Source organism: Dermacentor variabilis, chromosome 4, assembly GCF_050947875.1.
Source record: "Dermacentor variabilis isolate Ectoservices chromosome 4, ASM5094787v1, whole genome shotgun sequence".
In the NCBI taxonomy this organism is placed as follows: Eukaryota; Metazoa; Arthropoda; class Arachnida; order Ixodida; family Ixodidae; genus Dermacentor; species Dermacentor variabilis.
This window is the reverse complement of record NC_134571.1, coordinates 112,831,029-113,947,082: the sequence shown is the minus strand read 5'-3', so window position 1 is coordinate 113,947,082 and position 1,116,054 is coordinate 112,831,029. Positions and strand designations below refer to the sequence as shown.

The 1,116,054-nt window shown below is 46.7% G+C and overlaps 18 protein-coding genes and 1 long non-coding RNA gene across 25 annotated transcripts; 7 read left to right on the top strand and 12 right to left on the bottom strand.

Annotated features, from left to right (window-relative positions):
* The first annotated feature begins 7,319 nt into the window (after window positions 1–7,319).
* Window positions 7,320–45,435, top strand: LOC142579637 (sialin-like). The gene is made up of 10 exons (XM_075690034.1): window positions 7,320–7,618; window positions 7,754–7,956; window positions 11,493–11,726; window positions 13,585–13,768; window positions 19,560–19,693; window positions 22,624–22,767; window positions 30,360–30,492; window positions 32,921–33,076; window positions 34,064–34,149; window positions 35,713–45,435. Exons 1-10 carry the CDS (start codon window positions 7,567–7,569, stop codon window positions 35,932–35,934), a joined length of 1,548 nt encoding a protein of 515 aa, XP_075546149.1. The 5' UTR covers window positions 7,320–7,566; the 3' UTR covers window positions 35,935–45,435.
* Window positions 45,436–48,535: 3,100 nt separating this feature from the next.
* LOC142579636 (uncharacterized) lies at window positions 48,536–54,428 on the top strand. The gene is made up of 2 exons (XM_075690033.1): window positions 48,536–48,694; window positions 49,461–54,428. The coding sequence occupies exon 2, from the start codon at window positions 49,484–49,486 to the stop codon at window positions 54,161–54,163; it is 4,680 nt and encodes a 1,559-aa protein (XP_075546148.1). The 5' UTR covers window positions 48,536–48,694; window positions 49,461–49,483; the 3' UTR covers window positions 54,164–54,428.
* Window positions 54,429–105,460: 51,032 nt separating this feature from the next.
* On the bottom strand, window positions 105,461–145,449 carry LOC142577886 (acid-sensing ion channel 2-like). Its single transcript, XM_075687315.1, has 12 exons — window positions 145,050–145,449; window positions 143,083–143,237; window positions 133,531–133,634; window positions 130,014–130,107; window positions 128,350–128,416; window positions 126,857–126,964; window positions 124,091–124,205; window positions 114,216–114,297; window positions 110,700–110,745; window positions 109,880–109,908; window positions 108,679–108,751; window positions 105,461–106,304 (listed from the first exon to the last, which is right to left on the bottom strand). The coding sequence occupies exons 1-12, from the start codon at window positions 145,446–145,448 to the stop codon at window positions 106,095–106,097; spliced, it is 1,482 nt and encodes a 493-aa protein (XP_075543430.1). The 5' UTR covers window position 145,449; the 3' UTR covers window positions 105,461–106,094.
* A 6,978-nt stretch (window positions 145,450–152,427) lies between these two features.
* On the bottom strand, window positions 152,428–198,924 carry LOC142579635 (ubiquitin-like modifier-activating enzyme 1). Its single transcript, XM_075690032.1, has 26 exons — window positions 198,758–198,924; window positions 194,243–194,316; window positions 191,267–191,435; window positions 190,929–191,063; window positions 190,330–190,436; window positions 190,140–190,230; window positions 188,022–188,154; window positions 187,793–187,890; window positions 187,251–187,397; window positions 184,549–184,719; window positions 184,164–184,268; window positions 182,875–182,955; window positions 180,215–180,367; window positions 179,217–179,382; window positions 177,947–178,143; window positions 176,187–176,251; window positions 174,424–174,475; window positions 172,239–172,385; window positions 172,087–172,161; window positions 169,813–170,011; window positions 166,274–166,542; window positions 162,752–162,856; window positions 161,117–161,200; window positions 157,629–157,723; window positions 155,920–156,083; window positions 152,428–153,690 (listed from the first exon to the last, which is right to left on the bottom strand). Exons 1-25 carry the CDS (start codon window positions 198,854–198,856, stop codon window positions 155,945–155,947), a joined length of 3,156 nt encoding a protein of 1,051 aa, XP_075546147.1. The 5' UTR covers window positions 198,857–198,924; the 3' UTR covers window positions 152,428–153,690; window positions 155,920–155,944.
* Window positions 198,925–213,614: 14,690 nt separating this feature from the next.
* On the bottom strand, window positions 213,615–265,889 carry LOC142579631 (ubiquitin-like modifier-activating enzyme 1). Of its 3 annotated transcripts, none has more exons than XM_075690025.1 (27): window positions 265,634–265,888; window positions 258,452–258,860; window positions 256,377–256,450; window positions 255,409–255,577; window positions 252,407–252,541; window positions 248,919–249,025; window positions 248,720–248,810; window positions 247,569–247,701; window positions 247,355–247,452; window positions 247,016–247,162; window positions 245,116–245,286; window positions 243,471–243,575; window positions 243,241–243,321; window positions 241,379–241,531; window positions 238,981–239,146; window positions 238,212–238,408; window positions 235,192–235,256; window positions 233,752–233,803; window positions 231,155–231,301; window positions 230,519–230,593; window positions 230,081–230,291; window positions 225,983–226,251; window positions 223,918–224,022; window positions 222,297–222,380; window positions 220,804–220,898; window positions 215,917–216,088; window positions 213,615–213,810 (listed from the first exon to the last, which is right to left on the bottom strand). In XM_075690025.1, exons 2-26 carry the CDS (start codon window positions 258,563–258,565, stop codon window positions 215,920–215,922), a joined length of 3,213 nt encoding a protein of 1,070 aa, XP_075546140.1. In that variant the 5' UTR covers window positions 258,566–258,860; window positions 265,634–265,888; the 3' UTR covers window positions 213,615–213,810; window positions 215,917–215,919. The 3 variants fall into 3 exon arrangements, 2 of the variants coding, with proteins under 2 accessions (XP_075546140.1, XP_075546141.1); XM_075690026.1 differs by having other exon boundaries at window positions 258,452–258,813; XR_012827430.1 differs by lacking the exons at window positions 213,615–213,810; window positions 215,917–216,088 and adding an exon at window positions 222,046–222,171 and having other exon boundaries at window positions 220,811–220,898; window positions 265,634–265,889.
* Window positions 265,890–274,225: 8,336 nt separating this feature from the next.
* On the bottom strand, window positions 274,226–294,210 carry LOC142579634 (O-methyltransferase MdmC-like). The gene is made up of 6 exons (XM_075690031.1): window positions 293,967–294,210; window positions 285,218–285,323; window positions 280,160–280,278; window positions 279,106–279,160; window positions 275,343–275,476; window positions 274,226–274,599 (listed from the first exon to the last, which is right to left on the bottom strand). Exons 1-6 carry the CDS (start codon window positions 294,144–294,146, stop codon window positions 274,447–274,449), a joined length of 747 nt encoding a protein of 248 aa, XP_075546146.1. The 5' UTR covers window positions 294,147–294,210; the 3' UTR covers window positions 274,226–274,446.
* A 26,892-nt stretch (window positions 294,211–321,102) lies between these two features.
* LOC142579633 (O-methyltransferase MdmC-like) lies at window positions 321,103–369,956 on the bottom strand. 2 transcript variants are annotated; one of them, XM_075690030.1, is made up of 6 exons: window positions 369,008–369,956; window positions 332,800–332,905; window positions 326,165–326,283; window positions 325,150–325,204; window positions 322,472–322,605; window positions 321,103–321,733 (listed from the first exon to the last, which is right to left on the bottom strand). In XM_075690030.1, exons 2-6 carry the CDS (start codon window positions 332,873–332,875, stop codon window positions 321,581–321,583), a joined length of 537 nt encoding a protein of 178 aa, XP_075546145.1. In that variant the 5' UTR covers window positions 332,876–332,905; window positions 369,008–369,956; the 3' UTR covers window positions 321,103–321,580. The 2 variants fall into 2 exon arrangements, with proteins under 2 accessions (XP_075546145.1, XP_075546144.1); XM_075690029.1 differs by lacking the exon at window positions 369,008–369,956 and adding an exon at window positions 339,880–340,106.
* Window positions 369,957–370,061: 105 nt separating this feature from the next.
* LOC142579632 (O-methyltransferase MdmC-like) lies at window positions 370,062–391,764 on the bottom strand. Its single transcript, XM_075690027.1, has 6 exons — window positions 391,462–391,764; window positions 383,429–383,534; window positions 375,663–375,781; window positions 374,624–374,678; window positions 371,440–371,573; window positions 370,062–370,694 (listed from the first exon to the last, which is right to left on the bottom strand). Exons 1-6 carry the CDS (start codon window positions 391,639–391,641, stop codon window positions 370,542–370,544), a joined length of 747 nt encoding a protein of 248 aa, XP_075546142.1. The 5' UTR covers window positions 391,642–391,764; the 3' UTR covers window positions 370,062–370,541.
* Window positions 391,765–405,185: 13,421 nt separating this feature from the next.
* On the bottom strand, window positions 405,186–432,330 carry LOC142579629 (uncharacterized). The gene is made up of 7 exons (XM_075690023.1): window positions 432,010–432,330; window positions 431,823–431,916; window positions 431,456–431,664; window positions 431,134–431,265; window positions 425,586–425,726; window positions 422,548–422,819; window positions 405,186–416,918 (listed from the first exon to the last, which is right to left on the bottom strand). The coding sequence occupies exons 1-7, from the start codon at window positions 432,089–432,091 to the stop codon at window positions 416,139–416,141; spliced, it is 1,710 nt and encodes a 569-aa protein (XP_075546138.1). The 5' UTR covers window positions 432,092–432,330; the 3' UTR covers window positions 405,186–416,138.
* A 201-nt stretch (window positions 432,331–432,531) lies between these two features.
* Window positions 432,532–461,908, top strand: Irbp (Inverted repeat-binding protein). The gene is made up of 16 exons (XM_075690022.1): window positions 432,532–432,676; window positions 433,086–433,185; window positions 433,267–433,368; window positions 435,628–435,702; window positions 437,066–437,168; window positions 438,417–438,507; window positions 440,450–440,633; window positions 442,078–442,154; window positions 443,354–443,534; window positions 445,444–445,558; window positions 450,497–450,714; window positions 453,086–453,287; window positions 455,990–456,067; window positions 458,615–458,727; window positions 459,539–459,628; window positions 461,771–461,908. The coding sequence occupies exons 2-16, from the start codon at window positions 433,126–433,128 to the stop codon at window positions 461,882–461,884; spliced, it is 1,803 nt and encodes a 600-aa protein (XP_075546137.1). The 5' UTR covers window positions 432,532–432,676; window positions 433,086–433,125; the 3' UTR covers window positions 461,885–461,908.
* LOC142579630 (peroxisomal trans-2-enoyl-CoA reductase-like) lies at window positions 460,617–476,271 on the bottom strand. Its single transcript, XM_075690024.1, has 8 exons — window positions 476,045–476,271; window positions 475,688–475,824; window positions 471,129–471,294; window positions 469,988–470,069; window positions 469,810–469,906; window positions 466,040–466,141; window positions 465,177–465,291; window positions 460,617–462,030 (listed from the first exon to the last, which is right to left on the bottom strand). The coding sequence occupies exons 1-8, from the start codon at window positions 476,172–476,174 to the stop codon at window positions 461,963–461,965; spliced, it is 897 nt and encodes a 298-aa protein (XP_075546139.1). The 5' UTR covers window positions 476,175–476,271; the 3' UTR covers window positions 460,617–461,962.
* Window positions 476,272–490,936: 14,665 nt separating this feature from the next.
* toy (paired box 6 protein twin of eyeless) lies at window positions 490,937–557,846 on the top strand. 2 transcript variants are annotated; one of them, XM_075690021.1, is made up of 9 exons: window positions 490,937–491,252; window positions 525,074–525,343; window positions 526,636–526,816; window positions 530,247–530,604; window positions 548,558–548,704; window positions 550,593–550,675; window positions 553,920–554,086; window positions 554,868–555,070; window positions 556,088–557,846. In XM_075690021.1, the coding sequence occupies exons 2-9, from the start codon at window positions 525,165–525,167 to the stop codon at window positions 556,180–556,182; spliced, it is 1,413 nt and encodes a 470-aa protein (XP_075546136.1). In that variant the 5' UTR covers window positions 490,937–491,252; window positions 525,074–525,164; the 3' UTR covers window positions 556,183–557,846. The 2 variants fall into 2 exon arrangements, with proteins under 2 accessions (XP_075546136.1, XP_075546134.1); XM_075690019.1 differs by having other exon boundaries at window positions 553,893–554,086.
* Window positions 557,640–586,880, bottom strand: LOC142579626 (transmembrane 7 superfamily member 3-like). Its single transcript, XM_075690018.1, has 10 exons — window positions 586,674–586,880; window positions 585,037–585,384; window positions 567,786–568,063; window positions 566,540–566,726; window positions 562,484–562,570; window positions 562,320–562,400; window positions 561,187–561,339; window positions 561,005–561,102; window positions 560,127–560,289; window positions 557,640–558,919 (listed from the first exon to the last, which is right to left on the bottom strand). Exons 1-10 carry the CDS (start codon window positions 586,732–586,734, stop codon window positions 558,678–558,680), a joined length of 1,698 nt encoding a protein of 565 aa, XP_075546133.1. The 5' UTR covers window positions 586,735–586,880; the 3' UTR covers window positions 557,640–558,677.
* A 177-nt stretch (window positions 586,881–587,057) lies between these two features.
* Window positions 587,058–698,504, top strand: LOC142579624 (uncharacterized). Of its 3 annotated transcripts, XM_075690015.1 has the most exons (17): window positions 587,058–587,290; window positions 620,213–620,504; window positions 621,629–621,950; window positions 639,053–639,154; window positions 643,049–643,253; window positions 650,707–650,980; window positions 655,371–655,640; window positions 661,378–661,650; window positions 665,416–665,662; window positions 675,209–675,345; window positions 676,146–676,353; window positions 676,753–676,871; window positions 677,339–677,701; window positions 680,322–680,519; window positions 683,943–684,101; window positions 684,200–684,337; window positions 694,181–698,504. In XM_075690015.1, exons 1-17 carry the CDS (start codon window positions 587,187–587,189, stop codon window positions 694,334–694,336), a joined length of 3,567 nt encoding a protein of 1,188 aa, XP_075546130.1. In that variant the 5' UTR covers window positions 587,058–587,186; the 3' UTR covers window positions 694,337–698,504. The 3 variants fall into 3 exon arrangements, with proteins under 3 accessions (XP_075546130.1, XP_075546131.1, XP_075546132.1); XM_075690016.1 differs by lacking the exon at window positions 639,053–639,154; XM_075690017.1 differs by lacking the exon at window positions 661,378–661,650.
* Window positions 698,505–906,298: 207,794 nt separating this feature from the next.
* Window positions 906,299–1,002,273, bottom strand: LOC142579622 (paired box protein Pax-6-like). Its single transcript, XM_075690013.1, has 8 exons — window positions 1,002,063–1,002,273; window positions 945,164–945,329; window positions 944,095–944,275; window positions 926,736–927,006; window positions 916,854–916,979; window positions 914,857–914,939; window positions 909,066–909,576; window positions 906,299–907,106 (listed from the first exon to the last, which is right to left on the bottom strand). Exons 1-8 carry the CDS (start codon window positions 1,002,088–1,002,090, stop codon window positions 907,012–907,014), a joined length of 1,461 nt encoding a protein of 486 aa, XP_075546128.1. The 5' UTR covers window positions 1,002,091–1,002,273; the 3' UTR covers window positions 906,299–907,011.
* Window positions 1,002,274–1,033,725: 31,452 nt separating this feature from the next.
* Window positions 1,033,726–1,073,877, top strand: Tfb1 (transcription factor B1). The gene is made up of 12 exons (XM_075690012.1): window positions 1,033,726–1,034,309; window positions 1,036,217–1,036,424; window positions 1,043,433–1,043,529; window positions 1,045,112–1,045,271; window positions 1,053,691–1,053,840; window positions 1,054,498–1,054,577; window positions 1,056,702–1,056,866; window positions 1,063,501–1,063,701; window positions 1,066,883–1,066,973; window positions 1,067,996–1,068,111; window positions 1,071,020–1,071,112; window positions 1,073,720–1,073,877. The coding sequence occupies exons 1-12, from the start codon at window positions 1,034,156–1,034,158 to the stop codon at window positions 1,073,807–1,073,809; spliced, it is 1,605 nt and encodes a 534-aa protein (XP_075546127.1). The 5' UTR covers window positions 1,033,726–1,034,155; the 3' UTR covers window positions 1,073,810–1,073,877.
* PMP34 (Peroxisomal Membrane Protein 34) lies at window positions 1,073,635–1,075,057 on the bottom strand. Its single transcript, XM_075690014.1, has one exon. The coding sequence runs from the start codon at window positions 1,074,843–1,074,845 to the stop codon at window positions 1,073,904–1,073,906; it is 942 nt and encodes a 313-aa protein (XP_075546129.1). The 5' UTR covers window positions 1,074,846–1,075,057; the 3' UTR covers window positions 1,073,635–1,073,903.
* Window positions 1,075,058–1,095,020: 19,963 nt separating this feature from the next.
* On the top strand, window positions 1,095,021–1,099,622 carry LOC142577883 (uncharacterized). Its single transcript, XM_075687314.1, has 4 exons — window positions 1,095,021–1,095,125; window positions 1,097,661–1,097,771; window positions 1,098,208–1,098,378; window positions 1,099,411–1,099,622. Exons 2-4 carry the CDS (start codon window positions 1,097,670–1,097,672, stop codon window positions 1,099,528–1,099,530), a joined length of 393 nt encoding a protein of 130 aa, XP_075543429.1. The 5' UTR covers window positions 1,095,021–1,095,125; window positions 1,097,661–1,097,669; the 3' UTR covers window positions 1,099,531–1,099,622.
* Window positions 1,099,623–1,101,472: 1,850 nt separating this feature from the next.
* On the bottom strand, window positions 1,101,473–1,103,443 carry LOC142577882 (uncharacterized). The gene is made up of 3 exons (XR_012827091.1): window positions 1,103,412–1,103,443; window positions 1,102,859–1,102,931; window positions 1,101,473–1,102,037 (listed from the first exon to the last, which is right to left on the bottom strand). It is a non-coding gene; the product is annotated as an uncharacterized LOC142577882 (long non-coding RNA).
* Between the last annotated feature and the right edge of the window lie 12,611 nt (window positions 1,103,444–1,116,054).

The following is a 1,116,054-nucleotide window of genomic DNA, read 5'->3' as shown; positions in this document are numbered from 1 at the left end:
AAGAACTTTGATAGTTATTACGAAAATTACTTCATTAGGCATTCTTTGATTATTCCTTCTGTGCAATAAATATATCTGAAAAATAAAACATTACATACACTTACATATGTGCAAGGAGATCTCTAGCCTCTTCTGCTCAATTAAGTTATAAGTATATTAAAAGCATTATCATTGTAACATGGGTTGCATTATGTCCGGTCTAGATATTAATCAGCAATGTTTAATGCAGAATGCTTATAGAAACATCTTAATGTGTTGGACGTTATTGTATACTTAAAAGGAAGAGGTCCGGACACCGACCAAAATGGCTTAAAATAGTTATTTACATTTACATGACATTATTGACATTACGTTTATGACATTATTGTGTTCAATATCAACCTCTGTTAATTCAAAATTGGCTATTGTTTTTATTTCTTGTCTTTAGTTTCATTGGGTTCAAAAGTTGCTGCAGTGCTTGCTGCAGTTACTTCAGTCTAAAGTGGGTCACATGTGGGTCACAGGTGGGTCACAGGTGGGTCAGGGTGGTTATTTCCCTGGTGCAGCTGTGCAGAGGCTTTCTTGCGGTGTAAGCTTTATAAATTTGCTCAGAAGTTATAATGTACTGAAGAGTTATATGTGTTGCCCGCCATCGAAACGTTGCACCTCTTGTTACCTCCAGGACTTCAAGAAGCACTACCACAGTGAAAGCATTAATCACTTTTGTTTAATTTAAACATTAAACAATTTGTACCAGTTTTGATTGTCCTGCTAGACAATTGGTGGGTTATATAATTGTATTTATCTAAGTGCATATATATATATATATATATATATATATATATATATATATATGCACTTAGATAAGTACAATTATATAACCCACCAATTGTCTAGCAGGACAATCAAAACTGGTACAAATTGTTTAATGTTTAAATGAATGGTAAGAAAGCTTCATAATATTACATGATTAATAATTAATCATTATATCAATTAAGAAAGTGGCGCAAGCTTGTGCAGTATAAAGAGTACACAGACTTTGGAGATGTCACAAAAATATTTGCATATTATATGTATTAAACAGAAGTTCCTTTAAGCTTTATACAGTTTCTGTTGGAGCTCTCCTTGTTTATGTCAATATGTTTTTTTATAAGCTCATCCAAGGCACTATGCTTGGGAAAGCATATGTCAAACAAAAGGAAGAATATAGAAGCTAATTATATAATGGGCCAATGATCGAGGCCATGTTTATTTTGGCATGTTTGGTCAAACAGCGGTGAAGTCCATTCTTTAACTCGACTGTATACACATATATAGTTACGGTTACCTGTGGCACATGGCTATGCCAGAGGAAAGTAAGGGTGTATACCAAACAACAAAGAAGGCTGAATCAAATACTGTGGTACAAGAGCAACATATACAAGATAAAAAAGAGGGAAATAAATAGTCTCAGTTGTGCAAGTACATATGACCTATTTCACCTGCTTTTGATTATTATGGTTTAAGGTGCTTCTGCCAATATGTCTCCTTAATTGTGTGATTGTTCATTTATTGATCACAAAATTAATCAATTGATAATGAAAATGCACGCACTTTTCACCAAGGTGTATTAGTGAAGTTTAGTTGATCAGTGTCTTTTCTATCCATTCATTTCTGGAAAATGCACGCCAAAGCATAATAACTGCTAGATTTTGTGCAAATTATGTTCTGGAGAGCTGCGCATTCAGCACCTATATTTTGATTGTCAAGCAGAAGAAACAACCAAACTTAGTGTTGATGTTCAGAGCAACACATCTGCGCGCTTTACAGTTAGAATTCAGGATGATTCCTCGCTAACATACAAAACTTGCCAAACTATGATTATGCATCATTACTCGATCGGTGCATAAGATGCATGGCACAGAAGCATTTCATTTCGCTAAACGTTCATTCGCCTGACAGTAACACACGCACTAAACATCACATGCAAACATATCAAATATGAGTATTTGGGCTATTTTAGCTTCTGTTCGCTTACAAAAAGGGTTCTACTCAAATTGAGGACGACACAACGAGCTATGGAAAGAAGAATGATAGGTGTAACGTTAAGGGATAAGAAAAGAGCAGATTGGGTGAGGGAACAAACGCGAGTTAATGACATCTTAGTTGAAATCAAGAAAAATAAATGGGCATGGGCAGGACATGTAATGAGGAGGGAAGATAACCGATGGTCATTAAGGGTTACGGACTGGATCCCAAGGGAAGGGAAGCGTAGCAGGGGGCGGCAGAAAGTTAGGTGGGCGGATGAGATTAAGAAGTTTGCAGGGACGGCATGGCCACAATTAGTACATGATCGGGGTTGTTGGAGAAGTATGGGAGAGGCCTTTGCCCTGCAGTGGGCGTAACCAGGCTGATGATGATGATGATGATGAGCTTCTGTTCTGCTCTAAATCCAATGGTAGTAAGGAAAAGGCATGATCGCTGTCTTTTGCGGAGGCATTGTGGGTCCTCAGCAGCAGATGTAATCGGTTCCTAACAGTCACTTGTGTGGTCTAATGACGAATACTTGTATATGCACTCTACAACAAGACAGTACAGTAATCAGCGACTCCAAGACAGCCATTAGGGACATCACAAAGGGCTGGGTTTCCACCGAGGCAGCCAAAATTCTGAACCGCAGAGCAGAAGACTTCAAGAACGGCAAAATCACACCAAAATACCTTATAAATATGAGTTAAAATACACTCATTTATTTACAGGGATGCATCTTGACCACTTCTTTCTCTTCTTCCCCCTCCTGTTCTTGTCTCTTCAGTCTTCTTAGCCAGAACATCACATTCTGCCGGACTTCGGTTTTCATCCCTCCTGGGATTATAGGGTATGACATTTCCCACTGTTGCTATTTCAGTTTTTTCTTCCGGTCCCAAATAGTGTAGCAATTTCAATGTTCCTTGTTGCTTGATGGTCTTTATCATTGTGTAGCGCCCAGAAAATCTTGACTTCGGTCCATCTAAACTCCTTTGGACTAAAACGGTATCTCCAGGCTCTATTACAGGCATCTTCAAACTGTGTCGCAGATCGTAGTGTCTCTTCATGGTTGATCTGTAGCGTGCAAGCTCCTCTTCTGTCTTGTGCTTTTCCTGCAGATCTACTTTTCCAACGATTCCAAGGTCGTAGTCTGCCAGTAGCCAAGCTGCTTCGCCTGATGCAGCTAAGTTAGGCGTGCATCCTAATCCCACGGTATGAGAATGGTTGTGGTGCTTGACTGCTGCTTCCAAGGCACACTTCCATCCTCCATGAAAATCATGGTAAATTGCGATGAATGTTTAAAACTCAAGTCCCAAATGAGCCTCTCAGCTAGGCCGTTTCCTTCTGGATGGTAGGGTGCAGCAAATCTCAGGGCAATTCCTCTATCACGGGCCAAGTCTTGAAGCTTCTTACTGTGGAAAGCTGGCTCGTTGTCGGACACCACCTCCTTGGTGTTCTTGAACATATTCTGCTCCAGTAACATCAAAACAGAATTGGAGTCCTCCTTTCCTGGCTTTGGAGCTGCCATGCGTGTGCATTCATCTATTGCGACAAGGAATGCTTGAGTCTTATTAACTCCCTCGCCTCATTTTTTTATTTCTGCAAAATCTAGATGAATTGCTTCAAATGGTACTTGGGAATGATTAGTGATGACCGTTTGATTCCCTCTTGGACGATACTTGGCCTTGTTAATCTGGCACTGGTGACATAGAAAGTGAACTGTTGTGTTTCCCTGATACGATGCGCCACCCTGCCCTTAGGCTGGATTAATCCCAAGAGGTAGGTTAATGATGCTCGGTTGTCAGTGAAAAGCCGGAAATGACGACCCTCTATGTAGCTTATGAAGTACCGGAGTGCCATCACAACAGCCAGAGCCTCTTTTTCTGTGGTCGTATAATGTTCTTGAGCTTCTGAGAATGTAGAAGAATAATAGCCAATCACTTTGAGTTGCCATCCTTGCTGTTCCTTTGTGTGTCGTTGATATAGAACAGCCCCTGTACCATATTGTGAAGCGTCCGTGCACAGCTCGAAAGGCTTGTTGGAGTTAGGTAGCATAAGCACAGGATCCGACGATATAGCTTCAACAAGGTACTCGTAAGCTTTCTCGCACTCTTTACTCCACATAAATGGCACATCCTTTTGCATCAGCTTGGTGAGGCATCATGTCTTTGCAGCGTAATCCTTAATGAACGCACGGAAATGACTGGCAAGTCCAAAGAAAACACGGACTGAGTGTAGGTCATATGGCTTGACGAGCTTCTTCGTCCTTTGTACAGACTCCTCTTTTGTTGTTTTATGCTTTAGTTTTGCCGTCAAAAACTCTTCCTAGAAAGACAACACTCGTCTGAAAAAATTCACTCTTGTTCTTGTTAATCTTTAACTTTGACTTGCTGAGGGCTTCTAACATACACGAAAGGTGGTTTTCATGTTCTTCTCTTGTACGTGAGTATATGATGATGTCATCAACATATACGTTACAAAACTTTCCAGGAACTCATCAAGAATGCCATTCATCATTTTCTGAAACCAAGTTCCAGAATTCTTCCAGCCAAATGGTAAGCAGTTGTACTTGTACACATCGAAAGGTGTTACTAAAGCAGTGTACTGCTTGTAATCTTCTTGTAGTGGCACCTGCCAGTATCCTTTACAGAGGTCGATCCAAGAGAAAAAATTTGATCCACCAGTTTCATTGATGATCTTGTCTATTTGGGACATGGGAAAAGGAAACAAATCAGTCTGGCTGCTTATCTGCCGGTAATCTGTGCAGAGGCGAAATGAGCCATCGTCTTTTGGTACTATGGTGACTGGTGATGTGAAAGTGGATGTTGAAGGCCTTATAATACCGGTATTTAGCATTTGCTGCAGGTTGGCCTTTAGCCAGATTTTTTTCTTGTGGGAGAGACTGTACGGCTTTTTGCGCATTACTGTGACGTCACGAAGCTTAAAAGGTACCTCAAGGACATCTGCTGCTGGCAGGTACATCTCAATACAAATAAGTTCAGGAAAATTTGTCAGTATTTCATCAGCATTTCTAACTGTTCTATGGGAATTTTCAATTCCATACAAATTAGGTTTAAGTGATCCGTCAATGGTCACTTCGTCTCTCCAAGAAATATTCATCTTCAATCGCTTCATATCAGGTCTAGATAAAATAAACACAAAGTCAACACCCTGCATGACAAGGGCATCTACTTTCAGGTGATGTCCACCAAATCTAACCTCTACTTCTGTCCAGTGTTGCAACCTTCTAGTTTTTTCCATCATAGCTTTGCGCACTAACTATTCTTCCTTCATACACCTTGCTCGGTTGGACAAGTTCCTAATTTACTAGGCTTACGGAGGCTCCAGTATCAACCAGGGAGCCTACACTTTTTCCATTTACCAACATTTTAGCAAATAAAAGATTTGATTTCAAAAGGTATACATTTTCCATCGTTTCACAATGGTTGGACTCGGTATCAAAATATTCTACCGTTTCGCCATGTGCGTCAATGCTCAGTCGTAGAGTACTATGCCTTTTGATGGGACCACCAATTAGAAAATCACTGGACACATACTTAAGGCAAGCAAGTAAGTCATCCGTGGAGGTTTGACAGTGTACACAAACTTCGCTTTGCAATTTGTTAGTCATGCCTTGAATTACCAGCGGAAGGATTGCAGAGTCCGGTAGATTAAAGTCGGCATGTGTAGAGTAAACGCTTCTTTTCGAAAAAAATAATCCATGACTGTCCCTTCTCTGTGTCTGAAAGCTATTGTGTTGTCCCATCTGTCAACCGGATTTCACTCAAAAGCGGAAAGAAAACTATCTTTCCATTTATGTCATGAATCATGGCATTGACTTGCGATTCGCATGTCGCACCATTTTCTGGCACTGCCAGACAAAAAACGGCGCATGTTACACACTTTGTCGTCCAATGACGTCCAGCACGTGGTTTTGCGCACATGCGCATTCATAAAACTGAGCCACAAGTTTGCGGCATTGGATGCCCCGTCGAAACTATCAGGCTTAATCGCTTGTTGATGTGGTTTCATGCGCTATTAGCGAGTCGCAAACTGCTCCGAGAATCAGTCGCTGTTGCTCATACTGCGTGCTCTGCTGCTGCAACAGCGCTTGCAACAAGGCGTTATTCGTGTCTCAAATTCAGACATGGAAGCATCGATTCGTACCGCGCCTTTCTCAACGAGGGCCGCTTCGTTCACTTGACTCTTCTCAGTGACGATGCGAAGCAGTTCCGATGAAGTTGCCGATTCCTGCAAGAAACACTGGGTGATCACCATCAAGCTAGTAGGCCTTCACGGTCGCCTGCCCCTCTGTTCTTATCTTATCAGCGTACACTACTTCAAGCAACGTGGTCGGCTGCGCCAAAAATAAAGTACGAGTTAAAATACACTCGTTTATTACAGGGATCCATCTTGACCACTTCTTTCTCTTCTTCCCCCCCTCCAGTTCTTGTCTCAATTCAGTCTTCTTCTTCGCCGGAACATCACATACCTCAAATGGATCCGGGCACATATGGGAGACCACGAATACCCCTCCCAACCTCAACGATCGAGAAGGCTCACCGAACCGCGCGAGAACTATAGCCCACCGCGGCTCGGACAGCGACGGCCCAACACCCCACAACCCCCAGGGAAGGGGGGAAGACTGCAGCGGAGGCGATGGAGAACACGGAGGAGGTGTTGCCGACGACGAAGTAGCGATATCAGACGACAGGGACAGACTGGTCACGTTACGTACGACATACTGACACACTATACGAAACAAAGAGAAGCATACCCACAACTCCACGAAAAACTCGACATGTTTCAAGAAACAGATTGGAGAAGGTTGCAAACCAGAACGTTCCGAAACCCAGCACATTTAAACAGAGTAAATTCAAGACAATACCCAGACGCGAGCTGCAAGCTCTGCAAGCGCGAACACGCAGACATGGCACACATCCTATGGAAATACACAGAGAACAGGTCAATATATGAAGTGGACAACATAGAACCGGACCTTCTCGAGGAGCGATGGCTAAGCCATAGAATAAAGAACCGCTAAGCGCTCTGACTAGCTCGGAACTACACGACCAAGTATGGGCAATCCAGTGGGTCCGGGCAGCGGTGGAAACATAGAGTTATAGTGAGAAACTAAATGGGTGGAAAGGCTATGCCTCACCGCACACAATGCCTGGATGGCCTGAGCCCGGGCTGGCAACGTCGCAGGTCCTTTTCTCATTAAAGTTTTTTCTATCCGCCCGCCCTCTACAAGCTTTATTTTATCACTATTTGAAATTGGCGCTTCAGCCCTTCAGTACTTTAGCGCTGCCAGCGCCATCAACGCATGCGAGAAACACAACATACGATCACGTGAACTGGAGCGCTTGAACGTCTGCTTTGGTCTGCTGTCCGTCCGCGCATCTGTTTGTATGAGATTCTGGCACTTTGAATTCCTGCGCTAGAGCTAGGCGTATTCCAGGAATTCAAGACAGCCGTCCAAGGCCTCGTAAATGCGCGACTGTTTCGGCAAGCACAATTGAACTGTCGCAAGATACCACAGCATCGTCCCTGCGTTCTCGGTCATCACTGCAGCGAATCATGGAATCCCCCGACGACTTTCCAAACGTGTCGATCATGATACAACGAAGACGTGAGCACTTTTAATTAAATTATCTGGCTATACGACTGATATGCATTAGCCATGCTGCTCAGCTCTCTCAGTCCTTGTGTTTTGTTTTCGCCAGCTGATGATGCCTGAATGAGTTGCGTAACTTCATTGTTACAGGTTTTCAAGTCCGTCATCTCATGCTCCTCATGATCTCTTTGGGCGTTTTCTTGGTTTACTCCATGAGGGTAAATCTCAGTGTGACCATCATTGCCATGATCAACAGCACAGCCACGCGGGGGAATGAGAGCAAAGTGTTGACTTCTGAATGTCCCGTCTCTCCTGACAATGACTCTTCGCTCTCCAATCAAAGTGACATTCCTGTAAATTCTCTTCTTTATTTTTTCTATCCGTCTATTTCTTTCTGCTAGCGTGGCATTCTCGTGCTCTTGTCATACGTCTGCATGCGTTTATGTGCGGTAAAAAAAAAATAAAGTAAGAAAAAACTGTGGCTTTCGTAAACTTCCGCGTATACGATAACCTCTCTTCCTGGCTTAGTAGGGTGCGGGGAACGCTGACGACTAGATTGGGCAATGGATTTCGTGCGACTTGTGTGAAGTTAATCGGGGCGAATGGATTAAATCCGGGGCTCCTGATTTCCCTCACTGTTTCTGCATGCTTTAGTGTTCGTCTGGTTTTGTGCAGGTGATTTCATAATTTCATAAAAGGCGAGAAATATTTTATAATATTTTTCTGAATCCTCCGCGAGAGTATAATCACAACTGCGAATGCAAATCAAGCTGAACGACGTACTACGTGGGACCTAAAGTTTACTGTTGCGCGTTATCCCAGAAGTTTCATGTGAAAAAGCGCATCAGTTGCGACAGGAAAAAAAGAAAATTTGCAAGAGGACGAAATTTGTACTAAACAACATTTCTGTGGAATCTAGTATGGAGTCAGCTTCATCTCCAAGCTGGTAGTCATTAACTCCAGAGTGCCAAATGTTATGAATTAAATATTGTTATAACCACGTTTGCCCAGCTGGTATGGGATGTAGACAAACAAAATGTCGCAGATACTCATAATCTTGCATTCTTATTGTTTTATTTTTATCACTGCAGGATGCTGTTATAGTTATTTGCAGCATAAAGGTGCTAGCTGATATCAACCATAAAGGCATGATTGAACAAAATGTGTCGTCTCTCTGAAGAAGTAGCTTGAAAGAAGAAACAAATAACGCTTATAACAGAGGGGGTTATTAGGTTTACTCAATGGAGCTAAGTTTCTCTGAACCTTCTGCGCCTATTAACGGAGCACTGCACCTTTCTGTTTGTGGTGCCGTGCACCTTTTCTGAATAAATCTGTTATAACAGTCAGGGCAGTCTTTTGTTCCGGCTGCATTCTTGATGATGCCCATTGTTGTGATATATTGTTGCATGCACTGCTGCTTTGTCATAAAGCACATATGTGGCATATATATTTTTAAAAGGCAGTGTGTCAGTGAATTCAAGAAATCAAGAAATGCCTATGCATTGCAGCAGACATTAAGTTGACTCACCAATGACAAAAAGTTTACTGAGTGCAGATGGGGAAATAAAAAAAAGTAGTTATCGCCAAAAAGTGTTAACACTGACGTGATTCCTTATGAATGTGGATTTCAGGGGTTGCAGAAACTGCCTGTGGTAAATAGCTTGGGTGGGTGATCTTATCCCAGGCGATTCCTGATTGCGGGCATTTCCCAAGAATGTTGAAGCATAGTGGCTACTTCAAATGAGGGTGGCACTGTCTTTGACTCTCATGATAAGCAGAGGAACATTTTAAGAATTTGGGGTCCAGAGTGGATTGGTCCTTGCCTTGTCTGCCAACCATTTGTGTGTACCTCTGTGTGTGTACAACTTGAACTTTTGTGACAGCCATTTGTTATGTGGCTATAGTGCATTTCTAATTGATCGACCGCCTGTTTTGATGGAACTAAGGAATAAGGATCGCGTGTCTCTCTCTCTCATCAGCGTGCTGTATTTGCGGTCATGTGATGTCTGTGTTGAGTATGCCATGCAGGATCGTCCAACATTGGGCATTTCACTTTCTTGCGGCTTGCAATCTTAAAAAAATTATGAGGTTTCACGTACCAAAAACCACTTTCTGATTATGAGGCACGCCGTAGTGGGAGACTCCGGAAATTTCGACCACCCGGGGTTCGTTAACATACACCTAAATCTAAGTACACAGGTTTTTTCGCATTTCACCCCCATCAAAATGTGGCCGCCGTGGCTGGGATTCGATCCCATGACCTCGTGCTTAGCAGCCCAACACCATAGCCACTAAGCAACCACGGCAGGTTGGCTTGCAATCTTCAGTGCATTAAGAAAAGTGTTAATTGTCCTAACTGTAAGAGCAAATGAGAAAAAAACAGTCACTGGTGGACAGTAACTATGCCTTTGATGATGCCTTTGGAGATGTAGCATTTTATTCACTAAAGTGTATAGAATATCAGTAATAAAGTAAAGGTCAGAAAATGAAGAAAAAAAATTATCATAAATTTTTAAAATTTGAAATTCGACTATAATGCATGTTCTTTTGTAGAAGTTTGCCAAAGGTGTTCTTTTTTGTAGAATATGGTTTTAGCAAATTCATACTGATTTTACCATGTATAGAAAAGCAAGATAAGTGATATTGTAGAGCTACAATACCTGTTCACTACATGAATTATCTTCAGCTTGCTGTGTTATCACTCTTTCTCTATACCCTCTTTAATCTTGTTATTTTTTATTATTCTTATTATTTTCATTGTTGTGGGATGAGAGATCCTTTGGTGTCTGTAATTAAGCAATTGTGCAGTGCTGCTGTATGCTATTGTGAACTGGTATTATAGTTTCTTTGAGTTGCAAACCTAAACGCAAGGAGTATGCACCAGCAGTCAGTTCCTGTTTAGGATTGTTGTTGTTGATATAGGTAATATTCTGTTATGCCAGAAATGAACCAAAGGCCCTAAATTTAGTACCTATAGTGCAATTTAGTACAGTTCCTACAGTGTAAGTTCACTTAGCCAGCTGATCACAATGGCAAAAATTACAAGGACCCCTCACAAGGTGCCATTGTAAATTTGGGTTATGTGCTGAAGCTGCAGGGTGTGCACCATCTAGGGAACATGCTACAGCAATAATTCTTCAACTTGCTTCATTATCAGAGGAGATAGGGGGAACTGAACTGCTGCATTGCCGTGCTGCCAGAAGGCAGGCTTCACTACCAACATAGGCACTCTCTCCTGCGTCGGCTAGCCGTCCGCAAGTGACATTTGTTCCCTGCATCTTCTCATACCAGAGCTGGGGAATCGCATCACGTTTACATTATGAGCCCCACCTTTTCTTCTCTTCTTTTTGCAGCGTGGTACACCTCCAGGGGTGGTGTTACATGTTATGCATTGGGCAATTTACTGAACTCTCGTGGTATAATCACTGATGCTGTGGGTTACTGTGTCTTATGTAGAGCAATGTGTGTGTGTTTTACCTTCACTCTGGCTGAAAGCAGGGCTCCCTCGAGAGGAGGAATGGCGTGTGGGCTTTAGTTTGAAATTTTAGCTGTTTTCGCATTGTCCAGCTGTTTGATACATTGCAGACACAATTGCCATGCCACGCTTGTCTGTTAGCAATGGCCAAACCTGGTGAGGGGCCCTTTAAGAGATAAAGATATGAGAACGCAAGAATAGAGACAATAGAAAGTGCTGTGAACACAGTGCTGTGAATTTAGCTTCCTATCTCCAAAAAAAAAAAGAAAAAAGACTTATCATACTTTTGCTCATTTTCTTTGAAAACTAGCATTTAGGCACAGTTTGCCATGCACACATGATCTCATTAGCCCTGGCATTGCTGGTACTGATGAACCTTTTTTTTTTCTTGCATGTTTTTTCTCATTCACATAGAGTGGAGAGTTCCTCTGGGACCAAGAAACACAAAGCTATGTGCTCAACGCCTTCTTTTATGGTTACATTGTGACACAAATCCCTGGAGGCTGGCTCTCTGAAGTTGTAGATCCAGGATGGGTCTTTGTCGGTGGAATCGGTATCACTTCTCTTCTTACACTCGCTACAGCTGTTGTCGCAAGAGCTAGCTTTGCTGCATTCCTGGTTCTTCGGGTTCTGGAAGGAATTGCTGAGGTAACTAAGAACTGCTATGCCGCTATAGTTTGTGTGTGTGTGTTTGTTTCTTTCTCCAGCGGCAGCTACTTACTGAAGGTATACAGCTTTTGTGAAAAGTATCCAGTTTACTGTGTATGCGGGACAAGCTTTCTTCAGGTTATTTAATGGGGTCCCTTGGCATTCGTCGCTCTAAAAAGTTAAAAAAGTTATGAATAAAGAATAATTTTAAAGTTCTTCTCAATGTTCAGTAGCCTAGAGCACCTGAAATGAATAGAAATTTCACTAAACAACCCGGGATGTGCTCCGCCCACACGCAACATTGCCTGTGTGCAATAATCTTTGACATGGGAAAAGATGATGGGGGTTTGATGATGATGGTTAATATTAATTAATAATATAGTTAATAATATAGATGATGGGTTAATATATGGTACAATAAGAGCATGGCAGTAATCTTTGTAAATTTGCTATCATGAAAAAAAAAGCTAATTTTATTGCAATACAGCACTACAGATGCTACTAGTGCAATGCAAATGTACTTAACTCATAACATAAAGTGTGGTTAAAGATAGAGGGATAAATGAGTACCCTTTCTAGCTGCAAGTTGTGTGCATTTAATTTGAGAGCTTCTAGGGTATGTATCTTTGTGCTGCAGTGTACGTCTGCACTCCCATGTTTTCCTTATCTGTGCTATTTTATTTAGCACTTACGCTTAAAGGTGCATTTGTACAGATTGCTTACTCACAGGTGACACCGTAATGCTTCTTCACGTCAAGTAAAACTGTTTCCTACGTGAATGCCTATTCATTCCCAATAGAAGAAACAAAACAGCTCCAGTGTGACTGCCCATCATACGAACATGAGAGACTTGCCTTGTGGACAGCTTTAGAGCACCTAGATGACTGGCATTTTTCAAAAAAGCAGATCCTGGACCGTGGCTTTGTGCATCTGTGATGCACAAAGCCACAAAAGTGCTGCTCCGTTTCTTGAAATGCACCAGCCTGTATGACCGCATGCGATGAACTGAATGATAAGCGCTTCATTGGGTGTGTATGTGTGAACACCTCTCCTCCTTCCCATATTTCACTTCCCTTTCTCCAGTGCAAGGTAGCCAACCAGGCCCAGCCTGGTTGACCTCGCCCTCATCCTTTAATTCTCTCTCTTGTACAGTGTAGTAGAAAGCACACTGAGTACATGGTGGCTTGGTGGCTGGCGCATTCAGCTGTTGAGCAGTTTCATAGCTCTAGATTCTAGCCTCAGGCATGTGCATTATTTAGGGGCAGAATGCGAAATGCATGTGCATAGAGGTTTCGGTGAACATTAAAGAACTCCAACTTGTCAAATTCGATTCCCTACTATGGCGTACCATGCAGTCCATATGCAATTTGGGGATAAAAACTAACTAGTCAATAAAAATTAAAAGAAAAACTGATGCGGATGTTAACTGTGTTAAAGAAATTGCGCATTTATTTTGGACCTCTATATAGCCTTTGTCCTGCTGTGGATCTTGATGATGATTTCGATTACAACCTAAAGATACAACCTAAAGGGCCTCCATCCTTAACTGCCATAAACAGGCTTAATTATGGCTATCCGGGGTGCAATATTTTAAATGCTTGTTCACTTTTACACGGGGAAGAATATTTGTTGTGAATTAAAAAACTGTTCCAGCTGTGCAAGTACTGTGCTTTCAAACTACGATGAGCTTGTGCAGTTGTATTGACCTGCCACATTGCTTTGCTCCATCAACAAGTGTTGTTACTGGCAACCATAAAACTTTAATTCTTGTGCATTTTTCTTCTGGAGTTTCAGCTGCAGGTATGGTACATATTGCGTTTCAGTGTGTTGACTATGTGGTGGTGTGACCGCTGTGCAGGGGGTAACGTACCCATCCATGTATGCCCTACTTGCCCGGTGGTCTCCCGTCAACGAGCGAAGTATGATGGCTGGCATCAGCAATATTGGAAGCCTCTTGGGTACTGTGGTCACACTACCACTGTCGGCAATGCTCTGCAAGCATGGCTTCGCAGGGGGCTGGCCGTCTGTCTTTTACCTCACAGGTACTTGCAGCTCGTTCTTCCCTAGTGGCCCGACTACATGTGCACACCAGCGTTAGCTTGCACCTCTGGTTGTAGAAGAAGCGACTATAATTTCTGGTTAAAAGGCTTCTGAGAACCAACACAACTCTCTCTCCTCCCCTGCTGGCGTAGCTTAGTGGCTTTGGTGTTGCACTGTTAAACTCGAGGCCGCAGGCTTGAACCTGGCTGCAGCAGCCACATTTCAATGGGAACAGAGTGCAAAAGCGCTCATGTACCTAAAGTTAGGTGCACGTTAAAGAAATTTTTTCAAACAAGTGGCTAAAATATGCAGAAAGATACCATGTGTGTATTTTAGTCACTTGTTTGAAAAAATAGACCAGTTGTTAGTCTGCGCTCATATCATGTACTTCCTTTTGTCTTTCGTACGGGTTGCGCTGCCCACCCCTAGGAACATGTTCAATCACCAACTCGCCCAGCTTGCCGTGTTAATTCAGGGTAATATAACTTTTACACTGTGTCTGGGCACAGTCTTTTTGCACTTTTGGTTGTGCATGTGATGTTACCGTTGCTTCACTCTTTCTGCCATCCCTCTAATTGTTTTGTCATACAACAAGAGCAAGCGGAGCACCAATAATTATGTGTGAACAATATTTTAGATTTGTGGGTTTGATTAAGCGAGTTCAATGACGCGTAGCCCTTGTGCAATTTGTGTGCACGCTGAAATACAGCAGATATTAAACTAGTTGCTGTCAGTAAGAAATGTGTCCAAACATTTTCTGTTGCATCTTCTTTCCTTGCTGAAGAACTGAAGTCCTAGCTGTCAAATGAATGTTCAATATTGTGACTGAGAACACCCTTAATCCCTTCGTCTCACTAATAAGCCTATATCAACTAACTAGCTCAGGTTCCTTGCGTGTTTGTTCCACGGCATTTTAGCAACAATTATACTTCTTTCATTCAGTCTTGACATCTTTGGCAGATATATTGTGGGCGCAAAAGTTGCAGCCTTGCTTAATACAAAATCCATTCACAATTTGCTCATTAAATATTATATTGAATGGTATTGCAGTTCATAAAGTACCCATTTTATTTAAGGACGTCCTTAAATTTAAACTTTGGATAATTCAAATCAATTTAGCATGACCCAGTAAAGTAATGGGGGTTGAGTGTAGTGTGGACTTGGCCAAACAGGTTTCACATTTACATGCACACATACACGCATGTGCACACACGTGTACATCCGCAAACGCATTTAGTCATGTATGTGTGTACTGTAATATTTTTCTGATGAAAGTGAATTATATTTGTATGGTGCTTAATATTTTTGTGGAAATGGTTTTTAGTAATATACACATGTGTTTTAATACCGGTGCCTCATACACCTGCATCACAGCACTTTGTTCACAGACCTTTCCTGTAGTAACAACATGTTTCATTTCATTTCATTTTATTACCTTAAAGACCCCATTCGGGGTATTACATAAGGGGTGGTTAACATGTGAACATAGGAAAAGGCAGGTGTTACATTGAAATACAAGTTTCAACAGTTTCTAGAAATTGTGAATGACATGTGATGGCAGCGACATTAATGGGTAGGTCGTTCCAGTCCTTGGCAGCTCGAGGAAAAAATGATGATTGAAAAGTGACAGTTCGTGTTCGAGGACGAGAAACTTGGAGTTGATGGCTGGTGCGCTGTGACATGCGTGAAGATGATGGTGTGACGTAAGGCGGGCGGCTTAGTGAGCTGTAAAAAAATTTGTGATAAAGAGAGAGCGTGGCGATGCGACGACGAAAAGCAAGAGATGCCAAGCTAGATTGTGCCTTTAAGTGTGAAACGCTGATGTTATATGACTATGAAGAATGAATGAATCTAGTCGCACGATTCTGAACCGACTCGAGTGCATTGATGATATATGTTTGATGAGGGTTCCAGATGGTGGCGGCATATTCCAGTTGTGGCCTGACAAATGATTTGTATGCGAGTAGTTTGACGTGCTGTGGAGCATGACGAAGATGACGCCTCATGAACCCAAGGGACTTGTTTGCTGACGAGATTACGTTAGTAGCATGCGCATTCCAGGAAAGGTCGTGGGACAGGGTTACGCCTAAGTACTTATAGGTTAGAACTGATTCTAGTGGGACGTTTGCAATTGTGTAAGTAGACAGATAAGGATTACGACGGCGGGAAATTGAAATAAATTTGCACTTGTTAGGGTTCAAGGCCATTTGCCAACGGTTGCACCATTTTTGCACGTTATTAAGGTCATTCTGGAGAGATGCTTGGTCAGAGATGTTAGTCACAGTACGATAAATCACACAGTCGTCAGCGAACATACGAATAGGACAAGATACATGCAGCGGAAGATCGTTAATGTATATTAGGAAAAGAAGCGGTGCTAAGACTGAGCCTTGAGGGACACCTGAAGTGACAGGGAGGGGTTCGGAGGAGACGTTATTGACAAAGACGAACTGGGAACGATTAGTAAGGAATTCTTTTATCCATTGTACTACAAGAGGATCCAAGTTCAATCTAGATAATTTTATTAGCAAGCGGTTATGAGGCACTGTGTCAAAAGCTTTAGAGTAGTCTAGAAAGATTGCATCGGTTTGAACGTTGTTATCAAGATTAACGTGGAGATCATTAAGGAAGATAGCTAGTTGTGTTTCACATGAAAGCCCTTTACGAAAACCATGTTGTGAAGGATGAAAGAAGTTTTCCGAGTCTAAAAAGTTCATGATATGCGAGTATATGACATGTTCCATGATTTTGCAAGGAACACTAGTTAATGAAATGGGGCGGTAGTTTAAGGGGGAGTCTTTGTTACCTGCTTTGAATACTGGAACGACCTTTCCCACTTTCCAATCATCCGGTAAAGTACCTGTAGACAATGATTGCGTGAACAACAGAGTGAAACATGCCGCGGATATATGCTTAGTATTCATTACGATCTTTGAGTTAATTTCGTCTACACCAGAAGAAGTACATAATTTGTTTTTTTCAATGATTGATAGTATACCATCTACCGAAAATACAATGGGTGGCATATGTGATGTTATGTTAGTAGGTAGTGGAGAGTCTGGAGTGGTAGTTCCTTTTGTAAACACAGAAAAAAATGCTGTGTTGAATATATCGGCGCACTCGGCGTCCGTGGCGGTGTCGCCTGCTGCATTCGTCACGCTGATGGTACGAGCTTCTTTGGGATTTAAAATGCGCCAGAACTGCCGAGGATTTTGAGTAAGTAGCTTGGGCAGGTTGACGTTATAAAAAGATTTTTTAGCAGTGCGAAGGGCACTCAGGTAGGCGTTCTCTGCCGTGTAGTATCTTGACCAAGCCTCGGTGCTTCCAAGACGCGTGGCTAGCCGGAAGCGACGTTTCTTTTGGTTTTCAAGCTTCTTTAAATCTCTGGTGAACCATGGCTTATTTTGATTAGTGTGCATAGTTATTCTTGGTATATGTTTGTTTACGAGTTCATTAATATTATTTTTAAATAGTGTCCAGTTTTCTTGAGGCGAGCGCATATGGAATAATGTCTCAAAAGTAGAAAAGAAGTCACGTAACTCGTAATTAATAGCTTCGTAGTTCCCTTTATCATACAGGCATATAGTTTTGTTAGATTTTGGTTGTCGAATGGGTTGAAAGTTGAAGGTGGCATGGATTACTTTATGATCACTTACCTCACGGAGGTAAGTTATGGATGATAGACTGTCAGGATGGCTGCTTAGTATAAGGTTTAGTATAAGGTTTAGTATAAGGTTAGTATAATGTTTGCTGTTAGAGTCGCATTCAAGTTTTGTTTAGCAGAGATCAGATCTTATTTCTTGCATGTTTCTTGTATTTTCATTTGTCAGCTTGTTCTTGTGAGCTCTTTTGCAAGCAGCCCTATGTTCGTCCAGTTGCACAATTTTTTGGAGCACACACACACGAAAAATTCTATCGCAGTCAATATGCCCTCCCTGTTTATTTTTAAAAATTTTTTATATAAGCCATACTGCAGACCTTGTGCAGGTCCGAGCAGGATGTGCACAAAAGAACTTGAATAGACACAAAAGTACACATGTCGATCAATGGTAGATACAGTTGGGAATGGCATCGAGTTCCAGTCATTAATACTTCATGGAAAAAAGGAATACTTGAACACTTCAATATGTACGAAATATTGGGTTAAAGTGTTGGATTGGTGGTGCCGGGTGTGTTTAGTCATTAACAGTCTAATATATATTGATGGCTCAATAATTAATTTATTACTAATAAGTGCCGAAAGAAAGCCAAGGCGAAATTTTTTTCTTTGTAAAGCTAGTAACCCTATACCATTTGTTGCTATAAGTTCCATGAGGGAATCGTACTGCGAGAATTTAGAAAAAATAAATAGAACTGCTTTTCTCCGTATTCTCTCGAGCTTTTTAATGTCAACTTCAATATAGGAATCACAGACTGTACATGCATACTCAAGTGTAGGCCGAATAAAAAATGTGTTGCAGATAAGTTTTATACTAGCCAGCGTGTTTCTTAATTTGTGTCAGAGTAAGAGTTTACAAAGTCTGATGCACACACATTGTCAATATGAATGTTCCAGGATGGATAGTGAGTAATAGTGACTCCCAATTATTCATAGTTAGTAAGCTCTTGTAAGTCTGACGAACCTAGCTTATAAATGTGTCTTAGTAGGTTTTTTCTCTATGTGTTTCATAAAATAAAGCTATTTTTCATATTGTTTAAGTTGTTTTTAAGTTTAAGTTGATTGTTATGGGAAGTTATATCTCTGTACAAAACACAATCATCAGCAAATAGTCTGATAGCAATGTTTCTGTAAACTGCATTCACAAAACATTAAGGTACAAAAAGACAAGTGACAGTCCGAGTACACTACCTTACATTACTCCCGATGTCACTGGTAGACAGTCTGGTTGTTGCCCATTGATCACAACCTACTGTTTATGATTGTTCAAGGTATCGGTAATCCACTGCATAATATTAGGTGGAAACATCGCACTTAAAAATTTTTTTCTGGCTGAATCATGAGGTACATGATCAAATGCTTTGCTAAAATCTAAAAGAATCATGTCCGATTGTCTGTTAGTGTCAAGAGAAGAGGCTAGTGAGGGAATCACCGTAATTAGCTGGCTTACCATTGAGCATCCTTTTCTGAAACCATGCTGGTGAGGTGCTAAAGTGGGAGTTTTTCTTGGGGAATTGGTTAATTTGTTTAGCAATGATATGTTCAATTAATTTACAACAAGATGATATTAAAGAAAAAGGACGATAATTATGTACAACAAGATGATCTCCTTTCTTAAATTAAGATAATTAAGGTTACTTTCAATTGGAACATGCAGTAGCTATATCTCCGCATGACCACCCCATCGCTTACTTACATTCCAGATTATGCAGTGAAGTCACAATGAAATTAAACTTCTTGCAGATTTTGTGCTCAACAATTTTTTGTAACACATGTGAATTTTTTTCTTTCTTTTTTTTTTTGAGATGTTCTGGAAGGCAGTGCAGTCTTGTTAAATACTTATTCTGGAATGTTGGGACAAAATGTACCAAGATACTGCACCTTCCATTGATCAACTTTGCGTGCTGCAAGTTTAATGCGTAATGTTGGTATATCTTATTTTGTTTGGTTTCAAGTAAACTGTTCTGTTCCAAACTAATTTTATGCTGGTTTTGATTTTTTCTGACTGGGGATAAACAAGCCACCTTACTAATAATAACATTGTCTCAGGTTTAGGCAAACAAGTGTACCCTGGTTTTGCGACATTGAAGTTTCCGTTCACACCTGCCTGCCTTTCCTTATTTCTGTTTCTCCAGGACTCCTGGGTGTCGTATGGTCCATATTTTGGATACTTCTAGCTTCTGGCAGTCCTGAAAGACACAAGTTCATCTCAATGGAGGAACGCATCTATATAGTTCATTCTCGGGACGCCAACTTCTCAGAGCACAAGGTGACTAAAGTACTACTGTTCGTGACACTCATATGCCCACATAATGAAGCAAAGCCTGCGTAAGCTTTATGCATTTTTCTCCTGAAAATGTGGTGGTGATGATGACTTTTATTCCTTCTAATGATTGGCACTCCCATTTAACGAAAGGCAACATTATTTGATGCCAGGAGCAGGATGCAAGTGTTAAAATGTGGTTGCAAGATAGATGCGTACATGTTTCTGCATCATTCCTATTGATGAGTGTTTCTTCTGCTGCTATTATATCTGAAAAGTTTGCAAGGAACTGCACAGGCTGTTTTAACAAAAGAGAGTTTTGCATTAGGGGAACGCAAGCGTTGTGGCCCCCTAGCACTTGCACATACCGCACATGCACATACCCTTACATAGAGGTCTACGCATGCGCAAGTACCGTGACCCCAAGCGCTAGCGGACTCCGACGCTTGCGTCCCCCTAATCTAAACTCCCTGAAGTCTTGCTTCTTTTAAGGGGTCTAGCGTTGTTGAGAGCACATCAACAACATTTGCATGTGTAGTATCGTGCTCAATATGAGCTACAGTGTGCAAGCGCATGGCAAAGCACTCTACCAAGATGGATAAGGGCACGGGTCGGTGCTGTTTTCTTGATATAAAGGGAGAGGGTTCTGGTGCTCTTGTTTCGAAGTTGGCCCCTTGCCTTATTTAGCCCTCACTCCCAGTTTAGTGCACAAAATCTTTATCTCACGAAAATGATAAGGACAGATAGTGGTCACATATTGTGCGACCTATGCGTTATTCATTGTTATACGCACTTCAACCGGTAAATATTATAGATAAGAGACAGTGAGTTTGCAGCAAGGTTTGTATTGTGTGTATTGCTATTGTACACAGGAACAGAGAGAGAGAGAAAGCAACTGTTGGCACTGAGTGGTAAAGCAGAAACCACTGTGACAACGCATCCATGGTGCAAATCGGTGCTGCTATCCAACCTGGGAGAGCGTTTTGCCACATGCTCATGCATTGCAGCTCATACTGAACGAGAGAGTGCTTGTTGGGAGGCATTATAGCATGCAAACCACAAACAACAAATTTCCAACACATCTTTGGCACGGGTATTGACTGGTGGAAATGTGTGACAGTTTTGTTGTCGTCTCTTGACCGGAACATATGCTCTGCTTCTGCATATATTAAGTTTGCTATCACATCGTCTGACCTTGTCATCTCAACATTTTAATTTCGACTTTTGGGTTTTATGTAAGTTTGATGCAAGGTCAACACTAATTTTCTCTTTATAAGCGCTTCTTGTAGTTTTTCAAGTTTAGCAAACTGCTTGGTCTTTGTCTGCACATGGTCCACGAGATCATACGTTTTGTGATCTGTGCGTTCCGGCATCCCAGAGACCAGGGTCACTGCTTTTGCTTTCCTGCTGCCTTGTGAGCTGCTTTCAGCATTGGCTAGCTCTGGTACAGTTACACTTTGATATACCGAACTTCAATATAATGAAATTCTCAATATAATGAAGTATTCAACTTTTGATAACTTGTGGATAGAACACCATGTATTTTGAACCTCAATATAACCAAGTGTGTTTTTGCACATTTTCAGTATAAGGAAATGTCACTGCTGCTGTGCGGAAATATCGAGGCAATAAGCGGAAACTTTGGCAGGTGCAGATGGTAAATTAGTTGAAGCAGAAGTGGCTGCTTGCAAATGCACATCTCAAATTGTGCGCTGCACGAATAAGAGCAACCACTGAAGCAAAGTAATGTCGTGCTCCATATTAAGCCCAAGTGCTATAACATTCTATCACTTCCCGTACACTGCATACTTTCGATGTGAGTGAAAGCATGCGAGGGTGAGCCGAGAAGGATGGTGGTTTGGTGAGCACCGTCTTCCCATGCGAGCAAGGGGAAAGGGGGGAGAGGAGAAAGCTTGCGGTAACGCAATAAAAAACATGCGAGAGGGGCGGAGGGGTCAGGTTGGTGAGCGTCTCCTTTTCTAGCTCGACCGTAGCTGCGCATGGCTGTTGGTGTGACTGAGCGCACACATAGCCCATGCGCCCTGTTTTAGAGGTAATCTGCTGTGTGTGCAAAGATGGGGTGAGATGAGATCGCATGGCATTATGTGCGCTGTCCTCCTGCATGTTTAGTGCCGGAGGTTGCGTGCTCTCAGGTTTCAGAGACACGTTGAAGCTAAAGGTAATCAAAGCATTCGCTCCCTGCACTTTTAATGATAATGTTGTCATGCTGCGGGTGACACTATGAGCCGCTAAGGTGGAATGGACATGAAAGGCTGACTGGCCAATGTGAAGGTATCATCAACATGGCATAAGACCGTATCTTTCGTCGCCAACTCTCAAATTCAACAGAAAGATTTTTTTTCTAAACCAAGTTTGTTTTTTGCCAATTGGCTGATAATTCAGAAACTCTTGCAGCCCCTTCCACGTAAAAAAATCCATCAGCATCTCTCTTATTTGCATAAAAGGTCGAATTTCAATATTGCAAAATTTTTTTATAACAAAGCAAATTTGCCGATTTTGCCGACTTCATTATATTGAGTTTGAACTGTACTTTGTACGGGCGGCTTTTTGCATCGATCTAACATGACCTGGCATCGTAATGCCCTTGACACCACTGTGAAGGCGCTGGTCCATGCCCACGGTGAAAGTGCATAGGAAATTTGTTTCTTGCGATTCAGGCATGACTCACATAAGGCTTCTTTTGTAAAGTTCTGCTATTTTGCTAGTATGTCCGCAGCATTGTCGCACCAGAAGAGCATATGAATTTTACTGGTGGTAGACAATACTTCATGTTCAAGGAACGTAAACTGTGAGTGTCAGGTCATGCACATCTGTATTATCAAGTGCACCAGTGCACTTTGTGCCGTATGTGTGCACGGCCAATGTCAGTTGTTTTTCTGTTGAGCTAATGAATTATTATTTTTTTTAAATTACAGCCAGTGCCTTGGCTCAGCATACTGACATCAAGGGGTGTGTGGCTTTGTGCTCTAGTTAAGTTTTGTGCAAGCTGGAGCTTTTATACCTTGCTCACGGAGCTTCCAAGCTACTTGTCCAATGTGCTGCACTTCGATATTCAAAAGGTATGTGCCACTAACAATCTGTCTTTCAAATTGTTGCATGCACTATGCAGTAAAATGACATTTATTGCTGCATGTCATCATCAAGAGCATTGCCACCACACCACCATTAACCAAATAGATTAGCATTCCTACTGCAATTAGATTTCTGTGTGCCAATTCCCCATCCCCATTCGCTATTTGCAGATTTGGTTTCACTACTGTTGAAAAGTTGGCTTTTCCACCAAGCTCTCTGAATTACTGTGATGGACAAAATTAAATAAAGAAATGAAAGTAATAAAACAGATACATCTGGGGCACGACTGAAAATAACACAGGTGCTTTATCAGGCTAATAACATTTCCAAATATAAAATAAATAAGTTGGGTGGAGGGCTGAATAGTTACGTTTATGCAAATGCTGTATATTTTTCTTATATGTGACTTTACTCTAACAGATTGTAGGTTATCCATTCCACATATTACACGGCTTGCCTAAATGCATTCATGCCTCCTAATCCCATAAAAGTCATATGCGCACATGCCCAATTTACCCTGTTGTCGTCCTGTTGATGTTATGTATAGTATTGTATAGTTTTCCTTTACTCCCCAAATTTTTTAGCATTCAGTGGAAATACCAGGAAAAGTAGAAGACATTCACCAAATGTCTTCTACTTGCTGCCGAACTTAATCATTTCAGGACACTAAGTATTCATCAACGAAATTTTTATGAGTCGCAAATGAAGAAAGCTCTACCACTCTACTACTCTACCAATTCTACCAACACTCTTAGGTGCAATAAAACAATATTTATTGCACTTCACTTGCCATTGCGAACCTCATCATCCGATGCATTGTAAAAAAATTAAGCTACTTCAGCTGGCAGCATCGGTGGGTAACTGTGATTGGCCTCTGAATAACTTTTATGCAACATTGTAGGCACATTGCTGGCATTGCCTCTGTGCCGTGGCGCGCTCGAGACGAACGGCTGACGCAGCCTAACACATGCATACAAAAAATGCAACCAAAAGCAGGGAGCACTATGACTTCTCGTGTGAGAAAGTAATGATGATGATAACCAAGTGGTGATTTTTGTAACGGGCGCAGTTAATGACCGAAAAATTAGGCAGTCTGAAAAAACAAATGCATCCCTTTAACTGCCCTCAAAGGCTCAAATTGCCACAGCCATGTCTGAAATGGCGTTAAAATCCTGCCAGTAGAATTATCAGTAGTGTTGTGTGAAGAATCGAAATCGAATGTTCAATTCAAATTGGTTAGTATTCGATTCGATTCAAAAGACACTTTTACTATTCAAAATATTCAAACCCCTGAAAATTTCTGTTTTTTTAAGTTAGCTTCGCCGCCTTACAGATGCGCCGTGCGGCGAAGCATACAAACTTTATTGCGGTGATCATCATTAGCCTATTTATGTCCACTGGCAAGATGGAGGCCTCTCTCAGTGATCTTTGATTGCCCCTGTCTTGCATACCAGGTGACTCTATGTTATGCTGGTCAATTTTCTAATTCATCACACCATGTAGTTCTCTGCCATCTCCAACTACACTTCCCTTCTCTTGGCGACCATTCTGTAACTCTGATAGACTACTACTACTACCGGTTATCTGCCTTACGTTTTACATGACCACTTCTTCCTCTCAATGCCAACTGGAATATTGTCTGTCCCCATTTGTTCTCCAATCTGCTGTCTTCCTGTCTCTTAATGTTAGACCTATAATTTCTTGATAAATCACTCACTGTGCAATCTTTAACTTTTTCTCAAGTTTCTTTGTTAACCTCCAGTTACAGAATTTAATTATTGGTCACTGATGCACAACTATAGAAGTGAACATGTAGGAAACACTACTACGGAAAATCAGCTGCAAGAAAGCATTAGTTCAACTTCATGTGAAATCAAACTGAAAGAAATGGGTGAAGGGTGCTTTAGTGCAAAGTTTTGTTGAAAATTTAGAATGTATTTCATAGAGGTGCTTCAGTTGCTCATTTTGTGGTGACTTTGTGAGCTGAAACAAATGTCATTGATGATTTGATGACTTTAATGAAGGCAAAGCCTCAGTCAATATTCAAGCCGTGCCTTGATGACAATTAGGGGCGCGTGAATACTTGAATATTGCTGAATAAAATCGAATAATGAATGTTCAAATAATTCAACTTGCAAATCGAATATTTACTGTTAGATTTTTTTAATATTCAGTATTATTCAGTGTAGCGACCCATCCATGGCTGCATGTCACGTCTGCACCGCGATGTCTCTCTTGCTTGGTGCTGCCCAAGCAAGCGTTTAACTTCATTTTCTGCGGAAAAGGATCATCCCGCCTGACATAATAGCAGACTTTGGGCACTGCGAATGCTCTTCGATGTTGGTCCGATGCAGGGATCACACACACAGCACCAAAACGCTGTGATTCACAGAATGGAGCTGTGTCGGCCGAGGCACATCTGTGAATCTGTTGATGCTAGGTCTGTCTTGGTTGACAGGACCGATCAGAATGGTGACGTGACTTGGACAGAGAGACACGTGACAAAAGACAGCGTGTGCGAAGATTAGGCTGATTGGCCACTAGTAGGCACGCAGATCGTGTTGGCTAGGCAGCGATGGACTTCATGCCGCTTCAACAGCTGTCAATCTAACCCGCACGTGTGATCTTGGGACCTATCACTGATCAGCCACCCGTACAAACATACAGCGTACAAACATTCCGCAATGATTTGCGGCCTGTTGTCACATCAGCCAACAGCAGAGTTTCATCACAGCCGCACTGCCTAGGCCATTAGGCCTAATCGTCGCTGCTTCATCAGGCGCCTGCGGCTAAAGTTGCGGTTTGGTGCCGAATCAAATCAGATCTATACGCAGCAACTGTGTAGCACTCGGGAATCCAACTTATTGCCTCGTGAATGCCTGATATGGCAACAGAGTTGTTCACGGTCGCCATCTTTTTGACACACTATATGGCAGCCTCTAGTTCCCAATGCCGTTCGTAAAGACACATATCAGTCTCTTTTTGTAGCTTCGGGCCAACTGTCACAAGACTAGCTTTGTATCTATATGGTGGGCATGGAAGTGTCATGACCTGGTTGCTTGCATTTGCTCGGACACAGGATGAACAAAAAATGGGGGCTGCTCTGGCCATCCATATTTCAGAATTGGTGGTTAACGATTCATGTGGTTTGTGGTCCTTTCCTCTGCCGTGCAAACTGGCCTTATGATAACCTCCCAGCTGTAAAGTTGGGATAGCCCTTCTGTATTTTGGAGAAAAACTAGAAAGCAAACCTTTCTATGTAATAAATAAAAGATTGCCGTAAAACACAAGTCCACTATTAAACTGAGAACCTCATTGGTATTCAGTACAACAGAACGTCAATTATTCATTAGCTTCAGAGAAAAAAAGGCACTTTATTCTATACAACAGAAATTCTATTAATAAAAAATATTTTCAAGACCTTTGTATACTAGAACTGAGCTGTAATCAGCACTGGCATACTAATTTGGTGTCCTCTTTAATAAGAGACCTTACTGTATATCTTGATTTCTGTGCACTTGAGCTACCGATAACTTGCTCCTTTCTTGTTATGCAATGGTAGGAGACCTCATAGCATCTGCAGCATCACATTTTCTTGCTAAAAATTTGTAAGCTTTAAATTTTGTGAGAAGTATTCTGATATTCGATTTGATATTCGGCTTTTTTTTTTTTCTTGACTCGATTCAATATGCTATCAGAAACCTACTATTCGGTATTCACACACCCTTAACGACAACCATGTTAAAGGTGTTTGTGCTGTGATTTTTTCAAACTGTAGCCTGAACATCTGGATGAATGGAAGTTAGCGTTGCATCTGCTGTGCAGTTATACCTGGGAAATTGGGGGATTTCCTGCCAATGCAAAATTTGGATCCAGTGAGTTGAGTTAAGTCAGAGGCACTGCTTTCCAGTGAAAATGGAGTGAAAAACTTTATGCAGAAGAATATGACAGAAAACGAGAGGTGACCTTGTTTAATCTGTAAATTTTGCAGTTTTCCCAGATTTAAAATAACCTTCAATAGCTGTTGATCTCGTAGTGTAAAGGGCATAAAGGAGAATTTTATGAGAGAACTGTGTTGTATCTGAGAAACTGAGTTCTAAGACACTTTCTTAGAATAAAAGACTTGCTTTGAATCATCATCATCATCATCATCATCATCATCATCCTAGTTACGCCCACTGCAGGGCAAAGGCCTCTCCCATATTTCTCCAACAACCCCGGTCATGTACTAATTGTGGCCATGCCGTCCCTGCAAACTTCTTAATCTCATCCGCCCACCTAACTTTCTGCCGCCCCCTGCTACGCTTCCCTTCCCTTGGAATCCAGTCCGTAACCCTTAATGACCATCGGTTATCTTCCCTCCTCATTACATGTCCTGCCCATGCCCATTTCTTTTTCTTGATTTCAACTAAGATGTCGTTTACCCGCGTTTGTTGCCTCACCCAATCTGCTCTTTTCTTATCCCTTAACGTTACACCCATCATTCTTCTTTCCATAGCTCGTTGCGTCGTCCTCAATTTCAGCAGAACCCTTTTCGTAAGCCTCCAGGTTTCTGCCCCATATGTTAGTACTGGTAACACACAGCTGTTATACACTTTCCTTTTGAGGGATAGTGGCAAGCTGCTGTTCACGATTTGAGAATGCTTGCCAAACGCACCCCAGCCCATTCTTATTCTTCTGGTTATTTCAGTCTCATGATCCGGATCCGTGGTCACTACCTGCCCTAAGTAGATGTATTCCCTTACCACTTCCAGTGCCTCGCTACCTATCGTAAACAGCTGTTCTCTTCCGAGACTGTTAAACATTACTTTAGTTTTCTGCAGATTTATTTTCAGACCCACCCTTCTGCTTTGCCTCTCCAGGTCAGTGAGCATACATTGCAATTGGTCTCCTGAGTTACTAAGCAAGGCAATATCATCAGCGAAGCGCAAGTTACTAAGGTATTCTCCATTTACTCTTATCCCCAGTTCTTCCCACTCCAGGTCTCGGAATACCTCCTGTAAACATGCTGTGAATAGCATTGGAGAGATTGTATCTCCCTGTCTGACGCCTTTCTTTATTGGGATTTTGTTGCTTTCTTTGTGGAGGACTACGGTGGCTGTGGAGCCGCTATAGATATCTTCCAGTATTTTTACATATGGCTCATCTACACCCGGATTCCATAATGCCTCCATGACTGCTGAGGTTTCGACTGAATCAAACGCTTTCTCGTAATCAATGAAAGCTATATATAAGGGTTGGTTATATTCTGCACATTTCTCTATCACTTGATTGATAGTGTGAATATGGTCTATTGTTGAGTAGCCTTTACGGAATCCTGCCTGGTCCTTTGGTTGACAGAAGTCTAAGGTGTTCCTGATTCTATTTGCGATTACCTTAGTGAATACTTTGTAGGCAACGGACAGTAAGCTGATCGGTCTATAATTTTTCAAGTCTTTGGCGTCCCCTTTCTTATGGATTAGGATTATGTTAGCGTTCTTCCAAGATTCAGGTACGCTCGAGGTTATGAGGCATTGCGTATACAGGGTGGCCAGTTTCTCTAGAACAATCTGACCACCATCCTTCAACAGATCTGCTGTTACCTGATCCTCCCCAGCTGCCTTCCCCCTTTGCATAGCTCCTAAGGCTTTCTTTACTTCTTCTGGCGTTACCTGTGGGATTTCGAATTCCTCTAGGCTGTTCTCTCTTCCACTATCGTCGTGGGTGCCACTGGTACTGTATAAATCTCTATAGAACTCCTCAGCCACTTGAACTATCTCATCCATATTAGTAACGATATTGCCGGCTTTGTCTCTTAACGCACACATCTGATTCTTGCCTATTCCTAGTTTCTTCTTCACTGTTTTTAGGCTCCCTCCCTTCCTGAGAGCCTGTTCAATTCTATCCATATTATAGTTCCTGATGTCCGCTGTCTTGCGCTTGTTGATTAACTTCGAAAGTTCTGCCAGTTCTATTCTAGCTGTAGGGTTAGAGGCTTTCATACATTGGCGTTTCTTGATCAGATCTTTCGTCTCCCGCGATAGCTTACTGGTTTCCTGTCTAACGGCATTACCACCGACTTCTATTGCGCACTCCTTAATGATGCCCATGAGATTGTTGTTCATTGCTTCAACACTAAGGTCCTCTGCCTGAGTTAAAGCCGAATACCTGTTCTGCAGCTTGATCCGGAATTCCTCTAGTTTCCCTCTTACCGCTAACTCATTGATTGGCTTCTTGTGTACCAGTTTCTTCCGTTCCCTCCTCAAGTCTAGGCTAATTCGAGTTCTTACCATCCTATGGTCACTGTAGCGTACCTTGCCGAGCACGTCTACATCTTGTATGATGCCAGGGTTCGCGCAGAGTATGAAGTCTATTTCATTTCTAGTCTCACCATTCGGGCTCCTCCACGTCCACTTTCGACTAACCCGCTTGCGGAAAAAGGTATTCATTATCCGCATATTATTCTGTTCTGCAAACTCTACTAATAACTCTCCTCTGCTATTCCTAGAGCCTATGCCATATTCCCCCACTGACTTGTCTCCAGCCTGCTTCTTGCCTACCCTGGCATTGAAGTTGCCCATCAGTATAGTGTATTTTGTTTTGACTTTACCCACCGCCGATTCCACGTCTTCATAAAAGCTTTCGACTTCCTGGTCATCATGACTGCATGTAGGGGCATAGACTTGTACCACCTTCAATTTGTACCTCTTATTAAGTTTCACAACAAGACCTGCCACCCTCTCGTTAATGCTATAGAATTCCTGTATGTTACCAGCTATTTCTTTATTAATCAGGAATCCGACTCCTAGTTCTCGTCTCTCCGCTAAGCCCCGGTAGCACAGTACGTGCCCGCTTTTTAGCACTGTATATGCTTCTTTTGTCCTCCTAACCTCACTGAACCCTATTATATCCCATTTACTACCCTCTAATTCCTCCAATAACACTGCTAGACTCGCCTCACTAGATAACGTTCTAACGTTAAACGTTGCAAGGTTCAGATTCCAATGGCGGCCTGTTAGAGAAGCTATTAGAGAAGAACTGCTTAAAAAGGGACGGTTTATAGACTTTTGCGAAATTCACAGTGCAAATTTTATGCAAAACATTCACTGTTTTTCCTTAGACAGCTTCGTACATTTCCGATGCATCCATATAGAAAAAAACACTCATAAGGAAATAATTAATAGTCTGGCTTAAAGGTACACTAAAGAAAAATATCTAATTGAGCTAGATTCAAAGATTAGGCTTCTATAATAATGAATTCATCATTTGTAATGGAGCAAAGCTTTTGTAAAAGCAAAAATTGTGAAAAATGGGAAATTTCCATGGCGCCACTCATGATATTACGGGGCTACCTCTTGTGATGTCAGCACTGGCTGGTGCACAGAGAGCATCAGAAAGGGAGGTCATGTGGAGATTACATAATCTCATTTCTTTTGGCACAGGTAATTCATATTGAGGGGCAGCAGCCCAGTGACAATTTTAACTGCAACAAGGTCATTATGTCGGCTTTTAGACAAATAACCTATCGATATAACTCAGCTTGATATTTTCCTTTAGTGTCCACCTAAAGTGTGTTACATATTAGAACTTCATCTTTCAGGATGGTTTCATGAATGCCAGCATATACTTGGGCCAAGCACTTGTTGGAATCCTTTGCGGCTTCATGGCTGACAAGCTTCACAAAAAGCAAGTCCTTGGTGTAACCGCCATAAGAAAGACTTTCGAGTGTGCGGGTATGTTGACGAGCATTGTTGTGCACTTGGTTTCATAATTGTTGCTGTTACATTACATTGGAGCCTTGTTATACTAAACCAGTCAGGTAGAGCTAAATCTTTTATTGCATCAAAAGCATGCAACAATCTATCATATAATAGTCAGGACTATTCTTTAGTCTTTCTTAGCCCATAATAACTTTTGGTACTGTATTGGGAGCTTCTTTGGTACAAGTTCACTTCAAACTTTTCTTTATCAAAATGTAGAACCTTGTCCGTACGTTTTGGAAAAACCGTAAGAAAAGACATACTAACCAGGAAAACATATGATCTGAAGTAACGGAAAACATTCGACAGACTCAACTATTGTTGACATCTACTTAATGCGAAATGTCGCGCGAATCGTTCCGGCACGAAACACTGATGCACGTCGAGCTGGTGATGCTCCGGCGGCCCGAGACGCATTTTGTTGTTTTCCTATTGTGTTGGGTTGTAAGAGGGCGACAGGAAACTGTCGAAATTGAGCTGGTGGGCGTCGCCAGATGCCGCCGAAATGAACCGCCACGCCCACATCGCGCTGCCTGCAGCAGGGATATGCGACGTGTTTGGATTGTCGCCTACTAAAGGCGTGCACTACACTACCAATCGCACAACGCACCACGCGCTGTAAAACAGATAGGTAAAGATGCCTATCACAGTAGGTTTGGTGGTGATAGCTGTAAATGCGGCGTGTGATGACCCAGGAGGCCAATTGCTTGTGCCGGAATAATAAACTGTGTGAGCCATCATTTTCACATGTGGCGGGTAGCTATATATAGTTCTTGATCGGGTCTGCCTCACGCCTTTTCTTGTTGACATGGGATCTAGAGGCTGGAAAATGTATACGATCACAGTCTGCAGCAGGGACCCAGATTGCCACAGACATCCAATAGATGTACCGGATTTATCCATACATCCAGCAAAAAAATGGGATTTCCTATGGACATCCTTTACATGCACATAAATCTAAGGTATGTACAATGGCATCAAAGTTTTGGATGTCCTTTGAACATCCATTTAGTTCATTCATCAGACGTGCAGCAGATAAAATTTTGGATGTCCATAGAATGCCTCAAAGAACAGTACTTCAGACGTACATTGCATGAAGTTTTAGATGCCCATGGAACCTCCATAAAGTTTGTTCTTTAGACGTGCATTGTAGGCCGCCCAAAACTTTTGCATTGTATGTGCCCTTGTATGATTTGGACGTGGACGATGCTACGCAGTTGGTACGACTATCTCGTGCTGTATCATCAGTTCACAGGTAATGGATGTCCATAAGACATCCCATTCTTCTGTTGGACATCGATCGATCGTTGCTACTTCATAAAATGGTTGTTTGCACATGAAATGTAAATTCTTTCAATACAACGAAATGCACAAGCAGTGCGCGAAGTGAAAGAACGTACCTGTACCCAAACCTTCTGTGTTGCAGATTCTGAGTTTTGTAGACTACTTTGTTTCCAACTTAGAAAAGTAATTGAAAAACAAGGTACAGTATATTCAGCAATTAACTGATGTATAGCAGAAAAAAGTGCAGGGAAATTATGTGAAGGGACTCTACTTTTGTTAAGCCCCACCAAACGTTTTAAAAAGTCGACAAATCTGGCGTGTGCAAGTTATTGCCTGGCCTCCAATACTTGACACTCAGTCTCGGAGGCCATGTGCATCGAACGCACGGAGCCGGTAGCACGGCATAAATGTCGCACTAAATTAAAGATGACATTTAAAGACGTTAGAAAAGTTAAATGATTTTAAACAGATTTTACGTAGCATTATTGTCCAATTATCAATTAGTCTTATCAAATCACTGATTTCTTCAAATAAAGCAGCTTTGAAGTGAGTGAAACATTTTTATTTGAGAATATGCTTGTCTGCACATGTGTCTACTGCCAAGGTACGCCATTTTCATTTGTAGTTTTGTCCACTGGCTTATAACCTCAAGTTTCTCATTACAACAATATTTCAAGATAACGAACGATTTTCAGCGGTCCCGTGTGATTCATTATATCGAGGCTTGACTGTAGTAAAGTCTGTGCAATACAAATGGCAAGGACACTTTACATGGACCACCAATGAAGAAAAAAAAATAATGAGGGAAAAATGCTGTGCAATTACAACAAATGACGTAACATTGAATGTAGAGCAACATAAACCAATTTGTCTCTTTTTAAAATTTAGCTATGATAGGGTGGATATAGTTGACTGAGCTTGTTAATACTTATTTTATCGTCACTGACACTGATGACGCACAAAATTATTTGTGTGTGTGACTGCCTGCCTGTGCAATCGTCAACGTAGAGTGCAGCCTCCCTAACCAGAGGTTATCTGCTTGCTCTTGGAATCATTGGCAGAGCCAATGGAAACGCCTATTGTATTAGTGTATTCTGAACCTTCTTTACCCTTGCAGGACTTGCTGCAGTAAGTGCCGGACTGGTTGGAGTGACGTTTGCCCGGTGCAATTGGGTGGCTGCCTATGTGGCGCTTCTGCTCTCCAACACGTGTGCTGGCATCCTCTATGGTGGTGATGCTGTCCTGCCTATTGACCTTGCACCTGATTTTGCTGGCAAGTGAAGTATTTTCTTTTTTTTGACAGCCAATGTTGCTTAGTTGCGTGGCAGAAGAATCTCACAGTTTGCTGTCTTACAAAAAACTATTTTCATGCTGGAGTGCCTTAGTGCAGTTGTTTTCAAACAGATGTTTCTTCAGTAGGGGCCCTGCAACATTTCATATGAAAGGTGTAGAATGTGGCTAGTATTAATGGGCATCCCCTTATGAATCTCTTGCAACAAAAAGTTCCGTAATATACCCTGTTTGGAAGGAGTTATCAGCAATCAGATGTTTCTGTTGCCACAACGTAATGGCCTTCCCCTTGCTCCTTTTTTTTTCATTCAGACTGCACTCAAAGCTTTGCCACCAGGCCCAGGTCATGCCATGTTCCGCATATCTTCATGCACAAACCCAAGATTGTGTGGCACAGCTGTTGCATTGCCTGATCCAAATCCTCCTTGCCTGATAGATACAGCACAGTGGTATCATTCTTTGCCACCTGATGGCACCACCACACTATCAGTGATGAAACTTTTTCAGTTTCTCCTTTGGCCATGGATAGTGTTTAGTTATAATATCTGGGAAAATCTGACCAATGGCTGTCATGTGAAATGTGCACTGGAATATGCATGAAGTGGGGGATTTCAGGAAGTTGAAGGGAGAGCAGGTGGCCTTTCCAACGAAACTGCGTGCTGGCTCCCAGCTGTGAGTACAGCAACAGTATGAGGTGGAGTTGCTCATAGTGGTATTATCTAGTGACTAAGCAGGTGAGTTTGCTATGTTTAAAGAGTGGTGCAGAACTCCTTTAATGCTGCATACATATAGTGCTGATTTTAGTGAATTAATAGACTAATTCGCATTTTGTGCTTACATTCCACTTCTGGCTGGGTCGTAAACGCATTATTATGTTGATATCAGAGTCAATGAAGCTTAACATAATTAGTAAGCACATTCAGGGAATAAAAAGAGTTCAGTTGTCATAACATTTTCTTTCTATATTTAGGTGCTGTCATGGGACTCACAAACTGCATTTCCAATACTGCTGGAATTTTCGCACCTCTTGTGGTTGGCTACCTGACAGAAAGCAATGTGAGTAAGCATGCATATCTAGTAATGTTTCAGCCAATCAAACTGAATGACACCACATTATGACTCTGTGTTCGTGCACGAAGGTATCTAGCTGTGCCTATCTTTGTTGACCTGGAAGACTGTTGGCGAGTGTGTCCTGAAGTTTTAAAATGTAGAGTTTTTACTGAAATTATGACTATTGTGATGAAGAAGACCTCGAGCATTGCTCCTGCAGCTTGTCCGCTGAAGAGGAAGAGGACGGACGCCTTGGCGCTGCGGCTCGCGCTCGCGTTTGGCTGGGTCTGCTCGGCTGCTCTGCGCTCAACCCAACGTGACTGTGGCTACGGCTTCCCGCTAACTGCCGATAAAACCCGTAGCACTACAATTATTGGGACGGCAATGGTCCTACACATGTTAGCAGACTTTATATGTGCTGTCCACTTTGTAATGGTGCCTCATGATTGTCAGAATTTCTTTAGCCTTGATCTTGAGGCATTCGCTGCGTGAGCGATACTGATATCTGGGCTTGTTCTAATATCCAATGTTTTCGAATATTTGATCAAATAGTATGATATTTGATATTCACTCTGTCTTGAATTTAAGTATTCAAAGTACTTGAAATACTTGAAACAAACTAAATATATGCATTTTTTTTGTATAAGCTGCACCTCCAATTATAACACCCCCCAAAAAAATGTAAATAAAAATTTGCACGTATATTCCTTTTAAATAACTGCATACAATGCCCATATTTGTAGAAAGTCTCCATTTGCAGATGCATGAATTATCCACGGCATATCTTTAGCAAAGCAGCTCTGTTTCCCATCTTTCGGTGATGCTGATAATGGAGATCTTTGGCCTAAAGGTGGTTTCATGGCAGTGCAAGTCCCGCACTGCCATGAAAATATCTGAGTAACGGCTTTTTGAAAATAAACTTACTCCAGAAATGAACTTGTTTCCTTTTTCTCATGTAGAGAACCAAGTTTTCTTAGATTTGTCAAGATATGGCTCTTTGTTAAGGTTATATACAAATCTCACAATTATTGGAACTATTCACTTCAAAATTATTTGACACTAATTACTATTTGCTTCAACTTAGCTTCAAATGAAAAAATATATTTTTTTCACTTGTTTTTCTTTTTTTAATTTCAGGATACTTGCTTAATTATATCCTTAAGTGACACGATGTTCTGTTATGCCATCCAAAATTAGCTCCGTGGTTCTCCTTATCTTTCTCGCCAATATTCTGTTTTGTATTTTTTTTTAAGAGAATGTCCATGTGGTCACCAAGTGATAGTAAGAAATTAGAAGTAGAGATAAGGGATGGTGAAGATCATAACTTTATTGCTGTACCATTAAGCTTTCACAGTGGAGTAGACCTGCTAGCTCTTCCATTGTATCGGATCAGTGTCCCGTGCGTCTAGTCTTCATTGAAGTTTAAAAGCACTGCATTCTGTGGCAACATGGTAGATCCTTGCATATCAGCTTCATGCGCACATTATGCTTTATTGAAGATGTGACATAGATTGCAACCACAGCGATTTCATTTCTTTTCTCTTTTTTTTCTTTTTGTACAAACCACAGGAGACCATTGCACGGTGGAATGCCGTATTTTACATTGCTGCTGCGGTGTGCACCTTTGGAGCCGTGGTATTCTTGGCATTCGGCACGGCAGAAGTGCAACCGTGGGCACATCAGCTGGCCACTCCTCTTGGGGGCTCAGCGGCTGTGCTTGTTCCTAGTGATGAACTTCTTGATGATGATCCACTAGAGGGCTCAAAGGATACAAGGCCTTACTGCCACTGACAGCATTTAACGGTGTGCCTTACAGCGTCAGTTAACACAGTGAACTGCTTTGTTGGTGCTGACTGACCTTTTTTTTCCCTCTATTCCTTGGAGGTGCAAGAGTAGTGTTCCTGCTGATAGGCTGTGATACCAACAACCATCTTTTATGTGGCATTTAATTCGCCAGGCTCCCGCTAAGGAAAGCTTTCAAAGCTTTCCTGCTAAGTGCACAAGAGCCCAGTTGGTTTTTAGAGCATCAAGTAGTATGCTTACTATGTCCGTTTAGTCTCTTCCTCTACAGAAGCATTCTTTGGTTTTGTGATTTCGTGCATTCTTTATTTTCCTCAAAGATTCACTTGAAGACTGCTTGCTTGTCGTGATGCCCACTGTGGTGATGCAAGCACTTTTGTGCCCTGCATTTATGCTTAATGCATTTTATTTTTTTCTCATCAGTTTATGTGCTTAAAGAATGGATTTTAGATGATTGTCAGAATAGCCATTAAGACGTAGCACGTGCGACTCAATGAAACAAGTGTATGCATAGTACAGCGGACTTTTTCTGCCATTGACATGGCCTTTCAGTCCTATAGTTTTTGTGCCATTGAAATGCTTCATGCTATTGCATTTTTAAAATCTTGGGTAGTATATACTTTATTATTATTTAACAGGAGTTTAAAAATGCTGTCTATTCGTATAAGGTAAATTTCATTGGTTGACCATCAGTCTATGCTTTGCATCAGTGTAAAAGCGCTAGTTGCACTGCTAAACTGGCATGGAAAACACAGTGTATGCCCCCATGCCATGGTTGGCGGATTCAAGTTGCTGTTATAACAAATATGTGCTATGGGAACTTGCACGATTCACTCACTTTGAAACTGTTGCCCACATCCAAAATGCTTAGACTGGTGCCTGGGCAATTTTGTCATTGAAAATTAGTTCAGTGGCTACAGAAAAGAGTGCGCAAGGCATGAAAACACACATGGTTGCGTGCTTTGTAATATAGTAAAAGAGAAGGCCAACATAACTGTGCATTGTGACAGCAGTTACATCCCACTATGTGGAATCTCAAATCTGGCATCTCAATAGGACCGAGAAGTGATTTGTTCGTGGAAGCTGCTCCAAGTGAGCTGTTGCAGTGTGCACTTATGCACTGAGTTAGTCATAGAGAATGCAATCTCTCCTACGGAACAACAAAAGTACATTCTAATGGTACGCTGGAGTTCACCATTAATTTTTCCCTATTCCTCTGATTGAAGTAGCATTTAGTTTACGTACATATAAATCTAATGGCACATGTCCAAATACTGCTATACGTGGTTTTATTTTTATGTGATGTGCTGAGACTGTCCATGACGGATGCTTGCTAGCACGGTAATGTTTTGGTTTAGTGCGTGTGCGCTCGCTCCATCATGAAAGCAAATTTTACATACAATACATTGGAAATCTTGGCAAGTGCCCAAAATGACCACAAGAAGCTCTTTAGCTGTAGGGGCGCTTCATTGTCCATCTCCCATGCAAAGCATTCTTTCTCCCAAGTACCATAAGCAAGTCAACAGAAATGCTGCCATTTTAGCAAATATTCTGCCATATCAAGCAGATTTCTGGCTTTTTTGGTGCGGATATTGGAAATTAAGTGCATAGCAGGCTTTTTAAAGCAAATTTTGAATTAAGCTTTTCCAGCAATCTTTGAAGCATTCAAAGCAACATTTAATCATTTTAGCAGATCCTCTCTTTATTTTGCTGAATTGTTTCCTAGAAATGATTTTCAGCGCTTATTTTTTTATGATATAGACATTACAATGAAATGTCTGTCCATTCACTTGGCCCATTTGATTTCTTTAACATAATGACTTACGAAAAGTATTTGATAATGCCCTTGTTGCCTGCAAATGTGACATTGCAAACATACACATAGATATTTACATGCCTTGTATGCTTTTTTATAGTATCCACCACATTCTCTTAACAATTATAAATTATAATTAATTATAATTGATACTTCTACTACTCTAATATTGCTGTTTGTCATGGTTCATCATCATGAGCCTGGTCACGCCCACTGCAGGGCAAAGGCCTCTCCCATACTTCTCCAACTACCCCCATCATGTACTAATTGTGGCCATGTTGTCCCTGCAAAATTGTCAATCTCATCCGCCCATCTAACTTTCTGCCGCCCCCTACTACGCTTCCCTACCCTTGGAATCCAGTCCGTAACCCTTAATGACCATCGGTTATCTTCCCTCCTCATTACATGTCCTGCCCATGCCCATTTATTTTTCTTGATTTCAACTAAGATGTCATTAACTCACGTTTGTTCCTTCACCAAATCTGCTCTTTTCTTATCCCTTAATGTTGCACCCATCATTCTCCTTTCCATAGCTCGTTGCGTCGTCCTTAATTTAAGTAGAACCCTTTTCGTAAGCCTCCAGGTTTCTGCCCCGTACGTGAGTACTGGTAAGACACAGCTGTTATACACTTTTCTCTTGAGGGATAATGGCAACCTGGCTTTCATTAATTTTCCTACCTAGTTGCCCAGCCTGGTTTTATATAATTGCAAGCATGCAACATGTTATGCTTGCTAGGCTTGCTTTGTCTCCTCGCCTGCCTGTGCTTTCTTTCGCAGTGCTCTGCTTATTTGTGAAATTAATGTGAATCCAGCTGATTCCAATTTTTACTGGTTTAATTAAGTTAAACCACAACATTATGCTAAGTTCAGTGAAAATGAGGAATGGAACAGAAAATGATAGGCATGAAGTTAATAGATAGGAAGATGGCAGTCTAGACTTATAGAGCAAAGGGCTGGTAGCTGAAATATTCATTAAGTTTAGGCGGAAGAATTTGCAGCTGATGTAATGTACGGAACAGATTACAAGTGGACTATTAGACTAGCAGCAAGAGTGCCAAGGTAAGGGAAAACAAATTGAAGCCAGCAGAGGATTAGATACAGTGATCAGGCTAAAATATTTGCATGTGTAGGACGGAATTGGCTGGTGCAGTACAGCAGCAATTGGAGATTACTGGGAGGGAGGCCTTTGTCTTACAGTGGACATGAAATAAGATGGTGATAACATAACCCTTTCATTAACGAATTACGATTGACTTGTCGATAAATGGGTGAAAGTTAATATAATTTTATGCCAGGGTGCTGGAGACTACAAAGCAAGCAAGTCAAGGTGTGATGAGAACGACTGCATTTTATAGAGACCCATCATAATTACAAAGTAATTAGATATTCATTTAATGTGGAGTCAGTCATGCTACGTCTCTTCATTAAAAATATTAAGTCACCCGCTCAAGTTGCATGCACAGGTTAATTGTTGGGTGCAAGCATACCAACAAAGTAAAGAAAATCTTTCGCAATGGCTACTTAAACGCCCCACATCAAATTTCCTATCAAACACAGTAGTGTCTTCACCAATGCGGTCGTCTGAAGCGACACCATACTCTCAGAAGTGAAATGGGTGTACTTTAGGAAAGCAGAATGTTCAATTTACTCAATGTTCGTTGTCTATTCCTTGCAACCACTGCGCAGTAATGGCGTAATGGCAAAAAAAAGTTGCGTCCTCAAAAGTGCACGCTGAGCCTAAAGGGGCTAAAGTTCTGACAAATTTTGGCATCGATTTCATATGGAGTGTATCCACCCTCATGAGTCGGGTTTTCATTTTCGGCAGGTTTAACAAGTTAAGCCACTTTATTTACTGTGTTCAAAAGAGTGTGGTAGGGCATTTAAAGTGTCAGTATAGGAAAACGTAAAGCTAGATTAGCAGATGACATTCGTGAAATAACAAAAGTAGAGAAGTGGTTTTGTACGCCAGAAAATTATGTAATTGTGAATGGTGGTGTACCAATGCTACCTTGAAGCTGTGACACCAGCTTCCCACGGTGTTTTAAGATTGGAGCACTGTCTATCAGACGCTCGACCACTGCTTCTTGAGAAAGATCTGAATGTCAACACCTGTAAAACAAAACATGGTTGTCGTGACACTATTTTTTTTTTCGTTGTAAGGATCACCTCACTGTAAACACAAAGCATGCACTAACAGCATCCCATGTAAAAAAGAATGAGAATTCTGAATTGCTATGATGGTCATTTAATGTAGACGCACTCACTGTAGATGCGTCCAGCTATACATTTTTCCTGTTGTTCGAATAGGGCCAAAACTAGCAGCAATGCAGAGCAGTCCATGAAAGCACGCTATGATGTCATCAGTGCTTTTATTTGGGCATGCAATTTAGAGAAAGATGTTCGGCCCTCTCGTCTTTTATTTATTTATTATCTTTTCTTGTTGATAAGCAATGCATTTATGCTGAACAAGCAGGAGTTTTAGAAGAATATTCTGTTGGCGTTACATGAGTGTTTCCTGTTTCTGCTGTTTCTAATGGTAATGAAAAGGCCAAATGTGAGGGTTGCGCTTTTCAATTGATGATGGCTTTCTTGCATCAATTATCCTTTGCTATGCTTAAAGTCTTATTCAAATCTGTGCAAATGCAGACGAAGAATGTGTCGAGGACAGTGCGACAGCTTATACAGGTTTCTTATAGCGAAAAGCCTGGATGCAGAAAATTCACTGAAGGAGAGCCCGTAGTTTGCTGGCCTGCATACAGCCTGTTTTGTGGCCAGCTGGCAAGCTGTGGTTGTTGACAAGCTTGTGCAACATTGCTTGCAACATTGATTGAACATGTGGCCATGAATATTTGCAGCAGTGAAAATGTTTGACACCCACTAAAGTTATCACTGCATTGTGTGTAGGTGTCGCAAGGCAGGGGCTTTTTTTTATCTCTGACACATCTTTTCATGTAGCTGTAACCAAGTTTTACTACCTGTCATCAAGTGCATACACTTCACGTGTTCATTTGTGAATGTTTGCAGAAGTGCATAGGACCTGAGGGCAAGGATGAAATGTGTTTCTTTTTAGGGAAAATAGTGTTCAGAAATTGTGACATTGTGGAACAAATTTTGATATGTTGCCAGCATTAAAGTTTTTGTTACGCTTGTGTGAGATTTTGGAAATAAGCTTAGCTATGTCAATGACTTTTACAATGGCTCCTTAAAGCTACTTCTTGCTCCTTAAAGAGAATAAATTACTGTTAGCATGAGATAGCACTGGGCTTTACTGTACTTTGTAATGTATTACTGTTCACTCTGTTTGAGATCAGGGTAATTATGAAGATCTGTACACATAGCATTTATTTCTGCAGAGCCAATGTTTTATGTAGCTTTTCTGCGATGCTCTGTAAAAAAAAGATCTGAAGAACTGCTTTACTATATGAAATGCTGATAAGGTATGCTTTTACTTGCTTATATTTGAGTTTGCTTGTTGTACAGTCTGTAATTGATCGACAGAGCAAAATAATTTTTCATGGCTGTTTGTTCATTCATGCATGCACTGTTTTTTTATGTGATACCTTCTGAAACTCATTTGCACTGGGATGATGGACGCATCTTTGAACGCATGACTTGCACTGTTGGCAGCAGGAGTTTGTGGGCGGGCAAGCATAGACGTAATCACAGTGCTGCACCATGTAATCCACCAGTTGTGGCTCATTGGCTATGATGTTTTGCTGCTGAGCACAAGTTCATAGGTTCGATTTCTTGCTGTGGTGTTTCGGTGGGGGAAGAGTACGAGTTTTAAACGCTCATGTATGTTTAGATTTAAAAGTGCACTGATATCCCGTGCATTTTTTTTTTAACCATTGAACCACAATTTCATTTGATTTGCTGTGCCATGTGGCCTTGTGACCTGCTGTTACAGTCCACAATTATGTTGAGTAGACATGCTTCACTTTCTGGCAGATATGCCTGTGTTCTTAATTCCGTTGGACGTACACCATTTGTCTGGTACAGGTGTGAATTGCAGCTTCATCATGTGAAATGCACCCAGATCAGAAGAAACTGATTGTTGAAGCAGCATTAGCTCGTGATAGAGCTAATGTATGATACAGCTAATGTGTTATGGAGCTAATGCTCATGGCTTTGTCGCCGTCCGTCAATTCAGAACTCGTGTTATTGTAGTTGTTAAAATCAGTGTCTTGTCAGCAGTCCCAGATGATCATTGGTACAACAGTAGAGGTACAAACAAGTGCATCTGCAAGAAAGAAAAAAAAGTGTACATAACACAGCAATTCATATGTTATTTGTGGACTGTTCTGTCTTGGTGAATGCGTGCCTAGTGTCCACAAAGCCCTTGCGCATTACTGGAGTTGTGTGTAATATATAGCATAATAAAACCGTGTGCGTCCACTCTCCTTCAACTTGGAATTGAGAGATAGCTTTTCTGTGCCACAGTACATATGAAGTGCATTTCTTCAAAAGCTCTTCATGGTAGTGAATTAGTAAGCATTGACAAATTAGTGAAGTTGTGTAACGCAGTGCCAGATCCTTTAGTGTATGCTAGCATGCACAGCTGATTAAAACTCGCTTCTAGTTATGTTTGGCATAGTACTTTTGTTAAGGCATCCGTTTCTGGGAACTTTTATTTGAAGCTTGCATTTGGAAATGCCGCAATAGGCAGTGAATTGAAGGAAGCATGAATAAGAATGAAGAAAATAATATTAAAAAAAGATGGTGTCCAAAGTGGCTCCACTAAATCTAGCTTCTGGTGCCCCTCCAGTTTGGCAATGCACAAAAGTAACTATCAGAGAAAGCAGCCAAGTAATGCTCCAGTAGCTGGCGCATTCTCTCATAGTCCAGAGAATTTACTTTTCAAAGGACTATTCCAAAGTAGCACTCCCTATCCTCGTGTAATCCTGTGATGATAATACGAGAGCTGCTATGATCATAAAGCTCACTTTACAGAAGTGCTACATTTGGGACCACTTGTGTCTACAGGATCCAGCGTCAGTACTTTCAAAGAGTGGCACTCTCTCTATTGAAAGAAACATAGGTTATGTTACCTTCTGTCCCGGGCTCCACCGTTACAGCTGAGTGGAAGGTGTGCCAGAATAATCATGTTTGGCAATTGCGAATATATGAACCATCACTCTCAACTACAGCTTTATGATGGTAGTGTAGAAATGTAATTTGTTTGGGGCTTACATGCTGTACAAACTCTTACTGCCTACAGGGGACAATATGGAAGAAAGAAAAAGAGCTTGTAGTGACAGTGTGTAAGAATAAGCAGGCTATACTGGGTTTTTGTAAGTGTATGGCCTTGTGTACAGACATGCAACTGTGTTTGTACATAGTGGGTACAATTAAAACATTTGTATTTCATGGCTGTAATATATTTTGACAATATTTATGGTGGGTTATAGCTTACAAGTTTTGTGGATAGTATTTGTAAAATAAATTATTGGTGTGTGGATGCAGGCCTTTTTACGTGACTGTCTTGTTTGAATATTTTCCACATTCTCTTCCAATCCGAGCAAGTACTGACTTGCATTTTTTTGTCACATACTGTTTATAGTTTAGCTTACTTCTGGCTCTCCATTGCCAGGTTCAGCCAGTTTCCATCTAAGACAAAGGCATTGATGGTTGCATTTGAGTAGGAATAAAAAGCAATTACCACATGTTCTTTGTGACTTTGACATACATTAAACAGGATTTTCAAGCAACTGTTTTAGTGTCCATGCCTCGCTGCTTTTATCCCAGCTGCTTAAAACTTTTTAAAGATACACTAAAAAGAACTGTGAAATTAAGCTGTATATTCGTGAAGTGTGTTTCTGGAATAGTGAAATGACCACAGTTACCGTGAAAGAAGGTTTATTAAGCCAGAAAAAATGCAAATATAAGAAATGAGTGGCAGCACCATCCTGAGCTTTCCACGATGGCACCCTGTGACAACATGGATTCTGACAGCTTCTGTTCGGGTCTGGTTATTCATTTTCTGGTAAACAAAGATCTAAAAGACTTAACCTCGCAAGCTTATAAAACTCCTTCTGCAGCGACATCACCAAAATGCGAGAAAATACTTCGAAATTCATGTTGCTGCGCAGATGTGCTAGTGCTGAAGTGGCAGCATAAAGTTCAAGAAAATTTTTACCTTCGTTTTCTTTGGTATTACTCACCCGCCTTCTATAAAATGAATCAGAAATAGTTTTAAAATTACATTTAACCTCTCTAAACTGTTTTAAGGTTCTCTTTAGTGTCTTCTTAAAGTGCTCCAAGTAACTACCAATACTCTTGTTGCTTTATTAAAATGTTTTCTTGGATTTTCACATTCTTGAGCATCCTGATTTGAATAATCTATGTAGTACTGGGTGTCGGAAAAGTGTCTGTGTATAGTGGGAATGACAGTGTTAAAATACGAAGTTTTATTTATGGCAGTGCATTGATCACTACAGGAAATGCTTAAATTGTCCACCACTGGCTGGAAGACATGCTGTGTATGAGGATAGCTCTTGTACACCTGTCCTTTGAGTGCACCCCACAGACATATCAGACCAACTACAGGTCTTGCACAGGAATATCGCACATGAAACTGCCATCTCACTCACAGTTGTCATCATATTATTGTTTATTTTCTCACTGCACAGTTACTCTTCAGAATACATTGGATCTTTTGACTCATTCACTCTGGAGAACATCTTCTTCTTATCAATATTTATTGGAGACATTCACAGAGCATAGTGCAGCATTAGACATTCTGGGCTAATGGGCGATGTCGTAATGCAAGTGTTCCACCTGGGCCTTTTGACGCATCTGGTGAGCTGGAGAACGACGCAAAAAGTGACAGTTTGATTGGATTTGTGATAACAAAGTCCAACGCTGATATGAAAGATGAATAAGAGAATGTATGAAAGCGTTTGTCCTTCATTTTAGTGCTGAGTTTGGTTTGTTACCATGGATGTTTTGTTTTTGACAGTCCCTCTGTCTTCATCCCTTTATTAAATCTGGGTGTGTGGGGGGGCGTTGCCCTTGTCCTTGGACCTTGTCCAAATAGACATGTCCATTTTATCTGTTGCTAAAGTGCTGATTGGCAGGGGCACTTGTCTCTTTCCCATGTGTTCCCCAGCCCAGAGAACCAGAACTTTAGCAGCAGACGATAATGGACATGTCCACTAGGCGGACACTTGCAGAGTGCACCTCCCCCCATGCCCTTCTTGCTTCGCAGAGTGCTCTTCGCAAGTATTCTAGAAAGCCTCTTCATGCTGTATATAGTTGCCCAATAAAAATTAGATTTGTTACTGGTTATATGATTTGCTCCAGTATGTGATTAATTATGCTGTATGTGCAGACGGGTATATGTTCGTTGTGATGAGTTGTAGCAGTCTGAACCTTCAGCAACCGTAACAGCAATGGAGCTGCAAAAGTCCCGGAATAGAGCAGGAACATTCTTGTTACACGAATCTATTCTTGCAAGAGAAACTGCGTGATACCTTTCGTCACTTATTTATAGGGGCATTTGCCTCTGGGCTATGTTTGCAGCAGTTGCTCTTTTATTTTGTTCGAATTGTTCATGCATTATTTTATGTGCGTTCTTATACTGGATGCAGTTTAGCTTATTATACCAAATAGATTTATTTTGCCACTTGTTGCGCAACTTCAATATCGAAAGAATAAAAAGGTGGGCCAAATATCAATTTCTGAGTGGTGATTTTTATCGCTTTCTGACTGCTCACATGGTATTTTAGGCAAAAAAAAGAAATTGAGCAAAAACCATCAATGATGATTGCAGGTCATACCAGTACCACACGGCTACTTTCAATTATAATTGAGCCCGATTCGGACTGAAATTCTCAACTGCGATTGGCTCCCTTACGCAGATTGAGCCAAGACGCCAATTGTGACCGAGAAATTCAATCTCGATCGTAATCAAGTGTGCAGCGTGACATTCGTGTCAGTGTAAGTGAAGCAAGGAAGTTATATACTAAAACACCTGGAGTGGAGGTGGCTCAACAAAAGCTGGTCGTCGCCATCTTGCTCGGGGCAAAAAGCCAACGCCAACATAGCAGAGCATGGAGTGTGCTGCCGCACTGCTCTTGTAATGGCAGTTGATATTTGTGGCATGCTTTTCTAGAGCATTGCAGTACCTCAGTCGGCCATGCTGAAATTGCGTGTTGCTTTCGGCTGTACATTCGTCTTAAGAAGAAGCCGGGAATAACATTTTACCTCTAAGTACACATTTCTTTTTATTTGCTTACGGCCGCCTGTATGGTGTGCATTTTCTTCAGTTGGGAAGCGTTGGGCATGTGCACATGCATGATGTGTTACTTTACACAAGTCTCGATGTTAAATTTACACCTTAAATCTTCATCGGTGCATTGCTGCGTGTGGTTGGGCTGGGATTTCACTGCTAGCTTCAGCACGCTCAAGTTCTACTCAAGTACGCGTCTGATCTGATCGTACATACCGCAATGTGTCTGCTTGTAATAGGACTTAAGCAAAAGGGCGCTTATGTACCCAGCATTAGGTACTAGTGGGTACTAGTAAGCAGCTCTGGATGAGCTTTAAATTGTGAGTTCGTTAATGCGTAAGCATTCTTTGGCAAGTACCTCAGGCTTGTCACGCAAGAACTGTAATGCCTTGTATCTGCACAAAAATGCGTGATTTGTGAAGTTAAAGACATTTAATTGTTATAGTAGCATAAACGTAGATGAATGGTAGCTTTATAAGTGATTACAAACAATTTAAACCAATAAAAATTTGATCAGTGAGAATACAAATAGGGATATGTAGGGCTCCATAGAAAAAGCATGGGGAAGTTTATAGTAGCGGTAGGCCAACTGAAATTCAGCTTTGGCCAACTTCAAATTTTGGGGTGGGGTTATTGAAATTTTGGGGTGGGACCAACCTGAATTTCGGGGGTGGGCCACTACCAAATTTTAAGTTAGGCCACCTGCAAATTTAAAGGGTCAGACAACCGCTCAGAACATGAATCGGGATAACCCTGCTGATGGAATGGTTCCCTATCGTAGTGGCTAAAACAAGCCATGTTTTTCTCATTAAACATGGATTTATATTTTTTATTCATCACTAAAATTCACGAAAAATGTCCTTTGGCACCCCATATGGCAAAAACATAAAGCTGCATAAGAGGTCCCACTACGTGACTTTCTACTAGCATATGCGGTTGCTGGTTTTTTATTAGTATTAAAATGCTGTATACTTTTTATTATAAGTTTTTCCTGGATTACAATGTGCAGATAAGCCATCGTTTGTGGTGAGCAGAAAAGTGATGCTGCCTTCGCCTTCCTTTTCAATGAGTTGGCTTGGCTCGTCAATCGACAGAACAACGATGACAGGGGCAAGCCAGTCATGGGTAGGCGTGTACATGGGGGAAAACGCGGTACAAATATAAGAAATGTCTGTAGAACAACACGAACTTATTGCACGAGCCTTTTATTTTGAAAAGTGGTTGAAAAGGTGAAAATGTAGGTGGTTAACCACAGTCACACACACTCCTGTGAAAGCAGAACGATGGGCGGCTTTCACAATTTGCAAGGCAGGCTATCGACATCACTTTCACTTCACAGCATTGCTGGAGGACGGGCTCTTACTTTTTTAAAGGCTGCTCAGATAAAAAAATTCTGCTTCTTAAATATCCACGCACTTTTGGAAGTAGCCACTGCAGATGTAAACACTACCGAGGGTAAGCTTTGCGTTGTGCCATGAAAAACTAGGTCCTTAAAAATCGGTTGTCAGCCCCTTTATGTTCGCCCACCCCCAAATTTCAAGCTTACCACCCCTAAAATTTAAGTAGGGTCCACCCCCAAAATCCAGGTCGGCCCACCCCTAAATTTCAGGTTGGCCCACCCCCAAATGTCAAGTTGGCCAAACCACAAATTTCACTTAGCCCACTCCCAAATATATGTTGGCCCATCCCTACTACAAGCTTCCCCATCTATGGAGCCCTATTGTGGGTATTCTCCCTGGTAATTTTTTTGTTGGTCTAATCGCTTATAAAGCTACTAATTATCTACATTTACACTGTTATAACGATTAAGTTTCTTCGACATTACGCATTGCTGAGCAGGTACAAGGCATTGCACTTTTCCCGTGACGGAGCTGCAGGTATTCGCCTATGGGATGCTTACGCATTAAACGAAGCTAATCATTAAAACGATTTTATGCTCACAAAAATTAAATGTAGTGTCATATTACTGCAACTAAATGGCCTTATCATTAGTAAAATAGTTATGTAAGGTAAACAAACATTTTTTGTGCACTTTTTGATCGGGGAACCAAAAACGCACTCAAGTGCCGCGCTTATTCTGCGGCTTGGTCCGCCCTCTTTGTCCCCGGCTATATAGCCGCCGGTGGCTTCGCCACAGAACACCTATATAAACACTTATACGTATATAAAACTCTCAAACTCTATATAAACGTCTCGCATAAGACAGTCATTTGAGGGATCGTCCGACCTCTGCGCGCAAGCGCGAGTAGAGCGGGCGCGAGAGAAAATTTGGGGACCGTCTCGTCTGTCACTCGCCGCGGCTGAAGCGAACGAACGAACGAGTGAGCGTGCGAATGAACGAACGTTTATCTTAACCGAGTACGACCATCGGCCAACCACGAAAGCGACCAAAAGACCCAGAGAAAGCTATTTTCTCCCCCTCCCCCAAAAGCAAATTTTGTTGTTGTTTTGTGACTATGCTTCAGCTCCAGTTTCTGAAAAATGTTACGTATCGCTTCCGCCCGCAGCGCTCATTATTATCGGGCGGCGTTTACAGAAAGTTACAGCAGCGCTTGGCATTCCTTTTTGAAACTCGACAAACCCAACATGTGGTGGTGCGACGTTCGCGCGTTCGTCCCTTGAACGTGTTATGCTGGCGTCGTGGAATTGAGCTGTGTGCGGAGCCTTCAAAGTTTCGGAATTTCACGCTACATCAAGTTCGCGATGTAAGTTGTTGATCTCTGTCCAATCCAGCACATTTCGCTGTGGAGTGTTTGCTAGGAGAAAGTCGCGACGCGACGAATGCTTTCGAACGTTTCACAGTTCTGCTGCGTTCCTCAATTACGGTTTTAAACACTACGTTTGGAGATGAGTCTGGTCGCCATCGTGTGCGAAAAAATAGGTGTATAAGAATGCATGTATTTGTGAGGTTTTTTTCGTCTGATAAGCGTAGTGTTCCGAAGAAACGAAACCACTGTTCTCTGCTGTTCCATTGGGAAGCTTTTTTCTGACACGAGAGTGGGGCATTGCCACTGGCAGCTGATGAAGTGTCACGTAATCGTCGTGTATTGGATAGGCTGGGAATATTGTGATTACATAACGACTCCACGTCACCTTGAATGAATGACGCTGTGTCGTCTTCCGCTGCAGGTTTAAAAAACATGCAGAATTTCCTCCGCTTTCCCGCAGCACACTTTCGCTTTCCTGTGGAGAAGCTTCGGTTGTGCTAGAATTTCTGGCAGTTTCATTGTTCAGTACATACGTACTCGTATATTTTGCTGCTGCTTACGCCACATGTAAAGAGTTTACTTGCGGCCTTGTCAGTACATCGCCATGGCGTAAAGCGCCCGAATAGACGAGGACGAAGAGCGAGCACTTGAATTTAATGCCGTGGTTGACAGCTCGCATATTCTTGTACAACGATATTCATTTGAATGCTACCGGTTGTGGTTAGCTGCTGACTTCTATCCCCCTTCCCTTTTTCTTTTTAAGGTGGTGATCAAGAGCCGTTCATCATGTCCAACGTCGAAAAGCAATGCCTTGGTTACTTCACTAATGTCATCCAAAGTGAAAAGCAAACTGAACTGTCACCCGTCAGCATTGCCGATCTGGGCAGTTATTTGATAAGTGCACAGGTGAATCTTCGGAGACATATCAAGAGTGTCTACAGTGGTGACTTGGTTGAATTCTTCAAGCGTTTCCCAGAAATATTTCAGCTGGAAGGCACTGCACATGTCTACTTGACTTCCGACATCTTGAAGAAGTATGGCATCGACGAGCTTGAGAAGATGGCTGTTGATTTCTTTAAAAACAAGCTCAAGACCATGAATGCATTCCATTTCTCAGCTGTTCCCTTGATGGCCCTTAGGAAATGCATTGGAGAAGCCCCACTTGGTGTTCAAGCCTTGATGGCCAAGAACTATCCAGCAAAGGAGATGAGGCGACTGTTACAGGCCCACCCTGATGTATTTGGCGTTTCTAACTCTGGGAATGTATACCTTGTAGGGGAGGTGCCAAGGCCTTTGGAAGATTGCAATTTCCAGAATTACTGGTCATCTGATGCCAGCTGCATGGATGCTGAGATATCACAGGATGAAGCTGACGCTGTGCAGTTCTTTCGCCGGGTTCTCAACAGTCCTGGAATTGAGCTTGGGAGTTGCAGTGTGGACTCTTTGTTTGCTCAAGTTTGTGAGGCTCCTGACAATGTTCAGCATTTCATCAAAAGTAACTACACAGAGCTCAACTTTCTGGACTTCTTCAGGGCGCACAAGTCGGCATTTTCAGTGACCACAAGTGGCAGCAGTCCCGCAGACATGTTTGACGGAAGCGACCAGCAAGAGTCTGACGAGGAGGAGTTTCCGGCATTGCCTACTACAGAAAATGACTATTCAGAGAAACATTCTGATGATCCCTGGGAGCCTTCGCGTGGCAGGAGTGGCGTTATCGATGCGGAGGTGGCTGCGATCAAGTACTTTGAAGATGTGATAAAATCTCGCATGCAGCGGAATGAGATGACGCATGTTGACCAGTTGCGGCAAGGCCTAGCTGATGCACCTCTAATTGTCTTTTCCTACTTCAGCGATGAGTACCCTTATGGTAAATTTGACAAGTTTTTCTTGGACCATGCTGAAAATTTCAGCATTGAGAGCACGGGGGTAGTTGAGCTTGCTACAACTGCCAGAGGCCAGGCATCCAATGCAGGAAATTGTGAACTGGCCCATCATAGTTCTTCCAGCAGCACTTCGGAAGGAAGGGTCTCTGGCTGCGAGGATAATGTAGGTGCATGGCACGCAAGAAATGTTCAAGTGGAAAAGCAGCTTGAGAAATATTTTGCTGATCTTTTCCACTTAGCCTACTGCTATGGTGTGCGTGTTGTAAAACCAGAAACTGCCCTAGAGATTTCATCGTGTCTTAATCGTAGGCTTACAGGCTACCTCTCAGAAAACTATGGGAAGAATGTGGTGGAATTCTTTCAGCACTACCAGAGCCGTTTCAGGGTGAGCAAAAATGGCAATATTTGTCTTGCCGTTGAAAAGGACATAGGCTCAGACACAACAGCAAAAAAGCAACCAAATGTATTGGCTGTTGATTTTTATATTGCTTTGATGCAACTATTGGAGGCCCATCAAGTCAAAGCCATTTCCCCAGAAGTTCTTTGGAGTTTCTTGCCCCTGACTCCACCTAAAGTGCAAGGTTATTTGATCAAAGTCTACACTAAAGACAACTTCAAGTCATTTTTTCTCAAGTCGCCAACCAAGTTTGCGATGTCCAAGAACAAGAATGTGTACCTTTCGGCTGGCAGTGGGTCCTCAAAGAGGGATTCCAGTGATATAGATGAATATGACTTTGAAAGTGCCTCAGAAAATACACATGAAGCTTCAGCACTAGAGTATTTTGTTGATCTCATCAAGTCTCTTCGTGTGAACACGTATCCAGTGCCCATCAGCATGTTGCAAGAAAACCTTCCCAAAGCTTCTTCATTCGTGAAGGAGTACTTTGAAGAGGTCTACCCACAGGAGAAATTTGTCAAGTTTTTCTTGAAGTACGATGATTTTTTTTATGTGCTTCGGCCAATCAATGTTGTCTGGCTTACAAAAATTGATGGAGAAGTTGCTGAAACTGATGATGAAGTTTGCCCACTTGACACCATGCCCAGTTCATTTAGGTTGGTAGTTGGCGTAGTGGCAGCTGCATTACTCGTGAAAAGCCCCAAGCCATTCTCAACAATCCTTGGGCATCTGAACATAGTTAAAGACCAGTACAGCCAAGAGCTTAACAAACAGCCAGGAAAAAGTAAGACTGAAAAGCTTTGCTCTCTAGTTAGCAATTGTTTTGACATGTTTAAGATTGTGAAGGACAATACCATTTTGTCATGGCCTCTCAGATATGCCAGCTCTCTGCTATCTGCCCTGGAAGATGCATTGGCTGAAGTTTGTGTGAAGCTTGCTGCTGAAGACATTGTTGAAATCTCAGTCTTCCATACAACATTACGGCCTAGCACTGAAAGACTGTTCCAGTGTCTTGTTCCTGACATCAAAGCAATGCTGGAGTTCCTGCACCGCAGAGAGGAATTCTTTGTTGTAAATAAGGAGCACTTTGTTGTTGTTCCTAAGTCAGCAATGCCTGATGATGTTGAAGAAATCACACAAATGCTGGAGAAAGAGTTGTTGAAGTGTACCGATGGCAAAGCACCACTTTTGTCTGTCCTCGAAAACTTGAAAGACGAAGGATTTAATAATCATTTCAGCAGCAGCACTGTTTTGAAGGTAGTGCTCACGTGCAAGGACAGGTTTGAAATTTGTGATGATTTGTTGCAGCTCAAGGAAGAGCAGAAACACAGCCCTGGGAAACCCGATTCTGGTCACCATGTGGATGTGGGTTCAAGTACAAAACCAGAGACAAAATGCATGCCAGTCAATGGCATGGGCTGGATTATTAGTTTAGATGGAGAGAGCGGACTACTTGCAGCTACCTTTGGTAGCTCCGATGACTACGCTGAAGTTGTTTTCAAGAAAGATGCCCTCAGTGCCACATCGACTAATTACAACGAACTAATAGTTGGCCAAGAGGTGGAATTCATTGCTGTCAAGGACAGCAATGAATCTGAGTGGGTCATTGTGGAACTTCAAAGTGCTGGCAGTACACCTTGTGGTGAAGATGAAGAGGAAGGTAGTGAGCAGGGAGAACGAGCTCACGCTTGCAATGGTGCGAAGCATCAGTCAGACATGTCTGAGGCTGCAAGTGATGACAACACATCCACTAATGGTGATGACTGCATATTTTACTCCAGCGCCTCAGACTCTGAATTAGCACAGTCGGGAGCTCCACCATCAGTTGACCATCATACAGAAAATGTTCATTCTCCAAGCTTCACAAATGTGCCCGTTGAGGAAGTAGTAAAGAAAGGTGAAGTAGTTGTGCAGGAAAGCACTCAGGATGACAGTGCTGATGTTACAATTGTTGATGATGGTTATGATGACTTTGACTGGGATACACCATATGATCGAAGAATTATGAACTTGCCCCACATCTCGGCGATGGATACGTCTGAGCCATGTGAAAAAGTAATCGGGAGTGTTGCCTCTGAAGAGCAGAGTTCACAAAGTGCGCTTGATCTGGGTAGACTTTCATCAATGACACATAATGCACCAGAGAATGTGCTGGATGCAACCTTGCCTATTAATAATAATCACGTGCAGTGTGCAACATTACCAGTGATTTCTGCACCTGTGGCTGTTCAGGGTAATGCCACAAGTTGTGAAGCACCAAAGGAAAGCCTTACTGCCTGGGCTGGAGCGGGAATTTGGGACATTGAACCACTTCCAGCAGCTTCCACAGGGCAACTGCAAGGGTCTCGGCCTCCACTTGCCAATCAAAGCATTGACCCTGAAAACAAAACATCAGAAAAAGATTTCAATACACTGGAGGTTCAAGAAATGAATGTGATGCATGCCACATCTACGTCACCACCTGTATTGTCGATAGCCTCAGGTCTTCGCAGCAGCCTAATGTCAGACTCTAGTAGGCACGGACTTCCACATAGTGGCAGCAGGTTGTATCACAAAAGACATGCAGTGGAAGCAGCCTCTAGTGATGAAAGCAGCACTAGCAGTAGCCGAGTTGCTCCCTGCGATATTGATCCAGATTTGTCAGCGGATGATGAGTCTGAGCAAGACACTGACGAAGAAATCTCTGCCCTTCTGAGAAATCAGACCCCAAAGTCTAACAGTGACCACCTTGCAGCAGGTGATAATGGGCTTGTGCCACATAGTGAAAGGCAAGTGGATAGATGTTCTACCAGCAGCACTCCAAGCAGGGACAATCAGTGGTACCTTGATGAAGTCCTTCCTTTTGCCAGTGCCACGTGTGACAGGCCTGAGGTGGTGTACTCAATACCTGCCACTGTTGTTCTCATCACGCCTACAGTTTCAGTACTCAAATCCATTGTCCGAGGTGTTTCCGTCAGGCTTATTGCAAACTCTGATTCTATTGCTAGTCATGACTGGTCAGAGCTTCACGTTGGGAAAAGAGTTGCAGCACGTGCTTTGGGCAACATTGAAGATTCAACATTCCTTCTGGTTGTCAAGCTGCAGCCACTATGGCGCAGAGCAGTTCAGCAGGCAACATTACCGGAAGCTGCAACGCAGACAATTTCTACGGGACCTGTGCTGTCTGCTTCACTTATAGTGGAGTGAGCAGCACACTGGGTGCGCATGTGTGTGCATTGTGCAAGATATATTTAATACTCTTCATCAGGATGTGCCTCCCGAAGTCTGCCTTGGTGCCAGTGATGTGACTTTGGAGTGTGTATGTTCACCATTTTCTATCGTGTTTTTATTCTGTCTTGGGCACAAAATGAAGTGCAGGAATGAAGGGTGATAGAGATCTGTCTATTGTGGTTTTGTATATTGTTTGAGTGACTGTAGTTTTTAATAAATGTACCTGCGTGTCAGTCTGTGATCCCAAACTAGCACTTGTCTGCCTTTTAAAAAGCTAGTTGCAGTCTGTTCTAAATGCTTCAGTACACTAGTGTGGCATGTCACTTACTGCTTGTTGGCTGTGTGAAGCATGTGTTGGTGCCGCAGAATCTGCATACTAAAAAAATGAAAAAGCAAAAAAAGGCAACTTTGCATGCTTTTGCTGCTAAGCCCCTTTTCGAAATGCAAAAGCCGGCTCCAGCATTTGCATATAGAATCGATGCATGATTATGCAGTAGCAAGCTGTTACTCAGTGTCATTCTGACCTGCAAATTGACAGCAGTGTTACGAGCATGATCAGCACTATTTTAAATGCGTTCTTTCTTTCATAGCGTCACTCCCATGAATCTGGCTCGCTACCAGAACTTGAAACTGTTCTAATGGGAGAGCGCAGCTGCTTGATGGGAACTACAGTACACACCCAAAAAATGGAAATAGCTGTGGTAACCATAGGTGTTTGGTTTCACCATAGGGATATTGGATGGATGGCTGGATATTATGACCACTCCCTTTGAAACAAAGCTATTCATAGTTTCCTTTCTCCTGTTCTTATTGTTAGCCCTTCATGTTAACAAACCATTGAGGCCGATAAAAATTTGTCACCCTGAAATCTAGCAGCGATACCTGGCACCTTCCATGGTACTCGCCTCTAGTGCGAAGTAGGCTCATTCATCAAGCAAGGGCACCATGTGTCTTGCAGTTGTGAATGCAGTGATAGGTTGCCTTCATATGCACACGACGCGGGCCTCCGTACATGGAGGTCAGAATATGAAGGCACCCTCCATAAGCAGTCGCCAAGTTCACCGCATTTGCTGAACTGAATGCTATTGGATTTGAAGTCGGGCTTGTAGGACGATCGGAGGAACTTGGGGCGACAGGACTAGGCGAGCAGGGTTTATTTACATTATTTACTGTTTAAACAAGACATACATCGACAGTCTAGCGTGGCTCCCAGTGGAGCCCGCAAGACGAATCATAAAGCATACGAGCACGAAGCTCCACACACACTGACAAGAACGGAGCATGACGACGAGCACACACCAGCAGCCGACAACAGCCGCTTATAGCTACTCCGTCCGACGTCATCGTTCGACGTCATCGTAGGAAGTCCTCATGGTCGCCTTTGTGAGAAGAGGGTAGGGGTTTTACACACACACACACGCCGCACAGGTTTCGGTGCTCTCTTCGAGGGCCGACGACCTTTGCAGCACAGTCGTCGTCGTATCCATTGTCTGGCGTCCCCGTAGTCAGGTGGTCACGCCCGACCCCCGCCAGCGCCTCTAAATTCCAGAGCTGCCTTTTTCCTCTAGTCGCCACGTGTGTCGGCAGACTGTGACAAAGCCTGGGGCCGCCGTACTGCAAGGCACACTTTTGCCAGGGCGGCTCCCCTTCCGCAGAGAGACTATGGCGACCCGGCAAATTAACCAACAATGCACGGGGTGCCAAATGTGGCCAACCCTGCTGTCGTCACCGATCCTCCAAACGCGGCGCATGGTCAGTTAGCATTGTCGTTCTTGCTCGTTCTCTGAAGGGCGCCGCCACCGCGGGTCGGTCGAAGCACGTGCAGCGGGCTGAAATAGCTGGCACGTTGCTACCCCGGCCAGCCATTCCTAACAATGCTCACTAGTTCTTGTAGCAGTAGTTTCAACATGCTCCAAACAGGTAGCAGGCTTCTGCGGCAGAAGAGAGAAAAAATGAATGCTACAACTTGCTCGCACAGAACGTTGTTAGCCGTCCTGAGAAATGCTAGATGGGCATGCACCCGATGGAAGCTGCATCTGTGTGTGCGTGATTAGTGTTCAGACTTGTATTTGTTACAGTAAAAATTTGTTGCCGGTTAAAATTACAATTCTTTAAAAATGCTATTGATTATAGTTACCTATTACAGCCCCACAGAAGTAAATGAGCAATTATTAAAATGTAGTTGGCGAGTTTAATGTTACTTTCCACCCTACTTTTATTACAGTCGCACAACTATAATGAATAGATTGACCAGGACTGGCGCTTTCAATGAAACCTCTGCAGCCCTGCGCATGTTTATCTTCACTAAGAATTGGGTTTCAAAAATTTTCTTTGGTAATATTCTCATGCTTTCTTGTGAAGACATCTGCAGTGACAATGGACACTCGCTCATTGTACGCATTTGGGAGAGGAGCTGTGTTGCAACATATGAACACCTTTTTCACTACATAGGATCTTCTAATATGCCAGTATTGTTATTTAAGAGTGGGTGTATATATTCCTTGAACTATACACTGCATGTGAAGAGTCTGGAGACATGAAACACTTTCTGTGTTTGATAGGCTTCATCCCCCCTCTGCACTCATGCTGGTGGCCAGGGCAGGCTCCTGTTACTTAGCATCCAGTGAAGGTATGCGCCTAGGAGGCGCTATTCGCATAGAGTGGTGGTGTCTGGCTGACTGGACCCATTTACTCTGATATTCAACTTGAGACGAGTTACTTCCATTCATATTTTCCAATTATGTTTGATAGCGTGATCTATGTCACCGACTTGCGATAGTGCTGCTATGCACAATAATAATAATAATGCTCCAGAAGGCTACCATGAGGTGGCCTGTATTACAAAAATTTACATTTGTGTCTACCTTAAAGGGACACTAAAGGTTACTATTAAGTCAACGTGGACTGTTGAAATACCATCACAGAAACCTCGAAACGCTTGTTTCGTGCCAAGGAGAGACTTATTTTAAGAGAAAATGCGTTCTGAAGCGTCCGCGTACCTCTAGCGCAGTTCAAATCGCCCGCCCTCTGATCGAGGAGTACTGACATCATGGTCTCATAGTGACGTTGCACCATCGGTGAGTAGAACGGCGTCCGCAGACGGCGCTACGGCTTTTCTGCGCAAAACGCGAACGCGCGGCCAGAAACAGAGCCGAGAGCAGAGCGAAAGCGGGAGTATGGTGGCTAGCGGAAGGAGAAACGAATTACGTGCCACATTACGTCCCACGGCACACGGAGAGTCCGTTTTCGTAAAACTATAGGCTGCGGCGAGCTCGCAGCGTGGTCGGCGTGGTCTATGAGAAGCGACGAGCCTTTTCGCACTCGCAACAGGGCATAAAAATGTGCGAATCGACGCAAAACTCGGCCTAGAAACGTGCTTCGCCACAGCCAGGGCTCAATACGACCCAAGCTGGCACGACCCACATGTCGTTTCCCGCACCGCCACCAGGCGCCGCTACTATACCTCAAACTCCAGCGCAAGACGCCCATAAGCTGGTACTTCATTCTATGACGCTAACTTCGACGCTCGTCGCAATGGACCCTGACACCGACAGATTGGCTCGCGATGGTGGGCTCAACTTCAGCGATTTGAGCACCGACGAGCGCGACCTGCTGCTGAGGGCTCGCACTGCCGGCGTCGTTGCGTACTACGACGGCGGCCTCGACACCGGCTCTCCGGAGCGGGAAAGCAACGAGGGCTTCCCACGACATCACATGGACGTGGCATTCTCGCTGCTTGTTCCAAATGAAAGTTTCGCGAGCCAGCAGAACCCTCACAGCACGACGCGATAACGAAGCTACTGAAACTCCAAAGCGTGCGCGGCGCAGAGTCGAGCGCGCAGAGTCGAGCGAAAACGAAACCTTTCGAACACCCATATTACTGAAGGGCAACGTCAAAATGTTATTTTTTCTTAGAATCGAATAGACGTAGACAAGTAGCATTTTTTTCCGTCTTATAATCGAATGAAATGATATTTTTAATACGAGTAGTTGAGTATTAGTAACACAAATTATGAGGAGTCCTTTCGTCATCGGGCTAGTACCGGAATGTCGCTGGGGGGTCTCAAATCGTGTCATGCATTTACCTCAATTTCTCGGTTACTAAAGCTCTGTTCGCGATTATATTGACGCCTTAGACGTTCTAGAACATTGCTCTACCACTTTAACTTGAGTTTCTGGTAACCTTTAGTGTCCCTTTAACGCGCCCTAAATCTTAGTTTTCCATTTTGCTGTCTTCAAAGTGTGGGTGCATTAGCAGTGATCCAGCAAAATGCATTGACATTTAAGTGGCGTGAATATAATGGGCACACTTAATGATTACCTCTGCTAATCACTTTGAGCACGATAAAGTAAGCGAAAATTGAGGGCTCGCAAGAGTGTCAAAGTCGTACTACGAAAGAGTGAGCGACTCCAATAGCGAGTCGAACCGTGCTCGCAGGCTCTGTTGAATTGCTATGTCAAAGCACAACTTCATGTACAGCATGGCGACATCAGAGAAAAACAATTTTTTGTGCGTTTCCATTGCTTCAAATGCTGCTACTCCAGCACACACACACAAAAAAAGCATTCATTCTCTCCAAAAATGTGCCCATTGGCGTACATTTGTTGTAGGTGAAAGCGAATAATTTTGCTATTGGCTTGAAGTAGCAAAACAAGATCTGTGCCATTTCTGTAGCTCTAAGCAAGAGTGCGCATGCAGTTTCGATGCTCTCACAATGTGGGCAGATTGGTCCCTCCATGCCAGTGTTGCCTGGACTTGCTGCGTGAGGCGTTGATCTGACATGCAGCCTGGGCAGTGTCAAGAGCCTGTAGCCCACACCAAAAGCTTCAAGTCTTCTTGCATTCCTTAGAGAGACTGGTTTGATGGGCATGTAGTGATATACCGCAGTAAAATTGTAAGATATGTTAGGCGGAGCATTCGCTGGTCTTGATTGCCAGGCTGAGCCTTCTGCTGCTACAAGTCACAGCCAGCGCTACTACATGAGAAGTGGAGCATTTGATTTCTGTTGGGATTAGGGGAAGGTGCTCCCGATAGGGCCAGGGAAAAAATGAAAAATCGTCTATGGGGGATTCCATAATATCAACATTCGAAGTAGCTGTTGCTGTCTAGCCACTGAAGCACTGTTTCAATTTGTCGGCCAAAATCTGGCGGACCTCCACCCGGCGTCTTTCACTAATTAGTCATTTTTTACTTGAACGACTAATCGTAATGGGTGCCAAAAATTGTTTGCGTTCCTTGAAGAGGCGGCTAAATAATGTAATATTGAAACAAAACTACATGGTATTCAGTCTTAAACATACTCTTACTGTTTTACAATTGCAAAAATAGATGTGCATAAGCTACATATCAGACAGAAACATACGTCTAACAGACAAGAACTTCTGCCTACATCAAAAAAATTTTAGGCTGCTGTAAGTGAAGAAGCTCTTAACGTCTGTGAAGGTAGCTTAGAAGTGTTGCAGAGAGAAGGAGAGAGAGAAATTATTACAGTAAAAAAGCTCAAAGGTTGGGCTTCCAAGAAGTGTGCGGATCTACGAACCTGCCATGTTGAGGTCATTGAGGTGTAGCTGCAGAATGTTGATTGTGGAAATGATCAATGTGCATAAATGAAAACATGAATGCGCATGTTTTCAGCCCATCTATAACTTGATCATCATCATCATCAGCCTATTTTTATGTCCACTGCAGGACGAATAGAATAGATGGATGAAAGCGCAATCAATACATGCACCGAATCTTCAACACTGACAACATAACATGACCGCGATATTGTAGCGATCATAAAGCGATGCCTTTTCCGGTGCCACCCCTTGTGCTTCGTCAGTGGTAAGAGCGGTGCTCCGCCTGCGTAATCATTGATATCAACGCGGTCGCGAACGGTGAATGATAAGGGCGGCATGTGAAAGAATCGAGCGGAATGCATTGCTATAAACTTGCGGCCCAGAACTGGACCGCGCTATCATAGCCGAATGACCGCATATTTTTTTAGCAACAGCCAATGTCCTCGTCGGCGCAGACATCGATTGTGGAGTCGGCGTCGCTTAACTATTTCGTTGCCACGCCTATTCAAATCGATCACCGGTGACCGATGCTTTAGATCGCCAATTTCCACATGTTGGAGCCGTTTCTTATCCATTTTAGGCCATCCAGTAGTTAGTACAGGCGCTGAACTTTCAGAATCAGTTTAAATTTTCGCGCTCCAGCGATGTGATTTTTGACGGACTTTTTTCGGCGTATGTTGTAGCAAAAAGAGGAATGTCAGTCACCTGCGACGCTCGAGAAATAATCATGCCGCTCACGATTACGCTGCACTAGCATCAAAATTTTGTAATCAAATGGCTCCCAGCAAGTCAAGAAATAAGTTATATCTAATGAATACATTGTTGCGCCAAAAGAAAAATAAGGACTTCGGAGGGGGAGTAAGAAACGACAGGTCGCGCGCTGAACTTCAACTGGTTTTACTGTTGCAGCAGAGCAGGGAGAATCAACAAATGCGCATGCGTACATCAGTGTTGTCTAGGGCGATTACAGTGACGTTATTTAGCAGCTGCATCTCGTTGCCAAACAGAAAAAAACAGACGTCTCACTAATACAACTCGTGCCTCTCTCATGTGATATGGCTCTAAAAGTTCTCTTACTAACGTATCACCACTCCTGCCAAGTATCTTAGTCTTCCTCAGTAGTGGCTGGCATCTGCCTTCCAAGCAAACCATGCAATGTGCAGGTAAATGCGCATTACCTTTTTTGATTATAGGTAATTTATGCTCCCGGGCCCGGTCATTGACACATCTCCCCGTTTGTCCCGTGTGGACTTCCCACATTTCAGCGGTATCTCGTATATTGGGGGCGAGCTCCACCACTGGAAAATCCGGCGCCACCGTCGGCGTGACATGGCATGAGGGATCACGTGGACACAGCGGCCGCGTCGGCTGCTTCGGAAGCGCCGAAGCGAGCTGAAAACGAAAGTTTAAAAGTCCCAGCTGCGTTGCGTTTCTGATTAAGTAGTCAGGCTTTACCGCATTGGTTGTCTGCTTGACAACATTTGAAAGTACTGTAATAGGCAGTGGCTGCGTTTGGAGGCGCGCAGCATGGTAGGCTAGTGCTCGGTGCCGCAGTGACGTACATACGTACGTACGCAATGGAGCCCGGTGTGAGCCTTATTCACACGTGGCCCAGGACAAGGAGCTGCGTGAAGCTTGGTTCGCGAAACTGACAGCCATCGGCTACAACTCGGGTATGCAGCAAACACAGGCGCGAGGAAGATATCTTCTACGGCGCCGGGACTGCGATGTTCGGTAAGTAACAGAAAACGCGCACTCAGACCCTCGCCCGCGCCCGCTGCCCGGCTCATGTCATGACGGCTTGGTCTACGAACTTGTTGATGCTAGATACTGGCAAGCTCACTGGAACGTAAAGGGAGCGGTAAGACGCACATTAAAAAAAGGCATGGCATATGGTCATGCCTGTGTTCTGAATTAATGCACTGGATTACGAAGACGAAGCAGAAGGAAATCGCACGCTGTGAAGGCCGATAAACATACAGTGCGACGTAACTTGAGAAATAATATTAAAATGTCCAAGAATTTAGAAGACAAGAAAGATTGAATCGTCGCGCCGGCACATCACAGTCGCCGTAGCTAGGCGTCGAAGCCTCTATAACGAAATTATTTTTGAACAGTTCTCATAGCGTCCACGCAACAATGGTTGCTAGTGTGCTGTCAAATGCTCATATGCTGCGGCCTATAAAGCTCACGGCACGATGCAAAAATGCGTGCACAGCGAAAGTAAAACAATGTGCGCGGACATACATGCAGACGCGCAGTCGGTCGCTGCATTGAGGCTTCATTCTGTTATGCTCCATTTGCTTATACAGACAATCCACTATGAGAACATATTTCACATAGTTTACTTTCAACGTTTGCCTACCTTTCACGCAAGAAGCCGGTTCGGGAGACTCCATCGCGGCGATGGCGCGCAGTGGCGTTCACTGTACGTATTCAGTAAAGAGATAGCGCCTGTAAACAATTCTGTGCTTTCATTTTGGCCAATATTATTATATCGACAGTCAAAAACTTCCCTCGTTTTGGGAGTACTTACATAAATGTCCAGGAGGGCTGCCGCGTGGTGTTTTCATTGAGCGCCGTAAGCGAAACCTATGAGAAGCGCGCCACGTGATCCCTCATACTACGCAAGGTGGGCGCTTCCGACAGATGGCGACTCTGTAAGTACTCGCCCCCAATAACGCCCGTCGTACATTTCACGTACGGTCTAGTGTCGTTTTTACAGCGAAGCTGCATGCCTCTACCGTCCAAGGAAATTTTCGTGTCGTCGGCGTGGTAAGCAAACGCACTCCCCATATGTGGGCCGATCCCGGAGGCGTATTTCTAATTGCAAGTAGGTACAGCGGGGCGTGGCACTTGCGGAGACGACGGACGTTTGCGCGCATGCGCGAGTAAGAGCGGGTGCGAGAGAGGAAATGTGGGGACTTTTGCTCCTTGAATATACGACTCTGCCTAGGTACTACAGATTAGTTTCTTAGCGCGTGTTCTATGCGCTTGTCCCTAGGCGTGCCGGCAGAAGTAGCGGGTCGCGGTAGTGCTGAACATCGCAAGTTAGCGGCTCGACGCAATTATATTTATTCAATCGTGTTTTTTACTAATGAAAACGTGGAGGCAGGCCCATAAGCCGCGTTGACAGAAAGTCAGGATGCCAGAAAAACCGCACTAGACCGTACAAGAAATGTGCGACGGGCGTTATATACGAGATACCGCTGAAATGTGGTGACTCCTACGTGGGACAAACGGGAAGATGTGTCGATGACCGGGCCCGGGAGCATGAATTGTCTATAATCAACAAAGGTAATGCGCATTTACCTGCGCATTGAATGCTTTGCTTGGCAGGCGGATGCCAGCCATTACTGCGTGAGATTCAGATATTTGGGAGTAGTCGTGATACGTTAGCAAGATAACTTTTGGAGGCATATCACATAAAAGAGAGAGGCACGAGTTGTATTTGTGATACGTCTGTTTTCCTGTTTGACAACGAGATGCAGCTGTTAAAAAAACGGCACTGTAGTCGCTTTAGACTACACTGATGTACGCTCGCGCATTTGCTGATTTTCCCTGCTCGTCTGTAAGAATAAAATCTGTTGAAGTTCAGCGTTCGACCTGTCGTTTCTTACTCTGCCTCGTAAGTGTTTATTGTCCTTTTGGCGCAACAATGTATCCATTAGATCTCAACCAACTCGCTCAGCAACGAGTTCTACACAACTACATTTCTAGTACAGTGGTTCTTTACCATGTCCGCTTCAAGCTACATCAATCATTTGTGTCATATTGTGCAGTCAGTGTGTCGGTCAAGGTTCGTCGCTTTCTGCTTACGAAAAGGACTTGTGCCAGCCGAGGTCAGTTTCCTTTCTGTTCCTTTCACGGGGTCAACAGGTCACGTTAAACGCATTTGCAAGATTCTTCGCCCGGAGTTGTGGGCTCAAGTTAGACATAGCTGGGCCGTCTTGCGTGCCCTTTGCTATGCTTTGTACCCTACCTGGATTGCTGAACACCGTTTCAGGATTCTCAAGCGCCAGGCGTTCCAAGCTACCGAATTCTTGTGTTTGGATTGCTATCATGTCCCGAAAGACATGAAGGCAGCACGAAAAGAGGGTCTGTTGGTGCCTGAAGACCATATCGCAATCCCGGAAAGCATCACCTGTCTCCTAGACGAAGGGCTGAAGTATAGCCACGAACCACGTATACCAGCCCATGAACTTACGGCCTTAAATAGACGGATATAAAAGAAAGTCGCAAGTGAAGACCAGGAGAGATGCCTTGTGGAAGGTGTTGATGCCCGTGGTAGTGCTCCCAACAAGGTGGGGGTCCGACAAGTCCGGAGACCCTACAAGGACCGTCGTAACTTTTTTAAAAGAAAATGACCTCCATCTTCTTCAGTCTTACAAGGAAGGACGTCTCGTGGTTTTCTCAGGAGGTTTGTTTAAGGACAAGGCACAACAAGCTGTAGAATATAACTTTGTCCTAGTAAAACAAAAGGCAACAAAACTCGAGAAACAAGCTATAGCACTGTGCGCGGAACTTAACCTTTCAAAGTTAGTCAAGGCATTAAGTGAACGTAAAGGCGTTTCCTTAACACTGGTTTTCACAACAAAATCGCACAAGGAAGGAATTCCGTTCCGTGTCATCGTAGACGAGAATTGTTCTTGGCAGCAGTTAGTTAGCCAGTTTTTTTTAAAGAACTTGAACTCGTTGCAGGTGGCTGATCCTTTCACGACTAAAAGCTTCAGAGATGGAATTTAATTCCTGAAAGGAAACGCCTCTATCGCACATGCTTTTCCTGTAGACGTAGTTGATTCGTTTTACTCAGTGCTTCAATTGGAAATGTGTGCCTTTGTTAGGGGTTGCATTGACCGCAACGGCCCGGTAGATTTTCAGAATCTAGTTGGCATGTTCATTGACAATTGTATGGTTTTATTGGAATTTTATTTAAAGTCTACTTTTATTTCTTTTAACGACGAATTGTATGTACAATGGCAAGGAATATGCATTGGTTCCTGCATCGCTCTTGCGCTGTGTGACATTTCCTTGTCGTCATTTGACCGCGACCTGCAAAGTTCCTTTGACGATAGGTTCTACCTGAAGGCTTTTGCATACGTCGACGATTTCTTAGTTCTTTAAAAAGATAACCATAATTTTACCGTTGACCAGTGCATTAGCGAGGTCTTAGATGTTTTTAGGCTACACGGGAAGGACATGCCATTAACACATGAAACCACTTCCCATGGCACTCTTCAGTTTTTAGATATGTTTTTAGTTTTTGACAAAAACCACGTCTGTTGGCACTATAGCCCACGTGCGCAGAAGGAATTGCTACCGTACGATTCGGCACACTCGAAGTTAGTTAAAACAGCAATAGTCACTCTTTGCCTTGAATCTGTTCTCATGAAGTCGTGCCCTCACGCGACGCAGGCTAGCTTTGATAAGCAATTGGCGAGGCTACACACAGTCGGCTACCCGAGCTCGGCCGTAGGGGCGTTGTCAAAAACAATGCTCCAGGAGGTGAAGGAAAAAAGGCATGTGCCTAGGCCTGACCAAAAAGGATGCAAACCCGCGGTGGTGCCGTACGTCCACAAACTTTCCCACAACTTGAAGAAAGTCGCTGTTAGGTTTGGTGTGCCAGTTGTTTTCTCAGCGGCAGGCAAGTTGACTGGACCGTGTCCGTGCATAAGCCGCGTTGACAAAAAGTCAGGATGCTAGAAAAAACCACACTAGACCGTACGTGAAATGTGCGACGGGCGTTATATACGAGATACTGCTAAAATGTGGGAAGTCCTCCTTGGGACAAATGGGGAGATGTGTCAGTGACCGGGTCCGGGAGCATGAATTATCTATAATCAACAAAGGTAATGCCCATTTACCTGCGCATGGCATGGTTTGCTTGACAGGCAGATGCCAGCCACTACTGCGTGAGGTGAAGATGCTTGGTAGGAGTGGTGATACTTTAGCAAGAAAACTTTTGGAGGCATATTAAATAAAATAGAGGGAGGTGTTGTATTCGTGGTACGTCCGTTTTTCTGTTTGACAACGAAATGCAGCAGTTAAAAAACGTCGCTGTGATCGCTCTAGACCACTGATGTGCGCATGTGGATTTGTTGATTCTCCCTGCTATGCTGTAAGAATAAAATCAGCTGAAGTTCAGCTGAAGAATTGCCTTGCTCTGAGCATTTGAGTCTGGCTAGGTGTTTCTGATGCTAGCTCAAGCCTTGCTGAAAACATGGCTAAGCTGGCAGCTGTCTGAAAAATTCATAACATCTAGAAGTCAACTTCTGAGCAGCTTCACTCAATTTGAAATAAACTAATTCACGCTGTGTAAGCAAGTTTGTTCTCTTCATTTAAATTAAAGGGATGCTCAAATTTAAGTTTCTCTCTTTTTTGTATTCAGAGGTGGAGAAGCGTTGTCTTACAGCAAAGCAAACACTCTCTGGCATAATGCTCATCAATTTTAAGTGTTCGAAATAGTCTTGGACGTGTCCAGCAGTGGTCATTAATTTGCTCTAAAGTGCCCTGAAATCTGTATTTGGATGCTCCGAGCTGCTATGAAACTAACCTTTTTGCTGCTCCAAAAAAGTGTTCCAAATCTCAGTTTGTCAATGGCACCACCGCCGTCGTCACGCTACCATATCTATCAAAACATGTCCATCATTTGTGCCGCCATCATCGGAGACTGTTGTCGACGCCAGAAGTATACACTGAATTGTTTTAAAATGCAGTTCCTCGACCGTTCCTGCGGTGAGTGTCGGCGTTGTCACTCGTAACCGAGCGAAGGATGAAAGCGAACGCGGAGCGCAGCGGCAGATGAAAGACGGCGATAGCGAAGAGAACGCGAGGAGGGAAGCGGAGGAGGAGGATCGTGCAGTGGAACCATGAGGCGGAAGGCGGGGGCGGGTATAGCCAACACCTCCTACAAGCATGCTTCATTATATGTTATATTGACGTACCGCTTCCGAAGCGTTATGGCGTGGCTTTGCACTTATACCCATTTTGCGACATTATAGACTACAGCCAGGAAGCAGCAACCTTTCCTACCACAAGTAAGTTTGTATTCTCAAAGTCCTGAAACACGCATTTCAATGAGTACATAAACGAGCAATGCATAATGAAGCCCTCAATAAAGTTTGATTGTCAAGCCACTGGAAGTACAACTGTCTATGTCTTGTATTAGTAGTACCATTCTTTTTCGTATTCTGAAGTTTCATAAAGCATGTAACGCTACAGCGCCAACCTAACACAGATAACAAACCAAGGTCCAAACGGTCAAACATGTTCTTTCAACGTTTACGATGCCGTCGCCTTCTCGTCAGGGCTTCGACACCACACCGCGACACAAACATCATCCCATCCGCTGGCCCAGCGCGCTATCGCCGCTTCTAGCAACAGAACAAAGGCAGAGAGCTTTGCGTTGCATTGTCCCACTGCAGGTAATTGCGCTTGGAGCGAAACCAAAACTGCCAAAAAATACTTCTAGACTAGTTCGCCAGTCAACAGAATGCCAATCCCATCATTCCCATGATGGTTGAACGATCGCAGCGCCAGATTTCCATCTAGTTATACTAATATGAAACTCTATGTTAAGCACTATACCTCAGCATAGCAGTGTTCACATGCATAGAGTGCATCCATTCCGACAGCAGAGATGAAATACAGTCTATATACATTTAAAATATGAGGGCACCCGACTGCACACAATAAGACCAGCTTTTAGTTGCCGTCAATAGTACACAATACAGACAACACAAGCAATCAAGTAAGAAAAAAGCAATAAGTACATCAAATTCACAATGATTCTTACTCAACAGCTAAGATATATGAAATATGCAATTTAGCCTTGCAAGACAGTGCATTATCAATATTCATTTCTCAGTAAAGATACGAGCTTTCATTTTTTTGTGCTCTCTATTTTTGAAACATGTGCAAGGTCAATCCTCTGCTTGCAAAGGATGCTTAAAAGTACCTTAGCCGCATAGTTGGATATCAAAATGGCTAACAGCTACACCAAGACCTACACAGATAACTACACAAAGCCTACACAGGCTAACTGCTACACGATACCTGCACAGGTAACATTCTGCGTTTCATAAAAAAAAAAAAACATTCGCTTGCATACAAAAGAGAACAGCGATAATAAAAATAGCGATGTCACGAATGCGATAAGATCGCAACGATTTGCATCATTTGATTATTGAACAACACGAATTGCATTCACCTACGAACAAAAATGCGCGCATAGGAAAAATATCAGCATAAATGCAATTGATATAAATGTTTTGCCTTAGTATAAGCAGTTGATGTGAAATACTTTCGGGGGGATGGCACGCATCCAACCCGTTCGCGTGTCCTCATCTTTGGGGGAAGAAAAGACTTGCATCTTTTTCCCAGTATCGAAATTACCGTTGCATACCAGCGCACAACACTTGTTCGGCCTTGTGTGTGCCGTCAAACATGACGATGCGAACAAGTATCCACGGTAGACGATACAAACGCAGCACAACTCACAAGGAAAACACCAGGTTTTCAGAGGGCAGCAACGAACCTTAGCAACCAAGCGAAGTGAAAATATATCAATGGTAGATGCTCGGAAGCAGCACGGACGCAGAACAACACACTGAAATGCCAACACAACAATGAATAACACACTGCCGCTGAAATGTGAAACATCACATTTTCAGCGGCAGCAACGAACCCAAGTGACCGCGTTGAAAGCAAGCAGAGTGATGTCGTTGCTGCTGAGGCGGCGCTGTCGGACGGCGGGTTGTGACGTCAGAATTTTGGGTACAGGCCTGAAAAGCTGTATAGAGGAGGTGTTGGTATGGCGAAAGCGTGAGAAGCGTAGTGTCGCGCAAGAAAGGCTTGCAGCGACGAGGACCACGATGTGGCGCCAGGGTAGCGCGCGTCGTTTGTATCGAAACAAAGCGCTGCATGAGCGGATGTCTGTCTGCGGCGGCTGCTGTGCATCGCGCCCGCGCATCACCCACGCGCCGCCTCTCGTGATCTCCCGATTGGCGAGGCAGTCGCGCCAGACATCGCTCCATTTGCGACGTGTCGCACGAGACAGATTGTCCGCGCCAGCCATTATATCGCGAAATGGAAACATGTACACAGCTCCGCTCCAATTTCGCATTACTGTAATCGTCGGTGAATCTTTTTAGTGTGTCCATTTGATTTAAGCAGCCGGCAAGCACTTCGACAATCATCTTGAATTATTTCTACAAAAAAAATTGACATATAGCAGTGCCGTTTGTGGCGCGATTTCTAGATTTTCTGTCTCGCCAAAAAAGACAGAATACTTCATAACGAAACATTACGTATTCGCAGCGTAGCTGTTTGTCTTGAGCAAGACTCCTAATTTAAAACGTTGTCCGCACATGACACACTCATTTGAAACTTTGTCCACTTAGAGCTGTCGAGCACTTGTTTAAGGAATTTTCCAGCTAAGGCCGTACTTCAGGAGAGGTTCTTTACAGTAGTGTCCAGAAGGGCCAGTTGCGCACAACTATGAACATAAACTTCCGTGAAACCTCCAAATTGATTGTTACAATAAAATAATTCTTGCAGAGCCTATCTCTCGATAAATGTTGACGTCAATGCGCCTAACATTAAAGCAATGCAGCAACACAACGCGTATTGCCATCGCCGAAGCGCGTCATCTGCGAGGCGTGTACTGCAGCTAGGCTCCTCTCTCACGCTTCTCTCTGGCCGCGCTTCGCCATCTAGCGGCGCGCAGCGAAGTCCGCCCGTGGCGTCTGATATGCTGTGGCGCCGGTATATGTGAACGCTGCGAAACGTGTCATGCATGACTCAGGGCTAACACCGTGCTCGGTGAAAAAAAAAAAAACTGCAAGTAAAAACGGTCTCTTTTGAAAAACTGGCTTGAAATCAATTTTTTTTTTATTTTTCAAGCCTGCAGCAAAGTTGGAATTAGAGTTGACTAAAAATAAAAGTGGCCAGTAAGACAGGAACCGAGCGGTGTGGATCAGAGAGCAAACGGGGATAGCCCATATTCTAGTTGACATTAACAGACAAAAAATTGAGCTGGGCAGGCCATGTAAAGAGGAGTATATAACCGGGGGACCATTAGAATTATGGAACGGGTGCCGGGAAGAGAAATGCAGTGGAGGACGGCAGAAAACTAGGTGGGGTGATGAAATTAGAGAAATTAGAAAATTTGCAGGCGCAAGTTGGAATAAGCGAGGTAATTGGAGATTGCAGCGAGGGGACTTCGTTCTGCAGTGGACATAAAAAAAATAGACTGCTGCTGATGATGATGAAATGCAAGGGAAATCTCTACACTATAGTATTGTGGTCCTTCAGCTGAGGACGCAGCTCTTTAGAGAAAAAGATCTGCGGATCCGACGCACTGTGGGAGTCTATGTAAGCGAAGCTTTGTATGCTGTTTGTTTTGATTGACCATGATTAGCGATAATGTTGGCGGCGAATGTGTAATTTCTTGCTAGTATATTGCCCAATGCCCTACCTATGTTTAAAAAGGAAAAAAAGAAAAGGAAATAAGAAACCCATGATGAATTCCCTTAACAAAAGTTTCTGAACCCCTATTGTGAACTTAATTTTCCTTTTTACACCTCCGTTGTTTGTCGCTTCCATACTTTTTTCCGCCAACCTTCCAATCGCCTCTTACTAATCTCTATTGCGGACATGTTTACTTTTCCCCTGCTCTCGCTGAACCCAAGAGCTAATTTCCTTTCCCTTTGTCCTCTGGTAGCTTCAACGCTAGTCAAGGAGGAAAGGTGTTGAAGGTCCGAAGTCGGCGCCCCACGATGATTCGAGCGCACGGTGGCACGAGTGCACGTGGAGGCGAGCGCCATCTGGTGGTGTTGCAAGAAACCCAGCGGCGCGCGCTAGCAAGACCACAGCAGCAGCAGCGTCCGGAAAATCGGGAGAAGAGGCAAAGAAAACTTCGCTTAAAAAGAACAAACAAGAAAATAGAGGGAGGTGCCTTCGTCCTGCACTGCAAATTATACATCTATAAGGCAAGCGATGATGATTATATTATGAGTGCCCCATCAGTACTAGCTGAGAAGCATTGAATGACTCTGGTACTAGATATGGCGTCCTGTCCTATATATAAGACACTAGGGCTTAGTATAGTTGCAAAAATGGTGTAAACACGACGACGGCAGCCTTCCTGCTGCCGGCTAGTTGTGCGAGGTAGTACGGGCGTCTCCTCGTGGATGGGGCCTTGCGAGCTCCACCAGGAGGCGCTGGCGTGCGTCCCAGTGCAGCGTCCTCCTGAGCCGCAGTGCCCCGACGACAAGAATGTCGAGCACTTGGAAGAGAACGAAAAAGGACAGGCCCAGGTACATGCCGCTGATTCCACCCAGGTTGCTAAGAACCCGGGTCTCCTGCGCACGGGGGATGGTTTTAGTTATATAAAGGTTTGTAGGACAGCCTCAGTTTGTGCGCTCTGCACTACACTGTAAAAAGAGTTGCACCCTTAAGGATGTTTTCCCTGTATAATTCACACCCTTGCGGCCGTAAGGCGCATGAGTTATAGATTGATTTGCACCCTTATTTAGCCTTAAGTTTTTAGATCGGTTTACAGTGTGGTGCTATTCACTGGGGAAGGGGAAAATGGGGGAACGGAAGAAGGACGGATGATTATGTCGATAAGAATACTTGTGCGACGAATGATGGATGCTAACACAGCAACAGTATTATACTGTTCGTCCAGCACATTGGGGGTGGGGTCAAGGACGCAAAATCGTGTTCTGAGAAGAATGTGACGTCGATAGTCGCCAGTGAAGCGGCGCAAGCCTGTCGCTTGTCTCTGTACGCTTGACAGACGCAAGCTATGCGCTCTAGTGTCTCTGACACGTGGTAGCGGTTGCGGTCTGGTCTGCTCTCACGACCCATGAGGTACGCGTAGCCTCGTGTGTATGCCTAACTCGTATCACGTGAACCAAACTCCTGTCGAAGCGTTTGAGATTAGGTAGCATTCGAAGCGTATGCGTCGCTTGTTCGTATACAACTACGGCGCGTCGGCGCAAAATACCGGAAAAGGCACAAACACGAAGCGTACTAGGACGAGTGCAGGAGACTATACTCACCTACAATACGCTACACTTAAAGCGCATGCGCGCACAGCCACGTCCTCGCCTAGTTGCGCTCAAAGGTTGAGAATTGGGCGAGTTGCTATAGACGTTTCACGTTGAAACATAGGCAGAGTGAAAGTACGCTCTTTCACTCTGCCTGTTCCTTTTCCTAAGTATGTGTGTGCTGTGAACACGTTCAAGTAGTTGTGTAATGAGGACCGCGACATTAGCAATGATGACATCGGGTGGCGGGCGTTGTCCTGTTATAAAGAGCGATTAGTAGCGCTCGCCGTTGTCTGTTCTGCGTTTGTTTCAGTAGTTTGCGCTATACCATGCTCTAATTTGAATGCAAGACCAACTATGGCTCAGCAGTCAGTGCTTATTTCGCGTACTCAAGTTATCAGATCTTTACAAATCCACGGGACCGGCGAAAAAGGCGCAACTTCACCTCAATCCACCACGCAGCCAGTATAGCTTAAATACAATATGTAAGCCGAGCTAAATTGATAAGTTAGTGCTTTAAAGTAAGTTCTGTAAAACAGATCCCGTAAGCGAGACATTCACATAGGAAAAGTCGTACCGTCTATTTTGGAAATGCGGAACAATGCTATTCTTGAAGTAAAACACCTTAGAAACGACGTTCCAAGAGCTGTCAATCACTGCCCCCCCCCCCCCAAAGAAAAGAAGGAAGTGACACTGCGCTTGATGACGGAAGAGAATTACGTTTTGGTTATATTCATTTAACTTTTTGATAGAATTAATTGTAAGCGCTAAAGCCCATATACACATCGCCTATACCGTGGTACGTGGATTTAGTTGGGGCTATAGTTGACGAGTGAGGTGCCTTTTTTCCGCCACTCTCCGACTCGCCGAGGGAGGTATACCATCTGGCGAGGCGTGACTTTCGAAATCGCTGGTGCAGACATGATTACCTAGGCTATCATTGGAGATTCAGATTGAAAAAAAGAGACGCGGCTGGACATTGACTGGGACGGCTATTGACTTTGCCAGCGACTAAGCCATTTATTCGCTCAGAACAGCAAACGACGAGAGGTTAGCACATGGTGTAGTTTGCCATTGTAGCTGCACAAATCAAGTTTACAGTAATCTAGACGAGCAGGCAGATCACTGCTTCATGAATATATTTTTTTTCAGGCAAAAAAGAAAGAAGAAAAAGAAATCAGCTTGCGGAGGAAGTGAAGGCCAAAATATTGTTTGAGTGTACCCGTCTGCTCCCGTTTCCATGGCTACACGTCACCGCCATTGTCAGATCATTCTACGTGACGTGTTTCTCTTCTGGCAACCCTTCTGGCAACCCTTCTGTACTAGCCGCGCAATATCTAACTCCGCCGTGATGCGGCGTGAAAACACTATAGACGGCGCAAAAGAAAAAAAAAAATGGAGTTTTACGTGCCAAAACCACTTTCTGATTATGGGGAACGCCGTAGTGGGGGACTCCAGAAATTTGGACCACCCGAAGTTCTTTAACGTGCACCTAAATCTAAGTACACGGGTGTTTTCGCCCCCATCGAAATGAGGCCGCCGTGGCCGGGATTTGATTCCGTGACCTCGCGCTTGGCAGCCCAACACCATAGCCACTAAGCAACCACGACGGGTGTAGACGGCGCACTTGCGAAGACAGGGAACACGTGGTATACTCACGTCGTACTTGGGCACCGATCGAATGTGCTCGTAGGTAAGCGAGTCGAAGTACAGGACCAGCCGAGCCGGTGGCCTGCAGAGGGAACAGCGACAGGAAATTACGGGAAGCACAAAGCCTGTATAGGTGCAGACCGAACGCGCTTCGCAAACAAATACGCGCGGCTCTGAGCGTTAGCAGATTTTAGCGGTATTTAATGACAGACTATATCTATTTATTATGAATCGGCTGAACAGTAAAGTTTGTCATTATTATTATCATTTTTTTTTGCAGTGGCGTTGACAGCGTCTCTTGGTACACAACAGAGCATAAGTGATGCAGTGTGACAGCAAATCCTTGCCGTGCACAGCGCTTAATATATTTATAGCCTCCTCGCGTTCGCGAGGGAGACAGGCGGCTTCTATACCATGTGCAGCCCTGAGGAGAAGTCGGCACCACTGAGAAACTATACCCAATCTACTGCTTCCCAATAATTAGGCCGGAGTGGCATAATGTTTCATTAAACGATCAATAAAGAATGTACTGAACGTTTAAGCCACTAATTACCAAATTATTACATAATCAATCGAATAATTACTTCAATATTACGCAATTTATTTATTTATTACTTCGAGCATGTGCCAAGGTGTACGCATTGCTGACTTGATTGCGTTCTTCACTGACAGTACTTGCACGTTGCGTTTGTTACCGAAAAAAGAAGGAATGTTTCATTTGTATCGGGCAGAAACGTTCCCTTTCTGATTCTGTACTTTAACTGTATTGTTTCTTTACTCGGCTTTATTATCACGGGCCTGTAGTTCACTTCGCGCTACTGGGCGAACGATCTTTTGAACTCATTTTCACGTATGCGTGTGTGGCTTTTCTTCGTTATTTGATCGTCAGTAGTTTTTACTGCGACAGCAACTTCACGGAGCGGCACTCCCGGCGTGAGCGTCTTGTTCCGGCTACCCGCGACCCACTCCAGACGGCGAAATATAACCGCATTAAGTGTCCTTTCGCACACAACGTTGACTCCGTCGAATGCTACGTTGGTTCACTGCGACACGTGAACACATATTATAGGGGCGCGAAATGCGTCCGCTATAGCCAGACGCGCGCAGAGAGAGGAGAACGAACTTTGAGAGCAACCGGCGAGCAGCCGAGCGGCGGTGAAACTGAGCCTTTATTGTACGTGCTTTCCACGCCGAGGAGGCCGGCGCCGCAAACATAAACATCCGGTCGTTGTGCAGACGCTCACGGCGGCGGAATCGGATCATCTACAGGGCTCCCCCCTCCCCCCCCCCCCCCCCCCCCCCGTGAATACAAAGGTCGCTGTTGTCGCGCTGGCTGATACCCAGGACACGTGTTTACTTATGGGGCAGGGTACGGATGGGGGAGAATCGGGCGGGGAACGAGTGGGAAGCGCAAGAGAAACACACAAGTTTGCCATGTACGCGAGTTTCACACGGTCGATTGCAATCACGTTTTCACGGCTGTTCACAGAAACAGCAAAAGTCTTTTCTCCGCGCTGTAGCACTTCGAACGGGCCGTCGTACGGTGCAGTGAGGGCGTGCCGGATGCCTTCGCGGCGCACGAAAACGTGAGTTGAGGCAGCTAGGTCTTTGCTTACGAAAACGCCGTAAGTGGAGGGCTGTCGAGCTGATGTTGGTCGCAAGCGCTCAAAGAGCGACGGGAGTTGCTCAACGTAGGCAGGAGGCGAGAGGTTGGGGACTGCAGGTGGTGCGAAGAATTCACCAGGTAGATGTAGTGTCGTCCCGTAGACAATTTCGGCAGCAGTACACCTGAGGTCCTCTTTTATCGCCGACCGAATACTTAGTAGAACTAGCGGCAGGTCGTTGACCCATGAAGTTCGAGCATCGTGAGCGACGAGGGCGGCTTTGAACTGGCGGTGAAGCCTTTCCACCATTCCATTTGCTGACGGATGGTATGCAGTTGTGTGGGTGTGGCGGATACCGAGAATGCTTGTTAACGCTCCGAAGAGCTCACTTTCAAACTGTCGTCCGCGGTCGGTTGTTACCACGCTGGGGCAGCCGAAACGAGATATCCAACCGGCTACGAAAACGGACGCCACGGTGGACACCGTAATATCGTGTACGGGAAACGCTTCAGGCCAGCGCGTGTAGCGGTCAACGCAGGTGAGGATGTATCGTTTGCCACGCGATGAAGGTAGCGGACCGACAATGTCGATGTGAACGTGGTCAAAGCGAGAGTCAGGCGGACGGAAGGGTTGAAGTGGTGACTTGGTGTGGCGGGTCGTTTTTGCGCGTTGGCAGCGCTGACATTCCCGAGCCCAGCTGCGGACAGCGCTGGGCTCGATGGGCGTTGATGCCAGGCCACACACACATAACTGGAGATGATGAGGCGCTGAGTGGCGCGAACACCAGGATGGCTGGAGTTGTGTAGCTTGCCAAAAACTTGACGACGGTGCGATGAAGGCACAAATGTACGGGCACAGCCTGTTGACATGTCGCAGACGATCGTACCGGAGGAGAACGGCAGTGGCACCTCAGCAAACGAGAGAGATGTGGACCCTGCACGCAGGTCACGCAGCTTGTTGTGAGAATGTTGTGGCTCTGCGATGATCTCGAAATCCACAGCAGCAGTGGAAAACGCGTCGACACGTGACAGGACATCGGCAGCAGCATTAACGGGTCCTTGGATGTACCGTACGTAGGTCGACCGTGAATTCGGAGGTAAAATGCAGGTGCCGAATATGCCGGGACGTGTGTGTGCTGTGGTTTCCACGGAAAGCGAATGTCAGTGGCTTATCATCTCTCAGTACGTGGAACACGGTACCTTCGAGAAGGTGGCGAAAGTGGCGAATGCCATGGTAGACAGCCAGGAGTTCGCGGTCGAAAGTGCTGTATCGAGTTTCTGCCAGCTTCATCTTCTGCGAAAAGAACCCGAGTGGACACCACAAATTCTGCTGGAATTGTTGCAGAACTGCACCAACGGCACTGGAGGAGGCGTCGGTGATGAGCCGCATGGGCGCGTCAGTTAGGTGATGCACCAGGAGGGTGGCTTGTGCCAGGGCATTCTTGGCTTCTTGGAAGGCGGCGTCTGCTTCGGATGTCCACTCCAAGATCGCAGATGGTGCCTTTGGAGCCTTCAGCATGTCGGTCAGAGGTAGAATGACGCGCGCTATATTAGGCAGGAACCGACGATGGAAGCTCAGAAGCCCGAGAAATTCGCGGAGCTTGCGAAGCGACGTTGGGCGTGGAAAATCCCGCAGAGCTTGAACCTTCTTGTCCAATGACTTGATTCCTTTAGGTGTGACAAGGTGTCCAAGAAATTCGACGTTGTCAACACTAAAGACATATTTGGCTGTGTTGATAGTCAAGCCATGTTCCTGGAGTCGCGAAAACAGCAACCGCAGATGGCCAGCGCGCGTGCTGCTCTGGTGAAGAACTTGCCACCAGCAGATCATCAAGATAGGCGATGACGAATTGCAGACCACGTATGACTTCATTGATGAAGCGTTGAAAAGTTTGGTCTGCATTCCGTAACCCGAAAGGCATGCGGACGTACTCGAATAGCCCGAAATGTCTTCGGTATGTCCGCTGGTTCAACAGGAATCTGATTATATGCCTTGACTAGGTCAATCTTGCTAAATATGGTTGTTACAGCAAGTGTGGTAGCAAAGTCGTGAATGTGCGGGAGCGGGTACCGGTCGGGGGCGGTGCGGGCATTCAATGCACGATAGTCTCCACAAGGGCGCTAATCTCCGGGGTCACGCTTGGGCACCATGTGCAGGGCAGATGACCAGCTGCTTGACGATGGGCGGATTATGCCTAACTGCAGAATGTGGTCAAATTCTCTGCGAGCTGTGGCGAGGCGGTCTCCAGCAAGACGTCGTGGCTTGCAGGACGCTGGAGGTCCCGTGGTGACGATGTGGTGCGTCAGTGTGTCGCACCGGAAGTTCCAGGTTGCTAGGTTTGGTAAGTTCAGGAAATTCACTGAGCATAGAGGCAAATTCTGATGATGGCGAATTCAGAGCTGCTTGCGTAGAGGCGGACAGCGGTACGAGGATATCTTGCACGGAGAGGCTGGTCGTACAGTCCACAAGTTGACGGGAGCGGAGACTCACGTTCAAACCGAAATGGGTCAGAAAGTTCGCACCTAGTATTGCGAAGCGCACGTCGGCGAGGATGAAAATCCACCAAAATATGCGACGCAGGCCCAGGTCAGTGGGGAGGGAGCGTTGGCCATATGTTGCGATTGTGGATGTATTCACAGCTTGCAAAGGCGCAGTCCTCGAGCAACGGTGTCGGTCGTGGCGGGAGGCAGGAATGACGCTTACCTCTGCACCAGTGTCCACAAGAAAGCGATGGCCTGTACTTCATCCAAGAGCGGACACCGCGGAACGCTTCCTGGCAGTATCTGCCGCAGCGCGTTGCGCGAGCCCTCACGAATTTCATTTTTTCACGCCTTGCACTCTCACCCATTTGCTTCGTCCTTTCCTTCTCCCTATTCGAACAGTGCGCATGCGCATGGCTTCGTAAACGGAATCTCCCCGTTTTTTGCTTAGTGCAGGCAGAGTGCCGTAATTCTTAAAGGAAAATAAGTGCGCCGGAACAACGCGCGCTTATTACAGTGCACAAGTGCAAGGAAAACGAGTAAACCAGCTTGTATCTCGTGTCCTCGCATGGCGAGGCTGTACGTATAGATTAGCAGCCGAGTGTGCTCCGACATGTGTGTATGCGGTCACAGCAACCACGCATCTGATAGCGTTAATCAGTAGGGCTAACTAATGAGTGTCCCGGCAGCACACATATGCAGATATGCACCAAGAATATGTCGCATGAATCATTCTCCGATGCTTTCTGCTCAATGTTTGCTGTAAGCATGCAGTCTACCGATAAGACCCAACGCTCCACTGACCACCACCACCACCACCACCACCACCACCACCACCACCACCACCACCATCTAGTCGTGTTTATGACGCAGAGCAGACATGCAGTACTTAGTTTATTGATGCTTCCTGCCTCCAGTTGCATGAAAATGCCCCTGAAGGAAGGCCTCTACGACTTCCTGTCAGGCAGGATGTGCTATCTTTGTGGCCAGCGTGCGAGTCGAAGCGCGGATAGGGCTGTCTTGAGTCACAGTTGCGCCAATCAAGACGGAAGCAACGTTGCTACATCGGTGTAGGGAGCGCAGAACGAACTGAATCGTTTTTTTTTTTTTGCACCTACGAGAAGTTTTTTGTTGACCTTTGTCGCTACATGTCTCTGTATGGAATCGAACAGATGTCCACAGAGCTTGCTTCAAGGCTAAAAATTATGCATACTGCATAGACTTCCCGAATTAATCTGAACTTTGTCTAATGGAGAACGTAGGGAGTAAATGTTAGCGTTAATTGCAAGCATTCCCTGTTAACATTATTTGAGACTGCTTTTGTATTTGTCATTTGGCGCGCTTTTATTCTATATGGTGTAGCCTAAGCGGATATTTGCGTAAACACGAAGTCATGTGGAGTAATAGTAAACAGCAGTAACAAGAGGCATGGTTGCAGGCGACTATAGGTTAAATGAGTTCTTACTGGAAATGTTGAAATAAATATGCCTCCGGTTACTCGATTTCAGTTATACTGGAAATAAATGTTTTGTCCAGAATATCAATAAACAAAAGTCACCGCTCAAGCAGTCTGTACAGATGGTTAACCAGCGAAGCTGAAACGCGCGGCCCTGGTGTTCACCACTGGGTTAATTCCGACGGTTCATTAAACGACGGCTTGGTAGGCTGCCGAATCCTCGGTACGCAGTCAGTGCTTGCGCTCGGCTGCACGAGCCTGTTATTGTGCCTGGGCTGCACCATCGGCACCGGGTAGACGAGCTCGTTCCCGGTTCTGCTCGGGGCGTTGCTGATAGAAAGCTGCTGCTCCTCAGGAGTACATATGGCGCGTGGCCTACCCGTTTCGGAGATGGAGATAAACTGCTGTGCGCGCTCTCGACTGCACGGATAGCAACAACGTCACTACAGGCCCAGCCAATCGCGCGCCTCTCTTTCCTTTCTTTTTCTCGTGCATGCTCATGGAGTTGCGCCGGAGTTTTCGGCGTGCAGGTGACAGACGGACGGACGGACGAATCGGCTAGCCATATATGGCTTCGCTGTAAGAAAGTATTACAGAATGTGCACTTCAGCACGCACAAACGCTATGCATACAAGAAATGTCAACATCGAAGAAGAGTCGCTGTGTAAAATCGTCCTTATAGTATTTCGGACGCATGTCCGTGCTAATAGAACGGTATATTTTGTTGCATGGAAAGCACACTTTTCTAGGACACTAACTAGCCATGGTCCTATCGTATCGTTTCAGCTGACAATAAGTGAGTGCCCAGAGCCCAAAGGAAGTAGCGCTGCTGTTGCCTTTTCTCGGCATAAAGGGGGCAGTCCAGCAACGCGTTGGTTATGTCCTCGTCCGCCACACACGGTACTCGGAGCTTGCACGATGCTTACACCTTCAAGCGACGCTTCGTATAGAAGCAAAATCGAGTGTGTACACGAGTAAGGAATGTACTCGCGTATAATGAGCTCTGTCAAATTCTTTACCACTTGTGCGTTCGCTCAGAAGCAGACGTGCGGAGACTGCCGGCTATAACTGTAAATGGGTTGGGTTACGTAGCCACGCAGGAAGATATTTTGTAACGAGTTCTGTATTTGTTGGTAAGACATAGCGTCCGAAAGTCGCACAGCGGCTGTGAGAGGCGCCGTCGTGGACGGCTCTTGATTTTGACCTGTCGGCTTTGTTAAGGTGCCCCCAATTATTTCCCAAACATTTTTTTATCCGCACCAGCGAGCTTCCGCAGCGTCTGCAAATTGAAAATAGATGTGCTTAAATATTAAGATAGACACATGAACAAGTTGGTTTTGCACATTGAGGCATAAGGCGCGACACAAGAATAGCGAAAACTGTCTCCGTGTGGACGCCCATTAGCACGCCATGGCCGAAGCTTCTCACAATAGTACGTCACATTTAGTGGCCACCGGGCCAAGCACACCTTTGGGTATGATATATATATATATATATATATATGTTACTTTCAGTTAGTTTTCAAACTACTGTCATGTCGTTGTTATTTATGTCCTTGAAGGCGGGTCACTATTTCAGATGATTTTACCGTAAAACATGCAGGATTTACGTGTTCTCCATATTGTCTGCCATGCTGTCGCGCTGCCTTTATAATATAGCCGCAATGTATACTAGCAGATAGCAAAAGCCCAGAAAGGCTGCCCACATACTCAAAGGCATCGCACACAACTGCTGCCTACCGGGCTCACATGGTAGTCTGCAGTCGAATGGGTAGCGTATCGGGCTGCTGTGCTGAGGTAACAAGGCTTGAAACCAACCATCGGACCAACTTGGACCGCTGATTATGTGGCAATGTGTACATGCGTGCCACTCTTCAACGAACCTCTTTCACGTATTGTAAGCATTTTAAGTCATGCAATTATGTAAGTACTGGAACTTGCAAAAGGCACATGACATACCCGTCTTCCTTGGTGGTTTCGGTGACACCCTGCAATAAAAGTGAACGGTGAAGTTTGTAAGCTATGCCCATCGATCGCGGTGTTGGCACTGGACGCTTCAATTCAGCATCAGTTATCTTTTTTTGAGCATTGCCAACAAATAAAAATATACACGCCACATTCCGTGTTTTTTTCTCTGTTGCTCATGGTTTTTTTTTTAGCCCAAAGACGTTCTTTGGTCCCCTACTTACTTTCGCAATTTTCTATCATCATAATAATATTGCAATCATTAATCCGATGGCATTCCAAAGTTCGCTTACTTACTTATTTCACAATGCTGTGAGCACTGATGTTTTAATACAGACTTCATGTAATTCATGTCGAAACACTGTGTCGGGTCTGCGCGTTTTCTTTCTTTTAAATCTTTCTTTTTTTCTCTTTGGTAGGAGCCTGTGTTTCTGTTCATCTAACGACCATTTCCGGCGAAAGGAGCTTAATTTATGTTGTGTCTGCGGTAGCAGCAATAAAAGGCGTTCGGAACGTGGAACGGAGTTTGTTTGAGAGGGACTTGCGCGCAGCGCGCTTCGAAGTCATCTCCTGTTGCTCTCTGTCTGGCGCTTGCTTACTGTCTCTCTCTGTCTCTCGGGAGTCGCCGACGGGGAGTGGGTGAGGAGAGGGGGGAGCGGGTGCGTCGCTGGCGGTTGGTGCGAGCGGAAGAAGGGGACCTCGTAGACATATCAGTCTAGCAGACACAGCAATTTGTCGGAATGGTTATGTGCCACTGAGTATGCGTCCGAATAGACAAGTAGGTCGAGAGAGCAAGAAGCTACGAAGTCGGCAACGAGAAAATTCAAGAAGCCGGCTACAGAAAAAGCCGAGTGCGGAGAAAGGAGTGAACAAAATTGGCCCACACTGTGTATTGAGTGCGAAAGAGAAGGAGGAGGACCGGAAGAAGCGTAGTGCGAGACGAGAACGTTTTCGTTGCGCTTGCGGAGCGCGGTGCAGAAACATGAGAATTTGCATGGTTCGTTGAACGCGAGGTGGAGCAGCGACGCTTGGTGTCTGTGTGAGCCAGCGACTGACGACGCAGGACGTCTATAAGCCGTGTATTTCTATCCGTGGAGTTTTGCGCAGTGCAAAGAACAGACGCGTATGTCGTAGTAAATAAAGTTAATGCGCATTCGCGTCTCGTTGATACGGACGCCGCCCCTCGTCGAAACATATGCACCATTGTGTTACATTTGCATAAACATCGCGCTACGATTGCGTCATCAGTGTCACACTTGCGCAAAAAAAAATATGTATTGTATTTGCGTCATTGGCTTTACTTTTGCGTAACGTTTGCTTCAACATTTTCGTAAAAATCAGAGACAGCTTCGCTAATTATCACCGATTTCTACACATGCGTGGGATCCTCCGATTGTTTACTGTGGTCAATGTGTCTGTTTTTATTCGTATCACATCTTTGAAAACGTATGGCGAACTTCTTATCTTGCGCTCGACGCATTTGAAGGCCTTGTGTGAAGCAGTCTGGCGCCGTCTCCTCAGCTGGCCGATATCAACGTTGCCTGAAAAGCTTACTTAATGATTTTACACACGAACAAATGCAGCGCAGTCCCGCATTCACAGGCAGTGGGGCTTGCCAGCAAACTCTCTGAACATACTGATTATCGCGCTTAGACGGGCACGAGAAAATGTAGGTATTAGTTAATACTTTGATGCTATACGCTGTCAATGTTCTTGCTTTTTGTTGTTTGACAAAATATGTTTTTTTTTTCGTGGGTGTGTTTTTTGTACACTCAGTTCGCTTGAAGTCGAAAACTTACCTCTCTCAGTCGTGTTACTGTCACATCGCGCTTGTATGTGATGTCTCTGAAACGAAGATATTTGTTTTTACGAACATTCGTTGAAGTCGCATATTATACAGATGCAATATTGATTTGCTTGAACTTTCACGGGATAAAAATGTTTACATTTTGCCATGTGTAAACATTTCACAGACGTAACTGGGCGCGGCAGTGGTTGTCAGTGTTTCGTTCTGTGATTTGCTTAGAGGCCTCGGCTTTGTCATCGGACATTGTAAAGTGGTACAAGAGACATGTATGGAGTGTCGCAATGATTACATTAGAATCACTCGAAAATGGCTGGATGGTGGCAGCATGGCATCATCTCCTGTTAGCTCATATAGCTGTGCGTTTGGTATCAGGGACTTCCAGAGCAATGAATTCTGCGAAAGTACGAAACTGGGCTAGTCGGTTTGTTAATGCCATGACAAATAGAGCAGACGACGGGACAAGAGAGACGGAACGCATGCGCTGACTAGCAATGGATGGTTTTACTCGTTATAGTGCAGCTGTACAATGTTGTGCAGCTCCCGTATAGTGACATTGCCTGTAAAGCTACGTTGCGCGTTTCCATCATTGATTGCATCCATGTGCTGTTTGTTTTCTTATACTATGATCGTACCTAAACACTGAATAAAACAAATTCTGGGATTTTACGTGCCAAAACCACGATCTATGAGGCCCGCCATAGTCTGGGACTCCGGAATAGATTGGACCACCTGGGGTTCTTTAACGTGCACCTAAATCTAAGTACACAGGTGTTTTTGCCCCCATCGAAATGGGGCTGCCGTGGTTGAGATGCGATCCCGCGACCTCGCGCATAGCAGCCACACCAGTCCGATGACATCCTTCAGCTAATAGCACATGTGTTCTGTATTTCTTGTCCCGTCGTCTGCACTGTTCATCACATAATACCGCAGTAAACAGACATGGATGACCATTTTTACGCGCGTTTTATTTTATGGCACACGCGAGTACTACGTGTAAGACCTTTTATTTTGTTTACCAAACGCTTTCGAGACCGTTTAGAGGCTTATGTAAAACTCTGAAAAAAAAAAGATGTCTTTCCAAGCCTCCGTAAAGGCATCTTTTTTTTGATGCTACAAATGTACACTGAGGCTCTATCGGAGAAGCCGTGATGAGTGGTTCCGTATTAATTTCCACCGCATACGTGTTCTTCCATGCGCACCCAGATACGCGTCTGAGAATTTTATGCGTTATAAAATCGCGGAAACAGACAAGCAAAACATGACGCGACACTCACAGGCAAGCACTTTGGCATTGGCACCGTTTCTCGAGCTCCATGTTCGTCTCGTCAGCGGACACTTGGGCCACGCACTCGGACTCTGAAAGAAGAGAGGCGTGCTACTTACTGCAGCGGCGTTGCAAGCGTTGTGCAAGCGTTGTTCACATTTCCCTCGTTGTCCTGCACACTTTCTCCCAAAGCAGCGCTGTGTATAGTTCCCACATCGCACACCTCCCGCAGCGGCCGACTTCCTCAGAATAACGATAACCAGACTCGAAAGTCATAAATTTTCCGCACTGAGGATGGTCGAAAGGACCGGCGGTGTCATGGCTGCGATTCTGTGGACACCACCTCGAGCTATACAAATCGGTGCGCATCTGGCAAAAAGCTTCGGGTAGTCATCGTTGCTTTATGTCTTCTTGATTGATTGAGCTCATCTGCCAGTGAAGACGTTAGTTCCCATTACAGGTTTTCACGTGCAGGAAACTCAGACACACACACACAAAGAAAAAAATCTGTGCTGGAACCTTGCGAATAGCTGAAGGCGAACGCAAGCGGGGGGGGGGGGGGGGGGGAACGTTCACGTCTTCGTCGCTCTTCGAACTCCTCTTGGGTGAGGATGCGTCTGGGGGGCACTTTACACCACTTACCATCAGTGAATTTCAATACCTCACACTCTTTTTTATAGACGTACATAAGCGATAAAGAGCTGACGAAGTGGACGGAAGGGGACGGCAAAGCGAACGGCAAAGCGAACGGCGAAGCTTTTCGAAAGCACGGGAAGACTGTGCTATAACTTGGGCCGGTCGATACTTTATTTATCCGAAGAAACGGCGGTTTCGAACGTGGCAAGAGGAGGCGAAAGCCACGACAGCGTTGTGTCTGTCGTCTTCTCTTGTCCTGCTCAAAAGCCTTCTTTATTCACACCTTTATAACGTCACTCGCTTCGTTAAAGCAATGAAGCGCTTGATGACGCATATCTGTTGCACTGTAGATATTTAAATTGCCTTTGTCGTTTCATTACGTCATTCTACAGAGCACGGAGTCGGTTACAGGCACATCCGTAGCTGTATATACGCGTATATATGCCGACTTGTTATAAAGAGATTCTAAAGAAGGAAATTGAAATATAGGTGTGTTGTCTCCAGTGGCGCGAGCGGTGGCTGGGAGAGGGGAAAGCGACTGCCCTCGTCCTCTTCCACCGCCGGAGCCCTCTCTCACAGCCACCCGAGTTAAAGTGGTGAAGTTAGAACAGGCATAGAAATGTTTTGTCAACAGAAATACCAAGTTGTATGGTAGGGGTTGAATGATATTACGGATGCCCTGTTTTACAGCTATTTTACCTCAAAAAACGAAAAACGAAAATGAGCCGAAACATTTTCTTACATCAGTAGCCAACGCTGCAACCTCGCGAAATGACGGTACAGCTAAAAGATACTGATCCTTGGTTTGTACTGCTAAATCGTAGTCTATTATACACGACATGGCAAACATCCTTAGTAAGTACATTAACACGACTAAACCGTCTCGCAGAGACCGGAAATTGTGTTTTGTTAACTTGTAAACAAATGTATACGTGTATAAGGGACAGTCATTTTTTGACATTCTTTTATTTCCGACATGTTGCTCTTTTGCCAGTATGCAGTTGTTACGTCATTACGCCTCCGCGAAACGTAACCGTGTGTCAGGTGCCTTGACACAGTGTGCGCACTGCGAAAGTGCGTAGAAATCTCCCTTGCTATGTTTACTTTCTGTTAATATGCTTTCAATTGCATTACTTTTTAGAATTCCTCCTTGTGTGCCCTTCAAGAGCACGATCTATTCTCACGCTGCCATGTATATATACAACGCCTCATGGGACCAGTCCAACTGTTTACGACAGCTTTTAGCCACGGAGAACATTTCTAGTGTGTACACTAGAAAACTAAAGTTCAACCTGAAGTTGAATCAACTGGTGCAAAGTTCTGGATGTCGTTGGACGCACGCATTCGTCTTGCAGTGTGTCTAAGGTAGGCAGACGACGACGTCGACGAGCGATGGTCGTAGTACAAGCACCTTTACGAAGGGGTACACACGTGAGCGCGCGGCCAGTGCCGTCGTCGTCAACATGTCGCGCGGCGCGAATGGCGAGACTTGAAAAAGAAGAGAGTGAGTGCCGTTCTTTCTGCTGCCTGCACCTCTGCTTGCGCGTTTCCTCCTTTCGGCGTCGATATATGGCGTGCGATGCGGAGAAGAATGGAAGCATCTGATGGAACAATCACGCTATATAGCTGGCATGCTCACTGTTTCCGGAGCGGCGATAAGTACAGTATACGCGTCCATATCAGAGTCAAACGAAATACTTCATGCTTGCGGGCTTGTCGCGAGAAGGATTAAGATAGGTGTGACATTCAGTGCAGGGTCGCACGAGAATGCGGAACGCGCTGTTCTTCTTTTGCTTTCGCATCGCAACGTGCGGCCGACGGTGGCTCCTTGCCGCGCTCGCTGGTGTGCTGCCTTAAATAGCGATGAGGATTGCGCACCCTCGCCCAGTGGGGTGGGGTACACCTCGTCTCTGTGTTCGAACCGAGATTACTGTAAACGTGCTAGTCTGAACCTCGCTCACTGCTATTTGTTACGTTGTTGAAGAATCATGCTCGTTAGACTTTTAAGGCGCAAGCCTTTAGTGGCCCATGAGTGTCCGTGCACAGTCCGTGGTGGACGCAGGAAAGCCCTCATCACCAGCGAGGGGAGCAAGGAGAGGAGGCGCCATGCTAGTAGCGCTGCGCGAGTGGACGCGTGGGAGAGCGCGGACATGCGTGTGGGGGTGCGCGCACATCGGCGACAAACCTTGCAGCCATATGGCTGTGACTGCGTCCCATGCTCGCGGCCAGGGCGGCGTCCGTTCGCAGAACAGTTCAGACAACAGCAACAGAGGCAGTCATAGATAGGCTTTCGCCTATCGCAGTTTAGCTCAGCAAAGTGTCCGTAGAGGTTTTGTCATTGCAAGCACACACACAAGGTAAAATTACTGGCTTTCAACACAAATCTGGTGCTCCATTTCATATTGTCCGAGGGGTGCACGTCGCGTCTGAAGAGATTACGCTCAAGGCACAGTGGGGAACGGAACTGACCGAACTTGTGCAGCGAGTGGCTTTACCGTGCTCCCCGCAGGCGCCGTACTTCTTGGCCAGCTTGTGCAGCTGCGGCAGCTGCGCGGTGAGGCATCCGCACCTCTCCACGACGATGTGCTGCAGGCACAGGTTCAGACAGTCCTGCACGCAAGCCGGAGCGAGAGACGAGCTATATGGCAGGGTGTTTCGCGTAACTTGAGCCAAACATTAGAAATATGCAAATGGCACGTAGCTGGACCGAAGCAATGCTGTTTGCCGTCTCTTGGAGATACTCAGATTATGTTTGTTTGCATTCCGCCTAATTATACAAATAGGTCAAATTAATTAATTAATTAATTCACTTCTCGAACAATAAAATTATGTGAAAGGTGTCAATGAGAAAATTGTAGAGCAACATGAAAAACTCCCGATACAGCTTTCTGTTGTTCAACACGTGCTACACAAAAGTGTTTTCCGGAGCGTGAGAGAAGCTCGCAAATACACGCAAAGTGCCTCGAGCGGTCATTCCCGCGGCAGTTTTGCGTGTACTCACGGGCTTCCTTCGCGCCCAGAAAAAAACACAGAAAAGCGTAGTCGCACGTATCAGTCTTCCGAATGCTTCATAGTTAGGAACTGTCATGCAGTCATTTCGTGCAATGTGCATTCTACGCCAGTTCATGAGTCCAGCCGGAGACGGGTGCATCTTGTTATGTCTGTCTCGTCCTGTCTTGTTTGCAAAGTACGCAGATGAGATGAAAAAGAAAGGTTGATAGTAATAAAAGCGAGTTATTACATGTTTAAAATTAAAATGAACACAAATTTTATTGTGACAATAATGATTGAATCCACGGCACGGGACAGTACTTCAAAGGTCGTTTACCAGCTAGGCTTAGGCATCGTAGAAGAGATCATAAATTACAAAGTGATGATCGTATGCGTAAGTACTATATGTCTATGTAAGCCAGCGAAAAAGCTGAAGATTCAGTCGAAATTATTTCTGTCTGTCAGTTTGTTTCTCGACAAAAGTGTCGCTGAGCAGAAAAGAATGCTTGTCTACACCACGAGAAGTCAAGCAGGCTTGCTGCACAGGCTACAGCTAGGATTTGTGGTCACCAGGCGCTACCTATACCTTACCGCCGGCCATGCAGCGTTTCTGGTAATAAATCCTCCATTTTTCTCTTCTTTTCAGGCAGTCTGGAATAGCGAGGAGTGCGTTATATCTGATGCTATAGAACACGTGTTGTGCAGATGTCCGTGATACGGTGTGGAACGAAGATCTCTGACAAAGCATTTGTCCAATCCCAACAATCGACTATCGTCAGACAAAACTCTCTTGGGACTCTGTCCGAACCCCGTCGCCGGACAGATGTTCTAAAAACCGTCAACAAATTTCTGCACGAAAGTGGTCTTGATTGGCGGCTTTCGGTATTTATTTTTATTCGAACCAGTATTTTCGTCCTCCTCTTCTACACTTTTCTATCTTTCTCTTTTCAATTCCATTCTTCTCCCTCAATGCCGAGTACCTGCTCACAACTTTGATTCAAGCCAATCTCTCTTCTATCCCAATATAAATCTATCTCTGTACGCTTTAAGAAGAAACGGCGTGCTAACGGCTGATATTTCCACTGGGGAACGGTTACGTGTTTTAGCTCTGTACTTCTGGCAGTTCTCGTATACCACCTCGACGGTTTACGTTGAGGCGGTACACAAGTAAAACGAAAGCCAGGCGAAATAAACGCAATTCATCGTGGAGCAAACGAGAAATGCCGACAGGGAGAGCTAAAACGGGAGCGGGCAGAGCAGTTGCTTCGGCGCAAAGTAGTCGCCATCGCTCTATCGCTTTTGAAGTACACTAGTCGCGGTGTATTTGGTTTACCTCTCGCGTGTACGCTCCGTAGGGCTCGTCCAGGAGTTGAAGCAAGCACTTGGGCCACGTTCTGCGGCATGGATTGGCATACGGAGCCGGCAGGCCCGTCTGCGCAAGCTGCGTGGGTGAGAGAGAGAGAGAGAGAGAGAGAGAGAGAGAGAGAGAGAGAGAGAGAGAGAGAGAGAGAGAGAGAGAGAGAGAGAGAGAGAGAGAGAGAGAGAGAGAGAGAGAGAGAGAGAAACAAGTTTGATGGAAAGGGACGCTAACGTGAAATATTTAATTAGTCTAGAATGACAAAGTATTCTTTCAAAAAGCTATTTTACTAAATTTCGCTGCGATATCTTGATGATCAGAAGATAAAATGAAGTTCAAAGCTGCATTAAAAAAAAATTCACGCCAGGACTTCAGTGCTTGAACGCAATTGTGACGTCACATATTTCAAAGTAATTTCTCGTATATGAGCCGCTGTGGCTCAGTGAACGTTCTCGATACTTGCGGAATTTAGTCTTCGGTTCTTTTAAACTACAATGTAGTCCATCTATACGCCTAAATAAAATAATAATTGTTTTCGAGCAGACGCGGTTAAATTTCATGACGTCATGGAAAGCTGGCATGGGAACGTCAAGCCAGCGTCTCTGCTTGTCTTTTTAGTTTTCGTGCTTTTTCTGGTTCACCAGAAAGGTACTGCAGTAAAACACATTGTGGGGCTAGTTGGTGCATAGCTTTCAATAGGTGAAGCGCCAATAGTGACGGCACCCAAGAAGAAATACAGACAGGACAAGGCGCTTCCTGTCTGTGTTTCTTCTTGTGTGCCGTCACTATTGGTGCTTCACCAGAAAGCCTCTTGCGATAAGTGTGGCTTCTTTAGTACTTTGGAAAATAGAGGCGGACGAATAGCGATTTCGGAGGGCGAATCGAGCACGAATCGAATAGTGCCAGAGGTGAATCGAATTGAATATCGAATAGCTTTCGAAAAGTTTTCGAATAATGAAAAGCCATTATCACAGCTAACATAAAACGATGTTCAGATACTGGTATTCTTAAGGTTAGCAAGTTTCTGTCATTACGTAGTACGTTATAAAGCGTTGCTTATTAAACGCACAAATAAAGAATTAGGAGCAAACAAGTAGTTTCTTCTCATGCATACGACCCTTCAGAAAGTGCGAATGATCGCCGTATAGCCTGTGCAGTATGGCTACCTCAGCGATGTAGCCTCCTTCACTACGGAAGTTCTCACGTTTGTGTCGATGCACTCTATGCCCGCGGGAGTGAAACATTGCCGTACTTTCGCTCAAATATTATGTTGAATTGGCCGCAGTGGACGTTCTGGTATATTCGGAAGCTGTTCGAAAAATATTCGCATTTACAAACGGGGTCTATTCCATTCGTTATTCGAAAGTATCGAATTTTCGTCCAACCCTAGCAGAAAGCTAACTCGCTAATACATTCGAATCTGTTTTTTTAACTTTATTTCATGAAAGCCCAAGATGGGCCATCAACTGTCGGCAGGATTTACGTGTTACTCGGTGTGAATTTAAGTAGGGTGAAAAACGAGGCTGCGCACTGCCGGGGATGATGCACACACAACGTGACGAAAACATGCGGACGCGCCAGACGAGCGTCTCACAGAGTGAGACTGACGGCCTCCATCACGCCTTGCATGCAGACGATAACACCCTGTGGGTCGACAAGGGCAGTGACGGTCAGGTAGAACGCCCCCTTACAAGCAGCGGTCTCTGCAGTAGAAACCTACATCCAAGACACGGGTCTCCGACTATCTCCACTCAAATCGGCGCTGCTTCTCCACCGCCCGCGCCGCCGGCCCAAGCCTACCGGCGAATCGCGCCATTGTGAGGAAATACTCCTGTATGCGCAAGACTGCTCCTGCATTCCCCGAGTCCCGAAGATACGCATCCTTGGCATGCAACGGGACAAACGCAGATGCTATCCGCATGATCGAAGGCAAGATTACAGTGGCTACCCGCATGATCAAAAGCATTGCAAGCAAGCACACGGGCATGAAGCAAGACAGCGTCATGCGCCTCGTACACTCTTTCACAATCAGCCACATTACTTATGTGGCTGCCTTCCACGACTGAAATGTCACCGAAAGGGAGAAACTCAACCCCCTTATATGCAAGACTTACAGGATCGCCATTGGCCTACCGGAGTCCACGAGCACTGCTCGTCTGCTACAGCTGGGGGTATACAACACGCTTGAGGAAATCGTGGATGCGCAAAGAGCCTCGCAGTTCGAACGCATGCCTCTAACAGCCACGGGTGGGTACATCCTACAGAAACTCGGCTTCAATTACCACGTCCAACACGGTCAGAAACAGGTCATTCCACATGATCTCAGCGACGCGATGATTGTCGCCCCTACCACTCGAAACATGCACCCCGAATATAATCGCGGCCAACGCCAGGCCCGTGCCAAGGCACTGCTGCGCTCTTTGGGCGGGAAAAGGACTACGTGCTTCGTAGACGCGGCAGAATTAATACACACCAGAACACCGGTTCCTGGTGGAAGTCGTATAAATGACCTCCCGGTTTACGCACGCCTGTCATGTCAGCACCGAATACCCAGAAAGAGCGGAAGAGGTTGCCATTGCGATTGCGCTTAGCGACCCCTCAGCGAGGTATTTCTCAGCGACTCACATTCCGGAGTTCGTAACTACGCGCGGGAGCGCATTTCCTCCGAAGCTGATCCTTAGGAAAGCTGGCCGACAGCACTTCGATATCACCTCGATCACGTGGTTCCCAGCGCAGGTCCCCAAACCCACCGACGAGGGCCCCCCTAACTTGAACGAGGTAACACACCGCTCCGCGCGAGAACTCACCCGCCGCGCAGAATCGGAGACCACCTCTTCGAGTTAGGACCTCCTGGTGGGAAACACGCGAGAACGCTTAGTCAGATACAACTACATCACCAAGCACTACCAGTTGAGCCGGCGGATATTGCCCCCAACTCACCCGAAACTGAAACGTCGCCAGGCAGTCATCTGCAGCGACAAGTGTAGACACGCCTTCCCCGGTCCGTTGAGATTGCGCACATTTTCCCCGCGCAATACCCAAGTGCTCTTTGGAAGTTACGTCAGGCAACTAGAGCGACGCTCTCGCACGTGTTATGGGAGTGTGTTGTTACATCAGCTAAAATGGCAGCAGCTCCGGAGGCTCTCGCGCCGAGGTGGGCCGCCGCTCTGCGCAGCTCCAACCTCAAGAGTAGCCCTGGACACGGGGCCGGAATGAAATAAACGTTTCTCTCTCTCTCCAACCTCAAGACGCACGAGTGGGCAGGCTGCAGCGGGCCCGAGAGGCGACGACGAGGCCTCGAAGTCGCCTCATGGTAGACCTGAGCTCGGTTCGTTAAACTTTGCCGGATTTTCAATAATGTTGTTTCCATCCATCCATCCATCCATCCATCCTCGAGTGCTGCGACTTTTAAGAAGGACAACGAATCCAAAATGTTTCTGTATGTAATTATTAGAGCTTTAATGATAATAAATTTGGAGATTATGGTGTGCCTTGGAAACAGTGTTCACCTTTACAAGTTCGATCACCCGAGAGGTTGAAATCTGCCGCAGGCCTTTCTTTGAATATGTCTTCAAAGTTAAAAAAATGACAAAAAAGAAAAAGAAAACGTGCGGCCTTTTTTTGCAAGAGGTAATTAGGCTTTCTTAAAGTCGCCTGCAACTGATGGCCGTATGGAATTTTTGTCGAGCATAACGTGCAGGCTTGTCCGCGGTATAAGCGCTTTATTAAGTGCAGTTTACAGAATCGTGAAATTATACTTTTTCTGACGAAATTTTAAACTGACGTATTAAGCAAGTAAGCCGTTAACTTTAATGTCTTGAAATGTTGCTATTTCTGCTCTTTCTTTATTGAAGAATTGAAGGACCTAAATCAAGGTTCCGCAACCACCAGCACTACAATCTTTCTTTTTCGGTGAAATGGAACGATTTGAAATTCAGATCGTGCTCAGTAGTTGCCTAACGAGACAACTTCTTCGTCTCACATTTATCAGGAGTGAAAATCTGAGTCGAGTTCCGTTTGGTGCTTTCCTTTTAGGGTCTGCTGTTTTATACAGTTTCAGCCCACGCCGAGCTATGCTTTACGGAGTCCCTAGAAACCTTCATTTGAGCGCTTTAGGTTAATAGTTCGTCTCATAAAGCCAAAAAAAGAAAGCGAGTAATTTGCAGCTATAGCACCGCATTCTGGGGGAACATGATACGCCCAAAAATTGTGGCTTACCACGCTAAGTCCAACATACGTAGTGTAACCTGGTGTGAGGTACACGCCGTCGCTGCACACTGAATGCCTGCGTAAGTAGAAAGAGACAGAAATATAATGATAATGTAGTCACCGTCCAAATTCAGGACTTCATTCGAATCACTTCATTCCAAGCATTTTTTTACAAGAAAGTTATCTTGTACAAGAGAGAGAGAGAGAAATGAGATACGAAGGCAGGGAGGTTAGCCGGAAGAAAGACATCCAGTCTGTTACCCTGCAATGAGGAAGGGGCACGAGAAGACAGAAAGATAAAGAAAAATGCACATACATAGAAAGAAAAGAAAAAATACACATACATAGAAAGAGAGGGATATTACAGAAAAAGAAGAAACAAACACACATACACACACGAAAGAACTCGGGAGTGTCGCAGTCGTTCAAACAGGTCGCTTGACCGGAGGACCTTCAGTAGTGGCTTCATCACCTTCTGGTGTGAAGATCGCATCAGCCGGCACTCAAAGATTGTCTGCTCAAAAAGCGGCCGGTTGTCGAGGCGTGCCAACTCCGTCACGAGCGACTGTCTCTGTAAGTTGTAGCGGAGCCATAAGATGTGTGCAATTGTTTCCTCGCTGCCGCAACTATCACAGGCACCGCTATCAGCCATTTCTGACGCAGCAAGCAAATATATTCGTAAAGGACACTTCAAGCCACAGTCGGCAGAAAACAGTTCTCTCAATTCGGAAAAGTTCAGATGGAATGCGTAGTCGGAGGGATTGGTCCAGGCGGTGCTGTCGAGTATTCCAAAAACCTGGCGCGTTTCACTTGAATCGAATGGCATCACGCCCTAGTATGCGAAGCTTGGTTGCTACATCGGTTCTTGATAGCGGGATGGGTCACTTCCGAGCATTTTCGTGAGCCCTCCTAGCATCTTCATCGCCATGTTCGTTGCTCATGATGCCGCAGTGGCCTGGGAGCCACTGAGAAGTGATGTAATGTCATTTTTCTGCTAGTCGGTGACATAGCTGCCTTATTTCTAGTACAAGTTGGTCTTGTGGTCCACGACGTAGAGCGGATAGCAGAAAATGTAGGGCTGCCTTCGAATCGGTAAATATGTTCATCTTCGTGACTTCTTGACTTCGTGGTGTATATTCACGAATCATGTGAAGTGCGCTGCGAAGCGCAGCAAGCTCCGCAGCAGTCGACGTTGTCCGGTGAGAAGTTTTAAACTGTATGGCCACGGCTTTTTCAGGCGAGATCACAGCTCCTATAGATCCGTCAACAGTTGTCGAGCCATCGGGGTAAATGTGAAGGAGATCCTTGAATGTCTCGTGCAGCACGAGTAGAGATAGGTGCTTGAGAACTGTCGACGAGAGTCCTGGGGCGGCTTGCACGAACATTTAATAACGATAATAATAACAAATTTAAGAACGCGTTCCTAAATGTCCCTTGAGAACTCCTAGTCCGCGCTAGAACGCGTTCTTAAATTCGTTATTATTTTCGGTATGAAATGTTCGTGCAAGCCGACCCTGCTTTCGTTCGAATCCCTGGTACGGACAGTCGAGCTTGTGGGCGAGCCAAACACCAAGGAGGTGAAAGCAGCCTCTCGGCAGGTGTATTATCTCGAGGGAGGCAGTCACTGTACGCCGATATCTCCTGGCAAAAGGAGGCACTGGGCTGGTCTTTCGGCAGTGCGGCAAGGTGTTGGAAAGAGGCGCAGGCAATGTGCCTGATGTGTACTCTGAGCACTTCCAATGTGATATGAGTTGTGACCATGGGTCCTTGAGAAAGAGCGTACTTATATTAGCAATCGTCGCGATTTAAAGTTCATAGTTGGTCTTTGTCGGGCGTTTTATCTGTTTTTGTCGTTTCCGCTAATACTAGCCACGAGAGATTCTTCATTGCCTGAGACCGACTCACTCACTCACTCACTCACTCACTCACTCACTCACTCACTCACTCACTCACTCACTCACTCACTCACTCACTCACTCACTCACTCACTCACTCACTCACTCACTCACTCACTCACTCACTCACTCACTCACTCACTCACTCACTCACTCACTCACTCAAATAACGAATTAATTAATTAGTTAATTAATACAACTCGCCTCATCTTATACTCTATGAACAATCCGATTCCACAACCAGCGAGTGTGTGGCTCGTTGAAACTTCACTCTCTACAAGTCATTTTTTTTCTTCCTTTTTCTCGCTGCTCGTCCCTACTCGTTTCTACTCGCGCGTTGCGTCGCTGTGGCAGGTACTCAGACGCTCACCTTGTGCCGTGCGCATGTATCATGACAAGGAATCCGGCCTGGTAGGACGTGGGCAGGTACTCGTGCAATTCCGGATTCAGCGTCATCACCAGACCTGCGACATCGGGAAGACACAGTCACAGCAATTTACGCAGAACTCGGTTACATTCGCGCACGCCCGCGAGCAGCATCCACAGTGGAAGACGCGGGGAAACGCGATTCGGCGCTCGCAGTTGTACGCATCACACGTGGATGATCATCATAAGCATGTGACCAGCTTCAGTACCGCGTGCGCAAAGCCGAGGTCGTATGTGCCGCGCATGCGCCTTATCGCACAAAATGGCCAGAAAATAGTAATTAGGCCATAGCCAACAACGACCTCTGATAGTTACTTTCTTTAATAGTTGGGTTTACAACGTAAATGGTTTCTAGCCAGCTCTTATTCTATAGTGATGCCAATGATTTCTCTGCGTTTGTAGCTGTGACAGACGCTTACCCTTCTCAGATTTTCTTTCGTGAAGGAATTTTTATATTGGGATAAGGAAAAAAAAAAGAACAGGTCTACTTAATTGAAGAAAATCTACCTTCGTCAATAAGAGCATCATTTCGAATTTCTTATCGCTATCCTTTGTCTATTTTCAGTAACGTGTGCATCGTCATGTGCGAGAGCAGTGTCAAGAACAATGAGGCATGGAGCTGAAATACCAACTTCTAGCCATTTATCTTACATTGCAAAAATTGGAGACCGAAAGCAGTTCAGCAGAAACGAGGTTCAACTCAAGCGGAGCAATTGGTGGGCCATGCGACGCAACCATTATTTACCGTCGAAAGGCGATGCCAAAGAGTTGTACTCGAAGAGCCGATCGGTTTTCTCGCAGTGGATGCAGAAGCAGTTGCCGTACCAGGGGTTTGTGTGGTTAAGGAAGAACCTGTGAACGGTGGAAATCAAGAGCGGCGATTGGTTTGCTACGCCCGTTGACTGTTATCAGTCATGCGCGTCAAGTCAGACAGTGTGGAGTTCATATCGCGTGTCAATGAAGTTAGCAGTGTGCGTGCTCTCATTCACTCGCTGCCGCGAACATTAGCTTCCTTGAATCGTCGTTCCCTCCTCATGTACCGATAAAGTCATTTGAACGATTCGAGTTTACATACTTTGGGTGGCGAACGCACGCTTGCCTGCACATCTTCATTGACCTTTGCATTTGCTTGCTCATTCTCTCTCTCTTTTTTTTATTGCTCATATTTTGCTACATAAAATGTATACGCGTGTAACTTAAGTAGGGCTGCAGTCAAGACTGAAGGAAACGGTGCACATTTACCAAGCTTTTAAGCGAACCGAACAGCGCACTTAGCTGTTCCTTGAAACAAACTGGAGGCCTCGCAGAATGACGCAATGAGAACCCTGAACGCGACGTAGTTGTGTTAGCAGAGTGAAGCACTAGATGATTACTTTCGCGTCGTTAATTTACCAAAATCACATCCCTCGTTAAGTGCCTTCAGAGTTTCACTGCATCCGCCGGTGTCTTGACAGATAAATGACGGACACAGTCACACTCCACCCGACACTTAAGAGTCAAGAACCGTCCAGAATATATCATATTCTTTTGGGTTCTATCAATTACCAGTACACTGACTTGAAGTCTCTTACTAATGTCTAACGGCACCCAAGATATTATATCCCCTTCACAGCGCAGCTGTGTTATACACATATCTTGACCACGTCGCCAGTTTCGAGTGACAAAATCTACTCAGTCTTGCTTGATTCATATTTTTCTGTCCTTCACACAAATGTTTCCCGTAGAGAAAGCAGTCTGTATTATGGAAAGCTTAGAATATGGTGCTTATGCTAAATATTAAACTTAAGACAAAACTGCAAGGGCTCGCATTACTAAAACGTAAATAGAAGACTGTATTGCAAGTCGCAAGACACGGAAGAAAATGCAGGTCTCACTAGGTGTGACGTTCCCAACCCTATTTCCCTGACAGATAAGTCAAATTTGACGAATTGGTCTTACCGTTACTCGATATTTTCTGTCGTGAATTTGTTTGCTCTGTCTGGTATCCTTGAAATGAACTCACATGCTCCAATTCCCCGACTTCAGTCACTGAAGTGGCGCAAACCCTTACCCAACTGCACTGTTTCAGACGCAGTGCTAGACTCGCCTGGCATGCTTGCAGTCTCTTTCGTGGTAGGTGCAGTCGATGATGACGTCGGTAAACTGGTGGCCCACCGCTTCGAGCTGCTTTTCGTCGCGCACCGCCCTCTGGGCCATCCAATCCGACAATCGGTGCTGTAGTTTGAGGTCGTCCGTGTTGGCCTGCGTCGAGCAAAGATCAACGTGTGTGTCAGAGTAAGTGCTGCACTTTAAGCTTTTGCTTAGAAAACAGATTCTTATGCTGCTTGCTCGCGCCGTGTCCCTACGGCGACCAGCAGTTACTTTGCGAAATCAAAAGTAACCTGGAAATCCGTTGTCCGTTCTTGTGAGACAGTGTACAAAGCTGTGTTCTGTGAAGCGCAGCGCGAACGCGCTTGTCATAGAAATAAAGCTCGATCACTTTACTTATATTCTTTCCTTATCTGACGTGCTGAATATGTATGCAGAGTGTGCCTGCTAATATGCATCAAGCTTTCTTTTTTAGCAATACGATGGATATTTTTTTTAGAACAACACTAAGTGCGCATTGTTCACAGTCGTGGTACGAAGCCACCAGCAAATGTTAAGTTTATGACACTGAATCAGGTAATCGAACAGGGTTGTTTTAAGCCAGCTGAAAACAGAAGGCAAGCTGGAAAAGAAAGCCATTAAATAAAAATGAAAATTTCGCCCAGCAGCTCTATAGTCTACAAGCGTGTGCAGAAAAAATAAAGGAACTTCTTAACGTAACAAATTTTGCTTAACGATCGACCAGCAACGTCAGCCGCATCGTCGGCGTAATTACCGCGAAGCTGCACTTGACGCGTTTTTTGAAACGCGCGTCAAGCCGATCCTGCCATCCCACGAACGCTACGTGTCCTTCCCATCGGACGCTGTCCTTATACTTCGCGTCATTCACGTTCTCCGGATTTCTACCATTTCACCGCTACACACGCGTCTTCGAACGAACTTTCCTGAAGCGCGCACTTCTTTGAACTTCTGGCCCTTGCCGCAGAGGCGCTCCTCCAGCTCCGAATCCATGGCGCGCTCCGATGCCTCCAGGGCGCACAGCTTAGAACGGCGCAGCGGGTTCACGTTGCACACGGTGACGTCGGGCAGTTCGAACGACTCGTTCGTGTTGTACTCGAAGGCGACGGCCACGCTGTACGTGAAGTACTCGCGCAGGATGGCGCCGGTCTCGCTGGCGCTGTAGTACACCAGGGTGAGCAGCGCCGCGGTCCACAGCAGGCGGCGAACGCGTCCTCCCTCCACGACGACATCGGCGCCCGGGAGGCCGGAGTCCCGAGCCAACTGGCCGTAGACGTGACCGCATGCGCGCCACACGCTGTTGCTTCGGGTGTCGCTGTCGTCGCCACGCTCTGCTCCGCCGTCCGTTCCCTCCATGGCGGCTCTTGTTGCGTGCAAGACAACCAGATGATCTGTGAGGCTCTGCGCAATGCTGCGTCACTTTTGACCGTTCATTGCTGAGAACATATCCGTCATCGATCGCCCTCAAGATGCCCTGTTGAAGCTATCCGTGCGGAGTTACACAGTGACCAATCAACCATGTTTATAAAGAAAAAATTGTAGACCCATTCAAAGTCCAATGCAGGATATTCTGGAACAAAGGGACAGTCCCTGCAGACAACGCCTGTAAGATTGTGACGACATTCTGGCGCTTTTAAAGAAAAGTCTTATGCCCTGTAACTGGTCCTGCGCTGAGGACGTCTCAAACGCCCTTTAGACAAATGACGTATGGAAGGATCCTTGTCGCGAAGTTGTACTATGCATTTGATGCAACCTCGACATCACTGGTACGTAGTGGCAGCTAACCAGATCCTTGATTCTGCGTCGTGTGGGGAGTTGCAGATAGTCCGATAGGCTTCATTATGCAAAAAAAGGAGGTGAGGCGTGAAGACAGGACACAAGAGTAGAGAAGTTCGTGTTCGGCGTTCGTGTTGTCCACTTCTCTTCTCCTGTGTCCTGTCTACACGCCTCATCTCTTTTTTTGCATAATGAATCCTTCAAAACTAGCTCAACTTTCGGTCGTTCTAAGTCCGATAGGCCTCTGGCCGCAAGACACGTTTCGGTAAATCTACGCAGTACCAAACCAATCATCGTCATCACCACCATCACGACCACCACCGCGGCAATCATCATCATCATCATCATCATCATCATCATCATCATCATCATCTCATGAGCTGTTAAATGCGCACTTGTCACACAATGCCAAATTCGGCCCAAATCACGGTACGTAACATTAAAAATTGCAAATTATCACATTCTGCTAGGAATCTTCGCTCTTTACCTAAAATGATGATATCTGCGCTAGTTGATATGTTTTCATTATTTTTTTGTGGCCAGGCGTTAAGTTGGCATCAATAAGAGTAAAATTTACAGGAGCGAACTGTAGGCAACAGCGCCACGAGGAGTCATGTTACAGTATCTACATTAGCGTGACGCTTTGCGCGGAAGTTTTGCTCTGTTAAGTTTTCATAACATCGCTGCTACCTCGAGAGCTAATAAGGAATAACCGAAAATATCTAAGCCCATGCACTTGTTTCGATTAATTAATGAAAAAAGTGAACCGTCCTCTATATTGGAGAAAATTTGCAGCTATATATATATTACTGAGTTTAGAGTACGTTATCAAAGTTTCGCAGCGCATCAGAACAAGGACGACAGGGAAGGATGCTTACAGCGCTTAATGTCCTTGTTGTCGTTTTACGATGTACAGCGAAACTTTGCTAAACCGGGACCAACCAGCGCAACTTAGGCAGATTGCATACTAAAGATGGCGTAAGTCTGATTTCAGCAAATCCTCAAGCAGAACGAATTTCTTTCATTATAGCTTGGATTATCTGCATTACCTTTGGCCCTGTATATCTTTGGCCCAGCATGATTATCTTTGGCCCTGCATTCTGCTAGTATGCAGGACCAAAGGCGCACTAGTGAGTGAAATGGGCTAGCTTTGCAACAGGTTAACATTCCGCGGAGTCTTCAAGCGGCTTTACCCTGCAAAAGTCCTGGGAGCCGGGCCTTACAGTTAATCAGCCCAGGAAGTCCCCACACGAGCTCTTCTATACTGTACCTTAAGGCGACAGGCTCAAGTCGCGACTGTAGAAACGCTGGGAATTGTCCATTGCACGCGCCTAATTGGAAAAATTGTCTTCTATATGCCTCTCTTTCACTCCCCCTCCACTTAACTTCTTTGCCTTTCCTTTCTTCCCACTCTTCCTCTATCTCTTCATATGTCAAACAAATAAGTGAATCCAGGAGTTCAGTGGACCGCCAACTGCACGTGGTATCTATCACCTGTTAATGGGCGGCTATCCTCTTGCTTCTGACCCGCATGCGAAGGGGTACACGCGCAAAACGGCGGCCGAAAACGTTAACAAAAGAACCTTTTACTTGGAAAATAGAAGGAACTATACCGAACTTACTACGGACTTGCAAGTGTGTAATACCTTTCCCACCCTGCACTGTACTTAGGGAAAGTTACACCCAGGTCCATATTGCCAACTTCTCGAAAAGATCGTTGATGGATCACGAATCGGTGTTGACAGCTCGGGCCGCCTGTGGCCATTGTGTTGTGGCGACCGAGTTTGTGGAGGCACGTTTTGCTAATGCATAAACGCGGCCGAATCCGCAGCGCGGACATCGCACGCGATTTGCGACGCGTGTGCGTACGCATATCCAGAGCGACTCGGAAAAGGACCCTTTTGTGTCGCACGAACTCTCGTGCCAAACCGGACGTCGTTTTCGGCCGGGATCACTATCGGAACCGAGAGAAAGCCGAGTGTCTTTTTGTTCACATCTAACGTGATCGCTCACAACTGCGCAGGGAACAAGCGGGCGCTACTTCTCAAGTTCGAAACGCGACCTCCGTCTTCCTTTGGCAAGGGGAGTGTGCAGCATCGACCACAAACTTGGGCGTTCGACATCGATTGCTAGCTTCTTCAATGAGACCGCCATGCGAGCTTCATAGAAAGCGAAGGGAAGTCCTTTGATTGATGGGTGATTTCCATGGTGAGCAACTCGAAGTTAGCGTGCCCTAGTTTTTTCCCCGGGATGCTAAGTAACACGCTCGAGTGGGTCATATTTTTGGACGATATATATGCTTTGTAGTGCGACGTTCTCGATGCAGACCTGCCAGTGTTTAGCGTATTCGAGTCTCGCCAACCTGTTAGGATCACAGTGCTAGGTGTGCGTGCATGAGAGAGAGAGAGAGAGAGAGAGAGAGAGAGAGATGAACAGAGCTCTAAGCTCCCCCATTCCAACGATCCTTTATCGCACATGCTCAGACGCAGTGAAGCAAGAATACAATAACTAGATGCGAAGTAGAATTTTTTCTTTGTCAGGTTTACACTTCACTGAAAAGTTTCGCTACCCCTGGATGAAAGCGATGTGCTCACATAAACGCACTTTGAACGCTACAGTCAAATCGAGTGAGATCTTATTAGTTCATTTAACGGTACAGCTTTCATATAGAAATATCTTATTTTGACTTCCTTCGCTTGACTAGCCAAGGCTTCGATATATCGGAAACAAAATGTGAACTTAGAACATTCCGCCTACCGATGACTTCGTTCATTTTCTTAGCAATTGACAGTCTGCACATAATTTCGGGGAACAATAGTACGATATGATTCCTTCTAGAAATCTAGGACTTCACCTAAGGTTTCGAGCCTCATGGCGCATAGGTAGAGAGATTCGAGCTTTGTGACTGCACAGCGAACTGTCGCCGAAATAGTGCTCTTTTGAGGAACTTGCAAATAGTGTTCTTGCAGAACGGTACTGGGTCTGTAACAGCGAATTTTTATGGGGAAAAGGCGTCCATGGTAAAGCGCGCGCAATGTACGTAACGGGGCTTGCAGATAGTTGAAAGCGCAATTCACAGTATTGAAGTCTTCACATTAAGAAAGTCTATTCGTACCGGATTCACAACCGTTCACTTACGGAAGCCAGCATTCTTGGACCCTGCTCCCAGCCGACGTCGGCCCGAACTGGTTTGAAAGCGCTAGTGTGCTTTTTAAAGGAAACATGGCTCATTGAAGAACTATAGAATGTGCGAACTGCTGCGTTCCTTTCTTTTTAAATCCTCTCTTGTTTTCTTATCTTTTCTGCGGCTTACCATCTCCCTGTGCAGAGCAGCCAACGGGACCATCTGGTCGGGTCAACCTCGCGGGTTTTCACCTCTTGTTCCTATAAAAGAATATAAAAGAAGGTTCCTATAAAAGATACCTTCTCTCTTTTTTATTTTATTATGGCCGGATATCTAGTCCTCTTTAATATATGACTAATTTCCCTTCTTATTCCCCCCCTCCGACGCACTTCTCCCCCCGCAAAAGAACAAAGACAAGTTGAAGCTGGCTCTCCCGCAATAAGAATACGTATGGGGAGAAGCTCGCTTTAAAGACTGTAGCCGGTATGAAGGTCTCGGTCAGGTGAGCGTTACGTTAATGTACCCTCCAAGCTGCCGTTAGCATATACAGCAGCTCTAGGCCAGGCGGCATGGTAGCACCAGTCACATGACCTACTTGCCCGCCGGGCACAATTGTATGTGTTCCACTGCGCTGTGACTCTCAGGAGAAGGCATGCGCACATATTCTGATCGCGCCACACCACGTGCTCGTGTAACGATACACCACCTTGGAAAATACCCGGCACAGAAAGCCTACTGCGTTAGTACCGTATCTTGAAGATCGCGGCGCCACCGCCTATTTGAGGGCTATAATCCTACCACCTTGCATAATCGATCAAATCAGCGTACACGTGTACCATCCTCGAAGCCCATACTCAGTGTAAGTAGTTTCGTTAGATAAGTAGATGGCTGTCCTAGATGCCAGATATTTGTATCCTATATTCTTGTAGCTTCGTACTATTTCGGTAAATGACATTTTTGTTCTCCACCCGTGAGCTTCTTTCCCATTTCGCGTACGTCCGCTTAACAATAGCAATGTTTCTCTCATCTGATTTCTGGCAGCCATTTCTGGCAGTCTTTTATGACAGCCTATGCTACTTTTGTATGTGAAGAAGGTTGGGTATTTTTCTGACTCAATAGTGGAAAAATTCGAGCGCCACATTACACGACAACTGCGTGTAAGACATGGTAGAGGAACGCCTGCCCGTTTACGTATCAAGATGTAGGTGACGTCGTCTACGACGTGGATGTTGTTTTGTTTCGGAAAGAGAGAGATGTCGTATCCGCCCCTCCCCCCTTTTTTTTTAGTGTTGCAAACTGATGCGAAGTGTCTACATCTCCTGGTCTAGTCTCTACCTAAACAGTTCCGAGCAAAAATTGCCACATAAACAATTTGTTATTTTTTCTTTGTTGTTGTCATCAGGCATGTCGTGTGAAATTGTCCGGTCAGCAACATTTGCGTGTTCACTAAATACAATGCATTGACACATATGCACGTTGCACGACTGCGCAACAAGAAATTATTTTTACTGTTTTTCTTTTACTGATGCCATGGTCTTGAAAACATTTGCCACCGAGTATATGTGTAGTGAATGTTAACTGGTCTTCCAGCTAAATAAAGCAAAAAAAAAAAAAAAAAAGAAAGAAAGGAAGGAAGAGATAGGCGCACTATAAGGGAACGCGAATAAGAGAGTGTAGGCCCCACTATGGAGCAAGTTGCACTATTTCTCGTATTCTGTCTAAGTACATAACTTATTTATTGCGACAAATGTTTAGGGTTATTCAGTGTGTTTATCGCTATCACCAAACGCCATGACTGTTTCGGTAGCGCAAGTAAGACAAATCTCCACTGTGAACTTCGCAGCGAACGCCTGCACCGATAATTTATCACTTTCTCTGTAGCAGTGCACTATGTTAAAAGCGTTGTTTTCTTTTTTCATCTCATTTAAATATTTATATTTGGTGGACTCGCCGCAAGACATACGCGCAAAAAAGAAAAGAAACAAAAGGCGTCACACAAATGCATGCAGCCCCGTTTGATGCAGCCTAGTTCATGCGGGACACGAGAACATGACGTTCGCTACGTGGACTGTCACGTGAGTTATTAAAACGACACTTTCTTTGCCTACTTTCTTTCGCTGCATATAACCTCCGATTTGTATCAACAAGCACAACTGAAATGTTTTTCGGTTTATATTTACACTCGTTGCGCCATTTGCGCTAAGGAAAATGCTCTTTCTTGCTACAGACATCGCGACGATGCCTTGCTAAATTTAGAGCTTCAGGCAAGCAGGGGCACGTCCGAACCCGGTGCAACGATAAGCCACGTAGGAAAGAAATAACTAGGTGGGAGCACTGCGTAGCAACACTGAAGCCTAGAAGAGTCGGTCTGACACGTGGTCATGTCACGGTAAGTTTCAGTGTCTTCCACAGCCGCGCTCAGCGCGCGCTCTCTCCCGAAAGGAAAGCGAGTGCGACCGCAAACTATGTGGCTCCCGAAATTGTACGCTGCGACGATAAATGTGTGCTCATACGTCGCAGTAAACGACTGAAGTTGCACAAGCATGTCGGAAGGCGAAAGTTCGCGTCGATTATTATATGTTGGGAACTAAGCACACTGGGCCGAATCGGCCAAGTGCTGGGTCACGTGTTCGACCGGCGTTTTGAGAGAGAAAGGGCGAAGGGGGAATGGCTTCACGGAGAGTTGGCTCGCGAAGGCTGGTGGCGTGACGCGTGATGCTGCCTACCAGTTTATTTCCTTATTGCGCGTGTCCAGCGAAAACTTTGCCAATGCAACAGTAGCTGAGAAACATGCTGTACAAACCGGCTCCAGGAATTCGGGAAGTCCAGCGTAGAACACCAAGAGTCAGGCCGTCGCGGGAAGCACGCGACGGCCCTTTCGCACGGAGCACTAGATCAGAAACGGGAAACGAGGTGATCGAGAGATTGATGGCACGAAGGTTTATTCATAAAAATGTGGCCCGCGGCCTGGTTGGGCCAGGGAGAGGTGGGTAGGTGTAGGGAAAGGAATCGGAGACGTCGACCTCTATTTCTAAATCTAGGAGGACCTCATATTTGGCTCTTCCACGACGTTCCGAGGTGACGTGCAGTTTTGTTTGACGGTGGTTATGTGGCCTTGTCATGTAGTGTTGTGTAGTCTTGTGCTGTATATGGCGCACCACAAGAAAGGCTTAGCCATGTCGCCGTTACCCTTGCGGCAAATATTTCCGTCCGGCAAAACGCGGCAGTTACAAGACAGAGGATTACGGTTCAGAAGGAAACGGGTGCAGTTAGCAGGAACAGGTGGATAAAGACGTTAGAGTCTAATAGGGCCCTTCACGGCGCATTCGGCACGTACGGCACGGGAGGCGCCCGAGAATGTGAGGCGTAGTACCGGACAATGCTATAACAGCGCCAATAGCGGCTGCGTGCAAACTGAACGACGACGCAGAAAAGTAGGCGCGATTATAGTTAAAGGCAGAACAAGATGAATTGCACCAAACAGCTCTGCCCCGCGGAGGTGGCGAAGAGAGCGTGAACGCGGCGGCGCCACTCGAGGCGACACTCAGTAAGTGTGCAATGAGGTCCGAGCTTGGCCCCGAGCAGGTGGCGGTGCAAGCGCCACCAGGTGGCGCTCGCGTGCATCTCGGTGGAACATCGTCCTGAGCCGCAGCGTGCCGACGACCAGGATGTCGAGGACTTGGAAGAGAACGAAGAAGGACAGGCCCAGGTACATGCCGATGATGCCGCCCAGATTGCCCAGCACGTGGGTTTCCTGCACGCGTACCACTTTTTCACGGGAAGCTCGAGCGCCGGCATCGAGATGGACACCGAAGCTTGACGCACCCGTAAAACTGGAGCGGGCATGCACTGGGAAACTCAGTAGCACTAAAGAGAACAAGGATGGACGTGAAACACGACGACACGACTTGTAGTTGAGCTAGCCCAACTGTGTCGCGCATACTCTGCCGCCAACAGTATAATAAAGGTGTTTGCAATCCCTCACCCAGCGACCTGCCCATAGTCATCACTTCACATCATCAGCCATCATGGAAGGCGCTGTGTTATGTCCGTCCTTGCCTTTCTAAAGCGCTATTCCATTTTTCAGTATGATAGACCAACTAAAACGAAACTCTGCGTGCGTTGACCACTGACATCTTCCTGGTTCTCAGGATTCTGTATGGGTCACCAGTGTACGGTTGGGGCCCGCATCTTGCTCATAATTTTTGGAAGAATTGTAAGAACACTACAGCACAGCACATGCGGTATATGGTGCTCAATGGCTCAACAAGCGCTTCTGAACAGACCGTAATGCGAAGGCATTACAAATATTACAGCGCGGTTTAGTGTGGCGACAGCTATGCGCTCTCACAGCTATTTTATAAGAACACGGAACTTCTAACGTGTCTGTTCCAAAAGGACGGGTCTCTTGAGTCGCGTCCGAGCAGACAACGCGCTTACATGAACTCGACAAAAACGAGTGGAGGTTGTTTGTCGGGCTGAAGTATATCTTTTAGGCTGAGCGAAATCTTAGCAGGTCATGTGCTTATGTGTGCTTTGCAGCCCGTGTGCGTATCTTCAAGGAGAGTATGGTAGCGCGATTCAAAGACGGGACAAGAGAGGACACAAAGGGACACACACAGCCCTGTGTGTGTCCCTGTGTGCGCTGTGTGTGTCCCTTTGTGTCTTCTCTTGTCCCGTCTTTGAATCGCGCTACCATACTCCCCTTGAAGATGCATTACCAACACGCCCACATTGCAACCCTCGCGAATCTTTACCTGTTTTTATTTATAAATGGGTGTTTTAATATATGGGCGTGCTTGAACAAAAGTTTGAGTTCTGAGTGGAGCACTGCCCTGTTCATTTTCGCTTTTTGCCCTCTCATGTGTGTCTCAACTGTCGCGATTCGAGAATATTTCAAGGTGCATGAACATCGAGCAAGAAGTCCACCACGACATTTTTTATTTCTAGTTGCAGTGCCTTACTGATTCCGCAGAGAGAGCATCGAGCAGGGTGAGCTGCAGGAACATAAATGTGCGAAACCAAGAACACAGTGCATCAACCCTTAATCAAACGAAACTATACATCACTGGTAATTGCAGCAAAGACAGAGCATGAGTACACAGAGAACCAAGAAATACGCAATTATTATTGCAGCAGATAGCTTAACAAACGTTAAGACAACTTACGCGTACAACAAAATTAGCACTCAACATAACTATAACTTTTTAGAAAACATATGCAGCTGCAGCTTTTAGCTAAGTACCGCTGGATCGGGTACCGAAACGATATCACCGGGATTGATGTACCAAAGGCGGACACCACGAAGCAGCGCAGAGGAAATTAATCAAATTCTGGGGTTTTACGTGCCAAACCTGCGATATGATTATGAGGCACGCGTAGTGAGGGACTCCGGGCTAATTTCCACCGCTTGCGGTTCTTTAACGTGCACCCTATGCACAGTAAGCCGGTGATTTTGCGTCTCGACCTCACTGAAATGCCGCCACCGCGGCCGTGATTTGATCCCTCGCCCTCGGGCTTAGCAGCGCAACACGCAAGCCGCTATGCCTCCGCGGCGGGTAGCGCAGAGGAATTAGAATACATCGGGAGACCCGACATGCGACTACAGCTGAAGTGACTGTGAAACCTGCTAGACATACGCGATGGAGCTTTAAGCGGGAGACGAAATGACCGTGAGTTAGATATTTGCGTGAAAAAGACACAAGAGAGCGACAGAGTGACTTGAGGGTAATGTCACGCTTCTTATCACATCTGGGCATTTCGACATACATAAGCATGCAGTTTGTCATGCCTGCGCTATTTAGAAGACGCATTTAAATATGACCGCATCGTGTTGGCAGCTGAGCAACTAGAAATCAGAAGCTCTGTTCGCACGCTGCGTCGCAGTGCCTGGAAGCAGTGTGCCTTGGTAATTCTGGCACGCCTTATGCGAGTTCAGAAATAGCAAAAAGCGACCGAGTACGACTTCTAGCTCAGACATGTTGAGTCAAGCTCATGTAGCTGAAGCCATCCGTGTACATCTGCTGTTCGAACAAATTGCGTGGCATCCTACATATGTTAAGAATTTTTAACGTGCAATAATAGCACTAGGCCTACCTGCTGTGTTCAGTATAGCCTGTGGTACTTACATCGTATTTGGGCACCGATAGAATGTGCTCGTAGGTGAGCGAGTTGAAGTACAGTACCAGACGAGCGGGTGGCCTACGGCAGGAATTAAAAAAAAGAAATGATGTAAATGCCATTCGGTTGGAGAAGTGCTGATTAATTTGGAAGACGCTGTACGCCCTCTGCATTGTCCCTTGCCTGGAATTGCGCGTTAGAGCCTGCCGCGGTGAGACATATTCGAAAGAACTGCCGCACAGATGTTCTTGTTAAGGAATGAACGGTGAGAATGAACTTTATGGGAAAGCTCTCATTGTTGCAAAGTCTTGGTTGTTGTGAAGCCTTGTGAAACGCAATAGCACAATTTCGTGTCCTCAACGTTAATGTTCTACGTGTCTTTCATGCTGATAAAAATATGGTCACGAGACAATGCAGGGATAGTGAGAGTTAGCAAATAAAATTATTCTTTCTGGTAATCAAGTGCTACTTCCTGTTGGAATACTCCATTGGCGCTGGCGTCTTAGTTGGATATCAGTTCGGAAACAATTACTGCAGCGAGGCACATGAAAGTGTGGGACATATTTTTTTGATCGGCCTCTATTCATACTATGATGTAACGTTCAACCGTCCACACTAGTTCTCCTGTAGTACAGATTGAGTAGCAAGAAAGAAAATAATATCGCTGCCCTTGTTACAATACAATATGTAAATCTGACATACGAAAATACAAGACACCTTGTGTTCTGTATTTTGCAGAAACGTTTCCAGTATACATTGCAGGAAGAAACGCGTGTTATACTGTTGGCGTACTATCATACTGTTCATGTTATATTGTTCGTTCCTATTCTGCTTGTTCACTCGCTTGTGCTTTGGCTACTTAGTATATCATTACCGTATGCACCCAATTGTTTTGTTAGATATTAGCAACTTACCCAATCATTATTATTTATATTGCTCACATGTCCGCACTTCTTATTACTGCGCTTTCTCTTTGTATAATTATCCTGTTTCTCTAATCACAGGAAGACCTTATGTCAGTTATTTTTAAAGATCTAAGACCTCCTGTTGTAATATTTCTTTACCATGTAACGCCAACATGACTTTTGAAATAAAGCTGATGGCGGCAAGCAGCGCACGATGTTGCAAAAGCTATGGACGCTTCCGCTGTTCCGCGACCTTCGGTGAGCTGCTTGATGAACACCGCCGTGCGCCAATCGCGCTACATACCCGTTTTCCTTGGTCACTCCCACAACGTCCTGCACCGAGAAGGCAGAATAGGTGAGTGACAATATGTGTAGCTTACGGTGCAGAACGCAGTGCTGAAAGAAGACATGCTGCATGCACAATTCACCGATGTTGAATGATGTTTCTCCGGACATCAAGCTACACACTAAGAACTAGAGGGAGTAACCACCGATTAAACATAAATGCCGTGTTTACTTTCTGGGCCTAGGGGACTAGGGGAACCTATGCAAAGCTACCGTGACGCACTGTCAAGAGCTTCGTGGAGGCACTAGTATCGCTAGCACTGCGTTCTTTGCAGACTGGTCGCCCGTGTTCGGCCCCGAGACCACGCTGCTATTGAAAATCGTGCTGAATGTGAGATAAATAGTACTTTGCATCTGAAGCGGCAGCAGAAAGTCGGTGTCACTAGGTAAACATTGACAAAAGTGGGCTGGCGGGATTTTGTCGAAGGCTGATGACTGACACCCCACGAGCTGTCTGAGCTCTCACTAGACGCTCAACGTGTCATGCTTGAACTTGTCAAGACACTTTATACCTAGACACGGAGTGACTTCCTTCTCTATGGCCCAATATGCTACTTCATGGACCGGGACGGGTGTCTTAACTTAAATAAACTTGTTCTCTCTCTCTCTCTCTCTCTATCTTGACACAGGTGCGATTTGTCCACTCCGACACTTTCCTCGGAGAGAACCTCGGTCTTGTCCGCGCGTCGCGTCGAATTGAAAGCAGGCTTTCCACGTAATATATATAACACGTAAGAATGTCAAATGAATTGGAATCCTTTATTTGTAAACACGCTCACCTCTGTCAGCTTCGTCATTGTTACATCCCGTGTGTAACCGATGTCCCTGCAATGAATGATAATAGCTCGTGTCAGTTACGTCCGGCCGTATCCGCTTTCCTAGGGTAAATATGCTCCCTGTACTGTAATCGCGGTAGAAAAAAGCTGATTTTGATATATGTATTGGTTTATGTTGCTTTTCAAATTTACCAGATGTAAGATTTATGTGAGTGATTTTTACGATGCAAGGTGCACGAAGAAAGTGTGTAACAAAATGTGCGTACAATGCATGTAAACATACCTCTATGGATTGCGAAATGTACAGGTGCGTTCAATATGACTTGCAGCAACCTTGTTCGCGGTTGACGAGGCTCCAGTGCTGCGCGGCGGCTCTGGTATGTGAAATAGCGGTCGAATAAATACCACTAGTCGAAGCTGCGTTTAGGTCTGGAACTTACCCTGTGTCTGCGCAGCCGTACAGTCTTGGAGCCCCTTCGACCACGGGCAACGGCGTTGCAGGTCATATTGCACGTGGCAGTACCTGTATGCTGAACGTCAACAGGAGCAAGAGTCTCTGTCAGGCCACGTGGCCTTTAGCTCTTACTACTCTTTCTTGTATAAGAAATAAATAAACTAAACTAAATTGAATTGAATATTTATGTGACCAATGAGTTGTCTCTCAGGTGAGTGAAAAGATATCTCTCTTTTTTTTCTTCGTCTGCGAAGCTTTCTTTCTGAGAAACACGTATGAGTTGCCCCTGCAGTTTCGCGCTGCAGTCCGCGTGGTTGCCCATTTTCTCCTTTCATGATTAACGGACACGAAGGTTACGTGGCATACGAGAGTTTTTGACAGGGCTGTCCCGGAAGTCAGTGCGCAGCGCCAGACATTTCAGTTCGTCTGCGACTAAAGCGCGCATACACTAATTCGTGCTGCCCCCTTATCTTTTTCACTCTATTGTCTCACTCTTTTGCCCTACCCCAGTGTAAGTTGACGAACCGAGATCATACGGGCTAAGAGATATCTTTGTCCTTCTTTTTCCTTTCTCTCGTTTTCCGTTCAGATTTGTTGGTCTTGGGAAAAGGGTCACCTTCCTGCTGACCAAACAGCGCAGAGGAGTCACAAGAAAGTGGAGACTTGAAAGGGTCAACAGTGGGCGAGACAGGGATGTTTCATGCTGAAGCCCTTCCCGACAACAGAGCCAACGCTTGTGCCGCAGACATGGAGACTGGTCATAGCGCCCTTACTATGACAAGCTTCCCGGTTGGAACGCAGGCTGAGGCTTGCTTTGTTCACCTGCAGCTGGTCGAATTTGCTCACCGTCAAACGAGAGTGTTCTTATAATGCTATTAGCATTCTTAGGGAACTTGCCCCAGTTTGCGGTATGTCGGTATGTATCCATGTATGTATGTCCGTGCCCAACACCTTTCCCGTCAACTTGGGTCGCTGGATGGTCTATAGCCAAACAGGTAGAGCGTCGGGCTGCCTGTGCTGAGGAAGCCGGGTTCAGAAATAACCGTTGGACCAACCTAAGGCACCAGGTGTTTGCCAATGGGTATATGCCGCTCTTCGATAAACCTCTTTGTTGCCAACACGGGTCGCTGGCTATGTGCCACCTTTCATAATACTCATTACATAAAACATATTATCTTTAATTATGTGCTAACCGTCAGTTTTATTGCTAACGGATTTAAAGTTGCCAATAATCTATAAAGGATAGATGCACCGCCAATTTTATCTTTGCTCGCGAAGCAGAAGTTCGATTTTTTTTTTTCATTTGATGGAGCTGTAGCCGAGCATACAGAACCCTTGTAGATGCTGTCCCGGTACAAGCATATCAGGAGTGATGTGATCTGGAGTCACTACTTTTCCACGAGGCTTATTCCGTTCTAACCCGCGAGAACTTGTTTTTTTGATAAGCAAATGCTGCTCAAGAGAGGTAGGCTATCAGTTCTGCTTAGGCGTCCTCGACGAGCCCCTCGAAAGCTTTTCTAAGCCGACAACCATTGGCAAGAGCTGAGCAAGACTTTGGCAGATAAATTTTACCATAGGCAAGCTCATGAGCGAAACTCAACTTTCTAGGAGTAACATTGTGTCTGGATAAGTCACAGGGATGAAAGCTGTTCATGTCGGAGGCTATATTTGTAGTCATGCTCGAGCAGTCGCCTAGAAGTTGCAGCTTGAGCAGCGAGTATAAATTTTCTATTGGTTGTTTGTCACATTTAGAGACAAAAAAACAGGCACTTACAGACGGATAAGGCTCCTGTAAAAGACGGGCAAAAAATTTTGAGCAATGTTATCAACATATACATTAACAGGTTGTCACGATCGTCTTCGGAGTTTTTGAGAGAATCGCCTGCAAACATTCTTTCTTTCGGCTCGTCGACACAGTGGTTGGTACGCAGTCCACTTGCCACGCACTGGAACTGAATCTCAATCTGCAGCAAGGTGCGCCAGATAGTTCGTAATATTGATCCACCTGCTCGAACAAACCACCATGTGTTCTAATACTTGCCAGGCTGCTTGCATCGTCAAGAATTGCGTTTGCGGCTTCTATTCGCACCACTGGTCGGTCTCTGCATCGTTCCGCAGTGCCTGCGCCCTCTCGTTTTGTTCCTTTTAGATGTTTAGACGCGTTTCGCTGGCGCTGTGCTTACTCTGTTGCTGTTTATCAAGTGTTTCGGAAGGCTTTCGCGGTGTGCAAGCAGTTGTGCCGTCGTGCCACTGAGAACGAGGCCGCTGGCTCGACTCCCGGTCGCGGTGTCCGTATTTTGATGAGAGTGCATGCAAGGTTAAAAAAAAAGACAAACCAAATCGAAAACGGCAGTGTAATAAGATTTAGGCGCACGCTAATACGTATAGTCAAAATTATTTCACTAGCGCCTATCACAGCGTTCCGGATATACAAATTTGGGATATGAAAACATTTCACTTAGACAGGTTTGCTGGTGAGCCCTTATGCACACTGCGGCGACAAATTGAAAATGAGTAGGGCGAAAACGAAAAAAAAAACATCAAACAAAAATCATGCGCAGCGATTTCTTCAAAACTTGTTTCAAATGCATGCATTGGAATAAGCCATTTCAAAGAATAAACAGAGGGGGGAGGAGGTGACTGAGAAGTTTAAAGAAAACGTCAAGGAAACAAGCCTTGAAAAAGACAAGTCCACTTGTCGAAACGTTGGTTCCCGTTTTTACCTTGTTCTCGTTTTGCTCAAGGAAACAATAAGAAAGAGAAAATGGAAGTGTTCAGTAAGATAAACAAAAAGAAAGTGTTAGAACGTAAGCGAACGCCTACAGTGAAAGCCTCCTCCTTACTGTCGTTCTAGCTTTGGATGGCTGTTGATCTTTTCACTGCCTGTTATTTTCACGGGCAAATAAACTCCGGGCGAAGTATACGTGCAACCTTTCAACGCAATCGAACTATTTGGTAGTGTTCGTTATAGGAATGTCTCCGGTTTCCTTTCTCCAATCGGAAACGGTTTGCATATGAAAACGTAAATTGTCATAGCTTGTAACATATTAAGACTACGGACTTACTTGCAGGCACGGAGGCAGTTGCACTCCTTCTCGAGTATCATGCTGGTATGGGTTGTAGCGACGTGTTTCACACATTCTTGCACTGCAAGGGAACACATGTAGACGTGATGGCGCAACGCCACCGTTGAGGTTGTTGCAACTATACGAAATTCATATCATTTAAAAACGCACGATGCTGCCGCACTTTACACGGAAGCGATGAATAACGAAATTGTGGGGGGGAGAGATTAAGAAGAAAGGCAGGGAGGTTGATCAGATATCAGTCTCCGGTTTGCTACCCTACACTGGAGATCGGAGACAGGGGTTAGAAAGATGACACAGAGTAAAACGCAAAAAAAAAAACCAAGAAAAGAACACGCACACACGGAGATACACACACGCAAAAGGCGTTCCAGTTAAAGAAGTTCATAAAGGCCGGTAGATCGCAAAAAGCGCAATAGCGCTTGCACGGCCTTGTTCTGTGACGCTAGGTCCTTTCGATGGTGTAGAATTCTTTTTTCCGATAGCGGTTGGTCGTCCAGCTGGTCAAATTCGTGGCGAAGGCATTCCCTCTGTGGACTGTACTGCGGGCAGGCGCACAAAATATGGTCAATAGATTCTTCATGGCCGCAGCAGTCACAGGTTGCGGTGTCAGTCGTCCCTATGCGGAACGCATAGGCTTTGGTAAAGGCAACGCCCAACCACAGTCGATGCAAAAGCGTGGCGTCTCCACGGCGAAGCTGTGATGGCGCTCGAAGACTTAATGTGGGATCAAGGGAGCACACTCGAGAATTTCTTGTAAGGGGGTCATTGCATTGCGATATGGTGCACTTCCGAGCAAGCAGGAGAAGCGTCCGTGCTACGTCAGTCCTAGAAAACGAAGATGGAAGCGCTTCTATGGTATCGAGGGTGCGCCTATGTGTCGTTAACTCAGCTCACGAGAAACTGCCTCGTGCACACTTGTGGTTAAGATGAAGGACCGTCTGTTAGGCTAGTTGGTCTAGTTGGTGGTTAATATAACAGCCGTTTTCAATGAGATGAGACTTCTACAAACTTCCATATATATAGCATCGCACATCATTGTCTACAGGCGTGCAATGCTGTACGTCATGCTGGCACATGAATGGGATGTCAACACGGATGGCCAAGTTCGTCACGCAAAGCGCTGAAAAAGCTATGTGCTTCTTCAGTTACGTTTACATGGACAGCATAGCTGTAGCAGGGAGATTACGACGCAGTCTGCTATGCAGTGTTACGTTTTCCACAGGCTAGTCACCTACGAGAGTTTGAGCTTAAACCCGAAGACCCCGAAGCATCCCAAGTATCCCGAGGTTTGACGACATCGCTCAGCCAATTTCTCGGACAGCCTCTGACTGTGAATAGCGTTCAAGCTCACACTCTCTTATCTTAGGTGACTAGTCTGTGGCAAACGTAACATTGCGTACAAGGCTGTGTGGTAATCCTCCTGCTACAGCTATGCCGTCCATGTAAATGTAACTGAAGAAGCCTATAGCTTCTTATAGTGACACCCGCTACGAGGTCATACCTGATGGCCGTTTTTTTTTTGCCCGAAGGATGACCACCAGCTTCCTGAAGTTGTGAAATGCAGCGCGCATGAAGTCGTCTATTTGCGAGAGACTGCTCTCTTATTTTTTAACTTTTTTTCATTTTGGGGGGACGATTTGCCGCAAGGCAAATGGAGGATAAAAGAAAAGTCAGATAAAAAGCTTCCAAATCTGCATCGTGCGGGAACTGTAGTTGTTTCTCTGGAAACTTACTGTCCATCAGCCAACCGTTGTGGTGTTCTAGTAGGTCTGACTTCAGTTCAGCCTTTCTTTACACCTTAAGCCTGACCGCCCGCGTTCCAGGGCACTTGTAAAACAGGTTTTGCTCTTGCTTTATGGCCGCTTTTCACGGGCTCACTTTAGGCTCAAGTTCGTGCAATCCTGATCTTTTAATACAGGAACACGAATACCACGGCTGCAATACAATGATGGTAAAGTCGACAGCGGGAGCAATAAGAAAAACCCATGCTTTAGCTCCTGCGCGGTCATCGTCCACAAACGTATATGGTTCGTTACCTTAATTAACATTGCTTAACAATACGTAAATTCGTGTCGCGGACTTCTGCTTTTGCTGAATTAAGACAATATGCACAAAAAAAAAAACAATGCCCTTGCGCATTCCTTCTTCAAATGCACGGACACATGCACACAACGTAGTGACTTGAGTGACTGTTTCATTACATTTTATATTATTTTGTTACTTGAAGGGCCACTACGGTGTTAGAGAGAGGAATGGGTTAACACTACTCTTAGGGCCACTAAGGTGTTACAGATAGGAGTGGGTTAACATAAAAGTGACAGTTTAGAAACGCAGTTCTTACAAAATATAATCACTTAAAGCCGACTTTAAGGTTGGAGGATCGGTGATGGAGATGATGACAGCAAGCAGGTGGTTCTAGTCATGGTTTGTTCTAGGCGCAAAGGATGCGTAGCACTGACGGATCCTGAAATGTGTTGCTCAAACTTTTATATGGTGATCTGTATGTGAGGACACAGGAGCCGGGGCTGCAAACAGGGCATGTTTTAAGCTATCGTTGGTTTAAAATGTGCAATGAAAGGGGCACAAAAGGACGATGCGGCGTCGACCGGAGAGATCTGGAACGTTCAGCTTCTTTTTTTATGAGGGAAACATTGTCTAGGCGGGAGTAGGTAAAAAAAGTATGAAGCGCGCGAAGCAGTTCCGAACCGATTCGAGCGTTAGTGCAAGAGACTCGTTGTTAGTGTCTCAAACGCAAGAGGTGTGGCTTCATGTGAGACGTTACCATGGGCCGTATAACGTAAAACTATTCCAATGTGTTTTTATTCCAATCTCGTGACGTCAAATTTGCGTAAGCACCGACGCACGCATCGGACGGTCACGGGCAGGGTTGTCTGAACAAACCAATCGAATGCTCCCGTCATTCATAGGAGGTCACTTTGGTTTGCTTGAAAAACAAATAACATTGCCTGCACTGAGCGGCTTGTCTTGTCTAATTGACTCATAAGAGGCTAGGAGCATGCTCAAGTGGAGAGGGGTTCGATGGGGCCGAGACACTGCACTGAATATCGATAACCGGATGAAGAGGGTGGTGCTGGCGTCTGCGATTGCTCCGCTTTCTCTTAATTAGCTTGCGGTGGCTCGTCGACAATCGCGGCGGCATACAACGGAAGCTTAAGAATCATGCTAAAACGGATCCTCAGCAAAGAAGAGTTGGCAGAATGAGGTCGTAAATGTGCCGAAAGTTATCGAAAACGTTACACGGCTACGCAAAAAGTTTTATTACACGCAAATAAACCCATGCTCTCCGGCAGGGGCGAGTAGCTAGTGCCGGAGCGATCAGCGGCAGCCATCTTTTATTCCTTTCGGAACGGGGCAGCCTGCGGCTATTCAGAAGAAAATTCAGTTTTGTTCGGCATATTAATGCATATTTAACGCGTACGCGTCACTTTGACGTGGCAAGTTTTTGCGGTCTTGTGACGTCGTGTTAGAGGCAGGTGAAGTGGGTGCAGCCCGAAAACTTTTGACCAATAGTCGAGGGCTAATGGCAAAGAGGCGTCGAATCAGAAATAACTATTTTTGTTTTGTTCGGTCAAATTATGCATAATCAGCGTGTACACGTCATATCAGGTGGGGAGCTATCGCGGTTTTCGTGACGTCGCATGGCAGACAGGTGAAGTGGGGGTGGTCCAAAAAGTTTTTGAGCAATTGCTGTGGGCTGATTGCAGAATTGGAATAGAAAAGTTTGGAATAGTTTTACGTTATAGCTCCCCATGTTACGAAATTTGTTAATATATATATATATATATATATATATATATATATATATATATATATATATATATATATATACGAAAAAGAAGGTGTACCAGTTCAGATCCTTGCTGTACACCAGACGTTACTGGGCAGGGATGTGAGTCGTGGTGTCTGTATACTTACGAGTTACGTACCAGGAGCGGTTGCTCTGGAAGCATTCTATCCAATTGCCTCCGAATTCTATCCAAATGCTACTGCCTCCGAACCCAATAATAAGAGGGACCCCAGGGATGTGGCATTGGAAGAAATGCAGCGCGAAAACGCACAATTACGTACGGTCGTGCTACAATTAACCCAAGAAATTCGAGAGATTAAACAGTCGATGGCGCAGACATCTATACCTAAACCTGCTTTAGTCCCGACTCCCGTCACGAACGGTAACGACAATGCGGCGCCGCCCACAAAGAAACGCGCGGCGGCCAGTTCCGAGTCTCAACAGCTCGAGAACCTCGAATCAGCAGTAAGTGATTGGCGCAAAGCACATGTCACGATAAATGACTGGCGGAAAGAACAAGAAGAAATGAGGAAGCTGCTTTCAGAAATTCAAACCGGGATCCGCAACATCGGCGTTGCGGTCAATAACCTCACTGCTCGAACAGACAGGGTTGAAATCCATATAGACAAAATCGAGACTCACATAGGCCTTCGCCCAGGCATGGAAATGATGCCCACCATGGGCCCTACAGTCATTCACCCTAGTCCTATTTCAGGTAACGCACAAGTACAGCACCACGATGGCCAGCCCCACTAACGAGCTCGTGGTGTGGCAGTGGAACTGTCGGGGCTTCACTAAGAAGCAACCACTGCTGCAACAGTACGTCCGACACGCGCAACCCAAACCCGACATCATAATGATACAAGAAACAGTAGGTACCGTACCAAAACTTCCAGGTTACACTGCGAATGCCTCGCCGATTCCCGTTGATCGCGGACTTGCAATTTTAATTCGGAAAGGAATAGTGGTGCAAGAACACAGCGTAGCGGCACACATGCGGAAAACATGCTTGTAGAGCTCCTTCCCAATAGAACACGCAACCACAGTTTATTTCTCCTCAACGTATATAGTAATCCGGCTCACTCACGGGCTCGTTTCCTCTCTCTGTTCCGAGGGGCGCTTGCCTTGGCGGGCGCAAACCCGTTTCTGGTGGGGGGAGATTTTAACGCCCCGAACGAGGCCTGGGGCTATGGCTACACTACCGCCAAAGGTCGACGCCTGTGGCAGGACCTACATGATGCCGAATTAACTCTTATTACCGATCCCACGGCGCCAACCCGCACGGGCACCTCTACGGCACGGGACACGACACCAGACCTAACGGCGGTCCGTAACATCCCTCAAGCAATGTGGCGCAATACCTTTGAAGATCTCGGTGGTGACCACATGATCATAGAAACACGAATTCCTCAGGCGGGTACACCCCCTTTTCCTAAGCTATTCAAATGGACGGACTGGGACAAATTCCGAAAGCAGCGAGCTGAACAGAGAGGTGAGGAGAACATCGATGACATCGAGGCATGGATGGAGACGCTCAACGACGACATGAACAAGGCGACGCAGACGCTCGCACCCGAATTCCAGGTTGACAAGATCGACAGCCGACTAGCCCACCTCTGGGAAGCCAAGACGTCACTAAACGCAAGATGGAAGCAGCAAAGGCACAACCGAAAGCTTCGTAAGAAGATCGCACATATCAATCGCCAGCTGGAAGACCATTGCCGGACCTTAAGCCGCCAACAGTGGTATGACATCTGCAACGCAGTCGATGGGCAGCTCCACAATGGCAGCACGTGGCGTCTCCTTCGTCACCTCTTGGGGGAAACGCAGAGCAAGTCTGCTCAGCAAGCAAACCTGCAACGCCTTTTGCACAAGGAACAGGCTACCACGAGTGATCACCAGCTCGTGACACGCCTGCTAGCCAAGTACTTCCCTCGACGGCCCGATGTTCAACACGGGGATTACACTGGAGAGACAAATGTGACACTCGATGAAGAATTTCACGAGTCAGAGATCCGCGCAGCTCTCCACGACCTTAATGGCAAATCAGCACCTGGTCCCGACAAGGTTACGAACAAGACTCTAAGAAACCTCGATGATGCCTCGATAACCGCTCTTACGGCATACATCAACAAATGCTGGCGAGCAGGTTGCATCCCAGAGGCGTGGAAACGCTCTAAAGCAGTCCTGATACCGAAGCCAGGCAAGCCGTCCAGCCTCGATCACTTGCGGCCCATTTCCCTCACATCCTGCGTTGGCAAGGTGATGGAGCACGCGTTCCTCTCCCGCATCAACCACCACCTCGAGGACACTGGAGCCTACCCACCCACTATGGTGGGCTTCCGGTCACACCTCTCCACTCAAGACGTCATGCTCCAGCTCTACCACGAGATTATCAATGACCCAACTAGCGGCAACCGGGCCATCCTCGGCCTGGACTTGGAAAAGGCATTTGACAATGTAGCACATGCAGCAATCCTGAGCCGCATAAACAAGCTCAACTTGGGTGCGCGAAGCTACAACTACGTCAGAGACTTCCTGTCGCGCCGCACAGTCACCCTCGCGGTCGGCAGCATGACATCCGACGAACATACACTAGGAAGCACCGGCACTCCTCAAGGATCGGTCATATCCCCGCTCCTTTTCAACCTCGTGATGCTGGGTCTCCCGGCCTACCTCGACGAGATCGATGGCCTCCATCACGCCTTGTACGCAGATGACATCACCCTGTGGGTCAACAAGGGCAGTGACGGTCAGATAGAATGCACCTTACAAGCAGCGGTCTCTGCAGTCGAAACCTACCTACAAGACACAGGTCTCCGACTATCTCCACTGAAATCGGAGCTGCTCGTCTACCGCTCGCGCCGCCGGCCCAAGCCTACAGCCGAATGGCGCCAATGTGACGACATAATCCTCTATACGCAAGACGGCTCCTGCATTCCCCGAGTCCCGAAGATACGCATCCTAGGCATGCATATAACAGCCAACGGGTCAAACATAGAAGCTATTCGCAAAATCGAAGGCAAGGTTACAGCGGCTACCCGCCTGATCAAACGCATTACAAACAAGCACACGGGCATGAAGGAGGACAGTGTCATGCGCCTCATACACTCTTTCGCAATCAGTCACATCACTTATGTGGCTGCCTTCCACAACTGGAATGTCACTGAAAGGGAGAAAATCAACACCCTTATACGCAAGACTTACAAGATCGCCCTTGGCCTACCGGAGTCCACAAGCACTGCTCGTCTGCTACAGCTGGGGGAAATCGTGGATGCGCAAAGAACCTCTCAACTCGAACGCATGTCTCTGACAGCCACGGGCCGGTACATCCTGCGGAAACTCGGCTTCAACTACCACGTCCAACACGGTCAGAAACAGGTCATTCCACCTGACCTCAGCGACACACTGATTGTCGCCCCTATACCTCGAAACATGCACCCCGAATTTAATCGGGGCCGACGCCAGGCCCGTGCCAAGGCACTGCTGCGCTCCTTGGGTGGAAAGAGGACTACGCGCTTTGTAGACGCCGCAGAATACACGCGAGAACGCCGGTTCACGGCGGTAGTCGTAGACGTTAGCTCCAGGCTTACGCACGCGTGTAGTGTCGCAACGGAATACCCCGAAACAGCAGAAGAGGTAGCGATTGCGCTTGCGCTTACCGACCCCCTCTGCGAGGTAGTGTTTAGCGACTCACAATCCGCAGTTCGCAACTACGCGCGGGGGCGCATTTCCTCCGAAGCTCTCCAGATTCTAAGGAAAGCTGGTCGACAGCACTTCGATAACACCGCCATCATATGGTTTCCAGCGCACGTCGCCACCCCCACCGATGAGGGCCTCATTAACTTGAACGAAGTAGCACACCGCTCTGCGCGAGAACTGACCCGCCGCGCAGAATCGGGGACCGCCTCTTCGAGTTCGGAACTGCTGGCTCAAAGCACGCGAGAACGCCTGGTCAGGTATAATGACATCACCAAGCACTACCAGCTAGGCAGGCGGTTGCTGCCCCCACCTCACCCCATGCTGAAACGTCGCCAGGCAGTCATCTGGCGACAATTGCAAACACAAACATTCCCCAGTCCGGTGCGATTGCAGCACATTTTCCCCGCGCAATACCCGAATGCTCTTTGCAAATTATGTCAGGACACTAGAGCGACGCTGTCACACATGTTGTGGGAGTGTCGGGTTACATCAGCTACAATGGCAGTAGCTCCGGAGGCTCTTGCGTCGAAGTGGGCCGCCGCTCTGCGCAGCTCCAACCTCAAGACACAAGAGTGGGCTGTCCAGCAAGCCCGAGAGGCGGCGACGAGGCAAGGCCTCGAAGTCCCCTCATGGGAGACCTGAGCCCGGGTCATCAAATTTGCCGGATTCAGAATAAAGTTGTTTCCATCCATCCATTCTATCCAATTTATCACATTATTGTCGTTGTCAAGATTATTGAGTTTCAAAAGTAAAAGTGCTTGCGAGACAGTGTCAAAAGTTTCTGGAAAACCGATAAAGATGTAGCCAACGGTCGAGGAGCGATCTAATAGAGAAAGCGTGTAATTAGTAAACGTTATTAATTGGGTTTCGTACGAGTAGTTTTCCCGAAAGCTGTGTTGGCAGTGTGTGTAAAACATGTTAGACTCCAACTGGTTAAGAAGGTTGGTATATTTCCTGCACTCAAGTAATCTACAAGAATGGAAGTTAATGAAATGGGATGGTAATTCAAAGGATTGAATACCGTCACCGGGCTTATGCACTGGAACCACCTTGACCACCTTCCACTCGTCAGTGAGCGCGTCACACTTTAATGACTGCTTGAAAATACAAGTCACCATGATGGTTGAGTAAGCGTTGGTACTTTTCAAGAACTTATAATTAATTCCATCAACGCCTGTGCAGGAAGAAATTTTAATAATTTGGATAAACTTGAGTATATCATCGAAATGAACGAAAATTTCTTCGCACGGGGGAAAAGAAATGGTCGCTGATGGCAGGAAATATGCATGCAGTATAATTACTGAAATAGTCTCGCAAATAATTCTTTAAGGACGACGCGTGGAAGCAGCACGTCTTCCGCTCCCTTCAATCTTATGTCACTCGATCGGCGTCTCTTAATCACGTTCCACAATTCACGAGGGTTAGACGCAAGGTACGCGCAGGAAGCGTCTTACATAAAAAAAATAATACAGAGTTTTAGTTCAAGGGACGCAAGCGGCTGGCGTACGCAAGCCGCTTGCGTTTTCTAATAAAAATCTAAAACTCTCTATCGCTTGTTAGCTCGAAGTACGCCCGCGTACACTGGCGCAGCAGAAATCTAATTCAGCCACCTGTTAATATTGTTAGAATGCCTGCGGCACGGCGACATACTATACGCTTTTTTTTATTGAAGTGAATATTAGGAGAGGTTGGCGCCTTTATGGCGGCACCGGCTACTCCTTGTCACTTGGCAAAGGAAACAAATTTGCGTAAAAAGGAAGAATAGCGACACGAAATATGGCACTCAGTAGAACACTGGATGAATAAAAAATATGCAGTCCACTATACGCTTCTTTTTGTTAAGCATGCGTTTTAAAGTTACATTAACCAAGCAAGAATCGCGGCGTGAGCAGAATACGAGGCGAATCGAAATAGATCTGTCTACGAGCGAGGCGACTTTTTTTTTTTTTACGGAAGAGTGACCAGTTTTCTTACAAGGTTTTCCCACAAGGAGGCAGGTGGGACACGGCAAAAAGTGCTAGTTCAGAGGCAGTTTCGTAAAACTCGGCCTTACTGTAGTCGCGAATTAATATATATCAATTAGATGGGCTCGCTGTGCGGAACGGCATAGCGAAAAGATAATGATCGAGCGGTCGCTTAATCCTGATATACAGGTGTGTTAGCTCATGGTCTCCTCATACGCGCAAACATGTGCACACAACGTCGCCTTCGCTGACTTGACTGACTATTCGTGTCTTCGGTGCTATATTTAACTAACTTAGGTCCCTAATCTTCACTTTCTCCGAAGTAGATATCAGTGAAGCATTTGGAACCCAAAGACACCTATTGCACTGTTACTCACTCTTGTCTACGCAGGTTCCGTGCCGTTTTGCCAGCGTGATGATCTGTGGCAGATTCGCCGACAAGCAATGACAGGTCTCCACGATTTTCACCTGCAGGCACATGTTCAGGCAGTCCTGCGCATAAGACCAGTAAGGAAGACGTATGCGGGAAAAAATAAAAATAAAAAACAAAACAAAGTGGTCGCCATTCCTTTCTCATGATTGCAAGCATAGATGCCGACTGAACTCCGTATTCACCAATGCTTTGTAAGTTATCTTACCAAAAAGGAAAAAAAAACAACAACAAAAAAAGAAATATAAAGGAAAAGAGGTCTATTTGTGTTTTGAACCAAACTAGGTGACCGCGGTAGCTCAGGTCAGAGCGCTGCGGGCAATGATGGCAATAATCAAGAGCGGCGCAAGTACCACGTGAGGGGCAAATTTTACTCGCTTCTTGGCAATACGTAATAGTGAAGCGCGGTTGCAGGTTTCCTTGCCCGCTTTGAATGCCCTGCGCTTGAACGTTTTCTTTGCCCGTGCTGCCAAACTGGGTCCGCCAAACTCCTCGCGCTCTATCACGACGAATATCCGCGCCCACGCGTTCTGTCACAAAGCGGACAAAACAGAAGTTCGCGGACGGAGAGACTTTGAGCGATGAGAGTGGTCGAACAAGGAACGTCGCTTTAATAGAGGCTAGTTCTAGCCTGTATAACGTCGCTGCAGGAGCCAACGTTTCGACAAGGAGGCTCCGGTCGGATCCTCCGCTGCTTGTTGCAGCACTGTCCCCGACGTTTGGCGAGAGGTAAGCGTGCCAAACAGAGAGAGAGAGAGAGAGAGAGAGAGAGAGAGAGAGAGAGAGAGAGAGAGAGAGAGAGAGAGGGCAGATTGTATATAAAAGAAGACGCACTACTCTGCACAGCACACGTCAAAGCCATACATGTAAAGGAGAGGCCGACGTTTACAACCCACCTGGAAGAACAAAGTTCTGTAATTTGACAGGTTCAAAAACGGGAATGCAGGGAGATGGATGTGAAAGAAGTATCACGCGTCCAGACGCGGGTAGTCAAGCTTGTGAGTACTGGGGTGGAAACTCCACACGCTTTGCTCCACTGTCTCCCTTAACGGTTAAACGTGCGACACACATGGGGCCGTATAACGTAAATCTATTCCAATATGTTTTCATTCCAATCTCCTGACGTTAAATTTGCGCAACCGCCGACGCTAGCATCGGGCGGTCACCCGCAGGGTTGTCTGAACAAACCAATCAAATGCTCCCCTCGTTCATAAAAGGTCACTTTCGTTCGCTTGAAAAACCAATAACATTGCCTGCACTGAGCGGCTTGCCTTATCTAATTGGCTCACAAGAGGCGAGGAGCATGCTCAAGTGGAGAGGAATTCGATGGGGCCGAGCCACAGCACTGAATATCGGTAACCGGATGAAGAGGGTGGTGCAGCTGTCTGCGATTGGTACGCTTTCTCTTAGGTTGCGGTGGATCATCGACAATCGCGGCGGCATGCAACGGAAGCTTAAGAGTGACGCTAAAACGGATCCTCAGCAAAGAAAAGTTGGCGGAACGAGGTCGTAAACGTGCCGAAAGTTCTTGAAAACGTTACACGGCCACGCAAAAAGATTTATTACACGCAAATAAACCGAAGCTCTCCGGCAGGGGCGAGTAGCCAGTGCCGGAGCGATCCGCGGTAGCCATCTTTTATTCCTTTCGGAACGGGGCAGCCTGCGGCTATTCACAAGAAAATTCAGTTTTGTTCGGCATATTAATGCATACTTAACACGTACGCGTCACTTTGACGCGGTAAGTTTTTGCGGTTTTGTGACGTCGCGTGAGAGGCAGGTGAAGTGAGTGCAGCCCGAAAACGTTTGACCAAGAGCCGAGGGCTAATGGCAAAAAGCAATCGAATTAGAAATAACTATTTATGTTTGGTTCGGTCAAATTATGTAGAATCAGTGGTTGCACGTCGTATCAGATGGGGAGCTATCGCGGCTTTCGTGATGCCGCGTGACATACAGGTGAAGGGGGGGGGGGTCGTCCAAAAAAGTTTTTGACCAATCGCGGTGGGCTGATTGCAGAATTGGAATGGAAAGGTTTGTAATAGTTTCACGTTATAGCGCCCATGATTTGCCTGCGTCACACGTTATACGCCGCAGGACTAACTTTAGAACTAAAACACACAAAAAAAAAAACAAGTAGGGGCGCATGGGCAACCATGACTTTGCGCCTCTGGCACGTAAACCTCGTATCGTAGCCACCTCTCTGCTTCCCTGCGTTTGGCCCTATTTAATTTTGTTCTCTTTGGTGGTAATGGTGGCAATAATGAAAACGTTTCGATAGAACAAAATGAAACGTCGTGGATTTCAATTCTCAAGGCTAAAACAAGCGTACAGGGATAACTACAGTCCGCGTTAGTTTGCCTCGCTCACCGAAACGAGAGCAGCCTGTAGAAATGTACTATCGGCCATCGATATCTTTTCGCTCCACGATTTTCTAGTGAGAAGTAAAGGAAATATAAAACTCGGGCGTCAGGAGCCCCATACTTGTAAAATCTGCTGAACTCGTCGCTTGCTCAAGTTGAGTGAAACTGCACGAATGTGAGCTAACTCTGCCCTGCAGTCAGTCAGTCAGAGACCTGCGATGTCAAGCATGAGGGGGTTGAGATGACCGGGCATTGTTAAACACGACGAAGCCGACGATAGAGTGAATGAAGCTATAAGTTCGAAAAGGGCGTATTTTTAATCAGGAGGTGCGGGATCACTACGTCCACGTGCTTACCTCTCGGGTGTAGGCGCCGTACATGCTGTCCATGTGCACCAACAGGGGGTGAGGCCAAGAAGAGCGACAGGGGTTGGCGTACGGTTCCGGTAGCCCCGTTTGCGCCAGCTGCGACCGCGCGGGCCTCACTTGAGAAACATTTCTTTATGCAGCTTTTGCACCTGAAGTTTCCCTAGACAGGTACTGACCAATAAAGCAGTGGCAAACAAGCGTTTAGTGGACGTCCCTCCGATATCTGAGGACGATGTCTGAACGATGTCTGAGGACGCCCCCCAGACATCGTTCTTTTATTTCGTTCCGATATTTTTGTCACCAAACTCACCTCCGCTAACTTACTGCTTTAGTTTGGGTCGGAGTAACTTGCAAAACTGAAAATTTGGATATGGTGATTAAAAAAAAACAATAAAAAAAAGATCTGACGGCCACGGTGCGCGACACCCACCAGCATACGATCACTCTTGCATGTGTGCTTACAACTCTCCGCGAGGCGCGCATTCACTGCAACGACAGAAGAGTGGGACATGCATACGCGTGCAAGGCACGCCGTAGTTAAACGGGGAAATGGATCTCGGGGGCAGGGAAGGTGGCGTTTAATTTGACGCCGACTCCGCTAGCGCAATACGCTTCCACAGAAAAAACAAATCCTACGGAAAAGAAATTGGCGCAAAAATATTAGCAAAAAATATTACTTACGGCGTTGTTGAAAGGAAGATGTTCTCCGGGCCTCCTAAATAAATGATGTGGCTTTGGATCTCCTCCCCTTCAGACGTGTCTTTAATTTGCTGGCAGCATAACAGCCAGGATGTATTCCTACGGTTGCTGCCCATGTGACACCTTTCTCACGGCGCTAAGACTGTCAGACCGCCAAACACGCTCTTGCGAGAGTACCTTTCAATAATGTCATAACTCTGCTGGTTCATAAATTGGAAGGCATTGATCAAGCGTGCCCGTACGTATCCACTGCAACGTCGATTATTTCTCCTCAGCGTTCACGGGCGTAATACCTTAAGTATCAGAAAAGTACCCTTCATATTACACCGAGAGAAGTATTGTATGCCGTTTGCAAAGGAGTAAGAACATTACTTTTCTGGTAGCATCTAGCTTCAGCATCGTGCGTTAACACTGTAGGCGCGTTTCGGCCGCTTAACGCGTCGGCTGTGTCTTTTTTTCACCCGTCCTGTGCTGTGGCCGTCGGAGTTGAGGCGTCGTAACAAGAAGGCGACAGAACACATCACATCGATCTACGGCTTCGCTCCGCGTTCCACTCATGAATTAAGCGCTGCTTTCAGATACATAGATTTGACGGAGCTCCAAGCTCCGGGTTGTAATTTTGTGTGCAGTAACTTACGTGGTACGCGCGAGATGTCAAGCTTTTTCTGCTCTTAGTGCCCGTGGTGGGTGCTTCGGGCTTGTGGAACCAAGCAAGAATACTTTCCGCGACTTACAAGCTAAGCGTAAAAGGAAACAAATGCGAGTTGTGGAGGCGACGTTACCAAATTGAGGCCGACGTACGTAGTGTAGCCCGGAGAAAGGTAGACGCCATCACTGCACACTGAGAACCTGCATCAAGAGTGTTAAGTGCAGTGCATGCATCTGCGTCGACGCTCACTGGCCTCCAAGCAAACTAAACTTATATGTTTAAAATTTGCACACAATAAGCCGCATGTACGAAGTGAAAAATGTATCCAAAAAGATTTATTGTTCTGCACTCTTCCCGTGGTCTAAATTATCGCGTTCAGTATATGGTTCGGTACTATATAACCTTCGTGCCGTCACCACATTTCTTTAGACCGAAATGCAACATCTTTCAGTTTAATTTACTGCGCAAAAATAATATACGTTGTTTTGGAAAACAAAGTATGTTACGATTCTGTGTTTTATAACAAGAATAGAATAAGTTTAGGTCCTATTACCGCAGAGCGGAAAGCATTAGGCCTGACATATTGCATATGCGTTGTGTCGCTTCACCTCAGAGCGCGTGTTACTAGTGTGGAATATAGGAGACGTCACAAAAAAAAAAAAGAAAGAAAGAAAGAACGCACCGCTGATAATAATCGGTGTTTAGGGATGTAGTAGGCGATGTGGACAGATTAATACCAAAAGTATAGAAAGACAACCATGACATATCGTTATCCCAACACTTCATGATAAAGTATGCGGTCTGTTTCTAGTTCCTGGACGTTGTAGCTATTCTGATTGGCTAGCCGACGAAGATCGTGTTTATTTTTTTTATTATTACGATTATTTACATCAGTGCTTTCTCGCATACACGCCGTTCTGGCACCGAAAAAGCTCTCGAAATTTACAAGGCTGAGTATTTGGTTCCTCTTACAATGCAAAGTTGCCGTTATCTACCGATAAGTGATTAGCTAGGCCCGAGGAAGCACAATCAAAATCCGCGACTTTATAAAGAGCTGGGACGAGGAGTCGAAGCTGCTGACGCCATCCCTTTTTGGTAATGGTGGTGGTAGCAACCTTATTGAAGATCCGGCAAACTCTTGGCCTGGGCCTCGGCCGCCCCCGAGGAGGTCCGGAGATCCTGTCTCCTCGCCGCCTCACGGGCTTGCTGGATGTCTTGTATTTGATGTTGCAGGTTTGAGCTGCGCAGTGCGGCCGTCCACCACACCGCATGCTTCATCTGGGGAGACTGCATTTTCTCTGCATGTAACCTCACATTCCCAGAGAATGTGCCTAAGAGATGCATGAGCCCTGCCAAATAGTTTGCAGTTATCGTCTGAATAGTTGTCTGGATATATCCTCCTGAGATGGACGGGGTTGGGGAAGGTCTTGGTTTGTAACTGCCTTCAGTCTACCACGTGGGTCCTGCCGAGTTTGGGGTTAGGGGGTGGATAAACACGCCTGTAGTTTTGATGAAAATTTGCAATGTCACAGCACTTGGTCACTCTGTCCCCCTCTGTCCATGCCTCCGTTGGATTTCCAAACCCAAGAGAGGATCCTTCTACACGGGCGCGGAATGTGAGACCTCGCGCTACGCGGTGGACCTCCTCGTTGAGGTAATAGTGTTCTTTTTTTTTTGCTTAACAAATTTTCTCTCGCTATCTATTACACAGGCGCAATTTACTAATAGTTCCCATTTAAACTATGCGTAATCGGTGCTCCCACACTGACTCTTTCGAGGTCGCCCCATCACGCTCACCTGGTACTGTGTGCGTGGACCATGACGATGTAGCCCGCCTGGTAGGAAGTGGGCAGGTACTCATCCAGTTCCGGATTAAGCGTGAGCACTAACCCTGCGTGACACCGGAAAGTGGCACGATAAAAAAAAAATGGGTACGTGGAACTTCCTCGCGGTAGTACGCCCCGTTAGCGCTGTAGCGACGAAAACGATTACATAATGGGCGAGATTTGAGACCGGGCTAGTCGGTGAATAAAGTGGACTGCCAAGCCATTTGCTGTACACATGTTGGCAACGTGCTCACAGTCTGGTCAATTCACTTCGGGACAGCCTTCCTCCTCCTAGGTGAATGATTCCAAAGGGCAACGTTAAAACGATATCACCGCTCACCTACGTTTAAAAGAACAGACTGGTTACCTGATTGGTACTGCATACCTTGAGGTAGAGCACCAAAGGGGCTCGCAGGACTACGGAGGAGACGGAGACACCGAACTGATTTGTAGATGCTCACTACATATATATACCATCGTACAACAGGAACAAAACGAGGTTACCAAACCGCGCTCGCAACATGGATTACTTTTTTTCGGCGTCGTCATTCATCACAAACTAGATTTCTTTTTTCGACAGTGAAATTGACGGGCAGAATACAGAATTATTGCTTCAATTCATTTCGAACGCCTCGACAATCTCCCCAGTCACTTGATCCGTGTTTCTGAATATCCCTTTCACACCATCAAATAAGCGCACACAGTGTTCGGCTAAATGACCAATCGTTGCCAGTTTGCTAACATTGTTAGAATGTTTCCGCAAGCGATGACTGAGGCATCTGCCCCGTCTGTCCAATATACTCTTTCCCGCATGAAAAAGGAATAAATTAAACCGATCCTTCCATGCATGGCACAAGCTGTTCGTGGTGTTTTTCTTTTTTTAAATTGCAGCCATGACGCTCCTGTGCGTGCAGCACTGTTTACTTTCGCGCACGAACCAGGAAGTTTCAAAGGGCCGGAGGAAACTACATCAACGCCAACTCATTTCGCCGTTTTCTCTGGATTACGGCTTGCTTGGTGCAAATACGATAAGACACTCACTTTTTTGCCTCTGCATGGTTGGGCAGCGGAATCTGGACAAACATTGTCCCGTTTTCTTAGCATGCTGTTAGCCGCAGCCGTCCGCAGCTGAAAGGGGTAGCCATTTGTGCTGAGGTGCCAGACGTGGCTTTCGTAGCTTCTGTGCACAAAATAATGACAGTATTTGTTGTGTTATCATCGCCGCTATAGCGATAGCGGCGGCGCGACTATCGCGACAGCTTGATATATTAATCCAGTCATGTGGCCACCGAGCTGCAATCCACTACAAGCCGTCATGTATTAAATCACGTTTGGTTTTGCTTACGCCTTCTTTCTTCGTCTGCTGTTCTCGCCCGCTCCCCCCCGCGAAAACACTACAGTATTTAACGAGAGTGTTATTAAAACAAAGGTTAATTATGCCTCACTTAGCTAGTTTAGAATGGGCTGATGCGAACGGTAGGCTGGACTTCTTTTCTTGGCAATCGTCGCACCAACACAGATGACTCTTTAAGAAATGAAGTGTGAGATAAAAAAAAAAAAACCTAATGAATTTGTTAACAGGCTCTTCGTTTATCAAAATAAGCGGTTGGAGGCACCCTCGGAAAAAAAGAATGAAGAAACTGCAGACGTGTCAGAAGCCAAGAATTCATCGTCACATTGTTAAGCCCCCAAGTAATCATGAACATACATACTTAAATAAATTCGTGACCACTGAATCCTTCCAAGCTAGTGCCTATCATAATGAGCGAGAGAGAGGTCGCTTACAAAAGGTACATGGCATGAAGCTGTGTCTTCGTCTCCTCAGTCGTCCTGCATGCGCTTTTGCTCTATAACTCAAGTTAAACCTTGTTTAGTAATTTATTGATTTGTCCATACATGTGCACCCTTGGCGGACTGTTAGAAGGCGGGGAATATAATCTCATAAGTAAATCAAGACTTGCGCATGAATAATTATTCATAAGTACAAACACTTGTTAAGCAATTATTATAAGACGTATATTTACCGTAAAAAAAAAAAACTACGCTTGCAATTTTCTTTCATAAGAATCAACAAGATCAGTAATTGCAAGCACCTCCGAATTAGGCTTGCTGCAATCGACAATTGTTTTTAAGAAGAAAGAAAATGTTTAAAGGCATAAGCTGTGGAGGAATAAGGCATAGAAGCATAGAAGCACAATTATTATCTATCCGGAGAGATACCTTGCCGGGTCAAGTCAACGGCAGGACAGATTTTTCTCTCAGCGATCTTGCGTTGACAGACTTCATTCAGGCGCTTCGCTATAGAATAACATCTCAATTGATGTATCACTTTCTCTCCTTCCTATACGTGAATTGCCTCAGTATTATTCAACTACCTAATCCGCTGCCCCGCTGAACAGCATTTGCCTTCCCTTGGCATAGAATTCTGCGTGTATAATGAAATTAGCTATCTTTAAAAATTCTTATTGGTTACAATTAGTGACAGAATTCGTTTCTTTATTGCCAGCAACACATATACAATGTTGTTTGCCAGCCCTAGCAATCTTTAGCGTCCCATAGACTTGCTTGACACTATATGACTTGGCCAACGTCATTTATATAGAATAAAATGAAATATTAGCTGCATCTGTTTGTTCACTGAAATGTGCTTCCATTCTCATGTCTCTTACATGCTTAGTTGTTTAGGAAGTTTCTTTTTTTTGTTCTTGGAAGTTCATCGGGCTAGTAAACCATTAAGTACTGGCACAATGCTCCTCTTGTGCATCGTCAGTGTGTACGCGCGTGTTCGATCGAAAATGTGGGCTCGATTACAAAAGAAACTGCGACTGTACAGATAGGCTTGCCTCGGATGTACACAATGACGTCATCGCTTCACATGGTCGGCATTACCTGATTATGGAATGAGGTTGTTTTTCAGGAGGGCAGTGCTTGAACGATTCATCTGTTTCTATTTCGTTTTTTTCTTTTTTTTTATTAATGACGTAAAATTTGTGGTTTACTGCCGCCAACCTACTTAAAGTGGGCTTTATCAGCCCCTGCAGTTTATGATATCCCAAGATGTATTCTCGTTTTCTCAGCCACCGTCGTTTAGGATATCCCAAGCGGTGTTCTAGTGCACCTCGTGCTCTGGAGCATCCGCAGCTCCTCTTCACAGTAAAATTGATCCGTACGCTGTTTTTTAGGAGCGTAGTATACCGGACAAACCTGACTTGACGTGGTCCTATGTTATTCCTTTGATACGATTACCTTTAGCCGACAAGCGGAACTAAGGCTCTTAAATATATGTCGCACAATTTAATTTTGTCTAAACTTGCAACAAGTGTAACCGTAGCTTAGGCGCCATTTGTGCGCCGAAACAGATATCGCACCTGGAGTAAGTGCGAAACAGTGCGAGAGAGAGTAAGTGGAGTAACTGGAGAGAGTAAGTGGAGTAAGTGCGAAACAGTGCGACAGTTGCCGGCTCTCTCTCGACGAGCCCGTTTCATTACCGTCATAAGGTGACGAGAGGGCGTTGTACTCTAACCGCTCAGCGTGGCCACAACGGAAGCAGAAGCAGTTGCCGTACCAGACGTTGCTGATGTTGCGGAACAGCCTGCGAAACCCAAGCATCAGACACCACACGCCTTGATTTAGGTCCACGTGCGCGCAAGATATACAATGTGTGTTCTTTTGACTTCTGAACACACACTCAGAATAGAGCCTGCAAAGGTTACTCGAGTTATGTCAGGGATGGATAATCTGTCGGGGCACACATCATATGCAAAGAAAAAGAAAGGCAGTCTATTTACTAATTGGACTAATTGCATTCATTAGCTTCCTATTTGCCAACTGACTTTACGGCATATGTTTATGAAGGGAATCATCATGAAAGTCCAGCTCTCTGTTTTTGCATTTCAATATGACCATGCAGATCGAAATAATTGGCATCCAATGACTCGTTCAATGCAACTGTTTATGCAAGCGGCAGCGCCGGGGCACTGCTCCTTATACAACCCCTGTGCGTCACAAAAGCATTGCGTCGCAAAAGTCGTGCGTCGCAGTTGCCTCTTCCCACGATCTTATCCGACTGGGGCTGTGTGCAACTCCCGATCGGATGCACTGCAACTTCAGCAGCAGGGCCGAGACGAACCGCCTTATTGCGCAGTATTGGGGGCGAGCTCCACCACTGGAAAAGCTGGCGCCGCCGTGGGCGTGATGTTGCATGAGGGATCACGTGGACACAGCGACCGCGTCAGCTGCTTCGGAAGCGCCGAAGCGAGATGAAAACGAAAGTTTAAAGTCCCACCTGCGCCGCGATTCTGATTAAGCGGTGAGGCTTTACCCCCTTGGTTGTCTGCTTGACGACATTTGAAATTACTATAATAGGTAGTGGCTGCCTTTGGAGGCGTGCAGCATGGTAGGCTACTGCTCGGTGCCGCAGTTCCGGGCGTACGCAACGGAGTCCGGTGTCAGCCTTATTCACACGTAGCCGCAGGGCAAGGAGCTGCGTAAAGATTGGCTGGCGAAATTTAAAACTGGCGGACAGCCATCGGCTACAACTCCGGTATGCAGCAAGCACAGACGCGAGGAAGATTTCTGCTACGGCGTTCTGCGCAATTCTGCGTGATGTTCGGTGAGTAGCAGAAAACGCGCACTGAGACGTTCGCCCGCGCCCGCTGCCCGGCTAATGTCATGACGGTTTGGTCTATGAACTTGTTGATGCTATAGATACTGGCAAGTTCACTGAAACGGAAAGGCAGCGGTAAGACGCACATTAAAAAAAGGCACGGCATATGGTGATGTTTGTGTCATGATTTAATTCACTGGATTGCGACAAAAGAAGCAGAGGGAAATCGCACGCTGAGAAGACCGATAGACATACAGTGCGACGCATCTTGAGAAATAATATTTATATGTCCAAGAATTTAGAAGTCAGAAAAAGATTGAATCGTCGTGATGGCACATCACACGTCGCCGTAGGCGTTGAAGTCTCTATAACGAAATTATTTTTGAGCAGTTTTGATAGCGTCCACACAGCAATCAATGGTCGCAGGTGTACTGTCAAATGCTCGCATTCGGTAAAGAGATAGCGTCTGTAAACGATTCTGTGCTTTCAGTTTGCACAAGATTATTATATCGACAGTCAAAAACTTCCCTCGTTTTGAGAGTACCTACATAAATGTCCAGGAGGGCTGCCACACGGTGCTTTTATTGAGCGCCGTAAGCGAAACCTATGAGGAGCGCGCCGCGTGATCCCTCATACAACGGAATAGAGGCGCTTCCGACAAATGGCGACTCCGTAACTCCTCGCCCCCAATAGCCAAGCTTCACTTTACGCCATGGTACTACGTCACAGAAGGGTAATACTACGAATCCCGCTTCGCGTGGTTGCGTGCGTAACCAAGTAAATTGGACGCATAATTCTAGGACAGTTATTTTGGTTTGCGTGTAAATTTCGGAATGCAAAAAACAAGTAACCAGGGACCCTATAACGTAAAGCTATTCCAATATGTTTCTATTCCAATCGCCTCACGTCAGATTTGCTTAACTGTTGGACGCAAGCATCGGGAGATGATCCGCAGCGCTGCGTGAACAGCCCAATCAAACGCTCTCCTCGTTTATAGGAGGTAACTTTTGTTTGCTTTCAAAGCTAATAGCACTTGTTACCTTGACTGTTTTTTTTTTTCTTATCTGTTTGACAAACCATCTTGGAACAGGCGAAGTGGGTTGGCTCGAAACATGTTTGTTCAATCGCGGAGAACTGATTGCAGAAATGGAACAGAAACAATTACGAATAGATTTACGTTATAGCGCCTCAGATTGCTATGGCGATTTTCTTCCTCCAACTTCCCATTATACATGTGTTCTGTAGGGTGTGTTGCGAAAAAGTTAATTTATTCAATTAGTATAATAATTGAATCAACTGAATTGTTCTTTATTTGGCAAATGATGTCCACCTAAGCATATAATTAATCTTTGGTGAAGTAATTCCAGTAGTTTTTGTGGACTTTTCTTTTTTAATTATCGAAGTAAAGAAAGCATTGTATACATGCAGTTAGACTTCATTATTTTCACTCATATGCTTTGCGTCCCCCCCCGCCCCAAGAAAAAAACAAAAAAAAATTAGAAAGAAATTTATGAAGCCACGATCTGTGAATGCACACATTTTATCCAGACGGACTGTGTCGTTCAATGCCACAGGCTTATAAAAGGTACCTCAAACACAAAAGTGTATAATGTTTATAGTGCGCGTAACATTTTCTACCTCCTGGACATTTTCAGGATTCATTGTTCTGTATTCGGCTCGATATTGCTCTTCCCGCGTATAGTTGTGTTAACGCCGTTCTAGTCCTACAAGTAGAATTGACCTCTACTTTGAGAAGTATTCCGCCTCTGCTCCTGCATCCAATAATAACATGAACACTCTTTGAAAAACAAAGCCATAAAAAATGCCAAGCACCCAAGAACGAGTTCCCGTGAATGCTTCACAAGTCGTGACAGAAAAACTACAAGTTCACAATTCAAGTTCGCAAGAGGAGGAGGAGGAGACAAAAGGGAGGAAAGACAGGGAGGTTAGCCAGTGTAAGTACCGGCTGGCTACCCTGTGCTGGGGAAAGGAGTAAAGGGAATAAAAGGTTCGCAAGCTATAGCTCAAGCCCAGTAGAGACCAGGTGAGCAGGAAAGCAAAAAAAAAAAAAAAAGCACGGACACCACTACAATATGCCGTACGCCATAATATAAGAATATACAATGAACAATTACGTATAGTGTCGCGTCTTTGGAATATATGTCACCACAAGTATAGCATACGCCAATGCGCATGTCTCAATAAGTGTACGTAAGAGTCATCAAACGTCCTACATCTTTCAAACAATTTTAAAATCTCCGCGCAGTAGTCTGTCCCTTTCTCACGTCCTGTTAATTTTAGCAAGGAATATCTCTAACAATTTTCCGTGATTCTCGTTTCCTCAATGAACTCTTCAAATGCACGCACTGCGCGTGCTTGAGGTGCTTCAAGTTGGCTATGCGCCCAAGTATTTTTACAATGACAGTGGTCTTCTAGCAAGAATCTGCAGTTTTATTGACCGATTTTACGACAGCCTTAGTATTTGCTGCAGCGTAACGTCCTATATATTAATCGGATCCTTCACGGGAACAAATTGAGATATTAGCCTTTCCCAAACTACATAAGAAGTACTTCATGTAGCCTGTGCCAGGTCGTATTTTATGTAATATTGATTCTATAGCGCGGCGGAATTTGTGCGGTACAAGGAACATCATAGGGGGATCTTTGCTGAAAAACCTTGAACATTGAGCTCCATTGCTAAACTATGTCTCTCTTCTAATTCGGGCGCGAATGTTGTTAACAGCGCAAGCAGCGTTCCTTTTTCACACAGAAAAAAAAAAGCGAAATCTAATCTTTTTTACGCGCGCTGCATGCTAGGCATCTACAGCATAATAATTCCACTAGGACTTAGTGCCCACTGGTGTATTATATTATGCTGTTTCCCTTTTGCAATCGTGTATGCTATTTGTTGAATTAGCAATGAGAAAGGTGGAAACTCAGTATACTGACCTCATGGGCGACTTCAATGCGAAAGTAGATGAAAAGCAGGCTGGGGAGCAAGCATTCGACAAATACGGCATCGTTTCTAGAGATAGCATAGGGGAGATGTTGGTAGAATTTGCGGAAAAGAATAAACTCCGAATAGTGAATGACTTCTTTGCAGAACGCAGTAACAGGAAGTGGACGTGGAAGAAAACCTAATGGAGAAACAAGAACTGGAATAAATTTCACACTCTGCCATTCCGAGCATAGTGAAAGATGTAGAAGTGTTAGGTAGGAAAAAGTGCAGGTACTATCGGATAGTGAGGTCTAGCATTTATCTCAATCTGAAGAGGGTAAGAGCAAAATTGGTCGAGAAGAAACAGGCCAACCTAGACGCAGTAAAGGTGAATGCAGACCGATTGAGGCTGGCACTGGCAAACAAATATGCAGCTTTAGAACAGTAAGATGAAGATAACACAGATGTAATTATTGAAACCGTAACTAGGCTGATTTCAGAAGCAGCGATTGAAGTGGGAGGTAACGCACCGAGGCAACCAGTAGGTAAGCTCCCCCAGGTAACAAAGCACCTAATAAACGACAATGCATGAAAGAGTCTAACTCAAGAGGTCAGATAGAATTCGCTGAAGTGTCAAAGTGTCAAAATGGAATAACAGTCGATTTACTCAAACATGGAGGAGATATCATGCTTGAAAAACTTGGAGCCCTTTATAAGCAATACCGCACGACTCCAAATGTACCAGAGAGTTGGAAGAACGCCAACATTATACTAATTCATAAGAAGGAGACATTAATGAATTGAAGAATAATATGCCCATTATCTTGCTTTCAGTATTGTACAAAATATTCACCAAGAAAATTTCCAATGAAATCAGGGAAACACTGAATCAACCAATAGAAAAAAACTGGTTTCAGGAAGGGATATTGACTCGTGGACTTGTTTATCCTTTTCTGGTGAGCGATTTTCACCGTCTAACAAAAGTTATCGCTCAGCATGGGACGCGCCAGCATGTATCGGAAGTTTCTCGAATGTTATTGATGGTCCTGTTGTCACCAAAGCTTGTGTAATCTGATTGCATGTGCGACGCGAATTGTGCAGAATTTTCTGGAAGACACCTGGAAGACACGTGGGCACCATCGATTGCTCTGGAACCTTCGATGACTCGTGTATAAAAACCTACGCGCTTGACCGGCAGATCATATTTTCGACGATCGCCGACTGTGTTCACCACTTTCGCCGTTCTTTGAGTGTAACCTGTTTTTGAGGGCACAAGTTCGCCCCAGAAAACGCTAGTTTTGTCATTCCCTCTTTTGCTGCTTTCTTCAGCGTCACTACTATGTGGCAATATTCTACAATGGACCACATCCATGTCATCAATCAGGTAATCGAGCAATCTGCCGAGTACAAACTCTTTATATGACTTTCATAGATTATGAAGAGACATTTAATAGAGTAGAGCAACCAGAAGTCACAGAGGTATTGCGTAATCAAGGAGTACGGGAGGCACACATGAATATCTCCGGAAATGGCTAAAAAGATACCACAGCTACCTTGGTTCTCCACAAGAAAAGTAGAAAATTACTTACCAAGAAAGGGGTCAGGCAAGGAGACGCAGTCTCTCCAATGCTAGTCACTGCATGCTTAGAGGAAGTATTCAAGCTGATAGACTGGGAATGTTTAGGAGTGAGGATCAACGGCGAAAATCTCAACAACCTTCGGTTTGCAGATGACATTGTCCTGTTCGGCAACAGTGGGAACGAATTACAACAAACGAGTGAGAACCTTAAGTTAGAAAGTGTAAGTCTGGGGTTGACGATCGATATGGAGAAGATAAAGATAACGTTCAATAGCCTGGCAAGTGAACAAGAATTCATGATCGCCCGTCAGCCTCCACAGTCGGTGCAGGAGTACGTTTATATAGGTCAATTAATCACAGGAGACACTGGCCACAAAAAGGAAATTTAGATAATAAAAATTGGTTAGAGTGAATACGGCAGGCATTACCAAATCCTGACTGGGATCTTATGACTTTCGTTGAAAAGAAAAGTGTACAGTCATCGCATTCTACCTGTGCTAAAATATGGGGCAGATACGTAGGGGCTAACAAAAAAAGCTCGAGAATAAGTTAAGGACCGCGCAAAGAGCGATGGAACAAAATTGCTAAGCCTAACGTTAAGAGACAGGAAGACAGCGGCGTGGATCAGAGAGCAAACGGGGATAGGCCGACATTATAGCTGACCTTAAAGAAAAAAAATGAAGCTGGGCGGGCCATTTAATGTGTATAGGGCACAAAACCGATGGACAATTAGAGTTGCGAAATTTATGCCAGGGGAAGAGCAGCGCAGTCGAGCACAGCACAAAATTAAGTGGGGTGAGGAAATGAGGAAATTTGCAGGCGGAAGTCGGAATTGGCTAGCGCAACACAGGGATAATTTCAGATCTCTGGAAATGACTTTCGTCTATAAGTGCGCATAAAAATAGGCTGATGATGATGATGATGCCTTTTATATTTCATGTACCGAAACATAATTAGCTGCACAAAAGCGGATGTCGCTTGAGAAGAGTAATGATGCTTGAAAACCAGCCAAATCTACTCATTGGCGGCGTTGTCCTGTGAACCCACAAGTTTTATTGCAAAGATAATTGCGTAAAGTTCTGCCGTGGTTCATGGAATACTGCGAAACAATTTGTACGTATGCTACTGTTCGCCGTAAAGTGGAATGAAATACGCTGTGGCAGATTTTTGATCAATACATTGTCTGTCTGTATATGCCGAAAGGCAGTCTTGGTGCTCAGTGCAAACATGTGACAGTGTTAGATATCTCCGTTGTATTACCGGCAGCTTGAATTTAAACGCAATTCCTGGTAATGAAGAGAAAACATTCTGAACTTAGAGAACCCAAGGAGTACGGCAGAGGTCTACCTGCCGTTGCTGCTGTGCGGGAATAAGGTTTCTACAATCAGCTATAATTTCGTGCATCTTCGCCTCACCTTGGTTGTTAAGCGCATCGTAATGGGGATTGGTTGGTGTGTTGAGTGGTTATTTTACGAAAATATCGAAGGTACATCCGCGCAGACTCAGTGTCTGAAAAGAAGGCTAGCGAAACTCAGCAACAACCGCAGGACTGACGGATTTTGTAACGCGTAATCCAAATCCGTAATTGACGGATTTTGTAATTCGCAATGTAATCAAGCATTTTTTTGATAACTTAATCTTATTGCACGACTCGTTTAGTCAGCTAGTCCCTTAAATTGACCCTGTAACTAACCTAAACGAAGCCTTTGTAAAAACTTTTTTAGGGAGCTTTTAATCAGCTACTTCCTAAGTTACATAACTGAGATTATCCAGTTATATTTCCTGTGATAGTCGATTTATCTTAGGCTACTAAACTTGTCGGCAAACTTGATTGCCATGCTTCGCCTGGCTTCGACTCAATTAACACTGACTTCTTGAAAAAGTCTTCACCCGACAATTGTATTACACAGGCCCAATTTTTCAACAGTCATTTACTGATGTTCTGTACAACCAATGGAAGGTTGGAAAGGTGGTAACCCTTCGCAAATTTTGTATAACAAAAGTTTAGCATCTAAGTACTGCCCCGTTTCGCTTCCAAGCACATGTTGCAAACTGTTAGAACACATTATATCCCAAAGCCTTGTATATTTTCTTGAAGATAACTCTTTTTTCCACTTGCACAACATGGCTTCAGGGAATCATACTCATGTGGCATTGAACACTTATCCATTACTGATAACTTGCATCGCGCTCTTGATATTTCATCATACAATGACTGTATTTTTTTTAGGTTTCTTAAAAGCATTCCATAAAGTGTGTCACATACTTTCAATTCACAAACTAAGCCAGTCTGATATTGACATCAACCTTTAAATTGAATCGGATATTTCCGGAATGATAACTCGCAATACGTTACTGTCAACGGCTACAGTACCCCGATGTGCACTGTGGACTCATGTGTGCCCCAAGGGTCAGTTCTCGGTGCTCTGTGCCCTTATGAGCGACCTTCTCTCACAAGTACCTTGTGTCAACATTAATCTATCTGCTGATGATTGTGTTATCCTTAGAGAAATTACTAGCCACTTTTGCACTAGCTGTTTTCAACCTAGCCTAGATATGATATTTAAGTGGTGCAGCCTATGGATAATGGAATTAAATATTAAAAAAAATGTAAAGTTATATGCGTATCTAGGACATCTAGCACCGCCCACGTGTACCATATCTAAACAACATTTCCCTTCAAACAGGTTAACTTGTGCACGTACTTAGGAATTCATATCACAATCAGCGTTACCCGGGCAACCCACACTAACAATATAGTGAGTAATGCTAACCGCGCTCTTGGTCAAATAAGGCAAAACATTTTAATGCCCCAGACTCTTTAAAGGTCTTGCTCTATAAAACATTAGTACGCCCGAAATTAGAAAATACTACGTCATGGCTCTGCTCGTTTTGTTCTCACAAGTTATGACAGAACTGCTAGCGTAACAGCTACGAAGCTGTTACGCTTTCTCTTCCATCCCTTGCCACTCGTCATAAAGTGACCCGTTTTAGCATTATTTCGTATACTTTTTCACCATGCTGCATTGCATGATGCGTATTAGCTGCGAAAGACGACAGCAGACGACACAATCGTAGTGTCGCTTGTGTCGCGTGCTGTCTATAGTGTCGCTTTGCGCTTGTGTCGTCTGTTGTTTCGTAGTCCCTGTTTTAGTTGCGCGGCTAATATGAATCGATACCAACTCGACCAGCTGTCAGTAATACTGCGTGATGTAATTTTTTTAGTCCACGCTACGTATCCCGACGCAGCGATCACCCTTATAATGCTCATGTCCCTTCTCCCAGCAAAAATACACTTTACCAGCCAGTCATACCTCGGACGTCACTAGAGTGGGACCACCTTCCCGCAAACTTTGTTTCCAACAGCGATAATTACTCTTTTTGTATTTTTGTGATGCCTTAGCCATCATTATTTACCTGAAAGCGGTTTCATGCATTGGTATATCTCATATTTTACTAGTACTTTCTTTTGTTCTTCTACCCATCGCGTTTCAACCAAATTATTATGTATATCAACAGGCAGCCCTTATTTTGTATGTTTTTTGTAATTTCTGTGATCTGCTCTGTAACCCACTCCCCACTGTAGTATATTTAAAGAACCTGACGGTATGATATATCAAATAAATAAATAAATAAATAAATAAATAAATAAATAAATAAATAAATAAATAACTCCGTAAGAGACGTAAACCTAAAGCTCGAGGAACAGAAGGGCCTCCTGGATCAAGTTCGGCAGGTCGCGGTGGCCACTGGAGTCTCGGAATAGGGACTCACCCTGCACCGCTCTCTTCGGCCATTTTTTCCCTCATCAATAATATGTTCATTCCTCCTCCTCCTCGTAAAGCTATCGACGATGCAAAATGCATGCTATTGCAGTATTGTGGAATAGAAAGCCAGTCTTTCCATGCTAGGCTCACGTCTCGTCTCTGCAGTCCTGGTCGTGGTAGGTGCAATCCATGAAGATGTCGCCAAACTGGTGACCGAGGGTCCTTAGCCACTCGCGGTTTGACGCCTTGCGCTGCGCAATCCAGTCCGATATGTATTGCTGCAGCCTCAGGTCCTCTGCATTGGCCTGCACAGAGACGAAGGAAACATTGGTACGGTTCGCCTTTGCGATGCCCGTTCGAGCCGCCCGGCCGAAAACGGTGCCCAGTTGTTCAAGCTGTCGCTAGGATAACGATGACATTTGGGCCATCAGAGACGCCGAGAAGCCCAGCCAACGTAAAAGGTGAAACAGCGTGGCCTTTCGCATCGTCTCCGTTTGTGCCCCCGTGCGACACCATCTCCCCATCTTTCGGGCTCACGCTGACGGCGCTATATGGGCGACGCGCCTGACAAAGTCTACCAATCACTGACACTATATTCCTTCCCCAAGAGTTTTTTTCTTTTTTTTCAGGGCCCCTCGCTAGGAGGCTGGAGCCTTCGCTCTTCGTTACGAGCAGCTTGTCGAGCTGAAGGCTCCATTACGTACAGCGACGTAATTAAACGCCTTGTTGTTTGTTACACCGATTCATCTCTGCCTGTGCCCTCTCCGCTGTTCGACGTGGTCAAGCTCCCGATAGTTGAACCAGCGATACCCTTAGTGATTCGAGGTTCCGTTTGCAACAACATGCTACCCCGTAACTTACTTCTGGTTCGTGGCATGATGCTATCGTTCGGCAGCTTACCTCTTCCGAAGCGACATGCAGCCAAACCAGGATTTAACGAAGCCAGTCGGAGCCGTAAGTTATTTAGTTAAATAGAAAGTCAATACCTAAACTTAAAACATTTACGCGAATAGCGTTCTGTTTATTCAAGAGCGAGAAAATAAAAGTTATTATTGCCTGCGTACGCACTTATCGTACACAGCGAGCGCCCGTTCAGCGCGTCTTCTCGCAACAAACCTTCTTAGCTGGTCAATAGGGTCCCCCAGAAGAGATGAAACTCAGCATACATACATATATATATATATATATATATATATATATATATATTCCTCCCAGAACTTAGTTCGGGTGATACGTTGAGTTCACTTCGTTGCCTCCTCGAGGTTTTCAATGCACCAGACTTGATCAATATGTGTTAAGGAAAAGCAATTCGAGAAATCTGGCTTTTAGAATAAAAATTTGACTGTATGCGTGACTTCCACTTTAAATACAAACTAGTGCCTCATCGCTACCCTCTGGTGGTCTTCTGATTTTGCTACATTGAAAATATTGGGTTTAGTTGGTTGGCTGTCTCAAAGTGATGTGGCGCAACCGACCTATCGACCAATGTTAGGGATGGCCGGACGCCAAGGGCGATACGTCATCCCCTTCCCCTCTCATGGTCGTGGCACCGTGGGTGCTACGTCATCCCCTTCCCTTCTCATGGTCGTGGCACCGTGGGTGATACGTCATACCCTTACCCTCTCTTGGCCGGACCCCACGGCGCTGGAGAGGTCATTCACCCGACCTTCTCCCCGGATTCGTCGAAAAGAGGATCGACTTCTCCTACCGGTGCTCGGTATTGCAGGAGGAGGGGCCCTCTCTCGGTGCCTGTCACGTGTCATCGACGGAAGCAAGATCCCGCCCACACTTGTAGAGAGCCTATTTAAGGGGCTCCGAAATGTACTTTTGAGATACTTCATACTTGATACTTGATACTTCATGCTCTTCTTATTTTCTTTCAACTACCTTTGAATAAACAGTGCAAGTTTCGCACTAGCAAATCGTCTCGCCCTTGCTTGGTCGCCATGATCTACCGGATGCCTGCAGCCCGCCGACAACGCCACGCTACCCAATAAGTAATGTCGGTCGAGCTTCGATAGGCAGGCGTCGCTACTTCTAGGCAGCAGTACGGTACGATCGAGCAAGCAACGGTCCAAATAGTCAATCAACTAATTAGTTTGGTTTCTCATGCCTACTTCTTGAAAACTCTGTGTTTTGCCGCAGAGCCGCTCCTCCAGCTCCGAGTTCATCCCTCGCTCCGAGGCATCGAGGGCGCACAGCTTGGACCTTCGGAGCGGGTTGACGTTGCACACGGTGACGTCGGGCATCTCGAAGGACTCGTTGGTGTTGTACTCGAAGGCGATGGCCACGCTGTACGTGAAGTACTCGCGCAGGATGGCGGACGTCTCGGTGGTGCTGTAGTACACCAGCGTCAGGAGCGCGACAGCCCAGAGCAGGCGGCGCGCGCCTCCTCCCTCCACGAGCGCTTGTGAGCCGGGCAGGCCGGAGTCCAGCGCCAGCTGACCGTAGACTTGCCCGCACGTGCTCCACACGCTGTTGCGGCTGGCATCACCATCGCGTGCAAGTGAGGTCATTTCGCCTGCAGTCAAGTGCAAAAGGCGCCGTGGCAAGTGACAGACGCACGCCTACTGGCTCGTTATTCTCGAACTGCCTCCGAATGAGGGACTAGGGGGGGAGTGACTGCTGTGGCAAAGACCCAAGTACGTTCCGGCATAGAACAGTGTGTTCAGCGCCTTAAACAATAAACCGACCGGGACGAAGAAACAACGAAGGCAACACGATGCCAACGTTTTCATTACTATCGTGGGGGTGCAGCTCTCTTGTTTTCCCGTAGATTCATACCAGAGCTTTTACAGGGTATCTATCTAGCAACAGGGAAAACCGGAAATTCTCAGGGATATTGAATAGTCTGGGAAATGCTCAGGGAAAACTCAGGAAATTTGTGCTTGTATCAGGAAAAATTAGCTGTAATTTTATTGAAAGGGAACGAAAGTCGCGCTAGTGCTGGCTCGGGTAACGGAGATGAGTCGTAGCCAATCGTATTTGACGCCGTGTCGTTGGCTGGAGGAGTTGCCAGTGTACAGTCAACGACCTGTTTTCCGGACGCCGAATTTTTGGGACATGCCCGATAATTCGGACGGCTTCGCGGCACCACCACGTGCCCCATAGAGTCAATATATAAGAACGTTTGAAATTTCGGACGCAAGAACCCATTTCTATACGAGTTTCCGGAATTGTTACTATGACCGCAGGTCCGAAACGGCATTAAGCCACCACGGCCGTTATTTTGGTTATTTCGTGGCCTCGAAACGGCGCTCTCGCACGCTGATCCGCTGGCAGCTGTAGCCACCACCGCTGCAATGCTAGGCCTAGCTGCTTAAGCTTGTTGCCGTTCGGTGCCGTGTTTTTCATTGAAAGAATGCGCCGCTGTCAGCAATGGCACCCACTCTGCCTTTGTAATCCTCGCGATTGGCTTCGAGGCTCGGAAAGCACGGCGCGTTGCTTAATGCCTGTTTTCAACAGTCAGCTTCACCTCAATACGCAATGTATCGCGGTGAAGCTTAGCAAATGCGGCAAGGGGCGATTGTCACGGGAACCAGTATGCATTCCTTAAATGTACAAGCGTGCACCCGCCCTCTCCTGTTACAGTACGAGCACCGATATGCCTAATAAGTGTAGTTGCAAACCTACAGCGGGTTTTTTGGACGTGCCTGTGGCAAGTTGAGCCCTTAATAGCAGTAAAAGACATAAATTCTTTGTTTTCGGACTATCAGGTTTTTTGGACGTTTTCGCGGCCCCTAGGAAGTCCGAAAAATTGGACGTTGACTGTACAACTGACCAAGAGGATGCTTCAAATGATCCGTGGGGCGAACGCGCGACGGAAGGAAGACGAGAACAGAAAGGACCGACGCATTGAGTAATGAACGGGAAAGGAAATGTGCCACCGCTTGTTTGAAGGAGCTTAAGCTCAAAATACAAAGTGCTGGCTGATGCCGAGATGCCGGTGTCTCTCATTCAAACCAAAATAAACTACTGGAAGTAGTGAAACGCAACACTGAGGCGTTGTGCGCCGGCTGAGATTATGTCAGGACTAGTTGAGGTTGACTTTACAGCTGCTGAGAGAGAATCTCACTCGTGACAAAGTTCGGGCGCCATGCCAATGCGCTTGCTATAAGTTGATAGAAATAGCTCATATTTGAAAACATTTGCTTCTGTAGTCATCTCTTTTTATTGGTAGGTTAAAACGTTCGACTCGATTTGCAATAGGCTTTACCATTTTTTCCGAAGATATTCGCGGTCTATTTAACTAACCCTCTCCCTTCTGCATTATTTTTGAACAAAATAAACGCTACTCGATCCTCACTATTTAAACTGGATTAAGTCGTCTTTTTATTTTCAACATGCTTACTAGAGAGTGACGGCATCGGGCGACATGGTGTCAGCCCGTGTCGACATAAAACAAAGTGCTGTGTCTTTTAGGGAATTTTGCAAAGACACTCAGGGAAAGCCTGCTAAACTCAGAGAATTTGAAAATGTCAACTTGGTAGACACTCTGTATTAACCCAAGCTTGTCCGAGAGCTGTAATTTGTAAGGTGTCTCGTGCTCGAATTCTATTGCGCCGAACAGCCCTTCACGGCTAACCAAGGTGGGTGATGGGGAGATGACGACGGTACTTTGACGTATGTTGACGAACACAGCAAAAGTTAAACGGGTACAATTCCATGAAACTCCCTGTCCATTTAAATCCCGGCGCGGTAACCACAAAAGCACAGCAATGTTGCGCTGTGGGAATCAAAAGTACGTGGACTAATTAAATATAAGTACATGCACGGATCAATGTTTCCCAATTGCAGGTTATCTTACTGCGTGTTCAGTGAAGGGGCACCTACAGGCGTTTGAAAACGGAATTCAATCGTCGCTCGAGACACAATTTGCATTGCGCCGATATAACATGACTCTAGAGAACGTAACAGACAAGAAAGAAATGAATATACACACCAAGTCCTTGCTGGTGCTGGGCAATACAGACAGATGTTTGCAGTTGGGTACAAGCTCACGCTTTGTGCGCAACCACGGCCGAAACAAGCCTGCCAAAGCGTTAAAAGTGACCCTAGTCACCAGAACGCTGCCCGATACCGCGTAAAACAGCCCGTATAGAGAATAACTGCATCGCATACGAAAAAAATAAGCTGGCCTCAAAGCGTGCTAACACCTGTTTTTCGAAGTCTTTCGCATGCTTTCTTATTCTCTCGATAGCTATCACCGTGACGTCAAATATATCGACCTGTTCAAAGAGGCTTCGATTAACTGGATGGTTTCTGCAAACTTTTGTTCCCCGAGCAATCGACGACTCGCTTTGGTCTCAGATTTCACTGAAAATAACAAAAAGCGAGCAATATTGACCACGCGCACTCTTTCCTGTCCGTGTCGGCGGCTTCGCAGCTGAATGCAGGAAGTGGCCCAATTTACTACCGGAACTTGTGAACGGATTCGAGGCCATGCAGTCCCTTCTATAAGCTGTCCTGGTCACGACCTCCTGCACTAGATATTAACGAGGGCTTTATAAATTGTTTTATTCTTTCTTTTTTTTTTTGACGCGCTGTTTGCCGGCAACATTTGCCGTGCCAAGCTGCAGAACGGTCTTTATGCACGGTGAACGCCCAGTATTGACCGCGAAACAATATGTAGCCCGGATTTGAGCGGGAAGTCATTCAGCGAGGCACCAAGGGCGAGCGATATTGTTCCGGTGACCACTTCGTGACTGCCTAGAAGCATTTATGCCCACCACTAGCGTATACAGCGCGCTGTGCTCTTTAGGAGCCATCTAACGGCCCTGGCGACAGTAATTTCTTGCCTATCTTGCGTTTTAATTCTTTATGTTCTTTTCTTTAGGAGAATGCGGGAATAAAAACCGTAAGAACGGCTTGGCATAAGGCCACATTCCCTTCGTTTCGGCGTACACAACAGGTGACATCGAGCTTTGAAAGCAGCATGCAAGTCCTTGCTCTTTTTTTTTTAGATTAAAAAAATATATTTAAGAGAACATCGCGCATCGAAGTGTTCAGATAGCTTACTTGAAGAGGAGGGTATTACTTGAACGGGAAATCGCAGTGTTCAGGCAGCTAATTAAAGATAGAATCAATAATGACGATTTCGCATTTTCACGTCTCTCACACTTTGTACACGTCTTGTTATTGCGAAGTTGAAGTCACGCAGTGGAGAAGAAGTCATGTCTGCTGAACTAAAGTTCGACTAGCACCACTTTCGACATATCCATCCCCACAGCCTGCTAGAATATGCATCGGCGTTCCAGTTAAGATAGCTTGGAAGCTATGAATTGTTAAACCGATACACATCGTAGCACATTTTAAGGACGCGTACCTAAACACCGTTTGTGGTCGTTTAAGATTCCTGCTAAGGTGGCACGAGTTCTAAGCGGACACGACGCTTGAATTTCGCATGCAGCATTCCAAGGCAACTTTAAAAATACTCGGCGAATATGCATATTGATACTAGAGCGGCGCATCATTAATTTCCAGCAGTGGATTGTTTGTCGTAGATACAGTGCGTGTGGGCCATAAATAAATAAATAAATAAATAAATAAATAAATAAATAAATAAATAAAATAAAAACAAGACAAAGAAAGAACGCCTAGTTAAATTTTGTTGCAGTTCTTCGGGGCTAAGTTTACGAAGTTTTCGTTCGTAAGTGTGCTTTGCCACAGAACAGCCCTTTTGATAATATTTCCAGTCATGATAGGATGGTATTTCTCCTTAAAGGACCCCTCACCAGGCCACATAGAAAATTTTGGTTACGCGCTGGAAGTTGTTACGTGCCCTCTAAAGAGCGTTCTACCGCAACATTTTTTCTGGTTTGTTCATTATTAGCAGAGATAAAAGATAAAAGTATTTGAAGTGGCGCGAACCCATGATTTCATGAGGCGAGCGTTACCGCCAACATGGACACTCTCTCCACTTGCCCCGTCTAGCCTCCGCAAGCGAAATTCTTTCCCTGCGTTCTCCCACACCGGAGCCGGAGGATCGCACGAACAATGCGTCACGGGTCCCGCCTTCTTCTTCCTCTCTCTCTCTCTCTCTCTCGCGCGCGCGCGTTTTTGCTGAGTAGCGCATTTCCGGTGACGGATCTCGCGCGCGAGCTGTTGCGCTTTTTCTCGTTTCGCACAGCGGACGATTTCGCGCGCTCTGCAAGAGAACACCTGATCACTGCCACAATCTCGAGCAACGAGGCAGGTGGGAGAGGATGAAATAGCATGATCGCGGCCGCCACAACACGACGGAAAATGACATAGTTTCGTTTTCTGTGCGCGCGACTGTACGATGTGGGCACAAGCAGGCGAAACGGAAGTGCATCTCTCTCACTACGGTCCGAAGTATAACACGCGGACATTCAGTTCGTATGTTTTATTATTTCTTCTAAACTTTACTTCGTCTATTGAAGCCACAAATTAAACAAATAACTGTTATTTGTCTCACGTGTCACTCATCGTCACGTGTCACTATGAGCGACGTCACAGCAATGCCATGTATGTAGGCGCACTTGCTCGGTATACGTTGGCTCTCCGGCTTGGAGCGCGGCGTCCGCGAGGAGAGGAGCAAGTGGCGTCTGGTTTGACATTTAAGCTCTTTTCGCGGCGAGTAGGGATGCAGTATTTAGCAGACACGATCGTTAGCGCGCATTGTATGCGCTGCGCTTGTCATCTCGGCCAGACCTGGTGAGGGGCTCTTTACGGACGTTTCTATGGCAAGTTCTTTTTAGGGATATATATGGACCCCGTTCGTTTTTGTGGTTTGACGCAGTAGTAGTACGAATCTCATTTTGCACCGCGGATATGCGTCGTATCCGCCTTGCGCACCACGACCGGAGCCGTATCACGTTTACACACTAGAACCACCAATGTTTAGGCCTAAGTCGCAACTACGAGGACGACAGGAGGCTCGCCTTAAAATAAAATGTACTGATTCACTTGACACTAGTATTTCGAACTACGAGAATCCAACAGTTTTCGCTTGCTATCGCTTCCGCCATTCATAGCCGTTTAGAGAAGGGTCGTACAACTTAAAATTAGCAAGAAACAACCGACCGAACGAGCGAGCGAGCATGCAAACATTCAATCACGAACGGTTTGGTTTCTCTGTGGAACATTACATGGTGTTGTGCCACGCTGCGTGCCTACATCGAGGCAACGGGCCCTTCTCCCTCTCCACCTCGTTCTTCTGAAGTGGTTGCCCTTGGTGACAACCTGCAAAGTTCCAGGAAAGTTCCGAACCCTTTTCGCGGCTCGAAATGAGTACTCCGGGGACACAAAGCACCATGACGAGTCCACTGGCAGCCTTCAGAATTCCACAGAACTGCTGGCCCCTGCCGCGGAGAACGGTTTTACGCAGCTTATTTTTTTGGCACGCTAGAAATGAGTTCACTCCCGATGGTTGTGAGAACTGGCTCACGCACAGTGGAGCATCAGGTGAATACGTCTGTGTCCCGTTGACGAGTGCCGTATGGGCAAGGCTGAGGTGAAAACGATTAGGTCACAATGTTTGATGGTTGGCGCAGGGCCAACAGACCTGTACCCCTGTTCCTACGCTGTACTGCAACGGTGAACTAGCAAGTTCTAGCTTATTGTGTATAGCACTGGCAAATGAAGCACATTAATGAGTACGTTAATTTTCATGCCAGACCGGCCGCATGTGGGTACACGATTGTGACCATCTGAGCGACACGCAACCGAAAGCGCCTGCTACGTCTTCGGAAAGTAGAAACAAACACGAAAATAACCTGGTCGAGGAAGTGCGCTGGACGCACACATGAAGTGCACGGTCATCGCATTCTGTGCTCGATTCTACGGTCAGAATATGCACCTACTCACGACAGCGCTAAGACAACCCACGAAAACTCACAATAACAAACACGAAGATCGCATTACGTCCCTCGAAAGTTTCGTTTCGATCTTATAACACGTCGTTAGAATACCAAAAAAACGCCGCGGCTGCATATTGTCACGCGTCGTTTTTTTACCGGCATTTGTTTTCAACGAATTGGGCCTATTATTGTCGCTCAACGAATTGGGCCTATTATTGTCGCTCGGCGCAAGATGCGGTTACACTATACCGAATTTATAGAACAATGTCGCGAATTGTTAGAAAAGAAGGCGTGTCTGATCAGAGTGTGCGCGCGTCGCGAATAGTTCTACTATGTACGCGAGCACCAACAATCATTTAGAAATGATAGACGAGTCACGTATAGATGTCCTGCTGTATGTATAGAGTATGTATATATGTATAGAGTCACGTATAGATGTCCTGCTCGATCTGGAAATGCAGATTCGAAGACCCACGACTGCTTATGCTCGCCGCTATCGTTCTAATTAGATTGTTGCTTGTTTTTCTGGACATAAGTTGGTGCAAAAAACAGTTAGGTTCTTAACTTAGTGTCTTGATTCCATCATCGTCACTGTATAACAAGAAAAATACGTGCCCTTTGGCTCCATTATGTTTCACAGAACATAAAAAAATAATGTCTTTATTTCGCCGGGTCCACTTGCAGTCATGAGTGGCAGAAGCCGAAGCAAGCAGAGTTTTGCAGAATAAGAACTAAGCACAAACAGTAAGCGGGGCACCAAACAACCTGCAGCGAAGAGATTCGGGTGTGAAAGGAAGAGAAAGCGCACCATTATCAAAAACCACCCGCTGTTGGATCGTGATCGTCTGGCTTTGGCAAATACAGGAAGTATTCAAGCTGCGGCGCGAATGATAAGACATGGCCTAAGAGCTTCGAAAGGTAAAAGGCAGCTTCTGATGGCACAAAACACCAATACGAGATCGTTGCCGTCGTATCGGTAGCTGATAGGCCTATGTTTTGTGATATCAAAGACACTGAGCTAGTCTGGTGTTTGCTGGTAGTTTATTATGGAATGAAACACAAAGAAAATATCATACGCAGCTGTATGCTTGTAGATTAAACAATTGGAACGATTTGACAGCCACTCGAGCGGAGGTATCGTTAAAAGGTTCTAGTTTGTCAATTTCGCTCCCGAAATGCGGACACAAAATATATTCTACAGCACTTTCTTGCTTTTCTCTGGCCACTCTTTTTTATTGGTCTTTTCCCCTGGTCTGACACACAACTATGATGGATCGAAAGCTTTGAAAGCTGGTAGCAGAGTATCTAATTGATACCGAAATCATACTAAAGGTTTGGGCACGCCTTGCGAAGCGAGCAGCAGACAGCCAGCGGATACAATAATCGTGCGCAGATTCGTAATTTTTACCCCTGACTGTTTTATCAGCACCACTCACGGCGACCGGAGTGAACATGCAACACCCTCCGAGTTTACTCTGGACCCGAACTGTGTGGTTTTAAGCAGAGGAAACTGACTAGTACTGCGTTTCATGTACTATTTTTGTTTCTCATTCTACCGTGCACCGTGTCTGTCCGGATGTACCCATGACGTAACTATTGCTGGTTGATGGCTATCGCTGTACAACATGGCTGAGTTTATTCTCCCTCAACGTACCCGAACTCGCATAAAATACAGCGTCCCACCATGAACTTCGTGGAACAACATGAACACACGCATAAATATAGCTGGCATCACTTGTTGAATAGTGATTCAATAAGCCTTAAGGTTTCACTGGTTTAAGTCGCATCAATTTAAACGAGAAGTTCCGAATCAAGAGGGAAACTTCTGGGCGCAGGCGTGAGATCACAGGGGGCGTTGTCGCTGGCGCTGGCTACTACGCAGGCAGCGACACCCGCTGCGCAGTGATGGGATGGAAGCAGCCCGGCCTGCGGTATTCTGAAAAACAAGGGGCGGACGCTTACAGCTTTAGTTGACACAAAGCAGCAGCAAGACACGTGTGCGACATTTCAAAATGTTACCCTAACTGACCCACTTCAGTTTAGAAAACGGCGAGGTAACTTATAAAGCGTCATTCACTTTGGAAGCGACTTTCGATCCTCGATGCTCATTCCTTACACGAAAGCAACCAAGTGCTGTGAGTAACGCACTTCTCCATCAGAGTTTTCAAGGGGAGCTTATTGTTTTCTTTTCATAATTCGAGTTGTTTCACTGAAGCCTATTTGTAGTTTATTTGCTCACGCATAGGGAGCATGGTCTGGGCCATCCACCGATAATTACTGGTGCTGCTTATGACGCAAGACAGGGCTTACAACCTTGAGGCTATCGGAGGGTATGATTGAGATAGGCAGAAAGAGAAGGCTGCATTTCCCGAGACCTGTGTTTGCAATGCGGCACCTTTAGGAACTATGGGTCACGAGCAAAATTACGCAAAACAAGACTCTAAGGTTCTGACCGATGTTTTCTTTTTACGAAAAACGCTGGACCTTTGCTCCGGGCGAAGTGTCTGTAGCGCTTACCAAGCTCGGCCACCTTAGCGATAGTTACGGAGGCAAGCTATCGCTGTTAACTTCTAGCCTGAATTGCCCTGATGCTTCCGATATTTCTGGGAGGCCTCCGATACGCTATACAGGGCGCATGTACAGTCAACAGCAAAAGTTTGCGGGATGCGCGAGCGCGTGGCAAAGCGACCCCCCTTCTAGCGGTGAACCCCTCGTGTCGAGACCGACGCCTGCACGCATGCGCGTCCCTCCGAGACTGCAAACGTGCATGTTTCCACGCCTCCTCTTTACGTGCCGGCGATATCCGAATGTAGCCGCGAGGTAGCCCTCCTGCGATATGCGCCGTGGCGGCTTCGACGGGCAGAACTTCGTTTATACAACGGAAATCAATTGTCCATTTTCGTCTTGCCGGTCTCCTTCTATAGAGCGCGTCTTCTGCCACGTTCTTCTGCGGTAGAACGCACCGTTCGTAAAATGAAAGAAACAACGAAGATAGGCTAGGAGAAGGTGCAGCCCAGAAAAAAAAAATGACATGTTGCGTTCGCCACCGCGCCAGACTTATGCGTCAGCGCTCGTGACTAGATAAAAAGCGGCCGCAGCGGCACCCGCAAGTTCACGCTTCTAAGCACGTTTCACACAGTTTCGCCCGTCGAAGCCGCCACAGCGCATATCGCAAGAGGGCTACCTCGCGGCTACATTCGGATATCGCCGGCGCGCAAGGAGGAAGCGCGGAAACATGCACGCTTGCAGTCTCGGAGGGACGCGCATGCGTGCAGGCGTCGGTCTCGACACCAGGGTTTCACCGCTAGAAGGGGAGGAGGGTCGCTTTGCCACGCGCTCGCGCATCCCTCAAACTTTTGCTGTTGACTGTACGCTAGCGCTCACGCCTCGTCTGCGCATGCTCAGTGGCGTATCTTCCGTGCCGGTTACTTTCCCGGTGCGGGAAACAACCGGTCTGCTATAACTCCCCGTTACCTAATTCAGGGACGTATATGTTGCCTTTGGGCGGCGACGACGCTGCTGCTGGCATGTATTTCATGTACCTCCTTGCACGATGCCAAAAATGAGCGCAAGCTTTGGACGCGTGCCTTTTGAGTTAAGGCTATTTCTCATCGCCTCAAACATGATATTCCGAATCACATTGTCACTTTCGTTTTATTATGTGAACGAAGTCTTAGTGGCCTTAACAGCGAAAGAAGTGTCAGAGCGGCGATGAAAACAAGCTGTTTCTTTGAAAAAAGAAGAAATGCACAAAGAGAAAGAAGCAAATATGTGCTCATCGATTGACCCGCCGTGACAGCTTAGCGGCTATGGTGTTACGCTGCTGCGAACGAGGTCGCGGCGGTCGCATTTCGATGGGGACGATATCGCGAAATGCAGAAACGCCTGTGTCCCGTGCATTCGGGGCACGTTAAGGATACCCTGCATGGTGGTCAAACTTAATCCCCCAACTAGGGCGTGCCTCAGATAATCAAAGCGTGGTTCTGGCACGTAAAACCACAGAATTCAATTATATTCAATATCCATTGATTGTTCTTTTTTCAAAGCAGTAGTAATTTATTCGCTTTACTTGCTCACTTACATTTTCATAGTATATGTACCCTTTCTGCAATTTTATGCAAGACATTGATGGAATATATCACGCTTGCTTAAAATAGAAACATACCTTTCCGTACAGACGGCGGGGGCGGTCATCTGGGCAGCATGTATCGCACTCGTGGAAGCTCTACGTCCTGACCATTCATGTTCTTGCACGTAAGCTCAAAAATCAGGGCGCGCTTGTCCGGGTCAATCTTTTGCTTGGACACCTCCTCAACCACTTCACTCATGCTGCGGATAGAAAACGGCAAGGGCTCAAAACAGTACGGATCACATTTAAGGTAACTAGTATAACTGGTAACTCGGCAAGGCAGGTCAGTTCAACGTACTATTACAAAGCCAGCCGTCATGGATACTTGCAGCATGGAGGGCTAGCCGGGTCATTATTACGGATCACGGATAGTTTTTCTTTTTTTCGGCCACAAACCAGACACACGCGAGGAAGTCGGACGAAACCGGAGCACACTCGAGGAAAGTATCCCGACTTAATAAAAATAAATCTTGTTCTCTCTTCCTGATGGCTAACTTTATCTTTGATGAAAAGAAGAAGACAAGGTGCAAAGGGCGGGACAAGCGCAACCATCTTCATTCGCATCAAATCAAACTTATGGCATGTCGATCTTATATGTATTACCATACCAATTTTGGCTTTCGAGGTACTTGATCTTCGAGGACAATAGTCATGCGGGTGAGTGATTGAAGCATAAAGCGAGGGATCAAGAGAAGGAAATGTTTGTACGTTGGCGGTATATCGGTCTGCCTTACGCATCTCGGATGAAGTCTCTGAACAGTCTCTGAAGTCTCAGACGGCTTTGATTTGACTAATCCGCTGCTACGTTAGGTGCTTTGCAGCTGGTCTCGTCACAGAATTCGCGCGTGCGTGCGTGCATGCGTGCGTGGTGTGTACGTGCGTGTGCGCGTGTGTGTACATCTTTGTGGTTTCTACAAAGACTACAGTGTCCACAAAAATTTGGGCAGTACTCATATACGATATGACTACCCAAGTAGGCGAATAGCCGAAGAGCGTCATGTCTGAGGCATGTACAGCAGTCGGATTCATCTCTCACGCTTCCGTCCGGACATGCTGCGCCCTCTGGCGCCGCCGCCATGAAGTCCGCGCAATACCCCAGTGGTGCGCAACCAGTAACCCACGTTGGCGTCAAAGAGGTTCACTGAAGAGCGACCCGCCGTGGTTGCTCAGTGGCTATGGTGTTGGGCTGCTAAGTACGAGGTCGCGGGAACGAATCGCGGCCACGGCGGCCGCATTTCGATGGGGGCGAAATGCGAAAGCACCCGTGTGCTTAGATTTAAGTGCACGTTAAAGAGCCCCAGATGGTCGAAATTTTCGGAGTCCTCTACTACGGCGTGCCTCATAATCAGAAAGTGGTTTTGGCACGTAAAACCTCATAATTTAATTTCACTGAACATAGGCACATTCCTAGTGGCGCATGCTCAGGGGCACATGGCCACGTGAACGGCCCACGTACAATTCAGACTGCACTTAGGTTCGGGATCGGCCCACATTTCTGGCGGGATGGCAAGACAGCTGGATAGAAAATGGGTTCGACAATGCCACGAATGCTGTTCAAATTAAAAACCAATCTTGTCAGCCAAATAAACTGTCTAAACTTTGCCCAATCGCGCTTTATTTCAACAAAAATGCGTCGAGCCGCATGTAGCGGCTTCTTTATTACACACGCATTGCGCAATTGAAAAAGAAACAGCTCTCAACCCGCATCTGTGTATCACTTGGTGAGTAAAGGTCACTGTACTCACGATAGCTCGAGACGACTCTTGGAGGACGGCTGGAAGGTGGCGTACAGCACTCGCTCCCCTTCAGATACTGCGATGATTTTGACGTTGTGCTCGTTCTGTGTGAATTAAGGTGGTAGGCGAACGTTAGGCACTCTGTGCGGAACGACGAAATTTATCGCAAGAGCGTACACAAGAAAAGAAATATGATAACAGACTTTCTTATTTTAAGGATGGCTTTGGCTCTGGAACCCTTCAAAGGTATACTGCAATTTGTTCCAACTGTCACTGGAAATTTATATATGAAGTATACCGCAATCAGCGGAGGTTGTTGCCTCCGGCTGTCATAAAACCACCAAGCCGCAGCGCATGTACCATTGGTATCAGTTTGGACTAGAATGTGTACGTGAACAGTTAGAGCGATAATAATTGAATGGTTTTAAACAAAGCTTGCAGAAGATTCGCGAAAGCTGTTCTCTCTCTCTCTCTCTTTTTTTTTTTTGCCGCAAGTGACTATTTGTGCACTCTAGAACGTATATACATTCTACACGTCAGAATATGAGGAATGTGATATATAATATCGATTTTCCATTTATATATTTAAAAAAAAATCCATTTGAAAGCCTCCCGTTTGGCAGCGAACAGCATATAGGGTGTTCTTTCTTTTTTTTAGCTGCACCAAAATTTTAAATAAAGCCTGCAGCAGTTATCGACTCGAAACGAATTCTCAGGATGGTACCGGTTTCGCGATATACGCCGTCAAACTTGCGGTAAAAATTGACTATTGTTCTACCTATTTTTTTAAAGAAAACGCTATATTATGCATTGCAGCACTAAAGTAACTGGAACGCCAGTGCATTTAGTTATCTCAGAACTCGTGTAGTCCCGACTATTCGTTCCAAGCGGATATCCCTTGCGAACTCACCAGCTACAACTGGTAAATTTAAATACGCGCCCTGAAGTATTTCACTAAACAGTTAATTACGCAATTACTTGAACTATTCAAGACGATGAGCAAAACGAGAACAAGGTAAAAGCAGCCTGTTCACCTTGTTCTCGTTTTGCTCAACGTCTTGAATTTCCATCTCCCGCCTTCCCCGTGTTTTCCCTGGATATATCTATTCAACTAAGCATCTTGATTTCTCGTAGAACTAATTGTCGCCGTATCGATTAATTTAGCTCACTGGTTAAAAATGTGACATCTACCATAGTCAATTTAAAAAAAAAATATGGTGCAGATAAAAAAAAAGGACTGGTATAGCTGAAATGTTTTACTTCATTCATTTAACAGTTTAAAGTTCTAGGGAAACCGGCGACATAGTAGGATTGTATAGAACGTTTCCAACGTTTAATAAATGAATAAATAAATAAATAAATAAATAAATAAATAAATAAATAAATAAATAAATAAATAAATAAATAAATCAGAAGGCTTACTGACAATTCGATTACGTTTTCGTCATCCTAACACGCAAATTGACGAGATGATGTGAACCGAAACAGCTGCATTACCGGCAAGTCTGCTGAAGCGAAAGCAATGTTGACGAAACATCCCTTTTAAAATAGCATATTAAATTCTGGGGTTTCACGTAATTGCTTCCGCTTTCTACTTCTTGGTTTTCAGGAATTTCGCCAAAGTCGTGCTCACGTGGAGGGTCTCTGAAGTCTACGATTCTGAGCTTTGGTGTGCGGTAATCACTGATTTCTAATTAATTATAATTATTCCAGACACTTCAGTAACTCAACTTGCAACTAAACTTATGTTCTTATATTATATCTATAATGAAACCCATGAATTTTGTGCTGCACAATCTTTTTCTATATTTTTCTTATTTATTTTGAATTTCCTCCCCCTGTCGCCTCGGGAAATGAATCGGAAGTGCTGCGCAAAAAGACAAGAGTGTCACTCAGTGCTCGTGCCACTAAAAATCTTAATATTCCCCCGAATCACACGGCCTGAATAAAAAAAAATGCCAAACCACTATCACACCATAACAAACTATAGTCTCGAAGAGATAAAGTCGGTGGCCGTTTTTTTTAATAGTAATAAAAAAGTACCCTAAATGAACGAGTAGTTTCGCATATGAGAGGCACGAACCGCCAAGCTCGTGGCGAGGTAATATAATTTCTGACATCTGATTTCACACACACTGAAATTTAATCCGTTCTTAAGATCTTAATATCTCCTCTCAGCTCTGCAGAATAGCATCAGGTAAACCTCGTACATTCGTTTACTGCCGAAATGCCCGAATACGTATACTCTGGGTTGCGCGGGACAAACCCGGGCGAGAAGAGAATGCACGGACGACGCAGCGCTGTCACCTCTCGCACGCGTGTTTCGCGATACCGACGGTATAGGAACCAGTACCGACTCGGCCATCTTTAAGCTCGAACGGTGGCATGTTGCAACACGCTCTGTAATCGTGCTCGCGTGAGCTCCGGACGTAAAGAATTAATTCTAATATTTGCGCTAAGTGAGGCAACAAAAAAAAAAACTCTTCCTTCACACAAGGTTAGGCAGCAATAGAGGTATGCGTAGAGCTGACGCATTGCTGCAATCGACCGTTTTTTTTTTCAACGATAAAACACATCCGCGATGATCCAGATAATAGCTGAATATGCATTTAGATATTCTTTGACAAAGCAGAAACCCACCAGAGGCTGCGGTGTTGCACTGATGAGCCCGTGGTCGTGGGTTCGATCGCCAGCCCGGCGGCTGCAATCGTTACGGGAATACGAAGGGGGCCGAACGAAGAAAAAGACGCTCGTGTCGCGCGCTTTAGGTGCACGTTAGGGAACCCTAGGGAGTCAAAATTAATCCGAATTTTCCCCACTACGGCGTGCCTCGCAATTAGATTGTGGTTTTGGCATGTAAAACTGCAGAATTTAATATCATTTTTTTTAAACAAAGCAGATGCTATAGATGACATACCACTCCACCGTGCGGTATATCTCTCCCAGTCGATCCTACAGATGTGATAAACGACAAGTTCACAGCTGAAGCTCTGTTCGTGTATTCTGTTGAGCAAGAAGCATAGACCGAATCGAAATACTTCTAATACGAAAGCATTTATTTTCGAGGCGGAGGCCCCACGTGATAAGGCGCCAGCGAACGGGCGGTCCGTCCGGAACTGCGGCGTGGGGAAAACGAATGCGGTACGGTGAAAAATGTTCTAGTGATTATAGTCTCTCCGCCTCTCAGGCTTTGTTCGGTCCTCAGTCAGTTTAAATGCTTCTGTATGCGCTCTCGTGCTAGAAGAAAGCACCGTAAGCTATCCCGTGCTTTTGACAGGGACTATTCCTCTCCCTCCATGGGTTCTCTGCACTGGTTTCACGAATAGGATGCCGATCCCGTGTTGATTACTAATAATTTGTGCTCGAACGATAAAAAAAAATTATACGCCGCAGTCCGATGGTCATAGCACAACGCAACACACATTCTATAGCGTAGACGTATATACAAAGGAATATTGGGCAGACGTATCCGGTGACATCAAAAGCACACCACCTACCTCGATATGTTCGAGAAACTGCGAGAGCGTGATCTTCCCTTCAACTTCGAGGCAGTCCCAAAGTGTGAACTCCTGGTCGTTAAACTGATGAGAAGGGGAACACACCGCGTGTGATGAAGATACACCAGAATGAGGCCTAAGTTACGCGTGTCGCAGTCAAGGCCCTCTTGCAGTATAAGAACGTTCGTGACTATGCGCAGCTGCCAGAACTCTTTTGCGCCACCGGGGGGCGCTGGGAACACCGATCTTATTCATTTTCTTTTCTATCACATGAAAGCGGGTGCCTTTGTGATGATGGATTGTGACTGCATTCGGGCCACTCAGCTATCATCCAGCGCTGACCGGTGGTGCAAAAAAAAGGGCCAGTCACCACGCGGTACGATTATCGCCTTTCAACTGCTGAGCACTCCACCTCGCCTGTAAAAAGTGCAGTGGTGGCCCGTCGCGCGAGTCCCACCATGTACTGCGGTTTACTGGCGCTAGAATGCTCTAGATCGACATTAACCGTTTCACTGTATTACCTTAAACACGGAGTATTAGGTAAGGAGTAAATCTCGGACAGTGAGTCACCAGTAATGCGTTAGCGGCGGCTGTTCGTGTACTTTTTCTGCGTAACTTCTAAGCGTGACAGGTTACTTTTTATTCCGTGTTACTGACCACATGAAGCAGTACCAACACAATCTGAGCGTAAATGTCAAGTCCCCAGCTCGGGTGAGAAGGGTTGCCGTCCATCGTTGTGCAACCAGGGATGTCAGAAAACTTGGGAATAAGAACGTTACTTCTTTTACAGAGAAGGTACTTGCACACTAGCAGGAAAAAAAACGCGCACGTCATGCCGCAAGGGGCGGAAAGCGCGCCACAAAAACAGGCCAGCGGCAACATTTCCCATCGCCCATAGTCTCGCAGTCGGGTCTCATAGCTATATTTTTGTGGCATGCCACTCGCCACCGATTAACGAGGCCAACGAGGAGCCGCCGACTCATTCAGCTGGGCAAACGGCGGGAAACACTATACTCCCCTCTCTCAGCATCCCTGATCACAGCTGCAGTGTTTCCAGCTGAACGCTAGTCTATCACGCGATAGCCGCGGTGGCAGCGACGCCTGCAAGTGCGACCATGCCAATGTTAATGAACACTAATCAACAGCGGTCGAATAAGTGGTCGAAGCAGTTGCTGACGAATACAAGTACCCTTGTCGAAACGTTATTGACTCCAGCGACGTTTCTCGTTTGGCTGCCGCTCATTTCCTGAAGCATCCATCTTTTTGTGAGCCATCTGGGCTTGAATCGTTTATTCGTTGTTCTTTCTTTTGTCTTCTCAGCCTCTTGTATTCTTTTCCGTTTCATGTCATCTCGAACACCTCATCTGAAGTAGCAAGCTCTGCTTATAGCAGGCCTGACACATTCGGTTTTCATTAAACTCTCCCTTTCTCTTTCTCAAGCACCCATCTTCATGTGAACCTCTTTCTCGTTAGGGTTAGCGTGACATTGTTACTAGTGTTGGTGTAACTGACAGACTAACTAAAATGACAAGGTACAAACCGGCAAAATAGAAAACACATTGGAATAAAAGAGAGCTAGCCCACTTATGAGACTGGAGTTTTCCGACCCTTAAAGAAGAAGGAAAAAAGGCCTACCTTTTTCTTTCTGGGAGCAATGGGTTCCGCAAAGCAGAAGAAAGGCAATGCTAAGTTCACAAACCCGTTCTTGAACAGCTTAAGATCGTCATGCCTTTGAGCCAGCTGCAAATATACAAAAATGTAATTTGAAAAGAGCCACCGCATTCATCTCCATGAACACAGACACACAACAGTCGTGTAATTCACATGAAAAGCTAATGGTGTAGACAACAAATCAAGTAAAAAACGTACATGAAAGAACACCATGATCGAGCCCCCCGCCATAGCAACAGCAACGTTAAAATTCGCCTAGCACATTTCCAGCAGGACCCTATAGGATTGTACTTGAATGAACTACGAGGTGAAAAGCAGCGCGTCATGTGGACAAGTATTTTTATTTGTTCTGACACCTCAGTTTCCTTTACTCTTATGAAATGACCTCGAAGCCCACGAGTGACGAGTGCATGGGTGGACATTAACAACGGACAGTCCAAACAAGTCCTACTGATGTAAATAAGGAACGTGCACTATCACGGTCGTCATGTCAGCAGGATCGCACCGACCTTGAATGGTGGGGTTGGCTTCATGGGCGGCATGACGACGTCTAAACTTTTTTGCAACCATATATTTCCACGGTAGGTGTGATGAGAGTAAGAGATCAGCGTCTTCAATAGGCACTTATTCGTACTTGCCGAAACAAGTTTACTTAGCCTTTGCACTGCTTCGCGAAGACTATTGTTTGAAGCCTCTTGTGTATAACATGTGCTTCTGAGATCTGCAATCACTCAAAATTTTAACTGCAATATCAAGATACACATTGGTGTTTGCAATAATTCCGTGTCATCTTGAATGTAGGCTCCTGTGAGCCGTACATTTATTTGCGCAGCGGAAACGGACGCAAAAGTGTGCGCAGGAGAGGTATTCTGTAAGAGTCCACCTAGTGGACTGTCCATTTCGGCTGTTCCCGATTGGCTGGCGCCGCTCGTCTCCTCTTCGCTCGTACAGCTGCATCCATTCAGCAGCGTCCGAAATGGACAGTCCGCGAGGTGGACTCTTATAGAATACCTCCCCCCCCCCCAGATGTCTCGGAGAAAACAGCAGTAATTTGTTCAATTGTGCTATAGATGGCGCCATAACACTGTGCCGCAGCAAGCCCAGACGCTTTACTAAAGCGCGTAATAGATACTTGCGATTGATATCGCAAGTGACTCGGCAACGCACTGGCGGATCCAAGGAGGAGGACTTCCCCATTCCCGCGAGAAATGCCGACACTGACAGTACTGAGCATGCCGCCGCAAAACTGACCAAGGGTGTATACACTGTTATTGCCGTTTCTCATTGTTAGCTAAAACACTCGTAAAACTTTTTTTGTGCATTTGTGCTTGCGCGTTACCTTGTTACAACGTGTAGGTGAACATTAGTGGGGCCTCTCAGAAATAGTTTATGTTTTAATATAAGCGGAGCGTAGGAGTACGACATCGTTAGTGAGCCTTGTAGTATAGAGGACAGAAACAAAGCAACTGGACAGACACAATCGCTTTGTTCAACATATATGCATACATTCGTTAAACAGATGTGTGGAAGTGCTGATTCCCGGCTTTTCTACATGTTTTTTATTCGTTCCTCAGTCAAAGCCTTAAAGCAACTATTCAGCGCTTTTAACAGTGGTGTTACGCTCAGTTTTTTTTAAGTATGTAATTTGAATTCGCCACACGGAACAGCTAGATGTCGCGAAAATTACAAAACTATTGTACTGATGGACATGTAATGTCCTCACTTAGTGCTACACTACCCGAAAAACGCCCCCCCCCCCCCCCCCAGAAAATTGCTCAGAACCTCACTCATTTCAGCGTTTAAAGTTTTGAATTGCAGCATTTCAATGGAACAAAGAAGGTGCGATCAAACACTCCGTCAAAGGAACAAAGACACAAAGAGAGAGAGAGAGAGAGAGAGAGAGAGAGAGAGAGAGAGAGAGAGAGAGAGAGAGAGAGAGAGAGAAAAGAAAGATGTGATATTTTAATTTTTCGCGCTGAAATTAAAAAAGAAATTTAGCGCATAACATGTTACAAAATTGCCTGTTTTAGATCTAACTTACCTAAATATTGCACTTTTCTGCCACCAGAGACATGTGAGGGCGTAGCGCTCATCTTTCGGTTAGATTTCCCTTTTCTTCCTATGAAGGAAGCTTTGTATCGCATTATTAGCTGTTTTTTTTCTTGACTATTACTAGTCCGACTAGTAGGTGACTCGGTGATTACTAAGTATTTCTTATTTTATACTGCAATATTTTGCAGATATAGGTATTTCTGCGTATTTTGTTCAGAACGGGCAGAGTGAAAGAAGAAATTTAGCAAAGTCAGTTCAAATGCGAAATGAACGCGGCTCGCAGTCCGGCAACACACATCACGAGCTTCTGCGGCAGTTCTACATGGCGCAGTTGACGATTTCAGTGCTTTTGAAGAGGATCAGGGTCATGGTAAGGGGGGGGGGGCGGAGTTTTCACGCGATCTTTACCTAGACGACCAAGATCGACATTTGCTGCGGCTAACAGGACTGTTAAATTTCACCTACGATTCGCTGGGTTAAATGCCAGGAAGCTAGCAAAAAAGAAGGACCCGCACATCAGTAAAAAGAACCGGGACGCGAGAGTAAGGTGGGCAAAATAGGAATTCAACTGTATACGTGGGAAGGAGAACGGGTGATCTGGTTGGACGAATGCAAGTTCTTGTTGTTCTGGTCCGATGGCGTTCAATATGCACCAATAACAGATTATTCCTGCTGCAACGCAGGAAAGAGGAAACGTCATGGCACGGTGCTGCATTTCCGCTCGTGCCATCGGTCCGCTGCACAGAACTCAAGGTTCCATGACAAAAGAGGTGAACGAGAAAACCGTTGAGAGCGTGGTGTTTCCACATTCACGCAGAAACTTTGTCGTGGATATGCCTTCCAACAGGACGACGGGTCGAAACACTCCTCGAATCTGGTCAAGAATTCGCCTAAAAGGACAAGCGTGAGTGTCATGGAGTGGCCGAGCCAGAGACCCGACCTGAATCCCATGGAACATCTGTGGGAAGTGTTGGGGCATCAGCTGATGCCATGAAGGCCAGCAGCGCCGAAGAGAAGTCTAAGCAGCTGCTGCATTGAGTGGACGAACATTGAGTAGACGACCATTTATAACTTGCCGGACTCAACACATCGTCTTGACCGAGCTGTGATTGATTCGCTGTGGGTTTCCAACGGAGTATCGACTTCATTTTTGCAGTGTATAGAGGCACACTCATATTGCGCGCCTTACTTTTGACAGAAGACACTTTATTTCCAACATACTGACGAACCGCTTAACTTTAATTAATGTGCATCTAAAAAAAGAACAACCTGCGACTTTGTGTTCACATAAATATTGGCCGGTACTTTATAACATAGTTTGCTAATTTTTACTAGAAATAATTTACAAATGCTTAAGTGTGGTAAAACAATTTAAGGACGAAAGACTAAAATGCCCCATCTTTTCGTTCGCTAGTGTAAGTAAAGTGGCGCCACCTTGTAGAGCTCGAGGGATGCGAGGCCCGCGACGAGGGACGCGGTGGTGGCGACTGCCGGGATGATCTTGCCCGCGATGAGCTTGCTCTTGAGCCTGTCGGCCGGCTCAATACCGTAGTTGGCGGCGCGTAGGTTCGAGGCCGCCACGATGAAGTCCACGTGGAAGTTGGTGTCGTCATCTGTTTCGAACTCCAGCGTCTTGAGCGACACGTAATCAAGATCATCCGGATCGGGCAGCTGCTCCAGCAGTTTTGCCAGCAGTTCCTCGTCTGAGAAAACGCGCAAAAAACGGAGCGGGAATAAATTTTATCGAAAATGATGGCACAATGGCCTCACCCTCACCTCTAAGCAGGGGTGAGGGTGAATGGTAGGGATCATAAAATAAATAAACATAAAAAATATAGAAGAAACTGCACGTTCATAACCTGTTGGTCAAGCCAGCCTCGCGCACAAGCTCACACAAGCACTCTTTAGTACAGCGGGAATCGGCCAAAAGAAAAAAAAAACAATAAAGGTGCTGGTGAAGATGCGTCTTCATTTCGACAATTATATGTGTTTTTATAGTTGCGTGCACTATAAATGAGCGGCCAATTTGAGTCAAGGGGCGCTATAACGTAAAACTATTCCAAACTTTTCTATTGCAATTCTGCTATCAGCCCCCCACGATTGGTCAAAAACTTTTTTCGACCACCCCCACTTCACCTGTCTGTCACGCGACGTCACGAAAACCGCGATAGCTCCCCATCTGATATGATGCGTACACACTGATTATGCATGATTTGACAGAAAAAGAAAACAGTTATTTCTGATTCGACCCCTTTTCACCATTAGCCCTCGACAATTGGTAAAAAGTTTTCGGGCTCCACTCACTTCACCTACCTGTCACGCGACGTCACAAAACCGCACAAACTCACCGCGTCAGAGTGACGTGAACGCGTTAAAGATGCATTAATATGCCGAACAAAACCGAATTTTCTTCGGAATAGCCGCAGGCTGCCCCATTCCGAAAGGAATAAAAGATCGCTACCGCCGATCGCTGAGACGCTGGCTACTCGCACCTGCCGGAGAGCATGGATGTATTTGCGTATAATAAAGCTTCTTGTGTGGCCGTGTAACGTTTTCGAGCACTTTCTGCACGTTTACCACCTCGTTCTGCCAACTCTTCTTTGCTGAGGGTCAGTTTTAGCGTCATTCTTAAGCTTCCGTTGCATGCCGCCGCGATTTTCGACCAGCCACCACAAGCTAAGTAAGGGAAAGCCGACCAATCGCAGACACCGGCACCACCCTCTCTATCCGGTTATCGATTTTCAGTGCACTGGCTCTGCCCCAGCGGATCCCTCTCCACTTGAGCGTTCTCCTCGGCTCTTGTCAGCCAATTAGATACGACAAGCCGCTCAGTGGAGGCAATGTTATTCGTTTTTCAAGCAAACAAAAGTGACCTCCTATGAACGAGGATAGTGTTTGATTGGTCTGTACAGACAGCCCTATGGGTGACCGCCCGGTGCTTGCGTCGGTGGTTACGCAAATTTGACGTCAGGAGATTGGAATAGAAACATATTGGAATAGTTTTACGTTATAGGGCCCAAGTTCGAAGACCAAAGCCTCCCTCAGTGCTGCTCAGTGGTCTCCCTAACAAGAGAGATATATGAACTTTAGCTATGTACTGGAGATCTTAGTATCGCTGATTGCCTGGCACGTTACTTCAGGTGTTTGATAATAATCACGATCTACAAGGTGACTAACTAAACACACACACAGCACGTACAGTCATTGACACAGGCGTACACAACAAAAATATTGTCAAAGCTTCGTTAAGGCCCGTGGACCTCAAGAAACACCAGCAGCGCTTTCGTGGCGTGGAGCGTAACGCGCAGGTGGTGGTTTTTTTTCCTTTTCCTTGTTTTTTTTTTTGCACGGGCCGAGAGTGAGTCGCAGCTCCCAGCTCGAGTCGTGCTGTAAGTGTAGTGCCACCTTCAACGACGCTCTCCTCTCAAATAGCGGCGGCAGTCACACAGAAGATGTTGCCAGTCCTGAGGAGAGTCACGCTTCTTGGAAGTGAACAACAAAAGTGCCTACATCCGGAGATGACTGGATACTTAGAGCGGGAGTACTGCTCCGCGAGCCTAAATCTTATTTAGACTTTGTCAGCCCAGTAGTGCTGACGGTTTTAGGATTGCATTCCTGTATTGTGTGCGGATTTATTGTATGGGCACCGGGCGCTGGCCAGATGGCTTCGCAGGTGTTTCAGCTTCCTAAGGTCTGTTGACGCCAGCCGCTTGAGTTACAAATGGTTGCGACGGAAACGAGACGACTTTCTGAACAGCAACGGACGCGAGACTGTTTAGTGCCTTGCTTGAACTCTATGGTAGCTCAAATGCGATAAGCGAAGCATTGCCCGATCCACGTGAGAGTTCCAACGTATACAACCACGGCCGTTCTGGAGCACGTAACTGCCTAGACGCCAGACGCGAGTTCCAGATTGGCCATGACGTGGCATGCACAGTTTGAACGAAACGCTTGCACAGAGATAAACGCTGGCTATAGGGCGTCGTGAACGCGCAACGTTTCCTACAAGACGTAATTATCCCGCTCACTAGGCTGTGAGATCTGTTGTCAGTATAGAGAATTAAAGCTCGTGCGTCCGGTGCTTTGGTACCGCCTGCATGACAGGCAATATGAAAGAAAAATTCGATTGTGGTTTAATAGTTAGAGCTTATACGGATGATGCGTTGGGATAACAAACTTCGATCCTAACCTCAGACACCTGAAATTTTGTTGTTGGTGAACAGGCCTCGATACGAGACGGGAACCGACCTAACGCAATGTGCCTGGGCTTCACCAAGGAACGCCTCGTATTAAAAGCATAATTGACATTGTTGTGAGTAAGTTCAATCTGTGTGTCACTTAGTGAGCAAATGCAGTTGCAAACGCAACATGTGATCACCGTGGCCACCGCACTAGCATAAAGCGAAATATTTAAAGCGAAGCTCTCTCGCATTATTAGTGGTAGGTCGGTTCACGACAGATTAACAATAACTGTCATATACATTATCACGGCATTGTCACGTGGCTGTAACGGCGCGCAGGCAGGCCGAGACGGAATACACTACAAACAGTTTACTGGGTGAATGTGTGCCCTCTCAACAAAGATAGAACTCGGTGGCGCGATAGCCACAAGCGTGGTCGATGGTTCACGAGTTGAACGACGGCCGCTTGCGTCTCGTTTCTTGCCTACACATATGTTTAGTCTGTCTTGCACTGTAAGCACATTTAGGTGGAAGTGGTAGTTGAGAGAGTCGAGGTGAAATAGATGTTCTGCACTATTTGCACTATTTTGGTGTGCTGCAGCAGTACCGTAAGAGATATACACCGCGACCGAAACCACCGCTGCTATTCGCCCTACATTCTCGAGCTACATTCGCGTGCAGCTGAATTATCTTCGGACGTCATCTGCTTTAAATTGCTCTTATGCCGCTTGTAATTTATGAAACCCTAATTTATGCGCGCCAGCTGTAGATGCGTTTGAGGTAAATGTATACCATCGGTTTGTGGGACGTCGGGCTGCGGTGGGTTCGCTTCGTTTGCGGCAACTTGCACGTCTTCTTGTTGAGTATCACGTGCCGGTACGTCGACTTCTTCCAGCATATCAGCGATCTCTTCGCGGTCGGTACAGTGCGGAATGCCGAACATTGTTGCCCGAAGGTTCGCCGCAGCCACGATGTAGTCCATGTGCAGCGTCTACGACGGGATGGAAAAGCATGGGCTCAGGCATGCGACACGAATCAATCAATCAATCAATCAATCAATCAATCAATCAATCAATCAATCAATCAATCAATCAATCAATCAATTAATCAATCAATCAATCAATCAATCAATCAATCAATCATTCAATCAATCAATCAATCAATCAGATGGTGGAGAATACAAGAGGTATCATAGCTCAAGGCTGCAAGCGGATCTCCAATATCGGCGGCACTAGACAAAATTTGAACGAAGCATGATTTACGCTACTTAAACGCAGCTATGAACACATATATGAACACACGGCATGCGACGAAAAAAAAATGAAGTTGAAGCTTACTTGACTAATGGTACATTTGAGTGGTCACTTCCGAGTACTCTTTTTGGTACACCTTTACATTCAGACTGTAGAAATCCGGATCAGGCTTTCAAACCGAACCCGAATCGACAACCATATCAAAACCTATATCAGAAACCAGAACACGAACCAAACTTGAATCGAAAAAAAAAATATTAACGGTCACTGGTTCGGCACGAAACGGTATAAACATTCAATATCATATATGGGTGATTAATAGATGAGCGACCCTTTCATATATTTACTTCTTCAGTCGACACACGCTCCTAGCAGATTGTTACGACTCGCGAGTTGCGTCGTGTGCGAGAATTCGGAGAGACCTAGGTACAGAGGCTTACACTTCTGAACTCGGCCATGCCAATTGTGTCCTATGGCCGAAACTTTGTTTCAGGGGCTCCGCAGAATCACCGTTTCCTATTGAAGCTCCAAATTCAGCCGTTATAGGTTAGTATTCTACTATTACTGTATAGCTAAACCGTAAGACACCCACGCATGCACACGCGGATAGCAAGAATGACGGGGTTCTCGAGAAGGGAAAATAGGAAATCCAACGAGTTCAACAGGACGGCTTCTTGTATACAACAACACTATATGGACGCTGATATGAATGTCGTCACTGTATCAGAGTGTAGAAACTGTTTGTTTGCTCCTCATGCTCCATTAGTGCTTTTGGTAAACATCGTTTCATCACATATTATGTAATGACAGAAAGCCTGCCAACTTTAAGAGTACTGGTATGTGAACATCGTTTTATAATACTTGTGATAACGGCTATTAATTATTCGATAACTATTAGAAATGTATTCGACATATTATTCGATTCTATTCGCGTCTGGCAATGTTCGATTCGTATTCGATTAGGCCTCAAAAATGATTATTCGTACACCCATAAAAAAGACTGATGCAAATAGAGACGTGTTTTAATAATTCTGGTTTGCAGGACCGCAGTTGTTGCGCAGCCGATCGAGTTCCTAAGCAAACACACGGAGCAGGTCACTCACGCACAACAGCTACCAGGCCATCGAGTAAGCATGTTTCGTCTTAGGCAGCCTACGAATTCGCTGTTTGGATATGGACAAAGCAATTTGTAATTTGGGCCCGATTTTTCGGCCCGTGTCTTTCTCACCGCACATTCTGTTCGCGAGACAAGCTGACGTTGGAGCATGGTGTGTAAGCTTGAAAGTTGTGTTTAGGATCTATGAATATTTGTGTCAGCCAGCAACAGACACAGTCAAATAATTACGGCGCGGGTCTTCATCGTCTTCTTCAACGCACCACGGAAAAAAAAAACACAGGAGCGCGTCTGCTTTACTGAAACAGTTACAGAAGTTTCGTAGGCTTTGTTCTGACGCGCCTCGGCAGCATACACTCCCGGCGGCTCGCAGCAATGCAAGTTGAAAGCTCGCGGCTACCTGCTCCGGCGAGCTGATTGGAGGGGCAAAGGTAAATGGCCCACCAGCATGGCTACATTTCCGGCTTCAAAAACGTAACGTCAAGGCCTCTCCTATTTTGTTTCTTTCCTCCATGTATAACGCCTACTGCGGCCATTAGATGAATGAATGATCAACGTGAGGCTCACTAGCGTTTAACCTGACTTCATTGTCATGATCAACGTTCGGTGGTGCCGGTGATTTCGTGTTACTTCGTCAGCCTAGGCGAAGGACCGAGGGCCACCAGCAAGACACCTCCACACATTGCTTTCCGTGCTCACCTCTCTGGAGTCGAATTCGATGGGGCGAGGACAGTGCCTGTGGCGAGACCAGAATGGGGCGCCCGAAGCTGTGACCTGCGAGTAGGCAAGTATAGTGCCATGCTCTCGTCTGAACGGTTTCGCCACCATTAACGCTAAAATCGAAGTCTCACGTGATTCTCGGGATAGACGCGGAGAAGCTGTCGTATCTGGTCGCTGTACTGCTCCTGGAAGCGTAGCCTGGCGAAAGCGACGCAGTCTTCGAAATAAATCGCCTGCTCGTCCACCAGAATCTTCTTGATTTCCTTCAGCAGGGCCACCTGTAATTGGAGCGCCGCGGTGGCGGCGGAGCTTCACGTGTACATCTACTGGGAGGGCATTGCGTGTTTACGGCGCACAATGCTTGGTTTCTAAGCGTGAAGATACATTTTAATCGGAAGCTTTCATGGCAACTGCGAATATCAAAACATTCCCTGCTTTCGAAGTTAGTACCTTCTGAAAGCGAATCAGCTTCAAAGAGAGCCATGTGACTCGTGGGAGCAATTTCAAGCGACGGCTTAGGCGAAGTGCAGCCACAACACATTGCGCACGTCTGTCTGATGCGCACACAAATCTGACGGTAAGAACAACGGGCATGTAGCAAGATCTTCATTTAAATTTTTCTGTTGCGGAGAGCAAATATAAAGAAAGCAGGAAACCAAGACGGGTAGTGCATCTTACAGATGAGCTGGTTCAGCATTTTAAATTATCCAATTAAACTACAAAAACTGTAATGACCAAGAAAACTGCCAAATGGGTTATTTACAGATGACAGGCCGCAGTATTTCACCATAATATGCCCCTCATCTGCTACTAGTTACAGAGTGCGGGTAGTGATCATGCAGGATGTTCAACGACTCCTCCTTAATTTTTAAAAATATGCCAATAGCATAGATCGTTTTCTTAATCGCGAAAGTGCTCGGATACCGTCCATGCAGCGTGAAACACATCGCATAAACACTCAAATCCATTCGGAAGAACTAAGTACCAGCCGCGTTTGCTGTAATTTGCCTAAATTAACCGCACATTATTGCACACTAGCTGAGCCTAGTCATGCTACAGCATCCATCACCGACATTAATATATAATTTCCCTACACGACTTCTTGAGGTGAACGCATGCTATAGGGACCCAGTTGCGTGTACATTCCGATTGAACGGAGACTTCGACAAATTGTCACCGAGTTCAAACTCGTTCAATACTAAACACCGAGAAAATTATGTCTAAACTTCACATGAACATCTTCGACGCCACTGGACTAATGCTCAGCCGCAAAGAATACATGAAAGGATGGCAGAACAATAATAAATAAAGCGCTACACGACAACACCAGGGTACAAGGGTCAGCGACACTTGCATTATACGAGCATAAAGTTTCTACTTATTGGACTACGCGACGTATAAACGAACTTCAGAGAAAGAGAGAGAGAGAGAGAGAGAGAGAGAGAGAGAGAGAGAGAGAGAGAGAGAACGAAAAACCTTTTCACAGAACAGCACGCGAGCGAATCGAGCGTGGGTAGCTCCTGCGCTATGCAGTGGGTGGTCCCCTGAGTCCAAGAGCCCAGCGGCCTTAGCTGCTCTTTTGGCTCGTTTGATCACTTCGAGCTGTTCCGTCGAATCGGAGCTGGACAGCGCTGCCTCGTATTGCCGTGTGGTGGGTCGTGTTATAGCTGTGAGCTCTGGTGTGCGTATACACGTGTCTATATATACCATGTGCTTTAGACGCGTTATTCCTTGAGTGCGGCTGAAGTCTGTTCGGAAGCACACACATGCACAAAAATTGATGGTTTACCGATAACACGCAATCACATAAACTATTATTTGCATTACTATTGTAAACAAAAGAACCTATGAAAGGACGGCTCATATTATTGCTATGGGTTCCGTTAGAACATTTCTGAAGCATGCTGCGGCAATCACATACGTACCGTGTGTCGCCGTCTATACATAATATTCTTTCTATCTTTTTTTTCTTATTTGTGAAATATACGATACAAGACCAGGAGCGTCACAGAAAACAAATCTGCGCTAGCTGTCCTGAACAAGCAGACATTCAAGTTTTCTCTCTTTCTTCTTTCTTTTTTTTTTGGTTTTGGCGTGTTGCTCACTAACTGAAAATTGCGACAATTCGTGCCTTACAGATGGTGATGCAGACCCTTGGGATATGCAGGCACGTACCCATTGATAGTCCCCATTGCTGCTGCGTCAATAAAGCTATTTTCATCATCCGCTGTGGCATGATTGTTTCGCTACATGCGCTTGAAAAGAACCCGCTGAGAAACGTAGAGTAAGGCAGAACACTTAATCACCAAAATTTACCTTTTGAGTAAATTGTAGAGTTTCCAGTGTCTTCGGCAGAAAATCAGGATCTCTGCAGCGATTAGCGAACGAAGGTGTCAGCGCCCACATGCTTGTATTTCCAGGAACAGCTAGCATGAAGACACAAAATTTCGAGAGCTCGAAAAGAACTGCACCAAAATTCACTGATTATATCACTAAAATACGAGGATCAAACGACCAAAAAGTGTCAATATAGCAATAGCAACAGCAAAGCGTCGGACAACTACGCGAAGTAATGTTCGTAGTTTTTATCGGCCTTATAAATTGCAGTAAACATTCGCTTACGGCATAAATCAACAAGCATGGTGTCACGCGCCCGCACAGGAAAACATGAACAGATCTCACTCGATGAGTGCGAACACTCATTGTCACAATGCTGGCGCGATGAACTGATCGCAAACAGAGTAGAGGGAACCTTTTTGCTGCTTCTTGCTTCAACGCGTCTCCGAAACTGGAGATTAGGCAGCCTCCAGGCACTACAGGCGCGTGCGAAGACAGTGCACATGCAGTCACCAGCCATCTCGGCACGCCCCAACTTTGCACCCTCCGGAGATTACCTCCAAGATAGGGCGCAGGTGGTGGGTGCGCTCAGCTGCATGCGTGGACAGCCGTGCGCCCCTGCGGCCATGCTAGCGGAGCAGACGCCCACTCACTTGCTCCTCTCCCCTGCCCTGCGTGCGCTTTATCACGAGCCCTCCAACATTAGGAACAAATCAGAAACAATCCACCATCCTTCTTGGCTCACCTTCGTATGCTTTCCCTCGCACACACACCATGCAGTTCGCGGAGCGTGATAGGATCTTATCGCACCTGGTCATTATGCGGAACCTCTCGGCGAAGGCGACGACGATGACTAAAATTCGCCTGGAGGGTCCATATAGTTACTATCGCAATAAAAAAGGACTGTTTTCGAAGGCAGCTCGCCGCGGTATTTCGCCCATGACACAAAGCAGCCTGTATGTTTACTTTGAATGGAATTGCGCAAAATTACGATCAGATGCAGAGCAAAGTTGCTGGTAGGTAAGCAATTGTGTATCAGCGTACTACTGGCGGCTCCTACTGCCTTTCTCTCCGGCTTAGTCCAGGGAGTTATCTAAATAGCCGAGAATGGAGTATTCCCGAGGCCTGTTTATAAAGAGTGAGAAACGCTCTATATTGAAAACAAGGTTCCACGAATACGCTGCCAGTATCATTGTAAGCAAGCATTTCGGAAGGTTTACTAGCGTAAACAACGGCTTATGTCACAGTTAAAGTATGAAAGCCAGCATTTGCTAAAAAAAAGCCAGCACCAATTATGAAAGCCAGCACCTTGCTAAAAAAACAAACGGGAGAAGGTACCGTAATGAAACTCTTGAACACTCTGATGAAAGGGGAAAAGATCGCTATTTGATATTTATCCCTATAATATTTGAACAGGTGTAACAGCTCGCTCGAGCTTTTGTTTCTTGGTCACAGCGAAAGCAGAGCACAATACGTAGACGAGACAAGGAATAATCACTGCATTTCTGGCTCGGTGCCTCATCGCCGTAATGAATGCCTGCTTTTTTTCCAAAACCCTTAAACAGTCTCCGAGTTGTTAGTCCATCACAGGCGAGAAGACGCTCCTACCAGGAGCAAGGTGTCCGTGCATGCGTTCTGTGTTAGTGCAGGAATACATGCAGCTGTATTTACTTTCCTCTGAGTTCTGTTTCGCGAGGGTAAGAGACGGGCTCGGATCGCAGGCACCACGGCGTCGTACTCACGTTAAATACTGGACAGCATTCGCGGCACTCTGCTTGAACAAGCCTTCGAATTCTTCGCGTGCCCACTGTAAAAAAATAATACAGAGTATTAGCGTGTCTGGTATTCCGGTGAACGCAAGCACACTGGGCGTTTTGCCGGACGAGTGGAGGTGCAAACGCGAATGGCCGACACGGTGCAGCTACCTGGTGGCGCAGAGCTCAAAGAGACAAACACAGCTAATACTGCAGTAACCAAGTGTATTTTGCTTTGCTGCTGGTGTATATTCTCGTCAGAAACACAAATACGTCGCGGCCAAAAAAATGCAACGAATTTTGAGCATGGTCATAATCATCATCAGCCTATTTTATGTCCACAGCAGGACGAGGGCCTCTCCCTGCGATCTACAATTACCGCTGTCCTGCGCCAACCGATTGGAACTACCGCCCGAGAATTTCCTAATTTTATCGCCCCATCTAGTATTCTGCCGTCCTCGACTGCGCTTCCCTACTCTTGACACCCATTCCGTAACCCTAATGGTCCACCGGTTATCTAACCTACTCATTACATGACCTGCCCAGCTCCATTTTCTTTCTCTTATTGTCAAACCAAGAATGATGTCGGTTTCCATATATCCGCTGAGAAACTTGTGGCAACAATTTCACTTGTTCCACTTACTTTTTGTTAATAACCACCGTTTTACGCATTGAAACACAAGAAAACTCGAAACTACTGTCATTCTGAGAAATCGTTACAAGTGAACAGGGCATGCAAACCCACCGGCTACAATTCGTAAATTGCAATGTTTGCCGTAAAGTATTTACTTAGAAACCTAATTAGCGAAATACTGTTCTTTATTCGATTATGCTTTTCGATTCTCGTGCATGTAATACTCGCCTCTTCGAGTTATCCAGCTCATGGGCTATAACTATTCAGTCGGTCACTGCAAATATTTTTTAAAAATTATGTACTATCTAAAAGTTGCGAACACTCGGTATATTTTAATTTTCCTCTTCATGGAAGCGACATGTAATAATATCTATCATTAAACAATCCTGCAAAAAGAAAAAAAAATGTCGGTTTCACCCGAAACGCGAAGCATCAATTTCGATAGAAAATTAGCGGACATGTATACTAAGTAAGAATAGTAGCTTTATAGACAGTATAAGCTTGTAAACATAGGCATACGAACTAAATTAACAACCATGGTGCCACGCGCGCACAAGCTATCGTGAACACATCTCACTCGATGACCGCGAAAACTCGCTGCCAAACGCTGCTGTGAGGAAGCGAGGCAGCAGCAGCAAGCGAATTGACCTTCGTGCTGCCTCTCGCGTCCAACGCGAACTAAGTCGCGAAAACACAGCGCAAGGCGGGCTCTGTCCTTGCCACAAATGGCTTTCAAGATACAGCAGCCCGGGTGGGCGCGCGCTGCTGTCCAGGGCGCCCGGAATAGAACGCCTCCGCCTCCCTACTCTCCCGCCAGAACCTTGCGCGCGACGGAAGACGGCGCGCTTCCTCCCCGCTTTCCTCCGTTGCGTGCCCGACATTGAGCCATGATCGCCGGATCACCCTCATACGCTTTCACTCGCACATAAGCATATGGTGCGTGGCGACGATTTTATCGCCCTTGGACTTTATACTGAAGCTCACGACGACGGCAGAAATGCGCTGGAGTATCCATATAATTGCTATCGCAATAAAATCTACGGCGCATGTAGCAGCGAAATAACGGCATGCGTAGAGGAATGGATACGAGACAAATGCAAACAATGAGACAGACCTGCAGGATGTGCTCGATGTTGTTGGGAAAGTGCCTGATAGTGTAAATGGGCGTCGGCTTCTCGGGCGGGTCCGGGGAGGACGAGTAGGACTCGGTCATGTGCGGCACCACCACCTGCACACTTCCTCTGGTACCCCTGGTGCCGGACTCGAGCAGCGGCTTCCCGTAGAGCACGCAGCGCCCGTCCACGTAGCGACCTGCACGTTACACGGTCCCCAGACGAGAGCATTGGCGCGGGATACCTGATGCTCATCGGAGTCAAAACAGCGCGAAATAACGGGACAAAGCAAGAACACAAGCAGCGCTTTGTCGTTTCTCTTTTTGCACTGTCCCGTTCTTTCACTATGTTTCTCAGACAAGCTCCCACAACCAACTTATTAACAACATGGTGCTGCTTAACGTTGCATCGATACCTACCGAGAAGTGCAGCAGGCTCCCGATTTGGGCCAACTCCGTCGCAAGGTTTTTAAAGTTCCACTGCAATTTATTTGTGCTCGATGAGACTAGAGCCTTAGAGTCGCTTTGTAACCTTACGGAATATAGGTAATTTCCACTCTGTCCTAATGTTAACGTACTAGGTGACATCTGTGGCTCAAAAAATGTACCACATCCGCTGACCTGGCCGCTAGTGGCGCTGGGTAACATTCCAAAGGCCAGATCTAGTACACGTACACAAATACTAAAAGAAGTGTAAGGGAGAACGAGCGCCATGGTAGCTGAATTGGCAGAACAGCACACGCGCAAATGCGAAAGTTGTGGGTTCGCCTGCGGCAAGTTGTCTTATCGCCTGCTATAAGTTTCGCTTTCTCTTGACTACATTTCAATGAAAAAGTACGCTTGACTTCTATGCTCACCCTGCCTCCATTGTAAGCTAGTGTTTTAGTAGTTGCAACTCACACATACTAAGGAATTTTCGGACATTGCCCCTGCGGTCATCTGTTGAACTTCACCGCAATGCACCAGCGTAACTCAATGGGCAGCATATTTTAAAGTGTTACATTAAAAGGCGGCGCGAATTGCAACAGCTCTCAGCAACGTGAAGAGTGTAGTGTGTTTGTCTAATAACATGCCTTTTTATGGCACTTATTCGTAAGTTTCCTCCTGCCCTATAGCAGTGTTTTAGCAATACTGACCAAAACACACTTATAGGCATTGCTACTTGAAAGTTGCTGAACTTCGGGAGTTCTTCTAATATATATATATATATATATATATATATGCAAAATTCCTCGACATGCTGCGTCTGAACGACTAGGAGGCGGACACTTACGCGTGTCGACGTTGTCCACCGCAGTGACCACGCCGTCCAAAGATTCGAAGAAATCGTCGTTGTATATGTGCTCCGTGTTCGGACCCACTCTATCCACCCGGACGTGGATGTTGATTTCGGGGTTCATTTCGACCAGGCTTTGCGCAGCCATGATGGACTTCATGGCCTTCGCGTGTAAGGTCGAAAGAAGAGAGAAAATGTCAGAAACAAACTAGAGACCATCTGTTGCACAACGTAGGGCTCAGAATCGACAGCGGCGTCATGTCGAGTATAAGCCGTTACTAGATGGAATGCGGTGTTGGAAAACCAAGTCACCTTATCATCCTTGAAATCACACAAGTACCGTCCCCCTCGAACCCCCTCCCCCCTCCCCCCGCACACATACACACGCTCGTTTTATGGAGTCCAGCTTGAGTATGTCCATGTTAACGGTCTTAAATCCAGTAAGTTAACCACGATAGTTCATCAACAGGGCCGCCTCGCCAACGCACCTACCATCAGCAAGCGTTGCGTATTCCACAATGCTTGAAAGACGTGACAGCAGCTTGTATGTGTCTGTAAGGCGAACAGGTGCGCATTCACCAATTTTCTCGCGTCAATTTATGAAAATTGGTCGACACATCTCTATACATGTGCCACATTTACACCCGTATTCCACATAACCTCCATGTCCAATATTCTCGTATGAGTATACACTCCTCTTCCATCGTCGTTCTTTTTTCCTCCTACATGCTCCTCCTCCCCGGGTTTTTTTTATAGGGATTTACAGGCTCCTATAAATCAAATGCGATTATTGTGTATGGTAGCAATCGGGCTTATGTGGTTTTAAAACGGGGATATGTTTAAAAAACAGTAGGTGAAAGAAAAAAGAATAAGTCTCTGAAATTTTCACACACACACACAAAGAAATTTATAAGAAAATAGGACAACCTTTTTCCACAACTAGAGCGCTCTACTAAACGCAATCAATCGACAGAAAACATTCAGGGAACACTCACGCCCACGTCGTGGGACCGCAAGAGGAAGTGCCTGTTGAGGTTGGACCGCTCTATGACGTCCATGTCTGTGACGTGTATGCAGCCATTGTCCACTCCAATGCCCATCATGGCGAAGTTCTTCAGAAGTTCGCCGCCTACGGCTCCAGCTCCTACCTATGCGCGGGGAAACAAACGCAGCATTGCTCGGATAAGTGCTTTTAAATCACGCTTAAAGGGCTCCCCCCATTCGAACGAGGCAAATCGACAAATTCCCCCTGTCATGCCAGTAACCTAACCAACACGCAAGGTGCAAATGGCGGAAAAGAATGTGCTGAATTCTCAATATATATATCGACAGTTGTGTTTTAGTCCACTTCCACTTTTATTTATTTATAATTTCTTCATTGCTATTATATAAACAACTAATTTCTTCTATACTTTTCTTGCTTAAGACGTACTGGTGGGCTACTTGGTTAGTCATGGTGGAATATGGCAGTGCACTTCGAAACAACGACGTCACTCAATATGACCAAGCACGAGATCTATGTGTCGCCTTGGTGTCATTGTTTGTTGGCGTCTTGTGGTACGACTAATAAAATTCGTACCCCTCGATTTGCAACAGCGCTCGTGTTTGTTCGTTCTGTGTTACGTCGTTGTTTCGAAGGGCGCTGTCACATTCGATCATACTTTCCTTGTTGTCATTGTCTGGTGGCTTTATGTTTACGTATACCGGCGCCATCTGTTCCGCTTTCCTCTCGTTAATTACATAGCGAGGGTCTTGTCTCCGACAGTTTTGACGCCTTCAGCTAGCATACGAGGCTTTATTGGCCAGTTGTCTTGCCCGAAGTTCACGTGCCTAGTGACGCATTGAGGCGTACAGGATGTTCGACATCCGCCGCCAAGTCCTGGAGTGATGGCGCTGGTTAACACTCCCAGGCCTAACGCTACAACACATATTTATATAAATACCCAGGAAAGTGGCCGGGAAAATGGGGCCGCGGTAGCTCACTTGGTAAGAGCATCGCACGTGTAATGTGAAGACTTGGGCGCCTATCTCACCTGTGGCCAGTAGTTCATTCATCCGCTTTCTTTTCAGTTATTTATAATTTGTACATTTTAATAAATAAACTAGTAATTCCCTTATACATGGACGTTTACTGTGGTTCTTATGTGGTTGTTGTATATATATATATATATATATATATATATATATATATATATATTGTGACGCTCTTACGTGCATAGTGGTTAGACGCCTCAACAAACAGAATGGGGGGGGGGGGGGCACGGAAGAGTGGTGAGCGAAGAATACGACGTGTGTCTGGCTAGCTGAATCTCGACAGGCGCTCAGCTGATCAAGGCCATCGCATCTAACTCTACCCGGCTTATAAGGAAATTGCAGACATCTTCTGCAATTCCTTTGAGGAGATGTCCGACTCGGTCTTCCTCAGACATCTGCGAATTCACGATTTTGCACAGCTTGAGGATTTCCTCTACGTATATAGTGCATGTTTCTCCAGGAGTTTGAGCTCTTTGGGCTAGTGTTCTCTCGGCGCGTTTCTGTTTGGCGTAGGAGTCACCAAAACACTTCTTAATTTCCTCAACGAAGCGCTCCTACGTTGTTAGGGAGCCTTCGTGGTTTTCGTACCACATCAGCGCTGTCTCGCTCAGAAAGAGTACGACATATTCAAGCTGAGTGACAGAATCCCAACGGTTGTAGCGGCTCAGCCTTGCGTAGTGCGTCAGCCACTCGTCGATGTCTTCGCCCACTTTTCCCGCGAAAGAGCGTGGTTCCATGTAGTGCTGCAAAGGTCCAACTGGCGATGACCTTTGAGCAGGTGGAACTAGAGCTGGCATTTGTCCACCTCCGTCCTGAGCCATAGGGAAGGTCGTTGGCAAGAGACCGGCAAGACGACGGCTCCGGCGAAGTTCTAGATGTTGCGACTCCGTGGTACGTTGTGTCGTACCCCGCACCTCCACCACTCTGTTACGCCCACAAAAGGCGTTTATTTTGAAGCCGGGTAGAGTTAGATGCGATGGCCTTGATCAGCTGAGCACCTGTCGAGATTCAGCTAGCCAGCCACTCGTCGTCTTCTTCGTTCACCACTCTTCCGTGCCCCGCTATACTGTTTAATGAGGCGTGAAACCACTATGCACGTAAGAGCGTCACAATATATATATATATATATATATATATATATATATATATATATATATATATATATATATATATATATATATATATATATATATATATATATGCAGCAAGCAACCCTTCACCTGTCCTTTTGCCCCTACTGAGAAACAGAAAGCTATATCGAGAGCTTTTCACTGTTGCTCTACAATTTTCTCATTGACACTTTCCCTCTAACCATAATATCTGAGAAGTAGCTTATTTAACACTAATTATGTAATTAGGAGGAACGCAAAAAATAATCTCAATATCCTCAAGCGACGGCAAGCATTACATTGGCTCTGTCCAGCTACGTGGCATTTGCATAATTTTATTTGCACCTCTCTATCTCTGATGTTCATTTGGATATAACCGCATGGGAATACAAAGATGTCAAAGGTCGGGGACTGAAAGTCACTGAAATGCCTTGACGGGGTCCACATTTGCCCTCAAAACATATACTAGCAATGTGTTTTCAAGAATCAATCCTGCATCAAGCAGCGCTCACCACAAAGTATCTCTGAGTCATCAGCAGGCGCTGCACGTTAGCGCCGAAGACGCGGGCTTGCCCTGCGTACCGTGAGTGCTCCTGCAAAATCACACACTTGGCGTCAGTGTAATGAAAGAATGCACGCACTCAAACCAGTTTCTCTGTCTTTTCGGATGCAGAGCAGGAAGCAAGGTGGGACTTTATTTTGTTTGCAAGAGCAAAATGAACGCAAACGCACGTCATCGAAGCATACAAGACATGCGCGGCCTGTATGTCTGTCCTCTTCATATATATATATATATATATATATATATATATATATATATATATATATATACAAAGCTAAGAAAAAAGGTATAGGCCACTTCAGGGCCGGTTATCCCGAAGTTCCTAACGCTACGCAGTTAAGTAGAACAAGGCAAAAACAAGAATAAAATAATAAACGCGGCACACGCTGTAGCACAAGTCACTAGTACAACATTACTGTCACCACGGGCATCAGCGCTGGAAGTACGGTCTAGTTGTTTGGTGCAGTCAGCACGCCACATTGAAAGATTTCCACGCAAGTCTAATTAAATGTGACATAAACACTTGCTCTTTAACTTGATAAACGCGCCTGTCCTGTATGATCTTATCTCGTGTGCTTCAGGTCACCCATTACTGGGCTACAAGCACAGTCAATGTCATCAAACTCGCCAAGGTGTCCACCTGGCTGAAGGTAAGTCTGGCCATAGTATGCTCAATTTTTTCGATACCAGCCCAATGATGCCCAAACCGGCTGTTACTGAGAGGGCGCCACTTTCCAAGTAATTGGTCACAGTTCATGGGACATGGTTAGGGTCACGCGAACTATTCTTCGGTATGCGCATTAAAATTAAATTATGGGGTTTTACGTGCCAAAATCACGATCTGATTTTGAGGCACGCATTAGTGGAGGACCACCTGGGGTTCTTTAACTTGTACGTAAATCTAAGTACGCGGGTGTTTTTTGCACTTCGCCTCCATCGAAATCCGGCCGCCGTGGCCGGAATTTGATCCCGCGACCTCGTGCTTAGCAGCCCAACACCGTAACCACAAAGCAACTGCGGCGGGTCATGCGTCATGCGATGCCAAGGTGCCGATCCATGTCCTCTCGAAGTTGTCCATGCTCTAACAACCGTTGACATAAGATTACTGCAAATGCGGTGCCGCCGTACTGGACCACCGGCTTCCATCCATTACAGAGCCACCGAGCAAACATTGAAACGACAGGAGGCTATTGTCTGGCTTATGCGCATCATTAAAATATGTGGTTAAAAAGGGCTCACCATGGCGTTGGCGTCTGGTTCGGTAACGTCGCTTTCCTGTGGGAGGCACTCGAAAGCGTCAAAGTAGAACCACTGTTGGATAGGTCTGAACTTTCCGCTGCATGCCTGTCAAAGGGCAACAGGGCAGCGAAGCATAAAAAGACAGATTTGAAAAAGCACTACACACGTTGATAACAGTGCTGGAAAAGAGAATGTTGCTAAATCGAACATTTCGACAATAGTACTTGTCTTAGCCAGAGCAGGAACTGCTGTGCAGTTGCTGCCTGGTGCACTTGAGTATCGGAGGCTACCAATTCCGAAAAAAAAAAGAACTGAACTGAACAGAAGTAAAAAAAAAATAAACTCAGACAGAAAATAAAAGCCAAACGGCATGCCAAAAGCCTACCTTTATAACTTCTTGCGCTGCGACGCTTCCGATAACCGCCTGCACGGGACACAAGGAGCCGGCCGATACGCAGGATAGCACCATGATTAGTTCCTGGTCCACTTTGTCCAGCGGTGAGGCCAGCGCCTTGTTCTTTTCCATTGCCAGTTGGACCACCACTGCGGCGTCCTCCTGCGACGGCCAGTGCTTTCAAAATTTTGCGCTCACGTACATCTGTGATTTCGCACATGAGGTCGAGAATCTGAAAAAAATTCTCGTGTGGTCAGGAAGAAAACATGACAGACGCTTACCGAAATAACGAAATAATTGACAACTTGAGACGTCGGCCCCAAGCACGGGAGGATCGTTCACTATGAGGGGGAAACAGGTTATATATGGCTATACGAGGTTATATTCGGTTATATGCGAGGTTATGTGCAGTTGAGCCCAAACATAGGGTGCTTGCGCAGATTGGCTTAAGGCTTTCCTCTTTCGCACCCACTTCAGACACTGGGCACACATATGTGTACGCTACGTGCTTTTACCATTCCTGTGCGGTGGTGGAGTGTCCAGTGAATGAATAAGCCACGGACATTGAGCTTAGAGAAAACTGAACAGTCTGCTCGCCTTAACTTTCTCTATTTAATTTCTGAGCGAAATGTATCGCTACAGAGGATTGTGTCGCTCAAGCCACTATACCACATTTGACGGGACGTTTGATGCGCCGCGTTCCGTCAGCAACTACGAGAGAGTATTCCTTCCTGTCTCGCAAGGCCTGCTACCAGCTAATATCTTTTGTATGGATTTTGAGCTGTGGATTTAATTCTTTTTGGGAAGAAACGCAACGTATATATATATATATATATATATATATATATATATATATATATATATATATATATATATATATATATATATATATAAACGAGAAGAAAGCGGGTTAATCGAGGGGCCCATTTTTATTATTCATATCATAAGAAGCCAACAAACAAATAAAACAAATAAAAAGCAAATAAAAATTAAAAAAGACAAATAAAGAAATCGGGCCCCTCGGTTAACCCCCTTTCTTCTCGTTTAATACATAACGAGGGTCTCGAATCCGGCAACATTGATGCCTTCAGGTAGCATATGTGGGCTTATTGACCAGTTGCCTTTACCATAAAAGATCACGTTCTCGTGACGCCTGCGGCAAAAAGGACGTTCCACGTCCGCCGCCAAGGTCTGTGAGTGGTGGCGCTGGCTAACACTCCCATAGTTCTACTAGGACACATAAATACCCAAGAAAGTGGATGGGAAAACGGCGCCGCGGTAGCTCAATTGGTAGAGCATCGCACGCGAAATGCGAACGTTGTGGGTTCGGTTCCCACCTGCGGCAAGTTGTTTTTTCATCCACTTTAATTTCCTTTAATTTATCGTTTCTTTATTTCATTTATTAAGCATGCACAAGCAACTTCCTCTATGTTGTCCTTGGTGTCAGAGTTTGTTGGCTTCTTATGATATGACTATATATATATATATATATATATATATATATATGTAATTACTCTTTAACTGTGATGACTTACTCGAAAGTGCGTAAGGCATCATCCTATCCATCTTTACATGCTCCCAATTGTGTCTCCAGCACCTCGGCATGAAATTATCTATAATTCACACATTCGTCCGCAGTTCATCATAATTCATGACTGAATTGGCTCTTCAAAGCTCATGCAGTTGTCTGGACATGCAATGACTCGAGCTAAATGCGCTTATTCAAAGATTATTAAGAAAGAAGGCTCCATGTGGGAGCTGCAACGTCAAGTTTTTAATAATTGTTTCACCTTGGTCGGCGTTTGTCTTAATTTCTTCGTGATTACGTACATGTAATTTATAGATTCATTTAAAGAAATCGTTAATTTTTTTTTTCAAATAGAGAATATATGACAATAAGTATATTTAGCCGGGATTGCTTTTTTTTTTCACAGCGGCTTACATCATAAAACCAGCCGATCGAGGTAGTAATGAGACAAACAACTGTGCTAATGAAAACAATTAACAATATACGCGCAAGAGCCAAGGCTGTGGTATTGGGCTGACCGTAATGCAGAACTTGAAGCCCGTCATCCGGAGAGTTCATAACAGTTTCCAGACACACAAAAGTTGACGCCGCTCATTTCTGCAGCGTGGTGATTTCCGTCCAAATTCAGTGAGAAAACCGGGACTGAAGTGCCCAAGGAGCAACTGTTACGCGTTTAGCTGGTAAACATCAGTGACGTGACTGGTGCACGCCTCCATCGTATGCATAGTCTGTAATTACCCGGCGTGGTTGCTTAGTGGCTTTGGTGTTGCGCTGCAGGTCGAGGGATCAAGTCCTGGCCACGGCCGCCTCATTTCGATGAGGGCGAAATGCAAAAAAAAAAACACCCCTGCGCTTAGATTTATGTGCATGTTAAAGAACCCCAGGTGGTCAAAATTAATCCTGAGTCCCCCCCTCCCCCTCCCCCCACTACGTCGCGCATAATAATGAGATGTAGGTTTTGGCACGTAAAATCACATTATTAAAAAATTTAATAGTCTGTAATTTTCTATAGTCCAAATCAACCAGCCAGTATAGGTCAATAACGTTACTGTATTATGACAAGGGTTTGCTGTTAGCGTTCACCTGTCGTGGACGTGCCAGACGCAATGGCACTTAAAGTTTTAGTGTACAGTGCGTTTCTAGGCTTTAATGCTTGCACACGTACCTTGTTCCAAGGCCGTGGAAGGCGTGAGTGTAACTCTTCGAAAGCATGAAGAGCTTGAAAACCCAAGTGAAGATGCGCAGGGCGATTCATCTTGGCGAAGTCTGACACGACGAAGTCCGGGTTCACCAAGGACTCCTTGAAAGATTTCTGCAAGTGTGAAACGTAGACGCACGCGGCGATTTCGTGGCGCCGTCTGTTGAACACTTATGCGGGGCGAATCACCTCGTCGGCGACAGCAACCCATGCCAAGCAGGAATCCTGCTACCCGCCGTGGTTGCTTAGCGGCTGTGGTGTTGGGCTGCTAAGCACGAGGTCGCGGTATTGAATCCCGGCCACGGCGGCCGCATTTCGATGGGGACTAAATGTGAAAACACCCGTGTATTTAGATTTAGGTGCACGTTAAAGAACCCCCAGGTAGTCCAAATTATTTCGGAGTCCCCCACTACGGCGTGTCTCATAATCAGATCGTCGTTTTGGCACGTAAAACCCCACAATTTAATTTTTTTTTAAATCTGCTGACTGCGACAGTAAAAGCTACTCACGAACTTTACGTCCGTCGGCACTTTCACTTGCGTTGCAACGCCACCTAAGGTGTAATCACCGAACTGCGTTGTGTCACCCACGGAGAACGTGCTCGGACCTCGATGAATGCGAAGCAAACCAGAAAAGGCAAAACCCTCGGTGATGTAAAAGTAACTAAAGCACATGCTAAGCGATGCTGCTGACGCTGCAAGCAACAGTGCTTTTGAAACATGAGACGGCACCACTCACTTAGAACCTTGACTTTCATCGGTGGGCAGTTGTTGATCTCGGTCATGCCTTCGACTTCGGAGAAGGTGACGTAATCGTTATCTTCGAAACCATGCCGCATTTCGTCCAGGCAAGTCACCACGCCTTCGTTTGCCTATAGGGACACACGGAGCAAAGTAGGTGTACGATGAGCGCAAGCGCAAGAAACTAGCACACTGAGCCGCTGTGCCCAGGACAAGTTTGGTACCTAACCACACGAGCAACTGAGCGGCGTTGAGTGATTTTATAGCCAACGTCTCTGATCTTATAGTTAAACGCAAAGACAGAGAGGCTGGTACAATTTCATGGGTGGCGGCAATGGAAAAGAAACGGCTATGATTAACTATCAAGGAGGTAAAAACAAAATCAGAAAAAAAACAAGTTACGATAACTCAAACGGAAGCTCTTAACGTTTCGATGCGAGATCAGGATGCCTTAGAACGCATAGGTATAAAGCGAGGCACGCCAAGGAAGAAGAAGCATGTGCTTGCTGAGGTAAAGCTAGAGAAACGATGGAACAGGTTTCTTTCTTTAACGTGAATATATCTACCCAGATGTCGGTTTAGGTTTCGCTGGCCTTCTTGAAGCCCTTGGACTCAAGGCTAGCAGGGGGAAACTAAACATGTGCGCAACATAAACTAGTAAAAGGTGATTGGAAGTTTGGTGGTAGAAAACCAGGAAAACCACAGAAAACGGAGGCGCACGAAAACAAGGTTCACAGTAACGGTTGGAAATGCTTGATGGCGGGAATGTTTTGTCAGTAAAAAGAAGGAAAGAAAGAAAGAAAGAAAGAAAGAAAGAGAGAAAGAAAGAAAGAAAAGTAAACCATTAGGCAAAATGAGAAAAAGAGCTTGGTGGAGCAACGCACCGCCCTGTTTCAAAGGGGACGTGCATAACACACATCCAACATATTCAGTGCGAATAGGACAGACATAAGCTTTGCCTCCTATATTCTGAACTCTCCTTTTACCACTACCACCACCACCACTGCAACAACTTTTTACCCTAAGAGTATTGCCCTGTAAAGGTAATACGTGCGAAATCAGTTGACTAATCTTGACTAATTAGGCAATCAGGTGGAATAGAAATAGTGTGATTTTCTTCATTCAGTAGCCAATAACATGCATTTGATCGAGTCCTCCTAGAGAACTTCGGCATATTTTTCAAGCTTGGGCGAATTCAGCCAGAACTCCTTTATTTATGCATCAAATGCCTATCGTGGATCCTCCCTTCCTCCATGAAGGTTACTATCCCACGTGATTTGCCTTGCTTCCGGCACCCTGCTGCCTGCATTTAGGGACCCTCTTTTCTGCACTGAAAATTTAAGAAATTTCTGCATTTAAAATAAAAGTAGCAAGAACATTCTAGTAATATTCAAAGTGTGCCGCGAGCTGCTAAAATGTTCAGCTTTGCGTAATGTCCAACATGTCTTTCTGTCAAGTACACTGCTAAATGAGGCACGAAGAAAACCACAAATATCTCTATACCCTATATCTCTATACGTTTTGCGAAAGGCACTGAAACATCAGTGAATGCACCTTCTGGCCTTCTGGCCACGAGAACCACCTCAGCATTCAGTTGCGGCATGAGCCTCGACACTGCATTGACTTCCCTCTATGTAGCAGCATTTAATATTCGTAGAGAGTCACAAATCAACCACAGGTCCTATATAAGTAAGATGTTGCGAAAACCCCCAGTTCGAGAATCGAATTTGACACAATGCGACAGAATTCCTGTGTCAGGAAATGCAAGTAGCACTCGCGCTGTGAAAAAGCAGAGTGAATGCGAAAGAGCGATTCCATCAAGAATATTAGCTTTTGGGCGCATGGGTGACCAAAGCAATACGTGATTGGAAATCAAAAAGAAAAACACTATTTTGAAAGCCTCCCATTGGAAAGCCGCTACACAACGTTGAGTTTGTCCAACAACAATCAGACGTAGACGAACATCGAATGTTCAATAATTTAACGCGAACAAATATGAATAACATAACAGTCATCAACGAATCACCTACTAAGGATAGCTCAAACCGCAACTCATCAACCGTATCTAAGGAAAGTGGATTTGAGAGTAGTCCGCGAATTCGGCCCACTAGAATACCTTGGTGATGGAGCCAATCAGCACAGAAATCGGCTGCTCTCCGTTCGCGTCGGTCACGTGGAAGTTGTCACCGAAGTCGCAGAAGATCTGCCTGCGAGATGGCAAAGGCGCATGCACATCCTTCGCATAATGTACGCTTTCAGAGGCAGCGTTTTGCCGTGCGATAAACAACCCGGCTGCGGTTACGCACCCAGCGAGTCCTCGGGTGTCGGCCACGATGAGAGCGATGTTCCTGTCGCGGGTGACGTCAGAGATGTATTCCTGCTCATCCAGCGGCGTCTCTGTCAACACCACCACCTGGGAGGCAGCGGGCGCATATTTAAGAGGACACAAGAAACAGCAAAGGTAAATTATATATGCACATTTTGAAAACTCTCCCTGGGATTCTTTTTTTCGTGAAACTTGAGTTGTACACGCGCATCAGTATCTACAGGAAAATGTACATCTGGGCGAATTGGTCAACGTCCATTTTCCGCGCACTTGTATGCTCCTACCCGTGTCTTTCATCTCTTTTGCGCCGTTTCGAAAATGACGAAGTTCAGGATCACTGGAAGCTCTTAAAGGGTCGTACCAAGCTCAAGCACTCGCTTTTAAACGCGTGACATGGCAAAGCTTTCGGCATGACTTCGCTTACTATACGCAACAGAAGTAGAAAAATGAGAGAGCTTTAGATAAGAGGAAGCGAGCGGTTTGCGTAGGCAAGAACTAGGGACCACGGTACCGCGCAAGCGCAGACCGAGATGTCTGGGTCTGCGCTCTAAAACTCTTCATTAAATCAAGATCACTCACGTCGAATCGCTTCAAGAATTCTTCCGTCAGTGGCTTAGTGTGGGTCGTGACCCGCACGTACTTGTTGAGTCGTGCCAGAGGGGCCTCGCAAGCCTCGGCTCGATTCTGGCCCAAGGTGTCCTTGTTCAAGTAGTACTGGAAGAAGACACAGACCAAGATGAGCATGGGTCGAAGCCACCCGCAACGGAGTATAGCAGGAGCGTTGAAAATAAACAGTTTCGTGCGCGAAACAGACGGCGACGAAAGTAATGCACGTGTAAAGGGGACACTGTCTGTTTGGTGTTTGGACACATTTGGAACGAATGAGTTAGAACGTGCTAATTCGCGAACGTCCTTACCTGCGAGGAGAGATCGTCTCGTGTGCACGCCATCTCATCGTGGAGAGTGACTGACCCGACGCCAGCTAGAACGATGTTCTTGGCCACCTCCACTCCTAGGCCGCCCAGGCCCGAAACGAGCACGTCCGATTGGGCCATCCGCACCATGGCGTCGCGCCCGAGCACGTAGCTGCAAAGAAAAGTGAGTTTCACCTCAGTTAAAAATTTGAGTGCCTTAGTGTAGACAGAAACATGGTAATTCATGAGCACAAAAGTTATTTTACAGAGTCGCGCAATTTTTGTGCCAAGGTTATTTTCTTAATCATGTTTGCTAGTCTATGCGTGTATGAGTGGTAATGCTTGCTATATGCTTTTGTATAACTTGTTCATTTTCGTTTCCTATGTTCATTCTTTCGCCCCACCCCCGCTTGGTATATCTGACTGCAGTAGGTAGTAAACAAAAAATTAAAAAAATTATTTGTCAGTGCTATGACGCTGTCAGATGCCGTTTTCAGAAAAGAATACCTTGTTGACAACGGGCATGGATGTAGAAGCCACTTGAATCGGAAACCTTCATGATGGCATGAGGATACTTCGGTGTTATGCTGTAATTTATGGCGGTGCTTCTATTTTGTGTGAGTGTGTGCGTGCGTGGGTGCGTGTGTGTGTGTTCGCTGCTCTGACTGCTCATAACGCTGCGTCTTAGTAGAAGTCTCCACCTTCGTGGCTATAAAATTTAGCGCGGCTGCCCTTGCAGCCAGCTGTGATGTCCCGTGAACTAAGTGACAATTATATTCTTACGCGAATTAAGAAGATGGTCGCACTAAAGCGCATGTAGTTTTCTTTCGAGAGAAATTTTATGTTGACCAACATTAAACCAACGTTTTACTCTGGTTGCATATTAGGTTCTTTCTCAATAAGATTCGCACCTGTGTTCAGATATTAGAACAAAATCTGTGACACAAATACGTATGTCGAAAAATATATGGCATCTGTGAATCGAAACTCCATCGAAGCGTCAGGAGAATTCTACATGCTGCTATAAAAGCTACGGCTTTCGACGGGGGACGTTTCCAAGACGGCGTCCGTTCGGCTTCACTTTCGGTACACCTCTGTAGCTCTTTTGCAGCTATATTGCTGTAAAAAGGAATTTTTCAGCTGCGTCAGCGGTGTCACCGTCGCCATACGTTATTGCCATATAGTGTATCTCTGGTGATTATCACCCCCACATAGACGTGCCGACGATAAAATATGATACGCATATAAAACAATAGAAAACGAAAGCATCGTCAGCGATTTCGAACCCCGGGGCGTTACCCAACAAATTTAGACCCCAAGATGCGAACTAAGTACGAACGCTAGAGGCGTCTGAACCCTACGAGGTAGCCGTCGCTGTGCGGAGTAAACATAAGCCAGCAGCGGGGTGAAATAAATTCTGGAAGGAGCGTCGGAACGCATTGAAGGAAAGAACAGGAAGGAGGAAGAAGCAGCGATACCCGTGGTTTTCCACAGGTGCACGGAACAGCTTTGGAGCACAGGTGCTTTGTGAGGGACTGGAGCAAAGGTACGGTACTACTGAGAACAGCACGCGACGGGTTGTATCTTTGCGTTGTTCTGTGCATTGCATAAACTAGCATGAGTTCGGCCTAAACAAAAAGTCCTTCCCTCGCCCTACACGCGAATTAAGGGTTATCAAATTGTCATCTTTTTTTCTTTTTTGTGGGCACCACTGTGTGCACTGGCAAACTACATAATAAAGCCTCACTTTAAACGGACAGTGCATGCCGTACAAATCTTTTTCCATTGCTGTTTTACCTGTATCACCAAGGAATCGTTCAAAATTATGACACACTTATGTGTACTTATCGCTGAGTAACTGTGTGCGAATATTTGAAATTTTTAGTTTGAGACGACAGCTTTTTTTTTTCGAATCGAAGTATTCTATTCAAGAATATAAAAATCGCTTTCTTGAAATGTTTGATTAGGACCGAATATACGGGCTCACTACAAATGTTGGAGTTTGCCTGTCATGAAAAACGGTCGATGAATATCGTTAACCGGCACACCTGAGTGCCAGTGCCCGTTGTATGTCAACGCGAAATCCTGGCGAATTTTCTAGCTTACAAGCTTTCCAGTTTAACGGACTTACGCATAGCGATACTTGTATCGAAGAGAAACAATCAGATTATTTTCACCTTTGCCCTCCATGAACTTTTCTCCATTCTGAGAAAGCCAGAAAATATTCTGTAGTCCTTTCAATAAAGAAGCCCCCCCCCCCTCCCCCTTTTAAAATTTAAATCTGATGTGCTTCGAAGCTTTCACTATCCGAACACCGTCGTACCTTTAACGCGTTTTACCCCGCTCTCCTTGTTCCCAAGTAATGCGTAGCACACCTGCACGCTCTGCCCGATAAAAGCGGCGTGCTGTCAGGATTCAGTACTGCGGGATCCAACTTAACGGTCGCCCGCACTGTACAGCCCTTAAACTTACAGTTAGGCACTGTGGAAAAAATACACCCGAGCAGCTGTAATACGTTCTACGATGTGATGAGTGTTTGTCGACATTTGATTTATTAGGGCCACCTCCATGCACAACCACGTGGCGGAAAGCATTGCGCAATCCACTCCTCCTGTGACCCCCACGTGCCTATGTTCGTCACACCGCTCAGCTGCTTACTTACCCGCTCTCGTGCTTTCACACCGCCAAGTTGCTCTTCCCGACGAGGACGTACTTCCTCTACGATGCAGAAGATCAGGTTTTACATCTATAACGCTGTCCCGTTAAAGGCTTGGTGAGTAGGCTGGTAGTCAGCTTGGAATATATCAGCATCGGTCTACGCAGGCCTTTGATCCCACAGCCGCAAAGGTCGGCTCGTTTCACTCTATCCGTCGGCACGTGCTGTCGCATATTGTAGATTGCTTCAAAGACTCATTCGGACTAATTAGCATCACAGACGCATGGGCTGTACGTATATGTAGTGGCGGCGAGTTGACTCACAGTTGTCTGGAATAAAGGCTCTCGTCGATAACGGGCGGGTTCTGTCTTGAGGAGCACGACTTGTCTCCATGTTCCTATACGGAAGAAAAGCACCGAGGTTAGCCAGATTCGACATTATAGAAGAAAATCAACATTGTGAAGACAGCAAAAGATAGTGGAGACAATTAATTGTGATCCAATAAACTACAGACTAAGTTTCAACTCGGGGAAATTTTCACACTGTGGTAAAGGCAGGTGCACTCATGCAAGTGATAAGGTTTGTCTGTTTCAGCTTCATCGAGTTTCTGCTTTTTATATCGCCCTTTTCCTTTGAAAATGATTTTTACGGGAATTCTGTTGTTTCTGTATATTTCTGTTGTGTTTCTGTGACAGTATATTTTGTATTGAGATAAAATTGAATATCATGTATCAATCTTGCAAAGGTTCTTTCGAATTTGTTTTTTTTAATTAGGGCCAGGTGCTACGTACAATTTACACGTCTTGTAGAAAAAAAGGAAGGCTGGAGGTGATGTGAGCTCGAATGACATCTGATTATGCTTTGACTACAACCATTGTACGCTCAGTACTACAGCCTTCTGTAATCTTTGAGCGCCCGCTCGATGGTGTCGCGGAGGCCTTACGTCACCTTCTCCTCGACTCACGCCTCGGCTCTCCGCGTGGGGGCTCGCACCTGGTACCCGAGCGCATTCTCGGCGAAGTAGACTGTGGTGAAAGCTTCCGTAAAGGAACCACGAATGAAGCTTGCGCCGGCCAACTCGCTTCGTTGCTTCGTCCTCAAGACCTCCCACTTTCCTTCAAAATACCCGTGGGCTATTGTTTCGTGAGAAATTGCACTCGCCGCGAACTGCGCACGCTCGTGCCACACGCCGTGATGGAAGGCAGACATTGCATTTTTCGTCGTGCGCACGCTATCGCCGACAACCGCAACATCAGTGTCCTGGCGTTCCTACATCTATGCAACGAAAGCCTCAGGCACTGCATAGAACACCCTGAATAACTTATAGTGGAGGCGTTTTTCTAGCAATCGATTAGTGTCGCTTGGAAAAAAAATAGGTCTGGTAATCAGTGTCGACGCGAAATAAGACAAGGTTGATGTACATGGTGTATGTATTTATAAATACTCAAATTGAGCCATTGCAGGCTGTGCAATTTTGCATAATTACATGTTTTCGGATTATTTTCTTCGCCCCACTGCGCAGACCATACTTTCCCTTTTTCGCGAAGAGGCTAGGTGCGCCGATTCTAGAGACAGTGCGGTGTATTTTCGACTATACTGGCGATAATTACGCACGTACCGTTATGTTTACCTACTCTGCGACTAATTCCCGCTTCTCGTCTAATTGACATATCCATTTTGATACTGTTTACGACTTGCAATAAGAGCCCCGCTATAGATACGTACGTAGATCCCAGGTGCACTGAATCTATGCGAAGACGCAAAGGAAGACCTTGTCTTGAAAAATGTCTTGGCATCGCAATTTTTTCAGGGCAACGTTTTTCAAGACAAGTTTCTTGTCGCGCGACAAACGGAAAGGGCAGCATAATAACTTCAAATCATTAGAAAACTAAATACTCCAATTACACACACACACACACACCCACACGCACACGCGCGCGCACGCACACACACACACACACACACACACACACACACACACACACACACACACACACACACACACACACACACACACACACACACACACACACACACACACACACACACACACACACACACACACACACGCACACGCACACACACACACACACATTGAATACAGAAAGCGTCATTAAAGTTTTTGTCTGCTGCCATGACAGCTGCACTGAAGCTCCTACAAGAACAAGCGGGCCACATGTGCGACGCAAGCATCGCGGGCGTCGCACCGACGGTTGAATTTATCAACACCGGCCACACGTACACCGCGCTGGTTCGTGCTGAGTACTCGGAGCAGCAAAGTACTCCGCGAGCGCAAAGCTTTGATGCTCTTGACGCAAGGAAATTACGATAACTTGTTGCAGCTGTTCTTGACACAGTTGCTTTCTCGCGATAGGAAGGATGGGTGGGCTACTTGGTATAGCATCCTCTAAACAAAGAAGAAGAAAACAAAGGAGTGCTTATGTTTCGCGTCACCGTCTTCGCCTCTCGTCGTTCATGCGCTCTAGGTATTTTAAGAGGAGTTTTCTTTGCCAATATTTACAAACATTGCAATGAGGACGACATACATACATGTATTGCCAAAGTGTTTGAAATAAAACCGTGATCAGGAAAGCTCGTGATGTCAGCTTGACATCTTAGTTTGGCGCCTTAGAGTGAAGACCCTGCTTGTTCGCATCTTGTAGTGTGTTGCTTACATCCCTTAGTCATCGCATACAAACGTCAATTTAAATTCCTAACTTAATTAATAGTTCAAGATTCAATACGAATGTCAGGTATCATAACGAGCGTGCGCACAGGCAGCATCGTCGTGTCGTCTGCTCCGGTATTGATGATGATGATGATGATGATGATGATGATGATGCTTACCGGTATACCCTCTTTGAAATGTAGTGGGGACGAATAGACCCCGGGGAGCGTGGGCTCTGAGAACATAGCGAAGCAACAGTGGTCTGCACTCGCGGAGGCCATATGCTCTGGACAATTGCGCCCAGGGCACGCAGGTTTCATATTGTGATCGCAAAATGCAAGTTCTTTTTTTTGTGTTTGTTTTCCTTGTTTATGAAGCCAAATCGATTGAGTCTTAACACTGCGGATGCTGTATTTTCAATAAGTAGGCCCAATTGATGGACGTTCGCAAGCGTATCAGTAAATTAAGTGAACAAATCTTGCTGCAATAAATTTGATGGCGAGGTTTAGAACACAACAGATGAATAATAGGACCGATAAGCTTTACAAACACGTAGATATCGCAGCGGCTGGGCCCGTTCACGCAAATATGAATGCACCATTTCCGTTGCTTACGGCTTTCGGACAAATCAATACTATATGAAGCTTTCAGGTAGATAAAGGCCTGGGCCGGAAAGGCACTACTTGACCCGCATAAAGTTCGCATAATTGTCATTGCCGTGTTAACGACATGACCAAGATCGTGTCTCATAATTTAGTTCTCCTCCCGTGCGCCGCAAACTATAGAAAGTTTGCAGGCCTAACGTGGACGAGGTGCGCCTTTGTAATATGACCATCAGGTGACTCGTGTTCCTTGGAACCACGCTGGATTTGTAATCATAAATTCTGAAGATAAACGCAGGATTCCAGCTGTGATTATGCACTACTATTTTAATACGTTCGTAAAGTAAAAGTCCGTTACAATCTGCTGGAGAAGTGCCTGTGTATTCCTCCCCTGCACGTACACTTGACACATTTTACGCGCTTCAGTACATTTCTTACTCCATGCTAGGGAAAATTACTGTGTTCCAAAAATGCCTATATTGTAGTATAAAGTTCACTGAACAACGTTAGCGACAATTTTAGCGACTTTGAAGCAAATATTTGTGAAAATTTAGCGACTTATCTGACTCGGTTTAGCGACACACTCAAAAATAGAAAAAGAAAAAAGAAGTTGGAAACACTGGAGCCATACTCTCTCAGAAATTAGCGCCCCTTCCTCTCCACAATCCCTCACTCCTTCCTTCTTGCCTTCTTTCCACTCTCCCGGTAGCTGAGGGGTTTTCGCCGAGAACATCATTGCAGCAATCCCGTCGTGCTCCTCTCCTCCGCCTTCCTGAATAACTTGTTCGCGTTTAAACTCTGCCTGCAGGTTCGCTTCCCTGCCTCCCTAAAAGCGCACAGTCACACGTAAGTGACGATATTTCCGATAATAATGTGCGGGTACCAGCGACCATACACTACCATGGATCGGCGTGACCCTCTAGCGAAGATGCCGCGGAGTTCTGCCCCGAACGTACCAGCCTAGATGCTCACCTTAAAGTATAAACCCCATGCAAGAGATCTTGCGCTCGACATCGACAAGCGACACCATGGAGATGGCTGTCGCGTTCGCTCGTCGCCTACAAGTCGCACCTCATGCGAGCGATGACTTCGAGCGACGTCTTCCCAGTGTTGCCGATATGAGGGCAGCAATATAGGCGCCGAAACTAGCGTGACGCGAGCTTTATTAACTTAAGTTGATGTGTTTTACTGTAAAATCCAGCATAAGATATATCTGAAAGTCTTGCAGTTGGTTCTTATCCCTGCACGTATAAAAATTCCATCGTTTGCTCGTTCCGTGCGACAATCGGAAGTACTTGAGTTATGTACATCCAGTTCCGGCTTCGCGCTATAGGCTAGTCGCGCATAGCACTTCCGGGCGACGAGCGACGAATTCTAGATTTGCAGAACCGAGCTATCGCGCGACAAGACCAGGCGATCTGTTCACGCGACGGCCCGATCCGTCGCTCGTCGCTGTCGCGCACAAAATCTCGCTCATGGGGTTTTGCCTTAATGCTTCGCACAGGTTTACCGAGCCCGAAGAGTTGTGCCCGAGCTACGCCTAGTGAAGACAAATGGCGCGCACTCACATTGGCCTTTTCAGAGTCGTCGATGCGAGAATGATCGTCGCTCCTGTGCCGTTTTGTGGGAGGGGTGGGGTCCTCTTCCTCGTCAATTGCAGCCGCCATAAAACTCGGCCTGGCGACTTGTACACTCGCCCGTGCTGCTTACTGCCTCCTCTGGACCTGTGCCCGCTTACTCCACGCCAGGATCCACGCCTGCGAACTTGTTTGGTTGTTTCTTTGCCTCCAAGAGTGGCTTGTACCCACTTTGGGGGATTGGCCAAGAACCGAGTGACCCAATAAAACTGATTAAACGAATCTAAAAAGTATCACTGTTGAAAAGTGTTGAATAGCTGATAGAATGAAGCCAGATGAAATTTGAGAATTTAGCAAGGGAATCGTCCTGATTCAATTATGTATCTCACAACAGCTGAACCAACATCCATATGATAGCGTCCCAGAGAAGAGGCTCCGAAAGGTAGAATATGAGGAATCGTTGTGTTCAATCCAGCACATCGAAATTGTATATCTAAGGTATGCTTTCTGAATGATGAAATAATGTGACATGGCAGTAAGAAGTGTTCCGTTCTCTTATGCTCACCACGGTAACAGCACAAGGAGGAGAGCGCCAGGCCAGATCGATGCATTTAATAGTTTAATGTAGGTATTCGACATCTAAACTTTGTAAAGAGGACTTCAATTTTTCTATCACGGCAGAAGTTTCTGCTCCAAGGAAATAGGAGGTGTCGGTAATCAGCGAAATTTGTTAATGATAGGTTCAAAGGGTCTTGCATGGCTGCACGTCTCCTGTATGAAAGCTGATACAGGAAGGATCGGAATAAGTGGACCACTGTAAGAGGGCCGATCTCGCCCAGGTGTCTGCTAATTCATTAATAACTAATTTTTTGTGACCAAGCACCGATACCAGTCTAATTAGTTTTAAGTGAGAGTCTATTAGTCAATGAAATGTACGTGGTGTGCCACGATGTGCAGTGACACCTGGACATAAAGATAAAGAATATGTTACAACTACAACTTCCGAGATTGAGGTGTTCACTTTTCGTAAAGCCAATGCAACCGCCAGAAACTTAACTAAAAACACCGGTATTCAGTTAGGAAGTCCTAAAGAGAACGGCCAGTCTAAAAAGAAAGAGGCAATTCCAATTCCCGATATTTCTTCTGACTGCGATGCGTCTGTCACTATGACGGCATTTATTTTTAGCTCCAATAAGTGATTTTGTAACAGCCCCTTTAATATATCGTAAGAAAGGTGTCTCGCGCCGTTTGGATATATGTCGTCAAATATAATCTGGAGATTCTTTCTCTGTCACTGCCAAGAGGAGGAACCTCACATAATCGTACATCTAAGGGGCCAAAAATTGCCTGTACGAAGGCTACCTGAGGAGCGTGGAACCGAGGCCAGGAACTTGTTGTTACCTTTTACGTATGGCACTTACCCACTAGGGGAGATTGGCCAAGCTGACAATGGGAAAAATATGTAATATCATTTATACCACAAACTTATTGTCATGTAGTAACAATAATTTAAAAATTCGGAAAAATTATTGAAAAGTGAACATGCCGATTTTCGATGGAAGAGTCCGAGAGAGAGAGAGAGAAAAGTTTAATGATACGAGATGCAGAGAGGTCGGCCTGAGGTATATTCCTCTAGCCAGCTACTCGGCATTGGGGGAAGGGAAAGAGGGAAAGAAAGAGGGAAGAAAGAGACGCATGATGAGTGACGATGACGAGAGAAGGAGGATGTAAAACATATGGCAAGCGATTTGGCATGCTCAAAGCCTACAGTCCAGGCCCGTACTTTTTAATAAGTATGGGCCGTCCGATATTTTAAAGATTCACCGATGATTACGATACTTCCTAATGCGAAATTTGAGCGCAGCTGTACACGTGTTTTCATTTCGGGACATATTGGCAGGCGCGGACAATCTGTCTCGTGCGGCATGTTGCAAACGGAGCGAAGTATGACGCGAGTGCCTCGCCAATCTGGGGATCGCCTGGGCGCGATTCACAGCAGCCGCCACGGACCGATCTCCCAGACGACGCGCGCTACTCTGGCGCCATCTCGTAGCCATCGTCGCCGCACTACACTTTTCTTCTCGCGCTTTCGCCATACCCTCCTCTTCCGCTTTCTTTATCGCGTCTTTAAACCCTGCTGCGCTCCGCGTTCGCTCTTTCATCTTTCGCTGTGCTCGTTCGCTCGGTTACGCCTACACCGACGCTCGCCGCAGGAATGGGCGCCTTAGAGCTGCACTCTAAAAAATACAAATAAAATGTACGTGAATAATACGGTAATATGTGCTTAACATGGTAGCTTTAATGCAGCTTTGATAAAGCACAGCTTTAACAAAACACCACTTTTGCTGACAAAAGGAACATTTTCCCTGCAACCGCTGTGCTTTCCAAATAACCTTTTGTGACGTGTTCCTTAATGCTTGTCACACCTACTGTCACCTACTGAAGGAAATGTGTTGCCACCAGAACTTCGTTCTTTATTAACAGGTATGCATAAGAAAATGGCTTAAAATGTGAGTATTCGGCACGTAAACTTTTTTTTACTGCCTAATGGTCAAAGCTACTATAATTACCTTTGTCCACATCAAAGCCCAATTCATATAATACCATTAGAAAAGTTTGGATGTTGTTGCCAACATAAAAATTTTCATACAGGTACTTTGAAGAAACAAAAAGAACATTGAATTATATTCCTTACTTTTGTACCAAATTTACCACACTATTAAATTCATTTATTACAAACATTCTGAAAATTTTCAGCGGTACTGCTTAAACATAGGCAAGGTTACAGGCAGTTGTAGCTGAATACCGAGGTGCGCTTAGTGTATATACTTAATCGAGAATTCAAGGAGGGTGACATACAAAACGCAGATAAGGTATAGTTGATGCCAACAGATCGCAAATACTCGCGTTCAATAAACAAGTCGCAACACAGCTGCCACAACAAATCACAATTCAGTTCAGCCTTGTTCAACCATATTCTCAGCACATCAAATGACCACACTGGGGTCATTTCTGATGAGTCATATCTAAATATTTTTTCTATGCAGATGTCAACCTAAACTATGTAGTCTGGCAAGCCTTGCGCATTCGCAGCTGCTGAAGTAGATTCCGCCGATGACTTTCATCTGTTCAGGGCGCTCTGTACGACGCAAAAAAAAAAAAAAAGGAAGAGGTTACTGTGATTCAACGTTGGACTTGGTATAGCGTCTGTGCTTGGGCACTCACACAGGAATCTGTGCTTCGCCTTAGAAAAATTTATTATTGAATCAAACCGATTTCATTGATGACCGTATTATTCTATTTATTCCTCCTCTATTGCCGCATTGATATAGATATTTTTTTCCCTCTACGTAGCATGACAGTCTACTGAACCGTTTCGATTTTCTCTCGCCTAAATTCATGTAACAAAATGTTAGGTTGTTACCTCCATTTTCTGAACACTTAAGCAAAGTCTGCCCGACTCTTGGCCAATCCCCGGGAGTGGGTAAGCGCCAAACTCATCAAGGACATCATCATCATCATCAGATCATACTGAAGACTTAGCTTAGCTTAGCTTAGCTTAGACATACTTAGCTGCACCAGACACAGGACAAAAAGAGCAATACGCACGCACACCAAACGCACTGCTACGACCAATGGTACATGAAGTAAAAATGCACCCGTCTCAGCAACGATTGCTTCAAGCTTCGGTCTATTTAGCGTAGTCAGCGCTCCATTCGCGCAACAATATGCACCCAGAAGTGACTTCGGCGCTTTCAGAGGCTGCGCTACCAAGGTTTGACGCGGCGAGGGCACCGGAGAAAATATGCACGTATGCAGCCCACGAGCACAGGGGTTTGCACATTTGCGTTTCAGCACCTTGTTTCGATTCTTGTTGAGCGCAAGTTAAGCTGATACAAGTACTGCGATCTATAGGCACGGTCGCTGTTTTTGTTTTTGTTTTTTTGTTGTTCAGCGACCAATCTTCCGGAAACGCCCAGAACGACGACGATCGCCAACTTGCCCTTGTCGGCGCCGTCATCACGAAAGCCTGCCAAGTAGCGGCTACATCTGCTATAGGTCGGTTGGTCTTGGCAGAGCGGGGTAAATTTTAGTTTGCCAGCGACACTTTTGTAATACCGATGACTCGGCAGGCTAATCGTTCGTGTACAGGCGCTGCGTCGTGCTCGCGCCGCGTGAGTGGCTGTCACGCAAGACAAACGTGACCCCGCTTCGCACCTCGCTGCTGGGGAGACACGACAACACTGCTGTTGTTGTTGTTGTAGCCTGTCACATGTGTGGCTCCTACCACGATGGGGGATTGGCCAAGAAATGGGTGGATTATTCCGAATTAATTTGGAGCATAAATTTCCTAATATCCATGGAATTAGCATTGAATAGCGTAGAATTACCTGTTAAAATAAAATCAGGAAGGTCATATGTAATGAGTAATAATAAATTTAAAAGTAAAAATAAGAATTCAGCAGGACATTCGTTTAGATTCTGGAAGGAATAATTGGACAGCCAAGCAATCATCCCTGTGGCTGAATCCCAAAGTGGACGCCCCGAACGAAAGAATAGCAGGTTCTGTCAAGTCCAGGCCAATTCTCCGAAAAGGTATTTCCAACAATCTTTTCCTTGCCGCAGTAAAGCGGCGACGAGATAGAAGAAAAATCTGTATCGTCCCCTCTTCATTACAAATTGTGAATACCGTTCACGTGCAGTGTCAGCACGTTCTCGACGCCGTACACTGCATGTCAGCACGCTAGTAACTGCCGAGTTAAGGAGCTTCAAATTGACAATTTTAATATTTTTCTGGATTATAATTAGAGCTGCTTTTAAACTTAAACTACGGGACTTTGTAGGTGAACGAGCTCCTATCCTCTGTCCATTGTAATGTAAAACTACGTGCATGTCGGTCGATCACATCACGGCCACCAGAAGCAAGGCGGGGCGGCATCGCGATAAAACTCAGCAACTTCCTCCACGCGCTATAGACGGCAACAAAATGAAAAAGACGTCTTCCTAATTTGCTTCGGCGTACGGAGCGCTGTATTCTTTAATTGACGATTTTACATTCTCAAATAAAAAAAAAGTAGATCATGTGTACTCAAGTGTACTATATATAATTTGCCGTGCAAACTGCGGAAAACGTATTTGTCAAATTGTGATCAGCTGTGGAAGACAAGTGCTAAAAGATCTGCGGAATTGAATTTTGGCACGCTATTACAGCTTGCCATTGTCTTCTCTCCCCGCTAAATTTAGCTAGTTTCTTTAGCATTTAGCAAATTTAGCAATACCGAAAGCCTTTCCAGGGCAGCGAAATTCAGCCTGGATCGCTCAGCGGCCAACTAGGGTGACAAGAACTGTCTACCTGCACTGTCCCAAAAGAACTCTACGTCGCACTGGGTCAACACTTTTTGAATATGAAGAGGGGAGAAGGGACGTTAGGCGTAATGTGTCGCAAACGCCTGCTCTAATTAAGAGTTTTGCAAGTAACCCTACCAAGTTTCCTTTTATGTGTTTTATTGTTTTCCTAAATTAACAGAGGTGATAAAGCGCGACTTTCAAGATGCCAAGTGAAAATGTATTGCTTAGTGCCTTTTTTCTACACCGGGCGCTGATTCCCTTTATATTCCGGAAACATTCGCACCACGACCTTGATTTCGTGGCCCAATTTTCAACCCAAGGTATCCAACCTATCCTCATCTCAAAGGGACATTCTAAAAGATATGAATTCAACATGCGGATAGCTTGGGCAGTATACTTGGAAGATAACGTTGTCAGTTGTTCACAAGTGTCCCCTAACTATGAAATGCAGTTGATGAGCTGGTAAATCCCGAACTATAATGAATCACCACCCTCTAATACTCACCATAATGAAACAATCGTCTTCCTGCTTTTTGGAAGCAGCCGAGATCCTCCTTTCACAACTGCTCTTAGGTTAGCTTTGTTGTTACAGCTGATCTAAATAAATCAAATTCGCATTGGTGTCCTTGCAATGTTCTTTTTTTTTCGCCGATTTATTCGTTGCGGTATCTGCATTGAATTTTTGTCCTTCCGTCGTAAACAAAAACATAAGTTAGCCACGTTTTGTGGAACCTAATGTTTTATACACATTTATGTCTTTCTTGCGATAGTGTAATAGTGTATCACTGCTGCTCCATACATGCTGCAGGTCTGCAGGCAGTGGGTCTTGTAGCGTAGCCCTGTAGCCTTGTAGCGTAGGTCTTGTAGCCGTTCGTGGCACTCGCATGGTCACACTGGTTGCTCCGAGAGACGTAGCTGTGTTGTAGTCCCTTCGAGGAAGTACTTCGTCAAGGCTACTTTGCCGCGGTGCTTCGCAAAAAAAGTTTACTGTTCGAAGTCATTTTGATTCCTGCCATCGCCAGCATCGAGTTTTCCCTCTTAGATAAATTTTACTAGCTGCAGGTTTCGTGGTTGTCTAACGAGTATTTGTGCGTTTCACGTGTATTGGAATAGGGAAACCGGAGCTGGAGCTTCATCTGGTCGTTCACTTCATAAACGTTGCCTTAGAGTGCGTGCATTTGAATAGAAGGATCAGAATTGGCCGCGTTGGACTTCATCTTGGCACTTGCATAACCTTGGAAACGTCGAATTGCAGTGCTATAATGCGTCGTAAAACATTTGGAGGAACGCGATAGCGTTCACGGACCCCTTACTGCTTTTCATGCTTCCCGGCAACTGCAGCTTATGTAACCATAACATTTACCGGGAAACGTTGGCTGCGAACGCTATGCACAAAGGCGAGCTTTCTGGTAGAAACGCGGGCCTCTGGCGTGGGTCAATCTCCTGCTATTGTTTCGCACCATGCGTTGTCGGCGCTTCTGTCCATTACATTTGTTTGTGGGCTGCCGTTCTGAAAATTCTGAGGGATAACTTTGTAATAGGTGAAAGACTAGGCATGAGCAACTCTGGTGGTCCAGAACTGGTTGGGTATGCGTGGTTCGTAATTTGGGTCGAAAGTATGTTTTGCTGAGGCGACGTCCGACGCCGAATTTTCTGCGACACGGGCTCCTTAACGCTGTCGCGTTAAAATGCGAGCCTCAATGGCGGGCGATGCCACGCCCGCCATTGGAGGCAGCCTTACCTTTCCCCTTTTGCAATAACACCCCTCCCCTTTCTACCGCAGCGTCTTCGGCGCATTTTAATGTGGAATAATCGTGGTTTCATTCGTAAATTCTACACCCACTGATGATGATGATGATGATTATGATTATGATGATGATGATGATGATGATGATGATGATGATGATGATGATGATGATGATGATGATGATGATGATCGAAGTTTATTGGCGCAAGGGCATCTAAGGCCAAAGAGCGCCAGGACATGTGTTTTGGTTTAGTAAAAGTGAGACTTTAGGAATGACTTAAAATGACTCCCACTGGCGGCGATATTTCGACAGCACTAGATTAGTAGCACAGTTGTTTATTCAGACATTTACAAACATGCCCAGGGGCACGGAGACTGAAGGCACACAGCATTGTCTGATGACGGTATCTTTATGCTGCAAGCGACGCCTATTGAACTTGCAGTTCGGTTCGGTTTATTTTACGTTCGATAGACATATCGTAAGCGCCAAGTGTTTGGATCGGACTGCTGGTACGATCTGTTGGGAACTCGGCGCTGACGCCCGTGGTTGTACCTGGGTCGCAAGCCCCAAGGGTAGCGTTGGCCTGGCGGCCTGGGGTACAACTGGAAGCATCCGAAGGTCCCGGCAAAGCATGAGTCGACTGGTAACAACGAAACAACTTGTTTATTTTAACATCGCAAAGAGTTGGCGGTCAGGTTGACCGAAGTAGAGAGACGGGAGAGCACTTCACTCAACAGAAGAAATCGGAGCCCTCCTTTTGGCGTCCGGGGGCAGCTGTTTTTATACTCTCGCAGTTGAGGGCAAGAAGGAACCCCTCAAAAGACGAGCACGTGAATGTACAATGGGCTAATGGTGACGCACACTGTCGTAGCGATGCCGTAGCACCATGTCGAGCACGATCTCGTAGCACCCTGTCGTGGCGCTGCCGGTCGGACACAATGACTGTAATGAGAAGATGGTCCCTGCTTTGGCATCGCCTGTTTCGGGCATAATGACTGGAACGAGATCCCTGCTTTGGCATCGCCTGTTTCGGGCCCAATAACTGGAATGAGATCCCTGCTTTGGCATCGCCTGTTTCGGGCACAATGACTGGAACGAGATCCCTGCTTTGGCATCGCCTGTTTCGGGCCCAATAACTGGAATGAGATCCCTGCTTTGGCATCGCCTGTTTCGGGCACAATGACTGGAATGCGAGGATGATCCCTAGGCGGTCGCATCGCCGCAGTCGCGCCTGGAAACACCTGGCGATGAGTGTTGTGGCGACGACGATCGGGCCAAAAATGTCTGCCGCCCCGCCGCAGTCGCGCCGGCAAAACCACGTGTCGCAGGCGAATCGCAACAGACCGCCCCGCCGGGGGAAGGAGATCCCGATGGACAGGGGACTGCATCCGCTGTCCGGAGGGATGTCGCTCGATGATGCTCATAACCGAAGTCGGGCGTCCCTCGACGTTTCTTGAGCGCAGCGCACAGAGAAGGCCTCGTTCTCTTGTTCAGGTTCGCACGGGACACTGCAAAGTGACTTCGGGAGAGTTCACATTTTTGTTCTCGTTCCCGGCAAGCGTTAGAACTACGCTGAAACTCAACCGCTCAGTCAGCAAGCACGGCACAACCCTCACTAAGCCCTGCCAGGCTCTTTCCCCTTTTTATACCACTGCCTAGTTCCTTACAGTAGTCTAGCATCACTCAGAACGCGTCCACAAATTGAAAAATTGCACTAGAAAGCATATCATCACTTTGAAACACTAAACAAAAGCAATATGTTAAAAAAAAATCCTGCCTCAGGAAGAAAAACATCAGTAACAAACAATTTTGAGGCTGATTCCTACGTTAGGGGCTTCGACTTAAGCCATCGGCGTTACCGTTGAGACTCCCCTTTTTGTAACGCACCTCAAAGGAATATTGTTGTAAAGCGAGGCTCCAGCGCAGGAGGCGGCCATTTTTGGGAGAGATGGTCTGCAGCCATTGGAGAGGGCAGTGATCCGTCTCAATGATAAACCTCGAGCCGGCTAGATAGCATGACAATTTCTGAACGGCCCACACGAGACATGCACACTCTTTCTCGGTGGCGCTATACGCCTGCTCACGACTGGTCAGCTTACGACTAGCATACAGGACGGGGTGTTCTACTTCTCCATTTTCCCGTTGGCACAGTACAACGCCCATGCCTCGCTCACTAGCATCGCACTGAACAATGAACCCTTTTGTATAGTCTGGCGATCGTAGCACAGGCTGGCTTGTTAGGGCACTCTTTAGGGCGCTAAAAGCTCTTTCCTTTGTCTCGTCCCAGACGACTGTTTGAGGCTCTGTCTTTCTTAGAGCATCCGTCAGGGGAGCCGCGATATCAGAGTACCTAGGGATGTACCTCTGATAGTAGCCGGCGACACCCAAGAACGACCGAATATCGGTCTTTGTGCGCGGTTGCGGAAAGTCTCGCACAGCGGCCACTTTTATTTCAGAGGGGCGGCGACGACCCTGACCAATCACGTGACCGAGGTAGACAACCTCGGCCTGTGCTAACTGGCACTTAGGAGCCTTGACTGTCAAGCCCGCTTCGCGCAGGCGGGTTAGCACTGCCCGCAAGTGTGTCATATGCTCAGACCAGGATGCGGAGAATATCGCTACGTCGTCTAGATACGGTAAAGCGAATTCTTGCTGTCCCCGCAACACTTTATCCATGAGACTTGAAAAACAGTATGGCGCGTTCTTCAAACCAAAACTCAACACTTTAGGACGGAATGTTCCCATTGGTGAAATGAACGCCGCATACCTACTAGCCTCTTCTGTAAGTGGAACCTGCCAATAACCCCTGACAAGATCTAGGGTGGAAATAAACTGAGCGCTACTAACTTTCTCAAGGCGCTCCTCGATGTTAGGGATCGGATAAATTTGATCCTTAGTGATGGAATTAAGCCTGCGGTAGTCGACGCAAGGACGAGGTTCCTTGCCCGGTACCTCAACTAAAATCAAAGGGGAGGTATAATCACTCTCACCTGCCTCAATAACACCGAGCTGTAGCATTTTCTTTACCTCAGCCTCCATAATATCGCTCTGGCGGGGTGACACCCGATACGCCTTGGATCGTACTGGCTCTGTGGAGGTAAGGTCTATATCATGAGTAAGTACAGAAGTCCTACCAGGCCTCTCAGAGAACAGACCTTGAAACTTTTGTAATAGCTGGTGTAGTTCGGTTTTCTGCTCGGGCGACAGCGGTGCTTTACTGATAAGGTCACTAATGACTTGACCGGTGTCTTCCCCGTTCGTCACTGAGCCTAGTCCCGGAAGCTCGACCGGAAGCTCTTCAGGAACGTTTACCATCATGCACACCACTGCTTCCCTTTGTCTATAAGGTTTGAGCAGATTACAGTGGTAAACTTGCTGTGCTTTCCGCTTTCCTGGCAGACTTACCACGTAGTTAACGTCCGACAGTTTCTGAACAATTCGCGCTGGGCCCTCCCACTGCACGTCTAGTTTGTTGTTTAGCGATGTGCGCAATATCATGACCTCATCGCCCACCTCAAAACGACGGGCCCTGGCTGTCCGATCATAATAAACCTTGGCCCTCTGCTGGGCCTTTGTCATTGCTTCACCTGACAACTCCTGTGCCCTTCTTAAGCGTTCGAGGAGCTTAAGCACGTACTCCACCACGACTGGGTCGTCGCCCCTACCTTCCCATGATTCTCGAAGCATGCGAAGCGGAGATCGAAGCGAGCGACCGTACACCAGTTCAGCTGGCGAAAACCCCGTAGCCGCATGCGGCGCGGTCCTTAAAGCAAACATCACCCCAGGCAAACACAGCTCCCAGTCAGTTTGATGTTCAAAACACAAGGCTCTCAACACGCGCTTCATGACGGAGTGGAGCTTCTCAACGGAATTCGACTGTGGGTGGTACACTGAGCTGTGTAACAGCTTTACCCCACACCTTTCGAGAAAAGTTGTCGTCAAAGCGCTAGTAAACACTGTGCCCTGATCTGATTGAATTTCTGCAGGAAAACCAACTCGCGCAAATATGGACAGTAGTGCATTAACTATCTCAACTGAGCTGAGTTCTTTAAGCGGCACTGCTTCAGGGAACTTTGTCGCTGGGCAGATCACAGTCAAAATGTGTCTGTACCCCGTGGCTGTTACCGGCAGAGGTCCCACAGTATCAATAACGAGCCGTCTAAAAGGCTCCGTTATGATAGGTACCAATTTCAACGGCGCCCTCGATTTGTCCCCTGGTTTGCCCACCCGCTGACAAGTGTCACATGACCTTACGAAATGGTCTGCGTCCCGAAAACACCCTGGCCAATAGTACTCTTGCAAGAGACGGTCCTTAGTTTTCTTAACTCCTAGGTGTCCGGACCACGAACCCCCATGTGACAAGCGCAACAGATCCTGACGATAGCATTGAGGCACGACCAGCTGATCGAACTCCACTCCTCGGCGGTCTAGATACTTCCGGTACAGGACTCCACCTCTTTCCACAAAACGCGCAGTTTTCCTGGCGATACCTTCTTTGACATTGCAGCGCACGTTTTCCAGGCTGCCATCCTTTTTTTGCTCGGCTATCAAAGCCGACCGGCTGACTTTTAGCAACCTATCAAGTCCGTCTGACGTAGGCGCGATGAGCAAATCAGTAGATAGCTCTTCCAACTTTCCCGTGTCGGGCGTTTCCTCTCCAGTATCTGGCGCCTTTAACGTTACAGACTCAAGTTTATTCAGTTCGGGCGTGCTCGGAATATCAGCTTGCTGCGCCTCTGACCCTTTTTCGTTGTTTGATAACGTCGGCCCCGCAACTACCGCCTTTGCAGCGAGCTCCCGAACCTTCGATCTGGTTAAGGCCTGAACACTAGCTTCACCAAACAAAAGCCCCTTCTCGCGCAGGAGGTGATCGGACCTGTTTGAAAATAGGTATGGGTACTGGGGTGGCAGCATAGATGACACTGCCGCCTCCGTCTCAAGCGCTCCGAAAGGTCCTTCGATAAGCACCTTTGCTACCGGCAGACACACGCTATGAGCTTCCACGGCTTGCTTGATCCATGCGCACTCGCCCGTGAACATATGGGGTTCTACGTAAGACGGGTGAACTACATCCATCGTAGCTGCGGAATCGCGAAGCACTCGGCACTCTTTCCCGTTTACGAGGAGGTCTCGCATGTAAGGCTCGAGAAGCTTCATGTTCTCGTCAGTGCTGCCTATTGAAAAGAACACAACTTTTGGTGTTGTTTCCGGACACTGCGCCGAAAAGTGACCCGGCTTCTGGCACGTATAACAAACGCCCGCTCGCCTCATCTCGAGCCGCTTTCTGCGTTCGGCTTCGGCTGCCGCCGTCTCTTTACGTTTGGTCGGACTGCTTTCACTTGCATCCTCACTACGCGTGTTCCCCTTTGCTCTCATGGGTGTGAACTTCGGCCTCTCAAACTTCGAGCCAAATTCACCCTTTTGACCGTCCTTAGCTCCGCGAGCTCGACGCGTCACAAACTCCTCGGCTAGCTCAGCGGCTCTAGCCACCGTACTCACGTCTGGCCTATCCAAGACCCAGTATCGCACGTTCTCAGGTAACCGACTATAAAACTGTTCTAGCCCGAAGCACTGCAGAACTTTATCGTGGTCACCAAACGCTTTCTCTTCTTTGAGCCACTCCTGCATGTTCGACATAAGCCTATACGCAAACTCTGTATATGACTCACTTCTGCCTTTCTCATTTTCCCGAAACTTCCGACGGAACGCCTCCGCAGACAGCCGGTACTTTTTTAGCAGACTCGATTTTACTTTGTCGAAATCCTCTGCTTCCTCTCTATCCAAGCGAGCGACTACGTCGGCCGCCTCGCCGGGTAACAAAGTGAGCAAGCGCTGTGGCCACGTTTCCCGAGAGAACCCCTGCTTCTCGCACGTTCGCTCAAAGTTAACCAGGAACAAACCAATGTCCTCTCCAAGCTTAAACGGCCGCATTAGGTCAGTCATTTTGAACAATACGCGTTCTCCTGCACCGTGTGCCTGACTTCCATTACGAGCGCGTTCCATCTCTATCTCGAGACGCTTCATTTCCAAAGCGTGTTGATGGTCACGCTCTTCTTTTTCTTTCTCTTTTTGTTCTTTAAGTTCGCGCTCCTGTCTTTTTGCAGTCTCCCTCTCTTCAATAGTCTCAAGGCATTCCGACAGCTCGTCATCCTCAGCCTCTAACTCAAGAATGGCCTTTAGCAGTTCAGGTTTTCTTAGTTTGTCTGAGACATCCAGACCCAACTCTCTTGCAAGCTCCAACAATTTCGGTTTGCGCAACGACTTCAAATCCATGGCTGCTCTGAATGCTGCTTTCTCTACTGCTTACTATTGTCTTGCCGCAAACTAACCCGGCAGCAACGACAACCACAATTACCAGCTCTGTTTCTGACACTAACAAAAAGCCTGGCAAAGCTCAGAAGAAGAAAGTCCCGCACTCACCAAACCTCGCAGGCAGGAATTCCGCGCAGTCGTTCCGCTGCAGGCAACCAGTCGTCACACAGGGCTCGTTGCACTGCTCCCGGATCGTCGTTGAGCTGCACAGCATACAGTCAACTGCATCTCTTCGCTGCTGGCCTCCGTTGTAGCGATCTCACCGCTGGCAGACAGTTGTTTGAAGTCGGAGGCGATCTCACCGCTGCCAACCAGATGTTTGGGATCTGACTGCTGGTGAGATCGGTTGTTGGGAACTCGGCGCTGACGCCCGTGGTTGTACCTGGGTCGCAAGCCCCAAGGGTAGCGTTGGCCTGGCGGCCTGGGGTACAACTGGAAGCATCCGAAGGTCCCGGCAAAGCATGAGTCGACTGGTAACAACGAAACAACTTGTTTATTTTAACATCGCAAAGAGTTGGCGGTCAGGTTGACCGAAGTAGAGAGACGGGAGAGCACTTCACTCAACAGAAGAAATCGGAGCCCTCCTTTTGGCGTCCGGGGGCAGCTGTTTTTATACTCTCGCAGTTGAGGGCAAGAAGGAACCCCTCAAAAGACGAGCACGTGAATGTACAATGGGCTAATGGTGACGCACACTGTCGTAGCGATGCCGTAGCACCATGTCGAGCACGATCTCGTAGCACCCTGTCGTGGCGCTGCCGGTCGGACACAATGACTGTAATGAGAAGATGGTCCCTGCTTTGGCATCGCCTGTTTCGGGCATAATGACTGGAACGAGATCCCTGCTTTGGCATCGCCTGTTTCGGGCCCAATAACTGGAATGAGATCCCTGCTTTGGCATCGCCTGTTTCGGGCACAATGACTGGAACGAGATCCCTGCTTTGGCATCGCCTGTTTCGGGCCCAATAACTGGAATGAGATCCCTGCTTTGGCATCGCCTGTTTCGGGCACAATGACTGGAATGCGAGGATGATCCCTAGGCGGTCGCATCGCCGCAGTCGCGCCTGGAAACACCTGGCGATGAGTGTTGTGGCGACGACGATCGGGCCAAAAATGTCTGCCGCCCCGCCGCAGTCGCGCCGGCAAAACCACGTGTCGCAGGCGAATCGCAACACAAGGCAATGAAGGCCATGTTTGACGGTACATTTCACAAGTGAAAAGCGCTTCAGCAGAATTTCGAGTTTTTACTTTAAATGCCGAAGGCTAGAGAGGATTCGTCGGGCGGCATTCGTGTATGCGCCAGCTGACAATTTCTATAAGCGCTGTTTTGGGGGCTTTCTCGGCTCCCGCTTTATCAGCGTCAGTAGCGGCAGCAAATAAAAAAAGTAATTAATTGTGCACGCGTTAATAGAACCAGACGCACAACAAAGCGAACCACATGCTCGGATTTCACTGCTGTAATTTGTGTCAATTTAAATATGAAGGGGCGGGGCCTTAGTGGAGAACATCCAATTCCAGGTGACGTGGACGTCGATGAGATGAAAAGGGCTTGTCGCTCGCTTCGGCTTTCAAGAAGGCATCGACGCGGGCTGTGAAGTGGCGTGGTAGAAATGGCGTCGACAGTGGCTTTTTTTTTGCCTGGAACGAGATGTTTAAAATTGCAAAAGAACGAACAAAAGGCTTGCCAAGTATCCGTTGTGGCGGAATGAATATTGTCACTTTTTGCATTCTAAAATGTTTCTCTGCCCCAAACTTCCCGTCGACTCAACACAGGGAATGGCAGCTGCTGTATTGGCTGTGGTTACACTGTATAGCATCACTGGGCTTCAATGACGCACCATGGCAATCATTGATCAAGAACTTCGTGCCGGATGATTGTGACCATAGCACTAATTCACCGTGTCAAAGGTGCGTTTCTCAAATAATTCCTTGTGTAGCGATTGCAAAGCATTGTTTTTGTGCTGAAGTATCTCCTTAAGCCGAGAGACAGCTTTGTACTCCATTCAGCGAACAGTGCGGGCGTCGTTAAAGGCATAGGTAGCTTTACAGAACTACACTGCGGTATACATGTAAGACCGCGTTAGGTCACGCAGACAAACTGACTGTTTGTCACCAAACCATATCAGTGGAGATGCCATCAAAAAACATCACCGTCATCATCAAGAGATCAAGGAAGAACTTTTAGTAGTGACTTCTTTATAAACACGGGTCTTTTTTACGTAATAATGAGAAACTTGAACAGTGGCCTTTACCCCTGATCCTTACCTTTACACGAACGCAGATTCATCAACATAATTTATGTGCCCCGCAGGATGAATGCCTCTGGAACTATCTACAATTAACCCTTCCCTTGCGATTGCATCCTCTGTCTGCACAATGCCTTAATGTTATCGCAACACCTAATGCTCACAACCACATGAAGCCAAGAAGCTATGAATTCAAGATAAGCATAGGGGAAATCTATTGTTTCACTTAAGGCTTAGAAATAATAAAATAAAGGGAATTCCCAGCGGACGCAAAGAATAAAACTACTTGCCGCAAGTGGGAATAGAACACACATTTTTTCGCATTATGGGTGTGATGGTCAACCAACTTAATCCCACCCGTCCACTGTCTTGGGTATTTGTGTATACGTGGACATTACACACACACACAAATACCCAAAAGAAGTGCTAACGGGGGGGGTCTCGTAATGCAGTCCCTCAGAACCATGCCTCCCAAGCAAATCGTGGAGTTATAATTTTTCATGGGGCAGCGCGAAAATGCCCGACCAGTGTACTATATACCTAGCTCAGTATATATACCCAGCTTCATAAACCGAAAAAGCTGTATCTTGCTTCCTATTTCAACCACTGGAGCTAAGTTTCATGAAGTTCAGTGGTACCCAGGGCAGCTCACAAACTGCTGCAGAAAGTTTTCATGCAGTTTCATGGACTAGTCAAAAACGCAGAGTCAAGTCACGAGAAAAAGTTTGTGGTGAACCAGGTTGCATCGGGATAACTCTCGGACATCCTGCTAAGATTTACTGCAGGACAAAAGTTGTTCGAGTATTCCCAAATTGCGGCTTCTCCGCGTCACCCCGACAGCCTTCATGCAGACAGCAGAATTTCGAACAGCGTGACAAAGGACACAGAGTCACGGATACAACCCTCTGTCCTTTGTCTCTTTTCTATGTCCTGTTGTCGCTCTGCTCTGATTTACTAACTGTTCAGATGTACTAACTAATCACGAGTGAACACGTTGTTTGCATTTATGCAGATATCACTGCACACAACTCTCAGTTAAACTCCCTATGTCCTAACTCTTTTTCACCGTTTCTGTGTCCACCCGTCTCTTTGTCATCATTCTGTGGGCTCTGCATATTCAGTTCCTTGCCCAATTGCGTACTCCTTTTCAACAGGAAAGCTCTAGTATTATCCTTGCTGATTTGTTCTCTTATGTTCGTTGCTATTTTGCATCTCTGCGTGCGTAGCGTTTCTTTGTACAGTTACGCTGAACCTGTTTTAAGGACCACCATAATTAGGCGACGAATTTTTCGGTTTTATGGACAGGTTTTAGATGCAGATTTTTATATGTTCGAGTGTCTTTTTCATTGTTTAATGATCAGTACCAATTATAGATTATTTTTATCACTTCCGCCTTTTTTCCGAAATATTAAATTTCTCCCGGACGCAAAACGTCTCGTACCCTATAACGTAATAGTTCCCGGCAAGGCATGCAAGAATTTGCATTAGGCGAACATACCGTTCAGACTGGAGGGTCGACAGTTTCTTGCTCTTGCGAGGGCAGCAAGTAGCGAACCATGGGCGCCTCTATTTCATTACCGTCAGAATCGGCGCACATCACTTGAAGCATCAGGGCGCGCTTGCCTGGGTCGATCTTTTTCTTGGACACTTCCTCCACCACTTCGCTCAGGCTGGGAAAAAAAAAAGGCAATGAGTTGAAAATGCAGGGTACGGTGGCAACATGTCAAGACAGTGGTCCGAAATGCAGTTTATTTATTTTGATTTATTTATACCATACTGCGCACTCATGGTCCAAGCAGGGTGGTCGATGCAAATACAAAAGAAATACAAAAGCAACAGCAACGAAAAAAAGCAACAATAATACAGGCTCAGAAAGGTTATTTCACAGTTTTATCACTTGCTTTGATAAGGCAGTTCTATTCACTAACGGTTCTCGGGAAATAAGAAAACTTAAATAGGTTTGTGCGAGCAGAATATGGGGTTAGGGCGTTTTCATTGTGGTGTCGGGTGGGCCTGCTAGTTAAGGGTGACAAATATGTTGATGCATCTAGCGCTAGTTTGTTTTCCTAGGGTTGGGAAAGAAATTCTAATCTAACTTTTTGCCTTCGTACCTGTAATACGGGAATGCCATTTGCTTGCATTAAATCGGAAGGCGAGTGTAATGCTGAAAATTTATTAAAAATAAACCTTACGGCCTTTCTCTGAATACGTTCAAGACAATTAATGTTGAGCTTAGTATGAGGATCCCATATAATGCACGCACATTCCAGTCTTGGCCGCACAAGAGCAGTATAGAAGAGCAGCTTAACATTAGTAGGAGCAGTTTTAAGTTTATGTTTAAGGGCACAAAACTTCCGGAAGGCGGATGAACAAACATTATCAATATGAGGATTCCAAGACAGGTTTGAAGTGAGTGTTACACCGAGATATTTATAGCATCTTGCTTCTTGTAATGGTGAAGACTGTAATATGTAGGTATACAACAGCGGATTTTTTTGGCGAGTTACTGGAAGGGAGACATTTGCTCGTGTTAAGGGTCATTCCCCATTTTACGCACCATTATGTATATAGCTTAGACTAGTGGTGAGATTGTTGTAATCGTTAATGGAATTAATTTCTTTAAACAAAACACAATTATCAGCAAATAATCCTATTTCTACACCAGGGTGAACAACGTCAACAATATCATTAATATACAATATAAAGAGCAAAGGGCCTAACACACTGCCCTGAGGTACACCGGATGTGACCGGAAGACAGCACGAGTGTTGACCCGCTACGTCAACGTATTGTTTGTGATTACTCAAGTAGGCTGAAATCCAGACTAGTATTTGTGGAATGCCTATCGTTTCAAGTTTGAAAATGAGCTTACTATGGGGAACATTATCGAAGGTTTTGCAAAAATCTAAGAAAAGCATATCTATAAAACCGTGTCGATCGTGGGTCAATGCCAGAGAATGAAATAATGTGACAAGTTGAGTTACGGTTGATAATCCTTTCCGAAATCCATGCTGATATTTGGTCAATATGCCGCGTTCCTCGAGGAAGTTTGATATACTAGTAGCTATGGTACGTTCAATAATTTTACAGCATTGCGAAGTTAGTGAAATAGGACGGTAATGCCCTAGTGTCAGGCGGCCTCCCTTTTTGAAGATGGGTACAATTCGGGCTGTCCTCCAATCACGGGGTAGTTGTGAGGGCAGCAAAGAAGTGCGAAAAAATAATAACAAAAAATTTAGCAAGAGGTAAAGCATGTCGTCGTCGGAACAGCTAGCACAGTGGTATTCCGCAGGGCCCGAATGGGACCTTTTAATTCCCAAAGTGTGTTCTTTATTGGCGTGGCAGTCTATAACATTCGGAAGCTTTACAAAGAGCGCACAGATAGTTAGCAAACGCTGCCAATCCTGCACACAAAAGAATATAGACTCCTTGCTGGTGCAACGCCATCGACATAATGTTACGAGCGACGCACCACCGTCCCTGTATCGTACGCAAACGCTTAGATTTTCCATTCCTAAAAGCTCTTCTCGCTCACTATCGCGACAGATCCGCCCTTGTTCTTACTGACTTTTTCAGGAGAAGTACTTCTTTACGAATACGGGCTTCGAATTTTTTAGTGGGTACGCTCAGTGAAACGAAACTTCAACTTCATTGTAATATACAAAGGGCATGCAATGGCGATTTATAGAGATCTCTAGACTGGCTGATGATGCATCATTTTGACTTGAGTTACGCTGCTAGATGTTCGGACGTATAAGTATGAGTTTTCAAAGCGCGTATATATAGACTCTGTGGCCAATTTATTATTATATGCTTGGCTTTGAAAAAGATGCACATGCTTTGAACGTATTTATATAAGATATCTCCATCATGGTATTATGTCTATATAAACTCCATACTGACTCCTGTCGTAGATTGTATGTAGATTATTTACAAACGCTTCAGGTTATTTGCTTTTATTCGCAGTCTACAGACCTCCACACATTGCACTTTGTGACTCAGCACATTACATGGACTAGTCAAATCAAGAAACTATTGGTCCGTATGTGTGGCCTTGTACTTTATTGAGTCATTGATTGTGGGCCTACTCACTGTGCCGGAGAATGCCAGCTTTTTGGACCCTCGCAGTCGCGTGTTGAATCCTCGTACCGGCTTTACCTGCAGCTCACTTCAATAACATCCAGCGGGTGCTTAACACGCTAGTCCTAAGCATGGCGGCAACCCAATGAAATTTTTCTGAAGAGGTCTATTTGACTCCAGTAAAGTACCCGCAAGGTTCTGTAGACTACGCTTATACATTTACGGCCGTGCGCATTTTTTTTAGACTGTGCACAATTTATGACATTTCATTGACTATGGTCTATTGGGTCACAAGTTGTACAGCCTAGCACTTTCAATCATTCACAGGGTATCATACAGCGTCTGCAGATTATAAAAAAGATAGACGGATGGGCGCCGGGAAGCCCGTATTATGCCTGCGCCGTCTTTACACATGTCCTATTCTATTTGAATGGTCGGATCTTTAATACAGGCAGTCGTAGCGGTGCTACTGAAGGTCTTTCCGCTGTTCTGACGCTTCAGCCTTGCGACGTTCATACTAACCGTCCATATATTTCTCTGTACCTTTGGTGTTCTCTAGCTGCAACAAGAGCACCAACAATACGCTGCACGATGTCGAATCTGTATGTACGGAATGAACCTAGGTACGGGACGAAATGCGCTAGCGCAGCGCTAGTAATCAACAGTATGCAATTGTCCTATAAAGGCGTGCGATTTGTATACACGCCATTAAACTTTGTAAATTCAGTTCTCCGTGCATGTGAATACTGAAAGGCAGCAAGCACATACACGAGGCACGGATTCTAGTGTTTTGTTGAGCCTTCAGAAAGCAAGTGTTCAAGCGCGCCCTTTTAAGTGAGAAATATAGAAAAGAGTTATCGTATGGGAGATGGAAGTAAGGACTTGTACTCGCTAGAGTGTGTTGCTATACTTTTAGATTCATACAGTGCCTGTTAGCACTTCTAACACAAAAAAATTGCTTAAATCGGGAGATTTAAGCATGAAATGGCAACCGCCAAAGCAGATTGGTTGGAGATGATACTAGCCACAATCTTAAAATGAGTGTAGTGCAAGTTAGCAACGTACAGCACACCACATTACGTCATACTGTGCACTGCTACTTATGGACGCTGCCAAGCGAGAAGAAGAAGAAAACCGGCTGAAGGCGGCACGACAGGCAACGAAAGACGCCACAGAGACGGGGAGCTATGCCCAGCTAGAAGAAGAAAGTGCCTGAAAGAGGCGTGACCAAACGTCTCAGCAAATCTCGATTCTTGCTCCGTGATCTCGACGCAAGAGGTCACGTGTTGTGGCGCCAAGGCTAGCTGCGTGACGTAATGCTCTCTCCTAACTTTTTCCTTCCTCCATGAAGGCAAAGCAGTCGATCAGACGCTTCCGGCGCCACGCCATGCCGCAGCTCGTCGAGAGCAGTCGATCCGCAGCAAATTACATTTCCCAGAATTGAAGTGTATGGTGCTACGTATCTGCCTTTTGAACGTCCGCTACTGGAAATGACAAATAAAGTTTCAGCGTAATAAAAGTTACAGCTTGAGTGATATTGTGAACGAACATTAGGAAGAACTTGGAAGCAATATTTTTTTGTAACTCTTTGGGAGTAACTAGCGTAGAAATGCTGTCCTGTATATAGGAAGGGTGGGGAGATCTCGTTTTGTTCTCGCTTGAGTATGCTCCAATAATGGCTCTGGCTTATGGCTCAACGTCACTTGAAGGTAGCTGACAACGGGAGCTAAAAGCATTTCATGCTTAAGACATTAGGAACCACCCTATACGCTCTCAGTTTGTCATAGCTGGCACCTACAATTGGAGCCTCACGAGTACCTTCTATGGAAAACCAAAGCCGACATGAATCACCAGAAGTTCAAGCAAGCAAACATCAAACAAGTCCTCATTATGCAGCAAGAAATAGGATTTGTTGCAAGTTTCCTTATGTCTCTAAGGGACTTTAAGAGACAAAACAAGACAGCAATAAATCATCACTGTAAGGGAAAAAGCAGAGCATATATGGCTAATTAAATTAAGCTTGTGCTCTGGCACCAACTTTATTCTTTTGGCACATTGCGGTTCATTCCCGTCAGAGCCATGGCAAGCACGGTTTATCGAGGCGCTAACTCTTGTTGAAGCAACTGAAGCAACTGTCTACATAGCAGACATAAGCAAGCTGTTAGCATAGTTATAAAAAAAAAAAGCCAAAATAACGCGACGTCGTCTCTATGATGGAACGCCACTTGACTTTCCGAAAGCAGCGTCGCCAATCTCGCCTGGAGAAGTTACATTGATAAAAAATATTAAAAAACGCTTTACTTACGTCATCTTAAGACGTCTCGCCGACGGGGGCATGAAGCTGGCATACAGCATAAGGACTCCCTCAGCCAGTATGATGATTTCAACTTTATACTCGTTCTGGGAAGAATGAAATAGAAACGCGTTCATTGTACCACTGTTCGCTGGCCAAAAGCACGCAGGAAAGCTGTGACAAATAGAAAACAAAGTTATAGACCCTGGAACATCTCTCAGTGGTGCTGCTGCCACGATGCCTCCTCTCTCCCCAAATGAAGGCGTACAAGTGTAAAAAAGTAACTGTAATCTACATAGGTAGAACTGACACTGAATAAATTAATTTCTAGTACAGAGGCATATACTGCACGTACAACAAAAATTTAAAGCACGCTAACCAGATCCCTATTGCTGCGCAATTGACGGTAGAAGCAGTGATAGGACAATGAGGGAGGGAAGTCATAAGGCAGAGGTAGTACGAAGACACAGCATTTGCTACGATATCTGCTTGATTCTTCTAACCGATCGAGAGTTGGTATGTATAAACGTAAGCGTCCGTGAATGTAATTACATGAGCGAGAATGTGGTTCTTTCCAATGGTTAATTTTGCCTCCAATAATGTAACACTCGCACTATGCATTTTTTTTTCACCAAGAGAAAGAAATCGGCGCTGTGCACTTAACCTGAGCCCCCTCCCCCTCCCCCTCTTTTTGAAGAGTCCATTTTCTTGCCTAACATTCATAACTTTAATCAGCGAACTCGCCATAACTTACAGCCTGATCGAAATCCACCGGAGACAGAATGCAAAACAACCCGAGATGTTTTGCGTACAGGTTGTTTTGCGTACACCGAGAGCCCTTGCACTTCGAATGTTCGAAATAGATCTGGATTACTACAGGATCCCACAGTGCACTGGTGTAGCAGTGGACTGATAGCTCTTATCCATCCTTTCCTATGCTGCTATCACACTGAAAGTCTGCAACATTTATTGGCACTTGCCTAGTGGTTATAGCGCGCTGTCGTCAGGACGATTGTACGTAAGCGCTAATAATTTTGGACACCAAAAACTATTTTGGGTGTCTTCGTATAAGCTACGGCAAACAGCAGCTTTAAAGGGCCCGCGTCGAAAAAGCTATGCGTTGGCATTGCTTCGTCGTACAGACGTTGTTCTTTGCCTTCTCATTATTCATACCTTTCTTCGTCGCCTATTCTCTGCGCTTAAGATCCGTGGTTCTTGCTAACGAACTATCGTGCCTCAAAAGTACTCTCATACCTTAGAAAGTTATGCTCCTCTTATGTGCTCCTGTCCCTTCACGCCACCTCTCTTCCAGGTGTATCTGATAGGTCTTCAAAGCGGAATGATTGCCGTTTTGTTTACTATCCTTCAAACATGTAGATTCTGGAATGGTAATCGTGCTTTTATTATCTACCATAAAGAAATTTCCGGTCTCAGTCGCAGAATCAATCAATCAATCAATCAATCAATCAATCAATCAATCAATCAATCAATCAATCCGCACGTACCTGGAAATTATCGATGAAGTTTTGAAGGGTGAGCTCGCCTTGAATGTCAAGCGTTGTCCATAGGGAGAACTCAAGGTCTCGAAACTGTTAGTAGAATCGAAAAGGACAGTGCGTGAGGCTAAGCTCAGCGCATTGAATTCACTCGACTCTTCAATTACGCAGGCATGCTATGCATCAACACGAAACTAAAAAGGTATTTGAAAAAAATTTGGGTTGTGTTTTGCTTGCCGAAATCACGATGTGATTAAGAAGCACACTGCGATGGGGGGCGTCCGGAATAATTTTGACCACCTGGGGGGCTCTTTAACGTGCACCTAAATGTAAATACACGAGCTTTTTCGCATTTGGCCCGCATTGAAATGCGGCTGCCGCGGTCGGGATTGAACCCCCGACCTCGAACTCAGCTGCGGCGCCATCGCAACTGGGCATCCGCGACAGGCCTAATATAGCCTCTTGGCCAAACGTAATACGCACCCCACTTGTGACATGGGAGAGCTTTGCGCAATCATTGCACGAAATCCTTTGCAGTGTGAGCGATTTAGCAATCTTGTTTCTAGATTTAACGACATTCCTGAACGCTCAGCAAAAATATTTTCCAATAAGCGACCGGCGACTTCTTTTAGCGACTTGAAAGAACAATTGGATTCATTTCGGCGACATTTCATGTGCCCTTTCAAGTGACAATCAAGTGCCGTTTTCAAACTAGGAGAATCGTGTTACCTGTGTTCTTTTGAATCCTGCCACACTTGTAAACTAAATTTGAAGATAAACGCAGAATTTCAGCTCTCAATATAGGTTGTCATATTAGTAAACTGTAAGCTCCCTATACCTTTCCTGGTAAATTCACGGTTTCTTTCTCGCCCGCATGGAACGAAGACAAACCTGAGACATTTCGGTACATTATTAACGCCACTTAAGTTGTTACTTTTAGTGTTCCAAAACGTCTACGGCACCTAAAATTCATTCAAAATATTTACCGACAATTATACTGACTTTGCAGCAATATATAGCGGAAATTTAGTGACCTCTTTGTCTCACTTCGGCGACAGGCTTGAATTTGTTTTTTTTTTTGAAATGCTGCTTAGGCGTTTGCAGTAAAGGAACAAACCATCCATTAAACTAACTGCACTTAGCGGTACTTTGATTCTGGTACAGTCTCCCTTTCTACAAAGATTGCGCCTACAGTACCTTCATGTTTATCTATATGGAATAGCGCATTCTGGTTTCTGGAAGCATTAAAGAGGGGCATAGGGACGTTCCACCAAGGGGCAGAATGCACGAACCTTTCGTGCGTGATCGCCGTTTACCATTGGCAGGCCATCTTCAGTAACATGTCCCACATCGCAATTGGCTGGCACAAACACTTACTAACAGTTATAACATAAGAACTTCTATCGGGAAAAAAAAGGCCCATATGTATAACTGTATCCTGCACAACTACAACGACGAGTTGCGTGGAGCACACAAAGCGATTCCATATCAGAGAAGAAGTGTCACGCTGGTATCCTGATAAAACTCGGCGACTAGCGGCAACTCAGCAACAGATATGAGCACCCAAAAAAATTACTTTTGTTCTTCAGCCTGAATTTTTATTAACGACGCAAGAAAGTAAACCACTCACCTTTTTCTTCACGGGAGTGATCGGTTCCGAGAAGCCGAAGAAAGGCAACGCCAGGTTGACGAAACCGTTCTTGTACAACTCCAGCTCGTTGTGATCCTGAGCCAGCTGCTCAGTAAACAAGATTGAAAAAAAAACAACAACAATGCACAAGGCTCCACCAGTGCTATTGTAAGCCGGTCACTTTATTCGGAACAAGTGCAGCCACGGAAACAAAGAAAAAAGAAATCTACCACATCCGCTATTCGTTCACAATAGTTAGGTTATTAAAAAGGCATGAAAGAGCAGCGCCAAATCATAGAGCGGTAAAGTATTCTTTCAGAGCTACTTGCATTCATTCTCGGGGGAAGATGGTTCATAGGGGGGTAAGACGAAGACCAAAGATTTTCCTATTGAATTGTCTGCCCAATTGAATGCAGCACCGATACGTCAGTGTGACCTCACGGATTTCAATGTAGATTTGCTTGTTAAGAGCGTTTTTGTGCACAAAAAATTATAAACTTGTTATGTTGTTCTTCTGCTTCTTGTAAAATGCGATGTTCTCCTAGAACACGAAGCGGAAAGAGGCCTCTTTCCTGCTCCATCTTCTATAGGCTTCTTGTCGCACCGTTTTAGTTCTCCTTTGGCCAAAATATTCCCATTACTATCCCCTTTTCATTGTGTGCGCTCGTTTGCGTGCCCACAAAGCATGGAGCAGTACGATACGGTGTGTGCGCATACCTTCGGAGATGTGCAGCAAGAGGGCACTTTACGTATTTCGCAGTAGGCACATATTTGCACGTGATGTATTACTGCAGCGGCTAGCTTTGGCCAGTAGTGCTTTCTACTCACCTGCTACACCTGCGATCAGATAAGCCGTAGTTGACAAATGTGCAATAATTGTGACCACCTGGTGCGCACCGACAGTTCGACCGTGATAAACACTGAAGTTTTTTTTTTCGCGTCGTCCGTTTACTGTTTCATGCAATTTTTGTGACATCCTGTTTACTTGTCACAAAAGGTCGCTCAAGGACCGTGGCGATGCTCCCGTTTTGAAGTTCCCGCACCATCCCGCCATGACGTCACATTTTGGTAGCGTATAACGAGTCTAGTTAATTTTTTATCGGTTGAAATAGGTAACGCTGTTTTATAGGAGAGCTAAAGACTGAACTTGGTAAGCTCTAAAATCAGAAAGCATTTCCTGAGTCGCAGCTAGGCAAAACTGAAAAAAAGAATACATTGAAATCCGTGACGTGACGCTCATGTACCGGCAATGGAGTTTCAGCGCAAAATTCAAAATTGGACCTTTGACCTTTATTTATCTCTCTCTCTCTCTCTCTCTCTCTCTATATATATATATATATATATATATATATATATATATATATATATATATATATATATATATATGTATATATCTATATATATATATCTATATATATATCTATATATATATATCTAAATATATATCTATATATATATACGTTGGTGAGGTTCGGAAAGCTGGTCGAGCCCCAGACCCCTCCTCTCTGGAGGGGTGGCAACTTTCCGCCTATGAAAGAAATTGTCCGATCATGCTTCGTTCTTTGCGCTCTACTTCCAACGGGGCAGAACGTGACGTAAAAGGTATCCGACCTGTGATCGAACCGGAGATTTTGCGCCTTGAAGCCTAGCATTACACTACCGTGATACGTCCACGTTTTTTTATTGCCTGGAGTGTGCTAAAAAAAAATTCTTTTTTTCAAGCGCCCAACATTCCAAAGCACAACAGAATTAATGATCCACAAGCACCGCTCAACTCGAGACCACTTAACTAGAGAAAAAAAAAAGCTGATTTAGTGTTTCTCTTTGGTGCGCCTTTAACTTTCGCAATATACCCTATACAGTTTTCACTAGGCGTGCACCCTCGAACACTTGCAACACGTGCTGGTGCGAATGGTTCCCTCGTGCAGATGCTCCTCGCTTTCAAACGTGCGCTTCCTTGGCCATCTGGGACTGGCCACGGTCGACGGTCACGTGGCCCGAGCCCCTGACTGAAACCTTAAGATGCCTAGGCGTCAAGTATAGGCCTCGAAACGGGTGGCCTCACCTTGTACAGCTCGAGGCAGGCGAGACCCGCCACGAGAGAAGTGGTGGTGGCGATGGCCGGGATGATCTTGCCCGCGATGAGCTTGCTCTGGAGTCGATCGGCCGGCTCGATGTCGTAGTTGGCGGCACGCAGGTTCGAGGCTGCGACGATGAAGTCCATGTGGAAGTTGGTGTCGTCGTCCTTCTCGAACTCCAGTGTCGTCAGTGTCACATCCTGGAGTTGCTCCGGAACGGGCAACTCTTCCAGCAGTTGCACCAAACGATCCTCGTCTAAAGCAGGCAGGATATATATATAAAAAAAAAAGATGTTGCAGGACGTCATGGTCCACGCAAGGCATCACGTTAAGCTCGAAAAAAAGAAATTGGGGCAGAAGAAAAAACATTCCGATCATTAGCCTGTCTTATAAAGCGCATTTTTCAAGGCAAATTGAAGTCACATGAAGCATAAAAAAGGTTTGATAATTTTTTCTTGAAAAACTTATTTAGCAAAAACTAACAAGATGCGCGAAATCTTGAAAGCGTAATGATACAATAACAAAAAAAAGGAATGTGCGGTCCTTATAGGTATGCCTTGCTATAAAATTCAGCCGTGTCAAAACTTCTCGTACAATTCCATGTCTTTAGATTCATTGCACAGACATCTACATAAGAAAGCCGCGTGGAAAGTACCGTTAAAGATCTATTAGAAAAATAGTTATCCTTGTTGGCATGTGGGTTGAGAAAATCAAAAAAGAAGTGAAACATCTGTAGCGCCCAAACAAAACAAAAATTCAGGGCAGTCAAAATTACCCGAATTCGTAGTTTTCCTGTTCCTGTTTCTTTTTTATATTTATTTTATTTTGCCCACGGGGCACCTCACGTTTATATTTCTGACTTGTTTTGAAGCATCAGCGCTACAGCGGAGGCCTTCACATGGACTGGCCGGTGAATTGCACGACAAGTTTATACTACCTAAAGGCCGTGTTCTATTTGAAATATCAAGTGTGCATCTCTTGACACTGCTGAAATGACTGAGAGCGTCAGTTACAGCAAACTTGAAACTCTGAAGGTTCACATAGATGTCCCTGGTTATTTTTTGCCACATCGAAGCGTTCATTCGAGGCAAGACAACGTTTTACAGGGTGCACAAATCTATACTGGTTTTCTCACAGTGTACAGCTTTATTCAAGAATATTGCAACCACCCTTCACATTAATTACCAAGTTTCAACGCACTTCTAGAAACAGATTCTCGACAAACTTTCCTTTACCTTGCCTTCGCACTCTGATCTTCGCCGTACTGCAGCCACTAATCTAAATGAGCAAACTGGCGTGTATAAGCGCAACGAAGAAGGGCAATTTGCTATTTATTTAACGCACAAACATCTAGGATAGCTTAAAAAACGCATTTTAGACGCAATGCGACCCCTTATGAGGGTTTGTGTTTATACGAATAGAAACATTCTGTCAATGTTTTACAGTGGAGCTGTATATGGTAAGGGTACCTAAGAATTTTCGTGGACGCACACAAAAATATCATTATCAATGGCTCATACCCCTGTAAGCACTAGTACCCCCTTAAGCAAGCAAGAAATACAATGGCTCATAAGCCCGTAAGGCAGAGGCTACAGGCACTCAAAGTAAAGGGAATGGTGCTTACATCCTTTCAAATCACGCATACAACATACAGAACAGCATGTCGAAAAGTGTCACCATCAATGGCTCATACACCCGTAAGCAAAGGCTCATACCCCCGTATGCACGCAAAAATGCAATGGCTCATAGCCCCGTAAGGTTCACAGCTACATCACTTTGCGTGGGTTAGTTGCGATGACACTATCCCTGTGGTCGTTGTCGGTGATTTCAACGTGGACGTACGAGGACCAAAAAGGGAGTGGCTTACGAGTCTCTTGTTGCAGACATATCTCTTGTTACGCCACACCGATCCGACCCAACCAGCCACCCAGCGGCGTACGTGCATCGATTTGACGTTATCACAGAATGTGTTTGAAGTTGCGAGTATGCCGAATGTCTTAGCGACCACAAAGCCAATGTGACCATCGTTACTATGTGACAATGAGTGATGCCAATAAAGTCTTTGCCGCAAGTTCTCTTAACACGATGCTTACAGCTCCGTTGGTCATACACCTCCGCAGGGCGGAATGACCTCGTTTTTTTTTTTAACCTATATCACTTTACTGAACATAATAGTAAAGTTAAAGAGAATTATTCGAGCATTTTTATGTTGCAAATGAAACCGGTTCCACCAGTTTTGGCTTCACAGACACTTGGTCGGGTTACAAATCTCGCTACATATTTTGAAAGAGAGCGCATGAACACACTTTTTGCTGCTAATTGTTCTCCAATGAACCACACACATACTAGGCTAAAAAAACTGAGTTTTCTCAGAAGTCTTCAACTTGACTTCATCATTAAACTACAATCTAATGTGCTAGCATTGACCCTTCCCTATCATTAGACAAGAAGACATCCATCAAATGATCGCCACTATCGGTGAATATCCGCCAATCTCTACATGTAACTCCGCCTTTTCTATCGGGACAACGAAAAAAATAATAATATTGCTCTTTTTTCTTTCTGCACCACAGCGACGTCATAAACAGCTCTGAATGGCTGTCAATGCAGTTATTAGGGGTCTCGTCGCTCGTACTGCGACCGGATGTTCCACATGCATAATCAGCAAACACGTGCTATGTCCAGTAGCAGTGGCCCCGTTCCACTCTTAATATTCTTCACCGCATGAAATAGCTGTACAGTGGCAAATATGACTTGACGAAACCTCCCATTATACATCGCAAATTAAACCTTTGCCTCACGCGCACTGAACGCATGCCTCAATCAGAAGCGAACTGACTTAGGCTCACGCTGCCTACACTCATGATTTGGATTTAAATCCAAATTCGGCTAGCTACCTAGCTCAATATGACAATTACGATGTTACTGTGCTGCATATGATTCGTTTGCTTGCTTTGTTACTTGTCTTTGTTGGTTGTTTGGTTTGTTTGCTTGCTTTTGGCAGTGGGGTCGCAGCAGTTTTTCGGCATAATTATAACCGTGTCCGTACGTCCTGGAGGGCTGGTCAGAATTTCGGCGTCCCTGAACAAATCGGGAGAACTCGCAGGTACCTATTCCTTTTCATGCTTTTCACGCTTCGTCAGAGCGGCCCTCCGCCAGCGTTATCAGTGTGATCAGCCGGCCTTGAACGGGGAATGATAAGAGTGGCATACAGTCGCGTGAAAGACATCGCTGCGAAATTGCGGCGCGGGTAGCCGAAATATTTTTATTGCGATAACAATTATAAGGACACTCCAGGCGCATTTCCAACGTCGTCGCCGCCGTCTGCGTCACCGTGATAAGTGCGATAACATCGTGGCCGGGCGCCGTATGCTGTGTGCGGGTGAAAGCGTGCGAGGGTGAACCGACGATGGTGGCTCGGTCTCGCGCGCGTAAAGGAGGAAGGTCGGGAAAAAGCGCGCCGTCTTCCATCGCGGGCAAGACACCGGGCAGCGTTCTACTCCGGCGGCGGCTGAGTATGGCGCGGCGGAGCGAGGGTCCCATCTTGAAAGCGATCTGCGACGGGGACAGAGTGCGCCAAGTGCTGATAGCTTTGTGTGCGCCGTGTTCTCCCCACTTTGTTCGCGTTGAAACGAGAGGCAACACGAAGGTCAATTCGCTCGCTGGTGCTGCCGCGCTTCCTCACGCCAGCGTTTTGTCAGCGAGCGTCCGCGGTCATCGAGTGAGATGTGTTCATGTTTGTTTCTGCGCGCGTGACAACAAGCTTGTTAAATAAGTTAGTAAGCGAATGCTTACAACTTTATACGGCCGGTAAAACTACTATCTTCACTTCATATAGCTGTCTACCAATTTGCTATTGCAATGGATGCTTCGAGTTTCGGACGAAACTGCGATTTTTTTCCCACCATTTTCATTTCCATTTCTTCCTATACTACTTCTGCATTTCAATTGAAACCACTGTTAATGTTCCCTATCCTTTCCTTGCCTTCGATCCCAGTGTAGGTCATATGCTTGCGGTATATCATTGCAATATAAACATTCGAAGGCAAAAGAGAAGGCGATTTAACAACTCACTAAGCACGCACCGTTCAGTGGTGATTCGACCTGCTGCGCTACAGGCTGTGCGTTTGCATCGTTGACGTTCACGGCTGTGCTCGCGTTTGGTTGTGGATCGAATGCTGGGACTTCAACCTCCTTGAGCATGGCGGCGATCGTCTGACGGTCCGTGATGCACGGAATGCCAAACATAGTTGCCCGCAGGTTTGCTGCAGCCACGACGTAGTCCATGTGTAGCGTCTGCGACACGACGGAAATAAAAAGCGCGAGTCAAAGTGGCGACACGATCGTTGCATTGTAATAGAAGCAACAGCCGTAACTGCAGTATAAACCTGAATATTTCGGACGCACCTTACATATGGCTTACACCTTACACATATGGCACCTTACAGATATACGCTTATAAGCACAGAAGCATGCATGCAAACAGTAAAACACACAAACGCACAAGCAGCATGTACTCTTACGTTGTCGGGGTCAAATTCGATGGGATGAGGACATCGTTTGTGGCCAGACCAGAAAAGAGTACCAGAGGTTGTAGTCTGTGAGAAAAAAAACACACAGTTTCGCAAGTTATACCCACCAGTTTAGTTCATCACTTGCTAAAGTCAGTGTTAGATGAACAGAAAATGTACAATGTCATGGTGATGACCAAATGTGTTTTATTCGAAAAATTCCTGCCAATCTGTGCTACTCCCCAACGTCTTTTCTGTTCCTCCGAAACCAATGCAACTGAGGCACCAACAACGTCATTGTGGTGCCATTTACTTCACAGCGTTTTATTTCATTTCGGTCGTTTGTGTCCCAGTAGTTGCCGGGTTGACTCATTCCTTAGCTTTGAATGCAGTTGAACCCTCACATATTCGTATAACGAGCGCCGAGCAGACGATTCCAGAATTATTGTGTCGTCGCCATGTGTGTTCCCTATTCGCCTTCTTGCTTACCAACCATCAGCTAACGGCGAGACCTCTATGATCGCCATTAAAAAAGTTTTATACATCATTCTCGGCTAAATTGTATAGTCTTCCTTCAAGCTAGTAGTATATGGTAGCACCCTTCCCACGTCTACTTCGCCAGCAAAGCCTGAGAAGGCGAACTCGTACGTGGTTCTCGGGAAAGTTTCGGAGCAGCTGTCGTATCTGGTTGCTGTACTGCTCCTGGAACCGCAGCCTGGCGAAGGCGACGCAGTCGTCGAAAACAATCGCTCGCTCGTCGACCAGAATCTTCTTCATTTCTTCCATTAGCACCACCTGTAATGGGAACGCGGCGATGCACCCATTCCTACATTGCGCCGAATACATACGTTGTTTCCGAAGTATTTGTTTGTTTATTTGTTTACGTCGGGAAGATGCGGGATTGCCCAGGCAAAAAGCGAAAAATTCACTTGAAAAAAATCTGACACCCTCTTGTACATGGCATACAGCAAACGCTCAAATATGCCTGTACATAGAACAATGAATGCGGAACTAAGCATACAAAAGAAGTTGTACAAAAAAAAATGAAGTATCGTTTGCACGCGCTACGAAGCCTTTTAGCTGAAAGAAAATGGACACTCGGACGGTTTCCTCAGCTAATGTTCTACAGGTCAACAAAATGTATCTGCTCGGAATGATATGATTCGGTCTACTGAATGATATACCTGCTTGTTCGTTTTTCTTTTTGCTGTTTGAATTTCTAGCATAGTTTCACTGGTTCCATCATGTCAGGTTTTCTTCTGGATTCTCACGAGACAAAAGAAACCTCTGGATGATTCCGTACACGGAACAACAAAATGGCGCACTCTCAAGTGAATATTCTATAAACCATTCCTTTGAACAAAGCTCATTTTAGTATTGTTTCGCCAGAGCTTTGGAGGGCGCAGCAAGCACTCGCCTACACGCTATGCTTATGCGTCTTTACAAATGCTGTCTTATAGAAATCATGCACTATTTTGCCGTCATAGGGATCATTCACATCGCTGATTTTTTTGTGCTTTTTTATAGAAGTACCACGGACATCATATGAAGAAAACTCATATTGAAAAGTATTTATGAAGATTCAGAAACACTCTATATAGCGTGCGGACTGTTCGTTGATTGGACGAACAAGCTTTCGTAATGCCGGTGAGCTAACTATGCCGTGGGGGACGCAGAGCACAGCCTCAAGTTAACAGTAACTGCAGCTGTGAGTACACTCCTCGCATTATAAAACTGTCGAGCGCAAACTTTTACCTTCTCTGGAGAGATGAAAAACACCTTGTTGCTACACCAGATTGAAGAAATGCCGTGGATGTTGTTGATCTCTCTCAGGTGATCAAGTAAGATCTAAGGTATACTTAATATTCATCTGCATATATTGCTTTAGCTGCGCGGTGCTATCTTCGCCACGTCACCGTGGCAAATTATTCTTACTTGCTCCACACCTCACCAAACATGCCTTCAACATTCCTCTACAAAGTTTTCTTATACGAATCCCGCTAGAGAATCCTCAGTTCTGTTTATTTACGGTTCACACTCTTGTCGGTAGAAAAAATAGGCGAAGCGCAACATAATGCAGCGTAGTGTGTTCATTAACGATGAAACATACGAGGACTTGCGCGTAGGCGCCTGTAGGGTCCGTCCTGCAAAATGTGAATGGCGATAGAAGACGGACAACCTTCATACAAGAAAACTGCAGTTACGACGAAAGATCCTTCAGGGTTCCAACAAGAGTTCACCAGTAAAATCGTTTCTTCGAATCTCTTGCTTGCCTCGTGATGAAATACTGAAATACGATGGTAATCACGATATAATGTTTAATCAGCTCAAAACATGTATTGCGAAAACAAATCCACGACGAAAAGTTGACCTTACGGACAGCGCACAATCTGTTTTCGTACTAGCTTTTCGGTTCTCTTTAGTCAAACAGGAATGAAACCAAACTTTTGAAGGAGTCATTATGCAAAAAAGAGGTGAGGCGTGCAGACAGGACACAAGAGTAGAGGAGTGGACAACACGAACGCCGTCTTTTTTGCATAATGAATCCTTACCAACTAGCTCAGCTTTCTGTCGTTCTTTTGAAGGAGTCTGCTGAGTTCCCATGCACCGCTTACATTACATTACTACACACGGAGCCAGTCGTTTTTGTATACGCTACGTTGCATGTATTACCGTACGGTTGTTCCACTGTAACCATAAAGACCGTCCTTCAAACGTGAACTGGGTGCATCTTGGAGTACACTTCGCCGTGTCTGTCATAGTGATTGCGCGCATAAAGGTGCCATGCATTGCTGCGTGCGAAGCATTCTGCTGAATGGAAAGCCGATATTGCTGATTGAACCTTATTGTAATCTAATGCCCCCGAAGCAACTACAACTGATAGCTAGCCGCAACCGTCGGACACACAAAACGAGACGACAATCACAATGAGGACTGGCATCAACTCATGCGGGAATTTGTAGACAGTTATTTTTTCTATAACCAGCAGCACTTTTCTTTTTCCTATACCAAATGCTATCTTGGTAGTCATTTGAAAGCACAGCCAAATTTTCCTCTTTCTACAGTCAGTATAACCATGGTTCCTTTACAGTGTCTCAAAAAGCAAAGTTGGCTTGTAAAAGGAGCTCGCCAGCTGGAAGGGCTTCAAAGAAAAAAACATTACAGGGGACACAGGACGCGGCAGCAATATCAGAATTTTTAAAACATTCGGAGACTGCTATAAAAACGAAGAAAAAGATGCTTACTTTCTGGTTCAGTGGCAGCGTTTCTAGGACCTTCAGCCGAAAATGAGGGTCACTGTAAAGATCAGTGAATGAAAAAAAAAAGCATCAGCGACTTTGTTGTGTTTGACACACCAAGATCACAGCACCAAGATGGCCCCCTCTCCCACTGCAAGGCTTAGATAAAACCAAAATCTAAATGTTGCATCTTCATATCGCTTCTAATAACTTTACCAGAGACTGGCGGGCCGACTTCCTGACACACTGCTAGCCCGCGTGATAATATAGAAATTCGAATGCAGTCATAGCCACTTCTTATCCATTCTAACGTCGAAAGACACAACGTTTTTGTCCATCACACTCTTGAAAATTGGAACTGTGATGACGTTTTTCATTCTTCATTATTCCTAGTATAGTATGACACTTTTAAATTCAAAAATAGATTGCTCATGCAAATGGAGTAGCGAGCGCAACACTGAATCTTCTTCAGAACATTTTTACATTTACAGCGTCGTAAAAAAGTCATTCGCAGGTAAAAAAAAAAATACAGCTACCGTCTGTTCCGCCACTATTTCTCTCTGATGCTGGAAGAGTGACTCTGCAGTGCAGCTGAAGCTCTTCGACCTGCACTGAAGCTACGACGGGAGCAGGCGTCTCCTTGGTCTTGCTAGAACCTCGATGGCGAACAAATATGAAAACGTGCATAACAAACGCCGCGAAGCCAATTTCTGTGAGCAATAACGCTGTTTTTATGAGCGAGAACGAGAACAGCCTTCTCTCTTCGATGACCACCATGGCATCACGAGACGTTCTCAAAGCTGCAAATAGTGCGATCAAATCAAGCAGATTGCATTTACGCAAGCAAAACATGCAACATTTCTCCCTAAGGCTTAGCCCGTTTTGCCTTCCCAAGAAGTTGTACGTGGCCTTTGCTGTTTTTTTTTTAATTGTGCAGCCCTGATTTAAGGATTTTTATGACGTGTCGGGAATCGTTTCGCAGGTCGCGCCACCTCATCAATGTTCCTCAATCTCGAGATGTTTCAAGCAAAGGTCGTACGCCGACTAAAAACGTATTTTCTCCAGGAAAGCACACGTAAGAAAGCGAGAGCTTTACGTGATTAATAAACGACCATCAGCTTCCTGCATTATAGGACAAATCTGAAGGCAAACACGATGGGGAAATGCGCGCTTTTGATTCAAACGGACGGCTCACTTTATTTCCAGAGTGCAGGGACCAGAATAAAGGTGGTAGAAATGTAAGAGGAGTGTAAATGTTTAACAAGGGCTATATTTCTTAGGTAATTTTTCCAAAACGGGTAACAAAATAAGGCATGGAGTTCGTTTGTTTTGTTTACGCGCATATTAATTTCTATTTTCTTAACATAATCAAACTGATTGTCTACAAGAGAAGTCATATCGTAGAAATCAGCGTACATCCGCTTTTGCAGTGCACTGTATACTCACCTTAAGTACTGCACAGCACTTGCTGCAGACTGCTTGAACAGACCTTCGAATTCATCTCGCGCCCACTGGAAAGACAAAATGTTCCGTCCTTTTTTTCAGCACAGCGTCATTTCGACGTCATCACACACACCAGTAGTGGAACCGAGCTGTACATAAGCAAGACACATTCCTTGGGTCGAAAAAAAAATGAGCGGACTCTCGATTTTGCTCAGGTAGAAGCTTGGCCAGAATTCACAAAGCTTTTGGATTGTAAAAGCTGCTTGCAATTCACCAGCCGGCTTCGGTAATATATTTGTCTAACATCACTATTAGCCAATACTGCGAACACAAGCTGTCTTGATTGCCTCTTTCACTAAAAGTGCTGCCACGCGTCGCAAAGAAGGGCCACCGCATACGTTTGACTAGATGCACAGCTATACCTCCGACTGGAGACGCGTACTTCCGACTAGACCTGCCACCAGACAAACAAGCCTCAGCCCAGTAAGTACATTTACGATCAAGTCTCAAGCTACACGAGATAATGAGAGGCAGAATGAAAGTCTGACGGCACATACATGACGCCGGTTGGACGACCGGCCAAACTAAAATCAATAAAGTTGATATATGAGTGCTCCTGGGGAGGGAGGGGGGTGCGATCGATCGGAGATCTTTGTTCGAAACGCGTTCTGTTCGGTTGCTGCAACGCCACAAAGTGGCACTGTTTGCAAAAACTTGTGAGAACGGGGCGGAGAGTGCAGCCAATCGGCGAGCGGTGAACTCCCCGAAAGTTTACTTCCCTGGTTTGTCGTCTGCTTGGAGACAGTATACTACAAAAGGAAATGTTTCTCGTCTTCCAATGAGTGAAATGTTTATCTAAAGAATGAATTTTTTTTCTCAAGCTTAAACACGTTTTCAAATAGTAATACGTGTGACTACTACAATTTATAACTACTAGTTTCTCAGCGTCGTCCCTAGGTGGTGTCGCGCAAAGTGAGAAAAGAAAAAAAAAAAGAAACGACGGGAACAGTGGCGCACTTTTCAAGAGGTAACAACAACATTCCAGTAGGGCTCGCTGACACCCGATGATGGGGTCGAGTTCGCCGCACAACCAGCGCATCATTTGTTTCGAGAAACGAAAGCGACGCTGGAATTCGCATACTGAAAGTTCCTCAAACGCGTTTCGCATCTCCACTGCTCTCGTTCCTCCTCAAGCAACGCCAATGCAACAAAAGAAGTTCCCATCGTAAGCGTCATTTTCTATAATTAAACTATGGATTGGATCGGAACGTGCCATTCCGCGACCGAAGCAGCCGTTTGGATCCAATCCAATCCACCAGACGCGCCATGCGAAACGGGTATCGTACGAGCGTATGATCGCTCCAAACTTCCCAGCTTCTGTCGCGTTCGGCGCCTAGCAGACGACGTGCTCGGTTGCAAGATGATTGACAGGAGCGTGTCGTCATTTTGACGTCACCAAAAACGTGGCCGCGCTCCGCGGCTGGTGATATCGACGCGGAGTAGGCCAATTGCGCGCGCCGGTAACCGTACGAACGCGCCGAGCATCGATCTCCGATCGCAGCCCTGTTGCCTAAGACCCATACTGTTCATAACAAACTGGCCGTAAAAGATTCTAGGGTTGTAAAGATTGCAGTTGCAAAGTTTCAACAACAAAAAAAAAAATTCGGGCAGAACGCGTCCCACAATGAATATTGACGTTATTGCGATTAGCATTGCAGCAATTGCAGCGATACCTTATTGTCAACGCCGAAACATCTAATGCAGCTGGGTTCCTCGCGCTCCACTCCGCACACGCTGCGCCATGTAGCGGCGCCGCCGCTACATGGCGCGGGTGCGATTCCGCTGAGCACTGGAGAAAATTCTGAAGAATGTTTTTTTTAACATCTTTTTTTTTGTCGTTCAAGAGCGGCACATGCGCATTCGTACATGCCCACTTACCCAAGTGGGCGTCAAATAGGCTTGCTGAAAAGCGGAACATGCCTATGTGGCATGTTCCGTAGTGATCCGATGTTGGCATCAAGTTCATTGAAAAGCCGCACAGGCAAGGTGACACATTTCAAGTGATCCAGGTTGGCATCAAAGAAGTTCACTGAACAGGAGCACAAGCCCTGTGCCACATACCGAGTGACTCAAGTTGGTTTGACAGGTGGTTTCGAGCCCTGTTCCCTCAGCCCAGCATCGCGATGAGCTACCCATCAGACCATGGATTACCCACTCCTATAGTGACGCAATTTACAAGGGAAACAGAGTTGCTCCGAGGTCAACTAGCACTCCGAGCAACGTACAGCTTCAGCAGTGATTTAAAATTCTAATAGCTCGACGACAGCGGTGAAACTTGCATGTCTATGCTTTTTCAACGTAGCCATTACAGCACAACGCCTCCATCCGCAGGAAATTATGCGGGGTATTACAAAACCAATAAGGTGTATTGTGTAAGAAAGACCGCTTGAAGAACCAACTCACATATTCGAATCAATGTGAAAAGATTTAGTGAAGCGGTTAACTAAACACCACACTGCTGTTCATATTCTCCAACGTGTTTTGCCGCAGAGCTAACACGTGCCTTCCCGCACACCGAGAATTACACAGTCTTGGGGATCGTCCTGATTTGCTAGGACATTGACTCCCGATCGGCCCATTTTACTTGTCCAGAATCGGCCTACTTTACAACAAGACGAAAAACTGACCAAGAGACGTGCTAAACATTGGGAAAGAAGGCACAGAACGCCTCGCTATAATAACAGAATGAACCCCTTTGAAGGCATACACTCGTCGCGGTACCGTCTTTTGTTTCATTGTGTAATTCCGTGGAGAGCAGAACCAGTCCCTGGCACGTCTGTAGCCAGAAAGGGGCTACATATAAGCCGCTTTCTTTTACGAGTGTTGTCTGTCCTGCACACGAGCTATTCGACCAGACACAAGCAGCAGCAGCCCACGATCACCAAAAGTCCGCGATGGTTCGCTAAAGCTCTTCGCTTAAAAAAAAAAAAAAGCGCTCGGGATAGGAAAGGCACAATACAGACCTGCAGGGTGTGCTCGATGTTATTTGGAAAATGCTTGATTGTGCAGACGGGTACCGACTTTTCGGGCGGGTCGTGGGAGGACGAGTAGGATTCGGTCAAATCCGGCTTCACCACCTGGACATTTCCTTTAGTGCCCATGGTGCCGGACTCGAGCAGCGGCTTGCGGTAGTACACGCAGCGCTTATCCATGTACTGGCCTGCAGGACGTTAGGGAATGTGATAATAGCTTTATTTATTGTGCGTGACAAAAAAAAGTAAAAATTCGCGATGCCCCCATGTATAGGAGGCGCAATCAAAGCTTTAGCGAAGGCCTTCGGGAGGGAACGGTTATAGTCACACTAGGAGCTAGGGGAGCACTTCATAATAAACACGAAGAAAAAGTGTACCCTACACACACACAAATAAAAGGAACGTTCATTACCACTAACAAGGCTCAAGGCACTGACTTTCAATATCTTGCTGTGTTCTGAGATCTTAAGGTGACACGCAATGGTACCCACCTCAATACTGCGAAAGCGGTTGACCTAGTCGCTTGACATAGGCTATATCCAGTATTCTGTTAACGGACACGCACGCACGCAAGGCCGCACTGCGAATTATGTAGTCCAAAAACTCCAGCAAGCATTTACGCCTTCGTAAAGAGGAAGGTACGACGATAATACAGCTCCTTTCTCCGCCCCCCCCCCCCTACCACCACAACCACTACCCTCGCAATGCGTTCCCGAGCTGTGACGGCAACCCAGAATTTCCAAGATGGCTGCACACTCACGCGCGTCCACGTTGTCCAGTGCATTGGCCACGCCGTGGAGGGAATCGAAGAAGTCGTCGTTGTATACGTTCTCCGTTTCTGGACCCACTCTGTCCTCGTGGACTGCGATGTTCACGTCGGGGTTCATTTCAACGACAGCTTTCGCGGCTGTGGCCGACTTCATGCGCTGCGCGCGGCGTCAAACCATAAGAACACGCTTGAAAAAAAGCGCAATCGCCGTAACATAGGTCGAAGGAGGTGAACCTTATGCAAAATAATTTTGAGTCTACCATGTGCCAAATGCGCAATTATGCAGTACTACATAGGGTTCGCTTACAGGAACTGGGGCCGAATCCACGAAGGCCCGCACTGACGAAAAGCTCGCCAGAAGTGTTCCTAAGAGCAAATTCCAGACAATCCTTTTGCGCAGGACATATCAGGGTAGGCCTTTAGCCAATGGCAAAGTAATTAAGAACGAAAATCCTGAATTCGGCCCAAAGTTTTTCGTTGATAAGTGCTTTATGTCATTTACTGTCACTTTCCTAATATTTCCAGCGTCGGAAGTGGCTTGAATTTTCTCTTAAAAGCAATTCTAGTGCAAGATCTTTTTTGTAAATACGGGCTCTGGGGCCGAATTTACAAAGCTTTTCATTCTTAAGTGATCGTTTCCATTGGCCGGCCGCTTTGGTTAATAATTATTAGAGGTGGGTGAATATAATTTTTTTCGAATACAGATCGAACACGAATCGTAAGCTTCGAATAGCGAATCGACTACGGAATAGTTCAACGCAGACGCATACATTTATAGAAGGAATATGATTTCGGTATAATTAGGCAGTATGCTTGTACTCACAAGTGAAAAATAGGAAGACAGCCAACTATTATGGACAATTAGGATCGGTTTTCAACACAGCTTCACTAATTGCCACTTCAGAAATTGCACAAATGGCCTCAGATCTTTAGGGCCTGGTTCCAAACAAGCTTTATAAGAATGGATAGCTGCTGTATGACTAACTTTCAACAAAATGCTACATAAATGGTCGCCAGAAAAGAAAAATCAGGAGGCGAGGAAAAAGAAAACAAGCCGCTGCTGAAAGTCTTGTGAACCGTAAACACATGTAGAAAGGGGATGAAATCACTGGTTGTAAAACTGCTACATGACTGGACTACAAAAAACATTTACTGACAGAATACAAGCAAAAATCACGCGTTGTCACGTAGGCTTCCGCCACGACACCAAAAAACAAAACTTACATTGCCCATTTTGCGACTGAATTGCTTCGAAAACTTTTGTCCTTCCCCGCTTTTGATAGTTTGCGATCCGTCGTTTGGCATATGAAGCACAAGACTAACAGTCGGTTGTTGCACAATATTTGAATTATTCTAAAGTACCGGAGAGGCAACTCTCGAATACGAATAAGAATAGGGTGTAATGTTCGAGCCGTATTCGAAACTTCGATTATTCTCCTACCCCAAATAATATTATGTCCAGCATCGGGATTGGGTTGACTTTGCTTTCACTAAAACTTCCGGCGTAATGTTTTGTGCGTGTGTGTGTGTATGTGTGTGTGTGTGAATACGGGACTTGAATACGACTCGCATACGACCTAGTCTACTCAGAAGCCGAAGCCCAACCTAACCACATTCACATAAACTTGTTTCTAGTACAAGTCGAAGTGTAGCCGTCACCTACAGCGTCGAGGCAAGGCAACCGGCAGCGAGTGGAATGGCGGTTGCCTGCTGTTGGCTGTTTATTTTCCGCCCGCATTACGCTTCTCACATGCAACAGGCCCCAACTGGTCAGGTTGAATCAATGTAGCGCGCAAAGGTCTTGCTAACTAATGCGTCCCAATCCCAGTGGTGGCGCGTTAATACTTATTTTTCTTCGTTGCAGAAAAAGGGCGAAGCCGTGGCCTCGTACGGCGAAGGCATATAGTCATCGGCGTAGCTAAGGAACAGACGGACACCGCGAGCCGATCTTATCGCCAGGTTGCAGCGTGGTCTTGCAGACCAGTTTGCTTGTATCCGAGACGGGGCGTGCACTATAATTGGGCCTGATCGAGCGCTCATGCAACGACCGAAAGGGAGACGATGAGGGCACGGGTCTATTTCGCACAAGCACCCGGGAGAACATGGTGTCGTAGACCAGCGTTCGCTCAAAGCACAGAGCCGTGACGCTTTAGTATACCCCCTATCCTGAAAACGGGGAAGTAAGTCATACGCTCCTACCCACTAGCGAGAATAACTGGAAGTGTTCTGATCCAAGAGCTACAACCGCAGAAGGAGAAAACGACTATACTCTGCTGTTTTTTTGCGCCCAACCAGATACAGACATTAAAGTGCACATTACGCTTCCCGAAACGTTTTTACAGGCAAGAAACGCGCACCGCAAAACGGATGACGCTAATAAATAACTCACGCCGACGTCTTCGGGTCGGAACAGGAACTGCCTGTTGAGATTGGACCGTTCGATGACGTCCATGTCTGTCACGTGAATGAGGCCGTCACTTGCCCCAATGCCCATCATGGCGAAGTTCTTGAGAAGCTCGCAGCCAATAGCTCCAGCGCCAACCTTCGCGTGGGGTATATAATACGCAACCATTGCTCCAATTAGGGCATCAAAAGCACAAGGAACGGTTACATGTTAGCAAAATAAGAAAGTCAATTTTGGTTGCCCGCTTCCGTTTGAACCCATTAATGCCCGAACACAGTTCCACGTCAAGAGAAATTGGAAAAATACTTTATAATTTGGATATGCAGAGTACATTTGTACAATAATATTAAATGTATAGTAATTAATTTTTTAGTAACTGGTTAGCTAACTGTCCATAACTGAACAAACGCTCCAGCACATAAAAAAAAGCTAATAAAGGGAGAGAAGTAGAATTTACTCAATATCTAGTGTGCAGCAATGCATTTTAGAAACTACACAAAAGAGGAAGTTCAGATGTGAAATCGCTGTAATGGGACCTCTCATATTTTCAGCATAAAGGGGGAGGGGGTGCGATAATGCGTAAGCATTAAACTAAGTAAAAACAAGCTAAAGCCATAGTAAATCAATGCTGATACAAGACGAACGAATAATTGGCAATCATCGGTAGTCCAAAACATATTTTAGTAAAAAGAAGAAACTGCTAACAATCAGATCGCATGCTGATTATAAACGCGTAACCAAAACATCACTACACCGATTATTTAGATTACAGTATGGAACGTAAGTACAAACTAAAGTCCTAAAACGATGTGAGGTATGTGATGCTAACTATAACTTAACTGCTGAGAAAAAAATGCACGACCTCAGAGTTCGTTAAAATTATTAAAGCGATGATTTAGCCCTAACCTTACAAGGTAAAATATTCGGTAGTTTATTTACTGAAAACCAGTCGCTTGAGTGCCGTAATGAAATTGAACGTTTTGCAGAAGTAGGTCATTTCGTAATGAAAATCTTGTTAAATCTCCTTCCTACGAATGCACTTAAGAATAATGTGGTTGCTAATGATGCGATAGGCAAATATTGACGCATTGTAATGAACTATAAGTGATCAATCCTAAATGTATTGAAATAATGAAAACGTGGAGAGACATCAGAATCGCGAGGACTAAAAGGTAATCGCACGGATAGCTTGATATTGAATTCGTTGAAGCGGAACCAAACTGGCTGCGTAAGCTAGTCCCCGAGAAGTAATAAGAGCGTTAAGAACGTTATTTTCAACGCCCCTAAATCAGTATCCCGAGGAATTAAGACAGCATCGAATATAGACCTTTTTTTGTCCACGCTGTGGCAGCAGTGCATTCATGACCCCAGAAAACTTCCGGTCATGCATTTGTGACAGTCAAGTTAGCCAAGAAAACGGAAGTATTTTGCGCATCGTTTGCTGTAGGCACATATTCTTGATGTGTTCAGATATAAAGAAACTGCGGCATGTGTCAATCTCATGCATGGGCTTTCTTTTTTGTTGCATTTAACAAGAAAATTCACTTGTAGAACATTCCAACTTCACAGCAAAACTGATGCCAGCTGGAGGGTTCTGTAAACTTATAGGCTATTGTAACTTGTGTTGTTACAGAGGGTTTAACCGGAAGTCTTCTGGAAAGCGTGTTTGTAAGCGTGAAAAAGAGTCGATGCATGTGATACGTTGGGCATTACAGGGCTAATCACAACATACGAAATTCCTAATAGCTCAAAAAAAACCTAAAGACAGCCGACCGCGCAAAATTCGCCCAAGAAAGCAATTGCAAACAAAAAAGTAGGTAACGATAGCGTAAGATTAAATTCCTCACCACAAAGTAGTTTTGAGCCATCAGCTGGTCCTGCACATCGACTCCGAAAACCCGGGTCTGTGCAGCGTAACGGGTACGCTCCTGCACAGTGAAGACAAGAGGATGAAGAAAGCCGCACACTTCTGAACAAAGAAATCTGCAGCGACGGCGAAAATTCTGGCGAATTCCTGGCCAACGCAACGAATCATTCCGAAACTATACTGACAGTCTTTACTCTGTAGAAAGCTCACCATTGCGTTGGCAGCCGCTTCCGGAACGTCTCCGCCCTTTGGGAGGCACTCGAAAGCGTCGAAATAGAGCCATTGCTGGATCGGCATGAACTTTCCACTGCACGCCTGTGAGGTAATAAATAAACCGAACAGCGTGAAAGTGATCGAGGGAGTGAAATACGTGCAAACAGCAAATATTGCGTTATGCGGCTGCCTATAAGCAAAAGCAATTGCCAATTCTATCAGTCAATTCGCGGTTTGTGAAGGCAGCTTATGTTCCCTACTAAACAGGACACACAAAATTCATTCGAGGACCACGAATGGTATTATATATAGTCTCACATTGCGTGCGTGAGAATCTTAAAAAGCTAATGCCTGCTTTTCTGTCACATTTGACTGTTCTACAAGGCATTTACACCTACCAATAAGCGAATGGGCGAACTCGTTTTGGTTTTGTCCAAAACTACGGTCGAGAGACTTAGAAATCAAAATACAAAGAGTAACAAAGTTGTCGCAATGCCATCGTTCGCGGTTATAGTGACGGAACGTCGCCTTCGTGCTCGTTTTTCTTTTTTCTCTATCTTTTTGTGTGTGTGGGGGGGGGGGAGTTGTTTGGAGGGGGGTGATTCGCTGCTTAGCTTCAACGGCTAAGCTGTGTCCGGCAACTCAAGGTTTTTCATCACTATGTGGTCCTTTCGAAACGCTTCCGCATGGAGTTCAATAAGTTTGTTGATTTTCTACACAGTTCTAAAGAAAATGCTTGCGCGGCCTATAATAACATTCTCCATCACAGCGTGTTCATATTGATTTGACATCATGTTCATATCAGTAGCAAGGAAAGCATGCACGATTTGTAAACCTTATTCTAAGCACCCTTTTATATTCAAGAAGGCAGCGGCAGCAAGTATTTTGGCTCTACTAAGTGTCTGCTTAAGTACGCAGCCCATGTAAGAACGAAGTATCTACTAAGTACGTAGCCCATTTCACGGCACTCATAGAAAGCTTACAAAGCTGAGCTTTAGAAGCTGACTCTGCGCAGCACAGCCACCTGGATGTACACCCTTAAAGGGCCCCTCGCCACATTCGGCCATTTTTTAACAGACGATCGCCGCGTATACCTGATGCGGAGACAATCATGTCTGCGAAACATTACGGCGCTGTGCGCCGCGAGATCAGCTGAAATTTCTAAGCAAACGCCGCACTCCCTCGCTCTCGTTTACAGCGCCCTGCCAGCCGCAGAGCCACGGTCATACGCACGCACATTCCTCATTGGCGTGCGCGTTTCGTCACTGACCATGACCAATCAACCAGTTATGACCATGACCAATCAAAGCGGGAGGCGCAACTCTGCAAGAAAGGAGGCGGGGCTTACGCCGCGGTACATTGCTCGACTACGGTATGGGAGAAAGCAGGGGAAAAAAGCACCGCTTGGAAACGCTACAAGATGCAGAGGGTGAGAGCGTCTCCGTTGGCAGTAACTCTCGCCTCCTGGCGGCATGACAGCAGGGTAGTTACTTTCTTCAATTTCTTCCTATACTTATCCTATTAGAAACATTGTTTTCGTAACACGCTTATTAGACGGTGCTTTACGTTTCCAGTGTATAACCGAAATTTGCAATGGGGCCTCGTGAGCTCAGGCCAAACGGGCAACGAGCGAGGAACCCACCTTCATCACTTCCTGGGCAGCGATGCTTCCGATCACCGCCTGCATGGGACACAGGGAGCCCGCCGATACGCATGACAGAGTCGTGATCAGCTTCTCGTCTACGCTTTCCAGTGGTGTGGGCATAGCAGCGTTCTTTTTCTTGGCTAGTTGGACAACCTCCGCTGCATCGTCCTGCAATGGCCACGGTCGCTTAGCGGACGGATCTCATGGACAAGATGACGAAGCAAGATGTCAACGTCATGTATCAAGTCAGCTAATGTCTATGCGAAGACATTCCGCTTCGGGCAGCATACCTTAGGTCCCGAAGCGTACCATGTACAAGTTTCACTTTTGAAATTCGCTATTTATAAACGAAACTACGAACTACGCCTTGGGTTATATGGAAAGCGCTACTTCATATAATTTTAATCGATTTGTGCGCCCACTATGAAAACGTAGGTGTGGACTTTCCTCTCAAATATATTTAATTTTTATTTAGTATCAGTATATGGAACGATAATTGAAAAGAGGTTGAAAGCGTTCCGTTTCAAACACCAGAAGTTTCACACTTGTTGGTTCGAAAGTGGTATTCGTAGATTAAAGGTTTTGCAAATATGTTTTATTGCCGTAGCAGTTATATAGATAAGGCGCATTTCTACCGCTGCCGGCGTCGGCGTTGCCGTGATGTTTTGTATAACGTCCAAGTGCGATAACATCGTGGCCGCGCGCCGTATGCTGTAGGGGCGAATGAAATCTTGCGTGGGTGAGCCGAGGACGGTGGCTCGATCTCGCACGCGTAAGGCAGGAAGGCGGAGAGAAAGTGCAGCGTCTTTCATCGATCGCAAGGCAAAGGAGGGGAGGGGTGGCTGAGCGCGGCCGCGTGGACCCTATCTTGAAAGCGATCGGCGATGCGTACACAGTCGAGACGCGCCGAGAGCTCACAACTTCGTGTGCGCGCTGTGTTCTTGCCGCTTCGGTCACGTTGAAGCAAAAGGCCGCACGAAGGTCGATTCGCTCGCTGCTGCTGCTGCTCTTCCTCCCGCCAGCGTTGAGATGTGTTCATGTTTGTGTGTGTGCGCTTGACACCAGGATTCTTAATTTAGTTAGAGGACGTTTGCAAGTTTTTACGGCCTATAAATCTATATTTCTTACTTCGTACAACTGTCTAATAATTTGCTATCGCAATCGTTGCTTTGCCTTTCGGGTGAAATTGCGAATTTCTTTTAGTGGAAGGACATACCAAAGTGTACACGGTCGCTTTTGCTTCTTCTAAGCAATGAAGCTCGTATTAGTGAAAATGATCTATTAGTTATCGTATGAGGGCGTTATTTGACAAGCATCGTTATGATAGCGAGACAATCACCGCTACGATAGCCAATAACAGACTACACTTAGGCAGGAATGTTGCGGATACACGTCCTAATTTAGAATGAAGGTAAACCACCAAAATATTGAAAGCAACTGAACCACACTTGCAATCGAGTGACCACTTTTTATTCTTGCCAACAAATGAGCGAAAATCGGCTCACATTCCGTAAAACTTTATTGCCGCGTGGCAATAAATACGGTCGCGCTCACTGTAATCCTAGGAAGTATGTGGTCACGTGGTGAGAGCAATTAGAAAAGATCTGTCAACACAAAAGACGTGGAAAGAAAACGTTGCGATGCCAGCACTAGAAATAAAAAACACAGATTGACCAATATCTTGCGTTGCAAATTTCCAGTGCAAAAGGCATGGATGTAGCGTTTTATGCTGCTCAGCCATGCGTCTTATCGCCTGCTCAATATTTATAAATAGATACTCTACTACTGAATTTTGTCGTCGCGCTCATTTCTACAACACATTCCAATTACATGTAGACATCTTGGCCGACGTTGCACTATACAGGTAGTGATCTAGCCCACTGTGATGATGACGTACCTTGTTCCATGGCCGAGGAAGGCGTAAGTGCAACTCGTGAAATTCGTGAAGAGCCTGGAAACCCAGGTGAAGCTGAGGTGCACGGTTCACTTTGGCGAAGTCCGAAATGACGAAGTCCGGCTCAGCCATGGACTCTCTTAAAGATTTCTGCATATGCACAGAACAGGCAGACCATCAGCGGCTCGCTTCCTGTGAAGAAATAACCACAAAAAGGCAAGGCCGCACATACGATAGAAGCGCACAGGGATTTCAATCAGCTTGAATACCCTATACTTGATAACCTAAAAGCAACTGACAAACAGTACCCTACACTCGATAAAATAACGTAAGAGAACTCACAAACTTGATGTCCTTTGGCATCTTTACTTGGGTTGCGACGCCACCTAGAGTGTATTCACCGAACTGCGTTGTGTCGCCGATGGAGAAGGTGTAGGGACCTGGATGAGCGTAAAACACACCAGGAAAATGCAAGGACTCTACAGCATCGCACTAAGGCGAAGACTTTACACTCTAAGCGATGCTTCCGCTGCCACTAGAAGAACAGCTCACTCACCGAGCACCTTGATTTTCATCGGTGGGCAGTTGTTTATCTCGGTCATGCCCTTGACTTCAGAGAAGGTGACGTAGTCTCCGTCTTCGAAGCCGTGCCGCATTCTGTCCAGGCAGGTCACCACGCCCTCCTCGTCCTGCCCAGGTGCGCAGAGTAGAGAGATATCACGTAACCACGGTGTAAGATAGAGTTTATCTTATTCCGTGACCATAACGAACGAGAGCGAAAAATCCACGCCTGTTTTCGCACTGATACTGTCCACCATACAAGGTGCTTTTCAATCACGTTTCGGTCCACTTTTCTAAAACGCTCGGGGGATAAAGTCAAGGTTCCGCTTTCATCAATATATGTGTTTTAACCTTTCATTTTATGAGCGGAGAATGTGCCTGTTCCGCGATTTCTTCGCCACATTATGCGTTAATAATGTGTACGGACGATAAAACAAGAAGTGGCCCAGGCCACCGGTTAGGTAGAGTATTGTCGAATAGGTGGGCTGGACAGAACGTAAGACTAAATGAGAAACAGGCAGTTCTCGCTTAATATCGCAAAATTATCGCAACTTCTCGCAATTCATTCTCTTTTCGTTCAAAACCACTTGATGAAGCTAACAACGGAATAAAGACCTATACAACGGTAGACGTGCTCGAACAAAACACAAATACCATGTAGCGCGAGTGAAGCAAATAATGCAAAATATTTTTTTTTACAAAGCCTCAACATTTCAGCAACCCGCGATGGACAAGCGCGCCCTAACTTGTCGTATCTATATTCGTTCATTATTCAGTACGTTTTCCGGCACAAATTTCAAGGCACGTGAGCTCTCGACTGCCAATCAGAGAGTCAACATGGCGGATAATGGCGTCCGTGCAGTCGCCATGAGTGTCGAGAATAGAGCCTCTATTTGGATCTATCTTGCACCGACTGTGCACAGTGGCTGGGCCAGTTTAAATTGCTGTTATGTCTAAGGTACACCAAGTTAACAATGCGCGAGACCAGACAAAACGATACGGGTAAAAGTGGCTTCCTGAATAAAAAAAGACATCTATTTTTTTTTTTGTTTTCCCCGCTAAGCCCTGCAAGAATGCGTTCTCAAATTTATAGACGAGCTCCCCCCCCCCCCCCCCCCCCCCCCCCCCACGTGCTTTCTTACATACCTTGGTGATGGAATCGATCAATATAGACAGCGGCTGCTCTCCGTTCGTGTCCAGCACTCGGAAGTTTTCGCCGAAGTCGCAGAATATCTGCCTGCGGTTCGAGAAGGCGAGAACGCGTTGACACAAACTCCGGTTTTACGGAGCGTTTTGAGAAACGGCGTTTCGCTACGTGAAAACGGCGCTCGGCTGCGGGACCCACCCAGCAAGGCCCCGGGTATCGGCCACAATTAGAGAAATGTTGTGTCCGCGGGTGAAGTCCGAAACGAGCTGCTGCTGTTCCAGCGGAGTCTCGGTCAGTACCACCACCTAGAAGGACACAATCTGGTTGTGAGAGAAGCTTGGGCTTGGTGGCGTATATGCTGAACAGTAAGGGAACAGCGTTACTAAGATATTCCGTGTTTTTTTTTTTTTGATTTAGCTGCCAACTCTGTAGTTACAACAAGGCGCCTCAATTTGTAGAGAGTGCGACGTGTAGTTAGTCACATGACATTTCAATACAGGCCGTTGAAAACGCGCGTCGGCCTTAGCTAAATTACGCGTCCAGCGTCAAGATTGGACGAAATTTTAATTTACGAACAGTTCTAGGGTAAGAGCTTTTTGCGATTACGGGCCTGGGGTGCTATGCAAGGAAGGCCTGAGTTTGGCAAAGTTCAGGATCTCCGCGAGCTCTGCCGACGCCCTTAGACGAATGGGCTAACTGTATCAAGGCATAAAATGCAACCCTCGACACGGCTGCAATTTCATAGGTTTATCCAGATTCACTCTTGGGTTATCATTGGGGCGCTACCTCACGGGTGGCTGAACAAAAAAAAAAAAAAAAGAGGAGTAACGTGGTCAGACCGTCCGTTCCATCTCTTATTGTTCCACCCAGTACATCACCTCTGTAAATAAGTTATTACAAAAATTGCCTTTTAACGCATTCGAAAGAAATGAAAGGGTTGGCGAGGGAGTCCGCCAAGTCTGTATTCTTCGCATGCTTGCGACGGTGGATAGGCAGAAAATGTCCGCAAGAGGAGACGCGCCCGTGACACTCACGGTATCGCGATATTGCGCTGATAACAATAAGCGCCGCTTGCGCGTAACATGGCCCACTCGTCTGCCTAATTGAAACGAGGAAGTGGCGGACACAGGGGCGCTCGTGTTTTCATAGGTGGCTTCATCTCGACATTTTGTCGTCTGCTGCTTTCGCGCGCTCCACGCCATCTTTGTTCCCTGTCTGTCGTCAAGCAAACTCAGGCGAGCGAGAAACTCGGGGCACCCTGCATAGCGCCCCTGGAGCCGAAAGCGCAAAACATTTAGTTCGTAAGTGCTGCGCCTCATTGGCCAGCCGCCTTTGGTAATGATATGTCCGTTGTCCCGATTGGCTGCTTCGTGCTCTTGCGAACAGTTCTAGCGTAAGTGAACTTTTTTTTTAATGTCGCCCCTATTAAATTGCTATTGGCCTCGTGGACATACCGTGGCGCCACCTGCTGCAATCTCTCCGTGACGTGGAAGGCGACATCACGTGACACAGGTGCCAAGTATTCGGCATCGCCAACGGTTCAGTCATTGTTAATTCCGAGTGTTTGTAAGTTTTATGCGTCCTATGTGTCGCATCTTGGCTGCAAAACAACCTAGTTCGTACTACATCCCGGTCTAGTGCGTAGGGCAGCAAAGGGTTGTGGCGAGTGAGCAACCTAATGCTTTCACATTGGTTATTCAGCTCGCGTGATCTTTCATAAAAGTAGATGTACGAACTGTTGCCGCAATAAGAGTACTGTTCAGAGCATTTGTCGTAGAGAGTGTAGCTTGTCACTTTCGCCAAAATTATCGCGGGACGTTGATTTATCGCCGGTATATTATAATACGTGGAACTTCAACAGCTTTTATTTTTGTCACCTCAATCCAATGCTTCCCCTATGTGCGCGCACGCAAGAGACATACACTCGGACGATCGATTTCGGCGATATCACTTTCAGTGCGCGCTTATTGGCTGGTTGAGCGAAACCGGATGATCTGATTGGCTGGTTGAGCACTGCCTCATGCGAAGGTGATACTACTATCGCCGAAAGTGATCGTCCGAGAATACGTCGCCAGGTCGCATGCGTCTCCGCACCGGGTATTTCGACTGATGTCATATCAAGTGATCAGGCTACAAGACCTGTGTGCATCGCTTGCTCGACTCTTTGGCAGACCACATTTTTTTTTTCGTTTTCAGTGACATTTATCAGCCAAGCATCTCGCTTCCGCTTCATTTTTGGGGGGCTTTTTTTTTTCGAATTCGTCCGGCACTGCGGCACCGAGCAGTAAACCACGCTGTAAAAGGGGCCTTCTAAATTGCCAAGTTGGCAATGGAACACGTTATCTACAACCCTATAATAAAGGCTCCAGTCGCCCAGCCAGCGAGCTGCGTTGGCTACGGCAGAGGCGTGAACGCGAGTCCCGTGATGTCACTTTCTACGTCATAGCTATAGCAGCGCCGTGGCCCTCGAGGCCAGCACATGTTTGTCTCGGCGCTTTCCACGGACTGCTCCGCGTGTGCTTGCAACGAAAGTTTACGATTGTGACTTTCCGTAGCCTTGCTAAAGCGGCCATTGTTAATACGCGGCAGCAGCCGCAGCGTGGACTGTGGAATGAAGGCATCGAACAGCACGTGGAAAGGGCTGTCTTGAGTGGAGCACGAAAGTGAGAAAACAGCCTGCAAATGGGTGTCGAAATCCGCGCCTTTAAGTGCCCAGCTTGATGCCGCATGCAAGTGGGAACACGAAGCCAAGTGTCGGAGAGCGACACAGTCTAGGTTCTAAAGCCAGCAATGAAGGCAGCAACGCAAGACTAAACAAAGTAGCAGCTTATTGCTAACAAGCTTATAGAAAAACAGCCGCTACGTGCCGGCACTTATAATAGTGACAATTCACAGTTTCTTTTCGTTTATTGAATATAGACGTTAGTTCACGATCATGCCTCGCAAACATAACTTTCATGCTTTCGAACTACTGAATCTGATTTCATTGGAAAAAATTGGCGCTATTCTTCCTTTCTTCCTTTCTGAATTACGAAGAAACTTTGACAAAGCCCAGAGACCTAAGCATGTGCCTAACGGACCTTATGGAAATGAACGCCCCGGTCACTACATACATGTGAGGCTGAATTCACAAATATATTGGTGCGTAAAGCTTGTCTGAATCATTGGTAGGCCCCACTGGCTAAACTATGTTCATCACACGATTGCCCGGCTCATATTACTGATAACAACTATCGAATTGATGTGCGAACTGGACCCCTTGAGCCTAACTACCCACAATAACTTTCGTTCACAAAAAGTTATTACGCTCTAATTGTTCGTAAGAGTACTTTTCAACCAAATCTGTCGGTGGACATATATTTATCATAGGCGGACAGCCAATGGCAAAGAGCACTCACAAGCGGAAAGCTTTTGCGAATTCGGCCCTGTGCATCCCGCCCTCCGCTTTGTCATCGTTTGGTTTCCGCTTTTGCTGATGTCACCTCTTCCGACCAATCCGAGTATAACATTTAGAGAATGCAGATTAATGACGGGTAATTCTCAAGCCCGAAAATAAGCTTTGCACACTCTCACCGCGGTCTGCAGGTGATTTTCGGAATTCCAGTGACGCTAGCTACGATGTCATAGGAACCAATGCAAGCTACATAATCTCACTCGTGCGTTAGCTCCAGAACATTGCCACTTACACTGAACTTCTCCACAAAGTCAGGGGACAGTGGCTTCGTATAGGTCTTCACACACACGTATTGGTTAAGTTGCGTCAGCCATGGCTCGGAAGCGGAGGCTCTGTTCTCGCCCAGGTTCTCCTCGCTTAGGTAGTACTGGAAAACATACAAGCATCACAGTGTAGGCGGCGGCAAGCACTGTTCGTGGTGCAATACGTCATCCTATCAGGACATGCAGCAATATTCCCAAACACGTATCAATTGCTGAGGCCCCTTTCAGTATAAAGAGCCAAATCTTCGGCTTCACTCTGACTACATTTGAGCCTCTAGGTTGAACGCGCCATTTCTTTTCATTGAGAAATTGAACCGTGCTGATACTAAAGCTTAAGCAAATATAGTCTTGACCCCGCCCCAATCATTGTAAAATATATTCTGCTGTATCGCCTAGCGAGGAAGCTACTGCCGCAAGGCAATAGACGTGAAACAATATCGTCAGATTTTGAATCAACTTTATAATATCTAAAGTGCGTCCAAAGAAAATATGTATTGTAGTGCAGCGCGAGCGTTCCTACAAAAAAAAAAAACAACTAGCATTTGTAGGTTATTCAGACCTTGAGGCGTTATCGAGTTTTGATATCGTTCCTTGGAAAGGGAGGCCATATATTTTTCCGCTTTGTGGCAACAAACACTATTTGACCGAAGCGAAGCTGTCTTCGTAGTATAGTCGCTGAGTTCACAGCCTACAGGTAAATAAACGTCCTCTGTGGCGTCGGTCACAGAGGACGTTTCTGTGGCGTCGGTATGCTGCACGCTTACAGAATTGTTCTTTTAAATCACGGTGACCTAAAAGTATATTTGTACACAAGCTCGCATCAGCTGAGCAAACTACAGCGCCGCGTGTGTAACCCATGCTCTTGGACAATCGATACATTAATCTTCGCATTGCTCTTTTATTTTCCTTTTATTTGGTCATCAGAAAAGGTCAAAGAGCAGTATGTGGCTAAAGGCAGGGATTTGCATGACTTGGCCAGACCCCCTTTACACAATGCAAATGAAGTCGAAACAAATTGTTTTTCAGTTCACGTAGCTGTGGACGGACCGGTACACCCCGTTCGGAACAAAAATTCAAAAAGAAAAACGTGAAGTATCGCAGGTAATGCACGCCACTTTACAAGTACAAAATATCACTTGTAATAAGAAAGTCATAAATGTCTAAGGTACTACTCAAATTTAAGATATATATACACATAACTACCATAACGAGGTGATATTTCTCCCGAAAAGCAACCGCGGCGCAATAAAGAGAACGTATAGTGTGACGACCAGAAAAAAGAAATGCTATTTGAGCTGCAAGAAAAAGCAGAAGAAAGTTGTATACGCAAAAAGCGTTTACTGAATCTATTATTTTATGAAAAGAACACACTGTGATGCCTAGTGCTGCTGCTGTCATGGAAAACGACATGCCAATGGTAATCAGAAACTGCTTGCATTTATTCTTGAAAGTATAAGCTTTTTCTCGAAATCAATTTAATTTTCTACAATGTTAAGCAACTTTGTCACCTGATACTGCAATGTTTACCTCCCATAGTTTGTGTTAAAAAATTATGGGGGTTAACGTGCCAAAACCACTTTCTGATTATGAGGCACGCCGTAGTGGAGGACTCCGGAAATTTCGACCACCTGCGGTTCGTTAACGTGCACCTAAATCTAAGCACACGGGTGTTTTCGCCCCCATCGAAATACGGCCGCCGCGACGAGGATTCGATCCCGCGACCTCGTGCTCAGCAGCCCAACATCATAGCCACTAAGCAACCACGGCAGGTATACTTTGTGCTGCCGGCGTTCGTCTACGCTGTCGGATCGGGTGCGTGGCTGAACTGCAATTGGATTTGTTGTACAGGGAATGTTCGTAAATCCACTGTAATAACTTAATAACCGTTAAGCCGGTTAATAACCGTTAATTAGCGAATGCTTGTAAGTCTATACTGACGATAAAACCACCAGCCTTACTTTGTATAGCTATCGCTATCGATGCTTCACCTTTCGGGCAAAACAGCGACTATTTTTGTCTAAGAATAAACCAACCGTCACTAATTTTCTTTCATTGTTCCTGCTATCTTATGTTTAATGGGCATTCGTGCCTGTCCTAGGGACCTGCTTTTCTGGAAACCGTACTGCGATTCTCTTGCGACTTAGGGGGCCGTGAACCTGTTAGTCTGTCGTGAAAACACGCTAAAGCATTTTGAAATGAAGGAGGAGGACTGAAATTGTCTTGCAACTGTTCAGATCACTAGCATCATCTCGCTTATGAACCGTAGTAATTTTGGTTATATTAAATTCATTCAGACAGTCAACAATCATTTTATTAATTACGCCTGCAAACAATGGACCAATTTTGTCCGGAACATGCTTGTATCATCATTTTCAGCCACATCATTGTTTGATGTAACTACTCCTCGTACACCAGCCTCGTCGTGAACCTGCCCCACCTGGATGGGTGTAGTCGGATTGAGCATTATGGAGCTTCGCACCAATTTCTGTTCATGTGTTTACTCGTCTAAACTATTCAATTAAAGCACCTATCCCATTTCGCACTTATGATTGCGCAGTGGCAGTTGTGCGCTCAAGTAATCCGCCCATCTAAATCACTCGAATACCAAGAGCTGCTTGTTTCACCACGATAACACGATGCAACAATTAAAACCGCAAGCGCAAAGTAGCAGTAGACAAAGGCAAGAAGAGACACTTATCTCCCCGGTTTACCGACAACGTCGTCTAAACTGCAGTTACAAGAAAAGGCAGAAGAGGCAAGCTGGCAGTCAATGAAAACAACTAATACGAAATGTGCAACCTACTATTAGCTACTGTACGTGAAGTGCTCAAAAATCCAATCATATTAACAACTATTTCATCAAACGCTGGAGATTGACGCGGTTTAAACACTATTTGGTGCCCGCTCCTATGACGACACCTGAGGGAATACGGCACGAATGAAAAAAGAAAAAAAAAAGAAACGTCCTCACCTGCGATGAAAGATCGTCTCGTGTGCAAACGGCCGTGTCGTGAATGGTGACCGACTTGACGCCCCCCAGAACGACGTTCTTGGCGATCTCCACGCCCAGTCCCCCCATACCGGATATCAGCACGTCCGATTGTGCCATGCGTAACATGGCGTCGCGCCCGAGCACGTAGCTGTGAAAAAGGAGCCACGTGTGTTTTTTTTTTTTGCTCATCTTTCTTGCGAACGCCTACGCATTGCAAGTGACCGCCTCCCCCGCTGTTACTCCACTGCCTAACGGGTAACGGCCGGCATTCGCAAGTATAAAAACAAAAACTGAGAAAAGCACGATACGTTACAAAAGCACTAACGAGGCAACCAAGCAGTTGTATAATAATATTTGGTCTCAGAACCAAAGTACGTGACCTGCGAGGATACAGGTTCTCCGTGAACGTTCCGTTTCCAGGTCACCCTGTGTGCTAATTAAGTCAATTGTCAGCCTAAACTAATATTACGCGTCAAATGTGCGCCAGTCATCAAACAAGTCTTATTTCTGCAGGAAGTTAGTGAAACAACACGAGAGAAACAAAACCAAAAATAGAAAGAGCTTCTCGTTTAGGCATATAAACTGGGGAAAGAGTCCTGCCATAAAAAAAAGATGAACAAAAATTAAAGTAAGGCATGTTTTAGAGTGATGGTGGAAATAAAGAAACACGAACCCCGGCGAGCGAGTGGCAATACGGAATTTCGCTTAGCTGCAAGATTGCAGACAAGGTATTTTAGCATGCTACTGAGAGTGAGGCCGATATAGAACTTCTCTCGTCCACGAAAATAAAAACAGGCCAGTGCAGGCCCAAGTTGACCAGAAGTTGATGCGAAATTCGGGAAAAAAATCGCTTGCGCGTTGAAATGAAAAAAAAAAAAGACGCGATGCAATAGGTTTCACGCTTACTTCGGTAAGCACCCCAGGCATCACGTGACAGGTCAACTTACAGTTGTCTGGAGTAGAGGCTCTCGTCAATCTCTGGCGGGTTCTGTGCTGACGAGTTAGCCGGGGCCTGTAGTCCCTGCGCGTGCAAATGCAGACGGCACGGTCAGTGTAAGAGAGAAAGTAACTGCCCAACCAATCCGAGACAAAAACCTATACTAAGTCACTGAAACAGAGAAGATGCAAACTCTCACAATTGTTGCAAATGGGTCGCAAGCCCCAAGGGTAGCGTTGGCCTGGCGGCCTGGGGCACAGCTGGAAGCATCCGAAGGTCCTGGCAAAGCATGAGTCGACTGCTAACAGAACAACTTGTTTATTCTAGCATCGCAAAAGAGCGGCCGGTCAGGTTGACCGAAGTGGAGAGACGGGAGAGCACGTTACTCGACGGAAGAATTCGAAGCCTCTCTCTTGGCGTCCGGGGGCAGCTGCTTTTATACTCTCGGAGTCGAGGGCAAGAAGGAACGGCTCGGGATGAGGCGCACGTGACGGCGGCGCACGGACACGTTGAGACGAGAAGTAACGCATCCGCCGGGCCGGCGCCGGTCAGACCTCCTCGCTTCACAGTTGGGGAGCTCCTCTCCCCGGCTGCCGCGCTTTGACAAGCGTGGGCACCAACATGCACACACATACACACGCACACACGAAGACACGTGGCATTGAAACGTGCCTCGACGCGCTTGGCGGGAAGCGTTGCGGCAGCGCTGAACGGGCCAAAATGTCCGCCGCTGTGAACGAAGCACCGGCGTCCGTTGCATCCGCGCCGCCTATACCGCGCGTCGTAGGCGAAACGTAACACAATCAAAGAAACAGACGCTCAAATTTCAAGTCACGGGTAGTCTTTGCGTTTGAAATCCGGCAATTTATCCCCAAGCACGGCAGTGATCGGCTTGCATTATATATATATATATATATATATATATATATATATATATATATATATATATATATATATATATGCACCTGTATACTTTTCATTTCCCTGGGCTTCCCGCTTTGCGTAACCCTCGCTAACGACTTTCCTTCGCAGTCTTAACTTTTCAGTACCAGTTCAACGGCATCTGTGAAACCTTTTGAAAGAAGCAGAGCCTTGGTTCGAGCTAGTCGATGTGTCATACTCCAAGAAATCGACGGCGCATCATAGACGCGGACAGAGAACACACATCGACCAGACGGGCTCCCCTCCTATCGTGTGTGCTTTCTGTCTGCGCCTATTTCGCGCCGTGGATTTCCTGGATTATTACATTTGAAATAAATATGTACCGCTTACACTATACAGCCGCGCTGTAGGCACCACGCGTGACGCAGACGTCAGTGTGGCACCTTTATCACGCCTGCGTCGCTATAGCGAAAACAAGGCGTTAGGGCTGCGAAGTTAACGTTAATACGTTAACAGTACTGGTGAGAAAAAAAAACAATACAGAAATGAGATAGCTAGAGCCGGGTCGTTATAGGCATATGCAACTGTACAATAAACATACAGGGTGTCCTACGTAACTTGTGCCACAGTATAAATATATGCGAGTGCCACGGGGCAGAAGCGAACCATGGCAATGTCTGCCCTCACTTGAAGCAAGTCAGACATGTTTTTTTTTTCGCCTAACATTGTCAATCAGAATACTGTAGGCCACTACGAAAAATTCCCGATCCATCTTTCTGTTTCTCTGTACATGCTGCATGAAAGTTTTTTTCTTTTTCTAAGCCTTACTGAAAGCCCGCCACATACAAAAAAGGGCCGCGAGACTGGACGCGCGGCACTGTTCACGTGCTTTTAAGGGCTTGCAACAGTACCCTGATTTGGGCGAGTTGGTTTATTTTGACAGTTTTCATAAAAAAGCGCTAAAGACGAAGACGAAGTCGAAGGAACACATACGACGAAACTGGCGCCAGTCCTGTCGTATACGACAGGACTGGCGCCAGTCCTGCCGTATGTGTTCCTTCTACTTCGTCTTCAGCGCTTTTTTACGAAAACTGCTTACGGGTTTCATCAGGCTTAGGGCGAAAAAACTGTTTTAGCAACGGAACGGTGGATCGGGAAGGAGGAAGCGTGTACTTAAGCCTACAAGGCAATGCGTGCACTCACATTCGCCTTGTCTGACGCGTCGTTGCCGGAACTGTCGTCGGTCCTTCGTTTTTTTGCCGGAGGGGTGACGTCCTCCTCCTCCTCCTCGGTAAAGGGGGGCAACATCCTGGACATGTCGGCGGATCGGAGGACCGCGCGTGGCCCAGCTGCAGCTTCTCTCGTCGTGCGTGCCTCGTCCGCGTGCTCCCCGCCGACAGTCCTGCGGGTCTGCCGACCGCCACGACACCGGGAGCTGCGACGGCGGCGCACGGCAGGGCCCTGGGCGCGGCTAGCGGCGAACACCGACTTCAGCGTCCCCCGTTCGCTTCTTCGCGTGCTGGGCGCGGCGCGCGTGCCCCTTGGTCACGTTGACGTTTTCTTCACTGCCAAATGTCCCGTCCTTTACGTCATTTCATTTTTTGCTTCGAATCTGAAAATATTGATGATTTCTTGTTATTCTGCTGTTCATTTTCCATAACGAGAAAAGGACGTCTCGAAGCTTCCTCTTTGAAAGCGTAGACTTTCCTGAACTCACCAATCTTTGTTTTTATTTTGTATGCCTCAAGGGGCCCCCTGGTGGGGCATTACATGATGGGCGGGAGTTGAAATCGGCGTTGCACAGTACGGGCGTTAAGGAAGATCAAACAGGGATGGAGACTTTGAACGGAGAGTGGTCCGTCGCTCCAGGGCAATGTGGGCAATGCGGGCCGGGAGATTGTTCTAGTATTTGTCCATGCACAGAACAACAAGAACAACAACTGAAATGTGTTTCGTGTGAGTTCCTGGGGGATAAACGGCGTTCGGGCGTCAGTGGCGGCAAAAACTGAACGGATTTGGTTGGTGTATGCTGGAGAGCCATAAAGAACGTACGGTAAAGACAGTCATGCGATCTTACGGAGGGAGGCGAGTGTAGGAAGTTGACGGGGTGCTTGTTCGCCGAGATGGCTGTGTTTTATTCGTTAAGAATGTGAACGCAGTCTCGTGGTTTTGTAGGAACTCTAGAGAGATTAGCTTCGCATGGATAAAATGCAGCGCTGGCATATTATATTTCAGGAAGTGTGAAAGTTTTGTAAGCAAGCAGTTTAACCACTAATACTTTCTCTCGGGGCCCTTACTGTGGGCTTTAGCCACAGGTGCACATTTGCCTTGCCTTGTGCGATTTATTTTCCAATATTGAAAATGCCGCAGGACCCCCCCCCCCCCCCCACGATGAATGTCGACGTCAACGTGATTAGCGTTGAAGCAATTAGGTGGCGACACACCATACTGCCGCCACCAAAACGCGTCATATATGAGGCGTGCATGCAGCTGGGCTCCTCTCTCGCACTTCGCAGTGTTCGTGCTGTGCCATCTATCGGCGCCGCCATGAGGTACGCGCGTGGTGCGTGCTTAAAAGAAGTCGTAAGGGTGAAGGAACGCATCGCTTGTAATTTCGTTCGGATTCAACTGACCCAGGTATCTAGCCAAACATGATCCATATTCGACCCAGGTCGGCAGGAAAAGTTAGATGCAAACATACATAGATACATAGACACGCAGCTCCCTGAAAGTGTATGAAGTACCCTAAAAATGCTAAATACATTAAAGGTTATGGCGAGTCAGTTTACCAAAACTGACAAAGCTGCGCCACCTATTCTAATGTGCTAGCATTCTTAGGGTACTTTACGCACTTAGCTATCTATGATGGCTGTTTGGGTTTGTCGGTAGGACATGAATGCAGCTTTTTGCGCACAAGACGAGGACAAAGAAGAGGCCGAGACACTGCGCTCGCGTGTCTTGTGCACAAAAAGGTGTGTGTGTGTGTGTGCGCGCGCGCGCGCGCGTGTGTGTGTGTGTGTGTGTGTGTGTGTGTTTGTGCGTGTGCGTGTGCGTGCGTGCGTGTCGAACCATTTCCCGCCTACCTGAGCCACTGGGTGACTCATGGTAGAATGAATAGCGCATCGGGCTGCTTTTATGAGGTAACCGGGTTCGAAGCCAACAATCGGACCAACTTGGGTCACTGAATGTGTGGTGGCATCGTGCACATACGTGCCCCTCTTCCAGGAACCTCTTCCACGCCGACATGGGTCACTGCAACATGCGGGACTGGATAGGTACCGCTGTTCGAAAAAACACTTTAACGCAAACTTGAAGCAATGTGTACGTGCCACTGAGTCTGTGCTGGCTTTTAAGGAACCTGTTTCATGCCAACTTCGGTCGCGAAAAAGATCCCTTAAATTTCTTTGATGGTGAGTGGAATCGAGCCCACATCACAAGGGTCCCTCAAAGACAGCAACCTGACACGTTAGCGAGCTCCGCCGTGAATGCACTGGGTATATGCCGCTCTTCAATGAACCTTTCGTCAACTTGGGTTACTGAGTACGTGCCAGTGAGTACAAGGTAAGTATACCTGGTAGTGAAGCTTCCATAAGAGCCCATACGTTCAAAACATGGCGGTTTATCGGCGGTTCATGGGGCTTAGCGCCATCTGTATGTGGAGGGAACACTTCCGGCAGAAGAAAAAAATAATGTGGCGCCATATCCGTTAAAAACAGAAGTGGCGTCATTTTGTTTTCGAAGGCGCGAAATTTGTTTTGTTGGCCTGCCTTTAAAGCTATATATTCAAATGCCCAGCTATTCCACTTGATGGGCGTTTCGAGCTTTCAGCGCGGACAGCGATGCAGGAGAAAAGCCAGCCGGACGGTTGTCGAAATCGCACCCTTGCGCAGGACATACTTTCTTTGGAGGCCAACGATAGCTTTAGGTGTAGAGTGCTGATCCTATCGTCGTATGCCAAGCCCGTCGGCCAGCGCAGTCGCACGAAAACAACTACACTGGCGGTCGTAACTCGCTACATCTGACTGAACAGGTTAAGAAGCGATGAAGCTACCCGCGTCACCAAATTCAAACTTTGACAAGCCAAAAAGCACAACGTGTGAGGTGGACGTATTTCAACAGGTGAACTTCACTAGCGCGCCTTTCTGCGCATTTCAAGAGGTGCATTGGATTGCGAGTGATAGCGGTGTCAACGCCCCCTGTAACGATGAGCGCTGAAAGGAAATTTATTAATAATATTAAAATTAAATAAACTTGTATTTTCTTAACTCGTCGCGAATACATAAATTTGACCATGAATTTTATTTTCGTTCAATCAATCTTACTGCGTCTCGCTTGAATTGAAAAACAATTTTTTCTTTCCCAATGTTTGTACCCTCCAAACGTAGTCGCGCTTCAATCGCTGCTCCCATAAACCCCCTTGCTGGTGTCGGTGACAATTTGTACTGAACCGCTTTTCGCCCGAAGCTTCGCGACCTAATTGGATCGACCTTGCTGAGTGTGCGGCAGAGGAGGGAACCATTCTCAGCGTTCGCAGGCACCGGCGCGCTACGCTATTCGTCTCGGATGCCACGCGCGGACTGCTTGGCGGTGCCACCAGATGGCGCAACGTGTCCAGAAAGAAGAGCGAGAGAGGAGCCCGCATGACGCGTTTCTCAGCTCACCGGCGCGCCACGTATTTTTTTTAGCGGCGCTAGATGACACCCAGTGTTCTTAGGGAAGCGCGAAAGAGGAGTCCCGCTGCAGTACACGTCTCATGCATAACTAGTTTCGACCGTGGCAATTCGATGTGTCGCTATATTGATTCAATGCCGACGCATTATGCAGGCCCCAGTCATCATGATATGGCTGACCGAGATATGTCTTCAATATCAAGACCGTGGCGCTGCAGCCAGCAATAACGTCGGAGCCTTATTCACTAGTAATAATTGAAAATATCATCATTAATTCGAGTGAATCAAGTGGATTCGTAGGATGCTTAAGGTGCCTTCTGCATGAGGCGGATATACGTGACAGCGCTTTGTGGACTAACGAAGCAAATCGTTGTCAGTTCCTATACTTAAACCACGGAGGTTCGTGACATTGTGCTGCACAATATATTTTAGTTTTCCTTTTCAAAGCAGCATAAGCTGCACCGTACTGCTTCCATTACACTGTAGGTGTGGTTTCAGTACGAAATCGTTGCGAATGGGTTGGTTTCGCAAGCGATACGTACCTCGCTATAACGAAAGTCGATTGGTGCTGTTGCGGGAGGGGTGTGGCATACCGTTGAATGAAGGCTCCTGCCAGGCCACTATATAAGACATCCCATTGCTTTTAATATTTTGACTTCCGTCCTTAATCAGATGACTGTTGTTCAGGCATGCGTGAAGTTTACTAAATGTGACGCCACCGCCGTCCTAATAATCACGCACAGGCTTTTTCTGAGTGCCTGTTCCGGATAACGCGAAAGCAGTAGCAAATTAATTCATACAAAATACACGCCTATTTCTTCTTCTGACACATTATCACAGTGCCAGCATTTGATTCGACCAACTCACCAGTGCACACAAAAAAATAATAAGGCTTAATGGTGACACCTAGCACCCGAATTGTTGCTCGGTATAAAATGCAATGTCTGCCATGAATAATCAAAAAGAATCTGTGTTTTGAGTGAAACATCACACAAAATTTTAGAGGCTGAATTTCCAGACTTTTCTTTCGACGAAATTTACGGACGGATACGGCGCACCTCTGCATCGCAAGACCAGCAAACCCGCTCAACTCTACATGACTTGCTATATCCAAGCCGCCAATTTTCGCGAGTCACAAAGATTAGAAAAACTTGGATAACGCTTAAGCTTCTCCTTTAAGAATGGAACGCGATATCATTCAAAGATCCATGACTGCTTTTCACGCTTCCCAGCAACTGCAGCTTATGTAACCGTAATGTTTACCGGGAAACGCTGGCGGCTAACGCTATGCATGAAGGCGGGCTTTCTGGTAGAAACGCGGCCTGTTGCATGGGCCGATCTCCTGTTATTAGACAGTTTTAGTGCTGCGTACGTTGCGTATGCAACGGTGTTGCGCACGTAAGGTCGCTACGTTCTGCAAAGTGCGCATGTGCAGAACGCAACACGAACGGTACGTGATGTGTACGCGGCCGCTGCGTACGCGCGCATCCGATTCACGCGTGCGTACGTGAGGAGCCTTGCATGCTGCTCTCGTGGCTCTCGTTTGTTCGGGAGAGCGCGAGACAAAGGAGTTTCGCAAAATGCCAGCGTCAAAGGCGACCAGCGGAGGGCTGTACTTTTCAATGGCCTACGATTTGGCTTTGCTGCGAGAAGTGAACGCGAAGAAGCCATTCCCAGATCCTGCACGGTGGGAATGCGCAGCAAAAAACAGGAACTTTGTTTTTGATAAAGTGTTCAATGTGCGCTGTTTGCGCGAAAGACTAGACCTCCTGTTCGCGCAGTTCGTCGAAGATGACCGTGCCGGCCCCAGAAAGCGAGTACTCGGTTTTTATTTTTCTCGATATGATTCGTGTATTGCATCCGCATTAAAAGCAGAGTCTTTTAAAGGCACGTAGCGCGAACGCGCCCACACGTTACGTCACGTTGGCGGGAACAACGGAGTCGATAGTTTCACCGATGGTTCGACGTACGGGCGGACGCGGCCAACGCGTTCCGACATGCCCGGCGTCTAGCAACGCCCGCCCGCTTACGTATGTACGTATGCATATTTCGCAGTACTAAAGGCCCTGACGTGACACGCGCTCCGATGTTCCGCAAAGCGCTTGCGTGCTGTGTATGTGTCATCGTGGCTCAGTACTGAAAGTGTCTATTAACGCGACATTAACGCGAAAGCGTTAAGGGCCCCGTGTCGCAGAAAATCGGGCGTCCCGCGTCGACCATCTTCTCGCGAAAAATCATTCCTAACCACGCATATTATATACTGCACCAAAGTTGCTCAGACCTTGTCTTACGTTCTTTACAAAATTTGTCTTCGGAATTTTCAGAATGGCAGCTCACAAATAAACGTCATGAAACAAAACACCGACGGCGCATGCCTTTTATATGTTAAATCTTCTAGACGGAAATCACAAAAGTGCAACATCAAAATATCTTCAGGAAGCACGGCAGCCAGGACATCACGTAGCCAATGAGCATGCGTGGCAGCCGACGTTGAGTGAAAGAGGTTCAGGGAAAGATGGTCGCGAAAAGTATATGCAGATACCACCCAGGACCAGAACATATCCAGATACACATACTCAGTGGCACATACCCATATACGCAAATTGGCATTATAAAGATGTTCATTGAAATGCGGCACATTACCTAGTTTCACATATGCCCAGTGATGTCCAAGTTCGTTTGCACGAGGTTCATTGAAGAGCGGCACATAAGCAATGGCAGATACCATATAGCACAAGTTGGCGCGAAACGGGTTAATTGATGAGCGACACATACGCAATGCCACGTGCCCGTGGCCCAAATAGGCCCGACGATTGGTTTCGAGCTCGGTTTCCTCGTCACAGTCAGCGCGATGCTCTGAACACTAGATGATGGACTACCCAGTCACCCAAATTAGCGGGAATACGGTCAGAGACACAGCCAGCCAGCCAGCCAGCTCTCCGGGAGTGCGCGAAGTACCGTAAAAATTGCAATCACATTGAAAAGCTGCCACTTGAAACTTGCTCCTAAAGGCGATAACATCTAGTCAAGTTCAGAATTTTGTTTCCTGTAGGAAGAGTGCGTCGGCATGATTGCCGAGTGCTAAGTCGACTGCTGCCTGTTGCTTTTCAGAGTTCCGCGGAAGCCTCTAACATTGAATGGCATAAAATTTAGTTGATTCATTTTACACAATAACAAAAATGAACGTGCGCGCATATAGGGTGCAAATGAAAGGAATCATACAGAATGGCGCAGCGATTGTTGCCTTTCTACTATGGCTAGAACTGGTTAGAACTAACTTAAAGCCAGCCGAAACGCAACTCTATGGTGTCTATGTGGGCCTATATCAGGTTGGCCCCAATCGATAGTGGTAAAATTTTACCATGACACTTCGCATTGGCATTCATGCACACTGATCATAAACAATAGCGCTATGTCGCATTAGATGTAATTCGCCCACACTACGGCATGCTTGAAAAACAAGTACACGGCACTGAAAAACACTAATACCATATGCTAATACCACAATGAAAAAAATGGGGCAACACGCACGAGCGTTCGTTCAGTTCTGGCTTAACAGCCTGTCATCTCTGAGAGATGATAGTGTGTGATGGTGAAGAGGAAGAGGGCGGCACCTAGAGTTTGTTTGCACAGGAAAGAAGGTCATTGCAGAAGGTAGAAGGGAATATCTTGCAAGTGAAAAGAGATGTGGCTAAACGGTGCCTTCGTCACTCACGTGTTTGGCATCGGGCGGAAGACGATCTTTACAGAGCGGGCCACCTGAGCGCGCTCTGTGTATGCCCTGGCCAGACGCAAATATGAACTTCAGTATATATAACCTACAAATTGATATCTTACACTAAAACGAGTTCGCAGTATCAACGTGTCATTATTCATTAGTCGGCGGCCTCTAAAGCGATATCTAACTTGCTGCAGCCAGCAGGAACTGGGGCTTCGACGCTGACGAGACGCTTGTGAGACGCCGGCGCGACGCGCTTTTTCGCGTCTCCTCACGATCACTGAAAGACGCCACCAAACAACAACTACGCTCTAACTTGCAGCACCGCCGAAGGTACCAGGTGCACACAGGCGCAGTGGTATATAGTTCCGGGCGCAACTGTTTGATTATTGGCGGAATTAGATTAGTTTTGATTGGTAGATGATACATTACAGAGATGCGTCACATATTAGTCACTTTGCGCACGTGAGTCCTATATATACCGCGAATTACTGACGGTAAGAAATGATAAAATGCGTGATTGCTTAGTCTCATCTCACGCCGAAGGCAAATCATCAGGTACGCATGTTTTGTCATTATTATTGAGATCAGCTGTTTGTTTTTACGCTGCAAAGGGCTACACACTCTTAAATGTACACCCCTTTGGGTCATATCTTGCCACACAACGATAATCGTCGTCTGTCTTGCTTGAGTTTCCTTTCATGAAAACGCTGCGCTCGCTACTTTCCTGTCGATAATGCTCTGTCATGCTTATAACGCGCATGCCATTCGTGAATTGGAAGTACCGGGCTCGCAGCGTTAAAGGAAAGCCATGCGGACAAGGCAGATTACGATTATTGCTGTGTGGCAAGATACGAAACAACGGGCGTAATTTTGCTTAAGAGTGCAGAGGCGGCGCCGAGTTGTAAAAGTTGTTTGATTTCCTGTTATAAAAGCCGTCACAGCATTATCACTGCTAATGCGTTGACGATGCGGAACGCTGTAAAGGCCTATTTGTTCACTGAATCGCTAATTTACTACCCCGACTCAGTATATATGGTATGTACGTGATGACGGTGGCGAGCAAACGTCAGAGGCCTAGCAGACAACGACGCACCGGTGAACATTTATAACGGCTTTCGCCCGTACACTTTTGGCCAAGGAAGCTGCAATGAACTGTTGATGATGATGATGACAAAATGTATTTATTAAAGGATGGCGCGAAGGCCTATAATGGGGAATAGGAAGAGGAGGGGGGTGGCGTATTCAGAGCCGTCCTAGGAGCTGCGCGTCCTTGGCGAAAGCCAAGAGCGAGTCCAGAATGGCCCTGTCAGAATCCATCCATCCAGTTGCCGGTCTAATCCACTCCTCGTAGGACGACACTCGCACCGCCCTCAGGTGGTGGTCCCGCTGTTGAGCGTGTCGCTGGCACTCCCAAAACAGATGGGCTGCGGATGGCCGCGTAGCCATGTCGCAGTCAGGGCACCTGTGTGGAGTATGGAGCGCTTCTTGGTCCGCGGAGGCTGTGGGAAAGCCGGGTTCCTGCGATGGAAGGGAGTTGGGAGACGGAGATGGAGGGCGTCTTTCCCGGCGTGGCCGGTACTGTCGCCACCGTTCCAGCACATCCGGTGTGAGGACGAAGCCGGAACGGAGCCTATGCAACAGCACCTGCCCCGACCTGGGAAGACCCGCTGGAAGTGGGTCTGGGTCTGAGGGCACACTCGCACGGAGTTCCCTCTTGCGTCGGTTGGCTGCTGCTCTCAGAGCTCTGTCGGGGTCATACGGGGCTCCATTTGTCGTGTTGCCTGTGCTGGTTGTGAGGGCTTCTGAAGGATACCGGGAGACGACGCGGTTGGAAAGAAGGGCGCGCGCCGCCTCGTGGGCTCTCTCATTTTCCTCGATGCCCTGGTGACCAGGGATCCAATGAAGTGTTGCAGTGACCCCGTGGACTTCCGCGCGCCTGAAGGCCTGCTTGACGAGGAGTACTTCCGATGATGATGTGTGGCGCGACTTGCAGGCATGCAGCGCATACTGAGAGTCGGTGTATATATCGATGTGTTTTGCTTGCGTGGTGCTTGAAACTCTATCTAATGCCCAGGCTATTCCGCGGAGTTCAAGTTCCGTTGGGTCGTCAGCATCAGCAGTTGTAAAGGTAGAATGTGTCTCACAAGAACCCACTACGTGGTAGGCGACTGCTCCCTCGTTGGTGCGTGGGTCGAAAGCTGCGTCAGTGTACACTTGTTCATGGCTTGGCGGTGTTGATAAATTGTATATATGAAGCGAAGCCCCGTTGTCGCGTTCATGCGAACGCAGTTTATGGTTAGAACGTGTGGGGATGCGTGACTCTCACGCCTCCCCTGAGATCTAGTTTTCCCGCATGGCTCGTCTCCTGCAGGGCGGCTTCGCCCGCCGCGTGGCCTGGCGCCCGCGGCGGTCGGGTGGTACAAGCGCGGTGCGAGAGATGGCGCGAGCGTCGCGCCGCTGCGGGGTTACTCGGGCGCCGGGAGACAAGGCGCTCTGTCGTTGTTGGGTTCGAGACAGGAAGCGGGACGGTCGTGCCGCACGTGCAGCGACCCTCTTGCCCGGTCGGCGCGCGGCGGGGACGTCTCCCGCGTGCGCGCCGACCCATGCTTCTGCGAGACCGCCTCGCGTGGCCGCCCTCGAACGCGCCACGATTCGCGTGACCATACACGCGAACGACCAGGCCTTGGGATCCAGCATGGGGCGAACATATTCGCTCGCTTCCGGTCGCGGTGAGTCAGACTTCTAGATTTGTCGCGCGCCCATCGGCATGTTTTGTGGATAGCAACTCGGCTAGCAGGCACTGATCTATGAAAGGTGCAATAAATGCCCTTGTGATTGTTTGCACTACTGTGTTGTCGTTCCTTTGTCCCAAGAGTACAGGTGTGAGAGGGACCCCACATCTGGCTGCCCAACGTGGACCTCTTGGGGCATCGGACGATAGTTTTAACAGTTCTGCTTCGTTCGAGACCTTTGTTTGAACCGAAGCGTAGGCCTAGCGTGAATTTTGATCGCTAGCGTCGGCGGCGTGCTTTCTTGAGCGAGGTGATGGTGGCTGTAGTGTGTTTGAACATGTCAACATGCTAAGCCTTTCCGCAAGTGTTTTTTTTAATGAAATTCGTCAGTACGAGAGCCACGTGGTCTGCATCCTGGGAGAGCGAGGCTGAGCGCCCGCAGAGCAGTGGCAAGCCTGAAGCGAGTGAGTACGGAAGCCTCGTGGGTGGTCCGAATTTCTCATGTAAATAGCTTCTCTTATCTCTTTGACTCTGATGAAGTCGCGGCTCTGGGAGCCGGGTGGCCGCGGGCCACGGGTGCCACTACGGGCTGACTGGTATTGCGGCCTGGCACCGGGCGCTCCGACACCGTCTGGGACGGTGGGCGCCGTCAACTCGGATGCTTTGTGCACCGAGCGGAGTAGGACCACCTCACAGAGCTGACGTCTCCTCGCGGCTGCCTGTTTTGCGCTCATTTTGGGTGTTGTTTTTGGATGCCGGTTGTTGTCAGGGTAGCGACGATTTAGGCCTAAGGCTTTACGAAGCTGCCTGTCGCACGTGGAGGGACACAACCTGATGGACCGTGGCGTTGAGGTGTTGCAATTCGCTTCCCTTATTCTAGTTAGCCTCGCACGAATTGAAATTACTCGTTCGACTCAAGAAAGCGAGCTTCGTTCACGTGAACTTAGCATCTGAGTAGCTGCCCGATCTTTGCTAGCCGAGTTGAACATCGTACCACGTGGGCGATGCGCATGCATAATTCCTCTCCCTTGCACTACTTTAGTGTTTGCCGAGTGTGTTGAGTTTACGCAGCGTGATTGGAGTCACCCCTGGTTTGCTGTCACCTGCACATCGTCTGCGCTGCTGCCCCGGACTACGACCGAGTCACCCCGGGCGATGGTGATGCTGTGGCCAGTTCGGCGCAGCGACTTCGGCGGCCTCCTGCATCCAGCTCACAACCCTCGGCGGCGGACAAAAGGGCCGGCGGTCACCGACAGCTACGGCGGCTCTTCCCAGCAGGGCGCGTCGGCGCGAGCGACGCTTGTTCGTACCGACTACTGTGTCGTCGTCTCCGGAGTCCTGGCCTGGCATCGTGCCGTCGAGTCTGCAAAGCTGCCGCTGTGACCGGCGGACGCCCGCGGTGCACCCAAGGACAATGTCGGCTCGCATGTTAGTGACAGCGTGCGGACATTTCTTCGGCGCGACCACTGTTTAATGTTCTACCTTGTTTGCGAAGCACAGTTCGATGTTAGACCGTGTCACATGTCTCGCCGGAATATGTAGTGATTTAAGGTTGGGGGGATGTGGGGATGCGTGACTCTCACGCCTCCCCTGAGATCTAGTTTTCCCGCATGGCTCGTCTCCTGCAGGGCGGCTTCGCCCGCCGCGTGGCCTGGCGCCCGCGGCGGTCGGGTGGTACAAGCGCGGTGCGAGAGATGGCGCGAGCGTCGCGCCGCTGCGGGGTTACTCGGGCGCCGGGAGACAAGGCGCTCTGTCGTTGTTGGGTTCGAGACAGGAAGCGGGACGGTCGTGCCGCACGTGCAGCGACCCTCTTGCCCGGTCGGCGCGCGGCGGGGACGTCTCCCGCGTGCGCGCCGACCCATGCTTCTGCGAGACCGCCTCGCGTGGCCGCCCTCGAACGCGCCACGATTCGCGTGACCATACACGCGAACGACCAGGCCTTGGGATCCAGCATGGGGCGAACATATTCGCTCGCTTCCGGTCGCGGTGAGTCAGACTTCTAGATTTGTCGCGCGCCCATCGGCATGTTTTGTGGATAGCAACTCGGCTAGCAGGCACTGATCTATGAAAGGTGCAATAAATGCCCTTGTGATTGTTTGCACTACTGTGTTGTCGTTCCTTTGTCCCAAGAGTACGGGTGTGAGAGACCCCACAAACGCCAAAACGTTTGTTGCTTCAATCCACCAACTGTGGAACATGTATCGACAAGATAAGCTAGCAGACGCTGAACAGATGACGTGGTGCGGATGAACAAATATCGAAGGGCATTCTGCCTTCCTATTGCTTAAAGAGCGCTGCAGGTTCCACAGTGCTGCAGCGAACTACTGAGATGGAGTATAGGTGCTGTGGCGTTCTTGCACCTGAAACGCCTCGCCCGTAAAGACCGACTGAGTTGGAGCTGCTAGACGGCTGGACGCTTCCAAGCACTACCATCTTTACTGCCTTTAAATGTATCCAGGCTGCCAGCCATATTTTATACAGAATTACTGTGATAAAACCAATTATACCCAAGTGTCCTAAATGCAGCAACTATGCGTCGTCAAGAGCACAGTTTATTTAATAAAGCAAACATTTTTAACCATTCTATGCCTACTCTTCCAAGATTTAGGATAGGCCATCTCTCGGACTTGCGTGATGATGGTCGCGTGACGTGGGTACATGAGATTTTTGCTGGAATTCGGCATAAAACACTTTCGTGTTAAAAAGCTCACTATTTTTGCATCGTGGAGGGCACACTAAAGAAAATTGGATGTGGTTTAGCTCAGCCAGCCCTGGATGTGCAAAGCGAAAGCTTGCTTTAGCCTGGTTAAGTCTTGGTTTCACATTGTTAACCTTTGATTTAGCTGCAATTATTATACTTGAGTATACAATCATCGTTAAGCCAGACATGACGGCTGTGCCTAGGTGCCTAGACGTGACTCTGCGTCTAGACGTGGTTAGACGCTTGGTTAGACACGCATCGTTCGACGGTGTGAGGCCTGTTGTGCCACAGGGAAGCGCAAGTGCTAGACGTGCAAAGAGAGGCCACAAACAGAAGCACAAACGGACAGGGCGCGAACTCGGTCGCTACATTAAACTCGACGGTGCGACGACTGCTGCATTCCGGACCCTCTCCAGTGAAGCAGCTCGCCGTGCGATATCCACGGGGTGGTGAGACGACGCTTGGCGACGACGGCTCAAAGCCTCCCGCTCCCGCACAACACTCAAAGACGGCCCGGCCTCGCTCTCATCTATGGCCAAGCTCGCACTGACTAGGCTTAGCAAGGCGCGCGGCAAGTCACATGGTCAGGCGGCGACCCAGCTGCGGAGAGAGCGCCAAGCCGGCGGCGGAGTTCCGCGCGGCAAGTCACGTGATGCGTTGCCAATGCCGCGGCGCAGCTGTGGTCAAATGAAGGTCAAATTGCTGGCGACGGTGAAACTCGGCTCGACGCGGTTAGCAAAGCTTTCGCTTTAAAAATGGGGGTCGCTGGCGGTATTAGTGTCAACAGCTTCGAATGCGCGATAGGTTGCCGTACTAACAAGTTAAAGTTCGCAATTGCATTAAAAAAATCATTTCAGAGATGTCTCGCCAATCAGCTCGACTAATACTTTACTGAGTAATAATTTGATGCGCGAAGGACATACCCAGGTGAACCACACGCGGCTGAACTGAACTTGGTTGTGGTGCGGCATGCAGTCGTGCTGCAACTCGTTTAGTGAACGCGAGGTTTTGTCAACTAGTTGCATGAACTGTGCCTCAACGGTGTTTTCTATGATGCCCTCGCTGTATTCTTAATTTAGTGTCTGCATTTTTTTCCTTGCACATAGGTAGCCAAGGAGAAGCCGAGGCCGATATGAGAGGCGCCAATAATTTCTTTCATATTAACTCAGTCGGGAAAATACGGTGTCCTTTCGCTCGTCTCTAATTAAGTCGAGGCACGCGACCATCCACCTTCTGCCGCAATACAGGAGCTACATATGCATAGTACGACAAAAAAAGATACAACAGAGAAAAGCAGCAAACGGAATGTTATTTAATACCGAACGTAATACTTCGCGTTCTTTCATAGTGGCGGTGCCGTTCACTGTTTGCACGATAAACGGCCCCTCTGTTCTTGTACTATTGTACAAAGTTCATGGTAGCCGCTACATCGCAGCGGTGACAAAGTGTTTCTGTGCGCAGTTGGTCATTCAGTGCATATGCAACCGTAGACAGTGGCCGTCCTTCGTCCAAGGTCGATCACCGGTCGAACACCGTCGCGAGGCCTTGAGCTTGGACAGATATTTTACCTCAGACGTGCGTACTTACGATCGTGATCGTGCTCGATCGGAATCAAATTATCAATCGCAATTGGCTTCCTCCTGCGGTTTCTGCAGAGGGGGCTAACTGAGAAATTCGATCCCTGTCAGGCTATAGACCGTTTCATCGGGCGAGGAGGATAGGGCGCGCGGAGAGCCTTTCCTCCTCTCTGGCTTGGGCGATCCGGCGCGGCGCTGCTTGAAAGTATTGCTGTTGCGTGCTGCGGAGCGATCTTGAGATGTTTTAGAGGGTATTTTGTGAAATTTACGCCGTGTCCGTTCATATAAGGTCGTCAGGGAAGCCTTTCGGTGCATCGGTGACTACAGTAGGCGGAAATATCTTTTGGGAGCGCAGAAATGTGACGCGTTTTATAAGCCGCGGTGTACGCACATTATCAGTCGCGGTGTGTGTATGTGTTGTAAACTATTTTACTTATATCGGTTTTAATTCAACAAAGAAACCCGGTGTCTCTGTATTAGCAGCATGAAATGGTAAATCTGCTCAACATCTGATCGCTTGGCGTAGGGAGCAAAGCATAAACATAAGAGCGCGTGCTCGTGCACGGCCAACCTAAGGCAACCACGAAACATCTAAGCGGCAGGCGCAATCAAATATTTGCGATGCACCGGCATCGTTCTTGCGCATTTCAAGTCTAGTAGGCTTCAAATTACCATATGTCTACGCTATCCTTCCTGCCTGAGGCCGATGGCGCTGCTCAACACAGCAATCACTGCGGTTTGTGAACCAGCACGGTACATATGTAAGCTGTGCGCTTCGGCATTGCCTTTTTTGCCTGCATACAGCCATAATATATGAAGGATCGCATAAAAAGAATGCGATGCCTATTTCTGAGGACAAAATTTCAGTAATGCGTGTGAGTGCGTCATAGTGAACGGAACAAACGCAACCGAAAAAGAAATTCGGTTATAATCCTCTTTCTCGAAAAAGCAAGAGAAAACGGGCTAACGCCGCAATAGGGCCTCGCATAGTCACGCCGCACAACGTTTATAAATATATAACCGCTGATGCGGTATGCTTGGACCATGCGGTATATAGAACAAAGATATGTGTAATCCAGCACTTACCACTGCTTAGGACGCTCGCGCAGTTCGTAAACAGTCCCTTTGCTGGACAAGCGTAATTCAGACTGTAAGGTATGCTGCTATCACTTGCTAAAACTATTTTATTCAGGTGCTGAAACCTCACCCATCGAACCAAGTAGTCACGCAATGTAACCTGCAGCGAACAGTTTGAACGCTTGCCAAAGTATAACATCACAGCTCCTATCGTAGCAGAACGGCACCCACGATCACGCTGTTATGATCGTCGCGTATGTTTCCGCAGCTTGGAAATAGAGGATAATACTGCACTAAGGTCACATTAGTGACTGGAACATTCAGAAATACACAATTCATCTCCGAGGCTGATTGCAGACTCGAATATGCGCGCACACATCGCGTTGCGTGTTCTGTCCACCTCAACGCCAGCAGAAATTCCGGCCATGATGCCTTAAACCACTTCAGCACGTCTCACAGAACCGTTTACTACGCAGAAGACGCACGTCATTAAACAGACCGCACAACCGCGAAAACAAACGCCAGAAACTGCCGCCAAGCGTATACCTGCCATGCAAAAGACCGCTTTCACCCAAGCCAGTATGGCGCTGCTCATAGGCGGCGCCACTGCGTTCGCAATATGGCGGCGCCTACGAAAAAACGGTCTATAGATCGTGACCGAGAGTGCTACACGTGTGAGTGAGGCATTAAGAGCGACGCTGGCGTTGTCCGCGGCTGCGTTCACTTCTTGAGGGCCAACGTGACGCCGTCGCCCACGGTGACGAAGCTGATCTCGACGCGCTCGTCGGTCGCCAGCTTGCGGTTCAGCCGCCGGATGGCCTCCGTCTCGGGGTCGTCGATGTCTTGGTCGAACACTCTCGCGTGCCACAGGACCTGCGCAGTCGTGCCGCCGCGAGTGCGCGCACATTAACTTAAGTTATTCCTTCCGCGCCATTGCTGCTGATGACGATGATGATAATGATAATGAGGATGACCTTAAAGTCTTTGGCACATGCCCACTCACGGGGATTGGCCAAAAGTCGGGCATATTTCACGTGTGTGCTAAGCGAATGAATTTATATATCCATAATACTAATGAATAAATTAAAGCTAGTAAAATCCAAGGCGACTCAGTAAAAAGTCAGCCTAACAGAACATGGAAAAATAAATAAAATAATGTATGGACTTGTTCTATATCGAGGGATTTTATGTATACGGAAGGGCGGGACCTTTATTGCAAGAAACGTTCTTCAATGCACATTTTTGAAGGCGACGGCTTGACAGAGCAACACAATGTCAGGAGTTATAGGGCATTCCAAACTTTGGAAGTTTGTATGAAGAAGGAGCTGAGAACTCCATCGACAAGTGTAATGAAACCGTAACTATCGGAATACGCCGCGTGTTTCATCCGTGCCACCCGCACTCATGTCACGTGAAAGCGACTATATATAGGAGCAGCGTGTTGAATCGGACCGGTTAGTACGTCTCAGAAATTGAAGGTGACAGCGCAAAGAGAACCAAGACGAGGGTATACAGATACACTCGCTCTTGATTAGACTAGAACGAGAGTTCGTCTGCTCTCGCCTTGGTCTTGTTTACGGCGCCGTTAATTGACTTCCCAATTACGCGCAACTCACATTGTCGACAGCGATGATGCCGTTGCGTCTGACGAGCTGCAGACTCCTTTCGTAGTAATCATCCACGCAGTTCTTGTCGGCGTCGATGAAAATGAAGTCGAAGAAGTTTGTTTTGCCTTGAGCGATCAGATCATCTGCGAGATGAAAGCGGACACGAGAGGATGGCAAAAGGCCGTTGCACTCAACCGCTAGAACGTGTACTAAAACAGCTGACCCCTGACTAACTACGTCACTCGCGTGCGTGCGTGCGTGCGTCGAGCGCTAGGACGCACTGTTCGTGGAGTTGGTTTCGCCAGTGTCGGTCGCTCGTGCTTTGATACCTGCCTCCTCTGTAATATTTTCAGTATTGCATTATTAATTTATAAGGCGCACGTCTGGACGCACGAGAATGGTTGGATGGAAACAACTTTATTTTAAATGCGGCAGAGTTTGACAACCCGGCCTCAGGTCTCCCATGAGGGGACTTCGAGGCCTTGCCTCGTCGCCGCCTCTCGGGCCTGCTGGACAGCCCACTCTTGCGTCTTGAGGTTGAAGCTGCGCAGAGCGGCGGCCCACTTCGACGCAAGAGACTCCGGAGCTACTGCCATTGTACCTGATGCAACACGACACTCCCACAACATGTGCGACAGCGTCCGCTCTAGTTTCCTGACATAATTTGCAAAGATCACTCGGATATTGCGCGGGGACAATGTGCCGCAATCGCATGCCACGAGACGTCTGTGTGTGTAATTCCCTGTGTGCCCTGAAAGGTTTTTCGCTGTTAAATGCTGCTGGTTTGATTATTATCATCAGTTTTCTTGTTCTGAATTGACAAGCAGTTGCCATTGGTGAATACCTTCAGTTAACTATTTACAAGTTACACAGAAGAAGAGATACCACACGTGCATTTATTCTCCTTTTGGAAGTGAAGCACCGGAAGCCTTATCAAATTGTTTAACGTGTTTTCCACGCAGATGAGAAATCGCATGCGACACCCAACACATGCAAGCCATGCTATGCGAACTGTGTGGCAGGCCCGATGATTAATTGCGTGATTTCTCGCGTCTACGGCCGCATTATATTTTATCTGTTCTATACTCTTGTCTGTGTATCTCATTAATCCGCTATTCCAGAATACGGCATAGCAAATCGCTCTTGAAATTGGCTAACATCACTGCATATCTCTCCCATTTCTTCCTTTTTCTCTCTTTCTTGCTAATCGGACTTAGTAACCGAGGTAATCGTTGGCACACAGGCTTACTATCAGATGAATTTGCATCTGGCTCTGGAAAGAACTATTCATCATGGTAAGTAACTCGATGTGCAAGCATTCCATTATCGTAATAGAAAATTTTGCTGTTGTATTTCATAAACAAATAACTGAAATTTTAATCTCCCGTTTTGCACAACCAACGAAAATCACGCAGCCAGATTGCTTCAAACACAGTGATTTTGTCTCAGACGCTACGAAAACACATGTATATTTTGTATTAATTATTTTCTTATTTATTTTAACTCCACGAAGACTCCCTGACAAGTTGCTCAAGGATGGAGACAAGTTCTAAGGTGCCACTGAGGTGCTTCAGTTGTAGATTTTATGTAGGTTTGTTAGTCAATTTAATATTATAAAGGTAAGCTTAAACTGTGAGTGAATATGAAAAAAATTGTTTTTGAAGAATAGTCTGAAGACTCACCATCACTGTATGTTTGTCATTTTTTTATTTGCCGAGCATGGCTTTCATATTTAAACACAGATTATAAATGTATCCTATAAGGCACATGTTTTTAGGGGAATTGAAAAGTTAAGTAACGTGTAAAAAGTGCTGAATTGTTTTTATTTAACTATTGTTAATAAATCTCGGTGTCGCGCCTGTACATTTAACCTAAATTTACTTCGCTATAGCAAAGTAATTTTTCGCAATCGGATAGAAAAAGAATTGGTGTGTGTAATGAACCAAATATAACTGTATCTGAAAAATTCTGACAGCGCAATGATGAAATAACGAAAAATGCATTTTTTTAATGATATGCGTTGCTTTAAAATGAAGCCTTATCTAAAGTTATCGTACGATTTTATTTTTCATGGTTTATTGCATAGGCAACAACGATGTAAGAAATAAATGTACACGGTATCACAGAAAAATATTTATTGTAAAGACAGTTACTCTTGTTGGCGTATCAAAGTTTTGCGAAGCAATGGGTTCTGAAAAAATCTACAAAAAGGACTTGGAACAGCTGCATTATTCTTCCCCACCCCCCACCTCCTAAAAAAAAAAAAGAGTCAGGAGAGCTTAAATTTTCCGAATTTGCGACATGTCTCCCCCTGAATCTTGTGTTTGTCTATTTTTTTTTATATTTCTTTTTCTAACTTATTTGGAAGCATAAGTACTGTAAAAGGGAAGCATTCACGTTGAGCGGCCGGTTGATGATTAGACAAGTATTTCACTGCGTAAATACTAAGTTATGTTCTAGCCGATTTCAGCATATCAAGTATCTCTCTCTTGCGATTGCTGGAATGACCCAGAGCGTCATATACAGCAAACTAGAGAGTCAGAAGGCTCACGTACTTTGGTTGACCTTTGCCCGTTCGAAACATTGAAGCAGTCATCCGGGACTAAACAACGTGTGGCATAATGCCAAAAAAGTATATTATTGATTCTTCCAGTGTAGAGATTGATTCCAGAGTGCCGCAGCCATCCTCCACATCAATTACGGAGTTTGAGCGCACTTATTGAAGCAATTTTGTCACCGAGTCGTCCGGGCACTGTGATTTTCGTGTATTGATTCTCGACAAACTTTCGTTTCCTTCGTCTTTGCACTTCAATTCTTACCATACTGTAGCTACTAGTACGAATGAGAGATCCACATTGTGTAAACACATCAAAGAAAGACAATTTGCTATACATTTACCGCGAAAAAAATATAGTAACTGAAGAGTAGACACGACGTGTTTGAAACGTAGCCCGTGCTCCAAGTGAGAGCTTATGTGTATCGCAGACGGTAACATGCTGAAAATGCTTTTGATCCGTTATTGATTCCTTGAACCTAGTGTGAACTTTAAAAAAACAAGTAAAATGCTAGGCAATTGTACTTTTCTGTTACACATGAAACCAGTGCCTTCAATTTCGGTTTCGCAGACATTGGGCTGGGTAACAGGTTTGCCTAGATCTTTTTCTATGAGGCCACGGAGGAACGTAGTTATTGCGGGAAAATGGTCTCCAATTAATCGTGCATCTAATTAGACAAAAACAAAGAAAGAACATCTAGGTGCTTTTTTCATTGTTTTTTACTTGCCGTTATATCTGCTTCTATTTTTCAAGTTTGCTCTACACAAGTATTACAATAATTTGAGCCAAGAAAGAAAGAGCACAGAGCACTAACTTCCAACAAATATATTTAGTCATAATCTGGGCTTTCCACCACAATAACGAGCGTTCGGGAACAGGCTCACGTCGCGACCTGTCAGTTTTGGCTGCCTTTTTTTCGTCGGTGTATTTTTGTATTTCTTCTGTCTGCCAAGCATGGTTTTCTATTGAATAGGGAACATTCAGGTGTGATGCTACGGAAAATGTGCAAGTCTTTTCTGTTATGTTGCTAAGCCAAAGTAAGTAGTCAGCGTTGTCGTTCGCTTAGTGTTTCCCACTTCTTACTATATTGCTGCTTCACAACTTGACACGCAATGCGAGCGTGAAACCAATATGCACTGTCACCACAAATAAACACACAACCACAGCAAAAAAAAGAAAGAAGAAAGGCACCGGGAATCGACTATATCCCAACTTGCCTAGGGACTTCTTTGCGTCGCCAATAATGATGTCAATCTTGCCGTCGACGCCAGCCTACAAATAAAAAGTTTTGATAAGATTGTGCGCCATTGCACGAGCTGTGTGCGTGCAGTTCAGGCATACTGCGCATTTATAAACTGGACACACAGGGATTGCCACTGCCATATCATTACTGTGGAATTTAATAGTAAAAAAATACAACGCGGTTGCAGTGAAAACACGTGGCATTTGTTCCGAGAACACAGGACATACTGCAGTAAAGTGCACTAAGTAATGAGAAGGTCGCCGTAGAATAGCAAAACGAACCCCACGTATTTATGGGAATTGAGGCTTTCTTTTCCCTTTCCATTGCAAGTAATCTACTCGTCGATGTTCTTATCGCTCGTAGTGTAGCAACTATGCACTTCACAGAACGCGTCATATACCGATATAAAATTTTGCGCACTACGAGCAGGACTATTTCTACAGATTCATGGCGTCGGTGGCTGGGACTAACGAGTAGTATATTTGAGCCTAGCCCAAGTGCGCGTGAAAAAGAATAGTGGAAGAAACAACGGCTGACACTTACAATTAACTTTGAGGCAATTTCATGAACGAGAAGTTTATGCTGTGCGGTGTGGCGCAGCTCAACCATTTCCCAGAAAAAAATTACAATCTCGCAAACAAGGACCGTTCTTGGCAATCGTTTTTCTACACCTTTCCTTCTTTATGGCGCAGTAACTTTCGCCACAATTTCCTGTTCATGCTGACACTTGGAATTAACTGAGAAATGGATTCAATAATTTTCGATCACGGAGAACATGCGGTGCTGAAGCACAAGTATACTAATGCATCACCACATGACCGAGTCTTCAGTTAATGTGCATACATACATTGTTCCTACAGTAAAAAAAAAAAAAAAAAAACACGCTGTAGTTCCTCGAGGAGAGGAACCAAAGGGGCATTTCCAGACAGAACGATCATTGTGTACGTTTGTTAATAGTAGATGTGCGAATTAAACAGAGAAAGCAATCACGCGCATCGAATGGCAAAGTCTGTAGAAGAGATTTGTACCTCTTTCCAAAATGGCCTCCCGACGTTCACTGTTTCCGCGTTGATCTCCAGTCCGGTGACTCGGCCGTCTGGTGGAAGTGCCAGGGCAGCCGCTAGTGCACTTACACCGGTGAATACACCTATATAAAAGACGTTATAAATGAAACACTACAGCTGTGCAGTACACAGTGACGTATGAGCAAGTCGGTATCGCTTAATATACAAATTTGTATCATAAATACGTCCCGTCACCAGTGCCGCGATCAATATTGTTAGCTTGCGTGTATATGTGCTTTATAAAGCTTTATATATTGCTTTATTCGTGCGTGTTGAAAAATTACGACCAGTTCCACTCTGTTAAAACTGTTGGAACAGCGGAGCTGGTCCTCGCGTTTTCAAGGAGTGAAACACCGGCCGTAGCTTTTTTTCAAGTGTGAGTTGTACCTCATTATTTATCGGGGCGTTCCGATTACGTTGCTTGATCTTGCCTCGCCATGGCAGCTTGTGTTTCTGGGTGCTGCGTGGGTTCCTGACGCCGTTATCGCCGCTTACACCTCACGCGCACAGCTTTGTGATCGCTGTGGTATTACGTATTCAGGGGCTAGACGCCGAGGGCGACAGGACGATAGGCCCAAGGAACGGACGACCCACGCAGCGCCAGGAAGACAATCGCCTTTATTCCTTCAGCGACGCGCTTTTTGTGTGCTAAGTAGCCAATCAGGGGGTGGCAAACTAAAAAGAAAGGATATCGCGGAAAGCGGGGTAATCTTATCTACAGGCCCCAACGTAGAATGTAACCAAAACCGCGAATGCTATAGTATATATACAGCGAGCAACGCACCTATCGGCTGCATGTCAATCACGTTCGCGAAGACCAAGTAAACGCAGGTACCCATAATCGCAGTTGACTGCTCGCCCCACGCATTGCTAAAACAATCCAAATTTCGCACGCATGTACTGTACAATCCAATTCTCCCGTAAAATGATGTTGAAACCCCCGTCAACTACAACGGGAACGCTTCCGTAGCATGCGACGGCGGGCCCGTTCCCGCTCAAGCTCTCGCTGACCTTCACGTCGGGCCTGATCATTCGTGGGAGTATATGCAGCCTTCGCCATTCTCGAAGAACGAATGTGGAGCAAGAACTGACTTCTTTTGTTTATACCCCACCGAGCCTCTCACCGACCTACTTTTCGCAAGCGCTCATTGGCTGTCTGCCCCACTCTCCCCTTCTCAGCGTGGCGCAGCTGGCTGTCTCACTCTCGCCCCTCTCGCTCCCAGGTCACGTGACCAAAGTGACGCCAAGCAGCACGACGGCACAGGGTCGACCAAGAACAACTCCGCTGTTAAAACTCCATGCGCGCACTGTGCGAAACTAAAAGCGTGATTCTACGTGTCATCTGTTCTGCTCGCCTGAGTCATTTCTCGATAGGCTACAGGAACTTCTCACGATACGCCTTTCTACACACACTTCCTCCTCTCGATATACCGTGTCTTCCCGTCTATGTTCCATGCATGGCCAATGATTCTTGTGATTGACGGACTGCGCTTTCTGCAACGAGACATGTGACCATGTATCTTTTCCAGCGCCACTTCGGACTTGTCAGTTCGTTCGGAGGGGATGAATCTCACCCTACTGTGGTCAATTTCACCCAAATATTCCGCCTTCTGAGTTTGTACACACCGATAAAAACTGCTTTGCGTGGGAGTGTGCAAGGTGTGCCAGGGAATGTGCTTGTCAGCGTACAGGACACACTGAGGAGGACGAGAGAGTTTTACCGCGCCAAACATGCATCCTTGCGCGAACGCATAGAAGAAAAGCTACTGGAGATGACGTCAGAAACAGCCAGGAACCATGGAGAGCAGGACGACAATCACTCCTACTTCAAAGGGGAAGTGGACGATGCTATTGTCTACTACTTGAGTGGATATGTTGTGCACAAATTTGAAAAGCACACATCATGCCTTCTGTGCTTAGAAGACATAAGCAGTCCAGTGCCCGTTGTTTGCCGTGATGCATATCTGACGGCTTATAGAAGTTTCAAGGAAGTCTGCATGAAACATCCTACAGCTAAGTCGTTGAGTGTGATGAAACTCGTCAATGATGTAGTTTCTGTCACATTAGATGAGGCTGGTGCTTGCGAAAACATCTTCTGGAAGGTGCTAGAACAGCTCGATAAGTGCAGCCTTGCTAGCTTGGGCTGTACAGATCACATGCCAGCATTCACATGCCAGATATTGAACTTTGTCACATGTGACAAGGATGCACTTTTTCTCCAGAGATTTTAACCATCGGTTACAAAGCAAGGAAAAGGTGGCTATAGCAAACAAAAAAGCGCGTCTCTTGTAACTCAGGCGCTTGGAAAATGGCTCCCAGTTGATTTTTATTGCGTTGATTCAATAAATTGTTTTCAATTTGGCTTTTGTTCTCGTCATTTTTCGCGTTTTATAGCCTTAAGAACGGCGAGCTTTCACTGAAGTAGTTGAGTATCTTGCATTTAATAAACGCGTATCCTAGCATTAAGTGTTCTGGAACAAAGGGTGGTTCTAAGCTTTAGGTTTCAGTATTTTCGGCGGCATCAGATACCTATTTTACGTGGCTCACCGCTAACATGTGATTTTATGCAAAACTGAATTAAAAAGAACAGGAAACCGATGAATCCTCGCAGCTCAATAGACGAGTCCCGCGCAGCAGTAGCTAGGTTCAGGCATCTCAGTAGCACCTCTGTCGGGTGGCATCGTTCTAATGGCTCAAACGATATTCTAGTAGCGAAGCGGAAATAACGTTTGCTCACTATCTCGAAAATAACTCCCATTACACATGACTAACTGCGTAAATTGCGTTGAACGAAGCGCGCAGGCTCCGTAACAATGATGCGACCGGGCCAATGGTGTCAGAAGCGCCATCTCGCGAGCGGGAACTGAAGGGGGCCACATTTACCGCCGCGTCCCAGCGGAGTTTGCAAACTGAAAGAAGTAATCTAGTAACGGTGAGCGGTGAGGCATGTACCCGAGGGGGGGGGGGGGGGGGGGAGAGGCGCCCACCCTCCCCGAATTTAGGCGGCATACCCCCCATCGTCCCCATGGCCACGCCACTGCTCCTAAAGCGCCGCCAAATCATTCTTGAGACTTGACAGCTATTTGGCGGAAAACAGCGGACTGCTGTTACAGTATTATTATGGCAAAGGTATAGGAGTGATCGCTGATCGGGTCAACGTAAAGGACACTGAACTGAGGGCGTGAAACAGATTGATATTCTCCCAGCTAAAAGATGGCGGCATGTTTTCGCCTTTCTCATTATTTCGATGTTTCTTTCGAAATCTGAAGGTGCTGCCGCTAAAAAAAAAGACCCACTGATATCTTTTCAAGGATCTGCGTTTCATAATCATCCCTAAAAATTTCGATATTTCAATCAAACCCTGCAAAACCCATTAAGCCTATAAGCAATGACTCTCACCCGTCACATTGTCTGGTTTTTTTCTAATTGTACAGCACTTTTCGTGCAAAATTGGCAACTGGAAACTAGAGTCGCAAGGAGTTGAGAAATTAAGCAATCTTCAAAGGGAAAGAGCCAAGGCAACAGCCAAACAGGAAGGAAACACGAAAATTAACAAATTTAACCGTTTTTTAATGAAAATATTTATTAATCAACAACTGTGTATTTAAAAAGGACGCAGAGAAAACGCCTCCGGAAGTGGAGAACAATTCCTAGTGTTTTGAATCACACTTCTACAGCTATCGGTCGAGCCGCCTGATGTAACCACATCTATGATGCGCTTATTTGGGTCTTTTTCTAACCTTCCGCAGTGAGTGCAGTGCGTCTAGAACCGTAGCGTCCTGCGCTCTACGCGGTTGTACGGGACTGGCGGCCACGCATCGTTATGTAACTGCCCAAATAACAATACGACTGGGTTTCGGCATTTGGTAGAGCAGTGAACGAGGGATCCAAAAGAACTATGATTGTTCCGCGAATATATCTTTCATTATAATTCATCCAGAACTCACCAGAAGAACACTAATAGAAACCTTCATTTTAGCTTTCGCTTGTTTACTTGTTCTTTCGGTGTCCTTCCTGCGCCTCTTTCCGGCGCGAGTCAATTTGATGTGGTTCCTGGTTCGCCAAGTAAAGTAGAGGTGTATATATCACAGGCCTACTTGTCAGATATACCTTATTTCATTTTCGTTTTGCGGGTTTACACACCATTATAGGGAGCGTTGGGAATTATTAACGTTTGTAGTAGTAAAAGTAGACTCGACCCTGATTTCCATAGGAAAGTTACCTTGGGGGTTGCCCGGCCCCCTCCCGAAAAAAAGAAATCCTGGGTACGTGCCTTCGACCGGTGCTAACATATGGGGCAGAAACTTCGAGGTTAACAATAATAATATTTGGGGTTTTACGTGCCAAAACCACTTTCTGATTATGAGGCACGCCGTAGTGGAGGACTCCGGAAATTTTGACCATCTGGGGTTCTTTAACGTGCACCTAAATCTAAGCACACGGGTGTTTTCGCCCCCATCGAAATGCGGCCGCCGTGGCCGGGATTCGATCCCGCGACCTCGTGCTCAGCAGACCAACACCATAGCCACTGAGCAACCACGGCGGGTTCGAGGTTAACAAGCTCGACAAGTTAAGAAAGAGCGGTGGAACGAAAAATGTTAGGCGTAACGTTAACAGACAGGAAGAGAGCAGTGTAGATCAGATATCAAACGGGGATAGCTGATATTCTAGAAAGTTGATATTAAGAGCAAAAAAGAAAAATGGTTCTGTGCAGGCCATGTAGTGCGTAGGGTAGATAACTGGTGGACCATTAGAGCTACAGAAGGGTAACAAAGGAAGGGAAGTAGAGGACGGCAGAAAACGAGGTGGTGTGATGAAATTAGGAACTTTGCAGGCGCAAGCTGGAATCAGCTACAGCGCAAGACAGGGGTAAATGAAGATCGCAGCAAGAGGGCTTCGTCCTACAGTGGATGGTGACAATTATGGTGATTATTATTATTATTATTATTATTATTATTATTATTATTATTATTATTATTATTATTATTATTATTATTATTATTATAATTCCGAGTAACTCACCAATTTCCAGGTAATTTCTGGCTCCACTGGTCTTGAGGAAGATGTCGAAGAGTTGAAGCTCTGCAGTGTCACTCATCATTGCAAGAAAGCGCTGCTTCTGAGTCTCCTTTTATGACGAACACATAAGGAAAGTATAGGCGGTAAGAATTAAAAAAGGGTGGGGGAACAGCGATTCCGCGTCACTTTATCTTTTGTATAAAAGGAGCCACACATCTCTTTCGTTATATACTTATTAGAAAACATCGACTTCGCTTCGTGCTACTTCTCTACTCGTGTACCTGCGCATGGTACACATTTTCTCAATCACAAGCGGCAAATGTTCACACTTACTCAAAAAGATAAGAGCAATAATCTACTCTCGCGGGTGTGTTCAAATAAAGACAGACTAAGGGGAGTCCCGAGTATTTTTAGTTTTCAGCTTAATTTTTATACGTGGTGGGAAAATGTCTTTGCCAACCTGCGTTTTGCAAAACTCGGCATGGATTTCTTGAAAAAAAAAAAGCCTTATTTCACTAAAGGTGGAAAACCGCGCTTTAAGAACTTGCAGATTTTACAAATTCTAAGGTCTATCGCTCTAAAATCAGCGTATTCTACCTAGCCAAAATATTTTCTATAAATCTAGACCACTGGTACTATTGGCCCACGGGAAGTTAAATTTATGTCACCCAGAGTATGTATTTGAAAAAAATGCCAAACTACGCGAATTGAGCAACTGCGCCTTACCACAAAAGCAGAGTCTTTTCGGGTCATTTTAGCTCAGATTATGAAGCTGAAGAATATTTCTGACAAAACTTCATAAGGTTTCTCGCAAACTAAAAGAAAAAGAAGTATGCATTTAGACCACGCATTTATTGCGTCATAATATCCCAGGTACGCCAATATAGCAAGAAATTGCGAAAATAGGCATATTTAAAGGTGTTTTAAAAATACAATCATCGCCAATTTTTATGAAAATATAGAAATCTAAAATTGCAAGAACACGCTGCATTATTTTATTTTGAGTGAGAGACGAGCCTATTTTAAGACTCATGTATGGTCACCACAACGATGTATCTCGTTCCAATAATGAAATAAAATTACGCTCATATTCAATTCTGAACTCATCCTTTATGTTGTAGTGAAGAAGAGTGACTCAAATTGTGTCTTTTATGCTTCTGTTTAGCCATGAAATGAGCTGACCTTGAGTGTTCAACGGTCCAACACATAGCAAGCCGGCGAGAGCACATACAGCAAGCTTTTTAAGACTATTCGGGAAAACGTATTTCTGGCATTGATCTGTACTTACATATGCTCACTGAAATGCTCCACGTGTCATATAGACGAAGCACTAGCCCATTGGGAACAGCACCAGCACGCAACAGCAGCGGATGAGCCAGCTGGGTATGTTCACATGAGGACAGTCACAAAGCAGGTGCCGAATGCATTTCTCATTCTCACTTCATTTTTTTCTATTAGAAATAAAAATCTTTCCACACCCAGGAACTGCGACTTTTCTTTCAACAAACTTTTTTTTCACGCACGGGAAATCGCAACTGGAACAAGGTGCAAAAAAATCTTGTTATCGAGTCACAAAACAATGCACACATTAGAAGCACGTGGTATATAGAAATTTTCTACACATTAACGTTTTTACTCCACAGCTATACCATTCATCACGCGGAATTAAGCCAAATTGAATTTCATTTCGCCTGAGCGCAGTGCGGACAAAACCAGCGAATGACTTTTTTTAAGGACAAGGCGGAAATTGGGGAGATTTAACACGAATTTGGATGACAGTTTATAAGAAAGATGCAACTCGGGTATTTTACGTGTTTGAATGGAACGCGTCTCACGCTACGACTTCTTTGGGTAGGACTGCAATATTAAGGAACATTGCCTTCGATATTCCTGAATAGCCTTCAGTAGTCCTGAATGGCCTTCTATAGTCCTGAATGGCCTTCGATAGTCCTGAATAGCCTTCGATAGTCTTGAATAGCCTTCGATAGTCTTGAATAGCCTTCGATAGTCCTGAATAGCCTTCGATAGTCCTTAATAGCCTTAGATAGTCCTTAATAGCCTTAGATAGTCCTTAATAGCCTTCGGTAGTCCTTAATAGCCTTCGGTAGTCCTTAATAGCCTTCGGTAGTCCTTAATAGCCTTCGGTAGCCCTGAATAGCCTTCGGTAGTCCTTAATAGCCTTCGGTAGTCCTTAATAGCCTTCGGTAGTCCTGAATAGTCTTCGGTAGTCCTGAATAGTCTTCGGTAGTCCTGAATTACGTTCAATAGTCCTGAATAGCGTTCAATAGTCCTGAATAGCGTTCAATAGTCCTGAATAGCGTTCAATAGTCCTGAATAGTCTTCGGTAGTCCTGAATAGCCTTTGGTGCAGCCACCGAAGTCATTCAATGCGCAAGTGATCTTGTGAACATTGTAGCTGGTAAAGTTAAAAACGTTTTTCTTTTACTGCACATGAAGAAGAATGAAGGGCAAGATTTTAGAGAACAGAAAAAAGAAGAATGGAAAGGTGTCGGGTAGGTACAAGGAATTCAGACAACCCCCATGTGGAAAAATGAAAAACCTGACCGAGGAAATTCGTTGCACGTAGCGCAGTGCGGAAACACGGAACGGAAGAAGCTGTGAACTTGCAGTTTGCAAAACTTTCTTGCCCAACTCATTACTACTGGTTGTCAGTAACGCGAATAAAATCTTTCAGAAATCCTAAACCTGCAGCTGCCGTTCTTGCACTTTGATATCACTTCCTCACACCCTCCCTTTCAAGCCTCGTTGGGAATGATAAATTATTCAACCTTTAGTAGCCTCGTGATAGCTTCTAAATACCCTCGTATTACAATAACGCTCGGGATAACTGTTCATTATTGCAACCTAGTCCAGCCACCGTGAAGTTCGTTGCTTTATAAACAAAATCAGGATAAGTACTCCGTTAACCATGATAATTACCTACGCCGTTGGACAGCTAAGCGGATCAAAAATCCTAGTCCACGTCAAATAGTTTCATAATTAATATAGTGTAGCAACACATATTTTGCAGCAAGGTTATCAAGAGATGGTTCTCAAGTAATTTAACAGAGGTTGTAAGTTTCTTTTGTTTAAAGAAAAAAATAGGCGCCAGCCTTACTTCTCATGCCCTTTCTTTCTAGTTTACCATTCAGTTTCATGCAAACGCAAGAAACTGGTGAACACAGTACTTTGCAAATTGTTTAACACTTAACGAACAACATAGAAAGAAAAAAGTTGAAGCTGAAGCCTTAAGTAATCCAAGGGGCCATAAAAACGTCCCAAAGAAGCCTCTTTTTCACGTATTGTCGGTTGACTTCACTTTGATTTGATTCCGCGTGCCAGGTGGTATAGATGTGGAGTAAAAGGGTTATCCTCTAGCACACTGTGTTCTTTATACCACGCGCTTTCAAAGTTTGCAACGTTTTATGACTCGACAACGAGATTTCTTGCGCTTTGTGTTCATTGGGATTTGGGAAATGGGAAAAGAATAATGTGTCTTAGAAAAGTAGTCGCAGTTCCGCCGTGTGAAAGTATTTTTATGCCTACTATAAAAATTTAAGTGCAGATAAACAAATTTTCGGGACCCGTTTTACGATTGTCCTCATCAGCTAGCTCATCCACTGCAGTGTCGCCATCGCGCTTTCCCACTAGGCTGCTGTATCGTCTATGTACAAGGGGAGCATTTCAATTAGTAGGTGTAAGCAGAGATGAACGCCAGAAACAGGTTCCCCCATCTAGGCTTAAAAAACTGCTGTGCGCGCTTTCGCGTGCTTGCTACCTCAACGTACCGTAGTAGGAACACGGATGCAGGAGCCCTGAAAACTGAAGCTCTACTCATTTCATGGCTAAAGAGAGGCGATAAAGGCACAGTCTGACTCGCTCTTCTTTACTACAGCAAAAAGGAGTGAGTTCAGAATTCAATATGAGCAGGATCTTTATTTTATTGTTAGAACGAGACACATCGTTGGGATGACCATGCACGTGTCTTATATAGGCTTTCTTTTCTCATTTAAAATATAATGGAAATGCTTTTGCAGCACTAGATTTAACAGTACTGGTTGCGTATTTTATAAAACTTTCATAGGAATCGGACATGATCATTAAAAAAAAAGTCCCTAAAGTGTTCAAATTTTCGCTATTCTTGCAATGTTTGCATTTTTTGGACTTTAGAGCGAAATAAGTACGCTGTGTACTTGCATATTTCTATCTTTTGTTTGGGAGTAAGTTTGAAAGTAATATTTGTCAAAAGTATTTTTCAGCTTCATCGCCTTCCTAAATTGGCCCGAAAAAAACTCAGATTTCGGGGTCAAACAGAGGCAGCTGCTCAAAAACACAAATTTTTCAAAAACATACTCTGAGTGACAGAAACGTAACTTCCCGTAGGCCAATAGTACAATAGTGTTTCAGATTTGCCGAAAAATATGGTGGTGCAGAATGCCTTGTTATTTTAGTGGTAGGCCTTCGAATTTACAAGATCGGCAAGTTGACAAAACACCTTTTCCACCTTTAGTCAAATAAAAATGTTTTTCAAGGAATCCGCGCTAAATTTTGCAAGACGAAAATTGATTCCTTTCTACAGATACATTTTCCCAGCTCATATAGATATGGTGCTGAAAACTTAAAATAGTCGGGAACATCTCTTACTCTAGGTATCCGAACACACCCTCTTACAGAAAATACGAGTACAGCCGGTGTGTACGTAAAGCCCAAAGAGATTTTACAAAAAGCCCCGCTTGTTGATGCGGTTTATTTCACAGTGCTGTATAATAACTTCAATTCTGTCCGCTTTAGTTGGCTCAATAAGTGTAGTTTTCATATTTGTGACATCGTTTGTTTTATTACATTTATAAACTTGATACTTTCCCTTTATTCGCCTTAAAGACTCCCTGGTTGGGCGGGGGGGGTTACATAAGGGGTGGGTTAATATATTCAACAAATAAATGCAAGTCACTGCCTTATAATATAAGCGGTTACAGCATTTGTGTAGGACAATGGGCACGTAATGGCAACTAGGTCGGCGGGGAGGGCGTTCCAGTCCAGAACAATGCAGGGAAAAAACCTAAAAGAGCCGTAGCTCGAGAAAGAGGTCGGGCAATCTGAGATATGCGGGTCGGGTGAGTAATGTAGGCTGTTTGATTTAGAGTGCTATTATAAAACTTGAAATAAACAGAGACTGGCGATGCGGCTCAATGAAACTCAATGAAACCTGAGTTTCATTAGAAAGTTTCTCGCAATATTCAAGAATATATTGAAAACGGCAGGGGCCAAATAATATGCCAATTCGATACAGTGCACAAACTGCATCAAAGCTAGTGCAGTTGTTGGGAAAAATTATTTATCCGTACCCATGCAAATGAATAGGAGCTCTTGAGATGAAGCTAACTTTCGCGCCAGCTGGAGCTTAGCAGTTAACGCGAACAAAAAGTAGACCGGCCCAAGCCACATCTGGCGTGCTTCTGGGCCATTCCCATTATGCGTACTGCATGTGCAGATGCACCTCTACCCGCACAATTGCCAGCTGTGTTTACTGCACGCTGCCACAGATAACCTCCCAACCAATGGCTTTTGCTTGCGTCGTCAGTATGCGATCCCTAGCTGTTTGTGGTATTGCTGAGAGAGATCGAGGACACTATTCTGGGCACCTGCCAAATTCCGCCATATTGTCAAATTCTGCCTCTTGCCAGCTCTGGTTGGCCCCAGAGGGATGCTACGGCGTCTCTGATTTGCTCCGAATGTCGGCGTTACAGAATATGACAACGTGGCGGAATTTGAAAATGTCCAGAAGAGTACCACATGTTCGCCAAGCTGGGACCAGTTGGCAAAGCTCTGCAGCGTGATCTCACGGCGACGAAGCGATTTTCACGACCTTCACGACAGCTTTTCTCATCCGCCGTGGTGGAATAGTGGCGCTGGCGTTGCGCTGCTAGTCCGAGATCAAATCCCGGCCACGGTGACATAATCTCGGCGGGGGCGAAATGCAAAAACTCATGTGTACCGTGCATTCGTTGCACGTTAAAGAAACCCAGTTGGTCAAAATTATTCCGGATTCCCTCGCCACGACGTACCTCCTAATCATATCCTGCTTTCGGCATCTAAAACCCCAGAATCTGATTCAACGACTGCTCCTTCAATTGAATAGGCCAACCAAAATATGCCTACGTGAGAAAAACCCAAGCCGACTACGTGTACGAAGGAGAGCCTGCACGGTGCGTTTAAAAAAACATTCCGCAAAACACGCAAGTTGTTTGTTTGCTTTCTTTTGTTGTTGTTTTTCTTTAAGCTGTGCGGGGAGATTTTGCTGCGCCAGCACAGCAAGCACGTGTGTGCGAGATGTGCGCCGTGCTGAGACGGAGGATGACTGCGCATTCACTTTCGCGCTTGAGCGGTTGCTTGAACCTTCTTTCCGGGTGTATCTTATTTTGAAGTTTATTAAATACCTTTCCGTTGTGACCAGGTCTTTTTATTTCCGGTGCTTGCGGCAGGAGAAATACTGCTGCGGGGAACTCGAACGGAAGCGAGGACACTTCATCTGGCCACCAGAAGAGTGCCGGTCTATATACGTATTAACGGTTTAGAAAAACAGTTTGGGTCAATAAAAGGCACGCCTATAGCTCCCATTTATCGTTGTATATATATGACATGTGTCTGATATTTAATTCTATTTTCTTTCTAGTTTCTTTTTTTTTTTCTAGCTACACACAAACTTCCCCGGTTATATCTTCCCTATGTGAAATTTTACCAGTGCAACGGACCCGCCGTGGTTGCTTAGCGACTATTGGTGTCCCACTGCTAAGCACGAGGCGGCCGCATTTCGATAAGGGGAGAGGCGAGGGGAATGGCAGACAGGATCGTGTATACCGCGCATTGCTTGCAGGTTGAAGAACCCCAGGTGACCCAAAGTGATCCCGCGATGTCCCTCACTACGGCGTGCCTCGTAATCATATTGTGGTTTTGGCACGTATACGTGCCATATACGTTTTACGTATGCATAAACCCCCGGAATTTAATTTACCAAGCGCAATAGACAGACAGGAGAATGTCAGCGCTCGTCTCATCTGTTTTGCGTCCCATGGCAGCCAGTTCTTCGCGCTGCATGCATAATACTCCAGTGAATTCCTGCTAAACGACGAGCACTTAAAGAGAAACTGGCGGATAAACAGAACGTGGACACGAACTTTAAGTAGGCCATCCATATAAAGAGCATGTGCATTCTTGTATACATTCTTGTATTCAATGATATCCCCGGTGGCCTTTCTCTTCTTTCTTTAATCTTTCCGTCCCCGTTTCCCTTTCCCCAGTGTAGGGTAGCCAACCGGGCTCAGTCCTGTTTAACCTCCCTACCTTTCATTTATCATTTGCTCTCTCTCTCTCTTGTATACATTCATCGATTACACGGAACCCTTATGTCTCTGAAGTTCGGATAAACGAAACCTGTGCCGAAACTGCAGCGGCCGCTATATATACCGACTGTTGCTATGCCCATACAACAGCACCGCTTCGGACGACGGTGCGGGAAATATATCGGCTGAGAGGTGTATAATCTATCCAATCGTACGCTTGCATTCCTGCAACGTCAAAAGTGAAAAAAAAATATATTAGTGATTAATCTATGTACAGGTTAACGCTCAAAAGCAACATATGTGACGCCGTATATAGTGGAAGGCTGCGGATAAATTTTGGCCGCCAGGGATTCTTTAATGGGCACATTATGCTCGATCGATTAAGCACTCCGACCCCTTGAAGTTCGGCAGTCGAGGCCGGAAAAAAGAACCCGCGACCTTATGTCCTGCAACATGACGTCATAGCAACTATGCCATCGCGGTAGATTGGCAACTGCCTCACTGTCGTGAAAGCGGTCTTTTGCGGCGTTTCACTATGCTCAGCTTCTTATGGCGTGCGCTTTCTTTTGAGCATCGCTGTAGGAACAAATAGCTGTATCGCACCAAATGCCCTTATTCTCGCTATGATAGATGTCGTGGAAGTGATTAATCTGGTCCAAGCGACAGCAAATTGACATTGAGAAACAAGAATATCTTGTCAATGAGCCTAGGACTATTACGAGTATGCAGTCGTCGCGATCCAGTGTGCGCGACAATATCCCGACAAACGGCGAAGGAAAAGGTGAAATCGAGATTCTGCAGTGAAATTCCGAACACGACGACTGCGCATAACTTCAACGGTGCCTTTCGTACAAGCGTGGTTAAAATTAGGCTGCAAAATCAAAACAGAACCATTAAACCCCCTTTTTTTTGAGCCACAATAATATCAGCAACTATAGATGATTCTTAAGCAAAAGTTTCTGTTAAGATCTTTTGTGTCCTTCGCTTAAAATGAACAGTTGATATAGAACTTTTTGCTTCCTGTTTGAGTTACGCTTATGTGTTGTTTGTTGACTTAAGTTTTTTTTCAGGTGCTTCAAAGGGATTTGAAGATAAAAAAGGAAAAATATGCCGAGTTCCCTGCAAACCGTAGCGAGAGAATAAACCACAGCAGAGCCGTCAAGCCTTATAACACACGTGTTGTTTTTCGTTATTCTTTTTTCCCGGATGTAATTGAAATGTGGAATGTCTTACCTGATGTTGTTGTAGATCAGACGGATGTGCACAAATCTGAATGATTGATTGATATTTTCTATCGTGAGCACCCAACCTGATGCTATGAAATGTCAAATTTGCTTGTGTTCTACGATTTTCCCTCCCTGTAACAACACTCAAGCGAGGGTTAACAGTATTAATAAAGAAAGAAAGACTTACCTGGCACAGCTTTCCGAGTACAGGGTGAAGCGGACCGCTGTGGTTGGCCACATAGTCGGCGGCGCCTGATGCCAGGTTGCCCTCCTTGACGAAATGACCGCGCCCGCTGGTCGCGCACCTCGCGATGCTGGCGTCCAGCGGTGCCGAACGAGCGCCTGGACGGTCGAGAGGAGCGTTCATATTTAAAGGAGGAGCGGGCGCGGGCGCGCACCGGTACCGACGGCTGAGCAGGTAATAATGAAGCGCACGCCGGCGTAGGCGCAGGTAAGCAGCAAAGGAACCCGCATCGACAGCGTAATCGCGGCGAACTACCCCGACGAGGCTACGACCACCTGAACGTCGCCCCGAGGGCTCTGTGGTCGCTGCGCATGCGCTAGCTGAGAGAAGGTGAGAAAGGAGCACAAGTTTGCTTTACCGGATGTGGTGTCACATTGTTCTTGTTTTTTTTTTTATGAAATAATTACTCTCGCACTCAGACGGCATCGCTCGCGTCTCGTTCGCGCGCGTACCGTATGCATGATGTGGCTCGATTTTTGTTTTTGGCGATTGCTTAGAAGCTTTAGGTTGTGGACACTGCGGTGGGCCAGGGCTTGATGACATTTGTTGCCCAGCTGCCGGTGCTACCGCGACGCACTTGGAGCAACGGTAAGTGTCGTGCGATTACCCGTCACGTAAAAAACCGGTTGCGCATTCGAGCTGTGGCAGACGTCATCTCGAAATTCGAAGGAACACGAAACGGTTGTCGCAGGTTCCATAGCCATCGCATGATAATTGATTCGTTGGCACCTTCAACAATTACTACTGCAGTTCCCACGCGTTGCACCGATGTAAAAAAAAAAAAAAAAAAACCGGCGACAGCTCATTCCGCGCGCCAGCAATGTATGCACTCAACTAGCGTAGATATTGTCCTGTGATATTTATCGCATTCTTAAGTTTATTTTTCTCCATCTGACTACGCTATGCGCCTCTTATTTGCCTATGCAGCGCATGGCTGCATTTAATTACCTTTATCACTGCAGTGAGAAAGGTATCAAGAGCCGCTATCAAGAGGCCCGATGCCGGGGCGCAACTATGGACTGTCCAGAGGTCCCACGATGCGGCGGTCGGCCATGGCCTCACTGTCCCAACGTGGGAGCGGCCCGCAGCGCGCTGAGTCGCGTACCTCAGCACCTTCGTTAAAGTTTTGCATCCGTCCATCCATCACTGCACTGACCGCGGCAAGGGCGTCAGAGGCTTCCATTCGTTGCAGTGAGATAACGAAAGCGTATTGCCTTCACTTAAAGCTTCTTGTAGCTCCTTTGTGAGTCTTGGAGTTAAATCATACAATGCGTACGTTGTGAGCGAGCTGGTAAACGAACCCACTTTACTGCTGCTGCTTTCGCTTTTACGGGAACTTTCAAGACTAAACATATATGAGTATTAATCGGCTCACCAAGCTTTATATGCACGTCCGTTGCTTTCGTTCATAGATCATGTGCGTAGCTTTGCAACCGTGACCGACATTGTAAAAACAGCAAGAATGGAGATGACCCAAGTAGTGTGTCTGCTTTAATTGTTGTCTGTGCTGTTTTAGGAATAACAACTAACTCCATTTACTCGTGCTGTTTACAGCTAAAACGTGTTTTTTTTCTTGTTGCCTGAGGAGCACTTGTTTCTAATTGTGGCAGTAACGTTGTGAATTGTCCTCGGCCCAGATCGCTGACTGTGTGTTAATTTGTCTAATTTGTATCTCTTTGCCGCTGTCTTTACAGCTTCTGCTTATTTCCTCTGCGTGCACCTTATATTTTTTGTGTTTATCGAGACCTGGCCTGTCTCTGCCTCGTTGAAGACAAATGGACACAAGTACTGGTCGCTGTTGGTTTGTTTGGTTTGCGCAGTGTGAGCGTGGTATGTATATCCATTTGCTAAAACGGTGTGCTGCTGCGTCTAATGCAGGTACTGTTTTTCTAAAGGTAGATTTACTTAGTAGTGGTTTGATTGATGTATGACACCTGAGAGTTATTGTTCTAGAAAAATGAAAAAGCTGGTCCATAAATTTAAGGTATGGAGATGCTTAACAATTTAAGTGTTCTAAGTTGCCATGAAGTATTACACACATTTAAAATTTCAGTTGCAAAAGACATAGTAGAAGAAGAATCCAGAAGATTTGCTGCCAGATGTCTTGAGACAATAAATTGTAGGGAAAGCGTTATTAGCGTGAGCTGCCAATGGTAGTCGTCAGCTCTAACCCATTTTTCTATATAGTCACTGTTGCTTCATTGTCTGTTGCCATCACATGCTTGTTATAAAAAAAATTTAGCGGCGTGATTCCCCTGATTTTTCTCGCTCATAATATACAAATGTCTTGATTTTGGCTGCCTTGGTGCCTCATTGTAGAAAATGAGTGTTTATTAACCAATTGCCAGCTTCTAAGATCATGTGCTTTGTATGTGGGTCTTTTAAAGGATACTTCAGGTCTGCCATCATGACTGCGAGTGCTGCTGCCTAGCACTGCCAGGGCTATGCTTAATACACATGCGCAGCTATCCAAGAAAATGGACATTGAGACAACAGCCGTTGAAGCTCACTTGGTAGAGCATTCAAGCATAAGGCAGAAAACGTGGGTTCAGCTTCGTTTTCTCTTGTTCAAAGCATTATCATGACCTGTCTCCGGGCTTCTTCGTACGTCCGGTCAGGTAGGCTCAATAATAGTTAGTAACATGCCTGATGGTGGGTCATTAATCTGGGTCCTCAGTGCAGTAGCCCAATTCTTTATCCGTTAGGCCACAGATGCATGCATAGCGAGCCAGATTAATCTCACTGGTTCTCTCGTAGCAGCTAATTCCCTCAGATGGTATGTGACACGGTGTTTGGGATTCACCCGTTTCAGCTCAGATGCAACATAAAGCAGATGTTGTATCTATTTCGGTGAGAAGTTGTGTGTGCAGTTGTTTTGGTTTCTCTCTGTTGACGTATTGTGCTTTGTACTTCATGTGGTGTTAGGCATTACGTCAATTGCAGCTTCAATGCTGTTGCCATAAAAACAGTTGTAGGTAGGTGCTCAGGAGTAACGGGAAGCTCATTCTTCCTCATTCTCTCTTGCATTCAGCAGGTCGTGTGTCCAGTTCAATGCCATGCACCTGTGTGGGGCATTTCCTTGGTCTTATTCTGCTGATGTGCTGTACATAGGGGGAAAGTCAATTCTCTACATCATGGTTGTCAGTGCCGCTGAATACAGTGCAGTCTCAGTCTCGCTGCCTTGAAATGTCATAAGAGGTGACATTTGGGGGTAAAGTAGCATCTTGCCGTCCCTTGTCATCGGGCGGAGCCAAGGTTGTGGTTGTGCTACCCAAGGATCCTGGAACTTTCTGCAGGACCAATGGCACCGATGTTGAAAAGTGGGTGGCTATGTACAAACGCCTGAATGGAATCAACAGATGGGACCATACGCTCATGCTAGTTAACCTGTTTTACCTAAGAGGCACGGCCAAGGTGTGGTACGAAAACCACGAAGAGGAGATAACCAGCTGGGACCAATGCAATGAGAACTTGACAGAGCTGTTTGGCAAACCAGCCGGCCGTAAAATTTGCGCAAAACAAGAACTGGCCTCCTGTGCCCAATCCCCCACGGAGTCCTATGTCTTGTACATCCAGGACGTGCTGGCACTTTGTCGTAAAGCAAAGCCGATCACGACATGACAGAAGCTGAGAAGGTCGGGTATGGGCTTAAGGGCATTGCTGACGACGCCTTTAATCTGCTCATGTGCAAAAGCTTCTCTGCAGCTGATGCTATTTTTAAAGAGTGCCGGCAATTCGAGCAAGCCAAAAGCCGATGCGTCTTGCAACCATTCGCCAGACTTCCCAATACTGCTGCGACGTCGACGTGTGAAGATCAACCCACACAGCAGCATGCGTCGCCGTCGGAGGACGTGGTGCGAATCGTTCGACGCGAACTGGATGCGATGGCGCCTACATTTCTGTTCGCGTATCCCTGATGCTACAACGTTTTCAGTCCCCCTCTTACAAGCCATCATTCACCAGGAACTTGGAAACATTGGTTTAGGTTCTGTCTGTGCTGTTGCCAATGCCGGAGCTAACAAACGCCCTTCTACTATTTTTGCTACATCCCGACGCTTCTCTTCGTGTTATCGCAACCCGACTGAGTGGAGAACTGCAGGCGACCAGCCGATATGTTTCACCTGCCGCCGCATTGGTCATGTCGCCTGATACTGTCGCGACTCGTGGCCCTCAACACTTCGCATGCCGACCAACCTGAGCCGTTCTGATGAAAATGCCCGCAATGTTTCGCCCACCGCCGAATCTAACAGCCACAACTCTACTAGGAAAATGTGGTACAGTCGCTCACCATAGCCGCGCGGACACCAGTCTCGTTCACCGCAAACACGTTGCCCATCTTCCCGCTCGCCACAGCCACGTCGCCTTTAGTCCCCTGTGGCGTTTGGCCGCACCCGTTCGTAAAACTAAGAAATGCGACCCTTGAAGGTGGTGATGCATTGCCTAATACTGCAGCAAATCCTCTGTCTATACCCACAAGGAGAAGTGTAATTGACGTTAAAATAGACAGCGTACCTGTCCAAGCACTCGTCGACACTGGAGCCTACATATCTGTGATGAGCGAAGAAGTGTAATTGACGTTAAAATAGACAGCGTACCTGTCCAAGCACTCGTCGACACTGGAGCCCACATATCTGTGACGAGTGCTAGCCTGCGTAGACGTTTAAAGAAGGTCCTCAGCCCAGCAGCTGGCCGAGTGCTTCATATGACTGACGGTGGCATGCTGGTTGTTGGAATGTGTACTGCAAGTATAGCTGGCCGCCCTACTTCTGTTCTCTTTGCTGTGATCAACATCTGCCCTCACGACGTTATTCTTGGATTGGACTTTTTATCCACTCGTTCTGCTCTCATTGACTGCACGACCGGTGTTCTTCAGTTAGAACTGCCTCAACTCGCCGATGCTCTGAGCACAGCGCCACCACACTTGCGCTCATTTCACGATGTGCGTCTGTCACCCGAGGCAGTTACTTACGGCACTTTGACGTCGTTTTACCGCTTCTGAATTTCAGCCTGTGCCCTCAAGTGTTTCCGGCCAGCATGTTCTTCGACAGCGTTTCTAGTGGTTCCGAATTTGATATTGAGAGTCTGAATTCTGAGAGTGGTTTATTAGTGCTAATTGCAGCTCTCAGCTTTGGTTCTTGAACGGATGACTTTGCGAAAATGATTGCACTTGACCTCACCTCTGCACAGGCCAGGGACATACGTCTCCTGCTTGAATCGTACAGTGGCATCTTTGATTCCGGCGACAGACCCTTAGGCCGAACATCTGTTGTTCACTACCGTATAAACACTGGAGGCACAAATCCTATTTGTCGGTGCCCCTATCGTGTATAGCATGCTGAACGTCGAGTCAACCAATGAGAAGTGGTCAAAATGCTCCGCAAAGGGGTCATCGAGCCATCAGCCAGCCTTTGGGCTTTGCCTGTCGTCCATGTGAAAAAAAAAAGATGGTGCCTGGCATTCTTGTGTCGACTATCGCCACTTAAACAAGATCACGCGAAAAGACGTCTACCCACTACCACGCATTGATGACGCCTTAGACTGCTTGCACAGAGCTAAATACTTCTCGTCCATCGATCTTCGATCCGGCTACTGGCAGATTTCAGTTGGTGAAACAAACCGCGAGAAGACGGCCTTCGTCCCGCCGGATCGCTTATATCAGTTCAAAGTCATGCCCTTTGGCCTATGCAATGCTTCTGCGACATTTGAACGTGTGATGGACTCTCTTCTGCGAGGCTACAAATGGACCACCTGTCTTTGTTACCTTGACGAAGGTGTTTTTTCTCCCATGTTCGGCAGCCGCCTTACCCGACTCGCCGCCATTATTGCGGTCTTCTGAAAAGCCGGCCTTCAACTGAACTCCACAAAGTGTCAATTCGGGCGCCGTCAGGTTACCGTGTTGGGACACCTCATTGACGCATCCGGTGCCCAACCAGATTCGGAAAAAGTTTGTGCCGTACGCAGTTTCCCTGTGCCACATTCTGCTTCTGACGTGCGCTGCTTCGTCGGCCTGTGTTCTTACTTTCGCCATTTCGTCAAAAACTTTGCCAACATTGCTCGGCCTTTTACAGACCTTCTAAAGAAAAACACGCCGTTCTCATGGGACCCGGAGCAGGCTCACGCGTTTGCCGCTTTCATCGGGTTTCTGACCACCCCTCCCATACTTGCCCACTTTGATACATCTGCACCGACCGAAGTCCACACTGGCGCATGCGGCCATGGCACCGGCGCTGTTTTCGATCAACAACAGAACGGTACCGAGTTCGTGATAGCTTACGCCAGCCGCCTGGTGTCACCTGCCGAGAGAAATTACCCCATCACCGAGTCGGAGTGCTTCGCTTTAGTTTGGGCTGTTGCCAAGTCCCGGCCATATTTTTACGGCCGTACGTTTTCGGTCGTTACAGACCACCACGCACTCTGCCGGCTGTCTTCCCTCCGGGACCCGACAGGACGGCTTGGTCGCTGGGCTTTGCGTCTCCAGGAATTTTCATTTATTGTCATTTACAAGACTGGATACCTCCACAAGGAAGCTGACTGCCTCTCACGTCACCCCGTGGATCCACCTGATCCCTCTGCGCATGATCCGGTGACCTGCATGATGGCTTTCACTGACATGACTGACATGCGCGCCGAACAGCAACGCGACAAATCCTTACAGTTCATCATTGCCGGAGTGCAATCACTCCGGCAGCACTGACGGCACATTCCGCATGTTTGTGCTGCACAACGGCATCCTCTACCACCGCAATATCAACGCTGATGGCCCTGAGTTGCTCCTTGTCCTTCCTCGTCATCTGCAATCCGTTGCTCTCGAACAACTTCATGATGTACTGACGGCGGTACACCTTGGAGTTTTGCATACATACGATCACGTACGACGCCGGTTCTTCTGGCCGGATCTCTACTGCTTTGTGCGCTGTTATGTCGCAACTTGCGAATTGTATCAGCGCCGGAAGAAACCTCCCCTACCACCTGTCGCACGACTCCATCCAATTGAAGTTCCCTCTGAAACGCTCTTTCGCTTAGGCCTTGACCTGCCTGGCACTTTCCCGACGACGACTTGAGTTAACCAGTCGATTGCCGTCGCTACTGATTACACGACACGCTACGCGATAACAAAGGCGTTGCCGACTAGTTGTGCTACAGCCGTCGCCGATTTTCTCCTCCACGACGTCGTTCTCCACCACGGTGCACCTCGACAGTTGCAGACCGCGGCCGCTCATTCTTGTCTCGAATTGTCGACGACCTCCTCCGCTCTTGTGACACTGAGCACAACCTATCCAACGCCTACCGCCCACAAACAACCTGTCTTATGGAATGTCTCAACCGAACAATCACATAAATGCTGTTGATGTAGGTCTCCAACGATCACCGCTACTGGGACGCCACGCTGGCCTACGTGACGTTCACGTATAACTCGTTCCGACGTGACACCGCAGGATATTCACCCTTTTATATTTTGTATGGTCGCGACCCCACTTTGCCCTTTGACACCATCCTCCCTTCTGTGCCACATGTTGCAACTGAGTATGCTCATGAAGTCATCGATCGTGCTCACATGGCACGTCAAGTCATCTGATCTCGTTTATTAGCCTCGCAGCATTTAGAAAAAATGTTACAACCGATGCCATCGCCATGTTAAGTTCGCGCCAGGTGCTTGGGTGCTCCTTTGGTCACCATGTCGTCGGGTTGGCCTCTCCCAGAAGCTTTTCTCTCGCTACACAGGGCCTTACGAAGTCCTAAGTCAAGTCAACGACGTAAATTACGAGATTTCGCCGCTTCAGTTTGATGCATCCTCACGTTCGACGCCTGTTGACGTCGTGCATGTTTCGCGGCTGAAGCCATACTCCGCTCGCAATTCTTTGCCTACCATGAGCCGAGGCGGCGCTTCACCACCCAGAGGTCCTGTTATGGAGGGATGAAAGAAGAGAGAGGAAGAAGACCGCAGGACGCTGGCTGCTGCATGTTGTTGGTGGTCAGCCATCTTAACTAGTCTGACTCATCTTGTGTATATATTGTAAATACAGTCTTTCTATACTCCCAACATCCCCGTAACAATATGCTTCGCCTCTGGCATGTTCATGATCACCGATGGTAATAAAACAGTGATGCAGACTAAGCTTCACAAAGAATTAATGTCCCCTCTCTTCCTTACAGGCTGCTGTGTTTCAACTAAATCTGCTTTTCCTGTGCCCAGTGGCCTTGTGGCTCAATTAGTGCTTGCCTATTTCTGTTACACTGCAACCCACTAATGTTAAAACGTGATACTTCTCCTCTCTTCCCTTGGCCCTCCTGTCCTTTGATTCTGCTGCAAACTTTTGGATTTCAATGCTCGAATGATTAATACAAAGATTGATGCTACCATATTATGTGATGGCTGTCATGACGGCAATAATTTAGGTGGACCTTAAACTAAACTTAAAAAAAACTAAAAACAAAGCATGCATGTGCGAGTAGAAATAACTGTTCCTTGTGACCAAACTGGCTCTATGCTAAACTTGAGGTCTTTGCCTCAAGGAAATTGGTCTTAAAAGTATCAAACCCTTCTTGTGCTCTCGTGACTGCCTATTAGAAAGTCACGGAAGTTGTACAAAAATGAGTGCCTTTCTGTTAAGGAACTGTTTTTATCACAAGTATGCTATACAACGCCAGTTGTGCTATGAGCAGGCACAACTGCACATACAAACTATAGCCTGAAATTTAAAATGATTTCGTACCTATTTGTGAACTTCCCAAGCCGCTTCACAACTGCAAGCTGAATTTGATGCACGCTGTCTCAGGGTCAGGACCTATATATTGGGGAAGACTAAGATTGCAGCCTGTGACTGAAGTTTGAGCATTTTGAGCCCACCATTTCGAAATACTTTCTTTGTGCACTCAGTAGGAGACAGTTCTTCAAGCTTCTTGGCATGACTTTCAGTGATACTAGAAGCAACACTTCTTTAGTTGAGTTATTGAGGTGAACTATACTAAGTTCTCATATTTTCTCTAATATACTTTGGTCACGATAATATCACACTGTTTAAAAGGCATTGAGAATAAAAAGCTTCTTATTTGCCCTAGTATAATGTAGAAATGGGCATTCTGTAGTCTGAAAAGTGAAAACAAAAACATTATCGTTGCGACATTCACAACCACTTTAGCTGCTCATCAAATCACTGAAGTGCATGTAAACAGCCTCTATGTTGTGTCTGTTAAAATTGTGCTTCATCATGCTGTAGCATTATGCAAATTAGCTTTATGTGGAAGCCACAGCTGTTGCAATGTGCTGCGCCGCAATGCCCCTTGGCTATGTGGAAAAGCTACCATGGTTGCTACGCTATTTACTGTTATACACGTCAACCTTGTGACAAAGCCACTGCAGTTGCACTGTGCTGCACCTCAAAACATTTCAGGTATGTGGGAATGCACACTTGCATGTGCTAGATTTGGGCATTTTTAATGCAAAGAATTCTTTCTTCATACCAAGCATTTTGCAGTAGGCAATTTTTCGGCCCGGCTCGTTTCGGTCTTCTGCAGTGAAAACAAAAATATGTTACAGAGAGCCCGAGCCTGTCTCCCAGCATAACCTGGCGCTCTAACCATTTGACCACTGTCGTGCACATACTTATTGCTCGCCAATGCATAGCTGTGTGTATGGGATAGTGACACGTGTATTACAGTGCATAATGCGTGTCAGAGCATGTGTGCATCTACAAGTTGCTTATCAAACAAAGAGCATGTCAGTCTCTCCCATTCTTCCTTTGGGGCTGGACTTCGAGGTGCTTTGTTAGAATGCACAGCCTCTGGGATTCGCTCACATTTCTAAGTCACCCTCACTGTAGCAGCTAGCACAACATGGACACTGTGCAACATAGTACTACCTTTATGTTGTAATGTTGCTTCTCTGGAGTACAAAAAGGAATCGTGTAGATCCAACGTACATGTTAAAATCTATGTAAAGTGGTTAATCAGAATCTATGAAACATTCATATTCAATGCATTGTTGCAATCCAAATGATGAAAAGCGTATTTGCTTTCGCAAGCTAGCAGTAGCAGATGTCACAAGCATGTTATGCAAGGAAGCCACCTTATCACCTGTAGCTGTTCTTTGTGCAGTGAGGATGAAGGTGACATGTGCTTGTTTAGTGAAGAACGTTGACAAGAGGTGTATGCACAGAGACGTATGGCACTTATCTTAATACTACATGTAAAGCTTGTATACTTGTGTCGCAGCGACACATACCCGTTCTACGAGATGGGCCTAGAATAGGCACATGCCCATTTGCGCATACTGCATAAGCCAAGTTTTCCACTCGTCAAAACAGCAGCCACCACAAAGTGTTAGGAAAGAGGCAAAGAAACCATGCCTTGCATTCGTACTCTCCTTACAAAGTTTGTGTCATATATGCAATCACTCGCCATGCACAAACACACTGGTCAACATTGCAATGTTTGGCAGAATCCGAACCAACTCTACGTAGTCATTTACCTGCAAAATGCTTCCTGTAACATAAATCCCCACTGTGTTTGGAATCTACATATTTTTTTTATTTCTCAGTCGTTTGGTGGTAGAGGCCAGTGCATTAGACAGAAATCCTGCTAGACTGCAGGAATGTTCAGAATGTAGAATGAGGTACTCTGTCTGGCTGGAACTTGAAGATAGAAATTATATTAGTAGTTAAAATATAGTAGCCAAGGCCCAGTATTGAAACTACACAGGCACTCAAGGCTGAGCCGCATCATGAGAACACGGAAGAGCAGACACACGGTGGTCACTTGAGCTGGCATTGTGTAGCTTTACCAACAAGCCCAGCTGTACACTGAAGTAAGGCATGTTGTTGGGCTAGTCAGCTCGTAGCTTCAGCAAAATTGTAAACTGTGCGAGGAAGACAGGACATGAACAGAAACGTAGATGCATGCACAAAGTGTAGACTTCCGACTGGCTTTATTTGGTGAAGGCAGAAAGTTGATAAGGTTCTTCAAAATGGCAAAACAAAGAACATTCGCAAAGAAATTGTGCACGAGGCAGCGACGAAAAATAGCAAGGCCAACTGTGCATTAAGAGCGCAGTAGAGTCCCAATGTGCCCATCTAAGAATTCTATTTCTTTCCTTGATAGGGATAAAGAAGGTGAGCTAACTTAGTTGTTTCATCTTTTAGCGATGTAGAATGCCTTGATGACTTCTCTTTCTGTTTTTGCCTTCGAAAGGAATTTATTCTGTTCCAGATAAGGCAGGCAGCTTTTGCTGTCGCAGCTCCTGCACTGCAAGAGAAGATTCTCAAGGAAAGAATTAGTCTTAGATGGGCACATTAAGACTTTCCTGCACTCTTAATACATACATGGCCTTGATATTTTTCATCACTCCCTCGTGCACGAATTATTTGCAATTGCTCCTTGTTTTGCTATGTTGAAGTACCTTATATATTCTCTGCTTTCACGAAATAAAACCAGTTGGAAGCCTGTGCTTTGTGTGCGTCTATGTTTCAGTTCACGCCCTGTCTTCCTCGCGGAGTTGTGAATACGATTAGTAACTAATATTATGACGACTGCAGCACAGCAATGGTCTAGTGGCATAGTGTCGACAGAGTAAAGAGATGGTACTAAGTTAACAATCAGGAAATGCTATAAATTGTGCAAGCAACCCTTATCCCTCGGTTTCCTACAGCTGCAGAGCACTTGACCACTCCAGCAGTCAGGCATGCTGTATATTGGGGAGTGTGAGGAATTACGAGATCGATACAGGCTGCCACTAGAAGTTCCTTGGGCCAGGTGATAACTCAAATGCATCCAAATATTTCTATATTTCATTATATAAACCTTTGTAGAATAAGGAACTTTTCAAGGGTGAAGTTGTTACACACAAAAGAAAGTTATTACTAAGTAGTGACCAGTTTCTTTTGTTTTGTAAGCCAAATTGCATTATTTGACATTGCTTACTGACTCTTACTTATTCTTGCTGTTTGATACAAGCATATGCACTCACATATGCTTTCAAATAAAACTATTGTGTGAAGCTATGTTTGTGGTGGAATAAAATTGGTCCCAATACAGAGTAGTGTGGCACACGGGACCTTACTAGCGATCGTGGAGAAGAAAGTTCATTAGTAGTTACAAATTGGTACCGGTTGGTTAAAAATTTACTAATCCAATTCGTAGTCCTGTCAATTCGATGTTTACTGTCGTCTGTGTGTCGGACGAAGCCGATGTCCCCTGACTTGGGTGGGCCCTGGCGCTTCACCTAGTGGTGGCCTTTGGAAATAACAGTGTGGCACCAGTGGTTGCATCAGGATCTAGGCTCATGAAGATAGACAGCAACGCACTTCGTATATATATATATATATATATATATATATATATACACCGTATTCTAGCGATTCTAAGCACCCCCCTCTGTTTTCGCGAAAAAGTTAGGAAAAAAGGTTGCATGCGAATCTAAGCACCCCTCTATTTCTTAGGGAGAGTGCGTAGCCAAGGCCGCCAAACGCGCTAGCTCACTCTGGAATCATTGCTCGGCGGACCTGCAGGCACCCTGTCGATGCTTCTGTTGGACGTGTTTCGCGGCCATCTGACCCCGGAGGTAAAGACAAAGCTTCGGAACATCAATAGCGACGAGATTGTGATACCGGGTGGCATGACGCCAGTGCTGCAGCCCCTCGACATTCTAGTCAACAAGCCCTTCAAAGCCAATCTCCGACAGGAGTACGAAGAGTGGGTGGGAAACCCTGACCGGAAGAAGACGTCGACGGGAAAGCTGCAGAAAGCGTCCCCATCAACCATCGCAAAGTGGGTTTCGGACGCGTGGAAGAGAGTCCACGTGGACGTTATGGTCAAATCATTTAAGAAGTGCTCGATCACAAACAACTTCGACGGAAAGGAAGACGACCTGCTGTGGGATACCGAGAGGAGCGGTTCAAGCGGTGCGACGAACTCGAGTGGCAGTGATAGTGACTGAGCATCCTACACAAGTGGTGGGTTCACTGTCTGCACCGATTTTCAGCGCTTTTCAGCGCCGATTTTCAGAGCTTTCAGCGCGGTGTTGCGTACTCCAGGGTAGCGTACCGTACTGCTGCCGAGAAGTAGCGGCGCCTGCCTATCGAAGCTCGACCGACATTACTTATTGGGTAGCGTGGCGTTGTCGGCGGGCTGCAGGCATCCGGTAGATCATGGCGACCAAGCAGGGGCGAGGCGATTTGCTAGTTCGAAACTTGCACGGTTTATTCAAAGGTAGTTGAAAGAAACTAAGAAAAGCATGAAGTATGAAGTATATCACAAGTACATTTCGGAGCCCCTTAAATAGGCTCTCTACAAGTGAGGGCGGGATCTTGCTTCCGTCGATGACACGTGACAGGCAGAGAGAGAGGGCCCCTACTCCTGCATTACCGCGCACAGGAAGGAGAAGTCGATCCTCTTTTCGACGAATCCGGGGAGAAGGTCGGGTGAATGACCTCTTCGGCACCGTGGGGTCCGGCCAAATAGAAGGTAGGGGGATGACGTATCGCCCGTGGTGTCCGACCAAGTAGAGGGTAGGGGATGACGTATCGCCCTTGGCTTCCGGCCATACCTAACAGCGGACAGCGATGCAGGAAAAAGCCAGCCGTACGGTTGTCGAAATCGCAGCCCTGCACACAACATACTTTCTTTGGAGGCCGACGATAGCTTTAGGTGTAGAGTGCTGAACCTATCGTCGGACGCCAAGCCCGTCGGCCAGCGCAGTCGCACGAAAACAACTAAACCGTTATCTGGCGGTCTTAACTCACTACTTTTGACTGAACAGGTTAAGAAGCGATGAAGCTACCCGCGTCACCCATTTCAGACAAACTTCGACAAGCCAAAAAGCACAATGTGTGAGGTGAACGTATTTCAACAGGTGAACTTCACTAGCGCGCTTCCTGCATATTTCAAGAAGTGCATTGGATTGCGAGTGATAGCGGCGTCAACGCCTCCTGTAACGATTGGCGCTGAAATGAAATGTATTCATTAATAATAATAAAATGAAATAACTTTGTATTTTTTAACTCGTCACGAATTTATAATATTGACGAGCAATTTTATTTTCGTTCAATCAATCTTACTGTGTCTCGCTTGAATTGAAAAACGCATTTTTCTTTCCCAATGTTTGTTCCCTCCAAACGTAGCCGCGCTTCGATCACTGCTCCCATAACCACCGTTGCTGATGTCGGTGACAATTTGTACTGAATCGCTTTTTCGCCCGAAGCTTCGCGATCTATTCGGATCGACCTTGCCGAGTGTGCGGCAAAGGAGGGAACCATTCTCAGCGTTCGCAGGCACCGGCGGGCCACGCTACTCGTATCGGATGCCACGCGTGGACTGCTTGGCGGTGCCACCAGGTAGCGCAAGGTGTCCAGAAAGAAGAGTGAGAGAGGAGCCCGCATGACGCGTTTCTCAGCGTACCGGCGCGCCATGTATTTCGCAGGCTTCACGGTGACGGCGCTAGAGAACACCCAGTGTTCTTAGGGAAGCGCGAAAGAGGAGTCCCGCTGCAGTACACGTCTCATGCATAACTCCTTTCGACCGTGGCGATGCGATGTGTCGCTATATTGATTCAATGCTGACGCATTATACAGTCCCAAGTCATCATGATATGGCTGACCGAGATATGTCTTCAATATCAAGACCGTGGGGCTGCAGCCAGCAATAACGTCGGAGCCTTATTCACTAGTAATAATTGAAAATATTGTAAGGAAAATAACGAACATGAGTGCAGAGTCAGCAGCATCGGCAGCATAAAGCGCGCAGCAGAGGCTCGAGCTAGGGGAGTGTGCTCGGTGCATCCTGGAACCCGCGGTCGCTACGAACCTCAATAAATCTCCTTTGAATGTGGTGGAGCCGTGCGGGGTAACGTTCCATTCTACCATACTGGAACTCCGTTCTCGGACGCTACCCTCTGCCATGCCGGACGCCGACCAGCAAACTCTTCCATCGCCACCCGTCCCTTGCGCTGGCACCGTTCGCCAGCGGGAGAGAGAGAGAATAAACATTTATTTCGTAAAGCGAGTAGAAAATTTCCTCGATGAGTGGGGCCCTCAGTCCAGGGCTCCATTGCCATGAGCGACTTCGCGAGCCCGCTGGATCAGCCATTGCTGTTCCTGCTGGCTTGTGCTGAGCAGCGCAGACTCCCAAGAGGAAAGGGTAGGGTTGGATATAGGAGGAACACCTGAAGGGTTAGGGCATTCCCATATGGAGTGATACACCGTGGGTTTGGCCCCACAGTGGGGACAATAGGAAGGGTACAGGGTGGGATGGAAGATATGTAGCATGTGGAGACAAGGAAATGAATTGGTCTGCAGTTGCCGCCAGACAGCGGCATCTGCGCTATTAAGCGAAGGATGAGGAGGGGGATAGTTATGGCGACTTTGTCGGTAGTACTCGAGTGTCTCAGTGTACTGTAGGGGCTCTGGCGGTGCGTCGTCTGGGTTGGACAGCTCTTCCGATGGTGCCCGGCCAGTCAGACCTCGGGCTACCGCATTAACGCGTTCATTACCATGGAGAGAGGCGTGTCCAGGAGTCCAGACGATACGCACCCTGTGTAACGTGGGAGGAGGGACAGAGGAGAGAATTCGATGTGTGTGTGCAGTCACGAGTCCTTGCGCGAAGGCCCGGCAGGCAGCCTGCGAGTCTGTCACTATGGTGATGGGGGTGTCTTGTGCGGAGAAGGTCGAGGCATGGACAATGGCCAGGGCTATTGCGCCTTCCTCTGCTGAGCAGCTGTGCGTTGAAGAGTGGCTGTCGTCCTACGAACGGGTAAGCGTTCACAACAAATGGAATCACTCGGACAAGCTGGCTTACGTATCATTCTACCTCGCTGGCGTGGCCATTCTCTGGTTCAGAATTCATGAGAGGAATATCCGAACGTGGTCGGCGTTCAAGACGTCGATTACAGAAGCAATTGACCGACCCGCCGTCAGGAAACTCCGAGCCGAGCAGCGTTTGCGTACACGCGCACAGGACAGGGGTGAGACATTCACTACCTATATAGAAGACGTTCTCGATTTGTGCAGGCGCGTGAACGCTGCCATGGCGGAAGCGGAAAAGATCAAGCACGTCATGAAGGGAATCGATTATGACGCGTTCCAGATGCTTCTGGCCAATGTCCCGCGCACTGTTGGCGACATTATCAGCTTGTGCCAGAGCTATGATGAATTATGTAAGCAGCGAGCTCTGACAAGGCGACATCCCACACAAAATGCGGCGTCACTCTGCAGCCAGACCACCGTGCCCGAGCAAGCCTCCCTGACCCAAATCAAGGATTTCGACCGCGAAGAAGTCGCACGACAGCTATCTCTGGTGTCCGTCACTCAGGAGTCTGCCAGCACTTTGCCGTCTCATCTCCGTAACGTGATCCACAAGAGGTCGCGGAAGTGCTGCCGGCTGTTCACCAGCAGGATGTCGTGACTACACCAGTTACTTATGCTACGGTTGCTGCAATGGTCCCTCGCAGTGTGCATGCCCGTGCGTCGCTTCCAGCAGCCTGTGCACCACCCTCCCCAGCCCGTCGCCTAGACCACCGCTGCCGTCGCTAACCCGTGGCGCACGCTGAACAATCGCCCTACATGCTTCGCATGTAGGTATCCCGGTCATGTCGCAAGGTTCTGCCGCTGCCGATCGCAGGCGTTCGGTGACGATCGACGAGCGCCTTATGTGCCGCCTGATCCAAATGCCCCCTCGACTCATCACCAGCTCGCTCCCAGACTGATAGCCGTCCTCGCTTAGAACGTCTCCGGTCACCCTCCCCACGTCGCCGATCGCTTTCCCCCATGCGTCGACGACCCGTCTCTAACGAAGAGGGAAGCTAGACATCGCCATTCCCGAGGCAAGAACTGAGCAAGTGTCGGCATGCCGAAGTCCTCCTCCTTTACCTGCCAATGTCATTGACGTGTTTATCGAAAATGTAGCTACAGTCGCCCTCGTCGATACCGGTGCCGCTATTTCAGTTATGGATGCCAGGTTTTGCCGTTCGCTTCGTAAAGTGACGACGTCTCTGTCTGGATTGTCGCTTCGAACGGCGAGTGCTCAACCAATTCGCCCTACCGCTGCTTGTATTGCCCGTGTGACCATACAGGGCGTTTTATACACGATTGAGCTGATAGTTCTTTCATAATTCATTCGAGTGAATGAATCTGCACGAGGCGGGTACACGTGACAGTGCTTTGTGGACTAACGAAGCAACTAGTTGTCAGTTCGTATACTTAAACCACGGAGGTTCGGGACATCGTGCTGCACAAGATACTTTAGTTTTCCTTTTCAGGGCAGCGTAAGCTGCACTCTACTGCTTCGAGTACACTGTAGGTGTGGTTTCAGTTCGAAATCGTTGCGAATGGGTTGGTTTCGCAAGCGATACGTACCTCGCCATAACGGAAGTCGATTGGTGCTGTCGCCGGAGGGGTGTGACATATCGTTGAATGAAGGCTGCGGCCAGGCCACTATATAAAGCATCCCGTTGCTTTTAATATTCTGACTTTGGTCCTTAATCAGATGATTGTTGTTCAGGCATGCGGGAAATTTACTAAATGTGACGCCGCAGTCGTCTTAATAATCACGAACAGGCTTTTTCTGAGTGCCTGTTCCGGATAACGCGAAAGCAGTAGCAAATTAAGTCATACAAAATACACGCCTATTTCTCCTTCTGACACATTATCACAGTGCCAGCATTTGACTAGAGCAACTCACCAGTGCACACAAAAAATAATAAGACTTAATGGTGACACCTAGCACCCGAATTGTTGCTCGGTATAAAATGCAGTGTCTGCCATGAATAATCAAAAAGAATGTTTATCCGCATGGCCCTGGACACCGCTGAGCTCCAAGGAGCATCAGCCAGCTCAAAAGGGAGGAGCAAGCTGAAGAGACAGGAAGACTCTCGACTCCTCGGGGCTCTTTTTGCGGGTGCAAATAAACGTTATTTCTTTCTCTCTCTCTCTCTCTTTCTCTCTCTCTCTCTCTCTCTCTCGTGTTTTGAGCGAAACATCATACAGAATGTTAAAGGCTGAATTCCCAGACTTTTCTTTCGGCGAAATTTGTGGACGGACACGGCGCACCTCTTCATCGCAAGACCAGCAAACCCTCTTAACTCTACATGACTTGCTATATCCAAGCCGCCAATTTTCACGAGTCACGAAGATAACAAAAACTTGGATGACGCTTAAGCTATACCTTTAAGAATGGAACGCGATAGCATTCAAAGATCCCTGACTGCTTTTCACGCTTCCCGGAAACTGCAGCTTATGTAACCGTAATGTTTACCGGGAATCCCTGGCGACTAACGCTATGCACGGAGGCGAGTTTTCTGGCAGAAACGGGGCCTCTTGCATGGGTCGTTGCGTACGCAACGGCGTTGCGCACGAAAGGTCGCTATGCTCTGCAAAGTGCGCATGTGAACACGAGCGGTACGTGATGCGTACGCGGCCGCTGCGTACGCGCGCATCCGATTCTTGCGTGCGTGCGCGAGGAGCCTTGCATGCTGCTCTCGTGGCTCTCGTTTGTTCGGGAGAGCGCGAGACAAAATATTTGAGCAAAATGGCAGCGTCAAAGGCGACCAGCTGAGGGCTGTACTTTTCAATGACCTACGATTTGGCTTTGCTGCGAGAAGTGAACGCGCAGAAGCCATTCCCAGATCCTGCACGGTAGGAATGCATAGCAAAAAACAGGAACTTTGTTTTTGAGAAAGTGTTCAGTGTGCGCTGTTTTCGCGAAAGGCTCGACCTCCTGTTGGCGCAGTTCGTCGCAGATGACCGTGCAGGCCCCCAGAAAGCGAGTACTCGTCATGGCTCAATACTGAAACTGTCTATTAACGCGATATTAACGCGAAAGCGTTAAGGGCCCTAGTTGTCGCAGAACATCGGGCCTCCCGCGTCGACCATCTTTTCGCGAAAAATCATTCCGAACCACGCATATTATTTACTGCACTAAAGTTGCTCATACCTTGTCTTGCGTTCTTTACAAAATTATTCTTCGGAATTTTCAGAATGGCAGCCCACAAACAAACGTCATGAAAGAAAACGCTGATGGCGCATGCCTTTCATATGTTAAATCTTCTCAGACGGAAATATCAATAGTGCAACATCAAGATATCTTCAGGAAGCACGGCAGCCACTATTAACATAGAGAAAGAAAAATCAATTAGAGAGAGAGAAAAACATTTATTGAATCATAAAATGGAATTCTCGCGGATCGAGGTCTTCTCTTCTTCACGCTGTCTTCTCGTCGAAGGGAAGCCTCTTCAGCACGGGTGGTCCCCCTCAGTCCAGGGCTCCACTGAGTTTGGCCGCGTCCCTAGCGTGCTCCACCATCCTTCCTTGGACGGCGAGCTCGCAGCTGACGAGCCGGCTCTCCCAATGCTCCACACTCGGGGGTTTATGATCGCGGAATGCGTCGTTTCGTTCGCACTCCCAAGTTGTGTGATAGAGTGTGGGTGTAGCCCCGCACCAGGGGCAGGTGTCCCTATACTGCGTTGGGAACATCTTGTTGAATATGAAAAGGTTGGGGAAGGTGTTTGTCTAGAGCCTACGCCAGCCCGTTGCTTCCTCCTTCGTCAGCGCTTTATGGGGCAACCCAGCCGACCAAATACGGCTGGTGGACTGGGCTCTGAGGGTCGCCGAGGGCCACAAACTCCCGGACACCCTACGCGCTCCTGAGCCCCCTCACAAGTAATGTTGTAAAAAGGCTCAAGCAATAAATGTTTACCACCACCACCACCTGGAGCGGTGGGTACTTGAATCTAGTCCCCCTGTAATGTTGCAGTAATTCCGAATAACTGTCACTGAGGATCCCGGCGTAACTAGCGCGGTACTCCTGCTGCTGCCCAGCCCTGAATCTATTAGCTCGAGCTAGACCGTCCGCCGCGTCGTTACCCCTTATGCCTTCGTGTCCAGGTATCCAGATCAGATTGTGTTTGATTTTCGCCTCCTCCGAGGGGTTACCCCCTCTGAGGATCCTAAGGGCAGTTTTGCATATTCTGCCACTCATTAAGTTGCGACAGGTCTCTTTCGAGTCTGTGAGAATATTTAGCGATTTATTCTCCCTATATCCTTGCATCGCCGCCAGCGCCACGGCGATTTCCTCGGCTTCAGCTACGCTCCATATCTCGGCCGAGACGCACGAGACAAGCTTTTCCTCCTTGTTCATTACTACCGCGATGGCCTTTGCCTCGCTTCCTATTCTTCCTATTCCTTCTATGTATTCGGCCCTAGCTTTCCTTCTGCCTTCGTGGAGCCTGGGATCTATGTTCTTCGGAATAGGCTTTACGTTAAAGGTTTTCCTGATTCCCGCCGGTACGTCCTCGTACCGGTCGACGTCTCCTATTTCGAAGCCCAGCCTACCGATCAGATTTCGCCCCGTGTAGGTCCCCGTTAGTCTTTTCATTTGCGCTTTCCGCTGTGCTTCCGCCATTTCGACGAAGGTGTTGCTCACCCCTAGTTGCATCAGCTTTTCGTTGGAGGTGTTTCTCGGCAGGTGCAGCGCCGTCTTGTAGGCTTTCCTCAGGACGACTTCAATCTCTTCGTTGGTCGTTTTAGTCCTCACTTGGTAGGGTAGCGAGTACATGACTCTGCTGACGATCAGGCTGTTGACGAGCTTGAGAGTGTCTTCTTCTCTCATGCCGTGCCTCTTCTGGGAGACCCTGCCTATCATTCTGCTCACGTTCTCGGTCGACTTCTTGAGGAGGCCGATGGTGTGGTTGCACTTTCTGCTGCCTTGCAGCCACATGCCGAGGACGCGTATCATGTTGCGTTCGGGGATGAGTTGTCCTTCGAGGCTGACCTCCAGTTTCGCCTTGGTGGGATGTCTGCCGACTCTTAGCAGTTCGGACTTTTCGGTGGAGCACCTGAGGCCCCTCTCCTTCATGTAGTCTTCGACGCACTTGGCCGCATCTTGCAGCGCCGCTCGCTTTTCTTCCAAGGTACGGCAGGTGGTCCAGACCGTGTTGTCGTCCGCATACATCGCGTGCCGGATTCCCTGGATCTTTTCGAGTCTCTTCGCTAGGCCCAGCATCGCCACGTTAAACAGTACGGGCGAGATTACCGAGCCTTGGGGCGTACCTCTGCGAGGCGTTGCAAAGATACGCTCCTCAGCTCGCCTAGGCCGACCGTCGCCATTCTGCCCGAGAGGAAGTCCCTGACATAGTCGTGGGTCTTCCTGCCGCAGTTTATATTAACGCGATAGCGTTAAGGAGCTCGTGTCGCAGAAAAGCCGGTGTCGTCGGCGTCGGTGTCGGCGTCCGCGGCGTTGGCCGTGAGCGATAAATCACGGCAGGCGCTTCATAAATAAAAAGCAACTTCCAAGATGGGCTGGGTGGGAATCGAACCAGGGTCTCCGGAGTGTGAGACGGAGACGTTACCACTGAGCCACGAGTTCGATGCTTCAAAGCGGTACAAAAGCGCCTCTAGTGAACGCGGTGTTGCCTTAGAAACAAGCCGTTTCTAAGGCTCAGGCGTGCGTCGCTTGCTCAGGCGCACATTTCGTTGTCGCGCCGAACGCTGCGTTGCTCGACGCTCACCGCGTCCGATGCGGGGCGCGTAGTCGCTGCGCCGTAGCCCATTGTCTTATACCCGTGTCACACGGGCGTTTGGAAGGCCTTCCAACCGATAGTCAGTTGACTCAAAGGTCAAGTTCGAGCTGCTACACGGGCAGTTTCGACGGCCGCCGAGTCAATAGTCTATTGAGTCAACGGAGCACCTTACAACTCTATCGAAATCTCGATGGCCTTTGAGCAACGGAAACGGAAACAGCGCGAACATGCCCTCTCGTTCACAGTGTGCTCCAACTCACGGTTAGAAAGAACAAATCAAACCAAAATGCTCTAAAAATACTATATATGAGTGTTATCAATTATTCAATAAAGTATTTTTGCCACTTGATATGCGCGAACTACACACACTCTCGACAACAGCGACGCGCAGCGACGCAAACGTTGCCGCAGTTTCGCTACTCAACAACTTAAAAACTAAACATATATGTAAGGCAATGTATAAACAATTGTTTTAATGTATAAACAAACATAAAAGAAATTATAGTGCTTTTAAGTGGTTTTAACGTTGTTTAACTTTTTGTGACAAGAAAACGAAAATAAAGATACGCAACGCCACACAATTTGGCGATAAACGCCGGAACCACTCACCGGCCTTTCAAAAGTGCCGTGTAGCAGCGCGACAACTCCTTTGAGTCGACAGAGTTCTGGCGTTTCGAAGGCCGTCGACCGGAAGGCCTTCCAAATGTGCCCGTGTGACACGGGTATTACACCCTTTGGCGGGTCGACGGGAACGCTGTCGCGTTCCACTCTTGAAGGCGAAGCTTAAGCGTCCTCCAATTTTTTGTTGAGGCCCTCCATGATGGCCTCGTGGCTGACGTTGTCAAAGGCCCCTTTGACGTCGAGGGCCATGACGACGTTTTCGCCCTTTCTCGGCATTGTAGTCAGTACTTCCTTCTCGAGCTGCAGCAGAACGTCTTGCGTCGAGAGGTTGGCCCTGAACCCAAACATCGAGTTTGGATAGTATCTTCCGTTTTCTAGGTGCCGCTGGATGCGCTGGGTGACGATTTTCTCGTAGAGTTTTCCTAGGCACGACGTCAGCGAGATGGGCCTCAGGTTCTCAATCTGGATTTTCTTTCCGGGCTTGGGGATCATTACGACGACGGCGTGCTTCCACTCCGCCGGAACTTTCCCTTCTTGCCACAGCGTGTTTAGGTACTTGACGAGCTGGTCTATCGCTCCGTCACTCAGGTTGCGTATGAGGGAGTTCCGGACTCTGTCCGCTCCCGCCGCCGTGTTCTTGGTGGCCGATCTGATGACCTCGACGACCTCCTCCCTCGAGATGGGTCGGTCCATGTCCTGGTTGTCTTCGCCTCGGTACTCGCCGCGGTATCCCTCCGGCTCTCCCATTCCGTAGCATTTCTTGCGGACCTCCTCGAGCAGCTGCTCGTCGGTGCCTTGGTAGTGGTGGATCAGCCTCTGGATCGAGTTGCTGCTCTCTCGCTTGCTCCTGCTGGGGTACAGTAGGCCTCGGACTATCTGCCACGTCCTGGCCGTGCTGAGGGTGCCGTTTAGCGAGTCGGTGAATTGCTGGTAGGGTAGCGAGTACATGACTCTGCTGACGATCAGGCTGTTGACGAGCTTGAGAGTGTCTTCTTCTCTCATGCCGTGCCTCTTCTGGGAGACCCTGCTTATCATTCTGCTCACGTTCTCGGTCGACTTCTTGAGGAGGCCGATGGTGTGGTTGCACTTTATGCAACATGATAATGCATCACAGCATTATCACTGCTGATGCGTTGACGATGCGGAACGCTGTAAAGGCCTAATTGTTCACTGAATCGCTAATTTACTACCCCGACTCAGTATGGTACGTGATGACGGTGGCGAGAAAACGTCAAATAGAGGCCTAGCAGACGACGCGGCACCGGTGAACATTTATAACGGCTTTCGCCCGCATACTTTTGGCTAAGCAAGCTGCAAGGAACTGCTGATTAATTACATATATGAAGCGTAGCCCCGCTGTCGCATTCATGTGAACGCAGTTTATGGTTAGAACGCCAAAACATTTGTTGCCTCAATCCAGCAACCGTGGAACATGTATCGCCTATCAGGAAGGAAGGAAGGAAAGAAACTTTATTTTTCAGAAAGAAAAATATGCGAGCGTGGTTGGGCCCTTAGTCCAGGGCTCCCTCCACTGGCGAGAGCGGCTCGCTGGGCTTGGTCCAGGAGAGCCACTTGGCTCTCCTTTCCCTCGTCCGCAAGCCATGCCTCCCACTGCCTATTTAACATAAGTGGATGTGCAGTTATATATGGGATAGTAATATGTGAAGGCCGTTCCAGGCACTCCCATGTGATATGTTGTAGTGTGCGTTTGTTAGAACACCATGGACAGACGTCCGGAAATCTAGTTGGGTTTATTTTACTGAGTTGATGCAGGTTGGGGAAGCTGTTTGTTTGAATGCGTCGCCAGTCCCTACTGTGCTGTCTGTTAAGGGCCTTGTGTGGATGACCGTACTCTCTGCGTTCCTCCCGCTGTTGTAGAAGAATGTCACGAGTGCTTGGAAGAAGTCCCGCGCTCGGCTCGGCCGCAGCTCGGTTGTTGAATCCTCGAGCAATACGGTCCGCCGCAACGTTACCCTCCAAGCCCTCGTGAGCCGGACACCAAATAATGTCGTGATGTTCTGTCAGGGCTTGTCCCAGAATTCTACGTATCATTTGGGTACCTCCCTTTGAGAAACAGGCGACACGCTGTCTGCGAGTCGGAGAGTATGACTGCCGATTCGTTTCTGTGTTCCGCGTCTGCAATGGTCACGGCTATTGCAGCCGCTTCGGCCGCACACGTGGACCGAGTTACGACTGTGGCCGTGATGACACATTGTTTTTGAGGGACTGCTAGCGTGTGAGCCGTTACTACCTGCCCTAAGTAGATGTATTCCCTTACCGCTTCCAGTGCCTCGCTACCTATTGTAAATTGCTGTTCTCTTCCGAGGCTTTTAAACATTACTTTAGTTTTCTGCAGATTAATTTTTAGACCCACTCTTCTGCTTTGCCTCTCCAGGTCCGTGAGCATGCATTGCAATTGGTCACCTGAGTTACTAAGCAAGGCAATATCATCAGCGAATCGCAAGTTACTAAGGTATTCTCCATTAACTTTTATCCCCAATTCTTCCCAATCCAGGTCTCTGAATACCTCCTGTAAACACGCTGTGAATAGCATTGGAGAGATAGTATCTCCCTGCCTGACGCCTTTGTTTGTTGGGATTTTGTTGCTTTGCTTATGGAGGACTATGGTGGCTGTGGAGCCGCTATACATATCTTTCAGTATATTCACATACGGCTCGTCTACACCCTGATTCCGTAATGCCTCCATGACTGCTGAAGTTTCGGCGGAATCAAACGCTTTCTCCAAGGTTATAGGAGCGTCTAAATCGCGTTGCTCTATTTCTTTGTATTCCGTGTGTAGCAGCTCTGTAGTAAGGTTGTGCCCGACATATATCTCCTTGGTCGTGTTTATTAACTTGATGTCGTCCCCTTTAAACTCGTTCTCAAGGGTTTTGAGTGTCCTGTTTGCCACTGTTTTTGTACCTCAGAGATCCATCATGCTTCGCAAAACGTGCCATGGCCGCTTAGTACTCAGTGTGCCTTTGAGCGAGTCAGTAAGCTGTCTCCAATTGGTGTCACTCAAACGTTGCGCATGCTCATTAGCTTGCTGTGCTAGCTGGGCTATATGTATTTTCAGCTTTCGGTTAAGTATCGGCTAGCAGACGCTGAGCAGATGACGTGGCGTGAATGAACAAATATCGAAGGGCATTCCGCCTTCCTATTGCTTAAAGAGCGCTGCAGGTTCCACAGTGCTGCAAGGAACCACTCAGATAGAGCATAGGTGCTGTGGCGGGGTTCTTGCACCTGGAACGCCGTCACGCCGTAAAGACCGACCGAGTTGGAGCTGCTAGACGGCTGGACGCTTCCAAGCACTACCATCTTTACTGCCTTTAGAAGTGTCCAGGCTGCCGGCCATATTTTATACAGAATTACTGTGATAAAACGAATTATAATAAAGTGCCCTAAATACAGCAAGTATACGTTATCAACAGCACAGTTTATTTAATAAAGCAAACATTTCTAACCATTCTATGCCTACTCTTCTAAGCTTTAGGATAGGCCATCTCTAGAATTTGCGTGATGGCCGCTGACGTGCGTACATGGGACAGATTTTTGCTGGAATCCGGCATAAAACACTTGCGAGTTAAAAAGAGCACTATTTTTGCATCGTGGAGGGCACACAAAAAGAAATTGGCTGCGGTTTAGCTCGGCGAACTCTGGATGTGCAAAGCGAAAGCTTGGTGAAGTCTTAGTTTCACTTTGTTAACCTTTGATTTAGCTGTACTTATTATACTTAAGTATACAATCATCGTTAAGCCAGGTATGACGGCTGTGCCTAGGTGGCTAGACATTACTGTGAATAGGCTTGCTTAGACACTCATCGTTCGACGGTGCGAGGCCTGTTGTGCCACAGGGAAAGCGCAAGTGCTAGACATGCAAAAAGACGCCACGAACATTCTCAGCGTCGAAACGCAAACGGACAGGGCGCGAACGCGGTCGCTACATTGACCTCGACGGTGCGACGCCTGTTGCATTCCGGACCCTCTCCTGTGAAGCAGCTCGCCGGGCGACATCATTTCTAGGTGGCTTTGGCGACATCCGCGGGGTGGTGAGACGCCGCTTGGCGACGACGGCTCAAACAAAGCCTCCCGCTCCCGCACAACACTCACCCCCGTATTCAGAAATGCATCTTAAGTTGAAACCCATGCTTGACTTGATTTAAATGACGCCTGTCGTGAATGCACCAAACGAAACGCAACGAGCGTCTTGGGCGCGTTCGCACCAGGCGTCATTTATGTCAAGCATGAGCTTCAGTTAAGATGCATTTCTGAATACGGGTGTGAGAGAGAAGGCAAGCCGGCGGCGTGTCGCGTGATGCATTGCCAAGGCTACAGCGCAGCTGCGGTCAAATGAAGGTCAAATTGCTGGCGACGGCGAAACTTGGCTCGACGCGGTTAGTAAAGCCTTCGCTTTAAAACTAGGGGTCGCTGGCGGTATTAGTGTCAACAGCTTCGAATGCGCGATAGGTTGCCGTACTAACAAGTTAAAGTTCGCAATTGCATTAAAAAAATAATTTCAGAGATGTCTCGCCAATCAGATCGACTCATACTTTACTGAGCAATAATTTGATGCGCGAAAACATGCCCAGGTGAACCACACGCGGCTGAGCTTAACTTGGTTGTGGTGCGGCATGCAGTCGTGCTGCAACTCGTTTAGTGAACGCGAGGTTTTGTCAACTAGTTGCATGAACTGTGCCTCAACTGTGTTTTGTATAATGCCCTCGCTGTATTCTTAATTTAGTGTCTGCATTTTTTTTTTGTCCTTGCACATAGGTAGCCGAGGAGAAGCCGAGGCCGATATGAGAGGCGCCAATATTTTCTTTCATATTAACTCAGTCGGAAAAATACGGTGTCCTTTCGCTTGTCTCTAATTAAGTCGAGGCACGCGACCATCCATCTTCTGCCGCAATACAGGGGCTACATATGCATAGTACGACAAAAAAAGATACAACAGAGAAAAGCAGCAAACGGAATGTTCTTTAATACCGAACGTAACATTTCGCGTTCTTTCATTGTAGCGGCGCCGTTCATTGAATGCACGATAAGCGGCGCCTCTGTTCTTGTTTTATTGTACAAAAGTTATGGTAGCCGCTACATCGCAGCGGTGACAAAGTGTTTCTGTGCGCAGTTGATCATTCAGTGCATAGGCAACCGCAGACAGTAGCCGTCCTTCGTCCAAGGTCGATCACCGGTCGATCACCGTCGCGATGCCTTGAGCTTGGACAGATATTTTACCCCAGACGTGCGTACTTTCGATCGTGATCGTGCTCGATCGGAATCAAATTAACGATCGCGATTGGCTTCCTCCTGCGGTTTCTGCAGAGGGGGACTAAATGAGAAATTCGGTCCCCGTCAGGCTGTATAGATCGTGACCGAGAGTGCTACACGTGTGAGTGAGGCATTAAGAGCGACGCTGGCGTTTTCCGCGGCTGCGTTCACTTCTTGAGGGCGAACGTTACCCCGTCGCCCACGGTGACGAAGCTGATCTCGACGCGTTCGTCGGTCGCCAGCTTCCGGTTCAGCCGCCGGATGGCCTCCGTCTCGGGGTCGTCGATGGTCGGGTCGAACACTCTCGCGTGCCACAGGACCTGCGCAGACGGGCCGCCGCGAGTGCGCGCACATTAACGCAAGCGATTCCTTCTGCGCCATTGCTGATTATAATGATGATGATGATGACCATCATCATCATCATCTTAACATCTTTGGCACATACCAGCTCACGGGGGTTGGTCAAAAGTCGGGCATATTTCACATGTGTGCTAAGCGAATAAATTTATAAATCCATAATACTAATGAATAAATTAAAGCTAGTAAAATCCAAGGCGATTCAGTAAAAAGTCAGTCTAATAGAACAAGGAAAAATAAATAAAATAATGTATGGACTTTTTCTATATCGAGCGATTTTATGTATACGGAAGGGCGGGACCTTTATTGCAAGAAACGTTCTTCAATGCACATTTTTGAAGGCGACGGCTTGACAGAGCAACACAATGTCAGGAGTTATAGGGCATTCCAAACTTTGGAAGTTTGTATGAAGAAGGAGCTGAGAACTTCATCGACAAGTGTAATGAAACCGACACTCTCGGAATACGCCGCGTGATTCATCCGTGCCACCCGCACTCAGGTCACGTGAAAGCGACCATATATAGGAGCAGCGTGTTGAATAGGGCCGGTTAGCACGTCTCAGAAATTGAAGGTGACAGCGCTACAAAGAGGACCATGACGAGGGTATACAAATACACTCGCTCTTGACTAGACTAGAACGAGGGTCACCTTGATCTTGTTTACGGCGCTGTTAATTAACTTCAAAATTTCGCGCAACTCACGTTGTCGACAGTGATGATGCCGTTGCGTCTGACGAGCTGCAGACTCTTTTCGTAGTAATCATCCACACAGTTCTTGTCAGCGTCGATAAAAATGAAGTCGAAGAAGTTTGTTTTGCCTTGAGCGATCAGATCATCTGCGAGATGAAAGCGGACACGAGACGATGGCAAGCTGTACGTCTGTGCAAAAGGCAATTGCACTCAACCGCCAGATCGAACGTGTACTAAATCAGCTGACCCCTGACTAACTACGTCACTCACTCGCGTGCGTGCGTGCGTGCGTGCGTGCGTGCGTGCGTGCGTGCGTGCGTGCGTGCGTGCGTGCGTGCGTGCGTGCGTGCGTGCGTGCGTGCGTCGAGCGCTAGGACGCACTGTTCGTGAAGTTGGTTCCACCAGTGACTGTCGCTCGTGCTTTGATATCTGCCTCCTCTGTAATATTTTCAGTATCGCATTATTAATTTATTAGGCGCATGTCTGGATGCACGAGAATGCCACGAGACCTCTGCGTCCCATGAAAGGTTTTTTGCTGTTAAATGCAGCTGGTTTGATCATTACAATCAGTTTTATTGTTCTGAATTGGCAAGCAGTTGCCATTGGTGAACACCTTCAGTTAACTATTTACAAATTACACAAAATAACAGATACCACACGTGCATTCATTCTCCATTTGGAAGTGAAACACCGGGAGCCTTACAAGATTGGTTAACGTGTTTTCCACGCAGAAGAAAAATTGCATGTGACACCCAAAACATGCAAGCCAAGCTATGCGAACTGTGTGGCCGGCTATATGATTAATTGCGTGCTTTCTCGCGTCTACGGCTGCATTCTATTTTATTTTATCTGTTCTATACTCTTGTCCGTCTGCCTCTTTGCTCCGCTATTCCCGAATACGGTATAGCAAATCGGTCTTGAAATTGGCTAACATCCCTGCCTATCTCTCCCATTTTTTCATCTTTCTCTCTCTCTCTCTCTCTCTTGCTAATCGGATTTAATAACCGTGGTAATCGTTGGCACACAGAATTACTACCAGATGCCTTTGCATCTGACTTTGAAAAGAACAGTTCATCATGACATGTGATTCGACATGCATGCATTCCACCATCGTAATAGAAAATATAGCTGTAGTATTTCATAAACAAATAACTGAAATTTGAATGTCCCGTTTTGCACAGCCAACAAAAGGCCCACAGCCAGATAGCTTTCAATCACAGCGATTTTGTCAGGCGCCACAAAAACATAAAAAACGTAAGTATTTATTTGCTTTATTTATTTGGAACTCTACGAAGACTCCATGACAAGTTGCTGGAGGATAGAGACACAAGTTTGAAGGTGCCACTGAGGTGCTTCAGTTGTACATATTATGAAGATTTGCTAGTCAATTGAAAACTATAAAATTAAGCTTAAACTGTGAGCGAAGTTCGAAAAAAAAATGTTTTTGAAGAATAGTCAGAAGAGTCACCATCACTGTACTTCTGTCTTTTATTATTTGCCGCGCATGGTTTTCACATTTATATACAGATTATAAATGTATCCTATGAGGCACATGTTTTTAGGCAAATCGAAGTTTAAGTAACCTGCAAAAAATGCTGATTTTTTTTCATTCTACTATTAATAAATATCGGTGTCGCGCCTCTGTACATGTAACCTAAATTTAGTTCGCTATAGCAAATTTCGCAATCAGATACAGAAGGCATTGATGTGTGAAATGAACCAAATATAAATGTATCTGGAAAATCCTGAGAGCATATTGATGAAATAACGAAAAATGCATTTTTTAAATAATATGCCTTGCTATAAAATGAAGCCTTATCCAAAGTTGTCGTACGATTTTCATTTTCATAGGTTACTGCATAGGCAACAACGATGTAAGAAATAAATGTACATGGTATCACAGAAAAATATTTGTTACAGAGACAGTTACTCTTGTTGGTGTATCAAAGAAGTGCGAAGCAATGGGTTCTGAAAAGATCTACAAAAGGACTTAGAACAGCTGCATCAGTGCCTTCAATTTCAGCTGCCCCAGTGCCTTCAATTTCAGTTTTACAGGCATTTGGTTGGGTTACAAGTTCCCCTAGATCTTTTTCAATGAGACCGTGGTGGAATGTAATTATTGCAGGAAAATGGTCTCCAATTAATCTTGCATTTAATTAGACAAAAAACATCTAAGTGTTTTTTAAAAATTTGTTTTTAACTTGCCGTTATATCTGCTTCTATTTTCAAGTTTGCTCTGCACAAGTATTAAAATAAATTGAGCCAAGAAAGAAAGATCAGATAGCACTAACTTCCACCAAATATCTTTAGTCATAATCTGGGCTTTCCACCATAATAATGAGCGTTCGGGAATAGGCTCAAGTCGCGACTTGTCTGTTTTGGTTGTCTTTCGTCGCTGTATTTTTGTGTTTTCTCTATCTGCCAAGCATGGTTTTCTATTGAACCGGGAGAATTCAGGTGTGATGCTACGGAAAATGTGCAAGTCTTTTCTGTAATGGTGCTAAGCCAAGGTAAGCAGTGAGCGTTGTCATTGACTTAGCGTTACCAATTCTTACTATATTGCTGCTTCACATGACACGCAATGCGAGCGTGAAACAATAAAGCTAGAGCACTGCCACCAGAAATAAACGCACAACCGTGGCACAAAAGAAAGAAGAAAGGCACCGGGAATCGACTATATCCCCACTTGCCTAGGGACTTCTTTGCGTCGCCAATAATGATGTCAATCTTGCCGTCGACGCCAGCCTACAAATAAAAAGTTTCGATAAGATTGTTTGCCATTGCACGAACTATGTGCGTGCAGTTCAGATAAACTGGACACACAGAGGTCGTCACTGTCATGTCATTACTGTGGAATCTAATAGTAAAAGTAGTAAGAACACGTGGCATTTGTTTGAAAACACACGACGCACTGCAGTGAAGCGCACTAAGCAATGAGAAGGTCGCCGTAGAATAGCAAAATGAACCCCACGTATTTATTGGCATTGAGGCTTTCTTTTCCCTTTTCATTGCAAGTAATCTACTCGTCGATGTTCTTATCGCTCGTACTGTAGCAACTATGCACTTCACAGAAAGCGTCATATACCGAGATAAAATTTTGCGCACTACGAGCAGGACTACTTCTACAGATTCATGGCGTGGGTGGCTGGGACCGAGGCGCATGTAGTATATTTGAGCCTCAGCCCAAGTGCGTGTGAAAAAAAAATAGTAAAAGAACAAACGGCTGACACTTACCATTAACGTTGAGAAAATTTCATGAACGAGAAGTTTATGCTGCGCGATGTGGCACAGCTCAACCATTTCCCAGAAAAATTGCAATCCCGCAAACAAGGACCATTCTTGGCCATCGTTTTTCTATACCTTTCCGTCTTTATGGGGAAGTAACTTTCGCCACCATTTCCAGTTGATGCTGACAATTGGGATCAACTGAGGAATGTCTTCTGTAATTTGCGATCGCGGAGAACATTCGGTGCTGAAGCACAAGTATACTAATGCATCACCCCACGAACGAGTATTCAGTTAATGTACATGTACATTGTTCCTAGAGTAAAAAAAACCCCGCTGCAATGCCTCAATGCGAGGCACCAAACGGGCATTTCCAGACAGAGCGATCAATGTGTACGTTTGTTAATAGTAGATGTGCGAATTAAACAGAGAAAACAATCATGCGCATCAAATGGCGAAGTCTGTAGAAGAGATTTGTACCTCTTTCCAAAATGGCCTCCCGACGTTCACGGTTTCCGCGTCGATCTCCAGTCCGGTGACTCGGCCGTCTGGCGGAAGCGCCAGGGCAGCCGCTAGTGCACTTACACCGGTGAACACACCTATATAAAAGAAGTTATAAATGAAACACTACAGCTGTGTAGTACACAGTGACGTATGAACAAGATGGTATCACTTCAGATACACATTTGTATCATAAATACGTCCCTTAACCAGTGCCGCGATCAATATTGTTAGCTTTTTTGCGTACATATATGCTTTATAAAGCTTTACATAGAGCTTTATTCGTACGTGTTGAAAAATTACGGCCAGTTCCACTCTGTGAGAACTGTTGGAACAGCGGAGCTAGTCTGAGTCTTCACGGAGTGGAACACTGGCCGTAGCTTTTCTTTAAGTGTGCGTTGTGCCTCATTCGTTGTCGGGGCGTTCCGTTTGCTTTGCTTGGACTTGCCTCGCCATTACAGCTTGTGTTGCCGGGTGTTGCGTGGGTTCCTGAGGCCATTATCGCCACTTACACCTCGTGAGCACGGCTTTGTGATCACTGTGGTATACAGCGAGCGGCGCACCTATCGGCTGCACGTCATTCACGTTCGCCAAGACCAAGTAAACGCAGGTGCCCCTAATCTTAGCTGACTGCTTGCCCCACGCATTGCTAAAGCATCTTAATCCAAACTGCGCACGCATGTGCTGTACAATCCAATTCTCCCCTAAAATGTTGAAACACCCGAGCTACAACGGTAGCTATTCCGTAGCGTGCGACGGTGGGCCCGTTCCCGCGCGAGCTCTCGCTGGCGCTCGTACAACGAATGCGGAGCAAGAACTGACTTCTTTTGTTTATACCCAACCCAGCCTCTCACTGACCTACTTTTCTCAAACGCTCATTGGCTGCCTGACTACCTCGCCCCCTCCTCGGCGCAGCGCAGCTCTCTGCCTCCCTCTCGTCCCTCTCGCTCCCAGATCACGTGACCAGTGTGACGCCAAGCAGCACGACGGCACAGGGTCGACCAAGAACAACTCCGCTATTAAAGCTCCATGCACGCACCGGGCGAAACTAAAAGCGTGATTCTACGTGTCATCTATTCTGCTCGTCTGAGTCCTTTCTCGATATGCTACAGGAACTTCTCACCATACGCCTCTCTACACACAGTTCCTGCTCTCGGTGTGCCTTCCCGTCTATGTTCCATGCATGGCCAATGATTCTTGTGATCGACGGACTGGGCTCTTTCTGCAACGAGACGTGTGACTGTATTCCGAGCTACTGCCCCTACACACGCGCTGCCTTTGTTCTATTTCTTTTTTCGCTGCCATTGTCTCTCGCACGACACTGAAGCGGAGTATCCACAATCCTGCGCGTTTAACGAAACACATGGTATTGTGACGAAAAGAAAAAACGTAATCTAAGTGACAGACAGAAGAGAAAGAAAGACGGCGCTACACTCATAACTGTTCATTAGGCACAAAGCTTCTACGTATATACCGCGCACACTCTCGACATTAGGGGGCAGCAAAAAGCAAGCGACAGGTCATCTTGTTTGTGTTGAACCTAACAATTTAATTTCCGCATCATATAACGAAACAGACAGGCCGTTGTGTGAACGACCGGATGGGGGAACGCGCAAACAATTTAAAACAGGACATCAGCGCCCATCTCGCTGCGCATTACAGATCGTGCTGCTGTAAGCCACGTTTTTCTGAGGTAAGAATCCGAGATAGGAGTAGAGATAAATCCGCACGGGAGCTGCTCGAGGCATATCGCATTCATATCAGTGGTCAAGCATGTGTTATAGTCAAACATCTGTTTCGTTATATGATGCGGAAATGAAATTGTTAGGCTTCACGCAAACAAGGTGACCTGTCGCTTGCTCTTTGCGCTGATGTCGAGAGTGCGCTGTATATATGTAGCAAGCTTTGTGCTTAATAAACCGTTGTGAGCGTAGCACCGCCTTTCTTTCCCTTCTGCTTGCCACTTATAATCTTTCTTTTCCGGTCCTTTTTTGCGCTACAACACCGTGTCGTTCCGCAGACACCAACTCACCCAATAAAAAGCTATTGTCCTGCGCGTTTAGTCGGCAGAACTGAGTGGGCCTGATCCAGAGGAAACGCACTCTAAGGAGTGACCGTGGGGCCAATCATTGTCCTCCGGTGCACGTGATCCGCGTGACGCGGTCGACGCTGAAAGCTGACTGGCTCTCACCAGGAATGGACACGTGTCTATGGCCCTGCGATTCAAGCCCGGTTCGGCTGGGATATTGGACGCTCGTGCGTCATCCTGGAACTTGTAAACTTGTTCTTCGCTGATACGTGCGCTCTTGTATGTTATATCCAGGAAGCGGAAAGTCGAGCCGTGCACGCCGGTGAATTCACCGACTGGTTAACAATGGGCTTAAGAAAAGAAAAACTGACTGCACTTTAGCGACGACGACTAAGTGGCAGAAAGGAGAACTGCAGCGCCGAAGTGAAAACAATCATGGTTTAATAAATGATTTAGCGACCATCAAAGATGATCGTCCAAGTAAGGGAATAGCTTTCTAAATCCGCTAAATTATCTGTGAAATTTGTTGGCGCCATGAGTTTTCTCGTTCCCCTGCGGTCACGGCGACCTCCTGTTGACGCCAAGCCATGCGCTGCTTTTCAAACTTCTGTTACTTTTCTATCGCAGTCGTCGGACCGCCACGTTGGGCCGCCGCTTCACCGGCGCAGAAGGTTCACCGACGTCTCGCGTGACGTCAGCGCCTCTCCGACCAACCAGCGAGGCCGGGGTGTACGGAGACGCCGGTGCCTATCCCTCGCCCCTTGAGACCTCCTGTCTGTTCGCTGGCTTCGTATCCATGGCAGCCCTCTCCACTACCCTACGGCACTATGCCCTCTGCCGATTTTATTAGGGGAGAAAGTCAGCCACCGACAATGAGAATGGAGGAAACATTGAAATAAATGTATTTGCTGTAAAAAAATTAAAACTGCGGGACCATTGTTTCTAATAAAGCTTATTATTATTATTACTCTTGCTATAGGGGTGAAAAAGAAAGTTGGGTGGGCGCACTTTGCCTTTTATACGTCAAGTGACTTTGCGGAGTCAAGAGACTGATTTTTCATTTGCGTGCGTGTGCATGCTGTCTTACACTGCGAGGCTTATAGCGCACGAAACGACGAGGACACTGAAAGACATGGTACACATAGGCGCTGCTCGAGCTTGACACGAAAGCTGCCAGCTTGCATTTACTCCTGCAAATTGTAAACGAGTCCTCACTGGTATTGAAAGGTCTAACGCTGTTTCTTTTGCAGCAAAATAAAGCCGGCCCAGTGTAATCTTGAAGTACAGACAACTGCCTAGACAACGTGAACGAGTCATTAGCACCGTCAGGAAACAAATTAAGAACAAATAAAGTCCGCATGGAATTTTTTTTTGTCTAACGAGAAAGAAACCAGCACGGCGCTATTTGAATGTGTTGCCTTCGCGTGCTGGGGAACGATACTGAGAAGTTTTAGCTCTTTAGTTTTATTGTTTTAGTTGGCATACAAGATAAGGCATTCGCCCAAGCCAGCAAAGCGGCAAAAGCGGACAGCTCATAGATGGCTTTGCTCCCCACGCAATACTCACAATACGGCGGCGCCCATTAAATAAAAGTTAAATAAATCATACGGTTTTTACGTGCCAAAACCACTTTCTGATTATGAGGCACGCCGTAGTGGAGGACGCCGGAAATTTCGACCACCTGGGGTTCTTTAACGCACGTGCACCCAAATCTGAGCACACGGCTGCTTTCGCATTTCGTCTCCATCGAAAAGCGGCCGCCGTGGCCGGGATTCGATCCCGCGACCTCGCGCTCAGCAGCCCAACACCATAGCCACTGAGCAACCATGGCGAGTGCAAGAAAAAAGAAACTTAGTAAGTTAGAATGTGAAATCTGCGCTACTTATTGGGTTTGCTAATATTGATGTCCCAGTATGTGACTCTAGGCTGACTGGCGATCCTGAATACTTGTTCCCTTCAATAGCCTCGCAAGGGAACAAGAATTCAGGATCGCCAGTCAACCTCTAGAGTCTGCGCAGGAGTACTTTTATCTATAGTCGGGTACAACTTAATCCTGCAGTGAAGCCTCGCCCACGCCCTCATAACCGCCAGCAACGGTTCCTCTGCGAGGCTGCAAATAGTTCGTGCTTCAAACTTTCCCTGTTACCTTAATAAGGCGGTAACCACAAAAATTACAAACACGTAATTTTAGGCGTTTTCAGTCGTCTATTATAGTGGAACGGTGAAAGCCAAATTCTTTACTGAACTGAAATAAAATGCTTGCTTCACTGCAACTATTTGCTGTCAAGTTTCACTTCAGTTGGCGTTGAAGTTTCATGAGTAAAACGGGCTCAGCAGTGAAATGATCTGTGCCGCGGACTTTTGAAGAGTGAAATGCTCAGACTCCGTACACTTTGTCCATGCCTGTTGCACATCTCATCGCTTCCGCCGAGGAAAAGACTCTTCGAAAACAGCAGAAGCTCCGGAGGCATCAAATACGACGCCATTTTGAAAACCTCGCATGACGACGACTTTGTTTGCTTCTGTGATTGTCTAGCGGAGTAACACAACGCCGCGCGGTCCGTGTGCCTACTATAGGTGAATTATTCACAGGGGCCCTGATCATGAGAAGGAAATTTACCGAAGGATAAGAATGGGCTGAAGCGCACACTATATGGCATTCCCAAATCATGACTGGGAGCTCACCACTGTCGTTTAAAAGAAAAGTGTACAGTCATTGCATGCTACCAGTCAGGCACGTACCCAGGACGAGGGGGGGGAGCCGCCCCCCCCTCCATTTAAGCCGCATAACCCCCCCCCCCCCATTCTCTCCCCGGCCACGCCACCACTCCTAAAGCACCGCCAAAAAAAATCAATCTTGGGACTTGACAGCTATTCGGCGGCCAACAGCTAGTGGGCTGCTGCTACAGTATTATTATGGCTGAGGCATAGAAGCGATCGCTGATCGGGTCAAGGGGAAGGACACTGAACTGAGGGCGTCAAATAGATTGATATTCACGCAGCTAAAAGATGGTGGAATGTTTTCGCCTTTTTCATTATTTCGATGTTTGTTTCGAAATCTGAAGGTGCTGCTGCTAGAAAGGCCCCACTTTATTTCTTCAACGAGCTGCGTTTCATAATCATCCCTAAAAATTTCAAAATTTCAATCAAACCCTGCCATAACCGTTAAGCCCATAAGCAATATGACGCTCACCCGTCACCTCGTCTGGTTTTTTCCTAATTGTACAGCACTTTTCGTGCAAAATTGGCAACTGGAAACAAGAGTCGCAAGAAGTTGAGAAATTAAGCAATCTTCAAAGGGAAAGAGCCAAGGCAACAGCCAAACGGGAAGGAAAAGCGAAAATTATCAAATTTAACCGTTGTTTATGAAAATATTGAATAATCAACATTTTTATTTAAAAAGAAGCACGGAAAACGCCACCGGAAGTGGAGAACAATTCCTAGTGTTTTGAATCACACTTCTACAGCTATCGGTCGAGCCGCCTGATGTAGCCACTTCTGTGATGTACTTATTTGGGTGTTTTTCTAACCTTCCGCAGTGGGCGCAGTGCGTCTAGAACCGCAGCGTCCTGGGCTCTGCGCGTTTGTACGGGACTGGCGGCCACGCATCGTTACGCAACTTCCCAAATAACAATACGAGCTGGTTTCGGCACTTGGTAGAGCAGTGAACGAGGGATCCATAAGAACTATGATTGTTCTGCGAATATATCTTTCATTGTAATTCACCTAGAACTTACCAGAAAAACGCTACTAGAAACCTTTATTTCACGCTTCCACTTGTTTCCTTGTTCTTGGCTGTGTCCTTCCTGCGCCTCTTTCAGGCGCGAGTAAATTTGATGTATTTCCAGGTTTGCCAATTAAAGGAGATGTGCATGTATCACAGGCCTACTTGTCAGCTACACCTTATTTCATTTTCGTTTTGCGGGTTTACACACCTTTATAGCGAGCGTTGGGAATTATTAACGTTTGTACCAGTAAAAGTATACCCGCCCCTGATTTCCATAGGAAAGTTACCTTGGAGGTTGACCCCCCCTCCCGAAAAAAAATCCTGGGTATGCGCCTGCTACCGGTGCTAACATATGGGGCAGAAACTTCGAGGTTAACAAGCTCGACAACTTAAGAAAGAGCGGTGGAACGAAAAATGTTAGGCGTAACGTTAACAGACAGGAAGAGAGCGGTGTAGGTCAGATATCAAACGGGGATAGCCGACGTTCTAGCTGATATTAAGAGCAAAAAAAATGGTTCTGTGCAGGCCACGTAGTGCGTAGGGTAGATAACTGGTGGACCATTAGAGTTACAGAAAGGGTAAGAAAGGAAGGGAAGTAGAGGACGACAGAAAACGAGGTGGGGTGATGAAAGTAGGAATTTTGCATGCGCAAGCTGGAATCAGCTATAGCGCAAGACAGGGGTAAATGAAGATCGCAGGAAGAGGTCTTCGTCCTACAGTGGATGATGACGATGATGGTGAATGGGATTATTATTATTATTATTATTATTATTATTATTATTATTATTATTATTATTATTATTATTATTATTATTATTATTATTATTATTATTATTATTATTATTCCGAGTAACTCACCAATTTCCAGGTAATTTCTGGCTCCACTGGCCTTGAGGAAGATGTCGAAGAGTTGAAGCTCTGCTGTGTCGCTCATCCTTACAGAAAAGCGGTGCTTCTGGGTCTCCTTTGATGACGAACACATAAGGAAAGGATATGCAGTAGGGATTAAAAAAGGGTGGGGGAATAGCAATTCCGCGTCACTTTATCTTTTGTATAAAAGGAGCCACACATCTCTTTCGTTATATACTTACTAGCAAACATTGACTTCGCTTCGTGCTACTTATCTACTCGTGTAGCTGCGCATGATACACAATTTTTTTAATCACAAGCGGCAGATGTGCACACTTACTCAAAAAGATAACAGCAATAATCTACTCTCGTGGGTGTGTTTAAATAAAGACAGACTAAGGGGAGTCCAGAGTATTTTTAGTTTTCAGCTTAACTTTTATGCGAGGCGGAAAAATGTCTCTGCCAACCTGCGTTTTGCAAAACTCAGCTTGGATTTGTTGAAAAAAAGTCTTATTTCACTAAAGGTGGAAGAGCGCGCTTTAACAACTTGCAAATTTTACAAATTCTAAGGTCTATCGCTCTAAAATCAGTGCATTCTACCTAGCCAAAATGTTTTCTATAAATCGAGAAACTGGTACTATCGACCCACGGGAATTTAAATTTATGTCACCCAGAGTATGTTTTTGAAAAAATTGCCAAACTTTGGTTTTTGAGCAACTGCGTCTTACTTACCACGACTTTTCGGGTAATTTTAACTCAGACGATGAAGCTGAAAAATATTTCTGACAAAACTTCAAAACGTTTCTCGCAAACTAAAAGAAAAAGAATTATGCAATTACACCACGCATTTATTGCGTCTTAATATCCCAGGTATGCCAAAATAGCAAAAAATTGCGAAAATAGACATAATTAAAGGTGTTATAAAAATATAATCATCGCCAATTTTTATGAAAATATCATAGAATACCCACCCAGGACTGACAAATCTAAAATTGCAAAAACACGCTGCATTATATTAAGTGAGAGACGAGCCTATTTTAAAATCCATGTATGGTCACCACAACGATGTATCTCATTTTAATAATCGATGGATGGATGCAAAACTTTAATGAAGGTCCTGAGGTACGCGACTCAGCGCGCTGCGGGCCGCTCCCACGTTGGGACAGTCAGGCCATGCCCGACCGCCGCATCGTGGGCCCTCTGGACAGCCCAAAGTTGCGCCCCGGCATCGGGCCTCTTGATAGCGGAGAGCCACTTGTCCTCATTGATTTGTTCTGTGCCTCGTAACGAGGGGCAACGCCAGAGCATGTGGTCTAGGCTAGCGATGTCATTGCAGTGCCTGCAAGAACTAGTGGCATAGGTGTCGGGATAAAGCTTGTGGAATAAAGCCGGGCTGGAATACGAGCATGTTTGCAATAATCTGAGGGGGGTCAGTGTCTGCGCCCTATTTAACTTCTTGTGTGGAAGGGGAAAGTCTCTCTTGCCGAGATAAAGTGCTGCGCAGTTTCATTGTATGTGGTCGGTTGATCTCTGTTCTCCACCACTGCGGACCGGCGTTGGAGTTCTCCATGGTCGCGGAAAGCGAGACCTCGCTCCTTGGAGTGGACCAGCTCGTTTAACTTTGTGGGGCCTCCCACGATGGATCCCATGTGAGCGGGGAACCACGTTAGAGTGTGGGTGGCGATGCTTTTGCCGTCGAGGATGCGACAGGCTTCCTTACACATAGCGCCAACGCTGAAGGCGCGGATGGCTGCCCTGGAGTCGCTGAAGATATGGGCACGTTTGTCGTCCAAGAGGGCCAAGGCCACTTGCTCGGCCGCACGCGACGACGTGCTTCGTACCGAAGCGGCATTAACGGTCGAACCACTGTGGTTGATCGACACTACCGTGAAATTGCTGCTGTTGCCATACTGGGCCGCGTCAACGAAGCAGCTGCCGCCAGGGAGCTCTGTACAGTAATGAAATGCAAATTACGCTCATATTCAATTCTGAACCCATTATCTTTGTTCTAGGGAAGAAGAGTGACTCAAATTGTGTCTTTTTTGCTTCTTTTTGGCCATGAAATGAGCTGAGCTTGAATGTTCAACGGTCCTGCACACGTATTTCTATTATTGAGCTAGCAAGCCGGCGATTGCACATACAACAAGCTTTTAAAGACTATTCGAGAAAACCTATTTCTGGCATTGATCTGCACTCGCGTATGCTCACTGAAATGCTCCCCGTGTACATAGACGAAGCACTGGCCTACTGGGAAAACGCGATGACGCAACTGCAGTGGATGGCCCAGCTGGGTATGTTCAGATGAGGACAGTCGCAAAGCAGGTGCCGAATCTATTTTTCATTTTCACTTAATTTTTTTAATATTAGGCATAGAAATCCTTTTTCACACCCAGGAACTGCGACTTCTTTTTCAACGCCCCCCCCTTTTTTTTTACGCACGATAAATCGTAACTGGAACAATGTGCAAAAAAGTACTGTAATTGAGTCGCAAAACGATGCACACATTAGAAGCGCGTGGTATATAGAACAGTTTTCTACACGTTAACCTATACAGCTCCACAGCTATACCACCCATCATGCGGAATTAAGGAAAATTGAATTTAATTTAGTCTGAGCACGGTGCGGAAAAAGCCAGCGAATGACTTTCTTTAAGGACAAGACGGAAATTGGGAGTTTTAACAGGAATTTCGATGGTAGTTTAAGAAAAAAAATGCAACTCAGGTATTTTACGTGCTTTAATGGAACGCGTCTCATACTACGACTTCTTTGGACAGAACTGCAATATTCAGGAATATAGGCTTCAGTGGTTCGGAATAGCCTTCGGTGGTTCTGAATAGACTTCAGTGTTCCTCAATGGCCTTCGATAGCCCTGAATAGCCTTCGACAGCCCTGAATAGCCTTCGATAGCCCTGAATAGCCTTCGATAGCTCTGAATAGCCTTCGATAGCCCTGAATAGCCTTCGATAGCTCTGAATAGCCTTCGATAGACCTGAATAGCCTTCGATAGCGCTGAATAGCCTTCGATAGCGCTGAATAGCCTTCGCTAGTCCTGAATAGCCTTCGGTAGTCCTGAATAGCCTTCGGTGGTCCTGAATAGGCTTTGGTGCAGCCACCGAGGTCATTCAATGCGCAAGTGATTTTGTGAACATTGTCGCTGGTAAACTTAAAAACTTTTTTCTTTTACTGCACATATGGAGAAGGATGAAGGACAAGATTTTGGAAAACAGAAAAAAAGAAGAATGGAAAGGTATCCGGTAAGTACAAGGAATTCAGACAACCCACATGTGGAAAAACGAAAAATCTGACCGAGGAAATTTCTTGTACGTAGCGCGGTGCGCAAACACGGAACGGTACAAGCTGTCAATGTGCAGTTTACAAAACTTCATTGCCCAACTCATTACTACTGGTTGTGGGTAACGCGAATAAAATCTATCAGAAATCCTAAACCTGCAGCTGCCTTTCTTGCACTTTCATACCACTTCCTCACACGCTCCCTTTCAACCCACGTTGCGAATGATAAGTTATTCAACGTTTAGTAGCCTCGTGATGGCTTCTAAATAACCTCGTATTACAATAACGCTCGGGCAACCTGTTCATTATTGCAACCTAGTCCAGCCACCGTGAAGTTCGTTGCTTTATAAACAAAATCAGGATAAGTACTCCGTTAACCATGATAATTACCTACGCCGTTGGACAATTAAGCGGATCCAAATTCCTAGTCTACGTCGAATAGTTTCATTATCAATAGATTATAGCAACACATATTTTGCAGGAAGGTTATCAAAAGATGCTTCTCAAGTAATTTCAGAGGTTGCAAATTTGTTTCATTTAAAGAAAAAGATATGCGCCAACCTTACTTTTCATGCCCACTTTTTCTAATTTGCCATTCAGTTTCACGCAACAGCAAGAAATTGGTGAACACAGTATTTTGCAAATTGTGTAGCACTTAACGAACAACGGAGCAAGAGAAAATTGAAGCTGAACCCTTAATTAATCCAAGGGGCCATAAGAAACATCCAAAGAAGCCTCTTTTTCTCATTGTCGGTTAACTTCACTTTTATTTGATTCCGCGTACCAGGTGGTATAGATGCAGATTAAACGGGTTATAACCTCTAGAAAACTTCTTTATACCAAGCGATTTCAAGGTTTCCAACGTTTTGTGACCCGATAACGAGATTTCTTGCACCTTGTTGTAGTTAAGATTCCTTGTGCGTGAAAAAATAATGTGTCTTAGGAAAGTAGTCGCAGTTCCGCCATGTGAAAGGATTCCTATGGCTAGCATAAAAATTTAAGCGAAAATGAAAAATCTTTCCGGGCCCGTTTTACGATTGTCCTCTCATCAGTTGGCTCATCCACTGCAGAGGCGCCATAGCGCTTTCCCACCAGGCTGATGCATAGTCCATGTACAAGTCTATGCATTTCAATTAGCAACTGTAAGTTGAGATGAATTCCAGAAACAGGGTCCCCCGACTAGTCTCAAAAAAAAACTGCTGTGCGCACTCTAACGTGCTTGCTACCTCAACGTACCATAGTAGGAACACGGATGCAGGAACCCTAAAAACTGAAGCTCTAGTCATTTCATGGCTAAAGAGAGGCATTAAAGGCACAATCTGAGTCACTCTTCTTTACTACAACAAAAGGAGTGAGTTCAGAATTCAGTATGAGCGGGATTGTAATTTTATTGTTAGAACGAGATACATCGTTGGGATGACCATGCACGTGCCTTAAAATAAGCTTCGTTTTCTCATTTAATATAAAATAATGCAAATGCTTTTGCAGCACTAGATTTAACGGTCCTGGTTGCGTATTATATAAAACATTCATAGAAATCGGACATGATCATTTAAAAAAACGTCTCTAAAGTATTCCAATTTTCGCTATTCTTGCAATGTTTGCATTTTTTGGATTTTAGAGCGAAATAAGTACGCCGTGTACTTGCATATTTCTACTTTTAGTTTGGGAGTAAGTTTGAGAGTAAGATTTGTCAGAAATATTTTTCAGCTTCATCGCCTTCCTAAATTGGCCCAAAAGAACTGATTTCGGGGTGAGACAGAGGCAGCTGCTCAAAAACACAAATTTTTCAAGAACATACTCTGGGTAACATAAACGTAACTTCCCGTAGGCCAATAGTACTATAGTGTTTTAGGTTTACGGAAAAAAATTTGGTGCTGCACAACGCCCTAATTTCAAAGTGGTAGGCCTTCGAATTTACAAAATCAGCAAGTCAATAAAACGCCCTTTTCCACCTTTATTCAAACAAAAAAATTTTTCGAGAAGTCCGCGCTATGTTTCGCAAGACGAAGATTGATTCCTTTCTACAGATACATTTTCCCATATCATAGCAATATTGCATTGAAAACTGAAAATAGTCGGGAGCATCCGGCCCTTACTCTATTTATTAATGGAGAAAACACGAGTACGGCCGGTGTTTACGTAAAGCTCACAAAGATATTACTAGATGCCACGCTTGTTGATGTGGTTTATTTCAGAGTGCTGTATAATAACTTCCATTCTCACCGCTTTAGTTGGCTCAATAAGTGTAGTTTTCAGATTTGTGACATCGTTTGTTTTATTACATTTATAAACTTGATACTTTCACTTTCACGTTATTCACCTTAAAGACTCCCTGGGGGGTATTACAAAGGGGTGGGTTAATATATTCAACAAATAAATACAAGTCACCGCCTTATAATATAAGCGGTTACAGCATTTGTGTATGACAATGGGCACGTAATGGCGACTAGGTCGGCGGGGAGGGCATTCCAGTCCGCAACAGTGAGGGGAAAGAAAGGAACCTCAAAAAGTCGTAGTTCGAGAAAGAGGCCGGGCAATCCGAGACGGACGAGCAATGCGGTGAGATATGCGGGTGCTGTAATGTACGGTGTTTGATTTAGACTGCTATGGTAAAACTTGTGGATTAAACAGGGACTGGCGATGCGGCTCAATGAAACTCAATGAAACCTGAGTTTCATTATAACGCTTTTCGCAATATTGAAAAATATTTTAAAAACGTTGGGGGCCAAATAATATACCGACTTGATACAGTGCACAAACCGCATCAAAGCTGGTGTAGTTGAGAAAAATTATTTCTCCTTACCCATGTAAATTAATGGGAGCTCCTGAGATGAAGCTATAAATTTTGCGCAGCTGGAGCTTAGCAGTTAACGCGAACAAAGAATAGATCGGCCCAAGCCAGATCTGGCGTGCTTCTGGGGCATTCCCATTATGCGTACTGCATGTGCAGATGCACCTCTGCCCGCACAATTGCCAGCTGTGTTTACTGCACGCTGCCACAGATGACCTCCCAATCAATGGCTTTTGCTTGCGTCGTCAGTATGCGATCCCTAGCTGTTTGTGGAATTGCTGAGAGAGATCAAGGACACTATTTCGGGCGTCTGCCAAATTTCACCATATTGTCAATATCTCCACAAAAGCGTCCTTTAAGATCTTTTGTGTCCTTCGCATAAGCGGAACTATTGATAAAAAGAACTTTTTTTCTTCCCGTTTGAGTTCCGCTTATGTGTAGTCAACCCCCCCCCCCCCTCAACCCCCCCCCCCCTGGCACTTGTCAAGAAACTATATGTCCCAGCTTTCTGCGCTAGCTTTTATATTGCCGTAGCGGGGTGGGGGGTAAGATGCGGGAGGGAGGCAGGACCTCCCCTCTGGATACTCCACTGTCCGAACGTCTAATTAAAGCGACAAGGGGCGGGGCCATGCATCAAACACTCACTGTTAGCGACCTATGGGTGAAAAGTTAACGTACCCGCTATCTGTAAATAAGTGTATGTATAGTTGTTTCCTACCACACTATCGTTATTGCTATTCTTTCTTCCTATAATTTACTTTTATGTTGCCTCGATACCACGCTTCTTCGGAGCGGCGCTGGCATCCACTCCCGTCGCCACGCCTCCTTCGTTGGCCGCTGCTCAGGTGTCAGGAGCCCAAGGTAGATATAGCTACAGTGCGCGCAGCAGCTATTTCCTTTGTGAAATTAAAATAAACGACCAACTGCTAATACCGCGTCACTTTCACGCTGTAATGCCAGAAACGCGCTTCGACTTGCTTATTTTGCGCTCGGGACCGACTAACCTGACACAGCTTCGCGAGCATGGGGTGAAGCGGACCGCTGTGGTTGGCCACATAGTCGGCGGCGCCTGATGCCAGGTTGTCCGTCTTGACGAAATGACCGCGCCCGCTGGTCGCCCACATCGCAATGGCGCGGTCCAGCGGTGCCGAACGAGCGCCTGGACGGACGAGAGGAGCGTTCATATTTAAAGGAGGAGCGGGCGCGGGCGTGCACAGGTACCGACGGCCGAGCAGGTAATGAAGCGGAGGCCGGCGTGGGCGCAGATAAGCAGCGAAGGAACCCGCATCGACAGCGTGATCGCGGCCAACTTCCCTGGCGAGGCAACGACCGGCCAACGAGCTCGAAACGAGACGGCGGTGGTAAACATTGCGACATAAATAGCGACTCTCGACGCTTTTGCCAAGTTCGCAGCGTGGCGGCGTTGCTTCCGCGCGCGGAGGCGTACGCCGAAGCCATGGCCGCTATCGCAGATGGCTGTGTGCAGTGGTTTCCACGGTAACCTGGCGGCGGCAGCTGCATTTTGTCGTTTACGATAGTGGCGCAAGCTCGCTGTCCCTTTGATCTGACCCGGAACAAGTGCCTCGAGTGACACATATGTGGCTTGGCGGTTGATCCGGTTTAGATTGTCGCTAGAAGCCACAGGCACAAATATAATTGTGAGGTCTGATGGCTTTCGCGTCGGGATCAACGCCCGTAAGAACATCCTCGCTATAGATGTCACAGACCTCAGCGCGCTAGGCATTCTGAGCAACATCATGGTTCTGGACAGCATCAACGTGCGCTGCTATAAACAAGACGATCATGACTCTACGTCCGGCGTTGTGTATGACATCGATAATTCCATAAGTGATGCTGACCTGCATGTACTCATCAAGCCGGCGACAGAGAGAATTGCCATATTGCAAGCCTGTCGCCTGGGAAACTCGCAGTGTGTGAAGTTAACTTTCAAAGGAGACAGCCTACGTGTCAGGATTGGGGGCTCAATCCCATCGCTCGTGATCCCTTGTCAAGATTGGAGTCAGGCATGAATTCGAAGGTAGCTGGCCCATGCCGTCGTCCAACTTGTCCACGCTGAGGACATTGATGAAGGGAAGGACTGCTTCTCATCGAGAACGAGGAATATGGGTTTATTTACAGTATTTATATCAGTCTAACATGACTGTTTGAGAAAGTACATCAGTCTAACATGACTGCTTGAGAGAGAGTCTCAGTCTAACATGACTGCTTAAGAAAGTGTGTCGAGCATCCGCACAACAGCAGTTTTTAAACACTCGGTCCTCCCGCGATACAAGGTGACGCGAACGTTCGTTTAGTCATCGCAAACTAGCCGCCTCTCCGCAGGAAGGTTTACACACACACATGCACACACACACGTGTTCACGGTCCGAAACTGACACCAAAGGAATTTCGTAGAACTCGGAGCCATTCCGGGTAGCGCGTTGTCTTGCGTCTTGGTCGGTGCGTGGGAAGGAGCCTCCGTCGGCGTTTCGCGGCAGCCCCCCGCCCGTAGGAGATTAGGTCCGCGTTGTCGAGTTGCGCACAAAGCCTGCTTCGTCGAACTCATTCAGTCACAACGCATCCTAGCTCAAACGAAGGAGAGTGGAGGATGCGCGTATTGACACCGACACAAAGTCGACTTAGCCACGCCGTGGCTAGAGGTTGGCGGCGGCATTCCAAGATGAGGTTGCCACCGCTGGCGTAACTGGCTGGCAAACTTGCACTGCAGCTGGCCGTTCTTAACAACCGTCACACGTCAAGGTCGGTCACTTCCGACACATAGTACGGCCTTTTGTGCCAAAGCCGCTTCAGTGCAGGAAATGTCAAAGGCTAGGGCACGTTAGTGCGGTTTGCACAAATGCTGCCGTGCGCTCACGATGCTCTGGGTCGCACAGCTCCGACGCCTGTCGTGTAGAAAACCAAAAGTGCGTCAATTGTCAAGGCTGTCACGACGCAACTTCAAAGAAATGTCCACATGTGAAAAATGAGGCGAAAGTGTTGAGGCAAATGGTCAGGGATGGTTCCTCGCACAGGGAGGCTGCCACTAAGGTGCGACGTCGACGTTCACGTCGCCGGAGATCTAGGAAACCCACTGCTACTGCTAAGGATGCATCGCGTCCACTGACAGTCCACAAACTTCCACATACAACTAGCAATAGTAGCAATGAGGATCCTAAGCAGAAAGTCTCCAATAGCATCGCCTCATGCGAGGAGTGGCCGCCGTTGCCACGGCTAGATCCCCCAGCGGAACGACAAGATGTAGCACGCTCGCCGAATCATGCTTCACCTTCTGGCAGCAGCCAAGACGACGACAAACATGTTGTCGCCATGATAAGGGCCCTATGGACACGCTACGAGTACCACTGACCGCCATACACACTCCGGGGGCTCAAGGCGCACTTCAGATACTGGATGCCCTGAATCGGGTACTGTCCAGTCTTGAGAAGCACCATGGCTGCTCCTCTACACTCGTTCCTTAAAGAGGTCAAGGAAGCGTCTGTCTTTCAATGGAATGTCAGAGGCATTAAATCCCGCATTTCGGACTTTCGTCCGTTTGTTTTTAAGAATAAATTTCCAATAATCGTCATTTGTGAACTAAACATTGAGAGCGCCATCCGCCTATCAGGATATGAAGCTTTCATGTCTGCCACCTGTAGCGATCGCAGCAAAGTCATCGTTTATATCAGATGCGATTTCACGCATGTTTTACACCCAGTGGCACCTGATGACGACAATCAATACGTATGTGTGTTTATAAAATGCAAGAATGTCGCACTCACGCTCGTAGGTGCCTACATTTCACCTTCGAGTCGATTTGACAACGCAAGACTAAGTGCAATTTTAACAACGACACCTGGACCATGGATTATTACCGGCGACTTCAATGCGCATCATCCGCTATGGGGAAGCTTAAAGATGGATTGTCGAGGAAGACGTGTACTATCCTTCGCGTCGGACCATGAGCTCTGCTGCCTAAATGATGGCAGTCCCACTTTTCAGCGGGGATTGACATGCAGCAGCTACCTGGACTTATTTTTTGTTTCAAAATGCCTCAGTGCCAGTGTGAAATGGTTTACGAACAACGAAACGCATGGTAGTGACCACATTCCAACATATGTTAAAATCGACGGCATACGCAAGTCACACTCTACAAGAGTTCCTCATCACATTGACTGGCCTAAATACACCTTGCTCATGGAGAAGAATTGCCAAGAGATACAGGACTGTCAACCTGGCAACATCGAGAAGCTAATTAACGCCGCTGCTCAAGAAGCCGCAAGAGCTTTTAGGCCTATTCCTAAGTTTTCTGAATTTGAAGCAGAATTGGAGCGGCTTCGAGCAATCCGCCGTCGCGCGGAACGAAGGTACAGGCGCACCAAGTCCATCTACGACCTAAGAGAAGCGAGACGCATACAGAACAAGATCCAGCGTCGGATCAACTCCCTGCAGTCTCTAAGATGGAAAACCTTCTGTGATTCCCTTGATCCGCTTAAACCCCTGTCACATATATGGAGAACGGTGCGTGGTCTTCGAACATCACCGCAACAGCGCCACTCCTTCAACTGCCTGGCTCTCTACCAAGGTCGCAGAGAGATTGACGTAGCGGAGGACTTCTGTTTCAAGGTTGCTGGTCTACCGCCATCGTTGGCTACACTTGATCCCCGTGATGTTCCAATCTCGCGGGATTCTCGTATGGACAATCTGTTTTCCATCGAGAAGTTGCAGGCGGCGTTGGCAGCGTGCAGACCACGACCTACCTTATACAGTAGGTCGTGGTGCAGACGTTCCTCATCGCCTGGGCCTGACGGGGTGACATATGCAGCTCTTGGAACCCTCGGTAAAACAGCCCGACTTGCTCTTCTGGAAGTGTACAATAATTCATGGCGTGAAGGAGTGGTTCCTGCTGCATGGAAGTCCAGCCGCCTTGTGCCTCTACTCAAACCAGGTAAATCACCCCTAGACGTGGCGTCTTATCGAGCCATTGCTTTGGCCAGTTGTCTAGGAAAGGTGATGGAGAGGATGGTGCTGACGCGTCTAGAATGGTATCTAGAACACTACAAGTTATACCCTGACGCTATGGCAGGCTTTCGACGTGGACGCTCTTCTGTAGATAACGTCATAGATCTCGTCTCGTCTGTACAGCACGAAGAAAAGCCTAAGGAGGCTGTCAGCGGCGATGTTCCTGGATGTTAAAGGCGCTTATGACAACGTAACCCATCGAGCCATCCTGGACGCCTTGGGCGATGTCGGCCTAGGCGGCCTTGTTTTTCGACGGATAGTCAGCTCCTTGAAGGACAGGTCATTCTTTGTGCAAACAGAGGACGGCGCGTCATCACAACACAACACCTACCGTGGCGTACCACAAGGCGGAGTCTTGAGCTCCACTCTATTTAACCTCGTGCTCATCGACCTGGTTCATACCCTACCGCAATCCATCCATGTGTCGATCTATGCAGACGATATATGCATTTGGTCATCAGGAGCGACGCGTCCCCAAGTGCGCGCCAGACTTCAAAAAGTGGCCACACTAATCTCAGGTTATGGTCGCTTTCACGCGCAAAGCAATGAAACCGTACGTTGTAAGAATTAATGGACAGCCCATTGCCTACGAGAAGACGCACCGCTTTCTAGGAGTGATAATAAATCGAGACCTCTCCTGGATTCCTCATATCTCCTACCTAAATAGAAAATTAGTCATGATAACCCACGTGCTCAGATTTCTTGCGGGAAAGTCATGGGGTGCGTCTGTGAGTGCGATGCTCCAACTCTATAACGCACTGTTCCTCGGTCTCCTGCGCTATAGCTTACCTGTACTGGGTGGGACCGGCAAGATCAACCTCCGTGCCCTCCAGTCTGTACAAGCTCAAGCTCTGAGAATTTGCCTTGGTCTTCCACGATGTGCATCGACGGCAGCAACAACAGCCATCGCGAATGACCGCCCCATCGATAAGTATATTCAAGTCGACGCTTTAAGGATGCATATCAGGCACTTCGCCCGACTTCCATCTCATCATCTCGCCTCCCTTCCTGCCGCTCGACCTCGTTCAGCGTTTAGCAAGATTATTGCCGCCAATCATGGAACTTTACCGTCGAGCTTCACGCCTGCAGCACGACCATCTCTACCACTGTGGTGCCTCCATCCACTCCAGGCTCTTCTTGTTATTCCCGGTATCAAAAAGAAAACGGAGATGTCATCTTTCGCCCTCAAACAAACCGTGCTTTCATTCCTACATGACAAGCACAAAGAACGCATCCACGTTTACACGGATGGTTCTGGTCGTCTAACAGTTCAGCTGGAGCAGTGGTAATTCCCGCAGAGTCTGTCACCCTCAAGTTCAAAACGTCTCACATTACATCTTCGACAGCTGCAGCACTCGCAGCTATTCGTGCTGTTCTGGAGTTTATTGGTCACAAATCATCACATTCATGGTCCATCTTATGTGACTCGAAGGCAGGTCTCCAGTCTCTGATGTCCATTTTCAATCAGGGACCAAATGAGCAACTAGTCGCAGACATCCGACTACTTCGCCATCACGCAATAAACAACGGGCACAACATCATCTACCAGTGGATACCAGGTCACTGCGGAATTTCGGGAAACGACAGTGTGGATGACGCGGCCCGGTCGGCCCATGGTGGTGCCCAGATTATACCCATACCACTGTCAAGAACAGATGCTGCCACAAGTCTTCGCTCCCTCGCACGCGAGCTTACGCTAACTCAGTGGAACACAAGTGAATGCACGAACACACGTCTTCACATATTGGATCCAAGTTTGCAACTCCGTCTTCCACCAGGGTTGCCACGAGCGGAAGCAACACTTTTGTGCCGCCTGTGGCTCGGCGTGGCATTCACGAACTCCTATTCATTCCGCATGGGAATGGCCGACAGCCCTACATGCGATACCTGCGGCTGCGAGGAGACGATTGTGCACCTATTTTGTGACTGTCCCTGTTACAAAGTGCCAAGGACAGTGCTCGTGACCGCGCTCGAAAAACTGGACAATCGTCCCTTTACAGAGGAAAAAGCTCTAGGACACTGGTCCAGACGGACTTCGGCACTCAAGGCCTTAAGGGCTTTGCTGAAGTTTTTAAGGACATACGAATTGTGCGAACGTCTTGGAGTGTTGTAGCGCGTAGTATCGCGTTCCTGTGTGAATTTCCCGATTTCGTTTTTTTCCTCTTCTTCTTCTTTCTCCTTTTATTCCCATTGCCCCTTTCCCCGGCACAGGGTAGCCAGCCGGTACTTACACTGGCTAACCTCCCTGTTTTTCCTCCCCTTTGTCTCCTCCTCCCTCCCTCGCTGTCCCTTCGCTCCGCCTGACGAAGCAACAATACCGCTCCATCAACACAATCTGCAAGCGATCGCCGACGATAAGCATCGTTTGAGGCAGGCCGCCCTCTGGTTCCAATTCTGGAGGACCAGGCGCTGTTCCTCGCAATTTGAACTACGCTGCAACAACAGGCCCCATGTTCCTACCCTACTCCAGTCCTCTGGATGTGCCGTCCGCACATCCAGAGGAATGGAGGGTGTTTCAGCGAACAGGGTGTTTCAGCGAACACTTTAGAAAATTCTTAGAGGTTGCCTGTGGCAGGCGGCACAATTCTAGTTCATGAGCTGGTCTATACTCGGAAGAGGCAGACATTACTCGCACAAAAAATTCAAATGTATAATCGACTAGTTAACAAAAATTCACTATTTATATTTTTAACTACCTACCTTATGGCCGATATTGCAATGACCGAATTCTAGCCGCGGAGTTCGCAAGGCTGATCCACTTGGAATGAGTTCTCGGGATGACGCCAGTTTCGAGATATAAACTCCCCAACTTTGCGGAGAAATGCATTGGCGTTCCAGTTACTTTCTTACCAAAACGTCGCTTCATGCATTGAAGCACAAAAAGTTCGGGAATTAATATCTCGAAACTGGTGTCATCCTGAAAATTCGTTCCAAGTGGATCCACTTTGCGAACTCAACGGCTAGAATTTGTAAATTGTAATACGGGCCTTAAGATAATTAGTTAGAACATTATTATTGATTTTTTATTAATTAGACGATTATGCATTTAAATTTTTTGCGCAAGCAATGTCCGCCTTTTCGAGTAGACCAGCTCATGAACTAGAATTTTTCTATCTGCTACAGGCAACCTTTAAAAAAACTTGAAAGTGTTCGCTGAAACGTCCGGTATATGAACATCGAAGAATATTGCATCTTTATTTATTTATTTATTTATTTATTTATTTATTTATTTATTTATTTACTTATTTATTTATGCAATAGTGTCAATCCCGTTAGGGATCGTAACAGAAAGGGCATTCAAAAAAGTACAGTGACATAGAAACATGACAATGATAACGGTTTAGAAATACACATTATTACACAGAATAAACTTATACATCAGCAGGAGTAAAACATATGTAATCAGGTTCACGCTGCAAGATTTGGGTTGGACAGAAAATTATGTTAAAAGGCAAAACAAAGGTAGTAAAAAAGTGATACTGACAGTAAACAAAAATAATTACTGAGATGCAAGTAGATCGTTTTCAACAAACGCCATAAAAGTAGTTAGTGATGAACTATTAACAGAGCCCACGTTCAAAGCATTCCAATCGCGTATAGTCTGTGGAAAGAATGAATACCTGAAAATGTCAGTATGGAATGAATACTCGTTTAGTGTGTGTGGGGGGTTATGGCACGTTTTCCTCGTTTGAGATTTCGTTATGTATCGTGAGGTATCCAGATTTAATTGATTATTTATGAGTTGGTAAATGGTTTTAAGGCGCGCTAGTTTTGCTCTGTTTTGGAGGGTTAGCATCCCGGCTTGTTTGAGTAGTTCTGTCGGTGAGTCTGCTAGCCTGTGTTTGTTAAAAATGTATCTGAGCGCCTTTCGCTGAACCCCTTCAAGTTTTTTAATCAGCTTGTTAGTGAAAGGAAACCAAACTACATTTGCATACTCTAGTACGGGTCTGACAAATGTTTTATATGCTAGTAACTTTATATTAGATGGTGCTAGTCTGAGGTGTCTATTAAGGAAAAATAACTGTTTTAGTGCGGTTTCCGTGACTTTGTAAACGTGAGCATCCCATCTGAGGTCAGAGGTTAGTAATATTCCTAAGTATTTGTATTCACAGACCGAAGCAAGAGGAATGCTGTTTAATGTGTACTGAAAGAGTGATGTGTGTTTCTTCCTAGTTACAGATAATACAACCGATTTGTTAACGTTAATAGTCATCTGCCAATCTTCACACTATTTGGTTACTGCTGCTATGGCGTTATTTAAAGCTGTATGGTCGACGACAGAGTTAATTTCCTGATATAGCATGCAGTCATCGGCAGAAAGTCTAATGTTGTTAAAGATGCTAGCAGGAAGGTCGTTTATAAAAATTCGGAATAACACTGGGGCTAAGACGCTTCCTTGTGGTACACCTGATGTGACATCAGCTGTTACGGATTTCTCGTTGTTAATTTCGACAAACTGAGTACGGTTAGTGAGGTAATCAGTAATCCAGTCTAAAATTGGGCCAGTTCCTAAAGTTGGTTCAAGCTTCCTAATAAGTTTTGGGTGTGGCACACCGTCGAAGGCTTTCAAAAAGTCTAGGAAAATAAGGTCAATTTGTTTCTGCTGATCAATAGAGGTGGTTACGTCATGCACGAGTTCAATTAGTTGGGTAACGGTAGAAAGTCCCTTTCGAAAGCCATGCTGGAAAGGTGTTAGAATTTGGTTATCTTCTAGATAGGTTGTTATGTGCTTTAAGATGATGTGCTGAAGTAGCTTGCATATTGTGCTGGTTAGTGAGATTGGTCTGAAGTTTGAAGGATCTGATTTGCTTCCTGATTTATGTATTGGTGTTATTTTAGCTGTTTTCCATTCTTTAGGAAGGGTGCAGGATGACAGGGATTTGTTAAAGAGTATTACTAAAAACTTCGCAATCCACTCGGCATATCTGCGCAGGAATGTGTTAGAAATGTTATCAGGCCCCGATCCTTTTTTAGTGTCTAAATTTAGTAGTAGGTTTAAGACTCCAGCTTCAGTCACAGTAAGGGGCCCAAGTTGCTTGCCGGTGCAGGGGCTATTGCGTGGTGCATTCCTTTCGTCTGTAGTGAAAATGAAACAAAAGTAATTATTAAGTGTGGTTGCAGTATTTCGATTTTCCTCCGAGGACGGATGGCTTTCATTATGTACTTTAGAATTTAAGCAACGCCAGAACTTTTGGGGCGAATCTTTTAGGAAGTTTGTTAGCGTATTTGAAAAATAGAAACTTTTAGCTATTTTGATTTTAGATGTTAAATCGTTAGTGGCTAATGTTAATTTTTCGGCTGTTCCTTCTGATGGATGGCGTCATTGCGTTTTTTTTTTCAGTCGTCGGACCTTCCGTTTGGCATGAATTACAGTTCGAGTAATCCAAGGATTATTTTTTCGCGTTATTTTAGTCTTAGTAGGAACGAAATTAGTAATGCAATATGATAGAATATTTTTAAACTTACGCCATAGGATTTTCATATCGGTATTAGCGTCATCTGAGAGTTGACGGAACAATGATAGCTCTTCAGATAATGTGCCAAGTATGCTAGTGTCGTCAGCTCGGCTGTAGTCAGGATATGTTAATTGTTGATCGGGAAGAGGGCGTAGTGTAATGAAACGGGACAGAACACATTATTAGTTTGTGGTCAGACAGACCTTCAAGTACTTCTACATTCGCGTCATGATAAGGGAAATGATTGCTCAGGAAGACTAAATCTAAAATGTTAGAGCTAGTTCCTTTTACACGTTTAGGTTCTGTTACGATCTGTGTGAGGTTGAAAGTAAGCATCATATCGAAAATAACTTCCGCGCAAGGTGAATGATGTTGCAGTGTACTCCAGTCGATGTCAGGAAGATTGAAGTCCCCCAGAAGTATTAGTCTGGTGCTCTTAACATGACGTTGTATATAAGTACATAATGATTGAAATATGTCTGAATCAGAACAAGGACTGAGATAAACGCATCCAATAATGATATCGCTACTAGAAAAACAGAGCTTGCAAAAAATTGCTTCCAGCCCTTCAACTTCAGGCATTGTAAGGAAAGTGACTTAATCTTTTATTAACAAAGCCACGCCTCCACTACGTGTAGGTCGGTCCTTACGAATTATAGCGTAGTTTGGGGGAGTTATTTCAAAATTGTTAATGTCTTTTGTTAGCCAGGTTTCTGTAATGGCTAGGAAGTCCAGCTCGAATACCACTAGTAATTATTCCAGGTGACCGAGCTTGTTGACAATGCTACGCGCATTTATATTCATGAAAGTTATTTGGGACGTTGCTGGCGGCGTGGGCGAAGGGTTCGTGCTTCTGTGTCCTGGTTTTTTGTTTTGTTTGAAGCACGTGTAACAACGCACACGTCTTTTTTTACATCGTCCCAAAAATATAGCTCCCCGTTTATCTTTAGTTTGTCGTAAACCAGAGAGACTTTATCGCCGGAATTTTTTTCTTTTTTTTGGTTTGCCGTATTTTCATAAGTTTCTTCTAATGTCGCGAACGCGGGGTGAAAAATCTTCATTGATGGCAAACGCAGTTCCCTTTAGTTTGTGACAATTTCACAAAATTTTCGCTTTGTCCCTGAGATCTAGAATCTTCAGTATTATTGGCCTTGTTTTGTTTTCTTCCGGTCTACCTAATCTGTGAATCCGTTCGATCGCGACTCCATCCAATTTCAAGGAATATTTGACAACCTTTTTATTCACAGTGCGCTCCAGCGACTCGTTATTTTCATCTTCTTCTTCTGACATACCATAGACTATGAGATTCGACCTTCTGGAGCGATTCTCGAGGTCGTCTAGCCTTAGTTCCAAGGATGACACCACCTGCTGTAAATTGCTTACCTGTTCCGTACATGAGGAAAGCTTGTCTTCTAGGAAAGTTAAGTGCTCCATTTTTTTATCGATTGCTGTTAGCCGTTCTTCTTTAATTACTTTTATGTCCTCTGCAATCTGTTGCAGCTGTCGTGAAAGTTCCGCCATATCGGGTCCAGGGTTAGTTTGCAACACGCGGCTTCATGCTCGATTATAACAAATACAGCTGGCCTAAAGCACTCGACTGAATGAGTACGCCGCACAATTGCTTCAAGAACTCTTGTTGGGCCAAATTGAATCGTTAGTTTCCTGCATACGTAAAAGCTAAAGCAACGCGGCTATCCTCGAACAAGCCCAGAGCCAAACAACGTACGTTTGCGCGTGGCGATTTTGTCCTAGGTGTAGATGTAGATTCTTATGATCTACCAGCACGTACACACTCTGGGGGACCGGCCAAGAATCGGGTATGTTATGGTAAAGTGCAGAATAAGTCAATATTTTATAACAGGTAAGCTATAATCGAAAGATAAAGATTGTAGCGCCCGCACGATTTTATGAGTGAGAATTCTAGCGTAACCATAAAGTAAAAACAATTCAAGTCCAATTTTGGTGAAAGAAAAGGAGTGCTCTCGACACTTACCCGACAGAAAGAAGAAGCAGAACGCAATGGAGATTATTCCGCAGGTAGATTCTTTAATATATCTGGGAATGATTTACACCGAAAAGCTTAATTGGCCGACACACATAGAATACATCGCATCTAAAGGAGCACGCGCTGTTGGTTTATTACGAAGAGTCTGCAGCAGTCGTTTTGGAATGCGCAGGGAGACCTTGCTGATGATTTATTGTATGTATGTCCGCCCCATTCTAGAGTTTGGATGCGTGTTATTTTCAGGAGGCCCTACGTATAAGTTACGTCCTCTGGTTCTTTTAGAACGCGAATCACTACGTCTGTGTCTCGGCCTTCCAAAATTTGTAGCCAATAATATTTTATAACATGAAACTCACCTGCCTTCTCTTCAAACTCGATTTCGTATACTGACAGTCCAAACATTTCTAAACACCTATGCTTCTCCCCAGAGACGCCCCTGCTATATTTTTATTCGAGAACCAACTGCATTCTTTGAGAATCAATGGCCCAGACTGCATTGTCCCCAGGTAGTTTTTGTGTAGAAGCTATTAGAGCCATTACAAATATCAATCCGTGATGTGGCTTTTCAAAATTTACATACTTCGACAGTAAGTGTTGAATTTGGCGATATCATCATCATCATCATCATCAGCCTAGTTACGCCCACTGCAGGGCAAAGGCCTCTCCCATACTTCTCCAACTACCCCTGTCATGTACTAATTGTGGCCATGTTGTCCCTGCAAACATCTTAATTTCATCCGCCCACCTAACTTTCTGCCGCCCCCTGCTACGCTTCCCTTCCCTTGGAATCCAGTCCGTAACCCTTAATGACTATCGGTTATCTTCCCTCCTCATTACATGTCCTGCCCATGCCCATTTCTTTTTCTTGATTTCAACTAAGATGTCGTTTACCCGCGTTTGTTACCTCACCCAATCTGCTCTTTTCTTATCCCTTAACGTTACACCCATCATTCTTCTTTCCATAGCTCGTTGCGTCGTCCTCAATTTCAGCAGAACCCTTTTCGTAAGCCTCCAGGTTTCTGCCCCATATGTGAGTACTGGTAACACACAGCTGTTATACACTTTCCTTTTGAGGGATAGTGGCAACCTGCTGTTCATGATTTGAGAATGCCTGCCAAACGCACCCCAGCCCATTCTTATTCTTCTGGTTATTTCAGTCTCATGATCCGGATCCGTGGTCACTACCTGCCCTAAGTAGATGTATTCCCTTACCACTTCCAGTGCTTCGCTACCTATCGTAAACTGCTGTTCTCTTCCGAGACTGTTAAACAATACTTTAGTTTTCTGCAAATTAATTTTCAGACCCACCCTTCTGCTTTGCCTCTCCAGGTCAGTGAGCATGCATTGCAATTGGTCTCCTGAGTTACTAAGCAAGGCAATATCATCAGCGAATCGCAAGTTGCTAAGGTATTCTCCATCAACTTTTATCCCCAATTCTTCCCACTCCAGGCCTCTGAATACCTCCTGTAAACATGCTGTGAATAGCATTGGAGATATCGTATCTCCCTGTCTGACGCCTTTCTTTATAGGGATTTTGTTACTTTCTTTGTGGAGGACTACGGTGGCTGTGGAGCCGCTATAGATATCTTCCAGTATTTTTACATATGGCTCATCTACACCCTGATTCCGTAATGCCTCCATGACTGCTGAGGTTTCGACTGAATCAAACGCTTTCTCGAAATCAATGAAAGCTATGTATAAGGGTTGGTTATATTCTGCACATTTCTCTATCACTTGATTGATAGTGTGAATATGGTCTATTGTTGAGTAGCCTTTACGGAATCCTGCCTGGTCCTTTGGTTGACAGAAGTCTAAGGTGTTCCTGATTCTATTTGCGATTACCTTAGTAAATACTTTGTAGGCAACGGACAGTAAGCTGATCGGTCTATAATTTTTCAAGTCTTTGGCGTCCCCTTTCTTATGGATTAGGATTATGTTAGCGTTCTTCCAAGATTCCGGTACGCTCGAGGTTATGAGGCATTGCGTATACAGGGTGGCCAGTTTCTCTAGAACAATCTGACCACCATCCTTCAACAAATCTGCTGTTACCTGATCCTCCCCAGCTGCCTTCCCCCTTTGCATAGCTCCTAAGGCTTTCTTTACTTCTTCTGGCGTTACCTGTGGGATTTCGAATTCCTCTAGGCTATTCTCTCTTCCACTATCGTCGTGGGTACCACTGGTACTGTATAAATCTCTATAGAACTCCTCAGCCACTTGAACTATCTCATCCATATTGGTAACGATATTGCCGGCTTTGTCTCTTAACGCACACGTTTGATTCTTGCCTATTCCTAGTTTCTTCTTCACTGTTTTTAGGCTTCCTCCGTTCCTAAGAGCCTGTTCAATTCTATCCATATTATAGTTTCTGATGTCCGCTGTCTTACGCTTGTTGATTAACTTAGAAAGTTCTGCCAGTTCTATTCTAGCTGTAGGGTTAGAGGCTTTCATACATTGGCGTTTCTTGATCAGATCTTTCGTCTCCTGCGATAGCTTACTGGTTTCCTGTATAACGGCGTTACCACCGACTTCTATTGCACACTCCTTAATGGTTCCCATGAGATAGTCGTTCATTGCTTCAACACTAAGGTCCTCTTCCTGAGTTAAAGCCGAATACCTAATCTGTAGCTTGATCCGGAATTCCTCTAGTTTCCCTCTTACCGCTAACTCATTGATTGGCTTCTTGTGTACCAGTTTCTTCCGTTCCCTCCTCAAGTCTAGGCTAATTCGAGTTCTTACCATCCTATGGTCACTGCAGCGTACCTTGCCGAGTACGTCTACATCTTGTATGATGCCAGGGTTCGCGCAGAGTATGAAGTCGATTTCATTTCTAGTCTCACCATTCGGGCTCCTCCACGTCCACTTTCGACTAACTCGCTTGCGGAAAAAGGTGTTCATTATCCGCATATTATTCTGTTCTGCAAACTCTACTAATAATTCTCCTCTGCTATTCCTAGAGCCTATGCCATATTCCCCCACTGACTTGTCTCCAGCCTGCTTCTTGCCTACCCTGGCATTGAAGTCGCCCATCAGTATAGTGTATTTTGTTTTGACTTTACCCATCGCCGATTCCACGTCTTCATAAAAGCTTTCGACTTCCTGGTCATCATGACTGCATGTAGGGGCATAGACTTGTACCACCTTCAATTTGTACCTCTTATTAAGCTTCACAACAAGACCTGCCACCCTCTCGTTAATGCTATAGAATTCCTGTATGTTACCAGCTATTTCCTTATTAATCAGGAATCCGACTCCTAGTTCTCGTCTCTCTGCTAAGCCCCGGTAACACAGTACATGCCCGCTTTTTAGCACTGTATATGCTTCTTTTGTCCTCCTAACCTCACTGAGCCCTATTATATCCCATTTACTACCCTCTAATTCCTCCAATAGCACTGCTAGACTCGCCTCGCTAGATAGCGTTCTAACGTTAAACGTTGCCAGGTTCAGATTCCAATGGCGGCCTGTCCGGAGCCAGGTATTCTTAGCACCCTCTGCAGCGTCACAGATCTGACCGCCGCCGTGGTCAGTTGCTTCGCGGCTGCTGGGGACTGAGGGCCTACCTATTCGATACCTATTCCTACCTATTCGATACCTAAAAGGTTTATTAGATGACCACCTTGAAAACCTCCAAATAAATGCAGTAATAGCCACAGATGCTTCTGTCAGTGAAGAGAAGGCCGGAGTGGGCATTTTTTCGACATCATTAAATTGGTCTTTCTCTCTTCGACTAACCGACTTTACGCCAATATTTCAAGCAGAGTTATTGGCGATCATCCTAGCTCTACGGAAACTTCCGACGTCCATTTCTTCAGCCGTAATCTTAACCGACTCCTTGTCTGTTTGCTCCGCTTTATCTGTGCCCAATTCAAGTATCATTCTCCGAGAATTTCATTCACTGGTTCCCCAACATTTACTCCTCATCCACCTGGTATGGGTGCCAGGGCACGTGGGGATCACTTTAAGCGAGTCAGCAGACGCACTAGCAGCGGCATCTCTTAAAGCACCGGTACTGAGGATCCTAAAACCTTCGGCATAAGTCACTTCTGCAAGATTTTAAAAAATTTCCATTCAAGAAGAACATGCCAAACCATGTGTATTAGATAACGCCGATTTTCAGCACCTTAAAATTTCCTTGGCACAGCGGATGGTGTGCAACAAGAAAATTTGAAGTTTCATTTACGCGTTTGCGTTGCCGAATACCACAGCTTAATTTCTATTCCCATAGGTCTGGTTTGGCACCTTCTCCTAAATGTTTTTACTGCAATGAACCCGAAACTATGGATCATTTCTTTATAGAGTGTCGTAGGTTCAACCTGCATAGAAAACGACTTCTAGAAGGTCCCTTCCGCCAACTTGGATTAGCCGTTACGCTACCTGTCATTCTGTCTCTGGGGGCGTCGGCACTAGGAGACTGTAATAGGAAGGTATGTGATGCCATATATAATTTTATAATGGAAACAAGGAGACTTCCGTGCTAATTTTACTGTTTTATTTTGCAAAACAAGAAACCAAAAACATTAACTTCTAAATTTAAAAAAACTATAGCATGAAAATTATTATTAACGATTAGAATTCATTTAATATCGCCTTTTCACTAAAAAAAATCCTATTTAGGTATTTATTCCTTTCAACCCACTGCCGCCCGATTCATGGCCAATCCCCCGTAGTGGGTTGTGCTATAACTACAGGCTCCAAACCAAACCAAACCAAACCAGACCGAGCGCATCGACGACGTCGAGCCCCCCGTGTCCTTCGGCTACGAGCTCGACCCAAGGTACGTCGCTGGAACACAGATCGCTCGCCTTCGAGCCAGTCACAAAAAGACTAGAGTTCGTCTCACGGCCCGTCGGGGAATCTTCTTGCCAGTGAGGCAGACGGTGACGCCTCGTAGGTCGCACGTGGGCTGTCAATTGTTTGGACGTGTGGCGGGATCTTCCCGTGCACCGTTAGAGCACAACTGCTATAGCCAAGCTGAACGGTACTGCAGCAGGTGACACTGCGGAGGCAGCAGACACCACTTGTCTCCACACGGAGCCAGCATGAGATCTCGGGTGGTCTTGATCATCACATGGGAAGGTACGCGGTATAAATAAAGCTGAAACTGTAGGAGCATGCTTACCCGTCTGCGCCTATGCGCACAACCAACAAGAGCATGATTATGAAAGCAAGAAACATAATAATAAGAAGAAATGATAAGATATATCGCGCCTTCAACAAGTGACGAGGTGCTAACTCTTACTCTATTCAATGTACAACCTCGAGAATCTTCCTTGCACATAGATCACAATATCACCGGCAAAGCGGGCACGAGCGCGAATTGCGTATCGCAGCCACGCTTGCTACAATGGACTGCAAAAATGCGCCCCGTTCTCAAGCGCAGCTTGTTATAGGTACTAACGCAGTCGGCCGCGAACACAGCTGTATCTCTACAGCGAAGAAAAAATATAGTCACATCAAGAGAACATGACCTCGTCAACATCAACAGTCTTGCAGGAATTAAGCTGTATCACTTGGTAACCAGGGTAGCATTACACCTCTCCATATCGTATGTCATGTTAATTCCTGCTCTGTTTGCCAAGCAACACTTACAATTTAGCTCGTGTCGGCAGATCACCTTACATTAGTTGTCTTCCAAGGTCACATGCACTCCCGTTTTGAGAAAAAAAAACATACAGCTCTATATTTACGGACTAGTAGAAACCTAAACGCAGAGTGAATGGGAAAGAGAGTTTAATGAATACACTCAACATATCAGCCTTCCTACGTACAGGCTGCAAGGCATGACGACCAACAAGACGTTCACCTCGGTCGCCTGCGCCATCGTGATCGTATGCATATTCTCTTGCGTCGTCCTTTAAATGGTCCTCTACCCAATCCTGGGAAAGATAAAGAACTGTAATTCGCTTTCCTCCTTATGTCTTGTTTGCCTACGTGGTTGATAAAAGAGGTCAATTGCCACCGCAGGTAACAAAATAACGCAAACTTGGCATGGATCTCTGCCGGCGTCAAAAATGACGGAGAAACGGCGTCGCTGCAATCAGAGCTTTTATTGCGCGTGTTACCTCCAGAAACATTGCAGAACGGATGAGGAGATAAAGAAGTAGTTAATGTAATTAGGTTAACCAGACAGGCTTCCTGTTTGCTATAGCTTGTGATATGGGGATTGGGATAAAGGGACGAAAAGAGAAAGAAGGGGAGTGAAATAGCACTTGCGGCGCGCGCCCGTGAGGGCTCCCACCGAGCAGCGAACTGACCGACTTGTGAAGTTGCAACAACGTTCTTGTTGCTTTCTTGGCCCGCAACGCATATGCAGTCTAACGATATTCTCTTATGAAGATGGCCTTGAGTCTAGCTGATTTAATGAGACAAAGATCAACACAAGAGGAGGTACAGATACAATAGACTTATATGACCAAAGAAAAGCAACCCAGGATAACAGTCGATATTATCTGTACAGGTGTAATCGAACATTGCATTGTTAGTAGCAGCCAGTCGACGCTCTTTATTGTCTACCTATATCATCACGTGTCGCTTTAGTGCTATTTTTACTGCATTGATATATAGCGAGTTGCCCAACGATCCGTTCTGGCGAACATTATACAATACGGGGCCAGCAACCGAGTTGTCAGCCGAAGGAAATAAGGTGTCAGTGTTACGGAGTTCCCGGCCACAGAGCGTTCGTGCCGAAGGTATTCCGAACCTAAGACAACAGAGGATACTTCTGTTGCCAAACAACTTAGAAATCGTGTTCCTCTGGACGCCTCGACGTTGAGTGTCCACCAGATCGAAGTTATTCGTCAATACTCCAGCAAAATGCCGCGCAAAGAGCGATGTAACTAAAAGAAATGTCGCAGTTTCGCCCGAAAGGCGAAGCATAGATTGCGATTGCAAATTATTAAGCAGCTATACTAAGTAAAGATAGTAATTTTATCGGCCGTATGAACTTATAAACATTTCCTTACTTACTAAATTAACATGCATAGACCCCTATGCTTGTTAATTCGCTTGATCATCGCAGACACTCGCTATCAGAAAGCTGACGTGAGGGAGAGAGTCAGCAGCAGCGAGCGAATTGACCTTCGTGTTTTCTGTCGTTTCAACGCGAACTAAGCGGCGAGAACACAGAGCACACAAAGCTAACAGCTCTTTATGCGCCCATAGGCGCATCAGGGGCTGTTAGCTTCGCACATCGCTTTCAAGATAAGGCCCACGTGACCGTGCTCCGCCGCGGCATACACAGCCGCCGCCGAAGTAGCACGCCCGCTCGACCTCCGCTGCCTTGCACGTGATGGAACACGGCACGCTTCCTCCCCGCCTTCCTACCTTGCTCGCGCGAGATCGGGCCACCATCCTCGGCTCACCCTCGCACGCTTTCTGTGGCACCCACGATGCGATGCCGATGATAACGATGTTATCGCACTTGTAGTTTATACGGTACATCATGGCGACTCCAACGCCGACGGTGGAATTGCGCCTGAAGTGTCCATAAAATTGTTATCGCAATAAAATGTTACGCGTAACGTTCAGAGACAGGAACAGAGCGGTGTGGATCAGAGAGCAAACGGGATAGCCAATATTCTATTTGACACTAAAGGGCCTCTCACCAGGTCTGGCCATTTTGAGCTGAAAAGCGCAGTGCATACAATGGGCTCTAAGGATCATGTCTGCAAAGTATTGCACCACTACGCGCAGTGAAAACAGCTGAAATTCAAATCAAACGCCGTGCGTCCTTCTCATCGCGGGCGCCGAGCTCCCATCCGGAATAGCCGGAGAGACGATCTCATGCGATGTCAGTCGCACAAGTGCGCCTACGTAAATGGTAGTTCTGTGACGTCACGCAGAGTGACACATATCTTCGAGAATTATTCAAGGCAACATCAGTTATTTGTTAGATCTGTTGTTTCAGCAGACGAACTAAAGTTCAGAAAAATAATAAAACATAGAAACCGAATGCCTGAGTGTACTTATTTTAATTCGTACCCTTAGCGAGAGAGACGTCCTTCCGTTTCGTCTGCTCGTTCCCACGTCGCGCAGTTGCGCGTGCAGAGAACGAAAATATGTAATTTTCTACCATGCTCCAGCACTCGATCCCGCTCTATCATCCGCTCGCGTCTACCTCAGTGTTCATGTAGCACTGATTTATCATACCGCTAGTTAGAGGCATCGTCCCTGACGGCGGTTCCATCGGTACAACGACGCGGTGTATCGCGGTAAGGATTCATGAGCCGGGCCAGCCTCTCCAAACGTGTGCGCACTGAGGGATCCATTTCGCAGCAGCAGCCAGACAACAAAGCAGGTCGTTTTGTGCACAGCTCACGAGATCGTGCACAGATCTAAACGAAACAAACGCAAGTTTGCGGACTCGGGCGCGATACGCACACTGAAAGAGCGCAACGCAACAAAAACGCGAGAAGAGAGAGAGAATCCGGGTACCGTTACACCTACGTGACGCGCTCCTCCGGCTCCGTTATGGGAGAACGCAAGGAAGGAATTTCGCTGGCGGAGGCAAGACGGGGCAAGTGGCGAGAGCGTCGATGTTGGCAGTGAAGCTCGCCTCCTGAAATCATGGGTTCGCCACAATTAAATATTTCTATCTCAGCTAGTAATGAACCAACTTGAAAAATTATTGTGGTAGTACACTCCCTAGAGGGCGCGTAACAACTTCTAGGGTATAACGAAAATTTGATGTGTGGCTTGGTGAGAGGCCCTTTAAGAGGTAAAAATGGAGCTGGCAGGCCATCTAATGCGACAACCTATTGACTATTAAAGTTGCAGAAAGGGTGCCAAAGGAAGGGAAGGGCAGTCGAGTACGGCAAAAAATTAGGTGGGGTGAGAAAATTGGGAAGTTTGTAGACGCAAGTTGTAATCAGCTAGCACAAGACAGTGGTAATTGGAGGTCGCTAGGAGAGGCTTTCGTCTTGCACTGGACACAAATATAGGCTGCTGCTGCTGCTGATTATTATTATTATTATTATTTTCAAAAAAAGCTCGAACTTGGATCCCCCGCGTAGGAGGCCAGCATTCTGCATCTCGTTACCTCGACTTCGCGATCGATTACGTTGTGCATTGCTACACACCGCGCATATCAAAGGCCGATGCCAACACTTGTGATCTGCGCAGCGATCGCGATATGTCACCCCGATGCTACACACGTCTTACAAACGTCTCAGACAGCCGAACGCAAAAGCGCTGAAGTCGCTCTTTGCTGTTGCCCCCGCGATATTACAGTAACAACTTTTAGAACTTAGGGGATAGAAAAGTTTTCTCGAATTAACGAAAATTTTTCGCCGTCATTTCAGCGCTTCAGTACTATTACCAGAACAGATGAGGAGAACTGATCATCGTAAAAACATAACTTTATCTTTTTTTTACGGAAACGAGCATACGCCTAAATTGCATAGCGATGGCTTGCCGTCTGTAAGCTATATAGGAGTAAATGAGGTTAGGTGAAAAGGAGGATATTCGGCTCTCTGGCCAACTCCAGAAGGTTTGTAATCTTGGTTTTGGCGGTTGCGGATCTCGAGTCAATTAAGCGGCTATGACGAAATTAGTAGAGTGCCGCAAGGTTGGGTACGGAGCTCTGTCGTGGCCGGGCACGTCCCAATGAGTTACGGACATATGGCATCGCCGTACTTGCAATTCTGGCAAATGACCGGAGTGCTGTGCCACTTACTGATTATGCTTTGCGTAAATGCTGCCCCTGCAGTTCTGGCCTTGCGAACCTCAAGTTATGCTGTTCAAGGGACATCGGAGGGCATCTTGCATTTTAGTCCCGTCTTTAATTCATGATCAGTGTTGCAAACATTCCTGCGAATGAATTCTACGCATGCAATACTCCACATCAATAACCCCGTTCCCGGTTCCCTCGCGATAGAAGCTATTGCTTTGAAAGGCATTTAGCAGCAGCACAGAGTATGCATTATGTGTTTCTAGGCGCATTAATTCAAGTGCTCCATTGATGCCAGTCATCACAGTTGCAGTAATGACAGGTGCAGCATGAAATCAAACTATATAGCGTATCTGATCTGAGCTTGTAGGGTTGCGAAGAGACTGGAGCGCGATTTGGAGCTGGTGAGCCTCTAGGATCATCTGAAACGGCAATCAAACTTTGACGTCACAAAACCTGCGAGATGTGCATTGCTAGACTTGTGCAATTTTTCTCGGTAAAGGGCAGAAAAAATGTAATAACGCGTTTTTCTTGTTATTTCTTGCAGAGAACCTCGGAAACATTTGACGACAAAACTACCAAGAAGAAGTTCGCATCTGCAGACATTTCAGAATTTCTTTATTGTATACGTAAAAAATAATTTCTGATTATACCTGAACGGACAACAATTTCAGCTTAATGCTTATCGTCACTCTTCGCACGCCATCACTTAACACATTGCTTCACTGCACTATTACTCACACTGTCACTATGCTCGTGAGCGCAGTATTATCAATAACATGATAAGTCAGCAATAAACGGTACAGGCTACACTGTCTAAGTGCACTATTTACTGTGAATCATGTTGCACAAGACAGACTGCTATTGCGCCGATTGGTACGATGGTATTTAAAACGAAAACAGCTCAAAGAACAGGCCTCTCCCCCGATTTGCGATGTTTCCCGTTCTAAATAATATATTACACCCTAACTATTATTTTGAGAAAAAAAAGAAATTTTTTTCTTTGCAAGGTAAACCACGATGGCTCAGCGACGAATTCGTCATTAACATGTGTAGTTTTTAATCTGTTTAAGTTCTAATTCACAAAAAGGGAGACGTTAAAGAATTTAACAATTATAAGCCGATTAGGCTACTTCCAGTATTGTATAAAATATTCCCCAAGATAATTCCAATAGAATAATGGCAACCCTGTAATTTAATCAGCCAAGAAAAAAGGTTAGCTTCAGGAAGGGATACACTACAATGGACCAGATCCATGTCATCATTCAGGTGATCGAGAAATCTGCACAGTACAATCAGCCTCTCTATATATACTAACTAGGCCGACTCGCAGTTATGTTTCTATATATAGATTTCATAGATTACGAAAAGGTATTTGATTCAGTGAAGATACCAGCAGTCATAGAGGCATTACGTAATCAAGGAGTAGAGGACGCTTACGTACCGCTTACGAGTACGGACGCTTACGCTTCGGTGAGCTCTGGCAGTACAGAATCTGCGTTGTGTGACCCGTGCTTCCTTGAAAACCCGGAACATTGCTCATGTGATTGTGCTTGCGTTGCTTGTGTGTTGGTTGTAGGTTCTGTGTTAGTTGGCTGAAAGCCGTGATCAGTGGTGGTGCGGCAGTGCGGCTTTGGCCTCGGTGAGCTCTGGTAGTACAGAATCTGCGTTGTGTGACCTGTTCTTCCTTGAGAACCCGGCGGTGGTGACAGTTGAAATGTCGAAGTGGCCTAGCGCCTCGGCATCGAAGTTCTGCGAACCGCGATGTGGCCTCGCCGTGTCCTACTTTCCTTAACGGACATCGATGGATGTGCTACTAGCTACAAGTCATGTAAATGCGACTGCGTCGACCGCCCACTGTTCAGCGCTGAATGTGTGTTCGGTGTGCTGTGCTTGAAACGAGTGGTGCAGCCGTGCAGCGGGGGTGGTGGAGGTACAGAGTGGCTTAGGTGCTCCATTGGCGCTTTCACAGACATGTGCTCCCGTTTTGGTCTCATTAGCGGCTGTCGCGCGATTGTGGTGTGCTCCTTGCCTAGTATGAAGTTTACAATGCTAACACACAGCATGTTAACGTTTTTCCGTGCTATATGTCATTTGCATGACGAGCGGGTTGAAAACGAGGCATATGTCTGTTCTTTGCGTTTGTGCTGTAAATTACTTTCTATTGTGGAATTGCTGGCAATCTTATTACGCAAGGAGTACGAACGTAAACAGATAAACATATTTATGTCTGCATGAAATTTTGAATTACTCATAATACCCTTTACGGATGATAAGTGGGCTAAACAGCCCGTGTGGATCAGCTACCTTTTGTTGCGACGTTCTTCCGTGTGGGAGACTGATGCATGGTGCGCGTTTATTTCTGTACTGTTGTAAAAACCATTTGTTTATTTATTGCTTCTTTGCCGCAGTACATTTTAGTTACGCCGTGAAGCAGACTAAAAGTGGGAGGGGGCCACTATCACCCAGCATAGTATGTCTACTTAGGCGACCTGAGAGGTGGCGGGTGCGCGAGTGTATAATTAAAGAACTCTTATTATGTCCAGTGACAATGGCCCCTTTCCACTTTTAGTATGCTTCACCGCAGTACATTGCTTAGGCTTCACCGCGAAATATTGGTGTATTGCGAGAAAGGTAATCTTAAAAAGCCCAATTATGCAACGTTTATTTTGTGGCTTGCTACACCACAATACAGAGGTGCAAATAAGCATCGTGCAGTAAAGCATACTAAGAGTGGAAGTTGACATCGGTTTACACAGTGCTCATTATTTTCAATTGTGATATAATTTGCAATTGCATCTTCGCTCGTGGTAAGCTTCATTGACATTTCTTTGTGCATTACAAATTCATTGCATGGAAGCTTACTAAAACACATTCACCATTATGTAACGCATTATTCTCCTTCAATGCAGGAGCACAATGCGGATTCATGCCCATGCTTTTGGCTGGACTGCACATACTCTGAGAATTGATTCGTTGTTCATAAGTGCACTGTTATTTTAGTCTAAACTGGAGGGCTGATGTTGATATGGAAGCACAATTTTTATTAAGGTGACAAGATGTTGCCAAGGCAGTTGCAGCATAGAATTTTTTTTTCTTCCAGGCACCTTTTCTGCTACAAACTTTCATTAAAGTGTTTCGGGCTTCTTTGAGCCAGCACATAGAGTATATGAATATCAGACACTGATTGAGCTTGGGAACATCACCTATGCTCTCTGAAGTGAGCTGTGCACAGGAGAAGTTCATGCCTATCTATAGTAAAATAAAATATAGCACGACAGACAAAATAAGAAAGGGGTGGGCTGCAGCAATACTAAGTGTTAAATGGTGCTTTATCATTTCCCTTGAGTTTTTTGTTTTTGTGATTTTTATTATGGATCCTCCTCAGTAACCACGTGAGTGCTAAACTTGAGCTTGTTGGTTTTGAGGTCTCATGGTTGTTACTAACAGAACAATGTGATAAACGAACAAGGGCTTGGAAGCATCCAGTCACCTTGCTTGTCTCGTGGTGGGCTCCATGAGCACCGTTAGCCTCCAGGCCAACTAGGAAGAGGTTTGTTGCAATTGCCACCATGCCAACAGGGCTCTCCATGACAACTTTTGGAGAGTAGAATGCTCGCACCCAGCAAAGCCTAATAAGGAAGCATTCAGGATGTGTGAAGTGGGCCTTTTGAAGCTGGCAGCATTGCTGAAGGGGCTTTTCCTGTCTGCCCTCTTTATGGATGCACAACGATGATTTCCTCTGTCAGAGGGATTGTTTCAGAGGTTATTACATGGCAACAGTGTTGGGTGTTTGTAGCAGAGAAGCTTGTCTTTGCCCACTGTCAATCATCTGTTCCTTCTCCAGTGCCCCTGTGACGGGCCTACTGTTTGGACACAAGTCCTGTCCATGCATGCATGTATTTTTAGCTTGTAAAGACGTCTATTACCACTTGCCTCAAGCTGGTCCTTGCTGGTGTCACCAAAGAAAGCATTGGGGAGTATGGCGGTGCACACTTACAAAACACTGCTGATACCAGTGAAACCAGATTAATGAAACTGCTGTTTTTGTTTTTTGCCCACTCCATCCTCGTCAGTTGCAATGAGCATTTCTTTGTCCGAACAGAAGACATATGTAGTTGGTCGAGCATAGCCTACAGGCTGATTTGACGTGTTGACAGAGACCTGCCTGAGAACTTTTGCACAGTGTATATATGTAAAAACCTTCTGATGTGTTGATGACTTCCCTCTCTTGTTTCACACTTTGCTTGATGAAGCTAGCAACAGGGTCAACCAGATGTTCAAGAGGCTTCCCACTAGTTTTCCCAGCCTCTCCTTTACCAGGATGCTGCTCATAGATATCTGTTTCTTGACCATGCGCTGCACTTCAACCATGGCCACACCTGCTGAACCTATAGTATGCGATCAGAAAAGTGCTATACATCATGTTGCTCCAAACTCATGACGTGACAGGTTTTTTCTGCGTCCGAAAATTCAGACGTTCTTATGCATTGACTCTATGGGGTACATAGCGGTGCTGATACACTAACGGAAGCCACTACCCCGTCACTAACAGAAGTAATCGATGATGCGCACCTGCAAACACCTTCACACAAATTTCCGCCAGGATTTCTTTTTATTTGCGCACGGCGTTGAGGAGTCTCTCCTAAGCTCTTCCTCTATGGCTCTATGGCAGGGTCAGAGGAATGCCGGTCGGAGGCACCGCTGCATGATTCGGCGCGCTGCTGAGGGCATTGTCGGAGCGCAGTACGTTCAAATTAACCATCACAAATGCTTGCGCATTCGAATTACTGGACATTTTCGCCCATTTGAATACACATAACTTTGACAAAACCACAGCGTCAGTTCGAATAAACCGAAAGTCCTCATTAAACGGTGTTCGAATTAACCAGATTCGACTGTAGTTTAACTTTCGTGAGATTTTGCAAACTTGTCGAAGTACATGACCGACAAAGCTTGGCACAGCACCAGACACACTGTCAACCATATAGGCAGACGTGTTCGGCACGTGAAAGTGAAACTATCTGATCTGCCGCTTTCTTGTGGCCTCACTCGTCCCACGGCACCGCATTGAAAGTGCGGCCGCTTGGCTTAGCTTGGACGGCTCGTGGCTTCCAAGATCGCATTCACACAATCTCAGAGGTGCAATCTCACTGCACCGCCGCGAGAGAGGGAATTGGAGGCACTGGTTTTTCGCACGCCATACGCAAGCAGCATTATCTATAGGGTGATCATTTTTAAGTCTTTTGAAATTTTTAAATATCGCCTGTTGCAGATAACGTAATCCTTGTCCTTAAGCTGAATTATACCAAGAGGCAGACATTACTAGCGCAAGAAATCAAAGCACATATTCGACCAATTAACATTAACTCACTAATTAACTTCTTAATAACTCTATGGCATGTACAGTCGCCAACCGTTTATTCGGACCTCATGGGGACTGCGGAAGTGTCCGAATAAACAGGTGTCCGAAAAAGCAGATTAAGAAAAAAAAGAAATCCTTTATTTCCACGCACTTATTCGGGCTCGGCAGTAAGCTTGAAGAAATCGTGAATGTGCCGTTGCACGCTGTTTGGTTTCACTTGGTTAACCTCTGATTTAACTGTAATTATTATACTTATGTATACAATCATCGTTAAGCCAAGTATAACGGATGTTCCTAGGTCGGCAGCTAGACATGACTGTGATTAGGCTTGGGTAGACACGTATCGTTCGACGGTGCGATGCCTCTTGTGCCACAGGGAAATCGCAAGTGCTAGACATGCAAAAAGACGCCGCGAACATGCGCAGCGTCGAAGCACAAACGGACAGGGTGCGAACGCGGTCGCTACATCGATCTCGACGGTGCGACACCTGTTGCATTACGGACCCTCTCCAGTGAAGCAGTTATTTTTTATTCTCTTTTTCAATGTTATATACAGCATCCAAACATACATCGCCACGTCAGGAGGGAGGCTAAAGGCCGTATATGCCTGACGAGGCCTATCCTCCTCGTGGTGACAAACAGTGCATTTGAGACAACAAGCTTTCTTCTAAAGTAGCATTAAAATCGCACAAGAAAAGAACGTCCACAATTCTGTACAGTATAGAAATGTTTCGAGATAGTACTTTTTGAAATTGCAGCTGTAAAAAGAAACAGAAAAGAGAGCACAAAAAAATCAATAAATAAGTAAACCGCCGTTATCTAGCAATGTTGTAAATAATCTGCCACGTTAAGACTACAGTAGGTATAAGTTGTGTGTTATGACCTAAGTAACAGATCTATAACTCTTCTTTTGTAATGTATTTTACTTGGGAACTCGTGTATTAGCGTTTCGATATCTTTGTTGTCATTCAAGAAAGTTATAATGGTATGTTCAAAGGTCTGAAGCCCATAGTTAGTTCTAACCTCAGGAGTTTTGCGAGAGACATATCCGAGTTCATAAACAGCATCAGGCCGTGCAACTGAACAAAGGCTAAGGTTAGGTTTGCTGTGGATCAATCAATGAGCCTTGTCGAAGTGTTATTAACTTATATATGTTAAGAAGGCCCAGTGGTTGCCAGTATTCTCGTGTACTCGAAGTGTAGGGAAGATAAATAAGGAGTTTATGTTTGTAGACGTTGTTCTACCCCATACAAATGAGCAGTAGTGGAGAAGTGACTGGATAAGGGTAAAATATAGTTGTGTTTTTAGCCAGGTTGGTAGAAGAAGCCTTAATTTATGCATTAGTCCGACTGAGCGTGACATCTTGGAACGCAAGTAATTAATATGCTCAGTCCAGGTTAACTGCTCACTGAAGGCCACACCAAGAAAACGTGTAGACCTCACACGTTCAATGTTTTTCCTCTCTGAAACTGAGAACAGGCTCGAAAGTTATAATTTTATTTTTAGGTTTAAACACAATACAATTTTTTTAACATTTAGCTGAAGCTCATTGGCATGTATCCATAATGATAGTTCATACAAATATTTGTTTGCATTTGCTAAAGTGTTCAAGAAGTCATTACCGGAGAAAAATATGTTAGTGTCATCTGCATACAGAACTATATAAGCTGAACCAGGTACATTAATAATATCATTAATTAACTATATTAATGTGAATTAATGAAGGTAAATTAATAATTAATGTTATATTATTATTAATCAACGCAATTAATTATAATATCATTAATTATCATCATTAACAGCCTGTCGTAGTATATTATCCCGTTTTCTTTATATCATTTGGCTGGCATTGCACTTCATTCGATAGTGTACCCTTTCCATTTCTGTCTTTCAATTTTGCACCGCATTTCACTGAAGACCGTTTTGCCGTCGAGATGACTCATCGATGTTACGTATTTTGTTACTTTTGTCACCTGTGCTTAGCTGTATCAAGTATTTGTCACATCTTCATTTTTCTTCAATTTGTCCCCCCCTGCAATAATGCCCTTGTGGCGCTACAGGTACTTGTATATATAAAAAAATGTAAAGTAGAAAAGTTAAGGGCCCTGAGATGGAGCCCTGTGGAACACCCGTACATATTGTGCGAAAAGCAGATGGAACACCGTTTTCAACTGTGCACTGTATTTTTGACGATAAATAGCTATTAATGAGTTCCAGACCAATACCTCTTATTCCATAAAACGGTAATTTAAGTAATAATATTTCATGATTAACAGAATCGAACGCTTTTTTGAAGTCTAGGAATAACCAAAGCGTATTAAGCTTATTTTCAATATTACTAATAATTTTGTCTTTTATTTTGACAAGTGCCATTTCAGTGCATTTTCCTTTCTGGAAACCATACTGATCAATTATTATTGCTGATGTGTTAGTGAGGTAAGATGTTAATCCGCTCTTGATACCATTTTCTGCAATTTTGGAAAAAAAGCAGATAGAACTGAGATTGGGCGATATCCGGTAGCCGGGCGATAGCGATATCCGATAGCCTGGCGATATCCGCGGGCTGGTCAGACGCCGTTTGGCGACGACGGCTCAAAGCCTGCGGCTCACGCACAACACTCACCCCTGTCTGTTTCTAGTCTGTGTCCGTACCACTTCGCGCTACAATCAAAGATCACTCACCCCCGAATTCAGAAATGCATCCATAACTTGAAGCCCATGCTTGACTTGATTTAAATGACGCCTGTCGTGAATGCACCACAAGAAACGCAATGGGCGTCTTGGGCGCGTTCGAACCAGGCGTCATTTATGTCAAGTCAAGCATGAGCTTCCAGTTATGATGCATTTCTGAATTCGGGGGTCAGGTAAGAGGACCCGGCCTCGCTCTCATCTATGCCCAAGCTTGCACTGACTAGGTGAGCGCGGCACTCCTCTAGCCAGGCGCGCGGCAAGTCACATGGTCAGGCGGCGACCCAGCTGCGGAGAGAGCGCCAAGCCGGCGGCGGAGTTCCGCGCGGCAAGTCACGTGACGCGTTGCCAATGCCGCGGCGCAGCTGTGGTCAAAGGAAGGTCAAATTCCTGGCGACGGCGAGACTCGGCTCGACGCGGTTAGTAAAGCTTTCGCTTTAAAAATGGGGGTCGCTGGCGGTATTAGTGTCAACAGCTTCGAATGCGCGATAGGTTGCCGTACTAACAAGTTAAAGTTCGCAATTGCATTAAGAAAATCATTTCAGAGATGTCTAACCAATCAGATCGACTCATACTTTACTGAGCAATAATTTGATGCGCGAAGAACATGCACAGGTGAACCACACGCGGCTGAAGTGAACTTGGTTGTGGTGCGGCATGCAGTCGTGCTGCAACTCGTTTAGTGAACGCGAGGTTTCGTCAACTAGTTGCATGAACTGTGCCTCAACTGTGTTTTGTATGATGCCCTCGCTGTATTCTTAATTTAGTGTCTGCATTTTTTTTTTTGTCCTTGCACATAGGTAGCCGAGGAGAAGCCGAGGCTGATATGAGAGGCGCCAATATTTTCTTTCATATTAACAACCCAGTCGGGAAAATACGGTGTCCTTTCGCTTGTCTCTAATTAAATCGAGGCGCCGCGACCATCCATCTTCTGCCGCAATACAGGAGCTACATATGCATAGTACGACAAAAAAAAGATACAACAGAGAAAAGCAGCAAACGGAATGTTATTTAATAGCGAACGTAACATTTCGCGTTCTTTCATTGTAGCGGCGCCGTTCATTGTATGCACGATAAGCGGCGCCTCTGTTCTTGTTCTATTGTACAAAGGTTATGGTAGCCGCTACATCGCAGCGGTGACAAAGTGTTTCTGCGCGCAGTTGATCATTCAGTGCATAGGCAACCGTAGACAGTAGCCGTCCTTCGTCCAAGGTCGATCACCGGTCGATCACCGTCGCGAGGCCTTGAGCTTGGACGGATATTTTACCCCAGACGTGCGTATACTTTCGATCGTGATCGTGCTCGATCGGAATCAAATTATCGATCGCAACTGGCTTCCTCGTGCAGTTTCTGCAGAGAGGGACTAACTGAGAAATTCGATCCCGGTCAGGCTGTATAGATCGTGACCGAGAGTGCTACACGTGTGAGTGAGGCATTAAGAGCGACGCTGGCGTTGTCCGCGGCTGCGTTCACTTCTTGAGGGCGAACGTGACCCCGTCGCCCACGGTGACGAAGCTGACCTCGACGCGCTCGTCGGTCGCCAGCTTCCGGTTCAGCCGCCGGATGGCCTCCGTCTCGGGGTCGTCGATGGTCGGGTCGAACACTCTCGCGTGCCACAGGACCTGCGCAGACGCGCCGCCGCGAGTGCGCGCACATTAACGCAAGCGATTCCTTCCGCGCCATTGCTGCTGATGACGATGATTATGATAATGAGGATGACCTTAAAGTCTTTGGCACATGCCCACTCACGGGGATTGGCCAAAAGTCGGGCATATTTCACGTGTGTGCTAAGCGAATGAATTTATATATCCATAATACTAATTAATAAATTAAAGCTAGTAAAATCCAAGGCGACTCGGTAAAAAGTCAGTCTAATAGAACATGGAAAAATAAATAAAATAATGTATGGACTTTTTGTATATCGAGGGATTTTATGTATACGGAGGGATGGGACCTTTACTACAAGAAAAGTTCTTCAATGCACTTTTTTTGAAGGTGGCCGCTTGGCAGTGCAATACAATGTCAGGAGTTATAGGGCATTCCAAACATTGGAAGTTTGTATGAAGAAGCAGCTGAGAACTTCATCTACAAGTGTAATGAAACCGAAACTATCGGAATACGCCGCGTGTTTCATCCGTGCCACCCGCACTCAGGTCACGTGAAAGCGACCATATATAGGAGCAGCGTGTTGAATCGGACCGGTTAGTACGTCTCAGAAATTGAAGGTGACAGCGCTAAAAAAGAGGACCAAGACGAGGGTATACAGATACACTCGCTCTTGATTAGACTAGAACGAGAGTTCGTCTGCTCTCGCCTTGGTCTTGTTTACGGCGCCGTTAATTGACTTCCCAATTACGCGCAACTCACATTGTCGACAGCGATGATGCCGTTGCGTCTGACGAGCTGCAGACTCTTTTCGTAGTAATCGTCCACACAGTTCTTGTCAGCGTCGATGAAAATGAAGTCGAAGAAGTTTGTTTTGCCTTGAGCGATCAGATCATCTGCGAGATGAAAGCGGACACGAGAGGATGGCAAGCTGTACGTGTCTGCAAAAGGCCATTGTACTCAACCCCTAGAACGTGTACTAAAACAGCTGACCCCTGACTAACTACGTCACTCGCGTGCGTGCGTGCGTGACGAGAGAGAAGAGAAGAAGAGATACCACACGTGCATTTATTCTCCTTTCGGAAGTGAAGCACCGGAAGCCTTATCAAATTGTTTAACGTGTTTTCCACGCAGATGAAAAATCGTATGCGACACCCAACACATGCAAGCCATGCTATGCGAACTGTGTGGCAGGCCCGATGATTAATTGCGTGATTTCTCGCGTCTACGGCCGCATTCTATTTTATCTGTTCTATACTCTTGTCTGTCTATCGCATTACTCCGCTATTCCAGAATACGGCATAGCAAATCGGTCTTGAAATTGGCTAACATCACTGCCTATCTCTCCCATTTCTTCCTTTTTCTCTCTTTCTTGCTAATCGGACTTAATAACCGAGGTAATCGTTGGCACACAGGCTTGCTATCAGATGAATTTGCATCTGGCTCTGGAAAGAACGGTTCATCATGGCACGTGACTCGATGTACATACATTCCAGTATCGTAATAGAAAATGTTGCTGTAGTATTTCATAAACAAATAACTTAAATTTTGATGGCCCGCTTTGCACAACCAACGAAAATCACGCAGCCAGATCGCTTCAATCACAGCGATTTTGTCTCAGATGCTACGAAAACACATGTATATTTTGTTTTAATTATTTACATATTTATTTTAGCTCCACGAAGACTCCCTGACAAGTTGCTGGAGGATGAAGACAAGTTCTAAGGTGCCACTGAGGTGGTTCAGTTGTAGATTTTATGTAGGTTTGTTAGTCAATTTAATATCATAAAAGTAAGCTTAAATTGTGAGCGAATATGAAAAAAATTGCTCTTGAAGAATAGTCGGAAGACTCACCATCAGTGTATGTTTGTCATTTTTTTTATTTGCCGAGCATGGCTTTCATATTTAAATACAGATTATAAGTGTATGCTATAAGGCACATGTTTTTAGGGGAATTGAAGAGTTAAGTAACGTGTAAAAATTGCTGAATTGTTTTTATTTAACTATTGTTAATAAATCTCGGTGTCGCGCCTGTACATTTAACCTAAATTTACTTCGTTATAGCAAAGTATTTTTCGCAATCAGATAGAATAGGCATCCATGTGTGCAATGAACCAAATATAAGTGTGTCAGGAAAATCCTGAGAGCGTAATGATGAAATAAAAACAGAATTTTTTTTATGATGTGCGTTGCTATAAAAATGAAGCCTTATCTAAAGTTATCGTACGATTTTCTTTTTCATGGTTTATTACATAGGCAACAACGATGTAAGAAATAAATGTACACGGTATCACAGAAAAATATTTAGTGTAAAGACAGTTACTCTTGTTGGCGTATCAAAGTTTTGCGAAGCAATGGGTTCTGAAAAAATCTACAAAGAGGACTTGGAACAGCTGCATTATTCTCCCCTACCCACCACCTCCTAAAAAAAAGAATCAGGAGAGCTTAAATTTTCCGAATTTGCAACTTGTCTCCCCCTGAATCTTGTGCTTGTCTATTTTTTTTTTCAATATTTCTTTTTCTAACTTATTTGGAAGCATAAGTACTGTAGAAAGGAAGCATTCACGTTGAGCGGCCGGTTGATGATTAGACAAGTATTTCACTGCGTAAATACTAAGTTATGTTCTAGCCGATTTCAGCATATCAAGTATCTCTCTCTTGCGATTGCTGAAATGACCCAGGGCGTCATATACAGCAAACTAGAGAGTCAGAAGGTTCACGTACTATGGTTGGCCTTTGCCCGTTTGAAACATTGAAGCAGTCATCCGGGACTAAACAACGTGTGACATAATGCCAAAAAAATATATTATTGATTCTTCCAGCGTAGAGATTGATTCCAGAGCGCCGCAGCCATCGTCCACATCAATTACGGAGTTTCAGCGCACTTATTGGAGCAATTTTGTCACCGAGTCGTCCGGGCACTGTGATTTTCGTGTATTGATTCTCGACAAACTTTCGTTTCCTTCTTCTTTGCGCTTCAATCTTTGCAATACTGCAGCTACTAGTAGGCCACATTATGTAAACACAACAAAGAAAGACAATTTGCTATACATTTACCGCCAAAAAAATAGTAACTGTAGAGCGGAAACGACGTGTTTGAAACGTAGCCCGCCCTCCAAGTGAGAGCTTATGTATATCGCAGATGGGAACATGTTGAAAATACTTTTAAGCCCTTATTGATTTTTTGAACCTAATGTCAACGTTATAAAAAAAACAGGAAAAATAGTAGACAATCCGAGTACTTTTGTGTTACAGCTAGATGAAACCAGCGCCTTAAATTTCAGTTTTACAGGCATTAGGTTGGGTTACAAGTTCCCCTAGATCTTTTTCAATGAGACCACGGAGGAACGTAATTATTGCGGGAAAATGGTCTCCAATTAATCGTGCATCTAATTAGACAAAAACAAAGAAAAAAGCATCTGGGTGTTCTTAAAAAATTGTTTTTTACTTGCTGTTATATCTGCTTCTATTTTTCAAGCTTGCTCTGCACAAGTATTACAATAAATTGAGACAAGAAAGAAAGAGCACAGAGCACTAACTTTCACCAAATATCTTTAGTCATAATCTGGGCTTTCCACCATAATAACGAGCGTTCGGGAACAGGCTCACGTCGCGACTTGTCTGTTTTTGCTGCCTTTTTTTCGTCGCTGTATTTTTGTATTTTTTCTGTCCGCCAAGCATGGTTTTCTATTGAATCGGGAACATTCAGGTGTGATGCTACGGAAAATGTGCAAGTCTTTTCTGTTATGTTGCTAAGCCAAAGTAAGTAGTCAGCGTTGTCATTGACTTAGCGTTACCAATTCTTACTATATTGCTGCTTCACAACTTGACACGCAATGCGAGCGTGAAACAATAAAGCTAGAGCACTGCCACCACAAATAAACACACAACCGCGGCAAAAAAAAAGAAAGAAGAAAGGCACCGGGAATCGACTATCCCAACTTGCCTAGGGACTTCTTTGCGTCGCCAATAATGATGTCAATCTTGCCGTCGACGCCAGCCTACAAAGAAAAAGTTTCTTTAAGATTGTTTGCCATTGCACGAGCTATGTGCGTGCAGTTCAGGTACTGCGCATTTAGAAACTGGACACACAAAGATTGCCACTGCCATATCATTACTGTGGAATCTGATAGTAAAAGATACAACGCCGTTGCAGTGAAAGCACGTGGAATTTGTTCCGAAAACACAGGACGCAGTGCAGTGAAGCGCGCTAAGTAATGAGACGGTCGCCGTAGAATAGCAAAACGAACCCCGCGTATTTATGGGCGTTGAGGCTTTCTTTTCCCTTTTCATTGCAAGTAATCTACTAGTCGATGTTCTTATCGCTCGTACTGTAGCAACTATGCACTTCAGAGAACGCGTCATATGCTGAGGTAAATTTTCGCGTACAACGAGCTGGACTATTTCTACAGATTCATGGCGTGGGTGGCTGGGAGTAAGGGGTAGTATATTTGAGCCTAGCCCAAGTGCGCGTGAAAAAAAATAGCGGAAGAAACGACGGCTGACACTTACAATTAACTTTGAGGCAATTTCATGAACGAGAAGTTTATGCTGTGCGGTGTGGCGCAGCTCAACCACTTCCCAGAAGAAATTGCAATCCCGCAAACAAGTGCCGTTCTTGGTAATCGTTTTTCTACACCTTTCCTTCTTTATGGTGCAGTAACTTTCGCCACAATTTCCGGTTGATGCTGACACTTGGAATTAACTGAGAAATGGCTTCAATAATTTGCGATCGCGGAGAACATTCGGTGCTGAAGCATAAGTATACTAATGCATCACTCCACGAACGAGTATTCAGTTAATGTACATATATACATTGTTCCTAGAGTAAAAAAAACCCGCTGCAATGCCTCAAAGAGAGGCACCAAACGGGCATTCCCAGACAGAGCGATCATTGTGTACGTTTGTTAATAGTATATGTGCGAATTAAACAGAGAAAGCAATCACGCGCATCGAATGGCAAAGTCTGTAGAAGAGATTTGTACCTCTTTCCAAAATGGCCTCCCAACGTTCACGGTTTCAGCGTCGATCTCCAGTCCGATGACTCGGCCGTCTGGTGGAAGCGCCAGGGCAGCCGCTAGTGCACTTACACCGGTGAATACACCTATATAAAAGAAGTTACAAATGAAACACTACAGCTGTGTAGTACAGAGTGACGCATGAAAATGCTGCTATCACTTCAGATACACATTTGTATCATAAATACGTCCCTCAACCAGCGCCGCGATCAATATTGTTAGCTTGCGTGCATATATGCCGGATCACGAGACGGAAATATTCAGAAGAATAATGGGCTGGGGTGCGTTTGGCAGGCATTCTCAGATCATGAACAGCAGGTTGCCATTATCTCTCAAGATAAAAGTGTACAACAGCTGTGTATTACCAGTGCTCAATAATATTTGGGGTTTTACGTGCCAAAACCACTTTCTGATTATGAGGCACGCCGTAGTGGAGGACTCCGGAAATTTTGACCACCTGGGGTTCTTTAACGTGCACCTAAATCTAAGTACACGGGTGTTTTCGCATTTCGCCCCCATCGAAATGCGGCCGCCGTGGCCGGGATTCGATCCCGCGACCTCGTGCTCAGCAGCCCAACACCATAGCCACTGAGCAACCACGGCGGGTTACCAGTGCTCACGTACGGGGCAGAAACCTGGAGGCTTACGAAAAGGGTTCTACTTAAATTGAGGACGACGCAACGAGCTATGGAAAGAAGAATGATGGGTGTAACGTTAAGGGATAAAAAAAAGAGGAGATTGGGTGAGGGAACAAACGTGAGTTAATGACATCTTAGTTGAAATCAAGAAAAAGAAATGGGGGCATGGGCAGGACATGTAATGAGGAGGGAAGATAACCGATGGTCTTTAAGGGTTACGGACTGGATTCCAAGGGAAGGAAAGCGTAGCAGGGGGCGGCAGAAAGTTAGGTGGGCGGATGAGATTAAGAAGTTTGCAGGGACGACATGGCCACAATTAGTACATGACCGGGGTAGTTGGAGAAGTATGGGAGAGGCCTTTGCCCTGCAGTGAGCGTAAACAGGCTCATGATGATGATGATGATATCTGATTTATAAAGCTTTACATATAGTTTTATTCGTGCGTTTTGAAAAACTACGGCCAGTTCCACTCTGTGAAAACTGTTCGAACAGCGGAGCTAGTCATTGCGTTTTCACGGAGTGGAACACTGGCCGTAGCTTTTTTTTGTGTGGGCGTTGTGCCTCATTCGTTGTCGGGGCGTTCCGTTTGCTTTGCTTGGTCTTGCCTCGCCATTACAGGTTGTGTTGCCGGGTGTTGCGTGGGTTCCTGACGCCATTATCGCCACTTACACCTCATGAGCACGGCTTTGTGATCACTGTGGTATACAGCGAGCGGCGCACCTATCGGCTGCACGCCATTCACGTTCGCGAAGACCAAGTAAACGCAGGTGCCCCTAATCTTAAATAACTGCTTGCCCCACGCATTGCTAGAGCATCTTAATCCAAACTTTGCGCGCATGTGCTCTAAAATCCAGTTCCCCCTTAAAATGTTGAAATCCCCGACAACTACAACGGGAACTCTTCCGTAGCATGCGACGGCGGGCCCGTTCCCGCGCAGCTCTCGCTGGCGCTCACGTCGGGCGGCTTCTTCCTCGGGTTTATAAGCAATCTTCGCATTTGTCGAAGAACGAATGCGGAGCAAGATCTGATTTCCTAGGTATACCTTGTGGCGCAATTGGCGCTTCGCTGTCTTCCTTTCTTCTGTCCCTTTTCAAGAAATGTAGTTTGCACCTCAAAGTATACCTAGGAAATCTAAGCAGCAACTTGCCCAAGAAGTCCTTTTGGAAGAACTGACTTCTTTTGCTTATACCCAACCGAGCCTCTCACTGACCTACTTTTCGCAAACGCTCATTGGCTGCCTGACTCACTCGCCCCCTCCTCGGCGCGGCGCAGCTCTCTGCCTCCCTCTCGTTCCTAGATCACGTGACCAGCGTAACGCCAAGCAGCACGACGGCACAGGGTCGACGAAGAACAACTCCGCTATTAAAGCTCCATGCACGCAGTGTGCCAAACTAAAATCGTGATTCTACGTGTCATCTATTCTGCTCGCCTGAGTCATTTCTCGATAGGCTACAGGAACTTCTCACGTTACGCCTTTCTACACACACTTCTTGCTCTCGATACACAGTGTCTTCCCGTCTATGTTCCATGCATGGCCAATGATTCTTGTGATTGACGGACTGGGCTCTTTCTGCAACGAGACTTGTGACTGTATTCCCTGCCACTTCCCCTACACACGCGCTGCCTTTTTTTCTTCCTTTTTCTGTTTTCGCTGCCATTGTCTCTCGCACGACACTGAAGTGGGGCATTCATAATCTTGCGAGTTTAACGAAGGACATAAAATTGTAGCACGAAAAACCGGAATCTAAGTGACAGACAGAAGAGAAAGACGGCGCTACACTCACAACTGTTTATTAGGCGCAAAGCTTGCTACATATATACCGCGCACGCTCTCAACATCAGGGAGCAGCAAAGAGCAAGCGACAGTTCATGTTTGCGTCAAACCTAACATTTTGTTATTCCGCATCATATAACGAAACAGACCGGCCGTTGTGTGAATGACCGAGTGGGTGAACACGCAAACAATTCAAGTCAGGATCTGAGCGCTCATCTTATTGCGCATTGCAGATCGTGCTGCTGTAAGCCACGTTTTTCTGAGGTGAGAATCCGAGATAGGAGTAGACATAAAACCGCGCGGGAACTGCTAGAGGCATATCACATTTACACATGCTATAGTGACTAAAGTAAAACATCTGTTTCGTTATATGATGCGGAAATGAAATTGTTAGGCTTGACGCAAACGAGGTGACCTGTCGCTTGCTCTCTGCTGCCCTCTGATGTCGAGAGTGTGCGCGGTATATATGTAGCAAGCTTTGTGCCTAATAAAGCGTTGTGATTGTAGCGCCGCCTTTCTCTCTTCTGTCTGTCACTTAGAATCTTTCTTTTCCGGTTTATTACGCTACAATACCATGTCGTCATGCAAACACCAACTCACCCAAGAAAACGCTACTGCCCTGCGCGTTTAGTCGGCAGAAGTGAGTGGGCCTTATCCAGAGGAAATGCACTCTAAGGAGTGACCGTGGGGCCAATCATTGTCCTCCGGTGCACGTGATCCTCATGACACGGTCGACGCGGAAAGTTAACTGGCTGCCACCAGGAATGGACACTTGACTATGGCCCTGCGATTCAAGCCCGGTTCGACTGGGATATTGGACGCTCGTGCGTCATCCTGGAACTTGTAAACTTGTTCTTCGCAGATACGTGCGCTCTTGTACGTTATATCCAGCAAGCGGAAAGTCGAGCCGTGCACGCCGGTGAATTCACCGACTGGTTAACAAAGGGCTAAAGAAAAGAAAAACCGACTACACTTTAGCAACGACGACTAAGGGGCAGAAAGGGACACTACAGCGTCGAAGTGAAAACAATCATGGTTTAATAAATTATTTAGCGACCATCAAATACGATTGTCCAAGTAAGAGAATATCTTTCTGCATCCGCTCAATTATCTGTGAAATTTGTTGGCGCGATGCGTTTTCTCATTCCCCTGCGGTCATGGCGACCTCCGGTTGAGGCCAAGCCATGCGCTGCTTTTCAAACTTCTGTTTCTTTTCTATTGTAGTCGTCGGAGTGCCACGCTGGGCCGCAGCTTCAGCGGCGCAGAAGGTTCACCAGCGTCTGGCGTGACATCAGCGCCTCTCCGACCAACCAGCGAAGCCCGGGTGTACGGAGACACCGGTGCCTATTCCTCTTTCCTCGTGACATGCTATCTGTTCACGGGCTCAATATCCGTGGCAGCCCTCTCCACTTCCCTACGGCGCTATAGAAAGTCAGCCACTGATCATGAAAACGAAGGAAACAGTCAAATAAATATATTTCCTGTAAAAAAAATGAAATGAAGTGTTGCGACAGCGGTGAAAGGGAAGTGGGGTGGGGGTCCATAGTAAAAAAAATTTTGCCAACCTTACCAACTCACCCAACTATCAGTTCTGCCGGGGTGGGGGTACTTGGCCTTTTATACGTCAAGTGGCTTTGCGGATCATTCATATTTAAAACAGCGCCAAAAAAACACGGACAAGAGAAGACACAGGACGAGCGCTGACTTCCAACAACACCTTTATTGGAGCCTGCGCAAATATATACAATTTGCAACGGGCATAAAGAGAGTGAAAGAAGAAGGGAAAGGCGAGTCATCCTCGGTCAACTCCTGCTGCGCATGCGTCAATGACATTAAACATGCGCAGCAGGAGTTGACCGACGATGATTCGCCTTTCACTTCTTTCACGCTCTTTATGCCCGTTGCAAATTGTATATATTTGCGCAGGCTCCAATAAAGGTGTTGTTGGCAGTCAGCGCTCGCCCTGTGTCCTCCCTTGTCCGTGTTTTTTTGGCGCTGTTTTAAATATAAATTATCCGTACCAACTAGCTCGCACCCAAACCCTTCTGAGGCTTTGCGGAGTCAAGGGACAACTTTTTCGTTTGCGTGCGTGTGCGTGCTGTCTTGCATTCTGAGGCTTATAGCGCACGAAAAGACGAGGACACTGAAAGACGTGGTACACACAGGCGCTGCACGAGCTCGACACGAAAGCTGCCAGCTTTCATTTACTCCTGCAAATTGTAAACGAGTCCTCACTGGTATTGAAAGGTCTAACGCTGTTTCTGTTGCAGCGAAATAAAGCCAGCCTAGTGTAATCTTGAAGTCCAGGCAACTGCTTAGACAACGTGAACGAGTCATTAGCACCGTCAGGAAACAAATTAAGAACAAAGAAAGTCCGCATAGACTTTTTTTTTTTGTCTAACGAGAAACAAACCAGCACGGCGCTGTTTGAATGTGTTGCCTTCGCGTGGTCGGGAACGATATTGAGATGTTTTAGCTCTTTAGTTTTATTGTTTCAGTTGACATACAACATAGGGCATTCACCCAAGCCAGCAAAGCAGCAAAAGCAGACAGCTCATAGATGGCTCCGCTGCCCACGCAATACTCACAATACGGCGGCGCCCATTTAAAAAAAAAAGTTTATAAGTAAGTTACAACAGCGGGAAGTCTGCGCTACTTATTGGGTTTGCTAATATTGATGTCCCAGTATGTGACTCTACAAGCTGTCTAGCGATCTTGAATTCTTGTTCCCTTCAATAGCCTGGCAAGGGAACAAGAATTCAGGATCGCCAGTCAGTCTCTATAGAGTCTGCACAGGAGTACATTTATCTATAGTCGGGTACAACGTAAGCCTGCAGTGAAGCCTCGCCCACGCCCTCGTAACCGGCAGTCACGGTTCCTCCGCGAGGCTGCAAATAGTTCGTGCTTCAAACTTTCCCTGTTACCTTAATAAGGCGGGAACCACAAAAATAAATTACAAGCACGTAATTTTAGACGTTTTCAGTCGTCTATTATAGCGGAACGGTGAAAGCCGAATTATCTACTGAATTGAAATAAAATGCTCAAATATTTGCTGTCAAGTTTCACTTCAGTTGGCGTTGAAGTTTCATGAGTAAAACGAGCTCAGCAGTGAAATGAACTGTACCGCGGACTTTTGAGGAGTTAAATCCTCAAACTCCGTACACTTTGTCCATGTCTGTTGCACACCTCATCGCTTCCGCCAAGGAAAAGACTCTTCAAGAACAGCATACGCTCCGGAGGTATGAAGTACGACGCCATTTTGAATATGTCGCACGACGACGACTTTGTTTGCTTCTATGTTTGGCTAGCGGAGTAACACAACGCCGCGCGGTCCGTGTGCCTCGGTTGCCAACTGCTGTTTTTTCTTCTTTTTTTTTTGAGTTGTGTCCTAGCATAGGTCAATTATTCACAGGGGCCCTGATCATTAGAAGGAAATTTACAGAAGAATAAAAATGGATTGAAGTGCATACTGCAGGCATTCCCAAATCATGACTGGGAGCTTACCACTGTCGTTTAAAATGAAAGTGTAGAGTCATTGCATGCTACCGGTCAGGCACGTACCCGGGGGTGGGGGGGGGAGGCGAGGGCGTCCCCCCATGCCCCGAAATTATGCGGCATACCCCATCCCCCCCCCATCCCCCCGGCCACACCACCACTCCTAAAGCGCCGCCAAATCAATCTTGAGACTCGACAGCTATTTCGCGGCCAACAGTGGGCTGCTGTTACAGTATTATTATGGCAGAGGCATAGAAGTGATTGCTGATCGGGTCTCAAGGGAAAGGACACTGAACTGAGGGCGTGAAACAGATTGATATTCTCCCGGCTAAAAGATGGCGGAATGTTTTCGCCTTTCTCATTATTTCGTTGTTTGTTTCGAAATCTGAAGGTGCTGCCGCTAGAAAGGCACCACTGATATCTTTTCAACGATCTGCGTCTCATAATCATCCCTAAAAATTCCAAAATTTCAATCAAACCCTGCAAAACCGTTAAGCCCATAAGCAATGACTCTCACCCGTCACCTCGTCTGGTTTTTTCCTAATTGTACAGCACTTTTCGTGCAAAATTGGCAACTGGAAACAAGAGTCGCAAGGAGACGAGAAATTAAGCAATCTTCAAAGGGAGAGAGCCAAGGTAACAGCCAAACAGGAAGGAAAAGCTAAAATTAACAAATTTAACCGTTGTTTATGAAAATATTTATTAATCAACATCTTTCTATTTAAAAAGCAAGCAGAGAAAACGCCACCGGAAGTGGAGAACAATTCCTAGTGTTTTGAATGACACTTCTACAGCTATCGATGGAGACGCCTGAGATAGCCACTTCTGTGATGCGCTTATTTGGGTGTTTTTCTAACCTTCCGCAGTGAGTGCAGTGCGTCTAAAACCGCAGCTTCCTGCGCTCTACGCGGTTGTACGGGACTGGCGGCCACGCATCGTTACGTGACTGCCCAAATAACAATACGACTGGGTTTCGGCATTTGGTAGAGCAGTGAACGAGGGATCCAAAAGAACTATGATTGTTCCGCGAATATATCTTTCATTATAATTCATCCAGAACTCACCAGAAGAACACTAATAGAAACCTTCATTTTAGCTTTCGCTTGTTTATTTGTTCTTGTCTCTGTCCTTCCTGCGCCTCTTTCCGGCGCGAGTCAATTTGATGTGGTTCCTGGTTTGCCAAGTAAAGCAGAGGTGTATATATCACAGGCCTACTTTTCAGATACACCTCATTTCATTTCCGTTTGGCTGGTTTACGCGCCTTTATAGCGAGCATTGTAAAAGTAGACTCGCCCCTAAAATTTCCATAGGAAAGTTACTTTGGGGGTTGCCCTCCCCCCCCCTTTCCCGAAAAAGAAATCCTGGGTACGTGCCTTCTACCGGTGCTAACATATGGGGCAGAAACTTCGAGGTTAACAAGCTCGACAAGTTAAGAAAGAGCGGTGGAACGAAAAATGTTAGGCGTAACGTTAACAGACAGGAAGAGAGCAGTGTAGATCAGATATCAAACGGGGATAACCGATATTCTACTTGATATTAAGAGCAAAAAAAGTGGTTCTGGGCAGGCCACGTAGTGCGTAGGGTAGATAACTGGTGGACCATTAGAGTTACAGAAAGGGTAAGAAAGGAAGGGAAGTAGAGGATGGCAGAAAACGAGGTGGGGTGATGAAATTAGTAACTTTGCATGCGCAAGCTGCAATCAGCTATAGCGCAAGACAGGGGTAAATGAAGATCGCAGGAAGAGGTCTTCGTCCTACAGTGGATGATGACGATGATGGTGATTATTATTATTATTATTATTATTATTATTATTATTATTAACTCACCAATTTCCAGGTAATTTTTGGCTCCACTGGCCTTGAGGAAGATGTTGAAGAGTTGAAGCTCCGCTGTGTCGCTCATCATTACAGGAAAGCGCTGCTTCTGGGTCTCCTTTGATGACGAACACATAAGGAAACGATAGGGGGTAAGAATTAAAAAAGGGCGGGGGAGCAGCAATTCTGCGTTACTTTATGTTTTGTATAAAAGGAGCCACACATCTCTTTCGTTATGTACTTATCTTATTAGAAAACATTGACTTGGCTTCGTGCTACTTATCTACTCGTGTACCTGCGCATGGTACACGTTTTTTCAATCACAAGCGGCAAATGTGCACACTTACTCAAAAAGATAAGAGCAATAATCTACTCTCGTGGGTTTGTTCAAATAAAGACAGACTAAGGGGAGTCCCGAGTATTTTTAGTTTTCAGCTTAATTTTTATACGTGGTGGGAAAATGTCTTTGCCAACCTGCGTTTTGCAAAACTCGGCATGGATTTCTTGAAAAAAAAAAAGCCTTATTTCACTACAGGTGGAAAACCGCGCTTTAAGAACTTGCAGATTTTACAAATTCTAAGGTCTATCGCTCTAAAATCAGCGTATTCTACCTAGCCAAAATATTTTCTATAAATCTAGACCACTGGTACTATTGGCCCACGGGAAGTTAAATTTATGTCACCCAGAGTATGTATTTGAAAAAAATGCCAAACTTCGCGTATTGAGCAACTGCGCCTTACCACAAAAGCAGAGTCTTTTCGGGTCATTTTAGCTCAGATTATGAAACTGAAGAATATTTCTGACAAAACTTCATAAGGTTTCTCGCAAACTAAAAGAAAAAGAAGTGCGCAATTAGACCACGCATTTATTGCGTTATAATATCCAAGGTACGCCAATATAGCAAAAAATTGCGAAAATAGGCATATTTAAAGGTGTTTTAAAAATACAATCATCGCCAATTTTTATGAAAATATAAAAATCTAAAATTGCAAAAACACGCTGCATTATTTTAAGTGAGAGACGAGCCTATTTTAAGACTCATGTATGGTCACCACAACGATGTATCTCGTTCCAATAATGAAATAAAAATTACGCTCATATTCAATTCTGAACTCATTCTTTATGTTGTAGTGAAGGAGAGTGACTCAAATTGTGTCTTTTTTGCTTCTTTTTAGCCATGAAATGAGCTGAGCTTGAGTGTTCAACGGTCCAACACACGCATTTCTACTATTGAGATAGCAAGCCGGCGAGAGCACATACAGCAAGCTTTTTAAGACTATTGGGAAAACCTATTTCTGGCATTGATCTGTACTTACATATGCTCACTGAAATGCTCCACGTGTCATATAGACGAAGCACTAGCCTATTAGGAACAGCAGCTGAACGCAACAGCAGTGGATGAGCCAGCTGGGCATCTTCAGATGAGGACAGTCGCAAAGCAGGTGCCGAATGCATTTTTCATTTTCACTTTATTTTTTATATTAGGCATAAAAATCTTTCCACACCCAGGAACTGCGACTTCTTTTTCAACACACTTTTTTTTCACGCACGGGAAAACGCGACAGGAACAAGGTGCAAAAAGATCTTGTTATCGAGTCGCAAAACGATTTACACATTAGAAGCGCGTGATATATAGAAGTTTTCTACACATTACAGTTTTTACTCCACAGCTATACCATCCATCACGCGGAATTAAGCCAAATTGAATTTCATTTAGCCTGAGCGCGGTGCGGACAAAACCAGCGAATGACTTTTTTTTTTTAAGGTCAAGGCGGAAATTGGGGGGGGGGGGAGTTTTAACACGAATTTCGATGGCAGTTTAAAAAAAAGATGCAACTCGGGTATGTTACGTGTTTGAATGGAACGCGTCTCACACTACGACTTCTTTGGGCAGGACTGCAATATTCAGGAACATTGCCTTCGATAGTCCTGAATAGCCTTTGATAGTCTTGAATAGCCTTCGGTAGTCCTGAATAGCCTTCGGTAGTCCTGAATAGCCTTCGGTAGTCCTGAATAGCGTTCAATAGTCCTGAATAGCATTCAATAGTCCTGAATAGCGTTCAATAGTCCTGAATAGCCTTCGCTAGTCCAGAATAGCCTTCGGTAGTCCAGAATAGCCTTCGGTAGTCCAGAATAGCCTTCGGTAGTCCAGAATAGCCTTCGGTAGTCCAGAATAGCCTTTGGTGCAGCCACCGAAGTCATTCAATGCGCAAGTGATTTCGTGAACGTTGTAGCTGTTAAACTAAAGAACGTTTTTCTTTTACTGCACATGAAGAAGAATGAAGGGCGAGATTTCTTGCACTTTGTCTTAATTGAGACTTCCTGTGGTTGAAAAAAATAATGTCTTAAAAGAGTAGTCGCAGTTCCGTCGCGCGAAAGTATATTTATGCCTACTATAAAAATTTAAGTGAGAATAAAAAATTTTTCGGGACCCGTTTTACGATTGTCCTCATTAGCTAGCTTATCCACTGCAGTGGCGCCATCGCGCTTTCCCACTAGGCTGCTGTATCGTCTATGTATAAGGGAAACATTTCAATTAGTAGGTGTAAGCAGAGATGAATGCCAGAAACAGGTTCCCCCGCCTAGGCTTAAAAAACTGCTGTGCGCGCTCTCGCGTGCTTGCTACCTCAACGTACCGAATTAGGAACACGGATGCAGGAGCCCTGAAAACTGAAGCTCTAATCATTTCATGGCTAAAGAAAGGCGTTAAAGGCACAGTCTAAGTCACTCTTCTTTACTACAGCAAAAAGGAGTGAGTTCAGGATTCAATATGAGCAGGATCTTTATTTTATTGTTAGAATGAGACACATCGTTGGGATTATCATGCACGTGTCTTAATATATGCTTTGTTTTCTCTTTTAACATATAGTAATGCAAATGCTTTTGCAGCACTAGATTTAACAGTCCTGGTTGCGTATTTTATAAAACTTTCATAGGAATCGGACATGATCATTTAAAAAAAAGTCCCTAAAATGTTCCAATTTTCGCTATTCTTGCAATGTTTGCATTCTTTCGGTTTTAGAGCGAAATAAGTACGCCGTGTATTTGCATATTTCTATTTTTATTTTGGGAGAAAGCTTGGGTAATTTTGAGAGTAAGATTTGTCAGAAGTATTTTTCAGCTTCATCGCCTTCCTAAATTGGCCCAAGAAACTGATTTCGGGGTCAGACAGAGGCAGCTGCTCAAAAACACAATTTTTTTAAAAAACATACTCTGGGTGACATAAACCTAACTTCTCGTACGCCAATAGTACTATAGTGTTTTAGGTTTACCGAAAGAAATCTGGTGGTGCGCAATGCCTTACTTTCAGAGTGGTAGGCCTAGGAATTTACAAAATCTGCAAGTCGACAAAACGCCCTTTCCCACCTTTAGTCAAATAAAAATATTTTTCAAGATGTCCGCGCTAAGTTTCGCAAGACGAAGATTGATTCCTTTCTACAGATACATTTTCCCATCTTATATAAATATTGTGCTGAAAATTGAAAATAGCCGGAGCATCCCTTACTCTACTTATCCGAACACACCCTCTTACAAAAAACACGAGTACGGCCGGAGTTTAAGTAAAGCCCACAGAGATTTTACAATATCCCCGGTTGTTGATGCGGTTTGTTTCAGAGTGCTGTATAATAACTTCAATTCTGTCCGCTTTAGTTGGCTCAATAAATGATATTGCGCAACAAAAAACGACGCGGACGTAAGAGAAGACGAAACACCAAGCGCTTGGTGTGTCGTCTTCTCTTACGTCCGTGTCGTTTTTTTGTTGCGCAATATCACTTGAGTAATGGATTACCAACTTGCCCGGAATGCTGCTCTCAATAAGTGTAGTTTTCATATTTGTCACATCGTTTGTTTTATTACATTTATAAACTTGATACTTTTACTTTCACTTTATTCACCTTAAAGACTCCCGGGGGTTATTACATAAGGGGTGGGTTAATATATTCAACAAATAAATACAAGTCAGCGCCTTATAATATAAGCGGTTACAGCATTTGTATATGACAATGGGCACGTAATGGCGACTAGGTCGGCAGGGAGAGCGTTCCAGTCCACAACAGTGCGGGGAAAAAAGGAACCTGAAAAAGTTGTATGTTCGAGAAAGAGGCCGGGCAATCCGAGACGGACGTGCAATGCGGTGAGATATGCAGGTGCTGTAATGTACGGTGTTTGATTTAGAGTGCTATGGTAAAAATTGTGGAGTAAACAAAGGCTGGCGATGCGGCTCAATGAAACTCAATGAAACGTGAGTTTCATTAGAAAGTTTTTCGCGATATTCAAGAATATTTTGAAAACGTCAGGGGCCAAATAATATACCAACTTGATACAGTGCACAAACCGCATCAAAGCTGGTGTAGTTGAGAAAAATTATTTCTCCGTACCCATGTAAATTAATAGGAGCTCCTGAGATGAAGCTATAAATTTTGCGCAGCTGGAGCTTAGCACTTAACGCGGACAAAGAATAGATCGGCCCAAGCCACATCTGGCGTGCTTCTGGGCCATTCCCATTATGGGTACTGCTTGTGCAGATGCACCTCTGCCCGCACAATTGCCAGCTGTGTTTACTGCGCGCTGCCACAGATGACCTCCCAATCAATGGCTTTTGCTTGAGTCGTCAGTATGCGATCCCTAGCTGTTTGTGGTATTGCTGAGAGAGATCGAAGACACTATTCAGGGCGTCTGCCAAATCCCGCCATATTGTCAAGTTATCCATCTTTCCAGATCTGGTTGGCCCCGGAGGGCTGCTACGGCGTCTCTGATTGGCTCCGAATGCCGCCGTTACAGAATATGACAATGTGGCGGAATTTGAAAATTTCCAGAATAGCACTACATGTTCACCAAGCTGGGACAAGTTGGCAAATCTCTGCAGCGTGATATAGCGACGATGAAGTGGTTTCCATGACCTTCACGACAGCTCTTTCTTCTGCCGTGGTGGAGTAATGGCGTTGCGCTGCTAGTCCGATATCAAATCCCGGCCACGGTGACGTCATCTCGACGGGGGCGAAATGCAAAAACACCAGTGTACCGTGCATTGGTAGCACGTTAAAGAACCCCAGTTGGTCAAAATTTTTACGGATTCCCTCACCACGGCGTACCTCCTAATCATATCCTGCTTTTTTCATTTTCATTTCATATTATTATACCCTCAGGGCGAAGGGCATTACAGAGGGGGAGTGGTAAATACAAAAGAATGAAGAAGACAAATACAGTTGGTTACATGCATGATTACTGCATGAGTGTTTAAATGGCACTTGTATATTAAAGACTATAGCTAAGGCTTCACGCAGCTGTTCATAATTAGTAAGGCCGACAACTTCAGCGGGAAGATGGTTCCAGTCACGTGAGATTCGCGGCAGGAATGATTGTGAGACAAATGCAATAAATGCAAATGCAATTGGGCATGTAAAACCCCAGAACTTGATTCGGCGACTGCTCCTTCGAACAGGCCAACTAAAATATGCCTATATGAGAAAGGACCAAGACGACTACGTGTGGGAAGGAGAGCCTGCACGGCGCGTTTAACTGGTTTAACTCAACATTCCGCAAAACACGCAAGTTGTTTGTTTGTTTTCTTTTGTTGTTGTTTTTCTTTAAGCTGTGCGGGGAGATTTTGCTGGGCCAGCACAGCAAGCACGTGTGTGCGAGATGTGCGCCGTGCTGAGACGGAGGATGACTGCGCATTCACTTTCGCGCTGGAGCGGTTGCTTGAACCTTCCTTCCGGGTGTATCTTATTTTGAAGTTTATTAAATACCTTTCCGTTGTGACCAGGTCTTTTTATTTCCGGTGCCTGCGGCAGGAGAAATACTGCTGCGGGAACTCGAACGGAAGCGAGGACACTTCATCTGGCCACCAGAAGGGTGCCGGTCTATATTCGTATTAACGGTTTAGAAAAACAGTTTGGGTGAATAAAAGGCACGCCTATAGCTCCCATTTATCTTTGTATATATATGACATGTGTTTGATATTTAATTTTATTTTCTTTCTAGTTTCTTTTTTTTTTTTCTAGCTACACACAAACTTCCCCGGTTATATCTTCCCTATGTGAAATTTTACCAGCGCAACGGACCCGCCGTAGTTGCTTAGCGACTATCGGTGTCCCACTGCTAAGCACGAGGCGGCCGCATTTCGATAAGGGGAGAGGCGAGGGGAATGGCAGACAGGATCGTGTAGACCGCGCATTGCTTGCAGGTTGAAGAACCCCAGGTGACCCAAATTGATCTCGCGATGTCCCTCACTACGGCGTGCGTCGTAATCATATTGTGGTTTTGGCACGTATGCGTGCCATATAGGTTTTACGTATACGTAAACCCCGGAATTTAATTTACCAAGCGCAATGGACAGACAGGAGAATGTCAGCGCTCGTCTCATCTATTTTGCGTCGCAAGGCAGCCAGTTTTTCTCGCTTCATGCATAATACTCCATTGAATTCCCGTTAAACGACGAGCACTTAAAGTGAAACTGGCGGATAAACAGAACGTGGACACGAACTTCAAGTAGGCCACCTATATAAGGCACATGCGCATTCTTATTTACATTCATCGATGACACGGAACACCTATTTCTCTTAAGTTCGGCTAAACGGAACCTGTGCCGAAACTGCAACGGCCGTTATATACCGGCTGTTGCAATATGCCCATACAACAGCACCGCTTCGGACGACGCTGCGGGAAATATGTCGGCTGAGAAATGTTAATCTATCCAATCAGACGCTTGCATTTCTGCAACGTCAAAAGTGAAACAAAAAAATCTTAGTGATTAATGTATGTAGAGGTTAACGTACAAAAGCAACATATGTGACGCCGTATATATAGTGGAAGGCTGCGGATAAATTTTGGCGCCAGGGATTCTTTATTGTGCACGTCATGCTCGATCGATTATGCACTCCGATCCCTTAAAATTCGGCAGTCGAGGCCGGAAAAAAGAACCCGCGACCTTATGTCCTGCAACATGACGTCATAACAACTATGCCATCGCGATACATTGGCAACTTCTTCACTGTCGTGAAAGCAGTCCTCTGCAGCGTTTCACTATGTTCAGCTTCTTATCGCGTGCGCCTTCCGTTGAGCATCGCTGTAAGAACAAAGAAATAGCTGCATCGCACCAAATGCACTTATTCTCGCTATGATAGTAGACGGCGTGGAAATGATTAATCGCGTCCAAGCGACAACAAATTGACACTGAGAAAAACAAGAACATCGTGTCGATAAGCCTGTGGCTAAGTACGAGCCTGCAGTCGTCGCGATCGAGTGTGCGCGACAATATCAGGACAAACGAAAGGGCTGAAATCGAAATTCTGCAGTGAAATTCCGAACACAACGACTGCGCATGCATGGTAAAAATCAGGCTGCAAAATTGAAGCAGAATCATTACATCCTTTTTTTCGAGCCGCAATAATACCAGCAATTAACAACAGATGCTTCTTAACTAAAAGCGTCTTTTAAGATCTTTTGCGTCCTTCGCTTAAGCGAAACAATTGATAAAAAGAACTTTTTTCTTTCTCTTTGAGTTCCGCTTATGTGGAGTCTACCCCCCTCCCCTTTGTCACTTGTCAAGAAACTGAATGTCCCAGCTTTCTGCGCTAGCTTGTATATTGCCGTGGCGGGGGGGGATGCGGGGAGGGGGGAGGCAGGATCTCCCCTCTGGATACTCCACTGTCTGAACGTCTAATTACAGCGACAAGGTGCGGGGCCATGCATCAAACACTCACTGTTAGCGACCTGTGGGTAAATAAGACTGTGTATGTGTAGCTGTTTCCTACCACACTATCATTATTACTATTCTTTCTTCCTATAATTTACTTTTATGGTGCCTCGATACCACGCTTCTTCGGAGCGGCGCTGGCATCCACTCCAGTCGCCACGCCCCCTTCGTTGGCCGCTGTTCAGGCGTCAGCAGCCGAAGGTAGATCTATAGCTGCAGTGCGCGCAGCAGCTATTTCCTTTGTGAAATTAAAATAAACGACCAACTGCTAATACCGCGTCACTTTCACGCTGTAATGCTAGAAACACGCTTCGCCTCGCTTACTTTGCGCTCCGGACCGACTAACCTGACACAGCTTCCCGAGCACGGGGTGAAGCGGACCGCTGTGGTTGGCCACATAGTCGGCGGCGCCTGATGCCAGGTTGTCCACCTTGACGAAATGACCGCGCCCGCTGGTCGCCCACAACGCAATGGCGCGGTCCAGCGGTGCCGAACGAGCGCCCGGACGGACGAGAGGAGCGTTCATATTTAAAGGAGGAGCAGGCGTGCGCCTGTACCGACGGCGGAGCAGGTAATGATGAAGCGCAGGCCGGCGTAGGCGCAGACAAGCAGCGAAGGAACCCGCATCGACAGCGTGATCGCGGCGAACTACCCGGGCGAGGCCACGACCGGCCAAACGGGCTCGAAACGAGACGGCGGTGGTAAACATTACGACATAAATAGCGACTCTCGACGCTGTTGCCAAGTTCGCAGCGTGGCGGCGTTGCTTCCGCGCGCGGCGTTTCCGACCTCGACGGCGGAGGCGTGCGCCGAAGCCCTGGCCGCTATCGCAGAAGGCTGTGTGCAACGGTTTCCACTGTAACCTGGCGGCGGCAGCTGCGTTTTGTCGTTGATGATAGTGGCGAAAGCTCGCTGTCCCTTCGCTCCGCTTGACGAAGCGGCAATACCGCTCCATCAACACAATCTGCAAGCCATCGCCGACGATAAGCATCGTTTGCGGCAGGCCGCCCTCTGGTTCCAATTCTGGAGGACCACGCGCTGTTCCTCGGAATTTGAACTACGCTGTACCGACAGGCCCATGCTCCTACCCTACTCCAGTCCTCTGGATGTGCGGACAGCACATACAGAGGAATGGAGAAGGGTAGGGTAGAGGAATGGAGTAGGGTGCTGTGCCGGCACGTACCCGTTCTGGGGGATCGGCCAAGAATCGGGTAGATTATGGTAAAGTGTAAAATAAGTCAAAATTTTTATAACAGGTAAGCTACAATCGAAAGATAGAGATTGTAGAGCCGGCACGATTTTATGAAAGTGAGAATTCTAGCGTGACCATAAAGTAAAAACAATTCAAGTCCAATTTTGGTGAAAGAAAAGGAGTGCTCTCGACACTTACCCGACAGAAAGAAGAAGCAGAACGCCATGGAGCAAAGTCGTGAGTCGACCGAGCGCATCGACGACGTCGAGCCCCCCGTGTCTTTCGGCTATGAGCTCGACCCAAGGTACGTCGCTGGAGCACAGATCGCTCGCCTTCATGCCAGTCACAAAAAGACAGAGTTCGTCTCACGGCTCGTCGGGGAATTTTCTTGCCAGTGAGGCAGATGGTGACGCCTCGAAGGTCGCACGTGGGCTGTCAATTGTTTGGTCGTGTGGCGGGATCTTCTCGTGCACCGTTAGAGCACAACTGCTATAGCCAAGCTGAACGGTACTGCAGCAGGTGACACTGCGGAGGCAGCAGACACTGCTTGTCTCCGCACGGAGCCAGCATGAGATCTCGGGTGGTCTTGCTGATCACATGGGAAGGTACGCGGTATAAACAAAGCTGAAACTGTAGGAGCGTGCTTACCCGTCTGCGCCTATACGCTCGACCAACAAGAGCGTGATTATGAAAGCAAGAAACATAATAATAAGAAGAAATGATAAGCTATATCGTGCCTTCAACAAGTGACGAGGTGCTAACTCTTACTCTATTCAATGTACAACCTCGAGAATCTTCCTTGCACATCGATCACAATAACACTGGCAACGCGGGCACGAGCGCGAATTGCGTATCGCAGCCACGCTTGCTACAATGGACTGCAAAAATGCGACCCGTTCTCAAGCGCAGCTTGTTATAGGTACTAACGCCGTCGGCCGCGAACACAGCTGTATCCCTACGACGAAGAAAAAATATAATCACATCAAGAGAACAGGACCTCGTCAACATCAACAGTCTTGCAGGAATTAAGCTGTATCACTTGGTAACCAGGGTAGCGTTATACCCCTCCATATCGCACGTTTGTCTTGCTCTGTCTGCCAAGCGACACCTACAACTTAGTTCGTGTCGGCAGATCAGCCCCTCCGAACATTAGTTGTCTTCCAAGGCCACGCGCACTCCCGTTTCGAGAAAAAAAAGCATACAGCTCTACATTTCCGGACTGTTAGAAACCTAAACGCAGAGTGAATTGGAAAGAGAGTTTAATGAATACACTCAACATATCAGCCTTCCTACGTACAGGCTGCGAGGCATGGCGGCCAACAAGACGTTCACGTCGGTCGCCTGCGCCATCGTGATCGTATGCATATTCTCTTGCGTCGTCCTTTCCATGGTCCTCTACCCAATCCTGGGAAAGATAAAGAACGGTAATTCGCTTTCCTCCTTATGTCTTGCTTGCCTACGTGGTTGATGAAAGATGTCCGTCGCCACCGTAGGTAACAGTAAGAATAACACAAAATTGACATGCATCACTGCCGACGTCAAGAATGACGGAGAAACGGCATCGCTGCAATCAGAGCTTTTATTGAGCGTGTTACCTCTAGAAACATTGTAGAACCGTTGAGGAGGTATAAAAGTATGTAAAGGCAATTAGGTTAATCAGATTGGCTTCCTGCTTGCTATACCGTGTGATATGGTGATTGGGATAAAAGGACGAAAAGAGAAAGAAGAGGAGTGAAATAACACTTGCGGCGCGCGCCCGCGTGAGGGCTCGTATCGAGCAGCGAACTGACCGACTTGTGAAGTTGCAACAACGTTCTTGTTGCCTTTTAGGCCCGCAACGCACGGGGTTATGCAGCCTAACGATATTTTCTTCTGAAGACGACCTTGAGTCTAGCTGATTTAATGAGACGAAGAGCAACACAAGCAGAGGTACAGATACAATAGACTTAGACGACAAAAAAAGCAACCCCAGATAACAGTCGATATTATCCGTACAGGTGTAATCAAACATTGCATTTTTAGTAGCAGCCAGTCGACGTCCTTTATTGTCGACCTATATCGTTATGTGTCACTTTAGTACTATTTTTACAGCAATGCTATATAGCGAGTTGCCCACCAGTCCGTTCTGCTGAACCTTATACAATAAGGGGCCAGCAACCGAGTTGTCAGCCGAAGGAGATAAGGTGTCAGTTTTACTGAGTTCCCGGCCGCAGCGCGTTCATGCCGAAGGTATTCCGAACTTAAGACACCAGATTTGTAAGCTGCCAAACAACTTAGAAATCGTGTTCTCTGGACGCCTTGGCGTTGAGTGTGTCCACCAGATCGAAGTTATTCGTCAATACTCCAGCAAAATACCGCGCAAAGAGCGATGGAACGAAAAAAAAAATGTCGCAGTTTCGCCCGAAAGGCGAAGCATCGATTGCGATAGCAAATTATTAGGCAGCTATACTAAGTAAAGATAGTAATTTTATCGGCCGTATGAACTTATAAACATTCGCTTGCTAACTAAATTAACAAGCATGGAACACCCATGCTTGTTAATCCACTTCATCATCGCGGACACTCGCTATCAGAACGCTGACGTGAAGCACAGAGGCAGCAGCAGCGAGCGAATTGACCTTCGTGTTTTCTGTCGTTTCAACGTGAACTCAGTGGCGAGAACACAGAGCACACAAAGCTAACAGCTCTTTATGCGCCTATAGGCGCATCAAGGGCTGTTAGCTTCGCCCATCGCACATCGCTTTCAAGACGTGACCGCGCTCCGCCGCGGCATACGCAGCCGCCGCCGGAGTAGAACGCCCCCACGACCTCCGGTGCCTTGCACGTGATGGAACACGGCACGCTTCCTCCCCACTTTCTTCCCTTGCGCGCGTGAGATCGAGCCACCATCCTCGGCTCACCCTCGCACGCTTTCTGTGGCACCCACGATGCGATGCCGATTATAACGATGTTATCGCACTTGTAGTTTATACGGTACATCATGGCGACGCCAACGCCGACGGTGGAATTGCGCCTGAAATGTCCATAAGATTGTTATCGCAATAAAATGTTACGCGTAACGTTCAGAGACAGGAAGAGAGCGGTGTGGATCAGAGAGCAAACGGGATAGCCAATATTCTATTTGACACTAAAGGGCCTCTCACCAGGTCTGGCCATTTTGAGCTGGCAAGCGCAGTGCATACAATGCGCGCTAAGGATCATGTCTGCAAAGTATTGCACCACTGCGCGCAGTGAAAACAGCTGATATTTCGAATCAAACGCCGTGCGTCCTTCTCATCGCGGGCGCCGTGCTCCCATCCGGAAAGACGATGTCACGCGATGTCAGTCACACAAGTGCGCCTGCGTAAATGGTAGTTCTGTGACGTCACGCACAGTGACACGTGTCTTCGAGAATTATTCAAGACAACATCAGTTATTTGTTAGCTTTGTTGTTTCAGCAGACGAATTAAAGTTTAGAGAAATAATAAAACATAGAAACCGAATGTCTGAGTGTAGTTATTTTAATTCGTAGCGAGAGAGACGTACTTCCGTTTCGTCTGCTTGTTCCCACGTCACGCAGTCGCGCGTGCAGAGAACGAAAATATGTAATTTTCTGCCGTGCTCCAGCGCTCGATGCCGCTCTATCATCCGCCCGCGTCTACCTCAGTGTTCACGTAGCACTGATTTATCATACCGCTAGTTATAGGCATCGTCCCTGACGGCGGTTCCATCGGTACAACGACGCCGTGTATCGCGGTAAGGATTCATGAGCCGGGCCAGCCTCTTCAAACGTGTGCGTACTGAGGGATCCATTTCGCACAAGAAGCCAGACAACAAGGCAGGTTTTTTTCGTGCACAGCTCACGAGATCGGGCACAGATCGAAAAGAAACAAACGCAACAGTTTGCGGACTCGGGCGCGATACCCACTCCAAAAGTGCGCAACGCAACAAAAACACGAGAAAAACTAAAGAACAATATATATATATATATATATATATATATATATATATATATATATATATATATAGAGAGAGAGAGAGAGAGAGAGAGAGAGAGGGGGGGGGGGAAGGAGGGAGGGAGGGAGGGAGGGTGAGAGAGAGAGGATCGCTCCTGCTCCGGCTCCGTTATGGGAGAACGCAAGGAAGGAATTCCGCTTGCAGAGGCTAGACGGGGCAAGTGGCGAGAGCGCCGATGTTGGCAGTGAAGCTCGCCTCCTGAAATTCTGGGTTCGCGACACTTAAATATTTGTATCTCTGCTAATAATGAACCAACCTGAAAAATTATTATGGTTGTACACTCCCAAGAGGGCACGTAAAAACTTCCACGGTGTAACCAAAATTTGATGTCTGGCTTGGTGAGGGGCCCTTTAAGAGGTAAAAATGGAGCTGGGCAGACCATCTAGTACGATAACCGATGGACTATTAGAGTTACAGAAAGTGTGCCAAGGGAAGTGAAGCGCAGTCGAGTACGGCATAAAATTGGGCGGGGTGATGAAATTAGGAAATTTGTAGGCACATCGTTGGAATCAGCTTGGAAGACAGTGGTAATTGGAGATCGCTAGGAAAGACTTTCGTCTTGCAATGGACATAAAAATGGGCTGCTGATTATTATTATTATTATTATTATTATTATTATTATTATTATTATTATTATTATTATTATTATTATTATTATTATTATTATTATTATTATTATTATTATTATTATAACTGAAGAAACTCGAACTTGGATCCACCGCGTAGGAGGCTAGCATTCTGCATCTCGTTACGTCGCCTTCGCAATCGCTTACGTTGTGCATTACTACGCACCGCACATATATCAAAGGCCGATGCTTACGATTGTGATCCGCGCAGTGATCGCGAGATGTCACCCTGATGCTACACACGTCTTACAAACATGTCAGACAGCCGAATAGAAAAGCGCTGAAGTCGCACTTTGTCCGCCGCGATATTACAGTAACAACTTCTAGAACTTAGGGGATAGAAAAGTTTTCTCGAATGACCGAGAAATTTTCGCCGTTATTTCTGCACTTCAGTAACATTACCAGAACAGATGAGGACAGCTGATCATCATAAAAACATAACTCCATCTTTTTTGCGGAAACGAGCATACGCCTAAATTTCATAACGACGGCTTGCCGTCTATAAGCTGTAGGAGAAAATGAGGCTATGATGAAATCAGTAGAGTGCCGCAAGGTTGGGTACGGAGCCCTGTCGTGGCCAGGCACGTCCCAATGAGTTACGGACATATGGCATCGCCGTACTTGCAATTCTGGCAAATGACTGGAGTGTTGTGCCATTTACTGATTATGCATTGCGTAAATGCTGCCCCTGCAGTTCTGGCCCTGCGAACCTCAAGTTATGCTGTGCAAGGGATATCGGAGGGCATCTTGCATTTTAGTCCCGTCTTTTCTTCTTCATCATGCAGTGCTGGAAACATTCCTGCGAATGAATTAAACGCAAGCAATACTCCATATCAATAACCCCGTTCCCGGTTCCCTCGCGATAGAAGCTATTGTTTTGAAAGGCATTTAGCAGCAGCACAGAGTATGCATTATGTGTTTCCAGACGCACTCATTCAAGTGCTCTGTTGATGCCAGTCATCACAGTTGCTGTAATGACAGGTGCAGCATGAAATCAAACTATATAGCGTATCTGATCTGAGCTTGTAGAGTTGAGAAGAGACTGGTGTGCGATCTGGAGCTGGTGAGCCTCTAGGATCATCTGAAACGGCGATCAAACTTTGATGTCACAAAACCTGCGAGATGTGCAGCACTAGACTTGTGCAATTTTTCTCGGTATCCATATAAAGGAGAAAAAAAATGTAATAATGCGCTTTTCTTGTTCTCTCTTGCAGAGAACCTCGGAAACATTTGACGACGAAACTCTCAAGAAGAAGTTCGCATCTGCAGACATTTCCGAATTTCCTTATTATATACGTAAAAAATAATTTCTGATTATACCTGAACGGACAACAATTTCAGCTTTTATCGTCACTCTTTGGACGCCATCACTTAACACATTACTTCACTGCACTATTACTCACACTGTCACTATGCTCATGAGCGCAGTATTATCAATAACATGATAAGTCAGCAATAAACGGTACAGGCTACACTGTCTAAGTGCACTATTTACTGTGAATCATGTTGCACAAGACAGATTGCTATTGCGCCGATTGGTACGATGGTATTTAGAACGAAAACAGCTCAAAGAGCAGGCGCCTCCCCTGATTTGCGATGTTTCCCGTTCTAAATAATATGTTACACCTTAACCATTATTTTGAAAGAAAAAAAAACTTTTCTTTGCCTGGTAAACCACGATGGCTGAGCGACGAATTCGTCATTAAAATGTGTAGTTTTTAATCTGTTTAAGTTCTAATTCACAAAAAGGGAGGCGTTAAAGAATTGAACAACTATAGGCCGATTAGGTTACTTCCAGTATTGTATAAAATATTCAAGATAATTCAAATAGAATAAGGGCAACCCCGGAATTCAATCACCCAAGAGGCTGGCTTGGGGAAGGGATACCTACACTGTATCAGATCCACGTCATCAATCAGGTAATCGAGAAATCCACAGGGTACAATCAGCCTCTCTATATGGCTGTCATAGTCTACAAAAAGGCATTTGATTCAGTAGAGATAGCAGCAGTCATAGATGCATTAGGTAATCAAAGAGTACAGGTCACTTACATAGATATCTTGGAAAGTATCTACAGAGACTCCACAGCTATAGCTTAATTCTCCACAAGTAGGAAGATACATATAAAGAAATGGGTCAGACAAGGAGACACAATCTCTCCAATGCTATTCACTGCATGCTTGGAAGAAGTAGTTAAGCTCTTAAACTGGAAAGACTTAGGAGTAAATATCAACGGCGAATATCTCAGCAACTTTCTATTTGCAGATGACATTGTCCTGTTCAGCAATCCTGAGGACGATTTACAACAAATGATTGATGAACTTAACAGGGAGAGTACAAGGTAGGGTTGAAGATTAATATGCAGAAGACGAAGATAATGATCAATAGCCGCGCAAGGAAACAAGAGTTCGAGGTCGCCAGTCAGCCTCTCGAGTCTGTGAAGGAGTATGTTTACCTAGGTCAATTACTCACAGTGGACCCTGATCATGAGAAGGAAATATACAGAAGAATTAAAATGGGTTGGAACGCATTCGGTTGACATTATCATATCCTGACTGGAAGCTTACCATTATCATTAAAGAGATAGGTGTACAATCAATGCATTCTAACGGTACTGACATATGGGGCAGGAATTTGGAGAGTGACAAAGAAGCTCGAAAACAAGGACCATGCAAAGAGCGATGGAGCGAGGATTGTTAGGCGTAACGTTAAGATACAGGAAGAGAGCGATGTGGATCAGAGAGCAAACAGGGATAGCGGATATTCTAATTGACTTTAAGAGAAAGAAATGGAGCAAGGCAGGTCATGTAATGCGTAGGTTAGATAACCGGTGGACCATTAGGGTTACAGAATGGATGCCAAGAGAAGGGAAGCGCAGTCGACGACGGCAGAAGACTATGGTGGGGTGATGAAATTAAGAAATTCGCAGGCGCTAGTTGGAATCGGTTGGCGCAGGACAAGGGTAATTGAATTCTTCAGGGAGAGGCCTTCGTCCTGCACTGGACATAACATGAGGTGATGATTATTATGATTATGACTTATTCAAGCGTTCCAGAAAGTTGCGCTTTCGTTATCCGGCATGATTTCCAGGTTCATAAAACAACGTCAAAAGATACCAACTTGAAATTCAGCGAAAATATGGGGAATGTGAAGTCTGTGACGAAAATGTAGAGTTCTTGGCTTGAATAGAAGCATTGGAAATCATTTTTTAACCCTCGTTTCTTTTTTTCTTTTTCCATGCGTGATACGAGAAATGAACTTTGTTAATCGGTGTACTCAATGAACTATATGGGGAATGTGTTAGGTAATGTGTACGTAAAATTTATTGTTTGTGGTTTAATTGCGGCTTTTGCAATAAATTACGCATGCAAGTGCCGGAGCTTTATGAGTATGTTTTACGAGAAGCTAGCGCAAAACTCTGTTAACTGTTCTGCTGTAACTGTACAAAGCCAGCAAAATCAAGTTCAGCGAAATATAAGGGAGTATATATACTGTCGCGAATCTGTGTACCAACTTAAGCATGGGCATCAATTATACTACCTTGGTGAAAAATTTATTTAGCAAGTGCTTCACGGTGCCCCACACCACTCGTTTACCTATATCCCAAGAAAACTCTGTGCGTTAGAAAAAACAACGCATTTTGTAGAAATGCAGAGCATATTTTCTGCAATTTTCGCCCAAGTATTCATGTTGCTGGAATATTAGCGTTAAAAATAATTATTGTACTCTCGTTTTATGGGGGTTTTTTTTTTTCATGCGTGATAGGGCAGCCACTTGCTGTCTTCGGCGAAATAAACTGGGTACTTTTCTCATTTTCGGCGACAGTAAGCACCATGCTAGGTAACGGGTGGTGCGTAGGCGAGGTTGAACGCGAGTGGTTTAAATAGGGCCTTGGCAATAAATGAGATATGCAAGCACTCTCGAGCGTTATAAACGAGTCTAACGAGAGGCGCATAACTTAATTAGCCTGTCGATTTGGCAGTAAAAATTCCACCGAGATCAAATTCAGCAAACGTCGCTAGAAGGACAGACAAACTTCAATGAAAAGTTAAATGCCTGTAGATCGAAAAAAAAAAAAGAAAGCAATCTTCTTTAGGTCTTATAAAGTGTCGTACAGCCGCTATCATCTATATGGTTCCAAACGTCCCCAACGTAACTGTACGTTACAGCATATTTCTATTTCGCAGGAAGGGTAGCCATGCTAACTTCAATTCGTGACAAAATTTTCACGTTCATCGCCTAATTAGAAGTGTCTTTATCTACGGCGGTGCATCCATTCTTTACGGTCGCATTGTGAAATGTGATTAAGGTGAGTGGAGACATTGGTCCAAAATATAGATTTTCTGACTTCGCATTCTTTTGATAGCACATTTAGCTTTAAAAGTATATATATATATATATATATATATATATATATATATATATATATATATATATATATATATATATATATATATATATATATATATATATATATATATATTGTTACACACGAGGTGTTTAATGCAAAACCGGATGAAGCTGGTTGATAGGCGCGGTTGTTGAAGAGCGGTCTCGCGGCAGGCGTGGTTTATGACAGCTTGTGACAATATATATATATATATATATATATATATATATATATATATATATATATTATACATGGATATGCGCGACTTTGAAAAAACTTTATTTTAGTTGTCACGTCGGCCGGCGTTTGGGCATGCCCCGTTGTTAAGTCACAATTTCGTGTGAAGCTTTCATCACACAAAACAACATCCGTCTGTCAACAGTTTGGGTTATGATATCGCGTCTTTCTTTTCATGCAGTGCATTATATATGTAGGAAGCTCTCAGGGAGGTCACGCAAGGTGACTTTCAACATTTATGTTCACTTTAAAGGAAAAGGGAATTAGTTCCCTGCTTACAAATTTATCCAATAAAATATTGTTACAGTCTTAAAACTAGACCTAATAATGTCTATAATATTCAATATCGCAAGGGTATATGCAGCATTTGATTATTAAAATTTAAAATAAAGCTATTTTTTGTGAGCAGTGTAAAGTGACAGGCTAACTTCGCCGTTTCAATATAGCCAATCTGTGTTAGCTATGTAGTAAGGGTTCATTCAAGGTGAGTCACGTGACCATACGGTAATTTGGGGGTACTGGGACCTCTGGGCGCGAAGGCCGAAATCACCCGTAACAAAAGTCCCAACCTTCATGCGCTAGAGGCGGTGGCGAGCTCTCATTGGCGCAATTAATACACACCGCTCGCCGCTGCTCCCACTCTCGCGAGGGCCGCAAAGATGCCTCGACCAATGAAGGCGAGCGTTGCTTCTACGTCATGTGCCGGGAGAGCCAGGGATACCCCACGATAATTTCGCGCCGGGTTAGATTTTACCTCTTTGTGCACAGTGTCTCTTAGAGTCGTTAGGGATCTATGTAGCCCTCGCACGCAGCTCTTTTATGTGTTTCTGGTGACACGTGCTCTTTGTAGATGTGACGCACCCGGCATGGTGCCGTTTTCGGTGTTGCTGATGGGGAGAACTCAAATACGGACACGGAAACGAGTTTTCGTGGCAACCGCTTCAGTGAGGGCGCGCTAAAGCTCCTAGGAATCGCCCCTGGACAATTGTGTGTTTTCATGCGCGCGCTATCGATTGACTCACGGCGGGTAAAAAAAAAAAAGAGAGAGAGAGAGAAAAAAAGAAGCGACTTCAAATTGAAATCCGAAGCAAAACAGCAACCAATTCAAGAACCGCAGAAAGAGAAAGACCACATTAATGTTTATCACGAGCAAGACTAATCCTGGGATGTCTTGATAACTGAAGCATGCAGTTTGCCGCCACTTCATTTGCGTTTTTGTTCCAGTATGGGCGGTTGTTAAGAACGGCCAGCTGCAGTGAAAGTTTGCCAGCCATTTACGCCAGCGGTGGCAACCTCATCTTGGAACGCCGCCGCCAACCTCTAGCCACGGCGTGACTAAATCGACTTTGTGTCGGGAACAATGCGCGTCGCTTCAGCTAGGATGCGTTTGACGAAGCAGGCTTTGTGCTGAAACCACCACCGTTACGCTCTAGCCTCGTCGCCGTTGTGACTGAAGCAGTTCAACGAAGCAGGCTTTGTGCGCAACACGACAACGCGGACCTGATGTGCTACGGGTGGGAGAGTTGCCGCGGGAAAACCGACGAAGGCGCCTTCCCACGCGCCGACCAAGACGCAAGACAATGTGCTACCCGGACGCGCTACCCGGAACCGCTCCGAGTTCTACGAAATTCGTGTGGTGTCGATTTCGGACCGTGAACATGTGTGTGTGTGCGTGTGTTTGAGCCCTCATCCTCCTCCAAGTTGAGAGCCCGCCTCCTCCAAAAGGGCGGGTCATCTACAATGACGCCGAACTATGACGCCGAGCGAAGTGCTTATAAGCAGCAAGTGTCGGCTGCTAGAGGGTGCTCGTTGTCGTGCTCGAAATGTACTCGTGAGCTGTGCGCTCGTAAGCTGTTTGCTGAATGCTCGTCTTGCGGGTTCCATTTGGGAGTCACGCTAGACGGTCGATGTTTCTTATGTTCAACTGTAAATAACATGTAAATAAATCCTGCTCTCCTAAGTCCCGACGAAGAGTCAAGCTCCTTCCTACACCTACGACTGCCAAATCTTACATCTGAGTGGCAGCGGCGAGATCGTCCCAACGAATCTTACACGGTGCAGAAGCTAGCTTGCTATATCGCAGATTCAAGGTTCACTATAGAGACTGACCACTGTTCCCTCACCTGGCTGCAGTCATGTCTACGAAAAATGGCCGTCTTTTGCGCTGGAGTTTGGCTCTTCAACAATACACCTTCGATATTCGCTACAAGAAGGGTAATGCCGACGTTGAACGGTTTGAGCGAGCTAACATGTATACCAGGCGTTTCAGCAAACATTTTCAAACATTTTTAAAAGTTGCAAGTGGCAGATAGCACAATTCTAATTCATGAGCTGGTCTACTTGAAGAGGCGGAAATACTTGCAAAAAATTGAAATGCTAAATCGACTAGTTACCAAAAAATCAAGTTTTAACTAATTACCTTATGGCCCATATTGCAATATACAAATTCTAGCCATGGAGTTTACAAGGAGAATTCACTTAGAACTAATTCTCAGGATGACACCAGTTTTGAGATGTGAACTCCCAAACGTCGCCAAGAAATGCATTGGCGTTCGTTATTTTTGTGCTTCAATGCATGAAGTGACGTTTTGTTAAGAAAGTAACTGGAATGCCAATACATTTCTCCGCAAACTTCGGGAATTTATAAATATGGTAAAGTTTTGTTAATCAGTTGATTGTGCATCTGAATTTTTTGTGCAAGTACTGTCTGCGTCTTTCAAGTATAGACCAGCTCATGAACTAGAATCGTGGTGTCCGACACTGGCAACCATAAAAATTTTTTTTCAGTGTTCACTGAAACACTATAATATCTCGAAGCTATCACATACAGGGTGTTTCATGTAACTCACGCCAAAGATTAAAGTGGTTATCTGCAGCTGAATTAAACTAATGGCATATGCTTTGCCGTCATGTGGCACTCCTTAGAGTATATTTTTACATTCCGCTTAAGAAAGGGGGAGGCTTGCATACATATATATATATATATATATATATATATATATATATATATATATATATATATATATATATATATATATATATATAAAGTAACTCCAAGCCAGTAAAGGTTGGTTTGGTGTTCCCGTGCCATAGATTCCCAGGATTAGTTACGGATGACTAGAAATTCTATTTTAAAAGAAACCACACATTTATCTGCGCTTTAACTTTTGCTTAGCTAGAATTAATGGCCAAAACATGCAAAAACACCAAAATGCATGACGTCATATTGTACCAGCACTGCGGTCAACACATAATTCAAAAGGAAAAAACTGTCTTTCATTCTTTTTGCAGAAGATTACCCACCGAAAAGCACAAAAGCTTTTGAATAAAAAAACTTTGCCAGATGAAGCAAACTATTTCCCTTTAAAACCTCTCAAGGCCTACAACTGCAAATCATCTTTAAATAAAGAAGAAAAAGAAAGCATTCCACAATTCTTCATTCCTGTTATTGGTGTAGTCTCCATTATTGGCCCACTTCTTCCTTCGTAAGCATAGATCTAGCTGCTCCCACAGAGATGGCGAGATGTACGTTAACTATCCACGGCAATAGCGAATGCCACAACAAATCTAAAGAATGCTGCCCTGCCAAAACCATCTCGGGCATAGAGAAAAGACAAGACACAGTGACATTTCAGCATTGATATAGATATATATAGTTTATTAGTTGTCGTTGCAGCAGATGTTCCATGTATATATAATGTATGCGAGGCTCAGCAGCGATCGAGCCCACCAAGGCGTGCGAGACGCATAGATAGACAGAAACAAACAATGTTTACGGACACGAGACAACACAACGGGAATGGATGGAGTCCTCGACCAGCCGACGATGCTAGTCTTTTGCCTCGCGCCAAGCGGAGCTAAAAGCTCTGGAACACATTTCTTGCTTAGGACGGCACCGCCCAGAAAGAAAGGCGAATATGTTTTTTACACCCAGAACGGTTGGGCTGAACCAAGTGATAGTAGCGCCACCTCATCGCCGAATGCGTACCAATCATGCTGGAGCAAAGTCTCGTTTACCCATGCGGCGAACAACGTGAACTGCTTTGAAATGCATACGTTACCACACCATTCCCTCGTGCAATCTATTAGAAATGCTTATATACCTTTTCACTCATGAAGGCTCCGCCCTCAAATTTCCCATAAATATTTTAGACTATGTGACGCAACAATCATGGCATGCACAAGGCGCCACAAATCATTCTGGGTGATAATCCGCTGAAAGTACACCACAGCAGATCAATGACAATGCACAACGCACATACAATATGCAAGACAAAAAGAAAAAGGGCCTCAGGTGAGAGTACAGCATGTGCACCATACATGGATATGTTGCAGCGAGGTAACCAATTGCACTTAAGTATTCACACTTGAATAACCGCTGCTTTGAAACGCTAACGCAAAGTTCGTTGACAACAGTGACAAGAACGAAGAGCAACAGGCTCATGAGAGGTACAGCACACCTTTCAATGTTACGTCTGGATGACTCGTACGGTCGGGAAAGCACAAAAAACTAAATTTAACACAAATGTGCATTAGTATTTGCAAACAGTTGTGCGTACTCTTCTAACCAGCTGGTCATGTGTTGTGTCGTGCCACTGATGTAACTGTACGGCCACTATGTCGAAGTACCAATGGCACAGCAGTACTGTATGCCTTTTTTTTAATCTACCTCCCCTTTCCAGATGAGCCTTAGAAGATATGGAAGTTGCTTCAGTGGGACAACCATGCCGTCAATCTATGCTGCTATAAGCACAGTATTCGAGTAGGACACTTATTTGCACTAATCTAGTGTTTCCATTGCACATTTCTTGGCAGAATAATATTAATTCTAAAAGGCCTCAGCGACTGGCTCGCGCACAGCCAATAAGGTACACAGCCTAACAGCACGTTAAAACTTCACTGTACAGTGCATGATCAAAGAGGTGAAGTTGATTCACTGGGTGCAAAAGGTTTACAAAGGCGCACATTTACCACAAAGAAACCATGTGACTGAAGGGGCCATACGCGCAACTGGCTACATTGTGTAGACGCAGCGAAGTGGTGCACATAAATACTTTGATTTTACCAGCGAACGCATAATTTTGCGACTGGCAGAAGTTACTGAGCTTGAAGTACATGGCATTGACGCATTCAAAATTCTACCAGTGTTGCCGCAGATCATAGTGCAAGCAAGGTTTGTGTCCTTCCTTGTGGTTGTGCTCCACTTGCAGAACTTTCTGGACGCTATTTGTTGACAATGCTACTGACGTCGTCACATAGTGATTGTTACGACAGCGTGACAATTTTGATTGTTATGGTGGAAGGTGGTTGTTGCTTTGTTTTGCCATTTACTTAATAAAATTACATATACAAATTGTGTCAGCTGTAGCACTTTGGAAAACAGATCACACCAGCAAAGTTTTGCAAGCCAGCTTTTTTGCAAGGCAGGACACCACCTTGCAGTTCCCATGAAATTCCTAATATAAACGGCTCCACGTGTTGCAACAGCACAAACACTTATCCTTTCCGTATCTTACCGTACAGATCAACAAGTGAGAGAGAGAGCCGCTACGGCAGGTATTATGCACAAACCTACACTTGGCGACAACCCAAGAAACCAGTAGAAGCTCCGTCCATAAAAACATGCCACACCTATGCTATGTGCTTCCGCTCTGTAAAACAGTCACCAGATGTTGCCAATGAATTAAGTTCATCTCCACTGTGATGTCACAGAAGTGAGTGGAAGTAATGAGCTGGTACATCTATACAAATTCCTTTCGAGTTGAACAACGGTGTTTTTGCCATTTTGTTCTTAGGTTGTCACCGACTGCAGACAGCTGGGATGTGCATCGCTAGCCACAAGATGTTGCTACAAAAGTCTGTACCATGAGCATTCATGCGACGGAGTGCTCTTGCCACAGAAAGTATGCCTATAACAGCGAGAAACAGAGTGCGAAATCCTTCATAACATTTCTTCCAGGAGTATGCCTGAAGGGCACAAAAAACAAGAAGGTATCGCATGACAAGTTTCCCAAGCAGGCACAAATCGCAACACACACACTCACACGCACAACACAGGGGGAGCAGTGCTCGAGGCAGCAGGTCTAACAGGTGCCATGTCACACGGTTTACCAACATTACTTATATGAGAAACAGCGAGAAGCTCTATGATGCTATGTTGCGTATGTTAGGGCAGATTGCAAGCCCCACGTTTAAACATCGCCAAACAATGCAAAATGAGCTGTCAGCAGAAAACGCTGCATTGTTTAAAAAAAAAAAGTTCAGGTCACTCAAAAGGAACCGTGGCGTAACGCCATGTCTGGAAGCTTACAGAGAAGTTCCAGACGACAGCGGGTGTTGACGGGAGTAACAAGTGGCTGACATACAAACAAGTTGGACAATGCAGCCGTCATACTCACTCATGAAGAATACACACATTGGTGCTTGCAAAGGAAGCATCATAGGTGACCCGATTGGCAAGGGCTTCAAGAAAAGGCAACATCGAAAGGACATTTGCTGATAATATCTAAATTAACTGCGTTTGGCAACACCTAGTGACATGCCTCAGAAAGAGCTTCTACTCTTCTCGCAGCCTGCACAGTACACATTGCTAAACTGATTAGCCTTCTGACGCAACTGTGTAGAAAGTGTATCGAGCTCTGCTTTAGCATAGGTGTTATAATAGAAAATAAACTTTTGACCATGCTTAATTAGCAAACGAATGCTGGCCAACACTAGGCCATCCAGAAGCCCAGTACATTTAGTGAATAAAGATAATTTAACAATGGAGAGGTAGTTCTTCAGATGACATGACGACTGCACTAGGACACTGCACAAACAAATGGTGGGGAGGACAACTGACAACGGTTTTGAGCACTTGGACATTAGGATGGCTCGATCGCTGCAAAGTGGCTGCACCGGCTGGTGCTTGGCTCTGAGGCACTAGAAGGAACTATAAACTCTTCGCTGTGAACTGCCCCAGTGCAAAGGGCAAGATGAAAAATAACTCTGGAGCATCCTAGATCAAGCAGCCAATACGGTCAAGGACACTGTGTACCGATAGTAAAACTGAGCCTTCCACACTTAAAGCCATTGCAGCTGCTCCGCAGTAAGCTGCAAGGGCATTTTAGTGTGTCTAACGGCTTACAGGTACAAATGAAATACTCTAGCGTGATCATGAACTGAATGCTAAATATTCCGCACCCACAGAGGAAGATGATATTCTTGCCATTGCTTTCTTAGCGCTAAAAGTACAATGCTGTCAATGTACAATTCATTACCAACAGTCTACTTGGTCGTACAATTTTGTACTTTTGTTCCTATGGCTGTATATGTGCATGACCGCCATATTACCTTGTGAATGCTTATTGGGAGATGAAAACATCAAGCACTTGCATACTTTGCTTTCAATCTTCTGTTCCCATATAGATATGAACACTATTATTAACATGCCCTAGATATTTAATAAATGCACAAATGGTATTGCATTTCCCTGCTCACAGTGACAAAGCACATTTCATCTGAACTATTATTTCCAAATTCATCAGAACTGCAATGCCATTTAGCAAATGACGCTACTTTGTTCACTTTAACAAGGAGCAACCCGGTTTAAACATTGTGCTTTCATTGGGAACATAGCTCATTAAATGAGACTGCCAGTGATGATGCCAACTTAAATAAAGGAAATTAAATAGGAACAAGAACTTCATTAGATCCACCGTGGGTGCGGCTACAAATAGCAACGATCTTCAGGTGTCATTTTATATTCAAAGAGCAACAACCTTTGTGATGAGCAGTCAATGCTGTTGCCTGGTTAGAAAACTCAGCAGCAAGCAGCATGCTTGAGTGGCAAATGCCAAGAGCAACACTATGCTAACCTACAGTGAGTAAGAGCTAATGTGAAACTCCAAGAACAGCTAGAACGAGGGTTAAACACTTTGGCACTGAAGGGGGGGGGGGGGAGGGCTCAGAAAAGTCTGGCACAACTACAAGTCGCCACACCGTTACACAAATGACCTTGGCCGCAGCCAGAACAACAACACTATAGTGAAAATACGATATTGGCAATTGAGAAAACGTACATCATGTGGGTGCATGTACATTGCATAATTGTGTGGCAGCCCGCGTCACAAGGATCTGTGCTCAAATGCTAGGCTTGGAGGCTGCGCTATTTGCAAGAAGAAAAAAAAAAGTGCTTGCAACAGCAGCAAGGCACTAAGAAGAAGCAACGCTGCAGTGTAATCTGACCAGAGCTGCAGTTCAGGTGCACTGGGCTCATAGCTCTTGGAGCACAATTGGCAGCTTTGCCTACATGACGACATAATGAGTACTTTGTGGGTGTTCTGCTACCAAATTCCTGGCTGCACTGGTACTTCTCAAAACGAATTCGCATCTGACATGAGAATACCTCCAATATGCGTTATATTTGATATCTGTTATAAGCATATGTTCACTACACGCTACTATCGGAGGGCATTTTAGATTTACATCATTAGGTCCACTGTTGTATAAAAGTTTAAAAAGAGGGATAAAGTGCCTCAGAAAAGCCGGCCAATGTTTTGACAGGAGGACGTATTTTCATCAAAGGCCTCCTATCGAAAGACTCGCCAGCCTTTCTGAGGCACTTTATCCCTTTTTTTAACTTTTATACCACAGTGTGCTATTCCATGTGTCAGAAAGAGGGGTACTGCGCTTAATACAAAGGAACAACAGAAGTAGAAGTGGACAGGACGCGTGCTTCTACTTGTGTTGTCTATGTGATATCCATGATAGTTATTAGTCTAACCTCAATATAGTGAACAGAGCCATAACAAATTACCTGATGTAACAAAGTTAACCTAAACTTTTCTTGGAGATATTCATGTATAACAAATATATGCTTATAACAAACATCATATATAACAAATATATCTTCGAGTCATATGCGATTTGTTATAACAAGGTTCAATTGTCTTTTTGGTTATTGTATTTTTTTTCCTGTTACACCTGAAGTTGGTGCCACTTATCACAGAAGCACTGAATGAATACTGAAAGCACGCAACAGGTGTGCGATTGGGGATCGTTGTTCGGGGCGTGCATTCAGTTACGCCATGAGCTCCGAACAACAATCCCCAATCGTGTCCCTGGTTAAAGCAAACATTGTTTTGCTTTTGTTTGGCAGAAGTTGTCATGGCGGTTTATTGTGGCTTGGTGTCGGCCAAAAAACAATAAGCCGTTATCATCAAACTACAAACCACTATCTGGCAGCACAGGCAGAGAAAATTGCCCTTATATATTGACAAGTCTTTCCTCGTGATAATCATGACTTCATGATAATCATGAAAAAAGCAAAGAAAACCACAATCGGTGACCTTTCTTCTTTTTTTTTACATGAATTTACTACCCCACCAGACAAGTTGTCAAACTATTGATTTCGTGACTTTCTTATAATTCTTGCATTCCTGGATTAAAGATCGCTGTCTTATGGCTACTTCTGGAATCTCTTTGACCGATCTTCAAAGTGTGACACCTGGAAAACCTGGCTTCCAGTAGACCTGTAAGAATCTGCTAAAATGCAGAAGTGTTGAATGTCCCCAACGTTCAAATAATCTTTCTTCCCAGAGAGCAACCACCTGCCACACTCCCTGCAGCACAGCAATGCCTCAGCTTTGGCCATGCTCTCCAAGAAAGGACACAAAGTGGTAAATAGAACGAGTGACAACATGCAATCGGCAAAAGTTTGAACAATGAAAGTGCCCAATCACATTTTCCAAAATTCCTTTGAGGGACCATAAAGCAACATGCACCAGGCCATTTGCCAAAAGCCAAAAGAGGATTTAAGCAAGACCGAGGTTCGCAGAGAGATGTAAATTTGAAGCGATCAACCGTGGCCAATCAAGGGATGTTGCTCGACCACCATTGATCAAGAAAGAATTTAGTCTCTTATGCAAGCTGCACAGGTAGTGCCTCCATAACGTCACAATCATGGTCTTTCATTGCTTATGACATGTCACTCACAGGTACACTCCGAGGAAACACTGCCCTACAAGATAAACCAATGAGGATATTTTGGGGGCAAGCATTCATTAAAGCAAGTTTGCGTCCAAGATGCAAAAGCTGTAGCGAAGCACATTAGCACTCTTGTGTGGTGTGAGTGCACCTGTTTAATCAACCTCGTAATTTCGCAAATATTCTGACCATTGAAGACACTGTGGAACAGCTTGCGTCACCAGAGCCAAATTTTCATGCAGTGCTTTAAAGAATGAGCTAAGCCTCTTAACATTAAACACACTTCTGCTCTGAAATCACCTCGCACGTTAATACCATCAGAGTGTCTTTAAAGAACTTAAATCACTCTAGCCCTCCTTCCTTAACTTTTTGTTTTTTTTTCTTTGCACCACGATCCTTAGCAGCAAATACACAAATGCTGGCAGAACTACAGCAGCTCAAGTCATGCTCACAGCATCAACACTCATTTCAACTGAAACTTGTAGATGAAAAAAAAAAAAAGAAATGGGGAAAGAAATGGTGGATGACGTAGTGCAAGTACATTACATAATGCAACAAATAGCTGCGACAACAAGTACTTACAGACGTACCCCAGCAATTGACGGGTAAACTCTGTGTTGGAAGAGTGTTGCAATGTTGCTCTGTGGACCTCTCTGGACTTATGAACGAAAGCACTTTGCAGACGCCACCACTCCCAAGCAGAGCAGAAAGCACAAGCCCCAGTAAAAGCAAGCTGTATGGCAGGAATTCAGTCTGAGCTTTTGCCAGTGATAACATAGACACACACATGCACACACACAGAAGGCGATCCTTGATATGCTGGTTCAAAGGGATATGCCTGCTCGAATATTACACACAAATGCACCAAGCAGCATGACAAATGTGCCATCTGCTCACACGCACAAACATCTACACCCTTTTGAGTGAAGCAGCAAGTTACCAGCAGTAGTATATATTTGACCAGGAAACAAGGACACAACCATGGCTCCATCTGCATGTGCTCTGACATAAAAAATAACAGTGCGTTGTAGCTCTTCCTCTTTCTTTTTTTCCCTCCATAAAGGGAATGGAGGTGGTAGCACATGAGCCATGTGCTGCCACCATTCAAAGGTTATGAACTGTTGTTCACTTTGAACTTATTTTGAAGCACAACCAGAAAAAGTGGGGAGGCTACAGCCTGAGAAGGCTCTCCTCTAGAGTTCAGTTTTGCAAAATGGCCTTGTCTACATGGTACTACCAATGCTGCTTGCGGGGCACGCTATCAAACGGCGCTGATCAGAAGTATGTTGCAGTAATTGTGCTCAGCTGGCATGTATATTAACAGACACCTGATGGTGCACGTAGATACAGTACAATCTGTGCGAGCAGTCCCATTCCTCCTGAGCAAGCCGTCTTGTCCTTACAACTGTGAAATTTCCCAGTTTTGCAGTGCTGACCATAACTCAGAAACATCACATTACCAGAAGTATGCAACCTCACAGTTTGTTCACAGTAACAATTTGAGTGCCTCTTTCTTTCAGAACCACTTCAGAGGAGCTTTGCACACGTGTTGGCATGTGCTAACAGAGCTTGGAAAAAGGTCCAAGCTTCGAAAGAGGAGAGCCTCCTACAAGATCTGCTACGTGCAGCACTCAATCCCCAACAGCACAGCACGCATTCTGTGCCGGCGTCCCAAAAACACACTTTCAGATGCAATGGACGGGCAGAGTACAGAAAAAGAAGCGGCGCTCTCACAACATATTTGGCACAAAGCGTTTCTTTCCTCCACGGCAGAAGCATATTGCTGCTTTTAGGCTACCTGGTGAAAAACGTGTGAGCAAGAGAAAGTGTGGGGTTGGCTGTGGGATGTTACATGAACACCTCTGCCCTGTGTGTCGACGACACCACTTTGACGTTGCCTCGCATATCTTTTCCTCCCTCATTGATAAGGCTGTTAACTCTCAATCAATCACTGTAAGAATCACTCTTGTTTTTTCATTCAGCGCAATGCCTCAATGCCAAGAGGGGCACCCGTTATTGCCTCAACATTTCCGCAGTTATTCCAACAATGCACCTCTCTGTGGTGTGTGTGATAGCAGAGCTAATGGGAAGTGCACCTGTTTACCAATTTCCTTCATTACGTTCACACCCATCAACTAGTCAACAGGGACACATTGCAAATGACTTCCTTGAATGTGATCTACGGAGAGCACAGCCATATGGTTTTTCCATTCTGTCCCTCTCTCCAAAACTAGCCACTTCCTGCGAGTTTTGTACGCTAGCTGATATGTGGCGGCACAACGAGCCCACTTTGACGGGAAAATGGAGACACGTCACACACAAAGAGTTCCTCCCGCAACTGCATTGAGAACAGGCAAACGAAATGCTACGCCTAGCAGTGGAAAACGGCCTGCGCTTTGTCATAGGCAAGATATTGGGGCGCTGCTGTAGGGAGATTTCTGGCATCCGAGCTCATTTTACTAGTGCTACTCACGAAAGGCTACCAAGAAACTGGCTTTGCCACATCCGTTAGTGCTTAAAACCAGTTGCTACCACAGTCATAGGAAAAGTACAAGAGTATCTCTAATGCCAAGCTTTAAAAGCAGCTTGCTCTTTTTGTCAACAATTTTGGTGTGGTAGTCATGTACCATCAGGCTAGAAATCTATCTAGAAACAAATTCACTGCTAACAAGTTTTCCAACTTATGTTGTAAGCACATAATGCATAACCGCAGTCTCAAACTCTTGTTGGGTAAGTAAGAAAGTCTGCGGATTTAAGTATATTACTTTGCCAGTTGGTGGAGCATATCATAGCTAAGTAAAATTTCAGATACATCGTTGTATTACATATCCTTTAGAACAGCACCTCAAAGATGTTGGCACTGTTATGTAGAGCGTTTTTCAAGCTGAAAACCAACATATTACTTTCTGCCTTGTTCACAGGTCAATCTTGAACCCTAAAAGGTCAAGCCTACAAGCTCTGCGATGCTATTCTGATTTCCTTCACATGCTATCTCTTCCATGCTTCAGATTACATGTATTGCAAAGATGACGCCAATAGCCCTTGCGTGTTCTAAATACACAAGCACAACAGTATTCCTTTTCGTTGAATGTGCTGTTTAAGTGACAAAATGTTTTTGTTGTATTAAGAGCTAAGCAGTTAACATGTAAAGTTGCCGAAAGCCGAGTCGCTTGCTTAAATGCACGTCTCAAGTGACAGTTAATATCTTACACAAGAAGAATATGTTTCACATACACTTCAAAACTGGCCATAAAAACGGATTTCTTCAGTATAATAATTAGCAAGTCACATAACCGAACAAAGGTCCATGAAAAAAATCGTACATACACAAGTGCAAATCACAAACAGCAGTTAAGAAACAGAATGTTTACCTGAATTCTACATTAGAGACATTTGGAATGTCCAAATTGGCACAGTAACGCAGGATAAAAAGTGATAATAGACAGCTTGATATAGTTGCACTGAACACAGCTAAAAGAAACACTATAACAGGTTATGCTTAAAGCAAAGAAAAAGAGCAACTTGAAAGGAAACATAGTCAATTCTATAGACTGCTCAGGTAACAATAGAGAAAAACTTCCATTTCAGTGGTGCGTTCGACTTTTCTTGCTGCCAGTAGGCTTCAATACCGAAAACAAGAGCCTTCATGTGGCAACCCCGCAAACTTATCGACTCTTAAAATACTAAAAGTTTTCAGTTCAAGCAACAGTAACTATTCTAAAGTAAAAGCCCTCCATATTATTTCAAAGAATTCCTGTACTACATACAACTTATGCACATGTTACCCAACTGCAAATTAATCTGGTGAACATAACTAGAGGTACAAGGGTCTAATGTGCCTATGGCTTACTGAGAATGCTCAGGATCCATTTTAATGCAACCTACCTGGTGCTTAGCATGCTTAGGAGATAACCATACTGATATACAGCATGAAACTGTTGCACACTTTGGATTCTACTTTTTGCCACTCTCAGTATACCAGGCAATTCATGTGCATATATAATAAACAATGGAACTCAAGAAACCTTTCAAAACAATCACAGCACACCATGGTGCAGTACCATATCTAGCTTAAAAGTGAATATATTTTGCAATCTCACTCTTCAGGCAAAGTTTGCATACAGCCTCAATGCCAACAGATGCATCAGAGCTGTACAGAGCCACATGTCACACCTTGTGTCCACCAAATTAAGCCTCACCCTGTCCCAGTTTGCATCCTTCTGCAGAACTTAAGCCACTAATAGCTTTCTAAAACCTCTGACACTGCATTGATTTGCAGCTGTGAATCAGCACTATTTACAGGTCCTCCACAAGCACAGCACTATCGTTTCTGGTACAACAAGGTCTGGTTCAACATGTACTCTGTTAAAGACCAAAGCACCGTCAAGTGTTGATGCATCTCTGATGCACATAAACATTCAAGTTTGCTCGATGTTCACAGCAAACTGCCTGCACAAGGCACAGAACGTGCAATTTCTGGGCATTGGCAAAAACTAGCAAAACGGGACCTCCCAAGAAAACAAGACTCCTATAGGCTCATACAGGCTGCTGTACCAGCATTACTATGCCTTCTCAGTTAGCTCCAATCATCATTTTTCCTTTCTCAAACCTCAACATCAAGTGGATGCCCTCCGCTCAACATTCACAGATTCTTGACATGCATTACCACTACCTGTGCCGCCGAAAGAGGCCGCCTGGCAATCGGAAGCTGCCAAACTTTCCAATCTACTGACAAATGCTGGCACACTATAAAATGTTTCATCATGCAAGTGTGTACCCATGGTGGGACTGTTGGATGTTTCCGGAAGCCTGCTGCTGCTCCTGCCGCCAGCGGCTAGAGTGCAGCCAGAGGAGGAACCTGACAGAGGCTCCACCTGTTCGCCGGCAAATGCAGGGTCGTCACGGAAAGGTGCTCTGTGGAAACCAGCAACATCTGGATCATAGCGGTCGCTGGATGCCACAGCTTCCTCAAACGCTGGCAGCAGACACTGGGCTTCGCACTCGCTCAAGTCCTGCAGGGAGGAGAAGCATGGTGGCGGCGACTCGTCCCTCGGCCACAAGTGGCACGGCCACGGGTGGGTGGCAGATGAGCCACGCGTTGTGACGCCCGAAGTGTTGGCCACGGACGCTGCCTGTGTCCCGGTGGAAGACTCCTTGCTGCCAGCAGTGGGGAGCTGCTCAGTGCTCTGGTAGGGTGGTGGTGGGCCCTGCGTGAGTGGCGAGTACTCTGGAGGCTTGGGAAGCTGCTGGAGGAAGTGCAGCTTGGGCCGGCCGCCTGGTGTACCACTACTGCTGTATGTGGCGACCACGTAGCTGCCATGGGCGCATGTCACCGTCCGAAGGTCAGCTCCCGCAAGGTGAGTGCATGATGCGGGGGTCCCTTCACCAAAGCTCATCTGTGCATGAAAGGTGGGAGAAAAAAACAAAAATAAAATAAATGTAGAGAGCCTCTCATGCCCTCACACTGGTCACAGCAATACCCAATTAGACAGAAAGAGGTACAGTCAAACTCACTTATAGAATTACTTGTTTTAACAATACTCGGATGTAACGATGAGCAGCTACCACACCACGAACATTTGTATGTGTTCTATGGTAAAATAAACCGGCTACTGCAGTGTTCCCATGCCACATTATTGGCTATAACAATTAAATCTAGCTACTGGGTATATGTGCGAAAAGGAAAGGAACACGAAACTTAGGAAAGGAAAAAAAAATTAATGCTTCATTTTGAGAACAATTTATTTCTCATCTCATCAATTCACACAAAAAAAGAAGACAGGCTGCAGTGTCCAGACTGTGGAGCGCATGGTGTGGTTGAGCCATTTCACATGCATTGTAGTAGCCTCCAGACATGGGCTCGGAGTTGAACATGCCTTGTATCACAATCATCATTTGTGCTGCAGGTTTAACAGTGGTCGTCGCTTGTCACGAAAGATGAAATTAACACATCAGTTTACTTAATGATCATTGTTTTGTGTGAAAAACCACCAAGCCAATGTTTGTGTTATCAGTGGTGGCAGCAGTGGTGCGCGTGGGCCGGCTGGCTGGCATGACGGTGGATTGGGCACAACAGGAAAACACTCCTGTTGTACGGGGCAACGTTAAGTGTACCTGCTGTAGTGCTGGCTGTAGTGTAAACAGCCAGTGTCCAGAAAACGGTGAACACCAAGGAGTCATGCCTCTAAGTGTGGTTTTACGATTGCTATGTAAATTCATTTATCTAATTATTAGACCTAAACTCGTTATAACAGAGTTGAAGAAGCCAAAATCACTTTGTTATATTCATTAATTCGTTATATCAATTATTGTCCTTTACAGCAGTACATGGCTAATGGTGTGCACAATTAAACATGCTAAGATAAGAAGGCAACTGCTCCGCAGCCCACTGAACCGCTATGTGGCCGCATATGGAATGATATTTTCACAAAATAACAGCAAAAGAACCTGCAGCATGTTACACATGCAACTTTTTAGCATATGATGCAACAGCCTTTAGGAATGCTTCCTTCTGTTCCAATGTGATGGTCTTTCGCTTCCGCTTTCCACTTGGTTCACTCACGGCTCCAGTCACGAATTACGATCGACTGTCGATGAATGTGGGGAACTTACATAAATCTTTGCCAAGGTGCTGGAGACTCCATAGAAAGCAAGTCAAGGTGGGATGAGAATGACTGTGCATGTTGTAGAAACCCATCATAGTTACTGAGTAATTAAATATTCATTTAGTGTACCGTCAGTCATACTATGTTTCTTCATTAAAAATAATGAATCACCCGTTCGAATTACATGCACGGGTTAATTATTGCGTGTAAGCATTACAACACTGAAAAAAAAATGTTTCGCAATAGCTACCGAAACGCCCCATTTCAAATGTCCCATCAAACACGGTAATGCCGTCACTAAAGCGGTTGTCTCAAGGGATGCATTTCATTCAGAAGTGAAATAGGTCAATTTGATAAAGGCTTAATGTTAATTGTCTATTCCTTGCAACCCAATGCACAATTACGGCAAAAAAAAAGTTGCGTCCACAAACAAGCACGCCCTGACTGAAACAGATGTTGTGAAACCAGCGAAACGAAAATGTGGTCAAAGGGAACAGCCAATTAAGCCTATTATTTTCTAGCTCCATGTGGCACACAACACGATGCGGCAACTATGCAGCTGGGGTGGTATTCTCGGGCTAACTCGATGACCTTCAGAAATACAGTCGAATCTCTATTATTCGAACTCGATGGGGCCTGATAATTTTTTCGAATCAAAAGAAGTTCGAACTAAAGGAAGCTAACTGAATGGAGGACTTACCTGCAGTGTAACATGTGCACTGAGCTAACATGTAAGCGGAAAGTTTGACAAGATTTATTCACACGTATTTACAAATTACAGTAAGTTATTAGGCGTATCAGTGCTCATACTGTGATAGGAAGGAGGCAGCAGGTGCACGTGCGTTTAATAAAATGAAACATATTATGCCCCGTGACAACTGCCCCTTCGAACTTTTGGTATGCTTCAGCACGCAAGCCTGCTGCTGTATTGGGGGGAAGTTGACTTTCGGGAACCAACATTATGCAACGCGTCATGCTTTCCACACTCCGCAGCCGTTGGCAAGGATTACAAAGGCAAAGTCAACGCCATTGCTAACAGCAGCGAATTTTTGCAATGAAAAATGCAAGACTCTTGGTAACGAATGTCGAAGTAGCTAGGCTAGCATTGCCGTGGTGTGGCTACGGCTGCCAGCGGATCTACGTGCGAGAGCGCCAGCTCGAGGCGGCGCGATAATGAAAATGCCGGATGTGCCAGCTTTGAGTAATGTCGTTTCAGACCTGTGGTCATGGCAAGAAGTCTGGAAAGTCGGATGGAGAAGGTTCTTTTTTTTTTCCGAAATTTCAGACGTTCCTATACATTGACTCTACAGGGTACATAGCGGTGCGGCGACACTAACGGAAGTCACCACCCAGTTACTAACAGAAGTAATTGATGATGCGCACCTGCAAACACCTGCACACATATTTCCGCCAGGGTTTCTTTTTATTTGCGCGCGGCTTTGAGGAGTCTCTCCTAAGCTCTTCCTCTATGGCAGTGTCAGAGGAATGCCGGTCGGAGGCACTGCTGCGTGATTTGGCGCGCTGCTGAGGGCATTGTCGGAGCGCAGTACATTCAAATTAACCGTCGCAAATGCTTGCACGTTCGAATTACTGGACATTTTCGCCCATTTGAATACACATAACTTTGACAGGACCACAACGTCAGTTCGAATAAACCGAAAGTCCTCATTAAACGGGTTCGAATTAACCAGATTCGACTGTAGTTTAACTTTCGCGAGATTTTGCAAACTTGTCGAAGTACATGACCGACAAAGCTTGTCACAGCACCAGACGCACTGTCAACCATATAAGCGGACGCGTTCAGCACGTGAAAGTGAAACTATCTGATCTGCCTGATCTGATCTATCTGATCTGATCTTTCTTGTGGCCTCACTCGTCCCACAGCCCTGCAGTGAAAGTGCGGCCGCTTGGCTTAGCTTGGACGGCTCGTGGCTTCTAAGGACGCACTGACACAATCTCAGAGGTGCAATCTCACTGCATCGCAGCGAGAGAGGGAATTGGAGGCACTGGTTTTTCGCACACCGTACACAAGCAGCATTATCTACAGGGTGATAATTTCTAAGTCTTACGAAATTTTTAGACATCGCCTGCTGCAGATAACATAATCTTTGTCCTTGAGCTGAATTATTCAGAGACGCACACATTACTAGCACAAGAAATCAAAACACATATTCAACTAATTAGCAGTAACTCACTAATTAACTTTTTAATTACTTTATGGTATGTATTGCAATTTACACATTGTCGCCAGTGAGCTTGTGAGATGTATCCGCTTAAGGTGAATTTCCTGAAATTTCCTGACCTGGAGAGGCAAAGCAGAAGAGTGGGTCTAAAAATTAATCTGGCACTGGAAGAGGTAAGGGAATACATTTACTTAGGGCAGGTAGTGACGGCGGATCCGGATCATGAGACTGAAATAATCAGAAGAATAAGAATGGCCTGGGGTGCGTTTGGCAGGCATTCTCTGATCATGAACAGCAGGTTGCCATTATTCCTCAAGAGAAAAGTGTATAACAGCTGTGTATTACCAGTACTCACCTACGGGGCAGAAACCTGGAGGCTTACGAAAAGGGTTCTACTTAAATTGAGGACGACGCAATGAGCTATGGAAAGAAGAATGATGCGTGTAACGTTAAGGGATAAAAAAAAAGAGCAGATTGGGTGAGGGAACAAACGCGAGTTAATGACATCTCAGTTGAAATCAAGAAAAAGAAATGGGCATGGGCAGGACATGTAATGAGGAGGGAAGATAACCGATGGTCATTAAGGGTTACGGACTGGATTCCAAGGGAAGGGAAGCGTAGCAGGGGGCGGCAGAAAGTTAGGTGGGCGGATGAGATTAAGAAGTTTGCAGGGACGACATAGCCACAATTAGTACATGACCGGGGTTGTTGGAGAAGTATGGGAGAGGCCTTTGCCCTGCAGTGGGCGTAACCAGGCTGATGATGATGATGATGAATTTCCAGGACAACACCAGTTTCAGAGATATTATTTCGCAAAGTGTGGCATGAAATACATGGGCATTCCAGTTACGTTTGCGCTTCAGTGCCCAAAAGAGTGTTTTCTTAAAAAAGTAAGTGGAACAACAGTGCACTTTTATGGCAACTTTGACGGCGCATACAGTATCTCCAAACTGGCATCATTCTGAATATTCTTTGTAAACTGGTACGCTTTGCAAACTTACCAGCTACAATTAATAAATTGCTACATGCGCTATGACGTAACTAACTAAGAAGATAATTAGTGTATTTTTGTTAATTAGTTGAGTGTGTGTTTCACTCTTTTGTGCAAGTAATGTCCGTCTCTCTGAATAATCCAGCTCAAGGACCAGAATCATGTTATCAGCAACAAGCGATTTTTTTTAAAGTTCTGTAAAAGATTGCAATCGGGGAGGAGCACGCCTGTGCACCTAGCTTCGCCAGTTATGCGCCACAGCGAGGAAGAGGTATGATAAGAGACAGGTGCTGCTTGACCACGGCCACCATGCATGCGGCTACCCACTCAAGGGCATATTCAACACGGTAATCCTTAACTGCCGCGCTGAACCCGGCAAAAAGCAATAGGCTCGGTGTGCAACTGCCAGTGTTTTTCAGTTTCCGGGACAAATCTAGTTCATTATATCAATTGGCTGGACAATTTCCCTTTGTTAAAACAAGGTATCTTTATTTTTGATACATGGTTCTCCATGGAGATCTCAAGGGGAGTTTCATTTGCTTTGTTGCATTCATTGTTTTGTTATATGCCATTTTGTTACAATGAGGTCGAGTATATTTTTGTTAGATCTTTTCAGCATTTTTGTGATAGCCTCCGGGTTCCAATAATCAAACTCTTGACAGCAGTACATGCAAAGTTCAGCCATTTCACAACACATCGCGGCCCTAACTTTATATAGAATGAACATAATATAGAACGGACCATTCTGACTGGATTATAATATTTTATTGAAATGAAGCATGGCCAACTAAATTTTACATTTACTTATTTATGTATACTCAATAATTCATTACATCCGTGTTCACAATAACAAAGTTCAACTGTACACTCCTGGTTTATTTTGCGGTATATATTCATACTATTATAATGTAGCCTCAAATGAGCCTCCTGTATTTGGGACACATTATAAAAACATGCTCAACCATATTTCTGACTTTAGTGCAGAAGTGCTGAATATCATCTACACAGAATTTTGCGTGCACTAGATCCTACCCTTTCAAGACTTCACACTGCAAGGATGTGTGAGGTTGCATACTCTGTATGCAGCCTAACAGCTAAAACAAGTTTCATAGACTACCATCATTCTCTAAACTTGTGCCCATTCAATCACTTCCTTTTGCTAATTGCCGTGTCGACAGCTTCCTACCAATCTTGTTCATTAGTCATGTTTTTCTGTAACCATGTCTAAGTACGACAGTCAACTCACCCCTGTCGTGGTGACCGGGTGATGCAGCGGCCGACACCAGGGAAGACAACGGTGGTCAGCGTGGCCGCTGACAAAAGGGAAGGGACTCGCCATGACAGCACGGCGCATGTGTATGCGGCAGATGGCCGCCACCATGACAGTGGCAACCAGGATGAAGACCACCGCGCAACTGACCACAGTGTACACCGACGACTGCAAGTATTCCACACTGGCACCCGACCGCTGGTGTGGGGGGCGTGCCAGCACCCCTACCAGCGATGTTGTAGTGTTGGCTGCAATTACCAAGTCAGTTAGAACAAGAGTGAGCGAGAGAGGCACTGTACGATCACAATGGCCAGCAAGAAGAGTTCATATAGATGTCATGTGCACAATAACGACAAAACCAAAAAACAGTGTTCACCATCATGTGTTATTCTCATCAGCTTGTTCGCCTGCATAGAAGGACTGCAGAATTTGAAATCATGAAGATAACACAGGTCTAGACATCAAATTGTGGCGTCTCGCATCATATAAAATGCATTCACATCATCTCAACTTTTTTGCACTTGCGCACACATATGCAAGAAAAGGCATTGAGAACTCCTAGGAGACCCAAGAAGGTACGAACAACCATTAGTAATCATACGAGGGTCGTTCAAGTCATTCCGGGACTTTTTTTAAAAACAAATAGAACAACAAATTTCAAAGTGTGGAAAGTGGATTTATTTTTCCACATAACCTTCAGGTACAGTTATACACACATCCCAGCGTTTAACAAACACCTGAAATGCTTCGGCATAGAAAGATTTATTATTACGATGGAACCATTGTAGGACACCATTTGTGACTTCATCATCAGTGTTGAAATGTTTTCCTCCAAGGAATTCCTTCAGAGGCCCAAGCAGGTGGAAATGACTTGGTGCTAAGTCAGGACTATAGGGAGGTGTGTGGTAATATCTGCCAGCCAAGTTCCTGGATTGTTTGGAATGTGCATTGAGTGGTATGCGGTCGTGCATTGTCTTGCAAAACGACCACAACCTTTGTGACCAAACCAGGACGTTTCTTCCGTAAACTCTTGTGCGCATCACGCAGAACATGGCAGTAATAATCACTGTTGAAAGTGACACCCTGAGGTAAAGTGTCAACGTAAATGATTCTCTGTTTATCCCAAATACACTTCCCATCACTTTACCAGCAGACGCAGCTGTTCAAAATTTCTTGGGAGGCGGTGATTCCGTATGCTTCCACTGCATCGATGCTCTTTTGGATTCTGGGGCGAAATGGTGAACCAATCTTTCATCACATGTCATGATGCGATTCAGAAAATCCTGGGCTTCCCTTTCATAGCATTCCTTCAGTTCTCTACAGACTTCAACTCTTCTCTGTCTGTCAAAAGCAGACAGCTGCTTTGGGACCCAGCCTGAACTCATTTTTCGGAACAACAAATGATCATGGATTATTGTGTTCACTGTTCCTAACAACAGATTACACACCCTTGCAATTTCACGACAGGTTATGCGACGATTGTCCACAATCAGCTGCTCCACGCGCAGAATGTTTTCAGGAATGACTATTGTGGGCTGTGATCCACCACGATCACGATCGTCAGTAATAGAGATACAGCCATCTTTGAAACGCTTACATCATTCAAATGTCTTACTGCCACTGAGTGTCACATCAACATACTGAGCGTGAAGTCTTCTGTAAATTTCCGCAGGTTTTACGGCCTCGTTCACTAAAAACTTCATCACAATACGCTGTTCCACAAAGACGTTCACACTGTTGTCTGCCATCTTGAATAACAGTCTATCCAGAAGCGCTGGAAATGAGCGCCGTCTACCAGTAACAGGACACAGGTGCCAGTTTCTACTGCATACAAAACCTCCAGCCTAGGCATCCATTTAAAATGGGAAAAAAAGTCCCGGATTGAGCTGAACGACCTTCGTATATCAAAGACAGCAACAGCCGTTAAATGGCACTCCTGCACAATGTCCCTCCACTAATAGAAAGATCCAGCAAGCTCCAGCACCACATGCGCACCAAGACATTGGCATTTTGCTCTTCACATCTAAGCTTCTGTGTTGCAGGCATGGTGAACAAAGAGGGCCCATCATGAGTACACCTCATTCTATGTCCGAGAACGACACCATGCATCGTGCCACTCTTCACATAACTACACAAAAGCCTTTGTGCACCACACATGAAATCAGCTTCACTCCACCTCAGCTCCTTTGCTGCCACGAGTGCTGATGCGATACCTTTGTATACTCAAGCCTTTGTAAAATGTTTCCCTATTGCCCAAGTGATATATTGAGATCATCATGATCATCCAGAGGGACTACCTCAACACTGTGAAAAGTTTCAAACCGTTACACCTTTCCATCTTTCCCCAGCAACCAATCACAAATTTTTGAAGCGTTGTGTAACTGCCTGAAGAGCACCCTCACAAATGTTCTTCTATATTTAGCAACTCTTCACAACCTTTACATTTCAAACAGGCAATGTTTATAAATTTTACCAGCTTCTAAACCTGCTTTTTCCAAAATACAGAAATTCAAACTTTCTGAGGATGGCATGACCCGATGTCTAAATTGTCAGTTAAGTTAGGTACTGAAGTTTTGCGTGCCAGAACCATGATCTAATAATGAGGCAGGCCATAGTGGAGTACTCCAGATTAATTTTGACCAACTGGTGTTTTTTAACGTGCACCTAAATGTAAGAGCACAAGCTTTTTTTTTTTTTTAAATTTAACTCTCATAGACATGCGGCCACCACCCCCTCAGGATCAGCAGGGCAACACCAAGGTTGCTATACTACAGCAGCATGTGACCTCAATCCTGTCAATTCACATGCATACAGGAGAGACCAAAAAAGAAAAATGAAATTAAACCACAACAATTAACGCTGTGTAAAAAGAAAGCAAGGAAGCAAAAGGAGTTGAGGAGCAAAGAATAACAGTAATGCCTTTTACTACTACAGGGAACCAGGTCACACCAATATCACTGAATAATTTTTATCTCGTGTGGAAGGTGTCTAACCCACCGGGTCTGGTGCCTTACCTATGCTGGCCAGGTACTTTTTGCAGCAAGGGAGCACATAGGTGACTCGGCAGTCCGGTTGTGTAGCAGGGTCGCAGCATAGAGAGCGCGGCAGACAGCGGCCATCTTCACAGAGCACCTTGTCCTCGCAGGGGTCCGGCCCTGAACGACATGGTTCGTGCCACACTCTGACTTCCCAATGTGCAATAACCAATCACCTACTCGTCAAGCCTTAAGATTTATGGCTTGAAGCAAGGGCCTCACATGTGAAACATGAAGAGAAGGACACACCAGACAGGAGTGAACACAGTACTTTATCAAGGCCCAAGCACTACACAGCTCAAAATGTTATAGGGGCCTTTTATGTTTAAAACTAAGGAGTGCACGTGCAAGTCCAACATTTGTCACTTTCGAAAAAGAGTTGAATTCTGGGGTTTTACTTGCCAAAACCACGATTTGTTTATGAGGCATGTCATCGTGGGGGACTCCATATGAACTTTTTGATAGAGAGTCAGCCTACCTGTTGTTAAAGCATGATCACTCAAATTTATATTTTTCGTGTATTCTTTATAGTTTGTTTTTGTGTTGTTCAATGTGAGTTCCTCTGATGAAACAATGATGACTATAAGTAGACTGTTTCTTCTGAATACAAACTTTCATTTGAGGGTCCTTCCTTGTATGATATTGCTTTGCATTGTAAAAATGCTGTCGTACCAAGTTGCCAAGCTGCCGACCAAGATTTACAGGGTTTCTCCATAAAATAATGAGATTGGGTCTAGTAAAAAGAATTTATTGATCCAATCAGTACATATTATTAAAATTCTTCAAAATAGTCTCCTTGGGTGTCAATACAGTGCTTCCAATCCAATTTCCACGCTGCAAAGGCTCCCTGGAAGTCATCGGGCATAACCACTTTTAGAGACTCCGTTGGATGGTGGGAACATCATTGAAATGGTGACCTATCAGGCTTCTCTTGAGCTTTGGGAACAGGAAAAAGTCTGGTGGGCTCACATCGGGACTGTACAGTGGCTGCAGCAAGGTTGCAACCCCTATGCGGGCTGGGTAGCCGGTCACAATGAAGGCGGTGTGGGCTGGGTTGTTGTCGTGGTGGAGCTTTCAGCAATTGGCAATCTCCAGTCGTTTCCGCTTGACGGTTCTGTGAAGACGCTCAAGGACTTTGTAGAACACGGCGCTGATGGTTCATCCCAAAGGTAGAAATTCTTAGTGGACCACTCCACACTTGTCAAAAAAGAGAATGAACATTGTCTTTACCTTGGACTTCGACATTCTCACTTTCTTGAACCACAGGGAGTTTGCAGTGTGCCACTCCGAATATTAGCGCTTGGTCTCGGGGTCGTACTGCAACACCCATGATTCGTCGCCTGTTATTACGCCATCTAAAAAATCCCGTTCACTTTCTAACTGCACCAACATCTCACGGGAAACGTCTTGTTATTTTTGTTCATCACTCAGCACTTTTGGTACCAATTTCAAACAAACCTTCCGCATGTTCAAAATTTCAGAAATAATATTGTTAACCATCGTTTCGCATATGTACAGGCCTTTGGTGAATAATGTGGCACTCAAACGATGGTCGGAGTCCAGGACATTGTACAACCCACTCGTTGAAGGGTATTCAGACTGCTCCATGTCTTGAACGGTCTCCCATCCATTCTTGAACTCGCTGAACCACTGGAAAACCTGGGCCCTTGCCCTTGACAGGGCGTCGTCCTTGTAAGCCTCTTTAACCAAGGCAAGTGTTAATTAATTAATGAATTAATTATGGGGTTTTACGTGCCAAAACCACTTTCTGATTATGAGGCACGCCGTAGTGGAGGACTCTCGAAATTTCGACCACCTGGGGTTCTTTAACGTGCACCTAAATATAAGTACACGGGTGTTTTCGCATTTCGCCCCCATCGAAATGCGGCCGCCGTGGCCGGGATTCGATCCCGCGACTTCGTGCTCAGCAGCCCAACACCATAGCCACAGAGGCAAGTGTCTCGGAAGTGGTTTTGCCCAGGTGAAAGCAAAAGTTAATCGCATACCACCACTGCTCCAGCGAACGCTCCTTTTGTGACATTGTCTACCATGACAAAAACTCAAAAGCAGCTCTTGCGCCACTTCAGATCTTCACTGCATCAGAGCTCAGACGCGACTGCCAGAGGGTGCATTGCTTAGCTTAAAACCCCCACCACAAATCCCACACCTGGGGAATTCGCTACTGGCGGCTGCAGGGCCAGTCTCAGGCAGTCTCATTACTTTGCGGACGAACACTGCATGCTTTGGTTTTTCGTGCTTCGAATGACATAAGCACCACTGCTTGAAACTGGCAATTAAATAGGCCTCCGATGCACAGAAAAGCATTTTTATTACCAAGCTTTCAATACCGAGTAATTTGGCCTCGGGATGATATCAAAAATGCTGTACAGCACATGTGAGATTGCAGTAGCTGCTATGACACACTTTTCCGGAGCAAGCCATGTTGTCACATATTCCCGTCTATTGTCTAAGCCTCAACAGGCACTTTTTTTTTTCATCGCATGAGCACAACACACCAGCTTTTGATCACCTTGCGACACTTGTGTCCCTTCACTGAGACACCATGCTGCACTGGACTAGGCTAGTTTTGAAAGCTTGTCGCTACAAAACTACCAAAAGTTTTCAAAACTGTTGAATAAATGCAAAGCAGGAGGAGATTAAAGCTACAAAATTTTGCACCAGACTCAACTCCCCACTCTTAGATGTTGCTTTTCCCCTAGCACACACCTTGCTCCAACATGTCCTCAGGAAAAGTGAGAGCACTGGAGGGCAGTAACGTTAAAATTACATTTTAAAGCAAAGCTTTCTTTGACGCTTCAGTTTTTGTGGACAGCTGTGGGTCAACTAAAGTGGGCCAATTCTGGAAACTGCAATCAAAGGTGGCAACTTGGTAGGCCAATCCTGACAGCAGAGTGCAATGTGCACCCTCACAAAGGATAATAATGTGTTTTTAAAACAAAGCTTTTTTTTTTTGCCTCTTTTCCACTGCTTCTGCTGCTGCTGTAACTGTCTTGCACGCCACATCCAGAGGAGGTTCAGAGAGTGCATATACATGGCAGGAGCATGGCAGAGAGGATAGGCGATGCAAGAAACTCATTTGGACCTTTGCAACACATCATACGAGTACAATGCCCTCTGGGGTCTCTGGGCGTCACCACAGTACCCACTTGACGGCTTTAATTATCTGTGACCTCCCACAAAAGCATTGCAGAAACTGCAGCCCTTACCTTAGTACTAACGTGCAACGTCCACAGGGGTCGTATATAGAATGGTAGAGAGAAGGTAGGGAGTGCAGGCAGAGAATGGGTAGAACCAACGCAGCAATCGAGACGAGTGAATAACAGTCTTGGCACTCTTCACTCGCAAGTCGCATACATGGAGGTGAGGGTGGGAGTGGAAAAAGGTGATGTGAAAAGTCGAGGAAACGCTAGTGCTAAACACAACAGTGGTTGCAGACAAACTGGATAAATTTAAGTTCAAGGTACAGTACGGTGTGTTTCTGCTATTCTTGAAAAATAAGCACCATGTAAATTTGTCAAGCAGACAACTGACACATGCTTGAAGACTCAAAGCTACATTAATGGGCACCTAACTCTTAAGTGCACAAGTGTTCTTATATTTAGCCCTCATCGAAATGTGGCTGCTGTGGTCAGGACTGAACCCGTGACCTCGAGCAATGCCATAGCCGTGAAGCTACCACAATAGGCACAGAAATGGTGAGTTGATGTGCGACACCTAGATGCCATGGTGCTTTAAAGAAGACAAGAGGGCCAAAATTAATCTGTAGTCTGCCACTATGGCATGCCTCATAATCCGATTGTGGTTTGGACATGTACAGCCCCATAATTCAATTAAATTTTAACACTTCTGCCACGATGCAATGCATCATGTGAGGCAATTACAATACTAACCTTCTCAGAGGTTATGAACAATGGTGCACAACAACGCCTCAAGCAAACACATGTTGTCTCACTGCGTTTTCTGTGTACTACGCAGACGAACAGCAATGGTGCATGCAAGGTGATATTTGCCATCAACTTGCCACTCTCATATTGCATTAAATGCCGAAGAAATTACACATTTTCTGTCAACGTCACTGCTAATTAAGGTCCGTCAAAGAGCACAGAAAGCTTTGCTTACGTCAATTCCGTGGTCCATGGGATTCACATAATTTTTATGGCACGGCAACGTTGGAGGCACTGCAACGTCACGGCACCCACATGCCTTGGAGTATTAACCAATGAAGAACTACAGCAGTTTGAGTGTGCAACCAAAATGTGCCGACACAATCCGGTAGGGCTGCCACTACGATGACAGGTCACATTTGACTATAATGGACATGCGCCTGTATCAATGTTGGCTTTTGCCCGATGTATGCTTCGACCAAGCTAGCTGTCCATGGCCATAAACGCTTTGAAAAACGCGGGTGGCGTTTTACCAGTGCCAGATCAGTACACCAGTGCCAGATCGGCTGCACACGTATGCTTCAAGGTCAGCAGTGGATTTGCTGACGCAACATCGTAGCATGTACTACGGTAAATTGTTTCCACCTCCCACGAAGTTGCATGTTATGGCGCTGCTGTTCGTACAAAAATTTTAGTGCTGGTTGCGCGTCGAGCTAACTGATAAGTGTCCCCAGCAGCATATCTCAACAGGTCTATCGGGAAGCTACTGCTTGACTTTGAGAATCATCCTCCAATGGTTTCTGCATACCTTATTTTTTTGCCTTCTTGCATTGTGGCTAATCTGTTCTGCCAGCCAGACCAGTTTCACATTTTGACAACAAGTAAATGGAGGTGGGAGGGGAACTTAACTGGCTCGCCAAATAGTTCCTTTGTTCCCCAATTTCTGTCATTACATTGCAGATTATGAAGTGTTGTTCATTTAATCACCATATAGAGCATTACAGAAAAATAAGCGGCTTGCTCATCCATACAGGCCTCTTCACAGTATGTGAATTATCACGGTTTAGCCAGTAAAACATGATTCCCTGTGTGACGTAGCCTGCTCCACTACGTAACTTTTCAAATTTTATATCTACTTTGCTGCAAGGATGAAATTTATTGCATGTTGACATCAATTTTGTTTGATCGAGCACATGTGACCATCTGAAGTGTTTGGAAATTTGTATTTAGGAACAGTTACTATTTAATTTTAAGACCCAATCGAAGAGGGTATTATTCGATTCACTATTCAAATGTTTCAAATACTCACACACCCTTAACTGACACATGTGAACTCTACTGTTTCTAGCACAGAGAGAGCTTTCACCCCCCACTGCCAATCATGCGTGATGGGAAAGCTCTGCCGTTACCCTGCTCTAAATATCATGACCCTTGCACTACGTAAGTGGCATCTGCATAGACGACGGCAGTCTTTTCGTGATTCAGTAAGCACAGCATGCAGCATGTACAAGAGAGTATGGCTTTGTAATGCAATTATGCAGCAACTGTTAAACAGGCACAAAATTTTTCACGAAGCATTTTTACTGCCAAAGCAAATGTTCACAATTTACTTCAAAACCTACCGCAGTGCTTGGGTGCTTCATCAGAACTGTCATGGCAGTCGACATGACCGTCACAGGCATATCGTTTCGGAATGCAGTACCCATTGCCACACACAAAGGACTGGTTGTAGCAAGGACGCCTGCCAGATGATGCTAAAAAATGAAAAAAGCAGTGGTAATTAGCACTGTCAACGTAGTGGCAGGATTTCTGCAACAAGGAAGGCGCAGGACTAAACTTCAAAAAACAAGTGCCAAGTATCTCGCCATGAACGTTCTGGGTTCCAGCAACGTTAAGCAATTGCTCCAAAGAGAAAACATTCCGCATAAGCCATGCAGAGCTCACCGTAAGTTGACACGGACACATAGACTGTTCTGTTGAACACTCGGTTAACATTGGAATCGTGGTGGCGAGCGACGCATGTGTACCACCCGGTGTCGGATTCCTCCAGATGATAGATGGTCACTGTCTTTTCGTTGAAATGTTCAGACTCTATCTTGATTCGATGCGCCTGGCGCATCTTGTCCTGGAGAGTAACCCATGTTATGTGGAACCTGAAGAAAAAAAAAAAGCAACGAAAGAAAAGGAAATGAACCTAACGCAACCATTCCGAGGTTAAGCGCTTGGCACCCGTGCATGAGGTGGAGTCAATGCAATGTTACACGTTTGGAAACACCCGAGCTGTGACGGTGAGCATACGAAAGGCGCTTACCTTTCATCGGAGGCGACTTTGCAGGTAAGGTTCAGGTCATCATCAACTCGCCGCGCTACCTTGCCAGACGGGACGGTTATTACGAGCTCTTTACCTGGAACGATACCGTCTTCACGTTGCTCATGACTCGCACAACAGAATATCGGCGAAGCTTTCACACACAATGATCCGGCGATCGGGTACTTACCTTCCGACTCGGAGGACCCACGTATTGCACCAAAAAGAACCACAACTGCAAACAATTCGCGAAAACTAGGGAGGACATCCATCTATACAAACGCATCAAGGCAGCATTAGCAGAAACGCTAGGATGGACGACTGCTCTGAATCCAAGCGACTTTTCCTAGAATAGAAACCTTCGCTTCTCTTCCTGGCATTCGGCAAAACGACGTAAAGATCTTAATCTTCTACGCAATAAGGTAGGAATAAACTTAACAGCGTTATACACTACTACAACAAAACACACACAACCCTCAAAGCATAAACATTATTCGTGTTGCCAACAGCTTCGCCTCTCTATTCTGCCAAAACAGGAATGCAAGGAAAGCAATTTCTTGTTTAAAAAAGAAAAGATTAGAAACCTACTTTGAACAGTGCGTAATACTGGTCAGATTTATTTTGTTAAATTGAAATGCTGAATTCATTAAAAGTGTTTAAAAGAAAATTGGACCGCATCAGGAAGTGTTGTCGACTTTGTCACGTGATCCAACGCATGCGTGAAAAGCGGCTGTTTCGGCTGTTTGGGTGTTCAAGCAGTTCAAGTTCGCGGGTTTCCGCTGTTTGGCGTTTCTCGGTGAAACTGTTGTGGTTCGCTGTAGACTATAGAGTTTAATAGTTTTGCGTCGTCCGCAGAAGTAAGTCCAGATTCCTAGGATCAGAGTTCACCTAATAAATAGAACGAGCCGTTGGAGCGTGCTATGACTAAAGTTTGTTGCCGCTTTGCACTGTAGGAGAGCGTGCAGCACTTCTGACAACCGAAACACCTGTTAACTCATCGAAATATCCTGCAACCTTTGCCATTAGGCGGTAACACCACAAGATACCTCCCAACTTGTCATAATATTTTGTGATGACATCGCTGAATTCCTAGCTGATCGTGGTGAACAGAATTAACTACCGCTAGCCGGGTTTTGCGAGTTGTGTCAGAGCATCGTTGTCCTTAACTTATAGCGTCGGAAATATGGCCTAACGTTGAGATATTTCGCATATACTGTCTACAGTTCGTTTGTTTTGCTTAATAATGAACTTTTGTTTTCGTTTTAGCAAAATCTCAGTGCACTGCGCGGGTGTGAGTGCAGTTAGCATGGATCAAACGTGGATGCGCCAGGATGATGACGAAAGCGAAGATGAAAGTAGCACCGTGGTACCGTTTCTGTCTTTATCACGCGCGAGCATTTCCATATTCGCATTGTTCTAACCAGCGAAAAATGGCACTTTTTGACAGGACTATGGGCAGGCAGTGGACGGTATCCTGTTCCTTATCGATGCTACAGAAAGCATGTTTGAAGACATCGATAGTGACACTGCCTTCATGCAGTGCATTAAGGTGAAAAAGTTTCATTTTTAACTTTTTGTCTCGCGAAAAGTGTAAAAACATCAAGTGTATCTAACACTTTAAGTATACGTAACATGCAGTCTTCAGAATATGCTGCCTTCGAGGTTTATGCTGAGAAAGTGCTTCTTCACCTTGCGTGCTAAAAATGTCGAGAGCCCGACCTCACTCCTCCACATATAGAACACATAACGAAAATATACTTTAACGACTTTGAGAGCCAAAATCGGAAGGGCAAATGCCGATACTTCTCCATCCTGCTTCTCCATCCATCATAACTGCAATAGAGACAGAATAATTGAAACTATTACCATTCAAAATTTCGAGTAATTCATACAAAACTCAAAATTTCAGTTGGCCCCTGTATTTTCAATGCATGTTGAAGCTGTTTTATTGAAAAGGGGCTTTTAGTTCATTCGGACCCAATGATTTCCCAGGACAGAGTACCCTGTCCAAAAACAACTGATGTGAGGATATTCATAAGCTCTCACCTTTACAAACAGTGTGAAACAGACAAGGACAGTCTGCACAGGACAGTGCCGCTTTCAGCTGAAGGCTTCATTTTGTACAAAGGAAAATGTAGAAACGAACAAATGCACCAAGTTATCGCAAACTGATTAATTATTCAATGAAAACCTAATTTATTTGTGAAGTGTTCATTATGAAAGGTGGAAAGCAAGGCAGAACTTGTTTTGAACTTTGTGCCCAAACCAATGTGCCAATGAGGTCAGTGTGGCATCATGGATTTTAGGCGTATTGATATATCTTTGTCATGCTGATGTGCTGACGTATGGAGCAGAGACTTGGAGACTGACAAAAAAGCTTGAGAACAAGTTAAGGACCGTGCAAAGAGTAATGGAACGAAGAATGCTAGGCATAACGTTAAGAGACAGAAAGAGAGCGGTTAGGATCAGAGAGCAAACGGGTATAGCCGATATTCTAATCGACATTAAGAGAAAAAAAATGGAGCTGGACAGGTCATGTAATGCGCCAGTTAGATAACTGTTGGACCATTAGGGCTACAGAATGGGTACCAAAAGAAAGGAAGCGCAGTCGAGGACAGCAGAAGACTAGGTGGGGCGATGAAGTTGGGAAATTCGTGGGTGCTAGTTGGAATCAGTTGGCTCAGGACAAGGATCATTAGAGATCGCAGGGAGAGGCCTTCGTCTTGCAGTGGACATAAAATAGGCTTATGATGGTGATGACGTATTTTGTTCATTTTGGTGCAGGAAAATAAAATCCACCAGGTTGAATCTTTGCACACTTTAAAGAATTCCATAATGCTTTCTTATTTGTAAAAAGTTAGCTAGCATTGACCATTTGCTGCCAAAATATTATTACATTGTAGGAAGCTACCATAGCTATAATTATCACCTGAATTTTCTTTTTGTATCCTTTTGTGGCGAACACATCCTTCACTTGTGATAATACAGACATATTTGCCAATTTGCCATTTAAAATTAACATATCATAACTTATCAATCATATTAACATATCAATCTCATTGAACTATAACATTTCCCTTTAATTTTCTTGTAAAGAGAAGCAGATTCATAATATGATTTAACATGTTGTCATAGGTTCCCTTACCAAAAAAAGAAAAACTCACAAATTTTGTGGATCTGATACTCGTGATCCAATCACTGCTAACAGAAGTTATACGCTCCTGATTCTTCGGTACATTTAGACTCGTCTAAAAACAGCATGTAAAATAAGGGACCTAACACAGAAGAGGCGTGTATGTCTCTTCTACATTACATTCCTCATATAGCATGCTTTTATTAGGTGATTGTAAGTAATCAAATAGCCTGAGTTTCTGCACTAGTGAAGTGCATGATACTGATATCTCCCTATCACTCCTAAGAAACCTTTAGATAGCTCCAGCGGCCACCTGAAAAACCCGTGAAAGCTCTGGATAATGCCAAGAGGCTCTCCTGCAGTCTGAACATGTGTACTGCTGGCAAGAAAGGGAGCAGTCCTCCCTTCTTTGTATCAGCATTGAAAATGGAAATAAAATGTGTTCGATAAATTAAAAAAAAAGTGAGCCAGTTGTAAGTGGCAGCATGAAGTAATTGAAGGACTCCATATTATTTGTAAAATGTTGTTTTCTTATTTTCTTATCATTAGCCCACAAGAATTTACATTTGTCTCCTGAAGCACCTGCATTAGTATGCCAGTAGTACTTTTTTGTGGAATTTGGGCTTTGTTTTACACGTTGCACGAGTGTTTGAAAGGTTGTTTTTGTTGACTTAGGCTGCGAAGTGCACGATGCTGAACAAGATCACAAGCAGTCCAAAAGACCTTGTGGGGATAGTACTTTTTGGCACGGTGAGTAATGGTCAGTTTCATAGCTCTTTGGAATGATTTAATCTTGATTGTAATGGACTGTAAAGGAAGATGAAAGCATGCTGATGACATTTCAATTACCTACCATGCTTTGGAGATTTAATTGTCCTTCCAAACATCAAGAACAGTGGTCCAGCAAATTCTGTATTTCTTGGCGTCTTGTGATATCATCTTTCGTGACAGATTTAAACCTTTGCTCAAGGTCTCATTCGTGAGGCACCAAAATTTTAAGCTATGTGCGTATGAAGTATTTAATTAACTATAGGTGCTTTCACCATTGGGCACAGGTGTGAATATTGGTTGAGCGACCTAATCACAACACGAATGTAAATTTTAATTGACTATAATTTTATTTATTTATTTATTTGTTTATTTCTTTATTTATTTATTTAGTGATACTGCAATCCCAGGAAGGGATTTTGGCAGGGTGGGCGTACAAATACAAGCACTGGTAAATATTTACAAAAGAAGCCAGGAAAGAAACAAAGGCTGCAAATTATTAGCGAACAAACAAAAAGGATCAGCATTTGAGAGAACAAAGTTCAATGATGACAGTGCAGTATAGGAGTAGACATAGCAGCACTGTAAGGTTTATGGCATATCGTAATTATTCAGGAACATATAAAATATTGAGTAATAGAGTAATACAAAATGTAAGGGGCATAAAGTTGATAACAATAAGAAATTGGTAACTATATGGGCAGCAGGGAATGAATACAACAGAAAATAGGGGTGCGATCTTGTATGCATTCCAAAATCGAATTGAAGTGGTCCGTTCTTTACATCACGAAATAGGCGATCCGTTCCGTTGCATTCGTCCGATAGCAGATGACACGGAATGATTGACAGCAGATAACACGTCACAATTGATGTCATGGCATTCGTCACGGTTCAAATTGACCAATCATGTGCAGTGCGGTGGAACGGACTGCCTCCGTTCTATTTTGGAATGCGTGCAAGATCGCACCTTAGATGTTAATGGACACTTAGGCTTCTAGTGAATGACGTCCGTATGCCTAACGTGTTGCCGCCAAATCGTTTCTTTTTTTCTTTTAAGGACATCCCTTTATTTGGAACATTATTTATTTTATTATATATTTTAACTTTATTTTGGAACATTTGTGCACTAATTTCATTCGTGTATTTGCAAAAAAATTTAAGTTCATGGATTCCCAAAGAAGTCAATGCCATCTGAAGCTGACTTTCTCAATTTCCTGTTTCACTGCTCTTCATATCTTTTGAAGTCATACTAAGGACATGCCTGAACCAGTTTCTTTTCACCAGCCTGCAGCAGTGTCTAATATCTTTCACCTGCGGCTTTGCTTTCACCTTTGGCATTAACAAGGACAAAGACAGCAATCCCAATCGCTTCAAGAATGTGTTTGTGCTGCAAGACCTTGAATGTCCAGGTGCGGAAACTGTTCTGAAGCTGGAGAAGCTGATTGCAGGTATGGTAAATGTGACAGGCCTCTCGTGCTTTTGTCCTTGTTGGTGTATCCAGTGTCCATTTGCACTGTTTCTCTTGTCCACTCCTTTCTTAGTGTGTGTGTTTTGTGCAGTCTCTTTCTAGTGCAAGGCACTGAAATGGGCTAGCTTTTAGTGTTGTGTCGTCGTTTCCTGTACTGACAATAACTTTTTATCGTGTGGGTTGTTTCACATTATTTATGTGAAACAGCTTACACATAATGTGAAACAGCTTACACATGCATGCTTGGAAGAAGTATTCAAGCTATTAAAATGGAAAGGCTTAGGAGTGAGGATCAACGGTGAATACCTCAGCAACCTTCTGTTTGCAGATGACATTGTCCTGTTCAGCAGCACTGGGGACAAGTTACAACAAACAATTGAGGACCTTAACAGAGAGAGTGTTAGAGTGCGGTTGAAGATTAATATGCAGAAGACAAAGATAATGATCAATAGCCTGGCAAGGGAATAAGAGTTCAGGATCACCAGTCAGCCTTTAGAGTCTGTGAAGGAGTATGTTTATTAGGTCAATTACTCACAGTGGACCTTGATCATGAGAATGAAATTACAGAATAATAAAAATGGTTTGGAAAGCATACGGCAGACATTGTCAGATCCTGACTGAAAGCTTACCACTATCATTGAAAAGAAAGGTGTGCAATTAATGCATTGTACCTGTGCTACAATATGGGGCACAAACTTGGGAGATTGATAAAGAAACTCAAGAACAAGTTAAGGACTGCGCAAAGAGCGATGGAATGAAGAATATTAGCCATGATGTTAAGAGCCAAGAAGAGAGCAGCGTGGATCAGAGAGCAAACCGGGATAGCTGATATTATAGTTGACAGTAAGAGAAAAAAATGGAGCTGGGCAGGCCATGTAATGCGTAGGCTAGATAACCAATGGACCTTTAGGTTCCAGAATGGGTACCAAGGGAAGGGAAGTGCAGTCGAGGACGGCAGAAGACTAGGTGGGATGATGAAATTAGGAAATTCACAGGCGCAAGGGCTGGAATCGGTTGGCGCAGAACATGGGTAATTGTAGTTCTCAGGGAGAGGGCTTCATCCTGCAGTGGACATAAAATAGGCTGATGATGATGAGTCTATGAGTGTGATTTACCAAGTTCTTGATATTCATCATTTGTTTTGTTTGTTTAATGCATTCACTTGATAGTGGATTCAACGTTTTTCATGTTGGTGGTGTCTATCTGTGTACTTAAATCCTTTGCCTAGATGGCCCCAAGAAGTTCAAGCAAGAGTATGGCCATGGCAATGTCAACATGGCTGATGTCCTATGGACCTGCGCTCTTATGTTCTCCAAATCGTGAGTGGATGCCTGCCAACTACCTCAAGCTTGTTCTACAGTTTTACAAATGTTATCTCAGTATTTATGAAAATTTTGTTCGCGAAAAAGCTTTTCTGTTAGTATTACATCTCCGAACATTCATTCCATCAGGAGCCATCTGATGGTGAAAGGACACAAGCAAGGTACTTGCTTCAAGAAAATCTTTACAGACACGCTTCTGAAGCAGGTGATATCAGCTACAGCAACGTCGCTGAAAAAGTCACTGTGATATAAAAACAATGTGCTGCTTATCAGTCTGCTGTTTCAAGTTTTCTGCTGTTGGTGTGCAAGTATGTCTAGAGCTAAATCATGCTATTCCCGCCCTCTTCACCAACCCCTCCTTGTTGGGAGGTTCAAAGGATATTACAAATGTTAAAATTCACTGTTTAGCAGGTGTGCGAGCGCCCTCATCTTCACATAGAATGGCTGGCTAAAGAGGCCTTGTAGTCTTTTAGGGCTGCTTGTAGAGTGCCCTTACAACCTCTTTGGGCAGCGCTCGGCACATTAGGACTGCACGTACTTGAGCAAATGTTCATGTTTGTGAGCTCGACGTTGTTCATGTTTGGTTAAGAGGTTGCCACATGCAGAAAACATACAGCTTGCGCCTGCATGAGAATGTCAAAACTTAATATAATGCATTCTTAATCACCCTTGATTGTCAGTTACCAATTAGCCCAGCTTTCAGCAATGTAGTAACTGCCGGTACTGTTGTAAATAATGAATTTAGGTGCATTTTAGTGGGGGGTGATGAAGTTACATGCTCAGAATTCAGCGCAGCCAGCCTTGAGTTTAATACACGCAGCATTTTTTGCATTCACATTTATAGAGCTTCAGTGTTTTGATATGTACAGCATAATTGGTTGTATATCTGAGTTTGTTATAACCAGATTTCACTGTATCTTGGTATTGCCTTGTCCTCAGAAGCAAAAGTTTTGTAATATATATTTGTAAATGGAGTTGGCCAATCACGAAATAAAGTTTATATCAGTGAACCAGATTAACAAGTTTATTTGATACAGTAGAACCTTATTGATATGATCCTGTTTCGTACGATTTCCTGGCACGAACATTCACTATCGAGGACACAAAAGATTAACCAATACAGTTATGCTTCTTTTTTACAGGTTATTATGTTCCTGGTAAACGCTACCTTTCAGCACTAATGTTCAGTACATCAAACTGCGATCATATTGTACGTTTTCCTTCCCGCACTGCTTGCCCGCCTGTGTAAGGTGAACATACTGGCATGCGCTCAGTCCCATCTTCCATGACCATCAAATGTCATCGCAAGTCGTTGCACATCACATTGACAGCTATTGCCACTGACCCTGTTGCGTTAACCATCTTAACCTATCTATTTCACAGTAGCATAATGCCATTGGAAGCATACTGTACCCTTTTAATAGGCGATAACCCGAACACGCCACTATTCCTAGCAGTTCTCTGCTGCAGGCACCATGTGTCGCTTTGATAACATCGTATTCCAGTGTCGCCTACCAACTTGATTTCGTTTCGGTTTCCTGTTGCCGTACGCAATAGCAAAACGACAAAGCACGTCTCTGGACACTTGGATCCCATCTTGCGCACACTAGCAAGGTCCCGAATTACCACCAAAACTCGGCCAACGGGGCAGCCAGCCTCCGTGGGCGGGATGACAGCCGAGCAACAGTGTTTTATAACCTGCCAACATCCCATCCAGGCAAGGAGGCGAGGAACATGAAGTTCAAGAAATGCAACGGCGCTGTGCAACAATTGTGAATGCTTGAAACGCCACACATTTGATACATAGCTTTACCATGCAAGATTAAAGGAAGGCTCAAGTTTGCTGTAGAGCCTGTGTGCTTTAGCAGGTTGATGATTGCTGGGTTATATTATGTGTTGCATGCAATGAAAACAAAAAACAAATGAAAACACTCCACAGCCGTGCGGGGCAGCGGCGAGTGCTGGTGCTGACAAACCAGGATGATCCTCACAAGGGCTCAGCTGACCTTGACGACAAGGCAGTGGTCAAGGCCAAGGACCTTGCCCAGTCGGGCATCGAACTTGACCTGGTTCACTTGAAGCCATCTGGAGACAAGAAGTTCCGGCCCCAGATCCTCTACCAGGTATGCCTTGCAAGTGGTTCGTTGGGAAGATCACGTGGTTGTATGTGGGCCGCCACAGTGTTACAAGACTAGCTACTTAAAGAGACTGAAAATTTTGTACAAATGTACTGAGTCGTTAGGATAGGTCCTTCTGATCATTAAGTGACACATCTAAGTACTCTGCATAAAGCATGTAACTTACTATAAGGTTTTAAAAATGGGAATCGCTACTGATCGCAGCGGTGCCACGCCTTTGAGTTTTCAGCCGCCCTGTCATCATCTACATAGCGGAAACGCATGACGTCAGTTGGGCGAGCTATTCGATTCACTGCCCACGTTGCGTCATCAATAATTTTTTCCAAGATTATAGTGAACAAATCTTGTTCGTAATAGCTGGAATGTTGGTTAGCTTGTTTCTATTAAAAAGAAGCCATGGCAAGAGAATACACAACAATTTGTCACTACAGTCAAACCTTAATCTAACGAACTTCGATGTAACAAAATTTGTGATGTAACAAACTGTTTTCATTTCCAGATCTTACTTGCATTGAAAACCATGTATTTTCTTTCGAAATTTAATGATGTAATTTTGTGACGCAGTTTCGATTCAACGAAGTTTTCGGCCATCTCAAGCATGAACTTGGAGCATGTATGGCTAATTAATCTAGCAAAAAAACTATAAAAATGTCGGCCGAGGCAAAAGTTATCTCAAATGTCCTTCTGCATGAAAAGTTTCAGCAGCAAAACTGTTCTCAAAGCACACATGCTGCATTGGTAAACAACTTGCACAGGCAGCAGGGCACGCGGCAGCTAGCTGTGCTCAGAGAAATGCGAGAGCCGACTATGGGGGCCTTTTGCACAGGAGGGATGGGGAGGGAGTGAATGCATGCATGATAACGTGATCAGGCACTAAAGCACGTGATGAGGGGAGGGGCACGCATGTTGTGTTTCCAAGACACGGTGTGAAGCATTCGCGTTGTGACTGCAAGTTCGCGGTCATAAAGAGAGATCTGTAATGTTTGCCTTAATGTGTGTGACGCTGATAAAACTACAAGAGGCTGTAAGCTTGCCGAAGTCATAAAAACAATACATGTCTTGGATCCCTTAGGCCCTACAAGCTCGGCACACGTTGGCGTTTCATGCTGCAATGATTTGCACAATGCTTCGCATTACATAGATATAAACTATGTTTGAGTCGGCCAAATTTTTTAATAACTTCTGGTCATGCGTTTTGCCAGTTGATATGTTCTTTCTCACATTTTTTTTCCAATACATATGAATGACGTTCTGTTGAACTCTTTCCTGCATGCAATTTTTCACTTTGGTTTGTCAAGTTGCATATTCAGGTATGCCTTTTGTGCATGTATGCATATTTTATGAGGTAAATCAGTATAAAAAATTTTGATGGTAGTTCTTGTTTGAGTTAGCACATTACTTTTGCCTACATCACTTTTTTCTTCAACAGAACCTGGTGACCAACAAAGAGAACTATGAGGATGCTTTCCCTGAAGCTTCTGAAAAACTGGAGGAACTTTTACTGAGGTATGCAGCACATTTGCCATCCTGCAGTCAAGCAATTCTTGGCTTTTGTGATAGCTTAACTTGGGTATGTAAAACTCATTGGGCAAGGGGAAGATATTCAATGTATTGAAAATTCATTGTACCAAAATAATGTTAGACTAAGCTGGTAACTGAAACCTCCATGCATCTTTAAATGTTAATGGGAATCATGACAAATAAAAAACTAATAGCTGGCAGATCCAGTACATCTAGGTTGGAAAGCATTATGAGCGAACAGACTTCATACCATACCACAGCAGCTGCATAGCATAAGCCCACTTTTGTTAAGTAAAGTTTAGAATATTGTTTTATTCTCGTTCTTGATACTGTACTTGTCATTATCACTACATGCAGAAGAAGAAAGCTCATGTAAGTTGCATGACATCGGTCATTATTGTGGCCTGTCATGCCGCGTCAAAGGCATGAAGAAAGAGTTGTCCTTGTCTTCTGGGCACAATGCCATTAGGCAAGTGAGCCTGTCACCAACAAGGTGAAGAGGTGCTTCACTGCATCGCACAAAAGCTTAACGTAGCTAAGGAAACAGATGATAGCTGTTGCAGGGCAACTAACAGCAACTTTTAGGCTCACACAATGATCCAGTTTGTTGCACGGCCAATAAGAAACAAAAGTTTCCAGCTTGACGTGTGCAGCTGGCTAATAAAAGTCCTGAAATGCACTCCACCACTTTTCTGTAAAAAACCTTGCGCCATAACATCTAACCACTACTGCTAGACTTCACTCATATGAGCTCGCCGAAACACGATCCAAAATAAAAGTACATCTGGGTCTCCACAAGCACTCTGCATTTCTGAAGACTGTGCAACATGTTCATTGTTGTAGATGCTACATTCACAGGACTGGTCGTCTTTCATTTTATTGTGATGAAAAATAAATCGCACAATGTTTGAGCTGCAAGATTTGGAGTACACAGAATCGATATCAAGGGAAATTAAATATAGTTGATGCGGCAGAAGATGGAATGTAGCATCAAGAGAAGAAAATTTGCAGGCATAAGAGGGGTAACATTAGTGGTGCAAGATGAGCTGCAGAGAACATTACCAGGCACTTCTGTCATACACAGAACTCGAGTAGGCTGCTGTTGCTAATCTCCCACACTGAGGGCTGCTGCTGTTGAGTGGATTGTTACTTTGTGAACTGTAGCTTGTCTCTGTTGTCACTAGGGTGCGGCTGAAGGACCACAAGAAGCGGCGCCTCATGTCATTGGCCTTTTGGTTGGGGCCCGAGCTGAAGCTGTCTGTCTCCCTCTACAACCTGGTGCGGCCGACGGGAAAGCCCGCCACCACACGCCTGGCCAGGGACACCAACGAGGAGCTGCTCTCCCGTCGAATCACCTATGCCATGGTATGGCGGATTTTCAGCTACTCCCTGTAGTCCCACACAGCCTTATCATCTAAGCAAGAGAGTACCTGCTGTGGCATTTCGTGCTGTTCTGTTAAAACCAAAATGGGCAAGGGAAAGATGTCGTGATGAGCTGAAAAAGAAAGGACCCACCAAAAGAGCAAGTCCAGGCTTGCTACTGGATGAGGATAAAGAAAGGAAAAGATAGGTGGCAGTACTGTAATACATTGTACACATTGCCCACTGCATGGTATGCATGCTATACATTCTGGAAGCACGTCCACACTAAATTTGCTCCATCAAATGCATTTCACACATTCTCACATGCACACAAACATACAGATATTGTGTGTTTGCTTTAAAACGAACTTTCTCACACATGTGCTAGAACCAAGAGGTCCAAACTCGTCTGGCACAAAGACTTGGTGTTTTATGGCACATCAGGTGTGCCTGACATCTATGTTTTTACATCCTTGTCAGATAAAGAGCGGAAGCCCAGGTAGCTACCGTATTTATTTGAATCTAGGCTGATAGTTTCTTTCAAATAATCATATACCAAACTCTAGGGTCGGTTTAGATTCGAGGATTTTAAAAAAGCGTGCTAGTTTGTAATTGAAAATGATAAATATGGTACATAGCTAGCGCCATCTAGAAAAGGCAGTATCGCAGCCGCTACTAGCCACGCCAGTAGCCAACTGAAGTACACGAGCAATGTCGCCATTATTACCTGTGTTGCATCCATGGAGGGGACATACCGCAACGCGATTGAAGCCGAAATCTGCTGGGCCAGTGGTGGCCCAACATGTGATTGCACATCAAAGTGCATGATTGGTCTTAGTGTTCCTGTTTCGCAGGCAGAGCCACGGCAGGGCAGCTAAACAAGCACGCATTGAATAAAAACTACTGGCATAGCTACTGGGAACAAAACGTCCCAGGAAATCTCAATTTTTGCTCCGTGATCTCAACACAAAAGGTCATTTCTTGGGCCACCACTGTGGCTTCACGGAGCATTCGCTTGCCATGGCTGACTGCGTGACGTAATGCTCCCTCGTATATTTTCCTTCTTCCGTGGTCGTATTGGCATACGGCGAGCCTCCTAGCGTGGCATTATCATAATGGCACCAAACAGGCGATGCCACTATAGGGCCACTTTCAAACGAAAAGCTGTGCTAGCCGCAAAGGCATCATCAAACATTCAAGCTGGGCGGGACTTCAGCACCGATGAGAAAAACTTCTGTCGTTGAAGTATCTCGGTCAACAGCTGTTCACCAAAGCTGTTCACCAAGATTGCGCCGTGTTTCGACGCGTGTGAGCCGTGCCGCGCTGTCTGCGCATGCATGGGCACACAGACACGAGCTTGCGCGTGTCTGCAAGCGTACCTGTGGTCTGGGCTATACCGACAACACTAGCAGCGATGATGGCATAGAGTCAGCTTGGCATGTTCATTTTAAATAAGTGCTATTTTCATTTCGTGAATGCTTTCCTCACTTTTTTGTTCAGCCTACATTCGAGGTAAGTTTTCTTTATTTTTTCTTGCTTCGAACATTCGGGGGTCAGCTTAGAATCGGGGCCGGCCTAGATTCGTGGAAACACAGTGATTCATGCACTGTGTCATTTTTCATAGCCCAGGAGCTGCCTTGGGATGTTCAACCCCTTAAATCAATCAGTCAATGGACATCTGGACCCTGCATTATTGGTCAGACTTCGTGTTATTGCTTTATCATCTCTCTTCTCCCTCTTTATCCATTTTGACTGAAAATGTTCCTGTGGCCTTTATTTTCCAAGTTGATGCAGCCTTCTAATATTGTTCAAGTCCACAAAGACCTTAAAACTTGCACAGTTTTTCAGAACTGGTTGCAGCGATGGCTCAATCGTGTTCCTTTGGTGTTTCCTCTCACCTTCCTCTTTTCAGGACACTGCAGAAGCACTCATGCCAGGTGACATTGCCAAGACCCAGGAGTATGGTGGCAGAAAGGTGCACTTTGACATTTGCGAAGTGAAGCAGATCAAGGCAATGGCACCTCCAGGTCAGGGACTCGCTTTTTAGAAACCTGAACGCCTTTTCACAGCATTGAAGCTTGTCGCACTACCAACGAAAATGGGTTTCTCTCAAAATTTTTCATCCTGTTCCGGGAATCAAAGTCTGAGTTTGAAAGGATTACTGTATTTGCAGACACAGTTGCATTTCCTTAGTTGGTCAGAACTGTGTTTCCAACAGACACATTTGTCAGTTATTATATACGTACACTCACGTTCCATCTGAGCTGCAACAGACCAGCAGCGCGTGATTGAAGGGACTGCATGGCAGTGCCAACAAAGCAGACTTCAGTCATTCCTGTGGCTCTGAACTCATTCAATACGACAGCAGCATTCTCCCACAGTGAAGATCAGTGTCTTGTTTGTTTGTTTTGGTTACCTGCTTTTTAATGAAATAATTGCGTCCACCCACTATGCGGAACTGGAACAGACCTCAGCAGTTAAGAGGAAGCTTTAGCTCGGGCCCAACTCCGACGCGGCCTATTCAAATATATGTAAAACGCAAAAACGTTTTTATGAGATAACCCCTGGACCGATTTTGATGAAATTTGTTGCATTTGAAAGAGAAAGTTAAATTCTAGTGACTGTTGGAAGCGGAATTTATATTTAGGGCTTGAATTTTCTTAAAACGATTTTCAAATATTTGACCGTTTGAAAAAAATAGAAGCACGAAGTTTACAAATTGATAGCTATGCATCAAGAACTGATATCGCGGTTCTGTAAACGGCATCCATTAGATCATTCAAAGCGGACAAATTCAATATGTCATCTTACATCTTACATGAATTTGTTACGTTGGTTACAACGGTTTTACAAAAGTTGTATTTCCCTATGATTAAATTTTTTTGTATTCATGTGTAACATATCAATTTTGTCCGCTATGGATGTACTTTTAGATGCAATTCACAGAATTGTATTATCATTCTTAGTGGTTGAGTTACAGAGTTGTAAACTTGATAGTTTCCTTTTTTGAAAATTTTTGATTTTCGCCAATTTTTAATAAAAGATTGACGACCTAACTCAAAAATTCGAAACCAACAGTCACTAGACTTTAAGTTTTTCTTTTAAATGTAACAAACCTCGTCAAATTTGGTGCAGTGGTTGCCGAGAAAAACGAATTCTCCTTTTACATGTATTTAGATAGGAGCACTCGAGCTAAAGCTTCCTCTTAAGATATTCCTTTAGAGGAAAAGGGTGCAGTTGTGTAAAAACCTATAATTTTAAGTAACAGTAAAAATAACTTATATATATGATAACTTTTGAAAGATAATTAGAATTTGTGATAGTACAGAAAGGGTAGTGTGGGTAAGTTCTGACCTTTTCTTCTTTGTAATGTATGCAACCTCCTCTCTGTACGACATTGTAATGCATGTCAAGAAAATCCAAATACAGTAAAAGCTCAATAATTCGGATATAATGGGACTGAAAGAAGTGTCCAAATTAACAGAATGTCGAATTATCGAGGGTATCAAGAAAACAATAAACAAATGCTTACTATGTCATCACGCTTTTGCTTACTGAATGAATGAGCCAATCATGTTTCTATACTGCACAAAAGCACTGCAGAAGGTGCAGTTCTTGTCATATTGTGGCTGATTAGCACTCGTAGCAGCGAAGGCCGCGCTACTTCCTTCACAGCACGGCTGCGGCGCGCATCATCTGGGACAGGCTTTTTACTACCACACGCACATCCCGATTAGGTAATTTTTCGCCAGCGAGCCAGTTGCTGTTCATCACGATGTAGCCGGTGCTCTTCATCCTCGAAAGCTTGTCAAAACGAAACTACTGCTTGCCGCAACCACTGCCGACGAAGCCGCAGCCGCTGTCAACGCGACCTTGCGGTGCTGCAGGGACGCGGCTGACACACGCACTAAGTCAGAACTAAGCTACTGTTTGATTCAATTGCGAACAAAACCGCAGTTGCTATCGACGCGATCATAGATGACAACTACACAGTCATGAAGGCACGCAGCCAATGCGGTGCTTTGTGCAGCGGTAAACGCAAGAATAAAGCTTTAAAGGCAAAAACAGGCACAAAGCGTTCTGGCGTTGCTGTCATTCACGTGCGATTTCCAGTGATCACTGCGGCGATGCGGACTAGCAATGCACTAACGCCATTTCTTCTCTTTTGCATTGCACATTTTCAACGCTTCAGCGCTCGCCAAGCACCAAGAGTTGTTCAAATTAGCTGATGTGCTGCCAAATGTGTTTAAATTAACGAGAGTTTCATTGCATTAGATAATGCGTACTCCTGCTGGGACCAAAGGACAAGGGTCGAATTATAGAGGTTTTACTATACGTACATAGACAGGGTTTAGGATCCTGAGAATTCCCTTGTCTAAGTAGGCTACATTTATTTAGGTAGAATACACAGTGTTATAAGACCTTTTACTCACCACTGTTTGGCCAAATATTTATGCTACCGTATTTGCACGATTCTAACACACTCCTGAATCTATCATGCAGCCAATTTTTGCTGGCTTAAAATAAGAAAATAAAGTGCACCTGAATGTAACATGCACTCAATTTATAAAAGAAAAACAAGCATGTGTTCACGTGCACGAATAAAAAAAATTCTACATGTAGAATTTTACTTTTTACAAAAGAGAAACTGCTTTCTTTCTTTTAATGAGCTTTCGTAATGAAAGTGGTGCATCGTCGTCACCATTTGCGCTTGATTGGCCGCAGTTACCGAGCACACAAGGTGGTATTCTCAAGCAATCACTTTTAGAGCTACAGTCTACGCTCGTTACAACAGACCCGCATACAACAGACTTTCGGATATAACGGACCATATATCAACCTTAGTTTGGGCTGCCTATTGTATTAATGCAATGAAGTTCGCTTTTAACGGACCACGCTACAGTGGACTATCAGCTACAGCAGACGAAATTAGCGACAATTTTCGTCAAAATTGGGCATATAAAACGGACTTTTGCCGTGTCGACACAGGCAGGCAACTGACTTGCGAGAGTCAGCTGACGATCACGGCTCAATATCTTGCGCGTGAGGGAGGGAGGACAGAGGGGAGGAAGTGTGCCGTCTTTCGCGCACGAGGCATGGGTGGGAGGCGAAGGCTAAAGGGGGAGGGTGCTACTCCAGTGGTTGCTGTTAATGGCGCGGCCGCGCAGGCGCCCGTATCTTGAAAGCAATCTGCAATGTGGACATGTGCGCGCCCGCATGGGCACCGTATCTTCAAAGTGATCTGCAATGTGTACAAAGTGCACCCAGTGCCGGTAGCTTTGTTTGTGCTGCGCTTTCGATGTTTAGCTCACGTTGAAGCGAGAGACAGCACGAAGGTCAATTTGCTCGCTGCTGCTGCCATGCTTATCTTACTTAATTTGCTTTCTTAATCGATGCTTTGCCTTTCGGGTGAAACTGCGACTTTCTTTATTGTAATTTTTTTTTAATACTTAGAATGTTCGTCACTCACTCTTTGCAATAAAGTTGTTAGACATCACGACGAAAGTTTCAGAAGTGAGGCGTCTTGGATATTACAGACTTCAGATATTAAGATGTATTTGGTCGGATTATCAGGGTCCATTTTAACGAGAGTCAACTGTACTACTATCACAAGGTTTTACGTGACTGCATCATCTTTGTCAAAACATGCAGCCGAGAACGTTCCTAGCACTCTATGCAGATAGCGAACTTGGCACTGTGCCAGAAACGCTGGTGGCCGTACATGCTGACGCATCCGGTGCCGAGTAGCGTGAAATCTTGCAAAAGCGATAGTACTGTCGAACCTGGATACATCTAACTCAAGAGGGATTGTGTAATAGTTTGGTATGTCAAATATACATGTATAAAGTAAACATGCTATACAAATGTTTTCAAGGGGATATTACAGCTGCTTGTTATACACAATAATTCATTATATCTGGGTTCGTCTGTATCTCTGAGAGTAATTGTAATTGAGCACAAAATTAACCCAATGGAACCGTCAAGTATTTAGAACACTCTACTTCAAAAAACATGCTCTACCACCATCTGGTGATGATGACATGATGACACTGCATCTGACATCTCTGACGGTAGGCTGTTGCCAATGCAGTTTTATATCTACTTCTAATGTGCAGGCAATTTACAGACCCATTTTTCAGGAAAAAGGTGCACATTAGATTCGTGTAAATGCAGTAATCTTTTTTGTTTGCGATGATTGAAAATTTTACAATTTAAATATATTTGATTTGGGTAATCTTGGTGCACCTTGTTTATTTTATGTGAAGCAGTCACATTTATTTGTTTCCATCGTACAGTGGCACAACGTCCAGGCACCTATATGGTTGACGTGTTTGTAGCTTGGTATTTCAGATTACCTTCAAATTTGAAGCCTTCTTACACCACTTTTGTATTCAGTTTTGTGTAAACCAATATTTATGCCGCAAGTAAAAAGGCAGTTTCTTTTTTGAAGGCTTCATTCTTCTGTTGAAGACTTGAAAATTCTCCATTGCATGTTGTTAATGACGGCAGCATTCGCAGTCAGTGCAAGAGAATGGACAAACCGGATGGACGGATAAGGCAAACACAATTTCAAGCTCTTAAGTTCTCTCACAGCAAATTTGGTTTAATAAATATCATTAATGGAAACAGTTAGAAGAGCTATAAATTAGGCTAATTGGTCTGTATTAATTTTTCTTGCCACAAGTACTGCAAGACGCAACGGGGACGAAATGGACACTGGATATAAAGCAGACACGAAGTGACAAAGGCAAGCACTCTGAAATGAATGGGAACAGTGTTTACTAAACACTCTTTAGTTCTACAGTTTTATGTATGTCAGCGCAGCCATGCAGTCTTAGGGTCTTTTCGATCACAGGCACCGTGTTGAAGCTCATATTGAACACAACTGTACATCTGCGCACTCTTCCTGTCTTTGTCTTCGTTGACTTACGTTGGTTCAACAAAATGCCGCTGACTTCTTGCAGGCTTGCAGCTGCTCGGCTTCAAGCCACTCAGCTACCTGGAGAAGCAGCCACACGTGCGGCCATGCCACTTTGTGTACCCAGATGAGGGCTCTGTTCGAGGAAGCACACGCCTCTTTGCTGCCCTGCTACAGAGCTGCCTGCGCCATCGTGTGGCCCCCGTGTGCTACTGGATATCGCGCGCTGCCCAGGCTCCCAAGCTGGTCTACCTTTTGGCACAGGTGTGGAAGTGTTGTTGAAATGCTTACTTAAATTAGGCAATTTTTGCTCCTCATGAAACCACACTTCCATTTCACTGTCAGTGTTGATCAAGCTGCTGACCGTTATGATGCAATGAAGTCCACCCACACCGTAGTTGCACCAACATGCCCCACTGTCCATCAAAGGATTAATAATAAGGATAGCTGAGAGAGAGAATTTATTTGAAGGAAGGCAGAGAGGTCGGCCTGAGCTAGCACGCTCCCTGCTACTCTGCTCAGGGGGAGGAGGAGTGGGGACATAGAGGCTGGATGATAGGTGATTATGACACGGTAGAGGGATGTACAATGATAAAGACAAGTTCAGCATTCTTATGGTTATCAACGAAGTCCTAAAGTAATTCAATAGTGTTATCTGCCTTCCACAGCATGGCTGGAGTTATAAATCCAATTGAAACTTCACAAAAACGCGCAACGAAGAAGCTTGTGTGTGGATTTCTCCTGTGTGTGCAGCACAGCTGCCAAGAAAGGTTTCTACATTATGTAGAGAGCAGCAATAAGCGGATCTAACACAGCAAGGACATCCACGGTGCTTTTAGTTGCCTCAGTCTGGAGACCACAGAGAATCAGGCACATTGATTCTAGCAGGTGCTCCAGCATTTTCTCAAAGCTTTCCTTTTCATTCTGTTTGGCTCCTTGCTTGCCTATGGGGTCATAAGTTTTACTAGCCCTAACATCCACTCCTTGATGTAGAGAAACACTATGGCACAGTCTCATGCCCGTGGGTCTATAGGGCAGCAAAGGCCACTCCATGTCTGTGCCAGCCAGGGGTGACAAATGTTATCCCTGCGCTCCCAGTGAACCTGAATTTGCAGTAGGTGTGGTCACCCTCTTCAATGCTGACACAGGCAGAGGTAGTTATGGCACTTGCAGCCCGCAGTGCAGTTCTTCTGAAGTCGCCAAGTGGTGCTTCTTGTGTCAGCATTGTTTGTCTCGGCGAACAGATCGAGCAGCCTTTCTGTGGGAAGGTTTGTCTCTTGCCATTTTACGGGGAATACGAACTTCCTGTTGCATCTTAGGGCAATCCTTCGACGTTGCTTCATGAGAAGCAGGACAGTTGGAACATTTCAATGAAGGTGCATCATAGTCGGTGGTAACATGCTGTCCACCATAATGCTGGTAAGTCATTTGATTTCCGATTTCTACACACAGTACTTATGTGGTGTATCTTCAGACGCAATGGATCACGTACGCCATTTTGACAGGTGCTGGCAAAGTCGACGAAGCAAATACTAACTTGGTGGACTGAGAGTTCCCAAGCGGTGAACTTCAAGTATCTGCACCCATGAATTCAGCAGATTCTTGAGGTCCACATACTTGATTTCAAGGTCAGCATTGGAAATAACACCAGTCATTGACTCCTTCTCATAAGTACTAATAAAAGAACAAACAGGAATTGCACCTAATGTCGGAATAGTCTTCTCCAGTATACCTGGTTGAATTTTTTGCATCTACTACTAGGATGTTCTTTCAGTGAATTTCATTGATTTGCCCATGTGCCGCACTTCCAAATTATTCTGTTAAAGATTGCTTGCTTGGAGTGTTCAGGTTCTGTGACGCCAAAATTGGCACACAAGAGACCATGAAAAATTGCTGCTCACTCTGGTAAGATGAAGTCTACTCACTCGACATCTGACATGCCTTCTTGATACAGCAACCCATGGCTACGGTGTACTCATTGGCAGAGTCTATGGCTTCCAGCATTGAGCTAGCTCTCCCAGGAATGTAGCTATTCCGAGCTACCAAAAGCACATTGTCCAAATATGAGTGACGAAGTAGACGGCTAACCTTGTTCAGGTGGTCATGCGAGCGTTTTCTCGCTCACCCTTGACGAAAGTGCATTCACGAAACTGGCAAAACCATGAAATACTGCATCACAGCGAGAGGCCCAGAGCACCGGTGAGGCCTAGGCACCTCTTTCTCTTCTTCCAGAGTTTATAGTAGGCTGGGCACCAGCATGAAGGGATGACGTATGCCATGCCTGCCAAAAGGTCACAAGTTCGAACCCCGCCTTGGGGCAAGCATTTTTTCTCTCCGCAGCATTTTGTGACGACATACTGGATGACTGAAGGAAGTCATCAAACAAAGATTCATTTGTGCTCCATGGAATGGGGCGATCGCTATTAAATAGAGCCAAAGCATGCAGAATGCACTTTAGAGATGTATTGCGATATGTTACCCAGGCAAGGAAACTTGAAAAAGGGAAGATTGCTTTGTGGCTGTAATTCTCGTTACTAATGTGCGTAATCATCGGTTTTTTCTGAGTAAATATATGCTAGGATTTTCACAAGGGTAATGTGCCAGTCTAGCATGATTTTCTCACATTTGCGTGCAGGAGGAGGAACGTGACACACACGGTCTGCAGATGGTTCCACCAGGATTTCATGTGGTACAGCTGCCTTTCAGCGATGACCGCCGTAGGCTACAAGCACTCGAGGAGGGCACAACCAAGGCTTCCCCTGCACTGGTTGCCTTGGCCAAAGAGATGGCAGAAAAGCTGCGTTTCGCCTATCACCCAGACAAGTTCGAAAATCCAGGTGCGGCACACAATGCTTTCTTGGTACTCTTTAAATTATAATATGAATGCTGAAGGCCAGTGAATTTGTGCAGCTGAGGCCACATATCCAGATGTTGTGGTCGTAGATCTGGCCATTGCACTATTTCAAGCAGTTACCTCCCTTCCCCTGCCTCTCACATTTCCCTGGACCTGCAGAACCTTCCATGTGAGCGTGTTTTTCCATGGACATTGAGAGCTTGTCCTTGCCCACAGTTGCCTCCTTATTAGGCTTGCTACATTTGGTAGTGCAAAACTGGACGGAAAATAATCTTGGGTTATATTTGAAACACTATTGCAAGTACAGTCGCCGACCAATAATTCGGATGCGATGGGAACCGCCAGAAAGTCAGAATAATTGGAAGTCTAGAATATCAGATTTGCGAGAAAATAAGTGACTTTATTCCACAAGTGCTCAGAAAAGCTTGTCACCGTGTTACTGCACGCACACATATCCACTTGCCTGTATTTCAACCATTACAATGCTGTCACTACAAATAAACGAAGGTACAATCAGCTTTGAAAGCACAAATGAAAGTACACTCTCTGGTAACATAACAGAAGTCGACCGTACTGCGATAGCCGAATGGTCGCACATTTCTTCACAGTGATCATTGTCGGGCTCGTCCTTTGCTTAATCACCGCCCTTGTCGGTGCAGAAATTTAGGGTGTATTTCTTGCCACTTGAAGCTGCTTGATGATAGTGACTGACTAAAATTCATAATAGCTACCAAAGAAGTAGTCCAGGACCGTGTCACTATTTCAAACATAAATAAGCAAACCCTAGACGCACTGATTTCACACGACAAACCACCCCAAATGCAGCCTTTAGGACTTAGTAACTTGCCTTGACTTGTCCCGTGCTCTGGGCACGGGCGGTCACTACTGAATTGACTAGTCTTCTCTTGTTTTGGTTTTGTAGAAGGCGCTGGCAATACGGCTGACGACCATGGCAACAACGTATTGAAACAAAAATATCACTCCTTCTGCCCAACTTGGTTGCGAAATTAGCACGTGGTCGTGCAGGCAAAGTCTGAACAATGAAACAGCGCACTGTAAGACGTCCGAAATTTCGGTTGGGGAGCTGTCCAAGTACTAATTGAGCGTGTCGAAAGTATCGGTATAAGTATCAGCTGTATAATCTATGTTCCATTCTTCTTCTTCTTTTCTTCATCTTCTTTTATTTAATGCATTAGCATTAGAGCACTCATGCGAATGAACACCCATTTATTGTGTCTTGTTGTGTGGGACAAAAGAGGTGACCTGCCGCAGTGACTTAGCGGTTGTGGTGTTGCGCCGCTAAGCACGAAGTCGTGGGATCAAATCACAGCCACTGCAGCTAGTACATTTCGGTGAGGGCGAAATGCATAAACGCCCATGTTACCGTGTATTGGGGCCACGGTAAGGATCCCCTGCCGGTCAAAATTAATTTGGAGTTCCTGTTACGGCATGCCTCATAATCAAATCATGGTTGTGACGCGAAAAACCCCAGGCGCGCAGGCGCGCAGCAGGTAGAACGCAGCCTCGCACAGTTGGCGCTCGGCCATCAACAGGTGCACTTCGCTCCCGGGAAAGTCCAGACGCATGTCACACATTCCGATAGTGGAATTAATGGCTGCATTTGTGTTCTTTGCATTGTATAGTTAAGAGTAACGATGGACATTGTGCCCACTACGAGTGGCACAAGCGACCCTGTACAAGAGCATCGACGGAGGAATGCCGAGGCTACGCGACAAAAACGTGCAGCCGAAATGGACGAGCAAAGGCAGTGCAATTTGTCAGCGGTAGCAGAGACAAGGCATCGGCAGCCCGCAGTCGGAATTGACGAGGAGTGGCGGGAGCATTTGGAAAGAAGCTGAAGCGAGGTGCCAGAAGCGTACTGCGGAGTCTCGGGAAGAATGACATCACTGTTTGCCCATTGATGCCTTTAATCAGTGTTTGTCTTATCATTTCGCGTAAAACAGGAACGCTCAAAAGCAGCAGAACAATGGAAAACTAATGCTAACACAGTTCTGTCGCGTGAATCCCATTATTCACCCTAATTTTATTTTTAAGTCTTACAGCATTGCATTTCTGCATATGTGGCAAAAGCAATTAAATTTCACCATGCCCCTGGAGTTTGTGGCTTCAGTAAGTCAGCCTGTTCAATTGCTCCTTCACCTAACAGGCCCATTCTGTGATTCCTTTTGCAATTAATCTGATATTCCAGATGTGCTAAACTAAGGTCTGAATCCAACTACGGGTTGGTAAGGCAACATCTTTGAACAAAACAGCGCGAAAGATGGAATGTTGGTTTGCCACTCACCGCGTTTCATCCCTTGCACTGTTTCGCTCAAAGATGTGCCATAGATGTTTCTTATCCATGCTTACAGCATTGGTTAGTTTTTATTTTGTTGTAACCAATTTTGTGTTTCAATACATGTGTTCCTAATTTATGCGTTGTTGCCCCTAATATTGTCTACTCCTTAGCACTTTGTTTTAGCCTATATTCTCTTTATTTCAGATATCACTCCAAGACTTGTTCCGAACAGATCTGGGACCTTTTTTTTTTGTAGTAGTTATTGTTTGTCTTGAAAGCAGTTTCAAACTTTGTTCTGCTATATTAGTAGGCTGTGTTTATCCAAGTGAAATTTCATGCAACATTTTGAGCCTAACATTGCACGTGTGTATGCTTGCCTCTGCTAGAACTGCAAAGCTTTTGGAGCTGTTTGGAAGCCCTGGCTCTCGATCGGGATGATGCGGAACGCCCTGAGGACTACACACGTGAGTCTTACTGCTGTTGCAACTTTAACAATTCCGTGGCAACCAGTAGTGTAGCGCGCATTCTATGACAAGCATTGTTCTAGCACCAAACCCTACACTACCAAAACTATTTTGGGCATTATTTGTTACATACCGTCAGTAGGTAAATCTCCAGTAAGTGTTACAGGATACAGTAAAACCTTGTTCATTCAACCCAACCCTTGTTAATTCGGATAATTTCGATTCACCCTCTAGACCTGGCAAGCATTTCTAACATCAAACTTGTTCATTTGGGTGCCTTTGGCTGCATATTGGTTAACTTAAACGACCCTTGGAACGCGACGAGCATGAAGCGCTGCAAATATGCAATGCAAAAGAGCGAAAGCGGCATTAGTGTTCAACACAGACTAACCGGCAAAGTCTTCGTCACCGTAGTCATGAGTAGGAACTGTATGAGAACATGACACAAGCACGACCACTCAATAAAAACACTTCATCGAGCAGCCATGGCACAGAAGTGACAGGAACTTTGGAACACTGCTGCCTTTATATTGCATTTACTGCATGCCTTCGTAAATGTGTGGTCACCATCCATGATCGTGCCGATAGTGACCATGTATTGGTCTGCAGCAATCATGGCAAGCAGTGGTTTTCTTTTGATACAGTGCAAGCCGCCGAGGATGAAGCACAATTTTACCGCGGCCTGCCCGCTGACACTAAACCTGCATAGCGATGGGCGAACTATCTGTTGCCAACCAGCTCACTGGCAAAAAAAATAATCGGGATGTGCAAGCGATAGTGAAAAGCACATCTTCTCGGATGAAGACACAGGTCTCGTGCCGCGGCCACATTGCAAGGGAAGTTGCGAGGCCCTTGCCACTGGGAGCGCTTGTCAGTCGCAAAATGACAGTAATTGCAGCTTCTGCACCAATTTCGTGTGAAGTTAAAGTGGGAGTTTCAGCTTTATTCACTAAATAAGAACGTGTTTGATGTAGTAAGCATTTGTTTGTTTTCTTAGTACATGTGATAATTTGAAATTCAGTTACTTCAGACATCTTTACCACTACTATGACATCCGAATGAACAAAGTCTGGATAATATTTTACATGGAAAAAATATCACGAGTCCTAAATGTCATATAAAATCCTGAATGTCCTCCTTCCGTGCCTTGAATGAGCAAGGTTCATTCACGCATTTCTGGTAAAAAATGGCCAAGGACAAGCTCACCTCGTGAGCGGTGCTTTGCATTTTCTAGCAATTCCATGGACGCACCTAGTTTTCTCTTGCAGCTTATTCGTTCTTTTTGGTAGAAGGCAGCGCACAAGCCACAGGACCAGCATAAGCTGAAGTGAACTTATTCTATCTGAGGAGGTAAAATGTGTTGGGAACTGGGGTCTTTATGAATAATTTGGCCATTTTTGGTCAGAATTCGGGACGATATACGAACATCATTATAATGAAATGGGACTTAATGAAGTAAATTCCCCTTGAAATCCCCATAGATATCTGTGTATTTATATGTATTTAAAACCTCGTTTTAACAAAGTGAGATTGTTCTACCAATGGATTTAATAAACTAAATTCAGCTCCAAAACCAAAAAACACCTGACTGTTGCGTGCGAATGCATCGCTTTCGGCAGGGTTTGGAACTTGTTTGCCGCAGCATTTCGAAACTCTCGCGTCCCCACGTCAAATATGTCGTCAAAAAACATTGGTCTTTCTCACCACTGCGCATAGCTGCACACCTGCGCACACACTGCAGTTCACTATTGCACATCTCCACTGACCTCTCCCTCTTACACATGCCTGGCCACGAAAGCCACGCCAAGTCGCACGACAGTGCGAAAGATTAGTGTATTCCCTCCTGCGTGGCCCGCCGCGCCAGCGTGCAGCTCGGTGTGGCTTCCGAGATCTCCCTGGCGCAATCAAGGGGGTCACGTGCAAGCCAGCGTGAGTCACGCCATACTGCGCGGCTACATGCAGCGGTGTGAAAGATTAGTGCATTAACTTCTTTCTCTACGGCGCACCGCACAAGCAGCTAAACCTGGCCTCGGAGACCTGCTGGTGAAATCTTGTGCATCACAACCAGGTCGTGCAGGCTGGCAATTGGGCATGGCCTCTGCAATCTTATTGGCCGGGCGAGGCAAGCCGGCACGGCAAAGATCGTTTGCCTCCTCAATCACACAGAGGAGCGCTGTGTCGTGTTCCACATGCTGCTCGACTGTGACGAGACAAGTGGAAAGCAGACGCAAAATACCATCACAATGGAACAGCAGGCAGCTCTCTCAAGGTTGTAGTATAAGGTGCTAAGTCGAGCGTTGCGCACGCTGAAGGTTCTTTTGTTGTTTCATTCAAATTTCATTGCATGTGTAGCCATGCGGTGTTTCCGCGGGCTGCAAGCTGTCTTGTTATTTCCATGTTTACAATTCGGATCTCGGCTCCACCTTCGATTTTGGTATAACGAGGTTCGAGTGCAGTGCAAATTTTTCCTTTGACAGTAACATGTTACGTTAACCCTTTCATTTAGCCCGTTTGGTATATCTACAATAACGCATACTTTGCTACAAGGTCCCAACCATGAGAAGATGAAAGTCAAAGCAGGAGAGGAGATGGAAGCCTTTTTGGAAGCTGCTTTTCCAGATGGCTGCAATGCCACCACTGCAGGATCCAGGAAGCGGGCTGTAAGTGTTTCACATAGTTTATTCTGAGAAACTGAAGGCCACAACCATGGCTTCTTTGCGCGGGCATGTACTACAATTTCTATGACCAACACACACTGTTAGCCCAATTTCTAGGCACCACTTTGGTTTCACCGATGCATTCAGTATGTCGCAGGTGCATTTGTTTGACACTGCCTTGTGCAACCATGAAAAACATGGCAGCACTCTTAAGACACCTGAAATCGCCTGTATAAGTCCACTGAACTGCGCTGTGCCGATGTCCCTCTTTGGTGAAGTGCTTGCTCCGACTCGTGGGTGCGTAATTCATGAAGTTGTAAAGGAGTGTAGCATGAGGCATCTAGAATATTACCACTCGACCATTTATTGAAGTATTGTTGAATGAAATGTGTACTTTTAGCAAATACAGATGAAAGAAGAAAAAGATATGGTCATAGACTTGGGCGCTCACTCAACACTTATTTCACTGAGAAATGATGGCTACCCTTTTGATTTCATTTCCGAGTGAGAGTTGCACACTGTCCAGGTCACCTTGAAATGCGACTGTGCTGAAAAAGCCATAAAAGCAAGAGTGTGTGTTGAGTCCCCCCCCCCCCCTATATTTAAAAAAAAATATTATAAATGCCAACAAGCCTGAAATATTTTAAGTTACCGCAAAATTTTGCTAGCTGCTCGTCAAGAACAATGAGCTAAACCAGTTACTCTGGTAGGCATGGTCAGTGCAGACTTTATAGCTTCGAACATTACAAAGTCCGACTCTTGAAATCTCCTTGTGTTGTTTTAATGTCGACTGTTTCAATCCCTCATCTTGTAGCAAGCTGGAGATGGGAGCGGGGCAAAGAAAGCTCGTACTGAAAATCAAGGCAGCACTGTGGACGTCCGTGAGGAGGCCAAGCGTGGCAAGGTAATGTTGCTGCTCCCTTGATATTTCTGAGCACATGCAGAAAGCTAAGTGGTCTACTCACGTGGAATGTTCAGTAGGGCAAAAATGTTAGTCTGTGCATCAATTTATTTTCCACGCCTTCTGCCGTCTTCAGTGCCCAATGATAACTCGAAACTTTACTACCTTTGTATCACGCAATACAAAGTAGCTTTGCTGCCGCAAAGAAAACAGATTCCCTTACTTTGCACAAATCATGTCCTTGTCAGGCAGCAGCTGGGACGCAGCAATGAAAGAAAGTCGAGATAACCAGGCAGATCATGGAATGTCTGCCTCGGAACATGCGAAGTGCGCAGATTGCTGCTGCTAAAATGTGCGTGAAACATGCACGCCAGTGATTCAGATTCGCGTTGAGGCAGTTTTGTGGCGTGCTCGTATTGGTTAACAAATCACGACGCTAGTTTTCACGCTTACTGTTGTTACTTTCATTTCTGCATGGAGAAATGCAGCGCTGTGGCTATCTATCTCCAATCTCTCGCGTTATGACGATACTAAGATGGTGACACTGCGTCAATGGGAAGCTGTGCTCGCACGATCGGCGGTGCAATAGCATCTCCCAGAGTGCAATTTTCTCAAATTCTGCAGCGAATTTCATTCAGATATTTTGCCATGAAATAAAGGAAGGTCTTAGGATTGCGGGGGGGAAATGTTAGAATAGGAAATTTTGAGAAGAATAATATTCCCATGTTCCGTAATTTCACTATTTTTTTTTACGTCTTTTAGGGCGATATGAATTCTTGCACCTTCCTGAGAAATTTCGATTATAGAGATTCTACTACATATGGAGTAACCTAAGTCAACAATGCTCTGGCATGACAGTAGCACAGCTGTTGTTGCCAACTAATGATCACTGAAAGCAAGTACTGGTTTGTTGGTGGCTTGTAACCAGATATGGAAAACTTGAGTACCAAAAGAAACTTGTGCAGCATGTATAGAATGCAAACTCTGAAAACACACACAACAGCACATTCTTTATTGTAATTTTTTGTACCTAATTTGCAATGAGGTTTATGTTATATACAGTGAACGCACGATAATTCAGATGCAAAAAGAATCTTTGCCAACCGATTTTCCGGACTTTTTGCCATGACCGCAGGTCCAAAACGGCATTAATCGAAGCTGCCACCACTGTCATTTTTATTATCTCGTCACCTAGAACCGGCGCTGTCGCACACAGATACGCTGGCAGCCGTAGCCACCTAGGCCTAAGCAGTAAAAGGCATGCATTCATTTTTTCGGACGTTTTCGCAGCCTCTAGGAAGTCCCAAAAATCAGACGTCAACTGTACCTACAGCAAGTAAGCTGTGCCTGTTCTAGCTTGGTGTGCACAAAAAAAAAGTTTAATGAGCAATAAGGCACCTGTGCAAAATTTACATGTACCAATAGCGAAAAGAATAGCAACCTTCCAGACACGAGAAGGTGTGATGAACACCTCTCCCCAAGCCATTCAAGATTCAGGTAGCTTACCTAGTCATGCATCAGTGGTGATGCAGTCTTTATTCTCTTGCTGCTACTCTTACCAAAACATAGCCAACATCATCTTAGTGTGAAGTGTATAACTGCTGACAAAGATGATGACACATGCTTACATCTTGTCCTGGGTTGTATTATGCAATAGTTTTTCACCAACTATGTACTTCAAAAGAGAATGCCTATTCGTATTGCTAAGATCCCTTTAGTTCACCTACTGGAGCACTCGCAAAGTCACTGTGGATTCAAGATATATTGAACAGCAAAACAGACTGATGGGCTAGTTGGTATTGCATGTGAATAGTTTTTAGCACCAAGAAACACACGACACGAGAGAAGGCACACAGGACATAGTGCTTTGTGCCTTCCCTCATGTCGTGCATTTCTTTGTGCTAAAAACTATTAACATATTGAACAGTCGTAATATCCTGTGCACAAGTATAGCACTGAAGTAGGTGTGTGTTGAATGCCGTGGCTTTGGAGGAAGAAATTGGTGAGTTCCCGCTTTTCACGATCTCTGAAAACTGTCCAGGGCATGCAGAGTTATCAATTGAGCTTCAGATAACTATTTTGCGGTCTTGTTGGAGTTCTGTATGTCCAGGGTCAGCTGTATATGTCAGTGCACTCATTTCGCAGTTGGCCAGCCTCACAGTCAGTGTTCTGAGGGACTTCTGCAAGCAAGAAAGCATCCGCTGCCCATCTAAGAAGGCGGAAATCGTTGATTGCATCAGGAAGCACCTCAATCTCTAGTCCACCACAACCATGCATTTCTGACCCTTAATGTGGATCGAGGGTGATGAGCCACTATTCCAGTGGCCGGAACGATTGCTACTGCTCTGGTGGCACTTTTGTCTCATCCCCGGAACAGCTGTCATGCCTGGGCCATCGGTCATGCTCTGAAAAGAAAATGGACTGCTTCTCTAACACTTTTCGTGCCGTCTCGCAGCAAGGAAAAGAATAAAATATGTAACTAAAGCACATATTGCCTTTCTTTTGAGCCAGTTTTGCGTAATTATCAACAGTGCACTGTTCTTTGCAAGTTAAAGTCAAACCAACATGGCTTATACGACATCCTTCTGTAACCATATTTTCATGCCAGATGTTTTACCAGAGTCTGTTTCCTTTCATCAGTAATCGGAGCTGAAAGAGCATGTGCCAGTCTGACCAAGGAGACACATTAATAGGCATGTACGAGAATATATATCTGAAATGAAGACATATTTAGAAAAAGGGACAATGGCACTTAAAGGGGCCCTGAACCACTTTTCATCAAAGGAGAAATGCATATGAAGTTAAAATAGGCTATTTCAGAAATACTTTGCCACAAAAAGTACTTCAATTCGTCCAACAGAAGTGGAGTTATTGGCAATCAGTGTTCTTGACCGTCACTACCACGTGACAATATGCTAGTCTGACTATGCTACGTGGTAATTCATTGTACGTGGCTTTGTCCTTCACCAGCTTGACCGATGGATAGTAGCCACACCCAACTTGCGCATTTTTGAAGTGCTATCAATTAGTCTGCCAAGGCATCTAACCAGGAGCAGCCAGCAGTGATCGCGCGCTGGCAAGCATGCTTGTGCTCTAACCTTAAGTTTCGTGTGGTTCGAGGCTAGTTGAGCATTAAAAACTAGTTTAAATTAGCGAGACCTGCCAACTACGACACTAAAAAGCAGGGTGGCCAAAGTTTTAATTTCTACACGGGCGGCCGCAGCCAGACGTACGTGAGCAGACGATATCTGAGTTCTTCCGGAAGTAAGTAATTATTATTGAAATTCAAAAGCACATTTTCGTTTACTTCACTCTGTTTATTTAACTTCGTCAATAAATATACACAGTAACAGTACGAAGAAGCGCACTGATCCAAACACTCTTCTTGATTGACGTCAGCTATTGGTCAATAGCAGCCGCATATGGCAATTCGCTTTATTACGAAATAAAGCATCCAGAAGAGAATGAGGAGTAGGCTTCTGTTGAAAAGAGAGCACCTGAGAGAAAAATGACTTCGCGCTCCACTTGCGAGCTTTACATGCCGTTGTTGTGATCGGCCGTTCACCCCGGCTATAACTTCCGGTCACGGCTAGCGCGATTGTGGGGAATGGGCCAACGGCCTCATCAAAATGGTTCCCAAAACGGATGATTTATGGCCAGCACGGGAGTGCCTCGATCAGGAGAGGTTTCGGCAAATGGTGCAAGGATACAGTCCATCACTTGCCATCCGCCCAAATTGGCACATCCACGCCGAGGACAGAGTCAGTGTACGATCCCCCTTCCCCTGTTTGTGCCCAGTGATGTGTGTGTGTTTCCAACAATGCTTCCTTCTGAGGGAAAGGGCAACAGACCTCCGAATTGGTGGGACCTGATGTCATCGGTCTCCTGATGCTGGATTGAGGGAAGTGACTGAACAATGACCACGCAGGGCATAAAAAGAGCAACGGACAGCAGGAGTGATAGGTTGCTACAACTTCTTCGTTCACTTTTTCTGTACTACTTTGAATTTTCTTATACATATGTAAATATAAACGTCTTTGTAAAACATCCTGGATATCGAGCCCAGCCCCACGTTCCCTTACTCCTCCACAAGCTAAGTACATTCCATGTCTTCAAACCCAAAGTCGCAACACCATATACAACAGCAAAACTCGGCTGAGATGTTCACAGCAGTGTGTGCTATCTGCAGACTGTTTTTCACCAAGCTTGAGGAGTGGTTCAGGACCCCTTTAAAGGAATGCTAGACAAATTTTCGCTAGGAAGGGTCCTAGAGTAAATAAGGAACCAGTTCTGTAGAATTACTCTGCGGATATATATGCAGACATTCAATGCAGACAGGAGCTTTGCCAAAGAGTAGGCTGTTTCTACAAGGCCTCTAGAACTTGGCAATAGATATTTCACATTAACTGTGCATTTGGAGATGACATTCCTGTACCATGGGTGCAACGAAAGAGTTGCATTCCTTCTACAACCAGCACACACAGCTTGAAATCAAATGAAGTTCAGTTGAGGTTGTGTGCTTGAAACTATGCTGCCACTTGTCGCATGTTCGGAAGCAACAGCAGTAAGTGTGGTTGTAACTTAGCAGTCTGCACAGTTAAGCGTTGCTCCAAGCTGGAGATTTACTTGTGCTCTGCAATCTTTGGAAATTATGGCTGCATAGCTCAGTTTCAAGTTGCATGGCTAAGCCACAAGGAAGTTATGTTTTCCAGTGGCAACCATGGTATGATGATGTTAATCCTTGGCTAATAAATGGCAGTCCGCTCATGACTTGCAGAGTGAAATTGAGGGAAACACAGGGAAGGCAGGAGATGGAAATTCAACACGATGAGCGAAACGAGAACAAGGTAAAAGCTGGAGCCAATGTTTCGACATTTTTGAAGGTGACATATGCTTTCCTCAGCACAGTATATATATATAGAGGTAGGGTTCTTCTAAAGGGGAGAGGGGGTAAGGTGGGTGGGTGGGTGAGGAAACTACCAAGGTTGTGTTAGCAGCGAGGGTATAGAATGGAAAGAAAGGTGTGCTATTCAACGTCGGCAGAAAAATGTGAGGTAGCGCCGTGTGTCAGCCAGTTGATATGTCACTGTAGGTTCCTTTTTTGGTGGAAGGGGCCTGGATGATGAGGAGATTATCCGCCCTGCTGGAGGGCAGTATCTGCTCCGCTGACCTCCAGTGGAGCAGATAATCTACCCCCTTCGTCCAGGCCCCTTCTACGAAAAGAAGGAACCTACAGTGACACGTCAACCGGCTGACACACGGCGCGACCTCACATTTTTCTGCCGACATTGAATAGCATACCTTTCTTTTTAATTCTGTACCCCTGCCGCGAACACACCCTCGGTCGTTGCCTCGTCCAACCCCTTACCCCTCTCCCCTTTAGAACAACCCTACCTATATGCAATGTGCCGAGAAAAACATATGTCGCCTTGAAAAAGACAAGTCCACTTGTCGAAACATGGGATCCTGCTTTTACCTTATTCTCATTTTTCTCAGAGTGAAATTGGTAGTGACACGCAATGCAAAAGCTCTACTTAGGAGTACTTCTGACCTGGTATTTCTAGTGTGACAGCCGGATAAAACTGGCCAGCTGCGTCCACATTTAGTGTAGCTCCAGACACGTAGCTTGCTCCTGGCGACAGCAGAAAGCAAACTGCTGACGACACCTTTCCCGGAAAAAAAGAGACAATAATAGATTGCATGAGATGATAGAATTGTTGCGGCAGAATGTGTTGCGCACTGGCCGACTTCTACATAAAGTGTACAGTGCACACTGGCAATGGTTCATTTTTTTTTTAATTTAAAATTTGGGTATCAAAGTTGCTACCGTGTAATACCATTTGATACCGCCAAGGCAGTACCGAATGAAAGTAATCTAAGTTTGCAACACTTCCCAAATAACTGAGCAATGCACAGCATATTTTTGGAATGAGGTAGTTACACGCAGCAAAATAAAAAATCTGCATGTCGCCATGTGAACAGCAAATGGCAATCAGACAGTGCCGTTATTAGTAAGTAGTATTTTTCATTCAGACAGCAACATGCAGCGAAACTGTGCTGTGCATCACTGTCTGAATGGCAAATAGCAAAGTGACATGCACCTAAGCCACGTGTCAATTCGCTCTTTGCTGCTTGCTTGGTTATTGCAGACTGTTAACGCAGCACCTGGCAGCCCAATTAGAAACCTCATTAGTGGTGCCAGGTTGTGAGGCCAAGTGCTCCTGTTGGAATTTGCACAGAGAAGTGCACCACCTACAGCATACAATGCTTATGCAACCCACTATTCCTGAAAAATCGGCTTTGCTACCGTAGAAAATCAACTGACTGACATTTATTTTTGTTTCCTTCTTCTCTAAGCATCCTCGGAATTGTGATGAGGAACAAAGCCACCCGATTCGGGTGTTTGGCAGAGACCTCTTGAGTGGTACCAGTTCGTTTGGCAGGAAGTCTTGGCCTTATTAGTTCGAACAAGTCGCCCTGGTAGTTCTTTGCAGCAGACTCTGAATAAATAGTACCCTGTTGTGGGAAAGAAATGACAATAATAAAAATTATGCACATTCCATACGCTGTGGGAATTGGTATAAGCAAAGCATATGGATTCACTCTGCCACTACAGCCAACTAAGCACTAGCACAATGGCGCCCTCAGTATGTCCTTGTTTTTTCGTTATTATGCATACTATGCCCAAACAAATACACAAGGATTGTTTGCACCCATAGCCAGAAGGCTAGGTAGTGTTGGGTCTAATACACGGGTAAGCAGTGTTGGGTAATACACAGGTAATACATGGGTAAGCAGACAAAACAGAAACGGTTGACAAGACTATATATGATAGGAACAAGACAGCAAAGGTTCACACTGGTTTGTGGCCCGGCAAGAATGTCTTAAACGAAAGTGCAAAATTGTTTTTGATTTCTTATATTTCATTCCATATTTGAGCACCATTAAATTCGTTCAGTCCAACCATAAGTATTATGACATGGTGGGTGGTTAAAATTGCGGTGAGTGGCAGCTCTTGTGGTTCTGGTGGGCAGTCTGAAGAGGCCTAAGGGAAATGGGTCATTAGACGCTACAATACTATGTACCACTGCCGCAGTTTTTTTAGTATTTATAGTTTAAAAGTAGCAATCTCAGCTATTTGAATAAAGGCTCTGTTGAGTCAGTGCACTTCACAAAGGTAACATTCCTAATTGCTCATTTTTGTATGCGGACACTGGATCTAGATACATCCTGTAAGCGATACCCCAAGATTCTATTCAGTAGCCAAGCTGGCTGTGAACAAAAGCAAAATAAAGAATACGCAGGACATGGAGACCAATGCACTCACAAGCCTTTCACAATAAGTGACAAGCATAAACAAGTTTTGAACATACACCGTGTGTTTGTCTTTTCCAATTCAAATCTGTTTCAAAGATGATGCCCAGATAATTGAAGCATGACAAGTGTTCCAATCTCGCACTATCTAAACGTATGTTTAACTGGCCATAATTTATTTATTTTCGACTAGAATGAAACACGGTATACTTTTTTTTTTTAATGTTTAGGGTAAGCTGATTCGTGGTAAACCATGTCGATACTTTTGATATTTCCTCCTGTATTTCTATTTCAATTCTTCTGTTGTATCACCAGTAAAGATAAGGGCAGTATGATCAGTTATTAAATGGTATTTTTCATTCATACAGCAACACGCAGCAAAACTGTGCTGTGTGTCACTGTCTGAATGGCAAACAGCAAAATGACAGGCAGCTGAGCATGTATTGAAGGCTCGGAATGATTTAACATTTCAGGAAAGTCATTTCAATGCAAAGAAAGAAAGATTGGTCCAAGGACTGACCCCTGTGAAACACCTAAGTACTGATTGAAAAACAGTTGTACATTTCCTCTAAAACCATAATTATCTAGTTTAATGAATAGAATTAGATGACTGTGTCAAAAGCTTTACATACATCAAGATAAACTACAATGGCAACCGTGTTATTATGGAAAGCTGTATTAAGAAGCTGAGTAAGATTAAGAGTCGCAGTAGATGTAGACCTTTCTGGTCAAAAGCTGTGGTGGTGAGAATTGGTAAAGTATTTCAAAAGGGAGCTTTTAATGTGATTGCCTGCAATTTTCTCAACAATCATATTAAATACGCTTAAAACTGGTATGGGATGGTAGCTTGATAATTCTGACTGATCCCCACCCTTGTAGATTGGAATCACTTTTGCAATCTTAAGTTTACTAGGACAAGTTGCTGTATCTAATGGTTGGGGTTACACAGATGTAGTAAGTGCTAATATATCTATATTGTTTTTTATCAGTTTGACAGTTATTGTGTCAGGCCCAGCTGCTTTGCTTACTTCCAGTTTTTGCACTACTCAGCGGATTTCAGATAAATGGATGTTGTCCATTACAAAACTGTTCGGCACCAGGTTCAGGGACTGTTGACTACCAGAGCTTGTGGTAGCTATGCCACGAGGCACGGACCAATGTTTATGAAATAATTATTGAAATTGCTCACTGTTTTCTGGTCCACTACTTCAAGCAATACAAATGCACTTTAGAGTGAAGCTCAATTGCATCGTGCACAATGTCCCAGATTCTTTTTGTGCTACCTTCTGCCTTTTGTGTTGCCTTCTGTTACATTCAGAACTCCCCCTGCTGTCTACACTCTGGCACCATGGTCCCTGATGATGTTGAACCGTTGCGCTGACCTATCAGTAGCACACCATGCCTTCTCGTCGTCGTGTGACATTGTCGCTCGCACCAACCAATTAACCCACTTCACTATCTGTTTTTCCATCTTATCTTCCTCCTCTTGGTACCTGCCGTGTAGGCTTAGTGGTCACGGCATTGCACTGCTGAAGAGCATGGGGTTGCACGTTCCGATTCCTAACTGTCACGGCCACATTTCAATCGGGGTGAAGTAGAAAAACACTGTGTATACTTAGAGCTAGGTGCATGTTAAGGAAAACCGGGTTGGTCAAAATTAATCCAGAGCACTTCACAAAAGGGTCTCTCATAGCCCCAGTGTTGATTTTGAACGTTAACTGCAGTGAATCAAGTCAATCAAATCAAATCCCTCCTCTTTACCCCGCCCCTCCTCCCGTTCTTACCGCCTGCACCCTCATCTCCACAATCCAATTGGTAACCAATGGTGACACCCCAAATTTGAATAGCATTAAAAATTTGCGGGCCACTACCGAATTAGAGGTAATGTGCAGCTGAACATGACATGAATTTGCACTGAATGCACTTAGCAAGAAACATCCAAATATGATGCCATTAGAACTATCAATGACATTTTCACTTTCCGCTTTTTAAGAATACTCCAATGACTAACAAGGTGGAGGTACACAGGAAAATGGAGAATTGAAGCAATCATCAAGTGGTTGAATAAGCAATGTCTCCGGCTGGAGCCAATGTTTCTACAAGGAGACCTGTCTTTCTCAGTGCCACTGCTGATCACTGATCCCTCCAATCACTAACGGCTACACAAATTTAATGTTTCTGCAACATAAATGGGCAAATAAAAGAGCAAAGTTTAAAGGAGTACTGACATCACATTTTCCACTTTCAATTTTTTTCATGTTTGCGAGTTTTAAATGAAGATCCTGGACTTCAGAACCCCAGAAAACGTACTTGCAAGCCTCCCTAAACAACTGACAGCAAGTGCTTTTCTACAAATCAGTTTTGGTTTCATTTCCCAGGAACGTCATGGGCATACATGCCTTTTGCATATGTCATAACGACATCACACAAAGGGTGGCCGTGGAAAAGCAAGACAACATGACATTTTGGCACTTACTAAAGCTCCACTTGCTTACAGTGGACTGCACAATCAGTGGCAGCATAGCAGGTGACTGAGCAAGCCCCATGAGTGCCAAAACGTTGCAGTGTCCTGCTCCCATGTGGCCATTTTCTGCATCATGACGAATGCACCTCCAGGGAAACAAAACCAAAACTGGTTAATGAAATGGCAATTACAGCAAATTATTCAGGGTGCCCTGAGGCTTGCCAGTACATTTCTGAGAATTTAGAGGTCCAGGAACTTTATTTAATGCAAGAAATTAAAATTAAAAAAGAAAGTCATGTCAGTACTGCTTTAAAACATCGATTAAAGCCACTATTTAACTCTGTATTCACAGCACTAGTGTATTATTCCATGTGGTTTCTAAAAAACAGCATGTCTGCATGCTCACCGGCATAAGTGCATTCACTCTGATTCCATTTGCAGCCCATTCAATTGACAATGAACGGGTTAGGTTCTCCACACCAGCTCTGGCTGCTCCCGAGTGCCTGTCAAAAAGCACACATTTTGCGAACAGAGGTACAATGCATCCCTCAAACTGCCCTAAAGGTCACAAAAGAATGCCTTACGCTGCCATCGGAAATCCGCGAGAGTTTTCCATTACTATGTTCACAATGGCTCCACCGTGCTCCTCCATCCAGTGCTGGTAAGCTGGAAAGCATTGCAGTAAGCTAAAATAAGTGTGCTGGAAATGCAGCGCTGGGAGAAGTCTGCCACTACTGCTGAAGAAGGTATGCACCCCGCTGTTTTATGAAATTCGGGAAAAATTTTCGAAGGATAAAACAAGAAAATCGATGCATCCAGTTTCATGGTTGAACCTTTTGAAGTATTGCGTGCACACACGTACATACCTATGTGTGTGCACATGCGTGACAGAGCGAGATACATGTCTGGCAGCACAGATAAAAACTTCTATATTAGTAGTCCAAAGGTGTGACCACAGGTTTTCATATAGATGCAATTAAAATTTGAAATTGTGAGCAGAAGTCTACCGTATACAGCATGCAATTCTTTTTCTTCCGATGGGTGCAAGAAAGGACAAACATTTGTGAATTCACTTTTCCTGAAAAAGTTAGGTTTGTCACCTTAAAAAGTGTGCTGTGACAAAATTCCTTCTTTTGTTCCTCTCTATGCATCCTTGGAAGGATAAAGGGAACAAAGCAGCCTAATTTGCAAGTGTACCTGTGTACATGTTCTCCAAGCAGCATTAACAATGTGAATATTGAAAGTCACTCTTCCCCCCCCCCCCCCCCCGCGGTTCTTTCTTTTGCACTGGCTTGCATGATTGATTGATTGGGTTTACATCCTGAAGCAATACTGGGGCTTTGAGATAGTGAAGGGCTCTGAATAAATTTTACAATCTAGATTTCTTTACTATGCACATGAATAAGTGTTTTTTGCATTTGAGCATATTGCTTCCATATAAAATGTATAAAATGCGGCCAGCAACCTCGCGCTCGATCCAAATGGCCTTGGCTGGCACAAGCAGCCACAGTTTATGTAAGCTACATGTGCCAAGTTTTTTTTTTTTTTTTTCCCTACAGTCAGCATTTGACTTTATGCCGTTTCCGCTTTCCAGACAAAGTGACAAGGTGAATACACTGGTTCTACCTTATTTTTCACTAACGCGTGCGAGCACAAGCTGCCACAGTTGCTTACGTGAACCTTGTCAGTTCTGACATTGGAGAGACACTTGCAGCTGCTACTTACCCTCCCTGCACATGAGAAATGTTCCAGTTAGGTTAGTCTCGACAACTGCATTCCAGCCCTTGAGTGAAATACTGTCTGCTGTCGACAAGAACTGGCCTCCACTGTTGTTGACAAGAAAGTCAAGGCGGCCATGTTTATCCAGCGTGTGCCGAAAAAGCGCTTTCACCTACCGGGAGAGAGAGAGGTGGCAGACACATCCTCATCATTGGTTCCTCAGCAACTTACACATTACAACTGTTATCCCAGCTTCATCTGAGAGCTAATTTTTAACCGTTGCAACTATGCTAAAGCTAAATGCTACATACAGTACACTGGCAGACTGTTTCTTCTTAACTCTATTTTCATTTCTTTCACAGAAAGAAATGTTAGAATTGGAGAAAATTAAGGCTGAAGTTAGTTTTAAATTTCGAACTGAATGGTAACTCCAATTGCATTAGGGTGACAATGCATATTATACAATATTTTCACATGTACAATACAACCTCGTTATAATAAAGTAGCATCTGACATTAAGGAATCTTCATTATAGCCTATATTTGTTAGAGGCATATTTTTTACATGCTGATATTTTATGCTTAGTTCATTATATCTGAGTTTGTTTATTCGACTGCACTGACACTTCCAAATTGTTAATAGCTTTCAATGTGGAGCTTACCTTCTAATGCAGTGTAATCACCCTTTATCATTAAACATTTAACTAGCTCAGAGCAAACACCGTCTAGAACTATAATGAGGAGCTAGTGTGGAATATTCAAGGTAGTACCACACCCATATTGTTTTTGTGTCCTATCCACCTAGTATGTTGAGTAAGTGTACGTAGAGTAATACCTAAGCTCAAGGTAATGCCACCTTTTATATATATATATATATATATATATATATATATATATATATATATATATATATATATATATATATATATATACACACCCATATTTTGATGAAGTAATATAGTATATATCTGCCTTTAGCATTCAGAGCAAACATGACAATGCTATTCCAAATCTCATTTTATTTTCATGCATACAATAGCATCAGTGTTGTAATTTAGTGACATCCTTGGTAGCTCAGGATAAGGGTTCAGCATTGTGAGTTTTTATTTTTCATAACTTCTGCATACTCTTTTCAGTGCTTACTGGCAAAGTAAATTTTTTAGTGATCTTTAGTTACTTTTTTGTGCAGCTACAAACTAGTTGTATGGGTTTTTTTTTTTTTCCAGCAATTCCACATGACATGGCAAAAGTTTGTAGCCTCAAATAAGTTTAAGCATTGCAGCCTTTCTGATTTTTTAAATTCTTTTAAGCAGTGCAAAACTGCTCTATTTGCAACCAATAAGAACGATAGCGGCAGGGTGGTGCCATTACGAGGAATGTGCAAACACCAACAATCAAGTTTCTAAGTCAAACAAACAAGCAGCGTTCCAATAAGGGACGACAAGCATTGATGTAGCCTCAGCACAAGGATGCCATCATTAGGCATGTACACATCGAAAGTGAGGATCAAGGTCTAAGCACAGAGAACAAGCTGTCATTGACCATTCACAAAAAAAAAATATTAATGCCGAAATTTTGCCTTAATTGCTGTAGCAGTCAATTTAGTACTGTGATATGCACTAATTAAAAGTTCTTTTTAAGTTCTTTCATCAATATTGGCTTAGCAATTTTAAGCTAACTGTGCAAAATATGTCCTTGTTTTATTTATTATATACTGCAGGCCCTAGGCTGGACCAAGCAGGGTAGACAAAGAAAAAAAAAACATAGACAATATCTCGGACAGGTTGCACAATGTGAATATCTGGTGTACTTTTTTAATCTGTTACATTCTGTTATTGTTCTAACAAACAAATTATATATACTTAAACGCATTCAGTCCTTGTGAAGTATGGTGATGGGGAATGCGACCTAGCCTGTCGTGTGTATCTCGTTACTAGAGCTGGCTTGTACTGGTTGAGGTTGACAGCAAGTTTGCTGGGCAGGAGTAGAGATAGAAATTGAATCTGCTGAGATTTTCTGCATAATTAGAGTGGCTCAATAGTGTTCACTCTCATTATATAACATCTAGAAACTAAGGGCCAAGGGAACAGCGGATGAGGATGAGGGGGACAGTAGGAAGAAGGTTGTGATTAACGGCGACATTCTGGAGGACAGCAGCCTGCCTCCTTCCATTATTGCAATGGCGCAGTCGGCAGAATATTAACTGTGTTGTTGTAATAACAAAAAGAGACAGGCCGCCATCCTCGAGAGCTTTGCCGTTAATCTCGCCTTGGGACTTCTCAGTGAAGCTCAGAATTAGTAAAAAATATATCCGACTAGTGGTGTTTTGTGGATTCAACCAAGAACACAGAACCCTGTTTATAGCATACCTTACAAAAGCTATGTGCGGCTAATTTTTTTTGTTAGCAACACGCTACAGAGATGATAAGACCTACCACCAGCATGCTTATAAGCAGCACGCTATGCAATATATGCAGCCGTTTAGAATGAATGTTGCTTATAGTGTATGCTTGTTGTAAACTTGACTACATATTGGCAAAAATAAAATGGACACATTATTTTTTTGAGTTTCCATAACAGCATGCCAAACTTTGAGTTCAAGTGTATCCACCTGCTTTCGTAAATTGCTCATTTCTTCTGCCAGTCTATACTGTAGAAGGACTGAACCATATTTTTGAATGTGTGTGTAATTATGTGCTGCCAATATATCAAAGTCTTAATGCTAATGTATTCCCCAGTGAAGTCAGTTGCAACACATGCTTTGGAAACATTTGGCAAAATGTGAGCACGAGGTGCCAGAAAGCTTTGCTAAAAATGCTGTGGATGGTGGACCACTTAAATTAGTGACAGTGGCAATGCAATAGCTAAAGGCAAAGATGTCACAAAATGTTTTGCAGTGACGTTTGCCGATTTTGATGCACTACCTTGGCATGCACAATTGTGCAGAAAGTGCCTGAAGGGGTAAACCGTATATGACAAAAGAAGAGCAAAATCTGAAAGTTTCCAGTAATCGATCAAAACCTGGGGGCTTCAGCTTTCTTCAAGTTACTTATCACAAGATGTACCATGGTACGGCAATGCCCAATGGCTGGGAAACTTGGCATGTTTTAACCAGCTCCAGCTGTTGGCAAGTTAACAATGCACCAAGTGTAATGTCACGATCTGTGTCTCATAAACACGAACAAATGTTACTAGATAGCTTCATTTTTATTTAATAATTATATTAATAATTTATTGCATGCATTCAGTGAAACAGGTACAAGAATCAGGCCTGCCAAAGCTGCATTGGGCTTGAGTAGCAGTGCCTGGCAGGCTGCAACAAACTGCTTTAGATACAAATCAACAGGACAGGCAAACGAATTGAAACGATTATATAAAATGCTAACAGATGAGAAGGCAAAGAAAGCACAAATTGTAGCAGCTACTATCATAAATTTAAGAAAAACAACTGCAAGAGAAAAAAGGAAGTGCTGATGGAACCTGCATAACAAATGAGGAGTTTCAAAAATAGACAGAAATAAAGAAGAGAAAATTGATAAGACACATATTCGATTTCAATTACTCTTGGTACATTTTGCAAGGCATGAACAAAACTGACAACCCTCTAAACGAAAGAATCTGCAGGGCTAAGGAATAGGTGGTACAAGTACATACAAAACAACACAAACTACCAATAAGAGACAGTCAACATTTCAGTCATTCTTCAAGTACTTTGCTTAGTACGATATCTCGTACTAAGCACAATCTAAAACAGTTAATAATGTCTGTCTATTTTAGTAATTTGGTTCTTTTTACTCGCACCCGCTAAAATGCATGAATAATTGAATTTGTAACCATATCCCATTTTCTTTTTTTCTGTTTATTTGCTTTGCTTAAATTTGAACTTCTTGCACTACCATTTCGTTGTGCTCTGCAGATTCATTCACTGTTAAAGTTGTCCCCGTATGCTTGTTGGTAGAATGTTCAGAGGGAGCGAGGACAGCGCTTACAATGTACCCAGTACACATCTCTTTCCTTTATAGCTTGCGCTTTCTAAGGATACCTGTACACTTTTTTCTAGTTCCGGGTTTCATTGTAGTTCAAGCATGCAGTGTTAACAAATGGTAGCGGACTATTTCCTAAGCCAAAGGCAAGACACGTGAAATATTTTGGGAAGTTGCATATATACAAATTTTGAGTCAGACATTTTAAACTGATCCTTGCAAGTTAAGCTGAACAAGGAAGGCTGCTTCTGGTTCCTGAAGCTCGAGCGTCCCTTAAAACTCTACATTCCGCTGCTTAAATGGTTATTGTTCTTATACTAATATCCGAATTCATTTATGAACAGGCAGTGTTAGTTTAGGAGCCCTTTTTCAAAGTGATATTTTCTGCAACCTTTCATAGCAAAAGTCCGTTAAGATTCAATACTTCTACGCCACTTCGTTGCCGAAAGTGCTTTCAACAACTGATAGTTTTAAGTTAGTTTCCCAGTACAGCTAAAACAAATCTTCCCTTGCTGTTTCGGGTGACCACTGCTAGGCCCTTTGCTATATTCGGGAAACACCGGTAAACTAAAATGTGACTTGCTTGGTCCTCCTTGCGGATATTGCAGGGCACAAACGTTGCACGATCTTTTTCTTGCTCCGGTAGTATCCTTCCTTGAAAATCGGTGACTGCGTTCTTCAGGTTATCTTCGTTTCTCGACGCAATCATCACTGAACATCCTGAAATCGACAGTGAAACGGTCACAGTTCCATCAAGTTTCGTCACTGCAAATTTAACGTGAACTTTGCTGAATCTGCCGAATCAACAAATTTCATGACTGCTGCATTTTCCTCTTCTGTGAAGGCGAGACAATACAACGCATAAAATCAGACAACTTTCTTTCTGGCGTAAGACAGCGTGCCGCAAATCTTACAAAAGGATACAAGTTTTAAAACGAACCTAAGTAAAGAAGCTCCTCTGCAACAGCTTTTCCTATTCCCGTTGCTCCGCCAGTGACGATAGCCACTTTGCCTCTGAAAAGATTCGGCCTGAAAATGCTCCTAACTCTAAGGACACCGTTAGTTGCCATTGCAAAGCTCTCAATCTCTCGCGCACAACTCTTGCCGGACTGACCTGCTGTAAGTTGACAGGCTCGTGCGGCAGTCGAAAACAGCTGATTACAATTTTTTTTTTTCGCTTTAGAACAATGTTGCCATCCGACGGGCAGAAATTCGCTGATCCTAGCGCATTATTGCAAAAACTGCCGTAAGAGAAGTTTTCCGGTTCTCGAAATCGCTTCCGCCGCATTCAATCAGCAAATGCATAACCTCTTTAAGACCCCCATTTTAAATCCAGAGGGAACCGCTCCAAGAGTCATGAATGAACACAACCTATTAGGGCTTTTTTTTTTTTTTTTTAATCTACACTGGCTATACGAGCGTAGGTAGTGTGTCTCCATTTCTTTTACTTGGTTTAGAAAAGTGTGGCTCCGCCCACCTACACGAAGCCATTTTTTATAGTGTTCATGTTGCTCTACAATTGTTTTACTGACGCGGTCCCCCAGTTATAATAACTAATAAGTTGAATAATTAATTAAGACCAATTGTCTAATTAGGCGGAATGCAAAAATAATCTGAGTATCTCCAAGCGACGGCAAACTACATTACCGTGGTTCGATACCGTGGTTCGAGCTACATGGCATTTGCATATTTTTAAAGTTTGGCTCGAGTTACGTGGGACACCCTGTATATTACGGAGCCTCCATTGAACTATAGAGCCTAGAATATATTCTAGGCACTATAAATAATTGAACCCTTTTCTCGGCGCCTCGTGGGCGCCGCCATCTTTGATCACGTGGTGAGGCGTTCATTGCCCAACGTTACTAGATTATTTTCTAGTAGCGATGTTCATTGCCTACCTCAGCTGCGTCCGTGTTTACAATGGATGGGCACGACGCCCGGTGCGGCTCAGCAAACCTCTGTTTCGGCTGATGTCGTAGACGAGGCTAGGTGTACGACACCAAGCTCTGGTTCCAGCTTCAGAAGGCATGTAAGCAATTTCGAGGCTCATTACGCCTTGTCCAAACAGCGTGAGCAGCGTATACGGTGTTTACTAAAAGAGGGGCTAGAAATATATTCCAAGCTCTCCCAACTTTGCGCTTAATAATTAAATCAGGGCACGCCGTGGTTGCTTAGTCGCTATATGTTGGGCTGCTAAGCACGAGGCCGCGGGATCGAATCCCGGTCACGGCGGCCGCATTTCGATGGGTGCGGAATGCGAAAACACAAATGTACGTAGAATTAGGTGCGCGTTAAAGAAGCCCAGGCGGTCCAAATTACCGGAGTCTCGCACTATGACGTGCCTCATAATCAGATCGTGGTTTTGGCACGCAAAACCATACAATTCGATAATTAAATCAATATCGGTGTGTTGGGCTGTTCTTTCTTTATTTGGCAATCACTTTAAATGAATGGGCTGTCATGTTTCTGACTCCGCAAAGTTCTTTGGTGCGGTCACTATATGACTGTTTATTTTCTGTTTATTCACACGCGGCTGTGCTCAGTTACGATAGGTTTGTTCTTGCTGCGCACAAGGCCTGGAATGTAGATTATTTGTGCTTTATAATAGCTTTTACAAAATACGTACTATTGACGTCACTCGTTCACTCAGTGGACTGTCACGAAACGTTCAGCGTCGAACGTTCGTGTGTGACCACCGGCCACACACACACACACTATACACACACACGTGTATAGTCGCCGTCACCCATGTTTAGGCGCATTGATTAAGAGCGAGCCTGTAGCGGCGCGACTATCGTCTCCAAAGCCAGCGCAGAGGGCTCGCGTGCGGTTAGCGCGAGAATGGAACACGCTAGCGCGCTCGACCTCAGCGGGCGCGGTGTCTGCCGCTCCCAAGATCCCGCTGCACCATGGCTGGCTGGCCTAAATAAACCGTGGCTGCGGCGGCTACCTCGTCGCGCCTCCTCCCAAAAAATGGTGACCCGGACGAATGGGCCCAACCATGCCAGCGTCGGCGCACCGACTCTACCAAGCCGAGCGACGTGGCCTCACGCAGTCCGGCAGACGTACCGCGGTTGTAGGGTTTCCGGGAATTCCACATCGACATCCCGGACATCTGATTGATCCAGCCGGACATTCACTTCCTTCTCAACAAGGTTCCAGGCTTCGGCTGCGTTACAGGCTCCGATTCCCCCCCCCCCCCCCCCCGCTCCGACTTATACGATGACTTCCGGGCACCCGTCCTTGCTTATGTCACCGTCGAGCGCTCAGTCACAACCGCTCCCGCTATTTGAACGGTCGCGTCATTCCACGTCTTGCCGTCCCACATGCCCCGCGTGCACCCATGCCGTTCGTCAGCACGCGCCGGCTCCAGCACCGAACCCCTACTCGGTGCGCTAGCCTTTTCGTCATCTCAAAGGCAGCTGCGCGACGACTCTTTCCAAGGAATTCGCTGGGCCAAACGCAAGCGCTTTCAGCTATTCTACGCCCTCGCCGCCCCCCCCCCCCCCCCACCACCACCATCACTTCGCTTTCGTTCCCAGAGATCGCGAATGCAGCGGATATATACACGCTATTTTATTTTCTGCATCAAATAACACAGGGTGCTGCGCTGATAACTTGTGATAGGCGCATTTGCAATCTGCTGTCAGACTGTAACGTTTGGCGGCTAATACAGTTGCGGCATCATGGAAAATACGGGTCGCAAGTAAAAAAACAACTATTTTAATAAAGTTTTAATTAGTGATTCTAGAGGCAATATTGCATTTACAAAATTGAAGCCCGACAGTCATATACGTTGCCCCACAACAACTTCACAAAAATCGTCGTAGGTACTACGGCGTGCAGTATTTTACTTGTGGACTGCCCTGAATCCAAACGAAAATTAAATGGCGTGTCAGTGACGCTGACATCTCCCCACCCTATTAGAAAACGCCACCTGCTTCCTTGCTGCGCGGGCGCCGATGCTATGACAATTACGAGTTCTCTTCGTTATGATCCATACAGCCTTTCTTTATTTGCTGCTATTGACAAACGTGATTATCCGAGCTGCGGTACTGCCACAAGGTTAAGGCTGTGAACGGAATAGGACACGCTCCGTGTCGATTCCTGGCGTCACCACGCAAAAAAAAAATAATAATAATAATAATAAAGACGCCATCCAAACTCGTGCTGCAGCTAAAGCTTGCGCTACTGCTGGTCTGCACTCACAATGGATAGGATATAGGGATCGAGGTCACCGGTGCACTATTTCATATTTCTTTCAGCACTGCCATACCATACTGGGCCGCCCGCATTTCCAATGTACTGCAGGCTCCACAGCAGCCAAGACGATATATTGTTTAGAGAAGCTTTTGTTGAGTTACTACGACCTTTGGTCCTCAATTCTCGAATTGCGAAGTTTCCTCTATAGTTCCTAATTAAACGGTTGTTTAATACATCCTGTTTTAAGATAGCGCGGGCTGAACGGAAGAGGGACTCAAGAGCCACGACGCTGGACCGTATGTTTAGCGGCGCATGAACATGAGTGCACCGCACATGAAACCTTCCGCTGTAGTTTAGCGAGCACTTAGCGAATTGTATTTTTTAGCCCCCACATTCGTTCAATTTTTACGTAAAATGTTGATTAAGCTGCACCCGACAATTCTGCGGCATTGCACATCTGGTACATCGGGTACGCGAGCTCGGGCTGCTGGTTACCGGAGCACTCTACCCCCAGTCAAGCTGGCATAAAGAGGGGTCTTCAACATATATGACGCGCTTATGCCCCTACCCCAACTGGCACCTGGCACCCCCCCCCACCCTCATTCTCATTTATTTACATTTATGTTCTCTTTCTCTTTTTCTAGCATCGCGGCTTGCCACCATGGCATAATATAGTTTATCAAATATATGCAGTCCTTCTTCGCGAAGAAGCTGCACAAATAACCCATGGGTGGTATTGACCATATAATTAACCATTTGCAGTACTGCGGGCTGGTCTGCCTCGATCCCGGCACCTTCAAGCAAAGTGCAGATCACTTTGAGCACTTCACAGGATGTTCAGGTGTAGGCCCAGGTCGCGGGAGGGGTAAGGAGAGCCCCCCAGCCCGAAGACTCCGGAGTGAGACTTCCTCCACCGGAGTCGTTGTATGGTTCATTCGTGCCTCATTCGTCCATTCTCAATGAGATACTGTGTATGTTGAGAGCAAAAAATTAGAGACAGCCCCAATTTCTTCCTGGCATATAGTATGCTTTCATCTGCACGAGAAAAATCGATCTATAGTATGGTTGGCTGGCTCGAATTTGCATGTCGGACATATGAAGAAGCTGTAGCAAGTCGGGCTGCAGCTTTGTCGAGTCAGGTTGAGTTGACATCCTCGAAAAAACTATGGGGGCTCCTTCCTCCTGACGCTTTGTTGTCTCGCCTCGGCCCGTGGTCCATCAGGTTGCCAAGATTTTTTTTTTTTTCATGAATGTTCCGCAATGCAGTAAGTGATGAGGCGTCCGGCTATACCCTCGTTCTATATGCGCCCGCCCATGTATATAGTTAAATAAACGGAGGAAAAGCATCGGAAAAGCCACGGCGCTCCGGCACAGATTATCACTAACGTCACTTGTCTTCGCTGACGTGTGATGTGCACATATAGGGAGGACATCTCTGATATTTTATCGAGGGAAGCAGTTTTTAACAGCAGTGAATTAAAGCACGTTTTAGGGATGAGGTGTGCGTAGCACCTCTACATTAGCGAAAATCTTGTACTACAATTCAAGCACGAGATTTACAGAAACGGTAATGCCGTATAGGTAACCCATCGCAGTGGTTATGGAGTAGCGCTGCGCTGCTGAGATCGAGGTTGCGGGTTTGATTCCGGCCACGGTGGCTGCATTTCGATGGGGACGAAATGCAAAAAAAAAAAAGAAGAACAAGAACAACAACGCTCTATATAGTGTGCCTAAATTTAGGGGCATGTAAATGAGGCCAAGGTGGTCAAAATTAATCCGGAGTACCCCCCCTCCCCCCCACCCCGCCCCGCCCTTTACGGCGTGCATCATAATTAGTTAGATGGTGCTTTTTGGCACATAAAACCCCAGAATTTAATTTATTAGTGAGATAAAAAAAGAAGGGAACGCTGACATTATATACGATTTGCCAAGGGTGCACAGGTTACGTCGAATAGGCGTTTTGAGTATGCAACTACGAAAAAAAAAAAAAAAGAAAGCCTGCGCCTTGTAAAAGTGGCAACGTGCCAATATACGCCACGAAAATGTCTCTTGCTATAATGCACGGAGTCTGTCCGCGTATAATTTTTTCTAGTCTCGTGGTGGGCGATGGCTCTTGTATAAAGGCCGGACGAACAGCCGCAGACTGCCGTCTGTCACCGCCTTTATGCTGCGGGCACGAATTCCCGTTATATACGGTTTGCTAAATTAAAGCTCTTCGTCTTTGTCTGCCGGCATGGTCGCCTCGTACGTCGTTGTAGCATGACACTATGAGAGAAAAAAAGCATGTTCCCTGGCGTTTCCCCTGCTTCTGCATGTGACAGACTCTTTAGTGCATCCACAACTCTTTAGTGCTCTTTAGTGCTGTTGGAATCGCACCGCTGGCACGAGTTGTTGGGAACTCGGCGCTGACGCCCGTTGTTGCACCTGGGACGCAAGCCCCAAGGGTAGCGTTGGCCTGGCGGCCTGGGGCACAACTGGAAGCATCCGAAGGTCCCGGCAAAGCATGAGTCGACAGGTAACAACAAAACAACTTGTTTATTCTAACATCGCAAAGAGTTGGCGGTCAGGTCGACCGAAGTAGAGAGACGGGAGTGCACGTTACTCAACAGAAGAAATCGGAGCCCTCCTTGGCGTCCGGGGGCAGCTGCTTTTATACTCTCGCAGTTGAGGGCAAGAAGGAACCCCTCTATAGACGAGCACGTGACTGTGCCGCTCGGGCACAATGGGATGAGAAGGTGGCGCATACGTCGTGTCGGCGCCGGTCAGACCCCCTCGCTTCACAGTTGGGGGAGCTCCTCTCCCCGGCTGCCGCGCTTCGACAAGCGTGGGCACCAACATGCACATACACACACGCACGCACATGAAGACACGTGGCATTAGAACAGGCCTGGACGCGCTTGGCGGGGAGGCGTAGCGGCGGCGCCGAACGGGCCAAAATGTCTGCCGCTTTGAACGAAGCCCCGGCGTCCGTTGCAGCCGCGCCGGCTAAACCGCGCGTCGTAGGCGAAACGTAACAGTGCTCTTTAGTGCTTTCCACTCTTTAGTGCTTTCCACAAGAGAGAGATATAGAGATTTATTTACTGAAAGGCAGAGAGGTCGGCCTGAGCTATAACTTGCTCTGGCCTACTACTCTACACTTGGGGAGAGGGATGGGGAGGGAAAGGGCTGATTAATGATGATGATGATGATGATTATGATGATGATGATGATGCGAGGAAGAGATGCGCATATGCAAATTTACAGCGTTGTGGCATCTCTAAAGCCGTGCGTCCAGGCCAGTGGCATGGAGAAAGGCTATAGCGGCACTTGTTATCAGGGCTGCGGTGTTTGCATTAGGCCAAGGACCTGGAAGAAACTCGTTTGATAGCGGCCTCTTATGGACGTTTGCAATGGAAGAGGCCAGTTGCTGTCGTTCTTGCGCGTAGGCGGGACATACACATAATATACGATCAAGTGTTCCATGCCTGAGAGCAGAGAGAGAGAAAGAGAACCTTTAATGAAAGGCAGAGATTTTAGCCGGCGTATAAACATCGCTGACATGCTACTCTGCGTGGGTAAAGGAATTGGGAAAATAAAGAGAGAAGGAGAGAGGCGCAAAAAAAAAGAGAACAAGTAAAAAAAAAGTGGCTACTGAGTTCCCTGACTCATGGGCAACGGCGTTCTATGGCAAAGTCCTTCCATGTGTGCACCGTCCTTCAATGAGGTGACAGAATTCGCTGCGTGGGCGGTACATGAGGCTGGCAGCTAGAATAGAACTACAGTATTCACACTTTGGGCTAGTACCACTACTACTTATCAGATGTCTATAAGGGTTGGTGAAAGTGACACCAAGGCGAATCCGGTGCGCCATGCTTGTTTGGCTTCTTTTGAGCTTGTGAGGCATACGAAATTTCATTTCTTGGCCCCATTTGTTTACTCGCTTGTGTCGTCTGTCTGGTTGGGTCCAGTGTTCCAACGTACGGTTGCGTATTACGCGATATTACGCGACGAAGTAGGGCGTTTGTACCTGTTCGTGAGAACGGAATGCGTACTTCAGAACCATTATTTAACGCAGTTTTCGCTTCAGCGTCTGCCTGTTCGTTCCCTATCAAACCACAGTGTGAATGTATCCACTGAAAGGTGACATTGTGGTAATTTCTATTTGAGTGGTCGAGATGCTTTGTAATTTCTATAGCCATTGAATAATTCGGGCCCCGTCTGAGGACACATTCAATCGTTTGAAGAGCTGGCTTGGAATCGCAGAATACCGTCCATGAGTGTGGAGACTCCTCGGAGAGAAATCGAAATGCCTCCCGGATAGCAACAAGTTCTGCGGCAGTTGATGTTGACATATATGGTCTAGTTTGAACCGCCGAGCGATGATCATATGTGGGATGACGAAGGCTTCAGTGGAGGCGTATACGGTGTGACAGAGCCATCGGTATATACGTGTACAGTATCTCCGTAGTCTGCAGAAATGTGAAACAGGGTATGTTGCTTGAGGCCAATATAGATGCAATGGATGACTTTTTTGTAATTCCAGGGATCTGCAATGTAACGTAAGCTTTAGGCAGAACCATGGGGGTATTCTCGGAATACAGTCGGGAGAAAATGTTGACGACAGAATACTCCGATGAAGCGATAGAATCCTTGAAAAGCTGGAACCTGAGTGGGTGGCAGGGAGCGATGACAGAGGATGGTGCCTATGTCGGGTCAACACGGGAAGGTACATTCAAAGAGGCTCGCAGAGCAAGTACACACCATTAGGACAAGCACGAGCTTCCGCTATTGTTCCATTGGTTGAACGTGCATCGTGGGAGGGCCAAACATGTGCGCAATGCTTGAGCTTGAATACTCTCCAGCGTGCGCACACAGCTAAGTCCCATGCTTGAGAGCAGAGAGAGAGAAAGAGAACCTTTAATGACAGGCAGATATTTTAGCCGGCGTATAGACATCGCTGACATGCTACTCTGCGTGGGGGAAGGGAATTGGGAAAATAAAGAGAGAAGGAGAGAGGCGCAAAAGAAAAAAGAGAATAAGTAAAAAAAAGTGGCCACTGAGTTTCCTGACTGATGGGAAACGGCGTCCTATGGTAAAGTCCTTCATTGTGTGCACAGTCCTACAATGGGGTGACATAATTCGCTGCGGGGGCGGTACATGAGGCTGACAGCTATAGAGCAGAACTACAGTTTGTCGAATTGATCAATGTTTTCTAAGTATTTGAATAAAAAGTTCATCGCACCGGCATGCTGTACCGTATGTATACCAATGCTTGGTACAGTTGGAGTAATGACGACTCCGAGGGTCCCATGCATCTTCTTCCTGCAACGACGCGAAGGACGTGAACAAAACTCCTCAGTTTTGACTTCAGTGCGGCGACTTGTCTTGGCTTGACCAGGATAATCCCCGGTCTATGACTAATCCAAGAAATGTGTATTACTGCAGGTATCGCCACTCCGTTAACGATTATCGGATACATGGACATTCATTTCCGCGCGAATGCAACCACGGAACATTTTTTTTCTGTTGAGAGCTGGAGGCCTTGACGCCACAAATACTCAGCTGTGATTGTCACTGCACGTTGAAGCCTAGCACGCATTCGGGGATGGATGGCTCCAGATGTCCATATGCATATGTCGCCCGCATATGTGCTAATCTTCACCGTGTTAGGAAGTTCAAATGCAAGGCCTCTCAGTGTAACATTGAAGAGAATTGGACTGAGAACTTCCCCTTGTGGAACACCTCGATGGATATTGTACTGGCTGGCGTCGCCATCACTTGTCGACATATACACGGTTTGGCCACTGGGTTAGCTAACAATCCATTGCGTATAGCCACCCACTGACGTCTAAATCTTCCGTTGTACCACATGAGGCATGCAATATAGGACGTTGGGTGACAGGGTGCGAGAAACGTTGGCAAATATGGCAAAACTGTCCTTGAAGGGGTGTGTCCTTGAATAGTCCTTAAAGCGAAGCATCCGGGACGTTACCTTGTTCTGTTATCAGTGCGAGGGCGCCTGCTGGAAGGTTTGGATCACACGAAGGATTGCTATCCCATGTGGCTCGGCAGAGAGTCATCATGCGGAGCGCGAAATCACTGTGAGGGTCACTTGAAAAGGGGACGAAGGCCGTATTACATAGAGTAAGTCACGCGGTGTGGGTAGCAGAGCCAGGTTGCATAACTTGTGCCCATGACGAATTAAGAGATACATTCCTGGTAACCGAAGCTCGCGGGCCGCCTCTCTCTCTCTCTCTCTCCATATATATATATAGTCATATCATAAGAAGCCAAGAAACACTGACATCAAGGACAACATAGGGGAAATTACTTGTGTTTGTAATAAATGAAATAAAGAAATGATAAATTAATGGAAATTAAAGTGGATGAAAAAAACAACACACACACATATATATATATATATATATATATATATATATATATATATATATATATATATATATATATATATATATATATATATATATATATATATATATATATATATATATATATATATATATGTGTGTGTGTGTGTGTGTGTGTGTGTGTGTGTCAGTGATGTAGACGCCATCGACAAATATTGACAATCGGCATGGAATTGCTTCGGGATATATATATTCCATCGATGGGGCAGACCGATGAGACCGGCGTGGACAGGGAAAAGCATGCATGTGGTCCGCAACGATGGACGTAATCTACACCGAGAGGGGAATTTGTCGTCCGCCCGGACAGTATCACGAAACTGAATATAAAGCTCGCACGGAATTCTTAGAAATTTAGCTTCGCAATATGGCGTTGATGGACTGGTGGACGACGCACATTAAATTATCTTTCCTGAATCCTTCTCCACCTTGCGGATTTTTACAGAACTATATATATATATAGGGCCGAATTCACAAAGCTTTTTCATTCCTATTCTCTTTGCAATTGGCTGGCCGCTTTCGCTAATATGTCTGGCACTATATATATAGGATTGGCTGGAATTTGGTCTCGTGAACAATTCTAGCGTAATAACTTCTTTGTTTTGTTAATAAGGACTCCGATTTGCCACGCGTAATCACCTGCATGTTCCTACAGTTTACGTCAGCATGCTTCGCCGGGAAATTAACCACCCGGAAGTTACGGAATGGCGCCTCTTTCCTATGACACATTCATGAATTCCCCCGAAAGGTATATATGCTGGTGTCGGGTCAGGATAACCTTTATCGCGTAAAGATCGCGCGTGCTGCATCAACGGAGCTGTGCGGATTCTTTACACGAACAAATGGAGGAAAACGAACAAAAAAAAATCGCTGCAGTGTTACATGCATGTGCACATCTGACCACGGGCCCGCGGTGGTCCTTGCGCCCAACCTGTACAAAGCTCTGTGAGTGACCTCAGTACGCCTACAAATATATTAGATGGGAGAAAGCCTCGATGTATAAGCAGATTCGTATAAGCACTTCAGTCTGGCTTCGGGTGTCGGGCTCAAACCATAACAAAATGTACTGCTAGCTGTTTATCTTCCTATACGAGCGCTGATCCGAGCATGAAGGGGCCCGAAAACTAAGTTAGAGGGATATAAATTCATACCTGCCAATCCGGGGACCTCGAAATTCGGAAAGTTCGGCAAAAGTGGAACGACAACGAAAAAGAAATAATAATAATAATGCTCTTCTTTTTTTCGGGCCTTAGCCACCTCAGAAACAGCTCTAAATGGCTGCCATCACAGTCGTTAGATGTCTCGATGCTCGTGCTGGGATCGAACACGGCTCATGCGCGCGTGTATAGTTCAGGAAAGTACTACGTCCCATGAGTCACCACGTTTTCATTCTTATAATATGCCTCCTCGCATAACAAAGATATATAATACCGAAGCTGACTTAAGAATAGCCGGCCAATATGAAACGCATGTCTCGATGCGAAGCTCACTGTTAGGCCTACGCTTACAGCACACAAAAGGCTTGGATTTAAATCTGACTTAGGCTATAGCTACCTCGCGCATATTGACAATTATACGATGACGGCTGCACTGCAAGACGTGTTTCCTTCTTTCTTTCTTTTTATCTTTTTTTTGCCATTGTTCTTTCTTTAGGGTTGGGACACATATTCGGGAGATTTCTGGCCGTGTAAATAAAAATCTAGAGGATTGGTTGTAATTCTGAAGTCTCCCGCATGAATAAGGAGAGTTGACAGGTATGCAAATTAATCATTAAGGTCACGCCTTTCGACACTTCGTGCAACTGGACATCTCGATGGCGGGAATTTTAGCTTCCGATGACGTCCTGTATTAGACTAGATCAGAAAAAAAAAATTGGGCAGAAATAATTAGAGGATAAATGTCAAAGTCATGCGATAGCTTCCCGGTATAGACCTGCTGCGGTATGCTTCTCTGCGCACTCGCTGGTTATCTCTGTATAGTGGTTATTGCTATGAGGACGTGTTGGTCCTATGACGTTGCGCTGCCTCCAGCTAGGATTTACCGGCGTTACGAACGACGGAGTTTCATACAATAATTACTAGAGGGAACTTTGGCGCTATTCCCTATGGGGGCTGCAAAGGGGGCTGTTCAGCCAGCATGGTCTGTAAATAGAAGGTTAGATTTAAAAATTGCGAGAATACTAATAGGGTCTGCTGACGCGATACAGGGTTATGTATCTGGAGGGGGCCTTCGTCCTGAAGAAAAGTCATAAACTAGGCTGATGATGAAGATTCTGCGTATCAGCTCTGCTTGCCGTAGCCCGGTGAAAGGCTCCCTAGAGATGGAAACACTTGCGCGAAAAAAATAAGAAATGGCCGCTATACACTGTCCACAACGCACAGATGACGTCAACACTGTCGTCGCGTTGTGATCGATTGTCGCGCGCTCACTGTACGCGACATCGACACTCTAAAGCGCACTACACGCGTAGCGGGTAAGGTGTGCGGACAAGGCCACTCGGATAATATCGTGGAACAAGGGTCATAGAGTGCAATTTGCACTCTATGCTATGCACTGCATAGAGGCGATTCGAAATGCCTCATCGTTCGTTGTCCTCCGAATGTTGCCCACAGAAGGCGCAGTATCAAGTTTAAAATGCCTTTGGAAAACCCGGGGAAAAAATCACTTTCCCTTTTTATACGCAGACAGTGTGGCGTTCTTTCTGTGCAAGCCGTGGCATATAGAGGCGTTAAGGCGGAACAAATGCCGGCCTCGATCGCCAGGCTAAACACGCCCGCAGCTATAACACATCATGGACCACCACCTCCACGTGCATACTACATTGCTTAGGTGCGCGTAGCTCCTCCTTCCCCTCCTCCCTGCCGTACGCCCGCCAACATTTTTTTCTTTAGAATATTAATATATAATCAGCTTTGAGAGGGAGAAAAAAATACATCCTGCCTCATGGACCACTTTCCCGTACACACCGTCCAAGTTTCCTGACTCCACCAAGAGCGGAAACATTATATTGATTTCCTTTTACCTCTAAAGCGTGCTTCACTGCATATGAACCCTTCACGCGGTGAAGACCTCTTTAACGTATTTTTTACTTTTGTTGCTGTTGTCTAATCAATTTCCGGACTTGGACTGCGTAATGCTGCAAAATACGTATGGCACTTACGATATACGACTTATAGAGGGTAACTGAGAGGAGGTGCTCAAGAATTACGAATACGGGAGAGCCGTACGTTTTCTATACGAATCGAAGTCACTACTTATACACCAGTATCACTGGCACAAAAAAAGAAATTAATTCTAAAGTGAATCATCCTTTTCCTTAAAAACATTTAAACGCAACCATAAAAAAATACTCCACCGCAGTTTGTTTAATCTTGCCGCGAAGCCGACGACGTTTGCATAGGGGCTTCTCGATTTAGTTGAGGAGCTTCGTAGCTTTCGCACGGTCTTTTCCGAGCCATAGACTTGCCTTAAGCGTTTGCTGCTGAGTCTTACCGCGGCGAAATGTTTGAAGGGAACCTTGCCGTTTAATTAAATTACACAGGCTGCGCACTGCGAACAGGCTAGCCGGTGTTGTTTAGGCGCTTAACCTAAACTCTGTACATGGTTTCCCAGATATGACGGGGTCAGCTGACGCAAGACAGGCATAATTGGTGATCACTGGGAGAGACCTTCGTACTACAGTGAACATCAACTATGAGACTATGAGCTGACATTGATGATGACTGGTTGCCCCAGCATGACCGAATCATACATCACTAAGCGGCGTGTTTGCTTTCAATTTACTTTCTTCCGCGAAAAATATGTAGTGGACTCCGTCGTTCCTAGATGTTTTTTATTATTATTATTAATTCCGCTGCTTGATAAAGAGAGATGATTGGGCACCGCATGTGTGCTAATATAACTTGCCCAGAGAGTATACAACTGCCGTGAAGAATTCACTGCGAGTAACCATCCATCTCGCGAATATGGTCGTCGGTTGTGGAGCGGTACTCGTTCGTGTCGCGTGCTTCGTTAAGTTGTCCAGCGGCTGAATTTCGATAACTCGACGCGCTGTTCCGATACCATGCAATTGAAAATTTGCTAACTTCGTTTGTTCGCTGTAAGCCATAGTTTTGTGTGGTTTTGTGAGGAGCAGGGTTAACCAAGTCAATATGTGTAATTGGCAGCCTGCTAAAAGACGCTCCATGACTTTCGGCGAGGATTAAAACTTTATCTTACCTGAAGTTAGGTTACTTAACACTTTTAGGGGATTATAGGCGACGTACGCAAATCTCACAATCTTATGACCTGAAAACCAACAAAAAGCAACAAATAAAAGGAAAATCGCGGGAAGCTACTCGATATACAGTTTTAAGCAATAAAGGAGGTGCGGACTTGGCTTTTCAGGAGCCTTATACTCAGTGTATATAGTAACCGGCTAAAGAAACAAAGAGCAGAAAAAAAAAAAACATCTGTAACAAGAACCTGTCAACGCAACCTATACGCCACCACGTTGTCCTGCATAAAGGCCATTTAGTGCTGCATGCTGCCCCCCGCATCAAACGCACAAAGACGTAGATTGCAGTGTCCAATACGCCCATAGGTCGGAGTCCAAACGTGGCAGAAGTCGGTTCCTACGCCGGTCGTTGACTTCGCCCTGACAGCAATGGTCACTTCGCCGACGGTCGCCAACTCCGAACATGGTCTCGCGCAGGTTGCGATGGTGCCAAAAGACCGCAGGGCACACGCTCACGAGCCATACACGCACACACCCTCGCACACACACGGGCTCAACGCAGAAGCCCTCCGGAAAACACGGCGTTTATCCACGCTGCGGGAGGCAAGTGGCCAGCTGCGGAAGCGAGCGCGTTTTTGCCCCCGCAGCCCTCGACGACTCCGGTCCGCCACGGAACCCCCCGCCGGCGGCGACGCACAGTCAACCGCCGAGGTCCCAAGGGTGAGGACGAGGGAAGGAGGGTTCGCGTAGACCCCCACTACAGGAGAGGGGACCGAACCCCCCCTCGCCTTCCCTTCAAGGCACTTCAGCCCCCTTTGGAAACAGTAGCAGACCCCCCACCGCAACGAAGAGGCGGTTTCTCGAAGGCGTACCTCGCGGCGGACCCGACGCCTCTCCCATTGGCCCGCAGCGTTAATGAGATGCGCCGTTCGCGGGGCGTGTCCGCGGACCCCCGGGGAGAGGGTGAGGGCTGACGTCACGCCCGCACGCAGCGCTCCATTGGTCCGAGGCGGCGATTATCTGAGCCGACAGCGTCGGCGGCCGAGCGCGACAGAGCGGGGCGACCGGCGAGTTCGGGTCGGCGAGTTCGGGCGTGAAAGCCGTTGGGCGCGGGGCCGTCGTCTCTGGCCAAGCGTGCGACACCGCTCTTCCCACGGCCCCGGAAAATTCGCGGCCGCCGACCGGAAGAGGGGGTCCGAAGCGCGACGCCGGCCAGCCAAGCCGACCATGGGCGCGCCTTGAAGTGAGGGGTCCCCGGCTGTTGCGGTGGCGGCTCGCCTCCTGTCGTCGTCGTCGTCTGCTACGCCCCCACTGCTGTACGCCAGGTGAGCAGACGACACGCGGCCCTTCTTCTTTGTGCGCGGTGGCGTGACCCTGCCGCCGATGGCGTGACCCCTTCCTTTTGTACACGCGGAGTCGAAACCGCTTACCCGTTTTGTGTTTTCTTTTCGAACCTCGAATTTTTTCTGGTATCGATAGGGCTTTCTATATTATTTCTTTTTTTGACAAATTTGCACCTGGCCGTGCATCACTTCCTTTTAACTCGATATCCCGTTACACACGTTGAGTACAATTGTCTCCTATTAACACGTCACGTCTTTATACCAACTTGTCATTTAGGTCACACGAGGAAACGCCACCTGTATTATTACCTCATCTCCGAGACACCGCGTAGAAAACATAAGACAACGCTTCTGCACGCATGTCCCCCCCCCCCCTCCCACCTGCATATATACTCCAGACCAAGACATCTTATACAAGATAGGTGGACGCTCGATGATATGATAAATGTCTCCGTTCAGCTTACTTAGCCTGCGGCAAGCCTTCAGAGCCTTGACTCGCCGCACGCATCAATGTAAAGGAACGTTCACGCGAAACGCTTAATGAACGAGTTAAGTGTCGCGAGGGTGACTGGTCGCGCATCTAAATAGAGACACGCGTGTTTCCAGGCAGCGTGAAGCCGCTATTATAATTCCCTCATTCCAGTAAAAGGGTGCCATGCATGCCCGAGCGCTAAGCTTCGCTTCTTTTTCCTCTCTCACTCTTTCTCTCTCGCTGGGAAACGCAGTGGATGCTATAGGACTGCGTTCCATTTGCTAATGGGCGCGCGGACAGAAATTGTTTCCTCTTGGAGAGCACTCGATCCATCAAAACCGGGAACTGAGCTGTCTACGCCGCAAGTTCCAGCTCTGTGTATACGTCTGTGTGCGTGTGTGTCTGTGTGTTGGTGCAGTTGTAAGACAAAGTGCGTGCGGCCCGGCTATAAGGACTTCATATTTTCTTCCCTTTTGCGGACAGCTTCATCTGTCGACGCAAGCCCCTATAGTGAACAGAAATACACTGTTAGCAAAAATGATCCGAGATGGGAGTAAATGACTTGTCCTCTGTCGCATTCCCCGATGGGAGGTTAATATACTCCGGGTAAGCGGAGTAAAAGATTTACTCCGCTGCTGAACGGAGGTTGTGGATGTACTTATGGGAGTATATGTTTACTTCCATCGCGGAGCTTTTGCGGGGGACTATGGGAGTATATGTTTACCTCCATCGCGGAGCTTTTGCAGGGAACTATGGGAGTTTATGTTTACCTCCATCGCGGAGCTTTTGCGGGGAACTATGGGAGCATATGTTTACCTCCATCGCGGAGCTCTTGCGGGGCACAATGGGAGTATATGTTTACCTCCATCGCGGAGCTTTTGCAGGGAACTATGGGAGCATACATTTACCTCCATCGGAGAGCTCTTGCAGGAAGCTATGGGAGTATACGTTTACCTCCATCAAAGAGCTTTTGCAGGGAACTATGGGAGCATATGTTTACCTCCATCGCGGAGCGTTTCTGAAATAAACATTTCAAAAACGCCCAATGCAGAAATTTGAAAGACATCCCACGTACACGCGATACTCAAGAAGCAACGGTGCCAGTATATATAGCCACGATACTGTGTGCCTCGAAACCGCCTAGGGAATAGCTGTGCTGTTTTCAGAATTACGACTCACATGCTCGTTCATACGAAATGTGCCTCTCTGATATTAACAGAACACCTTAATCAACACAAAACTGTTAATTCAGAATAGTGTGAGAAAAAAGTTAATGGCGTAAATTTTCACAATTAGCATGCCATTCTATGAGTGCTGGAGCGACTTCGCACACTGCCGGCGTTCGCGGCCAAAAAGTAGTGCGTTACAGACAGTAAGCAAGAAAAATGTAAGTGCGTCTGCTTCATAGCAAAATTAAATTTTTGCGATATAGTGGTAGCGTAGCAACAAATTATTACGTGTGAGCATGACCCGCAGCAGCCGACGTAACACCGAAAAATGCGCAGTCATACATATTATACACCGCACTACTTGCTCCGCGTCCAAGCAATATCTCTCGGTTGTGAAAAGGAGCTACATAGCTGATTTGTCAAGTGAATCCTTAAACTCAGAGCCAGCAGGCATGCGTCTAAATCAGTGTCTCGGATAGAGCGTAATGTTAATGCAATATCGAAAGCCACAGCGTGACCAAAACCTATATGCGCGATAACAATTCGATGCAAATCGCTCAATAAGAAGCTTTATTTACAGTACGCATACTTATGTCCTACCGTTTTTCTTCGGGTGAAAATATCCGTTCGCAGATACATAAAAACAGTTGCTTGCACTCCGATCTTTTTCACTGGCAACACAGCACCGCAACGAACTTGGGGTACGCCATTCATGTGCGACTATAGCACGGACGTCGTCGCTCGAACAGTGGCTGCTGTTGCCATTGCTACGCGGTCCTTTCAAACGTTACACCGGACGTTGTCAGCATGTACCCAAAAGGACATAAAAGTCGTATTTCACGTAGTGAAGAACACAAACCACGGTCACACAGCACGAAAACACAGTCAGAACCTGAGCCGACATCACGAGCCAGTGAGCAGCTTTGAGGTACACCTAAGCCTTTTTCCGCACTTGAAAACGTCGCTCTTGCATTCATCGTTGTCAGCAAAGTGATAAGAGCTAACGTACTTGAAGCTGAGAAACAGCGAGCTTCAGGCATGCCTATAACACTTTCTGGAAGGAAATACGGGAAACAAATTGACGAAACGACGTCACGGAACGACACTTCACAAATGTAAACAAACCGTCAGCCATGAGCACTGCTAACTCCGCCGAATGCGCCCGGTCGCTGGCGAGGCGCACAGCCTCATGGGAAGCGCCACGTGACCAACCTCTTTCGGCGGAGGGGAGTTTATTAAAACTCCCTGTCGGAGTATCACGGGAGAACAAGATTTTTAAGCGGAGTAAAATCGCGTCATGTCGCCCTAATACTCCCGCAGCTAACCAGCGGAGTGAAATGAGGGAATGTCGCTGTTTTGCTCCCATACATCGGAGTAAATATTTGAGGAGGGGAGGTTTTAGGGCACATCACCTGTTAAAAACTCCCAGGTGGGTTTATTTTCGTTTACAGTGTAGGACGGGGGGGGGGGGGGGGGGGGGGGGGGGGGGGGGCTAAAGACGCGAAAAGCGATGACGCTTTCAAAAGCTCGTTCGTTTAAACGTTGCCTGACTTTAAACTCCGTGCGCACGTCATATTTGCAAGCTCCTAAGTACACACACACAAAGAGCGTTGAATGAATGAGCCGCGGTTGTGAATTGAAGACCCCGCTTACTTTATGCTAGGCATATATATACGCTTACCAGTACACCTGTTCGTCTTGCTGCCTCCTTTTACGTCTGTCATGCGCCTGCCATGGCCGCGGGGTGTCGTTGTGGTTTAGGAATCGCGCGCGGTGCTCTGTGCACAAAAGAGAGAGAGAAAAAAATAAAGCAGTTATGCATACAGAGACGACGTTGATGAGCGTCTGCGCGTTGTAAAGACTTGAGATCTTCGTCTGTTGATGCTGGATCCCCTGCGACGCGTGCGTAGTGACACGGTTGTGTAATTGCGTTTACAATGGGCCCGTATAGAATCGTACATGATCCGTCTTCATTGTGTGCCCTAAGCACGACGCATCGTGCAACCTCCATCTGCGTGCGACTCGCATCCGAAGCTTAATTACACTGCGTGCAACTATAGTTTTTGATGGAGTAATTGACGTAACGCTTTGCCCGTATGTATATGTATATGCCACTCTCTTTGTTCTCTCTCGTTATCACGTGCACTATTCGTATATTCTTTTCTTGTTGGGGAAAGGGTGCCACAGTCATAAAGTGTTACTTTATTCACGCGTTTCGTTTTCAATCGTTAGAAACTTATAAAGTTTCCGTCCCTGCAGTTGCAAATATACTCACATGCAGGCTGGATTTCCTGTCAGTACCACGCTATCATTTTCTTCTTTCTTTATTTCTTTTTTTTTTTATAGTAACCAAATCGCTTTTGCAATGCCAGCAGCGAGCACGACCGCATCCATGTTGCGGCTTTGATTATAAGGTAATATGCATCAGCAACACATTTTTTTTTTTAAATCGATATGCTATGTTAGTTCCTCGGATAACCCGTATATACGTAAACTGGTTAACTCGATTCTTTTGTTTCGCTTACATATTTGGAATTTCAGGGACAGGACGTTTAATTGTTACGTGCGCCATGGGCCTGTGTAAGCCCTCCAGTATAATCGATGATGTACACGCATTGTTAATGTCGCATGATATATAGCCAGCACATAGGCATTTATTATTGGTACACGTAGAGGCTGATGAGCTGGTTTAAATTCCGCTGTGGTAACGATGCAAAGTTTTCTTTTTTTCTCTCTCTCCATCTATCGTACTGGACTTGGCACAACGCGATAAACGCCGGTCCGTTCCCTACTTAAATATAAGAGAACAGAGCGTTGTACTATGTATATATTGCACAAACTTGTCAGAATACGCAAATGGGAGCTATATACACCGCGCCGGTAACAACATCCTATATACTGTATACGCGTTCTATACTTGCATTGGCAGCATTCTTGCGCTTCCTTATACTCTCCTCTATACGAAACAAGAGAGTTAAAAGCAGTGTTGACGAACCGATCCCGACTTAATTGTTCACGTCAACAGAGGCGTGGAACAACCGCGTTGATTGTAATTATACGCGTTGCTTGAATGCGAAATGCCGCCGCTATCGTTTTTGCTCTTATATATATATATATATATCATCCGTTTATACGCTTTTCTTCTGTGCAATATAGATGTAACGAATCTTGCATTCTAATTTTATTGAGGTTCTTTATCCTCGCGGACGCGTTGTAGAAAACTGACGTTGAATTTATCTGGAGTTATTCTATGTTTATAGAGCTCAAGCTGCACTGGTTTATTTTAACCTATAGATGTACTGCATGTGGCTTAGCCCCGTAATGGTTGCGCATGCGAAGTTGCGACCTCGCCGAAGCTCGTGACTTTAGCTGGCTTACATATTATATATATATAGTTTCAACTTGTTCACACCACGATTTCGAAAACAGCTTGTCTTTCTCACGACGCAAACATTATATCATACCATCTTCTAGCGAATATATTAATAAGAATGCATAGGAGTGTTTCTATGCCACATTGAAGAAGTTAATTGTGAAGATGGCTTGACCTTTCAAGATCTTTTTTTAGGATAGACTGACTGCCAAAACAACAATTTTGTTTTCTTCTTATCCCTCTAATCTTAAGCAAGTATCTATGTAAATGCAAATGATAATATTATCATTGATTTCTAACTTTTATAATTTTCGTTATTACCATTATTATTATTACTATATTATTAGAACTGCATGTAATGGCGTCGGACGTAGAATGGGTGCTACAACTTCTGACGTGTTTAAGTCAAAGAATACGTTTAAAAATATTTAGATGATTCTACGCTTTTGTGTAGTACATGACGCCTATCGATGGACACGTCCATATTCGTCGACCAGAGGAAATTAACTACATATATTTACTCTGAATGGAAAGTCAGCAAGATGCAACGGCGGTACACCAACACCTTGTAGCACGTTCTTCTGTCACTACGCGTTAGAGACGCTTTTGCGTTGTATCGCCGTTCTAGCAGAATGGAACGAAAAGAACAATAATCGACAATAGGCTCTAATGATTGTTGCTGTGGCGCGAACATGGTTCGCGCGCAAATGTAGTTCTGTGTGCTCTAGCCAGTTAACGTCAGCGTCACCAGATGGCTCCATTGTGCACCTCCATGTCCCCGGTACATTCCCTAAACTGTTACAATGTTCGTACATCCTTTACGGAATGTCGGCTTACCAGAGGCATAAATTTAACGTGAAGAGCAAGTCTGAAGGCGCAGAGTTTAACCAAAGACACATAGCTATTATTGCAGCTGACTAACTATTTCTTAAGATGCCAAAGCGTCGGCGGCAGTGTATGCTTGTGAACATGTGGTGTTGCTTTTCCTTTTCACGAGAGCAGCCCATGGAACACAGAAATGTTTCTAATGCATTGTTGCCGGACGACAAGGGGTCACAGGACGTCGCTACCCGCGTTGTTACTGTTAACCACGCGTCTCCCTTGACCTGGTGTACCATCAAGGGTAATACGTGGACAATCTAAACCTCTCTGGCTGTCGATACGATATGTAGAACCCTCTGTTGACTCTGATGCTCAATAAATAGTGGCATCAGGCTGCACGAGCGACGTCGTCAGGTTGAGCGGAGAAGTAGCGACGCCGTGCGCGGATATAAAGGGAGACAAGGAAAACTGCCCTCCCCCTCCCCCTTCTATTCCCCTTTCACCGCCGCGACGCGGCCGCAATTGATACCGCGACCGGGCCACTCTATGGAATATATGGATTTGCGGCGCGTGCGCGGGTGATACGCCCGCTCTACAGGCATCGCCGAAAAGCGACAGATTAATAGCGGCGTGAAGGGAGTCTTGGGAAACTCGACAGTCGTCACTCGAGCATGCACTGTGGAAAAAAAAGGGGGGGAGGGGGATGGGGAGGGGGGTGTCTGTTGCTTGCTATACAGCTGGCCGCTGTTTCTCGCGGGATCCGTTCCCGCAACCTCCGAAAACTATCGGTTGTCATCGGTGCATGCATGCGGCCGAGCCGATCATGCACGCACGCACTCACTCACACGTGTGCATATCCTGCAACAGAAGCGCGCAAGCTCGCGAGAAACGGTGTATGCAGCACGGACAGGGGGATCCGAGATGAGAGGGGCTGCCGAGGGGTTGAGCGCGACGCGGGGCGATTGTGTGGCCTCCCCATATTTCAAAGAACCGAAGGAGGGGAAGCTCCCCAATTCACACCCGCATAGAAGGGATGTGAGAAAGGAAGAGAGGGATAATGGGAGGAGGGGGGATCAGTGGGTTGCTGTGTGTTCTAAGCGCGTTTTCCTTGGTGTTTTAGCACTGATTTCATTATCATCATCAGCAGCAGCCTATATTTACTGCTGTTCACTGTATTTACTGTTCACTGCCCCCCAGGACTCTCCCTGTGGTCCCCAATTACCCCTGTCTTGCTGATTCCAACTTGCGCCTACAAATTTCTTATAATTTCGTCATCGCATTCATTTTTCTGCCGTCCTCGACTGCGCTTCCCTTCCAGCATCCATTCTGTCTCTCTAATGGTCCACAGGTTATATCTACCCTACGCATTACACGACCGGCCCAGCTCCATTTTTAACGCGATAGCGTTAATGGCCGCCATGTCGCAGAAAGTCCGGCGCCGACAGTCTTGTGAGCGAAAAATCATTCTGAATCACGCATATCCAACCACGCAGGCCCTCCGTGTAACACAGAGGCGTTACTGATCTAATTGAATTTCTCAAAGTAAAGTGCGCCTGAAATGTAGTAAAGAACGACTTACACATCCTGTAGACATGATATCATCGGATTGTAATTTGAACATACGAGAAGACATAATTCTGTTACATAATTCATAACTCAAGCATGACCCCTTTTCAAGCGTTTCTACCACTCATAGAGAGGCGCGCCCCGCTCGGTTCCTTGCTACAACACCATCCAGATGGCGCTCGCATCCGCGGCCCACGCAAGAGGCCGCGTTTCTACCAGAAAGCGCGTCTTCGTGCATAGCGTTCGCCGCTAGCGTTTCCCGGTTAATAGCTTGAATACGTCTAAGCATGCAGTGAATAGCAATGGAGAGATTGTTTCCTTGCCTGGCCCCTTTTTTGATATGTAACTTTCTGCTTTTCTTGTGGAGAACCAAGGTATCTGTGGAATCTTTGTAGATATTTCCCAAGGTATTCACGTGTGCCTCCTTCAGTGTACTCATTGATCACACAATGCCTCTATGACTGCTGGTATCTCTACTGAATCAAATGCCCTTTCGTAATCTATGAAAACCATATATAGAGAGGTTGATCGTACACCACATATTTCTCGGTTAGCTTATTGTGTCATGGATTTGATTCATTGTAGAATGTCCCTACCTGAAGCCAGCCTGTTCTCTTGGTTGGTTGAAGTCAAGCGTTGCCCTGATTCATTGGAAATGATTTTGGTAAATATATTATACAATACTGAAAGTAAGCTAATGGGCCTATATTTATTCAATTCTTTAACGCCTCCCTTCTTATGAGTTAGTATAATGTTGGCATTTTTCCAGCTCTCTGGTGTACTTGAAGTCGTGAGGCATTGCGTATACATATAAAGGGCCGCAAGCTTTTCAAGCATGATTCAATATGATTCGACTGTTATTCCAACTTCGTCGGCCGATTTCCTCCTGGTCATGTCTTGCAAGGCCCTTCTCACTTCATCGTATAGTTAGTTATATAAGGAGCCGCAGTATCCGGTTCATCACTATACTTCGAATGAAGGTAACGTGGCTGCCCTGGTCAGTATATATTACATAATAGGTATAGGTCAGTATATATTTATTATGCTGCTTTTACTATATCATAGAAATTGCTGGTGACATTATCCTGCTTGTCTTTCAGCGCATACATCTTGCCTTGTCCTATCCCAACTTTTCTTCTCACGGATTTCATGCTGCGATCATATTTTGCTGCTTCCTCAATATTTCACATGTACGTTATAATTTCGAATATCCCTTACTTTTTCTTGTTTACTTGGTTTGTCAATTCAGAGAATTCTATCTGATCGCTCGAGTTAGACACTTTCATGCTTTGTGGTTCATTAGCAGGTCCTTTGCTACTTGGGAGAGGTTACCTACTGGTTGCCTTGGTACCTTCCCCCCACTTCAGTTGCTGCTTCTGAAATTAACCTACGGTTTCATTCATTGCCACTATATGATCATCATCTTTCTGTTCTAACGCTGCATATTTGTTTGCAAGCACCAGTCTGAATTCGTCTGTTTTTACCCTTACTTCCCCTAGGTTATAGCCTGTTCATCTTAACCAATTTGAATTCTTCTTCTCTACAAATTGAGAGAAATCCTAGACCTCACCAACATATATGGTCATTGCCTTTTAAATATATACCTAACACTTCTAAATCTTGCACTATGCTGGGATCGGCAAAGAGTATGAAATTTATTTCATTTATTGTTTCTCCATTAAGGATTTTTCGGGTCCGCTTTCTGTTACGGCACTTCCTGAAGAAGGTATTCATTATTCGGAGTTCACTCCTTTCCGCGAATTAGAATAACTGGGCATTCTGTGGCCTGTTTTTCTAGGATATTTTCTTTAATTCAAGAACAAACAAAAATAGTTGGTCTAACCGGCGTTTGCGTAGACTATACAAGAATACTCTCTTTCTCTTTTTATCCCCCTTAACCCTTCCCCCCGTGCAGGGTAGCCCACCGGAACTACATCTACCATTAATTCTACCAACCTTTATCCTCTATAGTATTCCTAGAATCTATGCTGTAGTTGTCAATTACTTGTTCCCCAGCCTGCTTTTCCCCAACTTTTGCATTCAAGTCGCCCATGAGTATTGCAGTTATATAATGAGTTTGCACCTTTATCGTCACTAAGTCAACATCTTCATAAAACTATTCTATTTCTTCATCATCATGACTGGCGGTAGGAGCGTAGGATTGTATACTACCTTTATAATACACCTCCTACAACTGTGTACGACGACTGCTACCCGCTCATTAATGCCGTAGAGTTCGTCAACGTTGCCCACTATATGTCCTTATGTATGAGGAATCCTATTCCGTATTCTCTCTTATCTCTGTAGCAGACCTCTGTAGCAGAGGACATGGCCATTAGTCAGGACTGTATAAGCCTCACCAGTTCTTTTAGCCACATTGAGGTCAATAATATACCAGGCAATCCCTGATAATTCTCCAAGGAGCCCTGCTAAGCTAGCCTCACTCGAGAAGGATCGCGTGTTGAACGTTGTCAGGTTTAGTTTCCAGTGGCGGCCTGTCCGGATCCAGAGATTCTTAGCACCCTCTACCGCGTCGCAGGTCTGACCGCCGCCTTGGTCAGGTGGTCCGCAGCGGCTGGGGACTGAGGGCCATGGGTTAAGTGTAAGGGTCATGAAGGAGGTAGTGGCGGAATACTGCACCCCGTAGGCCAATTCCTGTTCTTGTGATGGAGTGTCTTTATTAAAGCGTAGTTTGCCTTCCTAATTTGGTTGTGACTGGTCTAGTTTAGCCCCACTGGTTATCGACCATATTTTCTTTTTACTTATGGCCGGTGTCAGGCGCCGCATCATGCCTGACAATGTAGTGAACTGGAGGAGTATTCGAAGTGAAGACCTTCAGGTTAGAAGCCCAGCGTTCTAGCCCTGCTCCGCGCCACAACTTGATTATATAAACGCTCGTACCTATATCGTGAAGCACGTTTGCAGTATTGTGTCGTGCGCAAGCCGGACACTTTACACTGTATACCTGTGGAGTACGCTCTTTCAGAAACTTGAGCGCAGTGGCGGCATAACGCTCTCATGCGTATAAACTATCATGTGTACTCGCAAGCATTTGTGTGTGTACGCTTGTATGCCATTTAATGGGAATATTTAGTTCATACACAGAGTCTTGCAACGTTCACACACACACACACACACACACACACACACACACACACACACACACACACACACACACACACACAGACACACACACACACACACACACACACACACACACACACACACACACACACACACATATATATATATATATATATATATATATATATATATATATATATATATATATATATATATATATATATATATATATGCAAGGAAAGGCTACATTCCTTCCTTCCTAAAAGAACAAAGCCTGGGACTCAACCTAGCAAGTTCTGAGAAGCTGTAATGCTCCAAAACGGGCCAGCAGGTACGGGAAGATACTAATCCTTGACGTCACACTGACGTATATATACTGGTGCCGTGGCTCGGACGCGGAATTCAAGAAATAGGAGTTTGGCCTTCATTCTCTCCAGTAATGACCGAACTATTCAAGGCGGACTCAATAAAAAATGGTGTTTTGTAGGGACCTTTTACCAGCCTTATGAGCTTATTTCTTGTTGCTCATTAGTGTCCATTTTAACTTTTTCGTTGTCGAAAACGCTCTGCTTACTACGCGTGCATCAAACTCACTCTTGCATCCTGCCTTCTACTTATTTTCTCTTCTCCCCCTCCCCCCCGAACACGGCTACAACAAGCTTTCTGCAACTCGCGACATAATGCCACTGTGCTCGTTGCGCTGTCGCGATCATACAGCTTTCGCAAAGTCTATCGTTTCAAAAGTCATTTACCAAGAAGGAGCGATGCTTCGAAGAAAGAGCGAACAATGATCTCCACGCTAAGCCGCCGCTCTTTGCGAGTCGCGGCGCAGTTCGCCCTTGGACTTCCTACGATCAGAGGAATCTTGGAGGTCACTCGAAGTCTTCTTTTCTTTCGCTTTTTTTATTATTATTGCCTCGGCTCTTTGCGACAACTTGTCAGGTGTAGGCGAACGTTTTTCTCGCTGACGCAGAGTGCGCGAAGAGAGAACACACGTCGGCGATGGGCCGGAGGCGACAGTTGGTCAGTCGCAAAATCGCTCCTCTTTTATCGCCGGCTGCATCGCGAAGCGCTCCCGCTGCACGGGAAGGGGGAGGGGGGGATGCCGCGCGCTTCGTCTCGGCTGTTCATTGTGCAGTCGGGTGCAGTGCGCAGAGAGGCTGCGTCGTGTAACCATTTTGCAACTATTTTTTCTTGTCTGCGGCAACAAAATCGCGCACTCGGGTAGTTGTTCTGCGCACGCGATGTTCCCCGGACGCAAGCTTCGATAGAACGATTGTCACGGGAACAGGGCGCGAGCCCCTCGAAAGAAATACCTCGTCGTGCCTCGTTCTGTTCACTAGCTTTCCGGTTGTCCGTGTTTCTTCAGAAGAGGAGGGCAAGGAATGTGTAGCGTTTGAAATTGACTGACAAACTACAGTATAAAAAATACGGCGTATATTTGGCGCTGCAAGGTTGTCACTTGGCTGAGTTGATACAAATTCATTTGAAATGGCCTCCTGGAGTTTGATTTACTAATTCTGAGAGGGTCTTGTCATTCAGGATCGCGTATACTTTAACGTGCATACTACACATGTAGCATACGCGTTACGAACGTGGCTTTCCGAGTACGTCGATGGTCGCTGTCCACGACATTGAACAGCGAACGTCGAAGACTACGACCATGTCTTCGCCCTGTATACTGTATACATTGGGGCCGCGGCAGCGCGTGCGGCAAGCTTGTGCCGTCGTCCGGCAACCGAATGCTGCGTACACGGCTCACCAAGCCGCGGTCGGCTTCGTCCTCGTGCACACAACTGCCGACACTGAAGGCTCTACAAAGCCAATGCGTGGCCGCGGCCTTCGCTGTGGTGCACGTAACTATCCAGGTTACATTCGTGAGACGAGCATTCGCGAAAGCGCCTCTTGCCGTGGCACCGCGCTGCGGCAAGCTTGTGCCGTCGGCCGGCAAGCGGCCCGCGCCGACAACCGGGGCGCTTCCCACTGGTTCACGTGAATGGGAAAAGGAGGGGGAGGAGGGGGGCTGCTGAGCTGTGCAGGGAAGGTGGCTGTCACCGGGTGACATGCGCTAATTGCGTCGTGAGCTGCCCGCAGCGTGGGCTCGTGTGGGTGTGTCTGTCGGCTCGCTTATCGCGCACTCCCCGGCCGGTCGGCGGGTCGCCCTGCAGGGATGTCGCGTGACTCCTCCCGTACGACTGCCTACGTTCGTTGCTCGATGTTGCATCGCGACATCCGCGCGTCATTTAATTGCAAAGCGCTTGCACATATACTATATATACGCAAAGAAAAGGAGAGGAAAAAGCGGGGCTGTCGACTTTTTATTTCATATAGCATGTTCCATCAAACACGTATAGCGAAGATACGCGAACAGAGACAACTAAGACGAATGTGTTGGTGAAACCTGGGGTGGCTTGCACGAACATTTAATAACAATACCGAATTTAAGAACGCGTTCTTGTGCGGACTAGGCGTTGTCTATGGAACATTTAAGAACGCGTTTTTAAATTCCTTATTATTTTCGCTATTAAATGTTTGTGCAAGCCGTGCCTGGCTACTTCGGGGATATACTCGCCCTCCCCTCCCCCACCTTCCCCTGCCCTCATAGCAACGCACCTCCATCGTGTACAAAGGAGCAATATGGCGCCATTTCCTGCGCTCCGCTTCCTTTAATTTCTTTTATTATCATGCATTGGAAGGCCTTCGCAACAGGTACAATATGTTGGGGTATCAATAATAATGACATAACTCTTGCCCGGTTGCTTGTAGAGCATAACGGAGGTAGCCAACTCAAGATGTGTCAGGAGGGCTTTCATCAAGAGATTTGAAATCAAGGACAAAAGCAAAAATTGGGCAGTTTCGCCTGAAGGGCGAAGTAACAGCAAGCTTTACCGTTGCGCTTGAACTTGCCTGACGCTGTTGTAACTATACGCGGGCGCGTCAAAATTTCTGGTAGCTTTAAAAGCTTCAACACGCCGTTTAGGGCCTGTAATGACATAGCACGGGTGCCGCTACGCTGCCCGTGAAAAGCCACGCCAGTAAGATTACGCCACTTTCAGGTTTGATCACTGATATCGTTTTGCACTTTTAATATTTCATAGTCCTAGTAGATTAACGATAGAAGCCATGCGCGGCGAATGTCATGTTTCATGACATTTGTTCGTGGGCGGCCATTCTCGAAATTCCGAGGAATACTTTAGTCAAGAACGTAAGACCTGCTGTGAACAACTTTAGCAATTGAATAATGAAGCACTATGATTCTCATATACTCATGGATAAGCATATCGTATACATATACCTGAATAAATGCGCAGCCTCACGGCGACGCCGACGACGGCAGCGAAAATTCGCTTGGATTGTCCACATCGCAACAAAAAAGAACGCAGACTAAGCGCGGAGCCTCCTTTTGCTCAATATTTGTTCATTTGCTTTACTCTTTATGGAAGAGACGGTTGGATAATTCTGACAGTTTTTCTTTGGTTTTCTTCTTTTTCTTTTGTTATGGCGTATGGACGTTCACAACAAAATACGAAGGATGTTATAACAGCGACTGTAAATATGTGAAAGAAAAAGCAATAAACAAAAGTGTTACGTCCAACAGTTTTCCATAGTATGCGGTGCATATACAGGAATACAGATTAGCACCGATCTGCCATGGTTGCGCCTTAACTACAATGGATTACCTATACCGTAGCTTTGTAATTCCAGTTTTTATTATTGTTGCTGTTACCGAAATTATCTCAAGCTGTTTGGTTGTAACCCGCCGTAATTGCTCAGTGGCTATGGTGTTAGGCTGCTGAGCACGAGGTCGCGGGATCGAATCCCGGCCACGGTGGCCGCATTTCGATGGGGGCGAAAACACCCGTGTACTTATATTTAGATGCACGTTAAAGAACCCCAGGTGGTCCAAATTTCCGGAGTCCTCCACTAGGGCGTGCCTCATAATCAGAAAGTGGTTTTGGCACCAAAACCCCATAATTTTTTTTTTTTGGGGGGGGGGGGGGTTGTACTAGAAAAGTAACAACTCCGGCTAATCACTAAAGCGTTAATTTATCTCCCTCTCTTACTCTGCACCGCTGATTCGGTCGAAGCGTTTACCATGCCGCTATTTCTCTGGCCACCTGCAGCAGCTTGGCACGAGCTAAACCACGCCGCCTTGCACTTGGCGCGCGCCCGTATACCTATACAGCGCGCGCCAAGCTGACAGGTTGCGGAGACGGCATAACTGTGGCGTTGTTTTGGGGCCTAAAGCTTCTTTATTTTATGTTCTCTCGTTTACAGAGGGTGGCCACGTCACTGCTTCCGTCGCATTCTTCGCGAAGTTTGCGTACTACGCACCGCCGCTCTGTGGCTACCGTGAATATACTTTTTTGTTTTTTTGTTTTCCTATTTTCCTCGTATACCCGCCTCGTTTTTAGCAGGGAATAGGCGGCGTGCGCCGGAATGCGTCGCCGATCATCTCTTGACAGACGGGCGATAACCACGGCGAGCCCGCGGGTCCCGCTTATTCTTCCGCGCCGCTGCAGCGTGCTTCTATACCGAACCGCGGGTGCTTTTAGCGTGCTTGCCGGCGTTCCTTTGTGTGGCCCCCTGTGCCCCCGCAGTCCTGGCGGTGGCATGCCGTATTCTTGCGAGGGGCCCCCTGCGCGAGTCGGGGTGGTCCCCCCCCCCCCCCCCCCGAAAATTCGAGGACAGTTGTCACATGGCGCCGTCTGTCCCGTACCCGGCTTAAAGAGGAAGCGAGCGCGCGGCGACGCGTTGTCTGGCAAGCGGTCAGTGTGCGTCGTGAGTATACGCGCGTGAGCGGCAGGCAGGGTAATTAAGTGCACGGGCAACAACAACAAGATTAAAAAATGCAGCCTATCCAACGGGTTCGAATCTATATATACAGCGAAGCCTGGTGTGAGTGCATGAGAAGTCGAAACACGAGTACGCGCACGCACAAGCGCGGGCGCACACAAATTATACCGAGTCTTTATTTGTTAAGGGGAGTTGCAAACTGCTAGCGCGTGCGACGGACGCCTCGAACGCATCATGGTTTCAGAGGCAGAATGTGCATACGTGCGTATAGCGTAGCTCAATTCGAATCCATTCTATCCGCAAGAAGTGTTTGCTTCGTCATTACCACGCAGCCGCGGATGCAAACTCCCTTTTTTTTTGTTGTTGTTGTTGTTCTGTTCCTCGCACGGCCGGCGCCGCAGATGCGCGGAGCCCAGAGCCATCTGGTGGTGGTGCCAGGAACCCAGCGTCGGTGATCGACGCGCGCCTCCTCCGCAGTGATTGGTTGGCCTATTTTGGCCACAGAACAGCCACGCAGGTCCCGTGGTCACGAAAACCCGGCTATATTCGCAGAGAAAAGCGTCGCTTTTAATAATAATAATAATTATGTAAAGTTTTCACTCTAACGAACCCTGCTCTATCGTAAATCACAGGCTGTCAGGGACGTACTATAATAGAGGGCTGCCGTTTTTATTATTGTTGTTCTTATTATTCTTTCCCGAGTAGCGTATTTGGGATTGTAGCGCCTGTCCTAAAGAGGTCTACCTCCCCATTCTTCTACATTTCAAATAAAAGGAAGAAACATTTATCAAATATCAGCCACGCGGGATTAATCACATGCTCCGAAATTTAGTAACGCAAGTGTCTCACATTGTGTCAGCAACATTGCGTCATCATTCTCACGTAGTGCGAAGAACGAACGACACCTAGATTTCCGTTCCCATGTGCAGCACACGTGGCATGAACGCTCAGCACATGACCTCCTACATTGGGGACACTAAAGAGGAACAACATAAATACGTTTCCGGGTGGCAAAGTACGCTTTCCAAAGACTATTCCGATCATTTGTCAGTAAACTGTCGATTCCTTCTGGGGGGAAAAAATTAAAAGCTTAACTTCCATTTTTTTTAATTTCGCGCTGAAACCTCAGCACCATGCAGCGTCTCTTTGTCAGCAACATGTTCGCGCCGCCCGATCTTGGAGGTCACGCACGAATTTCAAGAGCAACCGAAGATCTCAGTTTTTTTTTTTTTTTCGTGTATAGTGATACAGTCACACGAAGCCATCAGACAATGAAGTTAGGAAAAGCGTATATTGAAAGTGTTGACCCTGGGAGTGTTAGCCAGTGCCATTAACTGCCACGGCGTTGGATTTACTTATCTTCATGGCCTCCGAGATCTCGGAAGTCATGATACGGGAACTCCTGTCCTGATACGTGAACTCCATTCTGATACGTGAACTTAGGAGCGGGCTATGTGGCCAGGAGACGCTCATTTTGTCGCAGGAAACGTTCTTGAAACTTGCTTGGTCGAGTTCCTGTAGCTCTTGCATGAGTGCAATGTATACGGTGTATTTTATCCGATAAACAATTAATGAGCTATGAACCTGAGTAGACGCTTTTAAAGTTCGTGTAGTCATAGTGAACTAGTGCAGGAACTTTAGGGTGACGTCGCCAGCCGTCTTTTGTTTATGCGTTCCTTTTTTTTAAGGTGCACTATACGTCACCTCTCACGGTGAGAGAAGCCGTTCTGCTATCGCAGAGACGTATACAATGTACTACTATGGCCCAGCATAATATTCCTGTTTTGTGTCCCATTAAGGAATCATATCGATTGATGCCTGATTGCGCACGATTTCTTCTGCGCTTCCAATCGCTATCTTACTGTGAGTGCTATCCTTCCTTTGGAGAACCATATATATACCTATCTTTGATTCGATATTTTTTATTGTTATGTGAAGAAAACTGGAACGGTTGTTTGGTTGTCTTAACGTCGAGGACACTTCTCTGGAAATAAAATAAGAAGGAGAAAATATTTTTGCGCGTTTGTTTCTTATGTATGCTGTTCTGCTCAGTCTCTGTATAATTTTTTGTTCGTTTGTTATCTTTTTTAGCCGCTCGGATTTATGACTGATAACCTTTTGTACACCCAGCTCCTCGATGTCCTATTTTCGCCGTGGTTTGCGTCACTTAATGACCAACAACCTGTCCAGAAATGAAGTAAATACGGCCCCGTGTTTATGATGGTGCGCTAACACTTAAGCCTTCCTTTAAAACATTTTTATCGTATACTTCAATGCCTCAATTAATTCTGCGATCTCGTCTTTAGAGCACACAGACCGGGCGCGTCCAGGCCGAACACGACACATTAATCGCTAAATATACGACGACGACGATGGAGGGGAAGGAATGGGCTGCAGCAGTGCATGTGCTGGAAATGAACACACACGCACACACCCTGCGAGGGCGAACCGGCGCCGCCAGTGGACTCCGAACCAGTTATACCGCCCGTCGGTGAGCAAGTCGGTTCAGCGAAGATGTCAGCGGGCACTGCCCATCGGTCATCGAGAGCTCTCGGGAAGCAGAACGGGAAAGGGCGAGGGGGAGAGAGGGGGGAATCAGGGTGCTCCAGCGCCCGTCGTCGTCCGCCTCGCTTGGCGACGGAGAAAATTCCGCCGCGCATACGCGGATGGCTCACTTTAGTAATTCCTGTCCGTTTAAACTTGCCACGCGACTCCGCGCTGACTCTGTCTCTTTCTCGGTAACGCGCGACGCGTGAATTTGTGGTATGTTCAGACAGTTCACTCTTTTTTGATACAATTTGTGTTGCTTATAAAGAAAACTGCGTTGTGAAATCTGGTCGTACGCATGTTGCAAGGTTCTTGGTATTATACTCCATAGTCGTTTGCAGCACTTGCGAAGCTGCAAAATTCCTTAGCCAACAGAAAGGCCGAATGCCCGTCGGGATGCGTCATCCGCGCCGCGTCGTCTGCTCAGCCGCTGCTGAATTCTCGGTATAAAACGTGCATGCGCAAATGTCCTAGATTCTCGCGTATCACTGTACTGTATCATGTACATAGCTACCAAGCAGACACAAAACTATCTCATCCGACTCAGACAGTTACATGCCGAGCTGTATTCCGCTGAGCAAAAATATTGCCTTGGTATGCCTCGTACTTTAGGAAGTGCTGCAGACGACTTGCAACATGTATGGAGTATAGAAACAGTTGAGCTATAGAGATAATTTATTGAGAGCTTCAGAGGCTAGCTGAGCCGTACCTTGCTGATACATATGCGCCACTTTATTGAAGGGCGAAAGACAGAAGTTTGAAACAGCTTATAACTGCCAAGGAAGTCACATTCTTATTAATTCAGGACAAGATTTTATTGGGACCTTTTTCTGCACTCTGAGTCGTAAATCGGGAAAAGTGCAGCGAATGTTGTCGTTAGTCAACGTAACTATCACAATTATTTCGAAAAGGAACTCACTGCGAGGAGCTAGATGCGTGTCCTGCGAAGTGTATACGTGCACACTTCATCGTCGCAGAGTCCCAGCGCTTATACGCACTCCATACAGCACCTCACGAATGCATAACTCGCCTGTGAGGAAAACAGCAGAGCGCTATAAGGGAGATAAACATATAGTAATAAGTAAGGAAGGAAGGACAAGTAAAGATCTGAAAACTCCAATTGCTCGTAAACTGCCGCGAAGGCTGTTTCGAGGCCGCACTCGGGAACAACTATATATATATATATATATATATATATATATATATAGTTGTTTTCGTCTATATATATTTATATATATATTTTCGCCTATATGCAAGCCTTATATATATATATATATATATATATATATATATATATATATATATATATAATCATCTTTACGCAAGGCTTGCATATAGGCGAAAAAAAGTTTCGCTTTAGGACCATACTTTGCTTGTGCTGTCACTTGGCCTTTTCACCGGTAGCAGGGCTTTTCCATGGAGCCGTTGGCCTGCCAGTGTGGTTGCAGGACAAAATACTTGCAGTCTGACGTGTGTGCATAAGATGCACGCCTTCGTAGAAAAAAAAAAGAAAGAAAAAAGAAACGCCGTTCTGTTGCCCGTTTCTCCGTGCACCGCGCACAGACATTCGACGAGCAGCGGTGTAGACGCGTGCATGTGGTGCCGCACCCTCCGCATAATCCGCGACCCGTCCGGCGACGTCCATGCTGGGCGGAGATGTCGGGTCGACCGCGCGCGGCTTACGCAAAGCGTGACGCACGCTCGTGTACACGTGCCCAGCACGCGACGAGAAGCGTGCGCGGACGAGAAGCGTGCGCGGACGACATGCGTGGCCGAGACAAAGCGCTCGACTGCCAGAGAATGAGAGAGTCGGTACGGAACGTCGATGAATTCCTTGCCGGAGGTTGACAGTCCGCACGTGAACTACCTTGCAAGGAGATTACGCGTAGACAGACGGACAGGCACGAGCAGCAAAACGAAATAGATAGATAGATAGATAGATAGATAGATAGATAGATAGATAGATAGATAGATAGATAGATAGATAGATAGATAGATAGATAGATAGATAGATAGATAGATAGATAGATAGATAGATGTAAATAAAGATAGGGAACTCAAGAATAAAAGATAGCGAATAGGGGAAGAAAAAGAGAAAGGAAAGAAAAGCGAAAAATGAAAGGATGAAAGGATTTTAGAAAAAATTTACATCGTCATGCAAACATTTTCTGTGAATTTGCCCAGGAATGGAGGCGAGAAAAGAAAAAAAAGAAGAAAATGGAACAGTAAGGAAATAATTTTGTTTTAAAACGAACAAACACCTTTATTTTGCAAGAAGAATACAACATTTCCATGCAGGAGGCAAGGACTAAAGGCGAAAAAGCCTGACGAGGTCTTGGCACCCCGATCAATAATACAGTCTGCAACAGTTAACACGATGTAATATACATTCCATCAGGTACATAGCATATTCTTCTTGTTTTCATCTGATCGCATGCGTATTTTTTGTACATGTGCATTTAACATGCTCCACATGAATTATACATCGAAAAACATACATTGGAGTGGAATCAAGAGAATTTTGAGAGAGTTTGAGAATACTTCCCGCCAAAAATTTAACCAGAAAAGAAAATTCAACTAAAAGTATACAAACATAATTTGACAGAGATAGATAGATAGATAGATAGATAGATAGATAGATAGATAGATAGATAGATAGATAGATAGATAGATAGATAGATAGATAGAGAGAGAGAGAGAGAGAGAGAGATGAAGAGGAAAGGCAGGGGAGGTTAACCAGATATCAGTCTCCGGTTTGCTACCCTACACTGGGGATGGGAGATAGGGGTTAGAAAAAGGACATAGAGGAAAACGTTAAAAAAATGAACACGCACACATACACAAGAAGCGTTCCAGTTAAAGACGTTCACAAAATAGTTGGACACTTATGGATCGACTATGGGGTTAGTAGCGAGAAGGAAAGATTGATAGTGGCGTTTGAGTTGCTAGGTCTGTAATGTAAGGTCAATATTCGGTTCATGGAGGTTTAATAATTGCACTAGTTTATATTCAATGGCCTGCTCGCCATAGCTAGTGCGTTTTCTGTCTTTTCTTTAGTTTCCCGGCTTGAACTTCTAAGCCATATTTTGTGGATACAGTGCCTGGAAAGGCATCCTGTAATTTCTTTTTATGTATGTGTTCACGCTCATATTGTATTGACATTTGCTTAAGCGGGTGTACTGAGGTAAACATGTGCTGTCTTCTTTTTGATGAAGTCCGGAAAAAGTCATGTCAGGCGAGATAAAGAAGAAGGGAAAAAAAAGAAAAAAAAATAGAAAGTGGAAGCTGAAAAAAGATTGTCGTTTTTACACGCCTAAACCATGATCGGATTATGAGACACGCCGTATAGTGGGGGACTCCCGATTAATTTGGACCGCCCGGGGTTATTTAACGTGCAACCAATGCACAGTACACGGGCGTGATTTTTTTTTTTTTCGTTTCACCCCCATCGAAATGCGGCCGCGGCTTGGCGCGACCGGGATTCGATCCCGCGCTTCCGGGCTAATCATCATCATCATCATCATCATCATCATCATCATCATCATCATCATCATCATCAGCCTAGTTACGCCCACTGCAGGGCAAAGGCCTCTCCCATACTTCTCCAACTACCCCGGTCTCTCCAACTACTAGCAGCGCAAAGCCAAAGCCACTACGACACCACGGCGGTTGTAGGTCAGTGGCAGATCCGGCAATCTTTTTACATCAAATGGCTTTCTTTGCATCTTTGGCGCGTTTTCGTGTTTGCTCGGTGGTTGGACTCAGCAAGGAAAGCGCTCGCTCGCTCTTCTGTTCTCTATATAGTTCGGGCCATTCGCTTGCATTCAAAATCATCGTCGATGGCTTCTATACACCATGTTTCCAACCGTTTTGGAGTTGGAACTGTGTTTCACAAGGTCATATTGCCATTGCATTTTTGTCCTCTCTGCTTGCGTTGAAAACAATGTTGCGGCAAAACGCCAGAAGCCAGAAATGCACGCAGGAAGCCAGAAGGCACTTTTTTAATATCTGCTCACTTCTGTAAACTTTACTTCCGTATATAGTCCCAGCGATCTTCCTTATTATTTATGCCTTCCTTCAACACAAGAGACGAGCACCGAAGTTTGTTTAGGAATATAACATGGGTATAGAAATCGTAAACACAGGTAATAGTTAACGACCCGCAGGTGTGTGTTTCGCACAGGAAATTCTTACGACACCTTTTTTGTATATAACATTATACGTGTAACCCAGGTACAAAGCTACATTAGCAAGATGTATATTCGCAGCGTTAGTTCAGGTACGACCAAGATGACGATCGCACGCAGCGATCGGCACCACTTTATCTTGTAATATACTGCACCATGAACTACAGAGATAAGTGTGTGTGCGTGACTGTTTGTGCTGTTAAGTGCTTATCGCAGCATATTTCATAATCATTACCCAGAACCTGGAGGAGCGAACAGCCAGGCTAACATCTCCAGCATATCATTAAAGCCTCTCTCTCTCTCTCTCCTTCTCTCTCTCCCTCTCTCTCTCTCTCTCTCTCTCTCTCTCTTTCTCTTTCTCTGCACCATGCACTGCACCCATGCTGAAGCGACCTTCTCATGATGCCATTACGTATGTCAATATGCAGGGCCCTGTGTGCGTTTTTTTCTTCTTCTTTGCATTGGTTTCATTGCTTAGGCCTCTGTTAAATCCTGGCTGCGAAGTTTCACGAACAGTGGCTCGTATTTTGGCTGAACAACTGTCCACGTTTGCGTTACTGTAGCGCGGTTATATTTATGCCAGCAACCACTTTTAAACAAAGCCTGTTCAATGCCTTTCGTGTACGAAAGGCAAACATCTCTATTGGTTTGCGGCGTACACATCTGTAGTCGAGACTATACGAGACTCACGACGGTGCGCACATTTGTGTTTTGAAGTTCTTTGCGTTTCACTATACTGATCGGTCGTTTCTTTTTTTCTCGCAGCCAGACTTTTACAACACACTTCACCATTGTTGGAGCTTTCGGTTGGCAACTAAGCGGAACAATAACAGAGCATTCACGATAGCTCGCTTATACTTGCGTGCATATATATATATATATATATATATATATATATATATATATATATATATATATATATATATATATATATATATATATATATATATATATATATATATATACTCTTTGTGAGACGTTTACGCACGGCTAGAGAAGAAACTATATGCCACGTATACTGCGTCCACTCGAGTATAAGGGCCGCACTCTGACCGGCTTACAGCGCGATAACTACGCAAGATATACGCGTATATATACGGTATACTATACATAAAATGGGTGCTTTACGTCAGAAGTCCGTGCCGTGCGGCTTCATAGAAATTTCCAGCGGCCCGTTTGGTGACCGAGAACACGTTACGCATTCGCAATGAATGAGCAAAACGAGCGCGCAGGAACATGCACGACGCTGTTCGATTGCCAACGGACTCTCAAGTAATGGCGTTTATCCGCTATATATACGGGCGATTGGCCAAGTATAGTATAAGAAAGACGTGAGGGTCGGAGGTAGAGCTAAAAGTTTAAAAGATAAAGTAGAATATGAGGGATAAGATGGGAAATCGTACAAATTATTTAACGTACAAGTTACAAACGCACAAACGTACAAATTACGAAGAATTATGATGCTGATGGAGGAAAATGGATGGCTCGTATATACAAATGAAAGGCAAATTTCGAGAATGATAAAATTTTAATTTAGTGAAATTAACGCAGCAATCTTCCTTTGCCGCTGGGATTGTAGGCAATAGGCGCAGTGACTCCGTCGCCTCAATTGCCTATATATGCTTTACTCGCCAATATTACAGGCTGCCAAAGCTTGGGTAGCGGCCCTTATCCGAGTGCATATACGATACGCTCCGCGGACACCCGCGCGTGCTCGCTTTTGTGTATAATACCGAAGGACTGTGCCGGTATTATACACAAAAGCAGAGTCCATACCGGTGACAACGCTTGGCTCGCGCCGATTTCAAAAGCAAAAAGGACTGAGCCCGATACGTGCTTTCCCGCGTGTATCTGCACACGCCACAGCGCGCGTATACACGCAAAGCCCTGCCTAATCCGTCAAAGCGGCCGAGGGCCGACGCCGGCCTGTGCACGGCGGGTGACCTGCATGCATGCATAGTGGTGCTGTGCGACCAGCCACGCCGGCGCCGCAACCGTGTTTCGTGCACTAAGTCCACTCTTTACACCGTTTACCGTATTTACTCGATTGTAAGGCGCCCTGCGTGCCCCCCTCGATTTTCATACTTCGGCAAATGCAACATGCAGTACCCTCGGTCGTTCACTCACAAAGATTTTTCACGGTGAGGAAGAGAAATGGCGAGTTGTTCTCACACGCGAAAAAAGAAATGAAATTTATTGGGTCAGACACACAGTGGTGCGGACATCACTTGTCGGCGATCGCGCTGCAGTCGTATGATCGACCCTTATTATCAGCGAAGTCTTGATTGAATCGGATTTATAGCGGCCATGGTGAAATTTAAATCGGCATTGGGACACCACCTATTGTAATTTTAGTTTCGTGTACTCCATTCTAGAGTGCCTTACTTTTTGTGTGTGTGTGTGTCAATCCTTCCGGGAACAAAGTGCACGTTACAATCGAGTAAGAACGGCGCCTAACGTTGCCTCTCCCTTGTACTCTCTCCAGGGGGCCAACGTTATTGTGTGTCCCCCCCACCCTATTCCTCACTTCCCCACATGTCTGCGGGCTGCACGAGAGCCCTCCCCCACCCACACGTTGTGCCTTAAACGACTCTCCCCCTCCCTCTCCCCCCACTACTCGTTTTTTGATTGAGCGCTCGGAAGTCCTGCGGGCTGCTTAGCTGTCTGGTCCTCGTGTTTGCCTTTCCGAGGTCGCCAAGGCTCGCTGTGACTGCGAGAATCGTTCTGAAGTGCCGCTCTCCCGAGTCGAGTCGCTGCTCACACCGCGCCCACCCGTTCTCGTTTCCCCGAGGGAAACGAGCACTCCTGCATGCTGTATACTCACCGTTATGTCCTCGCAATGTGCACCTGTCGCTTTTGTCTTTTGAAGGAGAGTCCTGGCGGAGAATTCAGTGAGCCCTTTGCGTGGCGTATATGCATATATGCGTTTCCCTTACGGGTGTCGTGCTGCTTGAAATGTAACGTGTTCACAACGCTTAATTTTCTCGATGAGCCTTTTCACGCGATATCCCGTTCGGGCGCTGCCTGCACGATTGTGTACGCCAAGAATAGCGCATCAATATCAATAGCACCGATGAAAACGATTATATTTAAAACGTGTCGCATGCATGTTAGAACTCTCCTGGGGAGGTATTCTATAAGAGTCCACCTAGTGGACATGTCCATTTCGCCTGCTCTTGAAGTTGTAATTGGCTGGGCTGGGCTGCGCGTCCGCAGCCGCGACGCACCGCAGCCAATCAGCATTTCAGCAGCAGGCAAAATGGACAAGTCCATATAATAGGTGGAATTTTACAGAATACGTCCCCTGGGGCGCTATAACGTAAAGCAATTCCAAAATTTTCTATTCTAATACTGCAATCAGCCCTCCACGATTGGTCAAAAAAGGTTTTCGAGCCCCTACACACAGCGCCTGCCTGCCACGCGACCTCACGAAAATCGCGAAAACGACCCATCTGATATGATATATGTGCACACTGATTATGCAGGATTAGGCCGAACGAAAGAAAAATAAGAATTTCTGATTCGACGCCTTTTTCGCCATGAGCGAAAAGGCGTCGTTTGACCAATTGCAACTGGTCAAAATTTTTTGGGATGCGCCCACTCTACGTGTCTGTCATGCGACGTCACAAAACCGAAAAAACTCACCGCGTCAAAGAGATTTGTACGCGTTAATTACGTATTCATATGCCGAACAAAACCGAAAAATTTTCTGAATAGCTGGAGACTGCCCCTTTCCGAAAGGAATAGAAGACGGCTGCCCGTCGATCGCTGTGGCACTGGCTATACTCGAAGCTGCCGGGGAGCATGGATTTATTTGGGCATAGTAAAAGATTTTGCGTAGCAGTATAATGTTATCAAGAACTTTCGGCACGTATACGACATTGCTCTTCCCACTCTACTCTGCTGAGGATCCGTTTTAGCGGCATTTTTAACCTTCCGTTGCACGCCGCCGCGATTTTCGACCAGCCACCGCAAGCTGCAAGGGGAGGCGGACCAATTGCAGACGCCGGCACCACCCTCCTCATCCGGTTATCTACTTTCGCTGCGTTCGCTCGGCCTTAACGAAACTCTATCCATTTGAGCGTACCCCTCGCCTCTTCTCAGCCTGAGAAGAGGCGAGGGGTACGCTCAAAACAAGAAAAACTGCTCAATGTAGGCAATGCTATTCGCTTTGAAAGCAAATGAAAATGACATCCCATAAACGAGAAGGGCGTTTGATTGGGCTTTTCAAACAACTTCGAGTTGTTGAAAAATTCGACTTCGCCTTGCCATCTGTCTGCTAGCCACCTGGTTAGCTCAGATGGTAGAGTGGCGGTTCCGGAAAGGTGGTGGTTCCGGGCTCGAATCCCGGACCAGGACGAATTTTTCTTCAACTTCGAGGCTTTTCTTTCGAGGCAACCGTATATGGATTTCCTTTGTAGCAATTGCTACGATTGGGTGAATGTGTCATTTTCCTTTAATAATCATGAAATATGCATATGCTACTAATAGAAAAGCAACGTCCAACATAAAGCACAATGTCCCGCATAAAAAATATATATTACAAGGATTCGGTCTCGGAAACTTCGACCGCCGCCATTGTTATTCCATCTCGATCGGTCGTCATCAAGTTTAAGACTTCACACATCACGACATCTACTGGTTCTGAACTCGCCGCTCTTCGCGCTGCTGTAGAATACATTGAAAAAGAACCGCCTAGCGAATGGGCAATACTTTGTGCTTCGAAAGCAGCCCTCCATATCTTGCGAGGTTTACGACGTTGTGATTACGATCAGCCGAGGTCCCAAATCAACAAAATTTGCCATTGCGCCTCTGAACGAGGACATGCATATAGTATTTCAGTGGCTGCCGGGCCATTGTGACATCGCTGGTGGTCACCTCGCTGATGACGCTGCCCGACGTGCCCAGACTGGAGCACCGACACTCCTTATACCTTTATCGAGATTACACGCTGCAAGAGAGCGTCACAACCTCGCGCGTACCATCACATTGAGTTACTGACACACACTGCAGAACTGTAACCGTCGATTATACAGCCTCTAACTATCACTGACACTGAAATTGCCAGCTAACCTTTCACGACGTTTCGCAATACAGATGTGTCAGCTGTGGGTATATAGAGTAGCGCATTCGCTAACTCCTACAACTATCGCATTGGAATGGCGGACTTGATCACCGATGTGCGCCAAGTGCAAGTGTTTAGAGACCATCAGACATCTCCTGTGCCGCTGTTCTCGCTTCGATAATCAACGTCAGACTCTCTATCCAGTGTGCCTTGAAAATAGCGGACGACAGGCCATCTACAGAAACAAAGGTCTTGGAGCCTGGCCTCACAGTTCGTCAGCCCAATAAAGCCATTCGAGCGTTTCTTCAGTACCTGAAGACGACATACTTTAGCGCCCGGCTGTAGACATGTTGCACCTTGCTTAGAGCATGTGAAAGTGTGATATAGACTCATGGCTCTCTCTCTCTCTTTCTCTCTCTCTCTCTCTCTTACACTCCCCCATCCCGCTCACCGCATGTAGGGCCGGTAGCAAAGTGGACTCAGTATGGTTAGGCTCCCTAACTTTCGTTCTCTCTCTCTCTCTCTCTCTCTCTTTCACAAGGTGCTAAACACTTTACACATTATGAATTGTATACATACAGTATTAGGAAACCAAAGCGTCATAAATTTAAAGAGAAAAAACAAACATTTTAGGAAATCTCCCGCGTGAACACAACGCCACGAGCACTTTAATTAAAGTCTATATTGGACAAGTATATAGACATACAAGTCACCGTGCTCTGAAAGATGAAAGCTCGCGTCAAGTACGAAAAAAAAAACGAGGACACACCCACTAGTGCTTAAACAAAACCTGCGAGTAAATAAGAATTCGTATTGCACGCCAATTCATTCTCACCATGAAATAAAACTGTAAAAAGCACGACCCGTTCACGGAGGGAAGGTACACCCGCGCATTAAAGATCACTTGTAACAATTAACCGCGATGCGCGAAGACTCCACAACGGTCTCACTTGCAATGCGCTGGATTGACGGATGGCTCGTGCAGAGCCCAATCTGCGCCTCCGCGCCAACTTATAACGCGCGTGGAGCTCGCGCGTGCTGATTGGCTGCCGCCTGCAGCTGGCGGCAGACATGCGCGAAAGTTTCGATTTTCCGGGGTTTCTTTTCTTTTTTTTTTTCTATTAAACGCTCCGCCGGAGGCGCGATCATACGGGCTCCTGCTTATGCGCTTCCCTGCGCGAACGTTAATCTTCTCGCGACCGATAAGTAATGATGATATTAACAAACGAACGCCGACACAAAAACGGAAGATGAAAAGAAGAAACGCGATGTAGATAATAACAAGGGATGGGGGGGATGGGGGGGGGATGGAAGGGCTGCGAATTAAAGAAAAGAGAATGCAGAAAGCACACGAAAGACAGAAAGGAGGTTAAAAAAAGCGGAAAGTTGGACTTGTAGACCCTTGAAAAGCAGCCAAAAAAACAGACTAAAAACAAGATGGGTGTTTGCGACGAACTACTTGACGCGAGGAGCATTTTCCGCCTCATTAGTTTGGGCGCCGCGTGATGATGTGAGCCCGTTGTTAACGCGAACTTCCTGCAAGGGAGACGGCCGACGCTGCGTGCTGTATATTTATATACGTATATGAATGGTGGCGAGCGTGTTTGCCGTGTAGTGGCTTGATTGCACGCTTTTGTTCATTTCCCCCATACCGCCTTTTCTTTTCGCTTGCTGTCTTTAGTTTGTGCTTTGATTCTCAGGGCCCAGTGCAGCTGTATATAAAGTGAGCCGCCAATTGCATTGTTTCAAGTATACAGCGCGTATATGCACGAATGTGAAGACATCTTTGAAATGCATCGTTACCTGATACTCATCACTGGTGGTATAAAAGTGAAATGAGGGTTTGCAAGCGATATTCACAACGGGGACGTCTCGCAGGGATAATGGGCGGGGTCATCTATGACGTCGTTCCCGGTGAGCCTCATCTCTTTCCCCGGCGAGCACCAAGAACGTGCAAGGCACGGTTTGAGCAACCTTGGCGGTCTAGTATAGTATATCTACCTTGCATATATCACGGCATATATATATATATATATATATATATATATATATATATATCCGCATACATATATGTGGAACCTCACGGCAACGCCGACGGCGAAAATTTTGCATGGAATGTCCGTATAATTGCTATCGGAATAACATTTATTGTATACAAGTCTATTCAATCGGTCGCGAAAGCTGGAAGGAAAAGTGGTCCCAAAACCTGTTATCGGAGTTATGAGGTGGAGCCCGATTTATGCGCGGCTATATAGGTGTATAGGGTACATGCACAATAATAATAATAATAATAATAATAATAATAATAATAATAATAATAATAATAATAATAATAATAATAAAAAAGCTGTGGCTAAAGGTACGTCCGACGTCTCCCTCCAAGTTTTTTTTACAGGTATACGTTAGACGAACACGGCAGCGTTTTTACTGAAGTATACACTCGACATTCTTCGTTGGTTTCTCCCTCTTTCACGTTAGGATCTTCGGGCATGATCACACTGGAGAGCTAAACACACGCTTCCCTCGCCTCAGCGCTTACTCTGCGCGTGTTGTGGTACAGCGTGCCTGTTTCGGTGGAGCTGCAGGGCAGATCGGCGTGCCCGTCATTTCCGAAACAACGTGCCACATCTGCTTCCATATCGTCGATGCGCACTTTCAGAGCAAGAAAACTGCTATCTATTATATTCGGTGCCCCTCGATGCTGACAACGTGTGCTCGTCGCAAATATATAATGCTGCGATTACGTTTCACCATACCGATTCACTAAGTGAGTGGTGGGAATCCGTTCGTGCGTTGCAGCATTTCACAGTTGCGAAGTTGTCGAATTCGAAACCGCAATCGACTAATTAACGGAACCGTTAACTAACGACAGCAGAGAAGCACAACTCTTATCCGTGTACTTAATTGGCTGCGCGCGGACTCCTCGTGAAGTCTCGTTCAGTTTTCGTTCGCGAGCAGGTGCGAATGACCGCTCTTGTCGTACACCCTTTGATTTCATCGTTCAAAGCAGTTCTCTCTGTATCAGGTGTGGCCATCACGCAAGCGGCCTGATGATGAGCCAACTCCCCTTTTCATCTTCCCTTTCCTTCGCTTACACCAGCAGCTATAAATTGAAGCGCAACGAACGGCCGGGGGTCTTTCTTGGACTATAGGTCTTGTGTGGTCTGCTTCTCTGATCAAAAAAAAAAAAAGGAAACCCACAAAAATGTTAATATGCCACTATACACCATCTCACAAGCAGGCTGCAGCACTGCGAGACCTATTGATGCGTCGTGCCGTTGCACGAAGCAAGCGATACACACACTTGACGGTTCTTCGGGAGGCTGCTTTAATCATACTGCAAGTCGGACCACTAATAAAAAACTTAAAGACTGTTAGCGGGAGTCACGGCGTAGCATGAGACGTCGTGGTTGTGATGGGTGCACGTTTAAAAGCCTTCCGTGTCACTAGGATATGCGCACTTATGCTTTGGTGTTGCTTCGTCTGCTTAATATAGTGAACGATGTATAGATGGGGTTCTGCGGGGAGAGAGCAAACGCGATCGAGAATGCCCGTACAGTAACTAACTTCGACGGTATATAATCGGTTCCAAAGCGGCTGAGAGCTCGCTTTTCTAACGAAACGAACAGACGCTGTTATATATTGCTCAAGACGTTATAAGCAACGTACGTAAAGCACACAATAATTGGTTTTTAGAAACGTCCAAATGAGCAGATATCAAGTTTGCAGGCGGTTGTTAACACTATACAAATGCAGAAACTCTCTCAAGTCGGTCGTTCTGTTAGCGTCGACGTCAATAATTTTTCCTGTTCTTTTTCGTTCTTTTCTTTGTCTGTGACAATTTGCTTGGCGTTAAATTAAATTAATTAATTAAATTATGCGGTTTTACGTACGAAAACCATGATCTGAGTATGAGACGCGCCGTATCGGGGACTCCAAAAATTTGGACTACCTTGGGTTCTCTTTAACGTGCGCCTAAATCTAAGTATACACGGGTGTTTTCGCATTTCGCCCCCATCGAAATGCGGTCGCCGTGTCCGGGATTCGATCCGGCGACCTCGTGCTTAGCAGCCCAACACCATAGCCACTAAGCAAACACGGTGGGTTAATGCAGTATGTTGTCGGTAATTAGTAAGTAATTACTGTATTTAGTAAGTAATTCAGGAACGCAGGCGCAGTGGGGTTTGTGAAACATCTTGCGCGTGCTGCAGACGGTGCGCTTGCATTTATAGGAGGGGTCACATGCTCAATCTATATATATGCTATAGACAGATATATAGTGGGCGTCTTCCGGTCTAATTTTGCAGTTGTTCTCGCTCCCTATTTGTGCACGAATAGGAAGCTACCTATATATAGGGAGTTTGATTTGCAGATGTTGTTTGGGCACGACAGGGCGAAGAAATGACCCCTCTATACTGATGGCATACGCCTCGGAAATTAATCTACATATATGCCACTGGGGCATATATATTGACACACATTGACACACATATCTACACATTGACTGGGACTGCTGCGCTTGCGCTCCCTGTGACCGAGACTGACACTTTCCGCCGTGTTCTTGTTGCTCGAGTCTCTTGCACGCCGTTCTGAAGACCGTGCACGTGTCGAACGCGGAGAGGACGTATTGTCGAACGAGCGTGAAATTCCTGCAATAAATCGATCATGTTGCGGGACATTTAATTCCTGATGAGCACAAGTGTGAGTTTGATAAGTTATACCCGCTATATTGCACAGTGAGCTCCATATCAAACGCGGCCATTCCTGCTCGGGTGGACAAACGTATACTATACTGAGCTATATGCATGTGAACGCCGCGCGTAAGCCTAATTGCGTCATGCATGCGCGGCGCGACAACGGCACCACCTGCGCACGCGACGCATGTATATACGATCGAATGATGGCCCGTGTCCTCTACGCAATCGAGAAGGTTTTGCTTGAATGGTGGTATGGTATGAAGAACTTTATTTAGGTCATGAGGGATAAGTCTGGGACTTATGCGGGCCGCTCCCACGTCGGGACAGAGAGGCCGAGACGCTCTGCCGTGTCCAAAAGAGAAAGTCGGATCGCGGCCATCTTATACCATAGGCACGAAAAAAAGAAAAGCTTTAGCGAATAGCGTAAAATATACGAAGCGCTTTCTTCCCATTACGCGGAAGCTCGGGAAAGGTAATTTTGTCGCAGAGTTGTTGTTCGACGTCTTTCTTTCTGTCACAGCATGGCTTGAGAAAGAATCCTGGACGCCTTGTCAAATTTTATGTCGCATAGCGACATCAGTATGCGCAGTCAGTGACAGTTTTTTAGCCAGGAACAGCAAGCTTTTTATTTTTCAGATGAGCCTTACATTATGGAGTTTTACGTGCCAAAACCACTTTCTGATTACGAGGCACGCCGTATAGTGGAGGACTCCGGAAATTTAGACCACCTGGGCTTCTTTAACGTGCACCTAAATCTAAGCACACGGGTGTTTTCGCATTTGGCCCCCATCGAAATGCGACCGCCGTAGCCGGGATTCGAACCCGCGACCTCGTGCGCAGCAGCCCAACACCATAGCCACTGAGCAACCACGGCGGGTTTCAAATGAGCCTTTATAATTTAAAATACCCGACAACAACAATCAATTTAGCTGTGAACCAAATTGAGCTGTCGTGGCCCAGTTTTAGAGATGAAGAATGGGAAAGCCATGGCTTCATCATCTCTGCTAATTGGAAACTGCACGGGCTACCACTCTAGCAATTTCTAACGCGATAACGCTAAGGGCTCCGCGTCGCAGAAAATCCGATGTCGGTGTCAGCGTCGGCGGATTTGTCCGTAAGCGAACACTTCCGTATACGTTTAGCTATGTCACGCCTTGCTATGTGATATGCGGTATTTTGTCACGTGACCGCGTTTAGATATATATGCGGGTTACGTTGCCGCACGATTATATCACTAAAGTTGCTCACACCTTGTCTTACATTCTTGACAAAGTCATGCCTCGGAATATTGAGAATGACAGCCCACAAACAAATGTCATGAAACAAAACTCCGACCGACAGTGCATGTCTTTTATGTTACATCTTCGCAGCCTTAAATATTAAATGTGCGAAACAATAACAGAAACCTGAAAATGATGCAATTTTTGGCGCGGCTGTGCACTACCTCCGGGATCGGCCCACGCAAGAGGCCGCGTAAGCTCACCTTCGTGCATAGCATTCGCCGCCAGCGTTTCCCGGTAAACATTACGGCTACATAAGTTGCAGTTACCGGGAAGCGTGAGAAGCAGTCGGCGATCTTTGAATGCTATCGCACTCTTAAAGCCGAAGCTTAAGCGTCCCCCAAGCTTCGATATCCAACGATGCCAACGATGCATCTATTCACGCATAAGTAAACTTACATGCTCAGCTTATAATACAGCTGACTGATGATACATGGCATGACTGATAAAAGGGAGAACGCGAACCCCTCTAAATAAAACGGAAATAGATGTCTGTGCAGTCACACCATAATTCGTTAGAGAAAATGAACCACAAGTCTGCAGCGCGCCAGTGGCACAAAACTGACTGCAGTGGTAGGGCGGCCGCGCTCAGTGAAGCTTCTTTTGTGGCACGGTGTGTGGGTGTGGCGAGGGAGTAGCGCGACAACTCTTACAGATATTTCGGCAACTAGGCAACGTCAATTTATGTTGTGCTCACGTGCCTATTCAGCAAAATTCATTCATTCATTCGTCGCGCTATCGCAGGGTGACGCGGGCCTTGAGCCCGCCGGTGCGGCTGTCCACCGTGGAGCTGCAGCCGCTGGTTCGGGGAGCGCTGTCCGCCGCTGGGGACCACATGCCCCACAAGGGACACAGCGGCGTCAACCAGCTCGGGGGCGTGTATGTCAACGGGCGGCCTCTGCCGGACTCGACGCGGCAGAAGATCGTCGAGCTGGCGCACTCCGGCGCCCGGCCGTGCGACATCTCGCGCATCCTGCAGGTCTCCAACGGATGCGTCTCCAAGATACTCGGAAGGTGATGACCACCGACGTCTTTTTCGACCGCTAGGTGTCTCGTTAATCGCACATGACGCATATCACATCGTTAATACATTCCCGTTTGTCACGTCCTCCCGGTTCTTACGACCTGAAACGGTAAAGTCCCGTTTAGATCCCATATAGGTTTATGTGTATTGGCTTCCGGTTTGTTACATTTACCTTGCCGGTTGTTACGTTAAAGAAACTGCGACAGAGAACCGTCGACGCGGCATCGTCCGACCGCGGTGCTTATTTTGACTGCCACGTGCGACGTTCGTTAACTTGCACCGTTAGAGCTATATACATGACTGCGCGGAAACTGAAAAATAACTTCAAGTGCTCGAAGAGAGGCTGTTATCGAACGTTCGACACATGCTCCAGATGTAAATGCCAAACTTCATTAAGTGTGATTCACAGCTACGACCACTTCAAAAAAGTAATTATGATGGTCAATCTATGTAATTGCCAAGCAGCGATAGCGAGCTTTATTTAGCGCGGGGTTTCAATAGATGTTTGTTGGCTTTCTATTCAACGTCAAATGATGTTTTGTGCGAATGTAGCTTCCTTGTCGTCTGTATAGCTGCGCCGTAAGGGTTATCGGGTGTTACGTTTTCTCCGGATGATACGTTTTTTGTGTGGTTCTACCTAGATTCTATTGTGTATATATAGTCTAAACGTAGTCTTGAATACGAGCGCGCCTTTTCCCGATATTGTTTCTGCAAGCGAGGCTTAGACAGCCACTATATTGACCGTGAGATGAGGCGTCGCATAAGCAATAAAAGATGCGAGCACGGAAGGACGGGTGCCGACGCTGCTTTTAAGTTCTGGCATCAGTTCGCCATGAGTCCATGGATTTTGACAGCTTCTGTACTCGGTTCCATTCAATCGTTTTCCGGTAAATTGGACAGCATCACGGCCCAGAAATATGCGGATGACCTTGAAAACCGGGGTGTCACACTGACATGATGGCGCTAAAATTTAGGCGCCAAAGTGAAAAACCAATAAAAAGAGAGAAAAAGATTGTCCATTTGTTCAGTAATAATTGACCTGCTTTCCCTGCCAAATCAATGAAAATAAAAATGGTTTTTTTTAAAATGCTTCATCACTCTAAACCTAATTGTGTTGTTCTATATATATATATATATATATATATATATATATATATATGCTGTGTGTGTGTGTGTGTGTGTGTGTGTGTGTGTGTGTGTGTGTACATTACGTAAAGAAACCAGTTAGGCCAGAGACCAAGTGCATTGCGTCACGACCCCCCGCTGCTGCAACAACGCGCAGGTACTACGAGACGGGCTCGATCCGTCCCCGGGCCATCGGGGGCAGCAAGCCTCGCGTGGCCACTCCTCCGGTCGTGGGCAAGATCGCCGAGTACAAGCGCGAGTGTCCCTCCATCTTCGCCTGGGAGATACGAGACCGGCTCCTCTCCGAAGGGGTCTGCAACAACGACAACATACCCAGCGTGAGTCTCTACTCGTGCATGGTCCGGTCTCTGTGCGTGCACTATACACACGCGCCGGAATTTGCGGCGGGGCTTCTGAGTGAGCGAACAACCGAGATACAATGCCCTAATATACTTATATTTTACTTACAGAAGTGATGAAAGACATACATACGCGCGTGTTCTGGGCGTATACGAGTGCACGTTGGCAATTTCACCGGAATTAGTAACAGAGTGGAACTGACTAACACCCAGCAGACACTCACGTTGAGTAACCGGCCCTAATACTTGTTCCTTGTTCTGCCTGCACTGCTCTAATGTTTTACATATTCCTTTCTGCTATTACTTTCTTTCTTAGTGCACGTAATATGCACTAAATAAATAAATAAATAAATAAATAAATAAATAAATAAATAAATAAAGCAATCGATGAATTAATAATCCTGGTAACCGCGCCCAGACACGCAGGTGAAAATCATCGACGCTTGTTCGTGTGAAGAAGAAAGAAAAAAAAAAGGAATAAGAACTATACTGCGTTTTTTTTTCTTCTATATATTTCGAGCAGATTTTAAAGAAATCGTCTGTGGCAGCGTTTTTCCGCCTTTTCAGTTAAGCTTCCGAAAAAAGGCGGAAATTACCTGAACATCAAAGAGAAACTGCTGTTCGTAGTGACAAATGTAGCTCTGCTGCGTTATTACCGTTATTACGACCAACGCGTTCCGTGACGAAAGACGCCTGCCTGGTATTTGTTTATTCGCGTCCTTGTTTTATTCGCGCTGTTAAATCTCAGTTATAGATATGAACCAACTAGCCATGATCAAGATCTTATTGACACCATATTCTTCCACCGTGACGAAAACACACAAGAAGATGTGGAGACGCGCGCTGCCGTGGTCTGCATCCTTGTCAGCCGCTTGCGTGTGTTCGTCTTGCGTCACACGCTGGGTCGTAATAACGCAGAAGCAACTCGCGTCCACAAGACTTGTACCGAATATATACTGCTTCCGATTGGACTGTGTGTTATATCGCGCTGTTCTCGTCGGAAGTTACTACACATGCTCCTTAAAGCGCAATGTTTTCAGCACTATATAACGCCTCGTGAAGAGAGACAAGTGACGCAGCCAATGAAGTAGCCTTCAAGAAGACAAGTCCACTTGTCCAAATGTTGGCTCCTGCATTCACCTCGTTCACGTTTTGCTCTCAGCCAACTTAGGTGACGTCTATACGGATGCATGTCCGCTCATTACATTCAGTCGTACAGCACATGCGACCACGCATTAAACGTGGTTGCGGAACGAGATACGTGCTGAGGAAGTACACAGAGAGAAATTCGATCGCTGTGTCGCTTGAAACGCAAGCAACGGCTGCGGGCAGTCGCCCGAAAACTCTCTAAAGCCCGATCGACGGCCACGGAGATGGACGAAAAGACCTTGGTCTCGCGTGCCCGTTTCGAGCGTGACGAGACACGCGAGTGACGAAACAGGCTGTTTCATGATCGCGGATGTCAGACAACGATCAATATATTTCGTTTAGTCACACCACGCGAAGGCGAAAAGAAAAAAAGCGTAGTATGTGTACTCGCAAATGACAGCGGCGCGACAAAAGTCGTGAGCTTCGCAACGAACTCCCGACCGTCGTCATCTCTGTCTTTTCGCCACGACACCCACAAAAGAGAAAGATGCAGAGGGAGCAGGCACAACCAGCAGGCGAGCACGCGCAAGAGCCCGTTCCGAACGTTAATCAGGCATTCGGGGTGTGGCTTGCGCTGTCGCGCCCGATTCGGGGCATGCTCGACAGCAGAGCGCGCCGCCGGGCTGACTCACATGCATCGTTGAGCAAGCCCTATATATATATGCACGCTGAAGCCGGTCACCAGCGTGACAAAGGTCCTATAGCGCCAACTCTCGAGCTTGGACGTACGACGCTTAAATGACCGCTTAATTAAAGAGCAAGGCTATCGGGAACGCTTCACTGTCATGCCGTGCGCTTTGTAATGTCGCTTGCCATGCTTGTTTTGCTCCATGGGAACGCGGCCGCCGATGTCCTTATGCCGTGGAGGAACACGGCGAACTTGCGCGTTCGTCATCCTTACTGGATGAGGAGACGGAGCACACGCCTAGTCGTTGCGCTTTGTTGCAATTATAACGCCATCTTTTGCTGAAATCGATTAATTTGCAAAGTCGCAAAGCCGTTTGAAGCCAGTAGGATAAAATTCGTACAGGTAGAATTCATTTACTTCTCCTGATTCCTATACGAAGGCAGAACCGCCATACTTGCAGATCCCGTAGACACCGTGGACATGTACTATATACAAAGCACACTATATACTGTAGTATATGTATAATGCCGGAGTTCCCGCTATTAGGGGACCTATAGCGATAGAGGTGGAAAGTATGAACTCGGAAGGAGCGGGTTTTCCCCGACCGGTTTACCCATACCCCCCCCCCCCCCCAATACTCTCGTGGTAGATAAATCCAACCATTTGCAACAGTATGTCTAGCAACTTCTTTAGGATACAACATACCGCACGAACTGTAAGCCGCGCGACGTCGTCGGCAGCGCATGTGGGCTCGCTGCCCGGCTTCGATCGAAGTAAGCGAGAAGCTACGCTGGAGCTGTGCTCCTTTCTTTCTGGCTCGGCGGTGACCGCACACGGAATGCCGTGCGTTTTCTGCCTGAAAGTGTTGCTACGCGTGCGCGTATAGTTGGGAAATGCCACAACCACGCGCGCCGCGTCGGAGGAGCGGAGCTCTGTCGACTCCGCTGCGTCCGACTTCGCTGCGACTCAAGCGGCTTCGGGGCGGTGCGTAAACGGTTTCTCGCAAAACAATGGCCCGGAGCATTTACTCTTTCCGTTGCAAGTGGTATTGTGAGGCGGTGGCCTCGCCGCATTGACGGCGGAGCAGCCGGTGAACCCCCACCGGAGCTTTTGGACGTGGGTCCTTCGAGAAGTTGGCATGTGTGCATCGTGAGCACGCGAGTGAGAGATGATTAAAAAAAGGAAAGGGTGATATATATATATATATATAGTGGATATGCATCCACTTGTATTTCAAGTTTAAATTTTTGTGCGCAGAGGCCGCTAAATATTACCTACACACCTATCCGAAAGTTGGCTTTTCATGCTGTCCAAAATTTCGTTGCACTTGACCGTTAATGCATGGACTTGTCGATGCTTGAATAAATGCGTCGATGTACGTTTTCCTTTCTCTCTCTCTCTCTCTACGTTTCCTCACTTTTGTTTTCGGCCTCGCCTGCCTTTTTCTTCCTACAGCTTTCGCCCCCCTTCTCCGCGTTAACGCGCGCTATTCTGCTTCGTGCCGTTCCTTCCTTTGTACACACGCCTTCCGTGTCCCCCGCGGCCTCGAGTCGTCCGTGTATATACAGCAGTGTATATATAGCACGCGCCTAACCGACGCGCGCGCCTGAGCTAAGCCGACCTCCGCCGCAGGTGTCCTCCATCAACCGGGTCCTGCGAAACCTCGCCGCCCAGAAGGAGCAGCAGCAGCACCACCAGCACCAGCAGCAGACGCAGCACCACCACCACCAGGCTGCCGCGGCGGCGGCAGCGGCGGCCGCCGCGGCCGCGGCCGTGCACGGGGGCGGATGCCCGGAGTCCGTGTACGACAAGCTGCGCATGCTCAACGGCCAGCCCTGGCCCTGGTACCCGGCGAGCGCCGCGCCGCCGCCGCCCCTGTCCGCGGCCGCGGGGGGTCCGGCGCTGGCGCCGCCGAGTCCCCTGGCGGGGGCGCTCACGCCGTCGGCGCTCGCCGCAGCCGCCAGCCCCACGGCGCACGACGCCAAGAAGGGTGAGCGAGAAGCGTCCGACGGGGGGGGGGGGGGGGGTAGCGAAGAGCGACGGCAGTGCACCTCCGGTGACGTTTGCCGCAGAGTGTTGGTTTATTGTATAGGCGACGCATTTAGCGTAGAGAGAGAGAGAGAGACAGAAGAAAGGGGAAAGGCAGGGAGGTAAACCAGAGGGGAAGGTCCGATTTGCTACCCTACGCTGGGGAGGGGAGGTAAAGTGATAACAAAGTAGAGATAAAGAAAGATAGACATACAATCACCGTCGCTCACTGTCGCCATATATATATATATATATATATATAGTGTTAACAAAGAAGCTCTCTCTGCGCAAAGAGCAATGAGCGATGGAAAATAAAATGTTAGCGCAACGCTAAGAGACGGGAAGAGAGCGGTGGGAATCAGAGAGCAAGTGGGGGATGGCCAATATTCTACTTGTAGAATGTAGCTGGTCAGGCCATGTAATGCGTAGGGCAGGTAACCGGTGGACCATTAGAGTTACAGAATGGGTGCGAAGAAAAGAGAAGCGCAGTCGAGTATGGCAGAAAATTAGGTGGGGTGATGGAAGTCGGAAGTGTACAGGTGCAAGTTGTAATTAGCTAGCGCAGCACAGGGACAAATGGAGATTACTGAGAGAGGCCTACATCCTGGCGCAGTGCACATAAAAAGGAGATGATGATGATGATGATGATGATGATGATGATGTAGTGTTACAGCACCCCCATATGTATGCAGAAAGAAAATCAAGAAGGAATAGGATAGAGTGTTGCAAGGGACAGGACTGAAAGATGCTCAGTCCTGTGGCCCCTGTAATGCCAAATGTATCATACACGCTACGCTGTTTTGATGCCTCAAAATTAAGATTTAAGCACGGGGATGTAACGCATAGTCTATAGTAGCGTTTTCGATACACTGTATGCGAGAGATATCATTTGTTCAACGTTCAGAGAACGAATTACTAATAAATTATTAAACAATTAAATAATTTACTAATTCATGATCTATAAAGCAAATAAGATTTTTTTACGAATGTACTTTCTACATATGGTCATAAACAAAGCTAAATAATCGCGTCGTTCCAGTTTTTCTTGATGGGGAACTGTGTTTAACCATTGCAGGGTTAAATTCCTTGAGCAGCTCTCTTGGAACGCCATGCAAGGCGTTCTGCATGGCAAACTGGAGCGTCCTAAGCCGCTAGACATATACATATACGAGTTGAGTGTATACATATATGAAGTCGTTGGCAACCTTCTTGAAATGAATTTACGCTCTCTAGCCGCCACAATGGATCATTGGCTATACATGGCGTTTTGCTGCATGAGCACGAGGCCGAGGGCTCGATTCCGGCCGCGGCGGTGGCGGCACTTCTATGGGGGGGGGTCAAATGCAAAAACGCTCAAGTGCATACTTATATACTTATATGTACGCCACAGAACCTCAAAATTCATACGCAGCCCTTCACACGGCGTGGTGTACCATAGCTCATAATCCGCTGTGGCACTCTCTCTCGCGACGTTGTGCCCCGCGATTTAATTTAATTTTCTAAACTTCCCCCGCTCCCCACATAGCCGAGCGGCAATCAATCGAGCGGGATCGCGCGGCGCACCGTCCAGGTGACCGGAGCATGCAGCCGCGCGATCGAAGCGACCATGTTCGGTCCGGTTCGCGGAATTTCGGGCCGCGGCTCGCGTTGCTATAGCGCAGCGCATCTGTGTGCTCGACGTGCCACTAGAGCGCCGTGTGTGTCTGTGTGTGTGCGAGCGCGTCGCGTATATGTGTGTTTTGCCGGTGCGCAGCCAAGCCTAATTGGGCGCCGCCGAAGCGTGCGCCAATTAGGTGAACGCTCGAACGCCTGCTTGAACGGCTTGCAGATGGCTGCAGCCTCAGTGCTTTCTTTCTTCGCTCTCTCTCGCTATCGTTCGTTTATTCTTATTTTTTTCTTTCTTGCTGGCAAAGTGCCGCCTCTTAGACCTGTTCAGAAAATAGCACCGCAGCGTTCGGGATATAACGGCAGCGCGCTTGCGGTTGCTGCGCTTTATTGCAACTGGAGCGTATATGTATACAGAGAGGGAAGACAAAGAGAAGGTGAACTAAATGCACAGATATAGGTGGGACCGGGGCGCACGCAACAGCCCAGTTGACTGCGCGTGTAACGAGTAAACGGATATAATAGTAATACGTATTTCTGCGGAAACCCGCAAGGTGGAGATAAGTAATCAATAAAGGGAAAATCAGACATCCACCCGTTCGTGGTAATTGCTACAAAGACGGGTTTCTCGAAAGAAAAGCCCCGCAGTTGAAGAAAAATTCGTCCCGGTCCGGGACTCGAACCCGGGATCACCGCCTTTTCGGGGCAGCCGCATTACCATCTGAGCTAACCAGGCGGCTAGCAGATGGCAGGCGAAGTCGAATTTATCAACAATTCAGAAGCAAAGGCTAGAGTTTGACGTAATATATATATATATATATATATATATATATATATATATATATATATATATATATATATATATATATATATATATATATATATATATATATATATATTATTCCCACAACACATGCATGCGTTGCTTTGCGTGTGGCTTATTGAGGGTGACTCGAAAGAAAACATCTGAGAGGGGTGGAAAGGGTGGGCTGGGCGCACGTGGTTCGGGAGAATCGGTATATATATAACCGAAGAAGAAAGAAATACTTTTTTTTCAACAAAAGCAAGTCACAAGATTTTTAAAAACTCAAAATACCATGCACAACACAAATAAGAAATATAACCCGTGTAAATAATTGGCATTATTATTATTATTATTATTATTATTATTATTATTATTATTATTATTATTATTATTATTATTATTATTATTATTTGTTTTGAACACATATACACAATCAACAGGAAAGGGGGGGGGAGGGGGCACATGTCTGGGGAAGGGGCCGGGGTATAGGCGGGTGTTGTCCACATCGTTTCATGCCACGTGTCCCTGATTCGGGAAGGGGGGGGGGAGGCGGTCACATCTATCTATCTATCTATCTATCTATCTATCTATCTATCTATCTATCTATCTATCTATCTATCTATGCGCGCCAACGGTCACGACGAGCACGCGCCGAGAGACTCGCTCGCTCGTCTTTCGATCGGCTTTCCCCGCTTCCTCCTCGACCTCTCCGTGGACTTCCGTACGCAGCCCGAACTCGCTCGCTCGCTCGCTCGGGTTGCATACTGTGGAGATCGCGCAACACCTGCCGGCACGCGCGTTCTCGCTATCCTATGTGCGTACATGTGCATATACGCATGCGGGTCGCGTCATGGCTCTCTCTCTTCCACGGTGCCGCGCATCTTTTGAAAACGCCGTTCGTGTTCAAAGGCTCAATAATAATGGCGGCACACGCATGGCCGGCTCCGACCTGCCCAGCGAGCTGCGCGCGGCGCTCCAGTGTGCCGCGCAAGGTCCTCGGCCCGGAAAATGCGCGCTCGCTCGCGCACTTCTGTGAAAATATGCAAAGGACGTGCATACATTTATGCGTGCGGCGATGCCTATGCGAGCTGCTTCCGTGCGGAGGCGGGCGGTGCGCGCTGTATTGTGCGCTGCGACGTCATGCATAGATAGAGGCGTCGTCGGATCAGTACTCGTTCCTCTCCCTCCCTCCTATATCCTCTTCAGCAAATTCGCCCTTATACGGATCGTCGATGCGAGGCATCCACTTCGAGACGATCGATTTCCGGAGCGGGTATAAGCGTTCCTTCTCTCCGCCGCATTCTATATACCTTCTCTTTCTTTCTCTCTCTCACGCAAGCTCTCTCTTTCTCTCTTTCTTTCTACTCCGTTGGAGCCGCGAAAGCGATGAGTGCCGTGCATGCAGTCTCTGCCGTATACGCACGTTTCGCGCATAAGACAAAAGATATGCTTGCGTTGTTATATACTGAGACGTAATATACTCAAACACGCTTGTTGTATACGCTACAGACATGAGGTTCACAGGAAGATGGAGGCTTGAAGTGATCGACGGCGGTGGAACAGAGAATGTGGCATGGAGCCAAACTTCCACAAGTGGACTTGCCTTCGCCAGGCTGAGCAGCAGCTTTCCTTGGAAGTGTTTTATGCACGCGTAGATAAACCTTCCTTAGCGTATGCGCCTCGGAGTAAAGCAGCTGCTGCCCCGATAAGTACAGCTCTATGCTCTTCCATCGAGCGGCCGTGGTTGTATACCGTGGATTTGTTGTGAACCGAAGTCTCCCATAACGTCCGGAGGTACCAGCAGTGTACTAAATACCACGTGTATAGTTTTTTGTGTGAATTCATAGAATATATAGCTAATGCAGACATCAGCTATGTTATTATAGTCGAAGCATTTTTCAGTGGAGGCGCACCTCTGGCATATATACACATAACTTGCAATAACCGCGCTGTAATAGCGGCCGAAATGCTTCATTTATTTTTATTTTTTTATCGGCACCGATCACGTTTCTCCGTACTATAGACTTGTTTCGAACACGATACGTATTGCGTGTGGTGAATTAGACTCGCGGAACGCGATCCGTTGCCACTGCAGACTTGGCGAGAAGAGATTTTGTGGCGGCTTTCGATTTTCTGGTTCAGAAACGGTATATAATGTACACATCGCGTTTGAGTTCGAAGCGAAACGGGATATCTGTCACCCGCCACTTCTTAACCTTTAAGGAATTAATTTTCACGTTAAAAGAAGAAAAAAAAAGTCCCTCACTCGAAGTGGCTCAGTGCTGAGAATCAGCTCGTAATTGAAACATTGGGGCATTGGAACAGAGAATGTGGCATGGAGCCAAACTTCCACAAGTGGACTTGCCTTCGCCAGGCTGAGCAGCAGCTTTCCTTGGAAGTGTTTTATGCACGCGTAGATAAACTTTCCTTAGCCTATGCGCCTCAGAGTAAAGCAGTTGCTGCCCCGATAAGTACAGTTGCAGGTTTTCGGTTCTGGAAATGAGTAAGGAAAAGAAGGGTAAGAAATCAACGAAGACTGTCAAACTGTCACGGTACAGGCAGTCAAAACGTATAATGTTTGACGGTCTCGAAACCACCTCAAGCCACTCGAAAGCGAGCACCACGTCTTAAATCGTGCGAAAGCGATGACTTTAACTGCAACATTCAGTTGGTTGGCGCGACTGTGTTCCTGTAGTATATATAGTAGTACTTGTTGTACTTGTTGTACTGTAGTACTTGTTGGAGCGCCGGCGCCGTGGCTTATTTTTCACGCAGTTTACGGAACTGTATGCTGTAATCATAAGTCGCAAATAGCTCAAGATGGTAAATATAGTAAATATGGCCGCGTATATACGCACGTGCTATAAAGGCGACGTACACACGAAGACAAGCAAGAGCAACCCAGCTGCGCAATATCGGAGAGGGCGTTGCGGAGGTAAGAAGATGCGGCAACATTCGAGCGACTCGGGATTAAAGACGGGAACGCCGAGAGTGACACGATATATAATCCGCCACTCGAGTCTTCCTGCATGGTTGAGTTGTTTCCTTTTCGCTTATTTCGTTACGTCTTCTCTTTCTCTTCTTCTTCTTTTTTTGGGATAGCGACTATATAGGAACGCGCGGAGGCAGTGATCGAACACGGAGGAAAAAGAAAGAAACGGGGTTGAGAGAGCGCGCGCAAAGCCGCTCGTGCTCCGCCAAGCGGAAACAACGCCGGGGTTTGTGTTGGGCGCTGCAGAAGCGCACGCAGTTCGTCGCGAGACACGAACGCGTCGCCGTGTCGCGCCTTGCAAGGCATGCGCGCGCTGGATGGCCTCCGCTCCACCCCCCCCCCCCCCCACCCCCCCACTTCTTTCTTTTTCGTGATCATGGCGCGTAGCTTTCTGGGAGGTTGCATCGGAAGGCTTAACGCGAATGAACGCGCGCGCCGCATGTTTGAGAATGACGTTTGCGTTTTACTTCGTACGCGAATTTATCTTTTTTCTGGCATCTTTCGGCTTTGAGCATGCATGGGCTTCGCGAAACTCGATCACTCCAAAGGTGACGTGCTGTGTCTGTCTTATAGACGTGCGCCCGTTGGTTGCGGACGAGTGAATATCGTTCTTAACGTCGAGCTCAAGGTTTTCTAGAGTTAACGTTAAGCTTAGCATGGAGGGAGGGGGGGGCGAAGTATAGCATTTTTATAGAGATCATTTGGCGGCTTTTGAAATTGGTTGCTAAAATTCGGTCGGTATAATTTTCTTCTTCCGTTACCTAGCCATACTAGGCCGTCACGCACGTAAAACGCCACGTAAAGCTCGCTGCTTTCTTCTTATTTTAAGCGAATAGCTCTATTCGGCAGCCCAGACATCTTTCCTTGTGTCTAGCCGATTACGGGCCGATCCCTAAGGCAGTGCAGCCCAACACAGCGTCTCGAATCGCCAGCTGTCACGAGGATGATTGATGAAAGAAGCCGGAACGTGACGCGCGCGCGCCACACATTTCAAAGAACGACTTTGGCACGATATAGAAGAATTCGTGTGAGCATGCCTTAACGGGTAGAGCACTGGGCTGCCCTGTTGGAAGACAGAGGTTCGATACCACCATCGTCCATGCATTGCTATGCAGCATTATATGGGTGGACTTCACCCACTTAAAAGACGTATCTAACAGAAAACTCGAGGTGTGCATTGCGTACGCGAGCGCTTCACAGTTTGCACGAAACTGCTGTTTTGTAAGAGATACGAGGTACAAAAAGAAATAACGCTATTAAAGCGAATAGTTGTCTGCAAGTGCTCGGCTATTCTTTTACGTTCGGCTGTTCGTTTCTGCACATTTTTTTTTTTTTTGTCGGGTTGACGGCAGTATAGAAACTTTAGCTATACTGTGTTTGTTAACGTCGTATTCTTTGCGCCGCTTGGCCGTGTTGTCTCGCGTTTCTTGTGATACGAAGTTGTGGCAGGATGAAGAGGAGGAGGAATACGCGTTTATTTTCGAAACGGTATCCCGGGGGAAGCCCCAGTTGTACTTTAGGTGGGAGGTCTCATCATTCCAGGTACTCTCTGGCCCTCACTGCATGCCTCGTTGGCCTTGGCGACGAGGCTTCGTTGTTGTTGCAAGTCCTCGGAGACGAGCTCGGCCTCCTACGTTTCAATGATGTCTTCGCTTTCTTGTCTGGCGTTACAGCCTTTCGGTGAGGGCGATGCGTCTGTGTCTAGATGCCATGGGCACTCGAGGATCAAGTGCCCCAAGGGGTCCGGGGAATTAAAAAAGAAAGTCTCTCATTTAAGTCTCTTTCGCATGCAGCTCCGTGGCAGCTATGCAATTCAATAAAGGAAACGCTGGTTGAAGGGTCGCTTATTACTGTGCCCTATACAAGCAGGTCATAATGCGTATTTGGGTCAATGACAATTTCTTATCGCGTTTAAGCAACTAAGCGTCGAACAGACATCTACTGATGAAAACATTTACAGGCACAGTCTGTAAGTGCGCTTTACCAATTCGCTTATGTGCATGCGGCGAAGACCACCTGTCAGTGACCTTAACCGCACGAAAGACGAGTGACCCGCACACATACTATATATACACATTCTTCTGTGTAAGTCACGGAACGCGAATTTTGCTGTTCGGAGGCTTTGATGTATAATAATAACAACAACAAAGGCTGCTACTATGGAGACATTATGGATTATTTACGAAGTCAATAAAAATAAAATAACGTTCTTTCAACGCTCAGCGCAACCCACCGGACCCACGTGGCCTGCCGGCACGACGGCGAGATGTGCCGCCTTAAATGTGAAGAGGATTTGGGCTTGCTCGAGTGACGTGTGGAATTTTTATTATTTCTTTCCCGGGAATGCCAGAGGCTGGCGCTAGTTCTGTAGCCTGAAAATAACAATTCGGAGCATATTCTTTAATTCACAAGTCTTTCCGCATAGTAATATTTCCAGGTGGCCCGAATCAAAGCATTTGTACACGTAACTCATTAAAAGATAGAACAGCCGAAAAGCAACCGCTCACCAAGCGAAACGTTCTCGGTAGTGCTTTCGTCTTCGTTATTTTAAATTATTTCGTTGGCCTGGATGAAATTGCCTTACAGAAAACGTATGTGGGATAGAAGTTATTATTACGCAACAGACTATTATTACGCCAGACTATTATTACGCAAGCTTTCTCATAGACTTGTTTTGCGCGACCTATCCGCTCGTTGGTCCGAATAAATGTTGCTGCCCTGTCAAAACCCCTATCGTAATTCTTCCGGTATCCGCTCTCTTCAGCAGCCGTATAGTCGTTACAAAGCACGCCGTAATCGAACCTGAATAAACAGACCTTATGGCGGTTGCTCTATGCAGCGTTAACTATACATCCGTGACAGTGTTGAAATGTTTCGTTGCGTTGTGCAATGTTGCGTTGCTACAGCGCCGTTCCCTCGCATTCAAAAGCCACTTAGCACTGCATAGGCGCATGAAACCGGGATATAGCGATTGCCAGCCTTCAGACAAACTACACGAGAATATTATAGCTCGTTGTTATATGGCCGCTGCCTTCCATTCCCCCTTCTCACTTCGTATACAGTGCCTCGTAAAGGCGGTTCGTAAATGCCGTTTTACAACCGCACTTCCGTAAACATCGCGCTTCCATGCGGCGAGGTTCAGAATTCAGGCCACATATAGCTCGTCGTACACACGTGTATATATTGTCGTTGGGACGCGGATGCGTCGCGAATACCGCGGTTCGTACATGTGTGTACGACTCTAAATCGCGTCTCGCAATGTCGCGAACGATGCTATAGCGCCGACTGTGGGTAAGACTGCAGCTCGTTCGGCGCTAAACGTGCAGGCATGCATTCTCACAGGGCCGCGGGAAGGCTCCCTCGGGGAGAAACGTGCATGCAAAGCGGTGTTTCGCAGCGTCGCCGGCGAATCCCGGAAGCGCACGCTAGCGTTGTTCCGTTTTCGAATCCTCGTCCGCGGAGCGCGACAGACTCTGCATACTAAGCGTGCGCGCGTGTACGCATACCGTATTGAATTTAAGGGAGGCAAGATGGAACTCGCAAGAGGATGCTATGCGCTTTCTGTATACATATGTATATACGGACGTGCGCAAATGAAACGCGGACGTTATGTTCACCTATTACATAGAATTACGCCACTTTTACTTACCCGAAGCGTAGCTCATTCGCACGCATTTCGCGCAATCGCGGAAGCATTTCAGCGGTTTCCTCAATCAACAGTCCTGCTTGAACCGCTGTGTCTAACAATCCGCGTCGTTTGCGGCGTTAGTTGTGTGCCAAAGGGACAATCTTGCGGATTTTTTTTTTTTTATGATGCAGGTTCACTTGAGGCGTCTATAGACGCAAATCGTACACGCGACCGTTGCGCTACGGTAAATAAAAAACTGCAGTAAGTTACCGTGACAGCCGCGGGTTTCGAAGCATAATATCATGGGAGAAAATGGCAACCTCTGTGGGCCGAACTGTACGACATAACTTGCTCCGCAGGTGAGAGGGCTTTGTAAGTGGTATAACAACCTGGCTGCAGTCCCTTGTCAAATCTCAAGGTTCTTGCAGCGTTGAAGAAAGAAAGAAAGAAAGAAAGAAAGAAAGAAAAAAAGAAAGAGAAAGAAAGTCGACCTTCAGGGGGCGACAAGAAGAGGTCATTTCTGTGATACCTACACACGTACGAAGTGTGCAAAACGCTGGCGCAGTCTGAGCGGTTACGGTAAGCTCATTTTTATTCCGAGTTGCATCAATACTAGCTATAAGTGCTGGTAAACCTAACGCCACCTCTACTCTCTCATTAGGGACAGTACAAATCCCGAACACCGCGCTCGAAGCGCGAAGTGAAACAGAGTATATAAGCTAAAGACGAAACATCACACGTATCAAACACAGTATGGTTCTGAAGAGTTGGGTTCTGTAGTCTAGGTGCGATCACTGGTTGGCAGCAGAAAGCTTCTCATCTTCTTTCTCCGTTTTCTTTTCTTTTCTTATCGGTTTACAAATTTGTAATCCTCCTTTTTCGGCTTATCGTGGCAATTGCGATGACAGCACGACCGTCCTATACCATGTTCAGAGAGTAACTGCGCGACACGAGACTAAAATTGCAAAGAAGACAACACCGCGGTTATTCGTTTTTTGTTTATTTCAAAAGTTTGTCGAACGGCACAAATGATCCTACAGGTCGCGCTATACACCTGTATGGCTCTGTGGTTGGGCCCGCAGTAAGAAGTAAGAAGAATGTGATCGGATAAGGATAAACTATGCAAATTACTTGAAGCAGTTGTGCGTCCGTATCTGTCCACCACATCGCGCGCATAAATATCAGTCCTCCACGCGGTGTGCAAACGGAATAGTATATATATATATATATATATATATATATATATATATATATATATATATATATATATATATATATATATATATATATATATATATATATATATATATAGTGCCGCATCGTGGCTAACCTCGCGGCATTTGCTTCCATTCCTGCAGCATGTCTACTCCAATTCCGGAGGATTCCTCTTGTCTCTCACTGCTTCTTCGCGTATTATACGCGGAGAGGAGTGAGGAACGCGGAATGGGCGTGAGTGAATGAGCGTAGAAGGAACAAGGCGTTATTCTCATCTGCCTCATCCACTGCAACGCAGGCCAACAAGCGCGGCCGAAACTGGAAGGCCGCGTTCAAATAACCATTCTGTATGACATTCTATAAAGGAGTCGCCACTGTTCCAACGCCCTCCGGGGGCCGCCTGCCTGCCGGGGAGGGTTATACCGCGTAGCTGGAGAAGCCGCGAGGCGCTACTGTTTCCTCATTACACAGGCAGCCTATTGCTCAACCCTCGTTCTGTTTTTTTTCTTCCTTTTTCCAAGCTCGCGCTTTAACGCGAGGAGCGCCCGCGCCGAAAAAAAAACGAAAACAAAAAGAAGCGTAGCAGCGAGAGTCTCAGTCCACTCCCTAAACGCGTACTGTCGTGGGTCGTCGCCGACGCGCAGGCCGCGCGCTCGCGAAGCCGGCGTAGGCCACAGCGGGATGCGGAGGAGCGGGAGGAGATGTTGAAGCGGGCGGCGCGGAGGGAGGCCGGGAGCGAAAAAATAAATAAATAAAAAGGCGCGCAACGCAACTGTATCGATTTAACGACCGGGTTTCCCAAACACTTTAGCCCCCTGTAACGACCAAATTAGGATAATCCTGTTTGCGCCCGAGAGAGAGGGAGGGAGGGAGCTTGTGTAGAGAGCTTGTATACAGGAGAAACCGGGAAAAGCCCTGCGCGGGCGTGTGTGTGTGTGTATGTACATATATATTCTCCACGGCTGAGAGATGCAGCGATGCCCCGGCACAAAGAGAGGGAGGCGCTGGTTTGGACTGTACAAACTCCTGCGGGACGCTCCACGCCTCCTCCAAACCGTCGCGTATGTACCCTGCACTGCTCCCCGGAGCTCTCATCACCTCTTGGGAGCTGAGCCGAGCGGCACCGTGCTCGCCTGCCACCGCGTTTCGTTTTCAACGCGAAACAGTTACCCGCGCAGCTCGCAGCAGCCTCCCCCCGTCTTTCCCGATAGAGCCTCCAGCCCTTCCTTGCCCGGTGCACCCCTCTGCGGCGGCGAGCGTTCTCAACTGTAGACAAGGAACGAGCGTGCAGAGGTTGCGGACACGCCACCGCGTCGCCGTTCAGCGCGTGGTTTTGCTCGCGGAACAGTTTACACCCGGGGTCTCCCGAGGGCTCGGCTCCGCAGAGGGCGGCGGCTCCGGTTGGAACGAGGGATGTGGGACGCGAGTCGGTGGGAGCGGGCGCTTTCGTTTCGTGATTAAGAATGCTTCTCGCGTATACGGCGGCCTCCGATTGGATTTCATTCTTTCTTCTTTGTTATTTTTTTTTCTTTCCACGAGTTTGTAAACGCGGCAAAATGTGTTTGCTGAGAGCAATTAGGTTCTGATCCGATCCGCGGATCGCTCAAGGTGTGAAGTGCATAGATGTCGACACGAACAAGATTTGCCGCGCGGCTCGATCTTCCGATGATTGAATCCGTTGGTTTTGACTCCCCGGGCTCAACCCGTTCGACATTTTTGACCGTCTGAAGATGCTTTAAGCGCCTCTAAATGTAATCACACCGCGGTTTTTGCGTCTCTCCTTCACCCGAACGCGCATGCCCATGCAGACCATGAATTGAAGCTGCAACGACGGCGAAGCACCATACAACTGGTGAGCCATGCAGCTATAAAGGGACACATTTGCCTTTATCGTGCCAGTGATGCTGTGTTTGGTTCCCAAAACCTAGACAAATGTTTCGTCCGACACGAAGTTTGCTCTTGGAGGAGGCATGCATGGTTGACGCCTTTTGCAGCATTTGCAGCCACAGTCCTGTGAGTGACGATCTTTTCCTTGACAGCAAAGTCTCTGCTGGAACGCAGAAGAGGAGGAAGGGGGAAATGAGAAAGATTAAACATGCTTGGGCACGCTTAAGATGCAGACAACGCGCTCTTCCTGTGAAGGATATACGTGGCTTGAATCACATGGGAATCAATCCGTGAAAAATGGATGCCCCGACATTGTCATACTGGGACCCGGAACATTTTGATAATGTTACGGACAACTCCAGCGAATACTTTGAGGGCTGAAAAGTTCAGATTTCGGTCGACGTACTATCGCGCTCAGTGTGAGCTATAACGCGCGACCTCTTTGCCACGCGCTTTCTCGGAGTGTACGGTAGCGCGATTAGAAGACGCGACAAACGAAGACACACAGGGACACACACAGTGCTATCGCAACCCTTGTGCGCTTTCGCGTTGCAACTGAGCGCGGTATATGGTAAAGTTGTGATGAAAAAGTTCTCGGCTAGTATCTACAGTGACATTACAAACTGTCATTGTATGAAAAAGTTCTCGGCTAGTATCTACAGTGACATTACAAACCGTCATTGTAAGCTGCGCCTGTGCCAGAGGGGTCCGGTATACACGGTGTTTCACGTAACTTGTGCCAAGGATTTTTTTTTTAAAAGTGGCTCGTCGCAGCTGAATGAAACCAACGACATATGGTTTGCCGTCGTGTGGCGCTCCTTAGAGTATTTTTTTTAATATTCTGCTTAATTAGTTATTTACTAAGATTTAGGGCCAAGTGCGTTTCTTTGCGTTGTAGAGGGGGGTTCAGAAGCGACAGACACAATTTTCTGTGGCAACGTACATGCTGCGTGCTGATTTTTTTTTTCGGCGTTTAAAGAAAGCCCGCAAAATACGAAATAGAACCACGTGACTGCGCCCATGCTCCCATCGTATTGCAGCGTTCTCAATCGCGTTTCGTGCGAAAGAACCGTACGCGCGGACCGTGGCGAAGGAGCGGCCGCAGCTCTAGGCACCGGCTTCACAGTGCGTCAGCATCTGTGGCGGTGGCACGCGGAAAGGAAGCGCCGTCGTCCCTGATAAGCGATAGGCTCGACGGATTCACCCTGTACCCTCCCGTGTATATAATTGACCTTTTTTTTTTTCTTTTTTTAAGTGAAACCATCCGTCGTTGCCATTTCTATCAATGCGAGGACTACTGTCACAGCATGGCCCACGAGGTATATACTACTCTTGGCACCGCGATATTTTTTCTTTTTTTTTTTTCTGTGTAGCGGCGATCAAAATAATTCACACCAAGAGTCTCATTATCTCAAATTTCAATTCTCAAATTTCAATTCCGGTGCTCAGTGCAACGCGCAAAAACAAGCATTCGAAAGTTACTTTCTTTTTTTGCCTCGCCGATAAAATAATGTTATTTGTTCTAATCAAAATTCGTTATTAGAGTTACTGTATAGGCTCCCTTTAGGGGCTCCCTAAAGCGAGCCTATGCACGTTAACACTAGCTGTTATTATGGACGACTCGATATATAAAAATAAAATGTATTGAACATTATATTGCGGGATTTTAACGTTCAGAAACTGTACACAGTGGAACATACGAGGGACGCCGCTATAGCGGAGGTTTTCCGCGTTAATTTTAACCACCTGGACATTTCTACCGCGCACATAAATCTAAGCGAACGAGCGCTCTTGCGTTCTTTTGCATTTAGCTTCCATTAAAGTGGGGGACGCGTTGGCAGGTAACTGAACCCGCGACCTCGTGCTCGGCAGCGGTGCGCCACGGGCACAGTTACACCGGAATAAACGCGCAGCGCGAGTCGCCGTCGTGCAGCAGTTTTAGCACGCAGTCTTACGTTCACGCTTGGTCGAACATCAGAAGCCCTTCGGAATGTTGCGTCCCTTCGAATGAACTCTCCGCGGAATCGACCATATTCTTCCGCGCGCCTGGCTGCGGCGGCTGCTCGATCAGCACGGCTAATTGCCTCGCTAGGCGCGATGCCCACGGGAACCTTCTTTCTCACAGACACAACTTTCTCTCTCTCTGTTCACCCAGCTAGAGCGAGTGGATGTCGTAAAAAGTGAAGTCAAAGAGCGGATGCTTGTAGGCTTTGTGTAGAGATGGCGCCACATGTCCAAACGTTGTGCTTAGGCGGTCTCATTCGCACGCTTCCAAAGGCCGCTGTGTTTGAGCCGGGGCGAATTCTTATTTAGTGTCTCGTCTGTGTACGTGGACCCGCTGTTTGCGAATAGAAACAATGGTGCCCGTTGTTCTGCGTATCTCTGTCGTATGATATCGAGGTTTCCCTAAACTGAACATTAGTCCCTCCTGTGAGCCGAAAAGATTGCGCTAAATTCGCAAGTCACACGCGCCGTCTAGTGCTTCCTGCGGCTGTTACGATCGAGCAAATGCCTCGTCTAGTGTCTTGGTGGCGCCTCCGTGTGTCTGCTTCAGTTGCCTTGCTTCGAGCCCAGGACGAACTCTCGCGGCAGTGGCAAGTGTTTGATTGAGTGATCGATCGAGTTATTCAGGAAATATCTATATCAAACGTTGACGCTTTAATTCAGGTGGGGCCTACTACTTATTGTCCTAAAAGGTTAGTTGACAGCGTGCCCACTGATGGAGAGCAACACCCATGCACATGCACGCTTCATTCATTCATTCATTCATAATATTGGATTTTGTAGTGACATAAATAGCCCAAAGAAAGTGTGATGTGTAGCTCTCTTTACAAGCCTCTGAGTAACATGATCCGGACGTTTTCATACGCAGGACAACTTTAAATCGGCCTTGCTAAATTTGTCACCTTGCAAAAAATATGAAATCGGCCCATGTACATGCACTCGCTCTATGTCAGCAGAAACGTATACAGTTCATTTACCGAAAAAACATCATCGGAACAAGCACACTTATAGGTATTCTTCCTGACTGACGCCCGGTGCGCCGGCGGTTCCGGATTAGCAGGCCTCCTCTTAACCACCAACACGGACACGCGCGTTTCGCGAGTCACGGTCCCGCTCCCCCACTAGATGCACGGATCAGAGCCGCCCGTATCACGCGGCTACATCAGTGCTACCGGGAGGGGGCCTCTTCACGTGCGCGCATACCTTCCCCTACGACCGCCGCGTTAGTGGCACCAACGCGATCGTTCCACGCGCGCCAAGCTGTAAGAGAGAGGGCGCGGATGTGGGCGCGCGTGATTCAATTACAGCTCATTGGCGGGTCCGCCCCGGCGCTTAATGGGATTCGTTAGGACGTGGGGGTCCAGGCCAAACTTGATTAGGCCGCGCCCCGTCGCCCGATGATCCGGATCTGCCTGGCGACCTGCGCTTGGCTCCCCTATCTTGTCGCTTTCTTATGTTTTTCTTTATCTCTCTCTCTCTCTCTTTCTCGAGTATTGTTTCTGCTTTTTCCTGCTTTCTCGCTACATTCGCGCCCACGTGCGAAAAGGGAACCTGAGCGATCGAGGCGCAGCAGTCGCGGTGATGACGACGTTTGGGCGGTGTCGATGGCTGGGGAGTCGAGGGCAAGGCGAAGAGCTGCGTCCGCGCGTCGCCCGAGGGGTCGGCTTCTCCGTACGCATCGCCGCGCTTGGTGCAGCCGTCGCGCCGAGCGCGAACCAGAGGTAAAGCACGCCGGGTACAAAACGTGGACGGCGTGGCGCGTCTGTAACGAACGGCGCTGTGTCGAACCGGTGGCCGCGAGGGAGAGTCCGCGTTTCTCTCGCTTTTTGTGGCTCTCGGTGGTTAGGCGTATGAGCCGAGGACCCCGCAAACAGGTCGATAACGCAAGAATGTGTGTAGCAACTCCGTACCGTCGCGCAACCTTGGAATGCTGACGTGTCCTCTTAGAAGGCGCCGGCCTCCCGGAAGACGTTAAACGTCGGCGCGTTACTGTTCTGATCGTTACTGGTGTCGCTTTCCTTTTATTCCGTTACAATTTAAACAAGATAGAGCTGAAAACTTCGTATGCGCAACGTGTTAAAAAAGGGCTATGTTGTGCGGCTTGCTGGCAGGGCACTATATCCCGCCGTCTGTCACCCGTTCGTCCACTTGGGCAGCCTGGACTACTTACTCAGCGCGCATTAAATAAGAAAAAAATTCTCGCATATTCGGAGGGCGTGACATGCTCGCAATTTAACGGCGAGTGGCCATGTTATGGCAGTCAGTGTATGCGATTTGGCCGCGACTAAATTCTTTCGCGGCGCTCGCAAGCTTATCGATTATTGCCGCACCTTATTCCCTGTGCTCTAAATCACGCAACACAGATTTGCGCCAAGACGCCAGCGCAAACACTTTATACGCCGCATTGGCACGAGTTTCGCAGACTCCATACAGCTGCTTTGCTCGGGAAAGAACTCGGGCAAGTTTCTTGCGTCGCACCGTGACAGCCTCTGTACCTCCTTGATATCTTGGCGGATGTCAGGTGCTCTTCCTCGTAGACCAATTAAAATGTCAGTAATACGTGCACGTCACAAGGTGGCGTGTCCATCGTCGGTTAAAGTTCGTGTTGAACGTTATACACAACCTGACGTCGAAGTGGGTGCCAATCTTCAGTTCCTCAGTGTGGTTCTTTTTTTTTTATTACTATTATTATTATTTAACCCGATGCACCTCGGTCGTCATCGCTGTCTGATACGCCTCGTCGTCTTGGCGAAATATTGCCGCGCTCCGTGATACTGTGCGCACCTTTGCGAGAACCAATTCCTCGATTCAAGTATACGCCGGCACTAACGAAATCGTAGCTATCCGTATAAACACACCAGCGAGCGGTATGTCGCCACTTTCGGAGACAGATTACTGCACCAGCAGTTTCTTTTGGGAGCTTGCCCGAAGTTTTAAGTTAGCCGGTTAACGTGATCAGAATCGAAAGGTTCCATGGCCAGATTCCAAACACCTACCTTCAGAAGAGTAGGCAGGCGTTCTGCCCCTTCCGGTGGCGGTTGCCAGCCTGCTCCTCGCTTTCCCTTTCCTGTTACCTGTGTATATGTGTATATGTGTTCAAAACAAATAATAATAATAATAGTATAGCAGCTTGCCATGCACGCGCTGCTGTTTGGCCGAATGCTACAATGAGAAGAACGCCGTGCAGATATGCAGCGCGAAGACCTGCCATCGCCACCCAGTTCCCCTTCCTTCCTTTCTCTCTCTCTCTCTCTATAATGAAAGGGAGGTCCGGCTTGCCGCACTGGCAACTTCCTGAAATTGTGTTGACACCTGAACTTTGGACAGCGACGCGGAGCGGGCGATGGAGGGGATAAGAAAAATAAAAGTGAAAACAGGGGGTTAAATAATAGAACGCCCTACAGGGACATTTCTTAACGGCCGTTGAACTAGATGAGCCACGCCCCCTCTAAAGGTCAACAAGGCTGATTCTTGGGCTTGTTGTTACGGTTTATTCATAGTGGCAATGCCTTTAGCGCAACGCTGTCCTGTGTCTCTGTCACGTCCCTGTCTTTTTGAATTGCGCTAAAGGCATTGCCATTATGAGGAAACCCCCTAAAGGGCTGCAGAAGCAAAATGGCGCCCGCTCCTCTCCACAATAACCCTCCCTTAAAGCGTATATAGCTGCTCCGCTGCTTCGAAGTGCCGTCACCTTCCAATTACTGTTTAGCGAAGGTCTCGTCGACTCTAGGGCCCACGGGATCGGTCTCACCAGGTGCGTGCCCGTGTGTCTCGCGCAGAAGGCGGCGACGGTGGCACCTCCGACGGCAACTCGGAGAACAGCTCGTCGTGCGACGAGGACTCGCAGATGCGGCTGCGGCTGAAGCGCAAGCTGCATCGGAACCGGACATCCTTCACCAACGAGCAGATCGAGGCGCTCGAGAAAGGTGCGTGGCGTCCCCCCCCCCCCCCCCGGCGATATATCGCCCTCGACGGGGAAAAAAAATTTGGAGACCACGGATATATACCGCCAAATAACTTTTCTTTTTTCGTCTTACTTAGCCTGTATTCTAATGGTACACTGTTCGATCTCAGTGCGGTGGATCCGTCATTCAAGGCGGCATTGCCGCGCATAATAATAATAATAATAATAATAATAATAATAATAATAATAATAATAATAATAATAATAATAATAATAATAATAATAATAATAATACAATTTCGGTGTTGGCGTGCTCTCCAAAGCTTTTTGCTCGCGATTCTGTAGAGCGGGGAGTTGCGAACGTTTGCTAACGTTGAACAAGCCGTTAAAAGAAAGAAGAAAAAAAGAGATTAAGATACACGGTGCAAAGTACGATTGTAAGACCTAGGATGTTTGGCCGTCAGGCCTTTTGACGGCCGAGCACCGTAGGACTGTAACCATATCTTGAACCGTGTTTTTTATTATTATTTCTTTTTTCTTTTTATATAGCCTGGCTAAAGTTAGCTGGGACACCCAGTATGCATGTATACCGAAGTTCTTGCAGCATTCAGTATAAGCATAACCACATAACATATGGCTGCATCATATGTGTTTGGTTTGACGTTGACAGACGTTGTACGTTGAAGGTATATAGCGCTAACGCGTCAAATTAGCAAGTATATCTGTCAATGTGCTTATCGACCCAAGTGGCGATCGTGATGCTAGCTAGAAATATACGCTCTTCCTTTGTCTTTTTACGCCGTACAGATTTTTTTTTATATATATCACCTGTGGCAGACAGCGTAATTGTAGTCCTCGTGCTGGATTACTCGAAGCGGCAGGTATTACTCACACGTTAGTTCAGAATGCATGTAGACGAATTGAGGAAATGACTAATGAACTTTTTTCGTTATTTACTCTACGCCACATATTGTAATCTGCGAATTGCAGCAGGTGAGTTTGCAAGGCATATCCACTTGGAATGACTTCTAAGGATCGCACGGGTTTCGAGATATGCGCCGTGAAACCTGTAAAGCTGCACCATTGTACAACTCCTCGGGGTTTTTCTTTCTTTTTTTTTTAATGCGAACCGCCGTTTTATGCATTGAAGCGCAAAAGTAACTGGAACGCCCACGTACATTTTATTGTCACACGCTTTGGGAACAAAAATTTCGAAACTGGTGCCATCCTGAAAATTCCTTCCAAGTGGACACGTGTTCGAACTCCCCGGCTGTACGATTCGTAAACCGCAATGTGTGCCGTAACGTAATTAATTACAAGGCGAATGAGTATTCTTTTTCGTTAATTAGTCAATTGTGCATTTCAATTTCTCGTGACAGTAATGTCCGCCTTTATTTGCGTAATCCGGCTAAATGCCTATAATTCTACTGTCTGCCACAGAAGATCTTTAAAAATTCTGTATGATCTAAAAAGAAAACGTAAACGAGCACACAGAACGCCGGTATATTCAGCGATATATGTGTGCATCATATATATGAACATATGTGCATCATACGTACATATCGGATCCGCTTTTCTCAATGTTCTTCGTTCGCGAGACACCGAGGAAGCCACGAAAATGACCAGTCAGCGACCGCCTACAGTAATAACCTCCGTCCCCTCAAACAAAGAAAGGGAAATGTTTTGTATAGTTTAATTTGCTATAGGCGACGAGGTGTGCGCCGGTGCATGTAATCTCAGCAATACTTGCAACGTTTCAGTTCTCTGACGCTTTAATTCGCTGAGCATGCATATCACGTTGATACGTTCTCTCGGGATCTAAACACCGGGCGGAACGACAGTCACACTCTGTGCGTTACCGCACATACGTTCAGGACGTGTGCGCATGCGCGACTCGCACTCGTACGCAGAGTTCGAGCGCACCCACTACCCGGACGTGTTCGCCCGGGAGAGGCTGGCCGAGAAGATCGCGCTTCCCGAGGCGCGAATCCAGGTACGTGTCTACGTTTGTAGGGGGGGGGGGGGGGGGGGGGGCGCTTGTTTTCGAAACCCGAAGCGTGCTCGGACAGCGCGCATGTGACGCTGAACGTTATAGGGACACTACAGAGAAACACCGCAAGTTTAGACTGAGCGATAAAGCAATCTCAGAAAATTGTCTTAATGCAAATATGCATTCCTGGCATTGCCGGACCAGTTTACCTTCCGGCTATCTATCTAACCAAAAATGTGGGCCAATCCCGAAGAGAGTGCGGTCAAAAAATAACTTTGGTCACTGGATATGTGCCACTGCAGGTATGTGCTGGTTAACATAATAACCCTCGTAACGTGAAAAGCACATCACCAACTATACACCCGTGTTGAAGGGACACTAAAAAGAAGAAATGATTTCTTCCGCACCAGTAAATTACCTTTCTACGACACTAAAAACACAACTCTTACCACATTAAGACGCTTGGTAAGCCAGAAAAAGCGCAAGAACGAAAGACGGGTGGCGACGCTTCCTTGAAGTTCCCACACCTGGTCGCTGTGACGTCATGGATTTTGATGGCATCTTCTAGGGCCTACTTACTTATACAGCGGTACAAATTGACTACATTGTGTTCTAAAGGAACCCAATATTAAGCATAGGAAGTTTCGGGAACCTTTACTCAGCCAACGCGGCCTAAATGCGAAAACATACTTTGGAATCCCTGACGTCACACTGACGTACCGGCGTTGGGGTTTCGGCGCGAAATTCAAATACTGATGCCTCGACCTTAATTTTCTCATCTAATAATCAAACTATTATTTTGAAATGACTGCCTGCAGGGTTCTCAAACAATGCTTTATTAGTCTAAACTGATTTATTGTTTCGCTTTAGTGTCCCTTTAAGGTAGATTGCTAATAAAGTGCACGTAGGACAACGAGCATCCATTAAGAGTGCAATAAAATAATTTTCGTTGCAAAAGAATGCTATTCGCATGCCTGGATCGTCGTCGTTGTTGAATTCTGCCCGTTCTGTATTTACGTTAATTCTGTGGTAAGAGGTTGATTACTAAAAGAGAAATTGAAGAATAAGTTTCTATAATCTCAGCTTAACTCCAGAAGCCTTCGTTTGCCGCTAATATTATCGCCAGCTTCACGTGGCGTCTAGGACCTTGTTCACGATGAAAAATGTGCGCCGGCGACTTGAGAGGAACCCTTTATCCTGGGGGCTTTTATCTAAATACGCGGGAAAGGAGAAATCGTTTTTCTCGGCAACCACTGCAATAAATTTGACAACGTTTGTTGCATTTAGAAGAAAAAGTTGACATCTAGTGACTGCTGTTGCAAATTTCTTTTATTTAGGTCGTCAATATTTCAATAAAAACTTGCAGAAATAGCAAATTTACGGAAAACGAAACTATCAGTTACAACTTTGTAACTGAGCAATAAGAAGATGTCACAATCTTGTATATCGCACCTAATAGTACACGTAAAGCGGATGAAAGTGATATATAATAAAAGGCTCTCAAATAAGCCATTAATATGCGAGTAGAATTTTTGCAAAACCCACGTAGATAATATATTCAATGGACCTAAGATATAAATGGACATGTCAAATTTGTCCGCTTTGGATAGTCTAGTGGATGAAGTTTACAGAACCGCAATATCTGTTCTTGGAGCAGAGCTACAAATTTGTAAACATTGTGCTTAATTTTTTAAACTTGACAATTTTTGAAAATTCCTTTTAATAACATTTGGAACGTAAATTGAAATTTCGCTTCCAACAGTTACTAGAATTTAACGTTCTCTCTCAAGTGCAACACATTTCATTAAATTCGGTCGAGTGGTTATACAAGGAAAAGTGGCCTCCGATCCACGCTGTGAAGGTGGTTGGACAGCGAAGCTGTAAACGAGAACTAGAAAGATTACGCATTGCGACGTACGTTGAAACTATTCACGTGGCGACATTCACATGCACTTTACCTATAATTATCAGCCAGAGACGTTTCGACGGCCTGCGACTTGGCTTGCGCCGCTATTTCGTGCACGTATACGAAGAGTGGACCAGAGAGAAAAGAAATTCGCCGCGCCCCGTATGCCCGCTGCTCTTCAGGAGTCCTCACTATACGTGGCCTTCCCATAGCACTGTCACAACACAAATCAGTTGCTCGGCGGGTTCTTCTTTCATGTACGAAAGTGTAGTCATGTCACTCCCTGCTTATGCTGCAGTCAAGCTGCCGTCGCCGCGGCAGCCTGCGCAACAGTAACCTTTACCGGGAAACGTAGGCGGGGAGCGCTACGTGCTTCGCGTGGCATGTAGAAGCAGGAGCGCCTTATCATCAATTATGTGGTTCGGATGGTAGTTTTGAGCTAGTTCTTTATTGAGACCTATGCTGTTCTGCATGTTCTTTGCGTGATTCCAAAGAATGTATGCACTGTTCGCTTTACTTTGCCGAGTGTTTGTAGTCTCTGACTTACGGGAATATGAGCCATTGCATTTGGAGGTATGAACCATAGATAGTTATCTGTCGACGTTACTTCACGAAGGAATCCCGGGGTCCTAGCCAGAGACAGTTTCGCTGTAAAATCGTTTCTGCGTTTTACATGTTTTTGAATAGGCGGCATCGGGGTTGGGCTCGAGCTAAAACTTCCTCTCTATTCGCACGGCCTCCACCCGCGTGCGGAATACTGTACATGTCGCACACAGTTGCACAACCTTCGATTTACAGTGGGTCCGCACGAGCAATGCATAAACCGAAATTTATGCACATGGGCAGCTTTCCGCATGCGTGCGGAAGGCCGTGCGGATTGAGCGTAAGGTGGATAGGACGCCAGCCATGTTCTTCCGAGCAAAATTAACCCCCGATTCTGGAAGCAGACTTCTGCAGTACCTGCAGAAGTCTGCAGCTATTGCAGACTTCTGCAGCCAGGGAAGAGGAGGGGGCTCCGGGAACGTGCCCCACGAAGATAAAACAACGTGCCACAACACCCGCATGCTTCCCCCCCCCCCCACCTCACCCTACCCTCTAAAAAAAAAAAAAGAATCCTGGCTACTCTACTGGATGGAACTGATATTTCGATGAAACCTCTACCCGGCCTCCGAGCTGGCGAATGACGCCACATGGTTCTGCGCAATCGAATGTACCACGAGTCCTAGGGTTGACGGATAAAAAGGCTGGCCGGGGTCGGACTACGGGTGCATGCGCGTCGGGGGGTGGCGGTCCGTGTTGTGCTGACGGCCTCAGGTCTGGTTTTCCAATCGGCGGGCCAAGTGGCGGCGCGAGGAGAAGCTGCGCAGCCAGCGACGCGCCGCGGAGTCCAGCGCTGCCGCCGCCGCCGCCGTCGGAGGGGGACCAGTGCACGGACGGCTCGCCGGTCCGCTGGCTGGATACCCGGGTCTGAGCCAGCCCATGGCTGCCGCCATGCAGGACTCGTACAGGTGAGCTCCGCTATCTGTCCCCTCTACGACGCGATACAGAACGGAATGTAAATAGCACATACGGCGAATTGCCGGGGGCAGGAGGGAGCAATGTTCAATTTGGGTACGCGTAGCTTCTCAGATGGACGCCACGCTCCCAGAGGCGTGCGGGACGTGCATGTGGGTGCGTCTGACCTTCGGCGAGTTGACAGCAATGGCCGAAACGGCGCATACGGTAACGAGGTCACCGGGGCGTAAGCAGCACAAGTGTTCTGCGCAGTGTCAAACCGAACTGGAATTGGACGGAAAACTCGCGCTGAGCGGTTGTTCTCAGCTGAACCGGAACCAGTGCAACGAAAGGTTCAGCTCAGGGTCGTACATGCAAAAGAAAACGGTTCAATGAACTAGTATGTTCTTTTTAAAGCACTGCACATTTTTTCCAGAAACTGGAGGCACGCCATTGGTTTCCTTTCTTCCAAACCACTTGAACTTGCATGAACCAGTTCAACCCATTATTCCATTATAGTACTAATAATTATCTCTGGAGCTGAACCTGAACCTAGCTGGAAAGTGTGAACCCAAGCCAAACCCCAAAAAATTTCAATTGGCCAACATGATTCGCCAGGTTGACTCGTGGAGTGTGTTGTCCTCCGTGAAGTTCAACCTTTAAGAGTAACACACCAAGATTGTCTGCATAGTCCACGTTTAGGCATGACAGCTGTGCATGACAATCGTGCGTGTGATAGTTTGCAAAATGCATTGGCCATAACACATTGCGTCCCACCATTACACCTGTTCGCAGCCCAATGGCCGCCGGCATGGGTTCGGGTCCGTGCCTGCAGCAACAACACCGGGATGCAGCCTCGTACTCGTACATGCTGCACGACACTCTTGGCCTGGGTGCCTACTCCAGGGCATCGGCCAACCCAGCCGGTCAGGGAAGCATCGCGGGCGGACACCCTGCCGCGTACGCGGTTAGTGGGGCCAGTCCCCATGGTGCCGCAGGTGGGTCATGTTTGCTCTGCAGCCGAGCTTTTTTTACTGTAGCACTACACGAGCGTCATGTGGTCATGCAAAACTGCAGCAGTGAACTGGCCGCCTACATAGTACAGCATGTAGCCTTCGCCAGTTTTTGAAGCCACTTTAGTGATGAACAGAGCTGCTGGTCTTTTGTAGGACTTTCGGAGTTCCAAAGCTGCGGAGACTGAGGGTAGCAGTTCTTGTTCTCTTTAGCTTCAGAGCACTGCAGATGCTCGACCACAGGGCCACTAAGCAGCTCCTATCACTTTCGCCATAGCTTTGAAACTTTTGCAGAGGCTGCATGCACAACATAGACGTTAGCCGTTGGGCCATGTGTTGGTATGCAATCTGTGTGCGAGCTGTTACAAGATGTGAAAGAAATGTTCCTAAAGCTTTATAATCACAAGTCATTAACAGCACATGTTAATGCATACACTAATACACAAAAAAGCTTTTTGGAATTAACAAAACATTGGTTAATTACTTCTACAGCAACTGCACATTGCTTGAGTTTGCTTGGTGTTGTATTGTTGTATTTCCCAGCCAAAAGTTATTCATTTCCTACTATTCTATGCACGAATACGCATTCCTGCATAACCTATGTTGTATCGTAGTACTAAAGCATCATACCATGTAACCATCTGTCTTCATTTGCATGCTTTAGCTTGTCAATTGTACAGTACTATTGTTCACTGCTGAACATATGATGCACTTGAAGGATGGTGGAAACTAGTACAGTCGACCCAGCTTACAAAGTTAAATGTTCCTCAGTGTATTCTGTAGGATTGCCTTACAATGTGGCCATTATTGGCAGCCAGTTTAATGTTGTTAATGCTTTATCATGCAACAGTAGCAGAGTCACACAAACCTGCATCCAAGAGCCCTATTTAGCATGTATAAGCTATGGATTACAAAGATTAAGCACACCTGTGTACTACAGTGCAGAACCTGTGGTGAACCGCGGCCTCAAGCATGCTGCATCATGTCTTTCATTGTGTGCAGGTGTCATCTCTCCAGGCGTGACGGTGCCAGTGCAAGTCCCAGGCCAAACAACTGATCTCTCGGTGCCGTCCAACTATTGGCCCCGACTACAGTGACAATGGCCCATGGTTGGGTACCCGACCGACCTGAGCCTTGCCAAGGGCAGCAGGTCGTACGCCAACCTCCAGGACCACTTCCCGGCCACATGCGCCAACAAGGACTAGTCGCGCTCCATGCGCCCACAAAGAAGCTCTGCTTTAGTCTTCTAGTCCGCACGGATCCCGGCCAGTGCACAGCAGGACTCTGATGAATGGTGCAGCGAAAGTGCGTGCCCCTTCTTGCAGGGGTGTGAGGCAGTGGTCACATTTTGTGAAAGTGCGTGCAGTTGCTCAAATGGCAGCCCCCTGTATTTGTTTCAGTTCAATGACCTGCGACCAACTGTGTGCGTAAATTGCAGTGGGTTGAGAACAGTCGTGCATAAACTGTTGTGCTAAAGCTAAGTGTTCCCAGGTAGCACTTCAGAATTTGTGAGTACTGTTGGCTGAAATGCTAAATATTTTCAATGTTTCTCAATGCTACAATACATGGCCACCTTGCTGTCACCACAAGAGGCCTCGTGAATTGTTAATTAAGCATCACAATCGCTGAATGACTCTACATTTTTCAGCCGGCCTTCCCTGTTACACATTGCTCCGAAATTCATGGTTTGTTGCAGCATACACATGACAAGGATATGGCATTAATATGTAGCGAAAGAGCATAGATTTGGTCAAAGTGGGACTTATACTGGAAATGCCTTCAAACAGATGTAACTGCACAACTGGTCACAAAGCAAGTCTGCTGCTTTCACTTCCTCCTGTAATCATCATTGCGTGTCATGAACACTCCAAACACGTGTGCCTCGACCGCCGATTGTCGCAACCACAGTGGACAATGAGACCAGTAGACACTGGCAAGAGCCCCCAAGGTTGCTAGTGAATATAAGGACCTCTGTTCTAGTCGACCACACTTGTGAGCGCCCCCATCTATTTCTTTTTGTTGTTCTCAACATGTCACTTAACCTTGCCATCCTCTACTTTCCAAATGAGCTGTCTGAAGTGTTGTCAATGTTGTCCATCGCAATCAAGCCACAGCTCTTCTCCCTAGGCCTCGAATTTTCGACCACAAGTCTCTTGGGCAGTGCAAATGCAATCCAGCCGACACTAACCTGTGCATACTTGACACTTTGTCTGTGGTGCAAATGCAGTCCAGCCGACAATATGTGTGTTCTCTTAGGTGGGTGATTGAAGTACTCACTACACTGCCCTTCATCATCCAATGTGACACTACAGTTACATTTATGTTGTTTTTGTTTGCATTTTAAAGATGTGCAGTTGTGCCGTTTTTTTGTCTCTGTTTCCTCATGCGTATCTGGAATGCCAGAAACACTCTGTCAACAAGACCTAGACTGCAGCAATTATTTGCACGCCATGTCGGCAGCTTGTTCTTTTGTGTCATCTGTGTGGACCTTCGAAAGCGAAGTTTTTTGGAGAGCTTGTACAGAACTGTACTGAAGAACAGAACAGGCGCACACTTTAGAAATGTCAAGAGGCATACTTTTAATATAGCTCATCCCAAAGAGTTTCGGTAAAGACAAGAAAAAGAATAAAAGAAAATGGTGAACGTCCAGTTTGTGATGCCTGCTGCTGGTGCTTTATATAAAGCTTGTCTCAGACGTACACAGTACACAGCACAGCTTCAGGTACGACATCTGCTATGGTGCTTGATCAAAAATATGTGAGACCCCCCCCCCACAATGCCACAACTGGGTATTAAAACTATAACAAGTGCACATGAATTTAAAAGAATTCTGGCCAAAGAGGCAAGAATAAACGAGTATCACGTCACCAGAATTAACAAATAATAAAGTATATTAACTATCTACAGATACAAAGTCACCGTACAGTCCTATTTCTGTTGTTATCTGGCAAGTAAATTTTCACTTGACAACCCATGCCAACTCCTTCTTGTCAAGATACATAAAAAAGGTGGCACCTCCTAGCAGAAAACAGTGTAAGATGCTGTTATCTTTAACACAAGTTATAAGCATTTCACTACACTCACTCAAAACTTATTTGTTCATAAACGTACTATCACTTGCGACCATTCTGACTAGTGCAATATAGAATACAACCGTATATAGTAACACAGGTAACAACCACGTGTTCTGTCACTCGGATACATGCTGTGGGCTCTTCTTGCAAAGCAACCTATCAGAGAGGCTACATCCTGCATTCAAAAACTGTGGGAGAGCCTACTTGTATTCCTTGGCTGTGTACAACTGGAGTAGCCACTGCACTTCAACAGTGTCATTCAGTAATTCTTATGGCAAGAAATCGGTTCAGAAGCACACCTCCACAACTCCAGTGTTTTCAAGTTAAGGCTGAAAGTGCCTGGAAACAAAATTAATCAACGAGGAGCATTGCTGAAAGGCTGCGACAACTCCAGTCAAGGGACAGTGCTGCCCTCCACTTTTTAAGGTTTGAGGTGGACTGTCGAGCGGAAGACAGTTTTAGAAGTACAGGGGTTAGACAACTGCGGCAATGAGGCCAACGAGATGATCACCACTGAATCAGAATGTCCCGTAGGTTGGCGGTGGATCGTAAGGGGGTGCGGTGCTGCCTATGCTGCCATATGGGGGTGGAGGAAGCTGCGGCGGCGGCGGCGCCAACAAGGGCTGCCCGGCAGAGCTGCGATCTCGTATCCACTTGTGGTACGGTGACTGGGGGAAGGGTGCCCGGCCACGCTCAGACCACAGCTGTAGCACCGTGCCCAGCACAAAGAGCGCTGCCCACGTCACGGACAGCAGCACGTCTGCATTTCGTACCAAAGACATGCTCAGCATACAATAGGCATTTCAGGCTTCCTCGAAGCTACATACTGACACAAACATGTCGGCTTTTGCCTTTTCTTCATGTAATGAGACACACTGGAATGCAGGGAGTGCCTACAGGACAAAATCAAGAAGTGACACAGTTCTGCCTAACATCTGCAAGTGCTGTCTGCATTCCAGTATGTTACACTGACCCGCATCGTTTCAAGACGTCATTACAAATTGAGAAGCATAATGGCGTGTCCCAAAACATGCATCAAGTTTCTTTTAATTTCAAGCCCTTTTTGATGAATCGATACACTTCTGCTTTTTCAAACGCAGGCACTCAGCATCAGTTCGCAAACTATCTAGTGTGGGAATTTTCGCTGCTGGTGGCACAGTTTAATTTATAAAAAACATAGAGAGAAATCTCGCTGTGCAATTTCCACGCCTCTCCAAGATAAGCTGCAAGCAGTTTCTTGTACTAAACACATTACAATAGCCAATTTTGTGCACTTTATAGGATTTCTGTGCACGCTTTGTCGCATCGTGCTACAGCTGACTACACTTTGCACAAGTTTCAGCAATCAAGCTTTTACAGTAAGAAAACCTGATGGGGGGCGGGGGGGGGGGGCGTATAATGGTGCTGGCTACAGGCAGATCTAGCCTTGCAAAGGCATGCCAGCTCCCGAGCATCTCATTTGAACTTCTTAGAGGTAAATATGCTACAGAGTTACATGTGGTATAAGCATCTCACTTTTGAAAGATGTCATTAACACTTTTAAAAGACATGATCAACTTGCTACTGCATATTATAGTGCAATGCATAATTCTGTATTTAAAATTTATGATGAATGAATAGACACATGAACACACACACACTATAATAAACAGAAACAACAACTACCTAGGCCAATTTAAGGGTTGCTGGTGTACAGCCTAAGCGCCAGCAAACAGTTGTTGTCTCAGTTTGCAATTGCTGCAAGTGCCACTCAGGGCAATTTTTGACGAGACTAGAAGTGTTGCATGTACTTTGAACACAAAACTAAAACATGCAAAAGGTGGAGCAGCCTTTTTATCGGTCGAGAAAAACAACATACGTAGCATCTTGGCACATGATCAGTGCCATAAAACAAATAATTATTGTGGTAGTGAACCAGAAAAACAACCCCCAAACAATCGAGCAGATGCTTGGTTAAGCTGACCCACCATTTAGCTGAAAGGGAACTGTGTTGCTGGCCTGGTAGCCACCTGGAACCAAGGATCGCCGCACGACATTCAGCACCACATAGGAGAGTGATGTTCCCAAGTACTGATCTGCTGCCAGGATAGTGCAGTAGCCACCGACTAAGCAGCAAGACAGCACACTCAGCTGTAATGAAAATAAAAGGCGAATAAGGAAAACCCTCCCACCTCCGAAGCACAAAGCAATGGTTCTAAACATGCACACTCATGTTGGATAGAACTTATTGACCCTTCCTGCATCTTGACCAGTTTTAGTTATCACTGTGAACTGTGCACAATATGATTGATAATTAGTTAAGCTACCTATGTAATGTAAACCTGACACGGTGCTGCTGACTAGGTGCCTTGGTTATAGTCGTGGCTTTTATGCCCCAGGTGTTAATAAATATTCCGTTTGACAAAAATGTGTATGACAGCTTTCTGTTGCATTTTGATGCTCATGACGACACACCATACATAAAATGGCTGTTGGTCATAATGAAAGAGCCATGAGAAAAATGACTGGTCATGTTGGTGCATTTCTTTCACACTGCGTAAGTTTGTAATGTTATGATGGAGCTAAGTACGCGCCATAAATACCATCACAACCTTGATCTGCATTGTCAGCTCTAACACCAGCAAAGTCGAAACAATTTGCAAGAATATGTCAACGTATGTGAACCAAAGAAGACTCCTGCAAAAGCCACTGACAGTTGTCTGTAACTTTGTAAACACATTTTTACCACACTAAGCAGTGAGCCCAGGCGCAGCCATATTTCTAGTCAATTCTCAGCATCCTTCTAACATTGTGCGGCTACCCTTTGAGAACAAGTGCGTTGCGCCGAAAATGTGAGCACACTCACCAGCCGAGCCTGTGGAAGCAACAGCACAGTAGGGAGCAGCATAATACAGCTGACGAAGACCCAATAACTCAAGCTGCTCTGAAGAAACGCCACTTCGCCTATAAGACAGCAAGCGATATTCATTAAAAAACCATGGGAGTGCCTGCGATAGGAGTAATAAATATGAATGGAGGGTCACAAACCTAGAGGTGTAAAGAGAAGGACAGCTGCGACAAGAAAGCCAAGGAACAATCCCGACAGCGATATTGACAGCACAGGGATGGCAAATAACCACCAGATGGCCATCCACAGCAATCCGCCGAGCACCCCTCCGAGCAAAGCTGTCAGAAGTCCATCTGCAGAGTTCCAGGTGAATAGTCACGCCCCGTTGGTGTTGTGCTTTCAAAATGAAGCAGCGTGTGCTGCACAGTATGAACAGCCCCATTTATGGACTCAGATGGTCCTTGCTAAACGATTCATTTGTGGCTGGTTTGGTTATGTGTCATCGTAGGAAAGGGCAAAATACATGTACTGAGCAAGTCAAAGGTCAGGTCAAAGGCAAAATGGCGTTCCATACTCCCTTGTGGGAACACTTCATTCACAAGGAAGATCCTTGTTGTGAACAAGAAACCCGGAAGTGTTCAGAAACTTCATCCCATCGTAACTATCAGCCTCTTCATTTAAATATCCTTCAAAACAAAGGCCTTTTCCAGAGATTTACAATTACTCTTGTCAACTCTAATCTCTGCTACAATCTAATCTAAGTTACTGTAATCAACAAAAAGCTTTCTATGCATGCTAACCCCAGCCTAATCCCTCTACCTAGCCTTCGCTCTGTCATCATCGACTGCATTTCCTCTCCTACGATACTAATTCTACAACTCTGTTAAAGGTTATTTGTACTATGCATTACATGACCTCCTTACCTTGTCTTGCAATCAATATCAATTAAAATATCACCTGCATGCTCCTGATTTCGAATCCATGTTGCCTCCCCCCCCCCTTCTATCTTATAATGTTACACATCTTATTGATTCTAACATACAACTGTACAGTTCTTAGCATTTTTAAAATTCCTTTATTTCTTCCATCGCACATTCTTTCCTTCCTTCAATTTGTTCAGTGACAGCATATATCCTGTTTCCTCAAAAAGGACCTCTTCAAGCGAGATTGTCTCATTCGCAAACAACTGGCTTAAACCCGAGGCCATAAAAAAACTCACATCAAAGCGTTATTTACAAATAAGAAATATGGGGTGCACTCATAGAATAGAGAAAGGAACAGTCAGAATAATAAGTGTTTGGTGAAAAAGATACCAATGAATAGTAATGCTTACCACGTGCAGATGCCCTCGTTATGGCAATAAACACCATGAAGCTTATTAGTGAAAATGTGAGGAAGCCAAAGAAGAACATCTCTGGAAGAGAAAGAAATGTCAATAATTTCCCCTGAATGGACATCAATGTTCTTGGCTAGTGCATGGACAAGAATGACACTTACGAAATGAAAAGAATCGATGGCCTCTGAAGCAGATGATAAGGCCAGCAATGCTCAATAGCAGTGCAACCACCAGACCCCAGGCACTCTCTAGATGTGGAAAAAACAATACAATAGCCAGTTGCTTTCTTATAGAGCTTAAACTGCTGCATACGTAATTGCTCAAGCTTTCAATCGCCTTTTCAGCAAAAAGGCTCCACTCACTTGAGCGACCAAAAACTATGCAACTACAAGGGAGTACTGCAATGAAGTACTTCTTTGCATTGTTAGCATAATATAACACTCATGTCAAAGACACATCATGGTCAGTACAACTAGGTGAAACCATCAATAAGACTTACAAGAAAATTAATTGGTAATACTTTCTGTCATTTAAGCTTTCAGTGTTTGCAGTGACTACTAAAAAAAAAAGCCAGAAAAAAAAAAAGAAAACTTTAAACGAAGTAAAATGGAAGTAAGCCATAAGGAAAACAAGTAAACAAGAATAACGGTCCATCAGAACAAGCTTCAGCTGTTTCAGGCTTGGTGAAGATGGCCTCAACTGGAAAGCATGTCACAATAAAGAGATTATGTTGCTTAACAAAGGAACCTGGAAGAAGAAAATAAACTTTATTAAAAGGAATGGTTCGGCAGTTTTAGTTGTGGTGGCGTCAGGTGGCAGAGCCTGGAACCAGGAACTAAACTTTTTATTGCCAACATTTGTTTGACTGTATTTTCAAGCCGTAGAAGCCTTTGTAGAAACATTCCTGTCCATGGGTTGCGCACTATGCATAACTACATTCAAGGGCATGGCCTGTGCTCGATCCTTTGATCTCATGAAACAAAGGATATTTCAGACTCGCCACTCTGCCTTGATAAGTGTATGTGTTGTTATACAATTTAAAAGGATTTGGCCACGTGACAGTCAATTCAGACAAACCTGTCAAAGAAGCATGGCAAACAAGCCCAGAAAATTCAGCACAGTGCTATGGTCAAACTGAAACTGGAACTAGAACCTACTGAAATTGAAGCATACTGAAGCCATGGAGCATACATCATTGTGAACGTCACTCACGAAAGAACTGCAAGTACTGTGAAAATTATTCCCGCTTTCTGTCTTTCTTTTCTCCCATCTTTCTTTCTTGCATCATGTGACGCTTGCACGAGACTGTGGGTGATTCATGTTGTGTGGCAGGCAGTATGTTCTGCACACTATTGTTGAACTCACTAACTATACCACTATGGATCCCTCACTGGCCGGCTGGATTATTTGTGATGGTGAGTGAGCTTGCTGGGTGAACACGATGTGTACTGTGTCAATGAAAGCTTCATAAAGAAGGTGCGCGTGTCCTGCTGCCACGGTTGAGGTAGCGAGACTTGCTGTTCTGAACATGGGTTTCCACATGGATTCTCGGATCAATTACAACCAGAAAAGCAGAATTAATTGCCAACTAAAGATTTACTAAATTGTTTTCTCAGTATATTAGATAATTCTACATCCGCATTATGCTGGTATTCCTTCAGGTATAGCGAAATTTGAATGACCAAATCTTTCATAGTACTTGCATACTTTCCGACAGGAAAAAAATTTCCCTTTTCCTATTAAGTTGATTTATCATGAAAGAGGTTAAGGCGTGCAGACATGGCCACAAGAGAAGAGAACCAGGCAACAGAAGCGCCAGCTATCAATTGAAGGGTACGCTGTGGTGAAAACAAATTAGAAAGAAAGCGTTCCCATTACACGCGATCTCTATCAGTGCAAGGTCGACACTATTATTGTTATAGGCAATCATACAAACACATGGAATAGAAAGGCAGCAATTGTAGATGAGAAACATTACATCAATTGGACAAGCGACATTTTAATGGCTATCCCAAGTAGTACGTAGGAGTACAGTAGACAACACTAACTACAGTCGAGCACCTCTAAAACTATGCCTCTACAAGAAATTGAGCTGTTTCAATGGAGACATAATGTCGTCCCAGTTCTACAGTAAGATGTGCAGTGCGTGACCTTTACAACAAAGTCACCAGTATAAAGAATTATTTTCGAGGCCCCGAGCAATTCGTTATAAAGGCATTCGACTGTAGTCTGTTTCCCACCACACAAGATAAGCAACAACTCATGGTGCAATGCAGCATTCACTGTTTAGCATGATCTTTAAAATACACGTCATGCAGGCTAACCTGTTCCATTAGTGGAGTAAAAACAGAATAGTCTTTACTTGGGGCGTGCGGATACTCGAATATTCGATTTCAAATCGGACAGTGAACGCTCGAATAATTCGATTACCGAATCGAATTTACAATATTTAATTTTTGCGAATAACAGTACCTTTGGCCTGTCGACCAGGCCGCGGGCGGTGCCTTGAAGCGCACGGCATTCTCACAGCGTGTGATCTCTATCAGTACAAGGTCGACGATACCAATCGAAACGATTAGCGCGACGCGGACAGAGGGAACTACAACAGCAGCGCGTATGGAAAGCATGAGGACGTGTGCGATTCCAAGACTGGTCTGATTAGCCACCGGAAGGCAGCCTGATCGCATCGAATATGCGAGTTCAGTGTTCACGAACGCAGATTTGAGTAGTTGGGAGCTCCCTACTCAATTGGGAGCTCTCTACCCACCAGTGAGCACACAGAGGAACTTGGCACGCATGCTTGTGGTAGTTGCCGGCTGGTCGACTGTGGACCAGAACGCCGCTTCAACAGCTGCCATGCTTATCCGTATGCGTGATTTCGTGACCGATCACTGAAGCGCCACCCGCAGGAACATATTAGTGACAAGCTTTCCGCGACGGTTTGCAGCCCATCATCCCACCGGCCGGCGGCGAATTTTCAGCCCGTTAGGCCTAATCGGAGATTTGTTGTCATGTGTCGGCGACTAAATTTATGGTTACCGAATCAACGCAGATTTATTTCTCAGTGGCCACGCTACCCTCAGAACGCCTACAAACCATCTCGCCAACAAAAATGAGTGCCCTAGATGACCGTTGCATGTTCATGGCCTCCATTCTTGCAAAGTACCATATGGTGGCTCCTCGTTCCAAGCACCGTTCGAACTTTGTAGCTTGGAGGTCCCCTGTCAGAAGAATGGCTTTGGATTTCCATGGCGGGCTCAAAAATATTGTGTGACAGCACGCTTACAGCGGCTGTAAACGCACTTACACAGACCGCAAATGTTTGTGGATGAAAAAAAAAATGGGGGAGGGGGGGCGTCGCGTGAACTTGCCCTGTGCCATGAGCCTCCACATCTGAACTCTACCGAAGGCAGTCGACATGTGCGGCGCTGATGACCGTGCGGTGCAGTGCCAAGTGATGTGATGCGCATACCCCGCTTTTGCCTGTCGCGCACATTGCCCTTATAATGAGGTGTCGACAAGCTCCAGAAACCACATGCCATAAAGATAGAGAATCCCTCCTGTGCTCTGGAAGAAAACTGCAAAGCAATGCTTTCTAAGCAATAAAGGATTGCCATTACGCATAGTATGGTCCACTATTAAACTGAAAACCCTATTAGTATTTAGGACAACTTCACTAATCCTACAGCATCTGAGGGAAAAAAGCACATAATTCTATTTTACAGGCATTTCATCTATAAACATTTTTCGCAGATGTTCGTATATGAACTGTACAGTTATCAGTGCTGGCACGCTAATTTGGTGTTCCCTTGAATAAAAGTATATCATATTATGCATCTCAATTCATAGGTGCCTAAGTTACCGATAGCTAGGAAGATTCTTGTTAAGTAAGATGATTAGCCTTCTGGGCATGTGCAGCACGGTGTTGTCTGCACAAAATTTGGAAGCATAAAGGTTTGTTCAATTTTCTGATATTTGATATTTGATTAGATATTTGGCTTTTTTTTATTCGATTCAATATTCAATTCGAAATCTACTACTCGGTAATTCACACACCCCTTCCAAGAATCTGGGGAGCAGGAAAAATAAGCAAAACTTTCAGCATGCTTAAATAAAAAGTGAAAGGAGGGTTAAAAGTGTTCTATTTCCAGTTCACATGAGCCACTTTCATGCAGCAACAAAATTGCAGTGAATTGAGATGCCCTATGTATACTCACCAAGCCGTCGACAGGTTTCAGATTGTGTGTACCACAGGCAACCATAAGTGGCAATAGGCACGTACGCAGCCTCGTGAATTTGGCCGTCCCAGGTCATCTGCTCCACGAGCACCGAATACACTGCTCCTTCGCCAGGGTAAGTCAGAAACAGCGCTCTAGTCTTCGGGTTTTCACGGTAGGCTTTCACCTTTGAAATTCAAAGACAGGGTTGTCAGACAAAAGCAAAATTTTGTTTCAGTGCTGCCTTCACAAAAAGTGAAAATTGCTATCCACTCAAAAGTAGCCACGAGCTACAAATAAAACCTGTAAAAGTTGCTCATAAAGAAAGCTTTGCAGTTGTCGAAAAAATTTCTCCTGGTTTTCAGATCGAATGTAACACTGTTAAATATTTTTCTGGGGCAGTTACTCTACCAACTCAGCTAACCAAAATGCTAGGAGATTGTACGCCATAATAGAAGTGTTGGCAGCTTAAAGTGCAACATTCACAAAGCAGACAAGTTCTGCAGTATGTACAATGTGGAGGAAGTTTTTTGAAAGCTTTCTATAAAAGATGAAAGTTTTTCCGTTTAATGAAGTTTCTGCATAACTTTTTGTTTGTTCAGTGCTGCCTTTGTGGCAGATTTTGTTGAATGGTCGACGGTAAAGGACAAGGCATGGCACTGCAGAATGTGTTGGCAGATAAAAGCTTGCGTCATCCACTTCTCCAAATTATGAGTGTAGCCAACCCTGTGCTAAAGGTTGCTTCCCTTAGTCCTTAAACCATTTCCCAAGAGCATGGCACATCTGCGCCATCTGAACAAATAAAATTTGTGGTTGTTCCAACTGCCTAAACGGTAAATCACAAGTGCACAAAAACAAGATCTGTCTTACTGGTGAACTGTTTGCAAGTGATAACTACCCATAACAGGACATAGTACATAAACATAAGGTCATCCCAATGTGGTTCTATGAGAGATCTGACATAATGCATGCTAAGAAGAAAGTTCAATGCTTCAATGACATTGCAGTGATAGTATGTTAAAATAAGCTAAGCATAGGATAGAAAGCACTTCCTTGGATAATATATTGCACAATGTCACATAGATCTTATACTACTTACTGAGTTACATTATCCACATTTTTGTCCAAGACAGAATGTGTAGTAGCTCTCACTAAAACACCTCAAGAACGAAGCCTTGTGTCCTCAAAAAGTCTAGGAAAGTAAGATCACACAATGCTGATGTTAACAAGCTTTGAAACTGCATACCAGATGTGCATTGCTTTTCACTGAAGAGGGGTCCAGCATCTTGGAGACAGCTGTCAGATAGTGGTCTTCTGACAGATCCCATTGGTCGAGGTAGTAGACATACAAATTGTACCGAAAGAGCGGAAGACTCCGGCTGCACTTGGAAGTTTGGGCCTCGCGTGGCACTCCGCTGCTGGCATGCTGAAACTCCACGGCCAGTTCTGTGGACTTCAGTACAAGTCGAAGGAAAGGTGACACTTCTACAGGGAACTCCATGTTGCAGCCGCCAGGCACAGGGTCTGGTAACAACACATTGTGTAAGAAGAAAAACTTTCGGTATTTAAACTAAACAAATGAAATGAACAAAAAAAAAAAAAGCCAGAGACTACAAAGGCTTTGATTTCCATAACTTGATTACTGTGAATAGTGGCCAAGAGCCCTGAATTCTTTGATACATTTAGAGAGCTCCACTATATCTTGAGAAGAACCCCTTGGTAATTTAGGACACTTTGCGAGAACACCTGCGCCACTTAGAAAACTCTTGAAAATACTGGTGCTCCTTCTGTGTAAAGCACAGTTTTGTTCGAGTAACTGTGTTACTGCCCGTGTGCAATGTAGATGCGGCATCGCATTTCTTGAAAGCAGATGCCATTAATGTGCACTTGCTAAGCAGGTTCAACTGTGGGCTGCATCGCATTTCTTGAAAGCAGATGCCATTAATGTGCGCTTGCAAAGCAGGTTCCACTGTGGCCACCAGTTTCAGCTTCGCCTACACTGCAGCGTGCAGCTTGCATGCGGCAGATGTGTGCCGTCTGCAGCAGCACCATCAATTTTGCGGCAAGCAGGACATGCAAGACACACCCAGTTAATCAGATCTCTATGAGGTGGTGCAAGTACATGCTGCAGACTCAAGACAATAAAAAAATTTTTAAACAGATAAATGGTAGTTGTAGCTGTGCCCGAAGGGCAAAGCAGTGACAGTGATAGAGAAATTTAGTATTGTGTTAAAGCTCCTTGGACAGCGTTCTAGCAATGCATGGGGGCTACGTGTTAGCACAAAGCAGCATGCGATACAGCTACTGCAATGCAGTGGAAACAGTACCCTGGCCGCTACAAAGCATGTCTCAACGCTGGCATCATGAGCACCATCAGCAGCATTGCACATGGATGGTGCATGAAAGCTTGCTCCTTCCTGTCTGTTCTACTAAGACAAACGTACACACAGCTGCTCAACAGGAAAATTAGCATGCACGTGCAGAATGCGTATGCCGGCAGTGGAAGGCAGAACGCTGGTCGGGAGTGGTCGTGTGTCCACTTGGGTCCTCCATTTATGCAACCAAATGCATTGCGCATCACTCCCGTCTCTGGAGAGTTCTAAACATCCGCGTCTGGTGTCACACATGCGCCGTGACAGCATGGCAATGACGGCTATGGTGTGAACGCACCTCCAATGTTCATGTAATTGCTATTGCAATAATTTTATTTTTTCCGCAGAACCATACAAGACTGTGTGTTTTCAATCACTGGGCAGAGTAAATTAAGAGTGCAGAGTCCGGTTTGAAGACTTATTTGGCAAGCGCTGAATGAGTTTCAAAATTTCCTCTGAGAAGACTTTTAAATAAGTCACGATTGAGCCTTCAGTATAAATAGGACCACCTACCACGCACAATGTATTTTTTCAGAGCTGACAACGCCAAGACTAGTTAATCCTGCTGGCATCCTTAGACAGAAAGAAATGCCAATTAGCATCCATTGAGCTATGTCTATGATTAGCATTTGAATGATTCACGGTTCTTCAGAAAAGCTTGTGGTTTGTTTTTATGAGATCAAATACAGTTATATCAAGGAAAGTAACCATTGCTTTACCTCATTTTAATTTGACAAATGTAGGCAGCTTCTACCTACCTTCTTCATCATCATGATTTAACCTTTTAGTGCATGGTAGGAGTTAAAGGGGCAACCCCGTACTGCATTTAACCCCTTCCCACAAACAAAGGCTTGTGTAATTTTTAATAACAGTTCACGCAGTAAGGTACTAAGTGTTTGTATTCGTGACAGCCGCATTTCTTCTGATTGAGCATGTAAACCAAGGAGTGAGTAAACCGAGGACATGTTAAACAGTGGCTAACTTGCAATTTAGCAAGAAATGAGTCTCAATGTGTAATAAGGCATATTTAAACAGCAAAAAGTTTTTCCCTGCACTTTAGCAACTGATTAAAAAAACTTTAAATGGTTAGTAAGAAAGCTTGAGAGAGAGAGACAGCTGGCAGACGACCGCTCATAGGCTGCTGTGCATAGGGAGGGAGAAGCAGTTTAAAAGAGTCCAGAGGAGAGTGGAAGCAAGGAAGATGTAAATAAAAATAAGATGGGTGAGTAAACTTGAAAACGAAATGAAAACTAGAAATAGCAGTGAGATTTGCCTTTGCCAGAACATTTCTACATAACAGTACTAATCTTGCTTGTCCTGGATATTTTTCTACGTGTGAGGAAGATTTAACAATGCAATGAAGTCATATTTTCTAGTGCAAAGTGGTTGTGGAATTGTGGTATGGCTGGAATGAAGCTGCATAATTGTTCCAATGACAGCTACACTAGCTAGAGCATATTTTTCCTTTTTTTTGTTTGCTTTCTCTTGTTCAGAGCATGAACCATATTGCTGTACCATATTGTTATTAAAGGAAAAAAAGAAACGCCTCACAGCTGCAGTGTGTCATAGTAACACGTCCCCATTCTCAGCTATAACCATGTGTGTTGACATCCACATAGGAGTGCGGACCTAGTAGGCCACACCCCTACCCCAATCGCCGTTGTTGTCATTCTGTTTTGTGTCAGCATCAGCCTGTTTGCCTACACAGGGATACAGCAAACACACTTCCTTGGGACTATTTTTTCCTTCAATTTTTTCACCAATTGCAATTCACATTACACGGAAAAAAATTCTGCCATAGTTGGCTGGTTTAACCAAAGCTTAGTCATAAAAACTTTTGAGCTTAGTAAGTGTGCTTGCTTTACATGCATAATGCAACTCTCAAAGCTGGTTATGCATGATGCTACGTATTAATTCCTCAATCGAGGAGCACCTCTTGAGACAAGAAGATAGAGAGCATGTCTAAAGACTTCCCACAGTTTCATGGCATGCAGACAGTGCACATTGCAGTGCATTTGCTTCAGATGATGAGTTGAGAATGCTACTGAAATATAGTGATGGAAACAGTACTTGGTCTTTTGGAGCAGCCTTTAGAGCAGGAAAAATCACTGTTTGGAGCGAAAATATATGCTTTCGGAGCAGAAAAATTTGTTCTGAGTGAGAAAAGATTGCTTTGGAGCAGTAACTTACTGCTCTGGTGCCAAGAAGAAGCTCTGTGTAAGTTATCACTTTCTGAAACATTCTATTGAATATACAGGGTCTGTCTTGAAGTAATGTCAGTAAGGCCATTAAAAATCATTTATTGAATTTATCGTTACAAGTGTTTAAAAATCTTCAAGATACTCTCCTTCTGCGTCGATACGTCGGCTCCAGCAAGACTTCCAGCTCTCGAATGTGTTGTGGTAGTCTTCCTCCGGAATGGCCTTTAATTCTGTGGTGCAAACTGCTTTGATCCCGTGCACTATTCCAAAATGCTTGCCTTTCAGGGGTTTTTGAGGCGTGAAAACAGAAAAAAGTCGGGGGGGGGGGGGGGGGGGTAGAGCCAAGTCCAGGCTGTACGGGGGCTGGGGGATCGTTGGCACCCCTGCTTTAGCCAGGTAGTCGGTGACGATGAAGGCACTGTGGGCCGGCGCATTATCGTGGTGCAACTTCCAGTAATCTGTGATGTCCGGCCAGATGCGTTGAACCCTGCGTTTCAGTCTTTTGAGGACTTCCATATAAAATTTGGAGTTCATAGTGGTTCCAGGTTCTATAAACTCGTGATGAGCCAGTCTCATCACGAGTTGATGAGCCAGTCATCACGAGATCAAGAATGACGAGCATGATCTTGATCTTTGGTTCGCTCATCCTGGCTTTCTTCTGGCGAGGGGATGAGTGCGCGTGCCACTCTGATGATTGCCTTTTGGTCTCCGGGTCATATTCAAATTCAATTCAAGTACCCAAAATTCAAATATTCAAATACCCAAGTCTCGTCACCTGTAATGACGTTGTCGAAAAATTTTCGATCACATTTGCAGATGTCGAGGTATTCTTGGCATGTTTAAACGCGGCGTGACCTTTGGTCGTCAGTGAGCACTTTTGGAACCATTTTTGCGCACACCTTCCGCATGCCAATATTGTTTGTAACGATTTCGTCAACTTGAGTTTTCGGAATGTTTAACATGTCGGCCATTAAACGAACACTTAATCGTCGGTCTGAGTTCAACAGTTCCCTCACTCGCGTCACATTGTCAGCCGCGGTGGCTGTGGGTGGCTGTCCGGTGTGGTCTTCATAGTAGACCTCATCCCGGCCTTCTAAAAAGGCCTTGTGCCACCGAAACACTTGCCTATCTGACAGGGCATGTTCATTTAAAGCAGTCTTGGGCACAGTAACAGTTTCCGCAGTGGTCTTGCCAAGTTTCAAGCAAAACTTGATCGCAAATCTTTGTTCTAACAAGCGCATCATTTTCACTTGCACAAGAATAAAAAACTCTCACAAACAGGCACATCCTACACTCTCTGCTGCTCAGAGCACACAGAGCGACGGAGTGCTGCCTAGCTGGGTTCTCCCACTACCAGTTTCAACTGGTTAGACCACGCTCCGACGTACAGTCGCATCACCAATAAATTCCCTTACATTACTTTCAGGACAGACCCTATACATTATACTCATACACAAGTACTTTTATTCAACTTGCTGTACCATTTTATTGTTATTATATAAGAAGATGAAGATAAGCACAGATTTAACCCGAACTCACTGATAATTCTACATTTCAATTAAGTGTTAATTCCCCCTCCCCCACCAAAGATGTCCAGCTTCATTATTTGTTCCATCTGCTAAACATTTCATCTGTTATAGCGTTTCATCTGCTAAACAAGATGAATTCGCAGAGCCACCCGATTCTTTATTAATATGGTGTGAGCGTTGTATCCTCGCACGTTAATAATATGGTGCATGAATAAGCTCACGCACTTGAGTCTCATGCTAGTCCCAGCATATGGTCTTCTAGGATGTTCCAGGCAAGGTATTGATGCACTATCTGTTCAGCGCCCACGCAATATTATTAAACAATTGGGTGGCTGTACTATATTGACACCATATATCTCTATAATTGAATTCACCAGCTGAGCAAGTTGGTAGCTAATCAAAAGCACGACTAAGCTGCGCAAATTCTGATGGAACAGAAACAAGGACAGTATTTTTATTCTTGTCCTTGCAGGTATACATTGAATAATGTCTGTGTTGTGCGACTTCTGCGTCCATGTATACTTCCTTGCCCCGTTTTCGAATTTATTTTGCCTAATCGGGCTGCCAAGTGGTAATAAAATGTCCCTCACAATCTTGTTGATATACCGCTAAGCAACTGTGAGAAAGGTGTGTCAAACAGCTGTGCCCTGCTGATCATGCGACACCAAGATAATTATTATAGTGATAGTAATTATATCAACACTCCAGGCAAATTTCTGCGGTTGTCGTCAGTGTCACTGTGAGGTTCCGTATAATGTTCAAGTGTGATAAGATTGCGGCCGCGTGCCGTATATGCTGTAGTTGTGAGGCAAGGTGGGCAAGGGTGGGTTGAGAAGGACGGTTGCCTGATGCGTAGTGCCTTCTCGCACAAGCAAAATACTCCCAATTCGGAGCAGGTGCATCAATGTGGCGCAGCATGTAGCAGGATTTCTTTCACAGTGGAGTTTGACAAAATTGGCAAAGCATTCCCATCACTGTATATGTTGCAAAAAAAAAAAATCACAGTTGTGGTTATCTTCTGTTATGCCCACTATTTGATGAAAACTTAAGTGACAAAGTTCAATGGAGGAAAAATGTGCAAGAATTCACTGAGGCTCAGTTGTTAATGTAAATTTGATTTCCTTGTTAAGCGGATGAAGAGAGCTGCACAAGCTTGGAAGATACTGTAAATGCCTTTTCAAGTGCGAGCTCGAATTTCTTTTTTTTTCAGCCCAATATTCAGTTCTTGGAGACACCGAATTTTGAAAAATGTGAGGCCCTACAGTTAATGTGAAACTGCACAGACAAATTATTCCAAAATTGCAGTAGGCCTTTCTCCTTGGCAGCCATGCCTCACAAACCTACATCAATGACATTTTGGTGTGAAAAAACACTATGCAGATCCAACACACATTTTGGAATCTACGTGAAGCAAAGCTTTCATGAAGCGGTTAATTAAATTCTATAAATTTGCCCATTTCATTCTTCTGTCTGTGGCATAAAGGAAACTGGTGCATGCATGTGCTCTCGTGCACTCTTGCTACGCTAATTGACAAATGTTATACCTACCTGCCTTTCTTAATTTTTTATTTACTGTAGGTATAATGGCCAGATCATGCCTGATCACCAACAGCTATAGTATGGAAATTATAATCATCACTAACACACGGCAATCATATCAAAGAGCTAGTTAGTTGCAAGATATGTACTGCCAGCTTCTTGGTGAATCCCACATTGTGAGTATTTGCCATAATAATATCACCACCATAATCAACATGTGAACACGCTTCTTTGCTGATCCCCTGCTCTTGGTATACACTATAATATGGAAATAATAATCATGTGGTGATCATATAAAGCAGCTAGTTGGTGCACAATGCATACCATCCGCTTCTTGACTTGTGCGTATGTGCCATACTATGGAAATCATAATCAACATGTGGTGGCCATATGAAAGGGCTAGTTAGTTTTGGCACGAGAGAAGTATGCATGCGTTTGTGGCCTAATACACAATGGCTATAAATAAATAAATAAATAAATAAATAGTGTATAAGCATTCTAAAGTGCCGTGACATTCATGGTTATAACATTTTGGGCAACAAATTCAAAGTATTGGCTTATGCAGATGACACCTTTTCTGCTCAGACAAACCAAGCATTGACAAAGTTCTCCTGACTGAAAAAATTTGGTGCAGCTTCTAGTTCCCATGTAAATTGGCCAGAAAGCTGAAGTCATTGCTTTGGTTTATGGGGACGTACACCGACTCACTATGCTGGCCTAGAATGGACAAGCGTACCACCTAAATACCTTGGTGTTCCTTTTGATGCATATAAGTTTAGTGTACATTTCTGGTGAGAATGGTTACCACCACTTCAATGCCATGTGAACGCTTTTATGCCACACTGCCTTTCTATACTTGATAAGGCAGGGGTTTGCAACTTGTTCATAGCGACAAAAATATTTTGTGTACTACAGATCGTAAATTGTGCCCGGACTTACATTCAACATTTTCATAGCATATTCGCTACTTTTTTGTGGTCCTCAACTTATGAGCCTATGAGGCGAGATAATATCTTTAGACCCGTATGTGGTGGTGGGCTTGGTCTGGTGCATCTATTTGTGCGACAGATTGTTTGCAGTTTCTTCTTTTTTCGAGATATTTCACACCAAATACAATGCTCATTTACACAAGTTAACTTAGTCAATGCTTTATCCAATCTGGAAGTTTCATCCCAATACTCTGAGTGACCTCCTTTGTGAGGTTTTATGTGAAAAGTATATATCACTGTGCAATTCCTCTGGGTTCGGTTTTCTACTGAATATCTCTGCACAGTGTCGAGAAAACAAGTGCATCAAGATTTGATATCGATAATTATTTTCCCACCTTCCCTTTACCGTTCTACATTCTCCAGTCTGCCAGGGCTTGACATACTTCAGCGAGTACGCAAGATGCCTTTATCCCCACATACAAGACATTTTTCTTCAAATTACACATTGAAATGCTGGCTCTGAAAGCTTGGTTGCACAAGAACGGCATTCTTGTATCTACTGTGAATTGTCATTTTTGCGATGTACCCAAAACCATAGAGCATTGCTTCATAAGTTGTAAAGATGCAATATTATTTTGGGATGCACTTCAAAGGACTCTTAACAAAGATTGCAGTTTGAATCGGAATACCATCCTATACTTTATTGCACCCCACGAAGATGTGCCATTTGATATGTTTTCCCTAATTGGACTACACAGCTTATGGAAGGCATGTATGTTGGATCAAAATGCTGAACCCATTGCTTCATCAAAATTTCAGTATGCTCAAACGATTGGTCACTTGAAGGACATGTATGACTTAACAGAGCCTCAACCGGACTGGTACCACCACTTGATAAGTTGCTTGTCGTTGCTACACTTTAAGTTCAAAACTCCTTGTAGTTTTTTATGTGGTGCATGGTGCGCACAGGGTGATCTATCGGCCCTTTCTAAGCCATGAATATGAGATGCATCGGCCAGTGCTTGCAAGTTTCTAGCATACAGTAGGTTTCTCACATATACACGCTGCAAATAAATACCATGTAAGAAAAAAAAGCATTTTTGGCCTAATGGTTACATCAGGCTGTGTGAAACAAGTACCGAATGTGCATGTTCTTTTGTTTGTTCTTTCTTTTTTAGGCTGAATCTACTTGGCAAGAACCTGACCAGCGACCGACCAACCGATCGACCTAGTTAAAACCATGAGGTGGTAGGCAAGGAATGCTTCATTTTATTATATGAGTCACAGGCAATCAGGGTTGAAAGAAGCAGAAGCTGATGATGAAATAAAGAGAAATATACTAGCTTCAACTCTGAGAACTTGAGACACTGCAATTAAATGCATTCAGGTACCATGCATAAAATTTTATTTCTTGTTTTGGAAATGTTCCCTAAAAATTAGAGGGAAACCGCCCAGACTGCAATGATTTTCTCGGTTTTGGAAGCAGAACATTGTGACATTTTGACAATTGTTCCGGCTCGCTTGTTATTCTGCTAAGCTGCTACTTATCGGGTGGCCCAATGTAGCAGCCTAACAGACCAACAAGCGAGCCGTAGTGGCAAAACTTTACGATGCCTTGCTTACATGTGGTCACATTCTGCGTCATAATGTCAGGACCAGACATGGGCACACTCATGAGGGCGCCCTCGCCCGCATCTTCTCTCTCCCTCACCTGGTGAGGTGATGGAGGGTGGATATTGTGAGGTGGGGGAAAGAGAGGGTGAATGCGATAATGTGAGGCTGAATGAGCAAAGCGTGACTGATATTGCTGAAGGGCAGAGAAGTCACATAGATTGTATGCGTGATGTGTTTGACGTATTAAGTTTTAATGCGTACTGGCTATTGCCAGTGCGCTTCAAACTGAAATGCCCTTATTCTATTTTATGTCGTGGTTAATGAGCATATCTTTCAATTCTTCTCGACAATGAAGCTAAAGCTTTTCTACTACAGTGAAAACATTACTTTAACAGAATGTACATTTTAGTTTCAACTAAGAATAAATTATTTTTATTTTAAACTGATTGGTCATGGAAGCATAACAATCTGTAAGTGCAAGTATATTAACGTTGACCTAGGCATGATAATATTTCTTTTCCTGCTTTCTATCATTCCACGATTTCAATTTTTTCTACGTAATGAAGTCCTATAACTATGCGCAACGACATGATTACATTAGCAAGTAACATCATTATCCTAACCAACATTCCAGCCTAAGATCAGTACCTTGGATCAGTATAAGATGCGCGCTTGCTTTTCCTATTTGCGCCTAGTTTTCTTTGTGCCTAGAAGTGGACGGGTTTCCATCCAATACTTGATTTCAAACTGAAAAAAGCAAAGCAGCAGCTCAATATTTTATTTCCTCGAAGAGCCAGTTGGGCAAAAGCACCTAGCCACTGTTGAAAACTGAATTGACTGCAGTAGACATTTATCTGGATTAAATGCTGTCTGTTAAAGATGCCCTTAATTACTGGAGATTGAACAAGACCAAATACCCCATCTTCTGCTGCTTGGTGAAAAAAGTTCCCGGCCCTACGTGCATCATTTGGTGATATAGAAATGCCATCTTCAACTGTGGGAACCGTGCAGAGGGCATTTTTGAAGGTCATTAAAGTGGCTCAAATGCTCATGTGTAGGGAGTACCACCTGAACCAGTTTTGAAAAAACAAGGAGCGAAGCATCCTCAACTCCTACTGCTACTTCACAATTGAAATTTGAGTCATAACAAAATAGTGAACAATGGATGAGGTTTGTGAACCATATTGACACATGCAACTAATGCGTAAATTCTATAAAAAATTTGGAGGATGCTTAAGCTTCGCCTTTAAGAGTGGAACGCAATAGCATTCAAAGATGTCTGACTGCTTCTCACGCTTCCCGGCAACTGCAGCTTATGTAACCATAATGTTTAGTGGGAAATGCTGGCCGTAAATGCTATGCATGAAGGCGAGCCTTCTGGCAGAAAGGAGGCCTCTTGCTTGGGTCATCTGGATGATGTTGCAAGAAACTGAGCTCAGTGCACTGCTCTATGAAAGGCAGAATTGCTGGAAAAGGAGTTTATACTTAAGTTTCCACATACCAAAATTATGTTTTCTTGTATACTCAAAATTCGACACTATCATATTTGTAGGTTGTGTGTAAGGAGTACTTTTACGATTTTCCTTTTACGTATTTTACTTTCAGAAATTCAATTATTTCAGTAACATCTTTGCGCTACACAGAGGGCCTGCGTGGTTGGCTATGCGTGGTTGGGTATTATTTTTTCCACTCAAAGACAATCAATTCTGGACGCCGGATTTTCTGCGAGGTGGGGTCCTTAATGCTATTGCCTTAATAGTCTTACCAATTCAAGTGTCTAGTTGCTGAAAGAGAACTTTGAGAGCTGGTGCTTCTTCACAGTTGCCTGCCCAGCCTGTTTACGTATTTCTCACCCACGTGTGTTGAGTGAATCTCATAAGTTGCTCTTGAACTATGCCTAAATGTGCAAGCAGAAGAAGGAAGGGCAGGCTGCAAGTGATTACGAGTTCTGGTGGTTGATGTCTGTACTATGCTTACTGAAATTCTGAAACTTTTGAGAGCTTACATTATTCACAGATGCCTGAACAGCTGAAAAATACGGCAGTGAGCAAGGTCGTAATGAAGCGGTAGCCACGGTGATTGTGAGCCTCGCTTAGACAGACAAGCTCTCTAAACCTAGACCCTATTTTTCTTCCATCAGTAGCATCACAGAGCAAACAGTCTTGTTTAGTTTTCTATAATAACTTCGACGATAAGTACTACAACACAAAACTAGTATTTAGCCTATTCTGATTCACAATGAACAACAGACTCGTCTCAAGGGCAATGAGTGTATTTGGCCGCACTAATTTTTCAGGAATGCTTGCTTGTAAGCATGTTATCCTAATCATGCTACTGAGAATCTTAGTACAATCCCCGCTTTGGTGTGGTATACAATGTTTATTCTTCAGTGTGCCTGGCAATGAAACGTGAATGTCCAAGGTTGTCGTATGGGCCTCATGAATTACACCTGCATGCAGTTAAGCATTAAAGTAGGCACCTCACCCTAGTAATTGCGGCAATGTTGGGCTGTGAATTGTTTCACTGTTTGACTCTTACATTAAAAAGTGCACATTCTACTCGCAGAAGAAAAAAAAGAAGGCAGCAGGTGTGGTAGTCACTTCGCAAGCACTGCGAACGACTTAATAGGTTAAGTCAATGTCTCTATAAGCAAAGCAGTGAGGCCCGCTTCGACAATTAGAATGGCACGACAGGCAATCATATTTGTAAACTATGCTCGCGGGACGAGTAAATGGTTTATTTGACATTGTAGCAAACTGAAGAGAAGAGAAGGATGGCAGCATTTTCAACGAGAGGGTGAGGGAGGGAAGATAAACTTTTTTGTGTTCAGGGTGAGGGCGAGGGAGGGTAGGCAAAATTTTTCAGTGTGAGGATGAGGTGAGAAAAACCAAAATGAGGGCATTTGCCCCCCCTCTGGTGACGACACCTACACCTCCTGGTAAATGAATCTACAACTGGTTTGTAGAAAAGCTGATTGTAACTTATCTGGGGCATTCTGAGGCTTGCCAGTATTTTAGAGTGTAGCTCTTAGGCAACTGTTCCTGCGTTGAGCGTCGGCATCCCTCGGCGTAACCAAGTGAATGAGCACAGAGAAGGATGAAAGAGCAAACGCAGAGGCAGTTTGGGATGAAAGACAACAATCATGAAGAGAGCGTGAGGAGAAAAGCAGAGGAGGAGAGTGTGGTGAAAGGGTGAGGAGAAAAGCGGACTGCTACATGAGATGCGCCCTACAGCGGTAACCAAGCATGCGGTGAGCACGTCCACTGATACCATATATGGAAACAAAGCGCTGGTGTGGGCTTCAGAAGTTCAGACCCACAATGTGTGCACTACATTGCATGTGCCTCCACCATTAGAGAAAGCACTCCGTGCGGGCAACACGCTCCCGTGTTACCGCTTTCTTTCTGAACAATGAGTGGCACCAGCTGGTGGGAATCTTTCGTCTGTCACTGCTGCTAAACGAGCTGCCCGAGCAGAGGCTCAGTGCCACTGCCAAGAGGACCCTGTCGTCCAGAATCAAATTTTTTGCTACAATATATCGCGAATTTAAAACACCTAAACAGCTGTGCTCAAAGTTCGCATCAGGGAGTATCGCAATTGTCGCTGAACTTTTTTTTTTCTAAGGGTTTGAGATGCATGACCTTCATTTAACGAAAAGAAATGGAAGTTGAAGATATCATGTCAGCACTTCCTTAGGTGAAGTTGGTGGTATGTGAGACACAGGATAGAAAAAAGGAAGAAGCAAGAACAGTGGTTTGCCATAGGTACTAAAAACAGGGTGGGCATATTGGCAGCCTTTCACGAGGGACAGCAGTAGGGGAAGCCATACAGAGTAACAAGGGACGTAAAAATTTTATTTTTTTGCTTTGTACACACTTGCATGCACTTGCACAGACCAGAGATCCTGTATCCAGTTTGACTCAAGCTGGGTAATTCTCATCCAACTCTTTTCTGCCTTAGGTTATGGTATTGTCCTGGACAAATGCACCATCATATTCAACAGGCTAGCTAAGTACAAAGCTTCACGTAGATAATGATGTGCAGATTGTCTATGAGCCATTGCGGATCCTACTACACATAATATTGCTCTAGAAACTGCTGCCACTGTTTCACACCTTGGATAAATAAACACTGAAGTTTGGTTTCCACATCTGATATAAGTTGCGCACGTTTCTTTCTGAAATCACTCCTATATTAACAGGAAATTATAATTCAGGCATTAACCTAATTCAGCTAGACTGTAGATCCAGCCTCTACAAATGACAAATTTTTTTTTTTGGCGGGGGGAGGGGGTATTTACTCAGTTTACACAAAGTAAGCCAAAGGACGATGTCACTATGTGCTTAACACAATAAATTATGGAATTTTCAAGTGTTACCATTTTTGCTGGCATGTCATGCCACACTATGATCACATCAAGTAACTTATTTCCAGATGTCAATTGAAGCAATTTTTTTATATAACTTGCTAATATGTCCTTTCAAAGGAGAGTGAAGGAAACTGCGGGGGAATGCCAAGAGAGGATAAGCCATGTCAACCTACAACAGCTTTCACTTTGTTTCAGGCATTGTCCATCCGCCACACTGCATGTGTGGAGGCTATAGAGGCTTAGAACAGTTAAAAGGTAAAAAGCATCATATTAAACCCCTAAAGTCGTTAGACAATGTGTGCACACTATTAAACATGCAGCACCCTCTAGGGAGCTCACTGCTAACTACATGGTGAACACCATGAGGAGCACGCCGTGCCCTCTCAGAAATGTTGAGGACAATGACAACTATGCCACAACAATGAAGATGAAGACTGGGACACGATTGTTTATAGGTTTAGAACTGTGATGTTGGCAGCAGTTGCACGGGGAGCTGATTCGGGAATCAGTTTGGGTAATCCTGGGTTATGACGCCCACTGCTGACAAAATGTTTCTGAGCACAAGGAAGGGCCCATAACAGTTATCAGGGTAAAATAACATGCATTGTTTGACCTGTATAGAATAGTGGCATGTTTCAGTGAACTGCAGTGTTATGGTAAGCATGGACACAGAACTCTGAAGTTCATTATCATCAGAGAACATGGCAGCATATAAGCATGCACGACCCTCATTCAGGAAGCCAAGCCATAGAGGCAGAAGCACATATATAGGTTGCGAAAAGAGTTTTAAGCTATGTTATTATGGTCCAGCCAAGAAAAAGAAAGGTCTCCAAGTCACCAGATTTAAATACAAAATCCTCAATCCCACTAATATGTACAGTGTTTTCAGACTTTACATAATGAATCACATGTAATTGGTTGCCTGTAATTAATTACATTTTTGGTAGTTTTGTAAATGATTGATGACTTTTATTGCTTAGTAATGCTCCCTGTAATTCAGTTAGTTTTTCAGCAACCAGTTACATGTAATCAGTTACTTTATTCATGAGACAAGCTGTTACAAGCCATGTTGCTTTTAGACCATAGCTCTTAGGCGCCTGTTCCTGCATTTTGGGTCAGCGTCCCTCAGTGTAACCGAGCTAATGAGCCCAGCAAAGGATTAAAGAGCAAATGTGGAGCGCAGTGGCGAATGAAAGACAACGATAGCAAAGAGAGCGCAAAGAGGAAAGCGGAGGAGGAGGTTACTGTGGAAGCATGAGAAGAAAAGCACAGTGCTGTGTAAGACAGGCTCTGAGATGATGACTGCTACAAGATGGCACCAGAGTAGCGCTCCGTCGTCTGTTCACTGATTGCACACCACGAGAGCTTCGACTGATATCACATATGGAAACAAAACGCTGCATGTGCAGAGGTCTGTCTGCAGAGGCTGCTCTGAATAGTGCCCATGTGTCACCCGGTTGCTGCTTCTCACAACCTCACTATTAGCAAGGCAGTCGCACCACACTTCACTCCACCAGCAAAGCACCTCACGAGACAGATTGTTCGCGCCACCCAATATATCGCGAAATGAAAACACATACGGAGCTGTGCTCAAATTTCGCATTGGGGAGCATCATAATTGTTCGTGAATTTTCTAAGCACTTGAATTTGGCAGAAACTGTGGAACGCCCGATGTCGTGCTATGCTGCAGCGTTGCGGTTGTTTATGTTGAGATAGGCAAACCCGAGCATTCAATATTTGTTCATTTTAGCACTCCACCATATGCTGGCCGACGATTTGAACCGGCACTGCTATGGCTCAATAATGATGGCCATTTAATTCGCTGATACCAGGAAACCACCTACAAACTATTTTTTTCAGCTGTTCATTGGCCCTACTGGGCCTCCTCTCAACCCCAGCAGCAATGAAGTGCTGAGCTTCATACAGGGGGCCAGATGCGAGCATTGCAGCACATAGCAATCACTATCTTATGCACAAAGTATTCCTACATTACAGCACTGCCCTTCCCTAAAGCACACACACTAAGTGAATGTTCAGTGTTGCGGCTGGTGTCTGAACTGAAATATAGGTGATGACTGACAAAAATTTGAAGAGTAATTGTTAGTTAAGCTAAACACTGTGAGGAGGGCTACAGAGGGCGTGCTGAAAGAATCAGGCCAGCTCATTTTATTTACTTTATTTGTACAATGTCTGCACATATCTGGAGGAAAGTAATGTAGAATTAATTGATTACATTTTTAGTAATGCTCAACCAGATTTTTTCGGTCAGCAATTGGTCCCTCTTCTCAATTACACTTTAGAATGAAGCAACTGTAATTGAAATCGATTACTTTTTTTTTGTGTAACATGACAAAAGTCTGGTTGGTTTGTATAAGTATACAGCTCATAACGACTATGCTGACTATAAATTGCATGCACTGGCCGAAGTCCCAAAGGGTAGAATGTGCAAGTGAACCCAAGTGCTTTGCGACCGGATTGGATTACAACACCCATCATTCATAAGACTTTCCATGAATGTAAAGAGCTCTTAAGAGCTATTGCAGTAAACTATTTTTGATAGGGTAGTGTGGACACATAGTATTCGAAATGTCGTATACAAGTTGAATAGTGTTTGCTATTTGACTTGTATTTGATATAAGGATTCACTACTCAAAATTGTGAAATATTCATTTCTGTTTCAATAAAAATGACAACAATTATTGGAGTTTCAAGGGAGAGAGACCAATGAAAGCAAGGACCTTTCTTAATGTTTCTGCTGCAGAAGAGCTTAAGTCGCGGTGCAATGTCACAAGTCTCGATCAAAAGCATTGAGGCAGATAACTTTAGCTTAATAGTTTCCAACCGTTCAATAGTAAAATGTCTCGCTTTTAATTAGTTTAGTGTGTACGAATTTGTTGTTGTGATTTAAGTGAAGCAATTTATTTGGCTAGGTTTGTCATTTCTGCATTCCTTAAAAGTAATGTGCGTTGCTGCAGTACCACAGTTCTCTCCTTCAATAAACAAGTTAACAGGGCACGCATTTTCAGGCGATCACTTTTGGCGATAGTGTCGCCTTCGCCCGACGTAGCCTTCAACCAGTCAATCAGCTCATCCAGTTTTGCTCATCTAGCCAATAAGTGTGCACTGAAAGTGATACAGCCAAAAGCGACTGTCCAAGAATATGTCCCCAGGACTTGCAGCTGCAAGCGGCATTATGTGCATGTATCGAATAAAGCAAACAAGCCTTTTTTTTTTAAACAAATCGATTCCATACAAACTTTATATTTTGCTTTGTTTAGAAATGACAAGATATTTTATATTTGGAGGTAGTTTTTAGCAAATATTCGTATTTGATTTGATTTGATTAGAAATTTTCAGATGATGAACACCCCCAATTTTTGAAGAAAGCTTTCTTTTAGACTTACGATACAATTATTACATGAGTGTAGCTACTATAGCATAAGTCTTTAGAGCCTGATGAACCACAATAAAAACACTAAAACTATCAAAACAATAAGTTCAAGACGCCGCAATGTTTCCAGATATATCACCTTTAAAGATCACAAGCAGCATTTTTTCACATTAAAGCAAGAACGTTCATGGCAGATGAAAACAAAGGAAGCTGAAGACTTTTTTTCAGAATATACCTTTTAAATTTCTATTAGGGCAGCAGCATTCACAGCTGCATTAAAATATTCAGGCTTCCAATTTCACATATTCTAGCTTGCCACAATTTTGTGGACATACCACAGTCACATAAATAATGACACATGAGCATGATGTCATGCACTCCAGTGAAAAATATGGCCTCAGCACCACACACAGTTCTGCCTTGATAAAGTTATGAGCTTATGCAACAAGGCTGTTCTGCATTCTATAAATGCTCAACATTTCCGATCCTGCACTTTCTTATTTCTACGTGAAGAGTGAAAAACATGAGTAATCAGGCAATGGTAACACCATACCTTTAGAGTCGTGCAAGGAGACCACGAGTAGCATTGTGACGTTGCCAACACTTGGGTTGTGGATAAAGATTTTGGCATCTGTGTCCCATGCTTTGAGCACAACAACCAAGCCTGTGTTGGTTCCTGTATCACTCTCTGTCGAGGGGGGCGGCGTCTCAGCACTGTACGCAATAGTCACTGGCACATTTTGAGTGTGAGCTTGGAACAGCAAGAAGCTTGCATCCGACGGTATGCTGTACGCATGAAAAGGAGTCACTGATCGTCCGGGCACTGAAGTCCTCACGTGGTATGTTCTCAAACCACTCGATACGTCAATAGCAGTTTTGTCTGCTACTTTCAGTTGTTCATCTGCAAAAATAGACGGAAGTCGAGGGTACATTGGCGAGCATGGTTTACCAGATTTATGAAAGCAAAACATCTCACAAGTCATTCCACACGTCATTTACAACAGAGTTAAATAATGATCAAAAGCTGTGACAACAGTGATTATTGGTTTACAGCTTGCCTAACACGGAACAATATTCATAATAAATATCTACGCTTCGTACATTGCACTGTGCACCATACAAAGTTCAACCAGCGGCTAAATAGACATGTTTTAAAATGTCTTGAAGTATTTACACAGATCTCAATATGAGTGAATACACAAGATTCCTCAGTAAGCACGTGTCATTAGTACCATCCTGTGCCACTTTGTAGTTAAACGGTACAAACGACAATGTTTAAGAATACTTAAAGGCGAGGTTTCTGTTAAATCCACCAAGCATAAAATCACATTCTGGCTAAGTTTAACAAGATGAAGGTTTCGTAATTTGTCAGCGCTTTGTCAACGTGCTGCGAGTTACTGCACTTAAGCAAATAGTCGGGGCATAAACTTTATTAGGACGGTACTGAGATGGGGCCGCTGGCTAGCTGTTGTGTCCTCAATGAGCGTTACTTCATAGACTTTAAATAAAACTATTCTCATTTAACTAGTCGTTCATATTTACAAGGGCGAGTTAGAAGGTTATCTTGCGCCACCGACAACTTCACAGCCAAACCGCCACGACACATTTCGAATTGCGCGAAGAGGAGCAATACACCCACTGACGTCATAAATCGACGAGGTCACTCGTCAGCTTTCTGAATGACCCGCATTGAGATTATCAGACTGCACAGATAATCGTTGCCATATGAACGATTGCGACGTTAACCATTATTGAGTCATAGTGAAAGTTCAGGTTAGTCACTTGAATAATCATACTACTGAAACTGAATGTGCTGTCAATGACAATGACGTTCAAGCCGTTTATTTCTTGCGCAGTAACCAGCACGGAATTGTAAAGCGTAATCTTTGTCACTCGTGGTAAGCTGACTCTACACTAAGCCAAGGGTGCTGCCAGATACAATGTGCTGTTGAGTCGGATTGATGTCAAGTGGATAAAACGCCCCTATAATAAAGCGGCGCGAGTTAACGAGGAACTTCATGCGACATAAAGCCGCCAGTGCCCAATTTGCATTTTGCCGATAAATGATTTTGACTATGTTTATATTTTAAAACGAGGCGAGCACTCCCTAAATATTTTGCAGAACCAATGACCGGCACAACATTGCGCGAGAAACGGATCTGTGGCGTACCAGACTCAAGAGCAGTTTACCTTTCAATTCTCCCTCGCGCAAGAAAGACAGAAAGCACAACACAATCACAATGGACCTCATCTTCAGATATTCACATATGAAAGTTGTGTACGGCAAGTATCATCACCAATACGATTTCACGGGAGCCACACATCTTCCAACTCGCACAACACAAACACGAGAACGGCGCGACCGAGCGCGCTTTCACGCTCGATAAACAAACAAAATAAGCAGCCGCCAGAGAGCAGCGTCAGTTGCGTACATAAAAAAATTGCAATATAAGTGCGAATAAAGCATAAAAATATTACTTTTTATTAGCTCTAACTATAATACTTTATATTTGTTAGTAAATATATTTTTATATAAGTTCGAAACCAAACTACCACTGTGCAAACGGAAGCCATCTTCCCGACTCCGCCAGCTACGCTCTCCGATGTATCCTCCCGTGCGAGTCGCGATGCCGTGCGTCTTTAATCAGCTGTGTTATCGCAATGTGAGTGTGTGAGACCAGCGATTCGGGGATACTCCGCAGCATGGGCAAGGAGCAGGAGCTTCTCGAAGCCTCTCGTAATGGGAACCTTGCGGTGGTGGAGCGGATTCTCAGTCAGCGGGCCAAAAAGACGGGACCACTGGCGAGGTGAGAGAACCGTCGCGATGTGGAGGAGAAAAAAAATAAGCGAGAGATGTCTTCCTTTCGTGGCCCCACCGGGTTGGAGCTGTATGGAAGTTTATTTCACAAATACCTTCCTCCGCGCGCGCAAATACCGCTGGCTCGTCCGTTTCGAGGCACCTGTGGCCGCGGAAAGTCGCGTGCTTCCCTTCCTACTCGTCGCGGCGAGCGCACCAGCGCGATGTGGGCAGGAGTGGGGTGTCCTCCCACTGATCACTGGACCGTGCCGCACCGCCGGTTCGCGCACGCAAAGGAAGCTCGTCTCGGCAGTTTCCAGGCCAAAAGGTGATTCTCGATTCGCGAGCAAGATCGCTCTAAACGGTCGGTCCGCGCTGGCGATCTACCGTGCACGGAAGCTGGCTGCCGCCAGCGCGCATCGCGCTCGCATCCCGTTGCAATTGGGCGCAGTTTTCCATTGGATCGATCCCCCAAGCGAGCCAAGGGAAGGTCAATGCCTCGGCCTCTTGTGTGCGCGGTTCGTGCCGGAACCAGCGTGTGCGCTGCGCTTTCTGTTCGTCTCTCTTCCTATTTGGAGGAGTTTGTCTTGGAGAACGGGCCACAAGCGGAACGTCCGTTCGTTTCGCGATCCCCGCTGCGCTGTGTCACATAGCGCGCGCGCCTTATTATTGATGTCTGCGGGGTTCCCCTCCTACGCGCACGCGCGCCAAAAAAGCGTCTGGTCGCGGGTCGCCCGAGTTTCGTTTTATTACCGGCGTTCCTCGCAAGTTCCTTGTCAGCAGCTAGACGTTGCACTCGTTGATAGTCTTGCGTTTTGCTTTTGGCGATAATCTTGCGTAAAGATGCGGAACCAATTCCCCGTTTACAGGTGACCGACGGCGCGCCCGTCTAATAGACGAGGACGTAATCACTGGTTCGTGTTAGTTGACTCATGCTTACGACTGCTCCGGAGACGAATCGCGCGTTTGTTTATTTGTTCTTTTTCCCCTCCTGTATTGTTTTGCTGGGCGAGTCACTCTCGAAACTCGAAGCGGCCCACATCCTGTTTGAAACGGCGCGTCGCGCGCTGACGTTCGCAGGTGCCTTGTTTGGCAGACGAGCGCGCAGTAGCGGTGGAATTTGCGACGTGCGTACGTGAGAGGAGAGCTTTTCTTGCACCTTAATTGCTGCAGAAAGAAGAAAGACAGGACTTCTCATCATTTTTTCTTCAGGCGTGCAGTTGTAGTGCACGTGGGGCTTGCGCGCCGGCATGCTGACGAGTGCGCTCATGATCCATTCTAATAACGGCGATCTGTATATTTGTGCTATCGGCGATGCTGCGGCGGCTTTGCTCCTGCAAATAAACATGCTGACGTATACGTTCTATAGCCATGTTTATTTAACATTTGGACGTGGACGGATTGTGGTTGGCTGGTACATGCATACCTCTCTTAATTTGTGCAACCCGGAAAAATGCCGAAGAGAAAACGTACCCCTCGGAGCTTGCTTATATGTCGAGTTCACAGCTTCTACAGTTGGTTTTCTATTTGTTCACGATGGTTTTAAGTGGTTATAAATGAGAACAATAGTTGGATTAGTCGAACATGTTTTACCTCTCAGCAAAATGAAACCGTGACAAAACGCTTTGATTTATCGAGAAGCCCTGTGGGAAAGAGGAAAAAGAAACGACAAGCGGTTTTTATTGGCTTCAGGCAAAAAAACTTCAGAACGCTTGCGAAATTGGAGTTTCAATTTGCCTGAAAACGAAACTAAACTTTAAAAAAATATAGGGAAGACTTTGGTTGCAAAGTTTTTCCTACACTGCCGCGTCTCCGCCCAAGTCGTAGAGTACGCATACTTAACCACTTCGTTCATTTCTTTCTTTCCTTTTTTTTTTTTTTTTTCTGACGGCGCTGACAGCGAGAAACGCCTCATTGAGCACGCAGTAGGCAGTGCGCGCTTGGGCGAACCACGACGTACTGTGCGAATTTCGCAAATGCTTCTGTGTGGTATGCTGACACCGCATCTCCACCTTCTAACTACATTACTTCAAATAAACGTTTTTGCTAGCAGCAGCCAGCAATGCAATTCGAATCACATGTATTGACTAAGTTGCTTTCTTGCCAGCTCGATCGCAGAGCTCGAGACCCTCGTTGGTTTTGTCATGCTTGCGCATTCAGTAACTATTTTACTTCCTGCATACATTTGAGTTGTTTTCCGATAGTTCAACGATGCTAACTTGTATAGCTGTTCTGTTTTCAAATGCAAGGTAAATTCTTTATAAGCAAAGAAGAAAGGTGCTGATAGTGGCATGCCACAATGTGTGACGTCGCAGGGAGTTTGTTCGGCAACTTAACCAAGGCGTCATCAGCCGCACGTGGTTCACATAGGCGTCGTTTTCTGGCGTTTACGCGTCAGAAAACAAGGTAAAAGTGTAATATGTGAAAAAAGTGACGTGTTTTCGCGGTAAAAGTGACTTCCTTTGCTATTTAAGAATACTATATAGCAGTGAAGATTTGCCAAATACCTTTACTCGGTGTCTTTTTCGTTCCACTGGCAGTTGACGGGAACGTGAATAAACTATTTCGGTGTACTGGCGCACTGTACAGTATATGCCATCTCTTACTGATATCAACAATCCTAAAGTCATGATAAATGCATCCCGAGCACTTCAGTTTATAAACGGTAATCGGGCGACAGTGGTCTGTGAATGGAGGCTATATATATATTGGGCACTGCTGTCGTGTTAACAACCAAGGCGAGTCCCCATGTCGGAACCTTGGTTACAGACTTCTTCTGTCTCCCCCACTGTTGTATAAGGTATAAAATCACTGTGCAAAAGCATTTAGCTGGACGCCAAAGAGGCACACCGAATAAGTTTCAGACTGATAAAGAATTCTTTCGCAACTCGATTTTTCGTTAATTTCGAGGTAAGAGGTCGTTACTATTGAAGAGAAACCGAAGGCCAAACTTCAATTTCTTGAAGTTGAAGCCGAAACCCTAAACGCGCGAATAACGTAAGTGCGACATGTACTCCATATATTTCTAAGTGGAACTGGCGTGGCGCAATAAAAAATCATCGCGCAGCTTCCTAATTTCACTCCTTGGCACCTTTAGAGTACAATGTAGTCCATATTTGCGTCCGAAAGTTAATTGGTTATAGCTGAGAGCAGACGCAGTCAAAATTCGTAACGTAACGCGGCGCGATGGTGCGTGGGATCATCAAGGCGTCGTCACCAACCCGCCTTCCATTTTTTGCCTCTTTTCCTGGCTTAGCAAGCCTCCTTTGACAGTGTATGGAGCGACCTGTTTCTTTTTTTCTTTTTCTTTTTTTGTAGTGAAAAATTATAATTTGCTAATACAAACTCAACTTTAGCGTCAATTCAACCCTTCTATGCGGAGTGATTATCAGCCGAAAAAAAAAAAAAACTAATCTTCACACCTTAGGAACATCGCTGTGAAACATTTGGTGTCATCTTGTTGAACAAGGGAAGTTTAGGGTATACGGTCATCGCCTGTCTTTCAGAGACGGCGCTCCTACCTCGAGCTCGCGGCCTCTGCAGCAGCGCGTGACCATATAGCGTGACCGGCTTCGCTCGCCTGTACTGAAGGTTGCGCCGAAGAACGCTGAAACCGAGACAATGCGCATTTATGAGTTTCCTTTCGCTTGCGCAGGAGAATTTCCTCTTCCTCGTGAAGACGCGCTCTCTGCGGACATCCAATAAAGGATAATTCACAGCAGACTGTTCGGGCTAGTTGATTCATTAGTGAGAGCCATAGCTAGTTCACTGATGAGGTAATGAGGGACCTAGGAGGTCGGGGGGCACTTCGCCAGTGAACCAACTATTGGTAGATGGTCTCAAAGGTGTCGAGGGTCCCTCAAGGCCGCGCCTGTGCGGCTTTCCCTATAACCTTCTCCGTTTATGATTTGTGCAAATGAAAATCGACAAAGAATGAATGGATCATCAATACCTTGCAGCACACCTCAAGGACTCTCTATACGTTCGTGTGCAAAAGTCTAGAGACCGCGGCATCACACTAAAAAAAAATTATTCTGGTATACAGTCATGCAACATTGAATTTTTGGAATGTGTTGCATTGGTAGAACAAACGCGCGTCGGGCTGCGTGCTAGTTGATTTCAGTCTGGGTGTCTACGGTGCGAAGAAAAAATAATTTTTTTTTTCGCGGCATATGTGGTCTTCAGATTTTCGCTCAGGTCTGTACGTATATGTTTTACTTCGTTCCTGTCTTGCGCTGCGAGTTATTGAAGGTTTATTCATTTTACTCAGAAGTTTTGCAGCATACTATGACAGTTAAAATGGGAAATTACGATTGCCGCCTATAGGTAACCCTTCTCATGCATGGGCATCAGAAGGTTTGAGACTTAATGATAACCAGAGTGATTACACTGGCGTGGGGCGGCGCCTTTAAGTGTTGTCATCATGGCCGTATCTATTGGTGGCCTTTACAGAAAACAATTCGCCCGAAAGACGGAAAGAAAAAAACAAAGCAACAATAGAGAGTCTGGGCGAGCTGTCGCTCCTATGTACTGCCTGCGTTATCTGCTAGAGATACTGGGCAGAACAAAAGCATGCATGCACATATAGTGTAACAAAAAAGATGTGTGTATATAGGAAAATAAAAGGCTTGCACATCTAATCACCAGTTGCACACGTACGTATATGTCATCCGCTTCCTGCCATTGTGGGTTCCATGGTGCAATCGCGGAATCACGTGGCCCGCGAAATCGCTAAGGCTGAGAATCAGCGTACGAACCTGCGCCAGCCATTCACTGAGTATGTTTTTTTTTTTTTTTTTTTTAAGCTCTGGAGCCATTCGTACGGACAGCGGTAGGAGCCAACTTGTTATGATAGCGGGAATGCTAACGAAGGCGGTCTGGCCAATCGTCAAACAGCTCTACCGTACGAAAAGACCTGTGAATTCGATCCGACTTTTGCCCCCTTGTCGTGCGGCCTTTGTTTTAAGCGGACGTGTGGTCAGCACACGTGCGTCGATGTCATCATTCTGATCAGATACGCTGCGATAAGGGATTGTGGTCGCGATAAAAAGCTTGGTGTGCCGCGACTCAATGCAATCCGTGGTTCTTTCTTAGCGATATAGTTTTCCGAGGTTGACGGGCTGAGGGGGGGTGGGGGGGGGGTAAGAACTGAACGTGTGCCATGTAATTATACTTCCGTTTTGTTGCAGCTGGTATTCGTTATAGCAGGTGTAACTTTTTGTATGTGTACAATAAAGGGCACGAACGGAGTCCTGGGAATAAACTTCGTTCCGGGATAGTTTTGCACCGTTGTTTGTTGAGGCACAGCTCCTTTGAAGGGACAGTACTCGTGCTTTATTTTAAGTTGTGAGACTTTTGGCGCATTCGTATCACTATTTTAGTACTAAAGTTGGGACTGTCCATTCTGGAAAAATGCACGAAGCTCTAGTCGGCTTAATAAAAAGTAAATGCGAATGTTAAAGCACTGTTGATTTGTAGATTATAGTTTATTCTTTTTTTAACCTGACTTTATGTAGCGTTTGGTCCAGAGGAAAATTATTAAAGAGGACCACTTAACAGCGGAGAAAACTGTTATCGAAATTATGACTTTCTCCCTGCCTCTCGCGAAGAAGCCGCACCATCTGTAACGCCATCATGAGTCGCCACAGATTTATCTTTGTTCTCGTGGATATAAGTTTCATTTCTGTAGAATAAGGCTGTAATTACGGATCTATACTTTTTCTTATTTATGAATTAGTATGAATTAGTTGTGATTTTGAACTCTCTCCTGTCAGATATGACCCCGATATGCGCCCTATCCACCAACCCAGCTTGAATGAAAATTTTCAATTACTATATGTCACTTGTTTTTCTCTCAAGGTCATTGCGCTATTGCCATTACCTCGTATGGACTGCTGACGACATGTTTACGACGTCATTATATTTGCCCACGATGAGCTGAGAACAAAATGCATGTGGAATTCCGATTAATCCCTGCCAATTCACATTACAGTACACAGCCGCAGCTAACGGCAGTTTATCGAAAATTTTAGAAATATGTTAGGCTTAGAAATTTCCAGATTTGGGAACAGCGCCGGTAACCTTCATTTCGCAAGTTCATCCTCAGTGGTGCCAGTCTTGTTTCACCGGTGTTCTGATATTGTCGGAATGCCCATTTAGAAAAGTTTGCTGCGAAACACAATTTAGAGAAGAATAAAAAAAAAACGAGAAGAAAAGAGAGAAAGAAACATGTGTTCTTTATAACGCGATAGCGATTTCATTTAAACCAGGAGGTTGTGGTAATTTTATTTTTTTTTTGCGCTACGCAGTTGCGATTGGAGCGCCAAGTTCAAGCGCGCGCTTAGTTTGATACATAGCAGTCATGTGAGACATCGTTTCTCACGGACCGTGTTGCACCATCCGCTCGCGACGTTACCGAAACGTTCTGGCGTGGTGTGGCAAACTCAATGTATCGCTTTAAAGAGAGAGAGAGAGAGAGAGAGACGCCGCAGAACGAGAGAGAAAGAAGAGGCGTAGTAGGACGACACGGGTGCGAACTGTTATACAGAGGAGGCTTTATTGCGAGCGCGAATGGGAGTCAGCGCAAAATATATCGAGCGAAGGAAGCGCGCGCGTGGGATATAGCGTGGCGCGAATGTAGATTGCCAAATCCTCGGTAATCGTATATGTACAGGCGAGGCCGCTGCTTGCAGCACCAGGAGTTACGTATGTATGTATGACGTCCGCCCTTGGTCGGCGACGCGCGGAATCTTTTATTTATATATATTTTTTTCTCACCGGGAGGACAAATTAGGCCGGCAGTGTCTGGGTGTTTCCTGGAAACGGCGCATGGCTGGAGAAAAAGAAAGAATCTCGCTAACGGGAAGTGCTTCTTCAGTCGGCGTTGCGGCAGCGGCTTTTCCTTCTTTTTTCTCGGCGCAGCAGCAGCCTGCGCTGATGGGAGGTGAATGCGGCGGCCTCCTGTCGTTTGTCATGTGCCGTATACCGCGCTGCTCGCGATGACTCGTGCTGTCAACGGGAAAGAAAGCGTTGACCGCTGCGCGCTGTGAGTGAGAGAAGCCGCGCGACGGGCCTTGGAATTCGTGCCCCTGACGTTGGGCCCTAATGAGCCCGCGGTGCGAGGAGTGGCCTGTACAATGTCGTCTTATTATTTGTATATTTCTTCATTATTTATTCTTCCTCCGGTTTGTTTCCTTGCGGAGTGATCAACGAGTTTGTTCGCGGAATCAAAGTTACTCACCCAAAATGTGCTTGCGGTCGTAATTCCGAGCTTTCTCGTCTGTGGAGAGCCGTTGTAGTAAGAATAAGAGCGGAGGATGGACAGAGCAAGCTCTGTCACTCACTCACTCACTCACTCACTCACTCACTCACTCACTCACTCACTCACTCACTCACTCACTCACTCACTCACTCACTCACTCACTCACTCACTCACTCACTCACTCACTCACTCACTCACTCACTCACTCACTCACTCACTCACTTTAGTTAATTTGTGTGCGTGCATGCGGGCCGAATTGTCACCCAGGAGCCACGATGTATATACCTGCAATTGCGTTCTAGGTATCCGACAACTCGAGCGCGCCGCTGACGTTTTGAGGAGCACGTATACACTGCGAGGCCTGCATACCGCCGCAGCTGCGACTGCGAGACGCAGCCACTCGACAGTGTGCTTTGTGCTGCGTGCGTTTCTTATGAGGGGCAACAGCCGCACTCAAATAGAGAACGGAGTTGACGCCTTATCGCTATCTTCCGTCCCCGGTTGTACGCGTCTCGTATGCTTTCTGGGTCGGTTTTCGGTGTTGCTTTTTCTTTTCCCGTCTGCCAGCAAGCTGTAACACGCCGGTGAATTCGCGAGTTTAGTTACACGTGCTGGCCTTTTGGTGTACCGCTTATTGCTGGTTTTGGATCCACCGACTCTATAGTTGCGAGGGTAAAGATGCCTCATCGCTCAATGGAATATATATATATATATATATATATATATATATATATATATATATATATTCTCTCTCTCTCTCTCTTCCTTCTTTTTCTCTCCTCCCCTTCGAACGGGCGGGCATTATTGTGTATCTCAGCAGACAATTTATAGCATGCTTCTCTTTCTCTACGTGTGGTGTTTTCATAATTAATAAGTAATGGGGCAGAAGTTGTTGAAGAATGAGTGTCGAGAGAGTGAAACAGCAGAGATAAAAAAAGCAGGGAGGTTAACTAGACGCGCGTCCGGTTTACTACCCTGCACTTGTGAGAAGAATATTTAGGGACGACAATAGAGAAACAGCACTAGTGTCTGGCACAGGTCAGAGTTAACGTATTGCTTCCTGGTAGAATTGCCGATGTGTGCTGCTGAAGACACTTATCGGTTAGCTATGTAGATTGTTTGCATTGACATCATCGTGACACGCCGTGGTTGCTTAGTGGCAATGCTGTTGGGCTGCTAAGCACGAGGTCGCGGGATCGAATCCCGGCCACGGCGGCCGCATTTAGATGGGGGCGAAATGCGAAAGCACCCGTGTGTTTAGATTTAGGTGCACGTTAAAGAACCTTAGGAGGTCGAAATTTCCGGAGTCCCCCACTACGGCGTGCCTCATAGTCAGAAAGTGGTTTTGGCACGTAAAACCCCATAATTTATTTTTTAAAACATCATCGTGGCCGCCACCTCGGCTACACTAGCACGTCGAAAAACTGCGTAACCAAGTAAACCGTGACAGCACATATGCATCTTTTCGCTGAGCGACAAATCTGTGATAGTGATTATCCTGTAGAAAACGGCCGGTTGCTGTCAAAAAAGAATAAAAAAGAAAGTCATGATGATACGGTACCCTGACGTCATCGTGACCACCCTGTTCGAATACTAGCACGTTAAGCAGCTGCGTATACGGGACGTCAAGGGAAAACTGTCTAATGGTTCGGCGCTGTGGTTAAGGCCGCCTGTGGGAGCTTTGACGTTACGCTGCCTTAACGACCAGCCTGCTTTACAAACTACGTTAAGGCCCTCTGCGAGGATCGTCCGCCAACGCCAACAGGTGTCGGCCTGGTCAAGATGCTGGTCTGGCTGGCGGGCCGACCAGGTTAACACCTTTGATAACGCTGCCTCCGGAATCGGCCCAGTTTAGTCGGCCGGACAACTGACAACGCAAAGCTGTGGAACAGCGAGAGAAAGCCTTGCGTTAGTAATAGCAATAATAATAATAATACTCTGTCCTTGTACATTTATCTGAGTTTGTGATTTGCTACTAAACGAGCCATCAGGCCCGTGGCCCACTTGCCGGCATTCACTTATTGATCACTTCGTTCTGTAGAAGAACAGGAAGAAAGAGGGCGGCGTCGCATGGCCTTTGCTTCCATAATATGTTTCGTGCGCGGCAGATTTCTCCCGCCACTCTGCCATTTACGCTCGCGAATACCGCGTACACTGCGGCTCACGCAATTTGCGGGCAGAAGGGGGAGAAACGAGGAGACCTTAGCGACAGTTAATGGCTCTCTGTCGTGCCCACACGCATGCGTATAGAGCATGCGCGTGCGGGTGCCTCGCGACGCTGTCGCTCAGCGACCCTTCTGCTTCCGTGGAACTGGGACGGAGGGACCGCGGCGAGATGCGAGTTAGCCGAAAATCTTTTCTTTTTGAAGGGTCCAGCTGCACCTGCAGGCCTGTTGCTGTTTCTCTTCTCTTTTTCTTTTTTCAATTGTGCTCCCAAGGCAACGTTTCGAGTCTCACGTGCGTCGTCTGTTCCACGCACCTCGTGTATATGGAGAAGAAAGGAACAGGACAAAAGGCAGCAAGGAACGCGAGAAGGGAAACACTATACGCAAACACACAGGCGAACAAGCATTACTGGTGAAGTTTGTTGACTCCTACAAGCGGTGGGGGATTTATTGAAAACTGCGAAAAGCTTCCGCGCAAATGCGTTGCAGAACTTTTTACAGCGAAGCTGTTTAGCTCTACCAACCGGCGATTCTTTCGTGACGGTCCACAGAAAACTCCTCATACGTGTGCCGATCCCGGAGATAGTGAAATGCCGGGCCGACCCGCGGTGGAGGTGAAGCAGAGGTTAAGTACTCGCCATTCGTGGGCCGATCCCGAAGATAGTGCAATGCCGGTCCGAACTGTAGCGGAGGTGAAGCAGGCGTTAAGCATTCCCCATACGTGGGCCGATCCCGGAGATAGTGCAATGCGGGGCCGACCCGCGGCGGAGGTGAAGCAGGCGTTATATATATAAACTATGGGGTTTTGCGTGCCAAAACCACTTTCTGATTATGAAGCACGCCGTAGAGGAGGACTCCGGAAATTTTGACCACCTGGGGTTCTTTAACGTGCACCTAAATCTAAGTACACGGGTGTTCTTGCATTTCGCCCCCATCGAAATGCGGCGGCCGCCGTGGCCCGGATTCGATCCCGCGAGAAGAAGGCGTTAAGCACTCCCCATACGGGGGCCGATCCAGAAGCTATTGCAATGCTGGGCCGACCCGCGGCGGAGGTGAAGCAGGCGTTGAGCACTCGCCATACGTGGGCCGGTCGCGAAGATAGTGCAATGCCGGACCGACACCCGCCGTGGTTGCTCAGAGGCTATGGTGTTGGGCTGCTGAGCACGAGGTCGCGGGATCGAATCCCGGCCACGGCGGCCGCATTTCGATGGGGGCGAAATGCGAAAACACCCGTGTGCTTAGATTTAGGTGCACGTTAAAGAACCCCAGGTGGTCAAAATTTCCGGAGTCCTCCACTACGGCGTGCCTCATAATCAGAAAGTGGTTTTGGCGCGTAAAACCCCAAATATTATGCCGGACCGACCAGCGGCCGAGGTTTTGTTCGCAATTAAGGGGTCCACATACACAGCTTCGCTGCTCATCCTTCTTCACAGAGTGGAAGGGCACTCAGTTTCTTTTTTTTTCCCCACCGTGTTGTTCTTTTCAGCGTCAAACTTTGTTCAGGCATTATAGCCTCGCTGGCGACAAATTGTGATGCATGGATTGCGGCCCTTTTAAAACACACTATATTTCTGCTTTATACCGTTTTGTCTTTATGGATGCCATCTTCTTTCTTCCTTCTGTAGAAAATGCAGTGCTGTGCTAAAGTTTATTTGTGACCGGGAAGGCGAAACGAATAGATAGTTTAAGCAGCCTGCCGAGCGGCTGTAGGCTTCCTCGCTCCTTTTTCCTGTTTCTCTTCCCGTGATTTACTCTAGAAGTAGAATTTCCTGTGCGGCATTTTCGAGCGTCAAGTCCGTATCAGTATGGCCCTTTCATTAGTCCGCAGCGATTAAGCTGATACGCGAGCGAGTCGTCTTTCGTGGAAAGGCTGGCTGCACAATATGTGAGATCGGAGAGGATGACCAAAGTGCTGGTTTCCGTTCCTATAGTCTGATCGCCACTTGACAGGCCGGTGATCGGGCACCCGCCACTCATGATAGCGGCCATCACAACTGATATGGCAGGCGGCACTCGCGTTATGTTTTGTGAACACGTACCTTGACAATTTAATTGACAGGAATTTTCATTCGTAGCTGTTTACTCTTGGTCGGTCGCCTCAGCGAACAATATGTCCAAAATTACAATTGACTGTTACGTGCGCTTGCGAAGAGTTCTAGCGCAATAACTTTTTTGTGTGTGTGTCAATACGAAAAGGAGAGAGAGAGAGAGAGAGAGAAGGGGGATAAAATAAAAAAAATGATCTGCCACATAACACGCACAGCGAATTATTCATTGTGATTAAATGGGATCGGGCGGATTTTACACTATAGAATTTTGTACGTTCACATGCGTTCATATTGAGGTTTTGGGGCATTTTTGATTTTCTGATGGGAGGGTCCTTAACTTCGGAACAGGGGTGACTGCATATTGTGCCATTCGGCTCTGGGGTAACATAACGCTTTACCGTATCCAATGAGCCGTCTCACAGAACTCTGCAGAGTTGTATGATTTTCTCCAGATAACGGCACCGTCACTGTTATCAACCGGCTTAAACTCTCTAGGTTCAGCCACATTCGACTATTTCTATCTTCGCGCAGAGCGTGTGGAGGTTGAAGGGCTGTCTATTTGAAGCATTTGATGCGATGTAGCGCGAATTGGAAAAGGTTCTCGAAACGGTTCGAGAAAAGGGCTTGGAGCGGTGTACTGCTGCAGCACTGGAATAACACTCAAGAACACAACACTACCAACCTTCGGTGCAGTAGGCTTTTACAGCGAAGCTGTATATGGCTAGGGGTCCGTGCATTTTTGTTCTCCGTGAACAAGAACTATCATCATCAATGGCTCATACACTCGTAAGCATTCATACTCCCGCAAGCAGTAAAAAAATGCACTGGCTCATAGCCCAGCAAAGTAGATGCTACAAGCAGTCAGTAAAGTAAAGCGAACAGTGCTTAAATTCTTTCTAATCGCGCGTACAGCATACAGAACAGCATGTCGAAAACTGTCATCATCGATGGCTCAAACCACCGTGAGAAATGGCTCATACCCCCGTGAGCAAGCAAAAAGTGCAATGCCTCATAGTTTCGTAAGGTTCATGGCTACTTTGCGTGAATTAGCTGCAAGATGACGCTACCCCTGTTGTCGTTGTCGGTGATTTCAATGTGGATGTGTCGGTACCGAAAAGGGAGCGGTTTACGCGTTCCGTGTTGCACACATATCACTTGCTATGCCGCACCGATCCGGCCCAACTGACCACCCAGCGGCGTACGTGTATCGATTTGGCATTATTTAAAGAATGTGATTGCAGTTGCGAGTGAAATAATGACCAGCGCTCAAGACATTAAATGAGTGTGCGTACCTTTCGTCACGATGACCTCCCATCAAGACAATAAATGAGTTCGTAAGTTAGTTCAAAATTACGTGTCACTTCCGTGTCGTGTGCTAAACAGCTTCGCTGGTCAACCACCTTCACTGAGTGGAATGGCTCATGATTTTTTGTTTCACTGGTCTCTTTACTAGAGTGGAGGAAGTAGCGATTGCGCTGGCTCTCACAGAACAGGAGTGCGAAGTCGTACTGAGTGACTCGCAAACGGCAGTAAAGAATTATGCCAAAGGTCGAATTTCCAAGGAAGCCCTGTCCATTATGGCTAAAGCGGGCAGATCCAAAACCGCGAGCTCGAGGATCGTATGGTTCCCCGCGCACGTCACCACGGAAGGCGACGCGCTCCCGAACCTAAACGAGACGGCGCACCGGACGGCGCGAGACATGACCCGCCGCACCGAACAGGGCAACGCCTCTCGCACGACAGCGAACGCTTCTCGAGCAGAACGGGACAGGCTCACCAGATACAACGACATAACCAGTGCATATTTGAACGCCAGAAGGATGTACCCGCCGCCGAGTCCCAAATTGAACAGGAGGCAGGCCTTCGCCTGGCGACAACTCCAGACGAACACCTTCCCTAATTCATTCCGTTTGAAACGCATCTACCCAGATAAGCATCAGGACGACACGTGTAAATTGTGCCAGGAAGGACCAGCAACACACAAACACATGCTGTGAGAGTGCAATGTAGTTATAGGAGGGATGGCAGTTACTCCGGAGACCCTGTCGTCGAGGTGGGCCGCCGCTCTGCGCAGCTCAGACCTCGGAATCCAGATGTGGGCAGTCCAGCAAGCCCATGAGGCGGCGTTGAGGCAGGGCCTTGACGGTCCCCCGTGGGAGACCTGAGCCCGGGTCGCGTTAAACCTTGCCGGACGTAGAAGAAAGTTGTATCCATCTATCCATTACTTTACCAGAGTATACTAGTGGACATGTGCCACCCCTCCCCCCTACTTCGAAATGTCTGTCTACCAGGATGCCGCCTGCCGATATCCAATAATGCCGTTCCGATATCCAATAATGCGACTCTTCGTCCCTTGAAATAAAATGACCCTGATGAGATGTGCAACTTTTAAAACTTGGCCAGCGTTGTTTATCTTCTGAACAATGGCTTAATTGCTTGAAGAGCTCAATAAAATGTTTGTCTCCTAAACAACGACTCAGCTTCACATTTACTCAGTCAGTCCACCTAAACGTACCATGTTCTCGCCATTTGCGGTAATGTCATCTCTCTCTCTCTCTCTCTCTCTCTATATATATATATATATATATATATATATATATATATATATATAATCTTTCTCGGCCTCTTTTTTTTCGCATTCTTTTTTCCTGCCATATCTCTACAAGGGTGGAAGCTTGGGTGAGTTGGTGATATATGGCGGTGTTTTTGCGCGGCGCAGAGGAAAAAAAAGTACAGAAAAAATTTCAGCGCTGCTTTTCCTCGTATGTAATTTTTCCCTATAGAACTATTCATGCGCTGCACAAAACACCACCATGCTCGATCTCTTTTAACGCGATAGCGTTAAGGAGCTCGTGTCACAGAAAAGCCGGTGTCGTCGGCGTCGGCGTCCGCGGCGTTGGCCGTGAGCGATAAATCACGGCAGGCACTTCATAAATAAAAAGCAACTTCCAAGATGGGCTGGGTGGGAATCGAACCAGGGTCTCCGGAGTGTGAGACGGAGACGTTACCACTGAGCCACGAGTTCTTTTTTTTTTCTTTATTTCTGAGCCACGAGTTCGATGCTTCAAAGCGGTACAAAAGCGCCTCTAGTGAACGCGGTGTTACCTTAGAAGGCTCAGGCGTGCGTCGCTTGCTGAGGCGCGCATTTCGTTGTCGCGCCGAACGCTGCGTTGCTTGACGCTCACCGCGTCCGATGCGGGGCGCGTTGTCGCTGCGCCGTAGCCCAATACCCCTTGGCGGGTCGACGGGAACGCTGTCGCGTTCCACTCTTGAAGGCGAAGCTTAAGCGTCCTCCAATTTTTTTCCATACCTTTCTAGTCACCCTTTTCCGTGTTCCACGCCGGAATAATTTTTTTTTCTGAACGTGGTGATGAAGAAATGAGGCATGCCTGCAAATAAAGCACCCGGGTGCCAACCTGAAATGCGAAACATGCGAAGAGTTAACAAACCTAGTCCGTTCCCACTGGGCGAAGCTAGAAAAAGGAATTAAGAGATCTGTACAGTGAAGCTGAATTTGGCGATATGGGCACGAACTAAGCGCAGCTCGGGCTTAGATGCTACCTTACCAGTTACAGCTGGTAAGGTAGCATCTTTCAGGACTTAATTTTCGTTAGAAGACAGGAAAAGGCCGATTACCAGCGGAGAATATAAAGGACGAACTACGCTTTCTCGAATATCGCAGCCGAACCGCAGGCCTGCCGATACGTCGGTTTGACTTTACCTATTTCAAAGTATATGCACTCGTAGTAGGGCTGTTTCGGCGCAGAAAGAAATGTTCCGGGAACTTCCGTCGATGCGCGTTCAGCGCCCTGAGGACTGAATGCAAACGTTCTTCAAAGTAGAACAACTATAGGACCGAGTGCTCGTTGCCAATCCATGACGTCCCCAGTGTAGGGGCGAACTACGAATTGGCGTCGCTATTTGTTTTTTTCTTTTTGTGGATTATTATCACGTATGAATGATGATGATTATGATGGTGATGGTGGTGGTGGTGGAGGTGGTGGTGGTGGTGATGGTGGTGATGTGTGTGTGTTCGTGTGTGTGTTCTCCGTCTCCTCTGGCTTACCTAGCGTCCGGTCTCGGTAAGACTGACCCTCTGGGTGTATATAAGAAGTCGAATTTATACTCGCTAAGCGGAATAAATGGGGCTTGTCCAGGCTTCTCTCAGTTTTCAGTCGATTTCGGAGGAAGCGGTTGCACAACTTCTCGTAATCCTTCGGCAGTCACAGTGGCCTTGGCCGTACTCCGACCTTGTTGTTCACAATCTTTTTTTTTCTTTTTGGTCCACCCATACAACCACGAAAATTAGGTACTACAGTGTAGGGTACACTACACTGCTTGCCTGCAACAACGTCGACCGCGGCGTCCGTTATAGAGGCGGCTATCCCGAAGCCTCGTAGCTTTGCCTCCGTGCAACGCAGACGAAAGCCGTAAAAAGCGCCGCAGCGCGTGACAGCGGGCTGTCACTCGGCAGCTTTCCGAGCAGCTCGCACCGCCGGCCTTGGTACAACGGGAGGCGGCAGTTGTAAATGGGGCGGCTGGCTCGTTTCCCGGGCGACAAAAGGAAAGCGGCTTTGTGTATGGGTTCCTGTAGAGCCCGTCGTTGCAGCTTTGGACAAACCCTTTCCGCGCAAGACCTGTTCGTCGCGAAACAGACGAAGACGGAGGAAAAAGAACTGTTTTTATTCTCTGCGCTTACTCTTTTTCGGAAGGACCCACCCTCCCTTGTGACAGACAGATCACGACACGTGTAAGCTGCAGGTCATCGTGGCCTTCCTCCCTGTAGCATTCATGCCGCTGGGCCGGGTGACGTTCAGAGGCTAATGAACCCTTGCTTATGCGCGCCCTTAATGGACCTCAGATGGCGACGAATGTGATGCTACAGTTTTAGAGCGCAGCTTGTTCCTGCGGCAGGAGTCGGCGGCGTAACCGAGGGAACGAGCACATCGAAGGATGAAAGAGCGAACGCGGAGCAGAAGATGAAAGACGCGAGCCGCGAAAGGCGGAGACCACTGAGAGAGCGGCTCCTGACGTGCGAGCGGGAAACTGGTGTCATTCGGGCCCACCCGACCGCTCGATGCGTACTGTTATCTGGTCGGCCACAGTTACTTCTTTAAAAAAAATGTAATTAATTACAGCGACCAATTACTGCCCCACGAAAGTAATTTAGCGATTACTAAAGAAGTAATCCGTTATCTTTACGTTACTCTCCTTCCAACCGTGATCACAAATACAGTATATGACAATCTGGCCTGGCTCATTCGGTGCGTCTTCTGCAGCCCTTCGCATGTTGTACAGTTGCTTACAGCAATGACGCACCGCTTGGGTCTGCTTCCTACATGTAGCGCAGTGCTTCATCGCTGCTGAGATTCGGAAAAAAACGCTCACGGAAGGGCTGATAAAAAGCTGAAAGGATCGTCCGTGCCGCAGATGATTTCCTGGCATCAGCGTCCTGAGTGGCTATCGCGTAGCGCGCAGGTTCAATTCGTCGGCCGACATCCGGTGGAGCGTTAAGATGCGAAAAGCAGCACTGAGCAGGCGGGTTTGCCTGGCCGAGCACGCGCATTCGTGAGTGTGCTGGGCGGGAAGACCGTGGGCGTTCTATGCTCTACTTCCGGCCAAATTCAACGCTCTAAGCTGATAGGCCTGTTACAGCTTTTCTCGTCAACGAAGTAAGTGCTTACATAAAATTTTTCACTGAGAAAAAACAACATTGAATTAGAGTGAGCGTTACTTAGTCAAAAATTATTTGATCATTACAACACTACCAGAAAATGTAATTGATTACGCTTAATTCGTTACGTACAAGTCTGGAATGAACTGGAGTGCGGATTTTGTTTGCGCGGAAGGTCGTGGCATATGTTACGTTTGCGTCATTCGTCAAGGCTCGGCGCGCTCAGCTCTAATTGGACCTGAATGTGCGAGCGATATCGGCGTGCGAGGCGATGCATGCATGTGTGCGCGCGCTTGTTGATGACATGGCATTAACGTCCAAACGATCTCATGCTTACACCTCAGTTCGAACGCAGTGACATATATTCTTTTGTTTGTATATGCAGTCAAGCTGTTCGCGCTACTACTACTACTACTACTACTACTACTACTACTACTACTACTACTACTACTACTACTACTACTACGCGCGCGCGCACACACACACACACACAAACACACACAAACACACACAAACACACACACACACACACACGCACGCACGCACGCACGCACGCACGCACACACGCACACACACACACACACACACACACACACACACACACACACACACACACACACACACACACACACACACACACACACACACACACACACACACACACACACACACACACACACACACACACACACACAGAGTTTAAATTTGGGAACAATTGTGGGAAGGTTAGAACGATGTGGGGAGCAAATACTTGGCTGTAATTAAAAGCTAAATGAAGGTCCCTAAATACTCGTTTTCTACCTGTTTAGTCCATGGCGTTATGAAACGGTTATCCCCCGGTGTCCCTGAGGAACCAAATGGGGCAGTGGTATTATATTTAGAGAGGATGGGAATCATGTAGATACGTTATGGGCGATGGGCACCGAATGAAGAGTTTTACAAATAATTACTAAATACTCGTCACCATCCCCTTTAGAGGTTATTTGAAGCGCGTGCTTTCTTTGTATACGGCGTCAGATATCCAATTTGCACGGTGCTGGCGCCATTTTAGTTATGACGCTCGATCTAAGTTTAGGCTGTGTATGTAAATTACTTCCAGCCTTTGCAGAAGATTACTTGTGCAGGTGTCGGGAAGCGTCATGCAAACCGTGATCGTCAGATACGTTATACTCAGGGCTTTCTTGTGTCACGGCAAAATTGTAGGCATTACCGAGTTCACATTCCGTAGAAATAGCTAGGGACATTTTAAGGGCAATGTGTGAGCAAATCTTAGTGTTTATGGGTTAATTACGGGCTTTGCGTATAACTACTGAATGCTTGTTTTGGCCCTAGTTACGGGTGCTGTACGAAATGCCTAGAAGGCATTCTTGGTGTTCTCGGTGAGCTGAAGGTGGCACTATGTTGTTATTTGATGAAGATAAGAGGAAGGTTATGAGTTATGTACATGAAAAGTTTAAAGTGCGCGGGTTTACAGTCTTTGCAGTAAGTTACTTATGAAAGTACTTTCAGCTTTGTATGTGTGTTTTACGAGTGTCGTAAATGTTTCCGCGCTGTCCTGGAAGAACTGTATCAGGTGCCGAGATCAAATGAAAATGAAGGGCTTGTAATGGCTGATGTGCATGCAAAGTTTGCAACGTGTGGGTTAATTATTGCCCTTGCAGTAAATTTCTTATTCAGGCGTTCGAAAAGAGTTATACAAACGTTAAACGCAATGCTTGCCGTTGTCCTGGGAGAATTGAATGTGGACTTGAGTTTACGTTTTATGGGAATGGGAGGCGTGCTTTGTGTGGCAAAACTTCAAACGCTGTGAGTTGATTACGGGCTCTGCAGATAGTTAATAAGCATTCCTTTTTCTCTTCCGGTGTCCATGACGAATGTGTGCGTCTAGATTTTGTTTTGGAGGAAGTAAGGGGCAGCTTATGATTTAGTTCAAGAAGAGTTGTGTTGGTCAGCCTTTGCAGTAAATTACTTATGCAATTGTTTGAAAACGTTGTCCAGCCGTTATTATCAACGCTTTCTAGTTTACATGGACAACGAAATGGGGCGCTAAATTAAACTTCCAAGGAATAAAAAAAAATATGGAGAGGGGAGGCGCTATGGCATTGCAGTAAATTGTTTATACAAGCGCTCCAGAGTGTTATATGGGTGTTTTACAAACAGCATAGTATATGTTTGCCCGTTGCGTTGGGACACTGATGAGTGGCACTGACTTCATACTGGATATTAATGGAGGGGATGTTACGGCCGACGTGCACGCAACACTCTGTGTGCGTTAATTACGTCCTTCGCAGTAAATTAATTATTGCACTCGAAACCTTCAAACTACCTTCAAAGTTGATAAGTTATGGAAATGGAGACTGACGGCTGAAAAGAGGCTCACCAAAGTAGAAGCACAGGGCGATGACGACGAATACCTACCTTCAGAAGCAGAAAGCGTCAGATCGCTCCCTAGCGTGTCGGGGGGTTCTACGAAGCGTACTCTAGCGGGTAGCAGTAAGGCGGGTTCTATAAGCAATGGCTAGCAGGGGGAGCTTTACCGTGTGGCAATGGAATTGCCGAGGATTTTATCACAAAAAAGCACCTCTTATGCAGTTAATAAAAGCCTCTCCAGACAAACCGAAAATAATTATGCTGCAGGAAACCTTGGCGGATGAGATCAGCCTATCCGGATACAAAGCGACATGCAGGGGCAAAGAGCCGGGTAGGGGGCTAGCCACGCTCGTAGATAAGAAAATACCTTACATAGAACATGATTTGCGCCTTGGACTAAACAAATTAGAATACTTACTAGTGGAAATAATTTTGAAAAGGAATAGAAGCAAACCGCAAAGCCTCTTTTGTCTTAATGTTTATAGCAGCCCTAGCGACATGAAACAGAGTTTCAGGGCACTTCTTAATAAGACTATGGCTGTTACTAAGCACGCTCCACTCATTATTGGAGGGGATTTCAACGCCCCACATCAAACCTGGGGATATCGCTGGAATACTAAGAAAGGGGATGGACTCTGGCACCTAGCTACAGATCTTAATCTCTCCCTCATCACAGACCCAGCTTATCCCACTAGGTGTGGTACATCTACATGCAGGGACTCCAGCCCAGACCTTACTTTTGTATCAAACTTAGCGAACGCTGGCTGGAATAACTCCAATATTGACCTGGGTAGTGATCATTACATATTACAAATACTATTGGAAACACCAAGTAATGAGATAAAGCACTTTAACTACATTGACTGGGATCTTTTTCGGAAAGCAAGGAAAATCAGAGCTGAGACAGAGGAAGGACAAAAGAAAACACTCCAAACTTGGACCACTCAGCTCAGGGAAGATGTAAAGGCGGCAACGAAGGATATTACCACAGAGGAGGATATCGAAATCATGGACAGTAGGCTGGCGCACTTGATTGAAGCGAAACAATCTATGTTAAATAGATGGAAAACGCAACGGCTGAACAGGAGACTCAGGAAGCGCATAGCATTGTTGAATAGGGAGATTGAAGAACACTCCAGAAATTTACAGAAACAACAATGGGATGAGCTTTGTAATTCCATAGATGGTCGAATCAGACGTGGTGGGAATTGGAACTTACTTAGACATTTGCTTCATGAGAACGACACGAAATCTAATAGGAGAACAGCAGTAGCACGACTCGTCCATCGTGAGAGTCAGGACACAACGGAGGAGGCCATTCTGGATCGGCTCGCAGCTAAGTATTTACCACTTAAGGATAGCGATGAGAGTACAGACCTGCCTGAATATACAGGGGAAGACTGTGAGCCTATGGATCAAGACTTCACAGAAAGCGAAGTTCGTGCAGCCCTGTACGACCTCAACAGTAGATCTGCTGCCGGTCCAGATGGCATTTCCAATAGGCTGTTGAAAAATTTGGACGACCATTCCATAAAATATTTAACAGAGTATTTCAACGAACTCTGGAAAAACGGTGATTATCCGAAGGAATGGAGAATTGCTAACACAATTCTTATTCCCAAACCAGGCAAGCAACTCAATCTAGATAACCTAAGACCCATATCATTAACATCATGTCTGGGCAAAACCATGGAGCATGTCATACTCAATAGACTGACTAAGTATGTAGAAAACAGAAATATTCTTCCGCATAACCTGATCGGTTTCCGTCCTGGACTTTCGACTCAAGATGCAATGCTTTTAATCAAGCATCACCTTATTCTTGCTAGCCCGCTACATACGAGAGCTCTTCCAGGCCTAGATGTAGAAAAGGCCTTTGATCGCATCAAGCACAGGGCCATATTGGATATCCTCTCGGAGATGGGATTGGGTAAGCGATTGCACAATATCGTCAAAGCCTTTCTCGGTGGCCGTTCTGCTTGTCTCAGGTTAGGCGAACTCCAATCGACAACCCTGGAACTTGGGAATCGTGGGACACCACAAGGGTCTGTCCTATCTCCCATGTTATTTAATTTGGCAATGTCAAAAGTGGCTCGAGGTCTCGCGCAGATTGAGGGTATCCACTTTGCTATATATGCAGATGATGTAACAATCTGGAGTGCCGAAGGTAATATGGGACAAACAGAGATCAAACTACAGGAAAGCATTTATGTGGTAGAAACAACACTTGAGGGTATGGGACTGAACTGCTCTGCTAAAAAATCAGAACTATTGGTATTACGGAGCAGTAAGCGTGGGCGCAGGCCGAACGGATATATCCCAGAGGAAGAACCCCGCATTGACATATGCGCCAAGAATGGAGAACGAATCAGGCAGGTGGAGACTATTAGAGTGTTAGGACTTCTCCTGCAAGCGAACGGATCTAATTGCAGGATGATAGAATACATCTCTAACAAGTCAGAAGAAGTCATTAGGCTTCTGCGTAGAGTTACCAACAAGCATAAGGGGCTAGGAGAAGACAGTGCAATAAGATTGGTACATGCATTCGCCTTTTGCCACTTCTCGTACGTGGCTGGCATGCTCCAATGGACACAGGCTGATAAGAACAAGCTAAACGCTTTAATCAGACGACTTATAAAGACTGCACTAGGACTTCCCATCAGCACGGCCAATGATAGCTTATTGCGCCTAGGGCTGCATAACACACTAGAGGAGATAGCTGAGGCTCAACAGGTGGCCCACCAGGAGAGACTAATGGGGACACGCCCTGGGAGGGCGCTACTTGAAGAAATTGGCGTAGAAATTAACCACACCAACGAAGGAGAATTATTAACACAATTGCAAGCGGGACTACGGGAAACAATAAAGACGACCCCGTTCCCTAGGAACATGCACCCGACACATAACCTCGAGAGACGGAAGGCAAGGGCGAAGGCACTCCTTCAAGACATAGATCAACGTAAGCAGCAGGCGGTGTTCGTTGACGCTGCCTGGGTTAAAAATAAGGATGCGTATACCTCCGTTGTCGTAGACACTCAAGGTAACATACAGGATGCCATCACCGTCTATACCAAGGACCCCACAGTAGCAGAACAAGTAGCAATCGCCTTAGCCATCCGGGCTAATCGGTGGACACATATTTCCAGCGACTCTAGAACAGCCATACGCAACTTTACCAACGGATATGTGACACGGATAGCAACAAAATTATTAGAGAAGGTCAAGAGTGAGAGGATCGAAATCCGCTGGTTTCCTGCACATCTGGGGGTGGTGGACGGAGCTCGGAGAAACCTCAATGAGGTGGCAAATGAAGCAGCACGAGGACTTTCTAGCCGTGCTCTTCAAGACCGAGCAACTTACACTTCACCCGGGGAACCCAGGGATCGATTATTAACATATAACGAAATCACGAAGCATTATTATTTAAGCAGAAGGGAATACCCATTGCCACACGGTAAGCTTTGCAGAGCCCAAGCGGTCACATTACGTTTGCTACAGACAAGAACATACCCAAGTCCATATTTTATTAACAGGATCTATCCGGAGAGGGAAATTCAAACCAACTGTAATAAGTGCAATGGCATCATTACTCTTGACCACATGCTTTGGCAGTGCCCCGCGGTCTTCACAGACCGTGACAAGGAACAAGAATGGTGGCGGCAAATGCTACACAGTGAATCACTCTCTGACCAATTACGGGCAGTCCAGAAGGCCCGCGATGTGGCTGAAGGGCTCGGCCTGACAGTCCCAACGTGGGAGCGGCCCGCGTCAACGTATGGTTGACCTTCAGGACCCAATAAAGTTCTCCATACCATACCATACTCGAAACCACCATACATGTGTTATAGGCATCCGGCGCCTTGTGCGCATACATACATACATACATACATACATACATACATACATACATACATACATACATACATACATGCATGCATGCATACATGCATACATGCATACATACATACATACATACATACATACATACATACATACATACATACATACATACATACATACATACATACATACATACATTATGATTGACAGAGGTCGCCGAACTTGCCCGTAATTCATGACCGCCAACGAAGCCACCGCGGCGCACGAACACTGGGCATGAATCACAGGCGACCCGATGTGCATCACCACGAGCGTTGCAGCTTCTGAGACATATACTACGGTTGCGTCCATGTTTCATCCGGTTACGAACGGCGTATATAGTTCCTTTACGATAGCGGCACAAACTGGCATCATCAGCTGCCACTTCCCACGTCCGTTCTTACGGCCGTCGCATGTCAAAAGGTTTTGCTTTGGGTCGTTTCTGATATAGTAGCACTACGACTTTTGATATCTTCTGTAACAGGGAGCGATTTCCCGCCCGCCGACAGCTCAGCGTGCTATATGCCTCCCTCGACATGTGGCTCTTCAAGTGTGTTTGTATTGGTTTATGCAGCCCGCTTTCAATCTCCATCGTCTCTCTAAAGAACGCGGCGAGCGATTTCACAGTGCTCAGACGGATATGCATTCGACGGACTGTAAAGCTGCGTTGGCGATTTTCGAAGATTATTTTTCGCAGTGCTGCAGTGCCGACCGTGTCATGACGGAACTTCCACTACGGAGCGGGATTTTCATGCGGCCACAGTCAAACGTGAACAATAGGAATGTGCCTCGTGTATACGTGCGACTTTGTTAGTAAGTATTGTTACAGTATTTTGACACTGTTTCACTGAAATGAACCGCTTGCACATCTCTGCCGTCACCATTCTGAACGCTTCCGCACTTAAATTTAAAGGCTCAAGCATTCCTTGTTGCAACAGATGAATGTACACGCATGACAGCTGCAAAGCCAGAAAATGAAGACGCCAATTCTTTTTTGACGTTACTGGAGCGAAGTATGTTTAAGAACACCAAGGTGGTGGTGTCCGACAACGGGCCAGTTTTCCGCAGTAAGAAGCTTCAAGACTGGGCCCGTGAAAGAGGAATTGCCCTTAGATTTGCCACACTCTACTATCCTAAAGAAAACGGCCTGACTGAGAGGTTCTTTCGGGACTTGAAAACATTCATCGCAATTTACCACCATTTCCATGGTGAGTGGAAGTGTGCCTTGGAGGCGGCAGTCGGACACCATGACCGTTCTCATACTATGGGATTAGGATGCACGCATAACTTTGCTGCATCGGGCGAAAGAACTTGGCTACCGGCAGACCTTGGAATCGTTGCAAAAGTAGATCACAGGAGAAGCGCAAAACGTAAGAGTAGCTTATACGCTACAGATAAACTATGAGTAGACACTACTATCCGCGACATATATAGCTCCAAGATGCCTGTAATAGAGCCTGGAGATACTGTTTTAGTCTAAAGAAGTTTAAGTGGACCGAAGTCAAGATTTAAATAGATAAATAAATAAATAAATAAATAAATACTGTCTCAAGTCGGTTTTCTTCTCGTTTTTTTTTTTTAACGTCTTGATATCTGCAAAGTTCTCGAGTACCTTCTGATGGGATTCCCCCCGTCACCCGTGGGAAACGTCACGCCGTACATTATGTGATGTGAAAGTATCCCCGAAGGCGCATACGGACCTTGACTGAGTCGTATACGTATCGTTGTTGTCTTTGTCATCATCATCATCATCATCATCATCATCATCATCATAATCTTTCCTGCTCACTGCAGGGTGAAGGCAGCTCCCAGCGATTTACATTCTGGGCTGCCTTGCGTCAGCTAGCTGTGTCCTTTGCCAGCAGATATCTATAATCTCATCATACCTTCCTATTAAAGGCATCTGCTATCTTTGACTGCGTTCTCTTTCTTTTCCACACACTATGCAGCGTTACTCTAACGAACCACACCTAAAAATAAAAAAATAAAAATCTGTTGTATTACGTGTCGCAACCACAATTTGATAATGAGGCACGCCGTTGTGGGTGTCGTTTAAATAAACGGAACTCACTTAGGCTCACCTGCAAAATTTTGTTTTTCTTTGGGATCGCTCGAACTTAGACTCAACGAAATTCCACTCTCACTCGGACTCAAACTCAAACTCGTGGTTCAGCCTACATGAGTGAGTCGACTCATTAGTGAGATTGCCGACCTATGGGGCTATATATATGGTGCGTTCAGATAAGTTCTGCCGGGCATGTCCGGTGACCATTTTTAATCTTGATCAAACGTACATTTTGCTTCATGAGTGCCAAAGAAAACGAAAGAAATCTTAGTTTTGCGAGCAGGAAAAAAAAACAAGAATCTGTCTTCCCCCCCCCCTCAAAAAAAAAAAAGAAAAAAGAAAGAAGACTGGAAGCGCCCTGCCACTCAGTGTTCTGCAAATTTTGACGAATCTGCATTTTGGTTAGTCCCAAAGAAAAAGTATTATGCGTGCGGCTTTAGAAATATGAAGTGATATAGTAGGGGTGAATAATGCTCATCGATTGCAATTATTACAGAGCATCACTTCAAGATGGGGAGGAAAGAACTCGCGAAAAGGGAACACTGCTGTATATTGGCCAAGGTACTGGTTTTGCAGCGAGGCTGTTTATGGCTATAGGCTTCCGTGTATTTTTTCTTGTCCGTAAACAAATCTGTGTGAGCAAAAACTAATATCATCAGTGGTAGCTCGTGCCACTGCTCGCGCGTTCGTCGTCGTCGTCGTCTTCTTCCACAGCTGGATTCGTTGCCGCTCACAATGCCAGCGTTCCCGTGCTGCCCCGATCTCTCTGCGATAGTGCTGACGACACTGGCCCACTGCCAGTTGGTGCGACGATTTAGATCTCAAATTCTTTGCCTTAGTATATATCGCGAAAGGAAAACACGAATTTATGTAAGGAATGTATAAGACTAATTAACGCGGATGTATACGTATGAAAACAAATGTGTGTGCGTACCTCTCGTCACGATGGCCACCGATCAAGACAATAAATCTGATCGTATACCTTTGTTCAAAATTCTGTCACCTCTTTTTCGTCTGCTGCACAGCTTCGCCGGTCTTCCACCTTCACAAAGTGAAATGGCTCGGTTTTTTTTTTTTTTTTTTGGTTCGTATATCTGTGAAGAGCAAGGTTTTCAAATTTAGTCAGCCTGTTGCACAACATGGTGCAATGTTCCCTTCTGCGATATTTATTTATTTATTTATTTATTTATTCCAAATACTTCCAGCGCCCGAAAGCATTACTGCAGGGGGGCGGGCCGAGGATACATAACTATATAAGCAAAAGGCGAGCAAAAAGAAACTACAGTGCATGACACGCAAGTACTAAATGAAGACAACTGCACTCGTTCATATATCTGATAACAAGGCCCGAAACATTGGTTCAGGTCGGCACTCGGCAATTTGTTTGGGCAACCGGTTCCATTCGCGAATTGTAAGTGGAAAAAAAAAAAGTGCTTTGGTAAGTGTTAGTTTTACATGTAATTTCTTTTATTTTTCATCCGTGATCAAGTCTATTCGACCAGCAATGCTGTGGAAGCAAATAAGTATGTACTTTGTCTATTTTTATTTTATCGTCATAAATTTTATACATTTATAACTGAAAGTTCCTTCGGCGAGTACATAAAAGCTCTCATCCCAACGTTCGTTTAATTTTAGTAACACTACTACGGAAGTTATAATCTCTTGATACAAATCGAGCGGCACAGTTTTGTACACGTTCAAGCATGTCGGTTAAATACAAAGTTCGCGGGCTCCAAACAGCACGAGCATATTCCAATATAAGCTGAACATAAATTAAATATAGGAGCTCTTTATCTTTTAGCGGTGCCGCTTTAAAATTTTGTCTTAAAAAAATGTAGCATTCCACAAGCTTTGGATGAAACATGCTCAACGTGCTTATACCATGTGAGGTTGGAGGAAAAGTAAACGCCGAGGTACTTGTAATCAGATAGTCTTGATAGTTGGACAGAATCTAATCCATATTCGGCCAGGAAAGGATGATGCCTGCGTGTGAAGGAGATAATCTGACACTTAGTTGGATTTAAGTATATTTTCCACTTCACACACCATTCGCGGATATGGTACAAGTTGCTCTGCAAATGAAGTCAATCTGAATAATTGTTTACATCACGGTAGACAACACAATTATTTTCATATAAACGTGTTTTACAAGTCACATCTTGCACAATTTCGTTAATATACACTAGAAAAAGCAGGGCCCCTAGAACGGACCTCTGCGGCACTCCCGAAGATACAGCAACATAATCGGACTGGGACCCGTTAATCACATACGTTGCTTATGTCCCTGCAGATAACATTGAATCCAGTTTAGAAGTAGGCATGTTAAGTAACGACAGTTTATATAGTAGCAAGTCATGAAGTACCAAATCAAACGCTTTTTTGAAATCTAAGAAAATACACTCCGTTTGTAACCCAAGGTGAAATGATAAAAAAAATATCATGGCTAAATTCTATGAGCTGCGTCGTACACGAGTAATCTGATCTAAAACCATGATGAGCATGAGTGAAGAATTGATTTTTTTCCCAAATGTTTCATCATTCATCATCATTCATCAGCATACGGAAACAAAAGAAGATCGACTCTGGCCAATATAGGGCAATGTTCCGTTATCGCGATATTTTTTCTTCCCGTCTATCGATGATACTGTGTAGTAATTATTTACAATCGATGAGCAATATTGACCGGTACTCTATCACTAAATATTTTTGAGCCGTAGGCAAAACACTTTTTGCTTGAGACTAGCCAAAATGAGGATTCGGCAAAATTCGCAATATTCTGAGTCACCGCGCGGGCGCTCCCATATTTTTTTCTTGAAGGCAGATTTCTTTTTTCCGCAGAACTCAGACTTATTTCGTATTTTGTTTTTTTTTTGGCACTCAAGCAATACAATTTATTTTTTTTATCAAGATTAAAAATGGTCACCGGACATAACCGGCCGAACTTATCTGAACACACCCTATACATTGATTTCGACCAACTGGGATTCTTTAACGTGCTTCCAATTCACGTTACACGAGCATTTTTGCACTCCAGCCCCATCGGATGCGGCCGGGATTGAATACGCGGCCTTGAGCTTAGCAGCGCAACGCCTCGCCGAACTACCACGTCGGGCAACGGCCACTGGTTATCCGCTCTTTAATCTTTGCTAAAGAAGTCTCAGTTTCTCTCGAAAGATGAAGCATCGATTGCGATAGCAAATTAGTGGACAGCTACATGAAATGAAATAAGGATATTAGCTATATCGGCCCTGTGAACTTCTAAAGGTAGGCGCACTAACTAATGTTGAACTCCAATGGCGGAGTCGGAGCAGCCGACGGACTCCGCGAGCAAGCACTCGACTCTGGCGCAGAGCAACGCCTCCAGATCCGCGAGTGGAACACAACCTGCGCCGCCGGAGCAAAGCGGAAGCGGAAGTTCTATCACCGAGTTACCCAGGAAGCCTCAGCAGGAAAACGTCACCGTCACGTGAGCGAGTGAGCTGGGTCGACGCAGCGAAAGGAAACAACATAAGGAACGTGCAGAAAATCACCGAAACCACGAAGAAAGAAGATATGAATAAGGTCCGGGAGGCAAATGAGCTCCTAAGACACGAAAACGCGGCGTTGCGAGCGACCATCAACAACCTCACGAAAGAGATCGCCGAGATTCGTCAGTTGCTGCTATGCAACAACGAGCCTCTACAGAGACCCACGCCAAGCACAAGCAAGACCGAGGAAACGACAACGAACATCCAGGAGACAGCCATAGAGGAACCGGCACCGAAGAAGCGAGCCATCGAGGCCACGCACACGCAAACAGAAAACGATCGCATCGACAGCCTCGAAGCGAAATTCGAAGCGACATTCAGCAAACTCGTCGGGGCGCGCGAGCGCCCAACTGCAGGCATAATTAAAGTTTCTCCAATCCAATCCAATCCAATTGCGTGTTGTCATTTCATTCCGCTGTTTGCTCCCAGCACCGCTACACCGGTCACTTGTCTCTTCAGCGCCGTTCACCTGTTGTTTATTTAAAAGCGCGGAATGGATATCTCGCCAAGCGTGCAGCAGCTTTTGCATTCTCGCGAGTCGTGACCAGTGGCGCCTCCTAGAAGACAAACGTGGTAAAGGAAATACGTCACGCAGAGTTCCGGTCCACTCCGCCGATTTTGGCGGAGCATCTTTTCTGCTCCACGGACTGACTCCCGCTCTGAATCCCCTCCGACTCTTTCATTGGAACACCTTACTCCCGCCCTCACTCTGCCATTGGAACAAACTTGCTCCGAAACGAGCAGAAAAACTTGCTCCGACTCCGCCATTGGAATTCAACATAAATGAACAAATATTGCGTCGCGCGCGCACAAACGAACATGAAGACATCTCACTCGATGACCGTGGAAATTCACTGTCAGAAAAATTGCACGACTCTTAAACTTCGCACGCGATAGCATTCAAAGATCCCTGACGGCTTCTCACGCTTCCCGGCGACTGCAGCGTATGTAACCGTAATGTTTTTGCTGGCGGCGAACGCAATGCACGAAGGCGAGCTTTCTGGTAGAAACGTGGCCTCTTGCGTGGGCCTATCTTCTATTATTGTTTCGCACTTTTAATATTTCAGTCTGAGAAGATTTAACATAATATGCATGCGCTGCCGGCGTTTTATTTCATGACATTTGTTTGTGGGCTGTCACTCTCAAAGCATGCAAAAGGCTCTGGCAGAAACGCGGCCTCTTGCGTGGGCCGCGATACAGTGGAGGAGAGCGCCATCTGGAGGTGTTGCAAGGAACCGGGCGCGCCGCTCCGTGGCCTCCAAGATGCTTGCGCGCCGGCGCGCGCAAATGGCCGACGCCGTGGCCGGTGTATGGATGGTAAAAACGCTGGAAAAGAGTTGAGTTTTCGCATAACATAATTATGTTTTCTCGTATATTTAAATTACAATCCGACGCTATCATGTCGGTAGGTTGTGTGTCATTCGTACTTTACTATTTTTTTACGTATTCTAGCTTGAGAACTTCAGTTAGTTCAGTAACTTTCTTGCGTCGCATGGAGGGCCTGGGTATGGGTGGATCAAAATGTTTTTGTCGGAATGACGTCCGACGCTGGACGCCCACGCCGGATTTTTGCTACACGGGGCCATTAACGCTATTGCGTTAAAACGCTGAAGTGAGGAAGCACGGTAGCATCAGCGTACGAATTGACCTTCGTGCTGCGTCTCGCACCAATGCGAATTAAGTCGCGGAAAGAGAGCACGCGACGGACTTGGTCCCCGGCGCAGGTGGCTTTCAAGATACAGCTGCCCGGGCGCGTGTACGAGGCCGACCGGGCCTCCCGGTGTAGAACGGCCCCTCTCCCTACTCTCCCCGCGGAGTCTTGCGCGCAACGGAAGGCGTCGCGCTTCTTCCCCGCTTCCCTCCCTTGAGCCGCGGTCGCCGGCTCATCCTCGCACGTTTTCACTCACACATACGGCGCGTGGTGACGATTTTATCGCCCTTGGACTTTACACGGAACCTCACGCTGACGGCGACGACTAAGGCGACGCCAGAAATACGGGTAGTGTCCATATAATTGCCATCGTAATAAAACAAAAATTAAGGGATGCTTAAGAGGAAGCTTTAGATCGGGTGCTCCTATCTAAATACATGTAAAACGAGAATTCGTTTTTCTCGGCAACCACTGCACCAGATTTGACGAGGTTTGTTGCATTTAAAAGAAAAACTAAAGATCTAGTGACTGTTGGTTTCGAATTCTTTATCTAGGTTGTCAATTTTTATTAAAAGTGGACAAATATCGCAAATTTTCAAAAAAACGGAACTATCATATTTACAACTCTGTAACTCAACAATGAAAAATGATATCACAATTATGTTAATTGCAGCTAATAGTTCATCTAAAACGGATAAAATTGATATTTTGCACATGAATCTCCAAAAATTTCGTAATATGAAAATACAGCCTTTGCAGAACCTTTGTACGCAACGTAACGAATTCACATAAGATATAAATAGACATATCGAATTGGTCCGCTTTGAACGATCTAATTGATGCCGTTTGCAGAACTGCTATATTTGTTCTTGATGCAGAGCTATTAGTGTGTAAACTTCGTGCTTCCATCTTTCTCGAACTTTCTCGAATTTTCGAAAATTCTTGTAACAAAATTCAGGCCCTAAATCGAAATTACGTTTCCAACAGTCACTAGAATTTACCCTTCTCTCTCAAATGCAAGAAATTACATTAAAAACGATCCAGGGTCTCAGAAAAGTCTCAGAAAATGTCTTAGAAAAGCGTTTCTGCGTTTTACATGTATTTGAATAGGCCGCGTCGGAGTTGGGCCCAAACTAAAGCTTCCCCTTAAGCTTCGCCTTCAAGAGTGAAACGCGATAGCATTCAAAGATCCCTGACTGCGCCTCACGCTTCCCAGTAACTGCAGCGTATGTGACCGCAATGTTCACCCGGAAACGCTGGCGGCGAACGCTATGCGCCGAGGCGGGCTCTGTGGTAGAAACGCGGCCTCGAGTGTGCGGATCCCGAAGACGCACAGCCGCGCCAAAAAATCACATCATTTTGAGGTTTCTGTTATTGTTTCGCACTTTTTAGTATTTCAATCTGAGAAGATTTAACGTAACAGGCATGCGCTGTCGGTGTTTTGTTTCGTGAAATTTGTGTGTTGGCTGTCATTCTCAAAATTCCGGGGAATAACTTTGTCAAGACAAGGTATGAGCAGCTTTAGTGACAGAACGGTGTGGCATTATAACCCGCATATGTCGCATGCCATATAGCAAGGCGTGGTATATACATATATATCTAAATATACACGGGAATTTTCACTCTTTGGGACGCCGGACGCAGACACCGGATTTTCTGAGACGCGGGGCCCTTAAAGATATCGCGTTACTATCGCCTACATCCGTTTGCTCTCGCCATACCATCCTTATCACGTGTCTTAACGTCGCACATGCCATTCTCCGTTGCGTCGCTCGTTACGTGTTCCTTGGCTTTTTTGTGAGGTACTTTGCTCTTCTTGCTGCCGGTGTGAAATGAATGCCATAAACCAACGGCTTGCCCTCTTTTTTCTTCTATACGTAACATGAGTAGCAGAATACTCTTTTTTGATGTTGTTATTACGTTTGTATAATGCAAGGGCGATTCTGTTATATCCTATATAATCCAAATATGTACTCTCTTCTTTTTTTGCATTTATCTCGTGCTGTTTGCGGTATAACACTTAGCGTCGTACTAAAGCACTGTTGTATAATGTCGCAAAGTTATGTAACGTAGCAATGGAGTGGTAATTTTTTGCACTCTACTCTCAAATTATCTGATTATTAAGTTGTCAGTTAAATGGCGTCTCGAAGCTATTCAAGTGAAACACCTCCACTTTTTCTTTTCTCTCTCTTCTTAGCGCTCGCAAGCTTCCCCAGTGTCTTGTCCGCGGAATAAAGCTTGATTTAATGTTTTTTTCTAACCCCCTTTCCTTCCGTCGCGCGCATTGCGCAGCCTGCGGCGCGGGCCCGGGACCAACGCGCACGACCCGAGCGGCTACACGTCGCTCCACCACTCGGCGCTCAACGGGCACCGCGAGATCGTCGCCCTGCTGCTGGACCACGAGGCGTCGGCGAACGCGGTGGACGGCCGGGGCTGCACGCCCCTGCACCTGGCCGCCTGGACGGGCAACACGGACGTGGTGCGGCTGCTGCTCGAGAGGGGTCCCTCGCTGGCCGACGCCAACCACGTCAACCAGGAGCGCGAGACGGCGCTGCACTTCGCCGCCCAGTACGGCCACGCGCAGGTACGCGCGCTGCACCGTTCTGTTTATGAAGGGGCACGCTCTGGGCACAGTCCGAGATGGCGCGTTCCCGGGCCACCCTACCCCGCGATAACCGTGGCCTCCGAGATCGAAACTGCATCTCGGAGGCCACGCCGTAACGGCGAAGTCTCCTAGGAACTCGATTGCAGTGCCAGAGCTTCGTCCATAGCGCGGCGATCGTTGACTACTACGGAAATGATGTGTTTGTTCCATCATGTCCATGACGCAGTGTATGTATTTGTCTATTCATCGTGCTTGTGGCGTTATCTTTATTGCGCTTTGTCTGCCTTCATTGGCCTAAATTTCTAAGCGACCACGTTGTTTTGAAGGCAAAGGGACAATAAATTTCTGCAGACATGCGTACCAAGTGCGAATCGTTGCGTGCACTTACAGCGCAGTACGCGTGTTGTTGAATGCGTTCGATTTACGAAGACACGGATTCGTTAGAAGCCAGAAGGGCGAAGTCGAGGCAAATTCATGTATCGTGCCCATCGTTCCCACGCTGGCTGAACCGGCGTGGTCGCAGCTCCCGTAAACCATTAGCGTCACATTTCCTTTTAGTAATTTTTTGTTGTAAACTCCATGATTGTATAGCTCCCCTCTCCCTTCCTGAAGAAGTGAGTTTCTTTTTTTTTTATGATGCCTTAAGAATGGCCCATGGGGCGTACGCTTATCAAGCGCCTCGTCTTTGACACGTGTCAAAACCGTAAAACACGCAAGAATTCAAGACGGGTTGCGACGCCGCCTTCAAATTCAGGCACCGGCTCGCCACTGACGCCACATAATATGACGGTGTCTGTTGCAGCCTAGTTAATTTTGTCTAAGATGGGCTGCAGTACATGCTAAAGGAACCAAAACTGAAGTTGGTTAGTTTCGAAAGCATTTACTCTGCCTCAAGAGCTTCAACACGAAAAATATTCCTCGAAATCTGTGACCTCGCAGTGACGTACCGGCGCTGGTTGTCTCACTCGGAATTCAAATAGTGAAAGGCTCGGTCTGCATTTTCTCTTCCTGTAAGGGACGTCTAACCCCGAAATTAATTAATATGAGGGCACCCCTTCGAACGCTCGCGCGACCTGACATGCTCTCGCCCCCCGGTGTCCCAGGTGGTGGCCCTGCTGCTGGCGCACGGTGCCGAGCCCGGGCTCCGCAACGTGCGCGGCGAGAGCCCCCTGGACCTGGCCGCCCAGTACGGCCGGTTGGACAGCGTGGCACTGCTGGTGAGCGCGCAGGCGCACTCGCTGCAGCGGCTCGCCGCGGCGCACCACTCGCCGCTCCACCTGGCGGCGCGGAACGGCCACCGGCAGGTGGTGCGCCTCCTGCTCGACCGGGGCTTCCCCGTCAACTGCCGGACGGACAACGGTACCGCCCTGCACGAGGCCGCCACCTTCGGGAAGCTGGACGTCGTCCGGCTATTGCTCGACTACGGTGCGTTGGCCGCTATTTGAACGCGACTGTGTAAGAGCTGGGTGTTCTTTCTTTTTTTTTTTCGGGAATCAGTTTGTGGACGTCGTTCTTTAACGTGCACCCAATGCACGGTGTACGAGCGTTTTTTTTTTTTTTTTTGCATTCCGCTTCTCCATCGAGATGTGGCCGCCGGGGCAGGGGTCGAACTCGCGACCTCGATTGCAGCAGCGCAACTCGATAGCCAATGGGCGACCGCGGCGCGTTTCCCAAATCCAATGGTAGCCTGTGCGAACACGCTTGGTTTGTTTTACGTGTTTTAAGTGGAAAACGTGGCCGTGACTGTCGTGTTGGAACCACGTGCGAGAACGTGCGCCTCAGCGTATGTTGTTCCCTTCTATACGTGTGCAGCTATAGCACTTCGTCTTCGTTTCCACCAAGACCGTTGCCGCCAATAGTTGGGCAAGAGTAAACGCGCAGTGCGGAGAAGCGCACTTGCTAATTAAGAAAGGAGTCTAGTGTGGTGTCGTCATAAGGGGTGTGGACTGATGCCACCGAGGCCGCAATATTGTTGTACAGTGGGCGCTGTGAAGGGCTACGCGTTAATCACCATTCGCGCCAGCAGCACAGTGTAAGCGGTCAGTAGGACAATATGGCGTATTTCACGCCGCGTGATTGCTCTCTATAACGAATTCGGTGCTAGTTACGGACTCGAAAGCGGTGTTTCCCCGGCAGCGTGGGTGCTACAAGGTGAAGGAGCGTAGTAGTGGCCGCTCCGTTGTTCTTCACTTGACAAAGCACGATCGAAGCGAGGTCGATGCTCATTGCCAGCGGGGAAGCAACAATTGCTGGGAGTCGCGAGGCGTAATGATACGAATTTATAACGTATGCCGCATGAGCTGTGATCTCGTTACTGCGATTTCGCTTATTGCATTCTTTTCCTTTTTATTTCTGTCTCTTTTTCATTTTCTTTCCTGCAGATTTTGCGAATCAGCCACGAATCTGTCCACTTCCTGTATTTAAGCGTGCGCGTACGTTCATTTCAATAAACACATTGGAGCTTGCAGTAGCGCTTGTTCGCCTCATTCTAGTTTCGCTCTTTCGCTCCACAAAGTGTCATGTTTGCGGAATAACGGAGCGGCCACGCATTGACAATTACAAGTCTGCATACCAAAAGCCCATATAATTGTAAAAGCAAAAACCGGAAAGGGTAAAAAAACACGTCTGATGCTAAACCAAATATCAGCTAAAATAAGATATCGGCGTTACTTCGGGGACAACAGTCGTCATCGTATAGGTTCCGCTGACCCGCAGTGCGACTTCTTATTCGGTTGCTCACAGCTAGAACGTCAGAGACGGCGGCGTCCTGTTGGGTCGCTGCTCCCAAGTCGACCTAGAAGGTCGCTGGCGCCCAATTGTCCAGCGTAGCGGAATCGGCAAGGTCTTAGCGAGTGGCAGCCGACGCATCTGCGATTCTCTCGTACGTACAACACGACTGACGACTGAGGTCCGTTTGACCTATAACCTCGGGGTTGGGTTATCCATCAACCGAAAGTGCCCGACGTCGCGTCTGAGTACTAGTTAGAGAGGTGTAATAATCGCTCGCCGACTTCACGCATTGTACGAGAGACGGCTTTGTGAAATGCGCCGGTGTTTTTACGGCAAAATTGATCGAAGCGCTGAATCCGCTTACGAAGACACGACGTGTCATGTAGATTGCAGGGTATTTTACATCGAGCGCAGTTAAGAACGCGAAACTCAGAGTGATGTGTCCATCCACTCCAACCGGGTACGCCGTCTTCGTCGCGTTATCTTGTCTTCCGTCAGGCCGCCTCCTCCACTTTCATCTTCACCCTAAAAAAAAAAAGGAAATTTCAAATCTTTGTCCGCCACCGCCAGCGAGGATCGAACTCAAACACGAATGCTGACGCTGTTTGAAACGTGTCTGCGCGTATCTTGCAGACAACCTGAAAGCTGGCTTTTCCACGGTAGGAGTCTTTGTTGGGAGAAGCCCACTTTTTTGTCTTCCTTCGTTTTGCGGGCGATGGTTTTTATGTTTAACAGCGCTTGTTAGTGGGTTAGGCGGTTCACATGTTGGTATATGGTGGCGTCTGGAACGAACTGGAGAAACAAAATACGAGAACTGGAACAGGATAGGCCTAGTATACTGTAAGTATGGCTATGAATGCATGTGGTCGCGAAATCGCTACCGATAATTCGTATAAACAGCTCGAATATGAGACAAGAACGAGTTGGAAAACGCTATTCCTCGCCAACAAATGAAAATTTATTGCGGCGCAAGGATTAAAAGGAGTGTCCAATGATCAAAGGCCAGAGATGACAGAACTACTACGCATGCGCATGAGGCTAGATCATCACCGTAACAGTGGTTAACTGCTCCCTAAATAACGAATGCATGAAGTTCTACAAGTCTGATCGAACGTATGCCCTCTAAATTCTGAGACTGGCGCTGAGGCGATGGGGACTTAGCTAGCCTGCATATGCTGAAATTATCTAATTACTTCCGACACAGAGGGACGTTCGCGCCGCATACTGAACGATATAATGATAGTCGTCCGATAATTATAGTCGTGGGGTAGCGGGCTAGCCCCTTCGTAAACTGTGCATACTGAACACGTGTATGCTGAGTCGATATCTGCAAGGCAGCTCGAGTGCAAGTCTGAAGGTTGTCGGATGTACTAAATCGCGTGAATATCGGGATTAGCTGAAAGCAGACGGGAAGTTGCCAAGGATGAGGCAAACGCAGTCTGTGCTCGTTCTCCTATGCAGAGCTGCACACTCACACGGAGGTCGGCACAAACCGTAATCTGAACATAGTTGCACATTAACGAAACATGTTTCAGTCGAGAACTTCTGATGCACGAGCAAACAAGACTCGAATTTGGTGGACTTCACGCCCGTATTTTACTCTCCCAGTAAGGTTATTGTGAGCAGCCCATCGGAACAACCCGCATCGTAAACACACGGATGAAGTTGTGGTGGCCTATAGGGGCCAATTGTGGCCGGCGTGCAAACATAGATTGGTACTGACTATACTGCCCTTCTTAATGCACATTACAGTGGTTTGGAGCAACCAAGGTTCTCCTGCAGGCGCCTAAGTAAACAGCCCGACGACGGGTTCAATCTCTCCCACAGTGGCTTCGAAACAGCTCAGAGGAACTGTTTCTCAGCTGCGTTGTCATTTCCCGCTTCCTGACATTAGACATTCCGTTGGCTGCATGCAGGTAAATAGTGCACTCTCAAGCGATGCTGTAGTCCCGCTCGACTATTGCACTCCAATGTATGGATGCATGGGCGAGCTAAGAGCTTCTGCTCATGCGTAGAATAACTAATTAAATAAATGAAATGTTCAGGTGGGTATTCTTGCCCTCCTATATAGCGCGTCATCTCGCAGTTGCATTATCGAAACAAATCGACGCCGCTCAAACATAAAGCTTGCTACCATCGCTAAAGGCCTTTAAATGTTGCGTTGTTTTAAGTATGACCTAATGGTTCTGCGGAAGCCCGCAAGGCGGGGAGAAGTAATTAAAAAATAGAAAATGGCACATCCACCCAGTCGTAGCATTTGCTACCAAAGAAACCCGTACGGATTCCTCGAAAGAAAAGCCTCGCAGTTGAAGAAAAATTCGCCCTGGTCTGGGACTCGTGCCCGGGACCGCCGCCTTTCCGGGGCAGCCGCTCTACCATCTGAGCTAACGAGGCGGCTAGCAGATGGCAGGGCGAAGTCGAACTTGTCAACAACTCGAAGCTCGGATGGATGTCTCATTTTCTCTTTATTAATTACTTCTGTCCACCTTGCGGGTTTCCGCAGAACTATTAAGTCAAACTCTTCTCTGCAGAGTACAATCAACCTGACTACATGACTTTCGTACATTACGAAAAGGCATTTGATTCAGTAGATATACCAGCAGCCATAGAGGCATTGCGTAATCAAGGTGTACAGAACGCTTACGTAAATACCTTGGAAAATATCTACAGAGGTTCTACAGCTACCTTAATTGTACACAAGAAAAGCAGGAAGATACCTATAAAGAAAGGGGTCAGACAGGGAGACACAATCTCTCCAATGCTATTCACTGCGTGCTTGGAAGAAGTATTCAAGCTAGTAAATTGGGACGGCTTAGTTGTAAGGGTCAACGGCGAATACCTCAGTAACCTTCGGGTTGCAGATAACATTGTCCTGTTCAGCAACACTGGGGACAAATTACAACAAATGATTCAGGCCCTTAACCGAGAAAGTGTTAGAGTGTAGTTGAAGATTAATATGCAGAAAACAAAGATAATGATCAATAGCCTGGCAAGGGAACAGAGTTCAGTATCGCCAGTCAGCCTCTAGAGTACGAGAAGGAATACGTTTACCTAGGACAATTACTCACAGGGTACCCTGATCATGAGAAGCAAATTCACAGAAAAAGAAAATTGGGTTGTATCGCATACGGCCGACATACTCAGATCATTACTGGAAGCTTACCATTATCACTGAAAAGAAAGGTGTACAATCAGTGCATTCTACTGGTGCTAACATATGGGGCAGAAACTTGGAGACTGACAAAGAAACTCGAAAACAAGTTAAAGGGACACTAAAGGTTACTATTAAGTCAACGTAGACTGTTGAAATACCATCACAGAAACCTCGAAACGCTTGTTTCGTGCCAAGGAGAGACTTATTTTAAGAGAAAATGCGTTCTGAAGCGTCCGCGTACCTCTAGCGCAGTTCAAATCGCCCGCCCTCCGATCGAGGAGTACTGACATCATGGTCTCATAGTGACGTTGCGCCATCGGTGAGTAGAACGGCGTCCGCAGACGGCGCTACGGCTTTTCTGCGCAAAACGCGAACGCGCGGCCAGAAACAGAGCCAAGACAGAGCCGACAGCAGAGCGAAAGCGGGAGTATGGTGGCTAGCGGAAGGAGAAACGAATTACGTCCCACATTACGTCCCACGGCACACGGAGAGTCCGTTTTCGTTAAACTATAGGCTGCGGCGAGCTCGCAGCGTGGTCGGCGTGGTCTATGAGAAGCGACGAGCCTTTTCGCACTCGCAACAGGGCATAAAAATGTGCGAATCGACGCAAAACTCGGCCTAGAAACGTGCTTCGCCACAGCCAGGGCTCAATACGACCCAAGCTGGCACGACCCAGATGTCGTTTCCCGCACCGCCACCAGGCGCCGCTACTATACCTCAAACTCCAGCGCAAGACGCCCATAAGCTTGTACTTCATTCTATGACGCTAACTTCGACGCTCGTCGCAATGGACCCTGACACCGACAGATTGGCTCGCGATGGTGGGCTCAACTTCAGCGATTTGAGCACCGACGAGCGCGACCTGCTGCTGAGGGCTCGCACTGCCGGCGTCGTTGCGTACTACGACGGCGGCCTCGACACCGGCTCTCCGGAACGGGAAAGCAACGAGGGCTTCCCACGACATCACATGGACGTGCATCACATTCTCGCTGCTTGTTCCAAATGAAAGTTTCGCGAGCCAGCAGAACCCTCACAGCACGACGCGATAACGAAACTACTGAAACTCCAAAGCGTGCGCGGCGCAGAGTCGAGCGCGCAGAGTCGAGCGAAAACGAAACCTTTCGAACACCCATATTACTGAAGGGTATACGTCAAAATGTTATTTTTTCTTAGAATCGAATAGACGTAGACAAGTAGCATTTTTTCCGTCTTACAATCGAATGAAATGATAATTTTAATACGAGTAGTTGAGTATTAGTAACACAAATTATGAGGAGTCCTTTCGTCATCGGGCTAGTACCGGAATGTCGCTGGGGGGTCTCAAATCGTGTCATGCATTTACCTCAATTTCTCGGTTACTAAAGCTCTGTTCGCGATTATATTGACGCCTTAGACGTTCTAGAACATTGCTCTACCACTTTAACTTGAGTTTCTGGTAACCTTTAGTGTCCCTTTAAGGACCGCACAAAGAGCGATGTAACGAAGAATGATAGGCGTGACGTTAAGAGAGAGAAAGAGAGCTGTGGTGGGGATCAGAGATCAAACGGGCATAGCCGATATTCTAAGCGACATTTAAAGAAAGAAATGGAGCTGCGCAGTGCATGTAACGCGTAGGTTAGATAACCGGCGTACCGTTGAGTTAGAGAATGGGTGCCAAGAGAAGGGAAACGCAGTCAAGGACGGCAGCAGACTAGGTGGAGTGATGAAATTAAGAAATTCGCAGGCGCAAGTTGGAATCGGTTGGCGCAGCACAGGGGTAATTGAAGATCGGAGAAAGAGGCCTTCGTCCTGGCAGTGGACTTAAAATAGGTTGTTGTTGTTGTTGATGATGATGATGATGATGATGATTGTCTTAAATGTAAAGGCCTTTTAACGCTGCGTCGCGGCGACCAGCAGCGAGCGACAAAAGCGGCACGCGCGCGCCTCTTCTCTCCGCCTGTCTGCGAGGCACGTCACACGTCCTTCCGCAGTCGGGAGCTGTCGACTCGCGTGCTCGATTGCGTCGAACAAGCGGACGCGGCGTGCGGTGCCGACGACGAAGCCGCGACTGGCGGCGCTCGATTGCGCCCCGCCGGCCGGGCGGTGAGCGGCGGCTGCGTAGGCGACGCGTGACGCAGTTTACGCGAGCGGAGGCGGTGGCTGCGTTGGCGCCCTTGAATCATCGCTGCCGCCGTTGCTGCTGCTGCTCTGCGTCCTTTCACGGGCAGCGCGCCTCGCGCCCCGTCGCGGTGTGTTTTTTTCACCGGGCGCACGCACGCCGGCGTGGCCGAGACCGTGAAGGCGATTGCGGGCAGCTGACGCGTAGCGGCGTAAACAACAGCGAGCGCGGCGCGCTCGTGCGGAGGCGCAAGGTGCGTCGCTGACGCCGCGCGCACGCGTTTCCCTGCCGAGGGAGATTCTGAGCGCGGCAGCCATGGATAGAGTGCTAAGGGTCTTGGGGGGAGAGTCACTGATATGGTGGTTTGAGAAGTGAATACACGTGTTGCCTTATCGCATGCGTCTAACTACTGTACCAAACTAATCATTGTTAGCATCGTTACATTTTCTCATTCCGACTCGATATATATATATATATATATATATATATATATATATATATATATATATATATATATATATATATATATAGAGGGTGTCCCAGCCAACTTGGACCACGATTTTAAAGATACCCAAGAGCTCTAGAGAATTCGTACCGACTGCATTGTAGCCGTAGTCCTATGTACTTACGGCCAGCATTCTTGCATCACGAAGTATTGCTTAATTAGTAGCTTTTAATTGGTAAGCCTTCTAATTATTGCTTGAATCGCAAGCATATCAATTACAATGTTGTAGGGCACTTCAAGTAACCTCCGAATCAAGCATTTGCTTAGTGCTCAGCTTTGCCTCGTTGGTCTTTCCGAGAAAAAACAAAAGCGCGCGAAACATCCAAAATGCGAAATAGATAGGCGCTCGCGCGCCGCTACTCAAGCGCTCCCAAGCGAATAGCCACGGAAACACGGCTTTACTAGCGGCGGCAGCTCGATACAGAGCTTCACGCTATGTGATGGTCGCGGCATCAAGAGAACACGCCGCTGACGCATTGATAATTAAGCGTTAGGGAGCGTTGTACGATGCGGCGATAAGAGAATGCAGCCACATATCTTTCAATGGTTGCTTGTAGGCGCTTGAGTAGCGGCGTGCGAGTGCGTATCTATTTCGTATTTCGCGGGCTTTTGTTTTTAGAGCGCAGCTCCTTGGCGTCCGTTCCTGGGTTTCGCGTCGTCGTCGGCGTTGTCGTCGGCCTCGTAACCAGCTCCGCCCCCCTTTCATCCCCCCAGCGCTAGCAGCGACCGACTGATACCGCTGGATGCCGCTGACGCCGCTAGAGAGTCAAGATAACGTGACTGCATAGAACACCGTCGCCGCCATGCAGAAAGAGGAGGAAAGGGTCCCCCCCCCCCCTGTTCTTGTGTGGCGGATAGGGTGCTCTTCAGTTGCCGACGCGCCGGTTATTTCACGTAGGCCCCGGCACGTCGACGAATACGTGACCACCTTCCCACGGCTAGACCTGGTTCTTAGCGCTGCGGAAGCGAGGGTATCATATTGTTTGTGTCGGCATCGGCGGCGTTGTCCCTGAAACTAACTCCGCAGCTGGGGTTGACTCACTATCGGCGTCAGCGGCATCAGTCAGTCGCTGCTATCTCTTCCCTCCTCCCTTTATCGTGTTGTCCGCTTGCTGCGCGCGCTTCTGCCCCCATCGTTTGCCGCTGGGTGTACACGCCGCCCCCCTCCCCCCTCTTCCTGCGAGTCTCCGGTTGTCAAAGCGCCGGCTCGAACTTAATTCCTTTCTTCGCTCCTCCTCCAATGCAACCCCTGTGCGGTGGCAATGAGAGAGCCAGATCGGTGGCGGCGGATCTGTATATGTGCACCGCCCGAGCCGAAATTGCCGCTGCCGTTCGCCCTGTGCGGTGGCAATCAGAGAGCCAGATCGGTGGCGGCTTGACATAAAGACAAACAGCAATTTCCTAACACTTATGCGGGAGAACATCCCGTTCCTCTCGCTCGTAACGCGTCCCACGGCTGTGACAACCTCGCGAGGCACTTGTATACATCTCGTCTTTGAGAATCAAGCATTGGTGTACCAAGTCGAACATATATCAGTCTATTTCTCCGACCACAAAGCTTCCTTCATGACTGTCAAGAACTGTTAGTGGAGTCTTTGTTAAAGGAATACGTGTGAAAAATAAAAAAAAAATTCTGTGATAGCGCATACATGTGTTGCTCGATTTCTTTGCCTCAATCTATCGAAAAGGTGAAACAGCTTATTTGCTGCGCTCAAATTTCGCATTAGGAAGTAACGTAATCGTCGGTAATTTTTTTCTTAGAAAAAACAGCCAGGACCACTTCAGCACGAAATAAATGATTGATTCAGAGACTATTCAAGGTGCCCTACAACTTTGTAATTGATATGTTTGCGATTCAAGCAATAATTGCAAAGTTCACTAATTAAAAGTAACCTTGATGACAAAAGTGTTGGCCGTAAGTATATACGACTACAGCTACTATGCAGTCGGTACGATTTCTCTAGAGATCTTGGGTATCTTTAAAATTTTGGTCCAAGTTAGCTGGGACACCATATATATATATATATATATATATATATATATATGTGTGTGTGTGTGTGTGTGTGTGTGTGTGTGTGTGTGTGTGTGTGTGTGTGTGTGTGTGTGTGTGTTGGCGGCTAGAGATGTCACCACCTAAACCCTAACCCTTTTATCTGCCGCGCATACTCTCGCCTAACGTACAAACTTCGTTGATGTTGACGTAATGGATGCCATGGTTCAATATCCAGAATTGCGTGCCAGCCGCCGCGTGTGTGCTTTTGCGAACGTCCGCCCACAAACGTTACCGTCGAGGACGTTGTTTCTCATAGTTACGCTGCAGCACACTAATATCAGGGCTGCCACGAAGCCATTCAGTGACAGCGGCCGCAAGTTGCGACACGTTCACGATTTACGAGCGCAGTGTATACAGACGCCCCCCCCCCCCCCCCCCCCCCCTCGGTTAGGACGCCTCCTTGGTCTCCTGTTGTGACGCACGCGTTCGTATTGCGCGCGCGGCCTTTCTGAGGTCGCTTGCAGGCTGGCGTCATTCCAGAACGCGCGCAGTTCTTGCCGCAGCACTGTCGCAGCGTGACACCGCGCGACACTTTGAAGGCTTGCAGGCACTAAAAGCACCTGCGCTGCTGTCGTCATCGCGGCGCTTCTCTACACCCTTCTCTCGTACGGGGCCGCATGCGAACTCGTGCTAGAGGAAATTCAATGCACAAGTGACCGTTGGATGCAAAACACTCGCGCAAAGACAACGGCGCACCAGTAAAGATTCAAGAAGCTCCAACAAAAGATTTGCAAACGGCTATAATGGACGAAGTCTGTAACATCTTCGAAGGAGGCGATGCACTGCGGTATACATCACGCAAGTTGTCAGGGATAACTTCGGCACGAAAGAAAGCGTAGTTCAGACTCAAACAGATCCAGCAACACACCGAAATTTGCACCAAATTTGCACCAAAGCTGACAGACCAAAATTTTGCATATAGAAAACCTTTACTGCAAGGAAGCGGAAAGAAAATGTCGCTATAATAACACGGCCGCAGAACTTGATGAAACCCCTCTACAGTTAATCAAGAACCTCGGTCCAAAGAGCAAGGCACTGTTGACTGATGTCATGCTGTGCACGTGATTAGAACGAAGAAAATTCTGATTGGACGGCGCGAAAGCAAGGTGAGCCTCAGCTGCAAAGGCAAAGGCGATAAGGACAAGACGAATCGTTACAGGCCAGGTGCGGTAACGTCGGTGATGTATAGAATGGCAAGCAAGCCATAAAATTAGAACTGTTGAAGTGGGTGGAGAAAAATGATGTCGTGGGGGAAGTACAGGATGGGTTCAGACCGAGCATACTCTTATAGAGGATAATGTGTTCATAGTAACTCAGTGCATGTAGATTTCAGTAGCTCAGAATGTACCTTTATGGATAGCATATTTCTAGATATTAAAGGAGCCTACGTCAACGTAGACAGAGAATTGTTATGGGATATTCTCAAGCACGAAGGCGTAGATGACGATTTCGTGGAGCTTCTGAGGGATATGCCGGGTGTTTCAACGAACACTTTTAAGCAGTTTTGAAGGTTGCCTGTGGGAGGTGGCACAATTCTAGTTCATGAGCTGATCTACTCGAAGAGATGGTAATTACTTGCTCAAGGATTTGAAATGCGTAATCGGCTAATTAAAATGCGCTAATTCAGTTTTTAACTAATTACCGTATGGCCCCATATTGCAATTTACAAATTCTAGCCCGGGAGTTCACAAGGCGGATCCACTTCGCAGGCCTTCAGAGCTATTACGGATGTGCCTGTGGCGATTTGAGCCCCTGGGGGCAGCAAAAGGCACGCATTCGTTTTTTCAGACTGCCTGCCCGATTTTTCGCACGTTTTCTCGGCCCATAGGGAGTTCGAGAAATCGGACGTTGACTGTACTCAACTATACGAATGGATTTGTGAACATTCAAATAATTCAGTTCCCGACTCGACTATCTACTACTCTTATTTTCCGTATATTTCGTGAAATACTCAGCTGAGGTCGATGCATTGCACGCGGCCTTACCACGGCGTCCAGTTGGCTTCGAGACAAAACAAAATTTAATTCTGGATACGTGGCAAAATCACAACTTGATTATGAGGCACGCCTGTCTTGGTACAAGGTATAGTCCGAGTCAGATTAGATAACCGTTAGATCCAAGGGTAACAGAATGGGTACCAAGAGAAGGGAAGCGCAGTAGAAGACTGCAGAAGAATAGGTGGTGCGACGAAATTAGGAAATTTGCGGGTGCTAGTTGGAATCGGTTGGTGCAGGACAGCGGTAATTGGAGATTGCAGGGAGAGGCCTTCGTCCTCCAGTGGACATAAAATAGGCTGATGATAATGATGATAGTCCGAGTCATCAACTCCAATCGAAGCAATTCCGATACCCGACGCCCACAAAGGGAACGGCGACGAAAGCAGCGCCTATGTGAGAAGATGTAGGACCGATTAGCCACTGGAAGGCACGCAGATCGTACCGAATACGCGTGCTCATGCACGCAGATTGACGCGTTTGCACGTGCAGTTCGGAAATTTCTGTCAGTCTGCAAACTTCCGTATGCGCGATTGCAGTAGTTTCCGGCTTTGACGGTTGTCAAAAAAACACATATGCATGATCTGATCAGAACCGATCTCCGGTTAGCCACTCATACGAACATGTTAGCGGCAAGCTTTCCGCGACGGCTTGTGGAAGGCTGGCTGGCCACACCGGTCAGTTTTCGCCCTGGCACACTGCCTTGGCCGTTAGGCCTAATCGGTAGTGCTTCGAAAGGCCGGTCGGGTATCGGTGACCAAAGTTGCAATTTTAGGCCGAATCGACTCGTGTCAATTCGCAGAAGCCACACGACACACGAGAAGCGGACAAACCGCTTCACGACAAAAGCTGGTTGTACGGGATGGTGCAAACGTTGTACTCCACCGCCATCGCCATTTTTGAGACACACCGAACGGAGGCATCTCATCTTATAGGAGGTAAAGCTGACCGGCGATACCCTGGCGGGACAAGAAGCTCTCGTCCAGCAAGTACGTCGAGCAGCCATGGCCAGTGGAGTCCTGGAATGAGGACACCACCCACTCGACCTCAAGAGCAACCACCTCGATGGTCCGAATAAATGTTTTCTCTCTCTCTCTCATCTTATAGCGCCATTAATAGACGCATAGTCTCTTGTCGAGCTCCTAGCATTGTTATTGGGTGTAACACACATTTTGTCTAGTGCCGTAAAGCATATCGAATCACATCTGTCATTTGGAATGCACGTAAGACATTTGCCATCACTTTTTTTTTTTCTCTTGTGCCTGAACCCGCAAATTGTTCTAGCTCATTTGTAATTTTAGGTCTGTCTTTGCGCCCAGGCCCATATCTTTGTTCTCGTTAGCCTACAAAATTTTATGTAATTGTTTACAAATTTAAGTTCCTTGCCTACCCTAATAAAGTTGTTTGCGACATACCGTGCACGGTATGCCGTTCATCGGAAGGCAAACTTAATTAGTCGCTGTTTGATATAGTGTCTTGTGTCGCTGTTGAGCAGCACTTACTGATTGCACAGTAATAACAAGCTTCGCCAAACGGCTACAGATTTATGCTGTACTATTCCAAGTGTTCCAAAGAGGCAATTTTTTTTTTTTTTTGCTCGAAACTGCTCCAAAAAGCCATTTTTTTCCTGCTCCAAAAATTTCTCGAAATCCTAAACTGGCTGGACCACCTGTGCTTTGAGTCACTGGCGCACCATTTATACACAGGGTGTCCCAGTTACCACACACATTTTTTTTTTTTTTGGCGGTGTACGATGGGAGACACGCCATGTCGTGACGTACGCGATGCCGAATCGTTCTTACCACGCTCTTTGCGACACCGTGCTGTTACGTCAGCGTGTGCGTATGAGCAGACGCAGTTAGAGCACGGTGTAGGAATAATTATTCTTACACCGTGAGTTAGAGCAATAAGCATTGTGGAAACACGGTTACATCGCCGAGGGAGGCGATCGAATACGTAAAAACTAAATGCAGAGGACGGTGCATCAACTGACTTTAGTTCCTGTTAATTTGACGCTGCAACTGTGTTTCGCAATGTCGGTTGCCAACAAGCCCAGCGTTCAGTAATGCCAACACAATAATAAGGAGTGATTGAAGCGAGGCCAAAATTCGGTAACGTGTCGGCACTGGCTCTTTCCGGTAACGAATACCCGCGGCCGAACCTCTTCATCGCTTTGCAGTCATGCTAGCGGCGCGGATCGAGCGGGCGCAGCCTATCCATCTATCGACTGATTGATTAAATGTTGGCAAATAATGGGTCTGCGGCTTCGCTGCTCACTCCCAACCCTGGCGAAAGAGCGAGCGACTTCCGGCGCGCACTCCGCGACTGCGCGTGTGTGCGTGATCGCAAAACGCCGATAAGTTCGAGCCGCCTCGGACAGGTAGCGCAGCGTTACCAGCTGGTCGCTCGGCGGCAGTTGCTTTCGTGATCACGCTTGTTGTGTCTGGTTAAAACCTTATATATATATATATATATATATATATATATATATATATATATATATATATATATATATATATATATATATATATCGCATCTGCGGTTCTACTTCCACAGTGATCTTAATACCTCTCGTTATAGTAACACGGATTCGGAAGCTGGTTAGTTGTTCATTGAGAAATGTTTGAGAAAGAAAGGTGTGCTCGCCGCTCCCGCAAGAGTAGCTGAGAACGTCCGGCACGAAAACTAGGTAACGGGACGGCGAGCTCGGCCTGCAGAGGGTGACGCGTACGTAGTGCGCTTGCAGCCTGCACGTACAGCGAGACGGAATGCCCATTAGTGGACATTCCGTCTCGGTTGGACGTTCAATGTCGTTGGTGATTCCGTCTCGTCGGACATTCACTCGTGTTGGACGTTCCGTCTCGCCGCAGACATTTCGTCTCGCCGATCACGTGACCCGTCGGACATTCCATCTCGTTGGATATTCGGGCTTCGGACAATCGTACTTCCCCGAGTTCTCTCACGTCGCTGCTCTTGTGTGAAAAGGCCAAGTGGTCGCACGTCGCTCTCAACTCGCTTGTTTCGTTGCCCCGCCCGTCGAAACGTATACACGAGCGACGTCGGTCCCACTCTTTAGCTTAGTTCTGTGACGGATTCGCGATGCACCAGTCGCGGTGGTTCTGCGGCTAGCTTCGAGGTTCGATTCCCCACTGCAGCTGCCGCATCCCCCCCGGATGTAGGGAGCAACGCAAAAAACGCTTGTGCCCTGTCCTTCGGGCGTACATTAAGGGAACCTCGGGTGGTCAAAGTTCATCATTGTCCACTGTGCAGTTTTTGAGCGTTAAACCTTAAATTTAATTTTTTTTGTTCAGTTGAAGTTGTACGAGGCGGGCGTTGATAAAACAGGTGGTAAGAATAAATGCGGTATCGTTATGATGCGTCGCCGCAGAAATATTTGGGTTATGCGCCTGGCAAGCTTTCTGCCAACTTCCACTGCCAACTTTCGCCGCCAACAGCTGAGGAGAGTGGTCACGAGGCACGTTGTCCTGCGTCACAGGCGAGCCGCAAATGGAAGTGCGAAAACGTTCTGTTGTCACGTTATCCTAATGCGATATCGAAAAATGTGTTAATTGAGCGGAATTAGATTTTACGCAAGTAACTTCCATGTGGATCAGTATTGTAAGAGAAAAATTAACTTGTTAAGTCAGCACTTTATGGCTGTCCGCCGTATCTATAGGCGAATAAACAAACAATAGACATTTTCGCGAAGCCTTAGCTAACATTGTATAACTAGTACCAATCTTCTTATGTAAAAACGAGATTCGCTGTATCATGTTGATATTCTTATTGTAAAGTTTTGTACTACCACTCCCCTCTCTATAATGTCATATGGCCCTGAGGCTACATAAATAAATAAATAAATAAATAAATAAGTAAGCGTAGCCAGCAGGCCGAAGTCAGTCTGTTACACCAACTATACAAGATTAGCGATAGAAGATACAGAAACACAAAACACAAATAAAATTCGCAGCGTCATACACTTCCATACATGAATCACTCCGCGGCTGTTCAAACTCGGTTGTCTGCTGCTTAGCGAAACTGCGGCTATTTATTTGCCCGTAATTTTTTTCAGAGTGTGGTGCCTCGGTTCGTTGACGCAAAATAAATTATCAAAGAAAAGGGAGACAGAAAAAAAGAAAGAGATGGCTTGTTTGCTCAAGTATCATGAAGGTGTTTAACCTCCGTGTGGGCAGAAAATTAGCTGGCAACGCTCTCGCCGACAACCTTTTGTGAAGGCTGTGGTCGTTGTTACGAAAGCAGGCACTCGTCGGGCAATCCTCCGCGCGGCAGAGACGGTTGCCGCTGCCCTCTCCGGGCTCTCATTTCGTATTCAGTCTCACGTCGTGGGTCGGATGGTCCATGGCGCCCGCTTGTGCGGGGTCATGCGCGCGCGTAGGATGCCGCCTATGCTGTTCCACAATTTGGTAACAGCGTTCGGAGGAGGGTCGCTGGCAGAGTTACGAGCGTTAGACATTGCGTAAAGAGAGACGTTTATCGTGCGAATGAACTTTGATGGTGCGAAGAAAGCAACGTATATGTGGCAGGGGGCGAATTAATCAGGCGTGTGTACAAGGTGTAGTAAGGTCTCGGCCACCAAATTTACGGAACAAGGGATTTTGCGGGGAAAAAAAAGCTGAGTTTTCGCGAAGCCTTGTCTCCATGACCTCGGTGTGAAAGTTTCAATCTGTAGTACGGCTTTCGAGACCTTAAGCAATGATGCGTTGAATTACAAGTGCCCACGCCTTAACAGCAGAATGTCTCACATCTGTCGTGGAACCACGGTGTCTCGTAGACTTTTCCGGCCGAGCGTTTGTTTGCATTCAACCATTTCCAAGTCTGTTCCTGAGATTAACATAAGTATAGCCTAACTGTTCCTCCTCTCCAGCCAGTTTTCACGTTGATCGTCGAGTGCGATGTAAGGCTTCTCTATCCCCCCTTCTTCTATGTGAGATGTTTTTTTTTCCCGATTGAGCGAGACCTCTCTTGACGGTCTTCTTCCTTGCACACATAACGCATGCGTTTAGCCGTCTTATCCAAAGATGTATGGGCGGGTGCATTAAGCAAACATTCGTGATCGTCTGGTGAAACACAATCCTTGATACTGCCACATGTGCGTTGCCGGGACCAGACAACCCGAGCCCCGAACGCCGGGTTTGAAAACGAAAAGGCACGAGCCACGTGCTAAGTGACCGCGGCGTCCTGCTACCCTACACGAGGTCGCAGCTTTCATTCCCGACGGCGGAGTGCTGTATTCTGATCTGAGGCGGAATGCAAAAAAAAAAAAAAAAAAAAACGCTCGTGTGCCCGTAGATTTAAGTGCACGTTAAGGAATTAACCCTGGCTGGTCAAAGCTATATAACCTATTTGCGGCTCCTCTGCCGTCATGTTTGTGGGTCGTTTCTGCGAAAGCTCGCAGTGCTGAAGTCGCCTATACGCACTTCAGCTCGCCCTTATATAGTGGGTTCTTACACCATCTGTTCCTTATGCGTCGCTTCGCGTGCACTGTCGTTTTTTATTACCGCAGTGCTTGCATAGGTCAGACTGAAGCTAGCGCGGTGCGCAGATTACTGAGAGAAAAAAACTACGAAGCAAATATGGAACTAAAACCAAGTGCGCAGTTCCTTTCCGTTTCATATATTCGCAGTTTCCCCTCCTATATATAGTAACACCTGTATTGCGCGAAACTTTCATTCACGACAGGCAACAGCGTACACCCGCGAGCAAAAGTATGCGGACCACAGGGTCGCAGAAAAAAAACAGAATTTCTTCGTAATTAACACGCGTAAGCGGAAACTGACAAGTGCATTAGAAAATTTGTAATGTCAAGTTTGGAGTGTAGTGTTTAACTTGTAGTTGCGTTCAGAGACAGGAGAAAATGAGTTTTATCGCGCAATCCCTGGTCCGTATACCAGATATGCTCACGGGTGTACGCGGTCGTGTTTCGGTTGTCAGTATACACAGATTGCAGCGGTGGCCCTTCTCTTCTCACGCAGGCGTAGACGTGGACCTGCGCGATGCCCAGAACCGGAGGGCGACGGACGTTCTCGAAGAGCTCAACACGGGCATCGCCAAGCAGGCGCGGGACATGATCCGAGGTGAGCGAGCCACGCGCGTACGCATGCGCGCGCGATCCAGCTACGCCGTCGTCCCCATGAAGTCTCGAACAGAGTCCAACTCATCATACGTAGGCCGATTCCAAAGATATTGCAATACCAGGCCCACCCGCGGCGGAGGTGAAGCAGGCGTTAAGCACTCCTCATATGTGGGCCGATCCCGAAGACTCCGAAGGGCGCGTTGTAGGTTCCCGAGTCCAAAGGGGTATGTGCCATTGATCTTGGACCCTTTCTTCACTATCACCAGGATCGGCCCACATGATGATTTTTTCAGTTAACGGACGCCGAAAAAAAGCACAGAAGTTAGTCATACACTGCTTTCGCTGTAAAAGGCGGCAAAACGTTGACCGCCAAGTAGATTGATTTGTCGGCGCTTTAGGAATGTGTGGGAGGAGTGGTGGCGTGGGTTGATAAGGGGGGGGGGGGGGGGGTGCCGCTTAATTTCGGGTGGGGGGGGGGAGCCGGGCGCCCCCCCCTTTGGGTACGTGCCTGCAGGAAAGTAATATAATGCCTAGTGACATCTATAAAAAAGATAAAAGAAGCGTATACCGGGTTGTTTCTGCGAAGATTTTCAGCAATTTGTAAAAATAATCTGTCCCAGATAGCGCAATTCAAGGTCCTGGGCTGGTCTACTCGAAGAGGCGGGCATTACTTGCACAAGGAGTGGAAGTGCCTTATCTACTAATTAACGAAAATTCACTAATTTAGTTTTTAACTAATTACCGTACGTCACATATTGCAATTTACAAATTTTAGCTCGGGAAACCATGGCATATACACTTGAAAATAATTCTGTGGATAGCATCGTTTTCGAGATATGCACAATCGTACTTGCTGTAAAATTTTACCGTCGTTCCACTTAAATTTTTAACAAAACGCTGTTTTAAGCACTGCATCGCGAAAGTAACTGGGCGGCTAATGTATTTCTTCGCAAAGTTCGGGAATTAATATCTCGAAACTTGTGCCATCCTGAGAATTCTTTCCCATTGGTTCTATGCGAACCCAAAGGCTGCAATTTATAACTTGCAATATGGGCTGTAAAGCAATTACTTAAAACGTAATTAGTGCATGTTTAATTAAGGAAAAATGAGACATCTACATAACCGTAGCAATTGCTACGATTAGGGGGATCTCTCAATTTCCTTTAATTAATTGCTTCTCTCCACCTTGCGGGTTTCCGCAGAACTATTACGTTAGTGAATTTTTGTTCACTATTCAATTATGCGTTTTGATTTCTCGCCCAGATAATGTCTTTCTCTTGGTGCAGTCCAGCTCAAGAATTATAATTGCGCTATCTGCCACAGAATATTTCTTTATTACTGAAATCCTTCGCAGAAACATCCACTATGTACGGCTACACTGCAAAACCGCCCTGCCCTGCAGATCTCTACGTTGAATTGCCTACAATAATAAAAAACAGCTGCGGACTCAAAAGTGGCTAGCACACCTAATTAAATAACATTTAGTAGCACTTGTCGGCCCATTCGGTGAAGGTTTTAATCTCGGCAGAAATGTCACAATAAGGAGAAGACGCATAATACAAACTATTGCGCTTGTCATGTTGTATCATATGTCGTCTTCTCTTGTGCCATTCCTTCCCATGTAAAATTACACTACATTTAAGGTAGTAAGTTTATCTAAGAATAGATTATGTTGTCAACGCAAACCACGTATTTTAAGGGCTGATAACAAGCGCACAGCAGATGGGTAAAAATGACGAGCTTGGGACGGCACCTGACTGCTTAAAAATTAAGAGGGTATTCCCATAAAATACATCCATCCATCTACGTATTGCATGAGATGAGATGGTCAGTAAACAGGCGTCTCTGGCTTTCCTGACACTGCACGGTATTAGTGAGACGGAGCGCACTTTCACCTCCTTCCTCCCCAAGTCTTGTCTCCTTTGCGTTCCTCCTCCTTCGTCGCTGTTCCGGGTTCTTCATCGGCCCGCCTCACGAATACGTGGCCCGGCAATTAGAGATGCAAATCTTGCCTTCAAGCTACGCTTGTGCAGGCACGTGTGCGAGCGGCTATTGTTGTGGGCATGCGGGGCGGTTGCGTGCGGCGCAAGCTGTTCAAAGACTTCTTTGTTTCGAACTCTCGAGTGCGGCAGTTTGCACTGGCATGAACCGGACGCGCGTTTTTTTTTTTTTTTCGGGGGGGGGGGGGGCGTGTAGCGAAGTGCACCGATGCTTACCTTAGTATTGCAAGTGGTGGTGCTGGCAAAAAAATGTTGAGCAAGAAAAAAATTTACTCGCTATCCCGGGCCTGCGAAAGTGGGTATCCAGCCAAGCTGTTGAAAACCGCCACTACAACTGCTGAGGGAGGTATGCTTCATTCCTTTAGAGTAGCGGTAGTAATGGCAATTTATAGTGATGGTAGTAATGTGAGTAATGGTAATTTTGACAGCATGCCACCGCCCGTATAGTGGTGATACAAGAACAGTGAAATCAGTTTGCTAGTCTGGTTCATTCATATAGGAAAGGCTGGTGACCTCACACCCCACGTCGCAAGCTGCCATCGTCGTGGCTCAGCTTGCGCAACCTTTACCGGGAAACGTATGGGGGGAGTGCTACGTGCTTGGCATTCTTATCGGGAGCGCCTTATCATATCTGTTGTGTGGTTCGGATGCTTTTATTGTGCTTGATCTTTATTGAAACGTATGCTGTTCTGTATGTTGTACACGTGATTCTAAAGAATGCATTTACTGTTCACTTTGCTGTCTGCTTCAAGCCCGCAAATGCACTCTAAGGTGCCTCGAGCGGCCAGTCGCGCGGCAATTTTGCGTGCATTTGCGAACTTCATTCACTCTCAAAAAAAAAAAAAAAAGTTTTATGGAACACGTATTCAGCAACAGAAAGCTGTATCGGGAGTTTTTTTCGTGTCCCTCTGCAATTTTCTCATTGCCACTTTTCATCTAATTATAACAATTGAGAAGTTGATTAATTGATTAAGACTAAGTATCTAATTAGGCGGAACGAAAAAAATAATTTGGTCGTCTCCAAGCAACGGCAAACAACATTAGAGAGTTTTAGAATAGGGGCCCCAAACGTCTTGGGGCCCCAAAGAAATAGCGTCGAAGCCACTACGCATGCGCGAGACGCAAACTGCGTTTGGGTTTTGAGTTGGGAACGCTATTTCACCCATTTAGCGGGAGCCCAAATAGCGGCTCCAAAAGCTTTGTGCCAGCAAACATGGCGGCACCCATTGAAGCGACGGCTCTAACCTATAGCACCAAACTGGGTTCAATTCGTGGTAACGCGTGAAGTTCGCAAGCTAGGAGAGGTGACTGCCGTTATCGCTTTCTCTCAACTAGCGTGCGTTATGAAGACTGATTCATTAGGCGCCGCTGATTCCTAATTCGATCGTAAATTTTATGGCTCGTAGGCCTAACACGGCTAAGCTTGGCTGATGAAGGCACGTAAAGTTGGTTTGCTCAAAACTACGCGCAACTAATTGTTTGCTGCTTACAGAATAAAATCTAAATTGTAGTGAAACGCGAATACAATAAAGTGAAAATTACTATTCCTATCATAAAATGGCATATTTTATTTAATTATTTCTAATAGCTTTTCTTTGACGCCGTAGTGGCGCTGTCAGCGCAAGACGCTATCCGCAAACGCAAAGCCCTATTCTAAAGCTCTTCACATCTGCGTGCCCCAACGCTAACACCCCCGCAAAGCTCCTTAGGGCCCCAAACTATTGGGGCACCTATTCTAAAACTCTCTATTACTTAGGTTCTGTCCAGCTACGTGGCATTGGCATAATTTTGAATCTCTGGCTAGAGTTAGCTGGGACACTCCGTACACACGTGCACTGTGCGTGCTCGTGCTCGCCGCACGAACGGCGCCTGTATGTCTGCCCCCCTCCTTGCAGAGCGCGCCGAGGCGGACAGCGGCGGTTCGGCGGACGCCAGCCCGCGCTCCATCAGCCCGCCGCCGGCGTTTGCGAGCCCCGCGCCGCGGCCCGTGCAATCGTCGGGCCTCCCGCGGCGCAACTCGGCGGGACTGGGCGGCTCGCAGGACATGCTGCTCGACATGCACGCCGCCGCCTCCCGGCACGTCAAGAGGCCCTCGCTCGGGTGAGCCGAGCGGCAAGCTCTATAGCCTCGGCACCCCCCTCTCGCTGAACAATCTAAAACACCGCTTTACACCTATACTGGCCCATGGCTAACACCCTCGCGTTTAAGGGGTAAGATTAAAAATTAAATTATGAGGTTTTACGTGCCAAAACCACTTTCTGATTATGAGGCACGCCGTAGTGGAGGACTCCGGAAATTTTGACCTCCTGGGGTTCTTTAACGTGCACCTAAATCTAAGTACACGGGTGTTTTCGCATTTCGCCCCCATCGAAATGCGGCCGCCGTGGCCGGACAAAAGCGCCCGTGTTGTCTCCTTTCTTGTGTGTGTTATTTTGGCGCAAAACTCGCTTATTGTGTCGCATAACCAGCTAGCCCAGCAGTTCACTCTTTTAAAGTATATTTCAAAGCTATCGCTGTCAAATTCTTTTGTAGGGTATTTCTGTGCGCTCAGTGCTGTCAGCATTATTACATAGTATTCAACCACGCTTTTACTCATCGCACGTATATTTAGAGCTCCCGTTGCCGTGCTCTGTAAACATTTTTTGAAGCCCTGACGGTAGGAGTGTTACCCGTGGGACACCCTTACGGGGGTGAAATCTTTTTTTAGAGAGTATGTAGATGTCCTTGTGTATGCTCACCATAAAACGCAGCTCTTGACGCGGCCGTCGATAACCATCCGTGCTTTTAATATAACATACACGCAACTTATTTCCGACGTACATCCGGCATTGCGTTGCACAATTGCCACGCTCTTTGATCATTTGACTGTTTATGTGTTCGTATACTCTGCACTGTATGTAGTCGCCCGAAATGCATTGTAGCAGCGGGGTTAAACATATCTGCGAACAAAACGCGGTGGCAGAAAAGAAAAATAATGAATAGCAACAGCAAGAACTGTGAAAACCATACGGAACAGCTACATAAAGGAAATACGAGAAATATACTATATTATGCAAAAGTTTGGCGCAAACCTGCTTCAGTGCAATGAACAGATCTGTAAGCGGCGAAAGAAGACAGTTGCCGCGTCCGAAACGGGTACCGCTGTACTCCGTATAAGTTCGCGGCATAGAAGGTCACAAGTTTGTCAGAACCGCAGCGCGTTTCTTTTTTTCTTTTTTGTGCAGTCAATGGAGAGGTTTAGCTTGTCCGGTATTCCGGTAAACGCGTTGGGGTGGAGGCGTAAACGAGAGCGTCCTGCATGGTGCAGCCACCTGGTGGCGCAAAGCTCAAACAGACAAAAACAGCTAATATTGCTCTAACGAAGTGCATTTATTTTGCTGCGGGTGTAAATTTTTGGCAGCTGCACGATTACGCCAGTGCCGAAAATTTACACTAGCAGCGAATACACTTGATTAAGGCAATATTAGTTGTTTTTAGTCTGTTTGAGCTCTGCGCCACTAGGTGGCTGCACCATGCAGGACACTCACGTTTACGCCTCCGCCCCAACGCTTCAACGGCCCTGTCCGCTTCCGTTTACCCGAATACCGGACAAGCTATGGACTCTCTGACGCCGGGCGGAGCCATGGTCGCCACCGAAGATGCGTCGAAGGCGACTTCCGTATTGTTACCGTATAACGGGGCACAAAGCAGGGTACCGTAAGTAAAGCTGTGTCAGTAAATTACGCCTTTCCAACCGCAATACTGCCATGTAATATCACAGGAGAAAGCTCGGTAAGGCCAGAAGAGATGCACAAATAGTCGACGAGTAGCGACGCCGTCCTGAAATTCCCGCAACTCGCCGTGACGTTATTGATTTTGACAGGTCTATATCTTAGTTGCTTATTGGTAAACGGCACTACATTCTACGCAAGAGGGCCGAAGACTTACCACTCTATTACGTGACGTTCCTTCACTCAACGCACCACCTCGACCGGGGAAACTGTATCGCAGTGCCGCTCCTCGACAAAAGTTGTCGCTGTGCTCCATTAACGCTCCGTGGCGTTTCTCGAGAACAGTAGTGTCATCTGCAGTCGAGGCGCGGCGCTGTGTTCAACTCGATTGAGCCTTCAGGTTACTTTGAGAATACGCGTGGCTCAACTTAGCAAATTCGGAGAGCTTCCCCTGCTCTAAAGCGGCCAAAATAGGAGAAAATTACTCGACCAGAAATTTATGCCGTCGCAATGGCGCGCACCCCCCTTAGGTTGTGGGGATGCGCGACTCTCACGCGTCCCCTGATATGTTGTTTTCCCGCATAGCTGCCGTCTCCTGTAATCCAGCTTCGCCGCGTGGCTTGGTGCCCGCGGCAGTCGGTCTGGTTGAAGCGCATTGCGAGAGATGGCGCGAGTGTGGCTCTGCTAACACCACCTAACAGCGGGGTTACTTGGGCACAAAAAAGGAGAAGGCTCTTCCTCCTTGGCTCGGGTTCGGAAAGCGGCGCGGACGTTCTGCGCGTGCGCCAATCCGTGCTTCTGCGAGACCGTCTCGTGAGGCCTACCCCGGAATGGACGAACACGATCGTTCGAACGCCCCACCGTTCGCGTGACCGTACGCGCGAACGACCAGGCGTTGGCGTCCAGCATGGGTCGACCATATTCGCTCGTTATCCGGTCGCGGTGAGTAGAAATTTCGCGATTTGTCACGCGCCCAGCGGCATATTTTGTGTATAGCAACTCGGCTAGCAGGCATTAGTCTATAAAAGATGAAATAAATGTCCTTGTGATTGTTTGCACTACTGTGTTGTCATTCCTTTGTCCCAAGAGCATGGGTGAAAACCCCACAAGGTATCGGCGGGAAATTCAAGGATGGGAAGTTCTGCCTTCATTTTCTTCAGCAACGATGAGCCCTCTCCCCACTGAATGGATAATAATAGCGTTTTTTAAGGAGTGATTTACTAGTCTATACACTGATTTAATCGAGGATGGCGGACCATGTTTTAGCTACAGAATGTTTTAAAGGCGGTACTCCGCTCTTGGAAGACAAAAGGAACTTGGGCAACGGATCGTGACCACGTTGAGTGCCTCCTGGCGTCTGCAGTTGAGCCGTGGCGCTGTCTCTTATTTCCCTTTCTCTGGCGTCTTGATTACCTCATCACCCTCCTCCGTGAGTGTAATTATCACAAATCACCTCCGTTTTGACCCCCCCCCCCCGTGTGTGTCTTTCCTTATTTCCATCCCTTCCGTTGCTTCTGCGCACCGTGACTGCATGCATGTGCCGCGGAATGGTCGGAGGGAGTGCGGAGGAAGGGGAACGCTTCTTCCGTCATGCACGGCCTGCAGAGCGTGACGGAGTGGTCGAGCACCCTCGCACCTCGGTGGCAGTCACGTGTCCGGTCGTTTTGTCCGAGGCCGTGTTGGACGCCATCGCCTCGAACGCGCTGCACTCGCTCGCTAATCCAAAGGCTAATCGCGAGGCAGCACATGTGTCGGTCAAGAGCCCGGTGTGTCGCGCGACTATACAGGTTAGCCAAGACGCGCCCGAGGGTCTGCGCGAAATAACTCTGGTCTCCGCTGTCGGCGCCTTTCAGCAGTGTTGCCGACCGGGTTGATGGTCAACGGGTGGTACGTCGGACGTGTACGAAGAGGTGTAGCAGCATGCAGACGTGCGAAACACCGTGCTTAAGAAAGAGGTTCGCGCAATCCACTCAAAGCAGAGTGACGCAGGAGTACAATGGGCTGTTGTTCCAGGATGGTCAGCGACCTGTACGGCGCCCGCCTCTAGCCTTTCCCGCAGCGCATGCAACACTTGCGGGGCTTAACAGTCAGTACTACCTACTTGGGATTTTTTTTTTTTTTTACTTAGGATTGTTCCATGAGACCACAGCTGTTCGTGCTCGTGAGTGCGTGCGCACGTGATAGTGTTCTTCCTCTCCCTATAGCGCATTTCGGAGCCTGTGGCCGTTTGCGAACGTGCTTTCCGAATGTCCTTTCCCGTAATTACACTTGTTCTTTTTCGTTTCCGGCCGCTCGTCGTCTTAAAACCCCGCAAACAGTGATGACATGAGAGCGATGAGAACTTCCGAAGTGAACGCGGCTTTGTTTCTGTCCTACGTACCTTTCCCATTGGGCACTTTGCGAGGGAAAGCCCCTCCGAGTCGCGCTTGAGAGATTGCAGTGGAAGCGTAAAGACAGAACGACTCGAGTCGTGTATACGTAATCCGACCGGAACGTTCTCGCGTCTCTTTCTTCGCCGTCCGAAAGCAGAGCCCCTGTTGTGGTCTCAAGGAAGCAAGCTATCGCCATGTTGTTGGGCCTCGGTGCTGCAGGCATAACTGACAGCGCGGGCAAGGAAAGGCGGCAAGTATAGGAGTTCCGGTGGTCGCGCGCCGTGTTAGGCCCGTTTCGGAACGGAGTACAGGCGCCGTATATACTGCGAAGGTTAATTTCACCTTCGGTTCTTCTTGCCCTTCGTCACTGCAGCTCAGACGTGGCCGCAACGCATTTATAGCCAGTGTTGGTCACTCGTTGCGACGAAATATAAGAAATGGGCTACGGTAAATTACGTCCCAATGTGACGTTCTCGTCCCCCTTATCGTCTCACGGATCGTCGTTTTGCCGTGGAAGGCGTTCGTTATCGCCTCTACCGGACAGAAAAACGCGCCATATGCAACCTCTGTGAGCGAGATTGGAGAGAAGTGTTCGTTTCTAAACAACGTATCGTGGCAAGGTGGTATTATTGTCCACGAATGGGAGGCGAGTCGCCCGATTTTGCTCCTGAGGAGCGTCATGTCTTCACTGGAACTCGCCTAATATCGCCAAACAGCGCCGACCGGATGTATGGGAGAAGTGATGGAAGTAATGATCCCCGACTCTTTTTCGTCTTAGTCTGCGTAGACATAGTAAACTGTCAGCAGAATCGGGGGCGAGGGAGATCCTCGCCCGCTAGGAGTGGTACCTGGAACAACACAATGCCCACCCAGACTCCTGTGCTGGTTTCATCGGTGGCGTTCCCCAATCGGCAATGTTATCGATGCTGCTACTTACGGCAGGCACCAAAATCGCGTGAACGTTTGCGTGCCGCTGTTGCCCGATTTAAAGAGGGCGCATGACGGCGCATTTCACGAGGCCGTCTCAAGATGACCTTGGCGGTTGATCACGCGATGGTTCAATTATCGCTTCATTACCATAGAGCATACTTGTTTATGAGGTACATATTTGTGTTTACCAAAGCGCGCTACCCAATTACAAGTCGCTATAGACCTCTGTAGTGCCACCCTCTTCAACGTTACACCGACACCTTAAATAAAGCCCCTTGTGCGATGTAGGGTATTCAGTCCCAAGCGAAAGGTGCCACCCTCTTTAACATTACACCAGCACCTTATAAATAAAGACCTTTGTGCGATGTAGAGTATTCAGTCCCAAGCAAAAGGAGTTTTTCGTGGTTTTCCAAAGTGATGGCGCAGCCACAGTGGTAACTATTGAAATCGCTCGGGAGCATCGAATAAAAACACACATTGCTGTAGAAGTGCTCAGAGTGCGCATATAGGCAACATGCCTGACCCCGTTCCCACCACGTGGCCTGGCTACCGGGAAGTCTGCAGTATTGCAGTGATTTCTGCTTATTGCTCCAAGTCGACCAACCGGCTTCACTCCTAGAACTAAACTACCGCTTCCCCTTGGACCTCACCTGACCCGGACAACGTCTGAGTTGTCATCTTCTTCTCTTTCTTCTCTTCTCTTCTCTGACAGCTTTCGCTGCTACATTTGTACAAGAAATGCAGCCACCGTGCCCAGCGAGAGCCACCGCCGTCAGTTTCGAAATATCCCACTAAACCACATCGATCACTACGGAACTTGCAGCTCTTCACTTAGTCTCACCGGCCAAGAGCTTCCTGGAAAGTGGTCCGTACTCTGCGACTCGAATGAAGCCCTGCAGTCTTTATTATTGGCCTTCAGCGTGGCTGGGCCAAAGGCCCAACCACATGCACGCTATTTTCGAGTGACGGCGACGAACGACAGGCCTTGCCGTCGCGGAGGGCGATCCGCTTGTCGCGTTGCCGGTTTTTGGTCAGCCAGAAAATATCGCTTGTCGTCCTGAGGTATGCGCGGCGACAGCATGATTGCGTAACAACATGGCAGCCACCATTCCGCCCGCTTCGATCTAAATTAGCTCCTGCAGCTTGCTTTGTGCCGTGACAGCAAAAAAAAAAAAATAAATAAATAGTTAAATCAGCCATCGCTTTGTCACAGCTCAAGCTGAGGACAAAGTATCGGCGTTGTTTTGTCGTTATTATGGATCAGTTGTTTGTTTTGACGCTGTTAGGTCTGAGATGCCACTGAGAGCGACGAAAGTGTATTGAGTTTTCTTCGCCACATGGCGCCACGGTATTTCACCCTAGAGCCCTAGAGGCATGGAACTGATTTTCTCTAGCGATGACAGCATATTAAAGCTAGCGCTAGTGCACCTTTGTTAAAACAGTGGTCTCGGGGTGCGTTTGGGATTTCTTTGCGGGCGCACGACTGTATCGATTCGGACAGCAATGTAAATTTGCCGCTACATTTTCCCGCACTGTCAAGTGCATGTCACGTGACAGTGCGACAGGGTCTCCTTGTCGCTTCGCTTGTCGTTGTCGCTTGAATATCGCGTGCATGTTGTTGCCGCAAGTTCTAAATTACAGCGCTTCTCCACAGATTGGTCGAGAAGGGTCGTCACGCCACCTTTTTCAGTGGTCTTTAGGCCACTGCGGCAGCATGAGTAACGAGCACATCGATGACGTTGCTTGGTCAGAGCGCGAAGGCGGCACACAAGAAGCGATCCTGTTGTCAATTAAGAGCGGATGCATCCAAGCAACTTCGCGTGCTCGCTCGAGACGTGACATTTGTTAGCGTGGAACATGCCAAGTTTTCAGCATAACCGATTGCACCGTCTAGTCGTACACGCCCAGTCTTCAAATCCCAGACAGTCCGTACGCAAGGTAACGCGACTGTGGTGGCGTGGAGACCGTTGAACACATTCTTTGTGACCTTCCTCGTTATAGCGTACACAGACGATCGTTTACACCTTCGCTAGCTCGAGTTCATGATTGACTACTTTCAGGACTGATCATCATGGCATGAGCAGAGTGACAAAGGCTCTGTTACTGTTAAATGCTACAGACTTCCACAGACAGCGATTAATTAGTTCCGAATTGCAGATGTCTACTTGTGTTGACGAGTGTGCGCGTGTTCTGCACGCGGGCTCTCCTATTCCCTTGTTTTCTTTCTGTCCCGTCCCCAGTTTCGGGTACCAAACTGAATTTCCTCTAGCTTTCTGGATATACTATCCAATTCCGCTATGTTTTCACATTGGCCTTCTTTTCAGCCCTGATTGGCTCACGCGGCCGCTACCGCCTCTCTGATTGGCTCAAAACGCCAACATGGCGGAATAGGACACTGTCGCGAACAGCATATATAGCGCCCCTGTTTTGACCTCCCTGCCTTTCTCGTTTCGTTGCTCTCTCTCTCTCTCTCTCTCTCTCTCTCTCTCTCTCTCTCACTGTCCGTTTAAAGCACGTCCTCGCGTCTCCTCCCGTTCGCAGTGACGTGGCGCGGGCCTCTTCGCTGCGTCCGCTGGACGACCACCACCACCACCACCGGTCGGCCGGCAACGGCGGCGGCGGTCTCGTGCTCAGCCTGAGTCCCGCCGAGCTGGCGCAGGTCCCGCCGCCGGCGTTCTTCACCTCGGCGCGCTCCTTCGACGAGGACAGCGGCGGCACCAACGCCGGCTGGAACGCGAACGCCACCACCACCACGTCGTCCTCGGCGTACCTGCCCATGTCGGCGCTGCACCACCAGCAGGGCACCAAGCCGCTGGTATACGCGCTGTTGTCGTCTGCGAGCTGCGTGCGTGCATGCGCGTTCACACAGACGCGTCAAGTCTGCGACAGCGTAAGAGTGCACGGCATACGCAAACCGAGTGTCCAACTCGAAGAACACTTGTACCGATGCGCCAGCTAATTGCGTTCGCTCGTTTGTGCGACGTCGCGGCTCAGGCGAACTTCTTTCAATATCGCCGTCTCTCGGGAACTTTGTTTTGAAGCGTTTAAACGCGGAGGGAAGGTGCAGTTTCTTTTTGATAGGCGGAGCTTGTATACGTTTTCGCTGCGAAGCGGGAAATAAAATAATAGCGAAGGCGCACAGTGTTGAAGACTGTGCATCTAGCCTGTCCAGTCATTTCCATCTGCAGACGAGCTCGTTCTCACTGAGCTAGCACTTCTGCATCCTAATATCGATTTTCGTTGCGCCGGTTCAGTGCTGGAGGCCATACATAGGTGACGCGCTCCGCGCTTGCTCATTGTATAGGCTTACACAGGTGGAATTGGATCAGACGCACCCGTGTAACCCCACCTATACAAGGTCCCATCCGTGGGCGGTGGACGAAATATTTCATAATTTGTATTCTTGCGCCTATCTTCAAACGCCGCACGCGGCCGTGCCTCTGTAAAAAAAACAAAAGCCTTACGCTAACAAACGATAAAAAAAGGGGTTAACCGAGGGGCCCGATTTTTTTTAGTCCTATCATAAGAAGCCAACAAACACTGACACCAAGGACAACACAGGGGAAATTACTTGTACTTAACAAATGAAACAAAGAAACGATAAATCAATGAACATTAATTATCGTTTAATTAAATAATTAATTATCGATATGACTAATAAAAGTCGGGCCCTTCGGTTAACCCTCTTTCTTCTCGTTTATTACATAACGAGGATCTCGAATCCGGCAACATTGATGCCTTCAGGCAGCATGTGGGGGTTTATTGACCGGTTGCCTTCCCCAAAAAAGGCCACGTTCTCGTGACGCCTGCGGCAGAAAGGATATTCCACATCCGCCGCTAAGGTCTGTGAGTGGTGGCGCTGGCTAAGAGTGCCAGGGTTCTATTACGAGAAAACATCAATACCCAAGAAAGTAGATGGGGACACGCCGCCGCGGTAGCTCAATTGGTAGAGCATCGCACGCGAAATGCGAAGGCTGTGGGATCGTTCCCCACATGCGGCAAGTTGTTTCATTTACCTTACGCTAATAAGCAGTCGGGTAACGCGTGCAGACAGAACGCTTTCGCGTATGGAGGCCTCGTAAGTGTTTACTAAACGGACAGGCGATAGGGGTGTCGGATTGTGTTTCACTGTTTGTGTCCTCGCGGTTCGCTCTGCAGCCAACTCCCCTCGCGCTCCCGTTGAAGATAAGTAGGCATCTTTTGCGGGTGAGCGCTTTCCCGACACCGGAGCTGCTGTCGCCGGCGCCGTCGCGCTTCCGCCCGGAAGTGGACGTCACGCCGCCGCGACGGTGTTCCGCGGTGACTCGTCTCCCCTTGCGCGGGGAGATGTACGGCTTCCTGTCATTCTTTCTCGCACGTCGTCGGCATCTTCACTTAGCACCACCGCGCGATTTTTTTTTTTTTTCGTATGCCGCTATTGCTGCCACCTGACGACGGTGGATCCGTTTTGGCGGCCCCTTCCTAGACCGAACGCGTACGTAGGCTCCTCCGTTTAACTCGCGTATTGACCATGCGACGGATGTAGTAATTGACTGCATTGTGCATAAGTCTGTAGCCAAGGAAGCCAACCGACAATGACGGGGAAGGAAACTGGCAACAACCGCAGTCTTTCACGCAGTATCTATGCTCTTTGATAACGCGCTACAGTGAGAGTGGCTCTGTTATGCTCGTATAGCCGAGCTGTTTGTTCCTATACCCGGCGCCATTCTCACTTCTGTTGTGGCGAAGACGGACAGCCATCCTCGCGTGCCGAGCACGTCTGTCACGCGTCTCTTCCTTCGAGGCCGTTCGTCACGTGACGATCGGATTTCGCGCCTTTTGTCTCGCGCGTGTGTGTGTCGCCGTCACCCGCCGTTCATGCTCTGATGCACGTCGCGACGGGGCCCGCGTCTCTAGGCCCGTTCCCCTCGCGCACGTTTGCCGAACCGCGCGGAGCGGCCGTAGCTTGGCTCTGCGCAACCTCCCAGCTGTAAGGGTTCGCTTTCGTTCGTACGACATCTCAACGCTGTGGAAAAGCCGGCGATGTGTTCATTGGCATTTCAACTAACTAACTAACTAACTAACTAACTAACTAACTAACTAACTAACTAACTAACTAACTAACTAACTAACTAACTAACTAACGAAATAAATAAATAAATAAATCCAGCTGCGAAGTTTCTTTGAAGGTTCGTTGCCACCTAATATTGTCGAGCGAGCTCTTCTTTCGGCAGTGAAGAGCTCAGGGAAATACGGTGTTGAATTACGCGTATTAGCCACGACGCGGAAGTCGTGCGGCAAGAAAAACACATACGTATATTTGTCCTGCGCGTGGCTTGAAGGCGAAACATGAGAATAGTGGGACGAAAGCGCGTATGTACCCGCTCTCTATATATGGCGGCCGTATGAGGTGCGCCAAGCCTATATGCCACCTCTTCTAGTCAGTGAATGCTCGAAGCGCTGTTTCGTTCCGATGAACGCGTTCGAGTTGTATTGAAATCGACCCTTATAGGCGGTAAAATAAACTTTTTTTCCTCGTTGACGTTCACCTACGGAAGGCTCTAGAAATCAGCAGCTGACCCCGGAGCTCGACAATAGGGGATATGCGAAATTCTGCAAGTGGCGCTTCCCCCCCACACATCTAGCTTGACCCACACAAGATGGCGGATGTCACTCTAGAAGTGGGAATAAAATCAGAAGCCGGTGCCGCTATCCTTGTCACCATCTTAATTGTGGTCACAACGTTCTCGCTGGTTCTTAGCATACGGAAGTCCGCACGGACTTCCGTATGCCTTCCGCACGCGTGCGGACGTGCAAAAAACGGCACATGTCACACGCAGTTACGCAAATTTCAGTTTCCACAGGCTCCGCAGTGTAAACCGAAATTATCGCGTATACCTGTGTGAAACGTGCAACTTGTCGAGCGTCTGCACGCGTGCGGAGTGCATGCATATCAACCATAGCAGCTGGCCAGGCGCGTCGTTTCAGAACGCCTCCCGAATACGACTGTATTTGCCCCGGAAGCTTTTGATGTGTCTCTGTGCCAGCTAGTTTCTCTGAGATCCGACATATCTCTACCGCTGCGTTCACTCGAACCCGTTAAAGTCGGGTCGAGCCAGCTTGTCGGGTTGAATTCCGGTCGTCGGGTTCACGTCGATCCGCTAGAATGGACTGTAAGATCGACTCTAGCGGATCGGACTGAGCGGCTGTCCAGGCGATTTCGGCCGACCCAAAAACCTGTAAGGGTTCCCTTGACTCCCACCACCCGCGCTTGGCACGATGCACGTAAACGCGGTCAGGTGGAGTTCGGTCATCTCGACTTTCGAACCGACACCCGCTCGCGTCGAGTTCACATATATACGAAGCCTATACGACGGCCGAAGCCTAGTCATTTAGCGTACACATAGTGAATACCCCGGACGCCGCCACACTCATCGCGCTAACAGCCCGTGAAGCTTTCACTCACTGATGTAAGCCTCAAGAGTTAAGAGGGAGGGACTTTAATGCAAGAATTGGTGGAGAAGTCGCCCTGACCACTCCACGCCAGGGAAGGGTGTTGGGAGAACGACAAGAGGCAGGGTAGGAATATATGAAGGAAAGTGGTATATATGCAGCGAGGAAGATTATGAAAGCTGCACATATCTTGCGGTATGTCTTCGGAACATGCACGCTTCACGGCGTGTCCTTTTGGCGGACGCGTGTCGGGGCTGCCGAAGCCTAGCAGAGACACTGTATATACGTAGTCTATGGAGGACCGTATGAGGTGGTCTATCGCTGCATAGGCGAATGCCTATTCTCGACGTGTGGCCCCCTGTGGCAAGCCGCCTGGCGTCGCAAGCGCCGTGGAGTTTCCTTACGTTTAAAATTTTCCGAGCACTCACAGGCGAATTGTCGTTGCATATAATAACGTAATGCGTATAATGCGTAATGCGTAATGCGAAGTTACAAAGCTGTCTGAAGCAGCTAAACACACAATGTTTAGGCTTGTACATGTATATACTGTACCCATCATTTCCATGCTGCCAGATCCGCCGTACTTTCTCGCAGCTCCCGTAGACACTAGCGCTAGAGTTAGAGTAGTAGTTACGCTAGAGTAGAGTAGAGTAGTTACGCTAGGGTGGTAACGTTTTAAAGAACATTTTAAAGGAATCGTGGGTTCATCTATATAGCACGCACGCACGCACGCACGCACGCACGCCCGTGTGGCTTAGACACACTCCTCGCAGCCCCCCGCCAAACCCCCTCGTCGCTCGGTGGCCTGCTCTCCGGGCGTGTACGAGCAGCTGTGCCTGGCCACCTCCGGGGGTCCGCAGAGGCGGCGGAGACTCTCGTCCGGCGACTCGCGCTCCTCGGCCGAGTACGTGGACATGCGGCCTAATGCCTCATCGCAGCAGCAGCAACAGCAGCAGTCACAACAGCAACAGCAACAGCCTCACCTCGACAATCACAGCGACGCCTCGTCCAGGCTCTGCGAGCTCAGCAGCCTCTACGACCAGGTGCGTGATGCTGTCTATATATATAGCCCGGTCACTAATTTACTCTCGCGCGCATCCCTTGTCTTTCTCATTTCCTTGTTTTCTTTTATATCCGTAGTGCTTCGCCCCTCCCCCAGTGTGGAGTAGCAAACCTTGTACAACCTGGATAACCTACCTGCCTTTCCTCTCCATTTTCTCTCTCTTTCGTTCTTTCTTTCTCGTATATATATATATATATATATATATATATATATGTATATATATATATATACATAATATCGTGCGACTGATGTTGGTCTGCTCCGGACCACCGTCAGTTGCGCTTAGCTCCCCTAAGAGGCAGGACCTGTGTCGAGTGCGCTCCTAAATCGCCATTGCATATATTTCATTCTTCCTTTCTTTCCAACGGCGTTTCGTAGTCTTTTCTGACACTTTTTAAAGTACTACTATCCACTTTTCTCGCACTAACAAACTCGATTCTCCGCAGGTAAGACTTAAAGATAATGTATGCCTGATATCCTTTCCGCGTACTTCATGTCCGAGCGGACGATACCTCGTACGGACGATGCAGAATAACATAAGAAAGCGAGATTGCATTGAGTCCAATGCCGTGCACTCTAGAGATAACTCAGGCAAGTGTAACGCTTGATATCAGAGAAGGGCCGCCGTCGACTCATTGTGCAAGCACGAGCGTCCGTATGTCTCCATTGTGTGACTCATGGGGCTATCGACGTGTCTGTGGATCGGTCTCATTTTGCTAGGGAACGGCAGTGTGATTGGCTTTGGGGGCTTGCGAAGGTGCGACAAAACTTGCGAGGTCAGGTATCATCTCTGCGTTTGTGTCCTGGCAATTCACCTTTTATATATATATATATATATATATATATATATATATATATATATATATATATATATATATATATATATATATATATATATATATAGAGAGAGAGAGAGAGAGAGAGAGAGAGAGAGAGAGAGAGAGATATTAGCGATACAAGTGGAGCTTAAGGTACACTTCAAGCAAAGATTACGCGCAGCACCTCGGCGTATATACTTATGTTTTGTATCTTGAATCACCTGAAACCTTCGGTGCACACTTTCCTTCTGCTGCTTCTTCCCACGATAGAAGCGATGGTCACACATTGAATCGTCTCTACAACGAACGAGTCTACACTGAAACGACATGTGTAGCTAAGGAATAATTCTGTCCCTGTTCTATTGTGAACTGTGCAGCGCGCGACCTTTACAACGAAGCGACCTTTCTAGCGGATGATTGCGGAGGTCCCAAGCACTTCGTTATGAAGGCGTTCGATTGTAAATCGTTTTCTGTTGAACTCACAATTATAAAGGTTCTGAAAGCGATAGCATTATTTTTGTTTTCTTTCGTTTTGTTTTTGGCAGTATTTGCGGTTGTTCTTTTTTCGATTGGCATTTAACCTAAGGACAGCTGATATATAACTTACCGGCTTAATGTAGCCATCTGCAAACCTACCGGTGATCTCCTCTGTTCTCTATGGAATGTATGTATACGTAACGGAACAAACGCACGTAAATATCCTCACTGCAGCAGATACACACCTTCAGGCTTCCCTTGCCTTCCTGCTCGGTCAGTTTCTAGACTTTATAGAGTGGGCCGATCCCAGAGGCAGTGTATAATAGTAAACAACCGGTCCCGGATGTGGTGTATTCAAGGCTGGGCTGGTCCTGGAGGCTGTGCAATCGGCGGCGACGTGGATCGCATGGTGGGGGTCTCCGCGTCTTGCCGGGCAAGCACACATTCGCTATATATATATAAGTAAAGCTGCAAAACGCTTTGTAGAGCACGAGCAGTTACATGCGCTTTACCGCGAAGCCAAATCACGCGAAACTTTTTGCGATGGGAGAAAATGTCAACAGTCTCTCGTGCACACTTGGGTATAAAATCACATTGCTTGCGTCACGTGGCTTTCTTCATGTATTTAATTGAAACGATTCAAGAAATCTTCGCTTAACCTTTTTTATAGGACGGTCGTACGATTTACCGTAATTGTTATTTTCTATAATCGGACTCTGCTTGGTTTGTTTATGTTGCTACTGCCGCTTACTAAAATACCGCTGTTATCGGGTGCATTTCGTTATTGCTTTGCGTACGTTATAACGGGGATATGAGGTTGAAAGTAGGCAGCTAATGCGGCGGTTCCTCACGTACGTTTGTGTTGGTTCACTGCTATTACATCGATTATTTTCTGGTCTTCTACTCGAGCTCGTTAATAATTGCGATCGGAAAACGATGACCTCAGCGAGCGATTTATGACGTCTGTGTATACGTGACAAGGCTGTCGAGATCGCGACGCAGCGCATTCGATCGTTAGCAGTGCCTTGTATTTTGTTCTTGTTTTTCCTTGTGTTTCGGGATTTTCTAATCCCACCCCTGCGTATATATAGGCTGTCAAATTCATCTCCTTTAACATGCTTTTCTTTCTTCCTTTCTTTTTCTTTCTTTCTTTCTTTCTTTTTTTCGACAGTTCTCCGTCTGATGACGGGTTTACGGCGCTGCACGTTTGAGCGCGCATTGCTTCACCAAAGCGTCAGAGCTCGCCCGCCGATCGCGCCTCAAAGCCGTGTATTTTTGGTCGCGGCGCGAAAAGCGCAGCAGAAATTGTGGGAAAACGTCGAGCAAGAAAGATGGGGGACGGTGGGAGGTGCAGTGCAGGATTGCCGTCTACGCTCTCTCCCTCTGTTCGTTTTTGAGCCGCCGACACTGTATATAGGTGCGTGCGGCACTATAATCACGCCGAATGGGCGCCACAGACGCCTCAAATTTTAAGTCCGCGCTCTCCTCCGCCTTTAGTTTCTCTACTTTTAAAGCGCGCGCAGAAGCGCCGCTTGTGTTATATATCGACCCCTGTTGTGTCTCCCAATAAGCGCCGCGTCTGGCGTTCTTTTTTGACATTCGTTTTTCTGTTCCGACTCCAAAGGGAAAGAGGAATATAACGTGCGATTGAGCGCCGAAGGCCATAACCGTGGATAAGCTTCCCCGGCGAAATCGTTGACTCGGACGGGACATCGCCGGACGGAATGCCGCCGCGCTCTTCTCCGGGCGTGTACACATACACACACGTGCGTATACTATACACATGCCGCGAAGAAGAGCCCACGGCGGTGCAGTCGATCATCGGCCGGGGAGCACTTTGCGCGTGCCTTGAAGCGTTGCTGATGGCGGGTGCATCGCCTTCACGCAGCGCGTGATGGCTTCGGAAAGGTGCGTGCGTTTTTAAAAGAGGGCATATACGCGGTGTATGGCAAGGAGGCAGGAAGCTTAGTATATATAGACGGAGAAAGAGAGAAGGTGAGTGGTGACGCGACGTCGTTCTCCCAGACGCTCTTACAGCGCCAGGGGGGGGGGGGGGGGAGGAGGGGGGGGGACACCCGGCCACTCAAGTGCATGCGCCTCTGCTCCTCTCGATTCGATGAGCTGTTGTATACGAGCGGTCACGTGTGTCTCTGCACAGTTGTTCATTTTTATCCGTGACGTCGTCGTAGTGCCTTCTTTGTCTTTGTCACCATGTATATTGTCGTCGTTGCCGTCAGACTAGCAATCGCACTTGGTGGAACCTGAGGCTTTCTTTCGAGTGTTCCTGTGGGCTCTTTCTTCACTCGCTGTAATGGCTCGGCCTCGCGTTATACCTGGGCTGCTTTGGTGGCTATACTGTGTACGTCTTTTATTTTGTACGTAGAGGTTATAGTGCTTACTTACTTCTCGACTTCGTTGCGTCGTCTTTGCGATCGTATACTGCAGTACACGCGTATTTACGGGAAATGAGTCGCCAAACAAAATCGAATGCGTTTGAAGCGTGAGAGCGCAGAGAAATGGAGCGTGCGTCGCGCAGTTATATTATGAATCCCAGGTATTGTCAAATTGTTTCTGGTAACGTACGGTTCCGTTGACTGACTATAGCATAATCTGCCAACGCGTCAAAAAATGCATGCTAGTATGTTGACAGACATAATCGTACCGTTCTAAGCCTTTGCTTTTTAAGTCGATGCCTTTGCGTTGGTTTAGCAGTTGTCAATCACCGCGTGTCCATTATCTTTATCGGCGGACCATCCTCGCGTCGACATGGTGTCTGTCTTAAGAACGGGAAAGGAGCATTTATTCCCCTCGAGCGTTTGGCGCCCGTGTTTTTTTTTTCAATGCCAGACGCTCATGGCACAGCCGCGGCCACAGAAGTTTACGGGCGCGATTTCCACGACAGATTTGAATGTCTGCGATGTGAATTTCTACTTTGTTAAGGCGTGCCACTTCTGATTTAATGGATCGCTGTGTAGGTCGGAGAAATATGCTGCGGATTGATAGTTTGCATTCGAGCCGATATGTCGGCAGGCTTCCCATTCTTTTGTTCCCTGACTATGTACGCCCTGTAAGTGATATTTGAAACAATGGAGCACCAACTGGTCCGTACCCAAACCCTGTTCCCATTAAGTTTCTTTCTCGGGTGCCGCTTCCATTGAGCCTTTGTGGCCGACTCTATACGTGACATTTGGCTTCGGGTAAAGGTAGCGCAATGGAAAGCAAGGCTAACCTCCCGAACGTAAATTAAAGCTCGTCCAGACTGGCTCCATGCACGTTAGTTGTTCGGCTGTTTGGCGTTGGCGTGACAGCGCAGCCCGACATGGTGTGACAGGTTTGGTTTTGTTAGAATGCCGTATTTTCTACAATCTGAGCGCGCCGAGGATCGAAGCGGTCCCCGGACCCGTATTCTCGGGGTAAATTAGACAGGGAACAAAAACAATAATTCAGGAAGGTGAGCGCCATCTTTGTAATTAAAAGACGGCCGCGACGTGTCTAAATCGATGTACTAGCGCGGCATCGCAAACAGGTTCACTATAGTATAGGGGAGACCTTCTTTCGGAACACCGATAAGCAGTAGCAGCTTGACTTACTGTCAGCTAGTTAAAGATCTGAATGGATGGATAGGAATGAACATGGAAGCGGGCAATGGCTTGACCCATAGCCGGCCATTTCTGTTACGTTCTAGATGGCCTTGGGCCTCTTAATTTTCGATTTGTAAATGCGAAGATATTTCTTACGAAGCTGTTATTATGTTCAATTATTTATTTGCTTCGAATCTGAGCACGATTTGTCCCGCTTTATCATCCTAGCTGAATGGTTACCCAAAGAGAAGACGACGAAACGGTGCTTTGATTCGAGGAAATGCGGAATAAGTCTGCTGCATCGAGTACCTCCGAGAACAATGGGAAATGGAACGCCGTGATGTGCGTTCAAGAAGCCGCCAGAGCAGATCAACATCTAAGCCGAACATATAACTAGCAACACTAAGGCAAAGTGTAAAAAAGAAACCGACATTTAGCGCATAATGTTGCAATCCCGGTGCCACGAGTGCGACATTTGTCGGGAGACGAATTCGCCGCGCCCTTTCTCATATTGCGCACGACTGTACAGTGCGGCCCACTGTTAAATGGAACACCCCGGCACGCGGCTATCATTGCGCTCTAAGCTGCAAGGGCCGGTATAAATTACTTCGATGCACTGCATAGGGACACTAAAAGGCGCCAGCGCCACCCATCACAAGTCATCCGCTGCAAAGCCGGGCGACTGGACACTTCCAGAGCGAAAAATTCCTTACGTGCTGTTTGCCCACCACGTGTTCCCTTTTAACAGCGGATCGCACTTGTACGTGAGTACGTGTATGTGTGTAGCGATCGCACGCGGTCCCGAGCGTACGTGTAGAGCTCGAGCGTGTGCGAACCGCAGGCGGCCAGCGAGTGCCTGCAGTCCGGTGGGCGGGCGCCGCAGCACGCCCGCTCGGCGAGCGACAACACAGGGGCCCCGACGTCGTCGGACGAGCGGCCCGCCAGCCTGGCGCTGCACTCCTCCTCCTCGTCGGCGGCGGGCTCCAAGCGGGCCACGGTGCAGATCCCGCTGAGCCCGAGCCACTACGACCAGCCGCCCACGCCCGAGTTCCCGCCGCCCTCGCCGGGCACCGCCGAGTCCGGCATCCACAGCAAGATGAGGCCCCTCAGCAGGGTGCGTGCGTCTAGATTACGCTCGAGAGGGCGCCGATAAGGGAGCAGCGTGCATGGGCTTTGTGCGTGGGGGAAGGGCACGCCCTGCATGCTTCCCGCTTCGACATTTTACCCCGCATAACGGCTGCTATATAGGCGTATTTAGCGCCAGACTGTCGTGCGCCACGCAAGGTCCATGCATGCACGTATATATCCACATTCCCTTGAGCGAAAGTATACGGACCAGAAATTCCTTCGTAAAGGCAGCTTCTCCATTTATGAATGTAACTTGAGATTGACGTCTGCAGTCCAATGTTGACATTGCTGAGGTTCCAGTGCGCTCGTCGAGTTCAGTTTTTACGTCTTAACTACGAATAAATTCAGATTTCTCTCTCTCTCTCTTTTTTCCTTTGGAAGCCTGCGGTTCTTATACTTCTGTCGGCAGGTGTGCTCCACCGCGTAAGTGCCCCCCTTTTCTTCGCTTTAGCTCTATGCCCCTCTCCTTTTTGCCCTTGCACACACTGCTGGAAATCGTGTATCACGACCCGATATGCCTCTCGCTTCATGTTCTTCGGGTTACGTCATTCATGGGCTGTATTAGCGCCGTTCGTTGTCATTCGCTCCTGTCGTCGTACTTGCAGGAACAAATTCTCAGGGAATCTACCTTATACCGGTTGTGGCGTTGTGTCGTCAAGGATGCGGGTTCGACTCCGCGGCCGCATTCCGACGAGGGGGCCATACAAAAATGCTCGTATTGCGCGCCTCGGTTGCAAAGCGATGCGACGCTGAGGATATATGGTTGGTCCGCCTTATAGAAAGCCTGGGAACAGCTCGAGAAACGAGGTGTATGAGACAAAAGAAAAGCCGATCCCGCGGTCCGTAAACTTTTGCGGCCGACCGTGTAGGCGCAGTGCGCGCGTTCGGTTTCCGGAAACGTTCGAATCCTTCGTCCTCTCGCTCGCGCGCGTTCCCGTGTTGCCGCTCGTTTTCGTCTGTGCAGCCGGTGGCGCGGTTTGTTTTGCGAGCTACGTAGTCGGGGTCATTTCCGGGTATGGATCGGCCGCGCGTGACTCGTCGTGCGTCCGGCGCGGCGGATCGCCACACGACGCCGCGCACGGGACTGCAGCTCACGCTGCGGCGCAAAAGACTCGTTCGGCGCGTATACGCACACTCGCATGCATCGACGCCGAACGCGGTAATGGTGTCGAAGCGCCCGTACCACGCAGGGAGCAGCGTGTTGCCGCCGTACGAGTCGCCTCGTGTGTGGTACCGAGGGGCACGATTCGATAGCTGCTTTGTTACCGGGACGACAACGTCGGGCGCGCGCTCGTGTGTGTTGACGAAATTCGGTTCCTCGGCCCCCTCCTTTCGAAGCAAGCCCGCGCGGCCCTCGCGTTGCTTCGCCAACTCCTCCTGTCAGAAGCGGGGGGCAACTGCGAGTGGCGTCGAATGTGGACGTAGTCGAGAAACAGGTTCGTCCCGTGCGCAACCGTCATTTCGACTCGTGCTAACTCTGTTTCATTTGCTTATTTGCGTACTTGTGTTGCTGTTAGCAAAAGGAAAAGGGAAAAAGGGATAATCAACCATTATAACCTGGCGTCGTTAGATGACAGCCTTGCAAATCTCGCTTGATTAGTTATAGTTCCATTCCACGTGAGAACGTACGGAGGATGTGGTTGTTTTGAATACCAGTACAGCATTATTCACTTTGTTCTTTCTGTGTGCACCTCAGCCTCGCTTTCGTACATGTGTCCACTTTCTCTGCAAGGGATGCACTCTTCGTCAGACGTAAGCACGTCGTATGCTGCAGTTATTGCTCTATAGCATATTCCTCGAAGTCCTAGACGTTAGAACTTGGATTCTTGCCACCTACAGGCTCGAAGTTACGCACCACCACGAGTTCTTGCGCACCTCTGGCTCGCACTTTCGCCTCTTCTGGGGGCAGGCACCAAGAGATGCGTCGGAAACGCTTCGCGCGTTGACCGTTTCGCAGGGCTTCGAATCGGCCTGGTACTCAAGAGTATCTTGTTCTTACTGTTTCCTAGTGTGGGTGCTTCTGATGCGTGTGATGGAGATAATGAAAAACGGAAAGTGAGTGATAAACAGAAACAAGGCTCGGACATGCGTTCAATAATTAGGCAACGCAGGAGAAAAAAAGAAAAATGCGCGCAGGGAAAGCATGTGGCAACGACACGGCGGTCACATTTTCGCTCGCTGTAGATCGGCAGCAGCAGCAGCAGGGGCGGCGGCGACGACGGGAACATTTCCCCCGACCGGGTGTCGGAGTAACCGTACACGTCGTCGGCCGGGCCGCTGGTTTTTCCCCTCGAGTGAGTCGCGCCGTCTCGCGACGGCTGCATCGTGTCCGTCTCGGCCCTCCACCAATCGATCCACGCCTCGCCCTCCCCTAGGGGTGCCTCTCTCTCTGGGGTCCGAGCCGTTTGCACTATGTGCGTGCGTGTGTGCGTCTCCCTCGTCTTTGGTTAAGAGCAAGCACGCGCGCAGTTTGCGGTGACGGCGGGCTTTCGTCTCGATTAAACGATGCGTCCCCCAACGGCCGCTGTAGCACACAACGGCGCCCGTGTCCCACCGGGACGAGGGGCGCCGCGCATATGTGTCAGCTCGGCGCGCCGGAGTGTGGTGTCGTCGTCGTCTGTCGTTTAAACACCGCCCGTCTTTGCTCGCGATCCTTGATGGGGTCCCTCGCGGCGGCGTTGGCCCGGTGCCACACGCAGCGCGTATCTCTCCCGCGCGCCTTCTATAACAGAAACAGCAGTCGCTTCTTTCTCTCTCTCTCTCTCTCTCTCCTGTTCATTTCCTGCCCTCTCTGTCCATACTCCCGCGCGGTTGATTAAAACGCGTTGTGCGGTCCCCCTGCCGTTTTATCGCGGAAATGGACTCGGTTCGCAGGTTTTTGCACGTCGTCGTCCCCCTCTTTTCCTACACGGCCGTCCTGACCCCTATCGCGACCGCAATGCCCCCCCCTCCCTTCCCCCAACACCCCAAACCCTTCTCCGACCGATTGCCCGTGGGAGCTGCGCTGGCGGCACATTCGTCATAGTAGTATGGAGTCGTCATTTATAGAGGGGCGAGGCAGGCTCCTGCTGACGCTTCTGTGCCGTCTGTCTGCCCCGCCCGCCGCTACCGCCGGAGTGCGAGCGCGCGCACGCGCCGATCCGTGTCGCATACTTACGTACTCATCGTATAAGTATACGCTTCGCGTAGCTTAGCAACCGAGCGACGCCGCCGCCGCCGCCTCGTGCGCTTATTATTCTTATTTCGTTTTCTTTATTTCTCTTTTTTTTTTCTCATGGCTGCGCTGTTCTTTGCAGTGGTGTCGGCAGCAGCAGCCAGGGAAAAGAGGCGCTTTTATTGCTGCCTACGAACGCGCGGCGACGGTCGCTTGACGCCGCGATAAACCCCGCAGCCTGCCGGCGCTGGCGTCGTCGCTCGGGGCACCCACCCGACAGCTCTCGCATCGGTTCGCTCCTGCCATTTCGTTTCTTTCTCTTTTGTGTTGCGCACCGTAGCAGCCCGACGACGTGCAGCAGGCATATCGCGCCGTCGTTCGTTCGTCCACACCTGCCGAGCGCGTATCGAAGCCGCCCCCCCCCCCCCCCCCCCCGCTCGTCGTCATCTCTGCTCGCGTGTGCGCTAGCCGCGGCCTTCGCGTCGGCTCTGGCGGAAAAGAAGAGAGCTGCGCGGTGGCTTTAGTAGCGGCGGCAGTTGGTCAGCGGCGACGGCGCGTTAACAACGCCCGCCCTCCTCGTTCGCGTCGCCGCCGCAGGAGTACGTGGTGCAGCAGCAGCGTCGCCGACGGCTGGGCAGCGGCAGCGACGGCAGCGGTAGTCGGCGCAGCTCGCGCGACGTCGACACCCTGACCGACGAGGACGAGTTGCTGCTCGAGCTGAACGGAGGGGACTCGCCGGCGACGCCCGCCACGCTCATCGTCTCTTCCTGCTCGACGTCGCAGCCGCAGCAGCCACCCGCGTCGGGAATCGTCGAGGAGATCATCGAGGAGAACCCGTTCGCCGGTGAGCTTGCCGCGGGAGCACGTGGCTTCATCTGTTTCGCGAAGCGTGTGGAATGTGGTGCTCCGTTTCATTTTTTTGTTGTTGTTGTTGTGAGTGTGTTGGGTGGGTGTGGTGGTGGTATCGTTTAGGGAGCTTATGCGCGACCGCAAGGCAGGCCGGTCATGCATAGGCTCCCCAGTATCGGTGGCCAGTTCCGGATATTGAGCGCGCTGTCGTCGTCGTCGTAGCGCCGTGTGTGTCCGCAAAACGTGTTTCTCCGAGCCCGGCATGTGCAGTAACCAGCGGTGATATTTGAAATGTATCGTAACGTATCGCGCGCTTGGTGGCGGCAAGTTGCTTTGCTCGTACCGCGGTATTAATGTCAATGCGGCTGACGATGTAAGCCTGCTGCTAACTTCATCTCTTTGATCATCATCACGTTGATGAAAAAAAGGTTATTATTATTATTATTATTATTATTATTATTATTATTATTATTATTATTATTATTATTATTATTATTATTATTTTGGAAAGAGCGAATTGGCGCAGCAAAGGACGCAGGCACACAGAATGCACATCCAACGAAAGTGCTGCGCGTGTTCTATATATGTGTGCCCTCTCGTGTCCGCGTGACTTCTCTTGCGCTAGAATTCCCTCCTCCGCGAAGTTAATGTCTCATTACCTAAGGGTTAGCGAAAAGTTAGTAAGCTGGCTAAATGGTGTATCGTAGAAGCACTCATAGGAGCTGCATATCTTTAGCGTATGCCACGGGGTGAATGCCAGGACTCATATGCTTGTTTGGTGCTATCTTCGTAATAGGACAACCAGTTTCCTATGCAGGATACCTTTATATAGTTAATTTAGCTATCTTTCTCTCTCTCTATCTCTCTCTTGTAGTACATGTCCGACCGCCGGTGTCCCTTTCCAGTACAAATACTGAAACCGAAGCTCAATCTTTTCTGTCATCTTTTTCTGGACAGTCTCCACCCTTCGCACGTAGGTCGAGATAAAAGTCGTTCTCGACCGAGATATGACACGCGGGAACTGCGCAGTATGGGGGCGCAACTTCAAGCGTGCGACGTTTTCGGTCAGCTGGATGAGGTGTGAATTAAGGTCGTCGCAACTCGTTTCCCTTTAAGATTTCTAATGATTCATTGATTTCGCTCGTAACCCCTCCCGTCAGCGCCCCTCCTCTCCCGCTAGCGCCCCTCAAATGCGTATGAATCGTAGAGGAAGCGTCACGCATCAATGTGAGCACCATAGGAAGTCCGTCTCATGAAGACCACAAGAACTCGACAAGGACTGCCTAATTGGCATTGTAAACTGCACTAAACATTCGCGTTGCCGCTGTTAGGAGGTATATGGTTGTAGCCGGCAGATATACTCTCCGCTCCGCTTTAATTACATTCTTCGATTGCGGGCGTGGAGCCACAACACCCGCCGGTGATGCATCCCTTCTGCGACTGCTGTCAAGGTCACCTTGTGCCGATGCGCGCTCCCATGGTGTGGGCTGCATGCAGCGCGTGTCAGTGCCGTTTCACAACGCAAGAAAGCGTAGCGATAACTTTCTGCGCGCGGTTCGCGGTAGACAGATACGCTCGAGTTCACTGAACTCGGTGTGGAGTATCCGAAGGGTGCCGCGGGTCGATGGACAACGCATCGCGCACGCGCGATAGGACTCAAAGTGGTACCGGTCGGTAACGCATACGTCGCATGCGAGTTGTCGGTAACGCGTTATTTAATTCCCGCGACTCGTTCGGCGGCCTTTGTGGCGTAGCGCTCCCTTATCTCTGCTTCGATTGCGACTATAGCGGCATGAGTGCGTCCGCCCTGCAGCAGCCCATTCGCTTTGCTGGCGTTTTCGCTTATCTTCCATCCTATAATGAGTGATGCGGTTGTAATAACCGATTGTGCGAATGCTCGAAATAGCGAATCGAATGTAAAGTGTCGCTATTATAGGGTTGCTCGAACGGGCGATATTTCCGCAGCTTGTAAGTATAGTGCGGGTGTCACACGGCGCACCTTTGATACCGACCGTGCCCGATCCGGATCGACTTTCTCGGTCGCGATTGGTACCTTTGCGCGAGCTGCGGGAGGGAGCCAATCGCTGCCGAGAGTTTCGATCCAGATCGGGCTCGATCGCGATCGAAAGTGGCAGTACGTGTAACGCCGGTATAATAAATCTGAAGGGTTATCGTATCTGGTGCTCACCGTGATGATGACCGTAATGAAACTCGGGAACAGCACATCGCTAGATGACGCGGTGATCGTTTTATGAGGATGGAAACATGTGGTGACATCATCCAAATAAGTTTATTGGACTAAACTGGGAAAACCAGCTCGCAGTCTGCCTAAACTCGAGGCTGCAGGAGTTACTGCATGACTGGGAATTATGGATCAAAAGTTAGCTATACTGCATGCGTTCCCTCAGCGACTGCTGACTCCGCAGCAACCGCACGTTTCTGCAGCAGATACATTTGAAAAACGGACCACTTGTTTCTAGCTTCATGCCTGCGGACTTCCAATAAGCGTTATTTTTCCTTGTATCCGAACGGAAACAAATATTCGACAACCGGGAATAGTGAATTCGCGAATAACACATACGAATCGAATAGCAAGAAGTCTCCGATTCTTATAAGAATGAGATCTTTAATATTAATTTCGATAATCTAATTCAACATTTTTCTTTTCTTTAATTTTCATATTGAATTGAAAATTTTCAATTTTCAGCATACAACCAAATAGAACCGGCGCTGGGTCCTGTTTCGTTCTCTTGTGCTTGCGCCTGTATTTTATTCCAACCGGATTTGAGTCGCTTGAACACGTGTGCATACCATGCAGCTGGCGCTACAACTGGTTTTAAGCTGTTCGCTGCGAGAAACATGCATGTTCACCAGAGGGATGTCGCGTGCTCATTTTCCTCCTATGTATGGGGATCGGCATTCCCTAGGTGTCCTGCCGGGGCGAGAACTTATTTATTTTTTACGCCCACTTTCTACGCAGTTAACGCCCGCGGTTTCGCTTTTCCTCTCCAGCCACGCGACCGGCCGCTCGAGGCACTGCGTGTGTCCGCTGCCTTCTTTCACGCTCGGGAAAACACTTTTATGTAGAAGGTATTGAGCAACAGTAAAGCTGTATCGGGAGTTTTTCATGTTGCTCTGCAATTTTCTCATTGACACTTTTCGTATAATTATAATATTTGAGAAGTTGACTATTTAAGTAAATTAATTATCTAATTAGGCGGAACGCAAACAATTAACTGAATATCTCCAAGCGACGGCAAACAACGTTACCTTGGTTCGGTCCAGCTACGTGGCGTTTGCATGTTTTTAATGTTTGGCTCAAATTACTTGGGACGCCCTGTGTATATATAGTGCCCTTCACTCGCACGAAGTTCGTCCCATGCAGCCGCTCTTTCTAGCGATAGGTGCATGAGCGACTGGGTCAAATCATGATTGATATTGCCATTGTTTCTGTGGTATATCTCGCGTTTCCCAGGTGTTTGCGCAGCCACGGAGGAGTCCTGTCGTGTTCGAAGCGCGCGCACTACGTGAACTATATATTATAGGCTGTGCGCGCCATTGAGTTTTGCACAATACAGTGAACTGGTGCTTACAGTGTCGGCTGAAGCTTTTACGAAGTACGAAGGTTCAGCGTGGAGTGCTGTTCTGGGCACTGTCGTATTCCGCCACGTTGTCGAATCCGCCATCTCGTCAGCTCTGATTGACTCGGAGGGATTACTGACTCAGGTTGGCTCAAAATGCCGCCATGCATCGCAGAATTTGACAGCAAGACTGAATTCGACAACGCCACGAATGCGGCACACTTGCCTGGGAACTTGATGGATAGTACACGGATATATAAGGTCTAAACTTAGTCCTTCTGGCTCCAGGCGGCATTGCGATTTTGCAAACTGATCGTTTTTTTTTTCAAAAAAGAAATATGGGCTTGTAATTGCAAAGGTTCGCGACGATTATGCATGCGTGTGCGCAGACGATTACCGTCCTCGTGGGCTCAGAGAAAACGGGGTTTCTTGGAAATTTAGAAAGACAAAGCGTAATAAATATAATGCCGCGAAGTACGAAGACGATGCATATACATGTACTACCGATCATTCACACGATCTGTATCCGAAATGATTGCGGAGGCAAGAGTTTTCTTTAACAATTGTTATAGAAAACGCTTTTCTCTCAGTGGAGCATGTTTGCGACGATTTTGCAATGATTGCGCGTTGTGTAGTGTCCGGCGTGTTTTATTTCGGCCCAGCCATTATGCAGTGATCGTTTGGCGAGACGGGCCACGATTGATGTCGCCATTGTTTCGCCGGCGGCGCTCGCGTTTCCCAGCGCCTTTCGAAACGCACGTTGCGTGAAGCTATTGGCGAGGCGGTCCGTTGCGACACGCTGCTCATGCGAATGGAGGCTCACGTAACTTGCTGGAATCCTCCAGCTTCCGTGGGAACGAGGGGCATACAGTATACTACACATGGATTTGACTCAATTGCCTCAGTGCTTTTATGGCTTAAGACGAATTCTTCTTGCTTTACTTATTGCGCGCTTATTTGCCATTCTTCCGATAATTCAAAGTTTTCTAAGCAAAGCAAGGCAAGAACCCGCCGTGGTTGCTCAGTGGCTATGGTGTTAGGCTGCTGAGCATGAGGTCGCGGGATCGAATCCCGGCCACGGCGGCCGCATTTCGATGGGGGCGAAATGCGAAAACACCCGTGTACTTAGATTTAGGTGCACGTTAAAGAACCCCAGGTGGTCAAAATTTCCGGTGTCCTCCACTACGGCGTGCCTCATAATCAGAAAGTGGTTTTGGCTCGTAAAACCCCATAATTTAATTTTTAAAGCAAGGCAAGAGATTTCCTTTAACCTTTAGACTATGTACTTAGCGGGTACATATTGCGATTTACGAATCGTGCAGCCGGCGACTTCGAAGGCCACATCCGCGTGGAACAAAGGACGAGGATCGCGCACCAGTTTCGAGATCACTGTTCCCAACGTTGGCTACGAGACGCGTAGGCGCTCGTGTAATTTTTTTTTTTTTTGAGCTTCGATGCGTAAAGAAGGCGTTTTGTTACAAAAGTGGAACAACAGTGCATTTTCGTAAGAGGCTTGACCGACTTAAAACTGCGTGGTGTTAGTATCAAAATTCTTTCCAAGTGGATGTGCCTCTTGAAATCACGGCTACAATTCGTGCATCGCTATGTGCGCGCTAAAGTAATTACGTTTTAAAATATGAATAATGAAATCGCGTTAATTAGTCAGTTCCGCATTTTGATTTCTGGCCTAAGTAATGTCTGCATGTTCGAGTAACTCAGCTCAGTAAGTAGGTTCGCGCTAATATGCCTCAAGAACACCCAGCATAAGCGTGCAACGTCATTCACATGCTGACTGAACCGCGCATATATACTTGAAACTTCTGTGTGCCCTAGGCCCCAGCGTCAGAATTATTCTTGTTGGAAGCTCTACGGGGCGAGAGGGTTAAGGGATCGAGCTCGCCATTGTTTCGGCGGCGCTCGCCGTTTCCCAGCGGTTTCCGAAGCGCACGTTACGTAAACTGTAGGACGGACGCGCCCTGTTGCGACGTCCTGGCCTGCTCGCTATGAGCGCTTCGCCAAAGGCAACAGGAGATGGCGGTCGACGTAGAGTGGAGTGAAAGTGGGGGGAGGGGAAGAGGGCGCTCTCGTCGGGAAGGCGCGGCTCCAAAACAAACGCCGGAGGTGAAGCGGCCGACGACGTTACTTTGCAGAGCGCGTGGCGCTCTTGTAACGCTGGCTGGTGTTGGGGAGCGTGGAAATGCGCGCGCGCGCGCAACCGGTCGGTCCCCGGTTTATTATTTTCCTTTGCGCCAGATCGCTGCAGCGCATCGCGTCTTGCTTTTTATTTGTTTATGGGGGGAGGGGGAGGCGACAAAGTTGCACTGCAGCTGCTTCGCGGCGCCACTGCCGTTTCACTTTTTTTCGGTTTGCGTTGCACCCGTTTCTGCCAGAGCGACGCGGATTAGCCACGTGTCCCCATTTCGAGAAAACATATGATGCGGGTAGCGTGGCAGGGAAAGAGAGACACAGAGAGAGGCCATAACTGCTTAGTTTGTGAAGCCTCGAACATTATAGCGGTTGGTCGTGGCTTTTTATCTTGCGGTTCGCTCGCGTAAATTGATGCAACCAAGCCTCCTCGATTCGCGACCGGATACCTGGTGCGCTAGTTTGAAAGCAGAACTGGTTTGTGTTTTTCAGACCGGTGAACGTCCTTGCACTTTTCTTTTCTAACGAAATAAAAAAAAAAGAAAATTTGTCAGCCCTTCCACTCTGTGAAGGACGAGCAGCGAAGCTGTGGTGTGTTTTACCTCAATCGGCGCATCTATGCATATTATTATTATTATTATTATTATTATTATTATTATTATTCCACCGCATGGCAGACGCGGGTTCTGTAACGTTTACAACTTCGCTGCGAACTACGTAATTACGAAAAGTAGATGAAACTCGGCGTATTCTCAGAGTCGTCTTAGCGGCTTATTGTCATATAATTTGTTACGGGATAATTTCTATGAAACAAGAGTTACAGCCGTCTTGCGTAGCCATAGTTCCTCCGTAGACGGCCATGTATTGACAGCAGACGGGAAATCTGTAACGTTTACAGCTTCACTGTGAACTAATTATGACAATTAAATGAAACTCGGCTTAATTATAGAGTCGTCATAACGGCCAATTTCCGTATATCTTTTTCCGAGATGCCTACATTAGATTGAGAGCTACAGAGCATTCGCGAAAAACTGGAGACGAAAATTTGACCCTGGACACCGCTGAGGTCCAAGGAAGAACAGCCAGCCGAAGAGACAGGAAGACGCTTGACTCCTCGGGACTCTTCTTGCGGGTGCAAATAAACGTTATTTCTCTCTCTCTCTGTCTCTATTCGTACCGCGACGACGCGTAGACGGACTGACATCGACCACCGCTGGAGGGTAGCTATATACAGCTTCGCTGTAAAAGTATAACGTGATGTTGCCCTGGAAGAGGTCGCCAACCTAACACGCATTAGGATTTTCGAACTTAATGTTGGATGTCGCTTGCTGTGGAGGAAACTGAAGGTGACTTCGGGGCGAGTCTGCATGGTTTACACGGCAAGCAGTGACAGCGTCGTTACTTTATCCAAACTATATTGTGCACGTAACATGCAATTTTGTACGCACGCAAACACCGTTTTGAAGAGCCAGGCTTTCTTTGCAGTTATTTTCGGTTCGCCTTACCCTTCACGCATGAAAAAGGACGATGTTATGTATGTATGTATGTATGTATGTATGTATGTATGTATGTATGTATGTATGTATGTATGTATGTATGTATGTATGTATTAAATATACTCACGTACATGTATGTACAAATCATATATACATCCATGTATACATGACCCTGTGGGTGGTGCTACGTGTTCGGTGGGTCGCGGGAGCAGTCGAGGACTGTGGTTCTTCGAGAAAGCTAGCTTCTCCGCGATGCAACGTCGGCCCGCCGTCCTCCGCGCTGCCAGCGGGTTCCCTTCGCGACGATGTGGTTCTGCTGCTGCCGGCTTCCACGGCAGCAGGCGGGGGGCCGCTTCCGGTGCGTTCTCCGCCGTCGCTGCTGGCTGGTGCAGCAGCTGCCGCGAGGAGGGTCGCCGTCATGGGGAAGGGAGGGGGAAGTTGGGCCGCTCAAGAAGCGAGGAGGACACGGGCGAAGGAAAAGCAGCCTGCTCGGCCGCTGCTGACGACACCGGCCTCCTTCGGCGGCCGTCACGGCGACCTTGGCAACCGTCCTGCCAGGCGTGCATCGTGCGTGTGTTGTGTGTGTGTGTGTGTGTGTGAAAGAGCTGGCTTCTCGCGGGAGCAGCGTCACCGACGGCTGCAGCTGACTCTGCTGCTTGTCGCTTGGACGCCGCTGCCGCAGTTCTCCGCCGCTTCCGAGGGGAGCGTCGTGTCACCGTCGCAGCAGCCGCTTTCCGCGTCGTCGACGCGCCCATTGCTCGCCGCCGCGGAGTTCGTTGCGGCCGCGTATCCATTTCTTCGGCGCGGGGTGCCTGTCTGGGACAGCGAACGGCCGCCACGGAGGAACCGCCCGTGTACCTGTTCACCTTCGACGACGTCGGCATGGTGTTCCAGCGCTGGGGTACGAAGACGGCGCCCGTCGCCGATGCGTGGTGACCGCCCCCCGCCCTCGATTACTACGGTCGCGGGCCACGCTCTCGGCCGACCGGAGGCCTAACGGCCCGCATCGTCGAGGAGCCCGCTGGTGCCGAACCGTCGTCCCGGTTCATTACGGGCCCTCGGGTGTCTTGCACGGGCCGGCTAACGAGCCCCGTAATTAGCGTTGGCCTCCGGTGCCATTAAGCGGGAGCCGCTAGTGTCCGCAACAAGTGACCGTCGCCCCCGCCCCGCGTGATCGCAAGTTCACAGAGGGGGGCGTTCTTCTTTCTCGGTCGAAGCTCCCGCAGCGAGAAGCATCTCTTGACCTTCTCCCCACCGGGCGCGCATTGTGTTGTGCGTGTATGTGCGTGCATGCGTGAGTGCGTGTGTGTGCCTGCGTGGCTCCGGAGCTGCAGCCCAATCTGCGACCCGTACGAGGTGCAGGCGGTGACAACGGTCGACCGGGGATTGTGTTTTCGTGCTGCGCCCGTCGCGTGAGCTGCGGCGCCCGCAGGGGCGATGCCGCTCCTCCGTCTTCCCCGCTGGTGTTGTTTGTCTTTGTGCTAATATGGTCGCAACAGTGCAGTGCCCCGGGGACAGCGCGTCGAGGCTAAATGCGGCCCTGTTTGGTGCATTAGGCTGGGCGGGCAAGCGCGCCGGCGCCCGAAGGGCAGCAGCGCGGCCAAATCGTGAAGAACGCGTATGCGGTGCGGCCTGCGAAGCGTGCTTGTTTCGCGTTTGTAATTGAGGATTCACGTGGTGTAGGCTCACGCCGTGCTTGTGAACTGTGTTCGAGCGCAGCAGATGCCAGCGCCGGCTGACATGACTGGTAACTCGTTACGCCTTTTCTGTCGTTTCTTTCCGTGTGCGCTCAGTGTGAGGCAAATGTGTGCGCGGTTCTGAATCGGGCACACCTGCGCCATTTGCCTAATAAGCAAGTCAGCGTTCTCACCAGTTTCTAATCTGCATAACGTAGTACTGATTGCATGTGGCAGCCAGCAGTAAAAGCAATTTGCCAGAACTTATCAGTCATTTTATGTTCATTGTTTCACAACCTTGCGGCAGGTTTCTATGTGCAGCCAGAAAAATTTAGTTGTTTAGATGACCAGTAACATTATTTCCGCATGAGCATGGAATCTGCTTCAACAGCACGATGGTTGCTTATTTTAATGTTGACATCACAGTTTCATAAATGCTTCCCGTGTGAATTGAGCAGCACCCCAGTGATTGCGTTATTATGTATCAGTATTGCCTACTCCAAAACTTCAGACCTCAGTACAAGTGGCCAGAGCTGTTGCCTTTTTAGGTTGTTCATGCTAGGTAGTGCTTTTCCACATACAGAACACGTGTACAAAAATGCACTCAAGGCAGGAGTGAAGCTTTCATGGCTCGTATGTGCAGGCTTGTGCCGGGGTTCCAGCAAGACGGACGAGCCCCAGCCGACAGCCCCGGCGGCGACCGAGCCTGGGCGACCTCGGCCAGGCCCTAAGCCGGCGCCGCCACCGCGCAAGCGTGGACCTCCGATAGACACCACTCCAGTATGTTGGCTTTGCCACATAGCACATGTAGTGTGGCATACAGCTTTGATGTATATAAATAATTTAGGATCAGCTCATGGCAGTGCCATCTTGAAAGCACGCTGCTGGTAGCAGGGGCTGCCGACAAAGTGAGGGCTAATGCTACTCCAAACAAACTGGTTCAGTAGCTTTACATTAATGCTATTGATGGAATAATACCAATAGTTTTATTTCGGTAGTTAAACATGGCACCACTTTGCTCATGGCAGACTTGCATATGTAACAAATGTTCTGTGAAGGGACTTTCTAAGCCATGTTAAAGTACAGTTAAGCTTAATGGTAACTGGAGGTTGAATGCACAATGGAGTACTATGCAATAAACACAAAAGCAAAGGTAGGAATAATGGAGTAAGAGTTGTTTCATTCTACCCTGTTCATTATTGCCCTTGTCCTTGTGGTGCTGTTTTGTTGTTTATAGCTTTCTAAGGGGCTGAACGATCATGTTGCAATAACTGAAACCAGATATTTCTTTTGCCGCATGTGCTTGAATATTTGGTGATCCTATTGGTAAAATTGTTCCCACAATTGTTGCTTTTGCATTCATTGGTGCTCCTGTTTGCCTATGAAGCAGCAATGTTTCAGTTGCTTTGGGGGCTCATATCTCACAGCTAACAAATCTGAACTTACATGTACCTTGTGTTCTAAAAATTAACAATACCATTATGAACTTCCACCATCTCAGATTTTGCCTGCTGCAATGTTGAAACGTACAATCTTGTGCTAACTGCTCCCATCTTAATTTATATTTTGTCATGTTTCAGACACCACAGAAAGACGGTGAAGCTGTGGAAGAGACGCGGAGGCAACAAGAGCAGCCTGCAAGCCCCTTTGATGAAAATGCCGAGTGGGCAGAGATTGCAGACATCATGGCATCATTTGGGAGTGGCATTGCAAGGGAGTCCATTTTTGCAAGAGATATGGAGGAGGAGTTTGCTCGCACACTTACACGGCAGCACAAGAAGAAATCGGGCAAGTATTTATAAGGATGTTCGACAGCAGAGATCTACTATCGTGCTCAGTATGAGCTACCATGCACAAGTGCTTCACCATGTGCTTTCGTGTTGTAGTGCATATGCAACTGAGCCTGATAGTACACCTGTACTCAAAAGTTTGCACACAATGGACTTGAATTTTTTCAGTGCATTAGCATGCAACCTGAAACTGAAAACTACGGCTCAGACTTAGCCTTGAAGTTATTGCAGTAGGTTCAGCAGTTTCAGGCTGTCAGTCATTTACCAAAATTTTTTCCTTCTTTTTTCTTTCCAGAAATGTGATCCAGATACTTTTGAATGTGTCTGCACAAGCAGTAGCAGTATCATGCCTGTGTCATTAAATTCGATAAACTTGTTTTCTGTTTCTTACATTTAGAACCGAATGGATCGACATCGTCTTGCCCCGAAAGCATTGAACATTGGCTCCAAGATCTTGGCCTTCCAGAGTATGCCAACTTGCTTCTGGTGAACGGATATGACGATGTTCGGTTTCTGGTGAGAAATCTTTTGGTTAGCAGCAGCGCATGACTTTCAATGTGGTTTCAATGTCGATCAGGCTAATTTTGTTTATGCTTACTGCATGTTGCTTGAAAAATGAATCTGTAGGCTTTAAATGGAAACACATTTTCCTTAACATAAACAACCTTCATCTGTTATTTCTGGCAATTGTAATAATGCACATCTTGCTTAAAGTTTCCACGTAAAGTTTCCAGTTTTCAGTTGTTAGATCGTGGTAGTGCAATTTATGCATACCTGAAGGAAAGGGGATGGGGCCCGAAAGTTGGGGCAGGGGAAAGTAAAGAGGTATCACTAGTAGCAACATTCGGATTGTACACGACTAATCTATATCTACACTTTTGAGTGGGTCTGTTAACAGAGTTTTACTATATGTCTCAAGTGGGTTTTGTTTTCTTTGAGGCCTTTCAAATTGGGGAAAATATCATTTTCTTTGTATCTCTCAGGGAGGTGGGCTTGTGGAAGACCAGGACCTTCTAGACATGGGTGTGTCCAATGCTGAGCACCGGCGGCTTATGGTTGAGTCGGCGGCACAGAAGCTTCCCCCAGTTCCTCGACTAGAACCTGGATCGGATCCGGGCTTGGATGCCTGGCTAGATTCCATTGGTCTTGGCTGCTATGCACAACGGTTTCGGGACAATGGGCTGGGCTCTCTGGACCGCTGCCGCCAAATTTGGGAACTCGAGCTGAACACTGTGTTAGAAATTAGCAAACTTGGACACCAGAAACGAATACTTGCATCATTGGGTGAGCGGGCAAACAACAGCTACGCTGACCTTGACGAGTTGGACCTCGGTCTCTCTAAACTGGTAAGTCATAGCAGTAAGCAAGCTACCTTTCTATAGAAAAAGATCAAGCATCTACTTATACAATGTTTGAAGCACATTCTTTAGAAAATTTCTGTAATTATTGCAGTAGTTCATAATTTTGGTGACTCATTACAATGCTTGGCACATTGCCACTGCAATGTTCAAAGTGGCTTTGGTGGTCCTACACAGTACTGTTGCATGCACTTCACAAGTGTGAGAGCTTCGCAAAGGAATGAAAAAAAATAATGCAAAGACGGGCACAGCTTGTCTGCTGTAGATGCAATTCGGAAACCTAACACTGCATCCTTCTCACTGTTGTGACATGTCATTGAGCGGCTTTACATTATGGTAGACATGTGCCAACAGCCAAACTTAACACTTTGTTGACATGAAAGTTGTCTAACCCGATTGTCACACACCTACCGTTGTACAAAAAATATATATATATATCAATGGCTACTATTCCGCTGTGTCAGTTTCATATGTCAGTTATATTGAACCTTGCACAACATTAAGACTTTGTATGTTGCAAACTGCTTTGTCGTTTTTATCATCCTAGTAATGCCTTGGCCATAAAGGTTTTTGATGTTACCATAAACAGTGAAAAGATCTTCAAGCATTGCAGGCGCAGCATTAGCTTCAGAGGTACTCAGAAGAATGTAGTAGGCACTCGACTCAGGAGACTAAATGACTTTATAGTGGCAGAGTATTCTTCAAATTGTTTTTCAGATGTTTTCAGAAAAAGAAAACTTATTAACAAAGGAAAGAAGTACAAACTTATCATTTTTATATTTTCTGACTAAACGGCTGTGCCCGTGTGAAGTTATCTTACTGTATTTCCACTCTTTTGTACCAGTTTTATGCAAGGAAAGTTATCGAAAGTTGACAGCTGTAGCCTGCCCTCTTTTGAGCACAAACAAGTTCTGCTCCCTTGACAGGCAATACTGTAGCACCAAGAACGTGTTGTTAAAATTTGACTTGTTTGTGTGGGAATCTCAAGGCAATGCTGCCGCCCATTGCTACTTCACTCTTTTTCTTACTTGCATAGTCTTGCCTCATGGTAAGAATGAGCTTACTTGATACTCTGAAAGCATTATCTACAAATTAAGAAGGTCTTTACTGTCCCCTGTTTTATAGTAGAAGTAAAATCTTGTTAATTCGAACTCAGTGTGCAGGAAATTTATTCGAATGAAACGGAGTTCGGCCTAAAGATGCTGTACCTATGTGGTACAGCGCATAAAACAGAGCAGACATTGGGCTCGCACTGAGAAAGCCTTATATTTCCTCCATCAGCGCTCGACAAAAGCCGGAAGAAGCCTAGGTAGTGCGATAAGATCGTGTTTCGTGCGTCGTTTGCTGTGGGTGCGAGGAAAATCATGCGAGACAAGAAATTTGGTCCTTGTGGCAATCGCATTTTAAAAATGTCTGCGGGCACAGGCATATATGAAATCTCTTAATTTGAATTGACGGATAGTAATTCAAACTGCTGTTCATTCTGACAATTGCCTATGTATTTGCATAGGGAAAGTGCCACACAACCGATGTTTCAAACAAGATATCCCGCTCCCACGGTCTGCCCTTCGGAAAAATCTGAGCCAAAGCCAAAGGTTTGGTGTATCGCTAGCTACCATAATGTCGTGTGGTGCATTAATACTACAGTATTGGTTGTTTGTCTGGTTGCACTCTGTCACCAGGTGGCTGCACCGCGCAGGCCATTCATGTTTGTGCCTCATTACATCAGGTAAAATGCCCAATCCGCTTGCGTTTACCCGAATATCGGGTATGCTAAATATCTGCAGTGCTTCGCCTTTCAGGGGAAGCTGCGACCTTCTCTTCCTTCCTGCTCATCTTAAGTCGGATGGGAAAGGAAGGCGCATGCTGCATTTTACCCTCTCGTCAATTTTGCGGCACGCGACATTACGGTAGCTAGCGATGCATCGAACCTTTCCATTTGGCTCGGTTTTCTCCGAAAGGTGGCACATGGAAGTGGGAGATCTTGTTCGAAATATTCGTTGCATGGTATTTTCCCTACTCAAATACATAGGACATTATTGCCAGAATAAAAAGAGCAGTTTGAATAATCTGTCAATTTGAATTAAGAGATTTCAAGTTATCAAAATCTCATATATGCCTGTGACCAGACGTTTTCAAAATGCGGTTGCCACAAATACCAAATTTCTTGCCTACTTATGCAAACAGTCACAAATTCAGGCTTGCGCTATGCAAGCTTGTGCTGGTGCTATGCAGTGCACTCCTTTCATTGAGAGATTACCTTCTATCAGGAGTTACACACACACAACACATGTGGACATGTATGCATGCATTTCATGAACTTGCAGAACAAAGAGCAATGGAAATAAAGAGCAGAAAGCTCTTATTCTTTCAGCCTTAACTGATCATTAGTTGTCATCACATCATGTCAGAAACAGGAACACTGCACTTGGACACTGCAGGTCCATTCTCCAGAGAACATTGTTTGTTGTAGGCCTAGGTGTTCAGATGAGAAGGAGTTTGTTACTGTGTACTGTCACATTTCTCATATTGGATTTCACACTTCAGCTAATTACGTTTGCCCCCAAACGCTATTACACTGCTTGCTGCATTGGTGCTTCCTCTGCAGAATATGGGCCTTCGGGAGCTTGGAGTAGAAGACGATGACAGGCTGGCACCAAGCAGTCTTCGCATTCGACCGCCAACGCAGCTGATGAGTGATCCTGGTCGGTCTCCTGCATCCCACAGTGCTGCCAGCACAGCAGCTGCCCAGTGGAGGCACGACCCAGAAATGCTCATCAATGGCTCTTGTGAATACACTGCACATGTAAGAAGCTTTCTTCGTTAGATTGTGATATTCCTGCTGCAAAAAGAAAAATTGGAAAGTGCAAGAGAGGCAGTATGTGGATGGTTATTTCCGAAGGATCGCTTTCTGGGTTGCAGTCACTTTTGGACCATTTTGCATGACTTGAAACTGGATTTGTTGGCATCTTTGGGCAGCAGGGACTTGCAAGGTGCCGAGCGTGCAGTCTTGGCAGTGTCGGGAGGGCTCTTACCCGAACGCTGATGCGCCCATTTCAGAGTTATGAAAAATCCGCAAAAGTAATCCTAACCCCAAAAGTGATAATTTGAGAATGCCACCTGTGCATCTGGTAGTGTGCCTTGCTATTTAAACAAATGCTTATTTGAGAAAGATGTTGGGCGACTGTATTATTCAATACTAGCACCGTAAATTCACTTGGGGTTAACTGCTCATTGCACTAGGCACTCTGTTTCCTTTGGCACTTTAAGCGTCATTTTTACAGAGTTCAAATTTGTGTTCATAAGTGTTCTTGACCTGAAACTTGGCAGAATCCACACTGGTGTTTAGAGGCAGCTAGAATCAGTGATTTCTGTGGGGCTTCCAAGTGAACAACGTTACATGCATTGAGTTCGTTAGTGATACAGCTAAACTTCGGTATAACGAACTTCAATATAACGAAATTCTCAGCATAAAGAAGTAGTTCACTTTCTATAACTTGTCCATAGAACACCATGTATTTAAAACCTCAATACAACGAAGTGTTTATGCACGATTTCAATACGAGATGTCATTGCCGCCGCGAAGGAACGCCAGAACAATAAATGGAAACTTCCGCGGATGCAGCTGATCGAATATTTAAAATACAAGCAGCTGCTCGCGAACGCACCTCTTTAATCGTGCGCAGCACGACCAAGAGCGACTGTCAAAACAGAAAAGCATCATGTTCCATATAAAGTACAAGTGCGATAATATCCCATCGCGCTCCACGCCCTGTATGCTTTAGGCGCGACTGAAAGCTTGCGAGGGTGAGCTGAGAAGGATGGTGGCTGGTAAGCGCTGTCTTCCCGCGCGAGCAAGGGGAAAGAGGGGAGTCTGCTCGCGATAACGCAATCATACGCGCACGAGGAGTGGGTGGACGGGGAAGGGTGCAAGTTTCCGCGCGTCTTTTTTCTACCGCTGCCGTGTCTTCGCATGGCTGTCAGCGCGGCTGAGCGCATACGCAGCCCGCGCGCTCTGTTTGAGGTAATCTGCTGTATGTGCAAAGTGTGGGCGTGCCGAGCTGGCGTGGCGTCGAATGCGCCGTCTTCCCGCGAGTTTAGTATTGGACGCTGCTTAATCCCTATTTTCGGAGATGTGTTGACGTGGGAGGCAGACGAGGCATTCGCTCCCCGCTGCCAGCATTTTACAGCGAAGCTGTTTACCTCTAGCGCCCGTATTCATCCCCCGCATGCGTCACCAGGAAGGGCGGGTGGCATATATATATATATATATATATATATATATATATATATATATATATATTGTGTGTGTGTGTCACATAACTTGAGCCAAGAATTTAAAAATGAAAGGCGTGTCGGAAGCGAATTGAACCGAACGCATACTATTCGCATTAGCCTATAGTAACTCGGACAACTTGTTTGTTTTCCCCATAACTCACTAATTAAGTTTAATGATCCAACTGTTTAATTATTGGCTGAGGACTCCACGTATGATACGCAGATTTGTAAGCACCTTCAGAAACCACCGATCGAGTTGTTTCCTTTACGATACGTCTCACGTAGTCCTTTTTTCCGGGTTCCAAAGAAAGCCCGCGAAATATCAGAATATCAGAAAAAGCCGCGTGACGGAGCGCTTGCGCAGTGGTATCGTGCTGCTCTCAAGCGTGCGTTCGGTGAACAAGGTCGGCTTCCGTGGTATGACGGCGACAATGCGTGCTGGTGGCCGAGCGCTGCCAATGAGATAAAGAACGCCCTGCCGCTTCCTCGTCGCCAGTCTCGATGCAGCCGACCTTGTTCACCGAACGCACGCTTGAGAGCAGCACAATACCACTGCGCAAACTCTCCGTCAGGTGGATTTTTTCATATATCGCGGTATTTCTTCGCAACTCGGAAAAAATGACTACGTGAGACGTATCGTAAAGGAAACAACTCGATCGGTGGTTCCTGAAGGTGCTCTACAAATCTGCGCATCATACTTGGGGTCCTCAGCCAATAACTAAAAGGTTGGGTAACTTAACCTAATTAATTAGTGAGTTATGGGGGGAAAGTAATGTGAGTTACTATAGGCTATTGCGAATAGTATGCGTTCGCTTCAATTCGCTCCCGACGCGCCTTACATTTTTAAATTCTTGGCTAAAGTTATGTGGGACATCCTGTATAAGAAAGTGCACTTAGTGCAGCGAGTTGGCCTTCATGCGCTTTGTTTTAAATCCTGTTCGACGAATAATGAGAGGGGGAAGTAGTGTGACAACGGCGCCTGTGCACGTGGCCTGAGCTTCTGTGGGGAATTGGCACGGAGCCGTGCTCCCTCGAGCTCTGTAGGAGTCAGTTTCAACCTTTCCCTTCTTCATAAAGAACCACTTCTCTCTCTGTGCTTATAACGTCACGCGCGTCTGAGGTGCCGGCGCGGCTGCAGCAGCGGTAGCGGCAGATGCGTGGGAGGTCTGGTGACCGCGGCGGCGCTTGTGTAGGAGCAGTGTGGTGCCGTTTTTTTTAAACAAATGTATGATTTCATAATGTATGCAGCCAGTGTATGCAGCCTAAACAGCTTCGCTGGTAATCTGTCCCCATATGAATGTGGCGGCCCCTTGAATATGTTTCGTGATAGCGTCGTCCCACTGGGGCCGACGCTATCAGCTGGGGGGGGGGGGGGTTAGAGTGGAAGCGAAAGCGTGGTTGGCTTCGCTTCGTAGCACCGATGTGAAGATATCGTCGACATGGCAGGAAACCGTATCTTCGTTGCCGACTCTCAAACTCAACAAAACAAATTAAAAAAATGAAATCTACTTTCTCCAATTGCCGGATAATTTAGGAAAATTCGCGACTCCTTCCGTCTGAGAAAAATTTATCGCCGAATGTTGTTATTTGCATAAAGAATTCAATTTCAATGTACTGAAATTGCAATATAACGAAGCAAAATGCCGATTTTACCAACTTCATTATGTCGAGGTTTAACTGTAGTATAGGGAGTCGACACTGCAGTCGTCATTATTATTAAATATTTATTGAAATGTCACCTAAATATATACAAAGAAAAATTTTCATAAGGAATATGGCTTTGTATCACTAAGGCAAACCCATTATTGCTTCTGTTTATGGAAGCAAAATGGGCTACAGTTAAGCAAACTCCTAACATTATTATAGAAGTGCTCAACATATGCTTATCCCATGATTCGTATTGAACTATTGAACTAATGAGGTGTCAATGCATGCTTGCATGGCTTTGCAGTACCTTGGCTCAACACTTGTGAAGGAGCTGCAAGGAACAGAGTCGACTCGGCAATCAATCCACAAGCTCAAGACATCGACACGCAAAATGGGCAAAGTGCCCTGTGTGCTGCTGTCCGTGTCACACCGTGGAGTTAAGTTTGTCGATGCTGTAACAAAGGTGAGTGGATTCAGTGCCATGAAGAACTGTGATAATAAATCTATGCTATAACGTTGCAAGCAAACATTGATTCTTCTCTTTTGCCTTTTTTTCTTCAGCGCCCTGTGTGCGAACATGAGATTCGGAATATCCACTGTGCCTGCCAAGATGCTGAAGACTTGACTCACTTTGCCTACATTACAAAAGAGCACCAAACAAACCATCACTACTGTCACGTGTTCTGTGCTCAGACAATGGTGAGTGTTTGGCATGGCCACATCACGTTATGCCCACAGCTTAGGATCTAAAGCATGTATACTCCATTTTATTCATAGCAGACAGTGCTTTGAAAGCTAGAAAGAATTCCATTGCTCACATTGGCAACCAAAAAGTAGTGTGTTGCATATGAGAGAAATATGTAGTTATGCATCATCCAATTTGATTAGCATTACCTCATGCGTTTACGTCACAAAATATGGGAATTTTTAGACAGAAGCTGTTGCAGATCTTAATGTCTGTACTAGTAAACGGCCAATGGCCACAGCACCGTTTACACTTGCGACCAAAACATAGTATGCGTACATCACATAATAAAAGCACAGATGTGTGTAATTAATAAAATGTAATTTGAAATGCTATTACATCGAGTTGTAGCAGTAATAGTCAAGTTTCATTAATTGGACCCTGATGGGATATATGAAATGGCACCTGGTGGGTCGAATTGAACAAGAGACAAAAAAACCACCTAAACACATTATTTCATTTGGCGGTACTTGGCCGATCCTAAAGCTTTCCCGAATTGAATGTGACCCACTTTCTGTGTGTTCAAAGCAAAAAAACTAATGTAGAAATGGCATTAGAGCTCCTAAAAAATGTAAAAATCAAATTAACCACTTCACTGGTTAGTCTTGTGACGCATGCGATTTTCCAGAATGGCAAAAGAATGTGATGCGACTCGTTGCCGCTAGTTTATCATGTAAAATAACTTATCTTAGAACAAAAGTTCGTAATTGAAGTGATGATGTCTTGTTTAATGGTACAAACCCACTCTGGGACATAGGCCACCAACTGGGTGATAGCAAGAAAAAGAAACAAGGGAAAAAATAATCGTACATGAGAAAGAAACCGACAATAAGTGACATGAAATACTGTAAAGTAGTAGGCCTTGCATAAACAGGCAAATACCTAAAGTAAAGGGTCAACGTAAAGAATAAGTAAATTAAAATTTGAATATTATTATTATTATTGTAAATTTGTCTTCTTGCTACTTGAATTTTCTTATAATTTAGTGAAAGAGAAATAATTATGGAAAATGAGAAATATTAAGGTAATCTTGTGTCGCAGAGGTAATTGCAAATGGCTTGGCAAACGTTCCTGTGGCTGTATTTTAATACCAACCCTCCATTTGAGAGTAAAACAGTGCTGCGTGTATAAAGGTAGCCCTAGATTACAAAGTGGAATTTCCAAACATCGTTTTCATTGAGTAGAAAACCGCCGGCATGATAATAAAAAGCGATCGATCGATTTCGGCTCATTGCAAAGATAGCATAAAGGGGATATCACCAGATTAGATCTGTGCAAGAAAAAAATTAACACAAAGCTGCGCTCTGTGTTAATTTTGACACTTTGATTCGTTGGTTAGGAAACCTTTTTTGATTCAAAGAATAATTTATATATGCATAAAGACGGTCGATTTTTCTAATGAGCGGGTTTTTTTTTGGCCAAAGAAAACTGCCTATATCTAGCCGCGGTGATGCACACAGTTGCCGGCAGCACAGATGTCACTGGACCATTAAAAGAAGCTCGTGCTCAGAATCGGCCATTTCATTCAGATGAGTGTCTCGGCGGCCTGGTCCCCATACTGATAACTGAACTTGTGGTGCGGAGCTAGTGCATAAAATGTATTGAAAGCTGCCTAATTTGTAATCAAATAACGAAAACAGCGCGTCGTCGTTGTTATGCTGCGCGAGACGGTACGCGAATTGCCGCCGTGTGGTGGCGGTTACGATGACGCTTGCTTTGACGGTAAGCTATAAAATAAGCGTTTTCTGCAGAAGATTGGCGTGTGATCGACAAATTGTCTGCCGCAAGCCAGTTTTAAAATCTAAATAAGGAATGTTTGGGCTCAGAAATGGGCGGCGACCCTAACCGTTCGTTAGGATCGAAATTAACCGAAAAGTCCACCAGCTTTTCTACGGTCAGTTTCAGTTTCGATTCTGGAAGGGCACTGTGTCGCCATGTCATGACGCCACGACATAGTACGAGGGAGCAGGACGTTGCGTCGTTTTGACACTCGCTCCGGCTCGCTCAGTCGCCGCGTATGCTGTTGATCATTGTGATGGCCGATGTAGCAGCATGGCGGACGACCGAGCGAGCCGGAGCGGGTGTCAAAACGTCGCAATGCCCTGCTCCCTCGTCACGTCAGGAAACAGTATCCCCCTGAGAAGCGATACCGAAACTGGCTGCAGAAAATTCGTTATATTCAATTATTTCTCGCGCTCTGATGCTTGCCACTATTTTTGGTAAGGTATAGAGCTCCAGGACCTTCATTTAACGAAAAAGAAATTACTTGGAAATATCGTGTCAGTACCGCCTTAAAGGGACCCTGAAACGATTTTGACGATTTTCTACAAACGTACTGAGTCGTTAGAGTAGGTGCTTCTGATCATTAATTGACGCATCTAAGTGCTCCGCGTAAAGCGTGTAATTTATTATAAGGGTTTAAAAATGCACATCGCTGCCGATCGCAGCACACTGCGCGGCGGAACTTTAAGCCGCCGCTACCCATATGACGCAAATCACCGATATGACATCAGTGGGGGCGAGCTATCCGATTGGCTGACCAGGGCGCGTGATCGATAATTTTTCCAACATTATGGTAAATAAATGATGTTCGTAATAGTTGGAATGCTTGTTAATTTGTTTTTATAAAAAGAAAGCAACATAAAGGGGATGCACAAGAACAATTTTTCAGTACACTTAAGCACTTCCGGCACACAGCAAGTGTCTTCTGTTTGTGTTACAACGTGCTGCGTCTTTGACGAGAGCTCCGCCGTCAGTGTCGGTCTGTCTTTTCGCGAGCGCTATGATTCGACTTCGTTGCGTTGTGGACTGCAAACGTAGCGACTGGCAATATGTCAAGCTGCGACATCGTGTCCCTCTGCAAGCCAGTAGACGAGCGGACTGGCTACAGCGCATCGGATTGCCGCTATCCGATCGGCGCCAGGATTTGCGCGATTGCTGCCGTTACTTTACATCGGAAGATTACTAACGCAATAGCGTTTTACGATTCCGGTATTTGGGTAAACGCAAGCGCAAGGGGACAGGGCCTGGCCGTGTCCCCTTGCGTGTCGTTTCAAGGAATGAACAGAAGTGCAAATGTGAATGGTCTGCATGGTGCAGCCGCCTGGTGGCATAGAGTTCAACCAGACCCAGTAGCAGTAACAAACTGCGTTCTTTCCTGCTGGTGTAAATTTTTCGCAAGAGGGTAATCGTTAACACGTTGCTTTTGTGAATGTTTAAAATGTTTTACACTTGGTTAGAGCAAGTGTAAAACATTTGCTCTAACATTGGCTGGTTAAGCTCTGCGCCAACGGGTGGCTGGACCGTAGAGACCGATCAGGCAGCTCACGTACGTCTACGCTAAAGTTCCTTCATCAGCTTGAGTTTGCCTCCACTGTTCCGTCGAAACGTTAGCTAGTGTGTGGTTACCGGAATACCAGACATGTTCGGCGCTGCGACAGAATGCTCGCAACGTACGCTGCTTCGATAGCTCTCGCTTGGGGTCGACGGCCAAGCGGCTAGCGGAGAGGTTTCGCGCGGGCGGGGGCGGTCTCCAAAACAACCGGAAGTGGACGATGTGACGTCGCTTCGTGACGCAGAACCAGTCCCGACGCAGCCCCGATCGCTCGGCGAACGAGTTGAGGAGGAAAAGCATGGCTAGGGAGGAGGATAACATTTAATCGCTTGTAGCTCCATTAATACGTAACGCTTCACTCAAATGTTGGTGCGAATGTTCTAGTTAAGCTGTGCCCTACGCGTCTACAAAATTTGTCCGAACCGTTTCAGAGGCCCTTTAACACGAAATTAGTGTTGTGTGTACCACTCCATCCCTCTCAAAAAGAAAGTTCGTGGTACTGATATCACGGTAAATTTTTGTAGCTTGACACGTTACTAGGAGTTTTGGAAGAGCTCAATCTGTATTTTAAATGTGGTAGTGGTAGGCATCACGTCCCTCACGTTCGCGCCATTTTACTCGAGGAAACTCTGCCTTTCACAACAGTGACTTGTTTTGTTTTTGTGTAAGAAGTATGTAATATAGGAGTTAGCCTTATTTAATTTTGGCGTTTGTGCTTTGGGGATATTGCTGTTACTATTTGCACCTAAGTACATTCTCTCCTTTCTACATTTAAGTAGATAGCAGAAAATCCAGATGGTAAGGATATCCAGTTTTAAACGGCGCCATTCGGCGCGCATCAGCAGCTCTCGTTCCGAAAGGCGAATCGAAACTCGGCGTCGCGAAACAGGCGCTATTCTCGTCGCGAACGGTACTGGTGGTGCCCTCTGCAGGAAGTTAAGAAAACTATGAGAACTGGATCGAGAGGGGGGATCCCTGCGCCACGGCGTTCTTTTTCCCCCTTCTTTCTTTTTGATTTCCTATTTTTCTTTTTATTGGCATCTTTGGTTTTCTTTATTCTGCGGAACTTTCTTTTTTCCTTCCTTTTTTTTTATGTGTAGCCTGCTTTTTGCTGCGTGTGGGAACGAATGTTCCGGTCGTTTGCCAGCTCGTTTGGTACGAAAGGAGCTGGCCTTAGTGACGCCGCTGTGGATGGCGGTCATTGGCGTTAGAAGGGCTGCACTCCTCGATCGCTTCCTAAGATAAGAAATGCCATCTATATCTCAAAAGCCGAGGGCGTGAAGGGTTAGTTTCTTTTCTCCCCCCAGTAATTATGCCTGTGGCTGAACGTTTCATCGCGGTGCGTGTTGTACAAGCAGAGAGGAAAAAAAAGGCTAGAAACTACTGGCTGCAAATTTGTCCTATAGCATGTCGTGCATCCGATAGGTTTTCAAAGATTACATGGATCCTCTGAGACGCAGGATGATGAAATTCTGACGTACATGGCTTAACAGGCTTAACCCCGAGCATATGTTTAATTTGAGAAGTGATGTTGCGCTCCCTTCGAATAGCGGCATGCCCACCTGCATCAGATCGATGGTTGTAACGGAGGCGGAATGCTACAGCGATCCCGTTTTTGTGAGATTTAGCTGTATGCTAGAGAATCTCGCGTGGCCAAAAATAAACCGAGCACCCACTTAGGGCGTCCCGCATAACCGAGCAGCGTTAAAACATCCTCGATTATTTTTTAAACGCTACCTTAGCGGACGTCACCTTACAGTCCCACGCAGAAACTTGCACCATATAGCCTTCTGCAGCTTTATTCTACATTGGTGTGTACATATTTTATTGTAATGCATGCGCGGACAACCTTCTGTGGCATTGAAGGGAAAGCTACGCGGAGCCAGCGCGCGCACAAGAAAGATCGCTCCTGAAAAAAAAAAAAGTGCCACTTTCTCTTCCGCGTTAGTTTAAGCTGGTCAAGAGAAAACGTAAGCGCTGTATTTACAAGAGCAAAATGAGAATAGACCACTGAGTTTAAAATGCGACTTACTTCGCTGCTTTTCTCTTCCGTGTGAGAAAAATTCGAAAGCGTCTCACGTGGCCTGCTGCGCCATTCGGTATTCTTATATAGGAAAACGAAGCACTGCTGGAGTACTTGGTGTAGTGCACACGTGCTCTGTACTCGTAGCTTAATCGAGGCGCAAGAACGCCGTTGACGTGCTGTCCCGCGCTACGGCGCAGTGTCCAGCTATAGTGGACTGTACATTTTCGGTGCAGCGGAACTGCTGATTGTATAGGCTAGGGTATACCAGCGAGGAGACAGTTTCCTCCAGCCAGTCTCCTCCTCACTGGTAGAGGAGCTCCAACCAGTGGGTGGCGGCTGGAATGGCCAGTCCGCTAAGTGAACACTTAAATACGCGGCGTTCGCATCTTGATGACGGCGACAAGCAAAGAGGATCGTGTATTTATATTTAGGCGCACGTTAAAGAACACCTGGTGGTTTAAAACTAACCCAGAGACCTCAACTGCGGCATCCCTCAAACCCGCCGGGGACGTTTCGGTATGTTATGAATTCCGTGATTCAAGATCCTTCGTAGCTGATGAGCAGCTCTACCGTCAGCGTACAGCGGGTACTTTTTTACGCTAATTGATTAGGCTGTTATAGTATTAACGGTAAACGCGACTGAATAATTCTAGCGATCAAGTCTAAGCGAAAGACGTCGCCGCTAAGCCTCATCAATGCCTTGTGTCATATTGTGTCGGTGCCAGCAGCGCCCTCGCTGGCGTATCCTCGCAGCGGCTCCAGCGGAGGTGACACCACAGCTGTTTACGCCAACAGTGTGGAGCGGTGACGCTGTGCCGAAGTGTTCTGTAGCGATTTATTTGCTCGTATGTTTGCGCATAGCACGTGTCGAGTGCGCGATTTCTCTTTCAACGGGCGTAACTGTGCATTGGAGTACATTATATATACACATATACTGCTGGTTGTTTGTTAATCCGCAGGGGAGACTGCGTGAAAAACATACATTTCCATCTTTTGTAAACTGCAGCCGCGGCAGGTATAATCAGAAGGGTCGAATTTCAGCAGAAAGTATGTTTTAAACATTTGTCTGCAAGGTTCGCTATGTGATGTAGCGCAGTAAAGAGTTGCTGGTGCAGTCAGGCCTCGTTTCATTTTTTATCGCGCGTACGATCATAAATAAATCATGTATAGCCCGCACCGATATATACACTGAATCGTTCGAAATTTCAGCATAAACATGCATAGTCCGCAGACTACAGTCCGGAAAAAGGCGATACTATGGTCACAGTCACAACTTAAGATCTTGAAAGCAGAACACATGCGTTGTGCACTCCCATAAGATAGGCCGCCGAACGCGCGAATCCGACGTTTAAACATGTGTAATCCGCGCACTGAAGTCGCATCAAAGCGACATCCCCAGCGGTATAGTTATACTATATATATATACTATACTTTTATACTATAAGTTATTTTACGCTTCCATGACACTGATTGCTTTTAGGCCACTTTACAGCCATGTTACATCCCACCATCGCAACTCACAAATCAGCGCTTAACATAACATTATCAGTCATGGCGCTCTTTGGCCATACCTGGCCCTTGCGCCACTAAACAACACACATCCATCCATCCAGCGGTATAGTAACTGGACGGAACTTGCTGTTGATTTTTCGTTGCAGTCTGGGTCGCTTTCAGAACTCGATTCGGAATGCGAGAACAGCTTTTTGTCTCTGTAGAAGCCGTGGTTGTTCGTCGTTTACGTTTCACATTATTACGCAACGACACGAACTCTGCGCGCACAATGGGGCGTTCTTAATGCAGAACTCACAAATATACTCGAGGCCAGGTTTTGCTAGTTCAGACCTACGTAAGCACTAAATCGCCGCTTGTTTCGCTTTCTAATATGTTGCTGAATGGTTCATTATTCGTCAGCGAGCCTTACGGGAAAGTCTGCACTCGTATATCGTTTCCATCGATGCAGATGAATGTGTCAGGGAGTTGTGCGTGTAGGACTCCGATCTTGGCGCGCACTATCCGTAAACTACATAGACCATGGCTCTTGCTTGCAAAAATTTATGAATGTATGCACCAGCTGGTTTCCTTCTATTCATTCAATCTATATTCATGTTTTCTTCGGGTACATTTTTTCGAAGAATTCTGTGGCTCGACCCAAGCACTTTGCGGTAGGTAGGTAGGTTCCTGCAAACTGTCCGTAAGAGGCCGCTATCAGACGAGTTTCTTTTGGGTCCTTGGCCTTGGCAAACAGCGCAGCCTTGATTACAGGTGCCGCTATAACATTTCTACAAGACGCATGGGCTAGACGCAAGGCATAGAGATGCCACAACTGTATACGCACTTTCCCCTCACATGGTTCATCAGCCCTTTTCCTCCCCGTCCCTTTCCCCCAATGTAGAGTAGCACACCGTAGAGTAGCAGGCCAGAGCAAGCTATAGCTCAGGCCGACTTTCTCTCTCTCTGTCTCGCCTCCTTTGGGGCCTCTTCAATAAAAAGGAAATTCAAGTGCCCGATGGTTCATCGATGTCAATGTTACTTCGTCATTGTAGTGTAATCAGACTGTCGCCATTAAATCGTGATTATGCCGTCCTTATCAAGTCACCATAGTCAAACAGGCGCTTTCGGACCTGCATTGTCAGACCGCCGTCATAATGCCGTCGTATTCATGCCATCATCGTCACTCCAGCTTCATCATCCGACTCTGGTCGTGCCGTCGTCGTCCTAGAAGTTTTCTAATACAGCCATCGTCACGCCATTGTCATCATACACTCGTTGTCATCCCATGTCCTCGATGCCGTTGTCATGCCGTCGTAGTCATTCAGTCGTCATTCATTCGTTGTTATACCAGCGCCTTTGCGGTCGTTACATCGTGATCATTGTAACTTCGTCATCCGGCTCTCGTCAAGCCATTGTCGTCAGGCTGTCGTTTCATCATCGTTCTCATGTCGTCATCGTTATACCACCTTCGTCGATCCACTGACGTCAGTCCCTGTTCGTCATTCTATCGTAATCATGCGGCCGTCATTCAGTCGTGATTATGCGTTGTTATGCCATCCTCGTCACACAGACGCTATCATGCATCCGTTGTCGTGCCGTCGTCGTCATGCATGCTGTCGTGGTTGTGCCATCGTCCTAATTCCCGCTTCTTCATTCGGTTGTCGTACCGTCGTCGTCTCGCCATCGTCGTTGTACAGTCGTTCTTATCTCATTGTCTTCATGTTGTCGTCGCCACGTTGTCGTCGTTATGCCGTCGTCATAATTTGAGAATCGACGTCTCGTTGTCATGCCATCGTCGTTATACGTCTTTGTCGTTCAGTCGATATCATACCTTCTTCATTACATCGTCACTATGGCGGTGACAGTCGTCATATTGCCTCCATGATCATGCGCGAGCTTGGTAAGCGAGTGCCGTCGAAGTTTGTGGCATATAGCCGAAGCAAAGAAAGTCTGAGTTACCACTACATGTGTTAAATAAATGTTACTTCTGGAATATGGTGTGTCACTACATTGCTCGTCTGCTGTTCGCATTACCTTCTAAAGTCATCGTGAGATAAGTTCTGCAATATATATTCTCTGCTGCTCGCCATGCAAGTCATACTAACAGAATATATACGCACGCAATACTGACATGCTTAAATCACATGCTATCCTAAAATAGCAAGTCCTATTATGGTTGTTGAAGTATGATCATCAAAATTCATTTGCAAGAAGGCATTGTTTGACGGTTGTTGGACGAAGGTACCTGTTTGACCATTGCGAAACATGATAAAGCGTGGTGCAGCTGCTCTTCCGGAGTAACTGCTTGTCTGGGAAATGAAATCTTTCTTGTCCGCAAGAACTTTACCTAGCGAGTGGAATTATGAGCCAAAGGTAAAATTTGCGTTCTACAGTGCCGCTTAGTCGACGCCGCATTTCGATATCGTGTTTCGGTTCCAAAGCTGGAAATACTAGTTTACTTACTCGGCGTGAGCTTTCGCGACTGAGTCAACCGTGATCGGGCCCCTGACAACGGCAGCTGTGGTTTTATGGGAGGTTCAATAAAATGTTTGCTGGCCTTATAATGCTGACATGTACAGAAATAACACCAGGAAGAAAAAAAAAATGGATTTAATTAGAGGGAGCCATGATGCGCGAACACTCAGCAGGAGCAGGAGTAACCGAAATAAAATGCCGTTATTTCAGCCGGAACGTAGCAGACGACTAAGGCGAGTTCCCCAGCTGACGTCACCGGAGCGCAGTTAGCGCTGTCGCCGACGGTCGCGCACGAGGCCAGTAATGGGCAGTATTCACGATGAACGGGAATCAAATTGCCCTGCTGTTAGTTTTGAGTTGACGCGACTGCTTTAACTGCGCCGCTGTATCAGCTAACGCGTTTTTCCCGTGAATTTACGATTTTCCCTACCCGACCCCTTCCCATTTTCCCTTTTATTCGCACCTCCGCAGGAGCTGGCTACTGAGATCATTCTGACGCTGGGCCAGGCGTTCGAGGTGGCCTACCAGCTCGCCCTGCGTGGTCAGAGCGGCAACGGCACTGCAGCGTCGGGTGGACACCAGGACTCGTGCCAGCGGCTACCGCAGACCAACTCTCACCGGACATGACAGTTGTCAACGAGGTTCTGAACTGTACAGAACCTCACATCAAGCGCTGTCACACGTCATTGTTCCACTATCGCTGCACCTTAACGGCACGTTTGAGGCAGCGGTCGCGTCGTCTTGTTCCCATACCGCCGCACTTCCGGACGGCGAACAAAGCGCGGACAACCGAACAAAGGGTGAAGACGGCCTGGAGACTCTCGCTTTTCGTCTGTGTGATCGCAGCCCGCTTGTAAAAAAAGCGAAAACCGCACACAGGCGCGAGCCTTTGCTTCAATACCGTGTCTTGTGCATGCATGAAAGGAGCCCTGCTTCTTATCGGTCACGTGAGCGTGGCCGTTCCTTGCGTGGAGTGATGAACTATAACGCCGTGGTGCTTCGGAGAGCCAGTGACAACTCGGTGGGCATATAGAGCAGCCCCTCGCCGCAACCGCGGACTTGCGTGTCGGATTTGTGTTTCGACTGCCATGGCGTCAGGACACGACGGACGGGCAAAAAACAAAATGGAATGTCAGCGGTAGTGTGAAGATTTAGTGATCGGTTTTGTTCCTAGGCGCTGGTAAGGGAGGAGTGATGTCATGTTTTAGCGCCGTCCGACCTGTGCGCATTGTTGGGAGTTTTTGTTGGGAGCATTGTTGGGAGCATTGTCGGAACCACTTCTGCGTGACTGGCGAGAGTGGCGCTGCGGCTGCCCTCGATGCGGGTTTGCCACCGCGGCGTGCCATCTTGGAAGCGGCAGCGCCTGTTTGTGGACCACGTCATGCTTTCGATTCGAAGTGTGGGGCTGGGCGGCCCCGAGATAACGAGAACTGCACGGCAGCTTTGCCCGAGTCGTGACATCTGGCCACGTGGCGACGACGAATTCCGGCTACGTGAAACTTGCGGGGCTTCGCCTGAGAAATCATCTACCGTTTGTTTTAGATATAACTGGAATGCTCGAGGCAGTCACCTTACCGGGACGGGATGATTGCGAGTCGCGGTCCAATGGTGGTGGCGATGACTGACTGCACAAAACAGCTGCTGGAACGCAGTGGCTCATGCCAAGGGACCTGTCAGCTTTACCGATAGTACTACAGCTCGTGTGGTCTGTAGAACACTCCCCGTTGTAACTATAGGGGGTAAGCGATTGGGGGAAGGGGGGGGGGGGGCAAGGAAAGACCGCGACGCCGGATCGATACAGGCACAGCCGACATCGTCACTGCTCGCGATACTCGGGAGCCGACCGAAAAAATGTCATCGCTCCGCTGTCATTTTCCCTGTCGCATTAATTTCGCGAAGCGCATAATAGGGTTTGTCTCCCCGATTTACTTAGGCCTCGTTATGTCCAAAATATTCCACAGGTGTCTTGGCCTCTCTGGCTTCTTTACGATAAGATTTACCGCTTTCGCGACCGTATTTCTTCAGCCTTTAATTTATGTGAAGCTGGTGAACTACTGGTTGCACTTTTGTTCGACAGGCTGCATCCTTGAAGACATTTAGTCCGGTCTTTCGTTCGCCCCCCTCCCCCCCTCTCCTTCTCCCCTGTACTCAGGAGTGCTTTCTCGGACCACCAGAAGTTTTTACATCCCTGGAAAATTTGCGTTTGCATTTTATGACGTAGCACACCAACGTAGGTGTCTGCCGCGACCAGATGTAGCACGCGGTGCCGCACCATGCGTGCGATTGGCGGTCGGCCCAAATCCAGCTCGTAGTTCGCTAAATGAATGCGGTCTCTGATGAGCAGCGTCGCGCCATATGTTTATACGTGAAAGCGCTTACGTAGGTAATATATCAGAGCTTGAAGCGTGGCGCTCTGCTGTTTCGTGCTTAAACGAATCTGTGATGTATTTTTTCTAAAGCCGGTTGTGTATGCGAAGCGCAAGTGGTCGATGGTGTCCCCCTTTCCGATCGTCCGGAACCTCCTTTCCTCGTATTTTTTTTTTTTAATCTTCAGAGATTAGTGCACTTGCGCTGACGTTGTTGCAGGCAACCCACGCTCAAGTATATGGTGCCACGTTGTCCCCCTAGCGAAGGTGCGCTGCACTAACCGGTCGCTTTGTAGAGGCGCCTGCAACACCGTTTGGTGGGGGTTGTGTCGTGTATACCGTTAAGTTTTACGTATTAAGTCTCGCTAGTTCCGCGTGCAGTCGGTGCGAGTCAACCGCGCACTGGTTGCATCATAAGTGTACGAAGGCCGTACATAGAGCGTAGACACTTGCTCCGCCACACACCGAGTGATCACTGCCGCGATATACTTGGCCGCTTCGGGCAAAAAATGAAGCTGAGATACAGGATGCATTAATAAGTACGGGCAATCATCATCGATGTTAAAGCTTTGAAGCTGGAAAATCTAAGTCATCATGCAATTAGTAGTCTTAAGCTTTGCACTTGCATCTGAAGGGCGAAGCTTGTAGATCTGGTTAGACGCCGCGGTACCACGTGATCTTCATTACTGGTTGTTCACCAGCGGCAGTGATGCATGGGCCTACTAATACGGAGTGCAGCGGTGGTTAAGCGCTGTATTAATATCGCTGCGAGCTTTCTTTTTTTCTTTCCCGCGCTAGACGTCCTTGCGTATTTAGTATACGTCAAGGCCGACTTGTGCAGTCCCCCTTAAAGAGACATTGAGAACTGGTGCTCGCAAGAACAGTGCCAAGTTGCAGCTATACGACGACGCCGCTTTTCTTTCCCACTCGCTGGAAGAGCGCAGGTTTTTATGTATACAAGGCGAGATGCCCCGGCCACCTCGACGGCCGTGTTGGCTTACGCAAACTAGAGGCGCGCGACGTTCCAGCTAGGTTTTCGATGTTGCGAAATAACTTCGTGAACTTTGTACGCGAGCCATTTTACTTGTTCGCGAGAGAGACGGGGAAACTGCGAGACTGCGTAAGTGATAAGCCGCATTTTTGTACGGCGCAGAGCTCGTTTCTCCGAACTGCTTTCTGACTTGCAGCGTGACAGCGCATTGCATGTCGAAACGATCAATCTTGCCGAAGCAGTCAAGGCCGGCTTCGATAGAACTCCGCGCTTGTGATGATATATGCGTTTATACGGTGCAGGGGTCAGGTATGGCCAAAGAAGGCGAAGTCCTCCCGCTTTTCTAACGCGGTGAGCGGTCGGGTGAGCTGATTGTCTGTATGGAAAGTTTGTATATTAACTATGGTTGGTTTCTCACTAGGCACTGCATCAGTTTGATCAGTGGTATATCGGAGCGTGAACTGATGAACGTAAGTCGGCCGCAACACCCGGGTAATTTTCGCATCATCGCGTCGCTTATTCGCGCCGATCATCCCCCATGTCCTCGGTTGTTCGACCAACGGGAAGTTTTCTTGGATAAGCCGTTCTGGCGAAATTTACTTTCTGCCGCGCTAGGCAATTTCCGAAGTTATCCGCACGAACACGTGGTAGAAGCCATCGTTGATTTCTACATTTTCGCCGATGTCCTGTCCGAGAGCGGCAACGAACAAGCGAAAGCTTGCCGAAAGTACTTGTATAGCGTGGCTCATGTAATCGTGTTGTGTAGCTAATTTTAGGTGTACAGCTTGCAACGGTCGCACGAGATCAGATTTCTGTACGGTTTTTTTTTTTTTTTCTGGCCAACAACTGTCAGCAGAGTTTGAAGTTTCGAAGGATGTTTTGAGAACATTTTTTTCTTATTTTGAATTGCAAGTGTACTAGATAGCCGCGCCAGTTTTATACCGGCGATGAACAAACGACGTAGGGTTGTTCTCTATTACGAATGGACCGCCCCCTTTTGCGGGCTTTGTATATTTCTTCGGGCTGGGTTTGGGCCGTTGTTTCTGCACGTGGCATTTCGCTTTCAAGCCCTGTGTGCGACACTCGATGTGAAAAAAAGTTTGTACGCAAGGACCTTAAGTGCGGCGTTCATAGAAATATCTGCGGCCACCCCTAGTCAGCCCTTGGCGCCCGGCGTTAATTCATTTTTTTCCTCCCATGTTTTTAAAGACAAGGCGACGGGGTCGCTACTCGACGTGTACGATATTCTACTTATACATATTATACACATACATACATATATAAATAAATATATATATATACATTATACATATTAAGATATACTTGCACGCGCTGCAAAGTGACTGGCGCGTTATGTGATGTATAGAGTCATTTTTTTTTTTTAAGACTTGTATACTGTAAGAATAAAGTGACACGTGATTCGTGAAGTTGGACTGCTGAGCTGTGTACGTGTGCTTCTTCCGTCTCGCACTTAAAAAGAAAAAAGTTAGGTGCTTACGTGCACTTGCTGATTTTCACTGTCAGAACAAAGTATATATAGAACAAATATATATATAGAAGGATAGCTTCCTTTAAGCATGATTTGTTTATGAACTTACATTCATTGACACTTGTTAAAGGCGCTGTGAAAAAAGCCCCACTAGCTCAGTTCCGACTTTTGATGAAACATTTGCTGAGATATTTTTCACGCATTTAGCCAGAAAAGACTCTTATGATCATTACAAATGAATTCACCGTTAAGAAAAGAAGGAATCACCTTCATTTTCTTGAATTCTGCATTAAAGCTTCAGCACCGGCACCAAGTGTGACGTCAGCTATGTTTTTTTTTTTAAATAATTCTTTTCATATTTGGGCCGTACCATGGCAAGAAAGAACGGGATCCGCGCTAAGTTAAGCCTTCTGTTCCTTTCGAATGGAACGTATACTCTGTGAAACATATACCTACATCCGAGAAGCCGCTGTACATCGCTCAAAAATCCGTGAAGTAAACGTGAGCCGGTGCACCAACTGCTGGACGGGCGTCGTACACCCGGCGTTCACTTTGCATCTGTCAGGGCCTACCAAGCATTTCAAGGTAAGTGTGTGTGTGTGTGTGTGTGTGTGTGTGTGTCTCATCGTAGAAAGGTAATTTACTAAGACGGCCCATTTCAATGGCGTTCTTGGCCGTCCCTTTACGTGTAGAACTCGCAGAGTTCTGGAACGACTGCTCGGTGGTGATTGTGTGGAGAGCGGTATAGGGTGTACCTGTTCGCCGCCGTGACACAGCTCTCTGCTGCCGAGCAGGATGCTGTGGCCTGCGCCTACGTCCTGTCCGTATATACGTATACCGCCGCTTGCATCTTGTGCGACACATTCTTCGGCAACAACGCGTGGCAATGTTTTTTTGTGTGTTGCACACTGTTTTCGCGGAACAACCAGTATGCGCACGAATGATTACGTTGCTTGTGCGGCGCCAGTAATGTGCCAGGTAGTCGGTCGTCGCGATAATATGCCCCTGCGTACGCTGCTTAAACTGAGCGCCACGAAATCCCGCCGCAAAGGCTACGGCGGTATTCAGATGGTGATGCGCTTATACTTGCTAACTGAAACTGTCTACAAAGAGAGAAAGAAAAAGACCCGTCGATCGGACATGGTTGAGTCGAGACGTTAATGTCGCGACACACTTATTTCCCACGGACGCATGGCTTCTGGTCAACGTCTATAGTTTTAAACAATGGGTTTTCGGTTAACGTCATGGACGTCCTTGGCAGTCAAAGTAAACCAGGAGCCTCTCGCTGTTGCACCTTTAACAGGCAACGCCTGTAGTGGTCGACCATGAAACGAGGTGGTTGAGTCAGCCAATGCAACCAGACAAGTCTTGAAGGCTGTATACCGAACAGTCCCCGTCACTTACACTGCCGTTTATAGTTTCGCTTGTGCAAGTTCTATACTCTGCACGTCAGAGCTTTCAAACTGACGTCATTGTAAGGTGCCCTTTCGCTCGGCATTGGACGCGCACCGGCCTTCTGTAACCGATCGGCTCGGTGTATGCTTGTGTCATAGCTGACTTCAAGAGTGGCCGCATTGTTTGCACCATTTGCTTGGCTGGCAGTTGCCCGTCGGCTTTCTCTCGTATACGGTTTCGAAGGTTGGCTGCTTCGCGGTGGTGCGGAAACCGGAGTCGAAAAGGCCAAAACAGGGATAGGGGAACGCAGCGCAAATTTCCTCATTTCGTCACCCCCACCTAGTTTTCTGCCGTCCTCGACTGCGCTTCCCTTCTCTTGGCAACCATTGCGTAACTCTAATGGTCTATACGGTTATCTACCTTGCGCATTACGTGGCTTGCCCAGCTGCATCTTTTTCGATAGAATGTCGGATGTTCCCGTTTGCTCCCTGATGAACGCCGCACTCTTCCCGTCTCTTACTGTTATGCCTGACATTTTTGGTTCCAGCGCCCTTTGCGCTGTCTTTGTTCTCTAGCTTCTTTGTTAACCTCCAAGTTTCTGCCCCATATGTTAGCGCCGGTAGAATGCAATGATTTTACACTTTTCTTTTCAAAGACAGTGGTACGATATGCCAGTCAGGATTTGGTAATGCTTGCTGTATATGCACGCCAACCCATTTTTTATTCTTCTGTAAGTTTCCGTCTCATGATTAAATCTCACGAGTAATTGATCTAGACAAACGTACTCCTTCACAGACTCTGGAGGCTGACTGGAGATCATGAATTCTTGTTTCCTTGCTACGCTATTTAACATTACCTTTGTCTTCCGCATATTGATCTTCAACCCCACTCTTGCACGTTCTCGGTTAAGGCCCTCAATCGTATGTTGCAGTTAATATCCAGTGTTGCTGAACAGGACAATGTCATCTGCGAACATAAACTTGCTGAGGTATTCGCCGTTGATACTCACTCCTAAGCCTATATTCTGTAATATATTCAGTAATAAATACTTTAATTAGCGTAATTATGTTAATTATTCAATTTGATTTCTTGTAGCAGTAACGGCCACCTCATCGAGTAAATTTGGCTCAAGGATTAAATTGTGCTATCTGCCGCAGGCAATTTTTCTTTAAATTTGGCGCAGCTAAGAAGGGAGAGAGAGAGAGAGAGAGAGAACGCCCTTTATATGCCCCGCTTGAGTTGGTTTATTGCTTTTGTTCCATGTGCACGCTAACATGGGGGAACTTTGTACAGCTTACTATCGAGCTATGCGACAAAATAAAAACGTAAGCACAGCCCAAAGCCGAGAACAGCGCAGAGGTACGCAATAGACGAACACGAGCAGTGCACAGTCTTGTTTCTTTTTTTCCTTTTTCGTTTACGCTTTGTAACATTTCACTAACTCAATTGTTTCTTTTCGTCTCTGCGCAACGTCTTCTTTTGGCCGTAATGCGCGCACCACATGGTGCATGCATAATCTGCAGTGAGCTATAAATACGAGAGGCCGAACTAAACGATTCGTGGCTGAACTGTGTCTTTCTGTCTTCCCGTCGTGCCGACTGGTGCTTATTGCAACCGGAAGCCTGAGAGACTATGCGTGTGGTGTTGTGTCTGTTTTAGAGCGAGTAGCTATCGTTGGGATCTCTCGCCCCTTTTTCGTGGTCGGTGGTAGTCGGGACTTATTCCGCCGCCGAAATAAAGGCGTCCGTGAAAAGGGCGCCTGCTCCGCGCATGTCCACTTGCAGGGCGCATTCTTCACTGAACGCTAATATAACACAGCTCTTTGAGACGCATGCATTTGCTGTCGCACGAGAGCTTTGAGCACGGCCGGTCTCGTGTACGCGCTGCTTCACTGCAGCGCGTCTCTTCTGTGTCGGTTATGGCTTGGAGTTGCCTTCACGAATACCTACTCAGCACTGATTGGAATGACTGATAGTCCTGCGCATGTGATGTTTGCGGATGCGAGGAGAACATTGACCACTTATTGTGCCATTGTCCTGAAATTCAAGCACAAAGACAATGTTTGTCCAACACATTGAGAAAATTAGATGATCGTCCTCTGAGTGAACGGACAATTCTAGAGCGCTGTCCCGACCGATCATCAGCTCAGAAGGCAGTGAAGGCACTTTTGCGTTTTCTCAGAACTTCTGGTTTGCGCGAGCGGCTTTAACTCAAGTGCTGTCCGTCCACGTATCTACATCTCTCTCCCTTCTCTCTCTCTTCCCCTTCTCCCATTCCCCAACGTAGGGTAGCCAACCAGACTATTGACTGGTTAACATCCCTGCCTTCCTGTATTCTCTCTCTCTCTCTCTCCTTCACTGCAGCCGTGCTTTGGGGCGACGAAAGGCTTGGATGCCGTGGCGGAACGCTTGGGAAGGACGGCCCTTCCACTCTCCCTCTGTGGTGGCCGAGGGAGAGGAGGGCGGCGGTCGCTTAGCACGGGGGTGCTCGAGCCGCTGGCACACATGACGAATCGGCTTGTTTGTATGTAGCCACCTAATACTATGCAGCTACAGGTGGGCCGGTTAACAGCCCTGTTCTCTGAGGATTTACGCAACGAACAACAAGCGCTGTACTTTAACACCTTCCTCTAAAAAATAGCCCTTTCAGGCGCGTCATTCCTTTCATAAAGCGAAGAACCTTCTAGAAGCGTTCGGCTATTCCCTTACGTTGACAATAATCGTCCATGGTTTCTGCTCAATTAGGATGGGAAGTTAAACTTGTGCGGTTTATTTACGGCCCTTACAAAAATAATAAAAGAAAGTGTGAAGCAAATGTTCGAAAACGTCACGCTGTCGTTATCAGCTGTTTCTTATATGTCACGAGAGAACCCTATATACGCCACAGCAGGTTTACATTTGACGGAAATGGGGTGCTTGTTATGTGTGATACGTGGCGAAAGCTTAACGTTTTTGGGTTACGAGCGTTGCAAATAGTTACTGAACCCTCGTTCTTTTCTTTTTGTATTTGGATGCGTTATATATTAGCGGTTCGTATATACGTTTCCGCGTTGTCCTTTGTTGACTAAGCAAGACACCTGGTTCGTATCTGGAACAACAAAAAAAGAACTTAATTATGGCGTTTCACGTGCCAGAACCACGATCTCATTATGAGACATGCCGTTGTGGGTGACTCCGGATTAATTTGGATCACCCGGGCTTCTTTAAAGTGCACCTAAATCTACAAGTACAAGGATGTTTTTCCATTTATTCCCCATGGAAATGCGGCCGCCGTGATCGGGGTTTGATCCAGCGACCTCGTGCTTAGAAGCGCAGCACGAAAGTCACTAAGCAACCATAGCGGGTACTGTGGAAGAAGTAAACGTCAGGTTATGGGGGATCTGTAGGAAATCTCCAAAGTATGTGGGTCAATTGCGGCATTTTCAATAACTTACGTATCCCAACGTTCCGGGACCTTTAAGCGCATCTTACGAACGGCGCAAAGTTTGGCCCGTTACCCTGAGGGAACTTACAAGCGCCACCGAGATCATACACACGGTAAAACTGTATGCGAAGTCAAATATGTGCTGATCACATATAGTCTTCGTGTATATATATATATATATATATATATATATATATATATATATATATATATATATATTTATATATATATATATATATGATAAAAGCCGGAGAGCATTGAAGCACCTCGCACTACACTAGAGTTACTGTATATATGCTAGACCTTTGGTTACATACACTACATGAAATCTACACTACACCACCGCGCAAATCCATCTTTCGAGCAGCTGTGCGCTGTTCTGTTCTTAGCCACTGACGTCATGTTCTCCCCCTGCTTGGCTCACGCATAACTGATACTGTGATATATTGCTATTTGCTTAATTTGTTCGTAAATGTCATAATCTACTTCTCTGCAGGATGACATATCTCGCAACACTGTGGGGAAAATAATAATTTGAATTCGACATCGCATTCTTCCATCACTAACACTCCGGCTTCGCCGCATTTTGATGTGCAATGCAGTGAAAACAGATGGCGTAGTAACATTGGGGCTTAAGTGTGTAATAAAATCTTGTTCAAGACAAAAGTTACACTGTTTCAGTTATACTTTCTCACATAATTTTCACTGTGTCTTGCGATTAAAAGCTCACTGTATTTCTTTTTTTCTTTTTGTGAAGATGTTAACACGAGGCGCTTTGGTACGGACTTCTGAACGCAATATAGGCTATGCAACTTTGATGTACTTTTCTTTAACTAGATTTATAGAAAACGAACTCAGATCACTGTAACCTTCAAACGTGAGTGACGCCCGCACCATTAATGCATGACCTATGAATATTTTGACGTTCTTTTACGGTAACTTGTAATCTTCAGAACGTTGTTCTAGCTATTCCATCGCTAATATCATTCGAAGTACCTGAGTGGTGCGTGTAAGTTGTGATACGAAAATGTGAAAGTAAGCAATTTAAAAAAAAAGGGGGGGGGGGAGGGGATAACACTGTGTATGCACTACTGTGAATGCGCTGGGGGGAGCAATAATACATGCTATAGAGCCAACTATAGAGCCATGTAATTAGTGCCGGAAACAGGAATCGAGTAGATCGGAAACAGTGGAGTAATGGTGGAGTTTAAAAAGACAAATGAAACACTTTATTCTTGAAAAGGCCGGGTAGTATTCTGCCAGGCACTCTTGATAAAGATAGGTGCTTGCGCTAGTCCGCTACTCAGAAAAAGGTGCCCGAGGTGCTTGGGAAGTTGTAAAGATTAGCCGCTTCAAAATTGTCGTCGCACATCGGAGGTGTGTGGGCGGCAAACGCTCAGGACCTCGCGGTGTCTTCGGTGGTTCAGCTTTCTAGGATGTAAGTATAGGGCCGCCGATAAGTGGTACTTACGGCAGGCTTGTTGGGATTGGCTTTTTTACCACCTTTCCACTATCCGGCAAGTATAAGAAAACCTATTGTGATCGGTGCTTTCAACTAAAGTGTATATAGGCAGTTACTTAATACATTCTAGGCGAACCCACCATAATAGTATGTTTTGTACTTCAGCTCTTGCCGGCGACGACGGTGTGGTCGCGTACGATTATTTCCTCTAGGCAATGTTGCATTAAGTGGTAGGAAGCGTGGTGGTCATACGCTGGCCAAGTATATGTTACGTACAGTGTTTCAGTGATTCCTGTTCGTAACACCAGCATTTAGACTGCATGACGTTTGATCAACACTACGCTGTCCAGTTTCCGCGGCCAAACGACGACGTTCATTCAGAGCGCAGCCGCACTCAATCGGAGCTAGGCCGCGTGATTTATGGGCACGACACAACCTTCTTGCACACCCGCTGCGAACCAAAAGCTAATAATAATAATATTTGGGGTTTTACGTGCCAAAACCGCTTTCTGTTTATGAGGCACGCCGTAGTGGAGGACTCCGGAAATTTTGACCACATGGGGTTCTTTAACGTGCACCTAAATCTAAGCACACGGGTGTTTTCGCATTTCGCCCCCATCGAAATGCGGCCGCCGTGGCCGGGATTCGATCCCGCGACCTCGTGCTCAGCAGCCCAACACCATAGTTACTGAGCAACCACGGCGGGTAACCAAAAGCTGCACGAGCTCTTCTACAGTACCTGTAGGGGACAGATTTGAGGCTTAACTCTTGTCTTCTCTCTCTGTCCCTTTCTTACATTCCACCCTCCCATTCCCATGTGTAGGGTAGCAAACTGGACAAAGACTTTAGTTCACCTTTCTACGCTCTCTCTTTCTCTCTCTCTCTCACTTTCATTCACCCTCCCATTACCCATGTGTAAGGTAGCAAACTGGACAGAGACTGTAGTTCACCTTGATAACTCTATCTATCTATCTATCTATCTATCTATCTATCTATCTATCTATCTATCTATCTATCTATCTATCTATCTATCTATCTATCTATCTATCTATCTATCTATCTATCTATCTATCTATCTATCTATCTATCTATCTATCTATCTATCTATCTATCTATCTATCTATCTATCTATCTATCTATCTATCTATCTTTGTGAACTTATGTAAAGCTAGGCTTGAAGCGTCGATCTTGATGGGACATTAAAAGAGTCGATCAACACTCGCTGCAGAGAGCACTCTCGTTTCTTTTTAACGGCGTGCTTTGACACAGACAGAAGCGTCACAAAGCAAGCAACTCAACAAAGCGAAATACGCGTGCTAATCGTAGGTGGACTTTATATAGTCTTGGCTCGTCAAAGGAGGGAGATTGAATGCCAGAGTGACTCACCAGAAGGAAATAAGACGCTTCTAAGAAGGAGCCGCGCGCTTTGTAGGTGCACCCACTTCGTTGCGCCCGCACCGGCTTATTTACGGAGGGAGCCAGAACGGAGTCCCGTTATAAACGGACCAGGGCCGTGCCAACATGTGGAACGTTGTTTGCGGCCATGCGAGCCTTTTATTCTTTTTCTCGCTTTCTCATAACATCGCAGGTCAAGATGCACGGTTCAACGCTGACGACAGGCACTGAGAGGTACGCTTCCAGTGTCGCGAACCATCGTAAGCGGGCCGACGTGCGTCCGTAGTTCTGTGCAGTGCTGTCTAGGCTGCCGGGCGCTGTTACCGAGTCGCCACGGCGTCTGGTTTATCGCCGCTGTTGGCATTCCTCTGCCTTGTTTCGAAGAAACCCGAAGTAGCTGAAGTCCCGGAAGTACGTGCTTACGTGCATACTTATCTTTTAATCATGGCGTACTCTAGAATTTTGGTCTTTTCTAATAAAGCAACGTAAGCAGAATGGTGGATTGATAAAATGAGATATAACAATGCTGCAAGAAGGTGCTTATGGAGCACAGTATAGTGTTGCCACGTGGAGCTGTTCGCAACCGGGTTCTATACGATATAATCGACGTACTTGTATTTTACCGTGGCTTAGGGCCATTACTGCACCCATTTACGCTCCGTTGAGGCGACCCGACGCGGACCTCCTCAGAGCCTCGGTCTCTATACGTTTCCCCGTTAACTGTGCAACGCTCTTTCTTTTTTCCTGTCCCTAATTTCGCTTCGCCTTTTCTTCCCAACCGAGCATTGGGAGGTATTCTGCACACGGGAGGCCCGGCGGCCGCAACGGCGGCAGCAGAAAAAGCCTGCACAGGTTTCGTCGAAGCGGCCTATAGTTCCAGCCCGCGCGCGCGTTGGCGTTCGGCGATGGCGGCTGTGGAGACGCACGGCCCGAGGCCCTACCACGCCTCCTCCTATCCCGGCCGCTTTCGGGAAAGAAAGGAAGCGGTGGCGGGCGAAGGAGAAGAACCGCGGGAAAAGGCGGGTTTGAGCCTGCGCGCGCACACACACACACGCGCGCGCGCGCGCGCTCGAGCACGCTGCGGATGTTCGCATCGTGGGCGGAACGACCCGGGAGGCTCCCCAGGCGATTTGGGGCCGCGGACCAATCAGAGCCGTCACTCTCGAGGGAAGAGATGTAACGGGCAGGCCAGCCGCCGCCGCCATGGCGCCGCAGCGCTGCTCTCCTGCGCGGCGCTGGCTGCTCTCCCTAGCCGCCGCTGCTGCAGCCGCCGCCGCCAGCCGGAGTGGCGTAATGGCAAAGCCAAGGCGGAAAGAAAAAAAAAAGGTTCCAGGGAACTATGTGTAAGGAAACCGAAGGCTAGTCTGCCTGGCGGTTGCTGTATACCGTTGTAAAGCGGAGAAGAAGGAAGAACCGAAAGGTTGCGGAAGGCAGTCGAGAAAACGGGAAGGCAAAAAATAAATAACGACCAGGTTTCCTCGCTGCGCGCGCAAGCGGAGTATACGGGTCAGAGCATGGCGGGGGTCAGCGAGGAAGATGGCGGACGCTTGACAGCTTCATCGCCATTTGGACACGGGTCATTTAGCGGAGCGTCGGCCGTGCGGCCGTGCTTTGCCTTTTTCCGCGCGCACTCCTGGCTGGCTGGCTGGCTGGCTGACCCTGTGTGTTACGCTGCCAGCCCGCCCCTATAGGTAGCCAGGTGCCGCAACGCCGCTGCACGCTCGCGTGAGCCCAGATTTTGTTTAGGTGTTTTTTTTTTGTTGTTGCGCGTTTCTCCACTCCCGCACGAGAGCGGAAGCTCGCCGGACGGCACTAAGGGAGTTGCGCAGTGGTCAAGCGAGCGTGTCGGCGTGGGAGCTGGACGTCTGGCGCGGTGCCGGGACCGGCGGCTCGTGAGCGAAGGAGAGCGCGTGGCCACTGGTCCGCTCGCGCGAGCGCCGTATAATCCCATTCACGCGGGCCCTCTCTCGAGTTGCTGCCCAATTAAGCGGGCTGAATGGCGCGCGGTGCGGAAGGCGGAGGGCGCCGCGAAGACTCCTTCCGTTGGTTTGGGCGCGAAAGACGGCGCTAGGTCGCGACCTTGCTTCGTTAGGGAGTCTTGGCGCTGATTTCGGATCGTCTTTCTTCTCAATTAGGCGTTATCGACTCCCTTCTCCCTTTTTTCCCTGCTTGTATGCTGTCTCGATGGCGAATGAATGGCAAACATAAGTGCTCGCGAGAACGATGCATTTGAGAGAGAGAGAGAAAGAGGCATGTAATGAAGAAAGGAAAAGAAACGAAGAAGACAGAGAAGTCGTGTGCAAGGAGACGAGCCGGTATCCCGCGGCAACGTATGGGGACGTGGAAGAACGCGGGAATTGAGGCATCGTTAACGCGGTAAATAAGTAAAATAGGGATGTATGTATGCGCTGCAGGCGCAAACTCATTATGCGTCTACTCGTACTATGTATGGATTCTGGCAACATTGCAGACAAGTTTAGTAAAGCCATGAACGGGGCTAGTTGATGCACGTTCATGATTGTGTTCATGTTGTTCTTCGTCCTTCTTTATCTCTTTGTCTTTCGTTGTTTCAGGGCTACAACTCGGCGCGACACAGTCACGGTCGCAGACAAGGTTCGGGCATGGTGAGCAGTTCTGTGTAGTCCAGCGTCGTAGGTCACTTCGGGATGAGGTAGTCTGCAGGAAAATGTTTCGAAGAATTACAAGAGCTGTATATACACGGAGGCTGCGACTGAAAGCGTGAGTGCGTTAAGAAAAGACGGTGTATATCGAATATTCCACACAGTCTTCGGGATTAGGATTGTAAGCAATTATTAAGCGAATGCATGTCTCGAAATTGAGATGGCGAGACCTTCAGTTCGAGATTTTTCCAGGCCTTGACAAACAGGGATATTTGGGGACACAACAACGTCTGTGATCCCGATGGTGCACCACCGGCCGGTGACCATCATGGATAAAGGTCTAGCGACAAACATTTGTCCGAGACTACTTTGACTAGTATGATATTCGATGAAATATGAACATATATAGAGGAGCGCCTCACGATACGTGCCTCTCCTATTTCGCAAATCACGCATAACGTCTTGTGCGTAGCGTTTCCCGATGTATACCTGGTACTCTCTTTTTCCGTTTCAGCACAATTAAAAAAAAAACAAAGGCTTTATCTGGGCTTGTTTTTGCAGCTGCGATACGTGGCTCTACGCTGAGGGTAGCAGAAAGAAAATTTTCAGCAAGGAAAATAGGATATATAACTTCATAAATATTGTCATCAGGCCACATATTGCAATAAGGAAATTGAAGACAAGCAGTGTGTATGGAAGTCTTGTTTACTTGGCGCAGATATTAAGACTGGCACCCCTTTCTAGAGATCGCAAAACGAGAATCTTGCAACGGCAAGATGCTCGCGTGTATATATAGCTCGTTGAGACCAAGAAAAGGCAGACAAAAAAAAAAAAAGAATAACAGGAAGGAAAGGTGCTTCCGATCAGCTCTAAGATAGAAAGCGCATTACCCTGCCCCACCAACCTCCTTAGACTCGTCTGACGTAAGCCAGACAGCGCTTCATAGCTCGGATACGCGGCACCCCTTTGTAGTAGAGACAGACTTTCTTCCTTCTACGCGAAAAATACAAGACAAAGGTAACAAAAACTAGCCAACGCTCAGCAACGCCCGTCTGCGTATGCACGCGTACGTGTAGTATATATATACACAGTTACAAGGGCCCTCCCAAGACAGAGATACAGGGGAACAGGAGCATAGGTAACGCGACCCGTCTCTCGACACGTCCCAGTGGTATACATATACACACGCGCGCCCGCTCACCGAGGGGTCCCTCCTGCCCTCTCGACAAGCGAGGCCACGCACGGCCGCGGGTTTTTATTCTTACAGCGCTGTCCGGGGCTATTCCTGGCTCCCCTCCTTCGCGGTCCTACACGCGGAGCCTTCGCGCTCCTTCTCCGCGTCTCGCGGTTCAAACCTCCCCGCCGGCCGGTCGAGGCCGAGCCTTTTTCTTTGACTGTGCGTGACGTTAGACGAGAGGGTCGTTGGCTGCGTGCGCGGGGTCCCGGAAAACTCGGCCGGGCAGACCTTTCGCGGAATCCCCGAAATGCCAAGCGTCGCTGCGCGCGCGCTTCCCCGTGGGCTGGCCTGGCTCGGCTTGGCTGCGTCTAGGGATCGCCGCTTCAGTGGGGACCGCGCGAGGACGCAGTCGCGTCCGTGTGGGAGATGTCCCATATCTTCGCGAGGAGCGACCGCATCTGTGGAATTGTGCACTGCGGGTTTGCCAAGATCTTTGGCGTGTATACAGTATAGTCAACTGTTAAAGGGAGCACGCGTGTGCATAGAGCAGATGCGAATTTTCCACTCTCGCAAGCGCACACTCGCTCGGCGTTGCAACAGGTGACTCGTGCTTGGTGTCGCTGACACCTTTCCACACACAGGTGCAGTGCACTGACATAGCTACAGCCGACTCTTGCAGCTAGAGCATCAGCAATGTGAGATCCGCGCAGTACAGTATTCTCCGCAACCGTGCATGATATACTGTACAACGTCGAAATTGTTTAGGGTGCTGACGTCGCACGTGCAGAGCGTGCGCTCGATTTTGCTGGTCTAGCGGATACAGTCGTGGGGACAGGTATAGTGTGGGCACAGGTATAGACAAGTAAACTTACGGTGTAATCTGATCGCGCTGGAAAAGCCAGCGAAGGAGTCAGAGCTCGTTGAGACTGACTCGCTTAGGACTGACTCCAAGCAACAAGAGTATATTTTCTACACCTTGGTAAAGTCTATATATCAAGATATGCATCCGTAACTTTATGAACGAAAATAAAACGAGAAAATTAACAGAACTCAGTGATCCCTGCTACCAAGCACTTGCTTATGAAGCGGCACCAATGCTCCCAACTTCCTGCAGAACTCCCACATTTCTGCGCAAGCGCCGTCCGAGGATCGGAGCACTAGAAGTCACGAGGTCTTCCCGTAGCACGACAGGAGTAGCTGCATGCACGATGCTTGATGAGCTTTATAAGACGCCTTTCCACCGCCTTGCGTGTATGTAGTTTTACATCGTCTGACATATAGGAGAATGACTTTCTCGTAAGCTGCAAGTTAACGTGCTGCGGTTTGATGTGAAGGTTCAGTTGAACTTTGAAAACATTATCCTATTGTTACTAGATCATTCTTCGGGATTAAAAAATGTTTATTGAAACACAGAGTATAGTTTGAAGCTCGAGGTGACACAAAGCGCAAGAGAGAACGACGTGGTTTGTTCAAAGCTTCATGACGTGCGCAGATGTCTGGAGCTCATTTGTCTGAACGCTGTTGGATGTCTCGCGCCTCAAACTTAACTGCGATGTGGTGATACCTAGAGGCATAAAGGTAGAACAGGCCATCAAACGTATATTGTCAGGGATGAAGTAGACAAAGACACCCGGAACCGACGTCTTCACCGACACCAGACCAAAAGTGTTTTCCTCGACTTTTTTTGACAAGCGCGCTGCCTCCCAGCACAGAAGGTTCATATCTGGCACGTGGCAATGTCATACATAAGCGCATGCGAGGAGTCGACGTCTGTGACTCGGCAAGCGTCGTTGAGCTATTTCAGCCGGAGCTTACACCTTTATGAACACGCTTCTACACTCTAAAAATGTTTATGCCCTTAAGGGCGTTTGCTCGTCGCACTGTAGCACCCTCACCGTTAGGGCCTCACAAAAATTTATAGAGGACAACAGCGGAGCTCTAACGAGACGTGCGATAAGAAAAGACGCAGTTGAAAACTATGTAATTATTCTGACAGCCTTGGGCGCACAGAAATATCTGACAAGAGAATTTCACAGAGAGAGATAGGAAACTCTCCTGCCGGATATTTCTATGCGCCCAAGGCTGTCAGAATGATTACATAGTTTCAACTACGTCTTTTCTTATCGCACGTCTCGTTAGAGCTCTGCTGTCGTCCTCTATAAATTTTTGTAAGGCCTTAACGCTAAGGGTGTTACAATGCGGCAAGAAAACGCCCTTAAGGGCGTAAATATTTTTACAGTGATATGGCAGCGGCTGTAGTGGCTCGCATCGCGAGGGGCCCCGCAACCGGAGACACTTCGGGCCTCTGTAGGGCCTCATGTGCCAATATAAGCCGAGTATCGTAGACACCTTTATTAGAAGAGGACTTAAACCATACCTGCTTCCTGATAAAGTATTCCTTTCTCTCGCTTCTTCGGAAGCGACAGCGGCCGTCGGCGAACACTCCAGTGCAATCCGCCTGCTTCCACTCCGTCGTCTCATATATATATCCATCAACGACAGTGCCGAAAGCAGCTCCAGTGATCCCGCTCATGTTTGACATGCTGATGGCTCGGCTTCTTAGCAGTTCTCGCTGCCTTACAATCTCGAACACTCCGAGCTTTCCCTCCCACCTATCATTTTCGGCATAAGAGATGGCGCGTGGACGCACGGAATGCACTGATCCCTGCACCATGTGGTGCACGCGTACTAAAGTGCACGGTTCTCGGACGCTGTAATGGAACAAGCGCCGCTTTTTCCGCGACCAGGACCGACTAGTGCGCGCGTGTACAACAAAGGCGGCAGGACAGGATTTTCGGGCCGATCGAGCTACCGTGCTTTCTTGCCTATGACCATCACCGAAGATTGAGGGAGTTTAACAGTGAAATTGGGTGTCGTCAATATGGTGATGTTTTGCGCAGCGCGATTGCTATACGCCAGTCTTGTACCCGGATGTTCTATACGGTATGTACTGTGGTGCGGAATGATAGTCGATGGGAGAAAAAAAAAAAGCAAATCAGAAGGAACATATATCTCTACGACATACCTCTAGCAGCGCCTTAATTTAACGCACTTACTTACAAAGCGTTATGCATCCTACGTATACTTCCAAAATTGTCCACGCCTCGACAATAAAGGTCTCGCCAACATGACCGAGCAGTGGCTCGAAACGGGATGTCGTCGTTTATAAGATGCGACAAGGTAGGAATGATTGCTATTCAAGAGCCTGCGATTCCCAAATAACAGCTGAAATTGAGCAGTCTAAATCAGACTAAGCGAAAAAGAAAGCACGAAGTGTTAGAAACACTTCCTGTTTTAAAGGAAGCATCCTCCCTAAAATCAATCGCTCAAGCTGACAGCTACATCATTAGTGTTTATACATACCCGTATACATACTCGTGTAATTTCGCAAGTAAGGAATATAGCCTTGGCTTTCTCTCTCTCTCTCTCTCTCTCTCTCTCTCTATATATATATATATATATATATATATATATATATATATATATATATATATATATATATATATATATATATATATATATATATATATTAAGCGTTTATTATGTACGTAGCGTCGTGACTGTCGTCCCCGTTATACTGCCCGCACAGCGCTTTGCGCATGAGCGCGCGTATCTGCTACGTGTTACAGTAACGGTAACGGCAAGCGGCAACGCGACTTCAATAGAGGCTTTCTCTTTGCGCACATATTGTCACGTTGTATCACAAAACGGTTCGGTACTTACGAACAAGCCTGCGTAAAAGGTTTTTGTGAGCACGGCCCGTGAAATGCACCCAGAAACACAAGCAACGCTGAAATCACAGCGATAGCGACGCGCACGGTCGTCGAATCTGAAGAAATTTATGCGCGTTTGACCGCACTACAACATTGTCGAGAAATCGGTGGTGCTCGCGATTATTCGAGAATTTATACGACAGTATACTCGCCTCGCGCTCGCAACTTGACTGTACAGGCAAGACGATTTCTCCTTATAGCATTGGCGGCTGCACTCAAGAAATACCCGGTGCTTGTGGCACAGTGAATGTAGGGTGTTCTGCTGCTGAGCACAAGGTCGCGGGTTTGGTGCGCGAAGGCTTAGCTCATTTCGAATGTGGCCAAAGTGCAAAAACGCTCGCGTAGTTAGAATTTAGGTGCACCTTAAAGAACCCAGGCGGTCGAATTAAATTAGGACCCCTGCACTGTGGTCTTTATCATAGCCGTGGGGGGCTATTCTGTAAGTGTCCACCTAGTGGACATGGTCATCTCGTCTAGCTGCTGATGAAGTTCTGATTGGCTGGGCTGGGGTAGGCGTCAGAAGGAGACGGGCGTCCACAGCCAATCAGCACTTCAGCGGCAGAGAAAATGGACACGTCCACTAGGTGGACACTTACAGAATATCCCCCTGAATGAATGAATGAATGGTCACTCAAGGATTTTCGGATACGGCAGGCTTACGCCGCGAGCGACAGTTTGATAACAGCGACAACGCGGCGAAATCATACGCTCACCGCAAATTAGCAAATCAATGTACGCGTGAAAATATCGCGTTACATTCGTGGCGGGTTATAGGCGCGGAGATCCGTTATAGGCCCGAGCACGCGCGGAGGCATGACACGCATGTGCTCTCCCGGGCTCGGGGCTCCGCGGGCGGGCTCTGGCACGTGTCTGGGCGGACAGCCAGCAGCATGCGCGGGGACATCGACACCGCGAGGGAACCGCCGCCGCCTCTGTCGCATCGTCAGCGTCGAAATGTGAGGCGCTCCGCCTGCACTTTCCTACGGCGACATTGTTTCCCACAGCACAAAGCCGTACGGGCTGACGGCGCGACGTCTGCAGTGCGCAAGTGGGTCGATGTGCGCTTTCACTCGCCCAGCTATGCGGGGAGACCAGTCGATTGATGATTGCCTTGGGGTTGGTTGTTGGAATAACGTTGCTGCGAACAGCGCTGCATAGTCTTAGAAGACAGGACCGCGGAATAACCCCCCCCCCCCCACACACACACACGCACGTACGCACGCACGCACGCACGCGCGCACACACACACACGCACACACGCACACACACGTGTACACACACACACACAAACACACACACACACACACACACACACACACGCACGCACGCACACAGAGAGAGAGAGAGAGAGAGAGAGAGAGAGAGAGAGAGAGAGAGAGAGAGATCGAGCGCACATGTTGGAATACATTTGTGCTTGCACAGGTGGTTTATGCACTTTGGCGGTCAATTTTCGCGAGAAATTACAGACATCAAACGCTTAATGAACAAAACTTCTTAATTAACGTTTCGCTATCACGATTATAGATTATTTATTTATTTATTTATTTTCCATTGGGGCACGATACACTCCAGAGGGGACTGTATTGTGTGAAAACAAAAACACACTTGAGCAGCACAGTTGGGTTACAACAAATTATTAATAAGGGCTTTTTTGACTTTGTAGGCATTGACAATCGAAGCAACAAAATCGGAATGGTCGTTCCAGTCAGCGCTCGTTGTGGGAAAGAAATAATTGAAAGGCAGGTTAGTGCACCAACATGGCACATAAATTTTAGAATGATGATCGTTTCTGGAAGAAATGTACAAATGGTGGTAACAAAAGAGAGCCGCCTAAAGTAGGATTGTAATGACAGATTTTATCAAACAGACAGAAACGCGAGAACTTACGACAATGTCAAAGGTTATGTAAATTAAGATTACACTTCTTAAAGGGACGCTTGCTGTGCGCGAGTAGTTGGATAAAATGAAACGTGCTGCACGGTTCCAAATGGCTTCTATGCTGAGATTAAACGAACCGATATGATGATTTCGAATGACACTGCAGATGCATATTCAAGCTTGAACCTAACTAATGCTTTATAATGTAAAAGCTCTTAAGTTGGCGGGAGCTAGACTAATATTGCGTTTAATATAACCGAGAGTACGATTAGCATAATAGTTATGTGGTCAACGTGAGCTTGTCAGGAAAGGTTCCGATTAATACAGATGCCAAGGTATTTGTACGTATAGAAACCTGGGTTGGGAGAACGTTAATACAATAGTGTTTATTTATTGGGAAACGCCAAGAAAATAATATTTTTGAAGGCAACTTCACTTTGTTTCATTCTGCTGGAGTGCTTCTTTTCCGAGATATTCATAATCAAATTTGACACTCAGTTAGCTGATTTCGGATTCAGGGGCGTGGATCCCGACTAGTCAAGCCACGCGCGAACGTGAACGTGAGAGGAATGGAAAGAGTCAGTAATTAAACGATTTCGCGAGCCAATAGCACGAGTGCAGCTTGCAAACAATGTATGCCACACGCAGTAAAGTACACGTCACAACGAGGGTTTGACGTTTTGTCGAGGTCCATGCCCGGGAACGCGAAATGATCTGAGTGAGTCTCACATTTGATGATGGATATCTCGCAACAGAAGCGCTGCACACAGGAGAATCAAGCAAAGTGAAGTTGTCTACACGTACGATCGTCTTAAGATTTCTGATTAAACAAATACCGCAATCACGATAACAAGAAAACTGATTAAAATATTTTTGCTAATTATGCGTTTGGTAACCTCAATTTTTTCTCAACAACTGCGGCCGCCAAAGCGCATACACCGCCCGTGCAAGCAGATCTTGCGTATAGCTAGCATAACGTTTCCATTAAAACTGCTGTTCGTTTAACTTTGAAGAGCCCGAATGACTTTGTCGGGGGCTCACAACTAGCAGTCTGAAACAAACCCACAAGGTGTGTCACAGTCTATAGGCTTATAGCACCGCTGGAAGGCGGTCTGCATGTTATTGCAGAGCTGGCCATGATGCAAGCTACGCTCTTTTCTGGTAATATCAGCCAGAATATCGACGATGCGTGTTTCTTTCCTCGTCGATGCTATAGCTGCTCTCTTTGAGCCTCCTAGCGCTACGCCTCTTAGTCGCTAATTGGTGCGTCCTGTTTCCAAACAACCTCTGGAACTTCAGAAGTTAAGCAACTTGCAGAAAAGAAGCGCACTGAAGCCGGCATATATAGCACGGGGTCCACCGACGGAGGGAAAGAGTTGCTAACAATGGGCGCACACGCTTTAGTTACGCCATCGCACGCGTGACAAGTGCACGCATTCCGGCTATGGAGGCGAGTTTTGACGACGGCGAATGTCAAGCGTGCGTGTGTGTGTGCGCGCCCGCGTTGCTGCAGGGTGCCTGCGCCGCGGGGATCGTGCATGCGTGAACGCGCTACAAACAGTGTGTTCCCATCGCGAGCGCGTCGTGGGATTGCGCGCGTAATCCCAAACGGACGGACGGACGGACGGCGATGCTTTCGCGAGGCACGTGTGCGGAGAGCGGGGATAATTGGATCCAGTTATACGTGGTCCCCTCGGAATGCGCGAAAGGAGGCGCTGCAACCCCCCCCCCCCTTCCCCTTGGTGAAAACGCGGTCCATTCTCCATGCGGCTCTGGCTGCAAAGCAATGTTTGCTCCAGTCCGCGCGGTGAACTGCGCGCGCGCTAAGTTTGGGAGCGGAAGCCTGGAGTTTGAGGAGGGTATAACGCGGCGGAGGGCGCTCTGGTCGGGTGTTCGTACGGCGTTTATGCCCCGGTGCGGCACATGCCACGGCGTGCCGATTGGAGATGGGAAGAGGGAGCACCTAGCTAATTAGCTTCCTGACGAATAATTAATGTCCGACTTTCCCCGGCCGCTCGCTGGAGGTATGCAAATATGGCCGCGCCGCCGTGGAACTCGCGTGTAGTTAGCCCCCAGCCGCCTCAACCGCGAGCTCCCCATGGCAAGCTATATAGAGCAAGGACGCGAACAAACGCTCCTGTATACCTTCTAATATGCAGCGCGGGTTCGTTGATTCTTGGTTTGCACGTGAACTGTCTACAGCGACGTTGTGCGCGGTCGTGTCTGTGTGCACAGGCACGACATCTGCATCACAGATATCGTCGAGCGCGGCGACACCGCGTTTTTTCTTGGTTTTGCTCGCGGTATTTACTCAGCTTTTCTTTCTCGCGTTCCTCTTCTTTTTGTAAGGTTTTTCTGGAGCAGGTGGTGCAACTTATTAAGGCTTGGGCCCAGCCTGCGTTCGCCTGCCTTTGACACTGTTTTGTTTCCCAAAATTACCGCCTTTAGCGTGCGTGATCATGGCTGCCGCTAAGCTACAGCTGTAATGCGCTACTGCTGTAATGCACTGTAATGCGCAACCCAGCGCTAAGGGAGACTGTTTATTCATGCTTAGTTATCGCTTGTTCGAGAAAAAAAAATCCAGGACGTTTTTGGAATATGAGCTACAATGTTTCAATTAAGGTGACAAGATGCTGACGAAGTGGTTTGTTCTCGTAATATTATTAATAGGAGCTCTGACGTTCTTGAGATAAGTTCTTCTTTTTCATCGCTTGTTCTTGTAGTCCATTGTTCAGCTTTGTTTACAACGAACTGCCCCATAGGTCCATGTTATTGGGTTCATAAATGTTGACAAATCGACCAGAATTAAATAACATATAAGTACTCGTAATCAACTAAAATCTCTGTGTTATTTGGGCCAGGCATTCGCACCTTGAAACCCAGATACGAATGTCCCCTCTATATACTGGTATTCTGACTGACGTGTGGCTACAACCACCTAACCGTCTTTGAAAGAGCAGCCAGACAAGTGGCGAACAACAAGGGAGAGGCGAACATTCTCTTGTAAGTGTAGTTGGTCAAGACCACGGCAACAACCTCCAGAATATCGGGAGCATCGTGGCACGCAAAAAGAAAAAGAAGCAAAAAAAGAAAGGAAAAGGAAAAGAAAGAAAAGTGTCGGCTCTAGAAATAACGAAGGGTGACAAACGACGCAGTAACACGAGGAGTCAGTGCGTTAAATGAAAGGCTAGAATCATTCGCCAGTCCGATGCGACGATTCTGACCGCCGTTCTTGGATATCAGAATCCGTGTCGCAGAAACGCGCTATACGTTATTAAAATGGTTACAACCACAGGGGCGGGGGGACGTAATTCGTAGAAACCATCAAAAGGAGTCGAGGGTCTTGAGCAAAACAAAGTGTGGAGGAAAGAACTGGCCAGAATAAAGGAGTCTGTATATACTTCTCCGTTTACTATACGCAACTACATTCGCACTAGATACGCACATGTTCAACGTATATATATATATATATATATATATATATATATATATATATATATATATATATATATATATATATATATATATATATATATATATATATATATATATATATATATATATATATAGACGAGACGAGTGATTTATACGAACGATTTTGGTGCTACGCCCGCGTCTCGCGTCAGGCAAGAAGCAAAAAGGAAAAGATCAGCACGTGGGAGAGATAATTTCGCAACTTCGTGTCCTCGTACACTCGCACGGTCGCACGAAAAATTGTCCTCAGCGAGGCATAGTTGCCCTTTACACTTTGCTGTTGGTGCCGGTGTTCGCTTTTTCTAGCGTGTCACACTTCTTGTTTGGTTCTTGTTTAGTTGTTGTTCGACTAACTGACAGGCCTGGGCCAAACGGGCGAAGGGCACTAGCTCTTGCTTGGCGACCGTCCAGATGACAGTCTTTCGCTGGCGTCTCTACGCTGTCCTTGATTCCCGAAATTTCTTATCTTTTTTTTTAGCTTTCTTGTTCGATTAGTTATCCCACACGAAGTGCTGCTGTGTACTATTAATTTTGCTCGGCCCACTTTAATCTTCACTAGGTGTCATTCGTCTTCCTTCTCTTCGTGACTTTCTCCTTGCCTTGAGTGTTCTGTCGCTCCTTAATATGTCTTCCTTTCTCATCCAAGCGATTAGAAGCACGGTTAGACCACATCAGCCAGTGTTACGAATCGATCCTATACGTGGTTGCTTTCGACGCCGCTACGTCGGGATCAGAAGTCTGTCGGCTAGGAAGCCTTTTCAATCCTTCGTCGTTTGCTCTTTCATTCGGGATCCAGTCTCCTACCGCTTAAAATGAGTCGCAAGGCTTTCAAAACATTTGTCACGGTCTGGCAGAATGGTGTACACACTTTTTTCCCTCCTTTTATTTCTCTTAAGAACGAGACCAAATTTACGTGTCTAGAGGCGACTCACACTTCTCAGCCATCAATATATATATATATATATGTATATATATATATATATATATATATATATATATATATATATATATATATATCAAGATGGCCTGCCTTAAGGCACAGTAAAAAAAAGAAACGATAAAAATTCATCGATGATTACGATGCCTCATAATGTGAAATTTGAGCGCAGCTCTATACGTATTTTCATTTCGCGATATATTGGCTGGCGCGGACAATTTGTCTCGTGCGGCATATTACAAACGGAGCGAAGTGCGGCGCCACTGCCTCGCTTATCGGGAGATCACGAGAGGCAGCGAGTGGGTGACGCGTGGGTGCGATTCACAGCAGCCGCCGCAGACAGACCTCCGCTCATGCAGCGCTTTCTTAACATACAGACGACGCGCGCCACTCTGGAGCCATATCGTAGCCATCGTCGCCGCGAAGCCCGTATTCCGCGGCACTACACTTTTCTTCCCACGCCTTCGCCATACCCTCCTCCTCCACTTTCCGCCTCATGGTTCCTCCGAGCCCTCCTCCTCCGCATTCCTCCTCGCTCTCGCTTCGCTATCGCCGTATTTCATCTCTCGCTGCGCTCTGCGTTCGCTCTCCTCCTTCACTGTGTGTATTCGCTCGGTTACGAGGGACAACGCTGACGCCGGCGCTTGCCGCAGGAACGGGCGCCTTCAAAGAATAATTTATTGCCCATGCAGATTGCGTTGAAGGAAAGCTCGATGCTCCTTATTCCTAAATATCTTATGGCTCTGCACACACGTAATAGACAATAACATACTAATGAGAGTTGCTTTCTTTCAATGGACAGCTGCTTGCTGTATCTTTTCTGGTTGGGCCGGTGGTTGCAGCCTTGCAAGCAGGGCAGAACTATCACATTGTTTATCCCTGGCACTCCTTTTACGGATGCATGCGACACCTGATCGAGTGTCCTACAAGTCATATCACGCATAAGACAGACCTGGAATCACCATCACCACCTCGCTGGTTCTTTCCGTGAGCATTACATGACGCCAGCGGGCATACTTGAAAGGTTTTAAAAGCGATGCCTTTCTTTGGGAATCTCGCCGGGTTTCGTGACCGTGGCTGCGGCCTTGCCGAAAAGGCCAACAAACCACAGCGGAGCACGCGCACCGCTGGGTTCTTTGCACCACCATTAGATGGCGCTTACCTCCGCGCATCCGCGGCAACGGTGGCGCAAGCCGTGCCTGGGAAAAAAAAAGAAGAACCTGAAGGCGCGCCTTCGCGCATCCGTGGCTGCACGGTAATGAGGAAGTAAACGCTTCTTGCGGATAGAATGGATTCGAATTGCGCTACGTACGCATGCGCATGGGTGCCTCTGAAACCATGATGTGTTCCAGGCGTCCGTCGTATTCGCTAGTAGTCAGCAACTCCGCTTAACGAAATGCTCTGTATAATTTGTGTGTGTCCGCGCTTGTGTGTTGTGTGTATATACCTGCGTGCTTGCGTGCACTTGTGTTTCGACTCTTTATGCACTCACACAAAGCTTCGCAGTATACAGATTCCAGCTTGTTGGACCTGCTGCATTTCTTTTTTTCGCTCTGCAAATTCTCAGGAAGAAAGAAGGCGATTAGGACATTATGACTTTCTGGCAGTTTCTCCTCACGGGCTCGATCTATGATGAAAGTTTAGCACAATTAAACCTATCGGCAAGTTGCTGAGTGCGTCAGCGTTTTATAAGCGTAGCACGAGGTGGTCTAAAAGAAGACAATCCTCATACGGGGTATAACAGGAAGCGAGGTGGCAGGCTTGGAAGCATCCAGCGCACATTTCTCCGCTGGCCCACTTCACACAACATTAAATCTATTTTCCTTCGCACCGCCAAACGCGAAGGAAAGCGTTGTTTGAGCAAACTTGTTAATGAAATGTGCCATCATAAGTACACAATCATGGTGGTTTGGGCGACTTAGTACCGCCTAATGTAGCTCACAAGAACGAGGATGAAAAATAAAAGACAACCATTCCACCCTGTGAAGACGGACTGGCAGCGAAAGCTGACGACAGTCAAAGCTCTCAAACAAAAAGCAAAGTAATTTCGTAGCCATTCCATCTTCATAGAGGGGAATGGTTGTCGTTTTTTTGCGTTGCGAGTCTGGCGTCGTTGCTCGTTCGGAGGTGCCCGGGCTTGCGATTGTCGTTTTCATTCAGCATCACGGGAACGTTCTTCGTCGGTGATCGTTTCGCGCCGGCGCTCCTCATACGCATGCTGTTCTTCGGGTGCACGAACTGTACGTGTCCGCCACATCAATAACGCAGCTCTTTTTAGCGCCGATAGCTCTCCTGCTTATATATTGCGATAACTTTGACGTCACGCTATTGTTCACGGCGAGCGTTCTAATCTGTTCCACATTTTGACATCTGCACCGCAGCACTGCACCCGTATGGGTTTGCTAGAAATCGCTAAGTCCGTTCTGTTGCCAGACGCAGAAAAAACTACCGAAGGTTAGTCGCATACAACCTTCGCTGTAAAAGACATATGCGTCCCCGTCTCTTCCTTTACCCTAATTTTTTCGTGCCCTATACCTATACACCAAATTATGCCTCTCAGTACTTTTCGGGGGACATCTTAATGGAACAAACACGTTTGGAACGCACGACTTTGCTACGCCACGCGAATGCGGTCGAACGTTCGCGGGGACTAACTCGTAACAACACTTCAGATTTCGCGGTTCAAGGACTGCTCCGTCGCTGACCGGGTGGAAGAAATTTTCTCCGTTCTCCTCGCTCTTTGCCCCCGCTGGTGTTCTACCGTAGCACAAGGCGACAGGTCGGCGAGAACACACGTGATGCACTGAGCTCCTTTCCCGCTCTCTCATGAGATGACTTAGGCCAGGAGGGTCTCAAACGCGTTCGCCAAGCCACACGTATAGGACATTTCTCGAAGGATCGATACGAGAGGAGAGAGAAAGAGCGCGCGCGCGCGCGCTGTTGGCCGTTTGTCACCGTACTCGCTTTCTCCCTCTGCTACGAGTCAAGGGCACCGTGCCAAATACTGGGCCCCTGGTCAAAGTTACAGTTGTAGCACGGACCAGCTGACGACCGAGACAAAACTTGCGCTTCTGCATGACTATTTGCCTTGTCGGGGAAACGTCGCAGCGTTTAGCCAGCTGTTTCACCTTTAACTGGACTCGAAAGGCAAACATAAAGTCAGCGTAAACTTAAAATACCATTATAGAAACCTCGCAGCGCTTGTCTCGTGTCAAGAAAAGAGTTAGACCAAGAAATAATCGCGTCTGACGGGTCCACATACCTCTAGTGCCATTCAAATCACCCACCCCCGAGTGGGGAGTTGGGACGTTACATGCGCCACCACCGACCATTTACTGCCGTCGGTGAATAAAACGGCGTCCGACAGCCGGCACTAAGGTTTCTTGCGGAAAACGCAAAAGCGTGGCCAGAAACTGAGACAAGACAGAGGCGACAGTGCGAAAGCGCAACGGAAAGCGTGCCGAATCATGATCCCGATCTTCGACGATCGTCGCGATGGAACTCGTTCTCTACTACGGGACTGGCGCTCAGCAAAGCACTCTGTGTTTCGCCACTTCCTCGAGGCCTTTTCTGCACGTTTGGCTGGCCTGCTCAGCTGAAATTGCTGCGCAGCCTACATTAATAGCGCCTTCGTTGCGACTCTTGAACTGGTTATATAAAAAAAGAAAGAGAGACGTGTCCCTGTACAACGAAGTTACAGTAGCAAGTTAAAGCGCGCTTTACATCCCCAATTGTAGGCATACATATCCATTTCTTTCTTTCTTTTTTGCTTAATTCGATACTGCGAAATTCAAACAGTTAATGAGTTCAGTTATACAAGCCAGGCCACTGTGAGTGACAAAACGTTAGTAGGATTGGCAGGTTGCTTCAGACGAGATTATTTTACTCGCAGTATAATACTAAAAACGCGTCAATTAAGCACAAAGCTGTCGTTCATGGCTACGCGTAAGATTGCAGTTATTTGAGAGGCTAAAATCATCAGGTTGTTTTATTTCAGCTAATAATGGCCGCTGCTTTTTATCAAGCTAACGACTGCACACCGAGGAGCGAGAGGAAATTTAGTAACCGCCGTTCAACACAGTGTTATGAATTCCCTCGTCAAGAGACCACACTCACACATGATGGTCGTATAATACTTTATTTTAGCTGTCCTTTTCAAGCAGCGAGTTAACACACAAACGTACACGCGTTACTGTCGAGGCGGAGTAAGTTCACCTGCGTGGCATCAAAATCACATAGTAAATGAACACTGATGGTTATGCTGTCATCGCAAGTTACATAATTCAGTTATCGTAATGCAAAGTGTATGACGCTGTATGTACAGTGCCGCCTACTGGTGCGTATCGGCCAGCTTTGCTCTGCGGGACGACACCTGGCGACGCTTGCTGGCCCGAGACAGCGTGCCCAGGAGCATGCGTGGCTTAATAAACATGTAGACTTGCGCGTGTTACATTTAACCAGCGGTATGTTAGTAAGCCCTTTGTTATCTCGAACAGTCCGTGAACGCGCTTCATTTGTTGCGAAAGGACCGCCGTACGTTATCAGCCCATACGCTTCACTCTATGGCATTTGCGGTGCCGCAAGCGCCCTCAGACCGAGTGCTGATTAGGGTAAAAAAAAAAGGAGTCTTTCAACGTCGCCACTCGTCAAAAGCAGTTCTGCATGTCGGTTAGGCCGCGCACGCACCTGGGCACACAGTCTCGGACCCAGAAACTGCCGGCAGGTGCCGTCCTGCAGAGCAAATGCGGCTGCTCGCGCGCTCTACACAGCAGTGGACGGCACTGTACATGCTAGCAATTTCTTTCTTTTTTCTTTTCGTTTTTTGCTACTTAGTGATACTGACGCCCGCCACCTTGTTCAAGTTGCGTCGTATTACAGAGGTTGCGGAGTGATCAACACATCGCAACAAGTCGCTATAAAGCACGACATTCACGTGTCGTTATGACCACTTGATGTCTTAAAGATGAGTGAAAGTGCTTTCTGTGGTTTACTCGAAATACAAAGTCACAGTGAAGTTATATTGCGATTATGGCGAGGGGAGGGTGCGACGGTCGCACATAGCACGCTCGACATGGGCGTTCACTGATCTTACTACTGCGAAGCGTACCCGCCGTGGTTGCTCAGTGGCTATGGTGTTCGGCTGCTGAGCACGAGGTCGCGGAATCGAATCCCGGCCACGGCGGCCGCATTTCGATGGGGGCGAAATGCGAAAACACCCGTGTGCTTACATTTAAGTGCACGTTAAAGAACCCCAGCTGGTCGAAATTTCCGGAGTCCTCCACTACGGCGTGCCTCATAATCAGAAGGTGGTTTTGGCCCGTAAAACCCCATAATTAACTACTGCGCAGCGTCGACAGTGCAGGGCTAAATGGTTCTGTACATCGTTAAAAAATGTAGATCAGCGTTTCCGACTGCACTATTACCAGGGCATAACTGGTCTTTAAAGATTTACACACGCCGTACACGCACGTTTAAACACGTGTGGCTCAGCAAACAACGCGCGGCGCAAACCACGCTATCCGTGGTTCTGCCAGTGCCCGCCAGACGGCGACTCTGCTCGATCTCGCGGCCAATAGTATGTGCGGTAGCACATGACCCCGACCTCTATTTTTGTTTTTCGTGATGTAGCCAGCCTGGGTGCAGCAAGTAGGGGCGCGCGTTTTGAACTGGTCGTAATAAGAGGTAATCAAATTAATTATTCATTGTGATCGCAATGAACGCATGTTCTATATAGGGAAGGAAGTCAACAACTATCCGGTGAAGAAGTAAACTAACACGTGCGAAAAATCTCGAGTCGCTGGGACGTGGAAGTGTAATTATTCTTAATACGACAGTCTTGTATTCTCGTCGCGCAGACAATGCGAACTTATCTTTTACCATGAAATGATATATCGGGTAGAAAGTCGGCATCCTCCTTATCTTTTGTACGCTCTTTCAGTTTGGATTATATTATTGTTGCAGGTCAAAAGACGATTAGGCGTAAACTCTCAGTCATCCTCTCATGTACTCCTCGCTTTGTTTTGCTAAGAAATAGACAGTACACTGTAAAATACATGTTTAATATTACGGCCGAAATACCGTTTGGGCACCTTTGTAGCGGCTGCGCTACGAACAAGCTTTTGAACTTTAATAATTTCTCGTACCAACGTTGTTCCGTCACACAATAATTTCACGGTGGAAACCTTTGGAGAATATTACCATTACTTCAAAAAATCTGCTAATTTGCCAATTCAAGTGCGACCAATTAAAATATGTGACGCCAAAATAAATCAGTGTGTTCACGATGGCGCCTATAAGGCAATTGTTCTTGTCTTTGCCAAAGCCTCTTGAAAAAAAAAATCGTCGAAGGCTTATCAGAGTAGTAACAAGTTCTTCTGCTTTTATTTACGCCTTTGCTGATTAAGTGCTGTTTCGGGCTAGCGCAATAATGAGAAACGCTGCTGTCGTTGCACAATGTGATTCCGAGAGCTTCTAAACATCATCCGTGATTCAGTCCAAGAAGAAAGAAAAAACAATTAGGAAGAGAGAGAGTAAATGTCAGAAGTTTGAAAGCATTTTGAACGAGAGGAGCTTTAATGATGACAGCAAATGAAGCAAGCTATTCGATGCGCTTACGAGTTACGGAGAACAAGCAATGTGAGCCAGCCAGACGTCGAATCAGTTTCGCCATCCGCACCGACGATCGCTTCGTTGCGAATACCGCGCTTAACTGCTGCGTTTCCGAAAAATTAACTTCCCCCGTTCCTTGCGCATCTGAATAACAGTCTTTTTGTCAGTTTTCTTTTCGTTCCCTAAACAACTTCCTGAACGGGACAGACGTTCGCCACCTGCGAACCGGCTCTCCTCTCTGTCCCTTTTGCTCTTTCTTCTCCCGGCACGGTTGTTTCACTGCATGATTACGTTTACTGCGGGGAAGCCCCTTTTCTGTCGCTGCGACGTACCTCTTTATGTGAACGAAACGGACACTAGCCCTCCGCGGTCAGAGCGAGTACCGGCCGATGCGAAGCGTTACAAAAACCATTTCGACGCCCACCCTCGCGACATCCTCGGGCGGCGACCTGCCGTTCGTCCCCCCTCTCCCGACGCCGCATTAGGGCCGACAATTTCGAAAGTTTGGCTCGAACAGCGGCGAGGAGGGGCACCCCGGTGATTCTTGCTCCTCGTTTTCGCGTAATTCCGCTCATCCGCTGCCGTCGTAATGTCGTCGCGCGCGCCCACTCGCTGGCAACCCTTTTGCCTCGGGCGTCCCTTGCGTGCAGCGTTCTCTCCTTGATTTCGCGCGAGAACAAACAGCAAAACTCAGAAGCGAAAACAATAACGCGGCGGCGGATGGGGTGGCAGAGAGTCCACTCGCTCTGCGCGGTGCTGCGAAAGGCGGGACGTGGAAGTACAGTGGGTGGTTGGCTGCTGGCTGTAGCAGGCGAGCCTTGTTTCCTTCTTTAATTGCGCCAACTTGTTTCTGCTTCTGCTCTCGGGAGCAGGCTTGCGCAGCACCGCTGGCGCGATGGAAGAAGGGTTCCGAGAAAGAGGTGGAAAGAAGAGAGAGGGGGAAACGCAATGGCTTCTGAAGGCCTCGGCAAGGTTTGAGTCTGCGCGCCTGCGCGCGCACGCTCCGATGCGCCTGCTTTCGGCTGCGTTGGGAAGGGGGCTAGAGCTGCTATTCTGCTGCTTAGCTGATGTTAGCTGCGACGGCTGCTGCCTGCCCGCCTGCCTGCCTGCTACAGCAGAAGCAACGGCAGTCGCGGCAGCAGCAGCAGCAGCAGCAAGGAAAAGCGGACCCCGGCTTGCGTGCGCGTCGAGGGCTCGTGGCGCTTGGCGCTTTCCCCTAGCGCGCGCGCGCGCGTGTCGGCTGTCGTCGTCTTCGTTGCCGGGCCCGCTGCCGTGCTGCTCTGGGACTAATCTGGCGAGTCAGCGGCACGGAAAACTGAGGCCCGCTGTCGCGTGCAAATGGAGCTGGCCTTGCCCGGCCCGCCCTCTCTTTCCGGGCCCGCTTTCCTCATCACCACCGCTGCAACAGCGTGCCGCTGGGTCTCAGATGAGGGGGGGGGGGGGGGGAGGAGTAGAAGGTCGGGGGAAGAGAGAACGAGCGCCAGAGCCGACTGGCGCTGACGGCTAATTTGGACGGCCAGGACGCCGCAGAGCAGCAACGGTGGCTATAGCGTGGCGCGGGCGTCGATCGACGACGAGGCGAGCCCCAAGGGGTGACCGCGCGCGGTAGAGATCGCGGTATAGAGCTGGCGCAGGCGTTGGTGATGCGCTTGCCGCCGCCGCCGCTTCTGCGAGGCCAACCTGCGCTGCTCGCGGTCTGTGGCCTACGCCTCTCGCAAGTTTGTGCTTACTTGTTAGGCGTCGAGCTGTGCAGGCTGTTCTCGAAATCAACCTGCTGTTGAGCTTCTGTCACTTGTATTTTGTTCTTCATATATCAACGTTATGTTATGCGGCCCTAACGTGAAGTGTCATTTTTGTTGCAGAGGTGCAAATACGTGTTATTTACTAAAGAAGAAGAGATGTAGTCACCTTACATTGGTGGCGGTTATACTTTTTTTCGCGTGCATAGCTGTAATAAAAGACGGCAACTTAAGATAGTAGGTATTTAGGCTTTTGATTGTGGGTGTGCGTGCGTGGGCGAACGCTTGTGGGCAAGCATGTGCCGGTGCGGGAAGGGGAGGGAGAGGGGGCGAATGAACATTTAGAAGGTAATTAAAGAAATTGTGGAGTCTAACGTTCCAAAACAGAACAAAGGGTTATGAGGAGAGTCGCTGTAGTGAAGGGCTCCAAATTGATTTTAACCACCTGGCGTCCCCCCCCCCCCCTAAAAACGAAAGAAAACTAGCAAACCTTCATTCATATAGTGGCTTACGTGTTAGCACTGAAATGCACCAACGAATATCATTACTATATCTTTGCGTCCACATTTTAACGCTTTCTTAAAATAATATTTTAATTTCAGATATATACCTGAGCAACTTTAGTCAAGGCAACACACTCAACGAAAGCGCAGTGCAAGACTATCGATCCAGTGCTATCGGATCGACAGTGTCGATCGCTTCGAGCTCGCCACCTCGAAGCCGGCTGCGTGGCTCTGCGTGCGGCCGGCATCGGTTTTAATGCGGTTAGCATTCTTAGCTATAACTTCCCACACTTTGCGGTTTCTATCGCGTTTCTAGCCTGTTTAACTCCAGTGGTCTTTCGAATAAGTAGAAGGACTTCAGAAACTTTGGCACTCGTCGGTATCGAGACTGGGTCCCCGCGCACAGTGGACCGATGCTGCACCAGCTCGGCCACGTTCAGGGGCTGGTCGACGATGGAATAAATTTCGGCGTTAGAACGCACCGGCGCGCCGCCAATGCAATTTCGGAGGCCATGCAAAAAAAGGAGGGCACTTCGAGTGCGCGCCGCTGGATGGCGCAACGCGTCCAGAGGAAAGCGCAGGAGAGGAGCCAAGCTGCAGTACACACGGCTCGTGCATTACGCGTTTCGGCGATGTCTGTTTCACATTAGTGGCCTCGAAGCCGGATTACTCGATAAGAAAACAATGGCGATACGTTATCGAGCAGCATATCTCCAATCTCCAAAGTACGTGAATGAAGTACCACTTGAATGCCGATCGCATTAGCGACGGTAAGCATCCCCAAATGATCCGTGGACCTTGCTTGAAATATTTTTTTCGATTGTACATTAGCTTCATTCGTTATATGTAGCATGTCTTGAAATAGTATACCGTTACAGTTACGACAAGTGGTCGTATTCTGCTTGGTGCTTTACGAATAAACTCGAGCCTGTGTAATTTCATTCAGAACGTCCCTTCTCTAATGGGAGGGTATGCCCGGCCGTTTTGAGTACATGGTGTGGTAAGATCTCCCCAAGTAATTAAATTAAACTAAACTCTGGGGTCTTACGTGCCAGATTGATTGTGAGGTACATCGTAGTCCTGAGACAAAGGGAAAATGCATGTGTAAGAAAAGCGGGAAAAAAAGTAACGCGAAATGCGAATAATAAAGCACCCGTGTCAAGATGTAATCGTCTTTCCAGCTTTTCAAATGCGTGGAAAACACTTGTAATACAGTTAGCCGCAACAACAGCTCACCAAGCTCCGGCGATCGGCGCTAGGCCGCAGTGCCAAATGACGGCCAACGCTGCAGCCTGTTCTGTCCGCTCTATAAGTCCCTTATAAGTCGCAACAAGGACAGCCCTTCCAGCGACGACGCTGTTTTATAGGATCTGCAGGTCGCGTTAGCTTCTTAACGAGCATATGGTTAATAACTTGGTGACTGGTGGGTCAGAAATCATATAAAACCGGTTGAGAAATATCAGAATGGAGTACTTTCTTTTTTAGGTGCAGACGTTTACGCACCTCATTGCTTTTATTTTTTTCGCGAGGGAGTAACATAATTTTCACTGCGTGATAGAGCTCTTAAGGTCAATTTCTTACCTGTTTCTTCTTTTTTTTTGCTTGTTTCTTTCGTTTCCTCCTTTATTTTTGTCTCTTTCAGAGGCTTGTTTAGGAAGTCTGTAAAACAGATTTTGGAAACGTTAGCTCTCAGAAACACGTGATTCAGATGTCTTACTATAACTGTTTAATTTGAATTTCAGCCTACATAGGGTTGAGTAGCCGGCTTACTGTTCTGCGCATAAAAAGTACATTTACATGGTAAGCAGATAGCTGGTAGGTCCCGTTGCAGTCTTTGACTTTGGGACCCTCGTCTGTACGTTGTATATAACCAATTGATTGTACTTAAAGAATAATAAACTGAAATTGAAACTGAAGCAGCACGGCACTTCGTTCCATGTGCGTATAGCTGAATGAACCTGCAGTACATTCACATACCGTACTTCAACAAATCTCAGTGGAAAGAAAAAAAAAAGGTGGGGGGGGGAGGAGGTCACATGTCCAGCTTTTGTGAGAAAGGCTATTAGTGCTCTATTATTTAGTGGCCCGAAAAATGGCCTCGCTGTAGGCAATATTTGGATTTATAGTGTGGCACATGCGCACATAGCAAGTGGAAACTCTCCACTTCTTAGACCTCGAGCAACGATTGGTGTCGTAGTGTTTCATCCAAAGAGAAATAAAATATGGTCTGTGTGTGTGTGTATATATATATATATATATATATATATATATATATATATATATATATATATATATATATATATATATATATATATATATATATATAAAGAAGTTATGATGCAGTATGGTGGTAATAAAGCTGGACGAACTTGTTTGGTGTTTGGTAAGTTCGCCCCTCCCCTTTATTTTTGTTTTGCGTTGTAGTGATTAAAAACTAACACCACAAGGCACAAGATAGTAAAAAAAAAACGGAGCTGGTCCGACATAATCATTATTGTTGTAAACTTGAAAGTGAATGCAAGGGAAAGAGAAAAAAATTAATGAAAGAAAACGTGTTACGAGAATATTCTTATAGCGTAACTCATCAACATACCTTACAGGACCTTTCCTAGATCTGTTGTCTAAATGAGATGTCGCTTTTGCCTGGCGGCAACAAACTTCTTTCGAGCAGTCGGCCTACAACGAAAAAACAAAAATAGGAGTGGAAAAAATAACGACCTTGTCGCAAGACAACTTTGTCGGAGCGCGCTACGAGTTATACTTGTACACATGGCAACGCCAGTCAGTTCATGCGCGCTCGCGCGCGCGCGCCAGCTCTCAACGTGTACAGCTCAATCATCGACGCTTGACAACCGGCGCCGGCGACCGTTTTCTGAGTCACCCGACCGGCCAGCAGCTCATCTAAATACGAGTCGCGCAATTTTCAATCTCTCTTTTTTCGCCTCTCCCGCGCCCTTCCCAGCGGACTGGTCCTGCCTCGCTTCTCTTGCTCGTTACTGGGCATCCGCTGCCACTGCAACGACCATCTTTGCTTGCGACAGCACGCTGAACTCCCGCCACATCCACCCTCCAACTCCTCCCACCCCCCCCCCTTCACGGCTCCCTTTCCTATGGGGAACACAGAGCGCCGGTCGGTATGCCTGTCGTAATTTAGATGGAACGTTTAGTTTTCGCGGATTGAACTCTATGTAATAACGGAGGAGACGCGGTCGCCCCGTGCAAACGTGTACACGAAAGATCGGCGGACTTTGCGTTCACAGGTGTCGCGACAATCGCACGCGAGACCTGGCAACATCTGCGGTGAAATAACACGCTTGGCTTGAACTCTTTCTTTCCTCCCATCTTTTACCGTTCCCAGGTGGTCATCTGAAGCGAAACGAGAGGCGGTAATTACTGGTATAATATGGTGTGTGTAGTAGCGCTACGTATGAGCAGCTACCAGATAGTCTCGGCCCAACCATGCGGATGCGATGTTAATCTGTCGTCGCTTGTGTACATTGTGTCTATTACGGCCGACAAACGACACGGTGAATCTCCGCTCGATGCGTTTTCGACGCGCTTAACCATGACGGAGACGCGCCCGTTTCGCTTGGTCTGTATGCCCGCTGTCTCGCTTATGTACCTATATGTTAGACAAGCTACACCTGGAACACAGTTCGTTTTACTGAAAGAAGCCGTATCTTTAGAATGATTGAAGCGAGTGCGATGATGATGTCGTTAGTGCGAGTTGTTTTGTAACGAGCCGTGACTGAACGCAATCTACCCACAGCGAGTCCCCGCTGTGTCCAACATTTTGACAAATTCTTTTTATTCGTGACCGAGTCATTTTTCAGCTCCCCGCACTTTAGCGTGACCAAAGCAGTCTGCTAGTCGAAGCGTTAGCCGATGTATAATATTGATCACAGGTTATAGTCATGATATTCCTCGTACGTTTAATTTGGCGTGTGTATCGCTTAAGATATACGTGCATACGACATGGGAGCAGTGAACGGAGTCCTATGTGATCAGTACAGCGATCTTGGGAAAAAAAAAAGTTCCATGCAGTTTTGTTGGCAGTGATTGCCTCTTCCAAGAACTTTGCGATTCTGTATTTTTTCCATTCACGGACTCGATGATCCGCGAAATATAATGCGTACGATGCGAACGATGTCACCGACGTTATCAATCTACGGTGTTTTTCTTGGAACAAAACTGACATTTCTCTATTAGCGTGCAAGATATGAGGTTAGTAGGCAGAGAAGCGTATGATACGAAATGCAGAGAATTGGACCTGCGATACATTCCTGTAGATAGCTACTCTAAGAAGAAAAGAGATTGATAGAACGGGGATTGTTACAGGCATATATAGTCTATATAGGGAGGTTTAAGGATGGAGAGGAGAGTAGATGAATGAAAGATGTAGCAAAACCGGGTTAGTTCAAGCAAGCTAGGTGAATGTTTGTAGCCGCTACGCTTCACAGGCGATGAAATTAGAATTTAACAGCCACCATCGTCATCATTGTGCTGGATGAAGCGTTGTATTAATCTCTGGGGTTGCTGCATGCCGGCAGGCCTCTGCAAGAGCACCGGCGGTCACTTTTATATGAGTGCGCCAATTGGCTCAGATACAGAGCGGTCAGTCGTTGCACAACGTGGTAACAGAGTGGTCATGCGTACTCTCGTCTTGTAATTTACGTATGAGCAGGGCTGTCCAGAGCATGCGGGCTGTCTGAAGCACTATGCGCACGCGCCTCCATATGGTCGTGCATTATGGCTGCCTCAGCAATATATACGGGAAAACGCAGTTTGTTTTCGAATGCAAATTAGCAGTCTGGATTGGAGACAAGTGTAGACACGAATGTAGCTTTCGATCTTCCCCGCCTCGTCTCAGTACACCGCTTTCAAGCTGGGGCAAATGTTCCGTCATTCCATGCCCGTGTACATACACACGGACAACAGATCCGCTGCTCCATCTTTTTCAAACCGCAAAAGCCGTACTGCGACCCCGCTAAGTCAGTAATCACGCCACTCCGGTGGTAAGAGCAAAGGCTCGTGATAAGGGGGCGACGACAGACCCATTCCCGGAATAAAGCGCAAATCTCGGCTACTCTGACGCAGTGTATAACCGCTCCCGCGGGCGCTGGTATAGCCCTTGCATGTGCGTGCGTATACGTAACCTGCATGCATATGCGCGCGCAGCACACACGCCGGGAGCGAAGGCATCAACGACGGGCGCCGCTGCGGGGGCTGGCGACCCGCTGTGCACCCCTCCCGGTTTTGTTTGCTCGCGACGCGGATGATCGCGAGACTGGCCGACGCCACCGCGGTCGCTGCTTGCAGGATTACTCTATACGGACGTGTATACGTACTGCAGGAGGCTCTGTGCTGCGAAGGAACAGAGTCCCTTGTCGTTCGTTGTTCCTTCGGGCCGCGCTCTCCGCCGCCGGATTATATGAGGAGCGGGCTGGGGGGGGGGGGGGGGGGGGGAAGCGAGCAGGCAGACAGGGCACGGGAATCAGCCAGCACTGACGGCGGCGGCAGACGTTCGCGGGGCGCGGCCGTTTAGGAGTCCTAAACGCGCGAGCCGCCGCCCTCTCCATCATTGGGCGCTGGCAGGCGGCTGACTCTCGGGGCCTCCGAGTCTTAGGACGAAGACGACGTCATTGAGGACTTAAAAAGCGCCAGGGGGGTTACAGCGAGGCTTGGGGAAGTGGAGGGGGGGGGGGGGCAGGCAGGGTTGCCAGACGCTGCGGCGACCTTTCGTCCCAACGCGCTCCACGCGGCGTTGTCGGGGGCGCCTGGCGCGCGAGTTCTGCCGGCGTCGTGTGCGATAGGTCTGTATACTACGGCTTTGCATTGGGTGGCATGTGCTCAAAACTGCAAGTCTTACCGCTCTTCTTGCAGTCGCCTTCCCTCATGCGACGTCTTGTCTTCTTTCTGTATGAAAAAATGAAAAGAAACAACTACGGATTTGTGTGACTGCAGAATCACAACTCAATTTTCAGGGAAACTGTTTCTTTCAAGCAGTTGCAATAAATGTTTCGGTTGCCTGTAATTAAATCACACACGTTAAAACGTCGCCACTGTATGACTGGTCCGTTTGAAATCTTCCAGCGTGTAACCTATTCGGGCTCTTGGTAAAGATATCTTACAAGTGCAGTATAATTCACCCACACGCACTTGACTTTTCGAGAATATTTGGCATAACATTCCCTCCCATTTTCCCTAGATGTGACAGTGCTGTAGTTTACAGTTCCCTCAGGGCAGCACGTTGAATTTTGCGTTCTTCATAAAACGCACTTATGACACCAAGGATAGTCTGCATACATCATTTACTGCCAAGGTATGTAATTTGTCCATACGCTTTGGACTTTTTTAATACATTATCTATTCTCTGCCTCTACTTTTAAGCAAATATAAACAATGTGCATTTTTTAGTTCGTCGGGGAAACCGTAGAAGCATACTAGAAACATCGTTGAATAAAAAAAATGGGTGTAAAAAGAAATCGAGAGTAGAGTAATTATTTTCAACCCTTTTAATTTGGACACGAACGTTAAAGTTTCCGACTGGACAACGGATTGCACTAGACATGACCCCGTTTCTAATAAACATAAATGTGTCGTAAAATAGAGTTATCTCGAGTTACTGGGAAGCAGAGCTGATAAGTGCAATATGACGCTTTCGGACACTTGCTCAAAGCCAAAAACACAGGTGTAACAGTTTTCATATGACGCCTTACTGACCCACACATTTCAGGATTTGCCTGCTTACTTCAACTAACAATCCACACTTTTCTTCAAAATATAGACTTCGTGAGTGGTTTAGTTTCCTTTTTTTTTTCATGAAGCAATAAGAACTGCCGTATAACGTTTCTGAGCGGGTCTAGTCGCAATAACAGCTTCGCTGTATATGATAAAGAAGAAAGGAATGTGTACACGTGACAGTCGCATGGCTGTGACACAAGATGGCTGTGTCGCTGTCGTGTCATCAATCTAAGCCTTTTCTTTCTTTCTTTCTTTCTTTCTTTCTTTCTTTCTTTCTTTCTTTCTTTCTTTCTTTCTTTCTTTCTTTCTTTCTTTCTTTCTTTCTTTCTTTCTTTCTTTCTTTCTTTCTTGCACCGCCGCATTGTTGAAGTACAGCAAGTATGGCAGGCTAGTACAACTGCCTGGTGGCGAATAAAAAGCGCGGTGACGCATACAGACGTGCAAGACGTTAGAAGCGCAGCCTTAAACGGTTGTGCTTATTTCGCGCATCACAGGGCTCTAAAATCGCATAGCCCTCATTCACCCCGTATGTTTTTGGGTCTTCGGTTCTCCGCAAGAGCTGAGCACTTGTCCCCGATTTATCGACACAGTGGTCGAGGAGACACTCGTTCTGTTGCAGCCCTGCGGATGTGTAGCATGTATATGAATTCAAGTGCTGGTGGTCTGAATAGTTGCGTGCAGCAACCAGACGCACTTACCGCTGAGTCATCACCACAGTGTACTGACGGCCCTGCCCTTTCGGAAATTTGAGTCGTCGAAGATGCGCGTACGTACCTCGAGAGTGAAGTGTTTCACTTTTCAGGCAAACGCGAACGGTTTGGTTATACTGATTTTTATCACGAAATGATAGTGAATGAGCGTAGGTTTGGGGCATGTTGGTATTCAATAACTTTTAGGTTTTTAGCGCACAAAAAGGGGTGAGAGACAGAAGTACAGAGGTACCGCTGCGTCCGCGTCGTACCTTTTTCTTTTTTTTTTTTGTCAGTTCTAGCTTTACCAGTGAATGGAGAATAGTGAGGCTTCATCGCCTGCAACGGTGGCGCGTAACTGCTCTCAGCACTGCCGTGACAAATAGCACTGCTTCGGTACGTGCTTTGTCGTGGGGATGAACCTCGCGTGTTGAACATTAATGAGGATAGTAAATCCCCAGGAAAAGCGGGTGGATCTTGGTGCTCTTAAATCGAAGAGCCTTCGACATACTGTATACAAGTGATGGTCAGCTGAGCTTTATAATATATACTTATATTAACTTCTGAGATGTATCCATTTGCACCAAAACAGGACACGTGATAGGTAAGGGGATTGCATATTAATTCAGAAAAAGAAACTATCAGTCGTACGAGTCGATTGCGCAGGTGTACTGGCTGTCCAAAAAGTAATATGTGCAGTGGAATCGGCGGTTCTAAAATTTGAAGCTTTAGTTACGGCAGTGCAGCGATCACTACAGAACATGCTGAAAATGTCCATCACCAGCTTGAAGACATGTCTGCACACGGCACTGCATATTGTTAAAACACTCGGCGGAGAGTCGCCGGAGTTATTTCCGCAATGTGCTAGGTAATGGCTGTCTGCAGGCCGTGTGCTGTGAGGGGATTGTAATCGTTCACCTGCACCCCACAGACGTTATCAGAGGAAACTACAAGCCTTGCGCTATCACATCGCGATGCTGCGATCTCGTTCAGAATTATCGTCATATTTTTGTTTATTTTATCACTGCGCAGTTATACTTTTCGGACACCCAGTATATTGTAGGCATTGTCGTTGTCCGGCGCTAAGACCTAACCGGCACCTGGTTAATGAAGATCCCGAATTCTCGGGAGAAAAATACGAGGCGCACATTGAACGCGGTGCTGAAGAATGTCGTCAACGGATAGGGCAACGCCCACGGAGCACGCGCAATTTAACCGGCAGAACCTCGAGGCTAATCGCGCGTGGTATTCGCGTTTGTCTCAGACCAAACTCGTTAAGACGATTGTGCCATCACTCGGGTCAAGACAGCCAAGACCCAAACGGGGCTGCCGTTCCCACGACACTCTCGTGACGCTGCGATGCGCCGTTCAATACGCATGAGCAATCCGAGATCGAAGGTGAGGATGGCCGTGCGAGGGGGACCAAGTCACAGTCCTTCGCCGCGCGTAAGAGACGTCACTCCGCCGTTCCTTTCTGTCGACGCATTAGTTCCTCTTCGACGCTTAGAACCCCGCGACGCTAATAAGCAAGATTGCACGAAGGCATGTTCGAGAGGGTGTCTTTTTTGTCTTTCTCTCACTTTCGTTTATTCGTTTCTTTGTCCATCCTCTCCAGTCTGACAACTCTACGGGCATCGCCAGCTTCGTATATGCGCCGGCCGGGGCGACGCATCCATTACGGGTCCGCCACTTTATTAAGCGAATGCCCGGCTGCTTAGCATTACAAACCGCGTGGACCTCATTCGGGAGACAGGCGGTGGCGACACTCCCATGCATGCGGAGCAGACGACAAGCCACACCGGCTGCTGTTGCGCACGGCGCCGAAGCCGGAACAATTAAAGCGCCGCGTCGTCCATCATAATCGCGTTGCGGCTCATCTTTTCGAGCTGCTGCAAAGAGGGGTGCTGAATAACTGGCGGAAATGTGGGAGGGGGGTCCGAAGTGGGGGAGGCGGGAACTGTCTGCGCGAAGGCGCCCTCCCGGCAACGACGACAACGTCGTCTGGCCGCGCTGCCAATGTATGCAGATGCGAGACGGGACACGAGTAGGGCGCGAGCATTCTTCTAAACGCTTTCCCCTCGCAGTCATTTCGCCACTCTCAACTGCGCGAAGAAGGCCCTATCACTGGTATGGCGAGGCAGTCTGCAGATAACGGGCATTTTTAATGGTCGTCACCCTTTGCACAGGCCTCTCATTTCACACGCCTACACGGAACACCAGGCCAACTGGGCATAAGAACTTCACCTTTCCAAAAACCTCACAATTGATACAGTCAGCGTTCCCGGTCATATCTTGGTGCAATGTATAAAATTACACAACCTGCTTAGTGGCTTACCATACAGTGTGTGTTCGCGCTCATCGAGTGATATCTGTTCATGTTTGCCCATGTGTGCGTGACACCACATTTGCTAATTTAATTAGTAAGCGAATGTTTGCGCCAATTATACGGCGGATGAAGTAAAAACCTTACTTCGTGAAGTTTTATACTTTCTTATTGCTATCAATGCTTCGCCTTTCGGGCGAAATCGCGACTTCTAAAGTGTCGATTTTTCTGGACTCGTTGCTCAGCTCTGCGCCGTTGGCGTCGTCTTTATAGTGGTGGGCTGATCCCGGAGATTGTGCGGTCTACAGTTCCCATAGGCATGCGTCATCGTCCTATTGCCTTCGTCTTCACCCCATCATTCTCACACCATCCCCATCGTGCACTCGTCTTTACGCCACCTCATGCCATCGCCGTCATATGTCGTCGTCGTCACGACATCGTCGTCATCAGTCGTCGTCGCAAAGTCGTCATCACGCCATCCTCGTGGCAAACTCCTCGTCATCCCTTTGTCGTCACACCCCATTCGTCGTTCTATCGACGTTACTCCTTCGTTATTCCACCGTAATCATGCCGTCATCATTCAGTTTTTTTTTCATTGAAATGAATATTAGGAAAGGTTGGCGCCTTTATGGTGGCACCGGCTACTCCTTGTCACTTGGCAAAGGGAACAAATTTGCGTAAAAATGGAGAGTAGTAACACAAAATATACCGAGAGACATCCTCCACCGTGGAAGCTAGAACTGTTTGCAATCCTGTGTGCTTTGCGTTTCATAACATCAGAAAAGCATTCGCAAAAATGGGTTATCTTGAGCGATTCGCAAATTGCTCTCAGATTACGACAGAGCAATAAGGAAAATTATTTTAACACATTGCTATTGTATGAGACGCTCAAAGAACTTACAAAAGCAAGCGAAATGAACCACGTAATTGCATTTCAGTGGATACCTGGGTACTGCAATATTCCTGGTAATACTGCAGCGGACGCAGCTGCGAATCGGGCCCACAGTAACGCAGAGACAACCAACCTTCCCCTATTGCGTAGTGAAGTTCGTCATTCAGTTGTGATTTCGATGCTGTTGTTATGCCATCGTCGTCATACAGGCGTTGTCATGGATTCGTTGTCATCCGGTAGTCGTGGATAGAAACGAGGGGATAGAAAAAGAAGTTGAAGATAAGAAGAAGGGAAGTGAAGAAAGAAAGAGCAAGATGACAGACCACAAAGACGAAAGCAAAGCAAGAACATACAGTGAGCAAGTAGGAACAGAACAACACACATGCAGGAACGGAAAGAAAAGAAAATACACAGGTCACACTGCTGTGTCACTTCACCTACACGGTGGCCATGCACAAAGCTGGCTCAGAGCCGAGCGGGAAAAGCTTAATGCCCTCATTAGAAAATTCGCAAAGAGAGCCCTCGGCTGCCCGTCAGAACGCAAACCGAGGACCTCCTTCGGCTCGGCATACACAACACCATGGAGGAGATAGCCGAGGCTCAGGAACGGGCCCAGCCAACTCGGCTGTCCACCATGCCGGCCTGCAGGTGTATCCTCGAGGAGATCGGACTCGCACCTACCAAGAACTTGGCTGAAAACACCCAAATCCCTAGAGAAATAGGGGAGAAGATCGTGGTCGCCCCTTTGCCCCGCAACGTTCATCCCGTTCACAACACAGGTCGTCGCAAGGCAAGAGCATTGAATGAACTGAAGCAAATAAACAAGGACAAGATCGAAGCAAGCTTCGGGGACGCAGCTGCATACCGACACGGCAAAACGTTTGCGGTTTCCGTCGTGGACACGCAGGGCAAAGTCATCAACTGTGCTTCCGGCCGGGCGACTAACCCCGAGGTGGCCGAGCAAGTGGTCATTGCACTCGCCATGCAAGACGGTCGGAGAGAAAGGGTGTATAGCGATTCGAAAGTGGCCGTCAGGGCATTCCAGAAAGGCCGGGTAGTCCAGCAGGCAATTCAAATTCTGAAAGGCGCCAAACACGGTAACAGCACCGTATACACTCCATCCTTTGGTGCCTAGCTGCCCACGTCGGGGCGGTCGATGGGGTTCCTCTGAACCTCAACGAGTCTGCCCACGAGGCTGCGCGCGGCTTTACCGACCGCGCTGCCCTCTGTTGCGTTTCGCCTGCGACACGTGGTTTTGCCGGCGCGACTGCGGCGGGGCGGCAGACATTTTGGCCCGATCGTCGTCGCCGCAACACTCATCGCCAGGTGTTTCCAGGCGCGACTGCGGCGATGCGACCGCCTAGGGATCATCCTCGCATTCCAGTCATTGTGCCCGAAACAGGCGATGCCAAAGCAGGGATCTCATTCCAGTCATTGTGCCCGAAACAGGCGATGCCAAAGCAGGGATCTCATTCCAGTCATTGTGCCCGAAACAGGCGATGCCAAAGCAGGGACCATCCTCTCATTACAGTCATTGTGCCCGACCGGCAGCGCTACAACAGGGTGCTACGAGATCGTGCTCGACAGGGTGCTACGAGATCGTGCTCGTCATGGTGCTACGGCATCGCTACGACAGTGTGCGTCACCATTAGCCCATTGTACATTCACGTGCTCGTCTTTTGAGGGGTTCCTTCTTGCCCTCAACTGCGAGAGTATAAAAACAGCTGCCCCCGGACGCAAAAGGGAGGGCTCCGATTTCTTCTGTTGAGTAAAGTGCTCTCCCGTCTCTCTACTTCGGTCAACCTGACCGCCAACTCTTTGCGATGTTAAAATAAACAAGTTGTTTCGTTGTTACCAGTCGACTCATGCTTTGCCGGGACCTTCGGATGCTTCCAGTTGTACCCCAGGCCGCCAGGCCAACGCTACCCTTGGGGCTTGCGACCCAGGTACAACCACGGGCGTCAGCGCCGAGTTCCCATCCGATCGCTCCAGTGTCGCGATCCAAACATCTGGTTGGCAGCGGTGAGATCGCCTACGACTTCAAACAACTGTCTGCCAGCGGTGAGATCGCGACAACGGAGGCCAGCAGCGAAGAGATGCAGTTGACTGTATGCTGAGCAGCTCAACGACGATCCGGGAGCAGTGCAACGAGCCCTGTGTGACGACTGGTTGCCTGCAGCGGAACGACTGCGCGGAATTCCTGCCTGCGAGGTTTGGTGAGTGCGGGACTTTCTTCTTCTGAGCTTTGCCAGGCTTTTTGTTAGTGTCAGAAACAGAGCTGGTAATTGTGGTTGTCGTTGCTGCCGGGTTAGTTTGCGGCAAGACAATAGTAAGCAGTAGAGAAAGCAGCATTCAGAGCAGCCATGGATTTGAAGTCGTTGCGCAAACCGAAATTGTTGGAGCTTGCAAGACAGTTGGGTCTGGATGTCTCAGACAAACTAAGAAAACCTGAACTGCTAAAGGCTATTCTTGAGTTAGAGGCTGAGGATGACGAGCTGTCGGAATGCCTTGAGACCATTGAAGAGAGGGAGACTGCAAAAGAAAAAGAAGAGCGTGAACGTAAAGAACAGAAAGAGCGAGAGCAACAAGAGCGTGACCGTCAACACGCTTTGGAAATGAAGCGTCTTGAGGTAGAGATGGAACGCGCTCGTAATGGAAGTCAGGCACACGGTGCAGGAGAACGAGTATTGTTCAAAATGACTGACCTGATGCGGCCGTTTAAGCTTGGAGAGGACATTGGTTTGTTCCTGGTTAACTTTGAGCGAACGTGCGAGAAGCAGGGGTTCTCTCGGGAAACGTGGCCACAGCGCTTGCTCACTTTGTTACCCGGCGAGGCGGCCGACGTAGTCGCTCGCTTGGATAGAGAGGAAGCAGAGGATTTCGACAAAGTAAAATCGAGTCTGCTAAAAAAGTACCGGCTGTCTGCGGAGGCGTTCCGTCGGAAGTTTCGGGAAAATGAGAAAGGCAGAAGTGAGTCATATACAGAGTTTGCGTATAGGCTTATGTCGAACATGCAGGAGTGGCTCAAAGAAGAGAAAGCGTTTGGTGACCACGATAAAGTTCTGCAGTGTTTCGGGCTAGAACAGTTTTATAGTCGGTTACCGGAGAACGTGCGATACTGGGTCTTGGATAGGCCAGACGTTTGTACGGTGGCTAAAGCCGCTGAGCTAGCCGAAGAGTTTGTGACGCGTCGGGCTCGCGGAGCTAAGGACGGTCAAAAGGGTGAATTTGGCTCGAAGTTTGAGAGGCCAAAGTTCACACCCATGAGATTAAAGGGGGACACGCGTAGTGCGGATGCGAGCGAAAGCAGTCCGACCAAACGTAAAGAGACGGCGGCAGCCAAACGCAGAAAGCGGTTCGAGATGAGGCGAGCGCGCTTGTGTTATACGTGCCAGAAGCCGGGTCACTTTTCGGCGCAGTGTCCGGAAACAACACCAAAAGTTGTGTTTTTTTCAATAGGCAGCACTGACGAGAACATGAAGCTTCTCGAGCCTTACATGCGAGACCTCCTCGTGAACGGGAAAGAGTGCCGAGTGCTTCGCGATTCCGCAGCTACGATGGATGTAGTTCACCCGTCTTACGTAGAACCCCATATGTTCACGGGCGAGTGCGCATGGATCAAGCAAGCCGTGGAAGCTCATAGCGTGTGTCTGCCGGTAGCAAAGGTGCTTATCGAAGGACCTTTCGGAGCGCTTGAGACGGAGGCGGCAGTGTCATCTATGCTGCCACCCCAGTACCCATACCTATTTTCAAACAGGTCCGATCACCTCCTGCGCGAGAAGGGGCTTTTGTTTGGTGAAGCTAGTGTTCAGGCCTTAACCAGATCGAAGGTTCGGGAGCTCGCTGCAAAGGCGGTAGTTGCGGGGCCGACGTTATCAAACAACGAAAAAGGGTCAGAGGCGCAGCAAGCTGATATTCAGAGCACGCCCGAACTGAATAAAATTGAGTCTGTAGCGTTGAAGGCGCCAGATACTGGAGAGGAAAATCCCGATTCGGGAAAGTTAGAAGAGCTATCTACTGATTTGCTCATCGCGCCTACGTCAGACGGACTTGATAGGTTGCTAAAAGTCAGCCGGTCGGCTTTGATAGCCGAGCAAAAAAAGGATGGCAGCCTGGAAAACGTGCGCTGCAATGTCAAAGAAGGTATCGCCAGGAAAACTGCGCGTTTTGTGGAAAGAGGTGGAGTCCTGTACCGGAAGTATCTAGACCGCCGAGGAGTGGAGTTCGATCAGCTGGTCGTGCCTCAATGCTATCGTCAGGATCTGTTGCGCTTGTCACACGGGGGTTCGTGGTCCGGACACCTAGGAGTTAAGAAAACTAAGGACCGTCTCTTGCAAGAGTACTATTGGCCAGGGTGTTTTCGGGACGCAGACCATTTCGTGAGGACATGTGACACTTGTCAGCGGGTGGGCAAACCAGGGGACAAATCAAGGGCGCCGTTGAAATTGGTACCTATCATTACGGAGCCTTTTAGACGGCTCGTTATTGATACTGTGGGACCTCTGCCGGTAACAGCCACGGGGTACAGACACATTTTGACTGTGATCTGCCCAGCGACAAAGTTCCCTGAAGCAGTGCCGCTTAAAGAACTCAGCTCAGTTGAGATAGTTAATGCACTACTGTCCATATTTGCGCGAGTTGGTTTTCCTGCGGAAATCCAATCAGATCAGGGCACAGTGTTTACTAGCGCTTTGACGACAACTTTTCTCGAAAGGTGTGGGGTAAAGCTGTTACACAGCTCAGTGTACCACCCACAGTCGAATTCCGTTGAGAAGCTCCACTCCGTCATGAAGCGCGTGTTGAGAGCGTTGTGTTTTGAACATCGAACTGACTGGGAGCTGTGTCTGCCTGGGGTGATGTTTGCTTTAAGGACCGCGCCGCATGCAGCTACGGGGTTTTCGCCAGCTGAACTGGTGTACGGTCGCTCGCTTCGATCTCCGCTTCGCATGCTTCGAGAATCATGGGAAGGTAGGGGCGACGACCCAGTCGTGGTGGAGTACGTGCTTAAGCTCCTCGAACGCTTAAGAAGGGCACAGGAGTTGTCAGGTGAAGCAATGACAAAGGCCCAGCAGAGGGCCAAGGTTTATTATGATCGGACCGCCAGGGCCCGTCGTTTTGAGGTTGGCGATGAGGTCATGATATTGCGCACATCGCTAAACAACAAACTAGACGTGCAGTGGGAGGGCCCAGCACGAATTGTTCCGAAACTGTCGGACGTTAACTACGTGGTAAGTCTGCCAGGAAAGCGGAAAGCACAGCAAGTTTACCACTGTAATCTGCTCAAACCTTATAGACAAAGGGAAGCAGTGGTGTGCATGATGGTAAACGTTCCTGAAGAGCTTCCAGTCGAGCTTCCGGGACTAGGCTCAGTGACGAACAGGGAAGACACCGGTCAAGTCATTAGTGACCTTATCAGTAAAGCACCGCTGTCGCCCGAGCAGAAAACCGAACTACACCAGCTATTACAAGAGTTTCAAGGTCTGTTCTCTGAGAGGCCTGGTAGGACTTCTGTACTTACTCATGATATAGAACTTACCTCCACAGAGCCAGTACGATCCAAGGCGTATCGGGTGTCACCCCGCCAGAGCGATATTATGAAGGCTGAGGTAAAGAAAATGCTACAGCTCGGTGTTATTGAGGCAGGTGAGAGTGATTATACCTCCCCTTTGATTTTAGTTGAGGTACCGGGCAAGGAACCTCGTCCTTGCGTCGACTACCGCAGGCTTAATTCCATCACTAAGGATCAAATTTATCCGATCCCTAACATCGAGGAGCGCCTTGAGAAAGTTAGTAGCGCTCAGTTTATTTCCACCCTAGATCTTGTCAGGGGTTATTGGCAGGTTCCACTTACAGAAGAGGCTAGTAGGTATGCGGCGTTCATTTCACCAATGGGAACATTCCGTCCTAAAGTGTTGAGTTTTGGTTTGAAGAACGCGCCATACTGTTTTTCAAGTCTCATGGATAAAGTGTTGCGGGGACAGCAAGAATTCGCTTTACCGTATCTAGACGACGTAGCGATATTCTCCGCATCCTGGTCTGAGCATATGACACACTTGCGGGCAGTGCTAACCCGCCTGCGCGAAGCAGGTTTGACAGTAAAGGCTCCTAAGTGCCAGTTAGCACAGGCCGAGGTTGTCTACCTCGGTCACGTGATTGGTCAGGGTCGTCGCCGCCCCTCTGAAATAAAAGTGGCCGCTGTGCGAGACTTTCCGCAACCGCGCACCAAGACCGATATTCGGTCGTTCTTGGGTGTCGCCGGCTACTATCAGAGGTACATCCCTAGGTACTCTGATATCGCGGCTCCCCTGACGGATGCTCTAAGAAAAACAGAGCCTCAAACAGTCGTCTGGGACGAGACAAAGGAAAGAGCTTTTAGCGCCCTAAAGAGTGCCCTAACAAGCCAGCCTGTGCTACGATCGCCAGACTATACAAAAGGGTTCATTGTTCAGTGCGATGCTAGTGAGCGAGGCATGGGCGTTGTACTGTGCCAACGGGAAAAGGGAGAAGTAGAACACCCCGTCCTGTATGCTAGTCGTAAGCTGACCAGTCGTGAGCAGGCGTATAGCGCCACCGAGAAAGAGTGTGTGTGTCTCGTGTGGGCCGTTCAGAAATTGTCATGCTATCTAGCCGGCTCGAGGTTTATCATTGGGACGGATCACTGCCCTCTCCAATGGCTGCAGACCATCTCTCCCAAAAATGGCCGCCTCCTGCGCTGGAGCCTCGCTTTACAACAATATTCCTTTGAGGTGCGTTACAAAAAGGGGAGTCTCAACGGTAACGCCGATGGCTTAAGTCGAAGCCCCTAACGTAGGAATCAGCCTCAAAATTGTTTGTTACTGATGTTTTTCTTCCTGAGGCAGGATTTTTTTTAACATATTGCTTTTGTTTAGTGTTTCAAAGTGATGATATGCTTTCTAGTGCAATTTTTCAATTTGTGGACGCGTTCTGAGTGATGCTAGACTACTGTAAGGAACTAGGCAGTGGTATAAAAAGGGGAAAGAGCCTGGCAGGGCTTAGTGAGGGTTGTGCCGTGCTTGCTGACTGAGCGGTTGAGTTTCAGCGTAGTTCTAACGCTTGCCGGGAACGAGAACAAAAATGTGAACTCTCCCGAAGTCACTTTGCAGTGTCCCGTGCGAACCTGAACAAGAGAACGAGGCCTTCTCTGTGCGCTGCGCTCAAGGAACGTCGAGGGACGCCCGACTTCGGTTATGAGCATCATCGAGCGACATCCCTCCGGACAGCGGATGCAGTCCCCTGTCCATCGGGATCTCCTTCCCCCGGCGGGGCGGTCTGTTGCGTTTCGCCTGCGACACGTGGTTTTGCCGGCGCGACTGCGGCGGGGCGGCAGACATTTTGGCCCGATCGTCGTCGCCGCAACACTCATCGCCAGGTGTTTCCAGGCGCGACTGCGGCGATGCGACCGCCTAGGGATCATCCTCGCATTCCAGTCATTGTGCCCGAAACAGGCGATGCCAAAGCAGGGATCTCATTCCAGTCATTGTGCCCGAAACAGGCGATGCCAAAGCAGGGATCTCATTCCAGTCATTGTGCCCGAAACAGGCGATGCCAAAGCAGGGACCATCCTCTCATTACAGTCATTGTGCCCGACCGGCAGCGCTACAACAGGGTGCTACGAGATCGTGCTCGACAGGGTGCTACGAGATCGTGCTCGTCATGGTGCTACGGCATCGCTACGACAGTGTGCGTCACCATTAGCCCATTGTACATTCACCTGCTCGTCTTTTGAGGGGTTCCTTCTTGCCCTCAACTGCGAGAGTATAAAAACAGCTGCCCCCGGACGCAAAAGGGAGGGCTCCGATTTCTTCTGTTGAGTAAAGTGCTCTCCCGTCTCTCTACTTCGGTCAACCTGACCGCCAACTCTTTGCGATGTTAAAATAAACAAGTTGTTTCGTTGTTACCAGTCGACTCATGCTTTGCCGGGACCTTCGGATGCTTCCAGTTGTACCCCAGGCCGCCAGGCCAACGCTACCCTTGGGGCTTGCGACCCAGGTACAACCACGGGCGTCAGCGCCGAGTTCCCAACAGATCGTACCAGCAGTCCGATCCAAACACCTCGGATCTGGCGACTTTCTCCCCGGACACAGAGACGCTGGGCAACGAGGTGTAATTCTGCTGGCAGCCTCAATGATGTTGCGCACAACTGGGTGATCAGCGTCACTTCTCTGTAGTATACTGAGGGCAGAGCAGGAGTCCGTGAGGATGACAACCTTCAATGTCCTTAACTCCTATTGCAAGTACTTCGGAGCGGCATCAATCGCTGGGGATGGCTGAAAAAAAGCTGCAAATGGCGGCGTTCTAAGCTCTGACCGAGTTCCACAGCAAGTTGGGTGCGGTGAACTTCTAAATAACACATGTCCAGGAAGCGACAAAAACGTACCGTATGAATTGCAGCACCCGGAGAAAAATAAAATATAGCAAGAAAACACGCACTTAGTGAGCACAAATAGTTGTCATTTGGGATGCATCCCCGCGAAAAAGTGGGGAAAGCACCGAAAACCAAAACCTGCCGCAAGGGAACACTCCTATAAAGAAAATGCAAAGTAAATAAAAAAAGATGTCATAAATAATATACACCCACGAGACTAATAATAAACAAAGAAGACATAGAATCACCTTTCATAGTATACGGTATATGAAGCAATACAATCACAGTCGATAAATAAATTAAGTAAGCGAATAATAAAACAAAATAATTACAACTGTAACACTGAAAGGTAACCTCATATTCAAAAAAGGAAAAATGAAAATGAATTGTAAGGCGTGCACTACAAGAAGGTGAAACAGTCAAAACTAAACAGCATTAATAATTCCAAAATATGATGTGCTATGTGCTCACAAGAAGCAGCGTTTTGTGACTGCAACAAATAAAGCGCGATGCAACTGAAATGTGAAAATTAACAGCCGGTAAACGATTTACGGAGTATCAGTACTGAGTCGCATCATGATTTGATAGAAAAAAAAAAACGCATGAAACGTGCGCGAGGATGCAGTCTCAGCGCTCATGCCAAGTTTGGCGTAGCTGTTTTAAGATTGCAGCTAGTTGAAATGATAATGACTGATTTCTATAAGTTGTGCGGTTCATGCACTGAAGCCAAGGATCCCGATTTCTTGTGTTGTATGCACAATGTCGCCTTATCAAACGAAAATTGGCAGTGGCTTAGCTCGGCTATGCCAGGATATACGTAGCGAAAGCTAAAGCATAGCATGGTTAGCCTTGGTTAACCTTGATTGCAAATCCAGGTTAGTCTAGTTGTCTAGCTATGTTGCGGCGTTTAGCCAGTCGTTCGGCGCGCTGTTCGTGTGTTTCCTGGGCGATTCGTTTCCTCTTCATCTCGTTGCGATGTCGATTCCAGGCCTCCTCTTGCTTATCAGAATTATCGCCGTCCATGCTGCCGCCTCAACTCCGGTTGCGGCGCACGCGAGCTCTCCTTTTCAATCCTCCGACATGTTATCAGGCATGCGACGCAGCTGGCGAAGCGAGCGGAGGCGAGCGCAACGACGAGGAACGCGTGTGACGTCATGTTCCTCCTCGGAGCAAGCCCACCGCGAAATCGCAAGTTCGCGGACAGTAAAGCCTTTGCTTTAAAACAAGCTTATGCAACTTTGTTATTGGTTTGTATGGTCGAGCGGTGAGCACCAGACAGGCAAAACGCGTACATAGATTCAGCCTTTAATAGATTGTGTTAAAATAAGGTGATGTATGTGCAGCATTTGAAACTTTCGCAATGGTAGGAACTGCGTATTTTTGACATGCAGTAAGTTTTTTGTTAATGTTATCTAGTAATATAGTGTCCCATACCAGGCGGCAATAATTTAGTGTAGATAAGATACACAGTATATCAGACGTTTAGCTGTGACAGTGTTAGATGTAACGAAGTTTATTTATCACTCCGTTTACGCGATTTAGCTTGTCACAGAGATATTCTACTTGCTAGTTCCAAGACAGTGTCTTTGAGATCGTAACTCCCAATTCCTTAACCTCATTAACAATATTTATTTCATCATTTTGAAGACATAATGCTTCTGTTATTTCAACGAATGTGTGCTTTGTGCGATAGAGTGTAGCCTGCGCTTCTTCCATGTTGATTTTTAAGCAATTATCTTTTTTACCAGGTTAATACCCGTGTCAACGCATCATTTGTCAAGGACACCAGGTTACTTGGCTTTACGCTCCTTGAAAAAAAAAAAACGAAAGAATAAGGAGCTGTGTCAACGGGATAACCAACCCATTTAGTATTTCAAAGTGTGAAAAAAATGTCGCCCTTTACATGCACATGAATAAAAGGGGTCCAGGTATGCTACCTTGAGGTACTCCGGTGGTAACGTTCCTACAATATTTCATTTATTATTACCATGGGTGACGAAGTGACTTCAGGTACTGAAAATACGAATACAGAAGCTCATTGACTTTCCCGCACACACTATACTATTCTAGCGTATAAATAAATATTTGTGGTGATAGCAGTCAAAAGCTCTTCAAAAATCAATGCATATACCTAATACTAAGTTTCTTAGCTTCAAAAGCATCAATCAGGAATTCATATTTAGCTACAAGAACTTGTTCTGTAGATCCGCCTTCCCCCCTCCCCCCCCCAAAAAAAATAAATAAAACGGTGCTGGGGTATTCAAAGCAGAGAGTGTCTATTTAGAAAGCCGTATAGTCGCACGTGCATAATCTTTCCCTAACACTGATTATGACAACATGACTATGTTACGATAATCTTTTCGGAGCCTTTCGAAAAGCTACGACGTAAAAGTTTTGCTCGAGACGCCTAAAAGCTTTTGCTCGCGGAATGCTCGACGCATCGCTTCGAGCTTTTGCGCAACTGTCCACAGTGAAGTGCGTTGGAGGTCATCCTACAACGCTCTCGTATCATCAGCCCACTATGTCGATGCACAGGAACTCTGGGAAAATTCAGCCTTTCCGAAAAAAAAAAGAAAAGAAGAAGAAAGGAAAGGAAAGAGGCGCCAGATTTGGGCGTTCTTGCAGAATCACATCGGCACTTCCCGGGAAGCCTTTTCTTTCTAGCAATTGCAATAGGAATTTCACTAACATGTAGTTAAATCACATAATTTAAAACGTTGCCGCATATGTCTTGCCAGTTTGAAAGCTTCAACGCTTTAACGCTTTTTGAATGTTTTACGAGGGCAGTATTCATGGTCACACATTTTTCTTCACCGCAACACCAGTCATAGCCCCCCCCCCCACACCGCCTTCCCCCCTCCCTAACGGCCCCCCAGCTTGCTTCTTTCCGCTAAATATGATCTCGGTTATATTCAGAGTTCTCAAAGGGCAGCGACATAAATTCGGCATTGTTAGTAAAACACACGTATAACGCTCCGGACTGATTGCATAAGTAATTTACTACTCAGGCCGTAATCAATCCACCCTCTATGAACTCGTCCTACACATTAGCCATAAGCTGTTCCTAATTTTACACAAATAGAAACAATGCGCTTTGTTTAGTCCCCGAGAACAACGATGGAGACCTACTACGAACCTCGTATAACGAACAGGAAAGGGAGAGAAAAAAAGAAGCGATTGTTAAGTAATAACTTGCAAGGTTTCTAATCAGGCGAGAAACGTTTAAGTTTCGTTACACATTCCACTTAAGATGCTCCTTATTGCCACCAAATTTAAACTTGGTGTAACGTAGAGTGATCTCTCGACATTGGGAAGCATAGCCGACAACGGCCGTATGGCACTTTTTAACACTTGCTTAGTAAAAGTTTGGCAATGACTGCATTTGAATCACAGACATTTAACTTCGCATACTGGTTTGCCACAGTGTTCCCTACATTTTCGCCAGGTTGTATGTAGATTTCATTTGTAGTTATACTAGGGCTGAGTGCAAAATCTTGCGCCACTCGTAAAACTCATTCGTAACGCCCTGAAGGAGATGCATGCGTAATTTAATGCAAATGCCGCAATTAACCCAAGCAATCAAACTTTTCGTGTACTTACAACGTAAAAAAAGAAAAAAAAGAAAGGAAATTAAAGGTTGCTATAACGTGTGTTATCACCAAATATAAACGAGATACCTTCTTTAGTTCCCCGAGAACACCGGGGAAAAGAAATGCAAGTGTCGTTCAGCGAGTTACAATAGGGAAAAAGCCCACGGCACGGTTACGTTTGCGTAAAGTACATGTCTAAAGCGTCAGCTGTGGTGTGGGCTAGAAGCTTCCGCTTCCGATGTCGAACACGCCGAATAGCTTGGGGGGCGGGGGGGGGGGGAGGTCTGAAGGTCCTGCTTCTTCCATGACATTTCAGTGCGAAGGGTGTTGTGTTATAGTTTTCTCGTTAAAACTATAACGCTCCATACTGATGCTCGAGCGCCCACCGGCTTTCTGAGCATACAATGGCGCAGCCATAGGCTGCGCCATTGTATGCTCGAATTCAAAATGATAAGTGACTCCGAATTCAAAATGAATTTGGGGTCACTTGCCAAAACAGAAATGACACTAAGTGAATTCAAATACAATGGCGATTACCGTGCAGTACATTGGTGCAGATGGAAGGAACCGCAAAAGAGAGATCCGCAGTACTTCCGCTCCGGGCAAAATAATTTAATTCTGCCACCCTTCCACTGCCGGAGTAGTCCTAATCGCCGCTGCGCCCTCCGTTTCTTCTCGAACTTCATTTCGTTTACCGAGAACGGAAGAGAGGAGCAGGGAGCGGTCAGAGACAGAACAGGGAGGAAGACCGAGAGAGGCGGAGAGCAAGAAAAAAAAAAAGAAGATACAAACGAAAACAAAATCCACCTCCACCGTATGGCATTGCTTGGAGCGGCGTCTTCTTCGTCATCGCTGACGAGTGGGCACCGCCGTCGAGGCGGATGCCGTGGCCGATGCCTTGGCGACTCCATCCAAGGGGGACACGCGGGCCGACGTGGTGCAACCCCTCCCCCCACCCCTGTGGAGATGGAAGTGGGGGGGGGGGGGGGGAGGCACCGCTAAACGACGGCTTCACGCTGCGCGCGCGAGCGTATAAAAGCCCGAGACAGACAAGGCACACCGCCGCCACCGCTCGGGGTACTGTGCCGACGACGACGGCCGTGTATATCGGGCCTCTTCCTGGGAGGCTGCGCTTGCATCACGTGTACACGCGTTCGTGTGTGCGCGGGCGCAGCGAGAGACGCGGGAGATGAATCGGTGGACTCGCTTGGGGCCCTGCCTCGCTGCGCAGGGTAAAGCATGGCGGAGAAGGTCTGCATGCGAAGGTAGCCTATCGCGTATATACGTGCGGTCGTGAACTATTGAAATACGAACTAGTTAAGCCTATCTATAACGCGTTCTTTTTGTTGTTCTTGTTGTTTCTGCTTTCGCCAGTACGTGAAGTACCAGCATAAATTGAGACCTAAATGATGTCTTTGGCGACGGCGTAAGTACCGCGGTGCGAGATCTCACTCTCGAGTTATTACTTGCGAAAGGTGATCTGCACTGTAATTTATTCGCGTTTTACTTGCCCATGGCTGCAGGCCAGCTATTACACGTCGCCGTGCGCTTGGTCGTTCAAGGTACAGTCGTGAGCACGCTTAGCGTAAACACGGGAGCGCGTGCCGCACGGTGCTATCAGCGACGCCTACCGATGCAAACGCGAAGTTCTGCACATGCGCAGTACTTTTGCGGCGTGGCTATTTTACCATCGCGCACATTGCGTCATCGGAGCGCACCGTCGTCGTCTGCTATGTTTTGCCTCGGCTGCTATCGTCGGACTTGCAGCGATCTGCCAGTTAGTATCAATGAAACAAGAGCTGGCTAGGTATGTGCGCCAGTACCGGCCTTCGATTTACTTTTAGCTTAGACTTTGCGTGTCTGCTATACCAAATGAACGCCCACTGAATGACGTTTTAAAACAATATTACTACGTTACTGCGTCTCTTGCCTGCTTCTGAAGATACTACCGTTCTTTCTTGTTTACTTTGTCCTTATTTCGGAGCGTTTGCTTGGGTTCCAGCTTTCGCCCTGCTTTGCGCAACGATTACTAACAACAAAACATGTAAATAGTAAAATATAGCCAGTACTCTAGTCTTCCAAATTACGTATCGTGTTATCGGATGTGACCGAAATATAATGCAAGAGAAACTAGCCTTTCCATATAAAAATTATAAAACGTTTATTTGCTTCAAACGCGCACGAGGAATTGCATGTCTCAACGACGCCTCAAAAACACAATAAATAGTAAGTAAAGAAAGAGAAAACAGCAGCAGCACTTGAGTTTAGCAGCGAGTCATTTCGCTTTTCCCAGCAACGACAGCTGCCATTCGAGATGGTAGTGAGGCATACAGTGCTGGCACAAGTGATTGGTCAGCACGAAGGCACTCCCACTGCTGTCGAACTTCTTTTCATAAGACGTCTGCAGTTGTGGCGTAAAGCGGTTTCTTCGCAATGGCAGCTTTCATACGACCCCATACAGTTTCTATTATATTCAGGTCGGCACCTTTCGGACACCACTCTAGCACGGGGATCTGCTTCTCTGAGATATATTGTTTCACAATCCTGCCCGTGTGAACGGGTGCCTGGTCGTGCTGGAACAGAAAATTCCGGTCAGGAAACAAGTTTTCAATGTAAGGCAACAATACACCGTCCAGAGTACGACAATACTTCGCCGAGGTCAAAGTGCCGTGGATACGTTGCAATGGGCCCAGGCCATGTCGGGATATGAAGCCCCATACATTCAAGCTTGTTCTTCCACTGGACAACACACTTCGCACGTTTTCAGCATCGTATCTGTAACACAATGTCTTGTGAAAATTTACCTGGTAGATCATGAACAAACGTGCAAGTAAATCAGCCTTACCGGGTGCCTGAGAGTCGCCAAACACGCGCCCTCTGGTCTTGTCGCGTGGAAAAGGTAGACTCATCAGAAAAGATGACGTTACTCCAGTCCTCGCTTGTCCATGGAGCAAGCTGCAAAGCAAACTGCAGCCTTGCGTTCTTGTTCGCCGCTGTCAGTAATGGTTTCCGTGCTGCCACGCAACTGCGAAACCCTGCATCCTTCAGTCGACGGCGAACTGTAGAATCTGAAGCGTCGAGTCTAAGGCTTCACGAATTGCTCTAGCGGGAAGGAAAGGATCCTGGACCACGGCTGCGATGATTAACGCATCTTCATCCTCCGTCGTAGATCTTGGTGGTGGCGCCCGGGGGGCATCACGGATGCGTCCTTCATGCTTAAAAGCCTGAATTATTCTATTCACGGTCTTCAATGGCCTGTTAACCAATACTCCGATTTGACGTTGGGTATACCCCTTATATGCAAGATGCACAATTTCACGCCTCTGCTCATCGGGAACCCTAGCCATGGCAGTATGCCGTCACCTGTGGGACGTTCAGAAACAGCGTCTCTATTTATATATTTGCTCATGGTATGCTGGGTGGTGGCGTGATCTTTATCATAAAACGTGCGGCAGCCGGCGCGCAACATAGCAGACGATGAAGGCGCTTTCCGGTGACGCGATGCGCGCGGTGGTAAAATATTCAAGCCGCAAACGCACTGCGCATGTGCAGAACTTCGCGTTCGCACCGGCAGGATCGCTGATAGCACAGTGCGGCACGCGCTCCCGTGTTTACGCTAAGTGTGCTCACGACTGTACTTCCGTTAGGTGGATTCGCCGCGCGCCCGTTTCAGATGCGACTAAACTACTGGCCGGAATCACCCGCAATTCACTGCAACCAAGGCTAAACACGCCGATTAGCAGCAGTCGCTCGAATTTCGATTTTTTTTCCGGCATGCGTGTTTTCACGACTTGCGCTAAAAAACAAGCAAGAAAAAGGCGACGTGACACTGGTGTATCCTCAACGCCTCGAAGACAATGGTTATGTCGCTGCTGCTTTTACTTCTTCTGTTGTTGTTTTTGCGGTAGTTGTTGTTGCTGCTGTTGTTCTGAGTGTCTGTGGTGCATACCCACAGGAAGGGGGAGGGAGGAGGTTTGACCTTGAATCGGGTAAATCGACATACGACAAAAGATTCATGTTACACGCAAGCAAAAGTTTGATGGACAGTCCTCAAAAAGAAAAAGAAGAGAGAAAAGAAAAGAAAAAGAAAAGGAATGCCACGGACACAAACAAAGTGTTGTACGATACGCAGGTCTCGACTTCAATCGTACCAAAGAGTTGGAAGAATGCCAAGGTTATACTAATCATAATTATCATACTATTTATTTATTTATTTATTTCAAGATACCTTACAGGACCCATGAGGAGCATTGAGTAAGGGGGCATCACAGTAAGAAAGTTGCACACGAGAATAGCCCAATGATGAGTAGCAATAATCGCTGCAAAACAGGGTTACAAATGCAGAGCTGCGGCAGTAAACAAACATCGGGTACATTTTATCACGCACATATAATAAAACACCTTGTAAAAAAAGTGTAGTTTAAAGCATGAAAAGCAGAACAAAACAATACTGAGGCAAACAGAAATTACATTTAAGGGTAGCGTACAAAACATCTGATAGATTTTCTTAGGCACAGTGCTCGCGCACCTGATAAAGAAAGTGTAGTTTAAGGCATGAAAGAGGAAATAAAAAATCTGCGTGAGGTTACACAGGTATGCAGAACATGGCATAAGGTATGACACTTTTTTATGACAGCAACTGCATGTTCGGGAGTTGCCTAAATTTATGTCTATCCGTTTGCGGGTGACAGTGCTCACAGGAAGGGAATTCCACGAACAAATGGCTCATGGCAAAGCTGACTGATTAAATGTATCCGGTGTTTCCGTAGATGCAAATGAAACTTAACTCATTATTCAGTCGTCGTTATACACAACTTGCATGTTCCAGCAGCAAAGACGATGACTTCATAAATGAACATATTTATGGGGCAACAACAGCAATGCCACGTCATGACGACTACTTAGTGCAGGAAGTGAAAGATCTAGTTTGATTCGAGTTATGCTTGACTGTTTATCGTAATTGCGGGAGATGAATCGACTAGCTCGGTTTTGGATGGCTTCTAACATGCAGAATAAATATTCATGATGAGGAGAGCATAAACTTCAGACGGACGAAAGTCAGCAACGTTAATTTGCGGATGTTAGACGGGGATCTACGTAGGTTGCGACGAATCTATCCTAGTGTTTTTGAACCATTGGCGCATATGGTTGTTATATGAGAGGCCCAGGAAAGATCTGGTGCGAGATTAACGCCTAGATATTTGTGCAGTGAAGCTTCCATTACTGGATCCCTATTTACGTAATAAGAAAAACTTTAATTAAAGTGTTTCCGGGTGAAAGTTATTACTTTGCATTTAGATGAAATAAGCGTCATTAGCCAGGTGTTGCACCAGTCGTTGATGCGTTGAAGGTCACCTTGAACAGTAAGGTGGCCCTCAAAGCTGGTAATTGGTCGGTATATTATACGGTTATCGGCAAAAATTCGCGTGCAAAAAGAAACGTTGTTGGGCAGATTGTTGATGTAGATTAGAAAAAACAACGGTCGTAATACACTGCCCTCCGGTACACCGGAAGTTATGTAGGTGAGGGGTGCTGTAAAATTGTTCACAAGGATAAATTGCTAACGATTAGTTGGAAACTTGCTGATCCAAGATAGCGTTAAACGGTTTAATTTGAGAGCAGTTAATTTGGAAATTAAGCGGCAGTGAGCCACACGGTCGAAAGCCTTAGAAAAGTCGAGAAAGATACAATCTGTTTGAAGGTTATTGTCTATATTAAAATGTACGTCAGTAGTGAACTCTTAATAACTGCGCCTCGCACGATAAACCTTTCCTGAAGACGTGCTGCTTAGCAAAGAAAAAATATTCGATTCAAGATGTTGATATATATGAGATGCTATAATATGCTCGAGCATTTTGCAGCATATGCACGTTAATGAAATTGGACGGTAGTTCTCAGGGAAAATTTTGGTGCCACTTTTGTACACAGGTACCACTATAGCAATTTTCCAGTCAGAAGGGAGCTGGCCGGATGATAACGACTGGTGAAAAATGTGGTAAAAATTTTTGCTAGATATCGAAGTTATATTTTTTTTAACTTTAAAGTTAATATTATCGACGCCTGCAGAGCTAGATATATTAAGGTTATTAGTGAGGCATGCGATACTATATTAAGTAATATCGATGGGACCCATGCACTGGCAGTCGAAATCAGTGACTTCAGTAATGAGTGAAAGGTCTGAAAGGCGAAATGCCAAAGTACCCGTGTACTTAGATTTAGGTGCACGTTAAAGAACCCTAGGTTGTCCACATTTCTGGAGTGCACCACTACGGCGTGCCTCATAATCAGGAAGGGGTTTTTGCACGTAAAACACTATAATTTTATTTTATTTTGACCAGGTAACTGAGAATCTGTGAAGTACAACCAATTTATTTATATGGCCTTCATAGATTGTGAAGATGCATTTGATTCAGTAGAGATACCAGCAGTCATGGAAGCACTGCGTAATGAAGAAGTATAGAGGAATCATACGTGAATATTGTCACGTTGTTGTGACGGTGAGGAACCACAATGGCCCAACGTAAGTCACAAAACTGTTTATTGGACGAAATTGCGACCAGCAAAGCAGGTAACAATCGGTAGAATGATAGCGTCGAGCACACTCGTCGATCGTCGAAATCTGATCTGCGGATGAGACGCGTCTGGTATTTATACATGACTCAGTTAACTTTCCAGTGCAATCGCCGCTGCTCGTGTAACTTCTAGAATGTACACAACTATTCGGGTCGCGCACAGAGTCTGATTACACAAGGTTCGGCGACAACACAGGCGACAGATAGAACCAGTGATACATAATATTCGAGAAAATTACAATAGAGAAAGGCGTGTCTTGCGCTGAGTGATAAGCTTGAACGTTTTTTAACTGGTAAAAGACGGTCACTGCGGAAAAGATAAATAAGCACGCGTGACAATATCTACAAAGGCTACACAGCTACCTCAATTCTACTGCCTTGACCTTCGGTTTGAAGATGACGTTGTCCTGGGGTGCTATCACCTAAATATATTCCAAACTTTCTTTTCCCATTTCTGCAAATCAACCCTCCCCATTTGATCAAAAGCTTTTCCGGCTAACTCCACTTCGCCTGTCTGTCACGTGACGTCAGGAAAACCGCGAGAACTCCTCATCTGATATGACGTGCACACACTGATTATGCATGATTGGACTGAACAAAAAAAATAATTATTTACGATTCTACGCCTTTTTTATTTTGCCATCAGCCCACCCCTATTTGTCAAAAGCTTTTGGGCTGCGCCGACTTCACCTGTCTGTAACGCAACGTCACAAACAGCAAAAAGTTACCGCATCAAAGTGACGTCTACGCATTAAAGATGCATTAATATATCAAACGAAACTGAGCTTTTCTTTTCTTTCTTTTTTTTTATAGACAGAGGCTGCCCTGTTCCGGGATGAACAGAACATGGCTGCCTGCCGATCACTTTGGCACGGGTTACTCTGAACTGCAGGGGAGAATGGAGTTATTTGCGTATAACAAAAAAAAATGGGCGGGGCAGCATAACGGATTTATTTGCGTATAATAAAAAAAAATGTGCGGGGCAGCATAACGTAGTCCAGCCATTTCGGCACGGACACCACCTCGCGCCTGACGTGTGCGTTGGATATGCATAATTTTCAGTGTGGTATAATTATATGCTCTCAGTACATATTATTGCGATATCAGTTATATGGACACTCCAGGCGCATTTCTGCAGTTGGCGTCGGCGTCGCCGTGAGGTTCCGTACAAAGTCCAAGGGCGATAAAATCGTCGCCCAGCGCCGTATGCTGTATGTGCGAGTGAAAGCGTGCGAGGGTGAGCCGGCGATCGCGGCTCAATCTCGCACGTGTAACGGCGGAAAGCGGGGAGGAAGCGCGCCGCCTTGCGTCGCGCGCAAGGCTTCGGGGGAGGGAAGGGAGGCGGAGCGTTCTACTCCGGGCGGGACGAGCGGCCGCGCGTGTCGGGCCGGGCCACTGTGTTGTGAAAGCAATCTGCGACGGGTACAGAGTCGGCACTGCCCTGTCTTTTCGCGGCGTACTTCGCATTGATGCGAGCGGCTGCACGGAGGTCAACTCGCTCGCTGCTGCTGCCGCGTTTCCTCAATGCAGCATGTTGTCAACGAGTTTCCACAATCACCGAGTGTGATGTGTTCATGCTGGCTAGTGCACGCATGACACCATGATTGTTAATTTAGTTAGTATGCCTATGTTTGCACGATTATATAGCCGTTCAATCTACTATCCTTACTTCGTATAGCTGTCCACTAATTTTCTATCGCAACCGATGCTTCGCCTTTCTGGCAAAACTGCGACTTCTTTTTTAATAGCATAATGGCTATATGACGTTACACCGCTATGCTCCGAATCACGACTTCGATCCAGGCTGGGGTGGCCGTATTTCGATCGGGTCGAAATGCAGAAACGCTGGTGCACTTATATTTAGGCGCCCGTCAAAGGAACCCAGGTGGTCCAAATTAATATCGGGTCCCCTACTACGGCGTGCCTCACAACCAGGTCGTAGTTTTGGCACATGACACCTTAGAATTTAAACATTTAAAGTAACTTTTGTAGTTAAATGTGTCACAAAAAATTTGGGCCGATGCCGGAGCAATGTGGTTTAACACAGCGTCTCAAAGCGCCAGCTTTCACTAGAAAAAAAGGAAATATCTGAGAAACTGGCACGTGACACACGCGCCAAGTGTTTCAAGCAGCGACTTTCGCACGAGGGAGGCGTGCGTGGGATCGTGACCTAATGGTAAGAGCGTTGGGCTGGAAAACAAAGGTTCGATTTCCCCTTCATTCGTCCATTTCTCTATGGCATTACGGGCGGTGGCATCTTGTCGGTAACTTTCGAGGTCCCTAACATGAAAGTGCATGTAGAGCGTACGCGAGCGCCTCACAGGGTGCATGAAATCGCAAGCTTGTAAGAGATACAAAGTAACGTAACTTTGATAAATTAGTGTTCAAGGTCACCTGCGGCGCGCGCGCACACAGCTTTCGAGACGTCAGACTCATCACATTCTCTAAGTTTCTTTTCGCATAGGTAGAGTTAGCGGCGCTATGTTCGCGCCTAGTTTTTTTGCTCGTCTACTCTTTCTTCCGGTGCTTGACGAATGTTAAAATTTGTATTAATTACACTTTTTCTTAGAGGTGGCCTCTATAAAATATTTGGAAAGCTTACGCAAAGTCACTAGTTCATGAAGTGCTGGGCAGTGTCCAAGATACATGTATCTTAGATACTATCCTACATACTCTTTGGGTATCTTGTATCTGTATCACGATACGTCTGGCAAGATGTTTATCAGTATCTGTATTACTGATACGTGAAAGAATGTATTGTGTATCTTAAGGTACGAGATACTTCTATCGTAACATCACCGTGCAAAACTATAACCATTGGTTGAACTCCGCTTCTCAAGCTGATACTGTTGCCACTAAGCCACCCGAATAAAACTAAAGGCAGCGATATTCTTTTATCTTTAATTCCGCCAGAGCCCTTCATCGAGGGCAGGCGATGAGATCTGCGTGACCCTATTGATGGAGCAGTCACATGGCGGCGCTTGCGCCGTTTCGACAAAATCAAGCACGCCATCGTGTGCGTGCAGCCGACCTTTCGTTTTCTTGATGTTTTGTCCGTAGTTGCGTCGGTGCCATGAAACTTGCTCGTAGCCTACGTACTGTGCTGCGTACGCCAATCCGTACGGCATCTTGAGTACAAATTCTGCTGGGGCTATAGTGTCGTTTTCGAAGTTACTCTTGCGTGGTGCTTTGTTATGAAATCTGAAGAATGCAAGAATGCAGTTGCCTTGCGTCTAGTGGCTTTCACGAATTTGCTGCTACATTCATTACATAGATCTATAATAAGAAATTTGCGAATATGTTGAAGCATCTTAAGATACAAACGGGAAATATCGTATCGGACACAATAATTGCGGCAGTATCTTGTATCTGTATCTCAAATACTTGTTGTCCAAGTATCTTGTATCGTATCATGGTACAGTTGCAATGTGTCTTTGCCCAGCCCTGGTTTTACGGAACCTCAAACGTCATGTAGCGTCTTGTCAGTTAACTCTATTTTTCCGAAGGTGGCGTCCTGCAAATCAAAGTTAGTCATTAATAAAAATCACTGCCCAAGCACTCCGTACAGATGTGTAACCAGCGAAGCTGAAACATGCGGCCCCGGTGTTTATCACTGGATTAATCCCAAGGGTTCTTTAAACGACGGCTTGGCAGGCTGCCGGATCCTCGGTATGCAGTTGCTGCTTGCGCTCGGCTGCACGAGCCTGTTCTTGTACCCTGGCTGCAGCATCGGCACGGCGTAGACGAGCTGGTTCCCTGTTCTGCTCGCGGCGTTGCTGATCGAAAGCTGCCTGCTCCTCAAGCGTACGTATGACGCGTGGCCTACCCATTTCGGAGCCGCAGAGAAACTGCTGTAAGCGCACTCGGCTGCGACGCAGAGCAACGACGTCATTACTGGCGCAGCCAATCGCGCGCCTTTTTTTTTCGCGCATGCGCATGGGGTTACGCGGAAGGAGTTCCGGCGTACAGGCGACAGACGGACGGGCGAATCGGCTATACTCGAGGACAACTTTTTGTGGCTATGAAGGGAAGCTACGGGGGCGGAGCTTCTGCGCAATCGTTACCGCGCCAAGTAGTCCGTCATCGTTTGACAGTGCTTTTGGTTGCACAGAACGCTGAATCAACGCAGCTTCCACGTGCGACGGTTTCGCGTTTGCCCAGACGCCGAAGGGAAAAGCCGCAAAATAAGTAAACTTTTACATTGAGTGCTATGTTTTGCCTTATTTGACTGTTGTTAACAAGATGTTTGTTTTCTCTTCCCCAGCTTAAACTAACGTGGGTGAAAACGCGGCAGAAGCATTTTCAGAAGCGTTTTCGGCAGAAGCGGCAGAAACGCGGCTCTTTTCAGAAGCGCTCTCACTTATGTGCGCTTTGCCTCCGTAGCTTTCCCTTGATAGTTACAGACAGTTGTCCGCAAGTATAGCCATATGCAGCTTCGCTGTAGTAGACAGAAGAGCAAAGCTAAGCTATGCGCAAAACATTCTGACCCACTATATAGAGCAAGGAATGCGGCCCGAACCCTCTCGGTTCTTGGCGTGGTACTGACCTATATTATGCATAGATTTCGTTTCACGGTGAGATGGTGCAAGATGTGGAAGGTACGTCCACTGCTGTGTAAAGCTAGCGCGCGAACCGCCGGCTCTGCTCTGCGAAACGACACCTGGCGATGGTCGCCGGGTGCGAAATAGCGCGCCAAGGAGCATGCGCGGCCTAATAAAAGGCAAACTTGTGCGTGTTGCATTTAACCAGAGGAGATGCTCGTAAGCGCCTTTGTTATCTCGAACAGTCCGCGAGCGCGCTTCATTTGTTACGACAGGACAGACGCGCATTATCAGCCCATGCGCTTCATTCTATGGCATTTGCCATGTCGCAAGCGCCCTCAGACAAAGTGCAGATTAGGGTAAACACAGGCGCTTTTCAACGTCGCCACTCGTCAAAAGAAGTTCTGCATGTCTGTTAGGCCGCGCATGCTCCTGGGCACACTGTCTCGGACGCAGCAACTGCCGCCAGGTGTCGCCTTTCAGAGCAAAGCCGGCGGCTTACGCGCTCTACACAGCAGTGGACGGCACTGTTCCCCCGGTGTGAGCCTGTAAATAGCGTTATCTTGCGACTATACGAGGCGCATCCCAGAGTAGGAGGCGATGATGAAAGAAGTAGCGTGGAACGAATATTAGTTTTCAGTGAGCAGTGCCGCGAAGATGCTGACGATAATGAACTATATTACAGTGCTTTCTACGCTTAGTTAAACTACTTGGTGTAATCTAAACTGACCTAACCACTTCTAAACAAATGGGAAACCTCCGCGATGGCGCTCAACTGTTATACTCGCTCTATGTGGTCGACCTACACTCTGATGAGCACTTATAACTACGCAAAGTTGTTCTGAGTATTAATAACCACAGTAAGGGTCTCGTTCGTTTCTAGAGTCGATAAGCGTGACGTCAAACCGTGCACAAAGCCACACCTCCAAATCAAACCATCCTGTCGCTCGGCGTAGCGAGTACGGCGCGCGAAGATTTCCCCAACTTCCGTGACTATCTTCTCTCACTTCCATACCCAACTCGTCTCTCGAAGCTCTTGCAGTATACGCACATCTTGCGGCGTCGAGCTACCTGTATGATGTTGCGCGTACATACGAAAGAACAAGGACAAAAGTTACAACCGAAAAAAGAAAATAATGTTTATGCGAGGCGACTCTGCAACGTAACTGTCTGCACATGTTGAGATGCATTCCCCGCGTTCTCTCACCTTTGCTTAATCAGAACAGGCGACGCGCGGGCGAACGCGCTCGTTCGTCCGTCTGCCCGGCGTGCCGCGCGGTGTGAAATCACGAATCTTCGGGCACCGGTTTACCTGGGTCGTGCGTAGGGCTTCACCGCGTCGCTCCACGCGCCACTGACGTTCTCGCTTCCAGTCTTTTACGCATCGCGTCTGCTCATTCCTGCGGCGCAATATCAGCATGGAGTGGGTTCGAAAAGGACGCTTCTGCAAAGAAAAACAAACAAACAAACAAATGACAACACGCAAAAAGAAACTTCGTATGGAAACGAGCTCGTTGCATATTCAACGATGACACGTGGCAAATGACGAGGACGCGAATGTACAGGAGATGGGGGGGGGGGGATGCACACCGTGTTGGCGCGTAATGCCGCGCGCAGCGCTAAGCAACGAGACCAGGTCGCGCGCCATCTTTCGGCATGCGGCGGCGCGTCTTCGTTTAGTTGGCGGCACGCCGCGCTTCGCCCGCGTGCACCGGGGCGCGACATCCAGAGGGGCAAACAACTTGCGCGCTGTGGCTGCGCGGGGCGGTTTATGGGCGCGCGAACTCGTCGCAGCCCCGTTTCGTTTCTTCACGAATTATGCGCGCGAATCTGCTGCGGGATGGTGCCCGTGGCGGCGAGCTTCGGCACACGCGTAACCGCGAGGTTGGACCGGGCGTGAAATCATATTCGCGGCGTGCAGGACGAGCGCGTGCGGGAACGGAAACAAAACAAAAAGCGTGGTGGCACGTGAACTTTTGATTGTACACCTCGTGTGTGAAAATGCGCTCCTCTCTTATAGAGCGGGCTCCCGTGTAACGAGGAAGAGAAACAGCGGAGAAGTTTGGCACAAACTTTTTTCTTAATATATGTACCACGGTGTTGCACAACTCTGCTCGGTATTGCAGCCGCTGCCGTGCTGGTAAATGAAATTACTAAGTCGCGTTCGTACGACGCTGGTCACAATGAATGAGTGGGAAAGCATGAGAAAATACGAAAAAAAAAGTGCTATAACTCGGGGAAAAGTTGAAATTCGTGTGGGTACACGTTATGCACATATGTTTGCACGCGGTGCTCATATACGCGGTGGTCCGAATACGCAGTGACCACCGAGGTGGAACAATCTAATGCCCGCACATGTTGGAAGATTCACGCATCTGTTCCGCTGGAAGAGTAAAATATGCATCGTGTTGTATCTTCTAAATAATTTTCCAGATCTTCTGCTCGTCGCATCTTTTTCCTCTATCGCTTTCCGTTTCGTTTCTATGGAAAACATGCGCCGACGCAGCAGAGCTATACACATCACTGAATAAATATCGAGATGTTCCACGCGCCGCATTGGGACGACTCCCTCTGTACGACTCGACACGCTTGCAGTGAAGATAAGGGGAATGAAGAACGGCGGTGGTTTTCGATACGTTGCGATGTTCCTAGTTGGTCATTGATGTTCCTAGTCGGACGTATTGATGGTAATTCAAGGCTACACAGGGAGCGGGTCACTTCCATGTACTGCCCACTGTCGTGAATAACCTGTGCTAAGTGCTGTGCTGACCCTGAAGTGAAGTGATGCAATGAATAACGACGTCGTGCATTCTGCCACTTGTGTTGAGCTGAAACCTGTACAGGATATCTTGGACGGCGTTATAGCCTTCGCTTCAGCCTGGTGCGAGGTGACTGATTACTGGTGAGACACTGACGCGACCCGTGTGTGATCTAGGCTGCCAGTTTAATGAGGCGCTGAATCGTTTGTACCCTGAAAGCCCCTTGTTTGAGGCCTCGTATTTGTCGCGTCTCCTTCTTGCCGTCTTGAAAGAGAGTGATCTCGTAGACCAGTGATTATGTAGTGTGGCAGAGGGTAGTCGTGCTAAGAGGCGCTCGCTCACTCACTCACTCACTCACTCACTCACACACTCACTCACTCACTCACTCACTCACTCACTCACTCACTCACTCACTCACTCACTCACTCACTCACTCACTCACTCACTCACTCACTCACTCACTCACTCACTCACTCACTCACTCACTCACTCACTCATTCACAGTTCTATAACATCAAACAGAAATATTTTTTAAAAAACAGAGTAGACCATTATAGACCCTTTTTATGCTTACAGACTTTTCAGAAGACTACCGGTTAAGACCTCTGCAACAACACAAGTTGCAATAGACTATAAATTTGTATAGCTGGCAGCAGTTTTGCTGTAGAGTTGCAGTGTTCGACAAGTGAATGCTATTGTTAAGTGCAACAACGAAGAAAAAAACATCCACACATCAGCTCGACGTATGGAGCATGTTCTTATATGTGAGCACATGAGTATATGTGGCTGCAGTACACTATGCGACAAAATAATTCCTTTTCCTTGGCTAACTTGACTGTTAGAAGTGCATGACCGGAAGTTTTCTGGGGCCATGAATGCACTGCTACCACAGCGTGGAAAAAAAGGGTCTATATAGTATCCACTCTGCTCTCGTCTTTCGCGACCTCTGGAAGCTTCTGTCTCGCATTTCTTCACGTCCATCTTACACCGGCCAGTATAATAGGCCGACCTCACCGACCGTTAACGAACGAAGTTATTTAGACGGATACCTGGCAAAGGGAAATTCTTTTTTAAAATATTTTTTAACAGTGGAGCTGTTCTAAGTCGAGCCTTCGCCATCTGGCGTCCGCTGTCACGCAGGGGGGCAGGTTCCAGAGCTCACCGCCAGAAGGCACGCCGAGGGTAGGAGCGCTAAAAGGAGCGCGGCCCCACCGGGATGGGAGCGGGCCAGTCAGAGTGCGCTCCCGGGGGGGGGGAGACCGGACCAATCAGAGCGCGCACAGGGGCAGGGGAGGACAGGGGTATAGGAGCAGGTGTTTCGCCGGCGCACGCCCTTTCGCCCCATGGATTCCGCTCGGCGCGAGCGGCAGCGCCGACGTCGCGCAAATACCGAGATTCGAGAGCGGGGAGCACAAGCATAGCACCAGCGGAAGCCGCTGCCACTGAGGATCGAGAACGGGAAGCGCAAGCCAAGCGCCGGTGGAAGAAAGCCACCCCCCCCCTCCCTCGTTCAAAAGTATGCAACACACGCCAAGCGACAGCAGAGGAAAGCTAACCCCCAACTTCGAGAGTAGGAGGCCGAGCAGAGACGTCGACGCAGTTCGATTCCTCCCATGGAGGGTGCCGATGGACGGTTCAGGAAAGAAGTTCTCGTCCGTGAGTGCGACCGCAGCTGCAAGGTGTGTGATAGACTGTGGTTTGATCACAACCTCACGCAACTGAAGCGTGTGCGCAATCCGGAACCGAAGCTAGAATCTAGCAAAGCGACGACAACGGGACAAAAGACCTCCATAAAAATCGCGCTAAACAGGAGTTAAAACTTGAAAAAAAACCACCACCAGCTTCGCTGTTTTGACAGCTTTCACTGCGTGGAACTGGCTTTACTATTCATGTTATGGTCGGTTCTGTTGAAGTTAGGAAGAGCTCCGCCTGTGATGAGGTTCCTTCAATTAATTAATCGTTGCTTAGGCACAGCCTAAGCGTATGAAGTCACGAAGCCGTTCGTTACCATACCGCAAGCCAATCATTAAAGAAAATCCAGCACTAACAGAGAAAGAAACCCTGCAAACTCATCAAACACACAAAAAGGAATTAAGTCTCCATAAGAAAGTATCAAAGTCAGAAGAGGCCTACAATTTCATGGTCTGCAGTTGAACCGCGAGATGATGGCGACGGAGGAAGCGCCAGGAGCGTAGAAGCGGTGCTGAAGACAGGCACTGTTGAAGAAAAATCGTGGTCGTCCTCAGGCGAACAACCGGGATCCAGTGATGCAGGAATAAGCCCAGCTGCGACGTTGCGAACGTGGGCAGGTGGCATAGGCCCGGTAGAGGTCTCGACGCCGGACACCAAGTCCAGTGGCTTCATCTCTGCTCCCGGTGCATGGGCTTCATTTATCCCACGTCGATTGGCACCTTTCTGCGTGTGATCATGAGAACGCGGTGACCACGCCTCTGGAAGGTCGCCCTGGTCCAGGAGAAGGCAAGAAGCATAGGCCTGACGCCAGACGACTTCACTCCTGCTCCTGGATAGGATAGAGCAGGGTAGGCTAGGATATCTTTCTTCGATGGTGCGTACCCACTGCGGTGGATTGGCCAAAATTTGGATGATATTACGAAGATTTTGTATCACAAAAACTGCTAAAAAGTGTCACGTGGAAACTGATAAAAATAATGTGTGAAGAACTTAAGAGAATCGTCCTCAACCAGCTATGAATACCTCCACGGCTGAGCAGACATCCCTGTGGTAGTTTCCAAGGGAGGAGGCTCATAGAGAAAGGATATTTAAAATTGAAAAGTTTAAACCAAGTTGCGTGAACGTTGGTTCTAAAATGGAGCACCGGCGAACTCCTTCCTCCACGCAGGCTTGCTTGCTTGCTCCTAACTTGTGGCGCTTACCCACTACGGGAAAGTGGCCAAGAAGCCGGCGGTTAAAGGTTAAAGGGAAGAGGAGAGAGGAAAACCTAAATGGAAAAGTAAATCAGGGTGAGGTATAACGTTCATGCTAATTAAGAAATAGATTTACGGGGCAGATACAGAAATAAAAATGTTTGTAGATATATATAAACAGCAAATTGTGTTTCTTTTTCGGTGTAATTAGAATAATTTCCAACACATAATCAGCGATTTAATGATCTATCGAATTATTGATTTTGAGAATTAACGTGGTAGCCTTCTTGTGTCTCAGAGACAGTTGCAAATGGCCACGCATATGTTCCTATGGCTAAAGCCCAATGAAGAAGCCCCGAAGGAGAGGATATTTTAAGTAGTTAAAGAAATACTCAATTTTCGGAATGAAAATTCTAATTTATCCCTCTGATTTCCAGATCGACGGTATTCTATTAGAGAGTTATCAATGTTTTCGGGTTCCTGGCAGGTAGGACACAGAGGGGACGGTGCCAGACCCGACGTGTATAAGTAAACATTTAATGGTGAAATGCGGCATAGTAATTTTGTTATGGAGATATCTAAGTTGCTTGTGGGACACCATTTATTGTCCCTTGAAAAGGACAAATTATTAAATTCCGAAGTTTGGCTTCTCAGTTTTGTAGAATCTTGGAAAAAGAGAAAATTTTCTAAACCTAACCGCGGTGACATAAGTCGAAGTAGCCATAATGAACATAGCTGATCCATCAAGAGACATCCGCGGAAGTGTGCTTGCCATTTCATTTAAGAATATACCACGATGGCCTGGAACCCATACCAACCACATCAGGCTTAAGTTTGAGAGGATTAATTAGTTAAATGTATTGGCTACAGTAGGGGGGCGTATATGAATATGAAGTGAGTGATCTGCATACTGACAGTGAATCAGTCACTGTAACCGCTGTTGAATGATTTGAAGGAAGTTTTCGAAGAGCTGAGATAAGGGCTCATAGTTCAGCCAGAAATATGGGTGTGGAATCCGGAAGGCGTAGTACCAGGATATGCCAGGATAGGGACTCAGAGAAAATACCCACACCCGCTTTCGCCTCGTTGATTGACGCATCAGTCGCGATCACATGGCCTATTCCCAATTTCATTAAATGATCTTGTAGCATGTCAATTAAATATGTAGTGGGCAAAAGTTTGGCATTTGATGGAAATCTATCATCAAATTCAAGTTTTATATTAGGCAAGGGCTTTTCTGGACAAATGATCTCGCGTACATTAACGTTTAGTGGGTCTAGCGCAGCTTGTACAAACAAAACCCGAGGTTTATGTAGGCGGGACCAATGCTCATCGAAAAATGCCCTCATTCCCCTAATTAATACAAATTGTGATCGTCTCAATTAATATTCATAAATGTTTAAATACGTCTTTACTGTGAGAATGCGGAATCGGCAAGGACGAGTAGGCAGTCGGGCTTCTTGATCTAAAACATTGTTAGCTACAAATTTTGGTAAACCAAGACAATTCCGCAGAGCCTCCCGCTCTAGAAGAACCAGAGGATTAATCTTGTATGCTGGACCACCAGAGAATAGCACGCACCCGAATTCCAGTATCGGTATTACGTACAGGCGATAAATCATTGTTAGAGTATCCCTGCGTAGCCCATCGCGATGTCGGCCAAGTCTGCTTATCATGCCAACAGCGCCTGCTGCGCTAAATTTAACAAGATCAATGTTATTTCGCCAGCTCAGTTTTGCGTCGTATATTACACCTAGATATTTGACACAGTCATATTGCGGAATTATTTCCTGACGGGATTGGAGAGAGAAATTAACCGGTAGATTCATTGGAAACACGATCAAGAAACTTTTGTTTACATGAAGAGATACTCGAATGTTTGCAAACCAAGCTTCACGCGTTCCTAAGTATGATTGCAGTGTTCTTTGTAATGAGTGAATATCACTCGCAGATGCAAAGAATGCTATGTCGTCTGCATAAACATATACTTGTACGGTATCACACAATGGAATTGAGCTTAATAACATGTTAAATAAAATAGTAGAAAGGACAGATCTCTGGGGAACTACTCTTGATTGACCATATTTTTGAGTCGATAAGTCACGTTGGGAACAATAAAATTTACTATCCTTAAAGAAGGCGTGTATTCAATTTATAATACACCGAGGACTACTCATGCTATTTAAAGCGTTATGGAGTATGACATGCTCTACGCTGTCGTATGTTTTAGCTAAATTCAAGGGTCACTAAAGCTTCATATTGCCGCCTGTGTCAAGCAAGCTTAATGCGACCCTCTAAATCGACATGTGCGCACCCATATCGAGCATCCAGGTCTGAATCCAATCTGAAATGGGCTTAATAATGTATTATCATTTAAAAACTTCGTGATACGAATGTGCAATACCCTTTCTATTAATTTTGTAAGATTCAAAGTTAGTGCGATTGGCTTTATGTCATCTATATTCCACGTCTCCCCAGTTTCTTTTTCTTCTTCTCTCTCAGCTCTCTCGTTGTTGCTGTTCGAATGATGTTTTCCGCGCGCTCGTGCAATCGCTGCAGCCTTCTCGTCGCCGTCTTCGCATGGCTGCGCCACTCCGATCACGGCACTCACGCACGTGACACATCACAGCGCCATGGGTATGCGGAGCACTTTGGAATAAGGTTTCCCGTTCGAAGTCTTGCTTGATACTCGTCCAGCAAATTGTTTATCCTTAACCAGCCTACTTTAAAGAAGAAATAACATTTTTAATGTTTTTTGCGATGTCAGTGAGAAGATTGTAGGTGCTACTTACTAGCGTTAGCGATTCACATTTTTTGTTACGTCATCTAAAGCGTAGTTATACATTTGACCGACATATAATGAATTATGCTTTCTATTGCCTGCTGCTCGAAATAACTTTAGCATGGTCTGTACGCACGTTCCACAATTTATTCAATATTTGACGCTGTCATTTGGGTTGCTATACTTGCATTGGACGGAGACGTTTTGTTACGTCCCCTTGTTAAAAAGTCTTCCATTAGATACGTATTAGAAAACGCCTGTGAGCAAGAAACCACTGCCGTTAACTGGCACCGCGTGTAAGACATTGAACGGGTCTCTTTTGCCCTCGTCTGAACCGCAAACTAGTTGCGTTCCGCGTTCTATGTTCACCCTCCCCGCTTTCAGTGGCGAAACCCATCCATGCGTGGCTTTTGTAAAAAACCAAGCCCACACGCATCTGGCAGGGCGGCGTATTGTATACACTCGAGCACCTATAGCTTGCGTGTACGAATAACCGCGCGCTTCACTGTCGAGACTCAAGTCCCAGAGAGGTCTCCGCTTTTGTATTCCAAGGAGAGAGAGAGAGAGAGAGAAAGAAAGAGCCGGGGGCCATGTGTATGTATACGTTCTCGAGTGCCGCTCAACATCTCACAAACACCGAGCAGGACATCGTCGTAGTAAGCTCTCCCCGGCATTATTGCGTGCCTGCGAGGCCTTACCGTGACGCAACCTGCCGCTTTCGCCGTGCAGCGAGCTCAGTCGCGTATATCGGTACAAGTATTATGCCACGCCGGAGTGAAGGGGAGAGCCGAAGAAGGCCGTAAAGCAGCCACCGCAGAAGCGAAAGCGCGGGGAGGGCGAGGGACACGGGAGAGCGTATAGGATCGCCACGTCCCGCCCACTGCGCCCTAATCCGGCCGAGATTTGTTTGCCCCAGTGGGCGATGCGCCTTCTCAATCCTCTCTAGGAGTGAAGGGTCAGGGCCGGAGCTAGACCGGGCGGGGGAGTGCGGGGCGCGCTAGGTATAAGAGGGGGGGGGGGGGGGCGTGCAGGTTGCCCACGTTTCGAGTGGAGAGAGCACGCGCGCGGCCTATATAGTTTATACGCCACCCGCCTCTCGCTTGCGTGTGTCCGTGCGCCGCTCTCGACGGCCCGTCGGATTAGCGTGCCTGTCTGTCCGTGCGTGTGTGCGTGCCCGCGTGAGAGCGGCCATGTAGCTCAGCGCATGCGAGCGGGCCGAGCTGCGGGCCTTACCTCTATAAGGCCTAATCCCGCAATTGCGGCACGAGCAGCAGCTATAGCTCCTAGGCGTGTGCGCGCGCTATCCCGTATCAAGAGGGCCCCCTCCTCGCGGCTTTGCTTGCAAACAGCGTAGTGCGTTCAGTGGGCCGCGAAATGCGACCGGGCACGCATAGTGCGCTGCTGGAACGTGCGCTGCTGCTGTCACTGCTCCGCAACGCCGCGTCGGAGAGCGCGCGTTCGCTGCGTGCGCATTGCGTGCGCATGTGCGTGTGTGCTGGCACGAGGTATAGTGCCTGCGGCCGTCTTTCTCTGTCTCTCTCTCTCTCTCTCTCCTGCTGACGCTGCAATGACCGTCTGTCTGCGTTTGGTTCCGCCGCGCGTACCGCACATCTCGGTTTGTTGCGGACGCCAGACCAAGTGGCGCGACCTATGAATGTCCCTGTATGGTATACGATACCTTGAAAAGGCGACAACGAAGCAGTACGATCTCTTTTCTTACATGAATTGCGATGGTAATAGCGGTGGGGCTGGGGTTGCTACAAGCGGAGTTACTCTGAGTCGAAAGTTTCTCCTCCTGAGCGTATATGCTTTCATGCATTAAGCCCATGGAATGTTCAGCATTAGAGTGACAGATGGATCTCACTTATGTTGTCCATGCTTCGCGATCGACCGACATATCAGGTATGTTCCAGTTGTAATGCCTTCCCATTTGAAGACGACGCATGTGCAGTGAAATTGCAGCACGAAACGTTCTTGAGCAAAGTCTGTAAACTTGGCAACTTGCTTATGATTTTCGTTTTTTCTTCCGTCTAAAGCGCTGCGGCGTCCTTGGCTGAGCCCATGCGTTGCCGTAATTATTATGATAAAAAATTTGATATTGGAGGGGCAGTATAGCTGCTTATGTTTTGTGCCGAACTGACAAAGTGAGAAAGCGATTTGTAGCTGGAACAGAGAAGGTATCATTTTTACCCATGTTGGGGGATCTGGCCCCCTGTACACAGTCGAAATATTTGACCCCGGCTGGGGCTGCACCATTCGTTCTTCTTTTAAAATGTACATGGTTACTCCAACCCATCGCACCACCTAGCGCGCCGTTTATATCAGCCTGATAGATCACACGAAAGACAAGTTTTGAGCCCTCAGATTAACAAACTGTTGTGGAAGGTTCAGCTCTAGCGAGTGTTTATCTCTGCAAGAGCTCTGCCGCATTCTCGTCTTTTTTTGTTGAATACGTTGTGTTCTCACTAGGAATGTTGGTGCATCTCCTGACCGCAACTTTTCGCTTCTCTGCGCCTTCTAGCAAAAAGCAGGCGCAAGATCAGCATTCTGGTTCCAAACGCTGTAAATGGTAAGTTAAGTACAAATTGATCAGAGAAAAAAAAAAAAAAACGAAGGAACTCACGCTTCCGTATTGCCGAGTTTGGCAGAGTAATCCAAGTCACATCCAAGTGCCAGGCCAGATGAGTTCGAGCGAACAAGCATCAGTGTTGTACTATAGAGTTGCAATAAACGAGAGTCTTCGAGAACGTAAAACTTCGCTTTTCGCTACACACCGTGGGAGTAAGTGGGTCGTGTCCCTTACGTGGCAGAAAATGCGGTATTCCGAGCAGTGCCATCTCAGCGGGGCCCGTCCAATTACGCGACCACACAAGCGCCGCCGCCGACGGCGCGCTGCTCTCCAGCGGCGTAACGAGGCTCGACGACTTTCCCGCCCGCGGCTACGGCGGCGATGAAAGGTATAGAGACGGCCAACGACGAAATGAAGAAAAAAAAACAACGCGATGGCGACATAGGGGAAAAAGAAAAAGAGAAGTCGCACTACAAAAGGCCTACCTCGCGGGCGTTCCACGTGGCGGTTAAAGAGGAAGTTTGCGAACATGATTTGGAATCGGCTGCGGTTCCGGCTACGCTGTACACGTACGTTCGTGATCGCGCAAAGAGAGAGAGAGAGAGAGAGAGAGAGAGAGAGAGAGAGAGAGAGAGAGAGCTCACAACGAGAAAGGGCATTCGGGATGAGAAAACTTTGGTGCTCGTCCAATCGGCCCCCTTCTTTTTCGCCATCGGCTTCAGGTGTGCCTGGTATCTCTTCAGTAGTAGAAGCAGCAGGCTGGTAGGCTGCCCTGCGGCGAGAGAAGAATTCGCGTCGAAGTTTGAACGTCAAACAGTCCTCTACAGACGAGATGGGAGCGCTTTTCGCGTTTTCTGCTGGAGGACCGCAATCTACGCGGTGTGCTTCGTTCAGCGGTAAACCCTTGCGCGAGTGTTTGACTTTGAGCCTTTAATTGTAGAACGCGCGACAATGTTTTGCCCCGAGCATAATTTTGAACAAAGTCTTTGAACGCACTTGTACTCTTTCTTTCTTTTTTTTTCGGGGGGCGGGGGGGGGGAGAGTTCTCTTTTTTGCAATGCGCCCAATTTTTATCACAGCACCGAACAGTGTACTGCGGAGTTCGAGGGCTATGGGAGCCCTTTCTTGAGGGTTTATAGCGGCGGCTGTACTTCCTTCTGGGGAGCAGCAGTTGGCAGGCAGGATAGTAGAACTGCCAAAGCCTACACGCGTACCAAATACACAAGGCTTACAGAAACTAGAAACCTGTACGATTTAACAAACGTTTAGTGGGCGCATCTCAGTAGTTTTGCTTGAAAGCAACTGCACGCCATTCCTTCACATGCATGCATGCTCTTTTCTTTTCTCTCAAAGCACATGGGTTGCTTTTTACTTTTAGCGTTTTCGCGAGAAAAAAGCTGAGCACATATAGACAAAGTTGTGTTGAACGAAACCGTCAGTAGGTTGCGTATCATTGCGGATGTAGTTATGGCACACTACTTTGACTGCGCGACAAAAATGACAGAACAGTTGCCAAGAGTGATAGTATAGCATTTGACGTATGTGCTAAAGCATGTACATCGGTCTGAAGGGACTATTGGAGTTTCATTACTTCGGTACCTTTATTTAGTTCTCCGTCATTGTTCCCGTCTGGCCGTTTTGGCACATCGTTGCCATCTGTAATTACCGTGACCGCCTCCGTGACCTGCACGCTTTGCACGCGCTGTCGGTGATCTTCACTACTCCCGCGAAGTGCGTGCGCGGCGACGATTAAGTAGAGCAGTGAAAACTAGGAATCAGCAACGACAAGGTATATGGCTTGACCGTTAATGACGTAGATCATCGTGCGGATCCAGCAACTAAGCTGATTTGAGTTAAGGGGAGAGCGCGCATGCAGCACGCGCCGGAATTGCATTCTTTTTTTTTAAAGCAACAGTGTACGTACTCACATTCGCTAACCGTATTGAGCACATGGGTTTCACTCCAAATACTATTAATAGCAACGCTCAATCTCCGCGCACAGCGAAGAATCTGTATTGGGAATAGATAACTCGAATAGACTTGATATACCCACTGAAGCGGGATCCTCTGTATTGATATTTCACTTTCGATGTTTGCGTGACTTTGGCTGACGTTATGGTGTCATTTGTGCTGGAACGCATGCTCCGTGTTTCCATACCTATAGCAGCAGCTTTATGAATATTATTATTTTTATTATTATTGCTACTACTACTACTACTACTACTACTACTACTACTACTAATAATAATAATAATAATAATAATAATAATAATGATAATAATAATATCTATAATCATAATAATAATGGTATACTTAGAAGGACACATAGGCTTGAAGGTGCAGAATATTCTTCGCTCAGGTTTCTTGTACTTCATGGCATAATGAGTTGCACTAGTAACGTACAGTGTTGAATATTTTATCGCGCTTAAATTCATAGACATGAGAAAAGACACTGAACGACCTTGTCTTTTAGTGCTGCAGACCTTGTCTTTTAGTGCTTCATCGGTAATGGATTAATTGCTGAGATAGATTTCATGGCATCACAGAGACGTTGCGTGACTTGATAACTCCACTGAAAACTTATCGGCGCTATAGAACTTGTCGGCCTATACAAGCATTGTACGCTTCAAGACATAAGTAGAAAGCTGTAACGCATTATCTTTTCAAACTGCTTAATGTCTCCGTATTATCAGGTCCCTTGATTATTTTAGTGCTAAGACAACATCGTACGGCAGAGAAAAGAACTGTGCTATAGGTCCTGACAAGATCATCCTCGTTCATTCAGTTTCCCCCTTTTCTTTTCTCCCTTACTTTCTTTATTTTTGATACAAGTGACTTCACCTTTTGCAGTAAATTTATGTGGCAGAGCACGCTTTACAGGCCCAAGCTGTTAAGATGGGTTGAGACTGTCTAGGTTCGATTGGCATATCGCCTCTCAGAATGGCCCAGTGGTGTGTTTTTTGCACGTCGCAACTCGGTGAATATTAAAATTAAAAGAAAATGTAGTGTACATCAATTTAGGAATGATAAAGTAGATCGCAGAAGCGAGGCTTGGTTCTTCGGTATGTTTCATAAGCTACTCGATATCAGGCGACTTTGTCATCTCCGAATCAACGCAAGTGCATGACTCGCCCAGGGTTGTCAGGGAACTTTTCAGACACTCATACATAGCGTCGCGAGACTACCACGATGTACAGGAAACGTGGCCTTCATCCCGACTCGCCCTCACAACCCCTCAACAGTGGGCACGTTTTCGGCCATCGCTTTATGATAGGCTAAGGGGGCCGGCGCTAACCTAATGTAAGTCGCGATCGTTTATTACCGTTTCCACTCGTTCATTCCTCCAAATATGTCAGCGCAAAGATAAGCGCCGCCAGCTACAGGGAAGTTTGCTCTCGCTGTCCACCGTGGAAACGGAGGCTGCCGCAATCTTTCGCGGGCCAGCCATCGCCCGAACTCGCGAGAAGCGTGCCCAGCTCTCTCGGCCGCGAAGCCCGGGCGTGCGCGTGGCCTCACAGTTGACGAACGGGTTGTTACGGCTCCCCGCAGGCTTAAAGCCACGGGGTTTGGCTCGAGCAACAAGAAGAGGCGCGGAGAAAAATCTTCGCGGTGGTTATTAAAGGAGGCGCAATTAGGGGCCGGCTCGCGGCGCGAGAAACGCCGCCGCTAAATTGATAAGGGCTCGTGCGAAGGGTTGCCGCACGCGCGGCGGCCTCGGCCGTGGCTGTGTGGTTGGGGACGGGGGTGGGGGTGCGCTCCCGATTTTGGCAATTAATTCTCCTCCGGCAGTGGCGTAGCTAGCGACTAGCGCGCAAGCAAAGAGGAATGTTCTTCTCGTCTCCTTCGGGTCCCGCTGCGCCTACAGAAGCCGCGGTGGCGGCGGCAGGCCGAAAAACGGGAGGCAACAGCCGAGAAGAGCGAGCTCGGCTTGCAGGGAGCGCTCCCTTCTTCGGCGCCCTACCCTTCTCTCTATCCTCCCGGGCGCGGGAGACCGGCAGCTCTATCCCGCTTTTTTTTCTTTTTCTTTCTTCCTACTTTTTTTGCGGATCCGGGCGCCGAGAGAATCTAATTTCCGCGCCGGGCAAAGGTGCGAGGCAGCCGCGCGGAAGCCGGCAGAGCGGCCGCCAATGGCGGTGCCGCCCGCTGTTGCCCCGGCGACGAGAACGGCGCGCTGCTCTGCGCCGCTCCGCCAGCCAGCCTCTTCCGCATCGCTTGGCCGCCTCCCCGCGCGGCGCTCTCTCCTCCTCCTGTTCTCCCGGAGCCAGCACCGCGCCAAGGGCTGGCCTGCTCGCTTCCCTCTCTCTTTCTCCATCTCGGTTCTTTCGCTGAAAACTCCCTCACTCTCTTACTCAATCGCGAGCTCTGGCTGCTAGCAGCGGTGGTGGGAGGGTGCGCTGCCTGGAGCTGCTCGCAGATTTATTATTATATATAACTTTTCTTTTTCTCCCAGAGCTCGAACCTTGTTCCTATCTTTCTTTTCCACCGCCATCCCAGTTTCGGTGCTCTCGGTGAGGGCGGGCTCACTCGGCTGCTTAGCTTCTTCCTCTTCTAGTTCTGCTCCCGCCGCCGCCTGCCTCTGCTGTTTCCGCTGCTTCGCGAGAAACAAAGGCTCGCTGCGCACGTTCTCTTGCTCCCTGGGTGCCTTCTACCGTGTTTGCGCAGAGAGGTGGGCCGAACGGGGAGGCGAGCGTGGGAGGGGTGAGGCGGCTAAAGCTTAGACAGCCGCTGCAAGGCGAAGTGTGGCGCGGCGGCTCCTTGTCGAGCTGTCGGGCAAACAGGACGCCGAGTGTGGAGCGGAGCGCTCAGTTTTGTTTGCGCGGCTCCGACCCTCGGTGGCGTCGACGTCGTCCTATTGCCTTTATTTGTCCGTTTTTCTTTCTTTCTAGTTCTGTTATTGTTTTTGTTTCTTTAGCTTCGTCCGCGCTCCAAGATCCACACGCTTTTCAGGGTCGTCGCTTGGCTCCTTTAGCGACTCTCAACGTAGGTGTGTGCGTGTGCGAGCGGGATGCTATAGTTAACAGCCGGAAACTGCCGTCTTCTCTTTCTCTTTTTCCTCCTTCCCCCTTCCGTTGGCGACTGCGCTACACAGTACACACAGCGTCGTCTTCTTCTGGAAACACGCCTATGAAGCCCTCTTTCCGGGTGCTCCCGGCGTCAGCACGACGACCTCCACTATACGCACTCGACAAAGTGAACGGCACGGAGTAGACAGTACTTTCTTGTTGTGCTTGTTTGTACAAGGTTCGCCGTTCCGTTTGCTCGCGTTGCCGTTCGCTGCTTCGCAAGCGGCGAAGATCAGCGTCGTTCGCAGCAGAGGCGATGACAACGGCAGTCGGGCTACAGAGTCGCGTTGCGAGTTGAGTTGCTCGCGCCGAAAGGCGCCGCTCTGCTTGCAACCAAGACTCAGAATAACTGAAGAGAAGAGAAAGAAAAAGTGAAAAGCGAGCGACACCCGCAACTTCCTGCTCGTATAGCCGTTTCTTTTTGTCCCATGCCCTCCTCTCTCCCCTGTCCCAGCCAAAACCCAATTTCCAACGCTCCTTGTCTCGCACGCACGACCAATTCCTCTCTTGCGCCTTTCTCTTTGCTGTTGCTCGTCATACGGGCCTCTTTTCCTCTTCCGAGAGGCGCGGGAGATTCTTCCTTCTTCCGGTGTCACTCATCTCGACAACGAGCCGCTCCCGGTCTCGCCTCTTCTTCCATCGGCTTTGCACGGTGTCTCCATTTCATCTTTCTTTCTTTTTATCGCTTTTTATTTCCCCACTCCGTCGTAGCCCTTTGCTCTTTCGGCTTCCTCTTTTCAACTTCCGAGTGGTTGGCTGCGGCGCTGGCCGCCTGGATGGCGGGCAAGAGGCGAGCGCGTCGACGACGGCGACGAGCGACTCGGGAGAAGTTTTTCGCTCCGCTTTCATACAAAACGCCTCGCGCGGCCGTTTTGCTGCCTCGTGACGTGGCGCGAGAAAGGACACTAAATGGGGGAGGTGGCAGGGGGGGGGGAAGGGAGCGTGAAGGCGATTGCGGAGGAAGCATCGACGAATCGAGCAAAAAGGGAAGTGGAAGGAGGACGAGACGATATAAACGAAAGGGAGAAAGAGAGTAATGAAGAAAAACGGAGACAACATAGAAGACGGGAATAAGAGAGAGAAAGAAAGAAAAGAGAAAGACGGGGAGGAAAGAGAGGAGACGCGTGGCACGCGGCGCGCTCGCCTCAGCTGGATTCGCACGAGTGCGCCTGCTCACGAGTGCGTGCGGCGAAGCTTACGGAAGCGTTGCTGCGGACGAGTTGCCTCTCAAAGAGGGGTACAAGCGTGCCGCCGCGTTGACGCCTCTCTCTCTCCCCCCCCCTCTCTCTCTCTCTCTCTGTCGCTCCGAGCTTTGTTTTGCGTCCTGTGCACGGATGGACGACCGCCGCCGCCAAAGGAGCAGGAAAAGAGTGCGCGGTGGTGTGGTGGCGAGCGTTTATGTCTAGCCGCTACGCGACGTCGCCCGAGGAGATGATGTGTCCGGAGAAGCGTGCGGCATTTTGACGTGTGCGCGAACTCGTATGTGAAGCGAGGTGGTTATAGGGGCGCGCACAAGGGAGGGGGGAGGGGGGGGGGGCTCAACGACTCTGCAGATCGATAACTACAGGGTTATACGGCGTACTTCGCAGGAGCAGACAAGAGGGAAACGTTACGAGACGCCCGGTGATAAACTTGGTACTGTCTCGGAATCCTGTGCGCGCTTTTAGGAAGCGTAAACGTACCTTGCGGACTAAGTGACTATGGCGTTCCGCTACCGTACGCGTGGTCGGGGGTTCGGTTACGGGTTACATTTTATTCAGGTCGGAATGCTTTAGGTGTTCAAACATTTGCTTTAAAATTGTACGCATTAGTTTTCTCGACCGTACGAAATGGGACCAATCACCATGCGGAATATTTTTACCCAACAAACTTTTTAGGGTGCTAGGCGTATTGAAAAAACGTCAACGAATATACCACTTTCTCAGAATGTCTTGCTATGCAATACGCAATCTGCATCGCATTTGCGCTAACAGTAATTTATTTTGGGATAACGGAGCCAAATAGTCAATAAATATTCTACTTGTTTTACAAAAAAAGGCACCCTGCATTCTGTTGCAGATCTGCCTTATAATGCACACGCTTCAGAACTGTTTGCAAGGTTCAAAGTAATTAAATGAAGCTTCCGATATGCATAGATACTAGTACAATTCTTAGATCCGAAACAGGGAAAAATGGCGGTTACATGCGCAGCGTGTAATTTTTTTTTTTTTAACACAGTACTTCTCTGCGACTACACCGACGCTCAGAACACTGGTATATGTTCCATGGCTGCGCTGGAACTACGGTGTCAAACACTAAGTAATTCCTTGCCAAGCACACTGAACAAATTTAATATTACTAACGAAAGTTTGCGCACACTTCCTAAAAATTCAGTTTCGAGCATGCCGCGGTAAATATGTAGAGCTGCGTTTTGTATTGTAAAAACGTTTTCGTGTGTGGAATTGTGATTCCACATGTTATAACTTGCTTTTACTATCATGGTGAACTGGAAACTTGGGTTAGTCGAGCTACTTGCTGTAATGCAGTTCTTTTTCTCCCGTCCCCAACCACTTACACGCATTGGTATATATGTGGCGAATAAACTCAACTCAACTCTATGCGAAAAAAAAAAAAATGTCGCCAGCAGAGATGACATTCCTGGCGAAAAATAATGCGCAGTAACCTTTTATTCTGCTTCGTGCAGTTTTTGTTGGAGTGAACATTCGCAGGTGCATGAGCGAACAATCACTTTTCAAGACGTAAAAGGAGTTTGAGTCCTTTTCGTTCCTAAACGGGGTGCCTTCCAGCGGAACAGAGGGAAGAATATAAGTTTTTCTTCCTCCTCCTAAACACCAGGACTTAATCATTCATATCAACTAAGACAATCCTTTAGCTTCTTATTGCTGCATTGGTTCGTCTTTTCTCACATTTATATTTGGGCTCCGCATCATTATTAGGCCTCACACTATCATTGAAGAAAACAAGGTTACTCCCTCTAAGCCGTCTCTCATACGTTACGTGTTTCCTTGGACAACTCCATCAATTGGTTTTGCGGACGCTTGCATTATACAGCGTGTTTCGGCACTTATAAACGACTAATTACTGGCGCTGCAAACTATATAACGTATGAATCGTTCATTCTATCGATTGCTTTGTATAGAGGGAAAAAAATAATTTTAGCCAGATGAGTGGGTGATCACTGAAGAGTGAGAAAGGGAAAAAAGAACAAATTTTTGAAGGGGCCCAAAACCTTTTCCAGCATAATATATTTGGTGCAAACTGTGTCATTTGCGGACGCCCTTGCTAGCCGAGTCGCTTTTATTTTGTTGTCGAGTCACGCCGCGTTTGCTTCGCTATTTTGCTCTTTGTGGGTGCTACGTCACGTTGACCGACGACACCTGAAAGTATCCGTGATGTATATCAGGCCTATACTGCAACGCCGCACTTACCATTGTGTACGCCGTGTGTTCCCGTACAACGTAACCACGTGACTCGCACACAGGCGCGATTGACTCGTGCCGCACTTTGTGTAGCAAAGTGGGCATTAGACGCACAACACGAGTAAAGACGTGTGTAAATATTGAACGGTTAAGCGACCAGAAGGAAATGACTAGCATACTTACGAAATATGAATTGTGATATATGTGTACCGACTTCAGAACTATACTCGCGACAACTCATCATTGGGTGCTTTCTGAATCGCTGTGGCTTTGTTCTTTTCAGGGTGTTTTTCGTTTTAGTGCATGTCGGAGCAAAAGAGTAGCCGTAGAGTCTACGAGGTGCCAACCACCACATTATATACATTTAATAATAAATAAAATGTGCTTATGGATTTTAATTTCGTTGTGGCGATCTCCGATAAACGTTTCCTGGTGCTCGCTGAATGTGAATAATTTAAAAAAATAAGCAAATGAGAAGAGATATATAGCCTGCACAGCTGCGACGATGCGAAAACATTATTCATCTTACCTGCATAATATTTCACTCCTGCTTTACATCACTTCGGCAGTATACCTTTTGGAGTAGCTTGTTGTTTTGTTCTTGTGCACTGGTTATTGTTCTTCTTTGCTATAGAAATTCCTGAGACTTCAAGCGTGTGATGTTCGTGCTGTTTAAGTCCGTGGTGCAAATTTCGGCAGTGCGAAACAGTGAAGTTCGGAAGGAAAGGTAAAAAAAAAGGACGATGGAAGAAGGATTGTAAGCTCACGAGCGCTTGTGTTTGTCCTCGTGCAATCCTTAGTCCTTCGTTTCTTTCTTTTTACCTTTATTTCCGCACTTACTGCAGAAATTTGCACCACGGACTTAAAGCACCTCGCCCACATCGCTATTCTTAATCTTGTACGTTTGTTGGGACTATACAGCATATCCACTGCCGTTGATAATCTTGTGCCCTACATGTCATCACGGTGATGAGAATAAATCGAACCGCGTACATCCTAAACACCGTAAAGAGACCGGAACTTCGTTACGTAGAAGTATACCCGTTTGCTTTATAATCAGCCCCATTATGCATATTTTCGCCCCATTCCCTCTCCGCACTGTTAAAACGGAGTGTGTTCACTTGCATAAAACTTGAGCAGAGTAAACGTAATTAAACCTGGGAGCACAACAAAGACAAGAAAATATAGCTAAATCTGGGCGAGCAATTACTTCAGCATTAAAAAAGAAGAAAGAAATGCCTTCACCACGTGTGTTCTCGTGTCTTGCTCAGCGCTGCGTTGCACTTCATGGCGCGTGTGTTCACCCCTGTGCCATGCATCACGCGCACAAAAGGACTGTGATTTGTCCAAGTGTGTGGTTTACCTTCCTTACACGCCATCTTATAATTTATGTGTGGAAGGATTTTTTTTTGTTCACGGCTAGTATAATTTCTGTACGTGTACGCTTTCGTAAGCGCAGGCATTTATAGGACCGAACAAGGGAAGAGAATCAAGAGATGAAGAGAACTAGGGAAACAAAAATTTCCCGTATAACGTTTTATTTTTCCTTTTTATTGGCGTTTCTCCTCTTGAAATAATATTTGCGTTAAGCTTTATTCTGCCAACCAATTTTTGGCCTATACGCCTTAGTGGAGGGGGCGAATACGTGCCGCAATGTATCATCATCATCATCATCATCATCATCATCATCATCATCATCATCATCATCTTCGTCGTCGTCGTCGTCGTCGTCGTCGTCATTAAGTGGGGATGACACTGGCGATTTCAGGTACATCAAGCTACTTCAGTGTACTTAAAGCTGATAGAATTGGGCCAGTTAGAGCGGTGGAGTGAATATGCACAGATACGTTGCTAAATTCGCCAGATGAAAAGAACCTGAAAAGCAAAGCTAGCGTAGCTTATTGCAAGAAAAGGCGTCGCCATAACTCTCTGCAGACCGTTGCGGGCCAGCGTGACAACCAGCCCCAGAAATGTATACCAACAGCGGCCACACATGCACTTTAACACCACGTGTTATACATTTCAGAGAGAAGATGCTCTCACGCACCGATGGCAAGTTTTTAGCTTCTGCACGCTTGAATTACTGGTTTGAATTCCAACCATGTTCAGCTTTTATTGGCTTTCGCTGCCTTCGTTCGCAATATGCTGCAGAGCTCATACACTGTTGGAAGATACACAACTTACGCAATACGTATATGACCCCTCAGGGATGGCGTGTGTTTCAGTCAGCTAGAATTAGAACGCTTTTTAAATTTGTTTGAAAACTTCGTGCACTTGATCAAAAGGAAGGTTATTGTACAGTGATAGACGACACAAGGGATAGTCGGTCAATAAGTAACGATGCGAAAAGAGGGACAGCGCATTTCAAGGCATCGCACTCAACGTTAAAGCCCACCGCCAACGGAGAAACTGAAGTCACAACTGCCGCCAAGAAAAGAAGCTGAGGGAAGAAAAAAAAACATAAGCGATTACAAGATATAGGGCACGAGAGGCGGAGTTCGTTCTCGTTAAAACCAGACAAAACCGAAGAGTTCGCTGCCTCACTCTGTGTGCGATTAACTCATCCGAGCAGAAGAGGAGGTGGTCATTCTTGCTGGGACGCGCGTATCTACTATATACACATATACACACACACACAAACGTCCTGCGAGCGGAGATATAAAAGTATGCCAGTAAATGCGTGCCGCACTCGCGAAGAAAGTGACTCCGTGAATACAAATCCCCAGAGTCGGATCCGAATTCTGCTTTTCACGCGAAAAAAAAGTATGCTCGTTCCCGACAACGGCTTAGGCGCATTCCTGCGCTGATGCGACGCACGGATAAAAAAGTCCGTGCAGCTTTCACAATATGCGCTCCTGTCGCGGGCATCGTGTCCGCGCCAATGCTTGCGCGCAAAGGATAACCGGGCAAAACAACTTAGTCCGTGCCGTCTCGCCCCGCATGAATGTACATACACATGTTCGTGGCGCAGTGCATATCTCGTATACACTATAGCGTTTTGTGCACCCCCTTCTTGGACGCAGACACGTGCTCTACACGCGTTATGCTCGCGGTGTGCACTTCTCAAGAATGCGCTCCGGTAAATGCCATGCGGTACATGTATACTGTATACGGTAGCCGCGTACGAGGTTTCCATAACCGCGACAAAACGTCTCGAGAACGCGGTTTTCTTCGTCGACACCCTTCGCCTTTTATCCCTGGCGGTTTCGGCGAGCGAAAGTACACGTAGAGTGTTAGTACCTGTAGGCGAAGAAGAGCAGAAGAAATGGAGGTGGGGTTAAATCGACTTGTTATGCATGGACTCGGCGCCCATGCGTGGAGGATTGCGGTGACCCCGTGCGTTTTGTGTGCGGAGAGATATTTGAAAGGAGCGCGAAGTTAAGCGCTTACCCCGTGCGCATGCCGGGTGCGCATGGAGTACACCAGTTCGCCTGCAGCAGAAACGCTATATATATACCGCCGCTCTTAGCCAGCTTTTTGTCGTTTTTGTTCCGGCGGCAAGTCTTCGAGCGAATGAAAGGAGAGGGCGGTAAGTCCCGGAAGGTGGTCTGTCGGGCGGGAAATATCCGCGGAGCGCCCACTCGACGAAGAAAACATGCGAGTGGGTTTCACATATATACGACCACCGGCGGCTTCATATATACGACCATATAGCGCACACCGCGTATAGCCGCGACGGCCTCCTTCCTTCGGGCGGTGTGTACGGCAAGGCAAAGGCACTGCCGCCGAGAAACGGACCCGCGGAGGCCTAGTCTGCTGCGATGCCAGTGCAGTGGGTCCCCTAGTCCATTATCGGATTAGGGCGACGCGTTTGCAGAGAAGTCTAGAGGACGAAGATGAAACTTTCTTTTCTTCCATTCGCCGCCTTCCTTTCTTTGTTCCTTTTAGCATTTTCTTCCTTTTTTTTTTTCTCGTTCCCAGCACATGCGGTGGCAGGAAACTTGGCGAGCAGTGAAGCGAGGAATTGCTACACCCCCGCCTTCGAAAACGTAGTGCGTAGTTGCAGGCGACGCTGGGGTGAGAGGGAAGGGAGACTCGTGTCGTGATGACGACTGCGATTGCGGGGCGATACCGTGCGACCTCGGTGGCGGCGACGGCGGCGGCGGCGGCGTCCGCGGGTTTCGTGGTGGCGGCGGCGGGCGATCTGTTTGAAGAAAGCTTCTCGAGACCGTGTTTCCCATTGTTGTCGCCGTTGTGTGAGCGCGGCGTGCCTTTGGCTCAAGCGACCCGGGCGTCTCGCTCTTCGTGCGTTCTTTTTTTTTTTCTACCCTCAATTCGGAAAGAATCCCGAAATCCCTCTTAAGAGCTTTCTTGCGGCCTGGCGCGACCCCGCCAAGAGACGGGAAGAGGAAAACAGCCGGGAATTTGTCTCTCCCCCTTCTTTCTTTCTTCTTCTCTTCTGGTTTCTCTCTCCTTCCTGTGTTAAGCGGGGCCCGCGGCGGCCACCATTTGCAACCCTGGGCTTGCAAACTGTAACCCGGGAGCTCCTTTTTCTTTTTTTTATTTTAAGAAAAGGAGGAAGCACACACTTTTACTGACGCCGCCAACGATGGCGGCAGCTTCTGTTGCTGCTGTTGATGGGCTCCTGCGGTTCGCGGTCTCGTATGCAGGCGACTGCGTCTTCTGTTCGCGCACTTTTCCCGCTTTGCGCATGCGTGCACTTTTGCAGAACAGGGCGGTGGAAGTGAATCTGCGTTCTTGTGTTTACCGGCGTTTAACTGAGCCTAAACCGTATCAATTTCGCGGCGAGATGGACAGAATGAACGTATTGAAGCGTTCCACTCGTGCACTATAAATACAGTAGCAAGCTAAGCTCACGAATGAAAGGTATCAATAAGTGACTCGTCAAAGCAGTTCAGACCAGTAGTCTTTGAAGGCTACGCTTTTACTAACATAAAGAAAAGTTGAATGCCCTTTTTGTATTTTGTTTCTAATCTCACGCCGCAAAGCATGTGCTGGTACACCAGTATGGCTTCACAAATTTGAGCGTAGTTTCTCTTATTTAGTCCTTTTAGCGTAGAAAAGCTTCTAAAAATCGCTAGTTAGAGCCTTCGATTTCTTGAGAATATGGTCTCCATTGCACGTTATGAACCATAACGACGCTGCGCAGAGTTAAATTATGCGTCTCTGCCGCGGTTCTTTGGTGACATGAATCGCCTCGTCTCTGGCTGGTGTTCCGTTTCACGGTGCTTCCGTGCTGATAACTTGTGGCGTGGAATGCACACAGGTAGAGGGGCTGTGACGTCAATCGCTGTGCGAACGACGCCGCCACCTTGTCTTCCGGCTACCGCGATTAAACCTCGTGCGTTAATCCATGGCGCTGTATGTATACTGCATACAAAATGCGTGGAACGGATGGCTCGACCCTTTCTGGTGATGTTCATGGCTTCCCAGAATATAGAGAGGATTAGGAGGTTTAGTGTTGTTCTTTTCTTTTTAATTTTCTTACTAGCAGTTCTGCAGACGGGACCGAAAGAAACAAAAGAGCGCGATCCAATACGATTGAAGGCAATCACTTGGGTCTCTTGAACACGAAACATAGCAGAACCTCCAAGACCGCACTACAAGCGTTCTTGTTTCTACTACACCACCAAGAGCTCTACGAAGGATACTAAGAGCTTACCTGAGCACTCACCATTTGCTTCAAAACTGGGTTTAAAATTGATGTTGGACTTCAATTTAATACGAATTGTGAAAAAAAAAAATCTTGTAGGCCCATAACGTAATGCTGCCTAAGCATGATGCCATGTCAGTATAGAGCGTGTGTTGGCAGAAAACGCGAGAACTGAGCAAAGAAACGTTCCAAGACAGGACAAGAAACGAAAAACACGAGCCATTATAATACTCTTTGTCTACAGTTACACGCGCAAGTAGTATTGTTCGTTCAGTCAACAAAGGATCGCCGCCAAATTTACTCAGTGCAAGGTGGAGCCATGTCTCTGTTGGGAGGCGCCAAGCCAAGAAACAGCTGAAAGATAAATATAATTTTTACACTGCGCACGGTGAAACGCAGTCGCGAGTTCAAGTAGCGGCTGTATAGCGGCGCCCACTTTCCAGTTGGGAATGAACGCGAACTGTTGGTGCACTCTTGAGAAACCCGCTCGATCACAATTAATGTAGATCCATCTCCAGTGGCGTATCTTCTGAAGACCCGGGTCGCAATATTAGGTCACTTGCTTGTGTATACGAGTGTACGTGTGTACACGAGTACAAATTAAAGAGACAATTGAAATTGCCCACATTGGAGAGCAAAGTGCCTGGACCGCACGCCTCGACCCTGATTGGTCGGGATGGGCCGTTAGCACCCTTTGTGACTTGCCTATCCGAGTGACATTACTTGATCTATGTGTTCTCCACTGCGCATTCTTTTCTTTTCTTTCGTTCTTTTATTTTCTTTCTTAGCACCTTCATATTGCATATATATTCAATCGAGATTTTGGATGGCTATGGTGTTAGGCTGCTGAGCACGAGGTCGCGGGATCGAATCCCGGCCACGGCGGCCGCATTTCGATGGGGGCGAAATGCGAAAACACTCGTGTACTTAGATTTAGGTGCACGTTAAAGAACCCCGGCCAGGTGGTCGAAATTTCCGGAGTCCTCCACTACGGCGTGCCTCATAATCAGAAAGTAGTTTTGGCACGTAAAACCCCATAATTAAAAACAAAAAAGATTTTGGAATAACCGCTTGTAAAGCACTATATATTCTTTTCTGATCTTTTTAAGAAAAAAATAATGTAAACCGGAGACAGGAGAGGTTACGGGACAGACGCGATTGCTCTTCCGTGCTGCCGTTCATTAACCGTACGTATAGTTAAACGGCGAGAAATATGGCAGTGACTGTAGAAGAAACGTCGCCGACAGTAAAGCTGCTCGCATGCCCAATATCAACGACAGATCAGCGTAGTCGACGTGCATGACAATCAGCAGCCTGGCCCGCTATTCGGTGGCTGTGTCCGACAGTATAGCGCATACATCGCTCGGCGAATGTATTTGCCGCCGCCAAAGACCGCCGCATGCTAAGTGGTGCTGGGTCATGCCTTACTTAAACCCCACTTCCCCGAGTGGTGCCGGCGACAATCTTGACCGCTCTTTGCCGCCGACACACTTTCCTTATAGTACTTTTTTTTTTTCTTCACCTCACCGAGAAGCCATTGTGTGCGTCGCGCCTTTTGTCGCCCCACACCACACAGTGGTGCGCGGCTTCTTTTCGCCCACATTCACGTCCGTGATCTCGCTTCTCTGTCCACCTCCAGCGCGCGTATGCCCACCGCGGCGGGACAGTGTCCTGGCCCTCCCTTCCTCTCACCCTTACCCTCCCTATCTACCTCGACCGACTGACCCCACCCCGGTATCTATATCCATCTGTTACCGCGGCGTTGGCTTGTGTGAGGGCAAGAAGACTCGTGCTTGTACGTTTGCTTTTGCAATTGACCCCTTCGCGGCGTGTACGTTCCCCAGCGCGGCCTCTCTGTGGTATACCCGTGTACGTTAGGCCGCTCCTGGCGAACCTCGGAACATGCCGGACTCAATGGGGGCAACAATGGGCCTCGCGGCGGATCTGTGTCGCCGCCGTCTTGTCGGCGACTTTGTGTGCCGAGCCCCTTGTCCCGCCGTTCCCCAACCCCTTCGCACACTCGAGCTCGAAGCCGCAGAGCCGCACTGCCCAAGACGACAGCTTTCTTGCGCCAACTGTACACAGCGCCATCTCTCGCTTCGAAGCAGCGCGAAGCAGTGCGGTTTTAGCGTGCGACAGGAGAAACGTACGCTATTGTTCGATCATGAATTGCTTCAGTGTAAACATATCGCGTCTTCGCAACATGTATAAGTTCTCCTCAAATTCAACGACAGCTCAGGGACATAATCCATTTTCAAGTAGGTTTTTGTTACCGGCTCCAGGAAATTACGATCGCAAAACTCCCCCCTTTTCCACTCCGGTTAGATGGGGAAGGCAACATCTATCTATATACGCGAACATGAAATTAACCGTCTTCTCGTGTTTTCTGTTGTAAGAACAGCTTTTCTCAACTGTACAGCAAGGAGAGGAAGGTGAGTATCATTGTGTGGTAGTTTGGCATATTCATTTGTTGCCCTCGAACTATACATGCCTGCAGCAAGACCATCCTCACTTTTATGGCGCCCGCAGAAACCTGCAATACGCCTCACTATCTCATGAATCTCGAAGAAAGCTAACATGCCGTCGTTTGGCCTGAAGCACCCCGCATTACGACTTTTACATCAGGTGCACAGTGGCCGCGTACACGTTTACATCGATGACTCAGTCACAACTTCAAGTTCAGCTGTCGCTGTGGTGATCCCAACAAGATCCGTCAAAACATAGCTAAAACGTCACATGTATCATCAACAACAGCTACTGAACTGGTAGCCCTGCGTGCGGCTCTTCATTTCATTCAGGAGGAACCACCCCATGCATGGTCAGTCTTCTCTCAAACGTGGGCTTGTCATGGCTGGATGTAGGCTTCTCCTGTCGTAACGGGCAACACCGTCCATAAGTACGTAAGCCAAGGTTCGTGCAAGAAATCCAGAGCAAGTTAAAAAAATGAAGCTGTATAGCTTTATTGTTATTATTTGTTTAAATCTCGCCAGCGTAACTATATAATTTCAGTAATAAGTGCGAGGGAGCAATTTCAGGCCCATATCCGCGACATCGGGGGAAAGCGCTTAAGGCCCAAAATTTAAGAAGAATCTCGTTTACCAGAACATTTTTTTTCTATTGGGATAATCAAAATAACGCCCGAGCAACGCGTGAGCCATGATGTATAGGAATATTGCTTCTAGATGAGGTGGACGCAATTCTCATTCAAACGCGGCTGCAGGCCGGTGTTCGCGAGCTGTCGCACTTGGACACCATGAGTAAATTAAGAATGAAAGAAATTCTTATATTCAATATGATATGCGGCGCGCACAGCAGCTGCGCGGGGTGGCAAATATTGAATTATTGAATTGAATTGAAATTGAATTATTGCAATACACTTTCAAAGCTTCATGAAGCCAAGAAGAATGAAGAGGTTGACTGATCAGTCTAATGCGGAGGATGTAACTTGTGCTTGAATTAAAGGGAATGAAAGAAGCGGCCATAGAAACAAACGAAAAAATAAAAAAAACTGCAGTCATATTATATACGTGGGTTCCACTTCACATCGGTGTCTTTCTGATACTTTACTCTTTTCTCAGATACCTGATTTCTTTTCTGATTTCTTTTCTCAGATACCTCTTTTCTCACGTACCTGATTGCTTTCCTGCAATCAGGTACGTGTGCATGTTAAGCCAAAGTTCCGCATGACCTGCTTAACAGTAGTTTCCGTTTTCCCTTATCTTTCTGTTTTTATGTATATAATAGAGAGAGAGAGAGAGAGAGAGAGAAAGAGAGAGAGAGAGAGATCCTAGTTCTGTGTCTTTTCTTCTTTCTTTTACTCCGCCCTACATGCATACATCGCAGTATACAGCTGTTTCGCTGTACCTGACATGCCTGTATTTTACCAGACGGTTCCACGACCTCTCTATCTGCCCGTTGGCATACGAAGGAAGGAAACGCAGACAAAGAATGACACCAATACACGAATCGCCCAGCGGGAGACAACTTTCGTTAAAGAAGATCGCCCGGAGGCAAAGGAAGTCGAGCTCCACATTTCTTTTTATCCCCAGAAATAGAAAGAGAAGTCCACATCGTGCAACGACGTCGGCGTACACAGCGGGACAAAGACGCGCCGCCGACAATCCGCTCAACTTTCTCCGCGTAACGGTTTCCTCCGAGGTCACAAAGAGTTTCTAATTCAACGATCTGCGCATTTTTTCGAGGAGGAAAGCGCGGCAGTGAGAACGAAATTCTGACTTGGAAGGCGTGCATCGCCAGGTTGAACTCATTACGAATTCCGTCGAAGACCGCCCGCAGACATCTCCCAGCGTGACTCCAATAAAGGGCTTCCTTTGTGGGGACGCGCGGGGCTGTCAATGCGAGGCTTGCGGGACAAGCGTCGAGAGTTATAGGGCCACGGTGGTGAAAAGGGAGGATTGCCTTTGGATCGCCGATTGTGTGTGTCAGCGAAAGTCGAGGGAGCCAATTGATCTGTCTGCGCGCGGACCTGCGTATACAAGCGAGCTCGCGATCTATGCAGCACCCGCTGTGCCACAGCCGCTGCCCTGTACAGGCCTGCGCAGTCGCTGCCGAAAGTGACGGCGTGTTCACAGGGAAAGTTGTCGCCCAGTGGGACGCCGTGTTATAGCTCAGCGTGGGGTGCCTATTCTGCACCTTATTGCCTGCACTGGCGGATGTACTTTAAGTCGTCGTCTTCTTTATAAACTTCTCTTAATAAAAGCGATATTAAAGTGAGCGAAACTAGCGGGTTTCTTTTGACAGTCAGCTTAGAGAACGGCAGTTTTCCCGAAGTCAGTCTTAATTATCTAGTTTCTTTTCTTATATCCCCTTCACATGCGCAAAAGAAATCGCTCCAACGAACCTTTGTTAACGGGCTGATGCTTGTGCTCGGGAGCTGAGTTCCACTGTCAGTGTTTGCTTAAACAGGCAATAAAATCCAGTATAGAAAGTTCCTGCACTTTCTTTTTTTCTTCATCTTCTTCAAAAAAAGAAAGAAAACCTGAAAAAAAAATGCGATGGCACGGAACGGTTGTTCGCAAGCAAGCACGAAGAAATTACACCACCCACCACGCCCATTTCCGTTGCTCCTGTACATCAGTGAGTTTAGAATGACTTGCGTCCTATGAATTTGCGGCTTATTAGGAATCGCGTATAGGCGTGATGTTCCCCGTTGCCACTCATATAATAAACAATGTCGAGCCTGAAGCCGTTATGCGAATGAATACTTTCGCACGCGCTCGTTAACTATTCCTTTGTCTGTTGTGCGCATAGTGATTGGTTCATCTTGTCTGCAGAGATCTCTATACACAGAATGCCAACGCCGTTGTTCGCGCCAACATCACAGTGAGAATATTGCTGAAGAAACTGAGCGAAGGTTTCGCCGCGGTCGATCTTGCTGAGTGCAGCAAATGTTAATGCTGTAAAATGCATTGACAAAATATTCCGATAGAGTCTGGCTGAACTTTTGATAATGACCAAATATTCTGGAATCTATGCTTACGTCTTTTACTGCGATGCATGACATATACCAGAATTCCTGTGTCTTGCGGTCATTATTGTGCTAATTTGAGCATTAAAATCAGTTGTCAACAAGCAGATTATGCATTGGAGATATAGAAAGCTGCGATCCCTATCAGTGCCCACGGATTTGTGGGCAGGATTTTTTTTCTCTTGCATTGGAGAGATGGATAGGCTATGGTTTCAAGACCGTCCACGCGGACACGCGGCCAACTCCGAATCTCTTACGGAATGTTACGTCCCGCCACGCGAAGTCCAGACGCTATTCCAGGAATCGGCTTCCTGTCGTCACCAACGGAAACGAACAGATCGCCAAGCGTACGAGCAATAGCCGGGAGCGGATTTTGCGTGGAGATTTCAATTGACCTCCCGGTCAACAGAGACACGCGTGCGCAAATAGGAGACGAGTGATTCGTTATTTTCGACGACTTCTCAACGATCCATTATCGCAAAACCGCAATAACGGCTCCCGCGGCGCCCGCGCGCTCTAGCGGTGGGGCGTATACCATGCCGCCATTATATAGTGTGTTGCGGATGCTTGCTGGCCTCTGCGGAGACGTCGACAGGCACGCCACGGGGGGGTCCCCTCGGGATCGCCCCGGGACGCGCAGTCAGACGCCAAAGGCCAGTCAGCGGGGGGCTCCTCGCCACTTGTCCGCGTGGTGCTCGCTACGAGTCAGCAGCAGCCAGAGCCTCGGGATTCGAACACGACTGAGGGGTGAGGCTATAGAGCCCTCAACCCCCCCCTCCCTCCTCGCTCCTCACACCCCTCCTCGGCCGACGTCAGAACGCCTGTCGCTTACTGTAACGCGGGATTTTTTTTCCCCATGCCTGCGCGCACAGCGAGCAGCCTCGGTAAAGCACAGTGCAGCGGTGGCCAAATCGCTTTAGGCCCCGGGAACCGGCCTATTAATGATGTCCCCGAAGGCTCGTTAGGGCCGCTCCATCCGGCTTCGGAAAAGGGGGTGCTCCTAATCCAGTTAGGCGTCATTCGCGGACGTCACTCCCGGCTCGCAGGCTGCGGCGGCAGCAGCAAAGATGATGATGATGACGACGACGACGACTCGCGAGACCGCGTTTTGGAAGCGTTGTGCGATGGACTCTGCTGCTGTTTTTTTCTCTCGCGGCCGCACCGCTGTAAGCGATTGCCGCCGCCGCTATACAGCTCGCTGCTGTGGACGTGCGCCGCCGAAGTTGTGAAGTTACAAGGGGCCTAGGGAGAAGGCTGTAGCTGGGTCGGCTGCATGCAGTCACTGCTTCACTGGCGGTTGGGTTGGGTGAAATTAGGGGAGGAAAGCTTCGGGACGCCTCTGTCCCCCGTTCTATTGGATTCGTTCGGTCCACAAATCGAGTCACGGCGCGGCGACGCGTTGTGTGTTCATCTCTGAGCCGGGCCTTCCTTATATGTGTCTGTTGCTTCCCTTGATCCCCCCCCCCCCCCCCTGATTTTCCCGTGTCCTCTGCCAGTCTCCTGGGACCGAAAATGAAGTGACTAAGGAGTCACGGCTGAGTGATCACTTCCAGGCTGCCGCATTCCTTGATTTTGCACTCAGCTGGGGAGAACAGGCTGCTTTAGGCCAACGACTGTGCGAAAAGCCTTTGACTCTCGCTTATCTTTTACTCCTGCTAAAGCTCAGGGCAACGCGTCAACTGGCATGCATATCTTTTTTCGTAGCACGCATAGTTTCGAAGAACACAGGAAAGCAAAAACGTACTAGATACATGCCCAGAAATTAGCATATAGATGCTTGCTGCTCTTTTTTTCAACATACTTACAGAAAATTAGGAATTACAAGAACACGTGGGCTTGCAAAGCTACTCCTGCGTATTCATATTTCCGCGTGTTCAGAGTGACTCAGGTGCCACAGGGACCAAACAGGAAACGAGATAGTTTGAAAAACGAAAGAAGAAAAAAGAACTGTCCAGTGAATCTACTTGAAGAAGAGACTGTTTAAAACGATTTTCGAGTTCCGGAGTTGAGAGGCTGGCACATCTGCTCCAGATTAAGTTGAGCAATATTACAGCTGATCAGAGAATTCGTGAATAACACGAGAAAGCACATCACCGTCTTCTGATGTAGCTCAGCAATATGCACAGCTTGGGTAACAGAAACTCGCAAATTTTGATATGTGCAATCCTGTCACATTAAAGACGAAGAGGATGGCGAACATACATTGTGGCATTGCAATATATAGATATATAGGCACATGGCCTGGAAAGAACTGATGCACCTAGATTAAGTATAAGTTTCACCATTCGCAAACAGGGCGAGACTTGGCATCCTGTCAACTACACTTACTTTGTTTTCTGTTTCAGTGAAACTTTCGTGCGTACGTGCTGCTTATGTGTTTTAGATGTCGATAATTAACTGTAAGGCTATTGATGTCTTCGAATTAGAGTACTCTAGCACTATAGTTACGCAATGTATATGACCTTCGTTCGTTCGTGGCCACCCTGTGATTGATGTGCTATTTGGTATCAAGTAGACTTGGCACTTTGTCAGGCATTAATTTGCCTTTATGTTAAGCCACTAGGCAATTGTTTTTGGTGTTGTATGTTGTCCAAATACACTGCAACTTTCAGTTTTCAGACGCATGAAACAGAAGTCCTATGGAAAGCGATGGAAGTTGTCAAAAATGATGCAATGGAAGTACAAAACATTGCAGCGCAATGACACATGCATAGAAAAAAAAAACACACACACACACACACACACTCGGAAGCACCACGGTGCGCCTTTTCATGTTTGTTTTTTTCTCTTTTTACTCGCCTCATGCGCTACAATGTTTTCGAAGTAATCATTTCCAACAAGCTCAAATACGAGCATTGCTGCAACCGAAGTAGACTGCAAAAAGACTACGTGCATTTGCAGGCTTTCTTGAATAAACGGGAATCGCGGAAATTTATGAAAACTTTTTAAATAAATGATTGTCGGATATTTATGCTTGTCATTTACACTTGTTGGGACGCGTACGTCTATGTATGCGAAAATTTTGGCAACACAGAGCCGATTATCATAGAGATATCTTCTTGTATGTTTATTGTTCATTGTAGGCTCTTATATTGTTACGGTGCGAGGCATATTGTGGAGGTCTCGCTGTTTGTATTCTTTTTCTTTCTTTATTTTTCTTTAATTTCACGCGAACAGCATTGGGCTTGTGTTCTACATATTGAAATTCGATTGTTAACTTGTAGCTTATGTTTCCCAGCCTGTGAACTACTCACTGGAACTCGTTCTTGAGTGGGTTTGTGATTCTATAGCTTTGTTCTTTAAAAAAGTATTCCTACTTTTAATGCAAGTTGGATCAGAGAAATACAGTCGGCGCCTCTTTAAGAGGCGCCAACGTCTTCTTACATACTGACACGCGCGCTTATTTATCTTTATGTGGTGACCGCTTTTCACTGGCTAACAAATATTAAACGTTATCGCCAAGCACAAGACTCGCCTTTGTGAAGTTCCTAGAATGTTATCGCTGGTTCTATCCGTTGTCTGTCGTCACAGAAGCTTGTGTAGTCTGATTGTATGCGCGACGTAGATTGTGTAATACTTTCTGAAAGCTCGTGGGCACGCGGCCACCAACAATTAGGCTGGAACCTTCGACGAGTCACGTATAAAAGCCGACACGCTTTATCCGCATATCAGATTTTTGACGATCACCGACTGTGCTTGCCGCTATCGTGGTGTTTCGAGTGTCATTTAATTTTGTGAGCACAAGGTCGCCCAATAAGCAGTTAGTTTCGTGATTCACAGTTTTGCTGTTCGTTACCGCGTTACTACAGCTAGGACAATACATATTATAATAATAAAAAGGCGACGACAAAACACTATCGAAAGCATCAGAAGGAAACACCGTGGCAGAGAACAGAAAGCTGACTGCTAATTGGGTGAGGAAACAGGTGCTCCATTCAAGTCGCTCTCCACTTTTCTGGGTTGCGTAAGGGTAAGTTTCGAAAACCTGTTAGGCATATATTACCCATTCATTTGATCACGCACTAGTGCGATGAATGCCTCGTATTTCACCTTCATCTCATCAACCCTTTCACCTACTCTTTTTTCCTTTCCCTGAGCACGGCTTGTAACAGGGGACACCTCTTTCTTTGCGACGTTTTAAACTATGCTACCTCAAATCGTCCTCGAAGTTTACCCTGGCGTCGTTCCGTATAGAATCGAACACGTGCGATTGTCGACTTGAGTGCCGGCGGTGTGCACTTGAATGCCGTGGCACGAAACCTAATTATCACGGAACTATTGGCGCGTCGCCCGACGTGTTCAGTGAGAAGTGTAGGAAAACTCTTGCGCAGTATGTATACGCTTAATATGATCTATTTTACCGCAGAAACAGTTTTTCTCGAGGTTCATCAAAGGCTTCCATTTCACGGAAACTGTACGTCATCAACCGGCATGGCCCAACCCGGGACAGCATACATTTAACAGGTATGCCTGTTGCCTGTTTTCGTACTCTCCGCGTCTCCGCTATAAGATCACTTTCTGTCGCGCAAGAGCTGTGGAAGCTTCGGGACGTCTGAAGTTTCGGGTGCTGCGCATGGTCGCAGGTGGCGCAATGTGTCGCGTTTATCCGACTCCTGAATGGGCGGATGGTTCTGGAAGCGTGTGTCGCTGAAATACGGCGCGCCTCCCTTGGCGAGATGCGCATGAATGTACTTTTCTTCCACGGGTAATACGCATTTCAAAGAGATATATTTGCTAACCTATTTGTGACTACTTTCGCTGTTGCAATCCATGGCATTCAGTGTCCGCACTGATTCTTCGGTAGTCTCGCTTGGTTCATAAATCAAATAATCCTTTTATTTTTGTCAGGTCACAGCTTGACTGACATCCTTAAAGAAACGTTACCTTTTTCTGCGTCACTTTTTCTTTACATAGACCAGCTTCTGGCAAAAGAAAGATATATATGTTGATGTGCATGACAAGTTTTACTGGCGCTTAATGTAACGAAGCGTTTAATAATGCAATTACTTTTTTTTTTACTGAAGCCTCCATTTTTTACGCACGGAAAAGTTCAGAATAAATTTACATTCACTGATATGCTAATGGTGTTCGAAACGAATATACAAGTAGAAGTGGAGGGAGCGACATGAAGCAATTTCTTCGAGCTAGGTCATCTTCAACGCCAGAGTTCTACGCACAATCTTTATTGGTACACTGTAAAAAAAAAAGTACACCCTAAAAAGTGAAAAAGGGTGTAGAGAGAGAGAGAGAGAGGAAAGGGGAAAGGCAGGGAGGTTAACCAGAGAAAAAGATCCGGTTGGCTACCCTACACTGGGGAGAGAGGGGAGGGGGAGGTAAAGTGGTAACAAAGTAGAGATAAGGAAAGGAAGGAGCCTAGACACACAGTCACCATCGGTCACTGGCACCGAATACTGTCATCGCACAGCACAGTGACACTTGCCACACTATCAACATTTGTTCAGGCTACAGCCGCCTGTCCAATCCTGTCGCCCTCAAAAACCGCAACAGTGCCCTCGTCGCCCTCTGCTGCGATGGCTTGTGATGGCGGTATTGTAAAATAAGTTCCTCTGTGAGAGGTCTTTGGTCAAAGCGCGCTATCGCGGTTGCGAGTGATTGTCTCTGTAAATTATATCGAGGACAGTCACAAAGAAGGTGGTGAAAAGTCTCCTCGTTACCACAGTCCTCACACGTGGCGTCGTCGGCCCATCCAATTCGGTAAGCGAAAGACTTGGTGAAAGCCACCCCTAGCCATAGTCGACAAAGCAGGGTAGCTTCGCGACGGCAGAGTCCAGCTGGAATACAAAGGCGTAGAGAGTAGTCAAGATTGTGGAGTCGGTAGTCGTGAAAACTTCCAGCGTTCCACATGGAGAACGTGATGTCACGGCTGATCATTCGAAGTTTTCGAGCGGCATCTGTCCTTGATAACGGTATCGGCTCCTCTTCGTCCCCTTGAAGAGCCGACCGAGCAGCGTTGTCAGCGTGTTCATTCCCTATGACTCCGCAGTGACTTGGAAGCCACTGAAATGTCACGTGGTGTCCTTTCTCAGTTAAGGTATGAATGAGTTCTCTAATCTCAAATACCAGTTGTTCGTGTGGTCCGCGCTGCAGGGCCGATAGCAAAGATTGCAGTGCAGCCTTCGAGTCACTGAATATTGACCACCTTCGAGGTTGCTCTTGGCTGACGAGACGAAGTGCAGCGCGAACGGCTGCAAGTTCCGCGGCCATCGGTGTCGTTGGGTGACATGTCTTGAAACTGATGGTGGTGGCTTTCGCTGGGAAGACCACGGCTCCAGAGGAACACTGGAGAGTTGCCGATCCATCAGTATAAATATGTACGTGTTCGGAGTACTTCTCGTGCAAAAGGAGCAGAGTTAGTTGTTTAAGAGCAGGTGATGACAGCTCAGATTTTTTCCTGATGCCTGGTACGGTGAGGTGCACTGCGGGTCGAGCCAAACACCAGGGAGGAATCGATGGCTTAGTTGCGGGGGTGAAGCCTGACGGGAGGCAGGTGGAATACTCCGAAATCGTAGTACAAAATGCTGCCTGCGGCCTTCCTGACGGTAGTGTTGCCAGATGGTGGGAACAGGCACGGGCAACGTGCCTAATGTGCACTCTCAACACTTCTACCGCAATGTGTGTTTGTATAGGTTGGTCCCGAGCAATCGCAATAGTCGCTGCTATCGATGTGCATTTTGGCAAACCAAGACAAACCCTGAGAGCCCGAGCTTGAATAGCCTGTAGAGCACGGAGATTTGTCTGGCAGGTGTTGGTCAGTACGGGCAAACTGTATCTCAAGAAGCCCAGAAAAAGAGCCCTGTACAATTCCAACATTGCATGCACTGACATTCCCCAAGTCTTTCCTCCCAGAAACTTGAAAAGTTGGGAGATTGCTGTCAGACGCTTCTTCAAGTAGGTCACGTGGGGGCTCCATGAGAGATCTCTATCAATGATTATGCCAAGAAATTTGTGAGTCTTCTCATAAGAAATTAACTGGCCATTTATTGATATGGCGTAGGGTGTCATTGGTTTGCGAGTGAACGCCATCAGTGCACATTTGTCTGACGAGATTTCAAGACCTTGGTTGCGGAGGTATATAGCTATTAGAGTAGCAGCTTTTTGAAGTCTTGCACGTATCTGAGGACGTGTCACACCTGAGGTCCATATACATATGTCGTCGGCGTACATTGATATCTTGATCGCTGCTGGCAGATGATCAACGAGACCAATGAGTGTGAGGTTGAATAGGGTAGGGCTTAGTACACCGCCTTGAGGAACACCTCGGTACGTGTAGTGTAGTGCGGTTTTACCATCACCGGTACAGACAAAGAAAGATCTCATAAAAAGGTAATGAGAGATCCATTGGAAAACTCGACCACCTAGACCAACCATCTCAAGAGCATCGAGGATAGCCTCGTGAGATACGTTATCGTATGCCCCCTTGACATCCAAGAACAAAGCTGCACATAATCTTTTGCGTGACTTTTGAAGCTGGACGTACGTAGCGAGATCAACAACACTGTCTACTGAAGAGCGATCTCGACGAAAACCAGCCATGCAATTCGGTAACATGTTGTAGTGCTCCAGGTACCACTCCAAGCGGGCAAGGATCATCTTTTCCATTATCTTTCCCACACAGCTGGCCAGCGCTATTGGGCGGTATGAGGTGGGTTCAAGTGGGGACTTGCCTTGCTTCAGGAGAGGGACCAAGCGGCTTATCTTCCATTCTTCGGAAACCATGCCATCCTGCCAAGATAAGTTGTAGAGATGTAACAGTTCTCTCCGTGCGCCATCACTCAGGTTGTTCAAGGCGCGGTAGGATATTCCATCTGGTCCCGCGGATGAAGAACGCCTGCATAGAGCAAGAGCCGCTTCTAGTTCCTCCATTATGAAAGGAAGATCCATGCGGCCGTCACGTGAAACAGGGATGCGACTGGGGGCTCGAAAGCCTGGACCGGTTGCTTGGCCAGCGATCCTTGCACAAAAGTCTTCTGCAACATCAGCCTCTAGCCGCCCCTGGAAGAGCGCCAACGCTTTGAATGGGAAGCGTTGTTCAGGGAAGGAACGTAGACCACGTATGGTTCTCCAGATGTGGGAAAGTGGCTTTCGGGGGTCTAGTGACTGGCAAAATCTTGCCCAACGTCGAGATGCCAATCTATCCATGCGACGTTGAAGTTTCTTTTGTAGTCGTCTGGCTGTCCTAAGGTCTTCTATGGATTTTGTACGCCGGTAACGCCGCTCCGCACGACGACGGAGTGCACGAAGTCGCTCCAACTCTATATCCAATTCCGTGTGCTTCGACGAAACCGTGACCGTGCGCGCGGCGTGTAGCATTGCAGACTTGATTGCTTCCTCTAATCCAGAGGACAAGCCCTCTCGACAAGCATCCTCCATGGTGGAAGTAAAAGTGGTCCAGTCAATTAATCGAATGGTGTTCCGTGGGGTGGGACTGGACATTCCTTTGATGACAAGGTATGTGGGAATATGATCACTCCCGTGTGTCTCGATATCCGAAAACCATTTAACATATCTTGTGAAACTGCTGGAGACGAAAGCTAGGTCAAGACAGCTGCCATAATTCACGCCTCGTATAAACGTTGGGCTGCCGTCATTCAGGAGTGAAAGGCCGTGGTTACAGGCGAAGTTTGCAAGTCTTTGCCCTCTTGCATTTGTTCTTGCGCTTCCCCACGCTATATGGTGCGCATTAAAATCTCCGATGATGACATATGGGGCAGGGCACACAGACAAGATGTTCGTTAATCGTTTGGGATCAAAAACACTTGAAGGCGATACATAAACGCCAACAAGTGTAAACATGAGTTTGCCCTTTTTGATTGTTAGGCAAACGTATTGATTTTTATCATGAGGCGGAATCGGCTGGCGAACATATGTCAGTTCTTGACGAAGAAAAACGATGACTTTGCTGCATGCATGAGTTGTTGCGGATATAACAGCTTCGTATCCCGATAATCTGACTGGTTTTGACACATTAGGCTCACATATGACAATGACTGGGAACAAATGAGTATATATATACTGACGAAAATCCGAAAGGCGTGATTTTAGTCCTCTTGCGTTCCATTGTATGATTGACGCTGCCTTGACTTCCTCTCGAAACGATGGGCGATGGCTGGCCATGTCTCTATTCGAGGCACTCAAGCACTGGGTTTAAGGCGTCCAGTACTTTCAGTGCATTTTGAGCAGACGTAGTTCCAAGGTTCGACAGAATCACTCGAATGGCATCTATGAGGGGACGCAGCATTGAAAGGACTTGACGATCTGCTTTAGGCGTGGCATCAGCAGCAGGAGCACGCTCCCGAGCGGGCTTGACAATCTGTAGGTCTGTGGGAGATTGCTGGCTTGGAAGCGCAGGCCATTCTTCTTGAGACAAATTCCTTTCAGGCGACTTCCTTGTGCTGTTGAGCCCCTTTTTGGCCTGATTGGAGAAAGTGGGTGCTACAATGGAAGCGGCCCTCTCCTTTCGCGGCTCTGCCTTTTTTGAGGCGGTTCGGTGACGCCGACGCCGACGCCGGATCGTTGCAGCAGCCTCCTAGTGTGTTGAATTGTCCCGAACCATTTGCTTGAGAACAGCGACCTCTTTCTTGATGCGAGGGCAGTCCCTAGACGAGGCAGCATGGGAACCATTACAGTTGCCGCACTTCAGGACAGTAGCCCGGCACGTCTCCTCCGCATGAGGTTCAGCACAACGGGGACATAGTATCGAGTTTGGGCAGACACCCTTGACATGTCCAAGCCTGAAGCACTGATGGCATTGAAGAGGCTTTGGTATGAAGGGCCGAACAGGGTGTCGGAAGTGACCGACTTTGACGTGTGTTGGTAAGCAATCTCCTTTGAAGATCAGTTTGACGCAGCGCGATGTTCCAAGGCGGCTCACACGCGTGATGACAACACCCTCACTTGCTGGTTTGACGAGGATAGGCAAGTCCGCGTTGGGAATGGCGACATCGATGTCATAAATGACACCTGCTGTGGATGCGTCATCCATCGGGATATATGAACGCACTTTGATGCGCCCTAGCACCGAGATTTGCTTCAGTTTTTCGAGCGCACTCCCGTTGGTAACATCGATTGCGAGGACATTTTTGCGTGCGTGCAAAAGGGTGTAAATGTGTCTATAACTCACACCCTGAGGGTGTTATCTATAAAACGGACACCCTAAGGGTGTGAGTTACAGACACATTTACACCCTTTTTTACTTCTTATAGTGTAAATTATTTTACAGTGTACACGAACCGCCATTGCAACATACTTTGCACACTCTACGCCTAAAACGCACGCAATTCCTATCTTACGCATATTCGGAGAAAGTGATGTAACTGCATCCGCCACGACGCAATCGGTCTCAGTAGATATAGGAAGTGGATGCGTCATGACGCGATGAATTGGCTGGCTCCTTTTCTACGATTGCGGCGGTTATACCACACGCGAGAGCTAACCGTGCGAGAAGCACCCTTCTTTTCTTTTTTTTTTAATGAACAACGTCATCGTGCGTGGCCTTGCCGCAATCCGTAATTAACAAATTCGAAAGCTTCTATGAAGACGTGGAATCAGCGATGGGTAGAGTGAAAACAAAATAAGCTATACTGATGGGCGACTTCAATGCCAAGGTAGGCGAGAAGCAGGCTGGAGACAAGGCAGTGGGGGAATATGGCATAGGTTATAGGAATAGCAGGGCATAGGTATTAGTAGAGTTTGCGGAACAGAATAATATGCGGATAATGAATACCTTCTTCCGCAAGCGGAATAGCTGAAAGTGGACGTGGAGAAGCCCGAACGGCGAGACTAGAAATGAAATAGACTTCATATTCTACGCTAACCCTGGCATCATACAAGATGTGGACGTGCTCAGCAAGGTGCGCTGCAGTGACCATAGGATGGTAAGAACTCGAATTAGCCTAGACCTGAGGAGGGAACGGAAGAAACTGGTACATAAGAAGCCGATCAATGAGTTAGCGGTAAGAGGGAAAATAGAGGAATTCCAGATCAAGCTACAGAACAGGTATTCGGCTTTAACTCAGGAAGAGAACCTTACTGTTGAAGCAATGAACGACAATCTTGTGGGCATCATTAAGTAGTGTGCAATAGAAGTCGATGGTAACTCCGTTAGAGAGGATACCAGTTTAACTATCGCAGGAGACGAAAGATCTGATCAAGAAACACCAATGTATGAAAGCCTCTAACCCTACAGCTAGAATAGAGCTGGCAGAACTTTCGAAGTTAATCAACAAGCGTAAGACAGCTGACATAAGGAAGTATAATATGGATAGAATTGAACATGCTCTCAGGAATGGAGGAAGCCTAAAAGCAGTGAAGAAGAAACTAGGAATTGGCAAGAATCAGATGTATGCGTTAAGAGACAAAAACCGGCAATATCATTACTAACATGCATGAGATAGTTCAAGTGGCTGAGGCTGAGGAGATTTATACGGTACCAGTGGCACCCACGACGATAATGGAAGAGAGAATAATCTAGAGGAATTCGAAATCCCACAGGTAACGCCGGAAGAAGTAAAGAAAGCCTTGGGAGCTATATGCAAAGGGGGAAGGCAGCTGGGCAGGATGAGGTAACAGCAGATTTGTTGAAGGATGGTGGGCAGATTGTTCTAGAGAAACTGGCCACCCTGTATACGCAATGCCTCATGACCTCGAGCGTACCGGAATCTTGGAAGAACGCTAATATAATCCTAATCCATAAGAAAGGGGATGCCAAAAACTTGAAAAATTATAGACCGATAAGCTTACTGTCAGTTGCCTACAAACTATTTACTAAGGTAATCGCAAATAGAATCAGGAACACCTTAGACATCTGTCAAGCAAAGGACCAGGCAGGATTCCGTAAAGGCTACTCAACAATAGACCATATTCACACTATCAATCAGGTGATAGAGAAATGTGCGGAATATAACCAACCCTTATATATAGCTTTCATTGATTACGAGAAAGCGTTTGATTCTGTCGAAACCTCAGCAGTCATGGAGGCATTACGGAATAGGGTGTAGACGAGCCGTATGTAAAAATACTGAAAGATATCTATAGCGGCTCCACAGCCACCGTAGTCCTCCATAAAGAAAGCAACAGAATCCCAATAAAGAAAGGCGTCAGGCAGGGAGATACGATCTCTCCAATGCTGTTCACAGCGTGTTTACAGGAGGTATTCAGAGACCGCGATTGGGAAGAATTGGGGATAAAAGTTGATGGAGAATACCTTCGTAACTTGCGATTCGCTGATGATATTCTTAGTAACTCAGGGGACCAATTGCAATGCATGCTCACAGACCTGGAGAGGCAAAGCAGAAGAGTGGGTCTAAAAATTAATCTGCGGAAAACTAAAGTAATGTTTAACAGTCTCGAAAGAGAACAGCAATTTACAATAGGTAGCGAGGCACTGGAAGTGGTAAGGGAATACATCTACTTACGGCAGGTAGTGACCGTGGATCCGGATCATGAGGCGGAAATAATGAGAAGAATAGGAATGGGCTGGGGTGCGTTTGGCAGGCATTCTCAAATCATGAACAGCAGGTTGCCACTATCCCTCAAAAGGAAAGTGTATAACAGCTGTGTGTTACCTGTACTCATGTATGAAGCAGAAACCTGGAGGCTTACGAAAAGGGTTCTGCTTAAATTGAGGACGACGCAACCAGCTATGGAAAGAAGAATGATGGGTGTAACGTTAAGGGATAAGAAAAGAGCAGATTGGGTGAGGGAACAAACGCGAGTTAATGACATCTTAGTTGAAATCAAGAAAAAGAAATGGGCATGGGTAGGACATGTAATGCGGAGGGAAGATAACCGATGGTCATTAAGGGTTACGGACTGGATTCCAAGGGAAGGGAAGCGTAGCAGGGGGCGGCAGAAAGTTAGGTGGGGGGATGAGATTAAGAAGTTTTCAGGGACGACATGGCCACAATTAGTACATGATCGGGGTTGTTGGAGAAGTATGGGAGAGGCCTTTGCCCGGCAGTGGGCGTAACTATTATGATGATGATGATGATGATGATGATGATGTTCTGTGTCACGACGTCACGATATTCTCGGTGGCGCCAGGTCCAGAATTTGTAGATCCAGCTTATACAGTATCAAATTAAATTATCGTAAGACTGTTTGGCAGCCTTCCTACTTGCTATAAGTGTAATTATGTTGCGTGGTAGAGTTCTTTCAACTTTGAAAACATCTCTCAGTACTATATACTTTGAAAGGTAGTTTCCGTCTATGTATATAAAGAGTATAGTGTTCACATATGCCGGCGTCAGAAGCACCGCCTTTTTGCAGCGCTCCTGTAGGAAGAATGGTTGGAACAACCATACGAGCACAACCGTATATACAGTACGTACACGAAAGGCAGAGCTGCGAAAGTTTAAACAGGATCTCGTGTATTGACCATGCCGGCTCAACACCCACGGGACGTTTCCTTCCGCGTGGGTTCAAGTTCCACGACCTTTTCAATTTCCTGCCGGGACGAGCGTTCGCGCTCACGCTGAGTGGGGGACGACGCGCTCGCGTGAAGTGCCGCCGCCGGTGTCATTGTGGCAGCGCGGCGTCAGGTCCCTAATCCTCGGCAGACGTCCGTGAGCTCCCCAACACGTCGCCGGCTCACGGCGGGTCCGCGCGGCGTGATCACGTTGCCGAGCGCGCGCGCGGACGCAGATCCTGCGAGAGAGAGGGAGAGAGAGAGAAGAAAGAAAAGAGCACGCAAATCGCGTCGGCACGCGACCCGTTCCGACTACACCGGAGACGGCGAGAAAGACAGAGAGGGCCGGCGGTATGGCGACAGTAACATAATCAGAAGCAGCTCCTGCCTGCAGAAGCGGCGTTCCAAGACCCGCCCGGTGTGGCTTTCGCTTCGCAACGCCGCCCGCCTCCACTCCCTGCACTCGGTATAGCAAAGCAAAAGAGCGCGCACACATGCGAGCCTGCGTACGGCCGCGCACGCGTTTCCTGCTGCTGCTGCTGCTGCTGCTGCAGTAGCAAGAGTAGCTGTAGGAGCGCGTTCCTTTTGCCCGGCACCGCCGAAAGCGAGGGGTCGCCGAGGGGATTAGCCGGCATCAGACGACAACGGCGCGTGCGCCTCGCTATCGCTTGCTCGCCGTTCGAAGTACACACGGGCCTCCAGGCAGGAAGCGAGGGACGCCGGCGCGAGCGGGCTCTGCCGTCGTCGAGCGGCCGACCGTCGGCCGCCCCGCGACGCCGGAGATGGCAGCGTCCCCCCCGCGCCGCTCGCAGTTGCAAGCTTCGCGTCCGGATCACGTCGCACGCGTCCCCCTGTCTCGTGTCGCGGGTGCGTTCGCTGGAGGGGCTGTGTAATTTAGACGTCGCTACCCACCTCCCCCCTCTCTCTCAGCCGCGATCCGCTTTCGGGCAGCACGTGCGCGCGGACGCCCGTTTCGCGCGCGCGTCGTACAATGGCGGTCATTTAAAGATGACTTCCTGCACAACGCTCGCGCGCTGCGGGGTGACGTCAGCTCTGTACGTGCGAGCACCGCCGGGTACGTTCCCCCCGGTACGCCGTTCGGAAGGGACGTCGGACGCGCTTATCTGCGGCGACGCGGCTTGGCCGGTGGCGCGTCGCCAGCTCGGTTCCCCGCGCGCGCGGACTCCTCTCTCGCCTGTCGCAGCCAGATCGCGCGTGCAGCGCGCGCCGCGTCTCCGCGCCGAGACAGCGATCGCAGCCGCGGCAGGCAGAGAGTCCCGGCGGAGAAGCGCCGGCAATTTATGGCCTCCTCGCTGGCGTTGACAGGCGATCCCTGCGCCGCTGCAACCACTGTGCCATCGTTCTCTGCGACGCGGGAAAGAAAGGGGGGGGGGGGGGGTCGGCGAACGACGCGGAGGGACAAGCCGATAAATGCGCCGCGCGCGCGCGCGCGACACACAGGCAGACACTCGCCGCTCTGATTAGCCCTCCTGCCCGGCTGTTGTTGCTCCAGCTACACCGCGTCCTTGTAGAACACCGTTGTAATGGTCTCGTCGCGGCAGCCGCACAATGGCCACTGCCTGCGCGAGCCTCCCGTTCGGGCGGCACGGACGACGACGCGGCGCCAGCGTACGACATCCCTCGCTTTTCAGCCGGCTGTTCTTGACGCACCCGTGACGCGGCAGCACCGAAGTCTCCTTCCCTCCCCCCCCCCCCCCCCCCGAGCTCCCCCGGTGTAATGTATAACTGCTTCGGGCAACTTTTACAAACGCCAGAACAGAGGAGGGAAGCGGGCGTGGTGGACGCTAATGCTTTGTACCCGGTATTTATCGCTGGCAATTACAGCCGCCCGACGCCCCGGTCCTCCGTGGCCCCTTCCGTTTGCTCCCCGTGTGCTCGCCCTCTCCCACAGCGCCTTTTCTTTTCTCGCTCAGACATGTCGTTAGGTCGGTGACGGCTTCTATTTGAATGCTAATAGGAGGTGCAGCAGCTCCGACTATCCGAGCTCTCTCCTATGGTGTGTCATTTTTGGTCCCGTCACCGAGTTCACTGCCTGCCCCGGAATTTATTCGGTTTTGTGCGCCACCGGTGCGCGCGCGTGCTGGCGCAGCCGTAAAAACGTGCGTCAGCGCCATTAAAGACCGCGCGTGAACGTCCCCGTATGTACATATGTATATTGCGCAGCCGGTACGATATGGCATCGCAGCGTTTCGCACTTTATGAACACTTCGCGAGGGGCGAGCGAAGAGAACCCGGTGCATTCGCGTCATCTTTTTTTCATATTGTGATATGCGGAAGCGCAGAGTGAAAACACAAGTTGTTAGTGTCTCCATGAGGCCACGATTTTCGAGACGAGAGAGACCCCAGTGTTTCCTTGGTAGCGCACATTACGGAACTGGGAAGCGAAGGCATGCATCTCCGTCTTCCCTTCGCAAGTCTAAAACGTTAGTAATGTCGTAAACCCCGTTTATCGTGTATTCATGAAGAAAGATTGGCGGCAAGAAAATTATTGCTTGATTCGAATCCGGGCACTATAAGTCGAGCCTATAGGTACGACCAAAAAGGGCAGTCGATCGGCCGTTTAAACCATGGCTCATTCTCCACTATATTACAGCCACAGCTTGGCCTTTCCGAACGACAAACTCTCCATGACTGTGCTCGCGAGGCCTCCAGTGCGGAACTTTACAACCGGACTGTTCGTTGGCACAGACAAAATAAAGCTTTGCTTTGCGTGTCGGTCTGTTTGTCTGTCTGGCTTCAATATTATTTTATAATTACTTAATTACTTTTACTTAATATTGCCTAATAATTAATTTTGATCAATTACCTTTGCGATTATTGTAATTTAACGATTACTTCGTTTAATTAATAACGTTTACTGTGATTAAATGACTTTTTTTATAACCAACTAGAAGTAACCAGTTGCTTCATTCACGAAGCAAACTGTAGTAGGCCATGCACCTTTGAGCACTTGACTGTGGCGTGAACAACTTTAGAATGTCGGTGGTCTGCAATGGACACTGTCCGAAGGGATAAAAACATGTGCCTGGACGGCAATCAGCGTCATGCAGCCATATGTGTCTCGAGCACCTGAACAGGGCGAGCTTGCACATTTGCGCACCTCTCTTGGAAGTCCGACCTCTCAGCTTTTCTTCTATAACTAATAAATTTATCTCAATCTTTCTTGGAAGCGCGTTTAAGTGGCCTTCATAGGTGGTATAAGAGCTGCTGCTCAATTCTTCGCTTAGTGCAGTCTGTAACTTGTCTGACATAGACGTAACCTTTTGGCCGTTAAACGCACATGTTTCCATCTGTCTCATATATGCGACTCTCACATACGTATAATTGTGCAATTGTTAAACACACAAACAGTATTGCTAGGGCTGAATAATATTCATGGTTTATTTTAAATTATATTAAATACGTTGCCACCTTTATGGATGACTGTAAATGTCGGCATTGAAATGGTGCTTCTATATAGCGCCCGATATCGGTAGCTTCTTCGTACGTTGTTGCTTGTCAGGGGAATCGCGCATGGACGATTTTTCGGTTTTGCTCTCACCCATTCGGGAGAGCTTTGCCATAGCTGCAGCAACAGTGAAGCACTGCGGTTTAGAGGACCAGGACGCGAGCCGCGGTCACGGCAATGAGAAACCGAAATCGTGTGCGCAAATTTGTTCGTACGTTACAGGAGTGCCGCCCTTCCATCCAGCCCGCGCATGAATTGAGTTGTCGCTGCGGACGCCTTCGCAAGAGCTGGTCGACCAACGAAAACATTGAAAAGCAATCATTAGTGAAGTTAACGTGTGAAAGGCTGCAGTGAACGCACTGAAACAGGTAGGCCAGCTCGTTCCATATTTAGTTTATTTGAGTAATATTAACAAACATTGCGAGGAAAGTACCGTAAACGTAATCGATTACTTTTTAGCAAATGCTCGATTACTTTCATGTGGCCAGTAATTGGACGCTGTAATCAATTACAATTTCGAATGAACCAATTGTAATCGGTTACCTCTTTTTGTATCGTAACGTGTACAATTAAGTCTGATCCCGAATAACTTGCCACCCGAAGGTTCTCCCGATGGGCGACAAAGAATGTTTGCTTTCCCTTATCGCATCACTGATAGGTCGGGAAAACACAACCAATGTGTTCCCTTCTCAATCAGGCGCATGACTACAAGCTGATGCATATCCTTCGGAAATCCCCTGCAGTTCTAACAAACTGCGTAATGAATTCAGCAGCTCACCTCGCTAACGCCAGCTATATGCTTTACCTAGCTACAGCGTCTCCGCTATAGCTGCCTTCCTGCAAACGGTTCGAATCACCAGCGCTACACAATACCGGAGAGCGACCCTTCAAACACCTGTAATCGCGACCTGCTTTCTCCCATTGTCACGCGACGCAACTTGTTCCGGCCACAGCTTCGCGCCGGCCGCCCTATACAGTGTACACGAGCCCATTTCACGCTCGACACGCTCATTAATGGCGACCGCTCCCTATTCTCCCTGTGTGTGCGCTCGTACGCGCGCAGGTTGACAGACTCGTTACACGGCCCCATTCATATTCTAATCAGCTGTTTTGTGCCTCACGTCGCATTCATCCGCGCCTCGCGAACACCCCGCACTGCGGCGATGAGACACGTCGCGCATCAAAAGCGCTCGATCGTTCGAAGCGCACCGTATAAGCAGGCATGCAGTTTTCTGTGGAGGGGACATTATTCGATCGCGTATAAATCGAGTTAACTCAATAGCGTGCGCCTCTCCTTATTTCATTTCCCCCGTATCGCGTCATCTCCTTCTGACCGGCGGCTACAGCTCTGGGAGTACGCGCAGTGAACACAAGAGCGTTTATATGACAGAGCCCGAAAATCGGCGCGATCGCGTAGAGGAGTTCGAACAGCGCGCCGTGGTATGGGCCGTGTATTTGAAGGTGAAGCTCGCGTGTGTGCCGCGCGATTAGTTGCGCAAGCCGCCCATGCGTGTATATACAACCTCACTGCACGCACAGCAGGCTTTGACACGGCTGCATGGCGCGCTGGACGCTGCGCATGCAGGGAGGAGGCGACGTCGTCTTTTCGTATTCGCCCGTGTTCCCCCATTGTTCGGCACGCATCGGAACACGGTTCAAGGATTGCTGTCTGGAGAGGAGGAACACCATGTCCGAACAAGGACACGCTATCGTCAGTCCCTATACGCCCCACTTGGTCCTCTCCGCACTGCTTCCACCACCCCTTTGGACTGGGGCCCCATCGGGCGCCCCACGTCACTTACTGGTGTTGAAGGTCGTCAGATAGATAAAAATGAGAAAGCGAGGGACTGTCGACGTGAGCATGCGGCGCATACTGTTAGGAACTTTATGTTGTAGTACAAGCTGCACGGGGACGGGGAAGCCACCCGCGCCAGTCCTGCCCCGTCGGTCGGTGATATTCGACAACACGTTGTCGTGGCAGGGCGCCGAGTAGAGACCAGCAAGAATCATGGCCGAACTATACGCACGCACAGCAATGAAACGCGCCGATACTACGCGGGGCCCATAACGTGCGCAGACAGACATCGGCGGGGCGGAGGCGTTGAAGACCATTTTGTCGTCTTCCCCCCCACCTCGCCCCCTTCCCTCCACCCCGGCCCGAGCCTCCGGCGGCGCCTCCATCTCCCGAAGCGCTTGCTCCCGCGCTGCATCCATATGGATGCGCGCCCGGGGGCCGACGTGAGGCGAGAGAGCAAGGGGGCTGCCACAAAGAGAGAGAGAGAGGACGCTTATAGAGTATTCCATGGGCGCGCGGAGCCGCACCGCAGCGCAACGAAGGCCGCGCGTCGCGCGTGAAGCAGCGCTCGCCTGCTGCATAATGTGCAGAGATTACGTTGTCGCGGGAGACCGCGCTGGACGCACCGGCGACGCCGCCAGGGACACGCGGTTCAGCGCGCTTTGCACTGGCGCGAGCTCCCCTGACCGCGCTACCGCTGCCGCCGAGGCTGTCGGGGTCTGCCTCGGGGGAAGGGAGAAACAAAAAGAGGGAGCCGAAGGTGCGACGCCGCGGCCCCGCGCCGCTCCTGGCCGTGGCAGCGTGGCCGCCGCCGCCCGCTACGCGATCGGCCCAGATGCAAATCAGCGGGCTCCCGCGATGCAAATCGCGGCGTGGCCCTCATTTCCATGGGGACCGGGAGACACCGCTGCTCGGCCAGGGTGTCGCGCGCGCGTCAGCCTGCAGTGCGCACGCTCGCGGCCTAAACCAGGTGCGGCGCGCAGGATCGCTGCTAGACGCGTGCGCGGTACAGCCGCCGCATCGGCAGCATCTGGTGCGCGCGTGGACGCCGGCCGCTTGGCGGCGCGAACCCAAGAACCCGGGGGTTCGAATCCCCCGAGGGTTTCTTTCCGGGCCTTCGGCGGTGCGACAGCCGCTCTGGCTGCACGGTGGCTGTGGTTCGATACCGCGGCACGTGCGCTGCGGCTTGGGACCGCAGGGACCGGGCTCGTGTTGCACGTCTATCTCCCGCGCCCGCTACCCCGTGGTGGTAGGCGTGTGCACCTGTATGTCGCAGCTGTTGCGATCCGAACCGTTCTCGCTCGTGGTTCCCCGCGCTGCGCTGCAGGGCCATAGATTTGAACGCATGCCCCTTCCCCGTTACGCAGTGCTATATAGTAGCTTTGCAGACTGATCCTTGAAGCCGGCGTGCACGCGACGTGCGAGGCTTCTGATGTCGTCCCGAAACGTGATATCGGCGAAGATTAAGCTTTAGTAATCCTGCTGCTAGCTGCTGCTGCTGGCTGCTAATTGTACGACAGCGCAAATGAATATGCAGAAAACATGCAACGCCTGTTCACGTATTATGCATCTTCCGTTCGCCCGTGTCTTTTTATGGTGCATGCGCTATCATTTCCATTGTCGAACCACTTAGCCCAGGCGTCCATCCTGGTCAAATTAAGTAGCCCCGTTGACTTCGACGTGCGATATCAAATCAGCTGCTCGAAAATGGCTCGAAAGGTGTCTCTGCAGGACAATTCCACGTCTGCACACTAAATCGTCTTTTCAGTCGTTGGTAGGGTTTTGTTACTTTAGTCGTTTCGTTTTGACTTCCCTCTCAGAAACTTTCTGAATTCCAGTTAGCTGTAAAAAGATAAGTATTCCTAAACCCTTGATGCTACGTGAAACGACGCCACGCCATGCTCTTTAAACTATTTAGTTCAGTGAAGACGTGTGCCAACCAGCCTGCCCCATTCTTTATTTATTCCTTTCTTGAGCTCGTTTACCTAACCAGTGTTACGATCGGCCTGCAGGACTACCGACCTGGAAAATTTTCCCGGCCCGCTGCGACGACTCGATTTGTAAAGACAACAATGCGCCTCCTCAACAGCCCGACGGCGCCGGCAGGTCTAGCCACGTTCGGCGCTCCGAGTATTATTAGTTGATTCGCTGTCGCCTTCACGGTTTGCTTGGTGCAAGAGAACTCCTGGAAAAGGATGTTTTGCGGTGCTTTCTCACGGGCCCCAGAAGTCGTCACAGTCAATGGACAGACGCGGCGGCTACTGACTGCGTTGTCAGCTCTGGGATAAAGAGGCACCTGCTTGGGTCAAGAGCCAAGCAGGCACCTCTTCGAGAGGGTTCTCGTAGCGCCTTTTCGTCTACGAGAACTCTCTCACCTCGGTGTGTTCAGTGAAACCAATATGCGGAAGTGACTGTGTGAACTCCCCCCGCCCCCGCACCCCTCAGAGGCGGGTCGACTACGGTGACTTTGGACGCTTCCATTGGTCGAAGGTTGAACGACGGTTTTCCCTCACCTAGGGATCTAGGGAGGACAGAGTGTTTTTAAGCACCCGTTTACGGCTGCTTGGTGTGCGTTCTCTTTCAGTCATGCTAGACTGATGAAATGTAACATTATCCACCCGTCATGTAGTTATTGTAAATAAATCTCATATTCCTCGTTCTCGATGAGAACACGCCCTTCCCTTCAACAACGTCTTCAGCGGGGATGAGTCGGACGACGGCATGGGCCAGCTACCCTTTATTTCATGCTCGAACCCAACTCTTACACCAGGCGTTATTCCTTCCTCGCTGTAAAGGAGGCTATCTAAACATCCGGAATGATGTGCGGAAAAGCCTACATACTACCGTTTAATTGAGTCTTTTCTCAAGTGAATTAAGATACAGGTGCTGATGGTGAGTTCAAAAGAAGCTCATCGTCGTAATCTCCTGACTATCTCCGCAGTGGGACTTAGAATTAAGCGAACGCGCCATTTACTAATACTTCACATGCTATCTTTAATGGCTTCCTTTTGCCTATTGAGCTCGGCAGTGCCTTTTCTCTCTGCGTGATTTCCACCAGCAGCGAAGGGAATATGAATCTATAGTTGTTAATTTCTTTTCTCTCGGCCCGTGCGATATACGTCAGTGTGACGAAAATCAATTCGCAAATCGCCACTGCAACAAAGCGCGCATCTTCATCGCAGAGCTGCGTCGTGCATTAGCTCAAATACCGTTGGAAGCGACGGCACCAACGAGCGTGTTGACCACTTATAACACTGGCTTTGTGTATGCAGCCGGTGCTTCAGTCTAGGGAGCTATAGCTTTGTGCCATATAACCCGACACTGCGGCGGGTGTATCCGCGCAGTTTGGCTGCGATAGAGATGAGAAAAATGTGGAAAGAGAAATGGAAATCTGCAAGTAACTACTTATATCCGCTTCCACTTGCTGAGAAACTCGTTTACGTTGAGTGCCTATATCTATGTGAAGGGATTGTATCGCACTGACGCAATTGCTGTGATTCTCGCAAAAAGAGAAGAAAGAAAGAAAGAAAGAAAGAAAGAAAGAAAGAAAGAAAGAAAGAAAGAAAGAAAGAAAGAAAGAAAGAAAGAAAGAAAGAAAGAGATGCTACGATGTCGACCAAAGCTGAGTGCACGTTTCATCAAGAGGGGCATAACACACTGTAAGAACTTTTTCGTTTTCCATGATACCGCGACAAAAAAGCTATCAGTCATGTACCGCGTTGTCTATCCAATCGAAAGCTATTCGTAGGTTGTGTACCTTCATTCAGAGATGGGGAACATAAAATAAACCTTCACATAGTGAGTTGCAAGCTGTTCGCTAACGACTGACAAACCACTGTGACCATGGTTTGCTGACGTTGGCCTGCAATATGGCATACCCCTACAGCATGGTTGTTTGAGGTATTATAAATAAATAAATAAATAAATAAATAAATAAATAAATAAATAAATAAATAAGTAAACTTAAAAGTGACTGCTCGGGGCGAGCGCTAAGCGGGCGCTGAAGCTTCAAGACCATCGGCTCACACGGCCACCTACCGTCCCTTCTGCAACACTTTCGTTGCCAGCACAGAGTACTTACTACAAGCTTAGAGGTGGTACATACGTTCATGCCTGCGCAATTTCTCGAACGATTGTGGTAAAGAGAATAACAACAACTGCGATCACCACGACACGAACAAAGAACAGCATACCTATAACGAAGCCCACCTTACTGCCAACAGCAGTGGCTCGCAAGCGTGATAGATAACGAAATCGTAAAGCGAAAAAAGAAAACTGACGAGCCCGCTAACGAGCGCTCAAAATAATAAGTACGCGCTCGAAATCGGCGAAAATAAATAACGACCAATCTGCCCGTTCCGGATATCCAGCACTTCCTCAGCAGCATGGTGCGGCGCTCGATAAAGCGCGCTCCCAAGGAAAGCGGAGCATACATCGCCTAAATTCAAAGAATGAGAAACAGCGGCGGAGGGAAACGACGCACAACTCTCGCGAGCACAGCAGCGCAAGAATTGGGAAAGGAGGCGGAATGAAGGAGGGGGGGGATCGAGCAACGCGACTGCAGCCGCACGAGCGTCTCCGGCTTCGCTCTCGCTTTCGTCGCTGCACGTCGCGCGACGCCGACGGTGGCTCGGCGCGACGCAAGCGGCCGCCCCGCATACACACACCCACGACAGAGGCACAAAAGCGATCTCGCGCCGTTATATGTATAACACGCGCAAACGCATACATATACGATCTCGTCGCGGCGCACGATGCACCATGGCCCCGGGCGAGCGGAGAAGATAAAAGACCGAGGCAAGACGACGGAGAAAGAGGCATCGCTGCGCCGCCGGCAACAGCAGCGGCGGCCGCAGCAACAACAGCGCAGTTACACAGTTCCGCGAGCGTAGAGCGACCACGCGCCGCAAAGACGGCGACGGAGGCACCGCCGCGCGGCAACGACAGAGGCAGCCGCCTCCGCCGCCGCATTACCGCGTTCTTCATCCTCGTTTTCCTCGGCGGGGTGGTTTCTTTTTTCGCCGCCGCCACACCGCCCTCGCGGCGGGCACCGCTTGCATGATAAGCGGGCGCTCGGGCGTGATCCGAGCGTTGCGCGCAGCAGCATAAGCAGCAGCGGCGCCGTGCATGCAGCAATGCACGGTCGGCCCGACCGCTGCTGTCTTGTGAGCGCTCTGCCCCCTCTCCGAAGCAAGCGCCAGCGCGCTCGCTCGCACGCAAACGGCAACGGCGGGAGGCAACGCCGGCGACGTTGGAGCGTGCGCCGATCTCGGTGCGTTCGGCGTCCCCGTATTGCTCTTCCTCCCCGTTTCTCGCTTTCTTTTATTTCTTTCCTTCCTGCCAGCAGCACTTCCCATTTCCTTTCCTCCCTTCTTTTTTTCTCTATTGGCTTCCGTATTCGATCGTTTTTTTCTCTCGGAATAACCACCTCCTCGTCTCCTATCCCCCAATTCCTCCGTTTTTACATAGCTGATTTCCTGCCCCCACCAGTATCGAAGAACTCGCTTCCGCCTTTTTTTTTTGTATTCTTTATCCTTACGTTGTTAGATCGGTTATTCCTCCGCAGGAATGAAAAAAAAAAGAGCAGAGTCGCTCGAAGGAAAAGAAGCGCGTATTCTGCGAGCGTATAGCCTGCTGCTCTCCCAACCACCTCACGCACTGTCGCTGAGCGGAACGCTTTCTATGCTTTCGTCTCGCGATGCGGCGGCAGCGGCGGAGACGACGACGCTTTCGCCAATTCATTTTCTCGTTTTCTACCACCGTCACTCTCTTTTCTGTTTTTGTTTTACCCCCTACCTTGCAATCTTACTTTCTTAATTTTGTTACTTCTTCCTGCATTCTTGGGAATTTCTCAGAATTCTGCATTTCCTTTCTCTAATTTTTCCCCGCAGACAATGCCTTCGTATATATTCAAAGACCGAATCCGGAGAAGCGAGCTAAAGTATAAGAAACTCTTCGAACGAGGCAAAGAAAGTGTATGCCATGGGAGAAAGCACGGAACGAAGGGATCGAGCAGTAAGAAGACGAAAACAAACAAACAAACAAAGGTTATATAGAAAAAACGAGGACACGGAGTGTGGGTCCCGCGTGCTCGCGAACGCACCGGGAGCAACGTATGCATCACCGAGCGCCTCATCTTTTCCTCCCGCTCGTTCTCTTTCCTCATCTCGACGTCGCGGAGTGCTCGCCGACGGTACAGCGCGAGCGACGGAGACGAGACGATGCCCGCGGGAGTGGCGGCGCGGCCGTTGTCGCCGCCGCCGAGAACGCACGCGCTGCTTGCCATGCAGCCCGGTTTCCCGAGGAGAGCACTGGAAGCTTGGAACGCCAGGGCGTCTTACGACGCGCCCTCCACGCGCGCTTCCCAGACACACGCGCCAGAGTGGAGAGCGCTTGGAGACGACGCCGACGAGGAGCGTGTACTCGTATACGCACCATGTCCTCGTCGACTGTATAGGATTGGTGGTTGTGCGTCGTTCTTTTCTTCGCACAAATGTAGGCTCGTTCCAGTCCCTCGACATTGCCCCGGTTCGCTCTCTTCTTTTACGTTGCCGTTCTCCATCGATCGACGATGCAAGCTTCTACGAGGTCATGGGTTCGAACCCGGCCGCGCTTGTCGCTAAATTCCGATGGGCACGGCGGGGGAGGGAGAGGATGCGAAAGCGCTCGTGTACGGTGTTCTACAACGTGCCTCGTAATGAAATCGGAGTTCTGGCACGCAAAATCCCAGGATTTAATTTTTATACATAAGATGACAACTATGTCATGGCAATAAATTATAAAAACGATAAACTACAGATGCGGAGCCTCACGCGCGACAGCGCACGAGAGAGAGAAAGAGAGAGGGAGAGAGAATCGATAAGAGGGAGACAAGGAGATCAACCAGGCGTAACCCTGTTGGCTACCCTGCCCTGGGAAAGGGGAACTGAAATGTCTCAAGTGACTGATGTCACTTTTATCCCGAGCCTGCCCTCATCCTTGAGATGAAAAATAAACTGATTTGATTTGATTTGATTTGATTTGATTTGTCTAAAGGAGGGTGTAATTTCACACTAAGCACGGACCCATACGCTATGAAGCATTGATCGTTCAGTTTTTCAGTTCAGTTCAGGGCTGATGCATTCGAAATATATATATATATATATATATATATATATATATATATATATATAAGGAAGATTCTGGGCCCGTGGCATCGTGTGTGAGCCTGCGATGTGCAAAGCCAGAAAACCACTGCTATATATATATATATATATATATATATATATATATATATATATATATATATATATATATATATATATATATATATATATATATATATATAGCAGTGGTTTTCTGGCTTTGCACATCGCAGGCTCACACACGATGCCACGGGCCCAGGATCTTCTTTTTTGGGGAAGGCGTGTCATCTATACTTAAGTTCTCTAAGGTGGCCCGAAGGGCAAGCCTCTCGTCTTTGTATGGCTGGCAGTAACACGAGACAGTACTTCTAAAAATCGTGAGACGGCCTCGTTTGAGTTTGTTCAAGCTAGGTAACCGAAAACCTAAATATCTTATCTACTGCTGCACTTATATCTAAATAAGACATAAAATGTGCTCTCGGTGTTAGATTTCAATATAATTCTTCCGTGTTACCCTTTCGAGCTTTAGCCAATACGAAGCCGTCGCATGTAGCAAGCTACGCTGATTCACTATATAGCAGGAAGCGCAATCAGTCTGTCGGACTACTTGGTGCAGTAAGACATGCGCCGAAGCCATGCCCTTTTGTATATCTTACCCTTCATATATAGCGACGCAAAGTTGTTCAACAATGTATCATGATGAAAGATACAAATGGTTAGTAAAAACCTTTCTCTAGGGGTGCCTTGTATACAGGGTTTAACCCTGTATAGAAGACACCCAAACTTTAACCAAACTTTTAAAATATGGAAATTCTACGTATCTGGGCCGAACTAAGGGAATGTTGTTTGCCGTCGCTTGGAGATACTCAGATTATATTTTGCATTCCGCCTAATTACATAATTAGTCTTTCTTAATTAATCAACTTATCAAATACGTATTATAATTAGGCGAAAAGTGTCAATGAGAAAATTGTATAGCAACATGAAAAACGTCGTGATAGAGTTTTCTGATGCTCATTACGTGCTACATTAAAGCTTTTTTTTCCGAGTGTGAAAGAAGCCCGCGAATATGCGAAAAGGGCCTCGAACGAGCCAGTCACGCCGATATTTTGCATGTATTCGCGGGCTTCTTTCGCGCCCGGAAGAACACTCTTATTTAGCACGTATTGAGCGAAAGAAAGCTGTATGTGGAGTTTTTAATGTCGCTCTACAATTTTATCATTGACACTTCTAATTTTATCATAATACCTATTTGATAAATTGAATAAATAATCAAGAGTAATTAACTAACTAGGAGGAATACAAAAAAATAATCGGAGCATCTCCAAGCGACGGCAAACAACATCGGCTTGGTTCTGTCCAGATACGTGGAATTCGCAAATTTTTAACGTTAGGCTAAAGCACGGAGCTCCGTGGGCTAAAGTTACGTGGGACACCCTGTGTAATAAAAGAATGCTTGAAGTGCAACTTCGGATCACTTTGTTAGCAGATGGGAGAATTCGCAGCCATATGTAATGGCTATTCTGTTTGCTAGTTAATGAGATCAACAAAACTCCGGTGCGGGAGCCGAAACGTTAACATTAGTAAGTCACTTGTGGTCGGTGTTTGCTTTCATCTTTGATGTTGTTCCATCCCGACCCGACGAGATTCCGTCACGGGCGATTTCAAGCCTCTATCATGCCAGATGTTATCAGTGCAGAGGATTTATCAGGGTGGTGCGAAAAGCTCGCAAAGCCCCTAACTGACAAAGGGACGGGTCACACCACGTGCCATTGCCAGTAATGATAGGCTGGTCTTTACTTTTAAACTTACAATACGCTCATTCATTTCCGTGGCACCACTGTACGATTAGGAATGGTGCACTCGCAATTAACGCTTGGCGTGAAGTGACGTGAAAATACGAACTAACGCTTTCTTTGGCCTGCCTGGTTTTGATACTTCATCGGAGTCCACACCCGGGTTGACTACGTAAGGCGTTGCAGTGGCGCATGCAAGTTGCGCTAATTGCAGCATTCGTTTCTGGATAAACGACGAGTGATTCGAAAGGTGAGAATTAAAGAGCCCCAGAAAGGACGGACATCCTGCAACCTGTCATCATGGCGATTAGTTGGGTCGCAGCTGTTAAACTAACGATCCACCATAGGTTAACTACCCGGAAATGGTGTGGTTGGAGCGCCTATGCGTACACACACATATCGCACATCGGGCTTCCTTCTAATCGAACCGCAGGAACCAATCTATATGCAGAGGCGTGCTGGCGGGAGTTGTCGATTGCCTGCCTATTCCCTCCCACATTTTCTTTCTTTCTTTCTTTCTTTCTTTCTTTCTTTCTTTCTTTCTTTCTTTCTTTCTTTCTTTCTTTCCTTCTTCTTTTCTTTCTTTCTTTCTTTCTTTCTTTCTCGAGGCGGTAGATCAAGCTCTCACTGTATTCGGGGTCCCCGAGGCAATGCGATCTTGTTGGAAATCATTCTTCGAACGCGAATGCGTTTACGCAGGAAATCTCCCTACATATTGCGAACGCCGACATCACATTCTTTTTTTTTTCTGAAATTTTATTTTACTCGTGGATAGGAATACGGTTCGTCATAACTTGACTGTGTGCGTGTGGAAAAACGAACTGGAAGCACGAATTCTTCATGACCTTCTACAGGTAAACCTTTGCATATACGGTTGTGCTTGCGGAGGAGTGGGCGGGCATGCAGTGGTGTTTGCACATGGTGCCTGTAGACGGGAACAATTGCAGTTGTTTCGAAGCGCCTTGTCAATAGGTGAGATACTTTAAGACCAGACATATAACGCTGTTCTATTTGACAAATATTCAGTTCGTCATATCGCATTGACAGAATTAGGAAGACAGGCGAGCAGAGAAAGGCATGTGGAGTAAGTTAAACAATACTGTATTCACTAACCCAAATTGGACAAAAAGGAGAATAAAAATAAAAGTGAGATGAACAATATTGAATTGAAAAACTACAAGAACGTGTGATCAAGTGCTCAAGTGGACTAAGATGGACGTGGGGAAGCTGCTTTTATGCGTTATACATTTAAACACTCTGCATGTTCGCGGCGCACCGACTCACGCCAGCACACACTGACGTATTAGCACCCGTACGAGTGTATAAGCCAAACTGAGTTATTATTTCTTGAAGAAAAAGACATTCCAAGAGCAGCCTGGAACAAAAGGAACTACTTGTCTGACGTGGTCCGCACCCCCCCCCCCCCCCCGACCAAAATAAAAAGGCTGCTTGGTTTGTCCAATCTGAAAACGCGCTCATCGTTAAGGGGCAAGGTCTATAATCGTTGATGAGAACAAGTAAAGTTTTATTCTTCGTACTATAAGCGACACCTTTTCACATTCTCTGAACTTTGCGTGAAACTCTTATTCCAGTTTTGTGAGCGGACTAAAATTGCTGAAAATGCAGACTCAGCCTCCGGAACTTAAAGAGACTGAAAGATATATACCGACAGCTTTCTTAGCCCTTGGATGACATGCTCTATGCGAAGGTTGTGGGTTCGGTTCCCACCTGCGGCAAGTTGTTTTTTCATCCACTTTAATTTCCATTAATTTATCGTTTCTTTAATTCATTTACTAAGCACGAGTAATTTCCCCTATGTTGTCCTTGGTGTCAGTGTTTGTTAGCTTCTTATGATATGACTAATAAAAATCAGGCCCCTCGGTTAACCCCCTTTCTTCTCGTTTATGCTCTATGTAGGTCACCCTTCGCCTGCCGCCTCCCTCAGTGTAGAGTACACCAAACAAATCACTAATCTTGGTGGCCCCACTGCATTTCTTCTTTCCTTCCCTCTTCCTTTCTCTGTTTCCTTTGTTTCTTCCCTTTTCTTTCTTTCTGATTCCTGCCAGGCTGCGGGCTGGCTCACGCTTATGATACAGGCTGCATTGTTTTTAGCGCCATCAGTATCACTTTATGACGAGTTTGCGCGTTTGTAAACGCGGATAGTTAAAACGTATAATATCCCTGATTGGTTAATTGCAAAGTATACCGCTGGCGCGTACATTGTGCAACACAAACACCAGCCACCTACATGTTCTTTTTTATTTATTTGTTTATTTATTGCAGATAGAAAATTTTGGCACCAAGAGAGTTTGTCGCTATCTTCCCTACGACGTTGAATAGGTTAAATGAATGGACTACAATAATAGGGGAAGGGAAACAGTTCAGCTATTTATAGCTTTTCGCTACTCAACGCGAGGCTGTCATTCGCACTAACAAAATTCGCAGCTCCGCCGGAAAGGCGAATCACCGATTGCGATAGCAAATTAGTAGATAGCTGTTATACCAAGTAAGGTTAGTAGTTTTATCGGCCGTATAAAGTTGTAAGCATTCGCTTACTAAATTAACGATGATAGAATGTGTGAGCGTGACTCAACCAGGACGTAGAAAAAAACAGGTACACGGAGACAGCGCTGTCTTTGTATGGTTGCTTCTTTCTGCGTCCTTGTTCAGTCGCACTTACACATTTTATCATGCATTCAAACCAACTATAGCCCGTCAACGTGTTTTAACAAAATTAATCAGAACGGTGGCACTTGCGCACAGGTAAACATGAACACATGTCGCTCGACGACAGTGGACACTGTCTGTGAAAAGCTGGAGTTAGGAATCGCGCCAGCAGCCTCGAGTCCATTGACCTCCGTGCATCTGTCGCTTCGACGCGTACGAAACGTCGAAGGCACAACGCATACAAAGCTACCGGCACTACGTGCACTCTGCAAACATCGCAGATCGCTTTGAAGATGAGGCCAGCGTGGGCGCACACTTTGGCCACGTCGCAGACCGATTTCAATAAGGGACTTCAGATTTCAAGACGCACGAGCGCTGGCAACGCGTCCTGGCGATAGCCCAAGGCGTCTACTACGGCGTCCGCGATTCGCGTGGCCAACACCGTAGTAGACGCCGCGGTTGTCTTCACTCTGTACGGAGCTGTGGGCGAGGAGGAGGACATCGAGACACCCTAGCAGCCGCCCGAGAAGAACGCCTCTCCTCCCTCGCCTCACTCCCCTGCCTCGCGCGCCACAGGAGAGGGGACGCATCCTGGGCTTGTTCCTCGCTCGCGCACGCGAGATTGAACCGCATTCGACGGCTCGCCCACACGCTTTCGCTCATACGGAACCTCACGGCGACAGCGACGGCAGCAATGCGTCTGGAGTGTCCATATAATTGCTATCGCAATGAAAAAAAGAAGAAAATCACACAACGTTTTTTTCGCATAACGTGAGACATATATATGGAAAGTCCCAGTTGTGATGAGCGTGAAATAAGCAGTCTTGACATTGCTGAGGGCAGACAGGACGATAGAAGGGAGATAAAGGATGTGAGGCGGCAGGAAGGATGGGAAAGCAGAGATTGGCAGGGACATTTCGTAGAAAAGAAATGAGAGAGAGTGCGCAGGAGCGGGAAATGAGGCGAACAGAGGGAGTGTTCGATTGCATTTTAACGAGGCCATCGAAAGGGGATTAAGGCTCCCGCTACGCAAGATAGTGCCGATCGGATCCGTTAAAGGGACGGTCGACGCCCTCCGCTCTGCCTCTCTCCGCTATACAGTGTATAGTATGCGTCGCTTAGCGCGTATGTGTGTAACGCCCACCTCCGCCATCGTGATTCCATCGACGCGCAGCATCTGCTGCTGGTTGCTCGCTTGTAAAGAAATCCTCGTTGTAGCGTAAGGGAACGGCGCCGATCCGTTCGCATATGCGCGGGAAAATGCTGACGCACGTCCGCGTGAGTGAAGGAGACAGAACAAAACAACCATAACAACAGCATCAGTAGCACCAAAAAATGACGCGATCTTCTACGCGTGGAGATGACACGTCCGTTTCTCGAAGTTTCTGCTGAATGCATGCATGCAATCTTTAACCAGGCAAGTCCTCGTTTTTTTCTTTCTCCCGGGCATTTTTTAAATTAAATCATTTTTTACTGTCATCTTCCGCACTCGATTAGCTTGCCGCGCAAAATGTTCTCAGTATGCAAGAGGAACAGGCTCGATTGAAAGCAGGGTCTATTTGCTTTATTGTAGTTAAAAGAGCGAGTGAGAAATAGCAAAAGCACGTGGTTGCATTTTAGGGGGGTGAAGGCGGCTGAAACAAAAGTTGTCGTCACAACAAGAAAACATCTGATCAAGAAACGGCTCGACCGCGTCCAACGTTAGCAATTTCTATTCTTCGCAGCTTTAGTTTGCCGTTTCTTGTGCAATTTCGTATTCCCTGCTGCTTCGCTATACAGCCATGGCATAGCGGTGGTTTTGTTCTCGTGCTTATTTTTGTTTGCATCAGTGTTCAGTGTGTACAAAACACCTCTCTCTCTCCTCGCCCCCATCCCCACATCATCCAGCCTTCTCGGTTATTTTTTTCTTTCTATAATTAAAACAAAGATTTTTTTTTTTTGCTTGTGATGGCGTGCCTGCTGAACCAACAATACGAACGTATAAAGCTTTCACTTTTCTTTCTTTTACTTTTGTTTTTTGCACGGCTACATGTGACCGAACAAGGCTGGGGGAAGAAATGGAGTGCAGATAAATTAATTGCATGAAACCCAAGCGCAAGTTAAAATGTCCGCCCAGAACACAATCGATCGAAACAATTTTCTTCGGGGCTAAGCATGAACCATCTTGTGCATCAATAACGTTCGACTCGTTTATTTGTTTACTTGAGTCCTAAACGCGCCGCTTGCAGCTTGAGGTGATGGCTCCGCGTGCTGTCTCTCGCATAACATGCTCCAGGGTACGGAAGAATAATGACACGGAGAGGGGTTCAGTCTTCCTCGCGAGTAGCTGCTATCGGGCGGTTTGTTGCGTTGTTGTTCGCGCTGTATACGCTGCGTTTTCTTTCTTCATTATTTTTCTTGCAGACCAAACGTCTCTACTGACTGTGGCTTGCCTCGTTCTAATTTATTCGAGGTGAAACCTTGCCAAAAGTCTTCCTGCTGAGCAAATCATTGCGATGGGCGGCTAACTGAAATTTGTGCAGACCATGGCAAACTTGGGCCGGTACGTCATACAGCAATCAAATTTGTTTCCTCAGAATTCCATCTGTTAGCGTTCAGTGTTTGTTTACATCAAAGAAATAGATGTTACTATGCGCTGGGAAAGTTAGATGTACAGGATATCCTAATAAATGAGATGACCGAAAAAATATTCTTTCTTTTTTTTTTTTGAAATATGAAAAGAAAGGGAGGAACATTTACATTTAAAATAAGTCGTTTCACAAGCACGCGCACGCATCGTCGAAGCACTCTCAAGACGTGGATTTATGTGAAAATTCACGTGATTTCATCCAACCCGTTTGGGATTTTCTCCCGCAAGCAAGTGAGGAGGGACATCTTATAGTACACCCCCATCAATTCAGGATGGCTTCTGCGTTGTAAAGATATTGGGCAAACGAAATGGCCCATAAAAATAACATGAAAGACCCTTTCTATGCACCAAAATGAATTCGGACACCTTGTTGATTATTATTATTTGTTTTGAACTCATATACACAGTTAACAGGAAAGGGAAAGCGAGGAGCAAGCTGGCAACTGCCACCAGAAGGGGCACAACGCCTGCCTACTCTTCTGGAGGGAGGTGACAGCAACACAGAAATGGAAGATAGGAAGGAGGGGAGGAAAGAGGAAAGGAAGAGCAACAGGATCAAAAAAATTTTTGAAATTGAAAATAAAAATCACGCAGGAACTCCTCCGCGAGTTGTCGAAGTGTGCGTGAGCACCGTGCCACTTGCTCATCTCCGCGCAGCCCGGTGTCATTATCATTGTCATGAAACTTGATCCGACGAGTATATAAACGACAGTGCTGCTGCGACACGAATCGCTGCGAACGGCCGCGCAAGGTGAGTTGATGACGCAAGCAAACTACCGGCTGCAAGGGGCGGTGCCAGGTGCGCTGATGACGTTCCGATCATTAAAATCTGTTGTCGCTATTGATTTAGCGCTTACTCAATCCGTGTCGAACCGTTATCGACCGTCATGTCAACCGTGATCAACCGTACTCCGGCAACGGCAGCGTATGGCGCGGCCGCGCGGGCTTTATCTTGAAAGCGATCTGCGACGGGGACAGAGTGCGTCGAGTGCTGATAGCTTCGTGTGCGCTGTGGTCTCTTCCGCTTAGGTGAATTCACTAGCTGCTGCGGGCCCTACCTCGAAAGCGATCGTCTTACGTGACGAACGGATGGAGGAACGGACGGACGGAATTCCCCGTGGGGCGCGCACAAAATGCTTAACCATTTAAAATATGGGCACCCTTTCTCTGCAGCATGTTCCAATTTCAAGGAATACAAGTATACCGCTGCATGCGGGTTGCGCCGTCCTGATGTACGCGCGTTCAGAAGGAAAACAGACAGACCGTCGTACGAACGCACTAACGTGAACGAATAGAAAACACCCATATTTGTGGCAAAACAAAGCGACGTGCAATGTCTGTTTTCTTTTTCTTCTTGAAGATGCGTATGCGCGTTTCCGGCATCGGTTGAGCATGCAAGTTCGTACTAAATGCGCGAGAAGAGGGGGAAAAGAAAGAAGCGGGAAAAAATTTAAAAAAGAAGTAAAAGGAAAAGAGTTGAGGAGAAATGAGCTGGAGAAAGTTGAGGAGGTGGAAGAGGGAAGGAAATAAAAGGGTCCCTAATCGCTCCCATTCCCCGCTTTCCCGTTTTCTCCACTTTTATCCCGAACGCCTCGCCAATGCTCTGCGCAACTAGCTCGCGAAAGCTAAAAGACGCTGCTTTTCTCCCCAATCCGTTGCAGACATACTTTTTCTTCTCTGTTTTCCCTCGCAGTGAGAAATATGTGCCCGCTAGCAGTGGAGGACCAGTTTTTTTTTTACGGTCTCTTTCTTTCTTTCTTTTTTTTTTCAGTTGCTCCCCTTCACCTACCCTCACCACGCGCGAGCCGTGCAATGGCTGTCTTAACACGCGTAACAGAACGAGCGTGCATTTCTCCCTCTTATTGTTTTATGTCTATTTTGTTTAACATAGCTGCACGGAACGCTGAGAACGGCGCGAAGCAAACTATAACCGAGAGGAGTGTGAGAGCGGCACACACAAAAAAAAAATAGATACGTAAAGAAAAGATCAGGTTTAAAGAGGCGGGAAAGAGCGTCATAAAAAAGAAAGAGAAATGGTTGCATTAGGGAACGGAGGGTGTGAAAGCGGTCACAGAAAAACAAGGCGAGAAAAAAAAGATGAAGAGGAAATAAAAAAGAAATATTAGCGAAGCGCCTGAAAGGCGCTCAGAGAAACGCCCCCTCCGTCCGTCCATCCGCTTTTTTTTTTTTTTTCCTTCGCGCGCTTCGCGAGCGCGATGATGGATTGATATGGCCCGCAGTGACGATTAATGCCTCAGAGAACAGGCGCCAGATTACGATGGGAAAAAAATTGTAAAAATCGGAAAAAAGAATAACGTCGCCAGATTGCACTTGAAAAGGATACTACACGGACCGACGAACATCTCTCATTTCCTCCTGTTTCTCTGTTCTCTGTCCGCCCTGCTTTTTTCTTGTGATATTTTAATTTTGTATTATCGTGTTGTTGTTTCTCGGCCTTCATTCTTTCCTTCCATTTCTTTTTCTTACTCTGTGTAGCGTCGCTTCCTTTCTTCTTTCTTTCTTTTTTTTTACTTCCCAACGTCAAGCTTAATGGTTCCATCTCGTACTTTCACCGCGCATTGTCTCTGCAGACCCTTATTCGTTCCGTCTGAAGCTTTAGTGCCGTTTTCTCGTTCCTATAACTTTTTTTTGTTTCATTTATTTGTCTCTATGTAGACATTTTTTAGTCGTTCCGACTGCGGGCCCTCCTCTTTTCCGAGACGAGCAAAGCGCGAGCCAGCTTTTAAAACGCGATATTAGCCTGCATGTCGCATGGCGCGCGGGGCACGCAGACACACGTTCCAGCGCGGGCGATGTGCTCGCCGACCGAATCTCGAGAGCGGCGCCTTTGTTTCACACGAGTGGCGGCGAAGGGTTGTGCAAATGAAACATGGTGCTGAGCGCGCGTCACGCCAGTGAGCCATTTGGCGAGCGCGATTAGGCTGCACCGACGACGTCGGTCTGCTTGCGAAAGGGACGTCGTTGCGAAAGGACGAGGGCGAATGTTCCCCCCTCTCTCTTTTATTACCCGCGTGTGTCTTTATTAGCTCGTGTTGTTACACGCTATTTTTTGTTGTGACTGGACTTGCTCTTTTAGTTGTCTTTTCCTTTTCTTTTCTTTTCTTATTTCTTCTTTTGATCCCTGCTTTGACTACATGGGGACAAACTGTGGCGTGAAATCACACACGAACGCTGTATACAGTATGACAATCATTCTCCACAAGAAGAGAAAAGGGGATGCATTAACAAAATGTAGCTTTTACAAATGTTCAAGCTCCGCCTGACCCTCGCGCTAGCCGACACTAGCCGAGACACTTGTCCTTGTCACCTTTTTAGTGTCCCGTGTCCACTCTCACGCTAGTCACTTCAACTAGAGTGCACCTGGAGTCCATGGGACTCCAGGCGCGCTCATCGACGTCATCGACGAAACGTTTGCGATGGTGGTATGCAGTGCTCTTTTCGAATTCAGTCTATGTAGTCAACCGCGTCCATCTTGAGTGGTGTGAAATTGCAGCACTTGATTTCGGTTAATTCCATGCAGCAAGAAGCTGCCTCAAGAATTTGGGGAGGTGTTGCGGCGCACACTGCGCCCCACACACGTGAAGGGCTGATGCCTCATCTCTTCCGTGCTTGAAGTGGTATGCAGCTCTGGATGCGTGTTTCGATCGAAACATTAAAAACAGGCAGCGTCGCCTAAATTAATCAGTCCCTTCGACAACAGTCGAGCTTGTTGCTCTATGCACCAAGACAGCGATCCACTCTCTCAACACCGTGCCGCTTTGCCTGCAGGCATATATAGTTGACTAGAGACCAGCTGCAGGGTCTTCGGGTCTGGCAGGGGTATACCGACCACCGCGGGTTCGAGCTTAGCGAGCCACAGGGCCGCGTCAGCCGTCAGCCTCTAGCGCGCCGCTGCGCGCGAGCTCAGGCCGCAAGGGCAACCGAGCAAAGCACGCAAGAACACAATATTGCCCTGAGTTAATGGAAACTGTTTATTGTCTCTGGCGGCATCCAACACTACACAAATGCCCGGTCCCGGGGCGGCGGGGAACCAAAGGGGTCCACCGCACCAAGGGCGAAAATATAGACAGGGGCGCCTATATCACGTCGTTGCGAGAGCACAGGATCAAGCTGGGACAGGCCGCTAGGAAAAGTCCCGGTGGCTATGCTACTTGCTCTCGCGATAACCGATGGGCCAACTCACGAGATCTCGGGCAATCTCCTTCCGCTTGGGCCTCCGATAAGTGTGGCTCGGCGTGGCGTACGACCTGCGCGAGCACTCCTTCTTCGGCTTAGCGTCCAGAAAGAATCAACGCTAGGTACGCGCTCCCCACACGGGCAAAGACGCTATGCGTGAGCTCAAGTCGTACTTACAAATGTGTCGGCGGACGAGAGGAAGCATGTACGTAACCCGTGCAGACCAAAGTGTGAAACGACACGCTCCCGTCACGAGAGTAGCCGCCAGCGGCCACGGTGTCGTCACTGGCCCTCACCGCGAACAATCGCGAGTGGAGCGCCACCGCTAACAACCGGTTCGTAGCGAGAAGGGGTTGAGACGTAGGGATGCCAGAACAGGTGAATACGCCCGTGCAATGGCGCGGCAAATTCCCAAATCCACACACAGTAGTGCAGCGTCTCCAACATGTAGACGAAGGAGGACTTCTTCTTTAGCTATAGTGCACGAAAACAGTTGTATGCACTTCAGGGTACAACAGTATCACGTTATTCTCCCACAGGGTTCCCCGGCATTCAAACGATCTTGGAAATCGGGCTGCTTTCACAATGTAGCAAAAGGCGATCACCACGCTTCAGCTAAACTCTTATAACTAAATAGTTACTAGGTTCAACGTTTCTCGGGACCTCACCAGAAGCAACCTGACTCTCCGGTACCTCGACCCACTGGTCGCATCTGACAGGCGCCTCCCCTCCTCTTTCTCCGAAACATCTCAGTCCAATAAAACTCGTTATTCTCCCTACTTCCATATACAGGGATGCAACTGAACCGCCGAACGTTCGAATCGAATGAAACGTATTTGAAGCCCAAGTTGCTCCGCGTTCTCTATCGATTGGTACGGTTGTGTGATCCTTCGTGCATATGGCACAACCCACTCAGCGCATGCCTGAAACACTGGATCCCCTCTTCGTTTTCCGTATTATATAGCTTTAGACAGCATAACATTAACCTGAAAATACAGGGTTACTGGTATTCCACTCAACTCCCACAAGAACGTCATCTTGCATGCCTATACGAGCACATGTATTCGAGCAAGACCGCGTCTTTGATACTTTATTCTACGCTTCTAGAAGACACAGGTCTCGGCATCAGACTTCACTAACGTACCACTCCTGGATTTGAATGGCTGACGTATACGTGGCCACTGTCTCACCAGTGGCCCACCGCCCTTATGTAGAGCAGTTCATGCGACCTCTATTAAGAGGCACTTGCTGTGCTGCACTGACTCCTCCTATCTCCCAACAAGGTGCTCTTTACTATTCTAGCACCAGCCGTGGTGGCTTAGCAGTTACGGTTTTGCGCTGCTAAGCACGAGGTCGCGGGATCAAATCCCTGCAGCGGCGGCCGCATTTCCATGGGGGCGAAATGCAAAAACGCCCGTGTCCCGTGCATTGGAGGCATGTTAAAGATTCCCTGGTGGTCAAAATTAATCCGGAGTCCGCACCACGGCGTGCCTTAAAATAAGATCGTGGTTTCTAGCACCCATTATTTCAAACGTGGTTACACACCGCAAACAAAAGCCGACTTTGCGAACGCACTCGCCAGAAGTGTGACAGGCAAATGGACGACGATGTCACTTGCAATACGTACCGGTACGATGTGCGTGGTCGAAAAGGAGTTGTTTATGCTAGAGAAGACATAACAACGCAAACTAAGTCGCAAACCGGATTTCTCTTCGGCTAGCCTCCCTGCCTTTCTTTTCTTTAATTTCTCTTCTCTACATCAATTCGAAACGCTTTAGCAACTACGTGTATTTCTGGAGTCGTCGAACAAGGCAGTCTCGATGGTCGAAGCAAGGTCAGTGCGAGAGGAAACGCTGAGTCAACGCGTCACAGTCGCCAGAGAGAGAGAGAGACAAGAGAGGAAATGCAGAAAGGTTAACCAGACGCACGTCCGGTTTGCTAACCTGCACTGGGGGAAGGGGTATATCGAAAGAACTGCACGAATAGTGTTCATCCGGTCAACCGGAAAAGCAAAAAAAAAAAGTGCAGGAATAATTGGAGATTATCGTCAGTGCAATCGAATAGCTAGTCGAACACTCCTATAGAGGGCCATAATCGCATTGCAAAAGCAACTATGCACTTGAAGTCGTTTATTTATTGCAGTGAGGATATTTAGGTAGAGTCTGTTCTTTACAGAATTACTCAACGAAACAACAGATACTCGTTAACCAGCACATCTTTAATCAAATCAAAATTTTATTCATCTTCATTTGGTACTTCTTCATTTGGTCATCTTCATTCAGTCATCTTCATTTGGTACATCTTCAGTGGCAGCACATTATATTTCTCTCCTCCTTCCTCCTCCTTGATCCTTGTCATCAGCCTGATAGCCTGAAGGCTCTCAGCAAATTTTTATGTGAGAGCGGACTGGACAAGAGACGTTGAAGAGTCTTGGAGCGTGCGAGATGCTCACCACCATGTTGATCCTCATAATCAACGTTTTCTCTATTCTTTCTACGCCCTTTCCTCTTCCCCCAACGCCGAGCAGCGGGTCAGAACATTGATTCAGTCCGACCTCTCAGCTTTTCTATCATAACAAACCCCTCTCTCTCCTCCTCCTCCCTATGTACAATATATAGACCGAGTGCTACACCATAGTTTCTAAACCTTCCGACACGCCACAGAGCTCTAGCGCAACATTACGCGACGGTTGGCATTCGGCAGCAGTTTCTCGGTTGCGCGAGAGTGCACGCGCCATTTGCATCGGCGCCTTTGTACCGGCCATGGAAGTCCGACGACCACCAACCTCCGGCCGCTACCGACGGAACAAAGAACAAAAGAAAGATATTCCCTTCACAATCCCTCTAGAAACCATCGATAATTGTTGCTAATGGCATGCGTTAGCTTCTTTTTAAGTCCGCTGTATAGTTCCGTTGAGCGTCGTTTCACATCAACCACCTATCATGGACGAAACAATGACAAACGCATCGCACATCCGCGGAAAGATGGTGGCGTGATACGCAGCGACTCCACCACGTGTCCTGACAACGTGACCCTGGCGATTGCGGATTACACTTGACTCCGGTATCGTCCCAGTTTCGATTACACTTTCGCCAGGATGGGGCCACTTAATCGGGCCAGGAGCCGACGTGCAGACGTGCCGAACCACACGGAAGGAGGACTAAAAAGCTTCGCTTTAATAATGACATTATTGCCTTGAAGTTGTACATTTCTTGCACTGCTATCTGCGGTATCTTTTGCTTTCTTACTGACGCGGACTGATTGATGGCATTGCTATCTCGTGCGTGGGTGAGGGTTTCCTGTACGCTCGAACTGGCATTCAATGCGCGATGCTAAGCGTATCGAGCTATAGCGGAGCCACGTGGAACGTGGCTTGGCTATAAGCTCGAATCCGTTCCATCGCGGAACGTATTCGAGTGTATAGCTATAGGGCCCGTTCGCGAAGGCATCGCGCTCACGAGCTGTGCCTCGCGAGCGGCAGACAGGTCCAGAGACGGTGTCTCGACGAAACGTCGCGGAGTGGCTCCCTCGCTCTCTCGGTCGCCTGCCCTGCGCACTTTCTTTCTTCTTTTTCTGAGCTAACGCTCGTCCCCGAATTCGCGTTTTGTCGCGTCTCCGGTCCCGACCGGCAGCTGCCGCGCCGCGGCGACAACGGCCGCGCGAGCGGCCCTGTACGCGAACCCCTAGCGCAAGCGCGCGCTCCGTGCCTCTAAGTCTTTTGTTTAATACATTTTTTCATCGCCCTTCCCAACCAGCGTTTCAGCCAGCTCCCGGCGTTGGCGGCGGGAGGGAGAAGAAGCCAGTGTAGCGGAAGTGAGCGACGCTCCCCCCGCGGCGAGCGGCGGGGCCCCGTCTGATGAGAACCAGGCCAAGTGGTGCAGAATTAACGTGATTCGTGGAGGACCCCCGCCGCCGCCGCCTGCCGCCTCCTCCCCGTTTTATTCGTCATAAAGATGGCGCGCGCGCTCGCGAGTCCTCCTTGCCGGCGATAAGCGTCCGGGAGGATGTTGGAGCTGCCGCCGCCACGCACGTCGCGGCCGCCGGAGAAGGATCGGGGAAGGGGGCCGAAGGAACCAAGCGCGCACGCTGCAGTCTCGCCCGCCCTCGCCTTCCTCGGCGGGCCGATCGAAGAAGAGAGGCCCGCCCGTCTTCCCGGCGCGGCCGTGCGCTTCATAACGGAGCCGCGGGGCCGGAAAGCTCCTCGGCTTCGACGTCGTCTCGCCTGCGAAGTGCGGGTGCACGACGAACGTAGGTAGTATGAAGGCCGAGGTAGGTATAGCGTGTTAGCGGCGGCAGCAGCACCTGGTATGCGCTCTCTGCTCGGAACTTCGCACTGTGCGCGCGAGCAAGCAGACAATATGGGCTGCGGCGCGCTCACGCCGTCACGTACGCGTGCTCCATTCGTTTCACGAATGCCGCGACACTCGGCTCGGCGCGCCTTCTCGTCCTCGGCTTCCGGCTCTGGGAAGGACAACAGTGGCTGTAGACTTTGAAAGCTGCAATGGTGCCGCGAACCCATGCGTTGAAGTAGAGTGCACTAGTGTTCTAGTACACTGTACAGCTGAAAACGTGCTGCAACGGTCACTTCGAGGAAATGGAAACTATGATTTGTTCCAACTAACAACTTGGTACACTGGCACGAATTGCTAGTTGCCTTGCTCGGGCGCCAGATACTGTACGCTCGAGTCGGCTTTCTATACAGAAGGAGCAGTGGACACAATGACGAGGAAGGCACACGTGGAGAGAATCACGTGCATTCGCATTGTCGCGTTGTTGATTCGCTGTCATCAACGGCAGCTTCCGCCTCAGCGCCTTATCGAATATTGTGGAGCTGAAGTATTGCGAATCGTAGGGAGTGCAAATTCAAGGGGGGGGGGGGGAGGGGGGGTTAGAGGGAGAGGCGCTGCAAAACTTCCATGCAGGCTCCGTGGTGTAATGCAGCTCAACGCCACGACCCACGCCAGTGCAACGAATCGGGAAACGCCCAAGTCAATAAGCAATACCATTGATACTGACACAATACCAATACCAAGCTGATTATTTCGGCGAGTTTAGGCGCTCTCCGAGCCGCATGGACAAATCGAATTTGGCGCTTGCTGTGACCGTTCAAATGTGTTCTACTTATATTCGTGTTTTCAGTGTCCACACGGGATCATTGCTCGGAAGGCGACTTAACATAAGGCGGTTTCTATATACTATATAGATACTATGTGACTGTCTTCGTTGCGTAGTGGCGAGAGAGAAAATAGCTAGCGACCACGCTCGAGAAACTGGATGATCGCCCCTTGACGGAGGAGAAAGTCCGAGGACACTGGTTCAGACGAGTTTCGGCGCTCAAGGCCTTAAATATGCTGTTCAGATTCTTAGGGATGGACTTATGAATTGGGCGACCGACTTTTAAAGTTGCAGCGCATTACATCGCGTTATTGTGTGCATTTTCATCTCTCTATTTTTTAACCCTTCTATTATATTTTACTCTCTTTCCCCTTTTCCCCGGCATAGGGTAGCCAGTCGGCACTTATACTGCTAATCTCCCTGCCTTTCCCTCTTTTTTTCTCCTCTCCTGAGTATGAACATTCGCAGGCTTTCACAGAACTCCGCCGGGTTTATGTGTGTTAGGAGGCTTCTCTTTAGTTCCCCTTCGTTTTATTGATTCTTGTTTAGTGACTTTTTAAAGACTTGGGTGCGAGGGTCGGTGGTTCAGCGGGCAATCGACCATAACCGACCTCTTCAGCCAGTGCACTTGAAGCTGACAGCGCTTCCACCAACAGTCACACAGTTGCGATGCCAATGCTCGCCATACGTATACTACAAGTAATATTCGATATACGCTGCTGCGCGACTATTGATTTCATTTACGCCAAAACATTACCCCTCACCACAATTTTTGACCCGGGGGTTTCCGCCGTTATATTAATTTTAAACATGGCAGTATAGCGTGCGCGTAACGTACTGCTAGCCAACCGAGTCTCTTGAATCACACCCAGTTCCTATAGGCTGCGTCACACGCCGTGAACGTTTCTTACAGCCCTTTCACAGCCGAAGAACGACACAACAGAGCACATTCCTTCTTTGTACTCTCCACGCGACGGGAGCCGCATACCGCGGGCTGCGCCATGCGTTGAAATATTTGCATAGAAGGCGAAAAATACGAGGCCGAAGGATGTGACACGCAGCCAGCCAGAAAGCCGGATTGTACGTGCGCGCGCGGCACCCTTAGAGAAAGGTACGGATAAAGAGCGGGCGGCTGTGTTATTACCGGAAAGAAAAGCATTGTCTCGAGCCGTGCGCCGCAGACCATAATAATTAATCGGGCCACGGCACTTCCTTTACGGGCCGCCGGTGTCCTCACCGGCTTTGTCCATGCCGGCGCGGCCGAACAATGAGACGGCGATGCGTTGAGAACGTGCCCCGTTGCTTCTCTGCTGCGCGGGCTGCCGTGCGACACGCGCGTGTACCGCGGAGAAGCGCTTGGCTAGGCAGTGGTCTTTCTCGGTGAAGTTCTCGGAGCCGCGCGCGACGCAAGGAGGAATTGCGCGGAGGAGGTTCTCGAGAGAGACGGCAGTTGTGGGTGCGCGCTCGCCCCCCCCAGGGAACTTTGGCGGCGTGTAACGTTAGTTCGCTGGCCTCGTACATATATCGATCGCGCGGCGGCGCTGGGCCTTCGTACGCGCCGTAGCAGTAGCGAGAGCCTGCTGTAAAAAGGAACTTCCGCTTGCGCGGCTATACTACGAAAAAAAGAATATTAAGTAATAACTTCAAAAATAAAAAGTGTTTCCAAGTTACTGTGATATACGAAAAGTATCTTTCTACGTTTTTAGACAAACGAAAGGCGCATCATGTGACAAGACTGGGATGCATTCTTTTTGTACAACTTTCGGCTGACGTTAATTGTAGAGAGAGAGAGAGAGAGAGAGAAACAAAGCGATGGTAGTGAGGTCATCCAGAAACAATCCAATTTGCTGGAGTACGCGCGGGAAAAGGGATTTAAAGACACGGGAAAGGAGAAATACGCATATCTAAACGGGAATCACTGCACAGGGATGATGCGGCCCACTTCACTATAGCAGCTTATCTGACTGGCCCGCAGACAGCAGGAAGATAGCTCACACTCTTGGCCGCCTTTAGAACACACGTGCGTTGTGACCACTGTGCAAGCATCTTTTGCTCTCACAGTGGCCGCCTGTCCAGTGTTTCAAACACGCTACACCGCACCCGTTTCTCATTACTATAGCGTGCGCAGATGCGCAGAAGATGTGTTATCGTTTCTTCACAACTTGTAAAATTGTGATTTATGCATAGGGGAAGTACGCTAAAAATCTGCGCGATACTTTCCCTTACCTCTCTTGGCCGCTATACACTAAGTGGGCTTAGTCATTGAAGCCGCCCAGAATCTTTTTTGCGTGGATCGAGAAGCTTGTGCTGTTTTCCTTTTTTTTTATTCCCTGTTGTGTGTAGGATTTCCCACGATAGTCGTCGAGTTCTCTAGTTGCAGCAATTTCACCGGCACTTGTTTTGAAGCATCTCTTAGCTTCGGGACTGCGGAGGAATGTTCAGCACCGCATCTGCTTCTATTTAGTAATTACCGAGTCAAAAGCCCTTATGGTTTCCATTTTCTTTTGTTGCCGGTTGCGATTCTACAACTACAAAATATATACATACAAGTCGTTATCAAATAAACATATTTCATTTGAATTGAATGAAAAAAAAAGGAAAATCGTGGCTTCTTAGCCACTCATAGGTCTGATGATATGGTAGAAAGAACCCCGTATATAGCCAATGTGAAGAACATAATTCAAAGCTTAAAACGTGGAGTCGTGGCTTTTATTCTACTCTTATGCTCGCGTGCCTTCCGATAGGTTCCGTTGCGAAAACAGCCAAGATTGTGTTGTTTAATCACCTTATAGAGCAAAGATCAAAGGCTACCAATCACAGAAAACAAAAAGGAAACACGCATAAAATAAATGAAAAAGAATAGAAATCACCGTCTGAAAACACCATGCCGGAAGTCAATGCTGGCCAGCCGAGGGCTTCGGTCAACGGCGCGGCTACTCGCCGTCTTCTTAACTCAGTGTGAGCGATGAAATTAACTACAGTAAAGGCGACTATCTTCACCAAGGTTTAAAGCTCATTTTTCCGTATCCGCGCTGTGCCACAGAATTCAATAATTAAATCTACCGATTAAATAATGGCGATGCAATTACTGCTTTCCTGTAACGCCTTTTCTTTTTTCTTCTTTTCGGTGCCATACGGTCATACTTTCCAGTGCGCGAACCACGAAGACCGAGCCTTTGTATAGCCCATCAGAAATTCCTTGTCGAGGACTCCGCTATATAGCTGAGAGAAAGAATGGGAGAGATTCATAGCGCGTGTGTGTATATCACGGCCGCCGCCCTACGCATAAAGAAAAGTCGATTACACGCACGGCACACGCCCTCCAAAACTTCCTCTCCGTCTTTTGTTCTTGAGCCGCAGGAGGAAGGAAGGGGAGAGGGTAAGGGTGGAGCAGAACAGCGCGCAGGAGACGGCGGCTCTATGGGCTGACGTTTTGAGCCGGCCTGATAAAGTGTGCCATGCTTCGACGCTTGGGATAATCTGGGATTTGGCGCGCGCGCGCTGGGCTGCGCTGCCGCCGTCCAAGAGCGAGCGAGCGAGCCCCGCGTTCTCCGACGAGAGTTGACGCTTTGTTCTCGCGCCAGCGAGGGCGCGATTTCGCGGCCCTCCTCCCCCACGGCGTGGCTGGAGCTCCTTCTTCCCGTTCTGCAGTTCCCGGATAGCGCCGGCTACTCTTCGCGTTTCGCCATCTCTATCTCTCTCTCTCTCTCGTCTCCTTTCTCTTCTTCATATAGTTCTTGCACTGCTGCCAGCCATCGTGTACCCCTCTCTCCCTTTGGTCCTTCTTTTCCGAGCCAGCGCAGACTCCTTCTCACTGTGAACACCCTTCTCCTTCTCTCTCTCTCTCTGCACGGTTCCATCGCGTCCTCGCTTCTGTGCGCGCGCTGTTTCCAACTCATGGACGCTCTTGACTTTTGAGAGTTTTTTAGCCTGCAGATTCTCGCCATCTCGATATTCTGCCTTCTAGCTGTCAGCTCCCGTGCCCGCTCTTTCTCTTTCGTCTTCGTCTTTCCACCTGTTCTAATACTTTCTCTTTCATGTACCTAGCCTCCTCGATAACGTGCTCTCCTTCCTTGGCTCCTCTCATTTTACCACCTCCTCCCACTTCTTTCACTACATACGTGTCTTTGTTTCGAGACTTCCCGCCCACTTCAGCTTTCTCAAATTCGATCGTTTTTCAGTGCCCAGTGTTTCCCATTTTTTCTCCCTCCCCGGAAATTTGAAACGACCAAGCAGCGTGGGCACTCTCGCCGCGTCTTCGTCCCTCCCGGACCTCTGCTTGCACTCGTCGACGACTTTTGCATTTTTCTCTTCCTCGTTCGACCCTCGTTTTCTCGTTCTGATCTCGTCGCTTCATATAGGGGGTTGGAAAAGCGCCGTGCCACAACGGCCCGCATTCGGTTTGTTCCGTTTACTCGTTCGTTTTTTTTTTTTTTTGCTTTTCGTTCACCAAGTGCTGTGAATGTCCGTCTCGCCTCTGGACTATGCCTGGACGGACTTGGTCTGCCTCGCAAGCCAAGCGGCGGCAGCAGCAGCAAGCAGACGCTTGCGGTCATTTGAAATGGTTCGTTCAAGCTTGCCCCCATAGCTATCTCGCTTGAGTTTCTTTATTTATTTATTATTTTTTTTTTGCTGTGTTTCGCTTTCGTATTCGAGGCAGCTGACGGCCTTGCGACCCCAGCACACAGCCATGACATTTCTGACTATACCTAGCGCAAATTCGACCACGCCTGGCTGGTTATATAGCTGAAACTTGCGACGCTCATCCACATGTCGCCAAGAGATCGTATCCGTACGCACAATTAGCCATCCGGCTGTGCTTTATCCTGTCGCCAATTTTATTAGCATCGAACACGTTCATGCTAAAGAACCGCGCAGTTGGTCAAAGTTAATTCGAAACCCCCCCCAAACGTGGGCTTTATTCTCGGGGACGTTAAACCCAGTGGATCAAACACTGTTTCCACGAATTAAGAAAAACTATAGTTTCTGTTATGCGCGACATGACCACGGAGCCGCCTGTGACGCAGTCTCTGCGAATCGGGGAGTGTGGGCGGCAGTGCCGTGTCGTTCCGTGAGCGTTAAGTATGGCGTGCGTTGTGCGTATGCATGCAGCACACGTGCGCGTTCTCCGAGAAACTGTTTACCGTTTTAATCTCTCAAGGTTTAAATATCAGTAAGAATCGCGTACTGTCTGGTGGCCCCATCAGTTCAGCAGCATCATGTATACAGCCTGACGAGTCTGGAGCGAGAGAGTGCTGAAATGGACTGGTGCTGACAAATCAACGAATCAGGAGCGAAAATTGCAAGACAGTGGATAAAAATGTATGCAGTTTTCAAATGTTTTTTCTACATTGTGCGTTACTGACTAAAACATAAAAATCACAACGCAAAAAAAAAAGAATAAAATGAAGACGCAGGCTTTATGCTTAGGACAAGCGTTAAACTTGTTCCCACAATAACGAACCCATGTGTACAGGAGAAGTACGACTTAAGAAAACGTTTTCTAGAGCGCGTTGGTTCATAGGTATAAAATCAGCGTATATGGGCGAGGACAATGACATCGTGCACAGGACAGGCGCTGTCCTATTGCGCTGTATTATATTTTACTTCTGAGTCATGGACCAACTCGCCCAAGAAGGCGTTTCGTAAGGTTACTGAGAACAAGAACTTGCGCTCCTGGAGTTGTGAATTAGAGAAATATCCCATTTTGGGGGTCCTCTCCGTAATGAACCAATTCGCACGTTCCGCCAAGTTACTGATTCAGTCTAGAGCGAGAACTTGCATAGCGGGAATTGCAAATTAGGAACATCCTGATTCATTATCTTTATTGCGATATATTCTACCGACAACTCGCTAAAAGACACTTTGAAAATTAGCCGCTTTCTTTATTTGGCAATTTCGGTTAAGAATAAAATGGTTATGAGTTTGAATCTCTTCAGAAGGTATATGCGCGACTGATTCTCCTCTCTCGCGTGCACGCTCTCCGAGTCGTCGCCCCCCTCGCCACCGACGAAGGCATCGTCCAGCCTCCCCGACCCTTGCCCCTCGTTTCACACGGCATGCACAGCTCGCTCGCTCCGTGCGGCTTCCGACAGCTCCCAGACGGAGCGTGGCTCGCCGTGAAATTAATGAGCGCGCCCTGTCTACGACGAGCGGGCCGCCCCTAATGACGGCGGAGAGTGGAGGATGAGGAGGAGGAGGGAAAGGAGAGGCTCTGGTTGGCTCGGCTGCCTCCCCCGACGGCCGATAGAGAGGCAGGCGGCAAGGAGAGGAAAATAAGGAAGAGGCGATGGGCGAGGAAAGTTAACGACTCCGTGACTTATTGAAGGATTTCGTGTTCTTGGCGGCCACAGTCTGTTGTGACTGTGCGACGCTTCCTACTTGCCCTCTTTCGCGTTACTTTTCCTTCTCTCCCGCCCACCACTCCGCCGCTCTTCCGCTCCTCTTCCCCAATGGACTTCTTCCTTTGCCCGAGAGTCCTCCTCATCTTGACGAGTGCGGGGGGAAGAGCGAATGATACGCTCGTTTGCGGATGCGGCGGCGGCGGTGAGCCAATTTTGGGGAATCGTGTCAAGGCTCTTCTTCTCCATCGGCTCTCTCTCCACCAACGACGGTTCGCTTTCTTAATTTGTTTGTTTGTTTTGTATAGGGAGGCTATGGAGAGCTCAACCGACCAGACCAAGTGGTGAGGATGACTTCGTCTTAATTTTAGCAGGGTCCTAAGTTTACTTGCGTCTTAAGCTTAGTTGCGCTTTAAGTTGCTTTATTGTATGCTCGCTAATTGCGTTGTTTCAGACTGCGCGCGCTGTATTTCTTTGCCTCTTATTCCTCTTTTGTATTTTTGCAAGAGGTGCTGAAGCACTTCTTTAATCTGTGCACATGTGCATACGAATGCGCGAACCCTTTCTTGTCGACTTTCTAATTTACATTACCACTTCATTTTCTGTTTCTGTTTATTTCTCAAGCTTCCTTCATTTCACAGTAGCAGTCTATTATTGACGACGTCGGCACAGCCAGGCTCTTATGCAGCATGCTTTGCCAGAATGTCACTTCTGGCAAACTTCTGGTCACTTCTGGTCACTTGTTAAACGAGAACGCTCATTCATCTCTCTCTTTGCTTTTATGCTAGTGCTGAATTTCTTGTCCAGCGCTCAATGCGTATACTGTTCGGGCTTGTGGCGCAGGCATGCTTCCTTTCAGCGCACAGGTCGTCTACCATCCTCACGGACAACTTTCTGTGGCAGCTGTGAAGGGAAAGCTACAGGCGGAGCTTCTGCGCATGCGTATTACTGCGCCAAGTAGTCCAGCAGAGTTTGACGGCGTTTTTCTTTTGTTTTTGTTTCTTGGATCAGATGCTGAAACAGGGTGGCTTCCGCGTTTCACGGTTTCGCATTTGTCCAAACGCGTAAAAGAAAAGCATTTAAAGAAATACGTAAATTTGTGGTGTATTTTGTCTTAAATTGCTTCTCTGAATACGACGTTTTTGTTATCCCCTCTCGACATCAAACTAACGTGGGTGGGAATGGGGTACTTTATTTTTTAAGTCATGTGATTCGCCTACGTAACTTTTATGCTAAAGTGCATGTCGCCATCACCGTGAGCAATGTATCGCAGCCGCAACGAGAGAGTTTTCATGCAGTTGTGTGTCGGGCGCGTGTGGATATGCGGGCGCATGAGACGCCTCGGTCCCGTCGCTACGGACGCTTGAAACCTGAAACCGCGATGCTGTGGCGAGCCTTCAACCTTTTTGCTCCAACGGGGCTGTGCGTTTCAGGCCCCGCGGGAGGACCTATGCAGCCGATATGGGGAACCAGCGCTGGCAAGGAGCTGCTACGGCAGCGTGAGTGTGTAACTGAAATATGCTGACACGGTGTGGTATATGGGGGCCACTAAGATTGCACAGCATATTTAAAGATAACAGACGCATGCCTGTACTAACGTACTGCTTAGGCCGATGCGTCCAGCCAAGTTCTGTTCATGGTAAAACTCTTGTTTGGGCTAGTTGGTTCATGCTTGAATGAGTAAAGGCAAGGCGCAAAAGACCAGGACTGAAGAAGGACGCAAACTACAGGACCGGCGCCGGTCCTGTCGTTCTGTCCTTCTTCAGTACAGGTTTTTTGCACTTTGCCTTTGCTCATTCTGTTCATAGCCATACGGGCTGATAGAAGCGCATGCGCTAGCTGCTACGTTCCAGCACATCGTGTGCCCAGACAAGTCAGAAGCTGGACACATGTGCTTCAACATGAGCTGTGAATTTGCTGCTGCAAAATCGTAGCATATGCTACTGTAAACTGTGTCTACCACTCGCTACGCGTTACGGCGCTGCTGTTGGCACGCGAAGTTTCAGCGCTGGTTTCAGCGCGCTCAACGGGCTGCAGCCGGCCAACGACGCCGAGGCGCTCCTGCAGCAACGCCGTCAGATCTCGCACTCGGGATCATGGCCTCCGAGATTGTGCACGACTTCGCCAGCGCACGCAATCTCGGAGGCTACGACGGAGCTCATAAAACCCTCTGTGACTTCCAAGAAAAGTTGGACCTCTGATACCGGCTGCTCTACGGGAAGCCAACAGTGCCATTGTTGGGGGCCGGATTAGCAATCATGCCACCGAAGGGACAGAATACGTGAGCCATAATTTTTTCCGGTGGACGCAGTCACTTTATTTATTTATTTATTTATTTATTTATTTATTTATTTATTGTAGGACATTGTGCATTGTGTAAGTAGTTTCCCTTCTTCCTCCTCCGTGTTCCATGCTTGCGTTCCCACTGAACTGGTTTGTGCGGAACGTTCAGTAATCGTGACGCTAACATTATTTGTTATTTCATCCCCCCTTCCTAGTCTCTCTCTCTCTCTCTCTCTACCTCTCTCTCATTTACACCACCACTAACGTTGTCCCCACAAGGCCGATGATTTCTCGTCGGTCTCATCGCGTGCACCATCGAGGCGCGACACTTGCAGCGCCACTGGCTGCGACGCCTGGTAGCGGCCGAGGCGCTGTTCCTCCCATCGAGCAGCACTGGCCCTGCGTGCAGCGTCGCTTCAACACGTCACGCCCGCGTGACGTGTTGTGACGTGACTTGGAACGACGTCCGAGCATTTCAACCGCAACGCTAAGCCCTGCTGTCGCTGCCAATGCTTCGCCGGACTCAGCACGATTTTTGTTCACTTGTTTATGCTTCCGGTTCCATGACTGCCGAACAGTATAGGCGTTCAATGCAATTGTGAAATTTGAAGCTAGGAAAACACTGTGTATCTCATATACAGAAGCACGTTTGGGCGCGAGGTGCAAATAATTACACGATCAACTTGCGTTACCATAATGCATGCTTGCCTCTAAATCGTGCCGACCAGTCGGTGACAGTAGCGGGCTGCGATCAATCTATAGTATGGGCTGGCCTTTTTTAAGAGATGGCAAGCACTGTCACGCTGTCATTAAGCATGAACCTTCACGTTGCTTTGTTTCGAAATGTCACGCTTTGCGCTTAAACACAGCTATAGTCTATACCATTTCATTATGTTCCTCCGCCAACACTGCTAACTCCTTTAACTATGTATTTCCAGTTCACATGTAAATTCAATTTTTTAAATTGTTCTTTGCCTTTTTATATATATATAGCAAGCGTTTCGTGGCTCTGATCATGCGTTTTATTTTCTTCCTTTTTTTTTTCGGGGAGGGGGGGGGGCGGGGTTCCTCCGCCTTCGAAGATGCCGTATACAAGTTCTAAGCTTTCCTTGTTTTGCAGTCATCAAGAAATTTATGTCGTAAATGTTAAAAGAAAGAAGAAAAAATAAAGAGAAAAAAATGTATACAGCGTTTCACCCTCATTCGTATTTTATAACCTCTATGCATTCCTAACCTACTTAAGCTGCGGGAAAGGATATGCGAGAGCTCAGCGAAACCATGCGCATACATTACACGCATATATACAGTTGAATACGGTTTTGTCTTCGAGTTGCTTCAACTGAAACAGCTTAACCTTATGCCACATAATTTGGTATCACAATAGATTTGTACACATAACCAATCCTTACACAATGATATTAACCAGATTATTAGTATGTTTAAAAGCGTCACAAAAAAAAAAAGCATTACTTTAGCGCCGACTGGTCTACGAATCAGTATTTAAACAGAAGGCGTAGCGGTGCCTGTCCAAACTGTCCAAACGACGCCAAATAGCCGCACAACACATACTGAAAAAAAGTTACGCAGCGTTACTGTGTTGCGCAGGAAGCTTGCGCAACACAGTAACGCTGCGTCACTTAGAATACTCATTTACCAAGCTTGGCCTATCGCTAACCTCGACAAGCATTCTTTCTTTTGGGGCAACTTCACTGGGAACCAGCCACAGGGATGCTTTTCTTGCAGTTTACAATTTTATTAGAGAGACAAAAAGAGTACCTTGCTGATTTTCTACAATTATCCATAGTTTCTATTACTTCATTTCTTTACGTTAAATTATTTTATCAAAATTCTTACCAATATTTTCATTGCAAGTCTAAATTACAGTTCTATCGTCCCACGCTCCACTATTCAAATCTAGTTTCTCTATACTTCTAACCTTACGGAAAACCGCCTGCTTCTTGGCCAATCCCCCATAGTGGGTACGCGCCACTGTCTGGGACACAAGACAAGACAAGACAAGGAAGCTTCAGAATAAGAATGCGAAAATCCGACCAAGGTGCAGCGGGGCCTATATAGGTCGTATATAGTTGCTTTCCTGAGCATGCTTCACATTAAGGTGCGTGGTAAATTAAATCGGCACTTATTTCGCAAACGCGCCTGCCGAATAAAGCTGACAAAACGAAAGGCAGCGCACTTGCACGAGCTCACAATTAACTTCATATTTCTGCATTTTTGTCGCGTTATGCGAAACATAAATGTGTCAGTGGCAGTGAAGAAATACAGCAAGCGTGACCACAAACGTCGTTATTCCAACCCCAATTGTGCGGTGTTTACGAAAAAAAATAGAAAGAAAAAGAGACAAAAAGGAAGGATAAAGGAACGACGTAGTCTATCCATTTCGAAGCGCCAGCTGCACTTGGCGCGTAACAAATCGCCGGATTGACGAGGCGGCGTCGCGGCGCGTAATATAGTATACTTTACACCGGCTCCTGGCATGCGGTACGAAATAATGATAAGAAAATATATCCAGTTGTGGAGAAGCGGGGGGATTTTCTAATGAAGGGCACAATAACGTAATGAATCCCTCGTCAACCCACGTCACCGTTCGCGGACATAGAAGCTGACGACGCATGCACAATGAACGCAGCCCCGTTTGCTGCTCCCCCACCCAGGCGTCACCTCCTCCCCCCCTCCCCCACAACCGCATATGCGCAAATGCGTCAACCCACGCCGCGTTTGCCATGGAAGCGTGCATAACCGTCTGCGCAACAGCCCTTCGCAACAGAGTCAGCTGAAATTGAGCTGTGCCTTCTGGGAACACAGTAAGAAAAAAAATAATCAATTGTTCAGCGTAAGCCTGCTGGCAGGCGGCTATGCTTACTGCTGTGTGTATAGCGTATAGTTACAATCTAACCACGGACCGGATACGACAAACATCAAGATGCTTACCTTCCATCCGCGTTTTTTATCCTCCGCTCTGATTCAACATCTATCATTTTCTGTCTACGTATGCCGCAGCTGATGTCATCGTAACATTGTTTGCGATAGTACGAACTGCTTTTTCTTTTTCGTACACTTTGCATCATCGTGGAAGTTGTCAAGCTTTGTACGTTCTCTTAAGCATTTGCGACCCCACCTGCACTGTTTTGCTATAGACAGCGTTGTGCCTCATAAATGTGGTCATAGGAGAGAGGGTAAGTAGGGTATATATGTGATTGTTTTCAGCCTTGTACGTGTATGTGAGGAGTAAATGGTTCTCCGCGCTCTCACACGATCTCGCTCACAGCAGCTTGGCAACGGCGCCGCTCTTGCTTGGTTAGGGCGATAACTAAACAGCGCGTTCAGACGCCGACAAAGTTTACTAGCGGCTGTATTCTTCTACGCGACAACGCCACCACCGCGCGACCATTGGTCCCGTAAAGCGACCAAAGAGCGAGAGCACGGACACGACGGACGTTCTTATGGAACGAGGCAGCAGTTATAGGCTATTTATACGCGAGCAAGCCAGTCGCGAGTGACAAGTGTCACGCGATGCACTGCATCAATCTTTTCTCCTTCGCGCAATTTCTTTTGCATCTCGTGTCCCCCGGGTAGCCACAGCGCGTGCTCACCGTCTTCCTCCTCTTCCTCGTCCTCTTTCGCGATGTGTCAGAAAAGAAAAGACTCGTGAGAAGCGCAGATCTGAGACGCGTACGAAACAACGAACCCGTGCAACGCGTGCGACACGGCAGCAAGGACAACGAGAAAGGAACGAAAGAAAAGAAAGAGCTTACACCGCGCGTGCCGGTCACACGCGACAATCTAGCAGCGGGCGCGCTCCTCAACCCGGCATCGCGGCTCGGTGGGGGAGTGCCAGATGCGGAACGAAACGGCCAGCAGGGCAACAGCAGCAGCCGCCGTTCTCCTCCGACGCGGCTGCCGCTGCTGCAGCCAGCACGGAAAGCAGCGGCAGCGTCAGAAGTGCGGAGGACGCTCAGTGCCCAACGTGCACCGGCTTCTCTAGTGCGTCGGGAACCCTGCGCAGCGCCCCTCTTCCTCGCGCGTCCTCCAGAACGGGCATTGTTCCTGCGTCGCGCTGCCGGAGGAGCGGCACAGCCAAGCAGCACTAATCCAGCCGATCTTTTACGCTTTGCGCCAACGCCGCCGCCGCTTGCGGGCCGGAGAGAAGGCGAGATAGAGGGGGGAGGGAGGCGGCGGCCAGGGGTCTCTATTGCGAGCACAATGCTAGTTAATAAAGGCGGCACCGCTAGAACACTCCCCAAATAAAAACGCGCCGGCCGCTCGGCTGCCTCCATCTCGGCTTTCACCGGGAGCTGCCGCCCAGGAGAACGGGCGGGCGAGCGAGCGGGCGGGCGGGGGAGGAACTTTTTAACGAGCTCCTAGTTAGGGAAGCCGGATCCAATTGATTTTGCGGCCGCCACTTTACTGCGCAGCCTGCTGCAGTCCCGCGGAATCCGCCGCTACTGTCTCCGCGGCAGTGATCGCCCTTCTCTCGCAGTTTCTTTTCTCTCCCTTTCTTTTTCCTTTCTCGTTGTTTTTTGTCGAGCCTCTTTCGTTCACTCTCACTGTATCGGGTACAGTGGACCACGGTCCTCATCTGTCGATATCACCTCCTCCTCCTCGCCGAAGTAGCAGCGAGCGTTTCAGGTGTCGTTTCCGGCCTCGAATGAAACCGATGGTGAATTACCATCGAGGCACGCACGCTGATTTGCCCCGAAGGCCGTTTTCCTTTCCGTTCTAGTCGGAGAACAGAACTGTCTGTTCTAATTTAGTCTCGTCAGTCTTTTGGATCAGGATCCCTCTATGACTGCTCGCATTATTTTGCGCGAGACACACACACGTGTGTTCCAAAAGTGTGGATCGAAAAACGTGGACGTTGCAGTTACTTTTATGCTTCGATGCATAAAAGAGCGTGTTGGTAAAAAAATAAGCGGGACAGCGTATTTTTACAGCAAGTTTGATGGCGCATATTTCCAAACTAGCGTCATTCTGAAAATTAATTCCAAGTGGATACACCTCGCAAATTCACCTGCTCCAATTCGTCAATGCAATATGCGTCCATAAAGTAATTAAATAAAAAGATAATTAGTGGATTTTGTTAAATAGCTGGAAAAGATGTTTCGATTTCTCGAGCAAGTAATGTGTGCCTTGCTGTATAATCCAGTTCCATTAAAATTATATCTGCAACAGGCTATTTTCTGAAGGCACCATAAAACTCCAATATGATATATATATATATATATATATATATATATATATATATATATATATATATATATATATATATATATATATATATATATATATATATATATATATATATATATATATATATATAAAGAACGAGAATAAATTGGGTTAACCGAGGGGCCCAATTTTTATTCTGTATTCATGAAAATCCCACAAACAAGGACACCAAGGACAACACCAGGGAAATTACTTGTACTTGCTATTTGAATTAAAGAAATCATAAATTAATCTCAATGAAATTGTATCAAAAGACAACTTGCCGTAAATGGAGAACGATCCCACGTCTTCGTATTACGCCTGTGAAGCTCTAACCAAGTGAGCTACCGCGGCGCCGTTTTCCCGTCCACTTTCTGGGATATTGCACAAATAAAGTTGGCTCCAATCCAATCCAATACCCAGAAAGGGCACGGCTAACCCTGGTAGTGTTAGCCAGCAGTACCACTCACAAACCTTGGCGGCGAACATCCTTCCTGCCGCAGGCGTCGCGAATACTTGATGTTTCTCTGGGTGAATAATAACCAATGGGTCAATAAACCCACACATGCTAACTGAAGGCATCAATATTGCCGAATTGGAGACCCTCTTTAGGTAATGAACGAGAAGAAAGAAGATTAACTGTGGGGCCCAATTTTTATTAATCTAATCGTGACAAGCCGACAAATAACATTGAGATTAATTTATAATTTATTTTTTCAATAAATAAGTACAAGTAATTTCCCCAATGTTGTCCTTGGTGTCCTTGTTTTTCGGCTTCTCATGATATCATTATCATCATCAGCCTGGCAACGCCCACTGCAGGGCAAAGGCCTCTCCCATACTTGTCCAACTAACCCTGTCATGTGCTAATTGTGGCCATGCTGTCCCTGCAAACTTCTTAATCTCATCCGCCCACCTAATTTTCTGCCGCCCCTGCTACGCTTCCCTTCTCGTGGAATCCAGTCTGTAACGCTTAATGACCATCGGTTATCTTCGCTCCTCATTACATGCCCTGCCCATGCCCAATTTCTTTTTCTTGATTTCAACTAAGATGTCATTAACTCGCGTTTGTTCCCTCACGCAATCTGATCTCTTCTTATCCTTCCCGACCCCTTAACGTTACACCCATCATTCTTCTTTCCATAGTCCTCAATTTAAGTGGAACCCTTTTCGTAAGCTTGCAGGTTTCTGCACTGTAGGTGAGTACTGGTAAGGCACAGCTGTTATACACTTTTCTCTTGAGGGAAAATGGCAACGTGCTGTTCATTATCTGAATATGTCTGCTAAACGCACCCCAGCCCATTCTTATTCTTCTGATTATTTCAGTCTCATGATCCGGATCCGCAGTCACTACCTGTCCTAAGTAGATGTATTCCCTTACCACTTCCAGTGCCTCACTACCTATTGAAACTGCTGTTCTCTACCGAGACTGTTAAACATTACTTTAGTTTTCTGCAGATTAACTTTTAGACCCACCCTTCTGCTTTGTCTCTCCAGGTCAGTGAGCATGCATTGCAACTGGTACCCTGAGTTATTATAAGCAAGGCAATATCATCAGCGAATCGCAACTTACTAAGGCATTCTCCATTGACTCTTATCCCCAATTCTTCCCAATCCAGATCTCTGAATACCTCCTGTAAGCTCGCTGTGAATAACATTGGAGAGATCGTATTTCCCTGCCTGACGTCTGTAGGTATTTTGTGGCTTTTTTCATGATATATATATATAATATGTATATATATATACGGTTCTCCTTTGTTCATCTGGGCGTCTCTCTCTCTCTCTCTCTCTCTCTCTATATATATATATATATATATATATATATATGTATATATGTACATATATATATATATATATATATATATATATATATATATATATATATATATATATATATATATATATATATATATATATATAGAAAGAGAGATAGAGAAACAGTGAGAGACGCCCACCAGACGAACACGCAAGCACACGGGTGCGTCTTTGCTGAAAGCGCTTGAATATTGAGAAGGGACGCCGGTTATTTTCCTCCCTCACCTCGATTTCACTTCGTGAAAATGAGAAGGCTTTCTGCCGCAACCACTGACTGCTTCGGTTGTCTTGGGTACCCCTATCAAGTTGCCGGGGAGGAGCATTGGCGCTCCTTTTCTAGATGCCAGCCAACACACACAAGAGGAGCGAGAAAAGGGCTGCGGCTCAATGTACTTTGCAGTGTAAGCTAGAAATTTAAATGAACATATATGCAATAGCTCACGAACGTGGGCTCAGGCATACTGCAAATTCACATGCACTAAATCCCATTCCCAACTGAAATGGTAGACATGACACCTGTGTGATAGGAACTTTTTATGAATCCTTTTTAAAGAGGGTCTTGACGCCTACTCGTTTTCTCTAGCACGCCTTCCGGCATTTTGGGCAGGTTTCTGACATTTATGCATAAAATCGTTACAAATACTTTTTTTATTATACGGTATTTAGGGGATGTCGCGTTTAATTGGCGCCGGCTACTTCTTTTCACATAGGAATTAAAAAGAAAGAGAATAAATCATAATAAAAATAATGAAGTCATAGTAACACAAATTCCAGTCACATAACTATACACTAATGCCACACTAAAACTGAAAGTCAACTCAGAAACACAGCAACAAAAAGACCAGTAACATTTGCTGTTCTTTGCCTCACTGATTCAAACTTTACCCTATTCCTAGAGGGCCTTTAGGGTTACTGTGAAATAAATTAAATAAATAAATATGGGCACTAAAGTAAACACAAAGCCCGGTCACATAATAGTACTAAAATCAGGGCACATAATAATGCCCCGATTAGATTCATATGAAAGTACATAAAATCAGGCATTGAATTGGCCAAAGTCGGGTCAAAAAAGAAAAAGAAAAGAAAACACAGAATGCGCCTATCCCATTTAAACACACTACTCGATAGTTTACAAATGCTTTATGCAGATGAAAAATGCCCTTAGTTGGTCCCTATGTTGAAATAGTATAATGTATGTATGTATGTATGTATGTATGTATGTATGTATGTATGTATGTATGTATGTATGTATGTATGTATGTATGTATGTATGTATGTATGTATGTATGTATGTATGTATGTATGTATGTATGTATGTATGTATGTATGTATGTATGTATGTATGTATGTATTATGTATGCCATTTTAGCATAAATACTACTTACTTAGCGCCACAAAAACGCAGAACCTGAAGAGGTGCACATGAACATAATTTCCGGATATCTCAATTCCACATTAATACATACGCCAATTCCTTTTGAACCATTATTCAAAGTGATACCATAACACAATTTGAAAACAAGCTGAAGCAAATCATGTTCTAAACAAAATTTTGTACATTATGTTAGATATAAAACAGACTGTGTTTATTGTCTCAGCATATTGCTTTTGTATTTGTACTGTTACTAGTTTCCCAGTGTTTTATCAGTGTATGCTCAAAAAAGCAGTATTTAATGTATAATTTGCGTGCATTGTGTATAACGTACATTATATTATCTTCATTTTCTGTGCTATACCCCACCCCTGTAACGGCTTCCGGGCCAACAGTATGACTAAATAAAAATTAAAAAAGAATGTATGTTTACTTACGTGGGAGAACCGGCTTTATCAGCGGAAGAGAGCCTTGCCTGGCGCCTATAAAAAAGTTGCAGTTTTGCCCAAAAGGCGAAGCATCGATTGCAATAGCAAATTAGTGGACAGCTATACGAAGTAAGGATAGCAGTTTTATCGGTCGTATAAGCTTGTAAGCATAGGCATACTAACTAAATTATCAAGCATGATGTCCCGCACGCACAAGCAAACATGAACACATCTTACTCGATAACCACGGAAACTCGCTGTCAAAATCCTGCAGTGAGGAAACGCGGCAGCAGCAGCGAGCGTATTGACTTTCATGCTGCCCGCTCGCATCGACCCCCCCCCCCCCCCAACGCGAACTAAGCCGCGAAAACACAGCGCTGCGCGGACTTAGGAGAATTAGGAGTGGCGCCCTCTCGCGAGTGACGTCACGGCCAGGACGCCGCTCGTTCGGCTCGCTCGGCTGCCGCGCGCGCTCGTTCCCTTCGTGTATGCTTGGCGTATGGGTGGCTCGAGCCGTGCTTATTGAACGATATGTCGGCTTCTTTCTGCTGCCATGACTGAACCACAGTTCCTTCTCCTAAAGCGCATGAGTCAATAAAATTTGCGGCCTGAATATCGCAAGCTATGTAGCGTTGAAGGAGTCTACGGGCATTGCAATGGATATATGAGCCGTGTCTGTCCATAAACTTTGCGTAAAAGGAATGTCTGCAAATTCAACACGCGAAGTTGTGTATGATGCCTCGCTGAACACTTAACACTCCCTTAGTATTTAGCTATATGAGACAGTGCATTTTGCATGGAAGAAAAATCTTGGTAATTGGCATCAGCATGTTATCCGTGTTAGAAAGACACCGCCCAGCGAAGCTGTCATCATGATTCTTATTACTTTGGTGTGTTGTTCTATTCAAATATGGTCATTCATTAATGCGTAAAAATATAGTTAGGCGCGCATTTCTTAAGGAAAAGGTTGCTGCTACATTCATTCCCCTCTGAAACACGCCTCCAAAAAACGGATTACTTATGGCTGCTAACACGACGGCGCGTCGATATAGAGTATTTACATAGTTAATTCACAAACACCATAGTAGCAATCACCTGAGAGAAAAGTTTCGTTGTTAAAATCGAGAGCCAATCAATTGCAAGTGATGAAATGTTTCATAGTGGCCCTCAGTAGCCTTTATCGACAATATGGCACACCCCTGATCACGTAACGGTAGCAACCGACTGTCGGTATGGCGAGGCACGCTATGTTCGCGAAACCCATCAGTTCACTACAACTTAGAATTGAAACCATAAAGCTTTCTTTTACAGCGCCAACTCTAATGGCTAAAGTATTCTCGAGCTACTACAGCGCAGCTTAGATTGCCTAGAAAACGAAAATTCAAGCATTTTCTGTCTCACCATGTCTCGATCCAGCGTTTAATTATACAGACGGATGACTATTCGCTTCGTCGGTACATAAAAGAGAACCTGCCCAACTGCAGGCTAAATAAAGCTTGCTGCAATCCAATGGCAAACATTCATAGAAAAAGCACAACAAACCTTGCATATACTTTCACTTGATTTCTGACCTTCCACCGGGGAATGTTGATATCTTCAATATGTCCCATACTACTAATGATTGGCGCTTAGACTTCTTTCTAGCTGCAGCCATGCGGTCCAACAGGCATATCTCACTAAAAAATTTGGGCCGAGCAGCCTGTCTCAGTTCGCCAAAAAGATTCCTCATGTATATTCCTCAAGCAACGAGCACCAGTAAATTTCTCAAGTGAGTTGAACGTGTAGCACGGAAAAGGGAATATATATTGGTACATTCCTATTTGCAGTCTGTAAATAGATGTAAGCTTTCATTAACATTACTTCAAATTTCCGCCGCTTAAAATAAACATGTGAAGAACCGCCTAATGTTGACAAGCAGTTAAAGAAGCAAGTGGTGCTTGTAGAATCTAAACTGCAGTATTAGTTAAGTCTCCGTGTTACTGCCGAGCGTTTCTGTGAGTAAATGCAAAACTTCGATACTATATCATGAACTACTTGTCGTTAGCAAACCTGTTTTATCGGATTAAAATCAACGTAACTGCTGTAGAAGCCATATACAGCCAGCGTTTGTGGCATACTTGTTGCACCGCGGCAGGTATGGTATCATAACTGGATTCTTATATGCTATGTTTTTGCGATTGTCTATCCGCGCATAAAAAAACCCGCAATGGGCTGGTCTGCGCTCCTTCGGCTGGCACTGTAGCGTTGCCTTTGAGAGCTGCATTGTTGTCTAAGAAATTAGCTCTTTGAATAAATGTTCGCAAAGGAAGACGCCGTAAAAATATATTTGACACGACCGCCATTAAGCACCCGGACAACGCCCGAACTGTAGCAGACGAAAGGCGCAAGTCCTTGCCCTGACGTCCCGCGAGCGGCGCTCGCAGCGCCCCTGTAGTTCGTTCTCGGGCTAATACCCGTGGCAGTTTGCTTTCAAGATTGGCGGCGAGGAGTTACGGAGTCGCCATCTATCGGAAGCGCCTCGCTGGCGTAGTATGAGGGATCACGCGGCGCGCTCCTCATAGGTTTTGCTGTCAGCGCTCACTAAAAACACCACGCGCGAGCTCTCCCGGACATTTCTGTAAGTACTTTCGAAACGAAAGAAGTTGTTTACTGTCTAAATAATAATCTTGGGCAAACTGAAAGCACACAATCGTTTAAGACGCTATCGCTTTACCGAATACGTACAGTGAACGCCACTGCGCGCGGTCGCCGCGACGGAGTCTCCCGAACCGGCTTCTTGCGTGAAAGGTAGGTAAACGCTGAGAGCAAGCTATGTGAAATATGTTCTTATACTGTTGGTGTAACTAAATGAAGTGTAATAGAAAGAAGCCTCAATGCAGCGATCGCGCAGATTCGCAGTGACCGACTGCGCGTCTGCATGCTTGTCCGCGCACTGTTTCCCTTTCGCCGCGTGCGCGTTTTCGCACCGTGCCATGAGCTTTAGGCCGCAGAATATGAGCATTTGACAGTATACAAGCAACCATTGTTGCGTGGGAGCTATCAGAGCTGTTCAAAAATAACTTCATTGTAGAGACTTCAACGCCTACAGGGACTATGATGTGCCGTCGCGACGATTCAATCTTTTTCTTTCTTCTATATTCTTTGACCTTTCAATATTATTTTTCGAGTTGCGTCGCACTGTATGTTTATCGGTGTTCTCAGCGTGCAATTTCCCGCTGCTCCTTTTTTGTAATCCAGTGCATTATTTCATAACACAAACATGACCATATGCCGTGCTTTTTCAAATGTGCTTCTTACCGCTGCTTTTCCACTCCACTGAACTTGCCAGTATCTATATCATCGACAAGTTGACAGACCAAACAATCATAACATTAGTCGTGCAGCAGACTCCGGCGAGCGTCTCAGTGCGCGTTTTCAGAACATCGCAGACCGGGCGCCGTAGCAGAAATCTTCCTCGCGTCTGTGCTTGCTGCATACCCGAGTTGTAGCCGATGACTGTTTGCCGGTTTTATGTTTCGCGAGCCAAGCTTCACGCAGCTTCTTGTCCTGCGGACGTGTGAATAAGGCTGACACCGTGCTCCGTCGCGTGCGTCCGGCATTGCGGCACCGAGCAGTAGCCTACCATGTTGCGCGCCTTCAAAGGCAGCCACTACCTATTGTAGTGCTTTCAAGCGTTGTAAAGGAGACACTCGAAGCGGGAAAATCTCGCCACTAAATGAGGACCGCAGCGTACGAGGGAATTTAAACTCTCGTTTTCAGCTCGCTTCGGCGCTCTAGAAGCAGCCGACGCGGCCGCTATGTCCACGTGATCCCTCCTAGCACGTCACGCCGACGGTGGCGCCAGCTTTTCCAGTGGAGGAGCTCGAGGCCAATACAGCGGCCCGGCCGAGCGCGCGTGGCCGCCCGGGCCGCCTGGAGTAGAACGCGCCCCCCTCCTTACCCTCTCTCCGAAGCTTTGCGTGCGACGGAAGACGGCGCGCTTCCTTCCCTCTTCCCTCCGTTGCGTGCGCGAGATTGAGCCGCAATCACCGGCTAGCCCTCGCACGCTTTCACTGGCACATACAGCATACGGCGCGCGGTGACGATTTTATCCCGCTTAGACTTTACACGAAACCTCACGGCGATGCCGACTGCAGAAGTGCGCCTGGAGCGTCCATCTAATTGCTGTTGCAATAAAAAATAGGGTATAGCATAGTAAAACCTCATTCTGGTCCTTCGGAACGCGCGTCAGCACGTAGCAGGCCGCTCTCACGTCGGTACAGAAAGGCGAGCCTCTCTGCTGCGTCGCCGGCCCGGTGGATAGCCCATATATCTGTGTTTCAAGATCGGGGCTGCTTAGGGCAGCCTCCCATTTGGACGACGTGACGCTTTCGCCGTCACGAAAAAAAAATAGATGAAGAAGAAGAAGAGAGAGAGCCTTCCGCAAGATCAACGGCGGCATCAATCGGGGTGTGTCCGCCAGGCACTCAACCAAACTGTCATCCCAGTCATCGAGTTTCATACAATAATTACTAGAGGGAACTCTGGCGCTGGTGTCTGTAGGAGCGGTAAGTATGGCGGTTAGCCCAACACGGGAATGATAATTAGTACATAGATTTGCCTAAACTTGTCCTTCTGGCTTCAAGCGGTTTCGTGACTTCGCAAATCAATCATTTTGAACAAAAATATTGCCTTATAAATGAAATAAATAGCAATGATTATACATGTGCGCAAAAATATGATTGCTTGAAAACTTAGAAACGTAGACCACAATAACTAGTCGCACAAGAACGCCTGAAGTCACAAGTACGAAGACTAGACAAATATATATGTGCACAACCCATCATTCTTGTGGTAGCGGAACAACTACAGCGTCAATTCCCTCTAGTGATTTCAGTAGGAAACATTATGATTACAATCACTCGCAGAGACCCACTACGTCGCTGATGTCTCGCCAATTCTTTCAGGGCTAGATTGTACGCATGCGGGAACACTTCTGCCGTAAAGAATGTCGAGCACCACTCAGCGGATGATGATGATGATGATGATGATGATGATGATGATGATTTTTTCATTACCCTGCCATTCGAAACGGGGCGGTCACAGTCACCTGGCCTTTTTGAGCTAATCAGGTTTTCTAACGTATATTGCCTCCCAGTGTTTTGTCTACCTATCGTTCATTTTTCCTCTCTTCATGAAAACCCCTATCTCTATACAGTACAGATAACTATTTCTGTAACAACCCTGAATGATTGTCTTTGTTGATCTGTTCACTGTATTTTTTCCAACAGTACATACTCTGAACGTCTCTTGCTTATCTTGATGGCTAACCAGTTATTGCTTTCATTTGCTTTGAATCCCAGGGTTTCTGGAAGATGTAGACGTTCTGTGCGGTTCTTGCTTGTTTGAATATCTTGTCATTCCATTACCATGTTCAGAGTCGTCTCCGGACTTCTGGTCCAGCAGGCACATGCACAACCTTGTTGCGAATACTTACTCTGGTGTGTTCTTGTCCTCAGGCAGCCAGCGCGAGTCCAAATAGCAAAGTTATCCCACAGTTATAGTTTATTATAAGTTATCACTTGTGATATCGGACAAATTTTCTGTCCTGACTTTTTTCTTGTCGTATTTAATCTCCATGGGCGTTCTCGTTTGAATACTTTGCATGAAATTTACTGTCTCGGTTTCTCTCTCTTTCGTCAGTGATTCCGGATCGTCTATATATACGCACTTTCAATTACCCTGTGATTAAGTAAAGAAAGCCTTGGGAGCTATGCAAAGGGGGAAGGAAGCTGGGGAGGATCAGGTAACAGCAGATTCGTTGAAGGATGGTGGGCAGATTGTTCTAGAGAAACTGGCCACCCTGTATACGCAATGCCTCATGACTTCGAGCGTACCGGAATCTTGGAAAAACGCTAACATAATTCTAATCCATAAGAAAGGGGACGCCAAAGACTTGAAAAATTATAGACCGATCAGCTTACTGTCCGTTGCCTACAAAGTATTTACTAAGGTAATTGCAAATAGAATCAGGAACACCTTAGACTTCCGTCAACCAAAGGACCAGGCAGGATTCCGTAAAGGCTACTCAACAATAGACCATATTCACACTATCAATCAGGTGATAGAAAAATGTGCGGAATATAACCGACCTTTATATACAGCTTTCATTGATTACGAGAAATCGTTTGATTCAGTCGAAACCTCAGCAGTCATGGAGGCATTGCGGAATCAGGGTGTATACGAGCCGTATGTAAAAATACTGAAAGATATCTATAGCGGCTCCACAGCCACCATAGTCCTCCATAATGAAAACAACAAAATCCCAATAAAGAAAGGCGTCAGGCAGGGAGATACGATCTCTCCAATGCTATTCACAGCGTGTTTACAGGAGGTATTCAGAGATCTGGATTGGGAAGAATTGGGGATAAGAGTTAATGGAGAATACCTTAGTAACTTGCGATTCGCTGATGATATTGCCTTGCTTAGTAACTCAGGGGACCAGCTGCAATGCATGCTCACTGACCTGGAGAGGCAAAGCCGTAGGGTGGGTCTAAAAATTAATTTGCAGAAAACTAAAGTAATGTTTAACAGTCTCGGTAGAGAACAACAGTTTACAATAGGTAGTGAGGCACTGGAAGTGGTAAGGGAATGCATCTACTTAGGACAGGTAGTGACTGCGGATCCGGATCATGAGACTGAAATAATCAGAAGAATTAGAATGGGCTGGGGCGCGTTTGGCAGGCATTCTCAGATCATGAACAGCAGGTTGCCATTATCCCTTAAGAGAAAAGTTCATAACAGCTGTGTCTTACCAGTACTCACGTACGGGGCAGAAACATGGAGGCTTACGAAAAGGGTTCTACTTAAACTGAGGACGACGCAACGAGCTATGGAAAGAACAATGATAGGTGTAACGTTAAGGGATAAGAAAAGAGCTGATTGGGTGAACAACAGTGGTTCAACAACTAAAATAAAGGCTAGTATGCTTCGCATCCTGGGCTTAACCTTAGCTAAGACACAGCCATTTTTTTAAAGGGGCTATTGGTTTGTATTTGCAATAATCGACTATATCAGCATGTTGTATTGTTACTACTGCGGTTCAGATAATTACGTATATGAAGTGTGCCACCACCCCCATATATAACGCCCACCAACCGCTTAGGAACTTCATGTGCGTCGGTACGCGTGGCGGCCGTGTGTTCGACGGTGCACCCTGACGTCGCTGACGTCAGGCGCTTGAGGTGGCCTCCCGATTGGGCGCTGTGTGGCCTGACGTCACTGTCGCGAGGCGCGCGTGGCGACCGTCTGCTTGGGTGTGGTGCGGCGGCGGCGGCGGCGGCAGTTTACATTGCGATATCGTGTGGGGACGATGCCTCGTCTCGCCAAACCAGTGTCTCCCAACACGCGACGTGCGGCAGCCACTGAACGCAAGCGGCGCTCAGGAGCGCCTGAGCGTATACGTCGCATGCATCAGGGCGGCGAGGCGCGTCCGACACCACAGAGTCCAGGGACGCGACGACCAACGCAAGACAGGCAATGCGTTTGAAGTGACTCGCTGCATCTCGGGGTACCAAGGCAAATGAAGCTCGGAAGCGCCGTGACCGCCATCTGGCCGCGGCAAGCCGAGCAAGTACAAGTCAATCCAGCGAAGTGAATGATGAGGATGGCCAACTACACCCCGACACCGCCATGGAACACGCGTCTCCTCCTGATCCACAAACGGCGCTGCAACAGTTCGGCGCTGCAAAGCAGCCCGAACTGTTGCAGATTCCATCCTAGATTCCATCCTAGAACTGTAAGATTCCATCCTAGATGTGGACCCATTAAAGCACAAGGAGTTCACCGGCCATGAGTTGCAAGCCGACATCCTCCCAGATGACAGCTTTGAAATGATGGACTCAGAAAACATGGAAACGATAGACATCAGCGTAAATGACGTTCCAGGCATTTAATAAACAAACAAACATTCACATAACAGTGTACGAGTTGTGAGCCTCCGTGGTGTTTCCGACGCAACAAATCGCCATTGGTAATGGTGTCAGGCTTTAAGTGTCTACCGTTTTGGTTCTTCGTTTTTTTTTCCCGGCGACGACCGCAGGACTTGCCCCAAGTATAGAATAACAATCGTAGTTGATTTTATTGTAACAATAACAGGACATCAGAGGATATTTACACACAGAAGGGGATCCTGATGTCCGAGACTGTGTTTTAATGGTGCTCACAGCGCATGCATATATGTATATATATATATATATATATATATATATATATATATATATATATATATATATATATATATATATATATATATATATATCACAAACAAGACAGAGACAAGCAGAGTGAAGGAGCGCTGCACTCTATAGCCAACTTGCCCAAGCTTCAACATTTGTACATCAAAGTCTGCAAAGGGACTTCCTTTCGGAACTAAACATTGAAAATCAGAACAAAACAATATACTTGCAACAATTCGTGAAGAAAAAGCCATGAAAAGTTTCTGCTCAATATACGTAACATCTTGACCATGTTATCGAAGCACTGCACACTTCAAGACCAATCCAAGGTAAAGAAATAAAATCAGGACGCTGCATTTATACCGCATGAAATATATCTCAGGTGCATTTTATAACATAAAGATGCTACCCATGTTTGTCCCACGCAGTGCTGTGTGCGAAGGCCCTAACGCGGGCCTGGCGTAAGACGAAAGATAAACTCGCGAGCCTGCCGTATACGTAATCACCCCGTATATACAAACGCCTGCGCAAATCCCATTGGATGCGTTCTTCAAATGCGGGCACTTACTTCGTCGAGTTTACCTTCCACCCAGCCTCGCGCATCCCTTCTCTATCTGTCTCCCTCTTTCTCTACCACCCTTCCTCTCAGACATTTGTTTCAAATGTGTCGACGTCAGCGCGCACATCTCGCCGCGCCGTCGTGCCGCTTTCTTCGCAAACAGAAAAAGGGCGCGATCCAAGCGCGAGGGCACCGCTTGCACTTTGGCGCGTACGCGGGGTCGCCCTCGGATGCAGACGGCAGCAGAAGCACATGCGGCGTGCGACGGTGGCGGCGGCTGCGACGCTGCATAGGAGAAGTCGCTGATTGAATCGTGCCCAGCGTGCGAAGCCTCTGTCTGTCTGCCGCATTATACGCGGGCGCCGGATGCGCCTTTGCGCTGTGCGTGTGTCACGCACCCAGGTCGGCGCGGTCGAAGCGAGAAGCGCGGTATAGCGGCGGCGAGGCGTTTTGCCCTAAGTTTGCTTCTGAATCTCAATCGACTTACTCTCTCAGGTGTTATTTATTTATTTATTTATTTATTTTAGATTATAAGCTATTCTTTACAAGGGGAAGGGAGCCGCCAGAGCTCGCGATGTATGCCATCCTTTGGAAGTGCATCGACATACATGGTGAAACGCTTTATGTCTCAGGCCCCGTATTTCATCATTACGTCACTACGTTACCACATATCGGTTTGCAATGTTGGCGATTACCCGCCGTGGTTGCTCAGTGGCTATGGTGTTGGGCTGCTGAGCACGAGGTCGCGGGATCGAATCCCGGCCACGGCGGCCGCATTTCGATGGAGGCGAAATGCGAAAACACCCGTGTGCTTAGATTTAGGTGCACGTTAAAGAACCCCAGGTGGTCAAAATTTCCGGAGTCCTCCACTACGGCGTGCCTCATAATCAGAAAGTGGTTTTGGCACGTAAAACCCCAAATATTATATTATTATTAATGTTGGCGATTGTGAACTGACATCTTCATATTCTTTCAGACTTGACCTGTATTCATACTAACCTGTCAATTCAATGTGGTGGCGAACACTTCAATGAGGCCACTTCATATCCGCATGGAACTCACCGTATGCTCCGCCTGTGGCAGATAGTAGGCTTGCAGTCCTCGAGCTGCATTACTCGAAGCGGCGCATACATGCACACGAAGCCGAGATGCATAAACGGACAGTTCCGCCGAGGAAAGCATGGGGTGAATTACTTGCTTTAATTCAAATGTAGAAATTATAAATAAAGGAAACGATAGCGGTCGAAGAAAAGCAACTGCAGCCGCAGGTGGGATACGAAGCCGCGTCTTCGCGGTCGTGGGCGTCCAGTTGCTTTGCCACGAGGTGTGACACCGGCTTACACTTCCAGGCCTATATATCTATAGTACATATGCAATAATCAAGAAAGTGTATCTTTAAACGGCGCCACGCTAGCTCAGTTCGAGAGAGCATGCATATTGCACGCGTAATGCGAGTACTGCGAATATGCATGCGCATGTCTTTTCGTCCACTTTCATTTCCATTTGTTTTTCATTTCTACACATTTCAATTAAAACTGGTAATTCACCCTACGCTTCTCCTGTCGTCATTGTTTGTTGGCTTCATATTAGCGGGGTGGGGGGGGGGGGGGAGGCGTGGCACGCGTACATATCGCAGTCAGTTCCTCGCTGGCTACGAAACATTCCACAGTGTAGCATCTTGAGTCGATGACAGGTGAAGCCTCACTACCAGAGTCTTCGAGTCTCATGACGGGTGCGGTGCCCGATCTGTCAGATACGTTTCGAAATCGATTCGCTGTCTGCATAGATGAGTGCCACCGACTTTCATTGGTCGGAATCAGCCATTCCCTATAAAAGAAATCAGTACGCTCTTTTGCCAGCCACGCATGGTACCGAAGTGCTGATGCGTGCTATTTTCTAGTGTTGCAGTGCGCGAAATTAAGGCAGTCCCACTGTCACAAATAGCTCGTAACGCGTTTCTCAGATGGCGCGAGCAACTGATATAGACCATTGTGAAAGCTTAAGTTCTTTAGCTCCATATTGCGGTGATTTCCCCCTCCCCTGTTTCATCAAAACAATACTACGGCTTTCGTTTTATTTTTGTTTTGCTAACTTATCTTAACAATCACCCATGGCATGCAGCACGATTATACTTTTTTCTTCAACTATGAGGCTTTTCTTTCGAGGAACCCGTATGGGTTTCCTTTGTAGCAATTGCTACGAACGAGTGGATGTCTCATTTTCCCTTTATTGATTATACTTCCTGAGCTGGAACACTCTTAAAGGCGGGCAGTATTTGCACGAGGAATTAAAGTGAATACCTGAACAATTAACAAAGTTTTGCTAATTAACTTCTAGGTTAACTACGTGACTGTACACATTACAGTTTATGACTTGTAGCCGCTAACTTCAAAAGTCATGTTCATTTCGAACGAGTTCAGAAGATGACACCGGCTTCGAGATGTGCGTTGCCAGAATTCGTGACGAAACGCATTGGTGTCCTATAGTAATTTTTTTTTGCTTTAATATATAAAAATACGTTTTGTTAAGCAAGTAAATGGAACAAAAGTACATTGTTACCCCAAGTTTTTTAACACTTATCTCAAAATTACTGCTAGTTTCGAAAGAAAGAGAAGGATATAAGGAAGGCGGGGATGTTAACCGGTCAAGAGTTTGGTTGGCTACCCTACGCTGGGGGAAGGGAGAAGGGGAAGAGAGAGAAGGGGTAGAGAGAGAGGGTATAGAGACGTGCACAGGCAGTCATTGAGTCAAGGCCTCTCGTGCAAGCCAGACGTTCTCAGAAAGCCCAAAAGTGCCTTTCACTGCCTTCTGAGCGAATGATCGGTGGGGACGGTGCTCCAGTACTGTCTGTTCACTCAGGGGACGATCATCTAATTTCCTCGATGTGTTGGACAAAGATTGTGCTTGAAATTGAGGACAGTGGTATACAATAAGTGGTCAATGTTCTCCTCGCATTCGCAAACATCACTTGCAGGAATATCAGCCATTCAAATTAGTGCTGAGTAAGCTTTCGTGAAGGCAACTCCCAGCCACAACCGACACAGAAGAGACGCTTCGCGTCGGTGCAGTCCGGCCGCAGGTCTGAGTTGCAGCGACGGGTTTAAGGCTAAAGTCCGGTGACAGCGATTTTGGGGGCGACGGCGAAGAGCGTCGGTTTCGAGTGACGAAACGGGCTGCCGCTTGAACAGATCGCTCGGTCTTGTCGCTCAATCTCTCGGTTCTGGAAATCCAGAATTTGTCGCACGTCGCCCCGAAGTGCTATGAGCGACTAGCCAACAGCGCGACGCCGGACATCACTCAAATAATACCGATTGTCACATAGAATTAACATAGGTGTTCTGTGACGGAACGAGCAAACTATTGAATTTTTATACGAGCAAGAGTAAGGACCGTCAAGACCGTCAATCGTATTTTATGCTGCTTGTTAACAGTAAAATGCATAAACTCAAATTAAAAAAGCACGCGTCATGCTAGTTTTGACGCGTATTTGCTGCCCTCATATCGGCAACACCGGGGAGACGTCGCTCGAGATCGTCGCTCCCATGGGGTGCGAATTTCAGGCGACGAGCGAACGGAACAGCCATCTCCACCGCATCGCTTGTCGTTGTCGCGCGCAAGATCGCTTGCATCGGGTTTATACTTTAGTCTGTGCATGCAGTCTGGTGCGCCTTGTATGTGCGGTATTCCACTCTGCTAAGGAGAGTGTGTGTGTGCGTGCTAGAATGGGAAGTTGTGTCGCAGCGTAGGTCCTTGAGAGACGAATGGGGACGCAGCGGTCTTCTTTGTTTGACGTCCGAGCTGCCTTATCTGCGTCATCATTTCCAGTGATACCGCAATGACCCGTTATCCACGGAAAGTAGATATCATGGCCTTTTTCTCTCAGGTGATGGACAAGTTTCACGATTTCGCACGTGAGCTGATCGTGAGTTCCTTGTCGGAGAAACAACTGCACACATTGCAAGGCCGGCCTTGATTCGCAGAAGATTGCCCATTTTTCGAGGGCTTTAAGCATTTATCACATGAAGCGCGTCGCGGAGAGCCACGAGCTCTGCAGCTGTAGACGTAGTGACATGGCAAGTCTTGAACCGCTATAGGTTATTCCCATTGTTGGTATAATTACAGCGCCACCGGAACTGGTTGATGTAGTTGACTTAATTCGTTACAAATGTATATGTGTCTGGTGAAATCACGGGCTTCAATTCGTGTTTTTGTAATATGTGCGCTAAAATATTATGCATCACTGAAACCGCCCCGCATTTGTTTACTTAATCGTTTATGCCATTGGGCAAACTTTCAAAAAAGAATGTAATAAAAAGTTGATCAGTAAAATTACGTTAATTGGATAGTGCTGCATGGTCATTTCCAGTGTAAGTAATGTGAGACCTGATCGAGTAATCCTGCTCAAAGAGTAAATTTGTGCTATATGCTACAAGGGATCTTTAAATGATGATAAAAAAAAAGACACCCGGTATTGGCTGAAACCGTCGTGCGCCTTCCGGGAGGGAGCAGCGGACAATCGAAGTGATTTTTGCGCTCAATGTGCCCAAGCTAAGCTATAAGTGACTTCAGATAGTGTAGTGCTAAGTAAGAGCTTTTAACATTTGACATTTTTTACCTACCCGCCGCGGTAGCCTGATCTTGAGGTCGAGGGTTCGATCCCAGCCACGGCGGCCGCATTCTGACGGGGTGCACAATGCAATAAAAAAAAAAGCTCGTGTACGGTGCATTAGGTGCACGTTAAAGAACCACAGGTGGTCAAAATCAACACGGAGAGCGAAACTACGACGTGCCTCGTAGTCAGATCGTTCTTCTAGCGCGCAAGCCTCCAGCGTTGCTTCTTATATTAATTTTTATATATTTTTTAGACTTTGAGATCGCTGTGGTCGTAAAATGAAACCGCTCCTTCTCGTTCAGATGTAGATCTCCGTGTTTACTGAGCCACCAGGATGATTACAGGGCCGCACGAAAAGCATGAACCGCTGCTAAAATAATAATAAAAAAATACAGTGATGAAAACACGGCTTGAACGTTTTCTCATTAAGTATAAGGCAGATGAGTGCTCGCCAGCTTATAATACGTATATACACTCAGGGGTCTATATGCAGGTAATTGCGGTTGCCGTACCGCGGAATAATACTAAAAAAGGAACAAAATGTTTATTCCAATTGCAGAGCACTTTCCTTTGAAATTGTCGGATATACAGGCGCTGTCCTTTCGTTTCTGCACGCAAACTCCCGTGATAACCACGTACGTTCCAACCAGCGTCGGCACAACGGAGTGACACAGCAAGTTTAATAATCTCTGGGCACCATATTAAAGTACGGCTAAAGCCAGAGAGAAAATCAGCAGAGAAACATCGCGTGTTTTTGTGGGTGCTGAAAAGTAATAAATATACATTTCGTTTCATCGCAAGACAAAAAGGAAACAAAAGAAGGGTAGGATCCAACGAGGACTTGGAGAATGAAAGAGAAGCAGCTCAAACGAGAAAACAAAATTAAAATAATGATTCACGGAGGAGGGATCTTGGGGGTCCATCGCCGAGTGGCGAATTTCACTCTTCACGTGCCGCGCGATATCGGGATATCTCCCCTGCACACCCGCCAAGCGTGGAAAAAGCCTGCCCGTTTTTCTATGCCGCACCCTCGTCCCCTGTTGCGGGCTTTCGCTATTAAGATCTAAGCTGATATCTCGGCCTGATAACGGGACCGGAAATGTTACGCATAGAAAAAGTTCGAGGAGCGAGGGCTTCGCGGCACCCGGGACTGCACCTTTCTTTTCACTTCCAGTCTCATATGTTACACTCGCTGATGACAGGTGTTCGCCGTCGACGTTGATGGGACAGTCGCAAAATGTGCGACACGATGATGAGTACAGCCGCCCTGTGCAGCAAAGACCGTATAATGAAGTATCCCTATCCCATCTGGTTTCAAAGGGCCATCTGCTGTATATGATATGCCATCGGATAATCGAGTGAATGCTCGTAATAACATTGCTTGCAAATGGACAGCATAGAGATTGGATGGTGAGGAGCTCGCAGTTAAAATATTTAGAATCAGGTTGCGGTTAACAGCCGCATAAATTTAAACGTAAACGGGAGTTTAAAAACAAATAAATGAGAACGGCCTGCATCCTGTCACATGCTAGCGCGGCGGTGCTAGCTTCTCCATACGAGCCGCATTCCCAGACTTGTGCGTCCAAAACTGAATAGCGTAGGTGTTACACACACCAGATAACTTCATAGCGCAAAGGTGCGAACCGTCATCTTAGTCCGAGATAATTATGCGAATAGCAGAAGCAGTGCGCGTTTCTTCTTGCATAGGAAATAATCTTTAGCATAAGAGGTGATGGCGATAAAGAAAGAGTCGGAAATGAAGTTTAGAAGGCTGGGTTAGGGCAGACGAGGCCAAAGATCTGCGACTCCTTTTTGTCACTTCCTCTCGCAGGAAAAAGAACGGCAATTAGGATAAAAGCCCAGCCTAGTTTGCGCTATTGCGGATGGGCCCGAGGCTCCCTTATACATGAGCTGCTCTAACCAGTGCCTCCACTCCGCGTGCGACACATATTTCTCAAAGCCATAAGAGTGAAAGGATTTAACGGTTGTAATCGCATCCACTCTAACATAATAACGTGCTCAAGTCCACTCAAGTCAGCTTAAAGCTAACTACATCGAGGGACGAGTGTTTGTTTGGCCGTCCTCTTCGACTCGGCTCACACGAACGTATACTTCAGCGACCTCGGCGTGCCTTTCGTCTCGTAATAAACATGTTCTCCCTGACAGCCCCTCCTTTCTTCTCAGGGGGGGGGGGGAACCTCTTAACCCCTACGCCTTTCAGCTGTTTCAAAGGCCGGGTCGTAGCCCTGCCGGGTCAACCCGGCCACTGGTAAGCGACAGCACGGGTAGCAGCACTGCGCGCAGTTCGAAGAGCGGGCACCCGGCCGCAGCTTGCCGAATTAACTCGATAGCCTCCCCCCCCTACGGGTCCAGCAAGGCAAGCGGCTCGCTGTCTTCTCCCTTCTTCCTTGCCTCTTTAGACCTAACAAATGTGACCGCCGGACCCTGCTTCGAAACGGAGAGGCATATATACAGACGCCTGCAGTGGGCAGGACCGCTTCCTTCCTCTTTTCATTCTCAGGCGCACCGCGTTTGTTCGGGACCGGCCGAAAGGGAACAACAAAATGCCGGCATGCCGTACACTCCAACAGGGGTGCCTGGCGCTCGCTATAGACAAGTCGAAGCGCGGGTCCGCACACTCCGCGACGATCGCTTTGCTCTCTTTCGCTCGCCCTTCCTCGATATAACGCTTTCGAGTTCCAAAAAAAGAAAAGAAAGCGCACCGAAGAAGAAGAAGGCGGCGGTTAAAGGCAGCACCAGAATGGGAAGGCGCGCAGCTTCTCCGCCACACTGCGCTGCGCACAATTGACGCCTTTGTGCGCGCCCTGCCATTAGGACCCGCGGCGCGGCAGAGTGGTGCGCTTTGCCGCGGTGCGTGTGCAGTCGCTTAGCAGTCTTGAGCGTGCCTCGACCCTCCCCCTTCTCTCCCCCCCTCCACCTCCACGCTTCCCTTCGAGTTCCACCTATACCATAAAGCCCCCGAGTGGGTGAAAGGAAGCCGCCTTTTTTTCTTTCCTTGCCTCGCTGCGGCAATGATGCCTGTATATATCGCTGCTGCTATAGAGACGTTTATACGCGTCGCCGAGAGGTTCCGTTGACACCGAAGGCTAGCGGCGCGGCGCGGCCGTCGTGTGAGACGGCGGCGACGACGTATGTACCCACGGAGTGTGGAGCAGTCCGAGGCGAACCACGGCGCGGGCGCAGGGTCGTCGTCGAGAATAGGCGCCTCGATAGAGAGCGGGCGTCGATATGCGCGGCAAAAGAGTGAAACATCGGCCCGAGAGGCGGGGAGAAAATGCGTAAAAACCTCTTAAGGCGGTGCCGCAGCCTCTTTCTTTTTTTCTCTTTTTTCCCTTCTCCTGTACGCGGTAGCGAAGCGCCCCGTGCCCCACAACTCCCCCCGAGGACAAATAGCGGAGGCAGCCGCGGCGGTTTGCGGTCGGTTGACTCTGCTCTAAGGAGCAGCCGCCGGCTGCTTGCTCGCCTTTTACCCCGAATCGACGGAAAAGGGAAGCGGGCAATGCTTCCTGCTTTCTTTCTTCCTTTTTTTCCCTCAATGCGTAGGTTACATAGCCGTTCGCATGTGCTTGCTTTCTTTGCTTTATTTTTTTTTTCGTGCACGAGCAGTAGATATCGATGCACTATGCTCCATCTGCTGCGAACTTAAGAGCGAAAAGAAATAAAAACGAGATGAGGAGGCTTTCGGGAAAAGTTTCTTGGGAGGGGGCCGGGGGAGGTCTGTACGCGAGCGTGTAAAGAGTCCGGAGAAAGGGAAAAGATGGCAGTGGGAGGTTGAGTATACGGCGCGGTCTCCGAAACCGATGCTTTTTACGCTAAAAGGTCCCATTGCGCTGTAACAGAGCAGCACATTGTGAAAAGCACTGCAAGGCCAAAGCAGCAGAGACGCTCTCCCTTTATTTTTATTTTTTTCAGTAGATGGCCGGCATCATCTGGCCCTTTCCCGAATGCCGACAAGGAATAGACTGTGCAGTTCGTCGAGTCATCAACGGGGGGGGGATGCCACAGTTGCAGCTTCCTAGCCTCCTTCGGTCTAAGAAGCGAACCATATCCTTTCTCTAGCTCAGAAGCACTCCATTTTTGTTTTCTTTATCGGGGGCGCGCATAGGGCCAGCGTGCCCTATAACGTGACGGGAAGAAGAGGGACGCGACGATAGCCGCAGACTTTCTCGGACGTGAACTGCGCGCCGAAACGACGGCGAGAGGCTGCAGAAACAGAACGAGAGAACCGAACGTCAGGCTGGGAAAATATGGGCGACGGGAAAGACAAAAAATAAATGCAAACGACGACACGCACGAGGAAAAGAGAACAGCAAAGGCGGGAGGTTAAAACGAGGCAAGAGGTGAAAACTGCAGTAGAGGTGAGGACGGCCATGAGAGCCGAAAGAGGATGAGGAGGAGGAGAAGGATGCTGAGGACAATTGCGGTGAGGACGGCGGCGAGAGCGGTGGGGGGGGGGAGGGGAGGGAGAGGTAGTACGCGCAGGGTGCTCGTTTCTGCGCGCCTCTCTATGCACAGTCTACACAGGAGCACGCACGCACGCGCGCTCGCGAGTCAAGCTGTATGGAGCGAGGCAGATCCCTGGTGGCAAGCCGGCGACTCGGAAGGTGACAGAGTGGTTTTGCGGTCTGTTACGCGCGCACCGCGTGCTCAATCTTGTTTCTCTCTCTGGACAATTTTAGTTTTTTTTCTTTGCTTTATTTGCCTTTTGCACGCTGCCGGCGCCCGCCAGGCCCCTGTGTGACCTCAGGCGCTTTTATTCCAGGCATCGCGGCGAACTCGCCGCCAATGGTCTTTATGTGTACGTGGAGAGAATAAAAGGTCGTGTTGTGCATCTCGCTTCCTTTGCTCCCTTTTGGCCATTGTTTGCAGCGCGTTGCCAGGGCCGACGTCTCTTGCCCGCTGCGGTTTACGAATAATGGCTGGCGTGTGAAAAATGAAAAGAAAACAGAAACAAGAGGGGACGACGTTAGTGGTGGTGTAAATGGGAGGGAGAGAGAGAGAGAGTGCTGTAGAAAGCAAGAAACGCGCATACTGGCGCTGCAACCGACTTTTTTGTGGCACCGCCTCATTCATTACACGCTCACAGTGACTCGGTTCGGCCAATATGCTGCTGCCCTGTGTGGACTGCAAAGTCGGCGCGTTGAAATAGAGACGTTTAGGAAGAAAGGTTGAGAGAATCGGAACGGGGGAGCTGGGTGGCGCGAAGAGAGCTTCACTTGCGATGACGACGTATGTTTCCTTGGCTTGTGAACTCTGCGTAACGCTCCAACGCGTTTGTTTGTTGCGAGATCACCGGTTGTTGGGGAGAGGACGAAACGCGAGCGAGGGAGAGAGTGACTAGGAAGGGAAAGCAGGGAGGTTAATCAAAGCCGCGCCCAGTTGGCTACCGCGCACTTGGGGAGTCTTATCAGAGTATGCATGACATTTTTACGCCTGGGATAGGAAAAGCTGCTGCATATGTAGTATTCGAATCAAATATCGTCGATAAGAGAGAGCGCGAGAAAGAATAAGGGAGAGTAAATTTAACGACCATATAGGCTAGCTATTTCAATCGCGTGCAAGGTGCGTAAAGAATTAGTATTGGATAAAATGTGCGTGCGTGCGTGCGTGCACGTGTGTGCGGGTATGTGTGGGTGTGCGTGTGTATACTATAGTGACATCAAATAAATGTTTCACATGCGAATGCGGCCGCTGCGTGAATGGAACGCAAAACACAACTCTTGTGACGCAATGAGATGTCATCAATATATTCTCAGGATTCACGTAATAAGTTGGTAGAAAAGCATTATAGTATCTGCATTTATTTTTAATACATACCCCAGTTTCAACTGTATTATCTTGCTCGACGATTCGACCATATGGCATGGAAGCAGTGCGAGAAACCAGCACTGAGGGAGCACGCGAGCGCTGACTAACAAATTACTTTGTTTATAGCATCGCGCAATAAGTAAGACCCATGACAACACGCGGTCTGCCCCATGGCGTTGAGTTATCAAACGCACTATGGAAAGAAACGGACAGGAGAAGTGTTTTTGATAACTTGACGTGTTGCGGCAAACTATATACGGGCTGACACGAAACTTATTTCTTGTGCAACGCTATAAACAAAGCCAGTTGTAATTTGGCGTTCGTGTGGTGCCCGAGTACTCGCTTCTCGGACTCTTTCCATGCCGAGATGGACCGACAAGCCCAATGTCGCACCTTTTCTTTTTTTTTTTTGTGATTTCACCACATATCCTATTTCACCTCCACTCCGGAGTTCCGGTTATGTTGAAGTTCTGAAATTGGCTCTTTGAGACTATTCCTTCAAAAGAAGAGAATGACAACTGACAGCAGAAGCAGCCATTAAAGAACATTCACTTTCCTGCTTTGTCTCATAAGTAGCAATGTCACTCTAGTATTACCTACATTACCAGAATTCGATTCATCATCATTCTTTTTTTTCTCACGGTCGGCCTGTCTCACAGACTTCCAAGACAAAACAAAGCAAGCGCCGGGACGGGGCGAAGAGCTGCAATTTCTCGCCTCTCAGTGCCGCTTGGCCCCCGATCCCAGCGTGGTCATCGAGTGGGCAGTGTCGATGGGCGAAACCCCGCTCCAGGCGCACTTTCGATACGCCGTCGACTTTTTTTTTTGGGGGGGAGCGCGAATGAGCAGCGGGCGAAAGATTGATGCGCGTGCGGTAAGGGAACGCACCGCCCAGAATCTCCCGGCACTGTGGGAAGTCGGGAAGTGCGCAGCGTAGGGACGAAGGACGAACGGGAGGCGAGGAACGCCGCATCGCGCGCGCGCGGGAAGCGAGCTCGTCGCCGGCCGCTGCCGGCCGCCGCCAGACTTGCCTCTCCTCGGTGATGACGGGTCCAGTCTGCCTTTGTGCCTAACGCCGAGCGCGAGAGGGAGCCCCCGATGATTCTCGCCCAACAAGCGCGCGTTGTCCGCTTTACGCGTGTTATTAGCTCTTGATTTCCTATCCAGCCGAGCCATTGTTTGTGGGAGGCAATGCTCTGGTAGTGCTCGACGTAAACACGTCTCTGCCCTCGTTTGTAGAAACAGGCTGCTCGTTCTCTCTCCCTCCTCTACCCTCGTCTAGCAACACACTGATCGCTCTCTCCCACTTTTCTCTCTCTCTCGACTCTCTTCATCCCTTCCTTGTTTAGAGGCGGGTTGTTGTGGCATGGCTTGCGGTAAACACGTCATTATGGCCGCCCCCGTCATTGCGCGGAGCCCGCGCGGTCGCGGCGCGTCGATGACCCGCTGGCCGGCGTCAGCGGTGTTGCTGAGTTATCGGTGGACGTTGCGGTTGGTCTTGCCCGCGACTTAATCCGCTAGCGTTGCGAGACCATTTGATGCCCATTTGATCCCCGTCTTCCATTTTTTTTTCGAAAGCTATCCTTGCGGCGTAAGACGTGTGAAAAGTGCATGTTATATGCACTGCGGTAGTACATAGCGTAGTATTATGGTTGTATGTATAGCATAGTATATTGTGTCTGTGTAGTTTGTTGTGTTCAGTGCAGTCCAACGTGGATATCTGGTGTGGCCGGACCAAAGATGATTTGCATCGATTACCTCAAAAGAGCTTTATTTCTGCATAATTAAATGTGCGCTGATTGAACGAGACGACGAAGGAGGCTCGCGCGAGGCTTCTGTATAGTTGCTTCTTCGGGAACGTTCTATTGAAGTTGGACGGAACTGAACAGCACTTCGAAGAATAGATGAGCTTTCCGCTCCATTCTCATGGCAGACTTTCTTTTATTGGTGCCGCGGCCTCAAAGACAGCCAAAAATTGCTTCAACCACCATCAGACGTTATCAGTGCAACACGTGCTCACGAAAGATGCACGCCAGCGTCAGGCGGGTGCGGTGCGCTCTCTGGAAGAGCGCGTCCTCCCAACAGCTGCGACGGCTCACGCTTGGCTCAGGGTCGCTGTGGTCCTTTGCCTTAATAACAGGCCTCCACTGAGCGACTCATGGAGTACCGTCCCTATTGCCCCTTCCCAAAAGCTTACTGGCACGTAACAAAATTAGATGGAATTTATTAGACCATTTAAATTTTTGTAACTTTGTGGGAACGAACAGTAGAACGTTTGCGGTGCCACCACGCAGTCTCGGCGTGGATGCGCACGTTCGGACAGGTAAACCCGGAGGGCTTAGTATTTGTCTACTCAACTCATAACATTCCATCAAGATGTTGGCTGATGACCTGAACCGGCGCTGGTATGTCTCAATAGCTATATGGCCTCCTTGGAACTGAGTGCCACGGAAACCACGTACACGGACGATTTTCTTTTCAGCTTTTCACTGACCCCCACCCCACCGGGAGTGCTATTCTCCGAGCCCCAGCAACAATGAATTTGGTGCTGCGCTTCGCAGATGTACCAAAGACGGGCATCGCACCATTGAGGTAACCACTATCTAGCGCACGTTTGCCCGTACATTACGACCCTGGCCTTTTCTCTATATTTGAGCGAGTTTTGAGTGTCGCTGCAGACGCCTTCACAAGGAAATGAGGGAACGTTACCGACGAATATTTTTTTTGAAAAGCAATCGTTAGCAAATGTAAACAATGCTTAAAGGGCACGCAGAGGACTCAATAAAAGTACCCGGCCAACTTGTTATGTTTACTCTCTCTGTGCGCCGTTAATAAAAGGTTTGCAGGAAAGAACGGAAGTAATTGATTATTTTTCAGTAATTTCTCAATTACTTTCGCGGGGCAGTAAGGGGTAACTGTAATAAACTACAGTTACATAATCTGTAATTGCAATTGCAGTCGGTTACCTTTTTTTCTTTCTCTAACCTCTGCAAGTCTGCCCATAACAGGCCGAAGTGCTATAGCCCTCCTTGTAATAAAAACATTCATTCATTCATTCATTCATTCATTCCGCACTGCACACCTTGGTGGCGAGTTAACGGGTGACGCGCGTGCAATGCCAATCGCGTCGGTGCAATCGTGACCTTGCCGCTATAAGTCATCAGCCCAGAAGCGCACACGTGTGGCCGCGCGCTTCTCGGGTGGTGTATGAAACATGTCTGCAAGATGGTACTGCGTCACGCCACGCAAATGGTACAGCAACGTTGCAGACGACCGACCAAGCAGCTAGGAGTGAGCAGAGCGATCGAGTGGCCAAAAAAATAGAGGACGTACGTTTAAGCTTCACCTTTAAGAGTTGAACGCGACAGCATTCAAATATCCCTGACTGCTTCTCACACTTTCCGGCAACTGCAGCTTATGTAACCGTCATGTTTGCCGGGAAACGCTGGAGGCGACCGCTATGCACGAAGGCGAGCTTTCTGGTAGAAATGCGACCTCTTGCGTGGGCCGATCTCGGAGCCAGCGCACAGGCGCGCCAAAGAAGTTACATCATTTTCAGGTTTCTATTATTGTTTCGTACCTTTAATATTTCGTACTGAGAAAAGTTAACATAAAAGGCATCCGCTGTCGGTATTTTGTTTCATGACATCTGTTTGTGGGCTGTCATTCTCCAAATTCCGAGGAATAACTTTGTCAAGAATGTAAGGCAAGGTACGAGCAACTTTAGTGATATAATGGTGTGGCAATATAGGCCGCATATACTGCATGCCATATAGCAAGGCGTGGCATATATACATATACCTAAATATAGACAGGAATTTTCGCTCACGGGGACGAAAACGCTGGCACCGGATTTTCTGTGACACGTTTAAACGACACAATGTTCCGCTGGCATGTGACCCCCTTCGGCGCCATGACCTCCTAACAAGATTCACCTGCTGGGAAGCGAAATCGAAACTTGGTTGTAGGCAAGAATGTTTAATTCAACAAAAACTGACGCAGAAACTCCACTGGTAGTTGTTTCAGTATGCGTAAGCATTATGCCACTTGCTCATCTCCACGCGTCCCGGTGTCATTATCAATGTTATGGAATTTGATCCGACCAATGTAAACCCTAGCTTATCAACTCTGATCGGTGGTTCGCCTGCGTGGAAGTATAAGACTGGCCTGGCGTTCTCACCATTATGTTCAACGTGTGGTGTGTGCGGTGACATAGAACATTACCTAATGTGCTGTATGGAGTATAACGCGGAAAGGAGGGTGTTATTCGGGTCCCTCAAGAACACAGGACTTCCTCACATTTCTCTTCGGGACATTGTTTTCCCGCGCGGGAACCGATTGTGTAGGAAGGAGGTCTCTCGCCTTCTGTTAAATTACCTACAGGACACGGATTTGGCTTCCACATGGTGAACTGAGGAGTGACCATTTGTAATTGGGAGGTCTGTGTCTGATTATGTGATTTATTTATTTTAAGTGTCGCTACGGTGGAGCAATTGCCGGCAGCAACTGCAAGGCTAATCCCACCAGTAGCCTACAACAACTCAACTCAACTCAACTCAACGGTGGTTCGCCTATCCTGTTCGATAGCGAAAATGACAACGCAGGTTTAATTAAGATAAAGTTCGTTACGGCACTCGAACCCACGAAAATTGGTGTTTATTAATGTGAACTCAAGTAGCCACATTTAATTAAGTTAACTAAGGCACTCGAGCCCTCGACCTTCGGTGGGAGTCGAACCCAAGCACTTTGGCGTTAATTAAGGTGAACTAGGGTTAATTCAGCGAAGCTGTTGCAAAAGCACCGCTGCATTTGCAGAGGGGAGTATGCAGTGTGGCGTCGGGCGTCGGCGCGTTGTTCCCGCTGACGCCGGGCAGAGCGCGCTTGCATTTCCCGCGCTTGTTACGCTTTGCGGCCTTCCCTGGGACGTCGTTGTCGGGCGGCAGCGGCACAGCGCGTCTATCCTCTTGTTAGCTGCAAGGAGGTAAACAAATATATCTATTTTTTTGAAGCTCCTTGGTTGGTGGTACTCGTGAGCGTCTTGCTGTAGTTCCCCACTCTGCGCAAAAGTCGTTGAGTTGTTTCTGGCGCTCTCTGGATTGACGCTGATATCCTGCATTTCTGTCTCTCCGTTCTTCCTCAGTAAGCGGATGTTCTCGCCTCGGCGCCATTACGCTAAATGCGGCAGTGCAGCGCCAAGGCGGCACGAACTGCTGCGGCGCGACACTTGCTCATGCAGCCCGGTGTCATTATCAACCTTATCGAACATGATCCGACCCTTATATATTATGCAATTGTTTCATTGCCGGTTCGGATGATTGTTTAGAGCTTGTTCTTTATTCAAACGTATGCTGTTCTGCGTGTTGTAAGGTCGACATAAATGTGTTTTCCTGCTTACGCGGGTATGAACCATTGCATTCGTCTCTTGTTGGGTAGGCATACAAATGCTTACGCATTTAAAAACTGCAGGTTATCTACGACGCTCCGAGGCTTGCCAATACTTTTCTTCCACAGGCTTCGAGGTCTATACAAGGCCCTCATTTAACGGAAAAAATGAGAAGCCGAAAATGTCGTATCAGTACGCTGCTTTAAACATCCCGTGTTCTTGGTAGAATTATTCGTCGCCGTTGCTCTTGTTCTGCAGTTTACTAATAGTTTGCAGGATTATTTGATCAACATCTCAAATGTTGTCTGGGAAACTATGGAGTATGCTAAATATGACAATGACAAGTTCATTGCATTGCGTCGAATTCAAGAAATTGTCAAAATTAATCGACGTAAGTGGAAGCACGGTGTAAACGTTGCAGAGAAGATGCCAGACCTAACTGTAGCATGAACATTTTTCCCATCAGGCCAGTCGCCTTAAATGAAAAGGAAAAAAAAGGTTATGGATGTGCCCTTCCCCTATCTGTGATGCGTTCTATGATGAAAATAACTGTAAGACTTGTTACAAATAGATGCACTGCATATTATGAGGTTACTTCATCTTCAGGTAAAAGCCGATAATTCCCTATTTTCGCACTCCGAACAAGCTTTACAAATGTCGGGTTAAACCCGAGTCCTCCCCGAAGTGTCACCGTTATTTAAAGGAGTGAGGATAAATGAAGGCGTTGCAAAACCAGTGAACGTCGCCCGACTCGTGCGTGCAAGTGGGCCAAGGTATATCATATTATTATTATTTGTGTATGAATATATTATTTGCTCCCTATTCGCTCCCCACTCAAGAAAAACAACGGCAATCTTAAATGTATTCAGCGCCTGCTATAGCCTTGAGTGAACGGAAGCTCGTAGCCGTTTTATTAACTGCCTCTAGTGCATGTATACGACAATGGCGCGTCGCATCGAAGTTCCCCACAGGTCGCGCAAATGTAAACGGCTGTGATGCGCTACAGGAAGTGACCGCAGCGCTGACATTGTTCTGCATTGTGAAGAGTGCGCAGCTCTGATGTTGAGGGGACGTTTCCACAATTAAAGTAACGTTCAACGAATGATGGCAGATTTGGCTAGCCGGTATTCGATTACCTTTATTACAAGTGCATACAGAGCGATCCAGTAAAGTACGACAAGAAAGGCAGGCCCGACAGGTGTTTCGGATGAGCCGAGAAATGCTCAAAATGCGCATTTGCAATGTAAGCCGGCAAGGACTTGTATATTATAAGATGCGTCATACCTCTTAGGAACCATTCCCTGTGCACTACTATATGTGCTTTTGTTTTCCTTTGACAAAAAAAGAAAAGGTGGAGAAAGAAAGACATAAAAGGTGTCGCCAAACACATTTCTATTTGCTTTCTTTTAATGTGATTTCTTTTGAAACCATAAATAAGGCCGGACAGCGAGTAGGTGCAAATACAAGTTTCTTCGCATGACCCGCGAAGGGCTCTCTTTGTAATTTTCTGCTCTTGTCAGTGATTTCGCTCGTCTAAATAACACGTTTGTTTCCAAAAGGGGACCACGTGCCTGTTTTAATCGTTTGCAAAAGTTGCCAGAAAAATCCCGAACTTTGGACTGCCAGGCAACAAGAAGCCGACTTCCCCCAGTTATTTGCTCGCCAGACAACAAAACTACGATTCATTTCGTGTTTTCCTCTTAGAAGGAGAACAGTCTTAGAATTTAAAAGAAGAAAGCGAAAAACCAAAAAACGAAGGGCGCTACATATTGTCTCTCATAGTGTCCGCACTCAAGCCTGACAATATGAGGCTACCCCGAGATGTCAGTGTGACTAACTCGTCAAGAACGCGCATGAGGCTCTACCTGATACTTAAAGGGTGGCTGCTTCAGGAAATTTTGGGTCCGCAAACGTCAGGAGTAGGTCGTGATGATCTATAACTACGCCGTATTCGCGAGACCCGTCCCCTGGATAATTGGCATAGAGCACACAGGTAGCACGAGGAAGGGTCCCGGGAACGTCGGCCCAGGAATTTGAATTCGTGCTGAACACATTTCACTTGGCGTCACAAAATGGCCACCTGCCGTATACGCGACCTCTGTCCTTGACAGGGTGTCGTGACTTCCCGCGATTGAGCAGCAGGTGTGCCGTTCAGAACTGAATAATCAGCTACGGTGTCGACGGGACAGTAACCTCGACGGTAACGGCGGCGTCGGCAGAAGCTCTCTGATTGCTGTCGGAGGTCAATGGGGAAGGGGTCGTCGTTCGTTGGTCGCGTCGAAGGAGGTTCTTGCGCAGTTCGGCGGCTTCACTACTAGAAGTCGCCGTTTCTATAGTTTCCTCTATAGGTGGGATCGGGGACCTGTCAGCGCCAAAATCGTAAGACGATGAAGGCAGAATAGGTTGTGGACACTGTTTGGGATCCGACTGCTGGTACGATCTGTTGGGAACTCGGCGCTGACGCCCGTGGTTGTACCTGGGTCGCAAACCCCAAGGGTAGCGTTGGCCTGGCGGCCTGGGGTACAACTGCAAGCATCCGAAGGTCCCGGCAAAGCATGAGTCGACTGGTAACAACGAAAACAACTTGTTTATTTTAACATCGCAAAGAGTTGGCGGTCAGGTTTGACCGAAGTAGAGAGACGGGAGAGCACTTCACTCAACTGAAGAAATCGGAGCCCTCCTCTGGCGTCCGGGGGCAGCTGTTTTTATACTCTCGCAGTTGAGGGCAAGAAGGAACCCCTCAAAAGACGAGCACGTGAATGTACAATGGGCTAATGGTGACGCACACTGTCGTAGCGATGCCGTAGCACCATGTCGTGGCGCTGCGCACGATCTCGTAGCACCTGGTCGTGGCGCTGCGCAGCACACTGTCGTGGCGCTGCCGGTCGGACACAATGACTGTAACGAGAAGATGGTCCCTGCTTTGGCATCGCCTGTTTCGGGCACAATGACTGGAACGAGATCCCTGCTTTGGCATCGCCTGTTTCGGGCCCAATAACTGGAATGAGATCCCTGCTTTGGCATCGCCTGTTTCGGGCACAATGACTGGAACGAAATCCCTAGGCGGTCGCATCGCCGCAGACGCGCCTGGAAACACCTGGCGATGAGTGTTGCGGTGACGACGATCGGGCCAAAATGTCCGCCGCCCCGCCGCCGTTGCGCCGGCAAAACCACGTGTCGCAGGCGAAACGCAACAGACCGCCCCGCCGGGGAAAGGAGATCCCGATGGACAGGGGACTGCATCCGCTGTCCGGAGGGATGTCGCTCGATGATGCTCATAACCGAAGTCGGGCGTCCCTTGACGTTTCTTGAGCGCAGCGCACAGAGAAGGCCTCGTTCTCTCGTTCAGGTTCGCACGGGACACTGCAAAGTGACTTCGGGAGAGTTCACATTTTTGTTCTCGTTCCCGGCAAGCGTTAGAACTACGCTGAAAACTCAACCGCTCAGTCAGCAAGCACGGCACAACCCTCACTAAGCCCTGCCAGGCTCTTTCCCCTTTTTATACCACTGCCTAGTTCCTTACAGTAGTCTAGCATCACTCAGAACGCGTCCACAAATTGAAAAATTGCACTAGAAAGCATATCATCACTTTGAAACACTAAACAAAAGCAATATGTTAAAAAAAAATCCTGCCTCAGGAAGAAAAACATCAGTAACAAACAATTTTGAGGCTGATTCCTACGTTAGGGGCTTCGACTTAAGCCATCGGCGTTACCGTTGAGACTCCCCTTTTTGTAACGCACCTCAAAGGAATATTGTTGTAAAGCGAGGCTCCAGCGCAGGAGGCGGCCATTTTTGGGAGAGATGGTCTGCAGCCATTGGAGAAGGCAGTGATCCGTCTCAATGATAAACCTCGAGCCGGCTAGATAGCATGACAATTTCTGAACGGCCCACACGAGACACGCACACTCTTTCTCGGTGGCGCTATACGCCTGCTCACGACTGGTCAGCTTACGACTAGCATACAGGACGGGGTGTTCTACTTCTTCATTTTCCCGTTGGCACAGTACAACGCCCATGCCTCGCTCACTAGCATCGCACTGAACAATGAACTCTTTTGTATAGTCTGGTGTAGTTCGGTTTTCTGCTCAGGCGACAGCGGTGCTTTACTGATAAGGTCACTAATGACTTGACCGGTGTCTTCCCTGTTCGTCACTGAGCCTAGTCCTGGAAGCTCGACCGGAAGCTCTTCAGGAACGTTTACCATCATGCACACCACTGCTTCCCTTTGTCTATAAGGTTTGAGCAGATTACAGTGGTAAACTTGCTGTGCTTTCCGCTTTCCTGGCAGACTTACCACGTAGTTAACGTCCGACAGTTTCTGAACAATTCGTGCTGGGCCCTCCCACTGCACGTCTAGTTTGTTGTTTAGCGATGTGCGCAATATCATGACCTCATCGCCAACCTCAAAACGACGGGCCCTGGCTGTCCGATCATAATAAACCTTGGCCCTCTGCTGGGCCTTTGCCATTGCTTCACCTGACAACTCCTGTGCCCTTCTTAAGCGTTCGAGGAGCTTAAGCACGTACTCCACCACGACTGGGTCGTCGCCCCTACCTCCCCACGATTCTCGAAGCATGCGAAGCGGAGATCGAAGCGAGCGACCGTACACCAGTTCAGCTGGCGAAAACCCCGTAGCCGCATGCGGCGCGGTCCTTAAAGCAAACATCACCCCAGGCAGACACAGCTCCCAGTCAGTTCGATGTTCAAAACACAACGCTCTCAACACGCGCTTCATGACGGAGTGGAGCTTCTCAACGGAATTCGACTGTGGGTGGTACACTGAGCTGTGTAACAGCTTTACCCCACACCTTTCGAGAAAAGTTGTCGTCAAAGCGCTAGTAAACACTGTGCCCTGATCTGATTGGATTTCCGCAGGAAAACCAACTCGCGCAAATATGGACAGTAGTGCATTGACTATCTCAACTGAGCTGAGTTCCTTAAGCGGCACTGCTTCAGGGAACTTTGTCGCTGGGCAGATCACAGTCAAAATGTGTCTGTACCCCGTGGCTGTTACCGGCAGAGGTCCCACAGTATCAATAACGAGCCGTCTAAAAGGCTCCGTAATGATAGGTACCAATTTCAACGGCGCCCTCGATTTGTCCCCTGGTTTGCCCACCCGCTGACAAGTGTCACATGTCCTCACGAAATGGTCTGCGTCCCGAAAACACCCTGGCCAATAGTACTCTTGCAAGAGACGGTCCTTAGTTTTCTTAACTCCTAGGTGTCCGGACCACGAACCCCCATGCGACAAGCGCAACAGATCCTGACGATAGCATTGAGGCACGATCAGCTGATCGAACTCCACTCCTCTTCGGTCTAGATACTTCCGGTACAGGACTCCACCTCTTTCCACAAAACGCGCAGTTTTCCTGGCGATACCTTCTTTGACATTGCAGCGCACGTTTTCCAGGCTGCCATCCTTTTTTTGCTCGGCTATCAAAGCCGACCGGCTGACTTTTAGCAACCTATCAAGTCCGTCTGACGTAGGCGCGATGAGCAAATCGGTAGATAGCTCTTCTAACTTTCCCGTGTCGGGCGGTTCCTCTCCAGTATCTGGCGCCTTCAACGCTACAGACTCAATTTTATTCAGTTCGGGCGTGCTCTGAATATCAGCTTGCTGCGCCTCTGACCCTTTTTCGTTGTTTGATAACGTCGGCCCCGCAACTACCGCCTTTGCAGCGAGCTCCCGAACCTTCGATCTGGTTAAGGCCTGAACACTAGCTTCACCAAACAAAAGCCCCTTCTCGCGCAGGAGGTGATCGGACCTGTTTGAAAATAGGTATGGGTACCGGGGTGGCAGCATAGATGACACTGCCGCCTCCGTCTCAAGCGCTCCGAAAGGTCCTTCGATAAGCACCTTTGCTACCGGCAGACACACGCTATGAGCTTCCACGGCTTGCTTGATCCATGCGCACTCGCCCGTGAACATATGGGGTTCTACGTAAGATGGGTGAACTACATCCATCGTAGCTGCGGAATCGCGAAGCACTCGGCACTCTTTCCCGTTCACGAGGAGGTCTCGCATGTAAGGCTCGAGAAGCTTCATGTTCTCGTCAGTGCTGCCTATTGAAAAAAACACAACTTTTGGTGTTGTTTCCGGACACTGCGCCGAAAAGTGACCCGGCTTCTGGCACGTATAACAAACGCGCGCTCGCCTCATCTCGAACCGCTTCCTGCGTTTGGCTGCCGCCGTCTCTTTACGTTTGGTCGGACTGCTTTCACTCGCATCCTCCCTACGCGTGTCCCCTTTTAATCTCATGGGCGTGAACTTCGGCCTCTCAAACTTCGAGCCAAATTCACCCTTTTGACCGTCCTTAGCTCCGCGAGCTCGACGCGTCACAAACTCCTCGGCTAGCTCAGCGGCTCTAGCCACCGTACTCACGTCTGGCCTATCCAAGACCCAGTATCGCACGTTCTCCGGTAACCGACTATAAAACTGTTCTAGCCCGAAACACTGCAGAACTTTATCGTGGTCACCAAACGCTTTCTCTTCTTTGAGCCACTCCTGCATGTTCGACATAAGCCTATACGCAAACTCTGTATATGACTCACTTTTGCCTTTCTCATTTTCCCGAAACTTCCGACGGAACGCTTCCGCAGACAGCCGGTACTTTTTTAGCAGACTCGATTTTACTTTGTCGAAATCCTCTGCTTCCTCTCTATCCAAGCGAGCGACTACGTCGGCCGCCTCGCCGGGTAACAAAGTGAGCAAGCGCTGTGGCCACGTTTCCCGAGAGAACCCCTGCTTCTCGCACGTTCGCTCAAAGTTAACCAGGAACAAACCAATGTCCTCTCCAAGCTTAAACGGCCGCATCAGGTCAGTCATTTTGAACAATACGCGTTCTCCTGCACCGTGTGCCTGACTTCCATTACGAGCGCGTTCCATCTCTATCTCGAGACGCTTCATTTCCAAAGCGTGTTGACGGTCACGCTCTTCTTTTTTCTCTTGTTGCTCTCGCTCTTTCTGTTCTTTACGTTCGCGCTCTTCTCTTTTTGCAGTCTCCCTCTCTTCAATAGTCTCAAGGCATTCCGACAGCTCGTCATCCTCAGCCTCTAACTCAAGAATAGCCTTTATCAGTTCTGGTTTTCTGAGTTTGTCTGAGACATCCAGACCCAACTCTCTTGCAAGCTCCAACAATTTCGGTTTGCGCAACGACTTCAAATCCATGGCTGCTCTGAATGCTGCTTTCTCTACTGCTTACTATTGTCTTGCCGCAAACTAACCCGGCAGCAACGACAACCACAATTACCAGCTCTGTTTCTGACACTAACAAAAAGCCTGGCAACGCTCAGAAGAAGAAAGTCCCGCACTCACCAAACCTCGCAGGCAGGAATTCCGCGCAGTCGTTCCGCTGCAGGCAACCAGTCGTCACACAGGGCTCGTTGCACTGCTCCCGGATCGTCGTTGAGCTGCTCAGCATACCGTCAACTGCATCTCTTTGCTGCTGGCCTCCGTTGTCGCGATGTCACCGCTGGCAGACAGTTGTTTGAAGTCGGAGGTGATCTCACCGCTGGCAACCAGATGTTTGGGATCCGACTGCTGGTACGATCTGTTGGGAACTCGGCGCTGACGCCCGTGGTTGTACCTGGGTCGCAAACCCCAAGGGTAGCGTTGGCCTGGCGGCCTGGGGTACAACTGCAAGCATCCGAAGGTCCCGGCAAAGCATGAGTCGACTGGTAACAACGAAAACAACTTGTTTATTTTAACATCGCAAAGAGTTGGCGGTCAGGTTTGACCGAAGTAGAGAGACGGGAGAGCACTTCACTCAACTGAAGAAATCGGAGCCCTCCTCTGGCGTCCGGGGGCAGCTGTTTTTATACTCTCGCAGTTGAGGGCAAGAAGGAACCCCTCAAAAGACGAGCACGTGAATGTACAATGGGCTAATGGTGACGCACACTGTCGTAGCGATGCCGTAGCACCATGTCGTGGCGCTGCGCACGATCTCGTAGCACCTGGTCGTGGCGCTGCGCAGCACACTGTCGTGGCGCTGCCGGTCGGACACAATGACTGTAACGAGAAGATGGTCCCTGCTTTGGCATCGCCTGTTTCGGGCACAATGACTGGAACGAGATCCCTGCTTTGGCATCGCCTGTTTCGGGCCCAATAACTGGAATGAGATCCCTGCTTTGGCATCGCCTGTTTCGGGCACAATGACTGGAACGAAATCCCTAGGCGGTCGCATCGCCGCAGACGCGCCTGGAAACACCTGGCGATGAGTGTTGCGGTGACGACGATCGGGCCAAAATGTCCGCCGCCCCGCCGCCGTTGCGCCGGCAAAACCACGTGTCGCAGGCGAAACGCAACAACACGCCGACGGCATGGTGAACGGGACTCGTGTGCTCGAGGAAATTCCTGCATGGTCGTGAAAGGGTCCTTACGGTTATAGTAACACGCTCGCATAGAGTCCTCGAGTGCAAAGTAGACATTTCGTACCTTTCGGACTGTTGCGTTTCGCCTGCGACACGTGGTTTTGCCGGCGCGACTGCGGCGGGGCGGCAGACATTTTGGCCCGATCGTCGTCGCCGCAACACTCATCGGCAGGTGTTTCCAGGCGCGACTGCGGCGATGCGACCGCAAAGGATCACCCTCTCATTCCAGTCATTGTGCCCGAAACAGGCGATGCCAAAGCAGGGATCATCCTCTCATTCCAGTCATTGTGCCCGAAACAGGCGATGCCAAAGCAGGGATCATCCTCTCATTCCAGTCATTGTGCCCGAAACAGGCGATGCCAAAGCAGGGATCATCCTCTCATTACAGTCATTGTGCCCGACCGGCAGCGCTACAACAGGGTGCTACGAGATCGTGCTCGACATGGTGCTACGGCAGCGCTACAACAGGGTGCTACGAGATCGTGCTCGACAGGGTGCTACGAGATCGTGCTCGACATGGTGCTACGGCAGCGCTACGACAGTGTGCGTCACCATTAGCCCATTGTACATTCACGTGCTCGTCTTTTGAGGGGTTCCTTCTTGCCCTCAACTGCGAGAGTATAAAAACAGCTGCCCCCGGACGCCAAGAAAGAGGGCTCCGATTTCTTCTGTTGAGTGAAGTGCTCTCCCGTCTTTCTACTTCGGTCAAACCTGACCGCCAACTCTTTGCGATGTTAAAATAAACAAGTTGTTTCGTTGTTACCAGTCGACTCATGCTTTGCCGGGACCTTCGGATGCTTCCAGTTGTACCCCAGGCCGCCAGGCCAACGCTACCCTTGGGGCTTGCGACCCAGGTACAACCACGGGCGTCAGCGCCGAGTTCCCAACAGATCGTACAAGCGGTGCGATCCAAACATCTGGTTGGCAGCGGTGAGATCGCCTCCGACTTCAAACAACTGTCTGCCAGCGGTGAGATCGCGACAACGGAGGCCAGCAGCGAAGAGATGCAGTTGACTGTATGCTGAGCAGCTCATCGACGATCCGGGAGCAGTGCAACGAGCCCTGTGTGATGACTGGTTGCCTGCAGCGGAACGACTGCGCTGGACTCTTGGCTGCGAGGTTTGGTGAGTGCGGGACTTTCTTCTTCTGAGCTTTGCCAGGCTTTTTGTTAGTGTCAGAAACAGAGCTGGTAATTGTGGTTGTCGTTGCTGCCGGGTTAGTTTGCGGCAAGACAATAGTAAGCAGTAGAGAAAGCAGCATTCAGAGCAGCCATGGATTTGAAGTCGTTGCGCAAACCGAAATTGTTGGAGCTTGCAAGAGAGTTGGGTCTGGATGTCTCAGACAAACTAAGAAAACCAGAACTGCTAAAGGCTATTCTTGAGTTAGAGGCTGAGGATGACGAGCTGTCGGAATGCCTTGAGACTATTGAAGAGAGGGAGACTGCAAAAGAAAAAGAAGAGCGTGAACGTAAAGAACAGAAAGAGCGAGAGCAACAAGAGCGTGACCGTCAACACGCTTTGGAAATGAAGCGTCTTGAGGTAGAGATGGAACGCGCTCGTAATGGAAGTCAGGCACACGGTGCAGGAGAACGCGTATTGTTCAAAATGACTGACCTAATGCGGCCGTTTAAGCTTGGAGAGGACATTGGTTTGTTCCTGGTTAACTTTGAGCGAACGTGCGAGAAGCACGGGTTCTCTCGGGAAACGTGGCCACAGCGCTTGCTCACTTTGTTACCCGGCGAGGCGGCCGACGTAGTCGCTCGCTTGGATAGAGAGGAAGCAGAGGATTTCGACAAAGTAAAATCGAGTCTGCTAAAAAAGTACCGGCTGTCTGCGGAGGCGTTCCGTCGGAAGTTTCGGGAAAATGAGAAAGGCAGAAGTGAGTCATATACAGAGTTTGCGTATAGGCTTATGTCGAACATGCAGGAGTGGCTCAAAGAAGAGAAAGCGTTTGGTGACCACGATAAAGTTCTGCAGTGCTTCGGGCTAGAACAGTTTTATAGTCGGTTACCGGAGAACGTGCGATACTGGGTCTTGGATAGGCCAGACGTTTGTACGGTGGCTAAAGCCGCTGAGCTAGCCGAGGAGTTTGTGACGCGTCGGGCTCGCGGAGCTAAGGACGGTCAAAAGGGTGAATTTGGCTCCAAGTTTGAGAGGCCAAGGTTCACGCCCATGAGATTTAAGGGGGACACGCGTAGTGAGGATGCGAGTGAAAGCAGTCCGACCAAACGTAAAGAGACGGCGGCAGCCAAACGCAGAAAGCGGTTCGAGATGAGGCGAGCGGGCGTTTGTTATACGTGCCAGAAGCCGGGTCACTTTTCGGCGCAGTGTCCGGAAACAACACCAAAAGTTGTGTTTTTTTCAATAGGCAGCACTGACGAGAACATGAAGCTTCTCGAGCCTTACATGCGAGACCTCCTCGTGAACGGGAAAGAGTGCCGAGTGCTTCGCGATTCCGCAGCTACGATGGATGTAGTTCACCCGTCTTATGTAGAACCCCATATGTTCACGGGCGAGTGGGCATGGATCAAGCAAGCCGTGGAAGCTCATAGCGTGTGTCTGCCCGTAGCAAAGGTGCTTATTGAAGGACCTTTCGGAGCGCTTGAGACAGAGGCGGCAGTGTCATCTATGCTGCCACCCCAGTACCCGTACTTATTTTCAAACAGGTCCGATCACCTCCTGCGCGAGAAGGGGCTTTTGTTTGGTGAAGCTAGTGTTCAGGCCTTAACCAGATCGAAGGTTCGGGAGCTCGCTGCAAAGGCGGTAGTTGCGGGGCCGACGTTATCAAACAACGAAAAAGGGTCAGAGGCGCAGCAAGCTGATATTCCGAGCACGCCCGAACTGAATAAAGTTGAGTCTGTAACGTTAAAGGCGCCAGATACTGGAGAGGAAACGCCCGACACGGGAAAGTTAGAAGAGCTATCTACTGATTTGCTCATCGCGCCTACGTCAGACGGACTTGATAGGTTGCTAAAAGTCAGCCGGTCGGCTTTGATAGCCGAGCAAAAAAAGGATGGTAGCCTAGAAAACATACGCTGCAATGTCAAAGAAGGTATCGCCAGGAAAACTGCGCGTTTTGTGGAAAGAGGTGGAGTCCTGTACCGGAAGTATCTAGACCGCAGAGGAGTGGAGTTCGATCAGCTGGTCGTGCCTCAATGCTATCGTCAGGATCTGTTGCGCTTGTCACACGGGGGTTCGTGGTCCGGACACCTAGGAGTTAAGAAAACTAAGGACCGTCTCTTGCAAGAGTACTATTGGCCAGGGTGTTTTCGGGACGCAGACCATTTCGTGAGGACATGTGACACTTGTCAGCGGGTGGGCAAACCAGGGGACAAATCGAGGGCGCCGTTGAAATTGGTACCTATCATTACGGAGCCTTTTAGACGGCTCGTTATTGATACTGTGGGACCTCTGCCGGTAACAGCCACGGGGTACAGACACATTTTGACTGTGATCTGCCCAGCGACAAAGTTCCCTGAAGCAGTGCCGCTTAAAGAACTCAGCTCAGTTGAGATAGTTAATGCACTACTGTCCATATTTGCGCGAGTTGGTTTCCCTGCGGAAATCCAATCAGATCAGGGCACAGTGTTTACAAGCGCTTTGACGACAACTTTTCTCGAAAGGTGTGGGGTAAAGCTGTTACACAGCTCAGTGTACCACCCACAGTCGAATTCCGTTGAGAAGCTCCACTCCGTCATGAAGCGCGTGTTGAGAGCGTTGTGTTTTGAACATCGAACTGACTGGGAGCTGTGTCTGCCTGGGGTGATGTTTGCTTTAAGGACCGCGCCGCATGCGGCTACGGGGTTTTCGCCAGCTGAACTGGTGTACGGTCGCTCGCTTCGATCTCCGCTTCGCATGCTTCGAGAATCATGGGAAGGTAGGGGCGACGACCCAGTCGTGGTGGAGTACGTGCTTAAGCTCCTCGAACGCTTAAGAAGGGCACAGGAGTTGTCAGGTGAAGCAATGACAAAGGCCCAGCAGAGGGCCAAGGTTTATTATGATCGGACAGCCAGGGCCCGTCGTTTTGAGGTTGGCGATGAGGTCATGATATTGCGCACATCGCTAAACAACAAACTAGACGTGCAGTGGGAGGGCCCAGCACGAATTGTTCAGAAACTGTCGGACGTTAACTACGTGGTAAGTCTGCCAGGAAAGCGGAAAGCACAGCAAGTTTACCACTGTAATCTGCTCAAACCTTATAGACAAAGGGAAGCAGTGGTGTGCATGATGATAAACGTTCCTGAAGAGCTTCCGGTCGAGCTTCCAGGACTAGGCTCAGTGACGAACAGGGAAGACACCGGTCAAGTCATTAGTGACCTTATCAGTAAAGCACCGCTGTCGCCCGAGCAGAAAACCGAACTACACCAGCTATTACAAGAGTTTCAAGGTCTGTTCTCTGAGAGGCCTGGTAGGACTTCTGTACTTACTCATGATATAGAACTTACCTCCCCAGAGCCAGTACGATCCAAGGCGTATCGGGTGTCACCCCGCCAGAGCGATATTATGGAGGCTGAGGTAAAGAAAATGCTACAGCTCGGTGTTATTGAGGCAGGTGAGAGTGATTATACCTCCCCTTTGATTTTAGTTGAGGTACCGGGCAAGGAACCTCGTCCTTGCGTCGACTACCGCAGGCTTAATTCCATCACTAAGGATCAAATTTATCCGATCCCTAACATCGAGGAGCGCCTTGAGAAAGTTAGTAGCGCTCAGTTTATTTCCACCCTAGATCTTGTCAGGGGTTATTGGCAGGTTCCACTTACAGAAGAGGCTAGTAGGTATGCGGCGTTCATTTCACCAATGGGAACATTCCGTCCTAAAGTGTTGAGTTTTGGTTTGAAGAACGCGCCATACTGTTTTTCAAGCCTCATGGATAAAGTGTTGCGGGGACAGCAAGAATTCGCTTTACCGTATCTAGACGACGTAGCGATATTCTCCGCATCCTGGTCTGAGCATATGACACACTTGCGGGCAGTGCTAACCCGCCTGCGCGAAGCGGGCTTGACAGTCAAGGCTCCTAAGTGCCAGTTAGCACAGGCCGAGGTTGTCTACCTCGGTCACGTGATTGGTCAGGGTCGTCGCCGCCCCTCTGAAATAAAAGTGGCCGCTGTGCGAGACTTTCCGCAACCGCGCACCAAGACCGATATTCGGTCGTTCTTGGGTGTCGCCGGCTACTATCAGAGGTACATCCCTAGGTACTCTGATATCGCGGCTCCCCTAACGGATGCTCTAAGAAAAACAGAGCCTCAAACAGTCGTCTGGGACGAGACCAAGGAAAGCGCTTTTAGCGCCCTAAAGAGTGCCCTAACAAGCCAGCCTGTGCTACGATCGCCAGACTATTCAAAAGGGTTCATTGTTCAGCGCGATGCTAGTGAGCGAGGCATGGGCGTTGTACTGTGCCAACGGGAAAATGGAGAAGTAGAACACCCCGTCCTGTATGCTAGTCGTAAGCTGACCAGTCGTGAGCTGGCGTATAGCGCCACCGAGAAAGAGTGTGCATGTCTCGTGTGGGCCGTTCAGAAATTGTCATGCTATCTAGCCGGCTCGAGGTTTATCATTGAGACGGATCACTGCCCTCTCCTATGGCTGCAGACCATCTCTCCCAAAAATGGCCGCCTCCTGCGCTGGAGCCTCGCTTTACAACAATATTCCTTTGAGGTGCGTTACAAAAAGGGGAGTCTCAACGGTAACGCCGATGGCTTAAGTCGAAGCCCCTAACGTAGGAATCAGCCTCAAAATTGTTTGTTACTGATGTTTTTCTTCCTGAGGCAGGATTTTTTTTAACATATTGCTTTTGTTTAGTGTTTCAAAGTGATGATATGCTTTCTAGTGCAATTTTTCAATTTGTGGACGCGTTCTGAGTGATGCTAGACTACTGTAAGGAACTAGGCAGTGGTATAAAAAGGGGAAAGAGCCTGGCAGGGCTTAGTGAGGGTTGTGCCGTGCTTGCTGACTGAGCGGTTGAGTTTCAGCGTAGTTATAACGCTTGCCGGGAACGAGAACAAAAATGTGAACTCTCCCGAAGTCACTTTGCAGTGTCCCGTGCGAACCTGAACGAGAGAACGAGGCCTTCTCTGTGCGCTGCGCTCAAGAAACGTCGAGGGACGCCCGACTTCGGTTATGAGCATCATCGAGCGACATCCCTCCGGACAGCGGATGCAGTCCCCTGTCCATCGGGATCTCCTTCCCCCGGCGGGGCGGTCTGTTGCGTTTCGCCTGCGACACGTGGTTTTGCCGGCGCGACTGCGGCGGGGCGGCAGACATTTTGGCCCGATCGTCGTCGCCGCAACACTCATCGGCAGGTGTTTCCAGGCGCGACTGCGGCGATGCGACCGCAAAGGATCACCCTCTCATTCCAGTCATTGTGCCCGAAACAGGCGATGCCAAAGCAGGGATCATCCTCTCATTCCAGTCATTGTGCCCGAAACAGGCGATGCCAAAGCAGGGATCATCCTCTCATTCCAGTCATTGTGCCCGAAACAGGCGATGCCAAAGCAGGGATCATCCTCTCATTACAGTCATTGTGCCCGACCGGCAGCGCTACAACAGGGTGCTACGAGATCGTGCTCGACATGGTGCTACGGCAGCGCTACAACAGGGTGCTACGAGATCGTGCTCGACAGGGTGCTACGAGATCGTGCTCGACATGGTGCTACGGCAGCGCTACGACAGTGTGCGTCACCATTAGCCCATTGTACATTCACGAGCTCGTCTTTTGAGGGGTTCCTTCTTGCCCTCAACTGCGAGAGTATAAAAACAGCTGCCCCCGGACGCCAAGAAAGAGGGCTCCGATTTCTTCTGTTGAGTGAAGTGCTCTCCCGTCTTTCTACTTCGGTCAAACCTGACCGCCAACTCTTTGCGATGTTAAAATAAACAAGTTGTTTCGTTGTTACCAGTCGACTCATGCTTTGCCGGGACCTTCGGATGCTTCCAGTTGTACCCCAGGCCGCCAGGCCAACGCTACCCTTGGGGCTTGCGACCCAGGTACAACCACGGGCGTCAGCGCCGAGTTCCCAACAGATCGTACAAGCGGTGCGATCCAAACAGGACGTCGTTTTCCCAGCCACTTTCTGGAGTATTTATGTTCATCTACTAGAACTAGCCCTGGGAGTGCTAGCCAGCGCTACCACTCGCGGCCTTGGCGGCGGTTGTGGAACGTGCTTTCTGCCGAAGGCGCCACGGCACGTCTACGGGAACTTACCCCAGATGGTGGACGGGAAAACGGCACCGCGGTAGTTCAATTGGCAAGAGCATCGCACGCGTATAATGAGAAGACGTGGTTTTGTATCCAACCTGCTGTGGCCAGTTGCTTTTTAATCCACTTTCATTTATTTATCGCATCTTTAATTCAATTGAAAACTGGAGATAATTTCCCCTATGCCGTCCATGTTCTTGGCTTCTTATGATATGACTATATATATTAGTCATATCAGAAGAAGCCAACAAACACTGACACCAAGGACAACATACGGGAAATTACTCGGGCTTAATAAATGAAATAAAGAAACGATAAATTAATTGAAGTTAAAGCGGATGAAAAAACAACTTCCCGTATCTGGGAACCGAACCCACAACCTTCGCATTTCGCGTGCGATGCTCTACCAATTGAGCTACCGCGGCGCGGTTACCCCATCCACTTTCGTGGGTATTTTTATGTGTCCTAGTAAAACCCTGGGAGCGTTAGCCAGCGCCACCACTCCCAGGTTGTTTTTTTATCCGCTTTAATTTCCATTAATTTATCGTTTTAATATATATATATACATATATATATATATATATATATATATATATATATATATATATATATATATATATATATATATATATATATATATATATATATTTTATTTCATTTCTGTCGCGGATCTAGGTTACATGTGTCGAAGCAGCTATTTTAAAGGTCACTGCAACGCCAAAAGCAGACCCAATGACTCTTCTGAAGGGGAGAAAGATGTTTCGTAATAAGAGTTACTGTATACCTGCAATGGAATGTAATGTACCGTCGTGCTTTATTTTTTCTTTTTTGCTTTTGCATTTCTAACGCATAAGAGGGGGTGGTTCGTAAACTGCAGCAAATATCGAGTTCCTTATAGAGGACGCCGGACACGCGCCACTTTTGCCCGCTCACTAACACGCGAAAAAGACGCCGATACATTCGCATGACAGCGTGCGACAGCCGCTCCAGTACACTGTAAATAACTATAACTCACACCCTTAGGGTGTCCGTTATATAGATAACACCCTAAGAGTGTGAGTTATAGACACATTTACACCTTTTTTCACTTTTTAGGGTGTAGATTATTTTACAGTGTATAAGGTCTCGTTGAGAGATGAACGGGCGCTCACGGTATGGGGAGGCCACAATGGCGGCCGGCCAAATGAGCAACCAGCAAATATACAAATACAAACGAACATCAACATCTTTAAACTATAGAGTATTACAATCTTGTGATATGTGGTTACGTGACACTTTGGTAGAACTGTAGCTTCATTATCAGTTTTAGTTGCGCTCTATAGATGGATGCCATAATCAAACGCGCTTCAGCTTCAGCCGGGCATATGAGTGCAGTCATATGTTCTCTGCGTTGTGTAGCTATATCGCAAAGCATGTGGGGCAGGGCGTCGCCGGCGCGGTCTTTTTGTAACGATCATGTCACGCTTTGTTTCATTGCTTTAACTACGTTTTAACGCTCTCCGATTTGGTGGCGTTCACTTCCAAGCCTGTTGTGTGTCTGAGTCGCTTGTGACGCGTAGTATACAGTTACCAAGAAGACTCGTAAAGGTGCGTGAGCCACTGAAAAGAAGCATTGCTGCTGGGGAGCAGCGACATATTTGGCGCGTTGCGTGGCCGCTGGAAGGAGCCGCATTGTCGATGGACAATGGCAAAAGTTCTGCGCTTACGTGAGAGTGGTGAGCATCACTTATGTTGTGACTGCTGTAACGAATACCGAATACAGCAACAAATGTGACCCGGGTAAGCAATGCTTCTTGTTTAATTATTTATTTGCTGGTGTGTGTATCGTATATTTCACCGTCAATTCATATTCATGCTTGCGTTGCTCAGTTTTATTGAAGCGGAAGCTTCATAAGCTTCATGAAGCTCGCTTCATAAGCACAGTTTTTTTTTTATCTTTATCCGTCACCGTGTTGGTTATTCCTAAAGCCCGAGTATATGTCGCACTTTTGTGCGCACGCACAGCGTTAGACCTCATGCACGGAACTGGCGTTTTGCGCTGATATGGTCATACGTTTACAAATGAATTGGCAACTGTCCTTAATTAAAGAACGTTACTTGCAGTAATTCCATTTGTAATCCTTTGATATTGCGTTTTTACTGTTAAACTATCACATTCTTGCGGTGTTGCTTTTTGTACTGGAGTGGAGTACGAAATGACTTGGGAAATAATTTGCATGAATTCGTTTGAATTGATTAATATTTTAATTAATTAATATTGAATTTTTATTATTACCGAAATTTCCTAGACAATACATACTCAAATTTTGCGTGTTTAAGTATATGCTCTGTGGTAATATTTTATCTGTTTGTGGTTTATTTATGCCTCTTTCATAACATGTTAATAGCTGTTTGCAGTGCGATCTAAACAGGCAACTATAAGATTGTAAGATTGTAAGATTACTATTATGTCCTTGTACGCTCCACTGCATAGCAAGGAGATCGGATAATTAGCAACTGATATACTGGCCGCAAAGAGACATGATTGTGCTCTCAACAGGGATGAGATCGTCTTCCTTATGATAGTCTAAAACTTACATGTATTTGTATCTAGACGTATTGTACGCGAACTTCCAACATTTATGTCTATGCGCATCATTCCTGGTGCTGCTGTAGAAATGTGTGCTTTCACGCAGCGCTGTGCTCGAAGGTTTTTTTCATTATTGTTTCATGGCCTTGAAAGAGAGAGAGAGAGATAGAGAGCAAGGGCAGATTGTTGTGAAGGGAAAACGTTGAGTTGTTTTGTATATGCGAATAAAGTAATCATGAAATTTTCAATAAATGTTTTGTGTCAACTTCTAACAGCTGCTACACGCATCATTTCCGTAATGTGGGTGTTGCCACCTCATACCTCCGTAAATTTAGTTTTTATACAGGCAGTGTTGGATGCAGAAATGCATAGTGATTCTGGAACGCGCCACCTTTGCAGGTGCGTTTTCCACATGTGCAAAATATAATTATTAGAAACCTCGCTATAATGTGATGACGGCGTCATACTGTTTACAGAAAGCTTTCTTTCAACATGGACCGCAGCAAAGAAATATGTTGCGGGTCCAACCTTTATACAGTGCGTTAACCTCTACAAGAGCAGCACACTGTTTATTTCACTAATTATTCTTTGTTTTGCACATTTAATCTTCAAATCACCAAGTATATGTATGTGGCTGCTTACTTCAAGATGTTCAAATTTTATGGTGCATCATGCTTTCTATACTAATAGCTGCAAGTTGCCTTGTGTAAATGACCTGCGCTGAAGAAATAGCAAGGCGCCAAAGGTGATTTATACGCTGTGATCCGGACTGTCCTTGATTAGTAGATATAGAGAATTTGAGTTGAAATGTTAATTTCTACTGAAGAAGTTTATAGCAATCGCAACAAAATTTCAACAATAATCGTTAGTACGAACATACTTGACTGATTATCGTGTAAATGACCAATTGTGGTTAACGGCAGATTTGTTCAATCAGCACTCCATATCAAACTGCTGGAAGCATCCTGCCGTAGAATAGTCTCAAAAACACCTACCGCAAACGTGCCATAAAATGTATGGCTGTTCCACTTGAGATATTTATGCACAGAATGGTTGCTGCAAGGCGTGCAGAAACAATAACTGAAACAAAAAAACTTCATTGCAGATGCTGACTTTCAATTTCTGAAAACTCGTGCCAGGAACAATTTATAGCAAATTGTTTCGCTTTCAGTATTTTCTGCCTTCTATATGCTGTGACATGTCCCCTAAAGAAATGAAGCAAATATAATTAGTAAAATTTTGTCTCCATATCATTGTATTGTCTATCGCGCGGATTCTGATTTCTGTCGTCGCTATGAAGCTTTCATAGCAATAAAATGTCATTTTGTCTGAAGACTTGCATATTTATTAATTTTAGACGGAGTCATGTTCAAGAATCTTGGACATAGCCCCTCCGGCCATCTTTATGAACTTTATTGTGATCTTTCGTATAGGCATGAAGTATTGCTCGTCCTCACCCGCGAGTCTTTCTGCGCATGCCCATAAATTTTGTACATGACTCCTTCGGCCATCCATTGAACTTCACTGCAGTGCACAAACGTAACTCATTGAGCAACGCTTTAAAAAAAAATGGTATTTCAGACGGTCAGCCGAAGTTCAAGAACTTTATGTCGTATGTCGAAAGGATACTTATTTCTGATAATATGCGCTTTTACGGCACTTAGCCGTAGTTGCGACTATGCTTTAAATGCCCATACTTTCAGAAGAGTATCCCCCTGATGTTGCTAATTGAAAGCTGTTGAAACTTGTCAGATCTTTTGAAATAGAGGTTTTATTAAGTGCTGCTCATTGAGTTACGCTAGTGCATTTCGGTGAAGTTTGATGGATAGCCAAAGAGTCAGTTGTTCTATATTTATGGGCATGCGCAGAATGACGCGCGGGGGAAGAGTTGCAAGGCTGTATGCTTATACCAAAGGTAACAATACAAAACGACTACGTGTACCTATATTAAAGGTTACTATATACATTTTAATTTGTAGGTGCAAGAAATTGTGAGAATATACCCCTGTATTAATTAAACGTTACTCAAGTAAAGGTTACAATGTTATTTTTTGTTTAAAGGTGCACAAATATGCCCATTTATTAAAGATTACTTGAGTTACATAGTACTTGGTTACTATGTAATTTTTATTTATAAGTGCACAACTTTGTGAGAAAATGCACTTTTACTAAACGTTACCGTGCTAAGAGTGTAGACACTACTACCACGTGACTGGCTTCCCACACTTTGAGACTCCTGATGCTAACACGTTAAAAAGAAACAGAAGGAAAGAAAAGAAAAGAAAAAAACATCCGCATAACAGGAATAGCAAACTCGCTTAAACCAACTTCCGCGGTCTCCAATGACGCCGTAACTATTCGGCTCAGAGCGATTCCCGTATCCCGGTAGACATGGAGGGGGAGACTGCTCGCACACGAGAATCAAATTGTCTTTTTGCGACATCATTTACATAGGGACGCTGAAGGAGTGTTCACTCCATCGGCGTTCTCGTGCGGTTTCTATCGGACGCCCACGCGCGGCGAGCGCGCGCAGAGGTTTACACAGCGTTTCCAGGGGCGCGACGTACGTTTGGCCGCTAAAACGACGAAGCGAAGTGGACACGCCGTCAACGCTACACGCATGCATTCTGCCTTCCGCTGCTGACATGAGCGCTGTGCGCGCGCACATTATACAAACGCACTATAACACAGCGTTCCTGCTGATCTGCTGCGTGCACGCAGCAGCTCAGCAGGAACGCCCTTAGGGTGTCAGTTATGTAAATCACACCCTAAGGATGTGAGTTACCGACACATTTACACCCTTTTTCACTTTTAAGGGTGTAAATTATTTTACACTGTGTATGGACTGGTCCGAGCGAAAGCGGTGCTGCAAACGTCTAGCTAACGTTTTAAAATGTATTTCGCCGGGTCCTGATGGACGGGGGATGGTTTCCCGTCCGTCTCATCTCGTGCAGCATCGAGGTGCGACGCCTGCAACACTTCCGGCGCTCTTCGCGGCGGCCAGCGCTGTGAGACGCGTGGCAGCTGCCGGGTCGCTTTTTCTTCTGCCTTGCGGCGTAGTTGCCTCGCGTGCTGCGTCGCGCGAACATGTCACACCTGCTTATGGTTAGAGCACCGTCCGAGGAGTTCAAGCGTAACGTTAAACCTTCTTTATTTTGCTATGTTTACGCCTTGCTATGCTTCGGCATTCAGGCAAAACTGCCATCCCACTTTTTGTGTGTGTGTGTGAGAGTGAAGAATTACGCCAGTGCCAAGGATGACGTTGAAACCGGCAGGGCTGATCACACCATAGAAACTAGCTGGCGACGTCTTCGAGGTGCCTCTGCAGCTTTGCAATGATGGGGAGGGCGCGGCCAAGTGGCCACAAGAACCAGCGTTGTTCACACATATATAATACAGCTTATGACGCCTTGAATACTTTGGCGGCATTCTCATCGACCATATAAGAGCGCTGAATACAGAGATAGAGAGAGAGAGAGAGGCATAGAAAAGTCAGGAAGGTTAACCATGGAATATCTCCGGTTGGCTACCCTGCGCCGGGGGAGGGGAAAATGGGTGCAATAGATGACAGAAAAAAATACGAAAGAGAATAGGCAGTGGCTTCGCTCGGCTATGCCAGGATATACGTAGCGAAAGCTAAGGCATAGCATGGTTAGCCTTGGTTAACCTTGATTGCAAGTCCAGGTTAGTCTGGTTGTCTAGCTATGTTGCGGCGTTTAGCCTGGCGTTCGGCGCTCTGTTCGTCTGTTTCCTGGGCGATTCGTTTCCTTTTCATCTCGTTCCGATGTCCATTCCAGGCCTTCTCCTGCTTATCAGAATTGTAGCCTTCCATACTGCCGCCTCAACTGTGGTTGCGACGCACGCGAGCTCTCCTTTTCAATCCTCCGACATGTATGCAGCTGGCGAAGCGAGCGGAGGCGAGCGCAACGACGAGGAACGCGGTGTGACGTCATACCAAACGGCGACGGAGGAAAGGTGCGGCGCTGCGCAGCGGCGGAACACCTGTGGCTCGGTGCTACTATTGGCGCATGCGCAGTAGTGACTAGGGAGCGAGAGAGAGAGAGAGAGAGAGAAATATCCACGGCGAGGCGCTCATTGTGACGCCATGTGCCCCCTCGGAGCACCGCCACGGCGAAATCGCAAGTTCGCGGCCAGTAAAGCTTTCGCTTCAAAAAAAAAAAAAAACACACACACACACACACACACACAGAAAATACAATACAGTTTCTGTGGGCGCTGTTACTGAAGATTTTTGAGCAAGCTATTAGGTGAATTTTCAGCATTTGTAACAGCACACATGTATGCAGAGGGCCGGCAGTTTAGCCTGCGTTAGTGTACGTAAGGAATGTATACTTATCACGCACATATAATAAATATGTTTTTTTTTTAAATTTAGCCGCTTCATTTGGTGTTTTGTGTCGAGAATATTTAAGCGAACTATATGGAGACACCAGACCTTTGGTTCTTCGGATCTACTAGCTCTATTTAATGCCCTTCTGTTAAGACAAACACGTTTTCACGGCCGCTTCGGTTCGTCTCAAAGGAGTCTACGGCAAGTCTAGTGGCAAAGGGAATGTGGGAACATAGAGACTTATGCCATGAACTACTATAGCCAAATCTCGCTCTGCGATCGTCCAACCACACCACTGAATCGTGGGTATAAGACCTGGGTTTTTCTGCACTATGACACGAGTTCGTCACGGTAAACACATCGTGGCTTCTTTTGTTGCTCGTCCTGAATGAATTATACGCGCAATGCTACAGACTCCGAACATTTCAGTGTTTCACGTTCGCGACCAATTCATTTCACCACGTAATTTCTTGGGCCTACTTAAACATTAAGACCGTTCAGTACCCCCCTGCTGCTAAATCTACAGACGATGTGCAGACTGTATCATTCACTGTAATAATTTACTTACGTTGTAAAAATGTACTTTTCTTAAGATATTGTGAAAGTAGTCAAATGATAAACAAATATCGGTGGCTGTAGGAGGCTACTCACTGCCACATAAGGAACTTGAGTGAACAAATCAAGAAGAAGGTCCTTGGGAGATACGGAAAAGTTGAGACAAATAACTGTGCTATAACCCGCTATTTCCAAGCTGATTAAGACACCGTTCCGGCAGTGAACACTGACGCTGCAATATTATTAAACCTGAAGAGATGGGGCTTACCATTCCAAAGCAACGAGTCGGCTACGTTAAAGGGCCCCTGAAACGGTTAGGACAAATTTTGTAGACGCATAGGGTACAGTTTAAGTAGAACATTCGCACCACAATTTAAATGAAGCGTTACGTATTAATGGAACTACAAGCGATTAAAAGTTACCCTCCTCCCTAGTCATGCTTTCCCCCCTCAACTCGTTCGCCGAGCGATCGGGGCTAAGCTCCGCCTTCACTGGTTCTGCGTCACAGTGCGAGGTCACATTGTCCACTTCCGGTTGTTTTGGAGCCCGCCCCCGCCCGCGCGAAACCTCTCCGCTAGCCGCTTGGCCGTCGACCCCAGCGAGAGCTATCGAAACAGCGTGCGTTGAGAGCATTCTGTCGTAGCGCCGAACGTGTCTGGTATTCCGGTAATCACACTGAACGTTTCCACGGAACGGTGGAGGCATAAACTCAAGCTGATGAAGGAACTTTAGCATAGACGTAAGTGAGCTGCCTGATCGGTCTCCACGGTCCAGCCACCCATTGGCGCAGAGCTTAACCAGCCAAGGAAAGAGCTAATATTTCTCTAACCAAGTGTAAAACATTTAAAACATTTACAAAAACAACGTGTTAACGATTACGGTCCTGCGAAAAATGTACACCAGCAGCAAAGAAGAATACATTTTGTTACTGCTACTGTGTGTGCACGGTTGAGCTCTCTGCCACCAGGTGGCTGCACCGTGCAGAACATTCACATTTGCGCTTCTGTTCATCCCCTGAAACGACACGCAAGGGGACACGGCCAGGCCCTGTCCCCTTGCACTTGCGTACCCTAACACCGGGCTCGCGAAACGCTACTGCGCTAGTAATCTTCCGGTGTAAAGTAACGGCAGCAATCGCGCAAATCCTGGCGTCGATCGGATAGCGGCAGTCCGATGCGCTGCAGCCAGTCCGCTCGTCTACTGGCTTGCAGAGGGACCCGGTGTTGCAGCTTGACATATTGCCACTCGCTACGTTTGCAGTCCACTACGCAACAAAGTCGAATCATGGCGCTCGCGAAAAGACAGACCGACACTGACGGCGGAGCTCTCGTCTAAGACGGAGCACGTTGTAACACAAGCAGACGACACTTGCTGTGTGCCGGAAGTGCTTACATGTACTGAAAAAAATGTTCTTCTGCATTCTCTTTATGTTACCTTTTTTATAAAAAGAAATTAACTAACATTTCGCCCATTATGGACACCATTTGTTTACTATAAAGTTGGAAAAATTATCGATCACGCGCCCTGGTCAGCCAATCGTATAGCTCGCCCCACTGGCGTCATATGGGTGATTTCCGTCAAATGGGTAGGGGCGGCTTAAAATTCCGCCGCGCAGTATGCTGCGATCGGCAGCGATGTGCATTTTTAGAACCTAATAATAAATTACACGCTTTACGCGGAGCACTTAGATGTGTCAATTAATGATCAGAAGGACCTACTCTAACGGCTCAGTATGTTTGTAGAATATCGTCAAAATCGTTTCAGGGTCCCTTTAAACGCCGAGGCAGATAAACACCTTTATTTTTTCTGGCTTAATGAGGTATCTGGAGAGACCGTCAGTCCAGAGTGTCGTTGGTGTGATCCTTCAGCGCTGCGCTAATGAAGTCCACCAGGTACTGCTGCGTTGGTAATTATATAGCCTGAGTCGGCCACGCAGCCGAAGGAGTGGAATGGATCATGGATAGTGGAAGAGAGGGCCGAAGTGAGGAGCACTGGAAATAATTTTGCCCTGGAAAACTCAAAATTGCGCGCACCGAAAGTGCGGTACAGGAGCGCTTTTGTTTCTTTTTTTTTGGGGGGGGGGGGGCATTTCGATCGCGTAGTAATGCTGTCGCCGCGGCTAGGGATCGAACCCGCGACATTGTGCGGAGCAGCAGGACGCGATAACCCACCGCGGCAGGTAATGGGTTGGTATGGTGCGGCAGATGGATAGCGACGTGTTATATGACTCGTGTCATGCGAGTGTAACTTTTGCAAAGCTGGCTGAACCAAGCTATGACAAACACGGCTATAAGCAGCACTGAAAGATTACGATTTTGCCTGATCTGAACTACAAATGGCCTCTCGCACTGGACTTACCTGCTGGATTAAATCAGCCGGGCGGATTTAGCCAGGTGATCGAAACAGGCAAACTGTTCGCCTGTGAGCTTCCCTTGCATCGCCAATGGTGTATTTTACCACACGTACAGGAAACCAGTGTCTTTTATATAGGAATAAAAGAAAGGACGTTAGGCTTCCTTGCGAGTTACACCGGAACGGTTTGAAAACACAACGTGTTGCAGGCACGAGTGCGTAAGGTCTTCTGTAAGTTCTCAAGAGAAAAAGCGCGCATTTTCGTCACGGTATAGCCTGGGCACGACCACACAATATTTTCGATGCCCCCCGTTTCGTTGCACGAACTGCAGACCGGAGAATCGGCAAGTCTCGTCTTAACCGTTAATTACTGGCGTGTATGAACAGATGCTGCCTTTATTCAACGTGGTTTGATGACACTTCCTCTCGACGAAAGCTCTTGGTCACGCACGATGCATATGGCGGAACCGAAAGCGACCGAGAGGGAGCACGGAGGATGTCTGATTTCATCACTTGGTTTGGGACGTTGACTTTTTTTCAGGATGTGAGAGTGCTTTGAATGCAAGAGCATCAGCACATCATTTCCAGCAATAGCAGCTCCTCTGGCATTTCCTTTATATTCTTATTTTCCAAGTTTCCTTTATATCTCTGCCTGGGGTTGTGAGAAAGCGAGTGGAGGGGGGCGGGGCCAAATTTATTCTTGGGTGGTTTTTGCATTTTGCAGCCGTTCTATAGCCCGACTGCTTGCCACGGAAAATGACTTACATGCGTGTTGTCCACAATCCGCTTCAAGTGGCACTTGTGAGCCATGTGGGTACAGCATAGTGAGCCTTCGCTTTTTAACTTTTTCCACACTGCCCACTGAACCAAGAAGAAAAAAAAAAAGAAGGAAACTTTGGTCCGTACCCACAAAACTCTCTTTGTATTTTATGTACATATCTTATGCTGATGTTCGTACTATATATCAGATACAAGCCGATCCTGATGTTGAACATAATTTTAACGAGGACTGCCCACCAATAGAAAACTGTTTGTGAATTCGGCCCCTGCTTTCATACTGCCTGTCCTCTCCATATTTGCTTGTAAAGCAAAAGAAAGGAAAAAAAAAACACTTCGTATTCCATTCGAATATCAAAACCCAGATTTTCTCACCATTTCTATTCCGGCCGATTCTATTCTAAAATTCAACTATTCGAACACCCTTGAATTCCGACTATAACCCAATCGTACATCCTGGCCAAAGGGGCGGCGCTGTCTCCTCAGCACGGAGTGTGAAGAACACGGGCGAAGCATGTGCAGATGTGACGATGAAATGCGTTTATTTACGAAAACTGCGAGGCACTAGAGCGTTCGAGCCGAAAGTGCATCACGTGGCTGCAGCACGGGGAGCACGCGCGCCGGCGCTTCGACCATGTCTCTTCCACGTCGCACACACGAGCACACACACACACACACGTACACGCGCACACCACGTTCTCGAGTCTCACGTGCGAACGTCTCTGCACACCTCCGGTTCACACGTTGAGGTATACACGGCTCTGGTACAAAGCATGCAGTTTCGCCCTTTCCGCGCTCACCGACTCGTCGCCTGAGGCTATCCGATCTCGGGCTGCCGTTTTGCTGCCGCGGCTATGCTCAGGTCATCCAGCCGCTCTTTTATCATTAGCCGACATGCTTTGATTGCCTGCCCCAAATCTGAGGACAAACGGAAGTGACGACATGATTGCTCAACGTTCTGGAAATTTCCTCAATACTACGGATTAATTTTTTTTAATTTTCTTTGTTTCTTCGACGAATGTATATCGCGGTAAACAAATCACGTGGTACAAGGCTAATTCACTGTTTTGAAGCGAGAGAACGCGCCATATATGGCGGCCACGAAACGGAAAGAAATAAAAGAATACTGCATTAGAAGCAGGCAGTTTTAGTGTACGGAGTATTAGAAGGCAGGCGCGAATAAAGACACACGTACTAAATGACAGACAAGACGTGTGTCTGCTCTCACCTGTCTTCTAACAGCTACGTTTCGCCCACTTAGCCCAACAAAAGATTGCCTTTTTATGCACTAAGCTGGAGGGCCATTCGATCATAGTGTGTATGTATGATTTTTACAGGCTAGCGTATACCCGATCCCGCGTGCTGATATGTGACCCGGCTGTTCTTTCTGTACGCTTTGCTCGTTTCTCAATTGCAGTCGTCCGTCCGTGCACTGCTCAGGGGCGCGAAATGAGTGAGCACCTACAAATGGTGCCGTGCCTATTCGCAACCATATCAGCCGCAGTATATAGTGTATTTCATCGCTCCCATAATCCTCGAATACAATAACCTTGCCTTACGAGCTGGAAGCACAGTTTTAGCGTTCGTAAGTCAACAGTAGCGCTATTACTGCGATGACCTCTTCGCCCACTGATCCCGCGAAAACTGTCCCTGCGGTTTCGCAGATATTTTTGAGGAGAGTTCAGTGTGACTTAGAAGCGCGTGGATGTCTATTAATATGAAGTTTTCGATAGAACAAAATAAAAGATGCACAAAGGACGTTAGCGTCTGTAACGAGCCCGCAAGCCTCAAGCCTATGATTAAGCATTAAATTACGTCATCAGGGTATCCTTCACGCAAATCTTTCGTGCAAAAGTGTGCCAAAAGCTTGTGATAACCCGCAGCACATACGATGTCGGGGGTTTTCTCGATGACTGCTAGCGTCTCGCACGCGGCCCCGCTATGACCCGGCTCCGCAAATTATGCATTCGTTAATCCCGTGCAAAAAACGGCTGCCCCGTTCGGAGTTCTTACTTTGTTCGCCCCGCGTCAAGTCCAGCGACCGCGCCACTACACGGCAGCATGCAGCGTCATTCCAACACGACTTTTGGATAGGCGGCGAGTCGGTGCAGAGAATCGATTCGACGTTTCCCACGTTGTTCATAAAACGGATCACAAATATTAAAACTGCGAAGCACGCGCACAATTGTCACTGGTTCATTACAGTTTCACAGCACAGGAAGGGGTGGGGTCAGAGGGCCTGCACATCCTGCACTGCAGCGACGACAGTCTTCTCGCGAGGTCGCCCGTATCCGTGGGATGCGTGGGCGGCGGATGCCAGTGAGAGCAGCCCAGACTCTGCGGCGTCACCAGTCTTCCGCTTGAGGCGACGATGCGCGGTTGAACGTATGAAATGTGGCTCGCGGCGAGCTTCACGTTCGAATTGGAGGCACAGTTCGGCAAAGCGCCCGTGCGAACAAAAGCGATGGGTGCCAATCGTGATTGGACGGACGCAAAACGGTGTATATATATATATATATATATATATATATATATATATATATATATATATATATATATATATATATATATATATATATATATATATATATACCACACTGTATAGGCCACGGCGATTGTGGTCCGATTGAAGTCTATACTTTGATTAATACAATGAAAAGGGAAGCGGAGGGGGTTACTTATACATTTACGGCTTTCTTTTTAATTTTTGTCACTATCGTCGACGGCGAAACAAGACGGCTGTGAATAAGTGAAACCCTTTTTTAAACTTTGTTCAAACACTTTTGAAATGAGCACGGCCGGTTCAGTTCACACGGAAATTAATTCGCTACACGTCTGGCAACATGCCCACACGCACACCTCGTTATCTAGATGACAGAGGCTTAGATCACGAAGTTCGACGTTGGAAGAAATGCGCGTGCCAATATTCATATCTATATCTTTCCTGCCCGCCGCACTCGGATATATCTGTGGCAAATATTGGTGCCATTTTCAAGATTTCGAGCCTGTCCAGTGCGCGAATAGCTTTCTGCAGCCAGGTGGGGGAGCTCGGTGGATCACAGCTGGGACGCAACAAGGCAAGCGAAAGCGCCTTTTAATTTTTCTTTTTTCTCCACATACGAGCAAGAAATGATTTCGCCTTCGCGAGACGCAGTGCCGAACTGTGCTTAATTCGCATCCGAATCGGAACGTACGTCGGTGATGGGATTCCGGAGCAGAGTTAACGACGCCGCGGCCATCATCAAAAGTATCCCAGCCGCTGGGGCATGCGACCGTTCGCCTCGGCCGCAGAGTCAGGCGGCGCCTACTGGATCCGAGGCCAGTAGCTGGACGCCAGGTGGTCGCCGCTGTTGTGGCCGGGCACTTGCACGGGGACCGACACGCCCGGAGAGATGAGCCCTGCGTAAGCCGAGAACAGCGTTTGTGTTTTATGTACTGTCACTGTATCTTATGTACTGTCGCTGTATTCACGCACTGTCACTGTATTCTTTCCCCCCCTTTTTTGTATTTGTAACATCTGTTACGACCATCATTTTCGCACAATTATCGTGTCAGTGAAGAAGAGTATTCGGCGCCACCTACAAACGTCAATGTTCCCCGAATAAAAAAAAAAATGAAAAGAAATAGTAGCTGAACGGCCAGACTAGGCCGGTCACAAGCTTTATGCGGAACAAAGTCAAACGGCTCTTCAATTTATACCAATGGCGGTGTCGGCTCGCGTTTTGCAGGAATACAGCTGCTCTGTGCTGAATCGTATGTCGCAACTCGCTGCACACGTTTTCTTGTAAAATCACATAAATTCCGCGACGGAACCGCACCGGAATGCACACGAGTTCTCACAGGCGTTATATAATGTACAGAATTCCGTACAAAAATTACTGGAGCGAAATACGGCCCTGTATAGTGTCTACGGGAGCTGGAAGCATCGCGGTTAAGCCACCATGGGAGCGACAGTTGTGTATGTTGTTGTTGCTGTTTTATATCACATGGATATAACGGCTTTGTGACCTTGCAGACTGACCACACTCAACAAAATATTGCGCTAAATATGGAGCAATTCGCAGTGCACATGCGTGTGAGTGCACAGACACTTTGTGCTTTCACACGTTTAGAAAAATATGACGACTTGAATATTTAAAAAGATAAAGCGTAATATATAGCGCCACAAGAACGCCTGAAGCCACAAGCACAAATATATAGACAAATCCTTGTACTGGTCCCCCATTCTCAGGGAATTGCTGAATAATTAATTGCAGTGTCATAGTTCACTCGAGTAATATTTTGTTAGAATCTTTATGTTATAATGTTCCTACTTGGACGACCACCTTTGGTAAGTAGCGAATACGTACGCCTAATGTTAACACTTAATCTATGATCTGTCATGATATTCTCACGGTTTGTGTGTTACACGTGCCCTTTAGCCAATGCACGTGATCCATACGGCCCATGCGAAGAGGAATCGCTTAACGTCAATAAGAGCACGAGGTGCACCCACGTGAACGGTAATCACTCGACGTCGCGTTTGCTGTGCGGGTCTTCAGAGGCGTTCAACGCCAGTGCATGCATAAGTTGTTCCAAGTTATCGTTGTTCGTGTTTTATGAAGTGCGCACAGAAATCGAAGCTTTCTTTACATTTGTATGCTCAGAGAAATGATACTATATATAGTGAAAACGAGGTTGGGGGTTAGTTTGTCTCGCGCGAGAAAAAATAAAGCAAGAACATATACATTACCACTGTAATCAGATTCTAAGCTAACCTCAACACTTCGGTACCGTCCTAACCAAGTTCACATATGTACGCCACTGCGATGCTCCTAAAAGGTGCATTGCTGTTTCTGTGCATTCTTTTTAGCAGTGGAAAGATACATTTAGGCCACAGTTCGACGTTAGGTTGACCGGGAGGACGGAAGTACCGCAAGTTTACTGCAGTGAATGATGTAGGCATGATCACGCCGGATATTATTTTTTCGCGACCAATATCAGCAAAACATTTTTAAAGCTGTCCCATGACAAGCATACGTCTTGGTAGCGCATGCTTAGACGCATGCTTGGACTCTTTAGACAAGATGAGTCGCGTCCTGAGGAGTCGAAGATGTATGTACAAGTTTCTAAAAATCAACAATAATAGCGATGTGCGGCATTCGTCTTATAACATCGCTATGCTTTAGTGTATATATCCTAGAGATGCTCTGGAAGCGGCACGGAGTCAGATGCTGCTCCGAGGATAAGTGATAACAGAACGTCCGAAGACCGGGATGGCAGAGTGACTGTTTGTCCGCTCCTGCCCAAAGTGTACCCAGCAAAGCGTTTCAAGTTGCGTTTCGTTAAAGCAGCCCACTCGCGGCAACTGGGACTCACCCGTCGATCCGGCCCCGGCCAGCTGAGCGTTGAGGTGCGACGGCCTGGACGGGTATGGGCCGGTGATCGAGTCGTACGGCGACCTGGAGACGGCGGCGGTCGCCGCGCCTCCCGACGGGCCCAGCACGCAGGGCGCGTACGGCGAGGTCGGGGGCGGCGGCACCGTCGCCGAGCCGTGGTGCGACTGCTGGTGTTGGTGCTGCTGCTGCTGGTGGTGCTGTTGCTGCTGCTGAAGGCACGACGCAGCCGCCGCAGCAGCGGCCGCGGCCGCCGCGTAGCCCGTGGCCGGCGAGCCGCTGCCGTAGACGTCCGGCACGACGCCGCCGCTGCCCCCTCCGCAGCCCGAGGGCGCGTGCAGGGACGGGTACAGCGGGCTCGCGTAGCCGGGACTCGGCCGCGGAGGACTGCATCCGGTGCCGAGGCCGCCGCCGCCGTTGCCGGCGCCGTCCCGTCGCTGGCTGCGCAGCTTCTCCTCGCGGCGCCACTTGGCCCGCCGGTTGGAGAACCAGACCTGCGTGCGCAGGAGGAAAAGAGAAGCGGCGTGAGGCCCGGGCGGGGATTACGTTCGGCTGCGCGGGCGACGCTCCGTTTGGCTCGGCTTTCCTTCCCTGTCGACTTGTGCTGCGACTTCGCTCGCACCGTTCTTGTTGTGTCAGGATGCACACACATACTCACGCAAACACACCCGCAACGCTCTGGCAAGAGACAACGAAGTCCGCGACGTTTCCTTGGCAAGTCTCTTTCCTCTTAGGGGCGCGGCCCTGTGCGGTTTACATTTGTGGCGGCAGTGCACGTGCAGAGTCAGCGGTTTCGCCGTCAGGGCTGACAGGTTACTCCGCAATCCTCTGGTTGATGGCCTCATCACTCATTACAAAGTGGGCCATGTGACTTGACTACTTGTCTCAAGACTCAATCAAACACAAAAAAATTGAGTGACTCGATGCCAGCTTTAGGAAGTTTGCTGTTGGGCTAGTTGGTACGTGACGCTAAGAACAAGCGTAGGAAACGGGCCAAGGAATCGAGACCAACATAACGCGTTGTGTTTGCTCTGCTCCTTGTCCTGTTTGCAGCGCTGTTTTTTTTGTTGTTGTTCTTAGCCACTCGATGCGCTTGGAATCAATCCCGCAAAACGCTATTTTAAACAACTGCACAAAGCAGTCCACGCACTAGGCTACTAAAGCGCCGACTTACGAGCTGTTACATGCGGTCACTCTCGCTGTTGTCTTATATGTGAAACATGTTAGCCGCCGTCTGCTGCCCTTCATTTTTTTTATGTCACAGAAAAACTAAATGAAATTCAATATCGTGTTTAGCATAGTGTGACAGATGTTTCGTTCTGAAAAGATATTGGTGTCTCAATTATTTAGAGCAAAACGCATGAATTTGTCTCGCGTCACGTCTTCATGCATTGGAAATAGTGTCGGCTGGTCTTGTCGGACATACCAATGCATTGCACAACGCGGAGAAGGGTTAAAAGATTATTTCAAGGAAAGTATTAAGAAAGTGTTATGAGAAAGTGATGGTGGGTTCATTGAAAGTGATCAGAATAAGAAGCACCGGCGCACATGCAAGGCAGCTCCGGTGATACAAGAAGAGCCCATCTCGCCGTAAAAATACGCATTCAAGGGAAGAACCGAGAAAGTGCTTCGAGAGGGTGGCTTCTTGAAGGTTCGTCAACATAAGCAATCCCAGTAAATGCCGGACCCAAGAAAAGGTATCTCGGCCGCGGTCACATCTTATGCGGTTCTTGAAGGATCACTAACCCACAAGCAAAGCGTTCGACCAAAACTCAGCACCATGACTGTATGATATATCATACCGACTTCCCGGGCTACAAGCGGCCATAACCCCGCGCAGTTTACCAAGCAGTGCAGATGATCGTAAATCTGGCTTCACTGCATGGTCCGTGAAGACAGCTGCGCACTTCCATTCCGTAATGAGCCCTTATAGGTCACGACAATAGGAACACTCAGTCTCGACGGGGTAGAAAACGATTATTGGAGGAAGGAGAAATAAAAAAAGAAAGGAGGGCGAGAAACCTACAGAAACAAACTGGGACAAACAAACACTCGGTCGATGACGGGCCACGGAATAAATCTGCGCGCATATTCAATAAGCGAACCTCCTTTTCAACCCCCCCCCCCCCCCACCTCTCGTTCCTCGCATCGAGCGTCTGTTGAGTTCGTCATCGCTGCGCCCGCTCGCCTCGCCTTTTCTCCCATTGCAGGCGATCATCCCCTTCTCCCGAAAATGGTTTCCGCCGCTCGCAGCGCGTGCCTTTGTTCGGCGCACGTGCTCGCGTTCGCCGATGGCTTTCCGCGACAACGAGCACTCCCTAGCATCGCTACCACCACCAGCGCCGTCGCCGTCGCATCGCTGCACCAACTCAATGGCCAAGCATGACGCCCACGTGGGGTTATGCCGCCCCCCCCCCCCCTCTTCCCTTCCCGCACGAGCCAGCGATTCGTGCGCGCACGACCCTTGCACGCGAGCTATGCGCTATGTATACGCGAGCCTGAGCGTTCTGCCTTTTTCTTTCTTTGTTATACGTACTTCTCTCTCTTTTTTTTTCAGTTTTCTCGCTAGAAACGAATAGTGCTTTTATGCGCCAACAGTCATAACTGCGCTCATTAGGCACAGCGCTGGGCTTTGGTTCGCACTAGTGCGCTTCGGAGGTGATCCCTACGCGGTGCGCGCCATTATGTCCTCAAAGAACTCGACTGAGAGAGAGAGAGAGAGAGAGAGAGAGAGAGAGAGAGAGAGAGGATTGCGCTAGCGTGTACGGTGCGCTGGAAGCTCGATTGCGCGTTCAAATCAGCGCAGGCGATGTCATGCGTGTAATGAATAGAACTGAAGGTCGCCTATAGCTGAACCCTGCTTCCGTTTGCACCGAATGCGTTGGTGAGGAATTCATCTGCCGTATACAGCTGCATGGGCGCCTCGAAATACACATTTATACCCGTTGCGTATCGGTTCGGGTATCGGGAGCCGTATCGGTTCGTGTATGCATGTGCAACAATTGCAAAACTGTGCTTTTCTTGTTTGTCTCTCTCTTTCTCTTTCGTGAATATGAATAATCGATATTTGCGCTGATGTGCAGTAAAAGCAATGTGCTTTGTCAAGTGCCTTCCCGAGCATCATTTGTATTTCGCATTCACAGTTTAGAATTTACGCATATACCCATTTTTATTCTATGAATTTCCTTCTCGTGATCAGGGTTCCCTGTGATAAATTGACCTATGTAAACGTACTCCTTCACAGACTCTAGAGGCTGACTGGAAATCCTGTACTCTTGTTCCCTTGCCCGGCTATTCATCATTATCTTTGTCTTCTGCATATTAATCTTCAGCCCCACTCTTACACTCTCTCTGTTAAGGTCCTCTGTTAAGGTAACTCGTCTGCAGTCTTGCTGAATAGAACAACGTCATCAGCAAACCGAAGGTCGCTGAGATATTCGCCGTTGATCCTTACTCCTAAGCCGTCCCAATTTATTAGCTATAGAATACTTCTTCCAAGCACGCAGTGAATAACATTGGAGAGATTGTGTCACCTTGTCCGACCATTTTCTTTACCGGTATCCTCCTAGTTTTCTTGTGGAGAATTAAGGCACCTGTGGAATCTTTGTAGATATTTTCTAAAATATTTACGTAAGCCTCCTCTACTCCTTGATTATGTAGTGTCTCTATGACTGCTGGTATCTCTACTGAATCAAATGCCTTTTCGTAATCTATGAAAGTCATGGAGAGAAGTTGATTTTACTCTGGAGATTTCTCGATTACCTGATTGATTCGAGCTCTCTGGGACCCCTGAAGTCGTGAGACATATCGTATAAAGGGCTGCAAGCTCTTCAACCATGACGTCTGCTTAATCTTTCATTAAAATAGACTGTTATTCCATATTCACCTGCCGCCTTCCCTCGTTTCATGTCTTCTAAGGCCCTTCTAACTTCATCGCCAGTTATAAAAGGAGCCTCTGTAACCTGTTCATTACTACTTTCAAAGGAGGTGCCCTGGCTGGCCTGGGTATTGAACAGGTCAGTATAGAATTCTTCCGCTGCTTTTACTATACCTTCGAAATTGCTGATGATATTGCCCTGCCTATCTTTCATTGCATACAACTTGGCTTGTCCTGCGCCAAGCTTTCTCACTGATTTCATGCTGCGTCCATTTATTACTGCTTCCCCAGTCTTTCTTACGTTATTATCTTGAATATCTTTTATTTTCTCCTTGTTGATCAGTTTTGACAATTCCGCAAATTCTATCTGATCTCTCGAGTTGCCCTGTTTCATTCCTTGTCGTTTCTTTATTAGGTCCTTCGTTGCTTGGGGGAGCTTACCTACTGGCTGCCTTGTTGCATTGCCTCCCACTTCAAGTGCTGCTTCTGAAGCCAGCCTAGTTACTGTTTCACTCATTGCCTCTGTGTCATCTACATCTCGATGTTCTAAGGCTGCATATTTGTTTGCAAGTATACCAGCCTGAATTGGTCGGCTTTTATCCTTACTGCGTCTAGGTTGGCCTGTTTCTTATTGACAAATTTTACTTTTTCTCCCTTGAAATTCAGGTGAATCCTAGACCTCACTAACCTATGGTCACTACACTTTACCCCACGTAACACTTCTACATTCTGCACTATGCTGGGATCGGCAGAAAGTATGAAATCGATTTCATTCCTTGTTTGACCATTAGGGATTTTCCAGGTCCACTTTTTGTTGCTACGCTTTCTGAAGAAGGTGTTCACTATTCGTAGCTTATTCCTTTCCGCGAATTCTAACAACATCTCTCCTCTAGTGTTTCTAGAGCCGCCGTCGTAGCTCCCAATTGCTTCTTCACCAGCCTGCTTTTTCACCACTTTTGCACTGAAGTCGCCCATTAGTACAGTATACTGAGTTTGCGCTTTACTCATGGCTAATTCCACGTCTTCATAAGACTGATCTAGTTCATCATCATCATGGCTGGAGGTTGGAGCGTAGGCTTGCGCCACCTTTAATCTACACTTCTTATTAAGTTTTATTAAGACTACTGGTATACCCTCATTAATGCTGTAGAATTCGTAAATATTGCCCGCTATGTCCTTATGTATTAGAAATTTTGCCCCGTATAGCTTCCTGTCTGGGAGTCCTCTATAGCAGAGGACGTGGCCGTTAGTCAGCACTGTATAAGCCTCACCAGTTCTTTTAACCTCACTAAGGATATCCCAAACAATGCCTGATAGTTCCTCAAGGAGTCCTGCTAAGTTAGCCTCATCAAAAGAGTTCGGGTGTTAAAGGTTGCAAGGGTCAGTCGTTTAACTCCGTTTAACGTAAAGAAATCATGCAGAACCTACCTCAGAATGAACATCGAAGTTAATGCGATTAGCATTGAATCAGTGTAGCGACACACCCTATTGCCCAGCGTGTATGCAAACGGGCTCCTATCTCACACTTCCCACTGCACACGCTGCGCCATCTGGCGCCGCCGCCGCGAATTTCGCGCGTTGGTTGATGCAGTTTAGCTTCCCGAAGACACCATCCGGAGTGTTATGAGAGGCGCCGTGCTAAGAGCTGCGAATGGCTTTCAACGATGTGTGTTTCTTTTACGTGCACCCCATGCTCAGTGTAAACGAACACCTTTTACATTCCACCGCCACCTGAAAGCGATGGCTGCGGTCGGGAATCGAGCCCGCCACCTTGCATTCAGCAGCAGAACACCACAGCCATTGAGTGCATGCGTAAAGGGCAAGGCGTCATTGCGACAGAGAGAAAGAGGTAAGAGAAAGAGAGAGGGCAGTGCATGCCGAAGCCTGCAGTGCTCACCTGAATACGTGCCTCGGGCAGGTCGATCTTGGCGGCTAGCCTCTCTCGCGCAAAGACGTCCGGGTAGTGGGTGCGCTCGAATTCTGCACGTGAAAAGGAGAGGGAGCAGCATGAATATATGCCAGGTGTTCCTTCTTTCTTCTTCTATTTGTTTATTACCGAGAGCATTTTTTTGCAAGATCGCCATGGGGCAGATGAAGCAATTCCACTCCTCTATCTGGTTTATTCTAAAAGACGGATGTTAAATGCGTAACACTAACACTAGCTAACAAAACAATGTCCATAAATTAACTTTTAAACTTATACATGTACGTCACAAATTGCATTTACGAATTGGAGGCGCTTGTAAGCTCGCAATGCGTATACATTTAGAAGAATTTCTGAGGTTAATAGGAAGAAGTTTCGATATTTCCGTTCCTAAAATGAGCAATCAAATCCACGAAATCCAATAGCGTTCTAGTTAACTTTTTCCCGCACTGTTTAATAAGGCGTTTTGTTCAAAAGGCAGGCGCATATGGAGCACGTGCACATCGCAGCAAGTTTGTGGGCGCTTACCCCGAAACTGGCGCTAATTTCAATGCTTGTTTCTGTTTGACATGCCTTTGCAGACTCGACGGCTACGGTTCGCGAAATATGACATGCAACCGAAAGCAAATGATGAGAATCGTATTTAACGTAATTTTGATAATTAGCTATGTGTTTACCCTGCTTTCTGACACAAAAACTACCAGCCTCTCAATGGTAATTTACCTCAGACAATGCAAATGTGCTATATATGTCACAAACAAGGTTTTAAAATTCTGTTCAGACTAAAAAAATAATAGAATAAGCTACTAGGACACACACGCACAAGCATCAACTATTCAACGGTGAGATAATTTATGCCGAACGTGCATGCTGTTGCATGTATTAATTGTATTGGACGCTGCATGAGTTAATGAGGTGGTTTATGTATACATAATTTCTCGAACGTAATGCAGGACGCAGTGCTTATGAGGAGGCCTCTGGAAGGGACCGAGGGTCCCCCCCCCCCCCCCCCCCCCAATACATGAACGGTCTTTATAAATCATGAATAACGTATGTTTACATTGTCAAAGCCACACCGTCAAGACTAAGCAAGGCGGAAGCTTTCCACTAATACGTCCGCGTAAAATTTATTTGAAATGCAAATTGAGAAATACAATAATGCGAGGAACCAAAGTGAAACAACAAATTAGCATACGCATATTCTAATCTTTCCACATATAGTCCTATGTGTTGTCAAGTTGTCATTGAAGAGTGCACTATATTTGCGCATTTGTTGCAACATTTGCAGCAAGAATTGCAACCTCCCGTGAGTGCTTGATTACACTATAGCTAGACGTACCATACACGTGGTTTACAGTGCAGCACCTTTCTACTTCAGCGGCACGACGCGGCTGTCGATCGCACTAAAGTGCATCGAACGCTCAGTTAAATGCCCTCGGATAGGTTAAGGTGTTACACATGCCGCGCCAATACATTACCTGTGTACGTGTAATTTAAACCTAACAATATTCGAAAAAGTGCGGATGACGAAGTCTTGCCTCCGCAAAATTGAGGTCCGTTTCATGATTTACTTATGGTTACCTTCTTGGGGCTTTTTGACCGAGGGTATATTCCACAGCCTGCAGACATTTTCCTCTACACCATCTATAGTCTATATATACAGTCTAGGGACCGTTTGCACCTTTGATCATATATATTGTCCATAGCCCGTCATGCAGAATATACACAAAGAAAATGAACTAAATCTCTAGGAAGGTAAAGTAGCACCCGCAACAAGTGAGATATGACTGTCTAAATCTACTCGTACAAGATCGACGTACGCAGCTGGGCGTCCCAAAGAGACTTGGGACCTCAAATTTCACAGTGAAAACGTATAGCCTAGACAGGAGACGGAGAAAAAAAAAATCATGCGAAGGATTCTGAACGAATGCGGATATACAGAGTGCATAAATATAGGAGTGCGGACTCACCTTTCTCTAGCGCCTCTATCTGCTCCATGGAGAAGGAGGTTCGGTTCCGTTGAAGCTTGCGCTTGAGTCGCAAACGTGCCGCCGCATCGTCGTCGCCGCTCTCTTGGGACTCCGTGTCCAGCTCCGCTGCATTAAGAGAGAGAGACATTCATTCATTCATTCATTCATTCATTCATTCATTCATTCATTCATTCATTCATTCATTCAGACGCCCCCATACCGAACGACTAATTGCACGTTCTCTGGGAACAACTAGTGAAAACAAATTTGACGGAACCTATCTCGAGACACACACACACACACACACACACACACACACACACACACACACACACACACACACACACACACACACACACACACACACACATATATATATATATATATATATATATATATATATATATATATATATATATATATATATATATATATATTGTTGGACTTTATGTCATCGTACAGAAGTGCGCTAAAAATTTTAAGGAGTGCCAGCCACGAAGAAGACGTGCTCCATCGCAATTCAAGAAGAATTAGCAAATCAATTACTTCGTCTGTCAATGAAATGTGATGATTTTAATGGACAGGAATATAATTCCGGCGACACGCTGAAGAGGAAGTGACACGGAAGGCGAGTGTTTCGATGCGTTAATTGTTAACGGTGAAGTCAAAGCGAATCAGATAAAAGCGCGGTTCACTGAATGTAGGAACAAAATAGCTATGGTGGTTGCCCAGAACACACTTAGGCAAATGTGCGAAGGTGGTATCGAATATAATACCACCTATATGGTATAATCCACAAACATTTCCTATATATGAAAACGTGAATATTTCATGGGCGTCTGCGCAAGGTTTCGCTTATGAAACTGCTCACCTCCTGTGCAGCTTTTGCGCAGGTACTTGTAAGTTAGTTTTATTTTTGTTCAAGCATTTCCTTTGACACCATAAATATTTATCTTACGCGCAGACCCGCTCGCGAATAACAAACGCCAAGAGGAAGTCAGCAAAACAAATGATAAATAGCCAGATAAGTAATGAAGGAATAAGTAATGTGAAGGCATGCCGAAAGAGAAATCGGCCGCTTTATCTGAGAAGAAACAGGAGCCACTTGAAGGCGAGACACACCTCTCGATGACCGTAAAGCTGGAATGCAGCAAAGCTTCATTCTTTCATCGCACTATCTACGCGACTGGGACAGGGCGCAAATGAGCTCACGCCTGTAGTGGACTATTGATACTCCACTCTCTAATCGAAGATTGCTGCGCCGCTCTATACAGAATGGAGTTGCGAAACTTTTCGAGGTAACCAGAAATTACGTATGATTGTTTGTGCAATAGCCAAGCTGTTAAATCTCAAAAACCTTAGCTCAGGGCGCATCTGAGCGGCCAGTCACGTCTTTCGAACGGTGCTACTTGGTACATTATCAGTAGCCCCACCAGGCACCTCTACCGGCAACCTTCACGAGTCGCTTCTACCATTAAGCTAGTAGATACAGCTGGCAGTTTATGCACACGCAAAAAAGAAAGAAAGAAACAAAGAAAGAAAGAAAGAAACAAAGAAAGCGACTCTGCATGCGCCTTCTGCAGTCACAAGCTACAGTCGTGCAGCGCCGTCGCAGCACATTTCTACCACTCTCCCGCACTGCACACGCTCCTCAATCCCGAGCTTCATATCGCGCAGTGGTGCGCTGCAGTGTAGGCGCCCCACCGGGCGATAGCGACCGTGCCGACAACAAGCAACCGCAACAGCGACGAGTGCGCGTCCCTGTAACAGGAGCTACGTACTGCACATACACGTAGTGCAGGACTCCGCTGGCAGCACGTAGGCCAGCCCAAACAGCGAGAAAGGAGGGCACGCAGACAGACGGAGAGAGAAAGGACGTAGAGAACGGGCGTTATCGGCTCGTTCCGGTCCAGCGCGGCCCAGGAGCGGCGCGTCCTTTGGAGCCCCAATCTCGCGGCCTGATCCTCGCAGCCAAGCGCTACGCGTGCGGCGGCGCGGCGGCAACCAACGCGGCTAGCCGAGCCAAGCCGAGCCCGACCACTGCGGCCGCGGCGCGAGTTGAGCGCGCAGTCGGTGGTGCCTGCGGGCTGCGCTTCTCTTATCGGCGGTGCCGCCCGGGAGGAGAAAAAACCGCGGAGGCCGCTCTCTCGGCCGCGGCGAGGCGGAGGATGGGAGAGTTGGCGACGTGCGCGTCCTCCTCTGCGGTCTCCTCCTTTTCCTCTCGTCGATAAGGGAGCCAGGGATGCGCACCACTGAACTAGCGCTCCGCGACGTCTTTATAGGGGAGGCACAGTGGCTGATGCACGAACCAGCGGAACGCTGGGCGTGGAGCCATCCCACGGAAGCCGCTGTTGCGGCAACTGGGATGCACCGCATCGCTAAAGTACGCAGTCGATACAGTGGCCGCCCGAACCGCGCGCGACAAATGCGTAGAGATGGCTGTTAGTTTTGACACTTCGACCGTGATTCGCGTTAAACATAGCGAAATGCCCGCCTCATATCCATAAAGATGCTTTTTGCTAGGGAGAAAACATATCCATTTCAGTTAATTTCTTCCCTGCGGTTTACTATGTAGATGCTGTGAATTGGGCTTCACGCTTCCAGACGATCTCATTTTTTTAGCCTGCCCGTAAAACATAGGGAAAATGTGGACGCGTCAACAGCATGGGGAGATGTCTTGGGACATTGCGTTAAGTCACAACGCGATGGAAACGTTTTTGTGTCGTTTGACTATTTTTATCAAAGGAACAATGAAAATAACTTGCAGAAGCCGCTACATTTTCGTGAAGATTGTAATTATCTTTCCGTCAGCTTAATGATGCCTGTTTTGGTTGAACTGAGCGACTAAGTATACCGTAACCAGTAATACGTATATGAATGTAGGCTACAGAACGCCGTTTTGAATACGCTTAAAGGAAATGTGTAGCAATGGGCTAACGTGTAGTCGTTTTTGTGCTTGAGGATATGAAAAGTTTCTATAAACCAAGCTAAGACAATCCTTTGAAACTACAGTTAAAGACATGCGGGACAAAAACATTTATGGCCCGCAAAAGCATGCAAATAAATCTCACAATGCCCAGTGTTATCGAGAGCAAGGGCAAATACATCGAAAGGAAGGTGGAAAGTTACCTCGGAGGGTTGTCAAACTGTATCGAAATGTAGGGAAAAATCGATGAGTCGCAAATAGACTCGCGCAAATGCGGCGAGTGGTTAAAGTGGTTTAAGTGCGGGCGATAGTTACTTCTATAAAGTTACCTTAGGACTGGAAAGTCAGAAACTTGAAGACTACGCCGACAAAGAAGGATAGGGATAGGTGAAAGTGGTTTCGCCCCCGCTTACATGTCCCTTCTTCTCCCCCATCCACTCCATTTTACTTTTTGTTGCATAGCCCTGAATTTTTTTTTTTAACTTTGCAGCGATGACGAGTACCCTTATATGTCTACTAATGGCAAGAATCTGCGCATGCAGGATACTGCAGATATAATTTTGTGCTATTTGGTTCACGACCATTAAAGATGTGAGCACTTCTGTCGGTGAAAAAGCCCGATCGCTGTTGATATACTTGCAGCTTTTTGTTGTCCACTTCTTATTTTTTCTTTATGAACATAACATCACAGAAATCTAAATTCGCTGATAGCTCACGTATAGTAAATCCCATCCAGGATACCTAAAATTTTGATTCTAAATGAAGCATGATTTTCTTTCCGATTCATTGCGAACAATGAAATGCGCACTTTAATTTGTTTTGGCCCAATTTCTCTCTCTCTCTCTCTCTCTCTCTCTCTTAATCAGCGTCAGTGCACTCAACCTGACAGTCCCCGTGTTGCGCCAAGTCGTAGCCGCGCCTTTATCCGCTCCGACGGTTTGACGACCACGAGTCTTGACAGCAAGGCTGACCGGCGGCGAAACTCAATACGAGGTTATCGCGCTATCGCTTTCCTGTCTGTGTGCACTTGCGATATTGAGTGTGCCTTCATTCACCTGGTTTGTTTTCCGTGAGTGCCTCCGTTTGGGTATGTATATATATATGGACACGAGCGAGTCTTATTTTTTATTTTTTTTTAAATTTTTTTAGTGTAGAGCCTCCAAGACTCGAAAGAAAAGCTCGTTCCACGAGTCTCGCTCTATGTTCTCACGGATATCTCTGACCGCTCCCCAGAATATGCGCGCGGTCAGAACCACGCGCAATGTAAACGTAGCGCTAAGTGTTCCGATAACTTTGTATAGCCTGAAAAACCGGGGAAAGATAAGGTTAAATCTGTTCAAAACTAAGCCCATCGTGCAAGGTGGGGACAAAGAAGGAAAAAATGACACACTGGGTGCTGATATAACCAGCACGCCGAAGCGTCCTACCCTCGTCTAAATTTCTTCGGTGTGGTCTTGTGCGTTAAAGACATGCGGGTGACATTCTCCGGGCGTGGTAGCGGTGAATACGCTGAGCAGCTTTAACACATACCACGACTCGTGCCGGGGATTGAATATGTTATATACTACGCCGCACAGGAAGATGGCGTGAGTATTCACAAGAGAGCTTTACACTCAAACGCCGACGAACCACAGGAATGACATAAAGAAGCATTACTGCAAAACAAACAGGAACAGCAACTCTGTACTGGATATACTCTTGAAACACCACGCTCAACAGAAGCGCACATAACTTCCTTACTTCAATAAGTACTGTACGTTCCACTCGCATGCTGGGGTATAAATGTCGGCATGATATTCACGACGAACGAAAGAGTAACTGTTCACGCTGTTCTGGATCGCGTCGTGCTATCCATCGGATATGAAATGGTTTAACGGTCCGCAGCGCTGGAGCGTCATATTTCCGGCTATTTCTTGACTTACGTAGCGTTGTGGAGATGGACCATGGACAGTACTCGGTGAGCACAACCCAAGGCTCAACGTACACAAGAACCCCGCAATAACGTACAACAGTGCAGCGACAAAGGCGAAATCTATTTGCGTTCGCCTCGTTGCGCGTGTTATTTCGTAAGCATACATACAGCTCTAGTCTATGCAACACTTCTCCGTCTGTTAAGTTTCCGTTCGTGTTCATTCTCCATTGATTCGGTTAACGTCCACTGGTCCACTACGACGCCTCGTTGCTTTTCTTTAGCGGTTTGTCGATATTAGACATGCATGATCTGTAAATAATATTGACTTGGCCAGAACTTTTGCATGCAATAAGCGTCCAGATTTGTACGTATCTGGTTATACACGACAGCCGATACATGAGCAAGCCATGCGTCTAAGACGTGCGCCTCTGATCTGCGACAACCACGACCACAGCGCGGAATACAAGGTGGGGTGGAGACGGAGGTTGAGGTGGGTGATTTTGACGAGAGCCGAGGGTGCGTCTCTTTTTTGACGGACGGGCCACCCGGGAGACTGACGCGGACGCAGCGCAGGAGAAGTACGCAGGGAGGAAGAAGCAGAAGGACGAAAGACGAGAAAAGAAGAAGAACGTCGCGGTCTTCTTTCATCACCCACATTGTGCGTCACCTTCCGTGGGATCCGCGCACACGCACACACGCTTGCGCACGCACATCCCGAGCAACGGCCAAAGCAAACAGCCACACACAAAGCGTCCGAGGCGACCTCCAACGGCGTATTTGTTCTCCCTTGTCTGATCCCTCACGGGGACAGTCCTCCGAATAAAGGGAGAAAGACGCGCCGAGTCCCGCTTTTAATCTGTTTGCGTTTGCTCGTTGTCGACCTTCACTTTTCTGTATTCCTTTTGCCCCGTGCGGCCCTTGTCGTGTGGCAAGCTGTCTCCCTTCTCCCGCTCCTCGGCGGGCTTTGACGTTTCCGATGATCGTGCTCTACGTGTGCCCCCCGCGGACTTCTGCTGCGAATGCTGTCGTCGCTTGCGCCGCTGTAGCGACGGCAGCCTCTCTACGCGTAACGCGCGTCCGTACGTTTGTGTGCGAGATCGAGGCACTGTATGTATACACAGACGCGTACAAGGCATCCGCGCACGTGCGTTTGCGTCTCGCGAGCGTTTGTATCGCTGCCGCGCGTCCTGCCAAATTTGACGCGCGACGCAGCGGCAAAGCTTTCGGCATCCGTCCGGAAAAGGAAGGCTCTGTACTCTCGTCTGCCGCAGCGCTCACCCTCCGAAATTTTAAAGGAGCTCGGCGAGTCGCAGCACACCTTACGGGCCTCGGTCGAGGAAGAAAAGCGCCCCCCGCCTCCCCCTCCCCCCCCAACGCGAGAGGCATAATGGCGTCCCGCTGCGAAGGTTGGTGCGCACCTTGCGACGTGAAGACGACGGCGACAACGGGGACGATTCTTTTATTATCTTTCTTTATTTTATTTTTCCTCCCTGTTCACTAAGGAGCGAGCGGTTATTCCTCGGCTTTCGAATTTGGCACGAAAATGTGGATTTTTTTGAAGAGCGCGCGGGACATATTGTTTGGTTTACGAGGGGGGGGGGCGAAGGGGGAGCACTCGTGATTCGAGTATAAAACGTCCTTGTGCACGCTTGAGTGACATTTATGTGTAACCCTGCGGCGCACAGTCAAGCGCTCAAACCGTGGCTTCCTTTGCTCGTGCGTTTTTCTCTGCGTGCGTCCGCGTTTTGGGGCACTAAGAGTGGTGGAGATATAACGCGAGGTCGAGCGCACTCATGTTTGCGTGTGTATACGTCGGAGGTGCGAGTTAAATGGCGCATGCAGCACATAGCGGAGCAGAAAGACAAGGCTTACCATGCGGAATTAGAAGGTCGCTGAGGTTAATTTTACTGCCTGAGCGTATTGGGAAGCGAACGATCACTCGCGAAAGTGCATGTCGGCGTAAGCATTATCAGTATACCTATTACATATGGCGTACAGAGCATGCAGCCTAACTAATACGCATCGCACTCGCAGTCCATTGAGGTCATAATGCATATATATATATATATATATATATATATATATATGCATTATGCCCTCAACGGACTGCGAGTGCGACGCGTTGTAGTTAGGATATATATATATATATATATATACATATATATATATATATATATATATATATATATATATATATATATATATATATATATATATATATATATATATATATATATATATATATATATATATATATATATATATATATTTGTGCATGTGGCAATACTTTAGGCGTACATTAAGGAATTCCAGATTTCCGAAAGTATAAGAAACCCTCCATTATACTTGTCTTATAGCACAGGAGTTGATTTGAAGTGGTATGTCCTGCCAAGTGCGTAATAGCATAGCAAGTTATCTGCATCCGTCATTGCTGCAGACGCCACCGGGCCTTCACGCACACAGTGCCACTTAAAAATGCAATACTCATACAAAACCACCTGTATAGCTTCAAAGAGTACAAAATTCACCTGGCTGTACCTTGGACGTAGAACTTCCTTTTATTTATTTCGTACTGTCTTTCTCTGCTTACACAATCGCCTTTGGCGTCACCACGCAGAAGGCTTCTGGCAGCCCACGTTGTGACCCAAGGGCTATATGGTGTTCTGTCGCCCACAGCGCTGTTGACGAAATGATTCCCCGCTGCGGCAGCCGAATTCCAATGGAAGCGGAACGCGAAAACGCTCGTGTACTTTGTGCGCAGCTTAAGTAATGCCAGTTCGTCAAAATTATTCCGGAGTTTCCTACTATATTGCGTGATTTTCACACGTGAAGCCCCTATATATATATATATATGTGTGTGTGTGTGTGTGTATAAACTCCAGGTGGTGAGAATTAGTCCTCAGCCGCCCGCTCCAGCGTCCGATCCTAGCCCATTGTGCAGCTTCGAGACGTTAAACACCACAATTTATTTCAATGAAATTTAATTTCGAGACCAGCTCTGGCTCGAAATTAAAATCCCGCCGCTAGAGGCGTGGTTTCCAGCAGTGCGGTACATGAGCCGCTTATTCCAGGCAGTGCATCGTATAACCGACGACGTCTGGATGCACTTGCATTTCTATAGAGTACTGTGAAACAACGCCAAGCAAATAATGCGCAGGCCGGCGGCCAGAACACTGAGATTGACTATACCGCACTGCGAGTCGTCGGGCCGTACTATATGCATTATCACATCTATGTCAGGTCACTGTTTCGAGGCATGGAAGCCTCAACTTTTGCAGAAGCTGCCGGTCGGAACAGTAAATGTAGTACCGCGCACATTCCGACAGATATAACGTTTCGTCGAGTGAAAATCGGATATCACATAATGAACATAACAGGCCATAACCGTGTTCATTCATGTTTGGAGACGTGCGTGTGCGTGCGCGCGTGAGGATCGTGTGTGCACGATTAGTAAACCGCGTGTAAATCTCTGGCCCGGCCACAAAGCACTGACGGTGGCTGAAAGTGGCCGGTCTTCTGGCTGCAAGCTGGCGTGCTCCCTTATTGTCCTCCTATACACTATAGGGGGCCCACTTTCGGCGACATCAATGGCTCGCCAAAGCAGCAGTTTCCCGACTCTCGGGCAATAGATATGTATATAAGGTTAGGTCGCATTATAGAACGCTTCCGAGCAATGCCGCACTTTTATTACACGACTTCTTACATTTTTTTCCCCCCCTGAAGGTATTTTTTAGGTAAAAATGGGAACGTGCTCTGTAGATTAGTTTTGAAAAGGCCCTCAATATTTTTGTAGCTTTATTCTCTTTTTCTAAAAAGAAGAGGCCTGGCTCTAAGCCAAGGTTATAAACTATATCTTTAACGCTGTTCGAAGCGGCCTTCCTGCTTAGTACAGAAAACCACAAAGCGACGCACACCCCGGCAGGGTCAAACCGGAAACGACCTGCACTTTCTTGCATTCGACCGCCCACATATCGTACCTCTTCAGTCGGCGGCTGTAAATACGGCTCAAACGTGTTAGTTCCTATAGTGGAGGTTTTAAAAGCCGCCGGATTTAAAGAAGGACCCTCTGCTCCAACCCACCCCAACTTTCCTTGAATGGCCAGACGTTATAATCTTTACAGTTCGCTCCGTTTGAAGCCATTCATAAAGCACTAACTATATATGTTAATATGGTTTTGTCGTCGTTGTTGCTGTTGTTTCATTCTTTGTTTTTTTCTTTAACTTCCCACTGGGCGGATATGGCCAGAAGAAAGAAATCACAGGTAAATCTCTTTTTTCTTTCAGTTTTCTCTGGGACAAAATACATTTTTTCACAAGATTGTGCGTATTTGAGCGACATTCCACTTGCACAATTGCACAAACTGCAATCTTCCATCACTGCATTCGCAGACTGTATTGAACGCGACGGCTCGTGAATAGGCTATAGATAGTGGACAGGTTTAGCAGCGTATTCGCTATTATAGGCCTACATGTCGGTACAATTCATGGCTACTTACATTTATAGCGTGAAGCGAAGGTTATATAGGCTTAGAAAGGTTAGCAGTTAGGATCAATTGCTCGGCGTGATGATAGCCATGCTCGAGGAAAATAAATAAGAAACAGCGCAACCATGGGGCTGTGTATATAGAACGTAGTGGCTATATTTTCTTAGTTCCCCTTGTTTCTCACGCTGTTTTCTTCGTATCTAAGCATGGATGCACACACCAACACTCCCAGCTTTCACCCTTGCTAAGGATAGGGCATAATAGACTTAAATAGATTAGAAGTTATGAATGTTCAGCATGTCAGCTAGCACATGCATGTAGGCTTAGCACTTAAGCTTATAGCATTTAAGCATATATGAGTGACTGGCGTGGTATAGCGGGAAAAAAAAAGCCCCTGCAAGCAAAATTGCAGGTGGAAAGCCTGCAGGCGAGTCGCTCTCGCGTGAGGTTATAACCTCCAGGCGCTTCGCTGCCGCTATGAGCGAGCCATGTAATACTGGCGCGTATTACGGCCGTCGAAGTGGCGCCGGCATGTAAACCAGTGCGCAAACCGCACCCACCGGTTGCCTTGTTGTGCTGTGCCGCGTGCAGCGTGGTGGAGGCTGCCGCTGCCGCCGCCACGGCCGCGGCCAGTGGGCCCTGTGCTCCGGGCTGCGTGGGCGTCGGCTGCGCGGGCTGCCACGGGCCCCAGCATGCGGCCGCCGCCGCAGCGGAGCCCAGCGGGGAGGCGCCGCTTAGCACGCGCAGCTTGTCGTACACGCCCTGCACGGCGGCCTGCTGCTGCTCCTTCTGCGCGGCCAGGTTGCGCAGGACCCGGTTGATGGAGGACACCTGCACAGCCAGCACGCGGGAACCCGTGGGTGTCATAAGAGACGCACTGGATCTACACGTGTTGGGGGCCAATGAAACGTGTAGTACGTATACTTGTCCATGGAATCTAAAATGGTGCGAAATCCGCTGATGCACGGTCCCTTACGTCTGCCCCGCTCTCGTGCGTTTGGGTTCGCTGCGACTAATCCCGCTACGCTTAGTAGTTGGATGAGAATGCGAATTCATATAAGTTACGACAAAAAATTACCATCATCCTCATCCTCATCTATACAGCTTATTCTCATGTCCGCTGCATGACGAAGGTCTCTCCCAGCGATATCCAATTACTCCTATCTTGTGCTATAGCTGGTCCCAAGTTAGGCCTGTAAATATCCGAATTTCGTCACCCCCCACCTAATTATACCTGCCGTCCTCGAGTGCGCTTCCCTCCCCTTGGACAAACCCATTCTGTTACTCTAGTCGACCACCGGTTACCTGCCCTACACGCATTACGTGGCCTGCCCAGCTACACTTTTTGTTTTAGTATCGCCTATATAAAATATATCGGCTAACCCCGTTTGCTCTCTCCAATCCACACTGCTGCCTTCCTGTCGACAGTTACACCATGCATTGTAACAAAGAGCGCGAACAAGGTGCCTCGCGCCTGGCTCAACTGTCAATGCACGCGGCCACGGACTTTGTTATCAGAATGCTGCTTTCGACGACAGGCAAAGCAGCGAGTGCCGATAAACTGTGCACGCCTCCTTTCACGGCGAGAAAAAAAAAAGCGTAACCAAAGTTTAGCCTTCACTTCGATCGCTGGTGACTTGCTAGGTAGCCTTATTTACAGCGGATAATATGCAGCAAAGCATTGCTGTGTTGTGTCCGAACAGTAGTGGCGACCCGCCGTGGTTGCTCAGTGGCTATGGTGTTGGGCTGCTGAGCACGAGGTCGCGGGATCGAATCCCGGCCACGGCGGCCGCATTTCGATGGGGGCGAAATGCGAAAACACCCGTGTGCTTAGATTTAGGTGCACGTTAAAGAACCCCAGGTGGTCTAAATTTCCGGAGTCCTCCACTACGGCGTGCCTCATAATCAGTAAGTGGTTTTGGCACGTAAAACCCCAAATATTATTATTATTAACAGTAGTGGCGCAATAAAAAAAAAAGAAATTGCTTAAAATATGTGTAAACCCAACTTTCGAGATGAAAGGCAAAAGAGGCTAACCAGAACAAATGTCCGTTTGGCTACTCTGCACCAGGGGATGCGGTAAGGGGCAGTAAAGGTCAAGAAACAAGAGAGGATGAAATTTCTCTACAGCCCAATGCTTGGGGAAGGGGGGGGGGGGAAGGGGCGGACATCTGTACTCATTGGTAGAACTAATTTGTTCGTCGGATGTGAGCGCCACATCTTCCGTATATGTGAACCGAATCCTCAGTCATCCCTGTGGTCCAAGTGCGTTCCGGAGTGTTTGGAGGCACATTCAATTAAGCATGGATGTTCTGTGTCGTCTGGGAGGCAGAGGGAGGAAAATAAATAATATGCATACGACCTGTTAATAATATACGTTATATACAGCGGCCGCTAAAATACGCACAGAGGTGTGGTTCTAAGAGAATAAACATCTCGCGTATACTGATGGCTACATTATTGTCACATCCCGCTTGACTACCCGTTTCATTCCATTATAATTATATAGTTTATGGCAAAGAACTTAACTGAGTGTTATCGGAGTTATACAGTCTTGCTTTCCTTTTAGCAAAATACTTGACTGGCCTTGACGGCACAGACCATATGTGAATTGCGCCACTTCTTTCCCGGAGAGAGCTACTGCCTATAGCTGTCCAGGTCACAGAACGAAACATATTGATATGTATACACACGGAAGCGTAATGCCGTATTTGATGTTGCAGTCCTGGCTTACAATTCTGCACTATTTTCCTGTTTTCTGCCTTCTTTTTTTTTTCTTTACATAGTTTTTTGTTGGACTCTTCCATGTGCTTCCGCATGCGTACGAGAATTTATTTCCATGATGAATGTTTCACACAACCGCTTCTGAGATAATTTTGAAAATGAGTGAGAGTAATGTCCAAATTATGATATACAACAGGACTCGCGAGGTAATTCAATAAGAGGGAAATGTACGCAACAGAGATCGGGAACTTTTTGTATACTTTGCACTGAACAGATCGCTATCGTACAATGAACCTTTCTTTAGAACAATGGGGAGTCGAGCGCTCTCTATACAGGGACCGTATCCTTGGACCGCGGCCTTCTACAGACATTGGAAAGAGAGAATTATATGCTGTGCGTAATTTGTTTGTTTAATGCAACCTTGCTGCTTCGGAATACTCAAAGCACATGCGTGCACATGCACATGCACAGCACTCTCTATTTTTCCATTTTTTTATATTTCTACTGCATGTGAATACGGTCGTACTTTATTTGATTACATTTGTTTTTCGAGCAATTTTCATCGCTCAGTAAGTAAAATGATGTAGCAGATCTGCTCCCGAGCTCTCCGCCTAGTACTATATATATATATATATATATATATATATATATATATATATATATATATATATATATATATATATATATAAACGAGAAGAAAGGGGGTTAACAGAGGGGCCCGATCTTTATTAGTCATATCATGAGAAGCCAACGAACACTGACACCAAGGACAACATAGGGGAAATTACTTGTGCTGAATAAATGAAATAAAGAAACGATAAATTAGTGGAAATTAAAGTGGATGAAAAAACAACTTGCCGCAGGTGGGAGCCGAACCCACAACCTAACAACGATATATAATATATATATATATATATCGCACATATATATATATATATACACATATATATATATATATATATATATATATATATATATATATATATATATATATATATATATATATATATATATATATATATATATATATATATATATGTGTGTATATATATATATATATATATATATAACAACCTAACAACCCACAACGATATATATATATATATATATATATATATATATATCGCAAAGCTACTAGTTCGTAAGCAACCTCTGCCATTAGTCCGCCGCCTTCGCTAATAATATGTCCAGCATCAGGATTTGCTGATATCTTATCTTACGAACAATTATAACGTAAGAACATTGTTTTGTGAATACAAGCTTACCAAAATGTGTTGTACTCTGCGGCTAACAGCTCGCTAGGACAAAGGGTCTTGCTTGGTCAGTGAGAGATCAACTCTATGCAAAGGAGTTGCCTAATCGGGGAAATTGGCGAACTGCCCTGCGCAATAATACGGATGATCCCGACTGGACGCGTTGAATCAGGTTGCATGCAGCATCCGCGTCTGCGTGCGTGGGCAGGCGGACGCGTCTGCCGGAGCTCAAGGATGACGCATCGGGTGTCGTGGGACTGTGTAGCCGCACTTCTTGCGAAAATTGACTCACGCGACTCGCCGATGTCACCATCGCCCGTCTTGTCACGAGATGCCGGCTGGTTGCGCAAAAGTCCGGCACCTAATTATGACGCCTCCGCTCTGCAATATATAGTAATTACGCGACAGGCGAACCTGCGTCGTCGCATTTTTTCTTTTTCCAGCGAAAACGGTCCAATACAGCGAAGAGGAAGGGCCCCGTAAATGTTGGCAGTCGCAGCGGATTGGGGCGCGTCGTGTGAATGTCAGTTAATACATGCAGCAGACGTTCTCCATCACACACACACACACACGCACACGCACGCACACACACACGTACACGCACGCACACACACACACACGCACGCACACACACACACACACACACACACACACACACACACACACACACGCACACGCACACGCACACGCACACGCACACACACACACACACACACGCACGCACGCACGCACGCACATACACACACGCACAGGCACACACGCACGCACATACACACACGCACACACATACACACGCACGCACACGTAAAGCGTATGTAAAGCGTATAAAGCGTATGAAAACGTAAAGAGCATGACTTTGTACGCATGACACCTTTCCACGACCCTAGTAATCATAATTATCATCCTAATATAATCATCACGCAAACGACCCGCAACTGCATAAAGATTCCTACAAAAATTAAGAGAGAACGCTGGTGTCATCGTGCAACAACATATAACAACCCGGAGAATATTAGGCATATAGTACATTCATTTGTCTAAACATCATGCTCGTGGCTTCAAACGTTCTTGTATAGCGTCATTTATCGCATACTTTATCTTCATAAATTGCCAAACAATTACATTCTCCTAAGCACGTGAAGGAGCGAGAGCATGCGCACATATACATAATAATTGCCAATAGTTGCATCTATATATAGCGCAATGTTCTTGTAGGAAATTAACAATTTGCAAAGTCACAGAGCAGTCCGAAGCCATGACGGACGAAGTTTAAACGCACGTGCGCGTTTTGTATAGCCACCATTGCCATGCAGGCCGGAAAGTCATGCCCGCATGCTGCTCCCTTCGGCACTACATACGTATAGGGTGCCATTTACTGAATTGTGTAAGAAGCGCCGGTAGCTAGTCGTCTTTTTGGTGACGTGCATGCGCGCGCGCTCGCCGGACAGCCGTCGCGACAACTCGGTGGCATGTCCTCCGTCCCCTGCAGCACAAGGCCCGCCTGCGGCACGGCTGGCCGTCGCACGATCAATCTCGGCGCGACCGAGTCCATTTTTTCCCCGAAACGCAACTGCCCTGAAATCCGCGCCACTACCGAGCGCGCCACGCGAGGTCCCGGGCGCGCGGACCGCTAACGAGCAGAAACTTGTTACGGACTATACGAGCCGGCTTGTCATAAACAATCCCTCCCCCCTGCCGTGGGGCAACGCCAAACACACACATACACGCGCACGGACACGGGAGCCGCGCTGCCGTTTTAAATCCTCGAGTATATCGCCGCAGCGCAAGGCGCCAGGCCCTCGACGGACGCCGCGGCGCTCGCAAACCCTTAATGCGGGAGGGCGAGCTTATAATTTATGCTCCGCGTTATGAGTCGGTCGGGGACACGACTCGTACGGCGGTGTTTAGCGCACTCGGCCTCTCTCCAGTGGCGGCCGTGCAGGAGTTAAGCATCCCGGCGCACGCCAGATGCAGTGTGCAAGGGTGTGGCTGCTCCGAGCGAACCTCGCAGAACCTGCACGCATATACGCTGCGTCAAACATATAGTTCAGTACAGCGTGTCCAGAGCAGAAGTGTCCCCTTCGTAGCTCTAGTCCACGAGCTAGTCAGTGCAGTCGTGAATACTGCGACTATAGGAACAGGCGATTCGTTTTCAGGCAGCGATTATTTGCGATGTCTGGATTGCATTCTGTAGAGTGTCAATACCCAACAACTAGCTTTCCAGTTTAACACGTTGTTTGGATGAACCCTTTCGTACAGAGCATGTCTCTTTCGCCATTATATATAGTATCCTTAAAGCAATCTATGTGTTCCCTCTCATTTTGCTCAAGGGGAGAGATTACGAGCTTCCCGTGTATAGCAGAATAGATTCTGAGCTTTTTCATAACCTCCAGCTGTGAAATACCGACCACAAAATCCGCTAATATTTCGTCAATAACCCTTGGAAGCTTGCAGCAGCATTGGAGACCCCCCTGTCAGCTACAGAAGCGAACGCGTGTTTCTATATCGTTGCACTTGCGACGCGAAAATTAAGGGTGGAGATGTTGTCAGCTTACGTTTCCAGACGCAGGTGAGGCGACGATCCGGAGACCTTTAGATATTAAAGAAATGGTCGTGCTGATTTTTTAACAAAGGGTTCTACGGGACTATTGCAAGCGAATTGAGGCAACCCCACCCTATTACCACACTTGCACGTTTCTCACGAGCCGCCATGGACATGGTTCACGCGCGGGGGGGGGGGGGGGGGTTGTTCGTACAGAATCAATGCGAGCGCGCGAGCACAATGTCAACGGTCCAGCTTTACCGAGTCGAAAGAGGACCTGCTTTTTTCGCAGTGCGGTGACACGCCCTCTGTCCTACGGCCGAGCCTTCGCTAACGCTGCACGCAGCTACGGCGAGACGGAACGCTGTGGATAGATGGGAGGAAGGTGGGGGGGGGAGGCGCATGCCAGGGCAGGCATCGGACGACGCGCAGCGCCTGCCACGGCTGCTCTAGCGCCCGCGAGCGAGCTGACGGGCGCGCTCTCTCGGCCAACGAAACGAGCAGGGGAACGAATGCACAGTACGCTGCAGCGAGCCCGCAGTATACTCCGCCTCGCGACGCCCTGTCGTCCCAGGGAGTCTGCGCCGACGTCCCTCCGCGTCCATGCTCTCCCCCTTCCAGGACCCCAACCTCTTCCTCCTCCTCTCGTTCTTGCGCCGTCACCGCGTTGGGTCGGGCTGGCGCCACATCGCAACCAATTTTCCGCGCTGCTAAAGACAGGAGCGGATTAACGCTTTGCGTCCGCCGCCGCCGAGCTGTTCTTGCTGCCCCGGGGGAAGAATTCGTCCGCGGCGGTGGCTGCCGGGAGATACGCCAAGGAGTGGTATTTCCATTCCCCCTATGCCCACCTCCTCCACCTTCTATTCCTCGAGATGGGATGAGCGCACGTGCGCGCTTGTGTGTGCGTGGCTCGCGGAGGGGGGGGGGGGGGGCCACGAGCGTGAGCGTTGCAGGCCAACGCGTTTGTGGCCGCCCCGGGGTGCTTGCTCGCTCCCATCATGAATGGATGGACGGCGGAGGGAACGCTATGATTCGCTCGTTTGCGGCCAAAATGGGAGAAAAAAAAAGAGAAAGCGGTGGCTGCCCCGTGCAGAGTTCACTTCCCGCTGTTCGCGAGTTTATCGTCGGTTGTTCGTTTCGCGGGAATGCACTCGCTGTTTTGTTCGTCATTTGCGCGTTATCTGTGATTTGCGCCACAGCCTCCTACGTAGTCGTCCTTGACGCAGCGTGTCCGTTCGCCTGTCGGAACAACGGGATGATGAAATCGCTTGTTTCTTTTGTCGGCAGTTGACGAACAGCGAACGATGATGTGTGACGCCCTGTGACGTAAAATACTTTACCAAGACGTGTTAGAGAAGGCAATGTGAAACCATAGTCGCTTGTTTGCTGTCGACATTCCCGCAGGTTCAGCTCACGTGACGAACATTCAGTGAAAACTTCCAAGCTGCAGCATCATCGCAGGGCGCGCTTCCGGGTATAGGTCAGTTTGTTAACTTATTGAGGTACCTGTCATGTGTTCTTTCTGCGAAGTTTGAACAGCGCAACTTCGCTTGCACAAAACGCACCGAGGGGGTAATCCCCCGACCGATGTATTTTCTGATCTCTGGAAACCCTGGTTACATTTTTTTTTTTCACAAGGCGCAAATTGTTTCCGCAGCATAACAATGTCTTACCGACTCTCTAAACGTGTATATAGAACACACAGCGCGACGACTCCTTGTACAAGCGGCACAGGACTTGCCCACGTTGAGGGGACATTTTCGCTGTCGTGACTCTCCTCGCGTATATACGGGAGCCAGAAAGGCCCAGAAGGCTCCGAGATGAACATCGATACGAGAGCGTGCGAGCCAGCTGGCACATTGGATTCTTCTGCTCGAGCAGCTCGCGTCTGCGAAGCCTCGCACAGTGCGATGCGGCGGCGGTGCCGGCGCCGTTCCCGTCCGCGCACCGCGGTCGTGCTCACGTACGCACATGTTGCGCTGCGAAGCCGGCGGCCGCGACAGTTCCTGAGGGAGCCGAGATAACGCGGGCTGCGCGGCGGGGCCAGTGACGTGGCCGCCACCCCCGGCACTCAGATAAGCGCGCCATCTTCCTGCCACCAGCGCGGGCAGCATACCCCCCCCCCCCGCCCCTCCCCCCCCATCTATAGCCTGTCAGTTTCAGCAGGCGAATACGAGCAGAGCGGACGCAGAAGAGCTCGGTGTGTATATTTTACGTGTGCTTTAAGAAAAAAAAAGTGCCAAATTTAGGCTGGTATATACTGTCAGATAACACGTAGTTATGACACATAATAATGTATATGTATGCGACAGCGCTTCTATACTCCCCCCACTGATTTGTACTTTATTTTAGCTCGTTTTTTTCTGACATAAACAAAATAAAACCAAACAAACTCGGTCAGTGTATGGTTGCGTGCACTCGTGCGTATATACAGCCACTGGTGAGGTCAACCTAAATGGCGCGCACACCTGCACAGACGACGTTTCCGATAAATGAAGCAAACGAATGCGAATAGCATCCTGCACTCCCAGCTCACGATGTCTGACGATTACACAACGAATGTGTAGGCACAATAGTGCGCATTTTTTTTTTTTTTTCGATCGGTTCACAGCCACATTTTGTACCGAGGCGAAAATACGTCGGTGTTGTTTGGATCGGACCGCTGGTACGATCTGTTGGGAACTCGGCGCTGACGCCCGTGGTTGTACCTGGGTCGCAAGCCCCAAGGGTAGCGTTGGCCTGGCGGCCTGGGGTACAACTGGAAGCATCCGAAGGTCCCGGCAAAGCATGAGTCGACTGGTAACAACGAAACAACTTGTTTATTTTAACATCGCAAAGAGTTGGCGGTCAGGTTTGACCGTAGTAGAGAGACGGGAGAGCACTTCACTCAACAGAAGAAATCGGAGCCCTCCCTTTTGGCGTCCGGGGGCAGCTGTTTTTATACTCTCGCAGTTGAGGGCAAGAAGGAACCCCTCAAAAGACGAGCACGTGAATGTACAATGGGCTAATGGTGACGCACACTGTCGTAGCGATGCCGTAGCACCATGTCGAGCACGATCTCGTAGCACCCTGTCGTGGCGCTGCCGGTCGGACACAATGACTGTAACGAGAAGATGGTCCCTGCTTTGGCATCGCCTGTTTCGGGCATAATGACTGGAACGAGATCCCTGCTTTGGCATCGCCTGTTTCGGGCCCAATAACTGGAATGAGATCCCTGCTTTGGCATCGCCTGTTTCGGGCACAATGACTGGAACGAGATCCCTGCTTTGGCATCGCCTGTTTCGGGCACAATGACTGGAATGCGAGGATGATCCCTAGGCGGTCGCCTCGCCGCAGTCGCGCCTGGAAACACCTGGCGATGAGTGTTGCGGTGACGACGATCGGGCCAAAATGTCCGCCGCCCCGCCGCAGTCGCGCCGGCAAAACCACGTGTCGCAGGCGAAACGCAACAGACCGCCCCGCCGGGGGAAGGAGATCCCGATGGACAGGGGACTGCATCCGCTGTCCGGAGGGATGTCGCTCGATGATGCTCATAATCGAAGTCGGGCGTCCCTCGACGTTTCTTGAGCGCAGCGCACAGAGAAGGCCTCGTTCTCTTGTTCAGGTTCGCACGGGACACTGCAAAGTGACTTCGGGAGAGTTCACATTTTTGTTCTCGTTCCCGGCAAGCGTTAGAACTACGCTGAAACTCAACCGCTCAGTCAGCAAGCACGGCACAACCCTCACTAAGCCCTGCCAGGCTCTTTCCCCTTTTTATACCACTGCCTAGTTCCTTACAGTAGTCTAGCATCACTCAGAACGCGTCCACAAATTGAAAAATTGCACTAGAAAGCATATCATCACTTTGAAACACTAAACAAAAGCAATATGTTAAAAAAATATCCTGCCTCAGGAAGAAAAACATCAGTAACAAACAATTTTGAGGCTGATTCCTACGTTAGGGGCTTCGACTTAAGCCATCGGCGTTACCGTTGAGACTCCCCTTTTTGTAACGCACCTCAAAGGAATATTGTTGTAAAGCGAGGCTCCAGCGCAGGAGGCGGCCATTTTTGGGAGAGATGGTCTGCAGCCATTGGAGAGGGCAGTGATCCGTCTCAATGATAAACCTCGAGCCGGCTAGATAGCATGACAATTTCTGAACGGCCCACACGAGACATGCACACTCTTTCTCGGTGGCGCTATACGCCTGCTCACGACTGGTCAGCTTACGACTAGCATACAGGACGGGGTGTTCTACTTCTCCATTTTCCCGTTGGCACAGTACAACGCCCATGCCTCGCTCACTAGCATCGCACTGAACAATGAACCCTTTTGTATAGTCTGGCGATCGTAGCACAGGCTGGCTTGTTAGGGCACTCTTTAGGGCGCTAAAAGCTCTTTCCTTTGTCTCGTCCCAGACGACTGTTTGAGGCTCTGTTTTTCTTAGAGCATCCGTCAGGGGAGCCGCGATATCAGAGTATCTAGGGATGTACCTCTGATAGTAGCCGGCGACACCTAAGAACGACCGAATATCGGTCTTTGTGCGCGGTTGCGGAAAGTCTCGCACAGCGGCCACTTTTATTTCAGAGGGGCGGCGACGACCCTGACCAATCACGTGACCGAGGTAGACAACCTCGGCCTGTGCTAACTGGCACTTAGGAGCCTTGACTGTCAAGCCTGCTTCGCGCAGGCGGGTTAGCACTGCCCGCAAGTGTGTCATATGCTCAGACCAGGATGCGGAGAATATCGCTACGTCGTCTAGATACGGTAAAGCGAATTCTTGCTGTCCCCGCAACACTTTATCCATGAGGCTTGAAAAACAGTATGGCGCGTTCTTCAAACCAAAACTCAACACTTTAGGACGGAATGTTCCCATTGGTGAAATGAACGCCGCATACCTACTAGCCTCTTCTGTAAGTGGAACCTGCCAATAACCCCTGACAAGATCTAGGGTGGAAATAAACTGAGCGCCACTAACTTTCTCAAGGCGCTCCTCGATGTTAGGGATCGGATAAATTTGATCCTTAGTGATGGAATTAAGCCTGCGGTAGTCGACGCAAGGACGAGGTTCCTTGCCCGGTACCTCAACTAAAATCAAAGGGGAGGTATAATCACTCTCACCTGCCTCAATAACACCGAGCTGTAGCATTTTCTTTACCTCAGCCTCCATAATATCGCTCTGGCGGGGTGACACCCGATACGCCTTGGATCGTACTGGCTCTGTGGAGGTAAGTTCTATATCATGAGTAAGTACCGAAGTCCTACCAGGCCTCTCAGAGAACAGACCTTGAAACTCTCGTAATAGCTGGTGTAGTTCGGTTTTCTGCTCAGGCGACAGCGGTGCTTTACTGATAAGGTCACTAATGACTTGACCGGTGTCTTCCCTGTTCGTCACTGAGCCTAGTCCTGGAAGCTCGACCGGAAGCTCTTCAGGAACGTTTACCATCATGCACACCACTGCTTCCCTTTGTCTATAAGGTTTGAGCAGATTACAGTGGTAAACTTGCTGTGCTTTCCGCTTTCCTGGCAGACTTACCACGTAGTTAACGTCCGACAGTTTCTGAACAATTCGCGCTGGGCCCTCCCACTGCACGTCTAGTTTGTTGTTTAGCGATGTGCGCAATATCATGACCTCATCGCCAACCTCAAAACGACGGGCCCTGGCTGTCCGATCATAATAAACCTTGGCCCTCTGCTGGGCCTTTGTCATTGCTTCACCTGACAACTCCTGTGCCCTTCTTAAGCGTTCGAGGAGCTTAAGCACGTACTCCACCACGACTGGGTCGTCGCCCCTACCTTCCCATGATTCTCGAAGCATGCGAAGCGGAGATCGAAGCGAGCGACCGTACACCAGTTCAGCTGGCGAAAACCCCGTAGCCGCATGCGGCGCGGTCCTTAAAGCAAACATCACCCCAGGCAGACACAGCTCCCAGTCAGTTCGATGTTCAAAACACAACGCTCTCAACACGCGCTTCATGACGGAGTGGAGCTTCTCAACGGAATTCGACTGTGGGTGGTACACTGAGCTGTGTAACAGCTTTACCCCACACCTTTCGAGAAAAGTTGTCGTCAAAGCGCTAGTAAACACTGTGCCCTGATCTGATTGAATTTCTGCAGGAAAACCAACTCGCGCAAATATGGACAGTAGTGCATTGACTATCTCAACTGAGCTGAGTTCTTTAAGCGGCACTGCTTCAGGGAACTTTGTCGCTGGGCAGATCACAGTCAAAATGTGTCTGTACCCCGTGCCTGTTACCGGCAGAGGTCCCACAGTATCAATAACGAGCCGTCTAAAAGGCTCCGTTATGATAGGTACCAATTTCAACGGCGCCCTTGATTTGTCCCCTGGTTTGCCCACCCGCTGACAAGTGTCACATGTCCTCACGAAATGGTCTGCGTCCCGAAAACACCCTGGCCAATAGTACTCTTGCAAGAGACGGTCCTTAGTTTTCTTAACTCCCAGGTGTCCGGACCACGAACCCCCATGCGACAAGCGCAACAGATCCTGGCGATAGCATTGAGGCACGATCAGCTGATCGAACTCCACTCCTCTTCGGTCTAGATACTTCCGGTACAGGACTCCACCTCTTTCCACAAAACGCGCAGTTTTCCTGGCGATACCTTCTTTGACATTGCAGCGCACGTTTTCCAGGCTGCCATCCTTTTTTTGCTCGGCTATCAAAGCCGACCGGCTGACTCTTAGCAACCTATCAAGTCCGTCTGACGTAGGCGCGATGAGCAAATCTGTAGATAGCTCTTCTAACTTTCCCGTGTCGGGCGGTTCCTCTCCACTATCTGGCGCCTTTAACGTTACAGACTCAAGTTTATTCAGTTCGGGCGTGCTCGGAATATCAGCTTGCTGCGCCTCTGACCCTTTTTCGTTGTTTGATAACGTCGGCCCCGCAACTATCGCCTTTGCAGCGAGCTCCCGAACCTTCGATCTGGTTAAGGCCTGAACACTAGCTTCACCAAACAAAAGCCCCTTCTCGCGCAGGAGGTGATCGGACCTGTTTGAAAATAGGTACGGGTACTGGGGTGGCAGCATAGATGACACTGCGGCCTCCGTCTCAAGCGCTCCGAAAGGTCCTTCAATAAGCACTTTTGCTACCGGCAGACACACGCTATGAGCTTCCACGGCTTGCTTGATCCATGCGCACTCGCCCGTGAACATATGGGGTTCTACGTAAGATGGGTGAACTACATCCATCGTAGCTGCGGAATCGCGAAGCACTCGGCACTCTTTCCCGTTCACGAGGAGGTCTCGCATGTAAGGCTCGAGAAGCTTCATGTTCTCGTCAGTGCTGCCTATTGAAAAAAACACAACTTTTGGTGTTGTTTCCGGACACTGCGCCGAAAAGTGACCCGGCTTCTGGCACGTATAACAAACGCCCGCTCGCCTCATCTCGAACCGCTTTCTGCGTTCGGCTTCGGCTGCCGCCGTCTCCTTAGGTTCGGTCGCACTGCTTCCACTCGCATCCGCACTACGCGTGTTCCCCTTTGCTCTCATGGGTGTGAACTTCGGCCTCTCAAACTTCGAGCCAAATTCACCCTTTTGACCGTCCTTAGCTCCGCGAGCCCGACGCGTCACAAACTCCTCGGCTAGCTCAGCGGCTTTAGCCACCGTACAAACGTCTGGCCTATCCAAGACCCAGTATCGCACGTTATCCGGTAACCGACTATAAAACTGTTCTAGCCCGAAACACTGCAGAACTTTATCGTGGTCACCAAACGCTTTCTCTTCTTTGAGCCACTCCTGCATGTTCGACATAAGCCTATACGCAAACTCTGTATATGACTCACTTTTGCCTTTCTCATTTTCCCGAAACTTCCGACGGAACGCCTCCGCAGACAGCCGGTACTTTTTTAGCAGACTCGATTTTACTTTGTCGAAATCCTCTGCTTCCTCTCTATCCAAGCGAGCGACTACGTCGGCCGCCTCGCCGGGTAACAAAGTGAGCAAGCGCTGTGGCCACGTTTCCCGAGAGAACCCCTGCTTCTCGCACGTTCGCTCAAAGTTAACCAGGAACAAACCAATGTCCTCTCCAAGCTTAAACGGCCGCATCAGGTCAGTCATTTTGAACAATACTCGTTCTCCTGCACCGTGTGCCTGACTTCCATTACGAGCGCGTTCCATCTCTACCTCGAGACGCTTCATTTCCAAAGCGTGTTGACGCTCTTCTTTTTCTTTCTCTGCTTTACGTTCACGCTCTTCTTTCTCTTTCTGTTCTTTAAGTTCGCGCTCCTGTTTCTCTTTTTGCTCTCTAAGTTCGCGCTCATGTCTTTTTGACCTCTCCTCAATAGTCTCAAGGCATTCCGACAGCTCGTCATCCTCAGCCTCTAACTCAAGAATAGCCTTTAGCAGTTCAGGTTTTCTTAGTTTGTCTGAGACATCCAGACCCAACTCTCTTGCAAGCTCCAACAATTTCGGTTTGCGCAACGACTTCAAATCCATGGCTGCTCTGAATGCTGCTTTCTCTACTGCCTATTATTGTCTTGCCGCAACTAACCCGGCAGCAACGACAACCACAATTACCAGCTCTGTTTCTGACACTAACAAAAGCCTGGCAAAGCTCAGAAGAAGAAAGTCCCGCACTCACCTAACCTCGCAGGCAGGAATTCCGCGCAGTCGTTCCGCTGCAGGCAACCAGTCGTCACACAGGGCTCGTTGCACTGCTCCCGGATCGTCGTTGAGCTGCTCAGCATACTGTCAACTGCATCTCTTTGCTGCTGGCCTCCGTTGTCGCGATCTCGCCGCTGGCAGACAGTTGTTTGAAGTCGTAGGCGATCTCACCGCTGGCAACCAGATGTTTGGGATCGGAGGCGATCTCACCGCTGCCAACCAGATGTTTGGGATCGGACCGCTGGTACGATCTGTTGGGAACTCGGCGCTGACGCCCGTGGTTGTACCTGGGTCGCAAGCCCCAAGGGTAGCGTTGGCCTGGCGGCCTGGGGTACAACTGGAAGCATCCGAAGGTCCCGGCAAAGCATGAGTCGACTGGTAACAACGAAACTTGTTTATTTTAACATCGCAAAGAGTTGGCGGTCAGGTTTGATCGTAGTAGAGAGACGGGAGAGCACTTCACTCAACAGAAGAAATCGGAGCCCTCCCTTTTGGCGTCCGGGGGCAGCTGTTTTTATACTCTCGCAGTTGAGGGCAAGAAGGAACCCCTCAAAAGACGAGCACGTGAATGTACAATGGGCTAATGGTGACGCACACTGTCGTAGCGATGCCGTAGCACCATGTCGAGCACGATCTCGTAGCACCCTGTCGTGGCGCTGCCGGTCGGACACAATGACTGTAACGAGAAGATGGTCCCTGCTTTGGCATCGCCTGTTTCGGGCATAATGACTGGAACGAGATCCCTGCTTTGGCATCGCCTGTTTCGGGCCCAATAACTGGAATGAGATCCCTGCTTTGGCATCGCCTGTTTCGGGCACAATGACTGGAACGAGATCCCTGCTTTGGCATCGCCTGTTTCGGGCCCAATAACTGGAATGAGATCCCTGCTTTGGCATCGCCTGTTTCGGGCACAATGACTGGAATGCGAGGATGATCCCTAGGCGGTCGCCTCGCCGCAGTCGCGCCTGGAAACACCTGGCGATGAGTGTTGCGGTGACGACGATCGGGCCAAAATGTCCGCCGCCCCGCCGCAGTCGCGCCGGCAAAACCACGTGTCGCAGGCGAAACGCAACAGTGTCTGGGATGCGGCGCGCGCATGAGTTCAACAGCCAAAGAAGCAGCCGTTCGAACGTCGCGAAACATTGTAAGGGTGTGCGGATGTTCGAAACTTTCGAATGTACGAAACCTTCGAAAGTAGAATTTTTTGAAAACAATCTACTTTCTTTTTTTTTTTGCTTTTGTAAGCGGCGTTTCCCGACATTTCTGTGCACAGTTGGCTACGCATCAATCGAGATGAAGATTGTCTGCACGGGGTCATTTACACGTTTCGGCGTCCTCATAATGCCGTCCCACTGAAGCGTACAAACACACGCATAAAAAAATAACCGATCGGTGGCTCAACGCGTCGGAACGGTGCTTGCTCTGGTCGCAGAAAAGCACTCAGTGTTGGGAACATACTGGATGGATGGTCGGTATGGTGAGTATAAACACAATGGATTGACACAATGCAAGCCTGCGGCTTAGCAAGTCGAAAAAGAAAAAAAAGATGTGAGTCCTATAATTTAGCGCACATTGTTTGCTTTCTTTTTTCTTGTTGTTTTGAAATTCATCAACCAAAACGATAAAATGGGATTGCCCTTGCCTTTCGTCGTAAGGTGGCATGGCGTTTCCGTTTGTATTCCATTGCATTTTTTTTGCCCTTATCACATCATTGTCCACCTCATTTCACGATATCTTTCACTTTCGCACAATATGTGCTATGCTGGCCTGTACACCGGCATCCTGGCTTATGGCTCATATAACCATCTTTGTATTTCTTAGGTGTACTGAGAGCACTATGGGATATCCGTACAGGCTGTACGAATATGGTTGTACATGGTTGCTACACATTCTGATGTGGGAAAGAAATGAAAGAAGGAGCGAGCATTACGTCACTCAGCCAGCCTTAGCAAGGCAACTTTTCGTGAAGACATTGTCTTCGCTATTTCATTGATATAGTCGGCTCAAAACAGGTGACCTTTGAGACTCGATCAGCGTACTGGTCGAGAGTGTTTGTTTCCCAGTAGTTCTTAATCGATGCGCACTTGCTATATTATTATTATTATTATTATTATTATTATTATTATTATTATTATTATTATTATTATTATTATTATTATTATTATTACTCGTAGTAGTAGTAGTAGTAGTATATTGTACGACTGCTCTGCCGTATCTGCCTGTCGAGCGGCTGCACTAAAGCCTACCGGACGCCCTGACGGGAGAATCACTTGTTGGGCGGGCTCGATCATTTGGCATCAATAGTGTTGCGTAATGCTCCTTTCTTTCATACCTCCATGCAGGTACCTTATATGACATTGTGGATGACAAGTTCTTTTGATTGCTCCCTAATCTTTCGATGTACAAAAGTTTGGCGAGTTGAGTTATACAGCTTTACTTCTAAAAGCGTGAATGAAGAAAGAAAAACAAAAAACGGGGTAAGAAAAAAAAAATAACCCGTGAGCGTTGTATATCCTCTAACCGAAGTGACAGTTTGGCGAGTTTGGGGAGCTTTCTCCTGGCGGACACAGCGCAAACAACGGCGCGGGCCGATACAAAGAAAGAAGTGACGGTGCAGGTGCTGGACTGGCAACTATGAATATTCAGAATGACAACCCATTTCCAGAGAAGCTCCACGCTTGTGCGACCTGTTGCGGCTCGCTCTGCCTTTACCAATGTTTTGTGTGTCCATTGATACAGGTATAGGTTGTCGAACCGTGAGAGAGAGAGGGAACAGACGAAGCAGCAGGATCGACACTCACACTGGGCACGTTGTCACCGGAGCACATGCCTTCGGAGAGGAGCCGGTCTCGGATCTCCCAGGCGAAGATGGAGGGACACTCGCGCTTGAACGCGGCGATCTTGCCCACAACGTCCGGGGTCGCCACGCGCGGCTTGCTGCCACCGATGGCTCGCGGCCGGATAGAGCCCGTCTCGTAGTACCTGCGGATCGAGCACCGGCTTAGAGAGACGCTATCAAGGGTTAACAACGAGTTATGCACAGGCAAGGTTTCATCTAGTCGCTGTATCCACATAGCGCTATATAACATAACATAACATAACATAACATAACATAACACATACATAAGATAACATAACACATACGCACACAGCTAAATCTATAACTTGTTGCACGATGGGCTTTCCTGCAAAAAATATAGACGTACTGATGACACTATAGTGTCTACGGGATCTTCAAGTATGGTGGTTCAGCCAACACGGGAATTGTTGTTGTTGTTCTCCTTAGTGGTTGTGGCGCATACCTACAGTGGGGGATCGGCCATGAATCGGGTGGCTAAACTGATGGGCAGATGCACAGATTTGTCTGAACGTCTTCCTCCTGGCTTCAGACCGCTTCGTGACTGCGCGAGTTCCCCATGCCGTACAAATTCTTGCTTTATAAGTGCTACAATTCGCAGTGTTTGTGCTCGTGTGCGGAAACGCACGGCTTTCACGTGTTCGGAAAGCCAGTTTTCTCGGAAATTCAAGCTGCTAAGAATGTCAGAAGCCACAAACCTGGACGACGATGAGGTAAACCCATGCACTAACCATCCTTCCCATGGTAGCCGAACGATCGAAACGCCACAGTTCCTTCCCTATAGCAATTTGAGCGGGAAACTCTATGTGTTGGACTAGTTGCAGGGCTCGCTGGGCTATCTATGTGGTGAATAAACAGCGCAAAGGGCACGTCGCAGAGAGCTGTACAAACACCGTTGCGTAATTTATTGCGCTGTTATTCTCGCAACAAATCTGTATAGAGGTGATTCTCCACGTAACCGTTGCACATTTTCCCGCGCTTCGGCAGGGGATAACAGTAACCTTTAAACGCACCTTCCGAGTATCTTGGAGACACATCCGTTGGAGACTTGGAGGATGCGCGAGATGTCGCACGGCCGGGCCCCGGAGTGCGCCAGCTCGACGATCTTCTGTCGCGTCGAGTCCGGCAGAGGCCGCCCGTTGACATACACGCCCCCGAGCTGGTTGACGCCGCTGTGCCCTGCGAGCACGAGAGGACAGGGGAGGAAGGTAAGATGACACACGCGGTTGCACGAAACGAAGCGGCATCGAGTCAAGAACTTCAGTTCGCATTGTATAGGAAGAGAAGAAGAAAGAAGGACGAATGACAGCAGCATAAGCAGTGCACACGACTCCCTTGCCTGTTAGCGACACGTTCTTTTTCAATTTAGCGACCGGCGACATTTTCTAGCGACGTGATAGAACAAATGGCGACATTTTAGCGACCTTGTAGTTAAGCAAGTTGCTTCAAAAATAGCCTTCTACAGAATGCACTGTATTATTCAAAAGCTACATCTGAGCGGTCGAATATGGCTGTATGACGTGTAGGCTCACGTGATCATGGTGAGGCAATGGCTGTCTTCAGAGGGTTCAGTGTGCTCACAAAACGGAAGTTTCTTTCTTTCTTTCTTTCTTTCTTTCTTTTCGAGACCAATTTGAATGGGTCTTAACTCTCCGGGTTATGTTCTTTCACCAAATGCGTTCGGTTGGTGGACATTCACAAATTTTATTGCGAGATTTATAACGCAGCAGGTGAATAATAATAATATATATATCGCCCGTAGAAAGGTGTATCATGCGAATAGCCGGGCTCGTTCACGCGAGCCTGAACACACTGCTTCCTTATCGCTTATGTTTTGGCCAAGTCAGTACACACGTATAGAGCCTTCGGGTATAGACCATGGGGCGGAATCATGGTATTTGACCCGCATAATGGTCATGTAATTGCCATCGCCATGTTAACGTGCCACCTTGTGCGCGTCTTGCAGGACTTGTCTATCATTTCGAATAGTGCCCAGAGCTAGAAAAATTTCTGAAATAAAGCTGACCAAGTGCCTTTACGTGATAGGAAAACCATACTGCTTGTGGGTTTCTTTTTAATCGTGCTGCAATTGAAACCTCACAATCGGAAGGAAAACGCCGAATTTCAGCTGTCATCGTCCGTTGTTATGCAAGCATAATAGCAAAGTAAACACCCACCTACATCTTGCTGGTGAACGCACTGTTTTTTCCTCACTGACACGGACCCTTGACAAACGTGAGACGTTTGTTTAAATGGCTTACGTCATGATAGGACATATTATAGTGTTCCAAGACGCCTATATACACTACCCTAAAAGTTACTTGGAAGCTTTATCGACAACTTTAGTGACATTCAAGCGAAATTTAGCAGAAATATGGCGACTTTCTGACTCACTTTAGTGACACACTTAAAAAATTATGGCAACACTGCGTCCAACCGAGGCGCGGGATGATGTGAAAAAGTTGTTTGTTTGTTTGTCCAAAGTAAACTCCAAGTGATGATTGGGCTTCTCTGACGAGCTTTAAGTACTATATGTATAGATTTGAGCTATAATGTTATCCCGTGAACTGAGTTACGGATTTTAAGAAGCGAGATGAAAGTATAACCCGGAACAGGAAAAATTCATTGAGAGAGAATCAATCATGTGGAAACACAGTAGCCGGTGCATGTAGACACAAGAAGGAAGCTATCGCGCTCTTTGTTATCTTCAAATGTTCGTTATAACGATATATATATATATATATATATATATATATATATATATATATATATATATATATATATATATATATATATATATATATATATATGTGTGTGTGTGTGTGTGTGTGTGTGTGTGTGTGTGTGTGTGTGTGTGTGTGTGTGTGTGTGTGTGTGTGTGTGTGTGTGTGTGTGTGTGTGGGTTGATTTCTCGTCAAATACGAGAAATCAACAATGAATGACACGCAAGAAAGCACAGGGTAATTAATGGAAATGAGGTTGGATGAAAAAAACAAGTTGCCCCAGGTGGGATATATATGCGTAGACAAACAGAACGAAAAGACTGGGAAATCTTCTCGACCTTGGCAATGCGCCTGCCGACGAAAGGGTTATGTAGTGCTTGTTCAACGGGCCGAAAGTTTTCTCGCAAACGAATTAAATACGCAAGTGTAATGGTGGCGCAGGAAGCATTAAAGTTCGCTTGAGACCAACACGTGGGTGCAGGTCCTCGAGTCAGTGAACACGCGCACTACTTGAAAAGAATCTTTATTTTCACCCCTGCTCACTTCTGTGTCGCAAAGTTCACTGGAGTGAGGCCGGCGCGCTTTTAACAAGGAGAATGTATGCACTCAAGTGCATTAAAAAAGGCTCGCTTCAGAATTGAGCACAGAGTGGAACGCTTTCCTTTTTTTCGACAAAATTCAGAACCTTGGATATGGGACCGGAAGTTTCTTGGTAGAGCAGGCACATTGCTGTCGCAGGGCGAAGCCAAATGAGTATCGAAAAAAAGAAAAGCATCAAGGCACCCCTTAGTGATTTCTTTTAACGAAAACAAAGATTTCGCCGCATAATATTTTATTGTAACTTTGTCTGTACTAATCTGAGCCACGAGAGGGACCTAAGAAAATGGTTTGGCCGTTGCAAAGGGACTTGGGCGCACGAAAGGGCTGACAGATCGTACCCAGCACATCAGCTCAGTAACGGCTCCTCAACATTGCAGGGCATGTTCATTTCGTAAGCCACTCAACACCACGCCCTGCACGAAACCACTTTCGTGCGGTCGTACACCCAAGACCTACGTCTTGTGAAGCACCGAATTGCTTTCCTCTTTTCTTTCGGGTATACAGAGCCAAGAAGACCTCCCGCAGCGTTCCAGCATGCATGCAGTTAGTTACATGTCTTAACTGACGTCGCCATCGCGTCTCGCCCGCAAGCAAAAAAGTGCGCGCGATCCCAGTTTCAATGTCGCAGGAACGCGTGGGCAAATACGCTAACCCGTGTATCATGAAAACCGCCCGGCATCCCCCCATAACCAGAAACCACCGCGTTTTTCCTGCATGCGTGTAGCGATCTCGCGACGCCCGCCACAGGCGACGGCGGCGACGACCTCCCGCGGCGTAGCCCAAAGGCTTCTTCTCCGTTCGAGGACCTTAATCTGCTAAGCCCTCTCGAAGCGGAGCACATACGTATAGGCAGACACACACACACACACCGTGCGCGTTTGTCGTCGTCGCCACAGCCCGTCGCCGCATCGTTGTCAGGATACACTGCTGCCCTCCTTCGCGGTCGGCTTCCCTTGCTTCTTTAAGAAAAAAAAAAACTTTTGTGTATGTTTGCCCTCAGGTACACGACGGCGCGCCGCTGTAATTGGGGGCCCGACCGTGGCCGCGGGAGACGAGAAATGCGCCGCTTTGCGCGCTTTTGTGCGGCTCCCCTCGACCTTCCCCGGTCCCGCGGCGGTGCGGTTCTTTGGCGACCCGTGCCCCGCGGCCGACCCTGTGACTCGATGATGTCAAACCTTTCTCCCCGGCCTGCACGTTCGTGGGTGCGCGGAGAGTTTTTTCCCGCAGGTGCGGCATCGCTTGGTCGGCTGCGCATGCGCGCCCAGCAGTGCTGCAGCCGCGGAGCTTGCGCTGACGCTGCGCAATGTCCCTGGTGCGACGCAGATCGGTGTGTATACAAACAATCGGAAGCAAAATTGAAGACCACAATTTCCACGAAAGAAAAAAAAAAGATAGACAAGTGAGGAAGAAAATAAAAGGGAGAGTATCACAAGCATTCAGCGATTCTTCCAGCTCTGGACTCTCTGCGCTCATTGACTGCGACGGCAGCAGGTTCTCGCGGACACTGTGAATATTAGCAAGAACAACTATGCAATGTTCGCGACGCTGTCTGTCTTCGTCCGCTAGGCAGCATTGCTCGCAGTAGCCCCCGAAACGCTTGCACAGGCGCCACCACTCGGAACAAACACCGCCAAGAACAAACACCTCAAGAATTGACAGCCGCGATTATATTCATTGCATGCGCGAACCCGCCTTATCTCAGAGGTTAATGCACCCGGCTCCCGAGTGCATATTGCCATGGTGGTGTATGAATTCTATCTCAAGGGGTATAGGCAAAGTTTTGTTTTTATTCGCATTGTGATGACGATGAGAATTACGAACAAAATCATGGGCTTTAACGTCCCAAAGTGGCACGCGGCCATGCCGATGAATTTCGGACATTGCCCTTTCGGCAGTCTGTCGAACTTCGCCGCAGTACGCCTGCGTGACTCAACGGGCAGCATTTCAAACGATCGGCTGGCTTTCGGATAGCGACGTCGAGGGGGTGCTTTCTTCTCTATATTAACACGCGCCTTTAGGGCACTTGGTGCGGATTAAGTGCTGTAAATGCATATGTTTTAGAAGGAAGCGCCCTTTCAACGCTGCTAACGGAAGGTTGTTGGAATCTGGTTCGTCTTCTGAAATATACTTTTGATAATGCATCCCGTTTAGTAACGTCGGTATATAGCGGTGAAGTTGAACAGATTGGCGAAGGGGCAATGTCCAAAATTCGTGCAGAGCATGCTATGAGAGACGTCGCAGTTGGATAGCACGAGATTCATTTGTCACCAAGAAGTCGTGGAGATCAAGATTAGGAGGTGGCCCTGACAGTGGCTAGACGGACGGACGGGTGGACAAGCGAACACCTTAGTGCCAGCTTCGAGCTGCTGCCGCCGCAAGAAAAAAAAAATGATATTGCAGCCCACACGAGGAACCTGAAATCCAGCGGCATACAAAGCGTGCGCGCAACTGATCTACTGCATGTCCCAAATTTAGACAACGTAGCTATGAAAGTAAAATTACTAAAATTTTCTGAGCCTGCGTCATTTTCAAAATTTTGCGTACATTGGAACGCAACACACCATCTTCCGTATTAGAATGAATGTTGCATCATTCCTAATTTGCTATAAATACAATGTCGCTGTCGTCGTGGCATTATCATAAAGCGACCGTACATAATTGAGACCGGTAGGCTGCTCAGTCTCCAAATTATGTTAAAGGCTCATGGTACCGTCGTATAATCTGTGCTGACAAACTGTACAGTAATTGAAGGAATGCAGACGACGATTTAACAGGGGCCATTGTTCATTCAACTTGCCTTCTCGCTCGCAAAAGCCAAAAGGATGCCGTTCACTTACGAATAAAACTCATGCTATAACTTTTTGGGCGGGACCACCTGTGTCTGCGTGCCATGTTCTTAATCCTCCTATACTGTCGTGTGCACAATTTGTGCAGCACTGCGCGTAATAAGGTTAGCTTGAACACTACAATTATTTGCTTACTTCTGTTACCTGATGTGCTTCATTTTCTTTCTTTCTTTCTTTTTTACCTTTATTCGCTTTACCGTATGACAGCCATTTTGCGAATTGTTCATATACGGAACGATCGAAACAAGCACTTTAATAAGAAGAAAGGGAAAAAAATACAATGAGATAGCGAGGAAAATGTTGCCTGATAAGGCAGTGCGCAAAATTATTTGACTGTCAAAATCGACCCTCAAAGGCCACTCTGGAAGCCGCCGTTTAGGAACTTACGCGTGAACAATTCATTGCCACAACCACGCTGTATATAGCACCGTCCCACTGCACAATGCACGCATCGGTGCCGAACAGTAACGGAAGGCATGACTGGAACGCCGATGAGTGACCATCACTCTGTAGAAATACTGCATGCATGCCCTACGCGAAGCACACTCTGGAAATAGGGTGCCCAGGTGGCCAAAGACAGAAAAGCCCAACAAAATCGGCCTCCGCTACAACGCGCGTAGACACGCCGGCTCTTCCGCGGACAATTCAATCAAACGCAACTGGGGCGTGTGTCTCTTTCCGAGTCCAACTCGCAGCAGCGGCGCGAAAGGGTCTCCTGGGTCCGAGCGGCGCGGCGACACGAGAACCGAGTGTGCTAAAAAAAAAAAACAAAAGAAAAAAAACAAAAGAAGAAAAGAAGCAACCAATAAAGCAACAAAACAGAGCGGCGGCAGAGAGAAAGCCGCACGATTGAACGCGCTCGGCCGCGATCAGCCTGGGGCCGTGGCGGCGCGATTCGGAACCGCGCGCCGCCTGCCATTGTAGGCCGCACAATGCTTTGCGGGGGCAGCTTTAAACGCGGGCAACCGCCAAAAGAACCGAAAACCGCGAGGAGAGGGGGGAGGGAGACTGAATCGGCCGCCCTTTACCTTTGGCCTCGCCGGGTATGCTGCCCACTCAGCCATCATCTGAAGCGCGCACGCACGCCATCAGTGCTTCTGCTGCCGTCGCACTGGGCTGTGTGTATACCGTAACCAACGCGGGCCTTCATGCTCGCTCTGTGTGGTCGTCCGTGTATACCTCATGCGCGCGTATATGTATGAGTGCCGTGCATATTGTCACGTTGCAGTAACAGTGTACGGCAGACCTAACATGTTGCTTCAGGTAGGTATCATATAAAATAAATTGATATGCACAGTGCACGTCATAGATACACAACATATACTACACAGAACACGCTAGTCGACAGGCAACATACAAACAAAGCATATCATTAATACCAGTCCCGCGAATGAAGATTAAATGTCGTTACGGTACGCAAGACGTACACGCAGCCTAAATCTATGGGCCAATTGTGCACGTCGTGTATAGCTCAAGGCATGACGGCCTATGATGAATATACGGTGTGGACGTTGGGGTTCCTTCTGATGCGAACAACCTGAACGCGTAGATTAGGTGACCTACTGCATGTCTTTCCGTACGTTGAAAAAAACGAATGCTGATAATACTGCTAGTTAAGAGCCGCGCTCTTTATTGGGGCCAACTTGTGCCAAGAAAAGCGAGTAGCACTACTATCGCAACGATAGCGGCGAGCACAATCGTCGAATCCTGAACTTACGGATCGAGTGCGTCCCCCTATTTATATACGACCCATCGTATACATCCAATATTAATCGCTGGTAATTGCGTACATTCCAGAATGTAGCACAGCAATTTTCGTGACGCGCGCATAATCTGATACCCGACACACCTGCTTTGCTTTAGTATTCGCGACAACGTTGAATAAATGTCGAATACTGTAGTACAAGTGCGTCTATCACCGAGCCAACCACTTGGTAACACTGAGAGTTCGGGGAAAACGAACACTGGCACAAGTAAAGCACTGACGCGTGGCGATATTCGCGCGCACTTCCGTGCGTTAAAGAAAAAGAAGAACGCGCAGGAGTTATCCAGGCTAAATTTGCACAAACTGTGATGTGGCTTCACTGCAATGCAGAAACATTTGGCAGCAATGCGCACCCTCACGGACGGGCCGCATAAATGAAGTGCTCTGGGCCGAAGGCGATAGATGTCGGGTTGGCGAAGTGGGAGATGGGTTGAACGGATTTGTCGTGGGGCCACAACAAGTATACCCTGGTGAAAAAACAAAAGCGTGGCGCTTCAAGAGATTGCAAGCTCCGCGCACGAATTTCTCTCCTGTTGAGAGGCGCAGAAGGTCGCTCTTATTTTTCTTTATTTATTACTTTAGTTTGAATAATGTCGTGCAGTAGACTTTTCTTTTTTTCCTGGAGGGTTATATTACACAGAACTTTGCATCACGCTGTGGTGCTTTTTGCTTGACTTCAGTTCTTTGTTTGTTTCTTTTCCCCCCGAGACCAGTGACACTTCATGGATTCGGAGATTCATGGATTCATGGATATGGATATGCATGGATTCATGAATGGATTCATGGATTCATGGATATGCGCAAGATCGTGTCATGCGCGCAAATACACGGTACACTCGTTCGAACACCGAGTATAATACTTCTTTTTTTCGTGCGTGTGCGGTGAGGAATAACAGCGCATGCATGGATTTAGGGAAGGAGGGGTACCATAGGGATAGAAGCAATGAGAGATTGAGATACAATAGTCGGCTGGCTGCAGGGAAAAAAGCTCTCCCAACGTCCCTGTCTGTTTTCTTTCTTTCTTTTTTCGAAACTCGGCCCTGCCCCGGTCTCCCTTTTAGCGGTGTGAGTACAAGCGCCGACTCGCGGAGAAAGGTGCGTGGTTTCCCCGCGGACAACACTGGACGACACGCCAGCTGCGGCTGCAGCTCCCCCGGCTTTCGAGAATGCGCGACACGTGGGGCAACGAGGCTCGATTGGCAAGCGTGACGATGCGCGCCCCGAGAAAAACGCCCCGTTTAGCGCGCTGATTGGCGTTCGAGAGGTTTTGCTTTCTTCCCCGCGGTTCTTCGACCCCCCCTCGCCCCCGCGTGCCTCACCTGGCACCAGGTTTCGTAGGGAGAAAGACCTCCTTGGTAGGGAGGGTCGTCGTCGCCAATGTCCCCTGACAATCAATGGCACGACGTCCAGAGCGTGCGCGCGCTGTCGGGCAGTCAAGAGTTGTATAGCAGCTTCGACACGTTCCCGCCGAGCTTGTATACGTGTACGAGTCAACGCGCGCTTAAGAGTTCTGTTTGCATACAGACGTGTATTCGAGCAAATATGGGACGGCAAAGGCTTAGCTTGAAAATATTTTTTAACTGTAACACGGTTCATGGGGAGCACTCTTCCAAAAGGTTTGAGTGTTGCAGGGAGGGGATTGGGGGGGGGGGGGGCAGGTATAGGGCAATACTGTTTTGCTGTCTTGAGGATTCCCTTTATTATACTCCTAAGACGACAAACTTGAGGGAGCAAGAAGCGAGGTTATGAGAAGGTGGAACACAACCACCCAAATAGTGTACTGGGCCGCGATTACGTCGTCGCGATGCCTTTTTCGATGCTATTCACTTTCCCGCTTCGTCAGTCGCTGGAGTGATGCTCCGCCCGCGTTGTCAGTGCGATCATCCGGCCGCGAACGGAATCGAGTGGAGGGCGTCGCTATAAAATCGTGGCCATGGGCACAATTAAAGCCGACTGGACTTTTAAACAGTTTTTTTTTTCGAATCAGCGTGCACATTTGTTAATCTGCCACGAAAGGTAATAGCATAAAAGGAAAGGTACAGTTCATGGACGTCACAAGTAAACCAGTAAAACTTATCACAAATACATAGCACCCAAGGGCCGGCAAAATGAAACGCTTCTATTCCAATGCTACTGCTTTTTGAACTTGGCCAATGGTCGTTACAACCGGGACGAGAAAGGAATACACTCTAAAAACTGTTCGCACCCTATGTGGTGTATATTTGTCCCAGAACAATAATCGCCATCTGCCTTGCTTGCGTTTCCTTTCTTGAAAACTCGGCGCTCGCTACTTTCCTGTCGAGAATGCTGCGTCACACTGATAACGCGCATGCCGTTCGTGACTGGGAAGTACCGGGCTCTTAAAGAAAGGAAACGCGGGCAAGACAGATGACGATTATCGTTGTGGGACAAAAAGCACCCCAAAGGGTGCAACTGTATTTAGAGTGTAGGATCAAGCCAGAGTAAACCACGTATTATACCGGTGTAGTACCCGCCGTGGTTGCTCAGTGGCTATGGTGTTGGGCTGCTGAGCACGAGGTCGCGGGATCGAATCCCGGCCACGGCGGCCGCATTTCGATGGGGGCGAAATGCGAAAACACCCGTGTGCTTAGATTTAGGTGCACGTTAAAGAACCCCAGGTGGTCAAAATTTCCGGAGTCCTCCACTACGGCGTGCCTCATAATCAGAAAGTGGTTTTGGCACGTAAAACCCCAAATATTATTATTATACCGGCGTAGTTACAGATAGGTTTTAGAAAGACGACCGCGTCAATGTTACAGCGAAGCTGCCTATGGCTAGAATCCCGGGATTTCTTTGAGGCCTAACGTCGACAGAAAACTATCATCATCTATGGCTCATAATCTCAAATGCAATGCCTCGTACCCCCGTAAGGTAGAGGCTATACAAGCACTCAGCAAAGTGAATCGAACAGTGCATACATTCTTTGTAATCACGCATATATACAACATACAGAACAACATATGTTTAAGTACAGAACGAACTCAAAACGAGCATCCGAACCACATAATTGATGATAAGGCGTTTCTGCGCATACATGCAATGCGACGCACGTAGCGCTCCCCGCATACGTTTCCCCGGTAAAGATTACTGCTGCGCAGGCTGCCGCGGCGACGGCAGCTTGACTGTAGCATACGAAGCAGAAAGTGTCGTAACTACATTTTCGTACATAAAAGAAGAACCCGCGTGGCAACCGATTGGTGTTGTGACAGTGCTATGGGAAGGCCACGTACGTTGTACTCCTGAAGCGCAGCGGGCGTACCAGGCGCGGCGAATTTCTCTTCTCTATGGTCCACTCTTCGTAGGTGCACGAAGCAGCGGAGCAAGCCAAGTCGCAGGCCGCCGAAACGTTTTAGGCTAATAAATACGTAAGGGTTGAGTTGAGTTGTTGTAGGCTACTGGTGGGATTAGCTTTGCAGTTGCTGCCGGCAATTGCTAAAGCGCATGTGAATGTCGCTATACGTGAATAACTATACGTGAAAAACTATACGTCGCAATGGGTAATCGTTCTAGTTGTCGTTTACAACTTCGCTGTCCAACCACCTTCCCAGCGTGTACGGGAGACATTTTTTTTATACAAAACGTCGTCTGAACCAGTTTTTTAAGAGCAACCTTGATATAGCTCGGGCCTAACTCTGATGCCGCCTATATTTAAATACCTGTAAAACGCAGAAATGCTTTTCTGAGATAACCACAGGACCGACTTGAATGATACATGTTCCATATGAAAGTTACATGTAGAAGCGGAATTCTGATTTCCGGCATGAACTTCTTTTACAGAAATTACCGAAAAAATGGTAAACTCAAAAATAAATGGAGCTAGCAAGTTAGCAAGCTTGTAGCTCCGCACCAGACACAGATGTCGCGATTCTCTAAACTGCATCCGTTAGAGCATCTCAAGTGGACAAATTTGTTGTATTAATTTACAGCTTACGTGGATTTCTTACAATGCTTACAAGAGTCCTGTAAAAGTTCAATTCACAAATTAATAATATATTTAACAGAGTGACAGGCGTACACAATATATCATGTTTTGTCCGCTTTGTAAAGGCATAGTTTTACATAGTTTCTTTTGTTCATTGTTGAGCTATAGCGAGTTGTAAACTTGATAGTTTCGTTCTTCTAAATTTTGCAGTTTTGAGCCATCTTTATATATATATATATAAAAAAGAATTGACGGCCTAAATCAGAAATGCGTTTTCTACAGTCACTCTATTTTTACTTCTTATTTAACACGGAACAAACCTCGTCAACTTCGGCGCAGTGGTCGCCGAGGAAAATGAGTTATCCTTTCCCGTGTATTTAGACAGGAGCCCTCGAGCTAAAGCTTCCTCTTAAGAGCATGAACTTCACGCAGCTGATTCCCATGGACATACCTTTCGCGCTCGTTAAATAGCTCGGCATTTCGGCCATGGAAAACAGCCCAGCGAAAAGCGTGCTTCCGACGCACTTGAACGTTTCTTTGAAGAAATTAACACGTGTGTATTAAATGCCCGCATTGGGTCGAGTTATGTAACGCAATCCACTTCCACCTTTTGTATTTGTGAGCGCTTGTTGTCTAATGTGTGTGCCGTACTCGTCTTTGTGCGCCTTGTGCGACAGAGCTATATAGCTATGAGCAAAACGCGAACAAGGCGAAAGCAGGAGCCAACGTTTCGACAAGTGGACTTGTCTTCTTCAGAGCCTGGCTATGATAGTCATGTCTCTCTGCGTGTATCATATATCATCTGCGTATTTTATTCATCTCGCACCATATCACAGCTTCGTGTACGTATCCGGAACTCAGTATACGTGCATCTATTGTGTCGGGACTCAGTGTATATATTATGTGGGGCTACCTGTTGCCGCCTTTTGTCTCTGTATACGTTGTGTAGTGTGTGCATATATATATCATTCACACACCTCGTAGGTATCACGTCCTTCTGACGAGAAATGTAAAAGACCGATCCCGGAGACAGGCAGTCTAACACGGCGTCTCAAAGCGCTAGCGGTGACGCATGCAGGCACCAAAGGTTTCAAAGAGCGACTTTGGCAAAGGAGAAGTGCGAGGCCGCATGATTGTTTCGTATACTCAGGCAGTGTCGCGAGTTATCCACTTGTTATGTGTACAGGGAGAAGTCCACTCCCCTATACGTGTCCTGGTGGGGACCGCTTGGACTTTCTTCGTGGTTTCACAGCGATGCTGTTGGCCTCTATTTGGTCGGGATTTTTCGTGGCGGGCTTATCCAAAACACGGCAGCTGGAAAAGGGGTTTGTGTTGGAGTTTCCGCGTAATGTAATTATGTTTTCTTGTATATTCGAATTACAATCCGATGCTATCACGTATGTAGGTTGTGTGCAAGTGGTACTTTACGATTATTCTGACACATTTTACTTTGTGAAATGCAATTGGTTCAATAACACGCTTGCGCTAGGCGGGGAGCCTACAAGAATGAAGATCTGTGCTGTGCTAACGGTAGCGTCATTTAGCGGTCGTGGTCATTGAGACAAACCTCAAACTGCAGCTGGAAAAGGGCTTTGTCTTTCAGTTTCTGCGTAACAAATTTATGTTTTCTCTTATATTTGAATGCTAATCCGAGGCTATCACAACTGCAGCTTGTGTGTAAGTCGTACTTTGCGCATTTTCTCACGCAATTTGCTTTTAAACATTAGTTTAGTTCAAAAAGGCAATTGCGCTCCGTGGACGGCCTAGAAGAACGTGGATGTGTGCTGCACTTCCGCACACGTGCGTGCGTGAGTGACGTACGTCGCTTGTGGTGCTTGGCTAACGTCGTCTAACGTCCGCACCAGCTTCACTGTATACATCCACTTTCACAGGGTAAAACGGAGGCGGATTTTTTTTCTTCTTTTTTTCTACGGGTCAGGAGGCTCGCGATGTGTCGGGTGACGAGTCACGGTTCGCGCCATGGGGGCGCAGTGGGGATGCGGTGAACGGATACGGAGAACGCGGTCTTGCAAGCACCGAGTTCGTATGCCGCGCCGACGGTCATAATTTTTCCACGTAGATAAACCTGGAGTGGGGCTGCAGCAACCGGTGTTGTGGCACCGGCTACCAAGTCCTTTGCTGGCTAGAGACGCCTCCAACGTTTGAGGTGACGTGGCACTATAAATTGTGCATGCCTAGCACAATTCTCTGAGAACGTCACTGACTACGTGGAAATAGAGAACGGAAAGAAATCTGTAGAAAGAAAAAAACAGCTTTGTTTTCCAATAACTTTACCTTTAAGAGTTAGCCCATCTCTTTGGGTTGTGGAACACCAAACTTTTAACTCTCATCTCGCATGTATGGGATGGACCAACCCACTGCCCTTTTCTTGTCTGTTTGAGATATATATTAATCCAGACGATATCTTGTCCCTCGGTCTGGGCTGAAATCAAAATAGCTGATACATGAGTGAGGCACTGCGCAGTATGGGCTCTAACTATCTATAGAGATAGTTAGAGCCCATAGGCTATTTAGAGCTGAGAAGACGCGTCTGGGCCGCTTGTGGCTTGGCGTGGCCTTCACGAATGCTTACTCATTTAGGATCGGGACGGCCAACAGCCCTACATGAGATGACAGCTATGGAAACAATCACCCACCTTCTCTGTGAGTGTCCCCGCTTCAGTGCGCCATCGAAAGAACTTTCAAGAGTGTACATGGATAGTCTTGACAAACGCCCTTTGTCGGAGGAAAAGGTCCTGAGACACTCTTCGAGACCGTAATCAGCACAGAAGGCTTTGAAAGCGTTGTTGCGCTTCTTGCGGAGAGCTGGTCTTAGAGAAAGATTTTAAGCAGTGCCGTATTCTCCTTTCCTTATTCACCCCCTTTTTTTGCTCTTCTTCCCTTTTTTGTAACATCTTTTTTCTATTATCTTTTATTCCCCTTACCCCCTTTCCCCAGCACAGGGTAGCCAGCCGGCCTGAGAACTGGCTAACCTCCTTGTCCCTCCGTCTATTTCTGCCTCCTTCCATGGGCTCTAACAGTTATTAGAGAGTCTAAGAGTGGGACACTGCTTGCTCTATATCGTTCAAGACAGAGAGGTTCGATTCCACAATCAGCGCCCGCATTTCTTTACGCCATTATAGGCACACTTAACCCACTTTCGAAATGTGTAAAAAAAAGATAACTATAAGATATACGAGGTACAGAAACGTCACTTTGATAAAGGACAGTGTGCAAGGTCGTTCGTGACGCACGCGGGCGCGTGCAGCTATCGATATTTCGCCATCGTCGCATTATAAGTATGCATATATGCAATGTTTAGATAACTATAGCGGTGTCAAGTTCTGGCCTAATATTTTGCTTATTACTGTATTGTCACGGGGATTCACGAGTAAACGGGGAAAAGACGAAACCCTGTATTACAATATTTGCAGGCTGCTGCTGAAGAATTGCTGACCGCATCTCACGCGGCATGTACCGTCTTACTCTTCGCGCAGCGAAGATGTTCTTGAACGACATGCTCATACGCGATGCCTCGTCACATCACATGAAGAGAAGCAGCCATCTTCATTACAGGCGACTAAATTTCCTTGTTTTATTTTCATTTCTATATAAAAAAAAAAGTGCAATCTACTCATGGAATCTGCGTATTAGTCTGCATTTCCGCGCGCTGCTTTTTGTTAGAATTACAGGAGTTCTGCGCAAGTGCGCGTACTTTTTATTCGCAGGAGCTGTCACTTTAAATACTAAGCACGTCACTTAAGTACTAAGTGTAAGGAAGAGGCCTGTGAGTAACTCTCATTCGGGTCATACCATTCCGGAGAAAGGGAAGGGGCAACATCTGTGGCGGCCCGTTTATCACCATCGCCCATTATCACGTTCATCACAATCGCGTCGCAGTTGATCTCGCTGATAGCTTGGTTCGCGCGAGCGACAAGAGTCACGCGTCCGACTCGCTTATATCTCTGGACGCCATGTTTCGCGATTTTTGAAATTCGATTTTGTATGTAGCTTGTTTTTCTAACGCTACTGCAGTTTTTGCCATGACTATATTTGCCACGTATTCTCATTGCTTATCTTGACTTGTCAATCTGCTTTACTTGTGTATTGTGTTTTATTGCAAAATTTTTTGTGTCCCGTAATGCTCACCTTGATTTCTTTTTGCATCCCCTCCACCCGCCCTTACAAATACAAGATAGAGAGAGAGAAAGAGAAAACGATAAATAAAAGGCAGGGAGGTTAACCAAGACAGAACCCGGTTGGCTACCCCCCACTGGGGGAAGGAGAAATGAGAGGGAAATATTGAGAGAAGAAGAGAAAGTCCACTGTGGATATCACCGACGTGGTAACAGTTTTCTGCTCTATATCACTGACGGTCACTCAGTCCGGATCACAGACTGTCGCTCAGTCCGTTAGTTTTCAAATGTCGCAGCAGCACTTTTGTGACCTTTTGTAACTGCGATATGCGAGGCCATGGTCCCAAGAACTTGTTTAAGGTGAACGGTTTTCTATCTAACTGATTTAGAGCCGCGCAGAGATCATGTCTTTCCATTTCAAAAGGTGGGCAGCAGCGCAGTATAGGTGTTCTTTAGTCTCCTCGACACCGCAGGCATTACATTCTGCTCTATCAACCGTTCCAACCAAACACGTATATGCATTAGTGAATGCAACGCCCGAGCGTAAGCGGCACAGCATTGTTTCCTCACTTCGCGGAAGCCCAGGTTGCATAGATGGGTCGAGAGAATACGATCGATGCTGGGTGAATCCAGGTGTGCCACTTCTCCAATGTCATACGGTGCGCTAGCTTGCCTAAGTGTTGGGCTGCGTCAGCGGTCGATAAAGGTACAGAAACAAGGTTTTGTCCTTCGTGTGTTTTCCTATAGCAGTTTCGTCGGCGAGGTCGTTGCCGGAGATACCGCAATGACCTGTTAGTCACTGAACCACGACGCCACGCCCTTTGGCGGCCATATGATGAGGCGTTTCTCGTATCTCCGACACGAGCTGTTCACAGGACCCGCGACGAAGAGCTGACAAAAGACATTGTAGGGCTGCCTTTGAGCAGCAGAATATCGCCCACCGATTAGCCGTTTGGTTGTTAATAGAATCAACAGCACCTTGGATGGCAACAAGCTCCGAACCAGTCGATGTTGTGACGTGAGAATTCTTGTATCTGATGCTTATTGATCGTGGTGGTATAACCATTGCGCCGGTGGAGCTGGTCTGAGTGGAAGAGCCATCCGTTTATACGTGGAATCGGCCAAAGTAGAAAGTGTACAAACAAGCCGGAGCTAAAAATAAATTAAATCATGGGGTTTTGCGTGCCAAAACCACGAGCTGATTATGCGGCACGCTGTAGTGGGGGACTCCGGAAATTCAGAGTACCTCGGTTTCTTTAACGTGCACCTAAATCTAAGTACACCGGCGGTTTCGAATTTCGCCCCCATAGAGATGCGGCAGCTGTGGCCAACCGAAAGCTGCTTGTTTCAAGGCCAAGGTGGGCATCTTCCTTGTTCCAGTTGGAACGGAAATGCGCACTTGAGGTTGTTTTCAACACCGCAAAGCTGAAGATGAACGTGCTGAAGGTGTGCAGCTCAATGGTATAGGGAGGAACGATTAATGCTGACCACGTTGGAGAACGACGCCTGTGGTTGTGGTTCTGGCAGGCAGGCAAGACAGCTTGATTGCATCCGTGAAACGTGGCGAACATGGGTCCTATATAAGCGTGTCGGTGGTAATGCAAGTCGTGATCGGATGTCCTTGAACCATTATAACTGATCCTGCTGTTGAGGCGCTCTGCGGAAGGCCGATGGAAAATCGTAGTGCTTTTGCTTGCACGCTGTGAAGTGTTTGAAAATTTGACTTGCATGTTTTAGCAAGCACGGGAGAAATATAGCGTAGAAATCCAATAAAAAGTGCTCGGTATACAACTGTATCATGGAGACCGCTGACGATCACCATGTTCTGCCAGCGATGAAATTGAAGATGTGGACAAAACGTGAGCTTCTTCTTCAAGCTGGCAACTTGAGAGCTCCAGGAGGGGTCCCGGGCAACAATGACCGACTATTTCTCTTGTAGGAGATAGACTGGCCATTGATGCATATACTGGGCAACCAGACATCGCTATTCACGTAAAAGCGACTAACGCACATTTTTAGGTCGAAATGGTTAGGCCTTGTGTGCAAAGGTAGTCAGATGACTGTGTTGCTGCCTTCTGTAGCCTTGCACGAATCTGCAGGCGAGTCACCGCTGATGCCCAGATTCAGATGTCGTGCAGGCGTAGATTGAGACACTCACTGTTTCCGGTAGGGATTCGGCAAGCCTAAGAAGCGCGAGGCTGAAAAGAATAGGGCTTAGAACACCTCTTTGGAGAATGCCACGGCAAGGGCAGTTGTCGGTAGTCGGACCATCGTCCGTACGTATACAAACAAGGACCTTTGTGTCAAGTGGTCTCGGATCCATCGATATGCTTGTCCCTCCTAGTTCAATAGTCAAAAGTGCGTCTAATACCTCTGTCAAGCGGGCAAGTTAAGTGCACTTACGGTAAGTGCACTTCGGGACCTTGAGTGACACGTTAGGCCCCGCTGTGCTAAACGGGAAAACAGAGCGCACTCACCGTAAAAAGAAAAAACAATTGTCGGACGTCTAAGAGCGTGTTTTTTGAAGCTGTAGATTTAAGAAAAAGAACTTATAAACAGTGATTGTTTTACGTTATATTATGAACAAAGACAAATTTATTCTATATTTTGTCAACAAAAAATGAAAACATTTTTTTATTATAAGAGTACTGCAAGTCAGTGCCCGACAAGACGAATGCCTAGCCAATCCATGGTGGCATGTGACGAGGCGACATTTGATCTTTCTAGAACAGAATATCAGCGAGTTCTGTTCTGATTATTATGTTAAAAGCTGTTCAACAAGTAAAATGAACATATGTGTCCATTTTTTATGCATTACATTTTGTACCATCTAAACCGCCGGTGGCGAGGCCCTGGCCAGGACTTATGTGTTCCTCCAGAAGGTGGTCTACACAGATGCAACCGCATACCGTGGCAGAAGACCCAAAGCAGTCGTGGTGGCGGCAAAGATGGATCTCCTCGTCAGGGCCACCATACCAGATGCAACAACACAGGAAGCAGAGGAACTAGTCGTGGCATTAGCCCCAGAAGTGTGCAGGAGCTTTACGTCGGGCTGGGTGGCACCTACGACTCAACGCATACTAACAGGCAAGCTGCCAGAAAGAAAGGTTAAAATTGCGTGGACACCCGCTCAGGCTTCCCTGGAGGACGACGAACTCGTCCACACCATGCAAGGTCCGAGAACTTATGTACCAGGCCCCGGAGGACACAGAGGAGCTCACTAGACTGATAACATACTTAGAAATTACTCAACACTACAGACTCAACCGCAGAACTCTCCCACCACCGCATCCACAGCTCACGAAGACGTAAGAGAAAACACTCAGATTGTTGCAAACCAACACGTTCCCGCACCCAAGAAGGCTTCATCTCGTGTTCCCTACTAAATATGGCGAACAATGTAAATACTGCGAACAGCTAGGAACCCTACGGCACATTGTCACAGATTGCAAACAAGATCCAGTTTTGCCTCCTCTACCCCCTACCTCCATGAGCAGTGGGAAACGCTACTGTGCGGCTCCCGCCTCTCGGACCAGATCATGTTGGTTGAGAGGGCGGTCGCAGCCAAGACGGCGCATGGATTCCCGTGAAGAGATTCCCACTCCTGCAAATCAAGCCATCTTTAGGACCATTAAGGATGTTTTCTTTTTTTTTTCTCTCTCTCTCTCTCTGGAGAGGCTACGCACTCAGCCAGCAAAGTGCGTTCCGTGAACGAACTCCAACCGGAGTGTACTCTTCAGCAAGCCACACTCCTCTTGCGACGTTTAGATATGGCAAAGTGCACTTAAACCGAGTGACACTCTCTGTATACTGCACTTAACTTGTCCACTTGACAGGGGTATGGCTTGATGCGACGCGTTGTCGTAAGCGCCTTTCGCGTCAAAAAATAGTGCTACTGATAATCTCTTACAATATTTTTGCTGCTCTGCAGATGACACTAGATCGATGACACTGTTACTCGATGAACAGCCTCATCGAAATCCCGTCATAGAGCCAGGGGAAATATTGTGTTGTTCAAGGTACCATTCGACACGCATAAGGATCATACGCTTCCCGACGCAGCTAGCGAGCACTATATATAGGCTGATATGACTCCAATTCCAGCGAAGACTGTCCTGCTTTTAGCAGCGTTACCAGGCGGTTGCGTTTCCATTTCTGTGGAACGACGCCATCTTGCCATGACCTACTAAAAAAGTTGAGCAGTTCTTGTCGCGCTTCTCGACCTGGGTGGCGCAAAGCAGCATGTTATTCCATCGGGCCCTGGTGAAGACGAACACATATATAGAAAGCGCCATAGCAGCTTCTAACTCTACCATACAGAATGGAGCGTGCACACTTGCATCTCGTGGACTGGGAATGCCCGCCTATAAAGCGATGTCAGGGAGTGAAACTGTCCAGCCGGCGACTTTCGCGCACAATCACTCTGCAATGTCTATCTCACGGCGGTTTTGATAGAGAGCAAGGACATTAAAAGGGTGTCGTTGCTGGGGACATGAGCAAGGACCGCGCATAGGGTACGCCATGTGCACACACGGAACAATGCATTTTGGGACTCCAGTGACTCACAAAAGCATTTCCATCTTTGATACTCTCTATATATAGCTAACCATTCGGTGCTGTATCTTCTCTGCATGCGCCGAGCTACCCTGAGGTCAAGAATTGACTTCGTGCACCTGTACCTCTTTTCAACTCGGCGACGTGCGGCACGAAGCCTTTCCAATTCAATGTCATACTCTGTACGCTTCGATTAACGGGTGAAGCAACGCGTATCTTGCTTTGCGTCTACGAGCTCTTCTAACCAGCGTGCGATATGTTTCTTGCATGTGTCTTCTACGAGATCTTCAAGGACCATGACCGGTAGACTTGGCGAAATACAACCGGTAATGAGGCTTCTATAGTCCATCGGTTCTCACCTATATATATAGGTCGGAATATGATTACTTCTATGTGCTTCAATATCAGTGAACCACTGCACGATCGAGGCTGGGCAACGTGACCCCAGTGTCAAGTCTAAGCAACTGCTGAACGTTGTTCGTCGCAGAAATGTCGGGCTTCCGTCATTTAGAAGAAAAAGGGTGTCGCCTGATGCAAAGGATATGAATGAACTTCCCCTTGAATTTATCCTGGAGCTTCCTCATATCTGGTGGTGAGCGTCGAAGTCTCCTGTTATTATCCAATTAAGGACCGGAAGTTGCAGCCATAATATCTTTTAGTCTTTTTCCGGCGTGTCCGAAATATGCTACCAAAAAATGGCCGGCGGCGCAAAGAGTAACAACGCGTCAAAAAATGCTAGGATTGACGTCAAATTTCTCACGGAGGTTTCTGCATGTGAACAAAGTAAATAATGGCTTTGAAAAGAACATTTGTTACATCTCAATCTGGGTGGGAATTGAGCCCGGGCGTCCGGGCTCAACGCTTCCACGAGTATACGCTTCCACGATGTCACGGCACCTCCACGGTTCTGGCTGACTAAAGGTGTGCCTATAGTGCCTGCGTCATTGCGCACGACACGTCGCAGCCGTCACGCTGAGTAAACGTGTGGCCTAGTGCGTATACGTCATTGGACACGTGACGGCGCAGCCGATGGAGAGGAGGTGGCGCCACGTCATGAGTGTATAAAATGAGCGTGTTCATGACGTTCCGAGGTCTACAAGCGGTATAATGTTTTCGCGTTCCCACACATAAGCAGTATTAAGTGTCTCCGCCAAATTATTTTATAATACCCTTTCGAGGGACCTTACGCATGCTATGATATAAACAAACAAGAAAAAAGAAAAAGCAATAAAATTTTCACACGCTCGGTCCCCGCGGCCGTATACATAGGATGCCGTTCCGTTTACTCTTCCGTCTCCAATAAACGTAAGGACAATGGCACGCTACGTATACACCACCGTCACGTCATCCTTACGGGAGTATTGCGGTAAAAGGCGTTTAGTGACAACCGCCACACCGAAGTGCGAGCACTCGCAGACGCCCCCCTCCCCCCCCCCCCCCCTTATTCAGGTGCACAATAAGCCCAGAAAACGACTTCGAAACAGCACAGTGACTGCAGATAGCTGAATTAGGTTCGCGCGCGCGCCGTAAGTATTGCAAGAATCATTCTGAAACTTAAGTAACAGTGACTGTTGCTAGAAGCAACATGTACGGAAAGCTAGTTAGCATTTATGCAGAACGAGTTTCCGGAGCCGAGGCAACGTTCGGTTGAGCTTTATTGCCGTAATAGGAGCCGGGAGAAAACGTAACTGATTTCCAACTTCCGCTTGAGGGACACACCCTTCCATATTTAATGCTTTACTATGTTAGCTACCAACATGTAGCCAAAGTCGGCGACTAAACTCAACCGCTTAGTAACAGGAAGGAACCAGAGTTACCAACGCTGAATATGAAAGGGCAATCTACCAAAATGACGCACGAGAAAGCGCGTCCCGTGTTACCCAACGTCCTGCATCGGCCGGACGCCGCATCACGTCAGGAAGCGGACGCCGCGGCGTTCAGCCACACCGCCTTGACACGGCGAATCGATCACAGCTACATGGCGCCGCAAGGCGAGTGTAACACACTTTGCACAATGTATAACTGGCAGCGTGCATGCTGATTAGCGCTCAGGCGCGGTCTAAAACGGCTCCAGACTCGGCTTTATCTTCCTCCTCCAAGCGCTCGCTATGTATACACACTACTACAACCATCGCGCCTCCATTTTGCGACTCCTCCTCCTCCTCCTTCTTGCACACTCACGCGCTGTTCTCGCGTACTGAATCGCGCAAGCGTTTGCGGCGGCGGCGGCGGCGACGATGAATGGACCCCGGCCGAGCTCGTGCGGTTTTACAGGGAGCCCGCGGCAAGGAGCACATAAATTACGCCGCAGATAAGGGGGGCGGAGCGTGACGCGATCCACCGACGACGCGCCAACCGACCAACGCTTGGCTGCGGAGGTCGTGGCGGAAGAAATATTAATCCCTCGCTTCTGGCAATGCCGCGGGTATACGTACGTGAAAGGAAGCAAGAGACCGACGGGGACGCAGACAAAAAAAGAAAGAGAAGGAGGCTTGGTCCTTTCTTTATATTATAACATAGAGACACACCGTCCCGGGCTAATTCTGTGCAGGAAACGCACGCTGATGTTACGGAGCGCGGCGCGCACACCCTCCGCGTGTCCTTGCGTGCGGATGAAGTGTAGCTCTTCTTCTCGTAGTCTTCACAAGCTCCTTCGGTTTCAGCCGCATTAGACGCGAGGAATCTGGAAACGCACTTCCTTCAAGCTTCTCCAACAATACGGGGGTGCAAGTTCCGTGCAACGACCAAACGGAAGCGGTGGACACTCAGAGGCAGGCAGGAATTTACTCACGCTTTACTAAAGCAGTTTCTACACCGTTGCAGCCTTAGTACAATTCCACCTTCAGTGTATGTACACGTCGCATTACAGGGTTTGAATTGGAAACGTACTTCCGGCAAACTCCTTCGAGATTTCTTGTGGAAAAAGTGGCACTCGCGGAGCTATAGTTAAGAGTCCGTACTTCACGGTGGAGTGCATGCGTATTCGAATCCGTCTCTCGCTTCTGATTGGCCGCACCTTGGCCTTAGCTTTCCCGGCAATGCACAGAATTAACGAGAGCCGGTGCTTGGTTGCGCGCAGCCGTCGCGCAAGCTCACTAAACTCGTCGCCTCCCTTCTTACCCACCCGCTGGCCTTTCTCTACGTTGACCTCTTCTTCATCTCTCTCTCTCTTCGTGGCGACTATAATCCTCAGTTTTGTGCGTGTGCCAGGAGGCGTATTCAGCGAGATCAAGGGGGGAAGATCCTTTCTCTCACCTGGTTCTGGAGGCGGAATGGCGAACCCCGACCGCAGCTGGCACACATCTGGGCACGAGGGTAGGCAAGGGGGGAAAGAGAGAGAGTGTGTGTGTAGAGAAAGAAAAGGAGGAGGGTGTGGCATAAGCCCACACTCAACACACCATAGATTCATTTATCTGAAATTATATGTATGGCACGTCAGCGCGAACTGGTTTTCTTGCGTGATCGCATTTGGTAACTTCTCCCTTAAAGGTATACCCATTTAGTACACATTCATGCACCTACAGATTAATAGTTACCTTCAACATTTTGATCAGTGCGACGTCTGTACCTCATCAAAAAAGAAAGAAGGGGGAGATTGGTTAACTACTGCTTCATAACTTAGTCTCATAGAAAAATTGCCGCACAGAAATGTGAATATCTCCAAGATGGCCGTCTTAGAATTGTTGAAAGCAAACAAGCGGACGCATGCCTCTCTGAAAATGACGGTTCCAGGTGTATCTAACACCGCAATGGGCAAGTGACACTGAAACTAACCGCCAAGGGACCACGATGTCTACAATTTCTGTCAACCGAATCTGCACTTCCGAAGAGTTCGTTCCATTGCGCGCTTCACACAAGTACGGCGTAACTTCGAAGTACTCTACTGAATGGATCTTCAGGACGGTCATGCAGTGCTCGGTTGTCGTCTGTTCGAGCACGAATGACTTATAACTTTTGCAAATGCGTTGTTATCAGTGGATAACCTTCCTCTTTCACGTGCAGCCTACTTGTGAATCAGCTAAAGATGCTTTCCAAATCAGCACCTTAAATTTTGTATACGTAGCGACTTCTCCAATTTAAAGAAAAATCAATTTTGAGTGTTCTTCTAGCATATCCAGTTCACTTCCCTTACTCCAGTACAGCGTAGTCAGTCGGTTTTACACAAGTTAAACTCCCAGTCCTTCTCTCATTCTCCTCTTTCTCATCAGTACGCTTGGTGGGGCTTTCGCTAAGTTCGAACCCCAAAACGATATAGTTTCACTTTCAAAACGCGCACTGTGACTAAGGCGTCGAGAGACGATGGATATATCTGTAGTTATAAGCAATTCATTAGTGCAACTTGCATGACTGACTTCCATACCTATACTTGTACGTATGTACATTCACTCATTTGCCCCACATTGGCACGCCTTGACGACAGGCCACTTTCAGAACAGTCAGTTTTGGAATGCCGACGTGAACTGTCGTCGCAGCAAAAGTCGGTCAAGGCTTTGTTGACTTTTCTACGTGACAGTGGCCTATTAGAAAGACTATAATGACCCCATTTCATCCCTTTTCATATTTTTTTCTCACGCTTTTATTTTTGTCACGCTCTTCTTTCCGTCTTTACTTCCCCTTTCCCTTCCCCTAGTGCAGGGTAGCAAACCGGAGGTTTTAAGTCTGGTTAACCTCCCTGCCTTTCTCTCATTTGCATCTCTCTCTCCACTGATTTGCTCGTTATTTGGTAAAACCACCATCAGTGGCCATAGTCATCCTGCGCGTTCTCAGCGTGCACGCATGTGACGTTCTCTCTCTCCCCCCCTTTTCTGGGTCCCCTTTCCCTTACCTCTAATGTGCAGGAAAGCGGACGCTTGAATGGTTGACCTCCATACCTCTCCTCTTCTTGCCTTTTCTGTCTCTCTTTGCTAATCGGTATGTGTGTGAGATATACACATAATGGAAGCTTTTGACGACGCAGGCTATACAGTTCGCTTACAAAGAAGGAGAATTCATTTGGGTTCTCCGCCCATATATACAAATTTTGGGAGCTTTCTCATAGACGTTTATCGAGCCGATGCGGCACTGCACTGCACTAGATAGTGCAAAAAGTACATATGTATGAGAATTATATATTGTAGCGAAATAAGGTCATGTTGGCTTGACTTCGTCGGTGCGATGATATTGCTTAGAAAACATGAGCATTTACCGCTCATGATCCGGTATGCATGGTTGTGGTCTTGCTGCTCCACAGGGTCGCATGTTCACTATATTACAGCTTACCGGATAAATATGTGAGCACTCACACATCAACAGAGGCGGGTGTACAGGATGCTTCCTGCCTCATGACCTTCTTTCATTTTTTTTCTGTTCTGTTTTCTTTTTTCTGTTTTTTGTTTACTTTTTCCAGGATAGCAAAGGTAGCGACATTCAGTACGTCACATGACATGCTCTGTCAGCGGTTCTTAAGAAATAGAAAAGAAAATCAGGATATTTTTCTTGCAACCAGATTTCTCTCCTAAGTCAATCCACTTTATTCTGCATCCCCTCGTTCTCATTTATACAGGGCAGGTATCTTAACTAATTGCGGTATCTCTTTGACCACCTACAGAAATGAAATCCCAGTGGGGCTATCCAGAAACCTCAGAGCATCCTTTAGACATAGGTCTTTATGTTCTCCCATCGGCACTTCTTTCTTAATGTATATACATATACAAAGTGATTTCGTCACCCTGTAATGATGACTGCTATTGCATTCCAATAATAGTAAGCAAAAAAAGAAAGCATTATAAGGTAAAAAAGTCACTTAAGCATGTGTGGCGCAATCTTAAGATTACCGCGGAACAAATAGGAGGAGACAGAGGAGCGCCAAACTCGCAACAAATTTTATTCCAGGATGCGCCCAATATATAGGCACAGGAGATACACGCACACAACGATTACACTCGCCGCACGTGCAGGCATGCTGACAAAATAGTTGAAATCACAAGGCAGCTATCACAAGCCAGAGAAACGACGACTAAACCGAATCTAAACGTTAAATTTCGCTTTCGTGAAGCGAAACCGACTGGACACTAGTGCAGCAGTCACCTTGTTTCTTTATGTGAAAGGCTGGCCACACCCGTCACTGGCACAAAAAGCGATTCGTGCACTATAGTACACTTCTGGAAGAGCACCGGTTTAAGAGACCGCTTATATAGAGTCACTGCGCATGATCCCACTTGCACTCAGTGGTCTCTCTCTCTCTCTCTCTCTCTCTCTCTATATATATATATATATATATATATATATATATATATATATATATATATATATATATATTCCCCTTTCCCTTATCCCCAACGTAGGGTAGCAAACCAGGCGCTCATCAGGCTGATCTCTCTGCCTTTCATCTCCTTGCTCTTTCTTCTGTAGCAATTTTCGGGCCAACGCATCCTGGCTCTTTGCTATGCAGCGGCCGCGTGTTATCGAGTTGTTATCGTGCAGCAGAAGGGCAGGCGTGGCCTTGTTGCATTCTCAATTGATAAACTATGTTCCTTTAAACGGTCACTGGTACGGCGTCCTGTTTTGCCGATATACACACAATCTGCCACAGCTCAGAGCTTGATTGCGCAAGCTCTGTTAGCGCTGTGTGTGTGTCAGATGTGCCTTTCTGTTGTCATTCAGCTTGCGCTACTACGAAATAACGTGTGCCGTACCAACAAACCCCTGTATAGCTATCCTCGTCGACAGCTCAGAGACAACACACAGATTGTGCCCCCGGCGCAGCAAAAGAAAGGCATGCGGCGTGCTTCTTTTCGCAAACCGGCTTATACTGACAGCATTCACTTCGGGAAGAAAATCTATGCACCAACTATGTACCCAGCGTAATGCCTTGCTGGAACAGACACGTCGCAAGCGCCAAAAGGTGTACAGCATTTTTAACGTGCGATCCTAACAGGCACACGAGGCTGCCAAGAAGTTCTAGATTAGCAAGGTTGAGGACTGGGCGTGTTGGTATAGCATATTAGAGGCTCGCTCGCGCAACATCTGGACGACACACACAGAAGAAGAAGCGCTCTGTGCTTTGTGTTTCTCTTCTGTGTGTGTGTCGTCCAGATGTTGCGAAATCGAGCCTCTAGTAAACTAGATTAGCAGATGCATTTTGTACATGCGCGAGGCGCCGTGCATGCCGGCCCCATGGTGCCGTCATTGACGCTGACGCTGTACGGAACTGTAAATGACTAACAGCGTGTTGTAAACAAAGAACAGTGGTTTGTGAATCCCTCATGCATGTGGAAGTAGCTGCTTCTACGGCGTTTAATTAGCTTCATTTTCTGTAATTCTCCTACCACATTATGAATTTCGCTCACTTTGTATACGTATGGTTGGTTTTGCCCGAGTGCTGTGCTCTCACTGATGGCGTTGTATCTCTTCCTCTGCCTTTTATCCTGCCCTCCCCCCTCCTCCGGCTCAGGGTAGCAAACGGCGGAGGTTGCGATTTGGTTATCTTCCCTGCTTGCCCTTCTTCTTCTCCCTGTCTCTGGTATAGTTCGGCACAAGAAGGTTAAGTGCACTCCCCCGAGGACTATGCGAGAACTTTCGAAACTCGAGTAAAAATTACGGGACTGCAGCATCTTACTCTCGTACGAAGGAGTTGCCAGCAGGTGATCGTGTCTGGTGCAGTAGAGCTGAGCTCGCCAGGACGGTGCCAATCTGTAGGCCCAGTTCCTTTCATGCGGAGCCCTTAGTGTGTGTGTGTGTGTGTGTGTGTGTGTGTATATACACACATATATATATATATATATATATATATATATATATATATATATATATATATATATATATATATATATATATATATATATATATATATATATATATATCGCAACAGCGAAACACGATCCATCGTTTCGTGCGCGCTCCTCTCTGTCTGCCACATTAGCGCATGACAACTTGAGCGTATATATGGTATAATGACGAGCCAGAGACGGGTCATCACCTCTTGCCTGTGGAAACCACGATCCGCAATATACTTCTGTACTCTACACCATTACGAACAGGGGGCTTCCCGGGGCAGTAGCGCTGAAACACGCGTGCCTTTCCTTCGTGTATACTCGTCCTCCTCCCTCTTCTTTCTTTCCCTACTCCTCATGCGGCAACGATGCTCGAACTACCAAGGCGTGAACAGAGCGCGCTTATATAGAATGCGATCTTCTTGATTGTGTTATATAACTTCACGCTTGATTTGCGCAGCGATTCACCCGAGGAAAGTCGAGAGAGATAAACGGAGAGAAAGAGAAAAATGAATGGCCGACTCCCGATAGGAAATGGGCGTGTGTGGAAAAAAAAAAAAGGTGGAGAACTGGGAAGAGAGGGTGAGAAGGAGAGATTAGATGGCGCTTATATATAAGCACACGCGTATGTATGCGCGCTTATGCCGAGCTAAGCGGAGCCGGTGCGCTACATTTCCGACATATTGATTCCGTGTTTGCTCTATATATAGGGCGGTATCAAGCGCGCCTCTGCGGAGGGAGTAATTGCCCAAAAGCGAGGCGTCTTACACTTTCGGCTCCAACCGCGCGAGCAAGTGGCAGTGGGGCAATGGTGCGTGTATAGGAGGGGCCTCTATTTAGCATGCAGGCGGCGCGACGCCCCAAGGTGCTGCGCCTTACGTAAAGCAAACGATAATGACGCTGCCCTGCGCGTTCGACAAAGTTGTTGTGTATGTACGAAAGGTTAGGACGCCAGTAACCGCTTAAACCAGAATGCTCCTTGTTCTCGATATACACAGGTGATCAAATGAAGCAAACAAATTCATTTAAAGCAGCGCAACCCGCGCCACGCAATTGAGCGTTTCTTATATGTGTTCCAATTAACGTTAGCCAAGCTGTTAAACAAAAATAAAAAGAAAGAAACACGGCGCAAGATACGATTTTAAGGCCTCTGGTTTTCGGTCATCAGACGTACGTACCTCTGACAATCGAACGTACCGTAGGCCCTTTAATTGTATCTTGAGCTGTGTTATTTTAATCTTTCTTTTTTCGTTGAACAGCTTGGCTAACATTAGCCATTGGGTGTTTCAGCGAACACTTTCAATTTTTTTTCATTGTCTGTGGCAAATAGCACAATTCTACCCCATGAGCTGGTCTACTCGAAGAGGCGGACATAACTTGAACAAAACATTAAAATGCATAATCGACCAATCAACGAAAATTCCCTAATTAAGTTTTTAACTAATTACCTTATGGTCCATATTGCAATTTACAAATTCTATCCGGGGAGTTCGCAAGGCGCATCCACTTGAAACGAATTCTCATGATGGCGCTAGTTTCGAGATATTAATTCCCGAACTTTGCGGAGAAATGCATTGCTGTTCCAGTTACTTTTGTGCTTCATTGCATAAAACGACGTTTTATTACAGGGCAACTCCGCAGAGATCTCGATGTCCGCCGACCTTAACAAAATTTTGAACATACGTTCTCTCTCGCACTCTGCTTATCTGTGCCAAACGATATGACTGCAAGTAAATTAGTTTTCCTGAAAAATGAATTTTAACGATTAGTTGCATGTGTCCGGCCGACTCATGCCCACGAATGTGTGAATTTTTACTGGCCACCCTGCGTTTCTGACGTCAGAGACTACATACACCGCCACTTCGCCCAGAAACAACGAATCTGACTCCCCCTCCTCCCCACCAAGTTTTTTTTTTTTTACGAGAAAATGGCCGACAATAGCCGTCTTGACAGACTTGGTAGCCGGACCCGCCGTGGTTGCTCAGTGGCTATGGTGTTAGGCTGCTGAGCACGAGGTCGCGGGATCGAATCCCGGCCACGGAGGCCGCGTTTCGATGGGGGCGAAAACACCCGTGTACTTAGATTTAGGTGCACGTTAAAGAACCCCAGGTGGTCGTAATTTCCGGAGTCCTCCGCTACGGCGTGCCTCATAATCGGAAAGTGTTTTTGGCACGTAAAACCCCACAATTTGTTTTTTAATAACCGGTGCTTCTGTTGTCTTACCGCAGCGCAATTCGTTTTGCTTGGGCACGTCAGCTGCCTCGCGCTGTTGTAACGGGACAGAAGCGATCCTTTATAGCGCTCACATCGCCGCTGAAATCGCCGCTGTTTGAGAGAACTGGAAAAACTCCCCGTGTCGTCAGAAGACATCGTCAGCTTCGCTTTTTTATCTTTTTTTTGCGTTAGCACCACGTGTAGTGCGTGTTTACACTACGTTAATTTAGAATCTGTCGTCATCGACTCATGGTGACGTCACACGAAGAAGCTACCCATTTCGGTACCTCGTTTATTGGTCATTCAAAAACTATCGATTAGTTTCTGAGCAAACTGTACCACCCTATACGGGTGACAGGACTTCCAATGCTATCTAAAAATGACAGTGTCCTAATATAGTCAAAAAAAAAAAAAGACGCCGGAGTTGTTCTTTAAGAACGTAAGTTGCACGACAGTGCATTTTTACCGCAAGTTTGACGGCGCATATCTCGTAAATGGGTGTCATCCACACGATTGTATTCAAGTGGATATGCGTTGCAGTCTCACCCGCTGGAATTTGTAAATTGCAATGTGTGCCATATAATAATTAGTTAACTTAATTAGCGAATTTGTTGGAAATTACTCGATTACGCATTTAATTTTTTTGTGTGCAAGTAATAGACAGTTTTAAAATAGCGTTTGTCGCCTTACGTATACGTTAAATGTAATCACATTTGCGGGACGTTACGTGGGCGTCCTTTCAAGACTTTTAGTTTACCGTACGGGAACGCAATCGTAAGGAAGACTTTATAAAACAGGGCGCCGTCTGGTGCATCGTGCCAAACGTACCCAAGCCAAGACAATCCGTTACCAACCATCCTGTTGTTGCTATATGCCGACGCGTCTCGTTAGGCGTGTACGAGCGCTGGCATCGCCAAGCTATCTCAGAAATTGGACGCTCTATGCGCTCAAACTATAACGTTCCAGGTGAGTTTAGAGAAAGCGAAAGCGAAAGCTCATTTCAGTAGTTACATGGCGATCAACGCGAGTCAGGCCGCAGCCATCACGACAATCCACGCTGAAGGGAGAGCCATGGGTGCCCCCCCCCCCCCACCTTGTACAACGCTATTTCTTAGCGTACGTAAACATTCGAACGTTAAACTCGCCAGATAACGTACGTTATCACAGTGCACGTAAACCGCAGAAACCCAATAACGTTCAGAGCATGCGCAGTGATGACAACGCTATTTCTTTACGAACGGAATGCGTGTACGTTTGGTTGCAAACGCTAAACTAAAACTGTCTAATAATATGTCCGCCTCTTCGAGTATATAATTCATGGAGTATATAATTGTGCTACCTGCCACAGGCAATTTTTTTTTTATGTTAGGAGAGCGTTCGCTGAAACACCTCGTATATACGTTGTCTCAGCACACCCAGAAATCAGTCAGAGCGCTTCTTCACTACCTGAAGGGATCAGACTTGAGTGCCCGACTATAGACATCCTACGCCTAACTTAGTGCATGTGGAAGTGCGGTATAGACTCATGCTTTCTCTATCTCTTTTTCACTCCCCATTCCCCTCCCCACCTGTAGGGTAGCCACATGGGCTCAGTCTGGTTAACCTCTCTGCCCTTCTCTCTCTCTCTCTCTCTCTCTCTCTCTCTCTCTCTCTCTCTCTCTCTCTCTCTCTCTCACGCTCATCGCGACGCTCCTCAACCCAACCGTTCGTAGGGCTGCGAAAGATCTCTGCATTCGCAAAAAAAGGGCCGACGGGAAAACCACGCACCTCTTCATTTTGCCGTCCAACGACAGCTCGCCGACGCGATAGGGGAGCCGGCGAAATCCAGCGCGCGCTGCGCTCCTTTTGATTCCGCGGTCGGCCCGGCTATAACAGCGCTGCGAACAGGACGCCGATCCATTACGCGGCGGCGTCGGTCTTCTTCTCAAAAGAACATCGCCGGCTCGCGCGCGCTGCGGGGCTTCGTGGATGAAACAATCGCCACCGAAGCATATCTCGAGACATGGCGGCGCCCCCCCTGTGTTATGGAGAGATATCGAAGAGCGCGGCTGGCGAAGAGGAGAACGCCGACGGCGCCGGCCTGGCTGCCGACTCGTGCGCGCGCGTGTTGCAGGTCGTCGCCGGTGCATCTCTCCACGGCATCGCGGCGGCGGCGGCAGCACGCGTTATAGCGTACGTGACTCGTCCCTCGTGCGGTCCTCATATACTCTGTGCACCCGGAGAAGAGCGATGAAGACGACGACGCGGTGGATTGCGTGACGTTTACAACAGGTCGTGCCTTATATAGGATGAGCGAGGAAATTTTATTTCAACAGTAAGTACGGCCGTCTGTTTCCTTGGTTGAGAGCCAGTGCACTGCTGAAGTCGATGGAGGGGCTGACCGAGACGGCGTATACGGATAAAAAAAAAAAGGAAAAGCTTGCGAGCTTAACACGTTTTAAAGTCGCGTATAGGCACGAGAAGGCGTGAACTTGCGTGTTTACAACATACCCCCCCTCCCTACCTACTCCCCCCCCCCCAGCCCCCCTTCCCATACAAGAAGGATGCATTAAAAATAAATAAGGAAAGTTCATATGATAGTACTGTTCGTATAAGGTGAGATGCCAGCCAATCTTGATTTTGGAAACAGTATTAATAAAAAGCTGGCCACGGTCGATAGTGAACAGCTCTTACGAACGAAACATTTTGGGAATTCAACCCCCAGTGCCAGCGCTCACAAAAGTTCTCTTTATACGTAAGTGCCATCTACGATTAGTCCTCACCGCGGTCAGCGCCTCGTTATCACTCCCATCATCGTTTTCGTGAATGACTAGTGCACAAACGCCGGCCAATGAGGACACGTTTCTCCTGATCGAAGGCGTCCTACGTCATGTTGCACGGCGTCGTCGAAGTGTACCCTCCTAAAACAACCTGAATTTTTTTTTAGATTCACGAGTATCTGTGTACCATAGAGTTCCATATGCTGTATGCTTTCTCCGAAACAATATCGAACATGCATGCTAGCTGTGGTCTGCCTTATGTATCCTCGCGTATACCGGATGTTCCACGTAACTTGAGCCAAACATAAAAAGATATGCAAATGCCACGTAGCTGGACAGAACCAAGGTAATGTTGTCTGCCGCCGCTTGGAGATACTCATATCGTGTTTTGCATTCCGCGTAATTACACAATTGGTCTTCACTACTTAATTAACTTCTCCAATATTATAGTTAGATTGAAAGTGTCATTGAGAAAATTGTAAAGCGGAACGCAAAACTCCCGATACATCTTCTGTTGCGCAATACGTGCTACATAAGAGTGTTTTTTCGAGCGTGAAAGAAGCCCGCGAACACACGAAAAATGGCCGCGCGACTGGCCCGCTCGAGGCACTTTGCGTGTGCTCGCGGGCTTCTCTCACGCTTGGAAAAAAAAATAAACACTTTTATGTAGCACGTATTGAGCAACAGAGAGCTGTTACGAAAACCCTCGTGAATCGGCAGTTTTGTGCGCGCACGCGAAGCACCTCGCACGATGCGTGCGCTGAACTCGTGCCGAAAATGTTGAGCTTCATGCATGACGAAACCTTATTTGTACACGTGTAATGTGCTCTTTGTAAATTTTATCTCGTTCACCGTTGCGCCATTTTTCTTTCTACTTTTATTTTTTTTGGGGGGGGGGACAACCCATGTATATACTCTATTAACACTCTCACACTCTATTAACAAGGCTTGTCAACGTCTTCGTCCTGTAGAGAGCAACGGGCACCGCATTATTGAGTTTAGTCATACAGCTGGCCCTTCAAGCTGGTCCCTTCAAACTCGATGCGACATGGACGCTCCGATCCTGTGCAAGAGATGAAATTGAGTTGGGAGGATAGGTATGGGGTAGGTCATGCGGCGCAGCCTGAAATATGTAATTGCGCATGCATTGTTGCTTCAGCCGAGTCAAGATTGTGACTGGCTTTGTATGCTGACGAAGAAGTTCAAAAGCCTTGTTACAATGTGTATACGCTCGCGAGAAAAAGAAAGTCCATGGTACACGGCGTTCCACGAAAACATAAGGAAAATAGCACGCTCATTAACTTGGCTGCAGCAACAGTGCAGCGCTATTAAATAATTCACGCTGCAGACTTACGCATGCTTATTTTGGCAACTCACTCCTGGGCCTCGCGCCGGAGCCGCTTCGAGCTTGAAGGGACATTTGAGAGAGACAAGTTAAGCCTCACAAGCTTACGCTCTGTAAACAAGGCCTCCCAACCTCTCGGTCACGTATAGTGCAACGGGTACCGCAATACTGAAGTGTGCGCGGCGAATTATCTAGCCTCGTTCGCCGCCTTCTCCACACTGTGTATCACGTTTACCGGGATTGCCTATTATCCCGGGCCAATTGAATCCCGCTAAATGTTCTTCGTCTCCCACTCCCCCGATCGATTGGAATTCTTTTATTTCATTTCGCTACTGAAAAGCGGCAAGCCTATATATACACAACCATTGCCAATTTGTATGCGGGAAAGATGGACCATGCGTATATAGGGGGCAAAACTTCACTCGAATAACGTGCGTGCGAGCGAAGCTCCACAAACTCGCTTGTCATTCTTTCACAGAGAGTCGCGTGCTGCATGCTGCGATGAATCGCGTGAATACGCGCGCCATCACGTGACTTGCAAGTTCTCCTGTCTTTATAACCGAAATATAGCGAACGTTATTTCAGGCCCGAGCACTAAGTATTCGCGATTAGATATCTAATTATATAATTAGATATCTAATTAGATTAGATATCTAAAATATCTAATTGGGCAATGAACAGAAATGCATTAGTTACCTTTTGTAAGCAATTACTCTAGGACACATATCTCAATCTACTAATTGTAGCTAGATTGCGAGGCATATCGACTTGGAACGAACTCCGAGGATGACGCCGGTTATCGAGATATGCGCCGTCGAAATTGCGGCAAAAATGCAATGTTAGTCCACTTATATATATACTCTTTAAGGAAAACGCTGTGTTCAGCTTTGAATCGCAAAAGTAACTGCAACGACAATGCATTTCGTCGGACACTTTGAAAATTATTATCTCGAAAGCGGTCCCATACTTCAGAATTCGTTTCAAGTCGATATGCCTTGCAAGCTGACTATATCTACAATTAGTTGAGTGAAATATGTGGCGTAAATTAATCAGTAAAATATATAAATATGCAAATATGTAATTATGTTGTTTATTCAATTAAGCATCTTAATTTATCGTAGAAGTACGGACAGCTTCATCGAGTAATTTAGACCAAGAGTTAGAATTGTGCTGATGCCACATGCAATTTTTTTTTAATTGCGACTGTGGCAGTTGGTGCAGCTAAAAAAAGGAAAACACCGTTTATATATTGCTTCAGTTGAATGCATAGTTTAGCGGTGCCTTTAGAGGGGGCATCTCACTCCACTATATAGGCAAAGTACATATAGACGATTCAAGAGTGTATTATTACAACGAGCTACTTTATTCGTCGAGCAATTCGCATACACCAGAGCGAATTACTTATCAAAGCCGCAGAGAAAGAGAGAGAGCGAGAAGGATAAGTGCAAATTATGGCTACACGTGAATGCCGCAGACCAGTGACAAAAATGTTCCCTTGTAGAAACAAAAATGTTGGGAACACTTCCTTGATTGCCGGCCAACACAACGCATGCGGACATGCCCGGATTTCTCCGCTTAATACGTGCACACTGTAAAATAATTTACACCCTTAAAAGTGAAAAAAGGGTGTAGATGTGTCGATAACTCACACCCTTCGGGTGTCAGTTATGTAAATCATACCCTTCGGGTGTGAGTTATAGACATATTTACACCCTTTCTCACTTTTAAGGGTGTAAATTATTTTACAGTGCACGCGTGTTCGCGCCCGAAATAAACCATCCACGCGGTCGCACGCAAAATAGCGGAGAACGCGCACGCTAAGCTGCGTCTGGCGAGAATTGGGTCCCCGAATCGGGCGTTCTGACCCTGCGCAGCCCGAGCTCACACGTAGAACCAGAACGTCATCGATTACCGAAGATGAGCCCGCCGAGCGTACGCGTTTCCTTCGCTTCACGACACACACGTGCAGACACACACAGCCGAACACGACGACTGTTCACTCGCTGGCTGTTGGCGCGTCGACGCCATTATGTAGTATAAGTATGCCTTTGTGTACAGAGAGTGAGAAATGCTATGGGAAAGCCAGGGAGGATAACCGGCAGAGAGGCTTCTGGTTTGCTACCCTATATATAAGCTGGGGGGGGGCGGGGAGGAGTATTGGGGAAAGAAACAGCGGATATATAAAGAGCCATCGTACACAGAAGCCACAGTGGCTGCACTGCGTTCTACACGCCGTGCACCTCCGCGTGCAGAGCAACTCTGCATGAACGCACCTTCGAACGGGCGCTGCGTGCCGAAACTATCCCGGACGCGACGCCAGATCGAACGGAACCGAATTCATCTTTGGCTCGTTATCCGAGGGCGCAATGCCCGCTCACGCGAGTGCCGTGAGAAATACGAAGCCGTTTTCCAATTAACGCCCCTCCGGGCGCGCGAGCAAATGGGCTTTTGCCGCAACCGGTCCTTGCGCGCTCGGGATATCCGACGCGCCAATGAGGAGAAATTGAGCGCGCACCGTCAGTGGCTTGCCGAAAAAAAAAAAAATAAAGAAGGAAAGAAATGGAAGGGGGAAGAAAAAGAAAGTGGGATGTCGTGGGGAAAAAATGCGGATGGAAAGAAAAGCCCTCAAAAATATACTGCAGCTGATAATTAAGCTATGCGTGCGCACGCACACACGCACATGAAAGGAAAAAAAAAAAAGAGGAAACGACAAGGTATCTCGCCTTGTAGAAATGAGAAAAAAAAGAAAAAAAAAACAGATATTGGCGGGCATTAAGAACCATCGAAGAGTGATTACGTGAAAGAAAAAGTTTAACTTCGAGAAGGGCGAAAAGTTGAGAGAGAGAAAAGTTGAAAGAGAAACAGAAAAGGGTGAAAAGAAGGGTGTTAAGTAAGGAAGCGTGGAAAGGGGATGAAGGGTGCATCGTCGTCACGACAGACAAACAGCAAGTATTTTGCTATTTGTTAATCTAAGGTGAAATGAAATGGGAAAGGGAGTGTACACATAGCTGCGAATGAAAAGCAATATTAACTTCCGTAATGAACGCGACGGCGTCTGCAGCGCGTTGCACAAACGCGGCCTTTCGTGCTTCGCCTTCTGTCACTCTTCCTTCCGTCTTTCTTTTTCTGGCCTTTTTTTCTTCTTTTTATCATTCCTTCGCTCGGATTTTCTTCCTGTTTTTATCTCTCCCGCTAACATGGCGATCGTTAATTTCACTTCAAAACATAATTAAAACTGTGCAAGCAGAAAGCATCGCAAGAAAAAAAAATAATATAGAAAGGAGGAAACAAGAAACAAGAAAAAGTATAGTAACACATTTATCATGCAGGCCTTCCTCGCGCCGCAAACAAAATGTAATTGCATAAGTGAACTGACATGGGCGAGGCTGCCCCCATTGATCCAAAAAATGAAATTCCATCAATCCTTGTTTTATTTTTTTTATATGTAAGTTTCTCGAGCGCGTGGTGCATCGATAAATAAATACCCAGTGTGGACAGGGCAAAAAAGAAATTACAGTAATGAATGGAACAGAGCGGTAATTCTGGCGCCACGGGAGAGGGTAAACACAAAGGATTCCAAGATTAATTATCGTCCAAGGAGTCAATGTCGGCGTGTCGCCGTTTGAATTTGCGATTAATGCGTCACGCTCAATGTGTCAAGATGTGATATGACCGCAGGTCTTTTCTTTGCGACCTAGGTTTCCTTGTTTTATTTTTCGTTTTTTTTTTTAATTCTTGCGCAGTATGCGATGCAAGCGTTTTCATAGCAGCCAGGGCGCCATATTACAATGCAATATTCTCTTTCTTTCTTTCTTTGGCGCCCGCGCACGATTGGCTAATGATATTCTTACGATATTCCTGTCGTACGCGAACGTTGTCTCTATTCAGAGCGTTTATCGCGCCCCCATCTCGTAATCAATCACGAGCATTTTTTTTTCTTTTCATAGCTACCCAGTCTCGCATACGTCCTCTGGATCTATGAGTGCCTATTCAGAAAACGAAGCGTAGCGATATTCAAAGCTGATACAGAACATATGACGTGATTGTGCTTGCGTTACGCAGATGATTTCATTTTGAGTGCGCGGTGCGGAGATAGTTGCCCGCTTCATAGATTTAAAATATAGATACATAAAAGAAAGAGTGTCCGGGGCTCTTTCTTGTCTGGCCGTTGATTAAAGCTTGGTGCGAACGAGCTTTTGTCGAGTGCAGAGCTTTGAATCATCTCATCCGTAGCGTGAATTTCAGTCTGATAAGAAAATGACCAGAAGTGGCTTTGTTCCTTTATTTCTTTTTTTATATATTTAAAGCATTATAGGAGCCAAATTCACGAACATTTTCGTTCGTGAATACTCTTTGCCACCGGCACGGCCGTGTTCGCTGATGAAATGTCCAGCATCAAGATTGGCTGGAATTTTCTCTTACGAACAGTTATATATAGCGTAAGATGAATGAGAGACGTGCCGTTTTCATATTGCTGTCTTTATATGTTAAGCACTAAACAAAATACAAAGGAAGGACGCGATGACGATCGCTTGTTAAGAGCAGGTTACTTCGCTTGCAAAGCAATGCTTTGTAAAGTTCTGTGGCAATGTTTACTAGACACCAAAAAAGCGAAATCGAAAGAAAATGAGTAATGATTGCGTCGCTGCATTTAACGACATCCCAGTGCGCAAACATATTAACTGAAACAGCAATGCGTTTCGTTGCAGCTCTTACGTATACTTACTTCTCGAAACTGGTACTATACACAAAACTCCTATCGAAAGCTCATGGCTGACCTCAACTCTGCATTAGCAACGTGACCCTTCAAATAATTATGAAGAAGTTAATTGTTGAAATCGTTTTGAATAATTATATAAATGGCGATTATCACGCATATCCTGATGTTCTCCGCTGCTATAGTCATTCTGCGACTCGAAGTATAGGCCCGGCGACTCGTTACGTGGCAGCCGCGAACGCATGCTTTACTTCTGCACCGCGTACCAGCTGTTCAAGCAATTGTGACGTCATTGTGAACTGCAGCAATGAGCAACGTTGGGCTAGTTGGTATTGCAAGCTTTAGGAGAGGGAAACCGCGCAGCAAGACGAGGACCGACAGAAAGTCGACAGCGCCTGCAGTGTCGTCGACTTTCTGTCAGTGTTATTCGTCTTGCCGGGCTGTTTCTCACTTCAAAAACGTCATTGTGATCTGCATGCCACGAAGTGCGCGTGCTTGGGATGCAGATGTGCATATGAAAGGCAAGTATACGAAAATAAAGAAAAATTAAGTTATATCTCATTAGTGTTCCTTTACTTGCCCTTATGCCCTGTGTGCGTATCAACCGCATTTTTATCGTTCTAACACGGAGGAAAATTACAAAGCTGAAAATTACACATAATGCTTTGTCCAAGCGCGCAGCAAGGCATCGAAGTCATGGTGCTTTGGGCTGCAGGAATACAAAGCGGCGTTTCTTTCATCCCCACACAACGTCGGTATGACGGCCGCTAATTGCGATGTCGAAAATTATATATGCGAGGTCATTGCACTGCTTGTCTACAAATAGGTGGGAAGCTCACGCCGCGTGATCCATGCACACCTCATCAAAAATCGTCGCATCAGAGCATTACCAAAAACAAGCAGACGATGTTACCCGCTTCATCTCTTTCTTGTTTGTCTGTTTTTGAAATGATTTTATCAAGCTCTGGTGGTCTACACAGGCTTGCTTGCTTAGTCGTATAAGCACGGCTTGCCGATACTGTGCATATGTGATGCTGTCGCGAATTCGCTTTTGTATTGATTCATTGCGGTATGATTGCGAAAAGATATTCTCCACCTTCATTTGTTTTTGCATTCTGCATCATTCTTTTTTTAAATCAAATAGCTTTCTTTGCCTCTTTCGGCCGTTTGCGTAGTTGGTCGGTGGTAGTTCGGTGGTTGTTGGTAGGTTGGTGGTCGATGGTCGGACTAGGCAAGGAAAACGTTCGTTCTTTCGCTCATTCGTGCGTTCGTTGGTTGAGACTATTCGCTTACATTGACAATCATCCACGACGGTGCCTGCTCACTTTTTTTTCTCTGTCTCTCTTTCTAAATTTATTGATGAATTGATAAGAGTCAGTGCCCTGCTTTACAGGACTGCTTATATATATATATATATATATATATATATATATATATGAATAATAACCCGTCGACCTTTACAGTTACAGAATCAGTGCCAAGGGACGAGAAGCGCAGTTGAGGACGGTAGAAAAATAGGTGGCGTGATGAAATCAGGAAATTTGCAAGTGCAATTTGGAATACGCTATAGCTCAAGACAGGGGTAATCGGAGATCGCAGGGAGAGGCATTCGTCCTGCAGTGGACATGAATATATGATGGTGATGATGATTAAGAAGAAGAAGAAGGAGAGGATGATGATGGTGATGTATAAATAATAAAGAAGCTTGAGAAAATAAGGACTAATGAGCACACAATTGCAGCCCGTCCACTTTTTCTGTAGATATACATTAAACAATATTAATCGGCAAAAGACGTTCGAAAACATATGTTTCCGTACACTAGTCTCATGGGGGGGAAATGGGCGACGCAATGTTAATTCGACGGCAGAACGTCGTCAATGTTTCGTGATGCGAATTACACTGGGGCCACACGGGCGAACAAAACGCAGCGCTCTCCTATAGATTGTTTTAATGTGCGCGTATTACACGTGATTCCATAAGCTTCGTTCACAGGATCATCCGCGCTTATAAATGTCCACGAAATCAATTATTATTAAGCTTCACTGTTCCTTACAGACTTAAAGGGCATCGACCACTTAATCGTCTGCCTGCATGTGCGAGGACCAGATGACGAGATTTTCTTGCACTTCGTAGACTCTCGGATCGAAAGATCCAATCTACACTCAGTGCCGCCTTTTGTGCTCATATGCCTTTTCTGCACGCGGTCTCGTCGCTTCAATTGTCGCTACGCCCAACCAACTTTTTCCTCCAACGTCAGACCCTACGCACGCTCAGCAGGAATGAAACGGCTGGCGTGAGATAGTACGCTATATTATAGTCTGTTTCTCTATACATAGAAGTCGATACAAAAAATAAGAAAGAAAAGAACAAGAACTACACACCCCTCGAAGCGGCACTACAGAAGAGTCAGGTATTTAGAATCTGCTTTGGTAAGAGAGCCTATGTTAGTCACGCGCCTGCACAGTGCCATGTCACCCGGAAAGGTCATCGGCACTTTGAAGCAAAGCCGCGCAATCCTAATGGTCGCGCGCTCTGCCAGGCGTTTCCGCTACAGCGGGCTGGGCGTTGACGGTTAGTTTTATGCACATCTGTGAACCTGCACCTCTCGGATCACATGGAGACTTATGCCTTTTCAGATTCCTTTAGGGGGTCTCCGTTACGTCTCTCTCAGCGGCAGGCTCCGCCTTGTTAACCTTGCTGCCTTTCTTTTCATTGCCCTATCTATCTATCTATCTATCTATCTATCTATCTATCTATCTATCTATCTATCTATCTATCTATCTATCTATCTATCTATCTATCTATCTATCTATCTATCTATCTATCTATCTATCTATCTATCTATGTATGTATGTATGTATGTATGTATGTATGTATGTATGTATGTATGTATGTATGTATGTATGTATGTATGTATGTATGTATGTATGTATGTATGTATGTATGTATGTATGCATGCATGCATGCATGCATGCATGTATGTATGTATGTATGTATGTATGTATGTATGTATGTATGTATGTATGTATGTATGTGTATGTATGTATGTATGTATGTATGTATGTATGTATGTATGTATGTATGTATGTATGTATGTATGTATGTATGTATGTATGTATGTATGTATGTATGTATGTATGTATGCATGTATGTAACGTGTTATGTCTATCCGTGCTCGAGTACATGGGGGCCTCAATTCCTATCACAGGTCTCTGTACTTTTTATTATATGAATAAATAAGATGTTGGCAGCAATGTCTGGTGCCGGCCACACTCTAAGAACAGTTTACACCCTTTGGCTTGCCCCTTCTGCCACACAAAAATAATCGTCATCTGCCTTGATGCGTTTCCTTTCTTTATCGCTGCAAGCCCGGAACTTTCCAGAGACGAACGGCACGCGCGTTACCAGAAGGGGCACTCCAAAGGGTGTAAACTGTTCTATGCTGATAACTCGCGTGCCATTCGTTACTGGAAAGTTCTGGGCTAGCAGCGATAAAGAAAGGAAACGCATCAAGGCAGATGACGATTATTTTTGTGTGGCAGAAGGGGCAAGCCAAAGGGTGTAAACTGTTCTTAGAGTGCACCCCCTTTCACATGGGTTTCATGCATCTCATAGTATCACAATATATGACTATAGTTTCTAATAATATTCCATATCACAAAAGTTGAAGATAGTACATTATAAAATGACAGGCATTACATTGACTCATGTTAAGCGTCAGAAACACTCCAGATACAGCACAAACACACAAGTGGCCGGAGAGATAAAAGCGCATAGTAAAATCAACCGTTATGAATGTCCCAATCAGTACAATTGGCAAACGCTGAAATCGTGTTTCTCGCTTTATTCAACTTGCCCCTTTTCCTTCTAACGTTATTTTGTTTTCCTCGCCACCGTGCACGTGAAAAGCAGCGTTCGTCACATTTGCAAAAGTGGCTGAATGTCCTTAAGTCCTTTATTGTCGCTTTAATTTAAGAAGAACAAAAGAAAGACGACCACAACAAGCACAGATCTGAGAACATAAAGTGACAGCCTATATATAAGCTGCTTTAAAACAGAGAGAGAGAGAAAGCGGAGGGAAGTAAAAGTGAGACACATAGCGATGAAGAAAAGCGACAGAAGCATGGCTGGAGAGAAAGTGCAGAGGACTATAACATTCTCCTCTACCTCACTCGGACCGTTACCCAACGCCTTCTATGCTACACGGAACACAGGGGTTACACGCATGTTCTCCACGGTAATGCGAGACTGGAGTGAAGGCTGCAGCTGGCGTCGGCCAATCAAGAACATATACTTGGCCTTTCACAGCTATTAACGCGATAGCGTTAAGGGCCCCGTGTCGGGGAAAATCTGGTGTCGGCGTCGGCGTCCGGCGCCGGCGTCCCCGTGAGTGAAGGTTCCCGTATATATTTAGGTATATGCATATGCAAATGTCACGAAACAAAACATCGACGGTGCATGCCTTTTATGGTAAATCTCAGCGTGAAATATTAAAAGTGCGAAACAAGAACATAAACCTGAACATGAACTTTTTTGGCGCCGCTGTGCACTGCCTCCGAGATCGACCCACGCCGTGTTTCTACCAGAAAGCTCGCCTCCGTGCATAGCGTTCGCCGCCAGCGTTTCGCGGTAATGAATGAATGAATGAACTTTATTTCCCTTTTAAGAAAGGGGAGGAGCCGGGGGAGGGGGGGGGGGGAGAGGGAGGTCTAAGTACTCCAGTCCCAGCAGGCGTCCATCACCACATTATGTGGCTAGAAGTCCGTCTACCAGTCGTGGTAGGCCTCCGCTACCTCCTCAGCCCACCTCAGGACTCGGTCCTGTAGGGTGGGATCGGAGCTGCGCAGGGCAGTCTCCCACAGCTCCTCGCTACTAATTAATGGTTTGAGCTTTTTCCCGGTAAACATTACGCGTCTACAGTGTAAGCTGCAGTTGCCGGGAAGCGTGAGAACTAGTCAGGGATCTTTGGATGCTGTCGCGTTTTGCTCTTAAAGGCGAAGCTTAAGCCCGCACTTCAATTTTTTAAAAGGAAAAATCAGGAGCAAACCATGGAGGAAGAAAATAAATCAGGACGAAGCACGGCACGCAGCCAGCTTCCCCAGCCGACTCTCCATGAAGCCATGTTCTTCGATTTTTTCTCTCTCAAACGGTAGACCTATAACTTTGCGCTTGTAAGATTCAGTCCATGCATTGTGCTTGATTCCCGCTAGGTTTTAACCAATGCGTGCACTTGTTCGGCCGTTTTTGCAACCGCCCTGTTCGTGTTTTGTCCCTATATACTTGTGCTAGTTAAGTCATGGTGGTGACGATGACGATGATGTCGCCCAAACTGAATTCAGCATGTCCGCACAGAGTTACCGTACAATATGGTACCTTACGGTACTTGTATTTGAATGACGACTCGAAAATGCATTGGTTGCCTGAATAACTTTCCGGTCGTGCTCGCCGAAGCATATATGAAATGAATGCAGCATTTTCTGCTAATCTTGCGCTGCTTCTTTTTAAGCTTTCTGAGCGTTAAGTGTTAATGAATACATTTTACCTCACCGCTTGTATACGCATCGTCTTTTTTTTTAATTTACCTCTACGAAGCCGAATTAGTTATCAAGTTCAGTATAAAACAAGCTATATCACTGCGATAGCATGGTTGCCATGTTGCTTCACACAGGGCTATTTTTATTACATCATGTAAAAAAAAAAGAAACGAGAAAAACTGTCTTGGCATGGTTACGTGCACGGCAGTGATGCGACTAAGTTCGAATTATTTTAAGGGCCAGAGTATCTTGTTCTTTCCTTTATTTAAGCCAATAATGGCTGCTACCTTCCGTCAAGACAACAACATTCCACTAAATAGCGTATTTATCAATATGTGCCGCTAAATCAGGCTTATGACGTCCTGCCTCTAGCAAGTGCCACGTAACAGATGATCTCAGTGTAATACTCTGTTTTCGCTTCCTTTCTGTAACGCACAAAGCACTAGAATTGCACATTTGACTTGGGAGGCAAAATTAATTCTTCCTTTTGAAAGCACATAATGAGAGGGCACCTCAGGCACAGATAAGGCTGGTCGGGTATACACATTATAAGCGTCAGTCGTGCAATTATACGCCTAAGGTCACGTGTATCCCGCGATATGGTACGAGCTCTGCTTAGGATACCCTTTTTTTTTTTTTTTTTTTTGTATGCTGCTGACCGATCTTCACGCCACCTCATGTTTCGTGGTATCAGAAATATTGCGGTATCACCCACAACATACCGACAAAAAGTCACTAAAACGCTTCGCTCACGTGGCGGTGCGAGTGTATATATAATCACTTGATTAGGGCGGCACCCACCGTGGTTGCTCAGTGGCTATGGTGTTGGGCTGCTGAGCGCGAGGTCGTGGGATCGAATCCCGGCCACGGCGGCCGCATTTCGATGGGGGCGAAAACACCAGTGTACTTAAATTTAGGTGCTCGTTAAAGAACCCCAGGTGGTCGAAATCTCCGGAGTCCTCCACTATGCGGCGTGCCTCATAACCAGAAAGTGGTTTTGGCACGTAAAACCCATAATTTTTTTTAGAACGACGAATTTTTTTTTTTTCGGGGGTGCTTGAAACGAAAAGCGGCAACAAAATTGAAATGTTTGTGGCGAACGGATCACGAGGGTTCGACGACCACATAACTTGCCCGTGACACGTGGAGTCACTCATCTTATTACAGCGTAGACTCCATGTGCGAGGCCAAATGCTTCTGTAGATCATCGAAAACTGATGGCATGCCGAAACCGTGTGATGATTATACGATCATTATCCAAGTTCATGTAAATCATTTCTGAATGCTATATATAAAGACGCTGATGTTATTCCGAAACTTTTTTATTTATTTGTGGTTTTTTCTTCTTTCCTTTCTTCTTCCGTGGTATCTTCGTGGTGGTGGCTTACACACGAGGTCGCATCTCGTGTGACGCTCCGAATTCTATACTGTGCCAATCCAGCGCAAAGGCAGTGACGGGACGCTACGTCACCGGCCCCGACTGCATTCTTTCTGCGTGGCATATGTACGAGAAACCGCTACGAGACGGTATACCTTGTACCTGTTATAGCTTTATTTTGTTTTGTTTTTGTTTTTACGAGCGGCTGCGACCCGAGTGGAGCCTTCTTTAGGAGCGCAACCGCAGCGTAAAGCGAGCGACGCGACGCAACGTCAGCGCGCCAGCGTGCACTCTTTTACGAGAAACCGCGACGAGACGCTACGTCACCCGCAATCGCACTTACTATGTCTTTGTTGCTATGTCTCTTTTTACGAAGGACTTATGCGCATGGCTCATATTTATTCACATGTTCAAGACGTAGCCTAATGGATATATGGCTGTTGAGCGTGGGGTCCCTGATTCCATGCTCACCATTGTCAAACCACCGTAGTTCTTTAAAAGTGTGAGCCCTTCTCGATACCACGACCAGGTCAGATGCGTTTTTTTTTTGGGGGGGGGGTACGAGTAGGCAAAGAAACGCTTCACCATTAGTATTACTTTTCGCCATAATATAAACTGTCATGAACCTATTGTTTATTGTGGAAAGTTGTTCAGCGTGGGGTGGGGGGGGGGGGGGGTGCTGCGTTGTCTCCTGTAGCAGATCGTATACAGTGGTGGTCAGAATTGCACGCTGTATAAATTTCTTATTTCGCTTCAGGGCTATAGAGATAGAGTTGTAAATGCGCCCTCTGGTATTCGAGTTGATCGTATGCCACATGTTCAGACGTATTTAACGTGTGCATGTACAAATAAAATGTTTGTTGATTCACAACACCCGGTGCTCTTCTTACTGTGTGATGGCGATGGAGTAGCCATCTGGATATGTGACTAACTTAAAGGTTAAATGATGGCGAGGTGCACATTAGACATTAATCATTAGTTTTTAGCCTAAAATAAACACAGAAACACGCTTTCTCAAAGCATGAAAATGTTTCAAACGATTTATCGAGATGCAATATACCCTCGTATGTATGTACACATAACTTCCTATAGGCATGCAACCTTTTAGCTGAGAATAAACTTGAAAACAGAAGGCGAAACATATGTAACACTCTAAATGCTTGGTATCCTAACCGATCGATCTGATCTTCATCATCTCTGTCATTGTCGGAACACAATCATTATCGTCGCGAGGCCCCAAGCAAATTTAGCCCCCCAGGCCCCCCAAGTTTCCTACACCAGCAGTGTTTGCGACGAACATTGAAAAACTATACTACAGAGTACTGTTTTACTTGTAAAGATGTGCTTTTTTTCTTCTTTATTGGGGGGGAGGGGGCGTATGGAGTCTGAAGAGACACTTTGCTTTTAATCCTCGTGTATACCGTGCGATATTTGACTGAGCCCCATGGAGATAACATAGCTGTTTATATGTTTCCTAATCGGACTACACAGTGTATGGTATATACTCGAATATGTTGGACCGTAATTCTGAGCCAGCCATTGTTTCTGCGAAATTTCAATTTAGTCAATTGGCTTTTCATTTCAAGAAAATGTATGAACAAACGAAGTTTCAGCCGGACCAATGTCCCCTCTTGATCAGCTGCCGGTCTGTTGTCGCCACCTTTCTAAGTAAATCAGGCTTCCACCATTTTTATGTGTTGAAAGTCATACACGTACCACGCTTTCCAGGTCATTTAAGACCATCGATGTGTGACGTGTTCGTGTTGGCGAGTGTATATTTGTGCAGTTTTCGCATACAGTAAATACCGCTAAAGAAAAAAAAAACGGAAACATGCAGGTCCACCCCACATCTTGAAATCTGTATGTGAAACGAGGCTTCAGTGAAAGGATTAATCAAACGCTATACAACTAACGGCCTGCAATTCGGTGTTTACTTTCATCGGCTGCACCGTGAAACCTCGTGCGACGTTTGGGTTTTTCCACCACAAATGGCATAAGTTTAATCTCGTGCATTTCTTTTTTTTTTTTGTCTTGGTGTGCTACACCGCTGCCAGGCTATATGCTAAAAGAAAAACACCACCTCATGCGAATAAGGTGAATCAGGCGGTATGTATGCGCACTAATATGGAGGTCTTGGTGTCCCTGCGTCTTAATGCGCGCACTGCACGGCGATGCTTGCGCCGTCTGGGCAAGGCGATAATGCACGTGGAATCATGGATGTGCGACACTTACATGTACTCGGAATATTTCGTTACAGGTTTCTTTCGTTCGCCCCGTCATTGTCGACGACCGCCGCTGAAACGGTGGCCTGTTGCGCCGCACCGCCAATTAACGCAACGCTGCCATCGTGAACAGAGACAACGGAGGCAGGCTGAGGCAAGCCAATGACGTGTTACCACGTGATCAAACATCGCGTCTCACACGGGAGCGCCGCGAAGAAGCAGTGTAAAAGGCGTCCGTGACCGCCGATATGCCGACCGACCCATCAGCAGCCAGCAGCGACAGCAGCAGCTGTGCATGCATGCACGGGAAACCGGCGAGGACAGGCAAAGAGAGCTTCGCTTTAAATGTACGTCGAATGGCTTAGTGCGTGACGCGTTTGGCTCCCGACTACATATATTCGCCACATTTTGAGGTCGAACCTGTACGGAGGAGGAGGTACGTTGCCTGACGATGAATTAAATTATGGGGTTTTACATGTCAAAACCACGATTAGATTATGAGGCACGCCGTAGTGGGGGACTTCGTATTAATTTTTACCACCAGGGGACCTTTAACGTGCCCCCAATGCACTGGACACGGGCGTCTCTGTATTTCGCCTTTATCGAAATGCGGCCGCCGCGGCCAGGATTCGATCCCTCGACCTCGTGCTTATAACAGCGCAACACCATCGTCCCTAAGCAACCACTTGAAGCTCTCGCATACCACACTAACACGGGCACCGTCTTTTTCTGGTACTCTCTGTAGGAAACTATGCAAAACTGAAGTATACTGGAGAAACGAGTATACCAGGTGTTTCTGTAAAGACATTAAGCAATTCTAAAGATCGCCTGTGGCAGAAAGCACAATTCTAGTCCTTCGCACTGTAAAATAATTTACACCCTAAAAAGTGAAAAAGGGTGTAAGTGTGTCTATAACTCACACCCTTAGGTGGTCCGTTATATAGATAACACCCTAAGGGTGTGAGTTATAGACACATTTACATCCTTTTTCACTTTTTAGGGTGTAAATTATTTTACAGTTGCGGCTGGTATTCTTGAAGAGGCGGACATTACTTGCAAGAGAAATTGAAATGACTTGGAATGAAATGACTTGGAAAGAATTAGAATGAAGAGAATTGGAATGAATAATTGACTAATTAAAAAGATCACAAATTATGTTTCGACCTAATTATCGTATGGCACATATTGCAATTTACAAATTCTAGCCAAGGAGTCCGCAAGCTAGGCGCTTCCGCTCGGAACTAATTATGAGGATGACACCAGTTTCGAGATAATAATTCCCGAACGTCGTGTCGAAATACAATGGTCGCCCATTTACTTTTGTGCTCCAATGCATATAACGACGTTTTGGTAAGAAAGTAAGTGGAACAACAGTACATTCTTGCCGCTAGTTCGATGGCGCATCTCGAAAATGGTGTCATCCACACAATTCTTTTCAAGTAGATATGCCTTGCAACCATCCGGCTACAACTTCTAAATTTCTAAGTTTCTAACATAGGCAATTGGTTAAAAACATAATTAGTAAATTTTGTTAATTAGTAAATTACGTATTTCAACTTCTCGTGTAACTATAATGTCCGTCTCTTCGAGCAGACCAGCTCAAGGACTGTAATTGCGCTATCTGTCACAAGCGATAGCCTTTTTTCAAAATAGTTGCTTAATGTCTTATCAGAAGTACCCGGATATATACCGGAACACTGTCCGAGCACGTCATGCCACCAAGCTGCATTTATGTCCCGCATATTAGTTTGTCAAAATTGCAAAATGTTCCTCTTCACGCAGTATATAAGTCGAGCGGGCTATAGAACATTAAAAAAAAATATTAATATGACACGGCTGACTCGTGTCAAATCGTTCGCACACGCGCATGCAGAAAAAAGCAGCAACTCGAGAAAGAAAGCGTTCTTACCCGCATTGTTTACTTTACCACACGTCTGACGCTATATAGTTAACAATACGCTGTATAATATCTATCTATAAGTTTAACAGGCACTCCTGCAACGTATATGTTGAGAGATCGGACGGCGCACAGAAGTGCAGGTCGAAGGGAGCGGTGAAGAAAGTAATAACTGAAACAAACATAAGAGAAATTATTCGCATAATAAAGAGCAAGCACTTATTGCCTTGATCGGCGTGCGGAGGTCTCCGGCGCACAAACCAGCCACTCGCGCTCACGTATTTCACGCATGGGCAACTACACATACATATAAGCCCTAAACGCTCGTATATAGCTAACTCGAGTATAGAAAGACAAAACAGCTATACTGTCACAGTGTGGGTGATCAAACGAATAAGATATATCTCAGCGGTCGTGTTATGCTGCAGAAGCTCGGTATCGGCGAGGAAAAAAGTAACAAAATAGAACGACGACGCCCGCGGACTCGCACAACAGGCTTTTCTATATACTTTTTGACTGAGTCGAATGGACGTTAACGTAGCACGCGCACATATACGACGTCTACCTATGCGCAGCCGTGCTTATGTTCAAGTCTATCCGTTCGATTGGTGTCCGAATGGCTCTATATCAGACCTTGAAAACTTGGACGTACATATTCCTTAAACCACGTACAAGGTTAGGCATGTTTACATTATTTATGCCTGTATTGTTTCTTTTTTCTTTTAATGCGCGAGCATTAGGAGTGTCAAACTGAAGTGTGTGTGTATATATATATATAGTTATGGCTGAGGAAATCACGCTGGCCCCGGTAGTCAAATGAAGAAAAAGTGTACGACGTACGTTGGGGAGGGGGGGGGGGATAAGCACAGTATATTTGATTGACGTGTGGGCTGGTGGACCAGCCTTTGTCAAAGGTTGGTCCACCAGCCCTTGACTTTGAAATTTATCGAAGTAGTGGTAACGCTAAATCCTAAACTTTTTCCTTCCTAAAGCCTGCAGTGAATCCAGCCTGTACACAGCGGGAGTGTTTACACGAAGGCGGTCACCGCAAAAAGAAATCTCGAAACCACTGCGGAGAAATATAGCTAATGCTCCGAAGGTAGAGAATAGTATATGTATATGTAGTTCGTAATTCCTTGGAATTCAGTATACTTCATGAGCCCTATAGTATATGTTGTAGAAGCGTGAGAAGCAGGAGCGTCCTTCCTGTCTGTGTATGCGTTCTTTCATCGGCAATTCAGCGCTCTTCTATACTTTCGAAGTATAGAATAAGCTCGCGCCCCGGCTTCAGAATAAATACATTTAGATAATCTGTAGAAAGTGGTAGGATTCAAGGCACGGTAACCTCCAGACCTTCGGCTTAAATCCCTCCGTCGACGAATGCCAATAGGGAATTTCGCAATCGACCCGTTTGCAAGCTTATATACGAACTGCATGTAGACCACAGAAATAACTATTTTACCGACTTTTGTCTAAAGACTATGCGGAGGCGATATGCAGTTAAGTCTATATACAAGGCAGAAAACTGTAGTCAATAAGGTATAGTGGTAATCTGTGAATTATAGACTATTCGGACTCAATTTTTTATGAAAGCATGGGCCAATTAACGCTATCGTCAGTCACGCAGGTTAGTAAGAGCTATGTAGACCTTAGCCAAACTTTCCATTTCGTATACAGAGGTTCTTCAAATAGCATTTGTCACAGGTGATCAACACACAAGGCGAGGCAAACGGGAATGCAACGCAAGGTCCGTCGACCTTATTTTAATGGGACATAAAGGCCAAAAAATTGGTTCAGTGGCACTCGTAAATTAGTCATCTGCAGTTACGAACAATGCACCGTTGAATTGCCCAACTTGCCCGAGTGTCAGTTTTACTTAAAGGGAAGCTGAAAGCTTTTCCAGAAGAAGTGAGTGAAGAGCAGTACATCGTGGTTTTCAACCCTCTGAATTCGAATATCGCATCGAAATTGAGCGAAAGAAAGCGCAAACATATTTTATTTCGACGAAAAGTGCAGCAGCAGACACGCCCAGCTCGCGCGCCTCGTTTTCGCCTGTGATTGGTCGGACGCCTCGTGACGTCAACAATGGTGTTCGTCCGGACGGACTGCTGCCGCTACACATGAATCACGGTGCAAGGTAGTTTCCCTCTCACCGTGGGAGCAGGCTTGGTAGACTGTAAACCGATTTACACCTTGAAGCATACTCAAGGGTGCAAATTAAGGGTGTGCGTTATAGGCAGAGAGCACCCTTAATTTGAGGGTGTAAATCAGTTTAAATGTAAGGCAGAGAAGACGCAGGAATCAGATATAGGCGGCGACGCGGTCTTAATGTTCCGCCACCCGAACCGGGAATGAGGTCATAGATTGTGACGACATGCTCTCCAGACTTTATCAGTAAAAACAGACTGCAGTGTGCATTAAAGTAGCCAGATGTGTAACTTAGCGAGCTTTAAAATATTTTACTGAGCCACGACAGTCTATAATAATACTTTGAAACGCGTGATATGTCACACTGACGTACCGGCACATGCAAAATTCCGTGCAAAATTAAAGAATATACATATTTAAGAAATTACAACTACAATTACAAAGAATCACAATTACAAAGAACTACAATTAAATAGTATACATATACATATTTTGGCCTTTATTTTATTTTTTCCTTTATTAATCAAGATATTATCGCGAAATTACTTAAAGAATGATGTTATATATGCACTATTAGTCTGAGCATATTTATGGTTTCTCTCTGGTTTCCCTTTAAATATCGTCTGCCCAGTATATAAATCATCGGCGCCAGCATGAGTTATGTTATGCACGTTTTTTTTTTTTTTTCTGCATAGAACGTTTCAAGACAATTGGGCAATGAAGTTATAACCATGTGCTTTTTGTCGATTTCGATGACTATCAACAGACTTTCTCCAAAGCAACCCACCAAAAAGTCTCAGGCCCAATACCCGGACCGGAGGAAGAGGAGTTCCTGCCGAATTTTGTCGTTACATCTGTATACAGCCACATAGTATACATGCGATATTCAGACAACTCCGTATGAAGAGAAAACAAACGACTTGAAATCTCTATACACCATATTTAGAGTACACCTAAAAGCACGCTTATATAAGCGTGTAACACAGCGTGTAAGAAGAGCGTCTTCGACAAAGAAATATAGAATTTGAGGCCACCGATTTTAGTTTATCCCTCAACGCGAAGGTATACGTGCGACAAGTAAGACGATCAAGGAGGGTGAGTGCGTGTATTTACAGATAATCCGAGAGAAAAAGACGCGACAACGAATCCCAGTGAACCCGACGTGGTTGCTCAGCTAGGGCTATGGTGTTGGGCTGCTGAGCACGAGGTCGCAGGATCGAATCCCGGCCACGGCGGCCGCATTTCGATGGGGGCGAAATGCGAAAACACCTGTGTATACTTAGATTTAGGTGCATGTTAAAGAACCACAGGTGATCAAAATTAATCCGGTGTCCCCAACTAAGGCGTGCCTCACAATCAGATCGTAGTTTTGGCACTTAAAACCCATAACCTTCTTTCTTTTAAATGTTAATCCCAGTGAAAGGTTCATGGTGCGCCAATTAGCTTTACTAGCGCGCATTATCGAGTTCATAAGAAGCATTTCTTTCTTACAGGCATTACATATTCGTGTTCACAGAGACTACCAAGGGCATAACTTCACGGCGATAATATCGCATTCCACTCATGTATTGTTATTGCTGTGCATTAGCGGCGTTCCCGTACACGTCGTTGTCGCAGTAGCTTCCCATTAATTATATCATCACCGTGTCGCCAGGACGATGACAAAACATAACGTATATATTAATGCATGAAGGGAAAAAAAAGAAGAGGATTATCGCCTCCTATGGTTGTTAACCACGCGCGATGCCCGGCATATCACTTATGCTGTGCGCAGAGTTATCTGAAAGTTCAAAGTTTTGATTGAAGCACGCCAAACTTAAAGCGTATAGCGTATAGTAGCGCTCGAGACCCGCTGAAGCGAGTACTCCCCTCCCCCCTCCCATCCCCACTGTTGCACGTAGTTCATCAAATCAGTTCAAGTTATAATGAATTACTATATACTAAATATAGGTTTTATATACTCAAATAACATATAGTATTTTTCTCCGTACAAATGTACTTTTTATAGTGGGAAAGAAAGGCGAACGAGTTCTAATTTTCCTTTACTTGGAATTGTGTTCGCGCATCACAGGGTTAAAAGGAAAAATCGAGGCCCTCGGTTCAGCCTACGTCTTCTGTAGCACGAAGTAAAAGAGGCATCACGATCGCGGAACATTAAAGCAAGCCGCAGATGCAAGAGACAGTTATTCTTGTTTTATTTTTCATTTGAAGCTGACCCGCAGTTGCGACCACAGGCGCTGACTTATGCTGGCAATTTGAGGTCACAGTGCATGCTCCACACGAAATAGTGATATAGATAGAGACGGAACTGAAAGAAACTGACATCGGCGTATACATATATCGTAATTTTGGGCAATCACGTCTGGTTTCCATTAATGAGAAAGAAGTGATTTATTATGACGCCTCTCACGATTCAGAGACACAGGGCATGCGCTAAGCTGTATATACAGGAATTCATTTGTATACTTTTGCGTATATGCATGCTTTGATAGGGCAATCAAAGAAAGTTACCTTCTCTCTTTCTTTCTTTTTTTATTCTCTGCGGGATGGCATGTACGTCTGTTCCATACTTCTGTTACTATATCTACGTAATTTCGTCACAAACTGCATGCTCGCACGGTGTATACTCCACGGCTACAAAATACAGCATTCGAAAACAATATCACCGTACGCATCCTGGAAAGTCAGACAGCCACAATTGAAACGTGTTCGTTTGAATGACGTATATGTGTATACATACGCTTATATATATGGTGGTTACATCGTCGAACTCAAGCACGTGTTCGTTGTCGATTCATTATTGCTTACATGGCAAATAAAGCGCGTTCCACAGCCCTAAATGGTTTTGGTATATGCACATAGTCACGGCATATCTGAAAGCCATGGCTTTCATAAATTACGAAGAGGTATTTGATACAGTAGAGATACCAGCAGTCATAGAGGCATTACGTAATCAAGGAGTACAGGCCGCTTATACGTAAATACCTTGGAAAATATCTACAGAGATGCCACAGCTACATATACCTTAATTCTGTGCAAGAAAAGTAGGAAGATATCTATATATATAACGAAACGGGTCAGACAAGGAGACACAACCTCTCCGATGCTATTCACTGCGTGCTTAGAAGTATTCAACCTATTAAACTGGGAAGGCTTAGGATTGAGAATCGACGGCGAATACCTCAGCAATCTTCTGTTTGCAGATGACATTGTTGTGTTCAGCAACACTGGAGACGAGTTACAACAAATGATTGAGGACCTTAACAGAGAGAGTGTAAGAGTGGGATTGAATATTAATATGCAGAAGACCAAGATAATCATGAAAATCCGGGCAAGGGAACAAGAGTTAAGGATCGATCGCCAGTCAGCCTCTAGAGTCTGTGAAGGAGTGCGTTTACATAGGTCAATTAATCACAGAGAACCCTGACCGTGAGAAGGGAATTCGCAGAAGAATAAAAATGGGTTGAAGCGCATACGGCAGACATTGTCAACTCCTGACTATACGCTTACCGTTATCATTGAAAAGGAAAATGTACAATCAGTGCATTTTACCGGTGCTGACATATATAGGACAGAAACTTGGAGACTGACAAAGAAGCTTGAGAACAAGTTAAGGACCGCGCAAAGAGCGATGGAATTAACGAAGAATGCTAGGCATATAACATTAAGAGACACAAAGAGAGCGGTTTGGATCAGAGAGCAAACGGGTATAACCGATATTCTAATCGACATTAAGAGAAAGAAAATAGAGCTGGGCAGGTCATGCAATGCGCAGGTTAGATAACCGTTGAACCATTAGGGTTACAGAATGGGTACCAAGAGAAGGGAAGCGCAGTCGAGGACGGCAAAAGACTAGGTGGGACGATGAAATTAGGAAATTCGCAGGTTGGAATCAGTTGGCGCAGGACCTGCAGGGGTAATTGGAGATCGCAGGGAGAGGCCTTCGTCCTGCAGTAGACATAATATAGGCTGCTGCTGCTGATGACGGCTCTTCTCGAAATGCGCGTTTAGACTAAACATTCAAATCGATGCGCCATCTTTGGTGCAGTGAACGGTAAACATTTTTATGGGATACGTATATACAGGACAAAGAGGTACACGCGTGTAATCTTGCTTACAGGCGCTAATAGAACGCGGCCATACGAAACTAACGTTCACTCTACAGGAGTATCGGACCCAACTGTGAAAGGCGTAAACAATCCGAAATTTGACAGCACATCTAAACTCGGACTCGGAAATGCGTTGCCTGCGAGTGTTTCGGGGAGATACGTTAGCGCGCAGCTGTACTCGTAACGTAACATCTACAGGATAGAAAAACTGTGCAATATGTACAGTATATCTCGCAAACCGTGTTGGTTCGAAATGTGCTTGGCGTGTCAATTGACAAAGTGCTTCTGTTTTACATATTCATCGCATAAGATGTCCGGAGCATCAACTCGAGCGAGCATACGAACCTGTCAAGCAGGCGTGGCACGTGCGTCAGCGGTGAAAAGCCAACTATTGTTTGCAGTTTACGTAGCACAAGTGTATTCCGTGTAATGTTCGCACATGACACAAGAAAATAAGTCGAACCAGCAAAAACATCGACCGGGCACGATTTGTTTCCGTGACGGACGCAGCAGTGCGTGAGTGTATAGTATCGAGTCGTCAACGCGTTACGATCCAGTCCATTGTTTCACCGCTCCTAAATACGCAGATCACCGGAAGTGATTCACTGAAGCATTAAGGTAACAAAGAAAAAAAAAGACAATGTATTCAGTCGGGTGCTGATCGGAAATAGATAACTGGTCCGTACTGCGAATTGATTTCGGCTGTGAAGAAAAGTAAAAATGAAGACAGTATCACAATCACATAGAGGAACGCCCACACACACAGTGGGTTTCGTAGTCGAAACGACAATCGTAACGAACTGTGAGCGTATACCATCGCGTGTTTCGATCCCTACCTCTGCGTAATTTGACTCCCTCAGCTCATTAATGAAGCTTCCATGACAGTCATTCACCATTCCGGGGAATTTGCCATATTATAACTATGGATAGCAACGTAAATCGATCAGTTGTTAAATTCCTAACGTATTATTAGCCGCCTATAGCTTAGCTGCATAGATTCCAACCATCGGTAAACCTGCGCTCTTGCCTTTCGGCGACCGCGTCGAACCCACGTGCTTTCTCTCTGCGGTAAAGCCAAGGCGTCGGCCGAACGCGATACCGGCGTCGTTGACGGAGCGCATGTTATCGTTCTCCCTCCGCGCTTGGCCAGTGAAAACAGTCGTTTATAGACAGTAGTCACGTGAGCGCCAGCCCGCGCGCTCCGGTTGTGTGTAGTATCCGTGTCCGTCCGTTTTCCGACGGTCGTGGTCGACGAGCTCGAGACACTCACCGTCCGTGTGGCAGTCCCAGTGTCGCATGGCGGCCGGGCCGGGGGTTGCAGGGGCCGAACGCGCCCGCCGAACGACGCACGCTCCCGGTCGTGACACACGCACACACACACGCGCGCTTTTCGGGCCGCTTTCCTCTCAGCGTCTCCGCTTGGCTGCCATCTTGAAACGCAGCCGCCGCCGCCGCCGGCCGTGCGCTCGACGACGCGGCTCTCTGGTCGCAGTTGTCCCCTCCTCACCCCCTCTTTCCTTCCTCCGGCGGCAACTCTGTGCCCCCTACACATTTGCGCCGTCCTTACGACAACCGCCTGGGCTCCCCCCCTCCTCCTCCTCCTTACGCAGTGCGAACGAGAGGGAGGGACATTGGGGGGCCAACAGATGCAGACCCAACAACGTCGGGACCTGCGAGGCCTCCGGGAAAGCTGAAAAGACCCCCCTCCCCACCTTCCCCAGCGCCTCCGCTGCAGGCACCGCCCCTCTTTATCAATTGCCACGCCCTCAAATTTTTCTAGGCCCCGCCCGACGTGGCGGCGGCAACGCCCTTCTGGTTACCTGGGGACCGGCCCCATTTCTCTCTTTTTCATCCGCGGATGAGAGAGGGAAGGAGGGGGTCTGTCGAGTTGAGGATGCACGAGGGAGAGCAGTAGGAAGATAGAGAGAGAGTGCACGGGAGCGAGTCGCTCCTGCGACCGGCGCGGCGCCAGCTGGCGTTCGCGTGCCGCCGAGCCGGTTCCTCCGCACGCAAGGCACCACCACTGCGGCCCGGCTGTCTGCTGCTGCTGCCCGGCTGGCTGGTCGGCTTGCTCGCGCGCGTTGAGTCGTGTAAACAATGACGGGCGCGCTGCTGGCTGCGCCGGTGACGACGACGACACTTCCGTTCCGGATAGATTGGTTTCTTTAACGGATGGAATCCATAAATGGGTGGAGGGGCGGTTGTGGGCGGAGGAGGAGGGGGTGGCGGACGGCGATTTTTGAAGAGCGGAGAGGAGGGTAGCGAAGGTTAAGCGCTAAATGTTGGCCACGTCAAGGGGAGAGAGTGCAGTGAACTGCTCACGCGCGATCAGACAGAGAGTGAGGAGGCGTAGAAAGAGAGGCTTCTGAGCAAGGCGTATAGCCTTTCCCGCGAGTCCACGTGCGTCCCGTGTTATATGGACGCACGGTGTGGGGCGTTAGTGTTGAATTTGTTCCGCGAGGCAAGGATACGAAGCCGTTAAACGAGGCTTACCTCACACTCCTACCCGTCAAAGCAGGGGGTGGATGGGGGAGGGGGGCGCTTACAAAACGATATGGGAAGCGTTGCGGAGGAAGGTGGGGTGTCACGTGATGCGTGAGGCGCGCGCGTGCGCGCGTCGACGTCAAACCGTTGCGCAACAAACGCTGTTCGGCAGAGATTGAGCGGGCGGCTCGTTGCAGCAGCAGTAGCGAACATCGGTGACAAAAATGAAAGCCATGAAACTCACGCACGCGCATGTGCCACCGGGTGTGCTCGCCGTGTGGTACGGGCGACCTAACATGCGCACCCGTAGTGGCGCGCTCCGTGCCAGTCTCCCCTTCTGCCGACTTGATGGCGCGTTAAGGTTTAGTGACATTTGTCTCGAGAACCAATTAGATGCAGCATATTGGAGCCGCACCCAACCCAGAGCTAAACATCGTGGTGCGTTATGGTTGGCCCCCAGCTGTTCAGTTCATATGCAAGATTAGCCAGCGCCTGGTTTCGTTATATACGATTTTCCTTCTGTCAAAAAGGGACGTTTGTATTCAAGTTCACTCTCGAGTGGTCTCCGATGTATATCTGTGTTGCAATGCGTTTCATTCAGTCAGCTCGATAATTCGAACACCTTGAGCCATCCCTGTCAGAAGCCCCAAGGCCACTCGGCACGTAGCAGGAACAGTTTTATATCAGTGCGGTCCCTAATCTATGCATAAATTATGACGATTTGAACCTGAAAGACTAACTGACCCCCTCGATTTGCTTGTTTATGTGCGCGCACCGTGAAGCAATTATGTCCCATTGAAGTGCCGATCGACAGTTCTTATACATATGGAAGATAACTATATATACATCAGGCTGGACTTAATTATATAGTGGTCACTACGGTAGGCACTTTTATTATTTTGATGCAGATGCTTACTGGTCTAGTTGGTTGCTATATATTTGTGCAACATCAGCGCTATATCTGCAGTAAATTATACGCATACGTATGCTTGGTAGAATGGTTTCGGACGTGATAGCAAGTGTCAAGCAGACGTATGCAGTTGTAGCCCAACGTTTATATAGCGTCTGCACTCATGCGTGCTATAACAATCATAACGTAGGGTCAAGCCGTACGGTCCTTGCATGAAAATCCACGGCCACCGAAATGTTCCGTTGCCGGACTGTATGTCTTTGGAGCGCGCGGTTGTTCCTGACTCAAACTTCCTGGCAAGCCGGAGATCTACAATTTTCACCATGCCACCGATAACGCGAACCATCTCTTGGTGCATATATAAGACTGCTTGCTTACGGATAAAGAAAGAGACAACTGTTACTGAACAGCGCACACAGTGGGGTTCAGGCAAAGAATGATCTTAAGCATGGCCTGAGTTGAGAGTATATCTGAAAGGGTATATATTGCTGTAGAGCTGCTTAGCGCTGCCATTGACTTGGCTCTGCTCAGTCTGTGTGATTTTGTTTTTTCTCAGTGATGCCTGTGTAAGGCGGTACAGGAAACTATATATACTTCGGGGGACTAAGCTGACAGCTCTCGCTTGTCGTCCCATGTATACAGGTGGCGATTATTTTGTTGGTGTTTGCGCCGGCTTATGTGTGCCGGCAGCCGTTCCCACAAGGAGCGCCTCGATGACAATCCGGTCTAATTCTGGCATGCGTACATAACGCATCTTTTCTGTGAATTTTCAAACAGTGTGTCGACAAGCATGCCTGAAACAGAAATCTATATATATCATGATTATAAATCCATACTCAATATCTTTCAGACAAAGAAATTAATTTTTTTCGCCCCATACTTTCGTGCCTATAGAGAATGATTTTAATCCGAATAGCAATATTGGCATTGTCAGAATAGTTTTCTTCCTGGCTATTTATATCTATTTCATAAAAATTGCGGCAGAACCCATCTCACGATCACTGTCGATGGTAATGCGTTAGCACTGAATCGATATAGCGACCCAAGGTATATTGACACCGTCGGAACGAGTCATGTATGAGCCGTGTACTGCAATGGAATTCCTATTTTGCTCTTCATTAAGAACACTCGGCGCCATCTGGCGTCGCCGCCGCGAAGCGTGCGTTTGGCCTCCGAAATGGATGGCTCGCCGCGGTGCGTGCGAACGCTGAGAAACGCCTCATGTGGCAACCGGACTCCTCTCTCGCGCTTCGGATGGATGGATGTTATGAGCGTCCCCTTTTTGGTCCTTTTGGACGCGCTGCGCCATCTAGCGGCCATGCCGAGAAGTCCGCACGTGGCCCCCCGAGAAGCGAAGCGTGGCGCGTCGGTGCCTGCGAACGCTGAGAATTGTTCCCTATACCTTCCCGCAAATTCAGCGGCGCATACTCAGTGAAGTTGGCGAGAGCTTCATTGAAGAGCGGCACATACCACAGTGCATTTGAGGCATTTATGGCGCAACTCGCAAACGCGTTGGCGGGAAAGGCGTGAATTCATTGAAAGGCGGCGCACACCCAGTGCATTCGTGGCCCAGCCTACTAAATCGTCGGGTTCCTGTCCTCGAAGAACCCTTGTGACGTGGTCTCGATTCCACCTAGCATCAAATAAATTTGTGTTCTTTTTTTCCTCATTGTATACATAGAGCGTGGCACACACCTATTGGCACAAACCCAGTGACCCAAGTTTGCATCAAATAGATTCATTGGAGAGCAGCAGCGACCGAGTGGCACATATGTGCAGTATTCCAAGTCGGCGTCAAAGAGTTTCTCCGAACAGCGGCACCCAGACTAGTATCAACAGTGACCTATGTCAGCATGAAAGAGGTTCGTTGAAGAGCGGCACGTATATGTGTACACGTTGCCACATACTCAGTGTTCCAAGTTGGTCAGGGGGTTGGTTGCGAACCATATTCCCCTAGGCACAGAATCCCGATGCGTTGCCAATTCAACTACACGTATACTACCCAAGCTGCAGTGACCTATAGGCGGAAAAGTGGTTAGGTAGAAACATATATACATTAATAGATGCAAACGTACCACGAAAATTGCGTGAAGTATCCCAAGAATGCTAACGCATTAAAAAATGTGAACCAATCCCGAAGATTGTGCATTCTAAAGAATGTGGGCAGATGTAGAAGGTATTATATATATATATATATATATATATATATATATATATATATATATATATATATATATATATATATATATATATATATATATATATATATATATATGTATAGTGCAGTCTAAAATGTCGGCCGTTTAAGGGTGTATATATATATACCATTGGACCCGTGCTGCCCTTGGGTCAACCTGGGTCGCTGGGTGTGTGCCCCTTCGCGCAGACTTCACGGCAGCGTTGTCGAAAAATGCAGCATGGCCCAAAGGGAATTGCGGATCCCGGCTTCGGTACACGCCTCATACCTGGCGTGTTTCGGCTGTTGGCATACTTGGATAGTATAATCGTAGACGAGTTCCGTGTGAATCGCTTATGCTTTGCCCATTCGGGCGAAAACAACACTTCTAAGCTAGATGCTGAAACCGTTAGGGCATCGGAAAGAGTATATAATATACACGTGAATTTATCAGGCGAAATTAAATATGAGATATTTATACAATATTTTTTACAAAATATTTATACTGGGTCTTTGAGAGGCCCAGGCGGGAAAGGCTGTACACATAAAGAAGTAAAAGAAGGAATAATATTTGACTAATGACAGCGAAGTTCCATACGTAAAAAGGTGAAAGCGCATTTGAAGCAAGAACATCAAGTATGCTGCGTGTCATGCACGCCGCATTGCAGAAAAAAAGAAAAGAAAAACACACGCACGTCGTGACAGCATATAACATTGATCTTTGGGCTATTAAGTATAATGTAAATTCGACGACACGTGCTTCTATAGTCGGCTATGCTGTTCTTGTATAGAGTGTATTTTAAACTATCGGTTCTATAACGCGCAGTGGTTTAACAACGGTGCGCGACATATGAAAACGGTCAGTATATGTATACAATCAAAAGGCAATACCACACAGGGAAAAAAAGTATAATTAATTATATCCGGTAGTTTCATAATCCTATTGATCATAGAATTTGGCGTCATCCAACATGACGTATAACTTGCGCCCATTTATATGCGGCATAACTTGTAAACTTGCGTACATGATACACATAGATTATATATATATATATATATATATATATATATATATATATATATATATATGTATATAGCGGAAAGCATAGCAAGGAACTAGTATTTATAGAGGCAGCTCCATAAGATCGCTGTCTAATATATATATATATATATATATATATATATATATATATATATATATATATATATATATATATATATATATATATATATATATCGCCCCTTTCTTCTGTTGGACTCTATGCCGTGGAGGTGGTCTTGCCTGCACGACAAGGACTCTCACGTAAATACTCCTGCACGTGGTTTCGTGGCTCCGTGAAGCCGCCTGGCCGACACGGCGCAACCAAAACCATGCATGTCGACCGAGTACCGGCCGCCCCTTGTTCACTTGCACTCTCACGTGAACACGGCCGTGGTCTGCCATCTCCAGGAAGCCGCCCGGCCGAGGCCGCGCATCGTGCTCTCCCCTATATGGGGAACCAGCGCTCGATAGGCGGCGCGTCGAAAAGAGTGCGTTGCACGCCGCCCTGGCGACGAAATGCGGCATATTCCAGCCGCTCGACCAGACGACACGTCCGCGGCCGTATTACAGTTCGTATGTTTGCGTTTTCGCACCGCTTCAAGTGGACACTTTTCGTAAAGAAGCTAGCGCCATCAAGTGAAGAAATGACGAAAGATGCTTTTTAAGCTTTATATATTTTCACAGTGTGCCGCGGCGAGCACGTGTGTTTCTTTAACGGTTGCGCCTTGTGCCGTTGCCATGCTTGTGTGGCAGCCTGCCTCGCAAATTTAGCAGCTATGGCGCCGGTCGTGCGGCGCGATGGTTTCGGAAGTATTGGTTGGCCTGAAGACATTCCATACTTCTCTGGCGAGACATAAAACATTCTGATGTTACTTCGCCACAGTAGTCAATGGAGAAGAAAGCTTTATCGCATCAGCTGACTCGCGCAAGCAACGGTTTGAGTGCTCCGCTGCTTGATCCGTAACGACCCTGGCTACTTAGCACGAATTACATAAATTTACCGGGTGCATCTCAGCGGCGAGTCCTCAACCGCATGCACATTTAAAAAAAAACATATAGGCGGCTTATAGTCGCGCGTGCGCCGGCAGTATGCGCACACAACTCGTATTACAAGGCAGCTTCCCCACCACATAATTTTTGGCAATGAATGGCTAATATTTACCTTTCGTATCGTTCGCTTGGCGCGGTGTCATTTGAAGGGGCTTGGCGGTGGTATTGCGAAAGAAAAATGGTTGGTACATATGCCGGATGGTGCATGCCATTGCTCATTTTGGTTCCGACGAAATGCCGACTGAAGATTTTGCTGTTTGGTACTGGCTGCCACGGCTGACCGTCTTCACTATCGAATAAACCAAGCACACACGCGAAATTCGATTTAGAAACCAGCCCGACACCGCTTGACAGGGCGACAAGACGGGAACTTACTCCGCTCGCCTGACTGCTTGGATCCAACGCCGCCTCAGTTCTTGTTCGTAGGGTTTAGATGGAAAGACGCAGAAGGATACATCCTCCCTCATCCCGACGTAATTGTGGCACTTGTATACGCAAGAGTATCGTCGGCGTCCTTTTGTTTTCCTTCGACTTTCAGCGCACGCAGCGCCACTACGAGCAGCAATTTTCGTCCGCGGGCATAGAGTTTCTCACATTACCTAGAAGGAAATCTGGCGCTGCTACGCTGTGGTATGCATGGGAATGCCGGTATGTTGTGACTTCAGATCGGCATCGTTCTCGGAGAGACAGGACACCTTGAAGACGCGCTTGGCAAGTACCGTTCCGTCTGTCACAATGATTCATTTTCTACTAAAACAGCACGTGAAAAGCTGTTTTAGCTTTATTATTACGAAAAAAACATGTTTTGTTTAACTGTGAGAACTTGTTATTGCGTGTACGATTATATGTTACGTAAAAAGTATCAGCGGGCCGCTAAAGTTGGAGGACAGACGACAAGATTCGCTCTCACTTTGAAACAGTTTGTCGTCTGTTCCTGATTTTCTTCGCTTGGTCATGCATTGTAGGTGAGTAACGATGTAATATGCGCGAATGGAAACATTTTATGAAGATTTTAATTTGAGAACACGTTATTTGCGTAGCCATATCCACGTTTTAGACGAAGCCTCTTACAACACCAGCCAACACGACCCTCGCAGACACATATACCGTCATTACCATGACGGCACGGTGACCCCTTAAGAAACTCCCATAGACGGTGGCGTCAGATTACCCTCTAGGTGTTGTAGTGAGAAACTCTATGTCCGCGGCGGTAGCGGCTACATTGTGCACGTTCTGACCGCCAGGGCGGCGCTGCAGGCGTCGTGAAAACTCCAGCGCTGGTTCCCCATAGTACGCCTCAGAAAGCAAAACTCAGAAAGTTGTAGAGAACGGTTGTACATTTATTTGCTATGCCGAGTCTACGAACTCCCTTCTTCGTGCAGTCGCCGCTCGGGTCGTGCAAGTGTGCGTGTATTTGCGGGCGCCCGGTTGATTCTGGCATATTCGCGAGAAGTCTTATCGATTAGGCAGCGTTAGCAGCCGTCCTGGTAGGGTTATCTTAGTTACTTTATTATTGTTATTTTCTTTTTTACCAGACGTGCACTGAAAGCACGCCTCTGTTCATATCAGTGCATGACGCGGTATATACAAGAACTTTCCTGCCCGGTAGACGACGTCTGTCAGGAAGGTCTGTAGGGCAGAGAATTTTAGAACTTCAGAATGGCTTCAGAATAGGTGGGCGTTTGGATGATAACTTATTTGTTCTTACTCAGTGTATTGAAATATCAAGAGTAGAAAGAGGACCGTTATGTGTGGCTTTTTTAGACATTACAGGAGCGTATCACAACGTAGACAGCAACATTTTGTGGGATATTCTGGAAGAGGAAGGCTTAGGCGACGATTGTCTACAACTTTTATGAGAGATTTACCTATGAAATACCGTTTGCGTTGAATGGGAAGGTATGCGGTGTCAGGAGAAGGTTGATATCAACAAGAGACTGAGGCAGAGGTGCTCTTTATTCTGCACTGCTGTTTTTGATGTACATGGTGAGGATGGAGAGAGCGCTAGAAAGAAGTAATATCGTGGTTAATCTCTGATACAAACAGGCGGGTACAGTATAATAGAGCGGCAGCTTCCAGGTTTATTTTATGTGGACGACATTGTGTTGCTAGCTAACAAGCAAAGTGATTTGCAACGTCTGGCTAATATCTGTGGACAGGAAGGCAAGAATTTATAGGTTTGAACTTTAGTGTTAGAAAATCAGGTGTTATGGTATTCAAGAAAAACAGTGAACATACAGTGGCAATACAGGGCCAGGAAATACCTCGGATAAGAGAATATAAATACCTTGGTATATTGATAAACGAAGGCAATAGATATATGGAAACACAGAAAAAACAATAACATTGAACAGGAAGAGAAATGTAGCCATAATGAAGCACAGAGCGCTATGGGGATACAATAGGTACGAAGTGCTCCGAGGTATGTGGAAAGGTGTAATGGTTCCTTCCAGGACTTGCTTTTGGAAATGCGGTTGTTTGCATTAAATCAGGGGTGCAATCAGTACTCGATGGCAACCAAACGTCAGTGGGACTTCTAGCATTGGGCGCTCACGGGAAGACTACAAATGAAGCTGTGCAGGGTGATATGGGCTGGACAAGTTTTGAAGTGAGGGAAGCTCATAGTAAAATTGATTATGAAGAACTACTGAGGAATATGGAAGAAAGTAAATGGGCTGAGAGAGTGTTGAGGTATTTGTACAGAAAAAAAAAATGATTCACAGTGGAGGAAAAGAACTAGGAAGCTTACCAGCAAGCATGCGGCCTGCAGTGTGAGCAACACAGTAACAAAGAACGTCAAGTGGAAAGTCAGAGAGGCTGAAATAATCTCATGGGAGACAGTAGAGGAAAAGAAACCTGCCATGAGTAACTACTTAAGAAGGAAAAAAACAATTTACTATAACTCAAAGGGAAGCTCATTACTTCTCGAAGCGAGATCATGATGCCTTAGAACGCGCACCTATAAAGCGAGATATGAGAACGAAAAAGAAGCGTGTGCTTGCTGCCGTAAAGCTAGGGAAACTATGGAGCATGCTTTATTAGAATGTGAAGATATCTGCCTGCAGTGGTCGATTCAGGAACCATTGGGCTCCTTGAAGCCCTTGTGTTCAGCGAGAGCAGGAGGAAAGTAAACATGTCCACAATAGAGATTAGTAGGAGGCGGTTTGAAGAATGGTCGAAGTAAAGTAGGGAAACGACAAAAAAACAGAGACGTACAAAAACAAAGTTCCCGATAGGGGGTCAGAAAATTTGGTTCTGGTAATTCATCGTGCGTTTTTTTTTTACCTAAATAGGACATTAGGCAGTATAATAGCAAGAGCTTGGTAGCGCAACCCACCGCCCCGTTCATCCATGTAAGTTTCCGGACAAAGGTAATCAGGCTGCAGCTGATGATGATTCACTGGCACCCCCATTGAAACGGGGCGGTAACAAATAGTCACCTAGACTGCTTGAGTTAATCAGGTATGCTACGCATGCTTTCCGTTCTCGCCTTTTTGTGTACATCTCGTTAATCTTTTTTTCTTCTCTTCCTCAAAACTTCTCCGTCTACCTTGTACCGCTACCTATTACTGTAACGGATACGGTCGTATCAATCTCTTCGCGTCACCGCGTCAACCGGTCAGCTTCCGTCCACTTTAAATCCAGGCGCTTCTGAAAGGTGTACGTTACTTACGGGTCTCACCGGGTGAATACCTTCGCATACCATTAAATGAGCTGAGTGGTCTCCGAATTTTTGCTGCAGCCGACGCATTCCTCATCTTGTTGCGAATTATTTGCTCCAGTATTTTTTATCCTTATGCAGCGTACCAGCTCAAGCCTCAAATAGCAAGGCACTTCCCTTTGTGTTATCGTGCAGATTTTCTCTTATAATTTTTTCTTTCCATTCTTGTAAATCTTCATGGTCCTTTCTCACTGTCTCACTGTCTCTGTTTCTCTCACTTTCGTTTTGATGACTCCTATTTGTCTAGTTACACTTTCAGTTACCCTGTATTTGGTTGCCAACTTTCTTGATTTCTTGTCCACTCTTTGTCCACGCTTTCCACGTACGTGTATACTCGTGCACCTTAGCCGCCCATTTATTTTCATATAGGTTCCCGAGTATTTCTTCAAAACTAATTTTGTTCTGTACTTCTCTTACATAAAGAAGAGGCCCTACCCATGTCACCCTGCACTGCCGGTTTTACCGCGGGCTCCCAATGCCGACCGGCCTACCGATCTTTGGTCGACTTCCAACCCCTACAAGACATCTGATTTTAAGCGCAGGATGGCATTTACGAACGTTAGCGCTGGCACCATTTCTCCTTTCTAGATTCCACGCACCACCTCATATTTATACTGGCCTCTATAAGTGCGCCATCTTTCATTTTTGCGGCATTCCATTTCCCCTTTATTTTCAGATTGTCTTGGTGGATGCTTGCGTAAGTCTTTCCTTCGTTTATGTATACACGCCAAGATATCTATATTGCTTGACTATGGCTATGACTTGCTGTTGAATTGAAACCAAGTAATTACTTTTCTCTTCCTTAAAGGTCTTAATCCTCGATTTCTCTGCGCTAAAATTAAGGCCTAGATTTTTTTTTTTTTTGCTGCATTGCCACACATATTCGCAAGTCTCGGTAAATCTCTTGCATTGCCCGCTAGTAGCACTATGTTGTTCGCATACATCACTCCGGGGAACTTCTGTTGCACTATTTGTCCGTCACTCGTGTAAGTAATACTGTAATAATGTAATACAGCCTTGTACTATATCTTGTCTATTAATAATAAAACCTCATTCATTCATTCATTCATTCAAACCCTAATATACTGTTTTCCAATCGTCTTTCTATGACCTTAACGTAAAGCGTGAACAATGGAGACAGAGGACATCCTTGCTTCAGTCCTTGGTGAATTTCCACCGCTTCCTTACGTTTTCGGCCTTCTCAGACAACTTGTGCTGGCTTGTCTCTGTATACCTTCCTCAGAAGCTCCACGAAATCAGCATCTATGTCTTCGTGCTTGAGAAAATTCCTTAACAATTTCCTGTCCACGTTGTCGCAGGCTCTCTTAATGCCTAGAAATGTCATCCATAAAAGTTTATTCTGAGCTACTGAAATCTGTATGTACTGAGTTAGCACAGAGACATCATTCTCTAAGCGTCTACTTGGTCTGAACCCATTCTGTAGTTCCCCCAGAGCATCATTTTTCTCCACCCACTTCGGCAATTCTAATTTTTATGGCGTGCACTGCCATTCTATACATCACCCACGTTACCGTAACTGGCCTGTACGAGCTCGCCTTATCCTTATCGCCTTTTCCTTTGCAGATATGAGCTTCGCCCTGCTCTCGCACCATCCATTCAGAATATTCTTCGTTCTTATCACTTGCACTATGACACTAGTCAACAGCGCCGTGATCTTTGGTCCGAGGCCACCGTCACGCACCGCGCAGTTTGGAGATAGAGAGAAATAGAAGACAGGAAATGCAGTGAGGTTGACCAGACGCACGTCCGATTTGTTACCCTGCACTGGGGGAAGGAGGTATGGGGATGAAGAGAGAGAGAGCACAGTTTCGCGCACAGTGGAAGGTTCGCACCGAGTCTGCACACGGTTCCCAAGGCCTGCCGTTTTGAGATTACCATTAATGTAGTAGTGGTAATAATAATAATAATAATAATAATAATAATAATAATAATAATAATAATAATAATAATAATAATAATAATAATAATAATAATAATAATAATAATAATAATAATAATAATAATAATAATAATAATAATAATAAACAACTAAAGGCGATTGCTATTATTTTTTGCCAGTGTAAGGTAGCCAAGTATTTTTTTTTTGCTTCCCTAATTTTCTTATCCTGACGACGCAATTTTTTTCGGCGTTGCACAGACCTCAGTGGTCACCCAGTTCATTCGCCCCGTTGGAAAGCAACGGGCACTGCGGGGTGCTCTTCATTTAGTACCACGCAACCATGGTCGTTCAGTAGACGCCTTTGCTGAGTACACGCACTCAAAAAAGAAAGAGGGGGGGGGGGAAGATCGCAGAGAAAGAAGGAATGGTTGGCGAGAAAGCCAATTTAACAAGAGCTCGGTGCTTCACTTGAATGAGACCTGCAGAAATCGCAAACACGCCGATCCTCTCGAAGCTGCTTCCGAAAACCGCGCGGCGTCAAGGGCAATCTTGACTTTCACCGCGCAGGAACTCCTCGTTTCACCCTCTCCACCGCAGCATATTGCGCTCAGCTGGACCCTTGCAGGCTGACGGACAAACGTACCACAGTCACCCAGACACTCTTAATTTCAACGAGCTGCGCATTCCCACTTGCGCGAGTGGGAAAAGACGGGAGGGGGCAAACGAGAAATGAAGCGAACTCTTCGCTCTGAAAGCGAAAACGATCGAGACGAGAGTGGCCGACCAACAACGGGAGGAAACGTCGCGCAAGCCACTCGCGTCTCATGCAGTTCGCTATACACGACGCCGCACTACTCTTATAAAACCAGCAGGGATCCCGCCTTGAAGAGCCTGTCTCCCGCTGCGAGCCGTTACGACAGGAACCTCGGGTCCTAACCCGCCTGCCTCTATACGTGACATCAAAAGGGAGCCGAGATAATAAGAAAGAAAAAAAAAAACGCACGCGAGCAAATGTGAACAGGAGGAGCAGACAACCCCGGGGCCAGTCAGTCACACGGGGGCAGGGCCGGCGACGAGTTCCGTTGACGTCTCTGCCATAGCGGCAGCAACCATGTATGTATGTGTGTGTCGACCCGCGTACATAGCAGCGGCGCCCATGCCATTCCCTAGCCTGGCGCATTCACAAAACGGCAATGCCTGCTGCAGCCCTGTCCCGCCGCGTACGCTCGTACCCACTGGGCCGTGCTCGAATTAATGGGGGCCGCCGCCGCAGTGGCATCGGCATCAGTAGCGGCAAAAGCGCCGCAGGTTGCTTTCTTTATCCTACCCCCCAACCTCCCGCAGCAGGCGGGCAGGCGCCTTCAATGGCCGACCGGAAGCCAGGACAGCGGGGCGCCATTGAGGCGTCAAGCAGCAGCCGCGGGGGGTTTGAACAGGAGGGGCAGCCTCGCCGCAGCACTGGCGAGCGCTGCGGAGAAGCAGCGCTCTACCTATCTCTGTCTCGCTTTTCTTCGTCCGCTCCTTCGGTACAATCTCCCTCCCGAGCGCGTGGTCTTTCTGTACCCCCCCCCCCCCCCCTCTTCCAACCTTCTTCCTCTCCAGCCCTCACTACTAGTGTCCGGCGTTCCGCTTGTAAACGCGTGCGTTTTTCGCGAACGTGTCTCTTTTATCGGCCCCCTCGCTGGCTCGTTCGCGACGTTGTCGTTCAATGAACCACCTCACGCGGCGGCGTTAACGAGATGCCAATTTGGCGTTCCCGCCGAGGTGCCCGTTTCCCTCTTTCTTTCCTCGTTGACGGACAGCTCACCTTTCTTTTTTTTTGTTTTCTGTGCTCGACGCTGCCTCGCGCGTCGACGGCGACGAGAGCGCAAGGCCCTGCCGTCGTCCATTGTGGTCTGTGCGCGGCGAAGCACGTGCGTGAGAATGCGGCGTGCACCAGTTTAGATTCGCATCGTTGGACTCGCGCGCGCATTCAGCGCCAGTATATAGCACTGCATGGCAGCGCGTTGCGCAGCGTTGGGCAGCTCACTCACAATGACGCGCGCGCGCGCGCGCGTGCGCGCACGGCGCGACGACAAATATCGTTCCGCCAGTTCGAACACGAACCCAACCTCGGGCCACCCCTCTCACCTCCCGCCTTGCGTGTTGTGCCTCAACGACTTTGTGGAGAGCGGGGCGGAAATTTGTAGCGTTGGAAGTCGAAATGAAGTACGCGCCAGTAGACCTCTTCTTTTCCACCAAGCGTGATCCCCCTCCCCCTTTCTTTCCTTTCACCACTGATTCTATCTTCGCGGAGCCGTTTACGTTATCTGCGCGCTTTTGACGATGAATTGACTGGCGCGCAACTACGCGCCACGTCTGGTGAGTGCATGCAGCGCTCTTTGTATGCACGTCGCGAGTTGTCGTTGCTTCGGGGGTCGAAGCGGGTGACCGACAGGAGGAGAACTCGCGTGACGTGACCAGAAGTCACAACTGTCGGTCGTGGCGCGGCGTTCGTTTCGGGAATTCACGGTTTGTGCGCGGCACTGCAGTCCCCCGACCGTCCGCTTTACACTCACAAATACTTCGGTATACAGAGGGATTCGTTATGCTGAAACGCCCTGTGTGTATTGCATGGAATCTTCTTGCGTTTCGAGCGCGCGCAAGGGCGGTCCTGCGGCGGATCAAACGGATTTGGACGCCCCTCGTGAGTCAACTTGGGCGTGCGATTATCTGGCGACAGAGGTCGCTCGTGTCGCGGTAGATAGAGCGCACTCTTACGGGGAAGCCAGGCGAAACGCCGCGTGCAAGGACTCCGCGCAAGTCGCCCCTTCTGTTTCGGGTTGAAGGGAACCGCGGCCACTTGTGAGCGGCCGCCGCGTGTCTTCTCCAAGGGAACGGCGGTTCAGTGCGAGGCGTTGTTCAGAGCGGAGCGCAGCCGGCGAGAAGAAAGTAGAGAGAAAAGGAGGAACAAAAGCTCATGTGCTTTAAAAGAGCTCTTGCTTGTTGATTTATTTATATGTTGTCTTTACTTCTGCGGCTCTGTTATATGTGTGCACACCGTGGTCACTTCAAGAGAGACAGCGATGTCGGTGAAGAGTGCTGTTCGACTCTCGTTCTCTGCGTTAAGCGATATGTATATACAGGGTGTCCCAGCTATTTTGGACCAAGATTTTAAAAATACCCAAGAGCTCTAGAGAAATCGTACCGACTGCATAATAGCCGTAGTCGTATGTACTTACGGCCAGTATTTTTTTCATCACGATGTATCACTCAATTAATTACTTTTAATTAGTTAACTTCTTAATTACTGCTTGAACCTCAAACATATTAATTACAAAGATGTAGGGCACCTCAGATAACCTCCGAATCAAGAATTTGTTTAGTGCTCAGCTTTGCCTCGTTGGTTTTTCCGAGAAAAAACAAAACCATGCGAAACATCCAAAGTATACGAAATAGATACGCGCCCGCACGCGCTGCTACTCAAGCGCTCCCAAGCGAATAGTCCCGGAAACACGGTTTTACTAGCGGCGGCAGCTCGATACAGGGCTTCACGCTATGGGATGGTCGCGGCGTCAAGAGAACACGCGGCTGACGCGTTGATAAGCGTAGGGGAGCTTGTACGATGCGGCGATAAGAGAATACAGCCGTATATATATTTCAGTGGTTGCTTGTAGCGGCGTGCGAGTGCGCATCTATTTCGTATTTCGCGGGCTTTTTTTTTTCTTGGAAAAAACAGCCAGGACCACTTCAGCACGAAATAAATGCTTGATTCGGAGGTTATTTAAGGTGCCCTACAACTTTTTAGTTGATATGTTCCCGATTCAAGCAATAAAAGAAAGTTCACTAATTAAAAGTAATGCTTAAGTAATACTTCGTGACGAAGAAACTGCTGGCCGTAAGTACATACGACTACGGCTACTATGTAGTCGGTACGATTTCTCTAGAGCTCTTGGGTATTTTAAAAATCTTGGTCCAAGTTAGCTGGGACACCCTGTATATATGCACTTCTTGCTTCCCGCAAACTTGGCAGGCTCTCCAATAACTGCACGAACGACAGCTTACCATTGTCACTGAATACAGCACTACATCGAATTTGTTGAACAGGAAGGGGCCGAAATGGGCCGAATTTAAGGGGCCAATGTTTGGAGGACAACAAACTTTAAAGGAAGCTAAGGACCACGCAGTGAGCGATGTAACGAAATAGGAACAACAAGGACAATAATAGCATGTTCTTTTATTATTACTTTATATTATTATTTTATATTATTACCTTTTATTAATAACATTTGAAATGTAGAAAAGCTGGAAGGCAGGCCTCTTCAGGAACGGCTATCCCGAAATCCGAAATACGCTATTCAGGCAAGAATAACGAAGAAGAAGAAAAAAAAAGGAAGTACTCTGACCAGCACTTCAGTTTTCACCTCGAACGGGTGTCTCTAACTACATCACCCTAAAAGCGACACCTTATGCTTGAAAAGACGCCTATAGTCACCATGCGTCTGCTACTGTATGAGCGCGAACTACCTTTCTACTTTTTTTTTGTCTTTTTCTTTCTTCTTTTAATTCGTCATCCCCTCTGCTTCGTCCGTCGCCTCCTTCTCATAGGAACCTCACCTCCGGTTAAGCTTCTTGCCCTTTCCTGTTTCTCTCTCTCATGCTCGAAAGCAGTGACTCGCGGCGCCCTCTCAATAAGCCTCCTTGAGCATACGCCTTGGACGACCTCTATCCGACACGCCACGCGCCTCAAAAGAGGTCGGCGAATACTCTCCCCCCCCCACAAGAATTGATTTGTCAGAGTTGGCTTCTCTGTGAGAAGATGCGCTGAGAGGAGAAGCCTCCTTCTGTCATTCTCTTCTCGCTGAAAATAGCCTGCCCCTTCGAAGTTCTCATAAATGGTCAAAGTGGCCATCAGCGTTACCACCTCATTGAAACATTCTGTAAGCAAGTCTATAACTTCTGTATCCGTGCTGTTTTACCTCGAGGCAAAGGTATCTGGCCGTACGGTAAGTCTTTCCGTCCAGCCTAACACAAGCAGTTGCAAGGCAGAAAGGTAACCGCATTGCCGCAAGACTGGCACGAAAGAGAACCTAAGGGCTAAAATCTCTCTGATTTCACATTCATTACGTACTAGTCTTCTATAATGAAAATTTCGCTCAGGATCCTTGTGAATTTCGCAATAATGGCGCAGCGAATGCATAAGAAATGTCAACACGTAAGAAACGTATTAGCCGCATATATATATATATATATATATATATATATATATATATATATATATATATATATATATATATATATATATATATATATATATATAAACAATGACGCGTCCCTTGTGGGTAACCAACCAGCTCACATGTGCGTCCCGAAAAACATCCCGAAAAAAAGAAAGGAACTGCGCAGTTTATTTTTTTTCTGTATTGTTTTCGTTCCTTCTCCCAACCCCGCTATGCCAAGCGTGCTTCTGGCTCAAGGCACGTCGTAGCAGCTCTAGTCACACAGACGAAACGACCGCCCGCCCGCATCTCGGCGAACTCGAGGTCTCGTATGTAGTCGGCACGTGATGTCTGTCTGTCGGACGATCCCTCGGCGCCGCCGCCGCTGCGTGCGCGGTCAACAGGCCGGAAAAATCGGCCGCGGGATGACGGTGCCGAAGAGCGAGCGACGGGGCCGGAACGAAGGGGAGACGAAAGAGAAAGTAAGATAAAAGGCCTCCACGAAGTCGTTTTCGTGCCGTCGTCGTATACGCAATGCCTCAGTTAGTGTCGCGCGCCGCCGGCAGCGCCCTCTGACGGCAGTGGACGGCGACGACGGCGCGCAGTCTTTGCCTGCCGCGGTCCACATGGCCTCTGCTACTTTCTTTGTGGCGTTCTGGTTTTCGTATCTTTCTTTTTTTCTCCTCTCATTTTCAATTTTTTTTCTGCTTTTGCGTATGTGTGCCTCACAATTCTGTTTTATATATGTTTTTCTCTTTTCGTTTTCGCACCGCTCAAGCTTGACTCATTATTCGCATTTTTTTCGATATCGTCGGTTTCTCGCTCACTTTGTTTAGCGCACACTTCCCAACCTTCTGCTTTCTTTCTTTCTTTCTTTCTTTCTTTCTTTCTTTCTTTCTTTCTTTCTTTCTTTCTTTCTGGAGTTATCGTAGTTATGAGTCGTGAGCGCTTGTACGGCACCGGGCACGAAACGATAAGAGAGGAGAGGTGGTGCATACAGGAAGCAAAGAAAACTCGGCGAAACTATCCAAAATTCACTGCGCGATCCGTTCCTCCTCAAGAGCCTCCCCTTACCCGCGTCTGTTTCTTCTTACACTCTCGGTATTCTTCCGTTTTCAGTCGTCTCTGGCTCCAAGATTGTCGAAATGGAAACCCACTGAAGTGATGAGCGTCAGAAAGAAAACACCGCGTGAGTGCGAGGATATACAAAAAGAAAGGAGAGCAAGCACTCGAGAGAAAGAGGGAAATCAGAGGAGAAGGGGGATTGCGAACCAACGATGCGAGAGAAACTGCGAAAGAACGAAACACAGAAAAAAAAAAGGGGGAGCAGACATACGAAAAAAAAAAAAATCTGCTCATTCCTTTCTCTTCGTCTGTTTGCTCGCCTGCTCTCGCGCGTGCGTTCGCAATGTTCGGCACAACTTAAAGTTGTAGTAAATGTAGAGAAACGACAGGAACGTCGGGATAAAGAAAAACACCGAAGGCGGAAAGGAATCTTAACAAGAGGAGGAAACAAAAGTCGAAAGCGAGACCAAAAGACGAATAGGCCACGCAGTCGCGACATTCGGCTCTAGAGGTATACCTCCCCCCCCCCCCCCCCTTCACTTCATCCTGCGCGGATATATGGCTCCTCTCCCGTCTAGGGCCGTCGCGAATTCCCCTCCGCGTTCTTGGTACGGGTTTTGACTTGGCTTGACTTGGCCTCAGCACCATGTGTGCACGCCTGTGTGGCTGCCTGTCCGGGGCTTTGTCGAAGCGCTGAGTCACGCCTAGACAATTCTTCTCGCAGAATAATAATAAAAAACAAAGTAAACGAGAAAGAAAAAAGAATAGTCCGTCGCCTTGTTTCTGTATCCACCCTTTCTTATCTTTTTTTTTTCTTATTATCACTTGATTCTGCTTCAGTGGCCGTCTGCTTCTTTTCACCGTGGTACAGAAGTGTGGGACACTGTTCGCACAGATTAAACGAAACTCGTTCCCCTATTTTCTCCACTTTGACTCGAAATAAGGTTTCGCTAAAATTGCTTTCTGTACATTGTCGGCCGCCTTAATTTGTTTTCGTGTGTGATTTTCGTTTAAACTGTTTGAAGCGTTTTGTAACTTTCTTCGGTGTTTTCTGCTCCACAGTAGTTTTCGTTCCTTGCCATAAGTTTACTTTGTTTTACAGTGCAGCTTTATATGACTTGGATCCCGGAATTTTTTCGTTTCCGTCGACAGAACAGTCGACAAAAAAATCTACGAATTCAAGGGAAAAGTGCTGGTCTCCATTGGAATTACGCATACAAGACACACCCCAGTATTCGTTTCAATAAAGAAGAGCTAAAAAGAAAAAGTGTCAGAACCACATGATAGATGATAAAGGCGTTCGAACAATGCGAATCACGTAGCGTTCACCGAATGCGCTTCCCAAAAGATTACGGCTGCGTAAGCTGCAGCTTGCGGGAAGCGGCAACTGTGGCACTTTCATATGTAAAAGAAGAACCCTGCCTAGCAACTGATGTCATTTGTGTTGTGGGAAGGCCACGAATATACTTAGGGCTCCCGAAGAGCAGCAGGAACACGGTTAGCGGCGACGGGAACAGCAACGTCAATATGCACAACGTCGTCATACTCAATATAGGCAAGACGCAGTGCTTCCTGTCCACGCACAGTTAGGACGCCTGGAGAGCAACGAAGAATACGATGAGCGACGAAGAGAACAGCAATGTCAGTGCATTTGGCACGACGCATTTAATTGTCTTGATGTCAATCATTTCATGTAGTGCATTTCTCAATCGATCAAGGCTAAGTCCCATTGGTATGTCGGATCAGGTGATAGCACAGCTTCGCTGGCCTACCACCTTCACAGCGCGGATTGGAGCACAATTAAAAACAAAAAACAAGAAAACTCACCGGTCATGTGTAATTGCCAGCAACAGTACAGCTGTCCCTCCATCCTAATGCCTGTGACAAGGCGTTGTCTAGCCTAAATTAACAGTGTAACCTCCAGTGCATCTGAATGTCAAAATGATGCGAAATACGATAAAAAAGAAGAAAAAAAGGACAAAGAAAGACACTCAGAAGCATGATCGATGAGCTTGCACAATTTACAGTGTTTCTCTACGTTTTAGGAAATTAAAACTGCTATGCTGTGGCACGCAGAAAGTTAACACAACCATTCCAGCAAGGCAGCCACATATGTACGGGCCATGTTGAATCCCCTTAGTTCCTACCAAAATCAGCAACAATTCTTTTTATTCAACAGAGCTTTTCTTTATCTTTTCTTACCTAGTTTTTCTTATAACAATCAATTACGTATACGCATTATAATATTCAGCCAAAAGGGGTGTCATTCAGTCAGTAAATTGAAAGGTAGGGGGTTTCCTTTTCGAAAGGCAGCCGACCACTTGTGTTGATTTACAACATTAATGAAGCGACCATGAGCCAAAAGCTCGAAATCTTTGACTTTCGGACATTCGTGTTACTGTATTCACACACATAGAAAAGACCACTTATACTCACGTGTGCAGTATGATGTTCTGACACCGAGCTTAAATAAATTTAGAGGCAGATAAAGAAAAAAATGGCAGGAGCGGTTAGCCCAGCTATTGATTTTTACAGGAGATACATGTAGTCCGTGTGCATTCTCCTACCGGTGCGCGAACACTGACTTTCTTCCTACCCTCCTCCTTCCTTCTGATATTCCTTCCTGCTTTCTTCTTTCCCATGCGTATAGGGTAGCCAACCGGCGACACCTTGGTTAACCTACTAGTCTTTTTTTCTTATTTCTCTCTATTAGAGAGGTAAATTGTTCTTTCAACACCCAGTTTTCTTTCACTCGACTGAAAAAGAGTAGATTTTTATTAGGCCAAAATAAAGAGAGCAACGCCAAACTTGCTTTTCTTGAATATCGCGCCGAAACCACAACGCCGTGGCATACTTCAAAGTGAGGTCACAGACTTGAAAGTAGTATCTCGTGAGCTCGGACCTTTCTTTTTCGCAATGGGAAAGTTCACGAAATTTGCTGCGGGTTGAGCCTTTGGTTCTTATAGATGCGACGCAGTCCTTTCTTTAACGCTCTGCAACTGACGCCCGAGAAGACGCTGTCGAAACTGGTGACGTCACGGTGAGCTGGTGCGGGGGCTTGACGGCCGCGTCGCCACTTGTCGTCCTCCCTTTTTTTATTTTGTCTGGATTGTACCAAACCTCCTCTTCTCACAGTATATGTAAGTACATGGCTGCTTTGATATATCACAGAAGCGTGCTTTACGACATAGGGCAGCTTAGACTCCTCTTCACAGTCATCTTATGTTCTGCGGCTCGCAGGCAAGTCAAACGTGTACTGGCGTATAGAGCGCGACGCACGAGCTGTGCGCGTCATGGTCCCGCGACACTTTTGCATCATTGCTGTCGCGGTCGCCATATTAAAGGTTGCAGCACGGAAACCTGCAGACGCAGCAAAGCGAACGACAGACGAGGGCAAAAAGCGGTTAATTGTTACATTGTCCGTTGTCCGGCGTTTGCGCTGCGATCTTATAGTATATATAGTATGACAAATTACCACGCTTCTCAAGTCGCGAGCTGCACGTATATACGGCTGAAACACACCTTGAAGAAATCGGCAGCGCATCCATCATTTGGAGATGATTGGGGACATTAACGCTATTAGCGATCCATCTGATCATTATTGCGTAATTATTTGGGGATTATGTATTTTATATCATTATAAATATGGAAAGCGGCACATATCCATTGACACATGTAACCAGTCACACATAACCAGTGACCCAAATTGGCATGAAAGAGGTTCGTTGATGAGTGGCACATGCCCAGTGTTATGCATATCCAGTGATTCGATTAAGTTGATCCGACGGTTGGTCTTGAACCCGGTTGCCTCAGCACAGCAGGCCGATGCTCTGCCCATTTGGCCACGGACTACCCATGGTGATCCAAGTTGGCGTGCCAGAGGTTAGGCGCGGACATACAAGCATAGTGAAAATATAGGTGAAATGCTCAAGGAGTGCTAATCGCTCTAAAGCTACCCCCATTGTGTCTACAAAGAGCAATGAAGTGGCAGTACCGAACCCCTCGTTTAATTATGAACTAGGGATTAACAGGAGTACAGAATGGAAGCCTCAACCTGGAGCCTTTCCTTGAGGCCTCGCCCCTGCTCATCCGCTGTTGATCATTTCAAGTCTCCACCTAGCTGTGAGTGGTTGGCGTTATTTGAAATTGTGATAGCAGGTTTGCAAGCGGTTGTTTGTCGCGACAAAAGCATACGGGGCTGCACCTTAATGTTATGTACGTTATTAAACAATCCATATCGTGACTCTTCTGAGACATGCACGGGCGGAGGCTTCCGCTATTTCTGTATATTTAAATGCAATAGCCTTAAGGGCCCCGCTTCGCAGAAAATCCGGCGTCGGTGTCCAGCGTCGGCGGTCTTTTCGCGAAAAGTTATTCCCAACCATGCATACGCTACACTGCACTAAAGTTGGTCTTCTATTAATAAAGTTGCTCGCACCTTGTCTTACGTTCTTTACAAAGTTATTGCTCAGAATTTTGAGAATGGCAGCCCACAAACAAATGTCATGAAACAAAACACCAACAGCCCATGCCTTTTGTGTTAAATCTTCTCAGACTTATTGATATATCAAAAGTGCGAAACAATTACAGAAGATCGGCCCATGCAAGAGGACGAGTTTAAAGCTCGCCTTCATGCATCGCTTCCGCTGCTAGTGTTTCCCGGGAAACATAACGGTTACATAAGCAGAAGTTGCATGGAATAAGCGTGAGAAGCAGTCTGCGGTCTTTGAATGCTACCCCCTTCCACTCTTAAAGTCGAAGCTTAAGTGTCCACAAAATTTTTCGCAATGCACGAAACTTTCGTGCCAGGAGTACCCCCTCTCTCTCTCTTTACTTATTTATTTATTACTTATTTTGAGCAAATTAAATGTTGGCAGTCTTATTTTAATGAATCTTTTTTTTTTGCGTTTGGTCTGCCACGCGGCATAACGTCATAATGGTGCTAATACACGGTGCACAAAATTTTTAAAATTAGAAGAATATAAATCACGGTAACTTTATGTTTACCATTCGTGTGTACGGATAGGCAGCCTCTAGATACAGAGCAATTTCCGCAATTACGTGCGTGATTAGCAAATTTAGGGTAATTACATTTCTAGTTATCGACAATAGGTGGCTACAGCAAATGAGTACTTTGGGGCCCGTCCTCGACACTACCTAGGCCAACTATTAAATTTTGAATAGTGGATTTCATGTGGGAGCTACGCGAACAATTAGTTCCCCTTGGCAGCCTCCTTGAAACTGAAACTCGCTGGAAAGAGAGCGTCTGTGTTAACCGATGTCGCCGCCCCCTTGCCTTTCATCACGTCTCCAAGGTCACCACCGGTCCGACCCTGCGAGCAGCTTGCGTTGTCTCCTTGCTGTCTGCGGCGTTGGCCTAGCGCTTCAATGCCGGCGGGCCGCCAGATTTACTTCGTCATTCCGTTGGGACCCTGAAACGGCATTTCGTCGGTGGAAGTGGACACGTGATGCCTGCCAAGGGGAACGAATTGTTCGCGCAGCTCCTACATGAAATCCGCTATTCAAAATTTGATCATTGGGTTAGGCAATGTCGAGGACGGGCCCCGAAGTACTCATTTGCCGTAGCCACCTATTATTGATAATTAGAAAGTTAATTACCATAACTTCACTAATTACGCACGTAAGTGCGGCAATTGCTCTGTATCTAGAAGCCGCCAATCTGTACATTCGAATGGTAAACGTAACTTTATCGTGATTTATAATTTTCCAATTTTAAAAATTTTATGCAGCAAAAGAAAGGCAAAGAAAACACCCTGCATAAGAATGCAGGCCCGTTTCATAGAGACTCTGCAACAATTACTGATAAAATGTGTTGTCCATAGTCCATCTTTTATAGTATTCAGCTTAAATTTTACACTTTTGAGCACACTTTTGCGAATTGTCTTTGTCCCAGCTAGGGCACGTCCAAAGTAGATGGTGGGCATCCACTGCACACGCAGGAGCGGAGCACTTCGGACACTGGAGATTTGTCTTCGTGTGGTTGGCTCCAAGCATAAGTGATGGCTGGTGTAATGGCCGCCCCGGTCCGAAGTTTCCGGAGAATGACATCATCCACCCGAGAAAGATTGTGGGGAAGGGAGGAGACACTTGGGGGCGGAGAGGGGGGGGGGCGAGGGCATGCGTACCACGCCGGAGGATGGTTTTTCAGTCAATGAAAACAGAGCGGGGGTTACGGGGAAGGGAAAGAGGATGAGTTACGGGTGCCGAGAAAGAATGAGCAATGCGGTCTACAAGGTCACTGTTATGGTCATGACCACGTGCCTGCACCCAGTGGACAGTAATGTTCACACACGTGTAGAATTATCGATGCTGTGTACGGAAGTACGCAACGTTTTTCGTTACTTAATTGTTTGAGATTGTTAACTGCGCCGAGGCTGTCAGTGTAGATGTGGGGTTCGCTGATTTTAGGCAAGTAGACAAGGCTTTAAAAGTGCTTGTCAAAGGTCATGCAAGCTTTCGAGATTGATCGAAGAAAGAAAATCTGCGTAGGCGGAACAGTATGATATACGCTCTTCGTGTAAGCATACGGCTCAGAAACAATCACAACAATACCAAGGAAGACTGCGTCGTGAAGCGTAATGCCTAGCTAGTGTGCGCACGCTGCCTGCGATCGTTAAGCCTTTTCTTCATATAATAGCGCAGAGCTATTTTTGCCTTCTCTCCGAAATTGCTTTACTGGAACTTCACCACGAGCCTTTAAGTATGCACTTATCCGTGAAAACATTTGCGCTTCCTTCGCCGCCCGCGAGAGGTGCAGTTTTTGGAACTGGCTTATGGGAGATACTCTCAAGATAACCTGGAGACACTCTGCCACCAAGGCGTGGCTCTAATGATGTTAAGCCTCTTCGAAGCTTTGGAATAACGAACGCGCATAGCTGGTGGTAGCGTGTCTCCCGCTTTCACGCACGCTCGGACGCTTTCGCTTCTCAGCAGTGAGCGACTGCTTTTTGGCAGTAATGAGCAGGCAGTTCTTGATTTTTGTCTGAAATGTGTTTCGTTGTGTGCCGTGCTGCGCCGACAACAGAAACGACGTCCACTGGAAGTTACCGTTGCTAATTTGCGCACTGTAAACCGGTTTACCTTTAAAGGTCGTTAAGGTTGCAAATTATTCTATAACTCACACCCTTGCGCCCGTAAGGGTATGAGTTACAGACAGAAAGCACTCTTAAGGGCGTGTGATCGCTTTACACTGTACCTGGGTCGAAGAAGGAACGAGCTTTTATTTAGGAGAAATCTGTGTAATCTCTATTGATTAACTTAAACGGAAGCGTTCATTACTGGTAAATGACCCAGTTGTTTATAGTAGTGTGATCATTAGCGGCAAGATGCGAGAAGCGGCATCACGAAGCTTTTACGAAACTTGTGCAAAAGCACGAAGTTAGTAGAGGAGGAGGAGGAAAAAACTTTTATTGAGACCAGCAGTTTAGTTGGCTGAGCCTAGGCTTCCCACGTGGAGTCATCGTGGTCTCGCCTCTTCGCCGCCTCGCAGGCTTGCTGGGTAGCCCAGAGTTGGTCGTCGAGGTGGGAGCTGCGCAGGGCGGCGTGCCATCTCGACGAGAGGGTCCCAGTATTAATTGTCGGATATTGGAGTTTGCATTCCTTCCCAAAGCATGTGGGTAGTAGAAAGATTTTTTTTTAACCTTGAGTATATATGAGGAGCTCTTCTTTTATTTATTTTTTTTTGAAGTGAGTCAAATCCACCTTAGCAGAATTTGAGAGAAACCCGAAAATTCGTCATCAGACCAAAATGCAACGCTGTCCGAGCAATTAAATGATATATTTTACACGTCAACTAAAACTACTTTACAGCAACAAGTAATGAAAAATTATGCAACACATTTGACCAATATATATAGGATGTAAAGTTGGGATTTGAATCTTTTCGATTTGAAACACTCCCTTTGAGGTGGATTTGGCACGAAAACTTTGTTGAAAACGACTTTCGAGAACGGTACGATCTGATTTCCGTTGAAAATCCATTAGAACATTGGCAATTATGGGCAATGCTATGCTTCGTAAACTCTGGGAATAATATTTGTAGAGAGCAAATTCGTCCGCTTGGAAGCATATGGAGTCTCCTTTGTAATCTCTCACATAATTTTTTTCTTGAGCAGCATTGAAGGCTGTCACCAAAATAAAGAACATAACTTGCCGTCGGATTGCCATATCAGCTCGCTCACATTACCTGGAAAGCGCTCTCCTATTGGGCGAGTAGATTTGGTTTTCATTTTTATCCGTACACCAGCAGGATCTGACTCATGCTTAATCCAAAATACCATCTTCGCACATGGTTCGCTTGCCTTATGTGACCCATTTCATTGTGATACCTTTTCTACGGGCAAATCGCCTAGCTCTTGTAATTGCAGCTCTACCTCACGTAATTTTAGTTTGTGAATTTGGCCCATATCAAAAAATAAAAAAACTCCTCATATATAGACACTGTTTTGCTAATTGGAGCAAAACAACAAGAAGAGAAAATAATTAACCAACTTGTGCCTAAGCGTACGTGCAACGTCTGCAAGAAACAACTGTCGTTTTTTCTCAATTGTAGCAAAGAATGAGCGACAAGACCCTGTACACAGATCTGTCAACGTGTGTATCGAAGACACCGTGCTCTTGCTTAGTTTGTTTCACCCCCGTTCACTCAGTGCTTGGGTGAAGCTCGCTTTGCGCGTGTTTCCTTATTTCTCTCGGAAGCACGCACTTGCAAGAAACCATTTTCGTGTAAGCTGTACGATCAATCTCATTCCTAATCGGAACCACAGCTTTTTATAAACCTATCTCCCTTCGAGCTAAGAACCACTCGGCGTAGGCAAAAGTCTCAAGCACAACTTGTTAATTGTTGGTGCAGGTGACGAGGATCGAGAGCCTTGAGCTGAACGCTTCTCATGGCAGGTCGTTAAGAAACGTTAGAAAGTAAACAAAGAAGAAGAAAAAAAATAAGAGAGGGGGAGGGCTGAAGTGTTCCAGTGAAGAAGAATCACGTGGTCCTAAGCGGCATCGTTACGCAAGAGCACATCACGCGCTTTCTGGGCCTGGATGTGATTTTCATGAAGCTCACTTAGTACAGAGAGAGAGAGAGAGAGAGAGAGAGAGAGAGAGAGAATAAACTTTATGGGAGCAATTTTCTGCCAAGGGAGGGCCCTTATTCCAGGGTTCCCGTGGCCTTGGCTATATTCTAGGCAATATACCTCCGCCGCCAAGCGGGCCCGTCCGCCAGCTGGCGCTGGCCATACAGGCTGGAGCTGAGCAGCACGGCATCCCATCATGGATGAGGTAGGGTGTAAATATTTTGCCAGCTATTGAAATAGAGCGAAGGGTGACGACCACTGACAATTCCAAATCCGTGTGGCTTCCCGATCATGTTCGAACGTCCGTGCACCGCTTCGCAGACAAACAGAACTTCCGTCGGACATCTAGTTTCGGATATCTTACTAAGGACGTCCCATCAATATGGCATCTTGATCTTGCTTGTATTATTTATTTTTTTTTTTGGCCCACATACATGTGAATAGTCGTCTTCCCAGTAGCTTGGTCTTTCAGTTTCCACCTGAGAGAAATGCGTTTTTCTGATATGTTCAAGTTATAATCCGAAGCTGTCATGTCTGAAACTCAAGTGTGCATATCACACATTGCGCATTTTTAGAAAGAGTTTACGTTAAAAGCTTCAGTTACAGTTCAATATACCATTCAATTTTTGCCTTGCGGAAAAGCGCCAGAATAAAAGGATCTCACTACACTTGCGTGCTCGCGCATGTGCGCATGCGTATGCACATACGCAAACTTTTTGTGATATTTCTCTTATCGTACACTGTACAAAAGGCACTGACATGTACATGCAACGTACTGAGCTCGTGTCCCCATGGTACCCCTCACGCACACGCACGCGCGCGCGCGCACACACACACACACACACACACACACACACACACACACACACACACACACACACACACACACACACACACACACACACACACACACACACACACACACACACACACACACACACACACGCACGCACACACACACACGCACGCACGCACACACACACACACACACACACACATTTCGACGAATCCTGGTAGAAGGCCCTTTGTGCGCAAGCTTACTGACGTTGACCCTAGCAGAAGTCAGCCCTCTTTTCGACGAATCCTGGTAGAAGGCCCTTGTGCGCAGGGTGCGTGCCAATAACCCTCGCAGGAGAAGTCAAGCCTCATTTCGACGAAGCCTGGTAGAAGGTCGAGTGAACGACCTGTCGCCCGTGATGTCCGGCCTAGTAGAAGGTAGGGGGAACGACCTGTCGCCCGTAGTGTCCGGCCTGGTAGAAGGTCGGGTGAACGACCTGTCGCCTGTGGTGTCCGACGCCAACCCCAACAAAAGGCAGAACCAAATTCCCGCTCCCACACCCCAAACTCGAACGCGCGCAGGCGGCCGCGTTTCGAATGCTACAAACGGACTCGTATCCGTCACGAGGCCTAATAAGCCACTACAACTCAGAAAAACCGGCAAATTGCCCAGACTGCCCAGGACTTTATTGCTCACTCTCGCACACGCTATGGCAATGTACCGCGTTACCAAAGGGCCCTCTCTCCAGTGAGCCCGAATGGGAAGAAGCCCTCAAAAGCCCCGATCTCAAATGCCAACTCAAGGCCGTCCAGTGGGCACAAGAACTGGCGGAGCGTCACCACGTTCCCGTCCCGACTTGGGCGTCGCATACGGTTTCGGCCGGAAGAGTTCCCCGCGTGGGATCTCCAACGGCTTGAAACTCCTCAGGATTTCAATAAAGTTCTCGACTGACTGACTGACTGACTGACTGACACTCACTCACTCATTGGAGATAATGTCATTGATAAAAATCAAGAGGAGAAGCGGTCCAAGAGCAGATCCCTGGGAAACGCCAGCATCAACAGAGACTGTAGAGGAATAATTATTTAATACCATATACGGACGACGCCTTTTGAGATAAGCTGAAATCCATGCGAGTAGTTTCTGATTTTGAAGGCAAAGCCTTAAGTGGCTCATACCTCGATGGCCTGAAAAAAGAAAAACGCGTCGTCCGGTCCAATGGTGCAAAAACTATCATCATCAACAATGGCTCGTGACACCCTAAGCGAGCAAAAAATGCAATGGTTCATCCCTCTCGTAATTCAGAGGCTACAAGCACTCCGCAAAGTGAAGCGAACATTGCATGCATTCATTATAATCACCCATACAACGCACAGACCAGCATACGTTTCAATCCCCTGCTGAGAGGATGCAACGTGAATTCGAGAAAGACGAGAAGTCGAGAAGAGAAACGTCGTTGGTGCGAATATGAATGACCCTGCTATACGAGCGCGCGAAGCAGCAGCATAGCGTCGCAAACGAGCCGAACTGCGAAAGTAGCAAGGCGACGATGGGAGGCGGTGCAAGTTGGTTCTTTATTCTATGGCGGTGCATTACCAAGTGTGCAGCAGGCTTTCGCCCCCACGTGTTACAGGAATGTAACACGATACCGAATTTTTATTACATTTCCAAGTTTAAGAAGAAATTTACTATGCGAAACTTGGTCGAATGCTTTTTTAAACTCCATAAATATAGCGTCAGCCTGCTTTCTTTCGTTTATTGCTCCTGCAAAATCACGTATGGTTTAGACTCTAGCTGAGTACCAGTAGAATAGCCTTGTCTAAAACCATGCTGTGCAATGGTTAAAAAGTTATTTTGCTCACGAAATCCAGCTATAGGTTTATATATATGAATAAAATGTTCGACATTTTGCATGCTGTTGAGGTTAATGATATCGGACGGTAATTTCACCATGACACGTGACCTCGAGCGGCTGCGCGACTGGCCACTCGAGGCACTTTGCGTGTGTTCGCGGGCTTCTTTCACGCTCGGAAAAATACTCTTATGTGGCAGGTATTGAGCAACAGAAAACTGTATCGGGAGCTTTTCATGTCACTCTACAATTTTCTCACAGACACCTTTCATATAGTTATAATACTTGAGAAGTTGATTAATTAGTCAAGACCAATTATATGATTAGGTGAAATTTAAAAAAATATTCTGAGTAACTTTAAGTGACGGCAAACAACATTAACGTGGTTGTGTCCAGCTACGTGGCGTTTGCATATTGTTCAATCTTGGTGCGTGGTCGTTGGGACATCCCGTATAGCGTAAGGCCTGTGCTACGCACGCACGCACGCACGCACGCACGCACGCACGCACGCACGCACGCACGCACGCACGCACGCACGCACGCACGCACGCACACACACACACACACACACACACACACACACACACACACACACACACACACACACACACACACACACACACACACACACACACACACACACACACACACACACACACACACACACACACACACACACACACACACACACACACACACACACGTGCCTTGCGCGCCACCCCCTGGACGCTGCACTGAACTGGCATATGCGAATGTTGGTCGGAGTTCAAACACGAGTGCGGAATATTAAGAGGAAGCTTTAGCTCGGGTGCTCCTATCAAAATACATGTAAAATGAGAATTCGTTTTTTTCAGCAACCACTGCAATAAATTTGGCGATGTTTGTTGCATTTAAAGGAAAAAAACTTAAAATCTAGTGACTGTTGGTTTCGAATTTGTGATCTAGGTCGTCAATTTTTACAAACAAATTGGCAAAAATCGCAAAATTTCAGAAAACGGACTATCAAGTTTACAACTCTAACTCAGCAATGAAAAACGGTATCACAATTATTTGAATTGCATTAATAGTACAACGAAAGCAGGCAAAATTTATATGTTACACATGAATCTGAAAAAAAATATTAGTAATGTGGAAATACAGCTTTTCCAGAACCCTTGTACGCAACGTAACAAATTCACGTAGGATATAAAATGACATCAAATTTGTCCACTTTCACTGATCTAGTGGACACCGTTTACAAAACCGCAATATCTGTTCCTAATGCAGAGCTAATAATTTGTAAACTTCGTGCTTCTATTTTTTTCAGACCCTCAAATTTTTGAAAAGCTGTGTAACATAATTCAGGCCCTAAATCAAGATTTCGCTTCCAACAAACACCAGAGTTTAGCTTTCTTTTGATTAAAATCGGTCCAGTGGTTATCCCAGAAAAACGTTTTCGCGTTTTACATGTATTTGAATAGGCCGCGTCGGAGTTGGGCCTGAGCTAAAGCTCCCTCTTAAAAATGGCCGTAAAATCCAAAGAAATGCGGTACAGCAGTTCCATCGTAGCGTTAACGGACTTGTGTCGCCACCGACTGGCGGTTTACAAAACTATAGTTCAACGCTGCGCAATCTCGGAGGCCACATTTAGAAACAATTTCGCCGCTAGGCGGCCGATGCCGACAATTCACAACATGTTGAATGGTTGAATGGAGATTGCCGGCGGTTCTGGCAGTAGTAGATAGTAGTCGTGTAGTAGAATTTGCTTTATTTCTTCCCTGGCTGCTACAAGTGTAGCGTATTATATGTTGTACATTGTCCGAAGGTATTGTGTGTTTTCGCCCGCGAAGGTTTTCGTTGTTCATCTGTTCCGAATGTGCGAACAGCGGACCGAATTTCCTGCCGTTCTTCGGTTGCGATTTGTTTTACGAAGAACTAATCTTCCCGTATGAATCGCCCACTCTCGAGCTACAGATGCGTCGGTTACCTTGACTACTTCATCTCAAGCGTGGCTTCAGTTTCGTTTCGCGTCCTTCAGTATCAACACTGTGCGCCTGAATTCTAAAATAGGTGGGTGCTTGCTTTGGGCGCGAATTCGCCCCATCGACTCGAAGCCATGGGCACATCTTCGGAAGACGTTCTTCTGATGGTGAGTAATGTGCGCTACAAGAAGAACAACGGGACCCTCTACTTGATGGCAGAGCGCATTGCCTGGATGTTGGAGGGCAAGGATTCCTTTTCCGTGAGCCACAAGTACGCCGATATCAAAAGTGAGTGCTCATGTCGTGAAGGGTGTGACAGTAGCAGCGATGACTCGCGAACCAGGCTGTTACATGATGCCACGTGCTCGTGTGTACATGTATAAACATGATCGCGCCGCTGGTCAGGTAGTTCTGCTTGAAATTCAGTTATCCAAGCGCACGATAGACGTTCTGGTGTCAGTTCCTCGAGACTGCCGTGTCGAACCTTTAATCTTGGCAGCGTCTCGGGAGGATTCCTGAAACTAATTTCTCCCAGCATTCACCTCCTATTGGCGCTCGGAGGTCACGCGACAAACTGCCTGGAAAAACTGCCTGCACGTGTGTACGAGTGTGCAGGTGTGCCCGAACCTAACCTAACCTAACAATAGGAAGCGAGTGCTGGGAGAAATTCGTTTCAGAAATTCTCCCGGCTGCCAGGAGAATGCACACTGCCTTTAATCTTCATTGTGAAAAGCTGCACGACTTTAAACAGACAGCTTTTCGAAGTTCACTTTATTAACTGGCAACAGCAGCTGCTCAATTCAGCCACAAGACGACACCTACTATAAAAGGTAGAGTACTAATGGACAACGAACAGGCACAGCAACATGCTACACTCACTACCGGTGGCAATTATTGAACTAATACAGGTAGCCCCGGCACCGAAGAATATGCACCCAGAAAACCATCAAGGAAGACCGAAGGCCTGGGCTAAAGCCCACGTTAGAATGTTCGCCAACCACCCCGCTGACATACATGGACGTGGCAGAATGTGAGCGACACAGGGCGTCAGCTATCAGCATCATAGACCAGGCGACAAATACCATCGTCACAGAATTCCTAAGAATGTCCGGCTCACTAGAAGCTGAAAAGGCTGCCATTGCCCTCGCTGCCACCTGCAGTGACCCAAACACCATCATAGTCCCTGAAGTGGCCTGCTGTGTCTACCTAGACGGATGGGCATCACAGCGGGCACACCGACTACTGACGACATATTGAGACAAACTGCATTGAGTCAAGTAGTACGGAACCCTGGCCATGAGTCCATGCCTGGTAATCAGCGAGCCCACAATGTAGCTCAAACGAGTACCCTCCAAGCACCGGGAGATGGTACTCACGCAACGGGGAGGGAATTTTTTTTTTTAAGAAGGGGATGTGCACATTTTATTAATGTGGAACCTGTGGCCATCAGAACTAGGGTGGTGTCACCTTCTTTTGCTGTATCTGTCACTGCTTTTCCAGTCAAGCCATCCTTTATTGAAAAACATAAATAAAGAATTCGTTCATTCATTGATATAGGTTAACAATGCAAGGATTGGTAATGCCAGCGTAAAGGTCATTATAGTCCTCAAGTTGTCACCAAATTTATGGTATCTGCCATGATGTCTCGGTGACTATTGCCTTGTGCTGGTAAGCACAAGGTTGTGGGTTCAATCTCAGCCATGGTGGTCGCATTCCAGTGGAGGCACAATGCAAAAATGCTCGTGTACTGTGTTTTGAATGTACATTAAAGAACGTCATGGGTTCAAAATGAATCTGAAGCCCTCGCTGCATGCACCATCATTCATAACCCACTGTACAGTTTCTGTGCATTAAACCCCACAATTTTTTAAAAACTTGCCGTAATTTAAGCAAGCAGTAATGGGACAGCTCACTCGTGAAAGATAACACTGTCATCATTCAATTCTCTAGGTTGATCTCGGCAACATTTGCAGTCAGTAACAGTATCTTGTGTAAATGATCATGTTGTGAAAGTTTCAGTCACCTGCTCTCACTGCATTTTGATTGTTTCGTAATTGCAAATAATGGTAGTATCTTGATGTGCAGCATGTGGTCAGCATTCATGATTGAGTGTTTACATTCCAGCGTGTAACTCTCATCCGCTTTGGGTAGTTAATTGTGGTTGTGCTTGTGTTTTTTTCTCCTTCGCCATGCAGTGCAAAAGATATCTCCAGAGGGCAAGGCTAAAGTGCAGCTCCAAGTTGTTCTTCATGGCACCGAGGGTTCTGCGACCACCTTCCATTTTGTCAACCCTCTAGGCACCCAGGCTCAACTGGAAGACAGGAACAGCGTCAAGGAGCTTCTGCAGCAACTGCTGCCAAAGTTCAAAAGGACTTTGAATTCTGACCTTGAAGAAAAAAACAGGTGCCCTGTGACAATACTTTTTTTGCCTCGCTTGAACACTGATTGCTTGTTGACACTTAATGCAACAAGAGGGATAAATGTTAAATTCACATAACAGAAATAAGCCATGTCACCTGTAACTTGTAATCAGAATAATGGCTACATGAGAAAACACCTTTTGGGGGTTTAGCTTTGGGCTGCAGTAAAACACATGCAAGTCACATATTACTTGAAGAGGGAGTAAGCAAAGTTTGTTATGGTGAACATATTGGACTCCAAATCAACCACAGTAATGCTGCTGTAGCCTTCTCTTGCTGCACGCAGGAAAACGCACCACAGCAATGCTGCTGTAGCCTTCTTTTGCTGCACGTAGATTCTAAATTGCTCTTTTCGCTTCAACAAGAAGCCACCAAATATTAAGTTGAGTAGAACTTTTTGCTGGGCGAGTTGGTTGGGATCTAATGAATACATTGTTGCGCCAAAAAAAAGGAAAATAAAGACTTGGGAAGGAAGAGTACGAAACGACAGAACGACACCCAAGTCTTTATTTTCCTTTTTTTCGCGCAACAATGTATTCGTTAGACTACCAAATATTAGCCTGCTTTGTCATAGCAATCCACAAAAACATTTTCTTGTGATTAAATTTCACAACAAATAAAAAAAGATGCTGAAAGAAATTTAAGGTTGCCCTTCCCATTCTGGATAGCGTAAATCAGATAGCACCTTCTGGACGCAAACCAAGAGACAGTGGGATTGAGTTCTTATAGATCTTCCGAAATTCACTTTCTGCGCCTTTACGGCCCTCAATTTTTTTCTTGTTAGGTTTTCTTTTTTTCATTGACTTAAACAATTTTACAAAAACATAGTCTCTTAGATTCCACTATGGGTGGGGCCCTCTTGTCAAGTAGGTCTCCAGACAGTCGCAATTATATTAATATACCTTGTACCATGCAGCTGGTCTTAACCAGGTAGATTTTGTGAGTCATGAAAAATGAACTTAGAATGACAGTTTCTGTGGGCAACCATCATGCCTGTTGTTGGCATGATTGGAAAGGTTGTGTGATGAAAATGCACATGCTACGCACAAATGGCATGAAGGAATTTTTCTCAAGCTTGAAGTACAAACAACAGCAGACAGAAACATAGCATCAGTGCTGGCTCCCAACTGACGGTTTTATTTTAATGAAACAGCATACATATAGCATTTTCTCATGACGGCAGCACAACTGAAGAGAACACTCGACCAGGATCACAAGAGGGTAGAATGCATGCTCGAATATAGGGAACTCTCATTGAGTCAAGTGCTAGTGCTAAAAAAATAATGACACAGCAAAGATATGAAGCCAATCTGACCACGCAGCTTGTTTTCCCAGAAAGCCATTTGCTTCCCTAGCTGTTCTGGTACGCATGTTCATAGTTCTGCAAATGGTCAATTAAGGCTGCCTTAGATGTGCTGTCAGCGTAAGTTCAAGCGCAAACTTGTTGCAGCTGACTGGAGCATATTGCTACATCTCCAGATCTGCCTACGGTTGTAACTGTGGCTTAAAAGAGGAGCCACGACACTGCATTCAACTCTTAAAACAGCTTTTAGAACATTTTCTGCACGAGGATGCTCAAAACAAGTGGAAGTACTTCAAAGTTAGTGGCTTCCCACTGACCTGCTGTGGTTTACGATAGAGGAAGCCTTCGCCGCCACACCTTGGTGGCTCAGTGGCTGTGGGGTTCTGCCGCTTGGGATGAGGTCACTGGTTTGAATGTCAGCCTCATTCAGATGGTTGTGGAATGCAGAAACCTTTGCACTTATATTTGGTGCGCCTGAAAGAAGGTGCCCCAGCTGGTGTAAAATAATCTGGAGACTCCTGTTACGTCTTCCATAGCCTGTGTGTTGCTGTGAGACATTTGAACTCTGTGATTTGATTTTATGGCCATAGTAGTGATTGTGGGCTTACTCCTCAAATCTTTTTGATATCTGCTGACGTGCAGCTTTGGACTCTAGACCATATCAAAAGAAGCTCTGTCTTTCTTCTTGGGTGCTCGTTAATGTGATCAGTTGACACCATGCTCTGCAGATTATTCATAAGTCAACGACCAGGTGAAAGAATATAAATGAAGCCATTGGCAAGAAACGAAAGGCAGGATAGTACAGAGGAGAAAGAAACAGTCGTTTCTCTGCTTTTAACCACTTGAGGGCATTACCTCCACAGGCGAAAATGATTCACACTTGAGGCAGCACTGACTAAAGGCTTCTTCTAAAAAATTTATTGCTCACGAGCATCTGCGAATGTTTACTCCTACCGATACCATACTAACCAGTGCAAGACAGCATTATTTACCAACTATATTGTCGCATGTTTCGAAGGACCAGAATAAAGCTTTACCATACCATATCTTGTCATTGCTTCACATCACGGGTGAAAGTGCAACTTGTCTTTAATACCATATTTGCTAGCATTATGCTGGAACTTTTCTCTTGTGGGAAATTGATGCGAAGTTGTGGGTGTGATAGTTATGTGGGGAGAGTTTTCCTTAGAACGTCCTAGTGGCTATATAGAAAAATGAAAAATGAAGTGGTTGTAGATAGGGTTTCTCTTAATCAGCTACTGTAAGCTCAAACAAAACGTTACTTGCAAACAGCATTTAACTTAGTAATAAGAGCATAAGTTTTACGCAAGCAGGAACTGCAAAGGCCCTTTATTTGCAGGTGCTAGCTAAAACTAGTCACTAAACGAATACCTAAATGAAATGACCCTGACCAGACCTGTTCTGTCTCACCACTGACTTTGCTAATTGCAACGCTAGGTCTTGGCTGCCATATGTTATCACCATCACTGGCTGGAACGAGCAGGCAGCAGTTGCTGCAGCAATTTTTTGAGGGCGCGATGATTACTCGAGAAAAATAACATTAATTTTTGATGACTGATGTTGGGGATATGAGCATTATCTGACTGCGAGCACTATGCCGAGTTAACTGTGGTAAAAACCAAGTTTGCTGTGAAATATAAATAAATGCAAAGAGTCTTGCAAGAATACTCTACTTGTCTAAACTAGTTTGGTGTTGTTCTTTAGTGTCTTTCTTACACAGAAATCATTGAGTCAAACAAAAGATAAGATGGTGTGAAGAATGAACTGGGATTTCTAAAAGAAACAATGAACATCAACCATAGGTGCTGCATTTTGACAGACTTCTACAGTTTCATGTGGTGGTTTATTAGTGGCCATAGTGTTCACCTGCTGAGAACAGTTTTGGGTTTGACAGGCTTAATTCTGATAGGGTAAAAAATGCAAGAAATCTTCCCCAACTAAAATTTTACTGCGTTAAAGAACCTCAGGCGAGCAAAATAATTTGCAGCTCCCACTACAGTGTGTTGTCATAACCTGTGTGTAGCTTTGGAATGCAAGACCCTGCCGGTCCCTTCAGTGATGGGGTTGACACTTTTGCTTCTGGCACTACACTCTGTTTCAGTAGTTCTGTGCAGCAGTGTGGAAGCTACAGGCTTCTTCCCCTAATTAGGGGTGTGAATGCATCTTAAAGGTGCTCTTTCGTGCCCTGTTGTCTACTAGCTGTAAGCAAACTTAGCAAAGGCAGCGGCATCATCTACTGAGACTACAACTGTGCAGTTGTGCAAAATTCGTTCCATATTTGCTCTGATACCATAAAGGCGTGGGCCTTCAAGATATCTCGAGATACAGAGCAGGAGGAGGGTTGCAAACATAGAGTTTCTCACTATAACACCTAGAGGGTAATCTGGCGCCACCGTCTATGGGAGTTTCTTAAGGGGGCACCGTGCCGTCATGGGAATGACGGTATATGTGCCTGCGAGGCTCGTGTTGGCTGGTGTTGTAAGATGCTTCGTCTAAAACGTGGATATGGCTACATAAATAACGCGTTCTCAAAGTAAAATCTTCATAAAAGGTTTCCATTCACGCATATTACATTTTTACTCACCCACGATGCATGACCAAGCGAAGAAAAGCAGGAACAGAGGACCAACTGTTTCAAAGCGAGCGCGAACCTTGTCGTCTGTCCTCCTACTTTAGCGGCCCGCTGATACTTTTTACGTAACATGTAGTCGTACACACAATAACAAGTTCTTACAGTTAAGCAAAACGTGTTTTCGTGTAATAATAAAGCTAAAACAGCTTTTTACGTGCTGTTTTAGTAGAAAATGAATCATTGTGACACACGGGACGGTACTTGCCAAGCGCGTATTCAAGGTGTCCTGTATCTACGAGAACGATGCCAATCCGAATCCACAATATACCGGCATTCCCATGCATACCACAGCGCAGCAGCGCCAGATTTCCCTCTAGGTAATGTTGTGAGAAACTCTATGGTTGCAAAGATGGAAGTGCATCGCACGGCACAGTGGCGCCATCTCTTGATCCCTCTTGTAGCATCCACTTGTACATGGTGCCCTCACTGACATTCGTAAGTGCAGGCCAATTATTTAATTAGAATTTGTGCATGTTTACTCCTTCCGCACTGTTCTAAGCATGTTGAACGCCACCTTATTCGATCCTTTCGCGTAAAAGAGTGCGTTGGGACGATGCTAATGATACCACACAAGCAAGTCTACAGATGCCATTTTTGCGAAGGATGAAGCACTACCCAGGAGGAAGTACTCCGTGTTTTTGTGGCTGTGCCAACTACACGTAGGAATTTAGCCACTTTCAAATCCGTTGATTGATTGTACTTTTAAAATGCACATTTTTTGGGTCTCCGTGCCTGTTCATTCGAACAAGTCGAGAACTCTATTTTCAGTTCCATAGAGCCACAATAAATACTTTATTAAAGAGCAAAGCAATTGGAAAAAGAAAAGCCCTGCGACTTGCAGAGAAGCTTCCAACCTGCCGACAAGGTCACTTATCGAGGCCATTTATTTGTCCAACGTGTTCCGAACTGTGGAACTACATCTCACTGTGGAAAACTCTGTGTTTGTGATTCGCATAGCCTTGAATCTGCTGCACAAACTTCTGAAACAGGGTAAGCATGCGAAATTGAGATGCATATGCAGTGCTCATAGCAGTCGTAGTAGCTAGCTTGGCTGTGGGCTTAAGTATGTGAACCATGAGCAAATGGGTTTATTGCGACAGAAGAGGATGATTGCTGTACTACAGTGGCATGTTACAGTTTAAAGGGCCCCTAAACCATTCCGAGGTTGAAAATATGTTATGTAGTGGCAGTTGTGTGTGAGTCTACAACAAATATGCAGCTGCAAAAAAATTTGAAAATGATGCCATAAAGGTAGAGTTACAGCCGTCTGATGATGAAGAATGCTGCCGTTGCTCGTTCCTTCGTTTCATTTGTGTCTCCCCCTTTGAGAGGTCTCTTCTCCTCGCCATGTGCTCCTCTAAATGACATGTGGACACTATGTCAGTACCACAGATCTATATTATGAAAAAAGATTAGTGGTCATTAGCAATGTCATGTTTTCGCTTCTTTTTTTCTCATTTCAAAACACCATACACATCCAGTTACCAAGACTCCACATTTTTTGGCTACCGCACCGGCCTGTACCTCGTGCTCCTGCGAAGCAGTACTGCGATAGACCCGACCCTGTGTTGTGAATTATACGTGATCACTGCCCAATTTGTTTACAATACATTGTCAGAGGTCTGACAACCCATCGCACAAATAGAAAAAAGAAAGTGCAAGCAAACAGATGAAGAGGGCCCCGCTAATCGCCAGCATTTTGCCAGACCTGCAACGTGATATGTACCAATGTGTTTTGCAGAGACGTGGCATTGCAATTTATAGGGTGTTCATCACTGGCACCTCCAAGAAAACCGAAAGCTGAAGCATCGTGTCAGTGGAGAAAAGGACTTCCATTATTTGTTTTCTCCTTTTCTCTTTTTTACTTTTGTAAATATTCACTTAATAAGAGTGACGTGACACGGCAAAACACACAATACATGCGTGCACAAGCAAGCAACACAACTAGGAAGAGCAGGTGTGTGACTGCATCAACTGCATACAGGTGCGTTAGTAGACAAATCAAAAGTCACAGGTTCTTGTAGGTTGACTACTTGATATCACTTGGAGCACCCTGATGACATCGCAATGTGCAGAGAAGCACCGAAAAGATCAGGAGAGGAGCATGGAATTGTTTTTTAATTTGTGCCATCCCCGTGCCGCTTAGCTCTGCCATGTTCACCAAAGATTATCGTCACGGAATTCTGTACACAATGCGCGTGCTTATATGAAATGTGTAAAAAAATGTTAGAGATTTTTTAGGGGCCCCTTTATGCGGGATTTTGTTTAAGAATGATGTGTGGGCCATTGTAGTGAGGAAATTTCTTGGGCCATCAAAAGGACACTAGAGATAAATTATTGAGCTGAAATTATTTGAGCTGTGCTAGTAAATTGGCCTTCTACATTGCCAAAAAAGGCACTCTTACCATGAAAAGAGGCTTGTTAAGCCAGAGAAGGGGCAGTAATGAAAGAGAGGTGAAGATGCTGCCTTGACGTCCCCGCACCTGCTCTTCGTGATGTCGTGGATTTTGACAGCCTCTGCTTGGGCCTAGTTAATTGTTTGTCATTAAAGATTGACGAGAATCTTTCTTAAGGGGACGCAACTCAGCAAGTTTTGAGAGCTTTTACCGAGCTACAAAAGCCCAAATACTAAAATATACTTTGAAATCCATGGTGCCAGACCGACGTACCGGTGCCAGGGTTTTGGCGTGAAATTAAAAATGTGGTACTTTGGCCTTCGTTTTTTCTTTTAATAACCAGTCTGTTACAGCGAAGCTAATGAAAATAGTGTTTTGCAAGAATACATTATCACTCTAAAGGGACTTAGTGTATCTTTTTAGTGTCCCTTTAACAAGGCAGCATGTGTTTGACATTTGAGAGAGCTCCATTCTAGCCAAATTGTTACCAGTCTGTGCAGTGTAGAGGTGTTTGTCATTGAATATTCATCTGTGTTTTTTCACTGTTCTCTCGTCGTTCTGCCATATAGCCAGCACCTTTGTGTTGTCTTATTTTGCCATTCTTGTTTGAATTAATATTGAACTGGAGCCCTTTTTCAGGATTCTTCAGGAAGACCCGCGCCTGTTTGAGCTGTACAGGAACTTGGTCGTCAGCCGGGTCATCACACCAGAGGAGTTTTGGGCCAACCACGCTCCAGTGAGCTTTTCACTTATTTTATCTTAGCTTTAAATAATAAAGTGTGCCATAAACATTCAGAAGCACTTCCTTTCTATCTTCTAGTTATTAGTTTTCAAACGTCATCTAAAAGCCTGCACAAGTTTCCTTGCTGCTGATTTTGTACCATGTATGTTCCTGTCACACCGACACTACAGAACGGGCTTGGGTTACCGCAGGTTGACGGACTATGGTTTCAAAGCACACTCTACATGAGTCTGGTTTGTCAGAAATCTGCTTTGTCGATTGCAATAGAGATACTTGGTTGAATTGGCACACGCAAGTGTGTGCTATCAGATGCCAAACAAAAGCAGCCATAGTGACTGTATTAAAATATCTACTGAACGTTATCTACAAATTTACAAATATGGCAGTTTTAGTCTTGACACATGCTGCAGCTTTTTGTGTTGCTAAAGAGTAGTTGGTTCAGATGCATTAAAATGTGTGTGGTCTCATCTCAGCAACGCAGACATTTACACTAAAAATTAAAATGCTACATTCGTTTCATTAAGACATGAGATGTGTGAATGGATTTACATACTTCTGCACTCGTGACTGCTGGCTGGAACCAGTACAACTTGCTTGTCTATAAACATTCAGCTTACTGTTTTGCACATGCAAACTTAGTGATGTGTGGGAGGTCAGTCATCTTGATGAGCACCTTTCCAAACCTTTTATGGTTCTCTGCTTCAATTTTAGATGTAGACTAGCCTAGGTTGAGTGGGGAGAGAACGGACATTTGCCCAAGTAGCAGGGGCCTAATTTGATGTAAAACTGTGCTGGTGTTAGTTAATCACTGTTGGATGAAACTGTACAATGTTATAACTACATGCAAATGCTCACAGGTTGCTGAGAACACATATTTCACAAACTCGGCTTCGCAAAGCTCAGTATAAGTATACATCTTGTCTATCGGACTGCTCTCCTTGTACCAGATTAAATAACTTGCCTTGCCACAACATAGCATTAACCCTATCGGGACCAAATTGTGATGAACTTTCGAAAAATGTGTCGGAGCTGCATAATTCAATTCCGAGGCCCGGCAGATTCCACTGAAAGACAGGTGGTAGAATCATACTGTACTTTGTGAGTTTTCTAATTAGTGCACATAATTACAGAGCGATTAAATCTTGATTCAGTCTGCAGTCAGTCATATTCTTTCCTTCTCTAAAGAAATTATAATTAACAGCATGGATCTGATGTGCATGTTAATTACTGGCTGCGGGCATTACGAGGAAAGAAGAACCATTCTTTCACCATTGATGACAGAAGCGGCATGCTTAACATCCTGTCAAATGTGGTAGTGTCAGCAGTGAAGTGGGTGTATGTAACAATATGTTGCAGACTGATAAGAAATGTGGTTGCATCTTGTAAGCAGAAGTTTTTTTTCTTGGCCACTGCTAGAGAGAAAAACAAGGCACGTACACAAATGTGTACTTTATGACTGAAGGGAATATGGTACCTATCTCGACATAGTGAAGGGATTTTATTTTGTTAGCTGTCAGTACTTGTGTGTTAACCTTATTGACAAAGGCTTTGCACTGTCATTTCGTACTGTCTACAGAAAAAGGCTGGGACTGTTCAGATGTCCCCTTCGGCACAACCCGTTGGGGTCTCAGCAGCATTCCTCGTTGACGTCCAGCCACAAACAGATGGCACAGAGGGCCTGAAGTACAATCTCACAGCTGACATCATAGACTCTATATTTAGGACCTACCCTGCTGGTATGTATATACCTTGTATGTATGCTGGTGCCATATTAACTCACTTAATGATTTCAATATCTTTACCCCAAAATTTGTGCAAAGTTAGAGGGTGCATTCCATATGCGAGATAAAAGAGTTCTAACTATTTTTTTTCGTGGCCACCTTTAAAAAGTAACAGACACATGATATGATTTGGCATCCAATATGGTGTACAATCTGCCGGGACCACTTGGGCTTGCGCTTGGGGTCAATCATACGAAGGCGTTGTCAAATGTCCGAAGTGCTCCATTTCCTTCGTCTGCAGCAGATGCCCATCATCTACTTTGGACGTGTCGTGGGACAAAGACAATTCACGAAAATGTACTTAAAGGTGTGAAATTGGACAGTGATCAAAAGCTGATGACTGCGAACAATGGATTGTGGACAATACATTATATAAATCACTGTTGAAGTCTCTCTATGAAACAGGTCTGCTTGCTTATCTTTTGTTTCATACTGACATTACGCCATGTGGAAATGCAAGTGAACAATTTATAAAAAAAGAAAAAGAATAAAGAGGCATTTTGTCATGCTGTAATACTGGATCTGCTGGCGTCCAATCCGGCGCTATGGTATGGCAAAATGACTCGGCAGTGCATCAGACAATGTATATGACACCGAATCCTCCATCTTCACAGTAGCAATTTCAAGGTGTGATCATTATCTGAGGAAAAGAAAAAAAAAAACAACACTTTTTTTATTGGGAAACTGGGAGGTGCATTCTTTACGTGAGTGCTTTCATTATGCGAGTAAATATGGTGTGTATGCTGTGAGACCTCATTTATGTTGTGAGACCTCAAAGCATAAAAACGGGGGCCATATTGCCAAAGCTGGTGATAGGTGATGGGTGGGGGCGGTATTGTTGGTTTAACAACCTTTTCGTAAATGGCACTACAGCCAATATTTGCTGGACAAGTTTAAAAATGTTGTCAACAGATGACATTAGGTATCCACTTCATGGTGGTTTTATTGCTTTAATACAGCGGAGCTGTATATGGCTAAGAAACCATAGTGAATTGGGAAAACGTTTATTGAGCCTGTAGTAAAGCACGCAGGCGTGCTTAGGACGTGGCCTACGTCGTCATCGTGGCGGGTGCTCTGCGAGGATCCCTGCTTGCCGTTGCCGGCTCGCCAAGCTCCTGCCTACCAGCGCCTCGATGACCTGCTGGACGGCCTGGAGTTGTTTTTCTTGGTCGTCGCTCCGCGTTGCTTCCTCGAGCTGTGGCAGTATACGTCCTGAGTTAGCTTCGCTTGGATATTTGGAGCAATCCCATAGCATGTACTCGAATGTGGCCATCTCCCTGCAGAACGCTCTGCACTTGTCATCGGGGTGCGATTCTGGGTACATCCTATGCAATAGCGTCGGGCTTGGAAGCATTCTCGTTTGTAGTTGCCTGAACAGCATGGGCCTGCGACCTGCTCAGCCCTTTGCTGGGCGGCGGGAGAAGTCTGCGGGCTAGCCAAAAGGCCTTGGTCAGTTCGTTATAGCTGGTCATCCTGTCTTTGGCGCTGAACCACAGCGGGCGGCCGTTGCCTTGGGTTCGGTCGGTTGGTCCTCGCGCTCCGGCGTGGGCCATTTCGTGGCGATTGGCATTCTTCTCCGATGCTTGCCCTGCGTGCGCCGGGAACCACTTGATTCGAGTCCTCTTGTCGCGGTCTACCTGTCGGAGCAGGATGCGTGCCCCCGTTGAGGCAATTCTTCCTTTGGCATAGTTCCTCACCGCCTGTCTGGAGTCGCTGAGGATTGTGTGGCATTTTCAGTCTACAATGGCCAGGGCAACGGCTATTTCTTCTGCTTCCTCCACTTGCTTGCTCGATGTGCTGGCGGTCGCCCGCACGTTGCCTCCGGAGTTGACCACCGCGATCGCAAAGCCGTTGCAGCCGGCATATTCGGCTGCATCCACGTATCTGCCGCCGAGATGTTCCGCGTGCAGGTCCATCAGTGCCTTGGCTGTAGCGCATCTTCTGCTTTCGTTGAATTCCGGGTGCATGTTCCTCGGGAAGGGGTCAACCAGCCATAAGGAACCATAGAATTTTTGTATGCGGCAACAAGAACTATCATCAGTGGCTCATGCCCCCGTAAGCACTCATACCCCTTTCTGTAAAATGCAATGGCTCATAGCCCTGTGTGGCAGAGGCTACAAGCACTCAGCAAAGTGAAGCAAACAGTGCTTACATTCTTTGTAATCACGCATGCAACATACAAAACAGCATGTCGAAAACTTTTGTCATCAATGGCCCGTACTCCTGTAAGCAGTGGCTCATACACCCGTAAGCAAGCAAAAAATGCAATTGCTCATACCTCCTTAAGGCAGACGCCACAAGCACTCATCAAAGTGCATTGAACAGTGCATACACTCTTTGGAATCACGCATACACATGCATTGTCGGTGATTTCAGTGTGAATGTATCCGGACCGAAAAAGGAGTAATTTACACATTTCATGTTGGAGACATTTCGCTTGCGATGCCACACTGATCTGGCCCAACTGACCACCCAGCAGTGTACGTGCTTCAATTTGACATTATCAAAGGTTGTGTCTGCAGTTGATAGTATGCCAATCAATGTACATCATAGCGACCACAAAGCCATTGTGACTGTCATTACTTAATGACAATGAGGGATGCAATAAAGTCTTTACCACAAGTTTCTTTACTAAAATGTTGCAGCTCCACTAGTCATCCACCTTTGCAGGGCAGAATGGCCTCGAATTATTTTCCTAATTTAAATTAGCATTTTTTTCATTGCACGAAAGCAAAAAATTTGTAGCCCCTTGTGCAAGAAAAATATGTCAGCGACTGTACTTATTTGCAAAAAAATCCCATTTCATTATAAAAATATTTAGATATAATGAAGCGAAATGGTAATTTTATGGACTTCCGTATATATACATTTAGCTATAGTGTACTGGAAATGTTTTTATAGTAAAAAATTTTTTTAATCGGATGCTGCTCTGCACTTTTGAAAAAGCTTTGACAGGGCCTTGAAAGTACTTGAATATTTCTGGATTTTTGTCTCTGAGACATGTATAAACCCTGCTTTTGGATGCAAGCACGCTACTGCTAAACAAGCGAAGTCACTCACAGAAACACATAATGGCAAGAGCTGCTTGCAAATTATGTGAATTTCCCCCTAAAATTTCTCGTTGTCAGGCATTAATAATGTAAGTAAAAGAGGCCACAATAACAAAAAGAAACAGGTTTGGCATACCTTTCTTTACCTTGTTCTCTGTACTTCGTTAACAAAGGAAAAACATAAAATGAAGGTATTGCACACGGATGTTCTTCACAGAAGGTGCAATGTCTCAATTTTCTTGTCAAACAAGCCTTTGTTGGCGTAGATTATCATACTGTCACGAGCCAGCGCTGAGAAGTGACTGGAACGCGCGCTCGGCAAGAGGTGGGCGCTGAAGAAGAAGACGCCGAGGAAGCCGGCTTGAGTTTTTGTGCGCCATCTCGTAGAACTGTCTGTCTCGTCGACGCCGGGTACATCTTTAATTGTCTTTCCGTGACAAAACTGGCGAGAGGTATGGGGATCGATACCCCACACCTCCAGTTTAAAACCACTTTAAGTGCTGCAATGAACGGGACACACACTGTTTTAAACATTCAGAAAGTCCACAACTGTCAAGGAATTTTGCAGTTCCCCCCCCCAAAAATAAGTCAAGGCAGGAATAGGAAATTTTTACACCAGTTGCTCTTTGTTAGGGAATTTGATACACAATCAAGGTACCTTGAAAATTGGCATCCAGGTTCGGTGCCTTGGTTTCGGGAATGCCCAGTCTGGCCAGCTGGCTAGGGTATGCGAGGTGCACTGCTTGTTTTATGACTGAATCATGCATGAATAAATAGCAATGCTATGGATTTTCATCGAAGTGCAACTGAAAAATTAAGGGATAACCTGCAGTGACAAGAAAATAGGTTTAGTGCATGATGTCCAATGTATTTACAACTCTCTGTAAGGAAACTATTATAAGTTATTGACTGGTGCAATAAAAGCAAAGCCAGCAAACAAGGACGGAAGGGAGACGACACCACAATGCACTAACTTCAACAACTTGATTTTCAGGAAATACACCTATATAACCCATGCACAGTGGCGCCACCTCATCCAAATCTTAACCATCCAAAAAAGCTGTCTCCTTATCTAACAAATCGACCGAAGGGGCACTAACACACGTATCGCTATTCCGCCAGATAGCCTGAGCCTCAATAATCTCTCGCACGTCTTTATCTTTGTGCTTCGCAAGAACCCGGCAGGATCCATATACTGGTACACAGCCGCATTCCTGACAGTAGGTTGACAGATGACCATATTGCTTATTTTTCACATTTAGGCTATGTTCCCGTAATCGGTCACTAAGACATCTCCCTGTCTGTCCGATGTATTTTTTCTCACAGGACAGGTGCGAGAGATTATTGAGGCTCAGGCTATCTGGCGGAATAGTGATATGTGTGTTAGTGCCCCTTCGGTCGACTTGTTAGATAAGGAGACAGCTTTTTTGGATGGTTAAGATTTGGATGAGGTGGCGCCACTCTGCATGGTTTATGTAGGCGTATTTCCTGAAAATCAAGTTGTTGAAGTTAGCGCATTGTGGTGTCGTCTCCCTTCCGTCCTTGTTTGCTGGCGCTAAATATGCTTTCATTTTACCAACACGCCCAACAAATGGCAATGCTGATGCAATAACCTTATTATTTACAAGCTGCTCTTTTGCATGGTCCAGAAATAATTATGCTATCGTTTGTCAGTGAATTTTCACTGAAACATTCAGGGAAAGCCTGCAATAATGAACAGATATGAAAATGCTAGTTTGCTGGGCTTCTTAGTCAAGCAATTCTTGCAGTCACGTGCTTAACAGGGTAGCCTAACCTAGCCTAACCTTACCTAGCACTGATGAGCATAACAAAGGAGTGTTGCAATGTTGCTGCACACAAGTGATGTGGCACATTACGTAAGAACACACGGAAGAGGTATGAACTAGCTGGCACCAATTTTGTTTTGCTGAGCCCCAATTCTGTTACTCTGGCAGAAGCATGTAAAAATAGACCTTGGACAGCCATTGCAGGTCAAACTTAAAATAGCAAAGCGGAGGGGCTAGGAAGAATGTGTTTATTTACAGGACAAACACTAGGCAAGGAAATGATGGCATGAGCGATAACATCAAACTGTTTTATTTAGCACATAACCCTCCGATACATAAACAAAGAATCGACATACACGGATGATAACTGACATTCCAGGCTTGGCAGAGTTTTCTCATCGTTCATTCGTCAGTCAGTTCCTTGTTATCATTTGTGTATGCGAGTTCTTTGTGAATGTATTTGTTGAGTTGTGTCCTGAACAAACTACAACCAAATCTTGATATAACGAATCACGCTGGACTGCCGAAAATCATTCATTATTTTGAAATATCGTTGTAATGAAAAACTTGTGGTTATAAGCTTGGTAGACAAACCTAGGAATGAAAATGACGTACCTTGGGAGGAGGGACGGTAAGCCAGAAAAGACGCAAACACGAAAGATGGGTGATGCAGCTGCTTTGAGGTTCCCACACCAGCTCTCGCCATTTTGCCATGGATTTTGATGGCATTCTATCCTGCTTAGTGAATGTTTTATCGATAACAAAAAGGTATTGAATTTTTAAAAGCCAAAGGTACAACTTGGCAAGTTTTGAGAACTTCCGCTGGATCACGGCGTCCAGAAATATGAGAGTACGTCACATTGACATGCCAGCACTGGGTTTTCGGTATAAAATATGAAAATGGAAGTGTGGCCTTCATTCTTTCTTTTAGTAATCAACCTCTTTTACAAAATAATGTAGGTAGTGCCTTGAAAGAATACTTAGTTTAGTCTAAACTGATTTAGTGTTTTTTATCTTTAATTTTTCTTTAAGAACACAAAAATGATTTATGGGTTTTTTCAGATTATTACTTGTCCTGTGTGTTGCCCAATATAGAAAAGTATTTAATGGTTCAATATTTAAAAAGCTATACTGCATTTCTTATATAGTTTCATTGTGAGGATTGCAATTGCACTGAGGTTAGTATGGCTCTCGTGGGTAAACCTCCGCCACAGAATTGACCTAACATTTTTATAACAGACATTTTACGTGAAGCAAGAAAAGGGCACCTCCTACTGAAGGAATTGAGATTAGATGTCTTAAAAATTTGGAGGACACTTAAGCTTTGCCTTTAAGAGTGGAACGCGATAGCATTCAAAGATCCCAGGCTGCTTCTCACGCTTCCCGGCAACTGGAGCGTATGTAGGCGTAATGTTTACCAGGAAGCGCTCACCGTGAATACTATGCACGGAGGTGGGCTTCCTCGTAGAAACGCTGCCTCCTATGCGGGCTGCAATGTGATGGAGGCATCGCGGAGGTATTACAAGGAATTGGGCGGTGCGCTGTTCCGTGGCCCCAAGATATCCGGGCGCAGGCAGGCGCTAATGACGAACGCCGTGGCTGGTTTGTAAATGGTAGAAATGCTGCAAAAAGGGTTTGTTTGAGTTTTCACGTAACAGAATTATGTTTTCTCGTATAGTCAAATTACAATCCGAGAGCTGTTATGTCCGTAGGGTGTGTGTAAGTCATAGTTTACGATTGTTCCACCTATTTTTGCTTGAGAAATTCAACTAGTTCAGTGAGTTCCTTGCGGCAAGTAAATGGCCTGGATATGTTTGGTTCGAAAATCTTTTTGCCAACACGATGTCAAATGCAGGACGCAGACGCCGAATTTTCTGCGACACGGCCTCCTTAACGCTTTCGCGTTAAAATGTATGCCAATCTGGCACAAAATTTATGTGTCAAACTACAACACACTTGCACTGTTGCTGTACTTTTCTGCTGTCCACTGCTATTCTTGTTCAGAGACAACTTCACAACCTTTTTGTCCACTATTTGACAGAATTAACGCCTATGCAGCACGTTGAATGTGTCTTGCTCACAAGTTTGGGTACGTACCACAGACAGTAGCATTGTCTGCACCAAAATTTCCGGCAGCGCCGCCGTATTTCTGTGACGTCACGTGAAGCAGCATGCCTGTAGCTGCTTAACAAATTAGCAAGTCAAACACTCACGTTTCATGGTGATCACTTATTTCTCTCCCAAAATCCCTCCCCTTTCTTCTCCTTTGTGAGCTTTAAAAGTGAAGTCGCCCTTCAAAGGCGTTTGCTAACAAGTGTTTCATTTCGGTGACGTAATTTCGTTTTTATCGCTAAGTTTGTTCTGCAGCCGCGTGCAGTCGCGCATCGTTTACGCGGAACCCGGATATTCGAATTGCTATTCCCGTACGAGAACTGCGCGTGCTGGCGCAGAGAGGTCTGCCTGCACGACAGTGTCGAATTACCGACCGCTCACGCCGCCGCAATCGATACCGCGTATTATGTGACGATCTGTGCCCTTGTGATTCCACGCACGTTGTTGCCGCTGCTGCTGCTGCTTCCGCACTCGCATCTATTCATTTGCGCGCGCGCAGCCTGGCATCAAACGTCGCTGAAGCCGCATCGGTCGCGCGGCCTTGAGGGCGTCTAGGCCGTCTGGCGTTGCGAAGGTTGCCGCAGCGCATGACGAAGGTGCGCGTGATAGAAAAGCGGCAAAGGGGCGAGGGGGGAGGGGTCTAGACGGAACGAAACAGTTAAAATAGTAGTACGGGGGGGGGGGGGAGGGAGCGGGGAAGTCGGCGAAAGACATGCGGTCCCCAGATAAAAGCACAAAGACGCGGCGCGGCGAGCCGGAAAGCCGAACCCGGCGTCGCGCGACATCGCTCACTCACATCGGCAGCGGGAGGCCGGCCGGCTCGCGTATGTATTAAGCACAGCTCTGCACTTGCGCGGGCTCTTGCTGCGGCGCCGTTCTAAAAGTCGTCTGCGCCACATTGCACTCCGCGCGGAACCCGGAAGAACCGGCCATGTCGTTATCTGCCCAGTTTATCAGAGACGACGAGCGTGGAGGGTCTGGGTGGAGTCGGGCGATATTGCTATTTCTGTCTATGCACGGCCGTTTGTTTGTTTGACTTTCTCCTTAATTTTACTATCTTGTTTTCGAAAGTTTGGGCGACGCGTCTCGCGCGGCGTAGCAGCGGCAGTGTTGATATCGCGGCTAAGCGGTGCGCAGTTTCGCTCTGCTGCAGCCCGAAAAGCTTACGAAATTTTGGCACCACTTTTCATTTCTGTAAGTCCGAGTGGCGTTTCGTTAACCTCTCAGTTAAAAGAAGCAAACTGTAGAATAATCTGAATGATAATTGAAGTTCCAGTACCTCTTTTGTGTGTGTTCAGGTAAGAGAATTAGTTCGCTTTATGTAACCACTTTCTTTGAATGTTGAATGCTCAGATGACTGGTACATGGCTTGTCTTTTGTGTTTGTAGCGAATTTTAGGTGACTGTTTTCGATTTTTTTTTTCAGTGAAGCGGAAACACCTGGAAAATGTGCCTGAGCGCATGACTGAATCTGAATTCTGGACGCGGTTCTTCCAGTCCCATTACTTCCACCGAGACAGGCTCCACACAGGCACACGAGACTTGTTTTCTGACTGTGCTCGCAGTGACGATAAAGGTGTGGAGTTCCGGCAGTTTCTTCTTTTTCTTAGTCAGAACAGTGCGACTAAATGCTTGCAAAAATGGAATATTCTTGTTGATGTGTATTAATGAAAAAGAAGATATGATGTTATCATGATAGTTGGATTATTTTTTAAATGCTTCGAGTGCATTCACTAAATTTCAGACTGGCAATTAAGAACGTACTGAGAGCATGTATCGAGGGCCCTTGGTAACATTTGGGCATTTTTTCCTGTCATCTACATGAGTAAACAAGAGTGTATTTTGTTAGGTACAAGTCTATTTTGCTCTGAACCAAAAAGAAATTAATATTTTTGTTTACTACTTTGTGTGCAAAACCTGTTCCTTCTGAAAGCCTAAAATGGAAGTTGAGGCATTAAATATCTGTTTGAAGAATTATAACAAAATTTGTTCAGAAGAAACTTGATAGCTACCTGAAAGTAGCATAAATTCACAACAATACAAGGGTCTGTGTACCCTTCTCTGATACATGCATGCATAACTAAAGCTCATCAGTCTATTCTGTGTTAGCTTTGCTGTTATTGACATTTAGGCGTGCTATAATCCGTGTTTTGGGGCTTATTATTTTAATGCTTTTTCTTTTTGCACAGGTTGGTTGTGTTCACTGTTTGCTATTTGTACATTGCTGTTCTAGATATACAGGAGGCTATTGCAAAAGGATTCCGTGATCCCTTTGTCGACATCTCATCTTTCCAAGACATTGAATCATTTAATGTGAGTCTGTATTTTGTGTATCTGTGGTTTCCTGTGTTTCATAGTTTCGTTTTAAATAATTTCACAGCCTTGTTTAGAAAGGGAGTGGTGTTAGATTGCAGGAACAGAATGGATCACAATGCAGTTGTCGTATCTTCTGGAGTCTAGACTGTAGTCCGCAACCAGTGTATTGTCCTTGGGGACGGATTTTGGCCTAAGTAATGAGTGCATGGAGTGAAGAGCATTGTGCAGCTCAGTGACATTGAGTGTACATTTCCATTGCTTTTTTTGGCAATTGGAAAGCTTGCCTTCGTTTTCTTTCATCACTTAATACAGTGCTCTACTCTCCTGTTTTTGGTTATCATTTTGTTGTTGTGTGTTAACTAAACTGTCTTGTCATAGAGCTTAGTCAGTTTGATGTTTTCTTGTTCACCGCGTTCTATTTGTAAAGTTCCGCTTGCCTTCTCATGTTCATCGGTGGCATTTTGGTGTAAGGCTGCCTTTTCCCTGACTGAGCAAGGGATTTTGATTTAATTATCAAAAAATTGCTGTGTTTTTAGACTTCAATTGCCTCTTAGGACCCTTTATCTAACTGTGCCTTGCTTATTGTGATATCTCAGTGTCATGTACGGCACCACTCAAACAGCGACAGAAAGCAATTTCTTTACTGAAGAAAGCTCTGCCGGCATGTGACAGCTCTGGGTAATACCATTATTTGGTAGGCAGCGCATACATTGTTTGTCTCTCAGACTGTTGTGTGTGTTTGCTGTGTTGTCTACAAGCCAATAGGCCCAGTAGTCTCATACACTGTTCTTTGCTTCTTCTTGCCATGTCTCAGGAATGCAGCCATCTGTAACATTTGGAAAACAGTCTTAACATGATTAGGTCTTGGTCCAGCATATTACAATATATCTTAAAATGCATGCAGCATTGATACCGATATGCAGCATATTAGACACTCAAAGTATGCCATTTGCAGTGGTAAAACGCAGCAGTGCTGTAAGCTATGGCCCAGTAGTATAAAATGCCACTTTTGAAACTTGAAGAAATAGGGTTTGAATACTAGCGCCATCAGTTTCTTATCGGATCACTTGTTCAATCAATGAGTTTCACACCATCTGAATAAATTGTGCACTAGGCACAAGCTATGTACATAAAGCATATATTATACTCATTGGAAAGCTTGATAAATAAAAGAAAATAATGGGCTTGTTTCAAAACATTGTGTTGTGCTTAATTTGCACTGTGCTCCAGCATATCTGCCATTTTAGGCAGGGGCAAGTGAAGGTTTGAATTTAGTCTCCACTCCATTGAAGTCACCAAACCAAGATATTCGATAGATGGTAGCATGCTGCTAATGGTATACCTGCCGTGTTAGTCCAGTGGCTACGGTATTCTGATGCTGAGTGTGAGGTTGCGGGTTTGACTCCTGGTTGTGGCAGCTGCATTCTTATGGGACAGAATGCAAGAAACCCCATATACCGAGATTTAGGTGCAGCTTAAAGAACCGGAAGTGGTTGAAATTAATTTGTAGCCCACCGTGGCTGTGTCCTAATACTAGCTGTAGATGGCTAAATGGACAGCTAAGCAGTCAGCAACCATCTTGAGTCTTGTTTCAATTCTGACTAAGCTAGCAAAAGAGACGGCTTCACTAAAACAGCGTTGAAGACTACTTTGCCATCCAAACAAATTGGTGGCTGAGCGGGAGGCTTGGAAACTTGATGAGAAGTTTGTTCTGTTCACAGAAAAATGTAGTCACACGCTTTTATGCATTTAATGTGAGCTCTGTTGTTTTTGATAGGTTTGCACCTGCAAAGAGTTAAACTACAACAATTATATGTGCATTTCCTAGCTTTTCTTAGCTTTTCTTAGTCGAAACGAGGTGGCATAATGTCGCAGGGACACCTTCTAGACAGTTCCAGATGAATTCCATGACTAGGGCTCGAAGCTGTTTTCTCAGCTGCTAGTGTAGACTGTCTCCAATGGTGGCCAAAATTGCAGCACACCCTACAATGCATCATCAGTGTTGTTTTGAGACATTAAACTTCATAATTTCACTTTGACTTTTCACTAGTGTTACGTTGATGCAAGTAAGAAATGACATGTACACTGAATGACTGCTTTTCAACCTTTTGTGCAAACCAGGAACGAGACCTGCCAGGGTCGTTGGCATATGCAGGGAGTGTAGCGAATCACTCTATGATTCGTAGATTTAACCATCACTCCATGATGGTTCTACGTGCTTGCGGTGATGACAAAGATGCCCCTGTGGAACCTTCCCAAGAAGAAAACCCTGTTGCTGTTAAACACGTAAGTGTGTGCATGCAGAGGTTTCTGGGTAAAATGCTAATGAGATTAATTAGCTCCACCAGATGGGCAATTCTGTCAAAACGATTATTTTCTGGTTGGTATGTTGCTTCAGTGAAGCTAGCTTCTGCCATAGCATAAACCCATTTTTCCATGCCCTAAGCTTTGCTACAGTGAGAGAATGTAGTTGACAGGAAATGTTGACATCCTGAAAAATGGCCAGATTGCTGGGAACTTCGTTTGGTTTGGCAGCATTTTCACCTGTTGTGACTGGAGTTGAGGACTGCATCCAATATGTATGTGATTTCACAGTAATACTATCCATATTGTGACACATAAAATCCCACCAATGCTACTTGCTGTACCTATAGTGTGCTCCTGTGCCTACTAGCTTACTGCAACTAAACGCTAAATTGTGCGCCTATCACCAGCAATTTCTTGTATCTTGTTGTCGTGGCTAAGGAAATTATGGCTCTAGTCCGATGTACAAATATGCAAAATTTCACCAGTACAAGATGTTCAGGACATTGCAGGTAAACTTTTTTACACAGCCTAATGGCATAGCGAAGATGGTGTCCTGCCAGCTTCCTTATAACGTCATGCTGGACATAAAGTTGACACCACCGTGGTTCGTAAACGACGTGTTGGCAGCTCCATTGCATCACAGGAAAAAAAAAAGAAAGTTGGGAACTTGTTTTTGCAACCTGTAAACAGTGTTGACAATTTGCATAATAACAGTTGAGTTGTTGGAGAGTGTGTATTGCTGATGCAGCGACATGTTTCGACAATCTGAGCAGGGCTGCTTCTTGTACGCGATAGAAAAGCCGATGTTTGGTTTCACCTCACTCGATTGTCCAGTCGATCTAGGCCAATCGCGTGAGGTGAAACCGAATGCCGGCTTTTCGAACGCGTACAAGGTAAGGGGCCCAGGCCCTTATAATTTCAGATGTCATTTTGTGCTACAGAAAGAGTCTCAAGCATGCAACCACCTTCACCAATGCTGCTTCACCAAAACCCTAGCCAATTGCTTTTACTATGTACCCAAAAAACCAACAATGTGGGCCACGTGAGGCCTTGCACTGCATTTGCGGCTGTGTACAAGTCTGCAGCTGTTTTAGAGGATGACACACTACAAATAATTATTCTTGTTAAATATTGTGTTTCTAACGGCCTTTTCTGCCCAGTAAAGAAACGTGCTCCGAGACTCTTCACTTTTGACAGTGAGTGAGTTGTAATGGCAACAGCGGAGAGAAATTCATTTCATCAGCTAATGCATTTTCATAAGCACTTCACAACCATTCTATGTCCTTTACAGTTCATACCATATTATGATGTGTAGAGATTGACATATTTATTACGATGTGTTCAGACACAAACCATATTGAAAAATGACAAGGACAGGAATAGAATCTGTCCTGTGCAGAAAAGAATAAACAAGCAAGGAAAGACATTCTTTTCTGTCCTTATCGTTGTTTAATTTGCTTCGCGTCTTAACCCTTTCCCTACCGAGCTTTTTTGGCCAAAAACAATACAAAAATACCAATATTTTTATTTGCATAAATAATTATATGCACTTTGAAACAACAACAACAAAAAGAAACATCCTTAAAGGGGCCCTGAACCAACCCTCGGGCTTGGTGAAATACATAGTCCGCGGGTAGCATACGCTGCTGTGAACATCTCAGCCAAGTTCTGCTGTCGTACGCGGACCGTTGAGCTCGCAAGTGGAGTGCAAAGTCACCTTTTTCTGAAACACTCTCGTTTCAAAAACCCCATGATCCTTGCTCTTTTCTGTGTACTCTATTTCGTCATAAAGCACACTCCAATACGTGACTGCTATTGGTCGCTGCGCTTGGGTACACCGCGGCCGCCGCGAGGTGCCGCCACGAGTCCGGTGGCTAAGCGCACTGCGGCTCTCTGAGGACAGCCGAGTTTGGCTTACGTTTAGCGCGGCATAGGCACCAAATCGGAAATTTGAACTGCGTGCCACGGTGACGTCTCCGCCGTAGCCTTCGCAGTGCAAGGCATTGGAGGAGGAAGGGGAGCACAGCTGAGGCCGTGTTTGATTGCTGATAACTCCACTTCTGCTGAACGCATTGAAGTACTTTTTGCGGCAAAGTGGTTCTGAAATAGCCTATCTTCACTTCAAATGTCTTTCTCCACTTCGATAAAAAGTGGTTCAGGGCCCCTTTTAAAAGCACTTTATCTTTAAAATACATGCAAAACATATATATACATACTTTAAAGTATCGGGAGAGGATTGGCTTCACTGCGGTGCACATTGGAGAGTCTCTGACTTTCTGTAGTCCCCATTGCAAAAAATGTCTTTCTGGAAACTTAAGAACACTACTGTGACAAGTGGGTCTCATGCTTGGGGCAAAGGATGTCAGATCCCTAAATTGTAGACTTGGTGGGGTACATTTCAAAGCACGGAATAGGGCAGAGTGTTACTCCACATTCCTCGCACGAGGTACGTGTAGTCGTCATTTTCACGGAGAATGAAATCTGTTAGTTCATTTGTTAGGAACAACTCAAGATGCGGCGCTCAGCTCCCGTCCACTGTCACAGGCACGTTTAGGCCAGGCGCGGCCGTGAAAACAAACTTTGTCCACTGCTGACACGTTGAGACGCTGTCATCGTTCGAATCCGACGACTCGGAGAAGATATGCTGCTCAGCATTGTCATTGCCACTCGCGGAGGAAAATCGAGCTTCTTCTTCACTGTTTGCATCCGACAAACATTCCTCAAACGAATGCTTTTCTTTTCTTTTTTCCGGAGTGGAGCCGTTGCCGACACGCGCATGCAAGGAGGAGGACGCCATTATTAAATCCCAGTTGCCAGCATCGAAATGTTACTAGGCCAAAATGCAAGCTTTGGATTCGTTTTTTTTTCCTGCGCCACTTGTTGAAGCCAAAAAGAACTAAACAAAACTAATCAGGGTAGGTTGACTGCGGCAGTGCACAAGTGCTTGTTCCAGTGTGGACGAACCCTGCTCGTCTTCGGTGGGAGTGGTATAAACTGTGTGGTAGAGCTCAGCTCGTCTATAGTAAGGAAAGGGTTAACATATCGTAATAGGTATGAACCGATTGGCCTTGCTATGAGCAGTGATACATGATAGATTATAATATGGCATGAACTGGTAGGCTAACATTCCCTCTGACATTATGTACATACCAAATTGCCTAACAGCAAACACTCCTAAGGTGTTTAACATTTTATTTATTTATTTATTATTTATTTATATATACTGCAGACCACATAACGTGGTCCAAGCGGGACAGGCATCTTTTTTTTCAACAAATCATATTAAGTATAACGGTGAGCATACATTGTGTTTTACATCCAGAGACAAATAAATAGCAAAAATGAACACAATGGGTAAATGTACACAATGCTACACGATGGCAAGACAATCACGCTCTGGTATAGAATTCCATCGAGACACTGTCTGCGGGAAAAAGGAAAATTTGTAAGCACAAGTTTCATTTCCCAGAATTATGACTACCGTTCTAGCATAGCTCAAATAAAGATTCACCTTTCGCTTCAGCTGCTAAGCAATCGTCGTGCCATAGCCCTTTTGTCATTATTTCATAAGTACGTCCACCACACTAACAAACATTCCTTACACCTAGAAACGTCATCGCACACGTCGCACAGATCACACAATCATCATAGCTTCATGCGCATCTAAGGTAAAACAGAAGCGTTTAACTCGTCTGCAATTCCACGTGCCATTCATTTCTGGAAAAGCCTACCCGATAATACACTTGCTGAAACTGACCGTGAAAAATTCAGGCACTGACTCAACTTACTTAACCCTTGTTAACCATTGCTGTCATACTCACTGTTTGGTTTTATTTTTCCTACTTTCTCCTTGCACTGTAATACGTTTGTTACAAACTTATAGAGTTCCTTTTTATTGTACTCATATACAGCTTTATGTGGCTAATATGTTTCTCTGACTTTTAGGCTGTGCGCTTGGCTGGTGTTTATTTATTTATTTGTTTATTATTGTTACTAGATTGTATGTTCTTACTTGATTCTATGCCCCCCTTACTCAATCCCCATGTAGGGGCCTTGTAAGGTATTTAACAAATAAATAAAAGATCTGTTTTTGCGAAATATGGCATTAAAGATCTTGGTTGGTGATGTCGTGGATTTCTCGTCGATAGGGGAGATGAATACAATGAAGGGTCAATAGCAAATTCCTGGTTAAAAAGAGAATTCAGGAAGCCCAAACAAAATTGCCTTCTTCTGTACCGAAGTGGTGGCATGTTATTGGCTATCATTAGTTCTGACGGAGAGTCCACACGACGAAATTTAGATAAGATAAATTGAACGGCCTTTGAATTCTTTCAAGTTTATCAATGTTACGTTTTGTGTAAGGGTCCCATACTATGCTTGCATATTGTAGCTTTGGTCTGATATCTGATTGATAGCATAGAAGTTTTACAGTTGGTGGTGAATTACGAAGCTTGGATCTTGAACACAACATTATAAAAGCAGAAGAACAAATATTGTCAACATGTGAATTCTAGGAGAGGTTAGCAGTGAATGTTACACCTAAATATTTGTAGCTGTCGACATGATTAGCTGTAGATGAACCTAGGGAGTAAGCATACTGAAAAGGGGATATTTTTTTTAGCTATAGAAATGGAAACTTTTTTGTGCATTTACGACCATACCCCACTTGTTGCACCATTGGTATATGTAATGTAGATTTTTGTTTAGTTCTTGTCGATCATGTATGTTGCAAACTTCACGGAATAAAATACAGTCATCTGCAAACAATCGAATCTGAATAGTTGGGTCAATTACATCTACGATATCATTTATATAACACAAAAATAGCAAAGGTCCTACCTAATACACTGCCTTGGGGCACACCAGACGTGACTGGTAGAAGGCGCGAATTTTGATCCTCGACTGTGACAAGCTGCACCAAATTTCTCAAATATTCAGCCATCCAAGTCACCAACACCTTCGGAAGACCAATTTTGTTTAGTTTATAGATTAGTTTGTCATGAGGAACTTCATCAAAGGCCTTACATAAATAAAAAAAAATTGTGTCTATCTGAATATTATTATCAAGACCTTTGGCAAACTCATGTGTAACAGTGACGAGTTGCGTCATGGTCGAATACTTCTTTTGAAAACCGTGCTGAAAACTTGTTAATATGGAGTGTTTGTCAAGGAATTCTGTAATCTGATTGGCTATAATATGTTCTATAATTTTACAACATGAGGAAGTTAGAGATATCAATGTGTAATTAGGTAGTAATAATCTGTTGCCTTTCTTGAAGATAGGGATTACTCTGGCCATCTTCCAGTCACGCGGCAAGGTTGCTGTTGTCAAGGAGCTATGAAAAATAATGAATATTTCTAGATATCAATTAAAAAAACAGGTAATTTCACCTATGCTTTTTTGGCTTCATTTTCTGATGGCTTCATGCGCTACTCACTGGTCTTTTAAGAAGATCATCAAGCAGTGCATAATATTAGATTCCTCCTGTCATGAATAATAATATTCATGACAGGAGGAATCTGGCTGGACACACAAGGAAATCTGTCTTTTCACTGTTGCACATAAAGTTCCAGTGCTTGCAATGCGAGACTGCAGTCATCTCTAAAACATGTGCAAAATGGGACATCTAAGTGCCTTCCTGCATGTGTGTTAGCTTAATAACATGTTCCTATATCGCATAACTTTCACATAACTGCCTTGGTACATGTTCCTATATCACATAACTTTCACATAACTGCCTTAGTACAGTAGGCCAAACTCCTGGCTTCCAACTGAAAGGTGCGAGCTTGAAACTTGCCCAGAGACAAGATTTTTTTCTGCCCTGCCACATTTTCTGGTGGCAAGTGTTCAAATATCTTAGCTTTCTGATAGTAATATGGATGAGCACCTCTTTAGTTCACAAGCACATACTGAAGCAGCAGATGCAATGCAGTGCTGTGAAACTTGTTTAAACACTGACATGTGGGATGTAGGCTGCATGCAAGAAGTAGCACTGCTTGATGGTCTTTCTAAAAGACCAGCGAGTAGCGCATGAAGCCTTCAGAAAATGAAGCCAAAAGAAAGCATAGGTGAAATTAACTGTCTTTTTAATCGATATCTAGAAATAATAAGGAAAATGAAAATGGACGAAAACACCATGAGGAAAACTTGCTGTTGTTGGGAGATGGACCCACATCTTCCACACTACACTAGCGATGCTCTACGAATTAAGCTACACGGTGGCAGCTTTTCCTTTATCCATAGTCTTAGTTACTTGCCTATGTGTGCCAGGAATAGCCCTGGGAGTGTTAGTGCAAGACACCGCCGCGGCGCAGTCATAGAGTATGCAGAACACCATTTCAAATGCAGGCATAACATAGACGTGATCTCAGACTGGCCGCTTACTGACAACTGGCCCATAAATCCTTGCGTGCTGCCTCAAAGCATCAAGGCTGCCAGATACTTGACCCTTACTGTGCAGTGAAGGGTAAAGAGAACCAAGTGACTCTATCTTTTGTGAGTAACAACCACACGAAGCCAGCAGACTATGAAGCCAAGGAAAGCTTAGGAATTTCCTCAATGTCTTTTATGGCTTCATTTGTCATTCCCCTTTCTCATTTTATTCTCTGCCAGGCGAAAGTATGGGAAAAGACACAGCTGGATGACCTGGTTGGCAACAATGGGACTGGCAGTGGGTTTCCCGTGCGGCTGGGCCAGGGGGAGCGGCACCAGCGGGGACCCACGACAGGTGACAGTTCGGCGGCACCCGAGGCTCATGTGGCACCTAGCGTCCTGCAACGGGAGCTTTCACAGTGGACCCCCTCAAGCCAAGGGGTAAGGAAGCGATAGCACGGGCTTTATTTGTGCACTGTACTGGTACTTTGGACTTTTTGTAATGCACATTCTTGGGCATTTATCCCTTAACAGTTGAGGCTTGGAATGGCTTGTATCTTGGAATTGTGTGCAGGACTACAACAGCTTGAGCATTGCCTCTTCTTCTTATTTTTTAATGCATTAGCATTAGGAATGTCATAGCAGGAAAAAAGGTGTGTGTGTGTTAAGTGATCATCAGAAAGTTTCCTTTTTTCTCGTGCATATAAACCTTTCTTTCATGGGTGCCACTGTATTGTGTAGGCAGTGGCATCATCTAAGGGCAGTCAATGTTCTGGCTTCAGTGAGCGTTCCGTGTTGTATACGAGGTATACGCTTGGCGGTAGTTTCTGGTGGTTATTTTGCACTTGTGCAGGCTATTTAGTTTGACATGCCGTCTTCTATGTGGGAAACAGTTTTGTGAGATGTACCGAAGTGATTCAAGTGGACAGGCCGCATTTTCTGCTGGCATTTAGGCAGACGGAGCATCCAGCGCGATGTGTATGTCTGCGTGTGTGTGAGAGAGGGAGCCTGCAATCAGCCTCGTAGATCAGTTGTGTATTTCTGAAAATTTGTTTCGCGAATGTGATCCTACTGCTGCACTCTCACTAATTCTAAGCTGTGGTTTAACAGCAATGAGTTGTTATACGAAGCATAAGAGGAACCTAACAGGGTGGGTACCGTACTGCTGAGGAATAAGTTGTTTGTGCTGTTTACCTTGACGCGGTGTGGCACAGAGGCGCATGTTACAAAGGGGCTCGTGTTTTTTAAATGCAAAGCATTTCTTGGTGAACATTTGCCACTTTGACAGTATCTATACAGCTGCCTACACCTTGGTGCTCTCATGGTCGTTCTGTAAACTTGGTAGGTACCAAAATTGGCATAGTATGACAAGAGTGTATGATGAAAATAAATGAACATAGACATCCATAACATAAATGTTCACTATATATATATATATATATAACAGTGCAACTGACGGTGGTCCGGAGCAGACCACTGTCAATTGCACTTCACTCCTCGAAGAGGCAGGATGTAGGTCAAGTGAGCTCCTAAACAACACTTTGCAGCGTGGTGCATGCGGTTTAAATCATGGATCTGGGATCTCAAATAACTGCAACATAATGCTCACGCATTTATCCCACATTTACCACTAAATCACCTCTGACTTTTTCTTCTTTTCCAGTTTAGCAGTATGACTAGAACGTACACTAGATGGGTGAAAAGAATTGCGTGTCCTCTGCTCAAGCAAAGGACCTATGAAGTGCGCCTTAACACTGAAGTAGAGCTGTTTGTGGACTTTAGGAAGGACAACACTTTAGGAAGGACAAGCATGGGGAACACCTTGAGGAAGGACAGTAAACTTTTTTGGAGTATGTATTGTGTGTAAAATAGTCCCAACTTAGTCACAGTAAAACTGGTAAATACCACTGTTTACTGTATGCTCACATGGCCTGAGTATCAATCAACACATTTTCTGAATATCCATTCATAGTTGCAACATCATTGTCATAGACAGTCAGGCCCTGAATGGTGCCCTCATAGAATATAGGGAGGGTCCTTTGTTTTAAGGTATTATGTTGTGCTTAAGGAGAAAGAGTGGGGAGTAATCTGGGTTATTGTTGTCTGGCAGCCTAAAGTTCAGGATTTTCTGGCAACTTTCACAAATGATCAAACACAGGCAATGATATCTTTTTTGACCCAAAAGCTTTATTTGAACAGGCTCACAGGAACTTGCACAGCAAAAGCTATTTAATTCACACCTAATTAATTTGCATTTTTTGATAATTCAATCTGTAAGTGGCATAGTCCAGCTAAACTGCATTGAACCTCATGTATACTTGCTTGTTAATTTGCATGGAAATCGGGTCCACTACAGGCGGTTAGAACTGTGCGCCGCTGTGGCCAGTTCCTGGCTTGCACTAAAAGTAGCTTTTCCATCTAGGTCGCGTGACATGGTATCACCTTCGCCATGAATCTACGCCTTGGTGACAGCGTCCTCAAAGTCTCAAAGGCCATGCTTTTGAGGCCTGAATGCACCGGAAAAGATTAAAGGAGCTGGAATCACAATGGCCGCCATGTTCTTACATTTATTTTTGCAAATGGTTAGTTGCATTGACGTAGGAGCATGTGGCCAATATGGCATGTTCGACAACTCTCCAGCCGCAGAGGTTGGGCAAGAAAGATAAGCTGCACCATTTTTTGTTGTCTTTGCTGAGTCAGTGCCTCGTTGTTCATGTTGTAGGACACTTCTATCGCGGCAACCAGAGACCTACACTATGCGCATTCTATGTCTTTGTCATGTGGCAAATACCGTGCCAGAACCCCGAAGAAAAAGATGGAAATTGGAAGTGAGGAAGCAGATCAAATGTGAAATTGCAAAGAAGCACGGCATACCAAGAAGCATGCTGTGAACATATATCCATAACAAGAGAATGATTGAAGATGCCTATGATGCTGAAAATTTCACTAATGTCTGAAAAAGGCTTTGTTCTGCTAAGATCAGGATTTGGAAACTGCGATATTGTCGACAGCTGTGCCATGGTCTGCAGTTCCGTCACAGACAGTGAAATAAATGCCCAAGTACTCAGCCATGACCATGAGGCAGAAGATGACAATGATGGTGTAGATGAAAAAGAAGAAGCACCGGTGATGGAAGGACTGAATTGCACGAGGCTGTTCTTCATTTTTGAAGAGAATGAGGAAGGTGCTTTCCGGCACATTCAAGCTCTCAAAGATAAGCTTACAGGGATCACTTTCAGAAAAACAGAAAAAAGAGCAGGACATGATCACAAATTTCTTTTCTGAATAAATGGTGATCGTTCCAAAGGTACTCCTACATAGACATTTCATCACCAAATGCAACCTTCTGTTTATCACTTTTGTTTGTTTGAATTTCATGTAATCCAAGTTAAGCTTCTACTGTAATGACAAAGAGAGCTGCTCACAAGTCATGTTACAAACTTATCTATACAAATCATTGTTGACAGGCACCACTTACATAAAAAACAAAAACAACATACATATAAACATGATTGGTGATTGCTTGTCTAATTTGTTCTTTGCACGTTTCTAACCCAAGAATAAGAAAGCGTGCTGCACGTATGGAGGTGTGGCACATGCCTTGCATTCTCCCTTTGTGCAGATACTACCTGCTTCAGCTGCCCTGTCTGTCCTGGGTGAATTATCTCCAGGTGGTGCCCTGATGAAGAATGCACAACAGGTGCCTCTCAAAGGCAAGCTTCATATTGTTTATCATGGTAACGTGTTGGTTCAACATCGCACAAATAGTGTAGATGACAAAACAAAGTGAGGCGCATGACCGAGGTACTGCATTAAATTTATTTTCTTGCAGATTAATTTGTCGTTAATGATTATATCAGTCTATTTTTTTTCTCGCTACACCAGAGTGAGTTTCAGGTTCTAGATGCAGCTGTGAATACTAAGAGTTTTGCATTTGTTGTGATAGCTTGTACAGACACAGCAGCCACACTCGCGGTGTTGGTTTCATGCCTTGGCCAACTGCAGCCCACTTCAGATGGCAAAAGAGAATGCAGAACCAACATTCTGTGTACACAAAACATGGCGCTCCTCTGTAATCATGACATGCTGTGCTAGAGCACTGGCACATGACTGCAGGATATAAAAGAAGCACTTTGCAACATGGGCAAGTGCTTCACCAGATGCTGACCACAGCATATGTGATGGGTCAACCATAAGCTGCAAGAAAAAATTAATACATCAGAGTGTCTCTTGTCTCGTCACATGGTGAGGCTCTAAACTAGCTGCCGAGTGCACCTTGACACGCCCGTACCTCATAGCATCCACATGCCTCATAGTATTAAACAGTAGAGGTAAATAAGTGTCTCAGCAGGATGTCTCGGCAGATGTATTGGGAAGTTATTGCCTCACTTTGCCAATAATTATCCGATGGTTTCTGCTCAATTTTCTTTTTTCATTGGTTGGGCTACTTGTGACACTTGCTCTTTCGAGTTGCGCATTCAACATGCATGCGTTTTCCAGAAGTAAAATTACATATTTGCGTGTTAGCATCATTTCTATGCATATGTGCTTTCCTCGTGCCTTTCGTTAGACAACTTGACAGTGATGTGCAATTGCCCAATCACGAGTGATTTTTTTCACATGTTTAAAATTTTGCCAGTGTGATCAACAGTTTGGCTGAAATTGTTTTGGCCAATGTGGCCGGCAGCTTGGCAGCTGTGAGATGTCGCTTTGGTGTGTGTTGCTGCTCCTACAGACACAGTGAGCGTGGACGTGCAGCGAGATCTTCGCAGCATCTACACGGCCCAGTTTGAGCTTTTGCGGCACTTCTGGACGTGTTTCCCTAGCACCAGTGCCCAGCTTGAAGAAAAGGTGAGCTCCCTGTCGATTGGCCAGACTGCACAGACTGCCAATCTGTACATTTCTTCTCATTTGATTACACAAATGTTTGTGAAACAGTGCCATGTTGAAGGAATCGAGACTCGGATAAATTACTTGGATAATAGAAGGGTGATGTTTCCAGTCGAGAAGCTTTGAAGAACAGCCTCAAAGGTGGCTTTATATCGTATAAAGCTTGACGGCTAGCATGCTCACTGCGTCATAAGTCAGCAGTAGGTCACGTCTGATGTGTGGCGACAAGCGTGCACCAAGTTTACAGCTAATGATACTGTGTCGCCGAGGCTACATGTTGCTAAAAGCTTAGCAAAGGTCAAAAAAGAAAATTTTAATCCTGTTGCATCTTTGTAAACAATTAACGCAGGTGGCAAAGAAACCTTGGCAGGTCTGTGCATCCTTGCAGGTTCACAACCCATAGTCCGGCAGCGCAATGTTTTCCATTGCCAAGGCTCCACGGCACCGACCAGCATGCTCCTTGTTATAGCCTTGGAGTGTTCTTATGCCAAAAATGTGTTTCTGCAAAAGTTTTCTGCAGCCCTCGTGTGACCTCCTTACTGATTTCCTTGCTCACGTGCTGCACCAAGCCACAACTATTGCATCACTGCTGGCAGCCTCAACAAGGCAACTGCTTATACTTATCAGTGTAAAATCATTAGAAACATAGATACTTTCAATGGTTGTACCTGAGTGTGAACGGTCATCAATATATGTTGACAAATTTTTAAGCATAAATGTTTAGCTGTTTGTTTACTGCAGCAGCTGGTAAAATCTAAATCACCGGTTGAAGAAGAGTTTTAAGAGGCTCTGACGGCTCTTTGGAAATTTTCTACAATGCTGCCAAAGCGCCTACAACTTTTGATAACATATCCAGTGCGTTACTCATAAGCCACACTTTATTCTTGGCAAAGTTTCTTTTTAGATGCACCTTGCAGTTGAGAAAAGACACACTTTAGAAAACCTTCATAAGCTCAATGAACAGAACTTTGATAATTTCTTTCCACATCCCTTGACTAAGCCAACATCCCTTCCAAATGTCATTGCACTATATCTCCTTTGGTTTCTTGAATTCCTGCCAACATTTTGTGCAGAAGTTGAGAGCAGACATTCTTCACCTCATCTTGTCATGATAGCAGGTTCACTGTAAATATCGCTAAGTGTAGTTGGCAGGAGCGTCTGGGTATGCCAAAATTTCATGGCCCAGTGATAACTCCGCACTGGGTCATGTTGCAACCATGGCTTACGTTACTGGTGTTTTTTCAAGAACAAGTAAGCAAAACACTTTTCTCTCTCTCTCTTGTTAATCGAAAGTGCCATCCAATCAGTTGGTCCTCCTGTATTACTCTACAGTTGAAAAAATACAGAGATGATTGGAGACCCCGCTGCAGTGGCTCTGCGGCTGAGCGCAAGGTCATGGGTTCAATAGCCAGCCGGGATGGCTGCACTTCAGTAAGGGAAGTACCTATGCATAGACGTTCATCCATATAATTTAGGTGTGCATTAAAGACATAGAGTTGGTTGAGATTGTTAGCCCTCCAGTATGATGTCTCTCATAGCCATCAGTGCAGCTTTAGCATGCAGGACTCCATCTACAGACCAGTCCATCACATTCAGTGCAGATGTGCACTGGACCTGCCAATGCCTTGGTGCCAATAATCCTTACGACTTTCTCACTACTTGGGTTCAAGGCAACCTTGAGAGGAATACCAATGAGAATGCCATTGTGAATTTTGCCAAGGAACTATTAGGGGGAAAAGTGCATTGCCTCATCCCTGCTTCGATTGTAAGCTTTTTTTACAGCGGTAGATGCTATGGGCTTGCTCCCCTGGTCGTTTTGATGTCCACCTTTGTCATTGCTGGAACCCGAAAAATCCTTTGCGAGAAAATTACAAAGAGAAAAGAAAAATTCTCATTGGTGCCATGAGGATTTGAACTTATGACCAACAGATTGGCAGGTCAGGATTCTACCCTCAGCCACTCTGCCGTTGCTACAGCAATGGAGAATACTGATCCTGGAAAGCATGATCACGCCAGCAGCTGCTATGGTTGGCTAACACCCGCTCAACATCTGCGTACTGGATAAAGCTGGCATCGATGTCTTCTTCGTGATCACGCCCTGCACTTCCCCATTTGTGGAAGCGGTCTGAAATTAAGTTTTCCTTTCCTACATTGAATGACAGTGATTGAGCATATCTGCTTCTTCTATGGCGCTTGGCTTCTCACCATGGTTAGTTGGTGACACTGCTGTCTTGTTTTTCTTCAAGGATAACGTAGGGGCTATTGATGGGGTAACCCAAATATAAATTTGAGAAAAGCCTAACAAATCCAGCAGTAGGAAGCTAAAGAGTTGTTTGGTAGAGATCAGTCCAAACAGGTAAGAGGAGGAAGAAAAGCAAATCTTTCCACTTGACCACTTGGAGGCGCAACTTGGAGGCGCAACTTCCACAATCAAATAAGAAATTGCTCGCCCGTACCTGTGAATGTTCACTTCAACAAACACCCCGCAAAACAGTCCAAGGCTTTCTGCGCATTATATTTCGCCATCTATTGACCACTGCTTCACGTTACAGGCAAAACTGTTATGTTTTTGCTCTCTTCCCTACTTTTTCAACTTGAGCATTAAGTTGACTTGTGACGGTAAAGGAACTGCGTGCTTCCTACTCTGGTTGCCCTTCAGCTTGCTAAGGACTTCTGTTACTGTCATCCTTTGTGTCACTGTGGCACAATTAAACTCGTGAAATTGGTCCATTGCTAGTGAATTGAAAGGACTTACCCTGCAATGGCGCTGGAGTAATGTCTGTATCAAAACAGGTTTGGATATAAGGTGTACAATCACTGGTGCAGGGTTAGGAACTGAATCTCATTATTTTACTTTCTTGCATTGCAGGCAATTAATATGAGGTCCACACTGGAACGCTTCCAATATGCTCAGCTTCAGCCTTTCCGAGACAAGCTGCTTCGTGAGCATCACGCTCCTGATGTGAGTAGCCCGAGGCCACAGGTCATTTATTTCTACTTTCCCGACAGCTTTATTATCCCCAGTCACTGTTTTCTGATGCATCATCATAAATACCTAGTATGATTGCAGGCTTGTGTGTATTATGCTTGCAAAGCATTAATGTCATAGTGTCATGAAGGACACACAGAGAGAGAGATACAAGCTTTAATGATATGCGGGAGATACGAAGGACAGAATCCTTGTTGGTGAGTGGTCTTGAGTAGATATTTTGTGGATTCTACTTAGGTATTCTGCTAGATTTTGTAGCTGCTTGGTTGTATTTTGTATGTGAAGAACAGTAATGAGCCAAGCAATAAGTTAATCGTGGTGTTAGCTCATCACGATTATATTCAAGAGCACGTCATAATCTGAAATGATACGTAAACAGATATAGCCGCAATCAAAACGAATGACCATGCAGTTTCAAGCTGAGCGTTCCAACCACCATGCAGTAGCTGGTGCTTTGTCTGGGTGAACATGTAGTATGTGCAGTGTTAAATCATTCTCCCATACCAGAGAATGTCCAGAACAAAAGCAATGGTGTTGTGAAATTCATTTTATGTGTATTTGTGTGAACCAGTGAGTATGTACTGGATACAGTGAAGAATTCTGCTTGGCTGTAGTGAAGAATTACGTTGCATTTAATGTAGATTAGAAACGTTGCTCAGCAAATTAAGGGTAAAGGATGCTGAAAGATTCATTGGCAGCAAACGCTCTTCACAGTGATTGAGTTAAAGGAATTGCAGCACCTCTTGAGCCTGAAAATTCTTTTATTTTTCGATGTTGGGGTTCATTATTTAAATATTGTGTTTCTTGCTGTCTCCGTGATAGCTTTTGCACTTACAGACAGTAGAAAATGATTTGCTGTGGCTACTTACATGATAAGCCAAATGTGTTATGAATGGTCCCTTTGCTTGTAAAATCAGTGCAAGTCATGCATGATCTAAGTATGCTTTTGAGCTAATGTTCTTGCGTAACAGCAGTTGTGAGCTATGCAACAGGAAGATTGTGGCGTTTGCACTTTACGCTTTAGTTTGACAGCATGTCGTAACAAAGAAAGGTATCTGAGCAGGCATGGTGTGGTCAAACCAGTGATATGTCAGAAATGCGCCCTTCTACTGTGTGTGTACGCGAATAGGGCTTAGACAGGTATAACATTTTGCCATTGCAAATTGACCAGCAGTCATCTATGCAATGATCTTTGCTCTATATGGACAATATATTACAACTTGTCCCTGTAGGCACAGCCTATACATGAGAAAAACCTTCTCAGTCAGAATCAATTATTGAAGGTGTAGTCTACAGAGACAGCGCAACTGTCATTATTTATCCTTCTGTAAATATTTTAAGCATAAAACTTGTACCATTGCTGTGGAGTGATGTTAATAGTACCGTGCTATATACGAGTTTGTTGCGTCCATTTCAGTTGTAACATTTGTTTTTTGAAAGATTTCATTATGCGACAGTAGATTTTTTTTTTTTTAGACACTCTGTGCAGCCGTGCTTGCCAAAGTAGGAAAATCTCCTTGCTTTCCACTTGAGGGCTTTGATCACTTTATTGTCATGCCGAGTGCTTCCTCCTCCTAACTGGTTGCATGGGAAACACGGCACTCCACTTACGTCATGTGTATACCTTGTAAAGTTGCTGCAAGCACTTCTCTTTGCTTCAGATCAAGCTGGCACAAGGCCAAATGGGCGCCTTGAGCGCCAAGTCTTTATCACAGCACCTTGTTTGATTATTCTGGAAAGTCCGCTGTAAATGCACTCAAACATTGCTATGTTTAGTGTTCAAGGTTGGTTAGCTGACGCAGCACCGACTGCAAAGGGAAATTTCACGAGTTGTCAGAGAAAAGATCTACATAATGCATTTGCGATCTGGGGAATGAAAGAAACGAATAAGATTTCTAGCACTTATTCAGTAATGTATTATGTATGACATGATGTACATGGCAGCATAGTTGCACCAAGATCTGCTTAACTATGAGAAAGAAAAACTTGTCCCTGCACTATCCTTCTCACTTCAAACAAACATGAAATGAGCAACTTCAAGTCATAGCAAGCATACCAGATTTTCTGGTTGGTGTATAAATGTAGTGTTAGTAGTTTGGCACCATAGTTTGTTTACCATTGTAGCATCCGTAAAAAATATAATTATGCCCAGCCATCAATTTTCGATGCTAATTTCAGCACTAGCACACCCCCGTGGCTTCTGCAACATGTCAGAACCTTGCCCATTTAGGTCAATCTAGTAGGCGTAGAAGGGCTTGTACTTACCACATTGCACTTCTACAATACTGAACGTGTGATTTTGCAACAAGTGCAACGTAATTGGTTCAGACATAGTTTCTACTAAACATGCTATGGAGATACACACTACTAGAGCATAGCTCCATTCAAACTTGATAAGGTTTCAGGGCATTGAAAAATGTGTCACAGTTGCAAAATTGACTCTTGAACATGAGAACCAATGAAGAAGTAGTTCGTTAAACTATTGTCATTTGCACTTATTGCCATTGTTAAATTTATTTTCCTTCGATGCCACTACAAGCTGTCCTAATAGCGGTGTCATATGTTTTGTTGTTTACACAGTTGGCGGGCCACTTGGACGACCTTCTGCAGGCGGCCTACACAAAATTCAGCAGCTGGCAGTCTCGTCGTTTGTCGCTGGGGCGAAGATGACGGACAGCACAGCTGTGGGGCGTCGTATAAAGCAGAAAAAAAGAAATAAAAAAAATTCGAACCCTTTGCGGAGTTTTGTGTTGTTCTTTGTTCACTAAGCAGCGCGGCGCACTGCCGATGGCCTCAATATTTGCATGACGAAGCGCACGATCTTCTCGTAAGCGACGAACATGAGCGCCGCCGTGAGCACCGTCTGCCAGAGCTTGGCCTCGAGACCCCTGTAGAGACCAGGAAGACCCTGCGTTCGGGCGATGTGCATCAAAATTCCGAGCAGGCTCTTGTTGGTCAGCTCCGGTGGGCAGCCATAGCGCAGTTTGGCTTGCACCAATTGCAGCGGGTAAGTAGCCACGGTCGAGATCACCTTGGACACCGCCCCGATGAGGAAGACGACGGCGCCGTTGAGGGGCAAGCCAGCGCTGTCGGCGCGCCGCTTGAGCGCCTCGTAAACCATGAACTGCACGGAAGGGCTGGAGACGAGCACGAGCGAAGGTAACGTGCTGGCCCACAAGGCCGACATGCCTTCGGTGCGGGCGATGTGCACCAGACCGTGCCAGAGGCCCTCGTACCGCGGGTGCTTGCGGAGGGACTCGCGGTCGCCGGCGGCCAGCTTGGCTCCTTGCATCTTTATCCGCGTATTCACGACCCATAGCGGCGTGGTTGTGAGGACGTTTACGACACCAGCGAGGGCAGCCAGCAAGAGGTCCGACAGGGCTCCGTGCCGGCGAGCGTCGCCTGCGGCGACGACCGATCGGAGACCGTGGAACGAGTAGAAGTACACGAAGTTCGAGCACCACAGCGATGTCAGCACGGGTCCCAGGCCTCGGTACACACCGCCCGGTCCTTCGTCACGCAGAATCTCACGCAGGAGGGCGAGGGTGCTTTTCGATTCCCGGTGCTGCTCGACTTGCAGGCGGGAGCGGACCGTGTCAAGAGGAAAGAACACGGTCATGGCCATTGCGCTGCCGGCGGCTCCTCCGACAGCGTGTACGAGGGTGTCGTACGTGAACAAATTGTCCCATCGGATGTGCTTCGACATCGTGAGGCCGGTCGCTCGGGGTGTGCCTGTCAAATACGCACCCGGCTGCCTCCCGCCGTCTCACAACTGCGGCAGCATCAGCTGATGAATGACGGACGGCCTCTCAGCTGCACGTAACTGGAGGCCTTGAATCTTGAAAGGTCGCCAACTGCTGACGACACCTATCCAACCTGACACCACAGCGACACGCGATATTTTGATAATTTCCTGCTACGCGCTTCCGTCGCTAGCCGCTAGAGACGCTGCGGGTGTTAACGTTGCATTCCTGTAAGTGTCGCTGGCGTGTACAGCGCTACAGGTAAACGGCGGAAAATTTGAAAGCTTAGAAATGGTTCTACAGCGAACATTAGCACGATTTCGCCTACACAAAGCCAAATTGAATTCGTCGCAGCCTTTTGAAGCATATACATTTATCGTACTCAGTCACTCAGTCCCGGTTTTCGTGTTTCCAGTTTTACTAAAATCTGGTATCTGTCGCCGCCGCCGAAATGAAAAGGAATTTCCCAGCAAGCTAGGAGTCAAACTGATGCCCTGACGGCCTGCTGTTTGTAATACGCCATTAAACACATCAACCTCCAAGTTATCACAGAAATACTGGTGGTTGCTCGTTAGTCATGCCACATGAGCACGACGTTGGGTAATAAAATAATCCGCCCGTCGCCTAGCCGCAAGTACAGGATTAGCGCGGTGGCAATTAACGCCGGTGTCAGTTTTAAGGCAAACGCTTTAGATGTCTCATGGGTCGAAAAATCCGATGTCCTGCGTTATGGGACCAAAATTAAAGCGAGCCAACTTATAGATAAGTACGAAGCGGCCATATCTCCAAGTTGGATTCCACTTGACATCGTGAAGGCCGAGATTCGAACCCATGACCTTTGATGGGAGCCGAACCAACGACCTTCTGTGTTAAATAAATCAAAGTTAATTAAGGCACTCGAACCCACGACCTAACATGCAGATATGAGTGAACTGGCCATATTTTGAAGTTGGATTTCTATTGGCATCGTGAAGGTCGAGAGTCGAACCCACTACATTTGGTGTTAGTTAAGGCACTCGAAACGAGACCTTTGGTGGGAGAAAACAAGCAATAGGAAGTAACAATGCATTCGAAAGGAAATGTCAAGTAATTTAATGTATTAAAGAATGAATGAATGAATGCGCAGGCTTTCGCCTTCATCCTCTTTAGCGTAGGCTAAGGTGACTGAACTTTTTTCTGTCATGAATAGAGAGTGTCTTATGAGAGTGGTATTTCCAGCAGTTACTAGTAAGTAGTGGACGTTCTGAGGAAGCCCGTGAGCGACAAATTCGTCCATGAGACCTAATGTCACAGCCCATGCTCAAATTTGGTGCCAGCAGCAGAACGCAAGGACTGATATATGGAGGTCCCTCGTCACCACGGCCAAAACGGAGCTTTTCTTTCCTCGTTTTTATTTATTTTGTTATATTATTTTACCCTCAAGCCCCATGGTATTGCAGAGGAGGGTGCTTAAAGGAAAAGCAAAACAACAAAATGCGATCGACAAATAAGGTTTGCAGGGGCGTCATCGGCCTCGAGCTCCACCAGTGGAAGAGCTGGCACCACCGTCGGCGTGACGTGGCATGAGGGATCACGTCGACACAGCGGCCTCGTCGGCTGCTTCGGAGGCGCCGAAGCGAGGTTAAAACGAAAGTTTCAAGTCCCAGCTGCGCTGCGGTTCTGATTAAGTGGTTAGGCTTTACCGCCTTGGGTGTCTGCTGGACAACATTTGAAAGTACTATAATAGGTAGTGGCTGCCTTGTAGGCGGGCTTAATGGTAGGCTACTGCTCAGTGCCGCAGTGCCCAACGTACGCAACGGAGCCTGGTGTCAGCCTTATTCACACGCAGCCACAGGACAAGGAGCTGCGTGAAGCTTGGCTCGCGAAACTTAGAACCGGCAGACAGCCATTGGCTGCAAATCGGGTATGCAGCAAGCACAGAAGCGAGGAAGATTTGTGCTACGGCGCAGGGACTGCGATGTTCAGTGAGTAGCAGAAAACGCGTACTGAGACGCTCGCCCGCGCCCGCTGCCCGGTTAATGCCATGATGGTTTGGTCTATGAACTTGATGCTAGATACTGGCAAGTTCACTGGAACGAAAAGGGAGCGGTAAGACCCACATTAAAGAAAGGGCATGTGATATGGTCATGTTTCTGTTATGAATTAATGTACTGGATTACGAACAAGCAGAGGGAAATCGCACGCTGAGAAGACCGATAAACATACAGTGCGACGCAGCTTGATAAATAATATTGTCATGTCCAAGAACTTAGAAGACAAAATAGATTGAGTTGTCGCGACGGCACATCACAGTTTCCGTAGGCGTCGAACTCTCTATAACGAAATTATTTTGTAACAGCTCCGATGGCGTCCATGCAACAATGGTTGCTAGTGTACTGTAAAGTGTTCATATGCTGCGGCCTAAAGCTCGCGGCACGGTGCGAAAACGCGCTCGCAGCGAAAGCAAAACATTGTGTGCGGACATGCATGCAGACGTGCAGTTGGTTGCTGCGGACCCGTGCGATCGCTGCAGTGAGGCTTGTTTGGATCCCACCGATGGCATCGGTTGTTGGGAACTCGGCGCTGACGCCCGTGGTTGTACCTGGGTCGCAAGCCCCAAGGGTAGCGTTGGCCTGGCGGCCTGGGGTACAACTGGAAGCATCCGAAGGTCCCGGCAAAGCATGAGTCGACTGGTAACAACAAAACAACTTGTTTATTTTAACATCGCAAAGAGTTGGCGGTCAGGTTGACCGAAGTAGAGAGACGGGAGAGCACTTTACTCAACAGAAGAAATCGGAGCCCTCCTTTTGGCGTCCGGGGGCAGCTGTTTTTATACTCTCGCAGTTGAGGGCAAGAAGGAGCCCCTCAATAGACGAGCACGTGATTGTACAATGGGCTAAGGTGACGCACACTGCCGCCGGTCGGGCACAAAGACTGGAAGGAGAGGGTGACCCCTGCTGTCGCATCGCCTGGTTCGGGCACAATGACTGGAAGGAGAGGGTGACCCCCTGCTTTCGCATCGCCTGGTTCGGGCACAATGACTGGAAGGAGAGGGTGACCCCTGCTTTCGCATCGCCTGGTTCGGGCACAATGACTGGAAGGAGAGGGTGACCCCTGCTGTCGCATCGCCTGGTTTGGGCACAATGGCCCATACACTCACACACGCACATGAAGACACGTGGCATCGGAACATGCCTGGAAACGCCTGGAAACGCCTGGCGGGGAGCGTTGCGGCGACGCCGAACGGGCCAAAATGTCTGCCGCCCCGCCGCAGTCGCGCCGGCAAAACCGCGTGTCGCAGGCGAAACGCAACAGACCGCCCCGCCGGGGGAAGGAGATCCCGATGGACAGGGGACTGCATCGGCTGTCCGGAGGGATGTCGCTCGATGATGCTCATAACCGAAGTCGGGCGTCCCTCGACGTTTCTTGAGCGCAGCGCACAGAGAAGGCCTCGTTCTCTCGTTCAGGTTCGCACGGGACACTGCAAAGTGACTTCGGGAGAGTTCACATTTTTGTTCTCGTTCCCGGCAAGCGTTAGAACTACGCTGAAACTCAACCGCTCAGTCAGCAAGCACGGCACAACCCTCACTAAGCCCTGCCAGGCTCTTTCCCCTTTTTATACCACTGCCTAGTTCCTTACAGTAGTCTAGCATCACTCAGAACGCGTCCACAAATTGAAAAATTGCACTAGAAAGCATATCATCACTTTGAAACACTAAACAAAAGCAATATGTTAAAAAAAAATCCTGCCTCAGGAAGAAAAACATCAGTAACAAACAATTTTTAGGCTGATTCCTACGTTAGGGGCTTCGACTTAAGCCATCGGCGTTACCGTTGAGACTCCCCTTTTTGTAACGCACCTCAAAGGAATATTGTTGTAAAGCGAGGCTCCAGCGCAGGAGGCGGCCATTTTTGGGAGAGATGGTCTGCAGCCATTGGAGAGGGCAGTGATCCGTCTCAATGATAAACCTCGAGCCGGCTAGATAGCATGACAATTTCTGAACGGCCCACACGAGACATGCACACTCTTTCTCGGTGGCGCTATACGCCTGCTCACGACTGGTCAGCTTACGACTAGCATACAGGACGGGGTGTTCTACTTCTCCCTTTTCCCGTTGGCACAGTACAACGCCCATGCCTCGCTCACTAGCATCGCACTGAACAATGAACCCTTTTGTATAGTCTGGCGATCGTAGCACAGGCTGGTTTGTTAGGGCACTCTTTAGGGCGCTAAAAGCTCTTTCCTTTGTCTCGTCCCAGACGACTGTTTGAGGCTCTGTTTTTCTTAGAGCATCCGTCAGGGGAGCCGCGATATCAGAGTACCTGGGGATGTACCTCTGATAGTAGCCGGCGACACCTAAGAACGACCGAATATCGGTCTTCGTGCGCGGTTGCGGAAAGTCTCGCACAACGGCCACTTTTATTTCAGAGGGGCGGCGACGACCCTGACCAATCACGTGACCGAGGTAGACAACCTCGGCCTGTGCTAACTGGCACTTAGGAGCCTTGACTGTCAAGTCCGCTTCGCGCAGGCGGGTTAGCACTGCCCGCAAGTGTGCCATATGCTCAGACCAGGATGCGGAGAATATCGCTACGTCGTCTAGATACGGTAAAGCGAATTCTTGCTGTCCCCGCAAAACTTTATCCATGAGGCTTGAAAAACAGTATGGCGCGTTCTTCAAACCAAAACTCAACACTTTAGGACGGAATGTTCCCATTGGTGAAATGAACGCCGCATACCTACTAGCCTCTTCTGTAAGTGGAACCTGCCAATAACCCCTGACAAGATCTAGGGTGGAAATAAACTGAGCGCTACTAACTTTCTCAAGGCGCTCCTCGATGTTAGGGATCGGATAAATTTGATCCTTAGTGATGGAATTAAGCCTGCGGTAGTCGACGCAAGGACGAGGTTCCTTGCCCGGTACCTCAACTAAAATCAAAGGGGAGGTATAATCACTCTCACCTGCCTCAATAACACCGAGCTGTAGCATTTTCTTTACCTCAGCCTCCATAATATCGCTCTGGCGGGGTGACACCCGATACGCTTTGGATGGTATTGGCTCTGGGGAGGTAAGTTCTATATCATGAGTAAGTACAGAAGTCCTACCAGGCCTCTCAGAGAACAGACCTTGAAACTCTTGTAATAGCCGGTGTAGTTCGGTTTTCTGCTCGGGCGACAGCGGTGCTTTACTGATAAGGTCACTAATGACTTGACCGGTGTCTTCCCTGTTCGTCACAGAGCCTAGTCCCGGAAGCTCGACCGGAAGCTCTTCAGGAACGTTTACCATCATGCACACCACTGCTTCCCTTTGTCTATAAGGTTTGAGCAGATTACAGTGGTAAACTTGCTGTGCTTTCCGCTTTCCTGGCAGACTGACCACGTAGTTAACGTCCGACAGTTTCTGAACAATTCGTGCTGGGCCCTCCCACTGCACGTCTAGTTTGTTGTTTAGCGATGTGCGCAATATCATGACCTCATCGCCCACCTCAAAACGACGGGCCCTGGCTGTCCGATCATAATAAACCTTGGCCCTCTGCTGGGCCTTTGCCATTGCTTCACCTGACAACTCCTGTGACCTTCTTAAGCGTTCGAGGAGCTTAAGCACGTACTCCACCACGACTGGGTCGTCGCCCCTGCCTTCCCACGATTCTCGAAGCATGCGAAGCGGAGACCGAAGCGAGCGACCGTACACCAGTTCAGCTGGCGAAAACCCCGTAGCCGCATGCGGCGCGGTCCTTAAAGCAAACATCACCCCAGGCAGACACAGCTCCCAGTCAGTTCGATGTTCAAAACACAACGCTCTCAACACGCGCTTCATGACGGAGTGGAGCTTCTCAACGGAATTCGACTGTGGGTGGTACACTGAGCTGTGTAACAGCTTTACCCCACACCTTTCGAGAAAAGTTGTCGTCAAAGCGCTAGTAAACACTGTGCCCTGATCTGATTGGATTTCCGCAGGGAAACCAACTCGCGCAAATATGGACAGTAGTGCATTAACTATCTCAACTGAGCTGAGTTCTTTAAGCGGCACTGCTTCAGGGAACTTTGTCGCTGGGCAGATCACAGTCAAAATGTGTCTGTACCCCGTGGCTGTTACCGGCAGAGGTCCCACAGTATCAATAACGAGCCGTCTAAAAGGCTCCGTAATGATAGGTACCAATTTCAACGGCGCCCTCGATTTGTCCCCTGGTTTGCCCACCCGCTGACAGGTGTCACATGACCTCACGAAGTGGTCTGCGTCCCGAAAACACCCTGGCCAATAGTACTCTTGCAAGAGACGGTCCTTAGTTTTCTTAGCTCCTAGGTGTCCGGACCACGAACCCCCGTGTGACAAGCGCAACAGATCCTGACGATAGCATTGAGGCACGATCAGCTGATCGAACTCCACTCCTCGGCGGTCTAGATACTTCCGGTACAGGACTCCACCTCTTTCCACAAAACGCGCAGTTTTCCTGGCGATACCTTCTTTGACATTGCAGCGCACGTTTTCCAGGCTGCCATCCTTTTTTTGCTCGGCTATCAAAGCCGACCGGCTGACTTTTAGCAACCTATTAAGTCCGTCTGACGTAGGCGCGATGAGCAAATCAGTAGATAGCTCTTCTAACTTTCCCGTGTCGGGCGTTTCCTCTCCAGTATCTGGCGCCTTTAACGTTACAGACTCAAGTTTATTCAGTTCGGGCGTGCTCTGAATATCAGCTTGCTGCGCCTCTGACCCTTTTTCGTTGTTTGATAACGTCGGCCCCGCAACTACCGCCTTTGCAGCGAGCTCCCGAACCTTCGATCTGGTTAAGGCCTGAACACTAGCTTCACCAAACAAAAGCCCCTTCTCGCGCAGGAGGTGATCGGACCTGTTTGAAAATAGGTACGGGTACTGGGGTGGCAGCATAGATGACACTGCCGCCTCCGTCTCAAGCGCTCCGAAAGGTCCTTCAATAAGCACCCTTGCTACTGGCAGACACACGCTATGAGCTTCCACGGCTTGCTTGATCCATGCGCACTCGCCCGTGAACATATGGGGTTCTACGTAAGACGGGTGAACTACATCCATCGTAGCTGCGGAATCGCGAAGCACTCGGCACTCTTTCCCGTTCACGAGGAGGTCTCGCATGTAAGGCTCGAGAAGCTTCATGTTCTCGTCAGTGCTGCCTATTGAAAAAAACACAACTTTTGGTGTTGTTTCCGGACACTGCGCCGAAAAGTGACCCGGCTTCTGGCACGTATAACAAACGCGCGCTTGCCTCATCTTGAACCGCTTTCTGCGTTCGGCTTCGGCTGCCGCCGTCTCCTTAGGTTCGGTCGCACTGCTTCCACTCGCATCCGCACTACGCGTGTTCCCCTTTGCTCTCATGGGTGTGAACTTCGGCCTCTCAAACTTCAAGCCAAATTCACCCTTTTGACCGTCCTTAGCTCCGCGAGCCCGACGCGTCACAAACTCCTCGGCTAGCTCAGCGGCTTTAGCCACCGTACAAACGTCTGGCCTATCCAAGACCCAGTATCGCACGTTCTCCGGTAACCGACTATAAAACTGTTCTAGCCCGAAGCACTGCAGAACTTTATCGTGGTCACCAAACGCTTTCTCTTCTTTGAGCCACTCCTGCATGTTCGACATAAGCCTATACGCAAACTCTGTATATGACTCACTTTTGCCTTTCTCATTTTCCCGAAACTTCCGACGGAACGCCTCCGCAGACAGCCGGTACTTTTTTAGAAGACTCGATTTCACTGTGTCGAAATCCTCTGCCTCCTCTCTATCCAAGCGAGCGACTACGTCGGCCGCCTCGCCGGGTAACAAAGTGAGCAAGCGCTGTGGCCACGTTTCCCGAGAGAACCCCTGCTTCTCGCACGTTCGCTCAAAGTTAACCAGGAACAAACCAATGTCCTCTCCAAGCTTAAACGGCCGCATCAGGTCAGTCATTTTGAACAATACTCGTTCTCCTGCACCGTGTGCCTGACTTCCATTACGAGCGCGTTCCATCTCTACCTCGAGACGCTTCATTTCCAAAGCGTGTTCGCGCTCTTCTTTTTCTTTCTGCTCTTTAAGTTCGCGCTCCTGTTTCTCTTTTTGCTCTTTAAGTTCGCGCTCCTGTTTCTCTTTTTGCTCTTTAAGTTCGCACTCCTGTCTTTTTGACCTCTCCTCAATAGTCTCAAGGCATTCCGACAGCTCGTCATCCTCAGCCTCTAACTCAAGAATAGCCTTTAGCAGTTCTGGTTTTCTGAGTTTGTCCGAGACATCCAGACCCAACTCTCTTGCAAGCTCCAACAATTTCGGTTTGCGCAACGACTTCAAATCCATGGCTGCTCTGAATGCTGCTTTCTCTACTGCCTATTATTGTCTTGCCGCAAACTAACCCGGCAGCAACGACAACCACAATTACCAGCTCTGTTTCTGACACTAACAAAAGCCTGGCAAAGCTCAGAAGAAGAAAGTACCGCACTCACCAAACCTCGCAGCCAAGAGTCCAGCGCAGTCGTTCCGCTGCAGGCAACCAGTCATCACACAGGGCTCGTTGCACTGCTCCCGGATCGTCGTTGAGCTGCTCAGCATACAGTCAACTGCATCTCTTCGCTGCTGGCCTCCGTTGTCGCGATCCCACCGCTGCCACCAGATGTTTGGATCCCACCGATGGCATCGGTTGTTGGGAACTCGGCGCTGACGCCCGTGGTTGTACCTGGGTCGCAAGCCCCAAGGGTAGCGTTGGCCTGGCGGCCTGGGGTACAACTGGAAGCATCCGAAGGTCCCGGCAAAGCATGAGTCGACTGGTAACAACAAAACAACTTGTTTATTTTAACATCGCAAAGAGTTGGCGGTCAGGTTGACCGAAGTAGAGAGACGGGAGAGCACTTTACTCAACAGAAGAAATCGGAGCCCTCCTTTTGGCGTCCGGGGGCAGCTGTTTTTATACTCTCGCAGTTGAGGGCAAGAAGGAACCCCTCAATAGACGAGCACGTGATTGTACAATGGGCTAAGGTGACGCACACTGCCGCCGGTCGGGCACAAAGACTGGAAGGAGAGGGTGACCCCTGCTGTCGCATCGCCTGGTTCGGGCACAATGACTGGAAGGAGAGGGTGACCCCCTGCTTTCGCATCGCCTGGTTCGGGCACAATGACTGGAAGGAGAGGGTGACCCCTGCTTTCGCATCGCCTGGTTCGGGCACAATGACTGGAAGGAGAGGGTGACCCCTGCTGTCGCATCGCCTGGTTTGGGCACAATGGCCCATACACTCACACACGCACATGAAGACACGTGGCATCGGAACATGCCTGGAAACGCCTGGAAACGCCTGGCGGGGAGCGTTGCGGCGACGCCGAACGGGCCAAAATGTCTGCCGCCCCGCCGCAGTCGCGCCGGCAAAACCGCGTGTCGCAGGCGAAACGCAACAGGCTTCATTCTGTTATGCTCCATTTGGTTATACAGGCAACCCACTATAAGAACATATTTAACATGGTTTACTCTCAGCGTTTACCTACCTTTCATGCAAGAAGCCGGTTCGGGAGACTCCATCGCGGCGACCGCGCGCAGTGGCGTTTACTGTACGTATTCGGTAAAGAGATAGCGTCTCTAAACGATTCTGTGCTTTCAGTTTGCCCAAGATTATTATATCGACAGTCAAAAGCTTCCCTCGTTTTGAGAGTACTTACATAAATGTCCAGGAGGGCTGCCGCGTTGCCGCGTGATGTTTTTATTGAGCGCCGTAAGCGAAACCTATGAGGAGCGCGCCGCGTAATCCCTCATACTACGCAAGGGAGGCGCTTCCGACAGATGACTCCGTAACTCCTCGCCGCCAATAACGTAAAACTATTCCAAACTTTTCTATTTCAATTCTGAAATCAGTCCTCCTCGATTGGTCAAAAACTTTTTGGAGCACCCCCACTTCACCTGTCTGTCACGCGACGTCACGAAAACCGCGATAACTCCCCATCTAATATGACGTGTACACACTGATTATGCATGATTTGACCGAACAAAAGAAAAATAGTTATTTCTGATTCGACACCTTTTCGCCATCAGCCCTAGGCTAGTGGTCGAAACATTTAGGGCTGCAGCCACTGCACCTGCCTGTCACGCGACGTCACCAAACCGCGAAAACTCACCGCGTCAAAGTGACGTGTACGCGTTAAAGATGTATGAATATGCAGAAGAAAACTGAGTTTTCTTCTGAATAGCCGCAGGCTGCCCGGTTCCGAAAGGAATAAAAAGATGGCTGCCGCCGATCGCTCAGGCACTGGCTACTCGAACCTGCCGGAGAGCATGGGCTTATTTGCGTATAATAAAACTTATTGCGTGGCCATGTAACACTTTCCCGCACTTTCGGCACGTTTACGACCTCGTTCTGCCAACTCTTCTTTGCCGAGGATCCGTTTTAACGTCATTCTTAAGCTCCCGTTGCGTGCCGCCGCGATTTTCGATTAGCCACTGCAAGCTAATTAAGGGAAAGCGGACCAATCGCATATATACGCCGGCACCACCCTCTTCATCCGGTTATCGATTTTTCAGTGCAGTGGCTCGGCCCCATCGAATCCCTCTCCACTTGAGCGTGATCCTCGCCTCTTGTAAGCGAATTAGATAAGACAATTAGACGCTAAATGTAGGCGATGTTATTCGTTTTTCGAGCAAACAAAAGTGACCTCCTATGAACAAGGACAGCGTTTGATTGGTTTCTTCATAGAACCCTGCGAGTGACCGCCCAATGCTTGCGTCGGCGGTTACGCAAATTTCACTCCAGGAGATTGGAATAAAAACATATTGGAATAGTTTTACGTTATAGGGTCCCAGTATAACATTATAATAACTCCTAATTATGCACAGTTAGCTAATGCCTTGCTGAAGAGTTTGTTATCGACAACGACGGCACTCTCTCAGGGAAGATGGTCTCATTTCTGTGATGTACTTGTAAAAAGTACTGAGGGAAAGTGCTAGTAGTGCCGAATTCCCACTTTGTGGCGATAATCGACGCTGCGCGACATCTAATGAGGTGGAAAATTGAAGCCTCTGCAAAGGGAAGAAAATGATGAAATTCGTAAAACAGACTAGAGGGTCCCGTTGCAGTCATAGACTTTTGGACCCTCGTCTGCATACTAGTTGTTATTTACTCATTGTTTTTTGAATGAAGAATAAACTGAAATTGAGACTGAAACACGGTGGTGAACCCATGGCGGTAGGGGGGTGGGAGTAGGCAATTGTTCGAGCCTTGGTTAAGCTGCACCCTTCCTTCCATGACAACCACGGTAATTATCCCAGATTCTTTATTACAGCTAAGCTGTATATGCCTACTCGAAACGCTCGTGGTCCGGCCACAGAAACCCTACTGCGGGAGTATGAGCCATTGCATTCGCCTTACGTGACGGAGGGACAAATTTCTCGTTGGCTAGGCATATAAATGCTTACGCATTTAAAACTTTTACAGCGAATCTGTATATGCGTAGATGAAACGCTCGCGATCCGACCGCAGAAACCCTCCGGCGGAAGGTGCGCCGCGCCATTGGCTAAGCCGATAGTGACGTCGTTTCTCTCTCGCAGCAGTGCGCGCGCGCAGCAGTCTCCCTCCGACTTCGCAATAAGTTCAAAAATGTATCGCTGTCTTTAATTAAATGAAATGGGCGGCCCCGGTCTGTCGCTTGGTAACTACAGTGCAAAACCGAGTCATAAATACACTATGATTAACGCGTTACGAAACACAAAGGCGTAACATAACTGAAAAATACTTTGATGAACCCGCTGGATTAACACAATGAGCTGCTCATTGCACCCCTTATGATTATGCGAAGCCCCATGTGCAGCATATCAAATAAATGATGCGATAAACCCAAGCCAAACGTGTGCCTGACCCACGGAGTGGCCTGACCTCATCGAAAAAAAAACACGAGCGCGTAATCAATAATTGAGAAAGAGTTTACTAAACCGGCGGAATTAACCCAGCGGTAAACACAGGGGCCGCACATTTCAGCTTCGCTGGTTAACCATCTGTACGGGCAGCATGGGTGGTAATTTTTTTGATGTGCTCTTATCGTACTGGTCCCGGTGAGTAGTATACATCAAAAACGTTATACTTACTGGCTTCACGTAATTTGCGTACTTTGCGTTTTGTACGGATACCTGGACACACAGGTCCATTCTTGAACGAAGCGGCAGACAGTTGCTGTTGCCGATCGAACATGCGGCTCCTACTAGCTATGATGTATCGAAAAAAACAAAAAGTTCACAATTGCTGTGGACTAAGTGCTGTAGAAAGTCAAATGAACTTTTAGAATGAAAGCAGAAAAATGAATAATACTTAATTTGGTTAAGGTTTCCCTCACAGGCACTGTGCTTTCTCTTCGTCCAATGACAGGTTGTGCCACTTCGACAAGGTTCCAAAGGTACACTCTTTTGACGCCAAAATCATGCGTAACATTCTCCGCTCGATTGCAGGAAATGTTGTAAAACGCGAAAGATAGAAGTCACATTGACAGGACTACGATGTAGAGTCTAATCCATAAATTTGCACCTACAACGATCTGGTCTGGTGATTTCTTCATTTTGCTACTTTTCCAATGACTATAGGAAACAATCGATCGCTACTTCCTGGAATGCCGGCGTTTCGCCTCCCTGAGCAAAAGGGCGTTGCCGATGACACTGCGACAGCTTGGCCTGCCATCGCACTCTGCTATTGTCTTTCGGAACTAGTCTGCTAGGACACAGATACACATGCATCAACCTAGAGAAATTTATTATCAAGTCCAATCGATCTCAGTGTTAATCTTATTGGTAATTTATTAATGCGAAATCATTATATGGCTCATGAAGCGGAAAATGCGGCAGCGTGGCCGGAGATGGTACAAGAAATCACGCGGTGACAGAGACACGCTCGTGTCACTGCTCGTGAGTTCGTCGTCGTCTTCTTCCACAGCTGGCTCCGATGCCGCTCATCGCGACAGCGTTCCCGTACTGCTCATCCATCTGCGAAGTTCGCTGACGGCACTGGCGCCCTGCCTGTCGGTGCGGTGATTTCGTAGAGTTCTGTCATGCGCTCCGATGGACGAGCTACTGACATCTCAGTCAGTAACTGCGCCCGGGTCCTTTGGATGCCCAAGCAAGTACGCGAACCATGCGGAGGCACGTGATGCGAGAAACGATACAGGGCAACGTGAAAACAATACAGAGTTTTAGAATAGGGACCCCAAAAGAGTTTTGCAGGTGTTAGCGTTGGGACACGCAGAAGTGAAGACAAAGAATAAAGAACCAACTTGTTAGAGATTTAGAATAGGGATTTGCGTTTGCGGATAGCGTCTTACAATTGCAGCGCCGCCACGGCGTCGAAGAAAGCCTTATATAATTAAATAAAATATACCATTTTACGATAGAAAGAGTAATTTTGACATTCACGGTTAGGGGTTTATATACAAGTTAGAGGTTATTCTATTAGCAGCAAGCAATTAGTTGAGCTTAGTTTTGAGTAACCAAGGGGTGCGTATTTGTCACACAACAATAATCGTCATCTGTCTTGTCCGCATTTCTTTTCCTTAACGCGGCGCGCGCCCGGTACTTCCCAGTAACGAACGGCACGCGCGTTATCAGCATGGCATAGCATTCCCGACAGGAAAGCAACGAGAGCAGCGTTTTCAAGAAAGGAAATGCGGACGAGAAAGATGACGTTTATTGTTGTGTGGCAAGATACGACTCAAAGGGTGTAAACTTTTCTTACACTTTTAGGAAAAGTTACACCCTTTGGGGTGTATCTCTGCCACACAACGATAATCATCATCTGCCTTGCTTGCGTTTCCTTTCTTGAAAACGCCGCGCCCGTTACTTTCCCGTCGGGAATGCTATGTCATGCTGATAACGCGCATGCCGTTCGTTACTGGGAAGTACCGGGCTTAAAGAAAGGAAATGCGGACAAGACAGATGACGATTATCGTTGTGTGGCGAAAGGGTGTAATTTTGCTTAAGAGTGTAGAGTGCATATACGCGGGGTCGGTGTATTATAGCATCTGAGTCTTTGAACTCTGCCCCCCGCGGTGAACCAACATCACGTCCAACTACGCCGGAGTCGATGGCGTAGTGCAAGTTAGGCATGATGACATTCTCCAAGAACCTCTTCAACTTGCCATGTATCCATTCCTGCAAAGGGCCCAACGAGATAACGCATGCTGCTGCTGCTGCTGTCTTGAATCGAGTATTTTCACTAATACTGCGAATACTCACGCGCGCTTTATATATATATATATATATATATATATATATATATATATATATATATATATATTGTAACCGCTGTTCTCTCGCATAGAGACGGCAAGCTAGGTAAGGCGTCGAAACGAACCAGAACACTTTATCCGTGGGCTTCGACTTCGGCCATGATGTACGCCCAGCTGAGGTCGTAGGCGTAGAACAGCTTGCGATTCAGTATGTCGTTCAGCAGGCCCAATGGATAACCACACGAATAGCACGACGCGTCTTTGCAGCTTCTTAAACATGTGCCACGAGATCAACGTTATGGAGCGAACTGGAGGATGGTGGCGTCCTTGGTTACCGGCTGGCTGCTCCTCACTGTGGCCACGCGGACGAGTACAAACTCGGTGACCACCAGAAATTACACGATGACGTCCCTCTGCTTCCACGTCTCACGCGAGACGCGCAGCATGCCGGCGTTTTACACCACGAGCACCATCTCGAGCGGCTAAAGCAACACCTACACACCTTGCACAGATGCGTCGAGATAAATTAGTATCTCGTGCTTGGGGGTGCCGGCTTCGCGGCCTTCTTGAACAGAAACAGAGCGAGGCCACTGAGGAGCAGGACGAAGTCCAACGCCATGGAGCCAGCGAGCACGTGATACCAGCCATCATTGAGCGCCATTACCGTCACCACACCCACCTGTTCCATGTCTTCATCATCGTCTTCGCTGCGCGAGCGGGTGGAGCGAGTTTAGCGTTTCTCTATGGCCTCGCTGCCATAGAAAAACAAAATGCTCTAACTTAGCGCAATGTGGTATCCTCTCCCTTCTGTCCATGTTGGCTGGCGCTAAATATGCTTTCCATTACAAGACAAGAAATTACAATTAGGCATATCGATGTCAAATACGTCTATAAAGAAAAAAGTGCATTAATTTGAGGTCTGCGCGTTTCGAGCAGCAAGTTAACCAGTTTTGTCTTCTGTGGGTGTAGGTCTCACAGGTTGAGGGGCGTTGAAATACCGCGACAACTGCTTTTGGTTCAAAACGCGTTATTCACGACTGAGTTCACATGTTTTGATATTTGCAACAAGCGCACCTTTGTTTCCCGTTCCAAGCACAAATGATGCGCATGTGCGAGCGTGTGGATAGTGATTATGCGGTCAATTACACTTTTATCATATCCTTACATGAAAGGAGGCTGATGGGTACTAAACGATGAATTGTGTTTTTGCGAGTCACGTACGAATCCCACTTCGTTACTCCTACTGATATACTAATGCGTCCTTTATCTCAGTTTCAGTGTGCGTATTTTTCGGTTCTTGTGTAGCTACTTTTTAGAGCGCAGCTCTTTGGCGTCCGTTCCTGGGTTTCGCGTCGTCGTCGGCCTCGTAACCAGCTCCGCCCCCCTTTCATCCCCCCAGCGCTAGCAGCGACCGACTGATACCGCTGGATGCCGCTGACGCCGCTAGAGAGTCAAGATAACGTGTCGGCATCGGCGGCGTTGTCCCTGAAACCAACTCCGCAGCTGGGGTTGACTCACTATCGGCGTCAGCGGCATCAGTCAGTCGCTGCTATCTCTTCCCTCCTCCCTTTATCGTGTTGTCCGCTTGCTGCGCGCGCTTCTGCCCCCATCGTTTGCCGCTGGGTGTACACGCCGCCCCCCTCCCCCCTCTTCCTGCGAGTCTCCGGTTGTCAAAGCGCCGGCTCGAACTTAATTCCTTTCTTCGCTCCTCCTCCAATGCAACCCCTGTGCGGTGGCAATCAGAGAGCCAGATCGGTGGCGGCGGATCTGTATATGTGCACCGCCCGAGCCGAAATTGCCGCTGCCGTTCGCCCTGTGCGGTGGCAATCAGAGAGCCAGATCGGTGGCGGCGGATCTGTATATGTGCACCGCCCGAGCTGAAATTGCCGCTGCCGTTCGCCACTGCGAAATTATCTGCCAGTTCTTTCTGAGCCATGAGCGAGACGACCGATGGAAGTCCTCCGTCTGCTGCTGCTGCTGCTGCTGCTAAACGAGCTGCCAGAGCAGAGGCCCAGCGCCGTCGCCGTCAGAATCCAGAGGTGCGTGCCGCCGAAGCAGAAGCTTACCGTCGCCGCCGTCGAGATGATCCAGGAGTACGGGAAATATAAAAAAAAATTCTGTGATAGCGCATACATGTGTTGCTCGATTTATTTGCCTCAATCTATCGAAAAGGTGAAACAGCTTATTTGCTGCGCTCAAATTTCGCATTAGGAAGTAACGTAATCGTCGGTAATTTTTTTTATTTATTGAGTTTGATGGCATTTATTTCTGTACTGACCCTGTTTTTGCAGTCTTGTTGCCACATTTGCTGCTGAGAAATTTGGTGCTTCGGAGCCCGTCGAGCTCTGTTCAGCTTCTTTCGATGCCTCTCCGCTCTTCTAAGTGAAAATAAAGTTGGTTCATTGGTTCTTACTTTCGCTCGTTCCTTTGTTGATTCTTTCTCCATTCATGCATTGATTCACGTAAACCCGGATATTATCAGACGGTTGCCCGGCAGAGCGACTGCACGTCATCTTCAACAAAAATTTTCTGGACGCTACGAGGATGACGAAACACTAAGTGAGCGCACGTTGGCATTGCGAGAGACGAATAGACTGAATAAAGTACGAACTATTAAAAAATTAAATTATGGGGTTTTACGTGCCAAAACCACATTCTGATTATGAGGCACGCCGTAGTGGAGGACTCCGGAAATTTCGACCACCTGGGGTTCTTTAACGTGTACCTAAATCTAAGTACACGGGTGTTTTCGCCCCCATCAGAATGCGGCCGCCGCGGCCGGGATTCGATCCCGCGACCTCGTGCTCAGCAGCCCAGCACCATAGCCACTGAGCAACCAAGTACGAACTATCGGCGTCAAATGAAACGCGCACAGCGGAATGCGTGGCGATAGGTCCAATCGAGGCCGCCTGCCTGTAGTTATCAGAGAAAGGCGCGAATTTCCGGTTCGCGATAGTTCACTTCTATTTTCTTTGGCGTTCCTTTTCTTGCTTTGCCACTGGAGCGCCACATTCATACTTACCACCCGATCACACCTTGCACAGCGCTTTGATTTTCCTTCCACCGATGCCATGTTATCAGCATCTGGTTGCGATGCGAACAGCGCAGAAGGCCGATCGGGAACGGTCGGTGTGCAACGTGACGTTCTTAATCGCTCTTTTTTTCTGATAATGCGCACAACTTTAAAGCCGCGAGAAAAGCTCAAATACACTGGGACCGATCGTTCTCACGCGTCATTTGAAACTTAAAATCTTAATTACGGGGTTTTACGTGTCAAAACCACTTTCAGATTATGAGGCACGCTGTATAGTGGGAGACTCCGGACATTTCGACCACCTGGGGTTCTTTAACGTGCACCTAAATCTAAGTACACGTGGTGTTTTCGCATTTTGCCCCCATCGATATGAGGCCGCCGTGGCCGGGATTCGATCCCGCGACCTCGTGCTCAGCAGCCCAACACCACAGCCACTGAGCAACCACGGCGGGTTCATTTGAAACTGACAATGCCGAGTGTAAGCCCTGAAAAAGAAAAAAAGCTCGAATCGTTGCTCTTTGCAGTCATGGTGTGCCACAACATGGGATTGCAGAGAAAACGGGTCGCGCACTGTCTACAATTAATAGAGTTTGCCAGGTCTATACCTCGACGAGGGACGGCTTGAAAAGTTGCCTCGTGGGCACATGCAGGCAGCGGGCTACAGGAAACGATGACGACCTACATATTGTGGCCGCTGCAGCAGATGCACCCAACACCACTGCTCGCGGGATTGAGGACACTTTCGAATTGTCTGCCAGCACGTTCACTATTAGGCGCCGTCTCCACGAGGCTGATCTGCGAAGCCGCGTACCGTCGCAGAAGCCGCTGGTCTCAGCAGCTAATCGAAACGCAAGACTGCTGTTTGCACAGATCCATGCATCATGGCCTGCAGAGCACTAGCGCTGCGTGATGTTCTCTGATTAGTCTACGTTTTGGACTCGTCGGGACCAGCGTCAGAGAATTTGGAGAGCCGAAAACACCAGGTGTGTCCTTCCTACCAAATACGCATGTTGACCCTGCCGTATTTGATGTCGGGTTCCTTTAATGATATGGCTAAAATAGAGTCCTTTTATTTATTTATTTATTTATTTATTTATTTATTTATTTATTTATTTATTTATTTATCTGAATTACCCTCAGGGCCAAAGGCATTACAAAGTGAGTGGCTAGAAAAAGAAACATACAGGCATAAGTCGCTCCTAGTTATAGAATATTAGCTAAAATTGTTTACAAGCTTTGTTACATTTCTAGGTATACAATGTTAGTTGAGGCAGTGCGAAAAAGATAACGATCAACACTGGAAGTGAGCGATCCGGGAAGGTGGTTCCAGTCCTGTGATGTACGCGGAATGAATGACGGAAGGCAGTTTCTCGTACGCTAAGAAGTGATGCCAACTTACTGTGCGTGATAAGTGCAGAGAGAGATAAACAAGGGGGGAATAAGAATGTCATTTTGAACATGGGGCTGTAAAAAATTTGATGAAATAACAGAGACGAGAACCTTTACGACGGGAGGTGAGTGATACGAGTTGCAATGACTTTGTTTTATTGGGGTTACGCTAGCGAATCGATTATAATTACGAAGAATGAAAGGGACGCAGTTATATTGAACTAATTCGCGGGAATAAATTTTTCACCACTGGATGTGGCGCTCCAGTGGCAAATCAAGAAAACGAACGCCAAAGAAAATAGAAGCGAACTATCGCGAACCGGAAACGCGCGCCTCTCTCTGATAGCTACTGGCAGGCGTCCTCAATCGGGCCTGTCGCCCCGCGTTCCGCAGTTCGCGTTTCATTTGATGCCAATAGTACTTACGCTTTCCATTCGAGCCGCTGCGCAAGCGGTCACATCGGTGCTATTTTGATATTTTGAGATGGAGCCTTATTTGCCGCAGAATTTCCAGGTAGTGACGGTACACGCAAATTCCTGGCGAGACCTTACTATCGCCGTAAGCCACCACTGTATGACTGCAGGCAAGCCAGGCATTTCGTGGTCCCCCGGCAACGCGGTCAACACTGTCGAGTATTGACGCCTAGAAAGTGCTACCGTCTACGGAAAATGCGGAGCAATACTGTAGAAGAGGAAACAATTGTCGTACGATGCACTGCGTACATTTCGTTTAAACCTGGATGAAAAAAAAAAAACCAAATAAAAGCTCAGCATCGTTGTCAAAGGCGTATAGACTTCCATTCACGAAGCGGCGCTTCTGGTTCACGAGAGGTCTATAAAGCGACGGGGAAATTCGGTCCACCTGTTTGGATAAATATATATATATATATATATATATATATATATATATATATATATATATATATATATATATATATATATATGACAAGCTTTGCACATTGGCCCTTCGCGCGTGTTCTGATGTTAATCACGCATCAGGCTCGCCACACATTTAACCGTAGTCGAGGGCGAAGCTGCCTGAATGCCTATATTGGGTGAGCCTGTAGATCACATAGTCTTACAGCGAAGGGACGTTCTGTATCTACAAGCGCGTCGGTATTCGTTATCTTTGCAAAAAGGTGAGAGACACCGTAGACATTAGGTTCTTCTGCGTTCACTAAAGAAATGAAAATCCCGTCGCGTACGCAATAACAACGCCCTAGAGCATAATGAACGGCATATATAGACTCTCTCTATACCGCGACTCTCCTTGAGTACGGCTTCTCTAAATCCTCGCGAATTGCGCACGGATCCTTGTCGGCACTGGAACAAGGATCTCGATTCCGCGCTGTTGACCACCAGTAATGAAGCAACAGAAAGGGGCGGCTGCTCTATTGGATCCTCCGAGAGCAACTTGACAGGTTTCATCGGGGAGCCGCGACCTAAGACTGGGGCCGCAGGAAATGAGGGAATAACTACAAAGGCACGCCGGCGTCGCTTACGGCCACGGTCGGCATATAAGCGCTCCGTTCGGTGCGTGCTAGCACCAGAGGCCTCCGCACCAGTGAACCAAGCAGCTGCTCCTCGTCCGCACGCCACGGTAGACACGTGCAGGGCTCCCACCAATCGCCGCCGATTCACGTCGACGATCAACGCGTCTGTAAGGTGAGCGTATCGAATCGTTTGCAAGCAGAAGTATATATCTAGATATACGCGTACAGAACGGGTCGGCAGTGTTGTGTAGATGTAGCGTAACTGTGCTTTTGATAGACGTTTACGAGAGCGTTTCATACGCCTTTGCTTGTCACAACAGCAGCATTCTAACGTCCTGGCTATGCTATAGCGTGGTGCTCATGATTCCGCGAAGGTGTGAACACATAGTGTAAAAGACCTATGGCGATGGGAGAAGAACTTCACTGGAAACCTTCACTGAGATGTTTTGGACAACGACGACAGTGCTATGCGTTCCGACCACGGACGAGGTGGCCTGCTCGCCTTCGAGGGATAAGATGCGTTGAGCTAAGACAAAGGAGCTTGTGTTCGAGGGAAGCCATCATATGCGACGGAAGAGTCTTCATGGATATGATCGGCGACAAGCAATGTGGCAGAAGCGGCGAGGGCGTTGGTTACAAGTTTTATCTCCGGAAATTGGGATTAGGCGTAGACTGGCATGATTCGATACAGCAGCATATTTCTAGCTGCCTGCGAGACGGTGCAGAGAAAACTAAAGGCCGGTTGTGTATCGTTCAGCTTGTTTCACTGTTTGGCCATAGCGTGTCGTGTGAAATTTAAGAGAGAACTAAAGAGTCTTAGTTTCGCCCGAAAGGCGAAGCGTCGATTGCGATAGCAAATTAGCAGACAGCCATACGAAGTAATGATAGTACTTTTATCGGTCGTGTAAACGTTTGCTTGCTACCTAAATTAAGAACCATGGTGTCAGCGCGCACACCAAACATGAACACATCACACTCGATGACGGCGGACACTCGCTGTCAGAACGCGCTGGCGTTATCAAGCGCGGCAGCAGCAGCAGCGGGCGAAGTAGTCTTCGTGCTGTCTGTCGCATCAACGCAAACTGAAAGCCGAGAGCACACAGAACGCAGAAAGCTACGAGCCGTCGACGCACCTTGACTGCCCCAACGCCGATCGCTCTCAAGATACGGCCGTGGACCGCGCGCAGCCGCCACATTCGAAGTTGTAGCCGTGGTAGAAAGCTGCCACCCTCCCTCTCTCACCTCGCTCCGGCGCCTGGACGTTGGGTGCCTCGTGCGCGACGGAAGACGGCGCGCTTCATCCCCGCTTTCCTCCCTTTCGCGCGGGAGAGATTGAGCCGCGATTGCCGGCTCCCCTCGTACGCTTTCATTCGCACATAAAGCGTAGGCCGCGCGACGACTGTGTTATCGCTCTTGGACCTTATACAGCACATCACGGCGACGGCAGCGGCAGAAATGCGCCTGGAGTGTCCATATAATTGCTATCGCAAGACAGAGCGAAAACGCCTGTTGCGTTGAGGTAATGTAGATTCAAATACCGCCTTCTGATCCCAAATGCTTGGTTGTACCCCTCGAACAGTAAGTCATGAGCAGGCAGCTCTAGCCTTAGTGACCTACAGTCGGAGAGTCTATAGAAAAACTCTTAAAGTAGTGGAACGATGGCACTCGGCGTTACACCAAGAAGTTCGTCTTGGTGGTATTTCTTGAGGAAGTGCTTTTTTCTTTGCCTTCGGCACTTTGATGGAGAGCGCCCGAAGATAAGCTCACAATAGGAGAACGGTGATCGAATTGTGCCTTGCAGCACCTGTGTTCATAGTACCCGAACGTGGTTACGTGACGCTGGTTAGTTGGTTGTGGTCCCTCAGTGAAAAGGCGCAACTCGCTCGGGGAGACGCGAATCGGGTGGTACGATGTTTCAAGAAAATAAAGGTATCGAGGAAAATATATTTAAATAAAATTGGTAACTGAAATTTGTGAAATTAAATGTCAAATGGTACTGATATGAAAGCAATACTAATTAAATATTACAGTAATTGTATATGAGAATACAAAAGAAAAAAATTCAGCGTGCGAATTCTTTTTGTCTCGAATAAAATATGTCTTTCTTGTGCCAAGAAGCTTAAATTGCTTTCCGCTCCTTTTTGGTCAACTCCCTGCAGAGTCAAGGACATGATAACTTCGTATTTAGTTGCAGTGCGCTAAAATCAGGCGATTGTGCTCGATTCGCTGCTGCTGCATGAACGAGCGCCGATTCATTTCCGCGAGCGTATAACTGGGCTTGAACGAACTAAGATTTGCAAGGAACTAAGCATCACTAGCGACGGACGCGGCCTCATGGTACGCTTTATGCCGAAGAGAACGGCTATGTGCGACGAATAACAAATGGCTCAGCTTGATGATCATGTCTTTCAAAGCCATGCGGTTATGCATTTGTCCACATGTACACAAACACACCAAGTCCATGTGCCGTTGTACCGCACGGTACTCTGTGGGCTTATTTCGCCAGGTTAAATAATACAAACGATCCCAACTCCAGCTTTTGTTCTCTTCTACTTCCGACAGAATGCGACCCAAGTTCATTTCAGTGTCGCGAATGGGCTGCAATATCGCGTACCTAGCTAGGGAACGTAGTGACCTCAACAGCATACGTAGCGGGCATCGCGTAAGACGGCTGTGTAACGCCGTCCTCTTGCGTTGTTGCGTGCAGGGCACAACCATGACCGCTTTGTCAGCTACGTCCTTCGCCTTGGTGCTGCTCTTGGGAGCGTTTTTGCGGGAGTCAAGCGCCGACGAAGGCTTCTTCAGGAATCGCGGTCCGGTAAGTCATCGCTCACACAAATCGCCAGTAATGAGAGCCTTACATCTGACTTCCAGGAAAAAACAATATGTAGTTAGGGCGCCAGGAAGGATGGACGGACAGAACGAAAGATGGACACATTTGGCAATATTAACTTGTGTAGATCAGGAAGTCCGAATAGTTTGTAGAATGCTATAACCAGACCGTATCAGTATCCGTTCGTCACGACGGATCATGTGGAAAGAATAGTTGTTGGCTGCTGCACTGGCCTAAGCTTCAACAGCGTTTAATGGACTGTGGCATTACGCTCGGTGGGCACGGAGCAGCTTCAGTTAGCTTCGACTCTCAAATCTCCTTGAATGACGCTGGCGTTAGCAAAACTGCTACAGGGTCGGTCAGTTTCCACAATGGATTGTTCACTGATCTCTTACGTGGCGCGTTGTGCATGCATCCGCAGATGCCGGACTCGCTGCAGACGCTGCTGCACGGCGAAGGAGAGACGCAGGTGCTGGGTAAAGTCGGCTCGTTCAAGCCGGGTGCAGGCAGTGCCAGCGCCGTCAGCGCTGAAGTGGAACTTCCGGCAATGGCCGCGCTTCCACAACACGACTGCCACATTGAAGTGCAAGTGGTGAGCAGAGTGGGTTGATTGTGGGTACTGTAGACATTACTAGGTAGATCCCTTTGTTAAGGTCTCCGAGCCATTATGTGCATTGCCCAAAGTTGCATTTTGGGCGGGGAAGTTACCGGCCCTTCTATAAAGGCACCGCGCAGGGGGTAGATGGCGTGATGGCTGTTTTAACTTCCTCGCACTTCTTTAAGGCTGCTCACTGTACCTTACGCTCGGAACAATTATGTACACACGAAGGGTGCAACAGGATACCCTTTCGTAAATTTTTCCTGCATTGCGACGGTGCGCGTTTCCGTTTCCTTCTTCCCTTTCGTGCTGTGTGTCATAGTGGCGCTAATCAGTCGAAGGTATTTTTCTTTCCTTAACGGCGCTTTCAGAGCAGACGGAAAGCTAAGTCCCTTACATACTTCCTATAGTCTCTGTGGAGACAATAGTGCTCTTACTGCAATAGGGATGTGGCGAAGAAAAAAAAAAGAAAGAAAAGAAAAATACGCGAATGCGGGCGGTATAGTCCCGAAAGGTGGCGACGAGAAGTCGATGTGAAGCACGTCTAAACAGCAGCGGAGAAACACGTAAACAGGCCAGCACTACTAGCAGCGAAAAACACGGCATTCGCGCGTAGTTTTCACACTAACGACTTTGATTGCACGCGCGGTGGCGTGTTGTAGGTTTCGCGTTGACACAATAAGAAACTGTTGTCGTCAGTACTATTACATTGTAGTTACCGCGCGTCCTTATATCGCGGTTAAAAATATATCTTCTGAAATCACGTCGCCAAATAGTTACGTATTATTTCCTGCATGACTCTCCTTACTGCGTGCTCCATGTCAGCTGTGAAAAAAAAAAGAATAAAGAAAGCATTTCTTTTCTCTCTTGAACTGCAGTTCAGTACAGTTGCATGATTCGCAACAGGGCTGCAGCGACTTGGGATAGCGCGGTTTAACCCCTGCAACAGGAAAACAGTGACTCCTAATTCAGTGATTCTTTTCTGTTTCCCCTGCTTACATGTTTTTCCTTTATTCCTGTGCCTAGACGGAGCGTGTCCGCGGTCACTGCTCCGCGCTGACATTGCTGGGCAAGAGCTTCCCTGTGTGCAAGAACGGAGACCGGATCTCGGTCAACAACCACGAGTGCGCGCACATGGCCGCCTGACCACAGCGGCGCCACTGACTGCTGTAACTTCACCTTGTTTCCTCTTGGTTGTGACCGCAAACTGAAAATGAAATAAAATAACCGTTCCGCAATGAGTGTACCCTTATCTTACCAACAGTCGCTCGCTCCATGCGTGCACTAATTTATGGATCTGTGACAGGCAGCCAGCACGCTGGATATGGTTCATGAGGAGAAATCGCGCTCCGCGCAAGACACGCATGACACGCATGACGCCATGACGGCATGACAGTGTGACACCATGTCGAACGGCGGGCGTAACCAGATGAAGCGCTCGGCATCACCCATCTCTTGCCACAGAAGACAGAAAGTGAGGAAGCGGATATTCCAACATTAAATAACTTGAAGATACGTATTCGACATACCACCGAGTTTTAACGAGGTACATATTGAAGAGAGCGATGACCTACTGCAGACCCGCAAGTGCGTTTGCGGCACTAATTTATTGAAAATTTATGTTTAAAGGACGTCGTACGACATTATATATCCTTGAGCTCTCTTTCGCTACCGACTTCGAAGTTTCGTGCGACAAAGACGGTTCACTGCGTATGGGGAACGTTCTATTTGCGTTCAAGATCATTAACTAGTCTTTTTGAATGCGAGAGCATTTATTTGGCTACACATTGCGCCATTTTGGTCTGTCTACGTGGCCTCAATATACCGTGTGTCGTAAGTAATTTGTGCCAAAGTTTAAGAATATGCAAGTGCCACTCAGCTGAGCAGAACCAGGGCTAACAGTCTACCCGCAGTGTAAGGGTGGGCCCTCATAGGGCGGCGACCAGTATAGCGCACACTTACACGCGCTCGTCTATATATATATATATATATATATATATATATATATATATATATATAATTGAAGCGTTGGATTGTAGGATCCGGCAGTCAATTAGGTCAAAGAAAAGCAGCACGTATATATAGGAAAAATGCCAGGATTTCACCGACGTTCACTCCGTCTCCATCCACATTCGCCTGCAGCAATTTTCGAATGGGTGCCGCAGTGCTACAGTTGACCTGCCGAGGTGAAACAGGTGAGAGAATGGAACATGTAGAAAATAGAATGAATACTAGGATTTCACTGACGTTTCGTCCTTCCCTCCGACAGATCGAGTACGGTCCGCGACCGAAACGTCGCAACATCCTGTTTTTCTTTCCTCCTATGTGCTTCTACCCTTTGGACCGATATATATATATATATATATATATATATATATATATAGACGTGTGTGTTTCTTTTCTTTTGTAGCTCTCGTACTCTCACGTTTTTGTTGTGCGGTGTGTTTACTGTACAAGTTTGTGTACATGTTATACACACAAATGAATAGCGTAAATTCCCCAAATGTCCCTTGGAATAGCTGGCTCTAATGCAGAATGATTTTGCGTTGTTCTATCTATTAAACGAAAACAATTCAACCAGCTGACATTGCTGCACACAAGGAGCAATGAGTGTATTTCCTTTACGTTTTCAATTTTGCGTTGTCGCCCCACACCTCGCGCATATACAGGAAAACCGGGGACGTATCCCTCGGGGACTGAGGCGCTGGTGGAAGAATTTTGCGAAGCTGCCGTCATCCATAATGCTTTGAAAATGTCTTCCTACATATGATTCTTCTTTTCGAAAAGAGAAAAGCAAGCAAGCAAGCAAGCAAGCTGAAAAATACTTCACGGTTATTATGTCCTTACACCAGCGGATAAATAAGAAGAATGCGCATTTGTTTCTAACAGCATAAGTTTGAATTGCTCGCTTCGGTTCAACACGGCGTCACATGACCTCATCCCAGTTGTGCTGTAGGGCGTGCGCTTTCCAGTACGCCTGTGCTAACACTCTCTAAAGTCTAGGCCAGAACATTTTGATGAAATAAATCATACAAGCGACATTTCACAATTGAAGGCTTTATTAGATGGCGTAATGTTTGTTATACATTTGTGGCAAAAAAGGAACAACATAGACAACAAGGCAACAAGCAAAATCACAATGAGACTGCGACTATGTGTGGCACTACGGCCCTCGACAATAGAGAACAACTGAAGCTTTGCTATAATTGGGTTCGACTTTGCTTCAACGTGACGTTGCTCGTCGTTAATGGGGTGACGTGTGACGGTAGCTTAACCTAGCCGTACACTAATAAATGCTCGGGATCAGGTCGGAGCGACTGCCGAAGACTGGTGCTGACAGGCTTAAACTCCAGCATCACATTCTTAAGTACACGAAGCCCCCGATTCTCAGCCAAACGTAACAAACATTTTCCTTAAGCGACGTTATTTATAATGGGCCTCTGACCTGCATACTCCCAGACCGCTCCATTCCCTCCACCATGTCTTGCGGTGATTTAGGCGTTATCGTTCGGGTCGTCGTAGCAGGTGAAAGTCCCGTCCCTGTGGAAGTGGATCCCCCTGACCACAGTGTCCAGAAGGCGCAACAGCACGAGAAAAGACACGCCGAGGTAGATTCCGTTGATGCGTCCAAAATTGTTGAGCACGCTGTTTCCCTGAGTAGGGGAGAAGGTGACTCACAAAGAGCAACCACAGTCACCGCTCTTTCTGCAGTCTGTGCTTGGAACAAACCACAAAACAACAAAGCAAAGCAGCAGACACACGGAAAATACTTTCCACGTATTTTCGGCGGGCTATCGTCCGGCCTCGGTGCGTTCATCGTACGCCGCGCTTTAACCACGCTGTTGTCACGGTCGAAACGTCTACAGTGGAGTATCCGCTGTAGCATGCAGCTATCGCGCGGAACACATTTCGGCGTGTTTCACAGCGGAATCATCACGCAGCGTAAAATGAACGTACCTGCTCAGGGCGACGCCAGTCGAAAATACGCCCTATGTACGCTCCATAAGGTTGCCACGTATATTGCGTTCACACAGTGGTTCAAAATTTCGGCTTCACCCGACATTGTGAATGTGTTGCGCACCCTTCCCAAGTGTTGCTTGCACGCAGGGAACACTGTCACCTCTACATTTTGCTCCCATGTATCTCATAGCCCAAAATGCCACATTTTGAGGTCGCTCGTTACTATTGATCACTGTAAGCGACTTCAAAACGTTGTCAGGCTGGTTAGTAATAGCAATAGACAACGCAAGAAACCACTGAGAAGCCGACCAGAAATGGCGGTGGTTCTATGAAAACGCCGTGGCTTGGAGAGCAAGGTTGAAGCGGTGCAGTCATAGTATACTGTGTACATTCGTGGTCGTTATGGTAAGCAGCGTGAGCGGGCTGACATTTTCAGCCCTATATCTTTGTGAGCCCTACACCGCCGCAACTTTACCACGAGTGACTTGCGCGAGTGCGTCAAAGGTATACGTACGTCATACAGGGGAACCGCGAAGGCGTTCTCAGACGTAAGGCTGTGGTAGTACACAGTAACCTTGGCCAGGAGCCTGAAACGAGAAGTACGAGGCTGTGAGTATGCGAGCAGATATAGATTCCGTGGCGATAACAGCGCGAAGACGTACACGGCGAGCATCAATGCTGCTGAGAGAAGCACCGTAGAAACAGGCTCACTGTATGTTATTTGTCCCATCCTACCTTCACATTGTTTACAGTAAAGCTGCTATCCTTTCGGCGGTCGGCATTTTTCGTGTCCGCCCGTGAATAAAAGTTGTCATCATCAGCAATGGCTCATGCCCCTCGTAATGCGGAGGCTACAGGCATCCCCCCTCCCCCTTCAGCAGATGTAGTGGTGGTTTTGCAACAGTTTCCCCGGAAAGCCACTTTCACAGGGTCGGGATGGCAAGTGGATTTTTTAACAAATTAAATTAAGAAAAAATATTGTGGATATTGCTAATTGAACAGCAGATGCATTGTTGCTGTCTTACGAATACGTCTAAAACAGGCAGCGAATAAATAGATTACCTCACCTCTTGCGCAAGTCTTCGTGCTTGCCCATGAACTGAAAATAAAAATAAAGAAAAGTAGGGCGTAAGTTATGGGCTATTATGAGAAATGCGAAAGTTGCAGCCGTTAATAAATAGACGAAATATCAAGGTTTTCACGCCCTATGATCGTTGAGTGCCATTTCAAACAACAACAACAACAACAACAACAACAACAACAACAACAACAACAACAACAACAACAACAACAACAACCAATTGAATTGGCTACATTTTTCATGAGACAGTAAGGTTGATAAAGTGGAAGCTTGGGCGAGTTGGAGATTGAATATCGACATGTCTGCAGAGCGCAAAAGACGAGGACAGAAGAAGGACACAACACAGGCGCTGACTTCAACTAAGTTTTTTTGTGAAACCGCCAGAACTATATACTTTAGATATAAGCGGGCCTCTGTTGCGTCCTATGCTTAGAACGCTATTGCGCTGCGCAGACATGTCGACAGAGACGTTGGTCATGAAAGCGCAGAGCCGATGCGATCAATCTGGAAAACGAGAACAATGACTTGCCGGGGTGTTTTGTTCAAAACTAAGTTTAAAACTAAAACTAGCCCTTATCGACAAATCTGGTACTGCCATCTCTCGCAAAAAAAAAAAAATAACGCATACGTACTCAACACCGTTTTTTTTCGCGCAACTTTTCAGACGACCAAAATGTCTCACTGCCAGAATTTTCATACTCCGACTGCAGCATTATGCTTCTTATAATTATTAATTCTAGCGGTGTTGAAAATGTAATTAACAAATTAAAACTTTCGTCTTCAGCTGGCTGGGATGAAGTTAACAAAAAGTTTTTTTTAAAAAATGTGCATTCATCAATTATTTTAACTAAGCTATTTCATCAATCATTTGACACGGCATCTCTCCCGGCTTGATGGAAGACCAGGAAGGTTTTTTTCCCTTTTCAAGACAAGTAACCAGCAGTCATCGTTAAATTAATTGCCCATTTCTCTCACAAGAATTCCTTGCAAAATATTCGAGAATATTCTGTTTTCACACTTGCCAACTTTCTCGGATCAAATTCATTTTTTCGCCATTACAACACAGATTTTCGCAAATATATTCTTGTGAAACCCAACTGATATATTCCGCTCACAAACTTCATTTCATCCTTGATCGTTCTTTTCTAAATGACAATATTTTTCTAAACTCTTCTAAAGCGTTTGACAAGGTATACCATAAACTGCTTCTCTAAAAACCACGCCTGCTTAACATAGACTCTAAACTGTTCTATTGGCTAGAAATCTTCCTTACTAACTATTCGCACTTTGTGTCTGTTAATAACGTAAATTCAGAGACAACTTCTGTTTAATCTGGAATCATTCAAGGGACGGCACTAGGCCCTTTATTATTTCTTATTTAAATTAATAAATTACCTTCGTGCATTACCTCGTACATTAAAAGATTTCTTGATGATTGTGTTCTCTGTCGAGAAATAACTTGCGCTGATGATACTGGCACCCTTCAATCTGACATTCATGCTATTAACCAATGGTGCAACACATATATATGATGGAACATAAGGAAATGCAAATGGGTGCGTATATCTAGAAGATCATCTACTTCGTCCATTTACCCTATCGCTAATACTTCTTTGGAGACTGTGTTCACGTATAAACACCTTGGTATTCACATTACATCAAGCCTCTCTTGAGCAGACCCCATGTCGTATACGATTAGCAATGCCAATAAAATTTTGGGCTACCTCCATGGTAACTTCGCGCATTTACCTCCATCCATAAAATTGCTCCTGCACAAAACGCTCATGCGCTCGAAACTAGAATATGCTGCCTCCGTCTGGGATCCAAGCCACGAAAACTTTTATTCGTCCACTAGAAATGGTTCAATATAACTCTACGCTTTTCATTATTTCTAAGTACGACAGAACAGCAAGCATATCCGAGATGAAATCAAGTCTCGACCTATCATTCCTTGCAAACCGTCGTAAGTTATTTCCTTTGAGCATCTTTCCGGCCACATTTCATCGTACTCAGCTCCGTAATGAGCCTCATCAGTATGTTTCATCTCGCTTAGATCCCGCGCAAAAAAGTTCAAATTCCTTTCTGCAAAACTGACCTTTTCTTTATCAGTATTTCTTACCACTCACAACAGAGGAATGGAATCGCCTTCCTCAGCATGTAATTTCCATCACAAATAACCACCTGTTTAAGAACGCCTTAGCTAACATTTTTTAATTAGAAATTTGTATGCTTGTTCGTTTCTTTGTTAGGTACATATATATTCTGTTTCACATGTAACCTGCTCCCCTCTCTAATGCCTTTGGCCCTTAGTGTGTGATAAATAAATAAATAAATAAAAATCTTGGACAGAGTTCCCTGGCCGGAGGCAATTGGAACTGCGAAGACTCACGAGGACTGCACTTATGGATGCTTCACCTTATGAATGGTTCTTTGTAGACCGCACCACCTGTATGATACCGACAGCCGGTGATCCGATAGGGCGCTTGCTTACTTCCTCTTTGTTACGTTTCGCCTACGACGCGCGGTTTAGCCGGCGCGACTGCGACAAAGCGGCAGACATTTTGGCCCGTTCGGCGTCGCCGCTACGCCTCCCCGCCAAGCGCGTCCAGGCATGTTCCGATGCCACGTGTCTTCATGTGCGTGTGTGAGTGTATGTCCATTGTGCCCGACCGGCGGCGATACGACAGTAGGAGTCACCTTCTCCTCCCCATTGTGCCCGACCGGCGGCGATACGACAGTAGGAGTCACCTTCTCCTCCCCATTGTGCCCGACCGGCGGCGATACGACAGTGTGAGTCACCTTCTCCTCCCCATTGTGCCCGACCGGCGGCGATACGACAGTGTGAGTCACCTTCTCCTCCCCATTGTGCCCGACCGGAGGCGACACGACAGTGTGAGCCACCTGCTCCTCCCCATTGTGCCCGACCGGCGGCGACACGACAGTATGCGTCACCTTATCCCATTGTACAGTCACGTGCTCGTCTATAGAGGGGTTCCTTCTTGCCCTCAACTGCGAGAGTATAAAAACAGCTGCCCCCGGACGCCAAAGGAGGGCTCCGATTTCTTCCGTTGAGTAAAGTGCACTCCCGTCTCTCTACTTCGGTCAACCTGACCGCCAACTCTTTGCGATGTTAAAATAAACAAGTTGTTTTGTTGTTACCAGTCGACTCATGCTTTGCCAGGACCTTCGGATGCTTCCAGTTGTACCCCAGGCCGCCAGGCCAACGCTACCCTTGGGGCTTGCGACCCAGGTGCAACAACGGGCGTCAGCGCCGAGTTCCCAACAACTCGTGCCAGCAGTCCGACTACAACAACTGTCTGCCAGCGGTGAGATCGCGACAACGGAGGCCAGCAGCGAAGATATGCAGTTGACGGTATGCTGAGCAGCTCAACGACGATCCGGGAGCAGTGCAACGAGCCCTGTGTGATGACTGGTTGCCTGCAGCGGAACGACTGCGCTGGATTCTTGGCTGCGAGGTTTGGTGAGTGCGGGACTTTCTTCTTCTGAGCTTTGCCAGGCTTTTGTTAGTGTCAGAAACAGAGCTGGTAATTGTGGTTGTCGTTGCTGCCGGGTTAGATTGCGGCAAGACAATAGAAGGCAGTAGAGAAAGCAGCATTCAGAGCAGCCATGGATTTGAAGTCGTTGCGCAAACCGAAATTGTTGGAGCTTGCAAGAGAGTTGGGTCTGGATGTCTCGGACAAACTCAGAAAACCAGAACTGCTAAAGGCTATTCTTGAGTTAGAGGTTGAGGATGACGAGCTGTCGGAATGCCTTGAGACTATTGAGGAGAGGTCAAAAAGACAGGAGCGCGAACTTAAAGAACAGAAAGAGAAAGAAGAGCGTGAACGTAAAGAAGAGAAAGAAAAAGAAGAGCGTCAACACGCTTTGGAAATGAAGCGTCTCGAGGTAGAGATGGAACGCGCTCGTAATGGAAGTCAGGCACACGGTGCAGGAGAACGAGTATTGTTCAAAATGACTGACCTGATGCGGCCGTTTAAGCTTGGAGAGGACATTGGTTTGTTCCTGGTTAACTTTGAGCGAACGTGCGAGAAGCAGGGGTTCTCTCGGGAAACGTGGCCACAGCGCTTGCTCACTTTGTTACCCGGCGAGGCGGCCGACGTAGTCGCTCGCTTGGATAGAGAGGAGGCAGAGGATTTCGACAAAGTGAAATCGAGTCTGCTAAAAAAATACAGGCTGTCAGCGGAGGCGTTCCGTCGGAAGTTTCGGGAAAATGAGAAAGGCAAAAGTGAGTCATATACAGAGTTTGCGTACAGGCTTATGTCAAACATGCAGGAGTGGCTCAAAGAAGAGAAAGCGTTTGGTGACCACGATAAAGTTCTGCAGTGTTTCGGGCTAGAACAGTTTTATAGTCGGTTACCTGAGAACGTGCGGTACTGGGTCTTGGATAGGCCAGACGTTTGTACGGTGGCTAAAGCCGCTGAGCTAGCCGAGGAGTTTGTGACGCGTCGGGCTCGCGGAGCTAAGGACGGTCAAAAGGGTGAATTTGGCTCGAAGTTTGAGTGGCCGAAGTTCACACCCATGAGAGCAAAGGGGAACACACGTAGTGCGGATGCGAGTGAAAGCAGTGCGACCGAACCTAAGGAGACGGCGGCAGCCGAAGCCGAACGCAGAAAGCGGTTCGAGATGAGGCAAGCGCGCGTTTGTTATACGTGCCAGAAGCCGGGTCACTTTTCGGCGCAGTGTCCGGAAACAACACCAAAAGTTGTGTTTTTTTCATTATGCAGCACTGACGAGAACATGAAGCTTCTCGAGCCTTACATGCGAGACCTCCTCGTGAACGGGAAAGAGTGCCGAGTGCTTCGCGATTCCGCAGCTACGATGGATGTAGTTCACCCCTCTTACGTAGAACCCCATATGTTCACGGGCGAGTGCGCATGGATCAAGCAAGCCGTGGAAGCTCATAGCGTGTGTCTGCCAGTAGCAAAGGTGCTTATTGAAGGACCTTTCGGAGCGCTTGAGACGGAGGCGGCAGTGTCATCTATGCTGCCCCCCCCCAGTACCCGTACCTATTTTCAAACAGGTCCGATCACCTCCTGCGCGAGAAGGGGCTTTTGTTTGGTGAAGCTAGTGTTCAGGCCTTAACCAGATCGAAGGTTCGGGAGCTCGCTGCAAAGGCGGTAGTTGCGGGGCCGACATTATCGAACAATGAAAAAGGGTCAGAGGTGCAGCAAGCTGACGAACTGAATAAAATTGAGCCTGTAGCGTTGAAGGCGCCAGATACTGGAGAGGAAATGCCCGATAAGGGAAAGTTAGAAGAGCTATCTGCAGATTTGCTCATCGCGCCTACGTCAGACGGACTTGATAGGTTGCTAAAAGTCAGCCGGTCGGCTTTGATAGCCGAGCAAAAGAAGGATGGTAGCCTAGAAAACATACGCTACAATGTCAAGGAAGGTATCGCCAAGAAAAATGCGCGTTTTGTGGAAAGAGGTGGAGTCCTGTACCGGAAGTATCTAGACCGCAGAGGAGTGGAGTTCGATCAGCTGATCGTGCCTCAATGCTATCGTCAGGATCTGTTGCGCTTGTCGCATGGGGGTTCGTGGTCCGGACAACTAGGAGTTAAGAAAACTAAGGACCGTCTCTTGCAAGAGTACTATTGGCCAGGGTGTTTTCGGGACGCAGACCATTTCGTAAGGTCATGTGACACCTGTCAGCGGGAGGGCAAACCAGGGGACAAATCGAGGGCGCCGTTGAGATTGGTACCTATCATTACGGAGCCTTTTAGACGGCTCGTTATTGATACAGTGGGACCTCTGCCGGTAACAGCCACGGGGTACAGACACATTTTGACTGTGATCTGCCCAGCGACAAAGTTCCCTGAAGCAGTGCCGCTTAAAGAACTCAGCTCAGTTGAGATAGTCAATGCACTACTGTCCAGATTTGCGCGAGTTGGTTTTCCTGCGGAAATCCAATCAGATCAGGGCACAGTGTTTACTAGCGCTTTGACGACAACTTTTCTCGAAAGGTGTGGGGTAAAGCTGCTACACAGCTCAGTGTACCACCCACAGTCGAATTCCGTTGAGAAGCTCCACTCCGTCATGAAGCGCGTGTTGAGAGCATTGTGTTTTGAACATCGAACTGACTGGGAGCTGTGTCTGCCTGGGGTGATGTTTGCATTAAGGGCCGCGCCGCATGCCGCTACGGGGTTTTCGCCAGCTGAACTGGTGTACGGTCGCTCGCTTCGGTCTCCGCTTCGCATGCTTCGAGAATCGTGGGAAGGCAGGGGCGACGACCCAGTCGTGGTGGAGTACGTGCTTAAGCTCCTCGAACGCTTAAGAAGGGCACAGGAGTTGTCAGGTGAAGCAATGGCAAAGGCCCAGCAGAGGGCCAAGGTTTATTATGATCGGACAGCCAGGGCCCGTCGTTTTGAGGTAGGCGATGAGGTCATGATATTGCGCACATCGCTAAACAACAAACTAGACGTGCAGTGGGAGGGCCCAGCACGAATTGTTCAGAGACTGTCGGACGTTAACTACGTGGTAAGTCTGCCAGGAAAGCGGAAAGCACAGCAAGTTTACCACTGTAATCTGCTCAAACCTTATAGACAAAGGGAAGCAGTGGTGTGCATGATGGTAAACGTTCCTGAAGAGCTTCCGGTCGAGCTTCCGGGACTAGGCTCAGTGACGAACAGGGAAGACACCGGTCAAGTCATTAGTGACTTAGTCAGTGGAGCATCGCTGTCGCGTGAGCAGAAAACCGAACTACACCAGCTCTTACAAGAGTTTCAAGGTCTGTTCTCTGAGAGGCCTGGTAGGACTTCTGTACTTACTCATGATATAGAACTTACCTCCCCAGAGCCAGTACGATCCAAGGCGTATCGGGTGTCACCCCGCCAGAACGATATTATGGAGGCGGAGGTAAAGAAAATGCTACAGCTCGATGTTATTGAGGCAGGTGAGAGTGATTATACCTCCCCTTTGATTTTAGTTGAGGTACCGGGCAAGGAACCTCGTCCTTGCGTCGACTACCGCAGGCTTAATTCCATCACTAAGGATCAAATTTATCCGATCCCTAACATCGAGGAGCGCCTTGAGAAAGTTAGTAGCGCTCAGTTTATTTCCACCCTAGATCTTGTCAGGGGTTATTGGCAGGTTCCACTTACAGAAGAGGCTAGTAGGTATGCGGCGTTCATTTCCCCAATGGGAACATTCCGTCCTAAAGTGTTGAGTTTGGTTTGAAGAACGCGCCATACTGCTTTTCAAGCCTCATGGATAAAGTGTTGCGGGGACAGCAAGAATTCGCTTTACCGTATCTAGACGACGTAGCGATATTCTCCGCATCCTGGTCTGAGCATATGGCACACTTGCGGGCAGTGCTAACCCGCCTGCGCGAAGTGGGCTTGACAGTCAAGGCTCCTAAGTGCCAGTTAGCACAGGCCGAGGTTGTCTACCTCGGTCACGTGATTGGTCAGGGTCGTCGCCGCCCCTCTGAAATAAAGGTGGCCGCTGTGCGAGACTTCCCGCAACCGCGCACGAAGACCGATATTCGGTCGTTCTTAGGTGTCGCCGGCTACTATCAGAGGTACATCCCCAGGTACTCTGATATCGCGGCTCCCCTGACGGATGCTCTAAGAAAGACAGAGCCTCAAACAGTCGTCTGGGACGAGACAAAGGAAAGAGCTTTTAGCGCCCTAAAGAGTGCCCTAACAAGCCAGCCTGTGCTACGATCGCCAGACTATACAAAAGGGTTCGTTGTTCAGTGCGATGCTAGTGAGCGAGGCATGGGCGTTGTACTGTGCCAACGGGAAAATGGAGAAGTAGAACACCCCGTCCTGTATGCTAGTCGTAAGCTGACCAGTCGTGAGCAGGCGTATAGCGCCACCGAGAAAGAGTGTGCATGTCTCGTGTGGGCCGTTCAGAAATTGTCATGCTATCTAGCCGGCTCGAGGTTTATCATTGAGACGGATCACTGCCCTCTCCAATGGCCGCAGACCATCTCTTCCAAAAATGGCCGCCTCCTGCGCTGGAGCCTCGCTTTGCAACAATATTCCTTTGAGGTGCGTTACAAAAAGGGGAGTCTCAACGGTAACGCCGATGGCTTAAGTCGAAGCCCCTAACGTAGGAATCAGCCTCAAAATTGTTTGTTACTGATGTTTTTCTTCCTGAGGCAGGATTTTTAACATATTGCTTTTGTTTAGTGTTTCAAAGTGATGACATGCTTTCTAGTGCAATTTTCCAATTTGTGGACGCGTTCTAAGTGCTGCTAGACTACTGTAAGGAACTAGGCAGTGGTATAGAAGGGGAAAGAGCCTGGCAGGGCTTAGTGAGGGTTGTGCCGTGCTTGCTGACTGAGCGGTTGAGTTTCAGCGTAGTTCTAACGCTTGCCGGGAACGAGAACAAAAATGTGAACTCTCCCGAAGTCACTTTGCAGTGTCCTGTGCGAACCTGAACGAGAGAACGAGGCCTTCTCTGTGCGCTGCGCTCAAGAAACGTCGAGGGACGCCCGACTTCGGTTATGAGCATCATCGAGCGACATCCCTCCGGACAGCGGATGCAGTCCCCTGTCCATCGGGATCTCCTTCCCCCGGCGGGGCGGTCTGTTACGTTTCGCCTACGACGCGCGGTTTAGCCGGCGCGACTGCAACAAAGCGGCAGACATTTTGGCCCGTTCGGCGTCGCCGCTACGCCTCCCCGCCAAGCGCGTCCAGGCATGTTCCGATGCCACGTGTCTTCATGTGCGTGTGTGAGTGTATGTCCATTGTGCCCGACCGGCGGCGATACGACAGTAGGAGCCACCTTCTCCTCCCCATTGTGCCCGACCGGCGGCGATACGACAGTAGGAGTCACCTTCTCCTCCCCATTGTGCCCGACCGGCGGCGATACGACAGTGTGAGTCACCTTATCCCATTGTACAGTCACGTGCTCGTCTATAGAGGGGTTCCTTCTTGCCCTCAACTGCGAGAGTATAAAAACAGCTGCCCCCGGACGCCAAAGGAGGGCTCCGATTTCTTCCGTTGAGTAAAGTGCACTCCCGTCTCTCTACTTCGGTCAACCTGACCGCCAACTCTTTGCGATGTTAAAATAAACAAGTTGTTTTGTTGTTACCAGTCGACTCATGCTTTGCCGGGACCTTTGGATGCTTCCAGTTGTACCCCAGGCCGCCAGGCCAACGCTACCCTTGGGGCTTGCGACCCAGGTGCAACAACGGGCGTCAGCGCCGAGTTCCCAACAACTCGTGCCAGCAGTCCGACTACAACATCTTCCTCTCGCGCGCCCGCCATGCAAACGCCGAGATCAAGGGCCGTTTCTCTTTATTACAGCCGACAGACTCGAGCGACCCAGCAGACCCAGTGTGTGCGACCTTGCAAACTCCAACGGAGCAGATTTCCCAGGCACCAAGATGCCACGGCGCTCGACGCGCTTGAGGATATGCAATGCGCCAGGCATGGATCAATGTGGTTAAGGCTAAGTTAAGGAAGACGAAAAATAAAAAAAAAGCACCATTCGGGTGACCATTCATTGTTTGCCTATGTCCGCAATTTCCTCCTGCTGACATTACAGACATGAACTCGGAGCGGCATTCCGCCAAAGATGCGTTTCCGAGCCAGAGTTCACAAAAGGTTCTTACGCTAGAAATGTTACGCTAGAAATAAGAGAGAACACCAGCCCCTCGTGATGCTGTACATTATGTTATAGAAGGCGGCCGGCAAATGACAGATAGCATTTACGAACGAAAATGTTTCTAAATTTGGCCCCTCTTTCCTTCGGGACTTTTTCATAGCGTCAATAGGACAGAGCAGAAAAAGTACGAGTTAAAGATGGAAAGTTGAAAGGGGGAGAGTACATCGCATGAACGGTTTGATGGCTAAGTGACAACATGGACGAAGTGAGTGAAAATTTATCCAGCACCGCCTTTCAGTGTGGGTCTAAGGTCCGTGTAGACCTAAACACGGACGGAAAGGTCCGTGCCCACCACGAAATCAAGGAATGCCAGGAAAGCTATGTTGTGGAGTGCCCGTGGGCCTGAAGTAAACAAGAGGTCCTAGAGGACCGCCGTGTGGAGATTAAGGCGCCGCAAGGCAGGCACCGGGGCTAGTTCATAACGCAAATGTGAATTCAGTAGCGGAAAGCAGTGCTGGAAAGCACGACTGAGTGCTACTTACGTTGGCAAGTGTGTCCTTTGATATCTCTTTGTAGTACTCTCTGTCCCTAGAAAAAATATGAGATGGGGAAGATTTACAGAAAGGAAGAAACTTGTCTGCAGAGATAGGGGTATTCATAAAAAAAAATGAGAAAGAAAGGACAGCAGCAGGCTATCATTTTCGACGAGATCATAGCTTTTAGTTTAATGGTAACTTTCTACTAAATTCGATTGACCCTTATTGTAATTGAATCAAAGTTCAAATATCACTCAGCATGGTGCTTGGACGTGGTTAGCGACGGCTGAAACACAAAACAAACACTCAAAATAACAACACGTGACTGCATATCACTATAGTGGCCAACTCTCGATGCATTTTCATGCTGAGCATGACTCTAACGGCATCGACGTTAATTTCTTCAGTACTAAACAGTGCCATGAGCATCAAAATAGGTTTTTCAAACGTAAAATACTTTCATACGCACTGCAAAAACCAAACTTGCATGATATAGCCAAGAGAACAACCATACGGGATTCCTTATAAACACAGTATATTATAATTATTATTTGATATGAAAATATATGTACAATGGATACATCGCGATATAAAAGAGAGAACAGGCGCGCATTAGCCCCAAACAGATGCAAAAGCAATCGCTTCATATTTTTCACTAAGAACACGCTCTCTTATTTCAAGAGAAAAATTGATCGTCGAACCGACTGACCTTTACTCAGCACCTATATCGGCGAACATCTTAATCTAACAGACAGTAATCGAATGTGGCATCAGTGCACATATCTAACCTTCCCAGATATATAAGATGTCATGTCAAGAAGAGTCCGCCAACTATGGCGTATTTTACCCTTAGACGCCACATCACTGCTCAGCTCATTTCCAGCGAATTTACGCTATCGATTTCTTCGGCCAAACTTATGCTTCAGCCTTACTTCCTGTAATACAAATCGGCATTTTACATCACATTATTCTTTTTCTCCAAAAACGTCCGATCGATTAACACGATCCTAGCACGAATTCCAATTCGTGCTAAGATAACGAATTACTATGAGCTCTTTCAATTAACTTTTACACTGCCCAAAAACTGTCCTGCTCACTAATTCCAAACGTAATAATAAGCATAAAATATTCTGGATTTTTTAGAATGACGTTAGGAGCACACTTTTTCGGCATCGTCAGTGAAAATTAACTAATCACCAGTTGTTTCACTAAAGCTGTGTTTGTACTGCCGCGTTACTCACTGCTGCGTCTATTTTATAGCAATTGCTACTGTATCGCTGCTGCATTTAATTGTGCTTGCTTGGCTTGCTTGCAAAATAATCGGATACTTTGGCTACTGTACTAATTACGTGAGCGACTATCACAACTCGTCAACGGGCTGTAGAGTCCATATGCGTAAACACTGATTAACTGGCTGCAACAGGAGGGCTATCACATCAGTTTTCTAACTTGGCGCAAGACTTGCGCGCAGGAATGTTCGTCGATCACGGTGTTAGTGGCAGGTCGACGAGATGGAGCCGCATAATAACACACGGCGACGTCGACAAGCGTCGGCTTCGAGGTATCGATCAACAGTAAAGCGGTGTTTAATTTCGTGGACATCGTAGTCTGCTATTTGGTCATGAAATTCGGGTCACTGCCATGATACCATGTATAACTGCGGAAAAAGCGACAATGACCATCTGCACAAAACGAGAGATGACAGCGTGAGTTACAGCGTAAATTGCAGGCGAACGCGTGAATGGCAAAAACAAAATATGCGTCTGTGAGTGACAATTTCTTGTATATTGGGCTCATCAAAGAACAATGGGGTAGAAGTACCTGGTACATATGTCTAGCGATAAAAAATTGCACAGGAGACCGATGGCCTGAAGTGAATCTACATTGATGTAGTTATGTATGCAGCATCCAGATGGGGCACCTCTATATGTCGCCGCCTGCACGCACTACAGACAATATGGCATTGCGCAAGAGAATTAACAACGCCGCTTCGGAGATGCATGCATTCATTTGTGCACTTTCTGGCTGAGGCCATTTGCGAGTGGGTTGTGTTTATTGCCTCCCCCGCAAATATTAAGTATTGACGCATGCTTTAGCAACTAGTACACGGCTAAGCTATCATCTACAGCTGGGTGCAGATGGTCATTGTTGCTCTTTAGTTTGATTTGCGCGAACACAAGTCAGCTCACGGGAAACAGAGAATATGCAAATAAGAGAGTCGTACGTGCAAGTCGGATGACATTTGCATGATGTTTCAGTCGTTGAAAGGTCCATGATGGCCCGTGTGCTCGCCACGCAAGCGCCGTTCTCATAGTCGGCTTGTGAATAGGCAACATAAATAAAATGAAGGAACAGGCTGTTAGATTCTGCACAATTGCACACTTGATCAATTTACGTATCTCAGCAAGCTACCTGCGTGCTACAGCTTATCCGGTATGTTCGACATTAAAAGTGTAATGACGAAACAAGTACGAAATGCCTTGAATGCGAATGAATTTCACTTTGCCGTAATACG

Coding starts and splice junctions, on each gene's coding strand:
- LOC142579637 (XM_075690034.1), top strand. CDS start 7,567: ATGGAATCCCCCGACGACTTTCCAAACGTGTCGATCATGATACAACGA. Junction 7,619..7,753: donor GATCATGATACAACGAAGAC/GTGAGCACTTTT, acceptor TCATTGTTACAG/GTTTTCAAGTCCGTCATCTC. Junction 34,150..35,712: donor GCTACCTGACAGAAAGCAAT/GTGAGTAAGCAT, acceptor TACAAACCACAG/GAGACCATTGCACGGTGGAA.
- LOC142579636 (XM_075690033.1), top strand. CDS start 49,484: ATGTCCAACGTCGAAAAGCAATGCCTTGGTTACTTCACTAATGTCATC.
- LOC142577886 (XM_075687315.1), bottom strand. CDS start 145,448: ATGACCTCACTTGCACGCGATGGTGATGCCAGCCGCAACAGCGTGTGG. Junction 130,108..133,530: donor CCTCTCGTCACCTTATGACG/GTAATGAAACGG, acceptor GGTGTCACGCAG/GGTTAGTGCTCACGCTTAAT. Junction 114,298..124,090: donor CGGAACCTGCGTAGACAAGA/GTGAGTAACAGT, acceptor GTTCCCTTGCAG/TGCAAGAATGTGTGAAACAC.
- LOC142579635 (XM_075690032.1), bottom strand. CDS start 198,856: ATGGCGGCTGCAATTGACGAGGAAGAGGACCCCACCCCTCCCACAAAA. Junction 184,720..187,250: donor TTCCACGGCCTTGGAACAAG/GTACGTGTGCAA, acceptor TGGCCGTCGCAG/GAGGACGCCGCAGTGGTGGT. Junction 176,252..177,946: donor ACATCGAGCACATCCTGCAG/GTCTGTCTCATT, acceptor ATTTTTTTACAG/TGGGCACGCGAAGAATTCGA.
- LOC142579631 (XM_075690025.1), bottom strand. CDS start 258,565: ATGTCCAGGATGTTGCCCCCCTTTACCGAGGAGGAGGAGGAGGACGTC. Junction 252,542..255,408: donor GAGACGATCTTTCATCGCAG/GTGAGGACGTTT, acceptor TATGTTTTCCAG/TACTACCTAAGCGAGGAGAA. Junction 249,026..252,406: donor ACTTTGTGGAGAAGTTCAGT/GTAAGTGGCAAT, acceptor GTGTCCTTCTAG/GTGGTGGTACTGACCGAGAC.
- LOC142579634 (XM_075690031.1), bottom strand. CDS start 294,146: ATGAACGCTCCTCTCGACCGTCCAGGCGCTCGTTCGGCACCGCTGGAC. Junction 280,279..285,217: donor CAGAAATTACCTGGAAATTG/GTGAGTTACTCG, acceptor TCTTTTATATAG/GTGTATTCACCGGTGTAAGT. Junction 274,600..275,342: donor GCATCATCGCTGTCGACAAT/GTGAGTTGCGCG, acceptor ACGACTGCGCAG/GTCCTGTGGCACGCGAGAGT.
- LOC142579633 (XM_075690029.1), bottom strand. CDS start 340,059: ATGAACGCTCCTCTCGTCCGTCCAGGCGCTCGTTCGGCACCGCTGGAC. Junction 332,906..339,879: donor TGCTCGCGAAGCTGTGTCAG/GTTAGTCGGTCC, acceptor TCGTCATCAAAG/GAGACCCAGAAGCACCGCTT. Junction 326,284..332,799: donor CAGAAATTACCTGGAAATTG/GTGAGTTACTCG, acceptor TCTTTTATATAG/GTGTGTTCACCGGTGTAAGT.
- LOC142579632 (XM_075690027.1), bottom strand. CDS start 391,641: ATGAACGCTCCTCTCGTCCGTCCGGGCGCTCGTTCGGCACCGCTGGAC. Junction 375,782..383,428: donor CAAAAATTACCTGGAAATTG/GTGAGTTAATAA, acceptor TCTTTTATATAG/GTGTATTCACCGGTGTAAGT. Junction 374,679..375,662: donor GGAGGCCATTTTGGAAAGAG/GTACAAATCTCT, acceptor TTTTCTTTGTAG/GCTGGCGTCGACGGCAAGAT.
- LOC142579629 (XM_075690023.1), bottom strand. CDS start 432,091: ATGGATGTCCTCCCTAGTTTTCGCGAATTGTTTGCAGTTGTGGTTCTT. Junction 431,266..431,455: donor TGTGTCCGTGTCAACTTACG/GTGAGCTCTGCA, acceptor TTCATTTTTTAG/CATCATCTGGCAGGCGTCCT. Junction 422,820..425,585: donor AAAGTACCTGGCCAGCATAG/GTAAGGCACCAG, acceptor TGGTAATTGCAG/CCAACACTACAACATCGCTG.
- Irbp (XM_075690022.1), top strand. CDS start 433,126: ATGGATCAAACGTGGATGCGCCAGGATGATGACGAAAGCGAAGATGAA. Junction 450,715..453,085: donor TGGTCTACCTTTTGGCACAG/GTGTGGAAGTGT, acceptor ATTTGCGTGCAG/GAGGAGGAACGTGACACACA. Junction 459,629..461,770: donor AGGAGGCCAAGCGTGGCAAG/GTAATGTTGCTG, acceptor CTCATTTCGCAG/TTGGCCAGCCTCACAGTCAG.
- LOC142579630 (XM_075690024.1), bottom strand. CDS start 476,174: ATGGCAACTAACGGTGTCCTTAGAGTTAGGAGCATTTTCAGGCCGAAT. Junction 465,292..466,039: donor GAACTGGTACCACTCAAGAG/GTCTCTGCCAAA, acceptor TTTCCGGGAAAG/GTGTCGTCAGCAGTTTGCTT. Junction 462,031..465,176: donor TGTCACACTAGAAATACCAG/GTCAGAAGTACT, acceptor TTTTCTTTTCAG/AGCATGACCGATGGCCCAGG.
- toy (XM_075690019.1), top strand. CDS start 525,165: ATGCCCCACAAGGGACACAGCGGCGTCAACCAGCTCGGGGGCGTGTAT. Junction 530,605..548,557: donor GGCGCACGACGCCAAGAAGG/GTGAGCGAGAAG, acceptor TGTCTCGCGCAG/AAGGCGGCGACGGTGGCACC. Junction 554,087..554,867: donor GCCATGCAGGACTCGTACAG/GTGAGCTCCGCT, acceptor ACCTGTTCGCAG/CCCAATGGCCGCCGGCATGG.
- LOC142579626 (XM_075690018.1), bottom strand. CDS start 586,734: ATGAGGTCCATTGTGATTGTGTTGTGCTTTCTGTCTTTCTTGCGCGAG. Junction 568,064..585,036: donor CTCCTTGCACGACTCTAAAG/GTATGGTGTTAC, acceptor TGTTGTTACCAG/ACCCTGTGCCTGGCGGCTGC. Junction 560,290..561,004: donor TGCTTCCACAGGCTCGGCTG/GTGAGTGTGCTC, acceptor TTTTCATTACAG/CTGAGTGTGCTGTCTTGCTG.
- LOC142579624 (XM_075690015.1), top strand. CDS start 587,187: ATGGGCAAGGAGCAGGAGCTTCTCGAAGCCTCTCGTAATGGGAACCTT. Junction 684,102..684,199: donor TTGTCGATGCTGTAACAAAG/GTGAGTGGATTC, acceptor TTTTTTCTTCAG/CGCCCTGTGTGCGAACATGA. Junction 684,338..694,180: donor TGTTCTGTGCTCAGACAATG/GTGAGTGTTTGG, acceptor GCACCTCCGCAG/GAGCTGGCTACTGAGATCAT.
- LOC142579622 (XM_075690013.1), bottom strand. CDS start 1,002,090: ATGCGACACTGGGACTGCCACACGGACG. Junction 927,007..944,094: donor CCGGTGACAACGTGCCCAGT/GTGAGTGTCGAT, acceptor CTGGCTGTGCAG/GTGTCCTCCATCAACCGGGT. Junction 914,940..916,853: donor GATAGAGGCGCTAGAGAAAG/GTGAGTCCGCAC, acceptor TTTCACGTGCAG/AATTCGAGCGCACCCACTAC.
- Tfb1 (XM_075690012.1), top strand. CDS start 1,034,156: ATGGGCACATCTTCGGAAGACGTTCTTCTGATGGTGAGTAATGTGCGC. Junction 1,053,841..1,054,497: donor TGCTCGCAGTGACGATAAAG/GTGTGGAGTTCC, acceptor TTGCTGTTCTAG/ATATACAGGAGGCTATTGCA. Junction 1,054,578..1,056,701: donor AAGACATTGAATCATTTAAT/GTGAGTCTGTAT, acceptor TGTGCAAACCAG/GAACGAGACCTGCCAGGGTC.
- PMP34 (XM_075690014.1), bottom strand. CDS start 1,074,845: ATGTCGAAGCACATCCGATGGGACAATTTGTTCACGTACGACACCCTC.
- LOC142577883 (XM_075687314.1), top strand. CDS start 1,097,670: ATGACCGCTTTGTCAGCTACGTCCTTCGCCTTGGTGCTGCTCTTGGGA. Junction 1,097,772..1,098,207: donor TCTTCAGGAATCGCGGTCCG/GTAAGTCATCGC, acceptor ATGCATCCGCAG/ATGCCGGACTCGCTGCAGAC. Junction 1,098,379..1,099,410: donor GCCACATTGAAGTGCAAGTG/GTGAGCAGAGTG, acceptor TCCTGTGCCTAG/ACGGAGCGTGTCCGCGGTCA.